Here is a 1,153,433-nt window from a genome sequence, read left to right on the forward strand (position 1 = left end):
TTCTTCAAAATATATGAAACAGGGGCGCCTGGGTGGCACAGCGGTTAAGCATCTGCCTTCGGCTCAGGGCGTGATCCCGGCCTTCTGGGATCGAGCCCCACATCAGGCTCCTCCACTATGAGCCTGCTTCTTCCTCTCCCACTTCCCCTGCTTGTGTTCCCTCTCTCGCTGGCTGTCTCTATCTCTGTCAAATAAACAAATAAAATCTTAAAAAAAAAAAAAAAAAAAAAGATATGACCTCTACTTCCAACTTCTCATGGACTTTCTTTAAAAAAAAAAAAAATATATATATATATATATATATATGAAACAAAAACAGAAAAAACTGTAAGGTGAAATAAATTCATATAGTTGGAGATTTCAATATCCTTCTCCCAAAAATCAGTAAAACATGTACACTGAAAATCAGTAAGGATATAGAAGACTTGACCAGTATTACCAACCAGCTTGACCTGACTGACATTTATAGAACATTCCACGAAGCAACAGAATACAAATTCTTTTCAAGTGCACATGGACCATTTACTAATATACTACATATATGAACCACAAAACAAGCCTCAATAAATTTTAAGAGATCCAAGAAGTCAAGTCATACAACGTATATTCTCTGACCACAGTGGATTGAAAATAGAAATCAATAATAGAAAAGTATGTAGGAAATCCTGAAATATTTGGAAACTAAATAACACACCCCTAAGTAACCTATGGAATGAATAACAGATTTCTATATACTAGCAACAAGTGGAAATTGAAATTTAAAACAATACTATTTACACTATTACAAAAATTATGAAAAATTTAAGGATAAGTGTGAAAAAAAGTGTAAGACCTATACACTAAAAACTACAAAACGTTGAGAGAAATCAGAGAAGACCTAAACAAAAAACAAAAAACAAAAAAAAAAAAAAAAAAAGAGAAGACCTAAACAAATGGTGAGACATGTGTAAATCTTTAGTGTTGCGTCTTTGTACTGCTAGTTTAACTACTCAGCTTTTTCCTTCTAGCTTTCTGGTTGCTGGTTGTGAATTTGTTGAATAAGCAACCTTCAAGTAAGTGAATTGTTACTGTATAAAGAAAGTAGTTAAAAACTTAAAAGTGATTAAAAAGAAAGTTTGGAATAATTCAGTAAAGAGAAACACATCAAAACCTACTTTGGGATCCCCTTTCTCCACATCCTCTCCAACAATTGTTGTTTCTTGCCTTGACTGGATTAAGAAGTTGTGGTCCATATATACCATGGAATATTACTCAGCTATCAGAAAGAACGAGTTCTCAACATTTGCTGCAACATGGACGGCACTGGAGGAGATAATGCTAAGTGAAATAAGTCAAGCAGAGAAAGACAACTATCATATGATTTCTCTCATCTATGGAACATAAGAACTAGAATGATCAGTAGGGGAAGAAAGGGATAAAGAAAGGGGGGGTAATCAGAAGGGGGAATGAAACATGAGAGACTATGGACTATGAGAAACAAACTGAGGGCCTTAGAGGGGAGGGGGGTGGGGGAATGGGATAGGCCGGTGATGGGTAGTAAGGAGGGCATGTATTGAATGGTGCATCGGGTGTTATACGCAACTAATGAATCATCGAACTTTACATCAGAAACCAGGGATGTACTGTATGGTGACTAACATAATATAATAAAAAATCATTAAAAAAATAAAAAATAAGAAATAAACCTACTTTGGGGGCGCCTGGGTAGCACAGTCATTAAGCGTCTGCCTTCGGCTCAGGGCGTGATCCTGGTGTTCAGGGATCGAGTCCCACATCGGGCTCCTCCGCTGGGAGCCTGCTTCTTCCTCTCCCTCTTCCCTGCTGTGTTCCCTCTCTCCTCTGGCTGTCTCTCTGTCACATAAATAAATAAAATCTTAAAAAAAAAAAAACAAAACCCTACTTTCACCGTAACTGTTATCAGTCAAAATAGAGAGGCGGTCGTGCCCTGTGACCTGTGGAAATCATTCGCGGAAAGGGCTGGCGGTGGGATGAGAGGTGGTGGGACGTGCTCTGCATTGATTATAGGACTAGAAGGTTGGCGGAAGTTGTCTCTTTTTTCCCTTTGTGAATTAGTCTAATTTTTCTCTCCTCACCTAAGGAGGAGGCATTTCCCCTTCCCCAAAGCCAGATTTGATTAAAGTATTTTATATTTTCTTAGTCATCAGTTTTAATGTTAAACCTCACAAATTTAACATAAAGAAATTTCGACTTGACACAATGAACATACGGATTCTGACATATTGCATTTTATCGCATTCAAACACATAGAATAAAATAAATGGCGGAACAACAGGGAGCCGATAGGCCATGGTTATTGAAGAATTCTAAAAACTGGTTAACGAGCACAGAAAGAACATTTAGTCCTTGCTCATACACCAAGGTAGCTTTTAACTCCCTCCTTCCAGCAACTTCTGTCTGCAGTACTCCATGTTAGGAGACATTTTTAAAAATTCTATTTCTGCTTTCTGAACCAAGGGCACAGTACAATTGTCCGTTTCTCAGATCCCTCCTCCTCCCAGCATCTAGCATGGTATTTCTTTACGTTCTCTATTAAAACTACTGTTCTAAATTACAATTCTAAGATGTTTCAGTCTGTAATTTATTAAAGTTGCATTAGGAAGCTTGCTGGAGACGTGTTCAGTGCCCACTTCAGGCTCTCCCGTCACCTAGGACAGTTTCCTAAATCGAATTCGTGACGTGCTTGGTAACTGCCTCGGCTCCCCTTTCAACCACCGCCACAGGTTGTGTTGGCGGCCAGGCCTCGGGGAAAGGCTGGAGCCGCGGAAGAGGACAGCTGGGCGCCGGGCCTGCCGCGGACACCTGTTCCGGGCGCGGCCGCGGCCGCGGGAAGAGAGCGCGCGGCGAAGGGCGCGTGTAGGCGAACGCGCACGCACACACGCGCCCGGCCGCCCTGGGACGAGGAGGGAGAGCGTTGGCAGGAGACGCGGCCGTGGGGAGGGGGTCGCCACGTTCTCTCAGGCGGTCTGGGTTACATAAGCGAGCGGGGCGAGGAGGGCGCTTCGCGCGCGCGGGACTCGGGCTGTGCCCGCCGTGTCTACCCCGCCCGCGCCTCTGCCCGGGTGGGGTTGTGGCCCTGCGGGACCAGCCGCCCACGCCGCGCGGGGGACACCGCCCCAGCGTTGCGCCCGCCCCCGCCAAGGGTAGCCACGGCCCGGAGCGGCCGCCCCCAGACGCGCGTGGCTCTCGGCGAAGAAGCTGCCGCGCTTCCGCTGCTGGGCACCAGGCAGCGGAGCATCCTCCCGCCTAGGCTTCTTCTATCCGGGCCTACGGCGCCGCAGCCCCACCGCTATGAGCCCCGAACCGGTCCCGCCGCCCCCGCCCCAGTGCCCCGGCTGCGACTGCGGGGAGCCGTTGGCCAAGCGCTTGGAGAAGGGCGAGGAGGCCTTCCGCGCGGGCGAGTATGAGATGGCAGCAGAGCTCTTCCGCTCGATGCTGGCGGGGCTGGCGCAGCCCGACCGCGGCCTGTGCCTGCGGCTGGGGGACGCGCTGGCCCGAGCGGGCCGGCTCCCCGAGGCCCTGGGCGCGTTCCGCGGCGCCGCGCGGCTCGGGGCGCTGCGGCCCGAGGAGCTGGGGGAGCTAGCGGGCGGCCTCGCGTGCGCCCTGGGCCGGCGCGAGTGGCGGCTGCCGGGTGGGAGGCCGGGCCGCGCCCCCGAGGAGCCGCGTGGGGAGCAGCCGGCCTCGGCGCCCGTCGCGCCCCGTGACCTGCTGGGCTGTCCGCGCTGCCAGCGGCTGCTGCACAAGCCGGTGACCCTGCCGTGCGGGCTGACGGTGTGCAAGCGCTGCGTGGAGTCGGGGCCCGCCCGGCCGCAGGCTCGGCGAGTCAACGTAGTGCTGAGCGGCCTGCTGGAGAAGTGCTACCCGGCCGAGTGCCGCGTGCGCAGGCTGGCGGGCCAGGCGCGGAGTCTGCAGCGCCAGCAACAGCCCGAGGCCGCGCTGCTCAGGTGCGACCAGGCTCTGGATCTGGGTAAGTCGGCCTTGGGAGCTTGCCCGCCAGCCTGGCCCACCTGTCGAGCAGCAGGGGTGGACATGGAGAGCTCTGTTCAGGCTTAGGGGGTCTTAGGGGTTATTTTCTTCCGAAGATGGTAAGGTGAACCAGCAACCGGGGTGGCTGGTGTCAGAGGCCAGCTGCGCCCCACTGGTCCAGTCTTTTGCAGAACCTCCGCATCCTTCCTGCGTAGCTCTGTGAGGCCAAGACTGCCTTTCACTCCCATCTCAGCTGTCTACAAGTGGGAGGATGACCAAGTGTTTTTATTTGTCCTGCAGGAAAATGCCGACAACTAACACCCTAGAGGCGCACAGAGTGCCTTGTGATGTGGCAGGATTTGCTCTGGGGTTTCAGCTAAAGAATCCAGGAAGGATCCCCTTCCGTTCTGCTTTTATTGTACATTTTCTCTCAAAGGGCATTAGATGTTATTATGGTGTGATTAGCTTATTAGTTAACTAGTGTGTCTGCTTAATTTTTAAAAAATAACTAAAATTTGTGGCCAGCACCAGGCTCTCCTTGACCCCTCCCCCCACCTGTTAAGATATGTAATTTAAAAGACCAAACTTCCTTTTGCTACTGGTTCTATATGATTTAAATCACTAGCCAAGAAGATTTGGTTTAATTTTTGTTACTAAAAGAATCTTGTGTGCTGTAGTCATTATGCATTTTATTTTAAATTTAGAGTTGAGGTTTTGCCTTTTAGAGGGCGCACCTATGTTTAAATTGGGGGATTCTTTGTTGGAGTAGAGCAGTGAAATTGCGTTATATAACAAGTATTCTGTACCATTTTTGCAGCCAATATATTCATGTTTTAGCAGGCTATATATTTTTGGATTTTCATCTATCTTGTTTATGTATATGTGGCACGGAGCAGCACTATCCAGTGGAAATATTGTGTGAGCCACATATGTAATTTTAAATTTCTGGTAGCCACATGTAAAAGGTGAAAAGCAGATTAAATTTATCTTAACAGTATTTTTTATTTTAATTTTTAAAAAAATTTTTAAAGATTTTATTTATTTATTTGACAGAGACAGCCAGCGAGAGAGGGAACACAAGCAGGGGGAGTGGGAGAGGAAGAAGCAGGCTCCTAGCAGAGGAGCCTGATGTGGGGCTCGATCCTAAAACGCTGGGATCGCGCCCTGAGCCAAAGGCAGACGCTTAACGACTGCGCCACCCAGGTGCCCCTTAACAGTATTTTTTAAACATATACATCCAAAATATTTCAACATACCTTCGATGTAAAAAAATGGAGATTTTTACTTTAAAAAAAATCTTTCAAATGCATTGTGTATTTTACATGCACTGCCTACCCCAATTTGGATACAAAATTTTCATCAGAAATACTTCCTTCATATTTGCATTTCAATAAATTTAGAGTTGAAAAAGTAGGGGTGCCTGGGTGGCACAGTGGTTAAGCCTCTGCCTTCGGCTCAGGGCGTGATCCCGGCGTTCTGGGATCGAGCCCCACATTAGGCTCCTCTGCTAGGTGCCTGCTTCTTCCTCTCCCACTCCCCCTGCTTGTGTTCCCTCTCTCGCTGGCTGTCTCTGTCAAATAAATAAATAAAATCTTAAAAAAAAAGAAAAATAGTAGAGTGGCATATTGAAGTTGTTCCAAATTAAAAGTTTTCCACTAGTCAATAGAGTATCAGCTTTTAAATTTAAATTTCAGTTAGTTAAAATTTAAAAAGTCAGTATCTCAGATCCTCTGTCGCTCCAGCCCCATAGTTGTCCAGTAGCCACACGCAGGTAGTGGTTACTGTCTTAGACAGTAGAAGTATAGAACTTTTAAAATCAGTTGTTGAGTCACCTAGATGGCCTAGTTAAGCATCTGACTTTTGATTTCGGCTCAGGTCATGATCTTGGGGTCCTGAGATCAAGCCCAGGGTCAGGCTCCCTGTTCAGTGAGGAGTCTGCTTCTCTCTCTCCCCCTCCCTCCTTCCTTGCCCCTCTCCCCTTCTGCCCCTTCCTCTGCTCATGCTCTCTCTAAAATCAATAAATCTTAAAAATAAATAAAAACAGCTGCTGGAAATGTAGACGATCACAATACCAACTGTTGGAGAAGATGCAGAAAATGAGAACTATCATATGCTGCAGATGGGTCTGCAAATTTTACACCTAGAAAATAGTTTGGTGGTATCTGAAATGTTAAATACGACCTTTGGCTGAGCAGTTTCAATAAGGTTCACGTATATGTGCACTGAAAGAATGTACAAGAATGTGCAAGAGGGTATATCCTTATGTAGAGATAGTCCTGAAGTGGAAGCAACCTACATGTCCAATAAGAATGCAATGAGTGACTGTATTACGATGCCTTTTGGAATACTCTACAGAAAGAAAGTAAACCAGCTACAGTTAAACACTACAATGTGGACAAATCAGACATAATTTTGGGTGAAAGGAAGACTCAAAAGCATTTTTACCATGATTCTACTTCTCCGTAAATCCAAACAGGCAAAATTACTCTAGCATGTTGTAAGTAAGGGCAGTGGTTACCTTTGGGAAACAAAATATTAGCAGATTGAATCCAGTGATACACTTAAACACATCACAATCAAGTAAAATGTTCATTTAATCCTTGTATATCAACCAATGTAATTCACTACATCTACAGAATAGAGAAAAATCGTAAGACCTGGTTTAAGATCTTTCAGGAAAGTAGGAATACAAGGGAACTTTCTTTTTTTTTTTTTAAGATTTTATTTATTTATTCGACAGAGATAGAGACAGCCAGCGAGAGAGGGAACACAAGCAGGGGGAGTGGGAGAGGAAGAAGCAGGCTCATAGTGGAGGAGCCTGATGTGGGGCTCGATCCCATAACGCCGGGATCACGCCCTGAGCCGAAGGCAGACGCTTAACCGCTATGCCACCCAGGCGCCCCAAGGGAACTTTCTTAGTATGTTAAAGAGTATCTACAAAAAATATCTGTAGCAGAGAAATACAAACCAAAACCACAATGAGATACCACCTCACACTTGTGAGAATGGCTAAAATTAACAATCAGGAAACAACAGATGTTGGTGAGGATGCAGGGAAAGGAGAACCCTCTTACGCTGTTGGTGGGGATGCAAACTGGTGCAGCCACTCTGGAAAACAGTGTGGAGGTTCCTCAAAAAGTTAAAAATAGACCTACCCTATGACCCAGCAATTGCACTACTAGGTATTTATCCAAAGGATACAAACATAGTAATTTGAAGGGACACATGCACTCTAATATTTATAGCAGCAATGTCTACGATAGCCAAAGTATGGAAAGAGCCCAGATGTCCATTGACTGATGAATGGATAAAGAGACAGTATATATGCACAATGGAATATTACTCAGCCATCAAAAAAGAGTGAAATCTTGCCATTTGTAATGACATGGATGAAAATAGAAGGTATTATGCTAAGCGAAATAAGTCAGAGAAAGATAAATAGTATATGATTTCACTCATATTTGGAATTTAAGAAACAAAACAGATGAATATAGGGGAAGGAAAAGGAAAATAAGATAAAAAAACAGAGAAGAAGGCAAACCATAAGAGACTCTTAACTGTAGGAAACAAACTGAGGGTTACTGGAGGGGAGGTAGGGGGGGAAGGGATAATTGGGTAATAGGCATTAAGGAAGGCACTTGATGTAATGAGCACTGGGTGTTATATGCAACTGAAGAATCACCAAACTCTACCCCTGAAACTAATAATGCACTATATGTTAACTAAATTGAATTTAAATTTTAAAAAAATCTGTGGCAACCATCATAAGGATGAAATATTGAATGTTTTCCCACTGAAGGAAAAGGTGACAAGGGTGTTCATTGTCATCACTGCCATTTTGCATTGTATTAAGATTCTGGCTGGTGCAATGAGGAGAAAAAAGGTATAAAATTGGAAAAATAAAACATTATTTGTAGATGACATGTTGGAGTACATAGGAACTTCAGAGGGATATTTGAACTATTAGAAATTATAAGTGAATTATCAAGATTGTTGACTCTAAGGTTAATATAGAAAGATCAGTGATAATTATATATACTTAGTAAAAAAACAAAATAGAAAACCCATTTATGTAACCCAGAAATTCTTCGGAGTAAATCTTGAAATACCTGAAAGTTGTTCAAGACCTCTACACTGAAAATACAAAACATTTCTGCAAGAACTTAAATAAGTGAAAGATACCTGATTTTCATGGATTGCAAAGCTCAGTATTGATGTCAGTTCTGTGCATACTGAACTACAGATTCAGTGCATTCTCAGTCAAAATCTCAGCTCATGGTTTTGGTGGAAGTTGATAAATGGCCATGGCAATAACGAGGAAAAGTAACAAAGCTGGAGAACTGATACTGCAAGATACCGAGGTTTAGTATACAGCTGCAGTAATTAGCACAGAGTTGTGTTGGCCCAAGTATAGACACATAGAAAGGGACTTTCATGTACAGTCACCTGGTTTCCTTCGAAGATGCCAATAGAGTTAAATGGGGGGGGGGGTCTTTTAAATAGTCTAAGTCTGTTGCTTATCCATTTGGGGAAAAATGAACCTAGATGACCATTGCACATCATACATGGAAATTATAATCAGATATCTAAAATAAATCAGAATATTTTCATGAACTTAGGGTAGGTGATACTTTTTGAGACACAAAAAGCATAACCATAGAGAAAAGATAAATTTGATTTAATTAAAATTAATAACTTCTGTTCCTCAGGGATGCCTCAAAAGAGTGAAAAGGTGATGTGTATTTGTAATATGTATCTAAATGAGAATGCTGGTTCAGAATATTGAAAAAAATGTCTATAGTTCAAGAACAAGAAAGGAAGTCTGTCTAAATAATAGGCAGAGTTGAACAGATGCTTTGTAAAACTAGATATCAAAATGGGCAATAAATATATGAAATACATGTAATTACTGACCAAATGCAAATTTAAACTGAATAAGATGTTGAAACATACCTGGAAATGAAAAAGAGTAACCATGTCTACTGTTGACAAGTATTGGGAGCAATTGGAACTCTTACATTGCTGGTGGAAGTGCAGATTGGTGCAAGTTAAATATGTTTGGGACTACCTACTAAAGTTAAACATAAACACAACTTTTGGCACAGTATTTCCACTTTTGAGTATATGCCAAATAGAAATTAATACTTATGCCCAACAAAAGACATATATAAGAATTTTCATAGCAGTTTTATATATAATATACTTATATATAATATATATTATATATATTAAATATATGCCAAAAACATTGGGCTAACAACCCACCAGTAGAATGAGTATATAAATCAAGTCATACAGTGTATTATGCAGCAAGTTGTTTTTAAAAAAAACAAAAACTTATAGCAACATGGAGGCATCTCACAGAATGATAATGACAGATACAAAAGATTACATTCTATTCATGTAACCCCATGTATAAGTTCAGAAACAGGTGAAAGTAATCCATGGTGATAGAAGTCAGAATGGTGGTTACCTTTAGGAAAGGTGTACTACCTGGGAAAGTGCACAAAGGAGCCTTCTTAGATCCTGATTTGGGTAGTGATCACGCAGGTGTATATGAATGTAAAAGTTCAAGATACACATTTATGACTTGTAGCCTTGACTTTGTAAGTCCTACATCACTTTGAACAAATAACCCATGAGGATTATTGCCATTTATTCTTTCTATTCACCAGGACCACTACTTAGCTGTCATTGCTTTCTGTCAATTCATTCAACTCTTCCTAAATGACACTTGTACAGTTCTCTACTTGTCACCACTGCCCACTCATTTGACAGATCTTATGGTGGTAATTCTAGCTCCCAACGTGATGATGACCTTGGGTTGCAGTTGGAGAGCCGTCTTTGATTAACCCTAAACACAAATGTAGGGAGTAGACTATCTCTTCTTTTCCTCACAGAGACTGGTTCTCAAACTGCACTCTTTTTGACTCATTTCCCCATATAAGGGTTGGTTGATTATGTTTGGATATTTTTGTCAGTTTCTTGGAAGGTGCACACGTGCATTTTTCTTCCATAAGCTGTCTCCACACAAAGAATTTTACGTTGCTTTTTGTCTTCCATTTATTTTTTTGTGATTCCTCCATAAACTCAGTTTTATTAAGCTTAAAGCTTAATGCTCAGGAAATGTGTAGAGATTTATTTGAAATGTTTTAAAAGATTAAATTATGAAGTTCTGACTTCATAAATGGGTTGCCAAATGGTGGAAGTCAACGAAGAAAGCAGTTTGATTCATTTAGTGTCTGGATGGGAAGTGACTGTTTTGGACTTCAGTAAAAGTAGCCTTTAGAATGTAAGGAGTAGAGGCTTAAATGTATTCATTAGAAAAGAATGATTAAAAATAAATGTCAGCTCAAACAATGAATCATGGAACACTACATCAAAAACTAAGGATGTACTGTATGGTGACTAACATAACATAATAAAAAATTAAAAAAAATAAATGTCAACGAAGAGTGTTTTTAACTCCAAAAATTTGGTCAAGATCAATTAAGCTAACACAAGTGTAAGCAAAGAGATAATGAAGAAAACATTATGAAACGAACAAAATAAAAATGAGTTGGTTAAGAAGTCAGAAGCTGGTTCATTACAAAGACCAATAAAAGAGACAAATGTTTGGCAAATGTGATGAAGAAAAAGCAAAACACAAATAGGATCAGGAATGAAGAAAAAGCATAATTGCAGATATAGAAGAACATAACAGATTTTAAAGCCGATATAAAAAGGACAATTTTAAGGAAACCATAGATTATCAAAATTGACCCAAGAAGAGGTAAAAGCCTGACATTGAGCAATAATCATAAACAAAATAGAAATGCTACTCAGGGCTTTTTTTTTTTTTTTTTGAGAAAGACAGGTCAAGCCAGTTTTAACAAACTTGCAAGGAAGATGAACTTTCATCTTATTTCAGATCATGGAGAGATATGGGAAATTTTTCATTTAATTTTATGAGTGTAGTTTTGATACTACAATCAAGTAAAGCTTAGGAAAAAAACGTACAGGCTAGTCTTACATATGTGCATAGTTGCCAGAATCTTAGTTAAATTTCTTAGTATTTGAATCCGGCAATATAGTAAGACTTAAGGTCAAGATGAGCTTATCCCAAGAATACAAGGATATTTCAGTATTAGACAAATTATTCAATGTAATTCACTATAAGGGGAGATTTAAGGAGATACACTCCAAGTAATCTCTCACATACTGAAAGAGCATACTATAAAATTCAGCGCCCACTTGTTCTAATGCCTTCATAGAAAACTAGGAATAGAAAGAAACAACTAATTTGGTAAATATTCTCTGTCAGAAGCTTACAGTAAACATATTTCATGTTAAAACATTCCACACGTCCTTTTTTAAATTCAAGAAGAAAAACGTCTGCTATCACCACTCTTACTGCAATGTGGGAGTAAAAAGAAACACAAGGAATGAAACCTAGCATCCCAGAGTCAAAGCTGATTGTTTGCACATGATATGGTGGTTTAGAAGATTCAAGAGAATCAACTCTGGCAAAGTGGGAACAAGGTGGGAAATCTTCGTTCTCACCCACATCTGCAGCGGGTGTATTTCTCAAACTCAAACTATAGTTCAAGCAGCATGTTTTTTTTGAGATTTCCAAAATCTCTAAAAGTTATTTCTGTATTTGAAAATGCACTTAATTGTGCATTTGAGGAACTTTACCTTCGTCTTCAGTTGGAAATGATTAATCTGTAATTATATTTACTGTATAATGACATACTACAGAGACAAATATGCACAGAATCTAATAGAATTCTATAAAGAACTTCAGTTCTTCTGCTCAATGTAAAATCATATGCTTGTGGATTGACATCCATATTTCAGATTCCAAGACGAAAAACATAAAACCTCATTACAGATCATAACCAACACGTGAACATTTTCTATTTATTTTGATAGGATGGGGGACACTAACTTTGAACTTTAAGGAAAATGTTATCCTTTCCCCCAAAGAATTCCATTCTTCTAATTAGTAGACCTGTGTTACAAAAAATACTAAATTATTGTTATTTTTTAATTTTGTCAATAAAAATTTTGTGAAAATTTGTTTTCTCTCTTGTTATATAAGTGCCTGTACAATACCCTCAAATTTCTTCCTGGCCTGCAAAACCTAAAATACTTACCGTTTGGTTTTTTGCCGAAAAAATTGTTGACCCTTACTCTAACCAGTCCATGTCATTTTAAAAGATTCAACTTTTATTGTTAGATTCTCCATTTCTGCCATTTCTTTCTTCTTTTCCCACCTTTTTGCCTTGTCATACCTTCTCTATATTACACATCTGTAGCAATAATACAGTCGTAGGTAGCCCCACTATGTCTTGATGTAACATCCTTTTGCATGAGTTCTGTTATGCACACTTGCCCACTTACCTACATAAACTAAGAGGAGTTGTGGTGGCATTTGGAAAGTACCAAGTGGCTGGTTTGAGAGAGAGTCAAGGTCTAGGATTTGAAGCAAACTGAAATGGGTATTAGGTAGAGAAATGAGAACACATTGGGTCCTTAGAATATTTATTGTCAATTAAAGTGTATGCTGTAGCTCTATTACAAAGATCCTGCAATGAGTATAGGTAGAGTGAACCAGGTCCAGCAGTATGAAAATGGCGGTGATGGTTCAGCTTTCATGAACTCTGGCTTTGTCGCTTTTCCATGGTACCTTGCCAAGCCAAGGACTTTACATACTACACGTCAGCTCATAGAGTCACTCTTGGCTTCTGCATAGCTAGGCTTATCTCCATAGTCGCATATGAGCGGTTCTTAAGCTCTCTTCTGTTTGAGGAAGGTTTTTTTGTCCCCCCTTCTTTTCGCACTTAAAAGAACATACTATAGGTACAATTATGGTGATAAGTCCACATCCATGCAGTTGTATAAGAAAACAAATTATGCATTCTTTTGTTTCTTGAACACGAATTTCCTCATGTACTTTCAAGAAAGTTATTTTGTTTTATTTATTTTTAAAAGATTTTATTTATTTACTTGACAGAGAGCACAAGCAGGGGGAGTGGCAGGCAGAGGAAGAGGGAGAGGGAGAAGCAGGCTCCCCACTGAGCAGGGAGCCCGATGTGGGGCTCGATTCCAGGACTCTGGGATCATGACCTGAGACAAAGGCAGACGCTTAACCCACTGAGCCACCCAGGCGCCCCTCAAGAAAGTTATTTTAAATCTTCTCATTTTTAATACCTAGTTATGGCATTAAGATGATTCCACGTTTACTCATTCTTGCAGATTAGGTTGTGCCTAGTGTGCGTTCAGCAGTCTGTTTTTCTTGGTGCATTTTGAAGTCTTGTTAATACTCTTTCTGTTTTCCTGAGGGAAGTTATGTAAATATACTTACCAACCTATTAAACCACATACGATTTGTGGGAGGAAGTATTTATTTTGCCTTTGTGCTTATTTTCCAATTTAATATTTTAGTGACTTAAAGATTTATTTTTAAATGTAGTCGCTTTAATTTTTTTTCTATTGCCCATGTCTTTCAGCGCCTAGAGACAATTCGTTGCTGCTGCTGCGAGCAGAGTTATATCTAACCTTGAAGAACTACGAGCAGGCTCTGCAGGATGCCAACGCAGTTTGTCAGAATGAACCTCTCTTGACTAAGGTACTGGCTAAGGTATTGGTTGGCTTTGGAGATAATAAATGTACGTTTATGGGACTTTCTTCAGAATAAACTAAGAGGATGGTGGTTAGGTACTTACGCACAGTGTACGTTTACCTCATGATAGAAGTCTAGATGTAGCAATCCACTTCACAATAAACCAACTCAGTCTAAAAGACCAGAAAGTCTCCCAGCTGGATTTAGTTAAGAAACACTAATTCAGATTACTTTTAGGAGATATTTAGCTGAATAATATGCCTTTTTAATAAATAAATATATAAGCACAATGATAAAATTATATAAAAATGTGAGTAAAGGGGAAATGTTTAAAATTACACTTTAGTAAGATCGTATAATAATCATGATTCACAGTTGGGCCCTAATATGCATGGAACATATAAATGTTGTCAGTGAAAGGATGAGTGTTTTGTAAGGGTTTTGGAATAATTTTCGTCCGTGTTGGAAAGGTCTAATATTTCTTTCTGTGATGACACAAAATAAGCTTTGTTAATATAATAATGATAGCTTAAGTTGTTCCTGAAGATTAAGAAGTCAAACAATAAAAGTTGTAACTTTTTTCACGAATCCCTGGTTTTTAAAACCCAAAAGAGATTTTAAAGTTTTAAGGAATTTGTAATGGAATTAACATGGATCACATGCTCTTAGCCAGTAAGTAAAAATATTTTGTCCCTCTATCTTATTCTTTATCATTTTTGTTTTAGAAACATTGAAGAAGCATTAACCCATGTTATTAGAAAAGATGCCCTTCTTTCCTTCCTTCTATCCAAACTTCCATTCTTTAAAACAAAATGTTTTCAGCTTAGATTGAGTGTTAAATTGGAATTGGGTATGAGCCTAAGGATGAGAGCAAATGTTTGTTGGACCAAGCCCAGAAATCTGGGTTTTTTTTGTTTTTTTTGTTTTTTTTTTTTGCTTGCTTGCTTCACTAAAAACATTTTCTCCTCCTTTTATTGATGACTTTTCTCCCATCCCTTGATCTATTAATCTTCTTAGGGAATTTCTGTCAGTAATGATTAAGACTTCATTACTATGAATTATAAGTTTAGCATTTCTGACTGACAGTGGACCTGTATTGCCCTGTGAAGCTAGTTTCTTCTCCACAGTATTGACTTTTTGAGCTAAAAACTTTGCAATGTGTCTGTGATGAAAGATAGACTTAGTTACCACAAAGTTACATAGATAATTTTAACTGTAAGAGAGCCAGCAAGTGAATTATTAGCTTTTGGAATTTGGGTTATGTCTTTAGGATTTATTGCAAATCTATGGACCTCAGTTCTTGATAAATGCCTAGTGAAGAATAGCTTTAGTGGAAGTATACCCTGATAAATCAATTTAAGATAATGAAGGCTAGAAATTTGTTTCCAGGTTAATGTTGTAACTAAAGGATTAGGCAGAAGCAACATTGGAAAGTAAGCTGAAAGGACTGAGGGAAGGATGAAGTTGTCCAACTGTAGCTGAGATGATATGGAAGCACTTGTAGAACCAACTTTGAGTTTTCAACTGGGGACTTCTATACCAGTGTGTTTTATCCAGGCAAAACTATACTTTCAGGCCATTGATCATGGCTGATAATGATTCACAACTTTTGGTGCAAATGGAGATAAGCCAGTGCTAACAAAACATTTGCCTATATGCAGAAATACAAATAGGCATGTGATAAGCTTGATTTTATCCAAATTGGTAAGCATACCTGTGCTTTTTAATGCTTATAGAATCCTATGCTGTCTCAATAGATTTCAAATTATTGAAATCTTGCAGACTATGCTCTCGACAATAGAATGAAAAGAGTAATTGATGACAATAAAACATCTAGGAAATCCTTAAATACCTGTTATTTAATTAGATTACCTCTAAACAATGCATGCAACAAAGAAGAAATCACAAAGGAAACTAGGAACTATTTTGAAATCATTGATAATAAAAGCACATTACATCTAATTCGTCCTGTGCAGTTAAAGCCATTCTTTGAGGGAAATTTATAACAATAAGTTATTAAAGAAGTAAGGTCTCAAAAGAGTGATCTGTTTCTTTCTTAAAAAACTAAGAAAAGAAGATCAAATTAAAATAAAGGTAAGGAGAAAGAAAGAAAGAAAAAGATAGGAGTCAATAAATAGAAAACAGAAAAACAATAAGGAAAAGTCAATGAAACAAAACCTGCTGTTTTGAAGAGATCAGTGAAATTGACATACCTCACCAGACTAATCAGGAAAAAAGAGAAAAGGTACAGATTACTAATAACAGGAATGAAAGAGGAGATATCACTATAGATCCTACAGACATTAAAAGGTTAAAACAGAACAATTTTATGAACAACTTTATGCCAATACATTCAACAACCTAGAAGTTAACAAACTCCTTGAAAGATATAAACTACTAATGTTCATTCAAGAAGAAACAGAGAACCTCAATAGCCTTATCTCTATTTAGAGAAATTGAAGTTGTAGTTAACCACCCTCCCCCCCAAGAGATCAGGACCAGATGGAATTACTGGTGAATTCTATCACACATTTAAGGAAGAAATAATGCCAATCCTTCAGAGATTCTTCTGAAAAGCAGAAAAGGAGGGAAAAGTTATTTTATGAGAGCAGCATTATTGTGATAACAAAACCAGGAAAAAACATTAAAAAACAAACTTCAAACTGATATCTCTATCTCATTTGAAAATCAATTTTTCTGTATTGACAGACTGAAAAAAATGCAGTAAATGGAGATAAAGCACTTGATAAAATTGAACGCCCTTCATGTTAAAAACTTTGTATGAACTGGGAATAACAGGGGCTTTCCTCAATCTGATAACCCCTATCTATGAAAACCCTTACAGCAAACACCATACTTAATGATAGGAAATGGAATGACTTTCTGCTAAGACCAAGAAAAATAAAAAGTGTTTTTACCACTTACCAATATGGTACTGGAGGTCCTAGCCAGAATGGTAAAAGAAAACAAATAAAAAAAAAGAAAGAAAGAAAGAAAGAAAGAAAGAAAGAAAGAAAGAAAGAAAGAAAGAAAAGAAAAGAAATAAAAGGCATACATAATGGAAAGGAAAATGCAATACTGTCTGTTCACAGTTGACATAATTATGAGGAAAAGTTAAGAAATTTACAAAAAACTTGCAGGCTACAAGATAATATGCAAAAATGAAACCAATCACATTCTACTCACCAACAAGAAACAGTTATACAAATGAAATTTTAAAAATAATAACTGTTACAATAGTTTAAAAAAACATGACTTACTTAGGGATAAAGTTAACAAAGTACTTACAAGATCTGTATACCGAAAACTACAAAACATTGCTGAGAGAAATTAAGTATCATTTAAGTAAGTATAAATACATACCAGGTTCATGGATCAGAAGACTCAATGTTAGTAAGATGACAGATTCCCCAAATAAAAACAACACAGTCCCAATTAAACTTCTGGTATTCTTCTCTGCAGAATTTGGCAAATTGGCTTTAAAATATACATATATGTGTACATGTGTATACACACATTTATGGAAATACAAGGGACAGAAGAAGCCAAAACAATTAAAAAAAATAAGAATGGAGTTGCAGGAAATACACTACCTGGTACCAAGACATACTATAAAGCTACACTAATGAGAACTGTGTAGATTACTAAAACAGAAGATAGTACAGAAATAGACCTACACATAAGTGGTGAATTAGTTTTTTACAATAGTGCAAAGATAACTCCATAGTGAAAGGATAATTTTTTCACAATTTTTAGTAGGAGATGATTAGATATCTATTTGCAAAAGAAAAAAAATGAACCTCAATCCTCTCCTTACATCCTATATTAAAATTAACTCAAAACGGAGGATAGACTGAAACATATAGTCTATAACTATAGCATATCGAAAACAACACATAAAAATCTCTGACACTTTTTGTAAAGCAAAGATTTCTTATCCAGGACACAGGAAAAATTGTAAAAGAAAAAGTAAGTTGGTCTTCATCAAAATTGAAAACTTCCGTTCTTCAAAAGATACTGCAACAAAAACAAAATGGCAAACAGAATGGGAGAAAATATTTGCAAGACATATTTCTGGTAAGCCATATATCTGTATATAGCATATATAAAGAACACTTACCAACTCCTTCATAATGTAAATAACCCAGTTAAGTAATGGGCAAGGACAGATACTTCACTAAAGAAGGCATAGGAATATCAACTGAACACATGAAAAGAGGCTCCACATCATTAGTCATTAGGAAAATGCAAATTAAAATCTCAAAGAGATAACACTAAATACCCACTAAAATGGCTTAAACTTAAAAGACTGACCATACTAAGTGTGGATGAGGATGTCCAACAACTGAAACCCTTATACAATGTGGTGGGAATGCAAAACAGTATAGACACAATGGAAGACAGTTCAGAAGTTTAAAGTTAAGCATACACTTCCTATGTGACCTAACAGTCATGCTTTTAGATATTTCCAAGAGCAAATAACATTCTCCAGGATTGATCATATGTTAGGTCACCAAACAAGTCTTAACAAATTTAAGAAAACTGAAATCTTATCAAGTATCTTTTCCAGACACAATGGTACAAAACTAGAAATAGTAACAGGAAGAAAGCTGGAAAATTCACAAATATGTGGAAATGAAACAACAGACTTCCAAACAACCAACGAGTCAAAGAAGAAATCAAAGAAGAAATTAAAAAAAAAATCTTGAGACAAAGGGAAATGGAAACACAGATAATAAAACTTATGGGGTGCAGCAGAAGCAGTTCTAATAGGGAGGTTTGCACCTACATTAATAAAAGTAAAGACCTCAAACAACTTAATCTTATTCCTCAAGAAACTAGAAAAAAAACTAAGCCCAAATTTAGCAGAAGGAATAAAAATTAGAGCAGAAACAAAATAGAGACTAGAAAGACAACAGAAATGATCAATGAAACTAAGAATTGGTTTCTTGAAAAGATAAAACCGACAAACATTTAGTTAGACTAAGACAAAAAGATGACTCAAAAGAATGAAATTATAAATGCAGGAAGCATTACAAGTGATGCCACAGAAATACAAAGGATTGTAAAGGACTGTGAGTAATTATATGCCAACAAGTTATATGACTTCGAAGAAATGGATAAATTCATGGAAACCTAAAACTTACCAAGACTTATGAAGTAATAAAAAATCTGAACTGATCAGTAATGAGCAAGGAGATTGAATCCGTAATCAAAATCTCCCAAAAAAGGAAAGCCCAGGACAAATGGTTTCACAGGTGAATTCTACCAGACATTTAAAGAACTGATCCCAATCCTTCTCGAGCTCTTCAAAGAACTGAAGAGGAAGGAACACTTCCAGACTTATTTTATGAGGCCAACATTACCTTTATACTGAATCCAGATAAGGACACTACAAGAAAAGAAAATTATAGGGCAATATCCCTGATGAACATAGATGCAAAGTCCTCAAAAAATACTAGCAAACTGAATTCAGAAAGGAAAGAAAGAAAGAAAGAGAGAGAGAGAGAGAGAGGGAGGGAGGGAGGGAGAAAAGGAAGGAAGGAAGGAAGGAAGGAAGGAAGGAAGGAAGGAAGGAAGGAAGGAAGGAAGGAAGGGAGGGAGGGTGACTGAGTTAAGTATGTGAGGTGGTGGACGTGTCAATTACCTTGATTGTGGGAATCATTTCACAATGTGTGTGTATATCAAATCATCATGATAGATGCTGCATTTTATATACAGTTATATTTGTCAGTTGTTCCTCAATAAATCTGGATTAAAAAATGAGGGGCGCCTGGGTGGCACAGCGGTTAAGCGTCTGCCTTCCGCTCAGGGCGTGATCCCAGCGTTATGGGATCGAGCCCCACATCAGGCTCTTCCGCTATGAGCCTGCTTCTTCCTCTCTCACTCCCCCTGCTTGTGTTCCCTCTCTCGCTGGCTGTCTCTATCTCTGTCGAATAAATAAATAAAATCTTTAAAAAAAAATGAATTCAGCTATCATCTGGAGGAGGTTAAATTCTTAGTTTTGGGCTTCATGACAGTTTTTTTTTTTCCTGTTTGCTTTAACTCTCAACACCTGCCATTCCTGGGGCACCTGGGTGGCTCAGCCTTTAAGCATCTGCCTTTGGCTCAGGGCGTGATCCCGGGGTTCTGGGATCCAGCCTGCTTCTTCCCCTCCCTCTCCCCCTGCTTGTGTTCCCTCTCTCGCTGGCTGTCTCTCTCTCTGTCAAATAAATAAATAAATAAATAAATAAATAAATAAAATCTTTAAAACAAACAAAAAACCTGTCATTCCTGAGACATTTCAAGGGGATAAACAAGGTGAGCTGTGCTGTGCACATGACCTATCCTAACTGACAATTCGAGTAAGGTTACTGGTCAGCAAATGTCAGGTAATTTAAAAGTTTCTGGTTCATAGTATGATTCACCTTCCTGAATGAAGTACTATGAAACTAATAAAATTTCTCTTTAAAAATTAAAAAATAGAAATAAATAAACAGATTGTTGTATAACCCAGAGAGCCGAGGGTCCATTTCTGGGTTCTCTATTCTGTTCCATTGGTCTATGTGTCTGTTTTTGTGCCAGTACCATGCTGTCTTTGTGATCACAGCTTTGTAGTACAGCTCGAAATCCAGCATTGTGATGTCCAGCTTTGTTTTTCCTTTTCAACACTTCCTTGGCGATTCTGGGCCTTTAGATTGTTGTATAACCATTCATTGGAACCCTCCTTGGTAATAGGGAATAATGAATTGTTGATCCATTCAACAAGGTGAATGAACCTCAGAAGCATCACATTAAAGTGAAGGAAGGCACACAAATACATGTGTGATTTCATTTATATGAAATTCTCAAAAAGGCAAAACTGTACTGACAGATCAGTGGTTCCTGGACTTGGAGAGAGGGGAGGATTGACTTCGAAGGGCATGAGAGAACATTCTGGGGTGATGGAAATGTGCTACATCACGATTGTGGTTGTACTTAGATATTGTATACATTTGTCAAAAGTCTATATTGTACATTTTATTTTATTTTATTTTATTTTTTTATTAAAGATTTTACTTATTTATTCGACAGAGATAGAGACAGCCAGCGAGAGAGGGAACACAAGCAGGGGGAGTGGGAGAGGAAGAAGCAGGCTCATAGTGGAGGAGCCTGACGTGGGGCTCGATCCCGTAACGCCGGGATCACGCCCTGAGCCGAAGACAGACGCTTAACCGCTGTGCCACCCAGGCGCCCCAAAAGTCTATATTGTACATTTTAAATTGGTGAATTTAATTCTATATAAATTATACCTCCATAAAACTGTGGCAGCAAGAAAGTATAAGCAAGTATAAGTCCATCACTGAAGAGAATGGGGAATATTTATGAGATTAGAAAGCTCAGCAAATGTTTGGAATGCACGTGAACGGATGAAAAAGCAGAGAACATTATAGTTCAAATGGGAGCTAAGCTCATATCCTAATACAAACTCCAGAAAAGATTCAATTTAAACTCTTGGGAAAGGAATAAGAAAGGAGGTTTGCTTGACATGCCAGTTCACTATGCCATGCAGAGCAGTAGTGGGGGAAAAAAAATCATAGTGCCCCATCCCCACCTCCCGCAAAGAATTTGGACAAACCGCCTGGGGAAAAGTGTGGCTGCCAATGCATGCAGAAATTCCCCTCCCCCTACCCCCTGAGTAAGCCCTTCTAAATCCTGGTATGTGGGGCTCCCAGCCTAAGGCCTGGCTTCCCTACCACACACCTGAAAATAAAACCTCTCAAATAGATTTCCCACATGTAGATGAAGGACCCAAAAAGTCTTCCATTCATAATGAAGTCTATGAGGTCAAGGGTCTGACTCAACATGAGAGAAAACCAGTTGGAAACAGTACATCTTTTAAAAATATGAATGAAGAAGCAGGGATTCACAAGAAAAAAGTCAATAAAATAAAGAAGAAAAAGACTAAAATGCATGATCAGGACTGACTCCAATGGAAATATAATACATGAACTGATAAAAACAAATTACAGTGTTTCTGATGATATGAGAAAATACTGCATCCACCCAAAAAAGAAACAAAATGCTGGGGGAAAATACTGATCCGTACTGCACTTTGTTTATTTCTCTTGTAGTATTTTGTATGTTATGCTTTGTGTTACAGATATTTCTGTTCATGTCTGTCTTCTCTCACAAGATTGCGCTCCTTGAAGACAGAAATGTGGTTGTGATCTGTGATGCCTGAATGTATTTAAAGTTGGTAGAGAGCTGCTTCTTTCTTACTTAGCATGGCCCTTGAAACTGCCTTGGGCTCAAATTCCTGGTCTCGAGACTCTTGTGCTCTGACTGTAGAGTGTGTTATGAGATATTTGGGTTTGCTCAGGTGCCAGGGGAGTAGAGCTAGAGCCATCCTTGGTGGGTTTGTGTTTATTCTAGCTAATATGTTTATCCGAATATTCAGTAGTCCTAATGATTTTTTTCGGGGCTTTTTGTATGCAAGTATATAATCACACTCTTTAAAAATGTGTATCTTGTCTTTTGATGAATCCAGGGGCATCATATGAAGGCTCAGGCTCTTTCTGGATTGGGAAGAAGTAAGGAAGTGTTAAAGGAGTTTCTCTACTGCCTTGCTTTAAATCCTGAATGTAACTCAGTGAAGAAAGAAGCGCAGAAGGTGTGATTTTCTTTAAATGACTTTCTTTTTTAAGTCTCATTTGTAGCCTTTATGTCCACGCTGAGTAACTCCTGCATGTCAAATAAAAAAAGGAATATAGTTCTGAATATTCATGACAATGTAATTAAAAACCCACAGGAATAACGATGAGTTTCACACGTTTGATAACTTTCATCCAGGGATAAAGCCCAGTGTTTCATGAGACAGCATTTACATAGCTCCGTTCTGCACGGATAATGATACGGGCTAGGGAGGCAGAGTGAGTTTTCTTAGACTTGTAATTTCAAGCATTATAGTTTGGATAGGAGCCCTATGAGAGACATTGTGATGATAAACAAAATATACCAGTTTAGCTGGATAGGTTGACTTGAAATTTTCATCAAAGCTTCACGAGCATGATGCAGAAATATCTTTTTTCTTATTCAGGTCTTTAACCCATTCTCATTAGAGGTCACCGAGTCACATTTACTGTGGGAATCCACCCTATAAGAGCCTATACAATAGTTAGTCTCAGCACTTGCAGTGACCGGGAGTTCTTATTTTTATGTCAGTGTTTCCCTATTTAAACAATACTCATTGCTGACTTCTCTTGTACATGTACCGTGCAATTTCCACTTTACAGGCTAGTTTTATTTTCTGGAGCAACAGGAAATGAATCCATTTTTCCTCCTCCATTTTAAACCACCTTAGATATTTGACATTGGCTGTTATCTTTGCCTTAAGTCTTTCTTTGGACTGAACATCCTTTTCTCACGGAACAAGGTTGTAAGGGTTCCTCCTCTGGACGCGTTCCAGCGTACCTCAGAGTGCACACCTGACAGCCACAGGTGGGGGATTTTACCTTCCCTTGTGTTTATATCACGAGGCATGTTTGTTTATTTTTAGCCTAATACTACACCGTTGGCTCCTATTAGAACCATAGTTAGCCCAAACACCTAGATCTTTTTTTGTTTTCAGTGAGAGAACCTTCAGTGAGGATATTTTTTATCCTTGTATTGTGCAGTGGTTTGGTCTTCATTAATGCTGTCAAATGATCACTTATGGGTTTTGGCCATTGTTTCAACTTGTCAAAATAATACTGAATCTTAACATCGGCTCTTCTATCCCTGCCTGCTTTGTCCCAACTGCAAACTTCACGAGAACCTTAAAACATATCTCAGCTGCTCTTTACAACAGCATCGTAATGAAATTCAGCCTGAGCTCAAAATTAAGCAGATTTACAGAGGTCCCCTGGGCCAGAATCTAGGTCTGGTGGTGCTTGGGGGTGCTTCTTGTCTATCTCATGCTATTTCAGATATGATGTTTTTCCCTGTAGCATTCTGTGAGTGGTAGATGTCTTCTATCTCAGGGCCCAAACACTGCCAGTCTGTTGATGCCCACGAAACGTGGTGATCCCCCAGGCAGCCTTCTGCTGCTTTACTGGAGCCCCTCAGAGCCAGTGCTGAGGACACTGATGTCCCTGCTGAGTGCTGTTCCTTCTTGATACAGGGGTCATGGGTGCCGGTGCACTGACCTGTCACATGAAGAACAGTGGCTGGTGATTTATTGGGTTTCCGTCACTCCTTTATACCTCTTTTAAGTCTTCGGATTCAGCTGAGTCCATGAGGTTTGGCAGGACCATGGAGTGACTGGCAGTCACTTCCCACCACCACCAAAGGCTAGTCCATGGCTCTTGAACTAGAATTATGGCTCTTCACCTGGTCTTCCCTTAAAGTTCTTTACTAGGCGGCTCTTGTGGTTATCTTGTAAGTCAAGCAGTCTTCTAGAATTATCTCAGTCCTGTGGGTGATCACAGCCTGGATGGACCCCCACAACCTCTACACCCCACTTTTCTCTCCTAATCATGAGACTCTTAGGGGTGATTTTCTGTAGCAGATGTGTAAGGACCAGGTAGAAAGAATGGGTAATGCTCATATTTTATAATTGGTAAGACTAAGCTGGAAAGGGCCTGGTAGCTAAACTGCCTAAAGCATCGATTATGGTTTCAGAAACTTGAGTTTTGAAATAGTAGCACTTGGCAACTGGAATATGGTAATTATTCTTTTCAGTGTGCTAGGCCTATTTGGCCTTATAGTTTCCTTTGGATCTTTAAGACATATTATGTATTTTTCAAAAGTGTTTTAAAATACTTTTTATCTTCTTGGAAATTTTATAGGTCATGTGTGAGGTGTTTTTTCCAGCTTCAGAAAATGTGCATCAGAATTTGACATCTCCCATCCAAAGCAGAATGTTGACCAGCAGGCTAAAGGCTCAGTGTTCCAGCCATGAAAACACCCAGCCTCTGGAGGAAGGCGGCAGTGCCGGGGGTTCTAAGGTATGAGGTGCATGTGTTTGTCGGTATTATCTTGATTAAGCTTTATGTAATCCCTTAATTTTGAACACTTACAAGTTATTCAGAGTGTGGCATTGTGTTAGTTGGAAGTACTTCTCAAGACTGGTTCTAGCTCCTCAACCTGAAAGTTGAACCTTTTAAAGGAAGTTGGTGGAAATAATGAACACAATAGAAAGAAACATGTAGAAGCATTCAGGACACCACACATTGAGAAACCCAGGCATCAGGAGACTCGGATTTATTTTGGCTTGGAGAAAAGAAAGCAGAGGGATGATTTGAATATATGAAGATTGATGTTCAGTTGATCTGTCTCAAGAAGAATCGTTCTGTATTTTACCGTGGAATGTGTAAAGCTCATCTTAGATGTTAATAGATGAAACCAGTCATGAAGGAAGAGCATAAGCCCTCTTCTTTCCAGAGGTTTCTAAGAAAGGCCACTACATGAATATTATTTTCTCTTATGTTATGATTTCTTTAATATTCAGGATTCTTTTTTCCCATTTAACCAGAACCCATCTGAGAAATCTGATGTGTTTAGAAATACCAATTCTTCAGTTTTGTATTTTATACTGGGTCTGCACTTTGAAGAGGATAAAGAAGTGTTAGAGAGTATCCTTCCAGCAGCACCCAGCACCGGTTTAAAGAGACAATTTCCAAATGATTTGGAGGATGTGCAAGACCTGAATGGCCCTGGGAAAATTCCCAAGAAAGGTCAGTAAGCTATTTTGTTATGGAGTTGTAGGACTCCAGAGTGACAGAATGTTAGCTAATATTCAATATATTTTTTTAAAAAGTTTTTACAGAGATAGTTTGAAATTAATAATGAAAGGAATACATCAGCTTTATGATTATAGAACAGTTTAAATGGTTAATCCTACAAAGACTTCATGGTCAGAAATAGGGAAATTTTAGTTATAACTTTAATGTTTATTTATGCTCACAGTCCAGATAAATGATTTGTTATATTGGTGTAACACATTTTAGCCAGAGGAAATGCAGTTGCTGCATGCTCTTGTCCAGATGAGCAATGTTAATTATAGCATTTTAAACTTTTTCAGAGTCAGATTCCTCACCTCAAAGGAACATGACCTCTAACATAGGAGAAAGTCCAGAACTCTCCATAGATGTAACTGACTTTGAGTGTGCCCTTTGCATGAGGTAGGATGACAGAGAACCTGTGCGACTCTTTGAAAAACTCATCCTTTCTGAATTGGATATCCTAAACATAATGGGCTTTTTATTATCAGAGAAATTATGTATACCTTAGTAATAAATGATTTATTTTCTAAAAATTCGATAAGGAAAATCTCAATGGAAATGGATATCAGTAATTTCTACAGCCGTAAAAGAATTGTCTTAAGGAATTATTAGAAAATAAATAGATTATTTGAAAATCTCTTCTGGACATTTTTGGCTAAAAACGCAGATATATTTTCCAGGTTGCTCTTTGAACCTGTCACGACACCATGTGGACATACGTTTTGCCTGAAATGCCTTGAGCGCTGCCTCGACCATGCCCCACATTGTCCACTGTGTAAAGAAAAACTCTCGGAAGTAAGTATTTCTTCTGAAACAACAGGACTATTGAGCCCCTCCTCTCATCCCTCAGTAGATGCTCATTTCTGGGGTTGGCTTTGCTTTTTTACCCATATACTAAGGAAAGTTGGATTTCTCCAGTCAAAGATAGGTCTTTTTCCCATTGATTTCTCAAAAAGTACACAAGGGAAGTTTAGATACAGAAACAATTAAACTTCAGGGAAGTTTTCAGGCATAAATTATAGTTGAGATATACTGAAAACAGGTACCATAATCGGAGCTCTTACGATGTGTTAGTTATAAATAGTTGAGATAACATTACTGAGTCCTCACCATATGTTAATCGTAAAGGGTTGAGATAACATCATGACGCACTTAATATGTGCCAAGGATTCTGTCCTTTATCTCATCTCAAGGTGAAGTCATATTGTGGTACTCAGTTTTGCATAGGATCGAAGACTTGATCAGTTTTGACCACTGGGAAATCCCGTTGGTGTGTTGTCAGTTGTGTCTTTTGTCTATAATCAAAGCCAGTCATACTTAAGATTCTGTGGAGGAAGCTATTTAATTATCTCTAACTCAAAAATAAATTGTCACATAAATACAATAAACAACACTTAAAGGCTTTTAAAGGCTTTCTGATCAACCTTTCAAATTGTGAATATGTATCAACTGTATTGGACTCTGGTGCCACTAACCTTCCACGGAGCAAGTTATTTAACTTCTTGGTGGGGGGAAGGTTTTTTTTAATCCATAAAATGTACTAATAATATTTGCCTTAATTACTTCTATACACTTAATGTATTTTAAGTAGGACAAAGTGGTTTTTTAAAGATTTATTTGTCTATTTTTAGAGAGAGAAAACGAGAGTGTGTGGGTGTGCGGGTGCAAGCTGGGGAAGGAGGGACAGAGGGAGAGAGAGACTCTCAAGCAGACTCCCTGGTGAGCATGGAGTCTGATGTGGGGCTTAAGCTCAAGACCCTGAGAACATGACCTGAGCGGAAGTCAGAGTCAGACACTTAACCGACTGAGCCACCCAGGTGGTCCAGGATAAAGTAGTTTTTTAAAACAAATGTCCAGTAAAAAATTTATTTTTGAATTTGATATGGTAAAGAAGTTATTATACTTATGTGAGTTTTTAAATAACTGTAACTTAGTTTACTGCCAAAATTTGTTAAAATAAGTTATTATAATTGAGACCTTTCTAAATCATTCTATGTACATACTTACTTCTTTAAATCGCATACATCCTGAAACTCTAAGTTATTCAGGGCTCTCACCAGGAATATGATTCATTGTACTAGACACCATGTGTCATGATGGTGGGTGCTTTTTGAGTTTGCGTAGTAGTTTCCTTTGGCGGTTCCTCTGCCGGTCTACAGGGCTGTGTTTGCTCTCTCTTCTTGCTAACGGTGGCATAGCATCTGGCCTGCTGCCTTGCTGTACCCATGCTTGTCTGGGCCGGTGGGCCTGGAGGCGGCTTGTTTATTCCCAGACAGTACAATGCATGTCTTTATGACCATGGTTTGTAACACAGACCCTTCGTTCACGCCCATGTTCAGCGCTGTCTGGTAGGGGCTGTGTGATGAAGCAGTGTGTTGAGGCTGGCACTGTAATACAAGATCCGTAGGGACAGAGAAGACTTCTGCCTTGTTTTCACTCTCTCTCCAGGGGCCAGAGCACATGGTAGAGGCTTATGATTATGAGTAAATGAATGAATGATTAAATGAATGAATGAATGAGCCAATGATTAAGTGCAGGCTCTGCATGGATTGCCAGTGTTGCAGAAATTAGAATCTAACACAGCCAACTAAAATTAAAAATCATAATTTGATCTTTCTTCCATGCAGAAACCCCTTCATGAGCTTAGACTTGCTCACATGCATTATTATAAGCATGAGTCATCAACTATCTATTGTATGCACAGAGGTCTTGGGTAACGTGGTGCCAAGTAAAGCAGATTGTATTGTATTACTCTTCAATAAAATGGTGCCATAAACTAACAGAATAAAACACGGATGTCATTAATAATATTCACTGTGAATTAAGTTAAACTTGTTTTTGCTAGTTGTCCTGTTACTCGAGGCTGGACTCCTAGTTCTTAGTTTCGGCAATACATGTAGCTTGTTTCACACAAGCTAAAGGGAGACATGGCAGTATGTCTAGGACTCGCCCAGATGGAACTGTTAGAAATATGTAGAGCAGCCCAAGCCCAGAGACGCAGCAAGTTAACAAAGCAACAGCAGCACATTGAAACCTACCAGCCCCGAGGTCTTGGTCCCAGTGTGGCTCTACACTAGTCCCTTCACCCCTCTGAGACCCATCTTCTTTATTGTGCATTGTAGACGATACTTTTGGGTAGGGCTATTTTAAGGCCTGAAGCATCTGCAATTGGTACCTGATGTATATTAGGATGTTAGTGGAAAAGGGTAGTTATTTGCAAATTCATAGGCTTAAGATAGAAGAAGTGCACACACACACACACACACACACACACACACAGAATAATAGATCTTCAGCTACATAGGACCCTTCCAGCCACTGATCCTAGCAGTTTTAATTCAATTTCCACCTATTTCCCTTCACATCCAGCTGTAATTCCTTGGTCCCTCAGCCCCTTTCCCAATTCAAATAAAGTCAACTCTGCCTCTCACACATGCCCATATAAGTAACAAAGCAAAGCTAGAGAGAAGGCGCAAAATTGGGAAGAATGGTTTCAGTTTAAATGTACAGTTCTAAATCTCAGACTCAAAACATTAGTAGTCATTCTTACTATGCTTCTCTAGTAGCTTCAGTTTTCCACTTTCTCGGATGATTATTTCCCATTTCTCTTCTTTCACAACATATCCCACTCGCTTCCTCTCCCTTCCCTGCCATTGTGATACTTGATTGAGAATGGAGAAGCCAGCAAGGCTGGGAATCACTCATCCTTCCTCCAGGTGATGAACACCTAATCCTGCCCTTTTCTCAGAGGGGAGGAACTGCCCGGCCCCTGTCCCTACCCCAGGCTGGCTGACCTCCAGGTTCTCCATTCCCATCCCTTTGTCTTCCGGAGACTCCACCCCTCTCCCTCCTTGTTGGCAGTTTCTACTGGGGAGAAAGTGCTTTGTCCTCTAGAATTAATTACCAAATGGTATTACTTAACATTTCCTTTTGTTACAGTTGCTGGCAAGCAGAAATTTTAATATAACTATTCTGGCCGAAGAGTTAATATTTCGATATTTATCTGATGAACTCTCTGATAGGAAGAGAATTTATGATGAAGAAATGACAGAACTGTCAAAGTAAGTCCTCATGTTATATGTACTTGGTCTTGAGTTCAGATTAAAGAAGGAAATCCTTGCATTCATACCTTTATCTCAGCTTTTTTCCCCTCTTGGCAGAGAAATTAGACCTAAAAATAGAAAAAAATATTAATTGCAAAGAGTTTATGGAAATTTAATTGAGAGGGGTCATAAGAAATATTTCAAAAGTGTGTCTTCATGGGGCCCCTAGGTGGGTCAGTTGGTTAAGTGTCTGACTCTTGATCTCAGCTCAGGTCTCGATCTCGGGGTTGAGTTCAAGCCCCATGTTGGACCCCATGCTGGGTATGGAGCCCACTTTTTAAAAAAGTGTGTCTTCACAAAATTACATAGTTGTTTTTTGTATCTAAGTAAGTGGTACTGAGTTTTCCAGAATTGAAAAGGCACAGTAAATAAAAATGGAAGGGAAAATAGGTTTACCCCTCGAAATAGGTTTGACAGTTATTTTTACTTTTTAAAGTGAACAGAGTTGTGTGTTGTGGCAAACTTTAACTATTGAGGTCTTATCATTCTTCCACTCCTTTTTATTTAGAACTCATTATCTTTGACTACTGTGTAGTTTTTGCTTTCATCAGAACTTTTTTCTCTTCTTATTATTTATTTTTATTGAGGTAAAATTGATGCATAACATTATATGAATTTCAGGTATGTAACATAATGCTTTGATATTTATATATATTGCAAAATGACTACCATAGTAAGTCTTACCGTCCATCACTATACATAGTTAGCAAATTTCTTTTTCGTGTGGTGAGAACTTTTAAGATCTATTCTCTTACCAACTTTCAAATACGCAATGCAGTATTATTAACTGTAGTCACCGTGCGGTGTATTACATCCCCAGGACTTATTTATTTCGCAGCTGGAAGCTTGTACCTTCAGCCCCCTTCACCCATTTCACCCATTACCCACCCCACCTCAGCCTCTGGCAACCACCAATCTTTTGTCTGTATCCATGGGCTTGGTTTTCTTCTTTTTTAAGATTCCGCATGTAAGTGAGGCCATACGGAATTCATTTTTCTGACTTATTTCACTTAGCATAGTGCCCTCAAGGTCCTTAGAATTTTTATTTATCATGGTCATAAGCTGTAACTTTTTCTAATTAAATTAATACAATTCAACATGTTCTGTCTCATCAAAGTAAATAAGACAGGCTTGGCAGGAAACCCGGTGAGCTGATAACTTTCTCATGAGGTGGTCCTTGGCTTCCTTTTCCCACTAAAGACAGGCCTGAGGGTTTTACATTGTAAATGAGAGAATTGAGGTTGGCTAGCTTTTGCTGTTTTACAGTGGCTAATATTCCCTTTTGTTTCTAACTGCTCCTACTTCTCAGTTTACATTTTCCCTCACCCAACAGTCTGACCAGAGATGTCCCCATCTTCGTGTGTGCCATGGCCTTCCCCACCGTCCCGTGCCCTCTTCATGTCTTTGAGCCCCGCTATCGGCTTATGATAAGAAGATGCATGGAAACTGGCACCAAACGGTTTGGCATGTGTCTGTCTGCTGAGCACGCAGGGTAAGAATTGTCAGCATTCAGAGGGTCCTAAATAAATACATAACTTGTTCTTTTTCTTGAAGAACAATTTAAGATGATGTTGAAAACTTCTGGTGTCTCCCATTACATAACAAGGTATAAGTCCGAGGCCATCTATGATGTGATCCCAGCCTTCTTTCTAGCCTCATATCCTGCTCCTTTCTTTCAGACATCATACTTGCTAGTCCACTACCATGTTATTTGCCTTTCTCTAAATATAGTTCATATTCATACCTCCATGCTTCCCTCTGCCTATAATTCTCTTTTAGTTCACCATGCAAACAAACTCAGCCTAACTTTTAAGGTCTAAAAAATTTGCTAAAAAATTGAAACCTCCATCTGTACAACCAGACAAATTTCAGTCTTACAAATACCCCAGCTCTTAGTTTTTACCTCTCCTCATTTTACATCAAGCTGGCAGACAGCTTCCCTCCCTGGCTGCTCTGGGGACTCTGGGTCCTTCCCATCTGTTGGCTTCCTTATCCCCCTAGGGCTTTGTCATTACAGCATGGTTACGATGAGGTCACTTCATGTAAGTTCTAGCTGGTAGAAGAGGCACATATTCTCTGAAAGGATTCAGAATAAAAGGGGGTACACATCACTATTGCTCACACCTACTGCAAAGAAGCCTGGGAAATGTAGTCTACCCATGTGCCCAGGAAGAAAGGGAGCATGGATATGTAGGACCATCCACTAGTTTCCACCATATATACCTAGGAACAGATCTTTTTAAAGATATGTGTAGGACCTTTATATATGGAAAGAATTCTACAGCTTTATTGAAAAATATTCAGGAAGATCTAAGTAAATGAAGAGAAATACCATATCCATGGATGGATGCATAGACTTCAATGTCATAGAAATGTCAGTTTTACCCAAATTAGTCTATAAATCTAAAGTAGTTTCGGTCAACATTCCAAGAGGGTTTTTTTCATGGAATTGTTCAAGCTGATTTTAGAATTATTATGGAAAAGCAAAAGACCAAGACCATGATAGTTTTGAAGAAATCAGTTGAGTAAGATGGGAGAACACTCCCGTAACAAACTTAGAAGTCCTCGTAAGCAGACCACTGAAACAGAATATGGAGATAAGAAACAGATCCACTCATATATGAATGCCGTATTTACATACAATTTGTGAGAAAAGGCAAGCTGCTCACTTAAAAGGTGCTAAGAAAATTAGTGTGCAGTCCAAATGGGAAAAAATAATCTTTTCTCTGCCTTGCACCATGTACACAAATTAACACATGTTATTTACATTCTCAGTGTGAAAAACAACATATACAAATTTTAAGAGAAAACATTGGAGACTACAATTAGGAAAAGGAAAAGAATGATTTTTTTTATACAAGATGCTGAGAGTACATAGCATGGAAGAAGAGATTAATAAATTTGAATATATTAAAATTTGATTCATCAAAACCAGCAAAAGCAGAGTGAAAAAACAAGTTCCAGAAGTTCTGCTTCCATGAAGGTTACAGAACACTAAGAAGAGCATTACTCCAGATAAACTATAGGACATAAGTTTCTTGAACCCATTGGTGAGCAGAGGTTGCTCACAGTAAGTGAGGAAAGGCAAGTCCCTCCAGGGAGAACAGTAGACAAAAGTGTGGCTTACCTGTGGCAGAGCCCAAGAGAAGGAGACCTGCAAGTATGTAGGAAGAATTCAGCTGGTTTTTTTGGGCCACGTTCTAATGGCCTCATGTGGACAAGCATGAGAGTCCAGATGCTCTGGGAGTTACAGATGCAAGGGGAATTTGCATTCGCTCACAAGTTCTTGTCCACAGACAGGACAGGATGCTTATTGGAAAGACAGTTCTGCAGATGAGACAGGCTTTGGGAGAGCTGACATTTGAAGGCATTTGTCTGCTGATGGCTGGGGCAGTCAGTCCTCCCTTGAAGGGGATCTTCAGGGCACCTCCGTCCATGCCACGGCTATGGATAAGATAGCCCTGTTAGACAAGCAGGAAGAGAGAGTTTTAGGAGAGATCCAAGTAGGGGTGTCCAGCCTTACAGGCGTGTGACTTGGGAACCGTCACTCATCGTTAGCTTGAAGGTGTGTACTGAAGTTGTTCATTTACTTTAGAATTAGGTGGCCTCGGGTTCAGATCTCAGGTCTAAATCTTACATAAGTTGTTGCTTTTTTTAAACCTTCCTGTTTTTGTGAGGCTTGAATGAGCACATATTCTAAACTGCTCCATGTAGTGCTTGACGTGTAATGGGCTCAATCAGTGTCCTCAGGAAGCAGATGAGAGTTAAAAGAGTGAGAGTGGGTAAGATCACAGGGATGGCTTTGGAGCGAGGATGCCACCCTGGGTGGCCCCTGTGTGAGGGACACGTGGGGGAGGGAGGCACCTATGAAGGGCTGCACTGGTCAGGCCCATCGTGGGTGATGGAAACGTCCCCTGTCCTGTTGAGGATCATGGTCCCACTGGTGTGTAAGGCTGACAACACTCCGAGCCAACCATTAAGACCTATGCATTTTCCATATGTACATTATCCTGCAAGAAAAACATTACATCCTTCTAGAAAGAGGAAATCCTTGGAATTACTGCATCCCTCTTTCGAATTCTTTGGTTCACATTTACAAACGTGTGACAGAGAGCAGCAGAGGGTGTTGGGTCAGTGACAGATCAGCAGGCTCATGCCAGAGTCATGTATGACTTCCTGTGGAGTCATGTATGACTTCCTGTGGGGTCATTTCAGTGGAATGGTGGGGTATGGAGGCCTGATGGGGACAGGAGGTGAAGGCAGTGACTGTAGATGACTTTCTTTTGTTGGGGAGGACAGAGCTGCCCGGCAGCAGTGGAAATGGGGGAGGAGGGAGCAGAATCTGTGAGTGGCGTGAGAGCCCCGGACATACCTTGTGCTCTCTGTACTCCCTGCCAGTGCCCTGACCAAGGGGACGGAGAATTCTCCCTCCACCCCTCAGGTCCTTCCAAATCGCTAGCTTGTTTGAACGACTGAGGCACAAGGTCCCCTTTCCCTCCAGCCCTCCCTCTGCAGCCCTTGCACACCCGTATGTTTCGCATTTAACAGAAGGAATCATCTGCAGGTGTCTCTTAGAGAAAATAAGCTTGCTGGTCCCATGTGGAGACACCATTTGTTTTGTTTCGATCTTTGCATTTTTAAAATCACGGTTGTTTCTCCTGACTGTCCTGTCAGAATTTCGGAGTACGGCTGCATGCTGGAGATTAAGGACGTCAGAACGTTTCCTGATGGGAGTTCGGTTGTGGATGCCATTGGAATCAGTCGGTTCAGAGTTCTAAGCCACCGCCACAGAGATGGCTATAACACAGCCGACATCGAGTATCTCGAAGATGAAAAGGTGAGGTTTATCTTACTGCTGCGTGTTTAGAGGTCAGTCACCTTGTTTCCCTCTGCACTGTGGAAAAACTCGGTCGTATTTTTACTGACAATATTATTTATATCCTCCCTAATTCAGCACTTCAGTTACTTGGTACGTCCGTGGATTTTTCACCTGGGTTGGAGCTGGTGGACCCATCTCCTCCTCAAAAAAATTACCTTACTGCTGCACCTTGCGAATGCCTTTGTGATTTGTTGTCTCGGTGTTTCTGGCCTAGGAGCCGGCAGACTTTTCCTACAGGGGCCATACAGTCAATACTATAGATGTTCCAGGCCATGCAGTGTCTGTTGCGACTCCTCAGCTCAGACAGAAGCAGCCGTACACAGCCCGTAAATGAGTCGGCATCACTGGTTGCCAGTAAAATGCTGTTTACATAAACACAGGCAATGAACAGGATCTGACTTGTGGGTAGTAGTCCATCCCTGTTCCGGGTACTGGTATTAGTTCAGAATGAGATATAATATAAAAAACAGTGCTTAAAAACACCTTCTAAAGCTCGGTGTAAAAGATTTGGCTCTCTTACCCCTTAAGAAATATTGATATGTCTAATAGACATATCAGAACTTATATTTTGACAGGTTAATGAAATGTTTTGAAGGGGTTCTCAAAAAGACGTGTACGGAGATGTCCCTGGCAGTCTTATTCATTAATGGCCCAGACCAAGAAACAGTGCAGATGCCCCTCAGCACAGGAGTGGATAACAAACTGTAGTGTATTTATACGATGGAGTACTACCTGGCAATGAAAATGAAGGGACTGGGGGCGCACAGAGCAGCCTGGAAGAGTCTCCTCGGTCTCTCAACGCACACATCTCTCGACGTGATGCTCAGCCAGGGGCGCCGGCCGCACAACCACGCATGCTGTGTAGCTCCGTTCATACGCCTCCCAGACCAGGTGTCACTTGTCTCTGGGGTTGGAGGGCAGAGACTGGCTGGGTGGAGGCCCATCGTGGGTGATGGAAACGTCCCCTGTCCTGTTGAGGATCATGGTCCCACTGGTGTGTACGGCTGACAACACTCCGAGCCAACCATTAAGACCTATGCATTTTCCGTATGTACATTATCCTGCAAGAAAAACATTACATCCTTCTAGAAAGAGGAAACCCTTGGCATTACTGCATCCCTCTTTCGAATTCTTTGGTTCACATTTACAAACGTGGAAAGTGAGAGTTTTTAGCTGTCTGACATCACACTGGAAGTCACTTTGGGGACAGTCCTGTACGTTCGTGACGCCCATGAGTAGAGCCACACCCACAGGGCCAGCACCGTCCCTTTTCCAGCTGCCGGTTCTGGTCATCCTGAGCACAGGGCCGCCCGGTGCAGGGGAGCCGAGCACAGCGAGTCAACCCTAACGCCTCAGGACCAGGGAGTGGCCTTTAAAGGATGTGACTGAATGTCATTGTTCTCGGGGTCCCTCTGCTGCCCCAGTAACAAATCTGAGGAGAGGGTTTACTGACTGTTGTATGGATGGAGACTTGTAGTGGTATATGTATTTAAAATGAGAGCTTACATAGCTACAACATGAAATAATTTTGGTGGTTTTTTAAAAAAGGAAAATCCTCTACCACATATGAGTGTTTAATTTGTATACGTCACATTGAGAATGGTTGTATGCATTATAATCTAATTTCTCAGTTCACCCTAGTTTTCAGAGATACTGGAATTTTGTAACCAGAAAGGACCTGAATGATTTATTCCCATTTTGTAGATGAAAAAGCTCTAGCCTCAGGAGGCCGTATGACTGGCTCATGAGAATCAGTAATAAAGCCAGAACATACCCGGGTCCTTTGGTTCCCAGCCCAGTGCTTTTCCCACTTAGGTGTTCCTGAGTAGGACTGGGACATACTTAAAATGAGTGACTTGGCAGTGAGATAGGCACCCAGAAACAGCGTGAGGGCCTACCGCTGCGTAAGGCTAAAGCAGGGAGTGTGCGTAGCTGTAACATGTCTTTTGGAGTATAGTTTGGTGATATGGAATACAATATTTTAAATGTCTCACTCTTTGACTTGGCAATTCTACTTCAAGGAAACTATCCTGAGGGAATGACGGTCCCTTCCCTCAACACCAACAACAAAAATAAAACAACCTCCCCACTTTTGCATAAATATTTATATTGCCGTGTTATTTTAAAATATATCTTACCTGAATAATGGAGTACATTCTCAAATATAGGATTGCATGTAGCCATTGAAAATTAGTCATGGTAACATGGGATATGTTTATATTGTTAAGAGAAAAATCAGGATGTTCTAGATAGACAGGGCAGATAGGTCCTCACTGTGTAAGAAAAGTACAGATTTGTATGTTGAGCATATAATAGGTTTATAAAACACTAATCAATTTTCTAAGAAATAAATGCCATGAATCCACTTAGCAAATGCAGCCAATGTTGCTACATTTCATGTGTATTAATGAGTTGTTGAAATGGTGGTCCATTTTTCCTTGATCAGGTGGAAGGTCCAGCATATGAAGAACTTACCAGTCTTCATGATTCAGTTTATCAGCAGTCAGTTTCCTGGTTTACTTCACTTCAGGATCACATGAAGGAACAAATTTTAAGCCATTTTGGGTTAATGCCAGACAGGGAATCTGAGCCTCAGGTATATTCTCCTTATTTCTTTTATAACGCTATTATTTGCTGCTATAATGTGCTAAGATATATTATTCTGAAGGAAAATTAGGCACTATATGCAATATACTCCATCGTGATCACTTACGAACCAATTCATTTATCAGCAACCTAAGGAAGCACCCAATATAGTAGCATGTGCTTTTTGGAGCAAAGCAGGCAGTGCTTTCCGATGAGTACTGCATAAAGGTGATTTCTTTTCTATCAAAAGCAAATTTATTCTGATTGGCTGTCAGCTTTAGTACTTTTACTTCTCTCACCAATTATTTAAATTAACTGTTTAAATCCTACTATTTAGAGAGTAATAATTCTTAAATATTGGCACGAACACTCCACGTTTTACATATCATATTGCCTTGCGCCTAATAAACAGGTGTTGAATAAGTGAAGAGAAAATCTAAGTCTTGTTAAATTAGAAGGCTTCCTGCCTTATCTCTAGCCCGGCTTTCTATGGTGTTCCACAAGCTTTCCACGAAGCTGGCTCTTCAAGCAATGCCTGGCTTCAGGCTGTGAAGCAGTTCTAACCGCAAATGAATCCTCTGCTCTTCCTCTGGGTGACAGAGCCAGGCAGGGATGGTTTAGGCTTGTGGCTGAGAGTATGGAGTTCCTTCGACTGTACGTGCTCACCTATCGTGGAGAAAGCGGAGCTGGAGGACCAGCTTTCTGCAGGGTTGGGGGAAGATGAAATGTCCTTTTTATTTTTCCCATCCATTTTTATGTTATTTTCCTATCTCTTGAGGATTTCTGTCTCCCCCCCCACACACCTATGTCTTTTCTAAAATTCAGAACCATCCTGTAAGCCAAAAATTGTCTCAAATATAATACTCTTGATCTTTCAGTAGAATCTTCCTCATCCTAAACTAAGTTGACACCAGAGTCCACCCTCTCTCATTCCCAGGTGGGATGTTTACCTTTGGGGTGGGATTAGAGGAGAATCCAGGACAGGAAGCTGGGAGGCCTGGTTATCTTGGTTCTTAATGCCAGGAATACTGAGAACAACTGTATGACCAGCTTTGCTTAGAGCTCAGTCCAGAAGTGTGAGTTTGGGTATGTGAAATAAAGACTGTCAGTCAGCATAATAATTCTCATACAGTTAATTCATGGTGATTCCCATATACATATAATTAACAATAATCCATATATAGATGTTTCATTTACGTGTTCACATTCATCACATAACTATTAAAAGCTTTCTTTTATTATAATCAAATGTGTGCACCTACTTTTAGCCTTCCTAATATTGAACTTTCTACGGTGTACTTAAAACTTAAAAAACAATAACACAGAACACTGGAAATAGAAGTAAAAATTATGGTTCCCTTGCCTGACTGCTATATACTCCCAACTAGAGCTTTGAGAGAGCAGAAGCAATTAATTTGTGGAATTTCCCTGTGGAAGATGCTTCCCTTTGCAAGCTCTTTGTTTTGGGAGTTCTCCCACATTTAAATGTGTAACAGGAAAGTAAACTTTGTATGCCAGAGGCTGAATGGGTGGGAAGTAGACCTGAAATAGAAGATGACATTTAATTCTCGCTCCTGCCTTGTCAGGGACACAAAAGGACAGTGTGGGGGGAAGAGGCTTGTATTTTAGGTGATAATTTCATTTCACTTTCGTTTCTTTTGCAGAGTAACCCTAGCGGTCCCGCGTGGTCCTGGTGGATCCTGGCGGTGTTGCCGTTGGAACGCAAGGCTCAGCTGGCTATTCTTGGCATGATCTCCCTTAAAGAGCGCCTGCTTGCCATTCGGCGAATACTAGTCATCATCACGCGTAAGATGAATAGTCGGCAGGAGCTGGTTAATAGCAGGGAGAGAAATAACTGATTTTCTCTTTCTGTCAAGGTTTCTGGAAGCCCTTGTACTTTTGTGAGGAGTGCTAGGCATAGAGAGTAGCATCCCATTCATCATGCTTTGTAAAACGCTCGTTGATAGGGTTACAAAATGAACACTTAGCAAACATTGACTCCTACGCAAATGTTTAAAGTCTGTGCCTCGCGGACTCTGTACAAGGTTAGCCTGAAGTTTGAATGGAGCTTATGGTTGGAAAAGAACCTAGGAGAATCTTTCTGAAGCAGATGCTCCAGGATGTAGTTCGCCGACAGCAGGGAACACCACAGAAGGTGGACGAGTGGGTTAGGGTTTGCAAGAAAGAGGGACCCCCTTCCCAGTACAGTGACTTGCTGCACCAGATGGAAACAGCATGCTTTGGTGGCTAGCCAGGAAAGGGGAAACCACATTTTTATCTGGAAGCAGATTTCTCAGAGCGCAGGCTAACTGAAAACGCGCTTAGGCTTTGTGTGTCACTGTGAAGTTGTCTGTGAAGTGGAGGAACCAAACTGTGGTCCAGTTCAGGAGCCAAAATTAGTCGTCACCCAAGAAGTAGTAGCTGCCGGATAGAACTGTGTTTTGTGTCCCGCGGTAGTTCAGATGTGCATTGCATGTTGTAATCAAATGAACGTCAGAATACACAAAGGTGTACCTTGGATATAGAAAAATCTGAGAACCAGTGTAGGTGACTTGAGGATATATATCCCTACACACTCAAGAAAGAGTGAGCAAAAGTTAGCTAAAACTCTACGTGCATTGGGATGTCAAACTTAGAACCAAACTAGTGCAAAAAACTCCTTGAAAGCATAACCCTGTCTCATTAATTTGGTGGATACTAAGCATTTAAGAAATAGTCCTCTTGCTCCTAGGATTTGCATTGCAAATTAGGCCCATCAGTAATTTGAGTTCACCATCCATCCACTCATAGATGAAGATGTAAAAAAGCTGCTATGGAATGGGCATCTGTCTATTCCAGGAAAACATACCAGGACAATATGCAAGAAGCAGGAGGTGGGGATGGGATGTAAATATTCAGCAAGTTTTTCCTCCATCCTCAACCTAAAATTTGTCTTTGTGTCTTTTGAAAAGAAATTTTAGAAGTGATCAGACCTTGGTGTTACCTATTAAAGGACAGTACATGACAACTGCAGCCACTGATGCATGTTGGTAGTATTAATTGAAATAACCATCTGAACCTGAGATACTGAATTGTTCTCACCGGCCTGACCAGCTGGTGCATTGAGTTGGCTTCTTGGTCTGTGCTGTGGATGTTCTTAACGGAAGGATGATGAGAACCAGACCAGGAAATAAATCACAGCTGTAAGATTTGCTTTATTCATTCAAGGTGTATGATATTTGAGTTTTAACAAATATATTTCATAGTGTCAAAAGTTGGTTGTTTACCAATCCATCAAGCATTTTATTAGAAAGACTTTATAATTGTGTTTCGTTTTAATTACAGGAGTTTTCCATAGCTAAAGCTCAGTTTCATTATGGGAGTGAGAAAATACTGTTCTCGTATAACTTAGCCATAAAGAGAAAATGTGAAAGTATTTCCAATCAGATGTTTCTAGTGCCTCACTTACTGCGAATCTCAAATCTCATCTTGATCATGGTTTAAAGGCAGTTTGTCCAAGTGATTTCTAAAATATTTTATATTGATTCATGTGTCAATGATAGCATCCGAACTTCTTAGACATTGTGTCTTAACCTGATCATCTAAAAGAAAGCAAAACTCTGTCTAGTATACCAGAGGAGCTTTCTCGGGAATGGTTCATGAAAATGGATTTGCACCATTCTCTTTCTTTTTCTTTTGGAGAATCTTTCTTACCTTAAAACCATATCATGGCTGTTTCCATCTGGGAGTTTGTAAAATAACCACAGTGTGATCATAGTTTCCCCAGGGGCCTTTCTGAAGTTAAGTCTCTGTGCTCAGAGGACCAGGGCTTGTCCCATACCAATCGGATGCTGTTGCTTTCTCAACCTTACTCCTGAAATGTCATCACTGGCACAGAATACTGACCAGAACCACTGACTTATCCCTCTGATTCTGTCTGCCTCTTTCTGAGTTGTCAGCTCATTCTGAGTGTTCTTGTGTAAAAGCCTGTTTGGTAGTAATGATGTAGATAGAACAGCAAAAGTTTTTGTTGTCTTTGCCTTTTGACACCCAAGGGAATGGACTGTGATGCTTCATGCAACATGTCACCTAGAGCAGAGCAGGAGCCGATGGACACTTCCTGAGCACTTAGATGATGATGTTCTTTTTTTTTTTTTTGAAGATTTTATTTATTTATTTATTTATTTATTTATTAGAGAGAGTGAGAGCACATGCTCGGGAGAGTACAAATGGGGAGGGGAGAGAGGGAAAGGGAGAGAGAGAAGCAGACTCCCCGCTAAGCAGGGAGCCTGATGTGGGACTCTATCCCAGGACCCCAGGATCATGACCTGATCCGAAGGCAGACGCTTAACTGACTGAGCCACCCTTGTGCCCCTTAGATGACATTCTTTATCAGGAAGTCAGACCAGGGAAATAATATCTCAAGTCGTATTATGAGGGAAGCTTCCTTTTTACAAACTTAAGGAAACCTAAACTCCTGTTTGCTACAAATTTGCTACAAATTTAGCTAAAGCAGTGGAACAGCTCCCCCCACCCCCCATACACACCTCTTTTCTATCATGGAGATGTCATTTTTAATATTTCTCAGAAAATAAGGTCTCATTCAGAGTCAGAACGTTCAAGTTTAATTTTACTGAAAATGTTCCAACACTAATGGTCTAGTTACATCAGAATAAAACAGAATCTACTTAGAGTAATAATAACAGTGTGGGGGAGTGATTTTTCTTCTGTAAGTCTATAGAACTTGAAGTACATTCTGTGCGCTCTGTTAGGTATTTTTCCATTTCACTCTTCTAAGTGGTTTGGCTCATAATTCCATCCCTGCCTACGTCTCTGAAATACAATTGATATCCTGATGGGCAGTATTCTGAAAGCTCATGCGATTTTTAGGGTATCACGTTCCCTGTGTGTCCTCATCTTCAGAATCAAAAGTTAGAATACTTTTTTTAAAGTTTCAAATTGAAAAAAACAATTTTAAAATGTAAAATTTATCCGTGCAACCACAATAAGTGGTTCATAACCAATGCATGTTCCAACTTTTGGAGTGTTATCCCATTTTTACAACTACAAGGGTGTCCTTTCTTTTCTTAAGTATCATCCCCCCCACCTCCCAAACCAAAAAGCAGCAAAACTGCTTAGTAAGTTGTATCTCACTATTAACATACATCAAGTCTTACTACAGGACTTTTGAATCCTCAAGGAACAAAATTATAGATGGTAGAATTACCATGAACTATGATAGTATCATTTCGTCATAAAATTTTTTGAAAATTGGTAGTTGTTATAATCCAAATAGTCCATTGCCTGGACTAGCTGTATTACATAGAAGTCATTATGATATTTAAGTTGCTTTTAAAAAGTACTCATCTCTTTTTTCTTCCTTGCTCCTTTTATGTTAAATTGATTTGGTAGGTACCACTCTTCAAAATTTAGATGCTATCTATCAAATAATGTGGCAGATACAAAGAAAAGAGGGAAAATAAATGTGGGTGAGTTTTGTTTGTTTAAGGCATGAGGTTTTATTTTCCTAAATACCCCTGTGGAATAGGGTAGAGAGGTCCCCATTTCCCGTTCTCAACATGGTTAGCAATGGCAGCTTGCAGGAAGAGGTTCTTTCTCTGTAGCTCTGCCCCTATGAGAAGACCCTGTTCTGATTCTATGGTTCATCAAAACCAAAAACCAGGGAGGCTAGATCTGAATGAGGAGGGTGAGCTGTGCCAGCCACATGGGGAAAAATTGAATCCTGATTGTTGCCCAATGTCACGTTGTCCCTACTGGGGCTGACGCTTCGTTCTGAGCCATTGCATTCTGACTCATAGGAGATATTTCCACCTTTGCAACTCCTTGCCTTAACTTCACCTTAACTTTGGGCTCTCAACTGCTAAAAAAAAATTACCAAGTCTGCTGAATCCTGCCAAGTAGCTTTTAGTAGTGGATCTGCTTTTAGGTGACTGTTAGCATATTGAGTATTAGAATATTACAGCAGCATAAACTATTGAAGAAATTCATGTGCCACCACTGCAGGTGGGCTCGCTAGGGACATTAGCTCTGATCTGTGCCTTCTAAAGGTGACCATGTGACAATGCAGAGAGGTCCCTGCCCTTGAAAGAAAAATTTATTGTTATTCATATTTCCACTAGAAATGGGAGGCATGCCATCAGGGCTGCATGGGGAAGCACCAGAGCCAGAAGGCAGAAGCAGGAGTGAGGGAGAGAGCCTTCATTGTGTTTCTGTGGGAAACACCAGGCAGGGCAGGGGAAACAGGTTGGGATTGTCTAGTTTGGATGGTGGTGGTGGGCTCTGGGCTATGAGGGTGGGATCTACTTGTCTGGTATTGAGCTCTGGGTGATTAAGCCTGAGGACTCTTTTCTCCTGGACTGTAAGAGCCAGACAAAGGAGGTGGCTCACAGTGTGGGCTCTGGATTGGTTGGTTCTCATATGAAAGGTATGCTTCCTTGTGGGCCCTTTGCTGCCTCTCACTGGCCAGCCCAGGAGGGGCAGTCTCCCCAGCCAGTGAGTCCCCCAAGATGTCAAAATATCATAAAGTCTTTTTAAACACATGATTTTTTTTTTAAGATTTTATTTATTTATTTGACAGAGATAGAGACAGCCAGCGAGAGAGGGAACACAAGCAGGGGGAGTGGGAGAGGAAGAAGCAGGCCCATAGCTGAAGAGCCTGATGTGGGGCTCGATCCCATAACGCCGGGATCACGCCCTGAGCCGAAGGCAGGCGCTTAACCGCTGTGCCACCCAGGCGCCCCTAAACACATGATTAATACAATTGTCCTCCGATATTTTGACATCATATTAAGGAAACTTTGGAGTGATGATAGTGGAGACATTAAAGAGTAAGGCATACGTTACCTTGAACAGCACAGAAAGCATTTTACTATGAGAGGACAAAGGAGCAACACAGGCAGAGGTGTGAGGAGTCCTTGAGGCCAGTCCATAACTGAGGTTCCTATTTATATGCATTAGCCACGATCACAGATCTGGAGTCTTCAACACTATCTTGGAGGAGTTGTAAAGTGTATGAAATATATGAGTGTGATAATAATATCTTGATCTCTTTCTTGAGTCAAGTTGGCAGGTCCAGCAGTTATGCTACTGGAGCATATGATAATTTAGTAAATACATTAACGATTAAGTGTGTGTAACCAAGGGAAAGGAGTATTATGATTGGAGACACGGGGTAGGAGGTCCTGGTGGAAAGCTGGAGGGGGTAGTAGGAGAAGGCAATGGAGAGTGAGTGAGTGGTCCTCTCCCAGAGACTTGAGGGGTTGACTGAGAGAAGGCAGGTGCTTCCTGGGGAAAGTAATAATCACCTCCATCTTCAATTTAGCCATGGGAATGTAGGGGTGTGTGTTTTGGCAGAGAGCAAGGAATATAATACCAGGGTAATGCACTAAACAGGTAGCAAGCTCAGAAACATGATAGAATCCCTAATATTGAAGGAAGAAAAGTAAAAACGTCCTGTGTCCAATTTGTGACTTAGCAAAAGCAGTCTGTGGGCATAAATTCTAGTGTCCAGGGTCAAATTTTCTCCAGTGGCAAGCTCGTGGTCTGGGAGATGTCATCTGAGCAGTGAGCTTCTGGGCCAGAGTGATGTTGTCTGGGGTGTGGGACTTGGGGTATCCATTTTAAGTGGGTACGCACGCAGATTGATGTGGGTCTCAACGTTTGGTATGTCTGCTTGAAGCAGTGATTTACTGGAGGTGTTTGTAAACCAATGAAAGCAACCAGACCAGCAGTAAGAAAACCAACAGTCAATAGAATGGTGGGTAGCTACACCTTGCAAAGTTTTTGTTTTTGATTTTTGGTTTATGTTCACTTGGGTCCCTTATCAGTTGAGCAGCTGCCAGACCTGTGAGAATGTCTGTGATTAATGGGTCCCAAGAAAGTATGTGCCCTCAGTCTGGCCTTTAACCCTTGTGGGATGGGGGCAAGATAGAAAAATTTATAGAGGGGGAAACCTTGTTAATGGGCCTAACATATAATGAGTTTTTAATATACATGAAGGCAACACATATCCCCCTTTATTTATTTTTTTATTTAAATTCTAGATAGTTAACATACAGTACAATATTGGTTTCTGGAGTAGAATCCAGTGATTCATCATTTACATACAATACCCAGTGCTCATCACTACAAGTTGCCCTCCTTAATGCCCATCACCTGTCTAGCCCATCCCCCATCCACCTCCCTCCATCAACCCTCAGTTTGTTCTTTGTCATTAAGAGTTTCTTATGGCTTGTTCTCTCTCTCCTTTTTTCTTTTCCCCCTTCCCATATATATTCATCTGTTTTCTTTCTTAAATTCCACATATGAATGAAATCATATGATATTTCTCTTTCTCTGAGTGACTTATTTCACTTAACATAATACACTCTAGCTCGATCCATGTCATTGCAAATGGCAAGATTTCATTCTTTTTGATGGCTGAATAATATTCCGTTGTATATATGTACCACATCTTTTTTATTCATACATCAGTCAGTGGATATTTGGACTCTCTCCATAGTTTAGCTATTGTAGATAATGCTGCTATAAACATTGGGGTGCACATACCCCTTCAAATCTGTATTTTTGTATCCTTTAGGTAAATCTTGGTAGTGCAATTGCTGGATTGTAGGGTAGTTCTATTTTTAACATTTTGAGGAACCTCCATACTGTTCTCCAGAGTGGCTGCACCATTTGCATTCCCACCAACAGTGCCAGAGGGTTCCCTTTCTCTGCATCCTTGCCAACACCTATTGTTTCTTGTGTTGTTAATTTTAGCCATTCTGACAGGTGTGAGGTGGTACCTCATCGTGGTTTTGATTTGATGATTTGATTTGATGATGAGTGATGTTGAGCCTCTTTTCATATGTCTGTTAGCCGTCTGAACACATATCCCCCTTTAATGGAGGAAAGTGCAATTAGAAAATTTTTTCCAGTTCTATTAAAAATGGATAAATATAATTACGTATATTCAAAGTGTACAACATGATGATTTGATATACATGTACATTGAGATAATGAACACATCTGTGACTTCACATAGCGTGTGTGTGTGAAGAGAATGCTTAAGATCGACTCTCAGCAGCTTTCAAGAACACAAAACTATATAATTAACTCTAGTCCCTGTGCTATACCTTAGATCCTCAGAACTTACTCTTCTTATAACTGAAAGTTTGTACCCTTTGACCTACATCCTCCTCCTCCCATTTCCCCCTCTCCCCAGCTCCTAGCAACCATCATTCTATTCCTAATTTCTATCAAATCAGCTTTTTTTTTTAAAGATCCCATATATAGTGATACCATGCAATATTTGTCTTTCTGTGGCTTATTTCACTTAGCATAATTCATCCCTGTTGTCACAAAGGACAAGATTTCCTTTTTTAAAGCAGACTAATACTCTGCTGTGTGTGTGTGTGTGTGTGTGTGTGTGTGTGTGTGTGTGTATAAGATTTTCTTTATCCAGTTACCCATTGAAATACATTTAGGTTGTTTCCATATCTTGGCTATTGTGAATAAGCTGCAGTGAACATGGGAACGCAGATATTTCTTCAAAATACTAATTGCATTCCTTATGGGAGTTCACTTCATTTCCTATATGGTTTACAAATTTTTTTTTCCCATTCTATAGGTTGCCTTTTCCATTTATTAATTATTTTCTTTGCTGTACAGAAACTTTAGTTTGATGTGGTCCTACTTGTTTATTTTAGCTTTCCTTGCCTGTGCTTTGGACATCTTATCCAAAAAGAAATCACTGCTAAAACCAATGTCAAAGAGTTTCTTCTCTTCATTTTCTTCTAGGATTTTTATATTTTCAGGTCTTACATTTAAGTCTTTAATCCATTTTGAGTTAATTTTCATAGGTATAAGATAGCTGTCCAGTTTCATTCTTTTGCATGTGAATATCCAGTTTTCCCAACACCATTTATTGAAGAGGTTGTCTGTTTCCCATTGTGTTTTCTTGGGGCCCTTGTCAGGGTTACTTGACCATATCTACATGGGTTTATTTTGGTGATGTCTGTACTGTTCTACTGGTCTATGTGCCTTTTAATGCCAGTATGACACTATTTTAATTACTGTAACTTTGTAATATAGTTTGAAATCACAAAATATGGTGCTACCAACTTTATTCGTCTTTCTCAAGATTGCTTTGGCTATTGGGGTCTTCTTGCTTCCTTATGAATTTTGGGAATTTTTTTCTATTTCTGTGAAAAATACCATCGGAATTTTGACAGGGACCACACTGAATCTGTAGATCACTTTGGGTAGTATGCATATTGTCACAATATCAATTCTTCCAATCTAAGAACATGAGATACCTTTTCCTTTTATTTGTGTCTTCAATTTCTTTCAGCAGTGTCTCGTAGTTTTCAATGTACAGGTCTTTCATCTCCTGGGATAAACTTATTTCTATGTACTTTATTGTTTTTTAATGCAATTGTAAATGAGATTGTTTTCTTAATTTCTCTTTCTGATCGTTTGTTGTTTGTGTATAAAAATGCAATTGATTTTGTATTCTGGGATTTTACTGAATTCACTGATCAGTTTTAACAGTTTTTTTGGTAAGACCTTTAGGGTTTTCTATTTATAAGAGATAATTTTACTTTTTCCTGTCCCGTTTGAATGTCTTTTATTTCTTTTTCTTGCTCAATAGCTGTGGCTAGGATTTCCAGTGCTGTCTTTAATGAAAGTGGTGAATGTGGGCATCCTTCTCTTACTCATGATCTTTAAAAGAAAGGCTTTTAACTTTTCACTGTTAAGTGTGATGTTAGCTGTGGGCTTGTCATACATAGCCTTTATGACGTTGAGAAACATTCATTCTACACCTAATTTGTTGAGAGTTTTTATCATGAAAAGATGTTAAATTTTGTCATATACTTTTTCTGCATTATTGAAAAGATCATATACATTTTATCCTTCATTCTGTTAATGTGGGTATCACATTGGTTGATTTGCATATGTTGAACCTTCCGTGCATCCCAGGGGTAAATCCCTCTTGATCCTGATGAAAATCATGTAAATCATGGTTAAATCTTTCCTATGTGCCCCTGAATTTGGTTTACTAGTATTTGAGGATTTTGTGAATCTATCTTCATCAGATATATTGGTCTGTAATATTCTTTTCTTATAGTGTCCTTACCTGGTTTTGTATCAGGGTAATAATGGCCTTATAAAGTAAGTTTGGAAATGTTCCATCTTCTTCCATTTTTTGAGATGGTTTGAGAAGGATTGGTATTATTTAAATGATTGATAGAATTTGCAAGTGAAGCCATCTGGTTCTAGTCTTTTCCTTTTAAGAATTTTTGATTACTCCTTCAGTCTCCTTGCTTGTTATTGACATGCTCAGATTTTCTATTACTTCATGATTCAGTGTTGGTAAGTTGTGTATTTCTTTGAATTTACCCATTTCTTCTAAGTCCTCTCATTTGTTGGCATAAATGCTCACAGTATTCTCTTAAGATCCTTTGTATTTCTGTAGTATCGTTTGTGATGTCTCCTCTTTTGTTTATTGTGTGTTTGAATCATCTCACTTGTTCTTAGTCTGGCTAATGGGTTGTTAATATTATCTTTAAAAAAACCAACTCTTCATTGATCTTTTCTGTTGTCTTTCTAGTGATTTGCACACTATCATTACAGTATTAGAGTATTTTGAATTTGACTATATATTTATCTTTACTAGTGAATTTTATATTTTATATGCTTTCAATTACTAATTAGCATCCATTAGTTTTAGTTTGAAGAACTTCTTTTAGCATTTCTTGTAAGGCAGATCTAGTGTGATGAATCCCCTCAGCTTTTGTGTATCTGGGAAAGTCTTTATTTCTCCCTCCTTTCTAAAGGACAGCTTTGCTGGGCAAAGCATTCTTGGTTGGCAGTTTTTTTTCTTAGTGCACTCTGAATATATCGTCCCATTTTATCCTGGTTTGCAAGGTTTCTACAGAGAAATCTGCGGATAACCTTGTGGGGTTTCCCTGCATGTGATGAGTCTTTTTTCTCTTTGGCTGTTTTCAAAATTCTCTTTGTCTTTGATTTGTTTATTGATTTGTTTAGAGAGGTAGAGAGAGCAAGAGGTGTGGGGGAGGGGGAGAGGGATAGAGAATCTTTTTTAAGATTTACTTATTTGAGAGAAAGAGAGAGAATGCTCACACATGAGTCGGGGGAGGGACAGAGGGAGAGAATCTCAAACAGACTCCCCACTGAATATGGAGCCCCACATGGGGCTTGATCTCAGGATCCATGAAATCATGACCTGAGCTGAAATCACAAATTGTATGCTTAACCAACTGAGGCACCCAGGCACCCTGGGAGAGAGAATCTCAAGCAGACTCCCTGCTGAGCATGGAGCCTGATGTGGAGTTCAGTCTCACAACCCTGAGATCATGACCTGAGCTGAAATCAATAGTTGGATGCTAACTGACTGAACCACCCAGGCACCCCATCTTTGTTTTCGAGTTTTGAGAGTTTCCTTATAATGTGTCTCAGTGAAGATCTTTCCAAGTTGAATCTGTTTGAGGACCTTTGAGCTTCATGTGCGTGAATGATCCCTATCTCTGTCCCAGCTTGGGAAGTTTTCTTCCATTATTTCTTTAAATGATTTTCTTTCTCTTTCTCTCTTCTTCTGCGACATTCACAATATGAACATTTTTACGAAAGATTTTATTTATTTGAGAGAGAGTGAGAGAGAGAGAGAGAGAGAGAGAGAGAGAGAGCATGAGCTGGGTGGAGGAGGAGTGGGAGAGGGAGAAGCAGACTCTCTGCTGAGCAGGGAGCCTGATGTGGGGCTCGATCCCAGGATCCCAGGATCATGACCTGAGCTGAAGGCAGATGCTCAACTGACTGAGCCACCCAGGCGCACCAGTATGAACATTTTTTGCTTGCTGTTGTCCCATAAGTCCCATAGGTTTCCTCCACTCTTTTTCCCCCCTCTGTTGGATAATATCAGTGCTCTGTCTTTAAGTTTGGAGATTCTTTCTTCAGCTTGTTGAGCCTTCTATTGAAGCTCTCTGTTGCATTTTTCATTTAATTTATTGTATCCTTCACCTCTAGAATTTTTGTGTGGTTCTTTTTTATGATTTCTAATTTTTTGTTGACACTTTTGTTTTGTTCATGCATTATTTTCCTGAGTTCATTGAGTTGTGTTTTCTTGAATTTCACTGAGCTTCCTTAAAATAATTATTTTGAATTCCTTTTCTGGTAACTCACAGAATTTCAATACTTTGGGGTCAGTTGCCAGGAAGTCATTGTGCTCCTTTTGTCATGTCGCGCATCCTTGCCTTTTGTGTGTGTTTCTAAGGGGTCTATATTGACGTCTGGGCGTTCGAGGGGGATTTACTTCCTCCAGCCTTTTCAGACTGGCTTTGGTGGGGAGAGACTTTTACCTGGAGGTGGGCTGTGAGGGCACCGGCTGAGTAGGGTGCATTTCTTGTTCTGGGGAGAGTACAGCGGCATAGTGTCTACGCGGGTCTGTTAGATGAGGTCGGTGTCAGTAAAGGCTGTGGGGATCTTTGGTGGCCCAGACTGTGGAAGGCTTGCTGGTGGCAGTGGTGGCTAGGGCTACTGCAGTCCTTGGCGGTGAAGCTTGCTGAGGTTCTCCTGTTCTCCTTTGCTACCCATGGAAGGAAGTTCTGGTTGAGGGCGTCCCTCCTGGCACCAAGTCAGTACACGGATCCTCAGTGGCGCTGTGGTCCAGGGCTGGGTTGCATGTGGAACCACCATCATGCCTGGGTCCTGAGGCACAGGTGCACTTGCTGCAGCAGGGACACCCGTGTCTGAGGTACTGGCATTTGCAGATCTCCCATGGAACCAGAGTCTGAGTCTGCGGCTTGTGCATGACTCGAGCCCCAGGAGCACGGTATGCAGTAGTGGCACAGACCCTAGGGTGACAGAGTGCAGCAGTGGTCTGACCCCAGGGGCAGGGGGCAGAGTAACAGCAGCTTGGCCCCAGTTATGCTGGATCGAAGCTCCAGCTCAGGAACCAGAGAGGGAACACAGAACTGTAGTGGTGTGGCCTGGCGATGGCAGGTCAGTGCCTGGACTTGGGGCCTGGGGGCAGAGCACAGAGCAGCAGTAGCAACAGCTCAGCCCCTATGACGGAGAAGCAACACCCTGACTTAGGATGCAGGAGGCGAGTCAGCGGCCAGGGCGGCAGCATTCCCTGGTCACGGCGGGCCGAAGCTGTGACTTGGGACCCAGCAGCAGCAGCTCGGCCTGCGATGGCAGGTCAGACTGTGACCTGGGGACAAGGTATAGAGCAGCAGCAGCTCTGTCCTAGTAACGGCGGGTCAGCGCCCTGACTTAGAACCCTGGGGTGAGACACGGAGCTGCAGCAGCACGAGCCTGGGCCGGTGGGTCACAGCCGTGACATAGGAGCCTAGGGGCAGCTCTCACCACAGGGACGGCTCCAGCCCCGGGAAGGAGACCCTGTGCGACCCGAGCAGCTCCATCAGCGGAGCGCAGCGTCAGTGAAGACTGTCAGGGTCCTCAGTAGCAAAGGCTGTGAAGGTCCACTGCTAGGGGCCCCTGCTCTCCTTTCCTTGTGGGGTACAATCCCTCTGAGGGGATCCCTCTTGGTGTGGAGCGGCTCTGGACTGAGGGTCGGGGTGGTACAGGGAAAAATGTTTCCTACACTTTTCCATGTGGCCATCCTCTGGATTTGAGGGGGTTTTGCTGCATTTTTGTAGTCCAGAGCTTTCCCAGAGCCTTTTCCGTTGACGTGTAGTTATTTCTTTGTTGCTTTTGTTGTTTTGTGGGAGAGATAATCATCGGGACCACCTACCCCATCAACTTGCCAGGTATTTTGGGGGGAAGTTTGTAAAGTTTGTATGAGGGATGAATCAGCCAAGAGGCTCTGAATTAGACATTAAGGCCTAGGGCATGATTGAGGCCATCGCGCCGTCTGTTTGCTAGACTCGAATTTGAACAGGAGTTTTTGAGGAGATCATTATTTTTCCATTGAACTGGTTGTCTGGGACCTAACAGGGGCATGAAAGTTCTATTGAACACCTTTTCCAGAAGCCCAGTGTTGCATATTCTGAGAAGTGACACGTGTGTCTTGGTTACTATTCATAATGCCTGTAACCTCCGGGGGAGTAAGGAGTGTCCTGGCAACGGCTTGTGTTGTGGGCCTAGTACGTGTGTGACTTTGATTGTGTTTTAGCTTTAGCTACAAGATTCCCAGAGATTTTATCCTGAAAAGGACAAACCTTAGGCCGGGGCAACAGTTGTGATGTGTATGCAGATGGGGCTGTTTGCTGAGCACGAAGATGACTGCCTCAGTTTTGGCCAATGGTGCCCACCCTTGGGGTCCCATCCTTTGTTGGAGGGACATCCTGGCTAGAAGATAGAAAGTTGCAGTGTTCCTCTGAGCTCACCATCATTTTTATGATGGTGGGCAATGCCATTCATGTAGTCTATGAACTTTCACTGCTGTTCACTCAGTTAATCCCAACAGCTCCTCAGGTAGCGAAGGGCCTGGGGAAGGTAGCATCGGGCAAGGGACTGAGGACAGGGGAGACCACTCCTTCCTGTAGGTGGACTGTGTCAGAGAGTCCGAGTTTGGCTCCATCCTATATCAGGGAGGCCTCAGGACCCATGTGGACCTTGTGGGGTGACTGTCATGAACCGGGGGCATCTGGATACAGAGATACAGCCCAGTGTCTGGGAGAGCCTCTGTTTATAGGACAGTCGGGTATGAGGTCAGTCATCTGGGGTCCAGAGATGCCAGGTGACCTAAGAAAAGTTGCCCAGATCTCTTGAGTGAAAGAGTCTCTGAGAGCAGTGCCTATGGATCTTAATTTGGTCAGATTTCAGAGGGTTTTTTTGAGGGAGCCCCATTTAAGGGGGACTGATTTGAAGTAGCAACATCAGTGAGATTAAGGATAATTTGTAAACGAGGACTATGTGGTCATCAGAACCCAGAAAGTACTGAAAGATGTTAGGATGTTAGGCTTGTATGTCCTTGGTAAGTGTGTCAGATGAATCTTCTTGGAGCAAGGATGGCATCATTGTGATGTCATGCCTGTGCTCGCGGAGGGGATGGGCGCAGCAAAGATCTTGTCTGCAAAGCTGCCGAGGTACCCCGCAGGGAGCCTGGAGAAGGTAATATGTCCCCTCAAGGTGAAGGAGAAGTGTGCCTGAGAGACTGTTGCTGCAGCAACAGTAGTAGCGAGTAGGAGCAAGTGTCCTAGCCAAACCTCTAAGAGCAACATATTTACCAGCTACTGATTGAATAAAATTAGTAATTTTACAATTTTAAAAATATTGGATATTGGGTATCAGGGCCCTAATGCATGGGACCACGGCAGCAAGACGGCAGTAATCCACCAGGAAGGACCTTTATATTCCCTGGGTTTAAGAACGGGCAAATTTGAGCCATAAAAATGGAGAAGCAACTGGGTTAATCACCCCTTTGTGAATTAGGTTTTATAGAATAAAATTTAACTCTTGAAGGGCCTTATTAACTTACACTGGGCCAGGTAAACTATTTTAATGGTAGGGTGGGGGGGGAATCATGGAGTCCCATTTTTGTCAGTCCAATTTGTAAGTGACAATGACTTACATTAGTTTTAATTTGTTATTCATTATGTTAGTGTGTCTCTACAGGGGGGTATTTTAGGAGAGTTGGTACTGTCGCTACAGGAATTGAGACAAAACTACAGTTACAATGAGGCATACCTATATTTTTTTCCTGTTTTTTATTTGATTACTTTTTTCAGATGGTAAGAGCTACAATGTCTATATTTAGTAGAATCCCCAGGTATAATTATGATCCCCCCGCCATATTGATTACGTCCAAGAAGTTTTGTCATTGGTGCATTTTAGCAAAATGTTCAAGCTAATTTAGAACCTACAGCTAAGGCTGCAGAGGCACAAAAACCAATGAACACTTTTTAATCTTCTGGTTGTAAAAATCTTTTAGTATATCAATCTTATTATACATTTGCTCCACATATAATTATTCTACATAATTCGTTATATAAAATTTGTTACATCATTTGCTGCTGCATCCGGGAGAGTAGAGGTGGCAGCATCCTGAGTTTGTGACCACGTGATTTTAAGGAGGAGGCTCGTATCGTGTTGATAGGCGGTAGCTCTCCTGAGCGCCCAGACATGCCGGCCAAGAGATTTGCCATCTTGGACGAGTTGAGAACCTTCCTTGAGTCTTAGGGGGGAGCAGGAACAATCTACTCCTCTGCTCTTGTCCTTTTTCTTCTCTTTCTATTGAGATGGAATTTGCATTGAACATGGAGCTATCAGTCTCCACGGAAGAGGTTTCTTATCTCACACTGGGCCTGGGGACAAAGTGCAATAGCAGAAAGGCAAGTGACAACAAAGAGGTCTGCCCTTGAAGCAACTTCTTCTCTTTTTTAGAGAGACAGAGAGCATGAGTGGGGGCAGAGGGAGAGGGAGAGAGAGAATCTTAAGCAGGCACCACACCTACTGGCCCAATGTGGGGCTCGATCTCACAACCCTGAGATCATGACCTGAGCCAAAACCAAGAGTCAGCCACTTACCCAACTGAACCACCCAGGTGCCCCTTGAAGCAACTTTTTAAGCCTTTTGGGGGCCGTAGTTTCCACGAGGAGGGCGCTCAGCATCATGTCACCAACAGATCCCTATAGTGTATTAGGGACTAACACTTGGACTTCTGCCAGAGACTCTTTCTTTCTTTCTTTCTTTCTTTCTTTCTTTCTTTCTTTCTTTCTTTCTTTCTTTAAGATTTTATTATTTACTTATTTATTTATTTGACAGAGAGAGACAGCAAGAGAGGGAACACAAGCAAGGGGAGTGTGAGAGGGAAGCAGGCCTCCCACTGAGCAGGGAGTCTGATGCGGGGCTCGATCCCGGGACCCCGGGATCATGACCTGAGCTGAAGGCAGGCGCTTAACGACTGAGCCACCCAGGTGCCCCCAGAGACACTTTCTAAAAGGGAGATAGTCTGGAGGAAGCTGGCATCAATGTGATGGGATCAGTTGCTCACAGAATGAGAAGGGAGGTAACTCAGTCAAGCAGCCCTGATTGACTTTGGCATTGCTGGCTTAGTCAGTCAGACTTACACCCCAACACAGTCTGTTGGAGGAAGTCACTCCTTGCTCCTGGTTGGGAAAAGCCTCTGCCTTGTGTGTTGGCCAGTTTTCCAATCTCTGAGGGGTCATCCGTCCAGAAACTAGGCATATCAGGGTGGGGAGTCACGTGGGAGCCGTGGGTCCGATTATGTACCCCACAAGGTGCCAAGTAGGGAATGTGGGTTACCAGCAGCCTAGGCTACAGCACCTAAGAGTAAGTGAGGCCCGTAGACATGCAAACCGTTGATGTCCTCCTACGAGTTAGGCTGGAACGCCGTGTCAGCATATGGCAGCTGCCAGAGTACAAGTGTGCCAGCAGCTGGCGGGTGGGCTGCTTAGTGAGTCTGTTAGTCGGTCAGGAGCAGTGAAGAGGCATGCCCCTCTGTCAACACCAGTCACCCTTCTTGCTGCACCAGTTGTGATAAAATCTACCCACAAGATTTTAGTTTATGGAGGTGACAGAGTGACAACATGGAAAAGCTAATGCCGTGCCACAAAGGGCCACAGGGAGACACACCAGAGCCCCTCAGAAGGCAGAAGCAGGAGCGCTGGTTTCCCAGGATAGGGGAGAGCTGCTAGTGTTAGGCCAGGCGAGGTAATGTCAGGGGGCTCTCGGCTACAGGGCTGATTGACCTCTGGTTGTGTGGTGCTGACCCTGCGTGATTAGGGCACAGGAATATTGCCTCCTGGAGTGTAAGAACCAGATAGAGGAAGCGGCTGAGAGTTGGGGCTCCGGATTGGCTGGTTTTCATATGAAAAGTATGCTCCGTGGGGGGCCTTTGGTTGTCTCTAAAAACTGGCCAGACCAGAAGGAGCAGTGTCTTCCCAGTCAGCGAGGCCCCCAAGTTGCCAGTCTCTCCACAGCCTGGGCCTTTGTGTGTGCAGAGCTCGGCGCAGAACCACTGTGGCAGTCCTGCCGCAGCAGAACAGCTCTGCAGAGCAGGGAGGCTCCCTGGCCTAAGACAGCCCCCAGGTGGAGAGTGTGAGCCTCGGTAATGACGGAATCCACCGGGGGAGTCTAAGTCATGAGGCTGAGTTGGCAGGTGTGGCCCTTAAGGACAAACATGGCATTTGCAGCATGGATTGTCTCTAACCTTTCACGTTCGGGGATCATTTGAAATATTGCACTGGGGCCTTTGTCTTTTACCATAGTCCTTTAACTTGAACGGTTTTGTCAAGTTTTATATGTTAACGGTTCGATCAGTGACTGGCTCATCTTACCTCTCACACTACTCACACATACACACAAGTTTCCACTGAACTCTGGAAAACAACGTGTTAATAGATAGGTTGGAAAGCTCTCTTTGTACAGTGTTCTTTGCTAGTAGAGGGTGGTGTCGTTAGCATCTTTTATAGCTGTGAAATGATTTTACCAGTAAAAATTTGATGTGTATCTTTTTCTTCTTAATTAGAAGAGCAGGTTTGAGCCAATAAGTCAATGTAGATAAACTTAAAAACTCTGCTTTTATCTGTTTAGAGATAGCCAATGTGTTATCACATTCATGTAATGTAGATTATTCTTCTGGCCTTTTATTTTTTAAGCTCAAGTCAGGATTAAGGTGTAATAGCAGTATTTGGCATTTCCTGTTGCTTAAGTGAGGCCAGTCTTAAATGGTACAGTATTTACTTCATGTATTCTTGACTGTTGATTTTCATTCATTGGAATTCTATATCTAAGATGTGATATTTGGACTAAATAAAACTTACAGTGTTGTAAATGCTCTTTAATAAATAATTACACCCCCGTAATAGGGTACAACGACTGGAAATTAGAATAGTTCCGTGCGTAGAATATTGTATTCATTTCCTATGGCTGCTCCAACCAATTACCACAAACTCGGCGTCTTAAAACCACAGAAATTTATTCTCTCACAGTTCTGGAGAGGAAAAGTCCCAAATCAAGGCATCAGCGCGGCCACACTTCCTCCAGAGGCCCTAGGAAGAATCCTTCCCTGCCTCTTCTACCTCATGGTGGTTGCCAGCTGTCCTTGGCTCGTGGCAACCTGACGGCATGTCTGTCTCTGTCATCACATGGCCTTCTTCCGTGTGTGTGTTCATGTCTCCCTCTTCCTATACAGGGACACCCGTCATTGGATTTAGGGCCCACGCTAATCCAAGAGGATCTTAACTTGATTACCTCTGCAGAGACTGTCCCCGGAGGAGGTCACATTCACAGTTCTAATTGGTTATGAATTCTAGAGGATTGCTACTCAACCCAGTACAAATGTGGAGCTTTCCCAACTTAACTCAGTTCTAGAAAATAAGGCTGTCAGTGGCTTTGCCTTAAAAACAATAATTTCTTTTTAAGAACCGTTCTATCCAAGGCATATAAGATTTTACAGGAACTGAGGCTTATACAGTTTTTTGGGGAGTGGGTGGGGGGTAGGACTTTGTAAGAAAAGGAATATAAAAGTGCAAACACAGAGTTAGGGTAAGAAAATGTATATTTATTTAGAATTCTAAAAGGAGTAAGTTAAAAAATTTTAAAAAGCTGGCATACCACGCTCATTGCAAAATACTGACAGCTATTTTTATTAATGGCCTGGCCCCTTTAAGACACATTTTCTCCTTTTTTTTTTTTTTTTGGTTGTTGCATTTACTTTGATCACCTCTTCCTATGAGAATTTTGTTATTAGTTTCTCAAGAGAATGATATTTAAACTCTTCCTCTCTTGTGGTTGTTGGAAGAACTTTATGATTCAGAAGTTTCTTTTCTTTTCCACAAGTTGTTGGTTATGCCATTTAAATTATTAGGACTGCTGCCAAATGTGGGAAAACTTAAACTGATATTCTTTTATATATGAGCTAGAAGATTCAGGCATTTTCCAAGGTATTTCATGGAGTGCCTAATCTTAAATTCTTTAACACTGTCCCACGGAATTTTCTGGAATGATGGAAACGTTTATTTGTGCAGTCCAGCATAGTCGCCACTAGCCCTAGGTGGATGTTGAACACTTAAGCTGTGGTTAGCTTGGCTGAGAAACTGAATTTTTTATTTGATTCAGCTTTAACATTGGCTTTTTGTCCAGAAATCTGTCCACTCCCAGCCCCGTGGCCCACCTCAGTGCCCTCTTCTGGGCCTCCCTCCAGGCCTGGTGACTGTGTTAGCAAACTGGGGCACGAGCCAGTGCATTTGGCGAAAACAACCAAGGACATGGAGGTATGAAAAAAACTGTCTACCTCATCTACCTATGTGTGCTCAGAATGACTATTTAATGAAAATGTCTAAAAAAGAAAAGACATACCATTCTAGGGAAAAAAACGTTCCTTTTTATGTTCTTGAGACTTGAAAGATCTTTTCCCTTCTTTCGGCATGCAGTCGGATGTATTAGTCAGGATAGACTACGTGACTACAGTAACAAGCATCCCCCCAACCTCATTGTCTTCAAATGGCAAAGATTTATTTATTATTTACATGACCTATCCACAGAAGTAGCTAAGAGATGATACAAAGACTCCTTCCTACTCCTCAGGATCCTCTGATACCCCTTGTACCCCATCTACCCTCCTTGTCACTAAGCCTATAATAGGGTTAAGTCACAGTGAAACTCATCCAGGGATATTCTGAGCCTAATAAAGGGGTTGGGGAGAGTATTAGATCCCAAAGCAATAGAAGGACCTAGCCCATGTGTACCAGCAGAAGGCAGGAGACTTGAAGAGATGGGTTTCTGAGATGCTCTGTCAAAGGGATTGGAATATATCCTGCTTAAAAGAAAGCCGATCAATTTGGGAGCAGTCTCCTAGGATTCAGGATTTATTTAACACACTAACAAGGACCCAAGGAGATGGAAGAGTGCCCCAGTGAAAGGAGTCCCAGGAACCCTAAAATCCAGCCCTGAGCTGATGATAGGGAAGGGCATTAGAGAACCCAGCCCACTGATGGCAGTTGGGATTATGGACTTCCAAAGCAGTAGAGGCCACGTGACAGCATGGAACTGCCAGAAGCCAGGTGAACAGTTACTGTAACGTGTAGCGATGCCCAAGGTGAGGAGGGAGGGATGCTGTTGACCCACAGATATGAGCATGGATATTAAAGTAAGGTATCCCTAGGGCAGAATAGATGGACAGCCAACAGAGGAGCTACTCAGTCTGTACTACCAAAAGAAATCAAGGGGTGAAGGAGAGGTACCCTGACACAAATTCACATTCCTTTGCCCAACTTCCATATCTGAAGCAGTTTCAGGCCTGGAACCTGTTGAATGAAGACAATAACCAGCTCTCCGAGAGGGGAGGGGACTGTAACACCATGGTAAGTTTCCCAGGTCCTTCTCCAAAAACACCTTCAGACATTCAGTCAGCTGACAGTGCACCAGGGGAAGAGGAATACTTCACATTTCAAGGACTCTTGGACACAGGATCCGAGTCCATGTTGTTATCCAGGCACACAAAACACCGATGTGGCACCCCCACCAGAGTGGAGCATATGAGGACCAAGTAGTAATGCAGTCAGGATCCAAGTCACCGTGGGCTACCGGCTTCACAAACCCTCCCAGGGGCCATTTCTCTGGTGGCTGAGTGTATAAACAGAGTAGACCTACTTTAGTGTCCTCAGCCTTGCGAGGTCAGAGCTATCCTAGTGGGGAGGGCCAAGCGGAAGCCTCTGAAACTGTTCCCCCTCTCCCTCAGCCAAGATCATAAATTAAAGCAGTATCTTGTCCTAGGGGGATGACAGAAATTTGTGCCACTGTTAAATATCAAAAGGCTGCAGACTTAGTGGTCCCATCATTTCTCCATTTAACGTACTAGTCTAGCCCTTAAAAAATCCTGGTGGATCCTAGCATATGAGAGCAGACTCCTCTAAACTCACTGAGTAGGAGCCCTGACTGCAGTCTCCCGTGCCAGATGTTCTGTCTTCGCTGGGACATGTTCACGTGTGCTGAGGCCCATGGCATACAGATACTGATTTCGCAAAGCACTTCCTATCAGAAAAGAGGCCCTTCGCACTCACATGAAGCAAAGAATGTATACATTTGCAGTCTGGCCTCGGGACTAATGCGGAGCTTCTGCCCTCTGTCAGAAGGTAGTCTGAAGAGCTCCCGACCATCTAGGAGTTCTGCAGACAGTAATCCACTGCACGACTGATCTGACCTCATCAAACTGGATGAGCAAGAAGTGGCTAGCACGGGGAAGGCCCAGGTAAAACACGCATTCCAGAAGATGGGCGAGAAACCCCACGAAGACTCAGGGCTTGCCACAGCAGTGACGTTTTGAGGGGGTTCAGTAATGAGAGGCATCCAGGACGTCCTGTCCAAAGTAGAGGACGAGTTATTGCACCTCCTATGGCGAAGAAAACAGCACAGCATCTTGAAAACCTCTTGAGATTTTGGAGGCACCATGTTACATATCTAACCCACCTGCAAGGGGAGACATGAGCTGCGGCTTTAGGGCGGGGCCCAGAGAGGACGGGGAAGGCCCCTGCCAGGATCCCTGATGTTGAGACCGTATAACCGGGCAGGTGTATCGTTGGTGGGCAAGGAGCTGGGCAGAATGTATGGCAGACCATGGTAGAAAGTCGCAGCACACACGCCCCATTAGCCTCCGGATAGCAAGCCTGTGCCATTTCCAGCAGCAAACCATACATCTTTAAAAAACACCCCTGGCATGCGAGTGGGCCCTGGCAGAGACAGAACCAGGGGGCATAAAGTGACCACACAGACACAAGTGCCCACAATGAGCTGGGTTCTGACAGACCCAGGTCGTAGCGTTGGGTGGGCTGGCAAGAATCCATTTGAAGATGGAAGTGGACATCTACGGTCACACACAAGCAAGAGCAGAGGGCACAGCAAAGGACACAGCCAGTGGCTGAGATCTCTTCCTCATCCACCAGTCCTGCACCAGTGCAGCTTCGCAGTTCCTACCTGGGTCCGTCTTGGGAATTCTGTATGACCAGAGGAAGGAGGAAGAAAAAGTCCAACCTTAGTTCACGGTCAGGTAGGCCTGAAACGGACAGGTAAGCTGAAAGTAGGTGGCCACTGTCTCCAGCCTCAACCGAGGGTGGTCTTCGAAGAGTAGGGAGGGGAAAACCTCCCAGTGGGCAGAATTTTCGGCAGCGCACCTGGTTGTCCATTTTGGGTGGAAGGAAAAGTAGGCCAAAATTGGAATATACGTGGACCCACGGGCAATGACAAGTGGCTTGTCTGGCTTCAAGACCCTGGAAGGAAGATGACTGGAAGATGAGCGACAGGGTCTGGAAGAGGCGTGTGGATGGGCGTATGGGGACGGTAGGCAGAGTGTGAGGAGACTCGTGTCCCCTGTTGGTGTTAACTGCAGAGCATTCACCCCAGGAGAGGCACTGAGCTTCCAGGGGGACAGAGGACGCAGCCAGGCTCTGACACTGAGCCTCCCAGTGCTGACACCGCGGTGCCAGGGATGAGGCTGTGAACAGCCCAGCAGCGTGGGCTTCCACTTACCAAAGCTGAGGTCACTACTGCTGCCACCAAATGTCCCATCTGCCAATAACAGAGACACAAGCCGAGTCTCTGACAGCGATTCCCTGAGGGAAACGTGGTCGAGTACTGACCACATTGGACCCTCTTTATCCTGAAAGGGCCCGTAATGCATCCTGACAGAAATAGACACTTGGGGGTATCGGTTTACCTTTCCTGACAGCTGAACCACTGTTACATGCTTGGGGAGTGTGTGACGCACAGCGTATCACGTATCGCGTAAGCTCAAGAGCTCCTCTTCACGGCACAGGCAGGAGTGGGCCTGTGGCCATGGATTCCTATCCCACACTGAGCCCCTGATGGCGACTTGTTATGGCCTGTTGCAGGAGTAGTGCCACCATGGAGGCACCGCTAACAAGAATGGGGTGCCACCCCCCAGGATGCAGGATACACGTGGGATCCAGCACCGTAATGTGGTGCTGTATTCCCGGTGGGAAGAACGCACAGGTCTGGGAACCAGGGGCTGGTTCCTGGAACTCCCAGTGACCCACCTGGAGCATCCGTACTTCCCATGGCCTCGTTTCGAGCTCTGTACGTTGAGGCGTCTTGGTTTCTGCCTGGAAACAGCATCAGACTCATTGGATTACAAGCTGCCATTTCATCTAGACACGTCAATGTGGCCAGCAGGCAGGAAGAGAGTCCCCATCCTGCCGGGGGGGGGGGGGGGGGGGGATGGGTAGTTGACTCTGATCAGAAGGAGGAGGCAAGGCTGTGACACACTGGGGAAGAGAAGAACATGTGTGAAACCAGGGGGGATCCATGCGGGCACCCCTTGGAACTCCCTTGCTCAGTTTTGATGGAAAATGAGCGAGTGCGGCAACCCTGGCCTAAGAAGGGTGTGTAGACCAGGGGTGCCCCCTTCTGGGTCAGTGAAGGCAGGAGAGCAGCAGGGGTGCCAGCTGCGGTGAGGGACTGTGGAATGGGTGGTGCCGAAAGGAGATGGTGCCCCTCCGCTGTGGCCTGGGGCCCAGCACCAGACTTTTGACCCCTAAAACAGAAGGATAAAGAATTTGTGATCACATGTGATCACATGATCACCAGGAAACGCATCCACTCCGGAGTGGCTGTCTTTCCAGGACCTGGCCCATCCCCTTTGCCAACCCTCTCAGCAGGAAGGGCGAGACCGCTCTGTCAAAAGAAAAAGAAACTTCTTACTGCTTGGCTCTTCCCCTAAGATGGCTATGAGATGCACAGCCTGGCCCTGTTAGAGCTCCGTATTCCAGATGAAACCTCGGAAGATGACTTGGGAAAAAAACAGAAAGTGACGGGCCATTGTTTCAGAAAGAAGGGGGAAAACAGAAATGGAGAGGCTTGGACAGGAAACAGAAGCAAGCAGCCGACTTCTTCCCCTAGCAGCCACAGTGTTGCAGACTCCCCCCAGACAGAGCCTGAAGCTGTCGGTCAGCTGCCAAGTGCACGAGCTTCCCAGGGACAGACGCCACCACGGGGCAGAAGCATAGGAGAGCAGGTCTCTGCTGTGTTTCCAGGTCCCTCTCCCTTCGCTTCTTTGCCACTTCAAGACTCTTTCAGGAATGCATTTTTGAGAAATTTCCAGTAAGAGCCTGAGGAGCAGAACCTAGCAATTAGCATAAACACAGCTCTGGAAATAAACAGCAGACCCTTAAAAGCTCAGCTCACCAAGGAGGGCCACCAGATTGCGGCTGGGGAAAGTAACTTTTTGGTGTTTTGTTTTCACACAACCCATGTGGCTGGAGCCAGGGCCTTGAAGCTCGAGGCAGGGAGGGGGTACTTAGGTTGGGGGATACCTGGTTTGTACCCAGAGCTGGTTCTATGGTGCTTTCTTCCTGTCACCCGCCTCCAGACAAGGCAAGACCCCTCTCCCCTCCGGAGCTGCTGTTGACAGGAGAACAGGCCCTGAGAGACCCTGAGGCCCTACCTAGGTCCCTGCTGCAATTGAAATCAACACATGAATAAAGCTACATAAAAGCAAAATGTAGCACCCAAGTAAGTTATGACGTTGCCAGACTATTCTTCAGCATGTGGCATTTTGAGCCATTCCTGTGCACGGTAGTGAGGGAAGAGCTGCAGCGCCCCTAGGAGGTGAGCTAGCAAACACGCTTCAGTGCCTCAATCCCAGTCAGGGCAAGGTGCGTCAGCAAAGCCAAGAGGAAAAGGAGCTCAGGGACAAGTCACCTCGGTGTCCACCCCAGCTGAGTGACTAACCCAGGTCCAGCGGTGTCTAGGCCCCGGTTTCCCGCTAGTGGGAGGGGGGTCTTAGGCTGGGCAGAGAGAGAGCCCCCCAGCCCGACGCCCTGCTGAAACCACTTGAGGATCCTGAGTGTTCCACCCTGGAAAGAGCCACACCCAGATCCGTGGGAAGAGGGGGATCCTAAGCCTCCATGTAACCAGAAGTGCCCTCCTTAAGCTCCGCTGGATCTGGGGGCACTTTGGCCGATGGAAACGTGGAGCCATCGTCAGGGATGACAGCTAGTCCGGGGTCATTTGTATGCTGTATTGTCAATTTAGTGGGTTGTGACCATCATTTCCAAGCAATGACATAAAGCGAAGAGAACGGAAACCTGCAGAATGCCCTGCATAGAGTTAAGTCCAGCTACAGTCCCGAGCCACCACGGACGGCATGGGTGGTAATGTGAAATGCATGTTTTTAAAGATTTATTTATTTTAGAGCACGAGTTGGGCGGGGGAGAATCTCAAGCTGACTCCCCACTGAGCGGGGAGCCTGACGTGGGACTCAGCCTCACGACTCATGAGATCAAGGCCTGAGCTGAAACCAAGAGTCAGATGCCCATCCGACTGAGCCACCCAGGCGCCCTGTGAAATGTATTTCTTAATGGCAGGGGAGGGCCACAACACAAAATTTGGGAATCCTTGGTGGAGCCCAACCCCACACATGAACCCACAGTAGTAGAGTGAAATGCTATGGTCCCAGGCTAATTCAGGCCTCCTGGATCCCTGCCTCTGGCCTGACCTCAGTCTGGGCAAGATCACTTCATCTGATTAACCTGACATCAGTCCCCGCCCGTAACAGAGAGCCAGAGAGCGTGGTCACAAAGGGTGGAACACGGCCTATGGCGTGCGGGGCAGCCTCTAGAGACCACGAATAGCGTCTGTGGAATGAGCACCTGGCATACAGTTGGCACTCAATATATGCGGTGGACGGCAGGGGAGGGAGGCTGCTCAAGAGTCTTCACAGAGCCAGGCCTAGAGGGGAAGGAGAGGAGCAGGGGTGTGCATGTGGGGGGCCCACATAATTCTTCACACTCACGACCTGCCCTCCTAGATACTCAGGCCAGATTTCCTTTCCCGGGACCCACTATTCTTCTTCCTCCCAGTCGTGAAGTGGGGGCTCTGACCCCAGCATCACGCACGCCGTGCTCCACTTCTAGAGAATGAGACAGAGGCCCTGCAGCCCTCCTGGCCAGGAAGGAGCTGCATCTCTCACCCCTCCATACACAAGGAGAGTGAGGGCCCCAGTATCCCATAGGCCATTGTGCCCCAACACGGCACTGGGGACACCCGCGGTGGCACAGAAGAGCAGTTAGCACTGAGCCACCAGCCACCAAGCCAGGACTAGAGGCCCCACGGGCCTGCAAAGGGACAGACCCATTTGTTGGCCAAGGTCCCAGAAATGGAGCATCGGGGTACCCTCAAACCCACGTTCAAGACTGCACCAGTGTCGCCTGCCCCAGAGCCCTCTCCACCTGGTGGATTGTCCTCCTATGGTCACTGGGCCTGGAGAGACTCGCTGTAACCTGGGGGATGAGGTGTGCCGGGACTGGCCGGAGGCATCTGCCCCCACCTGTGAGTGAACACAATTGCTATCCTGAACTGTTCCTGCAAGAACTGTGAATCACCCTTTTCAGAGGCACGCCCTGCAGTCTGACAAAATCCTATTTATCACCTGGGAGGACACTCTCAGTAGAGCCATGGGACACTGCTCAGCGAAGAGGAGGGCGGCGGACTCTTGGAAGGAGCGGGCTCCTGCTGCACGGTGTGAGGAGGACCTGGGGAAGTGGATCGGTGGTGTGCTGGCTGCTGCTTCTGCCGTGGGAGGAGGAGATGTGGTTTAGGATTAGCTCAGGGTAGGGTGCCCTCCCAAGCAACAGTGGTTCTGTATTTGGGGTCCCTAGTAAAGGAGAGGAACAAAGTGGGTCTGGGGATGTCAGGGGTTAGAAGGCACTGGTCACTTAAAGAGGTGGTCAGAGTGGCATTTTCCTGCTGCAGCCTGACCTTTGGGAGAAATGTTGTTTCCTGGGAACCCTGCAGCTGGCTCTCTGAGTCTGTCCTCCCAGCCTGGCTGACATCAAGGCTGCTGTCTCTTTATAGTCTAAGCTGGCTTTACAATTTCAGTTTTGACAGGTTCTTACTCTTTCACTGGGGTAGGTATTCAGAAATCTATTGAACAAGTATTCACTCTAAGCACGACTCCCTAGAGCACAGGCAGGCTCCTTATACCTATAATGTACCTCTCAAAACAAGGATGGTCTTTTTAACGTGCTTACATACAACAAATGCCTAGGGAATAAATGCATGCATGAGAGAATGAGTTACGTGTGTTAAATACCATTTTGAGGATTTTTATGTGCTAAGTGCTTCATATATATATATCAGCTCGTTTATTCCAACATTATGAAAACCTCATGGGGTGATCTACATTTCGGATAAGGAAACTGAGGTTTTGAGAGATTAAGGAACTTGCACAAGGTCACAGTAAATGTGCATTTGGGACCTGAAGACAGACAAGACAGGTTTAACTCCAAAACCTATAGGCTGAGATCAAGAATGATACTATTCCCTTAGCAACCTGTCGGCCTCAATTTGTTGAATTTCTCTCCATATGTTCTGGGCTCCTCAAAGGCAAGGACCTTGTTCTAATTCATTTCCCCACTGTCTTGCACAGAGCTCAACTTTAGGCTTTCATATATATTTGATGAATCAATGAATAAAAGAAGAAAGGGAGCGACAGAGAGAAGGGAGGGAGAGAACAGAAAGAAGGGAAGGAGGGAGGGAATGAGGGCGGAAGCATCCATTTGTGAATATCTCTTCCGTCGGACAATCGATGTTCTGCGCCATCTGCTGGATGTGCTGCAGTACTGCAGAGGCTCCAGTGCGCGGTCCGCAGGGGTTCCCACCTGGCCCTCTGCCTACGCCTGATGGTTTTCCGAAGAACTTCACCAAAATAATAAAAGTCTCTAGCGAGATCCCGTGACAAATATCTGTAGGAGAACAAACCACAAACGCCATTGCCCAGGCAATTGATCGTGGAGATCCGACTGTCAACGTTTCTCTTCATTATCAGAAATGCTAGGCAGAGTTGGACTTCCTTTTACAGAAGAGTGGGGAAAATTCTGGTTGTAAACTCAACTCCATTTTCCCACTGATCTATATTGTGCTGTCCCGTGATTTCTGTTTGATCGTCACAGTCTCATTTTAAGTTTCTCTGTCCTTGGGCGATTTTGCCAACTAGCTAATATGTAAAAATATTTTATACTTAAAAATACTGGAGACCTCCAGTTAAAGGAACACTAGAAGGAGTTCTTTTCCGAAGCCAAGAGCCTTTTTTACAAGCAAAGGGATTGGTCTATTTCATACATTTAAAAGATTTCTTACAATTCTGGGCTCAAGTGTCCAAATAGTAAAAGATGATAGCCTGAAGGGATGTCAACCCGACAGAGCCTAGAGTCATGAGAGTCATGTGGAAGATTTCACCCAGATTACAAGGTCATCCGCAGGGCAGGAAGTGGGGGGAAGGGTCTGGGTGAAATGTACCTGGCCGAACTTGTCTATTTAGACCGGACTGTTTGATCTAATGCTCTGCCCTTTAGGACAGGGTGGTAGTGGCAGAAACGCCCTACTCCTCAAAAGGAATGTTTTAGTGCTGTTTCTCCATGCTTTCATTGAAGGATCAATGAGGCCTGCCAAGGATAAATCATGATAAATGCCCAGGAGCAGCTTTGGATTGGGCCCCTTATGGCAAAATACCTATACCTGGTGGAGCCCTGCTGTAGTGTGAGGACTGTTGCGGAAAGCCAAGTTCGGCAGCTCACGGCTAAAAAACCAACACTCGAGAAACAAATGTTGGTTGGGGAGAAAAATTGCTTTATTCAGGAGGCCAGCAACCTGGGGAGATGGTGGACTGATGTCCAAAGATCATCTCCTGGGCTCTGGGTTAAGGAGCGGGTTTTATTTTTTAAAGGGGAAATTCAGGGTAGGAGATGAAATATGCATTAATGAGAAGAGTGGGAAAACTTAGGACTACTCATGGGGAGAGATGGAGCGTGTGCCTCGAGCATCCCATGTTCACTTTGGGGTGGAGACTTCAAATCAGAACGAGGTAGAATCCAGCCCTTGATGTCAAGAGGTTCTCTTAGAGCAAGGATAGGGGCCATGGGCGTGCTCTGAAAACCAGTATAAACTGGATGGGTCCTGGGCTCCTTATCTTGAATAAGGAATAGGGGGCCCTGCCTGTTCCCAGGCTGGAACCCTATCAGCTGACCTTGAGCCAGGCTTCTGCAGAGACAGCTGGTGGATTGGTTAGTGGGGTCTGGAAAGACACAGTAGCTGATTAGGGGGAAACAGTTCTTTGAAAAACACGCTTTAAACTTTCTGCTGGTTTCAACCTCATTAACCCTATGATGCTTGGTTTCAAGCCCATGGAATTTGGAGTAACATCCAGGTTCAGATTTTGTCTCCATCTCTCACTAGCTGTACTGCAGGTGACAACCTCACTAAACTTCATTTTTCTCACCTGTGAAATAGAATATAGACTCCGTCTGGCAGGTTATTCTGAGGATAAATGAGGCAGTGTACGTAAGCACGGTAGGCACTGGAAAAAGTGGGCACCGTAAGCTTTGTAGTTACAGAGGAGGCTTCTAGTTGTCTGTGTCTTCATTTTCTTTCCTTCTTTCTTTCTTTCTTTCTTTCTTTCTTTCTTTCTTTCTTTCTTTCTTTCTTCCTTTTTTCTTTCTTTCTTTCTTTCTTTCTTTCTTTCTTTCTTTCTTTCTTTCTTTCTTCTTTTAAGATTTATTTATTTATTGGGGGGGGTAGGGACAGAGGGAGAGAGAGAATCCTTAAGCGGACTCCCTGCTGAGCATGGAGCCGGACACGGGGCTCGGTCCCAGGACCCGGAGATCATGACCTGTGCCAAAAATCAAGAGTCGGCTGCTTAAGCGACTGAGCCGCCGAGGTGCCTCTCTCCTTTCTTTCTTAGTAATGTGCCCAGCTTACAAAACTACAGTTCCAAGCCTCTTTATGGATAGGGATGACCAATAAGAAATAAGGGAAGTTATTGGAAAATAGGGAAAGCTATTTAAAAGGAAGTTTTCACCTCTGGCAAATGAGGTTTTGCTCTTGTTCTTTCTTTTTTCTGCATGGAACTCAGAATCAACGGGTGAGTCTCTAGCAACCCGGTTGTGACCATGATGTAACCTTGTAGATAGAATTTGTTCTTCGGGGCTGATGAAGCAGAGGGCAGAGGAGCTGAGGTCTCAGATGGCGTTGTGGAGCCACCAGAGCAGTCTGGGCCGCCTAACTCTGAGGGACTTCAGTTAATATTGATTCAGGCAGGCTGGGTCTGAAGACCCAGAGGGGGTCCTAAAGGACCAGCCAAGAGGGTCCTTGGCTTTGCACAGGATAGAAATCAAATATGAATTGGAGAAAGTGAAAACAGTTTCTTGACTAGTGATAGAGTCTATCAGATATAATGTCTGGGAGATTCGGAAAGGAAAGGAGAATGAGTCTCCTGGTCACTTGGGGTTAGGGGTTTATATTGGGAAGGGGGTTGAGGATATGTGTTCCTTCAGGAATCTAGGGTACGGTCCAATCAAAGGCAAGTGACAAGTGAATGATAGGTGTTATTTCATAAGTCATTGAAGGTAGGGGTACAGATGCCAGCATCAGCCGAGTTTTGTTCGAAGCTAATGTCCTGGAACATGTTTGGGATCTGGTTCTTCTTACATGTTATCAGGTGTCTGGGAGCTTAGGATGAAACTCAGAGAATGATGAAATTTCCCCTTGAAGTGGGAACACGGCTTCTTTGGTTTACTCAGATGCAAAATATAGAGCATGAGTAAATAGGGCCTAGCAGAAGAACAGCAGAGACGGAGCCTTTCTAAAATGGAGTCCCTTTCAGTTTCCCTATCTCAATAGGAGAGAAAACAACCCCTACCTTCTTTAAGCCACCATGACTTGACAGCCATATGCAAACCCTTGCTGGGTGGCTCTAAGGGGAGACTTCCTAACACTTCTGGCCCTTACTTTCATTTATAAAATAAAGGGGTGTCTTAGATCACCCCCAAGGACCTTCCAACTCTTGCATGACAGGCCCCCATTTCCACTTCCTGAGTCTGGAGTTTATACCACAGCAGTTTCCTTGGTGGTACCTGCCTGCTTTTATCTTTTCTCTAGGATGCAGTGGTCTGGTCTGGGGCGGGGGAGGGGGGGTGACAGGGGGAGGGGATGTAGGGTGTGGTGTTAGGGGTGGTGGCGTTGTGGAGGAAGGAGCCAGGGGGAGGGGTGCATAGAGGGCAGAAATGGACCTTGAGGTTAGCTGTCCTGGTCATCGTATCGCCGTGTTGCTGGCCCTCAAATGCTGCCTTAAGGGGACGCTCTCAGTCCACTTCCTGAGCTCAAGGGTTCCCGTGGTCAGCAGGCTGGAATGATATTTGTTCCCACAAGTTCAGCCTGTGTCTTCCCTGAGAGCTGCTTGCTTTGCCTGCCTCCTCGGTGGAATGAAAGCAAAACTTCTAGCAAAAGCCATCAGTCAGATGATTTTTTTAAAACGATGAACTATCAGCAAGTGGCTACACTGGGAAATGGCCACGTGGGGTCACTGCACACTCAGGAATGAAGGGACACCAGCCGGGGAGTGGGGGGAGGGGGAGGTGGGCTGTCAGGCAAAGTTGAATTTGAGAAAGGAGCCACCCTTGGAAAGGATGAAGACGTTAAGACATTCCTTTCCTACAAAGCTGAGCTGACCAGGACACAGCTGCCTCCTAAAGTCAGGAGGCAAGTGTCTTAATGTAGAAAACAGGCTTCCGGAATATTACCGTTTTATTATTTTCGTTGTTACTGGATTTTGGAATTCTTTAGTGATCTTTTTTTGGCTCACAGCTGATAAAAGCTATCAGTCTTGTCTCTAAAAAGGTCAAATACCCACTAAAATAAATCAAGGCCAAAGCCTTTGAGTCAAAGGGTCCTGATGCGAGTGAGTGTCTGCTGGTAGTTGGTTTTGGTGTAAAATGATTGCTATGCCAGCCCCAGACATAGGTTTGGATCTCATGTTGGCTGGGTGACCTCGAGTGAGATGCTTCACTTCCTGGGACCTTTATTTTTTTATTTATAAAGTGGGAAATCTATTCTCTACCTTGGTTTGAAGTTAATGTGCGAAGAGCACTTGTCAGTACTAGGTGCGTGGTGAGCAATCACCATGATCTTGTTGCTCCCGAGGGAGGGAGTACAGAAGACAGGCCTGGGGGAGAGGATGATGGGCTCGGACATAAGTTTGGACGTGTTGGCAGTATTCTGGGAGAGGCGATGGAGGTGCAGCAGACAGGGGGCTCAGGACAGCGGGGACTGTTCTCTAGGATGGTGCAGAGGTGGGGCCATCCCCATGTAACTAAAGTCACCACAAGTGGTGTGGACCAGTGCTTCCCACACTTTAACAAGTTCAGAAGCATCTGGAGGGCTGTTAAAACACAGGTTGTGGGGATGGCCAACCCCAAATACCATGCAATTTGTAACCAGTTATTTTCAGGGTCCACAACACGAGGCCTGCACTGGCCGTTCTCCAGTGGCTGGTCTAAAGCCAACAGTGAACTTGAGAATTTCCAGTCGACTTGAATCGTGCCTTAGGTAGTGTCCAGCAGGGCACCCCTGACCCCACACCATCATCTTGTTCCTTTGTTTTTGCCCCCAAAAGATTCCATTTGATCGAAGGATTCCGTGGCTTTAAAACAGTGAAGATCATTGATCTAAAGCAGTGGGTGGTTCTCTATGGACATCCCCTGATCAGCCGCACCAGCGCCATCCGGGAACTGGCCGGACAGGCAGACTCTTGGGCCCCACCCAGACCTACGTCTCAGCAACAGGTGGGAACAGCAAGCCGGGGGTTAACAAGCCCCAGGTGATGTTGAGGTCATTAAAGCCTGAGAAGCATGGATGCAAAGCAAGTGTGGGCCCAAAGCCCGTGCTCCGTGGCAGACGTGCTCTAGGATCATTCTCCGTAGTGGCTCCTCCCTGTTTGGCATCCCAGCCCCCACCCTGCCCCCTGCCCCTCATTAGACTCCAGGTGTTGCTCTTCCGTCTCTCAGCTCCCTGCTCTGGCACCGGGCAGCGGATAGTGAAAGGCTAACCAGGCACACTCATTTCTACCGGATTTCCACCTGCAACAATGCATGCTTCCGTAAGAATCCTGAAAAAGAGGGACACCTGGGTGGCTCAGCCGGTTAAGTGTCTGCCTACGGTTCAGGTCATGATCCTGGGGTCCTGGGATCGAGTCTTGCATTGGGCTCCTTGTTCAGTGGGGAGCCTGCTTCTCCCTCTGCCCCTCCCCCTGCTTGTGCTGCGTGGGCTTGCTTGCTCGTGCTCTCTCTCATAAATAAATAAAATCTTTTTTTTTTTAAAGTAGGATCCACAGGGCGAGAGGCGGGTGCTGGGGTATTTTGTGGCCTTCTGACACCCTTTCAATGGCTAATGGTAATGGTCACTGTCGGTTGCACAATAATAGTAGTAATGACACCAAGACAACAAAAACAGCCACAGCGGCTGACATTTGTGGGCACTTTCTGGGTGCCAGCCACTGTTCTATGCCAACTTACTGGCTCTTCCCCACGAGCCACGAGGTTCTCAGAACTCTTACCCCATTTTACCCAGGAGGGAAGGGAGACTCGGAGGAGTTAAGTGACCTGGACTGTATTCACACATCTGGTAAGCGGGGGAGCAGCCTTTGCAGCCCAGCTAGGGTGACCCCTGCCCCACACTGACCCCCACCCCAGTGCTCTGCCCCCAGGGCTGCATGGAGATCTCTGAGGAGACCGTAATAGTGGGACAACTTATTGGATCTGATCAGGTCTACACCTCTTAAATTATCCAGGTACTCCTGTCAACTGACCATCCTACCCACACTCTCACATTAAGGAAGGAGACTTTGTGGGTTCTGAATTTCCATGTCAGATTGGGAGGCAGTAAATACAGCGAATCGAAGCACGGGCGTGACTGTTAACTTAGGAAGCCTGCTCAGGACAGTTTCTTAACTCCGGGCACTCAGTTTTCCCCTGTAAAATAGGGATGAGAACGGTGCCTGCTTTTCTAGGGTTACTGTGAGGACCTGACAGGGGAACATACGTGAAGCATTCAGCACAGAACCAGGCGTCTAGCTGTTACTACGGACAACCAGCCAACCAGACCGTCAGTCCTTCCTGAGCACCCTAGTGCTGGACAGAAGCTTGGAGTCGCATCAGACACCAGAGGTCCTTGTCTGTGAGCAGAAGCAGAGGCAAGAAAGCCTCCCCCATTCCCGAGCCCGTTGTCCTGTGTCAGTGTTGCCGGCCACCAGCTGTCCCGGGAGCAGAGCCCTTCCAGGAGCCCCTGCTCGTCTGGCGACAGCCATCATTCAGGCTTCACATCTCAGGAGCTCAGGGCAAGGACGCCAGATGAAGGGGGAGGGGAGGGGTGGGCTGGCTCACAGAACCAAGGGTGGGGCTGTCTTGAGCGCACCTGTTCTATGCAGGACAGGCCCTGACGCCCCTGGGTTTACCCCAGGCCTTGGGGAGATACTTTGTGGGCACTTTCCAGGCGCCAGGTGCTTCTCTTTATTCACTCGCTTGCTCTTCCAACCGCACATGTCTTCCGTTTACAGCTTTACTGTATTCACCAAGGAATCCAGGGAGAGAGTTCATGAAAATGAGTGATGTCTGGGAGTCCCCAAAGCACCATGCCCTGAAAGCTGAGTCCCCAAGCTTTGCAGCCTCTGGTGTGGAGCCCCAGCCCCAGCTGCGACCTGGTAACACTGCAGGGGACATCCAACCGCTCTTCAGCACCTTCCCTTGCCCTTTGGCAACATCTGATTCCAAATTCCTCATCTCATCACCTGCTTTTCAGGCTTGGGGGCAGTGCTAGGATTTAGTACCAGTCCCTGACTTAGGTGGTTTATTTCTCAGTTCATCGAGGTAGCTTGCAGAGCAACCCATCCGCCACTCGGAAAGCCAGCCAAGTCCCTGCGTTTTGATCGTGGCTGTCATTACTATGAACACACCTGCTGGGGCGGGGCCCTGTGTGGCCAGGGCCCCCCCCCCCCACTGGCTGGATTGACGGAGTCCAGGCAGACATGCCCATGGGGACGGGTGGGTCTGGCCGGGTGCAGGGGCTGGTGACCATCTCAGGTGTTCTAGATAAATTCTTGTTGAGCACAATCTGATGGGAGTTTACAAGTGGAATGTTCCTCAACATAGTCGAAGTACGTCTCCTCAAGCTAAATGATACAGCAGTTCATGCAAACCATGGCTCTATAAACAAAGTGAAAAATGTGTCCCAGCGCTACCAAGTGCTCTTGTGAGTTTTCTAAAAGCCAGGAGGGTGTTTACTGCAGGATGAATAAATAAGGAAAAATAAATACAATGCGATATGCATGGAAAAGAGAAATAAGAGGGATAAAAAAGAAAAAATATTATAACTAAAATATAAATATGATATAATATAGTTATATATAATTATATGTTATATATAATTATATTAGTTATATATATTTATATATTAATACACACACACTTTTCTTTCTCTGTCTCTCTCTCTTTTTTTTTTTTTTAGAGAGAAAGAAAAAGAGCCTGAGTGGGGAGAGAGGCAGAGGGAGAGGGAGAGAGAATCTAAAGCAAACACCCCACTGAGCACAGAGACTGACGAGGGGCTCCATCCCAGGACCCTGAGATCATGACCTTAGCTGAAATGAAGAGTCAGACACCCAACCGACTGCATCACCCAGGCACCAACCCTCCCCCAACTTTCAAAGGAAAGCTAGCCCTTTATTCTATTTTAGGAAATCTTTACTACTCTTTGGTGTTGAAAATGTCTTTTCTCTCATGAAGTATTGCTGACAGTCGATGGTAGTTTTCTTTTTCAACATCCTTACCTGGTGAAACTAAAAAGTTAGCAATTCTAGTACTACCTCCCCAGGTATTTCTGAAACCTGACTAGTCCATGAAATCTAAATCGGGGCTCCTGCCCCAGTGCCCCCTTCCTCCTTCCACATTTCCTCCCGAAGCCCCCACGCCCACTGCCCAGGGCCTGCACTGCTAGCACTCCAGCTACTTCGAGGGGTCTGCCAGACCCCAGAGGAGTACCTGCCCTGATCTGGGTGCTAAGGAACCTGTGTGGGCCCCCCTGGAGCTCCACAGCCTGTGGGACCACCTGAACATCCTGGCTCTGTCGCTTTCTCCATTCTCCTCCAGAAGGAGCTCAGTGTAGGGAATGGGGAAATGAATTGTTTTCAGTAGCCTCTGCATAAAATTCAGCCCCAAGCACACACTTCACATCTGCCTCATGGCACTTGCCACTTCCTCATTAAAATGAGTGCAAGCTGCTAGGTGAGGGTCCCAAGCCAGGCCCACGCATTGCTGAGAGGGGCTCCTGTCCAGGTCACTCTTTGCTCCCCCTAGGAGTGCTTAGCACAGGGTCTTTGGTTAGAATCAACTGTGCCTGACCTCCAGAGCTCCGACTAGAAGACAAAAATACAAGTCTCAACAGCCACTCTGAAACAAAGCACTGATATTGAGGTAGTCACCCACGCTGGATTGGAGGACACTGGCCTCTCACGTGCCCCTCTGAATCTGTCTTTTTCAGCTCCAAACCCCAGAGTGGCGTTTCACCACAACCGTGGGGGTGGGGGGGTGCCTACAATCAGAAGCACCCCGGTGCCAGAGAAAGGCCATGGCAGGCAGCAAGAAAGAGGGGGTTGGCTCCGCACCTGCACTAAAGCCAACCCATTTGCCCACCCCATTTCTTTGACCACACTGCCACGTGGGTGGAAGGACAGCTGAGAAGCAGGTGCTGGCTTCTCTCCTCTGCAGGGAAAACTGGTCCTGGGCCCCTGAGGGCATACTGAGCATGGAGCCAAGAGTAGGAGTTGGGAAGGGAGCAGGGCGCTCACTGGTGGATGTCAAGTTCTCACCCAGTCACATGAGGGACCCCCTCCCTAGTGCAAGAGAGGATGGGAGATTCCTTCCCCTCTGAGCCATGAGAAAAGAGAGAAGCCCCCACCCCATACCCTGTGTGCAGTGGATGCTCAGTAAATACATCCTGGACCCACAACGGCTCATCTACCCAAGGCCCCTGGGGTCTGCGTCACTCCTTCGGTGTTTCCTGCGGTCCTGGTTACTAAGGACTCTGCTTCCTCCTGCCATGAAAAGGTGCCCGTCTTTAGCTTCAGTTCTCCCCCACGGTAGCACTATCGAATCACTCCAGACACTCAGCTCAGATTGGAGAGCTGGGGGGATGAACCAGGCTCAGCCTCCTGGCCGTAAACGCAGGGTTCAGAAGAATCTGGGACCTGGAAGGTGCGGGAGCACAGGGAACGCCTGGCCCTTGCAGAGGAAGTGGTTCCAGGCCCCCTGGGTATCTGACCCACATGTATGTACTTAATCCAGGAAAAAGCAGGTTTGGGACACATTTTTGCAATCTGATGAAAATTGACCTTCAAAAGGCCCTGGATCCAAAAGTTAAAAGGCAATAAAAGAAGCCGCAAAGCCACAGGAAGTGATGGTGAGTTGAACCCAAATCTCCCCGCAGCCACACTATAAAACTGACAGTGGTGGCACGTAGGGCGCAGGGATGGTCCCGCACACTTCCCATGTGTTGCCTCTGGATGCATATGATCACGGTCCACACTGTCCTGAAGGGGACGTGAGCACAGGGAGGCCAGATGACCTGTTTGGGAATGTGCAGCAGGCAGTGGTGCAGCTAAGATTTCAAGCCCATACGGTAGGCTTGTCCTTTTCTCATCTCTTCCCTGGCACTAGCCTGTGAGGAGCTATGAGGGTTAATTTTATGTGTCAAATTGGCTTGGCCATGGTGCCCTGATATTTGGTCAAACGTTATTTTGGGTGAGTCAGTGTGTGTTTGGGATGAGATTAGCATTTGAATTGGTAGACCTTGAGTCTACCTCCATAATGTGGGTGGGCCTCAACCAGTCAGTTTGCAGGCCTGAATAGAACAAAAGACTGACCCTCCAAGGAAAAGAGAATCCAATCTGCTGGCTTTGAAATGGAACATTGGCTTTTCCTGGTTCTACACAGCTTCTGGTCTTTGGACTTGACCAGGGACATTGGGTCTGCATATTTGGGACCTGCCAGCCTCCATAATCACATGAGCCAATTCCTTATAATAAATCCTTTTCTATTTATACACATCCTATTGATTCTGTTTCTCTGGAGAACCCTGACTAATACAGGAGCCTTTCCTAAATTCTATGCTTTTTGTAGCCCCAAGATACTTAGTGCAGCATCAAGCCCATGGTGGGGGCAACAAAAGCATGGGAGGCGGTGGTCAGTGGGCACCTGGGCTTGGGGGAGGTCAGTGAGAAGCTAAGGTAGGGGAGTCAGTGTTCATCTGAGGGGTGGGAGGCTGTAGGAGCCATTCACTCAGGCAGGAAGGAACTATTCGGCCCTGAAGTTGCTTATAGTAGCAACTGGATGGTGATAATAGAAAGCAGACTGAACTTTGGCTGAGTTTTATTATTGTTTTTAAATTCTCTACAGACATTACATCCCTTATTGCCCGCACCAGGCAGCCAGTCCCACCACCCTTGGTAGGAAACCCTTGGAATATCTGGGTCATGGAAGCCAAGTGTTTGGTTTAGTTATTGGGATTTTTTTTTTTAAAGCCTAGATTCCCTTGGAATATATAGGTAAATACTCACTTAAAACAATTGAAGTATAATCTTAGCCACATATGCAAGTCACATGGACAATCTAGTCGTCCTATTTTCAAAAATGAAAAGAAACAGCTGAGATATAAATGTTAAAAATATATTTTATTTAACCTAGTAAGTTAATTCAATATGTAATCCATATGAAATGATTAATGGGCTATTTTCCTTTTTTTTTTTTTTCCCCTTGGAAATCCAGCGTGGGGTTTAAACTCAGCACCTGTCTCAGTTTGCTCGGCAGCCTTCACGTGCCCAATAGCCACAGGTGTGGAGTGTCTCCCCAAAGGGACGGCACAGTCTGAGAGCCCTGACCCGGTGAGAAAATGAATCTACAGGGAGGTGTCCACTTAGAACATGTTAGTCGCTTGGTGGTGTTTTGTTTGCTTTTTATTTTTTAATAGGACCGGCGGCATGCACGTGTCATTTAGCTCTAAATATTAACTACACACCGCCACCTGTTGGGGGGGGCGCGCAAATTCTGCATATTTCTACAGCACGATTGGAGCGGGCCTTCTGAAGGTGGAGAGGAGATGCTGAGGAAAGAGGTGCTTCCCCCCACTGTCACCTCAGCACCCCTTAACCACAAGGCATGATTCCACTTGCAGGCAAGGGGGTGGAAAAGGAAGTCCGTGTCAAGGGTCAAGGGTCAAGAGTCAAGGGTCAAGGTGGGTCACCCGCTGCTCTTCTCCTCACCACTGCCTCCCCGCCTTCCTGTTTCTTTGGTGGCACGATTCTTTAAAGCCTGCGCTGCTTGAACCGGTCTTGAGGTGGGCCCCAGGATCGCGCTGTAACAGGTCCCGGGATCTGTGGTTCTACAGGGAAGAGCCGCGTGTCCCCAACATGGCCGCGGAGCCGCCGGGCCGCCACACCCCGTGCGTGACCTCAGCCCTGCTTCGGGGCCCGAAGAAGAAGCTAGCTTTGCTCGTGGCCAGAAGAGAGCTGACCCCGTGGGGCGCCCGGTCCGCGGCCCCCAAGCCTCACGTCCTGGGCAGCGAGGGCTCCGCGGAGCGCACTTGCTTAGCCCGCGCCCGCCAGGACCTCTCATCTGACGGCCTGCTGGCTCCCAAGAGACAGTCGAGGGTCGTCCGTGACGCCGGGTCCCTGCAGTCCTCTGCCGTCTCGCCCTGAAGAGCCACGGAAAGGTAGGGCCCGAGAGCTCCCGTGGCCATTTTCCTGGCCGTGGTGGTGGGGGGGCCCGCAAACCCTGACCTGGCCTGGGAGTCTCCTTCCAAAATGTGGGCGGGGGCAGGAGCAGAGCGGGAGCCCGGCGGCCCGCCCGTACATCGCACCTTGAGGGGCCAGGAAGCTTGCCGTCACCACACGGCCACGGCGGGTGGAGCGAAGCCAGAGCTCCCGCTTGGCCCTCCACAGTGGATGCCCCGCCCCTCCTCTCCTCTCCCCTCCCCTCCCTTCCCCTCCTCCCCCCCCCCCCTTACCCTTCCCCTCCCAGCCAGTCATCACATGTGGAGGTGGACCGCGGGGCAGCCCTGGAGGCCGCTGCAGACTGCCACCCTGCCCTTAAGACAAGAGGCAGGTAAGGTTCAAATTATCATATGATCAAATAATCACAGAGAATCCACTATTCTGTGCTTGGGTTCTGTCACTCGCTGGAGTGTCTGTGAGATTCCTCCATGGGGTCCTTGAACCAAGGGTTCATTCCTATTCCTTCACAAAATTCCGGGGTACGAACAGACATCCACATGGAGGAATACACTGAAGATCGGGGAACTTTATGTACCCCACTGCAACTGCGTTTTACCGCGATCTACAAAGTTTGAAAAGGCTCGGGAGGAAGGCGTACCCTATGAACAAAGCCTGACAAGTGCGCACGGCTGAAATGATGTCTCACTCACTGGAATTCTAGCAGCAAACAATCTCTACATGTCTGTGTAACCTATTGGTTTCACCTCGTGTTAGAGTTATTTCCGCGTGTCTTCCATTCTGTACCGTGAGATCCTAAAGGGCAGGAGGCTTAGAGGGTTAGTGTCAGTGGCTTGCTGGTAAAGGATCCATTGCTGACTCTCTAAAATAAATGTACATAAAATTCATATAAGTCGATTATAAAATTTACTGATATAAAGGACATGTAGCACACAACTTACAAATAATTATAAAACATATACTATTCTTTATTGTAAATTCTATATAGCTAATTAACTCACAGATTTTAAAAAATATTTTTTCTTGAACCCTGTGTACTCAGCCATCCTGTGGTTGCATTTCAACCATGAGGTGACAAATGAAGTTGCTTTGGTACCTTCCATGATGTTTGTTTTTATTTTCTGTATCTGTTTTCACCTTACATTTTGAAAATTTAACAGATTACTCCTCATTTTGGTATTTTAGGGGTGAGGCTCTGGAAAAGAATTTTACATTTATAGTGAAATTCATACTCCTTGAGGATTAACATGAAATTTTCTATTGTTATTTAAGTTTAGAAATGACATAAATTTTAAGCTAAATACCTTATTTTCCAGTTTATGTATATAACTTCAGTGTGACTTGCTATTTCTTACAAAATCTACTACCACAATAGTGTAACAAAATCAGGCCACAAATAAATGCTTGACACTATCTGGTTTGGCAAAGTAGTCACTCATGTCATTGTAAATGAGTGTACTTTCACCATAAACGCTGGCTGATATTTTTGTTTATATTAAGACTTTTTTTTTTTTTTTTTTTTTTTTTAAGAGAGCAAGCGTGAGTTGGGGGAGCAGAGTGAGAGAGAGAATCTTGAGCAGACTCCACTCTGAGCACGTAGCCTCACTCAGGGCTTGATCTCACGACCCTGAAATCATGACCTGAATCGAAATCAAGAGTCAGATTCTTCACCTACTGAGCCACCCAGGTGCCCCTATTTTGTTTATATTAATAAGAAGGTGAAACAACAAAGATGTATATTGGAAATTTACTCACTTGTCAATATGAGCAACTTCTTTGCTAAGTTGGATAATAGTTTTCAAATACTAGAGGAATAATTTTGCAGTTGTAATAGCTACAGACACGACATACTTTTAAGTTTAATCTTCATTATTAACTTTTTCTCTGTCACTTTCTCATGTCTAGACAATCATCAGAATAATAAACCAACACTTGGTTCACATTATTTGCCAATTTCCTTGGTGTAAATACTCCTACCATGGTTGATTTCAAGTTACTGACATGTCACAAAGAAGTGACACCTAAGCTCACTTTTGAAGTATAAGCACGGGTTAGCTTGATGGACAAAGGGGGGGTGCATTCCAGGCAGAGAGAAGAGCATGAGAAAATGTATGGGGCACAGACGGAGCCTGAAAGGCTGTGTCCAGCACCTGGAAGGCCTTGTCTAGCCACCAGAATTGATAGTCATTGAGAGCTTATGTTCACTGAAAGAGTACACTGTGCCAGCCATTGTGCTAAGCATGATCTCATTTGATTCTCATTAGAACCCTATGAGATAGACATTTTTGTTACCCCTTTTTGCACACAAGGAAACTGTTGTGATTTAGAGCAGATGAATGACTTACCTAAAGTCACTCAGCTAGTAAATGGCAGAGCTGGGATTTGAACCTAGGTTAGTGTGACTCTAGAACTCTGAATTTTCCTACTACTTCTGAAAGACCTCTCCTTTCTTATAAAAGTCCAGTCAAAAAGTGGTGGGGCCTGAACCAAGGCAGGCTGTGATAAGGGGATAGGGAGGAGGGAAGCAGTAATGAGCAGTAATGCCTCAGAAAAAATCCATAACCAACTGGTTGTGGGAAGTAAGAGAGAGGAGGAGGGAGTATGATAGCAGAATTTTTAGCTTGAACAGCTAAGTGAGCACTGTTGCCATTAACCAAGGTAAGGAATAGGGGAGAGGAAGTAAGTAGAGAAGTGGGGAGGGAGATGATGAAGTGGTTTTGGATATGTTGAGTGAAAGGCATCCAGGTGGGGACTATCTAGAAGGCATCAGAAATATGGCCTGGACATTAGGAGGAACACCTGGCCTGTCGGTCTGAATGTGGGTGGTAGCCTCACCTGTGTGCATTTGCAATCGGGCAGGAGAAGTGACAACATTTACCTTCATAAACCAAACACTAAGAACCAACATGGAAGGCTATTCCCCACATCTTGATATGTTACTACTTGGTTGAGCATTCCTGGAAGGCTGATTTTAATTACTACAGATTCCATTACCCAATAAGGAAGCCATCTTTCTGGGAGGTGCTGCAGTACTTTATTTTCAAAGATAAGCCATCTATTAGCTTCCACTTGCACGTAGAGCTTGCTCTGCAGACCCAGACTGGGGGCTGCCTTGCCCAGGCCAAACTCAGAGGCTGTTTTCCTGAAGGCCATCATTCCACTCTGTCTGGGGAAGAAGAGGGAATGGTGGACTTATGATCCTGCTGGCCAAAAAAGGAAGGTACTACCAATCCATGAAAGCTCTCTGCTGGCCACAAATCTCAGAGAAGAGCAGGTGTTCTCATTCATATGAGAACAAGAGCCTCTCCCCCACCCCCATCCGTGGTGCCCATAAGGTGCAGATTTGTGGGATCCTCCAAAAATTCTGATTAAGTCTGGGACAGGGCTGAAGAGTCCACATTTTACTGACTAGCTGTATTTGTCAGTGTTCTCCAGAGAAACATATATATGTAAAAATATTTGTTGTAAGGAATTGGCTTATGGAGGCAGAGAAGTCCCTTAATCTGCTGTCTGGAAGCTGCAGGCTCCAGATAGCTGGTGTATGATGCAATCCAAGTTCAAAGACCTGAGAACCAAGGGAGTTGACGGTGTAAGTCTGAGTTCAAGAGCAGAAGAAGACTGATGTCTCAGCTCAAGCAGTCACTTAGAGTAGGGACAAATTCTCCCTTCCTCTGCTTTCTGTTTCATACAGGCCTTCAAATGTTTGGATGATCTCCCCCCACACCCCCACACACACTGCGGATGGCCATCTGCTTTACTTGATCTACTAATTCAAATGCTAATCTCATCCAGAAACACCCTCACACCCACACTGAGAATAATGTTTGGCCAAATGTCTAGACACCCTGTGTCCTAGTCAGGTTAACAGACAGAACTACGCCAGGCAAGTCTGAGGCTGGTCTGTCCTGAGAGGACTGCGCTGGGGGAAGAGAAGAGAGAGAGGAACTAGGAGGGATATTCAAGAAGGGCAAGCAGAGAGCCTGAGGAGGACTGCGTCCTCAAAACCTCAGGAGGGTTTCAGGAACAGGGAGGGGTCAACTGTATCAAGAGAACTCAGGTCGGCAGGACTGGACAGGGTCTGTGGACTCTTGCCACAGAACGTCACTGAAGGGCTAGAGTCAGAGCAGTCTTCATGAGGTGGTGGGCAGAGCCTGACTGGGCTGGACTGGAGCCTGACCTGGGGTGAAGAGTTGGCCAGGAGGGACAGAGAGTTTCAGGAGGCTAGCTGGAAAGAAGCAGCAGCACAGGGCCATGGCTTGTTCTGTCACCGGACGATGCAACAACTGCGAAGTTTGCACTGTTTCAGCTCTGGCCTGGCTCCCCGGCTGGGGTGGGTGTAGCGTGGGCATAGGTTTCTCTGTGCCTTTCTCTTTCCTTTCTGGGGGATTCAGTTTCCCTCCCCCACCTCTGGGAGCGGTCTTCTCCAAGCCTGGTTGCAGAGCCACTGTGGGCTCCCTGGCACTCTCTCTCTTCTTCTGACCCCCAAAGCATATAGGCAGGACTCCTCTGTCTCCAAAACTGCTTTGGTAATCCCTGCAATGAGAGACAGGGTTAACTTCTACTTGGGTTGACAAATGGAGATTTGACCAGACCTAAGGACAGATTTTTTAAGTGAAATATTGCATAATACAGAAAAGTTCTGAGTATGTATTCCACACCATTGGCTTCATTATCAACTCAATCAGATTCTAACAGGCTTCCATATTTGATTCATATTTATTTCTAAGAAATGAAAAATGATGATGGGTGTTTAAGTGCTGGTGTGTCTTCCCTCCAAAGCCTTGTGGGGGCATGAAGGTATGCATCTGTGTGGCCCTGTGCGCACGTGAGTGTGCACACACATACACACACACACTCTCTCTCTCTCCTTCTTTCTCTCTCTCTCGGACATCCCCCCCCCCCATAGGCAGTGAGTGCTAGGATCTGACCTTCTCTTTCTCTAGCCTGGTCAATTTTTCCTTCTGTGCAGGGTACTGAGACCACTGAACGTGGGGCTCTTTTGAAGAACTAAATAGATAAAAAGGAATCTCAGCCACTTACTTTGTCCTTAAACTTGGGTATATCCTTATCACTGCTTGTCTGCCTTTCCTCAGTTATATACAAAAGAAAGTAACCTTAACCAAGTATGCGTTTTCAGACCTAGGCCACCTTCCATATTGTCCTATCTGTTTCCCTCTGCCACATGCTGCCATGCTCAGCTTCGTGGGGAATTCGTGTTGTGTGACTGTGCCTCAGTACAGAGATCCCGCTCCTCTGGTGTGTGCTTAGGTTTTTTCCATTTATGTACAACCAACCTGCAGTTGACACTGTTTACCAGCACTGGGCATCGTTTTTAATTTAGGTGATCTGACGTGATTAAGATGGTGCCTCGCTGTGGTTTTAATTTGCATTTCCCCGCTTCTGGTGAGGTTGAGGATCATTTCGTGTGTTATTGATCATATTACTTTCTTCTATGAACTGCCTGTATGCCCTTGGTGTGGAGAGTTTCTTCATGTCAGAGAGTGTCTGTCCATCGTGTTTCTATCCCAGAGGAAGGCACTACAGAGAGGGAGAGATGACAGATACTGGCTAAGGGTGAAACAGAAGTCCTGAGGAGGCAGGAACAGATGGGACCCAGAACCTGGGAGGAAAATTAGGCTTGGATTGGAGAGAGGAACATTCCTCTGCCAGGAAAGGAGGAAGGAATGACTGTTCACCAGGTGGAGGCCCCTGATGGGAAATTGAGGACACTCACCCTGGGCCTCCATTACTCTATTTGTGCGGCTGTGGCTGGATGTGATGCAGGCTGTGGGATTGGAGAAAGACCCTCTGGGGAACACAGTGGGAAAAACTAACCAGACTGTGTAAGAGAAGAATCAGGTAGGCTTTGAAGGGCCTGTTGAGAGTTTGGTTTGGAGCAACGTTAAAGCCAGCGTGTACTCCCGGAGCATATAGCATCTGCCCTGGGGTGAGAGATTGTTGTTATAACAGGGCTGTCAGCTATTCATAGAGCAAATAACCGCGGTTTTGTTTGTTTCAAAAAAAAAAAAAAAGATTTGATTAAGGTCTTTACAGACAGCATCCAGACTCCAGATCCACCTGCCATGGAGACCCCATTATGCTGTGGGTACCAGGTAGGACATGGGATGGGTTGGTTTTAGGCCCCATGGTGCCTATCTGTCCCTGACATGATAAAGAGATGTTCAAGGGGCGCCTGGGTGGCTCAGTCGTTAAGCGTCTGCCTTCGGCTCAGGGCGTGATCCCAGCGTTCCAGGATCGAGCCCCACATCAGGCTCCTCCACTAGGAGCCTGCTTCTTCCTCTCCCACTCCCCCTGCTTGTGTTCCCTCTCTCGCTGCCTGTATCTCTGTGTCTGATAAATAAATAAATAAATAAATAAATAAATAAATCTTTAACATAAAAGAGAGAGATATTCAAGAATCTTCAAATGGAAATGTCTTATCAGCAAAATGGCCCCAGACACATTCAGTAAAGCTATGAGGGGATTTGTCTAGTCAGTTCCCCAGGCACCTCTCCTCTTCACTGGAAATAATTTTCAGGTGTTCTAACAGACTGGAGCCAATCTTGATTTCAGTCACAGTAATTCCACCGAATAGTTCCTTTTAGGAACATTTACAGATGAAGCCAACTGTGTTTTAAAAGTGAGCATGTGTTCCTATAAAACTATTTATATTTGTTTCCTGAATGGCTACCAGAACAAATTACCACAAAATGGGTGGCTTAAAACAACAGGAATTTATTCTCTCACAGTTCTGGATGCCAGGAGTGAAAATTCTAGGGGTTGTGGGACTGGGCTCCTTTTGGAGGCAATAGGAGAGAATCTGTTCTTGGCCTCTTCCAGCTTCTGGATGTTGTTGGCCTTCCTTGACTTGTGGCCATATCTCACTCCGGTCTCTGCCTGTCTTCACATGGGCTTCTCCGTTATGTGTCTGTGTCTCTCCTCTGTTTGTCTCCTAGATTTAGGACCCACTCGGGTAATCCAGAATGATCTCATCTCAGGATCCTTAAATTAATTTCATCTGCAAAGACCTTTTTTTTTTTTTCCTAATAAGTTCACATTCACAGGTTCTCGGGATAAGGATGTGGACCTATCTTTTGGTCGGCCACCATTCAACCCACTATACTACTTGCTCAGGCAAACCTGCTAGAAAGCAGATGTAACCTGAAGCATCTAAGACGTGTGACTCAGAGTCCCCTGCAAAGTAAGAGCTGTTGGGGCCCTAGAGACGACCCCATACAGTCTCATTGTACAGAGGAGAATGTTGAGGCCCCAAGAGGGGAAGTGGCAGAGCCCAGGAGAGGCTGGTGATAGTTCCTTTTCTCAGAAATAAGTCTTATACCTGGAAACAACGTTCACTTGCTCTGTCTGCAAATGGCAAACCTTGTTTGAACATCTTTTCTTCAATCCAGAAGTCAAGGCCATGAGCAGACTCAGTGGCACATATTCAGGACAGAGTTATAGGGAGCAGTAACATATTGATTTTGGCTGAAGCTCTTAATGCTTCTTGGCCTGTGTAAATGACTGTCCTTCTCTTAAATTGATGCCTGGAATCCACTTGATTTTTCTTGAAGAGCACAACTGATTTTAAATGTCATGTGTTGTAAACCTCTGTAGCTAAACTGCAGTGTATGTCAGAACAAAGGCTTATTTGTCATTGTGAGATTTTTGTGAAGGGAGGTAGGGAGGTTGTGTGATAAGCTGGAGGAAGGACCAGTGTTCTAAATCATCTCTGATCTTTTAATTACTAAGCTGTGTGCCCTGGGCTAATTAATTAACCTCTCTGAACCTCTTCTTCTCCACCTATAAAAGGGGGCCAGTGACCCCCAGCTCTCAGAGTTGGCTCCAGGATTGGTGAGACAGTGGTTGTGAAAGCACCTGGCATGTAGCCATGACTCAACAAATCACTTTGAATTTTGCTTTTTAAGGAATGCTTACAATCTAGAAAGGAAGGTACTTAATAGTACCTTTAGTACTATTAATAGTAGTATAATAACTAATACTTAGAGGTGTTAGACTCTGTTCCAAGTGCATTACATGTATTCACTCATTTACTCCTCTCTATAAAGCCGCCTCTGTTACTCTCATTTTGCAGATGGGGAAACTGGGGCTTATGGCAGTGAAGTGACTTGCTCAAGGTCACAGAGCTACTCTGTGTTAGAGCTGGAACTTGAGCTGAGGCCTAACATACTCCTGTGCCGTACTCTATGCTGCCTCTCCAACATTTCAGAAGGAACATGCTAAAGGAGGTAAAAGGATGCTCAGGGTGGATTTGAGGATTCACAGTGAGAGGATAGCTCTGGTCGAAGACATGCAGAAAGGCTTCAGGATGCTGGTGGCATTTAAAGAGCTGGGCTGGATTTTAACAGACATGGGTGTGCAGCACGAGCCTTTTGAGTCTCTGTACGTGGACAGGGCAGCTCTATTTCTCCAGCAGTAAGTCTTTTCACTCTACCTCATCTTACCCTGACTTTTCCAGAGCTTCAGGAAGCAAGCTTTCTCCTCTCCAGCAGGGGTGGAGATGCTTTAGACTGGCCAGATTTCAGAGGCCAAGGAGATGGTGCTGGCCCTCAATTCTTCTTTACCAAGTAGGGTGACCATAGTTATTGTCCAAATTAAGACTGGAGAGTTATTAGGCCATTAGTCTAGGACAAGAGGCGTCATCGGAGACTGTCCCAGAAGACCAGTCCATAGAGTCACACTGTCCCTGAGCAGCCAGGTGCCTTGGCCTATAGGACATATCGAACCACAGCCCAACACAGCCCCTCACAGTGTGCTCAGTTTCAGGGTGGCAGGGCTCACTGGTGAGGGTGTCCAAACCAAACAGGATGTGGCCTGCAAAAGAATCTCACAAAGTCCTTTGCTGGGGGCAGCCAGGGAGGAGTGAAGGTGCCTTGCTGCCCTGGACACACTGTAATAACACCCTGCAGCCCCTCTGTGTTTTGGGAATTGAGAAGAAGCCCCAGGTAAAAGATCTCAAGCCTTAACTTTCCACCGACAAGGGACTTTCTCACTTGTGAAAGGAAGACACTACTGGGGTTGTTATTTGAGTAATAGAAGCAAGAAAACCCAATGTCTGCCTCAGTCAATAGAATAACAGGCAAAAATAGCCTTGTGGGTTGCTTTACTTCTTTTCATCAACGGGCCTTTGAGAGGTTTGTGGTGTGTCCCACGTAATGCTGTGCCCCGAGAACTCTCAGTTCTCTTTCTCAGTGTCTCTGGAGAGGAGAAGTGGCACTGCTCCCGTGCTCCGGGAGCCACAGCTGTGCCTACATCCTCTCTTCTTGTCCCCCCTCAGCAGCTAACACCCCTCCAGGAGGCCTTGCCTGCAGAAGGGCAACAAGCAACCTTGTTAAGTACTTTTGTGTCCCTGAGGGGAGAAGCAGACACAAAGCAGGGCCCTACGGATAGGATGAGGACAAGTTAGTTTTGCTGGAACAAAAAAGGGGTGCACCCACTGGGTGCAGAGTAGCTTGAGGAGGGTGAGATGACAAACGTCCTGCCACACACCAAGGCTGCGGACCAGGATGTGGTGGGCTCAGTCACAACATCAGCGAAGGACAGGAAGAGAGCCGGTTCCCAAATTTTCCAGGGTTTGTGAGGTGGAGTGGGAGCAGGGCCGGTGGACACCAGTGTAAGGACCGAGGCCTTCCTGCGGGTCCTCACCCATGGCCCCGCTCCATGTCACTGAGCCCCTTCCGAGACCACACTGCAGTATGACTAACACACAACAAGTGCTTGAGCTTCTCTCTGGAGCAGAATTTATCCACTTACCCTCGGCATCCCATGAATCTGCTTTGTCTCAGAGGGAATAATTAACTAGTGTTAGTATGATATCAGAAAATTGCTAATTATGGCAATGAGCTAGCAAAGCGATCTGAGAACTTGTGGAGCTATAGTTAGTGATGACAGAAGAGGAAAATATTTGACTGTTTTGTGCTCCACCCAGGTTCTCAGGAGGGGGCGAGAGACGAGGCTTGGCACTGTGCCACACATGGCACCCTGGTCCCCTCCATTTCCTGTGAGTTTGGAGCAGAGATAGTCGGCTGGGAGTTCAAGATGGTGTGGGTAATGAGGATTGCTGGGGGGCTTGCGTCACTGGGACTTGTCCCCACCCCAAATGCTCACAGTGTTTCATGCATATTCACACACATACTCACATTCATTCACACTCACACGCAATCTTGAGTTTATACACCTCATTCACACACACTTGCACACTTACTCTCAACCACACACATTCACCTGGACTTACACACTCACTGTTCACACATACTCATTCATACTTTCACATGCTCACAGGTGCTCATGTATTCTCTTTCTCTCTCTCTCTCTCTCTCTCTCTCTCTCACGTATACTTCAAATCAGATTAGAGTTCTCTTCCTCGTCCTGGAAAGAAAATGGTCACCTCAGTGTCTTGGGCTCACCCATGCCTTGGGGTTAGATCCTGAGCTGACCTGTGCCTTGAGAGTAATTTCTCCATCTTTCATATTCTCTGGGTTTTGAAAGAAGGACTGAGCTCCAGGGCAGGGGGTGGGTGGGAGGGGAGGAGCAGAGAGAATTCTAGCACCAGCACCAGATGTAAATTCTGCTAAGATACTTAAACTCCAGGAAACGTTGGTATAAATAGTACTTACAAATTGCTGCACAAACAACAAAAAACCAAAACCATCGATTGAATGGGTATCTTATGTGGTAAATAATTTGTGATATGTGTAAGTTCTGTATGCTGTGGAGCCTCATGAACCTATGAGGAACCACCTGCCATGCTGTAGTCAACATTCAAGGTGCTTCTTATGTGCAATCGGGGTTGAGAACCACTGTGAGTTTAGCCAGTTGCTCCCCAACTTTATTGCATGTTAGAATGACAAATCCTGATGTCCAACCAAGCATCTGGTTGTTGATTTCTAATATCATTCTCCAATAGAAGGAACCATGGCTTGTTGAAGAAATGATTGATTCTGGGGTTGGGGCAAGAAAGATTCAAGGTGAGCCTGGAGCATCTTGTAGTACCAAGGAATAAGGAAGTGTTCACCACAATGATGGGGGAAATGTAAAAGGGACGGAAGAACCGACTGAAAGAGCTCCCAGTGGCCAGAGCTGGAACAATTTGGGCAATGAGATATTGGACCATAAGCAGTGTATAAAATAAATATCCATGAGTCCATACTGATACAAATGAATAATTGAATAAATCAGTGGGAGAGTAAACATAGCTCTCATACAGAAGAATTCCAAATAATTTATGTAGGTACTCCTCACAAAAGGAGGTGGAACCTAACTCCTACCCCTTAAGTGTGGGCTATGCATGACGACTTCCAAAGAGTATAATATGAAAATAGGGGAAAAGAGTAACTTTACCTTGGAGAAACCTGACAAACTGAACCTCAGCCAGGTGATCAGAGTCAACATCAACAGTGATAAGTCACGGATCTTTGGTTGGTGGGGTTTTCCTCCCCAAAACCCATTACCCCAGTCTAACCATGAGAAAAACATCAAACAAACCCATGTTGAAGGACAGTCTATGAGACACCAGACCAGTACTCCTCTAAAACTGTCAAGTTGAACCAAAACAAGGGAAGTCTGAGACTCTGTCACAGTCTAGAGAAGCCTAAGGAGACATGATGACTAAATGTAATGTGGCATCCTAGGTGGTATCCTGGGACAGCAAAAGGACAGTAGATAAAAACTAAGTGCCTCTGTATGATGAATGAACCTTCATTAGTAATAATGTGTCAATATTGTTTCATCAGTAGCGACAGGGGACCACAGTAATGTGAGATGTCAACAGTAGTTGACAATTCTAAAACAAAAAGTTCAGTTTTTAAAAATCCTGATTCCCAGCATACTCATACCAACGGAACTAGAGTTTCTGATGTGGGAGTGGGCATCAGGACTTTTCAAAGCCCCTGGATGATTTTGATTTGCAGCCAAAGGGAGAACCTTCAGGCCAGTTTGTGCTAGAGCAACAAACAACTATAAAGTCTCAGGTACTTAAAACAACACAGAGTTTTATGCCCCTCCAGCTACACAGGTATTATGGGAGGCAAGGGCGTGCTGTTCGTCATAAGTGACTCAAGAGACCCAGCCTGGTTGGGGCAGCCATCTCCAGGGTTGGTGAAGGAGATCTCCCAGGGTCTTGCACCAATAATTCCAGGCTCTGGCAGAGGGGACGCATGCCACTGGCTCTCACAACTCATTAGCCAGACTAGTCACATGACCCCATCCAACCGCAAGGGGGACAGGAAATACATCCCTACCATGGCCTCAGAAGGTGGAGAACAAAAATATTTGTCAAATACTGCAGTGGCTACCACAAATGTGCAGCCAGAGCTTAGCAGGAGGGATTTAAACAGGGAAGTTGTTCTTCCTGACGTGTGGTATTGACTGAGGGCCTGGATCTGCCTCATGCCCAAGCCCTACCTCATACCGTGTTGGTGGAAAATGGCTGCCTGTCTTGTATCCTGTGCCCTGGTCTCTGTCTCAGTGCCCTATTTAGATTTCCAGTCTCTCTAAGAGTAAGGACTCCCACAACCTGGAGTCCCACAGAGCCACCCCCTGGCCCAGCAACTGGAGGATGAGGCCTCACCATCTGCTGACCCTAAGGCCCCTTGAGATGCAATTTCTGATGAGGGTCTGTTCTGAACTCCCTGTTCTTGGCCTCTGCCCAGCTGTCAGGACACCTGTGACTGCACAGAGCCTGCTGACCTGACAGCTGGGCTGAGTGACTGGCCACCTCTTGTCTGTGTCCACCCAGCAACTGCCACATGCTGCCTGGGAGACCAGATTCCCTCTAGGCATAGATCCACCCCTAGGATCTGCCCCATCCCAAAGTTCTGAGTCCTCCCATATTCCAGGGCTCAAACTACATGACTGGCAGTCTCCTGAAACATGAAGGCCTTTCTTTTAGAGAGCTCAGGGAAGGGCACGATCTGACCGATGACTAGCAAGGCTACACAGAGAGGGCGCTGCATGAAGACACACCTAAATCAGTTTCAACTTTCCTGAAAATCTTTCCGTGTTCCTTCCCGTGATCAACTGAAAACCCAACATCAATTTAGTTCAATTCTGAAGTTGAACGTGATGCCAGACATTGTGTAAGTGCCTGGGACCAGCAGTGAATAAAAGACATGGCCTGTGCCCTTGAGGAATTTAGTCTGTGGGGAAGATGAATATTAAACAAATGGGAAAATATGAAAAGTGTGTGTGAGAGAGAGCGAGAGAGAGAGCACTATAGAAGCATGTACAAAAAATATGATTACCCTGGTCTAGGGGGTGATTACCCTTAGCTCCCTAAGAAAATGGCATTAATATGAAACTGAAAGCATCCGGTAGTGCTTGGCCAGACAAACAGGGTGTGTGCTTTAATGATGGTCACAAATTCTTTGCTCCTCCTCCCACTGAAATACGGAGTCTAATTCTTCTGTCCTTGAATCTGGGCTGGCCTTAGCTTGACCTGTAGAATGTGGCAGAAGTGATGTTCTATATCTTCTGAGGCTAGGTCATAAGAAGCCTTCAGCATCTGCCTAGACCTTTTAGAACACTTGTCCTGGGGAAGGCAGATGCCATGTAAGAAGTACAATTACTCTGAGACCACCCTGCTGTGAGGAAGCCCAGCTAGCCTCATAGAAGAGTAGCATGAAAAGAGATACCCAATCAGCCCCTGGCTTTTCTAGCCATCCCAGCAGCCCTGGACATGTGAGTTAAGAAGCCTTTTGATGATTCTAGCCCCAGCCATCATCTGACTGTAACGGAGTAAGAACTGCCCACATGAGTCCAGTCTGCCTACAGAATTGTGAAAAATAGTAACCAGCTATTGACTTAACCCATTGAGTTTTGGGGTGATTTGTTATGCAGCTATGGATAGCTGGTTACCAAGGGTGGTGGAGAGTTCGGGCAGAGGAATAGCATGTGCAAAGGCCAAGACTCTGTGCCCTTAGACTTTCTGTAGAGAATAGGTATTTAAAGACATCTTAGAACTAGCTCTGCAGGACCAATTGCAGTGTGCAGTATGTCCCCAGACATAGGACAGATGCAGAGGGATTTTTAACCCAACCATGGATGGACTGGAGAGAGGAGTGATTCACACACCCCTTGAGACTAGGGCTAAATTAGCTTGGGTACGGGTGCATTAAATTTCTTCTGGGCAGAGAGCCCACCAGATTTAAAAGGAGTCTGGGAACTCTAAGAACCAGGGGTGGTGTTTTAGATTTTCAAAACAGTGTTTTCTAAGCCAGCCACAATTATGGTGGGAACTAGTAAGATGCCCTCCTAGCTGGATACAAAATAGATTCTTTAAAAGAAGAATTAAGGGAAGCAATAACGTTTGGGCCGGGAAGTATGTGTTTTATACTTATTCTGTGTTGACTTAGTTTCTAAAAATAAACATTCCCTCTTTGAGTTCTAAGAGTCTGTAGGGTTAAAATACATTTGGTAAGACTAAATGTGAGGAAAAGAACAAAAGCCACAAATGCAGAGGAAGCTGATGGAACTCTCGGGTCTGCTGGCCTCTCCCTGTGTCCAGATTGCACTTGGGGCCTTGGGAGTGAGGGGCCCTGGCTGTGCCTGAGCCAGTCCAGGGCTGGGGGCTGGGGGTACGAGGCTGGGACTCCCAGGCCTCACTAAAGCAAACAAATGAAGGTGGGAAAAGTGGACAGGATCTGGCTACGGTGCTTGTTTTGGCTGGAGTCCCTCTGAATATTTAGCCACTTCTGCCTCTAGGTGGCACTCTGTAGCCACATACTGCTTCTACAGGAGCGCCAGCCTGGTGACCCCCGTCAGGCCTCAGACAGTGTCTCCCAGAGAACCTGGGGGCTAAGCCAGTCCTGTGGCAATTAGGAAACTCCATGCAGTGCTTTCCGGAAAGGAGGGGGAGAGAGGGGTAGGAGGGCATCCTGCCTCTTCCAGGCGGGGTCCCCGACTGAAGTTTTGCCTTGGGGTTTTCTCTTTCTGAAGTAAAATAACTCACATCTTAGACTCTTTCTAGCCAACGAAACTAGAACATTTATAAAGGGGCCAAGCCTGTCTGGCATTTGCTTTCCTTTTCCCACCCTGTCACATTTTCTAACACCTGGGCAAAAGACTCTTTCCAGAGCCAGGAGGGATTGCCAGCTTCCTCCCTTTTTTATTCCCTTCTATCAGCACCTCACATCCTTTCCAACAGGTCACATTCACCTGCTTCCCAGAGGTCTGAACACCCAACCACACACAGTCACGATGGCTGCCTCCACCTTCTTGTAGCTCACACTGTTTCAGACAGGGAGTAGTTAGTGAACCCCTTTTCAGCTCAGACCCAGTCAGGAAGCACCTCTTCTCTGCAGAGCCAAAGGGTGGATCCGCACTCTAGTCTCAGCAGCAGATCATCGCACAGAGCAAGGACCAGAGATCCTCAGACCCAGGGCAAGCCTAGAGGTATAAAGGCTGCAGGGGGTGCCACCATGGGCGCTCCAAACAGAGGAAGGCACTTTGCAGAGTGTACTCGAGGGAACGAAGCCTTTTCTGCAGTCCTGCCAATAAAACTGCTGGGGCTCAGCTTTGAACCTGATCCTAGAAATGACATCCTAGCACAAACGTTGTAGGACAAGCAAAATACAGAGAAGAGAAAATGCAGGACTGACCGATGAAAAAAGCCAAGAAATCTGGACCAGCCCAGAGCAGATACAGTATTTTCTACACACGAGGTTCTCATGTGTAAGGAATTGAAAAGTATTATCAGAATCTTTTTACATTATCTAGAGACAATTTATGTAATTATGCATAAGTTAACTGTGTAATAAACGATCTTTTGTCCTCATTCTAGAGCAAAGAGAAGCTGTCCCTTTAGAGTCCTTATGGAGCCCATGTTCATTGAAGCTCTTCTGGGATTTGTCACAAATATATATTTGGTTTAGGTATCCAGAGGAGCAAAATGAGCCCACAGTCATGGATATAGAGTATTGCTCTAAGAAGCCATATTCTTGTTTGGTTCTCCAGGTAATCCACGTGTATAGTAGGGACCAATTAGAAACAGCCTGTCTCTTCCTGTTTTCCCCCAAAGTACATCCTGCAACAAGGGTTGATATGCAGGGATGTGGTCCCAGGGAGCAAGAGTGAAGGACAGGGGAGCAAACAGGGAAGAGGCATGTTATCGAGAGGGGCACTACAATGACCAGATGCTTGCTCTTTGGAACTCTGAAGAGTCTTCTGGAGCAAGACTCAGAGCTGTTCATCTGAGCAATGGAGGAGGAGCACTGCCTCCCCTCCCTTGCCTCACAGGTCAGAGGGCCCCTCACAGGGCATTAACTCTGCACTTCTAGGTGACAAGTGTGTGAGATAGTTCCCGTAGGTGGCCCACAGCTCTGCGGCAAAGCGAGGACCTGAAACAGGTGTGAGGGAAGAAGCTGATAGTTCATACCTGTGGGAAGCTGGTTGCAACCTGCAGGGACCTGGTTTCTGCAGCAGTGATTGCAAGAGTGAGGCTGACAGGAAGGGAGGTGATGGACAAAAGGTGGTCCCCTCACAGGCATGGGCCTGAGCAGCATAGGGTGATCGGTTGGTGTTCAGACCACACTTCTCCATGGACAGCATTACAGATAAGTGGTGGCTAGCTTACCCCGTGGGCCAGCTCACAAACAAGCAGCAATCTGGATGAATTGATTGCACTGGGAAATACAACAAACAGCAAGGCTTTTAGTATGGAAGACAACAGAAAAACAATCAGTGAATAAAATAGTATTTTTAAAGTTCCTCTTGAATGCTAGAGCTTGAGGAGAGCAGGTTTCCTTGGTGAGATAGCATGAGGGAGTTAGAAACTCCTGGAGATGGAAAGGGGCTTCTGGGTACTTTTCAGGGCTTTAGAAATGGCACTAGAGCGTCATCACATTGACCTCCAAGGCAAAGGCAGGCGTATCCCTTTCCTGGAAGAACTTGGATTATCAACACCACTTTTATGTCATTCACCCCTAATTTGGGTTATTATTTGGTTCCCAAATGGAAGGGAGAAAGGATTAGAAAGAGGATAGAGATTTTTCTAATACAGAAACTCCAATGAGTTGCAAGAGAACGAGGAGGAAGAGGTTCGAGAGAATATAGATGGGCATATGAGAGGGAGAATGTCCATGGGGAATTAACTAGTTCTAGATAATTGTTTACTGTATACTTAAAGACCCAAGGACCCCAGTGGGGAGAATGAGGACTGGGGAGAGGTGCGTGGTGTATATGGGCCCTCCCCTTGGAAGGAAGCAGGGAAGCTGTGGGGACCCAGCTGCAGGAGCTGGTACTAGGGGTTGCTGTGGACCCAGGAGAGCTTGGCTGATGCCGGCCAGATGGGGCTAGCAGGACTTGGGATGCAGGGCAACTGCAGTAATTGTTCCTGTGAATGGAAACATGTTTCTTAGGATGATGATGCAGGGAGTGTGAATCCCAAAGGTTAACTTGAATTTTTTAAAATGTTATGCTGATATCTCATTGCAGCGAGGAAAGGCTTTGGGTGTTCTGTGGAGTCTAGATTCTATCTCTGAAATGTTCTCACAGGTAAAGATTTATATAAAATGCCCAGAGGAGGCTGTAATAGATTTTGATGCATATTTCATATTTTCAAGCCTACCACTTGATCTCACAAACAGATTTATGAAAATGCAGTCTTTATTGTACAATATTCATGTTTTATTAAATGTGATTACATAGTAAGAGCCGCTGTAGCAGCCTTGCGGCAGAGCTAGGGCTGCACCAAGCTCCCCAGAGGCCCGGGTGGGACCTCCCTCTTTGGGTTTATAACCTCGGGGTCATCCTGCCCTGGGGAAGTCCCTGTCTCTTCTGACTCTCACTCTGCAGGGAAAGAACAGAACTAGCTCCTTTTGAACCAGAGTATTGATAACACCTTCTGAGACAGAGGCCTCAATCTTATCTGAGGTAGAAAGGAGTCTGGTTCCTTATGCAGTCTGCTGCCCTCTGCTTCTCTAAGGAACCACAGAGCTCGGAATTCCTCCTTCAGTCCACACTCCCAGCTCCCCAGCAAATCTTCCCTCCTTGGAAACCTGAGAGGGTTCGCTTCAAATGGGGCTTTCTGGGCCTGGAATCAAATTGGCCTGGCTCCCCTCTGATCTCCCCAGTCTGTGAGCAGGGGGTCCAGGCAGCTGGAGTAACTCTACCCTACACAGCCAGGCTTCTTTTCTTTTCCTGGACAAGATTTATATGGCGGGTGTAGTCTTACCACAGACATTCCCAAGAGAGGCCCTGAACACCCGTGTCACCCCAGCCCCTCAGCTCCCTGCAAGTTAACTTTAAGATGGGATTTTAGATAAAGTTGGATTGATACTTAAGGAAAATCGAATTTGTGTGTGATTGAGAAACCACTTTATGCAACTTGATGGATTATGCGAACCCTTATGGGGCAAGTGGGGGGAGGAGAGATGAAAGAACCCAACCTACAGCCCACAGTTTAAGTTGCTTTGTCCTCCCCAATGCTGGAGGACTGACAAGCTTGGGCATGGAGTCAGAAACAAGGCAGACTAGAGTCCTGGCTACCTCGGTTACTGGCTGTGTGACCTGGGGTAGGTGACATACCCTCTCTGTGCTCAGTTTCCTTATCTGGAAGATGAGGATAATAATGTCATGGGGTTGTTGTAACATAGTGAATGTTTTTGTTTTTGTTTTTTTTTTTTATTTGATGGAGAGAGAGACAGCCAGCGGGAGAGGGAACACAAGCAGGAGGAGTGGGAGAGGAAGAAGCAGGCTCCCAGCAGAGCAGGGAGCCCGATGCAGGGCTGGGTCTCAGGACCCTGGGATCACACCCTGAGCCAAAGGCAGACGCTTAACGACTGAGCCACCCAGGTGCCCCATAACATAGTGAATGTTAAGCACTGTCCCTGGGACAGAGAAAGATGTCAATAAATGTTGGCTTTTACTATGAAGTCATTAACTCATTTAAGCCACAGAGCTAATGGCTTTACTCCTGTTGTTTGATACAGGTCATTTCTGACAAGTGGACAGTGTCACATACTGGGATATGAGTCGGGGAACCAAGAAAGAAACCCCAGGCTGTTACCAATTCCCATCTAATGCTAGAGTCCAAATGGGCCAGGTATTTGAGTATGGTGTTGGGGGTAGAAGAAGTGCTAAGTGACACAAAATAATCAATTACATTGTGCACAAAAAGTGTACCCGTGCATCTGGGGGGCCAGAGATATTTCCCACAGTATAGTGATGGATGCTGTGGGTGCAGGCATACACTTTTTCCAAGACGGGACCTAAGAACACGCACAGTCTACAGCGAATGCCCTTTTATTTACCTGAAGATGTCAGTTCCAGACAGCCTGGGCCTCGCTGCTGATCTGAATAGTAATCAGATTCTCGTGTTTCCCTGTCTTTACAAGAACCCCAGACACTAATAGCATCCCCGGGGAGGGGCTGCAGTTTTCCAAGTGTCCGCCACGGATGCACAGCTTGCCTTGCTCGTCCTCATAGGCAGCAGCCGGGGATAAAAAGCATTTTTCAAAGTGAAAAACAAAACAGAATAAGCACTTGTTTCTGTTGGACATAGTAGAGAGACGTTTGTATTTTTAAGCAATCACTCAAAATTACTTTCTCTGGAATCTCCATTTTATTTTCTTTGCTTTTAAAGCCACCCCAGAAAATGGCTGACCTCTATTGATTTGTAACTCAGTGCCCAAAGAGACTGTGACAACAGCCCTGTACCGTAGCCTAGGTCTCATAGACAAAGCTCCCCGTACTGGAGTGAATTCCAACGTGTGCAAACACCTGGAACAAGGACCTGAGCTGCAGTAAGAATGGTTTTATTTTAATGTCCATGAAATTAGATCTAGCCGTTCTTTCATTCGGTATATATTTGCTGTGTACACACGTGGATGGATTGAGACCCTGCCCTCAGGGCTTCCATTCAAGGCAAGAGTCTGGAAGCTTCAGCCTGAAGGTTGTTTGGGTACTTCTTGCTGCCCAGGTTCTGGCATTCAGGAGTCCCTGTTAACCTCTCCTCCCCAGCAGGTTGTGCTGGGGGTGTAACATGGGAAGGGAGGTGGAGTGCCCACTGAGGAGTTTGGAGGCCCTCTCCTCAGTGAAGCTGGGGCCTCCCTGTGGATTTCCCGCACCAGGCCTGTCTCCCAGTCTCTGGAAGAAGACAGATAATTACTGCGGGGACCTCAGGAGAGGTTTCCATTCCCATGTCTAAATTTATTCCATCCGAGTTTTTTCTTTGCCTAAGTCTAATTGGTGCAGTCATTATGTCAGAGTGAATGTTATTATTTTAGTCAAAAGCAGTAAACTAGAAAAGACATTCTGTATGACAGTTCTCTCTGTCCTAAGGTCAGGAGCCTGATGAAAGAGCCGACAAGACCTGATTGTGTACCATGACCACCATACCAGATCTTTCAGGGCCCTCAAAGAACAAAAAGAAAACTGGCCTGTGGGGTTTGCCTCGTAAAGCTTAAACGAGATGGTGAATCTACACATATGTAGATGACATCTGCATAGATAGAAAGAATAGCTCTGCATTGCTTTACTCTTTAGATTTGTTTATTCTGTCCTGTAGGATTCTTCACCATACAGACTGCCCAGCACTGTAACAGAGAGCAGTGTGTGTGTGTGTGTGTGAATGAATGAAATATGCGGTGTCCATGTGTGTGGCTCTGTGCCATGCTTGTGCTTCACAAAGCAAATTAAACACTAGCCTCACCTTTTAGTGAGCTCGTGTCCTGACAGCCTGTCAGGTGTTGGATAACATGTACCAGTGATGGAAAAAATACAAAAAGGAATTCATGTTTATCCTTTCAACCAGCAACATGCATATCAGGTTGCAGAAGAATTAAAATGTCTGTGGGTAAAATTACAGCGCAAAGTTTTATGAAATCATCAAGGTAAATCCTATTTTGCAAAATTGCCACAAAATTGTGAATGTTCTCATGGCCCTAATTCAGGATACATTCCTTAAACAAAGAACATCTTGGTTTGATTCCATTTGTTTTGAAGCCCATATTCTACAGAATTACTTTTTCAGTGTGGTATAAAAATGTAAGAATGGTAAGTGGAAAAATTAAATCATTTTGCCAGATGTATAGACTTTCAATCAGCAGTTATATGGAGGACTGAAACATGGCTAAATGTAACCAATATGCATTGAATCTAATTATCATCTAATATTTGGGACTGTATGCTTCAGGTATCAGCTCCTTGTCCTTTTGTTTTTATTTAAAATTTGCCACTTAAGATTCAAATCTCTCCTGTAGGTGACACAATGTTGCCCTCAATGTATAGATGGGTCTTGGAAGCCTTCCTAAGAAGTGAGGGAAATGTAATGGAAGGCCCATGGTCCTATTTTGGGTTGAAAGCATGTAACTCTGCCTTTACTGTATTTTAAAGATTTATTTATTTGAGAGAGAGAGAGAGAGAAAGAAAGAAAGAAAGAAAGAAAGAAAGAAAGAAAGAAAGAAAAAGAAAGAAAGAAAGAAGAAAGAAAGAAAGAGAGAGAGAGAGAAAGCATGAGCAGCAGAAGCGACAGAGGGAGGGGGAGAGAGAGAATATCAAGCATTCCCCACTGAGCATAGAGCCTGATGTGGGGCTTGATTTCACAACCCTGAGATCATGACCTGACCTGAAATCAAGAGTCAAAGACTTAACTGACTGAGCCACCCAGCTGCCCTTGGCTTTGCTGTATTTTAATGTGTAGCATTATACCTGAGAACTGGTTTACTGTTTAGGTTTCTCTTAGCAGAAGTTTGATATTGAGCTGTTGTGTTTTAGTTTGCTAGGGCTGCCATAACAAAGTACCCCAAACTGGGCTGCTCAAATGAGAAACATATTCTCTCACAGTTCTGGAGGTTGGAAATCTGAAATCTAGGTGACTGCAGGGTTGATACTTTCTGAGGCAATGGAGGGAAGGATCTCCTTGGTTTGTAGGTGATTGTCTTCATGTTCACATGACATTCTCCTTGTATCTGTGTCTGTGTCCAAATTATCCTTTTTTTATAGGGACACCAGTCATATTGGATTAAGGCCCATTGTACTCCAGTATGAATTCATCTCAAGTAATTATGTTGCCAAAGACTCTATTTCCAAATTAGGTCACATTCTTAGGTACTGGAGGCTTTACCGTGAATGGGGGAGGCACACTTCAACCTGTAATGGTTATGAAGAGGTCTGCTGATGCTACATGATTTAAGTGACTGAGAAGCCCCCTACAACCACCTGCTCTTTTCCATGTCCCCTCCCTGCTTGTTCCCAAGTCTTTCCCCATAGGTGTCTGAAACACTCTTGGAGGCTTGTCCATTTGCGTCTTGAAGATGACTTCATCTTCAGAGATCTCACCCAGATTGTAGTTATGCCCAGGAGAGGTAGAAGAAGTCGTTTTCATTTAACTCTTTAGCACATTGGCTCTCAAACTGAAGGCCTCAAACCTTCACTGCCAAATTCCGATCAGTGTGTGGATTTTTTTTTAAGATTATATTTATTTATTTGAGGGAGAGAGAGTGGGCAGGAGAGGGAGAGAGCAGAAACAGGGGGGAGAAGAAGAGGGAGAGGGAGAAGCAGACTCCCCACTGAGCAGGGAGCCTGATGCGGGACTCGATCCCAGGACCTGGGATCATGACATGAGTGAAAGCAGATGCTTAACCAACTGAGCCACCCAGGTACCCCCAGTGTGTGGATTTTTATAAAACTGTGCATTCGTTCTATCACCCTGCTGTCTCTCAAAAGGCCTGTTGAGTTGGTGGGACTGTGAGCTGTGCTGAGAGCTGGCATAATCTGCAGTGAATGATTGCTGAGAGGTGGGAGATAGGGTGAGGCATGCTCCACTTTGTCAGTGTAGACAGCGGGATGTAGTGTAGATAGGGTGGATGGTCCCACTCACACAGGGATGCGGGTATGAAGCTGAAATGACCAAAGATGCTCTTTTAGGCTCTGGAAAACAGTGTGACATTGTAGGAGTGATTGCTTTGTAATTACTGCTGAGGTTTCTAATTGATTTTTTGAATATCAATGAAGATTAACCTTCTAATGTGTGCAAAAGGACATCACAAACAGAGATATATGAAGAAAGCCTGCTTTTGGCATATCCAGCTTTACTAGTGGTTGGCTCACAAGCGTAAGAGAATGTTGTGGGGCACAGGAAGGAATGGGAGATATGCCTGGAAAGAACCAAAAAATCAAAGTCAGGCAAATCTGGGTTTGAACCCTGATCCAGTTTTTTTCTGGCTGGATGACTTTGGACATCTGACCTCTCTGACCAGCTGTGACCTCCTCATCTATTCAATGCACATTGTAATGCCTGTGTCGTGGAGTTGTGATGAGGGTCAGACTGGCACAGAATGCCCACAACAACCACTACAATGGCTCTAATGTCATTGACTACATCATTCTCTCTGGGCCCAGCCCTGGCTGGCAGCAAAAGTGTAAGCGCCGCAAGACTGTCACAGGTTCACTCAATGCCTGTGAACTTGTCTTTTCTACAAAAGCTGTTCTTAGAACGAGAATGGGCCTGGAGCCCCCTACTCCCAAGGCTCCTGACCTGCCGTGGAGTTCTGCATGCACGACCAGGACCTCACAGCTTCCTGAGCAACAGGGGGGTTATGGGCAGGAAGGGGAAATGAGAGTGGCCAAGGCTGTGCACACCTGGGCTGCATCAATGGCCACGTTGTGGAGAAGGCCCTCCGGGGTGGCCTGGAACATGGGGCTCTGGAGCTGTGTGTCAGTCATCACCTCGTTGGGCCTTGGTTTGTTTTACAAACTTTTGTTTGTGTGATTTATGCCTCTAGTAACTCATCTTAACTGCCCTGCCTCCTAATGACTCAGTTCCCTTCTCCATTTATATTTTGATTTTCCTAACATTTCTCTCTCTGTCTCTCTGTTTCTGTATGTGTGTGTCTCTATTTCTCTGTCTCTCCAGTTTTCTTTAGTCAGAATAGATGGGGAAGCAGAAGGCCTGGGATGAATGAGAGAGAAAGTACTGGTGTGGGAAAGGCCACCTAGGTTATTCTAGAAATCTCTGTGTTTAGCTAACTCAGAGGAGGTCTGTCAGCTCTCATGGCTCTGGTCCGAGCTGACGTGAGCAGCAGACAGCTGCTAGGAGAAATCATTTGCCCATCCTCCACTTACCTGTCTGCCAAGTGCTTCTCAACTAGACCTTAAAAGTCCATCTGCAAGTTACAGATAAGGAAACTAAGACTTCAAGAGACTTAAAAATTACTTGTTCAAAGACCCACAAGTGCAATTCTTGATGTGGGGATCTAAATAAACCTTGCCACATAGACTTGCTCCTATCTTTCCTTGTTTATTCACACTGGAAATTAGTGTACTAAATAAAGCCTCTATGAAGTATCACTTCATATGCCTGCATGTTTACAAATGTCATGAATAAGTCCTGCAAATATTCATTGAATGGAAATATGTTTCAGAACTACACTAAAATGGGCTTTTCCTCTTTCTTTTCTTTTTTCTTTTTTTCTTTTTTTTTATTTATTTGACAGAGAGAGACAGCCAGTGAGAGAGGGAACACAAGCAGGGGGAGTGGGAGAGGAAGAAGCAGGCTCCCAGTGGAGGAGCCTGATGTGGGGCTCGATCCCAGGACTCTGGGATCACGCCCTGAGCCGAAGGCAGACGCTTAACGACTGCGCTACCCAGGCGCCCCTCCTCTTTCTTTTCTGATTAAATGGTGCAAATTTATGTAAAATTCCAAACTGTACAGGAATGTACATAATCTCACTTCTAGAGACACACTGCCAAAAATTGGTGCAAAATTCTCCATCTTTTTTATACTGATATTAACTCTTGCTGCTGAATACTTTGGATGTGAACTCATACCATTAATGCTGCCCTGGGCTTGCATGTTTCACTTTCCACATCAATACAAAGAAGTCTAATGCATTAAGTCATGTATAGTATTCCACTGTGTGGATGCCCAACATTTATTTAAATCTTCTTCAGAGTTCATTTGGGTTAATTATATGTTTGTAATACTTTTAAGTTTTTAAACAAAGCCACAAGGAAAATACTTGAGTCTTTGAGCACTTATAGGAAGGGCTTTGGAGGCATAAATCTTAAAAGGAGAAAAACTGGTTGAAAAGGTATCAACTTTAAACATTTCAGTAGATACTGCTAAGTTACAAGCCAAAAAGGCATATGGATTTATACTTGTACCACCAAAGTATCCAGAGCACCCATTGATTTCCCACACCCTCACCACTGCTGAACTTCATCAGCCCATATTTAGCTGTGCCAATCTGGTAAATGAAACAGTAGGTCATTGTAGTTTAATTTGCATAACTTGATTATCTCCTCAGGAAAGCGGTGGCTGGGGCTTACCGCGCAAGGGTTGTTTTCTTCCTCCTGGCCAGTACCTGCTTCTAGCTCTTTTCTTGTCCCTTAACATATATGTGAATGTTGGGGACATATATGGGAAGTGCCTGTGAATTTTTAATAGAAGCCTCACCAAAGCCTAATCAGAAAGGCAAATGTGATTCAAATTCATACCCTACCGCCTATGTTCTCCTCTAGGATTTTGATGGATTCCTGTCTCACATTGAGATCTTTCATCCTTTTTGTGTTTATCTTTGTGTATGGTGTAAGAGAATGGTCCAGTTCCATTCTTCTGCATGTGGCTGTCCAGTTTTCCCAGCACCATTTATTGAAGAGACTGTCTTTTTTCCATTGGATATTCTTTCCTGATTTGTTGAAGATTAGTTGACCATAGAGTTGAGGGTCCATTTCTGGGGTCTCTATTCTGTTCCATTGATCTATGTAGCTGTTTTTGTGTCAATACCATGTTGTCTTGGTGATCACAGCTTTGTAATATAGCTTGAAGGCAGGCATCGTGATACCCTCAGCTTTGGTTTTCTTTTTCAACATTGCCCTGGTGATTTGGGGTCTTCTCTGGTTCCACACAGATTTTAGGATTGTTTGCTCCAGCTCTGTGAAAAATGTCAATGGTATCTTGACAGGAATTGCATTGAAAGTGTAGATTGCTCTGGGCAGCATAGACATTTTAACAATGTTTATTCTTCCAATCCATGAGCATGGACTGTTTTTCCATCTCTTCGTGTCTTCTTCCATTTCTTTCATAAATGTTCTGTAGTTTCTAGAGTAGAGATCCTTTACCTTTTTCATTAGGTTTTATTCCTAGGTATTGTATGGTTTTTGGTACTATTGTAAATGGAATCGATTCCTTAATTTCTCTTTCTTCAGTTACGTTGTAAGTATATAGAAATGCAACTGATTTCTGTGCATTGATTTTGTATCCTGCCATGTTGCTGAATTGTTGTATGAGTTCTAGTAATTTGGCGGTGTAGTCTTTTGGGTTTTCCACATAAAGTATCATGTCATCTGTGAAGAGAGTTTGATTACTTCTTTGCCAGTTTGAATGCCTTTTATTTATTTTTGTTGTCTGATTGCTGAGGCTAGGACTTCTAGTACTATGTTTAACAGTAATGGTGAGAATGGGCATTCCCGACCTTAAGGGAAAAGCTCTCAGTTTTTCCCTATTGAGAATGATATTCTCTGTAGGCTTTTCATAAATGTCTTTTGTAATATTGAGGTATGTTTCCTCTATCCCTATACTTTGAAGAGTTTTAATCAGGAAAGGATGCTGTATTTTGTCAAATGCTTTTTCTGCATCAATTGAGAGGATCATATGTTTCTTGTCTTTTCTTTTATTAAATGTGCTCTATCGTGTTGATTGATTTCCAAATGTTGAACCACCCTTGCATCCTAGAAATAATATATACAATGGAATATTACTCAGCCATCAGAAAGGATGAATACCTACCATTTGCACTGACATGGATTGAACTGGAGGAACACAGAGGACCATATGGGAAGGGAGGGAAAACTGAATGGGAAGAAATCAGAGAGGGAGACAAACCATGAGAGACTCTGGACTCCAGGAAACCAACTGAGGGTTACAGAAGGGAGGGGTTGGGGGAATGGGGTAATCTGGTGATGGGCATTAAAGAGGGCATGTGTTGTGATGAGCACAGGGTGTTATACGCAACTAATGATTCATCGAACACTGCATCAAAAGCTAATTATGTACTATTTATTGGCTGAGTATAATAATAATAATAATAAAACCCCACAAATTCAGACCCTACAGTCCAAAGCAGAGATTAAGTGACTCTCAGACTAGAGGTATGACCTCTTGCTTCTGTTAGCCCAGCTAAGAGATAGGAATCCATCTTTATAGCTCATCACTGAGATAGTTTCTGGTGTCTTGACACAAATAGGAATGACAGTAGACGGGATGGGAGCACTAAGGGTGGTTCTGTTTCATACGAAGGTGTCTTTTCTCCAGCCAGTCAGACAGCCATTCCAATAAGCATTCAGAGCATGATGTCCCATATCAGGTCAAACTGGTGGGGGGAGGAGCATGGCCATGGAGACTCAGCCCTGCTATGCTGCTGCCATATGTCCTTTCCAGTCTTTCCCACCTCTGACCTATGGAATGACTTCTCAGCTCAGCACAGGGCATGTGTTGGCTCATTGTTTCCTTTGTCAGCTGTGGGTCTTACCTCCCCGAGAAGACTAAAATTCTTGAGGGCAGAGACCAGGTCTTATCTTCATTCAGCACCTAGCCAACACCAGCAAACCTCACCTATGGTGGGTACCAATGGTGACGAGACATTTTGGGGTGGATGAGTTCTACCGCTACTTTGGATCTGAGGGCTCTGATGTGCATGGGGACCCACTCTGTTCAGATTCCCCAGACAGTGTGACCTGCCTTTCCTCTCACTGGCTTTAATTTAACCTCTTCTAATGAGACCTGGAAATGAGCCACTTCCAGAAATGGCAAGAAACCTGACTGGTCCAGGTGGCCACAAGACCACCCCCAAAGCCAGCTTGGACCTCTGCCCCCAAGTGAAATTTTTATAAAACATGTTCTGTGTTTCTCCTCTCAGACACATATTCCTGAAATTAGCATGTCACCACCCTCATTGGAGTCACTGCCGGATGGAAGACAAAACTGTGTATACTCATGTACCTGCAACTGTATCTGATTTTTTTAAAAAAGAAAGATGTTCACATTTGTATCACATATATTTCTTTAATTTCTGAAGATTAGTTTTTAAGTTCCATGTTTCTTTCATAATACTTGGCCCAAGCATAATTAAACCTACTTTAGCTAAGATTCACACTTGAAAAGTGTGAATAACATAACTCATTCAATCCCACTTATAAAAAGGAAACATATGCAAAGCTCATTAGAGTTTCTCAGGCATTCTTTCAGGAATTAATTGCCAGATTTTATACCCCATTAGAACTGTTCCAGCTCTCTTTAGAAGCCATTCCTAAAACGAGGACTTTATTAACATTTTTGAGCACACTTGCTCTATGACACCTTCTAAGAAAGGAAAAATTCCTTTCCTTAAATTTTCATGCCTACAGAAAAATATTGTGGACTATAATATGAATGAGAACTTGTTGAGGGTTGTGATTGGTGAGGAGAGATTGTGTTGCAAAGGGCCCAAAAGATGATTGAGGGGTAAGAAGATAAAATGATGAGACGCTGAATAATTCAGCCTGAGGAAGAAAAGCTCCAATGAGTGACTTAAACAAATAAAGCTCATTTACGTTCTCTCCATTGTATAATTATTCCTGTTAATTTTAGAGGAGAAAATTTAGAAGGAAGGAAAAAGAAAAGTATCCATGAGCCACCACCTAAAGATGACATTTTAACATTTTTCGTTATTCCATCCAGTCCTTCTGTACACACATACTTTTTACATGGTGTGAACAGATAATATGCAAGTATAACAGAGTCATGTCAGTGTGCTCTGATCTAGATTCCTAAGACAATTTGCTTCATGATTATGGCTGCAGTTGCCGTCCTCAAACCCTGTTCATTTATATGTTCATTCAACAGATATTTATGGAATCCCTTGTTAAGGGCCAGGTCTTGAGAATACTGGAGTGAACAAGACATAAAGATTTTTCTGTCTCATAAAATACATGTTCTATTTGGAGAAGCAGTAGACGGGCAAACGTTAAGGGTGATGGGGAGTTACTAAAAATTGTGAGCAGGGAGTAGCATAATCCGATTTATATTTTAAAAATGATTTCCTTCCACATGGAGAATGGATCATAGCGAGAGAAGACCAGAAACAAGGAGAGCAAGTGGGAAGTAGTTGCAGTCATCCAGATGAGTAAGATGGTGGCAGAGATTGAGAGGAGAGGACTGGGTCTGTGGAGTTTGCTGATGTGTGTCATGGGTGTATTATGGGCGTGAGGCAAAAGGAGGAGCCCAGATTGGCTGCTAGGTTCTGGTTGAATAACTGGGTGAATGAGGGTGCCAATTTTAGGAGAAAACTTGAGGAGAAGCAGATTTGAGGTAAAATCAAATGAGTCCTGTTGGAGATGGGCAAGGTGACAATTAGACATCCAGGTGAACATGGCAGGTTTGCAGTTTGATGAATGAGTCTGGAGTCTAGAGCCAGAGTTGCCTAATTAAGAATTATTGACACAGGGACAATATTTATAGCTGTGGACCTGAATGAGGTCACTTGGGGAGAGAATATGAATGGAGAAGGGAAAGGCCCCGCAAGAAGGTAACTTAACTTTTAGAAACTGAGCAGAAGAGGAGGAGCTTCTTGCTTCTTTCTCCAACCACATGTTCCCTGGCCCCTCCTCACAGGCTGCAGGATATGTGAAATAGGAGATAGGCTCTTTTATCAAACAGTTAGCCTATTTTTTTAAATGAGGGAATATGTTGCAAAACCATCCTAGAACCTCTTAAAAGTGTGGGAGTCAAAGCAGTATTCTACAATTTTGATTTAAAAAGATGATGGGGGATGTATTGACAATCTAGCATTTAAATTACATAATGAAATGTATTGAAATTATTTTATAACTCTACATCATAAAAACATTTTATTTTCAAGAGGTGCTTTTAAAGTTGGTGAGCATATTCATGCAGTTCTATGTATATCTTAAAATTTCCTGTGAAGCTTCCTTCTTGACCAATAAATTGTTTAAAAGTGTGTTGTTTAATTTCCAACTGTTTAGATATTTTTCCTGTTTTCTCTATCTTACTGAGTTCTAATTTGATTCCATTATGGTCAGAAAACATAACTTGTATGATTTTAATGCCTTTAAAATTTTTGAGATTTGTTTTATGGCCCAGGATAAGGTAGGTCTTAGTGAATGTTCCATGAGCACTTGGGGGGTAAAAAAAGGATATTCTGCTGTCATGAAATGGAGTATTCTATATGTGTCAATTAGGTCCCATTGGTTGACTGCATGGTTTAGATCTTCTCTATTCTTGCTGATTTGCATTCTAGAAATTCTATCAGCTGTTAAGAGGAAAGTGTTGAAATCTCCAACAATAGCTGTAGATTTGTCTATTTTTCCTTTCAGCTCTATTAGTTTTGCTTCATGGATTTTTAGTTTCTGTTATTTGGTGTGTGTATACTCTTCAGGATCATTATTTTTTTCTCAGCAGATTGATCCTTTTATTGTAGTGTAATGTCACTCTTTGCTTCTGGTGATTTTCTTTGCTCTGAGATCTTTTTATAAATCAGATATTAATATAGCTACACCTGTCTCCATAATACTGTTAATATGTTGTATATGTTTCCATAGTTTTGCTTTCAACCTACCCATGTCATTGAATTTGAAGTGATTTTGAATTTGTAATTTTGCAGAGAGCACTATATATGCATATGTGACTTATCACAGTGTACTATTATCAACACTTTACCACTTAAAGTGCAGTGTGGAAACCCTACTTCCATTGAGGTCCCCTAACTCCCCCACCATTGACTTATTTTCATTTCCATAACCAAATATGATTTGTGAAACTCGTACGGAGAAGAAAGTCTATTTTATGTACCCTTATACGTTCTCTTTCCATTGCTTTTTCTTCCTTCCTGATATTCCAAGATTCTTTCTTTTATTACCTTTCTGTTTGAAGAAATTGCTTCAGCCATTTTTTAAAAAGATTTATTTATTTTAGAGTGAGAGAGAGAGAACATGTGCAAGCTGGGGGAGGGGGAGAGGGAGAGAAAGAATCCCAAGCAGGTTCCACAGTGAGCCTGCAGCGTGATGCAGGGCTCGATCTCACTACCCTGAGATCATGACCTGAGCCCAAATCAAGAGTTGGACACTTAGCAGACTGAACCACCCAGGTGCCCTGCTTAAACCATTCTTTAAGGGTAGGTATGCTAACTGCAAATACTTTTTGTGTTCTAGTGTCTGACATTATGTTTATTTCCTCTTTATTCCTGAAGGATAGTTTGCCAGATATAGAATTTGTGGTTGGCAGTTCTTTTTTTTTTTTTTTCAGCACTTGAGAAATACGCCATTTCCTTCTTGGCATTAATGGTTTCAGATGAAGACGAATCCACAGTTTGTCATACAAATTGGTGTTCCCCTGTAGGTAATGTGTCATTTCTCTGGCTGCTTTAAAGATTTTTTTTTTTTTGGTCTTTATTTTTCAAAAGTGTAATTATAATATGTCTTAGCATGGACTTTTTTGGATTTGTCCCTGTTTGGAAATTTGTTCAGCTTCTTGAATTTGTAGGTTGATGTCCTTTGCCAAATTTGGAGTGTTTTCATCCATTATTTCTTTGAATTATCTTTCAGCCATGGTCTTTCTCCTCTTCTCTGGGACTCTGATGCTACAAATTTTTGGATCTTTTGTTATTATCATACAGGTCTTTGAAGCTTTGTTTGTTCTTTCTTTCTCAGCTTATTTTCTCTCTGTTGTTTACATTGGGTAAAATCTATTAATATTTCCTCAAGTTTACAGATTATATCCTCTTGCATCTCCACTCTACTATTAAGTCCATCTAATACTTTTTAAAAAAACTTTAGATTTATATTTATTTATATATATTTGGATTAAATATTGGATTTTTCAGTTCTGTAATTTCCCATTGGTTCTTTTTTATAACGTCTATTTCTTTGCTGAGATATTTTTATTTTTTCATTTGTGTCAACAGAATTTGTAATTGATTGTTGAAGCATTTTTATAATGACTCCTTTAAAATCCTTGTTAAATAATCCCAACATCTGATTCATCTTAGTATTGGCACCAGTTGATTGTCTCTTTTCACTCAAGTTGTGATTTTCCTGGCTTGTGGTATGCTTGTTAATTTTTTTATAGTATCCTGGACTTTTTAGGTATTATTAGCAGACTATCATTTTAGGTTTAGCATTCAGGCTACTTTTTGTGGCCTGTGATTACAAAGACAATTTGATTTTTGCAGCCTTCACGGTTTTATTTTGATCTGCTTGGTTTCTCTGGTGCTGCTGAGGCTCACAGTGGTCCCTCTTGGTGCTACCACAGGGAAAAGTTCACTAGGCTGGTGCCTTTAGAAATAAACCCTGGAAATAAAGAGTGCTTCCTGGGCAGGATCCCCCTCACTGATGCCTCTCTGTTCTGAGTGGGAGAAAGGAGTCTCAGACCTTGGAGACAGAGAACCTTCCTGGACTCAGGCTTCCTATAACAAGATCCCCCTTGCCAGTACTGTTAAGCTTCCTGGTGCCTTTCAATAATGGAGGAGGTTCTCAAGCCTGTAGGGGAAAAAAAAAACAAAAAAAAACTTCTTTTGGCCACTCTGTGTCAGCAGGGCTCCTGACCCACCTGTCTTGGCACGGTTGGGTGGGTCTCTTCTTCCATCTAGGGGAAGAATGAGCTACCTGGGCCATTTTCTGTTGTAGAGTTGGGATCTGAAACATGGGACCTGAGTCACTTTCTCCTAGTGGGTGGAAGGTTGTGGAAAGAAACAAAACACATAGCCTGTTGTTCTTTCAGTTCTCAGTCTCTCATCAGTTCAACTTTCTCTTTCTACCTTTCAGTTTACCTTTCTTTTTTCCATGCCATTCTTTGGTTGCCTCTGACATTAAAGAGAAGATATTTGGGACCTAGGCCAAGCAGAGTTCTTAGACTTGACACCAAATGTATAGTCCAATTGATAAGTTGGACTTCATCAAAATTAAAAACTTTTGTTCTATGAAATACCGTGTGAAAAGGATGAAAAAACAAGTTATAGACTGGGAGAAATATTTCCAAACCACATATCCAATGAAGCAGTAGTATTTCAAAATTCAGTAATATCAAGAGAGCGAGAAGACAAGCCACAGAGTGGGAGAAAATATTTGCAAAAGTCACATTTGATACATGACCATTATCCAAAATATACAAAGAATTCTTAAAACCTAACAACAAAAAAACAAGCAACCTGAATTAAAAAAATGGGCAAAGACCCTAGCAGACACCTCACCAGAGAAGATATATAGATGGCAGATATACAGAGAGCAAGATGCTCTACATGATATGTCATCAGGGAATTGCAAATGTAAACAACAATGAGATATTATCACACCTATAGAAGGGCCAAAACCTAAATCACTGACAACACCAAATGCTGGTGAGGAGGTAGAATGACAGAACTATCATTCATTGTTGGTAGGAATGCAAAATGGTATAGCCACCTTGGAAGACAGTTTGGCAACTTCTTAGAAAACGAAACATACTCAACCATATGTTCCAGCGAGCCTACTCCTTGGTATTCCCAAATGAAGTGGAAATTTATGACCATGCAAAAACTTGCACACAGATATTTATAGCAGCTTTATTCATAATTGCCAAAACTTGGAAGCAACCAAATTGTTCCTTAGTAGGTGAATAGATAAATAAACTGTGGCACAACCAGACAATGGAATAGTATTTAGCACTAAAAAGAATGAGCTATCAAATCATGAAAAAACGTGGAGGAACCTCTAGATGCATATTACTAGGTGAAAGAAGCCAATTTGGAAAGGCTACATACTGTATGATTCCAACGATATGACATTCTAAAAAAGTATAATTATGGAGACAGTAGAAAGATCAGTAGTTGACAGAAGTTAAGGGAGATGAGGAATGGATAGGCAGAGCTCAGAAGATTTTTAGGGTAGTGAAACTTCCTGTATGGTGCTACAGTGGTGGACACAGGTCAGTGTACATTTATTCAAACCCACGGAATGTACAACACCAAGAGTGAACCCTAATTTAAGCCACGGACTTTGGATGAAGAGTCAATGTAGGTTCATGGATTGTAACAAATATACCACTCCAGTGGAGGGTGTTGATAATAGGGGATCTCTGTACTTTCTGCTCAAATTTTCTATGAACCTAAAACTGCTCTGAAAAAATAAAGTCTTCTAAAAAACCCCTCAATAGTAACAAATAAATTCAATCAGAAAATGAGTAAAAGACCTGAATAGACATTTCACCAAAAGGTATACAGATAGCAGATAAATACATGAAAAGATGTTCAAAATCATTGACTTTCAGGAAAATGCAAATTAAAACCACTACAAGGAGAAGGAAGGGAAGAATGAAGGGGGTGTAAACAGAAGGGGGAATGAACCGTGAGCGACTATGGACTCTGGGAAACAAACTGAGGGCTTCAGAGGGGAGGGGGGTGGGGGATTGGGATAGGCTGGTGATGGGTATTAAGGAGGGCACATACTGCATGGTGCCCTGCGTGTTATACGCAAATAATGCATCATGGAACATTGCATCAAAAACTGGGGATGTACTGTATGGTGACTAATGTAACAAAATAAAAATTATAAAAAAAAATAATAAAACCACTACAAACCTATCTAAATGGCTAAAATAAAAGATAATGACACTACCAAATGCTGGTAAGGATGTGGAGAAACTGGATCACTCATACATTACTGGTGGGAATATAAAATGGTCCAGCCATTCTAGAAAGTAGTTTGGCAGTTTCTTACAAACCTAAACATGCAGTTATCATATGACCTAGCAATTGCACTCAGACATTTATCCCAGCAAAATGAAAATTTATGCTCATAGATGAATCTTCTCATGGATGTTTGTAGCAGCTTTCTTTATAATAGCCAAGAACTGGAAATAACCCAAAGTTCTTCAGTGGGAGAGCAGTTAAAAAAACTATGGTGCACCCATGTCATAAAATACTACTCAGCAATAAATAGGAACCAAATGTTGATATATGCAGCAACTCAGATGAATCCCTTGGATCTGAGTGAAAAAAAAAAAAATCCCAAAAGGTTACACATTATATAATTCCATTTATATACTTTTGTTGAAGTGAAAAAAAATTAGAACTGGAAAAGAGACTAGTGGTTGCTAGAGGTTAGGGACAGTTGGATCAGGGGAAGGAAGTAGGTGTGTCTATTAAACGTCAATAATGGGATCCTTGTGGTGAGGGAGCTGTTCTGTGTCTTGACTGGTGATGGAAACATGAATTTACACATGCGATAAAATTGTTTACACACACACACACGTAAAACTGGGCAATCCGAATAAGATCGGAGTTTATCAACATCAATATCCTGATTGTGGCATTGTACTTTAGTATTGCAGAATGTTACCACTGGGGGAAACTCAACAAAGGCATCTCTCTGTGTTATTCTAAATGTGAATCTAAAATTATGTCAAGTTTTTGAAATTGTTTTTTAAAAATCAGCGAGCCATTCAGTTTTTTTGGGTGAACTGAAGCTGGGCTCTGTGTACGAGGGCACATGTATGCGACAGAAAACAAACCTTCATGTTTAGTATTTATGATTTTGGGATGCCTTCTGGCTACCTGGCAATTCTGTTGTCCAATTCCTACTGGATTCTAAGTGGTAGGAAAAAAGAACACATGATGAAACATGTCTTTGCCACTTCTCCTCTTCCAGATACCATTGATTCCAGCAATCCATACATACAGCAATCAATTAATCCTAGAAAGAGAGAACCTGTTCTAAGTGAGGCTTTTCCTATAGGTGATACTTTTCTGCTGTTGTTTGCTTTAATGAGAAAAGTGGATGCATTATAAAAAAATCAAAGTTTATATATTTAATATTCATTTATAGATGTGAAATATTATTACTGACTAAAATGCTAATAATTCTTTATAGTTTAAAAACTAAACATAAAACCTCTGACATGATTAACTTAAATAATTATATGTAGTACTAACAGAGAAGGATAGCAGCAGGGAGTGCAGAATGGAATCTTTATCTTTTATTTGTAACTGAAAAGAACTCAGTCAAAACATTATGTGAATATATTCTTAATTAAACTTTTGGAAACAAATAGAAAACATCAAGTCAGTAATTTTGAGCAAAAGTAAAAATTTTCCAGGTTCCTATAGGATCTCTGTGGATGATTTCACTCCTTATCTAGATAACGTAGTGTCTTCTCCTGGGCTGATATTTTAAAATTTAGTATCATACTATGTTGTAAACATTTCTCCAAGTCAATAAAACCCTTAAGAAACATAATTTTAGCAGCTTTATAATGTTCAATAGAGTAGATACATCATCATTTTCTTAACCATGAGATGTGCAGATTATCTGATACATATATATCTGATATATTATCTGACACATATTATCTTATAAATACATACATTTCCATAGTATTTATCATGTTCTTATGTGATACTCCCAGCAGAATTACCAGATGAAAAAGAATGAACATCTTGATGTAATATGCATTTTTTGTACAATTTTTTTTCCAAAGGTGCTCTTTAAATTTATATTCCCTAGAAGAGAACTCAGCACTGGAAAGCCTTTCCAGAATCTGGTGCTGTTCGTTTAAAGAGAAACATGTGTTAATTTAGTAACGGGAAAATGGAATCCTGTAGTTCTTTTAAATTGTTTTTCCTTGCTTGCTAGGTGGGTAATACTTTTCCCTTGTGTGTCTGTTAACAATTTGGAGTCTTTCTGAAAATTGTTCATGTCCTTTGAATAATACCTATAGGTGATTCCATCAATTTTATTGACTATGTAAAATTCCATTGAGAAGTGAAACTGTAATTTACTCAATCATTTTACTGCTGTTGGACACAGTTGTTTATGAATTCTAGTATAGATTAATTATTTAATTCATACAGAAGATGTTAAAAAGGTGGCTTCTATGTGTTAGTCACTGTTTATATAGCAGTACACCAGTCAGATAAAGGGATTACTTTCAAGGAGCTTACATTCCCCTGCAGGTAGGTAAAAGAGACTCTAAACAGATGAACATATGATATGTCAGCAGGACCAAAGTGCTATCAAGAAAAGTAAACAGGGTAAGGGGAATGGAGCGGGGTTAGGTAGATGGACTCTATACTATCTTACAGAGTATTCAGAGAAGGTCTGACTAATGAGACAGAGGGGAGTAGCCAGGCAGATGTCTGGCAGAAAGTATTCCAGGCAAAGGGTATAGCAAAGGCAAAGGCCCTGAGGCAGATATTAGAAAAAGGTCAAGGAGACTACAATCTAGTTACTTTGAAGAGGGAAAAGGACTCAGTTGTGTCTCAACTCTGTGGGGTCTCTGAGGGGTGTCTTGATTTTTTTAAAGAGCTCACCAATTAAGAGAAAAAGAACAGGAAAATCTGAATATTCAGACCTATAACAAGCAGAAGGGTTGAATTAGTAAAGAGAAAGCTACCCACTGAGAATGGCCCATGCCCAAATGGCTTCCCTGGTAAATTCTACCGAACATTTGAAGAAGAATTAATGCCAATTCTAACAAACTCTTCCAAAAAGCAGAAAAGGAAGGAACACTTCCCAGCTTATTCTATGAGGCCTATATAATCCTAACATCAAAACCAGACAGAGATATCACAAGAAAGTTACAGATCAATATGTCTTATGAATACAGATGGATATAAAAATCTTCAACAAAATACTAGCTAATCAAATCAAGCAACATATAAAAAGATTATATACTAGGGCTTATCATAGGAATCCAAGGTTGATTTATCATCCAAAATTTGATCCATGTCATACACTGTATTAATAGAATAAAGGACAAAACCCACATGATTAATTAGTGGAGGTGAAGAATACATTTGACAAAATTCAACACCCTTTTATTGTACAAACATTTGACTAACTAGAATAAGAGGGGAACTTCTTCAACCTGATGAAGGGCATCCATGAGAAACCCCCAAAACATCGTACTTAATGGTAAAAGACTGAATGATCTCTCCCTAAGATCAGGAAGAAAGATAAGCATGCCCACTTATACTACTTCTATCCAACATTGTACTAGAGATTCTAGTCAAGGCAATTGGGCAAGAAAAAGAAATAAAAGGCATCAGATTAGAAAGAAGGAAGTAAAACATGGCTATTTGTAGGTGACATGATCTTGTATATAGAAAACCCTAAGGAGTCCACTAAAAGACCATGAGAGCTAATAAATGAGTTCAGCAAGGTTGCAGGATAAAAGATCAATCTGTAAAAATCAGTTATTTCTATACACTTGCAATAAACAACCTTAAACTAAAATTCTGAAAATAATTCCATTTACAGTAACAAAAAAAAAAACTTCCCACTGTTTTCTCAGAATTTGGATGTTAACATTAGGGTGAGGAGCCTCAGTCAAGACCATAGCTGCAAGCGGTCCCAGTAAGGGTCGCAGTAAGGTGATATATTCTCAGCAGATGTGAGGTGGGACAGGTTCAAAGGGTGGTTAGAGTTACTCTGTGTTCTTGTGAAAAACTCAGATCATACCCTTGTCACCCATAAGGATGTCCTTAAATATCCACAAGCAGGTGGTTACCTGTTGGTAGAATTGGGGGAATCCAGTATGCTTCCCTACCTCCCAGTCTCTCACTCAGAAAATTTTAGCACTATAAAGTCTTGGTTCTTGTGACTAAGAAAAATGTTTGTGCAAGAGACATTTATACCTTAGTATGAATGAATTTATGATCCATTTTATGCTGTATGCAGAGATGAAAATGGGAAGAGATTGGCTATCTCTGAGGACCAAAAGATAAACTGGGAAGCAAAGTATGATTAAAATAAACTTGATTCTCAGTGTTGACTTTGACCTTTCTACTAGTGAATAAAAAGAAAGAAGACCCCTTATCCTCAGATAAAGTTTTATAGTTGATAAAGTATGTGCATGATCTTATTTGGTCTTTATAAATAAGTCAGTGAAGTAAGCATGAATGTGATTCCCATTTTCAGGGAAGGAAAGTAGAACATAAAAGGTAATGGCCACCCAATGCTACCCTGCCATTTAATGGTAGAGTCAGGGCTTAAGACCAGGTCTCTGAACTTGAGATCATGTGCTCTTTCAACTACACTGATGTGAAAAAAATCTACTCTGTCTACTTTTCGCCAAAGATTTTAAATTATAGCTAGTACTCTTTAATACAATTCAATAATTATTTTAAAAAATTTTAATTTATTTATTTACTTTATTTTTTAATAACATATTTTAATAAATAAATAAATATATATATTTTTAATAATAATGTTTTTTAATAATAATTTTTTATTATGTTAGTCACCTACTGTTTTGATTCGTCATTTGCGTATAACACCCAGTGCTCCATGCAACAAGTGCCCTCCCTAATACCCATCACCGGCCTATCCCAATCCCCCACCCCCCTCCCCTCTGAAGCCCTCAGTTTGTTTTTAAAGGAGTTTCTTAGATCAACTGGAAAATGAAGGGAAGAAAAATGACAGCACTCCTTTTATAAATTCGTCACTAGAATGCTTCAGCCATTTTTTGCCCCCAAAGCCCACATCCTATAGAAGAGGTACAAAATTGTTATGCCATGAGCCTGTGTTTGGGAATTTGCTGTTTTAATCCAGGCCCTAGATGCAGCAGCCACGTTCTGACAAGTGAATTAAGGCGTGCTTCAGAACTGGCCCTTGCTGGGAGGGGCTTTGATTGAATTACTATCAGTCCTAGGAGAAATGCTAATAATATTAGCATTTGTGCTGTTCAGAGTCAACAGGAATGTGCCTTACCCAGGAGTACCTGTGTTGCTGGCCTGAAAGTGGGTCAGGGATTTTTTTAAAGATAAACTTTCTTATATTTCCATATTAAACACTATGTAGGTCATTGCCTACCTAAGGGCTTGGTTGATATTGAAGCTGCTGGAATCAGAATTGTGTGTGCTTGTGCTACACAGGGGTTTGGTGGCTGAGCGAGAGGCTGCATTTGTTGTAGGGGGTGGGGTGCAGTGGATTAGGATGGGAGAAGTAAAAGAAGGAAGTGCATCCCTGTCCCAGGTGGTCGTCCTGATAAGCAGCAGCCTTGAGAGAGACAGTCCCCAGCATAGGGCAGTCAGATAAAACAGAACCTCCCAAGCCTTCATGAGCAAGTACAAACCACACCCCCATCTCAGGAGTCCCTGGTCACTTCCATCCTTTTCCTTTGGCTGGCAAGGGGATCTCTTGGGGGGCCTCAATGGGGCCCATTGAACCCAGGGAGGAGTGCATTGAGTTTGGAGGTGTTCTACTAAGGGATGAACTGGGCACTGTGGTCATTTAGCAATGCAATTTGGAATCTGCACCTCTGTACATTGGAGCCCCGAGGTGAAACCTAGGATCCTCCACCCTAGTTAGGACTCTGGGGATGTGGACACCAGATGGAGGGGAAGGATGTCACCTCCATGCCTGTTAATCAGGTTTTCTGTGATCTTGGGGTTTCCTGCCTGCCTTTATTAAAACATTCAAGTTAGAGAAAAGCCATTCTGGAAAACAAAGGGATGTGTGTGGCATTGTGTTTTTATTGAAGCATCTGGGTGTTTTTTTAAAACATAGACCTTAAAAGAGTCAAACTTCCAAGGAGTGGAAAAGAACAAATCATGTAACCTTGGCTATGTGACTTCATTTCCTCAATTTCTCCATCAGTAAAATGAGGAAGATTTAGGCTGGCTGATGTAATATCTGGGGGATTCCCTGAAGATCCTCTTCTGCTTAGGAAAGCCTGGAGTGCAAGGATGTCAAGGGGGGGAGAATGGCCAAGCCGTTACACTGAGGCTGTACGTAAGATTACGGAGAGGACTCTGCGTGTTAGTGGGCTGTCTAACGTCCTGGATGGCTGAGGCAGGGTTCCTCTAATGCCATTTCCAGACAGAGTGCTTGGTTCTCTGCACCTGGTCTCCCTTTCATAGATGGGACCCAAGACCCAGCATTCAAAGTGAATACTTCAAACACTGGTGAGCAGCAGGTCAGATGGGCCCAAGTTTGCATTCATGCTCGACTAGCAGCTGCATGAGGACATGGGGCAACCTACTATATTTCTCTGAGCATCTTTAAATCTCTTTATCTGTAAAATGGGAATAAAGATTTTGTAGATTCTACTTCATGTGCTTGTTGTGAGGGTGAAATACCTGGGAACTTTCTAAGCAGAGGGCCTGGTATATAAAAATTTTTTCAGTGAATGATAGTTATAACAGAGACTGTAGAGAAGCCCACAGGACTACATTTGGCACATTGTAGCTTTGGGCCCATAGGAAGGTCACTGCCTTCAAACATCTGCATGACCATTACATGGGAGAATCTTAACGGTGGCCTTTGTTCTCTTGGCTCCAGCACCAGGTACAGAAAGTTCTGAGTCGTCTGAGGCCAGTGTGGGCTTTAGAGCTTGCTTTGTGAGCATAAAGGAAAATGACCAGCCTGGACATCTGCATGCCTTCAGTGGCAGAATATGACCCTGGGGGAAGGGCTAGAAGTTTCCTCAGCTGAATGGTCCCTTGCAGACGGAAGAGGTTATAGTATTTAGTTGTGAAGAGTTGTGGAAGAGGATGAGAGCTCGGGGTCTTGAGACCTTTGGTGGATCCTGTGAGGGGCCAAGCAGATCCCCTTCAGGAATAAAGCACTTACTTCCCCAAGTGCCAGAGTGCTGCTGGAAGACAGCCTTTGGCTGTCAGCCCTCTTCAGGAATAATAACCAATTAGTGCAGGGCTACAAAGGCCCAGGTCTGTTTACTCACTGTGCCGGGGACACCCTAAAGGGCCATCCCTGCTCCAGGGCTCCCTATGGGGTTGGCCAAGGCCTTCACTGAGACTGCATTGCAGCCCAGCTTCCCACCCTGCCCAGTCGTTTTCCCTTCCCTGCCCTTCCTCAGATGTTGATCCTGGGAGCCCAGAGAAGAGCACAGAAGATCCTTGATAGTGGGGCTGGAATGGGGGTTCAAGACAAAAAGGAGGAGGCTGGACTGAATGACTTTTGAGGCATCCTAAATCTGTGCTAGTTAAGTCTGCATTTCGTAGATCGTGATCACAGCTCTGAGTAGTGTGGGATGCCCACAAATATGGCAGGGTCCTGAACCCAGACCCACCGAACCAGACTCACTGGCCTGCATTTTTAACAAGCTCCAGGATCATCCTTCCAACCCCTGAGGGAGAATAACCGCCTTAGAAGGTGGACCTTGTATTTTTGGCTCTAGCAACCGGTACAAAAAGGCAAAAAGTTCTGAGTCGTCTGAGGGGAGTGTGGGATTTGGGGGTTGCCTTTGTGGGCATAAAGGAAAATGACAGGGACCAGCCTGGACATAAATCTTTCACAAATTCAACCCTCATTTAAAAGAATGTCAGCACCCACTGCTTACCTCTTTTTGGCCCGGCAGGCTGTCCTCACATCATCAGAATGAAATGACCTCCAGGTTTGAATGGATTTGCTGTTCATATTTCCTGCCAGGCTTTTTACTCCAAATAGATTTTTTTTTGAAGAGGTAATTTACACAGGTTATATTGAAAAGCATGAGGGTCAGAGATTATTTGCAACATTCAAATGCAATTATCAGAGGATGTTGATTTCGATCCAAAAAAGGAAAAACCTCTAATCGACTATTAAATATTTATAGGTCACCTTATTATTAATTTATTTCAGCAGGAACTCAGGAAAGCACCCAAATTTTATAGCTGAGCTAGTCATTCAGTTCTAAGCCTGGCCACACAAAATGAGTATGAATCATATCAGGAACTCGAGCAATGAAAAATTCAAATGTCAGTTTTACAGTTCTCTTAGTCACCTCTTGAGCTGGCCTGCAGCCTTGCTCCCAAACATTGTCTCTCTGATCAGTTCTTACTTCAATAAGACCGTAGTCAGGGCAGCGTGCTCAGGGGAAAGCATGTGCTTTGGAGCACACAGACCAGTGTAGGCATCTGGGTCCAGTACTCTGTAGCCCTGTGACCTCGGGCAAGATGCTGCCCCTGTCTGAGTCTCATTCCCCTTGCCTATAAAAATGGGTCTTAAAAACTCTTTCCCTGGCAGATTTCTTATGGGGGTCCTGGCATGGAAGTTGCTAGCACATAAAGGGCTGAACAAGTGGTTACTATTCTCCTGTCTTCCAGTGGGATCAGCTGTACCTGGGTGCGCAGTAGGCAGTTAGCAACCTGCTCCTGCCCACGATTGGCTTAAATGTCCAGAGCCAGAGGAGTGCTGGTTGTGGTAGATAGAGAGAGTGTGAAGGTACTCACCACCTACCCTGGGAAGGAGAAACAAAATGCCAAATGACAGTACAAGAAAGCAAATGCTTAGCATTGAATGAATGGCAAAGCTTAGTATTCCAGGATCAATATTCTAGAAGCACAAGACCTGGGAGGCCCAGAATGGCTTTCTAAGGTGGTGGTTCCCTCAGTACCTTCATCTGAGGAACCTGAAAAGAGTGTCAGTGCCCGAGCCTCACTCCCAGGTGCCCTGATTTAATTGGCTTGGGGGAGAGCCTAGACATTTGTATTTCTCCAGACCTCTCCCTTGATTCTGTTGTGTGCCAGGTAGGGATCTGCTGTGCTAAAGAACAAGGTCTGGAAAAGGCAGGACTTATTTACCTCTGACATTTGAATAGCAGTTTCCCATTCCAAGCACTCTCACCTACATGGTTTCAAGAGACCCGGACAGGTGGACAGAAAGGGAGGAGCTGGAGCAAAGTCCTGAAGGCCAGTATGCCAGTGGTATTTCTATTCCAAAGAAATCTGGGGTTACACCTGGGCTCCCTGCTCTGAGTGCTTTCAATTCCACTATTAGCACTTATTCCTTAGGGAGGAAGGACTGTCCCTTCAAACAGGTAACTAGTCCATAGAAAAGAGCAGAAATGAATCCACACCTTTGGACCTTATGCAATTTAAGGATGCCCTGTCAAATAAATGATGCAAAATTACAACTACAAAAACCTTAAGCTTCACTAATTTAGGATAGACTAGCCCTTGCGAGGGGATAACATACATTTAGTTTCTCATCAGGTCGAATAACTACCTAAGATCATAGGTCTAGTAATGAGTAGAACTGGCATTGGAATCCAGGTCTAACTCCACAACCTCGTAATCACTATTGAAAACATTGGTGTCTGCCCTATTTTGAATCATTGAAATGTTCTATTTGAATGTTGGTCCCACAAGTGGAAATTATTGCTTGTTCGCAGTGTTTCAGATGAACATCCCTGAGTCGAGTCCTGAGTTGTAGTTTCTATTTTCACCTTAAGTACCATCCCAGAGGTGTTTCCCAGGAAAGATGCCAGAAAACATCTGCTACAGCGCAAAGCTCATGTCTACACTCTAAAGCCCTCCCTGAGAAAGCAGCCCCAGGCAAAACGCCAAAGCAAAGCGTGCAGAGGGAAACCTCTGGTGTGGCTGACGATTGCCTCCAGCCAAGTTAGGGACATTTATGAGCTAGCCCTGCCAGAAGATTTTCTGGGATTTAAAAGCTGAGAACTAGAACTAAGTCCTTTTAGGGAGGCAAGAAGCCAGTGAAGATGCCTCCGCTGGCCAGCAGGGAGCCCAGGGCCCTGCCTGAGGAGCCCTCCCAGGGCTGGCTGATGGGAGAGGAGAGAAGCCTGTGAAGGGACAAGGGGGGCAGGGCCAGGAGAATGCTCCTGCCCTGAGAACACAGGCCAACCCCCTTCCCCTCAGCCTTTTGGTCTGTAAATGTCCTTTGCATCCCTGCAGAGGAGAGATTCGTGCTTCGGAGTCTGTGGGTCAGGGTGCAGCTCTCAGCTCTCTCACTTCCACACCCTGAGTGAGATTTTAGGTGAGACTGCTTATCTCTTTTGCCCCATGTTTTTCCACTGAAAAATGGGAGATAATTATAGCTTCTTTGCAGGGTGGTTGTGATGATTATAGAGGAAGTATGCAAGAGATTGGGCACTGAGCAAGGTCTCAGTGACCCCCAGCTACACTTGCAACTAGCTCTTTAGGAAATTGTATTTATTATTTTTTAATGAGCAGGGAGTAAGACTGCTTACCTTATTGTGAAGTAGACATTGAGGACTTCAGGGCAGAGATGGGGACTTTGCCCCTCCCTGAATCACAGCAGCCTCTAGACCCTAATGTCCTGTAGATAGACTTAAGGATCAAGAAACTTCTACAGATTGGCTTAGAGTCTGTAGTGTGCATACTCAGAACTCGCAGAGCCTGCAGCAGGGTATGACTGCTAACCTGGAGCAACCATATGGCAACGTGGAGCTTGTAGTAAAACCTGTGAGCCATGGTACTGGGAAAGCATGCCAGTGTGGGCCTGGGCAGAACGCATGGCTCCCAGGCCAAGCCATGCCAGGGAAGTCATGGGCAAGGCTTTGGAAAACCTCATCTGTTAAAAGGCAAGGATTCTTTTTGGCATCTTATTACAAATGGTCCTGATGAAAAGTATATGATGTGGAGGGCTTCGCGCTGGGAGGGCTGGAGTCCAGGCCTGGCTCTGCTGCTGGCCAAGTGTGTGACCTCAAGATGGCATGCTCCTCACTGAGGTCCAAGAGACCTCATTAACCAAATGGAGGGCTGGCCTGTATGATCTCCAAGCTGCTCATGCGCTTCATTTTACGTATTTGAAAAGCCCATGAAAAAAGTATCTAATAAGCTAACTTTGGCTTTATTATTGAACAGTAAATATGTCAATGAATGAATCAACCAACTAGGTATTTATAGAGGAACTATTAAGGGCCTGGTGTGGTTTTAAACATTTCGGGCATTCAGGAGAAATGCTGCCTTCAGTTGGCCTCTCAGCCTCTAAAGAATCTACAGTAGAGCTGCTATTCATTGTCCCATTCGCGGTAGTGGCCTCTCCATGTTTTGTTGCCTACATCTTTGCTTGAAACCCTCTCATGCACACTGATCTTGGTTTCTAAATGCCATTCTCTGATACAAGGAACCAGGGCTCCTGGGAAAAATGACTGCTTCCAAGGCTAAGGCAGGGAGGTACACAATGGACCTGGATCATCTTGTTATGCCAAAAAGTAAGGGGCCATGTTAAAAGGACTCAGGAGACAGAAGCCACTTTGAAAGTGTTCCTACTGACTTAATGTGGGACAGTTTGAGCATCAGAATAAATAACAACAGTTTAAACCATTAAAATAATTGGAATCCATGAGTCCATACCTGTATACATACCCACATACAAACCTACATACATATCCAATACATACAGGGAAGAGGGAAGGTTCTTTCTTACAGCAGAATAATGCCAACTAAAAGTGGAAAGAATGATGGAATTTACAAAGCCACCATTTTGCAAAATTCATGGTAATTATTGATGCAGGCAAGGAATCATCAATTTTGTTAAAATTATTGGGTGAAAATTTGATGAATAGCAGGCTATGACTTAATAATTACAGAGGGAACATTGGTAAACTTACTACAGATGAGAAATCTAGTAGCTGCTTTCTTTACCAAATGATCAGAATTCATATCACCACTAAGGGGACAAACTGATAGCAGGTGCTGATACACGGAGAAGGACAGTATCATTATTAAATGTCCTGAATTTGGTAATAGGATGTCATGGCAGACAGACTGGTAAGGTGACCCCCATGATCCTTACTTCTTATGTTCTTGCCTTGTATGATCCTCTCCTCTTGAGATCGAGCAGGACCTATGACCTATTTCTAACCACCAGCATATGATAAAAGAGACTGTAGATACATGATTACATGTCCATCATTAGATGGTTGCATTACATAGGACTGTAGCCCCATCTTGCTAGAATCTCTCACTCCCTTGTTGGTTTTGAAGAAGCAAGCTGCCGTGGTTTTGAAAAACATGTCTTTGATTTCATCATTTCCTATCCTTTCCTGCAATTAAGAGGTAAATTAATCTTATCCCAATTTCCTATTTTCTGACATTTTGAACTTGAGTTCGCCTTGACTGTCCATGCTACTATTCATTTGTGTTTAAGGGTCATGGGTTGAAAAGTTCATCTGAGGCATTGTGGTGAAACTGGAACACCCCATTATTTTCAGTGTTTTAAAGAGAAGAGAGCATACATTCATTGTTTTCAAATGCATGATTTTTGTAGAGGCAGGTGGATTTTGCAGAATTGGGCTATTGAATGATGGGAAGGTTCAGGCCACCTACTGGCTCCAGGGAAAGCCATCTTCTGCCAAACTTGCTCTGGATGGTCCTCAAACACCAATCAGGGTATTTTTGATACACTATTTATGCAAATTTTGCTCCTGAAGACTTCTTAGAACCATCCTAATAGGAAAACCTTATTGGCAAGATGATAATGATATCAGCAGAGGTCAGTTGAAACAGCTGAGAAGGAAAAGTGTAAAGAAAAATCCCTTTGGTCAATGGAATTGAGGCGAAGGGAGCTGAGCCAGATGTGGAGTTTCCTGACCAGTAGACAGAATGCCAGAGGCACTTATATGCCTTTCAAAAAGAAGTATAGTCAAATAACTTCAGTGAAGATGGTATCTAGGGAAGGAGGGGCTCCAGAGAGCTAGATAGACCAGGATTTGTGGTAAATGAGCTTCCCCAAGATTACCTGTGCATTTGTTGGGCCATATGTGCGCGATGCCGTTTCCTAGGAAGGCAATGAAAATGAACAGAATCTGTGGTATTCTCAGGTGATGCAGAGCAGAAATAGCCGGTCAGCATTGCCCAGCCTCACCCCTGCTCTTTGATCTGCACCATACTGACTCAGCTGCAGCTGTGGGTCCTGGACACCAGGGCTGGGGAGTCTCTGAGAAAGGGTCATTGGCCTTTTAGGCCATTATGAGCCAATGGCTGACTGTGCTTTTCTCATGGAAATAATTCCTTTATTTCCAGTGCTCCAGTTTTCTGATAACTTTTACACATGGATGGGTATTCCTTTCTTTTCCTGGACAGATGATGGCATCGTAACACTTCTGTAGGAAACAAAGCCCAGCAGCATCTTCCCGTGTTTAATTGAATCCAACATTCTGGAAAAGCCGGAGATTCACTGTTTTGCCTTTCATGTTCTGGGCGAAGCAGATGAATGCCATAATTTGTGTATTTTCTGAAAGGGAGACATGAAAATCTTGCATTTATACTAAAAAGTATTCTCACCTCATTGAAATTCCGGCTTGAACTATCCACCCTGAACACGTCCAGAAGCCCTTTTTTTCTAATATTGGAAGCAGTGATCTCTGGAGAGAAGTTTTCCATCTGTCTCCTTATGATACTAAGCTGTTAGTGCAGTTCATTATTTATTACATCTCCCACTTTATGTTAAACTATGATTTTCTTTTTTGCTGGGCTTTAAGAATTCAGCCCGGTTGGTATAAAAATAGGGTTGGCATCTACTTTGCAGACTGATTTTTTGAACAGCATATTTTGGAGGAGGTTTGTAATTATTCCCAAACTGCTTACTTTCTTAGCCAGTACTTGATATCTACGCTGGCTGTTCACACTCATGCCGCCTCGTATGAGACGCGTCTGTGTGACGTCTGTGCTCAAAGTCAGCAGTAAAGAGATATGTCTTTCAAGGCTCTGTACAGGTGTTGCAGGCTGCTTTGTCTGGCCCCGAAGCAACAAGGTGACATGGGAGCATGTCCCCATAGCAGAGTGCAGGGTCTCACGTTCACAGCAAATTCATAGCTTCTGAGTAGGCAGTTTGTGGCATGTACTTTTGAAAACAAACACATTAACAGGCAAAAACTACTGACATTCAAAATGTCTACTGGCCCTCCTGGGCAGCTAGTGCTGTGGCAAGAATGTGTTTATTAGGACGAAGCTGCCCAGGCCCATGTGCGAAAGGATGCTGGGCTTCTCAGGCCTGGGCCTTCAGCTGGCTTGTCTTCTCCAGGGCATCCGGCCCTTCCAGCCTGGCAGGGAGACAGTTGAGCATACCATGGGATTAGAGTGCAGTCCTGTGCATTCCAGCCACATCAGTGACAGCCCTCTAGGGGTCTGGAGGAAAGAACTAGAGCCACGACGCCAACATTCTTACAGTTAAATCATTATTATTCACTCCTTACGAGCTTGAGAGTTCTCTTCATGGCAAACCCTCGCCACTCATGTCACACTAACAGAAGCTCAGGATTGGAGAAATAGCCGAAAAGGAGGATTATTTCATTGCAACAGAATTGGATCCTTTTTCACCCAGCATCTTGTTGATAGAAATAGCCTATCAGACACAGGAAGGAAAAGACCGGTATTTTGCACCATAATTAACATATCACTTTTCTGAATGAAACATTATCTATAGATTATTCCTAAAAACAAAAAACAAAAAACAAAACCCATAAAAACATGTTTACAACGGTGACTGTAAATGTAACATTGCCAGCTTGAATTGTGTAGAAAATGTGAGCGACTGCAGCGGCTCCCTACAGTTGTTCTTTTGATGTGCTGGTTTAGAATAAACAGACTTCTCTTTCGTGTCATACAACACTGTCTTTAATTTAATGGAGATGTTATTAAGATAAAATCTCTATTCAATTCCATATTGTACCATATTAACACACACAATTAGTAATGCTTTATCAGTTATGAAGAAAGATGATGACTGCTTTTAAGCTAAATTACCTTTATCATGGTAGCACACGAAGGAAACTACAAATATTTACCCGAGTGTATGTTAATTCTTATTTAATTTTAACGCTGCTTTTATCAACCAAATTAACCAATGAATTTTATTAAAGGGAATGTTATTATAGAAGAGAGCTTCCAATACTGCATTCCATCTGCTTTTATTTATATAATTTTGATGGTTTCTTTTTCTCTTTCATTTCATTTTTAATTAAGAGGAACACATGGGAAATTGAACATTTGGGCTTTATTTTAACAGAATTTGTAATAATTAGACCCACGTTCTTATTAAGATAAAGATTGTCGGTGTTGGGACTGCAGGGTCCGTTTCGGTTTATTAGAAACTTTGCAAAGGATGCCCAATAAATAGGATGGGGTGATGGTGGGGGCCACAACCTTTAAACTGCCAAGGACAACATGTGGCAAAAAAAAAAAAAAAAAGAACTCACCTCAGTGATTTTACCCTTAAGGAAGCCAAGCAGTTCCTGAGTATAGTTTAAGAAATGAGAATTGCAGTCTAAAGAAGGAGAATATTATGGCAGAAAGCATCTTAAAACTCAGCTGGAGAGCATTCTTCCCAGCAATATATAAAGACATTTTGCTTCCTTTGGCTCTGGATCTGCCTGGGAATTTAGGATTCTACAATTCTAATTGTAAGGTGTGTATATAGATGGGAGAGACTGTAATAAAAGAAAAACTCTTATATTTTGTTTCTTTTTTTTTTTTTTTTAAGATTTTACTTATTTATTTGACAGAGAGAGAGACAGTGAGAGAGGGAACACAAGCAAGGGGAGTGTGAGAGGGAGAAGCAGGCTTCCGCCAAGCAGGGAGCCTGATGCAGGGCCCTATGCGGGCCCGATGCGGGGCTCGATGCAGGGCTCGATCCCAGGATCCTGGGAACATGACCTGAGCCAAAAGCAGACGCTTAATGGCTGAGCCACCCAGTCCCCCTTATATTTCATTTCTTGAACTGGAACCTTTTAGACCTAAATTTTCTTGACCTTTTCTTCCCCAAATAAAATAGCAAGTGTAGGAGCAGCACGTTGGTAGGAATGAATACGCCCTCGGGGTAGCAGTTTGTAATCAGAATATAGGAGCTCAGATCTTAGTGTACTTTAGATTTTGAATTATTCTAAATTTTTTACTTGCTTTTTGGAAAACTTCTGGGAGACAGAACTTATGTCCACTTTTAATCGCTTTTAGGAAAGAAAACCAGAGTGACTGAACTCCTTGAAAGGTGCCTCGCAGCTCAGACTCAGTGAGTAGATGGCCCTCAAGGCCCTGGGAGGGCGGGGGTACAGCTGGTGTCCCACTCCCCACACATTGGAGATTGCAGTTTGCCTGCCCCAGACATGTCTTCACATTCATCAGATGCTAACTATGCAAAATATAGACACCGTACAATGAGCTAGGCCCTTCGCATCGGCCTAGACCGGCCAGATCTAGCACTAAAAGTTGTGTGCTTATATAAGACTTTGTGATGATATAAGAATTTGTGATGAAAGTGTATATTTTTTTAAAATGTACATAGAGGGGCGCCTGGGTGGCACAGCGGTTAAGCGTCTGCCTTCAGCTCAGGGCGTGATCCCGGCGTTGTGGGATCGAGCCCCACATCAGGCTCCTCTACTATGAGCCTGCTTCTTCTTCTCCCACTCCCCCTGCTTGTGTTCCCTCTCTCGCTGGCTGTCTCTATCTCTGTCGAATAAATAAAATAAAATCTTTTAAAAAAATAAAATAAAAATGTACATAGAATATACATAGAATGAGGTACACTTTCCATCAGAGTCATTTCATGCTGTGGTTGAAAGATTGTTGTTTAGGACACCTGGATCCTTCTAATCTTACTGTAGACACTTGCATGACCTTGAACAAGCCGTGTGGTCGAAGCCTCACTTCCTTAGTAAAATAGGGCAAATGGCTGCCTAATCTACAAAGTGTAACAACACATGGTCTCCTAATCTCCTAAAGAGAGACTAAGAAAATGAACTTGTTTTTAAATAGTTGAAAACACTTTGCAGTGCAAACTATCGTTGCCATTTTTTAAATTGAAATCTGAGTTATTTCTTACTCCAAGCTAAAAAAGCCCCGAACATATTACTGAAAAGTAGGTTAAAAACAATGTCTGTGAAGAAAATCATGTTTAGTTCCAGAAGAACCAAAACGCACAGCTCTGACAATCCCACTCTTGTTCGGATGCTCAGGACATTAATAATGTTATAAACTTGAAAATAACCAAGGAATGCTTTATCAATTGGAAACCAATAATTTAATCTAGTTCATACATGCCAATATTGAAGTAACAATTTGCTAGTAGTTGTAGTAGGAGTAGCAGTAGGAGTAATAGTAGTATCAGTATTTCTATTGAGTTATGACACCCCCCTGAAAGCAAGAGTCATAATGGACAGCCTTACAAAACTTTATAGCAGCCCTAAATAATAACACAATATATCCAAAGCCTCTCTACCCCTTACTTAAACTAGCACTCCACAGCTATGGAAGACTCATAAAATTCAGAGCCTGGCAATTTATACTTAATCTCTATAAAGATTCTGTGTTCCGGGGACATCCCCACTCCACGAGATGGCATTTGAGCATCATCAACATGTTCAACCGTATGAAGTGGTTTATCCACAGTAAACATATTAATTTGACCTCAAGGGAAAGAAGGTGAGAGTAAACTAGAGCGGGCCATTTACATTTTTTATTTCTGAAGAGGAACCCTTCATTTATGTTCATCATATCATCAGGCACTTGCCAAATACACAAAAATCTCATTTTCTATCTCTACAGCCTGTGTCTCCTTACTTTGATATGTCTTGTTTTTAGGAAATAGGGATGTTATAAAATTACATTTTAAACAGGGGGAAAAAAATCGGTCTCCATATAATTAGTGAATGTAACCAGATTACTTGCAATCAACATCTACTTAATGCCTTATTACCCTAATGGAAGTTATTGTAAGTGATGATAAAATTGTCAGAAAGGAGTTATGCTAAGTGATGATAAAATTGGCATTATTAAGTGATGAAAACCTTTTACGTTCTCCTTGGCTTTTTCTTTTTTTTCATCTCTAATCTACCCAAATTCATTTCTAATGAGAGAACCTGGAAGACCCACTTATGTCATTTTGGCCAGTGAAGGTGCTATGGACGAAATGGTCATGTCTTTCCAAAATTCATATGTCAAAGCCCTAATCCCCAGTGTGATGGTATTAGGAGGTCTGACCTTTGGGAGGCGAGTAGGTCACGAGGGTGGAGCCCTTGTGATGGGATTAGTGCTTTATAAGAAGACAAAGGAGAAGGGCGATCTCCCTCTCTGCCCTGTGAGGACACAAGAAGGCAGCCATCTGCAAGCCAGGAAATAGGTTTTCACCAGGAAGCAAACTAGCCGGCAGGCACTTTGATCTTGGACTTGCAGCAGAAATGAATGTCTGTTGTTTAAGCTGCTGTTAGTTATAGCTGCCCAGGCTACTAAGACAGACGGGAATAAAGCAGTTTTTATCCACAGCCAGTAGAAAGAGTCAGAAGGCAGAGGTGAGATGGACAGTTGGAAGAGCTCTCTTGCGGTTGTCAGCCTGCTTGTGTGGTTTTGCCCATTGGTGCATTTCCCTTTGTTCCTAATCTGCGGTCTTGCTGTGGTTGATGTGTGACTACTAGGCTCTGGGTCAGAGAAGGAATCGGAAACAAAATGATTATTCCACAGGCAGAAGGAAAACAAGAGCACCAGTGTGCACCATGGGAATGCTGGAGGTCCTCTGGTCAGGTGAGATGGCCCCAAGCCAGGAAGGGACAACAACCGAGGACTTGCTGTCCCTCTGCCAGGCGACTCCCTCACATGCATCTGGTACCCACGTGATTCCCTCTCTTCTTCTTAACACTTATTTGATTAACCTAAAGGAAAAATAAATAAATATGGATTTCTAAGTTAGTCCTGACTCCGGCTTGTCTGCTAAACGCCCTGATGCCATCTTCATGTCTGCGTGAATGACATGGGTGGGGAAGATGGGCTTGTTTTCAGGGGTGACATGAACAGCAAGTGCCTGGAGGAGGGCTTGTGGGGGAGCCTTTGGCCCACAAGTCCTGAGTTATGATGGTCTTCAAAGAAAAAGCAATGTGATTTGAAACATGTTCCCCACTAGGGTATAAGCTCTATGCCAGTCTTGTTTGTTTGCTCCTCTCTTCTCAGCACTCAGGACAGGCTGTGGGAGGTACTCAGCAAATACATACTTGTTGAGAGGAGGCACCCATGATGATTCCTAGCGCCCTGTTTGAAAATCAGGAACGAAGAAGCCAATTATCTGGGTGCCCTGGGTGGCTCAGTCCGTTAAGCATCTGACTTGACTTGATTCCGGCTCAGGTCATGATCTCAGGGTTTGAGATCAAGGCCTGCCTGGACCCCCGCCTCAAGCTCCATGCCCAGCGTGGAGTCTGCATAAGATTCTTTCCCCCTCTCCACCACCACCCCCACCATCTGCTTCTCCCCCGCTCATGCTCTCTCTTTCTCTGTCTCTCTCTCAAATAAATGAAATCTTTTTTTAAAAAGTCAATTATCTCCTACTTTTAAACTTCACATCTTTTTCTCACTCCTCCTTCTGCTTTTGTTACCTCTCTGTCTTTTGATAGGCCAGCATTTGGAAGCTCTGGGTCATTTATTCTTCTACTCACCGTGTTTCATTAGCTGGCAAATCTTGCCCTTTCTGATATGTGGTATCCTTTCGATTCCCTCCCTAGTGGTCCTGGGCCCGGCCCTCTTGCCTGGGCACTTGCTCCAGCATCCTTATCGGTCTCCCTACCCTCCACAGTTCATCCTACAGTATGAGGCCGGGTTGAGCTCTCTCAGCGATAGCTGTGATCATTTCCCCTCTGCTCGGGAGTTTGCAGAGGTTCCCTGCTGCCATGGAATGATGGAATCATTACTCATGAGGGCATGTGAGGCCCTGAATTATAGAGCTCAAACTCACTTTCTCAGCCTGTGTGACATTTTGTGGGGTTCTTTTGATGCCAGGGATATTTGACAGGACTGTTCTAAAATGTAGATTTTATGATTATTCAGGTATGGTGAGGCCAACATGTTAGGAGACTAATTGAAAAGATAGTTCATTACTTCTGCTGAAAGGAGGGGGCATGCCATGCTATGCAGGGCCACATGGGGAAGCCCGTGTGGGTCGGGAGGAAGAGGGAGTGAGGGGAAAATGTGGGCGAGCAAGAGCCTATATTGTGGTTTCTGTAGGAAGGAATAGGCAATGCTTGGTAAACCTAATAAGCAAGTTTGGAATTGGTTCTTTGAATAATTTCAAGGGGCTCTTGGCCATAGGGGCTGTACCCTAGTTGTCTGGTACTTGGCCCTGGAATTATTCTTACAGTGAGAGGATAGTGGTCCTGAATGTAAGAGCCTATAAGAGGAGGTGGTTGGGGGTGAGGGGTCTGGATAGGTTAGTTTTTATATGAAAGGCTTGCTCACAGGCCAGTGAATTGTCTCTCCCTGAAGGGCATTCTCTCCAGACTCATCCAAGTCCCAAGGTATCAAAGCATCAGGAAATACAGGAAAAAAATATGATTAATAGGAAGGTCTAAAAAACTCCCCTTACATCATCAAAGTATTGAAAAATGCCTAAAATAGTCAGCCTCCTCCTATTATTAGTGGACTTCCTCCTTCCTAAGACCCACTCCAATGCAGACTCCCCTGCCCCCGCATTCACACCCCCCAGTTCCATCCAGACTTATCCGTAATTTGCTAGAAAATGCTCAGCAATTGATGGGAAGTAAGACTTGGCTTTTCCTCTTTGCTGCCTAGGGAATTGCTGATCCACACACTTACATGGACCCCATGCCTCGGTCTCAGCACTGACTGCTACGTCTGTGTCTGAGAGCCTGTTGTGGTCCATTTCCTTTACAACTGACTATTAAGAATCAAAACCAGTCATCTGTTCAGCTAGGTATTTGCCATTTGCCAAATCATAATGCTTAAAATAGTAATCTCAAACTATTTTGTTAATTTTTAATAGGCTCTGTCTGTGCAATTGAACGCTGATGCCTGAGAGCAGCCACTCTGCTCAGCTCCTGATTATTTAAGGACTTGGCCAAGCCCCCAAAGGCTTTTTTTTCCATGCCATAGACTTTTATTCCAGCTTTAGAATAACATAAATTCCACCTGATTACTCACTTCCCTATTTTGCTCACACTTAGTCGTTAATCAGTTTTATTGAAAACGGTGACGGATCTAACTTGCTCTTGCAAGTAAAAGTAGTTTACCTGCAGTGTTTGTTTGAGGAGCACGCACTAATGGATATCTTCTTATTTCAGGGTTGTTGTTGTTGTTGTTGTTGTTGTTTTTCAGAAAACACATATGGATAATAAAATGATGAGAGTGGGAGATTGTCATTCCTTATATATTCTTCAAAATCTTTCTTAAAAGAGATATGTCATTTTACCTTCTTAATTGTTTTCTTATATTTTAGTAGCTTTTATAAAGCTTCCTATACATGTATATGAAAGAGGTCAAGCAAACTTATTAAAAACTATAATTAAAGTCTATTTCCTAATCCGACATTTACGTGAAAGAATAGAGGTTAAAAAAAAAAAAAAAAGAGTCTTGTGATTGAATTTTTCTCACCCAAATTTCTTCTTTGGCTGAGGTTGAGAAACACTCTCAGGGTATAATTTTGCTCTCCGCCATTCATTATGATGGTGTTCTCAGTGCTCCGTAGATTTCTAGTCTATGTGCAGATGCGTACAAAAGAATAAAGGACATCCAGCTCTGGGTAGTGAGTTGCAGTTAATCCTATAGGACACAATCATTGCACAAAACATATAAGATCCCCTAATGTCGAATTTGCCTACTACTGAAGATGGTCAGTGTGGAACAGAGCTTGCTTGAGTGGATGATAATGGTAATTCTGGTCAGTGCGCTAAACATCTTTCATAGATCTTCTCATTTAATTTTCAAAATAACCCCACGAGGTAGGTACTCTGATGATCCCCATTTGACAAATGAGGAAACTGAGCTGAAGCTCCGAGAGGCTGTTCTCCCGACTCTGGCAGGGACCCAGGGTTTTCTCCACTGGGCTCCCTTCCTCATCCCGCTGAGCGTCAGCCATAGCCTTCTTCTCACTACAGACATATGTGTGCTCACCAGAGGGCACAGCTCTGCCTCACAATAGGTCTTGAAGAAAACAAAATGGATTTCAGGAATACATGTTGGTGGCCATTTGGACAGGGAGCTGTAGCACTTTGACGGTCTCCTGTAAACGAAGCTGCCTGGGGCAGGATATGTATGACTCTTCCTTTTCTTATCCCCACCAACCGTCAGCCCAGTGCTGGCCACGCGGCAGTGCTCAGCTGAAGAAGACCTTGGTTTCGTGGACACAGCTCCCACGTGAGAGATCACACAGGAATCAGAGCACCTGCTTTTGAAATTCTTGGCTCTACTCTTTGCTGTGTGACAATAGGCAAGTTCACCTCACCTCTTTGAATCTCAGCTTTCTCATCTCTATAAAGATGGGGATGAAATCTGCTTCCTGTGGTGGTTGTGAGAACAAGTGAGAAAATTATTGTGGAAGTGTTTTGTAAACTGTAATTAATATAAATACAAGCAGGCAGATTCCAGTTCAGTTGCAATACACTTTTGCCTAGGCACAGGGGCCTCAAGCCACCTACTCTCCAGGCATCTCTGCAGTCCCAGGAACCCTGATTTCTGAGCCCACGGTAGGCAGACTTGCTGGGAATGCTAAGAATAAAGGTATACCTGCTTGGAATACTATGGGAACGCCAAGCCAAAACTCCATACAACTAAGTCTGCTGGCCATACTCTGAGGTGGCATAACCTGTAATCTCTAACATTTACTGTCACTGTCACTCATTGCAGGCAGGCCACTTCTCATGACCTAGCACTTCCAATGGCCAGATGAGGCAAATACTGTTATGATCCCCATTTAGAGGTGAGGGGACTAAAGTGGAGACTGAGAGGTCAGTCAAGGCCATGGAGGAAGGAAGAGGCAAAGGCAGTCTACTGATCTGTATAGTCTAGTTCCAGAGTCCTCACCACTGACCACTGAGCTGTGGATGACCTATGTCTACTCTCTGAAAGCTTGAGGAGTGATGTAGGGCCAGGGAGACCTATTCACGGGGGCCCCGTTATGTTGTAGGGGTTGGGATGCCACAGTTGCCACTAGCTCATTAAAATAGAAACCTTCCTATGCACGTCCCCCAATCCTCAGCCCTCCTCACCTGAATCCATGGAACAGAAAGAAATAACACACTTTTCTTCTGACTGACTTTTACAGAAGGTGGGTCAGTTTCTGGCCAGGCCCCATAAAGCTGGAGCCCTGGGGCTTTTGTGCAGGCAAGTGCGGGCACCCCAGACAAAGGGGAGGGTCAGCCTGAGAGAGGGTGGAGGACTGAGGTGAAGGAGTCTGGGCTTTGCTAGAAGGGAGGCCCGGAGGGGAGGTGTTGGGTTTTTGTTTTATAGTGGGGTGAAATTCACAGAACATACCATGAACTGCTTTAAAGTAGCATTCAGTACACAGTGTTGTGCAACTATTGCCTGTATCTGGTTCCAAAACATTTTCATTACCCCCGAAGGACATCTTGTAAGGGGAGGTTTTGAAATTGTGAGCAGTGAAGTGTATGATATAACCCCCCAACTGTGTCCCAACCTCTACCTCCAGTCAGGCCCTTTTGGCAGCTCATGCTGCTTCTGCGTCAATGGATTCCAGTGGGGGACCCACAGGGAGCTCCCATCTGACCCCACATGAAGGCTGAGAACACAAGAGATGAGGCATTTAGGATCCAGACTGAGAGTAAATCTGGGGGTGTTCAGGAGTCAGCAGCAGGCCGCTGAGGATTTGGGAAGCTAAGGTTACCTCAACTCCAAGGTTAGTGAGGCCCCAGCTGACATCTGGGTTATGTAAGCAATTTGTGTGCTTTTCAAACCAGGCACGGAACATCTCTGGTACATAAAATGCCTTCCTCAGAGCTGTACCCATTGTACCTTGCATCACAGAAGCAACTGTGCTTCAGACAGCTGCTGTAAATTGTCCATGAAGCAAAGGCTGCTTTCCTATTGGCTCTAGGATCATCTGCAGGGCGTACTCCCATCTCTCACTGTTTCTGCCTTGGGCTGATAATGGTGCAAAGCAGGCAGAGAGGGAGGAGGGGAAAGGAGCTGAGAGCTCCTGGCCTTGCTGGCAGTGGCCCCCTTGGGCAGGCGTGGTCTCGGGCTTTCCGGGGCCACAGACAGTGCCGGCGACAGAGTAGCAGACTTCCTTCCACAGCCAGGCTGAGGCCAAGCTGTGCCCATCCCCCAGGCTGCTGCTCCTGCCTCCCGCCAGCCCCCGCTCCCTCCTTGTCTGGAGTCTGAGCCACATTTTTTATTTCCCTTCTGGTGCATTTCTGGTATTTCTTAGTTGCTTTACCGAAAAGTCACTTTGAGGAACATCTCTATTCTTTAAAGCAAGGCATACCTATGTCCTCCTGAGCTAAAATTTTGTTTCATTGAGGATTCCCTTATGTTGTGATTATTTAATGGACAGTCTGCCCTGCTGGGAATGGCAGCAAATATAACTATTGACAGGAAAAAAAAAAAAAAAAAAAACAACCCATGCACTTTCTGAGACACATTTGGCAAAGTAAATCCAGCTTCTTACAAGAAAAGAATGTAATGAATTTTTCTCTATTTTTAGTCACGCATAAATCCCTTTAATACATTTGAGCTCAAAACTCCATATTTTTCTTGGTCTGAAGTTAAATCTACAGGATAAGTTTAAAGGACAGCATATTTGTCCAATGCAATGTATCGAGGATCCCCAAGTGGAAAGAGAGGTTTATAGGAGTCTGGGTGTCATGGTAACCCCAGAACTGGGATCCTTGAACACATACGGGATGGGAAGGAAAGGGCTTCCCCTCAGCTTTCCTGGGAGCAGACAGGTTGGGGACAAAGTACCCACCGAGGGCCTGAGAACTCCGATTTCGATATCCAGTCAGCACAGATGGGAGGGGATGATTTTGAACTCCGGCCCTAAAGATTTAAAAGGAAGTCCCAAGTGGCGGGGGAAGGGATGTAACTATATTGAAATGGGAGATGAAGGAGAGCTGTAGCACAAGGTCTCTGTAAAGCTCTAAGTCTTCCTATTAAAGGATTAATTTTTTTTTTTTTAGTTAGTCACAGATGGAGAGTCCTTGCCTTACCCAGTATGGCCAGGATCACGTAGAGTAGAGGAGGTGCACCCAGCATTGGCGATCAGAGGTGTGACTACATGGGCTTCATTAACAAGGGAAGTCAAATCATGGCAAAATCCAAAGTTGAACAAAGGCCACACCATGTCGCTGGCCCCACAGCAGGCAGAGGCTTGGGGCTAGGAAAAGTGACCAGGGAAGTGGGCTGGGAAAACTGACTTCAGAGCTGAAAGTTTCCAAAGGACACACATAGGAGGAACCACAGAACCCAGCCAAGAATCTAGAAAGACTTTGCATGTGTGTTGGGGGAAAGAAGAGGAAATAGCAGGCTAAGGGTGCAGCAGACCCACATCCCCTTGATGATACTGTCAGGTTGCTGTGGTTTGAGAGCTCCACCCATATATTTCTACATCAGGGCACCAAAATTGGAGTGGAAGAAAAGCATTGTGGCTCAGGTTGTCTGTAGCACAGAGGTCTCTTCACATGTGCTGGATTTAGTGGATCAGAAGAGTTCAGAGTGTCTCACTAGCTGAAGAGTAGGCCAGCAGCTCACCTCCCCAATCTAACAGGCTGTGTGGTACATGCAGCAAATGCTCCTTGCAACAGCAGCCCCATCCCACTCCCCTCCTCCCCAGGACCCAAATCATGTTATATCACTGTATGCCTGGCAAACAGGCAGACGAAAGGTACTGTTCCCTTGCCTGATGCTCTGTCCTTCTTTAAGCACCTGAACATGTTCTCATTCTGTCCCCATTGGCTCCAGATGAGACAAGTGAGGCAGAGATGTTCATCTTAGTTTATTTACTGAGCAGTCAAGCCACAAAGAGTCTCAACCATTGGCCCAGGGTCAAAAGCCTTTCGGTGGAGCACAGGTTACTCTCACCCTTTCTGATGGATTTTCCATGGCCCCACTCGGACCACTGGGACATAGGTATCCCATTGGAGTGATTTCAGGAATATCCTTTTGAAATGTACCTAGCAAGAATAAAAAACTAATTTTTTAAAAATCTCCATAAATGTAGAGGTGACAAAATACAGAGAATATCCTCCATGAGACTGCCCGGTATTGACAGCACAACCAACGGAAAATTGGAAATCAATCAATTTGCCAGGTCAGAACACTTTAGCATAAACTCCCCTTAAAGCCTTTTAAAACAGACCTTTGCTGGGGCGCCTGGGTAGCACAGTCCTTAAGCGTCTGCCTTCGGCTCAGGGCGTGATCCCGGCGTTCCGGGATCGAGTCCCACATCGGGCTCCTCCGCTGGGAGCCTGCTTCTTCCTCTCCTACTCCCCGGTTGTGTTCCCTCTCTCGCTGGCTGTCTCTCTGTCACATAAATAAAACAAAATCTTTAAAAAATAATAATAATAATAAAAAATAAAACAGACCTTTGCTACTGCCTTTGAGATCTTTAGATGCCTTTGTCTTCTCACTGCACGTTAAGTGTGAAAAGCAACACCCTGAGCCCTTTTGATGTGGTCACCAGGTGTGTCTGCCGGTCCAGCCATGGCTGGGAACCCGCACATCACCCAACTCCTGGATTTTTACTGGGGAGGCAAAACAGGGCACAACTGTTGTCTGGTCTCATTATCAGCCAGATATTTTGGTCCATGTAGAGTAGACATAGGCTTTGGATTTTTCTAACTGAATCACAGTAAGGAATATGCTCCAAATTGTACATCTAAACTTGCACAGTTTGAATAATAACAAGCACCTGAATCCCTCCCAATCTACCACCATCTTTATTTCCTTAAAGGCATAAATCGACCTTCTGTTGTTCTTACAAGAATGGGAGAACCACATCCTTCACAAATGTTCCTTCTTTTATATGAGCAAATAGATGCACCGAATCCCACTTTTTATGGAATTAAATTTTGAGCTGAGGACATTTAGGCACGTTTTCTGTTAATTCAGAGCTACAGGGAAATCTAGATTGATCACAAAAGTAGTTTCCAACCTTTCCTATCGTGTTAAAAACACATATTACATATGCCATTGCCGATGCCTGCCCTCTAGCTAACGTCCCTGGTACCTGAAGAAACAAAACAAAACTCCAAAATTACTGAGTCCTTTTATTTAGATTTTTATTCCCAGGACCAGTTGTGTAAGTGGGGATCTTCTGCCTTAGTGAATGAATATATAGCTGTGGTCTGCAAAAGGTAGCTGCCTCAGCAAACACGTTTACATGCACTAATAACCGCAAATGAGGCAGAAACAGATATATATAGATATAGATAGATCAATCTATCTATATCTATATATAAAATAACCAACAGTTATCCAAACCAACAACAACAACAACAAACCTAAATTAAGTGAAACAAAAAATCTTGAAAAAACAGTATTTTTCCTCCTGACTTCAGCCTCAGCTCCAGCATGACCTCTTCTTGGAAAGACTCTTGCATTAGCTGTCCTCTGTTTACCTGCCATCCCCCAGATCTCTTCTCTCCCCTCCTCTACCTTGTTCTGTGCCCTAGGAGGCTGACCTCTGTAGAATAAATCACTGACACCCTACCTGGTGGGTTTCTGGTTGGTTTGAGCCAATGGGAGAGACCGGCAGGAAATGAGAAGGCAGAAAGAGAGAGAGAGAGGTTGGGGTAGTTTTTCCTTGTTTACCCTGTACATTGGTGCCAGGTCTCTAATTTTGTCCAGGTCCCCCAGTTCCAGCTCTTACTGGCTCCAACAACACCGTTTCCTCTTTTAGCCTTCTAGTCCCAGGAGAGGGAATGGCTTCCCAGTGTCATGACAATAACCCTTCTTGGTTCCTTAACTTGCCCACAACTCTGTGCCTTTTCCCTTTATCAAACTCTTTGCTTGAGCCATCTGGCATGAATTCTGTTTCCTGCTGAAACCCAGACATAGATTCTCTTTAGCACCCAAGAGAAATCAGTCAACTACCCTCCAGTGCACCTCCATGTTCTTCTCTGATCCCATTTATCACCTCCACTGTAATCACTGTGTTTCTTTTGGTCTCCCCATTAGACTATGGCCTCACTGAGAGCTAAGGCTGACTTATTTGCCTTTTACCCTCAACATCTAACACACTATCAGGCCTATAATGGGCAGTTAATTGATATTGCTTCAATGAACATGTAATTGTAGGTTAAACAAATAGGGCCTAAATGCTCTTCTGAGACAAACAACATATATTTTACTATTCACTTTCATCTGTACATGTACTAAGCACCTGCTACCTGCCAGGCCCTGTGCTAGGTGATAGGGACAGAACCATGAACAAGACAGAAGTACTTATGACCCTCAAGGACTTTATAATCTAAGGGAGTATTGAGGGAGCTGACCAGAAAATGGGTGGTTACAATAATGTGATAAGTGTTTTGACTAGGGGAGGGAAGGGTGCTTTGTAAACAGCCAAGAAAAACTCAATCCAAATTGGAAGCAGGCTGTGAGGGACAGTCTAAAGCAGAGTTGGCAACTTCCAATGCCTACAGGGCCAGGCAGGCTAGAGAGATAAATTAATCCAGCCAGGTGGGAGCTGTGTGAACTGGAGGGAGCATGCCCCGTTTACAGTGCACCACTGCCCTCAGCTCAATTGAATGGAGTTCTGTGGCTATGGGGCGCTAGTGTCTCTTCCCAATTTTTAAGGGAAGTGAAAAAGTTGGATTTTTATTTTTAAATGTCCAGACTGAATCTAAAAATATAAAAATACTAAGAGAAACAAACAAAATATGTCAATAGACCAGGTGCCACCAGGTTTCCACTCCTGGCTTAAATTACTGGTTAACAGAAAGAGCTAGAGTTAGCCAGGTGAAAATCTGTGTGTGTGTGTGTGTGTGTGTGTGTGTGTGTGTGTGTGTGTGTGTTGGGGGACAAGGGCAAATGCTTCAGTAAGAAGAGGGTTCCAGGTAAAAAGAACAGCATGAGTGAATACCCAAAACAGAGTCAGTCTGGTAGGTTGAGAAATTAGGTGTAGCTGAAGAATAGAATGTGAGAGAGAGGTGGCAATAGGAAAGGCCAGATACATAAGCAGGGCCAGGTGATAAAGAGCCTCATGGGCCCGGTGAGTTGCTTCACCACAAGCCATCCTTCTTTGCTATGGGAATCTCTATGTTGTTTAGCTACTAGGCAGCACGTAATTGAGAGGAGTAGAAGCCCCTCCATAGACCAGGGTCTAAGCTAATCATGGTAATCCCCTTAACTTTCCAAGGATTGATATAGCATTGGCAAGACAGCAATTCTTGCAGATGAGAGAGTGGGGAAAGAATGCTCATTCAGTGAGGCAAATAGAGGCAAACATAACTCCCCCTTTCCCCCTGTGGATATATCCTAGTTCAAAAGGAAAACCAACCCCAGAAGACAAATCAATATGCTGGAAAGACAAGAGTTGCCGGATGGAGAGATCCTGCATTCATGATGAGATCATTGGGCTGATGAATTCACCAGGTCTAAAGCTTCTCTGCCTGGGACTTCTGGTTATGTGGGGTAGTACATTTTCTTATTGTTGGCCCCTTCTGAGTCGTATTGTTTAATAATTACCGCAAGAAGCATATGAAGTGAATCAAGTCAGTGAGTTTGAACTTTATTCTGAGGGTAGTAGAAAGCCGCTGCAGGATTTTAAGGAGACAAGTGTTGTATTCAAATCTAAGTTTTAGAAAGATCACCCTCGCTGCAGTGAATATAAATGATTAGAGCCAAGTAATGCTAGAGTCTGGGAGGAACATGTATGTTTCATTTGGCCCAGGAAACTCTAGATTCCTTGAGGGTAGGAATCGGGTTTCATTAGTCTGTCACAGTACTTTTCATATGGTTGGCTCTCAGTGTTTGTTCAGTGAACGAGGTCAGTTACTGAGTGGTGTGGTGTATTCCTTCCTTTACTGTGAGAACAGCTGGAGGCTGACCTCCAGCTGGGTCACATAGAAAATACCTAGAGGTTCCGTGCCAAGAATTGCTAGTTAACTTTTTAAATTTGATTTATTTCTTTTTTCTTTCTTTCTTTCTTTTTCTTCCTTCCTTCCTTCCTTCCTTCCTTCCTTCCTTCCTTCCTTCCTTCCTTCCATTTTTGGTATTTCTTTATTTTTTAATTTAATTTTATTATTTAAATTATTTTTATTTGAGTATAGTTCTCTCTCTCTTTCTCTTTTCCTCTTAAGGTATGCAGTATTCTTATAGTCTAAAGCAGCTACATAATTTATGGAGCCCAATGCAAACTGAATATTATAGGGCCCTTTTGTCAAAAAAGAAGGAGAAAAGTATCGTTAAAAGTACTAAATGTACAGGTTTTTCCTTTCTTACATGTATCTCCTCTGCGCGTGCATATGTGCCATTGGACTCCACTTACAAAACACAAGTTCAAAAAGTTACTAAGAATTTAAAGATGGTGAGAGCAGAGCCTTAGATCATCCCAAGCCTGAGACCCATTTGAATGTGGGGCTCTGTAGATTGCTCAGGTCCTGCACCCACGAAACTGTTGCTACCTCAGCTGCGAGGTACACGGTGAGATACGAGGGGAGGTAATGGGGAAGGGCACACAGGGGTGGGTCTCTAGGGTGCCAGCTACCTTCTTCTTAGTGACTTAGTGGCTTTATAATTACAGGGTACTGCAAATTTATTTTTATGCACTTCTCTTCATCTCTGTGTATTATGTTTTCCAATTATAAAATTTAAGTGAATGACAAAGATAAAAATTTGAGTGAGTCTAATGAATTCTCTGAATTTCCCTCTCCGGGGATCTTTCTCTTTGTTTCCATGATCATTTTGGGTCTTTCTACCTTCTCATTCATTCCCCTCTAACTTCTCAGGAATATTTCAGGCTGATAAGTCCCAGGTTGCACACTTCTTTATGATCCTGCCCTACAATAAGTAAATCCAGAAGGGAGTACAGGGCGGGATTAAGGGGTTAACCTTTTCCAGAAGCATTGCCAGACCAAGGAAGAAACTTACCACACATGAGAGACACAACCACATCTCTTCAGTGCACAAGCAATGTCCATTCTGCCCCCTCATGGCCAAAAGAGACCTTCAGTGTTTCTTCCACATAGGCCTTGTTTTTCAGTGAAGGACTAGAATGACCTCCCTGTCTTACAGTAACAGGATCGACAGTCATCCAACAGAAAGATTGTGCATCCCCACCCCCACCCTGCTAGTGTAAATGGACCTCCGCCATTTGTGGAAAGGACACTATTATTTTTGTCATTATGGGTCCAGGATAAAAAGGACTCTAGTCTTATTTAATGGGGGTGGAGTGGGGGCTGTGTGCCTCTTGCCCTCCTGAGTTATTAAATGATAATTTCAAAATGAGGGGGCTGGACTTAGAACAGAGTTTTCATATCAAGTGATTCATGTACAAACATATTTACCTGTCACAATCAATATTTGTCATCATTTTGACAACACATATTCTTTTTTCTTTTTATTTTAACCTCTCTGAAATTAAGCCTTGCAATCAGTGACATCTTATATTCTTTGGCAATGGTCATGACATAGTTGCCATTGCCTGGACAGGCATTGATTGAAAGCACCAGCATCAGAACTTGCAAAATGGGGATCAGTGGCCTGGAGGAAAATCCCCAGATCACAGGGGAGCCCAGCATTACCCAAATGGCTACCAGGACATGGTAGGGGAAGAGGTAAACCGGGTTATTTAGCAACATTCTCAAAGCAGGAGTCACAAATGGGCTAACTCTATAGGAAAGCAATGTTATCTGGGGAGCCCAGGACCAGTTGTTAAAAAATGCTGCATCACCAGTGAGCTTGATGGTCCTACAGTACAGTGTGTGACATTGCGTGGGAAAACATCCTCTTCTTTGAGTCACAAAGTGACTCAGGAAAGTCAGACAATATGAAAAAGTTTTAAGAATGTCTGCAACTGTTGATTTCGCTTGTATTTTCCTTTTTATGGATGCACAAGAGTGATATAAAAATATCTATGTCTAATTAGGATGGCTATTATAAAAAGAAAAACAAACTGAGAATAACAAGCGTGACAAGGATGTAGAGAAATTGCAGCGCTTGTACATGGCTGGTGGGAATGTAAAATGGTGCAGCTGCTGGGGAAACAGTATAGTGGGTCCTCAAAAAAAATTAAATGCAGAATCACCATACAATCCAACAATTACACTTAAGGGTACATGCCCCAAAGGATTCAAAGCAGAGACTCAAACAGTGTCTCTACCTATGTAGGTAGCAATATTATTCACGACAGCTAAAAGGTGGAAGCAATGAGTAGATAAACAAAATGTGGTCTATGTATATACAATGGGCTGTGATTTATTCCTAAAAAGTAATGAAATTATGACACGTGCTACAGTAAGGATGACCCTTGAAGACATTATGCTCAGTAAATAAGTCAGTCACAAAAGGACAAATGCTGTATGAATGCATACCTGGAGTAGTTAAATTCATAGAGAGGGGAAGTTGAATCATAGTTATCGGGGGGCTTTGTTAAGGTGGGGGAAGGGGGTGACTGCTTAATAGGTGCACAGTTTCAGACTGGGAAGATGAAAAAGTTCTGGTGATGGTTACGCAGCAATGTGAATGTATTTGATGCCATCGAACAGTACACTTAAAAAATGGTTAAAATGGTAACTTTGATGTTATATATATTTACCACAATAAAAAACCTGTCTTAATAAATGTATACACATTCTACTAATAAGTATAAAATAATAATTTTAAGTGATAAGAAAGTGTTTTGCCCATGGTAATTAACAGCATTTTTTTCATTTTTAGTAGTAAACAAAATAATGATACATCTTTCATTGTTGGCATCCTAGATTTGTGAAATATGGCTGCATGCTTCCCTTCACTTCCTCTCTCCATATAAAAAAGGCCCATATGAGAGGGTCAGCTTTGAAGAGGACAAGTTGTGCCCAGGAACTTCCCCTCTGATTGATTGTTAGGCTTTGGTCCGTGTTCAGCTCCATTCTAGGAGTTAGGACTAGACACCTATTCTTGACCCCGATGAGTATGATTTGTCAGGTAAAAATAATGCAAAATACTTAGCCAGAACTGTCAGCTCTGGAGCAGGAATGGGAAGAGCAGAGTTCTAGTCTAAACTCTGCACTGGGCAAGTCACTTTGCTTCTCTGGGCTTCATCTGTAAAAGGCAGTGTTCGCATTGAATGTCTGAGCTTCCTTATTACTTTTCTGCATCTGTGGGGATAATTAGACAAAACATAATCAAAGTGAGGCATCAAAGAACGTAGCAGAGACTATGCTCATGTGCATCCTGAATGGGTCCCTTTTCCTTCTGGGGAAGTAGCACAACGATATCTCCCCATGTCCCAGCAGATAAGTAGAGCCATGTGACTTATTTCTGGCCAAGGGAGCCTGATCAGAAATTACATATGCCCCTCTCCAGCCTGGCCTCTGGAACATCCCAGTGAGACCCTCCACTCTCTATGTCCTACTGTGGTGACCTCAGATACGACAGGTTGAAGATGGCTCTGCTGTGACGGAAGGTGCTTCATTGTGGGTCATCATCTGGAGAGGTGCTACCCAACCCACATGGACTGCACTGTGAGCAAGAATTACATCATCATCGTTTTAAGCAACACAGATTTTGCTTTGTTTATTTGAATAATTAACCTACTTTGAGTAGAACAAAAAGAAAACTATGAGTTCAATAAGAATTCTTGAGATTTAGGAAAGGTCAGAGGAGTGACATTGACACCGGCCCTGAAGGCACAGTCAAAAAGAGAAAGGGAGGCATTCTAGCCCTGGCAGGAAAAGGATTCAGAATTTGGAGATTTGGATGTAGTTTGTTCTGAGAGCTAGAGATGAATGGTTGATGTACCAATCCACTTCCCTCCATGTTCCTTCCCCCACCATACACACACATCCAAAGATCTCTATCACCCAGTAGTATCACCTGAAAATATGCCAGCGACTCTGATGGATCTGGTAATGTGGAGACAAAATGTGAATGACTGTGAAGAAGCCAAGGCAACGTACAGCCTGTGTGTTAACCGTGCAGGTGCTGATAGTGCTCATCTGAGCTCAGTCTTCAGTAGTATAAGCCAGCAATACCACACTGAGAAGATGAAGCCAAACAGGGACTAGATGGAGTAGATGAAATGCCAAAGGTGCATCTTGCTGGAGGTCTTCCCATGAAGGAGGAGAAGGAACTCTGAGACCCCCACTGTGTAATTAACAGGTAAGGTTGCCACTGAAGAAGAGAAGTCGCATCCACTAAGCCTTGCCATGAGGACCCACCACCCCAAAGCTGGGTCACTGGGTTCATCTCAGGGCACCAGGTAGGGAATGGGAGGGGAGTTCAGGGGAGGGAAGGAAGGAGGGAGGAAAAGAGGGAGAGAAAGAGTGGAAGGAAGAAGGGAAGGAAGGAAGGAGGGAGGGAAGTTAGTTAAGAAGAACTAACTTGACTTGGTGGAAGAAAGCTTGTTAAGAATCTTAAATAAAGGGGAAAACCTCCCTAAATGGTTCAAGAGAAAATGTCCAAAATGTTTTTTGGCCCCTTCTCCATGACCAATCGATCTACTTACATTAATAAGAAGAATCAACATCTAGACAGAAAGCAACAAAGCTGGTTTCTCTTAATCTACATACAAACTTCTGAATTCTGGCAGCTTCTAGGAGGGAGTTCAGCCATCTGAACCCTTTATTATAACCTCAGACCCAGAGATGCTGGTGAGAATTAGCAATATTTGCATAGGTGAGCCATGATTGTACAATGATTGGCTTTGGCCAAGAGTGGAAAATGGGACAGGGTAGTAGATGGGGATCAGGCTGGGGTGTGGAGATGGCAAACAGATCCCTAGCAGCCTTCCAGCTCAGTGCCTTTGCACTTGCTATTCCCTTAATCTAGAAGAATCTTCCCATTGGTATTTGCATGGCTGGCTCCCTCATTTCTTTCTGCTCTCTACTCTCTGATCATCATTAGGCCATCTCTTCACTCTGCTTTAATTTTCCTTCATGATATTGTTTCCTCTACCTGACATTAAATCTGTCTTCTATCTTGACATGGGCTTTGTTGTGTTTTCTGCTGTGTCCCCAGGGCTTAGAAGAGGTGGCTGGAACATAACAGTTCAACAAATTCTTACTTGCTGAGCAATCTTGCTCGCTAACGCACATCAGTAATTAGTGACCATTGGAAGGCTGTGTTGAGAAAGATTTGGAGCATCAGAGAATGGTAATCAGCAGTTGATATTTTGCCTGGCCATGGGGAGGCAGAGCCAGAGGGTAGGTTGGCAACACTGCGGTCTGGTATTAGGATTGAAAGTGGTGTTAAGTTTGGACTTTCCTAACATACTAGCTAGTAAGTGAACATTCTGGGTTTTTGAGTGGGAGAAGTGTCAATGAAATATGGCAGGGGAAGAGATTTCAGCCGACAGGGTACACAGAACAGAATGGGGGGAAATAATATGGGCCTGGGAGGCTGCAGTGGGAAGTAAGCCGGGTCTGGGGTGATGAAGCAGAGTGTGCTCGGAGGCTGCACTGGGAGTGAAGCTTATATGAGATTTTGCCCAGGTTTTGGGAGGGCAGATTGAGACAAGGAGGGACCACTCCATCCACTTCCACCCTGGCCTCCACGGCATCCTCACATCAGCCAGAGCTATCCCAGTACCTTGCCATTCATAGCAGAGCCATGAAGAGTTTCCAAAGAGGAGTAAGCAGAGAATTAATAAACCCATAGGCTAATATGTCATTACGTAATATCCTTTAAAGACTTCTTAAATTTGTACTGGTGGCATGATGTCTCTTGGTCCTTTAAGCAAAACTTGACAGAAAGGAAATCTCCCTCTCCATTTTGGATTGGGGAGTCTGCCAAGGCAGGCAATGCCAGGATTCTTTTTCATCATATTTTTAATGATAAATTAATTGTGAGCTCTAAAATTATTGTCCTCAGAGTCATGCCAGGACTCAGCATGGATAGTGCTGGCTTCTCAGGGCTGAGTGGCCTTCTATCTCTGTCTCTGTCTGTCTTTTTCTCTCTAGAGCAAATTAATGAACATCACTGAGCATCTTGGAACTGCATCATCCAATTTCTGGGATAGGACACAGAATCAATGGGCACATCTTCATTTCTCCCTACAATATGCATTCTTGTGTAATAATCTCCTTCCCATTTCCTACAGTCCCTACCAGCCAAATGATGACAAACATAATACAAACACCACTTGCAGAAGAGATGGTCTTTTATTAGTTCTTAGAAAGGCCTTAATTTTCTTCCAGGCTCATCTTTATAACTGGGAACCAGCTGATGGCTGGGAGTGAAGCAAATAGATCAGAACAGTAAACACCGAGTTTGAGAAATACGGTTATGCTTCTAATGGTAAAATAATTATAAGCAGGGACCTTGAAGCAGGCTTTAGTTTACCCCCAGGAAGAATTATACTATTATGGTTTTATGCTAGATTAAGATTGGAGTTTTAAATGATTTGTGTCTCTCTCGAAGTGGTACCACTTTATCTTTAGGAAGAGGGAGAAAATAATACTTAGTTTCATATTTATAACTTTTTTTCCCCCTGAGTTGTTTGGATTTTAGAAGCGATTTCTTGTGCAGAAGAGACATGGAAATGTCAGGAAATGATGCAGAGCTCCATTTTAGTGATCACCACTTGGGATGATTTAGTCAGCTATAATGACCAGAGTTTCTGGTTCTGGTACATAGGTTCTTTTTATGCAAATAGAATTTTATACAAATGATCCCAAATCCCAGGTTATTCATTTCCCAATTGTATATTGTTCCTTTTAAGCAATTGAGTTCAAAAGCATCCTAGTTATAGACTGTACATACAATTTGTGCCACCTGCATACCCTCTTTCTGCCTGAGTGACTTTGTTGATGCCACTTGAAATTAGCAGCCATTAGGGTTTATTTCTGCCAATCTACATGCCTCAGCCCAGATATTGCAGATCATTAGTGGGTGCAAATTGAGGCTTAGGAAATGAGCACCCTCCAGCACTTGTCACTTCACTTTGAGTGTTGCCTGGTCTGATAAAATGGAACAAGCCAGCAAGTGGGGCTTTTCTTCCAGCCGAGACATTGAACATGAGACAGTGCACCGGACTAAGGCAGTAAGATCTCACTAGAAAGACTGGCATAAATGTGCTTCTCCCCAGTCACTCAAGGAAAAGATTCTAGCAGATGGCAGGAGGCCAAGTGACAAAGAAAGCTAAGGGCACAATGGGAAATGCCCTCTGGAGCCACACTGTGAAGAGGTGAGAAAGACATCGACAATGGACCAATTACTAAAAAGAAATCAAAGGTGCTGGCTGTGTATCTGCTACTGAATTTTTGAGTGACTTGCAGAATAGAAAGGCTAGTCCAGTGTGCACTGTCTGACAGATACAGGTGGTGCATGTGGGTACCTTCTGGGCCTTGACTGATCTGTCTTCTGCCAGGCCTGTACCGAGAGAGCCACAAGGGAAGTTCCTGCAAGGTCAGAGAGGTTGGACCTTCTGGACAGTGTCTGCCATTCCTAAAGACCTTTGTCTTCCATGGGAAAACTCTCTATCCACCCGGCTATGCCTGCAGCAGGTTAGAGAGCTTGGGGATCTGCTTGCCTACACTCTCCACTCAACATTAAAACAAAAGCATCCTTGGGGTGTCTGGGTGGCTCAGTCATTAAGTGTCTGCCTTCGACTCAGGGCGTGATCCCAGGGTCCTGGGATCAAGCCCCACATCGGGCTCCATGCTCCGCTGGGAGCCTGCTTCTTCCTCTCCCACTCCCCCTGCTTGTGTTCCCTCTCTCGCTGGCTGTCTCTCTCTTTATCAAATAAATAAATAAAATCTTTAAAAAAAAAAAAAAACCATCCCAGGATGGGAGCCACTGCTTAATGAAAATTAAATGAGGGCCATTTTACTATATGATAGTTATTAATTAATGCCAGAGATGAAATGTAGAAATTATTCTGGTGATGTTTTTGTTGCCAAAACAAACTGGTAGAAGTCCACAGAGGTAAATTTATTCATTTTAAATAGGAATCCTTTTAGGATAACCAGCCATCCTGGTTTTCCTGGGATGTTCCCAGTGTTAACTCCTGGTCAAACCGGGGTGGTTGGTCACCCTACTTTTATTTAATACCAGTGTAGATGGTTTAGGATAGTGTAATAGAAAGAGTTAAGTTTATTCAGACCTGGGTAACAAAAATCTAACAATTCGCTCCTACCCATATTCCTTTAGCTTTATCGACAGAAATAAATGCATTGAGAAAACTCTCGTGAGTCAACTTAGCGCATAAACCCCAGTGACTCTGGAGTCAGGTTACAGGCACTTGAGTTTTGGCTCCAACACTTACTGGCTATGTGAACACTGGCTAGTTACCATTCAATCCCTTTGTGCGTCAGTTTCTTTATCTGCAAAGTGGGGTTGCTAGAGCATATTTCAGAGGGTTGTTATCTGAATTAAATGAGCTAATATATGGAGGAGGCTTAGAACAGCACCTGGTACACAGCCAGTGGTTAGTATATCTTGGTTATGATCATTATTATTATTATTCTTATGTCTCTTTTCATAAGCCCTGAATTACCACCAAGTGTAGCAATCATTAAAATAAACAATTCCTAAGTACTCATTAAGCCTTCATGTCATTACTTAACTGTTGTAGTCCCTATGTCATTCAACATTGCCTTCTTTGAGACTTAAGATGTGATTTTTTTTTTCCTTCTTGACTCTCCGCTGGCCTGGAACCTTTCCATATCCTTTGGCCACATCTGCTTCATCCTGCTCAGAGAAAAGCATCAATTAGCTTCCTAAGAACCCCTCTGCCAAAGCTTACTCCTTAACCTGCAGTTCAGACATCTTTATCCCTTTAGGGCTCTAGCTGGCTCTTTTGCACACACACACACACACACACACACCATACATGCGCACACACATCACATGTACATACACACACCACATGCCCATATACACACATGCATACCAACATATACACACAATATTTTATAATACTTTCCTAGTGAGCTGTGGACTCCAGCTCATTCTCAGAGAACATAACAGAATGTTGTTACCCTTTCCATATGTAATTAAAGGCAGGTCTTTTTCTAATAAATCTTTAGGAAGGAAAAAAAAGACACAAAAGGAAATTATATCTGGTTTTCTTCACTGTCACTTTACAAATATCAATTATGTAAAAGACTATTGCAAATATTAATACTTTTGTGTACATGCTGGTCATTTACTTTAGTCAACAAATAATCACAATTTCATTGTTTGTCTGTAGCACTTTATAGTTTACAAAATGCTTCCTGACATGTCATTTCATTTAATGAGGAACTTCTATATGCAAGGTACTTCATGTAATGCTGTAAAATTATCTGGCCTTGGAGTTAGTGTGTGTGCTCTGGGGCAGCTCAGATGTGAAATATTGTGGCTAGGTAGAGGCCAAGTAATATCGATTGGAAGTAGAAGGGAATGGAGACTGAAGTAGCTCGAAAAGTACAGTTGGCAGTCAGGCATCATGTAGGCCTGGGTACACTGGTTCTGATTTTAGAAATGATCAGCTCTAAGTGACCAATTAGGCAGCTGAGGGAAAGCAGAGGAAGACTGAGTCCTGGCTCCTATTGATCTGCCCATGGTATCTAGAGAAGGAGATTTGAGGACCTTAAGCCACGGAAAGTCTAATAGCCAGGTGGGCTAGATCTCAGAGCAAGACACCAATTATAGAGGGAAATCAAGGAAGGAGGGGATCACAAAAAGAAGTTCTAGGCCAGACGGGAGGTAGGGGATATGCAGGTTGGGTGGATACTTCTGGTTCTCCAAATCCTTATCTGATTGGAAAGAAAGGAGGGGGACAGAAAGGGTTGCAATGGCATTTGTGGCTGAAGCCCTCATCTACTTTATCTCAGGCCCAAGCAACCCCAGATAGGGGCTGGAAACTATTAATCTATATATTAGTCAGGGTATTGGCAGGACACAGATAGCACACGCAAACGTGATAGTAGGCAGTTTAATAAAAACGCTACTTGTAGTGAAAAACTGAGAGCTTTCCCTCTAAGTTCAGGAACAAGGACATCCACGCTTGCCACTTTTGTTCAACATAGTACTGGGAGTCCTAGCCATGGCAATCAGACAAGAAAGAGAAATGAGGCATCCATATAGGTAAAGAAGTTGAACTGTTACTATTTGCAGACAACATGATGTTATACATAGAAAATTCTGAAGATTCTACTGAAAACCACTAGAAGTAATAAGTGAATTCAGTAAAGTGGCAGGATACTAGATTAATATCCAGAAATCAGTAGCATTTCCATACACTAACAACAAAGTTGCAGAGGGAGAAATTTTAAAAAATCACCATTTATAAATACACCAAAAAGAATAAAATAACCTAGGAATAAACTCAACCAAGAAAGTGAAAGACCTGGGGTGCCTGGGTGGCTCAGCCGTTAAGTGTCTGCCTTTGGCTCAGGTCATGATCCCAGGGTCCTGGGATCGAGCCCCACATCGGGCTTCCTGCTTGGCAGGAAGCCTGCTTCTCCCTCTCACACTCCCCTTGCTTGTGTTCCCTCTCTCGCTGTCTCTGTCTCTCAAATAAATAAATAAAATCTTTAAAAAAAATGTGAAAGATCTGTCCTCTGAAAACTATAAAACAGTGATGCAAGAGATTGAAGATGACACAAGCAAATGGAAAGATATTCCATGCTCATTGTCAAAATGTCCATATGTCCATATTACCCAAAACAATCTACAGATCCAATGCAGTCCTTATGAAAATACCAACAACATTTTTCACAAAACTAGAACAACGATACTAAAATTTGTATGGAACCACAGAAGACCCCATATAGCCAAAACAATCCTGAGAAAGAGGAACAGAACTGGAGGCATCACAATTCAAGATTTCAAGATATACTGAAGCTGTAGCAATTAAAGTAGTATGGTACTGGGCACAAAAATAGATGCATAGATCAATGGAACAGAATACAGACTCCAGAAATAAACCCACATTTATATGGTCAATTAATCTATGACAAAGAAGGGAAGAATATCAAGTGGGAAAGACAGTCTTTTCAATAAATGGTGTTGGGAAAACTGGACAGCTACATGTAAAAGAATGAAACTGGACCACTTTCTAACACCATACACAAAAATAAACTCAAAATGGATTAAAGGCCTAAACATGAGACCTGAACCGTAAAAATCTTAGAAAAGAATACAGGCAGTAATTTCGCTGACATCAGCCTTAACAACATTTTTCTAGATACGTCTTTTAAGGCAAAGGAAACAAAAGCAAAAATAAACTATTAGGGATGCATCAAAATAAATAGATTTTGTACAGCACAGTAAAGGAAACCAGCAAGAAAATAAAAAGACAACCTACTGGATAGGAGAAGATATTTACAAATGATATATCTAATAAAGTGTTAATATCCAAATATAGAAAGAACTTCTACAACTCAACACTAAAAAAAACAAAAACAAAAACAAAAAAACAAAACAAAAAAACCCAAACAATCTGATTTAAAAATGTGCAGATGACCTGAATAGACATTTTTCCAGAGAAGACATACATATATGGTCAATAAACACATGAAAAGATGGTTAACATCACTAATCATCAGGGAAATGCAAATCAAAACCACAGCGAGGTATCATCTTACACCTGTTAGGATGGCTAGAATCAAGGGCGCCTGGGTGGTTCAGTTGGTTGAGTGACTTTAGCTCAGATCATGATTTGGGGTCCTGGGATCAAGCCCTGAGTCAGTCTCCATTCTTGGTGGAGAGTCTGCTTGTCCCTCTCCCTTTCCCTCTACCCCTCCCCCTGCTCATGCTCTCTCTCTCTCTCTCTCAAATAAATAAATAAAATCTTTTTAAAAATGGCTAAAGTCAAGAAGAGAAGAAACAAGTGTTGGTGAGGATGTAAAGCAAAAGGAGCCCTTGTGAACTGTTGGTGGGAATGTAAATTTGTACAGGCACTATGGAAAACAGTATGGAGGTTCCTCAAAAAATTAAAAATAGAAATACCGTATGATCCAATAATTCCACTATTGGGTATTTACCCAGGAAAAACAAAAATACTAGCTCAAAAAAATATATGCACTCCTGTGTTTATCGCAGCATCATTTTTTTAAAGATTTTATTTATTTATTTGTGAGAGAGAGAGAGAGAATTGCAGCATTATTTACAATAGCCAAGACATGGAAGCAACCTAAGTGTCCAGCAATAGATGAATGGATAAGAAAAATGTGGTACACACACACACACACACACACACACACACACACACACATACACACACACAGGAATATTAAACAGCCATAAAAAGGAAGAGATCATGCCATCTGGGACAACATGGATGGGCCTAGAGGGTATTATGCTAAGTGAAATAAGTCAGACTGAGGAAAACAAATACTATATGATTTCACTCATAAATGGAATCTGAAAAAATGAATAAACAAAAAGCAGAATCAGAACTATAAATACAGAGAACAAACTGATGGTTGCCAGAGGCATGGAAGGGGGGGGTGTTAGGCGATTGGGCAGGATGGGTGAAGGGGAGTGCAGACCTCCAGTTATAGAATGAGTATGTCATGGGAATGAAGAGCAGAACACGGGGAGTGCAATCAGTGTTATTGTGATAGCAGTGTAATGGGACAGATGGTGGCTACACTTGTGGTGAACATAACATAATGTATGAACTTGCCAAATCACTGAGTTGTGCACCTGAAGCTAATGTAACGTTGTGTGTCAACTATTCTAAAAAAAAAAAAAAAGTTTTAAAAAAGCTACTTATAGGTATGGGCAGAGTTTAGAGAAATCAACAAAGAAGAGAGCAGTCCTCAGCACTAGAAACAGCCATTCCCATCCCTAAGTCTGAGTAGATACCCAGAGAGAGTAGTGGTATATGGAGACAACCGCCTGATAAAAACTGTGGCCTTCCGTGGAAGGATGCAACCAACCCAAGACAATCCAGTATGGCAGAAAATTACCTCCACCTCACTTTCCTCCCATCCTCTGATTGTTTGCTGGTGCCTCCCACTGGCCAAATCAAGCAAAAGGCAGAAGGCAAGTATGTCTGTCTGTATGCTCTGTACAGGAACAGAGTAGAGAGAAGAAGAGTGGAGAGTGGATCTGAAGGGACAATGGGAAATATCCAGAAAACTTCACTTCCTTTGCCTCTTGGTTTCCTCACTGTCTTTTATTTTATGGGAAATAATTGGTATCTGCAACACAGACTAATTTTGATGGGAATTGGGAGACCTGACATAGCTCATAACAGGACCGTGATGTGACTATTCTGTATATGCAAACTGATTCTGATTATCTTGTTGACGTGAATGAGAAAAGGATTTGCTGGGACTATAGCTACATACCAGATACCAGGGACCACGTTGATTTGCTTTAGTAATTATACCACTACCGGAACCACAGCTGTGATCATCTCAGTTATTCTCTAGGAGCTGTCAGGCTGTTTCAACAGGTGATTTAAATAGAGCTATGGCTGGATGTGTTAGATCTTTGATAGCAGCATTAATCTCTGCAGTTCTCAGAGACATGGCATTCCTTTAGTTTATTTTCTTAATGATGGGGTTGGGGGCAGTTTTAGGAACTTGGCTCTTCCTATTGTAATAGTCTTCACTTCACAGGTCAGGGAACCAATGTCAAGATTTGGCTAGTTACTGAGTATATCTAGTCTTGCTCTACTTCTCATGGTGGGGAAATTAACCACAAAATGGGTGGACCAACTGTAAGACAGATTAAAGACTTCGTCTATCACTTACCTCGCAATGTCCCCACTGTGGCTTTTTGGTTCTCCAGGGATTAGCACCACTTCAGAACCAGTATCCGGAAACTCCTAGAAGGTCTGGTTATCTTGGGACATGGTCCTGGAAAATGGCCCCAGGGCTCTCTGGGAAAGGCTTGGAAGAATATTCACAGTATGCTGTACTTCTGTGTACATATCACTAGATCCTTCTTCAAAGGGACACAGTCACCCCACTGAATTGAGAAGTTCTTGAATTATGAACTGACCTATGTCTGAGACCTGTGTAAGCGACCTTGAATTCCCACTATGGCAACTCAGGTTAGGTTTCTTCTCATCAGACCTAGAATTTTTTCACCTATATATTTCAAGCAGCATCCTAGAAAATTGTCCATCTATTTCATCTCCAGGGACCCAAGGGACAACCCCTTGCCTAAGCAGGTGAAAACATTCTGATAACAGTTCTGTCTCTGTTACTTATTGTAATCATTGCACCTGCCTTGCTGTGAAAGTTAAACAACACTACCTGGCCTCTAAATCTTCAAGTTCTCATTGAGATCAGAAAACCCAAAAAATTGCCACATCTTCCAATATCTCCAACCTTTAAAAGTTCCAAGAGGAGTCACCTTTGGTCTGTCCTATTGGTCATCATCTCAAGGTTTCACCAAGCCACCTAAAAGAATGAAATTACTTGGCTCTGTTGAAGCCTGGAAATAAAAATATCCTTGAGAAGCATTAATGAAATCTCTATTGCTGGAATGTGGATTAAAAATGCTTGCGGGGTGAGCTGCTAAATCTTTACACATGTTTAGGATAAAGCACAAATGGGAAAACCATGTTCAACTCGGCCCTTGTATTTTGGCTGTGTTCTTAATTGTCTTCTGCTGAAACATAAGTGTTATGAGAAGGACAAATGACCACAGGCCAGATGGTGAAACCATTGTCCTGCTGTCCTCGGGGTGACTTTTCCTCAAGGTGCTATGCTCTCTGCTTCTCTCTGACTCTTTCTCACTTTCTTTCCCCAGCTCTCTCTCTCTCCCTGTCCTCTCTCTCTTCCCTCTCACTCATGACAAGGAAAATCAATATTTTGAGTATTCTTATTAAATAACTTTACAGTGAGTATAAGTCACAACACAATCTTCTAGGCGTGGGCTAAGGTGTTTTTACTAATTAGGACTACTGAAAAGAAGCTTGTATAAAACAGCAGTGAGAAGAAAATAAATTGTTGGGGGAAGAAACTGGACTTTCAAGATTTTTAAGTAAAATTATTTTTGAAGTGTAATATACAGAAAATTATACAAATCATAAGCATGTAATTCAATGAATTTTCACAGAATGAATCATGTGTAACCACCATCCAGATCAAGAAATAATATCACTGTCTCCTTAGAAACCTTATTTGTGCCCCATTTTATCACTGTCCTTAACCCCCAAAAACCCCACTATCAAGACTTCTTAGTTTTTTAATTTTCCCTAGAACAGCAAGTGTGCACTCTTGTGTGAATGGGTTTCCTCGTGCAAAATTACATTGGTGAAATTCGTTCGTGTTTATTTCATGTGGCCGTAATACACTTGTTTTCTGTCTAGAGCAGGGGTTGGCAGGCTGCAGCCCACTTCAGCTGTTCTGGAACAGCCCATCAGCTACAACTGCATTTTACATTTCTCCAGAGTTGCAAACAAATGACATGAATATGCAACAAAGACAATATGTGACTTGTAAAGCCTAAAATACTGACTCTCCAACCCTTGACAGAAAGTTTGCTGACTCCTGCTATAGAGCGTTCTGTTGTGGGAATATACTACAACTTATTATTGCTTAATTCCACTGCCAAGGGATATTTGCCTTGTTTTCAATTTTTAACTGTCATGAAGCGTGCTGCCATGAATATTCATACACGTGCCTTTTGGTGTACTTGTATACATGTCTGCTGGGGATAAAGCCAGAGGTGAATTTATTGGAGCATAAGGTATGAAGATATTCGGTGTTAGTAAATACTGCCAAACAGTCGTACAAATCAACACACTCAGCAGCCATGATTGAGAATTCCAGTTGCTACACCTCCTTGCCAATACTTGGTATTGCCTGTCTTTTTAATTTTAATCATCTCGGTGTATGTATAGTAGTATCCCCTTGTGGTTTGGTTTTGTATTCACCTGACACTTCATGATGTAAGCACTTTTTCACGTGTTTCCTGAACATTCACTTATTCTTTTGGCGATATAGCTCACATGTTTTGTCCACTGTCTGTCTGTATTTTCCTTATGGACTGGTTGGACTATCAAATTCTTTGTGAATGTTGAGTTGCAAATACCTTGCTCTATTCAGTGATTTGGATTTCAACTCCTAAGGGTATCCCTTGACAAAGTCTTGCTTTGAACATGGTCTAATTTTCCAGTTTTCCATTGTGGTCAGCGCTTTTTGTATCCTATTTAAGAAATCTTTGCCTACCCTTGTGTCACCAAAATATTGTCCAGTGTTCTCGTCTACACATGCTATTGTTACCTGTTACATTTAGATCTAAAGTTCATCTAAGTTTGTTTTCATGATGTGAGGTAGATGTCAAGATTAATTGTTGTCCCTTGTATCCAGTTGGTCTGGCACTGCTTTTGGAAAAAATGATCATTTCTCCTTTCTACTAAAGGGTCACCTTCATCATAAATCAAATAGAGTGTATGTGCAGGTCTGGTTCTGGGCTCACTAATGTGTTCCATATGAATTCATCTATGGATCAGTAAGAACTTAAGCTTTCTTCTTCATGATTGTCTTGACTCTTCTTGGACTTTCCACTCCCATATAAATTCATTGAAGAGAAAAAATGAAATTTTATAGTATAGTATAGTATAGTATAGTATAGTACAGTATAGTATAGTACAGTACAGTACAGTACAGTATAGTATAGTACAGTACAGTATAGTATAGTATAGTATAGTACAGTACAGTATAGTATAGTATAGTATAGTACAGTACAGTATAGTATAGTATAGTACAGTACAGTATAGTATAGTACAGTACAGTACAGTATAGTATAGCATAGTACAGTATAGTATAGTATAGTACAGTATAGTATAGTATAGTACAGTATAGTATAGTATAGTACAGTACAGTACAGTATAGTATAGTATAGTACAGTATAGTATAGTATAGTACAGTACAGTATAGTATAGTATAGTACAGTACAGTACAGTATAGTATAGTATAGTACAGTACAGTACAGTATAGTATAGTACAGTATAGTATAGTATAGTACAGTACAGTACAGTATAGTATAGTATAGTACAGTACAGTATAGTATAGTACAGTACAGTATAGTATAGTATAGTACAGTACAGTATAGTATAGTATAGTACAGTATAGTATAGTACAGTATAGTATAGTATAGTACAGTACAGTATAGTATAGTACAGTATAGTACAGTATAGTATAGTATAGTACAGTATAGTACAGTATAGTATAGTATAGTACAGTATAGTATAGTATAGTACAGTATAGTATAGTATAGTATAGTACAGTATAGTATAGTATAGTATAAAAATGAGGGCTCAGTGCGTTAACCATCTGCCTTCTCCCTCTGTCTGCTCTGCCTTCCGCTCCCCTCTGCTTGTACTTGCATGCTCTCTCTCTCTGACAAATATATAAATGAAAATCTTTAAAATAAAAAAATAAAATAAAAATAAAGATGATATATCTTTCCATTTATTTAGGTCTTCTTTAATTTCTCTATATGCCATTTTGTAATTTTCAATGCAAAAGAATTATATAACTTCCATTAACTTTATTTTTAGTTATATGATGTTTGTTGATGCTATTTTAAATGATATTGTCTTAAAGTTTTATTTTGTGATGTTTCCTGTTGTATAGAAATATAATTGGGGGCGCCTGGGTGGCGCAGTCCTTAAGCGTCTGCCTTCGGCTCAGGGTGTGATCCCGGCGTTCCAGATCGAGTCCCACATCGGGCTCCTCCGCTGGGAGCCTGCTTCTTCCTCTCCCACTCCCCCTGCTGTGTTCCCTCTCTCGCTGGCTGTCTCTCTGTCACATAAATAAATAAAATCTTAAAAAAAAAAAAGGAAATATAATTGATTGTTGTATGTTGATCCTACATTCAGTGATCTCGCTAAATTCTTTATTAATCCTAGAGTTTGTAGAATCTTTTGGCTTTTCTACAAACACAACCATGTTGCTGTTAATAATAACAGTTTTACTACTTACTTTCCAATTCTTAAAACTTTCTTTTCTTACCTTGTTGTACTGGCCATATTATACTGGATGATATTGAATAGAAATAGTGATACTGAGCATCCTTGTTTTATTCCTGATCACAGAGGGAAAGCTTTCCCTATTTCACCATTAAGTTGTTTACTACAGAATTTTTGTAAATTCTCTATTGTATTAAGGAAGTTCTTTTTTATTTCTAGTTTGCTAAGTGTTTGGGGTTTTTCTTTAAAAAATAAATATGTAGATGTTGAGTTAGGTCAAGTACTCTTTATAGATCCATTCAAATAATAATATGATTTTTCACATTTAGTCTGGTAATTGGTAATTTTTCAAAATCATTCCTGGAATAAGCCTAACTTCTTTGTGATATGTTTCATTTTTTATAAATTTCAGGATGCAGTTTGCTAAAATTTTTTATAGTGTTTTGCATTATAAGAAGGATTTGGCTGGCAATTTATTTTTTCCGTATTGCCTCATTTTGCCTGATTTTGGTATTAAGGATATGCTGGCCTCATAGAACAAGTGGGGAAGTATTTCCTTTTTTATCTGCTCTCTAAAAAAGTTTGCGTAAGATTGGTGTTACATCTTCCTTAATGTTTAGAAGCATTCACGAGCGAGTACATCTGGGCCTGAACATTTCTTTGTAGGAAAATTTTAAATTAAATTTTGAAACAGGTGTTTTTTGAGGTATAATTGACAGACAAGAAACTGTATGTACTTAAAGTGAATAATTTGATACATTTGAATATAAGCTCACATACATGACACTGTCATCCAGTCACCACAATCAAGATAATGGAAATATCTATTATTTCCAAAAGATTCCTCAAACTCCTTTTATTGCCTCCTTTTTGCCCCTCCCCATCCCCATCCTCCAGCAACTCCTGATCAGCTTTAAGTCACTTTAGATTATTTGCCTGATCTCAAATTATATAGAAGTAAATCATACGGTTTCTTTTTTCCTTTTTTTTTTTTTTTTTTTTTTGCCTGTCTTCTTATGCTCAGCATAATTTTTTCGAGATTTATCCATGTTGGGCTATGTTTTAACTCATTTTTTTAAAAAAGCTGAGCCATATTCCACTGTGTGTACTTGCCTCAATGCAGTTACCCAACCACCTATTGATGTATATTTAGGTATGTCCAGTTTCGGGCTATGACAAATAAAGCTGTATAAATATTTGTGTACAAGTCTTGGCATGGACATTTGCTTTCTTTTCTACCTAGAAGAAGGATGGCTGGGTCATGGGGTAGGTAGAGGTTTACCTTTTTAAGAGTCTGCCAAACTGTTTAACAAAGTAGTTGTGCCAGCAGGGTACAAGTTGCTCCGCATCTTCTCCAATATTTGCTATGATCAGATGTTTTAAGTTTGGAAATTCTAATCTATAGGTGGTGATATCTCACTGTGATTTTAATTCATTGCCCTGATGATGTAATGGTGCACACCTTTCCTATGCTTATTTGCCATTTGTATATCATCTTTGGTGAAGTGTCTGTTAAAATCGGTTGCCCATTTTATATTGGGTTGTTTGTTGTCTTGTTATTGAGTTTGAAGAGTTCTCTATTCTGGATCCAAGTTCTTAATCAAATATGGGGTATGCAAATATTTTCTCCCATTCTGTGGTTTGCCTTTTCATTCTCTTCAAGTGTATTTTGAAAAGTACAAGTTTTCAATTTTGATAATGTACAGTTGCTCAATATTTTCTTTTAATGCATCTTGCTTTTGATGTTGTATCTAAAAAAAATGACTGCCTAACCTGCAGTCACAAACACCTTCTCTGTGTTTTCCTCTATAAATTTACAGTTTTAGGTTTTACATTTAGGTGTATGATCCATTTTCTGGGTTTTTTGTTTGTTTGTTTGTTTTTGTTTTTGGCAGTTTGGCAGTTTCTTGTAGAAGTAAATGTGCAACTAGCATATGGTCCAGCAATTGCACTGTTAGACCTTTATCCCAGAGAAATGAAAACTTATGTCCGTACAAAAATCTGTACATGAATATTTATAGCAGCTTTATCCACAATAGCCAAAAACTGGTAAGAGCCTAGACAGGTATCCTTCAACAGGTGAGTATTTAACAAACTGCGGTAACACCCATTTCATAGATACTACACAATAATAAATAATGGTGAACCATTAATATGTGCAACACTTGGATAGGTCTCCAGGGAATTGTGCTGAGTGACAAAATTTGAATCTCTGCCTGACTCCCTTTATAAAATTTTTTGAAACAACAAGATTATAGAATACTTGTTGTCAAGGGTTATATGGGAGCAGGGGATAGTAGTAAAAGGAAGGTAGCTATGGTTATATAAGCGTAGCATGAGGGCTTTTTGCAAAGTGAACTGTTCTGTATCTTGACTATGGTGGTAGTCACAGAAATCCACCCATGTAATGAAATTGCACAGAATTAAACACACACACAGACACACACACACACACAAATACAGATGAGTACATGTAAAACCTATGAAATCTGAATAAGGTCTTTGAAGTGTAGCAGTGTCAATTTCTCAGCTATGATTTAAAAAAAACACTAGTTAAGCTGTTTTAATGAAGGAATTCAGAGCTCAGACAAGAATGAGACAGTGGGGTGAGAAAGGAAACTGCATATGTAACACGCATACAATATAGGACAATAACCTGGAAACAATGTTTGGCAAAAATCACGTGAAGTATTTGACTAGAAGTTCATCAGTTTTATTGATCTTCTCAAAGATCTAGTTTTTTGTTTCATAAATATTTCTGTATTGTTTTTGCTGTTTTTTATTTTATTGATTTCTGCTTTGATCTTTATTATTTTCTTTCTTTTGATCATCTTAGGTTTTATTAGCTCCTCTTATTTTGATTCCTTAAGGTTTAGTCTTTGATTTGAAGTATGTTCTTTTCTAGTACAGGTGTTTAGTATTATAAATTTGCTTGTAAATATAGCTTTAGTTGCATTCCACAAATTTTTATAGGTTGTGTTTTCATTCAGTTAAAAATACTTTGTAACCTCCCTCTGTATTTTTTTTTTTTTCTGAGATTCACCAGTTACTTGGAAATTTCTTAGTTTCTAAATATTTGGGGATTTCCTAGGGACTTTTGTTATTTATTTCTAATTTGATGCCATTGTAGAAAACATACTTTGGATGACTTCGTACCTTTAAAAATTAAGAATAGTTTAATGGCCTAGAACATGATGTGGCTTGGTAAATGTAGAAAAAAGTGCATTCTGCTGTTATTGGTGGAGTGTGCTTTAATGTAAATGAGGGTACTTAAATCTTCTGTGTCCATTCTGATGCTCTGTATACTTTTTCTCTCAATTATGGACACATAGGTGGTGAAGTCTTCTAGCATAAATGTGACTTTGTCAATTTCTCCTTGAAGTTTTTTCAATTTTTGCTTCATATATCATAAAGGTCTGTTTTAGAAATGTAAATGTTGAAATTGTATATCCTCTTGATGAATTGGTCTTTTTATCATTATAAATGACCCTCTGTGTCCTTGGTAATTTCTCTGAAATTGACTTCACCTGAAATTAACATAACAATTCAAGCTTTCTTTCAACTAGGGTTAATGTGGTATATCTTTGTCCATTCTTTTATTTTTTTACCTGTTGCCGTTTTTACATTTTAGTTTTTTGTAGGCACATATACTTGGATCTTGAATTTTTTTTAAATCCCATTTATCTGAATCTTTAAATTGAAGTGTTTAGACCATTGAATGTGATCAATTATTGATATGATTGGATTTCACTCTATCTTCTCATTATTTGTTTTCTGTTTGTCCTTCAGTATTTTGTTCCATTGCCTTATTTATCTGCCCTTTTTTTTATTAAATGTGCGTATTTTATGCTCTTTTTCTTTTTCATTGGTTATTAGCTAGAATACTTTATTATGTTTTTTTTTTTTTTTTTTTTTTAAAGATTTTATTTATTTATGTGACAGAGAGACAGCCAGCGAGAGAGGGAACACAGCAAGGGGAGTGGGAGAGGAAGAAGCAGGCTCCCAGCGGAGGAGCCTGATGTGGGACTCGATCCCGGATCGCCAGGATCACGCCCTGAGCCGAAGGCAGACGCTTTAACGACTGCGCTACCCAGGCGCCCCTATTATGTTATTTTAATGGTTGCTTTAGGGTTTATAGTGTACAGCTTTTAATTATCGTAATCTGCCATCATAAGATATTGTATAGCATTTTACATTACTGTTTAAGAGTCTTTCAAGAGATTATTTTCATTCCTCCCCTCCTGGCCTTTGAACTATTGCTGTCATATATTTTTCTTCTACATGTGTTATAAAACCCACAATACATTGTTACTACTTTTCTTTCACAGATATTCCAATAATAAGAAAATGTCTTTATGTTTACCCTTATACTTACTTTTACTGGTGCTCTTTATTCCTTTGTGTAGATCTAGATTTCTAACTCCTATAACTTTCCTTCTGCTTGAATAATTTCCTTTATCATTTATTGTAGTACAGATCTGATTGTGATGAATTCTTTCAGCTTTTGTATGTCTGAGCATGTCTTCATTTTTGCTGAGTAAAGAATTCTACATTGACAGATTTTTTTTTTAATTTCAGCACTTTAAGTTTTTGCTCCACTGTCTTCCAATTTACATTGTTTCTACCAATAAATCTGCAATCAGCTTTATCTCATTTTCTCTGTACATAATTTGTCTTTTTTTTAATCTGGAAGCTTTTAAGATTTTTTTCTTTTTCACGGTTTTAAGCAATTTGATTGTGATATGACTAATTAATAAATAGCCATTTGTTTTTGTTGCTGCTGTTGTCCAGGGGTTGCTAGTATTTTGCCCAGAGTTTATAATTTTTTTCTGTGGGACGGTTAATACAATGCAAGCTTCTCCGCCATTACTGGAAATAGAACTTATTATCTTTCACTTTAAAATAGTTACTAATTTTCATTAGAATTCTTTGACCCATAAGTTATTTAGAAATTTTTAAAATTTCCAAACATTTAAGAATTTTCGAGTTATCTTTTGTTAATGATAAATGGCTTAATTTCACTGACAAATAACATACTTTGAGTGATTTCACTCCTTGTTTTATGGACCAGAATATGTTAAATTTTAGTAAATATTCAATGTGCATTTGAAAAAGAGAGCTATCCCATCATTTTTGGATGCAGTGTTCTATATAGAACAATCAGGTCAAACTTATTAATCATGTTGTTCAAGTGTTTTATGCCCTTACTGAATTTCTTGTTGACCTGTTCTGTCAGTTAATGAGAAATGCATGTTTAAATGTCCCAGTAGGATTGTGGATTTGGTTATTTCCACTTTTAGTTCTGTCAAGCTCTGTTTTATGTATTTGTAACTATATCATTAAGTGCATACAAATTTATAATTTTTGTATACTTCTTGAAGCTTCACCGTCTTGTTATTATGAAAGTGTTGCCTTATTTCTAGTGTTGTTTCTTACCTTAAAGTCCGCCCTGTCTGTTAACTAGTACTTGGTAGATTAGCACAGCTATATCAGCTTTCTTCTGCTTTGTGTTTGCATGGTATGGTTTTCTTTATCTTCTAATTGCCACCCCTTTTGTTTTGTCCTTATACTAAAATGTGTGTGTGGTTGGCCACATATGGTTGGTGCTTGTTTTTTCGAAATCCAGTCCAATGCTAATTTGCTTGGGTAGCTGCCATCCTGCCTGTTTTGTAGACCTTTCATTATCTTTTTTTTTTTTTTTACCTCTTTTAGATAATCAAAAATATTTTATTTTATAATTTTCTTATTGCTTTTAGTTATGTATTCCTCTACAGTTCTTTAAATGACTACCCTAGAGACTACTCTCTGTGCTTTTTACTTCTTAAGATTTAGTATAAATTAGTGTGTTTACCACTTCTCATGCTAGAATTTTTAACTCCATTTACTCATTCTCTGCTTCTTTTGGTGTGATTGTCATGAACTTTAATTGTACAAACATTTTAAATCACATGAATTGTTGTTATTAACATATTATTCATTCGTGTGTATCTCCTTTATTTATTCCTTTCTATATTTCAATCTGGGATCATTTTCCTTCTGCCTGTAAAGCCCAAATTAGTGTTTCTTGTGTGGGAATCCCTGGCAAGAAATATTCTGTGTTTATCCAAAAGTATCTTTATTTTTCCCCAATTTTTAAAGAATATATTTTTTGAGTATAAAATTCTATTTTGGAAATGACTTCCTTTCAGTACCAAAAGATATCTTTCCATTGTTTTCTGGCTTCTGAAATTTCTATTGAGAAGTCAGATTTTAGCCTTATTGTTCATTGACTATTTGAAAGTGCTCATTTTTCTTTGGCTCTTCTTTGAATATTTCCTCTTTGTCTTTAAATTTCTTCATTTTTACTATGATGTAGTGGGTATATGGGTTTCATTTCTTTTAGTTTCTTTATACTGCTTGAGGGTCAGAGTGATTCCTGTATCTGTAGCATGATGTCTTTGTAAGTCTTGGAAAGCTGTCAGGCATTATCTCTTTTATTTATTTTTTATTTTTATTTTTTTAAAGATTTTATTTATTTATTTGACAGAGAGAGACAGTGAGAGAGGGAACACAAGCAAGGGGAGTGTGAGCGGGAGAAGCAGGCTTCCCGCTGAGCAGAGAGCCTGATGTGGGGGCTCAATCCCATCCTGGGATCCTTACCTGAGCGGAAGGCAGACACTTAACGGCTGAGCCACCCAGGCACCCCATATCTCTTCTAAATATTGTTTTTGCCCTAATCTTTCTGTCTTCCTCCTTAATCCCAGGTACACATATTTTGGACCTTTTCATTATAATTCTTATGTTTTCAACATTTTCTTTCTCTCCATTTTTTCTCATTGTGTCAATGTGTATATTTTTCAACAGACCTACCTTTAAATACGCTAATCCTCTCCTCAGTTGTTTTCAATCTACTGCCTTACCTATTTATTGGGCCTTTTCTTAATTTCAGTTATATTTTCAATTTCTAGAATTTCCCTTTGGTATATTACAGTTCTCTGTTGAAATTATTCATCTTAGCATCTAGTTTCATAAACATATTAATCAGATTAATGCATATAACTGTAATATCTTGATCATCTTTTTGTCTATTTTTATTGTCCATTTTTCTCTTGACCCTGTTTCCTATATACTTGATATGTTTAATTGAATGTCAAATATTATGTATAAAAAAACTGAAGAGGCTGAGGGTAATTTTTTCTTCTTCAGGAAGGATTGATACTACCCTGTGCCAGATAGCTCAAACATGGACAGTTCACCTAAATCCTTGGTTCAAAGCCATGTTACAGCCTTTGTAAGATTGAATCTATCTCTGATTCAAACTGACCTTTGATACATACACTCCAGACTCTCACTGAGACCTTGGGTGTTTGCTAGAGCTTAGAGGGTATGGGCTCTAATTTTCATTTCTCCACATATATGTGACCAGTAAAAACTTCTGCTGTTTTCCTGCTGTTTTTTCAGGGGTTTCTAAGCGTTTTGTATTGCACAAATTAAGAATCAGCAAATGCCCTCTAGGGAGAAACTGCTGTGGAGTGTCAGGCTCACTTTTCTGAACTTCTCTTCTCTTTGAGTGCTTGGCCCTTTGTGTCTTGGCTGTCTTGGCAACCCCAAACTCCTATTTTGTGTCTCCATTCCTGTGAGATTATCAGAAGTTCTTCTGGTTTATCTGATTCTTGGTAGTTTTCTTTTGCCCAGTTCAACTTTACTCCCTCCGTGTCAGGAATCAGCAAATGTCCTAAGAAGAATGGAATGAAAATGGTTGAGTTCTCCTCAGTGAGCTTCCCTTTTCTCTAGGACCTTGGCCCTTTAAGAACTGGCACCTCTCCCAACATTTCTCCAATGCCCTCAAACAAATATACTTTGTATTTGCCTTTCCACTTGTTTTCAGCTGAATCATTAGTCCACTATAAGTCATTCTATCATAGCCTGAAGAGACGCAATGTTCTTGTTCAATTTCTTCACTCTTCAAAGTAGAATCATGGAACTTTACATCAAAAACCAGGGATGTACTGTATGGTGACTAACATAATATAATAAAAAAATTAAAAAATATATTTTATAGGATTTTAATAAAAATAAGTTTGAATTGTGAGTATGTAGATGGCAAAAATTATATATTACTTTTAATTTGATTATTTTCACATTTACTAGTACTAATGTTCACGAGTGCTCTCACAATAATATTTTCTGTTGTGGCCACAGTAATAAAATAACTAATGGTGGTGTTGATAACAGCAGTGGTGGATTCTACATAGAAGGATAAAATTTTGAGATAATAACTCCCTCCCCCATATTTCCATCTTTTGCTTTTATACATTTATACAGATAGTTTGCTCTGTGTTCATTGTCCCATATGAAAATATGATAGATAGAAAACCGAGGAGGCCTGTAATTCTCTGGCTTTGGTGATCCAAAAACCTAGGCCTTTAGGACAACTTAGAGAATGTGAGGCCTTGGCAAAATTCTCGAGAGAAACGGGTAGAGAATAGAGGCCTCTCCACTCCAAGACAAGAAAATAAATCCCCTGAGTTGATGACAATAGAGAGAGAGAGAGAGAATGACGAGAGAGAGAGCCTTGGTGTAGCAGATGTTGGTGCCCTGCCCCTATACCCTGGCACTAACTCACTACCTTACAATATGCCAGAGTGACTTCCAACTGCCAATACTTGTGCTTCTTTGCTTGAGGGTCTTCTCTGGCCTTGAAATCCCACTTTGCCTTCATCTTTGGCCAACGTGAAGTGCCAGCAAACTAGTGCCTCCAGCAAGTAGCTTTCAACCAATGACAGAAATTGGCATAAAAATACTCCAGCTCTCAACTCCTGAGTTGTGTGTTCTACACTGGCTCCCAAGTCATTTTTCCAGAAGTTAAGTTCTAGTTGGCTACATTGGTTTGATAATATCTCCTTTCACCTGCTTTCCCTTCCCTGTCTCTCTCCCCAGCTCCCTTCCTGGTGACTTCTTAGCCTCCCTAAAAAATAGTTTACACTAGAATCCATGCCTCAGCATCTACCTACGGGTGAACCCTAACTAAGACTTGGCTTAGTCTGGTGAAGATGCACCCAGAACCTGGCTCCCAGAGGAGATAATAGGACTCCAGAGATGAAAGTCTAGAGATGCATGAAGGTTTGGGGCCATGGGCCATTTCCTCGTTTTCTGGTTGAGTATGTAGTGGTAAGTTACATCTTGAAAATAAGTGAATGACTCACCAGTTAAAAACAAATGCTTTTCTCTGCAACTGCAGCCTGGACTAAGCTTTTTTGTCAGAATGATGTGTTCTGTTCCTTTTGCCCCTATTTGTCCTGTTTTAACCATTAGAATATTCAAAAACAGGAAAATTATCCTGAATGTATAGAAGCAAAGAGATTTTAGTGATTATTCTAGATAGCATTCATTTCAGATCTTCTGAAAGACTTCAGAAAGGAGCCAGAAGTAACTTTGTTTTTTTCTTTTCTTTTCTTGTTTTTTTTTTTAAGATCTGTTTATTTGAGAGAGAGAAAGAAAGAGAGAGCACGCATGCCCATGTGAGCAGAAAGAAGGGCAGAGGGGTGGGAGAGGGACAAGCAGACTCCACCCTAAGCATAGAGACAGATGAGGGACTCAGTCCCATGACCCTGGGATCATGACCTGAGCTGAAATCAAGAGTTGAACACTTAACTGACTGAGCCACCCAGGCGCCCCTGTTTTTGTTTTTGTTTTTTTAATTTTCTTAAGCCATTGCAAATATGATAGAAAATGGAATGATTTTCAACTTAATTTCTTTCTGAAATTTTCATTTTGCTCATTAAACCTTGTAAGTCAGGTGAGATTATGAAACTGGTAGTTAAGTGAAGGCTTGAAAGTTTAAATATAGCCTCTTGGATTGAAAATGCCAGAAAGCATTTTCTAGCTATTGAAATGTCCATTATTGCTAGCTGACTCAATAAATTCACCCATGCTATATAGGGACACTTTTCTGTGTTGTGTGTGTGTGTGTGTGTGTGTGTGTGTATGTGTGTATATATATACAAATCTGTCCCAAAGCACATGTGTTCAATTTACCCCTTGTTCAATTTCTTCACTCTTCAAAGTAGAAAAGGAAACTTTTTCTGCATTCCTTTAGAAAGGAAACTTCAGGAGATCACATTAACCCAGTATTTGTCATGCAGATTGCTCCAGTTATGATGTAATATAGCAAGGACAAGTTATGAAACTAGAGGATCCATAATGAATTGAGCACCCGTAGGATTTGTTCTCATTCTAGTATCACTCTCCACTTAGTATCAGAATCTACTGAGTCAACAAATCAACATGTTTCTGGTCAGTATGATAGATATTTTTATCTGTCCCCGCTAGATCCAGTTTCTCCCTTTCCACCTCCCTTTCTCCAGAGAGGCTGAATTCTACGGATGTATTCAATGCCTTCCTTCCTCTCTGGATTCCATCTGGGTTTAGCCAATGGATGTCACTGGCAGGTGACCAGGAGACAATAGAAGAATGATAATCAGGATTATTACTGATAATTACTCTCCCAGAGCCTTCTCAACTGGATTACTGTGAATGGCCTGTGTCCCTCTACCTAAATCACAATTTCTTTGTTGCGGCCCTCTCCTCTGGCTATAGCTATGTGCTTTGGGTCTCAGGTGGGGGTTTGGGGATTAGGGTTGGCTGGCCATGGCTTCCTGCTATTGCTAACCCATATATCCTTCAGTATCCTTTACTGCCCAACAACATTTTTAAAAGTTTTTTTTTTTTTTTTATTAAACTCTCCTCAATTACACAATCTGATTGAGTATGCCATCTGCTTCCTATAGGGACCGAGACTGGTACAGTTTGCCCCACCCTATTTGTCATATGTAAGCAGGACAATACAATGTAATACAATGGATATATGTTGTAAGTCCTTTGCAGGGTGAAATTATTCATTTTGCAAATTTCATGGAGCAGATGAAAGTGGTGTTGGAGAACTGTTCAAATCACATGTAAAACTATTATCTAATGCAGGTTAACAAAGTTTCTCCAGTGAAAAATTGAAGAGAAAATTAACACAGCCATTTCAAAACAGAGTGATTTTAATGTCAAAGGATTAAAAGAGGCATTAGGCAAATATATGAATTCTTTGCTGCTGCTTCTCCCCCTCCCCTCCCCCTCCTCCACTCCCCCTCCACCTCCTCCTCCCCTTCTCCTCCTCTCCTCCTCCTTCTCCTCCTCCCTTCTTCCTCCTCCTTCTTCTCCTTCTCCTTCTTCTTCTTTTCCTTCTCCTTCTTCTTCTCCTTCAATAAAAGAGTTGTTTTCCTTATGTTTGTGTCATAAAACTATGTGAAGTAAAGGATGTTCTAGGTACTACCCTACTCTTTTGCCAGGAATGTGGCACCCAAATAGAAAAAGCCAGCCAAATAGTACTCAGTCTGTTTCTTCTTCGTCTTAAGAATTAGCACAAAATTACAATTATAACCTATATTTTAATAAATGTAGAATAAACTTACTGTCACTGTTTTTCACTTTATTTTTTAAAGATGAAGTCACAGTGAAATTTCTTCTCTACTGAGTATCAAATTTTGGCCTCCACTTTAAATGAATTCACTCTAAGTGGCTTTTTTCCAGGACCAATTTTCTTTGGCTAAGAAGCCTTCTGAATACCCTTGGAGGAGCTGGATAGCAGGTCACTGTGGGCAAAGAGGACATCTGTTCCTTAAAAGAGTTCTGAGGCACCCTTTTGGAATTGAGGTCGGCCTCTGTAGTCACACAGCCAAGGATTTAGATCCCAGCTTTACCTACTGCTAACCCCTTGGCCTTGTCTAGGCTCTCAGCCCTGGAAACCCCGCCACTGAGTTGCATCTTTGAAAGCCTTAACATAGGTTTCTGGCACATGGTAAGCACTCAGTTAACATCAGTTCCTACCAGAATTACTACAGTTATCGTGCCATTAGTAGTTCTATTTAATATGCTGTTCAATTAAGCATTTTATCCATCTCACTAAAATTGAAACAGTAAATAATGTTTATGTTCTTGCCAGTTTCAAAATGACTAGACTTAAAGAATAAAAGACCAGTGATATTAAAACAGGATTTCCACCTTTCAAAGAGAGTAATACATAATTTATATAGAAAAATCAAAACAAGAAATATAAAAAGGGAGAAACCTAAACAGCAATGGAAGAAAAGATAAATAAATTAATTAAGACAGTAAAAGTAAATAAGGGAAGCCAGGTAAACAAATACCAGGTAAAACATAAACTCTGGGGCACCTGGGTGGTTCAGTTGGTTAAGTGTCCTACTCTTGATTTTGGCTCAGGTCATGATCTCGGGGTCATGAGATCAAGCCCCGAGTTGGGCTCTGTACTGAATGTAGAGCCTGCTTGGGATTCTCCATCTTCCTCTCCCTCTGCCCCTCCCCCCAATCACACACTTGCTCTCTTGCTCCCTCTCTCTCTCAAACAACAACAACAACAACATAAAGTCTAACAAACTACGAGGCTCCTAATATGTAAATCAATATGACAAAGAAATATTAAAATTAGAAGAATAAATAAAGACTCTCAGGAAAATACTAAATATAAGGAGTATAATATTTCTATTCATACAAAGTCAAATTCCATGGGATGTGCACTATAATTATAATGAAAAATAGAACCATCTTATCAATTAGTATAAGGTATAATCAATAACAAAATTAAATATTTTGCAGGGATATCTATGTGCCCCAAAATGCAGCATAAAATATAGAAAGCAAAACCTAAGTGTCCATCAATAGATGAATGGATAAAGAAGATGTGGTATGTGTGAATGCGCGCACACACACACACACACACACACACACACACACACACACTGAATATTATGCAGCAATAAAAAAGAATGAGATCTTGCCATTTGCAACAACATGGATGGATCTAGGGAATCTTATGCTAAGTGAAATAAGTCAGACAGAGAAAGACGAATACCATATGATCTCACTCATATGTGGAATTTAAGGAACAAAACACATGAACAAACAAAGAAAAAGAGACAGAAAAACTGATTCTTAAATACAGAGAACAAACTGGTAGCTAGCTGCCAGAGGGGAGAGTTATCAGGAATGGGCACGATGAGTGAAGGGGAGTGGGAGGTACAGGCTTCCAGTTACGGAGTGAGTAAATTTTGGGGATGAAAGGTGCAGCATAGGGAATACGGTCAATTGTATTATAATATCATTGTATTATGACAGATGGGAGCTACACTTATGGTGATCATAACATAATGTACAGAGTTGTTGAATCACTATGTTGTACACCTGAAATGAACATTGTGTGTCAACTGTATGTCAATAAAAATATATAGAAACAAATATTTTAAGATGATCAAAGAGTAATTAACAAAGTCCAAATTCAAGGATACAGTAACATGTAATGTTATCCTTAAAAATAAAACAGTTATTTAAGCCCCCAAAACTGGAGTTATTTAGGAGTAACAGAGAATTGCAATTAAGGACATGTAAGCTATGGCAAAACCATAGGCAAGTCCAGCAAACAAAGGAGAGGAAAGTAATTTTATGGAGAAGAAGGAGGAAGTTGGAGGGGTTGCTTCGAACAGAATCCATTGGAAAAATCATGAGTTCAGGGTAATGATGATTTCTCATTGGCTGAGTTGAAAGGGTAATCAGTTTCTTGTAGGAGAAGCAGTGTACAACTTTCCCTGGTGGGACCTGTAACTGATGATTCTTTCCTGCTGATTTTTCCATCGGGGTCTGTAATTGACAATTCTTCCTATTATTGATGTTGGCTATTAAGTTTCCCCTAGCCTCCCAACTTTACTTTAGTGAGATGTCCCTTTATTAATTTTCATAGCAGGTATCAGCCAATGGCATATTGAGTGTGAAAGTGATAACCAACTCTTAGCTTCCAAATTTTAGAACAGAGTTTCCCAACCAATAAGCACTCTTGTGCCATAGGACCTCCTGAGCCCTGAAGTCATCTACAGAAATGAAGGAAGCTGAAAACTTCAGGTTAGCCACCTCCAGCCTTGAGCAGCTTTTTCTGGGACTCCGAGGAGAACTGCTGGAGTAGATGGGAGTCTGAAGGCATGCCCCACAGTACCCGAGACCAGAGAGAGAATACAGTGAGTTACATCTGGCTCTGTCATGGAGCAGGGAAGTTCAGGGAGCAAACTGTACAAGGACGTGTCTGGTAATTAGGGAGGATGAACAGGGACACATCCAGGCCCCAATCCTCAATCTCTATCATGGGTTTTGGACACTCCTGCCCCTTTTGATAGATTTGCCTTTCAGTGCTAGCAGCAGACTGATTCCTCCAATGATACGTGCACAAACTGAAAATGAGAGCTTCATAACTATTTTCAAATACTGATATGAAGTTTCATTTGATACAAAATTCCTACTTCACAATGTATTTCAACAAACCAACTTCTAGAAAAGCAAAAGAAGACTGTTGGATTCCTTAAATATCATTTTAACTGTTGTAGAAGTTTGAATGGTTACTTATAAAAGTTTAATTTTTCCTGACCTATTCATGTAAACAAAGTTGGCATCAGTGTAATGATGAAGTATTTTGAAGAAATTAGTCTTTAAATCCTTGTCTAAGAATTGCACACAGAATGTAACAAGAGAATAAAATATAATGTTTGTGAAAGATAAAAAAAAGAATGATTACATTTAATCTATAAGAGAGCTAATAATGTAGTCTTTATTTTAAAATATTAGTTTCTAAAATAATAAAGCCAAGCAAATAACGAGACAGGCACCCACAAAATATCGGCGAACTTTCTGAATTGAAAGCTACATACGTGTGTGAAAGCTGAGAAGGCCATTTGAAATTTATTTTGGTAATGTAATGTAGTTAAACCTACATGGTATCAATTTAATGATTTTTTTTCCCCGCTGACATGCTTTAATAACACGTGTGAGGTCTTATCACTGTCCTGTTCCTGCGCTTTCAGCATCTCATTTGTATGCAAATTCTCTTGCATGCAACTTACTCTCTGGTAAATGCAACCAGCGGATTGAGTGTCTCCGTAATTATGTTCCATCCTTGTCTACCCTATTTGTTTCTTATTATATCACTGCAGCAGTCCCTGCTTCGTGTTCCAGTCATGAATTACAGAGTGGCTCCGGCAGTCATTTCTCTTATGGCTGATGGGCCGCTCTACCTCCTTTGCCTTAAAGCATTACCCACTTACGCGTACTTCCAAGACGGAGTGTGTGAGACTTGTACCATCTTCCCTCTGATTGTTTCCTTGTGTTTCTTACTTATTTCTTAACTAGAAGTCTTTTGGTTCTAACAGAGGTAAGTTGTTCAACTAACTAATTTAGCCCCTTTCCACACTCTTCCTTGGTTTGATTTGTGTGATCCTTACATATTAGGTAAAAGTACTTTATATACATGTGTATGTTTTGGGTTGCTCACTAGGGCTGAGAAATCTAATGAAAATTTCACACAGGATAGCCATGCCAGGAATAAACATCATGCATATAGATTTACAAATAAATATAAACACGATGTGTCCACCTGTCTTTACATATACATATAAGACTATGTGAATAAAGTGTGTGTGTGTGTGTGTGTGTGTGTGTGTGTGTAGGGAGAGAGGAAGAGAGAGACTGTATGTGTTCTGAAACAGAAAGACCTGTGTTTGAACCCTATGTCAGTCGTTAATTATCTGTGTGACTGTGGGCAATTTCTTTTTTTTTTTTTAATTATTTTATTTATTTATTTGAGAGAGACAGATAGTGAGAGAGCATGAGCGGGAAGGAGGGGGAGATCTGGGACTCAATCCCAGGACCCTGGGATTATGACCTGAGCCAAAGGCAGATGCTTAACTGACTGAGCCACCCAGGTGCGCGACCGTGGGCAATTTCTTAAACTTCTGGGCTTCATTCTCCTCATTGGCAAAATAAGGATAGGAATAGTATCTATCTCATAGGGTTTTGTGAGAATTAAATAAATTAATACATACAAAGTGCTTCTTGGTACAGCATAAGCACTCAATAATCACTGTCAGCTATTTCTATTATCACATAGAATAAATAATAGGTACAGACATACTCATAATAGACATTGAGGAGATCGGATCCTCCCCATTCACTCAGCCAAAACTTGCAACACCTACTGAGTGCCCGACACCACACTAGAGTGCTCGGGGATGCAAAGATGGAGAATCTCTGCTCTCCGATGTACATCAATGATCGTGCACAGTACCCCCCGCCCCCCGGTGCGGAACCCAGTGGGCCTCCTCCCTCAGTACTTATCCTCTGTACCTAATCTAGCACCTGGACAGAATAGGCTGTCAGCACCCATTCTAGCTGGGAATTGCAATAGAGGCCCCAGGCAGCGCTAACCAGTCCCTCCTCACCCACTACCACTCTAGCTGTTACATTGGCCCAAAAAGGAATTGTAAGATTCCCAAACACACTTCTTCATCCCAGCTTCACGGAGAGACTCACTCACGAGGCCTCTCAGTGTCCAGTGAGTGGAGCCAGTGTGGGCTTCTTTCCAGGTCCTGGCGGACAGGATAAGCCATGTTCCCTGTGCTCTCGTTCCCTATCACAAGCCATGAGGCACTTTCCTCCAGGGAGGCCTCCAGAATTTTGCATAGTAAACAGAGAGTGGGCTCAGGAGAACAGCAGCCCCACAAACACAGTTCTTCCTGGGGTCAGAGGTGAAACCCTGGCTTTCTTGTGCCAGAGAAACAGGGTGTACTTGGAGTAGGACATTCTGCCACTAACTGGCTTAGGCACATTTGTCCCCATCTTTTCTGCCACCCTCTCTCATCACTTCTCGCGCCCAGCTCCAAATACACCCCGTGCTGTCTGTCTTGTAAAGGGCAGGCTTTGCAGTTTATGATCTGCTTTGGTAACTGCCTTGTTCCTATGGGAGGATGTGTTTGTGCTTCCCATTTTATGAGGGAACTGAGCTCTGAGATATTACAACTTGCTCAAGGCCACAGAGCATGACAAGGTTAATACATGACAGAATTTGAGGTCAATATTGGTTTTACCCAACTGCAGTTTATTTTCATTCATATACTCACTCAAATTTATTGAGGACCTACTATGTGTGACAGAGACAGGCGTGGGCAGGGCCAGTGCCAACTTTACCTGGCAGAGCCCCCGAGCTCCTGGAGAAGATGCACGAATAAGTAATTGATTGTAATTAAGTGTGTTGGGTGTTGTGGCAGAGGAAGTACATTTATTAAACATTGTGCCAGAGATCTTGCCAGAGGCTGGAAAGAAGTTTACATGAATGCATCTGTGACCAGCACTGCCTCCAGGGACCTGTTGCTGCTCACATCCCATGTCTGCCTTCTCATCTGTCCAGCTGTCACCCAGGGTGGGACACATGGGGATGCTCTCTGAGAGGAACATGGCTGGGCTCCCTGATTGCTCCCTGCCAGGGTTGGGGCAGCAAGTTCATGAAGAAGCAAAGTGGCAGGAGCAGCCCAGAGTGTTCAGCAACCTGCATAGTAGTAGGTTCTTGCTGTGTGGGCAGTGAGAGGGTCCGGGAGGGGGAAAGTGGAGGAGGTGTGTCTGGGAAGTCCGCAGAGGTCAGTGCATAAACAGCTGGCAGGAAATGCCTCCTTTGAATTTCTGTTACAAATGCACACTAAAGAATTAATCCTTTTTTTTTTAAATGAATTCATTCTGCCTCATTGGGAGTAGCTCTCCTTGGTATGAAATTTACAAAATTTTCAAGGAGTTTTCGGTATAGTAAGGGAAACAAACAAGATAGTTAAGATAATTCCCCTCTACTTACTGAATACTTCTCCCGTGCATGCATGATGTTGTTTAATTTATGCAATCACTTTGACATGGATATTGTAGAGAAGAGGAGGTTGAACTTAAGTAACGTACCCAGGTTTCCACAGCTAGTAAATGGTAGAGGCAGGATTCAAACCCAAGTCTTTCTGACATCAGAGCTCACCCTCTGAACCACCAAATAGCCCATGGTATCCTCCAACATGGAGACGAATGGCCGCAGGGGTGGCTGGCACGTGTCATGAATTACACCTCAGAGAGGAGTAATGAGGAAGGATTTTTAGTGTCTGTGGGGATTTGCCAGATAGCCAGTGGAAGTAAACGTATCCCCCAAAGAGGAATAGCATGGGAAAAGAGTGGCCTAAAGTAGCCTGGATGTTCAGGAAATCGCCAGTGTTGTGGTCTTCTTGGGTGGTGAGGAGGGAGGGAGGTAGTGAGCATGACAAGAGATGATAATGGAGAGAGGGCAGAGGCTACTGCATCAAACACCTTGTTCCCCCAGTGGCAGAACTTTGGGATTTTCATATAGGTGATGGGGAGCCTTTGGAGAGTTTAAGAACTGGGGTTGGTGTGAGGGGGTTGTAATGTTACCATTTTGCAGTCATTTCTGCAAAGAAAATTTGGAGGCAGTTTGGAAAGCACTCTAGAGCCTGTCACTTGGGAGATGAATTTAGAGACTACGTGTGTCCATGTTTCTGACCATGCATCCTCCTCAGTAAAGAAGTCTTCACAACAGATTCCCAGTGGATGTATGATTATTCACAAATGGTCACAATACAACTGTATTCAAACATTACCTGCATTAAAATGTACACAAAAAGTAGACACTAAAAATATGACATAAAAATAAATGTGAGTCTTGGGACTAGATGGAGCTGATGGTTGCACAATATTGTGAATATATTCAATGTCACTGGATCATGCATTTTAAAATGGTTAATGGTTGGGGAGCCTGGGTGGTGCAGTCGTTAAGCGTCTGCCTTCGGCTCAGGGCGTGATCCCAGCATTCTGGGATCGAGCCCCACATCAGGCTCCTTCTCTGGGAGCCTGCTTCTTCCTCTCCCACTCCCCCTGCCTGTGTTCCCTCTCTCGCTGGCTGTCTCTCTCTGTCAAATAAATAAATAAAATCTTTAAAAATAAATAAAATCTTTAAAAATAAATAAATAAATAAAATGGTTAATGATTACTTTTATGTTATGTGAATCTAACCTCAATACAAATAAAACAAGTAAGCATGAGTAGATATTTAAGACTTTTCTCCCCCAACTCTGAATGTTCTTGCACACCTTGAGTATACGTGCCCCTTTGGGTCCTGGGGCATTGATAATGAAGCCTGGAGTCAGGGCCTGGCTATCAGAAAGGAGAAGAGAGGAAGAATTTGAGGTGTGGTTTAAGATGTAGAATTGACCAGGCTTGGTGATTAAAGGTTGAAGAGTATGTGAGAAAGGAAAGAAGGCAGGAAGACTCCCCATTTCTGGTTTGAATATTTGAATATAAGAGAAAGAAAGGTTTTCTCCTTGCCAGGGACCTGATGTGGTCAATACTTGGATAATTTCCCAGTAGTTGGCATAGGCTTGGGTGGAGCAGTTTCTAGGTATGTTCAGAAGTGAATCCAGCCTGAGGATACAGATGAATGGCTCTGTTTGGACAAGGATAATTGAGAGTCAAACCTGAAGAAGCTGTATTAGCCAAGAACAAAGTAAAGGCCAGAAGTAGGCAAACTCAGGAGTGGAAAACTGGAGCAACTTGAGAACAAGGCAGGAAGGATTTCACAGGTTTCATGGAAAGGCAGGAAAGTTAGAGACCAGGGTTTCATTTTGTCTAGTTGAGCCAGAGTACCCGGGGGACATCCTGGAAGAGCAGCAGAGACTTGTGAATATATGGATGTGGGCTTGGGAAGAGTCCACGGAGAACATGAAGCACTAGCCTAAGCATGGAGCCCTAGGGAGGGACAAAAATTAAGATGTTGGCAGAGGAATGGAAGCCTGACAATGAGAGAGATCGCCTGACTCAAACCAAGAGAATATGAAGTCATGGAAGCCAAGAGGGAAGTTCCAGAAGGAAAGACATGGTCCCTGGTGTCAAACACTGCAGGGGGACAGATAAGACAGGAACTGAGAAGGTGTCCATCAGTAAGCTCCTTGGTGATGGAAAGTATTCCAGAGATGAATGGAATAGACTGGAAGGGTATTGGGTAAGAAGCTCTACTGTTGTGGGTTGACTAGTAGATGGAGATGAGTTGGTAGAAACCCTGCAAATAGAGCATCCTTGGGTCATCTGATTCCTGATCTAGTGCACCTTCTCTCCCCCTGCATCTCTATTCTAGAAAGTTCTAGAAGACTTATTACAGACCACAGGCAGGATAAGGCTTTTGGTTCTGGTCTCCTATGTATGAGCAGTTTGGGAAGCCAGCAGAGTTTCAGACAAGTCAAACAAGCCATTTAAATCAGTGTACTTGATGATAAGAATGTATTTAAGGGATTCCAGAAATGTTCCTGGGATTCTTTTAAGGAGTCTGTACAGAGGTGGGGAGAGGCAGAGCAGTAGAGAACTACACCCTTGGTCTCCATGACCAGCCACATTCTTCTGGTTTATGTCAGGTGGTCCCCCCAGAGTGGAGCCCAGGCTCTTGCTTTCAGCCTTCTGGTAGACCTTGCCCTGCGGTGGGTAACAAGAGGGCAGTTGGGTATCTGGTGGGGAAATGCCATTGGCTGGTTTAGTCACTCGCCTCCACACTTTCACATCCTCTATCAGCACCTGCACACTTTAGTCATGACCACACACACTCTTCCTGTTTATACAGAAAGTGCCATTCAGAAAGCTTGCCAGTGAGATGGGAGCTCCACACACAGCCTCAGAGGAAAGAAGCTGAACGACTTATTTGAGAGGGAAAGAAAAGGAGCCTGTGAATTGAGAGGTAAGATCAAGCTGGAGAGCGTCTGGGTCCTCTGGGCTGCTGTGGGTGGAGAAGAAGTAACCCTTGCTTTGTACCCTTTTTGGGGGGTGCATCAGAGTAGCACCCCTCAGGACTGGGCAGCAGGGAGCATCCCCATTGCATCCCATAGAGATAATTCAGCCTTGGGTGAATGGCTGGATAGACTGAGGAGGCAGACTTGGAACATGATCAGAAAAGGTCACAGAATTCATGTGGGTGCAGCAAGTGAAGGATATACAGCCTTGGTATGGATGTGCTGATACTCTTTGTGATGATAGCTGGGCCTACGGGCCTTACGGACAGTGTGTCTGAACCTGACTTAGGCTGTTAGCTACACCTCCAAAAAAGAGCCTATGACACGGCCAGACTAGACCCCAGTGAATGGTCATAGAGAATGATCTCCCAGAGGCCTAGTCACAGGAAGGAGAGAATATGTGTGTTTTGCCCTAAGGCCACCAATGCTTCTGCATAAATAACTCAGAACAAATGAACTTCTCAACAATAGGGTCTGACAGCCCTATCTCATATTCTTTGGATAGCACATTATGTACTATGCATGCATGTATGCTTGGGTGTGCAGACATCGTGCATCTGTATATGGCACATTCTATGTATATGTACACACATACGTGTGTACACATAGATACACATCTACTGCAAAGTAGCATAGTGACAATATTTTTGAAACCAGAGAACTAATGGTGTGACAAAAGATTTTTTTTCCTAATATGTGAATTGCTTGCTACTCAGACTCTTACAAATGTAAAAGTGAAATCATGTTTAGATAGCAGTGTGTAATCCCTTTTATTCAAAGGGTTGACAATTCTATGAGGTAGAGCCTGTTCAGGCATTCTGCGACCTGATATTACAACTAGAATAGGGTAAACCAACTGCTAACCGATACCCACAACAGCAGAGAAGTGACAGTAAGCTCGTTCCTTGGGTCTTGAGTGTACAACTAAGTATTTTTTTTTAAAACTATGATGTCTGCTTTTCTCAGAAGCATTGCCCCTTAGTGCAAAGTGAGGAAGAGTTCTTTTCTTTACTTAGGTCTGTCAGGGTTTCTCATCTCACTGCTGATGTGAGATTATTACAGTGAAAGTAACAAACACTCCATATGCTAAGGTTTTGGTTTTGTTTCTGCTTACTGTGGTTCTTTTTCTCTGGGCAACACCTGTATTTAGTGTTTAGTTGTGTCATGCATATTTTTTATTTATTTTGCATTTAGAAAGTGGAAAAATATACATTGTTCATTCACTGGATTTCTGGGTTCAAATCTTAACTCTAACACTTGCTGTGACTTTGGGCAAGTCATTCATCATACCTTTCTGCATCAGGGTCCTGGCATCTGTAAAATGGGTACAACAATAATCTCTACGTCTTAAGTAAGGTTTAGCAGAGCTGATACATATAAAGTGCTTAGGAGAGTGCCTGGCACATTGAAAGGGCTCAATAAGTGTTAATGACCATCATTAGTATTCGTATTCATATTCGTATTCGTATTCATATTCGTATTAGCATTAGTATTAGTATCACCGCCTTTTCCACAATTAAAGTTGCCAGACTTGAAGGAAAATCGTGGGAGAGTGGGAAAGATTGAAGGTGGGATGTGGGGTAGGTAAATGAGTGTATAAGGAGATACAGAGGAGGTCAGAGCAAGGATACCCAAGTGCAAGCCCTGCAAAGGTGTATTGGGGGAGGGGTTGGGAAAGGAGCCAGGGCCAGACCTTCCCATGAGTCCCACTGGTGATTGGAGCAAGCTCCGGAGCTCGGCAGATTTGATGATATGAGTTCATACACCTCTTGTGCGTCCATGTGCACAGCAACCTGGGCAGTAGAAACCTGTAACTGGCATCCAAATGACAGTACATGGCATGGGGTCAGTGTCTGTCACGTGTGTGTACACGTTACATGCCTTTTCATGTTGTTGCATCAGATCCCTTGTGATTGTGCCTATTTTAGAAGATAGCCAATAGCTGGCCCAAGGGTGCAGAGCCAGGTGGGAGCGGGCAGAGCAGGGGGTGGTGGGGGTTGACCATCTCCGACTCCGTGCTCCTAGGGTTGCCTCTACAGTACTAAGTGGTATTGAAATGTGACTGATGAGAAAACCAGGTCCCAGAGAAATCAGAAACAAGTTCAAAGTCATGCTGAGGTTTAACAGTCTAGGGAGGAGCTGGATGCTGGTCTCTGATTTCTAGACCCTTTATTCTACACATCAGCTCAGAGGAAGAACTTTCATCCTTGCATCCTGCCTCCTGAGGTTGACAGCTATGGGACTCCTTGTATAAATCAGCCTCTCCCGCGCTTCAGTTTCTTTATCTGTAAAGTGGGTATAATAACATGTCCTACTCAGTGCCCAGGGTTTTAGGAGAGTCCAGGGAGGGTACATTTGCAAAATACGATTCTATTATTTCTTATTCATGTAGGAGAAAAGTGTGGAAACCGACTTTCAGTACAGGCAGTTAAAAGAAAAGGGAAAGGGAAAGTATAAATGATATTGGTTCTTAATGATGCGTCATTAGGTAGGATTTAGCTCATTCTTTCAGATAGCTGTTTTGCTCCCTGGTACTGATGTTCCATAATCTGTTGAATCATTCCCATATATGGAAAATTAATTTATTGCCAATTTTTATAATATTACAAATCAAACTGCAGCGACTGTTTGCCTCCAAATCCTGTAGTACATTCTACTAGTTCTTCTATTTTTTGCAAATCTGATCAGCAAATGGTGTTCTCATTTTTGTTTTCATTGGCTTTTCTTCGATTATCAATGTGTTGTTTCCCAATGTTTTAAAACATAACTGCAAAAAATAAAAACATTATCCCTCATCCAAAAAACAGCCCCAAACCATTCCTTTTAAAGTGAAGTAGCACCATTTTTCTCATGATTAAAATACAAACAGGTGTTTGTGTACAAATATGAACCCATTGAAAAACACCTTGCCAGAGATTCCTCTTTATACCTGTTATTGGTGCTAAAAATGGGGGGGGGGGCTATCATGAATACAAGACAACAAGACTCCTGCAATAACTAATAAACATGACAACTTGATTTATTAATGGTCCTCTGCTGTAGTCTGTTGACAGATTTTTCTTTACAGAAAAATTACCATGGTTTAAATCTCTATCGTATGGCACTTAATTCAATCGACAATATGTTACCAATTAGATCCTGCTTAAACTACCATCAGCCAGCAGACCACGGAACATGTTAAGTAGGATGACAATCAGACAACTAGTAAAATGCTTTGTGGCAGAGTTCTCAGGCCCAAGGAGCAGTGATGAAACAATGGAAAATGAAGAGAGAAAAGGCTAATCCTGCATTTACTTTTACCCATTCTGAACAAAGAAATTGTTTCAGGTTCTCCTGAAAGCGTCCAAAGGGTTTGGGTTTGAGCTGATTGTCGGATGTGCTGATACTCACTGTCTCTCTTCCACCCTTCCATCCTCTTGCCTCCTTTGGTGATAAATTTGCAAACTGAATGGAATTCTACTCCAAAATCCTCTCTAAGGTGATAATGTAGAACTTCAACTCGGTCATGAGGTCCCATTTAGTCACGTGTTTTAAGACTCCACCTTTCCCCCAAGCACCAGCTGTTGCCTGTGGTAAGAGAATTCTCGCTAAGTGGGATGAGCTGCTTTTCATATTTTCGTCTTGGAATCTGGCTGTATCAGTCAGTGCACTGTTGCAAGAGAGAGAAACCAAATTGAGCTGTGCTAAACAAAAAGGCAATTTTTTGGAACATTTGGGGGGGGGGGTTGCTAACCAGGTATAAAAGAGAGCAGCAAGTGAGGGGGTCTGAAGGCCAAGCAGCCAGAACCAGTAAGAACACCATTAAGAACCACAGTAATGGAAATGTGAACCCAGTCTGCACCATGTAATGTGGCCACCACTGTGACAGATAGGACCTCAGTTGTCCCCACTTTGGGGCATTCTTTATGTAAAATACAGAGTCCCAGAAAGAAGGCAGAGTGCATCTAGGTCACGTGTCTGTCCCCAGGGAAAGGTCGAGTCCATCCATTTGACTTCAGGCCCTACTACCCAAAGCTCTGCACATGAAGACATCCTCAAAAGGAAGAGTGGAGTGGTAATAGGAAGGGGTGGATAGTTGGAAGGTGACAGCAAAAAAATGACAAATGTCTGCCCCATGGTTACTACGCGGCGGCCTCTCGGTGGAGGCTGGTTAGTTATAAGTGGGAGACATCAGCCACTGGTGGTTTGTTTCGATAGATAGGCGTACAAAGAGGGAATTAGGAGACTGAGACACCGCTGCTTCCTGCATTCGCATTTTGGTCACTTTGCATAGATAGATTTGCTTCGCTTCTACAGCATGAGACCAAGGAATTTTCTTAAGGACCTGAGCAATAATATGGAACTTCCTTCCAAATCAAAGTACGAGGTACTGTTTCCTCAGCTCTTACCTATGGTGAGCATTTTATAGTGTTTTTCTGAGTCCTTGCAACAGCCCTGCGAAGTAGATACTCATAGAGAGAGAATAGAGGCTCTCTAAGGTTAAGTGACTTGCCCAAGTGCATACAGTTAGAGGTGAGGTTCAAACCGCGGCTTCCCAACTCTGAAACCTTCTACACCAGCCAGCCTTAAGGTGATCCTGCAGGCTGCACAGCAGCAACACACGTGGCATTATTAGAATAAAACCCCTTTTCCTCCAGGACGCCACTGTGTGTGTGTCTGAGTGTGTGCACATGAACACACGTGTGTGCTAGAGGGTACACATAACCAGGAAGAATGCTGAGAGGAAAGTTAGGGGCTCAGAGGAAAAACATCCCATATGTTATAACTTTGCCTAGGCTGTCCCTGTTTCTAAATACCGTGACAATATTTTTTGAAGCAAAGATCAAAGGACATATGGTCTGACTCATGGGTTAACAAAGGGAAAATATTTGAAATTGGAAATATCTGGGACAATTTGAGATGTGTGGCTACAGTCATTCTCAGAGCACCTGGAAATCATGGAGTTCTTTTGAAACACTTTGAAATACTGGCATATTAAATCCCATTCTCCAAACGAGGAATAATTTTATCAGCAGAAATTAGGACAGCCTTATACATTGGCTGTTTGATTCCATAGCTGTGAAATTTCATGCCTATGAAAGTAACAAAGGTGTGAAATCTGTTTGCATCACCTGTAAAATCATTAGAAATAATAAGAGAATTCTTCATACAAAAATAAATAGATTTCTTAGAGCAAAAATAGCCAGTAAGAAAATATAATGAGAAAAAGGGGCTATAATTCACAAAAGCCACTGCAATTTAAATACCTAGAAAAGAACTTAAGAGGAAACACATGAGACTATATGAAAAAAAAATCTACTTAGGTTTGTGAAACATATAAATGAAAGCACATAATGTGTGGAGACTAGATAAGCAGACTCAGTATAACTCTCACCAAACTAATTTGTATGCCAAAAATATGTAAAATAAAATTTCCAGTGCATTTGGGGAACAAAAGGACTTGATAAAATTCCAGTCTAAAATTCTGATGAATTTTAGATTGGAATAACCAGGATATTCTTGGAGGGAAAAAAAAGAAGAAAGGAGGGGCAGGCATGATGCTTGCCTTGTGGAATATGAAAGTTTCAGTGGTCATGTGGTTCCAGAAGGATGCACAGATCAATGGGAGAGAAGAGAAAGTTCGCACACACATACACTCACACATATGCAAATTTGGTATATGATAAATATATTGAATCAGTAATATCAAGAATGAGGACGGTAATATCGAGAATGGTCAGTCCTCATTTGACTGGATTCTGTGGCCGATCTGACACGGTTATTCTCTCCTTCCTTAACAAAGGAACCTCCCCCTCCGCCTCCAGAACATCATTCTCTTACTTCTTTTCCTATCTCACTGGCCAACTTCCTCACTCCTTCGCCGCCTCCTTTTTGGGTTCCTTCTCCAACTCTTCCACATCTCTAGATGGTGGCATGCCCAGGTCTCAGTCCTCCAACTTCTCTGCTCTGTCTGCATTCACTCCCCGGCCATTGGGTCTGACATGACCGTGGAAACACCAACAATGCCCAGACTTCCTTCTCCCAGCCCTGACCTGTCTTCTGACTAGACACCTGACTGCCCAACAACACTCAGCATCTCTACTTGAATGTATATTCAGCCTCATAATCTTAACATGTCCAAAATAGAATTCCTGATTTCCCTGCCTCCAACCCTTCTCCTCCTGCAGTTTCCTTTCATGTCACTAAAAGCCTCCTCTGTTCTTCCTTCTCTCAGGCCAGCACCTCAAAGCCATCCTTCATGCCTTTCTTTCACAACACACATCTAATCCATCAGCAAATCCCGTCCATGTGTCCTTTGAAATATATCCAGAACTGAATCACTTCTCACCTCTTTCGCCTCTACCGCTCTGGTCTCTTACCTGTTCTGCCTACTGGTTTCCTTTCCACACTCTCCCTTCTTCCCTCTGTTCTAAGTACAGATCCAGAGGAATTCTTATAGAACAAGTCAAATCATGTAACGGCTCAAGCCCCTCTAAGAGCCTCCTTCCTCACTGTTCTAGTTCTCTATTGCTGCATGACCAACTATCCCAAAACATGGTAATTTAAGACAGCATTTCAATTTTGCTCAAGATACCATGGATCAGGAATTGGAGCATGTAGGTGTTGGCCAGGCTGGAGAATCCCCTGCCGCTTCTTCACCCACGTGCCCGGTGCCTTGTGGCTCCTTGGCCTCTCTGTCTCTTCATGTGCCATCTCATCTTCCAGGGCTCCCCATGTGGCTTGAGCTTCTCACAGAATGGTGGTTGTGTTTTTTTCCATTGTGATTGTCTTCTAAGAGGCAGGAAGAAGAAGCTACCGCACCAGTTAGAGGTTACTGCCCAAACTGTTACAGCATCTCTTTTGCCATATTTTATCAGCCAAACCAGTTACCAGGCCTGCCCAGAGACAAAGAGGTTGAAGGTACAGCAATGCCATATTGCAGACAAGCCCACAGGATGTGGCTGTGGCCATCTTTGGGAAATGTAATCAGCTATGCTCATTCAGTGCCAAAATCCAAAGTGCTTACCATAACCAATCAGGTCCTACATGATCTGACTCTGGCCACCCCTCTGACTTCTTCTAGTACCATCTCCCCTGATTTGTGGTACTACTGCAGCTAGAGTGGTCTCTTTGTCATTCTTGGAACACACCAAGTATAATCTGACCTCACGGCCCAGGACCTACTGTTCCCTCTGCTTGAAATGCCCTTCCCAGGATACCTAGGTCACCTCTCACTTCCTTCAGGTCTCTACCCTAATATCACCATTTCAGAGAGAACTTCCTTGACCACTCTGTGTAAAATAGCCATTCCAGCCCCCTCCTTGTCCACAGCATTTAGCACCACCTAAAATACTTCATGTTTAGTTGCCCCTTTTGCATCTCCCTGTTATAATACAGTGTATCCCCAGGACCTAGAAAAATGCCTGCTTATCATAGGTTCTGGGTAAGGATTTGTTGACTAAATATATAATTAGAAAAGTAACTTTCCAGTAATCAACACTAGGACACTGTCTAATTGTTGGGGGTGATTGGGAGTAGAGTAAAATTAGATGCATACTAAATTAGAATGAGTTCTAGGAAGATTTTAATGTAGTATAATAAAGCTTGACAATTACTAGAGAAAATTTAGGTAAAGATTTAATAATCTAGGTGTGAGAAAGGTTTTTGTAAGTCTGATACTAAATAAATGAACTGTAAATAAAAATAAGGATAGATTTGACTCTGTCAAAAACACCACACACACAGAAAATGAACAGCAAACTTGGAAAAATACTTCAATATGTAATGTGTGCATGCTATCATTAATAGATACAAAGCTCTGTCAAATAAACTCAGAAAAGAAAAAATATATATAAATGACTAATAAGCATTTGGGAAGAAAAATTCCACCAGCTGTGTGGTGGCGGGCAAGCTACTCAGTTCCATCAAAATGGATGCCATGTGGCTTCAGTGAGCAAATATCTGTACCTTTCTTAGAATAGCACTTGGCGTATAGTAGGTGCTTAATAACCACTGGCTTTCGTATTACTATGATCTCCTAATGCCATGTGTGACGCGGAGATGGAACTTCTAAGTGTTTATTAATTATTTCAGTCCTTCGTTCCCTGGGGTGCACCTGGCAGATCACGTCAGAGGCAGCACCCGGCTTTCTTCCCCCATTGCCTCATAAATATAATGAAGAGAAGGTGAGGTAGAAACCCTGTAATTCTTGAGAAATCTGTTTTAAAAGGCAGCCTCTCCCAAGAAAACTGCATTTATATCATATCAGTAATACTGACCTGAAAACCATACTCATTTGAGTAGTTAACGGCCGAGAAAGCACCGTGTCATGCACTGAACCAACACTTACACTGTTTGGTAAAATAATAATAATAATAATAATAATAATAATAATAATAATTAATAATCAAGTGTGTCTGTGGAGTCTGAGGTTCACAGGAGTAGTGGGCTGTCCTTCTCCTAAAGATATTGGGAATGTTGGGGAACTGGAATGTTGAGTCCATCTTTTTGTTTCTCAAATGGCATATTTACAGTCTGAGGTCAGAGAAGCTCTGGGCAGAAAATGTTGCCATGGAATTTCTGGCTATTAATTTTATGACTCTGTTATTCAATCTTCATTGTTGTCTGGACTGCAATTATATTTTTGTGCTTTAGGAGATGCTCAACAATCTTTGTTTAGAAATAAAGAGTGAGCAGTTAACCTTCCTGACTGGTAAATGCCCTTCTGTTGACTCAACTGAGATCTTTGAGGATTGACAATGCCTCAGCTGGGTTGTCCTGTGAGACAGCCCAGTGATCTTGTCTTCCCAAACTGCATGAAATGATTTTGCTTACAAACCTTCTGAAAGAACCCCCAAAAACTTCGTACTTCAAGACTTCCTGGAAATCAGTATTTGAAACTGTCTCTTAAAAAACAAAAAGCCTTTATTTCAGGACAATGAACATTCTAAGGGCTGTAGTAAGATTGTTGCAGGCAATGACCCACATAGGGGCACACTGCCGAGTGTGTGAATAGGAACTAAGATTCAGCCCACCCTCCATTCGACCAGAGGAAGGAATGTTTTTTCTCTAGTTCTCACAAAGGTAACAGCATCTCACTAAGCCCTGTGCCTACCCCTTGGAGTGGATGTCACTTATGCATGTACACAGGACAGGCCTGGGTGAGAGGAGTGTCCTATGTGGTAGAAATCTGTGGTGCAGGGGAGGCAGGAATGGAGAGATGACATGGAGCCGTGCCCACAGAGCAGTCTTGGGCAAATCAGTTTTAGAAAGGATGACATCCACAAACAAAAGCTAGTCGTAGAGTTCATTAACCCTGACTATCATTCAGTTTCTAGAAACTTCTAGAAAGTTCTTCGCATACCGTACCCAAGTTTGGAGACTTCTGTGTTAATCATTATGTTTTACATGCCGCGTGCCCTTAACTAATAGAGAGCCTACTGAAAGTGTGACATATGCAATATGCCTCCCTTAGAACAAGGATTCCTGCCAGTGACACTTGGCCATGACACACCTCTTTCTCATGGGCAGTGTAACTTGTATGGGGCAGAACCACATAGAGGCCATGTGTTAGAGCTCAGCTCCAATCCCAGCTGTGCCTCCCAGTATAAATGAACATTAACGATCCGTCATCCAACACTTCCTATGCACTGGGCACTAGGAGATCTGTAACTGTGGGCAAATTACTTTCCTCTCTGAGTCTCAGTTTACTCTTCAGTTCAAATAGGGATAATAATACATCTGGGTTGTTGCGAGGATTTAATGAGGTTGTATGCAATGCATTCAGAATAGCCGGAACATATAGAGCACTCAGTAAAAAGCAGCTATTTTTTTTCTTATTTAGACAGTGGACCCGTATCAACTTTAACGTACCTATTGCTTGAAGAACAAGTAAATTAGACATGTTGGGAAGAGGGTTAATTCCTGAGATTGGTGGAACATTTTGTGAATAACAATAGTAATTTTCTAAATGGCTCTGAGCAACTTGGAAAAGAGCATGCATGTAGCACAGGCCCTGGTGGTTTCCTGGAGAGTAAATTGCCCATTGGAATGGCCTGACCATTACTTGCTCATAATGTGGGTTGTTTTATATATATACTTAGTTATAGCACATTTGCCAGGAAAACTACTAGGCTGATGTTTTTGCCTAAGTAGCCAATCTTTTTTTTTGTCTTGAATAAAGTGTCAAATAACTGTATATGATTTAGATTTTATGTTCAGCTGATTATTTACATCAGGAAGCATCAATATAGAGTAATTGGCAAGTGGGTACACATTCAAATGATATGATGATATCTCTGCTGCATTTTCCTATGATTCTGGGGAGAAAATCATTAGGGATTCTTGTTTCAGAATCTCATCAAAATAGATCCTTTGGTTTAGTTAAGTGGTTGCTGCTGTGAAGTTTGTCAATGGTGGGACTGTAGCTGAAATCAGGGACACTCTGACCCATTAGCTATGAGCCTGTCTTCTGCCCAGCTGCTCTCTGGGTGCCACATTCCTCGCTGGACTTCGTAGATGAGCAACTTAGGTTAGCAAAGGCAACAGATGGACTGAAGGTGCCTGACCGTTGACCCTGACCTCTGACCCAATTCCCTCTGTCTGTACTCCAGAAAAGTGTCTATGGGAAGGATAAACAAATTAAGTATCTCAGGGTTGAACCTTAGAGGTCATCTATTCTAACCATACTCTCTTTTCCCAACACATTTTGATAAATGGTCATCAATTCAGTTTAACTACCTCTGGCAACAAAAACCTCATGGCCCCTTGATATGGCCTTTTCTTTTCCAAAGAGTTCCAATAACTTAAAAGTCCTTCATTTCAACACGAAATCAGCCTCTTTGTCATTTTGTCTCTTGTTTCTCATTTTGCTTTCTGGTGTCACAGTGAATAAATACAAGAATATGAGATTGACTTAGGCAAACAGATCGAGCATCCTCTGAGCCAAATAACAATAACCAACATTTATTAATCTCCAGTGGCATGGGTTGGAAGAAGCAGGCTCTGGAAAACTCATTGCTTGAACTCTGAAATTAACCTTCCTTGAGTGGGTCACTTTTGTCATCCTTAACCAACCACAAAAAACATCAGAAGCCCCTTGAGAGTTTTTCCAATGAGAATGGGCAAGGCAGGGAGGGAGAGGTTGGAGAGAGACAGAGAGAAAGAGAGAAAGAGAGAAAGAGAGAGAGAAATTAGGGGTGGTATTATTCATACTAAGGGAACTAGCAAGAGAGGGTCAAAATCTACCTGCTTCACGATTGTTTTCTGACTAATGCCGACTCCTGCGTGAGATGTATGCCTTCCCAAGAGTTCCCTTGCCTCTGGGTAACTCATCCGCATCTAGTTGGGAGCAGGAACTTTCTGGGGCTGGTCTTCCCAGGCCATGTTTATTCAGACATTCAGAGCACTTGTGTGGCAGGGCTGGGGTGCAATGGCGGAAGGTCAGAGGTCAGGCAAAGTAGGGCCTGAGGTCACGTGAGGTCTGGGAGTCAGCAAGAAGTGCCTGCAAGTAATCAGAAGACCTCCAGTCTGGTTCTGGCCCTACTACCCAGCAGCCATGTGACCTTGGGCAAGCATTCTCAACCTTTTTGAGCCTGGTGTTCTTTACCTTTAAAAGGGGAATAACCACCACCACCACCACCTTCCCACCTACATCATAGTAATGATGTGAGAATCAGATGAGACAATAGAAGTAAATGTCAATGAGCTCCCAGCTGAGGTGACAGAGGGATCAGAACTGAACATTCTGATTGAAATGTGAGAGATGCAGGTCAGCCATCCTGGATTTTCTAAATAGCTGGGTCATGGGCACTCAACACCTGGCTGCATCATTCACTCTTTCTCTGGTTAGTTGTGATTGCAAACTTACCTCCTAGAGATGATGGAATAATGCACCACTGTGCCACCGCCCAGGATTGCTGACAGTATTCCTATAACCTCGCAAAGCAGCTGGCAGCTCATTGAGGCAAATTTATATGCATCAGCACTGTTTTCATCTTATACTTTAAACAACTTTAATTAATAATACCCTCCTTTCCCAGTGTGTCAACACAACTCCACCTTTTCATTTTGAAAGAACCTAAATAAATATAGAAATAAAATATTCAATTATTGGAACTAGAAATGAGAAAATATAATTGATTTGAGAGGTTTTTGCTACAAAAATTCCCCAGGGCCACTGACTACATTTTATTAAAAAATATCACACACTTATATTTCTACATTTCTTATGTAATAATTTTGAGTTTCTCAGGGGGAAAATAGTATTATTGAAGGAAAAATAATTATGACAAGTGTTAAAGATTAGTGAGCCAGATTCCCCTGGTGTGCAACCAACATCCTGGGAGTAAGTTAAGTGCCTTAGGAAGCGATATGAACTCTTGTCATTGAGTAAATTACTGCTTCGATGCACTAACAAGGACCCCAGTGGATTGGAAGAGTTCATTCAGCTTCCCAGAGCACCGAGCCTAATCCCCGTGCAGCATTTGTGCTCCGAGAGAATCTGGATCTGTGTTCATCCACATCTATTTCTGTCTTCTAAGAATAGGCACTTCTTCAGGGTAGAGCCCATATCTTAACAATTATCATTGGCATCTGGCCCGGCCCCATGCTCCTGAGAGCCCTGTAAACACTCCTCTGGCTTCTTGAATAGAACGTGCTTTGCCAGTGATCAATGCCTAAATTGCCCTGATAATGTCTCTCTGCCTCCCTGCTAAAACAGTATCACAACTTCCTGACAAGCACCAAAACTTCGATGATAAAATCCAGCTCTTTCCCCCAACATTCTCTGCACATCCCCTTCGACTTACGCAACGAAGACACAGAGTATGTTAAGTGGACCATATTCTACTCAGTTACCTGATATGTAGTATTTTCTTCTTTGGGAGTTCAGAGTTACTAGATACTGAAAATCAAATCCAGAAGCCCCTTCCATTCCCGAAAGGCCAAGAACGGAGTTGTATGCAGGCCGTGGCCCCAAGTGTAAGCACAGAGCCAGGAGAACCCAGAGAACTCATTGGTGACAAGGAAACAAATGAAGTCAGAGGCCTCACGTCATGTTTCTTAAACAATTCATCAGCATCCTTATGCGGCCTGCCAAACCCTGTTAGACTTGCCCCTTGCCTACTTGCACAGGCTTACACAGAGCCTGCCTCCACATCGCACTCTGCTCTGGCCACCTGGATCTTCTGTCCACCCAAAGTCTGCACATGTGTTCCCTCAGTCTGGAACTCTCTTTCCTCACCTGGATGATTCCTCTTCCAGGGCCCACCTTACCTGTCACTTCCTCAAGAAGCATTCCCATTCATGGCATGCTTTATTTTCCTGTGTCCTTTTGATATTATAATTTTTTTTCCATCAAAATAGTACCTTTATCTTGTAACCATTCAAAGTCGGGAAGAGACAGCCTCTGACCCTTCTCCTCTGCACTCATGTATTATTTCCCAGAATCACCTTCTTTTCACTCACCATTGATCAGCAGGTGTCCCCAGTGCCATTCTAGGCACAAGGGATACAATGTTGGACAACTTTGTCCACTTTGCCCAACTTTGTCTTTTTCCCCCCCTATCTTCTAAGAGAGTAGAAAGAGTTTTGGGTTTATTTTTTATGTCTTCTATAATTGAATTTTTTCTCAACTAGTACTATTTTTTTTAATCTGCATTCTCTTTCATTCTCTAATTGTTTCTTTTTCTTAGCATTTTGTCCCAATTTTAAGGATATCATATTTTCTCCAAAATTCTCCTTGCATATTAATTACAGTGTTTTTAGTGTCGTCTTCTATTCCCTAATTGTCTTTTTTTCCCCCTTTCTGGGTTAGTTTTTGTCTTTTTGTTGTTGTTGATGTGTGTGTGTGTGTGTGTGTGTGTGTGTGTGTGTGTGTGTGTGTTGTATGGTCTTAGGTTTTTGTTTTGTTTTGGTTTTTGGTTTTTTCATTTTTTGCCTTTCTTTTTCATGCTGCAGTTCTCCTTGTATGCCTGGTAATCCTTAGTTTTGCATTTCCATTTAAGGGAAAGGGATTAAGTGACTTGTGTATTTCAAGTGTTTATCCTTTCTAGGTCTGTTTTCTGGCTGGATCTCTCTCCTTTAGAACTGCGAGTGGGATGGAGTCGGGTGTGTCTGCTAGGAAACTTTGATTTAGGGTGGTATGACCGTGAGCAACAATCATCCTGAGGACTTCTAAATGCTAAAATGAGGAAGGCTTTATTCTAGTACTCCAAATATTAATGCCATTTTACTAAGAGGAAACTGAAGCTCAGAGAGTTGCCTATACCTAAATAGCTAGAAAGTGATTAAGTCAAAATCTGAACTGCAGTTTGCTTGATGAACACATTTATTCTCATTTGACAAAACCAAATAAATTTCAGTGTAAATTGAAAATTAGTGTTAAATGAATAATTAGTTCTATCTTCTGTGTGAATATACACTTTCATGTGCTATCTACTTCAAGCTTCTGCCTTGATGGTCATATCTACAGTGGCACACCAGGGACTCTGCACCTTTCCACCCATGTAACAAGCCATCTTTTTCTCTTAAACAATTAATCTACTCTCTGCTATTAAAGAAAATGAGATAATTAAATTTCACTCACACTCAGAAGGCATCTAAGCAGAATTAACAGCTTCAGAGGAACTATGTGCTATGGAACTGGAGGGAATAATTTATCCCTGAATTGGGCAGGCCCTGAGATGGTAGAAATTTCTTTAATTATTTTTAGTAGATGTTAAGAAAGCCACATTCTTTCTAATTCTAAGGTTCTGTCCTGATTCTGAAGGTCATGGCTACTTCACTTTTTCTTAATCCATTTTTTGAAAAAACTGTTGACAATAGATAATGATTTTGTTATTTGAAAATTACTTATAAAAATTCAAAAATAAGTTTATCACCTAGTATGTACTAGACACTATGAAATTAAACATCGTTTCCTAATTCAACATTTCCCACACCTTCCTGGGAGGTGGTACTAACTGTTCCATGACAAATACATTCCAAGGCCAAATAAACTTGATCAAATTTGGATTAAATAAAGTTAGTTTTCCTTTGCTGCTGGTCTTTTCAGAGCCTTTCACTGCTAATATTTAGCATCGTGAATCTCCAAGAGAATCTCTCCAAGAGATTTGGGAAATGCTCATTTTGGGAAATGCTTGATTTAGAAAACACGCATTTTGAGAGACATTGACTTAATTTATTAAAGAGCCATTCTGCTTTTCATCTCCTCTCCAGAGACATGTTCTCAATTACACATGCTCGGGCCATGTCTCCCAGACATGTGGCATTTCATTCCAGAGTAATATTCAGTTTTCACTACTTTGGGTTTGGTAACCTCACTACTATATTCGTCTTCATTCTCTGCTTTTGTGCTATGACCATCTCTTAATTTGCAACCAACTTCCCTCCCAACCCCACCCCCCTGCCCACATCCTTGAATGATGCTGTATTTTAATACAGTTTCCTCATCTACAAAATATCAACACACAAACACATTAGGCTTTAGTGAGAAATGAAAAAGAAAAACGACAGCCAACCTATTACATGAAGGTGCCAATAAAATCATTGAAATAAAGTTTCTGCTTTTAGAGAGTTCTCTATGGCCATCTTAGCTTTTAGTACACAGTATCCCATTTTGGTAGACAGCAAAATCATTTGGTAGACTATGAAAGACTCAAACTCCTGGATAGTCACAGAATGACCAATGAAAAAGATTACAAGAGGATTCCAGTTGTGTAAATATGGAGAAGGTAATTTGAGACGGTAACACTTCGCAAGATGCACCAATCTCTTGAACATGAATTTCCCCAATTTGTGACAAAATATCATGTGTTTGTTATTAATTTGACTGGCGCCTCCATCCATCCATCACTTTGTTTAGTTTATGGCATCACTTTGTTTAGTTTATGGCACCACTGCCTATCCATCTGCCTGAGTGGGAACTTCCAAGTCATCTTCGTCCCTTTGCTTTTCTCTCTGATTTGAACAGATCTCTTCCTCACTGGCTAAACTCCTCCTCTAAGATTCTGCTCAAAGCCTTGACCAGCTCACTTTCTAAATACATGCATTCACCCAACAAGCATTCTTTGAGCATTTAGTGTGCCAGGCATTATCCAGGATTGCTGACTGGTAGTATGCCAAACAAATACATGGGAACTTCATTTGTATACCTTCACTGTGGGAAGCCACTGCTATAGGGGATATGATCCCTCCTCCTTCATCACCATCGTCTTTGGAATGGGTATATTACACCACTTTACCTTCACACCTAAACCTTGATATTAGCAGTCCTTGAATCGATTTCTACACAGACTGGTCAGATTAGATTAAAAGGCCAAAGTGAATGAGGGATTGTTTAGTCTCATAATATCTTCCAAAGCAACATTTTAATTGTTTCAAGAAGTTAAAGGGGGAATTTATTTGTTTGTTTGCTTGTTTGTTTATTTATTTCCATCCCTCAGGTAAGTGAGGGTAACCAGAACTATTTGGGTAAATGTGGGCCTAACCCTTCAGACTTTAGGCTTCTACTTGGTTAAGTATTCACAGTGGAAAACCGAAACCAAAACCTTGTCTTAGTAGGCAAAGCAGCAGGACCATTAAGTAACTTAATAAATTTTATTCTTATTATAATTTCATTTCTCTTCCATAAAAGAGCCTGAAGTGTAATGACTTGTGCGGAAAGCCCTGGGTTGGGCCGGTAGAATCCTTAATGAGGGTCAGTTCTTTAACATGGTTACCCACTAAGTGTGTCTAGTCAGAGATTTTGTGGAAACGCATATTCCAGTTGGGCAGAGAAGGTTAACTCTTCGCAGTCTTACAGGAGTGTTATCTTTTATTTTGTCAATTATAAGCTTCCCTAAGAAGCTTCTCAAGACCTACTAATGCCTCCTCTTCTGGATTATTTACTGAACATCGTCACTTACACGACCAGGTGATATCCCTTTGCTGCCAGACGGTTCTGTTCCTGTTCTGATGGGTTGGTTTTGATGCTTGCTAACCTAATTGTTTTCATTAAATCCTCAGTCATTATTCTTACCAGGATAGTCTTTGAAAGCATAATCTACCTCATTTTAACAGAGCAATTCTGTGGACTAAGTTCGGACCTATTAATTTGCTGGATGTTCCCTCAAAGCTTCACGACAGCTTTCTCCATAATAAACTGAGTCTTAAGTTTCCCTACCTAATATTCTACATGGAGAGCACACGGATGCCAGGAATGGCTGACATGAACCCTGTGACTGGTCTGTAGCCTCTGGTTAAATACTTTGGCCCTGTAAACCACAGTTCCTCCCCTTTAAAGCAGGGGTAATGACAGTGCCTACCTCATTTGTTTGTTATGTGAATCAAAGGAGAGCATGTATGCATATTGCCTGCTACATTGTAAAAACTCAACAGTTGTTAGCAAGCAACTATTAAGCCATAATTAACTATTGTTAAACCCTCTCATTGTTGTGCAAAGTCTGCCAAGAATAATATAACATTGTTTGCTACTTTTATTGACTTTTCACAAAGTTTTGACTGTAGGGTCAAGACTAGGTTAGGACTTAAGCAGCATGAGGTCAATGAAGACTCCTAGTTATTGATGTTTAAATGAACCTGCTTTCAAGTGCCCAACAAGCAGAATTGGCAGGAATAGTCTCCTGAAGAGTAGATAATCTCTAGATTTATAAAAACAGGGTCAAGCGGCTTAAAGTAGGGCAATAACAATGGGGGCCCTGAGGGTAATCATAGGGACTTTTTGCTAGTGCACCTTTGGCTTTACCTGTGTGTAAAGAGGGAGCTAGTAAAGGCATTAAAACGATTAGGGCAATTGTAGAAACTCAAACACATGAACTCTTACACATCTATGCATGGGTGCATGCTTTAAGGTTACATGTGGGCAGAGCCAGAATTTTCTTTAATTGGAGTTTTTAATTGACCCCAGAATGCAAAGAAGTATTCCACTGGGTCCCTGACTTCTACAGCATAAACACTGCTAGGATTTGGGTATGGAAAAATTACAAAGCAGGTATTGCCAGGACCCCAAAACCATGACCTAAGAGTTACTTTCTGAAATATAACACCGGGAAAAGACTCTCATAATTATAATTATTTTAGATCTAAAATAGTTGTCTTTGGCAGGTGTTATTAAATATCTAAATAGTTCATATTGAATAACAATAGTTGCCATTTGATGGTGCTTACACTAGATGCCAACTCTGTATCATATTTTTGTAATATTTTTCTATTTATTTGTCAACAAAGAATCTATAATCATCATTTACATTTTACCAGTGAGAGAAGTGGGAATCAGAAAGTTTAGGTAAGCTGCCAAAAATCACACTGCCACTAGAAGCAAAACAAGGATTTGAACCAGATTTCCTGGCTCCAAATCCTGTGCTCTTAACCACTACACAGGATAGCTTACATCCACCCTGTGAAGGTCATTGTCAGAGCAAATTACCCAAATCCAAATAAAACTTTATTTTTCATAGCACATATGCATCTATTCAATTAATCTGAAAAGTTTTTAATAATTAGGATATAAAGGCATTAGAGATCTAAAAATTGAATGAAGCATTGCATGCAGAGTCAAGCTCCAGAAGGAGAAAGAAATTAAAGAAAGTGAGTCTGGTGTTAGGGCTGCATGTCCCTGGAGGCCAAACCCACTTTTGGAGGCAATGGTTGAAAGGCTAACATAAACTGTTGACAGATTTCTGGGGCTCAAGTGATGACAATGAAATCAGAGTCCACAAAGGAAAAACAGCATAGCGAATTCCCATTATTTGGATTGGAATCATGAAAAGTGTACCCTAAAAGAAATGGAGACTTGAAAGTAGACATGCCCCTAAAGGGCCTTTAGTATAAATTCCTCCCAACTTGTGAAACTATATAAAGATAACCCTTAATTGCTAATGCTTCTAAGAACCTGGCAGAAATGGACATACTTCTTTGGAGAAAGATAACATTACTGTAATCCTCGAATTATTTCCAAAAATCATTTTGCAAATGCGGTGTCCACCATGTAATTTAAAAGAATAACTGCATATAAGGAGGTAAGATAATATGAATGACGTTCTCAGCAGAAAAATAGACCATGGAGACATACTCACGGGGGCTCCAGATAAAAGAACCAGGAGACACAAACTTTAAGATAACTATGTTTACAAAGTCTAAATTGAAAAAAGATAAGATAGAGAATTTGGGCGGAAGATGAGAAACTACAAAAAGGAATCAAATGGGAATTCTGTTATAAAAAAACCATGATACTCCAAATTAAGGACTCAGCAAATGGGTTTAACAGCAGATTACATACAACTCAAGAAAGAATTAGTTAACTGGAAAGATACATTAGAAGAAAATATTCAGAAAGAAGCTTTAGAAAGGGAAGAGGATTAAAATTTCAAAAGACAGAGTAAAAAAGAAGACAGAAATTCTAATGTGCATAAAACTGAAGTCTCAGGAGAGGAAAGAGAGAATGAGCCAAACTCAGTAACTAATGAGATAATGACTAAGAACTTACCAAAACTGCTGAAAGATATCAAACTCAGATAAGAAGCCCTATGGACCTCACGTAGGATAAAGAAAAAAGAAACTATATCTACACACATCATAGTAAGACCTCTAAAAGCTGAAAACAAAACAGAAAATTGTTTTTTTTTTTAATGATTTTTTATTATATTATGTTAGTCACCATACGGTACATCCCCGGTTTCCGATATAAAGTTTGATGATTCATTAGTTGCGTATAACACCCAGTGCACCATGCAATACGTGCCCTCCTTACTACCCATCACCGGTCTATCCCATTCCCCCACCCCCCTCCCCTCTGAGGCCCTCAGTTTGTTTCTCATAGTCCATAGTCTCTCAAGTTTCATTCCCCCTTCTGATTACCCCCCCTTTCTTTATCCCTTTCTTCCCCTACCGATCATCCTATTTCTTATGTTCCATAGATGAGAGAAATCATATGATAATTGTCTTTCTCTGCTTGACTTATTTCACTTAGCATTATCTCCTCCAGTGCCTTCCATGTTGCAGCAAATGTTGAGAATTCGTTCTTTCTGATAGCTGAGTAATATTCCATTGTATATATGGACCACAACTTCTTAAACCAGTCATCTGTTGAAGGGCATCTCGGCTCCTTCCACGATTTAGCTATTGTGGACAATGCTGCTATGAACATTGGGGTGCATACGGCCCTTCTCTTCACTACGTCTGTATCTTTGGGGTAAACACCCAGTAGTGCAATGGCTGGGTCATAGGATAGCTCAATTTTTAACTTTTTAAGGGACCTCCACACTGTTTTCCAGAGTGGCTGTACCAACTTGCATTCCCACCAACAATGTAGGAGGAATCCCCTTTCTCCACATCCTCTCCAACAATTGTTGTTTCTTGCCTTGTCTATTTTTGCCATTCTAACTGGCGTAAGGTGGTATCTCAGTGTGGTTTTGATTTGAATTTCCCTGATGGCTAATGATTTTGAACATTTTTTCATGTGTCTGTTAGCCATTTGTATGTCTTCATTGGAAAAGTGTCTGTTCATATCTTCTGCCCATTTTTTGATTTGTTTATTTGTTTCTCGTGTACTGAGTTTGAGAAGTTCTTTGTAGATCTTGGATACCAGTCCTTTATCTGTAGTGTCATTTGCAAATATATTCTCCCATTCTGTGGGCTGCCTCTTAGGTTTTTTTTGACTGTTTCCTTGGCTGTGCAGAAGCTTTTTATCTTGATGAAGTCCCATAAGTTCATTTTATCTTTTGTTTCTCTTGCCTTTAGAGATGTGTCATGAAAAAGGTTGCTTTGGCTGATGTCGTAGAGGTTGCTGCCTATGTTCTCCTCTAGAATTTTGATGGATTCCTGTCTCACATTGAGGTCTTTCATCCATTTGGAGTTTATTTTTGTGTATGGTGTGAGAGATTGGTCAAGTTTCATTCTTTTGCATGTAGCTATCCAATTTTCCCAGCACCATTTATTGAAGAGACGGTCTTTTTTCCACTGTATGTTTTTTCCTGCTTTATCAAAGATTAATTGCCCAAAGAGCTGAGGGTCCATTTCTGGGTTCTCTATTCTGTTCCATTGGTCTGTGTGTCTGTTTTTGTGCCAGTACCATGCTGTCTTTGTGATCACAGCTTTGTAGTACAGCTCGAAATCCGGCATTGTGATGCCCCCAGCTTTGTTTTTCCTTTTCAACAGTTCCTTGGCGATTCGGGGCCTTTTCTGGTTCCATACAAATTAAAGGACTATTTGTTCCAGTTCTTTGAAAAATGTCCTCGGTATTTTGATCGGGATAGCATTGAAAGTGTAAATTGCTCTGGGTAGCATGGACATTTTAACTATGTTAATTCTTCCGATCCATGAGCATGGAATATTTTTCCATCTTTTTATGTCTTCCTCAATGTCTTTCAAAAGTGATTTATAGTTTCTAGAATATAGGTCCTTTACGCCTCTGGTTAATTCCAAGGTAACGTATGGTTTTTGGTGCTATTGTAAATGGGATGGATTCCCTAATTTCTCTTTCTTCAGTCTCATTATTCGTGTATAGAAATGCAACTGATTTCTGAGCATTGATTTTGTATCCCGCCACATTACTGAATTGCTTTATAACTTCTAATAGTTTGGGAGTGGATTCTTTTGGGTTTTCCATATAGAGTATCATGTCATCTGCGAAGAGAGACATTTTGACTTCTTCCTTGCCGATTTGTATACCTTTTATCCCTTTTTGTTGTCTGATTGCTGTTGCAAGGACTTGTAGTACTATCAAAACAGAAAATCTTAAAAGCAGGCAGAGGAAAAAGGAGGCTTTACCTACACAGGAACAACAATATAATTGACAGCTGAACTTTTAATGGATATGATAGAAGCCAGAAGACAATTATATAATATCTCTCAATTGCTGGAGAAAAAACTCTGTCAACCTAGAATTTTAAACCTAGTAAAAATATCCCTCAATAATAAACGTAAAATAGAGACATTGATCATGATGGAGACAGTGAAGGCTGCTTCCCTTCTCCCATGGCAATACCAAATGTATACACAGCAGTTACCTCTGAAAGAAATAGAGAAACTATTTGAGAGACTCCTACACATTGGGCAAATGAGAAAACACTCACATTGGAATGGGTAGGAAATGCTGAGACACACTTGCCATAAACCCCACCCCTGACACAGCACCATACAGTTGGGAGGGAACTACAAACTCCCTATTCCTACCAAGGAGTGAATGGCTTGAACACCACATTTAGCACCCCAAGTTTTAAGACTCGCACCTGAAGGACAGGCCCAAAAAACACCTAGCTCCGAAAACCAGTGGACCTTGTGTTCATGAGACCCACAAGACAATAACAAAAAAGCAATTATTAATGGGCATGCAAGCACTTGCTGTGGCTCTCTCCCCAGGGCTCAGCACAGAGGGAGCAGGGGAAATGACCCATCTCCAGGTCTTCCTGAAGGAGACCATCTGTAAACTTTGAAAGCTGTTGCCTCAGGATCAGACTTCTAATTTAGTATACATCTTGAGGCTGGCTGTGATCTGTTCTTGAAACTAGAGAAACCAGCAAATACCTCCTTTTTCCTCCGTCTAGCATGCTCCGAGTCACCAGTATCTTCCTGGAAGGAGTTTGCACATACATCTGCATCTGGCTTTTGCTCTGCTGCCTGAGGGAAGAGTCCCCAGATCACCCAGCTCTGATAGCCAACTGGGCTTCCATTCATGAGTCCCACAGACACCCCACTACAGCTATACAACCTGGGTCCAGTGCAAAGGGAGTAGGCAAAAACACTATCTCCCAGTTTCTCCCTGGAAGAGGCTTAAATACCTACTTTCTCAATGCTGTTTGAGGGTCTGGCTTCCAGTTATACTGCATCTAGCTGCTGAATACAATTCTTCCTTTAGGGACACTGACAGGTCTTGGTACACCCTCAAATACTGAGAGCCACTTAGAATAAAGAAAGCAGGTTGGACAATCACAAAGCTTTGAGAGGCAACCAGGAGCTCAGACCAGGCTGATTGACAAGTTTCATCTCCTAGCAAGACTTTACTCTGTCAAGACTGGGAGAAGTGGTTGTTTTATCTAATGCACAAAAACCAACATAAAAAGTCAAGAAAAATTAATAGAGGAAAATTCTTCAAACAAAAGATCAAGCTAAATCCCCAGAAACAGATCTTAATGAAGTGGAAATGTGTGATTTACTTGACAGAGAGTTCAAAATAACAGTCAAAGATGTTTCCTGAGGTCAGGAGAACAACATATGAACAAAGTGAGAATTTCAACAAAGGGATAGAAAATATAAAAAAATACCAAACAGAAATCACATTGCTGAATAATAAAATAACTGAACCGAAAAAAAAAAATCAACGGAGGAGTTAAAGAACAAACTAGATCATGTAGAAGAAACGATAAGAGAGCATGAAAACAGACAGTAGAATTCAATTAAAAGACCAAAAAGAAAAAAGAATGAAAAACATTGAAGATGGCTTACAGAATGTATGGGAAACCACTGAAAACCCCCCAATATACACATTATAGGGGGTCCCAGAAGGAGGGCAGATTGTTCAAAGAAATAATGGCTGAAAACTTCCCTAACAAAACAGACAAACCTATAGTTAGACTTACTAAGAAGAAAAAAAGGAAAGTATTCAAATGAACTATACATGAAGGAGGAGATATTACAATGAATACCATATAAATACAAAGGATTATAAGAGACCGCTATGTACAATTATATGCCACAAATTAGATAATGTAGAAGAAATGGACAAATCCTAGAAACATACAATCTAACAAGACTGAATCATGAATAAATAGGAAATCCGAATAGACCAAATACTAATAAGGAGATTAAATCAGTAATCAAAAATCTCCCAACAAAGAAAAGCTCAGTCTTCACTGATGAATTCTACCAAACACTTAAAGATTTAATACCAATCCTTCTCAAATTCTTCCAAAATGCAGAAGAGGAAAGAACACTTTCAAACTCATTTTTTTGAGGCTAGCATTATGCTGATACCAAAGCCAGACAAGGATACTATAAGAAAATTATAGACCAATATCGCTGGTGAGCACAGACTCAAAAATTCTCAACAAAATATTAGCAAACCAAATGCAGGAGTACATTAGACAGACCATACACCATGATCAAGTGAGAATTTATTCCCAGGATGCAAGAATAGTTGAGCATTCGCAAATTAACGTGATAACCACGTTAATGATATGAAGGATAAAAATCATATAATTATCTCAATAGATGTAGAAAAGTCATTTGAGAAAATTCAGCATCTTTTCATGATAAAAACTCTCAACAAACTGGTTATGGTGGGAATGTACCTCAATATAATAAAGGCCATATATGACAAACGCGCAGCTGACATCACACTCAATGGTGAAAAGCTGAAAGTTTTTCCTCTAAGATCAAGAAGACAAGGATGCCCACTCTCACCACTTTTCTTCAACATAGTACTGGAGGTCCTAGCCGGAGCAGTTAGGCAAGAAAAGTAAAGAAAAAGCATACAAATTTAAAAAGATAATGAAAATTCTGTACATCAAAACTTAGAGAATGCAGTTAAAGTTGTGTTTAGACAAAAAAATATATAGCACTAAATGCATATACCAGAAAAGAAAAGGACCAAATATCAAGGAGCCAAGCATCCAACTCAAGAAATTAGAAAAAGAACAGCAAATCACAACCAAATACATTCAAATGAAGTTAACAATAAAGATGAATGAAATAGAAAGCAAACATATGATAGTAGGGATCAAAGACTAAAAGGTAATTCTTTGATAATTAATTAATGTGCTAGAAGGGTTGATTTAGAGACAGAGGGAGAGAAGCCATAAATGTGTGATGAAGGAATGAAAAGAAGTTAACTACAGATCTGACATATATTAAGGAGCTATTCAGTAAATATCATAACTTATGGCAATCAACTTGAAAATTCTCATGATTTAGACACCTTTCTAGAGGAATACAACTTACCAAAATGGACAGAGAATCGACTTAAAATGATTAAAAACTGAATCTGTAATTTAAAAATTTCCTTCAAAGAAAACTCTATAGCCTCAGATGACTTTACTGGTGAATGCCACCAACTTCTTAAAGAAGAAATCAAGCCAATAGTACACAAACTCTCCCAGAGAATACAAAGAAAAAGAGGTAAATCTCCCCAATTCATTTTCAAGGGCTTTCTTGGCAAAAGCTAACAAGGTCACTTCAAAATAGGAAAATTTAACTCACTTATTCATGACCATTGATGCAGAAATTCCCCCACCCTGGCCAAATAGCACATTGATTCCAACAATAAATATATAACAAGTAATGTATCACCACTGAGTTGTATTTACTCCAGAACACGAGGCTGGTTTAATTTTTGAAAATTAATCAATGTAATTAACTGCATTAACCATTAATAGAAAAAAAAAGGAGTCAAACAGTGGAATCATTTCAACAGGCCACAGAAAATATTTTTTAAAATGCAGCATCAATTCATGATTTTTTTTAAAAATAAAGATTTTGTTTGTTTATTTGTCAGAGAGAGAAAGAGCACAAGCAGGGGGAGTGGCAGGCAGAGGGAGAAGCAGGCTCCCCACTGATCAAGGAACATGATATGGGACTTGATCCCAGGATCCTGGGATCATGACCTGAGCCAAAGACAGATGCTTAACCAACTGAGCCACCCAGGCGTCCCCAATTCACGATTTCAATAAACAAATAATAATAGCTATAAAGTTAACAAACTAGGAGCAGAAAGGACATTTCTTAATTTGATAAAAGGTCTATAAAGAATCCTTAGTTTTGAAACCAGGAATAAGACAAGGGTGCCCATCATTACTTCTTCTACTCAATATTGTATTTAAAGTTCCACCTGATAAGGTGTCAAGATTGCAAAGAGGGGAAAAAACAGCCATCATTCACATGATGATATTGTTGAATTATTGTGTACATAGGAAATACTAAAACTACAGAAAAATTACTAGAAAGAATAGTTTAATCAGACCTTTAGAGAAAAAAAATCTTTTTTTTTTTTTTAAGATTTTTTATTTATTCATTTGACAGAGAGAGAGAGACATAGTGAGAGAGGGAACACAAGCAGGGAGAGTGGGAGAGGGAGAAGCAGGCTTCCAGCTGAGCAGGGAACCTGATGTGGGGCTCAATCCCAGAACGCTGGGATCAGGACCTGAACCAAAGGCAGATGCTTAACGACTGAGCCACCCAGGCGCCCCAAGAGAGAAAAAAATTCTAACAAATGATATGCAAGATCTCTATACAGAAGGATGTGAAAAATTAATATAAACAAAGGGAAATCTAAATAAACAGAGGGACATAGCATGTTCAGATATAGGAGACTCGGTATTGTTGAAATATTAGTTCTCCCCAAACTGATCTATATATCCAAAGCTATTTCTGTCAAAGTGCTAACACGTTTTGGTTATTTTTTTCTATGCATCTGTTTGTGTGTAACCTGACAAGCTGATTCCAAAATATTACTGAAAAACAAAGGGCTAGGATCAGAAGATTTCCTTTCTTTTAAGTTTTTATTTCTTTACATCCATCTCTACACCCAACTCACAACCCCGAGATCAAGAGTTGCAACTTCCAGCTCAGCCATCCAGGTGCCCCAAAGATTATGTTAAAGAAGAACAAGGTGGGTGTAACCGGCTCTACCGGCCCGCGGGGTCTTTTCTAAAGCAACAGCAGTTGAAGTGTGGAGCTGACCCAGGGAAGACCAATGGAAATGACAGGGTCACCAAAGAATAAGACTTGGGCTAGGGCCAAAACAGACACCTTATCCTGGCCAGTGCTGTGGTAGCTCCCCTCAGCCAGGGCGTCCCCAAACTACTTCACACCACGCATCCTCACTGTCTTGGGGTGGGGCGGGCCATTGGAATTTTCCCCTCGATAATTCTAATCTGCAGCTATTGGAACACCACCTCCTCTCTCTCTCTCTCTCTCTCTCACACACACACACACACACACACACACACACACACACACCTCTGTCTCCTAAACTTTGATGAGCAATACAGTTTTTTATTTGAGGCTCATTAGGAGGCTGGAGAATGTAATTACATCATATTCCAAAACTTTCTGAAATCCCATTTAGATATTTCTGTCTTTCCCCAAATTTCTACTCCCTTTAGTTGCTGGCCCCTCCTTTCCCTTTCTCCTCTAGCCAAGTTCTTCATTTCTCCCTGTACTCCTGTCATTTTTTGGTTTTATTTTGCAGAACAAGTTCCCCCTTCCCTCAGTTTCCCTCTCCTCCATCTCTATCATCTCTTGCTTAGCAAACACAAGTCTTTTTCAGGACCTACTCTTATAAACGGGGGAAAAAGATTGAAAGTACTTCTCACTTAATGTTTTCCCCTGCCGCATACAGCTGGGCATGGCTTGAATTGTCTTCCTTTGTGCATATTTTCAATACTATCAGGAAAAAAAAGACCTTTCCATTTTGGAATGAACTCAAGTGCGGGGGACTTGAGTGGTGCAGACTGAGTGGGCGCAGTGCTGTGCTCAGCCAGTCCTTGTGACACACATCAAGGAGCCAGCATCCACTCACCCTGTTAGTGAAAAGTTGCCCCAGAGCATAAAAGTACCTCGGCAGACCCAGGTTTGTGAACGTGTGACCCAGGCAGTCACACAGGGCCCCACGCTTAGCAGGGTCCTGTGCTTGTCATTATTTGAAATTCTTACTAATTTATGCACAAGGGGCTCAACATTCTCATTTTGCTCTAGGCTCTGCAAATGATGTGGTCAGCCCTGTGCTGAGGGAAGGGGTTTATAGTCTTGCTTGATTTTACAACAACAAAAAAAGAAAAACCTCTGGGCTGAGTGCTTTGTGAAATACTTTCTCTGGTTTCTCAGAAACCATTTCCTCTTTTCAGCTCTCAGTTGTCCCCCTGGGTTTGGCAGCTGCTGTTCACTTGCTGCTTTACTGAATCTCTGATGTTCGTTTCCTGCTCCCTTAAAATGTTTCCACAACGGCAAAACAGGGTTTTTCACCACCTGGCCCCAATCTCTTGTCCTGTCCTTGGCTCCTTTTCTCTTCTCCCTTCATTCTGTTTCTGCTCCCACCTGAACATGACCCACTGACTTCTACAGCCCCCCAGCCCAAGGCAGGGCTTTGACCACACAGAGCCTTCTCTGTCATTGGAACATGGCATGCTTCTCGCCTCTGCACTCTGTCGTGTGCTTTTCCTTCTGCCTGGAATGCTCTTCCATCACTACCACCTACCCCACTTGGCTCTCACTCTTTTAGACCCAACCTAAATGTTCTTTTCCCTATTAAGCCCTTGAAGAGTGCCTCAGGCAGAAGTTGTCACCCACTCATTCTTGCTCCGATAGTTTTGAAGACACACCTCTGTCATAGCAGGTGACACAGAATGGCATGCAGAGGTTGTTTTTCTTTTTCATCCTCTCCCACCTACCTTATTCTGGAGAAGCCCATTCATGACTTGGAACACAAGCCAGTCATTCTTTCTAGAAAGATCTTCCTGAGTACCTGCACTTCTCTCGTTATAGCACTAATCACATTATAACATAATCGGTACCCCTCCTCAGTGAGACCATGTCTGTGTCACTTAAGGTGGTAACCTGAGTGCCTAGCATAGTTTTGAGCACAAACCTGGCTCAATAAATATTTGTCCAATTCAAGAATGAGTTAGTGAATGAAGATATATGTGCATTATCGTCTAAACTGTGGGTTTTGTAACTTAAAAAAAAATTCTCCCTCTCTCTCCTTATTTTTTAACCCACCGATTGGTATGTATTAACTATTCAATAATGTTTGTTAGGTAAATAAATACCTGAAAAGACTTATGTGATCATGGAACCTGAGCCCAAGACCTAGGCTTGGGTAGGTATCCCCGGTGACCTCATCCTTGACTTGGGGTTGTATTCTTTAGAGGAGGATTACAGGGATGACAGCACAGGGATGTGAGCTGATACTCAGGACCAAGAGGAAGAATCTCCCTTTATGTTGTAATAAACCTCATATTGCTGTCTAGAGAGTGACAGAAAGTAATGCTAAATTCATAAAAATGTAACTGTCTGTGCTAAGTATATAGAATTATAATAAGCATCACAGGAGAGGTGGAGCTTTGGAAAAACACTGGGAACCATCTCTTGAAGGAGCTGCTGTTTTTATTTAAGGGTGGGCCTGACCCTTAGACTCATAGCTTTAATCAGGGCTCCTTCCTGTCCTGTCATCCTTCTCCTATAATCTTGGGCTCCCATTTTCTACCTCCCAATGTGCAGCTTCTTCCTTGAGATCCAGCAGGGAGGTATCATTCTTTTGAGGAATTTCTTGTCCCTTGCCCCCAACTTGCGGCATGCATTTTCCTTCTTGTGGCCAGCTCAGGTTTCTTTTGAAGCTCCCTTCTTCCAAGGAACCAACTATCAGCTGGAAGAAGGTGGGGTTTCTCTCATTCCCCTGTCCACGTACTCCTTTTAAAAGACTGGCTCTCCTTCTCTGTACAGTATTCCCAACTGGGCAGGGAATTCCTTCTTGAAAGGTGTCAATGCAATTACTTGAGCCCACAAGTCTCAATATATGGAGCACCCAGAGAAGGAATTCAGTGAAACTGAGCTCTAATTGAGTACTTACTGCAAGTTAGTAATGTGCTAGACAGTTACAGGGAAATCAATTTGGGATTCATAAATATAAGGAAGAATGTTGTTCTGGAATAGGAAGCCTTTCAACAGAGTGAGCTACCTATCATTAGAAATGCTCATGTGTAGGCTGAACATACCGGGGCTGATCTGGAAGTAATTCCTGCATGGGGTAGAAGGTTAGCTAGAGAGAGCCTCTATGGTTTCTTCCAAATTTCAAGCTTCTGCAATTTTATTATAGGGTTCTAACCCTGTAATAGAGTTTATATTTCAAAATACTATACTTAATTAGTTGTTTTTCTAAACTCCTTCTGAAGTAAATCAGCTTCATACAGTGGTAATTAGTTTACTGGGAGAAACAATGACTGAGTCTGAAACATGCATATTTTTATGTATGTGGCAAGGACACAAGAAAGGCTGACTATTATTATTCCTGCATTGTTTTCCAGAAATGAGATTTTCTAGTATCCCTGTGAAGCTGTAACAGTAACTTAACCAAGTTAATAAATAACATGAAAATAAAGAAAGAATTATTAATATGGAATATTTAAAAATGCTGAAGCCCGATTAATCAGTCTTCAGACAATCAAGCATAGTTTCATATAGCTGCAGTGAACCCAGAAGATTCTGGCAAGATTATGCTTAGGAAAGCAAACGTAGGCTTTTCCAAATCGCAGTTGGACCTCTCGCAGTGCTGCCTCTGGTGGGGCACGTAGGCTGGGATATCTGGAATACCTGACTGAATGTGGCAGTGTGTCAGGCACCCTGGAGGGACCATGACTTCTCTATTCGTTAGCTGTAAGAATCAAAACATGACTACAGTGGGTCAGCCGAATAGAGTTTTGCTTTGTTCCCAAAAGTCCAGAGACAGGTAGGTGGTTCGAAGATGCTATAGTCGTGTGAAAAAAAACATCAAGGATGTAGCCTCCTTTTAACTTCAGTTCTGCAAACTCTAGTTTTCACCCTTAAGGTCCAAGGTGGCTGCTCCACCTCAGGCCTTTAAATACCTTCTGGACAAGAAGAAGGAAGTGACCTAGAGGAAGAGATGGTGCCTATTTCAGGACAGCAAAGCTTCCCAAGAAATTCCAGAGCTTGAACTATGTCTCATTGGCCCAAGCTGTGTTACATGCTCAGTTCTTGCTGTAATAGAGCAAGTGGGCTTATTAGTTCCCCCAAACAAAACTTAGGTTTTGTTAGTAAATAAGAGGAGGATGCATATTGGGTAGGCAACCAGCAGTGACTGCCATAACTTGGCAGTCTCCTGATGAGGTAGGCTCTGCTCTCTATTTCTTTTTTTCTGGATGGAGGACCTTCACTGTTGACTTTGAGCTACAGGAGATACCGCTACCTGAAAGACCTTGTGAGGATCTTACACTGCTGCCCTTTGCCCACGTCAGTATTTAACCCACCAATACATAATTTCGAAATTTCTCCGTCTTCTGGCTGTGAGCCATAGTTGGTCCATTTGCAACTCCAGTGTCCTCCAGGGGCTCCATGGGGGCTGTCAGCTCCAAGCTTGAATGCTTTCTGGTGCTATGGAGAAAAGAGTTTGACACCTTTAGCCATGTTATGACTTCTTTCTCACATTTCCCCCCAGACCTAAGCCATGTCTCTTCCTCTTGGGCATGCTGGTCTTGTTGTCTGTGAACACTTAACAGAACAGCAAGCACTCTTGTTTGGAACAGGCCAACACCTTGATATTTGTTTAAGCCAAGGAGGAGGTTCTACCTTTAAACAAAAAAAGATTTATGTTTCTCCTGACGTACTCCAGGGATTTCTGTCTGGCAGTGCTCAGGAGGAACAACTGAAAACAGAATTATAACATTTTAGAACTGTCAGGGACAAAAACCCGTCAAAGACAAAGAATGGCCAACTCAGCCCTCTCATGTTGCAAAGGAAGACACTGAGACTTGGGAGAGTGCGTGTCTTTCTCCAGCTGCAGCATGGCAGAACTCAGAGGTCAAAAACTAGGGGAAGTAAGATGGCATGGAGAGAGGTAGAGGGCTTTCTGTCACCTTCTGAGTGGGTGTGTGTTTTATTTGCCATTGAAGCCCCTGCAGGCATAGGAACACTCCAGCGCTATAGACAAGGAAGGCAAAAGTGACGGGAGGGGGTGTAGTATCATGGCCGCTAAGTCTAGTCCCCTATCTGCCAGGACGTGTGGTATCGTGGCCGCTAAGTCTAGTCCCCTATCTGCCAGGACGTGTGGTATCGTGGCCGCTAAGTCTAGTCCCCTATCTGCCAGGGCGTGTGGTATCGTGGCCGCTAAGTCTAGTCCCCTATCTGCCAGGGCGTGTGGTATCGTGGCCGCTAAGTCTAGTCCCCTATCTGCCATGCTTTGGTTTGCGATGCTTATCTGTTCCTTAAGTTTACTCACCCACAGAATGAAAGCAGTGGTAACACCCCGTGTGGTTTTAGGAGGAGTAAATGGAGTCGCCACTTAGAACAGTACCCAGGGATAGTATGGAAATATTAAAATACAGAAATGTTTGCTATCATTATGATTAGTTGTCTCCTATTCTCAAAAGATTAATAGTCTTTGAATCTTGCATGGATGGCCAGTGCACATCTTGAAGAAGCACGATAAAGAGCCAGTGGGGATATTAAGTTTTAAGTCAGGACGGTTGGTTCTTGTTACCAGCACCAAGGGATTCTTGAGTCACAAATAATGCGATTATCCCCCAAGTAGGTCAGCATGGCACAAAATACATGATCTGTGATAAGGAATACTTTTCTCATCTACTTTTATGACTAGCCTATGACTTTCTTGCCCATATTTTCATTTTCGGTAGGTATGCCTGCTTTGTTTCTTTTCTTTATTAAAATGTGGCGAGCTTCACACACTAGTCTTTTGTACCAGCTATATAAGGAGCAACTAACACCGAAGACACATGCATGGAATTCTTCTACCGAATCAACCTTTTTTTCTTTAAGAACTCTTTAATTGGACAATACTTTAATTCTCTAAACAATGTTATGGTAGTTGACCACATTTTGAAATTATCTTTGTCTTGTTTGGTACTTGAATGGCATGAAAAATTTCCCTCTGCTTCCTTACTCCTCTCCCAAGGGGTCATTTTCCCCGCTCTTTTCTCTGCCTTGCCTGGCCTCTGACCCTGCCCAACTCTGCTGTTTCCATGGACTTCTGAATCTAATTAATGTCTCAGTGGCTATATAAGTGAATTATGTAGACAGGAGGATGTTGGAAAGTTTGAGGAAGGTACGTACATTCCTTAGGGAAAACCTGGTTTTGTACAAAGAAAAAAAAAGGAATGCACTCGGAGGAGGGAGAATGTCAGTAAAGTGTAAAACACCAGTAACATGCTTACACTCATTAAGTATCTCTTGCCCGATGAGCAAATGAAACCTTAGGAGTATCTCTTTTGACATCTGGGTAATAATCAGCCATGATAGAATCTGGCTGAGGGGACAGATAATCCAAATATGCCACCATTGCAACACAACTGCACAACTAGGCTATCAGCACTCCTTCCCCTCCCCCTCCTTTTTGCAGCCAGTTCACAACCACTTGTGGGGAGCATGTCCTTAGATGATCTCTGAAATGACCCTGGCTACCAGGGCCACAAGTCCTTCTCAAACTCTCCAGGATGTGGGCAGGCAAGGGGGAGGGGGCCAGAGTGCTGAAGTTCTCTGCCAGAGGATACTGTCAGAGAGCCCAAGGCAGAGATGGTCCCTATGCCCCATGTTTCCATGGAAACATAGGAGGAGTGATGACAGCCAGCACAGCCACACCATCTGCTCGGGACCTGGTGAATGATGAAAAAAATAGAAAAAGAGAGGCACCTCAGATCCCAGGCTAGAACCACTCTGAGATACCAGTGCAGAGGGAAAGGCCTGAAGACACTAGAACTCCTAGGTGGATTAAAACCCAAGTTGTCCTGGGGCTCGACATATTAGCATGTAATTTGCAAGCAGAAAGCCTAGAGGGCTTATCCTGCAATCCCTAGATACAGTTACAAACACTCAAGAAGCCTCTGGAAGGAGAAGCAGACTGTGATGTGACTGCAGCCTTGCTGGAACAGGAGAGAAGGTGCAGTGACAAACAATGCTGCAGCACATGGGGTGGGGGCTCCCCTGACCTACCAGCAAGACTGCCTACACAGCTGGCTTTTAGCCAGGCCTATTTTTCTAGGGGAATGGTGGAATTATAATAGGAAAATTCCCATCCGGTCACAATCGTGACCTGAGTTGCAGCCACATCTTCAGAATAAGGCATGAATTAATAAAAGCCGTGCAAGGTTTCTCTTCTCTCAGTTTGTATCGAGAAGGAGATCTTAGCTGGATGCCATAGATTTGCTTCTGGGTCTGTTCTGGAAGCTTTTAATTCCAGGTTGGTGGAATGTGAGTGGGGCCCTTGCTGAGTGCACTTGTAGGCAGACTGAGTAGGATTCATTTCTCAGTCCCTTCCGTTCATAGATTTAACTAAAAAAAAAAAAAAAAAAAATACCCCTGGCCCAGGGAGCCAAGAGCTCCTCCCTTAGCTAACTCCCTGCAGCGGCTCTCCAGACTCCAGAGCTGGGGGGTTTCATTCAGCTCTCAGGAGTGTTATCTGCATCTATCCCAGGAGAAGAGCCCCTCAAGTTGCCAGGTCTTTAGCATGCACAGAAGCTCCGTCCACTTCAGAGGAAACAGCAGTTTTATTTTTAATTTAGGTAGCCCCTTACTCCTTTACAAATAAAACAAAAGAAAACCAAAACCAAAACAAAACAAAACCCAAACCCCCCAAACCTTCCTTTTAGTTCTGGCATTCTAATCCCAGGAAGTCCAAACCTTTTTTTGCTTTTTATTGAGGATTTAAAATTTTGACAAGTGGATTAAGCACTTGTTTTGGTATGTGTATCTAGAAGCTGTAGGATAATGGCAACATTTTAATATACTAGATAAATAAAAATAATAAAAAAATCACCTTATAATGGCTCTCATTAACTGTTGTACATTTTACTTGTAAATACTATTGATTTAGATTTATTTCATGACAACTTAGTAAAAATGATATCTATGAGTATTATTTGGGTTTCTTCAAAAGACCGTATTCTCCAACTGGACACTATCCACGAAAACATACACTGGAAATAAAAGTATTAAAGCAACTTCCCCTACGTTAGGAGGCCCCAAACAGAAAATAAGGGTGATTTCTGGAGAAAAATATTTAAATACCCACACTGAAATTGCTTTAGGCTCAAGTACATTCATGTATTAACACGAGGCACTGTGTTGAAATTCAAATACAAATCTACCCATTACTACGTGCCTTTTGGGGAGAGGCCTTTTATGAGTAAACCACTCCACCCGCTCTATCCCCCCCCCCCCCGCCTCCCTGCCCCCCCCCCCCCCCCCCCGCCGTGCTTCCTTTTCCGGGGCCATCTATTTCATCTATTTATCTTCAGCCTCCGTGGTGAGGGCAACTCTGCATCTTAAGCTTCAAGCTTAGGATGGGACTCCCAGTAAACATGGTTCTGTTTGTTCTCCAGCAGCCCTCCTTTGTATAAACAGATGTGGTGGGAAGGGAAGGAAAGCCAGATCTCTGTGAGGGGTGGGAGGTCTCCTTTCTGGAGAAGCTTCCAGGCTGCAGCCATGAGCACAGGGACAGGATGCATTTCTTGTTCAGGCAGGGGAACTTGCAGTTCTTCCAGAGAGGTGCTGTTCTTCTCACTCTCCTCCACCCTCCACCCCCATCCTTTGTTCCTGGGAATGCTGTCTGGATGTCTCAGGCGTCTCACTTTTGCCAGAGCAAACATTTCCAACAAGGCTTATGCTAAGGAGGTATTAGGAAGACAGATTTTTTTTTTTTCTTCTCTCCAAATGCACTGTAGACTGGGATTTGGGAAGACAGTCCTTCACACCTGTACTTTCTCATCTATTCACGTTCTCTTTGTTCTTTTGTAGTCTTCTTACTACTTTCAACGATGGAGGGAGGTTTTTAGGGGCTGGAAGTTGTCAGCTTGTAAAATAACAAATCCATTTTCTCAAACCATGTTGATACTCGCTCTTAATTTGGTGTTTTACATTTTGTACACTAGTTATGGATGCTAGTAAAGGAAGGACTACTTCAGAGCTGGGGGAAGAAAGGGGGGCTGAGCATTTTGTAATGGGATCCCAAATAGGTAAGAATTCTCTTTGGTCTTTTCTTCTTCCACGTGTTCTCCAGACTTCGTTTGTTAATCCTCATTCAGAGGTCAGGAAGGTGAGGAGGCTTGATGGAGGGATCCTGTGACTCCCACACAAGGGTCTAGATTTCTGGTGGCTCCAGTCAGTAGTCCTTCTTGTTGAGAATGAACAAAGGGGAGAGTATGGGAAAGGCCTCCTGTGCTGCAGGGAATAAAGGGTTTGGTGCAAGTGATGGGATATAACCACATTGTTCTGTACCACTCTCTCCAGGAATTCTCTGGACTCCTGAGTGAGGCTTCCAGAGCTGTGGCCAAGAGGATAGGAGAGTCAGGGACCTGAGGAGGGGTTCTGATTTTGGCCAGCTGTGGAGAAACAGAGCCATGGCCCTGATCTAGGCATGGACTTCTCAGCATGCCTGTAAATGTAAGGAAGGGGGTGGGGATGTTCTTTACAATCAAGGAAGTGATAATAAAAAGGAACTGATTTTTAGGAGCCACAATGATACTCTATCATCCGGCTGACAGTATGCCATTCTCCAGACAAGAGATGGGGCGAGAAGTTAGCACTCTACACCCAGAGGCCTGTCCCCCTTCCCTGTAAGAAATAAAAAGAAAGGAGGTTAGTTTCCAGGGACAGCCAGCTGGAGGATGGTGGGACCCCCACTGTAGGCCAAACTGCAGGTCCTGTCAGAAGAGGTTCCTCCCTTTCACTTAACTTACTGACTCCAGATATTTTAAATGATTTGTTTACAGCGCGGCTGCAGGCAGCTCAGTTAACTCTCCCCGTGCCTGGGGCGGCCAGGGAATTTCCTAGCACCCCCTCCAGGGCTGCAGCCAGCACACCGCCCGCTGGGGCGCCTGGCAGGGTCGGGGGAATTCTGGACCCCAAGAGAAGTGTGTGCTCCCCGGGCAGGGCCGGGTGGGGCCAGGCGAGGGCGAGAGGCAGAAGATGCGGCAGGCCGGGCCCGCCTCAGCATCCCCCGGCGCTGGGAACCGCCGCCTTTCCCTTCGCCCCGGCTCGCGGGACCGCCCCGGGCGGCCCGGGGCGACGGCCGGTCAGGCGGGCGGCGGGGTCGCGGGGCGAGTGGGCGGCGCGGCCTGTGAGCGCCGCGGGACCCCGGGGAGCGGCGCGGGGAGCGCAGGGGCGCGCGGGGCGGGTGCGGCGCGGGGCTCACGGCGCGCGCGCGCCTCGGCCTCGCCCGCGCACACGCGCCTCCCCGAGGAGAAAGAGGCGGGCGGGCGGGCGCAGAGCACCGCGGCGGCGGCGGCGGCTGCAGCGGGCCGGGCCGCCGGGAGGGAGGGGAGGAGGGGCGGGCGCGGGGAGGGAGGGGGGCGAGGCGGTGGCGGCGGCGGCGCGGCGAGCTCGCCGCTCTCTCCTGAGTGTGCCTGTGCGCGAGTCGAAGAGCGGGTGAGTGCGCCGGCCGCTGCCGCCCGCCCGGCGGGCCGGGAGTCGGGGGCGGGGGGCGCGGGGAAGCCCGACCCGGGGGCGGGCAGCGGGCGGGCGGCGGCCGCTCCGGCGCGGCCGGGATGCACCTTGAGCGGCGGCTTTCGTTGCAGCGCGCGGGCGGCCCGAGCCTCGGCGGCAGCGGCGGCAGCGGCGGCGGCGGCGGCGGCGGCGCTGACACCTCCCACCATGGACAGCTTCGACTTAGCCCTGCTCCAGGAATGGGACCTCGAGTCGCTGTGGTGAGTCCCGGTGCCGGCCGCCTCGCCAGGCGGGAGTAGCGAGGGGCGGCCGCGGCGGCCCGCGCGCCCTTACCTGGGCGGGGGGCTCGGAGCGGCCGGCCGCCGTGGGGGTGGGGTGGGTCGGGGGCGCCCGCCCCGCCGGCTCCTTCCTTCCTCCCCCCAGGGGATGCACGGCCGCCTTCTCGTCTTCTTGACCCCCTTTCCTATCCTCTCGCCTGGTGCTGCCCGCCCCAGCCCAGGGGCTGGTGATCTGGGGAGCCGGGGGGCAGAGCGCAGCCATGGAGAGAAAAAGACCCGATTTCTAGAACGTGTCACTAGTGTCTGGGGATCCACCCCTCGGCCCCTAGCCCCTCTCACCTCCCTTCGCTTCATTTGCGCCCTCCCTCTTCTCTAAGAGCCTCTGGTTCACACCAGCGACCCCCTGGAGTTGGTGCTGCTGCGAAGTGCCCTTAGATGATGCTCCAGCCTCCTGCCTGGAGGCGCCGGGTCTGGGCGGCTGCATCTTTTCTGTCTCCTACCCCCTCCCACCCGAGATGGAAAGTGAACACCGGGGGCAAGGGGCGAGTGTTTCTGCGTGCGGGAATTCCAGAGGCCTTGGCCCAGGGAGACTCATTTCCTCGAGGTTCACAATTCCTTTGGGCCCTTTCTTCACACCTCAGTACAGTTGTACTCCTCCTCCTCCTCCCCACCTCGGCGCCCCGCGTGTCCCTTTATTCCACGCTCACAGCTCACAGCCTGGGGAGCGGGCGGCCGGGGGTGCACTCCGGGATCTGTTGCTCCGCGTTCTCACGTTGAGGAGCTGCTGTAGGTAAATCGCCGCTAGAAGCAGTTTAATTCTCGTTGCGGGTTTCTTAAAAATCCCATTGGCTGCTTCGGCATCCCTCTTATTTTCCCCCCACCCCCATCTCCTAAATGTTTCCAACCAGCCCTTTTCAGGTGGTAAAATTACTGCCCGCATATTCCTGGAGGAACTTGTGTTATGTTTAATATTTACGGGAATGAACATCTGCCGGAACAAGCACATTAACTGCACTCTGTTCTGCCTCTGGTAATTTTTTTTTTTTTTTGCTTTAATTCAGCAAAGAGTTCACATGTGTCTAAAACTGCAAGTGGTGTGCACATGAATATGCAATGTACAATTTTAAAGCTAAACTGCTTTAAGATTTATAGATTATATAGATGATATGTGGATTATTTTCAGTGATTTAGGCTTCTAGTGACTTTTATCTTTCTAAAGCCAGGTGTACCAAACTAAACTGGACACAAAGCTAGCGCATTATTGAGCAGTTTCTTATAAAAGATCCGATGATGAGTAACTACAGCTTGCTCTGCATGTTGCTGGTGCTTATAAAATACACAAGGATGGGCCCGAATGTAATAAAACTTTTATATATTGCACTGGAAACTTCAAAGAGCCAGTGTAAAGAATATGAAACATGTTATTACTCTATAAAAGTTGCTAATTACTGTCTTGTTGCTCCTGGGGTTATTTCAGCCTTTCATTTACAGATACCTGTTATTTTACAGGTTTACATTTAGAAATGTTGGTTTCTGGCACAAATTCAATAGTTTTCTAGATAGAAATTGTGCTTTAAAAATGACTTTTGCTTTTAAAAGACAGTATTTCTGTCAAATGGAAGAACTTAGTGCTTTGGCATGTTTTTACGGTGCTTGTCAGTTTGCTGATTCAAGTTGAAGCCCCCTCATGACTTTTACAAGTAATATTTTGAAATTGTCAGCTCTAATCTGTGGGCTTTTCCAGCACAGGGTCTAAGCTTTATTTCTCTTTACATCCTTAGTTGCCAGCTGGGTTACCTGGAGCACAGTTATACAATAAATGTCTGTTGCATTGACTTGAAATTTACACTACCGACAGTACATTTATCCTTTTTTTAAAAAATGAAAAAAAATAAGCATTTTAAAAAAGTTGCTATACATGCACTCTGCGTTTAATCGGTGCATCAGTTTATCTTTGGCTTATGAAAATGTGCAGGCCTTCTTGCTTACAGCATAGTGGGACAGTTTGGCTTGACTGAGAGAGTGTTTCTAGTTTGCAGATGTAAAATTTACATTTTACAAAAGCTTATATATTTCTGATAAGTTAAAGATAAGCCATACTTCTTGAGTATGCATTTCTAACATAGACATTTTCTCAGTTAACGGATGAATTTTTGCATGGTATTTTGCATGGTGTTATGGTTTATTTTTAAGTTTATAAGTGATCCAAAATAACGAACATTTGAGTACTTTCTGTGTGTCAAATGTTTTCTTATCCATTTTTTTTTCTAATTTGAATCTCATAACAATCCTGGAGGTGGTAGGAAGTAGGAGTCCCATTTTATAGATAAGGAACTGGAGGCTTTGAATGGTAAAAGGACCCTACTGAGACCATAAAACAAATGAGACCAGAATTTTTTTTAAAGATTTTATTTATTTATTAGAGAGAGAGCATGTGCGCACATGTGGTAGGGGGAGGTGCAGAGGGAGAGGGAGAAGCTCACTCCCCACTGAGCAGGGAGCCCCATGTGGGGCTCTATCCTGAGATCATGACCTGAGCTGAAGGCAGATGCTTAACCGACTGAGCCACCCAGGCACCCCGAGAGCAAAATTTTTAAACCCAACATTGACTGAACGCTTACCACTTACCAGGCACAGTTCTAAGTGCATTATGTGTTGTAGCTCATTTAGCCCTCATAACTGCCTTAGGAAGCCTTATCGGTTACTATTCCCATTTTACAGATTGGGAAATTGAGGGTGGGCAAGATCAGGTAACCTGCTCAAGGTCACACATCTAGAAATGGAGGAGCCATATTCAAACCAACCATTAACTTTTCAGAACTCCGTTTTCTTACTCTAAGTCCAGTGCAGAACTGGATTTAGTTTCTACAGTACTGCAGATGTCTCCCAGTTTATGAGTTTGGCTCTGAAGTTAATCACAAAACAAAACCTTGATGGACTGGAAGTTAATGTTCTGTTAAAATACCAAAGAAAGAGAAGGTCAGAACCCTAGAAGATGCTGATCTAAAATTAAAAATCTGAAAAAAATACCTTGGTTTAGCAAACCATGCCTGCCCTACATGAGTTAACTTATAAATGTCTATAAATTTAAAATAAACACCACTAAAAACATTGTTTTAATTCATCTTACGAAAAAATGTTTCTTTGTAGAGGGTGAGGGAAAGTACAGGTTAATGGCAAAGGAGAATGGTATTTTAATCCCTAATATTTCTTCCCAATTGGTGGGCTTTGTTTTCTAATAAAGCAAATTGCAGTTTATTAGTTGTGACTGTGGCTTTGAACTAGAGCTAGCTTAGTTTAGTGGTCGCAGAAAGTGTCCCCAACTGACTGTATAGACAGTGTGAAGAGAAAAGCTCAGTATTGTTGAAAAAATCAAGTAATTCAGAACCATCTCCTCCACCTCCTTGCATCACCCCCACTCTGCCCAAACACCCATACTTATTTTTCAAAGGAAGCTTTTTGAGTCTAAATGATCCACTTAGCTATTTCAGCTTTTCTTTTCAGCCTTACTTAAAGTTGAAAAGGGTAGCCCTAATTTCTACTTCTAATTTCACTTCCCATTTCTGGTTTAAAGCAAGAGTAGAACTCTTGGAACAAGGTGAAGGCACTCATCCCGCACCCAGCTCCATAGCTTCATTGGGTAGAGTTGGATCCCCGAAGAGTTGGGGATTCAGTAAGTTTGCAGGGGCAGATATCCTGAGGAAGAGCACCTCTTGTCAACCTCCCACTCTCTTCCCATCTGCTCCTTCCTGTTCTCCACCAGCTTTTGATCAGGTGCTGGACATAGAAGCCATTCCTCAGGGCCTTTAAAATAATGACCATCCCTTTTAACAGGCTAACCGTTACTTTCATTTATTCACTTAAATATTAATCGATTATTTCTTAAGTGTAAGACCTTGTGCTGATTGCTATAAGGAGTACAAAGATGAGTAAACTGCGGGTTGTGCATGTGATTATCTAGGAGGGGAATGAGATGAGTATACAAATAAAAAAGGAAGTTTTCAACACTGGTGATTCAGAAGAGAGAAAGACCATATTAGGGACTGGGGTGGGTGGTAGAGGAGGGAAAGAGGAAAAATTGAGTTAAAAAAAAAAAAAAAACGCTCCCATGGAAAAGGTGGCCTTTGAACTAAGCCTTGGAAGATGAATGGGATTTTTACAGATGGTGGGGGTCGGGGTATTGAGAGGACATAGAGGCATCTTGGGCAAAGAAAGAACTTGAACAAAGGCTTTCATGGTGTCTCTGAAAGATCCTTTTATGAATCATGGTGGAATTACCTATACCAAGCATTTTAAAGATGCAGAACTTTTGTAATCAGTAGGTAGTTTCAGTGAATGGGAAAAGTTTTCCAAATGAACTTAGACAAAATTGTCTTTAATCTCCCTTAAATATAAAACATTTTAGTTATTGGGGAGAAAGTCTATTGAAATACAATAGAAATATTCAGATTTCTCTCACCGCAGCCCCCACCCCCAGTAGGCCAGAATCCACTTACTTTTGTTCAGATAGGCATTATACTTTATATTCTTTCAAACTGGAAGCTTTGAAGTTGTGATAAATGGATTGTTTCATACTTATCAATTTATTCATTCAGCAAGCATTCAGAGAGTATTAAGCATTACTATATGATAGGTGCTATAGAACAGTAGCTTTCAAACGTTTTAGACCATGACTCACAGTAACAAATCATTTAACGTTTTGACCTTTTGTGGGTACACATACACATAACTGAAACAACTGTCACAAAGTGACACTTACCCTTACTATGTGTGATGCACTTTGATATTTTCTGTTCTATTTCCATTCTATTTCTTAAAAATTTTCCGTCTTCCCATGGGTTTACCCTTGCACTCCCATGTTCCTATGGGGGAGGGGGGAGTGAAGCAGAGCTGCTAACAACACAGGGGAGCTTCCCAGTACTACCTACTGGGTCCTCTTCAGATCAACTGCCAGTGGACATGCCCAGGCCATGGCCTCACTCATGCCTCTTTAGTTAGGCTTCCCAGGCCCTGTATAGGGTCAGAAAACTGCTCCAGATTCCTGACCTTGACCCTCAGGTACCTTGACCCTTTTCCTGCAGCCCCGGCAAAGCACACATTTTAAGGCCTCCCACTTGTTGTGGGCTCTTGGGGTCAAAGCAGTTCAGTAGAACACAGAAGGCAGGAGGAGAGGTGCATGCAGGGACCCTCCACATGCTCTCTGCAGGGTGAATGGTAGAGAGCAGACGGGTTGATTGTGCTCATTTTCAACGGCCCAAAGTGGCTGTATGCTTGGCAGCAGCACTTCTCTCTGGTTGAGAGCCCCAGAGCATCCGCAGAGCTCAGGAAAGGCCTTAGCATGTGCGGGGGTGAAAATGTTTCTACAAGTGGCTTTCAGGGCTAGGAGCTTGAAGGGGTCTGTGGGCTGCTGCCTTGAAGGGGGCTGGTTGCCTGGGTGCAGGAGGCAAGGAGGTGTCCATGGGAAGCTGTGGAGCAGCTGGGGGCAGGGAGCTGAGTGCTGCTTCCAGCATCAGCCTGGCTGCCGGTAGGTGTGTTTTGGAGAAAACCAGGTGGGAAGACGGGCTAATGCACGGTATTGAAGTTGAGGACTCAGGCTTGGCTGGGGGCCACACTGTTCCCAGAGAGGATGCACACTGGATGTGCAGATGGATTTTAACCACATGCTTTCTGATGACGATGAAGATGAGTATTGTGTGTGGGGAAGTGATTCCTTCCTGTGTTCCAGATTCTCTTTTGTAAAAATGTAGGAGGGTTATAAAATGCTAGGTATCTATTTTGGGAGAATGTCCCTGTGAACCAGAATGGGTCTAATCAATGACACTTTAGATGTAGCAATTTGTACGAGGCCCTTTGGCATAATATTGGTTAGCATAGCAGTCAAATTAGGGAAAAAACAAATCTCAAAAGGAATGCAGCATTTTTTGTGTATAAATGGAATTTTTTTAACCTGGAAGAAGTTTGCCTGTTTAAATTTTCTTTATTTTGAAAATAAAGCCTTGGTAGCAAAATCAAGGCCATAAAAGACCATTTTAATATCATTTAATGGTAACATAATGTTTCCTTGTTTTATTTCAAAGTGAAATCCATAAAACTTACTTTAAATGTTGCTCGTTTTCTTTTGTCTAGGAATTTAATTGAGGTTTCTGAATTCAGCTGGCTCCAACCTTGCTTTCTGTTTGGCCCTGGGCAGCTCACGATTTTTCTCATTTCCTATTCTCAGTCTTGGTTTAATCACTTATAAAATGACAGCACTTATACTGGCCTACCTCATAAGGTTGTGATGTTAAGTAATAAAAGTGTCAATTGCTTTGTGAATGCCAAATGTAGTTCTTTTAATACCCTTCGCTTCCTCAAAAAGTCTCTTTATCATAAACAAGGAAGGATACAGAAAGGCCACGTTGGGTCAGGTCATCCATCTGGTAGAGTTCTGTCCCTGGCAGTGGGATCCAGGCACATTTTAGAGTGGAGGTTGGTAGCTTTTCTTAGTTGTATATCATAGTCTAGCGGACAAATACACCCTTACTTGCGGTTGTACTGCTAACATATGTAGATATATTAACCATTACATAATCTTTGATGTTTCACTGAGAATGTATTGAATTACCACCCATTACATCAAATGACTTCATTTGGCACTGTGGGTCTCATTAAATTATGTCAGGCTAATCATAATTTAGTTTCAATAGAAACAAAATACATAGTTATTACCAGGGTAAGAAGACACCACACCATCCAAAAAGCAAAATGGGTTTAGGCTATGGAAACTAACCCCTGGGGACAGGATACAGGCCCTGGAGGGATTGAAGGAGTTTTACTGGGAAGGGGGCCTTGAGCTGGTCTGGGTTCTTTCAGGGCACTGGTAAGATCAGGGGGTGTGAGAGTGTCGAAAGGGATGTGACCGGGCTGTCTCTCGGAGGGTAACAATTACCTGTTCTTAGGAGGCTGTAGATGCCCTGCCAGCTACTCTGTAGAAAAAGAGTCCTGGGTAAGTGGACCAGCAGCAGTAAGTTATCTGGGTTCTTCCAACTTCAAAATTGTGATCATTCCCATTGTAGGAGAGCGGGAATCAAAGAGTGCAGAAGTCATTAATTTGCTCTTGTGTATTTTTCCCCTTTGTAATTTCTCCACTCACATGTGGAAGACAGCATAGAGAGTACTTAAACTTCTCCACATAATTTCTTCCCAGGGGGCTCATTGTTAGCTGAGGTAAACAAAAAGAACTGTAATATGAAGACCACTAACATAACAACTCCGCTTAGAGTTATGTGTTACCTTGATGCTGAAAATAATTTTAATTTTCCTTTCTTATGGACAGGAAATTAGTTTTCAGAAATCCTCTGGAGTGCTGTAATATGAGTCTGGTGGTCTTGGTTAAATTTTTGTTGTCATACCTCTACTGTTTACCTGAGTTATGAAGTGACAGAACAAATTTTCTGTCAATGTTCATTGAAATGTTAATTAGTTACCTGGCAGTTTAGATAGAAATAGCCTTTACTCTAGTGGATCATCACCAGCTCTGGGAAATAATCTGTTTTTATTTTCCAATTTCAAGATATATTTGTTTTTTCTATATAACGTATCTTGAGAAAGAAAATACCTAGGGCTTAGACAACTATTTTGAGAACATAGGTCAGTGTACTTAACTGTCACCCAGGCCAGTGCTTCTCAGATGTTAACGTGCCTTCAGATAACTTATGGATCTTGATAAAGTATACATTATGATTTAATAGGTCCAGGGTGAGCCTATGATTCTGCATTTCTAACCAACTCCCTGGTAAACTGCTGGTCCACAGACCAAACTTTGAGTAGTGAGAACTAAAAAGACAAAAATTTCTTTAAAAAGAAGCTCTTTCAAAATAATGCATTTTCCTCTCTTTATTTGGGGGGGGGTTTGAATAATAACATTACAATTCCATAATACCAGGAAGTTACATTTAGATGCAGCATTTATTTTAGTTTTGTGGGTCTTTATAATACAATTTTGATGAGTGAGGGGGTGGTTAATTGTATCCTAGTGGGGATACAGTGGTAAATAAACATAAGAGCCTGAGTAAACAAAGGTTGTAGTAAATAGGCTAATCACTTTTTACAGCCTTAGAGTTCTTGTCAGTCCTTCGAAGGGGGGGTCCTTTTGCTTCAGGAGCAAATGCTCAGAGTAACTGGATACCAGGTCTCACAGGCACTTCTGGATTTGTCAGGGAATCTCACAGTCCTTCCCGTAGGTGCCCAGGACTCAGACCAAATGTCTGCACTCTCTCCCAGCTACTCTCTCTTTGCGGAGGTGGGGTGCCAAGGGGAAGGGAGGTGGCAGTGGTGGGGGAGAGGGGCAGCTATTTGCAGAATGACTGCACTACCCTGTGGCCAGAGCTGCAAATTGCAACCTGTCTCATGTCCTGGGAGAAACTCAAGCTCCAAGCAGAACCAAGGGCAAGTCTCAGGCACCTCAGGTGGGAACCTTCTCTCCCAGCGCTGCCAGCTACCTTCTCCCTCAGCCCTGACCGCAGAGTGCCCTGAGTCCATCAGGTGGTCAGACAGAGCTGCAGTTTCCGGGTTTAATTTCCAGTCCTATTTCATTAGAAAAATAAGCGCAGATAGAAATGATTATGTGAGCAAATATAGCGCAGTTGACTTTGAATGTGCTGTGAGACTGGCAGGAAGTTTATTTACTTTATCCTCTTAATGAGGGTTTGTGCGTGTGTGCGCGTGTACACATGTGCATTTCCATTCTCTGAAATGGCATAGGAGACTGTTGCTGGTAAGAGCAAGCCACACTGGGTTTAAACAATTGACTGTCTCAGATTTGGAAAAGAAAAGCTGGCTTTTCAGGAATAATAGTGACCAGTACAAATCTTGCAGTCTTGGGACGCATGTGAATCCACAGGGGAAGTGCTCCTGATTGCTTTTCGCCCATTGTTTGCAGCAAGACTCCTCATTTATACTTCTAGTGGCGATTGTGCTGCCGTATATATCATAGCCCATTATGTTGTCTAATTGTGTTTAATAATTTCTTGTAATTATTCCACTAATTTAACTTTTCTTTTAGATTGGGAGGAGGGAAGGGAAACTATTTCCCTCAGGCATGAAGATAGGTCAGGCCCGTAATAAGGAAGGCAAGTGTTTGGGTATTGCTTTGGTTTGTACTAGTCTTACCAAATTAATATATTTTATTTTATAAGAGAGAAAACACTTTATTGGCTTTCAATATATGGTACAAATAGCAGAATAGTCAGGTGATTTAGACTATTCTCAGGAAAAAAAAAAAAAGGACTCTCAGAGTCAGGGATTTGTTCTGTTGGGTCCTAAGAAGAAACACCCAAGTATTCCTTAAGAACAAAAAAAGTAACTGATGATGGTCAGCTAAATTCTGAACTTTGGTTACATTATTCAGGCTTTTGGCCTTGACTGAGAAGAGAGGCCATCAGCGTGGCCCTCCTTGCTTGCTCCCTTTTATACTAACCATATTGCATGACAGGGAGCCCACTGGTGTTATTTTGCAGAATTGCTGAGCAGGAGAAAGCTGTTGGAGTTTGAGGACGTTACCTCAGGCTAAGAGGCATGTATCTTCATAGGCCATGGGCTCTGCAGCTCACCGAAATAGAGGCTTGTGATCTGGAGTGTTTTGGTCCTTCCCTTTTCTGAAGTGTCCTGCCAGCTCTTCTCATGGTCTGCAGCAGTGGTAGAAATGAGGATTTACCTAATGGCAGGGTGGGACCCTTTGCGCAAGATATTGTCCGTTGTCTTTTGTCCTGAGGAATTAGGTAGTAGCATCAGCAGTAATGGAAAAACCATACTATTCCAACTGACATCCATACGTAAGAGCCTCCTCTTTTTTATGTAAAATCAAATGGTTTAATATTTTACTGTGGTATACCAGTTGTACCTCTGACTGTGTAACTCTGTAGGATGAAGCCTCTGACCTGGCCTGTATTGTCTGGGCTCAGGTTAGGGTGAAGCAGATAAAGTCCATGCTGTGTCTGAGCACCAGACACATCTGCTGCTGCAGGATATTCAGAGCTCAGGACAGATGTTGCGTGTAGAGCCTGCTGAGTCCTCAGAAGTGTGTCCACGTGTAGGACAGGGCTGCTCAGCTGGTACCACATGGACTCTCCTGTTTCTGTTCCTTTCATCGATGATAGGTTCTTCTCCAGAATATGGCATGGGTTCTCCCGAGAACTAAATCTTTTAGGTGACTTTGCTTTAGAGTGTTCTTTGTTTTGTTTTTAATAAGTAGAGTTTAATCTTTTAGTGTGAGTGGAATACCCGAGAAAGGTCTGTTGTGGGAAAGCTGGTGTATTTTACCTACTACCTATAGCCATCCTCCCCCTCCCTCCCCTCAACTTGAATGAATACTCCAAGGCTGAGTTAACAAGTTCTCAGTATGGAAATTAAATATTTATAGTCTAAAAAGGAAGAATGGTATTTTAGTTTCTAATATTTAGGTAGATAATTAGTTACATAAATTAGTTTCTATTCTTTTCCTTAGTCTTATCGCTCAGCAGGACAAAAGTAGTATTTTAAAGTCCTAAAATATCATATACAATAATGTAACACAGTGGATGCTTTAAGCTGCTCTTTATAACTTTCTTCCTCTAGATTTGTAGGTTTCTGGGTTGAGATGAACAACCATTTATTGAACCAGACATAGAAGTGAATAGCTCACTTTTCCAGCTCTTGATGTGTTTATACTTTAGCCTGGAGCAGATTATTTCAAATAATCTCAGTAGAGTTTTTATATGCTCTAATAGGGAATCCTGTGGAGTACATAAAAGGGTACCCTTCCCAGGGTGGAGTTTTAGGGAAGATTCCTGGAGAAAATGACATCTAATTTGAGTTTTACAGGATGAATAGGAGTTAGGCTGGGAGTAGAGGGAATGTGGGTAGGTACAATAGTGCAAAGGGTAAACAAAGGCAAGAAGGTGAAAAATAGCATGTTGTGAAGGATGATGAATGCAGGTAAGTAAGTTGCAGGTCTGAAGCATTCAAGATAAGGAATAGCAGGAGAGGAATGGATGGAAAGGATCCCCTGGAGCTTTGCCTAGGAGGGCCTTGCCTGGCATTCCAAGGAGCTTGAACATTTTCCAGTAGGGGATAGCCTGCTATTGAGGGCTTTGAGCAGGGGAACAAAAGGGTCACATTTGCATTTTATCATCATTTCTAGAAGGCATTGTCCATGGATTAGTCTGGTGGCTGTAAGGATTAGGAGGTCAGTCAGGGAGTTGATGGCTGCCAAGATGAGGCCAGGAGGATGGAGGCGAGGGGAGGCAGGGAAGAGGTGTTTAGGTGATTACACGGGCAGAACTTGGTGACTGGATAGAGGAATGAGGGAGGATGAAGGACCAAAGATGCTTTTAGAATGTTTAGCTTGTGTGATGAGGTAGGGAGTATAAGAGGAGGAGCAAGCTGAATGGGGAAAGATGAAGTGGTGATGGTGAGGAAGATTAGGACAGAAAAAAAGATTTGGGAGTTATCTGCATACAGGTCTGATGAGAGCTGTGAGATCGGCCAAGATTATCCAGGAAAAGGGAAGAGGATGAGAATTAAGCTAAGGACACAGAGGGGCAGTGGAAGGGAAAGCAGCCCTTGAAGGAAAACAAATGGTTGGAGAGGTAGGAGACCATGAGAAAGTGGGGTCCCCCAGGTCAACTGCTTTAGAGTAGTCATTTAACACGAGAAGGTTGAGGTGGTTGATGGCTGGCAGTAGGGGTGCAAGAATGAATGGGAAATGGGAAGTGGAGATTATGAGGGGAAAGATGGGGCAAATGCATGGAGGCATGTCTCAGAGAAGGAAGTGGGCAGCCTGGGCCAGGCCCGGAATAAGAGGAAGAGCATGTGGGTGGTTATAGATGTAGATATGTTGGGGGTGGTGGAGACATTTTTTTGAGAAATGGAAGTTTTGGGGCATGGAACCATAGAGAAGAGATAGAATCAAATATTAGACTCTAAAATGTAAATAATAAATGTTTCATAGATAGCTTTGAATAAGTGACTAATGAATGAAAAGTCTGCATACACCACTTTAGCATAAATCTATGTCACACCATCTGTAATTTAATTAGAGTGTTTTTAAAAGTAATTTTGATTCGGAAGTAATTGGATGAAGATCTGTAGCCAGGAAAAAATTTGTAGACTTTTCTGATTGAGGACTGTTTAATGTTTTCAAACACATAAGACTGGCAGAGTGAGGCGCCCCAGTGGTGTTCTGTCATTTAATGGCTGTATCTCCTGAGAAGGGCACTTGGCCCATCTGGCCTCAGGGATTCTTAGTTTTTCTTATATGTAAGGAAGTGTCGTGAACCCTTTACATGCATCATATCTCATTTAATCTTCATAACCTGTGAGTAGGTTCTGTTATTCTTTATTTTATATCAAGAGCAGGAAACAAAGGGGCAAAGTAACTTAATCCAAAGTCCCACAACTAGTGTGTACAGAGCTGGGGTTTTAGTCCAGATGGTCTGGCTCCTGTCCTCACATGTAGCCACCATAGAAGAAGTTTCTTTCAGTGACAGAATCATAGGGCATGAGTTCCGAGGTCCCTTCCAACCTTAAAATAGGGGTGACTTCATATGTATATATTGATAGTCTCTAGCAGGTCCAGTGAAGTACATATGGAAAAACATCTTAAGATTTAGTTTGAACTTTTTAACTCAGAAGGAATAATGTATTGGGTCCAAACTGTTGTGTATTTTGGACTAGAATTCCAATTAAACAGGTTTTACTGTGCGAAGATTGTAATTCATTGCCATTTTAGCTACTAGTTTTTTGTCAGTGTTTAAAATGTATAAAAATACATTGTCTATATCTGTTTTCTCTTAATTACTTGTATACTCATAAAACCACTACTTTGACAAGTTTAATGGATAAAGAAAATGATAACAGCTATTCACCACAGCTGGTCAAATCTACCATAACACCTAAATGTAACTTTATTAATAATGATAATGACGGTCCAGCAATAAAATGAATACATCTACGTTATGAAGGTAACCTGAAATTGTGTGTGAGGTGGTTCTTTTTTATGTAGATTATCTTATGGTTTCTTCTTAGTTTCTACAAAAAGATAGACTATGTCTTCTAGCTATAGGATTGATTCTATAAGAAGTGTTGCTTTGATGATGGAAAGAGTAAATGGGTTTAATTTATGTCACAAGCACTTCAGGGGAAGTAAAATTAATAGATTCTTGGCGTAAGGAATTGTGACATATTGAAACAGATGACAGAGATGATTTTAAATGTGTAAAAATCCTTGAGTATAAGACGAATTAGACTTTAAGGTAGGTTAAAAATCCACTTGGTGACAAAATTCCAGAAAGACACCATCTGATAATATGAAGGCCAAGGGGTTTGGAGCCAGCATGCAGTGGATTCAGATTATGACTGTACGATTTTCTAGTGGAGCCAGTAACTTAACCTTCCTGAGCCTATTTCCTCATGTATAAAATGGAGATAATGGGGCGCCTGGGTGGCTCAGTCGTCAAGCGCCTGCCTTCGGCTCAGGGTGTGATCCCAGCGGTCTGGGATTGAGCCCCACATCAGGCTCCTCTGTTGGAAGCCTGCTTCTTCCTCTCCCACTCCCCCTGCTTGTGTTCCCTCCTTACTGGCTGTCTCTCTCTCTGTCAAATAAATACATAAAATCTTTAAAAAAAAATGGAGATAATGCCTGTGCCACTGATGCATCATGAAGATTAAATGAGATAATATACAGATAGCCTGGCACATAGTAGAGCCTCAGAATATGGTAACTTCATTTTTCATTCTTTATTCTTTTCTCATGGCTACTTAATGTTTTTATTAGCAATTTGGATTCAATGGCTGTATCCATTCTGTGATTAAAACATATTTAGAAGCATTTATGTGAGTTACTCTTTCAGTTTGTATCTTTTTTAAAAATTGATATTTTTTTTCAGATCTGGGCTTGTGTTTATTTAATAACTACAGCAGATAAGAATAGAAGATAGTCTAGGGGCGCCTGGGTGGCTCAGTCATTAAGCGTCTGCCTTCGGCTCAGGGCGTGATCCCGGCGTTCTGGGATCGAGCCCCACATCAGGCTCCTCCGCTATGAGCCTGCTTCTTCCTCTCCCACTCCCCCCGCTTGTGTTCCCTCTCTCGCTGGCTGTGTCTCTCTCTGTCAAATAAATAAATAAAATCTAAAAAAAAAAAAAAAAAAAAAAAGAAGATAGTCTAATACTTTCTTCCATTGAGAGCAGAAATATTTTCTTCTGACTTCACAATCCTCTTTAATGTTAGTAGAAAGATCCCTATGTATGTGCTAAGAAGCACCTATTTTTTAAAAAAAAATTACATGCATTTCAATTACAATAAATACCAATTAAGACAGAGAACTTGAAAATTGATGAAGCAGTTATATTATTGAATTGTTTAGGTGGACTTAGGAGCAACAACTTTGGATAGCTCCAGTGACAAAATTTCTAGTAGTTTTTCATCAGTACCAAATGAGTTCTTTCTACAATTTCAGATGGATGACTGTACCTTGACCTTATATCTCTACTTTGATCCATACCCGTATGATTGCTCCCCAGTTTCAGACTTAGAATGACCTCAGATTCTCCAGCTGGATGACAGCCCACTGCCGTCTGTACAGTGAACCTAAGTGATATATTCATTGTTTCTGTAGACTTCAGATTTGGGTGCTTTCTGTTCTCTTGAGTCCCTTCTCTTATCACTGCATTAATTGCTGCTACAGAACGTAGGATAGCTTTACATCAAATTGCTTGATTCTGGCAAGCCAAGATGAATCATTACGTATATCTTTCATACTGAATTGTGAAACCAACATTCCCTAAAGGTTGTTTATGACATTCATCAGGTCTGTCTACTTACAGATAAATTAAAATGACAGAATGGGTTAAATGCTAGGATTGTAGTTCGTATTAGTCAGCTTTTGTCAGGCGATGCTGTGGTAATAACCCCTAGATCTCAGTGGCTTACAATCTCAAAGTGTAATTCTTACACATATTACGTGGCAGTTGAAGGTCAGCTGTGCCCTAGGGTGCCTTTTTCATTCTAGGACTTAGACTGACAGAACCTACCTTTTTTGGAACGTGCCATCCTCTTGGTGGAGGGAATGAAAGAGCTTTTGCTGTCTGTGGCATACGTCATATGGCTCCCATTTCATTGGCCTAATCAGTCATGGGCCCAAGCCTGACATCAGGAGGAAGGGCAAATACCCTCCTTTTATAAAGCAGCAGTGCCACTCACATGGCGACCAGCAGGGATACATAGCCTCTTAAAGGGAGGCAATGAAAAATTGAAAACAATGATATCGTTTACTGTGCAGTTCATCAGTATTTTGTTGTTGTTATCATTAATCAGTATTTTTAAATTAAAGGAAAATAGTAAGATTTGAAAAAGATCTTCCTGAATTGTCTGGTAGCATATTCTGTTATATTATAGAATTTTTCTGTCTTTTGGCCTGTGGTTTTCCTTTTCCTGGAATTTATCACCTTTTTTGAATTTTCATGGCAAAAAGAGGGGCTGATGAAAAAATTTGGTGAAATGCGTTCATCCAAAGAGCCAAAGTTTCCATGTTATCAGCTTTACAGTAATAGGGAAATTATTTTGGAAAGCAGGTGTTTACTTAATATTTCATTTTTAAGCAATTTGCCTTTATCATATATTGTAGAATACTGTTATTCAATTATTATGTCCAGGTTCTTAAATTAATAACTTGACTTTGCTTGCCACTTAATAATTAGAATCAAATTGTGAATGAAGAATAAAATCCGTATATAAATTGGAAGGGAATCAGGCAATAAACTATCTGATTTATAGGAAAAGAAAAGCTGCACGAATGTTTTCTTTAACTGAAGCTTTGCTTATGACTTGAGTCTGGTTTTGATTTTTGTTTAGAACAAATTTAAACAACAAAAGAAGATGTGGTAACCTACAAATATAGAGGGAATGATAATTGACCATTGATGTGAGTGAATGAATGTGTGTTTATTGAGGTCCTGAGGGCAAAGTGTATGAAAGGAATTTCTTGAAACCTAGCAGGACCTCTCAGAGCTTAGGCTTACTCTTGGTTCACTTTACACCTTATAGATTTTTAGAGCAGGCTGCATCTGTATTCAAATCTTCAGAAAAGAAACAAATGTAATGCTTTTCTGAATCAGTGAACAATCTTTCTTTTCATGTATGTTCAGTTTGTGTTACCCAAGAAGCGTGTTCAATATTATTGGAATGAGATACACTTTTATGTTAATTCTAATGAAATTGCAGAAGGAAAACAGTCTACACCAACCCTGTGAAGTGCTTAATGGTATTTAAAATCTCTGGGAGACTGGGCCAAAGTAAGAATATAAACTAAATAACTGAAAATGTAGTCCTTACTTTCTAGTTTGTATGAGCACCAAGATGCAATATTTTGAACTAATTGCAACTGCTGTAAAGTACTTTGAAGAAAACCCATTAGAAGAAAAGTAAAACCTGAACAGATTATTGTTCTTTAGTGAGCCTGGCAGAATTTTTTTGTTGCTTCAAAATCTTTTCTATTTCTCATCACTTAACTTTCTTGGCTCTATAAACAAAAGTATCTTTCCCTCCACATTTTCCAGAACTGTGTGTATACCAGGAAACACTTCTCTTAACCAAATATTATACTTTTGAAAGTCAAAATAAATTCTAAATTTTATGTTCTACATCTCCAGGTTGAGATTAATGAAATTAAAAGAGCAAGCTTTTTAGTTGTTAGTATTTTGTGATGGGATCATGGGTCCCTGATATTTTTACTTTCTTTTTTGTATATTGCTCTTGTATCCTGCAACCTTGCTGAATGTATTCATTAATCCTAATAAGTGTGTGTGTGTGTGAATGTGTATGTGTATGTGTGTGTATTCATTAGGATTTTATATATGGAAGATCATGTTATCTGTTAATAGAGATAGTTTTGCTTCTTCCTTTCCTATTTGGATACCTTTTATTCTTTTTTCTTGCCCAATTGGCATGTTAGAATGTTTAGTACTATGTTGAATAGCAGTGGTGAGAGACCTTCTTTTTTGGCTTATTCCTGTCTTGGGGGAAAGCATCCAGTCATTCACTATTAAGTACGATATTGTTTGTGGGTTTTCGTGGATGTTTTTTTATCAGGTTGAGGAAGTTCCTCTTTCTATTTCTAGTTTGTTAAGTGTTTTTATCATGAAAGATTGTTTGATTTTGTCAAAGGCTTTAGATGTCTATGAAAGCAACCATGTGGGTTTTGTTTTTTATTCTATTTATGTGGTCTGTTATGTTGACTGATTCTCATATATTGTACCAACCTCGCATGCCTGGAATATTTTATTTGGTCATGGTATATAATCCTTTTGTATGTTGCTGGATTAATTTTGCCAGTATTTTGGTGAATAACTTCCTTTTTGGTGAATAACTTCCTTTTTTGGAAAGACTTTCTGTCAATTTATTCTTTTGATATTGGAAACTCAGGAACACTCGAGAGAAAAATAAAGGAACATGACTTTCCCAGGACTTGGCCCCATGGAAATACGGAAACTTCATTTCTGCACATATTCTGAATGACTGTCCTTTAAGAGATAATCAAACTTCAAACTATTCCTACCTGAGTAGTGAAGTTCAGATACTTAGGTAATGGTTATCTAAAGAACTTCACCTTGGCGTATGCTTAAAAATTCCCACATAATGTTATTTCTTATATGACACACTCAGCCTTTAGGTCCCGACCCTGTGGAAGTCACTTATATTTTTTTTTCTTAGCTTAGTTTCCTAATCAGTAAACAGAATTATGAGGAGCAAATAAAATATGGTATGTGAATGTGCTTATATTACATAATATGGTAAGATACAATTATTTTTATTTATATAAGTAGGTAAATATAATTACTTAGCACAGGGGCACAAATTCAAATAACTTTAGGGGCCAAAGAGACCAAGTAAATATCTGAAGCAGTTACATAATTGGATGTGATGGGGCCTGTGGCCAGTTGGAAACTTTGCAACCTTGCTTCAGTACAAATTCAAAGGAAAACAAACAAAATAAAATGAACAAAGCGAACTCAAATTCCCACTGTTTTGGCCAGACATCACACATCTGCCTCCCCTCTGTGACACCCCGATTCAGTGATAGAATGTGAAGACCTGGGGTCTCATTCCAGTTTCACCGTTGAGAAAGTTCTTAACCTCTCCTAGGCTTCTTTTTCTCATTTGTAAAATGCAGATGATGTAAGCCTTGCCTGCCTCCGAGGGCTGTTGTGAGAGGCTTTAAGGAGAATAACATGTGAAGATGACTGGAAAATTATTTAAGCCTATATCAACGTAAGGAATATTGTTGTTCCTTAGTTTCTGTAAATCTTAACTTTCCAATGATGACACTTCCTTGTTAAGAAGGTTTCATAGCCAGACATTGGGAAACTCCAAAAGGCCAGCTAGAAAGGCCTCCTTTCACTAGAGTGAGCTTGGTAACAGATGCAAACCAGCATCTGCATCAAATTTGCCAAATAGCCATTCAGCAGTATCTGTGGCTCAGCTTACCAGTTCTTCTCAGCCAGCAGGACATGGTCATAGAAACTCATGATCCTAAGTTTATTGAGCTCCTACTAAGTGTGAAGCTAGCTTAGAAACACAGAAGAGTAATGTGGCCCCTGCTTTGAAGAAGCATGAAGTCTGGTTGGAGAGCAAGCAGTATCCATGAAATAGCTTTAGAATTTGGACTCATAGACTACTAGCTTGTCTGGAAGGAGCCCTGGAGGTCATCTATCCAGCCATTTCCCTCATTTTACAGCAGAGAAAACTGATACTTATAACTAAATGTTAATATCTATCAGGTAGTCCAGGTGTTCTCAAATCTAGCTGCTTCCCAGAATCACGTGGGGATACAGTACCTAGGGTGGGGAACCAGGAGTTCGTACTGAAGTACAAAAGATCCACAGTCCTGGAGGATTCTGGCAGAATCATTTTGCTTAATAGATTTGGGAATGGTACCAGTCAGGTTGTTAGTGGTTTTGGAATTTAGGGTTTAGGGAGTTCATTGAAAGGCTGAGAAAGGGCCTGATGGGGAGCTTTCATGTTGCAGTGATGGGTGGGTAAGATTGAGGTGACCAAGACCTTGGGTGAGGGCATGGAATTGGGGATTGGCACAGCCAAGATGATAAGCAAGATGTTTTACATCATGAGTCTCTCTTGGAAAGTAAGGTGCTGTAGGAAATTTTATACATTTGCTTTGAAAAAGAGCTATGACATGCTCAGGGCAACACGATAGTCACTTGGACTTTTTTTGGGGGGGGGGTGAAGGTTTTAAGAAAGTATTTGATTGTATTACAGGTAATTCTACAATCCTAAGCATTTTTTTCTAGTTTATTATTAATATCATGCTTAGTATCTTCATTGCCTTCCCCAAATTGTTTTGAGATAGACATTGAAAAATGTGTATGCTCATTTCCTGTATTTCTTGGTAATAAAGTCATTAATATGCAGTATGCTAATAAATATGTCTGGATAAAGAAGTGTACTATAGACAGCCAGTAAAAACATTAACGCTTATAAACTATTCTTTGTTGAAAATAATTTTATTCTCTCAAGAAAGTGAGTTATCCCTATGGTATTTTAAATACTATTAAGATACATGAAACTGTCTATAGTCATCCTGATAAATAAATAAATGTACTCAACCAGAGTGTATAAGACACCACACAATTTCCTTTTTGTAAAATGTCTATTTTATATTTTCATATATAGTAATTTTATAGTTATGCATTCTGTATGCATTTTATAGTTACGTTCATTCCACTGTCATAATGTTAAACTGTTTTTGTACAGGAACAATTCTCCCTAGTCTGTGAGTTGGTTGAAGGCAGTAACGACGTGTACTGATTAAAAGCACGGACTCTGAAGCAGATGATCTGAGTTCTTGTCCCCCTGCTTTGCTGCTTGTTAGCTATGAATAACTCTATTTTGTCAACTGTGAACTCTGGAGAAAAATAATACCTATCACAAAGGATTGGTGTCAGAATTAAATGAGTTAATCTGTGTAAAGTGCTTTAAAGTCATCTAGTTAATGCCCCTCATTTTATACATTGAGGAATTGAGGGCTTTTTCTAAGAACTCACTCAAGATCATTAAGAAATGAGAACGTGGACCAGAACCCAGACCACGTGTGATTCCCAGGCTGGGGGAGAAGGGGAAAAAGTTGCTTCTCTCTGAAGCACTTTCTTCAGGGTGTTGTCACTTGGTCTGGCTCTCTTTCTGAGTCTCTCTGGCCCTCGTCCCCACGCCTGCCCCCTCCTGCAACTCTCATCTCTCTTCTGGATCCCATTCTTCCTTTAGTCTTGGAAAGCCAGATTCTGAACCTGGAGGACAGGGAAACCCCTAACATCAAATGCACATTTTTCTTTCTTTCTTTTTTTTTTCTTTGTCTTTTCTGAGAAAAGAGCCTACAGAGAGCCTTCATTAGACTCCCCAAAGCAACTGTGACCCTACTTCCCTGAGTGTGAAAGCAGCTCCAGCAGCAGCCGGTTTCCGTTATGAGCAGAAGCTGAGGTGGTGCTGAAGAAGTCTAAGAACCGTATTCCTTTGTTAGAGTTTCCAGCTGCAGAGGAAGGAGTGGGCACTAATAGGGCTGCTGGGCAGAGCTGTTCTGCCATGCAGAAGTGATTTTATCGTGAAGACACTGCTGAATCTCTTCTTGACTGCGTGAATAAGTGGGAGGCTTGGAGTCCTACAGCCAGAACATGAAGACAATGTCCTCCATGATTTGGAAAGTAAACCCATAAGGACTCAGAGCCCGCAGGGCACGCACACTCTTCCTCTGTCACTTGGTTATGGCACGGTGGGGGTCCAGTGGCTTAGATTTGCCTTCATTGCACATGAGCTGATTGACCTGGACTTTCTCACAGTGATGCATACCTGCTGAAAGAAAAATTCTGCTGCTCTGTGTTTCAAATAAAATGAAGGGACCAGTGTTGTATATAAGGACTTAGGAATTCAAAGCATTATGATGTTAGAAGAATCATTTTACAAGAATGCGTATCACATTGTATCCCAAGGGCTTTTCAAGTTGATTGTTGCTTGAGTTATCCTGCACGTTAGTACTCCATGACAAAATTGTGACCAAATAGCTTCGCATGTCCCTTTTGTAGCTGTAAGATAGCCCAAGATTTTTTCCTTCATTATGCAATATTCAGATTTATTACACAGTGGCTTTAACATAACGGATGGCAATGCACTTTTTGTTGCAGTGTCAGGATCAAGGACTTTTTAATATAGTCTGGCTAGACACCAAGAGTATAGAAGTGATCCATTTCTTCCCTGGCAGTTAGGTGGAAAACAGGACATGTTGGGGGCATTTAGTTAAGTATGGCCAGACAGGAGGGCTTTATCAGGAGAACATTCTTTTGCCATGAATGTGTGATAAAGCCAGGGTTAGACTTTGGGAATTTGGGCCTGGTCTATATTTAGCATCCAGAAACCACTATGGGGCTATCAATGGTTGGGAGTTTCCAGTCACAGTTCTTGTTGAATTTGGGTAGTCTAGGCATATAGGACAGTGGTGCATGGTGCATTCTGGAGTTTGCTGGTCAGTTTGTCCATCCACTCATTCGCTAGTCCATACTTCAACATGTCTCAGTTTTTCCTGACATTAGGTTTACTTCTAGGACATTTTTACAAGGATCTGAATAATTTTTTAGATCATGAGAGAAATTCATGATGAAAAATTAAAATTAGGAAAACATTAGAGGGCTTACATACTTCCACAAACCCTCTTAAAAAGCTTTCCAAGGAAATAGATGTTAAAAATTATTAAACCAAAGAAAGAAATGTCAATAGGTATTTCTTTCTTTAAATGCATTTTTTAAAAAACCCTCACATACACAGATCTTTCTGTTAGGTTATATCTCGTTTTTTTCCCCAGTAGAGGTATTGTTGTTCTATGTAGGTTGCCTATTGACTGTTATGGGAGAACTTCTGATCAATGAAAGGTCAAATGTAGGCTTAATTTCTGGCCATGCCACTCATCACAATCTGATTTTTTATTTCTGTATCTATAAATTTGGGATGGTGATACTGTCCTGTCTATCTCATGAGGTTGTGTGAGTAAATGAATGAGCAGTGCCTTACTCTCAGCACCTGATAAATTGTAACTGTTTTTTTTTCCTCAAAGATTTTGTGCATCAAAAGGCAAATCACAGTCAACTGTGGAGGTCCTGTTACCCGAATCAAAGTTGTCTCTCCTCTCCTTTTATCCGTGAATTTAAATGTGGGCTAGATATGGGCCAAACTGTTCGTAAGCCATCTGAGAGAGGGACCGTGCAGCCCAGTGGAAATCTGGGAAGGTAGACCAAAGTGTGTATTCAACAGAACCTATCTGTGGGAGGAACTCACTAGGTAAACAGGTGGTCACTGAAATTGTGGGGAATTTCTTGTTCTTCCAGCTCTGTTTGATGTGGCCACCCAGGGACTTTCCTGTCTCTAGATCTGAGTGAAAGGGAGAAAATTGCTTTTAGGCAGAATCCACATGCTGTGATATGGAGATCACTTCATGGCTAGAGAGAAAACGGGCCTGAGTATCAGGATCTTTTCTAATATTGAAACCTAATCACCCCCCTTCCTGAGGCAGTTTACCTGATTGCGCTTGTAGACTGTGGGCTTGACTTACTATGTAGTTGGCTCTGCTCCCTGTAGTAAACTTAGGAGTATAAAGTCTTGTTCTTTCTGTGGCTTTTGGACTGCCGTTCAGGCTGCATTGCTGGTTTCTACAGGTATCTGCTGTTACCTGGCTTTTTAGCTGTCTGCTCAATCCTCATTACTAGCTTCTGGATACCCCTCAATCTGCTCCTCGCCCAGAAAAGGCCTCACCTTCGGTTCTCAGCCTTGTCTTGATCGTCACGCTAGGTTTCTTAAGAGCTATTCCCTTTTGGAGAAGTACAGGCTTCACTATCAAGGTCGCTTGGCAGCACCCTGGGGCGCGGGACAGCAGGTGTGCGTTTTCCTGGAGGCAGAGGTAAGTGACCCAGCTGATAGGATGCAGGTTAACCTGAATGCTCATCATAGACAGCTCTACATGGAGGCACTCTATCCCACTTGACAAATGGGGCCTACAGGACTCTGAGGGATTAAATACATGTTTAAGTGTTGAAGCCAATGGATGGTGGAGTCAGGGTTACATCCTTGTTCTGTCTGATAGGCACAGGGCTTTTCTTCCCTTTGTCCCCAGAAGAGGACAATGCCCTCCTGCTCTGAAGGTGACATTTGCCCAAAAAGCCTCCAAAATGCACTGATTCTTAATCTTTATGTATAAATTGGTTATTTAGCCCAAACAATACAAATTATTTCCTTCAGAGAGAACATCTGAGGCAAACTGGTTAGAGCTTGGTGGGTGCCTATGCTTTTTTTTTTTTTTTTTAATTAGTTTGACTTTTGTTTATTTATTTTTTTGCACTTTCCTTCCTCTCTTTCTTCTCCCCTTCTTTCCTCTCTTCCTTTCTTTCTTTATGTAGCTGAGATGGTAGGCTTTACTTTTGCCTCTAGTCTCCAGGTTTCAGGACAATAATTTATTGAGAAATCTGTATATGGCTTTTTTTTTTTTAAGCTTTGATCAAGGCCTTGAATAAAAATATAAAGGAAAAGAAACATTTCCAGATGAATTCATGTTTTAATTAGAAGTCATTTATTCCTTGACAGAGCTAAGGAAAATTGCAATAAACATCCATGTAATATTAGACAAATAACAATAATGGCTAAGAACTACTAATAATTAATGGCATCCTATCTACGTTCTCCCTGGTCATCAACAATAACCTATCACAGCAGGGAGCACAGGTGAGGAAACAAAGGCACAGTTGGGTTTAAGCCCAATTGTGACACTGGACATAATGTCATTGTGCTCTGCCATGCTGATTTTAAAGCAAAGCAGGTGCTCTGTCTCGTGGTTTTAAAGGATATTGAAGCTCCTGTAACCCTTTTCTGTGTATTGTGGTTCTTAGTTTGCTGTGTCTGAGTGCTAGAGGACTAGCACAGTATAGTGATAATGACAAGAGTAACAGTGAAGTGTGTGGTTAGAGCAGGGGGAACTAAGACCAAGATGTTCTGTCTACATGGCCAGGAGCTCAGGAGTACCAGACTCAGGGGAGGCTGACGTCTTAATCTTACCATGAGTCTGCTAGCACCCCATTCACCCAGTGCTCAGACGCAATAGATGCATCAATCAGAACCTTGGACCCCGATGAGAATAAGCGTCAAATCAAGGAGCAAACGCTGGTACAGGAACGTGGACCCCCACTGCAAGTTTAGATCGCTTGTGCAAGTGTTTATGAAGCTGGGGAATGTCAGTGCCTATTGAAGGGCTGGAAGAAAGTACAGTTCACATTGTGGGGCTTTCTCCCTTTCTGAGAGCAAAGCTGGGACATGTCAGTCCCAGTCAAATTCACCATGTACTGATTGTGTGCCCATGGTAAAGTGAAGTGCCAGGCAAGAAGGAGAAGTGTATCCAGACAGTGGCTGCCCTGAGGAGTTCACAAGTTAGCCGAGAAACTTGAAGTCGGCTAGCTTGCTCATTTCTAGTGGGCTTTTAATTTTTTTTAGGTGAAGTAAACTCTCCTATACACGATACTTAATTCCATTTGACATCATATGATTCTCAATTTAATTTTGTATTCTTTCCTCGGGAGATGTTCAGGTGTCCGTGTGACTCAGTTCAGTGTGTGGCCAAGTGAGCCCATTCTCTGTGTCATCACTTACACCCCCGTTTAAAGCGAGACTCACCGCTGCAGCTGGGAGCAGAGCCCTCTGAGATGTCATTTGAATTGTGCTTCTCGGTCAAGACCGAAGCATGTGCACGTACTCTTGTAAAGAGGCTTGACTAAATGAAAGTTCGAGCTAACGGTCTTAAAGTCTCTTCTACCTCCCAAGATATGATTTCGATTCAAAATAAGCCTTGTAAAAAGCTGCGAGTTTAAATGGTAAAAGCTCTCTTCAGTGTTTCAGATGGCATTTGAAGAACCTACCACTTGACAAACCTGCACATCGCTTCACAATATCTTCTGCATTTCAGCAGAAGCTGAGCTCACCTGGCTTTAAGATGTCAGTCTTTGGCAACCTAGTAGTCCTCCTCCGTGCATGAGCTGATGTTCTTTCTGTCCGTCTGGTTCCTCATGGATTTGCTGGCCAGTCTGCATCGCTTTCTAGCTGGAATATGCAAAATATGTACATTTTACTGATTGAAACATTTATGTCAAAGAAAAATATGCCAAAGGAATCAGAGAGGGAGGGAAGAATGTATTTCTGAGGGGTGGAATTGTTCACAATACAGGCAGGAGACAGGAAATTGAGAGAACTGGATTGGAAAGTCCGCAGAAGTCAGCAGTTGACTGGGTGTCCATGGGAGTTCCTTGAACCTCTTTGAGTTCTTATTTTCCTCTTGGATAAAAACAGGTTTGGCTTATCAAATGGCTTCTCTAGCCTTAGGAATTCTGCAATTCTCTGAATAAAGCAAACTGTACCTTGTTAGTTTCTGTTGACGAAACAGGTAATCGAGAGTTGGAGTAGTAGAGAAAGAGTTTAGGAATTAGCTAGGTGTTTCCCCCACCTGCTTCCCCAAAACTCCCAGCTTGGATTAGTCAGGAGGGAGGAAGTAACATCCTATAGTAGTTTCTATTGCTGCTGGAATAGATTACCACAAATTTACTGGCCTAAAGCAACACACACTTATTATCTTATAGTTCTGAGGGTCAGAAGACTGAAATAGGTTTCACTGGGCTAAAATCAAGGGGTCTTTCTGGAAGATCTAGGGGAGAATCTGTTTCCTTGATTTTTCCAACTTTTGGAGGCTTTCCACATTCCTTGACTTGTGGTCCCTTCCTCGCTTCAAAGCCCGCAGTCACCTCACACTGACCTCTGCTTCTCTGACTCTCCCGCCTCCCTCTTCTAAGCACCTTTGTGATTAGATTGGGCCCTCTGGGATAATCCAGGATAATCTCCTCAGCTCAAGATCCTTAACTTAATCACATCTGTAAAGCCCCTTTTGCCGTGTAAGGGAACATATTCGTGGGTTTTGGGAATTAGGAGGTGGGCATCTTTGGGGTGCCATTTTTCCACCTACCACACATACATAATGTTGATAGCATTGCACTGGCCCAGGAGACCATGCTTCTCTCTCTTGAAAGAAATATTGCTAGCAGATTAAATCATTTTTAGCATTCATGAGGGACCTTCAGCTGCACTGCTCCAGCCTCTTGTGCCTCAGCAGGAAGTTTATTAAAAGGAAAAAGGGGGAGAAAATGGGAAAAGAACTACACAGCTGGGAGGCAGTTTTATCAACTCAAATGGAGTCAACATCAAGGCCTTCAGAAGGAGAGTGTACGATATGCTCTGATTCAGTTGTGCAGAGAAAAAGGCAAATAGGTTCCCGGGGTCAGAACCACAGGTATTTTGCGACTTGTCTCTTAGGAAATGTGGTGAGATATTTGGTTTTAGGTTCTCTGAGAGTGCAGCTGCAGGGACACCTTGCATTCGAGGTTGAGGTAACGTGGATTTACTTTCTGGTGGTAAGGCTTTTTCTGGGAAGGCTTTTTTCCTGGGAAGGTGTCGAATCCTCAGTGGGAAAGAAGCCCCTGCATAGAGTCTGAATGTGACACCAACAGTGTTTATAGTTCTCTAAGCAGAAGCCACAATGAATCTGTGCTCTTAGTATCTCAGGGGTTAGTTTCAAGTATACAATTTTAATTGTCACTGCATGAGATAAGGAGTTACCTCAGTTTGTAGTTACAGACATAATTGACTGAGGACAAGTTAGAGTGTGGAGAGCAGATGAGTGAGACTGACGCCACATCTTCCCCCCATAAACTCCAGCCACTTTGCATCCATACCCCGATTTGACAGAGACATTCATGTCATCAGGAGAAACTCATTTGGTTCCTGAGGAATTTTATGTTTCTCCAGTCCCTTTGGACGTTCTGACTTGCTTCAATAGAAGCACACTAACCTGCCTCCACATACTCCCCGGTAAGCAGTGGTGAAGCACTGCCTGGCATATTAAAGAAGAATCTGGGCTGCGTTCCCGTGTGGGGTGTGGGTGTACCCAGTTAGCCAGCTGGTACGGGCTCTCTCACCTGAGCCCCACGGCGTTCTGACAGCATGATGCCTTCAAGGCATAAAACATCTTACAGAGGAGGGAGCCACAGAGACACAAGCAGCAGGAACAACTGGAATATGATATTCTGTTTTCGCCATCGTTGGGAACATCACCAGATAAATGTACGCTGGGAATTTGGCCAGAACCTCTAGGGAAAAGTGAAAGCTGGAAACATTTATAAAATACCACAGTTCTAAATTTTCCCTAATTATAGTGAAATTTCCTTAGTTATTTCCCTAATTAACAGGTTTTTTTTTTTTTTCATTATAGAAGTAAATGTAATCATTGAAACCGCAAACAGAAAGGTCTTTATTTTGTGGCTTGTTTTTTATTTATTTTCTTTTATTGAAGTGTAATTAACATACGGTATTATATTAGTTTCAGGTGTACAATGTAGTGATTCAACAATTCTGTACTTTTCTCAAGCTCATCAAGTGTCCTGGTAATCCCCTTTATCTATTTCACCCGTTCCCCCACCCACCCTAATTAATAGTTTTTTGCCACTCTTGTTGCTATGTTTAGAAGTAGGATTGTTCTGATCTGACAATTTCTAGGAAACACACACGCTTATTCTTGAAGCTCTTCCTTGTGCTCTGTGGAAGGGTGTTTTCAGTGAAGAATCTTGAATTGGGTATTCTGAGAGAAGCAAACAGCCTTGGCCATCATTCGTTGCTCTGTGTATTGTTTTCCTTCAGTTCTCAGAGCTCTGTTATAAAGAAGGAGAACCGGCCCACTAGACGGGTGTTAACTATTGCCCTAAACTTTGTTATGCTTCTTATGGACTTGTTTACTGAACGAAGGAAGGCATTGATCATGGTGTTTCTTAAAAGGGTTTTAGAAGAGGTTGAATGAGAGGACAGGGATGTTTGCCATATTTTACCTGGGAGCCTTGACATTTAACTTAGTCCATGGCCCGCTTCTGTGCACCTGCTGTTCCCCTAAATGGGTCTGCTCTAAACTTATCTGATCACCCACCAAGAAACATGAGCAGTTAGCTCAGGTAATTCTTTTGAAAGCAAAAGATACTCCCTGGAGCAGAGAACTCTATTCTGTGTTTCCTTTCTAGAGGGGTTATATTTATAGCTCATTGTCATATAATTAAATGCTCTATTTACTGGCAGGAATTAAGATCCAATAATGGTCCTTTTGAACATTTAAATTAGAGTATTTTTTTAAACCTACCCAGGCTTCCTGCTGCCTCTCTTTACCTTCTTCTCTACCAGTGCTTGAAGGTGGGCTTTAATTTGCCTCCAAGTGGCAGGGACTGTCTCCAAAATATTCCTTAATTCTCCAGGGTCCGAGTTTGTGTTCTCAGGATAAATGAGGCTAACAGGCACTCTGTTGGGCCTCTGCCCTTTAGTTCTTCCCAGTTGTTCAGTGTTAGGGAGGACCCGCAGATCCTCATGTCGGATGCTGTTAAACTCATATTGCCTGTGTTGTACCCCTCTGATTCAGAGTTCAGAGGCAAAGTGGGCTTTAACTTTTCACCAGGTAAAGTGAGATAAAGACATCTGCTAAACGAAAGAATACTGTAAACAAGGTGCCAGGATATGTTAACCTTCTTTGAGAGACTAATCTATTCACAGGCCATTTTCCAGGTCACCTTATCACTTTATGTTGTGTTGATCCTGTGGTGGATCAGCTGGAAAACAAAGTGTTTAGCAAAAGTGCCAATCTAAGTATGTGTAGGTAGGTACCAGGTCTCTTGCTAGCATGCCGTGATCATTAGCATTGCCATTCCACAGAGATCGCTGCTTGGGAGCTGTGAGAGGTTGGGACTGGGAATACAGGCGTGGTGATGCCATGGCACACAGGGTACAGGAGGGAGAGTGACAAGAATGAAAGAGAGTGAGAGGTGCCCTTGGCAGGTGGAGGAGGAGACACAGAGGCAGGAGGAGAGCCAGGAGGCAGCAAAGTCCATAAGCCCAGGAAGCAGGGAATTTCAAGGGGGGGGGGAGTCAACAGAATACAACGCAGCTCAGTCAGATCTGGAAAGTTTACATTGGGTTGGGTGGCCATACCCGAGGCATTTGACACATCCACATGAGGAAACCAGTGCTCAGAACGAGTAAGTGTCTGATCCATGGCCAGACGGGGCCTGGTAGGGGTCTTCCTTCCAGAACTTTCTACGCAATCTCCTTCATATTTATGGGACTGGCTCTTCTGTTATGACTCGTTTACAGTGCTCCATTATAGAGGCCACACGTCCTCATTTTTCATCATTTAAGAATTTCTCATTTCATTAGTCTCCTTATTAGATCTATATTGTGGATGGAGTAAAATGCTGCGTTTTGCACAGTAAGCTGCTTATTTACAATTTTAAACATAGATGTAGCACTTTAAATGTAAAATTAAAAAAAAGATCTGATTTCCATAAAGTAGCTATCCGAAAGCCCTGTCAAGCAAACTTTGGATTGTAGCTGGCAATTTTTCTTTTAATTTTTAACTTCTGATCATGATGTATGAACTTGCCTTTATTTGAGAAGGAGGTTGGTGTCTTATTTATGTGGCTCTATGTTGTATTTTATTAGACCAAATAACACATTTTGTTGAGCTGCTTGGGGGAACAGAGAAAATGTGTGATGTGTGTATTAGTTTGCTAGAGCTGTTATAACAAAGCGCCACAGACAGGAAGGCGTTAACAACAGAAATCTATGGTCTCACTGTTCTGGAGGCTAGCACTCTGGATCAGGGTGTTGCCAGAGTCATCCCCTTCTGGAGACTGTGGAGAAGAATCTCTTCCTGCCTCTCTCCTAGCTTCTTGTGGCTTGCTGGCAATAGTTGGTGTTGCTGGGCGTGTGGAAAACATCACACTGATCTCTACTTTCATGCCCACTTGGCAATTTCCCCTTTTTGTAAGGACATCACTCATAGTGGATCAGTAGGGGCCCACCCTACTCTAGGATGACCTCATTTTAACTAATACATCTGCAATGACCCTGTTTCCAAATAAGGACACATTCTGAGGTAGTAGGGTTAGGACTTCAACTTATGAATTTTGGGGGACACAGCTCAACCCACAACAGACTACAGCCAGTTAGATTCTCTGAGACTGAGGTTAGGTTATCTGTCCTCAACATTTGGCCTTCAGGTGTAGGACTTTATCTGACACTTCTTTGAAAAATGACATTTCAGTGAAGTTCAGCAATAATTTCTTCATATTTAAGTCTGTAGATCAGTTAGCCAAATCAGTTAATATGGGAATAGAACTAGGGAACAAAAGGACTCAGTTAGAGTAAGAGGGATGGCAGGAAACAGAAATGAAGATAAAATGGCAAAGATTAAGAAAATACATATACTTGTTTTGATGAGCACTGAGAAATGTATAGAATTGTTGAATCATTATATTGTCCACCTGGAACTAATGTAATACTGTATGTTAATTATACTTCAATAAAAAATAAAGAAAATACAAATAAGAAACAGCAATGGTGGTTATGTTCGGAGCATGTTTCAGATGGAATTTTCTTGGTGCAGATAATCTATGAAGTGTTCTAAACACACTTCATTGTCAATATTTGTGATATGGTGGGTTCTTAGCATTTGTGATGTTAATCCCACACATAATAAACAAGAAAAACAAAAGTGTAGTTATCAGTATTACTTTGGAGATGTTTCAGTTCATGAATATGCCCCTTCCTAGTCTGAGACTAGCACTTTCCTGGAGGTGGTGGGGGGGGTCCAGGCTTTACTAATAGAACAGGTACCATACTGTGGCTCAGCCAGCAAGCCAGCTGCAGCTGGACTCACCTCTCCATGGGTCCTGCTCTTCAAGGTCCGCGCATATTCCCTTAAGGGCTAAGGGGTCGTTTAGAGGACAGCCTGAGCACGTGGACACAGGAAGGCCAAAATATCTCATTTTGTGGTTAAAACAGAGGTGATTTTTCTAGCCACCCTATCTCAGAGATTAGAAATCTCCAGTTGTCAGTGACTCTTCCCTTGTTTATATTTAGTAACAGACGTCAGAGGGCATAAAAATACATGATAAATGCTGTTTAGTTGAGCAAGCTGGATTTACAGACTGCGTTACCTGCAGATAAGCACATCTGCTGTGCGGAGTGTGCCTTGAATATATACTCGCCGAGACTCTGAAATGGAGAGAGTCTTCACGAGAAAAAGGCAGCTGCTTCACAGGCAGAAAAAGGAAAAATAAGACACAACGATGGTTTCTTAAAGAAAGTGCCAGCCATTTACTTCATCATTTGGTATTTATTGACAGTTCTGCTCAAAGCATTTTCAGGGGTGCTCTTTTCAGTTCCTTCTAATACCCATGCCAGCACCAAGCCCTTTAAAGGCAGACCCTAAAATTGAGCCGCCTCATTTGTCCAGCTTTAGGCTGGAGCCAAAGTTGGAGGTGTCTTTCTTCAGATCAGGGCCTCACAGAACCACATTGCCTCCCTCCAGCTGTGTTTCAGGGGTAGATAAAGTGTCCGTGTGCTTTAGTGCACTGTGACTGCTTCTTTACATGGAGTCACCTCAGTCACAGATGGTCTAGGGTATATTTCACGGTTCATATTGTGTATACCGTTCACATAAAAACTTGGAACTTGGAACTTTGAAACCCTCCTATATCTTTTTAAATTTCATTACGGTTGACCCTTGAACTGCACAGGTCCACTTCTACATGGATTTTTTTCTGATAATTACTATATAGTACTATAAAGGTATTTTGTCTTTCTTATGACTTCTGAATAACATTTTCTTTTCTCCAGCTTACTTTTTTGTAAGAATACAGTATGTAGTACATATAGCCTACAAGATACGTGTGTTAATTGACTGTTTATGTTATTGGTGAGGCTTCTGGTCAATAGTAGGCTACTAATTAAGTTTGGGGGGACTCAAACGTATGCGGATTTTCGACTGCAGGGGACTGGCACCCTGAACCCCTGTGTTGTTCAAGGGTCAACTGTAAAATATACCTCAGGTTTTTCTTCTGTCAACTGTTTTTGTTCTTAATAAAATTCTCTATTTTATATGACAGTTCCAGAATTAAAAGTCTTTGCACGCATGCTTTTTTTTTCTTTTAGAAATAGGTCATATACTCTTAAACCATTGTTGATAAGAAGAAATTTATGTTATTAAATTGTAGCATGTTTCAAGTCAGGTGTTTTAATGCTCTAACTTCTTACACGTACAATCCTCTTAAACAAATATTGGAGCACCTATGTTTTGCAGGACAAGAAAACGACTATAATTTTATGAAAAGTATATGAACTTTCATATGTTCATTCTTGCCAGTAATTTAAAACTGAAAACCAGAAACACTATATTCCCTTTTAAGAAAAACCTCATTTATTAAAATCAAAAATGATCAAGCAAGTTCACTAGAGATGGTGATTGACAATAACAAAAAGAGTTTACCAAAAACTGTCTTTAGGGAATAGATCTTTGAGGTGTTATAGATAATTACTTCATTCAACAAATCTTGATCAGTCATCTGTGAGTCAGACACTTGTGATTATGTGGTAGAAGTGGGCATAGAGAAGTGGAAGGGAGCAGAGAACCATGGCTGCTGTGGCCAATTAGGAGAAGTCAGAAATGAAGATAATGCATTTCTCAAATTATCATATATGGAACGATGTGAAAATATAACTGATGATTAAAATTCAGTTTATAACTTTTCAAGAACCCATCTGTAGAATAATGATGAACACTGTATAGTAATTCAGGGGAACCAGAGTAAGAGCATAAATGAAAGGCAGTGATTCCGTCTCTGTCATGAACAGGAAAGTTGACCCAAGGCACAAAACAACTGCTCCAAAAAGTGGTGTATCTTCTAAAAATGCTCAGATTTCTACTTATAACAATTATAGCAACAATGATTTCACATCTGTTAGTCAGAGGGTTTTCATCTGCAAAAGGTGAAGTGTTTGACAGTTCCTTGTTCTCACATACAGATGAGCTGCTTGGAGTTTAACCTTTAGATGTGCTTAAGCAACCACGTTTTACAATTTTTTGTACAAACCACCCAAACAGAAACAGTCTAATAACTCGCAACCAGGCATACAGAAATCTGGGAGACATTTTTTTCATTTGATATAAATTGCTTCAATTTCGTTCTTTCTCCTTCCTTCCTTCCTTCCTTCCTTCCTTCCTTCCTTCCTTCCTTCCTTCTTCCTTCTTCTTTCTTTCTTTCTTTCTTTCTTTCTTTCTTTCTTTCTTTCTTTCTTTCTTTCTTTCTTTCATATTTTTAACACTCACCCTAGTGTCTAGAAGCAACTTTACAATTAAAGAATTGAAGCCATTTGTGCTGATATAAATGTCAGAACAGGATAATTGTTCCATTTCAGTGCTCTGCAGGATTTTAAATGAGTGACTGTGGCTGATACGGGGAAGATGAGAAATGGGGTCTTCTATCTTTACCTGAGGATGCTGGAATAAATATGAGTTTTAAACTCATCTATGGAGAGAATTTATATCTTGAGCTTCTAATTGTTGTAAAAGAGCAAAAATTCTTAGGCTTTATATAGTACTGCATTCGGTTTTTAAATGTAACGTTATGTTAAATTGATTTTAAGGCAATATTCACATGTATAAGACATTTTATTCAGCTAATTCAAATTATGTTGCATCAGGTGTTGTTCATGTTTCCAGAAGAACACAGGATGAGAAAACAAACAAGAAAACAGGAGAAGGCCAAACATTAACTCTACATAACCCACATTGTCCTTATTTCTAATCAGTGAGTGCTCTTAAGCTCGATTACGTACTGTGGAGAATACATTTTTTAAGGGACTCCGAGTGTTTATTAGAGATAGGCACCAAGCTAAGTATTTTACATATATTATCTTACTTAATTATCTCTGTGACTCATTTAGGCAAAAACTATCATTAAGTCTGTTTTACCAATGAAGATGTAGGCTGAGAAAGTTTATCAGTATTCCCCAAATTGGTCTGCTAGCAAGTCCTATGGGAACTTTTTAAAAATGGAGATTCTTGGACCAACTTCTGGTGGGTAGGATTTAGAAGTTCTAGAGTATAGGTCTGAGTGTCTTTATGGATAAGTAGTTTCCCCAGTTGATTCTAATGAGCACCACCCTGGTTTGGAGGCCACACTTGGTTGGAAGAGCCACCTCGTGTCACACAGTTGTGAAACGATAGTGCCGAGAGTGGGACTCAGATCTGTGTGCTTCCAGAGTTCACATAATCTGGAGGTAACTGTCATGGGGGCCTGAGCAGAGACATTTAAAAGCCCCACCATAGAGTCCTAAGCATTTGAAAGAATCCTAACTTTTATTTTGTCTGACATCTTTCCCAATATGGAGTTCCCCTCCCAACATCCTTGATGGTGGGCCTGTGAGCCTCTGCTGCAGACAGTTCAGAGATGAGGCTCTAGTTTTTCCAGGCAGCCCCTGCTGTTACTGAGCAGTTCACATTATTCACAGGTTCCGCTCTGCTCTGGGCACGTATATTCTTGCCTGTCACTTACTGGGTTTGCTCTCTGGAGCCATCCAGAATAAATCTGGTCCTTCTTTTGCATGACAGCCTTTGTGTTATTCAAAGAGACACAGCTTCTTCCTACTGTAGCTTTCCTACTCTAGGCTACTTGTGCCAGGAGCCAAATTCAAGTCCCCTGCAAAAAGGAACCACCGCAGCCCCCACCAACAACCATGATATCAACCATGGAATCTCCCCAGCTCTTCAGAAAGCAGGTGTTATGCTGTTTCCCCTCATATGGTATCATTTCATAGCCTACCCAGTTAATTTTCTTTTTCTTTGGTATCACTTAGCTCTGTCAGAATTAGGAGACTTGGTCATTGTTTATAACACAAATCTAAATTTTGCTTGTCGAAAAAGATCACTCGCATTCCAAATCAAAGATGTGGACGAATTGAAAGCGTGAGACATTAAGAGAGGAGTTAGTCGTGCTGCCGCAGCAGGTGTCTCGGTTCCATGTGGCCCATGAGCTTGTAGCCCACTGCAGCCCAGGCCAGCCTTTGCAGGAAGATGGGCTGTTCCTTAACAGCTCCTCCACTGTAGTAAAAGCAAACATATTTTTCTCCTATACTGAACCCTTCAGCCCTTTGTGTTTAAACTATTTCCCATCTTGTTTGAACTATTTTTTCTGGAACAAATATTTATTGTAGGCAGTGTAAATAACAGCTGACACTGTTTGTGTTGACTTTTCTATGACTCTTCTGGGCCTTTATTTAGTTAGCAGAGAGTTTGGAGACCCGAATTCATGTCTCTACCTTGTTACCAGTTTCTAGCTTAAACGAGTTTTTTAATTTTCTGGGCCAGAGTTCTTTTGTGAAATAGGGCTAGTAAGTACCTTTGCCCTATCTTGTGGAGAGAGGTGTTAAACATATTGGCTACCTAGAGACCTGAGATGTCCAGAGAAATGAGTTTATAGAAAACGATGTGATGCTATTGTGAATATTTATTAGCCCTTACTATAAATGAAAGTATTAGCTTATCAGTGGAATTTAGACTCTTTTTCTAGCATGCTGTTCAGTTTAAAAATTTTGCTGTCGCTATTAGTTTAGACAGGGTGGAGTTATCAAAAATATTTACCAGAAAATTCTGACCTTGCAGGGAACAGACTGATCACTCAGAAACAGCTCCCTTAATTGATCTCAGATGAGCTTGGAGAGGGGTGTGCGTGTGTGCACGGATACACTCTCAGATCTGTGTGCTTGCTCCATTTGTTCTCAGGAAGGAAACAGATAAGAGGCTCTTGCCCCTGCGCATTATCCAGCTCTTTCCTTAGCTGTGGATTAGACTGGAAGAAGTAAACTTTTTACATCTCCCCTGGGGCAGGGGATTTCAGGTTATCTGTCTGGCCTTTTGAGCAACACCTTTTTTTAGCAAATGTAAAAGTATGAACAGATCTTCAAGTTTGCTGGTTAAGAGGGAAATAATTATGAGTAGGATGGTTTGGGTGAGGATACAAGTCAGTGAATCGAGTAGTATTTCCTTCAGGGCAGAACACTGGAGTTGAAGATGTGAATAAAAGCGGTATCTTCTTTTCTAGAAGCCCTCAGACTCTTGTCAGGTTTTCTGGATCTCTGTCCGCAGTTCTCCACTCTGTAAAATGTCAGTTTTGAACAGTGTTTCCTCCAGTAGTCCTTGCAGAGATGCTGTGCAGGTTAATTAAATAGAACACTAGCAAATGCTTTGAGAATCAAAAGGTACTTCAGAAATGATAAACATTGTTTGGTGCTCATTTGGAGTGAGCGGAAAAGATATCTCATTTCTTCAAAGTAATTTAAAGAAGATGGAAGAGAGAACATTCCTCTCCTTGTAGTGATACGAACCACTTTGTTTCGACGCGCTGCTCAGGTTGTGTTATCACGAGCAGGCTCTGTAAGTTCAGAAATAAAGGGGCCCTCCCTGGGTCTGCCAGAACCCATCTACCGCAGGCCCTTACAAACACACTGAAGCAGGATCGACATCTAGTAGCTGTAGGTCTACAGTGTGCCAGTTAGAATATTTAACTATGCAGTAAAAGAGGAGTTAATAAAACACATCTAAGAAATGGGAAATAACATTAGAAGTGGTGTTTTGGCCCTTATTCAAGTGGCACGGAGAAGAAGAGGGTGTGGAAATCATGCCTGGCTCACTTCTTGTGTCTTTATTCACCACTGGCTTATGCGTTACTGTCTGTAGATACAAAGCTATCACCCCCTCGCCCCAAATATTCTGCTTTTGGTTTGATTCCGCAGTATTTTATTGTTTAGCAATATAGGGGAATTTTAGAATTTAAATTCAAAATAAACAATAAAATGAATTAAAATTATAGTCCACTGATTTCTTTGTTGGCTTTTCTGCCTGTAAGACAGATTGACTAGATTTTCTACATTATTCCCCTCAAAAGTCACTGTGGACTCCCCCAAAATACCTGGAGGTGGGATTAAAAAAAAAATTTAACCACAAGTGAACTGCTGTTTAGCAACATTGACTGCAACTGTGCTTCTTGGGAATTTCACCACTATATAATTGCCTTCTTCATTTCTTTTCTGGCTTAACTAGTGTATATAATCACTGATTTATAAGTGTGAGCTGTAATAATGTCAGCTGTCTGCTGGCATGATTGGAGAACGTATTATGAAATGAAGTTAATTTTCTATCTTCTTTTCTTGGAAACTCTTTTACACTTACTTTTGAGCAGATAAGTGACATAAAAGACCAAGCCACTTGAAGATAATGCATTTAGAAATTGCTGATTGATGAGCTTATGCTTATCTAATTTTGTTTTAAAAAGATCCTAATATATCTTTTGAGAATAGATTTTTGAATGGAAGAACAAAAATACTCTAGGATAGGTGGATAAGATACCAGAAAAAGGAACACTGAAGGGCTCTGACTATGTTTTTCTCTGATCGAAAATTATTTTAATATTAATCCTGGAATGCATGTTTTAGTCATGGCTGTCAGTGGTGGAAAATATTATATTTAGCTTAATAGTTTTAATTAAAATAAATGTTTGTGTTTTAAGCAAAACAGTTTATGTTGTAATAGGATAATAGCAACATTTTATGCATCTCTTTCTTTGTTGGATTTTCTTTTGGAGATAATGATCTTTTGGGCTGTTTTCCATAAATATGCATATCATACTCTTTAAACGCATGCATGAGTAGGAAGCACTGAATTTGATTAACTTTATTAACCATAAATAATGAAGTGTACTCTTTTATGTTAACCCTTATTTTATTGTGTATCAGCCTTTAGACATTTGGCTATCTGGACAAGCAATCATTTATAATCTTTTAAAAAATATTTATAGCTTCTTTGACTAATTGCTTCTTATACGACTTAAAGCCTTTTGCAGTGGTACCATTTGTTAAAACACAGCCAGAAGCAGGCAGAGCAGTGTCATTTTTCAAAAATTTAGTGTCATTTTTATAGACAAATAACACTTGTAAATGATGGATAATAGCTAGCAGGATGCCGCATGGTATAAAGTGTGCATGAATTATATTTTCTGGGAGTTAGAAGGTTAACTTGCCTATGAACTAATTGAAGAGCTTTATGGTAAATGCAAAATGCTGTACGCACATTATCGGCAAGACTTAAACCAGCTGAAAAAGGGATTTCCTTCCCTTGGGTATTATTCATTATCTCATCCCCTTTCTGGCTAGCTGGTGTGTAAGGAAAGCATCTACTCACCATGCATCTATGGAATTTATAAAAGAGAGCGTAGATGCTTTTCACAACGATTGGCAGATTAATACTTTGCATATTAGAAATGGGAGTGGAGGTGAGTGCCGGCACTGAAATTATCACTGCATAATGATATAGGTTTGTATTTACACAGACCATGTTTATCAGGCCAACTGTGGTTTCTGGCCCCGGGAAGAACAAACGGTGGGAGATAGTCCTGGTCTCTGGCAGCTTGCAGTATAGAAGTCACAGGAATTTATCACCTCCTTTCTGGTGAGGAGGGCTAACTCACAGTTCTCTTTCTATACTCTGTACACTGGACAGTTGTGTTAAGTTGAAAACCCACTGTCTCACTGTAGTAGCAGTTAGAATGCTCAGTAAACTATGCTATTATGTTAGTGAAAACCTCAGAAACTTCTCTTGTTCAAAGGTAAGACTTTTCCTGCCCAGCTGAGGCCTGATTGCAGGCATCCATCAATCTTGATTATGGGAGAAGAGGTGCATTTGGTGTCTTTTTCATTTTCCCCTGTATTTTAACTGCTCTTTCTCATTGGGTTTGTGGTGGGAAAGAAAAGAAGTTGAGGGAAGGAAGGTAATTATAAGAAATGGATGGGATTTCTTACTTGTCTGGTCATAAGCTGGCTTTGTGTTTTCTGGGCTTGGTTGCTGTTTAACATCCTTTGTCTTTGGGGCTTTTCCGTTTCTCTACACTATATCTAGATTGGATTCCTTTTTCTTTACCCTGATTAGTCTATACATGGATTTATGTCCTACCACCTTTGGGAAGGTCTCAGTTCTTACAGCCCTAAACATTCTCTGTCCTCTATCATTTCTGTTCTTTTCTTCTAGGACTGTGATTAGACTTTTTTTTTTTTTTTTAAGATTTTATTTATTTATTTGCCAGAGAGAGAGAGAGAGTGAGTGTGAGAGTACAAGCAGGGAGAATGGCAGGCAGAGGGAGATGTAGGCTCCCCACTGAGCAAGGAGCCCAATGTGGGACTTGATCCCAGGACCCTGGGATCATGACCTGAGCTGAAGGCAGACGCTTAACCAACTGAGCCACCCAGGCATCCCAATGTGATTAGACTTATTTTAGACCTTCTCATTGTATTCTCCATGTAGGTTAACATCTCTTCTGTATCTTTCATCTCCTTGTCTCCTTGGACGGCCTTTTAGGCAATCTCTTCAGCTCTTCCTTCTAGCTCATTAATTCCCTTTTCAGCTTTGACTAATATGCTGTATAATCTTGTTAGTGCATTTTTTTTCAATAGTTGTAACTTTTTTTTTCAGTAGGCTCCATGCCCAGCATGGGGTCCAACGTGGGGCTTGAACTCACAACCCACAAGACCTGAGCTGAGATTAAGAGTCAGATACTTTACTGACTGTGCCACTCAGGCACCCCCAATAATTATAATTTTTATTTTTAAATGTTTTATTTGGTTCTTCTTAAAGATGTTGGTCATTTAAAAAACTGTGGTCATATGCACACAAGACTTACCATCTTAACCGTTGTTAAGTTGTACAGCTCAGTTAGCATTAAGTACATTCACTTTGTTGTGCGGCCCATCTCCAGCACTTTTTTATTTTTTAAGATTTTATTTACTTATTTGAGAGAGAGAGAGAGTACAAGTTGGGAGGAGCAGAGGGAGGTGAAAGAGCAGGCTCTCCTCTGAGCAGGGAGCTCCAACGTGGGGCTCGATCCCAGGACCCCGGGATCATGACCTGAGCTGAAGGCAGATGCTTAACTGACTGAGCCGCCCAGGCGCCCCTCCGGCACTCTTTTCATCCTGCAAAACTGAAACTGCCTGGTCGTTTTTGATAGTCACTTATTGCATGTTTATTTTTGGGATTCTATCTTTTTGCTTCTTTAATATTTCATATATAATTATTTTATAGGCTCTCTCTGGTAATTGAAACTTCTGAAGTCCATGGCAGTCTAAATCTCTCGTTTGCTATCTCTTCTGACTCTCATGCATGGTGTTTTGTTTCCATGTGTGCTTAGTAAGTCTTGATTGCTAGTTCATATTTGATTTGATTGATCTTAATCTGTAGACAAAGCCTTGGGACCTAAATCAAGGAAGCTTTTCTGGGAGAGTATTTGCATTTGCTTCCACAAGTAGTCATGGGGTGCTGCTGTCCTGCGACCATTTCTCCACATTCCAGGTGTCCCAGAGCTTTAGTTGACTGTTCCTGCCCAACCACACATGTAAGGCCCTCCCAAATGCCACTGTGAAACAGCGCTGTCCCTCATAAGACCCTCTCCTTTCTTGCGTTCATTGCCTAGGGTTTTTGTTTGTTTGCTTTTTCCTTTGTGCCTGTTGATGATTTTTCTTGCTTCCTCTGAACCTAACAAAACAATAATGATTGCATTTTTATTTAGGATCTGATGGTTTTACCGGTAGGCTTGAGTAGTTGGTCTGCCATACTTCTGGAAGCCTTAGCTGATTTTAAAACACCTTTCCCATGGCCACTGTTTTGGTTCTTCTGCTGGGCCCCTCAAACTGTAGCACCCTTCTTAGGGCAGCCTTCTCCTTCAGTTGCATCCAAGCTTCTGATTTTACAGAAGTCTGTTCTACCCAGACCCTGTTGGGATCACCTTATCCTCTGGAAGAAGTCTGTTCTTCTCCCCTGATCGAGTCACCTTTGTTCCATCTTAGGGTGGTAATGGGATGCAGGTACTTCTCTGTGCAATTTTTTGCTAGCCTGGGGCCCTCTTGTGTGTGTCAGCTGCTAGTCCAGTATGCCTCCCAGATTCTAGGGAAACCATATCAAAGGCTCTTCTTTGCTACTTTAGAGCCTCTCTCATGAGACTTGAAGTGAGAGTAGGCACTCAGCCCTGCCATACTACCCCTGACTCCATCGGTAGTGGTGGTCATAATCACAACACAGCTTTTTGTCCTCAAAGAATTATAAAATTCTCTGCTGGCTTCCTTTCTTTCCCCCACTCAGAGTGGGCAAAGGGTGTACGAAATCATGAAATCATTGGCTGCATTAACTTTGCAAAGCTCCTTTATTATTTTTTTTTTTTAAAGATTTTATTTATTTATTTGACAGAGAGAGAGACAGCCAGCGAGAGAGGGAGCACAAGCAGGGGGAGTGGGAGAGGAAGAAGCAGGCTCCCAGCAGAGGAGCCCGATGTGGGGCTCGATCCCAGGAAGCTGGGATCACGCCCTGAGCCGAAGGCAGACGCTTAACGACTGAGCCACCCAGGCGCCCCTGCAAAGCTCCTTTAAAAAGCCTGACACCTCACTTTGGACGTTTATATCTTTAGGGCTTGGCAGGCTCATTTGAAACTTCCAGTTTAATATCTGTCCGTACAAAGACGTACAGCAGGTTTCATCTCCTCTCTCACAGGGTAGTTTTTCCCTTCCCTTGCCCTCCTATCATTTATTAAACATCTTCTAGAATGGAATGTCTTTCTTACTTTCTCTGTAAGTTGGTTGGTTCACTCTTTTCTTACATTGCAGAGAGTGTATTTTACTCCATTTGACTCTGAAACATAAGAAGACAGATGAGCAGTGAGCCCTCAGAACCATGACAGGGTCACTACAAACAGCACAGGGCAGTACACTATCATTTGGCGTGTTTTCTTTTTTTAAAATGTCATGCCAGATTAACTCCCATTAAAAATAAGATTGTGTTTATATAGCCACCTCCCGCCTCGCTAGGAGATGGAGCTTAACTCCCCATCCCTAGAGTGAGGGCTGCATTTTGTGTGGAGTGACAAACGCTTCCTCAGCCAGGTGATCCAGGTTGATATCAACAGGGGTAAGTCACACTAATAGTAAGTACCCTTGATAAGCTGTGATGACAATGACACTTCACCTCTGTGCTCTTCTAAAAACCTACAATCTCAGTCTCATGACGAGAGAAAACACCAGTAAAACCCAAAGCGAGAGACATTCTACACAGTGCCTGACTAGCACTCTTCAAACTGTCAAGATCATCAAAAATAAGGAAAGTCTGAGAAACTCTTGCAGATGAGAGGAGGCAAAGGAGTCATGCCTGCAAACTGTAATGGGATGGGATCTGGGAACAGAAGAAGGACATCAGGAAAAAACGTGGTGAAATCCAGAGAAAGTGTGGCATGTAAAGTTAATAGTGGGGTGCTAATGTTGGTTCCTTAGTTATGAAAGATGTACAGAGTGATGGGAGATAATAACAGTTGGGTAAACTGGGTGATGGAGTATACAGGGATTCTTTGCACTGTCTTGGCAACTTTTCTGCATGCCTAAAACTATTGTAAAGTAAAAAGGTTACTCAAATTGAAATTTTAAATAGATATCATTAAATAAAAATAGGTATTTAAACACTTTTCCTAATAGTGCTGAGAAATATTATATATATATGGTGTTATCTGTACTTCAGCAGGACCTTTGACCATTTTCTAGACGAGATAAGAAATTGTGGTGGAAAGACACATAGCATAGTTGAGCAGACAGCAGTTCACGTGGTGATGAAGGGCATCACTGGAGCCAGACGGACGGGGTTTGAAGCGCTGTTTCATTCCTCCTAGCTGGGTGCTTAGGCGAGTTAGCATTTCCGTGCCTCAGTATTCCCACATGCAATTCATTATCCCATGTTGGGTGGTTGAGGACTAATGAGAGAACACACATCAAGCTCCCTGGCATAATCCACATGCCTGCTGTAGTGCCAGGACTTTTACTCTATTTCTCCAACAACTTCACTGCTTAGACTCCCAGACAAGTAGTGGATAACCTGATGCCAGGCGGGTTAATGTGAAAATGTCTGTTCTCAGAGGCCATTGTTGAGCTGAACAGGGATGGAGGGTGTGTTTCCCACCTCGTTTAGTAATAACATCATCACTTGTGTATCCTGGATCCTTTCGGTACTCTCTATTGTTAACGAATGGATCAGATTAATACATCTAGTCATATGTGTTTTGTGTTTGTGGTTTTGCAGAACTTTATTTATGATTTTGAGGAAACCCATCATATGGCTGGGATCATAAAGCGTGTTCTGTGGACACTGTTCTGTGTTTCATGCCAGATAAGCTTTCATTGTCCTTTTTCAAAGGCACTTGCAAGGCAGCAGTGCCAGATCCTGGGTCATCTTCTAGTCCTGACATCTGGCTTCTTGGCTGACTCTTTAGCCAGATGGGAGCATTGATGTGGCCTCTGGATCAAAATTAGCCCTCTTTTTCTCATTGTCCTTTTGTTAACTTGCGTTGGATTAGAAGAAATGAGGACATACAATTTTCTTTTAAAAAATAGCTTTATCGAGATATAATTCACATACTGTGCAACTCTTCCATATAGAATGTACAATTCAGTGGCTTCAGTGTATTCGCAGAGTTGTGCAACCCTCCCTACACTCAATCTTGGGACACCTTCGTGACCCCCTAAGAAATCCCATATCCTTTAGCTGTCATCCCCCAACTCCCCACCACTCCAGCCCTAGAAAACCATTCATCTGTTTCTATCTCTGTAGATTTTCCTGTCCTGGGCCTTTCATAGAAGTAGAAGTCTATAATATGTGGCCTCTGTATCTGGCTTATTTTGCTTAGCATAACATTTTTAGGTTTTATCCATATTGTAACACATATCAGTACTTCGTTCCTTTTTATTGCTGAATAGTATTTCATTGAACATATAGACCACATTTTATGTATTTGCTCATCAGTTGATAAACATTTGAGTTTTTTAGACTTTTTGGCTACTACAGTAATGCTGCTTTGAACGTTTGCGTACAGATTGTTGTGTGGATGAGTATTTTCAGTTTTCTTGGGCATATACCTAGGAGTAGAATTGCTGGTTCATATGTTGTAACTGTATATTTAATTGGTTGAGGAACCACCAGACTGTTTTCCAAAGTGGCTGCATCATTTTATATTTTCACTAGTAGCTTATTAGTGTTCTAATTTTTTACATCCTGTCAATACTTGTTATCTTTTTGATTATAGACATCCTAATGCTTGTGCAGTGGTATCTCATTGTGGTTTTGATTGGCATTTCCCTAATGACTAAGGATGATGACTGCCTTTTCATGATCTTATTGACCATTTGTGTATCTTCTTTGGAGAAATGTCTATTCATATTCTTTCCTCATTTTTAAATAAGTTATTTTCTTTTTATTATTTAGTTGTAAGAGTTCTTTGTATATCCTAGGTCTAACTCCCTTATCAGAAATGTGATTTGCAAATATTTTCTACCATTTTGTGTGTCTTTTCCTTTTTTGATGATAGTCTTTGAAACACAAAAGGTTTTGATGTTGATGAAATCTACTTTATTTTTTGTTGTTGTTACTTGTACTTTGCTGTCATATCTAAGAAAGGTTTGCTAAACAGGATATGAAGATTTACTCCTGTATTTTTCTAAGAGTTTTATAGTTTTAGATCTTACACTTAGGTCTGTGATCTATTTCATGTTAATTTTTGTGTATGGTATGAGGAAGGGATCTCTTGCTTTTTTTCCCCAGAGGGTCTTCAATTTTGGTGTGGGCTAGGAAGAAGGTGCCTCCGTGACGAGCTTTCAGTAAAAATCTTGGGTGCCTGGTCTCTAATGGGTACAAGCATCATACACATGTTGTTGCATTTTTATTGCTGGGAGAAAATGTGCTCTGTGTGACCCCTCATGGGAGGGAGAGAGCATAGGAAATCTGCACATGGGTTCCTCCAGACTCCCTTGTGTCTTTTCCCCTTATGATCTAGCTTTGTATCTTTACTACATAGCTGTTACAAGTCTTAGTAATGAGTGTAACTATACAGTGAGTCTCTGTCCTTCTACCAAATATCTGAACATGGTGGTGGTCTTAGGGCTCCATAACACAGAGTTCAACTTCATTCTTTTGCATTTGGATATCTAGTTGTCCTAGCATTATTTATTGAAAGAGGACGTATATTTTCAAAGAGAAATTTAAATCCTGAGACCTCAGGAACACCACACATCTTATACAAGGTCAAACATGTAGGAAGTGTATGGACTAGGATAGGAGCCTATCTTAGTTCAGGCTGCTATAACAAAAGTATCCATAGACTGGGTAGCTTAAACAACAGGCATCTGTTCCATACGGTTCTGAGGTCTGGGAAGTCTGAGATAATGTGACAGGCAGCTGATTCCATTTCTGAGGAGGCCTCTCTTTCTGGTTTGTGGACAGATGCCTCTTGCTGTATCCTCACGTGGTGGAGAGAGGGAGGGGCTATGGACTCTTCCACTTCTTATAGGGGCATTAATCTCATTGTGGAGGGGGGCTGCCTACCATATGACCTCATCAAACGTTACTACTTCCCAAAGGTCCTGTCTCCAAATACCATAATATTGGGGATTAGGACTTCCACATTTGAAAATTCAATTCATAACATAACCCCATCTTCTAAATTTAAGACCAACCCTGGGCCATTTCATGATGTTTACCCGCTTTCTCTTTGGTAAGGGATGAATCAAAGTGATACCTTTCTTGAGTCTCCTGCAATTTTACTTCATTGTAGTTACCTGTTTCAAAGTACTGGCTTTGTGTTTATTATGTAAGTCTTATGTAAAAAGCACCCTTGGGATACCTGACTTTCATCATCCAAAATTGTTGATTAAAGGTCAGCTACCCATTTAATCAACACGGTTTATGCATTTCTCTAAAATGTATGTGAATCTTATTAGTTTTGCTTTTTTCATGGAGGCTTTTTATTTTTCAACTGTGTCTAAAAACAAGCTTGAATTATATTCATAAAGAAAGCCTACTATATCTGAAAGACCATAGACTTTGGGTTCAGAGGACCTAAGGTGAATGCTATTCCTTTATTCAATTATGCACCTTGGGTGAGTGAGTCCTCTGAGCCTCATTTTCCTGCATAGTTGCTGAGAGGAATACATACGATAACATTTATAAAACACCTAGGATATCATGTCTTGGCATATAGTAGTCACTCAATAAATGGTTGCTATTTTTGTGGTTGATACTGAAACCCCAAGTATCACTAACTGTTTTCTGTTTGGCCCTTTTTCTAATGCCCTTATTTAAATACGGCTTAGGTCAGTTTTTTCTCAGAAAGCTAATGTAGTCATATTATCTAGCTCGTGTGATTTACTCTAGCTATTTGAAAGTTGGAATCTCCTAAGTTTTCAGGGTGTGTTCCCAAGGGAACCATGAAGGATAGTAGTTTATCTTGTTCCAGGAAATATAGATGCTGAGGGACTCATGGAATACGTGTGTGCATTCCTGCTAGAGCAGCTCTTGAATTATGTAGGTTATAGATGCAGGTTGCTTCTTTGCCGGGAGAGAAACTTCCTTTGCATATTGTAGATTTCTTTGTTTCTGGTGGAGACAAAGATTTCTTCAACAGGATGGGAAAGACTTTACAAGACCGCGGGGAGGTAGAGTTTAAATGAACAGCAAGAGATTAGTGAGAAGAAAGAATGTGACTTATGGAAAAGGAAGGCCACACCACCAATAGAGGGTGACACATACTGTGACCCTGTGGAGGGGGTTGAGGGAATTAATAATATTGGTAAGGAAACCAGTAGTGATAATAGGTAACATTTATCGGGGATCTGTTCTATGATATGTGTACAGTGCTAAGTGTTTTGATCATGTATTTGGTCGTATGGTAGAAACAAAGATTCCATAGAATCCAGCCAGGAGTTAAAGAGAGTAAAGAATTTGCTCTCAGATCACACAGCTAGTAAATGGCAAATCCAGGAAATGAATGCAGTGTGGCTAGAGACAACAGAGATGTTTTTCTCTTTTTCTTGAGTGCGCAAGAGACCTGAGAATTCACCAAGGCCTGTCCTTGAGTCTCTGTCCTTCTACCAAATATCTGAACATGGTGGTGGTCCATTTCCTCAGCTTTGGCTATGGAGCCACCTGTTCATACTGGATACTTTTCAGAGTAAAGAGGGCTCTATTAACGTTTACCTCAGGGCAAAAGCTATATACCAGTCTGTCCCAGGCATATGGTCACCTGTGTGTAGGGGTTTTAAAACAATTATATTTGAAGCCAAAAGAAAAAAAAATCAAGAAGACATAGCCTTCTTTAGAACAGATGATGGTATAATATAAACAGATGACATGGAGAAAGCAGATCTGCTTGACTCCTATTTTGATGTTATCATATTTATCAGGAAAAATGATTTTGAAATTGGTATGGGTAGAATGAAGATGGTTACGAGAAATTAAAGCCAAGATAGAAGAGATAATGAGAGCTGCTAAAAATGCATTTAGGTCTCTTGGGCACTGAAAGAACTTGCAGATGTGATTGTGGAACCACTTTAGAGAATATTTTGTGAATCAAGGCAAATAGGATGCCAGAAGATTGTAAGTGATTTCAGTGAACATGTACCAGTTTTCAAGGGGGGAAAGCATAGTTTAGAAACTACAGATGGGTGAGCTTAAGTCAATGTCTGATGAAATTCTAGAAGCAATATTAAACAGATGTTTGTGAACATATAAAAAGGCAGCAGTGATTACTGGGAGACACAAAGGATTCTCTAAGAACAAGTTTGTTCCTGTTTAGATGGGATCGCTAGTGTGACACAGGAAGAGGATGCCAGATAGTGAATATTGATTTTAACAAGACATTTGAGAGTCTCTTGTGACGTGGCAAGATGGAGAAATGTGAGGTGGTTGATAATACAGTTTGACAAATTTCTTTTTTGCTGCAAGAGAGAGCAATAACCATTTTAAAACTTCTGGTGAATGGATGAATTGACAAATATGGCCCATGGACCAGTATGGCCCGCTGCTTGTTTTTGTAAACAAAGTTTTATTGGAATACCACCAAGCCATTCATTTCTTTGGCTGCTTTTCCGCTAAAGGGAACAATTGAGCAGTTGTGACAGAGACTATATGGCCCGCATAGCCTAAAATATTTGCTGTCTGGCTCTTTATGGAATAAGTTTGCTGACCCCTAGCCTGGACAGAACACTGGTTTTCAGACCTGCTGCATATTAGAATCACCTGGGTTCTTATTAATGCCCTAGCTTGTGCTCCCCACCTTCCCCAGGTCAATAAGAATCTCTGAGGCTGGGACTGTCTTTTTTTTTTTTTTTTTTTTAAGATTCCCAGGTGAGTGTGATGTGTAGTCAGTCAGGGCTGGAGACCTTTGACCCAGAGGTAGGGCACTAATGGGGAGTGCTGCAGGGGGACAAGAGCCATCTCATGTTTTCTATTAGAGCTGATGATCTGTAATTAATCTCTGAATGACACAGAGGGGAGAGGAAGAGATAGTTCTCTAGATGACAGGATAAGAATTACAAACTTTCTGCTCCTAGAGTAAGAAAATGATGTTGGTTATAGTAATAAATGCAAAGTCCTGCATTTATGTACTAAATGTCCCTGTGTAAGTATTGGGTGATGATTTAACCTCATTGTAATTCATGTGAAAATAAGCTAAGGGTTAACTGCCAACATTATGATATAACCAGGAAAACCAAAATGAAATAAAATCAACAATAAAAACCAAGGCAATCTCAGCCTGCATTAACTAATTATAATGAAAAGCAAAGATACTATACCCTGTTCAGGTCAGATCACATCTGTTAGATCTAAGCTCCTTATGGCTGAGAATATGACTGATTAAGCTTTGTGTTATCACCCATGGGTGGGATGAGCTGCCATGGGAGGCAAGGAGGTCTCCTCTTTGGAAGGTGTTCAAGGGAAGATTATATGAACATTTGGCATGGGTTAGTATTGAAAATATTCTTGGTGGTTATATTAGGGTTCTCCAGAGAAAGAGACTCAATAGGGTATATTTTTACATGTCTGTGTATTCATATATTGATAAAGAGATTTATTGCTCATGTGATTATGGAAGCCACCAAGTCCCAAGATCTGTAGGGTCAGTCAGCAAACTGGAGACCCAGAAGAACCAATGATGTAAGTTCTAGTCTGAGTCCTTAAGGCCTGTGAACTAGGAGAGAGTTGATGGTGTCAGGTCCAGTCAGAAGGCCCACAGGCTCAAAATCCAGGAAGAGGTGATGTTTCAGTTCAAATCTGAAGGCAGGAAGAAGCCCTTGTCCCACTTTGAAGGTAGCTGGGCAGAAAGAATTCTCCCTTACTCAGAGGAAATCTGAATTTTTGTTCAATTCAGGTCTTCATTGGATTGGATGAGGCTCACCCACACTGGGGAGAGCAAACTGCTTTTCTCAGACTACTGATTCAAATATTAATCCAATCTAGAAACACCTTCACAGACACACTCAGAATAATGTTTAACCAAATGTCTGGGCACCCACGGCCTCGTCAGATCGACACATCAAAGTAGCTACTATCACAGTGACCATCTAATGCAGTGTCTTCATTTCGTGGAAAAGAAAACAGTCTCAGAGGATGTGACTTGCCCAAGGTACTCCAGAGGCCAAAGCAGCTCTGGGATTTGGGGCTCCTCAATCCACAGTCCTTTGCTCTTCTGGCCAGACCGTTCAGTAGATATAGATGGTGTGCCAGTGACCTCCAGGGTTCTCTCTAATCCTCAGGATTAAACTGATTCTGTTAAAAGAGATGAGGAAGGAATGCCTGGGGGCAAGAAAGTTTAACCAGGACAAAGCACTGTAGCCACTGGACAGTAGTGTGCAATTTTGAGGAGCACACCCATCAACTAGATACGGAGGTGGTCAGTGTCCACCCAGGTGACTGCCATCGGCTTATTTACTTGGATTTTATACATAACCCCCTTCAGGCCTCTCAGGGAGCCCCAAAGGCTAGTTAATGCTCTGAAGAGCAAGAGGAAGAGGAATCTGCAGGTAGGATTTCGTGCTGGCATGCATAATTAGGCGAGTGGTACTCCATCGGCGGAGGCGGGGGCAACATCTGACCTCCTTGTGGAGAATCAGCAGATAATTGGCCAGAAAGATGCAGGACGCTCAAAGGGGAGCCCCACCTCTAGGATACTGCTCCTGACAGCCATCAAAATAGGCTACGCGCCTACCTGGCGTGAAATACTCTTCTAGGTACTTCACATACATTATTTTTCCTAGTTCAAAAACAGTTCTTCGAGTTACACATTTTGGTCCCCACCCCACAGACAAGAAGACTGAGCTCTAGATGCATTTTCTTCATTTTGGAAGAAGATGATTTGAACTGACAGCCTAGATTCAGGCTTCTAATGTAGTGCCCCTGCATGTTTCCACGCTGCTGGCACTGAGCCCATCTGATTTTAGGGAACAATAATAATGCAGTTATTCAGAAGATTGCTCTCCGAGTCAGCTCCCAGTTACCGTCAAACAGCAGAAGTTGAAATTCCGCCGTGGCTAACGTGCTGACACCCAACACAGTTCAGGTGTTGTATAAATAAAGTCAACAGGCTGACTTTTGAGTAAAACATAATTTTGCAACGGCTGCCAAGAGGAAGATAATTGATGATAAAAGGCAAATATAAATGACTTTTTGATTACCTGTTGTTTTAGATTACGTTGGCTTCCCTTCATCATTGCTACAGAGACTTAAAAGCTATGCAAAAAAAGCCTCTTAGTATAAATTTCCCCCCTTCCACTTCCTCTCTTGTCACATTTCCCCACACCTTTTAATAGAAGCCCTACACTTGGGGAAGTCAGGAATTAGTTGCTTAACTTTCTAATTATTACAAGTGTGTTAAACAAATCACTGGCAAGAGGCTTGTGCGTTGCAGGTGCCCATGCCCAAGCAGATACTCACGAGGGCTGCTGGAGAAAATGGTAGCAGGTGGTGCTGCCCCTGTCCTGCCTTCCAGGAAACCTAATTTAGGATGATAGTGGATGGACTTAGAATACTTTGAGGAGTGTTCCGTCTAGATGTACAGATACGTTATCTTTAGACTCTAAACCGTATGAATTGGTAAGTCAACCTACCACGCTGAAGGATAGTCTCTAAACCCAGCTCTTGCACTTGAGTAGGCAGTCAGAAAGTTTAGCATTAACATGGGAGTCTTCTGGATCCGTTCTCAGCAAGAATAGTCCTAGAAGGCAGCTCTAGGTAGTCCCCAAACAGATTGAGCATGGCAGCCACATTGCCCTTCCCCAAATTCATTCCTGGAGGGGAGACGGTGCATGTTTGGGGAAGATAGAAGATCTGGAGTTGCTTCTGCCATTTTACTTTAAAACGTCACAATTTAGGGGTGCCTGGGTGGCTCAGCTGGTTAAGGTTCAGCTCAGGTCATGATCTTGGGGTCCTGGAATTGAGCTCTACATGGGGCTGCCTGCTTAGTGGGGAGTCTGCCACTCCCTCTCCCTCTGCCCCCCCCACCCCCACTCGTGCTCTCTTTCTCTCAAATAAAAAAATCTTCAAAAAAACCCCCTTCACAATTTAAGTTTTGTCAATTTCTTAAACCATAAATAGAAATCTTATTCTTTCCCCTATCAAATTAGATTCAATACTGAAGTTTTAAACAGAAACTGAATGGGATGGCTGCTCATCCCTGCATTAAGGCTTTACAATAAAACAAATTTAAATTATATGAACTACAAGACAAACAAACGTGAACATAGCACACAAAGGAGGGAAGGAAAGGAAGACTCCATATAGCAAGCTTAACACTGGGTTTCCTTCCTTCTCCCCACCCTCTCCAGTCCCCTTCCTCGGTCTGTGATTGAACATCCTAAGGCCCTTTGAAAATCCATTTGTGTTTTTTGCTGAATGCATCTTAGGTCTTGAGGACTCACAGCCTGGAGAAGTATTGATTGCATTTAAGGGTCCATTACTTAGGTAAACCAAATAATGTAACTGATCTTGGCTCTAATTGATCAAATCTCTCCCACAGTGTTGGAAAGATTGTAATCTAATCACTCCAGTTTCCTGGTTTCTAAGGCGAAGGTTACATTTTGCTGAAATTTACCCTGCTTTGGCAACCTCTCCTCACCCAGGTTCCCCTTCTTGAAACACACAGTGTATGTTGTACATCTGTAAACTCAGAGGTGCAGACACACACAGATAATCTATGCCTGTGAAGCTCCCTGGGTTTTATTTTCAACTCTCCCTATAAATGGTAGATTAGAAATGTAAGCCATGTCCGTTCTTTCCTTTTTCCTTTTAACTTTTTACAGCTCGGGAAAGGGGAGTTGGGAGACACTACTGGCTATTCTGGGTCACTACTAGCCTGCCTTGTTTCTCCTAGTGAGCTTTGCCTCATCCCCACACTTTGCTTTTCTGGAGATAGAAGCTGTGTTTTCAGGTGCAGAACCTCTAAGTGCCGTGTGTTTGAAGACTGTTGTTAAGAGCTGCTGAGCTGTTGATTCCTCCATGGATTGGCTCCCCTGCCTTACCTTGTTCTTTACGAGCTGCCCTCTGCACCTTCCTGAGAGGCATTACACTGGCTCAGCTTGGATTTTCCAGGTCTTTTTACTTCCTTAGCTAGGCCTGGTCTTCCCCACGGGTTAAAATCAGGGCTGGGCTGGGAGTAGGCAGACACTTAGCCAAGCAGCTTGTTATCTACCTTACCCAGCAGGAGAACCATATTTAATGAAGACTGCCAGATGACTGAGTTGGAAGAAAAAGGCCCTGCCATGGGGAGAAATCAGAAATTTAATTAAAAGATAAGATCCCTAGCATTCCTAAAAATGCCATTGGTTATTGGAAAGCTTGGTGGCAGGGTCAAGGTGTAGCAGAGAGTGTGTTGTATAGTTCTTCCGTCTGGATAGAGGAGGACTGGCGACAGGGACCCTCCTCCTTCAGTGGCACTGCCCTCCTTCAGTGTGACCGCCCCCTTACTGGCTCTTAATCCACATGAATCAGAGGGCAGCAGGCATGACCCTAGCAGAGATCCTCAGTGTCACCGGCTGTGAGGGAATTCGTGGGTGTGGTCCAGCGCAGGTGCGTTGGTAGGATCCGTGGGAATACTAGCCGGGACTGGTTGGGGATGAGCAGGGAATACTCTGACCTTTACGGTTCTGGGGGATTTCTCTTGACCAGGCACATCCTGCGTATGGTGATGTTTGCTTTCCTTTATTAAGAAAGTGTGTTTCTACAAATGTAGAAACTATGTTAGGGAACTTATAGTAACTGTCTTAAAATTAAAGAAAACGGACACAAGATACCTCTTTTCTAACAAAACTAAGTACTAGACTTCTCACCCGGGCTGGTGGGATGCACGTCTTTAGCAAGAAGTGTCTTGGCTGCTCTGTAGCATGGATACTTTCTGGGGTCTAAAAATGTAAGGTGACTAGAATGTGCTTCACGGGAACGTTTGAGTCAATATATTGAGACACAACTGTGAAGCCATTTCTAAGTGTAACTCTGCCATTGTAATGGGTTTGATATTCATGCAAAAAAGCTTAAATTCAGAGTAGCGCAATACTGTTTCTTGTAAGTGTGTATCTAAGAAGTTGTATAGAAAGTATTCCTAGTTTGGCCTACCATTCTGCCTGTTGGAGTACTCATATTTTCCTGACTTTTGATTTCAAGCCTATAGAAAAGGTGAAACAAGGGTGTAATGAACATGATGAACTCTACCCCCGCCCTGCCCTCAACCCTGTATACCAGCCATCTTGCTGCACTGGCTGCATGGCTCCCACTTTGTTCTCTGAACATTCCCAAGAATGTTGCAGACCATGACAATTCATCCCTGCTGACTTCGGGTGTATCTCCTAAGAATTAGTTTTTCTCTTAAAGAATCAATTACCATTAAAACACCAGGAAAATTTAACTTAGACATAATAATATCATCTAGCGTAAGTTCATATTTAAATTTCCCAGCTGTGTCAGTTATTTTCCTTATAGCTATTTAAAAAAAAAAAATCCAGGATCCAGTCAAGATTCACATATTGTATTTAGTTGTCACATCTCCTTAGTCTCCTTTATTTATTTACTTATTTACTTATTTATTGAGAGACAGCGCGAGTGCACACGCACACATGGGGTGGGGGTGGGGAGGGGCAGAGGGAGATGGAGAGAGAATCTTAAGCAGGCTCCACACCTCCTCAGGGTTCTGTCTCATGACCCTGAGATCATGACCTGAGCGGAAATCAAGAGTTGGCCGCTTAACTGACCAAGCCACCCAGGTGCCCTGCCTTAGTTTCTTTTAAATGGTCCCTCAGTTTTTTCAAAGCTTATTGTGACATTGAAAAGTCCGGGCCAGTTCTTATAGAATGTCCCATGATCTGTATCTGTTCAGTTGTTTCCTTTTATAAGATTCAAGAATGCTACCTCAGGAGGGTTATCTTCCCATGGCTGTGCCTCAGGTAGCACAGAAAGTCAGTCTGTCCTGTTGGTGGTGGTGTTGGCTTTGGTCATGTGGTTAAAGTGATGTCCACCAGATTTCTCCCCTGTTAAGGCACTTTATTTCTCCTGTGATTAAGTAGCTTGTGGGGTGATTTTGAGACCAGGTGAATATCCCATTCTCCAACAATCTTTCCCAGGAGTTTTAACATCTACTGATGGTCTTTGCCTAAATCAGTTATTGAATTGGTGATTACCATACCCCAATTTTGGGAAAGAAAAAGTCAGTTGTACTTTGGGTACCAGAGAAATGACTTTAGGAAGAAAAAAAATGCATGTCCTTTCATTTAAAACAAAAGAATTTGCTTTTTCCATATTTAAAATAAAGTTTTAAATGCAATTTGTGACTAATATCAATAAATAAAAGCCTATGTTAATTTTGAGGGCAGATCATAAAATTGTGAGCTTATAAATTTCTAAATTTTGTACACCGTATCTTAAAATTTGCATCAAAAATTTTAGGGTTGAATTCTTGTTATTGCAGTATTTAAAACAAAAGTGGGAAAGTGTTCTGTGTGCATGAGTAAAAGATCTCCATGTAACTGTGTCACTGTAGAAATGCCATCTAAGGAATTTACGAAACTCTGAATGAATCTGTTGTATTTTTTAAGCAGCACTCATTTGAGAAATTGCTTGTGATAAATGGGTTTCACTAATTAAATCATACACTTCCATAGTACATTACGTATAAAACTAGACTAGGAAATAAATATAATTAAAGTAAACATGCCCTTCTAATTAGTAATTGTTTCTGCCATTTTAAGCAAATTTCAGAGTCACAGAGAGCTGCTCCACTATAAACCTAATAATGAAGCTTGTGATAACAGGTGTAAATTAACACAATGGAAAACATTTACACTGTAACATGCTAAATTAAAAATGACATTAACAAGTCTCATTTTCAAATTCTGTATAATTAACATTTGTTCAACCCGGAGATGAATAAGTACAGTACAACGGTAGATGTCTTTATTTATAGCTTATAATATTTGTCATAGCTTTATCTTTGTTAAATTATAAACAACAGAGATGCATTCCTTCTTAAAATATATCATGTTTATGTAATCTGAGACAGTTCTGACAAAGGGTAAAATGTGATATTTACTGGTGTCATTACCGTGGGTAATATGCAGGTGCGCCACCAGAACAGCTTTGGTCGAGGACTGAGATAGACATGAAATATTGAGAGTGGCTTGAGTATGGAGATATGCAGGTACCACGGTAACCATATACACGACATGATAAAATACTAGGATTCCCTCGAGTGTTTCCCCTCAATGCACATATGTGCTTCTAAGTGCTTTGAATCGATGTTTGTTTCTGCAAATAAATATTATCTTAAAGGCTTTCTTTTATGGCACTCGTTAATATAAGCTAGAAACCAGAGAACAGAGGAAACAGCTTTGTAGCTTAATTTGTCACAAAGGACATGATGTTTTACTCCTTACAGAGAATTTCATCAGTACACTAATGATTGAATGAAGAATTAAGCGTTATTGCATTGCATTGGCTTAGATCTTATAGTTGACTTGTTTTTGTTCTTTATAGTTGACTTTTTAAAAACTCAGGATTTTAATTACCATAACTGGATTAAAAAATTGTCAAAGACATGTACTCTGGATTATTATTGGAGGGTTTTTTTTTTTTTTTTTTAATTTTCAGTTTATTTTATTTCGGTTGCTTTGGGGTTTGTCCTGCAGGTAGAGGATGGAGAGGTTTGTAAGCACAGAGTCCGTGTTGTGTCCTTGTTAAGCCTGGCCCATAGCAGGTACTCAATAATACTTGGAGAATTCTAAGACTCAGTATCTGCAAGTTCTGGAACTTGCTGTCTTGTGGAGGAGACGAAACAGTAAAACAGTGATTGCTTTACACAATCGGCTCTCCTGGTCCTCAGGTCTTCAGAATCAGACTGGAATTACAGCATTGGCTTCTCTGGATCTCCAGCTTGCCAGCTCACCCTGCAGATCTTGAGACTTGTCACCCTCCATAATTACATGAGCCAAGTCCTTATAATAAATCTGTTTACAACACACACACACACATACACACACATACACACCCATTGTTGGTTCTGTTTCTCTGGAGAAACCTGACTGATAACCAACATAACAGGATTGAAAGTAGGTTAGAAATTATATCTATCTATCTATCTAATATATATATATATATATATATATATATATATATATATATATCTCAGAATAATAAATATTTATTGATACCCTTAAAGGGAAGATTTAAGGCAGCTCTTAGCAGAATAGCTGACATACAGTGAACACTCAATAATGGTGGCTCTTCTCATTAAGAAGCAGATTTGTCTGCAGTTGCTTGGCCATTTTCTGTGCTTCCTAGAGGCAGAACAAGAATGCTGGTGAACATATTGCTGCTGCTCATAGTAGCTGCTCATCAATTGTTTGCTCTTCTGAGGTGATTTCACAGTCTTCTCTGGCTACCACTGGCCACCAGATGAAAGAAAAGAACCAATTTCCCACCTCCTCTCATTCTTGCCACCACCCCCCCCCCCCCGCCCCCGTGGCCGTGGTGTGTTCCATCCCTTCCCTTTCCTCTCCTTTCAGACCAATGATTATAGCCCTGAATTTGATGAGAATGGCTGGTTAGGCTGGGGAGGTGCTTATTGGGAGCCCCTGGGCTGAGGGGGCTTTCTCCTAAAGCACATTACCGTCCTGTACTTGTTACCCTCCACGTACCTTGTTCCAGTCCATCTCTTCAGGTCTGCTTCGCTGCTTGATGTGGTCTGACCTGCAGGCCCGTGAGACCGCCATGGGATAGATGGGCCCCTGAATGAACAGTACTGTTTTCTTTTATCCTCTTCGGCATAACCTCTATAGGTTATTTTTGAAGGAATATAAACATATCGGTCTCCCCCAAACTGAATCACAGAGATCAACCAAAACTGAATACCATGTCACACATCTATTAGCCAGTGGACCAGCAAACAGAAGGCCAGCCCACAGAGAAAAAAAATGAAATAGTATGCATTCCTATTTATTGCTTAGGGAATTCTCTTTAGCCGTTGGCTACTCCATTGGGCCAGGAAAGTGAACTTACATTGGGTGTTGAGAAGGAAAAAGATCTTGAAAAAGGACGTTGAGGTTCATTGCACTCTCTAACTCATATAGACAGATTTAAAGGAAGAGAGTGACAGGGGTAATTCTGATTAAATTTAATATTCCCATCTAGAGATTTTCTCTTTGTACCATCCCTAATATTTAGAGGACTGTGGCAAATAAATACAGAAAGAGCTATTTCACTCAAAACATGTAACTGTTTATGAACATACAGATATTATTACTGCTGGGAAGTGAATGTTTTTCAGCTGTCTTCCAAGACAGAGGATTCTGCAAGGTGCCCAGAGAGAGCAGAAGTGGAGGCTGCATCCCTGCCCTCCGGGCACTGACCATGTAATTGAGAACCTGGCCATCTTGAGGCAGAGGAGGTTGGGGAGAAAGGGCAAGACAGCAGTGCTGCCCACAGTCACAGCTCCTAAATATGTCACTCCTGGCCCAGTGGCCGGCCGGGAAGGCAAGTGCCGCCGTGCGATCTAATTACCAGAGACAGAGATGCTCAGGTGCGAGCTGCCTAATTATGAAAGCCCAGGGCACACACGCTCTCATGAGACCGACCAGTGTTCAGGATACTGAAAAAATAATTTTGGCAGCAAATTTAAACTCGGATGAACTCCACTAGGAGCTGCAAATGTAGGAATGGAGTCTAAACTTTCTTAAAAACACAAAAATACCCTCAGCAACAACTGCAAAAACCTTTTGGATGCACTATTTCAAGCCAGATCATCATGGTAGTTTCACAAGTGTGTGTGAAAAACAAACGCACATGAATAGGGCCTTTTAAATGCTCATAATTAAGGCCAAAGATCACACAATTGATAGTTTGGTAGATGGCAATAGTAAAAACAACTGCTGTTTGTGGTATGTATCAGTTAAAAAGAAAAGTTGTATTTTCTAGTATCCTGCATCATGAAACTTTTTTTGAATACGGCTGTTTTTTTTTTTTTCTTCAACTATGTTCAGTCTCTCTGAAAATAAAAATCTCAAGTGTGGTGAAGCTATTTTGCATCTTTTTCAGTATAACATGCTCCCCATGTGATGATGCAGAATTCATTTTGCATGGCCCCAGACCAAATCCCTCCAATTCCTGTCCTCAGATACCGCAGAGCCGTGTGTTTGGCATGTGATGCCAAGCCTGGTAGTAACACTGTGTTGCTGTCAGAAGATGCTTGCTGAGGGTACTGGGATGTGCATTGCACCCCATGTCATCCCACCTGCCCTTCCTGTTTGGGGCGAAGGCCACAGATTCGTTCAAAGCCAAATTGATATTCTTTTGAAAGAAGCATCTGGCTTTTTGGCAGCTCCACAGAAGTTATCTTGGTCATTTGAGAGTTTCTTCTGCATTTATCACATATTTTAGATATTGAAAGGATTCCTGGCATTTTAATGTCCCAATTTCTGGGCATGAGAAATGTGAAAAAGCTGAAGTCTGTTTGCACTTGCAAAGGCTCTTTGAAATTTGTAGGGCTGGGAAAAAAAAAAAAAAAAACTTCCCTACTTAAGAAAAAAAAATCTTCCAAGTTATATCTTACCTACACCCGTGGGTAGTTTTTCTATTGCCTAATTTTAATATCCACAAATCTGGTATTTATGCTGGAGAGGAACATCAGTAGGGATCATAGAGAAGTGGTCTTTAAAAATATTCACTGAGAAAACTAAAATAACATTTTAGGTTTTTCTTAGTTTGAATATTTCAAAATTCAGTGATATTTATTGAACAGCTATGATATTCCAGGCAGTAGGTGCCATATCAGACACTCTGTGTATTAGTCAGCTTGGACTGCTGTAACAAATATATCATAGACTGGGGTATTTCAACAACAGACATTTGTTTCTCACAGTTCTAGAGGCTGAAGTCCAAGATCAAGGTATCAGCAGATTTGATGTCTGGTGAGGTCCCTCTTCTTGGCTTACAGAAAGAAGGCTGCCTTCTGGCTGTCCTTACACGGAGAAGTAGGGAAAGAGGGGAGGTGGAGAGAGAGATGTGTCTGGTCTCTTTCTCTTCTTATAAGGACACTAATCCCATCACAGGGGCTTCACTCCCATGACATCTTCTAAGCCTAATTACTTCCCAAAGGCCCCACCTACAAATGCTGTCACATTGGAAGTTAGGCCTTCAACATATGAATTTGGGGAAGATACAAATATTCAGTCCATAAGATCATGTTAGAAATTTCATCAAGTTCTTCATTATCAAATTTCAGAAAGCCTTCCCAGTCCAGGGCACTCACATTTCCATGTGACTGACTGACTTTCTTTCTTTCTTTCTTTCTTTCTTTCTTTCTTTCTTTCGTTCTTTCGTTCTTTCTTTCTTTCTTTCTTTCTTTCTTTCTTTCTTTCTTTCTTTCAAGATTTTATTTATTTATTTGAGAGAGAGCAAGAGAGAGCATGAGGGGTAGCAGGGCAGAGGGAGAAGCAGACTCCCTGCTGAGCAGGGAGCCCGGCACAGGGCTCTATTCCAGGACCCCAGGATCGTGACTTGAGTGAAAGGCCGACGCTTAACTGACTGAGCCCCATAACCCTTCTTTATTTTATTAAATAATCTATTCATGTTGTTTGTTTTGTTAAATAATTTATTCATGTCGGATACCTTCAGCTAACTTTGACTACCTAAACATAATTTAGTATCCAACTGCTATATATTTTTCTGTTTCCATTTATTTCTTAGTCATTAGATAGTTTCGGGCATGTGGATTGGCACATGTGTAACTTGCTTTATCCGGCTCCTAGACCAGCATTCATTTAGGTAACAGACATGTATTGTGGACCTACTGTGTGCCAGGCACAGGTTCCAGACACTGCACTTAAAAGAAACAGCTTTCCTCCTGGAACTCACATTTCAGTGGGCCAAATGACAGCTTTCAGATTAAAATATATTTACGGTATGGAGAAAATAAAATGGGGGATAAGGGACATGGTAGAGGGTGCTTGCAGGTGAAGGACAGCAGTAATTAGGAGGGCCAGGAAAGCCCCACTGATGAGGTAACATTTGACCTGAGATCTGAGAAGTTTACCACATAGAGGTCTTGGGGAAAAGCTTTTCAAACAAAGGAAACTGCAAGGACAGGTCTTTTCTCCTAGCTCATTCATGGGACAAAGAACAAAGAAAGAAGGCCAGCGTGCCGCGGGTGGGATGAATGATGGTGGGACAGGGCCAGGGGGCTGGCGAGGTTGTGGGCTGGGGTGGGGCTGGCATGAGGTGGGCTCAGAGAGTGGGCCCTGGCTGGAGCTTTGGGGACAATAGTGAGGAGTTGGACGTTTATTCCAAATGCAGACGGAAGCTACGGGCGGGTTGAAAGCAGGAGAAAAATAGGATTTTATTAATGCTGCAGGTTTATTCGGTAAATACCATGATGATAGTAGTATTGATAGTGGGTATATAATTACATGTAATAATAGCACGTGTACTTGCTATGATGTGAACACTCCCTCAGTCTGGTGGTTGAAAACTAAAAGAAACGAGTAAGTGGATCATATCCCTCTGTGTTTCTAACAGTTTAATATTCATCATTTGGAGAAGATACATACATTTTTATCCATGTGTAGGCATAAATTGTTCATTCGAGTAGGGCATGCCAATTTTAGCTAGGGTCTCCTCTTAATTTTGATTGTATATCCCTTGTGGCTACATGTCAAAATATGACATATCAGCATAAGCCAACCTGGATTTAATGAATAGGAAACCATGGAATTTATATGATTTGGGGGCACATGGGTGCTTTTCTAATGCCAATTCCAAGGATAAGTGGCATGGAGGTTATTTGATTAATTGGACAAGCATAAACTCTAGGTTCGGCTGCCTGCCTGTCATCTGAACACAAAACATTGAAGATTAGTTGACTTAGCACTCCAGAATTAAAATCATGATACTTCTTTTATTGTTAACAGAATATTTTGCTTAGCTTTACACCGTTTTTTGGATAAGCACTGACAGTAGCCTGCACATATAATTTTTACTTACAAGCGAGGTATTTTCCAAGCTGTATTTCAAAAATACTCTGCTCCCTGAAGTTCAAGGATAGTCAAAGCCATACCTTTGAGATGAGGTCTGGTTCCTAGTTTCTGGTTGAAATTATGTGCTGCTTTTGTGGAACTGGAGAATACCATATGCTCAGGAGGCACTTCCTGAACTCCTTTGCTGACATCTTCCTGGCAGAACCATCAATGATGCACAGGACTTTTATCTTCATGAAATTGTACATTTGCACATAGTTTTAGCTCTGTGTGGCCTTATTTTGGAAGACCCAGAGATCTGGATTGGCTTAGCTTTCCAGGTGATGAAGAGGGAGGCTGGAACCTTGATGAGAACCAGACTGGGCTGATGCGATCCTGAGGGCTACCCTGACACCCCCTGGGATGATGCAGCCCTTGGCCTGAAGAGCTGGTGTTGAGTCTGGCCATTCCTCCCCTCCAGGGACTAAAAGAAATAAGAACTCTGAGACTTACCCAATTGGTAATCCAGACCGTTTTACCATCATTAGGAAGATCCACCATTAAGACACTCTTAACACATTCAGATTTAATTCATGTATGTTTTTAAATTCTGAAAGTTGGTGACTTTTTCTTAAGTAAACTGTACCCCCAATGCGGGGCTCAAACTCACGACCCCAAGGTCAAGATTTGCATGATCTACCAACTGAGTCAGCTAGGTGCCCCCATGAAAGTTGGTGACTTTTTAAGAAACTAAAATATAAAATTTAGTAATTGTTGAGACAAATACTCATAGCCCTTGACAGAACCTATCCTACAGATTTTAATGGTTTGTTATTAATACCAATTTTACTTTCCTTGCTTAACTATATTCTTCTCTTTTATTTAAATAATGTTTTACAGTACAGGAGCAATTTCTTATTTTGTCTTTTCAAACATATAAAGCGTGTAGAGTATCAGCATTATGGTTCCAACCTTATAGATAAAAGCCACTGCTAGTGTTTCTGAGGGGGCTGTCCATCCAGCAAGTTGTAGAACTGGGTGCCATCCCAAATGTGCGGCCATCGAGCTCTGTGCTTTTACCACCACTCCACGCTGAATTTCAGTTTGCAGGAAGAAATTGCTAAAGGCCAAAGTCAACAGAGTTTACCTTTTTCCAGTTTAGAAGGAGGCATAGGATAGTAAATGTTAATCTATAGTATTTTAAGATTTCTTTTGCACTGCTTTACTAGGAAGTTCAGGGTGGTCAAGAGGATACAGTCCTCCTCAGGATTAGGAACTGTTTGTGTTGAGATTGAAGTTTTTGTTTGTTTGTTTGTTTTTTAGAATTCATAGACTAGAATTTGATGTGATTTGGTTCTTGCTGTATTCTCTTGAATTGAGGACATATAGAAAGATGGTTGGATAGCATGGGATGGTAGTAGAGGGAAAGGGTAAAGAGAGATTGAACGCTTTTTTTCTTACACATCTTTATTTTTTTATTTCTTACTGAAAACTCTCCACTTTTCTGTTTACTTTACAAATGCTAATAAAGTCGGGTGGGGTGGGGTCGGGGTCGGGGAGACACAGTTAAGAAACTGGCCGCAGTATGAGACAGACTACAGTTGGAACACAGGTCTGACTCTGTCACAAAGCACATCCCCCGAGGGAGATTTTCACCTTGTTCTCCTTTGAGGGTTTGTCCAGGTGGGGCTCTCTCCTCTCAGGAGTATTTGTCCTATCATCGCTCAGTCTGACTTCGCAGCTGGCCCCCGAGAAACGACACTTCCCAAGCCCCGAAGCTGTGTTTCCTAACACTGCTTTCGCTTGTGATTGTCCATGAGAAAATCCTTTGAAGGAAAGGCAGGCCTGTAAGTATCAAGGGAATGAAGCAGGTGCTTCTGCAGCCCAGCTCTGCGGTGCTCCGGCCAGGCAAGTGTGTCCGACCTGACAGCACTGACGGCAATTGTAAGCACTGCCTCAACATCCTGCTCTCCTCAGGGCTCGGTGGTGGTCTGTGGCGGAACTGATCAGGATGTAAAACGAGGACATTTTCTCCTACTGCTGGTGACTACAAAAGGGGTCTGTTATATATTCTTTTCCTTTACTGGCGAGAGGAAGGTCTCCAGGAACATTCGGAGCTTCTGCAGCTCCCTGGGTTCCATTGGCCGAAATAGTAAAACGGTTGCATCTCAGCTAGATTGAACTCTTCCTCGGAGCAAAGGAATGCTGTGATCATTGGGGTGGAGCTCTTTGTGTGGAGTCCTGTAGCAGGGACTCAGGGAAAATGCCACTCCAAGTAATTTGTCACATTTTCTTTCCTTCAGGGGATTGTAGTCTGAGGGGGGAGGTTGTAAGCAACAGTTGCCAGAGTGCTTAATAACATGGGCACACGGGGTCCAAATGAGTACAGATTTAGAGAGGTCCGGCAGAGAACGTAAGGACATAGGAATGTGTCCGCAGAGCTCAGGAGAGTGTGGTCAGGGAGGGGAAGCACTCCGTGAAGGAAATGACAAGGGTCATGAGGAAGGGGGAGGGTAATGGGTCCTGCAGGTAGATGGAATCCCACTTAGAAAGCATGGCAGATACGGTTATTGGGTTTGAAATGGGCAGTAGCATTGAAGCAGTTGTTTGCTAGGCTGAAGTATTAGCAATCTCTGTATTTGAGATTTCTGCGAATTAGAACAGTTGAAAGGAAAACTTAATTTAACAAACATTTATTCCGTGCCCCTTTGAGGTAGGTATTGAGCTAGGTTCTGGGGAGAATAGAGATGAGTACGTGCCCCAGAATTCACAGTCTCCTGGGGGAGAGAGAAAATGGAAACTAATCTATGCTGGATGTGAGCCCAAGGCACCTGGAGCAAAGAGGAGGCAGCAGCGGGTTATGTCAGGGACTGCTTCCTAGAGTGGAGGGACCTTCCGGCAGAGCTGACAGTGAATGGGAGGTGGGGAAAGAGACAGAGAGGAATTTCAAGTAAGAAGGTTAGCACAGGTGTGTGTGTGAAAAGGAGCACGATGCACTGGGGAGCAGTCCGTGTGTCCGCTCTATGGAAGCATGCAGGAGGGTAACTGCTGTAGAGCTAAGGACGGAGGCAGGTAGGGCAGCACTGGTGGGGAGAGGCTTTCGCGTCATGCTAAGGCTTCTGCACATGCTCAGGTCTGAAAGAAAGTAATTGAAGGCGTGTGAATTTGATAGGATAGCTACTGGTTACGCGGAAGCCGTTGTAGATTTTTGAGCCGGAAAGTGACATCATGAAGGTGGTATTTCATTTAACTAATTTAAAATGTACACACCGTTACAGTAGTTTTCTCTCATAAAAGAAGATTAATTGCAGAAAAATTCAAAAGTAGAAAAACTATAAAGAAGAAAATAGACATATTGCATAATCCCGTGACCCATTTATAAAAATTCAGCCATTTGAATGCTTTATTACATTGTGGTCTTTTCTATGCATAGATGTGGCACTGGTCAAATCATGGGAAGATTTTGGACTGGTACCCAGTCTCTTTTTTCCCCCAGCCACAAGCCTCGTGATGTCTTTCACTTGCTCTCTCCAATGCTTATAAAATGCATGAGAAATAACATCAAAGCTCTCTTTGTATTATTAATCCACAAAATGGTTGACATTGTTTACTCTTTTCTGTGTCTGTCTGTAAGATACTTTTTGCAGCTCTTCCCTTTTTTATATGTACATACTGGTATATTGTTTTTTGGGGGGGGGTATTGATATCTCCAGATTGTTTTTCAATTTGAGGAAAATTTAAGTCAGTTTGATGGATGCTGGAAGGCTGGGATCCTGGGAGGAATGAAATAAGGGGCCACATGGTCTCTGTGACTGAAATCTTCGGCAGTAAGACACATGACAGCCTTAGTGTGGTGAGAAAGTAGGCAGGGCAGAGGTACACCCACTCAACTGGGGTGTCCGTGGGTGCCTCCACTGTGTCCTGTGTCCCCTGATCCTTCTCTTCTTCTGTCCTGGACTTCGCTGCAGAATTATTCCTGTATTGTATTTGCATTTCTCTCTCCCTCTCTCTCTCTTTCCCTCTCTCTCTTTGTCTTCCCTAAATGACTTTATGAGGATTTTTTTTGGGTGAGAAGAAATATAGCCTAGAGTTTTATAGTTTGAAATACTGACTTTGAAAGTATTTCTTCTCCCCAAGGCATTTCAGAGTCTGCAGAGACCCAGATCAAACAATTACAAAACAAAACAAAAAACCCCAAAACACTCCAAGTTGAAGTTGAGCGTGCTGTTCTTGACTTTTGTATTTATAAAACGTAGTGCATTCATATTTGCACCTTCCCCCCATGTTTGGATCATCGCCGATACAGTTTTGAATCTTCCATTTTCACTAATATTGCGGGTATTTATCATTACATATCATTACCTTTACCTTGAAAGCAGATTCTTAATACTCAATTACATGAGTGTTCATAACTTGTTTAGCCATCCTCCTGTTGGACACTTAGAGTTTTTTCTCTTAATATTTTAGCTGTTACACGAACAGGTGCAATGGTGAACATTCTTGTAAAGAAGTCATTGCACATATTGCCAATAATTCCTGGTTGGAGGATGTGAGCTTTTATATAGTTCTTGATATATTGCCAAAATTCCCTTTGGAAAGATTTGACCTGTTTTGCTACCAGCAGGAGCATATGAGACCTCCTGCTGTCCTGTACAGTTGTCTGTATTGAGGATTATACTTTTTAGTTTTGTGCCTATTTGGTAAGGAAAATGGTATTTATTATTTATTTTTTCTTTTTTTCTTTTTAAAAATTATTGGTGATTTGCCATTTTTTTTACATGTTTGGTAATTTTTGTTTCTCCCTTTCTTTTATTTTTTTAAATTTTTTAAAAAAGATTTTATTTACTTGATAGAGAGAGAGCAAACAAGCAGGCAGAGTGGTAGTCAGAAGGTGAGGGAGAAGCAGGCTTCCTGCTGAGCTGAGAGCCCAACATGGAGCTTGATTCTAGGGTCTTGGGATCATGACCTGAGCCTAAGGCAGATGCTTAACTGTCTAAGCGACCCAGGCACCCCCCTCTTATTTTTATATATTTTTTTACTTAATATTCATTCCCTCCCTCACTTTTATCTGATTTTTTAAAACCATTTCCTATATTTATAAGAAATCTTTGTATGTAGAATAAAACTATTACCCTTTCTCTTATACGTTTTACATCTTTTCTCAGTTTATCTTTAATCTTTGAAGATAAATTTGTGGGAATTTTATGATGTATAGAAGCATATAATTTCTACATGATCAAATCTGTCAATTTTTTTGCATTCTCTTTCATTGCTTTAATGACTAGGAATGTCAGCCTCTTCTTAGATCACATAAATATTTATCTGTATTTTCTTTTTGTTTTATTGTTGCTTCATTTTATTTTTTGAAGATTTTATTTATTTATTTATTTATTTATTTATTTATTTATTTGAGAGAGAGAAAGAGAGAGAGAGAGCTGGGGGAGGAGCAGAAGGAGAGGGACAAGCAGACTCTGTGCTGAGTGTGGAGCCTCACACGGGGCTCAATCTCATGACCCTGAGATCACCAACTGCGCTGAAAGCAAGAGCCAGATGCCTAACCAACTGAGCCACCCAGGTGCCCCTATTGTTGCTTTATTTTAAAACAATGATTCTTCAAACTGTTAGAATTTATTTTTGAATATGTTATGAGTCAGATAAAATATTTTCTTTCCCAAATACTGTACTTACCCTAAAACCCAAAAGTGGATCTGTAATGATATGTTATGTTTTTAAAAAGCTGGTAAGATAATAATGGCTTAGGACACTATGTGGGGCAACCCTAGAATTATTAAATAGGAGGAATTGAATGTAGCAGGTGGATGGCAGGCATTTCAAACCTAAGGCATTGTGAAGATGGGGGCACCATCCATCTTAATGGGGAATTCATGGTGGGGGGGACCATCAGCAGAAAAGACTTTGATAAATTTTCTTCAGCACTTTATTTTTCAGAACACTGGCACACATGTTCAGTTTTGATTAGAACCATATCACTGGTCTCTTTCAGTGGATGGAACATCTTTGCAAGCCAAGATGTAGATTAAGTGGTTCAAGGGACAGAGGAGAAATCTGGACTTTGGAAAGCTGTGTTCCTTGAAGTTTCCACATTGCTACCACCACCCCCATTCCAAGAATGCTTATTGACTTGTAACTTACCTTTGTAACATACTTTATGGGGAACAGATAACTTTCATTACCTGTTCATTCACTTGGGTCTGACAACAACCCAGTGTAGAAGGCATGTGTGCATTATTATTATGTCCTGTTTTTAGAGATTTGGAAACTTATACCAAAAGACAGTAGGTGCCTATGGTCACACAAAGAATATATGTTTTCCTGTTCTTTCATTGAATAAATACTCACCAAGGGCCCATGGTTTGCTGAGGATTGTTAGGTACTGAGGATACATAGAAAGGAAGGTTCTTGTTCTTAATTCAAACAAGGAAGACTCAGACTCTTTTCCTTGGTCAAACTTCACTGTTTAGAGCCAGGACTTGGTGTTTGGCAATACCCAACCATTAAAATGAACGAAGACTCACATGAGGCAACTAATGTGGGTGACATTGAGTACTTCATACATGGTGAACTTGTATGGTCTTGATGGAGTAGGGGAACTTGGGTGGTAATAAGATCAGTGTATTATGTTGCTTTCTACCTTGGTATCCAGTGTATACCTTTTTGAAACTCTTTTTATTGGTACAAGATCAAAAGCTAGATAATTTCTCGGTTCTTTGTTATGTAAAGTGCAATTCAGAGTCACTCGGGCTCTTCATTTAAAGAGAAATGTTTTCTTTGTTGATATTCTGGTATAAATGCGCCAGTACTATCATCCCTCTAGATGGTTTAGTGTTTGCAGATAAAAAAAAAAGAGAGAGAGAAAAGAAAAATTGGATTTCTGTGCACTTTCATTGTAAGAGGAAAAGCTAGTTATCCTAATGATTTTATTTTTTTGAATTCTGAGTTGAAAAGAGATTGGTGTATTTGAAAACTAAAGAGGAGAGTGAGTTTGTACAACTGATTTTTGTCAGTTTAGTTTTAACTTCTGTAATTCTTATTTTTTGCATGTAAGGCTATATATGTATATTAATTCTATTGTTACATATATATATTTTGTATGTAATGCCATTTTATATTTACATTTCATCTTACATTATTATTCATTGTTCTTTTATGTGCTCCAATAAAGCCATTGTTTCTATACACGTTTTCTGATTGACAGGTCGAATAAAGAAATTGATTTTCTTTGGCGTAAAACTAAGTATTGAGTCACGCAGGAAAGCCTTTGGAAAACAAATAGAGCAATCCTTTTGTCAATGCTAATATTTCAGTTTTTCAAGCTACTTGCATGACTAGAGTGATAACCGATTTTAGAACAAGCATTTGATATTGATTTGCCAGTCTAGAGTAACAAGTTACTGCTTCACTTCTTATCAAGAATTAAATCAAAATAATTCTGTGCCCTATATAATATGTATCTTGAGAGTTCTCTTGCATGATTTATGTGTTGCAGTGTAGCAGGGATAAATGTTGAAGAATCATATGACTTTAGATAAAGGTTGTATATTATTGCTACATAATTTTATTATATAATAAATCTTAATTTGATAACAAAAAGCTGTTGCAGAGGTTCTTAAAAAGTTGAGGGGCACATTGTATTATAAGAATTTGCATCTTTTTTTATTAATCCTAATGAATTCTTAGCCCATAAGGCTTTTATTGTCCAATAAAAATCCCAAATGGGAAATACTGATTTGCTTGCAAAACATAGACCTTTTCAAATCAGAATTGATTATCATTCAAAGCTGATGTTAGAAATAAAAATTCTGTATTGTTTCCTCTTCTCAAAATTAAAATATGAGGTTATAATTAGGTACTCTGTGTTTCATATAAAAGTCAGATAGTATTTTTTTGGTATATTTTAAATTTATTTCCAGAATTTACCATCTGGTAAATGGTTTGAGTTAATTTCAGAGAGTTGCAAGTAACTCAGATGTTTCATACAGAAATAACAATTCATGTATCCCATATTTGTGTGTATGAGTCTATATGCAATAAGCTTGTTGGAGCTCAGATATTTAAAATAAATCCAGAGTTAATATTGGATCTTTTTCTTATAACTCCTGTTCTTACCCCAAGGCCATAGAATTTTTAGCATTTTTTTTTTTTTGATAATGTAGGTCTGTTTCTCGCTTATGCTACATGTTTGTAATGTGTCAGTGGGAGTGAGGGCTTTTTGTGACAGTGACCCCACTCAGGCACCCAAGTGAGGGAAAACTACATCTTTATGCTTCCATATTTGGCCAGGGAGGAGATGTGGATATGACATATGTGAGGATATGCATACCTGTTACTAAATGAGCTCCTAGCAATTGTGTGTGGAATTGGCAAGCTGATTTCAAAATATGTATGACAAATACAAAGGGTCAAGAATACCAAGACAATCTTGAAAAAGAATAAGGTCGTAGGACTTACTCTGCTGGATATCAAGACTTTATTACAAAGCTATAGTAATTAAGACATATAGTGTTGGCAAAGGGATAGGCAAATAGACAAATGGAATTGAAAAAGGAGTCAAAGAACAGAACCACACCTATATGAAGACCTGATTTATGGCAAAAGTTGGCACTGCATAGCAATGGGGAAATAATGGTCTTTTCAACTAATAGAACTGAGTCATTTCGCTTGCCATGTGGAAAAAAATGAAACTGATCACTACGTCACATCAAAATCAATTTCAGGAGGTTTTTTTCCCCCCTGAACCGACATTGGTTTCAGGCATAGTATGAGGTAGTGGTCAAGTTTAATTTATTGAGTTGATTAGATTATTAATAGAACATAGATCATTAACAAGTTTAATAGAATATTTCCAGCATCTCAGAAATCTCTCCTGGGCATCTTCCCAATCATTATTCTTTCCCTTTTTTCCCCAGAGATAACCATTATCCTGAATTCCTGAATTCTCATACTAAAGTTTATGGTTACTTGTTTTTGTACATCATACAAATGGAATTATATAGTAGATATTCTTCTCTGTATTGCTTCTTTCACTCACTATTGTGTTTATGAGATTTATTTACGTTGTTGGATGTAGTTGTAGTTCTTAAGAAGTGTGGAATTTCTCCTCCCTAAAGGTATAGTATCCATATAAAATATTTGGATTTATTTATTTATTTATTTAGTATGTACTCATGGGTATTTCTTTTTTACTTTGGGTTATATTCCAATACTATTTTAGTTATTTTCTTGTTCAAATTGCTCCAGCTTTGGCCAATGGAAATTTTTTCAGCTGGCTTCTAGATTTCTTTAACATAAGCCCATCATTGGTGGTGGTGGTCTTGCTTCTTGGTGTTACAAGTTTGTTCAGACCTATCTTGTGTATTTTCTCTGTCAGTCCTAAAGTCAGCCATTTCTTCAAGAAGCCCTGGTTCCTTTTATTGGAGAATGGTTTTGGAAACCAAGATCTGAATGCTAGCCATGCTCATTGCCACTGAGGTGTTGATGTTTCTAGGCCCACTCTGCTGACAGAACAAGGACATATACGTGTATGTCCTAACCTGTGTATGTAAACACATATCAATAAATATTTACATATGTATCCACCTGCATATATATATTAAGCTGAACATAAGTTCAGGCCGATGTCTCCAGCTCTAACCCATTACCACATGGATTGCATAGATCCTTCCATCTTCCTCCCCTTTATTATGTGAAGAAGATTCCAAGTTTTTTTTGGCCAATTGGAAGAATGGAGTTGCTATTTATTGAGATGGAGAAGACTGCATGGGAGCAAAATTGGGGTGAACTTCTAGAATACTGTTATTCTGCTGTTGAGTGATGTGAATTAAATCAGTAGTATTTTGTTTATTGTAAATGTTAAAAAATGTATATTTATAATTGTGAAATCATTTTTTAACTCAGATTGCTACTTTCTTTTGTCTTAACTTATAGTAAAATTCATGCAACATAAAATTTACCATTTTAACCATTTTTTAATTTTAACCATTTTTAAGTGTACAGTTCAGTAGCGTTAAATGTGGCAAATCTCCAGAACTGTTTTCATCTTGCAAAACCGAAACTCTCTGTCCATTAAACAGTTCGTCATTTGTCCCTCCCACAGCCTTTGGGAGCCTCTGCTTTCTGTCTCTGAATTTGACTGCTCTATGTACTTCATATAAGTGGAATCATACAGTATTTGTCTCTTTATGATTGGCTCATTCACTTAGCATAATGTCCTCAAAGTCCATCCATGTTGTGTGTATTAATTTTCTAAGATTATAGAACAAAATACCACAGACCAGGTGGCTTAAACAGAAATTTATTTTCTCACGAGGCTGGAATTCCAGGATCAAAGTGTCAGCAGGTTTGGTTTGTTCTGAAACCTCTCTCCTCAGCTTGCGGATGGCTTCTGTCTTTCCGCCTCTTCACATGGTCTTTTCTTTGTGCGAAGGAATCCCTGGTGTCTCCCTGGTGAGTCCAAATTTCCTTGTCTTGGAAGGACACCAGTCAGATTGAATTCAGACCCACCCTAATGACTCATTGTAACTGAATCACCTCTTTAGAGGCCCTGCCTCCACGTAGACACAGTCTGAGGTAGCAGGGCTTAGGGCTTCAATGTAGGAATTCAGGAGGGACAGGGTTTAGCCAATAAGATTGTAGTATATGTCAAGTGTCAGAAGTTCCTTATAAGGCTGACTACATCCAGTCTTATGTGTAGACCACATTTCATTTATCCATTCGTTGGTCATTTGGGTTGCTTCCCCATCTTGGGTGTTATGAATAACGTTGCTCTGACCGTGGACATACAGATAGCTCTTTGAGACCTTGCTTTTAATTCTTCTGGGCATATGCCAGAAGTAGGATTGTTAAGTCCTATTGTGATTCTATTTTTAGCTTTTTGAGGACCTGCCATACTGTTTTCTAACGCAGCTGCACCATTTTACATTCCCACAGACAGTGTGCACAGGGCTCCAGTGTCTCCACATCCTTGCCAACACTTGTTATTGTCTGTGTCTTAGAGCCTCCATCCTAATGTGTACGAAGTGTGTGAAGAATCAAACATACTAAATAAAAACAAAGGAAAAAGAAAGTTTTATTTCTTCTATTTCTCAGGAGTAGCCAGCATTAACATTTTGGTATTCTTTTACATTTTTTTCTCATGTATATATGCGTGTGTGTGCACACACATGTATACTTTTGTATAATTTTAACAAACTTTGATCGTTTGCTTATGTAATTCTTATCCTTTTTCCCTTTAACATTACGAGTATTTCCTGTGTCATTAGGTATTATTGAAATACATAAGTTTTAATGGCTACAGTAAATAATGATTTAATTATTTTCTGATTATTGCACATCAGGTTGCTCCTACTTTCCCCTCCTGTATACAGTTCTCGGTTGAAATTTCATCTGCATAAATCTCTGCATTTCTTACAATTTCCTTTGAACAGATTTCTAGGAGAATTAGCAAGGTAAAAGATTCTTTTTAAAGAACATGAATTACAAAATGAAGAACTGTTTTCAGGAACTTGGTTCTGATCTAGGCTCCCTCCAGCCACTTGGGAGATACCACTGTCACCAAATACTTACCAGGATTGAATATTAATTTTCCAACTCACTTAAAATAAATTTATTTATTTATTTATTTATTTATTTATTTATTTATTTATTTATTTATTTATGTTAGTCACCATACAGTACATCATTAGTTTTTGATGTAGTTTTCCATGATTCATTATTTATGTAAAAATTTTTTTCTAATTGGGTAGGTAAAAATGGTTTCACTTTGATTTGCTTTGCATTTCTTTAATTATTAGTGAGGATATGCAGTTGTTTCATATTTATTATTCTTTCTCTTGTGAATTTAATGTGCCTGATAAAATAATTGACATGGACAGAAAATGGCACATTGAATTTGCAGAATTACCAATATTTTCCTAGTAGAAGAATAGTATAAGAAGATGCTATTAGTCATAGCCTTTAATGTTTAAGAATGTATAATATGCCTAATATTAAGAGATATATTGCATTTATTAATGGTAATTTTCTTGTTTTATGAGATGTTAATACTGGACAACTTTTTAAAATATAAATATTTGAAACAGAAGGAACGCATATTATAATCTGAAGAACAATTCATTTTTATCTAAAATTCCAACATTATTACTTACTAACTTGAAAAGAAATAATTAATACAGTAAATGCTATTGCTCAAACAGCAAACAAAATTAGACTAGATGAGAGCCAAGGAGACAGTCTGACACAAAAACTCAAGAGAGTACTGATGAAAGTATAAGGGGGGAGAGGTGAGAAGGAGGGTGGTGCTGATGAGGGAGTAGAATGGACAGTTAACCAATTTGTAGCTGGGAGAGCAGAACTCAGAGTTCCTGAAGGGCTTTGGCAATTCAGTAAACCCTTTGTGAGGTAAACTGTTTTCTTCCTATAAATTGAAAGTCTCAGATGCCTCTGTACCCAGGTTTGCCATATTGAGGTTCTGTATATCTCTGGAGAAGTAGGCAAGGTGAGTTCATAAAGAGACGTTTCCAGACCTGGTGTGATACGACCTGGTCTCTTCTAAGTTATCCCTGGGAATTATGCAGATTATTTGTCTGAAACCCAGGTAATATCAGTGTAGATGCAATTAGATGCTGACAGGATGGATGTGGTGATTTTGTTTGTTTGTTTGGCATGCTTAAGTACAGGGGCATTACTGACACACTCAGAAAGGCTTTGAGCAACATGGAGTTTGGTTGGATTAAAGTCTACAGGTTAGGTTTGTGGAGAGATCTGTTCTGTTCATCCTTGGGGAGGAGGAGAGAAGGGGGAGGGGATGGAGACCGGTCTGGTAGGGAAAGCCAGGATCCTGGTAGAGCGTCGCATATAAACCTGTGCTCTATTTACTAATCATTGCCTTGATTTTATGTTTTGCCTTTTTATAGATAGTTCAGAAGGGAGAAACAAATTAAAACTTAACACTGTCAATATTTTAAAAATATGCTTTGTATTAAAAAAGTAATGTGCTTGTAAAGCATCCAAGCTAGACAGAAGAATCTAAATTCCTTTCCACCCCCTGCCACTTCATCGTTCACTTCAGAGATAAGTATTTTAAGATTTTTCAAATGTCTGTAAAAGCACACGTGTTATTTTATGTAAAAGAGATTATATCATTTATGCTCTTCTACAGCTTATTTTTTTCACTTAATATGTATGTCTTGGATATTTTTCCATGTCTGTACTTTAAGATCCCCTCCATCCAATGGCTACATAGTCTTCCATTGTCTGAAAGACCATAATTTTTTAACCAGTCTCCTAAGAATGGTATTTAATTGATTTTAAGGTTGTTTTTGTTTTGCAGTTTAAATAATGCTGTAGTGACATCCTAAATATGAATGGTATGTTACTAAATATGAAGTCCTTGGGTCAAAGTCACTACTTAATGACAGCCTAGGATGGATAGGAAGTGGTATTTCTTTCTGCATGGTGGGTATTTTAATCACCTCTGTCCAGTCATTAATAATATTTTACCTCGGCAGAGCACTTCAACGTTTTCAAAGAATTCTGTGTTCATGACTTCGTTTGCTTCTTACAACCCGTGATCAGTGTATGGATTGGTTTTATTAACTCTGCGAAAGCATGCAGTGGCTCCTGACTTGTCTATGGCTGGACCTTATCTGGATCTCCTCATTCTTGGCCTAATATTAACATCTTTGAAAGTAGTGGAGGGTGCTTGGAAGTTATAGGCCCAGTGGTAGGAAATGTTCTTCTTGTTCAGTGGGAGGCTTTGCTAGGTCTTCCCTTTTATATCATTCCAAGTTGACTCTGGATCATTAGCTTTTTATTCAAGAAAGCTTTAAGTTCAGTGATTTTCAGGTAGGTTTCCCATCGAGAGATTGCAGTATCTTCTATTAATGCATGTAGACTTTTAATTCCAAAGGGACAGTATGACACTTCCATGTCTCTTTATGCCAGTCATTTAAGGAATTATTTGGTAAAACCTAGCATTATCAACTCCTTGAGGCTGCTGCTTTCAGAATGTATCTGAAGGGCCTTTATATTATCAGAGCATATGCTTTACTGTTCTGAGAAGACCAGATAAATCTACTCACAGTATTGTTTATCCTTACTGGTTATTCAGTGGAAGGAGGGGTTGAGTGAAACGAATCTTGGCAATTCAGCCATCCATCCATTCATTCAACAAATGGTAACTGAGTGCCTAATGTAAGCCAGGTATTGTCTTCAGCTAATTCTGAGAGGTGTGGACACTACGATCTAGTGGAGGGAGACCCTTAGGCATTCCGAAAGCTGGGCAATCAAGATGGAAGCCCACAGAATGGAATCATCCTGCTAACTCAGCAGAAGGCTAATTGATTTTGAATTGCCGGAGATCAAAGATGAGGAGAGAAGTCAAATGTTTCTTTTCCTGTCTCTCCCTCTAGAATGTGCCTCTAACTGCCCAACCTTGTTCTGGGCACAGCATTTTGAGAAAGAAGAACCTTCTACCTAGATATTCTTCACAATAAATTTATCTTAATGCCACAGAGCTGCTGCCTGTATTGCCTGTGACATTGGATATACTCTGTTGTGTATGGTTATATATTGGACACATTAAAAAAGACAGAGTAAGGAGTGGGGGAAGAAAGGAAAGGAGAAGGGAAGGAGGGGTGTTTTAAGATAACACGAAGCAAATATGTTCACAGAATATGTATGAGTGTCCTCTTTATGGCATTTCTTAAAGAACTGTGATAATTATCATCGTGTGCAGGCAGCCCCATAATATATAATATTCCTAATGTTCTAGGGATCTAATAAAATATTTTTATGATAGATTACATGTCTAATTAAAATTGGGAACTTGTGAATGATACATCAGCCATAGGAAGACCCCTTGGTTTTCTGACACTGTGTTATACGGATATTTAGAATTAATCATCTTTACTGTCACTAGCACCTAATGAATTATAGAACTATAGAGTTCAAATAATTCACGATTTTTAACATCTTCCTCTAACTCAAGCTTAATCGACTATAGAGCTTTCTAACCATGGTAGGTTAGAGAAATGTCCTCAAGAATGGGCATTTTTTTCACATCTAGCTGGCATTTTGTATATAGTGTCAATTAAATTTTTTTGAATAAAAATACACTTTTAAACACTTGAATTGTTTTTAATATCCAGAACTTCTTTGGAACTTAGAATTTTAATTCTAACAGTTACTGTTTAGGCAACTAATTTAAATTTTCTAAGCCTCATTTCTCCATTGAAGACAGGCATTCATCTATAAAATGAACAGAAGAATGTTTATGGCACACAGATTTTGTTTCATTTTTATATTTGCATGTTCATTTATTAAAATTCTGTGTTTTTCATAAATAAGGGCTACATAACAGTTTGTTGAGAGGGATAGTAAAATAACAAAACTTTCTTTACAAACTTTCCAGCACCCAAACAGTTGCTCCGTGTTACTGTGATTCCCATTGTTATACTCCACAAAGAACATTTTAAGATCCAGGCTTTAAATGGATTTTTATTGTTTGTTCAAATTGTGGTATGTGTATAGGCTAAATCTTGAAAAGGAATGAGAAAAAATTTTAAAAATCATTTACCATGCATTTTTAAAGTACTTGGAGTATTGTTTTCAGTGCTCCCTCTGTGCCAGCCAGTGTTCTAGGTGCTGGGAATACAGTATTATAGAAAGTGGACACAGGTCCTCTTCTGTGGAGCTAACCATTTAATGGAGGATTCAGATAATTCATGTAAGAAATGTGATTGGAGAGAGAGTATAAGGTTCTATGTAGGACATAGGTCAGGACTTGGGTCTGTTGAGGGTGTCAGGGAATGTTTTTGAGAGGAAAGCATCACTAAATTGAGACCTTCAGGATCAGGAGGAGGTAGGCAGGTGGAGAGCGTACCCCTGGGCTCAAAGAGAGGCCATAGTGTAGAGATTGGGGGAGATTTGAGCTGACATTGGAAAGATAAGCAGGGACCAGGCCCTGCAGGGTCATGGGTGCCAATTTGGATTCTGTCCAAGGGAGAGTGGAGCGTTACAGTGACATGATCAAACTGCTATTTTAAGAAACACCACTTCACTGTGGAAAAGCAAATGGCAGGAAGAACAACTGGGAGGCCCTTTGGGGGCCCTCTGAAGGACTCGGAGAGAGTCACTGGTGGGCTGGACTGAAGAGGTAGCAGTGGAGAAGGAGACAGACAAATTTGAGTGATACTAACAGGACTGGGGATGACCGGATGCTCTTGTTTCTGACCCAGGCAACTGTGTGGGTGGTGGTGCCATCCACCGTCATCGGCAACAGAGGGGAGGCAGAAGCTTATGTCAGAGAGTGGTGATAAGCTATGTGTAGACTTGCTGGGCTCTGTGTATTGTGGGAAACACGACTTGAGAAGATCAGGTGGATAGTTTCATAATTGGATCTGGAGCCAAGAAAAGAGATTTGGGTAAATCTTGGAGCCTTGCCTATCACTAATATAAAGATGGCACCCAAGACAAGGAATGAACGACATCACCAGGAAGACTGTCACATGAGAAGAGACCAGGCCTAGACACAAGGTCTTGCCCAGAACCCTGAGTGGCAAAGAATTCTAAAGGAGTGGCGTAGGAGTAGAAACATGCAGAGCACACTCAGGAGTAGCCCAAAAGGCAGGAGGCGAATCACGAGTATAGATTTCTATGGAGCCTAGGGAAGAAAGCTTCTCAAAAGGCAATGGTAGCTGTGTGGGAGGTTGGGGAGTGAAAAATATCCATTGATTGCCTAGTGGGGAAGTTGTGACCTTGCTGTGAAGAGCAGAGCCAGATCACACGGGTTTAGGAAAGAACTGGAGAGAGACAGCAAGTGTGGATGGCTCTGCAGAAAACAGTGGCTGATGGAGAGCAACAGCCAGAAGGGGATAGAGGGTCAGGGGGGACTTGTCGTTTTCTTTTTTAGAAGATAGGAGGGCCTTTATTAGTGGATGAAGAAAAACCCAGTGGAGACCAAGATGGTGACTCCAAGTAGGAGAAAGTGACATCTGTGGGAAGGTGGGGTTGGGGGCAATAGGCTTCAGAGTCCAAGCAGGAGAGTCAGCCTGGAGAGGAGAAAAGAGGAAGTGGGGGGTGGGGGGGGGCGGGGAGGATGTAAGACCTGAGGTGGCAGGTGAGGTGAGAAAGGTTGGAGGATGGGAAGCTGAGGGAACATCTGCCCTTTGGCTTCTGTTTCCCTGTGACCGAGGAACTGAGCCCAGGTCTCACACCCCAGACCTGCATTCCTGGTGACATAGAGGCTCCACCCTCTTAATGGTTCTGTGTTCTCATGCAGACACTGAGGATTTAACATTGCATTTTGCTCTTTCCTCCTTCCTTTGCCCACCAAGACTTCTAGCTAAGCCGATAAATTGCCCTGTACTAAAATAGGTCATTCTCATCTTCAAAACAGGATCTCTTTCCCTCTCAGATAAATTAATAGGTCTATTGTAGTAGTTGCCATTTGTGTTTCTACATGGAAGACCCTAATGGTTGGTCTGTCAGATTACTTCGACAACAGAAGGTATTTGAGGACAAGCGTATTCCTTTAATTCTCTCTTTCCTTAAAGTTAGCTCTATTTGCTTTCATTCTAGCCTGGGGCTAGTTCTGTACCTCACAGGTAAATTAATTCAGTTCAACAGATGGAAGTGGCTCAAGTTAACTCTTAACTCCTTTTCAGAAATCCTATTTCAACCAGATAGTGCATGTCATTAGTGGTTCTGGGGGGAAAAGAAGTTGAACAGTTGGATTCAGGGAGAATAGGAGCCATTCTTTAATGGCTGATGTTCAGGGTCTTAGGCCTTTCTGTGTCCAGAAGCCTGACCCAACTGCTATCGGGGAGTTATATGAGAGGACTCGGCCACCCTTCTGCCCTCTGGTGTAAGGCATCACATCCATGGCCCTGAGTGGCTGCACGGGGAACGTATGGAAGGGCATAGTTAAAACATAAGCATGCTATTAAATACGACTCCTCCTTGTATATGGCTTTCAAATTCCTAGGCGTTGAAGTTTAGAAACTGCTGCCGTAAACTCAGAATGAAATTTAACTGAGCATTTGGTGGAGGAAAAGTACTTTACTGGCTCTAACATGAAAAGTCCTGAGGGTAAGCATCCTTCTAATAATGGATACGGGGATTGGTGCCAGCTCTGTGCTGCTGCTGGCTACAAGTGAGCTCTTTAAAATAGCATAGTAGGGACTTTACAGGTGGGTCTCGTTTGGTTAAGTTACTACTGCTTTTGTGAAGCTCTGTTGCATCTTTATATTCTAACAAGGAGAAGATGGTAAATCAGAGTAATTGCTTCATCCCAAGGCACTTTTATATTGTAAAGGAAAAAGGTCCTGTTAAGAAACTCAAATTAACTTCTCTGTTTATACTATGTGGAAAGCCTCTTTGAAAGCTGCTTGTCATACAGCCTGGTGGTTTATTTATAATGGAACAATTCCATTAGAACCTGACACTTGTTCTCAGGGCACCAAGACGAAAGATCCCTCAGGAAAAGCGTTTAACCCTTGGAAATGCAAAGCTGTCGTTTATCTGTCATCTCTCTAAAAACTCACTGGAGGGTATTTACAAGAGAGAGTTGGAACAGTCATCATTTCCACTGAGTTAGAAATGGAGTTAGGACTCACCAAGTGATCAGTAAAGAACTGATGAATGTCCAGCGCCATGCTGCAGAAGCATCTTGTCTTTGTTAGTGTAATTACGGCATTCCCTAATTTTTAAGGAATTCACTGTACAGAATTCTGGGACTGGAGTATTAGTTAATTGGTAGTGCTGACTCATTTGAACTGCTTATCCCAGTTATATTTTATAAGCTTTAGAGGTATTCTTAGAGTTTACACTTATCACTCAAGGAGACTTAACAGATATTAGAAGAGTGAACTGAAATTGTCATGATCTGAAAATTAACACCCTTCTGCCTGGCATTTACTAGCAAAAGATGGAGATACCATTTGTCAAAGCCTGTCAGGGAGCAGGTTCCCCAGGGAGCCAGTGGAGCAGAGTCTAAGAATTCGGTTCCTGGTGCCAGACTGCCTGGCTTCAGACCCCAGCATTGTCGCTTACCAGCCAAAAGACTTGTACAAGTTAGTTAACCTCAGAGCCTCTTGTTTCTTCACTGGTAGATGGGGATAACATCTCTTGGGATTTTGAAAACTACTCAGTGAAATAATGTATGTAAAGTGTTTCATGCAGTGACTGAATGTAGTAGTAAAGTGTTGTTGTTATTAGCGAAATTTAATATGGACCTGATGGGCTCGGGAAGATGTTATAGATGGTCCCAAAAAGCTATTTTTCTTTGGAAAATTTGCGGACTAAATTTATCTGTGGGTGTTCATTATTTTGTGACTCCCTCTGTTTCCTAGTTTCACCAAAGCTGTGGTACAGGACAAATGATTCTGGCACAAACCACCCCCAATTCTTTTCCCATTCTTGTAGAACAGATCGGCAGCCCTGAGGCAGAGATCTGTGAATGCTCTCAAAGAGAGTTTCAAGATTAAATTAAGATTGACATCACCTTTGTGATCAGAGACGAACAAGTAAGGTTGGACTGACCTTTCCAAGGTACCTATGGTAGAAATAATATTGGGTCGTACTTACAAAGCTGATGGCAAAGCCAGTGGTATAATGCTGTTGGGGAAAATGGAATAAAGAGGTGTGGGAATGGGTTTACTTGACTCTACAAGAAAAGCCTAGTCTAAGTGAGCAGGGCAGAGTGATGTTCTTCAGGATTTAAGGGTTTGTTATATGCACCGTTGACCAGTCCTCACTCCTCAGCAGATCTTTAACTAGCAACCTCACCACTGTTATCACCAACACCACCACCCCACCACCCCACCCCTTCCCACCCCCCCCCACCATCACTCCCATCACTCCCATGACCACCACCCCCATGACCATCATTACCAAGCCCTCAACATCCCACCCCCTCCCACTTACTGCCACCACCCCCATTACCCCCTCATCACCGACCCTACCCCCATTATCACCACCATTACCTCCATCACCCCCACCCCCACCTCCCTCCTCCTCATCAGCCTCCCCACCCCCCCACCCCTCACCCCCAGTACCAGCACCAGCACCATGGCCACAACAGTTCAGGGCCTTGAAGGACTCTGGTTAGAGGATCCTTGCCTCTTTACCAAGCTGTGATTCCAACCCACCTTGTGTCTGTCTGACTTGCTTCTCTGACCTGCTCACTCTCTGACCACCTTCCTGTCTTTCAGTCTCCCAGCTCTGTATGTAGATTAAGAAAGTAATTTGCAAGTATACTTCAGCAGTCTTGCTTTTCTCTGACTGAAGAAGAGATTACTGATCTTTTATCATTTGCTTTATAAATAACAAGAGATGATAATTAGTTTGACTCATTAAGTTTAAAGCAATTGTTATAATTTTGCAGTGTTTGATTAAGTTTCTTTAATTATACACAGTTGTTGACGTTGCTGCTGCAAAGAACAGGAGAGTTTCTGTGAAACATCTCTCTACTAAGTGCCTTTTCTCTTTCCTGGTCTCCCCTGTGGCTGCCAGTGCACACTCCAGCGGCAGGTTAGCACTTTGTCCAAGGACTGTGAGTGTCTGAAAAGATTGTCTTTTCTGTGGTCAAGGTGTTTAAGGCCTGTCCTGATGCAAACTGTAAAGAAAGGGACAGGGTGTCTTTTGCTCTTCCCTGCATCCACCCTTCATTTATTTCCTCCAAACCAAACCTGCTCCAGGAAGGGATCGGATCAACTTATTTAGGGTAAGGAAACAATGACAAGGTAGCAGTGGAGCCAAACAAACAAATGAAACTTTAAATGTGGAATTCCAGCTGGTTGAAGAACTGGGGTGGTGTGGGGAGGGCAAATACTCTCAAAGACCACTTAATAGTAATTTGTGTATCTTGTACTTTTGAGCCCTTCTTCCCTTCACTGTCCTCTACCTGCCCTTTCCTCAAGACCCAGCCCAAAGGCAGTCTTTTTCAGGAAGCGCTCCGGATTCCCTGTGCTCCCTTCTACAGTGCCCCGACCACATGCTCTCAACATGCTCTTTTAGAATGGGCCCCTTCCCTCTTCTCCTCCTGTCTCCTGAACCGTAGCTTCTCAGCAGCAGGAAAGGCCCGTTGCAGCCCTCGTTGTCTCCACTGCATCTAACACCATGGCTTTCAGGAAATGCTTTTGAACTGAAGTGAATTGTATTTCTGCTATATGAAGAGGAGGGTAGTTTTTAACCATGGAGAACGTGGTAACTTTCTTCAAAAGATCAGTGAGAGGTGGTTCTCTCTCTTCTCCTTGAATTTACTTGTTTTCCAGACCTCGACTCTGGACACATGCCACTAGGTAGGATAATATGTGTGTGTGTGTGTGTGTGTATGTGTGTGTGTGTGTGTGTGTTTTAAAGAAGAAAACACTTTGACAATTCTAGTCAAGGGGTGCAATTAGCTATATATACCTTTGGCTGAAAGCCTCCTCCATGGGAAATGCAGTTTGTTTGCAGTGAATGTTCAGATGTAAACAGGCTGCATATGGACGAGCGCCGGAGAATGGAAAGCAGCCCCTCCTGGCCAGCCAGGCCTTCTGGGTCAAACCTGGGCTCCGCTGAGCGGGCGGCTCCACCAGCTCCAGCCCCTGTCCCCCCAGTAGGGCTGCTTGGGCAGAGATGAGAGCAGGCTGAGGGATGGATAGGATTTCATGAAAATGGTGATACTAGCAGCCCTCGCTGGCTTATTACTTCAGAGTCGGTAATTTTTAAATTCACTCATCTGTGCTCTAGTCCACTCTTCTGTATTACAAGGATATCCTTTTATCTTGTGGACTGTGGAAAGAAATTGATTTTTGTCTTTTGTTTTTTGAGGACTGTAAACAATTTTAACAACCCAGCCTTTATTCCAGAATTCTCCTTTTCTCTCTGAATGCAAAGTAGCTTCCCCATGTCTCATTTGTCCTGTTTTGTTTTTGTGAGGTTCACATTCACTGTTTATTGATAGTGTGGGCTTGTAGACATCAGGGTTTAGGAAGTGTGCCCACCTCTCGCTCCTGGGTCACTCCTCTTCCTTGGATTGACATTGCTGTCTGTTGTACATGATGGCTTCTTTATGACGTTGTTTTGATGATCAAACTCTTATCCTAAGTTCCTTGATATTAAAAAAAGTTAGCCCAGCGGTGATATCCACCCTTGTCTTTCTCCAAGGGACATTGTAAGCATAATTAAGGGACAAACATGTGAAATGTTTTGAGCTCAGTAGAAGGGAGAAGCCATCAGGCTCAAAGGTATTACTGTTATTTAGTTTCATACTGTTACCATATGATCAAGAATACATTAATTTTGGAAATGGTGATAATTTCATGTTTGGAAATCTATTCCTACCTAATCAGCGTAATTGGCTTTGGCCTGAACCCTACACTTAGCTCATTTTATAGATTAAAAGAAAATAAAGGGAAATGATCAGAAATGTTTCTACTACATTTTTCATTGGCTGTTTTTTTTTAAATTCTAAAAATAAATAAGTCTTTTAAAGGGAGTTGATTAAAAAGGTTCATTTCCTGGGAATGTTATGCATCTGCAATAAATAATAAATAATATTGTAGCAGTTGGCTGCCTCCACTTTCATACAAAATAAATAAATACATTTGGTGACATACATTTGAGGAGCGTGATTCTTATAATTTTCATGGAAATAAGGAATAACTTTACAGATGATAGAGATTTTACCATCTGCTAGTAACAACAACAAAAATAACACAGCTCATAACACAAGGCTCTTACTGAGTTTAACGTATATATTGGCATGCCAGGAATCAGAATTCTCTACAACTTTAGCCAACCATCCCCAGGGAAGCTGACCTGACTTTCAGCATGTCAGGGGAAAGGTTCCTTTTCTTCTAAAACAAATGGCTTGGTCTTTACATTGCTTGAATGGCATAGGAGGAAAGAGGACTGAGTTTTGATGGTGAGAGATCAAGAGAAAGGCACTCTCCGGAATTGTAAGTACCTACACAGGTTTCACTGGTAATTAGGGGAATGGTAGACTCACTGTCGAGAAGATACTGTCTTTATGAGTTAAAACATTTAGTATTGGTAGGAAAGATAAGAGTTCAGACACTTAGAAAAAGATGGCGGGTGGCAAGTCCAGACTTTCTCTACAATGACATTTGCTTTAGGCAGGTGACACTTTAGTTTCCAAGGCCTGACATGACAGGTGGGGGTCGTGGTTCTAGTGAAGGAGAAGGGTCAGGTGGGTCACGATTAGGAAGAGTTGAATGCTCAGTGAAGGCAGGAACAGGACTGCCTTCCAAGGAAGGAGAAGAGAAGCCAAAGGGAAAGCACTGAAGAAGTATTGGCTCTCTCTTTGGGTTTCCTTTGCTCTCTTCTGGAGAAGGTGGGGATGATTGTCATTTTTGGTCGTTCTTGTTTCATCTGGTGGCATGGAGGGTACTCCATGGCACAAGCATCACGCCAGTCCCGTTAAAGATGGCTAGTGCATTTCTATTAGCAGGCTACATGTGGGTGGTCCTGAGGGTGTTCGATCTCCTTAGATTGAGAAGGCATAGTCTGGGTGTGCAGGCAGAGCCTCATTAGAGAACTTTAGCCAGCAGGGGTGTGCATCTTGGAGTGCTCTTGGTTACTTTAAATGGATTGGGGGCAGGTTTAGTCAAAGAGGAGCAACTTGCCTCTCACCTCCAGCTTCCCCATATTTTGAAGTGATTCTTACTCCCTGACCCTGAAAATGCAGCAAGTCTGATAGCTGCCTAATTGATTATGGCTTTTAGCCTAATGCTCAAAACATCTAAGCCACGGTGCAAAGTAGGTAGAGTTTATCAATTTGTTTTCATTGCTATACTCTAATTGTCCCTCCCTTTTTTGTTACACCTCCTGTTTGGACCCTGTTTGGACCCTGATGTCCTGTGCCCTTTCCCCTGGCCTTCGGCAAAAATGCTGACAAGCTCATGCACGTTCAGAGATACTGAGGGCTGATCAGGTTAAAGTGTTTCCCCTTCTTGTGGTGTCTACATTTCTTACAGGGGTGAAGACATCTTAAACCAGAGGAATGACTCTCTAGTTGTGGAATTTCAGTCGTCAGCCAGCAGATGCAGGAGGTATTATTTTGGGCATGGGGGCCTCTCAGAAGCCCTGAAATCATCCTAAACGACCACCTGCCTGCTCCATGTCACATAAGGCCACTTCATGCATCACACCAGTCTTGTGTGTGTGGTTGGTTTGACCTGCCCGCGGGTGGTGAGCATGTTTGCGGAAGTCTCTGTGCGTGGAGTTGAGCACAGTAGGTGCTTCCTGGGTGTCGGCACGCCCGGAACGGGGAAGAAGGGCAGTGCATGCGATGCAAGCTTCTTTTTCTGGCTGCAGATGCTGGTATTGGTCCCAAAGTGAGCAAGTTCATAGTAAAACTCGAATTCACTTCTTGGTTAAAGCTCACTTCATTCCCATCCACAGCATGAGTTGTGTGTCGTCAGAGCGGTCTCCATTTGAAATCCATGGAATGTTCATGAAAACTGGGGTTTCATATTGCAAATGTCCACAAGCAGGGCAGGACAATCATAGCTTCTTCTTTGAACTGGAAGCCTGGTTCTGTGAGTAAGAGTGTCATTTTCATCTTATGCCTCCTTTATGCCAGTCGCTGTCACTGTAGCCACCCAGAGAACTCTTAGTGATGGCGATGTCGGAGCTGTGGCCTCTCAGTTGGTAATGTTGTGGCTGCAGCCTCCGTTTATGTGAAGGTCACTGGTTGGATTCCCCAGTCTAATAACTTTGGGTAACGTACTAAAGATGAATTAAAATGCTAATAGGTGACATGTTCTGGGTAGTTTAACATTCCCTAATCTTAAATTTAAATGAAATGCCTTAGGTGTTCTCACAGCCTGGCTGGAAGCGTATTTAGCATTGCCCCTTAGCAAATTTAAAGTATGTTCTGTCCACCCGGGCAGAGCTAGGAGGATAAGCGGTATTTATTTTACGATCATTTTATTTGTGTCCTCTACAGCTACATGACACAGTATTCTCTCATATACTCAAGGTAGCAATTTACCTGAAACAAAACAAGATGAAACAGAATCTCACTCTTTTCGTATGTTTCTGTGAACCCACAGCTCCTTTCATTATTAACAACATTTAAAAGCAGTGCATTGGAGTTTGGGCACCTAAAGCCATTCCAAAGCCATTTTGTAGATTACCTTCACGTTTAAACCTTACAACGCCATGAAGCATCCCTGTTTTATAATGAAGACACTGGGGTGCAGAGAGATTGTGTGGCTTTTCCATCATCATGTCGCCGGTTCTGGGAGAACCACAGTCAGTAGGCAGCTGTCCTAGCTCCCAGCTCAGGCGCCTGTGCATTAGACCAAGTGGGAGCTCGAAGCAAAACAAGGTCACTTAAACCAAATGCTTCTGCTAGGAGATGAAGACAATGCTCATTCTGAGGGACATGTCAGTTCTCCACTGAGGCCAGATTTCTTTACCTACTGAGCTGAAAAAACAAGTGTATTTCCTTCCTTCAGTGAATGGGTCACTTCCTTATTACTAGTTGAATTAGCCCCTTTATTTTCTCCTTATTAGGGGGAAGGAACACTATTTCTCCCTTAGTCCTCCCAGTTATCTGGTGTCTGGTCACTTCATAATTGTATTTTGGGAGAATAGATATTAATTTTCTTTAACAAAAAGGCTGAGATCCTTGATGACACACCATAATTCAATTTCCGTTCTCTCCCTGCGTTGCCTGCACCCCTTCCTCCTGGCACATTTTTCATAGTTAGGAGGAGTGATAGTGTCAAATATATCAGAAGGAAGAATTGATTCAGTAGTAGTTTGACGACTTGACTGATTAACAGAGATCAGAAGAAGGCTCATAACTGTGAAAACCACTGCAGCATGGAGTTTTAACAGCTCTTTAGGGAGCTAGTTAATGAAAGAATCACTACAGAAACAGCCATGCAAAAAAAAAAAAAAGAAAGAAAGAAAGACAAGAACAGGAGCATTCCCATATAACACTCAGAGGCTATGTCATAAGGGGAAATATGCTCATAATTTCTATTTACACATCGCTGTAATTACTGTCTGCCTTAAGATTACTTTCAGTCTTCTCCTGTTAAAGTTGCTTAGATATTTCCTGTCTTACATATCAGGCAGAGAGGTCTAGTACTGGTTGGAACTTGCCCTAAGGATTTTTTTTTTTTTGTTCCTGAAGAATGTAATTATCAGATTCCCAAGCTTGATTAGACTGGCTCTAATCTGATCCTTGTTCTCCTTATCACCTCCATTCATCCATGAGCCAGATTTCTGCACTCAGGTGAATGTTCCACTGGGCTTTTGCCTTTAACTTTTTTTCTGTGTGGTTGTTCTTTTTTCTTTCTCCTGATGCAGTGTCTATGAACCAGATAGAAATGTGTTACGGAGGAAAGAACGAGAAAGAAGAAATCAGGAAACTCAGCAGGATGATGGCACATTCAATTCAAGTTACTCCCTCTTCAGCGAACCCTACAAGGTAGATGGTTTTCAGTTGTTCATCTTCTCCGCCACTTGTACCTCTCCCTCTGTGATGGCAGCATCTCCTGGAAAAGTTGACCAACCACACTTCAGCTGCTTTTCTGCCTGCTAGGCCAGGAAGACAGCTCAGCCACTCAGAATGAGGTCTTCTCCCACAAATCTTGGTGTCTAGTTCACACGACTTGACTGCCTGTTCCCTCAGTAAAATGTAACTTTTCCTTAATAATGAGAGCTGCTTGCTGTGATTTTTATCCAGAGTATAGACTTCATTTCTGCATTGATTTTCAAAGTCAATGCCACTTGTAGTATTTTTGTTTTTGTTTTCTGAGTTATTAGGAAATGAAAAAAGGTTGGGTAACATATTTGCCACACGTAGGTCATGCTACGGTCAGGCTACCTGATAGGGTAATGAGAAAAAAACTGCTGGATTGTTTCTCACTTACACCAAAGGCTGGAGATGTAAGCTGTCTTCCAAAATGAAAGACTTTCTGAGATTTCACTAATATCTGAGGTCGGCACGGAACCATGGGTAGTTTAGGCTGGTGGCTTCTTGCACATTGAGACCTGTGTTCATTTTAAGCTGTATGCTGACTTCCTCTGCCTGTCATTCTGGGTTTCTGACAAGAGTAATTATATACTTAGAAATTGGCAGCAGAACAATTTGAGCCAAATTTGAATTTTCAAGAAAAGCTTCCAAAGGGACTATAAAAAAGAAAAGAAACCCCAATCCTGGAAAGCCTCAATCCTGACGGTTTTGTGAAGCTACGGTGGTAGATTTTCTGATTTCCGTAGCTGCATCACACCAGTGAGGATAGATTCCCTTTTGATGTAATCTGAGGCTCTTAATGGCTTCCTGGTCTTCACACGATGCAGTGTGGATGGACTTCAGAGATGATGATTTTGATTTCATCTCCCAGCTCTCATGCTGAATGTGAGCCATCAACGCAACTCTCCGTTGTCTCCTGTGTTTCTCTTATCTCTAATGACAGGATGCTTGTTGTGTTTTTCTTTTTCCAGACGAACAAGGGGGATGAGCTCTCCAACCGGATCCAGAATACTTTAGGCAATTATGATGAAATGAAAGACTTTTTAACTGATAGATCTAATCAGAGTCATCTCGTTGGTGTTCCCAAACCCGGGGTTCCTCAGGCTCCTGTGAACAAGATCGATGAACATTTTGTTGCGGATTCAAGAGCCCAGACTCAGCCGCCATCTGTCTGTAGCACTGCGTCTTCCACACCAGCAGCTGTCCCCGTGCAGCAGAGTAAGCGGGGCAGCATGGGCTGGCCGAAGGCTGGGCACCCGCCATCAGATGGCCAACAGAGAGCAAGTAAGCACGGACACAGGTTGCTTGATTTGAACAGATCTGCTAACCCAAAGAACCATAATAAAAAACCTAACCAGTCTGTGTCGAGCCCCTCATCCTCATCTTCCTCTTCTTCTTCCTCTTCTTCTTCTTCTTCTTCCAACTCAGCACAACAAGGCTCTCTCAGGACCTTGCTTGGAGATGGTGTGGGCAGACAGCAGCCACGAGCCAAACAAGTGTGCAATGTAGAGGTGGGTCTTCAGACCCAGGAAAGGCCCCCTGCTATGGCAGCCAAGCACAGCAGCAGTGGACACTGTGTTCAGAACTTTCCTCCGTCCCTGGCTTCAAAACCCAGCCTGGTCCAGCAGAAACCAACTGCATACGTGCGGCCGATGGACGGCCAAGATCAGGCTCCTGATGAGTCTCCAAAGCTTAAGTCGTCCACAGAAACCAGTGTGCACTGCACGTCCTACAGGGGAGTCCCGGCCACTAAGCCGGAGTCCGCCAGAGCCAAGGCCAAGCTTTCCAAGTTCAGCATCCCCAAACAAGGAGAGGTGAGTCTTTTCTCAATGGCACCTACGTACATCTGAGTAGTTCTCAGTGACGACTTGACAGTTATAAATTCAGTGCCCATGTTTCTTAATTTTCGGTATGTGAATGACTTCGTGTGGTAGGATTTGTAGCAATCGCTAAAGGAGAATGTACACATAACTAATGATTTCTTAAAATCTCAAATTGATTAGCACCATCTTTCTTTAAGTTCCAGCATATGCAGTTATGTGTCTCTGTTCATTCGGGAAGGAATGTTTCCTTCCATGTTTCCTTCAAGGGATTTTTTTTTTTGTGAAAGAGCCAGTGTTAACATGGATATTATATATTAGAAATAAAAGTATTGTTAGGGCCATATATAAAGAGGTCAATTTTTATGTAAGAGAGTTCAGAAGTTCAACATTTTTGTAAGTTTTGAAATGTTCCAGGACATAAAGGAAACCTCATAATGATTTTTAAAGTAATTATTAAATGACTCAGTATTGAATATGGTGAATATTCAAATGTATCAGATGTCCCATCCATATTAGGATACTTAAAATCCAGGTTAATTGATGTTACTCAAGTAAGGACTCTCCTTGTCCTGTGAAAATGATCTTAGGTTATATGATGAGAGTGAAATCTTTTAGTTTAGGCTTGTGTCTTGAATTTAATCGGAAGTACTTATTTATTGCATTACAAACTGTGTAGATGCATGTGTGGAATATGAGAACTCAAAAAAGCAAATCACATAATCACAGAGGTAGGAAAGAGTCTAGTCTACTTGAACAGTAAATCTGGATGGAAAATGAAGTCTTGTTTTAGAGAGGCACATTTCATCCTATATTCCAAATTGATGACACTTGTCAAGAGCACACGAAGAAGTATGCATACACATTTTTTTGTTTGGCTGTGATGTGGTATACTAACATAGAATGTGAATTCTAGAGCATTGGACTTAGGAACTATTCCGTTTCTTTTTTTCTTTTTGTCATATTCGGTTGTAAAGAAGGAATCACTCTGTGGCTAGCATATTCTTTGTATCTTAATCTGATTTAATCACCAAATAAAACACAAATGATTTGATGTTTCTTGTTGGGAGTCTGACAAGGCTGACTTAATCATTTCTGAGCTGAACTCTCACCTCAGAAAGCACTGTGCTCCAATTGGGAGATCAACATATTGCCCTTAGAGAAGATACATTTTTTTAATTCCGAGATATTTACACAGGTTCTAATGAGGAAATTAAGTGATGTGTACACGACTGACTCCTTTTGATTATTCATTTATGATGGATCACATAAAGTATTCTTAGGAATTAATAGTAGCAACATATAACTTCTGCAAGCATTTATGTTTTGAAAAGTTTGTAGGAAACACGTATTAATATCACCTCATAAAACTGAAATTATCAAGTCCTTTGATTTGTGTTATCATCATCAAATGACCTGGCAAATAAAACATGGCTTATCCTTGAACAGAGGTGACTGTAACCGCCAGGAATTCATTATAATTTTAATCCCAACTGATTCCTTGTTAAAATGATTTTTATGTGCCAGAGAAACTTCAAATTCATTAGGTAGTAATTTATTTATTTACTTTGTAACCCAATGAGTTGATAAAGCCCTGGTTAAAAGCCAGTTTGTGATAGCCAGTTCAACCTTATGCAGATAACTGTACAGTCTTCATTAGGCTTTTGGGTATGTCATTAATAACGTGGATACTTTCAGGACGCCCTTCCAAGACCCCAGATTGGGAATGACACATCGTACTACGGTTCGGTAATCACAGAAAGAGGGAAATGCCTGAGATAGAAAGTCATACCAAGAAAAATTAGAGCTTTTCCACAGGAAGTGTTTCGTTTCCCCCATGTAATGACATTGAGCCTGTCCACTTGCTCGCTTCCTAACTTCTGTACTGAATACTTTAAAGAGGCCAATCATGCGTTGATAGAAAAGACGTAAGAAGTGTTGTTTGCAGAACAAAGTTGTAATTGGTGGATCTGCTTTTTTGTTTTTGTTTTTATGTGTGGGTTTTTTTTTCTTTTTTTGTAGGGGAGATAATACAGTCCTTATTTTAGCAAAAAACTGCATATTATGGAAAATATGGTAATGCGAATTCTGCAGCACTCGTGTGTTGCACTCCAGTCTTGTATAAGAAGAAAATGACTCTTTCCCAGTTAGCAGCAGGGTAGTATCTATAAGTTACATTTCCTATCCTTCAGACTCAAAGAGTTTTTGTTTGCTTGTCTATTTTACAGTACTCCAAGAGATTAAAAACACCTTTTGCAGGTATATCACTCAGTGTTTATAGGGCATCCTTATAAAATCCACAATCATAGCATAGAAGCGGAAGAATTTTATCAGCTAATCAGATTTTACTTTTTGAGGGAACATTTGCTTTTATTTTTTGGAGAGAATAAAACAAAGATGGCAAACAATTAAGAAATATTAATGCCTACTTTTTTTTTTTTACACAGGTAGTACCTACATGACAATGTCCTCTTGATAGTACTGACTTTAATTTCCAGTGAGGTAGGGGATGCATTTTTTTAGGGAAGTTTACAGAGGCTGTGACCTAAAGGGAACTTTTGCATGACTTGACTATAGTTTCCCAGGACGTTAGCTATAGAGCAAGACTTATGCCAGTGTGAAGGATTTGGGGGATGAGAGCAAGTGTTAGTTAAAAATGACGTAAAGACAAGGGAGATGCAAATATAGCTGTGTGGCATTGTGTAGGACAGTGCTCATAAGAAGTCAAATCAATGACTAGGTGTGATGTGATAGGAGAAATTTTTTAAAAAATGTAAGATGTGATCTCTGCCTGCAAGAAATTTCCATGAATTGAATAAATTAGACTCCAGCACTTAGCTTTTAATTTGCAATTTCTCTCACGTACAGTACAAACTAAATTTAAAATTGGCCTTCTAGTCCTGGAAAATTTCCTCACCTTCATAATCCTTGTAGTAGAAAAATCTTCTGTGTTATTTAAAAAAATTAAGAATTTGTGAATCTCTTTTGCCTGATTTTATACTTCATAAATTCTTCATTCTTTTTCTTACAACATCTGCACTCTATCTGCTGCCATGGTGAATTATTTGTTATAATTCTTTAGTCTTCAATAATAGGTAATTAGTGTGGAAAAATTCAGTGCAATTTGAAGTGGAAGTTAAAGGCCTCAAGGGAGTTCTTTAACTGATACACCTGTCTCTTGGCTGTTTTTTTCCCAGCTCAGTTTTGTGTTTAATGAAAAGCATATTTTTGTTGTTATAGCTGAGTTTTTTATTCTTGATGCCATCCCTCATTAAGTGAGCCTTCCCTGGAGTGCCACTCGGAAGGGTGACTAGTGTAAGGTGAGAGACAGGGACACAAGAAATAACTGCAGATAGGGGCGCCTGGGTGGCACAGCGGTTAAGCGCCTGCCTTCGGCTCAGGGCATGATCCCGGCGTTCTGGGATCGAGTCCCACATCAGGCTCCTCCGCTATGAGCCTGCTTCTTCCTCTCCCACTCCCCCTGCTTGTGTTCCCTCTCTCACTGGCTGTCTCTATCTCTGTCAAATAAATAAATAAAATCTTTAAAAAAAAAAAAAAAAGAAATAACTGCAGGTACATTCTAGAACATTCTAGGGTAGGGCACACTAAATCTTATTTCCAGTTGAAGCAAATTTTTTTTTGTTTCATAGACACACAAGACACATGTTTTGCCCTCAACATGTAATTCGAGATCTAGACATTGGGGACTATTAACCTAGTGGGGCAGATACAAGTTTTGTGGGACCTAAAATGTATACTGTCTTGGGGGTTTTCTTAGGAAAAAAGGAGTAGAAAATTATCTTATACTCGAAATTTTTACAAAAACAAGTCTTAACTCATTGCTAGAGCCCCTCCTGGGGCCTTGGAGGAATCTTCACCTAAGAGGCCCTGGAACTTATGCGTCATTAGCTTCATGCTGTATCTATCTTTGGCTCAATAATAAGAAATTGTTATTAAAATGATAATTTTAGATTTGAAAAGAGTGCTTTATATTGGCCTCAAACTTGGTAGAATTTAAAAATGCGTATGTATATGCTAGGTGATATAGGAAGGCAGAAATGGGACAATCCTATAAAAGAGGCCTAATATGCAGTGCCGTTGAGACAAAGTATGGGAATATGGGTTCGTGGGCCATGAAGTCAGTTTGTTTGGCAAGTTTCAGCTTCAGTGGTACTCCAGAACATAACATTTTAGTTTCCGTTTGTTATTAATTTAATAAGTAACAGTGATTTAAGACCGCTCTTGCAGAGGGGCTCTGATGACTGACAACAGATCTGAAAAGCCAGGGAAGGAAGGAAGGAAAGCAAGCCTGCTGCTCTTAGCTTAGTCAGTGATAAGGAAAGAGATACCTGAATTTGTATATCAATTAATAGACCATATGTATAGTAGGAGTTTTCATAGTGGTTGATAATTCAGCTATAAGAACAGAGAAACCACTTTTGGTTGATCGGAATTTTATTTGTTTCAATAAGTAATTAAATAGTTTAAGGTGTATTGATTAATCAGCATATTCACAACGGGCATTTTAAAATCACCATTTATACCATGAATAAGAGCAGAAAGATAAAGCACCGTGATTCCACAAAATAGCTTCCTAGAAAAGCAATTAACTGATTTTTTTTCCCTAAGTTCACAGAAGATAAATGATGTAGCCTTCCTATTTCCTGTCACTCTTGGTTACCTTTGTATGAAAATGGATTTCTTCCAAATTAAAGTCGGCACCAGCCTGTCGGACGGGAAAGGCATCTGCAGAGCAATGTGTACATTACATATTCATGCCAGTCTAAATTTCTTAATTACATTTGAGATGTATAATATTTTCAAGTGGGAGTATGCTGTCTGATTGCTCATTGATGAAATGAGGGTGTGTGGCCAGGCCAGAGCCTCGGTTTCCCTGTCTGTTGTGGTTTCGTCCTCCTGACCATCATCACCTCCGTCCTCCTTCACCCACTGCAGACCGAGGCCGAGTCCTGTGGGACAGCGGGGCTTAGTAACAGCACAGATGGTTACGCTCTGTGCTTCCTCCTCTCCCTGTAACGCATGCTGCGCGTTCTCTTAGTGAAGACGCAGGCAGCTTGTACCCCTTAGACTTAGAAGAGTGAAGACCCACAACTTTGATCTCAGATACTGGATGAAAGCACTTGTTTCCCATCTTATAGATGGGTCACTCTGAAGGTCATAATGAAGGCTGGCAAGTGGAAATGTTTCCGTATTTTTTGGTACTTTTATGTTCAGCTAGTGAGGCCCTCAAGGTAAAGCACTTAGCCACTTAAAAATAACTTCCGTTTCTAGAACCCTTTATTGAAAACTTTGAAGAAAGCATATTGAAATGTGTCTTGTGTTAAGGTGCCGGTGTCCTTTTCTGTCTCCTTTCCTCTCTGGGCTCCTTTAGGTTCATATTATAAAACACATTTTCTAGCTATAAGGTAGGAAACTACTCCCAGTGATGGTGGGGTTGAGAGTGAGACCCGGAGGGAGGTCATTAGAAAGCCCCACTTTACGTTGCCTGTATATTTTCTCAGTTCTCGTAAAGTTTCCTCTCCCGGAAAGCATCTGGACAGATTACGGGGCTGTTGGCCTTTAAACTGCAACCTTATGTGTGTTGACTGCAAACCTGGGGCTAATCAAGAGCCGAAGCCCTCTGTGTTTGGAGTCACTTGAAGAGATGGTATGTGATCCAAGAACCTCTCCCACCCTAGAAAAAGCATCACTGCACAGTCCAATGACAAAAGCCTCTTGTTTTGTATTTCATCTGTTCTTGGTTGGAAATCCTGTGCACACTTTCAGATACACAGGGATACACAGTGGAATGTCGATGGCTCTGCCAGGTGTAGGTTCAAATCCTGGCTCTGCCACTCATTAGCCATGTGGCAGGGAGCAAGTAGTTTGACTTCTCTGGGTCTCTTCTATGGGTGGAGAAAATGATAATATCTAGAATTACTTGAAAGAGGAGTTGATCGATGAGTTGAAGAATGTCATGTGCTTAGCACAGTGACAATATAGTAAGCATTCAGTAAATATTGGCTATGTTACTCTTATTAGAAATACCTCTGAAATGACAAAAGCAAACAAGATATAGAAGTGAGGATATTATTGGAAGTGCTTGTGTGCGTGCGTGTGAATTAGAGAGAGAGCAGCAGAGAGAAGAGGTGGAAAGAAAAAGAAAAATGAAATTCTGAAAGTTCTTTTGTGTTTATTTGTTGGAAATAATGGAAATCTTGAAGACTGAGATTATCCTGGATTAATATAGCAAAGCCTGAGTGACATGATTCTCCCTTATTTAATGCTTAGCCCCCTCTGGAGATTTTATTGCCAAGCCTGTGATCGAATTTTCTCTCTCTTTTTGTGTATTTGACTTTCCTGGGCTATTATTACCTATAGTAGAACATATCACACTTGAGCTTTATTTCCAGTTAAATGAAATATAAAGTCAACAAGATATGGGCTGAGGAAAAGTGTTAAAATTTTCAGGTAGTAAGTATTTAGAATGACTCATTGAAATAGATCTCCTTGAAGCCACACACTACTAAATAGCATGTTTAATTGGGCCGAGCAGGAGAATCACGTACCCACATGACTAACCAGCCTTAGCAATGGCTTCATAGTGGAGGAGAGTGCAGTTTCCCTGCTGCTAGTCACACATTCCATTCTGTAGCTGCACGTGTGACAAGCAGCCTGCGGCCACCCCTGGACGGAGCAGTTTTCTATTTTGGCCAAAGGTCAGGCTTTAGGATCAACAGACACTTTCAGAAGTAATACTGACCGGGACCCGTTTCTGCAGTAATTGGCCTGATTTTAGAACAGAATGAGGAGTGTGGTTTCTGGAGCTAGATTGTCTGACTTCGACTCTCAGTCCGTTGGCTAGCCAGATGTCTCAGTGGCTTTATCTGTGACATGGAATCATGATTGTATCTTTATTAGTGTGCCGGGGCTGCTGTGACAAAGTACCACAAATTGGTTGGCTTAGCACAACAAAAACTGTCTCACAGTTCTGGAGCCAGAGCCCTGAAATCAAGGTGTCAGTTGGGTTGGTTTCTTCTGAGCGCTGTGAGGGAGAATCTAGCCTAGCCCTCCTTCCCTGGCTGGAAGTTGGCTGTCTTCTCCCAGCATCTTTACATTGTTTCCCCTCTACGTGTGTGTCTGTCGAAATTTCCCTCCTTTGTAAGGACATCAGTCAGATTAGATTAGGGCCCACCCTAACGACCTCGTTGTTAACTTGATTACCTCCATAAAGACCCTGTCTCTATCTAAAATTTAAAATTGTGAGGGACACAATTCGATATAACAGTACCTGATAGCATTTGATAGAGTTTTTTATGACTACTTAATAAGTTAATAGTGGTACATGCTTGGAATAGTGTGCCTGGCACATAGTAAGCACTTAAAAATCCACAATAATAATAACTTATGATTGTTATTATAATTATTTATAGTAGCTCTGTTTACTTCACATTTACCTTCTAATATGCTCAGCCCTAGATGGTTTGAGAGCTCAGAATCTGGAAATTGAGGTGAGGTGATGAATTTCACTAGACTATGAATGCTGTTAAAACAAGGATTTTGTTTTGTTTTTTACTGCTTTGTTTCCTGAAGCTTCCCTAACTGTGCCTGGCACATAGTTTGCACTCAATAGGTATTTGTTGAATTAGTTAATTAATTTAAGGCTATGGGTGAAGGAAGTCACTCCCCTCCAGCCACCGACCTCCTTTCCTTGGGGCCTCAGTAATTCCTGCCAAACCTTTTATGGGAAGAGAAGAGCCAAACACTTCCAACATATAATTTATAGCTGCTGTTACAAAGAGAAATGGGAACCATATTTACTGATGTATGTAAACACAGCCCATGTAAAATAAACCATAGAGCTATATGCTGGCCTCGGAAACAAAAGCCAAAGCAGGCAGTACTCTGCCAGGGTTGTTATGTGCTCTGCCTCTTTTCCCTTGTTCTCCTTTGTTTGGTTGTTGTGAGCAGAAGCCCTGGCCTGGGGCAGTGTGTACGGGGCTCTGTGTGCGTGCTGCAGGCAGATGCTTCCGTTCTCTGGCCACAGGGTGTGAGCTGTAGCAAAAGGATGTGGGAATGAGAAGGGGGCTGAGGTGCACAGGGGACAGTGGGGGAGAGACCACATTTTCAAACTTTCTGCCATGTGAATTAAGTTCTAATGGATTTAAGATAGCCTGGTGTACATGGAGTTCTTAGAGGCCCTTGAGGACAATGGGTACCCATTCCCAGAATGGCCCTTTTTCTCTATATGTCATTTTGCGCTTCATGCATCTTGTTTCTGTTGTGATTCCTATTCTACTTATTCATGGTAATGCATTATTTTATAACTTATGCAAACATAATCCACATATTTATCCAGAGCTCTGTTTATTTGTTGTCTTGGAGACATATCCTTCAGAAATATTGCTGGTTACATAGCATTTGGGTCCACATAGCCAGTGGCATGCCTTTAATACACAATAAATGTTGACTCCTTATCTATGTGACAGAAGGCTAAATAGTAGAAAATAGAAAAATATGTGCATTCAGTTTTTGATCTACAAAAGCCCTGGAAACAAATATGGATCAGCCGCTCTCCTTCCCCTCCGCCCCAATTCTTGGATGTCTTGAAAATCTCACAGAGAGAGCATGGGTGCTGGAAGGTGTCCTCCAGACCTGTGGGATGTTTGACTCCTCTCTGTGACATCCCTGTTGAGGCTCTTCCTGTCAGTGTGTTCAGCCCCCACCGCTAAAAGGGAACTTTCTACCTCCTAGGGTAAGCCTCCCATCTTTGGGCAGCTCACACTCTTCCTTATGTTGACCTACAAATCAACCTTCTAGTAACTTGCACTTCTTAGCTGTCATCATGCCCCCCTGGGATTTCACATTGCTGGCTGTGTCATTTGTGTTTGTTTTATTATTAATTCCCGTAGGTTTGGCCCCCTGGACAGTCCCTCCCTCAGGCTCACCCCACCCTTTTCCAATGGCATCATAGTCATTTAAGTACAAGTTTTCAGAGGAGCCTTCCTTGCTTCAGCATAGCCTATCTCGATTACTCCTTTATCATTTTGATTTTTACCCTTTTATGATTTGTGATAAATGTTACCGAAAAGAGTAAATGTGGCTGGGTTCACACCTGTAAAGGAGTGCGGACGGGTTTGGAGGGTAGGGAGCAGGTTGCACTATTAAAAAGGGTAGTTAAGGGGCGCCTGGGTAGCTCAGTTGGTTAAGCATCTGCCTTCGGCTCAGTCATGATCCCGGAGTCCTGGGATTGAGCTCCACATCAGGCTCCCTGCTCAGCAGAGAGCCTGCTTCTCCCTCTGCCCCTCACCCTGCTTGTGCTCTCTCTCTCTCTCTCCTTTGCCCTCTCTCAAATAAATAAATAAATAAATAAAGTCTTTTTTTTAAAAAAGGGTAGTTAAAGTAATCCTCATTAAGAAAGTGAGATTTGAGCAAGAAGAGGTGAGGCAAGGTTAGCAGGAAGGTATGTGGAGAAAGGCGGTGGTAGTTGGGGTAGAGTGGAGAGCTAGGGCAAAGGCCCAAGTGGGAGCACACCTCCTCAGCCTGTAACGCCAGCAGGACAGTGTACTGGCACGGAACGCACGAGGAGGAAGGAGGCGGGAGAGGAGCCCCCATCATGTAAGGCCTTTAGGCCACAGCAAGGACTGTGGTGTTACTGTGAGTGAGAAAGGGGAGCTCTTGAGGGGTTCTGAGCACAGAGTGTCACGGTCTGACCTAGGTATTACAAGGATCGGTCTGGCTGTCATGTTGAGAATAAGCTGTAATGGGATAGAGGTGGAAACAGGAGATCACTTGGTAGATTATGTCCCTAATCTGGGGGAGAGATGATAGCAGTTATAGGAGTTTGGTGGTACCAAAGATAATGAGAAGGTTGGATTCTGGATATATTTTGGAGGAGAGTCAGGTAAGAATTGACCAGTTGGGTGATAGATGGAGAGGAATTGAGGACAAATTTTTGACTCAAGTAACTGAAAGGCAGCAGTTGCTTTCAACTGAGATGGGAAAAATGATATACAAAGCAGGTTTTTGAAGAGAAGAGCAGGAATTCATTTGAGCTTATTGCGTTTGGGGTGTCTCTTAGACATCCAAGTGGACATAATAAGCACACACACATTGGAGCCACAAGCGTGGAATTTGGTAGAGAAGGAAATATTTATCTGGGCTGGAAGTTACAGATTTGGAAGTGGTCAGCATACATGTGATAAGGCTTTGAGGCTGGATGCAGTCACTCAGGGAGGGAGTGTGACTGAAGAAGAGGGCTGGGCCCTTACTCATTCCTACATCAAGGGATTAGTGAGAAGGGAAGGTGCCAACAAAGGAGACAGAGAAGAAAGGGTCAGTAGGTAGGAAGAAATCAGTGCAGTATCTAGGAGACATGAGGAGAGACGATATCAAGAAGAGAAGGGAATTAGCGGTTTCAATTCTGTTGCTGATGGATTTAGTAACATGGAAATCACCAGTTACTTCAGAGAGTTTTGGGGGCCAAAGTCTGAGTTTAAGAGAAAATCAAGAGGAGGAATTAAAGATATTACATATAGACAACTCTTTCTAGAAGTTTTGCTGCAAAGGGCAGCAAAGATTTTGAGAGTAATATGTCTTCATTATAAGAATTTGGATAACATTAAGAGCATAAAGGAGAAAAAAATCACATGTAATCCTGCAGTCTGGAAATAGTCACAATTAACATTTTGGTATAGATTCTTCTGGTCTTTTTCTATACTTAGACCTTCTTTACTGAATTGGGATGAAGCTATCATATATGGTTATTTTCCCAATTATTCTCCTTGCATGCCATAACCACTTTGCCATGTCACTGAACAGTCTTTGGCAACATTCAGTGTATGGTCTTTGCATCTCATTTAGTTGAGAGTTTCAATGGTTTTATCCTATGCAGATACCATAATTTATTACATAACCTTTTTGCTGGGCATTTAAGCTGTTTTCAATTTCTTTTCACTATTATAAATTATTCTTCAATGAATAGCCTTATAAGTAAATTTGTGTAGATATCATATTTTCCAAGGAAAAATTCTTAGACATCTAATTTATAATTCCAAAATGAACAAAGGTTATCATGTTTAATCTTTTGAGTTTTTCTTTTCATGTTCTTTACTCATTTTTCTGTTGAAGTATTTGTATTCTTTCTTACTGAGTTATGAGTTTTTAATTAAGAAAATGAACCTTTTCTAAATATATTGTAAGCAGTTCTCCCAGTTTCTTGCTTAACCTTTGTTTATAATGTAGAAATTAAATTTTGTATCTTTCTTCCTTTTGATCTCTTCCTTTGTAATTATGGTTAAAAAGGCTATTTCCATAGATATATTAAAGAGTTAAATCTAGTGTGTAAAACCATAAAGGAACTAGATGAAAAGTTAGCCATCTGGAATTTATTTTAATAGAAGGTAAGCCTTTACTTACTTGTTTATTTTCCCCCACAGTCATATTCCAACATAAATGATGACTCAGTCCGTCTTTTCTTTATAATTTAGTATGAAAAAAGATAAGCTATACTCCATCTTTATGGAATTGTGAGTTAGCTGTGGGTAGGGATCCTACAATGTAATTTCTTGAGAGACTGGAAATCTTAAATCAGAATGTCCAGCCTTTCTTCTAGACCCTGGCATCAGTCATGCCACTTCCACAGCCTGCTCCAACCATCAAAGAGTTTCCTTTCTTCTAAATTCCTATAGGGTCCATGTGTGTTATATTACCATATATTATTATTTGCTGTTTTGTGTGCCTGTCTGGTGTCACAAATATATTGTAAGCACCTTGAGCACAGGCTCTGCTTCTCATCTGTCTTTGTGGTATCACCTAGAATAGGGTTCTCTTAGATCTAGTACCTAATTATCTTGTCCCTGAGGTCTGGATTTCGAGTTTTTGCACCTGAAAAATAGAGACAAATAAATATATTGTAACTGGTTTGATTGATGTTAGGTAGATCAGTGACAGAAATGAAGATTGGAATGAAATTCAAGCATAGCATATAATCTGACCCAGGCTTCATCCCTATCTACTTAGCAGACCTCTTGCTGTTTCCAATGCATGCCATTTTCTTTCATAATTTCCTGGCTTTGCTTATGCCTGGAGTATTATTCTTTCTTAGTTTGCCTGCCAAATTCCTCCTTCAGGTCCAGTTCTTCTTATAAAAAAATGAAAATAATATTTGGAAATTAGAAAGTCACCACCCAGAATTGATTGTTGTTAATGTATTAGCATATTTGCTTTCCATCTTATTCTTGATATTTTTGTGCTTACTTACTCATTGTTTTTGTTAACATGTTACATGCTCATTCAAATTATCTAAATAATGAAGAAAAATGAAATTTAAAAATCAACTCAACTCCCACCAGCCAGAAAAAAATTCCACAAACATAAGATGAATTTCATTCCAGACCACAAAGTCTTTTTTCACCTGTCTTTTTTTATATTTCTTTAGTTTCACCAAATTTGAAGATTCTCTTGAGCTTCGATATATATATATATATATTCTTCAAATATGCCCATCCTGTTACTTCTTGAAAGAGGTTTGCTCTGTCTGCTTGAATACCTAAAGAAGTATTTCTTTAAACTTCTGCAGCCTACTCAAAATATGTCTCAGTATTGACCATTTCCTGAAACATGGATTGCTCTTTCAATCTTTCCAGATTAGTACATTCTTCCAGTTCAGGGAGTTTTTTTGTATTGTTTACACACATTGTTTGCAAGCACTCTTTTTGATTTGCCTCTTAAAGGAATTACTCTTGTGTTGAATCATCTTTGTCTTTCTTATCTATCAGTGCCATTCTAATTGCTTTGATCTGTAATTTTTTCACCTGCGTTCGCTACTATTTTCCTAAGCTTTTCCCACATGTCAGTGATCAGTTTTTGATACCTATTCTGTTTCTTACTGTGTTGATTTTTTTTTATTAGCTCTATCACATGATTATTCAATTTTGTTAAAATTTGTGCCCCCTGCATTACTTAAATCATTCTCTTCTAAGGATTTATACAATTTTACTTCTCACTTGTATTTATTACTGTAAGATTAGTTTATTGTTCTAATTCAGGGTTTTATTTTTCATGAGAAAGTTAGAAATCAAGCTTTCCTTCGCTTTTACTATAAAATTTTGGTTCTTCCTTTTAAGGGACATTTTCTAGTACCAAAATTCTCAGAAAAAGAAGCACATCTATAAGATCTTTTTTTTTTTTTTTTTTAAGATCTTTTTATTGAGCAAGGAGCCTGATGTGGGACTTGATCCCAGGCCCCTGGTATCATGACCTGAGCCGAAGGCAGATGCTTAACTGACTGGGCCACCCAGGTGCCCCTATTAGATCTTAATTAGAACCTGGTGCTGCTTCATGTGATGGATTCCAAAAACAGCAACTTAAAAACAAGACAAAAGCTTGTTTATAAATCTGAGGTGGAATGGTTGTCCTGGTCTGTGACATCCTATCACGAACTCAGGCTCCTTTTATTCTATAGCTCTACTACCTATAAGAGTTCTACACTTGTCCGCCTGATCCAAGATGGCCCAGGTTCCTTTTGAGCCCTCAGGAAGAGGAAAGGGAAGGGGGAGGGCATATCCTGTTCTTTAAAGTTTCAACCTGGAAGGAGCACAGACTACTTTCCCTCACATCCCATTGACCCCAATTAGTCACCTGGCTGTCTTAGCTTCAAAGAAGGCTGAGAAATGCATCCAGACTTTATGCTGGGTCACCATGTGTTCAGATAATTTTTTTTTTATTATTATGGACAAAGGCATGAATAGATATTAGGGGGAAAAAGCAGCCTCTGGCCTGTAGTAGTTATTACTTTATATTAGTGGTTATTTAAGGGTTTGTCTCATGATTTTTATGAGCCTTTCCAAAGAAGGAATCCTTTTCTCCATCCTCATTTCCCCAGTGCCTGAGTCCAACATATAATAGGTTGTTCAATAGTTTTTTGTTAGATAGTTGTTTTTGAATTAAAATGACACAATCCATATAATTTTTTGAATTTCTGAATGAATGGGGTCTATAAACTCCTAAAGTGTTTTTAGAACATTATAGAAATTTTTGACAAAGAGGACAGGGCTCCCTATTATATTATTCTAGTTTGATAATTGTCCCTGAAATCAATGATAGCTAGAACGTATATGAATTTGATTGAAGTAAGTATAAATATAACCAGTAATATAGGCTCTTCTTACTCAATATGAAAATGTCTTTGGATAATAAGTGGATTCCTATCTAAATTCATGAGTTCTCTTATGACATTTGGGTTAAGCCTGAAATGGATTAATCTTTTTCTGATAAAGTTTCATAAGCTGTGATTTCTCTGGTGACCACATTTAATTAGATATTAAATAAACTGCTTATCTTTATACCAACAGGTTTTATGAGAGCATTTTTTCCCTGAGCTGTATTTCACAGATTAAGTAGCTAGCAGTAGAAAAAAAAATAAAATAAAAATTTTTGGTAACCATAATATCCTTAGATTAGAAGTTAAAACATGCCCACTTTTTAAATGAAAAATAAGTATCCAAACTTAGATTTAAAGAACAGAAATAGTAGGATAGTCTAAATATATACATCCCAGTGAAAATAAATTCATTTTGTTTTTCTAAGTACCATTTTACCCCTAGAAATTGGCTATATTTTTTTTTAAGTGGAAAAAATTCCATTTAATCTGCAAAGGCTGAAACATTTTTGTGATAAGGTTCTGAAGGTTTTAAATAAAATTTGAATTTTCTTTCTTTCTTTTTTTTTTTAATGCTATACATTACAGTAAGATTCTCCAAGTCCAGTATACCAGTGGCATTCTGACTCACCTGTTTTTCTCCCAAGTGTTGATGTGGAGAGGAGAGATTTGCAGTTCTTGTGGATGCTAATTTAATCTGCTGTTTTAGCGACTAGAACACCATGGAGATTGATCTGGAAACACCAGATGACCTTTTGTACAGATCAGAGCAGGAGAGTTTCTGAGTTGCCTGCAGTACTGAAATCCAAAAGGAAAGGAAGATCAGCAGTTGTCAGATTGCCTAAAGGCATAAAGTCTATAAAGGGTTTAATTTTTCTCAATTCTATTCTGTTTCCTAGAGCATAGCAAATTTTTAGAAGAGACTTTCACTCTCCTGAAGTTGCTTTAGTCCCATCAAATTGGGAGCGAAATGATTTTTACTTTTCTTTGTTAGTCCCTTCACCTTCCCATGTAAACTTCAAGTGAAGGAGGCACAGGGATGGTGGGTAGTGTAACCTCACTGGGACAAAAGATGGCTGAACTGGTTGGTTGAGCTTCATCTGAATTCCTGGTTCAGATTTACTGTCATGTATCTCAGATTTGATGTCTTTGGACCTTGGTGGTTAAAGGTTAAAGAGCATTCAGGCTGTAGTCTTTTTTACGAAGTGCTTTCTGGGTATTTTCATTTTAATGGTTTAAACTCAGGTTGACAGTAATAACAGGGTCCGTGTTATTACTGGAACTTGATGTCCTGGAATCATCTTGGACTCTCTTTCTTTATCCATACCATTGTAGCTTGTTGATTACTCTTTTCACAGGTCTCTCATACGCTTCCAAATCTTAGTGCTACTTTCCTATTTGTTTCACTTTGTTACTAGCTTCTCCAGCTCTTGAATGTTCATCTTGTCAACATCTCTTTAACAAGCCCTGAGTAGCACTGTCTGGTTAATTAACCTAAAGATCCAGTTCCACCTCTTTCTCACCATCTGGAAATGGTGGCCAGCTCCCTCTTCCTTGTGGGATATAGAACGTTTTATGGACAAAAGTATGTTAAGGTAATTTAACTTCATAATGCCTTTAAAATTTTTTAACTGTGATGAAAAACACATAACATAAAATTTGCCATCTTAACCATTTTTTAAGTATGCAGTTCAGGAGTGTGAAGTATATTCATGTTGTTGTGCAGCAGTATTTTATAATTCTTGAAGGTTTTATTCCCCCCACTCTGAAGAAAAATGCAAATTCTGTTAAATCTAACACAGATTTTAAAGGATTCCATATTTGAGTGTTTAAAAACTTCATGCCAATCAATTGAAATCATCATGTGCAGTTAAATGGCGGACGCTGGAGTCTTCCTTGACTTCAGTTATGATTGAGCCACTCATTCTTCCTTTCTCTGGTGTCTCTCAAATGAGTAAGGATGTGCTTCACTCATGTTAGGCACTTTTGTGTCTTTTATTGATTGGCTATGTGGGATGATAAGACCATTGTTAATGTGGTCTTTTCTTGACCACCCTTCCAAGAATACAGGCTAATTCCATGATGTTCCTTCCAATGAAACACAAGTCAACTACATCAAGAAAAAATAGCTAATATTGTTAAGTGTCTTATATCATAGCAGTTAAAATTAAAAAGAGAACATGTGAAAGTTGCAAAATGCTTTTCTAATATCTGTTAATGATCTTATTCGAGTGAATTATTTGATTTCATTTGCATTCTTACATGCCTTAGAAACAAGTGAAATGAAAGAGAATGTTGGATTTTGAACTAATTTTTTAATAGTGGGCTAGTTGCAAACAGGACCAACTAGCTGCAAGACTTTGGTCAATTCTCTGAATCACTCTGGACTTCAGGTGTATTTAATTAGACTCTCTTCCAGACATATTTTGATTCCTTTACATGATGTACCAGTGACCAAAGTAATAATATAAAACAGTGTCGGGCTCAGCACTATATTCTGTTTCTGGATAATGTAAAACAGAACCTTTTACATTACAATAAAACCTTAAGATTACAATAAATTATAATAAAAAAACCTTAAGATTATAGTATAAAAAAGTCACATAAGATATCAATTAATTTTGTATTTTACACATTGAAATGTTGGTGTTCTGGATTCCTTACTCTTTTTGCCCTATGCATTTGCCCCAGGGTTGGGAGCGGGATGACTTATCCATTCCAGTGACTTCATAGACGATCTGTAGGATTACAATATAAGCTGAAGCCGTATTTCTAACTGCTTGCTTTCTTTTTTCTCTTTAATTTTTTTTTTTTTTAATTTGAGTGTAGTTGACACACAATGTTGCTTTAGTTTCAGGTATACAACATAATAGTGATTCAACTTCTCTATGTGTTATGCTGTGCTTTCTCAATATGCCCCTATAGATGTTTTTGTAGGCATCCCACACTTAAAATGACCAGCACTGTTCATACTGCCTTTCTGCAGAGCAGACTTCTTTGAAATTCTATGTCTTGGCTAAAGGAGCACCTTGCACTTGGTCTCTAGGCTAGAACCTTTGAAGTCATTATCGTTTGCTATGTTTCCATCATTCCACCTTCATTCTATCAGGAAGTACTTTCAATATGAGATAGCCTCTTGTGTGGAGTCCCTCATCTCTGTGTTTCGTCGCCTCTTGGCATTTTGTCATTAACCTCTTTCAAATTTAGTGCAACATCCACATCATTACCAGACACGAACTGCTAAAAAAATATTTTTCTAATGAAGAGGAAATGGAAAGGAACAAATAAATCTGATCATGTTAGATTCTTGCTCCAAGTTTCTTTGTTCCCCTACTTTCCTGGAGTAGCATTTAGTATCCCCCATGTGTATTCTGTAGAACATTAGTTTTGAGGGATGTCAACACTTATGTGAAAATGGTATTCAAGTTAAGGTGGTTTTTACTGCTATATTTCTCAGTCCTGTTATACCAAATGTATATTATGAATCTCTGAAATGACACTAGAGGATGCGGCATTTTCCAAACTTGATCAAAAAGCATTTTGGTTTTTTGGTGGTTTTTTTTTTTTTTTGCAAAGCAACTCAGGGAATTAATATTCCTAGAACCATACACTAGAAAATACTCACCTAGAGATAAAAAATCTAATACTTAGACCTAGCATACAGCCTTCACGGTCTTACATCAACTCACCCCTCTAGCTTTAACCTCATGACACTGAGCCAGGCATACTGTGCTTTAGCTACCCTGAACTTGATGGCTCTGTCCCACCCCCAGCCCCCCAACGCGCCATGCACTTTCCTGCCTTTGTGCTTTTACCCTCAGTTTTTCCATATCAGACATCTTCTGCATTCGCTCACCCCCGTCAAGGCAAATGTCACTGAAGCTCTTTATCGTCTCCTCTGTGAAACCTCTGCTCCTTGTGGAATGACTTGCTTTTTATGTTTCTTCACAGAACTTCTTGTCTCTATCCATCCACCCATCCATCCCATTATGTTTTCATTAGGTTCGTAGGGCTCTTGTTCACTGGTCTGTGAGCTCCTAGTCAGGCTAGTGCCCTGTCTTACTCGTCTTTACACCCTTGGCATCGAATACAGTGTTTAACATGCAGGTGCTTCATTAATTAACGTCCAATTAAATCAAAAAGCTTTAAAAAATCACATAGCCATTCTTTTTAACCAAAGATTCATAATGTTTTATAAGCAAGCATTATCCCAGTCTAGAGATTGAGAAAATAATACACTTTACATCTTCCATCCTGTCAGAATTCTGGCTGAACACTCAATTCTTAAAGAACAGAGAATACATTTTTAAAAGGCCTGGGTAGTGTAGAAGTAAGCTCATGAATAAAAGCTTCATTTGGGGTGGCCAATGATCAGTACAGAACTGTCCACACTCCAAGAGTGAATAGGAATTTGAAATCATAATTTCGTTAAGGATACAGATCTAGTTTCCTTAAATTATAATTACAAAGGAGTTCTTTAAAACGAGTAAATGCGCATAGTTTGGCATAAGCAAAAGTTCAGGTAACATCAAGTACTCCATAAATCAAAATTTAATGAGCCCTGCGTGGTCCTGAGTCGCAAGCTAGATCTCAGGCTGACAGTCTGAGAGGGTGTGTGGCTGAATCTAAAGGAGCACCAGCTGAGAACGCCAGCTCCAAGTCTGCTGTTTGCGGAAGTCTGCTGTTTGTGGAAGCATTGCCCGGGAAAGTGAACCCTGATGTTAGTTCAGCTATTCAGCAGACACCAATTGGTGGAGAGTTCCATTGTGCTACATGCAAGTTCTCTAGGGCTCTCACTTATAAACGAGAGCCCCAAATCGATTAACACAAAGACTATGAATAATGTTTCCCATATCCCTTTCTTTTAGGTATGGTTTAACATTAATTATTGTGTAAGATCAAGTGATCAGGAGAGAATTCAGCCTTTGCAACAGTGTTGAACTAGATGAACAAACATGCAGAAAGAAGTCAGAGAGACCCTCCTCTTAGGCTAGGAAAGTGTCTCTATGCCTTTGACCCCTGGTTCGTGCATTGATGATCAGTGTTTGAGAAGTGCAGCTGTGAAGCCACTTAAAGTAAAGGGCATATGATTATGTTTGTAACTCGGCCGCTGTTGTGTTCAAAGCCCTAGCTGGGATGAAAGTGTAGAAAACACCCTCATCATCAGCCACCACAACTTGTTTAGTAAGTTTACTTCTCTAGATACTCTGATGCCTTAATGCTTGTTTACAGCTTAACTTGCATCTGTAAATTCTGAAATTTGCAATTCTGAATGAAAACACCACCACTATTTAATCTACCAGTTATACATTCCTGAACTATATGCATTAGATATTTTGTGGGGGGTAGTGTTTTAAGTCTAATTTAAAATATGCAGACTCTTAGAAAATACGATGTCAACTTGAGTAGGCGTTATCTTGCATGTTCTACTTTGAATTAGTTTATTTACATCTGTGGATTTCTATAAGGATTAATGTTCCTTGGGTAAAGCAGTGTAATAATGTGTCATTTAAAAGATGCTCTTAGAACCACTTTTTACTGAAAATTACATGTTTAGAACTGCTTCTTTGCTAAAATTATAGTACTGGTAATGAAATACACAAAAAGTTACTTAATATTCATACCTTCTGGGAGGATGATCAGTTTAACATATTAGACAAGAGACTATCCTCAAATATTGTGCTATTAATTTAAGCTTAAACATTTGGCCAATTCAGTCATTCAAAAAGTGCAACGTGCGACTTGATAAATATTGTTAATAAAGACACTACTGTAACAGTGTCAGGAAGCTTGTGTGCACGGTGCTGGGTCATGTGAAGAGGTTGGCACTAACATTGGTGAACAGGTACTTGTTGACATTGAAAATTGTGAAGTTCAGTGCATGCCTCGCCTATCTGTTTTACTTTATTTCATTTCACTTTACTTCATTTTACTTTATTTTATTTTACTTCTTGTGGAAGTACAATTTATATGTAGATAAATGATCCTGAGAGTACAGCTTGAGGAATTTTTACAAATTGAACACATCTGGTGTAACTGGCACCCACAATCCACAATAAGAAATGGTGCATTACTGGACCCCAGAAGACCTCTTGTGCCCCTTCCCAGTTACTATCCTACCTACCCAAGGGGGGCCACTATCCTGACTTCTAACAGCAAAAGTACTTTTGACTATTTTCTTACTTTATATTATTGGCTTCTTTTGTTCAGCTCTTTGTATGTGAGATTCGTCAATGTTGTGTGAATTGTAGACCGCTTTTCTCTTTGCAGTGGAGTGGCATTCCATTAATTTGTCCTTACCTATCTGTTTTTATTATAATTTTATCATTTCATTAATTTTATTTCTCTGATTTAATGGCACACCAATTTACCTTTAAAAAGGTCAAATGCTATTCCTTTTACTGCATGTGCCATGCAATCTTTTAAAACATGGATAAATGAGGCAGCAATAAATTTAGCAAATTTTACGAGTAAAAGAAACTGGTAGCGCATTTTCATTATTTGAGAGAGGTCATGTCCATGGCAGTGCATTGCAATTTTGAATATGTAAAAAGAAAGTGAATCTGGTAGAAGGCCAAAATAAATTTAGTTGCAAGACGATGACAGAAATATAGTTGTACTTAAGGTTTGGACGTTGCCTTATACTTTATTATTGACAAGATGATATTTTTAAGAGAATATCTTAATAAAACAAAAAAGGTAAATTTGGTTTGGTTAGCCAGTACGAAAAATCCAGTATGTAAATGCCTTACATCTGTGTATTTGTTTTGCTGCAGACATAACCAGCAAGAGTTTAGTGATGAAATCTGTTCTTAATTATGAGAGCAGCTGTTGGAGTGGTAGCCATTTTTTTTTTCCTCCTGATGTGAAGTTGCCTGATTTACTCATTTTTGCCTGCATTTTTCAGGGTTGCTAGTGCAGAAAAGGGCCCCTTTGTGAGAGGTTGCAATTTGTTTTCTGTATGAGAGCCAGTGCAAATGGACTAAATCTGCACAGCAGGGTGGTTTTATCTGTCCTCCTCGTGCCCTGCAAGCTGTCCTACCTCTGCTCAGCACCAGAGACCTATAAAACCACCCAACAAATGAGGGGGCTGTTAAGTGTTCTGGCAAGAATCTCAGGCAGCAAGCAGTTCAAGTGAATTAACTAGGTCCTTCTGATGGGGTGGGGGGTGGCAGAGTTGGACGATACAGAACTGGAACAGATGGTATTAACATACTATTTTGTTTTTAGTTCTGTAGATTTATGAACATACCTCTTTCTGTTTCTATTCAGTTACTTTTCCATCCACAGAGCTATAGTGTATTTATGATCATTTAGGTTACGAAAATAAAGCAAAAACACATTTAGATAACCTTTCAGATTATTTCATAAACAATCTTCATGCTAAACCCAGGCCTTCACCGAAGGGGCCTATTTAATTTCTAGATATTCACAACATACTAAAATAAGGACTTTGGATGAAACGGAATATGGAAGCTGAGTGAAGAGGATCTTTCATTATTAAAATTTTCTACTCAGGTCTGAATTTAAAAGCTTCATAGATTCCTTTCATATACAGAAATCAGTGAATTGTTTAGTTGAAGTGATTGATACCCATATATCCATCTTAGTTGCATTGAACATTTGTTCACTCTCCACACTATTCCAACCCTTGTCACAATCACCTTAGCACTTGAAGCCTGACATTTGAAATATTAGAGGCAATTTATGCTACACTGTAAAGTTAAAAAATAAAAGACAAAAACAAAAATGCAAAAACAAAGCTTACTCTTGGCAAACTGGGAGGAAAACACTTTTACATTTTATTTTATATGTAAAAGGGGAACGAACGTTTCTCTCTCATGCTTGAAAACCAGTGTTTTTATAAGCTTTGTGAAGTGGATTTCTTCTGAAATTAGTGAAATTAAAACTAATGTTGTTTAGATGAGTTTTTTTGCTCTGCGGGCACTCTCTGGAGCCATGCAGTCCTATTGCAAAACCTTTGGAGTGCTCAGTACTCGAAACCTTCTGGAAAGGGCTTGCCTGGCAGCGTTTTTTTTCTTTCTTATTCTAATTAAACACAGACCAACACAAAACAATTATCTGAGTAATTCAGTCCATTAATGCTGCTTTTATACAAAGAATTCAGGGAAAAGGTGAGTTTTTCTCACCTGAATTGTCCAGATGATTATGTTTTTGCCTTCTGGCGCTTCTGAAGTCAATGGATAAAAAGACACTGGTTCTATTACTCTTTCAAGTCTCCCCCCCTCAGATGGCAAACAACTCCAGACCTCAAGGTCAAGTCTCTGCCTCATTAGCAGGAATTTTAAGTATTTGATGTTGTTTCAGGATAGTTTAATAACAGGAACAATAATAGTATTAACAAAGACACTTAAAAATAATTCACAAGTGATCCACCAAAAAATGAATTGTATCATCTTGGATTAAGAAAAAAAACAGAAAGATAATCAAGATATATGGAGATCATCCTTTATATGAATTTTGAAAATTTGTAAACCATTTTGGAGAGTGGATGAAATGGGTCAGATGAAGAGTAGGCCCCATTCAGTTCTGCTTTCTCTGCCATTGGGATAGATGGTGACTGTTGGCTTGATGAGATGGTGCTGTTCAAGGAAAACTGGATTAATTTCACACCTATATGAGGCTCTTCTGATTAAGCAGAACTTAGATTTCATCTAATATATTCTAAATCTCTTATGGTTGGGTTCTTTTCAGCCATGGACACATGAGTAATTCTTTTTTTTTTTTTTTTTTAAGATTTTATTTATTTATTTGACAGAGAAACAGCCAGCAAGAGAGGGAACACAGGCGGGGGGGAGTGGGAGAGGAAGAAGGAGGCTCCCAGCGGAGGAGCCTGATGTGGGGCTCGATCCCAGGACTCCGGGATCACGCCCTGAGCCAAAGGCAGACGCTTGACGACTGAGCCACCCAGGCACCCCAACACATGAGTAATTCTTAAAGGGGCTGAGACTCTTGTCTTTATTAATTTGTGGATTATCCTATGTATGCCTGGTTTGTCCTTGCATGAATTATATGTACACATTGTGACAAAGATTATGCCCTGTCCCTCAGGGAGACTACCTGTATGTGGCAATAACCTGAGTAATTGTCAGTGAGTGAACAGAGCTCATAAAGCCCGGAATGTTTTGTTTCTTCCATTGTTAAAGCCTCCCCTTCTCTTTAATTAGGAAATACTTTTTGTGTCCTTTTTGATTTTTCATATTATTTTTGATCTTAGCTCTCTACTTGATTGCTTGGTTTTCAGTTTCGTTTTGAGTTAAATTCTCCATGTTTAATGTTTTCTGCAAATTTCTAGTAAATTTAATATCCTGGGCCTGCAGTGTGAGGGAAGTTGGAACATCAGACCTGGAGAGTCATAAGGAATAGTGCCAGGAGTTAACATGCCAGAATGAGACTCAGAAATTCAAGTAACTTAGTGAGTGCGGTTGCTCAGGCTGGACGGCATTTTTCTGTTATGTTTATGTTCCTCTGATTAGGTCCCCTTAGAACTCCAAACTGAATCCCAAAGGATGGTGGTTTGGTCCTAGACTGCCTTTGCTTGCTTGTGTGCTGTGGCTTGAGCAAGAGCACTGTAGGGCTGCTATCTTTGAGACATTGCTGGGTCCTGACGCTGTGAACAGCAGAAAAGCAATGGAAATTACTGGCAACTTTGTCTTCTGATAGTTGTCAGTCAAAGGCTCTCTTTTTCAAAAAGTTTTAGTGGTTTTATATTTTAGGTGGTTAATAGCCAGTGGACAAGTTCAGAACATTAAACACGTCTGATTATTGTAAATGGTATAATTTTCAAGGACACTTTGAAGTTCAGATGAGAAATGACATAGATATAAGTTCCTATTCATTAGAGTTTTTAAAACATGATCTCAGAATTAAAGGCAAATGACAAACTGAGGAAAATTTATGGTCTGTTAATATCCTGATAACATAAAGGACTCTTAAATATTATTTTAAAAAAAACCCCAAACCTTTTCTCTAAAAGAAAAGTGGACAAAGTTCCTGAGCAGATAGCTCACAAAAAGAAGATATCCAGCTGTCCAAAAAAAAAAAAAAAATCATATGGGAAAATAAACATAAAGACACACAAATGAAAATATCAGCGTCTTAACATGTTGCCCATCTAATTGGCAAAAAATTAAAAGCTATGAAAGATTGGGAGCAGTCATTCTTGTAGTATCCTTATAGAAGTCTACATTGGTAACTTTCTGAAGTTCAGTATGGAGTGTGAGTGAAGAAATTTAAAATATTATCTACAGAAATGTGTATCACAGTTTCATTTAACACATCGAGGAAGTGGAAAAAATCTCCCTGCTCTATGTGATATGAAAATATGATTTTGAAAAGAACTTAATGTCATGAGAAAGTTTTTATGACATGTTAACAGAAAAATAATAAATACATAAAACAGTATATAGAGGATCCCGATTTTATAAATACACGGTCTTTTACCAGAGCTTATTTTGATTGGTGGCATTATAGATTATTAAAATATTTTTACTCTTTTTCAGTTTGTTCTTACAATGAGCATGAATTACTTTTTAATCAGAAGCAACTCATGTAATTAAAAAATAACTCTGTGACTTAAAGTTCCCTTAGGTTGACCATAAAAACGTGTTATGCCAACAAATATTTTGTTTAAGTAAAATACAGTGACCAAAAGACACATTTTTTTTTACAGTATTGATCTGGATAAAAGAAAACTGATACACATAATAGTTGCCCAGGGAGTACTAAATAAGAAGAAAACACCTGGCCCTGCGCTGAAGGTCAGCACACGTGGCCTTAATGGAATCAGGAAAAGAAAGGCAATTGCCATCAATCAAATCCTTTCATAGAGTGTGTCTGTCCACTATTCCTCTGAAATCTGAAAATTGCCATGTATTGGGAAAGAGAAATCAGTGCCTTTCTTTGTGTCCTTCTGGTACAATTGTTCTGCCATCGTGCCCTATCTCTAATTGCCACCCCATACACAGTCGTGCCAGAGCATCCTTATATCTGCCGTTAGAGGAAAGAAAACATTGACATTATGTCTGTGAGGGCTCATCTTGTGTCTTCTGTCCTGGCACAAGGGCCAAGTGTGCTAGACAGCCCTCGAGGCTGAAATGAGACTGTGGAACAGCAGGGAAAGGCAAACAGCACAATATTTATTTCCATAAGTGACATTATAGCAATGAATATGAGACTCGGAATCCTCTATTAACTCCAGTCAAGCAATAGCTGAGAGTGAATAGCGTGCTATAACAGTAATGGGCTATAAACCCAAGGACATTGTCATGAGTTTTTACATTATAAAAAAATTGGCCAGAAACTTATATTTAATTAAGGACACATGATTATGGCAAGAAGTGTACTTGAAAACCAGAGATAGCGAGCAATATAGACAGTAAGGTATTCGGAGCAGTGTTTGCTTATCTACATTGCTTGTACTTTATGGAATTCAAGTTTTTAACTGATACTCAGAGTTCAAATAGTGGATTGGCAGCAGGAAAGAAAATGTTTAACATAGAGATAGTAGAACTAGGGAGAGATTTTTTTAAATGGAAAGAATATAATAAAGGAAAAAAGGACCTTAAAAAAGGGAGGGTTTTTTTTTTTTTCTCTCTGTGGACTCTGACTGGTCCTTTTTCACAGCTTAGGAGACTTTTCCCTGAACCTAAATATTCTCACTGAGCCTTAGATGCATAGCTGTTCTGAGCTTATCAGCCGTCTCACTCTTTTCCTACAAAGACTCTAACTGAATACCTTTTACTAAAACGAGCTAGTTCTCAGGCACTGACTTTTCCCTGGAGGAAATGCAATCGAATTCAGTTTGAATATGTGTTGAACACCTAGTGTGTACAAGGCCCTTCAGGGTCTCTGGGTGATATGGGGACAACTTCAACCCGGTCCTTGTCTTTGAAGAAACTCGTAGGGAAGGCAAATGTATTAATAAAATATTCCCTTTTTATACCCTTCCAGATTTTGAACAGACTTAAAGCATGTTCATTCCCTCCCTACATTCATCTTTTCTGGTTGAAGAGCCGTATTTAGTTAGTCCTCTTACCACCTTGATCAGACTAGCTGTTCTCCTCTTCCTTCCCTACCATCATAAACATGGCACTGCGGCTTCGTCCAGGAGAAGGAGAATGCCCTCATTCTCTGATAAGGTCCAGCATTTCTATTTGTTGTGTGGGCCGCAGGGCCTTGTGCTCTCAGAAAGAAATCAATAATGACTTTCACTTTCATATTATTCTCATTGTGGCTTTGAGGGTTTGTTTTTTTAAATTAACCAATAAGTAATTTTGACGTTGGCAATATTAATAAAGCTACAATGCAAGTGTTTTCTAACTATTTTTCCCTTATTGAACTTATTAGCCTCTTCCGGTTTTTGCTGGGGGTGTAGCTTTCCAGTAGGCACCCCCGCAAATACATATGTTTACCCTATTTAGATTTTCCTGTGGATCAGAGTTCTGTGAACAGTCTTCACTTGTAAAGTATATTCAGGCATACTTTTCAGATTATTATGCCTCCAGGAATTCTGTTCCTGAACCTCTGAAGGAATGTGCACCGTAGCTGTCTTAGAACTTTTACCGCCCAGGTGAACGTCCTGCATTTGGATCTGTGGATGAAGTTTCCCAAACTAGTGTGAAGTGGACATGTACAGACAAGAGGGAAGGCAGATTTCAGCTGAGCCCCTTCTCTCAGAGCAGGACAGTAGGATAGCTTTGGGATGGGCTGATTGCAGATAATGAGCCCCCCCCCCCCCCCCCGCCCCCTGGAGGAGCCCTGGCAGGAACAGGGTGATCAGTTGGGAACTGTGACTGAGGGGCATGCATTGCAGATAAGATCAGATGTTTTCCAGGATTCCTGAGTAACTCAGCATCTCTGAGTCTGTGAGGACAGGACTGGTGGGTGGTGGGAGAAGTTGAACCTTCCAGCTCCTTAAGTGTCCCTGAAGTTCCCTTTTAGGACCCACACAAAGACTTTTGAGGCCAATCTGAAGGTGTAAGGCTATAGACATTTCCTGCACTCTAAGTTGGGGCAGGATTGTCTGCAAAAAGGAAGGCAAAGACCAGCCCAATCTTATAGATGGTTGTTTTGGAAGCAGAGGTGGGCTATTAACCTGTTCATCAAAAGAAGGAAAAAAAGTGCACTGCAAAGCTAATAGGGATTAAAAAACAAATCAAAACATCTGGCATTCATGTAATTTCTGCTAAACAGCATCTACTTTTTTTTTCTTGAAAACTTAGGGCCTGCATGGGATTGGTAGGGTCTGAGGGTAGAATTAGGGAGCAGTGCTCTCCTGTGCTGGAAACCCCTTTCCAGCCTCAGACAGGAGCAGGCCTCCAAGTACACTGTGGCAGTTGTAGCTAGCCGAGAGATGGAGAGATGGTGAGTCTGAGATTTATTAGTTGGCTACTGTTAGAGGGACAACTGTGGACTTCTGGTCTAGTGCAAAGTTCTGATAGGCCAGTGATGCCCTTAGAGTCATAGGCCAGGAAGGGACCACTGGTGGTACATTTCATGTCCCTGACTAGAGGCAGGGCCACATCAAAGCCATCTCAGACATTCAAGAATCTACCTGATTCTTCTTCTTTTTTTTTTTTTTTAAGATTTTATTTATTTATTTGATAGAGAGAGAGAGAGAGAGAGCCGGCAAGAGAGGGAACACAGGCAGGGGGAGTGGGAGAGGAAGAAGCAGGCTCCCAGCGGAGGAGCCCGATGTGGGGCTTGATCCCAGGACTCTGGGATCACGCCCTGAGCCGAAGGCAGACGCTTAACGACTGAGCCACCCAGGCGCCCCAGAATCTACCTGATTCTTAAACTGTCCAAAAACGATCCCTCCTTCTGTCAGTTTAATGTTATCAACTCTTTGTGTTAGGAAATTTAGCTTTAGAGCAAACTCAGATTCTTCATACTTTAGCTCAAAGACCATTTCCTTTGGTTATCATCCTCTCCCTGAGTACCCTTCTTATATTTGAAAACCAATATGAAATTGGCTTTCAGCTTTCTCTTCTCCCCAGGTGGAATAATTTCAGTTCCAGTCACATGAATTCAGAAGAAAAAGCTTGGTAGGCAAATTTAAATCAAGTAAATATAGGTCTTTTTTTAGGGGGGGAAATAGGAGAGAGAGAGAAAAAGGGGGGGGGGAAGAGAAAGAAATGGTTTTTATGCTGATAATGTCCCATCTGAAGTTCAGGCTACCTGAAATGAAGTTTTATATTAAGTTTGCATCACTGCCAAATTAATCAGTTGCTGTCCATTCCCGTTCTAGTGGGAGCTGGAGTTTACTTTTCTTTGTAAGTCTTATGGATTTCCTTTGTGAATTTAAAAGTAATTGTGTGAATTGAAGAGATTTAGGAGCTGTGGAGAGAAACAAGATTGTGGAGTAAGGATTCCTTACTTTTGCCAAAACCTCAACCCTCTTTGGAACAGAAGTTATTAATCTTTGGGGAGAGTCACAGACCCATTTGAAAATCTGATAAAAGCTGAAAATCCTTTCCTAGAAAAAAAAATATGTATATACAGGAACCATGCCATATAATTTCATTGAGTCCCTGGACCTCGGATTCTAATCCCCAAACCTAAAATAGGCTGCATTTTAGTCAAAGGTGAAAATGAATCATTTTGCATAAAACTCTTAATTTATAAAAAGAAAGGAAAAAGTGAATTTTCGTTTTTATAAAAGGGTAAAGTAAAACAGATTCCTATTGAAGTATAGTTCTCTGTGACATAATTGGATATTTAATTTAATTTAAATTGAAAATGCCTTTTCATTTCTGAAGTATTCCCACCAGAAATCCTCAATATCTAGTAGAATTTAATTTTGAATAAGAGTTGATGTTAACCTCCTCCTTACAATGCAGTGAGCTGTGTAAAGAAACCTTGGCCAGGCACCAGAATAATGGATTTTTCTCTTGCTTCTGCCCCAGGCTGGTTGTATGGACCTGGGTTCATCTGTCACCTTCCTGCGCTTTCTTATCAGTAAAATGCTGCTTTCAGAAACTGTTACTTAGCTTTGTTTTCTGTATTTTAGTTTTCCATCTTCATGGCCGTACTTTTCCAGAATTTAGTGAGATGTTCCTTGATGTACCACTTTTATAATTTAATGGGCGGCTTGACAAAAATGAGTGGAGGAAAGGGTGTAAGGAGGTCTTGGCACAAAGGGCTGCCACCGTAATTGTTCATCAAAGCTCCTGTGTCACTCATCCATCTTAGCCAACTGGGTTCCAAACATTGTGACGTAAGATGGAAATTCCAATGTCTCCTCACTCCTAGCCCACATACGTGCTTTAAGGAAACACGATGTATGAGAAATCAGATTTCCTAAACAATTTCTCTCATTTTGACATATGCAGGCTGGGTCCGAGGACCCAGAGCCAGTCCCACAGGACCAGCCAAGAGGATTCTTGGCTTCGCACAGGATGGAAATCCATCTCCAGCCTGGAGGAAGTGAGAGCAGAGTTTATTGAATAGTGTAAGGGTTAGGGTATATCAGACATAATGTCTGGGAGACTCAGAAAGGAAAATGAGTCTCCCGGTCACTTGGGGTTAGAGGTTTATATTGGAAAGCGGGTCAGGACATGTGTTCCTTCAGGAATCCAGGGTAGGGGTCTGATCAGAGGCGAGTGGCAGGTGAATAGGTGTCATTTCCTAAGTCATCGAAGGTAAGGGGGTATTGATACCAGCATCAGCCGAGGTTTTGTTTGAAGCTAATATCCTGGAACATGTTTGGGATCTGGCTCTTCTTAGGTGTTATCAGGTGTTTGGGGGCCTTAGGATGAAACTCAGAGAATGATGAACTTTATTGTTTTCCCCTTGGAGTGAGAACATAGCTTCTTTGTTCTACTCAGATGCAAAATACAGAACATGAGTAAATGGGGCCTAGCAGAAAAACAGCAGAGGTGGAGCCTTTCTAAAAATGCAGTCCCTCATTTTCCCTAATCTCAATTTCAGTCCCACGAGATGAGCAAAATGCCATAGGAAGTGACTTGATTTTTGGAGAACTACTTTATACGTATATTTCCAAGATCAGTATTGGCACCTATAGATTTGAAATTGGAAGATCTGCTGTCGTTGCTAGTATTTCATGAGCAGAGATACCCTGTGCAGGTGTTTAGTCCATGTGGCTGGACAATTTGATAGATTGTTTCATGTTTCCTGCTTTGTGTGATACTTAAGAATATTCAATTGTACGCCAATTCATTGGGGTTGAAATGAGACATCAATGATTCGGTGGGCCTGGTGGATTCCAGCTTCAAGTCAGATGTGTATTGCTCACTAGCCTAACTGACTGTCAAGAGAAAAGACCCAAAGAGCGTGGTGAAACAAACTCAAGTTTACCTGAGAATAAGAGTAGGCCAATGTGATTCCCAGGTTAAGGATGCCTTCTTGGTTGGGCCCACATACTCTTGGAGGAACCAAGTGGAAAATGTTAATATTCCCTTAGCGGTTGAAGCTATATATTTCAGGTGGTACATTATTAATCCTCACCACCTTGAACTGCAATCAGATAATAGGATTCCTTAGTGTCACCACAGTGCGGTAGGGCTGCATCATGATACGCATCATCATTGGCCCTGGTACAGTGTTACGTGTGTTACAACTTGGAAAGGCAACGTGTCTGTAGTCTCCGTTGGTACCAAAGGGTGGATTGGGGAGAAGGTGTTCAAACAGATCTCATTAATCAGTCTTCCATTTCTGCAGTGTGATGACAAATGTCAGCTTTTGCATTTCTTTCATACTCAGTTGCTGAATGAAATCTCCACACTTGGAAGAGATCCTTCACAGTTGCAGGCGCAGCAGTGAAAAATCATTTCCATTTTTCACTGGTCAGAGAGACAAAAGGTGGTCAGGTTGGGCAGAGACAGGTTTGACATGAATGCTGAAGTGCCCCGCTCGTGAAGGAGAGCAGGTGATCTGTGGATCGTGGCAGCGATTACTCATGCTTTTAGCGGCGTGCCTTTCATCCCTGCAATTAGCTTCTTGTCTGTGAGTGTTTGGACACAGAATCTGTGGTTGTCATGCAGTCAGTGTCAAAATCACTCAACGCTGTGCTCACTTTTGTGCTTGAGTACACTTATTGATGAGCACACAGGTGTTAAATTAGATTGGTTTCAATCCATTGTGTGAAGTGGCCAGACACCCACTAATCCTTCTCTTGCTAAGGTTTCTGAAGTCTAGGTTACAGGAAAATGAAGAGTGATCAGATAGTTTTAATCAAATTGGAATTATGAAGATTCACTTAATTTAAAAAATCCCATCACATTTCACCTAAGGGGAAAAAAAATAAAAACAACCTGTGGTAGAAAATAGGCATTTAGATAAAACTTATACATTTTACATTTGTAAATGTATAAGTGCATTTGACTTTCACTTACCTCCATTGTATTAACATAATTTGTACATATTCAACATCTAAACTCCCTCACTCCCCAGCTCAGAAAATCACAGGTGAAATTGTTCTTTAGGAGTTATGTTTAAATGCAAATTAGAAAGGCAGCTTCAGAAATGCAGGAGCATTTCTGCTCCTTGGGGCATCTCGGGTGCTTTGGCTCCTGGCTCAATACGGGCTCTTATTATTGAAATGGCTCATTACTGCTTGCATTCCAGAAGAAGAACCCTCTGCAGGCACCCCTGCCCCAGAGCAGGCCACAACAAAGGGCCGGCATACAAGCAGGCAAACTAATTAAAACAATAGCTGCGGAGGCAGAATAGAAATTGGAGACCTGTACCTGTAGCAATAATTTTCCATTAAAGGTCTCATTTCTTTAAAAAATGAAGATTACCTAGAAAGGGGAAAACATTGAGAATTAGAATTAGGCAATTAGGGCTTATACAGTGCCATTTTGAATACCCAGGTTGAAACAGAATTATTTCAGTGGACCTGAATTTGTGATTACAATTCTGTGCAGCACAGATTTGGGGGTATCAAACCTAGTAGAAATTTGGGTCCATTTTAAATGATTCCCGCCACCCCCCCCACCCCCAACCCCCCACCCCCGCTCTGTGCATAGAGTAGAATAAAATGTAGCCCTCTGTCCAAGGTGTCAGTCTGAACTTATGGGTAAGAAAGAGTCAAGAAGAAGCATTCTGCATTGATGTAGGTGGTGGGAAAATGGAGCCAGGACAACTTGCTTATCTGCTTCCATTGTCTACCCTGTATTGAGCAGAATTTCCACAGACTAGAAGTCCTGAGGATCTATGTTTTCCCTCCTCAAATCTCATCTTCACAAAGAAGTATTTTTCTAGTGAGTGGGTGGACTGCTTTTTAGCTGCATCTGTGCCATGAGAACAAAACACAGGGCCCCAGTTAGTGAGAGGTAAGTGCTACTAGTGAATGCTTAAGAAGAACAACTTTATCAATGTAGAGCTAAAGGTCCTGTGAATTTAAATGTTTAGAAATTATACAAGACATATCAGAAAAAAAATTAAAATTGTCATATGTTGTTTTGGGGTCCATTTCTGATCAGATCAAGTATGTCAAAAAGCATACTATTGCACTAAATAGAATCGCCAAAGGAGAAAAGCTTGTGTGTTTATTTACACCTAACCATTTGTAGTTGTTGAGGCATAGCTTGTTATGATGGTGCCGATCATAGGCAATGCAGTATTTCTGTTGAGCTTAACTGGCTAGAGCTATAGCTAGAAAGAGTAGCTTCCACCTCTAGGAGCTGGCTGAGGAGTGGTGAGAAGGAGTTTGGAACAGATCTTTGCCTCCTTCTGTTTTTTTATTGGCTGGGCTTAAAGTCTACGATCATTCACAATCCTTTTTAACCTGTTATAAAGTCTTTCTATCACTTACCACTGTCTGTTATTATCTTACTCATTTTCTGGTTTATTGCCTGCCTCCTTGATATATTAAGGAGACTGTATCTGTCTTATTTACTGTTGTATCCTGGGTACCTACAGCAGTGCCAGACATCCAGTAAAGGGCCAATAACTATTTGTCAAATGAATGAAAATACCATCCATAATGAAAAGCAGGGTAAAATATTCTATGAAACTCTGCATGGTGTCATTGTTTGTCTTTATCTGACACCTCCTCCCCACTGCCTACCATGATTCCCATAAAATTACAGGAAAGGACATTGCTTGAGGCTTACCTGAATCAAGAGCTAAGCTACTCTTCAGCAGCTCTGGATATAAGTACTTCTTTTGAACTTGCTCCTGTTCAGCTCTTCTTGCTAAGCAAGCAGGGTAGACATGTGGATGACCAAGGAGCCAGCCTGTGTCTTCTGAGCCTGCCACACTCCTTGTAGCCTCTGCACTAGACCCTCTTTGACCCCAGCTCCGGGGCTTGGTGTATATTCTGGGTGACACCAGTGTGGTAGCCTCCCATTCTTAGCGCCCAGTAGATTTATCAGTGCCATTAGCCTCCGGCAAGTGGCCGGCTGGTGTTAAGGTGGGACACTTCTGTGCCACTGGAAAGGACACTAGCTTGATGTGCATCTCTAATTTGAGTTGTTTCACCTGTTCATGGATTTAGTCATCTTCTATCTTTACAATGTACAGGCATGTCGAATTCTTTTGGTTTTCTGCTCATGATTTAGACAGTGGAAATCAATCCAAATCATTTTTTTTCCACCATAAAGTTTTGTTAACAGAGCCTCAAGATATGTTTCCAGATCAATCATACTGAGCCGAAACCTCCGACCAATATATTTTTGTTGTTCATTTTTTGGTTTGGCCCTGGGCCTGACTCCCCAGTATAGGGCTAGATCATGAGTTATTATTTAAACCAAAATGGCCTTCAAATTATATTTTATGATCATATTACCCTGCTTAAAGTTTTCAGTACAAGATGGATCAAACACTACATGTTCAGTCAACAGTGGACTCCACAGTGTGGATTACACAAAATAAATTTAAGTCATGTTTTTTTAATATATATATGTCAAGGAGCTTTCAACCTCAAGAGGAGACATGACATTTGCATTTAGTAGTGGGTTGTGGTTTTGGAGTAGTTGGAGATAATTTTGATTGGAGAGAAAAAGTTAGATTGTGGAGGGATTGAAAGTCAGCCAGAAGTTTGAGTCTGGATATTTTCTTGGGCAGAGTGGGAACCGTAATCAGTTCAGGAAATGGGAAAAGATGTTGTGGAATTTAAATCTTAGGAAGATTATTCTGGGGGTAACATAATGGAGTGAAGAGGGAGAAACAGGAAAATGTCTGAATTAAGGGACTGTTGCAGGAAACAAGTACTGGTGGATGAAGGACTGGGCTGACAGAGTGGAGAAGAATGGACGAGCATAAAATGAAGGAACTGTGAGATGTCTTGAAGGAAGCGATAGGCCGTGGAGATGCTCTGGTTGGCTGAGGGGAAGGGACAACAAATTAGAGAAGATGTTGATCCTGTGACTTAGTAAAGGAAGGGCTGTTCGTACAAATGGGGCTGGTAGAATTGCTATGAGAGCGTGTTAGGTATTTATAGCACTCTGTGGATGTGAAGACCATTTGATTGTTATGACCACCCTGTGGACTAGGCAGGAAAGATCTTTTGACTTTCATATTATAAATGTAGTTGCTCAGAGAGCTCAGAAAATGCAAGGCACATGGCTAATAGAGTGGAGAAGCTGGCATGGAGCCTGGGACCTCTTCAAGAATGTGATAAATTCTCATCTGAATATGTTGAATTTGAGATGATGGTGGAAAATTCAAGTGGAATGCTGAGGAAGCATTTGGAGATACAGTGTAGGTGCTTGAGATGGGAGTCCTCAACATGGTAATTAAACCAATGAAACAATCATTGAATCTCTTTGGGAAAGAGTTAGAAAAAGAAGAGTAGGAGGCCAAGAAATTCTGCATTGAAGACCCTGCATCATCAGGGGACAGCCGAAGAGACCAGTAGGGAGTACCTATAGAAGAAAGAGAAAAAAGGATGTGTAGTATCTTAGAAGTGAAGGAAAGGGAGCATGTCAATAAGGAGAGGGGTGGTGTCAGGATGCCTTGAAGGGTTATGAAGAGGCTTATTTACTTGTTAAAAGAAGGTCATTGTTGACATTTGTGAGAGTAGTAAAAATAGTTGGGTAGGAACCTGAGCCAGGTGGTGAAAGATTTCAAAGTGAATGAGTGGGTGATGATGAAATAGAGATTTTGATTTTAAACCAACATTAATCATGAATAATGACAGAAGGAGGGAGATGGCATCTAGAGAAGCAGTAGGACCAAGCAGTGGGTTTTTCAAGCTATGGAAGATCTTTGGTTGTTTGAAAGGGAAAGGAAAGGAAGTACTGGCAGAAGAGAGAGTCAAAATGATGGGCAAGAAAGAGAAGGGGTAGTCTCTGGGTCACAGGAGCAGGTTACTCTTCAGAAGGTGGGAACACTTCATCCTTCAGGACTGTAAGGAGGTGACTCCAGTTTATTGTCAGCTGTACAGTAAGTGCCCCAAAGGAAATATGTGGAGCACACCTTTTCAAGTCTGTGCCTTTGGCCATTTTCTTCCTTTTCTTCCCTATCAGGAAATTTCTTCACCTCTCACAGAGATGCACCATTCGTACACTATTATACACTGTTATATTTCTTCTCAGTTCAAAGAGAAGTACAAAAACTGAGACTGAGGTAGATAATACCTATAAATGTTTAGTGGTCCTTGAGAGGAAAACATTATATAAATGTATGGTACTGTTGTGATAATTCTGTGTATGATTTCAAGGATCCTAATTATAAAAAATGATAAATAGATATTCAGGCTTAGAAATACTAAAATTATTTGATTTGGTAGGTGTTATTAATTTTTAAATATGGCTCTAGATTTGGTAGAAATGGTATGGATTTTCAGCTTACTAACTTTCTATTAATAAAACATAATCTGTCCTCATAGACAAATTGTTTTTATTAAGATTTTATTTATTTATTTATTTGTCAGAGAGAAAGAGAGAAAGAGGACAAACAGGGGGAGCAGCAGGCAGAGCAGGCAGAGGGAGAAGCAGGCTCCCTTCTGAGCAGGGAGCCTGATGTGGGACTCGATCCCAGGACCCTGGGATCATGACCTGAACCAAAGGCAGGTGCTTAACTGACTGAGCCACCCAGGCATCCCAGACAAGGCAGTTAAAGCTTCCCCCTCCACCCCATATACAGATAGAGTTGTCCAAACATGGGTCTTTCCACCAATTAGTACATTTGTTTCTAGGTAAATTGAGGTCACTGTTCACCAAAAGGGAAACTGCATGTTTGCATTGTCTCTGAAGGTGGTAAAGGGAGTGGAGTTATCCTGTGGCCAGCCATCCATGGGGTCTTGAATAAGAGATGTGGCATGTACACCTGAAGGGTGCCTGGTGGGCATGCCCTCACCTTTGTACCCTCACATAGGGCAGAACATACATCAGAAATCTGCTCCCACTCTATTCTTAATCTGGATCTTAGGAAGACAGCGAGGCTGTAGGGCGGGAAGAAGTTCACTCTAACTCTAGGGCCTGTGTTCTTTCTACTGCCCCTCTCCCTTGCTTCATTTTCTATCCCATCTCACTTATGACCCTGAAGCATCTGAATCTTTTCTTTTGCAATGGAACATTGCTAAATTTTGATACATAGTTAAGAGGGTATTGTTTTAGCTGCCTTAGAAGTGGGGAACAAAGAATAGAGGGAAATAAAGGCTGAAAAAAGGGTAATGGGAAAATTGTACAAACCCATCCCTGGCCAGAGCTCTCAGGGCTTCCCATAGGTATTTTATGACAAGCCTAGCCTCCTCTAGGCCACTTAGCTCCTTGCTGCTCACTTTGTGTTTTACCCGTTACTCATATATGTTGAGGGCATTCCTGCTCCTAGTTTCTTGATGTTACTGCATGCTAAATTATTCCAGGGCAGTCTCAAATCCAAGTTGTACCAAAGCAGAAATGTCAACTGAATTATCTTTAATGAAATCATTTTCTTTTTTAATCATAGAGTCAACCAAAGGGAAAAAAAAGATTTGCTTTAATTGCAGGCACTTGGAATACCCAGCCTGAGGTTAAATATCCTTTCATCTTGCATGATTGTGACAGAGAGAGTAGGCATTCTTAACTCTGTAAATGCTTATGGTTTGGGAATAATTAAATTGGGTTAGGGAAGCAAAATGAAGGAAATGCATGGTTGAAAGGAAAATAGAATCCCCATCAGTTAAAGGCAAAAGGAGGTTTTAAAAACTGATGGAAATGAAGTTGATTGCTTGCCAAGTTGGGTACACACAAGACCCTGAAGCACAGAGCTGGAAGAACGAGTAGTGATGCAAACAAAGGTTGTGTAGCATAAAGGAAGGAAGAGTTCATTCCTACCGGGGGTTGGGGGGTCAGGAACCGGTCTTCTCAGCTGAGTGAGCCTCGAGAGGAGGACGAGTGTAAGAACGTTTAAGGTTAAGGGGATATAAGGGAAAACCACAGATGGGACTGTGTAAGCATATATTGTTGTGTTCAGGGAACACAGAATGATCTACTGTGTTTTGAACTTCATTCCTTAGAAAATGGTGAGATACTGAAGCAGAATTGAATGTACCAGGCTGTATTTTAAAGGATGGAGTCCCGTGGCTTCATGAGATGGGTTGTCTAATCAAAGACAAGTCAAGGAGGCCAGTTAGGAAACTATTGCAGTAGTCTAGTCACACACTGGGTGGTGGCTTGGATAAAGCAGCGTCGCTGAGTGGAATGCTGAAGAATAATACGGAGAAATCCTGTTTCCCACGGTCCCTGATGTAGATGTGCCCACCAAAGCTGATCCCCACTTCTGACTGTGGAGTTGAGAAGAGACGCACACAGTCAGCGCACAATCTGGTTCGAGCTGGCCCCGGCAGCATGGTGTCTTGTAGGCTCTATAGAAAGATACTAGGTCCAGTTTTGAATGGTTCGAATTGAATGTATCCGTGGGACATCCACGTGGCATTGGAAACGTAACTGGCACTCAGGAGAAAGGGCAGGATGAGATACGGAGATTGATTTCATCAGCGTTAAGGTGGGGGTGGGGGAGGACGGAAGCAGAAGAGTGAAAGTGGCTAGAAGAAGAGAGGAAGAGGGAGAGAAAGAATTTATACAAGTGGGCTTAGAATGGAACCTTGGGGAATACTTATGTATAAGGGGTGAAATGTGAGGGAAAAACCACCCGGAAGTGAAGGACTGAGAAAGGGAAAACAGTGGGGGTGAGAATCGGGAGAAGGCAAGATAGCAACATCTAAGATAGCGAAGAGTTCATGCAACAGCATGATGTCATCAGGAAGATGGGAGGTTTAGACTCCCAGTTTATGAACATAATATTTTAATCAGAATTGGCCCAGCATGAATTAATTTTCATGAAGTTCCTGAGGGAGCATCATTAAGCCAATTTAATTCCTTCCCATAATCAATTTTCCATAGAGTGCTGTTAATCTGTTTCCAGTTTTTTCTGTTTTCATATTTATCTTAATAAAATTATTTAAATCAGGATCGGTTATTTTCCTCATAAATATCATGGTAAAGATTTGATTTATCAATAACTTTTTAAAATCTCTATTGAATTTTACTGATTATATCCTTTGGTGTTCATTTTCTTTTGAGGCCATCATTTGTGGATCCAGTTTCCCTGGATCCTTTTTTTTTTTTTTTTTTTTTATCCATTAACAACAAACAGATGATCCTTTAGGCGATATTTCATCTCTATAAATTTTAGTCTGTAGTCATTATAGCCATGTAAGTTTTACTTTGTCTTTAAATATAAACCCAATAAGTTTCAGTTAGTTGCTTTTTTCTGACAGCTCACTTAAGCACAGGGCAATTAAAAGTCTAGGTGGGAACCCTAATAGAGAAAAAGATGTGGCTTGGAAATCTCTTTCTCTAGTCTTCCATATCATAAACTCAACAGACTTAATTAACAAGTCTTGAAGTCTGGTATTGGAAGAAAGTAATTTTAATGCCTCGGTTAGAATAATTTCAAAATCTTGAGTTTTCATAATGCTTTAAAATAAAAACATAAAATTATTTTATTTGGTAGTCAAAATATAATAGAAATCTCATGTATATTTCCACTTATCACATGGCAGTTGTGTTAATACAGTCAAAGAACAAAGCACCGTATCTAATTTGAGACTACTGGCAGAAGAATGACTAGTGGGTTCGGAAAGGTCACACTTGACTCCAAGACATAGAGAGGGAATGATCATCGCCACGAGATTCAGCCCCGTTCCTAAAAGGCCACTTGTGGTTGGCACCATTTCAGTAGTAAATTTGCTGATTTTGCCACCAAACTTTTAAGACTGGACTCACCTATACTCACCTAGCAAGACTGATGTGTGAAACTAGAATATCAGTTTATTTATTCAAGTAGGAAGAGAACTGCAAATCTAGGAAACAATATAGGGTTGAAATGTGGCCAACTTAGAGGGGAAAAAAGGAAAATCTAGATGTATGCAACACAAGCTTTCAGCTATTTGTCATCAGATGCAGGTTTACAATTGATTTCTAAGTATTTTGATTTATTTACCACACACTGCAGGAGGGGGAGCAGGACTGGAATATGTGAAGTCCAGTAAGTATAATTCCATTGCAGTGGTGTGAATGCCTGCCTACTAACATGGGATTAGTAGTAATAGATTTGGTTAAGGCTGTTTTTCCCTGGAAAGGGTTGGGATGGACGCTACACTCTTATTTTCTTTTCTTCTGTGCTTGGCATGGTTGCTTCAATCACCCTTCCGAACCACATGGCCTTATTTTAGATAGGTAGCTTCAGTCAGATCACAGTATAGTCTTATTGGTCTAGCATTCATGGTTATTTTTTGAAAGTTTATTTTTATATTTCATCTTTCATTCATTTTGTGTTATTCACAAAGTTGAAACCTCAGAGAACGATCTCAAATCCTAGTTTTAGGGGAGTCTAACCTCTAGGAACCAACAACTACAACACTCTCAGTTTTCTGTAACATAAAAGCACTTAAAGATTAATGATTGAGTTGAAATTGCATTCAGCACACACACATGTTTTAATTACACTTTTTATTTTGAGATCATTGTAGATTCACATGCAGTTGTAAGAAATAATACAGAAAGATCCCATGTACTCTCTACCCATTCGTCCCCAGTGGTAACATCTTGCAATACTATGGTATAATATCACAATCAGGATATTGACATGGGCACAGTCAAAATACAGAAGAATTCTGTCACCACAGAGATCCTTCATGTTGCCCTTGCAACCCCACAATAAGTTCTACTTGGTCATGGTGCATAATGCTGTTTATACATTGTTAGATTTGGTTTGGTAATTTTTTATTGAGGACTTTTGCATCTAATACTTGAGCTCTTTTCTCTTTTCTAATGTAGGCATTTAGTACTATAAATTTCTCTTTCAGCACTGCTTTAGCTGGGTGCCACATATTTTGATATGTTGTATTTTCATATTCATTCAGTTCTATGGATTTTTTATTTCCTTTGAGATTTTGTTTTTGACCCATGGAGTGTTTACAAGTGTCTTGTATAATTTCCAAGGGCTTGGAGATTGTCTTCTTGTCTTTCTGTTCTTGTTTTCTAGTATGATTCCATTATGGTCTACGTATGACTTTAATTCTTCTACATTTTTGAAGTTTGTTTTATGACACAGGAAATTCCCTATCTCGATGAATGGCCCATGAACACTTGGCAGAAATGTTTATTCTGCTGTCAGAGTGTAGTTTCTATATATGTCAAGTAGATCTTGTTAGTTGAATGAATTATCCTATATCCTTTTTAATTTTCTGTCTAATAGTTCTACCTATTGCTAAAAGTGGGGTGTTTAAGTCCCCAGCTATAACTGTGTGTTTATCTGTTTCACCTTTCAGCTCTCTCAGTTTTTGTTTCATGCATTTTGAGGCATTTTGAGGTGGTTTGGTTCATGCATGTACTTTTAGGATTGTTTTGCCTTCCCAGTGGACTGATTGTTTTATAATCATGTAAAAATCCTCTTCATCTCTGGTATTTTTCCTTTAAGTCTGTTTTATCAGTCTAATGATATTAATACAGCCACTTCTGCCCATTCTTTTGTTGATTGATGTTTGCATGATCTGTCATTTTCCCTCCTTTTATTTTGATCAACCTGTAGTGTTATACATGAAGGAAGTTTCATGTAGACAGTGTATTATTGTTGGTTCATGTTATTCTATACACTCTGACCATCTGTTTTAATTGGTTTATTGGGACTATTTACATTTAAGGTAATTTTTGACATGTTTGGGTTTAAGCCTTCCATTTTATTTATTTTCTGATTTGTTTTCACTTTCTCATTTCTCTGTTTCTTTTACTTTTCTGTAGGTTATGTGAAAAATTTTTTAATGATTCTGTATTGATTTATTTTTAGTTTTTTTTAAGCATATCACTTTGTATAGTTTTCATAGTGGTAGCTGTAGATATTAACAATGTGCCTATGAAAGAAACATCATAGTCTACTGGTATCAAGGTTGTACCATTTTGATTGAAATGTAGAAAACTTACTGTCATTTGGGTATCTTTACACTTCCCTGTCTTTAAATATAATTGTTTTAAGTGTTTCCTCTTTATACATTGTGCACCATGTCAGATGGTGTAATAATTTTTGCTTCAACCGTCAGTTTTACCCATTCTGATATTCTTTTTTTCTGAAGCTCCAGATGTTCTTCTGTTATTTGCTTTTCTAGCCATTCTTTAAGGGTAGGTACAAATCTCGTACAAATTCTCTTAGTTTTTCTTCATCTGAGAATGTTTTTATTTCCCCTTTCATTTCTGAAGGATATTGTTGCCAGATAGAGAATTCAAAGTTGACATTTCTTTTCTTTGAAAAATATTTGAAGACTTGTGCCATTTCCTCTTGACCACCATGGTTTCAGATGAGAAATCTGTTTTCATATAGATTATTATTCCCTTATAAATAATGCAACTTTTCCCTCTGGCCACTTTCAAGATTCTTTCTTTGTCTTTGATTTTCATTTAATCATAATGTGTCTTAGTGCGTATTTCTTTGGTTTTCTCTTATTTAGAATTCCCCCAGTTTTTTGAATCTGTGAGTTACATGTCTTTCACCAAATTTAAGTAGTTTTCAGCCATTATTTGTTAATAGTCTTTCATTAATACTCTCTTCTCCCCTTCTGGTGCTCTGATGATAAAAAATATTAGACCTTTTGTTACAGCCCCACAGGTCTCTAAGGCTCTGTTGTTGTTGTTTTTTCATCCATTTTCTCTCTATTGCCCAGATTGAGTGAATTCTATTGATACATCTTCAGTTTCATTGATTCTGTCCTCTGTCATCACCACTTTACTATTGAACCTATTTAGTGAATTTCTATTCATTGTAGTATTTTTGATTATACAATTTCAATTTTGTTCATTTTTATAACTTCTAATTTTTTTGCCAAGATTTTCTGTTCTTTCATTTTTTTCAAGAGATTTTATTGTTTATTAGATTGTTGAAGCATTTTCATGATATAACTGCTTTTAAGTCCTTGTCAGATAATGTTAACATCTGATCATCTCAGTGCTAGCATTAGTTGATTGTCTTCTCTCATTCAGCTTGTAGTTTTCCTGGCTCTTGGTATAATGGGTGATTTTATAATTTTATCCTGGACATTCGGGCTATTATATTAAATGAGTCTCTCTTTTTAGGTTTAGCACCCAGGCTACATTTGTGGACTGTGGTTATAATGACAGTTAATGTTCAGAGCTTTTGTAGTGCTATTTTGGTCTGTTTGGTTTATCTGGGCCTTGATGTTGCCTGAGGGAAAGGAAGGTGCTTTTGCAGTCTGGGTCTCCTGATACGTTTAGGTCAGGGACGGGAGTATTTGGTTCATGGGGAGGACATGTTGAAGAATGTTTCCCTGGTCAGGTGCTTCTTGTGGTGGGATCCCCCTTGCCTACTGGGTCTGCTGAGGGAGGGCAATCTTGGGCCTGGCAGGGTAGGAGAACACTTCTCCTGGCTGATGTTTTGTCAGGGGGGGGCACCTGATCTATCCCCCTTACTGGTTCTGCCTCACCTGGCATTGTTGGTAGGAGTCTTATTCAATTTGCAGAAGGAATGAGACTGCCTGGGCTGCCTTCTGTTCCTAAAAGTTGTGAATTGGGAAACCCCAAGTCTAAGACTCCTTCTTCTATTGGGTGGGGTGGTCCTGAGGTGCCTTGTTACTCTGTGGACCTCTGGATCTAGAGTCCCTAGCCAATTCACCTTACTCTTTTAGATATTTCCTTTGGCTGCCCTTTGTGTTATTTCCAGGGTTCATTGTTTTGCTTTGCAGGGATAGGAAGAAATAAGTCTATATCATCTTGTCCACACTTGATGCCCACAGGTTAGTCCTCTCATATTTCTGAGACCCAGTCTGTATAGTCTGTGGAAAACGTATAATCTACATAATCTTTGTGCACTGAGTGGACTGGCCAGTTGGGAACAAAGAACTGAAGAAAATGGCAAAAGGGAAACCTCAGGTGTCTCAAAGTGAAATGTGATTGATTGCAAGTGAGTGATATGTGCAAGAAACACTGGGGACTCAGAGGAAGGAGAGATCAATATATCTCCGCCTGACTTGAGCAATTAATAACCACAGTTTTTCAGGGGTCATGACATCCATAGGGTATGAACGTCAGGTTAGTGAGGTTTTGTAGCTGGTACTATAGAACCATCGGCTAGAAAGCAGCATCTTAAAACAAGACACTTCCCCCAAGTCATCTAGTCCCTGCTTTACCAGGTACTGGGGGAGTGGGAAGCAGGATAGTGAGCTATCAATGGGAGACAGGCAGTGGGGAAGACTTTGGGAGAATGGCTTTCAAAATGCCTACACACGGTGACTAAAACCCTGAAGGCAATGACTAAAATGCTAAAAAGGTGTGTGGCAGGCTCCATGTGATTTCCAGTTTTGAGAAAACAGGTAGCGGGCCCGCCATGTGGAAGGGCATGTGACTGTGGGGACGCCAGAAACAGGGGGCCTGTGTGGAAGTAGGTCACAGGTTTGGCAGCTTTATCAAGACAGCTCAGAAGGAAACAGCACTGCGTTCTGGTGCCCGGCAAAAGGTGGAGGCCAGATCCTTACTTAGCCTATCAGAGTGCTCAGAAGGGGGCCTGGAAGGCCCACTTCTTTGATGTGTGCTGCTGTGGATACACACTCCGTTTTGGAACCTGCAGATGCCCCTTGCCCAACCGTTCTAAGCACCCGGTCCTGTTTGGAGGGTCCCTGTACTAGGGAGTAGGCAGGCGCTCGGGAAGGAAGACGGAGAATCAAAAATACAATATGACATAGATGGCAAGCTTGGTTTTTAAATAAGAGGTCTGTGGTATGAAACGCAGCACTTGAGGGAAGGGAAAATGTTTGGGGGTTATTATAAGGATAATAGCATTAAGCGTATTGTTTATAAAATGCAACATCCCAGCAGGATATCTTGGAGTTAGTCCATATGGCGCTAGTGGTTTTTTCAGTAAACATAAAAACTAATTGTAAATAGTGATATTAAATGAAACATCAAAATGACTACTTTCCTTGTAATAGCTAAGAAAGTGTGAAATTATATATGACCAGCAATTTCTAGTTGAGTCTACAAATCACAGTAGAGAAACCTGTAATATTGTCATTATTTACAATACAGTTCAAAATCTAAAGATGAGCGCTGGTGGTGTGATTGCTCAGAAGTTAACAACTCTGGGGCCCATCAAAGAAGGGAGGGTTTACCCTTTTTAAGCATGAACTTCCACATTTCATTTAGTATAAAATGTTGATTGTGCCCCTCCATTAGCATAGTAGATAAGAACCAAGTAAACAAACAAACAAACAACAGAACATATAATTTTATCTTGGCTTATTCTTTGTAAGTTAGACATCTGTTTGCTTTATCCAACAACAACATATTTATTGATCACAGACTATGTTCCACATACTGTGCTAAGCACTGTGAACAAAACACACAAAATCCCTGTCCTCCTTCATTATCAAATATCCATGGTCTCTGCTTGGGCGTGGGTGTGATCGGTGTTGTAGGGAGAAGCCATAAACCATACTGCATGACGAGGGGGAGCTAATCTGGAGTTTAAAATGGGGCTTAAATCATGCATGGGAGTTAAAAGCACACATTTCACGAGAGTGGACTGTGTTTACAAACAGAAAGAAAGGGGAGAAATATATGACGGATGTTAGGAAAATTGCTAATAATCTCACATGTATTTATGATATAAAATTTCTTTAAAAATATAAATTTATTTTTTCATTTGGTTCGGCAGTCCATTATTGAGGGTTTAAAAGGTGCTGGACTCAAAAGGATTACTTAAGAACTGAGGGGTTGTGAGGAAGAATTCTTGTGCTTCATTTCTCGAACTATAAATGGCGTATATGTTAGTACTATAATAAAAAGTTTAAATATAAATATTCCTTGCAAATACATATTTCACATACCAATCTTACACTACTTTCTTTATCATATCGTATTTTCCAGGCAAAACTAGACTTTTCCCTCCAACCTCATACATTTTATTTTCTACTTGTACCTCTTTGTTCATCCTATTCCTGATAATGTGCTTATTCCTTACCTCTCCTCAGAAAATCTCTGGCAATCAAAACTTTATCCATCTCTCCAAAATGTCTTTTAGTGAAAAATGATCTTTTCCTCCCATAGGTCCGCACAGCATTTTGTGCTTCCTTGGGCCTGCCTTGGGTTGGTTGTGTTTATTTACAATTTTTCTCTGTCCAAGTTAGAATGCAAACTCCCTAAGGACAGCAACTGCTTCTTACCAGTCTCTGCACATCCCTCCAGGGATCAGCCACATGGAAGTTACTCAGTAAATATTTATTGAATTGTATTGTATAGCGAGCTTTCATATTTTTTGAGTATAACTATTCTGTTCCACCAATTTTTCCAGGCTATGTGCACCCACAGTTCTTGAAACTCAATATCTCCAAAGGCTTTGTCTTTCCACTTGCTCTTGTGTGGACATCGTCCCCCTAACTGTGTCTAGAACTGAAAATGGTATTCTTATTGGGGCCCAATACAGCACAACCACCAATTTCCTCAGTAGGGGGGTGTGGGGGAAGCTACCCACCACTCTGAGAGTCATTTTTTTTTTTTTTTAATTATCATGGAACAGTCAAATGGACCAAAAATTCTTTGAACATGTAATGAGCATGAGTCATGCTGCCAGGCCTGTGGTCACGCCAGCCCCCAGGCCTGCTTCTAAGGTGCTGCTCCTTTTCTACTGTCAAAACTCACCTGCCTCCCTCACCGTTGACATTGAGAAAACATCACACAGAACAGGTTCAACCCTTTGTTTCCACACACTGAGTGGACTTCCCCCGAAAAAGGTTGAGTGTGCAGACTTTATCTTCCACGGGTCTTGAGAGTTTGCTTTTCTTTGCCCGTTACATATGGTTTCCTCTGAAAGAGCCCTCTCACCTGGATGATCCGGTTGCTCCTGTTAACGCTTCATACTGTCTTTGGCGACAGCGCTGCCTTTTGAACACCCTGTAGAGGCCGACGTTCAGCAAGTGTACTGGTGTTTTGTGACTCTGTGCTGTGTCTTGTTCTCTCTGTAAAGAAATAGACTGGCTCACTTCTGTTTTCTCTTTTCTCCCTCCTTTCCACATCCCACACACATACATAAATGAATTTTTCTTATTTGACAGGCTGTCTATGGAGGTAAATTTTAGTGAGATAGCACAGTGGATTATTATCCTTTGATCTTAATCTATTTCTTCATGCAACCCTAAGGTGTTAAGTGTTGCTGCCTTTCCTGTAAAGGAGTGATAAATTAAAAAAAAAATAACTCTGGAATGCCCTCCAAAATTTCTAGGGGTCAACATTTAATTAAGTAAGGTGTCTAATGGGTCTGTAACTAATGATGCAGGGACACACACACACACACACACACACACACACACACACACGGCTTGTGAGTGAGATGGGGCCTTTGCAGTTCATGCGCAATAGGGCCCTTTTCAGATCTCGTGGGCAGTAGGATGCATATTGTCTCTTTATCCCAAGGCTCTAATGTGGGGTCTGGTGTTTATTGGGCACCACTCTCAGCTGTTTCTGCTGAACCTTCCATAAGTTGTCATTTCTGTGGGTAGGTGCTTATATTATTTTTATACCTGACCTACTTTTACACGGTGGTTCTTATGGCACGGAGCTCGTATTTCATCTTCAGTCAAAGGCAACAGAGTGAATTAGCATATAACATCATTGAGTTCCTTATTTTCGGTCGCTCTCAGAACTCCTTGCCATGCTCTGTGATGCCAAAATGTACTGTCACGAATAAAGACGGGTGATGAACACATGTGCTTCTGGTTTCTTTAGTGGCATAATTTTGGTCAAAATAAGGCATATTGAAGGAATATTGCCAAATCATTCCAATTTCTTTTAATGTTAAATCAAGGCATTGTGGGTGAGGGGTAACTCTCATATTCATTTAAAGTCAGGTCCTCAAACCATAACTTGCTTATAAAAACTAGATGTCGGGTTTTGTGTCAGTCAGCTTAAGCTAACTGATGCTGTGGTAACAAACAACCCCTGATCTAGCGGCTTCCGTTGTAGTGGTTCACATTAAATGTCTGTCACGGTTCCATTTCAGTTCTGCTTCTGGAAGTATTCCTTGGAGACTCAGGCTTTTTCTCATGTCAGTAAGGGAGGACCCCTGTGCTTGCAAGCCGTGTTTTCCTCCTTCCTTTAACCAGAGGTCCCTGTAGTGTTGCTGGATGAAAGCAATATTTTTAAAAATGTATCATTTGTGGACAAACAAAAAAGCATATGACAAGGAAAAATTAAATACAATCCGATTTTTGAAGGCTGTTCTACACACACATACATGTATATATAGAATTCTCAAATTTCCTGCTTCCATTTTGCCTATAGCTATACACACCTATTTTGACTAGAATCACCTTCATTTTTGAGTGGTTACAAACGTTGTCAGTGTTAAAACATGAAATCCTAGCCTCCCCCCACCGACCCTCTGCAACAGTGTAGAGAAGTTTATGTTTTCAGCTGCCTATTTGTAGAGAAATCTCTGGACTCTCTGAATATGCTGTGACAAGGCCAAAAGGAGAGGTTTTTATGCCCTTTTAAAAACCTAATGCTTCCCATAAGGACATCAGAATGGTTTTATGGGATGGTGTCCTAGTTCCTTAAATGATAAACAAACTGGTATAAAAACTTTGGCATGATAATTTTTAATAAAAATATATTCTGCCAGCATTTCTGCAGACTATTATTTTTACATTAAAAGTAACTTAAACTGTACTCTGCCTTGGCTAGCAGAGCACCGGACATTTCTAATGGGAGCAAAAGTCTGTTCTGTGGGCCCAGAAATGTGACAAGTGCAGCAGAGTCCTAACTGCATTAAAATTCATTTCTTTCTTTTTTTTTTTTTAAAGATTTTATTTATTTATTTGACAGAGATAGAGACAGCCAGCGAGAGAGGGAACACAAGTAGGGAGAGTCGGAGGGGAAGAAGCAGGGCTCATAGCGGAGGAGCCTGATGTGGGGCTCGATCCCATAACGCCGGGATCACGCCCTGAGCCGAAGGCAGATGCTTAACCGCTGTGCCACCCAGGCGCCCCCTAAAATTCATTTCTATTTGTTTATAACACACATCTTTGAGTTTATGGCAGTGTTTCCTATTAAGATGTTAAACAATCATGAGGATTTTTTGGAGGCAATTCTCAGTCAAAATGTCTTGAGTTCACAGTAGTAAAGTGTCACAGAAGAAACTTAACAGTTTTCTATAAATTTAATTGCTGCCTTGAAGTAATTATGTCTAGAGAACAGAATACTGTATATATTTCATTATCCATCAGTTTCTTTTTTAATAGGAGTGCTGTGCTTTGTACAAGTCAATTATTTTTGATAGTTTCTGTAATTAATGTTTAATTATATTTTATTATCCTCATTTTATTACATCACCTTGGTGATAATTGAAGCATTTCTAAATACTCTACTTCCTCAGAGTGTTTTGTATGTGTTTATACTATTACCTTGTAACATTTCCTCAAAGTTTCAGGATGTATATATGTGTGTGTGTATATATGTATGTGTGTATATGTATACACACATATATTTATATATATAGACACACACATATATGTCACCATTTACTGAAAACTATATGAAATCCATTTTCTCTATATTTGGAAGTTGGAGTAGCCTTAAAATGTGAATAAGGATATAAAAAATAAAAAAGCCTAAGCATTGCCTTTTATGTATATTTATCAGCATGGCAGATTGTTAATTAAGTGGAGTTTTTTGTACCACAGGATTTTAATATCTCCACATTTATATTATGCTAAGTGTGTATGAAAAGACAGCACTGAGAGAACTGTCTATGGATTCTGTCAGTAGACCTTATTCTTTGCGGATTTTTGTTGGTTCGTGCACAGTAGGGGTATAGAATCTGTATCACTCTATCAGTCCACTCACACGCACACACAAGAATTCCCTGGACTTTGTATGCAAGGCAAGTTTTAAGCCATGACCTTGGCCAAGCAGTCAAACCCACAAGACCCTCGTGTTGTTACTAATCATTCGTTAACATGTCCCAGTGACTCACTCAGGTGTATGGACCAGAGCTGTATCTCTCCCCCTGTGGACCCTTATCAAAGGGAGTGGAGGATCATGGGAGCAGGAGCTGCAGCTGGTGAGGGAAGCCCAGTTCCTCACCTGGGTCCTTCCTGCACCATTATCCCTCTGTCTCTATGTTTGTAGCTGACTGTGTGGGTTCTACAATTGTTGCCATCCATCACTTTGTCTCTCATTTTCACATAATTTTCCTGCCTATTTTTAACAACTGGCATTTTTCCTCCTCTTCTGTGTAAAACAGTCCGAGAAAGGATATTATAAAACAACTTTCTCAGTTCATTGGTTAGCCATTCTGTACAGAATGAAATAATACATTTTGATGAATTTGAGAAGTTACAGCTATTACTGATTCTCCGTCTTCGAAGACTTGTAGTTTGGATGCAGAAGGATTTAAAATTAACCAGAGTGCACTTTTATTTAAATGGCTCCTCTTCTTCTAGGTATTTGCAAATTGAATTTATGGTCATTTTTCTAAAGAAGAGAAGGGAAATACACATTTCTGGAGCATCTCTGTGAGTCTGTTTTAGATGCTTTCTCAAATATGTCTTATATATAATCATTCCAAAACCTGTGTGAGTTAGAGAGCATTGTCTCCATTTTTTAAAGAAGTCTAAAGACATTAGATACTCCATCAAGAGTCATACAGCTGCTAAGGGGCACAGGTGGCCTTGAATGTCTGTCCCTGCTTCCTTATCCCAAATCACACAGCCTGTGAATGTGAGGGTGCCTTTGAAGGTCTTGCAATACAGACTCCTTTTCAGATTTCAGGGCCCAGGGAATGTGTATTATCTCTGTATCCCAAGCCTCTAGTACAGTGCCTGGTGTTCACTGAGCACTGGATGGTGCTTGAAGATCCCAGTAAGGACTCACACTTCGTGCTTACTGAGTACCACACCCTGTTTTAAGCACTTTACATATATTAGCTTACTTAATCCTCTTACTGATTCTATGGAGTACAGCAGTCTTCTACCTCCATTTTACAGGGAAGGAAACTGCAGCACAGAGAGGTTAAACAACTTGTCTGAGGTCACATAGTAAGTTAGAGCTAGGATTTGCACCCAGCTGCCTGCTCTCAACACCCACACTCCTAACCACTGGGGGGGGGGGGGCATCTGCCTTGCATTAGTCAGTCCTCTAAATAAGGAACAGAATGGCCTTGGCAAAGGAAATGTGTAGAATGAGAGGGCATCTGCACATGTGCCCTTTTCAATCATAAATAGTATAGTTCAGGTACATTTTTTATATTAGGTGGCTGTCTTCCTAATAAAGCTTTGAAACAGTAATACACAGAATTGGAAAATCATGGAAGGAGGAAAAGCAAGATGTTGGAGGGCAGGTGACGATGAGTGTTTTCAGGGTGAGAGCAGTGGGACAGAGGGAACCAAGTGAGGGTTTGGGTGTTTGAAAAGCAAAGGACTTTTCTGAAGTGGAGGAGGAGAAACTGAACTCAGCTGGAGCCTCTTGTTCTCTAAGGAAGGCGGTTTAGCACCTCAATTTCCATCCTCCAGGCAATCATTCTCAGAGAATTGAGTCAGTTTCAGGGTTGCAAAGAAAATCAAGTCATTGTGGGGCCTCTGGGTGGCTTAGTAGGTGAACTGTCTGACTCTTGATTTCGGCTCAGGTCATGATCTCGGGGTTGTGAGTTCAAGCCCTGTGTTGAGCTTCGAGCAGAGTCTGCTTAAGATTCTCCCTCTCCTGCGCCTGTCCTTCCGTCTCACTAAAATAAATAAATAATTAAAAAAAAAAAAACAAAGAAAATCAAGTCATTGTAATATGACAGTATTTACAAACGAACTGACCATTTGTAACATGAATTTCTACTCCTCTTTCCTAACCTTGCATCTATTTGTTCCTCCTAAGAAGTTGTTGTAAACATCTGACAATAAATTGCAAATACAATGCCAATTTGGAACTGTGGTGTCCATGTCTTACCAAATATGGGATTTCGATGATGTCAATGAAATTGATGTTAGAGAACTGATCAGATCATAGGCAGAACCATTAGCAAATTAGCATTTGGCAGAGTTAGACAAATTTAGTAATTAAGGAGAAAATCGACCCAGATGATGGCATGGTAGGATTTTTTTTTTTTTTTTCAAAGAGATATCCTGGTAAGAATTACAGACTCAATTATTTTTTGCAAAAAAATCAGGTTCAGAAATCAGATGTTCTCAAGGGCAATCATATAAATTTTTTCAGAAAAATCATTTTAAAGAATAATTACGACTTGACTCATTTTTTGCTTAAGACTGAGTGGGTAGTTACAATTAGAAGCATAAAAATTGTTAAGCTATAAAATAAATAATTTTTCTCCCTTAGTTTTTTTAGGCTAAGTAAAAGCTCATTTTAGTATTTAGTGTAGTATCTTAGCCTCGATTTTTGGTGCATTAATTTTACCTAGCTTCTTTGGCACTAAGTCAGATTATAAGGGACATCTGTGCACACAGGCACATATATTTGGATGTAGGCATATATATTCTCATTATTATCAAATTTCTTGGACAGTAGTTTTCTATCTACAAATGAGATTTTACTTGCTGTTCCAAAAGGAAGTATGTCTCAAAGTTCTCAAAAATTTGTCACAGTACTAGTAGGGCCCAAAGTGCATAAATAATACACAGTTTTAAGTAACAGATTGATGTTCGAGTCTGATTCTCCTGTTGTAATTATGCATGGTCGGTGTTTAAGAAACATTTGCTAAATGGATGGATAAATTCTTCATCTATGAGTTTGAAATAGTTAAACCTCGTTTTTAAATCTTTTTTGTAAAATAAAATGATTTTGTGGATATGGCAGTTCATTGAGTACACATCAAAAAAACTCACCAAATTTTTATTTGGTCATAATATTTTCATTATTAGTAATAATGAATTGCTGTGATCATTCATTCAGAGGACAAACAGTGAATTGTCTCCCATGACCAAGGCACTGGGGTACAGAATGCAGTGACTTTATATCTCTTTTTACCAAACAGAATATTCAGAATTCAGCAAATATTTCCATTCTTTCTCTTCTGGAATCTGTCATATATTCACCCACCACCAACTCTCCTTAACTTGTTTCCCCCCTTATTTTTTTTGACAGGTTAAAAAACAAAACAAAATCTTGAAAGCTAACACAAATGCAGAAATACTTGGCTGAGGAAGGAGTATAGAGATGATCCATTTAATCTTACCGTTATGTTACATTTAATATTACTGCACGATTAATCATGTAATTATTTGTCCAAACTGAATTGACACAGCTGCGCATGTAATTAAGGTTTAGCTATAAAATCACTTTGTTAGTAATGCTTTCTTGTCTGTCTCTTATAAATCAAATTGCTAGTAGGCATTTGATTTTTAAAATTTCTTTGTAATGGCTAAGAAAAGTATAAGAGATAAAGTGTCTTTTTAAGTACTTGGGAAGAGTGAAAAATATCATTTCATGGTTATTGTGTGAAAAGACATTTCATTCCGTTTCATTTTTTGATATTTGCAGCATTATTTCAGTAGTTGTAGAAGATGCATATCTCTGCCTGTGAGTGTTTTAGTACATTCATACACCAAATAGAGTTCACATACTTGACCCGAAGTTCATCTTTTCTCCTGCCTTTAGGGGAACTAAAAGGAAACAAATGTTTCACTTGAGATGGAAACAGTGAAATGAATAAAACAGTTTAAATACATGAATGTTAGCAGCAATAAGATATCCTAAATGGATGGGTTAAGCACTTTTATATGCATTACTTCATTTAATTCTTGACCACCCCTGTAGGTTTGTACTATTATTTTTCCCATTTTCCAGATGAGAACTCTGAAACCTGAATAACTTGCCAAAGTCTCCTTGAAAGTGACCTTCATTTTTTCCAATTAAAATTTTATTCGGAGGAGTTAAATTGAGGATACATCCAGATGTTTTCCACCCATTTCTTTCCCAGGATTCATATCACTCTAGTTGGGAGGATTGGATGTGGTCATGAGCTCGTGGTAGGGAAGACACAGCCTTTTTTTTTTTTTTTAAGTTCACGTGTTCTTTAGTCCATACGATATTGCATTTAACATTTTTTTTAATTAGACAGAAGAGCATATTAAATATTAAATGCTCTGTCATAATGAATTTTTAAATTTTAATTCCAGGTAGTTAACATACAGTGCTATATTAGTTTCAGGTGTACAATATAGTGATCCAACAGTCCCATATATTACTCAGTGCTCAACAAGACAAGTGCACTCCTAATCCCCGTCCCCTATTTCCCCCAACACCCCCACCCCCAACCTCTGGTAACCATCTGTTTGTTCGCTATAGTTAAGAGTCTATTTTTCTGGTTTGTCTCTTTTTTTTTTTTCCCCCTTTGTTCGTTTGTTTTGTTTCTTAAATTCCACATGTGAGTGAAATCATACAGTGTTTGTCTTTCTCTGACTGGCTTATTTCACTTAGCAGTTTTTATTTTCATTATTTACTTATTTTTTTGACACAGTGGTTTGAATTCTCAGATGTTTTCCTACAGGGACCGCAGGCTTAGGATGAGGAGATGCTGTGTGTGCTGCTAGCTCCGCCCTGGACCTTCTGGAGCTGTGTCTTTAGGACTTCATTCTTTCTCAGATAAGGCAGGGAGGTCCATCTGGGGATAGCAGGAGAAGCTAATTCGGGGCAGGGGGGTGAAGGCGTCCTTTCAACAAGGCCCTTGCCATCCACTGTTCTCATTCATCATCCCCCTTCCTTTGAGTTTTTCGATTCCAAATGAAATACAATAGACTACAGCAGCAAAGAAAAATTCCTGCTGTCTGCGCACAAAGCCAAGCAAGACCCTCAGAGTGTGCCGTGGAAGCTGAAAGGGGTCAAGGAGCAGGTGGATGGAATGAGGCGGGTAACATAGGGGGTTGTCTCCGGATTCATTTAGTGTAAGATTCTCCCACACCTGCAGTTCCATGAAGGGGTGAGTTCTATAGGAACTGAGTACTGCAGGCAGAAGACAGCCAGGCCTCCCCCCCACCCCCGAACGAGGTGGCCCCAAGCAGCCATGGAGCTCTGAGTACCCCCAGACTGGTGACCTTGTACAGCGGGGTTTTATTAACGCAGACTAGTGTTGGAGAGAGAAGTCAGCCAATCTGAATGAGAGTCCCCCAAGTTAGAGAAGACTAGAAAAATAATGTGGTTTTATTGCTCTTCCATACAACCATCACGACTTCCGTCACTTAAAAGAGATCTGCCACTCGCTTCTTATGGCCAAACTCTAGATGCCTGATCTTGGCTGCAGGATAATCCATGCTAAGTCCCCATTCTGTCTTCCAAGCTTTATCTCCTACCAGTCCCTTCATTTATTCTCTGCATTGAAAAAACCGAATGTCTTAGTATTGCCTGTGCACTCCCACACCACGCTCTCTACCTCCGCTGAGCTGAGGTCTCCACAGGCCTACTTGCGTATGTCCCCCACTCTGCTCCTAAGTGCCTTCCTCTTGCTCTCATTGGTCAGATGCAACTCCCACCTCCTGTGACAGCTCTGTATGTATGTAGTTTGTCTTCATACATCACCTTTTGACTTCATATCCATGCACGTGCTTAGATGTGTTGTTTATATTTACATCCTGTTACAATACTTTATACAGGGCCTTGCACATAATAGGTATGGAATAAATATGTAATGACTGACTAAAGCAAGTAATACATTCACTTGCACGAGGAGAACAAAACGTTGCTAAATAGAAGCCCCTACGGTGACATATTTTAATTAGGATCATTTTATCTAGGATGTCGTGAGTTCAAGGCTCTGAGTAACACACAAATGAAAAGACATAAGTCACTACCCTAAAGATTTGAGATTAGTTTGTTAGTTACTTGTATGTAATTGGGATTAAAGGTGGCTGAGGTACTATAGTCTCCTAAATAAGTTAGTTACTGATGACCCACCCACGCAGCAGCTCTTGGTATTGTTAGCTCTGTAAACAAACCATTTTACGCGAGTATCAAACAATGTGAACTTTGGCCTAATTCCTACTCATCTATTATTGGTTTCTAATTAGGGTGGCCCAGATGACTTTATTTATTTTTTTTTTTTTAAAGATTTTATTTATTTATGTGACAGAGAGACAGCCAGCGAGAGAGGGAACACAGCAGGGGAGTGGGAGAGGAAGAAGCAGGCTCCCAGCAGAGGAGCCCGATGTGGGACTCGATCCCGTAACGCCGGGATCACGCCCTGAGCCGAAGGCAGACGCTTAACGACTGCGCTACCCAGGCGCCCCCCCAGATGACTTTACTTTCCTTTATTCTTGCTAAGTGTCAGTCTGCAAGCAAAGTTCTGTGTCTGGGCTTGGGGCATGTTACGGAGAAATTCAAAAGACAGCGGTGCACCCTGAAGCCCTGGTAGGATGTCAGTCAGAGCTTTTCTCTGGACCGTTAACCATTTTGTAGGGACCTTTGCTGTATATGGCATCTCCCAGAATGGAAGCACCTCGTGGTGGGGGCTGTGCCTGTTACACAGAGCCTGGAGGAGGGCTGCATGGGGGACCTGGTTCTTGAAGTTAATTTTCTATGAAACATTTAGAAAATCGCTGAAATAGGTAATGGGGGAATTTCTATTTGTCAAAAATTTGGTGAACTGGCTTTGCTCATGCATAGTCACTTATACCAGTTTTTCAACAAGTGTGTTTTAAATGCCATCCAGGCTGTGCTGGGTGTGGCAGACCTCCTGTCACATACCTCACAGTTTTCCTGAGTGGCCAGTAAGATATTTGTTGATAGCCTCTGCTTTCTAACCCCAAAAGCATCTTCCCCAGGTGTGACTTACTCTCAGTGATTATATATCCCAGAGTGCAGAGCTGAGCCATCTCTAAAAATACCCATAGACCAGGTTTTAGAGTCAAGAAGCTTTTTGAAGAAATCGTTGTTGCATAACCTGGACCCCATTTTGTTTCCTCAGGGAGGGTGAGATAGATGGTGAGTTTCTCATTTCTCCTGGCTAGACAGTGGGGGACAGAAATTGGACAAATGGAAAAGCAGAAACTCGCCATTCCCAGTTGCCATCCTGAAGAGGAGAAAGGCCAGAACTGACCGCAGTATGGCGGGGTGCCCAGGGTGCCTGGTGGGCAGTCTGACTTCATAGGTGAGAAGGCTCAGTGCGCTCGTCGACACCAGCTCTTCACCCCATCTGTGGAAATGAAGAGGAGGTCCTCTTTGCCATGAGTCTTCTAAGAAAGGGTTGCCTTTTACTTTAGAGTTCCATTAGGCTAGTGGTTTTACCTCGTCAAACAACTGTTTTCTTGCTGTGTGTTTTGCTAATTAGACAGTGGAGACTTACTCGTTTGTATCTTCTTTGTACATATATATTCAAGTGATCCTGTTAGTGTCTGAACAAAGGGAGAAGGAGCCACTGTTGTTACGGATGAGTAGAAATTACAAAGTAATTTTCAATAAAAGTACACCAGGTCTTAGAAATCACGTTTATTTTTGGAGAACCAGCTAAAGACCATTCTTTGATTGCTAGCTCCTTCATGCTTGGTTCCTGTCTCTGCATCAGCCTGCAGACAAGTCTTGCATTCTGAGCTATCTCTATATATTCACTTATCTCTGAGGCCGAGGTGTCTCATGAGCAGGGATCATGTGTTGCCTCTGTAATGCCAGCCCATACATAGTGGGTGTCCCTCAACTGTGGAGTACTTCAATGGGTGAATCACCTTACTGAGTTTATGTCAGAGAGTCACACAAACTCCTTGTTGACTCTGTTTTCTCTAAGTCTATATAAAAAAACTAAACAGATAACCTCTTATGGTCCATTTCCTTTCTTAATTAAATGTAAGTGTATATTTTAGATTCTGACGATTACATTTTAGAGAAAGCTCTATCTGGACTTGGGTCTTTGTTGGCCACTGTTTGTCACCCTGGCTATAGGGGGGAGCTCTTTGGCAGCTCTGTCACTCACTGCTTTGTCTTTTCCTTCTTTGTACCTCTAGGGTCAAGCATGTTTTGTAGCACGATAAGTGCTGAAAAATTTAAAAAGCAAGAGTTGTAGAGCACGTTGATTCATCCTTCGAGTGTAAACTCCTTGACCACCAGTGAAAAAAGGGCTGGTTCCCTCCATCCTTCCTTCCATGCCTGAACCCCTGGCTGGTGGTGTGATTTGATGAGGATGGGAAACTTTGACCAACCTCTGCACTTTGAAGAAATAGGCGTTTAGGTTCTCCACTACCATCCTTTCAGAGTCTGCTTTGCCTTAAATTGGGTTTTTGTCTAATTAATCCCACTTGACTTATTAGGACATTCCTACATATGGATGTTATTATTGATAGGGGAACAGATAAGACATTTAACAGCTTTAATTTTATAGTGAGAAATATCTACACTGGGATAACATGGAAAGAATATAATCAACTCTCCAACCCAAGATCATCAACTCCAATCTCAATATGGGCCATTAGAACAAAAAGTCAATGTAAGTAGGCTTATTTTAAACACAGAGAACTCATAGAAGACAGCATGGGTTAGGTTGAAAGCCAACATTCAATCTAATCTAGATGATCAGACAAAAATTACAAATAGAGGTATCAGTGGGAAAAATGATCTACTAGTCCCAGTTTTACATAAAGTACTAATCTGAGAGAAACATATAAGAGGGAAGTTACCAGAAAACTGCACAAAACTGTCATCAGCCCCACTTTTAGATGGGAGACTGAACAGTCAGCAGAAGGGTAATAGGAAACCAATGAGAAATTATTCTCCCACGTTCAGCTTCTTTTTTAACCAAGTAGAGTTCATTAGAAATAGATCACCTGGTAATAACTTGACCATTACTGAGTGCAGTAAGTCTATGAAAAGAGAGAAAGGATCTTTATTAAAATGAAGAAAAACCTTTTCACTTGATAAACGCTCATTTTTTTTTTCAGAGGAAAAGAGCTTGTTTTGGTTTGAGAGAGGGCAGTGTCACATTTTCTCTTAATGATCAAAGAATTGTTGTCCATGTGATAACATCATCATTTATTGAAAATTGGATACATCACCTCAAATCTGCTAAAGTCAGTGGACTGGTGTGTTTCTGCACTTCCCACTGTTTAAATAATGCTGACTAAACCAAAAGATTAGGGATGTCCTCATCTGCTGGGTAGTGTCATGAAGCAATGGAAGGGTACTCAGGACACAGGCGCCGTCCGGCAGGCTCAGGCATGCTCCTGGGGCCTCGTATGGAACCAGGTTGGGGTTTTGGAGTAAGGGGCGTGAGTTTGCATCCGTTTCTCTTGTGGCTTAGAGGGCCTGGGCTGCTTCTGTTCCACACTGGCTTGGCATATGGCCAGTGAAGGTACAGTTGACCCTTCTGAACTGAGGGACCTGGCAAACTTTGGACAGGAATGGTCTGTTAGTGAACCTTTACGTGGCCATTGACCTGGGTACAGGCTGGGCCTTCATCATGACAATTGCTTCCGAAGTGGCAGTGCTGTCCAAAATTATTTTCCTCTGATACCGAAGGAGAAGGATCGGTTTCTTGGGTTTGGTTTTTTTCTTCCTCCAAGTCTCATGCGATGATTTCTCAGGGAAGGAAAATATGTTGGGAGTGAGGCACAGACAGTGGTGTCACTGAGTAAGGACTGAGGTAGGGTGGGGAGGGGGGATTCAGTCATTGTGCTCTTTCTCTGCTGGGAATTCTGCTTTAGAGAGGAGAAAAAGACTTCAGCCAAGGCCAACTTGGGAAACTTTCTTAACTCCCTCCCACCCCACCCTACCCTCAGTGTTTCTCTGGGGGGCTAAGTGTTCCTCAGGGCTAGGTGTTTCTCTGTAGGAGTTATTAGCACCATCCTCTAACGTGCTAAGCTTATACCTGCCCAGGACCTTTGCATGAGCTCCTCCCCCAGCTCTCCACAGGACAGTTTTGTTCTTTTTTTCCTCTTTGTTCAGGATCTCAGTTTAAATACTACCATTACAGAGAGGCCTTTGCTGGCTACCAGTAGTCACTCACTATCACAGCACCCCTATTTTCTGACCTTGTCTTGTTCATTAATCTTATTTATTTATTTATTTATTTATTTATTTGTTTCTCCAACTTGCTCTTCTCCATGCCATTTAGAATATAAACTCCTTATCATATCCCTGGAAGAGTGTCTGGAACTTAGTAGGGACTTAATTGACGTCTTTTGAACGGGTTAATAACACACATCTTCCTATCATGCAGCTTGTACTCCGCTACTTACCTGAATGCCCCCCCAGTAGACTGTTAGCGCCTTGAGGGCATGAAGTGTGTCTCACCCTTCTTTGTACCTTCGGCACTTGGCTCACATTAGGACCAAGTAGGTGCTGAATAATTGACTAGAAAAAAGGGTCACTGCAGCTACTTGGGAAATAGACTGTAGGTATCTTGAAATGATTGATTGATTGATCTCAACAGGCTGCTTAACCATAATATTATCAGTGCCTCAGGCGCATTTTTTAAAATTACCATCCTTAGTGTGTAGTTTTATCCTCAGTGCTGCTTCATTGTCACAAGGTAGTTACTGCAGCTCCAGCCATCATCATCCCTATTCCTGATAGGAAGGAGGAAGAAGGGGGATGGGCAGAATGGAGGCTGCTAGCTGAGTAAGTTCCCTCTTAAGGAAGTTTCTCAGAAGCCCCAACAGGTAACTTTTTACATCCCACTCAGTAGGATTTAGTCATATGAGTAGTCACAGCAGAAACTGGGAAATGTGGTTTGTAAAGTGGTACATTGCCTTGTCCAACAAAATTCAGGTACTATTAGTAAAGGAAGAAGGGAAGAATGGACAGTGATAAGCAGTTAGCAGTCTGCTACCATATATAATTGAGATCGTGTAAAACTGTTAGGCTTCCTGGACATGTGTGCTAGGCTGCTCTCACAAGCCTAACACATAACAATAGCATAGTAACTTGTTAGACTGCTTCTCAGACAAAAGTCCCAGAAAATCTTCCAAGCGAAGCCTGTCATAGCAGGAATGGCTGCTGAATCTTCTAAGGAGTTCCTCGTAGTCCCTGTCAATTTAGAGCAGTGCTAGGCCAGTTTCTTTTTCTCTGACTGCCAAAGAAAGTCCCCTTCTGGTCCCTGTCCATACCCTGATGACAGACGCTCAGCAGGACCCTCCTTGGCAGGGCTCGCTCAGTCCTGGTTTGCTCTCAGTAGCCCCGGAAGCTCATTTACCTGTTCACGCCTTCAGAAGCACATCCTGGGAATGCTCATAGTCTTTATTGATTCCCTTTATGATGGATCTAGAAATCTGGAGCTTGATGAAAGGGAACGAGGGGTGGGTGGTCATGAAACAGGTGAGAACATAAGGGAGAGACAGAAAACGTGACAATTTAGAATTGCCTCCTCATTCTACTTCTAGTTGTGGAAGTAAATTATCTGGGAAGATAATTTAGAGAACTGGAAAATTCTATCCACTTCAGGGGATATTTTTCTAATTAATATGTGTAAAATATTTTATAATCACAGAGGAAAACCCATATAGCAGATTGTACCAATGCACACAAACCCCACACACACTCACATGCAAACACAGAAACTCTGGGGCATCAGGGTCTCCTGATTTAAGATTATAGCATGAGTTTGCTGCCACATCAGACATTTAAATTCGGGGGTAAACTTTAGTGAAAAATATAAGATCTCAGTGGTTGTGGAGGGCTTTTTTTAGCCTAAGTTAGCTTTGAGCTCAATACACTATAACACATCTAACTATATCCTCGATGCTGTGGGCCCCATGGAACGATATAGTCATCATTTGGAAGAAGATATAAATAAAATCGCTTATGTACTCTTAATACCTTAGATTTATCCCGATAGAAAACTGACAATAGAGTAATTAGCAAAGCAGTTCTTATTAATGCCATAAACAGATAATGAAAGAAATACAGATTTCACTTTTTATATTTCAAGTGTTTCATTAATGTAGCAGGAGTAGTCAGAATATCAGATGTTTCGGGAAGCTTAGTTTTAACAAATAGCTTTATTTGTCCCTGTCTGGAGTTAGGAGATATTAAAGAAAATTGTTAGTTTCTTAATATATCCTAGCCTTTCTAAAACTGCATGGAGTTGGATTTTTCTTCTTGGGTAATTCATATGCATTTGTTACAAATATTTAAATGTTCCTTAGATAGAGTGTCAGTCTAAACTGATAGGAGCTATTCCATAGGAAAGGGCTTAGGTGTTCTTTAACAAAGTGAAGAGGGGACCTGAGGGAGGCCTTTTTCCCTTCTAAGTCCAAGAACTGAGTCGTCGTGTCTGTGTGATTAAGTGAGTTGAGTGTGAAGAGCTTTGCCCCTGGTGTGATCAGGAAGGTTAAATGTTACTTGTTTATTTTAAGTAAACATTTGTATTTATTTTCTAATAGAAAGGAAACAACTAGGTATGCATTGAGTAAATTGTCCTCTTGACACTCTGCCAGTGTTCTCAGGGAAACAATATCAAACAAGGTGACCCTTACAGAAAAAGTTAATCAAGTTGAAATCTTGTTTGTGATATTGATCCCTGGCATTTCTCTCGTCATTTTTTGCCATAAAATAATAATTAAAAAAATATCATTTGTGTTAGGGCCCTCCAGAGAAATAGAGCCAATAGAGAGGGCCCTCCAGAGAAATAGAGCCAATAGAGAGTGTGTGTGTGTGTACATATACCTACATATGTGTGTGTATATATGTATATACACATACACGTATGGTAAGAGTATAGTATATAGTAAGAATATATACACACCACACAAAAGTATCCACAGTGTGTGTGTGTGTGTATATATATGTAGATATATATATATATATATATATATATATATATATATATATATATGAAGATACATATATGGAGAGAGAAAGATTGAGGTTGAAATTAAGAAATTGGATCCATGATTATGAGGGCTGACAAGTCTAAAATCTGTAGGGCAGGCCAACAGGCTGGAGACCCAGAGTAGACTTAATGTTGCAATCTGCCTGACTTTGAAGGCAGTCAGGAGGCAGAATTACTCTTCCTCAGGGATCTCAGTTTCTCTTAAAGCCTTCAACTGATTAGATGAGGTCCACCCATATTATGGAGGGTAATCTGTTTTACTCGAAATCTCTTGACCTAAGTGTTAATCTCTTCTAAAAAATATCTAAAATACCTAAAAATAGCAACATCTAGAATGGTGTTTCACCAAATATCTGGGTATTGTGACCTAGCCAAGTTGACACATACGATTGACCATTACATAATATAACATAGATCAGCCACACTTCAGTTAAAAAAAGGTAAAAAAAAATTAACTACTACAACAGTAACATCAGCATCAGCATCATCATCATCATCATCATCATCATTATGTACTGTGTGCCAGGTACTATTTTAAGTACTTTACACATATTAATTCACTGGATCCTCATCACAGCCACATCAGATACATACTCTTACTATACCCATTTTACAAATGAGAGAATTGAGTGAGGTCAAGTAACATACCCATAGTTCTATAGCTCATCTAATTTCATTGTATACTTGTCTACTTTGCCTATAAAACTTCCTTGAAAACACGGCTGATACTACTCCTTTTTCTTTTCTCTCCTGGCCTTTCCAACCTGGACATCACTATTCTTATGCCTGTCCATCATGAAATACATGGTACTTTTCTCCTCTTTTCTTCCTGAATATAAATAATCATTCTAGAATGTTACTTTTTGGGCTTAGGAATGCATCAGATAGTCACAGATGTCCTATATTAAACCTGAGTGTCTGAGGACAGCATTGGCATGGGATGATGCCACAGAGAAATCCAGCTTGGACTAGTGGTCAGAAAACATAGGCAATAATTGCTGAGAGAGGAAACTTCTTGACAAAGGTCATTAGTACTTTAAAGAGTGTTCACCTTTCCAACAAGTGTGTTCACACTTCACTAGTCCAGTAATTTCTCACTGGGGCCAGCATCTTTAAACCAAATGAATGCACCCTAATCCTTTCTTCCTTCCTAGGGACTTCTGAGTTGGACTTTGTTGAACAAAGTGAACTTTGTTCCTGAATATTGTGTAACTTCTCCTTAGTGTTCTAAAAAAATTAGAAGATGAAGGTACAGGCTATAAACTGCATAAGCACACAGCCCCAAATGGCATTTCCTCCTGTCTGTAGGAATGTATATGGATTTGACAGATAACAAGAATGCCTTTTTTCTGTAATCCTCCCGTAGCTTTGCGGACATGTCCCCGAAACTCAGCTGGCTTTCTTGTCCCTGTAGTTCCTGGGTGGTCTGATTAGGGTAAAACCCATCATCAAAGCAGGCCAGGTGCTGACACTCAACAGATGAAGCTGTCAGGAAAAGATCCGCTCAATTTCCTGGGAACTCTTGCCCACACAGCACCACCAGGCCATAACGGCCCCTGGTGCCTCAGGTGAGGGATTAGCCGAGCATCGTGTGGCTAGCTCTCACTAATCCTTCTGTACCAGCAAACTTAGATCCTCTAATTAATAGCCAGCTAATACCCAATTCCGTTTCTCTGAGGGCTGTAGTCTCTGAGGGATAGGAGGAAGAAGCAGAAGGGGGGAAAAGAAACAAAAATGAAAAACACAAGACTGTTGGGTTGTATTTACTTCTCCTTTCAAGCATTTTGGAAAATTCTCTCTCTCTCTCTCTGTCAAGTTCTCGCCATGGATATCTACCTACCTACCCACCTACCTATGTACATACCTACTCACCTTCTACCTAGGCTCCAAGATCAACCAGTTAGTATGGGTGTTTTTCGTCTTCTGATTTTGGAGTGTAAATAATGGAGGGGTTTTAGTTTTGGTTTTGTTGGAATTCATGTTCTTCCCACCTCCTTCCATTTCTCCCTTTTGCTTTTGTTGAATGATTCATCATGCAGCTCCCGTGATTGAGGACGCACGCCTGGGTTACTTACCAGGGCACATGTTTCTTTGCAGTTTGTTGCTTCAAGTAGATGTTCTCAATTCCTCCTTGCATGTTGGTCAGTTCTCCCCTAACATTCTTCTTCTTCTTCTTTTTTTTTTAAGATTTTATTTATTTGACAGAGAGAGAGACAGCCAGCGAGAGAGAGAACACAAGCAGGGGGAGTGGGAAAGGAAGAAGCAGGCTCCCAGCGGATCAGGGAGCCCGATGCAGGGCTTGATCCCAGAACCCTGGGATCATGCCCTGAACCGAAGGCAGATGCTTAACGACTGAGCCACCCAGGCGCCCCCCGCCCAACATTCTTAAGTGGAATGGAAAGTACTGAAGTGTATTCAAATTGTGGTGTATTCAGAATAGAGAAGTGGTGTTAGAATTTTAGGACAAACCATAGGCCTTTGGATATGGAACTATTTGTAGAGTCCTAGAAACACTCATGATGGGGCTAAGGTCTCAGGAAGTTCTCTGTTGTTATATGGAACATAAGATCGTCACACTCATCCCTGGGGGATGGCCTGCCATCTCTGGGAATGTTTGAGCTTTTCAGTCTCTCTCTTTCTAAATTGTACCCACTAGCATAATGAGAATATGTCTTCTCAGTAAGGTTCATGATACTTTATTATTTTAAAGAGGTCGCATAAAGACAATAGCTGGTTTTGCTTCCCCATTTGAGTTATAAATTGCTCATTAAATATTTGTACAGTGAGTGAATTAATGATGACTACAGATAACCTGTCTGGCTAAGTATAGTAAGAAGTTCTTCAGAAAGGAATGCAGCCAGCACCCAATATGTAAAAGGTCTGGGATAATAGATAATTTCACGTCGCATTTTATTGGTGGTGACTCTCCATGTGAACAGTGTGTTGAGAGGGGTTCCAAGGTGTCTCCGTGGCTGAGGATAAAAGAAGGCCACACAAGCAGAGGTGACAGTGGACACTGGCCATCCCCTTGCTGATGCTAAACATTAGGTGACCTCTTTTTTTCAAACATAGAGGTGCCAGAGTGTTATGAGGCATGTAAAAACCTCCTTTCATCCTCTCCTGAATCTAGAACTAATTAGGAAATAAGATACAAGCAACAGTCAAATGTGTGTCAAAATCTCAGCTGGTCAAGTGGATTACAGAAGGTGGCCTTTGATCTGTGTTTCTTCTCCCCAGAATTAAACATTCCAGTCCCAGTCGTCTTGGGAAATGCTGGACACCTGCAGCTTCTCCTGAGAGGCAGGTGCTGCCTTGCTAAGCTTTCTGCCTGGCAGGAGAGCAGAAAAAATGTAATGACATTGTACAGTGACAGAATGGTAGCTATGCTTACGGTGGTTAGCACAGCCTAATGTATAGAATTGTCGAATCCATATGGTGTACACCTGAAACTAATATAACATTCCAAGTACTTCAATAAATTGAAAAATGCACCGCTATCATAGAAAGACCCAAAAAACCAGACTGACCAAGGTACATTGATCCTTCTCCCTTAGGCAGTGATAGGAAATGGCCCTCCTGCCTGGGGAGGGAGTCGTGAGAGAGCAGGCTGAGTGAGGTTGGAAGTGCTCCTTCCCAAGTGGTCCCATCTCAGGAATGGAGTGCAAGCTTCTTCCCTTCTGGGGCAGATAAGAACAGGGAATAGTATCACAGTAAACAGTTGTATGTAAACATCTATTCTAATATAAGTTGTCTTGAAAATCTACCTGGATCTGGCTTTTTGTTCTGTCTAGGTTCACTGCAGCCCTGACTATTGGATTAAGCCCATGGTGTCCCTTTGCCCCTGCCCAGGGTGGAAGTCTGTAGGACATTCTTCTCTGTCCTTACACTGCGCCTCTACTCCCTGAGATCTGATTTGCTTTGATTGTCTTTAGCTGTCTGTGAGGCACTTACGGACACATACGCAGCACCTTTGTGGCCCTGTAGGCCCCTGTGTTGTTTTAGGGAACTGCCTTTGTAGTTCTTTATATGCTGGGTCACAGAGGAGTCTTCTCAGAAAGTTTCTGAAGCCTGCTTCCCTCCTGGGACTGCCCTATTCTTAAATACCTCCAGCCCTCTTTACTTATCTGTTCCACCAGCTACCAGGTCTCGTGTTTGAGAGTCTTCCAGATGCTTAACCTAAATACTACCGCCTCTAGTTTAAGCTTGTTACTTTCTTGGTAGGTCCTCAAAGGAACTTTTTCCAAATCATCTCAAGACTTTAATATTCAGAATGTTGCATTTTTCTGAAAAGATCTCAGGCGAAATGCATCACTAGTTGTATAGAGCTCAGAATTTCTGTACCACCTTCTTAATTCCATTATGCTCCTCTTTGGAAAGTTAGATCTTTTTAAATTATGAACATACGTATATTTATTATCTGACAAGCAAATCTAGTTTGCCTTTCTGTGAAATTACTTCATTGCAATGCAACTTCTAGGAGCTTATTTAACATCAATTAAAAAACCCCACATTATTGAAACTGTACATTATGATCAGGAATTGAACAAGAAGATCTATGGAGCACTGTGGAAAAGTTAATTGGAAAATATGATTAACTGAGACATCCACAGAGTCCTCTGGAAAATGATGACCTTGTTGCCTTTCTATGTAGCCTTTTAAACTCTAGGAGATACATTCTCTGATCCTTAAAGCATGGAACTAACATTGAAGAGCATCTTGCACCTGTCAGACACAGATTAATGCAAGATGCAGTCCCTGCCCGCCTAGTTCCTATAGTGTAGCTGGGCAGATAGGCAGTTTGTAAGGTGACACAGGGTTCCAGGTATAGTACTGTCCCCAAACAAGGAAAGTCAGCAGGGTTTGCCAGTGGCGCTGCAGTAGATGTTGTGTGGGAGAGGCCACTGACACAGTGGACAGCTGTGGACTAGAACAGTTCTGGTGGTGGCTGTTACCTACCCCACATAACTGGAGGGTGCTCTATTTCCAAATCTTGTGGTTTTTTTAAATCAGCATAAAATCTGGAATGAAGAGAAATATCTTCTGAAATGCTCTTTCTCCATGAGAAAAATAAGCAGAGTGAGTTGTTTCATCAATACACTGATTGTAGTGCTGAATTAGGGAAGATAAATGAACCTCATCTCTATAGTTACCAAGACTGTGCTATTGAACGTCTTGTTCTTTGGGGTCCCTATGGACTGAAGAGAGCACATGGCAAACCTTACAATGCAAATTATTTATATTATGTTTATGTAAATGAAACAACAACAAAATTATCACAGTGATCTTTAACCAGTACTCCATGACTAACAGTGATTTGAAGTACTCACCGAAATGAAAAAAGAGAACACACCAATGCTCTTCTAACACCTCAACTCATCCTCAAAGCTGGAGTCCTTCCCAGTTTGTACCTAGAAGGGTCCACTCTGTTTCTTGGCCATACAGATCCCTGAAAAAGGAACTATATTCTCTTGGTGGCCAGAGACTGAGAGCTCCGTGAGGCCAGCATGTACCTTGCTATTCTTAACATCTCAGCAAGTGCTGTGAGCTCATGAACTAGTCAATGACTATTACTCTTAGGTCTTGACTCTTCATACCCAGACATAAACCAACCAAAAATAATGAGATAGGGTGTATGCCATTATTTTTATTTTATCATGTTGATTTTGTTATAACGCAAACTGATCCTAGGGTTGGATGATCTATGCGTATTCCGCATCTTAAAACTATGAACCTTCTATGATGTTGTGAAGTTTAAAAAAGCAAAGACTCACTCTGTGACTTTAAACCCTCTTCCATGTGAATTTCAATTCTAAATCTTAAACTTTAGTATTGTAAAAGCTTAGGTAAGTTACTAAATCACACCCAGATGTGCTGTGGGAGCCATTATAAATGGACAGCTCTCAGGTCTCATTAAAGCCGCATAGAAATGGAATATGTCCTTGAGAACCATAGATGGGAAAGTACATATATTTGAGCTTGTGTTTTGGGGCTAACTTCCTGGGTCCCAGTGGTAAACTTAACCTGTCAATGGCTAATGCTTTAAAGAAATATAAAAGCCCTTAGGCTGGTCATCCCTGTCTCATGGATTTGTATAGTGGGTACAAGCATTGATCAACACTTTTGAACCGCAGTCACAGATTGCCTTTGATCAGAAGCCTGGTTCGTCCCAGAGTGCAAAAATGTAGGAGTTAAGTGAAAGAGAAAGAGAGAGGGAGGGAGGGATGGGTGGAGAGGAGAGTAGCCTATCTCACCTGCCAGACAATTTTCTTCTCCCTTCTCAAAGCCAGTTCCTGGCACGTTCAGATGACCACATGGTATCCATGGCTGGGGTCAGGGCTTAGTCTCCACTCTGCGACAGAGGGGACCAGCCTGCAGGGGCCACACCAAAGACCCAGCTAGCAGCACAGGCTCAGGGTCACCTATAACTTTGTACCTACATCCCTGCAACATTGCTAGGCTCTTCTGAGGACGAGCTATTTGCTTAGTTCTGCTTGTCTGTCTTGTTAGATTGCAATCCTCGGAAAAAGAAATAAGAATTTTTATTTCACTTTCCATATATACACCATTCTCTTATCATTTCTTGGTGGGAAGGCATAAGGTCTGGGTAAACCAAGCTTATCCTCTCGACCTCACCTGTGCACTGAACACTCTCTTAGCCTAGAGTCAACGGTTTCTTAAAGTTTAGAGAGATGCTAGTGTGCAGGTCTGTGGCAATCTCCATATAATCCAGAAAATACTTTATTTTAATATCCTGGGATTTTTCTGCTTTCCCAAATTTGAAACGTAAAAAGAAGTCAGATGTTCATTTAAATAAAATAAAAATTCTAAATGCATGATAATGAATTTACCCCTGGTTTTCCTTCACTGAACATGTCAAACTGTATTTTAAAATGATGCTCATTCTCAGATATTTGTTGGCATGCCAGCCTTTTCATTTGTTTGGAAATGCTATTTTCAAGCTAGTTTGGTTATAAAACGTTATACTCAAAACATATTTATTCTAACATTTTTGAATTTCTTTTTACTTTATTATAGTATGAACTTAAATCAAGTAAGGGCAATGCAAAGCGATGTCAGAAAATGCTTTGTTCCAAGAGAACATTTTTCTGCAAAAAGATATGCTTTAAATAAGGTGTTTTTTTTTTTTTTTCAGATGATTAGTATGAGAAGTGCTAGGGAAAAAGAAACCAGATTTATTTTTAAAAAAATAACCAAGGTCAACATAAAATTAACATGAAGTTATACTGCAGGATGTAGGTGGTCAAACTTCATGATGAAACGAAGGAATATATCCTTTTATCTTCTTGAATGGATTTGATCCACAGGCTTAATTAATTTTTATTATGTAACCTAATTGGTTGTGAGTTTTCTCACACTTAGTAAAGTCTTTACTGACATCTACCCATGCCATTTCTTAAATCATAGCCTTAAATGTACTAAACTGGTCTAAAATATTTTTTGTGCTTTTGTAAAAGGTGGCTTTAATATACAGCATCTAATCCAAGTCCCAAAAGTTTGGTTTCTGTGGCGTGTCTATGGTTTGTATGTAGACACTGCTGTGCAAGGTGTTTTGTGACCAGAGTTCTTATAGTTAGAGGCTGTGGCAACTCCAAGAGAGTTGATCTGAATGGACTCCACACTAATTTGACCCGTCCCTTAGAGCTGGGATGATGCAATTCTTTATTCAAATGAATTGAGGTTGGGTCCATCAAAAACCACAGCGGAGGTATCGCCTTACCCAGCGAATCGCCAAGGCTTGCCTGTGGAACTGTGATTCGTTTTCTGGCTTCTGTCTGTGTTTCCCATTGAAGAATGAGTAGGGCTGGCCTTCTTCACCTGAAGCGGTATGGTAAAAAGAGTAACCCAACTTAGTTTATGCGGATACAGTCACTCAGCTTTTGAAGGAAGATTCTTTTATCAGTGAGTGGTAGCTTTCAAGTTCCACCTGACACTGGCAAACAAAGTCCAGCTTCTTCTCGTTATATAAATATAATTAGGTGAGTATGTTCTGTGACCTATGAATATCAGCCTCCACTTGCAAATATTTATAGAACAAAGAGCCTTTGGAAACTTATATTCAAGGAAGGATCCCTGACTTCATGTCGTGCATATTAAGAAGACTTTCATAATGCTATTTAGCTTCCATTCTGAGGTTTTGGTGAAGTTATTTAGCCTTAAACTTTAATTTTCTTTCCCATATTAGTACATCTGTCCCACAATAGCTTTGTGGGCTCCGAAGCATGAAATAGCCTCCCACGTGCTCTGTGGTTTCTCAATATACATTCGGGGTTCTCTGATTAGGACATTTTAGTATTTGTAAGGTTTAGAGCTCAGGAGAGGTGCTGGGGCTGGATTGCTTCTGGCTTATTTGAAGACCTTTGGAAAATTGCTTAATTACTCATCTCCTAGCTTTTGACTTCGAAGCAAGCGTTGCCTTGCGCAAGTAGGGGCATGATGAGAAGCTGAGAGATGAGAGACGCAGCTTTCACTTCTTTCCTTCAAGGAGACAGGGGTCCACTCTCAAGAGAATTCCAGTATCACCTTGCACATCAGCTTATGCCCTGAGCCTGTGTGAGACCATGGGAGCTGCTAGGAGACTTAGCAGAAATTAACCAGGAGTAGCATATGGGCTGTGATGCTTTTGTTTAGATTACTTGGAGATTGACATTTGTGGGCAAAATTCTGATTGGTTTGACTTCAGAAATTTCATTTCTAATTGCTGATTTATTAATATATGCAGAGGAAAGAAATCAGGTTCCCAGAAAGAGATCTATTGGAAGCATTGTTCAGTGTGTATGGTGTTTTGAAGCAAGTTGTTGAATAATAAAAGGATAGATCATTTTTGATTTCTTGCAGCCGTGCAGATGCATCAGACTTGCCCCTTCATCCAGGTCCTGTGTGTTTGAAGCACTTTGCACATCCAGTGGAGCCATTAGATTCAAAGTTGGGGTATGAGATAAAAAACACACTTAATCAAAACTGTCCTTGAGATGCCCTAAATCTCCCACAAAGAACAGTTGATACCTGTTCTAATGTATCCAGTCCTCTATCTGTTTATGTATAAATTAATAATGTGTGAAGTGGGTGGTTTGGCTTTAGGGATTTTGCTGGATGAAAACATACGTATCTTTAAATAATAGAACGAGCTCAGAGTAGGAAAATGAGAAGCATCAAGAACTCGCACCTGAACATGGAGCAGCAGGATTCCGGCTCTGGCTGCAGATGCACTTGGGCTTATGTGCTTCTTGCAGGGAGTGTCAGGTGGACTCAGTAGAGGACTTTCAGTTCCTCTTGTGTTCTTGTACCCATGTGTCTGCACTTTGCTGACTTGCTCTGACTAGCTGTGTTTCTTCTCCAGGCATCCATATTGGGGGTCTGGTCTTGTGCTTGTTGGTTTATGTTATGACCGTCACCCCATGGCAGGTTACTCCATGAGGCCCGAGGACTGCGGATTCTTGATTCTTGTACCCTCAGTGCCTCACACAGTTGAATTGGGGCTCAATAAATGTTTACCGAATGTATGAATGATTACTTCATTTTCTTCTGAGTGGCCTTTGCAAATGTATTTTTTTTCCAGTTGTCTTTATTTTTGTTTTATTTTAGTTGGTTTTAGTTTAGTTTAGTTTAATTCCACTGTAGTTAACATGCAGTGTTATATTAGTTTCGGGTGTACAATATAGTGATTCATTTCCATACATCATCCAGCCTTTACGGATATTAATTAAACGGCTGCATGGTTGCCTATAGCCTAAAAGGGACATTATCATTTCCTGATCCATAGTTGTGAGACCTTGGTTTATGCCCTCATAATAAAGCAGCTCCTGGGGAATGGAATCTCAGCTTACGGGCCTTGGAATGATATATGCCGTTTACTGTGTGTCTTCTGTGTGCTAAGCTGATGTCCTGGTCCGAGGTTTCCACTTTTCTGTGTGTGCCCTCCACCCTGCTTTCCTCCACCTGTGCTTGACCTTTGAACTGCTCAGTCTACCAGGACGGCCTCACACATGGCAGGGACTGGGCCCCTGGAGAAGCGCAAAAAGGAAGGCTGAAGGTAATGGAAGGCTGAGATTTCAGCATGCTGTCTTTCTTCCTTGTTCATTTGTCTTTTCATCTGTCCAAGACTAAATGTAGGGCATCCATTCTGTAAACTCGGATTGAGTACTGACCATGTACCGGTGCTACAGTCTCTGCCGAGAACACAATAAGTTAGTATGTGGTCCTTGACCTCAAGGCGATCAAGACCAGCAGACATAAATTCCTAGATCACGCTCTGGGCTAGTGAGAATCACTCCTTGCAATGACTTGAGTTTACCCATATTAATAAACATATTTTGCAGGAAAATATTACTGAGCTTGAAAAAAATAGAGATTGGTCATCTGTGCCAAGCCTGAAGTGAATCGGTATGAGCACAAAAAGAAAGAAAGTCTGTAATAACAATAATATTTAATAACAAAAAGCTTAGTCATTTGCATTTGATGGTGTAGTTCTGAAATAGAAATTCCCTTTTGGAATGTGTGTACCTGGGAAAATTAAGTTGATGAAGTAGCATTTTGGGTTTTGTTTTATGTGTCAGTTTAATAGTTTCTAAATATGAAACATAGCATGTGATAGAGTGACCTCCTGATGTTGTTATTTTTGCCAGATTAATGTTGAATTTATAGTAATAGGCAAAGGTAAAGTGAAATTTGAGTTTGTTACATAATATGGCAGACCGAGGAATGGTGATAGTAATTAAACAAGGATATTCACTCTTTCACCCTCCTGTTAATGACAGTCTTACATTTCCCAAACTTAAATGAAAAGGTCAGGAACCTAGTGAGCACTAACATGATTAGGCGTAAACTATAGATCATACAGGATCAAATAGGAGCTGTAATAGAGATGCAAGTGGTAATGTGAGTAGGAAGGTTGATTTCTTTGGGAACTCTAGGGAGGCAGCTCAAAGGAAATGATACCCAAGTAGAACCTTGAAGAATCTGTAAGATTTGTGCTAGCTGAAGGGGGGGAGGAATTGCATTGGTGTCTGTGTGTTGTATGTGTGTGTGTGTGTTTTCTTTCCCCAAATCTTAAGTCCTTGAGGCATGTCTTACAGGGAAAAAGAAACTTCCTCAATCCCCCGTCCAATGTAGGGCACAAAAGTTTGTTCAGTGGTACTTGTTAGAGAAAGGACAGCATAGGGAAGCTCAAGGGAAGAACTTTAACAACAAACCTACAGAGGATAGCTTGAATTGGGTAGGTATCTGATCTTCTCCTTATGAGGGTCCTGTTTAGCAAGGTGATTCATAGCTAAGCTCACTCCCTACAGTAAGCTATCTGCTGTAATTCTCTCTTGCCCATTCCGTAGTCCGAAAGCAGAGATGTTTCTTAAAGCAGGATTTGCTTACCCTTTATATGTTGCTGTTAATGATTCTTATTCCTCACTTTGGTTTAATTGTAACTGTAAGAAGTGCAACATTAAAAGTGAGTTCTATGATGTGATTTTATAGAGGCAAAAACCACATTTAATATGCTTAGTACATGCATTCTGAGGTAGATCTGGCATGTTCTCCCCCCCCCCCATACTTTTTTTTTAAGCTACACAGATCTCAGAAATGAAGGGTGCAGAAATTTCCTATTTGGGGAATATTTTTCCCAAAGCAAAATTGAGTTTTTATGGCAAAAGAACTATGGAACAAGTCCTTTAAAATATCTAATTCGATGATTTACACAGTCAGCATTGTAGATATGCTCGTATGCCATAGAACAACTATTGTTACTGTGTGCTTTATCGCTTTTGAATGAATTCATTGGACCTCACTTTCCACCCAACTACAATTCAGAAGATCCTAGTCATCTTTAAATGTTCCTTTTGCAAAAATACAAATTAACTTCTAAGTTTATAGAACTTGTAATTGTAGCTCTTGAGAATACTTGGGTAGAATGTGCAATAAAGTACTTGCTGATTCTTAAGCCCAAAGCATATTTCTTTCCAGATATAACATATGCTTTTTAGCATTGAAAGTTTATATCTAGAAATTGACAATCTGTACTCTGGTAAGCATCAAATGTTCAGACCAAAGTCCTTATCAACATTTTGTGCTCACAATCCCATAACTCCCTAAGGAGCCATTTAACTTTGAGCAACTTGGCGTTTGGTTCGAAGAGATGGCAACTGTGAGAAGATCCTGGGTTAAACAGAGCCCCGGTTTTGTCTTATCTTCAGATTTCCCCTGTATTATCCTATCTAAAATGGAGCTAGGTTACTGTCATGCTTCCTGTGGGGTGAAGAAAATTTGCTTAAAACATACTGTATTTGGCATGGTGGTTTAAAACTCTTCCGAGGAGGGGGTGATGGTGGAACTCTGTTCTTTTTTAACGTTTATAAAATGTGAAACATTTATGCCGTTGATGCTCTGCATGTGTGTGTTGGGAGTGAATAGCACGTGCATGAATATACTATATTACATTTGAGAAGCATTTCAGGGACACCTGGCAGAGTAGCTCGCCCTAGCTGAAGGCTGGGCTAAAAAATATTTACCACCATTCCATGATCAGTGGCCAAAGGACTGGAACTATGAAAAAGGCTTCTTTCACCTCTGGAGGTAGGAAAGACTCTAGGCATAAAGGAAAAAACATGTTAACTCAAGAACTTATAATGGTTCTTTTTTTTTTTTAATATTTTATTTATTTATTCGACAGAGATAGAGACAGCCAGCAAGAGAGGGAACACAAGCAGGGGGAGTGGGAGAGGAAGAAGCAGGCTCCCAGCGGAGGAGCCTGATGTGGGGCTCGATCCCATAACGCAGGGATCACGCCCTGAGCCGAAGGCAGACGCTTAACCGCTATGCTACCCAGGCGCCCCCTGGTTCTTAATTCTTAGGAACTGTGTTACCTTCTTCTTAATTGAGGTATAATTTGCGTGCAGTGGAATCTTCAGTTACTAAATTTACCTTTCAATCAGTTATGATAAATGCAAAGGCTAAAGGCATCATCCCCATGCCCCCTTCCAGTCAGTTTCCCCGGCCCCCAGAAGCAAACCTTGATCTTATTTTACCCACTCTGGAATTTTATAGAAATGGGATCATACAGAATGTAATTTTAATTTCTGGCTTTTTTTCCCCCCTCAACATAATATTTTTGAGATTCATCGCTATTATTGCCTGAATCAGTAGTTCCTTTTTCCCCCAGTTGTTGGGTAGTAATCCACTATATGAATGTATCGCAGTAGGTTGATCCTTTGATGGAAATCTAGGCTATTTGTAGGTCTGGGTTATGAATTAAACAGCTATGAACATTGTAGTGCAGAACTTTTTGTAGACCTATGGTTTGACTTCTTTTGTATAAATATCTAGGAGTGGAATTGGTAGGTTGTAGAGTAGATTGTGTTTAACTTCAAGAACCACAAGAGATTTCCAAAGCGATTGCACCATCTTATACTTGACCAACAATACTGAAGAATTTCGGTATTGCACATCCTCCTCAACATTTGGTGGTGGTAGTCTTTTTCATTTAATCATTTTAGTAGGTGACTCTTGGTATCTCATTGTGGCTTTAATTTGTATTCCCCAGATAGAAATGATGTCGAACACTTTTCCACGTGCTTATAAGGCAATTTGCTTAAACGTCATTTGTGAAGTGGCTCTCTTCAAGTCTTTAGCCTCTTTTATTGTGCTGCTGTTGTTGTTTATTAGGTACCAGAGTGCTTGTTACATACTTGATAGAAGTCACTTCTTAGATTGCATTGCAGATTTTTCCTCCCATTCTGTGGCTTACTTGTTTATCCTCTTGATGGTACTTCTTGATGCACATTTTTAGTTGTGATGAAATCCAAGTTATCATTTATCATTTTTGTTCTTTTACATTTATTCCTTTCTAAGAAAAATTTCTACTCTTGAGAAATCTTTGTCCACTTCACCTTCATGAATATATTATTCTACACTTTGTTCTAATAGCATTTTAAAACCTTTTTATTTTGAAGTAATTTTAGATTTACAGAAAAGTTGCAAAGATGGTGTATCGAGTGCCTCTATACCCTTCACCCAGCTACCCCTGATGTTAACATCTTCCATGATGATTGCACAATTCTCAAAACTAAGAAATTAACATCAGTACAGTATATGAAGTATAGACTCTGTTCAGATTTCACCAGTTTCTCCCTTAAAGTCTTTGTCCAGGAGCTAGTCCAGGATACCACATTGCCCTTAGTTGTCATGACTCCTTAGTGTTCTCTGGTCTCTGATAGCTCCTCAGCTTTTACTTGTCTTTTATGACCTTGACACTTTTGAAGTCTACTCCAGGGGTTTTGTAGAGTATCCCTCAATTTGGTGTGTCTGACCAAATTCATGATTAGACACATTATGGATTACTGGGAAGAATGAATGGTAACCGAGGTGGTATATTCTTTTCATCGTTTCTAGTCACTTGTTTGTTGTAGCTTTTATGTTGGGTCCATGATTGTCTCCCACTTTAATTTTGTGCCTTTTCTTTTAAGAAAAGCCTGCTGGGATTTTGACTGGAATTATATTGAATCTGTTGATCAGTTTGGGGAGAACTGACCTCTTAACAATATTGAGTTTTTCAATGCCTGCATTTGTAATATATCTTTGTACTTATTTAGGTCTTCTTTTGTTTCTCTCAGCCATGTTTTAGAATTTTTAGTATAAAGATCTTATATGACAGGGCATCTGGGTGGCTCAGTTGGTTAAGTGTCTGGCTTTGGCTCAGGTCATGATCCTCGGGTCCTGGGATCAAGCCCTGTGTTGGGCTTCCTGCTCAGTAGGGAGTCTGCTTCTTTCTCTCCCTCTGTCCCTCCCCCCTGCTTGTTCTCTCTTTTTGCCTCACTCACTCCTGCTCTCTCTCTCGAATAAATAAATATAATCTTTAAAATAAAAAACGATCTCACCTGACTTTTGTTAAATTTATTCCCAAGTCCTTGGTATTTTTGTTACTTGTGTAAATAGTATTTTTAGCCTTTTTATTGCTAATACAATGACTTCATATCCTACAACGTTGCTGAATTCATTTATCAGATCTAGTAGTTCTCTTGTAGATTTATTCTGACTTTTTATATGTACATAACATGTCGGCACTGAAAAAGGGGGGTTTTGCTTCTTCTTTGTCAGTCTGTATGCCTTCTATTTCTCTTGCTTGTCTGATTGCTCTGGCTAGGACCTTCAGTAAAATGTTGAATAGAGGTGGTAAGAGTATACATTATACATTTTTCTTTTGTTCCCAACCTTAGGGAGAAACATTTAATATTTCACTATTGTGGTGTGTGTTGTTAGCTATAGACTTTTCTTTTTTTGATTTCCGTTACAGTCTGAGGAAGTTATTTTCATTTATTTATTTATTTATTTATTTTTTAATAATGATTTTTTATTATGTTAGTCACCATACAGTATATTGAGGAAGTTATTTTCTATTCCTAGTTTGCTGAAAGATTTTTACATGAATGGGTATTGGATAAATGGGTTATGTATTTAACATAAATGGATGTGTCAAAAGCTTCCTCTGCATCTGCTGAAATGATCATATAAATTTCCCCCCTTAACGTGTTCATATAATCAACTACATTAATTTATTTCCAACCATTAATTCCTATAATAAGCTCTACTTGATTATGGTATATTATCCTCTTTATACATTTCTAGGTGATTTAATAATATTTTTTTAAAGGTTTTATTTTCCTTTACATTGATGTTCATGAGGGATTTTGGTCTGTAGCTCTCTTTTCTCATAATGTGTTTGGTTTTGATACCAGGATTATAATGACTTCACAGGATGAGTTGGGAGGTATTCTCTCCTTTGTCTTCTAAAAGATTGTATATGATTGATATTATCTCTTTTATTAATTCCTGGAAGAGTTTAACAGTGGATACATTTAGTCCTGGAGCTTTCTTTTAGAAAATTGTTTAGTTACAAATTCAGTTTCTTTAATGGTTATAGAATTCTTTAGATTTTCCATCTCTTCTTGTGTCAGTTTTGGTAAGTTGTGTTTTTAAAGGAATCTATTTCATATACACTGTCAAATTTATTGGCATAAAATTGTTTATGATATCCCTTCATTTTGCTTTTAATTTTTGTACAATCTGTAGTATGTCCACTGTTTTATTCTTAAGATTGATCATTTCTGTTTTTTTTTTTTTTTCCAAAATCCTGATTGGTATTTCTAGGTGGTTATAAATTTTATCAATCTTTTTAAAGAACCAACTTTTGGCTTTGTTGATTTTTTTGTTTGTCAGTTTTCTGTTTCATTAATTTTTATTATTTTCAGTGTTCTACTTACTTTGGGTTTAATTTGAAAGGGAATTCTACTACTTTTAACCTTTGCCTTAAAGGAACTACTATTAATAAGGGGAAAAAAGATTAATTAGTATGAAATCTTTTTTTTTTTAAAGATTTTATTTTTATTTGTTTGACAGAGATAGAGACAGCCAGCGAGAGAGGGAACACAAGCAGGGGGAGTGGGAGAGGAAGAAGCAGGCTCATAGTAGAGGAGCCTGACATGGGGCTTGATCCCGTAACGCCGGGATCACGCCCTGAGCTGAAGGCAGACGCTTAACCGCTATGCCACCCAGGCACCCCATAGTATGAAATCTTTTTAAATAAGAAATAATTGTTTTATAAAATATTATAGGTAAATTGAGCTTGGTACTAGTTTTTAAATATAAGTAAAGTTCACCTATTAGATCTAAAGCGATCTGAATAGGTGTGGCTGCTCTGGTTTTGGTAGCAACTGCCCAGGGGATTGGCTTATTTTATAGAAGGAACCATCCTGTATTCTACAGCCCATTCTAGAATTGGCAAAGAAATGCCTCCTGAAGGGTATATGTAGGAGGGCATACAACAGATCTTCTTCACACAGTCATTCAAAACATGAAAATTACACATCTAGTTTTAATTGATGTGTTCAACTGTGGGCATTGAGGTGATAAATATGGTAATCACACTTAAGAGATAAACATTAATAGTTTTATGCTCTTGGATCTTCCATAAAAGAATTAGGTGCCCCAAATGTTTTTCATCCATGTCCTTAATGGGGGAAAACATTACAGTGCAGGAAAATGGTTCTATACTGCTACTGGGAATTAATGATTGTTGTCTATATTCATAAAAACCAGGCAGTAACCTAATGTATATCATAAAGCAATAACAATGACAATTAGGATTAATAGCACCTCTGGCTTTCCAAACCAGGAGAGCCAGGCATTTTCATGCCCTATATGAAAATCACCTTTTCTGTGGTGCTACTGGGGGATTTAGTCGTTTTGTATAAAAGTGGTTTTAGATGACAAAGTAGGACTTAAGGTATCAAAGTTCAATCTTCATACTAAACTTTTTCTACTGGAAAAATAGTATTTTTATTGCTGCTGGGTTGTTTTTTTTTTTTTATGATAACCTTTGAAAATAAGGCTTAAGTATATGTAAAGTTTGTCATTGGAAGCTGCTTCTATTAGGTTTTGGTTTTAAGTAATACTTGTACTTATCCTCCATACTGCATTTAAATACCACTTTAATGAGGTAGCCTTTAGGTTAGCACTTCCTATGGCAGTCATACAATGCTTATTAGTGTTATGTCTGTCCATGTCACCTCATAAATATTTGTTGTTAGAATGAATGAATGTAACAACCAAAGTTGGAGCGATTAATATTACCAACACTGGTGCCAGAACAGATACTTTTCTGATAGTGGCACCATTTTTGTGGAAGGCAGGAGTGGAACATTGTGTATGTATGATCAGTAATTCTGACCCCCAGAGTGTCTAAAGAATGAGGAATGGGGATCAGGGTGATATTCATTAGTAGATTTTTAAGGACATGAAATATGATGTAGAAGTAGTCTAATTTAAATTATTCCAAATTATTTTAAATGTCCAAGATATTTCCAGGATGTTTCAAGCTTTGGACTGATTGCCTTTTCCTCATTGTCTCCAAAGCAAGATGATGGTGTTTCAAAAAACTTTTCTTTATGACTTCTGAGTTATCATGCTCATAATCAAAAGATATACAGCAGTGTAATGCGCAATAAAAAAAAAGCTGTATATTTTGTTTTGTAACTGCAACCAGAATATATTTTTCAGATAATAGGAGACAATTGCTTGGTTGAAGGAATAGTAAATTATTTATTCCCTTTAGAAAACCACACTGAAAGAGAAAAGCTGGGTTTTTTTCTTTCCCCCTTTTTTTGTATCAGAATTGATTGTGCACTGGCATTATTACTATTCAGTCCTATAAGAATTTGTTAGGATTTTTTCCTTCTCCTAAGGTTTTTATTTCTGTAATATTTTCATATAATGGCCAAGTAATAAATATCCAACAGAATTTTTTTCATGCTTTCTGTGGAGCAGATAATGCAGTTTTCTTGTTAAATAGCGAACTACTTTCATCATTTACTTTTCTTACTAGGTTATGTTGTATCTTGTGCAGAAATGTGTATGGGTTGCTACAGAATTTTGGCTTCTGTTAATGAGCTAGATACTGCTATCACATATAATCAAAGTATCGTAAATTCTGATGCTTTTAGGTCATTTTTAATATCAGAAAATCTGACAGCCTATTTAGTAATCTATCATATGATCACTAAATTATTGTGATTATATGGTATGATAGATGATTATATGATAATCTGTTTAGGGGATGCAGGAAGAATAACATATGATCCCTTCCCCTGAAGAGCTTAGAGTCTAGCCGAAAGAGACAAGGCTAGCACACAGGAAACAAGGATTGAACGCTAACAGGAGAGGATGTAATTGTGCACCCCTTGTGATAAGTGTTTATAACAGAGAGAGATGGTTGTCAGTATTCAGAGTTTCTTCTGTTTTCCTGTCCCAGATCCACTGTCACCTCTTCTCCCAGCTGCTTAGTGCCAGGGAAGTGCCTGGAAGAACTGCATCAGGCTTTTCTGCTCTCTGGCTTCAGATACTATACACATTGCTAACATACACGGTTGTGAAAAACACACCTTCAAGAACTCACTATTTAATATATTTATATAAGGTTCCTATTATATTAGACCCAGTAGTAGGTATAATGAGTAAGACATGGTCCTTACCACTAAACTACTTTACCTCTTCCTCTTTCTTCTCCTCTCTGAATGAAAGGAGTGAGATAGAACTGGTTTTGCCCCAGCGTTTATCAGAACATAGTAAGTGCCGCAGAGTCCAGGCTATGATGGGGCTGGGAGTGCATTTGGAGTGGGAGTGCATATGGAGGTTATCCTTGTTCTTCCCTGTCATGGTACTTTGCAGTATCTTTGTCTACAAAAAGGACATGCCCTCCTATGCATCTTACTGCTGCCCTCATTGAGAGTGTTTGGATTAGCTATTGCTGCACAGCAAACCACCTCAAAACTTAGTGGCTTAAAATAACCATAATAATTTATCTTGCTCATGGATATGCAGTTTTGGCAGAGCCAAGATCAATCCCTAATACAGAAACGGTAAGCTAAGAATTTGTTTCTCTGTATTATCATTTGGGAATGTATGACTCTGTGAGATTTTGTCCCTCATTAAATTTACAATTTTCTGAGTTAATGCGTAGCCTCATGTCTCTTTCATACCCTAGTGATTTCTGATCTTGAGATCATTTGGTGAGAAATACAACTATATTTATTAGGGTTAAAAATATGACCTTTGGAAACCTCTGTATGATTGGAAGGTACCCTAATGGAGAAAAATCCTCATAATCAGTGGTGCAGAGAAGTAATTTATTGGGTCTTAATGAGGATATACAGCATAGTTATAAATATGAGGACATGTTGTAGCAAGTTATGTGGTCTTTGGAAGCATGTGTGCCCCAAGTGTGACTTTTGGCCAATAATTTTTACCAATGCAAATTACCAAATGACATTTATGGACTGTGTTTGTCATCAAGCATAAAACTTTAGGTAAATATAGAACTATTGATCGTTGGTTTCCTAGGAAGATTTTTTCCCATGAGTCATAGTGGATTTTTGCCCTAAGCCTCTAATAATGCTAGGTTCTTACATTAATAAATAGAGCAGTCTTCCTTTTATAGGCTAATCACTTAGAGAAATCGAGACTCACCATTCCTTGGTAACATGAATGTAGACTTGTTCTCCTTTGGGCTAAAAAGCAATATATTACTCCCATTGATCTCTGAATTACTTCCACATGCCAAGGAATACTGTGTCTGAAGCTTGGTATCCTGGCTATAGATGGATTCTGCTTCTCTCTTTCTTTTGGGCACTTTCCCCAGCCAGTTATTATTTAGTGCTTGTAAATTCTGCCACTTTCAACAAGACAGACCTGATGAATCATCAGGGAAGTTAACCTTTACCATCTAGAGCTTTGAAAATGTTAAATTGCTTTCAAATACCCGGTTCTTCTCGGAATTTCACATCCCAGCTGTAAGTAACAACATGAGGTTCTTCACCAGCTAGCACAGGTATTGGCTTTCGTCGCTGTGGTGCATATCTTCCTTTCTAGCCTCTTGGCTGCCGTAACTCAGTTCACCCCATTCAGTTACCACATGGCATCCTTTCAGACAGCTGTTGCTGGATGCAGCAGCTTATTTTTTAAAGGACCGTTTTGCAATAATACATAACACCTGCATTTACAATGTTTTCATATGCAGTTCAGGTGTTGATCAGTAAAATACAGCATGAATCCTGGGACACAGGAAACCTCTAATGACTATTCAGCCCTCGTGCTTGGAATTTTGCTCTATCAGAGGGGTCAGTGCTTGCTGTAATAGCCAGACCCCCATCCTTTGCCCTGCCTGTCTGAGTGAACATAAAAAGTGCAAATCTTTAAATGGGCACAGATGTTTGACAAAGCCAGTGAGATCTACTGGGGCAGCTAGTTTGTAATTTCCAGTTTCTACTGAGCTTTTGAGAGGAATCCTTTTCTTATTAAAAAAAAAATCTTTTTGTACTAAATCTTGGTACACGCTTAGTCTTACAAAAAATAACATAGAAATAAGAGATCAAACAATGATTGAAAGATCTTCGAATGTGATAGTCACACACAAAACCACGTAGACCCTTGATGCCATACCTCCTACAATACAGGCCAATCCACTGTCAAAGACAGAGCATCAGACAGCTGGCAGAATAAATGGACTAATATGCTTCACCCCAGGAAGCCCACACCCCAGCAGCTCTGACTCAGACACCGCGCTGGGTTATTATACTGTACGCACAAATCAAAACGTTTTTTATGCCTTCCTTAACATTTATGTAAAAGTGTTCTTTCAAGATCCTTGAGTAAACTTCACCAATCATCAGAGTAGCCTTGGATAGAGGGTAAGGAATTGTAGAGTCCCTAATTCAGTATTTGGAGTAATACGTGATGTTAGTTCTAATTACATGATTTGGGCAGTCATACAGCAAAGCCAGTGAGAGCGCCTTCAGTGATCATATTTAACTTACTTCATCAAACCACAATATTACTCATATGTCTCTTATTCAGAAAAGGATCTAAGGTAACTTACCAAAATTCATACAATTATTATATAGTAAGTTAAAGTAGCCAGTAAATTGCTCTTGAGTTCCCTAGTGGCTGAAGTGAAAAGGGAAACATGAAGAGCTTCAGGAATCACTTTGTCCTTAAATATAAACGTAGCCACTTAAGACAAACAGACGCTTTGCTCATACTGTGGTCTACAAGACATTTCTCCTTATTTAGTTCAGAGTGATATAGAAGTGATACAGTGTTATAGAAGAAAAGACTTTTTATAACATTCTTTATAACATTCTTGCAGTAACTAGAAACTTTTATCCAGCTGTTTTTGTTGCATTCCTTTGTGCAGATAGTGATCAAAATGCCAAAATACAGTACAGTGGTGATAAAGGATGAATACACTGCTATTTTACCTCTCCCCTATCTAGATCTTTCTTTAATGCTTTAATACAGTATCTAAATGCTACTGCATAATACAGTATTTAAATTATTAATCAAGTCTAGTTTTTAAAAAATATGCTTGGGAATGAAAACAAATGAACAATAAAAATGTTAACCAGTAGTGAATAAATAATGGGAGGATAGTTTTCCGTCACTGCCTAAACAAAAGTATATTTATTCCCAAATCGAGTATTATGAGTGCTTTCCTCCTAAATGGTCATTTTAATGCAATTAATATTTAGCGATTAGTCTCTGTGACAGAGCATAGCATTGGGGTTATGCTTCTTTCAGTCCAAATCAGCACATTTTACAGTTTGGAGTTCATCTCAAATTGAACATACGCTGCTGTACATGAAATGATGACTTTTAAATAGCTTTTGATCGGGGACATGAGGGAAGGGTTGAAAATTATGTTCAGTGGCACACAGATGACCTAATATTGACTTGAGACCAATAAGCAGGAGGTAAAATAGCCAAAAAGATTCAAAATTATTATGAGAAATGGGAGAAAATAGGCAAGTATAAGCCACCTGAATTAGAAACAAGTATCGGGTAGACACTTTTATTAAAGATAAAAGCTAAGCTGTGAGAATCCCATGGTCATAAGGCCAGGACTCATTCATTTCAATGAAGAGGGAGGGTAAAGCATCAAGATGCCTTCTGCTTGGTGGGAAGAGAATGAGGGGATGGACTGCAGTGGTGTGGGGATGGGTATAGTAAACCCAAGACTGAATATGGTTGCTGAATGGAATGTTTGTTTCCTGGTAAAAAGCCACATTCCTCAACAACTCAGACTCTCTTATTAGAAAACTGAATCTAGTGTTAGCTTCTTAGGATGAGAAAAAATAAATAGTAAAAACTCCACAGGCAAGCCAGTGAAGTAATTGCAAGACTGGGTGTGTGATTCACGGTGAAGCAGTAAGGGAGGGTGGGTTATTTAACCTGGAGAGAAGAATAGGCTTTTCTAAACTAGTGTCTGAGGAATAATATTTTAGTAATACTTGAAATATTTCACTTTAATCTTGCACACAAAATGACTGGGTTTTGCATGAACTTGTTAATTATGTAAAGTGGTAAAAATTGTACACAGTGCAACAGAATTGGGCTAGTGTTAGACAGCTTATGCAGATTTTACATAATTTTAACATGCTTTTGATCAATGATATAAGTATATGAGTGACTTCAAATAGATGACAAAGAAAAGTTGTTTTCCACCTCCATTTAGGACAAAAGGAGCCCTGAATTACAAAAGGAGAAATAGCTGTGCATATTATTAGGATTCATTTGCTTACCATTAAGGGATTTGGGGGGTTGATCTTCAAAAATGTGGTGCATCCTTGGGGCGCCTGGGTGGCACAGCGGTTAAGCGTCTGCCTTCGGCTCAGGGCGTGATCCCGGCGTTATGGGATCGAGCCCCACATGAGGCTCTTCTCCTATGAGCCTGCTTCTTCCTCTCCCACTCCCCCTGCTTGTGTTCCCTCTCTCACTGGCTGTCTCTATCTCTGTCGAATAAATAAATAAAATCTTAAAAAAAAAATGTGCATCCAGTATTGGCCTGACCTGTAGTATATGTGTAGACTTGCTGTATAGTAACAGGTGAGAGTGCTTATTACCACAGTATTGGCATATGATATCTCCTTAACCATCAGTACTGTTCTTGGATGGTATATCAGCCATGGTTCCAGGAGAGAATCAGAATCAGTAGGAGATATATGGATATATATAAATAAAAGATAGATAGATAGATAGATAGATAGATAGATAGATAGATAGATAGCAAGGAGTTGGCTTATGGGTTGTGGGGAATGGCTAGGCAAGTACAAAATCCATAGGCAGGACATCAGGAAGAGCAGGTAGGAAACTCTTGGCTAGGAGCTGATGCTGTAATCCACTGGTAGAACTGGTTGGTAGAACTTCTTTGGGAAAACCTCAGTTGGGCTCTTAAGGTCTTTCAACTGATTGGATCAAGCCCAGTGAGGTTATCCATGATAATCTTTTATACATAAAGGCAGCTGATTGTGGATGTTAATCACACCTACAAAATACTTTCCCAGCAACAACTGTTTTAGTGATTGATTGAGTCACTGGGGGCTGTAGCCTTGCCAAGTTGATGCGTAAAACTGACTGTTGCAGATGGATAAGGGTAGGATTGTGTTTTGGGCTGACATGCTGGTGCTAACCCACCCACCTGGTAGTTGGGAAGTCTAGGTCTGAAGCCCAGCTCTTGTCACATCCTGGTTCTGAGCCTGTCAAGCATGTTTCCTGACCTCTCCTTGATTCGGCTCCCTCATATATAAAATGGGGGTAGTAATGCCAACTTGCCGGGGTTCTTAGCACAATCAAGTAAATATTTGATATGATAAAAGTACACAGTTAACAGTAGCTGCTGTGGTTTGTAATGTTTTAAGGTTTAAGATGCAATTTAGAGAGTTTTATTGTCATATTGTTTGGAATGGCGTCCAGAAATGTAAGAATACCTAAAATCATCTGGATGGAGTCACAGGGAAGAAGTTGGAGTATTTTGGCGTTGGGACTTAAAAAAGTTTCTTCTCATGTCTACAGTCACACATTAGTTAGGCCTGTTTTTAATATTCTTTTATTGTGTAAAGCAAAGATTATAAGCTTATTTATCAAACACAAGGAATAAAAAAAAAAACAGTGAATGGGAATGATTCTCTGATGGCAGTAGAGGGCATGATAAATGATAACATCTGTATGAATACCAAATGCAGTCATTAGGATCTGTGCTGCTGGTATGAGTACCAACTGAATTTGTAATGACGGGACTCTTAAAATAATGTATTACTTAGGATGTGAGGAAGTGGAGCGCTTAATTTTTCTGTTGGTTTATTGCAGCCCTTAACAAGCATGGCTGCTAGTAAGTAGACAGTTAAATTAAACTCATGAATATCTGTTATAGTTTTTAAAATATAAAATTGAAACAAAAGCCTCGTATTGCTGTTTGTACCAATGCACTGAACTGCACAAAGCACCTCTCTTTCTCTTTGCGGGTCTGAGGCTAGGAATAAACACAGGAGAGCAAAGGAAACAATTAACTGGAGTGATTTCTCCTTGTCATTTATAATAATCAGTGTCTAAGATGATAAGAGAAGAAACTGTAACTAATGATATGATCTCTGAGAGAAGGGGAAGTAGGGTGGGGAGACAGGCAAGAGGCATTTGGACCAAGAATGTGAGGTAGATGACTGTCCTTGCCTTTATGTGTGGAAAGTCACCGAGACCAAGAGGGCTGTTACGAAGTTTTCATCAGAAGCCTTTCCCCAAACTAGCAGACATAAGCTGGCAGGAACTTAAACAAGCGTCTTCAGGACAACCCCGTGAGGACTCAGGTGCCAGCAGAGAGAGAGCAGCAGAGATTTCTGGATGGCACACCATCACCAGATGTCAAAGTGTAGGCAACAGGGCCATTTCTCAAATACCGGCCTTGGGGTAATGAGGTTTGTGGCCACCCCAGCACAGGGGCCTACGCAGTAGGGAGAGTGGAAGGGGAAGTTCAGAAGGGTGACCGACCACCGAGAGGAGGAAGCCAGGAGATGCAGGGGAAAGAAGAAGCCAGTAGTGGCAGCAGCTGAGGAGGGGGTGGAGGAAAGAGAAGGCAGGATGGTGGGGCACTAGGCATCTGCGCATTACCCTGGAGCAGCTGGCCGCCACGGCCACAAGGAGGGCTGCAGGCACTAGAGGTGTGGGAAGGGCTGTTGCTCTAGACCCTAAAAGGCCCTGGGAAAGAGAACCAAGCAGGTTATGTTAGTGTTCTAGACAGTTTTAAGACAGGCTTACAGAACTGGCCATGCTCATTTGAGACCGTTCCCTCTCCAAAGGGAAAAGAAGGACACCTCGGGAGTCTGGAGAACCAGGCAAAGGCAAAGTCAATTATTGAAAAAACGAAACAGAACAAAACAATGAACAAGATAGGGAAACATTGTTACTGAGATTGCTTGCACCAAACGTATCAATAAAGAGAAAGCCCTCATTTAATTGAAAACTCTACAAGGCAACTCAATCAGAGCACTAAAGTATTTCAGATTTCTGGGCCTGATATTGCTATATCCACTGGTGTTTGCCTCATCAGATACTGAGAGGAAAGGGTGTGAGATAAATTAATTCAAAATCAAATGGAAAGGGCCCCAAGCCAGAGTGTATTTTTGGATAGAGTTTTTCTGCGCTCTAAATTTAACCAAGTGGAATTCGTTTATAAGTACTATCCTCTTCAACCTTTAGAAACGAAGGATTTGCCATTTAATGGGAGATGTGCATTTTATTGTACAGATAGAACACGATGTCCTTGCTTAGTTATTCTCCAGAGGTCCAGGCCCTGTTTTGCATTGTGTATTGAGCACAGAGGAGACACAGATTTATCTCAGACCTGACAGACCCGGCGTTTATACGTGAAGATCAAGGCTTGGGGAGGCTGCAGCTTCCATTCCCAGTGGAGTGTCAGATGGCACAACTCTCAGAAATGACCTAACTAGTTTCTGGTTTCCTACTCATGAGCCCATGAAGGCAGAACAAATGAGGAAGAAAAGGGAAGTTTTCAGGTGAAGGATAAAATTCATAAAGATGTGTAAAGCGATTGACTAAACCCCAGCAAATTTAAGCAATAAAAAGAAGTTGTTGAATTCCTCTTTGTTTACAAAGCTACTCTTTGCTGGGAGTATCTTAAAATGATGTCAGCAGAAGAAGATAAAGATAATATAGGATAGGTATTCATGAAATATATTTGGGAAGAAGGTTTGTAGTGGGCTTGTACACAATTGTAAAACAGGGTATTTCCCATTCATATTGACATGATTGCAGACATAAGCCTAAGGTGTGTTTGTTCAGTCCCAGTAAGACACCCTGGACCTTTGAGATAAGTCTGATATAAGTAATGAGCTTAAAGTAAAACTCAAAGGAAAATCTATTATAAACCATACCAGAAAGGCATAGCAGGGCATTCATTTTAAAATCTAATTAAAAGTAATCTCATCAAATGTATGTATGATTTTGTGTACCTTAAACCTGATAGTTATCTATTTAATGGAAATTTGTAAAGAGGTTATTATTTGTATTCTAATTTCCTGAGCTGCAATTTAAAAGAAGAAACAGTTTGATAGTAAAACAACTGCTACTTTGTAAAACTTTTGATCAGTGCCCACCATTTTTCTCATTTTTCTATATGCAAGGCATTTATTTATTTCACTGTGTTTTAAACACTCACTATTTTTTCAGCCACTCAACAAATATCTATAGAGTGTTTACTGTTGCCAAACACTATTCCAAATACTGAAATTAAGTAGGAAAGAATCTGTTACTTTATATCAATGATTTCAGGATTCACGTTTTCTCATATTTTAACATCTCCAAAGTTGGAATGTGTCTCACATTCTATGAGGGGTCATTGTTTGATTGACAGTTTTTCTTCCCAAACGGCACACAATATCATGGTGCATCTCACAACTGACAGTATCTTATAATTGTTGAAATAGAGTTTAACGATATAATTACAATTATACATATACATATTGGTGAACCTAAATGACGATTTCATATTATTTATTATAAAAATTAAGAGTGTTCTTCCAAGATTATTTCATTGTTGTTCCTCCAGAAAAAAATAGCTCTGTTGTCCTTGGTAGTTGTAAATTGAGAGAAAAAAAAATCACTTATCGATCAAATGGGACTCAGAAGAATAGAAATACTAAATTTTCCTCTATTTCTTCCCTCATTACGTATGAGAGTTCTTTAGAACAGCTTGATCGTCTCGGTGTTTGTATTATATAGGATGCTAGCAATGTGTGTACATATCTTATACGCTGCTTTTTCTTTCTGTTTTATTCTGTGACTGAAATCAATTTAATTACTTTATAATATTGCTGTAAGTAAATCCAATTATGAAAGTCTGGATTATTCAAGAAAGTTAAATTAGGAGGTGATTCTTCCCTTTGAACATGGAATTACTGTAGAATTTGCTCAAATAGGACACTTAAAATCAACTTCGATTCACAGAAATTCAGTTCGCATATAGTTTTCAAAGCCTGCCTGTCAGGTAAAATGAGGTGCAGCTGCACCGAGGCGCTAACACCTGCATTGTTGAGCTGAGTCAACAATCGAATTCAGCAGAAGACACTCAAACACAGAGCACACTAAATATATATTTAAACATTATTCAGAAGGGTCACCCGCTGGGAATTAGAATTTATCACTCATTGATTTTAAACAAATGTTCAATTTCTCTGACCATAAAAGAGAAATATTTCCTCCATTGTACATGTATAACAAGTCAGTACTAATTGTAGCATGTGACTTCCAGATTTTAAGAATTTATAGGGCTATAAATTATTTATACTGTTTATTAAAGTTTATACTTTTTTTTAGTGCAGGAGCTTACAGTTTAAACAGTCATGAGCAAATATACTTACAAATACATCTAAAATCTATATTTCATGAACAGTATTAATGACCACCACACATGGGGTTCTGTAGGAGAGCTGAGGAGGGACCTCTCTTTCAGATTTGAGGAGGAAATTAGATCCAAGCAGAAACTTCTGTGCTGCACAGGGGCAGAGGGAAAAATATTTGCAAAACCAAGCAGTGTAGGTGAGAACAGAAAGTGGGTGAACGGGGGAGTTGTGAAGGATAAGAGGGTAAGCTGAGGCAGATCCGGAAATGCCTTCTTTAGCTGTGACAAGCAGTTGGCCTTTCCTTCTAAGGGCACAGCCACAAAAGTGTCTCAAGCAGGGGAGCCACATGATGAGATGAGTCTTAGAAGAGCCCTATGGCCACAGGGAGAGAACCCACTGGAGCTGGACTGGATGCCAGGGGACTTGTTGGGAGATGACCACAGCAATTGGAGAAGAAAGAATGGAGGATGAGCTAGAGACTGTAGGGATGGAGAGAAGTTATCCAGAGAACAGAGCTCTCCAGAAAGAGGTGGTAATGCGCTGCATGTGGGGTGAAACGTGGGCAGAGCTGTGGCTGACTCCCAGAGCACCAACTTGGGCAGCTGGAAGGATGATGGTGCCACTCTCTGAGAGTGAACATATGAAGAAAAGCAGATGGCGAGCAGGAGGTCAAGAGGATGAGTTCAGTCCAAGTGGAGATGTCCCACTGGCCACGGAGAGAGAGGGGAGAGCAAGGGTTTAGTAGAGCCACCAGGGTCTGGCAGAATCTGTTTGGAGAGCGGGAAAAAGCTCAATGAGAAACACAGATTGCTGCAAAGCCCAAGCATTGGGGTGAGGGCCTCTCTACCAGGTTATGATGAGAGTTTTCTCCAGCTATGCTACATACCCCACACATAGATGGCATCCTGATAGAGGAATAGAAGCCTCAGTCTGACGTAATGCATTGAGAAGACAAGTCCAGGATCCTCAGAATGATTGGCGGGAAGAAAAGAGAGAATAAAAACCCCCGTTAAAGAAGATTTTGCCCTATTTCCTTAGTGCCATAATATCAGGGACATTTTCTGCAATAAATTCAGAGCTGATAGCATGTGCGCACACACATATGCATGCATGCATACACATTGTGTTCCTTCAAGTGACAAGGAGGGATGCCGTCCTTAGAGGGGGCATGCATTTCCTCGGATCTGTGGCTAATCCTGCACTTTCAACTCTTCGGGGGGACCAAAATGAGTAGCACTGCACACTCTGGACTCTTTCCTGTGACCTGCCATTACGGGAATGTGCCAGACCTATTTCATGGAGATTGTCCAAGCCTGCCAGACAGCCTTTCGTCATGGGCATTTTTCCCTTTGACTGTACCCATGGCTACCACTCTGTTCCTGCCAGGGTAGCTTTAGCAGCTGTTAGAACCACACTGCCAACATCCTGTGACCCCCAGAGAATCCCAGGCCTGGTCTGGCCACCCAGACACTTTCAGTCAGTAAATGCCATTGTATCCAGTGCCCACTGTGTCCTGCTGGGCATCGCCCCAGCCCCCAGGAGATACACTCCTTTTAGCTGCCTCACCAAATGCCGAGCAGGCTTTCCTCCAACAGGACCCTGAAAAGCGTCTCTCTGGGCAGGGGTCTTTGAAGGCAGCAGTGGTCTGTGTGAAGGAAAGAAGAAAAATAAGGAACTCCTGAATGGGCTCCTGGTAGTTAATGAAAAGAAAACCAGGGCGGCCTTGGATCTAAGAGCTACATATTTGGATTGGAAATTTTTTTTTTTTTTTAAGTTTGAGAGCCCTTTGAGAAGTTGGCTGAACCAAATGTATAATCTCTAGCAGTCTCTGCATCCTGACAGCCATGTGTCTCCCTGGGGTATGGTCATTTCTGAAGTCATTATTGGGCTGAAATTACAGTATCAACGTGGGAACTTCCATCACCATCAGCTCCATCGCAAGGTGAAAATGATTGTGCTGCCTTCACACAACCGCAGTAAAATCGTCTTGCGGGGGTAGTTTCTCAGGGTAAGTTATCACGTCTTCACGGGGTTCCCACTTCTCCCACACTTCAGTTAAAATTCTTCAGGAGAGTTACTATTCTACCAGAGCCTTGGTGTCGTGGGTTCTCCATGGCCTTGCACTGAAATCTTTATGGGATCGTTGCGGTGCAGGTAAGTGGTTATTGGTGCAACAGGGTTTAACAATAAAGCCCTAAAAAGCCACTTCAGAACATGCCCCATTGTGATGAATTTTCCACAGCTCTGCCATTTCCAAACATACCTTCAAAATATCCAAAGACATTTGTGTACCTTAGGGACTCTCGCAGTTACTTCGTGATAAACAGGAAAAAAAAAATCTTTGTTTTCCTTGCATTTCTGTCTCATGAAGACTTGACTTGTGACCTCGCCTCTGTTTTTCTCGGCCATGTGGCTCAGAATTTTACTCAGGCCCACATGGATTATGTAGAGCGAATAAAAAAGGATGTTTCTTTGTGGGCAGCTATTATTAAGAGTGCTAAAATCTTAAGCCAATCGTGTGTCTTTCAGAGAGCAAAATTGTCTGTTCTTTCTTCCTTCACATCCTTATGTCAGCAATATTTCTTTCATGATAACATTTATTTATCAAAGTTTATGCTACTTTGACTTTTTATAAAATACCAGTGAAGATAAATGGATCGATTGACCCGAGGAGCAGTTTATTTATCCCCTTAGTCACACTTCAGTAGCAAAATCAATACCCTTCTGAAATATCTGATATTACAGCAGTTCCAGTAAATAGTGACATTCCTGAGCTATGTGCAAGGGGAACTAAAATTTATTATCAACTTAGATTTTTTAGTACCTGTATTGATTTTCCTGGAGATGCTTGTGAATTTTTATTTATCTGTAGCTGAGCAAGTGACCTTTGTTTCAGAAAACTGCAGTTTAAACTTGCCAAGATGAGGGGAGTTGGAGGACTTGTGTGTGTTTGTGAATGTGGGGCAAAAGGCGGAAGAGAAACTGCAGAGAGGTTTTTTCCTTCAGCAGTGGGCTCTTTGGTTTTCTTACACAGTCAACATTTTGCACTCCTTTGTGTGTGTGTGTGTGTTGTCAAATCCAGACATCCTTGTGCCCAGCCCTGTGAGAAGGGTTCTGGAGGAAATGGCATTGGTTCTGACGATGAGGTTAGCATAAGCAACGGGTTGCGAGAAGAGAAGGCACTGAGAACAGGAAGCAGGAAGGAGGTTGAGATGCTGGAATAGAAGGAGAACTGAGGGAGGACAAGGGAGAGCTGCACCCTGTTGGAGCAGGGGCAGTAAGGGGAGACGAAGTTGGTCAGCGTGAGGGTGCCTGTCAGTGTGGCCTTGGTTTTTAGGCCTAGAGGCAGTGGGAGCTGTTCCAGAATTTCAAGCTGAGATGAGAATGTATTATTGAAAACCTGGGCTGGTGATCGGAGGTATGAGAATGGACGGTTGCAAGAGGCTCTCTTGAGAGAACAGAGCTACATCAGAAGCCAGGGAGAGCCGCACAGGCTGGAGACAACACGCGGGGGACCAAAGCATTGGCACGATCTAGTGCAGGACTGAGGATCAGACAAGTGAAACAATGCCTGGGGGAGAAAACACAACAGCGCAAGAGAAGACATGCAAGATTTGCTTGCTTATGGAAGTGCTCTTTCTGATCGTGAACTTGTTCTCGGGGTTCAGCACGACAGTTTCTCCTGTGTGCGGGCCTCGCTCGGAGTGCTGCAGTCCGTGTCCGGAGCTAGGGTGTGCGAATCTGAAGATGGTTTGAGCATGCTGGCTGGGAGCTGCCCTCCCTGTGCCTCTGCATCCGCATCTGAGTGCCTGTCCCTTGGGGCTGGAGGGATGAGTCCGTGAGGGAATATGGTAGAAAGCATTGGGCACTGTACTTGGCACGGGGCAGGGGCTCCATACGTGTGAGTTGTTATTACTCTGAAGATTGTGTAGGGGAAATGTTAACTCTCAGGAGAGCCCAAACAAAAGCTAGGGGGATGACGGGATAGGTTTCTCTCACTCTGCAAACATGTTTGCTAATTAATAGGAAGGGAGAAAAGAATCCACTTTTGTCTGCATCCTGCATACCACATTGTAAAGTACTCAGTGGAAATTGCAGAGAGGATACGAAATAGAAAAGTCTTAAGACTTATTGACCTAGCTTATCAGATAAGTTCTCCAGTATTTTTCAGAAGCTAATCACTTTAAGGGCTTTGTTTTTTTCTTACCAATTCACAATTAGTGTGTTTTTATTCAACTGGCAGATCATAATTTTACTTTGTGGCTTATATGTAATATTCCTTTGCTCTGCCTGTATCACATTTTCTTACTAGACATTTCAGTTCAGCATTTCCTATACTGGGCAAATTAAAAGGTGTAAGATTTGTATTTTACTCCTAAAAGGTGTCTCTTCAAAAAGACAGGATTATAAAATGATAAAAAAGAAAGTAAATGAATAAGGACTGAAAGGAATGGTATCGACAGTAAGCACTCCAGAAATGGAGAGGGGTTAGAATTGTGAGCTGACATAATTAGAAAAGGCTTCACAAAGGGAAATGAGCTGAGCAATGAGGAAGCAGTGAAGTGTGACCATGGGACGTAAGCGTGAGGAGAGATGACCGTCCGAAGAGAGCTTGCATGTGGCCTTAGTCTTCACAGAATGATGAGTGACCCACCTGGCTAAAGAGATCCTTTGAATCAACTCAAGGGGGCCTTATTTCCGTGGTCTCCTGGTGCTCTTTCATTCATAAGTTTCTCATGAGAATATGTTGGATTTGGGGGAGTAGTGGAGGGTGCTTTTTAAGACAACATAAATTAGTTGCACTTGACTAAAAATGAAATTAAGTATGTATATTACAGTGCAATTTGTCTTATACCCATTGCAGGATAAAACTTCTGAAATGCAGTTTAAAATGTTACTCTTATTGTCCTAAAATGGAAATCATCTGTATGGTAAATGAGGTGACCTTACTCTTCTATTGATTTTATAATAAATGTCGGTTTCATTCAACTTTGGCAGATAAAGTAACCACCTGTTACTCAGTTTTTGAATAAACCTTCACAATACGATTGAAAAAAAAAAATAAAATTAGAAGAAATAATTAAAAATATTTTAAAGTAAATCCTTCCTTTAAAATTTATAGGGTGTGCTTGCAAAACAGTTTATTTACTCCTGGGGTAGAGGAATATTGAATAAGAATGCATTTTTGACAGGGAAAAAAATGAACAAATGAAACATCTTGACGAGCACTTTTAAGTACTTTGACTTAACTCTGCTTCACTTCAGATAGAAACTTCTGACAGGTTCTTGGGTACAGCTCTGTGAAAAAAGCATCAGGTACTAAGCCAGGAAAACGCTTCTAGCACCTGAGAAGCTTGCAGAGTAGCAGGAGCGGCATTGTGGAAGTAGTCAGGATGGGCTTTTCTGCATTTCTGGAATTTGGGTTGATAGAGCTGTGCATCAGATGGTGTTGATGGGAAGCTCCTTGACATGGAGTGTTTGGTTCATTCCGTTGTACAGTTTCATACCACCTTACAATATCATATATTCTGTGTTTGTCAGACAACCAACTCTCTCCCTACTTGTTTATTCAGAAACTGAAGGTGAACTTTTCTGTGGCCAGGTGATTTCTCGATTGAGATTTACTTTAAAGGGGGGGGATGGGGAGGGAGAACAAAAAGAAGACGGAGAGGTGGAGGGGTTGGTGGGAGAGAAGAAAGAAAAAGAAAGAAGAGACCGCCCTTTTATATGGTAGAAGCAGCTGCTAAGGGTGTACAAATATGGTTTATTACTTTAATCAATTCATCTTAAATCCTTTCATCAGCATATAGAGAGTGCACAACCCAGGCCTTTACTGCAGTTGGCACCACGGCTGTGGTGAGGGGTTCTGCATGCCACTGTCAGAGGTCATGCTTTACGGGGGCAGTGATGCTCTCTGCAGTGAGCATGGTGGCCTCTTTATGAAACCAGCTTCAAAAGGTTATGTGAATAGATGCAATTAAATAATATATAAGTGAAGGCTAGGGTTCTTGTGCTCCGAGAATATCTCTGTGCTCCTAGCATATCTGAATTTCAGCATGTCATCTCTTTAAAATCAAAGGCATGTTTCTATCCCATGTTATTGAGTTGCAGTTCAACTTCAGAAACACGTTTAAATTTCCAAATTGATTTTTATATTAATTTTCTCTGTTGGTGGGATTGTAAACTCGCATTGTCTTTTCAAAGTGCAATTTGGCAGTATCTGCAAGCATTTGAAAATATGAGCCCTTCAGCCTGGCAGTTCCATTTCTAAGAACATTTCCAATAGAAATACCCACAAATGTGCTCAAGGAACTTGTAATAGAAAAGAAATATCAACCACCCAAATGTCCTCCTATAGGGGAGAAGTTTAATTGTGGTGTAAAAATTTTGTGGACTATCATATGTCAGTTACACAAAATGAAAACAAATCTATTTGCGCTGAGCATCAAGAAATGTTAAATGAAAAGAAGGTGTAAAACCAATACATTGTACTTTATTTTTAAATAAAGACACACAAGACTATTAATAAATGATTATTTTTGGAGAGAGATACAGGCTAGTGCAAAAGTAAAGGGGGGGGTTTACATTTTAAAATCTACTCACTTTTGCACCTTGTGAAGTATTATAAAGCACAGGCTTATGTATTATGTAATTAAGCTTTTAAAAAATATTTTCCTGACATTCATCAGAAAAAGTGTCAATCAAAATGCCTACTATGTACCAGACACTGTCCTTCCTTCTTCTTTCCTTCACCATTTATATTCTCAAGTTTCTGGAGGCTGGAAGACTGAGATCAGGGTGCCAGCATGGCTGGGTTTTGGTGAGAGCCCTTTTTCCTGGCTTGCAGACAGATGCCTTCTTGCGGTGTGCTCACATGGTGGAGAGAGGGCAAGCAAGGTCTTCAGTGTCTCTTCTTAGAAGAGCACTAGTCTTATGATGAGGGCCCCATCTGACCTCAGTACCTCCCCCAAACCCCACCTCCAAACACCATCACATTGTAGGTTAGGGCTTCAACTAACCTGGGGGGTTAGTTGAACTAACCTGTGAGCTGGGGGGATGGGGTTTACAATCATTCAGTTCATAACACTGTCTAAAAAGAGACTGTCAAACCTCCAGTCAGTCAGTAACATTTATTAAATATTTGCTTTGTGTAGCCCACTATGAAGTACTTCAGATATAATCATAAGAGAAAATTTCTAGTACGGGAGTTGTGGAGAGCGTATGACCCATAGTCGTCCTGAGCGCAGAGTCCGACCGGTACCAGGGGGCAGGCAGGCCCACCCGTGGGTAACAGAGATGGTCTGTGGGAAGCTCTGGGAAGGGAGAACACGGTGCTGAGTGCTGAGCCCCACAGAGGAGATCTGAGGCAAACCCTCAGTTATCCTCCTTCTTATTGATCTCACAGTATTATCTTTTGTGCTCAAGATGTCGATGTGGATGTAAGAGACAGCCTTTAGGAAGAATCGGGAGGGAAAGGGGTCACAACAAATGCTTGTCGACTGAGTTAGTGAGGGACAGACGTAGCCCCTATGCTCTATCATCTCATTATTAAGATGGCGAGATAACGTTTGATTACCTCCTGTGAGTACAGGGGTCTTTTCAAAGAGACTTACATAGATAATATAAATATAATATATGCAGATAATATAAATATAATATATGCAGAACTTCCTTTTTTTATTCCAAAACAATTTAATTTGAGAATGTGTTTAATATTAGTACCCTAGTTCCTAGTTGTCTTGACTAATGGACTGTGCCCTAAATTGGTATTAAATTGCCCAGATAGCCAAGGAATTGTAGCACTGAAAGAACTCCCAAACTCTGATGCTCTCGACAGACATTCCAGAAACTCCATTGGGAATCCTCCCTGTATTTGACTATTCTTACCTCCTTTGTGATAGTTGGGATCACATCCTACAGAGTTTACAGTATCAAATGCTGCAGCGAGCAGTGGGCAGAGCCCTTGAACCATTCTCTGTAGTGAGCGCATTCCCACAGGGACCTCTGAAGCCACGTTCCAAGTCCCCTGTGGTCAAGGTGGGAACATAAGTGGAAAGAGCCTGGATTTCAGAGGAATGCTGACTCAGACAGGGCCCTTCTAAGACCTCCAAGGCATTAGTCCTTTTAGTGGCCCTACCCCTTTCCTGTTGAACATATTGAAATATACCCACATCCCACATTAAGTACAACATTTTGATGTTTTATTTTAATGATTTAAAAAAGATTAAAACATTTTTTTTTCAGTGTTAGGCATGGAGCCCAATGCAGGGTGTGAATTCACAGCCCTCAGATCAAGACCTGAGCTGATAATCAAGTGGCAGACACCTAACCTACCGAGCAACCCAAACACACCGCTTTAAAATTTTTGAGGGGGGCTTTTACAATTTTGCTTTTGGAATTATTTGACTATAACTAATTCATTTAATTTACAATTGGTTTCCCTGTAATAAACAGGCAAACTCAGGAATTCTTGGAAAATGAAAAAAATCTAAGCTATACATTATTTTCAAGTGTAACAGATTTTTAAGATGAGTACTTAACATAACAACTAAAAAATGACTTAATATGCTTTTGGACATTATTTAAACGTTATTAATTTTGACATTATTGTTTTCTCTTTTTATTTTGGAGCCCCTATATATACTTCTTCAGGTCTCAAATATTTGTGTGGGTTCTTAAAAATCTGGTAGGCTTTAAGCTCAGTGCCTTAAAAGATAGAATGACTCAGGTCCTGGATACAAATCCTGGCTCTACCACCTACTAGCTGTGTGACATTGGGAAAGGTGCTTTCAAACTCTCTGAACCCCAGTGTCTTCATTTGTAAAATGGGGGTGATATTGCCTCCCCCAGTGAAGTCACATCTTCCCTCTTGGTGTTGGGTGAAACGTCTACTAGCAACTGTCATCCATTTGTCGCAGGGACCAGGTGGAAGGCTTGGTAACCCTCCTAGCTTGCACCTGAAGCAGTGTCAAGGGTAGTCTTTCTTCCCTACCCCCCGACTCCTGAAAGCTAAATGGGACTCTGGCTGCCTTTGCTATTGGCTGGGACATTACCTGCCTGCTGTTCTTCCCTCCTGTATCAATCATGTCTTTTTATTCGTATCAATCATGTCTTTTTATTCTGTAATTTTGATGCTTTGACATCTTGGAGCCTGGCTGACCCTGAAGGGACTGCCTTTCCCAGGGGTAGCTGATTCTTAGAGATGTTGGGAGTGTAGCTTTTATATACCAACCAACCAATCCAGAGTCCACACCCCCCAACCACCTCCTTTATCAGGCCACTATCCGTCTGCCCTAATCACCCCAAGTACCAGACAACTAGGGGCAGCCTCTGTACTGTAGAACCCACTGAAAGTATTCAAACTAGCCAATCCTGAACCTGCTTTCCCTGCCTCACCCATTCCTTTCCTTGTAAAGCACTGTAAAGGCTCTTGGCCACGTTTTCCCCTTCCTCCCTCTGCCTCCTTGACCAACCTTTGTGCTTCCCTGTGTGGCCTCCATGGTGTGATGTGCCCCCTCCACTTGGGACGTGTGAGTAACATGTTATCCTTTCAATGGCAATTGTCTTCTGATCACTTGTCTTCTGTCATCATTCCTGAATAATAATAAACCTACATTTAAAAGACACCAGCCCTGAGGAAGGCAAATCCCACAGAGCAAGGAAACTAACTCTCAGTTTGCTTGGGTCCCCATGATGGAGGTGAGGAAGATCCAGCCGACAGGCCTTGATCCTGCATCTGGTAGGCCAGGGGCATGCGAAGGTCACTTCTACCCAGACAGAACTGAGCACCAAAGCCTATCTCTGACACCCCTGCTGTTTGAAGGACAAGAATGGGGGGAGGGGTCAGCTAGGGTACCCTGTGTGAGACAAGGTGATGGTGAGAAAGTGCCAAATTCTTAGAAGTCACACACGTGCTCCTGTTCCAGGTCTTCTCCCTACTCTGACCCAGGAACATTCTGTTTGCCTGGCCAGGCATCATGGCTGCCCTAGACAGGGCTTGCTTTGTTTTTGTCTCAATTAAAAATGAGGTGCCGAAGCATGTCTCTTAATCAAGTGTTAAAAGTCTTGGTATTTCTTCTGGCTTCTGCTTCCTCTCCATTCTTTGTTCTTTCTGATGAATTTTCCACTGAAAGTTAATGCTAGTAATAAATGATCAGAAGCAAAACATGGAAGTATAAAGTCAGTTCTAAAAACTACGCACATACCTAATGATAATCCTGTCGGGTGCCTACATTGTATAAAAATCAGAAAGCACTCCTTTTACCTGCTATGGCATTTCCCTCACCGCTGCCTCATTGGCTGGGAGTGGCCGCCTACAGTTTTCCAGAATGTTCACAGAACCCTGTGGGCTGAGCTGATGTCCCACGCCTTCTCTCCCAAGGCATACTCGGCCACACTAACACAGAATATCTGGGGGAGATCAGGGGAGGCTGCTGTGGAAAAAAGACCAAAAGAAAAACGCAGCTCATTTAGAACTTGCCAGTGTACAAACAAAATGATACTCATGTGTTCAGTGGATGAGGCAGGGATGGATTTACCACTAAATTTACCAAGCTTTAATTTCAGGGCTCCTGGGTTGTGTGGTCCTCTTATAAGGCCCTGTACCTAATTTTAGTATTTATATTTTGCATTCTTTTTTTTGAAGGAGAGCTCAACAGTCTTTAGGGCCCACAAAACTTGCATCTGTCCCAGGGAAGGAGTTATGTGGTTATGTGGGTGTTAGGTGATGCTTTTACTCCTTTTCATATAAATCTGTCATGATGAAAGCACATATTGAGATGACATGTGTCAACATCGTTCAAAAACAGTGGCATTGGTACCACTGATAATAAATGTATTTCAAATATATTGTTCATTACATCTTAACAGACTTGTATTGAAACCTTTTTGCTTTTCTTTATGGCATTCAGATCTGTTAGAAATCCATTTGGACAATGAGAGAAAAAAATGACAAGTCAGTGCTTTTATTTCTCAGCAATATGTCTGTCCTTCTGGGTTTTAAACCTAAAAACGAATTTTTAAAGACTTAAAGTACGCAGTTGCATTGTTATTTTTATGACCATCAAATTAATTCTTTCATCTACCACTTGAAACCAATGGAGATTGACGGCCCCGTTTTCTTCCTTTAATGATGTAAACCTCATTGAAAATGAAGATTCTGGAGGATAAAAAATGGTGCCGTGACTGCTATTGATTAACTGTCTTGTTGGCTTCATTGTTCAGCCCTCATTGGCCTCTTGGGCAGAGGGAGGCCCAAGAATAACATTGCTGACATTTCCTTGAAAAGATGCAATGCTTTGACAAAGACAGCTGCATGCCTTAAAAAGATACAGTTTTGATGTACATGCTTTCGTCTTTTCAGAAGTACGAGTGATTGATTACAATGCATAGAGAGACTTCTAAAAGTTACGTCAGGTTAAATGTTTATCTGCAATACTTAAGAATGAAAGTCATTGTAAGATGGTGATTTGCAAAAACCACACTACTACAATTTTTAGAAAGAAATTGATGAAGTGGGAAGAAATCAAGGAAAAGATAATATACTTATCCACAAGCACTAGAGTAATGATAACATTTAATTTAAATAAACATTTCTAGTCTTGTAGCTATGAAATCCTGACTGTAGTTTTTAATATGGTACAGAAAATGAAATGCTATCTTAAAATGGCAGTGCTCAAATATTATACAACATGCTGCATCTTCTACTTAATTGACAGTTTTTATTCCCTTGAAATTACATATGATGTCCTCAATGTCTATGCTTTATAGGGGAGATCTGTTTAACTTATCCCAATACTTTCATCACCTACTCTCTTCATTTGTTCTCAAATTACCGTGAAGTTTTATTGTATTTTATTTTTAGAGTTACGTCTTCCAATCCCAGTATTTTATTGGGAATATACTTTTTTCATCCCTTGCTTTGGAATTATCCAAAGTATTTATATTAGGTTCATTCATTACTAAAACATTTGGTGGGAAGTTTTGACTGTATAGGACAGTGTTATTAATATAACACTTGCTGAGTTTGGTTACAGAGAATAAGGGCAGAGAGGTGACTCTTAGAATCATGTGTGTTCATGGATGTTTGGTGCAGCCTGGAGTACTGTGCCTGTTTGGAGTTAGACCCAGACTGAAGTGTGTCTCTCCACCCTACGGCAGGGTGATCGGGGACAAGTTATACCTACCTTACTAAGCCGTGTTAACTCATCTGTGAATGAGGGGAAGTAAGATGATCTCCTAGGGATGTGACGCAGGATCAAATCAGATAAAGCATAGAAAGGGTTTAGCACAGGGCCTTTTACAGTAAGTGCTCAGTACTTGTCATTGAGTACAACCATAACAAAGATGTATATTTATTAAATGCTAATCATGTTCCAGGTACTGTATTATGAACTGGGATGTTTTTGAATCAAGAATAACAGAATAACACCTAACATTAAAGAGATTATATTTTCTGGTACAAGTACATCTATTTAAGTGATAATTATAATGTAATGTGATAACCACATTACTGTGAATATACACTACGATATTTTGCAAGCAGGAATGATGTGTCGCTTAGAAAAAATAGTCAACTTCATAAACTAGGCTGATGCTGAGTTAACAAGCACAATGCCAACCCGACCCCGAATAATCAGTTATAAGAAAGGCTGAGAGTCTGGAAGAATTCATTGCCCTTTTTTTTTTTTACCTAATGGTGATTCTAGTAACGATAGTTTGGGGTTTTTTTCCCCTCTGATTTTGTGTTTAAAAAAAAAAAAAAGATTTTTTACCTTTTCTGGACTCAGAGACCGGTTCTCTGGCTTAGGGCTGCATTTGTACTTGCTCTTTGCCTTAGACCACTTCCATTCTAGAGATTGAGGCTAAATTGAACATGACAGGGAGGTTCAGGTGACCGGATTAGCTCAGCTGTCTTCTACCAGCACACCTGCTGCTTTTAGAGTCCCTGCCCCACCCACCAGAACAGGGAAGCAGCTGGGACCTGTGCAGGCCAACCAGGATTTCCACCATTTCTGTTTCAAACACTGACTGGTGATATAGCTTTGGATTCAAGAGTAGTTCAACCATCCCATGAAGGGACGTTGAGAGATGGTAAATGATGAAACTTTAAAAATTAGGTGTCACTGGACATTGAATTAAGGAATTAGTTCAATTAAATTTTGCTGTTCTTTATAGCATCAGGTACAAGCTGAAGTTGATATTTTAGAGATAGTTTTTCTAAATTGAGGTACTAAAAATAAAACTTTCAGGAAAACTCCCAAATTAATATAGTAAAATGCTTTCGTGATTGCTGTTGTTCTTTGCCATTCAAGAAATCTACAAATGTTGATTGGGATAGGCCGGTGACGGGTAGTAAGGAGGGCACGTATTGCATGGTGCGCTGGGTGTTATACGCAAGTAATGAATCGTGGGACATTACATCAAAAACTAGGGATGTACTGTATGGTGACTAACATAACATAATAAAATATTATTATTAAAAAAAAATCTACAAATCAAATGTTAGAATGGAATTTCTTCCACAGCAGTCATTTTTGTATCGGTCTGCCTTCGAGTCATCAATTTTTTTTCACTTTGGGTAACAAAATTTCTTCCTTGGCATGTGGTGTACAGACCTTCTTTTAAAGGACCTTAATCCAATGGACTCAAAGTTAAAATAGTCCAAAAGCAATTAGAGATTTTTCTAATGGCAAACTTGCATCCTTTGCATTTCTCCAGCAGGGAGGGGAGACAGTAAGGGGCTGCAGATGCTTTTAGATCTGCCTCCAGGCCTGACATCGTGGGAATGCATCCATCCTGTGTAAGGAGGCTGTCTGACCTTGCATGTCCCTCCTGTGTTCCTGGAAAAAAAAATTGCTCAGTGACTCCAGTGTATTAGTTTTAATTTAGTGGTGGGCATCTCAGAGTATCCATGTGTTGGAGTAGTAGGCTAAGGCCAGTCTGAAGAAAGAGTTCCCCAGCAAGGGCTGGCCAGGGGTGAGATGAATGTTCTCCCAGTTGTGGAATATGGGTGGAAAGTAGTAAGGCCTAGCTAGTGTGAAGCTGAGCACCTATCTTTAGGGTCACGGAAACCTTTCCAAAGTGGGAGAGAGACAGTAAATCTGAAAGGCACAATATAAGTGAGCAAGATGTGAACAGGTTGGGATAACACACAGAGGGCATAGAAGAGGTATGTTTAAAGGATAGTTTTAGAATGTATTTTAAGGATTTAGGAAAAAACTGTACACATGGTTCAGGTGTTGTTCTCCAGATCAATCACTGAGTAAACTGGATCAGTAAACTTTCATTGTTGACATGTTCCCTGTTCCATCTTTAGACAGTAGGAGATGAAATAAAACTGGTTGACAGCAGGTAAGCCCCCTTTCTGTCATGCAGTCAGAGAGGTAGATGGAGAAGACTTATCAAATAATAGATTCTAAAGCTGGCCCTCTAGGTATGGCCTACCCTCCAAATGAGCTTGTTCAAATGGCCTAAGTGAGTGGTTGAGTTTCTCTCACACGCAGGAGTAAGACATGGTGAATGAGCAGATCCAGTTCAGACAAGTTAGTAGTCATTGAACAGGGAAAGGGCTCTGTATCTTTTACTACCTCCGAAACTTAGAAGGGTTTGCAGTGGACTTTTCAGGACTTAAAAAGCCCCTGTACCTTTATCCCTGGAACCAGCAACCACTGGGAATAAACACAGATTTCAAGGCCTGCATTTTCTCTCTGAGACTCGTATTTCCTCAAGTTCAAGGTGGGAGTAGGAAAATAATCTTAATTTGATTACATTTTTATTTAGTCTTTCTTTGGGTAAGGCACTCGGTTATGTGTAGATTATATGCATGGGAGTCCAGACACAATCCCTGCTATCAGAGACATATTGGTAAGACTAAAGTGGAACATTAAAATAGCTCAGTAAGACAGTGGGGTGCCTGGGTGGCTCAGTCAGTTAAGCGTCCAACTCTTGATTTCAGATCAGGTCATGATCTCAGGGTTGTGAGATCGAGCCCCACATCAGGCTCCACGGTGGGTGGGGAGTCTGCTTAAGATTCTGTCTCTCCCTCCGCTCACCCCCCCCCCCTTAAAAAACATAACAGCTCAATAAGACAGAAGGGAATAAATATCAAGCAAAAGGGTTGTAGACATTGGATTTTAAGCAGGAAGGAGAGGGGCACCCAGCTGGCTCAGTCAGTGGAGGAAGTGACTCTTGATCTCGGGTTGCAAGTTTGAGCCCCATGTTGGGTATAGAGATTATCTAAAAATAAATCTTTTTTAAAAACCAGGAAGATGAGAGAAAGTCTTTATATTGTGAGGTATGGTTTGAGCAGACCTTCAGAGGAAGAATTTGAGGAGGAGGAAAAAGGAGGGGCTCTCAGCAGGAACGCGCAGACTGTTTAGAAGGAAATGCCCAAATGAACCAGACAGGAAGAGGAAGGCTTAGTAAGGGGCTGCGCTTGGCTCTGTGGACTGCAGATTTATCCTCTAGGGATGGGAGCCATTAAAGCTCAGAGCATGGAGCATGGAAAACTGAATGGTGAGAGCTATATTTTAAAATTAACCTAGTAGTAGAGGATAGTGTTGTTTGAAAAGGGTGGGTGGCAGGCAGGCTTTTCGGGAGTTGTTTCTGGCTGAAGAACACCAAAAACGAACATGGATTGTTCCAGTGAATACCCTTTGTAGAAGGGAGGAAAGGTTCCAGGATGGTAGGAGAAACAAATACAGTGAAGCCAGCAATCCCTAAGCAACAGTGTGTCTCCTCTGCTACCTGCCTTGTGTGGTCTTCTCAGTGAAAGTTGGTAGACAGAACAGACTCATCCTGCTTTAACTAAATAACTTTGAACATCTAGATTATCAATAAGCAAATAAAGGAATAATTATTTGCTTTTCAAAATGGTTCTTTGCTGAAGAATGGATTATGGTGGCATTGCTTTATAGACCAAACTCTAAAATATTTAAGCTACGATGTCTGTATCTTTAGTAACACACACATTGGGTGAAATGAGGCAACATTTATCTTTACTGCACACAGACCTCATCTCTTTATTTGGCCTATTAAATAAATCAACATTATTAATGTTTGGTGGTTGCTTTGTGGAATGACTAAGCTGCATTCTGTGTCTCATGATACATAAGGCCTTTTGCAATGAAGAACAAAAGCGCAACCATTTTGAATTTAGCAAAATTTTATTTCCTGCAATGCTTCCTTCTTCCTGAAATTTATAATAATGCTGTCTAGCCTTGTTTTTATTTTCACATATACCTAAAACTAAATTTTTGTCCCTTCCTGATTCTGTAGATGGCTATCTGTTGATTTTAGATTGAGGCTGTTTCAGTTGAGGACAAAGAAGCCATCTTGAGGGCGACACTGGAGAAATGATAAAAGAAAACGTATGTTATCTCTCTTCTCTCCATGAAATCATGATGTGCCAAAAGAAAAAAGACCTTTGTTAAACACAGTGGTTCTCTTCCATATGAAATTGAAGGGTCACTCCAAAGATTAATGATTCTGAGATGTTAATTCAGAAGAGATTTTATTTTTAAAGGCTGAGATTTATTCTGAGCCAGAGGATTCTGAGTTCAGCTGGGGGACTAATGAAGCATGTATTTTATTTTGTGGAGCTCCTAGTGGTACTGTCAGTCATTTAACCTGGGGCCTGTTTGCAGGAATTTCAAATCGGGTTGAAAGTCTAGGCATTCAAATGGTGAGATCCTTCTTCATCGGGAATTTTCTCAGAAAACATTTAGGAGGTAGCTTATTTCTTTTATACTTGAAAGGTTTTATGTGTGAGTTCTGTGTTTCCGTGAAGGTGCCATATTGGTGTGAATTTATATTATTAACATATTGCAAAGGTTAAAAGGCACATTCTTCACAGTAGGGCACCTTCCAGTCCCTGGGTTGTGTGTTGTTTTTCCTGCCTGGGGTCAAAAATAAAACAATTTATTGATATCCTAACCATTTATCTTCCCAGACTCCAGGTGAGGCTTAAATTTCATTTAAAAATATGTCTCTGAATGTACAACGCTTTTTCGGAGTTGAAAATTGCATGGAATAACACCTTGTTTTTCTTTGTCAGAAGTAATCTTTAGTCCACCTCTCAGACTGCACCCCTTCACTGGCTTCTTGTCCCCTTCTCACCAGTACTTCTCATGGCCTCTTCGAAACATGGCATTAGCTTCTCCCTTCCCTGATTAATGTTGTTATTAGATCATAAACCAATCAACGTGCATTGTTAGGAAATTGATAGGCAGAAATAAAGTGGCCATGATTTGGGTTCAAACTATAGAGTTTCTTTATGAGGTCAACTATCATTTTGACAGTCTTGAGCCTTGCATTGAATTCAGCTCAGTCATGTTATAAAGAAAATTCTCCATTAGAAGTAAAGAATCTTGGGGCATCTAGGTGGTTCAGTTGTTAAGCATCTGCCTTCGGCTCAGGGCGTGATCCCAGGGTCCTGGGATCAAGCCCCACATTGGGTTTCCTGCTCCACTGGGAGCCTGCTTCTTTCTCTCGCATTCCCCCTGCTTGTGTTCCCTCTCTCCCTGGCTGTCTCTCTCTCTCTCTGTTAAATAAATAAATAAAATCTTTTAAAAAAATAAAAGAAGAGAAACAGAATCTTATAAATAAATAAACTAAATAAATAAACTAAAACGGGATATTCAGTAGAATATTGCTGGTTTCACTGTGACCTCCCATTTGTCATGATGCGTTCTTTCATTAGCCAAACCTTCAAACAGAGGAAACCACCCATCTGGAGATGGGCCATCATTGGACACTGGCAACAATGCCAATGAACCAGACAGGCCTTGGGGGGGGGGGGTGTACCTCAAGCCAGGCCAGCAGTTGGTGACTAGTCATTGAAAAACCCAGGCTCCTATGTAATGCTGCCCACTAGCTTACTTTTTCCTAGCTGGATGGTTTCAGTCTCTGCTCTGGGATATTTCTCCAGCATTTTGACCTCATAAAATATAATGTCTCTAGAATACCTAGATTGGTTAATTATAGTTTATCCTGCAGAATGGGGCTATAGAAACCCCCTCGTGCAGATTAATGGCTATTCCCTAGACATCAGGTAAACCTCAACAGTGTAATTATTTGTGTCTTCATTTTATATATATTTGCTCACACATACACAGAACTAAGAGCTGGAGAGACACATGGGTCAACTGAGCTCTCACAAAGCAGGGACAGCCAAAGAATGCAAAGAATGATTTATATGTTGCAATAAGAGAGAATGGGTTGGGGAGGGGAGATATATATATAGAGAGAGAGACAGAGAGAGGCAAATGAGGACCAATCATGCTGAAATGAGACATGATTTGCTGCTATTTTCCTTTCTCAGTGTATTTTTCCTGGATGCCTCCCTAGCAGTGCTGTTCAGTCACTTCTGTTGTGTGTGTGCTCGTGCATAAATTCAGGTCAAGTACAAAACCCTGATTTCTCTATTCATCATAGGAACAGGTAATGTTCTTATCAATACATAACAAGAAATTGCAACTAATTTGGCTCATGACCTTATTCTTTTATCATTAATGGTTGAAATGGTGTTTGCCTGGCCATTAACGCATTCGGTTCAGTAAACTAAAGCTGTTTGAAATTTTCACTAATCCTTTCCCATTGAGGGCTTACCTGGACCAAATCACTCCTGAATAAAACAACAAAGCAAATGCATGCACAGGTTTCTAAGATTTTCCGGATCAAACGTGATTTACAGGGCACAGCATTTTAAAATAGGATTTCTTTTTTTTTTTTTTGAAATCACAAAACCCATAGTACTGGAGAATGAATGAGCTGTTTCCTGAAAATATGAATTGCATGAACTTACCCCATAAAGTGTTCAAGTATTGAGGGCTTATTTTTTTTCCCAATGAAAACATGAACCAATATATAGCATAAAAGTAGAAAAATGGTTTAACACCTAGCACAAAGATGCTTTTCGAAGGAATCCGTCTTTGCTATTTAATTTACATTTTGAGGGCTCATTAGGATGATGAATGACACAACTGGAGAATAAAACATACTTCCTGAACAAAAGACGATCTCTGTAGCCTAATAACATTTTATGCCAGCACTTACATTTGTCAGAAGTGGATGCTATTTATCCCTATGATTATTTAAAAATCATTTTTATTGTCCTTTGTGCTGTGTCCTCTTCTGGGAATTTTAATTCAGAGTTTGACACCTACTTATTAACTTCGGTGAAGTATGGAGTACAAAGGCCCATACTCTATAAAGAATTCTAAACAGCCATGTTTATATTGCCTGCAGCTGTACACAGATTAGCTCAGTTTGGATTTGTTTCGATCTGAAGCAGAAAGCCTGTTGGAACAGCACGTCACCTCTGCTTCCTGGGCGAAGCAAGTGCTCTCTCCGTCTGAGCCGAGCGGGGCTGACGGAGGCGACAGAAGGGGCATTTTCCTAATTATGCTGCAACCCTTCTGCATTACTTCCATTCCCCTGGCCTCCTCCAACTGCTCCTCCCAAACAACACGCTGTCATCTGTCGCCACATACTGATGCCCGTTCTCTCCTCTCTGATCTCCTCACCCAGCCTGCACTTCGACTCCCACACCCTCACTATTATTCCAGATTGCTTCTTCCTCAGCCATCTGTTCCCCTGGCGGTGTATTTTCACATCTCCTCAGTGGGCTAGGGCTTGGTTTTGTTTTTTTTTTTTTTCCCCAGGGTGGGTAGCACCCTTTTGAAATTGAGTGGGAGTCCTCGCTGCGTGATGAGATCCACAGCAGGAATCCTGGAGCGAGGGATTCTCCATGTGGCACAGCCATAAAAGCCCAGCCCACGCCGCCTGGGCAGCCGCCGGCAGGATCCTCCGGCTCATCCCCCGGCCCCCTTGCAAACCCCGATCTCCACCCGCCACCTTAGAATGCCAACTCATTTTACCGGTGACTCAGCTTAGAGGGTTTTTTTTTTAATAAAGGGCAAGTGTCTGGTCTTTCCCAAGAGGAAAAACCTGTCCCCGCACTGTGAGTCAGAGCCTCAGGATGGGCTGTGTCCCGGGAGATGCCTCCGTGGGGCTCTCCCAGGGCGCGGGACCGACAGCCAGGCAGCGTGCGGCGGGCTCCTCTCACTTTAATATGATGTACAAATGTTTCATCAGAATTCCGTGCCTCTGACTAGACTCAGGCCTGCTCCCTTCAGGGGACCTTACGTTTCCGAGTGGGCTAGAAATGAAACCACTAGCTTCAAAATTTCAAAGACGAATTCTTGGAAAGTAAAATCCCGGTACTAATTTTACGTGTCTCTTATCAAATGATCTTGGCTGATGATACTTCAAATCCATATTCTGCAGGGAGCCCAGCTTTGAGTTATTGGTCGGGCTTCATTAGCAATTTAATGAACATATAACCATCTTACCACTTTCATTGTTATTTTAAATGATATTAATAAAGGAAACTATTTCTATTTGGTCCTTAACTACCTTAATATTTTAATGAAAGTTACAGTGATAATTGATGATAGCTCATACCTAAAAGACTAGTTACTTTAGCTGTTCCCATGGACATTAGTAATAATTGAAAAGGCCATAAAAACTCAAGAAGAGGTGAAGACACGAAGATCAGGTTTTCCATATTTCCGCAAGAAGACAGATGCGGCCCTTGGGCACATTGGCAAGACCTGGGTGCTTGTGAACCCGACCACATGTGAAATGATGACCAGTTTCTTTTGCCGCCTTTTACAAAACATAAGAGATTATAAAGACCAGTTATTTATGCCCGCCTGACTCTGAGTAAACTATCCAGAAGCTCAGAATTACTGTCACAGGGAACGTCTGACCATTCCCCTACCTCGAATTAGTAGAGGAATTTTACAAAAGTGGCTTATTGCACCTCAAGGAAATGGAAGAAAAATTGTGTAGTTTTTATGTAATGCTTCATTACTCTTATTAATATTGTTGTTCTATAGACATTTATGGAGCTACTAGGAAGCTGATGAGCATGGCTCAGAAGATATAAACATAGCCCCTCTTCACAATCTGAATTTAAATAAGCTTGGAGATGGATAGTATAAACATAAAAATTCAGGTAAAGGAAATGATTTCAAGAAAGGAATCCTATGAATCTGCAAAGCTCATTATGAACTGCACGGGGAAGTTACTGACTTTTTTCAAAAGCATAAATAATAGGTATCTTTGTTAAAGAATACAAATCTGGAAAACAGTTTTAGAACTGCACGCTCTGTGTTTCCATCCCTGTGACCAGCTCTGGGACTTTTTTCAGCCCCTATGAGTTATTACTTCATTGCTTCTATCCAACAGATTCCTGGGCTGCCCTGAGTGTCGACTCATGCGCAAAAAGAAAACCTGACATCTCTGAAAGTAACCTGATTTTCTGGCCTTTGGTTGTCTAGTTTTCTTAGCCTCTGTCCATATTTAATTCAGATATTTGAAAGATATTCCATAGGCTTACAGAATCAAAGAGGGCGGAGAGGATTGCTGCTTAAATCTATATGAAGTGTCCTGACCAGGATGCTGTTGAATGGGCGTGCAAAACAAGGCATGTTGGCAGGCGACAGGAATCACCCATCCACCCCCTCTTCCACTTGCGAGACTTCATGTTGCCAAATCAAGAGTTTAATGACAGCTTTCTTAAGTAATTGATTGAATGCTTTATATGTTCTTAAATTTACTCTGGTCATTGATTATTTTTAGATTGTATCAATTTTCATAGAAGTACAGCCCCAGAGAACATGATGAGAATTGGAAGATATATGTCAGTGTGCACTGACAGAACAGAATTTTATTTCCTTTGTTTTTACTAAGATTTACTTATTATAAAGTAACATACTAAAGGGAGAGATCATGAGACTTTGAATTAATTTGGAAGGCTCTGAGTATTTAAAAATCCACTACGAATGGGTAAAAATACTCTTAATGTGTCCCAATAGATGATTATTGAATGGAATTTTCCCTTCACTCTGAAGTACAAAAAGGTAAATAAATAAAAATTGAGGCTGAGTCTAATCAACAGGTAAGAGCATTCCATGGCAAGAACAATTTCTCCCAAAAGTTGTGTTTTAGCCACTTAAAATTCAACCAGAGTTTTATTCCGAGGTCAAATTGCCCTGCCTTGATTTTTCTTCTCAACTCATGCTAAGCTGTGCTGGCCTGAAGAATATTACCATAGTGGTTACATGAACGTCCTTGTCCTGCTGTTTTCTCCTACATATGACTACAGAGCTACATTTTATTGGATGTCTGTTTCAACGTAGAACTTCAGTGTGAGGTACTTTGCAGTGTTTAATGCTAGCTAATCAAGGAAGGTTCACCTATAGCATCACATCTGTGGCATTGGGAAGAAAAGTGTTGAAGATGAAATATAATAATGGGGAGATTTGATTTGGCACATTCATTAAGCACGCCTTGTATAAATACATATCTTTCTTACCACTTTATCTCCAGCACCTGGATGATGTCTCTCACACAGTGGGACTCAGTGAGTTGTTGAATGAATGAAGAATGCACTCTTTTGTGAATTACATTGTTTTTGAAAGGAAGGAAATGAACACCTAGTATCTAGATGATAGTATCTAGTCTCTGTTTAGCAACATCTATAGCAGTGGCAAACAAAAGTTATAGTTTGCTTCTAAGTTAAACTAGTATATTATGCTTGTAAAATTATTTCATGTTTCACTTAACGTTTTCATTGCATTCCAAAAATAGTCATGCTGGCTTCATGTGTTCTGTGACATGCAATGAATGTATGGCTACAGAATAAGGGTCTTTAATAAAGTGCCAATGACAATTTCCATATAAAGGAGGTTCCCTGTCAGGGGTGCCAACAACTGTAACGGCTCCCAGGGGCTCTCAGTGTCTCCATATATTTCTAGTCCGCTCCCTTGCTCATTTCTCACAGTGGTGGTTCCAGCCTGCTAGGACCCTACAAAGCCCCCAACACAGCAGGTGATGGACATTTCTACCTGACGTCTCATTGACATGCCGAATGCTTGTCCCAAGCGCCCCAGGTAGGCTCGTTAAGGATTTGGTTTCTATCCTGAAGGCCATAAAAAGCCACTGAATGGTTTTAAGCATAGAAGCGGCATGATGTGATTGCTCTTTTACCAAGCCTGCTCTGGCTGCTATGTGAAGCATGGAGGTGGGTGAGGAGGGAAGCTAGGAGACAGGTTAAGAGGGAGGTGAGAGGTGATGAGACCTCAAGCTAAGGCGGTGTCGTTGGAGATGCACCAGAGTAGGCGGGCATAAAATATCTCTTGGAGGTAGACTCGACATGACATTGATGAAGTGGACGTAACAGTAAGACAGTAAGTGGGTTACAAGGTAGACATTCCCTGAGATGACCAGGATGGAGGAAGTTTAATAGAAAAGACCAAGAGTTCAGTTAAGACATTTTGAGATTTCTGTGAGCTATTCAAGTGGCTGCACAAAGTAGGCAGTGGGATAAACGAGCCTGGAATTCAACAGTAGATTTGGGCTGGACATGAATGTTTGGGAGTTAAACATACAAATGGTATTCAGAGCCAGAGGAGGGCATGGCATGGCCTAGGGAATGAGTGTGGTGTGAGAAGTGAAGGAGGCTCAGGACCGATCCTTTGGAACCACCAGGAATAGTAGATGATTGGGGAGGAGCTGGCAAAGGAAAGCGAGAGCCAGGGAGAAGCCAGAAGCCGCCAGTGCTGTGGAATCAGGGAGATGAGGGGCAGTGAAGGAGAGCGTCCTGAGCAACAGGCCTCAGGCAGGACAGTTCTGGGCCAAGGCTACAGTGGTCTGAGCAGGACAGGAGGAGGCCGAAGCGATACACGCGGAGGAAATTGCCTGCCAGCACCATCATTAATAAGCTCTCACAACAAAAGCAAGAAAGGTCTCCTAAAAATTCATGCAAGTTTATATTTTACAGTATACATCTGTGTCGGCTTTCATTTTAAAACACCACATTAGTACCATCAGGAATAAACAAACCCTTATCAGTTTCCTAGGTCGTTGGCTAAAGGGACAGATGTTTTTGTCCTGAGTCTGCTCGTTTTAAAAAAAACCATGCTAAACTGCAGAGAGCTGACATCGCACAGCACGCTCAGGGTCCGGCAATCTCTCATCTCTCTCTGTGTCACAATATTGTGAGGACCCAGACACACATAAAAACAGAAATATAAATAAATGTCAGCTTTTTTCCTCCAGTATTTCCAGTGATTCCCTGGCAACCCCTAAGAAGAGATGCTCAGAAAGCCACATAGAGGTGGGGAAGGTAACGTTCTCAGGCCACATCAGGGGCAGTTACAGTGATGAGAGCTTTTAAAAGAGTGGTGTCGGTTTTGTGGCATTTGAAGGAGTCTCTGACCAGTTCATCTTTTCAACAATCTCTGGGAAATACTCAACAAGAACTTTTTCAGTGGAGATGACTGAGAGATGTTCTTTTTGTTTTAACCACTGAGATGGTTATTTTTATCACACCGGCATGAACAAAGGGTCTCAAGTGATCCCCAGGCCCCCTTTAGCCAATCTTTATATGGCACTTACCATAGGTCAGCTTTGTTCTTTGGTCTGTACCAGCTTTGTTCTGTTTAGTCCTCACAACAACCCTATGGGATATATGCCGTGAATTAATCCATTTTGCAGATATGAAAACTGAGGCATAGAGAGATGAAGGAATCTACCTAAGGCAACAGTTCTCAAATACATAGTCTCTGAAGGCCCAAGACCCTTAGGATGGGTACACAATACCAAAACTATCCTCACATAATACAAAAATGCTGTTTTGTCTATTTTTTTCCCCCTCACTGTGTTGACATTCAGGGTCATTGGAAACAATGGAGGGTAAAAGTCAGGTGCCTGAGTATGAATCAAAGCAGGGCCACCAAACTTTGTTAGTAGCCGTTGTATTCTCCATCGTCATGTACTCACAGTTAAAAGTCAGAACAAAACCCGTCAGTTCCATTTAAGAATGAAATTGATTAAGAAGCATGGAATTATTAATTTGATCTCGGTAGCTGAGTACATGTCTTTCTAATACTCTGTCAAAGTGGGAAATACGTGTAAGATCCCTCTGCTGCCCGCCAACCCGAGTGGAGTGGTTGTCTTGAGAAAAGCCACTTACTGGCACTGAAGTAAAATAGAACACGGTTTTACCTTAAAGAACAGCTGAGAGACTGACTCGGGTTCTCAAACTTGGGTATTTGGCAGACATTTTCCTGAAAGTGAATGAAGTGAAATTGTCACTTCAAGGAAAACTGACAGTGTTTGTTACTAATGATAAAACTTGAGATATCAAGCAAAAATTAAAATTTTAGAAAACTTGTATCTACCACCAGGGGCTTGACAACTACATTAACTTAAACACTGAAGAATTTTTTTTTTTTAAAGATTTTATCTATTTATTTGACAGAGATAGAGACAGCCAGCGAGAGAGGGAACACAAGCAGGGGGAGTGGGAGAGGAAGAAGCAGGCTCCTAGAGGAAGAGCCTGATGTGGGGCTCGATCCCATAACGCCAGGATCACGCCCTGAGCCGAAGGCAGACACTTAACCACTGTGCCACCCAGGCGCCCCTCTGAAGGATTTTTTTTTTTTTTTAAAGATTTTATTTACTTATTTGACAGAGATAGAGACAGCCAGCGAGAGAGGGAACACAGGCAGGGGGAGTGGGAGAGGAAGAAGCAGGCTCCCAGTGGAGGAGCCTGATGTGGGGCTCGATCCCAGAACGCCGGGATCACGACCTGAGCCGAAGGCAGACGCTTAACCGCTGTGCCACCCAGGCGCCCCATGATGAGACTGTTGGTAATATAAACAAACATGACTTTTTGATGTTCTATAATGAAATGTGTTAACATATGGAAGATCTGTATAATTCAGTGAACCAGTATTTTCCAAATGACCGGTGCATACTGTCACATAATTGTGCATGTGCAAAAGATTCATTCAAAGTGCCAGAGAGACCAATGGATTTTAATGTAACGAAGTTTGAAAAGTTCATTGCTGTGAGCAGAGTTCATATTACAAATAACCTTGGTCATTTATTTCTAAAAACATTTTTGTCATGTAAAATCAAAATACAACACTGCTTTCATGTAATTGTTGATTGAGAGTCAGCCTTGAAACATCTGTAAAATAAGACAATTTTATGAGCATTTCATTATCATTAAGGCAATCAAGAATTTTATTCTGTTTATCCAGGTTTTTCATCAGTTTTCCTGATGGATCATAGAGATCCATTGAGGTGAGAAATAGAACAATGCTTGTGTTGTAATGTAAATACATATTTAATAATAACAACAGCTAATAGATCTTGAGAGTGCGTGCCTCCTAATGGGCCTGGTGCTTTGCTAGGCCCCTATTACTTGTAGAATCCCACTGAGGCAGGTAATCTTCTATTCTTCATTTTACAGGTGAAGAAACTGAAATACAGAGAGGTTAGGTAACTACTAAGTGACAGAGCCAGCATTCAGACTCAGCAGTCTACTTCCCGAGTCCAAATTCTTGATACATTTTATGGAATTTAAACCAGTTTGAGGGACAGAGTGGTTTCTTTGTGTAATTGATAATTTTTCAAACATTCCTTCTTATGGTTGCTAATTCAGGTTTTTGTTTGTTTTTTTTTGGCAAAAGCTTTATTGTTTTCCTCATCCCACAGATTGGCTGGAAGGCTCCCCATGGTTAAAAGCTCCCTCAAAGGCCCAGGAGGCCCCTAGTCTTTGAGGGCCAGCCATTTCAGGGTTCCTGGCACAGCCCACATGGGGGCCTGCCAACCTGCAGAAGAGGGTCAAGTGGTCACCCAACTCATCTAGAAAGTCATTTTCTAGGAAGTTGCAGGGATGGGGTCTGTGTGGGCCCATCCAGGAGGGCTGGTGCAGGTTCTTTGCAGGGCCAGAACATCCAGGGAGGGATCCCATTCATCCTAGCCAGCTTCCTGAGGAGAGGGCAGGAATGTCCTCCACCAGCTAGGGTTAAAGGGCCCATGTTCCCCAAGGCCACATCCTTGGGGTAGAAGTCTAGCTCCAAAGGGAAGTAGGGTTTGGAGGCTGATGCTGGTTGACCAAGCAGCTGGCTGTGATCTTACCCCAAAGGAGTAATTCTTTTGAATCTGGGAGCTCATGGCTTGTCAGCTGCAAGATGCGAACCACAGATAACAGTGTTTGCTGTTGCCAGAGGCAGAGGAGAGCTGAGGAGATGGTTCCTAGGATGAGGCTGGGGAGGAGCTTGGAGGGGTTTCAGAGGCTGGTCAGCTGTTCCACTCAAGCACTGGTGTTGAAGCAAGAGATAGACCCACAGGACCACCAAGCTCACATTTCTAAATTCTAAAGTCATTTTCTATAAAACTTACTAATGGGATCCCTGCAGATCAGCTGAGGAATCACGAGTTCACAGCCCTGGCTGATGTCACGTCCTCTAGCCCTTTGTGCCCTGCTCACTTTGGTGTGGTGAACTCCATACTGCAGGTTCTTTGTTATCCAGCCAATCGCTCACTGAACATAAAGATTCCTATTCTTTATGAGCTTTTGGGAAAGGGATGAAATTAGTTCATGAAGAAGAGCAGAATTTTGAGTGTATCTCCTAGTAACAAATTTTGAAGAATATCTCATTCCCCCCTCTTTCCACAAAAGACCCTTGTCGTTATTCTGTGCCTTTGACTGTAATCTGGCACATCACTATGTACACTGGGGTGCTACTTGGGGTAACCCAGGGTGAGCTGTGTTACCCTGATGCTTCTCGAAAGGGCACAGTGGTAGCCCTTCTGGCTAGAGATAAGCACCTTTGAAGATTTCTTGTTCAACATTTCTTATTAGTTAATTAAGTCCTGTGCCCATCCCAACACTTCCTCAGGGCAAATGTCATCATTTTCAAGGTTATATTCCTGGAATTTTATGCAGTAGGAGGTCTATCCTAGTCGTATTTTATTCCCCCCCTCCCATCTCCTGCTTCAGCCCTACACAGGACACGTGAGCATAGTAGGTGCTGGGTAAATGTTTATTGAGGAGTGCCTTCTTTTTATGGAAGGTCTTTCCTGAGATTTAAAAAGTACTATAATTCTATCAACCAAGCCATTACAAATAAATTGGGTATTTTCTGGGAAGATTGCTAATATCATCTGTTCCAAATCCTGGGCTTGTGTTGAATAGACTACAGCCCTCTCGGTATAGGCTTCCAGAGGGCCCACTTTGCTTGGGGTCAGTTCAGTGAGACCCTGCGCTGGCTGGGGCCAGGTGGGTGTGGCAGGGGCTACCTAGAAGTCCAGAACTAGGAACTTCAATTAAAAATGGGACTGTTGGATCTTCACATAGCTCCCTTTCTTCCTTATACAAAGAGACAGCCTCATACAAAGAGAACACAGTGTCCATCCAGAGAATAGTAACTTTATCCTCTTTGCCTCTTTGATTTTGTTCAGGGGATCATGGATGAAACTGATTAAAATGCTCGGGAAGCCACAGGGTCATCCAAGACAGACTCATGGTTCTCAGTACTCTTCCTCCATTCCTCATTATCTTGCTGTTTTCATACAAAAACTCCCAACCCCTTCTCTAGAACTTTCATAACAAGATAAAAGACCCCTCCCCCAAGTCCCTCCTGCTTCAGGACGCATCTCCCCTCAGGGCACCACCTGTCAGACGCCCCTCTTGCTTGCCCTGCTGTCTCCCCTTCTGGCCCGACATTGAATTTCAGTAGGTTGCGGCTAATGTTGAATATATTTCAAATGCTGTGCCCTCTCCGTGAACTATGAAGATAAGATTAGCAGATACAATTAGCTGCTTTAGGATTAAAAAACAAATCAAAAGAACTAGATTTTAATTATTGCCCTATTGGTTATTACTACTTGGAACATTGTCTTCTATGATAGTCTATTTCTGAAGCAGGAAGAGAGTGGGAAATGGGTAGAAATTAGAATACAGGATTTTTTTTCTTAAGGAAAGAAACCCAGCACACTTTCAAAAGCTGTGAAAGCGTTCTCATGATCTGGTAGATCCCATCTGTGCATTTTTCAATGACATACTTCAAGTACACAAGCTACAGTCAAAGGACCTAAAAAAAAAAAAAAGAAAGAAAGAAAGAGAAACGTGGGTGTTAATGAGAGGCCCCAGCTTGACAGCTGTGGGGAAAGCTAATCTCTCTCTCCACGTGCCCACCTGTCCCAGGGGCACGATTAGCATGCTCACACTTCCTGGAGGAAGTCTGGCATCCTGAAGTGTCACCCAGAGTCCAGAATGCCCCAGTGGATGCATCATGGTGGTGTGAGGTTACCCTGGCTCTGACCCCAGCACTGTCCTTTGGAAACCACAATGAAATTGCTGGAAGCTATGGTGAGCCCCTCCTCTCTGTTTTCCTTACTGGGGGTGGGGGGTATGGATGGAAAGAACATTCTCAAAGAACATTCTGACCATGAGATATACGACATCTGCAATTCTCACTTATCTAGGGAGGTTATCAGATGACCTTCTCTAGAGGCTTTTAGAGAGAGGGGGCTGCCAGCCATCTTTTTGGAAATGCAGGCCCTGGGGACACTGTGTGATGGATTTCTTGACTGCCGGAGGTTTCTTCCAGTCCTGTGATACTAGTAAGTTATTCTTGGTCACTGCGGCGGTAATTAGTTTTCCAACAGGCTGACTTAAAAACCCATCTGCCATAATACAACCTGAAACTCCCTAGTTTCTCCTGGGTTTTGCTCCTGTTACCAATTCCATTCAAACCCACTATGACAATTTTTAATCATTGTTAACCATGTTTGTGAGTGACCATGACTATCAGAATTCTTCCTAAAAAGGGATTCGGAGAAGGAAATACTCCCTGTAATATTAGGGAAGTTAATTTGCCAACTTCAATTTTCTCATCTTTTGGCCTTCTGTTTCAGTTTTTGGCTTGGTTGAAGTATCATTGGGAGAAGAATTGCTATAACTTCCTTTGAGTGCTTTTATATCATTATTAGATTTTCAGGACTCTCAGCACCTGAACACCGTCAGAGACTCCCCTGTCTTATGAGGCAGAACCTGCCTGTCAAAGCTGAAAATGCCAGATACTTGATTCCCTAGCTTCCCTTAAAGCTGGGACTTAGACCCGTGATCTAAGCTCTGCCTGTCCAGTGCATCCCCTCCAGACGTTAAATCAGAAGCAGGAGGCATGAGGAGGTTGGGAAAGCATGGAATCTGCTCTAGTTGGGGGGCAGGGAGGGCGGCAATGGTGGCGGTTTGCTGCAGTTTTCTTGTAGCACCATCCTCCCCACTGATAGTGATGTGAGCTCATCATTCACAGCAGAGGTGTGCCCCAGACCAGCTTTGCAGGTCTCCTGGAGAGTCTCTGCGACACCCAACAGCCTCTTTAATAAATGCCCTTTCTGTTTAATTGCAGTGTTGGTTTTTTGTTACTTTCTGCTGAAACCATGTCAAGAGTTAGCCTCTTCCTTACCACGTGGAAGAACTGGAAAAGAGATGTACAGTGTAGCACGTGGATGAGCGTAAGCCACTCTGCGGGAGGGAGCTCAAAATTCGTGTCTTCCGCTTACATCCAGTCGAAGACTGAAGTGTAGCTTCCAACTTGGCCTTAACATCTTCAGCAAATACGGACTCACTGTCTTCAGAAGGCAGCCCAGTTTGTTTCTGGAAAGCTCTGAGTATTGGAGGGTATTTCTCTTACCTTACAATTCTGCCGCCTAGCATAATGTCTGACACATGATAGGAGCTCAACAGGTATTTGTTGAATGAATGATTCAAATATAATGTCCATCACTGGCTCTTAATTTTGCCCATAAAAGCCTCATAGAGTAACTCTAATCTCTTATCTGCATCATAACCCTTCAAAAATGTGAGGGCTTTCTGACATACTTGAGTTCTCATATCCTCTGAGGGAGCATTTTCAGTGATGTCATGTGCTCCTCTTCTTTGGTCACCTTCCTCATGGATGCATCTGGAACCCAACACAGTGCACTACCTTTGGTCCATAAATAGGATTATCCTCCTCTTTTTCTATGTAATTAATCCAATTAATTTGTTGATTAACTTTGCCTAACTCTTGACTCCTGACTGCAACTCTTCCAAGTCCTATCCACACGAGGCTGCTAAGTCGCAACTCATATATTCTTGGAGTTGTGTCTTTGTGTCTAAATATAATTAATTCTCATGTATCTCTATTACATTTCATTTTGTTGGAGTGACCCATCCAACTTAGTGAGATCATTCTGAATTTAATTCTGTCATCAAACACATGAAGTTATGTGTGGCTAAAATAAGCAGTGTGACAGCCAGGACCTTCTATGCTCTTGTAAATAATTCTTTGGTTTACTGTTTAACCACTGTCTGTTTCCAGAGTCTATTGCTTATAGGCCAAAGCTGCCCACATTTTTCCTTGAAGAGTTCCAAAGAGCCTGCTCAAAAAAGCTGTCCCACTTCCACTGCCCAGGATGGTTCCCTGTTGCTGTCTCCCCCAGCCCTTGATGGCGGGGCCACTGCAACTCTACCTATGCCATTGTGCCCTTGGAGCGTTTTCTCTACCCACACAGCTTATGTTCACTTCTATTCATCATCTAACGTAAGTGTTGCTTCACTGTCTGATTTCCCTCCGCCGTGTTCTCAGCAGCATGAGATCAACAGAAATTGTTGTAGTGTTGTCAGATTGACTCTGTTTAAGGATCTCTTTTCTTTCTATTTAATGCTACAGAAAGTTCGTAGGGGATACTAATTAAAATGCCTAAGAAGCAACATGTGGCATCAGTATCACCTCAGTCTCCAGCTGCAAAGAAGGCGTGACTCTTGGCCCTTTTGTTTGGGAGTTTTTGGGGGCCTAGATGTTGCTGAACTCTGTCTATCACACTCCCAAAGAACAAATCGGCCCTTACTTAACATTTCATGTTCAGTGAACACATTGGATTGTGAAGCAGAATGGAAGCAAAGCTTGCAGTTCTTTCCTTGATGAAGTTCTTTGGTCACTTGCAGGACTCCCTGACATCTGCTGATGCGTTAACCTCAGGCTTCTCATTGCTCATTGTAGGTGCATTTGCAATAGAGCGGTCATAGTGTCTGCAAAGTGGGCTTCATTCAGAAGAGCCATGAATAGGCGGCCTTTGAATAACTGGTCAGATGGCTGGTCATAAGGTCTTTTCATGACATTTGTAACCTATTAACTTGAGAGATTCCACCAGAGAACTAGATGCACAGTTTTAACAGTCTACAGATCTGTGTTTATGCTTTTAAATACAACTGTATAGGGGCGCCTGGGTGGCTCAGTCGTTAAGCGTCTGCCTTCGGCTCAGGGCGTGATCCCAGCGTTCTGGGATCGAGCCCCACATCAGGCTCCTCTGCTGGAAGCCTGCTTCTTCCTCTCCCACTCCCCCTGCCTGTGTTCCCTCTCTCACTGGCTGTCTCTCTCTCTCTCTCTCTCTCAAATAAATAAATAAAATCTTTAAAAATAAATAAATACAACTGTATAAAATAGATTGAACAATATGGTTTCACTCATTTATGGAACATAAGAAATAGGAAGATCTGTAGGAGAAGGAAGGGAAGAATGGAGGGGGGGTAAACAGAAGGGGGAATGAACCATGAGAGACTGTGGACTCTCAGAAACAAACTGAGGGCTTCAGGGGGGAGGGCAGTGGGGGATTGGGATAGGCCGGTGATGGGTATTAAGGAGGGCACGTATTGCATGGTGCACTGGGTGTTATATGCAAATAATGAATCATGGAACACTACATCAGAAACTAAGGATATACTGTATGGTGACTAACATAACATAATAAAAAATTATTATAAAAAAAATAGATTGAACAAAATATAAGCCATCACGGAACTCTGCTCTCCTCCAGGCACAATGGGGACAATATGTGTGGACATTTTTGCCACTCCTGGCCTTGCCATCATGGAAACGACTAGATAGACTTTTAAAGACATGTGTAGACTTTTTTCAGTAGACAAACTTACTGAGACCCCAGAATCCAAGTCCAGGAGTGATGTAAGATGCCCTTGATCTTATCCCATTTTCAATCTGTTATGCAGCCATCATTGGGTTCCTTGTATCATAAAGCAAGGAGAGCCATATAAATGAATTCTCCAAGACCACAGTGGGTCCCATTAGGAAATAGCTCATCTAGTCGGATGTTGACAGCAGTAGTGAACTGTCTGTCAGGACCACGGCAACAACTAACTTCCTTGGCTTCCCTTGAGAAGGCAATTCTGTGGAATTGAAATACCAAGTAGATAATTGATGTCTACCTCATTTCCCTGATACTCTGATGGCTTACAAGGTCGTCAAAATAGCTCTCTTTTGTCTCTTTTTTTTGTCATTTCTAACATGGAGTTTGCTCCACCTGTGTGAAAGAAGCAACATCTTTGCGGCAGGTGGGTTTCAAATGGAAATTGATCATGAACCTGTCATAGTCTTTCATTTGATGCTTCCATCCTAATCTGCCTCTGAGCTGCTCAGTTAGGATGCTGTCAGCTGACTCATACGCTCATACCACATTCATCCCAATAACTTCTGGATAACCTTGTTAAAATTAAGTGTCTGCTCTGTGGATAAATGAGTCTCATTAAATAACATTTTTGCATCTTGGTACCAAAGCATAATATATACATTAATAGTTGATTTTTAAAAATGTTCTCTACAACATTGCATGTAAAAAACATAAATCAGTAGAGGAATCCAAATATTTCCCAGTGTCTCTAAGTCATACTTATATTTATCTAAGATACTTTATTTGATGGCTAAAGGATTAGGGTTGGGGTTATGTGAACTCCTTTCTGAAATTTTTCTTAAAAGAGGAGACAAAATAAATAGAGCAGTCTGACTCTGATGTTTGTATGGTTTCAATCAGTCATCATCTGACTTCACAGCCCATGAGAAAGTGGTAGATTTACACTGAAATAGTTATCCTCAGAGCACAGAAGTGTTCTTTTACTCTGAAATAGTTACCCTTTTTGCACAAGATAAATTTTTACTTTTTTGTCTGAAACAGGCAATGCAGAAGCTTCTTTGGGAATGACTAAAACATCCACCTTTAAAAGAGCTTACTTCTTCTCAACCTCTGTTATCACCTACAGAAATCAATGGCCATAGCAAACGAACAGTAGAGTCTTTATTGAGCAAGGTGGATAGATTCGTTTTGAATTTCTGTGGTTCTATTTCCTTTGCAGGAAAAACATCTGTTGAGATTTTTTATTGAGTGTTTCCATTTAAAACTATATTTATTTTAACAAAAAATCCTTGTAATATTAGTTTGCCGAAATATCATCGTTGGATGCTAGGAAGTAGGTGGAATAGAGAATAGCATAAAGGGACCAAGGGGGTCTTTTTAATTGCAGAAGGACAGAGAAAGGAAGCCTTTTGGTGTCTGGCACTAGATTTTAATTTAGAAGAGGAAACTGAGTTAAGTTCAATGACAACCTCATTCAGTTCCTTTTGCGATGCCTTAGCCTTTGGCATACTGACACATCAGATAGGTTTCAAAGATCCCTTTTATGTTTGTAAAATATTAATTGTTTTTTTACTCAGCTTTTACACAGGGTAAAGAGCATAAAGAAAAAGATGAGACTGTGGAAATTTCCTGCCTCAGTCATTCAGGCCAGTGTCAGGACCACTCCATGGAGCATTGGACCAGACAGATGATGCTGGGCATTATCCAAAAACATGGCCATAGACTCTGGATGATTAGGGGAGAGAGTTTTGAGGAGGATGGAGGAAGCCTTCAAAAACTAAGCAGTGGAGAAAAAAATTGACGATCGTGGAGAACAAGACATTTTTCAAAATCTATGATAGTCTCCCAATTGAGGAGAACAGAAGAGCCTTAAAAAGGTGGCAGATGGAGAGTGTTAACAAGAAAATAGATCATAAAAGAATTTATGAACTTGCAAACTTTCTCTAAAAATAGTAAGAAACAAATCGGTAGTAAACGTATAAAGAAAAGCAAGGGAATGACAAACAACATTTGGGAATAATGAAGAGAAGGTGGTAAATAAGGAGCACAATGGTTTGAAAATTTATTTTTACAGTTCTGTATCTTAAGCTGTTTGAGTACACAAATAGGTATTTTACTGTTATTCTTAAAATGTACATATACATTATGGATGTATCATATATACAAAAATATATATTTTGTATATATATATATATATATTTTTTTTTTTTTTTGAGAGAGAGAGAGCGAGCATGTGTGCATGTGAGCTTGGGGAAAGGGGAAGAGGGAGAGGGAGAAAGGGGAAGAGGGAGAGGGAGAAAGAGAATCTTAAGCAGGCTCCATGCCCATCATGGAGCCAACATGAGATCATGACCTGAGCTGAAATTAAGAGTCTGATGCTTAACTGACTGAGCCACCCAGACACCACTATAAGTATGATATATTTTGAAATAAAATCTTTAAGGGGCACCTGACTGGCTCTGTTGGTAGATCATGTGACTCTTGATCTCGGGGTTGTGAGTTTGAGCCCCACACTGGGTGTAGAGATTACTTAAAAATAAAATCTTAAAAAAGAAAACTAAGAAAATGGAAAGAATTGGTTAGCTGCAAAAGAGCTCAACTAAAGATTTATAATGGTGCCCAAAATATACTCAATGATTTCGAAGTAGTAATAATAACGATTTGCCCTCTTGACTTCTGATGAAGCAAGTACTATTCAAGCACTTGTAAATGCAATAATTTATGTAATGGACAGGCTTGTGTAGTATGTCATTGTCATCCCCATTTATATAGTGGGGAAACTAAGACACAGAGTGTGACCAGGATCAAATCCAGGCACTTTGGCTCTGAAGCCCATGCTCTTCGCCACTTTTCTACACACCCATATAGTATTAAAGAGACTAAATAAAATTTTGCATTGGTTCTTTTACAGAAAAGATCAAATTGTCTTTTGAGTCTGAAAGGTTGGAAGCCACAGATGGAATGAAATCAGTGGCAGCACCAATTTTAGAGCTATTGACCAAAACCATCCTGTAACTGGCAAATTGCTGAAAACCTGGTTAGCTACCAATTTGACTTCTTTCCATAGGGAACTCAGTGAATTAAGATCTGTGAGTCACTTCCTTATGAGGCCAGCCGGTGAACTCTATTAAATGCAAAATGCAAGGACTATGCTTCAAGGGGTGGGACGTGTGGTTTCTATGGGGAAAATATCTGACTAACCCAAGTACTACATTTTTGAGAGAAAATATAAGTGTGTTAATAGAAGCCATTGAAATAATGTACTTAAATTATTAGAAGGCCTTTGAAAATATTAGGTACTAAGGTTACTAAAAAAAATTGAGCTTTCATATGATTAAAAGTGAAGGGAAGAAAAAGTAGCATTTTGAAGTAGTTAGAAAATGAATATATAGAAAACAAAGGGTAAAGAGGTACATTTTGGGTAATGATAGATAATCATTTAAATCCTTTAGGACTAGATATTGGCTTGAGATCTGGTTAGTTAATATATTCACAGTATTGAAGTATTTCACAAACTTCATTGTAATATAAGAATTTCCTAGGGAACTTGTTAAAAATGTAAATTCCTGGATTCCACCCCAAAGATTCTGACTCAGTGGGTTTGGAGCTGGCCCAGAAATTGGCAATTTTAACAAGAGTTCTAGGTGATTGTGCTGCAGATGGTTCCTGACCCCTCTCAAAAAAACTAAAATCCTTACCACAAATGATGTGATTCCAGGATGACAAGGTGCAGAGTGACATGTGACATGCAGATGACCCCGAATTTTCTGAAAAATAGTGTGCCGAAGTTATAAGGATAAATCACAAAATGATCTTGAAAGACTGGGCAGAAAAGAAAAACAGCAGCTTTAATGTAAGCAATTCTAAAATAATGCCTTAGTGGAAAGCAATCCAAACTCAATTTAGCACTGTCCTTAGGACATAGGAGAAGCAGAGCTATCTTATTTTGGAGCTCATAGACATATTCATAGAGGATGAAAACCCCACATTAATAAGTGTATCAGTCAGTTATTACTGAAGAACAAACCATCCCAAAACAAGTGGCCTAGAACATTATTCTTGCTCCTATATCCACTCTAGGCTGGAACTGGCTAGAACCAGCTCCATGTTGAAGATTGGGTTCAGATCTGTTCTGTGAGTTAATTTTCTTTCAACCGCATAGTCTCTGGGGCATGTCCTTTTCATGGTGATAGCAGGAGTGCAGAAGGGCAAGCCCTACTGAGCAAGCGCATTTGAAGATTGTGTCATGTCCACTATATCCCACACACCAAAGTCACTCAGCCAACAAAATCAAGGGGTAGGGAAAAATATTCCATCCACAATGGGAAAGAAAGGGGAGTGAGTATCTTCTGGAAAATAGCCTAAAATAGCACAGTAGAGATATTTTTCTTTAGTTGATGTCAGGAAAAAAAGCCATTAATGAGATATCCATAGGTTCAAGGTCAAGGTGTGGAGGAAGACTTACCCAAATTAAAGGTAGGCTTAGGGGAAATGTGACAATGGAGGCCCAGGAAGAGTACTTGGGGAGAATGTAGAAGAGAATCATTAACTATTTTTGGGACCAGCCAGGAAGGTTGAATTGACTGGCATTTGTAGGATGGATAGGATCTTTCACCATCGGAAACAGAAAGTTGATCTGATCCAAGCTGGGATTTGTGTTATGTGTTCTGGTGTTACATTTCTCTATCCTTACTGTTCATTGCACCTGAAAATCACAACATATATTCACTATACCTTATTTTTCTAATGGCTATTTACAGAATGACTTGGAAAAACCTCTAAATTCTTGGATATAAAGCAAATACAATGAAATAAAAAGCCTGTATTTCTTTCTCTTTTTTTTAAGATTTTATTTATTTATTTGACAGAGATAGACAGCCAGCGAGAGAGGGAACATAAGCAGGGGGAGTGAGAGAGGAAGAAGCAGGCTCCCAGCAGAGGAGCCTGATGCGGGGCTTGATCCCAGGACTCTGGGATCACGCCCTGAGCTGAAGGCAGACGCTCAACGACTGAGCCACCCAGGCGCCCCAAAAGCCTGTATTTCAACATCTAAAAATGCAATGATTTTATTAAACATTTTCTAAATGTTAAAAAAAAAAACTAACTCATACAGAACCATTTGATAATCAGCATAATTATTTTAGGATTAAAAATTATTCAGGCTTATAAACAAACTGTGACAATTGATCACAGTTAACGCTAATAAGTAGGGTGCAGTATTATGTTCTGATTCACTCAATCGTGCCTCTAAATGAGTGGCACAGTTATAAGAATGGTTTGTAAATGAGCTCCCAAACATAGATACCAATTATGATTGTTCATTTATTTAGGATGAAAGAATATCAATTTTATGCATTTTTCCTTTTGAGAAAATAAATATTTTTTAGGACAGTCTTCTTGAAACCTGTGTACCCATGCCCCTCACTAAGAGTGTAGTGATAAGTAAAGATAAAAATTAGAGCACTCTTTGTCTCCATGGTTCTTTCTAGGAAAAGACTGAGGGATTTAATGAGAGGTACTCTATAAAAGCAGAACTCACTAATTTCTAGCAGAATTTCAATACCAGAAGAGGGGAAGGATTGTAATCATTCCCTCCTATATGTCCCATATCAGGACAACAATTGAGTCATCATTTGAGAATTTCCTGAAAGACGACCCTTGCTCCAAATGTGCTATCTCCAAAATCCTTTGAGAGATGTTAATAGCATTAAGAAATGCTTATGTATAATTTGATAACCAAGTAATCAAAAGTCTCACATTCCTGGACTGAAGGTGGGATCTGTACCACATTTTCTAAAATGTTTGGTCACCAACCTAAGAAAGGACCAGGTGCCAAAAGATTTTTTGCAATCTGATTATTTGAAACTAGAACATAATTTCTCAAAGAAATAATGTTATGAGTAGTGGGTTAGTTCCAGAATAGTCTATAGGAATCAATAGATCTCACACTGTCACTAAAATAACACTAGGATAAGATTTCAACTGTATCAGTCCTCCTTTTTGTTCATTTTTCAAGGTATAATTTATATATAATACAATCTACCGATTATAAACAATGAGCAACTCAATGAATTTTGATGATTTCAGCATCTATGTCATCTCGCCATTGGCATCTATTACCTTTTCCAACGTGAATTGAGATTTTCTTGGTTCTTCATATGCTCAGTAACTTTGGATTGTATTTTGGACATTTTGAATATGATACAGTTAAGACTGATTCTTGTTTAAATCATATGGAGAAGGTTGATATTTTTGTTTTAGCAGGCAGTCAGTCAGCCTGGTTGGATTCAGGCTTTAGGTTCTGATGTACCTTCTGTGAGTTTTAGTTTCAATGCCAGTTCTGTTTTCAAATCATTGGCGTGCTATTCAGGCCATTCCTGTGCATGTGCCATCCAGTGTCTGCCTGGAAGCAGCCAGTCCAAGAATTCAGACCTCAAAGTCTGTGGTATGCTGTTTAGAGTTAGATCCAAGCATGTTCTGCCGAGAGGTGAACCCAGGAGATCATAAGAAACCTTATGGGGTTAATTTTCCAATCTTTATCCTCTTTGTAATCTCTCCCGAACTTTCTGGTTCACTGGGACTCTCTTCTTAGACATCCCACCAGAAACCTGGGACTTCATAGCACTCTGTCACACACTTCCTGCAACCCTACCCAGGGGTTTGCCCCAACTTCTTAGGAAGATTGATCTGATCCAAGCTGTGATTTGTGTTTGTATGTGCCCCAAGTTACGTTCATGTAGCTCATGCTGACTGGGCATTGTTCTAACTGGAGAAGAAGGTTCTTCTTCATGGCAGGCCTAGGCTCTTGCTGACACCCATTTGCTGCCACTCTAAAAGCCATCACCACCAAGGGATATTTTTGGAGCCTGAATTGTGACAGAGCGGAAGAATGGAGGATTCCCTGCATATTCTCTGAATGTTGGTAGCAACTTCTCCTTCCCTTTGAGCCATATTAGCAGGCTTCTCCTAATACTCTCTCTCTGTCTCCGTCTCTCCACAATAATGCCCACTTGTGGATTTCAAGCTTTGTGGAATGCAGACTGGGAGATACCAGAGAGAAAAGAAAATGGTTCACTGGTACTTCAGATTCTGGTCTTCTTTGCTGGCCAGTCTGCTGCTGTTTAATTTTTATTCCACGCATTTTGTCCAGGTTCTGTAGCTGCATTCAGCGTGTGAGAGAGGATAAAGTAGGCTTACTCTATCTCTAGAAGTGAACATGTCAGTCTAGTTAATTTTAGTCTAGAATTTCTAGTGGATATGCAGTGTTACCTCATTGGGGCTTTCATTGGCGTTCCCTTTTTAGCCAATGATATTGAGCATCTTTTCATGTGCTTATTTTCCACTCCTATATCTTCTTTGGCAAAGTGTTTTTCCAAATATTTGCCCATTTTTTAAAGAAAATTAACTTCTTCTTTCAGTATAGTGTAGTATTTACAAAATGTTGCAGATAGTACTGACAGTTCCCTATACCCTACACCCAGTTTCAACTATTGCTCATATCTTATGTTAGTATAGAATGTTCATCACAACTAATGAGCCAATATTGACACATTATTATTAACTAAATAATACTTTTTTCAGATTTACTTAGTTTTTACCTAATATCCCTTTTCTATTCTAGGATCTCATATAGGAAGCAACACATTTAGTCGTCATATTTTCTTAGTCTTCTCTAAACTGTGAGTTTCTCAGACTTCCCTTATTTTTGATAACCTTGACAGTTCTGAAAAGTACTAGCCCAGTATTTGTAGGAAACCCTCGATTTAGGTTTGTCTGATCTTTTTCTCATGATTAAACTGAGGTTATGGGTTTAGCGGAGGAAGACCCCAGAAGTAAAGTGCCAGTTTCATCACATGATATATAGGGTACATGCTGTCAACATGACTTACCAGTGTTGATGTTGACCTTGATCATTTCACTGGAGTTGTGTTTGCCAGATTTCCCCCATGTAAAGTTGCCTTTCCTCCCCCTCTTCCATGCTATACTTTTGGGAGAGAAGTCCCCATGTGCAGCCCACACTTAAGTATGAGGTTATGCTCCATTTCCTGGAGGGCATATTAGCTACATAACTTATTTTAATTCTTGTACACAGGAGATTTATCTGCTCTTCCCCATGAAGTTACTGTTTTCAGTCATGTTTTTTATAATCAGTATGGAATCATGGATATTTATCTCATACTTTGAGTTATAATCCAACACTATTTTGTTGTTCTAGTTCTGGCCATTAGGAACTCTTCCAGTTGGCTCCTGTATTCCTTTGACATAGCTCCATCATTGTGTTTTTGCCCACGTTTTATTGCGTTGTCTTCTCATTTATTGAATTGTAAGAGTTCTTTATTTTGGTTGTAAGTCTTCTATCTGATATATGTTGTACAAATATTTTCTCCCAGACCATGAATTCTCCCCTTCTTCTTCTTCTTCTTCTCCTTCTCCTTCTCCTTCTCCTCCTCCTCCTCCTCCTGCTCTCCTCCTCCTCCTCCTCCTTCTTCTTTTTCTTCGTAACAGCTTTATTGAGCTATAACTCGTATACCATATAATTCACTCATTAAACGTGTACAATTTTTAATATATTCAGAGTTATGTAACTATCATCACAGTCAATTTTTGAACATTTTCATCACCCCCAAAAGAAACCCGGTACCCTTTTTCTCTTCATTTTTTACAGTGTCTTTTCAAGAAGGAAAGTTTTAATTTTAACAAAGTGAAATTATTTTTTTCTCTTGAAGTTTGTGCTTTTTGTGTCTTAGTTAAGAAATATTTGCCTCATCCAAGGTCATTTAGATTTTCACGTATGTTCTAGACATTTTGTATCATAGCACTTATATTTAGGTCTAAGACCCATTTTGTGACAGTTTATGATGTATGTGGCAAGGCTCGAGGTTCATCTGTTTATATATGGATATGCAATTATTCTAGCACCATTTTTGAAAAGATTCTTTTCCTCACTGAATTACCTTTTAACAAATTACCTTACCTTCTTAAAACATAAATTGACCATTTATTTGCTAGTCTGTTTCTTCACTATTGTTTAAAATTTTTTGTTAATATTGTAAAATGCCTAAAAATGTACAACCTACCAAGACTGAATCATGAGGAAATAAAAAATCTGAACAGAACAATAACAAGTAAGGAGATTGCAATAATAATCAAAAACCCCAATAAACAAAGATGGCATCAGTGGTTAATTTTACCAAACATTTAAATAAGAATTAATACCAATCCTTCTCAAACTCTTCCCAAAGAAATGAAAAGGAGGGTATAGTTCCAAACTCATTTTACAAAGCCAATGTTGCCTTGATACCAAAGCCAAATTACAAGGACACTACAAGAAAAGAAAATTATAGGTAAGTATCTCTGATGAGCATAGGTACAAAAATCCTCAACAAAATATTAACAAGCCTAAATCAACAGTACATTAAGAGGATCCTACACCATGATGAAGTGGGATTTTATCCCTGGGATACAAGTATAGTTCAACATACACACATCAATAAATGTGATATGCCACATTAATGCAATGAAGGGTAAAGATCATACGATAAGCCCAGTAGATGCAGAAAAAGCACATGCCAGAACTCAACATTCTTTCATGATGAAAGGTCTCAACAAGTTAGGTATAGAAGAAATGTATCTCAACATAATGAAGGCCATATATGACAACCCCACAACTGACACTATACTCACTGGTATAAAAAAAAAAAAAGCTGAAAGTTTTTCCTCTAAGATTAAGAATAGGACAAGGATGTCTACCCTTGCCCTTCTATTCAGCATGGTACTGAAAGTGCTAGCCAGAGCAATTAGGCAAGAAAAAGAAGTATATTTCCAATTCTGCACCCCAAACCTTATCATTCTTATTGTACAGACTCCTTGGTTAGTGGAGAAGAAAGGCGCCAATCTCTATCTACAGGCAACTATATTCTGGTTATATATCTTCAACTTCTGCAAAAATAAAATGCCACTCTAGGCCAAAGATTTACCAGGTGTCCTAAATTTCGGGGACAAAAGGGAAAAGTGATAGGTTTTGAGCTGTAACTAATGTTTATGTGTTTATGTGGATTTGGTTGTGTGGATTTCTCTGCAGTAAGTTTGTAACTCCACAGCTATTTATCATGCTGACTTGTCTTGCCTAACTTGTCGTTTTTATATTTATTCTTTTTATTCTGTTTATTACTCTGGCTGCGTGGGACTTAAAGGGTTGCTAAAGACAGTCAAGATTGCTAATCAGTCAAGAGATAAAATCATTCATCGAAGGCAATAGACAGATGAATATGAAAAAGTTTTATAAGACCACATAGCTTTCTCCACTGACACTAATGGCCGTGGCCATGTGCATCAGGAACTCCTTTGCTGGCTGATTTGTAGACACAACTAAAGAGCAGTGTAGACTTGTGGATTATTGGAAATCACTGAATACAGGCAAATCTGTTCCTACTACAGGTTTTGCATTTGTTAGGGTTATATTTTTAATTTATTATCACTACATTTTAGAGAACTTAAGTGTTTGGCAAATGTTCCTACTGCTGACTTCCTTTGGATTCTTCCTCCTCATCAAGTTGTTTAAATATGCTGTTACTTTAAAAAGCCTTCTATGTTTCAGACACAAAAACAACTTTAGCATTTAAAATGTATCCACAGACCCTGACCATTTGAAGTAATACTGATTTTTACATATGAGTTAATACTGCAATCCAATAATCATGTATTAGTCCCACTATATCCATAAGACACTGTATGAAGCTGTTAAGTTGAATGGAGTTAGTTTTTAATTCATTTGAAACCCCAGGGATTTCCATCATAAATTTGTAATTCTCTAAGTCTTTTACATTTTATAAATTTGACCAAACATTGGAATTGGTTTATGAGATGAGTTATGAACTATAATACAACCAAAGGGCTTCAGGTTGCTTTTCCGTCTCACAGATTGAAATATTTATCACAAGCTCTTTACTTGACTTGCCAGACACAGATCTGCAGTGCTGGTCAGCCACTGTATTAGGTGCACTTGGCTTGTCCTTCGACAAATGCTAGAAAGTATGCTCTAACATAAACTCTGCTTCTGTGATTGAATCAACTCATTTCTCCAGTGGTGGGTGCTTTGGGTTATGCAGTAGGGCATGCCATCTGTTGCTGGCAATGGAAACGATATCTTTGTAAATGTCATTTTAAAAGTTAGCCTGAAATTTTAGATCTATTGCGGGGCAGGCTAAGTTTTGTTGATCTTAATATTTTTTTGACTGCTTTCTCAAAAACCATGCTTGCAGTATTAACTCACTCAGTGTCTTCCATTTGTTCACAGTTTTCCCAATTCTGTGACTGTCATTGTGTCTTATGCTTCTGGAAGCGTTTGCCTTTAGACCACTACCTCTGTTCTTTAGCGTTTCAGGTACTTCCCCAAGAATCTCTTCTTGTTGAGACAAGAGAGCTACTTCTACCCTAAACATGTATTGTTTATTTCTTAACCTTGAAAAGTCAACTCCGTTGTTCCCATACAAACATCTGAACAATGAAGTATTGTGCATAATAGCAGTTGAGAGACAGGCTTGGCCCACGAATTGGGGTTTGGACTATGGCCCTTCCACATGCTAGTTGTATGACCTGAAAGAAGTTTCCCTTCTACAAAATGTGGATAATAACAGTATCCACTTTGTAAAATTGTGATAATTGAAAGATATGATGAATGTAAAGCACTTAGCGCCGTGCCCGGAAAACTGCGATACTCAACAAAGTTAGCTTATCAGTACTGAGACTGTGAGATCAGGAGGGGTAAATCAATAAATCTAAAACAGGATATGTTCCACAAGTTATATATAGTCACCTACACGTCCCTTTTCCTGGGAGAGTTGACTCAATCTTCCTCACTACATTATCTCCTGCTTCAGAAAGAGTGAAATGAATATTATGGTTTTAGGTATAATTTAAGAAGCTGTAAACACCAAGGAACTTAACAGGGAAAAAAAATACTCAAATAGGAAAAAGAAACATGTTTTGGAAACCATTGGGTTGAAGTAGAAAATGCAAGCAGGGTGATTTTTTTTTTTTTTTTAACCTGCTGTAGGGCCATATGGTTGCTGAATGTGTTGATGCTGGTTTTAAGATTCTTGAGTATTTTAAACTTGACATGTTATTTTTTTAATGATTTCAAACATCATTTCTTTCAGAGCCTTTCCCCAACGTTGCCGTAATATTGAACAGATGGCTCAGCAGCCTCCACATTTGCATTTCGCTATACTGCCATGTTATTTGCAAAATTTCTTATCAAAAACCTGTGATTCTTTCTCTACCTTTTCAGAATGGCTGCGATGAAACTGTAAATAGGTTCTTCCCAGAGTCTTGGGGATGTAGTAGAAATTGGGATCGCATATTGCTGCTTCTTTGCAATTTTATGTTGTTATATTTTGGGGCTTTATATCTACTGTTATTAGTACACTCTCTCATCTTAAACAGCCCCTTTCTTGAAATGACTACAAGTCCTCATCATACCTTTGTGATATAAGTAAAAATGAGGTGATGCCAGCGCTGAAAGGATTCTTGAAGATTAGACCAGCCCTTTCACGCCACCCTGTTTACCGATCCAGTAATTGCTTGTCACTGTCTGAAGTTGTCCTGTTTATTTCCTTCATCTGTCGTCCACCTCTTCCGTAGTAAGCTCCGTGAGAGCTAGATCCCTGTCGGGTTTGTCCACCTCATCCCCAGTGCTGGCACAGCCTTGGTGCCCAGTAATCACCTGTGAATGAATGAATGAGCTAATGAAGTCATTAATAAGTAATTCTCTAGATGCTGAAATTCTTTCACAAGCAGAATATGAGTTCCAGGAACATAACTGCTTTCTCTAATCTTTTTACTTTTATTTTACCTAGCTATATTTTTAAGAAGGCTTTTCCAGGAGTGTTCTCTTGATAGTCTTTACTTCATTGTTTTTTGTTTTTTTTTTATGGTTGCTTGTTGTTGTTGTTGGTTTTGTTTTGTTTTTTTAATAAAAAATGACTATGTGCATGTAAATATGTAGTCCCATAGGAGGTTTGTGAGGGGTTTTTTATTTTTATTTTTTTTACTTTGGAGGCACAATGGGATTAATGCCAACATAAAGGCATTTTCTTGCTTAACAGATTGAAAAGACACAGGAAGCAGGAGGAGCTGTATTGATCAGAGCTGACTCTAGACCTTTCCTTTAAAGGCATGTGATGATGAAAAATAAGCCCACCGATATCTCTATTAAGATTCTTTGATTTTTCTCTTTTTAAACGAGGACTGCTAGGGTGCCTCTTTAGCTCAGAGGGTGGCTAATGCAGCAGGCCATACTGTGTCTGACTGCTGACTTCCTGGTTCACATTTATCTGCACTTGCCCTTGATTATTGCTGTTGCCAGCCTATGACCTGCATTAAATATCTCTTTGACTTCAAGCTAGGAACTGGTCTAAGATTTGTTCAGTCTTAGCTTTGCACATAGAACAAATAGAGAAAATTTTAATATGGAAGGTTGCACTATGCTATATCTAGAAAAGGATCATTTGCTCTAATTATTGTGAAGTGTTGGCAGGTTATTTGTCAGTAGAGTAACAAATTCTGTCTGTCAGCTCAGAGGTACAGTGGGAGGTGAAGAACCACTTTTATTGGTACGACCATGTGTCTAGAAAGCATATTAGGCTTCATCAAGTAGGTCTTTATAGATATCAGAGTTTCTGTGAAAAGGGACAGGAGCTTCATCTCCGCTGAATGAAAACTTTGATTTTTCTAAAGCCAGAATTACAAAAGGATTTTAAAAGTGAGGGTCTTTGTACTGTGGGTTTATATTTCCCACTTCTGAGCCTAGATTTTGCTACAGGCAAGCCCATGAGAAACCTCCAACAGTGCTCAGAGTAGGAGATAAAGTGTCGTAGAGAACAAACTCCAGCCCAAATACAGGAATGAAAAAAATTTTTAATATTTTTTTCTGGGCTTCACAGTACACCAAATGGTTTTCATAAAACATTTATGCAGGTAAGATTTGAGGAAGCAGGGAGAGAACATGAAAGTTAGCAGCTGCAGGTCAGCCCTTACCAATGTGGTAGGATTAGTTACGTCCCGTGGAGGTGTGGTATTTCGTGGACTCCCTGTACTCACCTCCTCACCTTGGAAAATCTTAACCTGTCTTAACATGAAGCTTTATTGATGATGTATTTCCTAAGACAGGGCTCTGCATTACAGGGTTAAATGTATAATAAATACTGCCTAAGCATAGTATTTTCCTCAACGAGTTTAACCCTTTGTTTGCTGCACCCTGTGGCCACATAACCTTCCCGTCTGTGAAAATGAATACTAATTATCATTATAAACAGTTCTTCTCATTATGTTCCAATGGATGGCATCTTTTATAGCTTGCTAATTAAAGCACACAGAACTGAAGTGCTTGAAGTTAAATAATGTAAACAGGGTTGTAATAGATTTTCATGTTGAATGCTTTTATTGATTAATTGTTAATTAAAATTTCTCAAATCTCTACCCAATTAATCCATTTAATTTATTAGATACTGTAATAATTCTGATTCTGTACTTATAGATTGTACTTATGGAATATTCTTTTTATTCTCTTAAGAGGATTTCTTCATAAATAACTAACTCATACAGACTTAAAGTACTGTGGTAAAGCAGAAGGTATAGAGATTTACCATTCAACATTTTATTAGCCAAAAATTGGTAGAAATGACCATAATTATAGTCTTAAAGTTAGAAAGAATCTCACACTTAGAGGTATGAGGTAACAACTAACTTCCATTCAGAGTCATTAACTTCTGGTTGAATATGTAATCAATTGAGGAATCATACCCACTCTCTTTGGATGGTCCTGATTGTGAAAAAAAAACTTTCAGGAAGCTAGAATGACCCCTGTACTTTACCCCCATTGGTCCATACTCCCATGTCTGGAATGACCCATAATAAGTTTAACCTCTTTTCCATAACAATGCACTTTAGATATGAAAGATGTCTGGTGTGACCCATTTAACTCTTCTCTCTCCATGACAGAATATTTCTACTTTCTTCAACTATTCCTCAAACATTCAGACCCTTCATTAGTCTTGCTGTCCTTTTCTAGACTCATGGAGCTTTCACTCAGCAATGCAGGGAAATATTAAACACACAATACTAAGAGTAATGAGATTCTCATAGTAGAAGGAAAAAGTACTACAGGTTTATAGGTAGGAAAGGAGGTAGGGGAAGGGGCTAACCTAGCCCAGTCTTAAAACCTTTCTAGGTCAACAGAGATAGTGTGCACACCAGATGAACAGATTACAAACATAATGCCCCATCCCATATTCTAAGTCCTTTTACCCTGTTCTGGTTTTCCTGCATAACATTGCATCTTCTGGTATACTATATAATTTATTTATTTATTATTTTACTGTCTCCTTTCAAGAATGAAGGGGGGGTAAACAGAAGGGGGAATGAACCATGAGAGACAATGGACTCTGAGAAACAAACTGAGGGCTTCAGAGGGGAGGGGGGTGGGGGAATGGGATAGACTGGTGATGGGTAGTAAGGAGGGCACGTATTGCATGATGCACTGGGTGTTATACGCAAATAATGAATCATGGAACATTGCATCAAAAACTGGGGATGTACTGTATGGTGACTAATATAACAAAATAAAAATTTTAAAAAAAAGAATGTAAGCTCCATGAGGGCAGGAATTTTTTCTGCTATATTCAGTTATGAATCCTTAGCGTCTAGATCATGCTAGACACATAGCAAGTGCTCAACAAATATTTATTGAACAGTATTTATTGCTTAGGTATGGCTATTCAGTTAGATACCAGTCCATCTAACTAAACTAACAACCAATTCATATGTTTCCATCTTGCCCACTGGGAGCTTTTGCAAGACCTTGACAGATGCCTTGCAGAAATCCAGATACATTATATTTAAGATCAGAGGAAATTGTAGAGATAACATCATCTGGTCTTTGCGAACTCATGTTGGCTCCTGGTAGTCATTGCTTTCTTTTCTAAGTATGAAAATACTCTCTTTGTAATTCTAACATAAAATAATTATTCATATGTAGTGTTCAGCTCTCATGTGGAAGGAACCCTGCTCAGTGACCTGTATAAATGTATTGGCTCCTTTAGTCCTTGTCCTGTTTAGTCCTCATATTTAGGAGGTACTGTTATCATCCCTGTTCATGAATGAGATCAATGTTGTCTAGAGAAGGTAGGTTACTTCTGGGGGGAACAAGTGTAAAGTGGCTAAAAGCCCTCTCTTAGTATCGCCACCTAACCACCACTTAAATTCCCTCTTAGATGGCTCTACTCCTTATCACTCTGAAGATTGTTCTTTTTTAAATTTTTTTTTATATTCAGATCATTCTTGATGTCAAAGCAGAAACAAGACAGAAGTTGAATTATGTTTTTTCTGGCACCTGTTGATGTGCTGTTTCACACAACACCATCTCCCTAAACAGTGACCATCCTTTGGTTTTTTTAAATTATTGAAGTATAACTGACGAACAGTTATATTAGTTTAAGGTGTATAACATATTGATTGAACAGTTCTATACATCACGGAGTGCTCACCACGGTGAGTGTAGTCACCATCTGTCACCACCTGTTCTTACTCTTTACACCACCTTACAGGTTTTTCAAGTCCCTCTCTGGTTGCATGTTATATTAAACAGTCTGTAACTTTTATTCCTTTACAACTGTTAAATTTCTAGGTGTCCTTTTTCTATAGTTTCTAAAGATCATCACTTTCCCAGTGCTAGAGATCAAGTCCATAGTCAAATGTGGCACATTATTCATTGGTATTATATTAAAAAGGAGAACTTAACTGAAGGATTTTTTTCTCTTTGCTTTTTCTGTAGGCCTTTAAGCCATAGTGTTAAATAGAAAGTAACCATGACTAATTTTCATTCATACTTTGACTTAATTTGACTGCTCTTGTTGGTATTTGTGACAAAATGATCATTTTTGGTTAAGTTGTTCCAACATAATCTTGGGTGTGTTTTAATTAGATTTCAAGCCTTTTTTATATACATGCACACACACACACACATATACACACACATATATATACACACATACAGTTAAAATTTTCTCTGTTGAAAAGAGAGACATTGTTGATGCAGAAATTTAACTTACGGATCAATTCCATACTCTAACAGTCTGTTAAGAAAAGCTAAAGTAGCCAAAGGTTGTGAAATGAAAAAGTGACCTAAGCACAGAGTCTTCTTCCCAACGTTTCCCAGTATCCGAAGGATCTCACACATGGTGTTCGCTAACATTGAAGAGGGAACGTCTGCATTCTGTCCAAACAGAATCTTGCCATAATGATCGCAGCATATTTAGAATGTGGTATTTATTTCTTACTGAAATTTCTGTTTTGGAAAACTTTTGTTTTTCTCCCTCTGGAAGACAACTCCAAGGGGTTTTGTGATTCCAGTGAGGGTGTGAAGATACAGAGAAATTGTCCTCTCATTGGGCTTTGCGCAGAAGCTTTGGAATTGGGATAGAAAACAGCTCTGACATCTTTATGGTAGGGTCACGGGAGCTGACACATCTCTGCTCTTCCTGAATTGCCCAGCAAGGACCACCAGAGGATGCTTTATCTAGTGATGTTTTAATATGGAAAGTCAGGTGTCAGCAGGCACTTCTGGGGACCTTCTGAGTCCTGCCTTGACAGCAGAAAGGGCAGAGGTACGGATTAATGTCCCAGGTTCAGCCCGAGGTACACCAAGTTCCACAGGCGAACAAACTCACTCTGTCTTACACTGGGGCATACATACAGGTTTTGAAGGAACTGAGTATTTTCTAGGAGTGGAAGAGGAAAGATAAAATCCATTGCCATTATGACAGGTCTCCTCCCAATAGCCTGTAAATATTTTCCAAGACCAACAGTTAAAGCTACATAAGCAGAGTCCAGAATGAAAATGCTGTAAATGTGCACAAGTAAAAAAAAGAAGAAGAAAATCTTTAAGAATGGCAGTGTAGGTGGATTTTTTCTAAAAAATATAAAACTTCAAGTATTAAAAAAAACCCTCACCAGCCAATAGAAATACGTACCAGTTTCTCACTCATGCTTTTCAGTGCTGCCTGCTCCCACCTCTCAGGTCAGCCTCATTTTCAGCTGGATTTCTTCATTCAGCTTTTATTTATAGCCTATCTCCTCAGCACACATACATAGAAACAGTTGATGTCAGGCACAGACGAGATGAACTGTGTTCTGGGGGTCAGCCAGACCTGAGACCTTTGTGAAAAGGTGAGATGATAATGGAGAAAGATTTATAGAGAAACATGACATATTAAGAGTTACTTGTGAATCTGCCCTTTATTTCTTTTATCCAAGTCCTTAAGTAAAATGAATAGATTGTGCCAAACAGAATATTATTAAATACGTTGTGCCACTTCTGCCATTTACAACAGTCATTTCAATTCATGGCTGAAAGAACATTGATCATCTCTCTTACTGGGGACACAGGGTGGAGCAGCCCTAAGTATCTTTAATTGGCTAATTTCTTCAGCCACATCAGATTACTCGCTCCATCTTGCAAGCTTTTTTGTTCAGAATTTCATGATTGGAAAAGAAAACCATGCTCCCAATTATAAATGGTACTCAAATGTGTTTTTTCCTCTACATTTCCCTCCATCAATTAAGGGGGGAAAAGAGGGATGTGTTATAGGTATGTGCTATCAGCAAGCCTTCTGCTACCTACAAAAAACCACATGATTTGTTATTAGATTATATAGATGGGGTGCAGGACGAGCTTCAGGAAAATGTTAAAAAGGAGGTGGTACATTTCCAGAGTCTCACTGAAGTCTGCCTATCATGTGAGGGTTAATAACGTCATCATTGTCACTTGCCTGAGCCTGTGTGGTCGTCCTCTCGCTCAAAGTAATGACTGCACAGTTTTAGATGAAAGAACACAGAGGTCTTGAAGTGTTCTTGTCAATGTCAGATTACAGGTGGAAAGCATGTGTTCACCATTACTGCTGTGTGGTTTCTTTACCCAGCTTTGACAGGACAGTGGAAGATGGCTCCGATATGCACTACTCAGGCACTTTATTGAGACATGACCCTGTGGAAAAGCACTCAATATCAATCAGTGTTCAGGATGTAAAACCTCAGTCTCTGGTTCTAATCTCTTTATGCCATCAATAGATTTTTGACAAGGTCAGGGCACTGACAGACCACTTAACTTTCTGAAAACCAAATGCACTTTTAACTACAATCTCTGATTGAGGTCACTAATTTTCATTATAAAAATAATAACATAATTGAAAGACCTTGTCCTATGTCTAGGAATCTGATAGAAAATCGATTATTAACTCTTTAATAATATTGCCTGTTGATAGCAGACTAATCCTTGTTCTCTAATTTGCAGATACCAATATGGAGATTCGGGAAGTCACATAACTTGCTAAGGGCTTTTGCAGTAATGTGGATAAGCTTAATATTAATGAAGCAAATGCATGTTGATGTTCTAAGAATTTGTCTTTAAGATAACTCTGGTGATTTATTTGGGAGAAATGGGAGAGATAACGCAAAGACATCCCTTTGTAATGTATATAACCAGCCATATTACTTATAAAGTGCAAGACTTTAATTTTTAAAAGAGTCTCTTTTTAAAAATACATTGGCCTCTTATTTATTTATTCATTCATCAAACATCAACAGGTGCCTGTGACACTGTGCCAAGTACTCTACTAGGAACTGGTCATAAACACATAAATGAGAGATACCATTTCCACTGTAAAATCTACTCATATAAGTAAATGATACTTATCGATGGTTTTCTCATTCTGTTCTTTTCAGTTTAGTAAAATATTAATACAATAAAATCATATTAAAAAGCTAATGTGAAGGGGAGTGGGGAGAAACTGCTTAATAGGTACAGCATTTTACTCTGAACTGATAGAGATGTTTGGGATTAGGCAGAGGTGATTGTGATATACAGCGTTGGGCACCACATGTTTGTACTAAATGCCACTGAATTGTGCACTTATTTAATGTGGTTGATTTTCTGTGATGTGACTTTCATCTCAGTTTTTTTTTTAAGTTAATGCAGTTTGTGGTTTATTTCTCTTGATAAATTTATTTGGCTTTGTAATATATATTCGAGTTGAGAAGCCTAGCTTAGTCCCTTTCAGGTATTTTGTTTGTTGCAGTTTTCAATAGAATGCTGAAGATTTTTCTTGTAGGTCTTAAACATTTCTTGTGAAGGTTCTTACTAATTTTTCTTGATCTCGTGGGTGGGATTTTTTTCATATTTTTAAGTTCTATATTGCTGCTACACAGGATAGCTATGGAGCTTTGAGGCTTTAGTTTACATCCAGCATATTTTAATCTCCCTTTTTAATAAGACTCACAGTAGGGTCTTTTGGACTTTTCTAGGTATATGACCAAACGTCTATAAGCTGAGATGACCCCAGTTTTACATATTTTCCTTAGTGATACAGTACTTTAAAAGCTCCCTAATATTAAATATTAAACCATTTTGCATTCCCCAGGATGAATCCTACTAATTGTTGTGATGTTTTATTGAGTTATATTTACTAATAATCTGTTGAGGATTTTGCATTTATCTTCATAAGGGATATTGATTATTCTCTTATGGTAGGTTTTTATATTAATTTAATAAAATCACTCATATCTTTCCATTACTGTCTACTCTGGAAGAGAAAATATATGGAATTAGGTTCCCTTGAAAGTTTGAAATGCTTCACTCTAAAACCATCTGACTTGAAGCCATACTTGAAGATAATTTTAAATTTAATGTAATCTGTACTCTCAGGGTTATGGGTACAGTCTCTTCTTTATTTCTTAAGTATATTGTTTTGTTTTTCAGAAAGTTGCCAATTTCATCAAAATTTTTCATTTCTTAGTATTCTGTTCTTTTTAAATATTAGTATCAATATCCTCTTATAATTATAATTCCTTACATATATTTTATCCCCTTCTTATATCAAATTATGTTTATTTGGGCTTTCTTTTTACTGAACAGATTTTTAAGTGACTTTCTGTTGTTTGGGTGGTGTGTTTTGTTTTTAAGAAATGGCACTTTGGCTTTGTAAACTCTACTAATTTTTCATGTTATAAATATTTCATTGGTTTTCCCTTTGTGTTATTTCCTCCCTTTCGTATATCTTTTGATTTTAAAATTTTAATTGATTGCCTAGCACCTAAACTTTCTTTTAAAACATACTGAAATTGTTTTGTGTGTGAATTTTTCCTCTAAGAGTGTTCTGGGGTATCCCACAATTTTCTTTTGTGGTATTTTACTTTTACTATTCTGGGACCATAAAGAGTTATTTGTAAGTGTGTGATATTTGTTTTACTCCAAGAATTCTAGGAGATTTTTATGTCTGTACAGTGTTTAATTTATAGCTCCATCATTTTGATAACTTATGGTTAAAGAGTCTGGGCTATAAAACAACTACTATTTTTGGGAATTTTTTAAGCCCTCTTGTAGCTCAGTATATGACTACTGCGGTGACTGCCGTCATGGTAACTGTCTCATGTGTGCTTGAAAAGCTGGGGCTCCTGCCTAAGTTCATAATATCTAACAACTTAGCCTTCTTCATTTTATTTAATTTTTCAAATTTTCTATCTCCTTATACAGAGGAGGGTTCGACATCCTTCCTCTATTAGGAACAATACGGGTAGATTAAACATTTCCAACCATAATAATTCTATGTCTGCCTTTCTCCTAGCATACCTTATTTTGATGCTCTATTAATGCCTGGACTATTTTTTTCCTCATTCTGTATTTTGCTATCCAATTCTTTTTTTTTTTTTTCCCATGAAATGTCCTTTATAGTTGTCCGTATAGCTGATATTAATACTGCCACCACCTGTCGTCATTTTGCTTGCATTTTTATGATATTATCTTTGTACATCTTTCTTTTCTTATTACTCTTTTTGCTTATTTTTCCTCTCAGTGTATAAATGTCTCAATAATACTGTAACAGTAGAATCAAAGAGGAAGGGATGGACGTGAGCTGCGAAGCAAAAGGTACACTGTTTTGCTGAGCAGATTCAGGAGATAGGAGGGGACTGATGAGGGATGAAGCAGGCTTTCAGCTTGAGTGGTTGGGAGCAGAGCATAGCCCTCAAAAGGCGAGATGTTAAGTTGAGTGTAAGACAGGCTGAAATCGAGAGAGAGAACTGGCCAGCCACCTCCCTGTCCGCAGGTGACACTGGCCTTAGGTGAGGCTGGGGATACAGCCAGTGGATGGGCTGCACTTAGAATTACGGTGATCCCTGAATTCAAGCGTACATCCACGCCCACTGGTGTGGTGGCGTTGATGGCACGCCTAATTTCTTCATAATTCAGTTTTTCTGTAAATCAAGAATAGTAAGACTTATTTAAAAATACTTCTGTAGAAGTATTGTAGAGTGTGCATGGGATAAACAATTTCTAAAAGCTTGAGGGCCTTTTGAGTGCTTGCAGACAAACAAAGGCATTGTGACTGTAAAGTAGCATTATTTTAGAACGAAAGTTCCGCCTTAAGTGTGTCTGATGAAGAGTTAAACTACTTTTGAAAATAGGACGCGTTCAGCTTCATCTCTGCAGTGAAATGCCATTTCCCACTGATTTGATCGAGCCTTTTCTCCTTAAGCCTTGCTTGCTTCTTCCAGGGCTCTGTGCTTGGGATGGTAATTAGGGACTTCTGCTCTCAGTGATAGGATGCTCCTGGCTATTTCTCCAGCTCTACTTTCCCACAGCTTAGCTCCTTACATTTCCCTGGCAGAGTGTGTGGCGTGTATTTTTAAGTGGTAGGATTTGGGGAAAGCAGTTCCGTGAAAAAGGAACGTGATAGACAAGGTTGTAGAGCAGGAGAATCAGCTGGGGTTGCTAGCTTTTAATTGAAGTTTAGTTGGAGGTTCAATGAGGTGAGACTGTTATGACAGATTTCAAAATGTAATGATAGGAAATAGGGTGGGTTCATCAAAGTCAGAGTAAATATGGAGCAACTCAGCATGAAACAACAGCTACAAACCCTCAAAAAAATATAGAGTAATTAAAATTTGCATTGTGCAGTCCTCCTTCTCAGTGGGTACCTTTCCAGGGAAAGCAGTGACTTTATTGTGAAAAATATAAACACAAATTTAGAGATGTAAATTACATGCATATTTTAATCTTGTTCATAAACACTGAAAGTTTTAAAAATGTAAATATAATCAAAGCACACAACTGCAGCTAAAAGCAGATTTGAGAAAGACCTCAAGAAGGTGAAAGGCCCTCCGGTCTCCCCCAGCCCTCACCCCCTACCCACCCCAATCCTACATGCCTACCCCCTTTTGTGTATTTGGAAAAGAAGAGGTGGGATTCTGTCTTCTAATTTCAGGGGACACAAATGCTTCTCTCTAATCTGTTAATGTCACAAGGAGAGATGGTGGATTTAACCCTTTCCACTTCCTCTCCTATCTCTTCCCCCTTTGGTGTATGCATGCGATGTTGGAGGTTTACTAAGACACAGGGTGACTAAGTGTTGGATGATTTGCATCGCAGAAATTAACCCAAATACTCCCCAGATTCTTTTATTTCCATACTTCAAGCATGACAGTGACCTTAAGTTGAGCCAGTTCTAAGGGTCGATCTTAGAGAAACAGCATGATATAGCAGAAAATTCACTGAACTGGTGTTGAATAAATGGGTGTGGGCTCTATCTCGACTGCCTCTTGCTGCCAGAATGATTTTAGAAAAGTCTTTTGCTTCTCTGGGCCACAGTTTCTCCATCTGTTAAAGTCACTGATTTGGCCTAAAATGAGCTCCAAGTTTCCTTCCAATTCAAACTTTCTATAATATGTGCCTCATGGACCCACTTCAATCCAAATGGGGCCCTGGAGATTCAGATTCAACATAGTACCCTTCTTAGGTCCCTAGGTGTCCCCAGGAGTAAGAGATGTTCCAGAGAAGGCCCAAAGACTCTCCATAGTGTAATGTAAGGCCAGGGTTTCCTGAGACTGTTATTGGAAGTCCTTTGTCCCAGCTTTACTTCTGACACTTTCTTGGCTTTATAAAGGTCTCTCCCAGTAGGGAATGACCTGATGTCTGTCCAGACCATCAAAACTCATAGTTGGAGCAGTCACTGATATGACCCAATGTAATAATCTTACATACTCCATTTATAGTGATAAGGGAAGTATTTTAATAGGTATCTATACTGTATGTCTCTCTCAATGGATTCCCTTTTCAGAGTAAGGTAGTGGAAATTTATAGGATTATAGGGAAAGATATTCATAAGAGCAACCTGTCATTTATATAAATCCCTTCAAATGAAATTAAAGTGTGGTATTCAGGGGAAATATAGCTTTAAGGAATCAAACCCAAAGTTCAATTTGAAGACTCTTTTTAGTATGTTGTGTACCTGGGTGAATCTACCAGGTGAATATGAACTCAAGTTTTTCTTGATTGACTGTTTTAAGGTGGAAAATAGAAAGTACATGAGACCTTAACATTTGCTCTGCCAGTATGTTGTATAGTAGGAAAGAATTGGAACTTGGAAGTAGGGTAAGAGAAGTGGTTGTGAGTCTGAAGATATGTTTTCCAATTGAGACCACTCCTCCCCACCACTGAAATCCAAAGAAGATGATTCTAAACAACATTGAGCTCTGGCCTGACTGAGACTTTACCATACAGCTTTTATGATGACTGCCTCACGCTGCCCTGGAATGGAAGTAGGTTTGGGGAAAGTTCCAAAAAGAGCTCTCTGATCCATTTTGATTGGAGTGTTAGAATACTGAAGTTTTCAGGGGCACCTGAGTGGCTCAGTTCATTAAGCATCTGACTCTTGATCTCAAGGTTGTGAGATTGAGCTTGTGTCACATGCATGGAGCCTGCTTAGGATTCTCTTTCTCCCTCTCCCTCTGCCCTTCCCCCACCCCTCTTGCTCTCTTTAAAAAAAAAAAAAGAAGAAGAACGGTGCAGTTTCTAGAGCAGTCCTGGGATAAGGCATCGGGAATGGGAAGAGGGGCTTATGAGATGTGTGTCACCAAACTGGAACTTTTGTGGAAACAGGAGGGATGGGTGTAGGAAAGGGTAATGAAATATTAGTAAAAGCATTTGGGTCTCCTAATCCTGTCATACTATTTAGCGCTGTTTTTCTCGATTTATAAGGATAGGCATGTATGTTGTGTTCAGACACCATGAGTAACAGCGGCTGTGCCTTAAACATTTTGTTACTAATCTTTTAGTGATGAGACCAGCATGGAGTAATGTATACAAAGATAACGTTCCATTTTAACTAAAACTTACCAAATAATCAATAAGGAAATATACTTCACCTAAAAATTCTCAAACTAATGGATTAAAGACCTAAATATAAAAACTAAAACTGTAAAACTCTTTAAAGAGAACATGGGCACATCTCTCCGAACCTTGGATTTAGTAGTGGTTTCTTAGATATGACACCAGAAGCCAGGAACAAAGAAAAATAAATAAATAAAGTAGACTTCATCAAAATTAAAAATTTTGTATATCCATGAACTACCAAGAAAGTGAATATACAGCCCACAGAATGCAAGAAACTATGTGCAAATCATTTATCCGATAAGGGTCTAGGACTTGGAATATATAAAGAACTCTTACAACAAACAATAAAAAGACAAAAAACCCAATTAAAAAGTGGACAAAGAACATTTTTCCGAAGAAGATATGCAAATGACCGACATGCACATGTAAAGACGCTCAACATCAATAGTCAATAGGAAAATGCATATCGAAACCATGATGAGATACCATTTTTACACCTAGTAGGATGGCTACTATCAAAAACAAAATAATGCAAAACCAAAAATAACAAGTGTTTGTGAGGATATGGAGAAATTATAATCTTCATACATTGCTGATGGAAATGTGCAATAGGACAACCAGTGTGGAAAACAGTTTGGCAGTTCCTCAAAGCTAAGCATAGAATTGCCATATGACCCAATAATTCAGCTCCCAATTTTATACCTTAAAGAACTGAAAGCAGGCGTTCAAACAAAAACTTGTATGTGGATGTTTATAGAAGTACTATCACAATAGCCAAAGTGGAAATATCAAAATGTCCATCAGCTAATGAATGGATAAACAAAAGCTGGTATATCCATACAGTGGAATATTATTTGGTCGTGAAAAGGAATGAAATAATAATATGTGCTAGGATATGGAGGAACCTTGAAAACATTATCCTAAGTGAAACCAGCCAGCCAGACATAAAAGGCCACATAGTGTATGATTCCATTTCCATGAAATGTCCAGAATAGAAAGATCTATAGAGACAGAAAATGGATTAGTGGTTACTAGGGGCTAGGGAGAGAGAAGAAGGGGAAATTCCTGTCCAAGGGGCATGGGAACTTCATTCAGGGTGATGAAAAACTTCTAGAACTAGATAGTGGCGGCATTGTGACTGTATTTAATGCCAATAAATTATACACTTTAAGGTGGTTAAAATGGCAAATTTCATGTTATGTGCATTTTACCACACACGAGAAATTCCTGAACCATATAAACCTTGTAGAAACCCTGGTAATGAAATACCTTTGACAAATGAGCTCAGGTTTGCTAAGGGGTTAGATCTCTTTCAAACATAGCTTTGGTGTTAGGGGAAGCTTCTGGAAGTGAAACTGTGCAAGACTAAGGGTCAGGAGTCCTGTGTTCTGGTCCAGGCACTGCTGTTATGTGATGTGGGGTGAATCATGTAAAGTTTCTGGGCCTCAGTTAGGGGACTTGGACAAATTTTCTCAATCATGTGCGACCTTTTCAGATTTCACATACCTTTACACACCCTGGCCCCTTAGCCAGTGTGAAGGTAGACTATTTCAAACAGAATGCTCTTCTACCAGGTAAAGGGGGTGGAAGGAGTGCAAAGGTGTGTTCTTTGGTAGAGCCTTTGCAATATTCCAAAGTCCTGAAGCTGATTGTGATACTCCTGACATTCCTGAGACCATAGGAAGGAGGTTCACTCGCTTCTTCCCACAGTGTCCACTGGCAGACATTGACTGCACACACTCAGGACTGTGTGAAGCACAGCCGAAAGACACAGAGCCCCTACATTTGTGGAGTGTGTGTTCTAGAGGGAGGAGATAGCATTAAAGAGTTAAGTACTGAATGTGGTGAGCACTCTGAGGAAGGAGTAAATGCTGCTGCGGATGTGTACTCCAGGATGAGGGGCGGCTGCTCGGAGGGGGTCATGTTGACCTATGATCTGCGGGGTGACTTGGAACTAACCAGGAAACCCAGAAAGGGGAAGAGTTGCTTCTCTGGTGGAGAGAGAACTACGGAGAGGATGGGAGAATGGGCTTGGAGAAGACCGTGAATACAGCCCCGTTCCAGGATGTCATGCTGAGTTGTGGCCAACGTCATTGTATTAAAAGGCCAAGGGAAGTTTCTCCCGAGACCAGCAGACACTGCTTTCATGTCCCCACCATACCACTTCCTGTGCTCCGAGCTATGGAACCAGCAGTAACCACACAGAATCTCTGGAACTGAAAGTGCTCCCCAGTGTCGACTGCGACCTGAAGCCACCATTCCTCAGAGCCCTTAACATCTCCACAGCACAGGGCAGTGTGGGTCACAGAACAAGTGGCTCTGGAGTACGACACCCAGCATGCTGTGCGACTGTTGAGAGGATGTTTCTCCTTTTGGTCTTTCAGTTTTCGGCTCATCAAACCAGTAAATCTGGGCTTTGAGGATGGTGGAACTACCAGACTTTTACTTAAAAAGTGGGGACAGACTTTTACTTAAGCCTTAACAACCATTGTACTCGGCAAAGCCATTGCACGTGTTTGGTGGGTAAACCAGCTCCACTTTTGCAGTGAAGGCCACATTTCCACACATTGATGGAGCCCAGGGGGAACAGAGCTCACACCTGCCAGTTGGCCGCTGTCCTTCTAGGAGCCTGTCCCGCTTAGCATGAACGCAATTTGACGGCCCAGAGCTGAACCGCAGGTGTGTGCGGGGCTCCTGGCTGGTCCGTCTGCTGCGCCATGGCGGGGGCAGTCATAGCCGTGACTCAGGCTACCCCACTGAGGAAAGGAGCTCAGCACTAAGTCCCACTTCAGGCATCCCCAGTCCAAACTCAACTTTAGAAGCTTGTGTGTCCTCTTTTCTTTGTAACCATAAATCTGTGCTATCAGGCTTAATTTTTTTTCCTTTGCTTTCAGGAGAGTAGATCTGGAGACACAAACAGCTGTGTTGAAGAAATAATTCGGGTAAGGACTTTTCTTTTTTTTTTTTTTTTTTTACAAATCTTACCAGCTGGTTGGACATAGATTCCAAATAGAAGGAGGCATGTGGCTACAATTGTCAAAGGAGCCTATTGTCTGTTTCCTATTTGATGCTTACCTTTTCTGAGGGCAATCATGGAAGTTGCCTAAAGGCCACTTTACAAAAATAATGCTTCTTTTCGAAATCCAGGAGCTACACGTCAACCTGAGGCCTTTGTAGAGGCTGAGGTGACACTGTGTTAAAGTGATCAGCTGAGAGAAGAATAGAGTTGAGATGAAAAATACGGTTGCGCAAACATTCGGATGCCCCCATTTATCACCCTCCTATTTAGAAGCATCCTTTAATAGTCTATACTTTACAGTCAGGCAAGGGTTGCCTTGTTATTTTTCTCCTAAACTTAATTAGAATCAGAAGCACTCTGACAAAGAGGTAATGCCCAGTGTCTGAAAATTTATTTCCATATTGTTTTGCATCATAGTGTGTTGCCTGTTCCTCCCTGTAAGACTGTCTTTTTCCTCCTCACCATGTCTAGAAGATACCCTCCGTGAACTAGTTTCACACCCAGATTTACTTAGGTTGAGCTCTTCCGCCATATTAGTGTTTTCCTGAGTATTCAAACTTATAATCAGGATGTCATCTTCAACCCATATTTTTTCTTCACTCATATTTTTTTCAGGGGAGTAACCTAATAATTTACATTCTCAGAGAGCTGATATTATGCTGGGCAAAACACCAAGACAAATTAGACCAGATGGGATGGCAATTCCCTATAAAGAAAAAACCTTTATTTTAATATGTTTCTAACTTTTGGACATCCTACACACTTTTCCTTGAATTGTTAGTGAATGACAGTAATATAATTATTTGGTTTAAAAATTTGCATTAATCATCAAATTGTTTTCAGAAGCAGGGTTTTTTTTTTTTTTTTGCTTCCTGGAAAACATTATTTCATAAATAAATCTTTTAACTCTCAAGTTGACCAAAATAAGGAATTGAAATTTGATCTGTTGAGTTCATAATGATTTTTGTTTTTCTGGCAGAGATTTATATAGAAAATAGTCATCAAAATGGGTAGCTTCATTTCTGGCATTTAATATATGTTAAATAATATACATATTGTATTTTGTATCTGTATTATCTCTAACCTGGAGCTTTGTTTCAGATTAAACAACAAATAGTGTAAAGTGCTAATAATATACTTTCCCTATTTTTCTTTTGACATCCTTTCATGTCTGGACTCCAAATATTCAGTGTTTAAGCCTTGTTCCTTTGATTGGTTATGGTGTTTATGTCAGCAAAATGGTAATACAAGAACATAGCAATCCCTCTTTGGTTTCCCAATTTATAAAATCCTACCTGTTCTTATCCTTTCTTCTCTTTTCTGAGGATATGGTAGAAATCTGTCATTTGACCTTTCTTTTCCATACTCCAAGCAGAGCCTGAAGTTTGAATAAGGGCTTGAGCAATTCACATACCGAAAGGATATAGTTGAGGTAATATAAAATTCACCTAAAATGAAACTGAGTGCTGAAGTCAAGAGTTTAAAGCATTATTTTTTTTCTTAAGAGAGTTGATGAAAACCTTATGCCCCCTGGTCCCACATCTACTTCCCAATACTGACCCTAATATTCGACGGGTGCTGCCGCTGCCACGACCCACTTTGAATCAGGCAAGGAACACAAGCGAAAGCCTGGACCAAGCAGATAATTGGTTTGGAAGCACATGCAAGGTTCAGGGTAACAGAGATGATGATTTCTTCAGAAGGCAGCTGAGTCCTCTCCAAATTCCAGTCTTCCAAGAGCCTGTGAGGAGTGGTCCAGAATGGGAAATGATACAGACTCAGAGGTGATGGTGTCGTCCAGGTGGGCCTTTTCTCTGCCCTCCCCTGGCAGCCTGACCTATTAGTACTAGTAGTTGGTACTGAGGTAGCTTCTGGAGGATCACATCAGTGTTCCCAGTTTTGCCCAGAATGTTTTCCTGGTTGTCCCCTGCCTCGCACACCCCAGTCATTCTCCAGGGTTGTCTTCTTCTCTTGTCCTAAGTATGTCCTCTCCTCCAAACACAAACACAGGGCTCCTTCTCCCTGGTACTTATTGTGTATCTGCCACACGTCGGGCTTCCTCCTACACTGTGACCCTGATGTCTGGAACTGAGAATTCACGATTTTGTAGAATAAATAAATGAGTGAATGAGTGAAGGAATCCTCTAAGGAAGAATGAAGAATATCATTGTGATAGCTCACAAACAGATTCCATTTGTTCTAAATTGTGGACGTGACTTATTGGCCTTTTTAGCATTGGGTTCGCATGGATAGTCTTTGTGGAGCCCAGTCTTCCTTATCCCTTTCTCTCCCCTCGTGAGCAGCTCAGATAAACCTGATGTAGTCAAGGTCACCAAGGTACTCGTTACTTAGAGCCATCACATTCAAGCGATGGCTCTCTCTTACTGTGGAGGATGAACAGGTCATGAAAGTGCCTTAAAATAATGAAAATTGAGATATTCACTTGACGAGTGTTAACATACCCTTTCCACGTGGGAGGTACTGGAAAAATAACAGTGGGCCAAACAGACATGACCCTCTTGAAACCCACCATATGCTGGAAAATACAGATACTAAGTTTTTTATTTTTAATCTTATAAGTAAATGTCAAATGTTAATTGTGATAAATACTCAGGGTTCTGTGAGAGCCCACCATAGGACACATGACCTCATTTTAGGTCAAGAACAGCTTCCCTGAGGAAGCAACATTTGGACTAATAGTTGGAGGATGAATAGGAAACTGGCCTAAGGACAGGGATATTGAGGCTGCACACAGAGAAACAGGAAGTATTTGGCTAGTTAGGGACCCAGGAAGGACAGTGAGGCCAGAGTGGCTAGAGAGTAGGTGGCAAAAGCCAGGAAGGACAAACCAGGTAGGGCTGTGCCTTCTTAGCCACAACCAAGAAATATGAGCCAGAGTGATGTGATCAGATTGGCCATTTAGATACTCTACTCTGACTGCTATGCAGAATGGATTGAGGGGACGAGGGGAAGAAAAGAGGGGTGAGAGGCTGTTGCACCTGCCCAGATGAGAGATGTTCGGTGGGTCACTCACAGGCATGGGAACATCGAGGAAGATGCTAGTTTGTGGGGGGAAGGGATGAAGTCATACATTAATTTTTTGACATGTTGAGGTTGAAGCACCTTTGACACAGTCCAGGAAACATGGAGACTGTCTACTGAGCATACACTGGTCTGGGGCTCAGAACAGAGGTCTAAGCAGCAGACCAGCATTTTGGACTAATTAGCACATTGGTAGTAAAACCATAGAAATGGGTAAATTTGCCTGGAGAGAGACAAGAGACTGAGAAGAAATGAGAGCCAAAATTCCAAAATTTAAGGGCCAGGGAGAGTAGGGTCCACTGGCAAATGAAAGGGAGAGGGCGTGACTCGGGAAGTTGAGGGATAACGGTGGCTATGGAAGGTCCTAGAACCCACGGAAAGAGAGTTTCAAGCTCAACAGTGCACAGGAATTCCGAGAGGACAAGAGAGATGAGGATTGAAAACCACTCCATGGATTGGACAACAAAAAGCTCATCAGTGACTTTATTGAGTGCTGTTTCTGTGCAGTAGAGGGGGCAGCAACCAGGCAAGAGAAGACTGAGAATATGAAGTCAGAGAGTTGAGAGACATTTTGAGGAGAGGCCATAGCCTCCGTCCAGGGCCTCTCCATTTGCAATCAATCCTGTAGATAAGAACAAGTACCAAATGCTGGAGAGCTAACATTTATGGAGTGCTTATTATGGATGAGGGACTGTTCTCAGTTTCTTGCATGTATTAGCTCCTTTAACTATCACAGATGCCCTTATGAGACAGGCGCTGTTAGCATCCCCATTTTACAGACAAAGAAATCTAAACACGGCTTGCCCAAGGTCACACAACTAGAAAGTGGTAGAGCTGGGATTTTAACAAGCACTGTCTGGCAGCAGCACCCTATCTTCTCTCCTAAGCTTTCTTATTAAATGAAGAAATCCCCCTGGCTCAATAATGAAACCACTCAGGCATTTTGCCGTGAAAGGGAGGTTTCCCATTTCCACATGTTTATGATTCGGAAGTGCCAGATCATGCATTTGTGCACTTGAACTCACAGAGGTTTTATGGCCAGTGTTATCAACCTCATCTTTAAACTTCCTTTTCCTCTCCCCTCTCTTATTTTTGCTGAGGTGACTGTTTTCAAGTCATTTGAATATTACATTATATTCTAAAGTGTAATTATTTTTTACTCTTACTCAGAGAATTTTAATCCTGGGACCTAATAAATCTGTGTATTATTGCAAAAATCAGTTAACCGAGGGAGAAATTATAACCGAGTTCTATGAAGATGGGCGATAAGAGCTAGGAGCCCTCATGGCTGACATATGTTTGTAACAGACAGTTTTGTAAGTTGCACCATATTTCATTCTTAAAGGTTCCAGTGCTGTAATACTTAGGTGCTTTTCGTCAACATTATCCATTAACGTAGAATGAAATTAACATTTGTTCAGCAAATAAAATCCGTTTACAACTTAATGGGGTTGTGCACGGCTGGAATCTAGGATGCACAGATTTTAAGCAAGACAGCTTTGGATGGCAGTTCTTGAGGGGCACGACTCTTAGTGTAGTGGGACTTCTTAAGAAGAGACCAGTGTTAAGAGATTCTGGTTTGAACTTAAAGGATGAAGTCAGAGACAATTTCAGGGTAATGTCTGAGCAGATTATCCTCTTGGTTTTCACCTTTAGTCACTAATTTAATTACAGTTTCCTATGAAATGTTTATAGTGAATATTTACATAGAGTTGCATTTCTGTCGCTAGGACGGGGATAACTGGTACTTGTTTAAATTCTGGGGGCCCAAATCAGTTTCCTGACACTACAATTGAACAAACTTCCAGCAAATAAAGGAATTCCTTTCCTAGATGCTAAGGAGCTCACTGGACAAGATTTTCGGTTTTGATTCTGGGAGATCTGTGAGTGAGGAGAGCGTTTAAAGCACCATCATATGAAGTGCGCATTATTACAGCCCCCTCATATGTTCAGACTCTCATGGTGGGCCAAGACAAACCCTGTGCTTAAATGTCTACATGCTCCTTAACCCAAATGAAAATATGTTGGCCAGTCCTTAGAGAACAAAGAGACCACTTGTTTCAAGTGACCTGTTCAGGTCATTTGCAGAGATGGACCTCAGTCAAATCTCCCCGGCTTCAGACCAGACAGGCTTTTTCGAGCCCATGCTCTTTCCTTTATCAATTATTTCATTTGTTTCAAACAGTAAAGATTTTATTAGTGACAAAATGAAGCCCACAAATGGCAAAATCAATCCAGGTAGAGCTGCAGAGGAGCTCCATTAATACTTCCCATTACTTGTTGCAGTGAAATAAAATCAAAGCGAAAGTAACCCTGATGTAGGCCTAGAGAAATTCACCAGACAAAACCTGCGGGTCTTGCCCAAGATGAATTATTGGCTGATAGTGCTTTGTTTTCACTTCTCTTTCTGCATTTGGTCATCTGAATGGATAGAGACAGAAATACCACAAATTTACGTCTTATTTTACCATAGGTGCATTTGTAAGAGATGTTATTATGCTAGTCCTTTTGGCTGAAACCAAAAGCCCTACTTAAATGATTCCCTTTCTGCTTGCCAAGGGCATCCTCATGCCTGTGAGGGGTATCCAGTGCCCTACTCCTATATTCCAGGGCCATTTGGTCACACTTTTTAGACTTTGTGATCACTCCAGAAGTGTTCGGTTTCTAACAGAGGTGGGGCAAGAGACCACTCTAATTCAAAATCTGTTCTGAGCCCAGGGAATTTGGAGGTGATGGCCAAAGGAACCCCAGGGGTCTGGAAGCTCCTGTTGGGCGCACATGGCTTTGTCTTTCTGTGTTTGCCTGTCTCATTCTGATGCATACCATTAGGAACTACAAAGGCGTGTACAGAACCATGGGGATAGAAGACCAAAGGAATGTTAGCAGCCCATGTAGCTAAAGGTCCATGGGAATGTACTTTCTACCCTAAGGGTCAAGAGTGAATTCTGATACCTCAGTTGATATCTTTACATGGGTATTGGTCACTGTTTTACTCTGCCGGTGCCGGCTGAAAGGAAAGAGGAGATACACAAGTGGCATGTTAACAAAACCTAGATGCCACTGGATGTCATGGAAGCTAACGGTGCTGTGTGCCTCCTGCTGTGGCCAGGCTGGTAAAGACTAAGAGACATGCAGAGAAGCATGTCAGCAGCCAGAATGCAGGAAGGGCTGGGCTTCAGGCAAGGTCAAAGACCCAGTTTCACAGTTTCTCAGGATACTTGGAGAAGCTCAGTATTACGTTAGAGGACCGAGGGATTAAAAATACTTGATTTCGTAAGTTTTCTGCTGCTCTTGCCTTACAAGGGGCATCAACAGAACAAAGAAATAAGAGATTGAACGTACCTCAAGAAGTATAGATTTACGCCCTGCCTTAAAACACCTGCCAGACTCGAAAAAGGGACAGATGCTTATAGAATGAGTAAGAGAGAGAATGTGGGGAAGAAAGCAAATAGAGATGCACTCCTTTCCATGCCAGTGCTCCTCTGAAAGGTGCCTTGCAGAGTCCTCCCCTAGCAACACAAGAGTGTAGGAGGGTGGGACAGAAGCAGAGACAGTCGCTGCCTGTCAGAGCATATGTGGTCCATTGGACTGTGCTTGTCACCCATGCGTGCCGCTCAGGTTTTCACAGCACCCTCACGGTATTCTGCTGCTTTGTATTTCGGGGAGTCCTCATTTTCAGAATAATAAGTGCTTAACCTTGGATCACCTAGAACGAAGCGTGCAGATTCTTATCTTTATCTATGAATGAATTTTACGATTGCATTGTGGTTTTTATTTTGCTTCTAGAAAATATCAATAGACATGAGAGTATAATATCTGATAATACTTTCAAATGTATAAATTCCCGAAGAACACACTTATTGTTAATCTTGGGTTCTTTTAAGTGCTGCTCTTCAGCAGTGAAATGCTAATAGTGCTGGCCACTCGACCTGCTTCATGTCCTTTGCTAAATTCACCTAATAGAACGAATGCAATTTTATTTTCTCTTTCCTATTTCTATACTTTAGTATAATATAAGCATAGGTGCTCATTGGACTTTGAAAGTCTTACCAAAGATCAAAACTGGCAATTATTTATGGAATGATTATGTTAAGTCACTTAATAAAGAATACTTTGGAGCGCTAATTAAGAAGCACAGAAGCATTAGACTGTTTGCTGAAGTGATATTAGTACTTAACATGTGCAGACAAATAAGATCCTCCTTGTTTGCCAAAGAATTTTTAGCCTGTGAATGTGTATATGCAAGTGTGTAACCTTTGTGTCAGAAAATTTCTAGCAAAAAGGGCCCTGTGACCTTCTTCAACTCTATCTTACCTTTTTTTGCTTCTCTCTCTAACCTAGAAATTCCCTCTGATGCTGGTCCTTGCAAACAGGTCCTGGAGGACAAGTCACTGAGGACCTTTTACCACTGTTTCTGCCCCATCGCATTCTCTCAAGCATGGCCATCTTTCCCCCAGAAAGCTTGCCAGTTTCAGCCTCTTGCTGGAATGGCCACGTGTGAGGCATTACCTTCCTCTGACGTGGGTCGTCTGTTGATGCCCTCTCCCACCCCATTAGCAAGGCACCATTGTGCTTGGTCTCTTGTCCACCTTCAGAGTCCACTGCTCCCCTCAGTCCTTCCAGGACTTCCAGGATGGAGCAGTGAAACCTTTTCTCTATCAGCCAGCTCTGGGGCCTGGGTCATGGACCCCTGTAGGCATTCAGCCTCTTGTTTATGCTGAATCCCACTTTCCAGGCTGGATCACGGTAGCTGGTCTGTGCTGTTTCCCATTATCCCCTTCTAGGGAATCTTTAGACACTCTTCCTAATTGCTGCCCCCATGAAATTCTAATACCACAAATATGCTGTACATCTGTGTATGGTATATGTATCTGTGATTTATACAGAGAAAGAATTTTTCATCTCCAAGAACCAGGTTGATCCGGCTTAGCTAAGCCATCGCCCTCGCCCCGCACCTCTGACACCTGGACCTCCTTCCTGCCTGAGCAGGAGCTCCACTGTCCCAGACACTGAGGAGACAGATGCTATTAGCACAAGCACCTTGGCCTGCTGGCTTCATTGGCCAGTGTGCCAGGCTCTGTCCTAGGCACTGAGGTACAGCAGTGAAGCAAATAGGCCTAGATTCTGTCTCGCAGGACCTCTTGTGTTCCAACCTGCTGACAGACCAGGAGACTCACCCGGATCTCCTGCACCCCTCTTTCCCTCTTTCCTGACTTCCAGCTAATCCCTCTGCCTGTGTTTGGAGTCCCATGAATGACTGCAGCCAACTCCGAGCTGGCGAGTGCCCTCTGTCTCAGGTCTCCTCCAGCCTGGGTCTTATCCTCAGGGTAAACATGTACACACACCTTCTGTCTTTGGAAGACGCTTCTTCAGTGCTGCACTCCTTGGGGCTCTCTCCCCTTCCTCAGTTGACACCCCCCCCTCCCGCCAGCCGGGTCCCTGTGTGCCTTCACCTCCACTTTCTCATCAACCTACCGCTGTCCAGGTCCTCCTCCCCCACTCCCCTGAAACCACTTTTACCAGCGTCACTGCTTCATGCTGGCTTCTCACTAAGCACAGAGACCGTTCCCAGCGTGATCTCTTGGTAGCATTCGATGTGCTGACCACACTGTCCACCTTAAAGTGCTGGGGCCTTAGCCTCCCTCACCACACCCTCCTGGGCTTATTCCCAGTGGGTGGTCATTTCTTCTTGGTCTCCTTCATGCGCCTCACTTCCTGTAACTACCCCTTATGGTTGGTATTCCTCAGACTTCTGTCCCAGCTCTCTCTTCTTCTCCCAGGCTACATTTCTCCAGCTTCTGGTGGCATTTGTGCCATGGTGGTGGGTGAGTGTGTATCTTGAGCCCAGCTGTTTCCTGAGTTTCATGCTTATCTATCCAGCTGCCCCCGAATTGAATTGCTCCACTTTTTTTTTGGAAGATTTTATTTATTTATTTATTTATTTATTTATTTATTTATTTGAGAGAGAGAGCGCACGCACTAGCAGGGGGAGGGGCAGAGGAAGAGGAACAAGGAGAAGCAGATTCCCTCCTGAGCATGGAGCCCAACATGGGGCTTGATCCCAGGACCCTAAATCATGACCTGAGCCGAAGGCAGACACTTATCCGACTGAGCCACCCAGGCGCCCCCGTTGTTCCACTTATTTGTGTCATAGACGCCCCCACCCTGATCCCAGCTCACACCTCTGATGGCTCTGCCTCCAGCATGGATTATCCTCATTCACCTAGCTGCTCAAACCATTGGACTCTTCCTGCTCACACTTGCCACAGTTGGTTGCACACCAAGCCTGTCAGTCTGTCTCCTGAATCGCCCTCAGATGGATCTGCTTCTTTCCATCTCTGTTGGAAAGAGATGTTCTTCTTGTTCAGTCCACCATCCTTTCCCACCCAGATTATTCCAGAGACCTCCTCCCTGGCCACCTTCATACTGGTGGCCTCTATCCAGCTCCCCCAGTGTAGGCGGTATCAGCTTTCCAAAGCATGTGTGCTTTTAAAAGTTTTCAGTGGCCCCCCTCTGGGTTCAGAACAGAGTCAGATTCCTGGATGTGGTCTGGGAGAGCCACACAAGTCCTAGCCCTGCATTGCGTTCCAGCCTTATCTTTCCCCATGGCCCACCTCACACTCTATCCTCCACTTCTGCCTCTGGGCTTACCTCATGCTCTTCTGTACCCAACAGAACATGCTCTGTCTACCCTTCACCCCCAACTCAGCTGTTTCCAAGCCTCCCTTGAGAGCTCACTCCCTGCCGGAAGCCTTCCTGATTCCCAAGTCCGAGTTAGATGCTCCTATTCTGTATTCCCCAGGAAAGGTACCCTTTATTCTTATCACTTCACTTCTACGTTGAGTCATAATGGTCTTTCGTAGCCCGCATTAGGCTGTTACTGTCTATCCCCAGGGACTATCAAAATGACTGTCCCAGTGAATGTTTAATAAATACTGAATAGATGGATGGAGGATAATGAATGAATGACTTTGACCTTTTGCTCAGTGTCCGTTCTTGTTCTCTACCTTATTGTCCTTCCAATCCTGCAACAAAAAGTGTTGAGGTGCTATCCCCCTAGAACATCAGCTCTCCAAGGACAGCGAAGACTGCTGTGTGACCTGGGAGAATTGGGACACATCCTACAATTAGCACAATGCAAGAGAGAAGAAAATTCACCTCCTAACTCCTGAGGGTCAGAAGTGAAAAGGAGCCTGGCAGCTTTTGCGCGTGTACACATCAGGCGAGCGCAGACTTTCTGTCTGCCGCTTGTGTTCTGATTATCTTTCCGAAGACAGAGTTTTTCATTTTGATAGATAATGAGTGTAATGTACAAGTTGAAGAAATCAAGATAATAAATTTGCAGGGATAATTTGGTTAATTACCATTTTGCTACTCATAGCATCAAGGGCTGGAAGTCAAAGCTCTTTCCACTGCTAATATGCTCTGTGGAAAGCAGTTCTTAGAACAATTAAAACATATCCACCCAAAAGTGATCAGCTGAAGACGTACATTTTAAAATTGTATTTATTATCATGAAAACCACACACAGTGTTTTCTGTTACTTTTTCAAATTGAAGGGTGTGAAATTACAAATTTGCTGCAAATTTGTACCCTCATGGGAAAGTTGAAAATAATTTCTTAAGTAGAGATGATAATTTGCAGATTAAAGACATAAGGGCCTTGAAAAATTAGACCATCTATCCAGATATTAATCTACATTTTCTGTAGTCTTTATATTCATAATTATTTAGATCAGCATAACCTGAAAAAACCTAGAAACCTCATTTTCCCTTTCCATTTCATTTGTATGTTGTCATATAAGTTCTGAGAAATGTGATTAGTAGGTGTACAATTCTTTTGTTTTTATGTTGGTTGGATACAATGCAGTGTAAGTATTTTTTAAATGTAGGGGTTGGAACTCAGACATTTTGCATAACTTTTAGAACATGTTCCCGTACCTACGGGCATCTTATTTTGTTCTGATTTTGAAAACTACCCACACAGCCCATAATTTCAGAATAGGTAACCTAGTGTCGCATTCTTTAGCCCCCCCATTAACTAGGTTTTGCATGTGGGGTGTTGTTCTGTTTGCACATAGCTCCATTCCTGGCCCTACTTGGACCTCAGCAGTTCTAGAGAAGTGCTATGCTCAGTACCACTGCTTACACCTCCACTCTCTGGAGACCAGCCCTGTACCAAATTCTGCTTTCCTAAACAATTTTAGTTTCTGATGATAAATCAGGAAAGGTGCATCTCTTCCTGTCTCTCCAGTTATTAGCTTTGAGAACAATTGTCCTATGCTAACAGTCAGGGCTTAATTTTCTTTAATGTACCTTCCCTCTCTCTCTCCTCTCACTAAAAAGATGTGCCATTTTGCAAATGGGTATCTTTCTCTCTCCCCTGAATTTCCTAGGACATCACAAGAAGTTGTGATCTGTGCACTGTTTATTGTTGCAGATTTTTCAGTATAATGTCTTTATTTTAGTGCCTTATTTTTGCATTGTAATTCTAAATAATTAGACATCTCTGGTTCTGTGGAGTTAAAAATATTAAAGATTTTATGTTATTTTTTTAAACAAAGTATTTATCTCTGAACATTGATTAGGCTTTTGAAATGTGATTAAAAATCTTAAGATCGGTATGCTTATTATTGACGTATTATGCAATAATTTAAAACTCTATCCTCAGCTACTTGTAAATATCTTTTAATAGTCTCAAATATAGATTAATTCTGTATGTAAAGTACATATTTCTTTTTAAATTACCCTGGGATTCTATAGTAATTCATTTAACATTATTGAAATACTTGTATCTGAATATTTCCTTTATGAATCGTTTTAGTCTTCCCTTCCCTGGCAATAACTTGTGACCTAACAGTATTTTGGGCCAATTTTTAAACATCTTTTTGAATTCAGTTTAATGGTGTATATCTGGGGGTGAGGTGGAAAGTGAAGAATAGGCTTTTCAAAATAGAACCTTTAAAGTTAGCTGAAAATGTTAGTAATGGCTTCTAAAAAATGATCAATCCCTGAAAACCTACCCAGGCTGCCGCTCTGTAACCAAATTACAAATTGAGACCCTGGTAAGTCTGAGAGTCAACTTGAACTACAAAAGCCATTCGAAAATTCCACTGCAAATAACTAGAAAGAGGCAGGGTGAGGGGGGGCGGGGAGAAAATCCAGCCACGTGCAATGAGGAAGATGATATCGCATAAACAATGAGGTGCAACAGGTTCTCTCCAGACAGTGAGAGAAAAATGTCTCCTCTATTCTGCAAAATAAGCCTTAATCATTCTGACTTCTTAACTTCCTGTTTCCTTGTTTTTTTTTTTTTTTTTTTCATCAACGTCTCTCACCAACCTCTCCACACACATCCTAATCCCAGACTCTGGAAAAAGATGAGAAATGAACACGGAGTTCTTTTGGAGGTTCAGTAGTTATTGTTGTAGGAAATGTGGAGCCCACTGTGACATGAATAAAGATTCCAAAGCAGATTCCTGACATGTTTAAGATGGTGTGGATGGTGGGGGAGGAGGGGTCATCGCAGCTGGCATCATCTAGAAAGATCATCAGCAACCCCTTGAATAGTTGAAATGATTAATCACTTCAGCACAAAAGAACACAAAAGGAGATTGGGTAAGAATGAGCAGGGGACAGAGTGCTAGCTCCAGGGGTGACGTGCTTGTCTGCTTAATAATGTGTTTCTAAAGCGTGTGCCGCGTCAGGAGCGATGCACATGCAGGCGGAGGAAGGAAAGACAAGGCAGTGGGCAAGTATTTGGCGAATTAGATCAAATGTTTAAGGAAATCGGATGAGCAGTAATTTTGATGTGAACATTTTAAAAATTCATTCCCTCCCCCTTTCCACTCCCTACCCCCAATATCTTAGGAGCGCTGGGAAAGCTTGCAGGATAGTGCTGGACCTTTATCATTGAAAATGAGGAAAAGTCAATCAAATCAATATTGCCACATAGCTTCCCTGCCTTTAAGGCACAGGGATTTGAATTGGCTCCTTGGACTGGAGCAAACTACGTGACTTAAAGCATCGGAAAGTATCATAATGGCATCGCTTAACATGTATTGATGGCTAACTGTGCCCTTCCCATCTCTTAACTTCTTTTAATCTTCCAAGTAACCCTATATGATGTCATCCCCATTTTACAGAAGAGGCAACGGAGATGTAGAGAGTTATTAAGAGACAGGGTTAGGGTTCAAACTCAGGTCTTCAGAGCCCAAGCTCATAAACACATACAGTGCAATTTTTTTTTAAACTCTGAATATTTTCAAAACGTAAGACTGAGCAAATTCGTCTTATGAGGGCACATCGAGACTCTTGCATTGTACCACGTTTCTTATAGCTTGTAGGAAACAGAGGGGTGCATTTAGGCTGCAGTTGTTGCCCCAGTGGTAAGAAGCTGCTAGGCGTCTGGAAAGAGTTAGATTGAGGATCAGTGTGTGCCGAGTGGCATGCGGCATGCACAGTGAGCATAGAAATGCCACCGGTAGTTCCTTACAAAGCGAGCTTGAGTGCGTATTCACGTGTAGGCTAGTTACTGAGTAGAGTGTCTGTTACTGAGAATATGGTTCTTTTGTGTCAGCCTGTGTTATACGCTGCCTTGTACGGAGCTGTATGTTACTGACACCTCCTGCCCATATTAGCCCTAGTAAGAGCAGCAACAGTCAGTGCTGTCCTCCTCCCCAGGAGAGGGGTGGGTAAAGATGGAGAGTGGAGACGCCAAGAGTGCCAGGGGACAGAAGTCCAGGCACCCGATGCATGGGCGTGAGTTGCCCTGGAGCCTGAACTTTTGCGTCCGATACTCATCTGTTCAACAGCTCTGCCCCCAACCAGCTGCGCAACACTGAGCTAATGGAGGTTTCAAGACAGTGTACATTTTGCCCAGAAAAAAAAAGCTATTGTTCTCACTCCCTATTTGATATGGTTGTAACATTTATTGCTGGGTAAATTTGTGAATACACACATCTTAGTGAGTCAGCGTCTAACAAAATATTTTCATTCATCAAATGCAGTTCTGGAGGTAAACCAATTTTGTAAGTCTGTGATTGAAATAAACATTTTATTTTGGAACTGATGACTGTTAGCTGCTGGTTTTCTTGTTGTTAGGATAATCGAGTATTTTCAAATTCATTAGAGACAAGGTTCACTTAGAGAAATTTCAATCTAGAATATGTAGCTGTAGAATATTTGTGAGATTATCTTTATTGCTAAGAAACAATTGCTTTGCTAAAGGATTCCTGGCTATAGGAAAAGATCAACCTAGGATTAACAGCAAACTCCCCTCAAGAACCTAGATGTCTGTTTACAGTTTCTTTAAAACTCAGCGTTAATAGGAAAACAAAAGTGTTGGAAATCACTGAGTTTGACTGACAAACAGTAAGGCTTGGAATGAAATCAAAAGCCAGTGGGACATTATAAATCACTTTACAAAAGTAGAGTTTTTTAAACAACCGTTCAGGTGCGTGTACAAAGTAAAGTGACTGCGAAGGGAATAAATGCAGACTACACCCCCTGGTGGAGCATTTGTTTGATAGGTGGTTGATAGCTTTCTATCTCGTTAAGTACAGTTAAAGTGCTTCTTTAAATTTCTTTGCCTTTTTGGTTGATTATAAAACTATGTCAACTTGTGCCTGTAAGTTGCTTTTACAAGTATATAGTTTTACTAAGTATGCCTAATTATAAATCAGATTACCCAGGCAAAGTAATTTTTATAATGTGTTCTAGTCAACTATGTTCCTACAGATTCCTTTTGAGAGCTCACAAAGGATTAAAAATTATGCATAACTTCTAACTTATAGCAGTATTTTCACATTGAAATACACTTGGTACATTGCTTGGAACAGCTGGCAAATGACATAGAACCCTCCTACTTAAATATAAATCCTTTCCACATATACTTATTCAACCAAGGAGGGCAATGTAAAACTCAGAAATCTACTTAGACTTGACAATGAATTAAAATAGTGGAAGTCTTCAAAGGGGTGGGTTCAGAAAATCCTCAGCTTTTACGTAGACCCTTAAAAGAAGACATGAGAAGGAAAGTGGGTTGGCATTTTTATACTGCGTATGAAGGATTATTTCTTTTCAATATTTTTCAGTGATATACAGACTTAATTTCAATTAGAATGAGATTGCCTACATTTCTGTTTGATTTTGTAGCACCCAACAATCATCTCAATAAGTACTTGAATGGTTTATTGAAAATCTCACTTCATGAAAAAATGGACGTATTCAATATTTAAAGGCATTTATATACTTTCAAGTATGGGACATATTACTTGTTAAATTGTATTCAGTGCCTTGAGTTGTTACTATTAAGAAAGCCAGAGAATTCTAGGGTCCAGAAATGAATAAGAGCTAGAATTTTACATATAAAGAATTCATGGCTTCATGGGAACTCAGAAGCATCTAAAATTATAAACTTAGTGCTACCTCTGATAAGAATCTACTCTTGAGTGAATTAGGGGTTTATAATGATACCTATCAGTACTTGAAGTTGAAGAACTGTCCATCCATATTTGGCATAGTAAATAGTAAGTCTTCTAGCTGATTGTCTTGTCTGCCTGTGGCAGCAATAACATGTGCTCGACCCAGGTTGGTTGTGTAGCTCAAAGAAGATCAAGGATTGCACACAACATGGTAAAGTGTTATTAAAAACAGTAATGCTTCAGCTCAGAGCTACAGAAAAAGATAGAGAGCTGGAGGAGACACTGCTTCACTCAAAACAAGAAAAAGGTAGAGAAACTATTTAACCCATGAAAGAATTGACTTCATAGGGCAAACAATTAACCTGAAATGTGATGAGAGACAAGCACCTTCAGGAAGAAATGGGACCTGAGCATTTGTTCATATGGGACACCACCCAAGGCCATATACACCAGTAAAAAGATTCAGCTGGAAACCTATAATGAATTGCTGAAGGTGAATGTGGGCTCACAGGAGAATGCCACAAACACAGGGAAGGTTGCCGTCTCCTGCAGTCTTTTCGTCCACCAGGCACTCATAGAAAAGACCAGGAAGCATACTGAGAAGCCTCTCTTGTGGTGCTGGCTGGGGGTGGGGGGTGGGGGGGAAGAGCAGTCACTGCTCAGCCTCTCCATCCAGATCCAACTCCTCTATCTCTCCGGCTGCTTGGAAGACTTCGTCTGCGGGAGGAAGGGCACAAAACTGCAGCCCTTTGGGTGGATCTTCCAGTGGGGCAGGGGAATGGTACCTGCCTCTGAAACTGAACTCAGACCCCGCTCCCTCTCATTCCTAAGAAGCAAAAGCCTTAATCTCCAAGAGGAAGGATGACCCAAATGCATCCTGAGGTCCCTAGGGGAGGCCCACTCTACCTGGGAAGGAGAAAACAAACAGCTCTACCTGGGGAGGAGAAAACAAACAGCTCTACCCCTGGGGAAGGTACAGGAGTATGTCCTACCTAACATTACTTCTGGAGGAGGCTACACCACCAAGACTCCTATTCACAGTGCCTACCTGAAACTAAGTCTTAATAAGAACATCAGAGTCTGTCTTTCCTCCCCAATTCTCCAGCCACCACACCAGCAAGGATTGAGTAAAAATAACAGTGGGATACAACTGGAAGAGCCAGGCATAAGGAAGACCCAAACTCATAGCCAAGCAGAGAGCAAACTTCATATCCAGACCCACTCCTGACTAGATGAACACAAACCTTCACACTAAAGACCTAACAGAGGGAAAGGCGTTCTCATCTGCAAACATAGAACATACTTACCTCAGAGTCTGCTGCCCTTTACAACATGTATGGTTTCAACACAAACCTCGGAGACCCATGAAAAGGCTTCATTAAAGCACAGTCTAAAGGGACAAAGCAGTCATCAGACCCGGAATCCAATGTGACACAGACATTAGAACTTAAATGGCTGCAATTAATACATTAGTGGCTCTGAAGGAAAAGGCATTTAAATTATGAAGTTAGTTTTTACTTCTGATAGGAATCCAAAATCATGCCTGCAGAATCATAGGGAATTTCACTGGGAAGACAGGAACTATAAGAGAGGGAGCCACATGAAAAATGTGGGGAAATGGAAAACGCAGAGAGATATAAAATGCCTCTGATGGGTTTGTCAGTAGACTGGACACAGTTGAGGGAAGAATCAAAGAGTATGAAGATAAGTCAAAAGAAATTACTCGAAAACAGAGATGAAAATGTAAGAAAAAAACAGAACAGAGCATCTAAGATCTGTAGGGTAATCTTAAATGGTGAAATGTTCATGTAATTGGGATCCGAGGAGGGGGAAGAAAAGAGAACAAGACAAAAGAAGTAATGGCCAAGAATTTTCAGAATTAGCGACAGACCCCCAACCCATATATCCCAGAAGCTCAGGCTCAAAGCATGCCTAGCCGTATAAATACCAACACATGCACACGCCCCAAGGTATAAACCAAAGACAAAGAGAAAATCCTGAAGTCAGCCAGCCAAAGAAAAAAGACACATTACCAACAGAAGAATTCAGATGAGAATGACAGAAGACTTATCAGTGGCCAGGCGAGCAGTAAGACAATGGAGTGGCCTCTTTGACGTGGTTAAAGAAGAAAAAAGCTGTCAGCCCAGAATTCTCAGCAAAAACATGCTTTAGAAGTTAAAGAGAAATAAAGAGTTATATAGACAAAAAAATGTGGGAAATCATTACCAGCAGACCTACCATATGAGAAATGTTAGAGGAAATTCGTAAGCAGAAGGACTGTGATGTGGTCGGAAACTCAGATCTACACACACAAAAATAAGAGCATCAGAAATGGAATAAGTGAAAGTGAAATAGCAACAAAAGCATGTAGTAAATTCCAAGGCCACGAGCCAGGCCTTATGCTGAGTTCTTTTATTTCCTCTTTAAAATGCAACTATTACATAGTATTTAATGGAAACAGAGCTTCAGTCTGGAAAGATGAAAAGGTTTTGTGGATGGATTGTGGTTACACAGCAATACGAATGTAAATGCCACTGAACAGTATACTTAAAAATGGGTTAAAATGGTGCATTTTATGTTATATACATTTTACCACAGTAAAAGAAAAAAATGCAACGGTTACGTCCAAGGAGTACTCAACAGAATGCAAACATAAAGCCCAGAAGTTTTGATCACAGGGTTTCTTGAAATCCTTTTCATGGGCTACGTCTTCTCCTGCCCTTAAATGAAATCTCACTAGTTTCCCAGATACTATTAGATGATTCAGAAGTCTTCCAGTCACTCTTAGTGATGAAAAAAAAAAATCCATTTCAGTAATTAAAATACCCAGTTATAGGGCATCATCAAAGCTCTGAACTCATTTAAAGTTAAAGATTTCCTTCCCCCAACTTGGGCTTCCTTCAGGCTGGAATCCTACAGGGGGAAAGAGGGACATGATGTTCCTTCCCTATTTCACTGGCTTGCATCGTTCCTTTTTTCAGCTGGGCTTTCTGGCTCCCCCAGGGCTAGAGGTAGGGTGACAAGAAAGTGGTAAGGGCCTACGAAGTCATACTTGACTGTCCCTAGCTGCTGGCCCTGGTGGTCTGTGGAGTTGGCGGGTCTCTCTCTTTGGGAAAGAGCACTGGTTCTTCGTGGGATGCTTTCACGATTCCAAAAAGATTTTTTCCCCACTGTGAACATCCACCTGTAGCTTCTTTGACGAGGGTAGTGCCTCTTTCCATCTTCCATATGACCCCCCCTTCTCTCCATGTTCTCGCCCAACCCAGCTTCTGCGTCCAGTGTGGATCTTGTCTCTCTGTAGGTCAAAGTTCAGTCCACATGTGCCTCCATGCCAGCTGTTCGCTGCTGCCCTGATGATTTTTTCAGGCTTAAGCTAGGTATCCCCAAGTGCCCAGAGCAAATATAAAGTCCTCTGAGGGCTGTTGATATGTGCACAGGTGTGTGTATGAAAGCCCTTCCACTTTCGGCTTGAGGTGAGGAAGAACTAGCTCCCTTCCCCTCCCCCACTTCAGATGGGGGAGAAAAACATCACAGTATTACAGTATCTTTCTCCAAAGAAATTCTCCTTCTGGGCCTCAGAGGAGTAATACTCTCTTTGAGCCCATCTATTGCTTTGTCTTGCCCAGATGCACCTTCCTTTGATTGTATGGCATTTGTTGTTTGTTCTAAATCGAAAAACAAACATGAGCTCCCTTTTCACATCCTGTTCAGTAGTACTCAATTTTAGCGTGATCAGGAAGGTCCATGTTTAGCTAGAAGGTACACTTACTAAGAGGTTTACCATTTTGTTCTATGCTACTGTGTGTAGTGTCTACGATCTAGGCTGCAAACAAAGCACAGTTTTGTTGAGAAAACCTGACATCTCAGACAGAGGCTTGAGTCAGGTAGAGATAAGTATGTTCTCCCCTAATTTTCTCATATCCTCAGCTTTCTTAATCCTTTCATAGTTTCCCCTTGCCTTTTTAAAAATTTCTACAATGAATTTGGTCTCAGGCACGGTACACAGACCTCACTGAAACCAGGAGCCAACATCTGCTTGAAGGCCAGGTGCCCCGGCCTTATTAAATAGTCCCAGTCAGATTCTGGTTTTGTAACTTCAACAGGACCAGCCAGAGGACAAAATTAATTCTTATTAAGAGCTAGTTCTCTTTCAATTTAGTAAATGTTTCTTACCCTGTGCTTCCCAGCGCTACTTAAAGAGCTATTTTTAAAAGATCATTTTAGCTTTGGAATAAAACTAGTACAACAATCCACTTACACAAATAGTATCTTTGTTTAAAATGAGAACATCACAGTGTGATTGAGCTATGGTTGGAACTGGTACGTTCTAATCTTCAGAGACGTCTCCGGTAAGCAACTCCACAGCCTCCCCTCTGCGACGCCCCTCCAACCCAGGCCAACAGTGGCTGTCACAATACACAGATTAGCACTGCTTCCTACGATGTCCTTGAAATACTTGTTGTTTAGAGTGTGTTGTCACATGGCATGAAAATGTCGAAGAAGGGAAACACAGACTTTTAAAAATATGCCAGTATTTCCTGATTTTTTTTTTTTAGGTCAAACCCTTCATTTTGACACTTAATGAATAAAATGCCCACATGGCAAGAAATGAGATAATGAATTGTAAAAAGACATAATCAGCAATGACTAAATAATTAAGGGAATTGAAATGCAGAGTCATTTGGGAATGCATTAATAATAACACGATTTGTTCCATATGCTGAAGAATTCTGTTTTTAGAAAATCAGTCATCACACATGCTCCGTAGCAAAAATAAAAAAAAAAAATTAATGTTGACTAATAGGAACTGTAATTAGATGTTCTGCTTTTAAACAGCTGAATAAAAGATGAAATCATATAGAAAGTATATTTAGATACAAGTCAGAAAGTAAACTGATTATTATTCATAGTGCTGTTAATAGGAACTATAATTTATGCATCTAGTGGGAATTGTGTTAGGCAATTAAGGTAGGGAGTCACACTCGACTTCCCTTTATGCATTTACATCTATGTATTTTCCTGTCTTATACCAGGGACTATCTTTCTTATCTTTCACTAGCTTAACCATTAGAGTCACATCTCGAGGAAGTGCACAGTGAGCTGTTGGGGTTTTGGGGTTCTGGGGTTTGGTACGTCTGCCCTCCAGAGGATCTGCATGAGGATACTGCTCGGCCAGGATGTACCGCGCACCTTTGTCAGGCACTGCCAGCAGGGGATTGTGACTTCTCAGCTTCTGTTAGTGTCTCACCTTCAGAGGTGTCTTCTGAGGTTACTAGGAGGGAAAGAGGAATATCTGACTTGGAGAGTCAGTGGGCAGCCTCTAAATAAAGTGGGAGATAATGACCCCAAGCGGTCTCTGTGGCCGGGCCCTAGCCATGCGCCTAAGTCAGTCATCAGGAGCGGCCACATTTCACTAATCACCCGCATATCCCTTTAGTGGGATACAAGAATCATTCCTTTTCTTTTTTTAAGGTGTGAAACAGAACAAATCTGTGAGATCATGGTTAAAATGAACAAGTTTCTGATTTTGGATTTTCCATTAAAATGTTGTGCCTTGGGGCGCCTGGTTTCTTGGTGGGTTAAGCATCTGCCTTCAGCTCAGGCTGTGATTCTAGGGTTCTGGGATCAAGCCCCACATCCTTGCTTAGTGGGGAGTCTGCTTGTTTCTCTATCTCTCCCCCTGCTCATGCTCTCTCTCTCACTCTCAAATAAATAAATAAAATCTTTTTTAAAAATGAGGTACCTTTTTGGAGAATAAAATAGCAAACAGGTGTGCAAGATTTTAACAAAATCTTGTGCCAGTGTGCACACAGGCTACAGCTGTCCTATGGGTTCATTCTTTTATTCACACAAAAAACAGAACAAAAACCCTGAAACATAAAGTGAGCAATTCCTTTTAACTATGGATATGAGGTATACACACTGCTGTACTGTGCCTCAGCACGACGGTGACTCTGACCGTACAAGCAGTTCCTCCTGTCCTCTCCGTCCATTATTGTGTCACTGCCCCCAGCGTGGATCAGACGTCAGCTCTGAATTGTTGGAGAGGGAGTCTCCTCAGCTCCGTGAGAGGCATGCTTTGCATTCTTCATTAAGTTTCTGAACAACCTCACATCTATTTTTCCTTTCATAGATTGGAAACAAGATCTCTTACTACTTCTTTGGGCAGTATATGTTGATATGACACCTGCCACAAGAGCTTTGCAGTATGGGTAATAGAAAGAACACTGGACTAGAACTCTGCATACCTGGGTTTGAATCTGATTTTGTGGCCTCAAGGAAATCCGTCTGTGCCTCAGTTCACACATCTATAAATCAAAGATAACACTGCTTCCCTTATCTGCCCTGTAAAGTAGTTATGAGGACCTAAAAAAAAAAAAAAAAATATATATATATATATATATATATATACGTGTGTGTGTCAAAGTGCTTTGTAACCCATAAGTCATGTTATAAATGTCAGGGTTGTTCTTGATTGTAGGGTTAATATTTTATGTATATATTACCTTCCTTAGAACATAAAGCTCTGAAGATAATAGTCTTATACAGGTCCCTGGGCTATAACCATAAAATTCATAACCCACCATTGCTCTTGACAAATAAGTAATTACTCACAACCACACACTGTGGTAAGCAGAATAATGAGCCCCCAAATATGTCCATGTCCAAATCCCCAGAACATGTGACTATGTTGGGTTATATGGCAAAGGGGAATTAAGGTTACAAATGGAATTAAGGTTGCTAATCAGCTGACCTTGAGATGCAGAGATTATCCTGTATTATCTGGGTGGGCCCGCTGTAATCACTAAGGTCCTTCACGAGTAGAGGAGAGAAGCAGAAGAGATGGGAGTATGAAAAAGATGCCTGACATGGCTAGCTTGGAAGACAGAAGGGGCCACAAGCCAAGGAACGTGGGCAGTCTTAAAGCCGGAGGGGGCAAGGAACAGATTCTCCACCAGAGCTTCCAGAACACAACACAGCCCCGCTTGATTTCAGCCCATCTGGACTTCTAAGATTCTGAACTGTGAGATCATTAATTTGTGTTGTTTTAAGCTATTGAATTTGAGATGATTTGTTTATAGCAGCAATGGAAAACCAACACACACACGCACACACACATTCTGACTAAAGTCGGTAGACAAGATTATTCAGATACTAATTTTAAAATGCCCAAAGCCTCAACTGCACAGGGCCACAATCACCTGGAGGGTTGCAGAGCCTAATACTTCTACTTGGGCCTCGTTTGCCCAGGTATTTGGGCTAATCCTCTGCTTTGCTTTAGCTTTATTTCCTGGCTTAAATAAGCAGTAAGTTTATTGCTTTGTGCCCTGTGGGTATTCCGTAAGTGCTTGTTGACTGCCTGACAGTGTGTTGTAAGTACTTCCTAGATGAGGACACAGGTGAGGTTAGAGAAGCCAGGTGAGACGAGGGACTTGTCTGGGGTAGCATAGCAACCAGGACGATGCTCGGCCGCCGTCAAGTAGTCTTCACCTATAGCCACCTGCCCTTCCCACTAAACAGTACAGTCCACTGCAGCTTAGCAGCCAGTGATAATGGATTATTTTGCTCATCTCAGGCTGTTTTACAGGTACCAGTATTGATTCAAGCCCCAGAGGAACCTGAGCAAAAATCACTGGTCAATCAGCCTACTAGGGAAACCTTGAAATTCATGAGGGCATAGAGTTGACCTTATACATAGTTATTGAGCACTTACTGTATTCCAACACAGGTGGTGATTATGACGGGTCCATTTCCGCAAAGATTTCATAAAACTGAGTGTCTTTGTCCCACAAGTTGCCCAGCAATACTTACCAAAGGTCTCTTAAATAAGATGCTCTATTTGGCAGAAAATAGGCTTATTTGTTTGTTTTTTTGTTTTTAATCTATTGCATGGCCCCAAAGTAAGGAATTAATGACCCCACATAACAGTGACTGAAAAACTTGCCAAAAATCCCGGGAGCGTGTAAGTTAACAAATGTGCATGTAAATATGGTACAGTGTGATCTGAGGCTTATCAGGAAAGTTTGTGGGGTTTTTTTGTTTGCTTCTTTTGGGAAAATGGGTTTCCTCCTTTCAACCTTGGTACTAAGTAACAGCAATCCCAGAACACCCCCCACAGCAGGAACTCGGTCACAGCCAAATGGGGCAAAGATGAGCCGTGGCTTTGAGGACAGATCTGGTTTTGAATCCCAGCTTTACCACTTACTAGCTGAGTGATTCTGGGTCAATCACTTAATCTCGTCGAGCCTATTTTCTGCTTCTATTAAATGAAATCATAGGAGGATGAAATGAGATAATATATGTAAAGCCCCAGCTCAGGGCAGACCTGCTCCCCTTCCCACCTGCCATTGCAGCAGCTGTGTTAGGAGTGAGGGTCTCCCGCATTGAGGGCTTGCCCATGTGGCTACTAAGAGCTCAACCCCCCAGTAGCTGCCCATTCTTCTCTACCAGCCCCTCCATTAAAGCTCTCTGCTGTCACTTTCCCTTCCCGTCACACCTTCACTCCCATATCCAAGGACTTACCTTGGAACCTCAAAGGCTTTCCGCCTTCCAGAAACTTCTTTCACATTCCAAAGAAAAAATTAAAAAACCACCAAGAATCCTGCACTTTAATTTCATTTGTCTACTTTCCCTTTGAAACACACACAAGACCACTCCATGACCTGTTCTCTCCTATTTTATAGGTGAATTCCAATGTTTGGATTCATTACGTTTGCTATCTGTTGAATTCCCCTGGCCAGGGAACGAACCTGTGAGCTCAAAATGGAAACAGAAAAACTCCTCCCTTTTCTGTAGCTGCTGCTTCACTGAGTAGTCATTAAGTAAATTCAGTGTTTTAATGCACGAAAACACATGATTGTTTAACAGAGTATATTATGGAAAATGGTAGCGTTAATAGTCTCGGCGGAGTTCTAGTTGGGGAAAAGTACATCATAGCATTGCCAAGGCAGGGGGCTGTTTTTGTACGTGAAAATAAGTTACTGACATTGTACATCATTTTTATATCTTGTTGCTAGGCAACATTAAGAATGTGGTTATTGCCAATGTGTCTGCTTTTTTGTTTAAAAAAAAAAAGCCACTTCTTAATTCTGTTAAATTAGCCCTGTTATTGATTCTGTGGTCTTTCCTGAGTGTATTGATTGAGGTTCATCCATTAGCTTGGTGTGGGATGGGGGAGGGGACACAGAGTTGCGTGTGTAACTTGAACAGATACATCAGTACTAATCACTAGTTCTCTTGTTCGTGACGCTTTGTTTTCATACAGAGACAGGTAGAGTTTTGGTGCCCTGAGATGCGATATCCAGTGAACTAGAGTAAGATGTGGATGGAATCCGCTGGTGAATTAAATGCATAATTACACATTTTCTGGAATATACTTCCTGTCACCAATGGTCCTGAGACCCCAGAATATTTTTCTTTTTCCTCAACTGTGACTCTTGTTTTCCACCACTCTTCACTTGTTTTGTTTCCTAACCTGGTGCTACATCAGCAGCCGTACCCACAGTCACTTAAGAAAACTCAGGAGTGGTATTTAGAGAAGATGGAAAGTGTGAGGAAACATGATTTTTAAATTCGCGTGAAATGGAGTTCTTCTGGCCTCTGTCCGCTCACTCTTCCCAGGTACCTGAGTCCTCCTACTCACATACAGCTGCTTTGATTGTCTCAGCTTCACCCCATTGCTGAGGAAGGGATCCCCCTCCCGGAGGAATGGGGACAGCCAAACACATGACACCTGACCCTGGACAGATGAGCTCGACAGCACTTTATTAGTCTCATGCACTCACAACCTGGCAGATGGGGACGCAGGGCTGCCCGGGGCCACACCCTGGAACAGAGGGAACCAGCAGGAGTGGTGAGAAGCAGGCTTCATAGTATCAAGAGGGTGTGGTGTCCCCTGATCCCCACAGGAATGAGATTGGCTTGTTTGAATAATTTTGCAGCCTGGCAGGGAACTAAATCCACTACTCGGGAATGAGTAATAACTGTGCCTGTTCCCCTTGATAAGGAGGGTTGTTTGGCTAGGGGACCTTATCCACAGGGGTAGAGTGTGTGGGGGATTTGTGGTGAGACTGTGTGAGGCCTCCCTGGTTTCACCAGATGTCAAGGCAACACATAATATTGGATCTTCATTTTAGGCCTCACACCACAGCAGCTGATGATTAGGTTGGTGCTTCTGATGTCGGCGTGGAAAAACAGGACCAAGGAGTAGAATTGGTAGTTTGGGGCTTATCAGGAAGGACCTGTCTATCAGCTAAGATATGAGAAAACTAAGGGTCTATTTGGGAGCGTAACAATTTCCCATCCTAGGAAGAACAGAACTTGGGTGTTTGGTAAGAATTCATGAGTTAGGGTCATGGCTGGTCCACAGTCCCGAGACTGGGAATTCTGTGATCTTATAGGATTTCAAAAAACAACCAACTACGTAGCAATCCAAAAACTAAGCCGTTTTCTCTTACCTGTACTGTGCTCTATCCCCTTCCACCCAGAATCCTAACTCCTCATTTCCAAGGTGACACCACCTAATCTGATGAACCAATTTTACATTCATGGGTTATCAGTTTCAGTTCATACACATGACAGTAATGGCCTTCTATCAAAATTCACTGAGAAATGCAAGGAGTAGGCCTAGTGATGCCAGTAATATCACACAAGGCAAGGAACATTTTGGGGGTTAGGCTAAGATATATGTCCCCCTTCTCAAGCCTTCTTCAAACCTTAGTGGAGCTTTGAGGCCTTAAACATGTCTCTCATAAACTCCTGAGGTCATGATCAAGTCCACGATCCATGATAAACCAGAAGATTTCCATGTACTACCCCTTTTCAGTGGTCTGTCCCTTCCTTCAGAGATGATGAAAAATTATTGAAAGAAAAAACCACTCACATGTATTATACCATGGATTATAAGTGCTACCTATGTAACTTATGGATTCAGCATTCAGCATGGAATGCTTACTATTTGCCAGACTCTCTGCCCGACCCCAACCTACCAGTTTATTTCCCAGCAAAGACACATTAAGAATAATGCTTGTGAATTTTTATCTGGAGCAAGGGTGGGGTGGGTGGAGACAGGTATATGTGGGAGGGAATGGGACCCCTCTGAGACTAGCGGATCCACGTCAGGTTCTGGGACATCGGGGTTGTTCTGAATTACTTGCTCTGTCATATGAGTTCAGCTTGGATTACCCCCATTAAAACTGGAGTGGCTATCTAGAAGAAACAAATACGGATCTGGATCCCCAGTGTAGTGCATTGAATCTGTCAAGGAGTGCCCACCCTCCCCCAGACACCTGAGGTCCCCACACTGTCATCACAGGGCTGAGCACACGCCCTGTTAACATTCACTCCTGTGTCTGCCCCATCCCTGGAACGTGAACTCCATGAGGTTATTTCTTGCCCCTCATTGTATCTTCAGTACGCAGCTCACCACTTCACGTACAGTAGACAGAAGCTGCATAAATGTTGGTGGGAGTAATTAATGAATGAATGGAGCGTTAATCTGATACAGATGACTTCACAAGATGATCGGTGACAGAGCAGTCTGTAGAAACTGAGCTCCTCTTGAAACGAGGCTGTGGCTGACTGTAACTATTCTGATTTTTTCCCTGCCATCTCTGTGAGGCATATTCTTGATTCTGTGCACGTGTTTCCTTTTTTGGTCCAAGAATAAGTTATCATTTGACAGTGATCTTTATGACTATTTGCAAGTTAAACTGTTGGGTTTTGAAAGATATGCTGGTTATATGTGTTGTCAAGAGACACATATTCTGCTTCTGTGAAAAGGGCAGGCAAATGTTACTTTGTTGTGTGTAAACACACACACACGTGTGTGTGTGTGTGTGTGTGTGTGTTTGAATGTATGTGTATAGAGGATACCCTTGCAGGCATTAACACATGGGAGAAAATGTTTCTTGCACTGAGCAATTTTTTCCTCCTGGAAAATTGGAAAAGCAGACATATACATAATTATGAGATAATAGGATAAGTGCTTTATTATGAAGTATGTACAGAATGTGATGGGCCCGAAGAGGAGTAGAGATTTATCTGCACAGAAGGTAATCAACTGTTGTGTTGATATGAATCAGAAAAATCAAAAATCAGTTGCTGGTTTAGAGGATGAGGATTGTTTCCTCAGGCACCAAACTATGATTTAGTAGATTTAAAAAAAGTTTTCCAAAAGCTATTACTGTCCGCCTTCTCTGTGTTTTATTTTTTGGCTTGTGTGTCTGTCTGAACAGCATAAGGCCAGAGAACACATCTGATTCCTCTTTCCATCTCTGGCATAGTTGAATTATTATCGTAATACCACTGATGTAATATGCTTCTAACTTTAAAATTTTTTGTTCTTCAAGTGAAAGTCATGTAAATAGAGGTGGATTTCTCTTATTATGAAGCAGCTATATAATCGACATTTATTTTAAAAGTAACGTTACACCTTTGAGACCAAGCATAGATTTTGGGGGCAGGGGCGGGGCAGAGGAGTACATGGTTTCCTAGATTCACTGAAACACCAGCTGGGTAATGACTTTCATGCGAGTCATCACTGCTTATTATTTGCAGTCAATTACATTAAGGAAACTTTTAATATATCTGTGGGAATAGGTCAATAATGCGCTCAGGCCTCAGGTACGCTTAATGAAAGCTGCCTTTTTTGTTTTGTTTTGTCTCTTTATCCTGCACTCAGACACTGAGCTCTTGAAGGTTTTTAATATTTTAACAAAATAAAAATCCATTAAAAACTTTAAAGTATCCAGTACATCAAGTGAAATAATTGGCTACTGGATTTTAAATTGTGTTTTCAGTTAAAATGATTTTTGGGGGGCGCCTGGGTAGCGCAGTCGTTAAAGCGTCTGCCTTCGGCTCAGGGCGTGATCCCGGCGTTCCGGGATCGAGTCCCACATCGGGCTCCTCTGCTGGGAGCCTGCTTCTTCCTCTCTCACTCGCTTGCTGTGTTCCCTCTCTCGCTGGCTGTCTCTCTATCACATAAATAAATAAAATCTTTAAAAAAAAAAAAATGATTTTTGGAAGTCCTAAGTTGTGAACTTCAACAGTTGCCTCCTCGTACATGCATTATTCATTTAAAAAAATAATTTCCATAACTTTTTAAACTTGGTAATTACATGTTTTAATTATGTAATTACATATTCTAATTATGCAGTTAAATCCGATTATAGTAATTATGTAATTATATGATAATTGATACATAATACACATGTAAAAACCTGTATAAGCATGTATTTAACAAAGGAAATAGTTCTGAGGAAAATAGTTATGGGAAGAGTTGCAAAAGGGTTGACTTACAGAATTTGGTTGATTAAGGACTTGAGATAATTTAGAGACCCCTCCTACACTTGTATAAAAGTACTCATGCTATAGCAACTGTGTTCATAGTTTCTACTTTTCTGGTCAAAGGCAAACACATGAACTGAAGAGCTGGGACTCAGGGGGATGAGTGAAAATGAGAGATCCTATAACTAGATGTTAGGATAAGAGCATAGTTGGTGAAAACTTCTTAACAGAGCAGGTTCTGGATGGCTCCTCCATCCAGATTGTCCTGAAGGAAGGAATACAGGCCCTGTGTTTCGGTGACAGGAACTTTCTGCTCCCTGCCCCTGAGTCAGCTGGGTCAATGGCTGTCTTTCTGAGGGATCACTTTCCAATTGGCAGTGCCAGTGGCTTCACTTTCTTGACTATAAGTATCCACAATCCCTAAAAGCCTTGACATTGAAGATCAAGTTCATGAAAACATGAGAAAATACCTTGTAGCATAGTTAGGTGAAGGTTAGAAAAAGAAGGTAATCTATACGGTTATTAGAAGTAATTGATGTTGACATACGTTGGAATTTCTGAAAAGTTTCCCAAAATTATTTAGCTGGTTTTGCTGAAAGAAACCCTGCTAGGAGCTTACAGAAAGGATTACATGTATGAAGCCTAAAATGCATAGAGTTGCGAGGAAATTGCAAATATTAGTTATGCATTTCTTTACTGAAGTAAAATTGACATGCAATGAACTGCACATATTTAGAACGGCAGCTTGAGAAGTTTTCACATACGTGCATGAAGAGAAGCTCAAGATACCTGTGAAAACATCACCACAATCCAGATAATGAACATAGCCCTCACTCCTCACATTTTTCTCAGACTCCTTTGTCATTCATCCCTTACCCTTGAATGTCCCACCTATCCCCAGGCCACCCCTCATCTGCTTTCTGTTATTATAGAGGAGATTGTATTTTTTTACACTTTTATATAAATGGAATCATATAATATGTACTCTTTGTTGCCTTCTTTCAGTCTGCGTAATTATTTTGAGATTCATCCATATTCCATGCTCATTCCTTTTTATGGGTAAGCAGTATTCCACTGTATGGATACACCACAACTTGTTTATCCCTTCACTTGCACAGGACATTTAATTTGTTTCCATTTCTTGTCTCGCACAAATAAGTCTGTTGTAAGTATTTGTGCACATGTTTAGAACGTGCAAAAAGTCTTTGTGTGGAATTATGCTTTCTTTTCTCTAGAGTGAATACCTGCCAGTGAATGTTTGAATCAAACGATAGATGTATTTTAACTTTTTTAAAAAACTTACCAAACTATTCTCCAAAGTGCTTATACTATTTTTCATCTCCACCAGTGGTGTATGAGAATTGTGGTTTCTCTACATCCTTGCAAATACCTGGTGTTTTTAATTCTCAACATTGTGCGCAATGGTGTCTTATCATGGTTTTCATTTGTGGATTAAGGATTCATTAAGGATTCATTCATTCATTAAGGATTTAATGACTAATTATCTTAAGCTTCTCTTCACATACTTATTTTCCACCATACATCTTCTTTGTTGAAGTATCCAAAACTTTTGTTCTTTCTTATTTTTATTATTGAGTCTTGAAATTTCTTTATATATATTTTATATACAAATCCTTTGTATACCTTGCAGATACATCTTTTGCAAATATTTTCTGTTAGTATGGGGCTTGTCTTTACATTCTCTTTAACAGTGTCTTTCGAAGATGACACTGTCAGGTTTTTAAAAAATTAATTTTGGTGAAGTCAAGTTTATTAGTTGTTTTTCTTTATGAATCATGTTTTTAGTGTCATAACTACAAAATCTTTCCCTAATCTAAGATCACAAAGATTTTTTCCTACTTTTTTTTTAACTTTTGCAGTTTGAGGTTTTACATTTGGATTTAAGATCCACTTTAAAGTATGGATGGAAGTTCGGTTTTTGCATATGGACATCCAGTTGTTCCAGCACCAGTGGTTGAAAACGCTATCCTTTCTGCATTGAATTATCTTTGCACTTTTGCTGAGAATCAGTTGTCCATATTTGTGTGATCTATCTCTGGATTCTTTATTTTGTCCCTATATATCAGTCTTTACACCGATATCACACTCTCTTTGTCACTGTGACTATAGAATAAGATTTTCTAGCAGGTAGTGTTAGTTCTCCAATTTCATTCTTATTTTTCTAAGTTGTTTTGGTTATTTTTACACCTTTGCATTTCCATGTGAATTTTAGAATCAGCTCGTCAGTGTCTGCTGGGATTTTTATTGGGACTGTATCGAATCTACAGATCAATCTGGAAAGAACTGACATCTTAACAGTATTGATTCTTCCAAGCCATGAACACAGTATATATCTCCATTCATTTAAATCTCATTTAATTTCTCCCTTCAATGCTTAGAATTTTTAGTGTACAGGGCATGAACATCTTTTACCAGATTTATCCCTAAGTATTTCATATTTTTTATACTACCGTACATAGCATTTATTTTTTAATTACAATTTATATTTATTAGCTGCTAGTACATAGGTATGTAATTGCTTCTATTGATCTTACGTCCTGAAGTATTATGAAACTAACTTAATAATTTTAGTAGCTTTTTTGTAGATTCCATTAGATTTTCTACATAAACCATCATGTCATAGTGTTGCTGTTCAAGACTGCGTTGTGACTGACTTTCTTCCTACTTATTCTGTCAATTACTAAGAGAGGGATATTGAAATCTGAAGATAATTATGGGTTTGTCTATTTCTCCTTACTGTCGTATCGGTTTTACTGCATGGATTTTGAAACTGTGTTATGGGAGGTGTAGGCATTTAGATTGTAATGTCCTATTGATGGATTGATTCCTTGAACATGTTACAATCTCTTTATCCTGGTTACACTGAGATATACTTTGATATTAATGTAGCCATTCTAATCTTTTTTTTTATTCATGTTAGTATGTAATTTCTATTTCTATCATTTTTAAAAAATCGATTTGGTTTTTATATTTAAATGTGGTTTTTATAAGAAGCATATATCTGGGTCTTGATTTCTTTATGTAGTCTCACAATTTTTGTCTTTTAATTGGGATTTGAAGGTGTTTACATTTAATGTGATTATTGATATGGTTGAGATTAAGCCTGTTGCCCTGCTGTTTTCTGTTCATCCTATCTTTTGCCTCTCTTCTCTCCTTTTCTGCCTTCTTTTATATTGAGTTGTTTCATATTCTGCTTTATTTACTTATTGGCTTAGTAACTATAACTCTTTGTTTCATTCTCTCAGTGGTTACTCTAGAGTTTACAGTAGACACCTTTAACTTATTATAGTCGGCTTTCCAGCAACATTATCCCACTTCCCATACAGTCTGAGAACTTTGCAACAGGATGCTTTCATTTTCCCCTCCTAGCCACCTATATGCTATTGTTGGCATATATATTTACTTCTTTATGTTATAAACTCCTCATAAACTAATATTGTTGTTTAAATAGCCAATTATATTTTAATGCATTTAAATAATTAAAATAAATATTTTTCTATGTTTACCTCTGTGGTTACCATTTCCAGTTCTCTTTACTCCTTTGAATATATCTACATTTCCATCTGCTAGCATTTTCCTTCTGCCTGAAGGACTTCATTTAACATTTCTTATAGTGTGGATCTGCTGATTATGAATTTTTCAGCATTTGCATATTTGAAAATATCATTATTTTACCCTAGTTTTTTTTACAGATATTTTTACTGATTATGGGCTGGTATTTATTTCCTTTCCATATTTTAAAGATGTTGCTCTACTGTCTTCTCACTTACATTGTTTCCAATAAGAAATTTGTTGTAATCTTTATCTTCATTTCATTTTACTATGACTGCTTTTAATTTTTTCTTTTTATTGCTGATTTTGAGCAATTTCATTATACTGTGTCTTTACATGGCTTTCTTCATGGTTCCCATGTTTAGAGTTCATTGAGTTTCCTGAATCTACAGGTTTATAATTTTTATCCAGTTTGAATTTTTTTTCTTTTATTATTTCTTCAAACATACTCCCCCTCCTCCTTTTATCCTTTAGGGACTCAGATTTCATGTTCATTAGGACGCACATTAAGTTATGCTATAGTTCAATGATACTCTTTTTTTTTTTAACTATTTTTTGTCTCTGTGTTTTATTTTGTGTGGTTTCTGTTGCTGTGTCTTCAAGTTCATTAGTCTTTCCTTCTATAATCTCTTCTGCCATTAATTGCATTCAGTGTATATTTTCATCTCATACATTGTAGTTTCCATGTCTAGAAGTTTGGTTTGGGTCATCTGTGTATCTTCCATGTCTCTCCTTATCTTTTTGGACATATAAATTACAATTATAATAACTTTAGTTTATCTTTATATACTTATTTTAATATCTGTGTCAGTTCTGAGTTGGTTTTGATTGATTGTTCTCTTCACTATGGTTTGCATTTTCTTGCTGCTTTGTAGGTCCGGTTATATTTGGTAGGTTGTCTGACGGTGAGAATTCTGCCTTTTTGTATTTCTATAAATCTTGAGCCATGTTTTGGGCTGCATTTAAGTTGCTTGGAAACAACTTGATCATTTGGGCTCTTATTTTAACAATCTGTTAGGTAAGAAAGAGCAGCATTTAGTCTATTGCCCACTACTAAGGCAAGGTTCTTTCAAGTGCTCTACCCAATGCCCCATCATTGATGAGGTTTTCTACCCTACCTAGTGAAAACAATTACTATTTCAGGCCTTGGGTGAGCACCTGATGTCTTCTTTCTAATCCTTTCATATAATTCTTTCCCTAACCTCAATTTGTTTCCTCCACACATTTGTGCTACTCAGGACCATGTTGAATACACAAAGGGACCTTCTGCAGATCTCCAGGATTCTCTCTGTGCAGGAATCTCTCTGGCATTTTGTCCTGCAAAGTCTAGTGAGCTTGCTCTTCCAGACTCAGCTCAGAGTGTCCACTGGACTCTACCTGGATTCCCTTTTCTATACCATAGCCTGGCAACTCTTAATGCAGTAAGCTGGGGTGATAGTATAGTTTGCCTCATTGGTTTTCTGTCTCATGAGAATCAGTGTCATTGGTTGCCTAACATGTGTTTTGAAAACCTCTGTTTCAGATATTTATCCCAAATAGGAAACTTCTTGAGTTAAAATATATCTTCTTGGTTTTTGTTCCTTCCTTTTTACAGTGTAGTTGATGCACAGTGTCACATTAGCTTCAGGTGTACAACACAGTGATTTGACGTCCGTAAATTCTACTATGCTCATCACAAGTGTAGCTACCATCTGTCACCATATGATGCTATTACAATACTGTCGACTGTATTTCTTATGCTGTACTTTTATCCCCATAACATTCATTCCATAACTAGAAGCCTACATCTCCCTAAAAAGGAAAAAGACATTATGACACAATATTAAATTTCAGAATTTTGAGTCAAATAATGTGATTGTGAGCACAGTGTGTTCATATAAGTCATATCCATATAATGGATACTGCAGTAGGATATTCAATATAGTTAAGTGGGAAAATTGCAGGTATTTTTCCCAACATTGAAAGTCACCAAATTTTGGCAGGTTTGCTTAGAGCATAAAATACAGAGAACCTCCATACTGAGATTGTCACATTTAAAAAATCTGATTTTCTGAATAGGTTTTGACTCTAGTTGAGAATCTAACAAGAAAAAGTAGGATGCTTTGGTGTTAAGAGGACTTTGGGCTTCGTTAGTGTTGAAGGTCGACATTAAATAAAACAATAGATATTGAAGAATCCTCTAAATTGTCTCTATCATATTTCCTTTATCCATTTTTTAACAAATACTGCTTCTGGATTAATTTTCTAAAACATACTTGTTGATTTTTCACTTTTTCAAAAACCTAGTTTATAAGAAAAGGCAAAATGTAAACAAATTAACAGAATTCCATGCAGCACATGCCAAGTGAGGTACAGCGCTGCATAGACATAGAGGAAGATAATGTTTTAACTGCCTGAAGGGAGAAAGAGGAATTTACTAGATGGACAAGATAGGAGAGCTCCCACGAGTGAAGGAAAGAGAACTGTCAAACTTGTTTAAGGAGTAAAAGTTGGTGGAAAATGGGGGAGGGGGCTATGTAGTGAGACCCTAGAAGCTAAACCTAGATGTATGACAATGACAGAGGTCCCAGGTTTCCTGTGGCCATCCTGCTTTATGTTTATTATCACAGTAAGCCCTTCTAATGAGCATTGTAGCACTTCAAAAAATATACCATTATAGACAGTAAAATATGTAGTCAGCTTTGAAAGATTTTAAGCTAGAGAGTGACATCATCAGGTTTGTATTTTTGAATGAGTAATCTGGTTCCTCTGATATATGAATAAATGGCATAGAATTTGTTTTTCTGCCATAAACAGAAAACTGCACAAAATATGTAAAATAACTATTTTCAGACATTGGGAAATAGTCCTTCAGAATTGTGATTTTATAAGAAGGAAAATAAATTAGGTGACTACTGCATATTCACTTCAGATTTATATGCAGAGGTGCTTTCCAGACTGCAGTGCAGAGAGGTAGCTTCAGGCAGAACCTAGAAGTCTCACTGAGATGAGGGGAAAGAGAAACAGTGTTTGGAGAGGCCTAGGGAGCTCGAATTTGCAAGGCAGAATACAAAAGTGGAGGCATTCAGAGAAAGAGTTCCAGAAATCTGCATAGGGAGCCCCTTGAGTCTTTGGCTGAATACTAATCCTTGCATACATAATGTGAAACTCCACAAGGCCATGCAAATATGGAGCTATAAACTGAACAATTCCCAGAGCTCTCATAGGGCAGAGGTACATTTGAATTCTCACAAGTCATAATGGAGAAATCTCATTAAAAAACCAGAACATTAAGTAGAGTCACCAGAAAAGTCATGCCTTAGTAATAAAGCTAAAATATCCCCAGAGTAAAGGCTACGTTAGACCCACCCTAAGAAACTTTAAAATTGAGCCTCGTAAGGATAAACGTGATCCACAAGTAACAAATTTCATCTTTGAAGAAAGAAAAACATGAAAACAATCACCAATACACACCTGTTAAAATGGTTGTCATCAAAAAGACAAGAAATAACAAGTGTTGAAAGATGTTGGTGGGAATGTAAATTGGTGCGGCCACTGTGAAAAACAGTATGGAGGTTCCTCAAAAAATAAAAATAGAACCACCATATGATCCAGCAATTCCACTTCTGAGTATTTATTCAAAAGAAAACACTAACTCAAAAAGATACATGCACCCCATGTTCATTGCAGTATTATTTATAATAGCCAAGATGGGAAAACAGCCTAAATCTCCTTTGACAGACGAATGGATAAAGAACACACACACATACACACACACACACTGGAATATTACTCACCCATAAATAAAGGATTAAATCTTGCCATTTGCAACAACACAAATGGACCTTGAAGGCATTATGCTAAGTGAAATAAGTCAGACAGAGAAAGACAAATTTGTATGACCTCACATATATGTAGAATTTTAAAAACAAAACAAAAAACAAGCTCATAGATACAGAGAACAGGTTGGTGGTTGCCAGAGTGAGATGGGAGTGAGTGAAATGGGTGAAGGGAGTCCAAGAATACTAACTTCCAGTTATAAAATAAGTAAGTCATGTGGATGTAATGTGCAGCCTGGTGACTATAGTTAATAGTGCTGTATTGCATACTTAAGATTTACTCTCCTCACAACTTTTAAAAGTTCTGATCACAAAAAAATTCTTAATGTATGGTGATGGATGTTGGCTGGACTTGTGATCATTTTGCAATATATACAAATACCAAAGCATTATGTTGTACACCTGAAACTAATATAATATTGTATGTTAATTATACCTCAATAAAAAATTTGAAAAAGTTACCAATGTAACACTCACATAGTTAGGCATCCAATACAAAGAAACATTACACATAAAAAAGAAACAGCAAAATGTGACTTGTCACAAAAGGAAAATAAAAAATTCAATAAAGACGTTCCCAGAAATGAAAGACATTATGGAATTATCAGATAAGAGCTTTATAATAGCTAATCTAAATGGTCTTGAAGATTTAAAGAAATGGTTAATATACTAAAGAAAGAAATTAAAGATATAGAAATGGAACTTCTAGAGCTGTAAATATACTTTTTGAAATTTAAAATTCACTGGACATATTTAACAGTAAATTGACACTTCAAAAAATAAAAATCAATGAAGCTGGAAACATTATAATAGAACTACCCAAAATGAGGTCTAAAGAGAAAAAACAATCTTACTGGCCTGTGTCACAATATCTAGGTATTTATCATATGTGTATTTGCCATTACAAAAGGAGAGGAGAAAGAAAGGGGCAGAAAAAATATTTTGAATAAATGATGGCTCAAAGTCTCATTATTTTTTAAAGATTTATTTATTTGAGAGAGAGCGTGTGAGCGGGGAGAGGGTCAGAGGAAGAAGGAGAGAGAAGCAGACTTCCGGCTGAGTTCAGAGCCCTCAGTCTCATGACCCTGAGATCATAACCTGAGCCAAAATCATGAGTCCGATGCCCAACCAACTGAGCCACCCAGGAGCCACATGAAGGTCTTTCATATTTGATGAAAAATATAAACCTACAGATCCAGGAAGTTCAATAAATTCCAAGTAGGATAAATACAAAGAATATCACATCAAAGCAGATTATACTCAAAATGTTAAAAATGAATAACAAAGAAAATTTTAAGACAACGAGAGGAAAAAAAGGACACTATACGTAGGGGAACAAACATAAAAACATGACTACAACCTTACTGTCAGTAACAATACAAGCAACAACACAATGGAACGGTATTTTTAAAGTATTGAAAGAAAAAACATGTCAACCTAGAAATTAATATCCAATTAACATATCTCAAAAACAAATGCAAGGTAGAGCTTTTCAAATAAACGAAAGGTGAGATAATTCATTTCCAACAAATTGGACAAATATTAAAGAGTTTTTCAGGCTTAAAAAAATAATGCTAGATGGGAACTTGGAGCTACATAAAAGAATGAAAACCTCCAGGAATGGTAGATATACTAGTAAATATAAAATATTTTTCTAATTTAATCTGATTTTAAAGATAACTGGCAATCTAAAGCAAAAAGACAGGGGCACCTGGATGGCTCAGTGGATTAAGTGTCTGCCTTCAGCTCAGGTCATGATCTCAGGGTCCTGGGACCGAGCCCTGCGTTGAGCTCCCTGCTCAGTGGGGATTCTGCTTCTCCCTCTGACCCTCCCCCCCACTCTCTCTCTTTCTCTTTCTCTCTCTCAAATAAATAAAAACTTAAAAAAATAAAATAAATAAAGCAAAAAGACAGCAATTTACTGAAGTGTTCATAACATATGTAAAAGAATAAATGACAATAGTACAACAGACTGAAGGGGGAATAGAGGTTATTGTTGTAACGCTTTTACATCAGAAGTAGAGTGATATATTACTTTATGACAGACCATGATAATAATGTATATTGTAAACTAGAGAGGAGCTACTTAAAAGTTAAATGGAGATATATCAAATAAGCCAATAAAGGAGAAAGAAAATACAAGAAAGATTGAATTAATACAAAGGCAGGAAAAGAGAAAAAAAGGAACAAAGAATGGACAGGGACATAGAAAACAACTATCAAGATGATAGACTTAAACCAAAGCCTAATAAAATGTACACTTAATATTAAATTGATGTAATTTTATAATTACATTAAATGAAATGGTCTAAACACTCCAATTAAAAGGCTGAGGTTGTTAGAGTGGATACAATAAAAGCAGAAAGGAACCATATGCTGTCTACATGCTTTATATTTAGAGAGATAGGCAAATTAAAAGGATGAAAAATATATGCAAATATTAATCTAAAGAAAGATTGGGAGGCTATATTAATATCAGCCAAAGTAGAATTGAGGATGAATAATATTGCCAGGGATGTAGTGGTATGTTTTAAAGTGATAAAAAAATTTTGTTTTTAGCAAATGATCAGAAGTACATAACAATCTTGTATATGTATGCAGTTCACAATAGCATCAAAATCACAAAGTACTTATTGATAAAATGGCAAGAATTATACTCTGAATGCTATAAAAAATTACTAAGGGAAATTAAAGAACACCTAAATAAACGGAGTGCTAAACTGTAGCACTTTGGGAAGCAGACACTAACATAGAGATAGAAATGCAAGTGTAATGGAGTCTAGTGAGAGACCCATGTGTACTGTCAGTTCTCGTTATTCGTGGTAGTTATGTTCTGTAAAGTTGCCATGAATACGGAGTTTGCACATATTGAACCTCGGGGAAATACAGTGGTAAGTTCCTGCAAGCCTCTCCGGTCACAACACTTCCATCAACCCATCAGTACATAACCTTGTTTTATGTGTCTTTTTGTTTAAAGACACCTTATTTAGTGTGTATTGTTGGTTCATTAACGTTGAACTCATGGCCAGCACTAACCCTGGACTGAATGAAGCTTATCTAACACGCATATCTTCTCTGGAAGGCACATCACAGCTTTCTCGCACCTAGGAACATTAGACAGCACTTCAGCTCTACGCTTGTGCAATTTTAAACAGTGAAACCACCAACAAAAAGAAGCACTAAAAAGCAAAAAATATGGTGCTAAATATAGTATAAGAGGTGAAAGAAGGCAAAGCATCGCCTTTATTGGACCTCAGCTGGGAACATGAACATTGAACAGTTCATGGGCAAGTCCTGTGATGTTGTGATTTATAATAAGGAATATACATATTTGGTCTTCATCCCAATTCCTGGCATAAAGCTCCTAAAATCCTTGGAATTTCCTAAGTGATCAGAGAGATAAAGGTTTCTTTTGTTATTCATAATAAATCTCTTTCAGCCACATCTGAGTTTCTAATGAGGTGATTTTTGGAAAGTCCCTAGATTACCTAAGGATGAAGGCTAGTTGCCAGGAGAACCAACCTTGTGATTAGAGGGTTGGAACTTCCAGCCTTACCTCCTGACTACCAGGGAGGGGAGAGGGGTTAAAGATTGAAGTGATCACCAGTGGCCAATGATTTAATCAATCATGCCTGTGTAATGAAGCCTCCATAAAAACCCAAAAGGACGGGTTTCGGAGAGATTGCAGGTTGGTGAGTAAGAACTCATCCATGCGCTGGGAGAGTAGCACACCCCAAACTCCACGGGGGCAGGAGCTCCTATGCTCAGGATCTAATGGACAGGAGATCTAATGCATCTAACGTATCTCTTCATCTGGCTGTTTCCTCATGGACGTATGTTTTCATTTATCTTGGGTAAGTGAGTACCTGGGGGAGAGTTGCTGGATGGTATGTGGGTCACGGTTTCTGACTTGGCACTATTGACAGGTAATCCCTTTTGTGGGGAATTGTCCATTGGAGGCCCCCCTCCCGTCCCCTACCCACTAGGTGCCAGTAACACCCTCTCAACTGTGACAACCAAAAAATGTGTCCAGACATTGCCCCTGGATGAAAACCACTATAGAATTTGGTGGCCACTTAGTGGGGATTGATAGTCAAATTGTAAAACGAGAGAGTGCTCAGTTACGGAAATATTTCATCCCCAGACGCTTGAATATATCTCACGGTTCCTTTACCAGGGAGAGGCAAAGCTTAGATCTCTCATTCATTCACAGAAGATTCTATTTAGTGCATTTCATTCAAAATTCCAAAGCATTAGTCCCATTGTGTTTAGATATTGAAAAGCACATGGTGCTTTTATTGAATTTTCAGTAGTTTTGTTACGCGTGCTCCTGATAGACACTGTAGTTACCGCAGGTACCTGGCTCTTAGTCATGTTTTGTGCACTTCTTGTGGCACATTTACTGTCTCGGCTTTTCAGACAGTTCAAGACTCTGATGTTGCAGTCCCTTTCTTCCCTTATCTGTGCTGCATACACATTTTTGGACAAGAAACATTAGCTTGCAGTATTTCCTAAAGCAGGTTGGTAAATGCTTGAGTAGTCACTTTGCTGGAGGAATTTATCACAGGCAAGAGAATTTCACATAGAAACGTATGTATTTTCTGATGAGCAATCACTTCGCATTTATTTTTGCAGGAGCTGCCACCAAGAATCTAATTTTAGGTGTCATCACCAGCGTCCATGCGTGTGTCATTTTGACTGGATCTACATTCTTTTCATTGTTGAAATTAGTTGAATGATTCTGTAATTTGCTTTAAAATGCAAAGAAGATAATTTTGTAGCTATATTTTAATTTGCAGAGCTTGTGCTTCTGCCACTGATGTTTCTTTTTCCTGACAAGACTTTAAAAAGTGGGGGGAGGACTCAGCACTGTAACTTAGCCATGGGAGCAGCCTGAGTCCGTGGGCTATCCCTCTACCAGCTTCTCCCACGTGGCCCATTCTCAGGACTGTTTGGCAACATTTCCAAAATGAAAGTCTCTCCTGTTGCTTATGTTCCACATATGAGTGAAACCATATGATAATTGTCTTTCTCTGCTTGACTTACTTTACTTAGCATAATCCCCTCCAGTTCCATCCATGTCATTGCAAATGGTGGGTATTCATCCTTTCTGATGGCTGAGTAATATTCCATCGTATATATGGACCACATCTGCTTTATCCATTCAGCTGTTGAACATAAGCAATAGCACAGAGGACTACAGGGGAAGGGAGGGAAATCTGAAGGGGGAGAAATCAGAGAGGTAGATGAACCATGAGAGTCTATAGACCCTGGGAAATGAACTGAGGGTCTCAAAAGGGAGGGGGTGGGGGTAACAGGGTGATGGGTATTAAGGAGGGCACGTGTTGTGATGCGCACTGATGTTATATGTAACTAATGAATCGTTGAACACTACATCAAAAACTAATGATGTACTATCCAGTGGCTAACTGAACATAGTTAAGGGGAAAAAAAAGAAACAAAGAAAGTCTCTCCTAACGTTGGAGGCAAGAAGAGGCATGGCTGCCGTCCATTGCATGTTAATCCCAGTGGTATCCAGAGAGGCCTGATGAAGTTCTAAGAGCCAGATTGTCATTCTGGTCACATATACATGATTACTAGGGTCCCTAGAAAAGAAAGTACTAGTGGCCCGAGTCCTCAGCAATGATGAGAAGTATCATACCAACTCTAGGAGGCATTTTACAGAGAAGAGAAGAGATTCAGAATGGCCAGCTCTAGATCACAGAGCTGCTGCATAACCCAGCAAACTCAAAGCCAAGTCTCTGAGTAAAATGCAGGGTTTTGGTTGGTTTGTTTGCTTGTTTGTTTGTTTTCACTCTGCCAAAACTATCTCCTTGGAAATTTGAAGCCCAGCCTAATGATCTCTAATCAAAAGTGTTTAGCCTTTCAGACCAGCTGCCCCGATCAGAGCTCTCCAGGATATCCATCATAGGGAGCTGACCATTTGTTGGCTAGATGTTGTGTTCCCAAGACAGAAATTTATGACCTGTCTGTGACAAGGGATAAAGAGTGGGCAGGAGATGGTTGGGGGAAGTATATTGTCTTGAAGCCCTATAAACTAAAGAGCCGAACTGTGAAGATTTCTTAGAAAACAAAGTAACACTTTATGGTGCGTGAGTGTGGGTGTGGTACCCGATAATGAGGTGGGGTTGCAGCTATCCAGAGAATGCAGTCTCTGGAGAACACCTAGATCATCATTCTTGTGGGTTTTCTACCCTCTGTGCTTTAGCCTGGCACTCACTGGCCTCTGATTTAAAGAGTTGAGTTTGCAGGCAGTTTGCTAATTATGACCCAACGAGGCACTTCTGGCTTTGGTCAGAGTGAGTGGGTGTGAGCCAGCACGCAGCCATGGCCTCCCATTGCCATCTGTGATTTAGAGCAAAATCTTTGAGAGAAGTATAACTGCCTGAATTACTGCTCTTTTATATGTTTTTAAATGAGAATGTAAAGGCCAAGGGCATTTTTTCCCATTTAATACTATTAAATCCATCATTAAATCTCTCGCTGAACACTGGCTGATTTTAATGATGCCCTCCAGTCCCGATCCTGGTGCTTGACTGTGTTAATATTGTTGTATATATAGATACAATAAATAATGCTTAGCTAAGATGGTATGAGAAGCACTGCTATGTGTATCAATAAAAATAGTCGTGCTAATGAGGCCAAGTGTCAGGAACAGATGGAGTGGTGGGAATCCAGCCATTGGCGCTAAAAGTACGGTAAAGGACAAAGCTCCATGGCACATTGAATCTACCACTAAAACCGGCCCGAATCCTCTCAATATTTTACAGTAACTTGGCATGAAAGGATTAATTTGAAGTTATCGTTTATATTTTTACTATCTTACTTTATAGCTCTATGGCATTAAAACCACAAATGCTTTCCAGGGTCGGTTCTATTTACTGACTCCCGCACCCCGGCCTCCTGGGCAGTCAGAGAAACTCACCTGCCTGATTTCTTTACCACGCTGCTGAGTGACACTCACGTTTTTATCATATAAGATCAGGCAGCGGAAGGTAGGAGATCTTGATTTTGATTTTTAAACATTTGTCATTCTGAAGATGACACATTGGTTTTCTACCTGAATATCCAATAGTACGTCCTTCACTTTATGGCTACTTTGATCTCTGTAGCCCCAACTCGTAGCTAAGGTCACACAAGGACCTCGTGTGCTGGTGGTGGCTTTGGTGCTGACATCTCATTTGAGCCTCCCGTCGACCCCATGAGCCAAGTGCTATTCTCATTCCCCTCTTAGAGATGAGGAAACGGGACCTGGAGTTGAAATACCTTCCAAAGAGCACAGGGCAGAAGTTGGCAGAGCTGGGATTCAAACCCCACCCGTCAGACTGTAGAACCCAGACTCTTGGCCCCCACGCTCTTTCTATGCTTCACACACCAGACATTGTGCTAGCTGAGCATCGAGTTTCAGAGCAGGCTCAGAATAGGCCCTCGACGAACACGTGTGGAGTGGAGCACGGAGGACACGTACACGGGGCGTATTGCACTCGGTGAACTCAAGTTCTTAAATAACTCCTTGAAAGTTTATACTGACTCCAGCTCCCAGAATTTCCGGAGTGTGTGGAAATAGTTAGAAGTTTTCTAAAGACTGGAAGAAGATACAGCAGAGAAACCTTTCATCTATGATATTTTTTAGAACTTTTATTTTAAGTCTCTACCAGAAACCCAAAGTGAAATAAAATGTCCCTCTTTTATTGCTCTTATAGAACTTCTGATAAGATTCTGCTGTAAAGAGAGAAAAGGAATAAGGAGAGAGTAAAGTTTTATTCTTTTTAAGCTAGTCTTCCTATCTTTAGTAGTCGTAACCTTTACAGGTAATTGTTAGAGATTTGGGTATAATTTTTGAGCTAGCGCTGTCCTTTTAAAGGCAGGGAGAATCCACCTCTGCGCTATTATTTTAGATTTAGAAATGGCTGCTTAATGTGAGTGTGGCACTAAGCTAGTGATATATAATTTCATTACTCACAGACTCCATTACTGTAATTCTCTGTTCTTGGTTTTACTCTCTTCCCGTTACACTGGGCCACATCGATTAGAACTTGGAATGACTTAATCGGGGTGTGATCAGGAACAGACAAACCAGTCCGGGCTGACCTGCAGTAACTCTAACTCATTCTGCCTCATCCTACCTCCGTGTCCCCTTGGCGGCCAGGACACGAGCAGGGTGGCAAATGGGGAGAAAGTGAATAAAACCTCAGAGGATTCCAACATCAACACTGCGCATAAACACTAAACAAGATTTGAACAGTTTGAGAAACTACAGTTACAATTCCCTCAGCAGATAATTTCAGACGAGTGAGGAAATGCACAAAAGAGGGTTGAGAACATACTCACAGAGAGGAAAACCAACACAGCCGTCTTATTGGGTCATTATGAATTTTTAAACTCTAATAACTTCAGATGAACTCATGACAGACAGCTTCTGCAGGTAATTGAAAGGGTATGGACTAGATTTTAGGGCAGTACCATTATATTTGGTATAGTCTTCAGATCCGGAGATAAAAAGTGGCTCAGAAAGTCAAAGTCCTCATGTTCACTAAAAGAAAATTGCTCTTGTATTTAGTGCCATGTATGTATAGCGCCTGTTCCCCTTGCGCCGATACCCTAGGATTTTAAAGTGGAGAAGCAGGATATCTTCATATTGCACACAGCACTTTATTTTTCTAGTATGCTAATATACTGTATGTACCAGCACACGCAGTTTTTTTTGCCAGCCCATCTGCCTTCGCTCCTTTGCTCAGAGTCTGTTCCTGGCCCCTGTAGACATGTAAGTCCCAGGCCTTGTGTCTATCATCTCTATTCTGTGGGGCCTTGGTGTGACCCCCTGCGTTCTGTCAGATTTTGAACTTGCAGAGGTTTGACAGAGTATTACCACACACACACACACACACACACACACACACAGAACTCAGACCCTCCAGAGGGTGCTGGAGACCCCAGCTCACGCAAGCCTCACTTCCAGGCAGGGAAGTATCCAAGAGGACAAAGTCCTGGAAAGTCTGGGCTGTGTGGGCCTGGTTGTGATCAACAGGTACTGCCTCCAGATTCTAGGGACTACCTCAGTTTCCCAGGGGGGCCTGGGGCTTAAATAAACCCCTTGCTAATCGTTCAGGCCAGAGCAGCTGGTGAGGTAAATCCATGCTTCTCAGCAAGACATCTGTGGAGGCTACCTTGAGTGTTTTCTTTGAGGGCTGTTGGGAAGTGCCTGGGTATGCCTAAAAAGTAGACTTTTCAAGCCAAGTTAATGCAGCTCGCCAGAGTACTTACGATGAATGGCATGTGATTGATGAAGTACAGTATCGGTGCTTAGCACATTTTAAGTGCTCAAGAGAGTGTTGATTTACTGCTCTGAAGACCCTTGAATAAATTTCCTTCCCACAAGGGCCCTGTCTTTACCTATCAGAGCAAGAATAAGATATCTTAAAAAAGAAGCTGGTTTTATATTTTCAGGGTGGTCTTTTAACCATTCTTTGCTTTTTCAGAAATTTCTGAAAATGGCAGCCTCCGCATCACAAAGCGGGCCTGGATTCTAGAAGGACAGTCAGGCTAACTGATTTATTACAGAGATGTTTGGTGGAGAAAAGGACACATATTTTGTCGGGGACCAAGCTTGACTTAGTCCTTAGGGCAGCGTAAGGCTGCAGTGAACCCTCTTAGGCTGCTCCATCGTTTGCTGTCACCTGGTGTCATTGGCCAGTAACTATCAAGTGCTCTTGAGAGAGAGGCCTGAGTTACACATCCCGAGATGGGGGGAGTTCTGGCACATTGCAGGGCAGCAGCAGAGCTGCTGGCACAAAAACTGCAGAGTTTTTAATCTATACCCTCCCCTTGTGCATCGTCTGCCCATAGTCCCTGGACACTGACAGGACACAAGCCCCCTCGGAGCACTCAGAACCCCTGGGTCTGCCACCGCTTTTCAGAATCTCCACGGTTAGGTCCCAGGGTAGAGGGAAATTCTATCCCTCAAGTTTGGAGGGGGATATTAAAAAATAATCGGGAGGTGAGAGTTGGGAATGCATGGCAGCTATCAAACTCTGAGAGCAAAAGCTTTATTGCCTTTGTGAAGTTGGGTAGTTATTAACATTTTCTCATTTAAATCTCTGCTCATTGTCGGTTTTCCTTCTGAGAGTGATGAATTTTATCTTCCACTGTCTTCTGAAAAAAAGATACCAAGAGAAGAGGTGGCCAACCTGGGCTCAAGGTTCCAAGCAGCCATTCATTGTCCTTGTACTCTATTTAACTCCCTCAAACACCCTAGAAACTTGTCTAAAACAACAAGGCAAAACAGGCTTTTGGATGTTGAAAATGATTCGTCTAGAAAATATTCAAAGTTAAGAAAACAGATCCTCTACATACTCACAGGCCAAAATAAGCATTTATGGGCTCCCTGCCTCCCTCCCTCCCTCCCTCCCTGCCTCCCTCCCTCCACCCTGCTTTCCTGCCTCCCTCCCTGCCTCCCTCCCTCCCTCCCTCCCCCCTGCTTTCCTCCCTCCCTCCCTCCCTCCCTTCCTCCCTCCCTTCCTTCCTCCCTCCCCCTCCCCCTCCCCTCTTCCTTCTTTCTTTCTTTCTTTCTTTCTTTCTTTCTTTCTTTCTTTCTTTCTTTCTTTCTTTCTTTCTTTCTTTCTTTCTTTCTTTCTCTCTCTCTCTCTCTCTCTCTCTCTTCTCTGCTTCTGGATATCCAAATGTCATTAAAGTATTTTGAGTCTTGTTATGGGGCTGTATAGCACTAATTTTATCTCCAGAAATCCTGTCTCTGAATTTGGCATGAGTGGTGTGTGCGTGTGCGTGTGCGTGTGTGTGTGTGTGTGTGTGTGTGTGTGTGTGTGTAGGGGCATGAGTATTGGTCCATAAATCTAACTACCAGTTTAAATGGTCAAATGTTGGTGGAGGCCTGAGCCCTTGATGTTACACAAAAGCAGAACACAGAAGGAAATAAGCAGATGCTTTTCAAGCTGGATCTTTTGAGAACCAGTGTTGCAGGTCAAGGTTTAAAAAGTTTCAGGAGTACTTTCAAATGGATTACCACAGAAAACCTTTGTAGGGTCACTGTAGGTCCCTTGTCCTACAGCGACAACAAAGGTCACAGCTCGGGTAATATGTCCCCTAAATGTTCAGTGGGAACTTCGTACTGCCTTTTAAAATTCTACCACTGACCTTTCCTTTTTGGGTTCTGGTCTTTCCTCTTTCTCATGCTGGCAGAATTAGTGCCTTAAAAAAAATAACATCATAAACCTGGAATCCTGATTCTTTATTTTATAATGTCCGCTAGCATTTAGAGATGTTTGGGCTACAGGGCTTTTGGTAACATCTATGTTAAGCCTTTCAAGTGTACTCTGTTTACAAGTCTTATGATGTGAGGACCCTAAATCCAAAAGAAGACTGTCTTCATGCCCGAAGGGAAATGGAAAATGAAAACACTAGCCAGAATAATTTAAAGAAGAAAAAGAAAAAAGAACCCTTTCCTCCAGGTTTCTGAAACCATAGTTTTTGGTTTCATGTGTGCATGTTTGCTTATTTAGACTGAAGTTACCCAGATAATAAAGCCCTGCATGGCCTTAAATGTCACACAGGCTAGTGGTATTCACTTCACTACTCCTACTATGTCACACCAGAGAAAATACATTGTATTCCTAATGTATAGAAAACAGAATTCTAAAATACCTTTTGTATGTATTTGGATTTTATTAAGTTCATATCACTTTATATTTTACTATACTTGGTTAATCTATTAACAAAATGCAAATGTTTAGTAACAAAATGCAAATGCCCTTTTGCTATGGGACTGCATAACCCCACCTCTTTGCTTCTTTTTCCTTTCATTCATTCATTCATTGAAAAAGTGTGTTCGGTGCCTTCTACCATATTCTAGCATAGACTTCTAGGCCTCAAAACCGGAGTCAGCAAACTTTTTCCATAGAGGGCCAGGTAGTAAATATTCTAGGCTTTGTGCATCCTACAGTCTCCATTGCAGCTGCTCGGTTGTGCCTTTAAAGCACAAAAGCAGCCATGCAGCCATTGTGAATGCATGGGTTTAGCTGTATCTCAGTAAAACTTGATTTACAAAAACAGGTGACAGGTCACTTTCATCCGGAGGTCATTGTTTACTGACACCTGCTCCATGATAGAGCGATGAACTAAGAAGAGAAGATTCTTTGTGCTTATGAAATTTAGATATTACTAAATGGAGGCAAGAAACAAACCAGTAAATATATAAATGTCAGCTAGGTCATAAGTGCTAAGAAGGAGGCAGTATGAGACGACAGGGAGCAGTGGGGCAAGTGTTATTTAAGGTAGGACAGGCAGGGAGCCTTCTCCGTGGAAGTGACAGTGGAGCAGAGACGTATCAAATGAGGGAATGGTGTCACTATCATGGAGTAGACTGGGCAGGCTACAGTTACAGTAAGTGCAAAGGCCCAGAGGCAGGAACTTGTTTGGCTTGTTTGGAGAAACAACAAGAAGGCCATTGTAGCTAGAGTAGAATAAGTAGGGAAATAATAATGGAAATTAACTCATACAGACCAGATCATACAGGACGTTAGAGGTTATTGTAAGGACGTTGGGTTTTATTCTCTATGAGATAGGCGGCCGTTGGAAGTTTTTCATCAGAGGAGTGACAGGATTGGCTTTGTGGTTTTTAAAGATCACTCTGATCGGTTTCCGTAGTGTACATTTACCATGTTCACCTAAAACATCCCTCTGGCTGATGTATGGAGAAGAGACTTGTCAGAGGACAAGGAGGGAAGCTTAAAAAACCTTAGTAGAGGCAAAATAAGAAATGAAAGTGGCATGTACCAGGACAGTAGCAGTGGATGGTACAAGTGATCGGATTCCAGGTACAAGTTGAAGGTTGAGCTGACAGGATGTGCTAATAGACTAAATGTTCGGTGTGAGAGAAGAAGAATCAAAATGACTCCAAGGTTTTGATCTAAGCAGCTGGAGGAATGAAGTTGCCATTAACTCACATTGGGAAGGCTGTGGGAAAAGACCTATAATGGAAATCAAGAGCTCAGTTTTAAATATTTTAAACTGGGGTACTATTCTGATATCCAAGTGGCAGTCAGTGTGAAACAGTTTGATATACGATTTTTGAATTCAGGAGAAAGATAAATGTTAGCAGGATAAATGTGGCAGGATGAGATCATCTAGAACAGAAGTATACTTGGAAAAGAGAAGTGGATGTTGGGCTGAACCCTGGTTCATACAGTTCCTCTTGCAAAGGAATCTGGGAAGGAATGGCTGCTGAGGAAGAAGGAGAACTAAGGGAAGGTGATTCAATGACCAGGTGCAGAGAGATTCATGAATGAGAGAATTCTGCACTGAAACAGAGTGCTGAGAGGTCCAGTGAAGTGGAGACTGAGAACTGGCATCGAGAATGCCAGAGCAGTGCCAGCTCAGTGTGGCTGGAATTGGCAGATTATGGAGAGGGAGTGGAGACAGAGAGTAACGATAGCTCTTCCATGGAGTTTGCTGTAAAAGGGAGCAGAAACATGGAACAGTGGCTAGTGTGCTGAGATCAAGGAAGAGTGTTTGGAGATGGGACATACTTTCTGCTGTTTCTATAGTGATAGGAATGACCCATAGAAAAGGATTCTGAACAGATGACCATTAAATGTTTCAATGGTGCTTCAGATGTTGGGATTCTAGTTTTGAATGAGATGTTCCTTACCTTTTTGTATAATAATGTTGTGACTATCCTTTCAGTATAATTAAAGGAGACTTCCTATGTATGTGTGGCTGAATATACAGACTAGAAATGAAAAGACCTGGAGCCTGGACCTGGCTTCACCATTTGCCAGTGTTATCCTTGGGAAAATTTCTGAGCTTCAATTTCTTCATTTTAAAATGAAGATTAATAATAATAATGACTGTGTGGTCACTTTCCCAGGGTTTTTTGTTTGTGCAAATTCCATGAAAACTGTGAATCACCACACTGGTATGTGATGCTAAATGCATATTGATTATCTTCCTGCTGTTTTAAGAATTATTTTTTAGGGATTTATTCTAAGCAATTCAAAATTGGTTCAACTTATGAAAATCAAATAATATACACTAACTGTAGAATAAATGATTAAAAACCACATGATTATGGCAATAGATACAGAAATCCAGCACCCTTTCATGATAAAAATGCTCAACAAAGTAGGAATAGAGGCAAACTTCTTCAACCTATAAAAAGATATCTATGGAAAACCCACAGCTAACACCACACATAATGGTAAAAAACTGAAAGCTTTCCCCCCAGCCAAGATCAGGAATGAGTCAAGGATGTCTGCTGTCATGGCTTCTGTTCAAAATGTATTGGAAGTACTCTATAAGGCAGTTAGGCAAGGAAAAAAGGCATCCAGATTGGAGGAGAAGAAGAAAAACTATCTCTATTCATTGATAACATCATTTTCAATAGCCCTAAAAAAAAAAACCGTCTCCAACTCATACACAAAACTATTATAACTAACAAACAAGTCAACAAAGTTGCAGAATACAAGACTAATATACTAAAATAAGTATTTCTTTACACTAGCAATGAACAATCTGAAAGTGAATTTAAAAAAAATTAAATGTTGATGCCATTTATGATAGCATCAAAAGAACAAAATACTTAGAAACAAAATTAAAGAAGTGCAATACTTACACTGCAAACTACAAAACAGTGTTGCAAGAAGTTCAAGGCCTAAATAACTCTAAAGACATTTGGTGTTCATGGATTAGAAGAGCTAATATCGTCAAGATGGCAATACTACTCAAATTAATCTACATATTCAGTGCAATCTCTATCGAAATTCCAATCGCTGTTTCTGCAGAAAAGGACAAGCTGATCTTAAAATTCATATGGACATGTAAGAGACCTCCAAAGCTCAAGAAAAATCTTGAAAAGAACAAATTGAAGTACTCATGTCACACTTTCTGATTTCAGAACTTGGTACAAATCAACAAAGTATAGTACTGACCTAAGGTTAGACATATAGATCAATAGAATAGAATTGAGAGTCCAAAATTAAACCCACGATTTTGTGGTCAAGTGATGTTTGACAAGAATATTAAGTCCATTCAAAAGGGAAAGAAGAGTCTTGTCAACAGTTGTTGCTGGGACAACCAAGTATGCACATGCAAAAGAATGAAGTCAGACCCTTACCTCACACCATATACAAAAATTAACTCAAGATGTATTAAAGACCTAAATTTTAGAGTCAAACTATAAGAATATTAGAAGAAATCATAGGTCTAAATGATTTTTGTGGCCTTGGATTAAGCAGTTTTTTTTTCATAAATATGACATGAAGAGCACAAGCAACAAAAGGAAAAATAGCTAAGTTAGATTTCATCAAAATGTAAAACTTTTGTGCTTCAAAGAATATTATCAAGAAAGTAGAAGGATAGGGTACAGGACGGAAGAAAATATTTGCAAATCATGTATCTAGTAAGGGTTTGTTATCCAGAATATATTTTTAAAAACTCTTAAAACTCGACAATAAAAAGAAAACTCAGCCCAAAAAAGGGGCAAAGGATTTAATAGACGTTTCTCTAAAGAGGATATACAAATGGCCAATAAGTACATGGAAAGATGTTTGTCATTAGCCATTAGGAAAATAGATCAAAATTATGAGCTACCAGTTCCTACCACTAGGATGGCTAAAATGAACAAAGTATTGGCAATGATGTGTAGAAATTAGAACCCTCATATGTTGCTGGTATGAATGTAAGATGGTGCAGTAGCTATGGAAAACAGTTGGCAATTCCTCAAAAAGTTAAACAGAGTTACCATATGACCCAGCAGTTCCATTCTGAAATATATATCCAAGATAATTAAAAACATATGTTCACACCAAAACTTGTACATGAATATTATTCTGTAATAGCCAAAAAGTTGAGACAACCCAAATATTTATCAACTGATGAATAGACAAACAAATTGTGCTATAATGAAGTATTATTTGGCTATAAATAGGGATGAAATCCTGACACATGCTCCAAACCGGATGAACCTTGCAAACATTATGCTAAGTGAAAGAAGCCAGACACAAAAGGCCACATATTGTATGATTCCATTTATACGAAATGCCCAGAATAGACAAATCCATCAAGACAGCAAGTAGCTAGATAGTGGTTTCCAGGGGCGGGAGGAGAGTGGAATTGGAAGGTACAAGGTTTCTTTGTGAGATGACAGAAATATTCTAGAATTAGATGTGGATGGTAGTTGCACAAAATTGTGAATAACAAACCCACTGAATCACGCATTTTTAAATGGTTAAAAGAGTGAATTTTTATCTCAGTTTTTAAAAAGTTATTTTGTAATTCCCAGTAAAAGTAACATAATAGGAATTTCAGATGCTGAGGTGATAGAAAAATGCAACTGCAGTATTATCCTTTGTTGGGAAGTGGCCAAGTTCTCCAGGATGCCCCTCTCTTAAACACATGTACACATGCATACACACAAGCCACGCATGTCTTTTCTTTCCTACTATTTTCTTTCTTTTGATCATGAAGGTAGACAGTTGAGACCACAACAAAACAAAACAAAACAAAAAAAGCTTTCATATAAGAAATACAGTTAAGTTCTGTGGTAAGTGCCTGTCGCCCTAACCGTATGTGGTCAGTTATGTCTTAGAGCCTCATTGTCATCTTTTTCTTTCCCCCAAAGCCTATTTAAATTCCAGGTTCTGGGAGTCAGGAATCAACATGTTTTCTGTAGCAATTAGAATTGAAAATGACTTAAGATCCTTAACACCATTGCTGCTGGACATGTGAAGTTAGCCACCAGCAGAGGCCCTAATTCACCCTACCATTTCATCAGTGAGAGTCCAGGGGGAGTTTTTCTCAGTGCCTCTTTTCTCATTGCTAAATTCAGGGTGATCCCTAAGGAGAGGCTATACTGTTTTTGATGTCATTTTTTCCTGATTATTAAATGTGGCGTGTTCATTTAAAGGTGATACTGAGTGTAATAAAAAAAAAATTAAGGGGTCATTTCCTTGTCAAGAAATCCTAACCGGGGATGTACTGTATGGTGACTAACATAATATAATAAAAAATCATTAAAAAAAAAAAAAAAAAGAAATCCTAAAAGCGACACGTTTACAACAGTCCTTGTGCTGAAATGTTTGAGGGGGAACTGCTAAAATGGAGATGGCTTTCTAAGCTCTTTGTGTGTGTGTGTGTGTGATACACACGTACATATATCATACAGAGATGCTCTCACAAAACACTCTTGACAGATACATAGATATGTAGATAGACACACAGATACACAGACAGATGGGCAGCCATATGGCTCGTGCTGATACTCACGTAAAAGAAAAGATGGGGGTGCCAGCCCTGTCCCCTCCAGTTATTGTTGAGAGTTGGGGAGACTCACACTGGGGATATGTACATGAATCCTTCTGTTGCTTTCTACATCTGCTGTTCATCGCCCCCCCCTTCTCCCCGTTTCCCTTCTTCCATCCCAGTCACTGCCTGTCTGGGACACTCACTGCTTCATCCCTCTCTGGTATCATTGGGACATTCCTTCATTCACTAAGCCAGCGTTCGCGGAGCTTCTGCTCCGTGCCAGGTACTGTGTAGGATGCACGAGAGAAGCCAGCAACCTCTAGGAGGTGAGGGCTGAGGAGGAGGAGGAGGGACAGGAGGAGTCTGGATGAAGAAGAAGGAAGGGGAAGTGTGCCCAGGCAGTGAGGACACAGGAAAGCCCAGCAGGGGACAGGAGCCCAGTGATCGCTCTGGCTGTGGTACTTCGGACTCTGCTCTGCGTTTGGCTCTCAGCTCTCCAACAAACCCACTGAAACCTGTCCTTATGACTCAGTCAGACCTGCAGGGGCTGGGCCATACAGACATGCAAGCTGCCCATTTGAACTGGCAGTGCCGGAACTCTTTTTTTTTTTTAATTTTAATTATTTTATTATTATTATGCTATGTTAGTCACCATAGAGTACATCATTAGTTCTTGATGTAATGTTCCATGATTCATTGTTTATGCATAACACCCAGAGCTCCATGAAATACGTGCCCTCCTTAATACCCTTTACCTGGCTAGCCCATACCCCACCCTTCTCCCCTCTGAAACCCTCAGTTTGTTTCCCAGAGTCCATAGTCTCTCGTGGTTCGGAACTCATTTTTCCAGGTTTGGGTTTTCATTTTTGTTTTAAAAGAACCCCCGGGGGCCTGCGTTGTTAATGCTGTGCTGGCTGAGCCTGAGCTCCCGGGGCCACATCGGGCAGGTCTCTCCCTACAGTTGTGACTCCTCTGTGCAGCCACAGGGACCTGTTGAAGGTGGCTGACTTGTCCGTGTGCGTGAAGAAAGGAACAGAGCAGACAGCCTGCCAGATGCTGGAGGTGTCAGGCTAGCAATGCCTATCTGAGGTCATGTAAGAGTTCTGAAGGAGGAGCCTTGTCCTTTAATAGAGAAGCTTACAAGGCCAGGCAGTGGGGCTGCCTAACCCAGCCTGGCAAAGCAGAGGCACAGGTGTCCAGTGCAGTGTCTTCCCTCCGTGAGGAAAAGCTGGCAGACCACTCCCCCGTGACTCAGCACTCCAGCCCAGGACGCAGTGTGGCCAGCCTGCGGCCACCCACAGTCCAGGGGCAGACTGCACCAAACAGCCAGGCCTCGCAGTTGCACCCCGCACTGTCTGTTGTCAGCTCGTTTAAGGCCCACAGAGAAGAGACTCAGGCGTCAGACGTGAAGCCAGGTAGGGCCGAGACAATGTTCTTGGAGGAATGGAAGGCTTTCTCTGTGCAGAAAGAACGGACAGCTCTTGGGGCCCTTTCCTAAGACATTCCTAGGAAGGAAGCAGGTGAATGAGAGGACCCGTGAGCTGTGTAGGAACTTAGCCTGGGGCCTCACATGCATGAGGCTCTCCTCACGCTCGGCTCTCCTCACATAAATGTTAGTGTAAAAACAGAGGCACCAAAGCTGCAACTTACTTGAAAGCCTGATGGTGGCAGAAAATCACAGGCCCCTTCCTCTAGGCCAAAGGTGACTTTATGCCCAGACTCCCCCTTACCATCACACACCCCCTTACCAACAGTCTCTGTCTGAAAGCACCGAGTCCCCTGCAGTTAGCTATGCTTACAAAGTTGTAATGGTGGAAAGCAAATTTCCCCTGAACAGTCGAATGCTCCATGTTTCAGAGAATGAATGGTAAAACGGGGCCTGTGTCCCCTCTGGCAGCATTCACCGTGGAACCCGAATCCCCCCCACCCTTCCGCTCCACAGCTGTGTCCAGGGCTTGGTCAGTCACAGACGACATCTGTTGAGGGCAGTGGGAGCCCCGTCAGCAGCCACAGTCCCACCCCCACCGGCGGGAGGCACAGAGACAGGGTGGCTCAGAGGCGGGTGGAGGCGTTGCTCCTTCTCTTCCTGGCTCCGTGACCCTGGGCAAGTTCTTAACCTCTCAAATTCTCAGTTTCCTCATCTTTCACACAGCGCTTACCTCACGGCTCTGAGGATGACGTGAGATAAATGTAGAGCAAGTGCTTGGTGAGGCACGTGGCGCGCGGTGACCATTCAGTACACGGTGCCTCTGAAAATCTGTGAGTACCAGTGCTCTGCTCAGCGGTGGCCCAGGGAGCCGAGCTTGCTAATCTCACTCTTGAGTTGGGATTTTTAGTTGTGATCACAATTGTAGTTAAAGGTGACTCAGTGATCGCACTAGCCATTCCCCATACCGTGTTCACTCTCCATACGTGAATTCAGACACTTTCTCTCTTCCTCCCAGCCCAGCACTTCCTCTGCTTTAAAGTCTTCTATAAGGTGAGAGCGAGAGTTCTTTTTTTTTACATTGAATTCATATTTTATTTTTTTACTTTCTTTTTTTTTATTTATTATGATATGTTAGTGACCATACAGTATATCATTAGTTTTTGATGTAGTGTTCCATGATTCATTGTTTGCGTATAACACCTAGTGCTCCATGCAATACGTGCCCTCCTTACTACCCATCACCAGGAGAGCAAGAGTTCTTTAAGCAAGGCTGCTCTGCTCCTTTGGGGGCTTCTTATGCTTTTTTAGAATTATTTGGTCATAGATTCTGAATGTCTCTGAAGTCCTATAGCCCCTCTGATCTAAAATACATAAGGTTGCAGTAAATTACATGCCATTTTGTGAATCTCAGTAACTGGTGTGTGTTCACCGGGCCTCCAAATGTTAATGTGAGTCTTCTTAGGGGAAGAACGGCAGTTTACACGCCTTCTGTATGGCCAGAAGCCAGGCAAGGACCATAGTAAGCCTCTAAATGCAGCTGAATCAATCAGGCAGGTTGGGATCATTCTTGTTTGTTGAACTCAAGTACAGACTGACCAGGTCCACTCCTATCTGCAGTAGTAACTGGAGAACTCAGGAGAGCACTGGGAGCTCGCTCTGTCCTGGCGGTGCCCAGGGCAGGGTGGGGCTGGGCGGAGATCTAGGAGCTGGCCAGGGATCTAGTTGCTGGGGCTGGGACACGTCTGAGCCTAGGCACGGAGCGCTCCTAAAACTGCCTTTGAAGAAACCTGCTTTAAGGTCAAAAGTTGGCCCTTCAGACTTTGTACTCTCTCAAAGCAGTTCCTGACTCCGATGCTAAAACATCTGATTTTTCCTGAGCCTGTCACCTCCTCATTCCTAGCCTATTGTAATTCTATTTCTCAACTGTTTTAAAAAGCTTTTTCTTCCTAGAAGGCTTCCTTGTCCTCCACTGTCCCCCATCCAAACTGTCTGGTGCAGGATTGCCAAGTTGCTCTCCCCAAAACAGCACCTGGCAGCTCTGACCCTCCCTGTTCAAACCCTCATAACCTGCCACCACCAACCCACCCTCCATGGCACAATCTGGCATTCAAAGACCAAGGGAGACCGTGCTCATTACTCTCCTCAGCTCTCCACTTGAGCCCCGCCCACTTCCACGCGTCCCTTTATCCCTCCTCAAATACCCCATCAGCCTATTCCAGGTCTCACCTTCTGTTACTGGCTTGCTCACTGCTCACCTCCTTCATGGAGCCCTGAACACGCCAGCTCACCATGAGTGCTGCTCCCTTCCTGGATTCCAAGCAGCACTGCCCATCCTACATTTGGAGCTTGCCACATAAGCCCAGGGACTGTATTGTTTCTGTGTACGTGTGTTTGTAGATGTCAGCCGCAGTGTAAGCTCCCTTAAAGCAGAGCCCATGGTTCCCACTTACCACGCCCCTTGCTACGCTCAGCCCAGTGCCCTGCACCAGCCAGCTCTCCCCTGACTTCTGTAGACAGTGACCATGACACTTCCGGTGCTCTGGTGTCTACCTTAGGTGAGCTGCTTTTAGAGGCCTCAGATCTGAACCCTCTCATTTTGGCTGGAGTCTACCACTGAGCCCCAGACAAAGCTATCTGTTGTGCAGACAGGAGTAATAAAAGATGATTTTAGCAGTTGTACCAACAGCCCTTCATCTGAGAGCCTGCAGCCCACTGCAGGAATGGTGGAAAAAAGGGTGCTTCCTTGTGCCAGTTCCCTCTCCATTGTAATTAGGAAGCTGGCTTGTTAGAAATATAGTTTCACAGGTGCAGGATTCATCCTCGACAGGTGATTATGTTTTGATTTTTATCATCACTTATAAAACAGAATGGGGAAAGAGATTTCAGACCATAAAGCATATTCCACTGCAAATGAGATATTAGTGTTAAAAATTCACCAATGTTGCTAAATATTTACCCAATACAGGATTTCTACCTTCTGCCAACCTGAAGCATTCTCTTGGCAAATGTGCTTCATGGAACTTTGGAAGTCTTTCTGCGTTACTAGTCTAACTACATAAATACAACCATCTGTCTGTACTAGGTAAACAGACTGACCTCTGTTCTTTTTTTTTTTTAACCTTTGTTTTAATTTCTTGAAAGTTGTCCAAAATAATCCTGACTCTGCTGCTGGTTCTTTGTTTGGAGCCAAAAAGATACAATTATAAAGAACTCCAGAAACATCTAGTACATTCCTTTTTTCTCCGTGTAATTTGAAACCCCTCTGAGAATTGTAATTTAAAAGTTCCCCACACTTTCCTTCTTCCCGAGAGGTAGCCATGCCTTTTTGTGTGTTTCCTACTGTTGTGTTTATTGTTCTACTCTAGAAACGTGAAATTTTTAAAGCGTCAAATTTCTTTTAAAGTTCCTATTTGCACAGAACCAACCTACAACCATTAATAAGATTAGGTTAGTGGGTATTGATTTAGTTCCTACTATGTACTTAGTGTCTAGATTCATCTTTAAAAGACATATTCATATGTGGGGTATCTTTAATGCATTCAAAGGCATCAGTCACTGTCCTTCAAAAAGTCATTTTGGGAAGTTAAATACTCCTTCTAATGATGTCATCTCTCAGACATTCTTAGAACTACTTTGTTCTTGAGAGCAAGGAGGATGAACAGGGAGGAACCAACATCCTTGCTTGGGTTTTGATCCAGAACAGCTCTCCTGAGTTAGTTAGTTGTGAACTGATATGGCATGGAAGGGTAGGGATGTGGACAGGGAAGTGAGGGCAGATGGGAGAATACCAGCAAAGGCCTGCAGGTAAGATGTACAGGGCCTCCTTACTGTGAGCGGCCAGGGGAATCCAGCTTGCCTAATTGAACACTCCTAGAAGGAACATGCTGGACATGTCACAGTCAGGCAGGGCCTGAGACAAGACTGAGAAATGGGACCTGTTCTAATGGGCAGTCAGGGACCCTCTCAGTTGAGCAGACTCTTAGGGAAGCAGGTGGCCTGATAGAAAAGGTGTTTAGGGAATATTAATGTGGCGTCAGGATTAATGACCTTTCCCCTAGCTGCAGTTGCCCTAACTTCCTTGTGCTCAACTACATTTCATGATAGATGGTTCTAGAATTACATGTCAGAGACTTGGACATGAAGTTCCCCAGGACAGGGAAGCAATTTGAGAATTAGAGGATGATTAACTCTGAAGTAAAAATGGTGCTTGGCTCACGCACATGCCTTGACGCTGATCAAAATAAATTGTTTTTTAAAAAATTGTCACCACATCTTCCTGAAGAGATACAAAAGAAATAACAAGAAGAAGGAAGAGGCAAATGCCAGAGAACCTGAGAACATTGAGACCTTGGCTGTGTATTGAAAACAGGTCTCCAGAGTAAATACTTTCCATTTCTATCACTCAGAAGAGCTGAATGTAGTCGGGCAATTTCTGTGTAAACTTCCAGCAAGAATCTTGCTCTGTGTGTACACAGTTGCTCTTGAGGTAGAATGGGGTAGGCTCCATCTGACTCCTTCCTTCCGAAAACTCTTTGATTATTGCATTTCTTCTCATAGTATTCACAGATGAAAAACCAAAGGCCCAGCAAAGTCAAGCACACATCCTGGTCAAGGACAGAGCAAGGTGTCCTGATTCCTAGGATACTTGCTTTCACCTGCCCACTTCACCTAGTTCTAGTCTCTGCTTTCTCCTTCCCCTTCCCTTTGTTCTTTCTTGTCCCATTTCTAGTCTATTTTTGGTGGAGCAGAGGTAGGAAAAGAGGGGACCAGGGTGGAGTAAGAAACATTAAGAGAACCAATAATGCTAGAATATTGTATAGATTACATTTACACCTAAGAAATACTGCTAATGATGGGACACCTGTGTGGCTCAGTCAGTTAAGCATCTGCCTTTGGCTCAGGTCATGATCGCGGGGTCCTGGGATCGAGCCCAGCTTTGGGCTCCCCACTAAGCGGGGAGTCTGCTTCTCCCTCTTCCTCCCCCTCCCTGCCCCCACTTGTGCTCTTTCTCTCAAGCTCATTCTCTCTTTTTCACTCTCTCTCCCAAATAAATAAATAAAATCTTGAAAAAAAAAAAAAAGAAATGCTGTGGACGCTACTTGTTCTACCTCAAGAAGCATATTTATGAAATAATATCAATACACTATCTTATTTCTTCTCACCAAACCCCAGTTAAATGATCTTATCATTACTTTACAAACTGAAGGAAAATTGAAGGATGGCGAAGCCCTAGTTTCACATTCTAGGTGACCACAGAATGACTTGGTGGCCTTGAGCAGATAACTTCTCTGGGCCAAGTGCTCTCATCCCCTCCCCCCACCCCGGTTCCATGGTTCCCTATGGCTCTGGGACCAGCCTCACTGTCTCCTCATTCTGAGTCCGGGGCTTTTTCTCTACCTCTTTACGCAGTGTTGTTCTCTTTGGGGGCTCTGAAGCATAAAGTTTTAAAATACAAATATGCTTTAAACAAGGTAACGTTTTAAAAATGTTAGTTGGGATTTTGCATCTCTAGCAATTTCTCCATGCATCCCACTAGTGCCGACCTTCTTTCTTGTCAGAACCACTCCTGTCATGACACCTGGGCTTAGATCTCCTCACTGGCTGAGTTGCTGCATTATAGGCTTCCATGATCTGGGTGCTTGTTTCCTGTTCCAGGTTCATCTCTCTCTGTGCCAGAGCACTCACTACCACCCAGCCCCACCTTCCATGCTGCCCTCGTCAAGCCAGGTTCCTCACTCACAGGACCGTCAGGGCCACATATATGTGGGTTCCAACCCTCCGTCAGAAACTTGCTACTCCTCTGTGGCTCCTTCCCTAAGTCAAAAGGGTCCTTATCTTCTCAGTACTGCTAGTCTACTCTAATATCGAGCACTCTCTAACTCTCCCTTTTATGACTTTATTAAGGCATAGTTTACATATTAAAAAAAAAAACCATTTCCAGTGTGCAATTCGGTGATTCATAGTAAATTTAGAATTGTGCAACTGTCACCATTATATAGTTTTAGATTTCATCACCCTGGTGAGATCCCTCATACCCATCATATAGCCAACAATCACACACAAACTTAGACACACATGCACCCACTGATTCACACACACCTTCACACATACACACTCACTCGAACATCCATTGGTTCTACTGGAATATTACTATTCTGTTCTATTTAGGGTTTTATTACAACAAATATTTTTTGCAATCAGGCTTCAATATTTAGACAAGTTTGCTGCTGTACAATAAAATTGCCACATATTTTGATGATTATATTGAATACTTTCCAAAGAGAAAATTTGTATTGTTCATCTTTTCTTCTCAAGAGGTGATTTTCCTTCCAAGTTTTCTCATGCATTTTTACTTCAGGAATTCTTCCCATAGAGATGTGATTGGAAAATGTATTTTATGTGACAACCTGACAGATGAGACAGAGCTAATTTCCAGAATACCCAAAGGGATTTTTAAACAACAATATGAAAAATATAAACTCCAATGTCAAAATGGGGAAGGATATAAAAAGGTATTTCAGGACTAGGAAAAGAAGCCAACTAATAAGTATGCCACACTAATAATTAGAGATGCAATTAAAGCAACAGTTCAAGCATTTCTTTTTCCTATAAAATTGTCAGTGAGGTAAGAAATGATTGTTTATTGAGGTATAATTGACATAATATATTTAAAGAGTCCAGCATGATGATGAGATATACATATACATTATGAAAAAATTGCCACCATGGAGTTAATTAACACTTCCATCATCTCACATATTTACCTTTTTTTAAGTTCTATTCTCAACAAATTTCAGTTATATGATACAGTATTTATAGCACATTATTTAGCAACTATACATTTGGATCTCAGACTTCATTTATCTTATAAATAGTGAAAGTTGGTACCCTTTTACCAACCTCTCCCTATTTTCCCCATATCCCAGCCCCAGGCTCTCTGTTTCTATGAATTCAACTTTTTTTTTTTTTTTCGTTTCCACCTATAGTAATGCCATATAGTATTTGTCTTTCTCTGTTTGGCATATTTTATTTAGCATAAACTCCTCAAGGTTCATCTATATTGTCATAAAAGGCAAGATTTTTCTCTTTTTTAAGGCTGAATAATATTCCATTGTATATACAAACCACAGTTTCTTTCTCCATTCATCCATCAATGGACACTTAGGTTGTTTCCATTCTTTGGCTATGATGAATAATGCTTCAATGAACATGGGAATACAAATATTTCTTTGAGATAATGATTTTTGTCTCCTTTAGATATATAACCAGATGTGGGATTATTGGATCATGTAGTAGTTATATTTTAATTTCTTGAGGAAGCTCCATACTGTTTTCCTTAGTAACTGTACCAGTTTACATTCCCACCAATGGTGTACAAAAGTTATCTCTTCTCTACATCCTTGCCAGTATTTGTCATCTCTTGTCTTTTTTACAATAGATATCCTCACAGATGTGAGGCGATAGTTCATTGTGTTTTTGACTTTTATTTCTCTGATTAGTAATGTTGCACTGCTTTTCATGTACCTGTTGTCCACCTGTATGTCTTCTTTAGGAAATGTCTATTCAGATATTTGGGTTATTTAGTTTTTTGCTTTTGGGTTGTATGAGTTCCTTGTATATTTTGGATATTGATCAGATATGTGGTTTGCAAGTCTCCTATGCCAGAAGTTGTCTTTTCATTTTGTTGATGTTTCCTTTGCTGTGTAGAAGCTTTAAGTTTGATGGAGTCTCACCTTTTTATTTTTGCTTTTATTGCCTTTGCTTTTTCTGTCAAAACTGAGAGATCACTGCCAAGACCAATGTCAAGGAGCTCACTCACTCCCTGTGTTTTCTTCTAGGAGTTTTATAGTCTTAGGTCTTACATTCTGTTTTAAAGTTTACATCTTTTTATATCGTGCATTATTAACAAGTTGTTGTAGTTATTTTTAATACTTTTCTCTTTTAACCTTTATAGTAGAGTTATAAGTAATTTATATACCACCACTAAAATATTAGAGTTTTCTGAATTTAACTACATATTTACCTTAACCAGTGAGTTTTGTACTTTCATATATTTTTATATTACTAATTAGCATCCCTTCAGCTTGAAGAACTCCCTTTAACATTTCTTGAAAGGCTGGGCTAGTGATGGATGATAGAAGGACCTTGTCAGGTAGAGTATTTTCAGATGGCAGGGTTTTTTTCTCTGTCAGCACTTTGAATATATCATCCCTCTCCCTTCTGACCTGCAAGGTTTCTGCTGAAAAATCTGTTGAAATATTATGGTGTTTCCCTTGTATGTAACAACTTTTCTTGCCGCTTTTAAGATTCTCTCTTTGTCTTTAGCTTTTGACAATTTAATTGTAATGTGTATCAGCATGACTTTCTTTGGATTCATTTTCTTTGGTACTTTCTGGCATTCCTGGATTTGGGTGTCTTGTTTCCTTTTTCAGTTTAGGGAAGTTTATAGTCATTATTTATTTGAATAAGTTTTCTGCCCATTTCTCTCTTTTTCTCTTTCTGGGACCTCCATAATGTTTATTGGTACATGTAACAGTGTCCAAGAAGTCCCTTAAGCTATCTTACTCTTTTTTACCCTTTTTTAAATTTATTTTTGCTCATCTTATTAGATGAATTCCACTGCCCTGTCATCTAGCTCACTGATTTTTTCGTCTTGATTTAGTCTGCTGTTGAATCCCTCTGTTCGATTATCTAATTCAGTTATTACATTCTTCAGCCCTGTGATTTTTTTCATAATTTTTAATATTTTCTGTCTCTTTGTTGAGATTCTCACTTTGTTCATAAATTGATTACCTGACCTCAGTGAGCATTTTTATGAACATTACTCTTCTGTTGGGTAAATCACTTCTCTCTTTCATTAAGATTCATTTCTGGAGATTTATCTTGTTCTTTTGTTTGGAATATATTTCCCTGTTTCTTCATTTCTGAGATGTTCTGTGTTTCTTTCTGCACATTAGTTGAAACAGCCACCTCTCCCTGGCTTGACAGACTGGTCTTGTATACGAGATGAGTCCTGTCAACCAGCCCAGCTCAATCTCCTGGTTACCTCTCAAACATTTGTGATTATCCAAGCTGCCATTTTTGCTCCTAGTGGCTCCTAGTAATTGAGAGTGTGCCAAGACTTCTCAGTGTCCCAAAAGGGAGGATTGTAGTTAGCACTTAGATGCATGTTGATCAGAAGCCAGTCCCTCTGGCAGGGAAATTATATACTCTTACTCCTTCCAGGGAGAAACTGGGAGGTGGGCATTTTTGCCTGCCACCTCTGCACTGTGCCCAGGTGTATAGACACAAATGCTCCTTCATCCTCTAATGACTGCTTCTTTGTTTTCTGTAATCCTGCGGAACTCATCATGCAAGCCCTGTTGGCTGTTGGAGCCAGGTGATTTTGAAGTCCATTCCTCAGGTGGCAGTGTTCAAATTTGGGGTGCTAGATTTGTGATCCAGACTCTCTGCTCCTCAGAGAGAAGCTGGGACTTGGGGGTTCCCTTCAATTGTATGCTGTGATAGGGATGGGATTTATAGCATGACTCTCAGCCTTTTCTACCTGTTTCAGTGTGTATATTTTGTCTGTCACCTGATATGTAGGATTGACTCATCTAGTTCCTGCATTTCTCTCAGAGGAAATTGCTCCATGTGTAGATGTATATTCAGTGTGTTCATGAAAGGAGGGAGATTCAGTAGCCTCCTATGTCACCATCTTTGTCCAGAAGCCATGGCAAATAAGACTTTTAAAAAGAGTATTAATAAAGGTGTTTAGAAACAGGGAGTTTCATACACTGTGATGGGATATGTAAATTAATAGACCATTTTTGGAGAACAATTTGACAATATATTAGCATTTAAAATATTTATGTCATTTGACCTAGAAATTCTATACAAGGAATTTATACTTTGGAAGAAATATATAACCATGAAAAGATTGATGTACAAGGATTTTTGCCAAAGCATTGTTTATAGTCATGAAAAAAAAAAAAGGCAACAAATCAACTCTCCATCACTTGATTAAATAAGCTATGATACTTCCAGGCAGTGGATTGTCTACGTAGCCTTTCACAAGAAGATGTATTTATACGTTGTCTTGGGAAAGAAGAAATGAAAAATGAAAAAGATCAAGTCAGCAAACAGTATGACCTCATTAAAAATATATGTTTAATCCCCATGTTAGTATATGTATATAGAAATTGGATAAGTACCTGGCACTTAAAACTGTTCACTGTGGGCATTATCCATAGGTGTTAGGATCCTGGGTGGCTTTCACTTTCCTGCATTTTGTATTTTTGCAATGTTTAACTTTTTAACAAGAAGCATATATAATTTATGTAAGCAGAAAGATGCAGTGAAGATAATTTTTCAATTAAATTAAAAATTAAAGTGAAGGCATGTGTCCTTAGCCTAACAGAGATTACATGTGCAGTTAAGAACTTCACTGAGTCACAAATAGTAGAGACACAGAGAGGGCAGGGGGTTACCTCAAGTGCCCCCCATGCAGCCCCACCAAAGTCAGAAGGAAGTAGGTACTCCAGACTTGGGATTTCTAGACACCTTTCACTGTTACAGTCTCAAATGTTTCCACAAAAAGCAGCTCACCATCTTAAGAAATGGCCAATTTACCACTGAGTAGTTTTAATGGTTCTTATGGTATATCATATTATATTATGCTAACTTAAACTATGTTGTGGTGTGTTACATAATGCTGTATAAAGTTGTATACACGTTTACCGTCTATCTCACTTTTATCAGAATGTAGCATCCATGAGGACAGGACCATATTTGCAGCTGTGTCTGCAGCACCTAAAACAGTACTTAGCACAAAGCACCTGTGAAATATTGTCGGAAATTGTTAGAAAGTTTATAAAAACCAAACTCTTCCTCATGGCTTTAACCGTGGGACTCTACTTGGGGCTGCTTGTCTCCATATGCCACACGTAATGTTTTTTCCACAAGGTGGTCCCTTGGATATCTGATACAGCAACTAGGCTTCTTTTTTGCCAAACTGCTTGGACACATGAAACCAATGCAGCAACCATGAGAAATATGATTCCTCAACCAGTATCCGTTAAGGCCAGGATGGGCACTGGTGGTTGGGGTGGCTCCATGAGAAATAAAACCAGAAACAAAAACATGGCCACCATGAGGAATATGGATGTTTTGTATTTACACTGTTCACAGTGTATTGCTTGTCTGTCCCATGGGGACTCACAGTTCCACGTCTGTTGTACGCTGTGTTGCATCCCCAGGACATAGTGTTGCATAGTGTTGCACCACATAGCGGATGCTCAAAAATGAGTTCAGTTGGATAGACATCTGGATGCACCAGTAGAAACTGAATTGATTGGTGTAACTAAGTCATAAACTATCCAGCATGATTGCAGAGCCCTTCTCAAGACAGGAAACTATGTCTGGTGTTGTCAGCAAGGATCAAGGAATAGAAACATCTGTCTCAAATTTGTAGATTGTCCATTTGCTTTTGCGTATTCAGAACCTTCCTTCTCACTTTCTCCCCATGGAGATGTCTGCGAGATCATCTTTGCTTCCCCATTTCCTTAAGTTCTTTTCTTTCCCCATTTAAAGACACAGCATCTGAGTTCAGAGTCTTATCTTCCTCAGGCATCATTAATTTGGTGCCTTCCTCTTTTATCTTCATTTCTGTCTTCTCAAGTAATATCTTTTCCCAAGGGGTAAGCTCTTTACCAGGCTCTACTAACCCAGTCTTTTCTATTGCTTTTCTTCTAATAAAAGTAGTTATCCTCCTGTTTTCATTTTGGCCCTAACTTTTCTTTTCTCACAGACCTATGAACTTCTGGGGGGAGACATTTTGATCTTTGGCTTCTCCATTTTAAGGATATTTTAACCTCCTGGTTTAAAAATAAAAAAAAAAAAGATTTCTCGCAGACTCACCAGCTTTCCTTCCTCCTCTGGATTTGGTGTCCGTATCTGGAATACTTCAGTAGACATTTCCTGTCTTCTGTAAAGTCATCCTGCCTTTTACCTTCATCCCTGAGAAGAGGAGACATCCCGGCTAGACTAGGGCAGTGCCACTCAGTGATTTATAAATCACCTCTCAAACTGAGAGGAAATACTTGAGTGAAGTTCACAGAAACCTGTGTGATAGAAGGGAACTTAGCTGGGAAAAGGCTTGAAAAGGAGAAAGACGTGCCCCGTCAGCAAGGTTGCAGTAAGGGCAGCACAGCTGCTGAGACTTGCCTTCCCTCTGGGGAACCAGACATCCTGCTGTACCAGGGACTTTTTATCTCAGCCCCAGTGGCTCTCAGGATCTCTTCTTGGCCAGGCTGCCTGCCTTGCTCTGTGCCCTGCCTCTAGGCCGACTCCCGCCCCCGTGACCCAGTCACTTTCCACCTCTATCTTCACCTTTCCCCATTGGCTCCTTCAGATCATCTTAGAAGAGCTCTCACACCAGAGTACCAGCCTAACTGCCCTAACTGTTGCCCAGGGGTAGTCTGTAGGCATAAAGACAAAGCTTCTAAACTCTTTAGAACCCCAAACCGGCTTTTGGAAAGAGAATGCATTCTGCTTACTAGTAATTGTCCCATTTAAGAAAAATACCAGACGGTGCGACAGCAACCCCCCTCCCCTCTGTGCACATGGTGCCCTAGTGGCAAAGGGAGTGAGGGAAGCAAATTATTGTTTAATAAGCACACTTTCATTATGCCTTCTATTTGACTATGAATAATTAACCAGTTAAATATTAAATAATTAACAGAGAGAAATAGATTAAAAAACAAACTCATAAATGTCTTCTCCTATAGTCATCCCCATCTTCGCAAAGTCCAAGCTAGAAGCTGCCACCACCAGTTATAAAGGTAGCGATGCGGCAGTAATCACCTTCTGTGGAGCACCTCCTTTGTGCCGGACGCTGTGCTCACTACTTTGTCGCTAACCCTTTTAGTAATCCTGCACAATAGGGTGATGGACACCAATTTACAGATGAGGACATCAATAATCAGAAAAGCAAACTTGCCCAGGGGTCATTCTGCCGGTTCACAGCAGGGCCAAGATGACAGGTGGTTTCTCAGATGCTGACTCCAAACCTGTCCTGTTCCACCATTCCGCTTCTCTGTAATTGAGAGGTGGGTTTTGTCAAATGCACATGTCTGATTATCTATCTGTTAGAAAGGGGTTCGGGAACATGGTAAGAGGAAAACATGGCCAAGAATGTAATTATCACCCTCTTCCCCTTCTGGCTTCCAGAGTCTTCCCCTCTGTCCCAAATAATACCTCTCTACCCTTAGATACATAAGAAAGAGCCGTTTGATTGTTGCAAACCACAGCTAGTTCCGGGATTAATTACAATCTATACGTCTATTAGGAGGGCTTATTTCTGGTGTTTGTGCTATCACAAAAAGATGTTATGTAGATCACAAGTAAGGTGAGAGTGGTATCATTAGTAACAGGACCTTTCTCAGGGGCTGGTCAGGGATTTGGCTCACTTCTTATAAACCTAGACTTAATATAACTTATTCTTAGAAACGATACAGGAAAATACCAGCCCTACATTCAGAATTCGGGAAATCCTCTTAGTGCCCCCAAATGCTTTATTTTTTTAAAGCATCTTTTAAAATTAGCCTAATCAGTGCTTCTCAACAGGAGCACAAGGTTCTGAAGAGCGCAGGAAACTGGCAGATGTCTGTGTGTTGCAGCGGGAACTCAGGGGCGAAGTTGTCACCTGGGTTTAACAAGAGTCATTAAGTTCCTGCAGCTGTACACTCAACATCAAAACCCTCTTCTTTAAATTCTGAGAAACCAAAGTAGATTTTACTACTTTTTTAAAAGATTTTTTATTTATCTGAGAGAGAGAAAGCAAGAGAGAGAGAGACAGTGAACGCATGAGGTGGGGGGGGGGGGGAGCAAAGGGAAAGGGAGCATCAGACTGAGCCCAGAGCTGAGCCCAGAGCCCGACACAGGGCTTGATCCCAGGAAGCTGAGATTGTGAACTGAGCCAAAGGCAGATGCTTAACTGACTGAGCCACCCAGGCGCCCCAGATTTTACTACTTTTAGCATTTTAGCACAATGTTTAGTTCTAGAAACAATCCACAATTAAAGAATAGAAATTATGATATTTTTAAGCCCAGGGGGAAAATAATACTGAAAGCCAGGTGAATCTGAAAATGAATTATAGAAAGGTGTGGTTCTTATTGTTCCAGAAGGCCCCAAGTAAATAGGTAAAACAGAACGCACTTAACACTGAGGGACAAGAGAATAAGACAGATCACATCCATCTTCCTGCCCCAAAAGAAAACTGGAAAACAGCAAAGCAACATCTAGAAAAAGAAATCTTCAGGAAAGTCTAAAATGAAGGGATCTAGCGTGAAATAATTTTTTGGACTAGCAGTTGTATCTTGGCTTCAGTCCTAGCCCTTATCCTTTCATTGGAGAGTTCAGACTTTGCAGGGATGCTGAAGTCAGGGGGATGAGATGGGTCTGTAGTGCACAGGATGGATTTCTTTACAAGCAATCACTCTTTACTTGTGAAGGAAATAAGGAAAGGCCAGACACTACGTGGCCTCAGAGAACTAAAAATCTGACAGCCCGAGGACGAACTGATATGCACAGGCTTCAGGTCCCCCTGGAATTTCCAGTTTGAAGGCTTACTTTTGCGCTTTTCCATCTCCAGTGCTTGCCTTCTTCCCACCATAAGCCCACAGGGTCATATGGTTATCTAATACACGTGTTCTCCTTGTCGTTCTCAGTCTGTGAAAGCGGAATTGAAAACTGTTTCTCGAATTGATTCCATTAATCTTTACCTACCTGGTGCACCCTCCGTTTTATCCATTGATGATTAACCTCATTGAGAGTCGAGGGGTAGCCTTAAGTTAGAAAGTGCTCGCTGAGATTAGTGTTGCAATCTGAGATTCTCCCATCTAGGAGACATGTATGAGACCAGAAAATACATACATGACTCCTGGGAATCCCCTTCTCAGGCCAATTTTAGTTCAAATTGGACATATTCCTGGGTTTTCAGTATAAAGAAACAAGTTTTCCCTATGATTTTTGGTAATGCTGCAATTACACCCTTTTATTGGTTATATGCTTACTTGTAATTTCAGCAGCCTAAGCTGTACTATAAAAAAACAGAAGGTACTTTTCTTTTCCAACAGCCACTGTTTTTCTAAAAGCTTTCCACGAGTAGTGTTTCCATCAAAATAATGATTGTTGTTATTCATGAATACACTATATTTACTATTATTTTGCAAACCCTGGGTCCTTCTACTATGGTAACAAAATGAGGATGTTGTTGAATTTTTGTTGATTTAAGGGGCAACTTCCCCTGTTTGGGGCCCAAATCTGCCCAGCCTTCAAGCCTGACCCTGGAGTCTGTTTCAAGTCCAGGGATGTAGGGCACCTGGGTGGCTCAGTAGGTTAAGCGTCTGCCCTCAGCTCAGATCATGATCTTAGGGTCCTAGGATCGAGCCTCACATTAGGCTTCCTGCTTGGTGGGGAGTGTGCTTCTCTCTATCCCTGTACCCCTCCCCATGATCATGCTCTTTCTCTCTCTCTCAAATAAATAAATTAAATTAAATCTTTAAAAAAATAAAAAATAAATAAAGCCCAAGGATGGACTGGCAATTAGAACGCACTCCCTAGCCCCATGAGGAAAAGAATGAGTGTGCTTCTCCTGGTTTTCTTACTCGAGGGCTGGTGCTCTTGACTCCCAGGTATGGGCCTGCAGGAGTGCTTCCCTTCCCCAGACACAGTGCTCTTGTTAGCTACCACATTTAAAGGATATGCAGTGTAATAAAAATTACACTGTTCTGTTGTTGGCAGCACTTATCTGATAAGAGTGTCATAACATGAATAATATGTGTGAAAGAACTGAAAAGCTGAGGGATTATTCTGATATGGAAACTGAAAACAAAATAATGTTCTCATCTGCAGCAGCCACTGCCACATACAAAAATCGACTTTGGCATTTTATATTTTTATTCCCAAGTGACAGAATTAATCCAATGTTTTATTTTGAGAAGAGTGAGTTTCTGAGCACAAAGAATTCTGGAGTTAGCTGTGGTCATTCGCCAGGCCTGTGGGGATAGACACCCCTTTTTAGCAGACCTTGGAGTTGGCAGCAGATGTTGAGACATTGACGAAAGAGAAAGAAGAAATTCAGTCTCTCCTGATTCTGGCAACCATCGTGTGTATTTGGTAGGACAAGTACAGCTTATTGGTGCCATCGTTTTAAAAGGAGAGAAAAGAGAATCCCAGAGAAGTTAAATGAATTCCTAATATTTTATCCAGTGTGCTAGGCCTCCAGAGATTTACAAGAGAGTTTCAAAGGCACAGTCCCTTCCCTCAAAGAGGTTATAATCTAACAGGGGTTAAAAAATGTTTAGTCTGATAGTGGCAACACGTGAAAGCTAGACTCACAGTCCCGGTAACATGGAAATGTAAAATAAGGGACACAGATCATGTGTAATGGAGAGTGGAGGGTGTGGTGCTTGCTAAGGATCACTCTGGTCGGTGACCTTCAGAAGGAGACAAGGGATGAGAAAGAAGGAAGAGGTAAGGGGCGCCTAAGTGGCTCAGTCGTTAAGCATCCAACTCTTGATTTCTGCTCAGGTCCTGATCTCAGGGTCCTGAGATAGAGCCCTGTGTTGGGCTCACTGCTCAGCAGGGAGTCTGCTTGAGATTCTCTCTCTCCCTCTCCCTCTGCCTCTTGCCCCCACTCGCTCTCTCTCAAATAATTATATCTTTTTAAAAAAAAGAAGGAAGAGGTAAGTGAAGTTGGAATAACACAAAAGGAAAAGCAGAAAGTGTCGGGACAGGAAAACATAGGGCAGGACAAGAAGTAAGCCCATCTGGCAGGAGGAGGGGAGGACCGCATAGAAAAGTAACAGGCAGGAACACTGCACTGTGTCTTGATGGCACCATATGACAGAGCATCTTGAACGCTTGGACCAGAGTCCCTGGAAGCTTTTGAGCAAGTGTGGCATAGGAACTATTTTAAATAAAATACTTCGTTGACAGTGATCGAGATAGATTGTAGTGGGGAGACAGCAGACAGGGAGAGAGACCAGGGAAAAAGTATTCCTCTATTTGTTGATTTTATTTTATTTTCTATTTGTTGATTTTAATAGGAAAACTTAAATGTTCAATATTTTTCTAATTTATTCTATTTGCAAACCAAATATACTTTGCAGATCATTATACTACAATATATACATTTGGAACTCTTAAGGTTTCAGGTTAAAATTCAACTTTTTTTTTTCTCACCTTGAATAACAAAGAGGCACACTGCTTCTTGAATGGTACCCTAAGCCTCTGACCATTTGTTCTAGGACAGGCTGACGCAGGTGATGCCAGAGTAAGTGGGTAGTGACATGGAAGGGAGAGGCTTGCACAAAACGAGCACATGAAAGTCTGATCACCTTGAAGCTCTGGATTCCGGGGACTCAGGGTCAGTCTTGCTGGACAATAGGTGTGAAAATGGACACTGGCCCATGTGTCCCATGGCCTTCTGAAAATCAGTATATAAAGGATAGAGAAAAGTTGGACAGTTAATGAAATGCAGTATTCTATACTGTTATCATTTAACCATCTGTTCCTTCATTTAGCAGAAAAGTGAGTGTATTTACTATAAAGAGACTTGGCATTTGAAGCTTATCTAAGAAATAAGAAGACACCCTGAAATATGTCCCTTGGGTAACTAGACATCTGCTTAGAGAGATGGGACTGATAAGGCTGTGTTAAGACAGATACGTCTGATTCTGAATCCTACCAGTTGGCTAAGGAACTCAAGCTCAAAACTGAAGCCTCTTAGTGTTGAGGAATAGGGTGTGACCTCATTCCTAAGAGACAAGAAATCAAAAAGGAACAAAGACAGGCAGATCAAAGAAGTGGCAAGGGACTTTCGAAGATCAGAAGGTAGCTCCGTAAACTCTGGAGTAATTGGCCTTATTTATATTTTCATCCTGTCTTACCTGTGATCCGGGAAGTGACTACCGAACAGCCAAGGAGGACAAGCAGTGAGGAAGGGCTGGTTGAGGCAAGGGAGGTCAGGAGCATGAGTGGGGGTGGGCAACAGTGGACACAGTGGTATGGGATTGATCACCTGCCAATGGACAGGAAGTTTTTCCTGTGAAGAGAATGACGTGAGATAAACTAAGTGAAATTTTAGCAGTTATGAAAAATTATTTACCTTTGTTTACATTTTAAACTACCAGAAATAAGGTACAAATTAAGCACTTTTTTTTTTAAAACCAAATCTTATCTCACTGTTATTATGTCAAGGCTCCGTTCCCATGAGAAAGCTTAGGGACATTTTTCTCCCGTGTAAAGTACAGATGATATTTAGGGATCATAATAATCGCTTTTAAAAACTTTCTGTTTTAATACTATATAGTTGGTATTAATAATTGCTAGCTTAATTACAGGTTATATTTGCATAATGCTTCATTTTTTTATGAAAACACTTTCCCAGGGCACCTGGGTGGCCCAGTCGGTTAAGCGCCTGCCTTCGGCTCAGGTCATGATCCCAGGGTCGTGGAATCAAGTCCCGCATCAGGGTCCTTGCTCAGCAGGGAGTCTGCTTCTCCCTCTGCCCCTCGCCACTGTTTATGTTCTCTCTTAAAAATAAATAAATAAAATCTTTAAAAAAAACACTTTCCTGTATATTCTCTCATCTCAGTTTCCCAATATCTAAAGCTAAGAGAGAAATTCTTTTTCTCATTTTAGAGATAAGAATTCTCAAACTCATTTTTATATTAATCAGTACTGTCTTTTATCGAATGATTAAACATAAGGGAACCACGCTATGCTCTGTATATGTATTATCTCATTTAATCTTCATGATTAAACTTTGAGATTGTTCACATCTCTATTTCCTCTGGTTCTAAAATACCACAAGCTCAGATTTGATTGATTCCTAGGTCTGTGGTTTTAAATCACTACAGTTTACTGAAGATGTGATTTACCTAAGCTCACTGAGCTAGTAAGTGACAGAAGAGAAGTAGAAATAATCTCTTTGCTCATAAGTTTCCCATCTAACCCTAATGAAGAATTATTATATAATGGATAATCAATCTTAAAAAAATCATTGCACATTGATTTTTAAGGTATACATTTAAATAGTTTGTGTAAAGAATTCTTATGTTTTTGGAAATTCTAAAGATTTAAATGTTTTAAGCAACCCTGTTGTCTTTACCATTCCTTCGTATATTTAGCAGAATTCATCAGGTGGAAAAATCATATGGAAATACTTAACTAGAATTAAAATAAAGTTAGTATGGAATTTTGCATTGAAATATGGGCGTTCAGTTTGATTCAGCGTCTTAATTTTTTTTAATGTTTTTTTATTATATTATGTTAGTCACCATACAGTACATCCCTGGTTTCCGATGTAAAGCTTGATGCTTCATTAGTTGCGTTTAACACCCAGTGCACCATGCAATACGTGCCCTCCTCACTACCCATCACCAGTCTATCCCATTCCCCCACCCCCCTCCCCTCTGAAGCCCTCAGTTTGTTTCTCAGAGTCCATAGTCTCTCATGCTTCATTCCCCCTTCTGATTACCCCCCTTTCTTTATCCCTTTCTTCCGCTACCGATCATCCTAGTTCTTATGTTCCATAGATGAGAGAAACCCTATGATAATTGTCTTTCTCTGCTTGACTTATTTCACTTAGCATTATCTCCTCCAGTGCCGTCCATGTTGCAGCAAATGTTGAGAACTCATTCTTTCTGATAACAGCGTCTTAATTATACTATGAGTGCATAGTATATAACATACTTCAGTCTATACAAAGATAAGTAGGCAGTATCCCTCTCTGGAGAAATTTTCAGTCCTACTTGACAGGATTATGTTTAATAGATCTGAATGTTATTGAAAGAGATTATTGAGATTCCTAAGTATGATTTCTATTCTACTTTGGGGGAAGGATATGGTTGAGTGCAGACTGAGGTGTATACTCATAAAATGGTAATGCAAAAAAAATCTAACAGTTACTATGAGAGAGAAAAGTAAAGTAAGTGCATTGGAGGAGCATGAGAAGGAAATTGTCATATCATGTTGGAATAGAAGGGGAATCAGCAAAGGCCTCAAGACATAAAGTTTGAGATGAGCCTTAATGAATGGATAGAACCCCCCCCCCCAAAAAACATAGGAGAATAGGACATTCACACACAAAGTGTGTAGTGTAAGTGAAAACAGAGAGTGTACTTTTCCTTATACGTAGTGTGTGTGTAGACTAACAAAAAAGACACAAGGCTGAAAACCGGGACCTTGTAGACAGTCTTGAATACTAGGGTGAGGTCTTTGAGAGGAAATGCAGTGGAGTGAAAGACAAATACTGGGCTGGAAGTATGAGATATATGTGCAAATTTCAGAGGGGACATTTATGAATTGAGTGAACTTGGGCAAATAGTTAAGCTCTTTGAGCTTTGACTTCCTCAGCTACAGTATGGGTATAGTAGTAATTAAAGGTTGAGTGTAAATTTAAAAACTGGTATGGAAGTACTCTGAAAACTGTAAAGCACAACAGGAGGCATCATGGCCATGGTCATCATCATATTCTTGTGTATATAATGGTATGTGAAGATTTCGAAGCAGTGAAGCTTTTTGTCTACATCTGTAGTCTAGGAAAATTGAGTTGGCTGGAGTGCAGTGGATGGATTAATAATAACAAAAGAAAGAGAACCAATCTGGAAGATATTAAAGTAATTCAGGTTAAAAGTAATAAAGGTGTGATTAGGATGGTAGAGACATTGCAGAGATGCTGTTCAATTGGGCATTCATTCAAAAATATACTGAGCACCCACTCTTCCTGGACACAAACTTGGCAGTCCTGCTTAACAGCCTCCTCAAAAGAGACAACAGGGGTAGATACAGGGTAGAACAGGCAGATACTTGGGGAGCAGAGGTAAGAGGATATAGAAGGTCACTGGATCTTCCTTTGCTTTCCATTGGCGAGACCTCCCTAACAGCAGAATGGAGAAGGGACATCTCAAATGCCTATGAGCTTAACCCACCTACGGCACAGGTGTGATGGGGAGTCAGCGATGATAGTAGGGTCAGTAAATCCTTCCAGGGTGGGGTTGACCTCTCCCTCTGCTCCCTGTCTGTGTGGGTCTGCACTATCTGAGGTGCTAAAGGAGGAGAGTTACCCTCCCAAAAAAGACACAAGACCACCCTCAAGAAGCTCTTTGACTTGAAAAACCTGACAGAATCCCTTTTCCCCAAGGGAGGTGAGAAAATGTCTTCACCTAAAAAGAACTTCTCACTTTTCTTAAAATGGATCAACTTCTGCTTCTATGCTTACTTAGGTTTGAAAGTGGAAGGAAATTTAAAAAAAATATATAGGGTTCAGAACCTATCTGTAAACTCCCAAGTAAGTCTCCTGGTAATTAGAAATCAATTGATTCAATTTAATTTTACAGTCATTTAGTGAATGCAGGTAACTTCCAGGAGATGGAACTGAAGAAGAAAACTGCAAGTGGCTAAACACCGCTCCCTCTCTCTCTCTCACTGTTTAGTGAAAGTGTATGTCAGAAAGCCTATGACAGATGATTGTGTGTTGACCTAAAGTTGTATTCTTGATACTGTGTTATAAAAATGATAAGACACTTATTTCTCTCTCTCTGTCTCTCTCTCTCTCACTCACTCACTATCTCATATGTGTGATATGTTTTTTCACTTCTCCATGACGGAAATTTTATGAAGACCAAAGTGATGTGTGGGGCTTATTGGAAACTCATCCTAATATTAGTTTCTAATAAAATAAAGAAGTCCGCTCATAATGACCCTAAAGTCAAAAGTACTTTGTACATTCCTTCAGAAACACCCTGTGAAATTTTGTGGGATTGAGTCCAAGAGAAGCAGCCGCCTTTGTACAGCAGTTTCCATAGAACGTTTACTACTAGGTTGTCCCTTTACTCAGGAGCTTAAATGAAGTGAAAATAGGACAGCCTTGCAAATCTTTTTAAGATATAAAGGGAGCATGGGGATAGCCATGGAACCAAGAATTGGTAAAATGAGGAAAAGAAATCATGAAAGCGGACCTCACAATCTTTTTTAAAAAATCCTTTTCATTCTTTATTCATCTCTTCATTCCGATCCCTTCCCAGTGTTATTAAGGCAGGTTTAGATAGCTACTGACTTGAAATACTCCCTGTATTACAATGCGGTTTGTTTTTTCCCACCGTGTAGGAGATGACCTGGCTCCCACCACTTTCTGCTGTCCCAGCACCTGGCAAAGTGGAACCAAGCAAATTTCCATTTCCAAATAAGGTGAGCTCTTGCAACACTCAGGAGCAACATGCTTTACTCACACAAAAAGTTTTAGTGCATAGTGGGTTTTGCCGTGATTGTTCTTCCCTCTGTAAATATTTCTACCAGAGGCATATGGCTGGTTTTCAACAATTTGCAAGCATGTATTTATTCATCAAAGGGAGAAAATTAAGCTTCTACTTTACTACTTTCGGCAAAATGTGATGCATATTATAATTGTCGTTTTATCTAAAAACATTTGTGAAGTTGAAATGCATCATACAATCATCTTATACATTCAGTGTGATTGTCTTTTTTTTCCCCCAAAAGCTGTTATTAAATTAATAATGTATCTTAGAATCAATGTCTTAGAATTGAGGACATGTAGTATATAATTCGTCTTTGGTATTTTTATAAACCTTAAAATATTTTGTAGGACTTTAAAAAACAAATTTCCATTTTCTAAGGACAAGCAAACACTCAACAAATCAGCCACAATATATTTAAATTCCACATGAGTCTAATAGGTTTTATTTTATGTTTTTTAACCATACAACTAATATATAACTACATATTCATAAAGATGAAATTATACAGATAGAAGGAGCAAAATATGAAAGTGTCCAGTACTCTCATCTAGATTTTATTTACCTACCCAGAATTTACTCTCAAGAGTTTGGTGAGTACCATTCCACTCATCTTCCCTGCGCATGATATATGTATATGTTCATATGCAGTTTTTAAAAACTCTTAGATGGCATAGTTCTAAAAGCATTTCTTCTAAGAGTTGACTTTTTTTTTCGGATACAGTGAATACATATTATTGCTAAATATTAACATTGAAACCTTTTAAAGTGAATTATTAATATAACAGTTTATTATAATTATCACAGTGGTAAATTTCATTCTAAGCTGATTTTTATTTCCTTTAACAAAGTGTATTTGGAGATCTTTCCAAGTAAATGTATAGAGATGTTCTTCATTCTTAATTGCAGCAAAATATTTTGTGGTATGAATTTATTGTACTTTATTTAGTCAAGCTCCTTTTGATGGACACTGAAGTTGGTTATGGTTTGTTATCACAAACACTGCTATTACAACCAACATTTTTATAAATGCTTCTTTGTATGCCTCTTATTGAATGAAAGTCTCTAGTATAAACACCTAGAAGAAGAATTGGGTACTAGAAGCATGAGAAACCATATTTAGCCTTGACTGTGTTTCAACCGTACTTCTTTATACGTCTTTGCCAAGGTTTAACATTATCTGGTTTTAGATCATTGTGTCTGTAGTGTGGGTGAAAAATTGGTATCTCATTGTTTTAATTTGCATTTCTCCAATTACTTCTTAGTTTGAACATTGAATATTTTTCCTTTACAAATTGCCCATTCATATCCATTAGCACTTTTTAAAAAAATGATTTGTAGGAACTCCTTATATCTTATTCACTTGTCTATTATATATGACGCAACTATTTTCTTGCAACCTTATTTATGTACCTTTTATACTACCAAAGTGTTTAATTTTTATGTCAGAGAAAAATGATTTTTTTCTGCTCCAACATTCTAACAATGTTCTCTATTTTATTATCATTTTTTATAGTTTCATTTTTGGATTTTCAAGCAATTTTTTGTAGATGGTGTAACAAAGGATTCTAGCTTTATTCTTTTCAGTGGTTAGTAAATTACTGTAACATTATCAACTGATTAGCCCATGTTCCCCCCACTGGTTTGAAATAGCACCTAAATCAACAATTGAATTTCTCATAAATACATGGATTTATTTCAGGACTATCCAGCCTCTTTTTTTCGGTATATTTATCTAATTCTTCCTCAATAACTCATTTTTAAATCAGAGGTCAACAAGCTTTTTCTGTAAAGGATCAGATTGTAAATAATTTAGGCTTTGCAGACAATACCTAAGTGAATAAATGTGGCTGTGTTCAGATAAAATTTTATTTACTGAAACAGGTAGTAGCACAATATATAAAGAACTCTTACAACCCAACAATAGAAAGATAACTCATTTTGAGAATGGGCAAAGGATTTAAGTAGACATTTCTCCCAAGAAGGTCTATAAATGCCTGATACATATATGAAAAGACATGATCACCATTGTTAATCATTAGGGTTCCAAATCAGAAGCACAAGGAGATACTTCTTCACACCTACGTAAATAGCTAAAATCAAAGACAAACAATAAGCAGTGTTGACAAGAGTATTGAGAATTTGGAGCCCTGCTCAGTTGTGGTAGGATCCAAAATGGTGTGGCTTCTTTGAAAAACACTTTAACAGTTCCTCCGAAGGTTAAACATCAGGTTATCGTATGAGCCAGCAATTCCACTCCTAGGTATATTCCCACAAGAACCGAAAAGGAATGTACCAGGTGTTATATATTTATTTACTGAACTCCTTTTGGTTCTGGGAGATTTTTTTTGGTGGACTAATATTTTCCAAGTGGGAGAAAACGGAATGCGTAGCAGTAAAATATATAACATGTTAGATTATGAGATGTAGTGAAGAAAGATAAATCAGGAGAGGAAGTTACTGAATGCTGATGGTGAATGGTGATGGATGAATTTTAAATAGCTTTAGAAAGACCATCGTGAGGAGGTGACACTTGAGCTGAAGGAAGAGAAGGAGTAAGTCATGCAGGCAAGTGGAGGAAGAGAGTTGTGGCAGATGGCAGTGAAAGTGCCTGAATGCTGTAGGAACAACATGAACAGTGGGATCAGGGCAAAGCAAACCAGGCAAGGAACAGTAAGTGACACCATGAGATAAATGCAGTCACATTATGCTGGGACAGTAGGACCATTGAAAAGACTTGGGCTTTACTCTAAGTGAATTGAGCTGTTAAAGAGCTTTGCAAATAACAAATATGTTTCATTTTACCTTTCTTATTGTGTTGATGGGAAGCTGTACACGTTTGCCATATTCATGACATTGACGAGGATGATGCTTATCATTGAGTTTACATGTTATCAATAGGTATATGAATTGTGCATTGTATATCCAACTCAGGTTCCTTCCTTCTATTTCTAGCTTTCTGAACACTTTCATAGATTGATTTAGTTTTTCATTTTTAAAACTTAAGGTACAATTTGCAGATAGTTAGTATCCTGCAAGTTTTGAAAAACATATGCTCCCGAGACCACCACACTCCAGATATAGAAGCATTCCATCACCACCCAGAACTCTCCCTTGGTACCTTGTAGTCAATGCCTCCTGCACCCCCAATCCCTGGCAATTACTGATCTGTTTCCCAGAGTATACAGAAATACAAGTTTGAATTCAGTTGAAATTTATTCAGTATTTATTGAAGTATTCATAGTTTTGTTCTTTAATCTTATAATGTAGAAAATTACATTAGTAGATTCTCTTGATTTTTTAATCACCTGTATACTCCTATGATTAGTTTCCTTTGTGTTTTGTTCATTTGATATACTTTCGATTCAATATGCCAATATTTAATTGGGAATTTTACTCCTGTGTTCATAAGTCACCTTGGTCTAGGTATCTTTCTAGATATGCTTGTTCAGTTTTGATACCAGGAATATAATAGCCTCCTATAATGAATTCTTTAGCTTTCTACCTTTTTCTGTATTCTGGAACACTTTGTGTAACATGTCAATTTCCCCCTCCTTAAAGGCATGGAGAACTCAACCATAAAACATACAGTCCATAGTTTTCTTTTAAGAGTAGATCTTTAATTGTATTTTCATTTTCTGCTATTCCTGTTGGCTTTTTCAAATTTTCTACCTCCTCTTGGGTTAATTAATCTTTTTTTGTTCCTTCCTCCCCCCTTTAGGATTTTCAAACGTATACATAATACTCTGTTTTTCTAGTAATTGCCTTTAAAATTTTAATACATTTTTAACCTAAACTTATTTTTATCAATACCTACAATTAATTCATATCTATATTCTACCCCTAACTATAAAACAATTAGTTTTACTTTGATCTCCCTCACCATGATCTCTCAGTTTGAGATTACAATATTTCAAACTGTTATTATTATAACCATTTTTTAGCATTACACCTTAAAATTATTTGTTAGTTTCTTATGGTCATTGTTTCTTGTGTCTCAAGTCTTCCTCTTTTTAAGATGTGCGTATTGTTTTTGCTAGAGTGTATTTTCAAACAGATTTTTAGTCCAGACTTGACCTAAAGTCCCTGATAGTTCTTTTCTGTGCTTACCTTTAATCCTTCCACGTCTCCTCTCTGTTCACTCTAATTATTGTTTCATCTAATTATTTCTTCTGATCATTGCCTTAAATACTCTTTATACCAAGCTTATGACTTCTAAATTTGTGTCTCTAGCCCCTTCTCCATCTCCCAAACTCCATGCTTGTATTTCTCCTTACTTACTCAACATCTCTACTTGGATACCTAACAAACATCTTAAGCTTGATAGATCAAACACTGAGCTTTTAATCCCCCCCACAAGCCTTTTATCCCAGTGTTTCTCAGTAAGTGATTTCTCCATTTTTGCAGCAGGTTCAGGCCAAAACCCTTGGAATCATCTGTATTTGTTTTCTAAGGCACCTGTAATAAAATACACAAAGTGGGCAGCTTAAAATAAAATAAATGTGTTCTCTCATAGTTCTGGAGGCTGGAAGTCTGAAATCAGGGTGTCACCAGGGCCATGCTCCCTCTGACGGCTCTAGGGAAGAGCCCTTCCTTGCCTCTTCCTAGCTTCTGATGACTGTCAACAGTCTGTCACATTCCTTGGCTGGTAGCTGCATCACTTTCATTCACATGGCTATCTTGCCTGCCTGTGTCTCTGTGTCTCTCTCTATAAGGAAAGCAGTCATTAGATTTAGGGCCCACCCTAATCTAGTGTGACCTCATCTTAACTTGATTTTACCTGCAAGAACCCTATATCCACATAAGGTGGCCATTATTTCTTCTAACAAAATTTCTGTCCCATTCTCTTTCTCTTTTCCTCTTGAGAGTCCTATAATGCAAATGTAGTCTCTTGTTCCTTATGGCCCTTAAGGTGTCTTCACTTATTTCATTCTTTTTTTCTTTTTCCTACTCTGATTTGTGAGTTCCACTGCCTTGTCTTTGAGCAGACTGATCCTTTCTTCTGCTTCATTTGTTCTGCTGTTGAACCCCTGTGGAGTAGTTTTCAGCTCAGCCATTGCATTCTTCACCTCTGTGACTTCTGTTTGATACTTTCTTATATTTTACATCTCTTTGTGGGAGGTCTCACTATGTTCCTCTATTCTCATCCATTCAGTAAGCATTTTTATGACCATTATTTTGAACTCTTTATCAGGTAAATTGCTTACCTCTGTTTCATTACGGGTTTTTTTTCTGAAGTTTTGCTTTCATTTGGAACATATTCCTCTGTCTTTTCATTTTACCAGATTCTCTGTGTTGGTTTCTATATAGTAGATATAATAACCACCTCTCTCATTCTTGAAGGAGTGGCCTCGTGTAGGAGGTGAACCTTTTTATTCAGCCCTTCCCCAGCTCTTGGTCATCTCTCAAACCTGTGTGCTTGTCCAGACAACTTACTATATTTTTAGCAGCTCCCAGTAGTTTAGATTGTGCCAAGACATGTCAGTGTCCCAAAAGGAAGGATCTCAGAACCTAGATTCAGGCTGACTGGAAACCAGACCTGCAGGCAACAGCTTTTAAAAGTATGCAAATATATATAGCCCTGAGGGGACACAGGCATAAGCACTGCTGACCGCCAGAGCCAGGCGATCTGGAAGTGTTCCCCAGACAGCAGTTGCAAAAATTTGGGCTCCAGAAGTGTGTATGAGCTCCTTTCTGGGTGATGCCAGCAAGCTAGAGCAAGCCAGAGGGAGAATGCAAAGATGGTGTCCACAGCATATGTTCCTTGAGAGCAGCTCCATAGGCCACTAAAGTATGTGCCAGTCCCGGGAGCCTGGGTGGCTCTGTCAGTTAAGTGTCTGCCTTTGGCTCAGGTCATGATCTCAGGGTCCTGGGATCAAGCCGCACATCGGGCTCCCTGCTCACAGGAAGCCTGCTTCTCCTTCTCCTCCCTGCTCATGCTGTCTCTCGCTATCACTATCTCTCTCTCTCCGTCTCTCAAATAAATAAATAAAAATCTAAAAAAAAAAAAAAAAAAACAGTATGTGCCAGTCCCAAAGCCTGCCTCTCAGTCTAAAGCTCTAAGACAAGGAAAGTGGCCTCCTTCCCAGACTGGGGGAAAGAGGGTGTGCCTCAGTCTACTGTCTGTGCAACGCCCTGGACATGATAGCCTGCCAAGAACCATCCCTCTAATTGCCACAGTCCGGTGGGACCAAGGAATACAAGTTCTTCAGGCCACCAGAACTAGGTGATCAAGGGGCATCCCCAGGCATCTGCCAGAAACACCAGACACCAGATCCACGTAAAGCTCCCTTCCAGGAGACATGATATTCTGGAGTACAGCCGGATTGAGTGCAAAGAGATAGCTGGAAAGGATTCCAGTCAGCTCCAGATGCATGTTTAATTAGTAGCCTACCCCTCAGGCCACAGCCATGATGATCAGCTACTAGGCCTCCTTCCCAGAAAGACTGGGCTCCTGGGCCTATTGCTTCTTGCTATGACCTGAGGATAGTAACAGTTTAAGAACTCTTCTCCATTGTTTACAGTCCTGTGGGACCCACAGGTGAAGCCCCACTGGTCACCTCAGCCAGGTGATATAGAGGTGTCCCCTGATAACAGTCCCCAGAGTCAGGGCATCAGATAGGGGTGTAAGCTCCTTTGCAGGTGACACCTATTATTACAGTCCCCTGTGACCAGGATCACAAGATCTCTGACCTCCAGAGCCAAGAGACAAAGAGGCATAATCTAGGCAGCAGCCACAAAAATCAGGGCATCAGACACATATCGGAGCTCCCTTCTAGGATATACTGGTGCTCTGGAACATGGCAAAGGGAGAGCAAGAAAATGGCACCCACCAGGCTGACCCTTGAAAGTGTTCCAGCAGGCTCCTAGTTGTGTGTGTTAAATTAGGTGCCTGCCCCTCAGGCCAAGATTTTAATAAAGTAGGTGTGCCTCCTGCAGAAGTCTGGGCATAATCTGAGCAGGGCCCTGGTGTGGCCGACTCGGAGCACATGGGCCCTTTAAGAGGCGTTTCTCAGATGACTACTGTGCTGTGGGTCTTGGAGTTCGAGCCCCGTAGGTTTTCAAAATTGGATGTTTTGAGAGCTTATCTCTCAAGTGCAGCCCTAAAAAGTTGGAGTGATCAATATGGAGTTGGAACCCTTTGCTCCTCAAGGAGAAGGTTGGCGTTCCCTCCCAGTTGTGGTTTTATGGGGAGATTGTGTCCCAGTTTCTCCTGCCTGCTTTGATGTAGTTTTCTTCTCATTTGCTCAATGTGTCATCATCAGTCAGCTGGGCTTTAGGTTTCTTTAAGAGGAAATGCGTATCTGTGGACTCAATGTGTCTGTGAGAGGAGGTGAGTTCAAGATCTTCCAATGTCACCGTCTTTAACCAGAACCTGCATGTCACTCTTGTATTAGAACTTCCAGTGGCAATACTGCCACTCAAAATACAATGCAGAATCCTTATAATTTTTGTATATAATCTGGCCAAAATAATGACTTCACCCAAAATACACCCAAATACGTATTTTATTTATATAAAGGTATGGTGTAGGTATAATTTCTGATGTAATTGTCCCAAGGCACACTTGGTTGTGACTTTTCCAAAAGGGTTGTACAAATTTGTTTTCTTGAATGTATATAGTTTAAGTAATAACTTATCTCTATAGTAAAATAGAGACCTTATCTCATTAGTACAAAAAACATATTTTTCAAGGCAGAAATTAAGTTACAAGAATCTTATCTTCCATCCAAAAAGATACAATATCAAATATCAGATAAGGCACAGAGTTTCAAATTTAAATTAAAAACTGTATGTTATTTAGGATTTTTATAGGATTTGTGTAGAGTCAAGTCATCCCTAGATCTTTTGGCCTTGCCCAAAAAAGAAAGAATAAGTCACTTTACAAAGTGTAAGAACATTGCATGATTTTAATAATGCTTTTCTTTCAAAAAGCTTGGAAGTACTATTAATTGATCTTGTACAGAAGAAATAAGACTGGATTAGTCTGCTATTTCTGCTGTAGCAAATTACACAAACTGAGTGACTTAAGACATCACAAATATATTGTCTTACAACTCTGGAAGTCAGAAGTCTGAGCTCAAATCAAGGTGTTGGTGGGCTGAGTTCCTCCTGAAGGCTTTAGGGAAGAATTTGTTTTCTTGTTGCTTTCAGCTTCTACAAGCTGCCCTTGTTACTTCGTTCATGGCTTTCATCATCCTGACCTCGCACTTCCTTGTCACGTCTTCTTCTCTGACTCTCCTTCCTCCCCTTCTCTGTTATAAGGGCCTTTGTGATTATATTGGGCCTACTTGGATAATCCGGGATAATCTCCCATCTCAAAATTACTGACTTAACCACATCTGCAAATCCCTTTTGCCATGAGCAGCAAGATACTCACACGGTCCGGGAATTGGGATACAGACATCTTTGGGGGAGCCCTACTCTGCCCACTGCAAAGACTGTTGCTAATTTTCACACACAGCGCATCTCTTTTAACCTGTATCTCAGCTAATTAGTATTCTGACAATTGAGGGCTTGCAGTTCATTCATTAGATTATGAATGCTTGAGATTATCGCTATTGCTAGTGTACAGGAGTTAGAATTATTTATGGAATTTGAGGGGCAAAATCTTCAAAATGACTAATAAATGACCAAATTAAGTCCTCATTAAGATTGAAGGGGTAATTTGACCTCACAAGGAAAGTCCTTTTAAACTGGGCACTCTGAGTTACCAGTACCACTAAATTAATTAGCTAAATACTTCCGAGAATTTCCCCAATTTGTCTCAGTGTTAAAGGATGTAATATATAGTAAAGTTCATTAATAATGAACTTGGATTTTTTTTCTGTTCTCTGAAATCTTAATTTGGAGCCACAATTCCCTAGACAAAAACTACCAGACATGTCCTCCTCATTCTTTAAATCTCAAAAGTAATTGAATTTGGGTAAGGAAAAAAAAAAAAAGACTGTGTGCCATTATCAAGTATTTCAGCCAAGAAAAAAAAAAGTGAATTTGATTTGCCCTTCTCTCTTCATTTCTGTAGCAGTCTCATAAATTTTGAAATGCAAATAAAGAACTCAAAGTTGTACAACCTTTTGCATCCTTAGAAGGCATATGTGCAAACCTAACAACATTTCACAAACATTTCGTGTGGCAATGGATGCTGGCTCTGGTGGGAACAACCTGGTCTGGAACTATTCTTACTGGTCAGTGTTTAATGCATTATACAGAAGAATTCTAGCATCATTTTAGAAATGATAACCCTATTGCCTTTTCGTACACTAGGAGAAGAAAGGCAGCAAGTGTGAAGGAAAGTGCTTTAAAGTTGGAACGTTCATTTTCAGTCTCCCTCTTGGGCTTCCTAGCATGCTTTAAGTTGCACCACAAAGTGTTTGGACTAATACTCCATGTTTTAGCATTACCTTGAAACAAACATCTAAATTAATTATAAATTACCTTATTTCAACTCTTCTGAGCTTTATAAAAAAGAATGAGGAGAAAGTGATGGATGGGGGTGAAGGGAGACCCCAAATCAGGTGGTTCCTTTTTCTGTAGTAACTCGCTTCATGAGTGGGTCTGAAAATAAGATGTATTTCCATTTCTTTCCTTTTATAATTCTAACAGTGGATTGATATAGACAAGCAAGGGGAGATCTGAGTGGAGCAGACCTCAGATGGTCCCAAAGAGCCATTTTTAAGTAATACCCTCACAGTGTAAGGATTGTCCTTGAGCGACATGGCTTAAGAACTACTGTATCTTACTGATCTGAGGTAGATTTTTTTTTTTACATCTGAAGTTCCCTAAAATCAGGATTTGTTTTATAGTTTATGGCATCTTACAATTAATTGGCAGTAGTTTTCTTTCATCGTAGTACAGGAGGGAAGGTAGCCTCAGACAGTTTTGATGGCAGATCACCCATGACGAAATACAGTCTTTATTATAGTGCTTCATTGAAGGGTTTTCTTGGATACCAGCATGCTTGGTTATTTCTGTCTTTAGCCAAATGTCTTTAGACAAATGAAGCCAAACTTTATTTCCCAGCTACACACCACATTTAAAGAAGGTTTAGGATTCCCATGTACCAAACAATAGGTGTTAGGAATTCAGGACTTAGAGGTGGAGAAGAATGAATTCCCATCTGTAGATATTCTTTTAAGTAACCAGAAATGGCTGTCCCCTTTGTGCACATGTCAGAATGACACACACTTGATGAATGACGCTGGCAAACCGGAAGCAGTCGATTAACCTTAGCAGTGTCCTGTTGAAGCAGGATGACAGGCAACTTTTTTTTAATACTTTACTGCTTTTCTGAATCTTCTTTAATGAATAGATATTACTGTTGTTTGTTTCTTCAAATCGTAAATACTCTGTAACAAGATAGAGCCACCCTTGGGTCAAGACAGTAATAATAGTATCATTCTTTTTATGATATTTATCAAGTTGTATACTTTAAATATGTGCAATTTATATCATGTAATTTGTACCTTAATAAAGCTGGGTTTGTCTTCTTTTTTTTTAAGAGTCAGAGTTGAAAAGGTAATTTCTGTAGTGGCAGTGTGACACAGTGCAGTGAAAACATAAAGCAGATGAGTCCTTCCGAGATTCAGGAAGGTTTCAAAGAGCAGGTAACCCTTGAGCTTTTTTGTTCTGTACCTTGAAAAAAGAATGAAGTTTCTCAAGCAGAAAACAGAAAATGGCAGGACACACATCCCAAGGACAAGGAAAGGATGCAAAGGCTTGAAGTACTCTTGCAGAGTGGCTGTGACATCCCTTTCAGCCCTGCGATGTAATATTTTGTATACACATCATCTCCACTGCTAACTCACCAGACCCCCAGGCCCTGTAGGCAGGGATTTTGTACACTCACTCTGTAACCCTTAAGGTGCCTGACAGAACCTTGCAGCCCTTGTAGAGTGCTCCCAGAGGGGGCTACAATAAGAATGTGCAGATGGGGCTAGCAACTCCCCAAGCATCTACTTACGGAAAGCAAGGGCCTTTGAGAGAAAGTAGAGAAGAGAGAGAGAAGGCCTTTGAGACAGAAGCTATAGGTGTGTGGGCGCCTGAGTGTCTGGGAGGGATGGCAGGAAATACAAAATGGGAAGGACTTAAGTGCCTGGGCCTTGGGGAGGGAGGGGCTTTGTTTCCCTCTGCTCTGAACCCAGCCTGGCCCTGGCTCAGTGAAGGGTAAAGGGTCTGTACACTCTGTGGCAGCCCCAGGGTTTGGCAGCTGCCTGGGCAGAGCAGGACTCCGTCAAGAAGCAGCAGCCACCAGCCCTGTTGTTGGCCAGCAGAGACTTAGAATGAAGACAGTGTCCTGTGGACATAATCTTGGTAGGGGCCTCATAAGGTAACGCACACCTTCTACTAGCCCACTGGCTATGTGCTGGCCCAATGTCAATGAGAATGATAATGGGGTATCATTCATACCCGCAGAGTGGCATGGTCTAGAAACATTGGGGTTAGAGTCAGTATTTTCAAACTAGTATTTGTTGGTTCAGTGCACCACCCAGAAGACATCGGTTACAAACATGGCATTACATATTAAGACAAAGTCTTTATTTTATTTTGCCTCTCCAGAAGTCTCCTTCTCTCTAGAAGGGCAGACTTTTATGGTGATTTTTTTTTTAACCAATTACTTTAACTGTTTTCTCCCTCTCTTCACTGCCCACACAAGATAGAAATAATCATCATCATTAGTTGCGCAAATATTTTAGGTAAAATTCGAAGTCTGTGATCTCTGAAACACATGATCTTGCAGTATGTGATTATAATTCAGGTTATCTGTGAGCTTACTTTTGGTTCTCTGCTCAAGAGTCTATGGTCTGTAGTCATCGTCTGAGCTTTAAGGTGCCTAATGTGCATCAAGAAATAAAATGAGCTCTTTCCCAAGAGTGTGAGCAAACAGTCTCACAAAAATTCCTACTTTTTCCTCTTACGAATGAACTTGATGCAGGTTGCCTACGTGGCTCAGTCGGTTAAGTGTCCGACTCTTGATTCCAGCTCAGGTCTTGATCTCAGGGTCATGAGTTCAAGCCCTGCATTGGTCTCCACGCTGAGCATGGAGCCTACTTAAAAAAAAAAAGAGTGAACTTAGTGCTGAAAACTATCTCAGTTACCATTCTCGTCTATTTGATGGTGACAGAGTGTTTACCTCTCTAACACAAGACACCTGCAAGATGTCAAAATCTACAGACAGCTCAGAGGAGTCAACTACATGGGGCTCAAAGTTCTTTTCATGTATCAAAGCTAACACTAATATATGTTCAAATATAAACTCTAAATTAATTAGAAAAGGTAGAAAACATACCAATCCATTTGGAGGATTTATCCGTGGATGTCTTCTTAATAACAAGTATTCAAAGTAGGCCCAAGTTATTTATTTATGAGGATTATACTTTAGCCCATCATTTCAGGAACAATATTTCATCTTAATACACTGTTTCCAAAACCTGAATCTCAGGTTGAGAGTTGAGCTTGTTTTTTTTCTTCATATGAATAGCTCATCATTACTAGCATTAACATTAAAAACATCTGTGTATGACTCAGTCTGTTTAACAGAACGGGAATCCCTTCCCTTCCCTATTTTCCCACCCAGCCCCTACCCAGCAGTCTGGCTGATTTCATACTGTTCCAGTGGAATTCCTTTTGAAAACATCACATGGATTTGAATATGCAACAAGTCGTAAAGGACATCTCCTGTCCCCTGACAAACATATTCATGGAGCAAAACTCTAGTAAAGTACATTAAACCATATAATAGAAGTTCATTCCATTTCACTGGGCTTTTGTCCCATGCACTAAAATTATAAAGAAGTTTCACTGGATTTTATGTGCTGCCACTTATTCTTTTACATTCCTACCGTCTTGATTAAGTCATTCTTTCCTAATCCTCCCTTATATTTCATGCTAAATGGGAATTTTGCAAGTAAAAAGGATGTGAATTCCCAAAACAAAAGTTAGCATTTCACTTTAGTGCAAATAAACTCAGGTTCAATTGCTTTATGCCGAAACAGTAACTAAACTCAAAATACGATGTAGTACTGACTTTCCACCATTGCAGGTCCCTGGAAATCTGTCATAATCTTTCCATCCACCAATGTGAGACTGACAACAGTTGTTCAGTGGATTGTCCCTGGTGGGATGGTTGCCAGCCTCATCTGTAGAAAGGTGATGAGAGTAAAAGTACATTCAAAGGGAAGTGGGTTAAATTAAAGGTCAGTAATATAATAATTCCTAAATATATGAACTAAAACCATAAACCTCATGGAGAAAACATAGAGAAAGTGTATGACTTTGGATTTGGCAGTAGATTCTCAGATATGACACCAAAAGCATGAGGCATAAAAGAAAAATTAAATAAATTGAACTTCATTAAAATTAAAATTTCAAAGGATATTATCAATAAAGTGAAAAGAAAGCTGACAGAATGGGAGGAAATATTTGCAAATCATTTGTCTGATATCCAGTCTAGGATCCAGAATATGTGAAGAACTCTTTCAACTCAACAACAAAAAGGCCAAGAACCCACTTTAAAATAGGCCAAGTCCTTGTATAGATATTTCTCCAAAGAAGATGTACAAGAGCCCAACAAAAACCTGAAAACATGATCATCATCAGTAGTCATTAGGGAAATAAAAACCAAAACCACAGTGAGAAACCACATGCGCTGAGATGGCTATCATAGAATTTCTCAAAATTAAAAGAAAATAACAAGTGTTAGTGAGGATGTGGAGAAATTGGAACCTTCATACATGGCTGGTAAAAATCCAAAATGATTCAGCCACTGTGAGAAAACGGTTGGCAGTTCCTCAAAAAGTCTCGTATAGAATTACCGTTCCACTCGTTTGTATATACCCAAAAAGATTGAAAACAGGGACTGAAACAAATACATACACATGTGTGTTCATAACAGCCCTATTCACAATAGCCAAAGGGTGGAAACAGCGGAAATACCCATTAATGGGTGAATGGCTAAACAAATTCATGTATATACACACAATGGAATAGTATTTGGCCGTAAAAAGGAATGATACATGCTATATGATATGGATAAACCTCCAAAACATCATGCTAAGTGAAAGTAGCCAGACACAAAAAGTCACATGTTTTATGATTCCACTCCCTGAAATATCCAGAATAGATAAATTCCTAGAGACAGGATGCAGATTGGTGATTGTCAGAGACTGAGGGAAGGGGGGAATCAGGAGACACTGCCTAAAGGGTAAGTTTTATTTTAGAATGATGGAAATATTTGCAACCAAATAGAAATAGTGGTTATACGACATTAGGAGTGTACTAAGTGCCATTGAGTTGTTCACTTTAAACATTTTTTCAAGGTTTATTTATTTTTATTTTAGAGAGAGAGAACACGCACAGGGGTGGTGAAGGGCTGAAGGAGAGGGAGAGAGAATCCCAAGCAGACTCCACGCTGAGCGTGGAGCCTGATGTGAGGCTCGATCTCATAATCCTGAGATCATGACCTGAGCCAAAAACAAGAGTTGGACACTTAACCAATTGAACCACCCAGGTGCCCCAAAATCGCTCACTTTAAAGTGGTCAATTTTATGTTATGTGAATTTCACTTCAATAAACAAAAAGTCTATAATACAAAAGCAAGGTGCTTGTGAACTACATTTCCAGAACTGCTTAGTAAGCACACTGATATAAATGTTTCTCTTTACAGTGGCTGGTAGAGATCATGATTAGTGAATAAGGTCTGAATGACCAATAAGATGTCTCATATTCAACGTAGATTTTGAAAGTCAAAATAAGAAAATTAACTAATATTTCTTGTTCTTTTAGGACTCTCAGCTTGTTTCCTCTGGACACAATAATCCAAGTAAGAAAGACGTCTCTCTACAGCTTCATATGTGGGGGTGGAAGATAGAGGGGTTGAGGAGGGGAAGATGTGTGCAATAGACTTTAGGTTAAGAAGAATTTCACTAAGAAACAAAATCAGGTGGCGAAAAAGAGGGCCATTTGTTCAAGTACTGCCCAAATGGGTAAGATTCTGGAGCGCTTCTCTAGCTTTATTCAAAGGGAAGGAGGACCAAAACATAAAATGGTGAATTTCAAAGCAATCCTGGGAGGAAGGAACATAATGCTTTATTACAGTCAGTCTCTGATATATGTGGAGGGGGAAAAATCTTTAAAGGCAGCTAGTGAGTTATCTAAATTGAAAGAAAATGAGTGGGCCAAAAGAACCAATCAGAAGACCTCAAGATAAATGACCTTAGAATCCATGAAGAAATCATGCTTTCTTCCAGAGACAAGCTGCAGTGTCTAGGAAGCAATTTCCTTACTGAAACCAGTATCTAGTAAAACACGTGGGCTTCATTGTCAAAGAGAGGATGTTATCATTCCATGAAGTAGTGTTTTAATTCTCTTCTTTGTCACTAGTAATTGGTGTTAATATCTTCCTGAGCATTAAAAATGCATATGCTAACCATTCATGTCGTGAAAGCACACTCACCAAGACTGGGCATTGTTCATCTCCTGACCAGCCACTCAGCTAGGAGCACCCCTTGCCAATTACAAAGCTACGTTTGAACATGAAAATCACTCTGAGCTAGTAAATGTGTCTTTGGAACTGAGGCTCACCCACTGAGCATCTGTGAGGCAGAAGGCTAGAGCAGAAAAGACATCCAGACAAATGTGTTAGAAAGCCCCAGACTTTTAATGCACAACTAGAGAAAGTCAGGATAGGGGGATGGTGGCATCATGATGCATAGGCAATATCACTTAATTATCCCACCCTCTTTTGGGATTTGCTGTGAGCACAGGCACTGGTGAAGAGGTGAAAGGCCAAGGGACTGGAAATCTAAAGAAAATGATAAATTCAATGGTAAGAAAAGGACTTAAAAGAAATGCCTGATTAAGTCCATGAGATGTGCAGTATCAGCATCATATGCCTTATGATTGTGCTACAGAACATACTAGAAAACTAGAGCATACCGAAGAGTTGCCATTACTTTCCTCACTATTTCTTTCAATTTGAATTTAAACAGTTCAGGGTAAAGGGAGAATATGAATTGATATACATTCATTGTACTTGCTTGAGCTTAGAGTTTTTGACATATAGAACAAAGGAAATAGCTCTTGAGTCTCTTCTGTGTTCCAGGGCCTTGACATGTAATTTCACTGAATCCTAACCATAGGCATATAAGGTAGGCATTACCATCCCTGTTTTACACATGATGAAAATGAGATTTTGAGCTTAATAAGTAACCCAAGGTCACATGGTAAAACAAAAAATGACTGCCAGGATGTGTATTCCAGAAACTCTACCCCAAAGACAACAAACTGTATCCCATTGCCTTGACCCCTAGAAGGTTGCTTCTGTCATTTCACTGTGAGTTTGAATTCTTGTCCAAGAACTATATACAGTGATTTGGGTATGCATCTAGGGTATTTTTATGGCATGTCGTAAACCCACATGCTTATACTGCAATGTGATGATGTAAAGCAGACCCCGTCTTCTACGGAACGTAAGGTGGCACCTGCCTTGTGTGACCCACTCTGTCATCTCATTGTCTGTGGACATTTGTGATTGGCTTCCTCTTTTCTAGGGATAGGGAGGTTTTTTTCAAATAAATTTCCCCCTCAAAGCCAAGCACATCTATAAAAAGGTAATATTGCTATTTAAAAATCTGAGCTTTTTCTGTAGATTAAAGCACATTTGAAACTTTAGGAGAGCTAATGCCACCAGCATTTCCAGTGCTGTTTCTTGTATTTGGTTTGGAATCTTTCCAGTCTGGAATGTATTTGGAATTCTGACTCCAGCAAATATGTAGAAAATAGAAAAAGCTGAACTTAACAGACACCAAACACAAAATGTATATGTGTGGATTGACAGACTGTCACTTTTGGTCAGTGCTTTTTTTCTTTTTGAAATTAGAAAAAGTATGTTATGTATGTAACTAAGGGAAAAAAGTGTGTGAATTAAACATAAATTCTTTTCAATCTAAATCTTTAAAAGGTAGACGCGTTAGTCAATTTGTTGAATCAATGATTAATATAATATTATAATATAGAAGTTTATTAAGTTTAAGACACTAAATATTAAAATAGATGATGTGTGTCAATGTTTTTCAAAAGTTGTGAGCACGTCCTGTTCAAGAGGAAGAGTAAGCATAAGCAATTCTTCCCCTTTCTTCAGGATCCCCATTTAAATAACCAAAAGCAAAAGTAATAGAAATAAATCCATAATAGCACTGAGAACAAAAAGGGATACCATCAACAAACCAGAAATTCAGTTGAGTTTTTGGAAAACAGAAACAGAAAGGATCATACTATTTGATAATCCTGGCAGAGAAGATCATGACCCAGAAAAAGATAAAAAGCAAAATAGTGAAACAAACAGGAGCAAGTTCTAGTAGTGATGGGAACTATCTTAGGGAGCTCCCAAGAAAGACTCCATATTTCCATTCAACCCCAAGAAACAATAGATAAGCATGGATTGTGGGCAGTGACAGGAACACCTGGACCATTCTTCCCCGATTACCTCCATGCCCATCCTAACTGGTTCTCATAGAGAGCATTCAGTCTGGCTTTTCTTCCCCCCCCCACCCCCCAAAAAAGACCCCCCCCCAAAAAGTAATATTTATTAAGAAAATGAACAGCTGACTGGAAGTCCTAGTTGGGGGCTGATAACTAAGAGAAGCAGAGCAGATTCTGAGATGATGATGATACCAGACCTTAAAAATAGACGTATATGAATGGTAGAAGAAGAGTCCTGTTTTCTCAAGAAGGAAATAAAAACACTACACACTCAGGGTAAAATACTTCCTGCTTTTGTTGGGGTGTAGGAGGGTCAAGGCTCCCAGCTTACCTTGAGGCCTCTCTTCTCCTGAACCCTAAATGAAGCCTTCCAGTCACAGTACCCTGTGCACTTACAGAGAGCTCTAAATCAGCCCTTCCCTACAAGGTAGAAGTATGTTAGGAAAAGAGATAAATATACTAATACAGGAAATTCACGCCAATTACCTTCATTAATCAACCCATTATCATTCAAAAATGTGAATACATAACAGAGCACCAAAGAGAAGGAATGGGCCTGAGGGTATCAATCTATTAATTCAAAGAACAGAAGAGAAAATTTCAAGTGTCATCAAAATCTTCAGAAAATTTTGAAATTATTTGTATTAAATATAAAGAGAACAGATTGGCATGAAAAAGAAGTAGTTGCAGAATAAATGAGCACTTGAGAATTTAAAATATGGTCAATAAAATTTAAAAATTTAGTAGAAGTGATGAGTAATAGCTGAAATCTAGAATCTAGAATATAAGGTTGAAAACATTTTTTTTCTGGGTATAAAGCAAAAGACAGATGGAAAATATGACAGGAAGGTAGAATACTTGGAAAATCAATCAGGATGAAAAGGTCAAAATCCAGCTAATAGGAATACCAGAAAAAGAAAAAAAAATGGAAAATAATAAAGAATAATAAAAACAGAATTCTAAGGGAAATGAGCTATCAAAACCACTCATATACTAAACTTAAAAAATAGGGGTTCCTGGATGTCTCAGTCAGTGGAGCATACAGCTCTTAATCTTAGGGTCATGAGTTAGAGCCCCACATTGGGTATGAGATTGCTTAAGTAAATACACTTAAAGAGAAAACCACTCATCTATAAGAAAACAAGAGACCATAAACAAGAGGAATGAAAAACAGATAGCAGAGACTTAGACCTGCAAGGACTTTTGAGATTGGAATTACCAAGCCCATCACTTCTGGGCCTTTTGGCTAAGATCAAGTGGAATTACCAAGCCCAAAATATATATATAACATGAGTGCTTACTTTAATTTCCAGAAATGAAAGAAAGGGTTGAAAATGTGGTAAAGAACAAGATTTGAAGAAGTACTAATCAGAACCTCTAGAAATGAAAAAATAATTAGAAGAAATAAGATTTCCTTGGTCAGGTTTAACAGCAGATTGGTCATCACTGAAGAAAAAATTTATAAATTGGGAAATTGGACTGAAGCGATTATCTAGAGTACAGTCTAGAGAAATGGCAGATACAAAATGGAAGTTAAGAAACATGGGGGATAAAGTGAGAAGGTCTAACATATGCTTAACTAGAGTTCCAGGAGCTAAAGGAACAGAGGAAATATTAAAGGAGAAAGTGGCTGAGAATTTTCTGGAATTGAAAGACAGTACCCCACAGACTGAAGGAACTCAATGAATACTAAGCAAGATAAATAAAAAAGAGGTCCACACTAGACACATTATAGTTAAACTGCAAATCACAGAGATAAAGAAAAAATTCTTTAAAATAACCTTTAATACCGTCAGAGAAGCAACAATTAGACTTCCAGTTGACTTTCAACAGTGGAAATGGGACAGTGGGATCCAGCAGACAGCGAATTTATAACTTCACTTTTGTATGTGTGGAAATTAACAAGCTGATTCTCAAATTTACTTGATAGAACAAAGGACTAAGGGTAGCTCAGACACTCCCAAAGGAGAACAAGTTTGGAGCCTTGCCTTACCAGTATTAAAAATAAATATATATTTTTAGTTAAGTAATGAAGATAGTAATAGACAAATTGAGCAATGAAATAGTATAGAAGACCCAGGAACAGACCCACAGATGTATGAAAACTAGATTTATTACAGAGCTGATAATGTAGACCAGTGGAGACAGACTGGGCTTTTTAATAAATAGTACCAGAATAATTGGTTATTGATAGGGAGAAAAATGAAATTAACTCCTGCCCTACAGCATATACAAAACCTATTCCTTGTATTTTTATTTTTTAAGATTTATTTATTTTTAGAGAGAGAGAGAGTGGAAGAGGTAGAGGGAGAGAGAGAATCTCAAGCAGACTCCCCACTGAACATGGCGCCTGACATAGGACTCGATCTCACGACCCTGAGATCATGACCTGAGTCAAAATCAAGAGTCAGGGGGCGCCTGGGTGGCACAGCGGTTAAGCATCTGCCTTCGGCTCAGGGCGTGATCCCAGCATTGTGGGATCGAGCCCCACATCAGGCTCTTCTGCTAGGAGCCTGCTTCTTCCTCTCCCACTCCCCCTGCTTGTGTTCCCTCTCTCGCTGGCTGTCTCTATCTCTGTCAAATAAATAAATAAAATCTTTAAAAAAAAAAAAAATCAAGAGTCAGACAGTTAACCGACTGAGCCACCCAGGTGCCCCTATTCCTTGTATTTTTAAAAGACCTGAATGTTAATAGAAAAATTATACACTGTCAAAAGGTAATATAGAACACTTTTCTGATGTATTTCTTAAACAAAATAACAAAGGGAAATGTTGATCAATTCATGTACATTAATATTGAGAACTTATAATCATCCAAAGATTCCAGAAAAAGAGTAAAAAGACTCAAACTGGGAACAGTTATTCCCTGGGGTGTGTGTGCATATATATTTATATATATGCCTAAAGACTTGTATCAAGACGATAAAATGCTTCTGTGAATTAAAAAAAAAGAAATAATACTCCAAAAATGTTTTTTTTAATTAAGAATTAATTAAAATTCTGTGACACAGGGAGTGTCACAAAGAGCAAGCATAAAATCTCTACCTTACTGGCATGCAGAAATGCAAACACCACAAGGAAATTGCATTTTACATTATAAAGCTGGAAAAAACTTCTAAAGTTTAACCATAAGTTAATTGGGAAACCAGTTTAGGATTCCCTAGTAAAGTCGAGACTATGTAAGTCCCATGTCCCAGAACTCCTAACACGTGTACAAGGAAGGAAGCTCACGAATGTTTGTAATACATCATTCATAATGAAAAAATAAATGTCCATCAAGAGTCAAATGAATAAGAAAATCATGGTGGAGTTTTATAAGGAGATACCGCACAACCATGAGAATGAGTGAACCAGTGCTACGAGGCATCGTGGTGGCTGGATGTAAAAACCGTAACATCGAGTGACAAAAGTAGGTCCCAGAAGAATGCATACAATATGCTTCCAATTATATAAAATTTAAAACCAGGAAAAACTAGAGAATATTTTATCTAATAATTATAAAAAATAAATGGGTGGTAAATACCATCAAGAGAAGAAAGGGAATGATTCACACAAAATTCCATTTCGAGGTAGCTGGTAGGGAGGGCAGAAAGAGGATGTAAGCCTGGGAGGTTTCTGGGTTATTTCTTGGCAAAAACCCATTTCCTGGCCTGGAAGGTGTTTTCACAGTTAACTCATTTTAACTTTTTAAAACTGTATATATACACTTTCATAGACATATATATTTTATGTACCCTAAATTCACGCTCTGTTTAACATTTTTTTAAAGACTTTATTTATTTGAGAGAGCTCGAGAGAGCGCACGAGCAGGGAAGAGGGGCAGAGAAAGAGGGAGAAGCATCCTCCCAGCTGAGCAGGGAGCCCGACAGGACCCTGGGATCATGACCGGAGCTAGAGGCAGACATTTAACCAACTGAGCCACCAGGTGCCTCTCTGTTCAGCATTTTTTTAGGAAAAGGATAGCCTTTCATTGGGACAGATTAACATGTGGCATGATGAAGTATAAGAATGGAAATACATTTGACCTAAATGCCAGGAACACTTGCCTTCATTCAAAGTTAGTGACGTTCCCTTCTGTATATGTCCAGTCTTACTCCTTTGTTCTTTAGTGACTAATATCTAATCATTATAATATTGTAAATCTGATTATTGGTTTGTAATTTTTCTAATGGGCCTACAGGCAATTCCAAAAATTAAATTATTAATTAAATTAATATTAATGAGGGTGACTCATTAATAATTACTGAACAGAATATAAATATTTTAGATCTTGGCTATGCAGAAGGAAAGGTATAGCTGTGCAGAGTTGTGTGCAGTGGAGGGAGAGAAGAATAAATGAATGAATTTCCTCATTTCACATAGTATAAAGGAAAAGATTGTGTCAGCAGTTGATTAATCAAGAAATAGGTTAAACTTAAAGTTCTAAAGACCCACTGGAGGCACTAAATAATAATAGAACTAGTGAGAATTGTAAGGAGGGGTGGTAATACTTTAAGTACCTTATCTCTCACCTTTCGTATCAGAAATCAATAACACTGTCTAAAGTTGATGTATCTAGAAACAAGCATATCACTTAGCATAGTGGTTGAAGGGCTAACAGAACTAAAAACAAAAGCAAGCCAAGTCATTACCATGAACATGGGTTACTTTTGTTGTAAAGAAGAGTCATAGTATACAGCAGAACTTTCCCCTGCAGCAGAAGAGATCCTAATACAGGGGTATTTCGATCCCTTTTCAATAGTCTTTAGTCCACCTCGTAGCCCTGTTGATGGAGAGTGCATACTCCAGCAGGGCAGTCACATTACGTGTTTAAAGGGCATGAATTAGGTGTTATTTATCTTTATGCTTACCAGAGTGCCCAGCGTATAAGTCCTCAGTGCATTGATTAGATTAAAAATGTAGCTACTGTAATTTTTTTAAGTGGCCTACTGGGGCCATCAAGCTGTTTCCTACCTCAAATTGTACATTCATCCCAGTGGTGAGTGCCCCTTTCTCCTCTTCTCCCACTGAAGCAGGGGTTCTGTATTCCTGACAGGTCATGAGACAGAAGACATATACTGAGCACGTGGTAGATGTTAGATACTGTGGAAGGCTCAAGGAGACAAATATGGAGCGTCCAACTGAAAGCACGCATGTGGCATACGCATAGACGTACCTAGGCATTTACGTGTGTGTACAGATACATAGATCCTACGGCTCATTTTTGTTGCCCTCTTCCTCTCTGTAACTATATTGCCACATGCAAAATGACCACACTGCTCCTGCCATTCTTCCGTGTCCAGTCTCTTAATGATCAATGCAGGTTTCCTCCGAAGAGACAAGTGTGGTATCTATCATGAAAACAGCTGAAATAACCAGGGTGACCCGACACAGTCTTCTGTGTTGGCTGCAGGGAAACATCTCCTGAGCACCCAACTGAGAATTTTTTTGTTGGGAGTCTTCTAGTATACATTTATTATTTTCCCTCGGGTCCTGGTAGAGAGACTATGATTCTTAATGGCTGATGCGCTTGAACATTTCAAGTGAGCTTCGGAAATTGCATCACCTAAAATTTCAAGATGTTGGGGAGAATTTTGCATTTTATTCCTTATGAACGACAGACACAGCTTTAATCCCTGTCTCCATTCTGAGCTTACTTTTCCCCAGAAAGGTTAATTCATTATCAACACTGAAGCTGCTGAGAACGCTCACTCTCCGGCCATCCGTAAATGCCCCGTTTGGCCCCATCATGTCCTTCCTCTTGTGTTTTCCCCGTTGCCACAACATAAGTGCTGCTAAGAGCAGAGGTGAGCAGAGGCAGCTCTGTCCCTGCGCTGATCCAGCCCACAATGCCTGCAGCCCCAGACCGCATGTGCAGTAAGGCCTGTGCCCTCTCATCCCGCAGGTTACTTGGCAGCATTGTTGGTCAAGGTAAAACATACTTATTCAGACATCCAAGTAATTGTCTCTGCGTATGTTATTGATTTCCTGTGTCTCCGACAGAAGTTGTTTAGAACTGTTTACCATTGCCTGCTGCTACAGAACCGGCTGTTTTACATTCTTGATTATGATTGTATGTGGGGTTATTACTGGCGGCTATAGACTTGGGAAAGTAACCAGTTGTTCCAAAGTCAAGGGAAAAAAAGATATACCAATATGGTTGAGAAATTGAACCTCCACTTAGGTTTGTCTTACATAATGCAGGTGTTACAGCTCTTATTTGGGGATTCTGGCAGGAGTCGTGGTTACTTAGCGGAAAAATGATTCTGGAAAGTACTAAATTAGGTTATTTTCCAGCACTCGAGCCAGCTGATGAGGCCTTACATAGCTCCTACATAAGTGCACCACGGACTGGCCTGGAAGACAAAAATATAGTATAAAAGGATGAGCTTTAAGGCAAGTTTGTTAATTTGCTGCCTCTACTTCTGTTTCAGTATGGTTTCCTCTGTACGGGGCTTCATCTCATCAGTGTTTGTGATCGAGGCACTTAAGTCAGTTTTGTGGCTTTTTAACAAAGTGACTATCCCTCGTGGTTTCTCTGGCACTGTGTAGACATATTGACACCGAGTTATATCTGAGATAGATGTGTGAACTACATATGCAGCCGCGCCTTCTTTTCTTCACAACTGTTTAATTTCCTATACGAAAAGAGGAGACATTGTAAGGTCTACTGTGAAGTTCAGTTTGAATGATATCTTTGGGTCGTGTTCATATGTAATTTAGGGGCTCATTCCTGAGACTAGGCGACCACAAGATAATGTCAGCTGCTGACAGGGGGCTCATACGGGGCTATAGGCCTGAGGTTCTACGAGAGGTTCAGGCCTGACTTAAAAGAACAAAGCAAGGAAGTTGCCACCATCAGGCCCAGTTGCTACAACCCACAACCTTCTCTAGGGTTTACTCAGCTCTTAGCACTACCCAACCATTATAACCATAGCTGACCCCCACTGCAGTCTTGACCCTTCTCCTTCCATCCCTTAGCCTCAAAGAAATAAAAAGAAGCACCATACAAAATGAGGATGCATGGTTCGAACGCTCAATGGTCAAACCCTAAGAATTACCTTATGTGTGTGGTTAGAAGAATTTGCCCTTTAGAAACTATAAAACGGGAACTGTCCCAGGCTCCCTTAATTAAAACCTAGTAAGTCTTCCATGACCACAGACCGCAGAAACATTTCTGTAGCTAGACTTTCAGATGGTCTGGAAGGATTTCTGGTTTACATCCTATTCTGCATTAAAGCAGGGTCCCCAAAAGGTGCTGCCAGGACTCTCAGTAGGTATAAATTTGGGGGATCTTGTAAGCTGTGGTGCAGCCTTAGTGTTCTGTGAAATTGTCTCCTCCAAGTTCTTATGCAGCCTGCCCTGGTTTGGCTTGTGTTAGCAGAAGGATCAAAGTTCAAAATGCCTTGCCCGTGGAATACTAATGCAGTTTATTTCCTTAAATTTTCTGCAAAATGAAGTGGCAGGAAACAGGTTCCATCTGTAAGATATTCATCTTTTGGCAAGGTCTCCACTCTGAACCTCTGGTTGTTTGCAAACAGCTCCTTAGTACCTACTCACAGATCCGTGCCTGGGCAATTGTAATACAGAGAAGAAATTACTTGCAAATCCGGTTCTCAGACAATAAAAAGATGTTTTAAAAGCCTCCTGCTGCACATTTTGAAAGATTTTTAATAGGAGCATGGAAATATATTTAATCTCTCTTAAATCTTAGAGACCGTAACACTCACATGTTGGTATTTTTTTTTTCCTGCTTCCTTTTTAAGAGAAAGGTGATGCTGAGCCAGAGAGTCCAGACAATGGCACATCGAATACATCGTAAGTGTCTTTCCTGTTTCTATCCAGATAATACGCCTGTAATATGAAACAGTGCAAGTATCTTGTAAGAGTAATCATAATAATGGAAGGAAGCCTGTGGTTCTCTTTCTCATGATGATGTCTTTTTAAATGCTTTTGGGTGCAGATGCAATTTGAGGTCTTTCTTATGCTCTATCACAGTAAGAGTAATCTTAAAAATGCAAATACTCCTCCTTATAAAATAGAAATGAAATAAGATTTCAGGGTGTGTATTGTCAGGGAGAAAGGAGGCAAACCCTTTAGAATTTTGTTGGAGCCTTTCAGCACTGTCATAAATAATTACAGGACTTTTCCCACATACTGGGAGATATTCTGTCCTGCATACCTGTGTGGTACCAATGTCATTTTAAAAGCCTGCCATCTACAACCTCACCTCGGAATTATGTGAAAAATACGATTATAATTATCTCTGGAATCCCAATAATTTGTTATTTTTTTTGAATTAACAAATGCAGTTTTTAAAACATAAGAAAAAGCACTTACAAATGTGTTCCTCCCTCCACATTTTGTCTTTTTCCTCTCAGTACTCAAAGAATCCAAATGGGTTTTTAATGATTAATTTGCTACCAAATTTTTCCACCAAAGTTTAAATTAAAGAATTCACAGGTTAACAAATTACTCTAGCTTCACAGGAATCAGTATCAGGTTGGTTCCTTAAGAATCTTTATTTTTATCATTTTGAAGGGTGAGATATGTTTTCTTATTATAAGACAGCTTTGTGAATTTGTCCATGTGTAGGCCAATGCTCATATTACTCAGCATCTAAAATGCTATTCATTAGAAATCACACTTTGTGATATGATATTATTGAATGTGTTTTTTTGTCCAAGATCTGTTTCTCAGTCTAGAAAGATGCTTTGGCTTCCATAGCAGAGCTATGTATTTCATAAAGGATATAATTATATGTTTGTCTTTCTTAAAATATTGCCCTAAAAGTTCTAAATAGTCCTACTGTCATGATTTTTGATGATATAATGAATGTGACTAGTCTTAAGTGGTAAAATAGCACTAATTTTTAAATTTTTGTGCTGCAAAATATAATGGGGAAAGTGTTTTAATGCCATCTGGAGGCATTCTAGAGAACTGAAAAGGGTAGATTCACTTAAAAATTTGGTTCTTTTGAGTAACACTTGAAACTGGATAAGAATCAATGCAACTAGAAAGTAAGCTATTTGGGAATAAATTATATTTTTATAAATAATTTTATAAAAGTGTTAATTATTGTAGAAACAACAATTTTTCAAATTCTCATTAACAAAATCATCTTAAAAACAGAACATATAAAATATGTTGAAAAACTGCTAACATTCCACATTTAATTTTACAAATTTTAAAATCGCATTCAATACACACCCCAATTTTGTTAATGCAGTTTGATGTGTCATTAGTTCTTCTTCTCATAAGCATTTCTAAAAAGCCTATTCTCTAAAAGAATTGGTTTCCATATGTTAGTCTCTTATAAAAATAAATATACTGCTTGAGGAATTACTTTAAAACCCTCTGGAGATGTCAGAATGTTAAAAGCGTGAGACATCACCCCACATTCATCATCTGCTTCACATTCTGCCTCTTGAACTAGAAATAGTGAGATAAAGTCTTAGGTTGAAAGGATTTCTCTTTTAAAAGTGGAGAATTCTGGGGACACTTGGGTGGCACAGTCAATTAATCATCCGACTCCTGGTTTGGGCTCAGGTCCTGATCTTGGGGTCAACACAGAGTCTGCTTGGGACTTTCTCTTTCTCTCCCTCTGCCCCTCTCCCCCTTGCTCTCTCTCTCTCTCTCTCTCTCTCTCAAATAAATAGATAAATCTGTTTTAAAAAGGAGAGAATTCTGAACTTGAGCCCTCTAACAGTAGTTCTCCTGTAATTAGGCAAGAGGAGGATCATATTATGAACAAAGAGCAAGGACTCAGGATGACTGAGATTTGTGTAGCATTTTGCATGCTCTTCACAGTATCTTATTTGAGCTTTATTTAGGTAGACAGGTAGGGCAGGGACAATATCCTTATTTTATATACAAGGAATCTAAGGATCAGAAAAGTCATTCAACTTGAGTGAAAAAATTAGGACACAAATCAGATATTTTGCTTTTCTGCCCATTTACCAAACTGAGGGGCGAGGGGATCTTCGGAGACAAAGCAAAGACTTGAGTCAGAATCAAATAGAAAAACTGATCAGATTATATGTTAAGAGGTAAGTATATTAGTGTGCTAGGGCTTCCATAACAAAGTACCACAGACTGGGTGCCTTAAACAACAGAAATTTATTGTCTCATAGTTCTGCAGGCTAGAAGTCTAAGATCAGTCATTAGGGTTGGTTTCTTCTGTGAAGGAAGGCTCTGTTGTTCCAGGCCTTGTTCTCTGTTTTACGGATGGCCATATTCTCCCTGTGTTTCTTCACATAATCTTCCTTCTGTGCATGTCTGTGTCCAAATTTGCCCTTTTTATAAAAATGCCAGTTATATTGGATTAGGGCCTACCCTAATGGCTTCATTTTTACCTTATTACCCCTATAAAGACCCTGTGTCCATATAAGGTTACATTCTGAGGTCCTGGAGGCCAGAACGTCAAGGTATGAATTTTGAGGGGAAATGATTCAACTCATAATATTAAGGTTCAGAGCAAGCAGAATGATTTGGAAGCCAAGTTGGGAGAACAGAGAGTGTATAGATGCCAGAAGATGAAATAAGGTGAAAGAACCTAAGTGAAACAGACCAAAAATGATGAGCTCCATGGGAACTGAAGGAGTGAAGAAGCAGAGCGAACAAAAGTGTAGATAACATCCACACAAAACATGAGGAAAGATGCCTCTTTTGCATTCATGGCTTAGTGGGACAAACTCAGCCTCAGTAATGCTTATACATCCGTCTGTCTCTATAATTCAGTGACCCTGTAAGTCATTTAAAGCCATTATATGGATTTAAATTATAGTATATAATAGGGAATCTCCAGACAGGGAACTCATTCCCTGAAGAAGCATCTTTCCTCCCTGGCCTCTTCTAAAAGCAAGACATTAACATTATGTAAAATGGCCAAGACATGGAAATGAACTCAGTGATCAGGAATGGATGAATTGACAAAGAAAATGTGATACATGCACACATGAAGACACACACACACAAACACACACACACACACTGGAATATTATTCGACCATAAAAAAGAGGGAAATCCTTCCATTTTCAACAACAGGGATGGACCTCGAGGGCATTATGCTAAATGAAATAAGTCAGAGAAAGACAAATGCCATATGATCTCACATATATGTGAAATCTTAAAAAAACAAAAAGAACAAAGAGAAAAAACAAAAAAAAACAGATCAGTGGTTTCCAGAGGCAGGGGTGTGGGGTGTAGGGTGTGGGTGAGGGATGGGCAAAATGGGGGAAGGTGGTCAAAAGGTACAAACTTCCAGTTGTGAAATAAATAAGTCCTGGGGAAGTAATGAACAGCATGGTGACTATAGTTGATAGTACTCTATTGTATATTTGAGAGGTGCTAAGAGAATAGATCTTAAAAGACCTCAAAACAAGAAAAAAAAATTATGCCGGTTAGAATGTCAAAAATTGACAAGGCAAGAAACAACAATTGCTGGAGAGGATGTGGAGAAAGGGGATCCCTCCTACATTGTTGGTGGGAATGCAAGTTGGTACAGCCGCTCTGGAAAACAGCGTGGAGGTCCCTTAAAAAGTTAAAAATTGAGCCACCCTATGACCCAGCCATTGCACTACTGTGTATTTACCCCAAAGATACAGATGTAGTGAAGAGAAGGGCCATATGCACCCCAATGTTCATAGCAGCATTGTCCACAATAGCTAAATCGTGGAAGGAACCGAGATGCCCTTCAACAGATGACTGGATTAAGAAGTTGTGGTCCACATATACAATGGAATATTACTCAGCTATCAGAAAGAACGAGTTCTCAACATTTGCTGCAACATGGACGGCACTGGAGGAGATAATGCTAAGTGAAATAAGTCAAGCAGAGAAAGACAATTATCATAGGGTTTCTCTCATCTATGGAACATAAGAACTAGGAAGATCGGTAGGGGGAGAAAGGGATAAAGAAAGGGGGGTAATCAGAAGGGGGAATGAAGCATGAGAGAGTATGGACTCTGAGAAACAAACTGAGGGCTTCAGAGGGAGGGGGGTGGGGGAATGGGATAGGCTGGTGATAGGTAGTAAGGAGGGCACGTATTACATGGTGCACTGGGTGTTATACGCAACTAATGAATCATCGAACTTTACATCAAAAACCAGGGATGTACTGTATGGTGACTAACATAATATAATAAAAAAAACATTAAAATAAAAAAAAATTGTAACTATGTGTGGTTGTGAATGTTAACTAGACATGTAGTGATCATTTCTCAATATATACATACAGGTGACCCCTGAACAACACAGATTTATAATGCACGGATCTGCTTATATGCAGGGTTTTTTTTTTTTTTTCATAAAATACAGTACAGTACTATAAATGTACTTTTTCTTCCTTATGATTTTCCTAATCTTTTCTTTTTTCTAGCTTACTTTATTATACAAAACAGTATATAATACATATAACATATAAAATATGTGTTAATTGACTTATTTATGTTATCAGTAAGGCTTCCAGTCATGGTAGACTACTAGTAGTTAAGTTTGGGGGGGAGTCAAAAATTACACATAGATTTTCAACTGTATGGGGGTTGCGGCATTGACTGCATTGTTCAAGGGTCAACTGTATGTCAAATCATTATTGTACACCTGAAACTAATATAATAAATAAAAACAGGAGATTAATCATGACAAATTTCAGGTAGTCATTGCCTAGTAGGACAGAGTCGTCTGGATATTACCTGAGGACCCCCTCAGAATATATTATTTAATGATCCTATGAGTATTCATAAAGATGACAGATATAATTTATTCTTAACATAATTTATGAGAAGAACTCATAAATTAAAATTTCTGTGAGAGAGTTCCAGTTATGTGTATAATAGAAGAGCTTATATTAGATTAACTCTCCTACAATTACTATTATACACTCTGGGTAAAATACTCTTTAAGAAACTATTTGAAGGCATTAGAGGTTGACTAAAGGAAGGCAGATAATGTTGGGAATTTGTTCCTTGAAAGAAGGGAATGGACTGGTTGAGATCTACATTTCTACAGCTTCTCCCCTGAGGGCCCTTTCAATCTGCAAAGAGCAACTAGAATTCAAGGAAAAAGCAACAGTCATATTTGCCTGAAGTGTCAGAAAGTGGAGTTCAGGGCTGCCAGAGTAGATGGGCTTTAAGGGAGGAAATTCCAGAAAGCAAGGAACCATACAGAATAGGGCTCCACTTCTTTATAGAAATTTCTCTCAATCCTTGGATGACCCCTAAACTGCATATGTGTGGGCGAGATGCCAGTGAGCCTAGTGAAAAACAATAGCTAGAAAGCTGGAAAGCTGAGCAGAGATTTCAGCTGCTGCCTACTGCCTACAAGTACTGCCTGTACAGTTTGGAATTTGAATCCCATCCAACTATAACAGCTTGGTAAACACCTTGAGTTTTGTGGGGTTTTTTTTTTTTTGTTTTTTTGGGTTTTTTTGTTTTTGGAAAATTCAGAGAGTCTATGCTTTAAAAATAAAGGAGTCATCCTAAAAACTAAAGACAAAACCAAAATGGATCATGACAAAGTATATCACTAAGTGCCCACAAGTTTCAGGCGATGGGCTAATAATTTGTCTGATAGAACAAAAAAAAGTCAACGTTGTTTAAAGGAAGAAAACAGACTCTAGAGTCTCTATAATGTATCATTGACAATATTCATTATGTAATCAAAAATTAAAGGATACGTGAATAAATAGGAAAATGTGATCCATAAACAAGAGAAAAAGTAGTCACTATAATAGACCTTGATGTGATCTAGATGTTGGAATTTTCAGACAAGAACTTTCAAGCATCCATTATAATATGTTCAAGGATGTAAAGGAAAACAAAAAACATTATCATAATGACTGTGAAAGAAGGGAAATCTTAGCAGGAAAATGGAAACTATAAAGAAGGACCAAATGATAATTCTAGAACTAAGAAGAACAATATTTGAAATGAAAATTTCACTACATAGCCAATAAAAATTATCCAATATGAAGAACAGTGGGAATAAATATTTAAAAAGAATGAATGGAGGGGTGCCTGGGTAGCTCAGTCGTTAAGCATCTGCCTTCGGCCCAGGGCGTGATCCCAGAGTCCTGGGATCGAGCCCCACATCGGGCTCCCTGCTCCACTGGGAGCCTGCTTCTTCCTCTCCCACTCCCCCTGCTTGTGTTCCCTCTCTTGCTAGCTGTCTCTCTCTGTCAAATAAATAAATAAAATCTTAAAAAAAAATAAAAATAAAAAGAATGAATGGAGACTCAGTGCACTGTGGCACAATATCAGATAGTCTAATGTACATGTGATTGGAGTCCCAGAAAGAGAGGGCAGAGAAAAGAGCTCAGAAAAAAAATTTTGAAAAAATAATAGCTGAAAGCTTCCTAAACTGGGTGAAAACATTGACTTATAAATACAAGAAGCTCAGCTAACCCTAAGAAGGATAAATGCACATAAAACCACATCTTGAAACATTATTGTAAAATTGCTGAAAGGTGAAGATAAAGAGAAACTCTTGAGAGTTGTAAAGAAAAAATGACATGTATAGGGGAGCAGTGATATAACTAACTGAAAGATTCCCATCAGAAACTTCAGAGGCTAGAATACAATGCAAAAACTTTTGAAGTGCTGAAAAACAAAAAACAAAACAAAACAAAAAGCTAAAGAAAGAACTGTCAAGCCATAATTGTAACTCTAGCAAAAAAATATCCTTCAAAATAGAAGGTGAAATAAAGACTTTTGGATACAGAAAATCAGAGAGAATTCATTCCAGTAGGCCTGCACTACAACAAATAATAGAGGAAATTTATCAGGCTGAAGGGCAATAATATTGGATGGAAACTCAGCCCTATAAGAAGGAATTATATACAGGAAAAAATATATGTGTAAGCAAAAAAGATTAATGTAAAAAAATGTTGTTTGGTGGGATTTGCAGTGTGCACTTGACCATTAAACAATGCAGGGGTTGGGGCTCTGACTCCCCCCATGCAATGAAAAATCCATATACAACTTAACTTTTGACTCCTCAGAAACTTAAGTACTAATACCTGCAGTTGACTGTAAGCCTTACGGATAACATGGTCAGTTGACACATATTTTGTGTGTTATATGTGTTGTATACTATACTCTTACAATAAAGTAAGCAAGAGAAAAAATATTGTTGGAAAAATCATAAGGAAAATATATTTATAGTACTGTACTGTATTTATTGAAAAAAAAAATCTCATAAGTGGCCCCACACAGTTCAAACCCTTCTTCTTCAAGGGTCAACTATGTATATGACAAAAATAACATGAAGAATAAGAAAGGGCTAATGGAATTGCATGACTACAAGGTTCTTACATTTTATGTGAATTACTATAATATGAAATCTAAGTTTGGTGAAAAGTATACATAGCATAATACCTAGAAAAACCACTAAAAACAACCCCCAAAAAGGCATAGCTGAAATTAAGTTATTGGAGGAATTAAAATACAAAAAAAAAAAAAAAAGGTTAATACAATACATGAGAGAAAAGAAAGAACATAAAAAACAGAAGTTACGGATACCAAAGAAATAGAAAAAATATAAATCTAATCCCAGCCATATCAATATTTGTATTAAATGTAAATGGACTAAAAACTCCAGTTAAAAGGCGAAAATGGTCAGACTGGCATAAATCAAGACTTTTCAAGTCAACAAGAAGAGCAACTTAAATATAAAAACACAAATAGTTTGAAGCCAGATGGTGGAAAAGATAGCCTATAAACAGTAAGCATAAGAAAGCCAGTGTGACACTATTAATATTGTGAAATAGACCTTCAGACAAAGACCTTTAACTGATGCTAAAAAGGTTAGTTAATAAGGAAAACAACAATCATAATTATATATGTATTTACTAACAGATCTTTAATAATAGTCATAGGATTTTAATATCCCTTTCTTCAATAATCAGTAGAAAACTTAAAATATTCACAAGTATATGGACTATTTGGACATTATTAACCACTTTGATCTAATTGACATTTATAGAACACTGCCCCCAACGAGTGCAAATTACAGAATCTTATCATGTACACACGAAGCATTCACCCAAGACAGACCTTATTGAGAGCAATAAAAGAAATATCAATGAATTTCATAGAATTAACATCTTACAGAGTATATTCTATGATCACAGCGTGATTACATTATGTCAATGGCAAAAAAATAATCTTGGTATTTGATAGTTAAATAACATTTCTAGATAGTCTTTGGGTTAAAGAATAAATCACAATGGAAACTAGAAAGTAATTTTAACTGAGTGAAAATGAAAGTACAATTTATGAAAATTACAGGATTCACTAAAACAGTAAACACAGCAAAAAAGAAATTTGCAGCTTCTCATGCTTGTATTAAAAAAAAGAACAATGCTGAACATCAGTAACTTATGTTCCCACTTTAAGAAGCTATAAAAAGACAGTGGTTAAGCGTCTGTCTTCAGCTCAGGGCGTGATCCCAGCATTATTGGATCGAGCCCCACATCAGGTTCCTCCGCTATGAGCCTGCTTCTTCCTCTCCCACTCCCCCTGCTTGTGTTCCCTCTCTCGCTGGCTGTCTCTATCTCTGTTGAATAAATAAATAAAAGCTTTAAAAAAAAAAGAAGCTATAAAAAGAAGAATAAATTAAACCCAAGATAATTACATGTACATAATAAAAAATAGGAATAGAAATGAACAAATAATAGAGAAAATCAATGAAGCCAAAATTTAATTCTTTTAAAAGATTAATAAAATTAACAGACACTGATGATAATAATTAAGAAAAAAAAGAGTGAAAACACAAATTACCAACATCAGCAATGAGAAGAGAGGACATGAACACATATCCTACAGAAATTTTAACAATAATAACTGAATATACTGAACTACTTCTAGCCAGTTGATTTGACAATTTAGATGAAATAGTCACTTTCTTTGAAAATATGCAATTTACCATAACTGCCACAAGAATATTTAGAAAACCTGAATGCCCTTATTACTATTTTAAAAAGTTGAATTTGTAATAGGAACTTTTCCACAAAGAAGATTCCTCCAGGGCTAGATGGTTTTACAGGTAAATTCTGTCAAAACTTTAAATAAAAAATGTTTATGCCAATGAAATACCAACAAATAAACTATCAGTCTTACATGATTTCTTTCAGAAGATAGAGGAAGAAAAACTTCCTAGTTCATAGTAAAAGAACAGTATAACCCTGATACCAAAATCTGACATAAACATAGGAAAAGAAAATAACCCAGTATCCCTCATAAATATTCCAAAATTCCTTAACAAAATATTAGCATGTATAATCCAGTGATATATGAAAAAAAGTATGATTAACTATGACTAAGTGGGGCTTATCACAGGGGTGCATTGTTGGTTTAACAGAAAAATTAATTAATGTAATCCACCATATTAATAGAATAAAGGAGAAAAACTATATGCTCTTCTAAATAAATGAAGATAAAGCATTTGGTATAATTAACACCTATTCATGATTTTTTAAAAATCTCAGCAAACTAGGACAAGAAGGGAACTTAATCAACCTGATAAAGGGCACCTACAATAAAAAACCTACTGCTAACATAATATTTAATGATGAAACATCAAACACTTTCCTCGTAAAATCAGAAACAGAGCAATATCTGCGCTTATCACCGCTATCAACATTGTACTGGAGTTCTAGTCAGTGGAATAAGGCAAGAAAAGGAACTGAAAAACATAAAGATTGAAAAGAATGATTGTTTATAGAGAAAATCCTCAGAGATTTAATAAGCAACTAGTAGAATCAATAAATGAATTAAGCAAGGTCAACATACAAAACTCAGTTGCATTTTCATTTATTAGCAATAAGCAACTGGAAAATGAAATTTTAAATAGAATTTCATTTACAATGACAAAAATACATAATAAATTTAACAAAAGACATAAGACCTGTACACTGAAAACTATAACTAAATGGACAGATGTTCGTGAATTGGAAGATTTAATTATGTTAATATGTCCGTTCTTTTCATATTGTTCTGTAGATTCAACACTATATTGATCAAAAGGCTAGCAGGACACTTTTATAGAAAATAATGAGTTGATTCTAAAATTTTTATAGAAAAGCAAAGGATCTAAGTAGCCAAAACAGTCTTGAAGAACAAGGTTGAAGGCCTTACAGTTCCTGATTTCAAGACTTATAAAACTGAAGTAACATAGTGTAGCACTGACATAAGGACAGACAAATAAATCAATGGAGCAAAATAGAGTCTAGAAATAGACCAATACATATATGGTCAATTGATTTTTCACAGAATCACCAGGCAGGTCAGTGGCAAAAGCCAAATCCTTTCAACAAATAGTGTTGGAGCAACCACTGGGGAAAAAAATAGGAATCTCACACCACATACAATTGAGATGAATCATTGACCCCAATATAAAGGCTAAAATTATAAAGCTTCTAGAGGAAAACATAGGAGAATATCTTCACGACATTAGATAGGCAAAGCTGTCTTGCAGAGGTCACAAAAACATCCAATATAAAAGAAAATCCTGATGAACTAGACTTCCTCAAAATTAAAAATACCTTCTCATCAAAATGACAAGGCAAGACACAAACTGGGAGAATATATTTGCAATACATATATCTGACAAATAATTTATATCCAGAATATATAAGGAACTCTGACAATTCAATAACAAAATGATAAAGAAACGAATGTTTCTGGGGCGCCTGGGTGGCACAGCGGTTAAGCATCTGCCTTCGGCTCAGGGCGTGATCCCGGCGTTATGGGATCAAGCCCCACATCAGGCTCCTCCACTGGGAGCCTGCTTCTTCCTCCCCCACTCTCCCTGCTTGTGTTCCCTCTCTCGCTGGCTGTCTCTATCTCTGTCAAATAAATAAATAAAATCTTTAAAAAAAAAAAAAAGAAACGAATGTTTCAAATGGGCAACCTCCTCAAACAGACAACAGAATATACACAAATGACTAACGAGCTGCTTAAAAGATGCATTTCACTTTGATGACTTAAAAGATGCCATTTCAATAACATTCTAATTCTTTAGGGAAATAAAAATTAAAGCCACAATGAGATACCACTACACCTACCTGCTAAAATTGAAAGGACTGATAACACCAAATAGTGGCAAGGATCTGGAGCAGTTGGAAATTTCATGCATTGCTAGTAGAAAAGTAAAATGGTATAACCATTTTTGAAAACCATTTGACTATTTCTTATACACACATTTATTGCATGACCCAGCAATTAAACACATACTTATTGCATGACCCAGCAATTCCCTTTGTAGCAGTCATGCAGGAAAAATGGAATATGTGTCCTTTAAAAGATTCATAAAAAAGTATGTGTAGTGGCTTTATTCATAATAGTCAAAAACTGGAAGCAATACCAATATCCATCATCTGGTGAGTGGATAAATAACTCTGATATATCCACACAATGGAATACTTCTAATCAAAAGTCAACAAACTTCCCAACTTGATCTGTAGATTCAGTGCAATCACAATCAAAATTCCAGCAAGTTATTTTGTGGGTATCAACAAGCTGATCCTAAAGTTTATATGAAGAGGCAAAAGACCCAGAAGAGCCAACACAGTATTGAAGAAGAAGAGCAAAGTTGGACTGAAACTACCCACTCCAAGACTTAGTGTAAAGCAACAGTTATCAAGACAGTATGGTATTGGCAAAAGAATAAAGAAATAGATCAGTGGAACAAAATAGACCCACATAAATATAGTCAACTGATCTTTGACAAAGGAGCAAAGACAGTACAATGGACCAAAATCTTTTCAACGAATGGTGCTGGAACAGCTGGAGAGCCACATAGAAAAAAGTGAATCTAGACAGACCTTATGCCCCTCACTAAAGTTATCTCAAAATGGGTTACAGACCTAAATATAAAACACAAAACTATAAAACTCCTAGAAGATAATATAGGAGAAAACCTAGATGACCTTGGGTATGGTGATGACCATTTAGATACACCACCAAAGGAATAATCCATGAAAGAAATAACTGATAAACTGGATTTCATTGAAATTAAAAACATCTGCTGCATGAAAACCAATGTGAAAAGAATGAGAAGATGAGACTAAGAAGGCAAGTTAATGTCAAGAGAATAAGACTGGAAGAAAATACTTGTGAAAGACACATCCGATAAAGAACTGGTATCCAAAATATACAAAGAATTCTTAAAACTCAACAATAAGAAAACAACCCAATTTAGAAATGGGCTAAAGACCTTAACATGAATACATGCTCTTACTCCATATGTCATCAGGGAAATGCAAGTTAAAGCAATGAGAAACCAGTATTAGAATGGGCATTAGAATTGTCCAAACCCAGAACACTGACAACACCAAATGCTGGCGAGGGTATGGAGCAACAAGAACTCTCATTCATTGCTGATGGTTGCATGAAGGGTTAGGGATTGACTGGAAGGGGTCATAACGAAATTCTAAAGTGATGGAAGTGTTCTATATCTTAATTTGGGCTGTGTAAGAAGGAAATATATTTATCAAAACCCCACTGAATTTTACACTGAAGTTCTATGCATTTCACTGTCTATAAATTTTACCTCAATTAAATAACAAAATTAATTTACAGAAAGGATAAATTTATGTGGCAGCTTTTCTACCTGGTGATAATAATAATTGACCTGTTTTGAGCTTTTACCTTGACCAAGCACTATGCTCAACACTTTACATGTTTTATCACCTCTAATTTTTAGCAAAAATCCGATAACACCCTATTTTACAGGCAACAAGAGGAGAATTAAGGTCTTTGCTCTATATAGCTTGAAGTGGCAAAGCCAGGATTTAAATCCGAGATTCAGAACCTGCAAGCCAAGCTTTTAACATCTCTGTCCCACTCTACTGCTGTCTTCGAGCTCTTCTGAAGTTTCTCTGGAGACAATAACCAGGCCAGGAAGAGCAAGCAATTAAGGTGGTGCCTGCAGGGGAAGAGTAGATTGAGATCCCGCCAAACTGTCATCTGTGCTAGGAAAGTTCTAGGAATAATGAGCAAGTGGAGATTCCCAAGGTACTGTGAAGGCCACAGTTCAACAGGGTCACTGTGCTTGCTTAATCCAGACTTGCCAACCACTGACAAATCAACTCTCAAATGAGAGGTCAGTAGCTTACGCTTGTAGAAGAATCCCGAGGCAGGACCCTTCTATATTTGTAGATGACCCTTCATTGAACAAAGTACCTATAATGTTAAAAACTTCATAAAGATTTAAAATCACCTTCATAAATTAAAGAAGTGGGATCAAACACAAAGTATTCACCTCCTAGAAGAAAAAAACAAATAAACAAAGGAGGCAGAAAAAGAATGGTTCATCAGGTGTGCACATGGTACAGTAAAAGACTTGGAAATTATTGTACGCTCATACTGAATTAGAATGACTTATGCAGTGTTCTTTCTCCAAAGTTTATACAGTAGTTGAAATTAATGTATAGAAAGTGCCAGTTACCTGGTAGGCACCCAATAAACAGTTATTACTGCAATCCTAACAGGATTCATGACTTATAAAAGAAAACAACCCTGTCTCAGCAGTTGGTAATGATCAGAGCTCAGTTAGAATTTTAATCTTTCCTTTAAAAAAAAGAGTAAACTGAGAAGAGGTGAAGGGTGATAGAAACAAAATTTTCAAAAGGTCTTCTAGTGTTGCTGAGGCAGTGAAGAAGAAAGGGGAGTGCTTAGTCTAGTCCAGAGATGTTAACTGGAATGAGGTCTCCCCCAAGCCTTCAGACAATAGGAGTATAGGCAAGGAGTGCATGGCTTTACATCCCCCTGTGAAGAATGCATGGCCTGGAGGAGGCTAAAGGATTTACCACTGACTTCTGTTTTTAAATGTCTTGGAAGATGTGGCTGTCATTGATTGGTAGAACAGAGTGGGTCTCGATGATGCCCAAAGATCCTTTCCAGGTGTACAATGTCCAACTCTGTGAGTCATTTATAAAGATGAAAAGTTAATGTAGCCATATCAATGAAAAATATCTGTCTTTGTCAGTTCAGGTTCTTAAACTACCATAGACTGGATGGCTTGGAAACACGAGGAATTTACTTCTCAAAGTTCTGGAGGCCGGGAAGTCTAGGGTCAAGGTGCTGGCAGATCCAGCATCTAGTGAGGGCCCACCTCCTGGTTTGCAGATGGCCATCTTCTTACCGTGTCCTCACATGGAGGAGAGCAGAGGAGAGAGAGAGAGAGAGAGAGAGAAAGCAAGCTTTATTATATTCCTTCTTATAAGGGCATTAATTCTAATTACCTCCCAAAGGCCTTCCTGGTACCTTCACTTGGGGTTAGAATTTCAGCATACGAATTTTGGAGGGATATAAACAGTCCATGACCATATTCATTAAAAATTTCTTATGCCCATTGTAGAGCTGCCTTAGAAAATGTTAAATATGGAGAAAAAATACACAGAGAAACAATTGTATGCCAAAATCTGTCATTTATACATGTGCATTTAATAATAAGTTTGTATAAACTGATCATATAATAGGTTCTGGAAGTTGAGAGATCAAAGTTGATTTGAGAATTGTTACCAAAAGATGGTTTTATAGTGTGTGTGTGTGTGTGTGTGTGTGTGTGTGTGTGTGTGTGTGTGTTTTCCGAGAAGTTTGAAACCTTCCTGATATTTATTTTGGCCACAGCAATCCGTATCTAAAATAATGAACTGTGGCTGTTCTTTTAGTCTATGAGGTGTCTGTCCCCAGAGACTTCCTTTCCATATCTGTTTAAGTAATTTGCCAGGATTCTGTCTGCTAAGAAAATGAGAAACCTGGTGTACAGCCTTTGCCTAGAAAAAAATTGGCCAGATTCTGCTTCTTCAACTCTCAGACACCAAGAATAAAAAATATAATGGGAAGGGCCTTTAGGGCTCCTTGGACCCCCTCATTATGTAGATGAACAAACTTAGGCTGAGGGCCTTTGAGAGGTATGGTTTATTCGAATAGGAAGGAAGACCTTGACCCGACACTCAGATACCAATGAGTCCAAGGCTGGACAGCCTTGTTCAAAGAGAAGAGATGTGTATATCAGTTTTACCTGAGGGGGAAACTAGACATTTCTGTCCTATTGGCTGTACTCCCAAATTAAAATATGAAATGAACCCAAGAATGCAGGTTGGAAATTATGCTATCACAGAACAAGATTGCAAACCTTCTCTTTTGTGTTCTTACACCAGACTGGAAGGATCCATGGTCCCAGAGCTCACAAAAGAGAATTCTGCAGAAAAACTAGAGAGTGTATTCCCTGCCCCATTTGGTTCACGCTTTCTCTTTCATGACCAGGCTCCATCCAGACACACTTCTCAGAGTGTTATCTAGGTCAGGGATTCTCAGTCTTTTTGTAATATGATGTCTTTTTAAAATTTTAATTGTGACAAAATACATGTAACATAAAATCACCATCTTAACCATTTCTGAGTGTACAGGTTAGTAGCATTAAGCACAGTCTCGTCGTTGTGCCATCATCACTACCATCCATCCACAGAACTCCTTTGATCTCCCCAAGTGGAAACTCTGCTAATACACTGAATTAATGAATTGCCATTGTCAATAACTCCCATCTCCCCCTCCCTTGGTCCCTGGCAACCACCACTCTTCTTTCTGTCTCTATGAATTTGACTGTGCTAGGGACCTCGTATAGGTGGAATCATATAGTATTTATCCTTTTGTGTCTGGTTTATTTCACTTAGCATACTGTCTTCAGAGGTTCATCCATATTGTAGCATGTGTCAGAAATTCTTTCCTTTTTAAAAAGGAAATTTCCTTCCTTTTTATGACTGAATACTATTCCATGGTGTATATATACATAATGGAATGATATTCCATGGTGTGTGTATATGTTTTGTGTTTCCATTCATCCATCAGTGGACACCTGGGTTCCTTCTACTTTTCAGCTGTTGCCAATAGTGCTGCTTATGAAGACATTCATAATTCGAATTCCTGCCTTGAGTTATTTTGGGAATATACTCATTTCATCCTTTTTGAACATAAACTACACAGTCAGAAGTACATTTTGCATTAGACCCTGTGAAAGTGTATGTACTGAATGGAATCACAAAACATTACCTACAACTACTCTGACATCTTCTACTCTTATTTAAGATTTTAAAACACAGGTCAAACCACACCAGTCTGCCTTTGCCAGCCAGTGTTCCCAACACACTACAGGTTACTGACCAACTAATGATACGTTGTCTGTGCCAAAGGATTGAGGAAGCAGAAGGAGATCACGTGCGCCGGCCCCACCATGTTTCCAGCCCTTAGTCACCTTAGGTCAACGACCTCCTCAGGCCTCCCCGTAGCCTCAAAAGGGAGTTCTTCCTTCCTCATCTTTTACAGATGAGGAAACTGAGACTGAAAGAGTATAAGAAGCTTGTCCAGAGGTTTGTATCCAGTGAGTCTGTTCCCACTCAGCTCTGCCACAGGCCCACACTACCGGAGTGCGGCTGGTTTAAACCCTGCGGTACTCCCCTCAGAGAAGCTATAAGCGTCCTCACAGGGCCAAGGAAAGCTTGAGCCCGAAGGAGGCCTGACAACTCAGAAAATTTTAGGACCCGTTCACAGACTCAAGAAGGTAGATAGTTGGAGTGTACGTTGCACGAGAAGGACGAGCTTTTCAGCGACCCCTAAGTAGATCGCATAAGCAGCCGCTCCCCTCACTTAATGATTAAGGTGGACAGTTTCTAGACGTGAGTTTGGCACCTCTGCAATGAGCAATTCCAGTCCACAGAGACATTAATTAATAAACTTTAGCTACTCTGTATTCGCTGTGGCTTTAGCAGATGGCAACGTTTTTCTGAGGAGTCACTTGGGCCGTGGGAGAGTGTGGTAAATCAATAAATATTACCATATTTATTGATTGCAGTGGGTAATCAATAAATATTGCCTGGCATTAACAGACTGATTATGCTTCCTCCAAATGTTTTCTTTTATAAAGCTTCTTCACGCTCTTGTGCTGGAGCTTTGCCCAGCTATTTAGAACATAATACATACGCAATAAGAAATTGTGGGTATGAATCAACGAATGAATGCGGAATAACACAAAGGATGGTTGGAATACATTTGCTATGCATTTTCTTATCTTCTTTCAGAAATACCACTAGCGATTTGTTCTTTCTCTTCTACAGATTTTGATTAAGATGTAAACCTCCAAAGTGCAGAGCTTATATATTTACAGATTGAACTCTCTCCCTCTCCCCGCCCCCAGATCACACAGATTCTCTTTGCTTCTAGTGCTGATCTCTTCCCAGGCAGCCTGGTACCATTATGATACTTTCCAGGCATTAAACGCCTGTTTTGTGCCGGACGCTGTACTGGACATGTTGTCTTATTTAATTCTTACAATAATCCAATGAGGTGTATTATTGCATTATTACATCCCATATCACAGAACAGAAAATCGAAGTCTCAGAGTTGCAAGTTGGCTCAAGATTTCGCAGTTGGCCGTGGCCTCAATCTCAGCTAGGTCGGCAAGCTCCAGAACCACTTGCAGGAACCACTTTCAGTCTGTGGCCTGGTGCAGGGGGCATATGAAGCAGAAGCTATTTTAAGGGAGAAATCCTGTTTCTGCGCAAAGGGCTGGTATGTCCCTAAAAGCCCTTAATATCTGCCCTCCCTCCATATCATCAAGAAGACTGTGTCCCAAAGAGCTGGGGAGGAGGCAGGAGGTTATAGACAGTAAGGAAGGGTAGCATTACTGCACAGCGATAGAGATCTTGGAAAGAGCAGAGGCTAGAATCTGGAATTCATCTGACAATCCAAGTAGCTGGCAGAAGTAAAAGGACAGCTTCCCAGCCCTTGCCCACCTGCTCACCTCAGAGGGCCTTCTGCTGTTGGCAGAGTATATTTTGCTAAAGCAGAACTCACATGATCCCACCAAAGCATGTAAAATATTTAAGCCTCTGCCCTCAAGATTCTACCACAGAGAATTCCACCCCCACTTTGAGCTTCTTAAAGCTGAAATAGACAAAGGGACAGGGAAGGTAGGGATCGTGGGCAGGCGACCAAACTTTCACACACGTGCACGCACTCATCTCTGTTAAACAGGCCATCCCTGCTTTAAAAATGAGGACTTGGTGGGACTTAAAGCATTTCTTTAGAATACTAAAGGTGTTGGTATATCATGATTAAGAGGTAACAAATCCTGAATAGTAACTAGCCAGTCTGTGTGCTAAATGCCTAATAAAAATCGGATAACTATATACTCTAACAGTGATGCAGGGACGACAGGTGTAAACTGAAACATAGTATCACCCTGTAGATGAATCAACTGTTTAAATCTTCATAGCAACCAGAAAAGTAGACAGTATTAGAATCTCTCCTTTTATAGATACAGAAAGTGAGTCTCGGGGAGCACACAGGTAGTGTGGCCCAGCCAGGATATTACCCTAGCGGTATCTGACTTGAAAGCACTCTTTCTGCAGACACCTGAGCTGCGTTGTAGAGTAGACCCAGCACTGCTGGACTCCATTCCTGGTTCAAAACACAAACAAATGAAGTTCAAAGTGACCAGATGGCAGGAAACCCAGTGACTGGGGACCATTTCATTTGAAAGTCTGTTTAACACTAAAGCTTAGAGGATTGAGTTAGATTAATTAGCTTGTAGGGATGGGGGAAAGAGTGTTATTCATTCGCTTTAGGAGTTGGGGAGAGTAAAGATAATAATAAGCAGGGTGAGAAAGAAAAAACAACCAATAGTTTGGTTGAACTGTTAACCAAATAACTTCACTTCTTGAAACAATCTGATGCTAATTTCACACAACCCGAGAAGTTTTATACTCTGAAAACAAAGAGATGATTTTTTTAATGGATAAATACATAAAATACTCTTATTTATAATTTTGAAAATATAAATATATCATCCATTTGGCCACAGGAAAAAAAAATCATTTTTCTCCTGGGCCAATTGTAAAAATGGAACCAATCTCTGATTTTGTGAGTTTTGTTTTCCTGTTGACAGTTTGGGCTATGATCCTCACCCCCAAAATTTACTGAGCACTTTACTATGTGGTAGGCACTATTCTAAGCATTTTACTCATATTATTCTCACAGCTCTCTGGAATGGTTATCCCCATTTACAGATAAGGGAAATGATGCACAGAGAGGGTAAGTAACTTGCCCAGCGTCACACAGCTAGTGTGTGACAAAGCTGGGATTTGAATTTAGTTTGATTCCTGAACCCATGCTTTTAACCCCACTTTCATACATTCTCCATTCTGACTATCAGACTTCAACATATTTTCAGAATACTGAATATTAATATGTCTTTGAACAAGAGAACACCATTTCTGAATTACATGTCCCCCTTGGGTATACTTAGATGTTGGAAAATACACTTGAATTAATAATTAATGTAATTAAGATCTTCATCTTATCTTTAAATGTCTGGAGCATATCAATATTTTCATCTTCCCTTTCAAAATGTCCAAGAGGTGATCATTTTATTACATTTTGAAGTACAATTGAATTCTATTGCTTTTCCTAATAATTACTGTTACTAACCATGCTAAATTGCCTCAGAGTGGGAACTATAGAGAGAAGACTCTTTCGGGGCCTTTGAAAATATTAAATTGGACGTACAAATTTTGAAGGAGAATGATCGATTAAAACTTGAGTATTTGTTTGGTTTTGTGGCTGGACTACGATCCCGTGCTGTCTGCGGGACCCATTTTGCAAGTTCTGGACTCAGGTGATCCAGAGCTGAAACCCTGTGGACTTCGTCAGACAGTGTCAGGAGGTGGTGTGCTCTGTGGGGCTGTTAGTAAAACTGGGTGGTTCAAAAATAAGCCAATGCCATAGAGTGTTATACCTAGACAAAAAGCATTCAGAAGGATAGGAATGGAAATTTCTCTTTTTCCAGTTGTAAATAGATGTCTTTGTTGTTTTTTTATCCCTTCTGTTTAACCTCCAAACTAGTATTGCCAGATGAAATACAAGGCACACAGTTAAATTTGAATTTCAGAGCAACGAGGAATAATTTTTTAGTATTAGTATATCCCATGCAATATTTGGAAATAGTTTTTTGGTTTTTTGGGTTTTTTTAGTATAAGTATGTCCTGTGCAATATTTGGGACATATTTATATTTTTAAAAAATATTCATTTTTTACCTGAACTTCAAATTTAACTGGGCATCCTGTATTTTTATTTGCTAATTCTAGCAACCCTATCAAATACCGTGTAAGTGTTGGTCCAGCTGGACTTTAATTTAAATCCATACCTTACCAAAGAATAGAAGATAGGCAAGGTGAAGAAGGGAGAGAAAAGAGAAGGGAGAAGAGGTAAAGAGAAAAGAGAGAGATAAACAGAAGAGAGAGAAAAAGTAAGAAGGAGTTCTGGCAATCTGCCAAATAAAATAACTAACATTTTGCAAGAAAGAAATCCTAAAACTGAGGTCATAGGATGGAAAAAGTCTGTTACGCAGACTCTTTAGCCTGAACACTGGCCAAAAAAAAAAAAAAAAAAAGCAGGCATCCTATTAACATCTGAATACCAAAGCTCATCCAGGAATGGAAAGATTTGGAATTTGAAGATCCTTAGCATCCAGCTTTGTTCGAATACCACAATTCTTTATTAATTGCAAGGAGGATTTTGTTTTTTCAGTGAGATGCGTAGGTAATTCGATATCAAAGAAAGCTAACTTCATTTTATGTTACTAAAATGCATTTGAAACTTCGTGGATAACCTTTTGTTTGCTTGCCTCGTGCTAAAATGCAAAAAAAAAAAAAAAAGAAAAAAGAAAGAAAGAAACCTATCAGATACCTGATATGGAGAAGAATTTACCTCTGTTTAAAAATCACACAGTTCTGCTGCGAAGCATGAAGATGGCTTTTTTTTTTAAGCTAAAAAATACTAACTGACAGCTTCAAGACAGATTTTTTTTTCTTTAATCTCTAACCAGACAAATTACTAGACGCAAGAAACCTCTTGCCTTAATCTGGACACGTCACAGATGTGACACTGTTCTGTAGGAGATGGCTTTTTAACTGTGGATAGGGGAAAATAACCTTTGGAATTTTTAGGATGTTATTACAAGCAAGTTTACTAGTTTTTGACTTACTAAGCCACAGCTGGAGCCAGCCTTCATCGGGGTAAGAGTATTTTCATACTACTATTATATCTTTTGTATTTTAAGAGTAGGATTATCGCATTTGGGGGAATATGGCCTTTGAGGCTTGTACTGTCGGTTGAGTATGCAAATGTGAGTGTCCTATAAAAGGGGAGAGGAGCTGCCGGTTTCCTTCTGTGCCGTAAACTTAACGACTTCAACAGATGATATGTTGGGGCTGCTGCAGCAGGAATTGGATCACACCATCATGTGGGATCAAAGAAAATTTTGTGTTTCTTTGAGAGGCATTAAAAGGGCTGGGCTTATGGCCTCCCTCAGAGCCAAGCAGCTATGTGACAAGCTCTCATTTCTGTAATTATTGTATTGTTACTGTTGCTTTAAAAAAAAAATCGACCAAACAGTACAAGGAATTTTCTGGCCGAATTATGAATCTGTCCGACAATATTTTCTTTCAGGTTAGTTTAATAGGAACCATCATTGCTTTTTCTACCCTCTTTCCTCCATTCTGCATCTTTGTTTCTTTTATAAGATACACTGTGTCATTAGTTCAGAGAATGAACAATGTTATTCTGTATGTTTTTCCCTGAAAGAGACCAAAAAATTTCAAAGCCGGGCTCTCTCCAAAGAGCCACAGATGGCATCCCCGCAGGCCTGGCCGCCTGTGGAAATGCACTGAGAAGCCACAGAGAAACACATCAGTCCACCTGTGACAGCCAGGTTAGGAGCAGATGCCGTTTCAATAGGAGAAATGTCCAAAGGAAATTGTCAAGTGACATAAGTAACAGAGAACTAATCGGTACAGTGAATTTCAGTATTCTATCCAACTAGTCGTTTGTTTGTGGGGTTTTTTTCTTGGTTTTGGGGGAAGGGGGGGGTGGGTTGTTTTTTTTTTTTTTACCCAGTCCAGTCTCTTTACTGTGGTTCTTATCCAGGGTGCACATCAGATCATCTGGGGAACTTGTGCTCTGCAGAGCCTCAGTTAATCAATGCCTGCCCCTGTGATTCTGATACACATCCTGGGTTGAAAAACCATGCTCAGGAGGTCCCAAACCCAGCTAACCTTCAGAATCACTGAAAGGACTTTAAAATGCGGCTTCCTGGACCACTCCACCTGAGATTCTGATTGGGTGTGGCTGGGGTTGGGCCTAGAAATATGTATTTTTGAAAAGTTTCACAATTAATTTTGATGATTAGTCAGATCAGGAAAACCAGCTTTGCCCTAACTGAGTCATGTTAATTTCAGCAAAAAAAGAGGTTTTTGATTAAAAAGAAAAAGAATCTGGTCCTGAGTATGGTAGTTTTAGAACAACACCCTATGTTTCCATTGTCATCACCTTAAACTTTTTCCTAGCTTTATCCCCACCTGCTTCTCTCCCATCTCGGTGGAAGAAATGTCTGATCCTTTTCTCCTCTGGTGCCCCTCACCTCATCTGCCTCCTCCTATCTTGTTCTTTTCCTAGGTAGTCTTCCTACCTGGGCCTATAGTCTGTTCATATTTTCCCAAACAAAACAACAACAGTCCCAGCCATCAACCATTGCAGTTGTTCTACTCTCAAGGGTCCTCTTCCTGACCACCTGTCCACGACCTGTCTGCTACTTGTGGGCCACCATGACCTATTTGTCCCTGGGCCAAACCAGTGGCCCTTTCTGAGTCTTTAATTCCTGTGATGTCTTTGCAGCCTGTGACCCTGTTCATTGACCATGCCCTCTTTGAACCATCTGTTCCTTGTCTGCCACCCTACAAGGGTTCAGTCTTTGGTCTGTTTCTTTTTTTCTACATCCTTCTCATGGTGATCTTATCCATTCCCATAGCTTTAACTCTCATCTCTGTTGCCTCTCAAATTGAGATCCCTAACTCTGATGTCTTCCTTGAGCTTCTAGCCAGTCTGTCCTGCCACCTACTGAGACCCCAAATCCTACGTATTCAGAATCTAATACTCCTCTCCATTCTTGCCCCCTGCTCTTTCTTTTATATCACCTATTTTTGATAACAGTGACCTCCATATGCAAAACCATGGTCTCTCTCCCCTTCCTTGGCCCCAAGACTTGGTTACTTACTATATCCTATCAAGTTCTATGCCCACAGCTTCTACATAATTCTTTTTCTGTAAGTCTCTATGGCCACCTGAGTTTAGGCCTTCCCTTCTCCCTTCCCTGTCCTCTATAAAAGCCTGATCTCCCTCCCCCTCCCCCATTTCTTCATACCATCTCTATGAAGCTGCCAGATTAATTTATCAAGCACAGTTCTGGGGCTGCCTGGGTGGTGCAGTCAGTTGAGTGTCTGACTCTTGGTTTCGGCTCAGGTCATGATCTCAGGGTCACTGGATAGAGCCCCATGTCAGGCTCTGAGCTCAGACGGGAGTCTGCTTGAGACTCTCTTTCCCTCTCTCTCTGCCCCTCCCCAACCAGATAAATAAACTTAAAAAGATATAGTTCTGATCATGCCACGTCTCTGCTCTAAAATGTTTGATAACTATGTACTGACAAAAATTAAGTCCAAATTCCAAACCTGGATTTTAGAATCTTTTGCGATCTTCCCCTATTTCTTTTTCTAGCTTCATCTTACACAAACTACCCTCAATCCCCACATACCCAAAGCACGATCCAACCTGGTACTTGCTATTCCTCTGTGGTGCTCTGGGATCTTTCTTCTACCTACCTCTGTTCGTGCCATTCTCTCTGCTGAGAGTGCATTCTTCTAATTCTCCCGAGAGTCTTTCTTGGTTCTCACATGAGAACCTCTCCTACTTCTGTGATAATGCTACACAAGTTTCAAATTATAACTCAGTTCCTCTACCATTACACCAAATATATACCTGATTTTGCCCCTAATATATTTCCTCATAATATAATGGATATTTTAGTAATAAATATATGATAGGCATATAAAATCACTAAAAAAGTAAAAATTCACCTTAGTTATTGCCTAAACATTTTGAAATGTGGGTTAGTCAGGCATTAGCACAGTGACCTAAGAACATAATGCATCTCATGGTCTGGAACTGTATACCTTCATCCACTGACTAGGTGAACCCAGGAGCTAGAAATGCAAAAAAGGGCAACATGATTAGTTGCTTTATTGGTTTTAATTTATAGAATTCAGAGATAAAATAGGAACCAAGTTCTGAAAGTCGAGTGGCTCTCCATAGTGAAATCTGTACCTTCCAATACCCAGTACTTCATTTTACCCACTTACAACCAAAAACGTGACACAATATATTGACGTTGACCTTCTGCCTAGGGCTTTTGTGTTACATCTGAGGTCTAAGCCAGGGTCGGTGGTTATATTCTTATGCTTTCTTAAAGTCCATCTGTGGACATAAAGGAGCGTGTGTTATGTAAGATACCTTTAGGCCTGGTGCCTGTGTCAGATAAGGTATTATTGGATGCAGTAATGGCTCCAAGGCCTCAGAGTCACACTGGAAGTTCAGAGACCACAGGGCTTGAATACTTTAGACTTAAACTTCTAAAACTATTCCAAACCCGGGTGAATAGGTGAAGATAGTTTTCACAGTAGAGAGGATAAAGGAACTTAAATGGTATTACAGTTTCTACATTTCTCTCAAAGTGGGTACCAGTAGGCTGTGGTAAGTGACCTATGTGTGGCAATACAGAGAACAGCCTTAAGAAAACAATACAAGCAATATACTCAAAAATATTATAAACAAATCAAAATGGAACTCTAAAACATTTTCAGGTAGCCCACATGAAGGCAAGAAAAAGAAAGAGGAGTGAGAAACAAAAGATAAAAACAGTAAATAACTGATAATACGGCAGAATTAAGCCCTAACATATCAATAATTACATTCAATGTAAATGGTCTAAATACACCAATTAAAATACAGAGATTGGTAGAGTGGATTTTTAAAAAATGATCCAGCTACTTAGTGTCTACAAAAAACTCATTTCAAACACAATGGCATATGTAGGTTAAAAGCAAAGCTATCAAAAAGAGACATCATGTAAAAATTAATTTAAAAATTAGGAATGACTATATTAATATTTTAAAAGTAGGTTTAAACACTGAGATACCACCTTACGCCAGTTAGAATGGCAAAAATAGAGAAGGCAAGAAACAACAATTGTTGGAGAGGATGTGGAGAAAGGGGATCCCTCCTACATTGTTGATGGGAATGCAAGTTGGTACAGCCACTCTGGAAAACCGTGTGGAGGTCCCTTAAAAAGTTAAAAATTGAGCTACCCTATGATCCAGCCATTGCACTACTGGGTGTTTACCCCAAAGATACAGACGTAGTGAAGAGAAGGGCCATATGCACCCCAATGTTCATAGCAGCAATGTCCACAATAGCTAAATTGTGGAAGGAGCCGAGATGCCCTGCAACAGATGACTGGATTAAGAAGTTGTGGTCCATATATACAATGGAATATTACTCAGCAATCAGAAAGAATGAGTTCTCAACATTTGCTACAACATGGACGGCACTGGAGGAGATAATGCTTAGTGAAATAAGTCAAGCAGAGAAAGACAACTATCATATGATTTCTCTCATCTATGGAACATAAGAACTATAATGATCAGTAGGGGAAGAAAGGGATAAAGAAAGGGGGGGGGTAATCAGAAGGGGGAATGAAACATGAGAGACTATGGACTATGAGAAACAAACTGAGGGCTACAGAGGGGAGGGGGGTGGGGGAATGGGATAGACCGGTGATGGGTAGTAAGGAGGGCACATATTGCATGGTGCACTGGGTGTTATACACAACTAATGAATCATCGAGCCTTGCATCGAAAACCGGGGATGTACTGTATGGTGACTGACATAATATAATAAAAAATCATTATTAATAAAAAATAAATAAATAAAAGTAGGTTTAAGAACAAGGAAAATTACAAGGGACAAAAAGGGAAATTACATAATGATAAAAGGATCAATCCACCAAGAAGATATATCAACCTGAAATGTATATTTAGAATCAAAACCACTTCAAAATACATGAAGCAAAAGCTGGTGGAGCTGAAGAGATAAATAGACAAATCCACAGTTATAGTCAGGGATTACAAAACCCCAGCCTCAGCAATTAATAGACTACTAGACAGGAAATCAACAATGATATAGAGGAATTGACCAATACCATCAAGCAACAGGATCTGTTAGAATTAATTAATAGAACAGTTCACCCCATAACAGTTAGAACATACATTCTTTTCAAGTACCCATGGAACATTCACCAAGAGAAGCCTTATTCTGGGTCATAAAACAAACCTTAACAAATTAAAAAGAATAGAAATCATATACAGTATATCCTCTGACCATAACAGAATCAAACTAAAAATAAACAACAGAAAGACAACAGGAAAATCTCCAAACACTTGGAAATTAGACAGCTTACTTCTAAATAACCCCATAGGTCAAAGAGGAAATTTATAATACACATAAAAATGATTGAAACTGAAAACATGACATATCAAGGTGTTATGGGATACGGCTAAAACAATGTCAAGATGGAAATTTATAGTACTAAATGCTCACATCAGAAATGAGAAAATATCTCAAATCAATTATCAAAGTTCTGCCTTAAGAAACTAGAAAAAGAAGAGCAAAATACACCCAAGGCAAGCAGAAGAGAGGAAATAAGAATAAAGCTAAAATTGATGAAACTGAAAACAGGAAAACAGTAGAAAAAAATAAGCAAAAAGCTGATTCTTTGAAAAAATTAATAAAATTCCAGCAAGATTGAAGATAAAAAGAGAGAAAAATAGAAATAACCAATATCAGGAAGGAAACAAAAGATATTACTGTAAGACCCTGTAGACATCGGAAGGATAAGGTAATCCTATGAACTCTACACACATAAATCTGGCAATTTACATGAAATGGATCAAATCCTTGAAAACCCACAAACTATCAGAACTCAGCCAAGCTAAAATAGTTAACCTGAATAGCTGTATAACTGTGAAAGAAATTTACTTTGACATTTAAAAATCCCCCCCAAAAGAACTCTCTAGGCACAGATGTTTTCACTGGAGAATTTTATCATTTATATAAAGAAATATTAACATTTAATTTTGTACTGTCTTTTCCAGATAAGATTCCCAAATCATATGAGGCCAGTATTACCCTGATGCCAAAGCCAGACAAAAACAAAACAATAATAATATAGATCAATATCTCCTGTAAATTTAGAAATTAAAAAAATTTTTTTCAAGAAGATTTTAGCAGATTGAATCCAACAATGTATACAAAGAATAAGATACCATGCGTCCATCTATACCAGGTAGGCAAGGCTGGCTCAATATGTGAAAATCAGCCCATATAATCTATCGTATCAACAACCTAAAAAGGAAAATGCATATAATCACATGCATTGATGAAAAAAAAGCATTTTACAAAATTGGACACCAGTCTTATTCAATGTAACACGGAAAGTTCTAGCCACTGAAGTAGGGCAAGAAATAGAAATATGTACTGGAAAAGAAGAAACACAGCCGTCTCTATTTGGAGACAACACATGTGTCTGTATGGAAAATCCCGAAGAACCTACCAAATAGAACTAACAAATGAGTTCTGGAAGATTATAGGATATAAGATCAACAAGAATCAATTGCATTTCTGTGTACTGACAACAAGTAGGAACCAAAATAAAATATAATACCATTTACAATTGCTTCAAAGCAAGCAAAATACTTAGGTATAAATCTAACAAGGTCTCTATGATGAAAATTACAGAATACTGATGCCTGAATGCCTAAAATGTTCTCACTTGACGTCCGCAACTGTGTGTCCGCACTGTGGATCAGTCTCTCCTTGCAAAAGAGTGTTAACTCTGATCTGTGGTGATCCTTGGACATTTCTGGGTAAATACATGAAAGATCAAGTGCTTAAGTGGATACAAATTATTGGTAGCATCTACACTGATATAAGTTTTCCACTGTCTCAATATCAAAAGCCCAAGATGCCTAGATTCCCAAAGTGAGTCAGTACTTGGATTGTTTTGCATGAACGTACTTAGCCAGGATCAACAGCATTGGACTTGAGCTTGAGGTGGAATTTCCAAATTTTCAAATGTTTGGTGACAGCCATCCAGCACCCCAACACTGGGCAGGCCAAGGCATGAGTCACAGGCAGACTTTTGAACAGTCAGTGTGCGCTGATGAGATGCCCGGATTGGCTCCAAAACTCCATTGTCAGTGGTGCGGCAAGACACATAGCTGCCCCAGGGGCTGGGAAATAAGCTTTAAAAAAACACAAACAGGCTGCTAAAACAGTGGCCCAAAGGCAAAGGGTAGAGATGGCTGTTAGAGAATTTTCTTTCGTAGAACAGAGTTTTCACACTGGGCAGTTTAAAGATGTTCTGATTCCGGGAACTTTGGGTTAGCTCCAGGATCAAGACAGCACTGGGCTACTGCCCAATCCTACAGACGATACACCCTTGGAATTCTATTTTGAACAGCCTGGGAATATACAGAGAAGTTTTAGAGAAGGAAAAAGCAGACGTAAGCATCATAGAGCATCATAGATGAGACCTCGTGATGCAGGCAGTAGATATATTGGCAGCACGCAAACACACAGTCAGGTATCCGGTTACTGCCTTATGCATGGTCATAAAGCAGTGTTTTTCAAAGCACTTTCAGTTCCATTACATCACCCTGTCTTCAACAACATGTAAAAAAAGGAGACTTGGTTTTATTATGTCTGTTATAAGTACTTAACATCAGAACCAGGAGAAGGACTCAGCCCCTCAGCTCTGAGATACCTAGCAGAGCTGTTAGAGCCTGAAAGGAGTTAACAGAGCCTGGATCCTTAGCACGACCTATTCTTCAGTTTTGATCCCAAGGGCCTTTCTACAGAACAGAATGTCTTGCTTATTTTTTGAAGAAGAATTAGCCTTTACAACAGAAGTATGTACAGAAACCTAACTCATGATCTTAACTGCTCTTCCTTACCACATTTGCTCTATAGACCTGAAACTTGCATTTCTTTTTTTCTGATAAACTCTAGGCTTTTACAGATGGTCCTTGGGTTGGAAAGTCTTTTTCGAGGTAGGATAGCTACAATCTCAAACACACACACACACACACACACACACACACACACACACCACTCCCCATTCCCGGAGCAGGGATGGACACAAGGCCATCTCATTCACCTGCAGTGCTGCCCAGCTAAGTAGGTGGCAGGACCCCACATGGCATCGAGAATTCTCAAATCTGCAGGAACCCGATCCAAAATCTTGTGGAACTCCTCCTCTCCAGCTTTCTCCTGCTTCTATTCTCTGCCTGTGAAGACCCAAGTGACCGTCTTTCCCTTGGGGTGGGAGGCAAAGAGTTAAGAGACCTGAGGCCTTCAGATCTTATAGGCATGGAAAGGGCCTCACCCCCTCAGAAGAAATAGAGGAAGAGAGCAAAGGGAGCAACAGAGCTGGCCAGCTTCTTCTCCATAGCCATCCAGAATTCCACCAGTCCACAGAAATGCCACGCTGCGCTGTAAATGTGCAGAACTTTCATTAGTCCAAATTCTGGGCTCCCAGAGACCACATGTCTAGAGCAGAAGTAGGAAGAAAGAGCAGTAGGACAAGTATAACTTGATTCTCTTTTGTGGCAAACTAAGTGAGTGCAGATGTGCCTGTGTAGACTGGAAACGCATACCCTGGATCGGGCCTTTTACATTAAATGTAACACAGAGTTTAAGTAATAGAAGCATAGGATAACCCGGCTTAAAATTAAATACTGTTCAGCTAAGACGCAGTGATTTTAGCTTCCTGGGCACAAACCACCGAATCTTGCTGCTGTAACAGGCAGCGATGTTGGTGTGAGAAGACGGAGGATGAAACTGTCTTAATGAAACTTTCTACAGTTCTTCCAGACAGCTGAGATTTTATGTGATAATCTGCCAAACTGATTTCTTGGGCAGTTCATTTGTGAATTTTATCTGCACACTCACCAAAAAATAATAATAATAATCAATTTTGTTTGAACGGGTTTGGACAGCTAACTGTTGTGTGAGGCCATCAGGCCGTGAAGAGTGAGTGTGCCCTGTGGGAAGGTGGTGACTGGTGTTCAGTAAGTGCCCCGTTGGAGTGGTTTGGGGTGTCTCCCCACACAGGCAAGCTTTTCACATTTCTCAGGAGTTCTTTGGCTAGGGAGAGGAACTCTGTGATTCATCATCTTTATTTTTACAGACACTTAATTTCAGCTTCTCCTTCAGTTCTCCTATTTTATGGCAGGCAGGTGCTCATAGGTGCTCGTGAATTCTCAGAATTCTATATTACCAATGTAATCCCATCTATAGTGAAGATAGAGTGCTGTTTTGTGAGTTTGAGAAATATTCTGTTTATTAAGGTTGTTGGAACTAACCGTGGTCATTTATAATGAAAAAAGTGGAGGCAGGGATAACCCTACCTCCTGCATCCTGTGTAGCTCTGGGTATGCACGGAAACTCAGAGTTTTTACAGGAAAATACATTTCCCAGATATTTTTTTCTTTGCAATTTAAAGGCATACTTCCAGCCTATCTCAAGAGCTCTCACTGAAAAGAATATATTTATGCTCATAAATGTAGGTACCTGGCATTAATCCCCTGGTCATTGGTAAGCCGGTGCATTAAATGATGTATTCAGGTAGAAGTATGGCGTGTACGAGGGAGGGTTCCACCTGGGAAACTCACCTGAAGGGAAGCCTGAGCCATCTGAGGTATGAGACTGGCCCAGCTGCGGCATCTAGAACTTACCCAGTCCCGGAGCCCCCAGGCACGGGGGGAGTCTGAGCTGAGATAGGTTCTTAGTGTAGAGCACACACCAGGTGTCAAACAATTTGTACAAACAAAAACAAAAACAGACAATCTCCGTAATTTTTATTGATTGCATGTTGAAATGACAATATTTGGGGGTATATTGGGTTAAATATATTATTAAAATTAATTTCACCATTTTACTTTTTTGACATACATACTAGCAATTTTAAATTACATAGGTGGTTCATATCTATTTCTGTTAGCACTGTTCTAGAGAATCCTCTGGCGTGTAGGGTGGGCAAGGCGAGGTCCTATGGAAAGCAACGCGATTTCAAACTGATTACTAGGCATCCCTCGGCAGCCCTACCCAGGGGCTTCTCCTTGGCGGCCCTTGATAGCTTCAACACACACCCAGCACAGCCCGTGGCCAGCTTCCCTCTCCTCACCCGTGGCCAGCCTTCCCCTGAGCCTCTCCCTCCCTCCAGCATGGCCCCACACTCCAGACAGCTCACATTCTGCTGGCCTGAGCATTTCCTCTCTCCAGCAGAAAACGGGAGAGTCTTTGGTTAACCGACCCATCTTCCTTAGAAGGCTTTCCTTTAAAGTATCAACCCACAATCTCTCCCTCAACTCAGATGTTTTAAAAGCTCTGAAGGCCTGCAATTGAAACAACAACAGATTCACTTGGTAGAACTGGCTGCAGGTTATTTAGAGCTTTGATTTCACTTCCTGTGACCGTTCATTCGACCGCCCCACACCCTGCCCAGGTGTTGTAGAGTGTGCGATGGAGGCATCAGTTTGCCTTTCTAAAAAGAAGTTCTGAATCCCCAGACACATCCAGACCTGAGAGTTTCAGAAGGCGTTATGGACCTGAAGCAGTTTTTCCCTCCCTTAAAACCTGGCTTCGCTCACCCATCCAGGCTGCCTTAAAGATCATCTTCCTGCAAGACAGGCTTAACCAGGTCATCGTCCTCCTTTCAGTCCTTTTAAGGACTCCCACGGCCTCCAGGCCAGATCCCAGCTCCTCACAGCTGTGCAGGCTTCTCATCAGCAGGTATTGATCAGCTGCGACAGGTAGGCCCTCAGACAGTGGGGCCTCAAGACACTTGGAATACAGTCTCTGACCTTAAAGAAGGGAGATGAAACACCAGGAACTACAGTGAACAATAAAAGTGTTCAAGGCAAACGTGAAGGAAAGCCGCCGCAAGTGCAGGCCGAGTAAGAGAAGCCAGAGAGCAGAGCAGCAGCCGCCGCAAGTGCAGGCCGAGTAAGAGAAGCCAGAGAGCAGAGCAGCAGGGCTCGCCAGTCCCCCTGCGGCTGGACGGCAGGAAGGGGGGAGGGGCGGCAGACAAGTGAAGGGAAGTGCAGTTTCCTGCTCCCCCACCTGGACGTCTGTCTTCTCCAGATAGTTAATGAGGGTTGGCCTATTGCCTGCCTTTCCAGTGGGCCCAACGGACACCCAAAGGATCCTTCCTTCTAGAATCAAATGTGTTCCTGTGTTTTGTCATTTGAACTGATTCCTTAGAAACACATAACCAGATGTTGAAGTTCATTGTTTTCATCCCTGTGTCATGCTGAGCCCAAATTAATCTGCCAACTCTATTTCCCACTGTCCCTCACCTCTGGACTACACGTCAAGTTGCCAGGGGACTTTGTGGGGGTTGTTGGGGAGCCCTTCCTTTCAGTTCCCTTTGTTGAGTCCTACGCACACAAGGCTCTGAGCCTACACTATTAGAATCCCGCAGCCCTCAGGCCCTTAGGATGCTTATTCTGTCCTTTAACATTCGCAGAGTGGTTTTGTCTATGTGATCTTATTCAGTTCCCCAATAATCCTATAAAGTTGAGGAGATGTGTACTATTCATTCTCAGTTTACAGTCAGAAATGGAGGCTTAAAAAGGCCCAATATCTTACTCAGGGCCATCAAGTTAGTAAGTGACAGAGTTAGAAGTCAAAAATTAACTCCAAATCCAGCACATTTTCCAAGACAGTAGTCGCTCACTTCCTATATCTCACTAACGTGAGGGGCTAAAAGCTTTCTTTTAGGGGCACCTGGGTGGCTCAGTCTGTTAAGCGTCTGCCTTTGGCTCAGGTCATGACCTCAGGGTCCTGGGATTGAGCCCCAAGTTGGGCTCCCCGCCCCGTGGGGAGTCTGCTTCTCCCTCTCCCTCTGTGCACTCTCTCTCTCTCTCAAATAAATAAAATCTTAAAAAAAAAAAAGATTTATTTTAATTGACATATTGCGCATTTGAAGGTCATTGAGTAGGTATGGACGCATGCCCACTCTTGGCCCAGACATGAAACTTTTCTTACCAGTTCCCGAAGCAACGCTGGCAACATTCAGCCACTTTCCAGAATAAATCTTAACAGCTACGCTAAAGAATACCCCAAATTTGTAAAGGAAATGTTGGCCCAGCCGTGTGAAACAGCAGAATGGAGCAGGGGAGACAGCAAACAATTTATGAGTACTGGTAGCGAAAACAACCCAGGGTGCTGGATCGGGTAAAAGAGCTGCAGTCTTGTGGGTAAGTGAAAGGGAGGTGCAAGCCTTTCCTAGATAAATTCCATAGTTATGAGATTACAGTGTATCACATAACCAAATGACAGCTTTTAATGATGTTGTTATTACTGGCAGCGCAAAAGCTTTCGTACAAGTATTGTTTCTCAGATAGAACCACAGTTCTGAGAGAGTATTTTCTTTTCCCCTTTATAGAGAAGGAAACTGACAGTCAGTATTACCGGCAGGTCACCGAGCAAGTAAAGAACGCTGGGAAGCAAAGCCAGGAGCTCGTCCACTCCCGCTCAGAGCACCTGGGCTCCTGTGTGGCTAACTGCTCACGGCTCACACCAGCTAAGCCCCGGCTTTATACTGCCGCCGGATCAGGGGGTCAAGGGTCACCAGATGGGTCTTCCCTCAGTCAGAATTTGGCCTGGGAGTCCATAAAATCCTTCAACAGTCTAAAGCACCCATCTCTACTTTCTGGTCTGAAGAGTTCTGAGAAGCACTGAGAAGTAAGAAATATGTATTTACACAGTGAAAAAGGCTGCTTTCATATGGGATCCCTTGACATTGGAAATAATGACACAGTAGGAAATGAAAGAGGTGTTTGGAGTGCTTTTCTTACTTACCAACTTAAGAGTATAAATAAGGTACCAAAAATCACTGCCTTTCGAGTTCATTCTTTTATAAAAAAAATAGATCAACAACTTTATTTTTTGGTAATAAGGGGAAAAAAGAACGAAGTACGTGGTATCACAGGACAAAGAGTCACTTTTGGGAGCCATTCTCCTGTTATTGAGGAACCAGTGATAGACCTAAGGTCTACGAATTACAGGACCCAGGAGGCAAAGTCACTTCTCTAATGCTCACCAACTCTATAATTTTTCTTTGGTTGAAATCACCTTGACTTCTGTAAAAAGTATGTGTTTTTCTTTCATAGAAAGGATTTACAATTACTGTAAATAATGATACTAGATAAGAAATCCTAGTGGCATATCAACTGTTTCCGTATGAAAATTAGGTTTGGGCATATCCAGTGTTCGCAATATCTGGGGAATAGAAAGAAGGGTTATTTCCAAGAATCCTATGGAAACATACACAGAGAAAAATAACATTTTTCTCGCAGAGTCCTATTTAAAGTTCTCCATCCTGGGTAATAATGTTAACGTTACTATCAGTCAGTACTGACTTGAGTTGTAGTCAATAATGAAATTCCCGTCCATCTGTTTTTCATCCCGCTTCTCCTCTTACTCCATCACCCACTTCTTTTCTCTGTAACCTCAACACAGTCTATTCATTTCCATTTGGTTCAGTTGGGGAATCTGTTAATTTGTTTCCTGCTCTGACCCGGGCCCCGCACTGGAAATAACAAAATGAACATGGGACTGTGGCATGGCCTCTGCTCAAAAGAAGTTCAGCCCGCACAGGGTGAGGCTAAGACATAAGGAAGGCATTTCAGTGGAAGGTGACAGCAGCTCTGGTACAGGTGTGCATCCAAATGGGCTAAACCCCCGCAGCTGGGAGAACGGCTCCGGCTCGGAGAAGCTGAGCCAGCTGTGGGCTTTCACACTGGGTCTCCTCCCACTGCATTTAACCTGGTACCTTATGACCTGACTCTCCAGAAGACACGAGAGTTTCAAGCATCGTCTCAGTCCCAGAAGTCTGGAGGAGGAAAGAGAACTACTGGCACCAGCCAAGACAACGGATCCTTGATGGCGTTTAGAGAAGAGGGGACACCAGGGAAGAAGGATCTTCTGGTGGACTTCCTAGGGGAGCGGTTCTTGGGATGGACCCTTAAAGATGTGTGCGATTCAAATTGCAGAGGAAGGAGGCCCAGCATTGCAGGCGAGAACAGAGCACACAGCACTGTGGGATTTGATCATGCTCCCTCTTCCAGAAAACTCCTCCAAGGCCTTCATCTGCCAGTCTTCCTCCTGCGATTGCATGTCCCAGGCACAGACGCCACCTCCAACCTCCATAGCCTGGTAACCTCTTCCCAACTGTTGCTGCTGTGGATAAGATAGAAGAGTAGGAATAAAGAACAGGCTGTTTCAGAAGGGGCCAGGAGCAAGGGACAAGCAGAATTCTCTGTCCTGTCTCCCTGGCCCCAGGGGCCACCCCACATTTGGAAGATGTCACCAAGGCCAGAACCGGATTTAGCAGCTAGGACTCTTCTCTGCCTTGGGACTCAGTGCTGCAGGGGCCAGAGTTAACAGTCAGATTTGGCAGGAAGAGAGCTCAGCCTGGAGGAGGAGGTGGGGGCCAGGCCAGAAGGCCATACCCTCCCTGGGCTCCAGCAAAGCCCTGACCTTGCCACTCTGGCAGCCTTAGCCGCCAGCCCCCGAGGCTGGTGACCAGTCACTGCTTCCAGAAGCTCCACTCAGAAGGGCAAGAAGGCTATTCAGAAGGGTCCTTGACACTTTCCATATTTGAGATCGTATTAGTTAATTACATGAACATCCTGGGCCCTAATCACTAATTAAATATCCTCCTGAGACAAGACCTCCGTCAGAATGAATTTCCGCCTTCTAGCCAACAGTGCTCCTACTGGGGGAACTTTTCACTTAAGTTCATTTTTCTCCTGATTCAGTCACACACTCATAGGCTCTGCACGGCTCGTCCCACGTCCCATGGCCTCTCACTGATGGCAGGGTGGCCACTTGCTTTGTCACTGCTATTTCCTCACAGGAGGGAAAAGTGGCCAATGACACTTATCTGAGGCCCCTGCTCTCTTGCACAGGTTTTCCTCTGAAGAAAGGGTTGAGGTGCCACCACTGACACCAACAGTTGATAAACCACTGGTCTCGATTGTCACCAAAGCCTCTTTACCTCTAAATCCCTTTTAAGGAGATTTTCCTGGCACACGAGCTCTTTTATGGTCTGAGTCCTCTGACTGTGGTCTTGAGGGAAGGATTCCTTAAGCGAAGGCGGCTCAGAGAGAGCCGGGAAATGCCCCAGCTTGGAGCCCAGCTGGGGACAAGGGCACAGGAGCATCAGCAACACGGGGTGCTCCAAAATGACACTCCCAGACTGCAGGCCACAGAGTTCAGCAGGTACCTGCCTTTGGGGCAGAGCTTTATTGTGGTCTCTGTATTTTTCGTGAAATACTTAGAGCATAAATACATAGAAAGATGCCATACGGAGCTCTTAGTGCACAAGTAAGACCCAATTTCCCCCAGAACATCCGACTCAGCATGGGAGGAATAAGCAGTGACTGGGCACAGCCTGGTATGGAGACCAGCCTTGGCAGTCAGGCAACCCACGAATTTTCTGGAGCAGGGAGTGTGTTGCAGGTGAGAGGTGAGGAAATCCTGGTCAAGATTGGTTTGGTAAAGAAAAAGAAAAGGCAGTGAAGGAGCCTCTGATAGGGCTAAAAACTACCTGCTTGGCCTCAGCTTCCTAAGGGACTGGGCCTCTGGGCCCCAAACAATGTCAAGGCAAAGTTAGGGTGAGTCCCTTTAACACATATTCCTTACCTACTGTTGTCTCTGCCTTTTGTGCCCCACACCGAGACATTCAGACAGAATATGCCCCGTTTGCCTGACACTGTATCCACGCTGGCATCTTCGTCCTTCCCCATATGGCTCCTCCTGGCCTCCCGCAACCTGCCTTCTCCATCAGGGAAACTAAACGAAAGAAATTCCAGGGGCAGCTGGGTGGCTCAGTTGGTTAAGTGTCTGACTTCAGCTCAGGTCAGGATCTCAGTGTCCTGAGATGGAGTCCCACATTAGCTCCTTGCTCAGCAGGGAGTCTGCTTCTTCCTCTCCCTCTGTCCCCTCCCTGCTTGTGCTCGTGCACAGGCTCTCTCTCTTTCTCAAATAAATAGAATCTTAAAAAAAAAAAAAAAAAAAAAAACCACTCCACCATGCCTATATAGATACTCTTCAAAACAGAGATTTAATCTTTTTTAAAAACACTTTATTTATTTACTTATTTATTTGAGAGAGAGAGCACAAGCAGGGGGAAGAGCAGAGGGAGAGGGACAAGCAGACTCCCTGCTGAGCGGGGAGCTCAACAGGGGCTTGATCCCACCACCCTGAGATCACGACCTGAGCCAAAATCAAGAGTCAGATGCTCAACCGACTGAGCACCCAGGAGCCCCTAATCTTTTTTTCATTATTGTTACCTTGTATTAGGATATCTTTAACCAAAATATATTTGTCAAAAGCCAGATCTTTAGTGGGAAAAGATCTGGATAAAAAAATCACATACAATATCCCATCATTTCCTGCAGGAATTCTAGCAGCGGGACAGGGCCATTAGCCTAGCACCTTTTATTTCATAAACAGCTACACAGTCAACTGAGGCCCTGGGAGTCTCCGGGTTCTGTCTGAGCCCTTTCCGTTGTTGCTTTTTCTGGAGTAGACAAATTTGCCCAGCCACTTTTTGTTGTTGAAGTTAATAGGCAATAAGCTTTAAAAAGTGTGATTATTATAAACTCAATTGCTTCTTACAGTAAATTTTTACATAACTTATTTTGAGCTCATTATTTTTCAGCTCTCTAAAGGCATATTTTAAATAAATTCCATTTCATTTGTAGTCATGGATCAAGTTCTTCAGTGCAGTGTTACGGGTCTTGTCTCTTATTAAAGAAGGGCGTGTGCTTAGGACTTTTCATTAAGTAAATACTTGTGTGCTCCTGGTTCTGGGGACACAGAAAGGAGTGAGGCTGGCACTTCCTTCAAGGAGCCCATGAGTTAGGTAGATGGCAGACTCTGAAGACAGATAATTACACTACAGAGCAGCAGATGTGCTAATAGACAAGTATACAGAAGAGGATAATTAAGGTCACTGAGCATCAAGATGATGTGTCCTTTGGGGTGGCATTTGAAGGGTGAGTAATAGATGAAAGCAGGGAACAGAAAGAAGGGCATTTCAGGCAGGAGGGGAGGTCAAGGCTGAAGGTCAGACAAGTGGAACTATACATAGTTTGCACTGTTCCAGTTTTGAATCCAAGGGCTAGGACAGGGTAGCAACTGCAAAGAGCTGAGGCTCTTGAAGAACCTTGTGGGCCTTAACAAGCAGCAGGGACTGTGGATTTCGATTTTAGGTGGACTGCAGCAAGATGGGCAGTAGAGCCTGGAGGAAAAACTGGAGGGAGGGAGTTGCTAAGCTCTTCCAGGGGAACCAGAGGTGTGGATTAAAGCCGTATTGTGAGGGGTGGAGGAAGATGGGTTCAAAAGAAAACCGAAGAAGTTGAACACACACCTCTAGGAGTTTTATTGTCTGTAAAGAGGAAAGGGAAGAAGTCAGCAACCATGTGAAGATTGCCAACCACAGACCTGGGCATGCAATTCAGTAGCTCATGTTGGATTTTAGGTGGGGAGATGAGGGGTCCTGGTTTTGGGCAAATCAAGGTGAAGGGACATCCAAGTGGAGATTCATTTATTTTCTCCGCAAACATTTGTTGTGTGGTTATTCCATGGCAGGCATTATGCTATGCCCAGTAGGATAAATGTGGTCTCTGGCCTCCAGGAGGCCATAGTGCCGAAATGCCAGGGTGCACTTGGGCCTGTAGACCTGGCTCTTGGAGGATGAGGTCATAGATGTCAGCCTCAGGAATAGATGAGAAGGGGGAGAAGAGAACTGAGGACAGGACCCTAGGATAACATCAACTTCTGAAGAGTGGCAAAAGGGTAGATTCATCAAAGGAAACGGGAAGTCCAAGATAAAAAGAACCTTAGGGACCAGAGAAGCTGGGCAAGGAACATTTTAAGGAAGGAGTGTTACATGAATGTCGCATAAATCAGTGACATTTCAAAAACAAGACAAAGAATCAAAGGTGTCCGTTTCATTTGGCAATCGAGTATCTCTGATAGCCTTAGTGTATACATATGAATATGCAGACGTCTGTCGTTTAGAAAAAATTCTGTTCTTGCTGATCAGAATCTGAATGCTTTGTTGGGACTTAAAATGTCTCTTTGGCCAGATTTTAATCACTTTGCACAGGTAATGACGAGCCTTTGATTTATGTCTATAGCTACCATTGGCAACACATTGTGACTCTGCCTCTTGGCTCTATTTATAGAGTGTCAGAAGGACTACTCAGTCTAGTACTTTTTATGTGATTAAGAAATAGTTGAGGGGTGCCTGGGTGATGCAGTCAGTTGAGCACCCGACTCTTGGTTTCGGCTCAGGTTGTGATCCAGGATCACGAGATAGAGACCCACGTTGGGCTCCACGCTCAACGTGGAGTCTGCTTGACATTCTCTCTCCCTCTCCCTCCATGTTCTTCCATGCCTTCCCCCCACATGCTCTCTCTCTCTCTCTCAAATAAGTAAGTAAGTAAATAAATAAATAAAAATAGTTGACCAGTGTTGCATTATAACCCAATACAGAAAGTAAATATGCAAGAGTCCGTATGGATATAAATAAGTGATTGAATAAATAAACAGGGATGGAGAGGCGAATTTCTTGTATAAAATAATACCACATTTTTTCTGTGGATCCTGTCTGTCAAGGAGGTGGAATGTAAATCCCTACCCCTTAAGCATGAGTTTTACTTAGTCACTTCTGTATGCAGTCTAGAAAGGGAGGAAAAAGAGTAACTTTACAGTGGACAAACACAATTTCAGCCAAGTGATTAAGCTTAGCATCGTAAGTGATAAGTCATGCTGATAACCTGCACCCTTGATATGATGGAATAAGAATGGTACTTTACCTCTGGGGTCTTCCTCCCCAGAACCCCAATCTCATCATGAGAAAAACATCAAACAACCCAAACTGTGGGACTTTCTACAAAATACATGGCCATTGCTCCTCAAAATGGTCAAGGTCATCAAAAACAAGGCAAGACTGAGAAATTGTCACAGCTGAGAAGAACCTTACGGAGACATGCCAACTGAATGTCACGTCTGTTTATCGCAGATGGGATCCTGGGACAGAAAAAGAATGTGCTGCATGAGAAAGGAGGTATGAACGTTGGAAGAGAGAGAGCATTTACCTAAAATGGTAGAGGTTTCCAAAGACAAAGTGCACCTTCTTTGCAGTGTCTAGTGTTGGTCCTGAGTTCAGTTGATTTTCTACCATTTTAACAAAAACTATGGACCCCAGGACTCATGACCCATCTAAAATTGGAAACTCAGGAGGTCTGCATTGGACTGAGGGCCTCTCTGTCTTCATCCCTACTCCTGTCTTCTATCAATGAAGAGACCCACTTCGGCAGGATTTACAACATGACCCCTAGGATAGTAACTGCATTTATCACGATTATTACTGGTTCTTTTTTAATTATTATTTATTTGAGTGAGAGAGAGAGAGAAAGCAGAGTGAGCAAGAGAGAACTCGGGTGGTGGGGGAGGGGCTGAGGGAGAGGGAGAAGCAGGCTTCCCAATGAGCAGGGAGACGGATTCAGGGCTTGATCCCAGGGTCCTGGGATCATGACCTGAACCAAAGGCAGATGCTTAACCAACTGAGCCACCCAGGCGCCAACTGGTTATTTTTTTAAGCAGTAAGTAGAACAAACACTACTCTGCAGTCACATTCTGTTTCAAAAATATGCATTACCACTTAAAATTTTTCACATGGATTATTTTCTTTGCACTTGAGATTTCTTTCTGCCACCTGAGAGTCAAAGAGATGAATATGTAAAAAGCTGGATAGGCAACAAACAACTTGATTCTGCAGTTTTACTCATCTTGACTTAACCCCGAAATATACCTGACCTAAAACCATGAGGAAATCCTGAAACTTTTTTGTGGAGTGACCTTGACTGATGCTTGTGACCCTGTTTCCAATCCAGTGAATAGAACCCTCCTCTGCCATGGATGGGGTGGGGTTTAATGTGCATGAGTTGTTTGATCCAACTCCCGAAAGGTTGTAATTGGTAGACAGAGATGCATGTTGAATGGATAATTGTTTCCCATTGCAAAAACCAGTTGTGCATACCTGAAAATGAGTATAGAATATTTAATATATTTGGCCTAATTTTCAACCCTATTCACTTTTTTTAAAAAGTAGTGAATTAATCCTGGTATATACGAGATTTTTTTTTTAAATTGGGGTTATCTGCTTTATATATTCAGACCACCTGGATTAGTTTTATAATGAAAAATTATGGAAGTATCGGAGATAATATGTGAAGTAGTACAAAAGTGGTAGCATTAAGCTGAATTTATGGAAATGCCTTCATTTGAGGATCATATACCAATCTCCCGATTTAATGAATAGCTAATAGGATGCTTCTTCTCTAATATGGGACATGGATGTCCTCTTCTCTTCTTTACATTTAAATAATCAGTCCCTTGTGTTCGTGGTGAAGAGGGTTAGTGGCTTTCGTATAAAAGTCTGCAGCCAGTCACAGGTAGCCAGAAGTCCTGAGGGCGTATATCCCAGGGGACTGGACAGCTTGAGATGGGGGTTTGACTGGATCTCTGCAGTATCCAGTTCTGGCTCGGTCCCCTCCACAATCACAGAAGCCAGAAAGGTCATCTAGGTTCACAGAGCATAGCGCAAGGTTGTTAAAATTTGGTGATGAATCTCAAATGACCTGGGGGTATCCTGAACAAAGAGGCAAGATGGACAGGGAGGGAGCAACGAAATGAGAAAGGTGGAGAACTGTTGGAATTCTTGACTTCCAACATAGGACAGGTGTTTCTCGCACTCACAACTAATCCTGATAAAGCTCATAGTGAACCATATATGACTGTACCTTCAGAAGGACGTCGGAGAACTTATAGTAGACACAGAAGAGAACTACAGAGGTGTTTCAAAGTCTGGAGAATAAAACCCATGAGGAAGAATCAAAGGGGCCAGCGCTGTCTGACAATGAAAGAAGACAGTTCTTTGTGCTCCCACTTTTTGTCACTTTGCTAGGTTTACTTATCTGCCTTTCCCTCCAAAAGACAGTGAGCCACTTGAAGGCAAAGACTTTTTCAACTTTATATCACCAGCAACCTAGAATATCCCTGACTCTTTGGAGATGGTCAATAAGTTAAGAAGTTTATGGTCTCTGTTAGAAGAAGTGAAATAATCTTAAATTATAGCATGCCCATTGTTACAAGATGGAATGGATAATAAAATACCAATAATAATATTGAATATTTATTGAGTGAGTCCTGTGTATATCAGGCACTGTACAACTGTTTCATGCATTTTTTCCATATAATTCCCACAATATATCTGGGAGGTAAACATTCTTATTTTTCTGTTTTAAAGATGAGGAAACCAAGACAGAGCAACGCTGGCTTCTTTGCACAAGGACACACAGCTAGTATGTGGCAGGGCCTGGATGTACATCATTAAATCAGGCTTTCTGACTCCAGAGCCCATGCTCTTAATTACTGTACATGTAAGTCAGAGTTTGATCTGGGAAAGAGAAACCACTCTAGGTATTTGAAGTACAAAGGCATTAACCATAGGGCATAACCCATCAGTAGGGCTAGGGAAGCTATGAGCATGGAGCCACGAGGAAATCAGCAGAGCCAGAATTACAGAAAATGACTAACAAAAATCGCAGAGCTCTGCAGCACCTATGCATGGTCCAGAAGGAGGCCCGGAAGCCACCAGCAGAGAACACATCTGCCATCTGCTAAAGCTTATATAACTGCTTTCACTGCCCCGGGAGCACTAATGGCTTCCATTACTCTTTGAGCTCCCAAACCCTATTCAGTGCCTCTCAGTGGTGACATCTAGCCAAAAACCCTGCAGGCAGAGAGTGAGGTTCCCAGGCCTCTAGCCCCTGTGATACAGGGTAGTGCTTTAAAGGGGAGCCGAGATGTCAGCTGTGCTATTTTGTCTTGAAGAAAGTTTCGGGACTTCCCCAGAGAACGTAAAAGGCAAGATAACCTGTAACCTTCTGTATTTCCTTCCAGGGGCTGAAGAACAGGCCAGAAAACAATCTCAGGTGCCCCAGCACTATTCATGGTTTCTGAAAACCACCACTGAAGAATGCTAAAACACTAACAATACGTCCTTAACTCATAACGATGGGTTTGTGCCTTTTCCTAGGAAACACACCTCTCGCTTAGAAGCGTTCTTACTCAAATGGAAGGTGAGGGAACAGTGGAGCCAGGTGAATTGACAAGCAGTCCCCTATAGTGCTTTAATTCTGTGCAAAATTAGATAGGATGGGAAGAATTCTGTCCTGTGGATTGGAGATGGCTTTAATGAGAAGGCGATCATTCACTTGGAATTGAGGCAGTAAATTCATCTGGGCTGCCTGTCAAAATACTGATGTCCATGCCCAACCCAAGACCAATTAAATCAGATTCTCTGGGGATGAGGCCCATGAGCCAGTATTTTTTTCTTTCCCCGTTATCTATTTCATTCATCTTCCTCACCAACCTACCCCCGGCTACCACCAGTTTATTCTCCGTATATAAGTCTATTTTTTGTTTGTCTCTTTTTTCTTCATTTGTTTGTTTTGTTTCTTAAATTTCACATATGAGTGAAATTGTGTGGTATTTGTCTTTCTCTGTCTGACTTATTTAATTTGCATTATACCCTTTAGATCCATTCATGTTGTCAAAAATGGCAAGATGTTCTTTTTACGGCTGAGTAATATTCCACTATGTATATATGCCCCACATCTTTATCCATCCATCTATTGACGGACACAGGTTGCTTCCATGTCTTGGCTATTATGAATAATGCCACCATAAACAGGGGTGCTGTATCTTTTTGAATTAGTCTTTTCATTTTCTTTGAGTAAATAACCAGTAGTGAAGTTACTAGATCATACACTAATTCTATTTTTAATATTTTGAAGCACCTTTATACTGATTTCCACAGTGGCTGCATCAGTTTGCATTCCCACCAACAGTACATGAGGGTTCCTCTTTCTCTACATCCTTGCCAACACTTGTTATTTCTTGTCTTTTTGATTCTAGCCATTCTGACAAGTGTAAAGTGATATCTCATTTTGGTTTTGATTTGCATTTCCCTGATGATTAGTGATGTTGAGCATGTTTTCACGTGTCTGTTGGCCCTTTGTGCGTCTTCTTTGAAAAAATGTCTATTCAGGTCTTCTGCCCATTTTTTAATTGGAGTATTTGTTTTTTGGTGTTAAGTTGTAGAAGTTCTTTATATATTTTGGATATTAACTCCTTATCAGATATGTCATTTGCAAGTATCTTCTCCCATTGAGTAGGTTGTCTTATCATTTTGTTGATGGTTTCCTTCACTGTGCAAAATGAATCAGTATTTTTTAAAGCACCTAAGATAATGCTAATCCCATTTATGAGAAGCCCCTATACAGCTTTGCAATTTCTAGTGTGCTTTCACCCTTATTGTCTCATTTGAATCAACTGTCATCCCATTTTATTTTTTTAAGACTTTATTTATTTGAGAGACATCGAGTGAGCGTGATTGGGGAGGAGTGGCAGAGGGAGAGGGAGAAGCAGACTCCCCGCTGAGCAGGGAGCCCATTGTGGGGCTGGATCCCAGGACCCTGGGATCATGACCTGAGCCAAAGGCAGACGCTTAACTGACTGAGCCACCCAAGCGCCCCTATCATCCCATTTTATTAATGGGTAAACTGAAACTTGAGAGTTTAGGTCCAGAACTATTGAAGGCATGCAGCTCTTCTGACTCTTTGCCCAGTTGTACGTTATATAGTACTTCCCAAACTTTGCTGTAAATCAGAATCACCTGGGGGGACTTTTAAAAACCTGGATCCCCAGATCACACCCCTATTATGTCAGAATATGGGGGTGGGGTGGAAGCCAGGCATAAGTATTTCCCAAAGATCCCAAGTGATTCCGATGTGCAGTAAAGTTTAGAAACCACTGCATTATGCCGTTCGCAGGCAACCTGTAAGGTTGGTGTAACTTAAAGTGCATGCATTTGCTAATTAGGAGGTTGTACTTGGTTCTTTTTTCTAATTCGAACAGTTTATCAGTTCAAATAAATCTCTCAATTAGGGACTGTCTTGGCAATTAACTTATTAATAACAATAGCCACAAAAATGCAAAAACAGGTATCATGAACCAAAGGACAAATCCTAACCTAGCGGATGCATGACCCTTCTAGGTTCGGTGCATTCTTACTATCAAAAGTTATCAATTAAATAAGGTAACCATTAGTTAGCAAGCAGAATAGGCAGCCAGCTTACTAATTTATTGACAACCAATTAATATCTGCCATCACAAACATGAGCCATATATGTACATATCTCATTTCCCCTCTGGTTAGGTTTAAATTCCCCTTCAAGGAGGAGTAAGTAAAGAAATGCCCATCATCAGATCTGTGTAGCCGAGAATGTTCCCAGTCAGGGTCCTCTGGCCTCTCTTCTGTTGTCTGCTTGGAAAAGGATCTTATTCTTTCACATGCTGTACTTGAATTTACTCAGAAACTGAATCTTCTAATACCGAGAATATCAAGTTCAGAAACTAATTTTCTAGAAGTCCTTGTAACAAAAAAGGATAGGAATTTTTAAACTGTCTTTGAGGAGAAAGCATTCCCTATTAAAGTGCTATTTCTAAAGCCTTGGTTGTTTTTTTGATAGAAATGATAGAGTACCCCCAGCCCTCCTCTCCTGTAATGCTTTCCGGAGGAAGCAATTTTAAAGTCTAATGTGTTCAGGAAATGCTTCTTTATAACCGTGGACTGCATTGCCCTACATGGAAAAGATGGAGCATTTTCGTATTTTCACGGTCACATGAACTGTGTGTGGCACTTACATCCTTCTGGGTGCTTTCCATCCATGGGGTGTTCAAGGAAAACGGGCCCAGCATTCCATTTCTCCTAGACAGAGTTCCCTCTGGGCCACTCAGCATCCCTAGGTAGGACTGCAATTCCAAGTGAAAAAAAATAACCGGCATGCTTTTAAAAATACACAACTTAAAAAAAACAAAGAGTGTTTTAAATAACTTTCGTGAGATATTGTCTTTACTATACACAAGAGAAGTGGGTAAGAAATAAGTCAGAGCAACAAGTGTACAGGGTTTCCCTTGCACAGTCAGCCTTTGACCGGTGTATTTGCAAGGCAGCCCACTGTTCTGCTTTCCTAGGCCGCGGCTCCTAAACATGTTGCCTCTGAGCATACCCCTCTCGTGGGCCACCTGCTGGTCTGTGCAGGTGTCTGCCTTCCAGCTCTTCTGTGAAGCCAGAAGCTTCCATGCACATTGTGGGGTGTCATGCCACATGTAATTAGCGTCATCAGAATTAGAAGCAAAAATAAAACACTTAACTGGCACAAAATGGGACTTTGGGATCCCAGTCTCCATAAAGGATAGTCTGTGGGGGTACAGTGATTCTGACCAAAGCCTTCCCTTTCTCCTTCCTCAGCTCCTGCACTTGCTAAATTACCAGGATCTTTGCTGTCACAGACTTTTTCAGTGTACCCTGTTAGGCAGGAAGTGCTAGAGAAGATTGACATCTAAAAGAGGCAAAGGGGGGCTGAGGGCTGAGTGGAGGATGGGAAAAACACAGAACCTCCTGGAGATTTGAACATCCCTCACCTTCTACAAAAAGTTGGAGCCTGCATTGTCCAGCATAGGCGCCACCAGCCACATGTGGCCAGTGAGCACTTGAAATGTGTACGTTATCATGTTGAAATGATATGTTGGTGTAAATAAAATACACTATTAAAGTAGGTTTTACTTGTTTCTTGTTCCCTTTTTAACATGGATTTTAGAAGTTTTTTTTAAAGATTGTATTTATTTATTTGACACACAGAGAGAGCACAAGCAGGGGGAACGGCAGAAAGAGAGAGAGGAAGAAGCAGGCTCCCTGCTGAGCCAGGAGCTCAATGCGGGGCTCGATCCCAGGACCCTGGGATCATCAGCTGAGCCAAAGGCAGACGTTTAACCGACTGAGCCACGCAGGCAACCCTAGAACTTTTTAGTTACCTTTTAGGCTCACATTATACTTCTGTTGGATGCCTTGAATAATGGCTACTAATGCTTTTAGCTCAAACAGCTGAGAGTGATCTTGAAAAGGGACACACTAAATATTTAATGTCATCCGCCAGCACATGAATTACTTATCGATGCCTAACGAATTATCCCAAAACTTAGTGGATTCAAACAGCATTTATTACTCTACGGTTTCTGTCGGTCAGGAATCTGAGCAGGGCTCACCTGGGTCCTCTGGCTAAGGGTCTCTTACAAGGCGGCAAGGTGTGCGTGTGTTGTAGTCATCTCAAGCCTTACCAGGGGAGAGACCCACTTGCAAGCTCACTCGTGTAGTTGTTGGCAAGATTCAGTTATTCCTGGGTGGCTGGGCTGAGGACCAGCCTCTGGTCCTCTTCGGCTGTTGGTCACGGGAATTTCTCCATATGGCAGCTCACAACATGGCAGCCTTTTTCCATCCAAGCAGGCTGGCCAGAAGAGGAAAAGAGTATGCACGCCAGCAGGCAGAGGTCACCTCAACTCACAAGTAACATCCTATCACTTTTGTCCTCCTCTCTTTACTGGAAGCCAATCACTAGGTGTAGCCACACTCGGGAGAGGAGGGTACACGAGGACATGAATACCAGGAGGTGGGATCTTTGGGAGCATCTTAGAAGCTGCCTGCCACAGACAGATAATTAGGGTCCAGTTAACATTTTATTTGTCCACCACATAGTTGTTCTTTAATATCATGTACTTACCCTGATGGATCTAATGCGCTGCATTCATATTTGCTTGTTAATGCATAAAGAAACTCTGAAATAGTATATAAGAAGCTACAGACAGGGTGACTTTGGGGGATGAGAGTAGGAAGCAAGAGGGTAGGAAGAAGGCCAGGAGGGAGACATTTCATTGTATACCTTATGCTGTTTGGGGAGTTCTGAACTATGTGTATGCATTACTTAAAAAAAAAATACCATGGGAGTAAGAGAAATAAACCACCTCCATTCCCAAGCACTCGGTGCTTGGCTGTCACCCTTCCCCTGTGGGGCAGGATGGAGGTCCCTGACTTCATCTGCCTCCTCTAGGATCTTGAAGCCCTTCAGGTACTCCCTCCTCCTTGCAGCTTTTCCTGAGCACCCTAGTCTCCAGAACTCATCCCACCCCACACCCTAGTACCACTGACTATGTTTTTTTATTAGTGTTGGTTTTCAGTTTCCTTTGATTTCCATTTGTTCTGTATCAATATACTAGATATGGGTCCTATTGGGAAAGGCAGTTGCTCAACTGAGATTTCGAAAGCACACATTCATCTCATACCCCACCAGAGTTTAACAGGTCTTCTAAATGAGGTTGGTTTTTTGTGAGAGTCTTAAATGGTAGGAAATGAGATGCTGCCCCCCAGGGAAGACAGACCTGTGTAGAAGGTAGCAGGTGCACTCAGCTTGTAAGTGGGAGAAAAGGACCATTGGAATTTACTGGCCCTAAGAAAAAACAAGGTCATAAACAGAAGAGCTACAGTGGACCTTCATCCTCCACCACAGGATGAACATGGCAGAATCAGATTACTTGTCGATTTCATCAACAACCAGAACAGTCCCTGGAAGAGGAAGTCTAGGAAGGAGATAAGTGTGAGCAAACACCATCTCCCTATTCACCACCGTTGTTTCAAAAGATGTAGATATGAAACCCTGGATAGGAAAACATCAGAGTTGAAAACTCCTAGGTTATCTAGTTACTTCATTTGTGCCTCGGATACACTAAATTCCCAATGCCCCCCCCCCCCCCCCCCCCCCCCCCCGCTGGCAGTGTGAGCCTATCCTGGGTTTCCTGGCTCCCGGTTTACTCGAATGGCAGGAGCTAAATTCTTCTGAACAAATGCAGAGAGGAGAGTGGTTACTTGTTTGTGAAAATAAGCCCAGGCAGATGGTAGCACTGACCCTGACGGAGCAGTGGACTTCAGACAGAATGAAAGGTGTTTTATAACTTCCTTCCCATGTTCCGAGCAGTAGAGATGATGGCTTGGGGAGTACCTGCAGAGGGGCGCACTTGCATAACCAGTAGGCTAATTGCTAGAATAGATATTTGCATATATGAATATGTTTAATGGGGAGTCATAAACATTTGTCTTAAATCTCAAATAGGTGGAGACAGTAGTAGCACCAGCTATAGAAGCAAATCTGAAAATCAAACAGCCCAATTAAAAGTCAGATTTTTTTAAAGCCATTAAGATCAAGCAAAATGAGATGAACTTTAAAGGGCTAAAGGATTCAGATCTGTTAAGGGCCCCAAATGGCAAGTAATTCCGGGGAAATCCTATTAATTAAAAACCACTGCTCTGTGAAATGACTGCCATTACCTTCGAAGGTAGTTAATGTGCCCGTTCGCGATACCTGTGAAGAAATAGGGGAGCATGAGAAGCCGATGGCCATCTGCTAAGGGTAGGACACTGTTTATGCTCCCTGAGACGTGTTGTACCTCAGAAATGTAAGGACTGGAAACAACAGAGATGTGTCTATTGCCCACCTCTGCTCTCTGGCCTCACTTCATTTTATTGTCTATTTTATTTCAGCGTCCCTGTGCTCATCACTCAGTGGGTCCTGCTAGGGGACTCCTGGCCATCTGGCTGCCCGCTGGCCCTCAGGGAAGATCTCCTTGTGCACTGAGGCTGACGGGCATGTGTTGTGTCCACTGCAGCTATAAAGCCACGTCCGATCAATCAACCATGGCAGCAATTAGAACCTAAAATACATTACCTATCCACAACCCCTAGAAAATCTCATCTTTTCAGAACGTCCAGAAAGTAGAGCAAAGGGCTTAGATTTAAGGCATTATTATAGAAACATCTTTTCTCCCAAATTGTTTACCCATGCAAATTCCTTGAATGCTCTAAGGCATTACCCTCAGAGATTAAAAAAAAAAGGAATATTAATAAAAACGAACATTTATTGAATGCTTGTTCTGCGCCAGGTTCTATGCTAAGCACTTTCCAATGATTATGTGATGATTTCTCTGGAAAACCCGTTGAGGCAGGTATCGGGTCACTCAGCTAGTTGATTGGTAGAGCTAGGACTCATCCTGGGCAGCCCGACTGCAGAGTCCATGCTCTGAGCACCACGGCCTCCTGCCGCCGCAGCGCCCCCCTTGGAGGAGTTGTGTGGGATTGAGCAAGGTAATGTGTAGAAAGTGCTTTTAGCTGGCCTGGCATGAACATCCATTCAACACTGAGCAATGCTTCTAATCAACAGTTCAGGCATGGAGGGGGCGGCTCTGAGGGGCTGAGAAGAGGAAGGGCTAAGGGAATGTGAAAGGGAGCACCTCTGGCTGGGTGGGCATCACTGGCTGGAGGAAGGCCCCATGGTGCTCAGATGTAGGGGTGTAGGGGTGTGGCAGGGTGCCCACACGAGCCAGCACGATGCCAAAGCACAGGCCCTGTGCTCATGTACAGATGACGCATCCCAAACTCTGCCTCCAGCCCTTCGGAGCATACCTGCCTCTGCCCTTTGGCCTCACCAACACTTAATTTGGATTTTCTTTTACTTTTGGTTTAAACCTTTGTTTTTTGTTCTTGTTTAATATACCCATGCCAATCTATTCCTTTCAGAAATAGATGATAAAATGTTCTCAAATGAGTAGTATTGGAGTTGGGGGCACAATTGCCACAGTGCCCTTTGTGTGTTTACATGGAGCTAATCCCAGCCTCCTGTCTACGTGCCACCCTCCACACACTGACGTTTATTAGGATCTTGTGGGATTACAGCATTTTTCTTCTCCAACCATGCTTTGTTGTTTAGCTATAACCTCAGATATCCACTTTGGCTCCTCCTCCTCAAGTCAGTTAGGCCTGGCTTGAAGAATGCAGTGTTGAGTCATGGGGGTTCCGCCATGACCATCAGAATAAAGCACAGGGGCTGGACTGTGTTCCTGGATGGCCTTGAGAGTCCATTCCCTCGGCATGTGACTGCTGGCAGTTGGGCACAGAGTGGTGGTGACTGTCTGCTCCGGGTCTGTGGCTGCAAGTTCTGGTGACAGCAGCGGCCCAGGACTGCTGTGGAATGTGTATGAACTGTTGGACTTAGTGTTTCAATGTCACTTCCTCCCATTTCAAGATTCGGAACTTTAATTGGATTCTAACTTCTCGGGAAGTCTCTCTTGAATATGAGGTATTTTTACATTTGACCCTTTGTTTTCAGATCTCAGCCGGAAACACGATAAATTCATTTTTTTTAAATATAAAAAATTCACAAAGCAAGGTGGATCTCTGACTGCTTCTCTTCTGGAAACAATGGAAAATATAGAAATGACAAAGCTGAGGCCCAGAGGTGTGACTTGCCCGGGATCAGGGGATGTGAGAGACAGTATGAAATTCAAACAAACACCCAGTGATGTGTTTACACACTTAGCCCATGCTTAAAATAAACAAAAATCAGCTGTATTCCCTACCTGAGAACCTCACACACTGTTCTTACTGTTGTGGTTCCTTTCAGCGTTGCCAGAGTCGTGTGGTGACCGAGTCACATGGCTGGTTTGCAGCCAAGCTGAGATCCCTTGCTCTGGTGCATGTTGGGGTTTCTTGCTGGTTGACAGTGGCCTTCAAGTCTGTGCATGCTATCGCCCATATAAAGATGAAACTTCTCGGTCACCCTTGACTTGACCTCTATCCAACAACAAAGGAAGGGGTTGTTAACGATGATTGTGTGTGTCCTTCCCCCTCCTTCTTCCCACCCACTGACAGGACCACCCACACTTGGAACACCCAGTGCTTGCAGGGCAGTCTCGAGATGAAACCAAATCACAGCTGGCAGTTTACCCCTAAAGCGAGAGTGAGGCAAGAAACGGTCCTGCTTCTCTGGGGCTTTTTCATCAGAAAGGCATTTGTGCCTTTTGGTAGGAAAATAGGCTTGGGGAAGGCGTCCCAGACCAGCCAACAAACTGGTGTTGTATTGTGTGCCGTCACTGGGCTAGTCTCCGGGGACTCAAGGACAAAGAAAACACAGTCCCCTTCTTAGAAGGGTCTTCCCAAACAATGCTGTAATAAATCACCACCATGTCTCTTCCCTTTGAAGCTAAGGGTAGGAGTTTGTGAGGTCAAGGGGAATGGATGGCACGCCTGACAGAGACAAAGAGCAGTTGGGGATAGAGCTCTGCAGTCTTTGCTGATGCTTTCTTGGTTTGCCTGTGGTTGAAATACTAAAAGAGTGATACTTCTCCATACTGGTAGAATAGCCATCACCTGTGAGGAAACAGATCTGGCGTCCTAATGGTTATGGCTTAAATGGTGCACCAGAAATTGCTTAGAAATATCTCAGCTGTGCTCTCTACAACAAATACAAGAGTTTTTCTACTTTACGAAAGAGGGGGCGACTTTATTACTTAGTTTTGTGGCATCTAAAGCAGGACTGGACCTTAGAGATTGCCCAGCATAACCTGTCGTTTTACAACTCAGGAAATGGGACCGGAATGAGGGTGTTAAGTGATTTTCTCCAAACAAATAGCCAGTTGGGGCAAAACTGGGTCTATGTGCTGCCCTGGCAAATCTTTACCCCAAGCTCACCCCAAAAGTCACTGAAATTACTTATAAAGATATTCAGAGGAATATACTGATGATGGGCCTATAATTGGCTTTTAAAGAAACGAGGCAGATTTTAGGAGGCAGTCTTTGGAGGGTGACTTAAAGGAGGACAGTGAGGTCTTTCAAGCACGTGGGCTCAGTGGCCTTCAGACTGGTTCCTGGAGTCCCAGGGTCCATCAGAAATGGACTCTTCCCCACTCTTCCTCACCCCCCACCGAGCAGCTCTGCCTGCATTCATTTGCGTTACAGAGTATCCGTCTGAGTGAGATTTCTTTTGAAATGAATTAATCTGAAAACTATTATCCTATAAACAATTCAGCAGTGCTACTAAGAATACAATTTTATCATCGTCCAAAATAAGAGGGTTTGATTTTCTGTTTGTACATTTTTACTTTGGACTCTATGGACCCAAAAGTATCCTTCCCCACTGCCTTCAGCGTGGCAAATCAGACAGAACCAGGGGGCACTTGAGAGTTGCTTTCACGGAGTCTTTTCGGAAAGTTCTCTCCCATTTGGTCTTCCTCCTCCAGCAGAGTCTTCAAGGAGATGACTTCTCCAGGTCTTGGACTGGTGGAGACCTAAGCAGCTACCGCTCACAGCTCCAGTGTTATCGCTGTTGGCAGAGTTCTACCTGCTCTCTTGTTGTTTACCATGAATAGTCATGGAGACACAGCGCAGCACCTGTCGCGTGCCAAACACTGAATAAGTACCTGTGGGATTCAAACTTCGCAAGCAAAAGCACCTATTTGATTCCGTTGGTTTACAACCTCATATTCTTAAGCAATCCATCCGATCCTATGAAGGACTGTTGTGAGAGTTAATTTTCATGATTGGGCAGTTTGTTATTTCCTATGTACAGAAGAAAAGGCTTCAAAGGAAAGGTTTTGTTTTTTTTAATTAGGGAATATACTTATTATTGAAACATAGCTCTAATAAAGATATTTTGGTGCTGAATTATTTTGAATTTGCTAAGTTTCTGTTACCCCTGTGTTCCTTTTTTCAGAATGCTAGAAGATGACCTTAAGCTAAGTAGTGATGAAGAGGAGAATGAGCAGGTAAGATTTAGTTTTATGTTGCTATCCTTTGAATGTGACACAGTGTCACTGACCCAGTGGGCTGTCCTGGGAGTTGACTGAGTTGTACACACTCAAAATTGTAGTGCTGTAGGATGCTGGGTGCCCTCTGCTAATTATGAGCTTACATGCCATGGGGCCAGTCCCCCAAAATATCTTGGGCTGAATTTCGCTTAAAACTGTGATGCTGTGATTTTTGTGTCATTGAAACCAACAATGGGAACTGACAAGGAAGCCAACTAGCATCAGACTTCAATATGAAATAGACCCTTTTTCTGTTTTCTTTTTCTTTTCTCTCTTTTTCTTTTCTTTTTGGCAAAGCTTACTGGTCTTATAGAGATCAAGCGTGTGACCTAACCTCATCAGCATGCAACGGGCAAGCTGTAACATTAAATATTGAGAGGTTTTATACAGATATTATTAACATTGAGCAGAAGCAAACGTAGAGGTGAAACTTAAATGATGAATAAAAAATAATCATGCTCTGAATAGGCTGTTTGTCTTAGATGATAAATGTGCCTAAAGTGTTCTCCCCTGGTGTTGATTTACAAGCTCGAGACATCTGTCAGGGGTTTATAAATACTCTTCTGATCAGTCAGTTAAGGTGGAAAAATATCCACATAACATTAATCACTTTCAACTTCTGCATTGCAGGAAATGTTTGTTTTTTAAAGCAAGTTTGAAAACACAAAAAATAGATTTTTCTTCCACTTCTGTTTCCTTTTTCTTATTATCTGTATGGTATTTTGTCAAGTTTGGACAAATGTGGTAGGTACAAAGACAATCCAGAGAGGTCTTTCCAGAAGTTATTTTTACATGCACTGTGAGACCGTATGCGGTTGATCTTGGAATTGTGAATTTTATAAAAGGTGTCGTGGAGCACTATACAGGCGATTCAGCTGTCTAGCCATGCGAATGCACATAATGTACAAAGTGTGCGGAGGTGAAGTAAAAGTCAAAGGAACATTTCCAGGAAGAGCATCTAAGCAGAATGTGGCTGTGAGGTCACAGAGGAGTTTGTTCACCTTAAAGAGGAAGGTGAGGCACCAATGAAGGGCCTGGGTGTGAAATAGAACTCACATTGAAACTAGAGTAGCAGGCAGGGAAAACCCCAAGTGAAGAAAGGTTAACTGAGCAAGGAAAGCTGCTCAGGCTTCGGGTTTTGTGGAGACTGATGACTTTCTTTCTAGGTGTGCACACCAGGACCGTCAGATACCCGTAACACAGCCATCTTGGCAGAGCTGAGAATGACTTCACTCCTAATTTTGGTTCCTCATCTATGTGACTTTCAGCTATTCATGTCTTCATGTATTTCCCAGTGAGAGGTTCATTAAGGTACATTGTAGATTAAGTCATATCAGATCTGTAGATTTTGTATCCCTTATATTAGAAAAGGGATTCACTGAGTATTGCATTCAGCAAGCTTTCTTAATTTGGAAAGAGTTTTCTAGAGTTATTTCGAGGAAATATTTCCACTGAAAACTCAATTTAAAAAAAAATTAGTTATCAAGGATGTACTAGACACGTTCTCTAAGGCAGTAAGAACTTTAAATTAAATCATTTTTGCTTTATTAGCTGCTGTTTTCTAATCTGTGACCATGCATAATATTGTATTGGGAATATACAGGTTAGATCCTTTATTCTTATATTTAGTCCCTATGAGTGTACACCTTTCCATCATTTGCAATGAGAGCAGCTGACAGAATGAATGATTTCTGTACAGTAGTATAATTAAGACTCCAGACAGTGGTTTGTATGTGGTAGTTTAAGTGATTGCTCTAACACTAATTATATTAAGTTATCCTGCTTTGGCCTATAATTATAGCCTGGCCTAATCACAAAATCATAATTTCCATCCTTTTAAAAAAGACTAATGATATGGTATTTTTTTCCCTGCAAGACCAAAATATGATTGTGCCCCCGAAGAGTAGAGATTTAGCGCGCACACGCACACACACACACACACACACACACACACACACTGCTTTTCTCTGGCATTGGAAGATAATTAAATGTTTCCCATAAATGATTTTACCAGATATCATCAGAGTTTGTCCCTTAACGCAAAATCTTTCAAAAATGTATTGTACATTTCCCTGCCTCAATAAACAGAGCATACCAAACTCCTTAGCCTTCTCCTACATGACATCTGGCTGTCCTTGTGAATATTGGTCACTTGCTGTGACAAAAGATATCCACAAGAGCTTCACGTTGCTGTGCCTGTTTGCCCTTCCTCAGTTCGCCTCAGACTTACATGTATTTGAATACTCTGCCTAATGCTTCCTTTATCCTCATTGTCTTTGCGCTCTCAGGGATGAAGAGACAGGCTAGTTTAGCGAGTAAGCACAGGCTCCGCAGCCCTGCTCCCTGGGTTCAGATCCCTGCTCTGCTGGTGACTCAGTAGTTTGCAGCCCTGGCCCAGTCCCTGAGCTCTTCTCTGCTCCAGGGTCACCATTTGTAAAATGGGAATTAATGTTAGATCCCCAAACCCTGCCACTTCCTTGGAACTTGGGCTCACCTGTTCTCTTCACGTCACCAGATCCAATAGGCTTTTGGTTTTTTGCTTTTTAGTTAACTTAAAACTGAATATACTGTACATAGAGAAAAGTACACATAACCTAAGAATACAATATGATGAATATTCCCAAACACACATACCCATGTAATCAGCCCTCAGATCAAGATACAGACAATGGCCAGCATCTCAGGTCTCCCACATCCTGATCCAGTCACCACCCTCTGGAAGAATAACCACTCTGCTGTTTTTCTAATATCATAGAGTAATTTTGCTTGTTTTTGAACTTTCTGTCAATGAAATCCTACAGTGTGTGCTCGTGCTCCTGGCTTCTTCCACTCAGTGTTATGTTTGCGAGACTCATCCATGTTGCATGTAACTGAAGTGTGTTCATTTTCATTGCTCAGTCATGTTTCATCATGTGCATATACCCTAATTGACTTACCCATTCTACTCCTCATGGGCACAAAGGTATTTGGGGCTATCAGAATAGTACTGTTATTGACATTCTTGTACAAGTCTTCTGGTGAGCACATGGGAACATTTCTATTAGGTCTATGCCCAAGAGTAGAGATCAGGGCCAGGGGGTATATTCATGTTCAAATTGAGTAGATCATCTCAAACCTTTTTCCAAAGCAGTTTCACCAGCTGACACTCCCATCAAGAGTATAAGAGAATTGCAGTTGCTCGCATCCTCACCACGTTTGTCTTTTTATGGTGGTGAACAATATTGTTCTGAAGGTTCCTTTTTTTGTATTGTCTTTGTCTGGTTTTGAAAGAAGGGCATTACTGGCTTATAAAATGAATTGAGAAGTGTTCCCTGCACTTGTTTTTCCTTGAAGAGATTATATAAAGTTAATGTTAACTTTTCTTTAAACACTTGTCAGATATCTCCAGTGAAACCACGTGGGCCTGGAGATTTTTAACACTTAAAATTCTGTTTCTGAATAAAGGGCTGTTCAGATTATTTCATACTGGGTTATGAAATACTGCTTATGGCAGTATGTGCTCTTTAAGTAACTAGTTTATCATGTCATTAAGTTATACATTAGTGTATATTTATGTGTAGAAAGTTCCATTCTTCTATTTTCCTTTAATGTCTGGGTCTATGGTGATAATCCCGTTTCATCTTGAGACTGATCTTATTTTTGTCTTCGTCATCTTGCTAGAGGTTTTTCAATTTCATTGATCTTTTCAAAAAAACAAGTCTTTTGTTTCTTGATATTCTCTATCAATTTTTCTGTTTTTGATTTTATTGATTTCTTAACTTTTTATTTCCCTCTTTCTGTTGCTTTGGGTTCATTTTGCTCTTCTTTTTCTGAATTCTTGAGGGACCTTAGATTACTGATTTGAGACTTGTCCTCTTTTATAATATAAGCATTTAGTGCTACATTTCCCTTTCAGCATACTGTAGCTGCATCCCACAAATTTTGGTGTGTTGTATTTTCACTGTCCTTCAGTTTGGTGAGACTGCCCCTTTGATGCATGAATTATTTAGAAGTGAGTTGTTTCATTTCCAAATGTTTGGATTTGGATCTTACTTGTATTGATTTCTAGTCTGGTTCCATTGTGGCCAAAGAGCACATTCTGTGTGATTTCAATTCTTGGAAATTTACTAAGTATTTTTTATGGCCCAAGATCTGGTCTGTATTGGTATACGTCTTATGGGTAGTTGAAAGAATGTGGATTCTGCTACGGTTGGGCGGGGTGTTCTATAAACGTCAGTCAGATCTTGTTGGTTGATGTTATCGTTGAGTTTTTCTAGATTCTTGCTGACTTTCTCTCTAGTTGTTCTATCAGGTGTTGGAGAGGAATGTTGAAGTCTCCAGCTGTATCTGTGGATTTGTCTGTTACTCCTTTCCATTCTGTCAGTTTTTGCTTCATATATTTTACAGCTCTGTTATTTGGTGCATAACATTTAGGATTGCTGTGTCTTCTTGGTAGATTGACTTTTTATCATTATGTAATGTTCCACTCTATCTCTGGTAATTTTCTTTGCTCTGAGGTCAACTTTATCTGATACTGATATAGCCACTGCTGCATTCTTTTGATTAATGTTTACATAATGTAACTTTTTCCATTCTTTTACTTTCAACCCACCTATACTGTTGTATTTGAAGTGAGTTTCTTACAGATAGTATATTGTTGTCATATTTTTTATCTATTTTGCCAATCTCTGTCTTTAATTGATGTATTTAGAACATTTGCATTGAATGTAATTACTGATATATTAGGGCTTAAATCTGTCAGTTTATTTTTGCTTTTCTGTTACTTTGCTTTTCTTTCTGTTTTCATTTTTCTGTTTTCTTTTCCCTGACTTCCTATAGGTTTCTGGAACATTCTACAGAATTCTGTTTTTATTTATCTATCATATTTTTAGTGTATCTCTTTGTATAGCTTTTTTAATGGCTGCTCTAGGAATTACATTCTATATACATAACTTATTAACAGTTCATTGGTGATAGCATTTTACAGGTTTTCTCCCCGAGTATTCTCCATCACGGAATTGATAATATGTAGGTGATAGAGGATTTTGTTTTCTATTTTCCTGACTTTTTGAGTGAGCAACCTGAATCTTATTCTATCTTATTCATCCTAGTGCATACCCTGGCTAACTGGCGTCCAATAGGAAAGCCTCATCTTCCCATAACCAGATCCACACAAGTACCTTTATCTTCACTCGTCCCCTCCTTTACTCCTGTTACATGAGAGCACTGCTTTCTTTTTATCAAGTCTGTGCCATTTCCTCTCAGTTACTTGGGGCCTTGTTCTTTTGACTCCTTTCTGCCCCACCACCCTATCAGAACTATGCATTGGGTCACAAGTAACCTCCACAGGGCCAAACATGCTGGGCTCTTTTCAGTCTCTTGTCTTACCAGACTTACCACATTAAACCATCAACCACCCCACTTTTCTTGAGCTGTCTAACACTAAACTCCTGGTTTGCTTCCTGCCCTTTTGGACTGTTTCTTCTTAGGCTCCTTTGCTGGCTGCTCCTCCTCTGCCCAGTTTTACATATTGGAGTCTTTCAGCATTTATTCGTCATTTCTGTTCTCCACTTCCTTTCTCTCTCTCCTTCCCTCCCTCTCTCTCTCTCTGGGTGATCTCATCCATTCCCATGACCTTCATTTTTTATATGCTTACAATTTCTAAAGTTACATCCTCAGCTCAGAACTCTCTTCTGAACTGCAGACCTACTTGACTTTTCCACTTGGATGTGTCACAAGCATTTCAAATTCAATTTGTGCCAAACTGGACGTCTGGTCTTTGCCATCCCTTACCCACCCACACACAAATATATTCTTCTTGTGATTGTTTCCATTTCTAAAAGTAGCCCTGCCAGACACCCAGTTGTTCAAGCCTAGAAACACCAGGCTCATCCTTGACAACTCCCCGTTCCTCACTTAAATGTTAATTTTATCTCTAAGGCCTATAAATTCAGCCTCCAAAATTAAATTCTAGCCTTTCCATCTCTTTCCATCCTAGTGAGTCTAAACCAATCTAGTAGACACTAGCATATTTCTATTCTTCCTCTCTATAATGCAACCTCCCCACAGCGATCTTTTTAAAAATGTAATTCATATCAACTCATTCCTTGGTCTGAAATCTTAAATAGGTTTTCCTTTTCACTTGAGATAAAATCCAGAGCCCGTAGCATGACTAACACTACCCTACACTAAGTCCAGCTTCACCCACTTCTTTCCCTTCGCTTCACATTGAGCTCATTCATGGCATGTTAGCCACATGGGCGTTCTTTCAGCTCCTCTGACAAGCCACGCTCAGCTGCCTCAGGGCGTCCAGAGGCCTCTCCTCCCTCTTTTTTTTTTGTTTTTTGGTCTGACCAACACCTACTCATCCTGGAAGTGCAACATAACTTTCACTTTCTCAGGGGGCCTCCCCATTGTCTAAATTGGACCTCCCAGTTAGTCCTTCTCCCAATCATCTTAACCTTTCTTCTTAAGTATCATCATAATCTTAGTTATGTGTATGTTTACTTCTTAAAATATCTGTCTCTACCAGTAAGAACGGAAGTTTTCTGAGGGGAGGGACTGTGTCTGGCATAGAAGTGGTGCTAAGTACTTGCTGAATGGATACATGAATACATGTACAATGTTGAATTGAATTGACTGTATTTCCTGCTTTTTGTTTTCCAGTATCAAAGATAACTTTTGCTCTACCTTTATTCTTTTACTGAACACTGGTTTTTCAAATTAGTCCTGTCCAAAGATCAAAGGTGTTGATAGAAAAGACAAAAAACGTAAGACCCAAAATCTTAAGGTGGCTGTAGATTTATGTACAAATAATCTACCTATTTAGGAGGAAAGTTCTATCCAATCTCCATGGAAATGTCTGTAGCCACTTCTTAAATATATTTACCGCCACGCCATGGTGACGTCACAAATGTTCAGAATTTATCTCAAACAGAAGCCTCCGAAACCAAAAGAATGGGTTTCTCTACAGTCTTCCCTTTCAAAGATAGCAGAGTTTTGACTGTAATGTCTAGAGCTGAGATTGTGACAGAGTTTACCTAGAAAGTTCAGGGATATAGTTAAAATGGAAGCATTTTCCCATGTTCGCTCTTATAATTTTCATACTTGATGAGGTTCGAACTGGGACAGTAGTATGAGAATGCATTTTCTTGTTTGTCTGGGTCCATGAAAGATTCTAATAGTGCAGCGATTTGTTTAGATCCCCTTTTCTCTAACTCTTGGCTTTAACATTCCAAAGGCCACTGCTTTCATGTAAGAACGCAAAGAAATTCGAAGATTTAAGACAAAATTATTCGTGAAGCCACTACGTACTAAAGGAATTTTTTTAATGGACTTGGAGAGATTAATTATATTTCATGTCTTCCAATTTGGTAAAAAGAAGAGCTCTGCCTCTCAAGTCAGGGAAAGCTTGGGAAGTCAGACACAGTGAATATCTAGATGAAATTATTATAACTAAGGCTTAAGGAGAGGAACGAATGATTAAGCCTTTCAGCAAGGAGCAGCCGAGAGAGTGTCAACTGCAGACAGTGTTTCAGAGATGACAAATATATAAGCTCAGGGAGAGTAAAGAAGCAGGGATCCAAATTGAATGGCTACATATGTGCCTGCAGCTTCCAGTAATTACATTATCCACACGTATCAGGCAGTCTTTTCATTTTAATTATATAACTGCATTTTTCTCTTTAAATGAGCATGGTTTATCCACTCAAACTGACAATTTTAATTTTATAGGCACTGATCATTGCATATAATCTGTAGAGGGAAATTTTCCTGCTGGCATAATTTACATCTTACAATGAAGAAAAGTTACCTTTTAATCCCTAATCAATATTTGGAGAGCACACAATTAATTTAATAGATATCTAGGTAGTTAACGTAAATCTTCAAGTTAAAGAGCTAGTTCATTTCTTATTTGTAATGCATGGAGTACTGATCGTGTCTCTCAAAAAGAATTCCAGCCCTCTCGGAATGAATCTAAAGCCTCGCTGCATCGAGATGTCAAGATTATAGGTGCAATTGCTCCGAGCACTGAATTGCAGTTCTCATTGCTTTTAGTTGCCTTTGGTTTCTTATGGGGAGGCACAGAAACATTCCCACTCAGTTCTCTGCTTTTTACCATAGAGGCCACTGGATAACTCACGTCAGTTTGGGGTGTAATATTGAAGCAGATTGCCAATCATAATAGGCGCCATTCATTTTTTCCCTTGTTCCTTTTTAATATGACAATTGCATAACAGAAAGCAGAGCTTTCAAAAAGAACCTCTGAAGCCATTGGCCGTGCATGTCTATCAGTGACCAAATGAATTAGCTAAATGATATACAGGCGAGGAATAAAAACATAGGAGGTTTGTGCAACCCAGCTCCACTTCCCTGGGTGCATTTTTCTTCTCAGGATCAGCTTGGTTGATGCTGGAGTTCTTGGCCTGTGAAAATTTATTACCCACAGAGTCAATCTGCATTCAGGCGGCCAAGTCTGAATAAATAGAGTCATTGTGCTTGTCTGGGATTTGTGGCCAGAGTTCATCCAGTCAGCTTGACATTCACATCCCAGGAGATTCATAAAAGCCAACACCCTGGTATGTGCTCTTGAATCCTGCCAAACTTGTGTAGAATTATATAAACAGGAGTTGAAGCAGTAATCAGGACCAGGTTTGAGGGGCAAGGCTCCAAAATCAAGTTTCTTCTACATTAGAAATGAACCATATTGTAGATGTTATTTGTAGTTAAACAAGAGCTAAAAAAATTTTTACATGCGAATCATTCTGAGAATCTGCTTGAATGCCTACTAAGTGCTGAATATCAAAAAAGACACATTAGTGATATTCGTTCTGATAATTTAACCTCAAGCATTTAAAGTAAATTGTAAATGCTAGGACAAGCTCTGCCCTTAGTGTACAAAAAGAAGCATATATTACATATATTAAACTTACTAGCAAAATTGAAAAAAAGGAAGAGTAGTTTATGTTTGTTTTTATGTTTAGTCTTGCATTAATGTTATCCCTAAGCTAAATATCCAATTTAATCATATTGATGAATTGGTTTCTTTTTAATATAGAAGCAGAGCAATAACTCAAATTGAAAAGGACTGCCTGTCAGGTCTTTGTCATGTGTATGAAGTAAGCATGTATTTCAAACTTATGACGCAGTCAGTGAAAACTAAAATGTTTAGCAGGAGGTTTCTGTTTGTCTAACAGTCCTAAAACTTAGTTAAGTAATCATAATATAGAAATAAAATTTTATTGTCACCAGAAGCAAATATAAAAATCTCTTACTATGGCCATTTTATTAAATCATGCCACTCTTCATACACATTTGTGCAAAGAACAAGCATAGGTAGATGACCAAAAATGTAATGGCCTTTGTTTCACGTTCATGAACAATAATTTCCAAAATTGAAATTATCAGCTGACTTAAATGTCACTGAGCACAGAATTATAAAGGCCCACAACCCTATTTCCTAAAATTTTTTCTCAGACCTCTCCTGAGGGCCCATTTGAGATTTATGTAGGTTTAGTTGTGCCCAACCAGCCTGGACCGTAGGGTGTGACTAGTTTCGGTTGGGAGACCCTGAACAGAAATGAGGAAATGAGAAAATTATATAAAAATTAAACGATGATCCATTACATTTGGGCAAACATACAATTAACACAAAAAACAGAGAATCGTTGCTTTGTTAAGTTCAAGAATTCATAGAGGAGCTATATTTTTTAAACTAAGCCAAGTTTTTGTTAATGGTGGATCTCAGTACCAACAAAATAGACTCTCCATTTGGAGAACAGAAGAAAGGCCATGCATCAAGTGTTGATAGACATGCTCTTCTCTCAAATATAGCTACCAGCAGAGCTCCTGGTTGGCAGAGGAAGTGGAATTCTTCCTCCAGAGGACGTAGCTATTTAACTCAAAGGAATAGTCTTTTGTCCTATGACTTTAATGGTTTTTATCTTCAATAGCTTCTTCCGAAGTGCAACTATTCAAGAGTGGATGCTCCTTGGAGTATATGCTATCACTCGGATCCAGGCTTGAGTGGTTTCATTTAGTGAGGGATTTACCTACAGTCACTCAGGTGTTTGGTCCAGATATCACTTGGAAAGTTTTATTTTTGTTTGTGTTTTTCCAAATCTTCTCCAAGTGGGTCTGGTTATCTCATAGCACAGCTTTTCTCAGGAGACTCTCTTAGCTTGTTGTTTCTACATGGGGTATAATCATTTGTGATAATTCAATGCCCCTTGGCAATTGCCAGTTCCTTCCTAACCAGATTTGCAGCCAATAGGTTGGGCTGAGTGAAAGAAGACCATCTTGAAGAAGCAGACCAGACAGTTCCCTAAACGTCAGGCCACCAGACAGTCTTCACCACGCTAGAAAAGTGCAAATTAGCCAGACTGTCTCTCTGGGGAGGTCGATTCAACAACACGTCTCTGGGTACCACTTCTTTCAACCTGGGATTCATTCTTAAAGTCCAAAGCAGTTCAAGGAAGAGTATGTGATTACAACGTATATGTGAAAACACTTTCACATATAAACCCCGAGGCAGTGGTCTCTTGAGAGGTGAAAATGCTAATACTAATTGGAAAACAATCAGAATCGATTTTTTCTTTTATGTTAAAAAATCAGTTTGCAAAGTATAATTATAAGACTCTTTCTTAACCATTACAAACCTGTTTTTACCTTCAAATATCGCTATTTTGTCTGTGTAAAAAAGGTGTTTAAGTGAAACATAAAGCTAGACTTAAGATGTTTGTTATTCAAATACAGGTTGCATTTACAACAAAACTATCAAAACATTTATGTGACTCTAATCTTTATACAGTAACAAAGTAACATTTATATTCCACACAACTTGGGCCCCAGCTGCAGTCATAATAAACACCTACCAAGGCCAGTTAGAAAATGAATGGGCAGGAGCGCCTGGGTGGCACAGCGGTCAAGCGCCTGCCTTTGGCTCAGGGCGTAATCCCGGCGTTATGGGATCGAGCCCCACATCAGGCTCCTCTGCCAGGAGCCTGCTCTTCCTCTCCCACTCCCCCTGCTTGTGTTCCCTCTCTCGCTGGCTGTCTCTATCTCTGTCAAATAAATAAATAAAATCTTAAAAAAAAAAAAAAAAAACAGAAAGTGAATGGGTTTTCACCAAAGCATTGTGTTGAGGTAGCATAAGGATAAAGGCATTTGGCAAACCCAACAAAGTAGGAAGTGACTGAACCCGGTATCCACCTGCTGTGCCAAAGATGAGAGTTGTTAACAGGCCATCACCATCTTGGCCATGTTCAAGTTCTGGCCTGCACTGAAGTTGCTCTGTGAGATGAGTTCTAGGAGTGTGTGGGTGACCAAAACCCTAACCAGTGGGCCACGAAGCCATGGTAGAACCTGCAGGGTTTAGATTGCATCCCCTCCATACTCCAGATTTAACCTTCCATTCCCGACAACCAGGAATTATTTAAATCCACATACTACCTGTAGAGTATCTCCAAATTACTCAGCCATCCTTAGATATGATGGTCATTCTTGACTGTTTGCTTCCACTTTGAAATTGCAGATGCTAGACAAGTATACTCTCTCTTTCTTTCTCTCTCACATGGAAGGCTATTGCCTTGCCCGTGTTCTGTCCCAGAATCCAAATGTTTCCAACACTATCACCATTGTGAGAATTTACAGCCGAGCTTGGATCTTTCACCATCATCCAGCAATAAATACCAGTGGGTTTGCCCCATTTGCCTCGTGAATCCTCAGTGATCTCTGCACCTACCTAGACCTGCCCCAGGCAGGCACTTCCTTATTATATGCAATTCTGTCATGGTGAGCTCTGGAGGTAAAAAAGACTTCTTCCCCAGGAGTTTCTGGCAAACTCTGAGATAAACAATATTCTTCTACCTGTAAACCTCTTGAGGAAAAGACTTTAGTCCCAGAAACCTAAAACCCTCCCATCTCCTTTGCAAATACCTGTCTAAAAGATGGCTCCTATGCTTCCTCTTCATTAGTGTCCCCACAGGAAGCTTGCCTCTGTGTGTGTTAGCGTCCACTCAGCATCCCACCAGTGCTCTTCGCACTGAGACTGCCATAATTCCAATTCTGCTGGTCCCCTTCCCTTCACCCTCTGCCAGGAAGAGTCCACGGTGAGGCAGAGGCAGGGCTGGGGTGCTCTGTGGTACCTCAGTGGCCTGGTTCCATTACTTACCCGCTCTGTGTCTGTGAGCAAGTCAACCTTACCGAACCCCTGTTTCAATATCTTAAGGTAACTGGACAAAAAATACTAAAGTAGACTAATAGAGAACATTTTATATTAATATAAGTATGTATTACCATAAAGCTGTTAAAGTACACATTTTAACATCCTCCCCTATCCCTTCTTCTTCTTCTCCTTTCCTTTCTCCTCAGGAATGTTCTTTATTTGCTTTGCTGGAACTTTTTTTAATGCCTATTTAGTAATAAAAGGAGAGGAGTACAGGAAGAAGCCAGGAAAATTGATTTATATCAGAAAAGGCAAGAAGCTAATTATAGAAGAATAGATCTGGAAGGTAGGAGGAGGAAGAAGGGAGAAGGTCTGGAGTTTTAGGGGAGAAAGGAGGAGGAAAGGAGGCAGAGGAAGAAGGAGAAGAGAGGGCCACTACCTATACTGTCTGTTAGACCTTGTACCAAGGGTTGGTCAATAAAGTAACTCATGCCCACTTCCTGTCCTCAAGGAGCTGGTATCTAGCCTTCCTAAGTCTGGCCCTTTAGGGGGTAAGTGTCCAGCTGGCCAAGTAGATGCAGCTACTTGTCGTGGGACTGCAATTCCACATTACCGGAAGTACAAATTGTTCCTCTGACCTGGCTTGGGGCTGGATATCGCTCAGCTTACTTCTGCGGCCAGCCCCCAGCATCGTGGTGAATGCTAATAGCCTCATACACGACCATGGCTCTTCCTGCCATTATCCCTGCACTTCACACTGATCTCCTACCACTCCCACACCAGCCTCCCTGCCCCACAGACTTCTCCAGGAGGCCACTGGGACCCTCTGATCCATAATTTTGCCCTTGTAGCAATCAGTATGGCTCACTGTCTTCCAGGCCCTCCGTGGAGCCCCAGCCCCTGTGGGAGGAGTCTGATGTCAGTCACTATGAACAGGGGACAACCCCTATGGCATGTGCTCACGTTGTCCCCCACATATTTCCTTTCTTTCTCCTAACTCCTAGTGGCTGCCCCTAAATTTTCATTTGTGAAGGCAAAAGTCTCCAGGACCTAGAGGCAGGAGTTTGTCATCCTGCATGGCAGATGTCACAAATTGTTCATAGTTTTTCTCCAGTGAGTAAAATGTCCAGGAAACGCTCAGTGAAAACAAGTGTGTCTCTCTTAATCTCTCTCAGAAGATCTGAATGGCCAAATTAGGACTGTCACTGACAGCATGTCTCTCTTAATCTCTCTCAGAACATCTGAGTGGCCAAATTAGGACTGTCACTGACAATCTGACCTCAAACAAGTCCCCCAAATCAGTCACCTGGTTAAAGGAGCCAAATTATGAGATATCATTATACAGGCGGACTTCATCTGGTATTGTCAACCCTAATCAGCATTTTCCATGAGATATAATAGGTGCTCAATAAATACTTGTTATTGTCTTTACTGAATTTCTGGTAGACAAATCTAAGCAATCCAGTGGGGGGTGGGGGGACAAGTCAAACTTTCTCCAAAGAGGAAAGTACACCCTAGTTTTTAAAGAAAGTGAAATAAAGAAAGAATATACAGCTAAGAAAAAAAAATATATTACAACAAATCTCTTAGGTTGGACCTGTGGCAAATAAATAGTGGCGATATATCATCCCCGTTAAGTTACCTACTCACATCCTGCCTGTGAATCCCACTGCAAGTGTTGTCAGTCTCCAGGAAGCCCTTTCTGTGAGGGGGGAGGGGCTCGGGTTTCTACCTTCAGTGATCCTCAAGGAACTGGAGGAGCCAAGATTAGAATTCTCATGAAGCAAATGGCAAACTCCTCAAGAAAGAAAAGAACCCGGTGCTAACACATGTTCTGCGCTAGGAGTTCAGAGAGAGGAAGATCAATAAAAGCCTTGGTCAAGGAGCACTTATAAAAAGGATGAGCTAGACCTCAGATTATAGGCAGAATCTAAATAAAAGCAGCGGCTGGAAAGAGAACGAAAAATGACAGAAACATTGACTTGACTTAAAGAAACAAGAATGCAAGTAATTTGCCTGCTGCTGACCCCATTCCACTGTTCGCTTTCTTTATTGACAAGCTCCTAAGCCCCTGAAATTCTGTCTTCTCATCCTGATCTTATTTATATTTGTGCAGAGTTGTCTTTATTAGAGCAGCCATACAGCCCAGCATGCCCAGAAAAGCAGAGTTTTCTCCTGTTGCCCCTGACTCCCATCTGGGTAGCATTCCCTTTCTTTTTTTTTTTTTTTTAATTTAATTATTTATTTGACAGAGAGAGAGAGACAGCCAGCGAGAGAGGGAACACAAGCAGGGCGAGTGGGAGAGGAAGAAGCAGGCCCCAGTGGAGCAGGGAGCCCGATGCGGGGCTTGATCCTAGGACCCTGGGATCACGCCCTGAGCCGAAGGCAGACGCTTAACGACTGAGCCACCCAGGCGCCCCAGGCACCCCCTGTCATTCTCCAAAATGTTCTTGTTTGGATCATAAATTACATTGTCATCCCTGACTCTGCCTGACCCCTGCAGAGAACAGGATAAAGTCAAAGTCTACTGAACAAAACGCTTCCTAGACAGCATTTCTAGAAATCTGAAAATTCACAGGACTCATTATGAGAGAGGAAAAACCGAAGAGCTTAAGATTCTTTCCTTTGTCTTCCAAATATTACTAAATGAGTTGAAAACAACAAATGGGAAGTTCACAACATAAAAAGTTAAGAGACTGATCAGCTCGGACTAAAATGAAAAGCAACCGCATAAAAGTTAAGTTAATGACACATAAGATGTGTTGAGAGACGTAGAAGGAAATTAAGCAGTGAAATAAATAAATAAATACAAATCTCACCTTGCAGAAAAATGGCAAGAAAAAAGTAAGGCCTTACCAGACAGAATTCCTGTAAAGATACATGAATCCAGTTTAAATTTCATAGTGTGCTTCAGTAACAGCAAAAAACGGAGGAGCTAAGACGAACTGTGACAGTGTTTGTTCAAGTAGTTGAATGGGGAGACAACGTCCTAACACGGGTGAAGCCAATGATAAAATCACGGCTTGCAGAGGTACCTGCTTTACTGTCAGTATAATAAACCTGATACTGTTCATAGAAAAGATAGAGGTTAGTCACGTGTGGAAGGAGAAATAGAGATGTGTTTTAACCACTTGAATCCTGAATCGGTTTCTATGAGAAGGATAGCAAACTGTAGATTCAGAAAATTCAGCCATAGATCTCCTTTTTATAACTGTTATTTGCCCACACTCTACCGGTACTTTGTGCTTTACTGGCATTTAACAGCTTTAGTCTCATGTATGTATCCAACAATCTATTCACCCTCTCCACTTGAACATCCCAGAAGCAACTAGAACTTCACACACCCAAAATTAAAGTCTACCTTTGTCCCTGCTCCTGTACCAGTCCTGTGCGCCCCGATCAGTGACTCTTCATGCTTACCAGGTGCTCAGGCCAGAAACCTGGGACTCATTTCTGACCCCTCCCTCGATCTGCCACAGCCCATCAATCTCCAGTTCCCTCAGTTCTGCCTCCAGAATGTAACAAACTCTCTCCGTCTCCAGTGGTACCATGCACGTCCCTTGCCTACATTGTTGCAACAACCTCAAACATTGTTCCTTTCCTCTCAAATCCATTCACCACATAGAAGCCAGAGTGGTATCTGAAAAATATCAATTATGTTGCCTCGCTCCTTACTCTTTTCTTTTCAATTGTAGATTCACCAGAAGATGCAAAGAACGTACAGGCAGGTCCCGTACAGCCTTCACCCAACTTCCCATAATGTAAATCCTTCAATGACTTCTTATTGCCCTGTGATAATATCCAAAATCCTTATTTTGACCTCCAAAGCCCTTGGGAACTGCCCGTCCCCACTGTTCGCTGCACTCCCCGACAGTGTCCTTCCTATAGTTCTTCAACTGAGCAAGGATCTAGGCCTAACTCAGGCTTTTTGCTCCCAAACTTTCGTGCCTTCCCCACTCACTCCTGTTTCTCTAGGTCAATAAGTTCTTTATCCTGCAGGCGTCAGCTTTTTTGTGCTTTCCTTAGTTAGTGAGCCTTCCCTGACCATTCACTCCAAATGAGATCTCCTTCATACTCTGTTTCATAGCACCCTGTGCTCTTCAGTCATAGCCCTTGTCATCTAGAATGTTTCTGTATGTTTAACTTCTCGTGGCTGACTCACTTTAGACCCGAAGTACAATATGGTGAGGGTTTTGTCCATTTTGCGTGTCACCCAAGCCAAGCCCAGTATCTACATCATAGGTACTTCAGATCAAATTACAGAGTTGTCTGCATGTTAGTCTGTTTCTATCAAGTAAAAAAAGAAATTGGTTCATCCTGAAACCCCTCTGAATTTCAGCATCTTCCTTTCATTCTCCTCCCCACTCCAATATCCATAAACTTGTTCTGTGCATAACCCAATTATAAGAAGGGCACTTAATTTCCTCTTTGAGTTCCCTTCAATAACAGATTGTGACTGGTAATTCATTTAGCATACATTGAAACCTGAATGTCTACTGATTATGTTCCAAAACACCGAGCTTGCTGTAATAAAGACAGAGAAAAGATGTCATCTCCTGGAGAGAACCTGGAAAATGATTATTTCTGGTGGAAAACTGGTTTTGTCTCCATAGACTTATGCTTCAGAGGCGTTCATGAATGAGTAATGAACTCAGGAGAGATCAATGAAGCATTCTCTTAACCTTCTCAACCTATTTTGCTGAAAACTGAATAAGAGGAAAGTTACTAGAGGAGATGATGATTTAGGAAGAGAAAAATATGGTTGCTGTAATGTACAACTCTTGAAAGAAGGAAATTGGGCAATTCATCCAGTTTACTATGAGTAGTTTTTCAGGCTTCAATCATGAGTCACCTAAGTAATTTTTTCTCTGCTCTTTAATTCCAATGTTTATTTATTTTATTATTTTCCAACTGTGAAGTGAAATAGCATGCAAAAGCCAAACTATTTTTAAGAGATGAGGCAGTAAAAAAAAAAAAAATGTAGTCTTTGCCTTGCTATATGATATACAATTTTAATCTAATGCCATAAAGCCTTTATTTTCTCAAGGAATTACTTAAAATGTTTAAAATGCTCTCATCTCTTTTCTTGATGGATGATGAGTCACCCTCTGTAAAGTTTTTAATGATGTAGAATAACTGCAAATTAAATAGCACAATCAAAACCAGGCATTGAAAATAGTGGTGCAGGCAGTCAGTGGAGTGGGTGGTAACACACATCGTGCGGACAGATTGAAGAGTAACTGTCTCCGAAAGACATTGCTTAGTGACTGGTGGGATGACCGATGTCTATACCTTCCTATGCCCATGACATATGTCAAAGCCTTTTGGCCCCAGCATCACACCCATCTGCTAAGGGAAAGCAGCCTCTGCCCCAAGCTTCCCATTCGGCTTATATGAGGAGGGCTCAGCCAACATCAGGCCTACGGAGATGCTCTCAACAGGGGCCACCACCTGGGATGCGTCACTCCAGTGATGGTTGAGTGGCTGAGTTTCTTTTTTTGTTTGTTTTGCTTTCTAAATAATTTTCTTAGAGGCTGCACATCAAAAAGCATGGTGTTTCCTTATCACAAAAGTCATCAGGAAGTATTTGGAGGCAGGAGAGAAAAGAGTCAATAGACTCTTTAAACATTGACACCCATGGCTAGGGGAAACTTCAGAGGCCATGGGAGAGGTTTCTGTTGAACTTTTAGTCACATCCCTTATGATTTTTGTTATTCCAGGAAGAGTCAGTCTCCAGTGCCTCCTGCTGAGATGATGTCAAGAGACTGTACTAATACTGCATGCCATCTTTCCTTTGGGGAGTTCCAGATTCTTTTTGTATATTTAGCCAGAGTCAAGAGTAGAGAGTTCTGTTCTTTCCAAGGATAGCTGCCAAAATTGAAAGCCATCTTGATGAGTGATAAGAGAACCTTTTAGGAGACAAACCTGGGCACAGTGATGGCGGCCCGTCACTTGCTGGGTGCTTTTTGTGAGCATGCTCCTAGGCTGGCCCTCCAGGGAACACAGAGAAAGGAGCACGAGAGAAGGAAGTACCCATCCTCTGAGGTATCAGAGGGGGCTCCTGGGCTCCAAGTCTTCCTCAGGCTTCTCATCACTTCCCCCATGTCTCTTCCTACTCCCTCCGGTGTCCTCATCAAGAGAAGCTCTGTGGATATTCTTCTTTCCTCTCTTGGACTGATTATGTGACACTGGAATGCCAGGACATTTGGGCCTTAATTTGCTGGAAACCAGGGGAAAGAGAGGAGGCAGTAACCCCTTAGATTGTCCACAGTAGTGGGAACATTGACTGACTGGCTCCCTCGTCATTTCCTTCAGGGAAGGAGAGGGCGGTTTGGAAACAGACGTAGGTTGAGGGCCAGACTAAAGTTGCCATATACATAAATGGCAAAACCTCTCCCCGAGTGTAAGAATTTCAATTCCCAGTTCCACAGACTATATGGGTTTTTTTTTCTTAAATCAGTGTGGTTATGTCATTTGTGGGAATTAGCGAAGTTCCTCTTGTTTGTTTATTTTCCAGTTCCTTTTGCCAGCCCCAGAAGCAAATCTGACTTCTTTCAAATCTGACTTTCATTCCTGCTTTACTGTGGTGCTTCTCCATAGAGCTACCCTTGCCATTTTAAGGAGACATGTACTCACTGTACAAGGGACCTCCCTGATCTTTGAAAGGTTTTATCATCCCCAACCCCAGGCACTACAAACCAGTAGTGCTCCCCCTCATGAATGTAAAATGAAGAAACACCCCTACTCAGTTCCAACACCCCTTGTCTTTAAAGTTCTGCTCAAATTTCCCTAATGGATTCATTCATTTAATGTTTACTCAGTGGATATTTACTGAGCACCTGCTAACAGTTCTAGGCATTGTTTGAAGAGCTACTGATCCACCAACTATTAGCTGTCATTCAGACCTGCATCTTCCTAACACTGTCCTACCTTAATCTGTTCATTTACATGTTACTCCATTTACATGTTATTCCTCAAGTCATTGCTGGGCCTCCAGTGTGACTTCCTACCTAGGGATGGAGCTTCTCCAAGACAAGGACTACTTATTCTGCTTTTGTTTCTGTCACTCCTGGAGCCCAGTGCAATCATCTCTACACAGTAGGAATTCAGTACGTATTGGGACTAACTGATCCAAGGACATGCAGCTCCCATCAAGGGTATATTACATTTCCACAATAGGGTTGATAACACTGATGTGTAATTTTCTTTTTCGAATCTGAAGAATCTTTCTGTTTTGTCTGCTGTCTAAATGGAATGAGGAATAGCATGGGAAATATTTTGGTGTCCCTGGTGAGCAGTAAACTTGACATGTGTAGCATACATGGTGAAAATGAACTGTATGCACACTTTATTGCCTGGTGCACCCTGAGTAAGCCTTGGTCTTACAGGCCATGCTTTGATCCCCTCCCAATTATAACTTCTGAGACGGAGAACAGAGTGTGACCTTGGCCTTCTGAAGTTTCAGAGTGCTCAGTGATAGAAAGCCAACATACAAAAATATAGAGAAGGCAGATGACAAGAAAATGATTACAAACCTGAGCGAATCTGGTGGAGAAATGGTGGCCTTTTTCTTTCCTTTTTCTCTGAGTTTTGGTAGTAGGGAAAGTTTCAAAAACATACAAAGATGCCCAGAATAATATAATAATCTCCCAGCGTGCTCATCACCTAGCTTCAACAGTTAGGCTGTTGAACACCTAGCTTCAACCCAAGGCCATCTTGTTTCACTTATAAATGCCCACCCACTCCCCTTTCCCTCCAACTGTATTGTTTTAAAGCAAATCCCAACATCATATAATTGTATCCATAAATATTTCAATATGGATCTCTAAAAGACTCTTTTAAAAATCACCATACTTAGGGGCGCCTGGGTGGCGCAGTCGTTAAAGCGTCTGCCTTCGGCTCAGGGCGTGATCCTGGCGATCCGGGATCGAGTCCCACATCAGGCTCTTCCGCTGTGAGCCTGCTTCTTCCTCTCCCACTCCCCCTGCTGTGTTCCCTCTCTCGCTGGCTGTCTCTCTGTCACATAAATAAATAAAATCTTTAAAAAAAAAAAAAAAAAAAAAAAAAAAAAAAAAAATCACCATACTTAAAACAAATCAATAATCTCATAATATCATCACATTTCCAGTTGGCATTCCAGTTTCCAATTGCGGCGACTTTTTCAATCAATCTGAAAACTGAGTCAAAAATTATGTTTTCATTGAGAAAGAAGCTACAAAGAAGCCAAAACCGAATTTTTTTCTTACAGGAAAGTAGACTAAAACCATGGGGAAAACGATGTGGGAGAGTAAAAATGCAGCAGCTCTGATCCCCTCCCCTGGTCTCCAGAGACTGGTCTAACCTCACCTGCCCTGTACTCCGTGCCTCTCCGACGTCGCCCCCTAGTGGCAGATGTGCGCTGCAGGGGCTTCAGTCAACTCTTCTGGAAACCTTCGTTTCTTAACATGATGGGGCCCTCTACGATGTTGCTAGTAGTTTAATATTTGGCCACATGGCAAAAATGTGTGACACCGGATTTTTAAAAGTGTTGATTGAGTACATAATTTAAAGTCAGAATATTAAATAAACATCTCTGCCCTTCCTTCCAGCAGGCAGCCCAGAGAACTGCTCTCCACGCTCTGTCTGACAGGTACATTTTGTCATTTTTATGAACTATAAATTGCTTTATGAAACATTGAGCCCTATTTATTGTGGCATATAATTCATAATCGGATTTTGTCCCTAAAGTATCTGCGAACTGGGATGTTAAACATTTTGCATGCTTGGATTTGTCATGCATGTGTGGAGTTTATTACTGCAAAAATCGCCTTGTTGTATTTCATAGAAAGTATGAAGAATCCCTTGTTGTGCAATGAAACAGGAGACAAGAAACTTAGAGGAAAAGACCTGAATAGGGCAGTAAATTCTGAACTTTGGAATTGGTGGAGATCTAAGCTCATTTTTCAGCAATAAGTGCTTCATTTATTTTGAGATGTTTTCTTGAGACTTTTTTCATAGCGTTTCACCAGGAGCTGTCTTCTTTGGATGAAATTCTGTCTTGAAATACTTCATGCACATAACCCAGTTCATGGTCCCGGGTGCCTGACTTTTTACTCCTGGCTCTGGCTTGTGTTTTCGGACTTGTGCTGTTGTGCGAGATATATTATAAACCCAATCAATAAACACACTCAAGCTGCATTTCACATCCTGCTCTGCCCAAAGGCTGTGTGTAAAGAGAGCTGAACAGGGACATACAGAGTTACTTTCAGGAACAAACCAGACCCTTTTTGCTTTGGTTGGTTTTTGAGTTTTCGTTGGGGTGTGTGTGTTTCTTAAAGAACTGTCAAGAGGTGAAGAGGAAGCCCCAGTTTCTGTCCACAAAGGAAGTTCTTGTAGTGTTAGAACCAGCTGGAGATGTTCCCCTGGCTGGCTGGTGGGCACCTCAGCATTATCTAGCAAACTGTCACCACCTTCCTTTTCTTCTTCTTTTTTTTTTTTTTTTTTTTGAATGAACAATAATTGACTGTGTCAACTAGCTCAGTTCAGTGGTTCTCCAAGGTAAAACCTGTCACTTAGGCAAATTATCTGTGCACATGGGTGAAAAGCATTTTCGCTATGGTGGCAGGCTGAGCGTATTTTTATTTCAGTTGAAAAGCCTTCCCCATGACAACCACACAAGCTGTGTGCTCTGAGAGGGGCCGCCACGTGATCTTTGGAATTGCTTCTGGGATTTTCACAAAAGCTGATAACTGTACTGTTTCTGAGTCTGTTGGTAGAAGGACACTCTGGATCGAAACGTTGAAAATCTGACACATTAGTTCCTTTCTTCTATGTATTTCTTTTTCCCCTTTGACTGATTAAGAGTTTCCTTCAACAAAATGCATTGAAAAGCAAGCGAAGGCCCTCAGTTTACAATATTATGTTCTTGCCAGTGGTTAGAAGATTTCTTTTGGGGGTATTGAAAATGTTGTAAAATTAGATGGTGGTGGTTTCATAGCCCTCTCCTAAAAACCATCAAATTGAACATTTTAAGTCAGTGAACTTTATGGTATATAAATTATATTTCAATAAAGCTATATATATAGACACAAAATATCATTACAACATTTCATAGAATGAATCAAAACCTATTTCAGGAAAATAGGGAGTTCCTTTGAAGACATGGCTGCAAACACAAAGACACAAAGACAAGTCATCAGAGACTAGAATTGATGCATTCTAAGGCTGCTTCCCAAAAGATACATGACTGTCCTGGGTGGAAAACGTGCATGGATTTTAATGATGAGCAAGACTATTCCCCTTGACTTTTTCTGATATTCTCTCTAAAACCTCTCATCAAAACCAATAGTTAGTCAACTAGTAAGTTAGCATCTTAGCCCCTGTTGATTATATAACTGCTAGTAACAGAATACTGTGAGAAAAGAAACAGAGGTTCCCATTGTAATTTCTCTTCTTATGAATTTCTCTATCTTTAAATGTAATAGAGCATTGCTCCCTTAAGTCTAAAGGTTTTTCTGTTCAAAGTTGGGGGAATTTGGCTCATTTTAAAGTAATGAGTTGGCTTAGCTATTCTAACAATGCAATTGTGTAAAGCTACCGTCTTTCTGCTTGCTCTATTCTATATTTTCCATCAATACAGGGCCACACAAGTGATTACCAGAAGTGAGAAGTATCTATAATCATTTGGAGATACAATTTTAAATCCTTTTTTAAAATGAGGCTTAAAATACCTACTGAGTTCATGGGATGTATATTTTCTATTTTCTTAAATTAGGGAGTGCTAACTTACCAAGTAGTAGATGTCATTTTCTAGCACATTACTTATTCTATTGAATAAACCGGTATTTTCTAGAAAATGATGAATGTAACTCTGGGTCATACTACTGCATGTCTTGCCCAATATTGTCTGTCAGAGGAACCACCCCAGGGTGGGAATGGAATTGAGTAAAGATTTCCCCCAAGTCATGACTCTTCCCATGGGGTAGAGATCTTACCCCAGTATCTCTGGCTGCTTAGAGCAGGGTATGAATCTATTCTACATTCATTTACATAAACTATTCTATTTTCCTGAACTATTGTTTTCAGCCTATTATCACTTCTTGATATAAAATTCCATAATAATGAGGCAGCACTTTCATTTTGTCCTAGAAAATGGCAGCACTTTTCAGACCTTAAAAGGTGCTTTCCTGAGTTCTACCGTTGAACAGAAGAGCCCGAGGTGGCTCAGAATGTGCCACCATGGACTTCTTGTCTCCTGTACTGCTAGTTTGTTCACATGTGGGCCCCTTTCACTGCCAGTTAGTCTTAATAACCACCTTGAGTACCTGGTGGACACAAGGACGTTTGATACAGGAGTAGAGCCATTTTGTTCCAAGATGTGAACCTGAGGATGACCTAGGGGTTCACTTGACTTGGGGTCATTGGTGGGTGTGAGTGTACACTGAAGGACACCAGGGGCTGCTCTCTGCTTCCCCGTGAGAAAACCTGCATCCAAGTCTTAGAGTCCTGACCCAGTGAGGCAAGTTATAAGGAAGAGGGTTGGCCTTTCCCTTTTCTTTCTAATGGCAGGTAGAAATCTTGTCCCTTTGGGGTGTCTGAGATGAGAGAACATCCAGATGTCTTTTGAAGGCCAATCTTGTCTGTCTTCATTTCTCCAGTTTCTTGGTTTAAATAGACATTCTAGCAGAAATCCAGTGTCTGACATTTAAGACTGTACTTTAAAGTTCAGTGAGTCCTAAGCAATCCATGCACACCTTGATGAATTAAAACTATGGTATTTCCATTATCTAAAATGTAAAAATCTTCTGTGGTCACCTCCAGTGAAAACCAGTGGCCTCGTTCATTTTTGCCTGAACAATTGGGCTGAATTTATGGTTCCTCCAAAATAGCCAAAGTGTTGAAGACTGGATCACACCGGCAAGGCAAATTTGGGCTTTGGCCCAGCTAACCTGGGCCACCCTGCAGTTACAGGAAGCCTTGCAGGAGGGCAGAACGGCACTTTTTTTTTGTTCTTCCTACTGCTGACTGTGGGTTTTTTTCATCTGTTTTATGCCTTTGAACGTCAGCTGGCCTACCAGAGGCCCTCTGATTCCCCAAATCGTGAAACAACTAGGAGACCAGGGCAGGAAGAGGTGGCAAAATTCTCAACAAGGTAAAACAAAACAATTAGAAGAAAACCTCCATCTACAAAGGGACATTCTCCTTCTTACTTAGTCACTCCTTAGAATGTGCTTCCCAAGTGGTTTTTTTTTTTCTCCTTATGTATTATTGTACCAGAGGAGAATAAGGATAAATGGGCACGAGCCTCATTTATAAAGGTGTGTCTTTGGTATAGACTCTCTGCACTGTGAAAGCTGCCACATCGCCAGTAATGTGGAAAATATGCAAAGTGCTGTTCAGAGAAGGAAGGGTATGTGTGCAGCATATGAAGTGCCTCTGAATATGATTAACTTTGCCTCATAAGTAGTAAATAGTAGATAACTGTGATCAAAAAAGGGATTCGTGTGATTTATCAAGCTGAGCAACTGTGCATTTGCAGAGAAGCTGGAGGTCAATCTTGAAATCTAGGGCAAGAGGAGCACTAGGAAATTGCCAGGACTAAGAAGTTAATCATACCCTTGGACTGCTTCCATCTGTCTCCGAGCGACAGAGCTGCTGCAGAACGAGCAGGGATGCTTTATAGCAGCAGATCAGGAATTAATATTTTCTGTGAAACCTCAAGCATCATTTGCAGTAACTTGGGTTTTATAAAAATGGAGCATAATTTCATATGAATAAATCACATTCAGCTGGAAATAAGAGGAGCTGGGGAAAAAAAACTGTGCCTGACTTAAAAGAAAAGAAAAGAGAAGAAAGAAGAAAGCCAACATGAAAACAGTTGTTGAAGCGATGGCACTTGGAGGGCACGAGTGGCTGTGTGGTTAAATTGTGCATATAATCATCTTCTGAAATGTCAGCGTGTGACTCCAGAAATGGCTACATTTTTATAGCTTTAGAGATGCATCACCAGACTGTAACCTGTCTGCCCATCTGGCAATATCTCAGGTCCAAGATCCATTTATATTGAAGTCCAAATAACTGCCATTGATTGATTCACTTACGCCATGAGCGTTTATTGAGCACATCCCGCGTCCTCAGCCAGGCGCAGAGCCAGGGCAGGGGTGCAGGGGTGAGCAGAAGCGGCCATGCACCTATGCTCAGGGCTTTACCACGTAGAGGGATGCTGGCTTTGCAAAAAGAAGGCTCTCTTTGGGCTCACTCAAATAAATCTCACCCATCAAATCTCCTCTTCCCATTAGGGAGAATGTAATGGAATTAAGCAAATGAGAAATAGACTAAAAGGAAGGCATTTTCCTTCCACGTGGGGCTGGTGTTCGTCCAAAGGCAGGACTGGAAATGGCCCCCGAGCCAGATGAGGAGGGCCGGGTGGGGCACTGGACTGCAGGGTGGGGTGTTTACATTCAGCTTCATCTGCCTGACGCCTTGCCAAGTGGACCAACTTCACCTGAGCAAAGGGAGCGTGCTGGGGGTGGCCACCAGCACAGAAGTGTAACTTTCTGGGTCACATTTTACACAATGTCCCTGACATCCTGAGAGGAGCGTCACAGTTACCACGCACTACTAACAGTCGGTCTCTTCTCAAAGGGTCCAAAATGTGGGGTGGGGGGAATGCAGAACTTTTTAAGAAAGTTTTGAATTTCTGACTTTGAATATGCTAACGTGGCATGCTAGAGGGTGTCTCTCAACCCTGCCCTTGAGACCCGCAGCAGTGTCTCCAGTGCAAGGGACTCCTTACTTATCCTGAAGTCTTTCTGGTATACTGTGTAAATTAAAAAGAGCCTTAGAGTTCAGAAGCACTATCACGTTGACCATCCCATTTTGTGATCCTCACAACAGCCCCGTGAGCTAGGAAGCCCATTTTACAGAGAAGAAAACTGAGCCTGAGAGAGGTGATGTGACTCATACAAGGTCACAAGATAGCAGGTGGCAGACCTGGGACTAAACTCCACATCCTCTGACTCTCAATAACTATGATTCATCCTCCACCGCACAGCAACAAAGCAGGCGTGGGTGGGTCCAGAGACTGGTGGCTCGTGCCACATTTTACATTCTAACAAATAGTTAACTCAGTATGTACTCATACTTTGTTTCTACCAATAGTTCTAATAATCCTAACATTTCTGGTGTGGTTATCTTTTTATCCCTAGCACCTAGCAGAGTTCCTAGCAATTAGAAGACATAGGAAGTCACTTGATGAATGAAAGAAAACAATGAGCAAATAAATAAATGAACTAGGACTGATGTTTTGTGGTTAAAAGATGACAGCTTTGGGCTGAAAATAGAAAACGCTTTTCTGAAACTGGCTGTGTGCCACTACAGCAGACCACCCAGGAGACCGAGGTTGATGGTCAGGGACTCACCACCAAGGGGTTAAAGCAGGTGTCCATGCCTGTAAGATGCTATAGAATTGAGAAACACTATTAACTGCCACACAGCTAAAGAGTGGGAATAAAATGGAATGATTAAAAAAATCAGTCCAGGGGCGTCTGGGTGGCTCAGTCACTTAAGTGTCTGGCTCTTGCTTTCGGCTCAGGTCGTGAACTCAGGGTTGTGGGATCGAGCCTCACGCCAGTGGGGACGCTGCTTGAGAGTCTGTTCCTCTCCATCTGCCCCTTCCTCACTCGTTCTCATTCTCTCTCTCAAATAAATAAATAAATCTTTTTTAAAAAATCAGTCCAGAAGTAGGCAAGAAATTGATGAATGGATAAAGGAGATGTGAGATAGATAGATAATCACAATGGAACATTATTCCGCCATAAAAAATGAAATCTTGCCATTTGCAACAACATGGATGGAGTTAGAGGGTATAATGCTGAGCGAAATAAAGTCAGTCAGAGAAAGACAAATACCATATGATTTCACTCACATGTGGAAATTAAGAAACAAAACAAACGAGCAAAAAGAAAGAAAGAAAAGGGAGAGAGAGAGTAAGAAACAGACTCTTAACAATAGAGAACTGATGGTTCCCGGAAGGGAGGCGGGTAGGAGCATGGATGAAATAGGCAATGGAGATTAAGGAGTGCAGTCGTCATGATGAACACAGGGTGGTGTATAGAAGTGTTGAATCGCTATATTGTACACCTGAAACTAATATAATGCTAGACGTTAACTAACTGGAATTAAAAACTCGGAAAGAAAAAACTTCAAAGGATTAAAATCATCCAGTACCATTAAATTAGAGTGGAATTAAACTACAAATCAATCAATAGAGTTCTCAGGGAGAACTCTCTGATGCCATGCAGAAGGGGTGGGACCAGGTGCCCTCTGGCCCCTTGCTGTCTCCCTGCCCCACTCCTCGTTTCTGTGATTCATACCACGGCGCTCTCCCATACTCTCTCCACCAGGGATTCATGCTCCTTTACTTCCTTCATTCATTCGAAGCCTGTTTACACTACTGAACCCCTGCCATGGGAAAGGCATTGTGCTGGTCTCTGTGGAAGGCACAGAAATTCATTACCCGTGGATCCAGCCTCCAGGAGCTTACAGGGTGGTGGAAGAAGCTTAGGTATCCGTGTAACTACTGTGCACATTAAACATCGACATGTGCACACCTGGCCGTACATCTTGTCACGTGGCAGTGCTACATTCCGCGCTTCACACACATACTTCATTTACTCCCCACCGCATCCCTCTCAGCTAGGAAGGAGGGATTCAACAGAAGGGCCCTGAGGAGATGATATTTTCAATGAAGTTTTCATTCCCCAGATACTCGCCCTAGAATCCCAGTGAACCCGGTGACCAGAGACGCATAACTTACCCGAAGTCTTAGGGACATAAGGCCTCGGAGCGGTCTGACCCTGGTTGATGATGCTCTTAGGTGCTTCAGTAATCGCCCTTGCCCCCCATCAATTTATGAAGAAATCAAAGACACTGGAGGGGTGCAATGAAGCACTGAAGTACTCTCCGAGCAGAGGAGGAGAGCAGTGGTGGGGGAGGTGTTTGGAGTAGCATATAAAGGATGGGTAGCATCACAGGACCCAGGAGGGGAGAAGGGAAGCACGGCCCTTCTCCACAGAACAAACGGCCTTGGTCTGAGCAAGCAAGGCCAGGAAGGTGAACAGGGAGCCTCAGGCCCTTCATTCTGCTGGGGTGTAGGCGTCTAAAGGGAAAGGGGTCTGAAAGCCAGCTCTAGACAGCCACCAGTGCAAGGGGGGGGGGGGTCACCTTTTACTACACAGTGCCGCCTTCAAACGTGGGATCAATCTTCATCTTCCACGGAAACCTTAAATAACCAACCTACCTGGCTCCCACATACCTATTCCAGCAGCACCTCATATAATTGTGGACAGAGGCCTGCTTCCGTCCTCTGTTCACCTTACGTATTTATGTCTGGTCTCGACAGCTGACGGGAGAACAGGAACCCCATCTTAAATATTAGGTAGTACTTTACACCAAAGGACTGCTCAATAGGACTTTCTCAGTGCCATTCAAACAATAAAGACCAAGAATTCAAATTAGGCCCTCTTATCTCTGCTCTCTGGAAAAAAATACCAAACCTCTGTCCCAGCTCTCCCTAACTTCTCCTCATCATGCAGGAGAAATGGGATTTTTGAATCCTTGAACTTGGGCTAGAATTTACTTTGGGCAAAGTATTTACCCATCTAAGTCTGAACTTCCTCAGTTACGTAAACAGGCTAATAGTAATGCTGTCCACGTTAGGTTTATGTCCAGATTAAATGAGGTGATAAATGGAAAAAGTGCTCTGTTAATCTATCCATATGATGGTAATGACTCTGTTACACCACTAAGAAGAGTCACTCATCAAGATACCATGAGATACTCTCTGATTTAAGTCTACCAAGAGGCTTAAAAACCAGGGAAGGAAAATCTTCCAGTATGGATTTAATATATGAAACCCTGAAGAGCTAATAGTGTGGGTCATGTTCTTACATTGACATTATAAAAAAAATAAACATCAACAAATCCCAAGAACTATGCCTTACTGTTGCTCATACCATCCCTATTTTGTTATGTATTCTAATCCAGCCTATTCTCCCCTAAAAGTCAACTTGTGGGTCTGTGGGTCCTGGATGAGGCTCACATACACCTTACAGGGGGCTCTGGTCTGTCTCTACCACATCATCTTCCTACTTTTCATCACATAGAAAGTCAATCTGGGTCAATTCCTGAGACTTTTTTTGGTGGGTCTCCAAAGAATTGGTCTCATTTATTATTTCAAAGTAAATAATCCTTATTTCAAAAGCAAACAGTGATGCTTAGATACCATGGGATCCCTGGTAGAGGTCTGTTCAGGGGGACCTTGTGGAGGGAGAAAAATTGCTGAGTCTCTGAGCCAGCACTCTCCTCTCTAACAGGGCCCGACAGTACCCATATATATATTCACAAAAGTGGACCCCCTCGGCCTTTCCCGCATCTTCTGGAGAGGCCATGTCAGGGGCCCCCACTGCCCTTTGGTGGCTGTTAGCTCAACTGACTACATTCACAATGTGAGCAAACTCAGGCTGTCAGGTCTAAAATTCAGCTTTTAAAAAGCCCCCCTAGTACTAATTTCCACAATAAAACTGAATGGCTCCAGAGAAGCCCTTGAGTTCTATCAGGTAAATAACACACATTTTAAAAGGTCCCAAACATGTATTTTACACAATAGAACAGAGCAGGCTGGAAGAAACTGTTATAGTCTTTTGTGTAAATAAACAATGAATTGTATGAAGGCACTAATTGCCTTTAAAATCGTCTAGTGGGTCTGGGGACACCCGAGGATTAGTGGGGACCCGCTGCCTGATGTCTGGGCACGGGGATGCCATAGGAGGGGCCTCTGGGTGAAAGTGAGTTTTAACCCTTTCTGTCATTACCCACACTTCCTGTGAACCCGCAGGAACGCATGCGGCTTTCTTAGGAGTGTGTAGCCTCTTTAAAAAAGACCAACAGCGGTGACAGCCACACAATGATGCGAATATACGTAATGAACTGTACACTTGAAAATGGTTAAAATGATAAATTTTATGTTACATATATTTTGCCACAATTTAAACATTTTTTTAAGAAAAGAAAGTACGTACTAATACTCCAAGCTCTTCAGGACGGTGCCCTTTCTCCCGTGTCTCTGGTGGGAAGTAGTGCTCTCTGTCCCGGGTGTGAGGTGCTGGAGTTCTAGTCTGGAGATTCCTTCCTTCCTTGTCTGCTGGTGGAGAAAGCCTCTCGTAGGCGCCCCTGGGCCCCGGTGGGGAGGAGACCCGCCGTCCCACCCCTGCTCCCGCAGCCAGGGGGAGGTCTGTGATTATCCAAGAGCAGAGCTAATCGTCCACACCGCCTGAGTTAATGAGCCTTGGGAAAGGGGATCAGAAGGGCCAGACACCCCATAGAATGCATAACGTAACTATTATTATCGTACTTTAAATTACCAACTTTGACCCATTGCCATCCACACTGTGTTCCCCTCTTCTGGACTCATTCTCTCAGACTAAATTGATAAAATTACTGAAGGCAAGATATTTAAGTAGCAGAACTCTAAGTTATTTTTACTAAAGTCTTTGTCACTATGTCATACTCCTCTGAGCACCATATCGCTTTCACTTCTAGACCAAGGACAATGTTATAGCATATGCTTGTTAATTTAATTTTTAATACATCCAAAAGAGATATCTATATATTCAATACACAAGACAGCTCAAAGTTGGCATTAATTCTTGTGGAATTAGCATAGTTTTCGATATTTGTCACTGCTGTCTACTCTTTCTTTTTAAACTGAAATACAGTTGGCATACACTGTTATATTAGTTTCAGATGTACAACATAAAAGTTCGACAAGCCTGTTCGTTATGCCATACTCACCACAAGGGTAGCTACCATCTGTCGCCATACAACACTATTACAATACCATTGACTGTTCCCTATGCTGTACCTTTCATCCCTGTGACTTCTTCCTTCCATAATTGGAAGCCTGTACTTCCCACTCCCCTTCACCTGTTTTGCCCATCCTCCCACCCCCTTCTATCTGGCAACCATCAGTTTATTCTCTGTATTTATAGGTCTAATTCTGCTTTTTGTTTGTTTATTTGTTTATTCATTTGTTTTATATTTTAGATTCTACATGTAAGTGAAATCATATGGTATGTGTCTTTTCTCTGATTCTTTTCATGTAGCATAATATCCTCTAGGTCCATCCGTGTTGTTGCAAAAGACAAGATCTCATTCTTTTTTATGGCTGAGTAATATTTCATTGTGTATATACACCACATCTTCTTTATCCATCCATCTGTTGATGGACACTTAAACTGCTTCCATACCTTAGCTTTTATAAATAATGCTGCAGTAAACATAGGGTTGCATATGTCTTTTCCTTTGGGGAAGTACCCAGTAATAGAATTATTGGATCATATGTTATTTCTATTTTTATTTTTTTAGGAACTTTCATGCTGTTTTCCACAGTGGCTACACCAATTTACATTTCCACCAATAGTGCACAAGGGTTGCTTTTTCTCAAAAAAAAAAAAAGGTTGCTTTTTCTCCACATCCTTGCCAATGCTTATTATTTTTTGTCTTTTTGATTCTAGCCATTCTGACATATATGAGGCGATATCTCATTGTGGTTTTGACTTGCATTTCCCTGATGATGAGTGATGCTGAACATCTTTTCATTTGTCTACTGACCCTTTGTGTGTCTTCTTTGGAAAATGTCTGTTCAGGTCCTTTGCATGTGTTATTTGGGGTTTTTTGATGTTGAGTTGTAGAAGTTCTTTGTATATGTTGGATATTAATTCATTATCAGATATGTCATTTGCATATATCTTCTCCCATTCACTAGATAGCCTTTTAGTTTTGATGATGGTTTGTGATGCAAAAGCTTTTTATTTTTGTGTAGTCCCATTAGTTTATTTTTGCTTTCTGTCTACTCCTTTTTAAAAATATATATTTCTGGGGGCGCCTGGGTGGCACAGTGGTTAAGCGTCTGCCTTCGGCTCAGGGCGTGATCCCGGCGTTATGGGATCGAGCCCCACATCAGGCTCCTCCGCTGTGAGCTTGCTTCTTCCTCTCCCACTCCCCCTGCTTGTGTTCCCTCTCTCGCTGGCTGTCTCTATCTCTGTTGAATAGATAAATAAAATCTTAAAAAAAAAATAAAATAAAATAAATAAAAAAAATAAAAATATATATTTCTGAAGTAGAATTACACCTGCACCTTCTTGAATAACTACTTAGTTTTAATTAAACACTTGCTGTCCTACACTGAGTATGTTGATGATTAGTTCATTAGTGGTCAGTTCTTTTAAAATGTTTAAACTGATTACACAGGAAGAAACAATCTGTAGTCACCCCCTGACCTTTATACATTTTGCATGTGTTCGCCACTCTCACTGACCCAGATCTGGGAAACTGAACTGAACTTTTCCCAAGAGCAACAAGTAATATATCTTACAGGGGAAAAAAGGAAGATTCAAAAAGATGAAGTACATTAATAGTGCACGTGTATATTTCTTAACACCCTGATGCCACTGTCTTTAGATATTTCACTCATATCTATGCCTTTAATAAGTGGAGGGCCAGCTGGAGAAACATTTGTGGTAGGTGGATAGTTTTAAAGCCAATAGATACATTGGGGATTTTTTTGTTTTGTTTCGTTTTGTTTAAAACCAAACTACTTAGCCGCTTTTAATGGAAGCTTATTTAAATTATGATACCACCATTGTTTTTTGTTTTGTTTTGTTAAATCTCTTTTCAGTGGAGAAAACTAGCCAAAGGCCTGGAGCCTTCCTTCTCTTCTATAAGAGCCTTTTCGTCCAACACCTCCCACCCGTCCAGTCCCCCAGTAAATCCCCTCCCAGACAGTCCCATCCTGGCCATTTCATTCTGGACTCACAGAGCCAGCTGGAATGAGCTACCCCTCCAGCTGCTAACTCTGGGCACAGGGCCTGCCCCTCCTCTCCTCTCCTCTCCTCCACTCCCCAGTCGGCCTCCCGGTGACCCACTCCTCTGACTGCCCTCCCAGAGGAAGCCTTGAGCCAGCATTGGCAGAGCCACCCGGCTGGCCTTTAATGACTATATTTTGGAGCCCGAAGAGCTCCCCTGCTGCTGTTGAAAGGTTAATGTGCTCCCCGTCAACTGGAGCAGCCTGACCTTTCCAGACTTCATCCAATTCCTTTCCCTGTGCTGGCTCCCAGGCAAGTGACTGGCAGGCCAGCTGCCATACCATATCCTCCCAACAGCCTGAAGAGTGCAGCACCCACCTCTGCCCTTGACAGCCAGCATCGGAGCCTGGCCATCTGCACCGTTATTCTGACAGCCATCAGAGCTGCTTAATTCTGAGATTCCCCAGCCTTGCCCTCTCCTTCTGTAATTCTCCAGGGCCTTGGGTTTGAGTTTTCATGCTGCCCTCTACCCATTGCTTCTCTCATCCTGAAAGTCTATAGTCAGTATGTCTGGGCTCATGAATTAATTATAGGTCAGTTAGGTGACAATGTTGAAACCAAACCCTACTAATTATGAAGGGACAGTCCATGGCACCTTTTCCATTTCACCGACCAGTTCTCCCTACTCGCTGGCCCTGATCCAACACATTGGACAGGACCTCATGAAGCTTAGCCCAGCCCAAGAGTCTTTAGGCCCAGCAGTTCCCTAGGGGCTTCCCTATGGCCCCATTTGCCCTGTTCACAGCCAGTGAGTCAGAGGGCCACTTGAGGCCACAGTTCCTCATCTTACAGTGGAGACAGTAACCCCTATTCAGCTAGCCAGTCCTGGCGCTAGGAGGGAAGAAGGAAAAAGATGTGTGTGAAGGCATGAACGCTACCCAAGCACAGAGAATTAAGGTATTTAATAGTTTGCTGAAGGAATATGTGAAGGAGGTCCCTATTTTCTTTGAGTCATTGCCCCAGCCACGAAGCTGTTTAGTGTAATTCTAAAAGGACAGTAGGTGTGGGCCTTTGCTTTTGTTGGAAGGTGAGCACAACGTGGAATGATAACCCACCCCTCCTTGACAAAGGCATATGGTCATCGGGACATCACATTACCCTCTCTCCTCTTGGAGTGGCATGCCTGCTGCTGCGAGCCCTGTGCTCAGGCTTGATGTCATTATCCCATTTCATCCCCCACGACAGCACTCTGGGAGAGGCACCACTGTCCCCATTTTATACATGGGGAAGCTGATGCCTAGAGGGATGAGTCACTTGCCCAAGGTTGAGGAAGGAGTAGAGCTGGCCGGAGCCCAGGATTTCAGGTGGCAGTGTGGTCTTGTGCAGGGACAACGTGGTACACTGAGCTGGTGACGAAGGCACATTGCCCTGGTCGCCCAAGGGCCTCATCCTTGCTCTGCCCCCACTGCAGCCCCTTAAAAAGGACAACATCCCACCTGCCACAAGCTTGCGTTTGCAGCACAGGCTTGAGCACTGCACACCAGACCAAGAGCTGCTCTTGCCCCGTCCATATGTCAGAGCATCAGAACATAGGCCCATTTAAGCAGAGCAAGCAGTGTGTTGGTGCCACATTTGAGCATAGAACAGGAAGGAACATGCATCCCCACAAGTTTCCACTGGGGGCTGACTGGGGGGCACATACCTCATCTGCTTCTGTTCTCTCCAAGAAAGTAGTTCTAGGGATTTTAGCCCTCCTTCTGTGCTCTGCACTTAAAACAGAAGATGACAAAAAACTTGAAAAGTGCTCTGGTTGTGCTTAGATTTATATGATGAGGAAAGGAGAGTCAAGCCAACATTATTTCCTAAGACTTACATTTCTTGAAAATTTTTTTCTTTCCAGCTGGCTGGAGAAATATTAGTTATTCACTAACATTTCAGAATGAAGGCCAAATTTTGCTCACAGCTCTGCAGCAATTCTGTACCCCATGGGTCTTTAAATGTGAACCTGACCCATATATGGTTCCTGTGGGCACTAGTCATCAGTTATCCCAATTTCCTTGCCTCGGTCAGGGAAAGTGAAGCGCTGGGCCATGGATACTACACAGACTCTCTGGACATCGGAAGGTCTGGAACAGTAGGGGTTCAACCAACATGATTCCTCCTTTCCCAGCCAAGCCCTGGCTCTGTCACAGATTCACTGCATGACTCCAAGCACAGATATTGTACTTCTCCCACACCTGCACACACATGGTTTCTTCTACCTGGAACAGTTTTCCTCTCCTCCCCCGCTCCTCTGCTCCAAGTTGCCTGGCCTACTCCTACCCTAATACCAGGTCACAGCTTAAATATCCTGTACCGTGTTAGGCCTTCCCTACCCCCTTTGTTATCTTTTCTCCCATAGCACCCTCCACTTGCCTCTTGGTGAAACTCACCTCTGTTGTAATGAACTTGATTTCCAGCCTTCCTGCAGAAGACAAGCTCTGTCTTATCCCTGTCAAATCTTGGTACCTGGTGTAGTCCTTAATGCATGGCCTTAACACTTGCTCACCAACTTTGTTTCTCTGAGTCCTTTTTCTCATCTGTTAAGTGGATGATAATGCTTGCTCTATCTACCTTGAAGCATTTGTCAGGCATTATGGGTTTGTTTATTTATTTATTTATTTATTTATTTATTTATTTTTGCAGAAGAGCTATATAAAACAAAAAACTTATTACAAATAATATACATTTTTAGTAAAACAGCTGCTGGAAAGAAGGAAGGATAGAAGGAAGAAAGGAAGGAGTAGGGAAGAGAGAGAGGGAGAAACTTGAATAGCTTCTACCACCCTTGACAAGTAATGAAGGGTAAAGTAAAAACACTACATTCCATCCATTACACTTAACCCTTTACCCCCAACCTAAGGACGGCCGGCAAATTCTCTCCAACAGTAATTAATGAAAAAAGTTGTACAATGGCAATGGTAATAAATATTATAAAAGCAATTACTGAAGAGGCAATTTTAATTCAAAATTATTTTATTTACATGAGACTCCAACTTATTTAAAATCCTGGCTCCACAGTGCCTCCTTGAGCTTCCAAAACAATCACCACCTTGGCTACCCAGAGGCAGTCTGCAAAATGTTATCCCACTTTCACATTAGTGAGAAACTTGGGGAATGCAAGCAGACAGATAGGTGGGTAGATTACAGGCAGGAACTGAGCCTCCTGAGAAGACTGTTACGTCACTCTACAACAAAAGCTTGCCTTTTGGGTTTCTGCGCCAGCAGATCTGAGGCCATAGAAGCAACATTCTTCATGTGATTCCCTAGGCTGATTATAGCTGCAGTGAGCTTACATCCCAATGATCACCCAGCCCCGTTATAATTACACATAGTGCCTCCTTCACTCTTAGAAGTGTCCTGGTCTAAACCACAATGAGATATCACCTCACACCCATTAAGATGGCTGCTATCAAGAAAATAAAAAATGAATTAACAGAAAATAAGTGTTGACAAGGATGTGGAGAAATCAGAGCCCTCTTGCACTGTTGGTGGGAATTCTAAAATGGTATAGCCACTACAGAAAAAATATACAGTTCTTCAGTAAATTAAAAAGAGAACTACCATATGATCCAGCAATTCCACTTTGGGTATTACCCAAAGAATTGAAAGCATGGTCTCAAAGAGATATCGGCACACCCATGTTCAGAGCATCATTCTTCACAGTGGCCAAGAGATGGAAGCAGCCATAGATGGATGAATGGATAAACAAAATGCGGTAAATACCTGCACTGGGGTATATTCCGATTTAACAGGAAGGAAATGCTGACATGAGCTGTATAATATATTTTGAGGACACTATGCTAAGTGAAATAAGCCAGCCCCAAAAAGGTAAATACTGTGTAATTCCACTTACATGGGTGATCCAGAGTAGTCAAATTCAGACAGGAAGTAGAGGGTGGTTGCCAGAGGCTGAGGGGAGGGGAGAATGGGAAATCAGTGTTTATAGAGTTTCAGTTTTGTAAAATGAAAAGAGTTTCAGTGATGGATGGTGGTAATGGTATTAAAACAATATGATATAGTTAATGCTACTAAGCTATGCACTTAAAACGGGGCACCTGGGTGGCTCAGTCAGTTAAGCGTCCAGCTCTTGATTTCGGCTTAGATCATGATTTCAGGGTCATGAGATCGAGCCCCACATCAGCTCCACACTCAGCAGGAAGATCTGCTTAAGATTCTCTCCCTCTCCCGCTGTCCCTCCTGCGTACACACACACTCTCTCTCCCTCTCTCTCTCAAAAAAAAAAAAAAGTTATGTGTATTTTAACACAATTTTTTTAAGTCTCCTGGTTTAGACCAAAGTTATATGGCCGCCCTAATTATAACTAATCTTAAATTCACATCAGTCAGCGTTACTCAAGGAAACATTTTCAGTGTAAGCCTGTTATTTCTGACTGTAGAGTAGAGAGCTCTTATGAAGGACTCTAAACTCTCAGCAGGCAGATGGGGAGAAGTTTGAAGGACATTCGTTTGGGTTGGGTGGCATGACACATGGCGCTTCACACAAGCATCAGGCCACCAGTGCAGGGAAGTCCAGCGTATTCCTTTCATTGACACGGAGTTGGGGTTCTTTGCAAAAGAAAGGCTCCTTGCAGTTTCTAGAGTGCTTGTTCCAGGGCTAAGGCGGGCCACTCTCAGGAGCTAGAACTCTCACTGAGCTTTCACTACTAGACTGCGCCCCCTTCCGTGTCCTGCTCAGGCCAGCTTTCCTGCAACAGCCCGCAGCACTTGGGTCGAACAGCCTTAGCTAGTAGCGGCCTCCTTCTGACAAGCCCTCCTTCGCCCTCTGCACTGAGAACCCCATGTCAACTCTTCCATGAGGTGAGCCCAGGACATGCCAGGCCTCTCTCTTTTCTCCAAGGTGTGGCCTCTTAGCTGTATCACAGCTGTGTGAAAATGCCCCTGTCGATTCTCCCCAGGACGGTGATCCTCTCTCCACGGGTCTCATCTCCTTCATCAGCGGATAAACTTCCAGAGGGCAGTGTGAAGATGGGGTCATAAAGTCTTCTCCTCATTTCTATGACACGTGTTCAGGAGCTATTGCAGACTGTTTATTTTCTGTTCTCTAACATGATTGCCATGATTTGAGTTAGTATTTAACATTGCTGGCTTACCCTTCCCCCTTTTCAAGCTTCATACAATGTACCCCATCACTCTGCCAGTGTTATTGTTTTCTCTGAACTTTCTGATGAAGATCATCTGGTGGAAGTCTTTTATTTTTAGAAGTCTTTTTTTTTAAGATTTTATTTATTTATTTATTTGACAAAGAGAGAGAGAGCACAAGCAGGGGGAGGGGAAGGCAGAGAGAGAGGGAGAAGCAGGCTCTCTGCCAAGGAGGGAGCCCAATGTGGGACTCAGTCCCAGGATTCTGGGATCATGACCCAAGCTGAAGGCGGATGCTTAATCGACTGAGCCACCCAGGCACCCCTTTTTTTGGAAGTCTTAATGCTAAAACCCGGTAGAGACAGAGCTCCTAAGACAAGCACAAGTCTTCACAAGCTCTTGCCTCTGTGATGGTTGCATTCCTGAGGGTTTAGGTCACTTGCCCCATGAGCAGCCCCCAGAGGAGTCTAGAGTGAAACCTGGTGCCTGGAGTCAACCTTGTCTCTCTCTCCATCCTACCACCTGTTCTAAACGGGGTAAGCTGCATCTAGTGCAGTAGGAAAGCCTAAACAAGAGGTCTAAAGGAGAAGAATTACTTTCCAGAGGAACTTTCTACCTTTTATGTATTATGAAAATAAAACTGACAACAACAGTAAACATGAGCCTGGGACATGGACTCCAGGTTTGCAGATGCCACTGTCTTTCAGTGAAACACCACAAGGAGGACATGTCTTATTAACTCCTAACATTATGACCAAGCCTGCTCTGTTGAATAAAATATTCTTCCAATATTCTGTTGCCTAAATGCAACAACACACAGCTTAGGATGGGTGGAGTGTGGCTAGTTTGGATGCACTAAAGCTCCTTCACTGTTGACATTCTCTATATCCGCCCTGGAAGGCAATTCAGTATATTTCTTTTTCTAGAAACTCTAATCTCTTCGTATGGCCACTTTAGGATTCTCAACTAGCGGACAGGTGTTGCAGTCATGGAGATATAAACAAGTTTGCTTACACCAAGAAAATGGTTACACACGGCTCACTTTTCATCCTTTCAACACATTCAGAAGCATTAAAGGCAATATTTTAACCCTGAATTTTGTGACTTTGAAATAGACTCATGATATTTTATTACCCCTTTATTTTATCATCTAACAGTTCCTCCATCACAATATCTGTTGTATTCCACCACTCTTAAAATACAGCTTTGGCAACCTGAAATATGAATTCCCAGGTCTCCAAACTTCCAGATCTGTGATTAGTTGCAATTAATCCTCTAACATGTCATTCCATCTAGCATCCTGTCAAGAACCCAGAAGAGACTTTGCAAACTTTCAAGCAGGAAATCCCTGCATACACTATTTAATGGTGGTGCTGTTTGCCAAGTGTCATGCAAATTTCTTAAGTAAGTCATCCACAAACATCCCAGGAGTGTCTCTAGTGCTCGGCACCGGACATTTTCATGTTGGATGAATAAGAAAGATCACAAACCTACGATTGCCAGGTTTAGCAAATAAAAATACAGGAACAATGAATAATTCTTTAATATAAGTACATCCTTCGTATTGCATATTATGCATTGGTTATCTGAAATTCAAATTTTATGGTTACCCTCTATTTGACCTGGCAACCTACCGAAACCATATTTTGGTCAAAAGACCATTATGAAAAAAAAAATGTCCTATAAAAGTATTTGATCTTTGTTGGCAATTACGTAAGAAAATGTCAAGGCCTTGGAAGGCCATTTGTATACAAACTGTGGGTGCAGCTTAAATCACAATTCTCTTGCTCTTCAAGAGAACTTCCTTGAAAATTAATTTTCTCTTTTCGGTAGAATAAGCTGCTCCCTGCCAGAGCAGTACACTGCGGTTCCTCTCGATTTTCCATACGAGTGTGTATCTTTGTGTGTATGTGTGGAGTAAGTGCCGTACTTGCTGAAAGTGTTAGACCTGTTTGGAAATCCAGGTGGGAGTGGAACCATTTGCAGGTCAGGGCATCTGGCTGAACTCCTGCCTCCCACCGCCCACCATATGTGTCCTGATGGAAAACATCAGACTTCCACTTTCTATGAGGCACGGGCAGCGCTGTGTTGACCTTTTGGTGCCGTTCCTAATTTGTATTTTGCTGAGTTATTTTTGCCAAGGACTGTCTGTTTTGATAAAGTGGAGACTTTCCTGCTGCCACTGAGGAGAGTTCCTGACCTGTTTCCACATCTGCAGTGAGGCCAAAGAGAGTTTTCTGTTGACCTCTGAGAACAGCAGGCGATGGGCTGAGAGCATCACCTCCGAGCATGTGGCTGTCAGGCTGTGAAGCTCTCATTAACAGGACTGCGTGTGGGTGACACTTTCTTTCAAGCTCTGTTTCTTAACCACCATGACTCCCTCAGTTATCACATCCTATTAATTATTCATTGCCGAACTTTTTTCCAAATGTAATTAATGAGTTAAGTTACACAATGGCAGTGGTAGTAAATATTATAATATAAAAGCAATTACTGAAGTGGCAGTTTTAATTCATTATTTTAATTACACGGGACTCCAACTTATTTAAAACCCCTTCTCCACGGAAATTCCTTTGAGCTTCCAAAACTGTCACCACCTTGGTTACCAGGAGATAGTCTGCGGAATCTTCTTCCACCTTTACATCAGTGAGCAACTTAGGGAATGCAAGCAGAGAGGCAGCAGGGTGGATTACAGGCAGGAAACAGGCACTCTCAGAAGAAGACCACAGTCCCAGGAATCTGGATGACAGCCTCCTTGTTGGGCATTTTGTTTTAGAGAAGGACGAAAGTAGAAGACCTGGGACCTAAGGCCCCAGGTAGGATCAGCTTCCTGGGCCAGTGAACTGTGAGGTCTCAAAGGGCCCCGTGATCAGATGGTCCGCACTCAGTTTAATGCTCAGGTTGCCCTCCTGAAATCCTTAATAGTTTGATGTTTGAATTTGTGTTTCATAAGCAAAATCCCATGAACCAGTGGAGTGTGCAGCAGCAGTTTGGAGTCTTGGGTCACATGCCTCCCAGGGAGCCGCCTGCTAGTGCCGCTAGTGCCCTGGCCCCACTCTGTGTTCCCTCTCCACCCTGTGCAGCAGCTGCTGCCATCCTGCACCCCAGGGGGAATGTGGGTGGGAGTAGGGCACACATGGCTAGGGCACCGTGGTGGCCCTTTCCGCCCCAAGCTGACAGCTCCAGGCTCATTTAATGGGCAACTCTTCCAGAGCGAGCCTCTCCTCTGCTCTGATGCAGGTGCCTAGTATGTCCCAGTGCAAAGGTCACAATACCCTTGGGCGTCACCCTTTGGCCATCATAGTTGGAGCAGCAGGCTGTAGAAAGGGGAGATTCCTGACTCGACTACCCCCCAGCCAGGGTACCACAAGACAAGTTCCCCAGAAGCCTGTGAGGGTCTATACTCACCCCACAAGTACCCTGGTGCCCAGAAAGCACAACATGAAATACCAAATAAGAAATGCCATGACCCAGGGCACATGTGTGGCTCAGTCGGTTAAGCATCTGCCTTCAGTTCAGGTCATGATCCCAGGGTCCTGGGATCGAGCCCCACATTGGACTCCTTGCTCAGAGGGGAGTTCGCTTCTCCCTCTTCCTCTGCCATTCCCCCTGCTTGTGCACGCTCTCTCTCTCTCAAATAAATAAATAAAATCTTTTTTCAAAAATGTCATGACCAATGAGAGACCCTGGAAGAAAAGAGGGAGCTTTGTCTTTTAGTACTTGTAATGACACCTTAATTTCCTGCTTTTTGAACAAGGAGCTCACATACTTATGCAATGAGCCCTACAAACCATGTGGCAGGACCTGGCTCCAGAGCTTAGGGAAGCTGGGGCACTGCCCATTTTTAGCCTCAGGAAAGGCCTGTCTTTTCAGGTTTTAAGATCCTTATGGAGTGTTTTCTCTCATGTGACACTCTGAGGTCCCGTGTGCATTTTGCTCCTTGGAATTAACTGAGGCACACACTGCCAAGTGTACCCCGGCGGCTGCCGACATACCTCCTTCCTGTCCTCTCTTCCTCCTGTGAACACTCAAACTCAGTTTTCCTTCACTGGAAGAAAGTGAGACTACCTTTGCAGCAGATCCTGATCAAAAAGACAAGCCAGAGCTTCCTGTAGGCAAGGACTGTCTCTAGCACCCATCTCAGTGCTCCTGCCTTTTACCCAGAACCCAGTTGGGGCCTGACTGCATTTCCTGACTCCATGTGTGTGTTCAGTGAAAGAACAGGCTACAGCCCTGTAGGCCGGGCCTGTCCCCAGCCCGATGCCTGGGACCATTCAGACCCTGCTGGGAGAACACCATCAATTCAGGCTGGACCTGGGCTAGGAGTTTTATTGACCTGTTGTACGATGCTTGGTGATGCTTCTCTTTTTAGTGGGAAGCTCATTTCTGGGAGCAGGATGGCTCACATTTTCTGTGATGGTGGAGCTGTGGAGTCACAGAACTCAGGCTTATTGGCACCATCCTCAGGAATAATAAAGCAAATAAAATTATATTGACCACATTTCAGTTTATTTCATTCCCCCTTCTGTTTCTTACCCCCCACCCTTCCCCACTCTTTGCTCAGCCTGCCCGTAAAACAACCCCTCTACTTTCAGCAAACCTTAAAGAAACAAAGGCCTGACTCCAACATTCCTTTCCTTGAATAAAATGTCATCTTTGTAATTTCCCTCTCGGTTCAGCTTATTCTCAGCTTCTGCACGTGGGTTTGCTTACAGTCATGAGTGTCTCCCATGGGCACAGCCTCCACAGAGTATGTTCCGAGGGGGGCACAGTGGTTGGAGGAGATCCCACCTCCCTGACTCATGTGCCCTCCACTCCAGCAGCAGCTGCACCAAAGTAGGGCTGGAGACCCCCCCCATCCAGCATTTCTCCCATGAGCCTCGCACTCAGAATTGTCTTCCTATTTTAAATCATGTGTATTTTCTCATAGAATTTCTGCTTCACACGGTACAGGAAATCGGTCAATCTTGATCTATTTCTTCAGCTCTTTTCATCATCACCTGTGTTCTACATAGAAGGGCTACTTGGTGCCGGACTCTGTAAAATCTAAGGAAAGATAAATAGTTCCACCCCCATCCGAGCCTGTTTTGACTTCACCCTGCACAGCCGCCCTCTGTGAATCTCTGTTTCCTGCTAGATTCTGGATTCCCACCCCTAACCCACCCCTTTGCCTAGAGCTTGGCCCCTTCTCTGTTCCGCTAGCTAGAGCCTACCTCACTCTTAGGGCCCTGCTCAGGCACCACCCCTTCCAGGGAACCCTACCTGCAAACTCCAACCCTCCTGGAGTTTCTCTGGAGTTATTCTCCTGGTCTCTAAACTCTTACGAGTAAGAATTTTATCACAGAATTTAACACGTGAAATATGCTGTCTTCTTTTGAACATTACTCTAGGCCCTCCAACTTTGAGGACTCAGAAAGCATAGTGCTTCTTGCCCCCACCACACTCAGAACAGTGCCAGGTAGGGAGTGTACAAAGCAATGGTGCAGGGCAAGAAGCACTGACAAATTCTTAATGGCAGAAAAGTCCTCATTGACCTAAAACTAAAATGGAAAGTGCTCTGGATATAACAGGCTTCAGGCAGATAATGCCTTTGGCTCATCCTTGAAGTCACTTTACACACAGCAAGATCAGAAATCTCCAGCCCCCAGCACAGCACCTGGCATATCAGTGGCTCCGTGCTAGTTGTCAGGGGAACGTTTGTGATTGCCTAGACTTCCAGCAGCGGCAAAGCCAGGAATGTGGCACACGCTCAGCTGTTACGCAGGAATCCTACATGCACATTCAGGAAGAAAACACAAGACAGCATGTTATAGTCAACTCAGGACTAACTACCACTAGTGAATCATCTCTGACTTCCGGCACTAATGTCCTCTTGGTTGTTTTCTTGGCCTCCCCACTGCTCATCATCCTGAATGGGGCAAAGGAGAAGAATTAACATAGAAATTACCATGGCTTCTAGTTAGAAATTCTGGTAGAAGGCATTTCTAGGGATAAGTAAGGAAAATGAGGGTTGCCGGGGTTTTCTTTGTAATTAACTATGGATTTTCTTTGTAATTAACTATAGATATTGGAGGTCAGAGGAACCTTAGACGTCATCTCATCCATGCCCGTCTCTTAACAGATAAGGAAGCAGAGGCCCACAGGTGTGACTAGAACCCAGGTGTGCAGGTGTCAAGGCTGCACAGCTCTGTGCTTGAATTTTAGCTGGGATGACCTTATAAGCTAACCTTGTATCTGGCTGGTTGGATTTGTTGCCATTTGTTTCATATGCTCCATTAATGGTGCAGGCTTCCTGTATGAGGAAGACACTGTTGATTGCCTATCCAGCAGCCACTCTCCACTTCCTTACAAAAAAACCCCTGTGGGTTCACCCTACACTGAATAGCACATTCTTCAAGGGATGCTGGTCAATCTCCATTCCTAACAGGTGACTATTGATTGGTCTAAGCTGATCGTAATGGTCTTAATGGCCTTATTAGCCTTGCTGTGGCACTGGTGTAGTCCTGGGCATGTGATGCACTTGAAGCCAGTGAGGGGTGGTCTACTTAGCAAGCCAGTCCCGAGCGGAATATCCATTTGTCTGGACATTGTTGGCTACACTTGATGACTGCAGCAGCCGCCTTAGGGCAGTGAAGACAATTAGCCTGCAGACAAGCCAAGGGTGGCAGTGAGAAAAGAGGTGAAGAACCTGGGTCCTTGACCAGACCACTGACCCTCTGAACTAGCCAGTCCTGGAAATGCCCTTCCCCGGGGCTTCTTACTAGGAGACACGCATGTCCTTACTGTATTTTTGTTTACTTTAGTTATGGTCCCTGTTCCCTGCCGCCAGACACAGTCTATCAGCCACGCTCTGTTACATAGCCTTTGAAAAGGCCCTTATGAACAGCACTTCCCACAGAACCACCTGAATAATGTTTTACACATTTGCCCTGAGAGTCCTTATCCAAGGAACAAACCCGGCTCAGTTAACGACAGCTAACAAGATCACAGCTTGAGCTGATACGGCCCCGAGTCTGTGTCTTGGATGCTGTAATTTGGTTTCCATAAAAATCCCTTTTGCTCATCATCCTTAAGTCTTGTATTCCTTGGTGAGATGCAAATTAAACACCACATGCTGCTGACATTCAGAAGCTTGCTTTATTTGCTTTAAACACAGGAGAGAGATGGAATTGGTTTATTCAGACAGAGATTGGGTTCGGAGGATGGTTTTCAGGAGCCAGACATTATCCCACCCTAAGACTGGGGTGCTGCCATCTCTCTGAGCCCCTCCAGCCCCCCGTGGGTGCTTTTTAAGCTTTGACCTTGTTCAAGATCAGAGCTGCCTGGAACTTTGCACTAAACCAGGTTTATGGAAAATTGAAGAAGAGATGTCTGAGAAGTAGTGTTGGAAAGCTCATTTGCCCTGTGATCTTAGACACACTGAGCTATACTCCTTTTCTAGAGAGCCAGACTAGCTGATCTCTCAGGTTCCTTCTTGAGCAAACATTTTAAAATCCCATGAAATGACCAGATGGATAATGCGAGTTAAGAATGCAAGTAAACTAGAGGAATTCCTACTTGTTTAGGCTACATGTTGGAAGAAGTAGTAGTTATCAAAAATTAAAGAATAATGTTATCCTGTATTTATTGAGCACTTGTTCTCTAGGCATTGTGCTAATTGAGAACATTACATGCATTTTCTCATTTAGTCCACCTAGCAGTCCTCTGAGGTTGGCACTGTTATTACCCCCTTAATGCCAGTGAGGCAGCTGAAGCTCAGAGAGGTTAAGCAACCTCCCCAAGGTCACACAGCCAGCAAGCAGAGGAGGTAAAATGTCCACTGGCCTGATTCTAAAGCCTATACACCATTCTGCCTCATGTGGCAAAATTATCTAAATGTGCCTGGCTGAGGCCGAAAAGGCTGATAATTTACCCCCCTTGCTGGGAAAGTTTGGCTCCTCAGAGAGCACAGGTTAGTATTAGGAGCCTAAGACTTCTCAAGCTCAATACCCAAGAAACAAATAATCAATTCAAAAAATGGGCAGAAGATATGAACAGACACTTTTCCGATGAAGACATACAAATGGCTAACAGACACATGAAAAAATGTTCAACATCATTAGCCGTCAGGGAAATTCAAATCAAAACCGCATTGAGATACCACCTTACACCAGTTAGAATGGCAAAAATTGACAAGGCAAGAAACAACAAATGTTGGAGAGGATGTGGAGAAAGGGCAACCCTCTTACACCATTGGTGGGAATGCAAGTTGGTGCAGACACTTGGGAAAGCAATGTGGAGGTCCCTCAAAAAGTTAAAAATAGAGCTACCCTATGACCCAGCAATTGCACTACTGGGTATTTCCCCCAGAGATACAGACGTAGTGAAGAGAAGGACCATATGCACCCCAATTTTCACAGTAGCATTGTCCACAATAGCCAAACTGTGGAGGGAGCCGCGATGCCCTTCAAGAGATGACTGGATAAAGAAGATGTGGTCCATATATACAATGGAATATTACTCAGCCATCAGAAAGAATGATTACCCAACACTTGCATCAACATGGATGTGACTGGAGGAGATTATGCTAAGTGAAATAAATAAAGCAGAGAAAGACAATTATCATATGGTTTCACTCATTTGTGGAACATAAGGAATAGCAGGGAGATCATAGGAAAAGGAAGGGGAAAACGAAGGGGGGGTAAACAGAGGGGGAAAAGAACCACGAGAGACTATGGACTCCAGGAAACACAAACTGAGGGTTTTAGTGAGGAGGGGGGTGGAGGGATGGCTTAGCCCAGTGATGGGTATTAAGGAGGGCATGTATCACATGGAGCATTGGGTGTTATATGCAAACAATGAATCATGGAACACTACATCAAAAACTAATGATGTACTGTATGGTGACTAACATAACATAATAAAAAAAAAAAAAAAAGAAGCCAAAGACCTGGGTCCCAGCCTCTCTTATACTTCTTGAGTAGGCAATTTAGCCTCTTTGTTTTACCTTCTATAAAGTGGACATAATGATTTCTGACTTTCCTACTTTATAGATTTACCGTGAGGCTTACAGGAGGGGCTTGAAAGGAAAGTGCTTTGAAAACTCTTACAGATTCATATAAATTGAAGCACCTATTACGATTAAAAGTAGTCAAGGAAGGAGAAGAGACAAAAGAAAAATAGAATTAATTAATTAATTAAAAATGATTTTGCTGCTTTAGAACAGTGCCTAATGCTTTTGTGTTCATAGATATTTGTCACATGGGTGAATAAATGATAGAATGAAAAAAATTATTTTGCTGCAGCAATACCATCAAGACAGGGAGAAAACATTTGCAAATTGCATATCTGATAAGGGACTTTTATCCAGAATATATAAAGAACTATTACAACTCAGTAATGAAATGTTTTTGAAGGGAAAGGATTGGAGTAGACATTCGCAAAAGAAGATAAGCACGTGGCCAATAAGCACATGAAAAGATGCTCAATATTATTAGTCGTCAGGGAAATGCACCAAAGCCACAGTGAGCGCCCACTTCACACATATTACTATGGCTAGAATCAAAAAGATGAACAATAACAAGTGTTGACAAGCACGTGAAGAAATTGGACCCCTCATACACTCCTGGTGGAAATGCAAAATGGTACCTACCACTGCTTTGGAAAACAGACTGGCAGTTCCTCAAAAGATTAAACATAGAGTTACCATAGGACCTAGCAATTCCACTCCTAGGTGTAAACCCATGAGAAATGAAAACATGTGTCCACACCAAAGTTGCACAGAAATGTTCATAACTTTGTTCATAATAACCGAAAAGTAGAAACAACCCAATGTTCATCAACCAATGAATGGATAAACAAAATGTAGTAATCCATACAATGGAATATTGTTCAACCACCATATTGTACTAATGCATGCTACCACATGGACGATCCTTGAAAATGTTATGCCAAGTGGAAGAAGCTGGTCACCAAGACCACATACTGCATGCCTCCGTTTATATGAAATGTCCTGAATAAGCAAATCTGTAGCAATAGAAAGCAAATCAGTGCTTGCTTAGGGCTGGAACAAGGGGAACTAGGGATGAGGGAAATGACAATTGACGGCTAATGGGTACGGGATTTCTTTAAAGGGGACAAGAATATTCTAAAATGAGATTGTGGTGATGGTTGCACAACCCTGCAAACATACTAAATCACCTTGAATTATACACCTTAAACCAGTGAACTCGTGTGGTATATAAATTATATCTCAGGGAAGCTGTTTTGGGGTGTGTTTTCATAAGTAGTCCGGGAGCTCGGGTAAATTTTTATTGCCACATGGATTATAGAGTTCCCTTGAGGGCAGCAGTCTAGGGCTGCACTGTGTAAAGGCCTCCTTGAACTGAAAATATATATAAGAAAATATAAGAACAACATGAGCAAGTACACAAGTGGCAGGATCTCTCATGTGCTGTATTACTTTAAAATACTCTTAAGTGCTGGGAGGTACAAGAGGTACCCTTCACAGTAGAATTTCTTTCTATCATATTGAAGCATGGGAGTCGGTAGGGTGCATTTGTTCCTGCATGGCCCCACCACATGATTTCATCCCTAGAAGCAGTCCCTGCACAACCTTACCCCTGAGGACAGTATGAGAAAGAAGCTCAGGGTAGCATGAAATGATGATCGCTGTGAATCTCTCAGCATTCCATTGTAGATCCGGTGGCTGAAAAAACAGCCAGCTAGCCCAGCCTCTCAGAGGCCAGTGACCTTCCATTTCCACCCTATCTCCCCATACTCCTGCCCAGATGGCCTTCACCTAGTCCGTTTCAGCTCTTTCTGCCAGGGCAGTCGTTGTGCTAATGGCCTTTGGGGGCAGGCCCTCCAGAGCTGCTGCCACATTGTAGCTCCCATCCCCATTGTCCAGAGAAGGATGTTGAATTCCCTGCTTTGAGGTGTTCTCTGGGCCAAGAAAGGCTTTTCAACCCGGTGCCACTAGTGGTACCACTCACCTGACTATAAAGGAAGCAAGTGTGTATCGCCAGAAGGCAACTTCTTCCTGGCACTGCTCTCAAACAGTGCTAAGGACAGGATGGAGATGCACCTGCAAACTGGTCTTGCTTAGCTGTGCGGTGCAGGGCTAGCCCGGCCAAAGCTGTGTAGGGATTCTGAGAAGCATCCTACATAGGGACGAGGCCAACATCCTCTAGGACGCTCACGTATCAGGACACCCAGCTTAAATGCTTGTCTGTTACCCAAGCAAAATGTGCAGATACTTCTCTGCTTCCCAGTGATATTTACACACACACACACACACACACACACAAACACAAACACAAACACTCCACCTCCACCAAGAACACTTGCATCTGAAGAAGGGCCAGAGGGTGCCACTCTATTCAAAGCCGTCAGTCCAGAGAAGGTGGCTGGCTGGAAGATGTTCTCTGATGGGCCTTTATTTACAAATAAATGAATATTATTTTAGAAACAGACAAAAACTATCAACAAACCCAGAAATATTTAGGAACCAATGTATATTTGTGCTTTATTGTATTTTTTTTCTTTTTTGTGTGTGAAATACGTATTTGCTTGGTTGGGTCACATGTGGGTCTTATTTCAACTGGAAGTAAAACTTTGTTTCAAATATGATCCAGAGTTTGAAGCCATAACTTTTTGTTGTTGTTGTTGTTCTTGGTATATCTAGGACATTCTTCACCCATTCTAAAAAGAAATTATGAAAAATCTAAAAGCAGGGCTAATGTCGGAAGAAAAGAATTTATATTCCTTAGCAAATGTTATTAGTCAGGTAGTGATGATGTAAACTCAAGAATCCTAAACTCAAGAATGTTTTGGTGCTATTCAAGCAGATTCTCCAAGCCGGGGCGGGGCGCCTACCTAAGGGAAGCAGAGAGTCAGACAGCTGGTTAAGAATTAATGGCATATGGGGCGCCTGGGTGGCACAGCGGTTAAGCGGCTGCCTTCGGCTCAGGGCGTGATCCCGGCGTTATGGGATCGAGCCCCACATCAGGCTCCTCCGCTATGAGCCTGCTTCTTCCTCTCCCACTCCTCCTGCTTCTGTTCCTTCTCTCGCTGGCTGTCTCTATCTCTGTCGAATAAATAAAATCTTTTAAAAAAAAAGAATTAATGGCTTATTGTCATCTATGACATTTGATGTCACAAAAGATGGAAATCCAGGAAATGACACAGGCCCCATGAGGTGACATCTGTGCTCTCTGGTGCCTGAAACTGATGATCAAGCCTTTTGTCCCAAAGCTTTTCATAAAATTGAAATTTGAGCATTAGTCCCTCATTCCCTCTAGGACTAGGTAAATGACCCAACTGGCTAATCAGGAGGATCTCTGGATTCTTTGATTTGTAACAGAAGAATTCCATATGCTACAATAGCATCAGCAGTCAAATATGAGGCATAATTTATGTCCAAGGTTACTGACCTTCTATATCACTGAATTTCTCTTTTGCCAAAAGTGGCAGGTTCTGTTGACTTTTATCCTTCCCTCAGGCCAGCAGAAGATTTCAGAGACGTTTGGGAGAGACCTAGTACTGTATAAATTTCCTTTATGGCCTTAATCCCTTCCCCAGGCCATTCCCTTTCACCATCCCCTCCTAGTTTACAGTAAATGAGCTGTGCTGCCTACTGCTCCCTCCTCTCCTTTACCAGATTGTCTTACCTGAACCCTAAAATTCCCCCACCCAGGCTGAAGCCACCATCCCACTCAAAGTTTTGACATATACTAAGCTTCATCCACCATTTTTATTTTGGGGACCCAAATGTAATGTTTATCCTTCTTAAATGTAATTTTGTATAGGATGCCGTCTTCTAAATAAATGCTTGGTCAAAGGAGAACTTAAAACTACTACCAACCATCCATTTAGAAAGTAAATAAAAACACAGCATAATGGAGATTATCACCAGCAACCATAGATATACTCAGAGGCAAAGTGATAACCCCAAATGCTTCCATTATTAGGAAAGAATTAAAATAGCTGAAATAAGCCTTCAACTCGAGAAGTGTGTAAAAGTATTATAAAATAGGGGCGCCTGGGTGGCACAGCGGTTAAGCGTCTGCCTTCGGCTCAGGGCGTGATCCCAGCATTCTGGGATCGAGCCCCACATCAGGCTCCTCCACTATGAGCCTGCTTCTTCCTCTCCCACTCCCCCTGCTTGTGTTCCCTCTCTCACTGGCTGTCTCTATCTCTGTCAAATAAATAAATAAAATCTTTAAAAAAAAGTATTATAAAATAAACCTGAAAAATATAGAAGGAAGAAAAGCCAGAAAATACTAGAATTATTATACAGATTGAGCTGTTCCTTTGAAAAGAAAATAGACAAATTTTGACAAATACAATGAAGAAAAAGGGTTGAGAAAGCAAAATTTAGGGGAAGTGGTATACTAGATACCATGGGTTTTATTTTAAGAGAATATTCTATAAATTTTGTGATATAAGCTTGGAAAATAGAAATTTTTGGAAAAAAATAACAAAATCAACAAAAGAAGAGATAGATAGTAACCAAGAAATAAATTATAAAAAATACCAAATAATCACCATTCTGAAAAAGCTCTGTGACTATATGGTTTATTGCTGGTAAGTACTAAACTTTCAAGGAACAGATAATTCTCATACTATTGAAACTTTTTAAGAACACCATCCAATTTATTTCCAAGCTGAACTCCCCATGATGCAAAACGTGCCAAAAATTGCCCCTAAAATATAAAATAGATGAATATAAATATATGTCCGGTTCACGCATAAATTTAGATCCTCCCAGAATTCTAAATAAAATACTAATAAGCTAATTTTAATAATATATTAAGAGAATCATCAAATAGACTTGAAAAGGTTAGCATATGTTCTGTTGGTTAAAAATTAGAAAATACAGAAAAGTTCAAAAAATATTTAAACCTCATGATTTCGCCATCCAAAAGTATCCACAGTTAACTTTTGGGTATATATCCTTCCAGTGGGTTTTTTTTTCTCCGTATATATATTTTTTCTGCATATATACATACACATATATATTTTATATATTTATTTATTTAATGTAATTATGTAATGTATATATATTTAATGTAATTATGATCCTGCTGCTTTGTAGGCAATAGTCTGTCTGGGAAGGACCACACATGTATACCCTGTGAGGTTAGATTAGGTCCTCATTTTATTTGCCAAAGGATATGGAAACACAGCTGAGGCACAGGAGCCCCACAGAGCTGGAATAGGCGTCCCGTACACTGGCGCACACAAATCCCCAGGTAACACTAGAGCTTCTCACAGGATGCTCACACCTCAGTCCCTTTATGCTTGGACCTCACATAACTAGTCAAGAAGATTTACACAATCCGTATGCTTAATAATCCCATTGAAGAGTCTGTTTATAGACACTGGGACCATCTGATAATCTGAAGTAAAACCCAGAGTCAGCAAAATCCCATCCTCTCCCAGGGGAAAAAAAAAAAACAAAACAGTCAACCTTTAGGTGTTTCTGATCCATTTCTCTGCCCTCAGATGACTGGCATACCAGGAAGCCCATTTCCTCACAGATATACTGTGAGAATTTTTCATGAAGTCAGTTTCTAATATGTTTATAATGACCGCACAATACTAAAGTATCATTATTTATTTAACAATCCCCGATTGTCAGGCATTTGGTTGTTTACAAATCCTTTCCTATTGCTAATAATGTAAGAGCATATATCCTTTAGATAAATGTTTTTAAACACTCCTGATTATCTTCATAGGGCAAATTTCTGGAATAGAATCTCAACCCTGTCTCTTATTAGGGATCTTATTGTCCTCACCTATAAACAGAAAGAATAATACCTGTAAGGAGGCAACAATGGTATCAAGTAACAACAACAACAAAATCTCCGGGGGTCTAGGGTCGTGAGGGAAGTATTGTCCTGTTGTCCTGAGTCACCACTTCGTGTTGTGTATGTAGCGGTTTCCCTCCGCTTGGATACTGGTTAATCATTATGACTTATTTATAGAGCTTTTCTTTGATTTTCTAGATTAATGAAAAATGTGCAGTTTTTGCACTGTCAAAAAGTAGTATTCTAACTTGCTTTACAGTTTTCATAGCTGATTTCATCTACTTTTTATGATTCTGTACTGTTTCTGAGAGTTACAATTTGTCCTTGATGAAGCCAGGAGCAACCGACGCCTCTGTTGCCAGCTCTGTGCGGTACTGAGTGTCTGTCAGCTGCCTCCTCCTCAGACACACACACTCACTCTCACACACACCACAACACACACACACACACACACACACACACACACAGTTACTCTGATGCCCTTGGGACAAAGTGGGTTCCATTTTTTTCTGGTCAAATATAGCTTTATTTTTTTGAGTATAACTGATACACAGTATCCTGTTAGTTTCAGGTTATAGAATAGTAATGTAATAGTTTTATACATTATAAAATGATCTCCATGATAAATCTAGTTACCTTCTGTCCCCATACTAAGTTCTTACAGTATTATTAACTATATTCCCTATGCTATACATTACATCCCTGTGGCCTGTTTATTTTATAACTATACGTTTGTACCTCTTAATCCTCTTCACCTATTTTGCCCACCCCCCAGTCACTGCCCCCATCTTCTGTTAATGAACAATTTGTTTTCCGCATCAGAGTCAGTTCCTGTTTTGTTTTGTTTATTCCTTTTTTTGTCTTTTAGATTCCACATGTAAGTGAAATCATATGATATTTATCTTTCTCTGCCTAACTTGATACCCTTTGGGTCCATCCATCCATGTTGTCACAGATGGCAAGATTTCATTCTTTTTTATGGTTAAGTAGTAGTCCAGTGTGTGTGTGTGTGTGTGTGTGTGTGTGTGTGTGTGTATCTCACATCTTTTTTATCCATTCCTCTATTGATAGACGCAGGCCGTTTCTGTATCTTGGCTGTTGTGAATAATGCTGCAGTGAACATACAGCGTGTATTTCTTCAAATTGGTGTTAGGGGTTTCTTCAAATGAACACCTAGAAGTGGTATTGCTGGATCATATGATAGTTCTATTTTTAATTTTTTGAGGAATTTCCATACTGTTTTCCGTAGTGGCTGCACCAAGTTGCATTCCCACCAACAGTGTATCAGAGTTCTTTTTCCACGTAGCCAATCTGACCAGTGTGAGGTGATATCGTTGTGGTTTTGATTTGCACTTCCCTGATTACTAGTGATGTTGAACATCTTTTCAGGGACCTGTTGCCATCCATATATCTTCCTTGGAAAAGTGCCTATTCAAATCCTCTGTGCATTTTTTAATCTTTGTGGGGGTTTTTTGGTACTAAGTTGTATACATTCTTCATATATTTTGGAAATTAACCACTTATGGAATGTTTGATTTGCAAATATCTTCTCCTATTCAATAGGTTGCCTTTTCATTTTATTGATGATTTCCTTCACTGTGCAAAAGCTTTTTAGTTTGATGTAGTTTCATTTGTTTATCTTAGCTTTTGTTGCCCTTGCCTGAGGATACTGGTCCAAAAAAAATATTGCTAAGACCAGTGTCAAAGAGCTTACTGCCTGTGTTTTCTTCTAGGAGTTTTATGGTTTCGAGTCTTACATTCAAGTCTTTAATCCATTTTGAGTTTATTTTTGTATATGGAGTAAGAAAATGGTCAATTTTCATTCTTTTGCATATAACTGTCCAGTTCTCCCAACACCATTTGAAGAGACTGTCTTTTCACCATTGTATATTCTTGCCTCCTTTGTTGTAGATTAATTAACCATATGTGTACAGGTTTATTTCTGGGCTCTCTATTCTAGTCCATTAATCTATGAGTCTGTTTTCATGAAAATACCATACTGTTTTGATACTATATCTTTGTAGTATAGTTTGAAATCAGAGAGAATAATGCTTCCAGCTTTGTTCTTCTTTCTCAAGATTGCTTTGGCTATTCGGGGTCTTTTCTGGTTCCACACAAATTTTAGGATTCTTTGTTCTTGTTCTGTAAAAAATGCCATTGGTATCTTGGTGGGAATTGCTTTGAATCTGTAGATTGCTTGGGGTGGTATAGCCATTTTAACAGTACTAATTCTTCCATCTGTGAGCACTGTGTATCTTTCCATTTATTTGTCTCATCTTCAGTTTCTTTCATCAATGTCTTATAGTTCTCAGAGTACCAGTCTCCCACCTCCTCGGTTAAATTTATTCCTAGATATTTTATTATTTTTTATGCCATTATAAATAGGATTATTTCCTTAATTTTTCTCTCTAATAGTTTCTTATTTGCATGTAGAAACGCAACCAATTTCTGTATGTTAATTTTGTATTCTGCAACTTCACTGAATTCATTAATTAGTTCTAATAGCTTTTTGGTAGTATCTTTAGGGTTTTCTATAAATGGTATCATATCACCTGCAAATGGTGACAGTTTTATTTCTTTCTGTTGATCTGAATGCCTTTTACTTATTTTTCTTGCCTAATTGTTGTGGCTAGGACTTCCAGTACTACACTGAATAAAGTGGCAAGAGTAGGCATCCTTGTTTTCTTCTGATGTTAGAGGAAAAGATTTCAGCTTTTCACCACTGAGTATGATGTTAGCTGTGGGTCTGTCATATATGGCCTTTATCATGTTGAGATATGTTCCTTCTATGCCCACTTTGTTGAGAATTTTCATGATAAGTGGATGTTGAATTTTGTCAAATGCTTTCTCTGCACTATTGAGGTGACAGAAGGATTTTTAATCCTTCATTTTGTTAATGTAGTGTGTACCATGTTGATTAATTTGCAGATGCCGAGCCACCCTTGCATCCCTAAAATAAATCTCACTTGACTGTCGTATGTGATTCTTTCAATGTACTATTAAATTCTGTTTGCTAATATTTTGTTGAAAATTTTTGTATCTATGTTCATCAGGGATATTGGCTGTAATTTTCTTTTTGTGGTGTCTCTGTCTGGTTTTGGTATCAGGGGTCATAAAATGAATTTGGAAGTGTTTCTTCCTCTATAGTTTTTTTTTCAGTAATTTGAGGAGAGATACTAACTCTTTAAATGTTTCATAGAATTCACGTGTGAAGCCATCTGGTCCTAGACTTTTGGTTTTGGGGAATTTTTTTTAAGATTGTATATATTTATTAGAGAGAGAGAGAGAGAACGAGCATGAGTGGGAGGAGGGGCAAAGGAACAAGCAGATACCCCGCTGAGCGAGGAGCCTGATGCAGGGCTAAGTTCCAGGACCCATGAGATCATGACCTGAGCTTTCAGACACTTAACCAACTGAGCCACTCAGGTGCCCCTGTTTTGGGGGAATTTTTAAATTATTGATTCAATTTCATTACTTGTAATTGGTCTGTTCAGATTTTCAATTCTTTGTGATTCAATCTTGGAAGATTGTGTATTTCCAGAAATTTATCCACTTCTTGTAGGTTTTTCAGTTTGTTGGCTTACACTTTTTCATAGTAGTCTCATGATTTTTTGTATTTCTGTGGTGTCAGTTGTCACTTCCCCTCTTTCATTTCTGATTTTATTTATTTGGGTCCCCTCTCCCTTTTTTTCTGATTAGTCTGGCTAGAGGTTTATTGATTTTGTTTATCTTTTCAAAGAGCCAGCTTCTAGTTTCATTGATTTTTTTCATTTTTTTAAGTCTCTATTTTATTTATTCCCTCCATTCGTTATTATTTTCTTCCTTCTACGAACTTTGGGCTTTGTTTGTTTTCTACTTCCTTTAGGTATAAGGTTGGATTGTTTACTTGAGATTTTTCTTGTTTCTTGAGGTAGGCCTCTGTTGTTCTGAGAACGGCTTTTGCTGTATCCCATAGATTTTGGGAAGTTGTGTTTCCATTTCATTTGTCTCACGGTGTTTCTTTGATTTTCTCTTTGATTTCTTCATTGATTCATTGGTTGTTTAGTAGCATATTTTTTAGTTCCTAAATGTTTGTGTTCTTTCCAGTTTTCTTCTTGTAATTGATTTCTAGTTTCATGCCATTCTGGTCACAAAAGATGCTTAATATGATTTCAGTCTTATAGAATTTATTGAGGCTTGTTTTGTGGCTTAGCATGTGATCTATCCTGGAGAATGTTCCATGTACACTGGAGATCAATGTGTATTCTGCAGTTTGGGGATAAAATAGTCCATATGTGAGTCCATCTGGTCTAATGTGTTGTTTAAGGCCAATGTTTCCTCATTGATTTTCTGCTTGGGTGATCTATGCATTCATGTAACTAGGGTATTAGAGTCGCCTAATATTATTTTATTACTGTGAATTTCTTTATTTCCATTAATACTTCTTTTATATATTTAGATGCTCCTATGTCAGGTGCACCCAAATAAATAAATATTTATGAATAGTATATCCTCTTCTTGTATTGACATGGTTATCATTATGCAATGCCCTTCTTTGTCTTTTGTTACAGTCTTTGTTTTAAAGTCTATTTAGTCTGATATGAGTACTACTGTTTCAGCTTTCTTTTCATTTTTAGTTGCATGGAATATCTTTCTGCATCCCTTCACTTCAGTCTGTGTATGTCTTTGGTTCTGAAGTGAGTCTCTTGTAGGCAGCATATAAATGGGTCTTGTTGGTTTTTTTTTTTTTTACCCATTGAGCCACTCTGTGTCTTTTGATTGAAGCATTTAGTCCATTTACATTTAAAGTAATTAAAGATAAGTGTGTATTTATTGCCATTTTGTTCATTGTTTTCTGGGGTTTTTTGGTAGTTCTCATTCCTTTCTTCTTTTCTTGCTCTCTTCCCTTGTGATTTGACAACTTTCATTAGCTTTATGTTTGGGTTCCTTTCTCTTTATTTTTTATGTATCTATTGTAGGTTTTTGTTTGTGGTTTCCAAGAAGTTCATATATATTGTCCTATATTGTCATATATGAATAGCAGTGTATTTTAAACAGGTAATTGCTTAAGTTTGAATGCATTCTAAAGTCGCTAACGTTTGACTGCCCTCCACCACATTTTATTTTTTGACATCATATTTTACATCTTTTTGTTTTGTGTATCCCTTAACTATTTATTGTAGTTATAGTTGATTTACTATTTTTGTCCTTTTTTTTTAAAGATTTTATTTATTTATTTGAGAGGAGAGAGCATGAGGGGGGAAGGGTCAGAGGGAGAAGCAGACTCCCTGCTGAGCAGGGAGCCCGATGTGGGACTCGATCCTGGGACGCCAGGATCATGACCTGAGCCAAAGGCAGTCACTTAACCAACTGAGCCACCCAGGCGCCCCTTACTATTTTTGTCCTTTAACCTTCATACTAGCTTTCTAAGTGGCTGACCACTGCCTTTACTATACATTTGCATTTATCAATGAGTTTATTTTTTAACCAGTGCGTTTTTTTCTTTCATATATTTTCTTTTCTCCTACTACAGCCTTTTCTATTATACTTAAAGAAGACCCTTTAACATTTCTTGTAAGGTGAGATTAGTGGTGATGAACTCCTTTAGTTTTTGCTTATCTGGGAAACTTTCTGTCTCCTTCAATTCTGAATGATAATTTTGACAGGCTCTGGTTTCAGTTGTCAGTTTTTTCCCTTTTTCAGCACTTTAAATCTATCCTCCCACTTTCTTCTGGCCTGGAAAGTTTCTACTGAAAATCAGTTGATAGACTTAGGGAGTTTCCCTTGTTTGTGACTGTTTTTCTCTTGTTGCCTTTAAGATTCTCTCTTTAACTTTTGCCATGTTAATTATAATATGTCTTGGTGTGGATCCCTTTGGGTTCATCTTGTGTGGGATTCTCTGTTCTTCCTGGACCTGGATGTCGGTTTCGCTTCCAAGGATAGGGAAGTTTTCAGTCATTATTTCTTCAAATAAGTTTTCTGTTCCTTTCTCTCTCTTTTCTCCTTCTGGGATCCCTATAATGTGAAAGTTATTATGCCTGATGTCTTGAAGGTCCCTTAAACGAAGGTCCCTTTTTTTGTTGTTGTTGTTCTGATGGGGTAATTTCCACTCTTCTGTTTTCCAGGTCACTAATTCATTCTTCTGTATCATCTAATCTGCTGTTGTTTCCCTCTAGTGTATTTTTCACTTCAGTTATTACATTCTTTAGTTCTGATTGGTTCTTTCTTACGTTTTCTAACTCTTTGAAGTTCTTACTGTGTTCTTCCACATTCTTCTCCCAAGTTTGATGAATGTCTTTATGACCATTACTTTGAACTCTTCCTCAGGTAAATTACTTATCTCTGTTTCACTAGGGTTTTTCTGTGGTTTTATCTTGTTCTTTCCTTTGGAACATGTTTCTCTGTCTCCTCATTTTGTCTTACGTTCTGTCTATTTCTATCAATTAGGCAGAGTAGCTACTTCTCCCAGTCTTGAAGAAGTGACCTTGTGTAAGAGCATCCCCTGTGTAGGCTGCATGTGCCTGGTGGCTTTGGCAGGCCAGCTGGAGCTGGAGCAGGTGCAGGCCATGGATTCATAGGGCACGCTGCATCAAAACTGTTCTGGTGGATGGCTAGAGTTGGAGCGAGGACAGACCACGGAGTCCCAGGACATGCCATACTGGGAGCCAGTGCAGGCCAGGAGGTCCTGGGGCACACTGCACAAGGGATTCTCTGGCAGGACAGCTGGAGCAGGCATGAACAGGAGTGTTCTGGGTGTGCCATGCCAGGGCTGCCCTGGTGGAATGGCTGGAGCAGAGCAGGTGTGAACCAGGAGGTCCCTGGACATACCATGCCAAGGCTGCCTTGGTGAGATAGCTTAAACTGGAGCAAGCATGAGCTAGTGGGGTCCCAGGGAATACTGTGTGGGGCTGCCCAAGTAGGACGGCTGGAGCTGGAACAGGCATGAACCTGGGGGTCCCAGGGCATGACATGCTGAGGCCTTCTTGGGGGGACCGTAGAGCTATTTTAAGCCAGAGGCCTGGGGCACAATGGGCAGCACTAGCAATTTGGCTAGAGTGCCTCAACCCTACTCCCACCTACACTATCAAGATGGAAGAGGAACATTAAAAATGACACTTGCCATCGCCCCCCAACCCTGGAGAGAGTTCCAACAGTTTCCATCCATTGACAGGTGCTCTACAGTTAGTAAATGGATTTCCTTCACTTTAGTCTAGTTGCCCTTTAAACTACTGCTTTTTTGCTGCCCCAGGTGGATGAATCTGCCCATGGGCCCCTTGGTGATATGGGGTTTCCATCATTACCGTGTCTCTGTCTCTCCTACTCTTCTCTTCGTGGTCCTCCTACTGTTTGCCGTGAGGAAACTCAATCAGCCCTCAGTTCTTCTTCAGGAAGAATTGCTCTATATGTAGGTATAGATAGAGTGTGTCCATGGGAGGAGGTGAGTCAGAATCTTCCTACACTGCCATCTTGGGCCACCCTCTCCACACAGTGGATTCTTAACAAATGTCATACCAATATCATCCCTTATTCCCATGCCATTTACTCTGAACATAACTTTTAAAGTACTCGCCTTTTTATCCCTAACATTTTTACAACCTCATTTTGTGTGAGTCCTTTTTCTCATAAGGATATATGAATTCTTTGTGACATGATCTTTCTAGCTTTGGTACATACACTTTTAAAATCTGAGCTTAATTTCCACAGTAAATGGTTTTTAAATAAATGAATTAATGCCTGATTTGGCTGGGTAATAAAGTGGGCAGGGACTGTAGAGATATCTGCATGGTTGTTTCATTCATCAGCTTTTGATACAATTAACCAGTGCAGAGGTTGGAAGTATTGAGAGAGAGATTTCCTTTCTACTTGATAAATATCAAGCAGGTCATTCCCATTCTGGGACAAAATATGGATGTACTTTTCCCAATCCTTTCTGTTAAATACAGCTAAAATCATTAGCTATTATATATAAAACAAACACAAGATTGTAAGAAAGAGAGAAGGCAGATCAGCTAGGGCATTAAGGCCCGAAAAAGGCATGGAGATTGGTTCACTGGGTTTTCATTTCTCCTCATATAGCTCAGAGTGGATGCTGGAAAAGCCAACAACCTGGAAATGCCAACAGGCACTGATATTTTTAAATAAAAATAAAAGCCCCAAGAAAGCCAGCTCTCTCTAGTGAAAGAACCAGGAAGTATCATAGGAAGAAGAAAACTTTTAGACAATAACTGCTCTGTTGCAGCCAAACACTGGGGTGGGCGGGTGGGATGGCCACGTTTCCACCCTCATCAGGAAAGGCAAAGTTAGAAGACTTGACTTCCTTCTCCCCTTGCCCAACTGTAAAGAAATACCTGTCTGCCCCCTTGCTGGTTTTGTGTTGGTGGATGCCTGTTAAAATAAGTGCTTTTTCTGAAATCCAAAGTCTTATAACACGAAAGATGTTCAGGATACAATAGAACATCGTTCCTCATATCAAGAACCTGGAAAAGTCTCAACTTGAATGAGAAAAGACAATCAAGAGATGCCAAAAGTGGATGACATAAATATTAGAATTATCTGGACAAGAATTTTAAAGGAACCATTATAAAATGCTTCAACAGAGCATTTAAGAACACACTTGAAACAACTGAAAATATAAAGTCTCAGTAAAGAAATAGAAGATATAAAGAGGAACCAAATGTCAATTGTAAAACTGAAAAATACAATAAATGAAATTTGAAAATTCAATGAATGAGCTCAAAAGTAGAATGAAGAGAACAGAAGAAAGAACCTGTGAACCTGAAGATAGAATAATAGACATTACCAAAATGAGTAACAGGGAAGCACAGACTAAAGAAAAAAAAAAGGGACAGAGCCTCAAGAACCTAGGGAACTATAACAAAAGATCTAGCATTTGTATCATTAGAGGCCCAGAAAGAGAGAAGAAAGAGTATGGGGCTGAAAATTCTTTCAAAAAACATTCAATGTAATAATGGTTCTAATTTTCCCAAGTTTTGCAAAAGACCTAAACATACAGATGCAAGAAGCTGGGCAAACTCCAAACAGAATAAACCCAAATAAATTCATGCCAAGACACATCATAGTCAAGCTTCTGAAAACAAAAGTCAAAAAAGAAATCTTGAAAGCAGTGACAAATAAACACCTTACCTATAGAGGTAAAATGATAAACAATTTGAATGACAATGCAGTTAGAAACCCTGGAGGCCAGAAGGAAGTAGCACATCACTTTTTTTTTTTTTTTTTTAAGTGTTGAAAGAAAAAGAAACTGTCAACTTAAAATTCTATACGCATGGAAAATTCCCTTTAGGAACAAAGGACAAAAGCCATTCTAAAATTGACACGCATCGGTGGCCAGCAGACCTACCCAAACAGAATGGCTGAAGGAAGTTCTTGAAATAGAAAGGAAATGATAAAAGAAAGAATCTCAATAAAATAAATGATATCAAGAAAGAAAGAACAGTGGAAACAAAAGTAGGGTCAATACAATAATATTTTCTTCTCCAGATTTCTAAATTGTATTTGGCAATTGAAACAAAACTTGAAACATTGTTTGGTGTGGTTCTCCAATGTGTATAGAAGAAATATTTAAGACAATGAAGGAGGTAAGGTTTCTATACTTCACTCAAACTGGTAAAATGACTATACCAGTAGATTGTGATAAGTTATGTATTAATGTAGCATCTGGGAAAATAATTGAAAATCTGTGCAAACAGATGAATTCAAAAACACTGAAGATAAATCAAAATAGAATTCTATTTTTATTATAATTTTTTTCTGTTCTTGTGGTTGCCAGAGGTGGGGGTGGGAGGGTGGGAGAAATAGGTGAACTGTCTTTGGTTTTTTAGTTTAAATAGAGTGAGTTTAGGGGCACCTGGGTGGCTCAGTCATTAAGCGTCTGCCTTCGGCTCAGGTCATGATCCCAAAGTCCTGGGATCGAGCCCCACATCGGGCTCCCTGCTTAGCGGGGAGCCTGTTTCTCCCTCTGCCTACTGCTCCCCCTACTTGTGCTCTCTCTCTGTCAAATAAATAAATAAAATCTTAAAATAAATAAATAAATTGAGTTTAAATAGATATATATACATACACACATATAATTATATAATTATAGATATATATAATTCTGAAACATTTTAGAGATGGTCGAAATTATGAGAAATTTATTGTGGCTGAGGTTTAGGGATAGACCCACTGAGGTGAAGATGGAGATCTGATTGAGGCCAGACCATGAAGAGCTTCAAAAAGCCGTGTTGAACAGAAGACTCGTTCTTGGTGCTATAGCAGAGCAACAAAACCTTTTATACAGGACCAGTAGTCCTATCAGTTTTGTGTCTTGGAAGATGATTTCAGCAACAGAGAACCTCCTTGTGCCATCTTTTACCATTTTCACTTCGCATAATGTGAAATTCAGATCAATTAATATCAATAAAGATGCTATCAAAAAAGGAATACTGTTGCCAGAGCACTGATCACACTTTGGAAATCGAGCATTTGGAAATCAATACCGAGTTTTGAGTGAGAAGGTGCTTTTGCCCCTTCTAAAATATCATCATCTGGCCAGTGTGAGTGGGGTGGCCACAGGAAGTGAGGCCGCTGCTGGGCATCACAGCTGTCCACACAGTGCCAACCAGGCAGAGAGCCTGCCTCCAAGTTACTTGTGAGCTAAAGCGTGTGGACAGCTTTGGGTATTTATCCAGGCCTCACAATACACTTGGCAGGCATGAGCACCCTTGACTGTGAGATCCAGGATTTGTCATTTGGGTTCCAGATCTTTTCTTTTACTGTCTGTATGCAGACTTTGCCCATGCAGGATTCTGAAAGGAATGTGTCACTGCAGCCAAAGGAGGGGACACAGCAAGCAGATCATTTAGAATAAACCCAAGACTCTCCCAAAGGTATATTTGGTCTTGACCACTCACAAAACTAGCAAAACATTGCATGAAGTCAAAATACAAAAAAGTAAATAAACCATCCAAGAGAGAACTGTGCTTAACTATACAGATGAAATTTAGAGCACATTTAAAGAAATATTCTCTGAAAGGAAGAAGTGTTAAAATTGGAAGATCACAAGAGGTGCTGAAGTCCCCTTAAATTTTTTATGGGAGAAGAGAGATTATACCTCTTCTAAAAGGTTAAATCCTTTGTTTTAAAAAACTCATTAACCCAACGATAAATTTTCTCTATTGATTTTTTCATTCAGCAATCACATGTAAATGTCCATTACGTCCCAAGCACGGTGCTAAGTTTGATGACACAAAGACTTTTATTCCATTATCTCAGTAATGTTGTCACATCTGCAAGCACCGTGCCACCATGTTCCTGAAATGGCATAGGGTCCAAAAACTCTCCTAAAAGTTGTCAGGGACTGTGTCATCATCTCAACTAATCTGTGTTATCATTTTAGGAAAAAGTTAAATTTTTAACTCTGTGAATTTTTTAAAAATATCTTCTGTATGGAAGCATGACAACAAGTTAGTACACTAATGTGCTCAGTCTAGGACTGGAAATATATTGAGTCTAAAGCCCTCTTTCCAGAAGGTCTTTCTGATAACATCTTTTTCTCTCTTCTTGATTTCCATGACTCCCCAGAGCCCTCCGGGTTTAACCGATTTTAATCCTTCTATTAGTTCTACTGTGTAGTGATGACCATCCCCAGTGTCCTCGCCTCTCCTGCCACCCTCCCCTCCCAGCTGCAGAGGCCCACGACAGCAAAGCAGCTGCCCACACTCATGGCAACAACATCTGCTATGCCGAGGCCAGAAGGACTCATCCCCCAAAGACCTGCCTCAAGACCAGTTACCGGGGCAGCCTTTGTGGAGGTTGAGACAGTTATCTTGATCCCACAACTAGAGCCATGACAGTCTTTCCAGGCTCCCATGCTTGACATGGATTGTTTCTGGTGACATATTCTCTACCCAGACCATTAAAACACAAATAGATTCCACCCTGCCCCCAGAAACATGGTAAGCCTCATGGCCCTTACAACCAAAGCACTAAGAAAAAACTAAAATTCGTGGTTCTCTCAACTGTTTTAAAAACAAATAATAGTTATGCCAATACAACTGTCATTTTAAGTGAATTTCCTAATCTAAGGAAGGAAAACATAAAAGTATAAGGCTTTTCTGCCAATCTAATTCAGATCACAGATTCTCTCTCCTTGGGCTAGTATGTCTCATTACTAGAGGACAGCAGTCGTAAAAGGAAGGCAGCATGGTAACTGTTTAATGGACATTTTTTCAGAAATTAAAGTGCCACTTTTCAAAAGACAGTCAATCACTTTGTGGTGCGAGCCCCAGGGAACTGCACACACATTGCTGTTTCTACTGCGCACACAATGCCCAGGTACACACAGCACCAACATCACATGTCCTTTGTTGTTTGAATTAAAGCAAGTAGAATGTACTGCTCAGTGATCAAAGCCTTTGACCATCGTATAAAATCCATCAAAATACTCTATTCATCATCATTTCCCCATCTTCAGCAAATGTTATTCCAGGGTATGGCGGGGAGAAGACACTTTCCTGCACCATGCATTGCTTGCTTTTGGGGGGCTTTGGGGGGAGGGTGTTGTTTGGTTGTTTGGAGTTCCCCCCCCCCCAGTGTTTTGGGGTCTACTGACAAACTCTTATGGATCTCAGATGTTTATGTTTGGTCAGAATCTAATAGTCTTTTTTTTTTTTATGACTCCATTGATAGAAGCCATCTCCACTCAGCCAACAGGAAAAATGGACTTTAGTTCATAAAGGAAGAAAGAAATATTACAGCCCTTTGATGGTTAACTTTCCCTTCCCCACCTCTGTCTAAAGATCCAGGATTCCTCACTCAACACCAGACACAAACGGTAGTCTGGTGAAGAAATCACTATAGCTCAGGCAAGGCATAAAGGTGCTGATGTTGTCTGATGTTGAAGAATTTTGTCAGACAGTAGGTATGGACCATGACATTGTGGGAAGAAATGAGAACCACTAGGGAAGGTTATGTTCCAGCTCCATTTTTCTCTAACCCTGTAGTTCAAAATGATGCTTCCAATTTCAGATATACATCCTGCAAGAGAGTTTCTTGTCTTGTCATTCTTCTAGGAGAAGCAAGGCTCCAGTGAATATTAACCCCCCTCCCTGTCCCCACACTGAGGATTTATGAGAATCTGTCCCCAGGCAAAACACTTGTCAAAGATTTAAGGGGTAGGTGAAAGGGTCGTTCACCTTATCCAGGCTCCTTTGCACTTAAGGCCATAAACCCTGATAGGCTCCCCGCCCCCCGCCACCGCCGCCGCCCTGGCCTTCACTAATGTCCAGTCCTGATGGAGCAGTAGTCACAGCTGGAAGTGGCAAGGAGATATTTGCTGACTCAACATTAAAAAGTGATCACTGCATTTTCTGGGTTCAGAATTTGACCTCAAAAAAACAGATTCAGGGGCGCCTGGGTAGTGCAGTCGTTAAGGCGTCTGCCTTCGGCTCAGGGCGTGATCCCGGCGTGCCGGGATCGAGTCCCACATCGGGCTCCTCCGCTGGGAGCCTGCTTCTTCCTCTCTCACTCGCCTGCTGTGTTCCCTCTCTCGCTGGCTGTCTCTATGTCACATAAATAAATAAAATCTTAAAAAAAAAAAAAAACAGATTCAGGCGTGTTACAATGCAGTTAATAAAGGACTCTGAAGATGTTGAATACTATGTGAGTACCGAAACTTTCTTTTTGGCTCGGACACTCTTTGGGTTGGTGTGTTCCATCTTAATTTTTGTGGTTAATTAATTACAATTAGAAAGTGTCAATTTTTCCTGTTGTCTTTGAGTATATAATGACTTCTGGCAAATTTCAGCATGGATATGAACATCAAGCATTTGAACATGGGAAACATTTGAACATTTGAAATGCTGTTACTATAAACCACTGCACTGGGGTTAAATTTTAAAGTCTGGAATATATAAAAATGTGTAAAGGATGGATCTTCTGTTCTTTAATAAAGAGCTCAAAGAAAGTACTGTTTATACAGCGAGCCAGCTCCTGCAAACACTCCAGCACTCAACTCCTTGGGCAGGAAGAGGTGGGAAGCAGGACTGTAACTTTGATGATCCCACAGACTCCAGAGCCTTTCAGTGGGCCATGAAAGCACAGAGCAGAATGCTGGGCCCTTCCTCACAGCCCACTTCCTAAAATAAAGCAAACAGACATTTTCAGTCTTCACAAAATATTTCAAGCATTTTGGGTTTCCTTGCCTTTTTGTAGCTGATCAAATTAGGGGGTGCCTTTGCAAAGCCGTTCCAAGATACAGTTATTCTGAAATGACACCACACTCCCTTCCAAAATGACCACCAAATAACAAGTGCCCGACTAAAGGGGCACCAACTTTCATTCCCAATTTTATTCACATACATAATTTTTTTTTGAACCATTAGGATGCCTTTGACCTGATGATTGCTCTCCAGGTTCCAGGTGATGGTTGACAGACAGGCAGCCCCCTCTGTGCTCCTTGTCTTCTTGGGTCGAATGACAGCTTGCTCGGTGGTGTTTTGTGTTTGCTCACTTGGCTTTCCTTCCCTCTCCTTCCCGGGGGGCCTCGTGGGCTGGCAGCGCCGTGGTCCAGCAGGCCAACTGCAGAGCCTCCGTGCCTTCCAGCAAGGGCAGCAGCAGCGGCAGCAGCAGCAGCGGCAGCAGCTCGTCCAGTGACTCAGAGAGCAGCTCTGGATCTGACTCGGAGACTGAGAGCAGTTCCAGCGAGAGTGAGGGCAGCAAGCCTCCCCACTACTCCAGCCCCGAGGTAAGAGCCCCTCCCTCCCAGCCCCATTTCTCTCTCAAAGGTGAGCACAGTAAATCCCTGCAATCTGGTTCTCACACCTATCCCCTCCCCCACCCCCTCACCCTGCATGCTGGGACAGCGAGGACTGGCCTGGAGGCCACCACCCCTCGGCAGGCAGCTGGTCATGGTTTGTTTGGGCTCATCATTTTCCCTACTCTGCCCCTTCCTCGCAGTTCTCCTAACAGAGCTCCTAATAGAGCTCCCTTTGAAGTACAGAAACTTCATCTTTCATTGTCCAAAAATCTCTGTGTTAACTTCCAGAAATTTCCAACTATGCTGTACACATCACTGCCCGGAAATAACCTCTAGATCGGGTCTCCCTAAGGGTCAGCAAAGGCAGTAACTAGACAGGGCAGTTCAGTGCCTGGGAAGTGTGGCCACCCATAAATCAGGGGGAAAGGAGTTTTATGGATTAGACATGGTTAGAATCCTACCTTTTTGCCGTTTATCACGGATTAGAAGAACAAGGGCTATAAATATTAATAAAACCTTCTTAACTGTGTTTTCTTTGTGAAAATATAAAAAGAAAAATTAGCATCAACCTACAAATAATAATGAAACCTTTTATAGCTATGATGAGTATCTATGTGGAAGATTTAGGTGTCTCATATAAAAGCATTATAAGGTACCAATAAAAACCATTGCTATTTCTACTTTAAACGGGAAAGGGGGAAATTAAATAGTAATTCAGTGCATGGAGATTCTTGGGAGAGGATTGAAAGCAAACTTCTCAAGTCCCTGGATCTGTATGTAAGGTAGACTTTGATCGCTAAAGAAGGCATAAAATATAGTTTCTCCTTGGGTATATAAACATTTGACATTACCATGGATGACAGGATTTTTTTTGCCTACAACCCTCTGTACCACTTTGGGGCCAAAATTTCTAAATAGTTTCTGAAATACACCCGAAACCAGTTTGGCAAACGGTGGCATTGAGAGGGGACCAGAGCACCATTAGGGCCTGCACAGCCCATGCTCCAGCTTGGTACCCGTGCTCAGAACATCATGACACCCAGAAGCAACTGTGTTTTTATCTGCAGTTCATAGACTGGCTCTTAAATTCCCTCAGGTTTTTCCCCTTCCAGTGCCCTCCCAGGAGGCTGAGGCTTTTTGCCAAAGCACCGAGAATTTCCCCACACTGCTCATTCCTTCTTCAGCACCTTTCTGCTCTGCACGGAGAGCTCTCCATTCATCTCCAAATCAGCCCCTTCTCCATCTCTCCTCCATTTTTCTCTCCTTTCCATGATGCTCACCTCCTCTCCCCATCCCTCTCTCTATTTCTATCTCTATCTATCAATATAAGGGGAAGGCCCTTAGCAACAGTAACCTGTAATGTTGATATAACCCTGACTTCCCCAGAAAATAAATTATTATTCCTTCTTCATAATTTCATTCATTCACTCATTTAGTGTTCATTCAACAAATATTTACCAAGCATCTGCCACAGACATGCTGCTTGGCTTTGGAATACAGCAAGTATCTGAAAGAAAAGGTCCCCGTCTTCAGAGAACTGACATTCTAATTGGAAGAATTTGAAACAAACAAACAAACAAATACAGGCATTAAACAGTCTTCTTCAAAGTCAGCTTTATGCTATAATTTGTTGAGAAGCTCCAGAATATTTAGTTATAAGAAATAACTGGGTACCAGAGACATGGCAAGAGCCAAGGGGGCCATTGAAGGTGCATAAAAAGTATTAGTGTCCATGAATAACCCTTCCCCTCCTCCAGTCTCTTTGTGACTTTGAAGGTTAAATTCATGAATGTTGAGTCTTCTTTTCATGCTGAAATGTAAATCCTGGAGCAACTGGCTAAACCTAGTCCAAGAGAAGTACAGTTAAAAAGTGCTTGAAGCACATTCTTTCTAAATGTCATTGAGATAATTACGAAGACTGAACTCCTTGGTGATGAAAGGAAACCCTTGTCGAGCGAGCTTCTAGCAGCTCTCAGAGGCCCCTCACCAAGGAGAGGGAGTGCAAGTCTAGTAAAGCGGTCCTAAAAGTTTAAGTTGCCTGCAGCCACAGGCTTTCAATTCTTGCTTCTCCGCAGAGGGAGTGCAGAAGTGACAAGCAATGTATTAGCCATGCCGCATGGTATTTCTTTCACTGGAATGGAAAGTATCAGTTGGAGTAAAAGTAAGGTTTCTTTTAACATTTTCCCCAACATTAATACAGACATTCACCCCTGAGAAATAAAATGAGTTTGCAGAATGAAAATCGCAAAGATAGGAAGTAGCATTATGTGGCTGACCCTCTCCAGCGTCTCTGTTTTACTGGGACTGAGTTGGCCCAGGTCACCTTAAGAAGAGCGGTGAGCCTCGTCATCCTGACCCCCAGGAGACAATCGGACTGTGTATATCCACACCCCTGCTGCTTTGCAGCAAAGTGCTCCTGGCACTCACTTCCCACCTGGTACCATCCTTCTGTGGGAGTAGAAGGAGGCGCTCCTGATGTTCCAAGGCACGTGCATGCTCCCCTACAGCGTGCCAGCACTGGAAACCCACTGAGCACACATACACAAGCCCACGGTGCTCCCTCGAGCAGCGTTCCACAAGTAATAGGCCCTATGTGGGACAAAGAGAGCCTGGTCACATGATGTTGAGGAGTGTCAGGATAAAGTCAGTTTAATCCATCTCTCAGGGCAGCACCCAGCCCTTACTATTGCTCATGTAAACTGTTTTTTATTACGGCATTTCCCAAACTTACCTGACCATGGAAACTTTCTTCGTGGAATATATAAGCCAAACACACATTTTGGAAAATGGGGCCCTAGATCGTTCTTGAAAATGAGCAGAAATGTGATGCAAGTCACCCCTTGATTGAACAGGCTTCTCGTTAATTAGGCATCTGTGGGGTACATGGCAGTGGGTGCTATGAAGGATGTGGATGAAGCAGGGACTCAAGTCCACGGTGGAGAGCTTGTACATGAATCAGAGGGAGGGAAGATTAATCAGGGAAAAGAGTCATGGCTGAAAATACAAAGCAGCCAGCAAAGCAAACAGACAACACCAGGCAGAAACCCTGAGGAAGTCGACCACAGCCAGCAGCATGCCAGTGGATACAGTCCCAAGCCCTGAGTTTTCCCTCCTCTGCTGCCACTTAGCTGCTCACCATTTAAGCTTCTGTGGCCACAATTGCCCCAGCCCCAAAATGGCGGATACTACTGTCCTGCCTAATCTGTAAAGCTGTTCTGAGGAATAAATGATATAATTTAAGCAAAAGCCTGTTGTAAGTTCTTACTAGGAGCAAAGTCACAGCAATTGGCCTCCCTACGCTATTACAGACACTGCAAGCCATACAAAGAAACAGAGTCCTGGCCTCTGAAAGAAGTGTTTGGCTTTCTTAAAGACCCAAGACATAGACAGGTGAAAATGACATCATAAGACTATGCAGTTTAAAAAAAAAAAAAAAAGACTATGCAATTGAGGGTAATAGAGGCCAACAGGTATTGTTTGGAGAGTTAGTGGTGTTCTCCAAAATTAGATCTAATTCTGTCATTTTAGATTGAAGACTGACGTTTCTCAAAGGAATGAGGTCCCCCTTTCCACGAGGCTATGCCAGTGAGTAATAGATTAGGCAAAGCAGCAGAGGAGAGAACCTGACCTTTTTTATTTTAATTGTTTTTATTTGAGTGTAGAGGACACACAATGTTACATTAGTTTCAGTGTACAACATAGTGATTCAGCAAGTTTAAGCATTATGCTATGAGAATCTGCTCTTTAAACGTAGACAGATATGGGTTTAACCTTGGTAGTGCCTGGTAGCTCTGCAACTTTAGACATGTCACTTAACCTCTCTGAGCCTCATCTACAAATTGGGAGTGATCATATTTCTTACCTGTATGGATTAAATGAGATGATATCTGTAAAGTGGGGGGCACAGTGTAGGTGTTCAGCCAAGACAGATGACTATAAGATGAAAGATGCCCTTGAAAACCAGCCCGAGGCATTTGGATTTCTTCTGAGAGGCAATAGGAGGTCATTGTAGATCCTTAAGGAAGGGAGTGTGATTTAGTGATGTGTTGAAAATGGTACTTTAGAGTGATTTTTTTTCAGCTGTGAAGTGCAGAAAAAAAATGCCCCTAAAGCATATCAGGCAATGGTCCTATACTAAATGTATTAAATCCTCCCCTTCACTGTCAGTGCTCTCATCAGGGAGTTTTAGTGCGAGTTTCCCTGTGTGCAGCTGCATTTTGGTTACAGGCAGTTGTCTGTGTTCTCTCGCCTAAGATGTGAGCTGTGGAAGGCTTGCGGTGGTGGGGATGAGGGCAAGCTGGTGTTAAACGTGGTGGCCAGGCCAGTGTGAGTGCCTGCTCTGCCATCAATGTTGGCACCCTCTACTCAAATGTGTCCCCTTTCTGCAAGAAGCCCCTTCAACGTCCATTCATATTGACCGTGTCCCACCACACTAGGGCAGCTGTGGCACACAAGTCACTGATGTGCCAGTAGTCACGTAGGGAGGGAAGTGGGGTGGGGAGAAGACACTATCAGAAGCCATAAATTGTTTGCCACCAAATTCAGTTTTGGCCACACTCAGCTAAGCCCAGGGAAGGTGAGAGCTTCCCCTTGGCAACAAACTGTTCTGTGTCCTGCTGTCCTGCTTTCTCTATTGCATGCATCTCCCATTGCAGTATGGACTGGGTGTGCTCTTAGGGTTCCTGTGTTCCCTTTCTCTGGAGAAGCCAAAATAAAGCAAAGTCAGATTTTACATAGAACAACTTAGAAGTGCAAAGTGATAACTTTTTGTTCTTTCGCATCTTGCCCTGGTCCTTGTGGTACATAAAAACAAAGAAAATTAAGTCGAAGGCCAGGCTCCCCATCGGGGGCCATGAGGATTTCCCCTCCCATACCTACATCCCAGGGTGAAGCCTCTCCATCCTCACTGCCCTGGGAGAAGGGCCCCAGGTCCTCATGCTGGCCTCCCCTGAAATGTTGCTTGTCCTTCCCAGTCACTGGACACCTTATGCTGGTGTTCCCTGAAGTGCAGTTGGCCTCATCTCTTTTGGGGGAACCAGCAGGCTGTCCATGGTCCCTGCCATAGCTCTAGGGCCTGGTGCCCACATTCTGTGTCCTCTTCCTCTTGGCCCCAGGCTCCTCTGGCCCATCAGAGGCTCCCCATGTCCGAAGCTATGTCCAGCCCCAGCCGGGGCCAAGACACTGCCTGCTCCACTCCCGTCAGATCCTTGCTGCATGGGCTACCACCCCAAGTTCTGCTCTTAATCTGGACCTCACTGTTGAAAAACAAATTTTGACACCTAAAAGCAAGCTTTGGGAAATTATTATGTTAAAAAAAAAAAAAAGGTTTTCTTCTACAAGGGAACATGCCTTGCTCTGGACTTTAACCAATCCAGTTTAAATGCAAAGGTAAGCAATGTCTTATTTATTCTAAGCTGGAATCTCGTCTCCTGAAACAATGGATGCCAGAAATTCAGAGGGTGGGAGGCCACAGGGAAGGAAAAATACCATCACTTGAAGTAGCCAAAATATTTTCCCCATGTCACGAATGGTCACAAATAGAAAACACTCTGCCTAAAGCTTTACGCTTACCAATTTCTATTAATAATCATAGATGCTGGAGAAATGGACTTGTATTAGAAATCAACAGCATTTACTCTCAGTAAAATCGTCAATTCTTAACCTTTTTATGAGCCATAGATCCCTAGAGTCTTGAATGAAAACTGTGGACCTCTCTTAGAAAAATGCATCTACACAGCACTCCGATTCAGAGCATTCCTTGGCTCCCTGGAACCAGTCCATGGGGCAGAGTGTAAAACCTACAATGTCCATGATTTGCTCTAAGTTAACAAAACTGTGGGCAGGAAAAGTTTCCACCATCATTTCCATTTCTGAAACATTTCCAGCAAAGTGGGATAGAAGCAGGTTGAGGATGGACTAATAACCAGGTCCAGCTACCAAAGCATACGGGGCACAAAGAGCTCCCTTTGAAATAGGAGTTCTCTGCCCCTAAAAAGTCATCGCCCCAAAGTTACTGCTTCTACTGTTAAATTACTATTCCCTACTTGCCTTCACCACATAAATTATATGTTAATTGCTTGGGATTATAGGTTCCACTTAGTCCCCTCTTTTAATTTCCTCTAAATTTTTCAGTCTTACAAAAAATGAGTGCTTTAAGCATTGTCCACAATAGCTAAATCGTGGAAGGAACCAAGATGCCCTTCAACAGATGACTGGATTAAGAAGTTGTGGTCCATACATACAATGGAATATTACTCAGCTATCAGAAAGAACGAGTTCTCAACATTTGCTGCAACATGGACGGCACTGGAGGAGATAATGCTAAGTGAAATAAGTCAAGCAGAGAAAGACAATTATCATAGGGTTTCTCTCATCTATGGAACGTAAGAACTAGGAAGATCAGTAGGGGAAGAAAGGGATAAAGAAAGGGGGGGGTAATCAGAAGGGGGAATGAAGCATGAGAGACTATGGACTCTGAGAAACAAACTGAGGGCTTCAGAGGGGAGGGGGGAGGGGAATGGGATAGACCGGTGATGAGTAGTAAGGAGGGCACGTATTGCATGGTGCACTGGGTGTTATACGCAACTAATGAATCATGGAACTTTACATCAAAAACCAGGGATGTACTGTATGGTGACTAACACAATATAATTAAAAAAATTTTTTTTAAATGAGTGCTTTAACACTCGAGGTCTTCACACTACTCCCCTGTTAACTTTCCTGGAATATCAAGTTTATGTAGGTATGTATAATTATAAAAAATAGACATTGTATAACACTCAAAAGCGCTGGAAACGGGTTCTGATGCAGCACAGGGATATCCCCTTATTTTTAACAAATAGGCTTCATACTACTGCGTTGACATACAAGCGCATTGGAACAGAAGAGGGACACCACCCCTGCATCCCCTGTGTCAGGCCAGCCAGGGCTACACACACCTACTGCTTCCATCTTCCTTTTGCTTGCAGCCCATTGGTTTCTCGTTCGTACACCTAGGGGAGTAAGTGAAGATTAAAAACAGCCAAGCCTTTTTTCAGCGAGTCTAATAAAAGATGTTTTGTTTGTTGCTGGTTTCCTGCTTTTAGGCTGAACCCGCGTCCTCTAACAAGTGGCAGCTGGATAAGTGGCTAAACAAAGTTAATCCCCACAAGCCGCCTCTTCTGATCCAAAATGAAAGCCACGGGCCAGAGAGCAATCAATACTACACTCCAGCGAAAGAGGAAGTGCAGGACTGTGGGAAACTTCCCGACGTTTGCCAAACCAGCCTGAGAGAGAAGGACATCAAGAGCGCCTGCAAGGAGGAGCAGAGGCCAAGGACAGCGAACAAGGCCCCGGGGAGTAAAGGAGTGAAGCAGAAGTCCCCGCCCGCGGCTGTGGCCGTGGCTGTGACCACAGCTGCCCAGCCGCCCGCCGCGCCCACCGCGCCCGCCGATAGCGCGCCGGCGCCCGCCCGGAGGTCAGCAGGAAAGAAGCCCACCAGGCGCACCGAGAGGACCTCCGCCGGCGACAGCGCCAACTGCCACCGGCCTGAGGAGCCCGCGGCTGGAGACGCGCTGGGGGCGAGCGTGGTGATCCCTCCGGAGCCCACCAAAACCAGGCCCTGCGGCAACAGCAGAACGAGCCACCGCAAGGAACTGCGCTCCTCGGTGACCTGCGAGAAGCGCCGCACGCGGGGGCTGAGCAGGATCGTCCCCAAATCCAAGGAGTTCATAGAGACAGAGTCGTCATCTTCTTCCTCCTCCTCGGACTCGGACCTGGAATCAGAGCAAGAGGAGTACCCTCTGTCCAAAGCGCAGGCCGCCGCCGCTGCCACTGCGGTCTCCTCGGGGAGTGACCAGAGGCTGAAGGAGGCGGCCAGCAGCATTAGCAGTGGCGGCGGGCCCCGGGCCCCGGTGGGCTCCATCAACGCCAGGACCACCAGTGACATTGCCAAGGAGCTGGAGGAGCAGTTCTACACGCTGGTCCCTTTCGGCCGCAATGAACTTCTCTCCCCCTTGAAGGACAGTGATGAGGTCAGGTCTCTCTGGGTCAAAATTGACCTGACCCTCCTGTCCAGGATCCCAGAACACCTGCCCCAGGAGCCCGGGGTCTTGAATGCCCCTGCAGCCAAGGACGCTGAGAGCACGCAGCCAAGCCATCCATCTGACACTCCTGCTGAAAAGGCTTTGCCAAAATCCAAGAGGAAACGCAAGGTAGGCCTGGGGCTGAAGGCCTGGCAAGGGGGAAGGGCTTTCCCTTAGGTTGTGGGGAAGTGTTGAAGCCCACGGGGCAGCTGGTCTTCAGTGGACAGGCAGCAAGAGTTTTATGTGTGTCCTTACTCAACAAACATTGCTGGAGTACTTCCTGTATGCCATATATTTAAGTACGTGACTTAGATTAACTCCATTAAATCCTTAGAACTGCTCGATGGGGGAAGCACCATTCATAGTTCCATTTTATCATTATAGATAATTCAGCCCTGTCCCACTGCATGGTGAAGCAGGCATACGGGGAATCCTTATCAAGAATGTGCAGAGGCAAGCTGCATGCTGGGCCAGTAGAAAGCTAAACACATAGTGCCCCTCACTCTTTGCTGGAAGGGACAGGGGGACATTGATCAATCATGGACCTAAGAAGCCAACAGCCTTATAGAGTGTCAGGCCGTGACTAGGGTGAAGCAGGAAACAGAAGAGCCGGCCGCCAGGCCATGGGTGGACGGGCCCAGGGAGGAGAGCACCAGCCTCCCGCAGCCGAACCAGCAGGTGCTGCTCCCAGTAGCCTTGACCAAGGAGAATTCTGAAGTGGAGATGGGCTGGGAACAGGGCTCTGAGGAGGACAAACACAGAGCAATCAGAGAGCCACGGATGATATGGCACCAAAAGAAGGGGAACAGGGTACACAAGGAAGGCATGGAGTAAGAAAGGTGGCTCAAGTGCTGAGGGCGGGGGGCATCTGGAAGCAGCCCCTGTTGTTCAGCCGTGTTTGCAGACTTTTGGGGGCAGGAGTAACTTACTCATGAATTAAAGTCAATTTTGAGGAGTTTGATCCCCTCCCATTACTGTTACCTTCAGAAGTAACTTGGGCCACAGCAAAAAACACCAGGGGCGACAAACCAAAGATCTCACCATCATGGATGGTTCCAAATTGCCGACAAAATCATTCCCAACAGTCAGTGTACCAGTGATGTCCCCATGAGGGACGCTACTCTAGGCACTTTGTACCTATTAAATCATTCAGTCCTTACAACTTTATGAGGCAAATGTTATTGTCATACATGTTTTACAGATGAGGAAACTGAAGCTCAGAGAGCCGAAAGCATCTTGCCCCAGGTTCCCACAGGTGATAAGGGGCAGAGGCAGAAGGAACCCAGGCTATCTGGCTCCCAGCTCTCCCAATAAAACATTAGTCTGAGGGCTGGGTAGTACTTTCCCCACAGGGCCCCTGCCCAGAAGGGCTCTGGAAGTCAATGCTTGTGGTTGCCATCTTGAAGTTCATTTAATCTCTGTGTATTTAAGTGAAGCGTGATGGGACGATAGAGCACGGGGGGCCCTGTGGATCTCTGACTCACAAGTGGTCCCCCCTTCTGCCTGTTTCCACAGCACAGGTTCTGCCAGCCCTTTGGCCCCTGGGCACTCCAAAGTTAGCCAAACGGCTTACAGGGAGAGTTTCCATCATCACTCCCATATTGAAACACTCCTAGTAACACGGTGTAGAAGCAGGCACTGTGCAGCCTCCTGGTCCCTATCTCCTTCCGGGGACCTGTGCTGCTCCCCGAAGCCCCCAGGAGCTAAGGCGCAGCAGGTCAAGATAGGCATCTCACCTGGCCCTCATCCAGGACCTGAGAGGTCTCAGAGTGGGGGCTGCAATCTCCTAGGGGCTGCAGGTTCGCCTTGGGTTTGGGGGTGGGCCGTGGAAAGGAGAAATGCCTGACTGGACTTCCCTACCCCTATACACCTGGCAGGCGGGAGGGAACCACTGTTGGGCCAAGTGTGTGTGTACAGTCACGGGACCGGCTCCGGCACTTCAGTCTGCCGGCGCCCCCCCCCCCCCCCACATATCCCCACGCCTCAAGGAACACAGTATGAAATGGCAACGAAACACCACCATGACAGATCAAGATAAAGACTTTGACAGACAGGAAAATGTTTTCTACTTTAGTACTTTATAACATTACTCTTTTCCTGCTTTTTTTTTCTATTTATTTTTTGAGGTATAATTGACATAACATTGTATTAGTTTCAGGTGTACAATGTAACAATTCGGTTTTTGTATGTATTGCAAAACAATCGCCGCAATAAATCCAGTTAACATCCATCACTATACAGTTACAATTTTTTTTCTCATGAGAATGTTCAAGATCCACTCTCCTTGCTACCTTCAAATGTGCAGTAGGGTACTATTAACTATAGTCACCATGCTGTACATTATATCTCCATGACTTATTCATTTGATAACTGGAAATGTGTGCATTTTGACCCCCTTCACTCCCTTGGCCCACCCCTCATCCTCCACCTCAGGCAACCACCAATCTGTTCTCTATATACCAGCTCGGGCTTTTTTCGTTATTTGGGTTTTGTTTTTAGATTCCACATACAGGTGAGATCATGTGGTATTTATCATTTTCTGTCTGACTTATCTCACTTAATAAAATGCCCTCAAGTTCCATCCATGCTGTTGCAAATGGCAAGGTTTCATTTTTTGTGACTAAATAATATTCCATTACCCACATACCACATCTTCTCTGTCCATTCATCCATTGATAGACATTTAGGTTGTTTCCATGTCTTGGTTATTGTGATTAATGTTGCAATGAACATGGGGTTGCATAATATCTTTTTGAGTTAGTGTTTCCCTTTTCTTTGGATAAATACCCAAAGTGGAATTGCTGGATTATATGATAATTATAGTTTTAATTCTGGGGAGAACCTCCATACTGTTTTCCAGAGCAGCTGCACCAATTTACATTTCCACCATCAGTGCACAAGGTTCCCTTTCTCCACATCCTCGCCAACACTTTCCATTTCTTGCATTTTTTTTTATTTTAGCAGTTCTAACAGGTGTGAGGTGATTTTATTGTGTTTTTAATTTGCATTTGCCCAATGATTAGTGAAGTTGAGCATCTTTTATTTATTTGTTGGCCATCTGTATGGCGTCTAAATGTCTGTTCAGATTCTCTGCCCATTTTTTAATTGGGTTGTATTTCTGCTATTGAGTTGTAGGAGATCTTTACAAATTTTGGATATTAACCCCTTATCAGATATATATTTGCAAATATCGTCTCCCATTCAGTAGGTTGCCTTTTCATTTTGTTGACGGTTTTCTTTGGTGTGCAGAAGTTTTTCAGTTTGATATAGTCCTACTTGTCTAATTTTGCTTTTGTTGTCTTTGATTTTGGTGTCAAATTCAAAAAAAAAGTATCACCAAGACCAATGTCAAGGATCTTTTCCTGCTTTTTGACCAAGGGGCCCAGTGTTTTCACTTTGCCCTGAACCCTGCAAATTATGTATTTGGCCCGGCCTCCTGGGTAACCTTAATCAGGTGACCTTACCTTCTCTGTACTTCATTTTCTTCCTTTGTGAAATGGTGACATCTTTGCAGAGGTGTTGTCAGGTTCAGACCATATAATTCAGTAATGGGCTAGCTCACTACTTCTCTACCCCTCTTCCCTCCTGTTTCCCTCTAGATACCCTGCCCTCCTTATTACTTGTGGGATTGCTGGGTAAATGGATAGACTAATGGAAAGAAAGAGAAAAACATAGTTATATAAGAAATACACATAGCTAGAAATTGATAAACATGGATTGGAAATACATATGGCTATATAAGCATACATAAATAGATGTGCAGAAAGACATAAATTCCATAATATTCTATATTTAAGTAATTTTATTATGGCCTTTTTAAAAATTTTTAACTTATGAAACTTCATTTACACTAAGCCTGACACCTAGCCCTCCTCTAAAATCTAATGAATCATCATTAAATACAGACACAGAGAAGTGAAAGAACATTTTCATAGAAATCTTCACTCAGCGTCTGGGGTGTTAAGACATCATAGACTTGGCTGCCCAAGGTTCAGAGTCTAGCCCTGCTAGAACCCCAGAGCAGAAGACTAGGGATTCAGAGCTTTGGTTTTGGGGTCACTTGGGGTCACTACTCAGTGTGAGCATCTGGGATCCTGTGACAGAGGCTGTGTAACAATCCCAGCTGGAGAGAGAAGGTCAGACTCTATCTTTGAAGCCAGCACTTGTCTCCTGGAAAACACTGCTGAAAGCCCTGAATGTACAGTTATTGTGTTCCTGCTTTCTTACCAACAATGGAACTTTGTTGAGTGTGTTTGCATTGTACCCTAACACACGTATAGAAGTTAAACACAATCATAGAAACAAGAATTCCATTGAAATACTATTTTTTTAATTTAAATTCAATTAGCCAACTTAGAGTACATCATTAGTTTCAGATGTAGGGTTCAATAATTTGTCAGTTACATATAACACCCACTGCTTATTATATCAAGTGCCCTCCTTAATGCCCATCGCCCAATTACCCCATCCCCCCACCCACCTCCCCTCCAACAGCCCTCAGTTTGTTTCCTAGAATTAAGAGTCTCTCATGGTTTTTCCCCTCTCTGATGACTTTCCATTCTATTGTCCCTCCCTTCCTTACAGTCCTCTGCCCTGTTTCTTATATTCCACATATGAGTGAAACCATATGATAATTATCTTTCTCTGATTGACTTATTTCACTCAGCATAATACTATTTTAGAAAAAAAGTACCGTAAGGATTCTAAGATGTCATAGGAGGGAATTGTTAACTAGAATTAAGACACCAAGAGGTAGCAACCTTTGCTTGAAATTCATAAAAGCCATAAATTTCAAAAGAAAGGTCTAGGCTTCTCATTGCCCTTATGGCATTAAGCCCAGGATATGGTAGTTCTACTTTATTCAGATACCAAGAAATGCCAAAATGAGAGACACTGAAGGTACAATGTGAATTCAGAAAAGATTGTCTTTGGAGAGCTAAATCAGATGTGTTGATAGTAGGCCAGTTTTCATCATTCACAATGTTTCCTCTCTAATTTTGATCATGGTGTCATGCTTTTCCTCTCAATGAAGTGTCAATAGTAAAACTGACAGATTCCAGCCTTGTAGGTTGAGGAACTCACTGGGAACCTAGAACAGGGAGAAGAACACGGCAACCACATTCCTGCTTGGGATACTTTCCAGAGAAGCTGAGTGAGCTTGTCTCCTGCGCGGCCTTGCTCTGTGGAAGGTTGTGATGTGAGCTCATTATGATCCCTTGACATCCAAAGCTGATTGGTTTTTGCTTATTTCCATGCAGTGTGACAACGAAGATGACTACAGGGAGGTCAAGAAGGCCCAGGGAGAGAAAGAGAGCTCTTCACGACTGACCGCCTCTGCCAATAATACTTTATCTGCAAACCACTGCAGCATGAACATCAACAGGTACGCATGTTCCATTGAGGGTACAGGTAAGCCTGAAGGATCTCTGGGTCCAAAAGGCACATACCATATTGGAGGAGAGTCAGATCTTTTAATGACTGCTCTGGTCTGGGTCTTTAGACTTGTTTCCCTTGATTTAACCTAAGGCTAGTGATTAGTTAGGCCTGGATGTCTGCTCCTGTCACAACCCCAGGGGCACTGTCAGCACTTCTTTGTAACAAAAGACCGATTACTAGTTACACTCAGTTCTGCGCTCTCAAAGACACGCCTTCCCTCTGAAAACTCAGTAACTGAATTTTCAAACCCTTATTTTAATAGCCACTAAACCTGTAAGAACACTAAGCTTATTACATGGATGAAAAAATATAAACTTTGAGTGGAATCTCTTGGATATAGACTAAAATCGTGACATTAGACAGGATCTGTGTTTCCAAGGTTAAACGGCACCCAGTCACTCCTCCAAAGGGGTTCCGGATGGACCCACATTGCACCAAATCCCCTCTGTGACAAATGGCTTTCTAGCAAGGCAAGGTCCCCAATATTTATTAGAAGTGAGTAGCTTATCATCAGTCATCGAAGCTCTTTCCATTTAGAAATACCATAGCTCAGAAACCACTTTTCCTCTGCTAAGACACTCCTCACTCTCCCTGACTGTGTACGTAGAATTTTTAAGGGGAGATTAATGTTTCAGCACAACACATAAAAATGTAAACTGAAAGGTTAGGAGAAGATGTAGAGCAGTACTAAACCTCCGAGAGGAAATTGGAGAGTGAGGGCACACGAGCACAGGCCCACTGCAGTGTGAGAGTCACCTTGGAAAGGAAGGCAGGGGCTCTTGAAGGTCTGAGCGTGAGGGAGAGTGCGCGTGCAAGCTGGCCTAGTCAGCAGTGCTCTGGGCCTAGTGGGTGTATTCTGGGATACATTCTGGGAAATATGAATAGGAGGAGTATGGCTCCAAAACGTCTTTTAAGTGTGTGATGTAGTTGTAAACGTGCTTCATTGTTAAAGCACTGAAAACCTTTCTAGTAACTGCCATAATTTCTAAGTAGCAACGAATACGAATATAAACAATATTTCAAGATGTCTGCAACCACTGTGACATGACATGAGAATATCTGTGATTTCCTGCTGATGACACAATCACAGGCACTGTTAACACTACTCCTGCTAAACCACTACTCTGGAAATGTTCCCTTTCTGTGAGAAGTCGTAACTTTTTCCCCATCCAAGTTCATGGACCCCAGGATAAAAGCTCTTACTCCAGAGCCTTTGCCTGGCAGAGCCTCTAGCTCCGATAGCTTTATTTATGTTACGTAATGACCCTTGCATATAAAAGTGCTTCGAGTTCTTTCTAGGAAGGGTGGTCTGTGTACTGTGGGAATGTATTTAAGGGGATCACCTATCCCAAAGGTGAGATCCAAAGAAAGTTTTTTGGGTCAACTTGAGTATGTAAACTTATAATGATGAAAAAGAAATAATCCTAGGTCCATGACAATATTTAATGTAACAATTTGGTTTTCTATTGACGTTTCAAACCACATAATGTGTAAAATAATAGAGATTTAGAAATATGACTTTCTTCACTCACATGTCAAGACACAATTATGCACAGACTGTTCACATCTACAACATCGTGTCTTCATCATCCCTGAGCCACTTTTGATTTGCCCGAGGGAGTTTTCCAGAACACATCTTCTCACTTCTAGGTTATTAACTGCACAGTACTTTTTGAACCAGAAATCTATCACCGAAACTCTATCCCTGCACAGATCTATTTGCATAACACTAAGAACCTTGTTACTTTAACATTAAGAACCTTGGCTTTATTATCTGTTGTAGAGGCCTGTGTTTGTAATTTCTACACTGTGACCACCAGCTAAGGAAATTGCTTTTCGAAGTGACTTTAATGGCTTGTTGGCAGTGATAGCCAACACATGCAATTAAGAAGTAATAATTGCAGGAATGTGACTAAGTCTTTGTTAAATGGATTTACCCTTTTTTAACTAACTCTGTCAAGTGACTTCTATGGGCTTCCCAAATTAGCAATGTTTGAGTTTATTTCAGGTTGATGTGTCTTCTCTCAATTTTTTTTTCAGGGTAAAGTAATGGAGAGAGGCCTGTCAACATAACATACATTGCAAAGATATGAGTGACTCCCTTCTCTGGTGGTTAATTGTGGGGGAGAGTTATATTCAGGAATAGACAATAGTTTTATTCAGTGGTTTGTGGGGTTTTTTTGTTTTAATTGAAGTATAGTTGACATACAATATTTTATTAGTTTCAGGTATACAGCATAGTGATTCAACATTTGTATAAATTGTGAAATGCTCATCACGATAAGTGTGGTCACCATCTGTCACCATACAGAATTATTATTGTATTATTGACTTTTTATCCCCATAACTTATTTATTTTATAACTGGAAGTTTGTACGCCTTAATCCCCTTGCCCCCACCCCCCTCCTGTCCAGCAACCACCAGTTTGTTTTCTGTATTTATGAGTCTGTTTCAATTTTTGTTGTTTGTTCATTTGTTTTTTAGACTGTACATATAAGTGAAATTATACAGCATTTGTCCTCCTCTGGCATAAACAATTAATTTTGGAGGTGAAGTAAGGAACTAGAAATCAGAAAATGAAACTTTTTTTAGAAGGGTTGAGGGGCAGAGGGAGAAGGAGAGAGAGAATCTTAAGCAGACTCCATACCGAGTGTGGAGCCCAGTGCAGGGCTCAATCCCACAACCCTGACGTCATGACCTGAGCTGAAATCAAGAGTTGGATGCTTAACCAACTGAGCCACCGAGGCACCCCCAGAGACTATAATGCTTAATGACAGTTTTCTATTCTGTGTTTATTCTGATCAATGTCTGGTTAGCCCAGAAACCTAAAAACTGAAATTTGGCCTCACACTTTGCAGATTATTCTGTGATTCTGTTATTCTCCATATAACAATTAGTACAAGCTCAGATGTTATCAAAAGTCCTTTTAGAGGTGGAGAACTTATATATCATGTGATTGACTTTCCCATTACTTGCTGCTTAGGCTTGTTAGGAAAATAGTAAGTTGTTATGTATTTTGAGATCCTTGGATGAAAAACTGAGGAAAATGAAAGTCTTAGTCTTAGGCATTTAACACCAGAATTATTATTCATTCCGATAAAATGAGTAAGGAAACAATGAGTAAAATTTACTTATTGTTTGTTATGGTCCTAAGGCCATAAAATTGTTTCCTGGTATAATAATTTCCAATAAACGCCTTTCTACCAGCAGGTTTTTAATGGGAGGTTTGGGTCATATATAAAACATTTACTTTTCCCTGTGCTGACTGTGTGACATTCCATTACTGTGATTTCCTTTTTCAGCTTGGCAATACCAATAAATAAAAATGAAAAAATGCTCCGGTCACCCATCTCACCCCTCTCGGATGCATCTAAACACAAATACTCCAGCGAGGACTTAACTTCTTCCAGCAGATCAAATGGCAGTGGCTTGTTCACTTCTGCCTCCTCCAACAAAAAGCATAAGACTGAGAACCAGCTACAGTCTCATGCCGGAGACCTCACGGTATGTTGATTCTCTTCCTTTCCCTATAAAGATAAAAGTAAAAGCGAGCACACCCCTACACTCCTCTGTCCAGCACAGCCTAAACACGTGCTTGAGGTCCCGCAAGAATCCCTAAAAGCTGCTCTGGGAAGACGCAGTGAACCAGCACGCCCCATGACCTCTTCCCACAGAGAGCAGCAGAAGAAGAAACCAGAAGAGGCATCGTAAGCCTCTTCTGCTTAGGACTTCTCTTTGTAGGGTTGCATTGCCCCCTCTGAAGAGAAATGGCCCCAAAGGAATACTATCCAGAGACATTGTAAATTGGGAGTTTGGGATCAACCAGCCTTTTCATTTGGAAAGATTCCTTGCCCCAGGGCAGAGTTAAATCTGGGACTGAAACCCTAGCCAAAGCTATGGGATTCCCACTCCATTTTTGGTGACCAGCGTAGTGGCTGCAGTGTGGGACCTGGCCACCATCCCTTTTCCAGCAACCTTCCCAGGGGTGATTCCAGCTGCCTGTATTGCCCTGGGGAAGGGCTGGGGCCTGGGGTCCACAGTCTGTCTAACCTCATATCTTAGTCAAAATGTAACTTTGGCCAGTTGCTTCATCTCTTTGAGCTGGTTTCATTTGCAAAATGGTGGTGAGAAGATTTAAATGAGCCAGTATTATCTGAAGAACCTGTACCTACGGATACCTATGCAACTAACACTACATGTTAGTTCCTCTTAATTGCCACTCCTAACAGCTGGTGGCCTTGGAACATACATCCTCTGGGGCACGTTATTTAATTGCAAACCCTCCTCCCGAGTTTTCTCAGGTTACCACCATGCTATCAATACCAGTGGGGCTTTGTGAGACAGGCAGAGAGATGAGACATGAGAATAGGGTTTTGCAAAGAGGGGGAGGCAATATTTAATGTTCCATCTCATGAATTGAAGAGGTAAAATAGCTGGTAGAAGGTCTGGCAAGAGCCTAAATCTTGTAACATCAGGAAATTAATAACCCGCTGATGCACCCTAATTTGGGACCAATTCTCTTTAATTCTAGGCTCAAAGAATCTGCGAAGACCCTACTAGAAAAACCTGGAATAAAAAACTACCAATTCAAATTAAAACAAACAAAACATTTCTTCACCTCTAGATCCTAATATAAAAACAACTATGATGTCCAGAGAATTGTAAAATAATTACAGACTTTAGTCAGTCATTCTTTCTTTCACCAAACAGCTGTCTGTTGAGCAAGGACTTACTGTGTGCCAGGCACTGTGCCAAGCAATGGAGATCCAATGATGATCTAGCAGGTTCAGTCTGGGCTTGTGTGAAGCTCACAGTCTTTCTGGGGAGAACAATGTAGATGGGAGATCACACACATCGGTAATAACCACCATGAGTGCCAAAAAGGAAACACAGAGGCCCAGGCGCTCTTACAACCAAGACGCTTGACCTACACATAAAATCAGTCCATATTTAAAGAAGCACTTGTATACACTCAACACATTTTAATTATTTCGGAAGAATCCACTTGAATTTCATAACCAAAGACAGTCGCTTTATCATTCATGGGTCTAGCACACAATAGGTGTGCTATAAATATTTGAATCCCCAGGGAATATGATCTTTTAATGTTTTTAATTTTTACAGATCAATAGTGTTTCTTTTAAAAACACATTTTAAATAATTTCTAGTTATTCTCTTTGGCTTTTCCTATTCTTCAGACAGCTAATGAGAATCAGTACTGAACAACTTCTCTTTTGCAAGGGATGGTTAAGTCAGCAGTCCTGAAAGTTTGGTTCCTGGATTGGCATCACCTGGAACTTGCTAGAAATGCAATGTTCTCAGGCCCCACTCCATACCTACAAAATTCAATTCTGGAGGGTGGGGTTCCAGCTGTCTGTGTGTTGATAGGACCCCCCAGATGATTCTGATGCAGAGTTCACTTTGGAGAACCACTCGTCTAGCCAACTGGGAAAAGTAGAAGCTTGAGTCGTAAGCCCTGGCCGTCACCCACAGTAGCTATTTGAACTCGGGCAAGTTTCTTAACTTCAGCCAGCCTCAGTTTCTGGATCTGTGAGAATGGACCACTAAGAACTTCCCTTTTGATACTGTTATAAGAATGACATTTGACAACATGTGTAAAAGCCCTCAGCACGAGAACTGGAATGCATGTATTTCTTTTTCTTTATAAATTTAAACACAAGGGATCATCAGTTCTAACCTAGAACACAGAACAGTGGGTTGCTCTTTCAGCAGGGTTTCTGAAAGACTGGTGTGTTGTTTTTTTGTTTAGAAAGCCACTCACAACAATTCCGAAAACGTTCTCCACAAGTCACGGCCACAGACAGAGCCATGGTCTCCAGGTGCCAACGGCCACAGGGACTGCAAGAGGCAGAAACTTGTCTTCGATGATATGTGAGTGTGGACTCTTTGTTGATGTGGTGAGGGGCAAGGTAAAACAAGACTCCGCGAGTAGGAGGGTTACATGCATGACTTGGTCAGGTATGTGTTGCCTTCTCAAAGAGAACTGGAGCTTGACTTTGAGCGCACCCCTGAGTCCTTGTGGGCTTTCTGAACAGCTACAACAGCCAGAGCTGCTGGGGTTGCATCCAAGATGCCAAGAAGCTAAGGCAGATGGCACTCATGAGCTTTACATTTCTGAGCACCTGCATTTTTTGGCTGTTGGCAGTTGCATGCTACAAGAAAGAGAAGCATTTTTGTTTTTGTAAATTATAACAGGCAAAGAATAATAGCAGTTCACTCCTGGCTTGTTTCCTTCTTTTTTTTATTTTATTTTAATGTTTTTTTATTATGTTAGTCACCATACAGTACATCCCTGGTTTCTGATGTAAAGTTCGATGATTCATTAGTTGCGTATCACACCCAGTGCACCATGCAATATGTGCCCTCCTTACTACCCGTCACCAGCCTATCCCATTCCCCCACCCCCCTCCCCTCTGAAGCCCTCAGTTTGTTTCTCAGAGTCCATAGTCTCTCATGCTTCATTCCCCCTTCTGGTTACCCCCCTTTCTTTATCCCTTTCTTCCCCTACTGATCTTCCTAGTTCTTATGTTCCATAGATGAGAGAAATCATATGATAATTGTCTTTCTATGCTTGACTTATTTCACTTAGCATTATCTCCTCCAGTGCCGTCCATGTTGCAGCAAATGTTGAGAACTTGTTCTTTCTGATAGCTGAGTAATATTCCATTGTATGTATGGACCACAACTTCTTAATCTAGTCATCTGTTGAAGGGCATCTCGGTTCCTTCCACGATTTAGCTATTGTGGACAATGCTGCTATGAACATTGGGGTACATATGGCCCTTCTCTTCACTACGTCTGTATCTTTGGGGTAAATACCCAGTACTGCAATGGCTGGGTCATAGGGTAGCTCAATTTTTAACTTTTTAAAGGACCTCCATGCTGTTTTCCGGAGTGGCTGTACCAACTTGCATTCCCACCACCAATGTAGGAGGGATCCCCTTTCTCCACATCCTCTCCAGCAATTGTTGTTTCTTGCCTTGTCAATTTTTACCATTCTAACTGGCGTAAGGTGGTATCTTAGTGTGGTTTTGATTTGAATTTCCCTGATGGCTAATGATTTTGAACATTTTTTCATGTGTCTGTTACTGGCTTGTTTCCTTCTAAAATGCTATATTCTTTATAATAGCATAAACAGTTCTTATACGGGAAAAAAATATCCTGTCATCCTTGCCCTAGCCCAAGCGCCTGAAACCCAAGTATTGCTTCCACTCCCAGCATCAATTTAAAAGGAGAAGAAACAGGAGAAGAAGATAAATAAAAGTAACATCCTGGAATGCTCTTGAGATGCGGAAAATGACAAAGGAGAAGTGATAAAATGATCCTGGAAATTATTTAGGCTCTTAGGAAAAAAAAAAAATATGTGTCAAGGACAAGCCTGGAAGACAGAAGATACGGTTTCAAGAGTTTGGCTTGAATCCTGTTTTCAGCGTTAACTGTTTAACACACATCCAGTGCATGTCTGTGTGAGGCGCCCCATTAAATCCTGGGGCGGAACAGAGCGCAGCACTAAGACATCCTGTCCTCTTATTGCTTACAGTCTGGCTGAGGGGACAGACTATAAACCACTACCCCACCCAAAATTGGAAAAGTGAAGGGTGCCAAATGTCTTCGAGGCGCAGCTTCCTTATCAGGAAAAATGATAGTCATGACACCTCTCTCCCGGAGGTTCTCCTAAGACCCAGTTAGATGAGATCTCCTGAGGATGACCGTCTGTGCAGAAGTGATGACTCTTCCAGCCTCATCTTCCACCCAACCTCTTCTCCGGCCCTGACGTCACCCAGAGTGTAGACACGCTCTATTTACTCATCCCATAGACTTCTTGAGAAATGAGAAAACGAAGTTGTAGTCCTCAGTTTATACTTGGACTTCAGTGAGCTAATTAAGGGCACAGAATTGGGGAATTGAAAGCCAAATCCACATTTTTGGTTTGTTCCACTTTCTGAACACATTCCAAGATAATTGGATTTATGAAAGTTTAAGGGTGGCCCAGGAGCACATGTGTTTTTCTCTTCTTCCCATGGTGGCTGCAGCTGCACTCAGCCCCAGCACTCTCTCCTCCTGGCCCTCACCACCTCCCCTTCCCTCGGCTTTTCCACTGACCTAAGCATCGAGCGAGGGAGATGGTAATTAATCCCCGGGGTGGATGCATGTAATGGGAGGACAGTCCCTCAGTCAACTACATATATAATTAGGGTTTGATGGTATAACTGTTCACGTGAGCTCAAACCATTTGTAGAAACGGGAGATCAGTATTGTGTCTAATGACAACATCACGGTTTGCATTCAGAAGTCATAATCTAATACCGTGATCAAACACAACGTGCATTAGACCCTAAGGTGCTTAAAACATCCAAAATTTCCAGCAGGTGATGTTAAGGGCATGATATTTAAACACACACACAAGGGTATCACATGTATGAATACAATGATATTAAACATACATATGAAAAATTTACATATAAGGAGTTTTCCAGTATATGGACCAAAAAGCTAAGTCAGAAATAGCAACAACTAAATGGCCGTGCTTCAATCTGCAGTTTCTTGGACTACTTACAAGAGGAAATGTTTCTCAATCTGCCAGGGTTATTGCTAATATAATTTTTTCACTATCTGTGTCAACGAAGAAGCTGTTATCATTCGCTCTTCCCATTAGCAATATGTATAATTTTTCTGGCTGACAGCTACAATAAAACTGTTTCTCTTTTTATGGATATGGATATAACAGAATAAAAAAGCACTCTTACATATCCATCATATGGAGAGATAGATGTCATGTTCCAGTTGATTTGAAATCCACAGCAGTAAAATAAACATGCAACTCCAACAGCCACTCAACCACTGAACTAAGAAAGTCTTGGGAAGATCCTTGAAGCTTGAAAAGCAAAACTAGGCATCGTCTCTTCCTTAAAACAATAAAAATCCGTGTCCCTAAAGAGATGGCTGGGCTAGGAAGTCACCTAAACTTGTACAGAATGTCTCCCAAGTCCAGTTGGTTTGTGCTGAGTGCTTCCTAAGGACCAGATACATTGGGTGGAGTTAAGATACGCAATTAATTAATCTTCAGTCATTAATTCAGGAGGTAGGGAGGCACATGGGTGGTTTCCCCCGGAAGGTGCCTTGGGACCACAAAACTTCCGCCTCTTCCTGCTTTGCTCTGTTCTGCGCCAGTTTCCCCACCAGCAGCCTCCTTGACAGATGAAGACCTGGCTCCTGTCACTTTTCTTGTCTTCTCCTCACTGAAGGTGTCAGCAAGCAGTGAAACAACCAGAGAGGCCACCAATAGAAAGGAAAGAGCTAGAGAAATCGCCCAGGAGTAATTTAGAGTTGATGGAAATCCAGTTACAGTGATCCAAGAAGGAACAGATGCCACACTGTCATTTAATTTTTAAAGCCACATCATGTAGCTTCTAGAAAAAAAGTAAACTCATCCTTTTGTATTATAAATACTGGTTAATGGTTGAATAAACATGCGATTCAGACAACAGCTGAATTCAGTGGGCACTTAATAACAAGTGCTGAATGAACACAGCTGAATTAGAATAACATTCCCAGGAGAGTAATGCCTGCAATTTTTTTCCACCGTGAATATAAAGAATCTACATGCAGGTGAATTTAAATTCACGGGCTTCTAAGCCCCTTTTCCTATGTTACTTACCAATTAAACAGGCACCTAGTTTGCGTCTTCGGGATGCAGATGGAACTGAAGGAAATAACACTTGTTTTTAAAAATGTGATCCAGGTCAGCTTGTTCTGCGTAATTTGCAGGCTCAGATTGGTGGCAGCGTGTCCGCACCTCCTCCCCGACATTTAGCCATGCTCGACATTCACTACTTGACAGCCACGGTTTTAAGGTGACACTGGTGTGATTGCCAAACTTTTGTTTAAAAAAAAAATCTGTAAGAATTTATGTCAATGAGTGACAGCACTTGATTCAACTCAAAGCCTAGAAACTGATCTTATTAGTGCGAAGCCATGAGCTGCAAATTACTTTGTGTCATAATTAGTGACAGGGGAGTTCTTGGCCCAGGAACATCGAGAGAGAACAACTGTGTCGTGAAGGCCTCAGTACAGAAGTCCTGAGCAGAGCTGAGTGGTGAAATGCTTGGCTGGGAAATCAAGTCTCCTTTCCCAGCAGCCATATTGCTGTGTTGGGAAGCCAGCGAATCCCGAGTGCCAGAACTGCCTGCTGCTCCCAGAAGGATGTACTGTCTCCTGCCTATATTTCACAAGGAAGAGTCAGTCACGATCATCACATTCAGCACAACCACCAAACATTCCATCTGTCCCTGTGGCACCAGTAAAAGGAGCCCAGCTACTTAAACCTCCCGACATTGGGAAAAGACTCCCTCAACCACGAGGCACTGAAGGCCATGGCGTGTGAAATGTGGCTGGCAGAGAAGGAAGGAGGTTTGGCATTTGTGATGTAATTACGCTCAGCAATCTATAGCTGAAAGGATTTAATTTTATAGAGGATGGGAAGACTCTGGTACGTAAAAGGTCAGATCTCCTGTGGCATGATATAGTCAAAGGACACCAGTTGAAACCCTTGAGGAGGTGATAGTACATTGAGGCAAGGTGCTCCCACGTTGCGCTTGCTATGGCCATTGTTCTTCTCCTGAGGGTCCCCCTTTCCCACCTTTCCTGGTAGACCATTAGTACACCTTTTTTTTTTTTTAAGATTTTATTTATTCATTTGAGAGACACAGCACAGAACAGAGGGAGAAGCAGACTCCCCTCTGAGCAGAGAGCCTGATGCAGGGCTGGATCCCAGGACCCTGAGAACATGACCTGAGCTGAACACAGATACTTCACGGACTGAGCACCCAGGCACCCCACATTAGTACACCTTTATGCTCTTCATATGGAATTTTCTCCTTTATGAGATCCCGGTCTCTCAGCCAAGTTATTTTGTTCTAACTGAAACAGAGAGAAAAAGAGAAAGGAAAAGACTGGGCTTGGGGTGGTGGGGAGTAGTGAAGGACAATGCCTTCAGACCTCCCTGATTGAAATCTTAGTTCTCTGATCATTTTAAGGGTTTTGTAAAATTATTTTATGTTAAATGTCACACCCAGAGAAGAACAACAATCAAAGTGATGAGTTTCCATTTCAATAGAAAATTGCTTTGGACTGAATGATAAAAACCTGCTCCACTTAGCCTGTGCATCCTGGAAAACATGCTGTTTTCTGTGCATGACCAGGAGAGAAGCAGTCACGGGCAAGAGCCCATGACCTGCACGAGACACGAGTGATCACTTGTGCTTCTGAGAAGCCAGGCTCTGGAGACCCGGGGGCCCCAGCCAGCATCAGGCTAATGGAAACAAAACCTGCATTTGAATCCTTGCTGCTTAAATGCAGTCTGCCTGCTTCCTTCAAGAAACACTCATAAAGCCAACCCCAGCCTGCCAGAGACCCTGACTCTGAAGTGCCCTCCTCAGGCGTGTTCACTTTAGTGGATTAAAAAGAATTACAGGTTCCTCCGCTATCTGAAGGTAGAGCATCCCTATGAAACCATTTGCAAGCCAAGATTGTGTAAAGCTCTTTCCAAGAGCTCGCCTTGCACTACACTTCACTTTGAAGAAAGACCTACATTAGTACAGTAAGGCCTTTTTTTGGAAGCATGAAAATCCTCTCCAGATTAGCAAAAACCATTCTAGGTCTTCCGTAAAAGTGAAGTGGCATACCACAAACTTTCAGAAAGCAGGGGGGTGTCTGTACCTAACTTCTTACATGTCCTTCTTTGTGAAGAAAGTACTTAAAAGCTGAGGGACACAGTAACACCCATGGGGCTTATCAGATGACAAGCTGACAGGATATCAGATGATGATTCATTTGGTATGCAGTTGCCTATCTGTCTGATTTGGACTTCAACTTCCCTAAGAAAATTATCCAGATTTCTGCTGTGCCAAGGAACCTGTTTGTTCAAACACATTGAGCTCCCATCCCTGCCAGTTTTCACAAAACAGGCGGCTCTGCTTGTGGGGGGAGGGTGGGGGGTGCATTTCACAGAGGTAGGAATTACAGAAAGAAGGCTGCCAGCCTCTCCGTGGGAGACCATTCAACTCGGTATCTGCCACAGAGCAGAACAAAAAGCAAGGTTGCTTTACTACTACTCCTGTGCCAGAAGAAATATCGGGGTAGCTCAAACCCTGTTGCTGCTCAGAACTAAGGCTGTGTGTTTATAGGTGGGGTAGTGGGAGGGTGAGGAGAAGAAAGAAAACATTCTATTTGGATCAAGTGTTCAGTTTTTTTGTTGCAGAGAGCTCTTACAACAAAGATATACATGGCTAAGCCTTGCCTTTTAAAAAGATCACTCGCAAGCCCCATTTCTGAAGAGCCCAAGATACACAGTTAGTTACATGTATGATGTTTAATTGAACTTCTATTAGGTTTACTGCTGTATCATCATAAAATACCATCACTGTGAAAAAAACTATATGAGGAATGTTATTATCTAAATGAAAAACGAAAACTCTAGGCTTTTCATGTTAAAAAAAAGCCTAGAAGAATAAATCACAAATCTGTCTGAACACTGAAATAATTAGATTTTATTGGAGTACCTTGGCCAAATGATAGTCTGTAACTGCCACAGCGGTGATGACAGTTCTCCTTTCCTCCTGGCTTGTACATTGCCGTCAGAGTGATGCCTTCACGATAGCACGCATCCCCTGCATTGCTGGACAGTCCTCGGTGGCGTCCCATTGGCCCCACTGCGTCGATAATGTTCTGCTCTAGGAGCGTGGTGCTGGAAATCACCTGAAAGGAGAAAATGAGCCAACCATCAGGCAATCTTCAGTGACTCAGTGTAGGGAGCCTTCCATTACATGCGAAGATGAGCATTCACACTAATGTGTTTGTAAGTGGCCTCCGGACGGTACATTTTTTCCAGCATCTCGGGTTAGCGTCAGCTGCTATGATACAGTCAGAAAATTAGATGCGCTACTTATCCACGTACACTATTGTGAGAGCTTGTGACTCAGCCTCCATCTCAGGTTTAAAAAATACATCCATAGACTGCAGATGAAAACAGTGTTGATTAGGGAACATATATGAAGAATTAGGAGACACCACCATCCCTAAGGCTAACTTAGAAGGCTAGTTAAAACTAAGATGCCATAGCTTATTGCCAGGAGAATCCTTTCATGAAAACGAAATGCATTTGAAATCATGACCTATTAGTGACAAGGTCTACAAAACCGGGCAAGAAAAAAATTGACCAAACTCACATACTAGAGTGTGGAGCAGATAATGATGTGGAGAATTTCAAGTTGCCATGGAGACGTTCTCTGGCTTATTGGCTGTGATGCTGCACCCCATCAGAAGCCACCACTCTCTTCTAAGATCAAAATGAATTCAGTGCTATTCAGGGGGGATTCATGGACCTTCTACCATGTGCCCAAAACTCTAGGGTGGGGAAGATCAAAGATGTCCACAGCATATTCCCTGCTGAAAATGTACCAGCTACAGAGCTGCCCATGTGCAAGGACTGTAGCCATACAGCTCAGAAGGTAATTAAATGCCTAAAAGTGTAGTGGAAACAAGAAGGGACAGCCAGGAAGGACAGAGATGAGCATGGATCAAATTACCAAGAAAACCTCACAGCCTAAGAATTTGAGGGAGAGGTAACTCCTAGAAGGCACTCAGCGAATATGCACGCAGTGAGCAGTGTTCCAGGTGAGAGGGAAAGGAGGAGCAGAGAGGTTCTGAGACAGAGATGGCATGTGAACAGCACAGCAAGGAAGCCACCTGTAGCTTTGGTTGAGGGCCGTGGTGAGTAACTGGTACAGTTAAGGTTAGGCAAGATCACTGGGGGCCCGAACTGAGATTTGATCCCGCGGGATCTGGAGATTGATCTTAGGTCTGTGAGTAGGATGGTGATGTAACGAAAGCCCTGTTTTACAAACACTGGTCAAGGGTTAAAGCCCAGGATAGGTTGGAAGGGAGTGAAACTAGAGGCCAAGAGAGGTGATGAAAGCCTAGGCCTGGGTAGTGGATGTGGTCACTAAGGAAGGGAAGGATGTTTACAAGGAGGATGCACTCACAGCATCTGATAAGAGGGAAGAGGAATGGATGAAGATACTGGAACTCCTCTCCTGAGCAGATAGGCTCTGGGAACTCATCTGAAGCTCAGGAGTCAGGTTTGGGTCCGGGCTAGAGGTAGGGTCTGGTCTTCTATGCTGGGGCATTTAGCAAAAAGGCAACAAAAAATAATGGACAGGATTGTTAGGACAGTGCAGCTATTCTCTATGATACTATAAGTAGATAAATGTCGTTATACATTTGTTAAACCCCACAGAAAGTACACCATCAAGAGTGAACCCTAAGGTAACTATGGACTTTGGGTGATAATGACGTGCCAGTGTAGGTCATCAGTTGTAACAAATGTGCCTCTCTGGTGAGGGATGTTAAGGTAGGTAAGGGAGGCTGGTGGGAGAGGGGCAGGAGGTATATGACAACTCTCTATACTTTCCATTTAATTTTGCTGTAAACCTAAAACTGCTCTGAAACATAAGATCCATTAAAAAACAAAGACAGTAACAACAAAAATGGAAACTGGCAGAATTGGAATCCAAGACCAGTATTCAGTATGTATTCAAAGGTCAATGTGTGGACCGGAAGGGAAAAACCACAGTAAGGCAACTAAAATGCATTCGAATGGAAGAAGTGTGAACATCTAGGAAATGAACGAGAGAAAGCAGAGCCAGTAGGAGCAGGGCCTTCCTATAAAGGACCCCGCAGGCCCCACCTCCACAGAGACCCACTGAGATGAAGGAAAGGTTTCAGGCCTGAGTGGCAAGAAGAATGATAGAGGGATGAGCCAAGGACAGGGAGTTTCATTTTATACATTAAGGAAATTCTGCAACTATGTTCCTTATTTCTTTGTTGGAAAAGTTAAATATTCTCAGCACATTACCACGGTAATACAGTATTTTACGGGGACGTAAAAGACAGAAAACCAAGGTCCTTTTCTTGCCTCTGTGATTTGTACTCGAAACTAATTATTTATTATGATTGTGGTTTGTTTATTTGTTTGATTGATTAAAACCATTAAGATGAGGATAAACGTTTGAGATTGCGATGTCATTGTCATGGTATACATGGTATTTCAAACACTTTGACCTCTTTGGATACAAGGATGCTCTGACCACCTAATATTGCAGTAAGGGAAAAGACCCATTAGAATCTGAAGGAAGAGAGTTCAGAATAAGCATATAACAATAGGTAAGTCAGTCCATAATTAATATCACTATTTATATCTTACCTCTCATTTGGGAAGTCCTGGCTTATATTGGATATTCATGAATAGGTCAAGTTTATTGATTATATAAAGACCCATAATATAAAAAAGTTTATGCTGATGGTACCCAGAGTATGCAGATTTTTAAAAATCTATCAGACTAAGCATTTAAAGGTACTGTCTGATGAGTAGTTTAGCATAACTTGGGATCATTACACACACTCGGATCAGTCTCTGTATAAATTACCTTCATCTCCCAGCAGAGTTAGTGCTGGCCAGGGTTATTGCTTTAATAATGCACATGTCTGCTCTTAATGTTTACCAGCTAGCTAATCAGAACTCTGGAGAATACATGCCACGTTTGCATTGTTACAAGGTAGACATCACTTTACAATTAACTTCATTACAACTGGAATATAATGATACAGTTTTACCTCTTTTCATGTTTCACTGTGAAGCCCTAAAATAATTATATATAGATACAAACAACTGTAGGTACCATTTATGCATATAAGTGACATGTACTTTCATAAGAATACATAAACATGCTCACCCATACATATCCATACAGTTATTATAGGTGTGTCTATAATCTTTACATAAAAAGAGATTGTTGTATACAAATACTGTGTAACATAAGATTTTTTACTTATTTTCTTAACCATGCAATAAGAAATCTGATTCACAAATTAGACACTGGGGAACCATGTTAAAATCACTATAAATGTAGACTATCTGCATATATTGAGTGTGTTTTGAATAGCTAATTTAAGAGAAAAAGAATTGTGATATTTCACATATACACAGTAATTTGGGAATGCAAAAATGCTTGATTCCATATTAAGCAGACTTTGAAAATTGTGATTCAAGCTTGAGTAAAAGGGAAGAATATTTTCAAAAGATCTTGTGCTTACACAATAATGACATTTAGTATTCTCTCCTGTAGGCCACGCAGTGCAGATTATTTTATGCAAGAAGCTAAACGGATGAAGCATAAAGCAGATGCAATGGTAAGACCCTTTTCTTTCCAGATACGTTCTTCCAAATTATGTTTGTGCTGCAGCTTCATCACTGGGGCAATATAGCTGGGGTAATTATAAAATCTATTACAAGGATGGCTGGGTCTGTTAAATGGAGAAATGTTTATATAATCAAGTGCTCATAGCCCAATAAATTATGACTTCAACCAATAATGTCTGACTGGGAGAAAGTCCTGGATAAATGAATATTTCAATTTAGTTCTAAGGTTTGAATAGTAACTAGAGGCAATGGAGTCAGTGGGTGGTAATATTTTGTTCCTTAAAAAAAAAAAAATCTAGGTTTGCATTTTTCTTTCTTGTTAGCCTGGCCAACCCTTGGCTTGGTCCCAGGATCAAATCCCTTTTCAAAAAGACTCCTGTTCTGCCTATGTATCTGCTAAAATTAGTACTTCCTCTGAAACTGTACAACACAGAAACTGTTATGCTGCACATAAGACCCCAAAGTCACCATGATTTGATGTTTTCAAAAAAAGATAACTTTTCTTTCTTGGATAATCTCCTGTTTTGGAAAGCTTGACTCTTCCAGGCAAGAAATAGAAAACTTCTGGTTTTTTCTGAGAGATCACATGGTTATTCCATCTTAAGGTCTCATCCGAAGAGACTCCTTCCTACCTTCCAGTTCTGTTCCCCTCCAGCATTCCTAACTGGCATAAGGGTGCCAGAGAGGAATAAGGCATCTCCATTGCCCTTCGGGGTGTTATTCCAGGGCTGAAGATGCTGAAACCCGAAGCATGCTCCTCTCCCAGTGCTAGTGATGTTGCCCATCAAACATTTATTTGTATGGAGCTCTCCGCCTAGGTACACGGGCGTGCAGGGGAAATAAGCAGAGTTATCAGAAAAGAGACAAGGGAAATGGAAGGTCCAGTTCTTATCCTCACAACCCCACAGTCTGATGGAGTGTTCTGGTCACCTGAAGAAGCTGATGCGTGGTCACTATTGGAGAAGAGCACTGAAGTTTAAAGCAGAATGAAATTTTCTGCCTGAATCATCCAAGGTTTACCGAGATTGTCCCTTCGGTGTCATGTTACCGAACCTGACCTTTCCTATCAACACGCTGCTCCAGCCAGGCTGGTGCCCTCCCAGCCCCTCACTCATGCCAGCCAGTGGGCCCCTGCAGCCGCAGAGCCTTACACACACTCACAGCTACTCACACCATCGGCTTCCTCCCCAAACCCAGCCAAATCATACCATTCCTTCCTACTCTCATTTTCAAGTCTCCCCCCTGAGGCCTCCCCAGCCTCTCTGAACCCCCTGACTTGCTCCCTTCCTACCATCTCTTTGGTTTTTTTTTTTAATTTTTTATTATGTTATGTTAGTCACCATACAGTACATCATTAGTTTTTGATATAGTGTTCCATGCCTACCATCTCTTTGCATTGGACTCTTGCCTTTGCATTTTGTCAGTTAATCACAGACTGCCTTGCACTTTGAACTATATTGTGAGGGCACGTTTTCTCTCTTCAGATATATTCTAGGTTCCTGGAAGGAGCTGTTGTGTATCAAGTGCGTGCTGCACAGAACTGGGTGCTGTAGAAAATACTTGTTGAAAGAAATTACCTCCTTAGTCGGAAAAGCGCTGCCAAGAAATATTTCTCTATGGCCTTTTAGGGTTATAAGCTGTTTAAAAACTTGATTTGGCAAGGAGGGAGAGTTTTACTCTATATTGGTGTTTTCTGCAGTATCCATTATGAATGAGAATTGTTTTTAGAGGCAAGACCTAGATTAGTAGAGTATTTGCATAATTCTGTTTTGGTTGATGAATGAATATGTGACAACTGGGAAGATTATACAATCCGAATTTAGAATATGTAATTACCGCAGAGAGTAACAATACATGGAAACAGGAACCTGATGTGTAAATTCAGATTTATGAGAATCAAAGAATATGACACTGATTCTCGGATATCCTCACTGACGTGGGGGGAAATTAACATAAATTTAAACAACTTGAGATAATCCCTCCAAAATCATTTTTTATTTAGCATAGCATGGAGGGATGAGGAGAGAAGTTGCCCAGCAATTAGGGGTTAGAAAGAGAGAAAGAGAAATTAGAGCAACCGTGTAGTTCTGACCAATTCTGGTTGACATCTGTTGTATGGATTTGGGATTTTTCTGTCCGTAACCATTCACTCAGTTACCCTAAACCAGTAGCAATTTGTGAAAATAACTAGAGAAGGAAGCATCCTATTGCTTTGTTCTCTCAGCTCCATTCACAGGACTTTGAAACTCAAAGTTGGGTTTCTCAAATAAAGCGTATAGACTATGTGACAATGCCATTTAAAAAAACTATACTCAAGGAAGACACTGTATTAACTCTGTTGATCAGGTGGAAAAGTTTGGAAAGGCTTTGAACTACGCTGAAGCAGCTTTGTCATTTATTGAGTGTGGAAACGCAATGGAACAAGGCCCAATGGAGTCTAAATCTCCTTATACAATGTATTCGGAAACAGTAGAGCTCATCAGGTAAGCACCACATCTTGCTGGGGAAGTGGAGAGGGTGAGGAATGTGTGTCAGTACTCTGAATACAGAGAAAAGAATGCCAGCCTGCACTATCAGCTACCAAGAACTGGTGTTCATCCTCACGAAGAGGAACGCAAGGCGCTTTCACACACCCTGCCTCCTTTGCTGTCTTTGTGAGCGAGCAGGAGAGCTCCTCTAACCCCTGATTGCTGCAGGAAGGAGGCTGAGTCCCAGTGAGATGTGACATGCCTCCCTCACCCAGCTGGCACGTGGCAGATTTTGAACTAATTTCACCTTTATGCTGCTTTCTTAAAAATCTGATTTAGGTTAGTATGATAAAAATCCTAACTCCATCAGTAAATGATTCAGGAGTATTTGATGAGAGGAAAGAAGATTCAGGGGGGATTCTAGGAAAGGAAATCCCTCCTATGATATGCTGTCTCAGCTGGTGCTGATGTTGTTTTGGTCTTAGACCTGATGGAAACACTATCCCCCACCTGGGTTGGGACATGTAATGTGAACAGAAGCAGGGTTTCTAACAGAGGCACGTCAAGGGATTGGAAGGGAGACTCTTGTCCTCCATCATGGAGACCCAGAAAGACACATCCTTAATGTCTTTTTAATGAACCCTGAAGGGAATCTCATCCATGAACCCTACTGAGAACCTTGTCATATAGTTTATGTCTCAACTGCTTGGGATAATATTTAATACTCATATGTGAAATTATTCTTCCCCAAAACTAACTTTAAGAGACATTTCTAATTCTGGAATTCTTTGCAACCTAATATTAGATATTTTTTAGTACCCCCATCATTCCAGATGAAAGATTTCTATTCATCTTAGGTTATAACCTTTTTGATCCGCATTGGCCCCAAAATACGACTTGATATTTTATACCACCCCTCCTTCAGTAAGTAGTTTCTAGCCTTTGAAATGGTCATCCCAGCATCAGAGAATACATCATCTTCAAAAAGCACCTCTTAAGAATGTTTTGAGAGTCAACACTGTTCAGTCATTTTTCTTATTAATATATTTCTACTACATCAATGTATTGGTAATTTCCTCATTCTATTTTCTTACATGGTATGCTATTTTTGTCAGTGAAGAAAATAAATCACCATAGTAAAATACTTAAAATGACTCTAAGAGATCCTAGATTCTCCCATTCCTTCCTCAGAGCAAAGTACAGACTCAGATACCCACAGGCAGGTAAGAAAATGGTGACACTGGATGGACACAAAGAAGTAAGGTGTCCTAGAATGCAAGTGCCTCCAACACAGGGAATTTGGTGGGGAGGGGTTCTGATTTGTTTATTGATGTATCCCTAATCCCTAGAACAGTTCCTAGAACATAGTATGTGCTCAATAAATAGTTGAATGAACAAATAAGCAAGTCGGAGGGCCTGTGGTGAACTGGAGTGTGCATGGCCCCTTTTAAGGCCTTCAAATTTTTAAAAAACAAATAAACAAATCCAAACAGCAATAAAATCCTGATGCCAGTCAAATACACTGGAGGTGCTGATGTGCTGCACTTGTTCACTGATGCAAGTATCGTTGCATGATGGAGAACACAATCTATTTTCTAGATAATTCAGACTGAACAGAACCCTTAAACTACTCAGAAAACTAAGACAGGGGTGCCTGGGTGGCTCAGCCATTAAGCGTCTGCCTTCGGCTCAGGTCATGATCTCAGGGTCCTGGGATCGAGCCCCACATTGGGCTCCCTGCTCAGTGGGAAGCCTGCTTCTCCCTCTCACACTCCCCTTGCTTGTGTTCCCTCTCTTGCTGTCTCTCTGTCAAATAAATGAATAAAATCTTAAGAAAGAAAGAAAGAAAGAAAGAAAGAAAGAAAGAAAGAAAGAAAGAAAGAAAGAAAAGAAAAGAAAACTAAGGCAAAAGAAATTTTTCTTATCTGAGTCAGAAAATAGCATTAATTCACCACTTAAATCTGCATGTTGCCTCCCAGGCTTAAGACTCTCCTTCCCCACTGAAAGACACTGGGGCTGGGAGCGCTGGCAAGGGGGATCTCACCACAGTTGTCCAGCTCAGGATGCCCTCTTTATCACCATAGGCAGGAGAATTCCTTTCTCCCCAAGGGATACCAAGCACCACAAATCAAAATGGCACCACAAAGGCTCTGAAAATTATTTTTTTTTCAACCTGAAGCAACTTTATTTTTTTTTAATAATATTTATTTTGTAGGCTCTGAAAATTAAATTGTAATTGGAACTGCAGCCTAGAAGTAGGCCAGGACCTGCCTGCTAAACTTAATAGGGTGAATTCCTTTTAAAAGAAAAGATTTAGGTAGGATCCAGGGTCTCCTAACATAATAGCCAAATGTCCAATAGAAACTCACTCATCATACCAAGAAACAAGAAATCACAACTGGAATGAGAAAAGACAACCATTTGACACCAGTCACCAAGATGAATCAGATGTGGAATTATCTGACAGGGATTTTAAAGCAGCCATCATAAAAATGCTTCAACAAACAATGATAAATTCTCTTGAAAGAAACCAAAAATTTTTTTTTAAAAATCTCAGCAAAGAAATATGTTATTTTTTGAAAAGAACCAAATGTAAATTATAGAAATGAAAAATATAACAGAAACAATAATCTCCCTGGATGGGCTCAGTAGTAGAGTAGAGATGTGTTGGAGCATAACCCTGTCAGGAGCTTCCCAGGTATAATCTGAAACCACCCCCTGTACATGGGGGGCAGGGAGACATGGTGGGGGGCAGGGGAGAGGCAGACCACTCCATGTTGGTAGGTGGCAGGTTTAATAAGCAAAGAGAAAAAGTTTACTTGGGTGGCCACAAGATGAATGGATCCCTGCATCTGCCCACCAAATCTTAAAGTTTAATAGAGGGCTTAACTGGGATCAGCCAAGTATGCTGTGCAGATGTTCTCAACACCATATCACTATCTCAAAGTTGTGTGCTTGCAGCAGCCTCTGGGAGCAGAAAAGGCAAGTGGAACCCACTTTTCAAGGACAGGGGAGGAGGTGAGGAGCCTCTGATCACGGGTGCAGCTCACAGGGTCCAGGTCAACTGGCAGTCACAGCTTTTTGAAGACCTTTCCCAATAAAACAACACAGACAGAACTGATGAACTTGAGAATAGAAAATAGAATTTATCCAATCTGCACAACAAAAAGAAAATAGACTGAAAAAAAAAGGATAGAGTCTCAAGCACAGTGACAAAAGATCCAACATGTGTATCATTGGAGTCTCAGGAGAGGAAGTGAGTGGGACTCAAAGAGTATTTGAAGAAATAATGGCTGAAACTTGCCACATTTGGCAAAAAACATAAACCTATGGGTATAAGAAGCTGAGAAAAACCCAAGTAGGATAAACCCAAAGAAATGCATGCCAAGGCACATCATAACTATGTTTTGGAAAGCTAAAAACAACCACCAAAAAATCCTGAAGAGAGTGGGAGAGAAATGACGCATTACCTGTAGGGGTCAGAAGGGAGTGAAACCATGGAGGACAGAAGGGAGTGGCATGACATTTTTCAAGTGCTGAAAGAAGAAAACCCATCAAACTGTGAAGGTTAGGTTCAGTGAAACTTCATTATGCAGGAATGAAGAGAAAATAAAAATATTCTCCGACTAAGAAAAACAGAGTATTTGTTTTTAACCTCTAAAGATTGACTAAAGGAAGTTCCTCAGTGTGAAAGGAGATGACAAATGAAGGAATCTTGGAGCATCAGAAAGGAAGGAAGGACAACACAAGAACAGAGATACGGATTCATGTGATAACCTGTCCTCCTCATAAGTTTTACAAATCCTATTCAGTGATTAAAACAAAAATTAGACCAAATTAGACCACCAGCTGATACTCAAGGTAACATTATTTAGAAGTAAGTAAAGTAAAGGGACCTAAATGGAAATAAAGTTTCCATGCTTCACTCCAGGTGGATCATGTTAACACCAATGAACAGTGGTAAGGCACATACGCATTTGTAAATACCCAGAGCAACCACTAGGAAAACTACGCACGGAGGTATATTCAAAGACCCTACAAATCTGCATGGTGTGGAGGCTAGTATAATAACAGTATCATTTCTTGAGCATTTACAATGACCGTTACCGATACTATCCTTACAACAATGCTATGTGATCAGCAGTATTAGTCTTATTTTATCGGTAAGGAAATTGAAGCTGAATCACATTTGAACCCAGGACTTTCTGACCATTCACCTACTGTCTGAGCTCTCTCAAAAAGTCTGCAAGTAACTTGGTATATTATTGGAAGAATGGAATGGCCATAGTCTCCTTGGAGAAATAAGAGGGATTAAGTAAAGTTCATAAAAGCCACTAGTTATGCACCTAGGACACTTAGGCAGCCATCAAAGTAAGAGTTCCTGAACAATGAAAAAGGGGTAAATCCAAGCATTCATCTGAGTACAGGGAGTGAACATTTTTCTGGAGACTGGTTTAGAAGGATTAAACTTTACTCCATCTTGTCGGCCACTCAGCCATAAATCCAAATTAGTAAAAGTGGATGTGTCACCTGGGTAATGCTTGAACTGGTATCACTCTCAACCATCTGTAGCATTTGAACTTGTACTGTTAAGGAGCAGAAAGTAGCTTGACGGTCATGAAAGTCATTTTGTTCGAGTTGTCATAGTAGTGTAATGCTTAGGGGAAATGGGGCGGCATCAGCTAACTTTTAAGAAAGAATTAACAGATGAGGCACCTGGATGGCTCAGTTTGGGCGTCCGAGTCTTGATTTCGGTTCAGGTCATGATCTCAGGGTCATGAGATCGAGCCTCATGTCAGGCTCCATGCTCAGGAGGGAGTCTGCCTGAGATTCTCTCCCTCCTTCTTTCCCACCCCCCTCCCTCTCTAAATAAGAAAGAGGAGAAAGAAAGAAAGAAAGAAAGAAAGAAAGAAAGAAAGAAAGAAAGAAAAGAAAGGAAAGAAAGAAAGAAAGAAAGAAAGAAAGAAAGAAAGAAAGAAAGAGAGAAAGAGAGAAAGAAAGAAAGATTCATGTGGGGGGAAAGAAAGAAAAAGGAGGAAAGAAGGAAGGAGGGAGGGAGGGAAGGAAGGAGGGAAGGAAGGAAGAAAAAAGAAAGAGAAGGAAGAAAGAATTAACAGCAAGTGCTATGAAAAACTAAGTATTGGGCAAAGAGAACTTCGATCATAAAAGATGTTCTATTAATAAGAAAGCTTTTTTTTTTTTTTTAATTTCTTTGGTTTTTCTTTTTCTCCCCCTAGGTATGCTATGAGACTAAAAACACATTCAGGCCCCAATGCCACCCCAGAGGACAAACAACTGGCTGCATTATGGTGAGTGCATGATATCAGCTTAAAATAGCTTCCTCAGCCTTGTGTATGTTCATTGGCAAACTAGTGCCTTCTGACATGCAAAACCAAATGCAGTTCTAATGGTGACCAGGGAGAGCCCACACCATTTCTTGCTGCTATACCACTCACGATGTGAATTCACAGTGATTGAGAATCAACAGGTCCATTACACAAGCATAATTGTTTGTGTGTGTGTGTGTGTGTGTGTGTGTGTGTGTGTGTGTACGCACACATGAATGCATGCCGAACTTTAAAATCAGGTAGGTCTGTGTTTTAATAATTTGAATGTGAATTGGGCCAAATGTCATTTCTCTTCTGTTTAACACTTTAGACACAATCAAAATAATCCATTTGTCTATTTACATGTGGGATTAGTATGACTGAATCAAGATGATGGGCTGAAGTTCCCAACACATCAATCTAAGGAGCAGTTCACTACACAGTGATAATAGAAGCATTTCTTTTAAACTGTTCACCAACATGTAATAGATCTTTTCTGTATCTGTAATGATTACAACGGTACTGATTATGTGAGTATAATAATTTTCCCCATTACATCTCCTTGAGACACCTCATCCCGTTCTCCCAAATCACAGGACATCTAGCTATAGAAATCCAGCATTTTCTGCTCTCTACTGGTTCATACTCTACTCTAGAACCTGATATGCGAGGCGGAGAATCAAGTCTCAAAAAAAGTAACAGCAACATATACAAAAGAGAGGGTCCTCAGGTAGTTTTACATCATCTGCAGGTTGATGTGCTCAGAAGAGACTAGTAAGTTGTAAGTGGTACGTTGGCATTTCAGCATGTCAGCACCAGATCTGAGTTAGCAAATAATTATTGAAAAGCACCAAGGAAAAGAGGGTGTCTGAGGAAAGGCTTTCTGTGCTCTTTTCAAACTCAAAGTTCCATGTAAGGATTAACAAATTAATGATGATTAATACTTCATATTATATGATAGAATACTAATATGTAAATAATAAATATAAAACAATGAAATAATGATAACTACTCTCAGCATTGAGTTTTTATTGTTTATAAGGCATTCATACCTGTTACTTTATTTGAACTACTTCCAGTCCAATAAAGTAGTTTAAAAGTGAAGGGAATACAAACAAGCAAAGAGCTATTCTTTCAGCAAAGCCCACACTGCCAAGGGCCGGGGGCGCCAGGGGGAGTCAGGAAGGAAGGTGGCTCTGGCCAGAGACTCTCCCAGTCACTGTGAAAGCTGTGCGCAAGCTCTCCCTCACTCCTCCCATGGAGAGAGACTGCCCTCTAGTGGCAGAAGAAGAAAATGGCCTGTCCCTTGGCCCCAAGAAAGAAGCTATAAAGCTAAGAGACCTAGTAGTAAATACAGTTATGGAATAACACCTTGAAATTTTGAATTAGATCTTTTGAACACAAGGAAGGTCAGATACTTAACAGACATAAACGTAAGTATAACAATATCCCATTTATGTAATCGTGATATGAATATGGTGTGCCTTAGAACAAGTTTTGTCTAAGTCGTGTTGGCGGAGGACACAGTCATGCTCCCAGGGCCCATTTCTCTCTTTCCGCCGCAGTTACCGCTGCCTGGCTCTCCTGTACTGGCGGATGTTTCGACTCAAAAGGGACCACGCTGTGAAGTATTCAAAAGCACTTATCGACTATTTCAAGGTATTGTCTGGCTAATGAGCAACATTGTTGCTTGTATCCGGTGGTCTCTCGGTCAAGGACATTTTCTGCAGCCTGGTAGAATCTGTGGCTTTGGAGGGAATACAGGAACCCTCTGATATCAACAGTAACCCCCTTCATGACATACTCATGGTGTTCAGGGCTCAGAGAATGGCGTGACAGCCCGTCTAATTCATCCCCCTGCCTCATGTCCAAGTACTTTCATGGCCTCAGGAGAAAGAAGATCCTATTACCCACTCCAGTGTCCTAGGAAATTCCCCTTTGTAGCTAACCAATTCCTCATGTTCGCTTACAGCTTCTTCCTCTCAGAAGTAACTACTTAGAACTTCCTGCGTAGCTCCCTCCAGTAACTCATTTAATTTTTAATAAGGGTGCTGTTTTAAATGATAAGAAATGGCTTGTTGGAACTCAAAGGCACTAGGATAATGACAGTGGGTAAATACAAGGGTGAAATTGGAAACCAGGCTAACTTCTACCTATCTCAGGAAATGAAATCATTTTCACTGGGGGAATGAAAAAAAAAGAAAGCCTTCTCTGCTGTACTTGTGAAATGGACATGAAGTTATAATGCATTTGAGATTTCTAGACCTCTTTGCTGTTCATTTGTCTATAGAAACAAGAAAGTATACCATTTCCACCTCCACCAACCCTTTGTCAGATACACTCCATCATTTAGATCCTTTAATTTAATCCCCAGCCTCCACTTCTTAGAGATCATCTCTGCTGACCAGGCTATGTTGGAGGTTCCGTGGGCTGTGTCCAGCATGCCACCTGCTTCCTGGTCACGCATGTAGAGTAGCCAGGTGCTAAGGCAAGGAGAGAACTGTTTTGACACATCGACCATTCTGTGTCATAATGGGCAAGAACAGACACTAAGCATATTCTGTTACTTTGGGGGCCTAAGGTCAAGAGAGGTCGTTTCCAAAAAGTCAGAATCTAAGAGCTAATACTGAAGAGCATTATTAGAGTTTAAAAAAAAAAAGCATGAATAAAAAAGGAATCTGAACTCTGTAAGCCACAGAGGTTACAACAGAACTTTTAAGGGATACAAAAAGTTTTAGCGAGTATGTATGCCATCCATGAATATGTACAGAATGAACAAAGAACACAACTTAAACATCAGAGTTTCCCCTCCAGGGTTTATTGGTAATTACCCTTAATTCAAAGCCATTTAAATGCTACTTAAAGTTCAGAGATTGTGGGGGCGCCTGGGAGGTTCCATCACTTGAGCCTCTGACTCTTGATTTCGGCTCAGGTCGTTATCTCAGGGTCCTGCGATCAGGACCCACCTCAGGCTCTGTGCTGGGCGTGGAGCGTGCTTAGGATTCTCCCTCTCCCTCTCCCTCTGCCCTCGCTCTGAAAAAGAAAGAAGAAAGAAAGAAAGAAAGAAAGAGAGAGAGAGAAAGAAAGAAAGAGAGAAAAGAAAAGAAAGAGAGAAAGAAAGGGAGAGAGAGAGAGAAAGAAAGAAGAAAGAAAGAAAGAAAGAAAGAGAAAAAAGGAAAAGAAAAGAAAGAAAAAGAAAGAAAAGAAAAAAAGAAAAAAGGAAAAGAAAAGAAAGAAAAAGAAAGAAAGAAAGAAAGAAAGAAAGAAAGAAAGAAAGAAAGAAAGAAAAGAAAAAAAGAAAGAAAAAGAAAAAAGGAAAAGAAAAGAAATCTTAAAAAAAAAGTTCAGGGATCATGAAACCTTCACGTGGTGGTGATAATTTGTCCATAAAGAATGTGTTTTATCAATACAAAGCTGCCTCTGAAAAAAAAGGCTTGGTCATCACATATGTTTTTACAGTCACAGGGCTTCCTGGTAGTAGAAGAGGCCAGAAGGCAATTGTAGAATTGCCACCTGTTAGGCCATTTCTTACCATGTTGGTAACACCTCCACTAAAAACTAAAAATCACTCACCACTTGATAAAGTCCTTTTTAACCAAAAGAAACACCTTGTCTCGGGGCAAGCTCAGGCTGTGTTCTTGTTTCTGGATGGGAAAATTCAAATCAGTATCATAAAGACCATTCTTCTCTTTACTAGTCCCCAGACTTATGTGCAAGAACACATTATCAGGCTTTCAGAGAGGAAATCTGTCTGTACATTTAGCAACTTTCCTTGCCACAGGCAAAACTTCTTTTCAATGCCTGATGCAAACAGCTGGCTCATGTAACATAACATCCTAAATCAAAATACTCAGATAAATCAGTTTGAATACTCTGTTAAGGACATATATTTTAATCTGTTCTTTTAGAAAAATTCAACAGCAATTTCCTTTAAGAGAAATACTTTTAAGCTTCTAAGTCAAAACAATACAATTTGGTGTCTCATATATTTTCAGGCATTAAATGTATGTCAGTGGTTCCTGCACATTTGCCCTATATTTAAATATAAGGTGTTCTCAGTGGGTGTGGCAGGCGGGCAGTGACTCCTGCTGTTTTTTCCTTTTCAGGAAAATTAAGCTAGTTGAAAAAAAAATTAGGCTGGTTTAGGATTCAACAGACCATCAGGATTACGATTTAATTTGGTACATAGAATTTGGTGCATGAAAACCCAGGCTGTGGTGAGTTCTCCATTTTAGCCCACCGTGAAATCCAGCAGGCCATGCAACTGCCCCCCACTAGCTTCCAGAAAAGAAACCAGTATCCTAGTAATTTTAACTTCCCAGATCCAGTTTCTGTGAGTCTTCACTTTTTCTGCAGTCTCTACCATTACTTCTCTCAACGGTCACCTGAGAACATGTTACTGTCAGCTATTTAAACTTAAACAGATGGTACTCACTGTCAACGTTTTTATTTTCCTGCAGAATTCATCTAAAGCTGCCCAAGCCCCATCTCCATGGGGAGCCAGTGGAAAGTAAGTTCATTTCTCCAAAGTAAAGGTGATAAATGAGACACTGCATGATGCCGGGCCATGTGCTACTTTGCTCACAGTACCCTGGGGGGCTGTTCTACCCCACCTGGTACCAACCTCCCCACTCTTGTGTTTATCTACGCTCTCCCCTTCCAGGAGCACTGGAACTCCATCCCCTATGTCTCCCAACCCCTCCCCGACCAGCTCCGTGGGATCTCAGGGGAGCCTCTCCAATGCCAGCGCCCTGTCCCCTTCAACCATCGTCAGCATCCCACAGCGCATCCACCAGATGGCAGCCAATCACGTCAGCATCACCAACAGCATTCTCCATAGCTATGACTACTGGGAGATGGCGGACAACCTGGCCAAGGAAAACAGAGGTGTGTGTGCCTCTGGGGAGTGCATGCGTGCTTCCACCACAGCTCAGGGAGCCAGCCTTACCCTGGACATCATCGAGCAAGTTTTCATCATGTACCAGAGAAGACATAATAGAAGTTGTCACCTACTGTGCGAAACTTCCTGTCCTCCCCCCCTCACTCACGGCCTCCTGTGCCTTGACCGACCTTAATCTTGACTGTGGGAGATTAGAGATGGAGGTGAAGGTGGAGACAGATAGGATACAGATACATAGAAATGATGTAGATACCTATATGAATACATGCACATATGGTTTCCCTTGAGACGGTGAGCTCCTTGAAGGTAGGGAGTAACGTTCTATTCAGCTTAGTGTTCCCAACACCCACACAGTGCCTAGAACACAGCTGGGAGCTGAAACATTGAATGAATGAATGGATTGGTTGATTAACGAGGATGAATGTTCCTAGCTGTTTAGGTAATAGGTACTTACCACTGAAAAAAGAGTGTTTTCTAGGTAACAGTAAGCTCTATTTCTCTTTAAATAAGATTTGTTTTTACAGATTATAAGACAAACACATGTCTACTGTGGCTAAATTTGTAAAATGTGGAAAACTACAGAGAAAAACATTTTTTAATTATCAGTAATCTTATCACCAAGAAATAATTCTGTTAACATTCTACTGAAGTTTCTTCTAGTCTTCTCCAAATACACACGATTCTTACCAAAATAAGATTGCAGTCCATATCCAGTCTTATATCCTGTTTCCATTTTAACATTGTATCAGGCATTTTCCCATGTCACTGACTTGTTCAAAAACATCTTTTATGATGTTCTAGAAGACTGTCATAATAGTGCTTATGTAGTCATAAAGTATCATGATTTCTCAAAATCATTCCCTTCTTGGGGCGCCTGGGTGGCACAGCGGTTAAGCGTCTGCCTTCGGCTCAGGGCGTGATCCCGGCGTTATGGGATCGAGCCCCACATCAGGCTCCTCCGCTATGAGCCTGCTTCTTCCTCTCCCACTCCCCTGCTTGTGTTCCCTCTCTTGCTGGCTGTCTCTGTCTCCGTCGAATAAATAAAATCTTTAAAAAAAAAAAAACAAAAAACAAAAAACCATTCCCTTCTTGTTGGACATTTATGTCACTTCCAATTTTTTCTACTATTACGAATAATGTTATGATAAATATCTTCATATAAATCATTCTCCATATTCTAATTATTTTCATCAGAGGGAGAATTTGGGAGTCAACAGGTATAGATTCCTTTAAGATATATATTGTTATGTATCTTGACATATATTGTTAACTTTCTCCCAAAAGATTATACCAATTTATTACTCTCCCTCCAGCAGCAGGTAAGAGTGCAAATCTGACCTCACTTGCAAGCCGTGAAATGCGAATTTTGTTCTCATGATAGCATAAGCTTCTGAGGACAAGACCAGAATGTCCACAATGAGATGAGGAATTAATGGCACAGAGAAGCAGATGGGTCCTGAGTACATGAAATTGATAATAAAACCAGATAGTACATAACATGCATCCCAGAGGTCGCACACCCTGAAAAATCTAATGGGAATGCCAAGGGAGGTCAATGCCAGGGGACGGAGGCCACCAGGAGAGGCTTCCTGGAGGAACTGGCATGGGACAGGGTTTTGAAAAACAAACAGTAGTTGTGTGGCTGAGACGCAGTGGGGTGGGCATCACAGGTCGACAAAACAGAAGGGACAGGACATATAAAAATTGACGTGGCCAGTTTGGGAGACCCTGAGCAGGCCACGCTCCAGATGGCACTGCCAGCTGCCTGCTGGATGTGTCCTACCAGAGGGCTCAATGCTACATGTCCAGTGCAAAGTCGGCATTGCTTCCCAGACCCGCTCCCCCTCCCCTCTTCTGCTCCTGGATGCCTGCCTTGGCTATCCTCCCAGCCACCTGGGAGTCTTCTCTAGCTTCTCCCTTGCCTTCTCCGGCAGGACTTCTTTCAGCATATACATGAGCACCTCTGCAAAACTTCTCCCAGATTATATTTTCAAGGAGTGTTGTTCAGTGATCCAGTTATGACAGCGTAACAGCCGGATGAATGTGTCTCTATTGGCCACTACACTGTGATCTCTGAGCAAGCAGAGCCTACACATTGTTCACCTTGGTATACTCCCCTACTTCCACCATCCTGCACCTAGCACAGTGCCTTGGCACCTAATAAATAATGAAAGGACAAACCTAGAGTATGTCCCAGGACTAGAAGGTGACCTCAGGAGGACTGTTCAGAACCCATCTCGATTTGCCCCAAGGGGCCTGGCGCCTCCTCCTTGGACTCACTCCAGGGGTTCAGCACATGCTACAGTTGAGTACAGTATAAGGAGCAACAGAGCCACAACCCCCATGCAGGGTAGGAAGCTTTCATGCACAAGGACAATGCAGTCTGAGGAAGTAAATTTTCCTTGCTCTTTAGCTCAGTAAATGTTATTCATTTAAATGAGAAATGGCCAATAGAATCATTTGGATACAGGATGAGTTCTCCACCTATGGGTTCTGTTCAATTAAATGCTAAAGTTGCATAATGGAATAGAAAATGCTTGATTTATATAAAGATGAGGAATGGAATTCTTTTCTTAAGTCACTTGGGCCTCCCAGCGTAGCACACTTAGCATGTGTGTCACTCAAACCACTCTCTCTGTCCCCTAGAATTCTTCAACGACTTGGATTTGCTCATGGGGCCTGTCACCCTGCACAGCAGCATGGAACATCTGGTCCAGTACTCCCAGCAGGGCCTGCACTGGCTGCGGAACAGCACCCACCTGTCATAGGGACCTTGCCCTTGAGCTGAATTGCGCTCTCGTCTCCGTGGACGGCTCAATGTTTCTGGACACTGTGCTACTGAAGTCCCCAGCCACAGCATTTCTCAAACTGCGGTGAATATTTCTTCAGCATCGAACAATGGTCTTTTCCCAGGGCATGTGTGTTTGTATGTGTGGGTGTGAAAGAAGCTGCCTGTATGTGTGTAAGATATACAGCTCTTTAGAACACATTTTCTTTGTCTAGTTTCCATAATCCCAAGCTAGACAAAGTAATCAGAGGTTTCTGATTAGAGAATATACGCTTACACACACACATGCACACAAAATCACACACACACACTTTCTATTTCAAAGCTAAACCATGACTTCTTAGAACATTCAACCAAAATCTCATGGGTTAGTTAACCAGGTGCAATACAGCACACCAAAAGCTTGACTGCCAGTTAAGATGAACCTAGTTCTTATATTGTTGATTACTTTCAGTATTAATATACTATTCCCCAATTAATTTTTGATTGTGTGTATTAATGGGTAATTGAATAATGAAAAGAAGTCAGTTATTTTTGTGCTGGACGTTTACTAGATTGCATGTGACCAAATACCTTGCCTTTTGTCTAATCCCCACCCCTTCCATCTAACTTTATTATCAACGAAAGGCGTTATGAGCAAATGGATCAAATCCCACAGGCCTTCCCTGCCCTGCCCCCAAAAGAATATGAACATGGCACTGGGATTTGGTAAAAAGTCAGTGTCTTTGAAAGCTAACCGACACTAAAAGACAACTGTGCTCGGAGCTCAGTCAAGAATTGGAAGGTTCTGCACGTGCCACAACAAGCCTACCCAGCACATGTGTTGTTTCTTCCTGCCACTGTGACACGGTGGCCACAGAGCCACATGGCATTTGTCAGCCAATATTTTTCAAGTCTTTTCTCTCTGCAGTAGCTCTCTTACAAATGTTCTTGGCCAAATTAGGACATTCCCTAGAATGTCTCTTCACTAGGAGTCTGTAATCTGCTGCTTCTCAGGCTGAGAACCATTCGCTGTCATGAGACTGTCTGATCCTCTCACTTTTCGTGCAGAACGCAGGCCTTTAATGCATTTCGATCTGGGGGCTGTGTTTCAGGCTTTGATTAGCGAGCTGTTTACTGCGCAGGGTAAGTTATTTTTGCAAGGACTGCCGATCTGTGTGGGGTAGCAACGACCAGAACATCATGCTTCCATCCCGAGTGTCTGGTGTGTTTACGTCTTGCCCTTGATTCTTTTCTTGTCTTTTTTTTTTTTTTTATGAAGTTTACATTTTAATTTTTTGATGCCTTGTTTACAGTTTTTGTCTGAAACTTACTTGTTTTATAGTCTCTTATAGTGCCCTAGATTTAGTCTTCTTGTTAAATATACTTGGATATAAAAAATACTGGTAAAAAGAAAAATTAGTACAGAAGAGGATAGACCTTGCCATATCCTTAAAAACAAAAATAATGTCCTTGAAGCCTCTCACCTGACAGAATTGCTCCAGGATGGTCTGAGAAAGACAGGTGAATGTCATATGTGGAATGCTCCATTTTCCAAGTTGATGGTGGCACAAAACATTTATAATAGATAGTGATATATGCTTTCCCTGACGCGCTTAATTGTTTGGTTGTAATGTTCATATTTTTGTCACCTGACCTGTAGGTGGGAAATAAGACTGCTGTAATTCTAAGCACTGATTCGAAATGAATGAGCAACTTCGGTGATTTGAAATGAATTGAAAGTGAAGGGTTTGAAGGGAAATGAAGCCAGTGAAGCGTGTGCGAAATCTGCATTTGACTTCAGCCCTGAAGCAGCTGGTAATATTACCAGTATTTCTATTTTACATTTATCCAACTGAGGTCCTCCTCACATCCCTTTCACTAGTTGTTGGCAGAGTTCATGATCCCATCCTCTGTTGGAAATTTGAGTCTAATTTAGGAAATTCTGGATTTTGGGGCCTTTTGGGGGGGGAGGACCAAGACTTAGTTCTACTTTCTCTTGCTGAATTCTGATGAAATGTTGAAACTCTTGAGTAAAGGGATGATGAACCTCAGGGTCCCCATCATGTATCCCTGGGGTGATTGCTTGGCCCTGCCCTTAAAGTCACAGGTCTTGTGGGAGCCCCATGATGTGCTTACCCACAAAATCCCATGTAAACACACAGGTGGCCCCTGGCTGATTGTGCCCACAGCATTTTATCAGCACTTAGGTGGCCTGTGTTTCCCAACAAAACTTGGAACTGGTCATTTTGGGGATGGTCAGAGCGTGCAGGGTCCTCTCCCTGTCTTCGATCTCATCAATAGGCCATGTGAGGGCAGCAGTTTTTGTTTGCTTTGGTATAGGTGATTTTAGTAAGGAACCATCTTCTGATTGTTGTTTGTGAAAGTCATTCATAACTTGTTCCTTTTATTTAGCTTTGTTCAAAGTAGAAATACCTTTCTTGTGTTTTGGGATTATAAAAGTAATACATGCTCATTGTAAAGATTCCAACAAGACAGCAATGTATAAAGTAGAAAGTAGTAAGTCCCATCCCCCGAAGACAACCACTGCTCACAGTTTCATGTAGATTCTTCTAGAGATTCTCCCGTCTAAACATACAATGTCTATTACCATTTTTTTCCATTTGAAGACATATTATTTCCTCAGAAGTTCAACACAAGTTCAACTGACCTTATCCTTCCATGACCTGAGTGGATGCCTTCCTTTATCACAATGTTAGAGTTACCTTTGAGAGAAAATGACCCAAATATATTCCTGATCAAAATTTGGGATTTGTTACTACTCTCTACACAGACCAGCCTTATATGCAGGATTGTGCCTGGAAAGAGAGGTTTGGTTAAAACAGATATTTCTGGAAACATTCAGATTACAAATGGAAACTCGGACCCACTATCTAAAGGAGAATGTACTGGAAAAATAATCTGAAGAGTTGACAAATTGTGTACTAGATTGAACACATGGAATGCAATGCAATGAGATTTTCTGCACTAAAACTTATCCTAGTATGTAAAACAATGATGTGTGTATCATATAACAGTGATGTGTACATTTCCAACATCCCATACATAATATACACAGTTTGTATAAATGCATACATTTAAAAATATATATGTACAATACAGCTAACATAAAACTGTAGTATGCCTGAAGGATATTACTAGTGCCTAACACTGAGTATAAGTCACTGCGTGTTCCCATCACCTTGGAAGTGCAGTAATTGTTACAAAATTAATCAGTGCAGCCAACATTATTTATGAATCACATCTTTGAAACTGTGCAGTAGTATATACATATATATTTTTAAATAACATTTTTCACAGTTTTCCAGAGTTACTGTTAAAATCTGTATCACCAAAAAAAAAAGCAAGATTTTTTTAATGATGTAGACACTCTTCAGACCCAGTAATCTGTGTGTGATTTCCTGTTTGTAGATACCCAAGAGACTTTAGCAGTCACCAGCCTTAATGCATGTACAGGATATTATTGTGACTTAATTTATCTGCAGTTTTTAATCCATGTGAAATTGGAATTTATAAACTGACTTGGATTAAATATGTCTGCCTTTCTAAGGTTGCAAATGTTACATTAAATGATTTATGTTGTAAATGAGAGAAACCGAGTTGTATGTAAAAAAAAAAAATGGCCATCAATTTCTGTGAATATTTTCACAAGGAAACTTCGGAATCAAAATACATTCAAATAAGTATTCAGGTCCCCGGTTCGTACTGTCTTCAGAAACAACCTGTGGTTTCATGAATTTTTTAAATGTAGCTCCCATGGATTATCATTACTAGGTCTGATATTTTCCACGAGCAAGACAGAAGCATGTTTTTCTTCATTATAACTACAGTTTACTATTTGTCTTTCCTGTCTTTTCCTGTCTTTCCTGTGCACATATATGCACGCACACAACGTGCAGAAGCACACAGCCCAGTGTCCCAGAAAACGTTGAATAGGAAGCTTGAGGAGTTCATTGATGCCTATCCCACCAGTAGTCCTGGGACACTGGGACACTGTTTTACTCAACATTCCTTAATGACACAAGTTAATTCCCTAAGTTATATGTGCCAGGTTTTTTCAACTCAAGCCAACATGGTGGAATAATGCTCGCAAATATTTGGTTGAATCAAATAAGAGAATTTTGAACTAACCAAGATGGAAATACTAGAACAGCGGCTTGCCAGTATCTGTCCCCTTGTGTGGGAGGGTTTTTTGTTAACCTTATTTTTACTCATCTCTCACAATTTTTGCAGTCCATTCCTTCCCAAAGAAGCAGAAACAGCAACAAAAACAGAACGATGATGCCATCTTACCCAGCCCATACCCTTAGATTCAAATTGCCTTGTCATGCAGCAGGACCCTAGCTCGGGGCCACCATGGAGACCACCTCATCCCAGAGAAGGCCAGGACAGGGCACTGGCCTTGCTTGCTTCAGGGACCTTGATGCTCTTTTCAGAAGTGGTTTGGGCTAAGAAACACTCAACAGTCTTCTAAGAACTGTCTTTCTCTTATACAGTTTGCGTGCTATTGAAGTCTGTTGTAATCAGAATCATATTTTTAAGAAGTAACACATTTTCAATGAAACATGGATCAACTGGAGTCTTGAAAGACACTTTTTTAATGGAAGAAAGAAAACTTAACAACATAAACTGCATTTCCAACTATTTTCCAAGCACAGTTTTCGATATCACAGCTTCCTAGCAAACAGCACAAGAAATGTTCAGACTTGAGATTTGTGCCCTCTTTGTCCAAACTGAATTGTTCTGTATATGTCATCAGAGGGGTCAGTTTGTTTGTGTGGCATGAGGAAAATTACAAAACTCTGTTCTCAAACTAATTACATCTGACCACAGTTTTGGTTTTTATGATTTAATTGGCATTCTGAGGCACCAGGGGGTAATTTTGGGCCGGCTCCAAGGGCACTTAGAGTCACAGCTCTTACTCACAGTAATGAGAATCAGGGGATTAAATCCCTACGTGTTACTTTGAAAATCCACCTCTTAGAGCCAGTTTTAAACACACTGATCTGAGGGATGAATTCAAAGTACTAATTGCAAGTCGACACGAGGATCAGCATTTGTCTTTAAGCAACAGGAAGTGACAATGGGGCCTGAAGAGCTAAATCAAGGACTTGTTTTCTACTCATTTCTGACATAGAAAAAGGTCATCAGAGAATATTTATATCCAAAGATGGTGTAAAATAGTACCAGTGTTTAGGATTTTCAAACAGTGCTGTTTGGTGATAAAAATAATCACGATATTCTGCTTTCTGTATTGTTCTTCAGCCCTTCTTCAGTTTTCCGTAAGACAAAACTGACTTTCTCCCCAGTGTTCATCATCTCTTGATTTCTAGATGTCCACATGAGCGAAGAGAACATACTTAACTCTGGGAAATATGCACTACTTGACTGAATAGCATTCTACCCACAGTAGCCAGAGGTATATGACTTCTTACAGAGCGTTCTTTGAGTCTTCTCTGTTACCTTCATCCTACAAAATGAGAGCTCACAAGGCCTCAAGTATGGCCACGTAATTGAGATGTCAAAAATTCTAAGCATATAACATACTAATCTTTAGTGATAGATGCTTCCATAGCATCGCCGGCTGTCTTGGGGCCTACCCGTGTGGTGAAATAACGATATCGATTCTTTCCTTTGAGTAATCTGCAATCTGATTATTAATCCCCTGCAGTTCCCAGGGCTGCCAGCTCACCCCGAAATGTCCTTCTCTGTGAACTGGGTTGATTTTGTTGTTCCTCTGGGGGTTTTGCCCTTCTATGTTCTATTAGTCAGATTTAGTATCTTGACTTTTTAGAAGAACAGTTATTAGAGACAGTGAGAGCTTTAAGGAAACAAGGATTCCAATACGAGAACTCATGGGTGTTGGGGGGAGAAGTCAGGAAAACAACTGGGGTACCCAAACATTGCCCTCCGCTGCCTGCTGCACCTGATGCTTGAATAAAGCTCCCCTGCATACTTCAGTATCCTCTATGTGACATGTAACTCAGAGTACCCATGACCTCAGCCGGGGTGTGAGGATCAACAGATTTGGGCAAGCGTTTTGAGATCCCCAGTTGTCACTCAGCAGGAGTAATGCATGGTTGTCAGAACAAAGGCAATGGAAATATATTTACAGGCACCAAGATACAAAGGTGTGTGATGTGTGGCATGGTACTCTGTCCCCCACAGCGAGGTTCTACAGGACCAAGAGGATGACAGTGGGGTAACCACAGCCCCCTTTGTAAGATTCTTCAGCCTTTATTGTTACCACTTTGAGTCCTCCTGCCTGTCAGCAGAGCTCTAAGACCAATGAGGTGGTGGGGGGGGGGGAGTGGGATTGGTTCTGTCCTTGCCAAGAACAGCAAGGCTGCCAAGTATCTCAGTTGGTGGTACAGTCCCACCACCCTCTTTCTCATCCAGTCCTGACCTTAAGACATCAGATGGAAAGGGGAAGAAGGAGCGTTGGGTCCAAGCTTCCAGTGTGTGCCATCTTCCATGAGAAAATAACTTGCCTATTGAACACCGTGTTTCAGAATTCGTCATAGAGCCAGAGAACACAGCGCAGTCTCATTTCCCATGCTCTCGTGGTTTTTCTTTGAGAGCTAGGGGGCTGAGTTCCAAGATGGGGATCTTGTGCTTTGGTGGTATGTTGGTTGGTTTGTTGGTTGGTTGGTTGGTTGGTTGGTTGGTTTGGGGCCAGGCGGTGGAAGACAGCTCCTCTGGGAAGTGTGTCCCTGATAGAGGAGATCTGTCATAAGGGACTTGGGTATGTCATGAGCTTCAGGAAAGATGAGACCTCTCTTGAGAGAACAGATAGATGTTTTCTCTAGTGGGTTAGGTTGCCTCAACATGACCACTTAATTGCAGGCTACACCTTAGTCAGTGTACCAGGAGAGAGAAAAATCAACATAGGAACTTAGTGATTTTTGTGATGCCCACCTAGACATTTGTACATTCTAGCCCCAAACATTGAAACAAAAACTGGAAATCTGACTGATAATCTGACTGTTTCATACCACTGAGGTCAAGGCCCTAAATGTTGATTGAAGTTTTGAGCTTTTATCTAAAATTTATATTATTTAGACACAGTGCTTCCTTGTGTCCCTAAATCAGTGTTTTGATGTCATCAAAATAATCATGAAATACTCATTCTAAGGGGCCCTTACTTTTCATACTCACTGGAAAATCCCTCGCCTTCCTCCAGTACTAAAGTGCAGTGGCTGAAGGCTTGCAAGACCCATCCTCATTTAGGCCCGAATTGATACTAACACCCTTTCCACAAGAGCATAACACCTAATCCAGTGTGAATTCTGAGTTTTTAGGTAAAAAAAAAAAAAATTACAGAGTGGCAACATGGGGTTTATTAGCACGAGGAGGCGTCGATACACTCGCTAGACCTTGGATGGGACGTTTTCTCGGGCAGGATGTTATGGAACAGGTGCTCCTGCTACAGCGTATAAATAGTTGCTTACTCTGCGGTTCTGTGGGATCAAGTTGAAAGTCACTCCCATGTAAATTGGCCTCAACTGGAGCAGGAATTTAAAATTCCACCATTTCATACTGTATCATCTTGGATGTTTATGTATGGAGCTGGCAACTCTAATTCAATATTCCTGCGTAACGTGTCACATCAAACACCATTTCAAATTCTGCATCTCGGTCTCAGGAAAGCTGTCAGCAACTTGGGAACCTGCTTACCTCCTGCGAGACTTTCCCACCGATCCAGTTTAGCAGCCACAAAACCAGATTTCAGGGCCTTCATCTCCTCTTCCAGGAATTGATCTTACAATTGTTTCCAGGATTGAAGAGGATTTTAAGTAGGACAATTATGTACAGTAATTTATGCTGTAAAAATGTACCCATTGTAGCATTGATTAAAGGGCTGTATTTATAAGGTCGGATACTATTTTCATTTGTGTCTAGTCATTCAATATTAAAATAGCTTAAGTTCGTTTTTGTTATGTGACATTTACTTAGGACTTCTTGTTAGGGCATTTGGATATGGTTATGGAGAAAGTTCAGAGTCTGTGTTGATAGCCACTATTTTAACCCAAGTAGTTGTAATGGTCTATTAAGCATCAACATTAAGAACACTATTTCTGATGAAACCATGTGCTCTTGTCTGTGTCTTTAAGTGTGTGGTGAAAATCTTAACCCAAGCAATGAATAAAGACCAGTGGCTTTAGTAAGGTTCACTTCCTCCAGCTTTTCTTCTCAAAATTCATTAACACTTTTTCCAAGGAAATTCCAATGCATCCTCACAAGTCCCCCCAGATCTCTTACTCTTACAGAGGGGTCTCACCTCCCAGGCTGCTTCTGAGATGTCTGCATGCATGATGCCTGAAGTCCTTCACTTTGATGGTTGCTTGTGTCTGCATAAGAAAGAGCAAACACAAAATCCCCTTTCTATGTCTCTCTCTCTCTCTCTCTCTCTCATATAAGGAAAAAGTTTCTCCCACCTAGCAGTATTTATCATACTGCAAATAAACAAAACTCCACATTCAAATCATGAACAATTCAAGAGTGAATTATTTTGGCAAAGTGTTAGGAAGGAGTAGAGTGTGTATCTAATATTAAGGAGTTGTCTGGGGAGATCTTATATTTTGTCTGAGTTTGAATTTACATGTACAAAGATGATGGAATCATTGACCATTATTTTACTGTTAGAAGATTTTGCTGTGTCTAACTAGAAGTCACATAAAACTCAGGCAGAACGGTTTCTGGAATGGAGAAGCATCTTACTATACTGTAACAGAATGAGCCTTAAGGATTGGTAAGAATAAGCACTTATATATTTGAAGGTAAATATTAAGGCATCAGCAAAGTTACTTTTTTAATGTCTTACTAAACCTTGAAATCAACATCAGTCTCTCAACAACATCCTCTTGTCTCTTCCTAGAACTTTCAAGTAAAATGTCCTTTCCCGTTCCCATCTGTTATAGTATTTTGTTTGAAATGCAATCAGCTAGTCACAATCTTATCTTTTCCTCTACAAAAGTATGACCCTACCTGAACTAGTAAACCAGGTGAGCGCATTTTCCAGAAAGGAACACCAATCTGAGAATGCTCTTGGCAGGAAATGTTAAGTGTCACCTTAGAGTGAAAAACTAAACAACATATAAGAGAGCCTGGAATACTCTTGCTAAGAGAGGTTTTGATTTTTGTTTCTTTGGTTTTTTACATGCCAGGCTTTGTTTACTATAAAGCAATGCCTGAGTGGAGGCGGGTTACCTTGTGACACAGTTCGAACACAGCAGACAACAAAAATGTTCCATGCTGAGACTGACTCCTGCCATTTGTAGTTCACTACATTTCTTTTTCTGTTTTCTTTTTTAAAATGTATCTTCAGTCAAACAAGTAATATGAGAATACAGGCTTGTTTAAAAAAAAAAAAAAAGTATATAAGGGCGCCTGGGTGGCTTGGTTGGTTAAGCGTCTGCCTTCGGCTCAGGTCATGATCTTGGGGTCCTGGGATTGAGACCCACATTGCTCAATTGGGAGTCTGCTTGTCCTTCTCCCTCTGCCACTCCCCTCCCCCTGTCGTGTACATGTGTGCACTCTCTTTCTCTCTAATAAATAAAATCTTTAAAAAATGAATTAAAAATAAATTTAAAAGCATGTGATAAAAATAGACAAGCATTGCTCAACAGCAATTCATCCTTTTAAAATGTCAAGTTTGTTGGTGTTTAGTATGTTCATAAGGCTCTGCAAACATTATCATTATCTAATCACAGAACATTTCCACTACCCCAAAAAGAAGCCCCATTTTGCAGTTACTCCCCATACCCGCTTCCCCTGACCCCTTAGCCATCTATGGATTTGCTTATTCTGGACATTTCATATAAATGAAATCATACAGCAAGTGGCCTTTTTTGTTGGGTTTCTTTCACTTAGCATAATGTTTTCAGGGTTCGTCCCTCCATCCTTTTTTATGGCTGAACAAGATTCGATTGTATGGACATACCACATTCTATGTATTCTTCAGTCAGTAGATATTGGGTTGTTCTCACTTTTTAGTTATTATGAATAATGATGCTATGAATATTCACAACACAAGTTTTATGTGAGTATATATTTCCAGTTCTCTTGGGTATATACCTTATTGAGGAATTGCTGGGTCATAGGGTAATCTCCATGTTTCATTATTTTGGGGGGAGACTGGGGAGTGACTGCTGATGGGTGCAGGATTTCTTTTTTGGGTAATGAAAATTTCTGGAATTAGCTAGTGGTTATGGTTGCACAACATTGTGAATATACTGAAATCCATTTAATTACACACTTTAAAAGGATGAATTTTATGGTATGTGAATTACAGCTCAATTTCAAAAGTAGTCGGTGTTTATTTAGACTTAAGATGAAGGCTTCCCAGGTGTTTTGTTGCTTCTTGTATCCTGCCTCTTGAGTTCATTCTTCTTTCAGATCAGATCTGAGTTGTAAAATGTTTGAACCTTTGCACATCTGAAAGTATCTGCCTTTGTGCCCTCACACTTGTGTCCTAGTTCCACCTATTAGGGGATGCTAATTCAAAAGGATTTTCCTTGGAAGTTTGAAGATATTGTTCTAGTTCCTTCTAATGAATCTCATGTTATCTTTGTAGCAACAAAGTCCCTCCTCTCCCCATCCTGCTACTCCCAGAAAGCATTTCGGGTTTTCCCTTTACCCTCGACGTCTGAAATGTCACCGTGACATTGCTGGGTAAGAGTCTTTCATTTTGTTTGTCTTTGATTTCTTTCATCCAACCATGGGTCTGACACCTGTCCTCACTCTGGGGCAGTGTCTTCCATTACTGCTGAGTATACTCTGTCCTCCACGCCCTCTGTCCTTATCTTCTGAAGATCTGTTCAATGCATGTTGGGAACTTCTGGGTTCATCTTCTGATTCTCTTGACCGTTTTTTTTTTTTTTCTGTCCTCCTTGTCCATTTCTGCTATTCTGAGAGAATTCCTTGGCTCAGCCTGCCAACTTATTCTCTTGTCAGCTTCAGTGCTTCTGCCCACTTACTGAGAATTTTACTTCAATCGTCAAATTTTTCATTTCCAACGTCTCTAAAGCATTCCTTTTTATGGGTGCAATATCATTTTATTTTCCTCTGAGGATCCTAATTATATATGTGCCATTTTCTTGTTCTGCTTGCTCTACTAACTCTGCTTCTTGGATGTAAACTTTTCCATTTGGTGGGGTTGGTACCTCTCTTGTATGGCTTTTTCCCAATGTTTAGGGGTTATTAGCTGTGTGCTACACTTCACATTGGAGCTCTCAGCCCTTCTGCCAGTGTTCTTTCTATTTGCTGCATCTAGTCTCCTGGATGTAGAGGGCACCCTCTCCATCCTGGGGGTTGCCAGGGCCCCATCTGGCCTCTCCATCACAATCACCTGAACCCACTGGTCCATACTGGGGGGCTAACACCCCTGGGGCCTACTTCTTGGCCTGAAGGTGGAGAGGTGGCTGCTCCTATATGATATCCCAAGTGATTAACCACCCCCTCCCAATATTCTTGTCCTCCAAGCTTGTCAAATCCCAGATCAGCCCTCTATATTTTTAGTTCTGCACAACCTCAAGACTGTAATTTTCTTCTTTATGATGATCCTAGGCTTTTTCCATCTTTCAGAGATGCCTCAACGTTCCTGGACCTTTTAAGACACCGCTTCCTGTTTTTTAGTGCCCTGTGGATTTGTTGTTGCTGTTGTTATATCAAAGAGATGTAAATTTAACAAAGTCAAGTCCTAATGTTTGCCACGGGTGGGAGAATTGCTGTGTAGCAATCGGGCTTGATGCAACTCAGGCTTCCTTCTGGGATGTTCTGCATGTTGCTGGTCCTTCTTATTCCATCTAACTTGCTTCCCGAGATGGCCCTGGCCTTCTGGACTCCACATTGCTGGGAGCCTCACCCCTGGTTATCCTGGCCTTTCTGGTGCAGTCACTGCTCAGCCCTTCGAAAACCATTTGGCTGCTATTCCTGCTGCTGCACCAGGCCTCCAGTCAGTCTATCCAGTGGCACCCCTGAGAGGTCGCTCCCTGCGGGCTGTTGTTGGCCTTTGTTGCCTCTGCCACACCTGTGAGTCCGATGTGAAGTGGATTTTTGGCATCCACCCGTGACGTAACCTTAAAAATGCCCCCTGGAGGCAGAAATTTCTTCTTCATCACAGACCGTGTTGAGACCATTTCTACCGTGGCCTTGAAAGTGCTCCCTGCAGAAGCCAGGTCAAATGGTGCCAACCCCACTGCTGGTCAACACAGCACATCCTACCCTGGTTGTAGACCAGGGGCTGGTCCCAAGAACAGTGACCGAAATCACTTATTAGAAGAGCTGGACCAACAACAAGGGGACTTGACTATGAATTGCCTGAACACTGAGATGTGACTCCTGACTCGGGATAGCTCAAAGTCCTGAGCCTGGGGTGGGTGGCCGGCAGGTGGAAGTTCTGTGGCTTCAGTCACGGAGAGGGGAAGGCTGAGGGGTAGAGAGAAAATAAAGGGGTTCAGTCCTTTTCACCAGACCAATTCTAACTGAGCTTGCTGACCCAGAGAACAGTTCTACATTCAGCCAGTTAGCCGAGGACATTTCTAATGTGGGACTTGGCGACATCTCGGTTGGTGGTTGATGTCATCTCAAAGCAAGTTAGTAAGCAAGGTAAGTAAGGCATGATCCATGAAAGTGTCCAGGTGCTGAGTGTATAGATGGACACATGAGCCTTGCCACAGGACCACAGGACAGCCCACTGGGAAGGTGGAGGCAAGTGAGAGCCAGGTAGTGGGATTCATGGAGCACTGGGAAGAATGTTCTACCTCCCTCAGTGACTGAAAACTCCAGGAAGACCATCTCCCAGCTCCTCTTTGTAAAAAGCCCGTATTCCCCTATGGTGTCACACAGGAAGTCCCTCACACATCCCTGACATCGTCACACTGTTTCCACTGATTAGCAGGAGGAGACTGTTGGGAGGCAGAGGTGCCAGGCAGGGGTTGGCCAGGAAGGCTGAAGCAGAGAGGGAGACAGGCTGAGCAGGGGAAGACCGCCCAGGGTCACATCCAGCAACTGCCACAGCACTGCTCCCAATAGGTCGTTTACCTGAGGTCGTCTGCCTTTGAAATGGGCCCTTGATCCCAGAGACGGATGACTACATGAACATTCCTGACCCGTCCTCCCCACGCACTAGATTCTGGTCCTGATCTAAGTGGAAACTCCCCAGTGGGTGAGCGTCGCTGCCTTCTTGGGAGAGCTCAACATGTTTATCTTGAGCTTGAGGTTGTAATTATGATTTAGTGGCATGCCACTTCGGAATGTCTTTTTCTCCATTCCATGTAAATTAAGTTGCCGGCGCATGTGGGAATGCATGTGTCTCTATTCCTAAGGGGAGTTGGAGAATCCATTAGTTACTGTCTAGGAAGTGCTCTGCAGATAAAAAGCTCTCCAGAAATGTGAGGTATTATTATTAGGTGCCTTCAATTTGTAAATCATCTTGAATGGGTTGTTTTGTTTTATTCTGTTTTGTTTGGGTATGAAAATGAGAGCTTCAAACCCTGAGTTCAGCAATGGCCAATAAACACGCCAAAGAACATGGATGGGCAAGATATGAATACAGGGTTTTCAGTGGTTTTGATTTATTCACTCGAAGGGTTTGCGAGGCACTAGGAATTCCAGCAAAGACACAAAGAATTCCCGGACTTTGAGAAGTCCCATGAACTGTCCTGACCTCCAAAACCGATGTGCAGGGCTGTGGGGAGCTATGTGGGTGGTCTGCAAAGGGTGCAGAGAGTCTGACTTCCATTGTTGCATGAACAAGTGAATAAATTTGTTGATAATTCCTACCCCCCAGATTCTCAATATCTAGAAAAATGGTGCATGTTTGTTACCATGATGAACTGTTCTAGGTTTCTTGATTCACGGACCCAGCACCAAGAAACAAGACTTTCGAACAGGCTGTATTTGCTCCAAACATTGGAAGGGGGAAATTAACATAAAGCAAACAAAGACACAGATAATTGGGCCTTTGTATATTCCTAGCCAAAGGAAACCCTGATTCGCGTATGTTAGGTCAAAAGCCATCTTCTCACCTGGACCTTGCAAATTAAGTGGCCAGCCCTAGGGAGCTGTCCTGTGCACTGTAGGATGTTTAATGGTATCCTTGACCTCTACCCACTAGATGTCAGTAGAGCTCCTCTCCGGGTTGTGACAATGAAAATTGTCTCCAGACACTACCAAGTGTGTCCTGAGGGACAAAATCTCCCCATGCTGAAAGCCACTGCATTTGAAGAAACTCCAACCACTTTGATACATGAGACCCTCAGTGATCTGGCCTTTGCCTCTCTCAGGTGAGCCCACTCACTTCTCCTCAGACAGGGCTCCAGCATGCCGAGCCTACTGGAGGTTCTTGAACTAAGCCACACTCACGCCTCCATGCCTCTTGTACACCTTCTTCCCACTTCCTAGACCCTCTTTCTCCAGCTTCGCTCACACAGGCATCATCCAGCCCACTCCTCCCCAAATCCAACCTTCCTTTACTTCTCTCCCTTTCACCTTATGGGTGAGGAGCCCACCTTTGGACCTCAAAGGCTCAGAGCCTCACCTGCCCTTTCTGCACTGCCTGGTAATCACCTGTGTGCAGACATTGATGGCCCCAGCTTGTGAGCTAGGCTGTGAGGCCAGGGTGGGACTCTATCTTTTATCTCTGCACCTGCAGTACCTAGCACGTGTCTAGCACATAGTAGATGCTGAGTAAATGGGTGTGGGAGGAAGGAGGAGGGAAGGGAGGGGAAGGCAAGCAGGGAAGGGGAGAAAGGAGGAGAAAGGCTGTTAGAGATTTTCCTAATGTTACATGAGTAGTAAATGTTATCTATATTTGGTTTCTACTTCTAGAAGTCCATTAACTCAGCCATAAAAATAAACGCTGGTCCCTCATAAAAACGATATATGTCAACAAACTGAGACCTTTAGGATCAGTTGCTGGGCTTTTTTTCTTTTTTTTAATCCCAGGCAAAGTACTTTATCCTTTCTCTGATTATTACTGCTTATTCCAGATGGTCCTTGTTCAAACACCGGCCTTTCTCGGGTGTCCCTCCTTGCCTGCTGCGCTCAGAGGCAGTGGCCGCCTCTGAATGAGGGAGCCAGGACCCACTAGTGCCCAGCCACTCCCACCAAGGCCCTTCAGACCTGCTTCCCAAGGTGAGCATGCCCCACCTGCAGATTTGCCCTTTGTTTGTGGACTGCTCTGTTTATTCAGTCATTTCTGAGCTGCACTGGCCATCTGCTGGCTCCATCAATTAAGTGACCGCATTCCCTTTAAATGCTGTAAAGGAGTACCTCCTCCTCTCTCCTGCTCTCACCAGATCCTGCAGTAGAAACTCCTAGAGGTGGCTGAACGGATACATTTCTGAGCAGAAAATAAGCACTTAATCCCCTGGCTCCCCCGAAGCTGGGGTCATCTTCCTCTTGGAAGCAAAGTAGCACAAACAATATGAAAATAAATTCAGGCCCTGTACCCAGGGATGGGAAAGTCATCATGAATAAGCCAAAGAAAGAGAGAAAGAATCGGGCGAAGAACCTAGGGAAGATCAGCAGAGGACCTCAAATGAATGAAACCTTTCCTTTTCTGTAGGGATAATACTTTTCAAGGTAGTTGCCAGTTGTTTCCACTTTGTTTTCAACCTATCACCTGTCGTGCCCCCAGCATTCAAGCGCTCCAGACTACTCTGCTCACCGTCTCCAGGGGAGGAGGTGTCAGGCCACAACGGGAGCTGGGCACCGAGCACCTGAGCTGGGGCTAGCATGGGTTGAAATGCGCTGGGTAAAACACCCCTGCAGACTCTGAAGACTTAGTATAAAAAAAAAAGTTAATTATGCCATTAACAATTTTGTATTGACTGTGTGTTGAAGTGATAATATTTGTGATATATTGGGTTAAAATACTATTTAAAATAATTTCACCCTCTCCTTTTGCTTTTTTAATGTGGCCCCTAGAAAAATTTAAATGATATATGTGGCTTGCATTATATTCTGCTGGGCGGTGCTATCGGAGAGAAAAGGATAAAGGTGAGGCCTCCTAGCCCTGGAGCAAACAGCAGTGTCCGCCATCCGCACATCTCCAGGATTCTCCTTGCAAGCTCAGAACCAGCATTCTTGACATAAGAATGATCACACAAAGTCTTTTACTACTTCTTTATTATTTATATGATCCATTTAAGGTTTTATTTCATGCATTCGGGAGCAGCATAAATGGATAAAATGTTAGATGATGGGAGTCTGAACATATCTAGCTATTTTACATTAATTCTTAATGGAAATATTAATTCCCTTTTTCCAGTCTTCTTACTGAGAGTTGCATTCTCTTCTAATATAATATGTATATTGTGGATCCTCTATTTTAACTTTCTAATTCTCTTAAGATGAAGTTAGAATAAAGTTTTCCAGGATGGACCAGAGGCACCAGACTCATCTCTCCTCACTCCTCCAGCCAAGTGCAACTATAGACCCTGGAAATAATGCAAGAGGCAAACAAAGGAGAGGTCGCAGAGGTGGAAAGAGGAAGGAGAACTCGTTGGGGACCCAGGACTGGGGAACCAATATAGCAGCAGGGTGTCTGCCAACTGACCACCCAACAGAAGAAGGCAACCCACACCTGCCCTCTCCTGACCCCCAGTCTAGCAACAGAAGGTGACAGATATTTCACTGAAGTGAAATGCATAGCAAATAAGAAAACAAGTTCAACATCATTAGCCATCAAGGAGTTGGAAATTAAAAATCATGATGATAACACTGCTACACACCCATCAGAATGGGTAAAACAGCACCAAACACAAAAGCACCTAAATAATGACAAATGTGGGCAAGAACGTGGAGAAACGGGATCACTCATGCATTGTTGGCGGGAATGTCAAACAGAATGGTCACTCTGGAAAACAGTTTGGCAATTCTTACAAAACTGAACATGCAATTACCATAGGACCCAACGCAACAATTGTACTCTTGAGCATTTATTCCCGATAAATGAAAACATGTTTACACAAAAGCTTGTACATAAATGCTCGTATCAGCTTTATTCATAATAGCCAAAACCTGGAAACAGCCTAGATGTCTTCCAATAGGTAAGTGGGTGAAAATAGAATACTATTCAGCTATAAAAATGAATGAACTAGTGATAGACACTACAATTGAATGAATCTCCAGAGACTCATACTGAGAGAAAGAAATCTCAAAAAGTTGTATGATTATATTTACATGACATTTACATAACATTTTGAAATGACACAATTTTAGAAATGGATAATACATTACTGACTGCTGGGGGTTAAGAGCTCCGGGGAAAGGGATGGGAAGGAGGTGGATGCGGTTATCAAGGAGCGACAGGAGGGGTCATTGCAACAATGGAACTGTTCTATATCTTGACTATGGTGGCAAAGGCATGAACCTACACATAGTATAGAATTGTACAGAACTTTATCTATACCCACACAAATCAGTACAAGTTAAGCTAATGATGTCTGAACAAGGTTGGTGGATTGTAGCCCATGTCAAATCCTTGTGAAACTGAACTACAGTTTGCAAGACGTTAACATGGGGAGAAACTGGGTGAAGGATACACAGGAGCTCTCTGAATTATTTCTTACAAGTGCACGTGAAGGTACACTTTTCTCAGGAAAAAGTTAATACAAAAGAACGGGATGAACTTTACTCAATCAGGACACCTTAAAGTACAGGAAATGGGTGAGAACTTTGGGAAACTGTAACACAAGACTTTCATACAAAAAAACAAACAAAAACTAAAACCCGAACCTTGATTCAATCTTGCCAAAAGCAAAGGAATGAGTCTAAAGAGGCTTCCTCAACAGACTAACGACATTTAGACAATATTCTGGTTTAGCTCCTGGTGCTCTGATTTCTAATGCCTTTTCCACCTTTCTTTCTTCCTGATTCAAAGGCAGCAATTGCAGATCTGATACATAAAAAGTTGGTTTGCATATACCCCATTCCATGAACTTCAACATTTGATGGAACATTCTGAAGAGGATGTAGATAGCCAAAAGGAAAACAAAGCACATCGTGTTACAATTAAAGCAATTAAATCTATCCTCCTCTCCCTCAAGAGACAATAAAAACTTTCCCTTTGACAGAGACACTTGCCAATACAGTAAAAAAAAAGGGGGGGGGATAGGCAGTTAGAATAACTGTCCCCATCTTAACTAAAATGAAACAGAATTGTGCGGCCTCCTTGTTATTCCAAACAGGAATAATGAAGGGACTCTGAGGGATAGTGTCATGCCCAATTCCCAATGATTCTTTTAATTCAATACGGAGGATTATAATAATAGAAAGACAAAGGCAAAGCTTTCTGCTAGATAGGAGTGCTACTCTGCCAGTTAATAGTTCTACCACCATCTCTACCCGTCTTCTTCAGAATGATTAACTATTCAAGAATTCCAAACAGTGCTCAAACTCTTCCCATGACCCAACCTGTGACGGTAACCCTTGGTTGTCTCAGTAATCAACATGCATTTCCTCTCTGTAGCACCATACTGGGAAATTTTATTGGGAGACATCTTTTATGTAAATTGAACTGCCAACTCAAATGTTCCTCAGACAGACTTTTTCTAGGAACACCTGAAGACTCTTTCATGCATAATCCCTAAATAGTGTAATTTAGATGGCATTTTGCCTGTCCCTGAAAACTTAACCCAATCTCAGTTTTAGCAGTTACTTGAAGTCTCTGATTCGCTCTGAGACAACAGTTGTCCCGAAGAATTCTGGAAACCAAACCTATCAAAACAGAAATGGACTTTTCTCAACCCTCAGCCATCCTTGTTTAAGACCCTTTAAAGCCCGAAGTAAGGAAGGATTGAAGCCCACTGTGGAAGATTTTATGGAGCAGGGACTCATTATTCCTTGCACCAGCCCTCGTAATACTCCAGGTTTGCCTGAGAAAAGGCCTCATGGGCATAGATATTGATTTATGCAAGACTGCAGGACTATAACGAAGATCGTGATTCCTCTTTTTTCACTGCGCCTTCACGCAAGTTCTGTTGGGTCCTCAATACTACCTGAGGCCACCCACCTCACTGTGACGGACTTAGGTTCTTTCGCATCCCATTAGGTCCAGGCCGTCCATAGTCATTTCCCTTCTCATGGGAGAATCACCCATACATCTGGACTGTTTTGTCTTGGGGATTTACTGATGCTCCCCTTATTTCTCTCAGATTCTTAATTGGGACCTTGAAGATTTGAGATTTCCTGGTGATTCTGCTCTAATATAATATGTAGAAGATCTTTCACTGTGTTCAAAAAAGGAGCAAAACTTTAAGATTGATTCTGTGTATATAATAAAGGCCTTAGCTCACAAGAGACATAAGGCCTGCAAAGAGAAATCACAGTCCTGTGACAACAACAACAAAAAGTTCGTTATTTAGGGAGTACAATATCACCAGGAGGCCAATCTCTCACTTTGTAATAATTACAAAGGATTCCAAATTTTCCAAGACCAAGTACTGGGGATTCCTAAGATGACCATATATTGTAGGCAGGAGGTGCCAAACTTGTCCAACACTGAAGCCCCTTCCATGAGCTATGCCCTCAGGCCCTGAACCTCTTGCCCTAGGAAGATAAATTAGCCTTCTGAAACCTACAGAAAGCTCTGCAAACACCCTCTCCCTTGGGGTTGCCTAGTTAGCGTAAACCCATTTCCCTTTTTGTTCAAGAGAGTCTTCTCAGATGGCCCCTGCTGCGGTGAGGAAGGGCCATAGTGGTGACCATGCGGACATGCAAGAAGACAGGAAACAGAAAACAGAGATGGGGTGGTGATGGAAAGCAAACCAAAAAGGCAGTGGTGGCAACTGTCCACGGGCTGTTCGAGGAAGGTCCCTCTGCAGTGTTGAGAGGTGAACTAAGATGAGATTGAGCAGCAGGAGCTGGCCAAACAGAGAGCATTGTGGGAAGAGGGAGGCATGAGGACCCAGAGGAAAAGGCAACGAAAAACACTAAGTTTGGTTGCAGAGTGGTGGGTGCGCGGGGGAGGGGGGGGTTGCAATGGAGGGACACCAGCGAAGAAGCAGGACCCGATACCACAGGGTCTTAGATGCCAAGCTAAGAATTTCGCTAAGGATGGGGAGCCAAATTGCACAGATGCTGTTCACCTCAAAAGCCCCTTTCCTCACCCCTTTCTCCTTTCTGGAAGTTATTCGTGTGGGAAGGTGGCCTATCCGTGGTCCTGGGACTAGGACACCACTGCTCAGAAAGCCCAGATATCAAGAGGGAACTTGGGAAGGGCAGGAATAATAATTGCACTACTGAACAGGAAGGGTGCAGCAGGGGTGAGAACTGAGTGCACGTATGGGCTTCAATCCTTCCTACCTTTTCCTGGTTCTTAAGTGGGGCAACTTCCTAGCTTCTGCCTCAGCATTTGAAATTAATTTCCCATTGCAGGAATTTACGAATAATCCTTACTAAAAATTAATGTGTGATGAACAGCCTGGACATAGGCTTTCCTTCATAATTACACCAGTAACTTCCAGAAATACCCAACATTTGTTTCAGTGTGACTAGCTTGTGTCTAAAAACAAGGCCAATTTGTGCTTTTAAAAATCCCAGTTAGTTTCCCACAGCTTTCTTGTTGGCCATTTTCCCACAATAGATTTTTCATTTGCTTGAGCTGTTGTATATTCTGATTTGGTCTTTCAGTTTTTGTTTGTTATTTACTTCCTTCAAGATACTGTGCTTCTTCCTACTTTGGAATTATTTTATTTTATTTTATTTTATTTTATTTTATTTTATTTTATTTTATTTTATTTTATTTTAAGAGAGAGAAAGCACGCATGGTGGGGAGGGGCAGAGGGAGAAGGAGGATATCAAGCAGACTCCCCACTGAGCACCCAGCTGGGAGGAGGGGGGGCTCAATCTCACAACCCCAAGATCAGGACCTGACAAAACCAAGAGTAGGATGCCTAACCAACTGAGCCACCCAAGTACCCCGTGTCTTTTTTCTTTTTTTCTTTTTTTTTTTGAGTAGAATCCACACCGAACATGGGGTTTGAACTCATGACCCTGAAATCAAGAGTCACGTGCTCTACCGACTGAGCCAGCCAGGTGCCCCTGGGATCTTTCTTTACATTGGTTATTGGGGTGGGGGTTCTGTATTTTTGTTCAAGTTTCATTCTGTATCTCTGCCTATTTGCCGAACACCTTCGAGACAATCATATCTGAGCTTGGTGCTTTGCTTAGCTGAAACGCATTCTGCCTGCTAATAACCATTTCTACCATCACCACCCTTTCTCTCAGTGTCCTGAATATCAGCCGTGGTTCCTAGATATAAGGCTCTTTATTTTGGCAATTCGCCACTCGCTCCCTCTGTCAGTAATGAAATGGTCTGTTCAAAACCTAGTCTTCCTTTATGCCTTTTGTTCTCTGAACCCCTTTCCCCCCATGTGAAAATATTTGAGTCTTGTGCATGTGGTTTAAAAGCCTGGGATCATGAATGCTGCTTGCAATATTGAGCCTCTCGGTTGTTTGAATCTCTCCCTGATTAAACCCATATCATGATTAATTCTGCTTGTCTTTTATAATTCCCTTATTTTTATTCTGGCTTCCTCATATCGAAAAAAGAAAAGAAAAAAAAAAACAGACCAGAAGCAAAAGGCCTCTCCATTGTTCTATCTTTAATTGAATATATTTCTGTGACCATTTCAGCTTTTTAGAATTGTATCAAACACACTGTATTATTTTGAATTTGTCAGTACCACATGAGACAAGCAGCATTCCAATTTATTTTATTCGGTTTGTAAACCTTTACAATTAGGGTTTTTTAGAATTTTAGAACTAGAGAAAACATTGTTTATTGCAACCCTTTCATTTTACAGACCAGGACTTTGAGGTCCAGAGGAGTTAAATTACTAGCCCCACATGCAGCAGCTCATTAATGGCAGAATCAGAACCAGAAACCAATGCTGTTTCTGTGTGTGTGTGTGTGTGTGTGTGTGTGTGTGTGTGTGTGTGTGTGTGTTAGCTTTTTATTGGCCATCATACAGCTAGATTTTCCTCTAACAAATGTACAGGTCCATATAGGACTCCTGATTTCCTCTTTTCTACTCCTTTCAATTTCATCTACTGATTTTTACCTTTTATAGTTTTTTTTTTTAACTTTTTCTACCAATGCTGTTTCTACAACAGAACTGCGTCTCCACTGAAAGTGCTGTTAATGTCTGAATACCATCAGTATGTCATCATTCTCAGAACGTGCGTATTCATCTTTTTTTCCCTTCAGTATTTGTATTTGGAACACCCACAAAAGGGAAGCCTTCCAATAAAATCTGGGAACAGACTCCATCCTTGAAGGTCCCTGCAGGTCCCCGGAGTCGTTAATGATAGAGGGAGTAGTAAAAGTCCCTGGGTTTATTTTCAGTTCTCCCGCTGATTTGGTGTATAACTTTGGGAGTATTTTTCCCTTGGGCTTTCCTAATGGGTTGGATTCTAGTTATAGACAGATCCCGTGAAAGACCTTGTCTAAGACAGTCACAAAACAAGACATACAACATCATTTAGGGTACTAAATTTGGGGGAGTGCACTTACTTTTAGTCCAGAAATGTGATCCTCATGTCTCTTATCTAGTTCAAAGTACATTTCTAATCCTCTCCCATTAAGCCCAAGATTCAGGGTAATTTAGAGTGCTCCTTGGGTTTGCTTACTGTTCCAGTGAAAGGGAGAGGGAAGTGCTGATAAGTTAGGCCTATGTCCTCATGCAGCTTTCTCCATTTGGTGGGATCAGCCGCTGAGATCAAGTTCTGCTAAAGGCCCACAAATGGCCCCAGGTCACGGGAATTTGCTAGCCCATACGGAAGTTGAGTTGAGAGCTGTGTTGTCCTAAGCGCTGGCCTTGTTCTTTGTGATGTCAGTAGAGAGAGATGGACTGGTCTACTTCTCCGTGGAAAGTTTGAACAACCTTCCAGATTGGTGAAACACAGTTCTTTAATCTTAGTAGGTGCCCTTGGCTGCAAGTTACTGATACCAACTTGAGTCAGCTCAAGCTGGAAAGAGAAATCCATTCCAAGGACACAAGCCTATGTAGTTCTCTCCACCTGAGGCTGCTTTGCTCTAGGAATTTGCTGCAAGAATCTGGAAGAATAAGCTTCCTGAGCCCAACCTATAAATTCACTTGGAGCTCTTGAGTTTGCCTGCCATTTGAAGATTCCCTCTCTCTGCTCAAATTCCAAATTCTCTGGGAATTTCTTCCCAGCTGAGACCTAAGATAAACGGAGGTGGAATTATGTGTTAAATTATGTGTTAACACAGTTAAATATGTGTGGTTCTTTGTGACTCTCTAACCTAAGAATAAATGTTCATAAGGGTGTAGCCTCCAATTCAAAGATACACACACCCATGCACACTCACACATGCTCACATTGTCAACGCAAACGTTCAGATCTTTAAATGGTTGTGGCATACTTTTTTCCAGGCTGGTGCCCAGTGGCAGTGCTCCCAGGCAACTCGTGAATAAAATGCATTGCTTCATGCAAGAGAAGAAGAATTAGAGAAAGAGAAAGGGGAAGGAGGAAGAAAAATCTATCACTCAGATTGTTGACCTACCTCAGTCAGAAAACACAGGCTCTGAAACATCTAATATAAGCATTATGAAGGACCAACTGACCTGACCAAACTAGAGAAATATCCATCTGTTAATTTAAAAATAAACAAACGGGGCTCCTGGGTGGCTCCGTTGGTTAAGAGTCTGCCTTTGACTCAGGTCATGATCCCAGGGTCCTGGGATTGAGCCCTGAGTTGGGCTCCCTGCTCAGTGGGGAGTCTGCTTCTCTCTCTCCCTCTGCCCCTAGGCTCATGCTCTTTCTCTTTCACTATCTCAAATAGATAGATAAAATATTTTTTAAAAAATAAAAATAAACAAACAGACTTTCTGGTCAACTTTGGGTAGAAGATACATTTTCTCTGTCCCTTTCTAAATCTCACAAAAATGACTATAAAAGGTTTTGTTTTGTTTTCTTTTCTTTTTTGTTTTGTTTTATAAAGGAACTCAAACACACAAGGAAGAGGAGAATGGGAAAGGAGAGACAGCAACAAAAGTTTGGAAGCTGGAAATCAGAAGCATGCATAGCAATTCATCTGGCTGGCCAGGGCCCAGGAGAAGCTGAATGCAAAGAGCTGCTGGTGGGGCAGCAGGAGGAGCAATCTAGAAATCTCAGGTGTTGGGAGTACCAAGTGCCTCCAAAGGTAGATGTGAAGGTGAGAGACTGGAAACAGGAAGATTGGTTGAAAGTCTGATCCTTTCCTTCCTTCCCATTTTTTTGGTTGTTCAGGCTGAAAACCTACATCATCTTTCACACCCTGTACCCCACAAGCAACCCATCAGCAAACACTACTGGCTCGATCTTGAAACCATCTTTGGCTTCTGGACCTTTCTCACCACTTGACCACAACAGACCTAGGTCAGGCCACCATTGCCTCTCGCCTAAATCCATCCTCTTCCTCTCCTCTCGTTTTCCATTGTGTCAATTAAGACTTTGTCCCCACCAAGTCACTAGTTACCTCCACATTGCCAAGTCCAATGTTCATTTTTGGTCTTGTCCTACTTGAATTATCAGCAGTGTGTGACTCAGTCGATCTTTATTTCATCCTTGAAATACTCCCCCATTCCTTTTTTTTTTTTTTTTTTTGTCTTGCAGAACCCTACTCTCTTTTTCTTCTCCTTCTACCTCACTGGCAGCTCATCGTTTTCAGTTTCCTTTAATGGGTCCCTATCCCCTTGACAATACCCTCCTACTAGTGCTCCAAATCTCAGTCCTCAAACATCTCTCTGTATACTCATTCCCTAACTGATTGTATCCAGCTGCATGGATTTAAACATCACCATAAACTAACAACTTCAAAATGTAGATCCCTCAATCCGGACATCTTCCCAAACTCTGCAGTTGAATCTAACTGCCTATTCAACATCCCCATTTGTGTATCTGATGGACATCTTGACCCTTAACACGACTAAAACAGAATTCCTGATCTCCACCCCCAAAACCTGCTCTGCTTTTCCTCTAATCTTCCTCACATGGCAGCCACAGGAATTCCTCTAAACAGTATGTCACTCTTCAGGTCAAAACCTTTCAGGGGCTCCATCACACCCAGCATGCAGGGCTAGTGCTCAACATAATTGGCTTTCTGCCACCCCCTGACTTCATCTTCAGCCATTCCCCCCTTTGTCACTCCGATCCAGCTTCACCGTCCTTAAATACTGAAGCATATTCCCCACTCAGGGCCTTTGACCTCGTTGTCCTTTGAACCTGGAATTCCCTTCTCCAAGATACCTGCAGGGCTTCTTTCCTTACTTCCTTCTGTGTTCTGCTGAAAAGGCTCCTTACCAGGGCTTTCCTTACCACACCTCTAATACACCCACCCTCCCCCAGTCTGCCCTTCTTCCCTCTTTTCCTTTCCTCCATAGCACTCCACTCTGGTGTTTTACTGACATCGCTTTTTATTCATTTATTGATTACTCTTACCCACCATAGGAAGTAAGCACCACAAGCACAGGAAATTCGCTCAGGTCGTTGGCTGCCACACGCACCCAGCACCCAGAACAGACTTGGAATGAATCTATAAAAAAGCAGTTAAGCCCTTTAGTTGGCCTCAGAGCCTGTGTACCCAGATGACACCTGTTCCCTGACCCAGCATAAGAGAAAAAGTTTGCTCCTGGAAATGCTGATCTGAGAAGCTCTGGATTCAAGGATGCAAAGCAAGTGGAAGGAGGGATATCTTGATGAAAGCAGGGGATTAAATGAAAGTGTGCATTAGAGGTTGAGACTCCCGGGTTCCTGCCCACCCCACTTCCGTCCTACCTTCTCTTGTAGTACAGAGATCTTCAGCCAGGCCTAATCTCCCATAGCAGGACTGAGGATCTTCCTATAGACAAAATAAACCGTCCTTCCTAAAAGACCAATAGTTACTGGTATTTTGGGGTCCCTAGTCAATCAGGTAGCTGACCCTCTGATTATCTGGTAAGGGAACCCAACATTCAACAGGCCTTTCTATGCCACACAGTTCTTTTAAGGCCTCATGCTTAAATATGAGCAGATAGTCATAATTATAAAATTTGAGGAAGGTGTCTGTAATGGACTAAATTGTGTCTGCCCCCAAATTCATATGCTGAAGCCAACCCCCAGTGTGACTGTATTTGGAGGTAGGGGCTTCAGGGAGGTAAATAAGATCAAATGAAGCCAGAGAGGTGGGGCCCTGAACCAAGAGGGTTGGCATCCTTATAGAAAGAGGAAGAGACTCCAGGAATGCATGTACACAGGGAAAAGGCTGTGTGAGGACACAGCAAGAAGGTGGCTGTCTGCCTGCCAAGGAGAGAGACCTTATCAGAAACCAACTCTTTTGGCACCTGAATCTTGGACTTCCAGCCTCCAGAACTGTGAGAAAATTAATTTCTGTTGAAAGCCACCTGGTCTGTGTTATCTGTTACGGCAGCCTGAGCAAACTAATACTGTGTCTAATGTGAAAGATAAGAACCAAACCAAAAGGTGAAGAGAAGATATAAAGGGACAAAGGAGGTACAAAGGAAAGAAGAAAAATTTTGAAGTGGTTACTATCAGTAATATCCATAGAGAGATAGGAGAAGATCTCTGCAATAAGAATAAAGATGGTATTGTTAAGCAAACAAGGAAACTTGGTGGTACAAAAAGGAGCTCTTAGAAATGTAAAATGTGTTAATTTGAAGTTTTGATGTTAGTTAAGATTTAGCAGATGAAGTTGAGGAACCTCCCACAGAAAATAGAACAAATGGACAGAAAACAGAAGAGACAATTTTTCCCCCTTTATTGAGGTTAATCAACAAGTAAAATTGTATATATTTAAAGTATATAATGTGATAATTTGATAGATGTATACTTTGAAAATCATTATCAAAATCAACTTAATTAACACATCCATCACCTCATAGTTTCCGGTGTGTGTGTGTGTGTGTGTGTGTGTGTGTGTGTGTAGTGGAACAATTAAGATCTGCTCTCTTAGATCTATGTTGATCAGGGATATTGGCCTGTAGTTTTCTCTTCTTATAATGTCCTTGTCTGACTTTGGTATCAGGTAATGCTAGCTTCATAAAATAAATTTGGAAATGTTCTCTTCTCTTTAATTCCTTGGAAGAGTTTGAGTTTGAGGACGATTGGTATTAATTATTTAATTGTTTCATAGAATTCATCAGTAAAGCTGGCAGGTTCTGTTTTTTTTTTTTTTTTCTTGGAAAGTTTTTGGTTATTGACTCCAAGAAAAAAATAAAAACTGATAGATTATCTGATTATTAAAAAAAATTATGGTCACATAAATACATGAGTCACCTCTGAATGCTAAGTTAAATTGTCATGATAGGGGTGCCTGGATGGCTCAGTCGGTTGAGCATCTGCCTTCAGTTTGGGTCATGATCCCGGAGTTCCAGGATCGAGACTGAGTCAGGCTTCCTGCTCAGGAGCAAGCCTGCTTCTCTCTCTGCCCTTCACCCCACTCATGCTCTCTCTCTCAATCTCTCAAATAAATAAATAAAATCTTGAAAAAAAATAGTCATGATAATATAAACAATAAGCACTGACATAACCAACTTTTGTGACATATCTAAAATGAGAATATATAGGGTGGAAAGTGTGTGTGTGTGTGTTTTGCACATAAATTCTCATTTAAGACAGCCAAATACACATGTTTCATGGTAAAAAAATCAGTAGACAATATCCAAAATTGAAAGAGCAAGTATTAGCAACATAAACATGGAAACATGGAGGTAAATGCCAGCATGAATTGCTACAAAATTGACAATGTTAGCTTGGAAATCAGAAATTAAAGGGCAGGGAGAAGTTACAAGCTTTGATAAAAGGCAATATTAAGTTTTATAAAATAAAGAAGTTAGGAAACTGCATTTTTAAGCCACTAAAAATTGAAGAATATAAGAATATGAGAGAATAAAAATGTAAAATGTGAGTTATAAATGTATAACTCATTTGTTTGACAAGGAAATTCCTGTTTTCTTCTGTTGTTAAATTAAAAACAGCATGAATTAAAGTGTCCATTTGAATTGAGACAGGGTGATGTCAACATACATGCTACATTAATAATAATTAGCTATTATCTTTCCTTTTAAAATGCCATTGATGACTATTCTTTTAAGTAATCTCTATGTCCAAAATGAGGCTTGAACTCACAACTCCAAGATCAAGAACTGCACACGCCACTGACTGAGCCAGCCAGGTGCCCCCATTGATGACTATTGATTTCTTCTTATTTTCATTTCAAATTCAAATGATTTTTTGCTGGTATATATAAAAGCAAATGACTTATGTATATTGACCACATATTCTGTGACCTTGCTATGCTCACTTATTAGTCCCAGGAGACTTTTTTGTAGATTCTCTTTTTGGTTTTTTTACATAGACATTTATGTCATCTGCAAGTAAAGACAGTTTCATTTCCTTCTTTCCAATCTGCATAACTGTATTTCTTTTTCTTGTCATATTGCATTGGCTAGGACTTCCAGTATGATGTTGAGTAGCAGCAATGAAAAAGAATATACTTGCTTTGTTCTTATTCTTAGGGGAAAGCATTCAGTCTCTCACAATTAAGTATAATATAAGCTATAGGTTTTTAATGTATGCCCTTAATTAGCTAAAACACTTTTCTATTTCCAGTTTAATTTTTTTTAATGTTTTCAACAACTATTGATATACTTATCCGGGTTTTCATAGTTCTTTAATATGATTAATTACATTGAGTGATTTATAAGTATTGAACCAGTTTTGCATTCTTAGGGTAAACTCCATTTGGTTGTAATGTATTACCTGTTTTATATATTGCTGAATTCAACTTGCTATTATTTTGTTAAGGATTTCTGTGTCTGAATTAATGAGAAACTGTAGTTTTCCTTAGCTGTCCCATCTTTAACTGGTTTTGATAATAGAACAAGTTAGGAAGTGTTTCTTTTTTCATTTTCTGAAAGATACTGGGTAGAATTGACTTTTGTTCTTTTAATATTTGGTAGAATTCACCAATGAAACCATGTTGGCCTGGCATTTTCTTTGTTGGGAAGACTTAATTCAATTTCTTTAGTAGATATAAAATTAGATCTTGAAAAGACTATATCCTTGAGTGAGTTTTGGTACTTTGTATCTTTCAAAGAACTGGTCCATTTCATCTAAGCTATCAAAATTGTTCGTAGTATTACCTTATTCTATTTTTTTTTTTTTTAAAGATTTTATTTATTTATGTGCCAGAGAGACAGCCAGCGAGAGAGGGAACACAGCAGGGGGAGTGGGAGAGGAAGAAGCAGGCTCATAGCGGAAGAGCCTGATGTGGGACTCAATCCCAGATCGCCAGGATCACGCCCTGAGTGGAAGGCAGACGCTTTAACGACTGCGCTACCCAGGTGCCCCTACCTTATTCTATTTTTAATGCCCATGGGGAATGAAATCATTTCTGATATTGGTCATTTATGTTTTCTTTCTTTTTTCTTGGTTAGTCTGGCTAGAGGCTTATTAATTTTATTGATCTTTTCAAAAGAACCAAATTTTGTTTTTATTGATTTTCTGGTTTCCCTGTTTTCAATTTCACTGATATCTGCTCCAATTTTATTATATCCTTTCTTCTGCTGATTTAATTTATTCTTATTTCTCAAGTTTCCTAAGGTAGAAAATTATTGATTATTTATTTTATATCTTTCTTCTTTCCTGATATATATTTGATACTAAAAGTTTCCCTCTAAGCACTACTTTCACTACATCCCACACATTTTGATAAGTTGTATTTTCACTTTCATTTAGTTCAAAATATTTTTAAGTGTTTCCTTGAGACTTCTTTGATCCTTGTGTTATTAGAAATGTGTTGTTTAATCTCCAAACATTTGGAGATTTTCCCAGCTATCTTTCTGTTATTCATATCCAGTTTAATTTCATGGTCTGAGAACATAGTTTGTATGATTTCTATTCTTTTACATTTGTTAAGGTATATTTCATGGCCCAGAATGCAATCTATCTTGGTGAATGCTTCATGTGCAATTGAGAAAAATGTATATTCTGCTCTTGTTGGATGGAGTATCCTATAAATGTCAATTAGATCAAGTTGATTGATAGTTTTGTTCAGGTCATTTATATCCTTACCGACTTTTTCTGCCTGCCTGATTTATGAATTACTGACCGAAGGGTGTAGAAGTCCTCGACTATAATAGTGGATTTGTCTATTTCTCTTTTCGGTCCCATCAGCTTTTGTTTCATGTATTTTGACATTCTGTCATTAGGTACGTTTAAAATACAGATTGTTATATCTTCTTGGAAAATTAACCCTTTTATTATTATGTAATTGCCCTTCTTTATCCCTGATAATATTCCTTGTTTGGAAGTCTTTTGGGTTGAAATTAATATAGCTATTCCAAATTTCATTTGGTTAGTGCTAGCAAGGTATACCTTTCTCTATCCCATTACTTTTAACCAATCTGAGTCTTTATATTTGAAGTGTATTTTCTTGTACACAGTATCTAGTCTTGTTTTGTTTTAAATCCAACTTAAAAACTTCTGTTTTTTAACTGGTGTGTTTAAACCATTCACATTTAAAGTGATTCTTAATATAGTTGAATTAAAATCTATGACTGCTGCTCCCAGGTTTCTCATTCTTACACTAGTCCAAACAGGATCTAGCAATTCATCAAAATTCCCATGTAAGTGTTCCTACTATCTTATGGCATCCAATAGTTTCTGCTCCGGGTAAGCAGATCTTATGCTATATACTCTGGATACGCTTGTCTTTAGATTTTGAGGTGGTGGTTTGTCATGTGATCTCAGTTCTCTGATACATCTAAAAAAGACGAATGATCATAAGGATGGGAGTGATGACTTCCAAGATCTCTACAGGTCAAAAGTGAAACTGGAAGTACAGATTCCTTTTAATATTCAGGATCATACTTAATATATATCTTAGCCACAAAGTTACTATCTTACTTAATGTGAAACGTTGGACCCATTCCCATTAAAATTAAGAACAAAGCAGTTTTCCACTATTTCAGTTATGATATATTGGAGGTACTAACCAAAGCAATCAAATAAGAGAAAAATGATTAAAGAAATAAAAATTACAAATGAAGAACTAAAATGATATCTGTATGGAAATGATACGATAAACTACTTGAAAAACACAAGAAAATCAGTGAAAAATACCAACACAAACAATAGGCATTTTAATACAGAAGAATATAAAATTAACCTATAAAAAAACCAATAGATTTCATATAAATGATAGGCAGTATAAAAAGATAAGAAATAAGACTATTTACTATTGCAACAAAAACACATAAATAAAATATATAAAAATAGAAATGTGCATAAACTTACATAATCAAATTTTGGGAAACTTCTGAAAGACTCCAATGTAACAACGAATAAATGGAAAGATGTCCCATGTCCTTGGATAAGATGACTCACCATAAAAAATTATCCCCAAGTTTACATATAAGTTTAATGAGATCCCAATAAAGATATCAAGTTCCCCCTCCCCAGAGAACTATAGAAGTTGATCCTAAAATGAAAAAATTAGTAAGCAAGAATAGCTAAGAAAACCCCAAAGAGAAGAGTAATAGTGGTAGCCTTATTAGATTAAAAAACAAAACAAAACAAAACTTTAAACAACTGCTGGGGTGGGGTCACCTGGGTAGGTCACCTGGTCAGTCGGTTAAGCGTCTGACTCTTGATTTCAGCTCAGGTCATGATCTTGGGGTCTTGGGACTGACCCCCATGTCGGGGCTCTGTACTAGCAGGGAGTCTGCTGGAGACTCTTTCCTTCCATCTGCCTCTCCCCCAACCCCCCACTCATGCCCTAAATAAATAAATAAATAAATAAATAAATAAATAAAAATTAAATCTTAAAATACAAAAATAACTACTGAGGTGTGTTACGGGACATAGGCACCAACTTGAAGGGGCTATAACTGGCCAAATCTGGAACAATTTACACATCAAAAAGAATAAGTATAATCAATTGCTAGATTACAATAAATAAATAAATAAATATTTATGAGTCTATTTGAATTTTGAAGAAAAGAGGAAAAACAAAGAGAGGAAGAAGCAGCTCATTTACCACCAGTGGAGGTAACTATTAGATAATACTTTTCTGCAAATAGTAGTAGTGAAAGGGAAGGGATTAAGCATTTACCCCCCTTTTCAAGGAGAAATGATAGTTTATCCCCAGTTGATAGGGACAGTTCTTTTTCCAGAAAAATGCCAACTAAGCAATGTGGGAGAAATTATGGAATTAGAAAATCCCTTCTTTGCAACCCAATAAAACAACTGATTCAGTCCAAGATCATCCATGAATACTGGACCCATTAGGTTAAAAAATTGTTGAAGAGACTATTCACTTGATCAAAAGTATTGCTCCACAGTATGCACAGGGGAAAATATGCTTTTACAATGGAGAGATCTACCTGTCGCCACCTAGCTAAGTATTTAATTTAGTATTGGTAGTAATGGGACAAATTGTTCCTCCTATACTATTTTTTTTTTTAAGTAGGCTCCATGCCCAATGTGGGGCTTGAACTCATGACCCTGAGATCAAGAGTTGCATGCTCTACCAACTAAGCCAACCATACACCCTATACCTCCTGTTATAATATACGAAGCAATATGTATGAATGGTTTTTGCCAATGTGGAATGGGAAATGAGGGTGGCAATATCCAATCTGATCTCATAGTTTGTAGAGTTTTACATTGCCCAGTGGGCACATAGGTCCTATTGAGAAGTAATGGTTATTTAAAAATGAAATTCGAATATTATTTTTGTTTTCACTTTACATGTATTATTTTTTTCAAATGGCTACAAAGTTGTTATGTTACAAATGCTTATTCAGTTGTTTGGCCTTACCTCCTTTCTATTTTATTTTTTATTTTAATCACCCGGTTATCCCAATTCCCCCACCCCCTCCCTTCAGTAACCCTCAGTTTGGTTACCTGAGTCCAGAGTCTCTCATGGTTTTTCTCCAACTCTCTGATTTCTTCCCACTCAGTTTCCCTTACCTCCTTTGTAAATGAAACTGTTAGGTATTTCTTTTGGCCTAAGAATGCTATGAAAAAAAATTACTGAGACTCAGTTCCATGATCTGATCCATGATCAATATAATCCCTCCCTTGAATACATCCTCAATTTCTTTGCCCTTTTCTCTATGCATTATGCTTGCTTTGACCCTTGTCAAATTCAACCCACTGCTCCCTCTGTGCCTGCACCCGGGCAGCTGGGCTAATACAAGACTTCCTGACTGCCCTCAACCCTACTCTCCACTCAGCAGCTGGAGTGATTTTCCGAAGCCACTTACCCCATAAAACCCCTCAATGATTTGGGGTGCCTGGCTGTTCTCAGTTCAAAGAGCAAGGGACTCTTGATCTTGGAGGTCATGAGTTTGAGCCCAATGTTGGGTATAGAGATTACTTAAGTAAACTGAAAAAGAACCCAAAACTTAAACACTTCAATGATTCATTGCCCTTAGGATACAGTCAAAATATACTCGTATACTCTAAGGGACCCCTTATGTTCTGACCCCGACTTGCTTCTCCAACCTCCCTTTTTCAGCATACTCCCCACCCATGTCCCTCTGTACCCCGCACTTTCCAGTTTCTGAAATATTCCCTGTTCTCCCTCCCTTCTCTGCTTTGCACATGGGGCTCCCTCTGGGGGGAGTGGCATTCTCCTAGCCAACTCAACTAGTATCTCTATCTTTACTGACATATCACTCTCTCTAGGAAGCCTCCCTGACATGCTGTCTATATTCCCATAGAACACTTCTGAGTAGCAGCCCTTAACCTGTACTGCAGGTGCCTCCCTTCCTACACTGGAAACTTTTAGGGAGCAGGAAATGCATTTTGTTCCCCATTGACCAAAGAGTAACTGGCATTCAGAATGCTCATCATAACTTAATTGTTGAAGCATCCTGAATTTTGTGAGTTATGTTGTTTAAATGTGTGTGTGTGTGTATATATATATATATATACACACATATATATATACATATATATATACCATATATATATATCACTTAATTGTTATGTTGTTTAAATGTGTGTATATATATGCATATATATATACACATATATATACCATATATATATATATATAACTTAATTGTTGAAGCATCCTGAATTTTGTGAGTTATGTTGTTTAAATGTGTGTGTGTGTGTGTGTGTGTATATATATATATATATATATATATATATATATATATATATATATACCTGTCCATGGTCTTTTTTTACTCAGAAGAAACAGATAATGTGTTTAGAAGAATTAAGGCTTGGTAAACCAATTCTGGTTCCTAAATTCCTGGTTTCTGTGGGCTTGTGCTCATTCCTCCTTGTTATTATTTCATCTTTCAGCATAATGTGCTGAATGCCTTACAACGATCAGCACGATCGTTTGTTCCCATGAGTAAATCACAGGAGTTACTGTGTCTATATCACCCAAGGGACTTAAGTACAAATCTCTGTTTTTTAATGGTTTCATGTTCTTATTTTCTGTTTTTGGTATTTGAGACTGGATGTGGATGTTTTCAAGGAAAGTTTCCACCAGATACAGAGGTTAAAGGATAGCAGAGCCATGTCCTTTCCCAGGGCTGTCCCTGCAAGTGTCTGCACGTTCGTAGGCCCCTTGAGATGTAATGATAGAAATCTCAAAAATAAATTTTAATGAAGCTCAGAAAAGAAATATAAGGTAGAGTACCCCAAAGCATCTCCCAAGTGTGGGAGTCCAGAGTGGCTCTCTAAGTTGTACTACACAAAGGTCAGGCCAGCTCCCCTTAGACAGGAAAGATAGTCCTCAGGAGACTAAATGGAAGCAAATGAAGGAATGAATGTAGGTGACTGGACAAAATTGAAATAAAGGGCTCTTCAGGTATCATGTAATCTATTGTGGGATAACATAACACAGAATATTCTAGAATGGGCAAGAATAAAAGAAAACTGACAAAATTGTATAGAGAATTCTAGAGTTTGTATACATTTTATTTATGTACTCTTTATCTCTCTTTTTGTTCTGTTTTATCTAAAGAGCAGTGTGATTTTTTTTTCTTCCTTATCAGAGGCTTTTCTACTACTTAGCACTACTTAGTCATACCATTTTACTATATTCTATAAAGATGTTGCCAAGGCCAGTTAGCTCAATGTTTGTGTTTCTTTCTTGAGAAAGCAAAACAAAACAAAACACTTTGACTCTAAAAGGAGAGAGTGAGAAAGAAAATTGCAATTGAAATATAATGGTTGGTACGTTTCCTGTAGAGGTCCCACGCTTTCCCCTTTTTTTTGAAAATCGAGTTTTGCCATTTCTTGTTAACAGAATGCTGCCATTTAGAGAAATACATTTAAAAAAATTAATAAGGGTTGCTATTGTTTTTCTGCAAGATCTAGGCAGGTGAGAATAACCTTAGTTGCAGTGGGCGATTGTGAGCCTGCTGAAATTACGCCATTTGTGTTAAATTATTACGTCTCAGAAAAACACGCCACCTGATTCTGCCAGGTTAAAGACAAGAATACCGAAGTTGAAGTGCATCTATAAGTCTATAAAATGGCAAAACCAGAAAAGGCTAGAATAAATGAAACAAGTCAACCGAATAGCCTCTGAATTAGCAGTAAACAAGTCTCAGCTTACTGTTTCCTAAGTACGTGCAAACTCTTCAAGTATCTTAGGTAAGGGAATAAGGAAAAAAAAGTGTTGAGCCTTTGCACGGAGGTTCACTTCATGTTTGTTCATTGCAACAATAAAGACTATTATAATAGCATTGTGGGATCTCTTGGCAAATTGACACTGCCAAAAGGGGGGAAATGGTCCTTGTGGAGCAATTGTCTTTTGCCGGAAGGTTTTCAAATTGTGTTTAAGTACACACAATATACGATTTTTTTTTTTACGTTAGTAGAAAATTGCTTTCACGTGTAACCCCAGTGCTGCACGTGGGATGGGATACCCGCCGTAGGTTTACAAATATCCAGGTGTCATCCCGGGCGGAAACTCATAGGACAAGAAATGGTGTTTGTGACCCTACGGGAGCTGGCGATGAATCGCTTACACCCCCGTGGCGCAGTGTTCATTCTCGCTAACCTGCGTGGACCATGATTCTCGGTTTTTCCGAGACATAGGAAAGTGTCAGTTCATGTGTGTCCCTTTTGCCGCTAGATGTCACTGTAAATCAATCGCTTGTGGAGAGGGGACCCGTGTGTTTCTCGTTATCTTCAGACAGTACCAGGGTTTAAAACATGGTCGGTCCCCGCACTCGTCTCCTCCCAGAGTGGGGAGTCCATCGCGGGACGGGGGCAGTGCGGACTCTCTGAAGCGGGGGCAGCGCCCCCTCGGAAGAGGCAACCAACGCGCCGCGACCCAAGCGGGAGGCGCACAGGTCGCGAGGTTGTGGGGTTGCAGGGCAGGCTGCGCGATGCGCAAGGCGGGCCCGCGCCGCACTCGTCTCCGCCCCCGCTAGCGAGACGGTCACGTGCTGCGGAGGCGCTGCCCCCAGCGGGCGGTGGCGGGCAGGAAGGGCGGGGCGGGGCCAGGCCAGCCGCCGCGGAGCTCCGAGGCGCCGCGCCGGCGGTGCGGGGGTCGCCCGGAGCAGGGTGCGGACCGGGCGCGTGCACCACGCGGGGGTGAGTGCGAGCCGGGGCGGGGACGGCGGCTCGCCAGCCGCGCGCGCCGGGCCGGCCAGTGCAGCGGGGAGGGAAGGGGGAGGAGCCAGAGAGCGCGCGGGCGGTGGAGGGGGAGGGGCGGGGCGGAGCTGCGGCGCGCGAGCCCGCCAGAATAGGGGAGGGGCGGGAGCAGCCGCTGAGCGCGCGCAGGGCCGGCCGCCGTGAGCGTGGGGCGAGCGTGGGCCGCGGCGCGGCAGTGTGACTCCTTCCCGCGACCCTCCTCCCGGCCCCCGGCGGGGGCACTGTGCGGCGGCCGTAGCGGCGCCGGAGCCCGCAAGGCCGAGCAGGCGGCCGTGCCGGGGCATGGTGGTCCGGGGCAACGCGGAAGGTGAGCGACCCCCGGGCCGGCGGCGGGCGTGGGGGAGGGGTGGGACCGGACACGCGTCGCCCGGAGGCGCCGCAGACCCGCCCGGCGGCGGCCGGAGCGCGGACGGCCTGAGGCGGGGCTGGGGAGGGAGCGCCGGTCCGGACACGGCAGGCCGTCCTCTCGCGGCCTGGGCGGCCCGCGGCGTCCCCGAGCGCGCCAGCTGCCGGGTTATGTAACGCGTGACCTCCCCTTCCCCCTCCGCCATGGCGCGGCCGGCCGGGCGCCGCCGACCCCGCCGCCCGTCCACGGCAGCCCGGCGCGATAGACTCGCACGGCGGCCCTTCCCTCGGTGCTCCACGGGTCCCGCCGGCGGACGCCACCCCCGGCCCCGCTTACACCGCGCCGCAAACTCCTTCCTCCTGCGTCGGCGCCCGGGCCGGCCATTCAGCCCCGCGCCATTCATTCATGCGCGCGTTCGGTCGTAGGTTCATCAAGCAGCGCAGGATGTCGGCGGGGGCCGGGCGCTGGTGGTCTCCGCCCGGCCTCCCGCCACGCCATCCCTCCCCCCACACCGTGACCCCTGCCTCCGACGCCCCTCCCCCGCGCTGGTTCCCGAAATCCGTGTCCGACTAGCTGAAGGCAATTTTTAGTCACTTAGTTTTCCTTGTTACCTGTTTCCTTAATATGCAGGGCACCTTTCCCCAACTGTCCTTACAAGTGCCCTTTTCACACTTCCACTCCCTATTAAAATGACTGAGCCCCTGTGTAGACCGAAAGGGGCTTTTCCTTGTGTATTTCACTGCTCTTACTACCTAAACCCAGTCTGTGAGGAAATAACGTACCTTAATATATCACTCTTAATTGAGTCCCCCTTGTTTAAAACAAAATAATTGCAGATGGTGTAAGTTTACTATTTCTGTCTTCACGCCTTTGCAGATCATGTATAAAGCGGAAATGGTATCATTTAGGTGAACATAATGTTAGAATAGTACATCTCATAAAAGTACCTGTAACTAACTTTTAAGGACTTTAATGTACCGGTTCTTCATTCTATGTGTCTGTCTGGGCTGTCTGGCCTCTCCGCGTTAATCTTCAAGAGTTAGCTGTTTGTTCGTTAGGATTTGTTGCACCATTACGTCGGTTCTTGCTGTGGAGTACACAGTAATCCAGCCTTTGGGGGAACGGTCGACCTGCTTCCCAAACTTCCCATCTCTGCTTTCCCGCATAGCTTTGTCTTAGCCAGTGCAAGTGCTGCTAGCAAGTGGTTGCCTCCCAGTGTTTCCTATGCTGGATTCTTGGAGGTTCCCCTAAAGTCCCTCTTCAATGAATTTTACTCAGGTTTAGAAGGATCTCCATTCAGTTCTTAAGGCTGTTTATTTGCCACTTAGATTCTACGTGTGTCGTGATGATTATCTTTTTGTCCATATCCTCTTTTTCTCCATCAGTCCGTACCAAACTCATCTTTTGTCATAGAACATTACTCCTATTTTATGGTAAACAGTACATAGTTAAGGTTTTTTTTCCCTTAAAAAGGTAGGAATCACTCTGGTAGGATTAATGTTTCTGATATTTGAAGTGGAAAATAATTTTTCAAAATAATGTGTTTGAATAGTTAGGATCACTCCCTTTTCCCCACTCCAACTGCAAAACTCAGCTCCACATAAAAGAAAGAAACCCTGTCCTCACCAGCAACAAGCTAGTCATGAATAATGTTGGGAAGACTACATATATTTGATAGTTCTTTCTTTGACAGTTGCTGTAGTGGAAAGATAAGAACTTTAGAGTTAGATGTAAATCTAAATTCTGTCTTATTAGCTGTGTGACCTTGGACGATTTAAGTTACTAAATCTGATTTTTTCCTCAGGTGTAGAATGAAGACATTATTTCCTGCCTTGGATAGTTAAGGATTAAATGAGTCTTTAAATGTAAGGCATCTAGTGAGTATCTGGTACACAGTGATGCTCAATTAATACATACATATTCCCTCTGGTATACTTTTTATGCAATTCACAATCTAGAATGAACCAGGATATGCTGGAAACAAAGCATGAGAAGAGAGCTGATCAGAAGAGGTGCTAGGTACTCCTTATCTCCAGGTTAATGAACAAGCTCTAAGCTAAACAGCGGTGAAGCTCTTTCTTTGTTTCTCAAGAATGTACACGTGTATGTGGCATATTATACATTATAGAATATAGAACAGAACACTTATAAATGAAGGAAGTATGTTTTTGGTTTTTTTTTTTTTAGAGAGAGAGTGTGCGCCCAGGGCTAGGGTAGGGGAGCAGAGGGAGAGAGAATCTTAAGCAGGCTCCACTCTGGGTTTGATCTCACAACCCTGAGATCATGACCTGAGCTGAAATCGAGAGTTGGACACTTAACTGACTGAGCCACCCAAATGCCCCTGAAGGAAATATGTTTTCATCTTTTTTTCTGCTATATATAGCACCAACTGAAGCGTTAACTTGGATATTAAAAAAGAATCTTATTTTTTTTAAAGTCAAGTCAGGAAGGGGGGATGAAAATGAAGGGAGGAAGCATATTTTAAAAAGTCTTTTTTAGAGACAGTTGGGTTGCATGCTCTTTTCGTGTCTCATCTACTTATAAACAGTACATGAATCTTAGTCTGAGTTCCAGTATTTCTTCCTTAGACTGTTGGAACAGTGCCCTCCCTGGTATGCCTGTTTCTCTTGCTTTTCTTCCTGACTGATCCCCACATAAGAATCAGAGCGATCTTTTTATTTTTTAATTTTATTTATTTGAGAGAGAGAGACAACAGGCATGGGTGGGGGCAGGAGCAGAGAGAAGGAGAGGGACAAGCAGACTCTCTGCTGAGCCTGACACTGTGCTCCGTCCCAGGATCCTGAGATCATGACCTGAGCCGAAGTCAGATGCTTAACTGACTGAGCCACCCAGGCGCGCCCAGAACAAGCTTTTTAAAGACATTAATCATACTGTCGTTCTTGTGCTCAAAACCCTTTGAAAGCCTCCTGTTACCCTTAGTATTGAGTCTGAACTCCTAACCACAGCCCCCTGGGGTATTATATGATTTGGCAGCTGCCAATCCTAATTGGACCTCTTACCATGTGACTCTTCATCACCCTGCCCCCGTCCCCTGGTACTTTCGCCATTTCTTGAACTAACCAAACTGTTCCTACCTTAGGGGTGTAAAACTTGCTGTTCTCTTAGTTGGGCCACCCCTTCCTCCTGGTGGTTATCTTGCCTTTACATCTTCTGTTTGCTGGTCAGATGTCATCACCTCAGAGAGGCCTTCCTCGATCCCTAAAATAGAAACCACCCCTCTGCCACTTTTGATGCTGTCATTTTAATTCTCGTTCATAACACTTAGTACTATGCCAGGTGAAGATACACTGTTCACTTATCAGTTTTCCCCATATGCTTGTTTGCTCCAAGGCCTCTCTCCCACTAGAGGGCAGGGGCCTTGTCTGACTTGTTCTCAAAGCTCTATCCGCCGTGCTCAGAACTCTTACCTGGTAGGTGGTCAACAAAACTTGTAAATGAGTGAATGGTATACTTAATTTAAACATTGTTCTGTAATCAGAGCCTGGGTTAGAATCCTGTCTCCTACTATTTACTGATTCTGTAGTCTTGGGCAAGTTAATATCTTTTTATGCCTCAGTTTGCTCATCTGTGAGATGGGGGACCATATGTACCTTGTAGGATTGTGGCGAGTAATAATTGAGTTAGTATATGTAAAGTGCTTAGAACAGAGTTATTTTATAGTTTCTAGAAATAGTATTTGAAATTAACTTGGAATTTTGTGTTTTTGCATGAGACAAGGGTATAATCATTGAATTTTGTGTTTATTTTGGTATTATTTTTGGCTACCAAAGTCATATTTATGGAACTCTTATTTAAAATAAATATATTTTGTGGATGTCTAGAATGGACTAAAAATACATTGTTGAGAGTGGCGACTAGTATTGGTCTTAATGTGGAAGTCATCTTTTTCATTCTCAGATCTGTGGAAGATGCTGGAGAGATTCTCTCTCCTAGCAGCTGCCCGCCAGAGTAGCTTTTACATATTTCCCTTTGAAGTTCTGCTGGAAATAGGACCTTGCTGGAGGCTGAAGATAGAAAATCCTTGAAGATCCAGTTGAAGGATGAGTCCCATAGTATTTGGGAAAAGGACAGGTGTTCTATCATCTTTTGTGTTCAGTTTCTGCTATTTTTTGTTATGGATTTTCCCCCCAAAATTGTGTTTGGTTCTTAATGAGAACATGTAGTGACCCAACTATATATCTTTTTTTTTTTTTTTTTTTTTTTAAGATTTGTTCGTTTGAGAGAGGGAGAGAGCATGCACTTAGGGCAGAGGGGTAGGGCAGAGGGAGGGGGGAGAGAGAATCCAAAGCAGACTCTGCACCAAGTGTGGATACCGACAGGGGGCTCAATCTCATGACCCTGAGATCACCATCCTGAGATCATGAACTGAGCTGAAACCAAGAGTCAGATACCCAACTAACTGCACTACCCAGGCCCCCCTACATCATATCTTTTTTTCCCCTTTCTGCTCATCTTTCCATAATGTGATTATGTTATTTCTTTAGTATTTTACAGAAACAGAGAAGAAAGAATGAATGGGGACAAACAGTAACGTTGTAATAATAGAACTCTGAGCTAATGCAACTTGAATTGTTAGAAACTAAGATTCTCCCTGTAGTAACCGCACTTGCTTGGTACCACTTATTTTTACTTAGTCCACATATCTTTAGTAAAATGCCTCTTTGTAGGGACATGTTTTATTTCTGAGTCTCAACTGTAACTAGTAGTATCCTCTGTGGGCCTTAAACTTAAGGAAAAAATCAAAATATTGCTTCTCTGTGTAACATTTGTTCCAAAATTTAATAATAATTGTTATTAAACATTTACTGCGTGTCAGGCTCTGCTAAGCACAGTGTCTCATTTAAGATGCATAACCGCTCTCAGGCAGGCATGGTTTTAGAGAAACAGATTCAGATAATGTTGCTTGGGGCCAGTCACATAGGTAAGAAAGGAGCCAGGATTTCAGTCTACTCCTACCTTATTCCATAACCTGGGGCATAACCACTTTTCTCTGAGACACATTAAAACAAGTTTGGAAACTTGCTGTTATGTTTTATCGTGTTATATGTGTGTGGTGTTCCTCAAACTACAAGTCATTTCATTGTTTGTGGGTAAGTTTTCTTTGATTTAACTATTATACTTAAATGCCCATGTGTTCTATAAGTGAAAAATGTTTTGATAGGTTGATGATAGGCAAAATCTTTTTTCCTCATCTTATTACAGAGTGAAATAAGTCAAAGAATGCGTGTCGTGGAAGGTCAGCTTGTAAATAGTTTGAAAAAGTTTTGCATGTAATAAATAATGCATCAGATTTAAGAAAACATGGGTATCTTTCAATTTGCTTAAGGCTAAAGATTTCAGGTAGCAAGTAAATAATAAAAATTAAGGATGTGTTTCTGCTGATTATGGAGCAAAACTTTACCATCTTTGTGTTTAGTAGGTGAGGAAGGTATTATCCAGTCATATTAAAATATGCCTTCTCATGTAGGCAGGTAGCTGCCTATACACACAGGTTAGTTTGAGTAATTTTTTAAAAGATTTATTTTTTTTAGAGAGCCAGCATGCAAGCAGGGGGAGGGGCAGAGAAAGAGGAACTTAAGCAGACTCCCCGCTGAGTGTGGAGCCCAAGCAGGACTTGATCTCAAGGACCCTGAGATGATGATCAGGCTGAAACCGAGAGTCAGACGCTTAACTGACTAAGCCACCCAGCCACCCCTAGTTTGAGTAATTTTTTAAAGACCATTCTGGTCTTGTGGCTTTATGCTTGAATTAAAGATTAGTTAAGGATGGGCAAAAAAGTTCGTTGTGATGTGAATGATACTTACTTGAATCCAGTGTCTGAGTAAACAAAATGGTGCTTAGTGGCTTCAGTCATTCCTGATGTAACCAAGGCTAAAATGAGCTTTTTGGACATTTAGTTAGAAAATAAGAGCTGAAGTCCATCATTTCTACTCTTGAGATTACTAAGAATGAACTTAATATATTTTTATCACTTAGGCATTAGTCTTAATTGTGATTTAGATTCCTTTGTCTTTTAAATGTTTTCATCAAAGTTCTGAATTTTAAAGTAAGTTCTATTCTTAAAGCATTTTTTCAGAAAATTAAATTGGACAATCCCGAATTTAAAAAAATATTTTAGGGGCGCCTGGGTGGCACAGTGGTTGGGCGTCTGCCTTCGGCTCAGGGCGTGATCCCGGCGTTATGGGATAGAGCCCCGCATCAGGCTCCTCCGCTAGGAGCCTGCTTCTTCCTCTCCCACTCCCCCTGCTTGTGTTCCCTCTCTCGCTGGCTGTCTCTATCTCTTCAAATAAATAAAAAATTTAAAAAAAAATATTTTAAGTTTCTTCTTTTATATTTTTGAGAGCATAACCAAAAATGTCCTTTACTTTTTGTAATGGTTTATGCCTTAAAAGTGTTTTTACTTGGCTTTTTCTCATGCAGTTCCTATAAGAGAGAGGTCAGACAGTATATCCTGTTGTATAGCTGCAGTGTGATTCTGGCACCAACTACCCAAAGTTAGGGGCGCTTGGGTGGCTCAGACGGTTAAGCATCTGCCTTCGGCTCAGGTCATGATCTCCAGGTCCTGGGATCAAACCCCGTGTCCGGCTCCCAGCTCAGCAGGGAATCTGCTTCTCCCTCTGCCTGCCTCTGCCCCTGCTTGTGCTCTCTTTTTCTCTCTCTGTCTTTCTCTGGTGAATAAATAAAATCTTAAAAAAAAAAAAAAAAAGGCAGAAAAACAAACTACCCAAAGTTAGGGCAGACATCACAGGTTAAGGGCACAGTCCACAAGATTCTCTTCACTTAAGATACCCACTGCAGTCTCCAGGGTTTCCAGGCCACCTGTACTTCTCCCAAATTTGGGAGTTCCCACTACTCCCTCCGATTTGATAATTTGCTAGAGTGACTCAGAACTCAGGAAAAGTACTTGCACGCACTGTTCTTGGAATTATAGTTTTATTATAAAGGATACAAATCAGGGCAAGCCAAATGAAGAGATACCTAGAGAGAGGTCTGGAAGGATCCCAAATATGAAGCTTCCATGTTGTCAGGATGTGTTATCCTTCTGCTGCATTGATACGTGATTAACAAACAGGGAGACTCACTTAAGCCTTGGTGTCCAGAGTTTTTTGTTTGTTTGTTTTTTTGTTTTTTGTTTTTTTTTAAAGATTTTATTTATTTATTCAACAGAGAGACAGCCAGCGAGAGAGGGAACACAAGCAGGGGGAGTGGGAGAGGAAGAAGCAGGCTCATTGCGGAGGAGCCTGATGTGGGGCTCGATCCCATAACGCCGGGATCACGCCCTGAGCTGAAGGCAGATGCTTAACCGCTGTGCCACCCAGGCACCCCTGGTGTCCAGAGTTTTTATTGGAGTTTTATTACATAGGCATGATTAATTGAATTATTGTCCACATGGTGAATCAGTCTCCAACTCCCCCCTCTTCCAGGAGGTCAGGCTGATATCATGTGGCTCAAAGCCCTAACCATCTAATCACTTTACTGGCCTTTCTTTTTTCTATGTTTTAAAATATTATTTATTTATTTGAGAGAGAGGGAAAGAGTCTGAAGCAGACTCAGTATTGAGCACAAAGCCGGATTCGAGCCTGGATACCACAACTGCAATATCATGACCTAAGCCAAAGCCAAGAGTTAGACGCTTCACCGACTGAACCACCCAGGCACCTCTCACTTTCCCGGCCTTTCAAGTATGGCTAGCCCCATCTTAAAACTAGGGGTCCACTGAAAGTTCTATGTTAATATAAAAAGATGTCCTAGGAGCCCACCAAGGATAACAAAGATTCTCACATCAGTTGTAAAATTCCAAGGACTTAGAATCTCCATCCCAGGAATCAGGGACAAAAGCCAGCCAAATTTTGTACAACAATAGCTGAAGAAACCGGGGATGTACTGTATGGTGACTAACATAATATAATAAAAAATCATTAAAAAAAAAATAGCTGAAGAAGTGTGAACAGACATTTGCCTAATTTGTGACAGTTGAAACTAGAAGATATCTCTGAAGTAGTAGCCCAGTGATCTCCATTACTGAAAATCGTAACAGGTTGGATTAGAATATATGTATGTAGAAAGATTGCTTTCTGTTGAAAATTGTAACAATTTCTTTTATCAATACAATTGTGTTTAAAATCTGGGTGGATATTCATTTGAGTCATATACTTACATAAATTGTGTTGTACGTAAGTTTATAAGCTACATACTTTTTAGTATTTTAAAAGCTCAATAATTTTGGCTGTCAAAGTTTTGTTTTTGGTGTATTTGAATTTGTAGTTTTAGACTAGGGTTGTTGTTAGTGTTAAGTGAGAGGAAATTTAAATCTGAGGTGAGATTTTTGTTAGTGAGGTGGAGGTGTTGATAATGTATCCATTGGTTGGTAGCGTTGTAAAGTGTTTCTAGTAACTTAATTGCCATTTTGAATTTCAGCTCTTGAGTTACTAGCTGTTGAGGTTTACAGTGTTGAAGGTTGATAATGTTCTTCTCATGTCGTTTATGCCCAGTAGAAAATCTTATTTCTGATTGTTTCATCTGAAGGTTATATTACATTCTCTTGGAACTCACTGAATGTTTCTCAGAAATAGAGTCTATTACCTAAGTAAACTTTCATTGAGTAAGATTCCTAGTGTTTTTTGAGGAATGCAGCATCTTCTATTTGGAATGTCATATCATTTTCAGGATTGGTGGGTTTTGTTGGTGGAATTTTTTTTTTTTTTTTTTTTTTTTTTGAGATTTTGTTTATTTGAGAGAGAAAGCATGAGAAGGGTGAGAGTCGAAGAAGCAGACTCCTTGCTGAGCAGGGAGCCTGATAGCGGGACTCAATCCTGGGACTCTGGGATCATGACCTGAGCCAAAGGCAGACGCCTAACTGACGTTAGGCGCCCTTTTGGTGTTTTTAATATATGATAAGGAGTTCTAGGTGTGAAGCAAAGGGAAAAGAGGCCAGAAAGTTAAAGCAAGGGTGATCTCTTAAACATTCTACTCCCTTTATTTCCACTTGCAGCTACATTTAATATAAGGATTCGTGAGAAAAGAGATTTTTAACAGATGGAACTGATAGCAGATCTAGAAAAGAGTGAGGTTGACCGTATTTTTGAATTGCAGTTATTCAGAGGAATTAGTTTTTAGTTGTAAGTCATTACGTATGCCAGCTTATTTTCTGGGTTTGGAGGTCTAATGCATTTACAGGTAGAAGACACGGGACGAGGATCTGCTGAGAACGGGTTTACGGACGGGTTTGTAGGTGAGGCGCAGGACGTGGAACCTCTCCCTGGCTGTGTGCAGCCGTCCCCATCCTCCGGCATTCACACGTGCAAATTGACTCTCCCTTTCCCAACTTTTACAAGGTACGGTTCAAACTCCTTAGTGTGATATTCAGAACCTTCTGTTATATTTCCTCAACCACCTTACAGGTTATCACTACCCCTTTCCATGTGTCAGCCCAGCATGTTGCCTTAATTATCTTTTTTCTTTTGTGTTTTTGCTCAGGAATTTTCTTCTTCCTGAAATCCCCCCCCCCTTCTGCCCATTAAAATCCTACTCATTGTTCTCAGTGCATATCTACCTCTTCAGTGAAGCCTTCTTGAATCTCTTCCCCAACTTGAGATTCGTTGCTGCCTTCTGTGCATTGATTCCTTGTCGTCAGTGCCGCTGGTGTAGATTCCTGTCTTGTAGTTTCACACAGATCTTTGTTCTCTAGTAGATGGCGTTGGATTGTGGTTTATACTTACTTTACTCACCTTGAAAACTGTAAGTTACAGTAAATCTGTGAATAAGGAGTAAGCTGTTAGATCAGACCTGGAATTTTGGGAGAGGGAGTGCAAGGCACAGGATGAGAGAGAGCTTGTTACCTAATGTAATCAAAACCTTGATCTGGTGAGTTGCATTTACTCCTGTTGTTCTGTTTACTGTACATTATAGCAGCTTTCTTTCTCCTTGGTATATTCGGTCTCGTCTGAACTTCTCCTGTACTTGTCTCTGTTTGCAATTACCACTCTAGATACACTGCAGGCAAAAATCAGTGGCTCTCCCACGTGAGCATTACCTGGGAACTTCTTAGAAATGGAGATTCCCGGCCCCACTCCAGACCCGCTAAATGAGAAACTTTGGAGTTGGGACTCAGCAGTCTTTGTTAACTGGGCCTCCAGAATACTCTGGTGCCTGCTCAAGTATGAGGACTACTGAAGATATAATCCCCTCTTCTTTTATATTACCTCCTTTATTCTCCAGGTATATTCTGTCCTTGTTACTAAACTTCTACTGTGGCCTTTGAAATCCTTGATTTACTGCAACCTTGAACTTTCCTATGGATAATTATTTGGCTTCCCTGTGAGAATATACCACTTTTTCTTAGCGAAGATCTCTGGCTTTTTATGCCTTCTTCTAGACTCAGTTTTTTAACCACGTCATCTGCAGAAGAACATTCTTTTGTTTTACTTTGTACCTTGAGCCCTGCTTTTGGACATGCTGACTTTGAGATGCATGTGGGACATCCTAGTGGAGATGTTTAATAAGCAATTGGGCCACATGGTTTGGAGTTTTCATAAAGTCAGGAAAATTGAGGGAAGGTGTTTAGAAACCATTTAATTTCGTTACACCCTGGAGAGTCAGAGAAGGCGGTTCTTCGTACTTTATTAAAATCGCAGTCTTCATTTCTTTCCTTTCCCTTCTATGGAAATCTGTAATTACAGGGAAGAAAATTATTAGTAATTCTTTTAGAACGCCTCCTTCAGCTTGTACTCAAATGACTGATTTTGCGAAATCAATCATCTTTTTGTATTTTTGTTGTTATAACAAAGAGGATAAGAGAGAAAGTTCTTTGTTATGTTGAATTGTTTGGGATAGATACTTTCCTTTTAATAAGATCAGTCTCAAACTGGGATATTACAAATATTTGTTGTGCATTTTCAGTTTTAATATATCCAAATATTTTTCTTCTACATCTTGTTTTTCTCTTTATCTGTATGTAGTTTATGTAAATACTGACTCTAAATCATCATATTAAAATGCTGAAATGTACTTGTATTCATTAGGATACAGGCTAAGCTGCTGTAACAGAAACTTAGGAACACAGCGATGCAAACAATATTGAAGTTTTTCTCTCTCCTGTAATAGTAGATGGGCAGTCCACAGTGGGTGAGGAACTGCAGGGGTTGTGTTGTTTTGTTTAAGTTATTCATGGTCTCAGGTTCCTTCTGTTTGCTTAGCCATCCCCTGTGGTATTGTTCTCTTTTTCAGGTTGAAGCCAAGTTACCTCATAGCTGCATACCAGAAAAGGAAATAAATACTTTCCTTTAAGAAGATGGCACAGATTATTTTTTTATACGTATTATTCTGCTCATATCTCATTGGCCAGAACTTAGTCACATGGCCATGCCTGATTTTAAAGGAGCCTAGGAAATGTAGTCTCTAGTTGGTAACTCTGCTTCCCATTTGGGGGTGGGAGAAGTGTTCTATTACTAAAAAAAAGAAAGGAAGAATGAATAGTGGAGGACAGTTGTCATTCTGTCACTCCAGAGTTCGGGAGTTCAAGACCACTCTCATTTATGATACCAAGTGCAAGTTTGGGGATTCCCCAGACTATCCTTAGGTTCAGCAATTCATGAGAAGGACTCAGAACTCTTGCAAACTGTTGTACTCATGGTTATGATTTATTCAGTGAAAGGTATAGATTAAAACCAGCCAAGGAGAAAGGCACATGGGGCACACAGGTGGAACTTGGAGTTGTCCTCTCTCACTGGAGTCTAGGACAGCACTAATTTCTGGCAACGAGTGACAATACACACAAAGTATTGCCAACCAGGGAGGCTTACCCAAGCCTTAATGTCCAGAGTTTTTATTGGAGTTTGGTCATACAGATATGCTTGGCTGCACACATGGCTGACCTTCAGTCTCTAGTCTCTCAGGAGGTCAATGATGCATGACCCGGAGCTTCTACCATAAATCACATTGTTAGACTATTTGGAGTGGCTCATAGTCCCTGGGTAAACAAAGACATTTATCAAGCAGGACATTCCAGGGGCTTAGAGGTTACCTCCCAGGAACCAAGGGCAAAGGTTAGACCTTTTTGAGTAAGGTTAATTCTTCACCAGATAGCCACTTCTGTGGATAGGCACATCTCGTTTTCTGGAAGTATAGACAGAGTTGCATAATATATATGCTTTCATTCTAAAAGCTTTTTTTTTTTTTCCCCTTAAGTGAATAGATGCGTAGAGTCATGCACATTTTAAAAACTGCAAGAGACTAGACTTCTGTCAGGTTCAACTCTATCCACAAACGAAGAACTGGAATCTGCTTGTGACTTGCTTAAGGTCAGAGAACCAGTTAACAAAGTTGATACTGTTTCTGAATCTCTACTTCTTATGAGTATGGACTACTTACAGTTAGAGTCGGGATAGAACTTTATTTGTAGGACCTATTTTCTTCCTTCGTCCATGCATATATACCATACATATCTGGGAGCTACTGTATCTGACCCAGACAGGGGCTGGATTCGAAGCATCTCTTTTGTTGAATTGCATTAGGCTGGTTCAATTCAAAATAAATATTCTTGCTTTTCAGATGTTTATTATATTGATAGCATTGTTAGTTTTCCCACTGAAGATTGTAAATATTTTTATACAAGTTAAGTATGATTTTGTACCACCAACCAGCAATGCAGCCTTATCGAAAGCCTTTAGTCTTTCTACCCTAGGAGGAAACTGTGCAAAATAACTGTAGGTAGGTATTTGGACTACCTACTCCACAGATTGTTGTGAACATAAATAGTAAATGTAAAGATCTCTTTGAAAAAATCTAAGTACTGGAAATGTAAAATATTACTAGTGGTGTGTTTAAATTTAAGGAATTTAAATTTAAATGTTAAAAATTTAATGCTGAAAGGAAGGAAATACAAAGTAACAGTCAAGAGGTGAAATTTTTTTTAAGATTTTATTTATTCGAAGAGAACAAGTGAGCACAAGTGGGGGAGGAGACAGAAGGAGAAGCAAGACTCCCTGCCGTTTCGGGACCCTGAGATCATGACCTGAGCTGAAGGCAGATACTTAACCAACTAAGGCACTCAGGCGCCCCAAGAGGTGAAATTTTTAAAAGATGGTGAGAATATGGTAATTTTCTCCCATTTTCTGTTTCCTCTATTTCTCTTTTCTTCAGTAAACGTGTAGTTTTTTTATAAATAGAGCAAGGAAAACTTTTTTAAAAAGGGATGCCTAGCAAGACCAAATACCAGCAACATGACAAAGCAGTGTATATACGCAAGTCACGAATAGGGTGGATAATAGGAAATTTCTCAAGAAAAGATGGAAAGATCAGACTCACTTCTAGAAAAGGTTTATGTACCCAAGTCTATCATCTGTTATTTAGACGGTGCTGTGTGTGTTGTAGCCACTTTTTTTTTTGGGTGGTTTAAAGTTCTTTGATTTCTGTGTTTATCTGGTGTCGGTCAAGAAGGTTATCTCCTATAGTTGGGGAATTATTTCATTGCAGCCAAAAACAGTTGGTCGTAGGAAAATGTCTCAGTATACTGAAGGTGAAGGAGCCAGGTTAAAAAGTTTTTTGAAAGGGTCCTATTAGGTTAGGAATAATACCTGTTGAAATATCTTGACATTTTATTTTTATACATTTTTCAAAGGTGTTTTAAATACACACAGTATTATCCTTAGGATGTAAACTGTCAGTTTGATTTTGAATCCCTAAAAGCGAGTATATGGTAAAGTCTAGAGTCACTGGTTGTGCTTCTTGGAAATAGTTACAAGGGCCTAATGTCCATCACCTAGGTGTCTGACTTTTGTTTTTAATAGATTGAGGAGAGTCTTTTCGAAATCAAAACCTGACTAGTGTGTGGGATACGTCTAGAAGAAAATTCTGCTTCCCTGGATTATGAAATTCAAGAATCTGTGCCCTTACAATTTCAGCAGTCTGAGAACTGTAGACAACGATGGTCTCTGTGGTTGAATCAAACCAAAACCTCAAAACAGCTGTATCTTTCTATTTAAATATTACATAAAAAGCTGTTTATCTGGTAATACAGGCTTTACCATTTAAGGACACATAAGAGCATGTGGGAGCAGGCGTTGCAAGTCGTATTAGTAACTGTGCTAGCACTTCATTTACGTAGTCACTTGTAAGGGCAGTACTTGGTTCTTCAGATGGCTTCCCACTGCTTTCTCCTCCAAGAAAAAATCCTAGATACTGCTACATAGATTTCTTGGAGAAGTAGCCTCTTGCCCAGTGTTGTACTCCAGATGAACACCACAGTTACCCTCTTCCCTGTGGCTTGCCTCTGTGAGCCCAGCTGCCTATGGAGTGTTTCCAGTGTCAGAAGTCCTTTTTTTTTTCCTTTGCTTATTTTAAAAAATTTCATTTAAAAATTTTGAATTGTGGGGCAAATCACATGTAAACGTTACCGTTTTGACTATAAAATTTGTTTTTTTGAAGATTTTATTTATTTGAGATTGAGAGAGCACAAGTGAAGGGGGAGAGGCAAAGGGAGAGGGAGAAGCAGCTGCTGCCCCGAGATCAATCCCAGGACCCTGAGATCCAGACCTGAGCCGAAGGCAGATGCTTAACTGACCAAGCCATCTAGGTGCCGCTAGCCAATATATTATAGAGTTACAGACCTGTAACTAACAGATTAACACTAATGAATACGTATTTGGGCAATTTCTGGATATGTAGTGGGACTTTTCTGGTGTGTGAACTCTATGTTAATAATTCTTCAGGAAATAGATGGAATACCACTTTTGCATGAAAGTGATTGCTCTTGGGTAGATACTAAAATCCACCAGTAATCATAGTAAAGAAGACAGAACGAAGTTTTGTGGGTTTGGTTTGGTTTGGTTTTTTAGTGGGATTTGAATAGCTTCTTTAAATGCACATTGGAAGTCCAGAGGAAACTGATAACTCTGCTCCAGCAAAAGATGAAATAAAGTTAGGAGAAAAGTATGAATAAGTAATTTTGATGTATTTTTTCTTTCTTTTTTTTTTTTTTTTAAGATTTTATTTATTTATTTGATAGAGACAGCCAGCAAGACAGAGAACACAAGCAGGGGGAGTGGGAGAGGAAGAAGCAGGCTCCCAGCCGAGAAGCCCGATGTGGGGCTCGATCCCAGACCGCCGGGATCACGCCCTGAGCTGAAGGCAGACGCTTAACGACTGCGCCACGCAGGCGCCCCTTGATGTATTTTTTCTAATAAGCAGATCCTTCATAAGACTCTTCATAGGGTTTTGAATATCCCTGTTAAGAGAATGGAAGAGTCAGGAGATCTTTAGCATTGCAAGGCATTGGGGGGCCCTGGGCTCATTATAAATACAGCTGCTGTCCCATTTGCGCCTCACCTGGCTAGCTGTTACTCTGTGTTGACACTGGGGGCTGGGCATGACTGCACTGACAGCCTCTCATTTTGTTGGTCTTTTATAATTTCATTGCTTGAGGGCTGTTAGGTGAGTTTTAGCTTATGACTCTTTCAAGAGGTGGAACGTTTTCAGCTCCTTTTGTCGTCACGTACAGGAACACAGAACACAGCCAGAAGTCTTTAGACTTCGTTTTTAGTTCATTCATTTTGGGTTTCCGTCTTTTTCAGTTTGAGCTTTTTCTTTTTTTTTTTTTTTTAAGATTTTATTTATTTATTTGACAGAGATAGAGACAGCCAGCGAGAGAGGGAACACAAGCAGGGGGAGTGGGAGAGGAAGAAGCAGGCTCATAGCGGAAGAGACTGATGTGGGGCTCGATCCCATAACGCCAGGATCACGCCCTGAGCCGAAGGCAGACGCTCAACCGCTGTGCCACCCAGGCGCCCCAGTTTGAGCTTTTTCTTATTCAGACCTTAGATAATTTAAAACTTAACAAAGCAGAGCGGTTAAAATTGAAGTGGGTTTAGAGAGCGGAATCTTACCTGCTTGCTGTTTTACCCCAAATTCTGTTTCCTCCTTGCCACATTCATCCCATATAACCAGTTCATGGTTCCATGGGGATTTTACTCAGCACTAGTCAGTCAAACTTTGTTTTATAGGTGAAGAGATGTGAGGCTCAGTGCTCTTGGACTCCTCCCAAGTCATATAGCTAGGCAGTGGTAGAACTGGGATTAAAGCCCAGATCTTGTGTCAGTAAATCTATTGCTCTTTCCATTATGTTGTACACCATGGATAGTGCATTTAAAATAATGATGTTGTGTACTTTATAATCTTCAAAGGGTTTCCACACACGTCTCATTTGATTTTCACTCTGTGACTTGGCAGGGTAGATTAGTATAATAGCAGCTAATGTTTATTGAAGGCATAACCTAAATGCTAGGGATAAGGGTACTTTTGCATACATGAATCATTCTTCATCCATTTTTTAACTAGTTTTTAAAAACCTTAGCAGTTGACTTCTATGTTGATGCTGGATAAGAAGTCCATAGGTTATTTTAGTTTTGTATTATAGTTTCAGAAACATTTATCACTTTCCTAAAGGTCATTGAGGACTGTGGGGCTAGATAGGGAACCCAGTCTGCAAGAGTTTCATCTAGAAGACAATTTTTATTTAAATATTTGATAATTGAATGGCTCATTGGTAAAGAGCATTCTCTTTTAGTCAAGAGGACATGTTGTAATTCAGAAGGTTGCTTGGAACAGAGAAGATGAGTGTGTGTGTGTTATTTTTGAGTGTTATTTGTGTCAAGTTGTGGTATCCCGACATACTGCTCTCCTCCATTCTAGGATAAGTCCTATTTGAAGAAGCAAATCAGTCATCTAGAATGGAGAACTCTTGGCCCGAATATGGCTTGAGAGTCGTAGGTGCCTGTTTTTTGAAGCTCCTTACTGGTTAGCAGCAACATAAGCCCTGGCTTCATGGCATACTGCTTTACAAGAATAGCTTTTTACATAGTGGTTTCCTGATTTCACACTGCAAAGGAAGCACTGTAGGCTTTAGAACCCCCTAAATGACTTACGCTTAATCCTACCTGTTGTGTGGTTCTGGTTAGCATCAAAAGTGTGTATCATTGACTAATCTTGTCTGTGTGCCATTTTGGGGAGAGAGTGTATCATTTCTATTAAACAGCACAGAACTTGTGAATCTTTGGAAAGATGTTTTAAAATAAGAGGAATAGGGGCACCTGCTGGCTCAGTCAGTAGAGCATGCAGCTCTTGATCTTGGGGTTCTGCGTTTGAGCCCCACATTGGATATAGAGATTGCTTAAAAATAGAATCTTAAAAAATAATAAAATAAGAGAAATAAAGTAGGTAAGATTAAATATACAAGGTACAGTTTCAAATATAGATATACTGGGGTACACTGTACTGAGACATTCCTATTGCTTTATGTCTTCTGTATAAGTACATTTTCTTTATTTAACAAGAATTTATTGACTCTATCATATGTAAGATTAATGTTTATATATATATATGTATAGTATGTTCATATTTTCATTCTGTAATGTTTTGAGTATGAGAAAGAGGAGTGTGTGTCTAACTGAACTCAGTGAAGTATGAATAATCTTTGATGCTGTGTGCATATGAACAGAAGTCTGATAAGCCTACTTATTACTTGCTTCCTGTCACCTGGGTCTCTCTTTTATTGACCTTACAGTTTAGGTTGTCAGGTAGCTTTGCTGCATGCCAGCTTGGTCTGTTACTGCTCTTTGCCAGCATCATAGATGTGGGTCACGTAGTTTTCTTTGTGTCCAGAGTTTTTTTTCTCCCTACTCTTCCTTCCTAAAATCTTTCCTTTAAGTTCGTTTGTAGAGCTAGTTAGTATTTCCTTAATTGGTACTTATTTCTTTTTAGATTGTAAAATTTTAGAACTCATGCAAAAATGTCTATGATTTCATTTATCTCAGTATTGCCCAGTAAAATATGGTGCTTTAGACACAGTAATATTCAATTAGCTTTGATCTATAGGTAGTTTAGTGTGGTGTCCCCTATACATGTCTGAATTATTTCTTAGGTGCCATAATTACCTATGCTGTGAGAAGTAATCTACAGCTGTCTACTTACCTATAGCATCTATTGTTTGACAAAAGAGAGTTATACAACTGATGTCATGTAACAGTGATAGGGCTGATAAATTGCCACTCCCAGCATTCAGCGAACACTAGATTTGCAGTTCAGTTTTTACCTCAATCCACTGTCATAGGCCATCATAGATTATTTAAATGAATTTGATAGTACAAGTTGCCTTAAGTCTTTTCTGGAATAAGTAAAGGAGGTTTGCATAAATAAGTATAGAGCATCAAAACCGTTACATAATTAAATCTCTAAAATTTGTTGCTAAAGTGTATGGATATAGTGTTAATTTTTATATTTGATTTCTGAAAATAGTTCTGTGTGTCTTATATAGAATACAAAAGGAAACTATGAAAGAATTTTAATCTAAAACGGAATAAGAGGATATGAAATGGAGAATCTCAGGCATATGCCCTCAGAGGAGCGTACTTAAAAATTGAGGGGCTGATTTCCTATAAATGTCTGATGTACAGAAGATGGAGACCTCTCTCCTGACCAGTGAATATCTGCCAAGAATCTCTCCCCATCCTCAAGCCGATGAACTGACCGCTTGGACTTGAGCTGGGCTTCCCCCCTTTGCAGTCCTTCCCCATAAGCATAGCCCACCCCAAACCCTCAACAGGCTTGGCTATTGCTTGGTACAGCGTGCATTTCCCAAATTGGAATTGCTCTATTGTTCTCAAATAAATTCAGTTTCTGGTAATACGAGCTTTCCTCAGTTTTTCTCTTTATTTAGGTTGACAGAAATCTAGTAGTCAACTACCCAAACCTCTTACAGCAAAAGACCCAGAAAATGTAATAATTGAGACCTAGAGAGATGGCGATGTACTGGAGATCAGTGAAACCAGTTAGTGGCAGAGTCTGGACTAGAAACAATTCCTCTTACCCTTATTCTTTTATTCATAATCTTTTGGTAAAATCTCTATGGTAAAAACAATAACAGATTGACTGTCATTACTGTACTTTTATTCAGTCAGTATTTAACATTGATTAATCCAGATATTTATTGTTTTCCTTGCTGCTTTTTTTCCTGTATTTTTGACCTTTCAAGATAATTTTTCTTCTACCTGAGGGATATATTTTAGGATTTCTTTAGTGCAAGTTTGCTGGTGGCATTAGCTTCTGTTTTTATTTGACCAAAATACCTTTATTTCATCTTTCTTGACTGAATTTTTCTCTGAGTATAGAATTCTAAGTAAGTTAATTATTTTCTTTCGGCACTGTTGTCTTCTGGCACTATTGTTTCTGTTGAAAAGACAGCTGTTGTTTAATTGGTGCTCCTTTGAATATTTTGAATGGATTCTCTGTTTTCCCCACCCATGGCAGCTGCTTATTTCCTTGAACATAGTAAGCACAATTCAATTTTTAAGTGGGTTAAAATCAGTATCTGGGGCACCTGGGTGGCTCAGTGGGTTAAGCGTCTGTCTTCAGCGCAGGTCATGATCTCAGGTCCTGGGATTGAGCCCCACGTCAGGGCTCCCTGCTCAGCGGGGAGCCTGCTTCTCCCTCTCCGTCTGCCTGCTGCTCCCCCTGCTTGTGCTTTCTCTCTCTCTCTGTCAAATAAATAAATGAATAAATAAAATCTTTTAAAAAAAAAACAAGATCAGTATCTGGAGTCTGTAGGTCTGTTAATTTGTTTCTGTTGGTTCTCACTCATGTGATCTTACTACTTTGTGTGCCTGGTTATTTTTATTTGTGTGCCAGACTTTGTATTTTCAAAATGGTTTGCAGAAACATGGGAAGGTTAGGATGTTGTTGCCCTCCATAGAGGATTTACATTGCTTCTGCCCAATGCTTTGGAGTGCTGAGCAGTCCGGGATCGTTTTTTTTTGTTTTGTTTTGTTTTTTAAAATTATAATTCCAGTATAGTTTACATACAATGTTATATTAGTTTCAGGTGTATAATACAGTGATTCAACAATTCAGTACATCACTCAGTGCTGATCATAATAAGTGTACTCTTTAATCCCCTTAACCTATTTCACCCATCCCCCCCACCCACCTCCCCTCCAGTAACCATCAGTTTGTTCTCAGAGTCTGTTTTTTGGCTTGTCTCTTTCTCTTTGTTTTGTTTCTTAAATTCCACATGTGAATGAAATCATGGTATTTGTCTTTCTCTGACCAACTTATTTCACTTAGCATTATACTCTTTAGATCATCCATGTTGTTGCGAATGGCCAAATTTTATTATTTTTTATGGCTGAATAATATTCCATTGTACATATGTATACACACAGACACACACCACCTCTTCTTTATCCATTCATTTATTGATGGACACTTGGGCTGCTTCCACAATTTGGCTGTTGTAAGTGCTGCAATAAATATAGGGGTACATATATCTTTCAAATTAGTGTTCTCATATTCTGTGGGTAAATAGTGGAATTACTGGATCATATAATTTATTAAGATAGTAATATTTATTTATTTAATAATCATTTAAGTTTTTGAGGAACCTGCATACTGTTTTCCCCAGTGGCTGTACCACTTTGCATTCTACAACAGTGCAAGAGGATTCCTTTTTCTCTATATCCTCACCAACACTTGTTGTTTCTTGTGTTTTTGATTTTAGCCATTCTGGCAGGTGTGAGGTGATACCTCATTGTGGTTTTGATTTGCATTTCCCTGATGATGAGTGATGTTATGCATCTTTTCATGTGTCTGTTGGCCGTCTGTATGTCTTAGGAGAATATTTGTTCATGTCTTTTGCCCTTTTTTAATTGGGTTATTTGGTCTTTAGGTATTGAGTTTTATAAGTTCTTTATATATTTTGAATACTTGCCCTTTATGGGATATGTCATTTGCAGATATTTTCTCCCATTGAGTGGGTTGTCTTTTAGTTCTGTTGATTGTTTCCTTTGGAGTGCAGAAGCTTTTTATTTTGATGTAGTCTCAGTAGTTTATTTTGCTTTTCTTTCCCTTGCCTCAGGAGACCTATCTAGAAAAATGTTGCTATGGCTGATGTCAGAGAAATTACTGCCTGTGCTCTCTTCTAGGATTTTTATGGTTTCAGGTCTCACATTTAGGTCCTTAATCCATTCTGAGTTTATTTTTGTAGATGGTGTAAGAAACTGGTCCAGTTTCATTCTTTTGCATGTAGCTATTTTTCCCAACACCGTTTGTTGAAGAGATTGTCTTTTTCCCAGTGCACATTCCTGCTTTCTCTGTCAAGGATTAATTGACCATATAATCATAGGCTTATTTCTGGGCTCTATCTTCTGTTCCATTGATGTTCGTGTCTGTTTTTGTGCCAGTACCATACTGTTTTGATTACTACAGCTTTGTCGTGTGTCTTGACATCTGGAATTGTTTGTGATACCTTCAGTTTTGTTTTTCTTTTTCAAGATTACTTTGGCTATTTGGGGTCTTTTGTGGTTCTATCCAGATTTTTAAGGTTATTTGTTCTAGTTCCATGAAATAAGCTGTTGGTATTTTAATAGGGATTATATTAAATCTGTAGATTGCTATAGGTAATATGGACACTCTAATAATATTGGTTCTCCTGTCCATGAGCAAGTTATATTCTTCCATTTGTTTTCATCTTCAGTTTCTTTCATCCATGTTTTATAGTTTTCAGAGTACAGGTTTTTCCCCTCCTTGGTTAAGCTTATTCCTAGGTACTTTGTTTTTTGGTGCATTTTGTAAATGGGATTGTTTTATTAATATCTCTTTCTGCTCCTTCATTATTTGTGTATAGAAATGCAACAGATTCCTGTGTATTGATTTTGTATCCTGCAACCTTAACAAATTCATTTATCAGTTCCATTTATCAGTGGAGTCTTTAGGGTTTCCTACATATGGTATCATGTCATCTGTAAATGATGAAAGTTTGCTTCTTTACCAGTTTGGATGTCTTTTATTTCTTTCTATTATCTAATTGTTGTGGCTAGGACTTCCAGTACTATATTGAATAAAAGTCCTGAGAATCTCTTGTTCCTGATCTTAGGGAAAAAGCACTCAGTTTTTCACAATCGAGTACAATACTAGCTGTGTGTTTTCTTATATGAACTTTATTGTGTTATGTTCTCTCTAAACCTACTTTGTTGAGGTTTTTTTGTCATGAGTGGGTGTTGTACTTTGTCAAATGCATTTTCTGCATCTATTGAAATGATCATATGATTGTTTTCCTTTTGTTTTGTTGGTGTGAATATTGAACCACCTTTTCATAGCTAGGTAAATCCCACTTGATCATAATGCATGATTTTTTTTTGATGTATTATCAGATTCATCTTGCTAATATTTTGTTGAGGATTTTTGCATATATGTTCATCAGAGATAATAGCCTGTATGTATTTCCCTTTTTTTGTAGTGTCTTTATCTGGTTTTGATATCTGGGTAATACTGGCCTCATAGAATGAAACCTTCCTCTTCAGGTTTTTGGGATAGTTTGAGAAGAATCGGTATCAGTTCTTCTTTAAATGTTTTCTAAAATTTCACCTGTGAAGCCATCTGGGCCTGGACTTTCATTTATTGGGAGATTTTTTGATTACTGATTCAATTTCATTGTTATTAATTGCTCTGTTCAAATTTTTATTTCTTTCTGATTGAGTTTTGGAAAGTTATTGTTTCTAGGAATTTACTTCTAGATTGTCCAATTTGTTGGTATATAATTTTTCATAATATTCTCCTATAATCTGGGGCTCCTGGGTGGTTCAGTGGGTTAAGCTGCTGCCTTCAGCTCAGGTCATGATCCCAGGGTCCAGGGATGGAGCCCCGCCACGGGCTCCCTGCTAGTGGGGAGTCTGCTTCTCCCCGCCCCTCCCCCATGCTCTCTTGCATGTGCGTGCACTCTCTCCCAAATAACATCTAAAATACATACATACATACATATATATATATATATATATATATATATTCTCTTATAATCCTGTGATTTTCTGTGGTGTTATTTATTGTTTCTCCTCTTTTATTTCTGATTTTGTTGATTTGAATCCTCTCTCTTTTTTTTTAAATGCTTCTGGCTAAAGGTTTATCAGTTTTGTTGAGTTTTTTCAAAGAACCAGCTCCCGGTTTCATTGATCTGTTCTATTGTTTATTTCTGCTCTAGTCGTTATGATTTCCTTCTTTCTACTGGTTTTAGGTTTTTTTTTTTCTTCTTCTTTTTCTACATCCTTTAGGTGTAAGGTTAGTTTCTTGATTTAAGATTCTTCTTGCTTCTTGACGTAGGCCTGTATTGCTATGAACTTCCCTCTTAGAACAGCTTTGGTGCATTCCAAAGATTTTGGACCATTGTGTTTTCATTTTCATTTGTCTTTTTGTATTTTTTGATTTCCTCCTTGGTTTCTTGGTTGACTCATTCATTGTTTAATATAAGCATGTTATGTTACTTCCATATATTTGTGTTAGTCTAGGATCATCTTAATTTACTTTCAGAGATTGAAATAATCTAAGGCAGGATATATTTTTGACAAAATTTGGTCTGTCTACTTCCAGTTTACTTACTCCTAGGATCCTAGTCCCAAGTATAGAGATTTATGTGCTTGGAGGACCCTTAAATGCCAACTTTTGTTCCCTTACTGTGTTGTTCAAAAACATTGCCCAGCCTCTCAGCCACTCTTTTATAATTTCCACATGTTCTTAGGGGAAAAAGCTGTCCCAATCTGGGAAGGAGAGGTGAAGTGGCAGGTTTTCTTTTTCATCTTCTAAATCTTGGCGCAGTAATTTTTCATTATTTTCTGGGCCTTCTATGCCTTTTTTTTTTTTTTTAAATGTTTTATCTAGCTTTCCTCTTCCTCAGAAAATGAAATAAGTTTCTTGTTTCTTTTCCCCTTTTTTTGGTCTTATTATTTGAATCCTCAGTCAGTATGAGTTTGTTATACTTGGTCAAATTAGTGGAAATGAAGAAATTACTAATTTCAGTCTCATTCCTTTTTCTTTTCAAAGCTTAAAAGTTTGTCTGGAATAGCTTTATTACTTTGGAATAGAGAAGAACCTTTAAAATTTATTTTTTTTTAATTATTGTAACTTTGTTTCATAGTTTTCTACCCTCAGTAGACCACTGTTAATATTTCATATTGGCCTTTTGCAGTAGTTACCCAGTAGATCTTAAATGAGTAAGACTCTTAAATAATTGATTAGCCAACTGAATTAAACTGTGATGGCATATTTTATTCTTTAACTTACCTTCGTTTAGCTGATTAATCGTTGCCTTTAATTTTTGTGAGTATGCATCCTTAACATATAATGGCCAGAACCCCCAAACTATTTACTTGTAAGAGCAGATGTATAGATTCAGAGTTTATATAAAAATTGTGTATTAACACATTTCCCAGACTCCTTTAAGGTAAGGGTCGAAGTCTTGAGAGACTAGACAAAGTGAGCCTTTGAAAACAGAACTGTTAAGTAAAGCAAATATGGCAGTTCTGGGACTCATAATGAACACATTGGGTAGCCATGTCCCTACCTTTGTCAGACTGAAAACAATGCCAGCATCCACATCCCCTAATCTGGGTTAATCCCTTGCCTCCTGTTTGCAGAGCTCTTTGCTAATGCCCCTTGTCTCTCTGTTGGACTTACATTTTTAAGAGAATGTCTCTACATATCTTTAGGCCCCTTTTAAGAGTAGACAGTAAAAATTCATAATTAATGTCAGCAAGAAAAACTATAAATCACATAATATGTCAAATATAGAAATATTTGAAAGAAAATATCTACTGATGTGGGTGGCTAAAGTGTCATGTTTTAAGGTGTCAGTCACTAACAAATTCTTATAAACCGTATCAAAGCTGATTTGTATAATGTACAGAGCTTCTCGAGTAGCATATGCATTGATAATAACTTTTACATAGTTAGTAGAAGAAAAATAACCTAAACAGAGGACATGTTAATTTTGTGAAGGATAATGCAGTCCTGTCTCAAGATGTAGCCATATGGCTAGAAGGATTTTATAAGGAGTTTCATTTAGTGCCTGCTTTGACTTCTGAACCATTTTATATCTTGCTAGCCACTAAGCCAGCTGACACTTGAGATAAGCCATTATTTGGTCATTTTGGTGGTTTAATGGGATAGTGGGTCAAGTGTAGCCTTAAGGAGAATGCCAGATTTGATAGTTTGTTATAAGTGATAATCCTTCTACATTATCTCCCCTAGACGTGTTGTTTTAATTGACTTCATTTAGGGGTTTTTGCATAATAGGTGAATTACACGGTGACCGCACTCTTAAGTGTCTAGTATGTAATAGCAAAGATAGAGTGTAAGAGCCATATCAGAGGGCAATTCATGAAGGAAAATGTTTTCTTGGGTTCTGTTAATACTAATTAATGTTAACGAGTAAGCGTGGCCATGTTAGTCTAATTTGGTGATTCTTTATGCAAGTGTGTATCAGGTTTGGTGCTCAGGAATGCATAAAAGTTTTTGCTATGAAATTAAATTTATAGTAGTTATAATCTAAGCCTGACACTTATCTACAGGAGGGTGTTTAAGGAACAAATTTCACTTAAGAAGCAGGAGAATGTATGCTTTGGAAAAAATTTTAACTTTCACAAATTGAATATTTGAGTTTAATTTCTCATTTTTCTTGATTTGAAATAAAATGTCAGTTAGTAGTACATTATGTTATAAAATTCACAGTTTCGTTTTTTTGTTTTTCCCTTAATACAGAAGCTCCGCCATGAGACGAGGTGGATGGAGGAGGCGAGCTGAAAGTGACGGCTGGGAAAAATGGGTGTGTTTTAAAAGAGTAAAAATACTTACATTTAATTGTCTAGGTATTTTTTGTTCTTCTTGTAGGTTATGGTGTGGTTTAAGGCATTTTTTAAAAGTGTAAATCACTTTAGATACCAACGCTTCTGAGTTTTCACAACATATTGAAAGCTTGTTTAAACTTTTTAACACCTGAACTTTATTTTATCCTGAGGAAATAAATGTTCTGGTACACAGATATTTATTTATGATAATTTTATTGCAGCATTGCTAAAAATACTGAAAAACAGGAAAACATGATATACCATAGTAGGGAATTGGTAAAATAAATTACCTTTATGTAGTGGAACACTGTCCAGCCATCACTTAGCTTTACATTTCTTTCTTTCCTTCCTTTCCTTTCTTTGCCTTCCTTTCCTTTCCTTCCTCTTTCTTTCTTTCTTTCTTTCTTTCTTTCTTTCTTTCTTTCTTTCTTTCTTTTTCTCTTTCGAGAGAGGTAGGGGAGAGGGGCGGGGGGGGGGCAGAGAATATTAAGCAGGCTCCATGCCTAGCATGGAGCCTGATATGGGGCTCGATCTCACAACTCTGGGATCATGACCTGAGCCAAAATCAAGAGTTGGATGCTTAACCAACTGAGCCACCCAGGTGCCTCTTACCTTTATATTTAACTTGGCAAGATGGCCTTGACTAAAACGGTATGTTGTAAAGGACTATTATATATGATCCTATATTTCTAAAACCTCTATATTCTGAGACATAGTAATAAACTTTGAAAATAAGATCCCAAAATGTTGACAGTGGATAGGATCATACCTCATTTAAGTTTTCTTCTTCATATTTTCTGGAAAAAAATTTTTTTTCCACAATGAGCACGTAATATTTGAATACAGTGAAGTAATTAACATTTTGGAAGAAGTATATGTACTACTTCTAGATATCTATGGCTGTATTTTAAAGATCTAATGGATAGTTCTTTTTAGTAAAGTAAAATCAATAAAGATTTAACTGGTAATTCAAATACTTAAAAGCTTAATTTTGTCAGTGTTTAGGAAAAGTGTAGCTGAATTCATATATTTGTGTAGATCTTTAGCAAAAATAATGTTTTTATATTCTTTCTGAAATTGATGTTCTCTAAGGAAAATTATTACAGTTATCAAGTAGATTGATTAGATCCAGAATTTGGCCACTGAATCATCTATTGTAGTAGCTCCATGTATGGATTACTGTACTGGTTTGTTGAACTGTTTAATTTCACTTTAAGTTGCTAATTTTAAGCTTCCTGTATTCAGAAGATAGTGGAAGCCAGTCAAAAATATACTCTTACTGACCACTTGTCAAATTTTTAATTGATTTAAACTTCACTGTAACTTCTGCTTGATTTTGTAGGTAAGAACAATGTTTTATGGGATTAAACATTATTCTTGACCTACCTTTCTCTTTTAAAGTAACTGTTATAAGAATGTGATAAAAGAATTTAAAATTGAGTTGACAGAGGGAAAAGTCTTCCTTGACCTGCCTGTTTATTGCCTTGCATTATGGTTAATGTTTATAATTACACCTTGTCATCATTATACCTTGGTCACTAGCATAGAATAAGGTCTGTTTGTTTGTTTTAATGTAAATTTCTTGAAGAAAGGGGGTGAAAAAATATAACTTTTATGATTGGTTTACCTTTTTTTAAATTCTAGGGTGGGTATATGGCTGCCAAGGTCCAGAAATTGGAGGAACAATTTCGATCAGATGCTACCATACAGAAGGATGGAACTTCATCTACGATTTTTAGTGGAGTTGCCATTTACGTTAATGGATATACAGGTTGAGTCCTTTTTACTTTTTAGGTACCCTATTTTGGCATGTACTTTTATTAGGGTTGAGGGTGATTTGTTTTAAATTGTTTTTTTAAATTTTCTGTATAAAAATGATAAAATCCTCTGTTTAGTGTCTTTTACTTTTCCTTTTTGTCCCACCTGTACTTGCCATTGTGTTTTTCATTTTGATTTTTATCAAAGTACACAGTTTTAAAAAGCAAAATGAGGTTTAAAATGGAAAACAGTAGTCGTCTTTTGTAACCACTTGACAGGAAGTTCATCACACACGTGTGGGGCATGTACGCCATGAGCTTCAGTATAGTGGGATCTGGTAGGGCCATTTCATTGGTGAATTTCCAACTATAATTATCCATAGGTCCTTTCGAGCTGATGGGGGAGGAGGGTAGTGTGTCTGTTTGATTCCCAGAATCTTACTTAGAGAAGGTGTAACCCTAGCTGCTGGCATTTTGGTTGCCATGGGGGAAGGATGAGGCCACAATTCTCGCAGTTTAGAAAACAGAATTTCATTTTATCTTCCTCTTCTTTTTTTTCATCCCTTGCATCCACTTCTCCCCTCCTGTGTGCCTGTTGACACTGAGTCCACTCTCTGGAAGGGACAGAATAATCTTTCTTCTTTGTGAGTGGAAGTGGAGATCTGGACTTCTAATTTGTCTCTTAGAATTTCAACCATAAAATTCTTGTTTTATGACCTGTTCACATGGCCACTTTTGAAGTTGCCCAGTGCGTCTTTTTCTGGGCACTGAGTTTCTCTTGCTTTCATTGGCACCAAGCAGACTCTTCTCTGCTTCCACATAGCCAGCTTAGATTTTATCTTTCTCTGATTTGTAAAGTCAGTTATCACTTGTCTGTTGGCTATCAGCTTTTATTACTAAAGTTTTCAATCTCTTGAGAATTCCTCTCCTCTTAAGATCATTTTAATGTGTGTGTTTTTTAAGTGAATGGCTGTAAATATTTGTGTTAGTCTGTGATATTTATCCCTCTCTGCTTCTCAGCTGGCTGTTAGTTGTCTATCTTTGAGGTCTCTTTATGCATCACTTCCCCTAACTTGTCTGATTGTCTTCCTACTGTGTCAGTGACTTCTCAGGCTCTTTTGGGACTATGACTCCTTAGTATCTTACCATTTACTGGATCTTACCGTAGTTGCCTGTTTCCCAGGCAAGAGCAAGAGCTACATTTTCACATTTTCATTACTGTTGTACTGTGTCTCTACAGTGACTGGGTATTAGCCACTCAGGAAAAATTTATTGAATTAAAATTAAGTTTTAACTAACTGATACATTTTCCTGGTTGAGTTTTACCGGGCATCGTTGACATTAAATTTAGTCCAAGAATGTTATCTCAAAATGAATGCTTTGGGTGCCCCTTTGGGGAAGTTCATAACATGCAATTTTTCTATGTAGGTATCCTGGAACATTCAAGCTTCACAGACTTTTCTGAGATGCATTATAAAAATTAAAAGTGTTAGAAAGAAAGAAAGAAACATTGCTTGTTACATTAGCCAGGAGTGGAAGTCCCCAGTTCATGAGGGCACCCTTATTCATATAAAAAGAAAGAGATTCTTTGTATGAGGGAGAAAAAAAAAACACTATAGTGATCACTACCATGGTTGAGAATAGAATTCTAATTCTACTTTTCTCACCAATTTTTGTGTGACCATAAGACATTTTCTCTGCAGACCCGTTTTATTTGGACCCAGTTTTATCCTTTTCTTTTTCATTATTATCCCTGTCCTTTTCATTTTGTTGCCTATCCTTTTCTTTTGGATAGGGATGAAAATATTAATTTTTACTATTACTAGGATTACATTATAATTCTACAAGTAAAGTTCCATTTTGTTGAATTTTCTAGGGACATGCAAATTGTGATGATATAATTTTTTTAGAAAAGTTTTCAGTTTTAGTGAATATTGTCAGTTTGTAGGTAGAAGAATCAACAATCTCTGTGTGATAAATTATCAGTAGTCAGTTAGTGCTTTAGATGCAGTAAGACTAGTAAGAAATGGTCTATTATTATTATTAATTCTTAATCGTGCTCCCCATAGACCTTAACATTCCAAGTTTTCTTGATTCTTATAAAGTTCCCAGTTCTGCCAACTGAACTTCTCTTTGGTGACTCCCATCCTTTGCAACCCAGTTAGCGTTGAGTTTGAGATTAAGGGAAGATTCTACATCTTTTGGGTGTTGTGCATCTATCAACCCGTTCTTTTTTTTCCCCCCCACAAGAAAATCTTTTCCCTGCTAAGGTTAACTTCTTCGCCTTCCATCCTTTTTTTTTTTTTTTTAAAGATTGATTTACTTGAGAGAGAGTGTGCATGCTCATGCAGGTGTGCGCACATACCTGGGGGAGGGGAGGAGACAGAGAATCTCAAGCTGACTCCCTGCTGAGTGCGGAGCCCGACTCAGGGCTCAATCATGGATCATGACCTGAGCTGAAATCAAGAGTCAGTTGCTTAACCAACTCAGCCCCCCAGGCGCCCCATCCTTTTTTTTTCTTTTTTTAATGATTTTATTTATTCGAGAGCAGAGTGAGAGAGAGAGCACACATGAGCAGGGGAATAGGAAGGGGCAGAGGGAGAGGGAAAAGCAAACTCCCCACTGAGCAGGGAAACCGACTCCCAAGACCCTGGGATCATGACCTGAGCTGAAGGCAAATGCTTGACTGACTGAGCCACCCAGGCGACCCCCATCCTGTTTTTTTAAATTAAACTTCTTTTTTTGAGATAATTGTAAATTCAAATGCCATTGTAAGAAATAATACAGAGAGATACCATGAATCATTTGCCCAGTTCGTCTCCTTGGTAACATCTTATAAACTACCGTACAGTATCAGCCAGGCAATTGACATTGATACAGTCAAGATAGAGAATGTTTCCACACCACAAAAATTCTTCATGCTGCTATTTTATAGCCACACCTGCTTCCCTTTTGCTCTCTGCCCCTTTTCAATCCCTTTAACTAGTAACCGTGTCTCCATTTCTATGCTTTTTTTATTTCAAGGATGTTACATAAATAGAACATACTGTATATAACATTTTAGGATCGGCTTTTTAAATTCAGCATAATATTCTGGAAAGTCATCCAAGTTGTATATATCAGTAGTTTTTTCCTTTTTCTTGGTGAGTTGTATTCCAGTACGGGTGTTCCACAGTTTGTTAGCCATTTACCTGTTTAAGAACATCTGGATGATTTTCTGGTTTTGGCTTTGAATGTTTATATACAGGTTTTGTGTGACCATAAGAGTGCTATTGCTGGGTCATGCATATGGTAGTTCCTGTTTCGTTTTTTTTTAAGAAACTGCCAAACTGTTTTCCGTGGCTGTGCTATTTTATATTCTCACCAGCAGTTTATGAGTGACCCAGTTTCTCTTCATTCTTGTTAGCATTTAGCGTTTTTTAAACATTTTAATAGGTGTGTGCTGATATCTCCTTGTGGTTTTTATTTGTGTTGTCATTGCTCAATGTCATTTGTATGTCATTGCATAGCATTTGATAAAGACAAATTGGTTTTTTGTTCTTGTTTTTTAAATTAATTTACATATTCTAATAGATACGTAGTGGTGTCTCATTGTGGTTTGAATTTGTATTTGCCCAATGGCTAATGATACCGAACAGCCTTTGATGTGTTTATTTGCCATCTGTATGTCCTCTTCAGTGAAATGTCTGTACGTGTCTTCTGCCCATTTTCTAATTGGATTCGTTTATATTCCTTTGAGTTTTGAGAGTTCTTTATATATTCCAGATACTACTCGTTTGTCAGATATGTGGTTTGTAGGTACTTTCTCTCAGTCTGTAGCTTGTCTTTCATCCTTTTCACATGGTCTGTTGCAGAACAAAGTTTCTAATTTTCACGAGGTCCAGTTTATCTGCCTTATTTACCTTTATGGATTGTGCTTTCAATTCAGAAGTCTTCGCTTTACTAGATCTCAAAGATTTTCACTGATTTTTTTTTTCTAAAAATTTTCATAATTTTATGTTTTACATTTAATTTCATGATCCATTTTCAGTTAATTTTATTTAATTTATTTTTTTGGTGGTGTATGGATATCCAGTTGCTCTAGCTCTGTTGAAAAACTTTTCCGGGGCACCTGGGTGGCTCAGTCTAAGCGTCTGCCTTCGGCTCAGGGCGTGATCCTGGCGTTCTGGGATCGAGCCCCACATCAGGCTCCTCTGCTGGGAGCCTGCTTCTTCCTCTCCCACTCCCCCTGCTTGTGTTCCCTCTTTCACTGGCTGTCTCTCTCTCTCTCTCTCAAATAAATAAATAAAATCTTTAAAAAAAAAAAAACTATTTTCCTCCATTGGGTTACTTTTGCACTTTTGTCAAAAATCAGTTGGACAATATTTGGGTCTGTGTCTGAGTTTTCTGTTTTATTATATTAATGCATGTGTCTCTTCACTGATATCACATGATTTTGATTACTGTACCTATATAGTAAGCCTTAATATCCCGCAGAATGATTATTTCCATTTTCTTCTTTGCCGAGATTGTTTTAGCTGTTCTAGGGCCTGTGCCTTTCCATATAAATTTTAGAATAAAATTGTCTGTGTTTATAAAATAAATACCTTGCTGGGTTGTTTTAGGAATTACATTAAGCCTGTAGATCAATTTAAGGGGAATTGACATCTTGACTATGTTGAGTTTTCCAGTCTGTGGACTGTCCATCCCACTTTACTCTGCTTTAGTTGATTGAACAAATGTATTTTCTATGCTGCTTGTGTGTTAGGAACTATGTTTGAACAGAGATGGTAGCTGATGGAGAATGTGGGTTTTGTGATGAGTAAGTAATCTCTGAGAGTTAGATACAGAGGAAGGTAGGTGGCAACAAAGAAGAGAAGTTATTGCCTTTGAGAGTTAGTGAGCCGTCATAAAGGGGTTGACACTTCAAGCTGGGTCTCGGATAAATAGGCATTTTCCAAGCACAAAAGGGTAAAGTCATTCTTGTCCTAATCCTGACCTACATTTTCCCCTTTATATTCTTCAGTTTTGGTCATTGGGCTTATTCTAATATTTTAGGTTTTTTCTTTGTACTTTGTCGTTTCTGAGCTTCTGTTTGTGCTTTTGCTTCTTGTGAAAGCTTCTTTCCTCACTTCTGTGAACTGGAATTATATTCATCCTTTAACACTCAGATTAAATTAGATTTTGTCTCCTTCCCTAAGCCAGTCCACAGTGTTTAAATTGCATAGCATCATTGCTAGAAACATTTACTTTGACCCCTAACGTCTTATAGTGGTAGGTCTTATTCATGTATTGAGTTTTTGGAGTTAGCCCATTTTATGTTGTAGCACCAGTCAGACGTGGATCAGAGGTAGCACTGTAGGGCCTAAAATTTGCTATTCCGTCTGAGGTCCCTGGGTCTTCATCATTCACATCTCTGATCAAATGTCACCTCCTCTGAGACTCCCTGACCACCTAAGATAGATGTACCTTGCCCTCCAATTTCTTTCCTGACCCCTTGTCCAGCTTTAGTTCTTTCCATAGAATTTATTTGTACCTAAACTGGTATCATTTGTCTGACTTATTTTCTGTCTGCCCAGTGAAATAGAAGTACCGTGGAGAACAGACATGGGTCTTGATCATGCTATATCCCAGGGGCTAGAACCTTGCCTGGCACATTGTAAGATGCTTAATAAATATTAGTTGAGTAAATGAGTGAATAACAGGGTTTTGTGTTTGTATATCAGAATGTTAAAAAATTTTCAGTCATATGCTAATTCAACTCAGTCTTCTTAAATCGTTAGTTTTTTTTTTTTTTTAAGATTTTATTTATTTATTCGACAGAGGTAGAGACAGCCAGCGAGACAGGGAACACAAGCAGGGGGAGTGGGAGAGGAAGAAGCAGGCTCATAGCGGAGGAGCCTGATGTGGGGCTCGATCCATAACGCCGGGATCACGCCCTGAGCCGAAGGCAGACGCTTAACGACTGTGCTACCCAGGTGCCCCAAATCGTTAGTTTTTAATTAAGAAATGGGCCACTTTCTAGGCTTTTACTGAATTATAATCTCTGGGAGATAGGCCCTGAGCATGTTCATTTTGGTGAAAGCTCCCCAGGTGAGTTAGTGCTTCCAATCTAGTGAACTGTAATTGCTGTCTTCTCTGGAGTGGGATCAGCAAGAGGTGTTCTGGTTATTTTGTACTTTTTTCAACATGTGGATAGAAGACCAGGTCCAATGGCTTTGGTACTGCTTAGGTTTGTGAAAAAACAGGCAGGCAAAAACTTGGGCATGGATTGCTGAATGAACAAGGGAGTATGCAAATATGACAGACTTACATTTCAAGTGGTAAGGATTGGTTTGAAAACTTTAACAACCTTACTTTGTTGTTTTCTGAACATGCGAATGTGATGGTTTAGGAAAAGAGTCCATTTAATGGTGACAAATCTACTTTTTCAGAAATGTATGCTTTCCAGAAATTAGTTTCTTTCTATATATACGTATCTTCTTTCATTTTTCTGTGAGACTCTGATCTTGTAAATCAGAGATGTAGGAATTTTGCCTCTAACAGGGGAGAGACTTCCTGTATTAATTTATGCCACCCACTGTATTTTTACCAGTGTCCAGTAGGTGTTTGCACCTGATAGTTACTCAGAACTGTGTTCTGTAGTCTTTAGAAACTTCTTCAGTTTCTGTTTGGTTAAGCGTATGTGGCTTTTAGTTGAATGTGGTAAGTCTAAGGTCGTTAGGAAAGGAGTCAAGAGTAAGCGTGGCTACTGGAGAAGGAGTAATGGGTGGGGGTCAGAAGACAAAAGGGTCTGCACAATGGCTGTGTGATTATGGACAAATCACCTAATTTCTTTCTATTTCCTCATCAGTAACTATGCTAAATTATCTTTTCTAATTTGTAGGATTGTGAGACTCAAATGAAATAATGAAATAATGAAGGATATTACTACTGTAGAACCAAAGGAGGTGTAAGCAGCCATTTGGTTTACTTCTTTCTACCATGTATGTAGCACAACCAACATTTAATCAAGTTCTTTGGATATACAGAATGAAATGGTGCGCATAATGAATATTTTCTCATTAGAGATTTATCGAGGAAAACTTCTGTACAAGATTTTAAAATTTTGTTAATAGAATTTGTTTTAACCAGATGACCTTATAAATTGTGCCTAGAAACATGAAAGTGGTCTTCATGTGGCTCTTTTTGTGTTCTGTAATGGCATTTGCTGTGATGGGATTTCATTTGCAGAGGTTTAGGCCTAAATTGGGGTCCTGTGATACATGCCTTTGCTTTTACTGTGTGTAATTGTCCCTTAGTAGGGTTGGTTTTAGTTCTGAACTCTGGTTGCATTCAGAACATTCTTACAGAATGTTCTTGAAAATTAATAGTAGGAGGATTGTGGAATATAATTTTAAACTTTGAGAAGATACTTTAGGATCCTAGAGTGCCTTCATTGTTATCAAGAATGCCCATTATTATTTTACATAAGAAGTTTGCTTGCTAAATAGTTTGAATTTTTAGAATGCCAGAAATCCTTTTATTGCAGTAGCAATGCTTCTTCAAACCCAATGCTTTTATTCTTGTTAATACCATTAACTATTAGCCACCCTGCTACAGTATATTATCTGACTTGCATTTTATTTCCCCTGCAATAGTCTACCTTAAGACAATGATGAAAAAGAACAATGAGGAGAGAAGTGGCTCTGACATCTCAAAACCTATTATAGAAGGCTGTAAGCATTTAAAACTTTGTGTAACTGGTTGAAGATTAGGCAGATAAGTCGTTTAGAGTTACTCAGAAATAAATTCTGTGGGGGCACCTGGGTGGCTCAGTCAGTTAAGTATCTGACTCTTGATTTCAGCTCAGGTCATAATCTCAGGGTCATGAGTTCAGGCCCTGCATTGGGCTCCACACTGGGTGTGGAGCCTAGTTAAAAAAAAAAAAGAAAAGAGAGAAGAAATTATATGTTATGTAAATTAGATATCGTCTGTGTACATAAATATGTATTTATTATAAGTAACATGCATTATATTTATAAAACAGAACAGCCTAGCCCTTCAGCATTATTTTAAATATTCTGGGTTATGAAGATCCACAGATCAGTGGGGGAGAGGGTAGGATTATTCAGTATAATTTGTTGCAACAAATTGGATGACTGGAAAAAAGCTTATACATCAAAATGATAGGAAATAAAACACTAACATCCCAGTAGATTAAAGGCAGATATCAGAAACAGTTTATTTCAGTAAGTAGACCTGGGTCACAAGTATGGAAATATGTTCAACTTCACTGTTAGATAAATGTATAATGAAACAATATATTTTTGCAAAGTTTATTTAATTTTAAAAAATTATTACATGAATAAACCCAATATAGGTAAAGATGGGTGAAAATAACCGCTCCGTTCATTGCCGGAGTAAGAGTGAATTGGTAGACTTGCTTTGGAGAATGGTGTTATGAAACATGCAAGTGGCCTTTAATATGCTTATAACCTTTGGCTTAGTAATTCTTCTAAGAGTCTACTCTAAGCTGGGGCGCCTGGGTGGCACAGCGGTTAAGCGTCTACCTTCGGCTCAGGGCGTGATCCCGGCGTTCTGGGATCGAGCCCCACATCAGGCTCCTCAGCTATGAGCCTGCTTCTTCCTCTCCCACTCCCCCTGCTTGTGTTCCCTCTCTTGCTGGCTGTCTCTGTCTCTTCAAAAAAATAAATAAAATCTTAAAAAAAAAGAGTCTACTCTAAGCTGATAAGTCTGATTGGCCTCCTAGTATAGCTTTATAGAAAAGATCATCTTAATCACGTTATTTTATATGAAAGCAAAGCACTGTCTGAGAATAGAAATTCTGTTATAAATTATACCATCTATAAAGTGACTTAAAACAATTAAAAAGCTAACTATGGATAATTTATAATAATATAGAAGAATTTTTGGTAAAAAAGGGTGGGATATAAAATGATAAGTAGGGGATGATCGAGCTGTTAAGAAAAGCACAGGAAAAAAATGCTAGAAGCAAATATATCACAGCAGTAACATTTTTTGGGCTTAGAACTGTGAGTGGTATATTTTCTAGATTTTTTTTTTAAAGATTTTTATTTATTTATTTGACAGACAGCCAGCGAGAGAGGGAACACAAGCAGGGGGAGTGGGAGAGGAAGAAGCAGCCTCCCAGCGGAGGAGCCTGATGCGGGGCTCGATCCCAGGACGCCGGGATCACGCCCTGAGCTGAAGGCAGATGCTTAGCGACTGAGCCACCCAGGCGCCCCATATTTTCTAGATTTTTTTATCCTAGGCATGTTTTTGGTAGAATAGAGAATAATTTTAAAATAATTCTGAGCTTTAATATTGTTTATCTTGGGAAACATGAAATTACTATAGTGGCTTTGCTTTTTTTGCTTTTAGACTGAATATTGTTATAGAAATATGCTACTGATAAGATAGTTTGTAGAAATAAGGAAAGCAAATTACTTATGTAAATATTTCCAAATATACTACATGGTGGATTGTATTTTTGTTCACTGAAATCTGCTTCCCCTCCCCCTGGAGGAGGATTTTACTTCCCTACTTGTTGAAGTTCACGGAATGTGAGTAGAAGTGGTATCTGTCAGGTTGGGGATAAAGCTTTAAAAATCAGTTTGTGCTTCATTATATACCCTTTTTCTTTTGCCACAATGACTGACAGTATTCTAGGTAGAGGTTGTTCCATCAGTCCGGATCTCAGAGTAAAGGTGACATGGAGCACAGGATGGACGTGTTTCATGAGTGAAAAATAAACCTTTGTTGTAAGTCACTGATTTTGAGGTCATATGTTACTGCAGAATCGTCCCTCTCCTCTCTGAGCAGCATCTGAAATAGTGGATAGGAGAAATATTTAGAACAAATACTATATTTTGTTTTACGTTTCCAAAAGTAGTAGTCTTTGGCTGTATTTTATTTTATTTTATTTTATTTTAATTTTTTAAAAGATTTATTTATTAAATTTGAGAGACAGAGTGAGCGTGCCCACACAAGCAGGGGGAGGGGAAGAGGAGGGGGAGGGAATCTCAAGCAGACTCCCTGCTGAACACAGAGCCCAATGCAGGGCTTGATCTCACCACCCTGAGATCGTGACCTGAGCTGAAATCAAGAGTTGGCTGTTTAACCAGCTGAGCCCCCCAGGGACCCCGCTTTGGCTATATTTTAGATCAGGGGTTGGCAAACTTTTTCTGTAACGGGCCAGAGCTTTGTGGGCCATGTACTCTCTTTTGGGACTCCTCACCTCTGCTCTTGTAGCCCCAGAGCAGCCCTAGACAATACATAAGTGAATGAGAACGGCTATGTTCCAGTAAAACCTTATTTAAAAAATAGGTGGGCCAGATTTGGCCCAGGGGCCTTAGTTTGCTAACCTCGTTTTAGATCACAGACTCAGAATCTTGGGGTTAGAAGGAAATTTAAATCTTCGTATTAATCCTTGTCTGTGTGAGAATTCCTTCTTCAGTGTTGCTGAGTTACTGACAGGCTGCCACTCAAGTCTCTTGCAGTGACTCTGGTGTGATGGTATACTGTCCTAGGAGGCAAGCGAGTTCATTTTCAAGTAGGTCTGATGGTTTTAGTGAGCCAAAATGTGCGTCCCTGTAGCTTCCATCCAGTGGTCCTAGTTCTTTCTCTCCAGAGCATGAATTCAAGCCCTGTCACGTCCTCTCAGTGTGATTGATCTTCATGTTAACTCACTCCACAGCTCTCAGACTAGATTCTTCCTAGTTCTTTGAAGTGTGCTTTCAACCCTGTGGCCACACCCTTCTCCATTTCCTTAATTAAAGCTTTTCTCATCATCTTTCCTCAGCTTCTTGGAATGTCAGAATCCTACTTAGTTTCTGGGTTCAGCTCAATCAAATGTTGGTCGGCTCTCTGTTCCCACAGAGATAGAATATCTTTTGTTTAAAAAGCATTTGTGGAGGGGCGCCTGGGTGGCTCAGTCGTTAAGCGTCTGCCTCCGGCTCAGGGCGTGATCCCTGCGTTATGGGATCGAGCCCCACGTCAGGCTCCTCCGCTGGGAGCCTGCTTCTTCCTCTCCCACTCCCCCTGCTTGTGCTCCCTCTCTCGCTGGCTATCTCTCTCTCTCTGTCGAATGAATAAATAAAATCTTTAAAAAAAAAAAAAAAAGCATTTGTGGAATCCTTACTAAATTCTAAGTGAGATGCTTGAAAACATGGGTACTGAGGATACACTCATGATTAAACAAGGTTTCTGGCTCCATAAGTTACAGGTAACACCATAAGTGATGTTGGATGCCAGATAAAAGCTGCTGGTATTTTTTTGTTTGCTTGTTTTTTTGTTTTTGTTTTTTAAAGATTTTATTTATTTATTTATTTGACACAGAGACAGCCAGTGAGAGAGACAGCCAGTGAGAGAGAGACAAGCAGGGGGAGTGGGAGAGGAAGAAGCAGGCTCCCAGCAGAGGAGCCCCTGAGCCGAAGGCAGACGCTTAACTAAGACTGAGCCACCCAGGCACCCCTTGCTGGTTGTTTTTGAATTGGTTATTAACTTAAGTTCCAAAATACCCGAAAGATTTTATAGTCTCAAAATTAAATGTATTTTTAAGTACACTAAAAACAGAAGATGCAAATACTCAAATACGTTATTTAGTAGAAATGTCTTTTACCTTTTGTTGTTAGGTTAAGTAGTTTCTACGTAGACCTTGGAATATAACTTCTTTTAAATAGTTGAAAATGTTAATAGTTCTAATGTGTGTGAATGAGGATTTTCTCACTACTATGCCGAAAGGCAAAATGGTAATAAGTACATGTTACAAATTGAACTTTCAGAATAAAGTCTTATATATATTACTTTTATTTTTTGGTATTTGGGGGATTTTTTGGTAAGGGTTCATTTGAAATAGGGTTCTGCTATTTAAAAAATTGAGAATCACTAGTTTAAATGTCTCCATCTTTCTTCTTCATTAAAGCAAAGCAGGTTCTTAATTTGTTTCCTTTGGTGTTTTATGCATGACTGAAACATCACTTAATGCTTATTAGCCAGTCTGACTTGATTTTGGTCTTTAGAGGATTCCTCCTGGTTGATTTTTACTGTACTTCTCTAATGAAGTTGGTCAGGGTCTAGCATATATTGAGTCATAAAGAGAATCAAGTATTCTAGGCATGTAGTGTGACCTCAGTGACGTGGAGCAGAACCATCCCCACTCGTGGTCTGCCCTCTGTATGTCTGCATTGTTTGAGTTCGTTATTTTGAGGGAAAGGAGGTAGAGCTAATTAAAAAAAGGCAAAGAGCTTTATTTAGCTTAAACATTTGAGACGTCTTTGTCCTGTGTCGCCTTTGTACCAGTTCTCCTACATACTAAATGGTGCAGTTGTTTTAAAATCAAATGTGGAGCTTCAGTTTTCACTGTCTCCATTGTTCTCATTAAGGTATTTTTTGGCCCAGATTACTTTGTCTCTTGTTTAAGTTAACCGTCTACTTTCTGCCACCCAGAAGCGTAACCCCCTGTTTTCTTAATCAAGTCCTGAATTGAAATACAGTGCAGTCCAGGGCTGAGAACAAGTCCCGTAGTGCACGCTGACCTCCCTGTAGGTAGACACTGTCTCTACAGTCACTAGGCTTTTGGTGCTGTTTGCTGAGTTACCACCATTGTCCTTAGGAGATACATTGTTATACGTTTGCAAAGCTTTCTTTCCAAGATATTTGTAAAATTCTTAACTTGTACAATCCTATTCCTGAGAAGCACAGTTTAGGTGAAGAATTTTCTCGTTGATCAGTTGCTCTTTGGTGGAACTTGTGTTTTGTCAAGAAAGGATACGTAAATGCACATAGAAAAAGAAAGGAGTATATGTTTAAGCTGTAAGTTTTAGAACCTGATTTTAGATTTATTAAAACTTGAAAATGTTACTATTTTACAGGCCTTTTATTTGAAATTGGTCTTCTTTATAAAAGACCCTTGTTCAGGATGTTGAAGGAGCTAATAATTTTGGCTTAAAAGGTTGTTAATAGGAAACCTTCATAGTTTTACTTTGGTTGAAATATTTCTAGTAAGTTTTCATGTAGCAAATACCACTTCTCCAGTTAGAATGGCAAAGCTTTAAAAAGTTTGGAAAAGTTGGAGGTGCCTTATGGCTCAGTCATTTGAGTGTCTGACTCTTGGTTTCAGCTCAAGGTCATGACCTCAGGGTCTTGGGTTCAAGCCCCACATCAGGCTCTGCATTCAGCCTGGAGTCTGCTTGCGGATTCTCTCTCTTCCTCTGCCCTCCCCCGCCCCCTGGCATATAAATAAATAAATCTTAAAAAAAAAAAAAGTTTGGGAAAGTTGATTGAGTGTATGCTGACTTTTGTATTAATATAGAAATTTTTATTTTGCAAATGGCTCCCTTTATCTTCATTGATCTTTTTCTGAAACTTTTTTCTGAAGTGTAGAATGTAGATATTCTTATTGAGAGACAGTAAGTTGGAGAAGGAGCATGGGAGCAGAAATCAAGGCTTGGATTTTAATTTAATTCTAGGTCTTTGTCACTTATTAGCTAATCCCATCTCTTAAAACTGTAAGATTTTCATATATTTAATTTTCACAAGCATCTCTAAAGTGGTAGTAGTAATAATAATGTTGCAGAACTGAAAATTAAATGCAAATAAAATTACAGAGATAATAAAATTCAAGTTAGTATTAGTATGTGAATGATATTGTTTTGCTAAAACTAAATTCCTGTTTACGATAGATGTGGTACTAATTGGTACATTGCATATTTTTTTGTGTTTAGCATCGCTGTCAAATGTGATCTGCTTTTTTTAAAAAATTTTTGATTATGGCATATTACACATAACATAAAGTTTACCACTTTAACTATTTTTGAATTGTATAGTTTAGTAGTGTGACATACAGCCACCTTGTTGTACGACCAATCCCCAGAGCTGCTTTATCTTGTAAACTCTGTACCCATTAAATAACTCCATTTCCTCTCCCCCATCCCACCTTCCCTGGCAGCCATGATTCTACTTTCTGTTGCTGTGAATTTGACTATTTGAGATACCTCAAAGAAGTAGAATCATACAATATTTGGGGGTTTTTTGGTCACTAGTTTATTTTATTTAGCGTAATAAATGGTTCAAGGTTCAGGTTGTAGCATGTATTAGAACTTGCTTTTTTAAGGCTGAATATATCATTGAATGTATATACCACATTAGTCTATGACATTTAAAGCAGTCCGTGACAACAGCACCAGCCCCTTTGTAACAAAACCTGGGCACTAAAATCACGTGGCAGTGCTTTCATTAGGAAATGGTTATGCAAATAATCCCCCCAAAAAATGCATGTTTTCCAGTAAGAATAGTATTGAAATGAAGTTAATAATGTCACACAGGACTTGTGATGCCAAGACTATACTGTTTAATTCCAGTGTTGGAGTCACAGGTGGTGAGGAGTGAGATAATGTATGTCAAGGACCTGACTTTAATAGGCCCTAAATTCGTGTTGATTTTCTTTCCTCAGTTTTTTACCTGCTATGGTTATAAAACAGCTAATGACAGTTTTAGTTTGCTCTGCAAAGAGGTAGATGTTTTTGTTTTGGTTTGGTTTTTTAAAGATTTATTTATTTGACAGAGCAAGCAAGCACAAGCAGGGGGAGCTGCAAGCAGAGAGGGAGGGAGAAATAGGCTCCGAGCTGAGCAGGGAGCCTGATGCGGGGTTCGATCCCAGGACCCTGAGATCATGACCTGAGCCGAAAGCAGACGTTTAACTGACTGAGCCACCCAGGCGCTCCGAGGTGGATGTTTTTAAATAAAATTGACATATATATATTGGTGCTACTAGAATGGGCACGTGTCTAGTGACCATGGGAAAGGAGAAAAAATGATATTTTCAAGGTTTATTATCATGTATAAAAACTTATCCTTGTTATTTTGTTCAGTAAACATGTGTTGAGAGCACTTACTTTTTAACAGGATATGCCAAGTATTATGTATCTCTTAAAAAGTATATTTTGTTAAATATGATGGCTTAGGGAAACTGGCATCTAATCTTAAATTTCTGTGTCAGATATTTAGGATTATTGCTAGTAAAAGTGACTGTCAGATTGTTTTATCATAGAGGACATTTTCTGAGCACATTGCTCCTGTGTCATATTTCAAACCACCATGTTGCCTCAGTACGGAAGCCGCAAATGAAAAGAATAGACTAGTTACACTTTTTTTCAAATGTCTTGGATCTTCTGTGCCTGTATTTTAATGGACAGTTTGGGAGTTGATGTAGGCGTTTTGGGATGTATGATTCTACACACATGGATACACATATAATAACCGACATATATGTCAATGAAGACGGACAATATTGCTTGTTGAGAGATTAATAGAAGTGAAGACCCCTTTAGTCTTTGCCTTCTACTCATAAATATTGTTAGCATATGATAGGATCAGGTATAGAACTTTGGTTACAGAGGGAGGATAAACTCAGTTGAGCAGGGAATCTGGTCAAATACACATAAAAGATGGTTTATTTTAACCAGGTCATCAAAGCACTATTACTGACTTTTTGATGGGTTGTAGAGTTGGTTTTAAAATACTTTTTTTTTCTTTCTTTCTGTGATGGTATTTAATGTGATGGAAGCTACTGGTAATTGAATATGAGGCTGTGATAGGAAATTTATCTGGAAGCCAAATAGATTTTCATAATAGTTTAGGTCTGAAAGGAACCTTAGGAGTCATTCGCTCCAGGCATCCCATTTGACCTGTGTCACAGTAAATGATGAAGATAGTAGAAACTTGTGAATTTTGGCAGAGCCAGATTGAACTCAGGACTTTTGATCTCCAGTTCACTGTGTTTCCCTTATACCATATATTTTATGTTGGCCACAGTAGAGACAATATTTGCTTTTAAGTACTGTTACTTGACCTTAGCCTTACTGAATTTTATACCTGTTAATATGTACAAGACATTGTGGTTTCTTTCGGTAATCAAGATATGTGAGTTAGTGACCTACCTTTTCCAATGTCTTGCTAACATATATATGTATCTTTTTAACTCGTTTACATTTTTCTGCTTTAGTTGCTTTATCCGTAAAATTGAGTGACCTGCTTTGCTTTCTCTCACGAACTTGTGAAATAGTCTTCAAGTTTTGTTTGCTGGAGATAATGGTTTTAGTACATAGAATTATACAATAGCTTTGTAAGGAATCTTAAGTGTCATCTAGTTTAGCTTCTCATTTTGTAAAGAGGAAGCTGAGGCGAAGTGGGATGCGTCAGTTGCCTGAGATGTTACAACTTTTCAGTGTCACACTGCAGCTGGAAACCAGGCCTTTCTATCCAGGGTAGCAGCGTGTTAAGGTTGATCAAGTATGAGTGTTGGGAGACGGAAACCTGGACCGTGGTGGCTGTCCCACCAGCTGTGTGTGACTTCAGAAAGTTACCTTAGTCTCTCTGATTGATGTTTTGTTTTTCTACAAATTAATCTGCCTAAAGTTGATGCTATTTATAAGAAACCTTAAGTGCATTGTTGAATAATAATTTGCTTGTTGAAAAATTTAGTCTGTCTTCAGGGGAAATCATTCAGTTGGCACAATGTGCCTTTAAAAAAATCTTTTGTTAGAACTGATTTTTTTTTTTTTTCCTTTTGGTAAAGTCATTTTTGGGAGCTGCTAAACCTCAGAGACACTCTTCTTTAAAGGATCTTTACCAAGATGTCATTGGTAATCTATGGTGATGATTTTTGTTGGTGATTAAGTTAACTTTTTTATATTCTAATGTATTTTAAAAATAATATGTTCAGTGAGGATATATAATGAGGATTGAGGGATAATTTTATCTACTATTTGAATTGGTCTAGTTGGTTTAACTTAATTAAGCTTGTTTATACCAATATGGAAAATGAAATGGTTATTAGATCTCTAAAAGCTTTTTTAGTTCTGACATTCTCTAGAGGGTAACATCAGTTATAAAGATTTGGGGGATAAAATTTCTCTGAATATTTTTTGTTTTGTTTGATTTTTCATTTTGTTTTCTTATCCTTGCTAGTATATCAAGGACTTTTCTTGAAGGAAAATGTACTGGAGGGTGCGCAACAAGAGAAAGATTTATAGATGGGATAATAAATTGGAAAAATTTAATGATTTATAGATAGAGAACAGCCTCAGCCATGAAGTTTTTTCCTTTCTGCTTTTTTGGGATAAGAGATGGTAATAATAATGCTGGCAATAGCTGACACATACTTCTTACTATGTGCATGGCACTTTTCTTAGCAATTTATAATTTTTAGCTCTTAATCCCACCGCAGACCTCTGAGGCACTATTATTCCCGGTTTACACGTGAGAGAAGTGAGGCCCTGCGAAGTTAAGTAACTTGCTTGAGGTCCACACAACTTAGCAAGGGGTTGAGCTAGGATTTGTACCCACTAGATCTCGCTCTGGACCCTGTGTTGTATGGCCTAATTTGTTGAGTTACTGAATAAATATTTTGAGAATTGAAGTGGTAATACTACTTACAGTTCATTTTTGCTAGAGGGGTGAAAACTCCAGGCAGGAAACATTGATGCATGGGAGATGCCAGTTAATTCAGTAAATGTGTACTGAACACCTGCTTTGTACCAAACATATGGAAGTGAATAAGACAGGGTTCCTGCCCTCAAGGTGCACGTGCTCAAGGGGGAAATGTGACAGCAAACAAGTAAACAAATAGGGTAATTTCAAATTATTATCAGTAGTATGAAGAAAATTCCCTGGTGTAGTAGACTGTGGGGTTGGAGTTACACAAAGCTTAGTGTCCTAGAGATTTCATGGGGTTGGATACTGTCCCCCAAACATTTTTCCCTAATTAGCCCACATCTGCTGAATTTAAGGAGGAGAGTGTTAACAACAACAACAAAAAATGAACTTTTTGTGCAAATCTTCAGAGCTGTTGTTTATATTCTTTTGAACTTGTAATGTGGGAGTATGTCTATTGCTGACGGAACAGAGCCAGAGAGAAATCCTATTTTAAAAATAACAAAAAGCTAGGAAAATGAGGGCAGCCCCCAGCCACCGTGCATGCCAGGCTGTTCGGGCTGGTGGGGTGGGTCCTGGCTGCTGTCCTTAGTACATTATTGGCAGTTCTGTGTTTGAAAAGTTAGGGCTTCCGCGTGTCAGCGGATGTGTTGTATTCTACCATTTTTTGTAGATCTAGGGCCGGAGCCTCAGGTCTTACATTACTTGAAAGGAGTTCTGTCATTATAGTTTAGAGTAATAATGGTTTTTAATTGAGTACCTTCTATGTGCCAGACTTACTTGTAATGAGGAGAAAGCTTAAAGGAGTCAAAGTTAGGCGGCCAAAGGATGTTAAACCCTGGCTTTAAACCCAGGTTGGTCTGACACCAGAGTTCATGTGATATTACTCTTTAACTAGATTGGCTTTCCTGGTTCACTTCACACTCAAGAATATGCAAGAGTTTGCAAGATTGAACTTCAGGGGAGTCTCCCTGATTTCCTCCTGTAGGACAGTAAACTGTCCAGCTTTTCCAGTTCCAGATTTCTGCAGTAATTCGATTTCAGGGAGCAAGTAGTAGAGGGGACAGTGTTTTTACAAGTATGTGTAGACAAAGGTAATACGTTCTGTCGGCCTGTTTTCTATTTAAATCATTGAAAACAATTAGAATTGGTTTAGGAAAGTTGTAGATTAACTTGTAAATACTTTTTTGCATTTCCTTGCTTTTTGTTGGATTTAGCATCTGTCCGTATTATTATGTTGTATTTAGCCCTTAATTTGGTACTTTATACTATTATGTCAGCCACATTTTGTAATCTTTAGTAAAAGAAAATAAGTAAACTAGAGATTTCTGACTGGCTAGCTGTTTAATTTCCACCGTTTTCTATTAAGTCATTGTGATGCTCTAGTTTTTGTGATCCCTAACCTCTGAAACTCTTCCATTATGAATTTCGAATTAATTTTATTTAGAAGTTGTTTTCATTTCTCTTTTTCGTACACTGTCCAATTTGGTAAACCCTGGCCACATTTGTTAGGTGCTTGAAATGTGCTAGTCTAAATTGACAAATGTAAATGCAGGAGACTTAGTATAAAAAAATCATGTGAAATATCCAGTTTTTTAATGTTGATTATATGTTGAAGATGTTGAAGTGATAATGTTTTGGATCTGTGAGGTTAAAAACACTATTAAAATTAATTTTACGTTTTACCATGTTTAGTGAGCTTCCTAGAAAATTCTTAATTATATATGTGACTTGCGTTTGTGGCTCACATTATATTTCTATTAAGCAGTGCCAGTATGTGCAATCAGTAACATCAAATGAATTCTACACCATAAGAACTTACCAAGAATTGACCAAACCTGTTATATCTAAATGTGCTTTGTTAGTGTTTTTTCTCTTCTGAAGACTAAACTGTCCTAATTATATGGTTATTATAATGAAAGTGTTTATTTAAATTCTTGGACCTGTATTGCTTGGGCTTAAGAAAAATCTGTTGCTTGGATAACAAAGTAGATATATAAGCCTCCTGTGATGTACCCCCCACCCTGGGGTACAGCTGTTTTGAGGAAGGTGTAATTTAGAGCTTTCATTAGGATAATAGGTAGAAGAAACAAGCTATTGAAAATAATTATTTTAATGTGATGCCAGTAATACTGGTCATAATTTCAGTGAGTCAGACTTTTTATGGGAAAGCATAAACCACACTGATTCTTTTTAAAGATATTTTCCTGTACTTTTATTAAGAAAAAATAATTTGAGGGTTGGGTGGGCAGCAGGGAAAAAATAATTTGAAACACAGTTGAAAAATGTTTCCTTTTTTTTGCGATTTTTTTTTTTTTATATTGGTGAACTTTATTTTTTGTCTTTGGTGCAAGTTCATATTAAGAAACTGAGTAATTTTATTTTAACTTTTCTTATATTTTCTTAATTAAAAATAAAAATATTAAGCTTCACAGGAGTAAAGTCTGCTCATAGTAAGTATGAGCAGTTTACCTATCTACTATTGTATTTTTCTGAAGGATGTGTAGGATTAATTGGAGTCTGTAAATTGATCTGTAAATGATTTTGTGATTGTCAGTTTTTTAAAACATAAGATACCAGTATCAAGGTCACGTAGCTAAATGTGGTCAGAAGTTTTAAAACATCTGCTCTGTTAGTAGTATTTGATTCATTACGTGAGGTCCCTGTCTGCTCTGGGCATCTCTTAGCAGTAGGTGCTGCTTTGTTGGTGGACTGTCTCCAGCAGGAAATAGGATATGCTAAAGCAAAATAGCCTTATCACTTTGTAACTTACCTCCCGATTTTGTTTATTGGCAACACAGCCCAGGAGGAAGTGGATCAGTGATACGTTCTTTAAGTTGGGCTTTTTAAGGGGTTATTCAGGTAGGGCTTTACTTATATATAAAAGTCTTAACATATTTTAATATTAATTTTACAGATCCTTCCGCTGAGGAATTGAGAAAGCTAATGATGTTGCATGGAGGGCAATACCATGTGTATTATTCCAGATCTAAAACAACACACATTATTGCCACAAATCTTCCAAATGCCAAAATTAAAGAATTAAAGGGGGAAAAAGTAATTCGGCCAGAATGGATTGTGGAAAGGTAAGTTTAATTTTTAATTAATAAGTTTTAAAAATTGGAATACTTTTATTTATATTATAAACACTTAATCTCACTTACGTTGCCTCTTAAGGGTGAAAAATAACGTCCTAAACAACACTGTTGTACTGTTTAACCTCACATTGATAATTTAGGTAACCTGGTATGTTAGTGTTCTTGCAGCCTCAGTTACCAGGAGTTGGGATGACTCAGGTAAGCAGCCGGAAGCAGTGATGGGAAGGGGTTGCCTAAGCATGGTGTTCATTCAGCAAATGTTTGTACATCTCTGATGGGCTACATCCTTGGGAAATATCAATGAAGCAAACAAAGATCGTTCCCTACCTCTTGGAGCTTATGTTCTATTGAAGAAAACATAATAAAACAATATTCTTAGTATATGAGTAAATTATATCATATGTTAAAACTTAATGCATGCTAAGGGGAGAAAGATCAGGGTATTGTGGACCTGGTGTACTGGGAGAGGGGACAGAGAGGAAGAGCAGTTTGCAGTATTATTAATATCTGTTTTTTGGTTGTTACATTATGGTTCTTCTGTTGTTGGTTTGGAATTGACGTTGTAAATCAGCGGCCATTCATACTAACTCCCTAAATTTAAATATGTCATCTGAACCTTGGTGATGAGCCATAACTTAAGTGATTTGTTTTGAAATGATATATAATATATATGAGTAATTGATAGATTTTTTTAAAAGTGAAAATATTAAAATCTCATTTGTAAAAGAAGGCTTAATATTGATATGCTCTGATTAGGTGAGAACTAGGAATAATTTGTGCAAACTATCTAGCACAGTGCCTGACACATTGTTAGAAGCATAGTATATAAGAAGTTCCTTTGTTATTTTTATTCTATAAATGTTATCAAGTATTAGAAAGTTAATTCCAAAATGTCAAAAGTGCATTTTTAAAAAGTGCATTTGGCTTCTAGAAAACCAAATGTATCTTATAGATTAAGGGTTTTTTAAACCTTGGGGGATTAAGTTGACAGCCCATCTGTGGAACATATTATTGATTCCTTTAGCTGTTCTCTCATGACCTGTCCCTTCTTTACATAGGATCGTTGAACATGGCGTTTAGCTGTGTCTCCCCTTAAAAAAGGAGCTGTGCGGTTTTCAGTGTAAGAAGTTAGCATCATTCCAGAGTTGGGCTATGTGGTGTCATGTACAGACAATTCTGTCATCATGCTAGGGCTAGAATTTGGATCTGAGGATATTAGTCTGACTTTGGAGGGGGTGGGAGAGATCCATAGATAGTAGGAAAGTGCACTGAAAAGGGTACTTGCTAGGTAGAACTTGATTTGCTTAGAAAATAGTAGTTTTCATTATAGCTTTTTTTTAATACCTGCTCTTCCTTCTTGCCCTGAATACAGCTAGAGAGAGAATACAATCGAAAAAGCAATTTATGGCAGTTATAAGTTTTAAAGTTCACTTGAACAGATTTTATTTCAGTTTGAAGTCAGGCTTAATCATCTGTTTTTAAATAACTGATTATATGGCCAGTTTGCTTCATTTTATATATGAAAAGGCAGAGCTAAGAAGGCTAACTCACCCAAGAATGGCAGGATGCAGAGTCCAGATTTTTCTGGCTCCTAGTTGGGTCTGCTCTTTGCCATTTAATTAAGCTTACTATAGATGAATTGGCCCATGTGGAAATGGGTCAACCTGGGCATCTGTGTTAATATATAAAATAAATGCCCAATGTCTGCATGTCCTAGCATGGAATCCTTTTGGGCAGTCACAATACTGTTTTCTTTCATACTCTAATCCCAGTCTTGTTCATCTCTTCTTGGTAGTGTTTTTATGAGATTTTATTATACTTAAAATTTTAAACATTATTTTAGTTATTTAATGGATGGCACATGACATCTTTTCTTTAATTGTTTTCCTGTTTTTAGTTTGAGCAGTTTAAAAAGCAGCTACCACTTCTAAGTGTGGGGGCATAACGTTGCTTTGATTAGAGTTCCCTAATGTCTGTGTTTGTGCCATTAAACCTGAATTAATGTGGGCGTGGTTATAGGACCACCACTTCTAAGACGCAGGGGAGTCCTTTAATGGAGAATCCTGTGTGTATTAGTTTTAGGTAGGAGATTATTTTACTGAAACCTTTGCCTGGCAGATCTTACACTTTTATATAGTGTATTGTAAATTAGGGATTTTCAAATTTTTGTCATCATCCTTTTCTTCAGACAATTTAATGTTGACATTTGAAGGATAGAATAGTTAATGAGAGGTGCTGTGATTCACCCCACTGCCTCATCAAGCATGACAGTGCCATGCAGCACAGTTTAAAAACACTGTCCTAAAATAAATAAATAAAAAATAAAAATAAAAACACTGTCCTAGTTATTAAAGGCTGATTTTGTTGTTGTTATTCTTCATTTTGTGTTGAGTCTTTTGTAGCAGGGGACCCCCCCCCCTATGATTAGGTTCCCACGTGGGTCTCCTGGTAGCAAGAGATGGTGATTGTTGTAGTTCGTGCCAGCTCATGGGGTTCTCCTGGTGGGGGTGACTGCTTCCCAGCCAGATCTGCCCTTTTTAAGCTCCCAAACTATAATGTGTTAGCACATTTGTTAGGTATTTATGATACTCTGGAGAGCTGATACTTCATATGGGCTAAAATGTTTCTAATTAATTTACTATTAATATTAGAGTGCCTTCATCTCACGATTTTTTTCATTTCTCTTGTGTTTTTTATCTTGCCTCAATTTATTCTTCATAGAAAATGTGTATGACGCTAGTTTCTGGTATAGATTTGGCTTTTTTTTTTTTTAATTGGCGTCATTTACATTTTTCTCTCACAGTACTACGGAGTTCTTCTAAAATTATTTTTACTTGGCTAACTAGCCAAGAGACACATTTCAGACTACCCCCAATGACTTCTGGTAATATTGTATCAGAAAGTACACTCTTGGTTTTCAGGTGCTTAAGAATGAATAGTTTACTCTCCGTGTCTGTAAACATTCTGTCTGCTGTAGGAGAAAGGGCAAGAAGTTGTATACATGTTTTCATACCTGTTTTTTTCCTCTCCTGAGATCATAGTGTAGAAACTGGAAATCCTCATCCATTTTAGTTATTCTGGAAATACTTCATATGCGAAATGAGATTTGAGAAAGTCTTAATGCTTCTGTATGAATTGTTTGAGGGTGAATTGTGGTAAATATTAAAGTCATGATGATTAAAATATTTAAACTGTGCATGCAGTTTCGTCGTCCTGCTTTCCAGTTATTTTTTCCCCCTCATGTAAGGTTGTTGGCCGTTACCTTTTCAGAGCTCAGATGGTGTGTCTTTTCATGGGTAGAATGTCTTATTCTTAAGTGTTTAAGAAAGATTTTATATTGCATTAGAGCCACTAAAACAGAGGGAGAGGAAATAAACTAGGAAAACAGGTGGCTCACTGATGAAAAACTCCATCATTCAGACATTGATTTTTCATGAGGCTTATTTTCCCCAAGTATTAGACTCTTAAATTAGTGTTACTTTTTTGTTTCAGCATCAAAGCTGGACGACTGCTGTCCTGCATTCCCTATCAGCTGTACAGCAAGCAGTCCAACATGCAGAAAGGTCTCAACTTTAATCCTGCGTGCAAAGCTGAGGAACCTGTGCCAGGTCCAAGCAGTGTAGCCAAGCAGCTCAACAACAGGGTGTAAGTTTGTCTCCATTGAGGAAACCATTGCTAAAGCAGTAGTTACAGGCCCTGCTTTGCTGAAGATAGAAACAGACACAAAACCTGGCCCTTCATCTATATTAAATATGTTAAAATTCGTGTGTGCGTGTCTTACCTAAAAATTATTTTTATTGTGAAAGTTTCATAAAATGTAAATTAGAAAGCTTTTCTAGTCATTTTAGATTCCCATGTTAAACTAATGGATCTTAAATTATTAGAAGTAAAATTTCCCATGGATTTTCCTGAAAGTAATTATTTCCATATAAATAATTTGCTGTAGAATGTTGCTTTCTCAAAAACGGAACGAACTGTGCCAGGTATACTTTTGTTGTATGCTATATACGTAATGAAAATGTTTACGTTTCTAGGTAGTTTTTGAAAAATTCCAAATTCCTAGCAGGTTTACATATATAAATATTTTTATATCAGTAAAAATTTAGTTGGTGACTCTCGATGTTACAGTTAGAGGTAACTCTAGACTTGAGTCCATGTGGCAGGTTTTAAAAAATATACTGATTAAGCTTTAATTGCAATGATCTTGGGTAAAGTGGTTTCATGATTAATTGGTGTGTTGCCTGCCTTCTCCTTATTTACTAAATTGCTTGCTTTGGGAGTTAGATGTATTTTTTTTAAAGGCCGGGAGTCTAATTAACCTGGGGGGGATCCGATGTCACTACCTTCCATAGTTTTTGTTGTTGTCATTTGTTTTTTAGCTTGAGTTCAATTCTAAGCATATTCACGTGGTTTTCACATTACCTGACACTTTTGATTTTTTTAGTACCATCAATGTGCATAACAAATAATATCAGAAAATCTTTCTGAATGCACAACTTTAGCTCTTTTTCTTACCCAAATTCATAAAAATAGAAAATATGTGGTTTTTTTGAAATTCTTTGTGCCAATTTAGCAAGAATTTACCCTATTAGATTGTACTTTTTAATACATGTACACTTTTGCCTAATTAATGTATATTACCAGTGATATATTTCCACTACAGCTACTTCATGAATATCCATTGTCTAGGCTGAAAAACTACAGTACATAAAGCATGTATATTAGCTTTGTGTTTATTGCCAATATATACATTTCTGTTGCATATGTTGCTAGTATATGTGGAAAGAATCTCAACTGTTTGTGACACAGAAAACTAGATGTCAGGCTTTTCTGATTTACTTCACTTTTGTTGCTGTCTGTGATCTTTATTTTTTGGTATATTCAATACATTTTTTAAATTCCTTTGAAATTCTTTTATGTGACTTCTTGTTCCCTTGCTTTCTCTTTATCTCAAGGGCCAGACATGTAACAAATTAGGTTTTCTTTCCTTCCTCTTTTAATCATTTCCTGTTGGTCGTCTTTTTCTCTTTCACTGGCGTGATCATCCGTGAGGATTGGACCTAAATCAGAGTTGGCTATCATATTCCATGAGATGGTTCAGCCAGACAGAGCCAACCCAGAAATGGGTGGTAGTGTTTTGCATCTGACTCATGTGTGACTTCTCTGTGTATTCAGACTGTTATTACTAATATATCATGTTGGTATTAGGATGAAGGACTTTAGATTAAACCTGGTAATACTGTGGTAACCTCACCTGTGCCTGGGTACCATGTATCAGGCAATCTCTGGAGCCTGAACTATAATTGGATTAATGGTGTGGGTGTTTCTAAATGGAATGAATTACTGTTCTGTAATTCAGGTTTTTGTATTTGTTACTTAGATAATTTTTATGAATGCAAATAAATTTTGTCTTTATTATAGAGCATTACCAGGCAAACATCTAGAGGAGTCACAGTGTGCATTTAGCGGAACATTTGTCATGGGTCCTACCTTTATAATCTTGTCATCAAGAAACTTGGTTCAGATTGCCTGGGACCACCCTGGCATCTGAATATGCTTTTCTTTTTTTTTTAAGATTTTATTTATTTATTTGGCAGAGAGGGAGCACAAGTAGGCAGAGTGGTAGACAGAGGGAGAGGGAGAAGCAGGCTCCCCGATGAACAGAGTCCAACATGGGGCTCCATCCCAGGGCGCTGGGATCCTGACCTAAGCCGAAGGCAGGTGCTCAACCGACTGAGCCACTCAGGTGCCCCATGAATATGCTTTTCTTAGAAATGAAATGCCATTTCCTCTGTTAATAAGTGAGTGTCCTCATTTTCTAGGTATATTTTTTCCTGAATTACCCATATACATTAACCTGGTTCTTTTTATCTACTCATGTAACAGGTGGCCCCATTAATGGATTAGTACGTATAGTCTGTCAGTCTTCCTGAGTGAAACTAACTGGCCCTAGGATTGTAGCAGTATTGGGTTTAACGTGTTGAACATTACATAAAACTTAAACTAGGAATAATCATTCAAATAAATTTTCTTACCCATTTTTGTGGGAGCTTTTTATATTGAGTCCCATGATTTATTGACTTCCTGGTAAATGGCAGACACTATGCTTCAAACTGGATATTTAGAGATTACAGGTTCCATTTAATTTTTAGTGGGACAAATAATTGAAAATAGTTTTTATTTCTCTTCAATCTGAGATTCCATTGTATTTCTTCTTTGGGAGTGCTTCAAGTTTGAAAAAAAAAAAAACCCTACAAGACTGTTTATGTTCTAGAATTTTCCTAGTTACCTTGCTACTTTGATTTAGCTAAGAATTATCTTTTGTTGGGAGAGAAAGAATATAAAATGTATGGCTTACTTTTTCAGAGAAATACTGACGTATATCTCTCTAAGACCATGTTTACATTAAAAATTGTTTTAGCCTGAAAGTCACACATTAATTGAAATTAAATCTTCTTTCCTGCTATAGAAATCACATAATTAAGAAGGTTGAGACAGAAAATGAAGTCAAAGTCAATGGAGTGAATAGTTGGAATGAAGAAGATGCAAATAATTTTAGTTTTACCGAGCTGGAGCAGATCTTTCCAGGAAGGAAACAAAACGGAATTCCGCATCACAGAGACAGCGCTGCCATTTTTAACGGACACACTCCTAGCTCTAATGGTGCCTTAAAGACGCAGGATTGCTTGGTGCCCTTGGGCCACAGTGTTGCCAGCAGGCTTTCTCCAGACTTTGCCCAGGAGGAGGAGCAGGCTGAGAAGAGCAGCACTGACTTCAGAGACTGCGTTGTGCAGCAGTCGCCACAAAGCACTAGAAACACAGATGCCATGCGGAATCCACACAGAACTAACTCCTTCTCCTTGTCACCTTTGCACAGTAACACTAAAATAAACGGTGCTCACCACTCCGCTGTTCAGGGGCCTTCAAGCACAAAAAGCACTTCTTCAGTACCTACTCTTAGCAAGGCAGCACCTTCAGTGCCATCCAAACCCTCAGATTGCAATTTTATTTCAGACTTCTATTCCCGCTCAAGACTGCATCACATATCAATGTGGAAGTGTGAATTGACTGAATTTGTCAATACCCTACAGAGACAAAGTAGTGGTATCTTTCCAGGAAGGGAAAAGTTAAAAAAAATGAAAACAGGCAGGTCTGCACTTGTTGTAACTGACACAGGTAGATACTTACTAAAATTGTTTTCTTAAGAAACAATCATGCTTGACCATTTTGTTCTTCAGCTGTCATTGGTATTCTGATCAATACTAAGCTCTCATAATAGAAGAGTACAGAGAAAAAACAAGCGTGGTAAAAATGTTCAGATTTGGGGAACCTGGGGAGCATGTACAGGGATTCTTTATTTCAAAATAAAACTTAGTTAAAACCTGAAAAAAAAAATGCTATGCTTGTTACAGCAAGCATAGCAGATTATAGAAAGCTTTCTTATTTATTAAAGTATTTTTTTATAAATTTAGATTTAAATGCGGCTAACAATATTTTTAGATAATCTAAACAGTAACAAAGTTGAGATTCTGAGCATTCTTTCCTCATGTAGACCTTGTCAGTTGTTGGAAGTTTTGAACTGTGTAAAATATTATGTGTGTTATATTCAGTGCATAAACTCCTGTAAGAATAAATTGGCTTGGCAAGAGTAACTGTTAATTCCAGAAGCTGACATCTTAATGATTTTTAAATTATTAAATAACTGACATAATAGCTATTGTAATTATAGTGGTAAACTTGTAGTGAGAGTAAGTATTTTCACATAAAAGTAGATGGGTTAATTGTATTTTGTTTTTTAATACTTTTCTTGTCTTCAAAAGCAAACAAAACCAACAATTACCCGCTATATTTCTGTGCAGTCATTATCGATTAGTATCTGCTTTGAGGTTTGTGATGCTTTTTACGGAATGTATGGTTTTGTTTCGTTTTTTGGAGAGAGATCTCAAATTATCTAATACTACCCTTCAACTTAATAGCTGTGGAAACTGAGGTACAGAGGGAAGCTCATGGTTCTGTCCTAGAAAGTGCTAGATCTTCTCCATGTGGGTTTTTTTCTGTTATGTTTTGTTGTGTTTGATGTATTCCTAAATGCTTTCTGTTACTTAGGAAACATTTCAGAATAATGTAATAGCTATTAGATTATCCATACATCATCCTTGGCCTTAAATGGTAAAGGTCGTTTAATTTTGAAAGCTTCAAAGAACTATTACAAATTAGTTTCATGAATGGGAATAAAATGCTGAATTTCTATATTGTATGAAAGCATTCAGTAGGTATATGGTATATGCATTCTGTACTACTTGAATGTTTAAAGCAGTTATTTTGGGTTGTTTGCATTATGTTTCTATAATACTTCTATACAGCAGAATTATGATTGTTAAGATTTATAAATCATTTCTTGAGATAATATAGAGGGTAGCAAGGAAGTGCATGGCTTTGAAGTTCAATAATTTACCCTGAATCCGAATCCTGGCTCTGCTACTCTGACCCTGCAGGACCATGGGCCAGTTAGTTCACCTCTCTGGGTCTCAGTTTCCTCTTCAGGGTGGAGCGGTAGGCAGTCCATGATGCTCACCTCATGGGCTTCTGAGCTTAGGGAAGATAACATGAACAAAGGCTCGGTGCCTGGCATGTAGTGAGAACTTGGTAAATGCTTTCACAGTCACAATTTGGTAAATGGAGTAGTCTGAACCTTTGGGGAGTAAAAATGTAGGTTTTGGGAAACCTGTCATGAAGACCTACCTTCAGTACTGGTATTCTTTATCAGCAGAAAACTCCTTTATGAGATTAGTAGAACTTTTTATAAGCTCAGGGTTCTTATTTCCAAGACTTGTGTAACTTGGACAAGGACCAGGGAAAAGGGCTAAGGATGAAACTGATAAAGAGGAAAGCTCTTGTTGTGGCTGGATTGGTTAAAATAGCCCTGATAAATCAAAATATGTAGCTTAGGGTAATTAGAAGGCAGAGTCCTTAGGAGAGGATACTCAGCTTTGTCTTCTTGAAAGTGGCATATATGCTTCAGAGCTGATTTTTGATAGTGTTTAATGGTCTAAGGAGGAAAGTTCATATACATTTATATATATACAGATTTATATGTAGATTTTTGTTTTATAGACTTTTCTAAATATATCTAGGGCAATAGTACAATGGCTTGAGGGCTCAAGTCACACTGCCTGCGGTTGATTACCAGCTCAGCCTCTTCTTACTGGCTGCATAACATAATTATTAACATAATATTAATCTGTAAAATGGGCATAAGATTACTTACATTGTTGTGAGAATTTAAATACACATTAACCTCTTACAGCAGTGCTTGACACCTACCCAACAATAACAGTAGCAATTTTTACTGGTTTTTTTTTTTTTTTTCAGGGAATGTTTGTAGACTGCATGGAATCCTGATCATTTAAAGTTACTTAGCTCCATGTAACTAAATATATGAAAACATCTTTATACATTTTAATAAAATCTTTGGCACACAGAAATAACCTTAAGATAAGCATTTAGATATAAAGACTTAATTAGGATATAGATTAGGAAAACATGGTATCTTCATAATTGATTTCAAATTCTGCTTGGAAACTAAATGTGTGTCTTTGGATTACTTTTAGAGCCAAAGAAATTGAAATTGGACGTGTCTTGAGGTGGTTAGAAATGGTCTGTAATAGATTCTGTATTTTTTTTTTTGAGACTTCGTTCTACTTATAGGCACTTAAAAATACAGTTTCTAAAATTAAATAGACCTGATTTTTTTAAATATTAAAAAGTAGTTTGGGGTTTGAATGTTCTCTTTTTCCTTCTAGGAAATATGTCAGTATTGAGTTCACCCAGGCATCAGAGCTGTATAATGCATGTTGATATGGACTGCTTCTTTGTATCAGTGGGTATACGAAATAGACCAGATCTCAAAGGTCTGTATTTTTGTTTATATTTTAAGAAAATTGATAATATTGTTATATGTTCTAAAGGATCTAAAAATCTTCTTTGAGAAATATTTATTCTAATTTTCCTTGGCAAAATAAATTCCTGCTTCCATGTTTTCTGGACTCCATTATCAAGAAAGATAAAGGGAAGTTAGAAATGCTTTTTTCTCCCTAAAGAGGTCAGGTCTTTAGGGAAGAATACTCCTCTTCACCTGAAGGATCTGTCATCTAAGACTAATAGAGACTGGTATTGGGCATTTTCTATATTTTTATATATTTACTCTTACTTTGTTGTTAAATGGAAATTTTGTGGTAGCGTATGTCTGCAACTTGGGTCACTGTGCTTTCTCTCTCTTGAATAAATAACTCGATTAACTGTCCTGATGCTACTGCACATTCCAGCCTTTTGGTTAGAGAATAATTTTGCGTTATTGAATATTGCTAAGATACGCTGTCATCTTTGTTTTAATGGACTTTCAGGTATTTGTGAGCTAGCAGTACTTTTAAAAAGTTATTCTGGGTTTTTCAGTAGTTCTCTCTGTGCTTGAGAGACGTTAACTATTAGCATTTTCTTCTGAGAGTCTGTTTTTCCTTTAAGGAGAGCACAGGAGCTGCTGGGTTAGTACTGGGGCTTTGTTTCTGTCACCAGTAGCTACTGCTTCAGCTTTGAAAGGAGTTTGGAATGTTAAAGCATTGGGTTTAGCCTGACGAGTCACTCTGATACATAATTTTTTTTTAAAAGATTTTATTTATTTATGTGACAGACAGCCAGCGAGAGAGGGAACACAAGCAGGGGGAGTGGGAGAGGAAGAAGCAGGCTCATAGCGGAGGAGCCTGATGTGGGGCTCGATCCCAGAACGCCGGGATCACGCCCTGAGCCAAAGGCAGCCGCCTAATGACTGAGCTACCCAGGCGCCCCCATAATTTTTTTTTTTAATTCTCACAACGAGTGCATTCAGTAACATATACGTGAATTATCCCTGCTATTACTTCAAAAGTTAACAGTTCTCTTGTAATTTAATGCACACACAAAGAAATGGTACATGAGAGATTTTATAACTGAACCCAAAACCGAGAAACTATATTTCACATTTGATTATGTAGTAGGTCAGATTGTGGTTCCTCTGCATATACATTTGTTTCTCTTGCTGAAAAATTGGAAGATTAGTTTGGATGTTGCCTTACTTTTCTGATACGAGAAATATAAAACAGCTAGATACAGTTGGTTTTTCTTTCCTCTCCGACCCCTCTAATTCGAATCTAGGATCAGACTTGACTTGCAAGAAACCAAACAAAAACAATGGGAAGCAAAGTGATAGCATTGCTTTTAAGTTGAATAAATGTATCAAAGTTGTCATAAGTAGTTTTCTTTTAGGGGGGTGTTGGGAAACTTAGATGATCTTTGCATGGCAATTGATAGTTTTCAAAGATGTGAGCTCCTTTATGGACTAATGCCTCAAGAAAGCTAAAGAAAAAAATGTCGTGTTTTTTAAATCTTGTGGAGAATTTTCCTTTACATGTTGTCAGTGTCATTAACATTCCTGTACCTAGATTTAAAAATAATTTTTTTCTTTTCCTCACAGGAAAGCCAGTGGCTGTTACAAGTAACAGAGGCACAGGAAGGGCACCTTTACGTCCTGGTGCTAACCCCCAGCTGGAGTGGCAGTATTACCAGAATAAAGTCCTGAAAGGCAGAGCAGGTACAAACGAGCTCTCTTTGAAGTCCCAGTGCTCCTGTTGAAGACGTCTGGATTTTGCTGCTGGTATTCTTGTTACAGAAATGAAAGAGTTGAAATAATTAGCTTTTTCATTCAGGGTTTTAAAGGTGTCAGTGACATCTTAAAGCAAAATCTGTATGCAGTACAAATGACTGATTCATAGTCCTGCTTTGTTGAGTGGATGATATTTTCCTGGGACAGAGAGTGAAGAATGTTTTTTAAGGTGTGATTAGTTCGCTTTGCATACATTTAGATGGAGGATGAAAATAAAATCCTGGATATAACTTCGTGGGAGCCTCTAGACCAGAGAGTTAATTAGTCGTTGTTTGGTCACTGATGACAGTAAAGATACTAAAGTTCATGTTGCTAAAGATTTGTATGAGGCAGTGGAGTAAGAAACAGTAGGACTTTATTTATTGGAATAAGAAGATGAATACCAGAACTCATTTCCCATGTCTTTGCTAAACCTGCTTCAACATTTTCTTGCCTCGCTGGCCTTTGAATTTTTGTTATTAATAAATAAAAATCATAGCTTAGACTATTCACAATATTAAGATTTTTATATCTCTTTTTCCCCCTGAGTAAATTCCCTGAGAAATAGTTTCTTAGAAATTAAATTCTTTGTCATTGATCAGTTTCCTCATGGATGTCTGCAAAGCCAAAATTTTTTTTAAATTAGTTTTCTGGAGAAATACCAATCAGAAAGTAGTCAGAAATTAGGTACGCAATGGAATGGAAGGCAAGCAGTTAAATTTCATCCTGATTTTTCTGGTTCCTAGTTTTTATTATGAAAAGTTGGGATTATTTTTAAAACGATCTCATTGAAGTTAAGGCAAAAGGAAAGCCACTGGACATTTCTGAGGACCTTTTTTGGGATTACAGTCTTTTTGTTGGCTGTGATTATCTGTTTCCATGGTATGAGTACAAAACAGTGATGATAGATACGTCTTGGTGCTTCATGTGTATCTGTATTTTCCAGATTTCCTAAAGCTTTTTTTGGTTTTTAAATCTTTTAAGAGATTTTTGAGAGTCTAGCATTTTGTGTGTCATGAGTAGGTCTTGGGTAGCCAGTATTGAGCTCGTTAACATTTAGTTGTGTTATGGTATGTGACAATATGGGTAGTTTCTGAAGTATTGGTTGTATGGTTTTGTGGTAGGTTGGTTTTTCTTTCTGTATTTTCTATGTGGCATTAAAAGATGAAATCTTAGGTTCTAGAAAACAAATAAGTAGCTTAAGGAAATGCATAATACTTGTTACCTATTGGGCACTCAGTAAAAACCTCACTGAAAGAACATTGAAAGAAGGAAAAATACCTTGGACATACAGCATTCGGTAATGTCGGTCAGTTACCCAGCGCTCAGTTCCTCCAGGTGCGTGGAACCTTGCGTTTGTCTCGCACGTCTGTAGTTCAGCAGTCTCCGTCCAGAAGTTGGGCCTTGGCAAGCACACATTCCTTAGGAGTAGCAGAGAACGAGTTCTCTTTCGTCTTTCCTTCCTTCACAAGTGATCTGACCATACGCAGTTTATTAACAGAATACAGGCATTGGTGACTTTTAATTATCTTCATCTAGCCACTGGATTTTCATAACATTGTAATGACCTTTTATAATTCACATCCCCTCCACCTCTAAATGTGGGTGGTGAGTTAGAAGGTAAATATTAGGAGAAATATTGAAAATTCACTTGCCATTGAAAACTGTCAAAAATAGATGTTTCTGTCACTGGAAAAGGTGAATATGATACTTTGCATTTTATATTCTTTCTTTTAACTTAATATCATTCACTTTTATTTCCTAAGCCTTTGACCCATTAGGAGCTTACCAAAAATATTTATAACATAAAATGGACAGATTGTCCTTTATTATAAAGTTTGGTTGCTGCTAGCCTTGTACTTAGAACTTGTTTTTTCAATGCCTTTGTTCTTCTTTCCTTGTTATTCCCTGCTCTTTCTTTCTCTGGGTCCTTATCAGTCATGACACCAAATTTTAAAATATCGAGGATCAATTTAGGAACTAGAACTTTTGGCTTCTGCACACTAGCTTTAAAAAAAATTTCAGTTCTGATGTTTTGGCTTGTATGTCTAAGCAAAGTATTAGAACAGATAGCATCTTCAGGCCTTTATAGGTAGAAACTCTAGTTTCTTATTCGTCATATTCAAAAACTCTTTGTCTAAACGGACCAGTGTAAGCAGGGGCTCTCCATCCATGACTTCCTTTGGAAGCTGCTTCCTGAGCCATACTCAGCAGTGACGCTTCTCATTGATGGCCTCATTATTTGGAATCCATTTATACTCAAGATTTTGTGGTTGGGGCCTTTACCTCTTCCTGGATTCCAGGATGCAGATGTTTTCTTATCCCTTCGACAACTTCAGTGTTCGCTCTAAAGAACAACAGTTTTTAAAATCGTGTTAGTTATAGATTTATTCTCAGCGATTTCTTTTTCACAGACTTGGGTCCTGGCTTCTGATTTCTCCAACCGTTCCTCCACATTCTCCATGTGCCCGTCTAGTTTGTCAAGTTTTGATGAGCAGTTCTCTACTTTGCCCTCCAGTGAGGACAGTGTGTCCCTGAATTTCCCTGAGTCTCCCTTGAAGCAACTCACTGCGCTCGTGGAGGGATCCACGCACTCTGCTGCACTGTGGAAAAGGTCAGCCAGCCCAGTGAAGAGAAACACGAGGTGGTGCCTCTCAGGCAGGGCATTGGGAGCCCAGGGACCGCAGACACTGATCTCACCTCAAGCATGGTTTTTCTGTAATTTTCAAGACAAGTATCATAGATTATTTGACTAGACCTTCACATGTTAAGTCCCCTAGCTCCCGAGCTTTGAAGGCATAAGGTCATGGTTATACCTGTGAAAGGCAGCTGGTTTGTGGCTCTTCAAGCTTCAACTCTCTTTGGTGTTGTTTGGTTTAGTAGCAACCTCTCTTGAACTGTGATACTGACAATCCTGAAATTCTTGCAGATTTTCAGCTTAGAATAATGGACTATGAAAGCGGATATTTAGCCTTCTAAGATGCTTCAGAAAAATGGGGAAGTCTGCATTCTGTTTTTAATTTTTCATGGTATAGCATATGTTTATCATAATATATCAGGAATCATGGCTCAAATTATATACTCTGCTGTTTTAATTTTTGGGATTTGAGCCCATTAAGATACCCGTCCTTTACAGGTTGATTTGCATTTATGCTTGGCTGTGTGGGTGCCGGAATCCAAAAATGCATATATGGGTTGCATAGCTGGGTAAAAGGTGTTGACAATTTCTGGAGTCAAACCAGGAAGAGTTGTTTCAGCCCATAAAGCTAGACACTTTGCCATGTGTTTCTGGCGGTGCTCTAACTTGGCTGATGTCTCATGCAACGTTATGTCTCTGAAATAAGCAGAAAAGAAATACTGGGTTTGCTAGTTACATATTGTTAGAATGTACTCAAAATAGGTTTGTCTAGAATTAATTGAAATGGTATATCTTGGCCTCTTTTACTAACTAATGGCATTTTTGTTCATAGTATTAGAACGATGGCTGAGATTGTGTTTTAAGATGTTTTTAAAGCATATTCTTGGAACGTAGTAATATCCCAAGAGACCACGAACTGAAGTTGTGTTTTAATCTTTCTCAATTGCTAGTGAAGCTAAAGGTGGTAAAGGAAGTAAAGTGGCATGCAGTCAGTGCTCTCTAGATATGTGCTTTTATAATCTTGAGTGAAGCTGTGAATTTGGCTTGGATTTTAAATTCTAGCGAGCGGTACTATTTAGGCTAGAGTTGTTTTCTGTAAAGCAGTTAGTATTCTGATCACACTTGAATGTTTTTTATTCACCGTGCGTTGTTAAACCATTAAGTAGAATTTACTGGAAGGGGGGCAGTGTTGTGAAGCTTTTTTACCTGATGTGTGTTCAAAAGAAAAATCTTAAATTTAGGATGAAACCTCTTTCTGGTATGTGACCTACTGAATTGTTTGATCGAATGACTTGTAGGAAATTGGTGTTTGTTGAGCGTGGTATTAAGTAGATTACAGTTTTGCAGGTAGTTTATTTAGGAAACAGCAGAGAACATTCAGAGAAATGTATATTTTCCATTAACTGTTTCCCATTACAGGGAGCTGTATAATCCTTTCAAGAATATAGGAGGGGATTCATCTTCCTGATAACCTTTCATCCTTTTTCATCTCAAGAGACTGTTAAAGGGATAGTTTATATTTACCTTTTGATATATTTTGTAAAAAAAAAAAAGAGAGAGAGAAAGAAAGAAAAAGAAAAGAAAAAAACCCCAAACCTTTACCAAAACAGAACACTTTGCATTTATTATATGTTTTTGTCTGGCCGCTGGTGAAGTATATAATGAAAGCAAACCATTTTAGAGCTGTAGGTTTTCTTTTATTAAGAAGACCAGTACCAATGGATATAACTGTATTTGGAATTTATTAAACATTTGTATATGAAAGGAATGGAAAATATATTTCTTGAATGAAAGTTAAGGAGAGTGAGTTTTTGATGTATAATCATTAAATTTTATTATTTTTAAAGCAGAGATACCAGATGCATCACTGTGGGAGAACCAGGACTCTGCACAAGCAAACGGGATTGACTCTGTTTTGTCAAAGGCTGAAATTGCCTCTTGTAGTTATGAAGCCAGGTATGTGGAAATTAAGTGTGTTGTAATCCTTAAAAATAATTTGCTTAATCATTTTTACAGACTCTTGAAGCGGATTCAGATGTGCCAGTCAGACCTGTGTTACACACATGTTATGGGAAGAAATATTTCAGGGCTTAATCCCTTCAATTCTTTTTTCCTTTCACAAATGCTAGATAACTTTAAATAAATACTTTAGTTTCCTGATGAATCAGTAGGTCCGGTCTGACAGTAGCAACCAGAAGAAGTTGGACTTTGTCTTTTATTTTTTTTTTTAAGATTTTATTTTTTTATCTGAGAGAGAGAACACAAGCAAGGGGAAGGGCAAAGGGGAGGGAGAAGCAGACTCCCTACTGAGCAAGGGAGCCTGGTGTGGGGCTTGATCACAGAACTTCAGGATCATGACCTGAGCTGAAGGCAGGCACTTAACCGATTGAGCCACACATGCGCCCCATGGACATTGTCATTTTTTTAAAACCATTGTCTTTTGAAGCATAGAATTAAAGAGTTAGATATATTTTTAAATTTTTTGAAGATTTTGTTTATTCATTTGAGAGAGAGTTTGAGGAGAGGGGCAGAGCGGGAAGGAGAGAAAGGGAAAGGATCCCAAGCAGATTGCACACTGAGCATGGAGCCCAACGTGGGGCTTGATCCCACGACATGAACCGAAACCAAGAGTTGGACGCTCAACTGAGGGAGCCACCCAGGCTCCCCGAAGAATTAGATATTTTTTAATGGGAGAGGGCCTTAATGTTCTTCTGATATAATCATTCTTTTTTGTAGCTAAGAAAAATGCCTTGTAATTTAAAACTAACACTTAGTATTTTCTTCAAAATAATGTTAAAACTTGATCACCTGTTAAATTACAAGTAAATAATTCCATATTGGCATACCCAGTTATCTCCTCACTTAAAATTGTAGAGTGTTGTCAACTCACTAGTAGCAACTTTGTAGATCTTTATCTTACTCTAAGCTTAACTCTCATTACAATGGGCTGTTTCAGTACAAGAAACAGACGTATGTATGTGTTCCTCATACTTAAAAAAATCAATCATTTAAAAATAATTGTAATAGTTGTAAAACTAGAGGGAGTAGTAATGAACTGATTAATTCAAAAGAACAATCTTTATTTTTCTTTCTTGAAAACTGAACAGATGTTTTTACCTTTATAACACAGCGCAAGCATTTACACATTGTTAACAAGTATAAAAGTAATAATAAACAGTCCTCTACCAGTTATATTTTTCAGTCTTTTTTATTTATGGCTTTGTCATTCATAACTTGTTATTGAGATATAACTGACAATACAACATTACATTAGTTTCAGGTGTACATCATAATGATTTGATATCTGATTAAAAGTTGGGATTGTTCAAGTGAGTCTAATAAGAACAAAAAATATTTCAACATCATCTAACTGAAATAGTTTAAAATCTTGCCGATTATTTTATTTAAAAGATATTTAAGAAAATTTTATAAACGTGCATAATTATAAAATATTTACTTTCCTTTTATGACATGTGAAACTCTTACTCCTAGACTAATTTTTGCCTTTCTTATTGACAATTTTATGTTTTAACCTTTCTCATTGTTAGTTGATAATGTAGCCCAAGAGTTGAAAACTTCAATAAAAATGATAAGTCAAATACTGATACATTCTGGATTATTGTATTTTTATTAGCCCAGGCAGTTTAGAGCTGATTTTGTGTTGTGCTCAGTAAGGCTAGTCTTTTTCCCCATGGAGTTATTGTGTGACATGTGTGTCTGGTGGCTGGACAGTTGTGGTCATATCTGGAGGGCGTGGTGAAGCTCAGGAATGCTCTGTCAGTGTTTGAGTTTTGCTCAACTGGTGGTGAAGTGAACCCCCCCCCCCCCCACTGGGTACGGCCCGAAGGGTGTCCCTTCTCATTCGGCACCCCCAAGCTGAGTGCTGGCCGGCGGGTTGGGGGAGGGGCGCAGGGATAGCACGTCTGCCTCAAGGGTAAAAGTACTTTCTGTTACTGAAGGCTTTGGACTCAAGTAGCCACAGCTGTTTCGGGGCTCTAGGCTTCTTTTGGTGTTTGGATGTTGCATTCGTACTGCGTCAGAGATAGTGATTGTTGAGGCGAATGTATTGCAGAATAATGGGGTGACAATATGTAGGCCAGATACTGTGCAGCAAGCCACTTAGGTGGTGATTGTTTTAAGGAGATACATAAAGGGATGAAAATGAATTTGAGTGAAAGTTGGAAAAAAAGCCCATACAACCCACAGCAATGGCGTTTTGTTTCTTAATTGTGATTTTCATTTTGTAGAAACCTGTTGATAATGAAAGTCTCTAGAAAATAATTCTCAGATACCCCGTTCTTGTGGCTGTCCCATAATTATATTTTCTTTAGGTGAGAAGATTTTTAAAAATATGTATATTCACAATTGCATCAGAGAAATGTTTCTGGGGTTGGAGTGGGGAATAGATTGTGGGGACGGTCATCCCAGTTTTATGCATTGATGAGTTTCCAATACACAGACTAATAATGGGTCCGCAAAGGGTGGCGGGTGCACATGAGATGGTAGAAATCATGGAAAGATAGGATGTATATACAAAGGCTAGAATATGCATTACTGTTAGCTCTATTCATCAGAAAGAGCAAGCTTTATACATAATAAGTGAGAAGGTAGATACGCGGATGAATATGTAATGATATACAGATACCCTCGAAACATTTATTTTTTAAGATCAAATCATATTTAAATGATTTCGTAAGGACGCTTTACTGTTTTTAGTGATACGGATACCTATTAACATATCGAATGGGCAGTGACCTGCATGTGCAGTGTAAGCCCGCGGGTAATCGCTTTCTGCAGCTCGCACTGACGAAGTGTTGGTAGTTTGTCCTGCATGGGACCTAGTTGACAGGAACAGATAAGTCACTGTAGCAAAATCACTTCTGACTTTTCTCGTTTATTTTCTATGAAACAAATCCAGTTTCCCGACTACCAACTCGGAGTGTTTTGCTTCCCTTAGTTATGGGAAATCTCTTCATTTTCCTTTTTTGTTTGTAGTTTCCTTATGGTGTCTGGTGGCTTCTAAACATCTCTACCCAAGCTGTATACGTGCACAAGTACATAAGTAGATGTATTATGTTTTGCTAAGAAATGTGTCCCTGAAAATTTCTGAATAAGTGAAAAATATGAAAATGAAATTATTGTAAATATAAGAATATGGTATTTATAGAATTATGTAACACATTTTTCAAAAGATGAATACCTTTAATTTGTAAGCTTAGCTTTTGCATGCTGAACCTATATATCGAGCATTATTGAAAATGTCTTAAATTGTATATAATTCTATATAGACTTAAACTATTCCATATGTACTTCTCTGCCTTACAAAATAAGGCCCATTGACTATAATCTGTCCTTTGCTGAATGAGTGCAGGGTTGTCCTTGTGAATATCATGGATTCTGTTTTGTTCACATCTTTTACCTACCACCTTGCAGAATGCCCGAGACATAAATTTTTCTTGAATGAGTGAAAAAATTTTCTTCACTGTGCTGTTTGTCGGTTGTCACTTTCTTTCCTGTCGCTTTTCCTTCCTATTAGATATTTCTCATCTACTGGGAGCTTTGCAATCGGATAATTTATTACTGTTTCCGTGTCCATAAGAAATGCATATGATTTTGCCTTTACCTCTGAGTAACTTGGAGGATTCTTTTCCTTCTTGGCTCTCAGTGGTGGTCTGAGATGGGGAAGATGCCAGAGACCTCTGAGTAGTTGGAGCTTAGTATTTGTGTATTGTTTCTCCAAACAGGGTATACACCGCCATACTAAGTAAGCACTTCGTAAATATTTATTGAATGAATGTATAGAATAGCTATTTGGTGTATTTACATAGGAGTATGTAATCTGGTGAAACAGTGCTTATTATTTCGCTTGTGTTTTTACTTTAAAGTATTTTTTTTCTTGATTGCAGAGTAGTCAAATGGAATTTTACTAATTATGTATAATTCCATGATTTTAGTTTTGTGAATGCTCCAAATATCAAAGGTAATGTGGGGCATTGAGACACGCAAAAGATTTAAAATTTACCATTTTCAATTAGGTCCCTCAAAGTTCTGGAACCCTGGCTCCTGCCCAGAGTGATGTCCTACCATATACAATGCTGTTGGCATCTCAACCACTGTGGAGCCACTTCAGGAGCATGGAATTGGTCAATTGGGAATTGGGTGGTAATAGGATGAGTACATTTTGTCTGTTTGTCACATAGCACTGTTTTGTGTAGTTCTTTCGTTTATATTCTTTGTCTTTGGGGGATGAACCCTGGCCAAACCGTGCCATGTGTTAGGGGAAGAAAACCTCTTTTTGACAGCACATTCCTGCTCTGTGGTGGTTGTGGTATCACCAGCATATGGCATGCTGGCATCTCTGCAAAGGGGCCAGAGGTCTGAGTCTTAGGAGAAATCTTCAGATACAGACAAGAGCCAAACCTGGTCTTTTAATAACATTTTGGCACATCTACACATGTCATTTACATTAATCAGACCATTGTGCAATTTTGCTTTGGGGGAAATCGAACTTGTCAGTTTTCTTAATGCTTGTTGTTTATCCCTAATGAGAATTAAGTGAAAATTATGTATTAGTGGCATGGGGAGATACTGTCAACACTTGATATTTGATTAAGCATTTGAAAGCTATTCCTAGTATAACCTCTGTTGTGTTTTATTCTTTCTCTAGACAAGTTGGCATCAGGAATGGAATGTTTTTTGGGCAAGCTAAACAACTTTGTCCCAGTCTTCAAGCTGTTCCGTATGATTTTCATGCATATAAGGAAGTTGCACGAACAATGTATGAAACACTGGCAAGGTACAGTGAACGCTGCGGCCACTTCCACGGCTCCTCTTTTACTTCTTTTATCTAATAGTGAAGAGGGTCTGGTGTTCTTTAGGGTGTCAGAGCCACTTTTGCTGGACACTTCTCTCTTTCAGGAGCCCTTTCCTCGGCCAATCCAGTAATCAGTAGCTCAGTCTTAAGGGACATGTTGGCACTGCTCAGACTGTTCCGATGCTCCCTGATGTGTGGAAATGGGTTCTCTTCTTGTACAGCTTCCACTCCGCGGCTCTCGTTTTCTTCCTCTGGAACTGGCCAGACGAAGGATTGGCATTTTTTAATCTGGTTATTTTCTTTTATTACATTTGAATTATAGTTTTGTTTATAGTTAGAATTGATGAGTTAACGAGTAGAGACTCTAAAACCATTTCTCTTCTAAAATGATGAGGTATGCCAAAAGTTAGTTTTTATAAAAGTTAGTTTTTAGTAATAGTTTCAGTGTGGTTGATTAGTTGGCTTGAGAAAAGGAGATTATATTTACAGTATGGGTATATTTAATATTAATTCAAAGCTCAAAATTTAAAATAAGTCTATGACAGGCCATGTATGCTCTAAAGCAGGGGTCGGCATATTTTTTTCTCTAAAGGGCTAGATAAGGTCTGTGTTCCAAATTCAACTCTGTTGTATGAAGTGAAAGCCACAGACAGATATATTAGTGAAATTAGTGAATGGGTGTGTGGTTGTGTTCCATGAAATACTTACTTCAAAACAGGCATCTGGACAGTAGGTCAAGGTTTGTCGGCCTTTGGAGCGCATTAATGTTCTAAGAGATACGTCTTGCACTTCTGTCTTCACCTCTTCCTCTCCCTTCTTATGCGTTATTTTGAATATTTATTGAGTATCAATATATTAAGTACAAATAGCTGTTGATGCAGCTGGTCCTAAAGAGAGAAACAAGATCTGATCTCTACTTGAGCAGGAGAGAGAAAATAAAAGGAACAGATGAAGTTATCTGGCGTTAGTATGTAGGTCTGAGTGCTGAATGATAAGCCATTTATAATCATAGCTGTCCTGAAGATATCACCTGTGGGAATGTTGGTGTTACCAAGTGGAAAGTGTGGTTTTTAAATCCTGTTCCAGAGCTGAGGTCAATAGAAGCATTCGAATGAGGGCTGGGAGTGGATGACGGAGCTGGGTAGTGTACTACCGTGTTCTGCGGCCCGAGCATCAAGGTACTCAGGCAAGCTGCCAGCCTGAATCTCACATCGGGACGATTTGAAAGAGAGCCATGACACATGCTAGTCCTGAGATCCTTTAGTCTGTGGAGACACTGTCAGTGGCATGTGGCTGTGCTTGGGGAAAAAGTGCACAGTGTTGCTCTCCTACCACCCTTTGGAAATCCTGCCTCGACTTCATATTCTCCACGCCTCGGGGCAGCTTGCAGTGGGAAGCAGAATTCCTTCTGTCAGGGATACCCCTCTGCTCTTACAGATTTCATCCTTCATTTAGGCATAAACAAAACACTCATTTCTTAAATGAATACAGCTATTTATTCTTGAACGACTATAGCCAATTATTCCTGTCTGAAATCTGCAGTAAGACGTAGGTGAGCTAAGGCGTAGTATACATTACCATGCAGATTATTGAAGGTACGTTTTTGACCTTGAGGCCTTGCTGGTTGCCTTCCGTTTGTGGTCTGCATATTGAATTAGCTTTGGAGCGACAGGACAACTCTGCTCTTCCTTTTCCTCTTCTCTAGCTCGTTAAAACAAGCCCTTTGTGTCGGTAGATCATGACCAAAACCCACAGTATTTCCAAATTTGGGGAATGTAGTTGGTGTCCTTTCAGACAGGTATTTGGGGGTGACTGGCCTTTATATCCCATATCTAGGCCTGCTATAGTGAACGGTATTTAATTGTGGTATTTTTGTTTAGGAGATAATCAGTTACTTATTGGACTGGCGTATGTGATTTTTTTGTTTAGGATTCTGGTAAACCATGTTTGAATAGTTTTTAGATTAAATATTATGACAGTTCTAATTCACCCACTACTTTTCAACTATTCAGAGCTTTATAAAGGTATCCTCAGTATAGAGAACTGGAATGATAATTTCTGCTGTATTTTTGGTAGTTAGTATGGAGAATGAGAAAATACTAATTAATTAGTTCTGCAGTTAAAAGGTGACCAAACAATGGCACTTGGGCCACTTCAATTAAAATGCTAATACTTTTTAGCATTTTAAGTCTTACAAGGAAATGTGAAGAAAGATGCCGGAGGAAGACTGGACTTTGCCACATTTGTGTCTCCTTGAGGGCAAGCTGCCGGGTGATTCATTGCCTTTACTGTGTGTCGACAGCTACACCCATAACATCGAAGCCGTCAGTTGTGATGAAGCGCTGGTAGACATCACTGAGATCCTTGCAGAGACCAGACTGACTCCTGATGAATTTGCAAATGCTGTCCGCATGGAAATCAAAGACCAGACGAAATGCGCAGCCTCTGTTGGAATTGGTTGGTGTCCAGCTTACCTTGTACTCTTTGTTTTACTCAAAGCATTGCTTTGTGATCACTGAATATCATTTAATCTTTAGGAGTGACTTTTCTAGATTTTGTTTTTCACCGCTCTGCGTAGGCCTCTGACTTCTAAGGCCCTCCTTAGCATCGCTCACACCTGTGCAGCACGTGAGCTAGAAGTGTTAGGAAGGCAAGTAGATGGTTCAGGAGAATACCGTCTTCGGGGTGAACGAGTTGGAATAGTTCTAGTCTTTCAAAAATGGGGAGAAGTGAATTCAGTATTTGTTGTAAACATACTCTTTCTAAGTGAGCCAAAGCCTCCTTTAAAGCAGGGTGGTTGGGGGGGTGTGGAGTTAAGTGTTATTGTGAGCCTTGTTGCAGTTCGGTTACTGGGAACTTCAGCTTCCTGGAGTGCTCGACCAGTCCTTCCTTCACTCTCAATTCCAGAAGTCACCCTTATCAACGAGTGGCCCTCAGTGATGGTCCTGTCTCTCCCCAGCCCTTGGCTGTTTTATCTTTAATCCTTGTACTTAGTTTCCTCAGCCGCTCCCATCACTTGTCCTTGCTTTGTTGGCTCGTGCAGCTGTGCCCTCTGGAGCCTCTGTCTGATACGTCAGCTTCCCTGAGTCACCTTCTTTCTGAACATGCTGTACTCAGGAGCTCTTGCCAGGATATCTCTTTACTTGTGTTCTCTCCAGTACTCTGTACGTCCCAGGCGTGGGAGGTAGATGTAACTTCCTCTTAGCTTGTCATTGTCATTTCCAACCACTCCTCCATTCTCATTCAGAAATCCTCCTTCCTCTGAAATTCCCTGTTCAATTTTGTACCCTTGGGATTTTAATTTATGGAGAGAACTGAGTGACGAGACAGAGCAGCCAATGCTGTGGAAAGGGTTTTATTCTTTACACTTGCTAAGAAGAGGAGAGGGCATGCCGTACCACGTAGGGCCACATGGGGAAGCCTCCAGTTTGGGTCAGGAGGCAGAAGCAGGAGTAAGGGGAAATCCTAGGCCAGAGCCTTTACTGGGGTTTCTGTGGGGAAAGCTGGGCAGAGTGGAGTAAACAGCTTTGGATTCACTATTTTGGGTATTCCTGTGGTCTTAGGGCTATAAGCGGGGATCTCTAGTTGCCTGCTACCCAGCCTGAATCATGTAGGGCAGGAAAATACTGTCTTTGTGTGTGAGCTCGATAAGGAGATGGTTGGGGGTGGCTGGCTTGCATGCGAGAGGTGCACTCCTAAGGGAGTTAGTTGTTTGCTGTCCTTAGAAGCTGGCTGGCCCTGGGAGGGCCATCTCCCCCCAGCCAGCAAGAATTTTAAGATACTAAAACATCGTAAGATACAGAAAATAAAAAACTCGATTCATACATTCACAGTATTCCTCCAGTTCTACTCCCTGTCTTTGTCCTGCAGATGCTTCTCAGAGTTCATTTAGGCTTATTTTCTGTATTCCAGTATCTAGCATGGGTTTAGTTGTTTAAATTGTACTTTTTAATTTACAGGTGTGACAATATGAGTACATTCTTTTAAGTTCAATCACGCAGTCACAACAAAAATCCCATGTGACATTTCCACTCCTCAGCCCCTTTTGCCTCTCCACAACTCACCACTTATATCGTTTTGGTGTGACTTTGCAGAACTTTTTCTCTTCATGAATATCTACATATTTATTCTAGGGAAACACATAGTTTTTACATAAGTCTTCGTAAAACTGAGGCGTGTTCTTTTTATAAGTCTTCCATAAATTGTGATGTCCTCCTCTCACAGAGCCCTGACACCGTCTCTGACCCCTGTAGCTTTTCCTCTGCTCTGCTTTACTTCTGCATGTCCACACCACCTGGGACCTCGCTGACACTGTCTGCTTGTAAGACTCTCCTACCCTCAGTTTCCACTGCACATGTCCTGATTGTATAGTGAGACTTTGGGTTCTTCATGCTCCTTTCCCGCCGTCCAGTAGCCTGCCTTTGGCTTTATTTCCCTGCTCAGCCTGGACGCACCGGCAGGATGCTGGAATTTCTGATCGTTGCCCCCGATGCCTGCAAATCCTGTCACAAGGACAGGGACTGCTTTCTCCCTTCCTTTACCAGAGTAGGAAACGTCGAAATGACATTCGGTTTGGGAACAGAAGAAAACCCCTCTCCAGTATCCGTTGCAGGTTATAATCTGTCCTATTTAACAAAATTCTGCCAGTTTTGTACTGTATTTGAAATGATCAGAATTGCAGATTATTTATTTTCATTGTTTTTGAAAGAAATTTTGATAGGTAACCTGTCTGTAGATAGATGTCTTTGTTAAGAAATTTAAAAATAATTGTGGTGAATATTTCTTGAAGACTGTTTTTGTTTTTAACTTTGTAGGTTCTAATATTCTCCTTGCTAGAATGGCAACTAGAAAAGCAAAACCAGATGGCCAGTACCACTTAAAACCAGAAGAAGTAGATGATTTTATCAGAGGCCAGCTGGTTAGTAATCTACCAGGTAAATACAGAGCTTTGCTTTTTAACTTTGGTTTATTGTAAAAATCTATTAATGCTTTTCATAGTTTTACAACGTTACTCTCTTTTCCAAAACAGGAGTTAGATTTTTTTATCCATGATTGAGTGCCATGAGAAATAGAATTTGGAATTCCTCAATGAATAATCCCTTCAGTTGACTAATCAGGACCTGAATGTTACCTTTTACTTCTGTTTCTCACATATTTTACTTTAAATGTTTCTCAAGTGGCAAGATCAGGGAATTCCTAGAAATCATTTTAAAGAGAATATGATGAAATTGACTTTTGGTCCTTTAAATCATAATTGAAATTGTGTACTTCTAGGCCAACTATAAAGTTCTGAGAATCACTTCCCCTATTTATAAAATTATACTGATGGACTCATGACAGGTTTCTGAGTTTAGTAAGCAAATAGCTTTAAAAGTAGAAAATGTATGGATCCTATTAGGAAGAATAAAACCTAAAGACTAAGTATTATGTTTTGCTAACTCAGAGGTAGAAGTAAAATGTCCATCTCCACCTTTCTTCTCTAAGGGCCAGGATGTTTGGTTATTTTATATTGTTGTGTAGTTACTGTGTGACTAACTTAGCTTGTGAAAATCTTTCCATAAAGAAACTATCAAATGTAATTAATTATAACTGAAAAACATTTGCCCTTTTGGGACCTTGAGGTGGTGTAATTTTTTGTGTAGAACGATTCATTTCACAATAATTACAGGACAGGTCCTTTCACAGTTACTAGATACTGAGATTTGCTTGCTATGGTGGATTCCTCTTTCTAAGAAATTTCCCTAAACCATGCTGTAATCCTTGATACTGTTTCAGACAATCCTCCTATTTGTTAAAAAACACACTGTTTCACAAAGCTCCTGTGTGTTTGTGGTGGGGAAAATTCAAGCCCATACATTTTCAATGAAAGTTATTTTTAATTCATTTGCTTGTGAAGAGCGGATTTAGTGATATTTTTAGATGCATAGTCTTAAACCTAATAGAAGTATGTCTGAAGCAACTTAGAAATTTCTGTTACAGGCTATCAAATATTAAATGACCAAAATGCCATTTTATGGTAGGTTAGTTTTAAACCTTCCTGACCCCCTAGTAAATAACTTAAAACAATGTATTAGTGTTCGTAATGTGAAATAGGACATTTTGTTGGTCAGTTTGAGATTAAACTGGAAGAATAATTAACCTTATAAAAATCAAGCTAGAAAATTACTTTATTAGACAGTAGAATTTAAAGTTTTAATAGCACATCTTATTGCAGGCTTCTCGAAGAAGGAGCTGGCGTAGTGTATGTAAAGCTGCGTGTGAAATAGCATTCAGACTTCCATAGCAGCGATCTCTGTGAGCTTGCTCAGGCTGCCATAACAGCATGCCACCAACTGGGTGGCTTAAGTAACACAGATTTATTTTCTCAGGATTCTGGGGGCTTGAAGTCCAAGACTGAGTTGTCAGAGTTGTTTTCTGAGGCCTCTCTCCTTGGCTTGTAGATTGACCGTCTTCTCCCTGGGTTGTCACATGGTCTTTTTTTATTTATACGTCTGTTTCCTAATCTCTTCTAACAGGGACACCAGTCATACTGGATTAGGACCCACCTGTATACAACCTCATTACCTTAATTACCTCTTTCAAGGCCCATCTCTAATTACAGTCGCATTCTGAGGTATTGGGTATTAGGATTTCAACAAAAGAATTTATGTTATAATAATGTTAGAGACATTCAGTCTCTAACACCATCTTTACATTGAATCATTTTTGTTTGGTGGTTTGTTTTTTTATACACAGTGTGTGTTTCCCGAACCTAGTAATCTTACCTTTCACTTGATTTATTTATTTTTTTTAAGATTTTTATTTATTTATTTATTTGACAGAGAGCCAGCGAGAGAGGGAACACAGGCAGGGGAAGTGGGAGAGGAAGAAGCAGGCTCATAGCGGAGGAGCCTGATGTGGGGCTCGATCCCAGAACACCGGGATCACGCCCTGAGCCAAAGGCAGATGCTTAACCGCTGTGCCACCCAGGCGCCCCTTAACCTTTCACTTTAGTTTGCTTGCTGACTAGGGGGACTTTATTTCTTGAAGGGCGAGTGTGAAGTTCCATGTTCTGGTCAAATTCTTTTTTAAAGATTTTTTTATTTATTTATTCGACAGAGATAGAGACAGCCAGCGAGAGAGGGAACACAAGCAGGGGGAGTGGGAGAGGAAGAAGCAGGCTCATAGCGGAGGAGCCTGATGTGGGGCTCGATCCCAGTACGCTGGGATCACGCCCTGAGCCGAAGGCAGACGCTTAACCGCTGTGCCACCCAGGCGCCCCTCTGGTCAAATTCTTAAGCACAGCCTTGAATTTCCTAAGGGATGTCCAAAATATAGTGGGAGGGCAGCCAGATTGGCTCCCTCTGGCAAGCCACCTTCCCATGAGGCCTCCTCTCTTCTTCAAAACCAGGTTGTATCCACCCAGAATTCTTCATGTGATTTCCTTATGTCTGTTGCCTTTTATCAGATTCCCACGTTCTTAATCAGATAGATTGAGGACCTTTTGTGAAGGCACCCGAAATGTCACCTTGTTAGAGCTGTATGAAGATGGCATTGTTATCATCTTTTCCCAAAGCGTGCTGTATAGAATGCAGGTTATGTCCCTTTAAAAAAAGATTTCGAGGGGCGCCTGGGTGGCACAGCAGTTAAGCGTCTGCCTTCGGCTCAGGGCGTGATCCCGGCGTTCTGGGATCGAGCCCCACATCAGGCTCCTCCACTATGAGCCTGCTTCTTCCTCTCCCACTCCCCCTGCTTGTGTTCCCTCTCTCTCTGGCTGTCTCTATCTCTGTGGAATAAATAAATAAAATCTTTAAAAAAAAAATTAAAAAATTAAAAAAATTAAAAAAGATTTCGCATGCATGGGGGAACCATCCCTGGTAGAGAGCCTGCTTAGTAAAAGTTGAGAATTGTTACAATAAAGAGATCTATTTATCTTTGTTAAAAAAGCAGTGATTTCCCGCAGGTATTTGACGACGACTGTGTAGTGCCTGTTGACATCTTGGGGAACGTGCTTTGGGGCAATTTCGCTCTCTAACCAATAGCCAGAAACTGGATGGCTACAGCTCACCTGTCGTCCTGTACAGGCTCTCTTTGGCCCACTGTGCCCATACATGTTTACCTGGCACACAGTGTATCCAGCACAGTATACACGGTTACCGTAGCTACATGAGAAGGAGAAAACACATTACTATGTTTACGTTTTAGGGAACTCTACAGAATAATGAGTGTATGTTATACTAATAAATAAATTACCTAATGAAATCTGTTAATTTAATGAAAGAAAGGATCATCCCCTCCGACTATTTAAATACAGTAACCTGTTTCTATGAGTTCTTTTGGGTCTTTGCCAGGCCTTTCACCTCATGCATGTGCCCTGACCCTGAGGACCTCTGCACCTGGTTCAGCTCGTGCTGGGTTTGGGCCGCTGGCCATTCTCAGAGAGACACCACGGCCGTGTAGGCGGACAGAAAGATCTGCCCTGTTCTCATATGGGAACCAGTAGCTAAGTGAAGCTAGTAAAATTTCAAGTTAAATTAATTACAGTCAAATAAAATTAAAATTCAGTTCCTCGTGTGCGCTAGCCACGTTACGGTGCTCGGCAGCCTCGTGTGGCGGGGCCTACTGGCCCGGACAGCACAGGTGGAGAACATTTCCATCATCACTTCTGGACGGCGCTCATTCAGACAGATGGCGAACACTGTATTCTTGAAGACTTCTTCCTTGTCTCTGTTGTACTGTCAAGTCTGGATGCCAGGGGAGGAGACATTACTGGCTGTTTTTAATTTAGAGTAATAGTTCCCCTTCAGGGACAGAAAGCCAGGCTTTGTCCCCGTGGCTTTACCAGGAGCTTCCACATCCTTTTTTTTTTTTCCTTCTCTCCTTGGAGATTTGGTTCTAAGCTAGCTTGTTTTCCTTCACTTTTTCCCTTTCAAGTGGCTGCACTCAATTTGAGTGTCCTTAGAGGTGCCTCCTCTCCTTATAAACGCTTACGTGATGCAGGCAGTTAAACTAACAACCCTGTCAGGGTTTTGGTGCTTATTAATTTTTCCTCCCCACTCAGTATAGTCGGTGGGCTCCCACCCCACGTGCCTCCCTCTCCCACTCGACGTCAGGTCCTTTCCAGTTCATTACATGAGCTTGCAGCGGACAGGGTCTTTCCTTCCTCCCTACAGGGACACTTTACTTAGATTAGGTTGATTGTGGTTAATTTGGTGGTATTTAATATGCTAGCCTTTCTTTTGTACCAACTAGTGAATAATAATTCTGTTCCACTGTATTGAAGATATTCTCAAAAACGATAGGTTTTCCCCCTGCCCCACGCCAGCACACATAAAATTAATCCAGGATTATTGCGTCTTGCTGGTTTTGCAAGTCAGTGAGAACGTATCAGCTTTCCAGATCTCTAAGGGAAATATCATGATCACAGTTTGAGAGTGTGGAATGGCACAAAAGAGACAAAAAAAACCTTTCCTGAACGATGAATACTGTATAGAGTGTCTGACTTCGGCCAGCCTCGTGTATGATTTTCTTCTTACCTTGGGTTTCTCCTCTCCATCTTAAAAAACACTCAGATGGGTTTCACTTAGAATTTTACCTTCCTGTAAGTGGTATTCCTCTGGCAGATTTTGGTGATGTTAAAGCAGACTCTTGTTCTCCCTTCGTACTTGAACTTTAAAGTGGCACAGACGGGAGGCAGTGCCCTTAACACCTTTCATCTCATCCACGAGGGAATAGCTTTTCTTTTTAAACTTGTCTTACCCACCTCTGTGGCCATAGATCTTTTGTAAGGTTGACAACCTCCTAACCCTGTGTCCTACATAACTGCTTCAAGAGCTGCTTCTGGCAGAACCTGGACTAGACCTTCTACTGAAGACCACTCAGAGAATAGCCGCTAGGAGAATGACGATTGATCGGACACCTGGGTGGCTCAGTCAGTTGGGCATCTGCCTTTGGCTCAGGTCATGATCCCAGGGTCCTGGGATTGAGTCCTTGAGTCCCGTGTCTGGCTCCTTGCTCAGCGGGGAGCCTGCTTCTCACTCTGCCTGTTGCTCCCTCTGCGTGTGTGCGTGCTCTCCCTCCCTCTCTCTCAACTAAAATCTTTAAAAAAGAAAAATGATCGAGTGATGAGCACATGGCCGACATCGCTCTGAGCTCTCCCGCCAGATCCTGCAGAAGACCAGAAACAGTCTTTTCCTTATTGGTGGAAATTACTGATTTGAGAGTGTGCAGACCATTCTGGTCAGAATTTTAGTTTCCTTAGTTTACTCTTAAGTCTCTCTCCTAGATATGTGTACCTTTGTTAAGATTTTGGGCAAAGTGAGAGCAAGAGAACTCATTAGCATCCTCCAGGTGAGGCTCAAACCTGGCATCTGGAAGAGAAGGACGCAGGGACTGGGCTGCATGCTGGCCCGGCTATAGGAGGGTTGAGACCTTCTCAGGGAGATAATCTTTGTTGGTAAAAGAAATCTGTCCTGCCCCCACTGCCCCTTTGCTTAGGAACCTCCATCCAGTATGACAGCAATAACGTTTTTGGGTTTGGACCTGTGTCGTAAGTTCTTGTTCCAGTTCCCATTCATAGAGAGTGAGGCTGAAGCCCTGTGAAGTGTGGCCCTTACCCTAACCCTCGTGAGTCTCCTCACACGTAGGTCCTACTGTAGGCCCGCGTAAAAACGTCTGTAACTTCATTTGTTTATTTTGCGAATAGGATAGAAATCTTGATATTACTCAGTAATGAATAAAGATGGCGTTCTGCTGAGAACTTACGTAGTTACACATATTTGCGAAGGTTCCCCGATATCGGGAGTCAGATCGAGGAGTAGGTTCTGGAAATAACTACTGACACTTGCACCAAACAGTTCTTTAGTCTATGAGGTGCTTCAGCTGTGTCACTTAAGAATTGTAAGGGAGGTTATTTGAAACTAGTTGTTTTGTGGGTGAATGATAGTTCCTTCACATTGCTAAATTGTTTTCAATGGTTTATGTGCAGAATTGAAGAACTATACGTATCCCCTTTTCTAGGAGTTGGACGTTCAATGGAATCCAAGTTGACCTCATTGGGAATTAAAACTTGTGGAGACTTGCAATATATGACAATGGCAAAACTCCAAAAAGAATTTGGTCCCAAAACAGGTCAGATGCTTTATAGATTCTGCCGTGGTTTGGATGATAGACCAGTTCGAACTGAAAAGGAAAGAAAATCTATTTCAGCTGAGATCAACTATGGAATAAGATTTACGCAGGTACCAGTCTCTTAACGAGCTCTATCCTTTTTTTTTTTTTTTAACTGTTGTTTATCTTTTTGCCTAGTCCCATCTCTCCAGCTAGCTCATAGACTCTTGTTGCTTGAAGTGAAGACTTGACACTCTTGTTGTTCCTACAGCTTGCAGGCTATAAAGAGTATCCGTGTTTGATTTTGAATGTGAAAATACTTGAGAATTGTTCGGTGTATAGGAAAATAATGTGGGAGTTTTTCTGTTTCTCTTTCCATAGCCAAAAGAAGCAGAAGCTTTTCTTCTGAATCTTTCAGAAGAAATTCAGCGACGACTTGAGGCTGCTGGTGTGAAGGGTAAACGCCTGACGCTCAAAGTCATGGTGCGAAAGCCTGGGGCCCCAATCGAAACTGCGAAATTTGGAGGCCATGGCATTTGTGATAACGTTGCCAGGTAAGCTTATGTGTAAAAGGAGTTTGGCTAATTGATATTTCGGTGCAGGTTATTACAATTAATAGGAAAAAGAAGAAAACCAAGGAAGAGTCTGAATAAAGATCTTACGCTTTGATGTAATCGGATGCTCAGCCCAAGGCCGTTGCCCTTGAGTCACTGCCCTCAGGATCGGCTGGTCACGGGACCCTGTGTGCTTGACCTTCGGAGGGAGTCTTCAGACTGTGGGCTTCTGTGCATGGACAGAAGGAATGGGGTGACGGTTGTGGGTGGCAACAGGGTCCTAGAAGGAAAGGTCAGCACCGTGATTCAGAAGGTGATTTTAATGAGACATTCGCTTTATTTAGGGAGATATGGCTTCTGTTTCTGAAATGATTAGTTACTGTAGTCTCTGCAAACTGATAGAAAGCATTTAAAACGCCCCCCCCCTTTTTTTTAATGTGAGGGCTGCTAATACGAAACTTCATGTAAAGTTCGTGACCAAAAGAAAATACTTATTTTTGTGTACCATTTTGTATACCAACAGCACACTGTGTTTTATGTCAAATTAATGGAAGCGTGGAGACTTCTGACCCTGAAAGCCACACATAATTGTGTGTTTAAAAAAAAAAAAAAGGTTTTATAAGGGTTAGCTTATGCCAACCACACCAGTTAGTTTGTGTGTATGGTGATGTTGCCAGAAGTCCTGAGAGGGCTGCTCTTGGTCACAGGCAGCTGCCAGCTTTGTCACACATCTGTTCACCATGAAAACAAGGATTATAAATTACATGTGAAACATATTTATAAAATATATTTTTATGCAGTTGGTAATCTTTAACTGTTATATTTACCTATTTTAATAAACATTATGATATACCCGTCTTTCAAATGATAGTTAAATACAATGTTAGTGATCATTTCTATAGTAAGTTGGTTGTTAGGCCTTAACTCTGGAATAGAATGATCTTTTTACACATGGTTTCTATGGGAAAATCAGATCTAGTTTATTAGTACCTTTTCTGGGAACGTAATTTGAAGCTTGATTTAAGATACATGGGAAGGATCATCCAAAAATGAAGTAATTTTTCTTTGGAAAGAGAACTGGCAGTAGAGTTTCCTCTTTTCATGTATGCGTTTTTAAATAGCTTATAGTTACTTAGCACTGTATATTTGGGGGTTCACTCCCTCTAATCTTAATAAGAAAATCGGCCTTCATTCAGTCCTTGTTGGAGAATCACGTACTCCAAAAATGTAATTTTAACATTAAAACGAGGATTGATTATACTTTATTCCCCCGGCCCCCAGTTGAAGGATAATAGCCTTTTTGTAAACACAGTATCTGCTTGCTGTTGTTGGTGTTTGTTCCATTTTTGTCCTGAACTTAAGACAATTTTATTAGGAAAATTTAGAACATTTAAAAGTCGGAAAAACAGTAGCATGAACCCCTGTGAACCCGTTACCTGATTCCAGTGGTTGCTGTCAACTCCTCCAATAGCACCCTTCCTCCCCTTCTTCCCAGTGATTTTGAAGCAAATCTCCGATACCATGTCATTTCTTCCGCAAATATTTCAATGTTCATCTCTAACGAAGTGAGGACTCGGTTGAGTAACCACGGGGCTGTTCACAGTCTGCTGTGTGGCTGGTGGTCAAGTGTACCTTTTACTGTGCCCTTAACATACTTACTTTGGAGAAGATGATAATGTTAAAGAGCACACGATTAATCAAAACAAGTGTAATTTTATAAATGTTCCCAACATGCAGACGAGTTGTAAACCATTAACTTACACCTAACATTTCGGTGGTGCTCTAACTGCGTGAGGAACGCTGTACGTGAGGGGTTAGGGAATATCCTACCAGTGACCGAGTATCTCCTCTACTTCCCGGGTTGCACACTGTTTCCTGTGGGCCATACCCAGCCTGGGGCCTGTGTTTATGTGGTTGGTTTGAGCCAGGAATGATACTTACGTAAAAGCTGGTGAAGAGCAGAGCCTGTGAGGGGGACCGTGAAGCACAGCGGTTTGCTCTCTGGCCCTTTACAGAAACCATCCGTGGGCCCTGCTGGAGGCCCAGCTGCCGTGCTGTCGGGCGGGGTCCAGAAGTGGTACTCCACTTTCCAGGATTCTGTTACCTCTTGTCGTTGGCCTTGATCAAAAGCTGCGTCGCAATCCTGTGCCTCCCAGACTCTGACAGGTTACAGTACCGTAAGGGAAAGGACGCATTTTAAACTGCGTATCAAAGAGCCGTATGTAAGTCAAGACCTGTGGCTTGATTATGACATAGGAAAAGTTTTCTTTTAACAGTTCTCCTTTGGGGAAAGAATTTTCCCACCTTGGCGTTCTTTTGTATATATGTGTTTTCAATTTGAATGTTGTACTCCTGCACACACAGTCCCTTGCACGACTTCTTTCCACTGCCGATTCCTGTTGCCCCCGTGTGTGCATTTCCTTTGCCCGGCGCTGTTCCGGGAGGGCGGCCGTGGGCGCGCGGCACGTGGTCAGTAGAGTCCGCCACGACCACATTCCCTTTTGTGTGGAATTTGTCCTGGAGTTCCTGAGCATCTTGTTTTGTTTGTTGGCTTTTTTGTGAATTCGCCACTGAGTTTTATCCCCAAATTCCCTCCGAGTGTGTTTCAGTACACCAGTTAGTCACCTGTTTGATCTTTTTTCTCGGAGCGCGGTCTCGGGGCCCTCCAGCGTGCCACTGCAATCCGGATTAGTTGGCAGCGCACTGCAGAGTGGGAGTCAAGGGGTGTCCCTTCTCTGTGATCTGTGTAGGATCCTTGTTTTCCTGGATCCCTTGTCTCCTTCTAGTATCTAGTGAGAAAGAATGCATGGGTGTAAATTGTTTTGAACCTGTCTGTCCTCGTGCTCAGTAGTTTTGCTGACTTAAAAGTCATAGTTAGAAATCATTTTTCCTCATTTAAAGACTCCATTGTCATCTTTTTTTCAGGATTACTCTTGAGAAGCTCAGTGCTCTTTTGATTGCCTATTCTTTTTTTTTAAAAGATTTTATTTATTTACTTGACAGAGCAAGCCAGAGAGCACAAGCTGGGGGAGGGGCAGAGGGAAAGGGACAAGAAACCCCCCGCTGAGCAGGGAGTCCAACCTGGGACCCGATCCCAGGCCCTAGGATCATGACCTGAGCCGAAGGCAGACGCTTCACCGACTGAGCCACCCAGGTGTCCCAGCGGTTCCAGAATTTTATTTGGTCTTTGTTTTTGTGCCAGATACTTCATCAATATTAATTTTTTACTTCTACCAACATTCTAAACTTCTGAGTATTTTTATTTTGGGGACATTTAAAAATAAATATGTTATTTCACAGATGCCATATTCTCTCTTATCTCTTAAATATTCTTCCGTTCCCTTTGTCACTTGTTTCTCCCCATTCCTTCTTTCTTTTGATTGCTTTTATAGTAGAGGTTTTCTTCAGCCATCTGTCTGATAGGTCGTGGCTTTCTGTTCATATATGAACTTCTGAAATTTTATTTGGAACCTCTGGATTCGTAGTAGGACATGTGGACCAGTGGGCTTCACCACAGACGAGCGGTTGAGGGGCTTGGTCTTTGGTTACCACACCTGTATGTATCTGTGGTCTTTGCTGTTATGCTTGTCAGTTGGCCCCACGAGAGATCTTCCCGTCTCCTGCCTGCAGTGAGCAGATGTGAAGGTGGCAGCTAGCTTTGTGGTTACTCAATAGGAAGACCAGTCTGGGTGGGAAGAGTGTAGGTCCTTTCGAGGGGGGTACCTCCCTCCCCTTGGCCATGTATGATTCCCCTAGCTCTCAGCATTGACGTGCCGGGTATAGTACATCTCACAGAGGAGGGGCTGTCCCTCTATTGGCCACACATGCATGTTCTCCGCCCCTTCTCACCCCCTTCGTTGGCACCTGACACCTCTAACCATGGAGCATTTCTGAGGTTCTGTAGCATAAATTGACTTATCTCAAGCTGGTGCCTTTAGGCATAGCAGGCATAGTTGGTAACTTACCATTGTCTGATTTGCTCTCAGTCTTGTAAATTACGGTTGCCATTTTTCCTCTACTCTTATCGCCTCGTTTCTATTTTTTAAGAGTCTATGCTACTTGAAATCATTTCAAGACAGTTTAGTGGTATTCTGGAAAGATAAGAAGGTAAACACATTTAAACTACCACGGTCCACTAAAAGTCTTGCTTTTAAGTTCTTCTGTATTTATTTGTGTGAAATAAACTTAATTAAGGCAACAAATCAATGGAAATATTTTGAAAATGGTTTCCTTAAAAATACTGGTACCTTTCATGGATGTACATAATGTCCTCACGTATTGAGAAAGTAAATACAATAAAAATAGTTTTTAGCACCTAATAGTGCTGGCAGTCTCCCGTCCTCCTTCAAGAATTCTTAAAGATCTAAGAATTGTGTACTTTAGTCCCGCTGGGTTTTAGACAGGGTGCCACCATATTTCTTTTCTCACTGCTGCCACATGTTTGTTGATTTCTGGAGCCTCCGAGAATTGTCATGCACATAGTCACGTGTTGAAATTATTCAGTGGCTTTACTTCAAACATAATAACAGTCAAGAACTAAAACACAGGGGGATTCATCTTTCTTTCATACCTCAACATGGATAATCTTGGAATCTAGTATTTCTCTTGGAATCTCAAACATTGTATTTACATTCACGCTTTAGTTGCAACATAATATGCGTGTTATTTGTATATATACACATTCACTAAAATACATCTTTCTAAATAATTTTTTCCAACTTATTTTCAGTTGGCCAGGTCTTCATTAGTTTGTATCTCAAAGTCCCGGTGTTCTGTATGGTTTTTCTATTACTCCTTGCTGTCAGTGTAAATAATTTGTTATTCCTGGCTTCCTTGAAGGAAGCCTTGAAGGAAACCTTTACAACTTTCCTATACCTCTTTAAACTGCTCAGTACTTGTGAGGTACTAGTGAATGTATATGGGATGTAGCTTTTGTTCCTTTAAAAAAGTTAATTCTATCACTTTACAGGACTGTAACTCTCGACCAGGCAACAGACAGTGCAAAGATAATTGGAAAAGCTACACTAAACATGTTTCATACAATGAAACTAAATATATCGGATATGAGAGGGGTAAGTATGCAACATTTTAAAATTCTGACTTTCTGCAGTGTTCTCATTTAAGCCTTGCTCCAAGAATGGTCATGGGGTGGGTAGTGGGTTTATGTGTACATTTTCAGCTGCTTTGAGATAATACCAGGAGAATAGAAACTGAAAAATTCTTGACTTTCTCATCTGACCTCATCTTATTTTTCAGCAGAGAGTCAGTTTGTTCTGAAAGCTCTTTTTCTGCCTAGAATAATTTTGTTATCTTAAATTTTTATATTATGTTTTAATTAACCAAGGGCTTATTTTACCTACATTATCTTGCTTCCTGTTCTACTCCCATAGAAGTAGATGGGACTGTGAGGAGTATAAAACTGCAAATAATTCTTGTACCTTTAAGGTCCTTTTTAGCCGAATTCATTCTGATGCCTGTGGACGCTCTAGAAGAGAGCCTTTACCACAAGCATAGAACGTGCCTTTGGGACATGTAGGTGCGAGGCCGTCAAAACTGTAAAAACCTCAATTTTCTCAAGGATGAACCTTTGTAGCTGCGTTGTGCGTCTCTCCCCTTGTGAGTGGAAGGCATTTGTTGGCTTGGTGTGGCATTTTCGGATGGATTAAGGAATTACTAAGCCGACACGATTAAAACTCCTCCTTGCAGTAGTGTTACAGTAAGGCTGAAGTTATGGTGGTGCGGGCTGTGGTTATCTAGACACCTGGGGAGTGGTGTACCCAGGGTACTGCCCATCCCACCTCGCCCACACCATTTATTTGAGAAGTACTTCATTTTAAACAAAAATGATAAATGAAGTAAGGCTGCAAGTAGACTGCCCCCTATGGATGGAGGTTTGTTTTTTTTTTTTTTATGTTAAAAACTTGGTTGATTAGAACTTTGGTGGGGATATAAAAGTAGTACACTTTTTTGGATTTTTACGATTTTGAAGAGATTGCAGTATATTTGGATAGAATTGGATACCCCAAGATTGAGGTGAATAACTGCTTGCTGCTAGTTAGTAGTTTTTGTAATCAGATAGAAGACTGTTTGAATACTTTCATTTAATCTTTTATTTTAGAAATAGGTTCTAGAAGATCTTTTTTTTTTTATTTTTATTTTTTTAAAGATTTTTTAAATTTATTTATTCGACACAGAGAGAGAGGAAACACAAGCAGGGGGAGTGGGAGAGGAAGAAGCAGGCTCATAGCAGAAGAGCCTGATGTGGGGCTTGATCCCAGAACGCCGGGATCACGCCCTGAGCCGAAGGCAGATGCTTAACCGCTGTGCCACCCAGGTGCCCCTAGAAGATCTTTTTAAAAAGGAATAGTTGAGAAGTTTGTATAGTTGAATTCATACTCTTGCTTCAGTTTTCCTGGAGACACATTTTCACTTCTGGTTCTAGGTTGGGATTCAAGTCAATCAGTTGGTTCCGACCAATCCAAACCCCTCCGCATGCCCCAGTCGCCCGTCAGTTCCATCAGGCCACTTTCCTGGAGGGTCACACTCAGTCCTCGATCTCTTGCAAGTTCAGAAAGCCAAGAAATCCACAGAAGAGGAGCACAAGGAAGGTCAGTGGTCATCAGTGTGGTTCTTGTGTTGGTGCTGCCTGTATCCTTAGGAAGGCTAATACGTTTAATAGAACATTTTAAGTTAATATAACAAGTGTCTGGCATGGCTCTACTTTTTAGGGAACACATTGACATTCTGGATTATGATGAATCAATAGTATATAAGTTTGTTTTACTTACAGTGGATTAAAGTAATCCATATTATCCCATCCCTAAGGATATGAAGAAGCTATTTTATGTATTTTCTATACTTTCAGTATTTCTGGCTGCTATGGATCTGGAAATATCCCCTGCCTCTAGAAATTGCACTTTCTTGCCATCTTTTTCTACACATCTGACATCAAGTGTCAATCCTGTTACTAGCAAAGCTGAGTCTTCAGGGAAATGGAATGGTCTACATTCTCCCATCAGCTTAAAATCAAGACTTAACCTGAGTATAGAGGTTCCATCACCTTCCCAGGTATATTTTTATAGTTCTAAGTATGATGTGAGTTCAAAAGCAGTTTCAAAGTAGGAATGATGTTTTTAGTTGTCCACATAGCCAAGAAGGGGCGAGGAGAGGGCTGCTTGTCAGGGTAGATCAAGGGCGGATCACAGTGTTAACTGGATTCCCAATGAGAAAGATCACGTTAGGAGAAAGGTGGTACTTTTGCAAAGATGTGCGACTCCTGCAAGTTGTAGAACGTGGATGAAAGCCCGTTCTGCAGACTGCCACCAGTAGCTAGCTCACCTCTTTGTAGCAGCGGTAATCATACGGATTTAACTCTATTCAGCAGTACAGCTTTGGTGATCATCAGTAGGGGCCTACATTCAAGGTTTTTCTTGCAGCATTTGCAAACAGTGCTCTCTGTAGAGTGAACGATTTTCCTAACATGAGCTAGTAATTCCGTTGGTGTGTGCGGTAAATGTGGAGTACCGTTGGAATTTTTGCTCCTTGTAAGGTTAAGATAGCACTTTAAGCTATATTGGGAAAGTCCATTTCTCTGCTCCACCAAGTAGTAAGGCTGAAGGAAACATACATGTTGACTTTAAGGCTGGGAAAGGGACAGTGTGATACGCTTGCATGGGTCCCAGATGCTCGTGAGTTATCCAGAAATAATCGCTGGCAAAGTAGAACATCAGCCTGCCCAGCTTACGGGATTCCGTGTTTCTAAATGGAAGTGCACAGATGCGCAGAGGAATCGGGCTTGTAGGCTACACAAAAGTTAGTTTCTAGAATCCCTTTTTTCTAACTTGGTGTTGTCAGCCAGAATTATTTGTATTTGGGGGCAGATGGTCTGTCGTGTGAAAGGTGAACAGGACCCCGTTATCCCGTTCCTGAAACTTGACCTGTCCCGTGGGCATTGGCCCCTGCGCCTGGGTGGGGTCTGAGATCCCTCTCTGCCTCAGCTGCGGGAGATGCAGGGAGTCTGGACTCGCCTGATCCGCCGGTGCTGCCAGTGTGGTGTGTAGTGTGTAGCGTGCACTTGTCTCTCCAGACTCCACGTCTTACTACTCGGCCTTCGATGGCGGAAGGCCAAAAACCTTCCAAAAATGTGCTGCTTTGGAGGGTTAGCGATCCTCGCCTGCTTCTCTGCACCTTTTATTGTCCAGGATGTTCAAACTGAAGTGAAAGTGGTCACATGAACTCTCCTGTCCCCTCTCTGAGCGCGCTTTAACTCTAGACTCCTGTGGTATTTTACAGCTGGATCAGTCTGTTTTAGAAGCACTTCCACCTGATCTCCGGGAACAAGTAGAGCAGGTCTGTGCTGTTCAGCAGGGAGAGCTGCATGGTGACAAAAAGAAAGAGCCAGTAAATGGCTGTAATACAGGAATTTTGCCACAACCAGTTGGGACAGTTTTGTTACAAATACCAGAACCTCAAGAATCTAACAGTGACACAGGAATTAATGTCATAGCCCTTCCAGCATTTTCACAGGTAAGTTAAATCAGAGACCTTCTTCCCTAAATATGCTTACCCTTCCTACTCCAGCTCAGGGCTTCTCTCATTTCCTCTTTTCCTTTGGACCCTAAACTCGCAGTAGCTTAGACAGTATCCACTGGGGGCGGAGGGATTGGCTCATTTCTACATCATCTGAAGGACCCAGACTGGCAGAAGAGAGGGAGGATGTGGTATGTGGGTGCTTGAAATCTCCACCCAGGAGTAAAACAGAAACACATTCTGGCTTCTGTTTTCTTGGCCAGGGATGACCATTGGGCCACACTTCAAATAACTGGGTGAAGATGTGGAATCCTAGATGAGAGACAATAACAGAGTCTAAGCTTAGTGTTTAAAAAAAAAAAAAAAAAAGCATTGCAAATGAGCCTGATTTCTAGTGCTGCTTGCCCTGATGGTTCTACAGTGGTTTTAAGTCAGTTCTTAACCCCAAATTTTCTGATTCTTACCCAAAAACTTTGTGAGGATACAATGAGCTTTAATATTGAGGACCTATTAAGAATTCATACAGATCAGAAAAGCATGATTTGAAAACAAATCTGTTTTGTAAAAAACAGAGCATCAACTCAGGTTTGACTTTGAACCTTCTCATTTCCACTAGGTGGACCCCGAGGTGTTTGCTGCCCTTCCTGCCGAGCTTCAGAAGGAGCTGAAGGCCGCATTCGATCAAAGACAAAGGCAGGGAGAGAACGCCGCTCACCAGCAGCCGGCCGCCGCGGCAGGTAAGCCGGGAGGGGGCTGGTGCCACAACTGAAGATGAGAAAGGAGCCCGTTGTAGGCCGTGATCACTGTAGCACGTTCGGCCATCGCCGAGCTGCCGGTCATGCCGAGAGCTCTTCTTACTGGAGCGGAACGAGCATACGACGCGGGTAAATGTTGCACGGTGCTAGCTGCCTTTGTGCCTGCAGCTTCTTGACTTAAAAACACCTTCACTTCAGCAAAATTTTTGTCTGAATTATTACCAGAAGTTTTTTGAGTACTTGTTAGGATGGATACATCAGAGTGTGGGTTTAAAACAAAATCAAGATCCGAAGGTTCTACCTGAACCCTTGTACTTCAGCTGTTGAATTTCCAGTTAATCCCTACGCGGTCCCCCCACCGCCCTCTCGGAGCGCCTTGTAGTAAGCGCGCACCGGCAGGGGGCGTCCTGGAGCCCGCGCCTGCGGCCGAGTACTGCCTCCCCCACGCGCAGTCTGGCTCGGGGGCCTGCGTCGGGATGCGCGTGCGCACGCGTGGGGGTTGTACTTGAGGAGGAAAGAGAACTCGTGGTACTGTCCAGACATGTTCTGTTCAAGATCGCATGTTCATATTCTTCTAGTGCCAAAGAATCTGTTCCGTCAGCTAAAACCAGCAGCAGTGAAAGAAAGGAAACGAAACAAGAAAAGAAGTCCCATCAGTCCCCCCAAAAAGATTCAGAGTCCTTTGAAAAACAAGTTGCTGAACAGTCCTGTGAAAACTCTGCCCGGGGCGTGCGGGAGTCCGCAGAAGCTGATAGATGGGTTTCTAAAACATGAAGGTCCTGCTCCTGAGAAACCTCTGGTAATATTTTTCAAAGTTCGACCTTTTCTTTGATCAGATCTTAACATACTTGCTGTTATGTAAATATAGCACTTTTTATCGTTTGTTTTCTTTAACAGGGAGAACTCTCTGCTTCCACTTCAGGTGTGCCAGGCCTTTCTGGTTCGCAGCCGGAGCCGGCTGGCTGCGGGAGACCCCCGGCACCCAACCTAGCAGGAGCTGTCGAATTCAGTGATGTGAAGACCTTGCTCAAGGAATGGATAACTACCATTTCAGGTTGGCTTGGCCAGCGGCACAGCCGCAGACTGAGACGCGGTGGTTCTAGGGTTTTAGAACAGGAACAGACTCATCGTAGAAATGGAACTCATTTTTCTAACTCTGGTAGGCTGAACCCAGCCACCCTCTAACCTTTGAGAACTGTGGGGCTGTGAAAGGCTCCAGACCATACACCCTGTGTTGGACGGCTGTGAGTCAGTGGATCGTTAGAGAAACGGGGTCTCCTTTATGCCTGCAGCTAGCGGCCTGCCTTCTTCAGGAGGCTGGTCCTTATGTGAGGTTTTCCCCCTTCTCTAGATCCAATGGAAGAAGACATTCTGCAAGTTGTGAAATACTGTACTGATCTGATAGAGGAAAAAGATTTGGAAAAACTGGACCTAGTTATAAAGTACATGAAAAGGTAATTATTCGATACTTTTATCAAAAGGATAAGATGGGGCATCTCACACAGCTGCTCGCGGGGAGGCTCAGAGCAGCTTTTACGAGGCGGCACAAGCTGTTAACATGGAGTCAGTGAAAAGGGGGGTACCCTTCATTTTGAATATCACACTACGATCAAAAGATCGTTGTTCCCCTCGAGATTTATATAGTTTAAAACCCTAACGATACATGTTCAGCTGATCCTTGTGGGAGGAGTCAGTCTTACCTGATGTTTTTTTCTTAACCCACCTTTTAGGTTGATGCAGCAGTCGGTGGAATCGGTTTGGAACATGGCATTTGACTTTATTCTTGACAATGTTCAGGTGGTTTTACAACAAACTTACGGAAGCACATTAAAAGTTACATGAATCTCACCAGGGAGCCTGGTGCTCTCCGCTCGCTGTGCCATAAGTGCTTGTGAGGTATTTGCAAAGTGCATGGTAGTAATGCTTGGAGTTTTTATAATTTTACATTTCTTTTTAAGCAAGTGTTTTGTACATTTCTTTTCAATAAGTGCCAAATTTGTCAGTATTGCATGTAAATAATTGTGTTCTTTTACTGTAGTATAGATTCTATTTACAAAATGTTTGTTTATAAAGTTTTATGGATTTTTACAGTGAAGTGTTTACAGTTGTTTAATAAAGAACTGTATGTATATTTTGTACAGGCTCCTTTTTGTGAATCCTTTAGGAAGCAAATCCTGCACTGTTTATTATATTTAAAGGCTGAGGAGACCTACAAGCCGGACTGTTAACAGGCTCCATGCTAAGCTTTGAAATTCCTGAGAGGTCCCAGACTGGGATTCTGCTTGTTCCGGGTAAAGCTTCTAATCACTCACTCTTGTCCCCAAGCATGAACACAGGAGCATGTTAAGAAAATCTTCTTTACTTATTTTAAATTAGAACACACACATCATTGAATATTAAAAGTTTTTCCCTGGGAAAATTATGTCCCACAGATGGCTTAGCGGTATTGTCTCTGCCTCTACCGTCCCTTGAGAAACTTCAGTAGTAGTGAAGAATGGTACGGATGTTCAAATGTACATAAAGTGGTTTTTTTTCTAGGCTAGGTTATACCATAATAAATACTTCAAAACACAATTTATAATCCTATGCCAGTGAATACTTGGGGACATCTTCAAACACACACCTCACTGCCTTCAGCACTGTGCTATAAACAAACAGGTAGTCAGTCTGACACTACCAGTATTCATCTCACACTAACAACAGATTTCTTATAGTGGGGAAAAGATATTTTCACGTGGACGTTCCATGTTCTTCAGGAAAACTAGCTAAAATCCAATTACTGCTATCAGCGAGTCATGGTGTCTCTGCAACAACTCAGAGGAGTACCAAGCCAAGCCCAAACAAACAGTCGGCCCTGACTGCCCCATCAGGAAACGTATGCATCATACGATTTTTCTAGGACAAACTAGCCCAAGACTGATTGATGTACAAAAATGCTAACGCTAACTTGTGCTGGCACACGAGGTATGACACCGAAGCTGAGGACTTACGGACAGCAGCTACGCTAGCATGGACGCCTAACAGAGCTCGCTGGTGGATGTCTGTTTTCTTTATTGGTAGTTCAGAATTGTGCTGATTACAGTGGACTCCCAGGACTATACAAGCAGTAAATAGCAGCCGGCTATGCTTTACACCATGGTTTCACACAAAGCAGAGATCAGAGTGCCTAATTTTCTATTTTAAAAAATTCCTAAGGGCATACGGCAGAATGCTGGGGGAAAAAAAAATCACTGTGGGAAGGGATATGCATAAATAAGTATTTCTTACATCAAAAAAGTCCCAAGAATCACAAAATCTGCAGAAGCTTGGTTAATCAAATACTGCAGTACTGATTTAATCAGTATAAAATTGAAAGAGCTTTAGATCTGTCATAAAAATCCAAATTTGGGTTAGGGCAAACTTTAAAACAGCAGCCAGTAGAGAAGGGTTGGGAAAGGAGGGGGCAGGTGAACAGGCACGTTGGAACTGTGGGGACATGTAATCGACCACTGTCAAACCAGTGTAAGTTTCTTGGTTTCTCATGGAAAACATTTTATACACCTATTTTTTTCCTTCCATACTTAAGTTCATCAGTGTCCAGATATATCCGTTCCATTTTTGTCTGGTTTTTCTTGGTGATTTTACAACATAATATTGCATTTATTCCAATTCCTGCCCCATGTGGAAAAATTAGATGATTTCAAATACTTTCTTCAGCTCCACAATAAGCTGCCAATCGCTCTTCTGCATCTCATCTCTGAACCAGTCTTTGAGGGCATCGATGGACTGCCGGCTGATCTGCAAGCCCGAGGCACAAACAGGGTCAACAACAGTGTAACAACCACATGCCCCCCCCCCCCCAAAGCACATGGGCCATGCCTGTCATCGGCTACTGCTCATTAAAGAGAAACCTTAGCCAAAATACAAGTGCAGTGCTTGTCCGCCTTTTAAGAGTAGCAGAATCTCTGCAGGTCCCGGCGGGCACCCTCTGTGAGGAGGCCCCTTCCTCAACAAAGACAAGGCCGTATCACAGATGTGTCTTAAGGAAGAATCCAGTCCTCTCAGACTGTGAAAGTTCAAACTTCCAGCCCTCAGAGCTACCGCGTAAAGGTAACCAGACCCCCCCCCCCTTTCTTAAAATGGGCCACTTCTAGGAGACACTTACCTTACTGACAAGAATGTCTGTAGCTTCAAAATGTCTTCCATACATTTTGGGAGATTCACCAGGGATAGGTTCTATTTTGACACAGACTTCTTGTCCTTTTTTTGCAACATCCACTTGTTTATGGTTTATTTCAATACTTGTTACTATTCCAATGTCAACAAACTGTGAAATAGGAAGTACAGCGTAAGCAGAGGAACCCTGCCAGTCACACGCACCGCAAATGCACAGCGGCAATAAAAGCTGGAGCCAAAGAGCCAGCTGAAAAGCCTTGGCTTGGTGACCCTTCTTCACTCGTCACAGTGTCATTTTCTCATTGGGAAGCTAGGGAATGACATCACCACATCCCCTCTGCCCTTCACGAGATGGCCTGTGAAGGAGGTCACTCGTCGGCTTTAGACAACTTGGAAAGGGCCCTGTCAATCCAGTTGGCTTACTATTTCTGCTCTGCTCTTGCACACGACATAGTAAGAGGGAGTGGCAGGCACAAACCTTCTCAATCAGAAATGAGCTTCGAGTGGTCAGAATGGTGAGCGAGGGGATTAAGTCAGGATGGCACCCAGGGACGCATGATGTGGGGCCCTGGAGGCCGAGGTTAGAGGATGAGAACGGTGGGCAACCTGAGCTCAGTTACAGTGCAGGAGAAAACCACCCCGCGGCCTGCCCTGTCAAGAGCTACGGGAGAGTAAGAGTGAAAACGAGGAGTGCTTGGTGTGGCCAAAGCCACACCGGATAACTGCGGCAAGCAAAAGTCCTATCTCAGTCCAATGAAATGGTACAAAAGCAACAACTCCTAGAAGCACCAAGTCCTAGTGCTCAGATGACTTCTAAGTGCCATTTCCCACTAAAGGAACCAAGTCTGGGGCAGGGAAAGTCCTACATGAGCCTGGAGCATCTTCCTGCACCAGAAAGGAAGAAAATGCTCCAGGTGCTGAAGTAACCAGCTCAAATGGGCTCCCACTGATCAGAATGGATGCTGGTAATGGAATATAACATCAAATTTTTTTAAAAGGGAGTGTGTATAAGTTAATGAAAAGTTCACGGGGGAGGAAGGTTCTTTACCAAAGTATGGGGGGCGGATCACAATGTTACCAACATTGTGAAACAACCTTAGGCAAGGACTACCAATTATAAATCTATTGGGATAAAGGCTGTTGAAACAATATTTACAGGTACTCAAAAGTGCCCCAGAGATTACATAGTAATTATAAAGGGAGAAAGATGTGTTTCTAACAGCACTGCTGAGCCAACAGCACCTTCCCCAGGACACGAACATGGCATCCCCACAGTAAGAAAGCCTGTGCGATGGGGCAGGAGGCAGCTGGGAGCACCTGTGCATACAGTATCCGTTTCAATAACTATAACTTCCATCTAGTGAGGAGGAAACAATCAGACAAATCCAAGTTGAGAAATAATCTGCAAAACAACTGGACTCTCCAGAAAGGATGGGGGCTGGTCCTATTTGGACTAAAACCCATAATAACCAAATGCAATGCACCGTGAAGGAATCCTGGACCAGGGCAGCAGATGGCACTATGAAGGACACGTGGGAAGTTGGGGAAATGTGAATGAGAACCATAAATCAGAGAACATTAACTGTTAATTTTTCTTAGGTAGATGCTAATCTCGAGGAAAGGAATATGGGTGGTCTTTATTTTATTCTTTAAACTTCTCCCCAGGCTTGAAACTTCAAAAAAAATTTTTAAAAGGGTAATATTTCCAAGTACCTTGCCCCTTTCATTTGCTGAAGCACCGATCCACCCCTGGTACTAAGAATCCACACTAGCGCTCCTTACTGCGGTATAAATCACAGAAGGTGACAAGCTCTGCTTGTCGTCACCACTCCTGGACTCCCCATTTTATTCCTTTAAGAGACCACACTTGTTTTGAAAGTACAACCCAAACTTACATTTTTGCTAGGGACGCACATGGGTGTCCCCTGTTTCACCTGACCTGCTTCCACAGTCACTCCCATCACTATTGGGTCTCGAGAATTAAAAATATACTGGGGGAGGATTTTCATCTTGCAGGGAAATACTGCTATGTGCCTAAAAGGAAAAAAGAAAACCCAAAAATTTTGAAGCTGACAAAACCACTTAAACATTAAAGAAACAAATACAAGTGAGTAAGGCTTCTCCTGTTGGATAAAAGCAGCACTCCCCAGGCGGGGCCGGAAGAGCAGGACGGACGCCGTGGACAGCCCTCCGTGGTGTCTGCTCCGGGCCAGGCCACCTGCCTGAAGTGCTTCATCCGCTCACCCTCCTCTTCCCCTCCCTCCATCCATGCTGTTATTCCCAAGTCTTAAAGAAGCCACATCACAGGAGCACTGAGCCCTGCCCCTAAATTTAGATGGAGCTTGGAACCTTGATGGGACCCAGAGTCAGGCACACGGGCAGTCTACTCTAGGGACCACACAGGCATCGAACCACAGCCACCTTCTCCGTACCACGTTCCCAAATCAGGTGATCCAAAAGGCTACTACTCTGCTTATCGAGCATGTGCTTCAAGTGTTTTCACAGTGTCTACCAGTCTTCTGTAACTACGTCTTTTCACTTCGGGTTTCATGAATTTAAGCGAGCATATCCCAATCTAAATTCTAATACTCACCTGGCAATTCTACTTTAAATACGTACCCCAATTTGAGCCATCACTCCCTACAGTCTGAGCCATCCTCATGTCTTGCCTGGAACACTGGGAGCCTGAGAAGACTCCTCGCTGCCTCCCTAAGATCCTCCCCAGGGCCTACAGAGTGCCACCAACTTTTCTGACCCCATCTCCTCCTGCTCTCTGTCAGATCCAACGTGGCTGCCTCCCAGTGCTGCCCTTCTGCCCGGACAACTCCCCGTGTGTCCGGCCGGCTCACCTCGTTCCCTCTAGATCTCTGCTTGAACGGGAGCCCTGCAGAGCTGAGCTGCGGCCCCGGACCATACTGCTTGTCACGGCTCTCCTCCTGATTTAGGCCTTCCCTGCTCTGCCCTGCTTTGAAGCCCTTACCCTACTTCTCCTGTGTTCACTGCTTGTCTGGCCTGAGCTTCAAGAGGAGGGGGAACCTGGTCAGGGTCACTGCTGACTCGTCTAGGCCCTGCAGTGATGCCACCTACACAGGGCAAGCTGTGAGGTCAGCGGGAGGAGCAAGCTCCCCACGGAACACCTCGCCTCATTTCAGTTCCGCACCGTGCCCATTCTCACTTTGGTCCCTCCCTCCCATGTAATCCCAGATAAGAAACTCCAGCAAGAGGATGTTAGCAACTCCTCGCCAATTAATGAGACCCAGCAATTTTAAAATTAAAAACCGAAAGGCTACAGAGGATTTGTTAACACACTGCTGGAATGCCCCAGATGGACAGAATTTATGGTTTTTAATACATTACTTCAGGATGCAGCCTCTCCTGGATGAGCAAATGCCATGCTTCTACTGTCCACACACCTTTCTGGTACAGGTATCCCCCACATGTCTAAAGTTCGCCTGACGCCACCTTCCTTTTTAAAAAAGACCTACGTTAGTACCTGCTTTCCCTAACCAAAAGAGGAGGATTTTGCTCTTATGAAAAGAAGCGAAAAGCAAAAATGTTTAGCATTTGTTTTGCAGTGAGCCATTAAGAGGCAGCAGGCACCCCAAGCAGAGTGGCCCCGCCAAGCTTCTCCCCAGGGACCACACTCAGCATGTCGGTGTCACGCCGCCAGAGCTGTGAGCTGTGTCTGTGAGCATCTGGGCTTCGCCCTGATTTATCGTGTTTATTGTTTGGGCCTGGGAGTGCTCCAAAACTTTCTCATATAAATTAATGGTAATTGCTGCTTCACGTTATGACATTTCGGCTAACAGAAGGTTTCCCAGGAGCGCTTCACTTTCAGGACAGCGGGAGAAAGCTGTATTTGGTAATTCTCAATGAACTTCATTACCAAACACCCAAAGTAAGTAAAATCACCAACTTACTTAAATTCTTCTTGTTTCTGTTTCTTGTAGTCTTGTCTATATTTCGTAAAGGCATCAAATAAATGATAAATAATTTCTGCACTAAAAATTCGAACTCCTAAACTATCAGCCATTTCTTGTGCATCCCGTTCAATTCTCACGTCAAAGGCCAAAATTACTGCATACCTGAAAGGTTCAAACACAATAAAGATCATTCGGTGAAACGTCATGAAGGACAGGCATTAGGAAAGCCTGCACAGCAGAAGAAAAACTACTTACTGGGGATCATGTTCCAGCATCACTGAAGCCTTCATAACATCTTTTTTATGGACCGGACCAATGTTAATTCCTGCATACTGTAGAAAAGGAGTTTCTGAGCTTAACTGCCTGTGCTTCAGGTAAAAGAAACAGCACCACAAACCATGACTATCTGTACTCTTGTGGAGTCGGACAGGATTACTTACGGGCACTTCTGAGGTTTTTAGAAATTCAAGTAGAGCTTCCAAAGATCCCAGTGTAGATGCCTGGACATAGACTCCTTTTTCTTCCAACTTGATAGCATTTAGCGTCTGCTTTAACTCATGGATCAACTCGTCCTTGAAAAGAAATTACATTTGACCAGGTTGTAAATACATCTCTATCAGCAATGGCCTAGACTTAAACTGTGTTTCTCTTTTTAATTAAGTATTCATATGAAAATATGAAGCCAAGGCAGAGAAAGCCTAAGGCGCAGCAGAACTTGTGCAGGAAAGGAGGAGGAGATTTGGGGGCCGAATTCGAGCTGTGTCCCACACTTCACCTTTGTCTTATATTTACTAATGCTGAAACCTGTTTAACCTCTGCTGTACTTGGCAAATGGCTGCTCAGATGGCTGAGCAGAATGAAACGAGAAGAATCTTTTCAAAATTAAAAGGATTACATCACTGTAACGTATGACGGTAGCCCACAGGGTCTGCTTGACTGCCTTCACTGAAAGGCCCTAACCTCGGCGTCCTTTTCCTCTGCCACTGCTGCTTTAGAGATGAAGAGATTTCCCCCAGGAATAAGCAGGACAGCCATGTCCAAGCCGTGAAGGATGCAGTTGGGACTGGCCAAAGAGGGATGCCTGCCTTCTTCTCACTGGCCCTCAGGTGGCCAATTCCCTGATGGCGGTGACCTGGTACCGTCTGAGGAGTAACAGTAGACCCAGGATACAAGATGAGCCAATGTGCTCGGAAGAGTGCCCTCCTCTCTTTGGCAAGTGAGTATGCAAACTCAGAGTTTGCTTTTGGGAAACTATGCTGGACTCCAGTGGGCATCTGCTCCTAAGACAGGCACACAAGCTTTAAAAAGGACTCCTACTTCTTGTAAGATTTTCTTGAGTTCTGTCTGCATATTCAGTTATCTAAAAACATGAACAAAAACTTCTGGGCTTTTGATTCATTTTTTACTTAAATAAAATGTGTATTTTAGAATTCTAGTGTATATAAATATTACTTACGCTAATTCAGAGGACTGTGCAAACTGAAGTAATGTAAAAGCATGATCTGTTTGCTATGAGCCACCAGGTAAGGCTTCACAAAGACAGAGGGGCCCACTTCATTCATCACTACAGCTCGGGAGGAAACAAAAATTTTAAGTAACTTACTTTAAGAACTGGGATTTCATCTTCTTTATAAGCTACCAGGAGAGGCAGACCAGCCAATGTCTTCTCTAGGTCTTTTCCAAGAATCTTGACCCCCTGAGCTGCTTCTACTTCTTTATGCTTTTCATACTGGTTCTGCAGAGATCAGAGGATTTGTTCCACATTTACTTGAAAAGTGGTTAGGAGTAGGAGATGATGTGAGACACAGTATTTTCATGACCGTGGGGTAGGAAGAGTTTTCTTAAAGTAGACACAAAAATCAATAAACACAAAAGACTGATAATTTCAACATTAAAATTAAACACTTGTTTCTTAAGATACCAAAGAAAAAGTAAACAGGCAAGTCACAGAGTAGAAGATGCTGCGATGGGTATGAGCCACTAACAGACCCATCTCCTGACTGGACAGACCACTCCCATGACTAATCCAGACAGAGTGCTGGACACAGGGACAGTTCACAAAGGAGTGAACTTCAGTGGCTAATCAACATACAAAAGAATGGCCAACCATATTTCTATCAGGCAAGTACCAAATGAAACAACAATGAGCTACCACATGGGAAAATTTAAAAATCTGACAGCATCAAAGAGCTAAAAGACGTGAAATAATGAAAATACTTCATTATTTCATAAATATTTCATAAATAAAATATTTCTAAATATACTGCAGGTGCAAGTGTAACTTGTTGGACTCACTGTGAACAACAGTGTGGCCTTATTCAGTAAAACTGGAGCTGAGCATAAGTGAGGACTCGGCAAGTCACTCCTAGGCACATACCTGCAGAAACTTGCACAACTGCACCAAGAGATAATACAAAATTGTTCAAAGCAACAGCACTGTTGCTAATACCAAAAATTTAAAAGCTGGAGATACCCTATGCTTGCCATCAACAAGAGAACAGATAAATAAACCATGATATATTCCTGCCATAGAATATCACACAAGAAAAATGCACTACAGGTATATGCAACAGCATGGGTAAATCTCGAGCTTTTTCTTTTTTTCTTTTTAATTTAAAAGAAGCCAGATACAATCAATGGAAATGAGAATGACTCCATTTATATGAAGTCCATATATATTTTTTAGGGGCATACACTCAGGTATTATAACTATTTTTTTAAAAAGGATATTAGTTACTATCATAAAAATGGAAGCACGGTTAACTTTTAGGAAGGTGTGGGGGTGGCTAACATCCATGAGAGACATACAGGCTTCTGGGGTTTCAACAGTTTGCTTCCTAAAAATTTGTTGAACTTTTCCTCCATGTTTTGTGTAGTTTTCTGTATTTGTTTTATTTCATAATCAAAAATGTTAATAAAAAACTAGTTAGCAGTGTAGAACCAAAACAATATACTTCAGTTCTCATGGACACCCTCGATGATAAATAAGAATCCGCACGCATCTCCATTCTGACAGATGATCCCTTCTGCATGAAGACATCTAACAGGGGATGAGGAGCGAACGCATATTAAGCCAAGCAGCTCTCGGAGTGAAGAAGTGACCTCAACAGAACTCATACACACTGTACATACGTGTCCCATGTGTCAACACTTACCACCTAGGCTTACCTTCACCCGTAATTCCTTCATTGGAGGAGGTAATAGGAGGCCTCGAATCTGAGTTACAATGGGCCCTTCTACTCCAGGAACAATAATTGTATCTCCTTCCTTCAAACGCCCATTGATCAGTATCACATCTATAGTGGTGCCCATTCCTGGGAGAGCCTTAACCTGAGAGACATTAGTATATAAAGGGAGTCAGAGAGACGCTACACTATGTTGACTGAATCTAACAGCAGAAGACATCCACACCCAAGAACTCAACTGTTAAAGGCAAAAAGGAAAATCAACTTAATTACCTCCATAACCTGTGCTCTTAGCTCCTCACAGTGTGCAAGTCTCTTGCTCAACATCGTTTGAGTTAACTCGACAAGAAGGTAGATCAGGCTTCCCATGCCATCACCAGTATGCGCAGAGGTAGGTACCAAGGACACAAAAGTACGGGGATCCTTATTCTCATAAAACAAAGCTGCATTTAAACCCTAGAGACATAAAAAGCAAAATCATTCCATGGGGCGCCTGGGTGGCACAGCAGTTAAGCGTCTGCCTTCGGCTCAGGGCGTGATCCCGGCGTTATGGGATCGAGCCCCACATCAGGCTCCTCCGCTATGAGCCTGCTTCTTCCTCTCCCACTCCCCTGCTTCTGTTCCCTCTCTCGCTGGCTGTCTCTATCTCTGTTGAATAAATAAATAAAATCTGTTAAAAAAAAAAAAAATCATTCCAAAAGGCCAAGCTGTGGAAGGAAGTATGCATGACAGCATGACTGATTACATGACAGATAAGCAAATGGCTTATCCTCAAAACTCCTCAAAAACACTCAAGAGATCATACATATTCTGTAGGTATTAGCTGTATCACAGAAAAGTGGTTTCTTTCCAACTTTTTTTTTTTTAGATTCGTTTATTTTAGGGGTGGGGGGGCAGAGGGAGAGAGAACCCCAAGCAGACTCCCCACTGAGCACAGAGCCTGACACAAGGCTCCATCTCACGACCCTGAGATCATAACCTGAGCCGAAATCAAGAGTTAGACACTAACCGACTGAGCCACCCAGGTGCGCCTCCAAGTCAACTTTATTTTTTAAATTTAAACATTCAGACTACAAAGACAGATCTTTGAAATATTAGCTAATTTAAAAAGAAAAAAGGGATAAGGGGAAAGAATGGAGCACACTACTTGCCATCAATAAGGGAACAGAACCAGCATTAGTGAAACTGCTGGCTTCATTATAAGGACAACAGAACAAAAGGAAGAAATATTCTATGACAGAGACTCGTCATTGAGAAGGGAAAGCTTTCTTACCTGCTGTGCAAATTCCACAATGATAGCCTTTGCGCGCTCCTCAAATTCATCTTTCGTGTTCTTTTTCTGCTTCTTTAAAGTGGCAGCTACGTCGGAGTCAGGGCTCTTTTTCCAATCATACAACCTATCGATCTGGACAAAACTTTCATAAGAAACATCCTTATAACATTCACAACACTCAGGAATTTAATTTAGGTTAAAGCTCCTAAAAGTTCCTAATGCATATGATATACATTTAGGAGAGTGTGAATTACTCAAATATTTTATTATACCAAAAAGCCTGTATAACCCGCTTAACTGCGCCCCCTCTTAAATCAGAAACTTCTGAAGTAACACGCAGCCCATCAGCCTCCAAACCGGTTCAGGAAAGGCTGGCATTTGTTTGCAAAAGATGGTATCTTAGAATTATCTTAGGACTATTAGTGTATTTTGTTGGAACTCCAAAATGGTTTTGTTTAGTCATCAGAAATAAGAATTACAGCAAGTCTCATCACCAGGAAAATTGTACACCAAAAAAATAGAAAATAAAAAAAATTACATCGTGTCTCAGAGAACAGCCCATTTTAATTTATTGCTCAAATTAGATTTACTCTGTTGAGTAAATCATGTATTTTCCTTCTCTTTTCAAAAGTGGGATAAATGGGTATAGAGAGGAAAAACTATTTAGTAGTAAAAACAAACAAGCAAAATCTGTTTCCTTAGTCTAGGGCTACAATATAAAGAGGTTGCCCGAATCTGAATGCTACAAAGGAGAAAAATTAGTAGAAACAGACCCAGACATGACAAAGATGTTATAATTAGTATATGAGGTCCTTAAAATAGTTATTATGAATATATGTGACTTCCAAGGAAAAACATGAAACTTGTAGAACTAAAAAAACAAAGACTATGAAATAAAAATTCACTAGATAAGCTTAACAGTAAATTATATATTACAAAAGAAAAGACTGGAAGCCTTGAAGATGTTGCAATAAAAACTATCCCAATGGAAGCATATAAAAAAAGCATGAAAGAAAACCTTAGTCACTTATGAAAAGTATCTTAATAACCAAAAATTTTTTTTAATTGATGAATATATGAATTCAAAGATCGAAGAAAATCAAGCCAAAGTAGGATAAACATCAACTATTACATAATCTCAATGATGAACCCTTAAAAGTTCTTTATTAAAAGCAATCAAAGAAAAAGGAAGACACATTACAACAGGGAAACCAAGGACAACTAGAGAAAAAAGCCATAAAGCAATGACAATAAAGGAAAAAAATATTTTTTAAACCTAGAATTTTATATCAAGTAAAAATATTCAGAAAATAATTTGATCTAAATGATAATAAAAAAAAGCACAACGTACCTAAGCAGTGTTGTTTTTTAAGATTTTATTTATTCTAGAGAGAGCGATCGAGCACAAGTGGGGGGAGGAGCAGAGGGAAAGGGACAAGCAGACTCTGCGCTGAGCACACAGCCAGACTTGGGCCTCAATCCAACAACCCTGAGAGCACAGCATGAGCCAAAATCAAGTCAGACACTCAACCAGCTGAACCACCTAGGTGCCCCAAGCAGGGCTTTTAACAGTGTGCTAAACATACCCTTAAATACTTCTATGAGACAAGAAAAAATATCTGAAATCAACAATCTAAAATTCCATCTTAAGTTAGAAAAAGTAGACATGAAAACCAAAGCAGAAAGAAGGAAATGAAATTAACACTGGAAATCAATGAGCTATAAAACAAACAGTAGAGAATATCAATAAAAAAGCCAGTTCTCTGAAACACAAATTTCTATAGTAATTAAAGAAAAATAAAAAACTGAAATAACGTGTACCTGTTTAAAAGAAGAGATTCTAAGCAGATGTGGCTTCCTGGTGAATTCTACCAAACACATAAAGAAATATCATTTCTATACAAACTCTTTCAGAAAATAAAGGAGGATATACTTATTAATTAATCTTACAAGGCAACATTACTCTGATACCAAAACTAGACAAAAGATGTTATAGGAAAGGAAAACTATATAGCAAAATCGCTCATGAACACAGACACAAAAATCATCGACAAAAACTTACCAAATCGAATCTGGCAATATATGAAAGAGATAAAATACATCATGACCAAGTAGGGTTTATTCTTGTAATGCAAGGTTGGTTAACATTTAAAAATTCAACAGTAATCAACAAATAGTGCTGAAACAACTGAACATCCACATGCAAAAAAGCTGAATCCAGACACAATACAGGCCCACCATGTTGCAAAAATTAACTCGGAATAATCACAGACCTAAATGTAACATACTAAACTCTAAAACTCCTAGAAGAAAACAGGAGAAAATGTGATGACCTTGGCTGTGGTGAGGACTGTTCAGATACCACATCAAGGCAAGATCTATGAAAGAAAGAATCTAATAAGCTGAACTTCATTAAAATTAAAAACTTCTATGAAATACAGAGTGAGTCTAGAGAGTGAAATAAGAAGCCAGACTGGGAGAAAACTTGTGCAAAAGACATCTGATGATGAACTTGTATCCAAAACATATTAAGAACTCCTAAAATTCAAAAATTGGCCGAATTAAAAATGGCCCAATGAATTTGACACCTCAGAAACGGCAAATAATTTGCACGTGAAAAGATGTTCCATATCTTAGAGAACATCTTAAGAATACACACATTAAAACAACGAAATACTACCTCATACCTATTAGAATGGCCAAAATCCAGAACACAATACCAAATGCTGGTCAAGATGCAGAGCAACAAGAATTCTCATTCACTGCTGGTGCAAACTTACAACCACTTGAGAAGAGTTTGGCCGTTTCTTCCAAAACTAAACACTGTTACCATACAATCCACCATCACACTCCTTGGTATTCACCCAGAGGAGAAAAAGACATATCTCCACACACAAACCTGCACGTGGAGGTTGAAAGAAGCTTCACTCGTAACTGCCAAACTTGCAAGCAACCAAGATGCCTTCCAATGGATGAATGAATAAACCGTAGTGCATCCAGACAATGGAGTTATTAAACAAAATGAATACTGAGCTACGAGTAAAAAATGAGCCATGAAGCCATGAAAACAGATGGAGGAAACTTTAATTCCTATTTTTAAGTGAAAGAAGGTGATCTGATAAAGCTTACTATAGAATACTGTATAATTCCAACTATATGACACTCTGGAAAAGCCAAACTATGTAGACAGTAAAAAGATCAGGGACTTTTTTGCTAGGAATTGAGAGGTGGGGGAACAAACGAGCACAGCAAAAATATTTTCAAGGCAGTGAAAATACTCTACGGTACCAAAATGATGGATACACGTCCAAATGTTTGTCCAAATCCACAGAATGTACAACACCAAGAAGTAAGCCATGGACTTTGGGTGACGGTAAGTCAACGTAAGTTCATCAGTTATAACAAATACACCACTCTGGTGTGAGAGGGAAGGTGCTGATAATGGCGGAGACTGCATGGGGGAGACAGGGGTATGTGGGAAATCTCTGTACCTTCCCTTCAGTATTGCTGTAAATCTTAAATGGCTCTAAAAAAGAAAAAAAATAAAGTCTTAATGAAAAGTAAAGTCCCCTCAAAATATCAACATTAGTTCATCTTACAGAATAAAGAGGAAAAGCCACATAAGTATTTCAAGAGATGTGGAACAGCCGTCTGATAGAAATCAACAACTCCTGACTTAAAAAACAAACAACCACAAATAATGCTTTAAGCAACCTATGACCGCCATCATATGTGACGGTGAAAGACCAACTACTTCCCCTAAGATGGGGCAGAAAGCAAGGCGTCTGTCCTTACTTTTATTCAACATTGTTCTAGAACATCTAGTCAGTATAGCAAGGAAGAAGAAAATTTACAGAGCACACTCGTGAAAGTAAAACAGCTGTGTGAAGACAGTATAATCATGTAGATGGAAAATCCCACATGATCTACAACATAAGCTACTAGGCCTACTAAGTTAATTTAATGAGATCACAAGATTAAAAATGAATACATAAAAATCAACTATATGTCTTTATGAAATTAAAATTAGAAATCTGAATTTTTAAAATGTTTACAATAGCACCCAAACCATGAAGTACTATGGATAAATTTAGAAAAATATGTCTAACACATGGACAGTGAAACTACAAAATATCACTAAGAGAAAATAAAGAACTAAGTAAACGTAGAGATATCATGTTCACTTATCAGAAGACTCAATTTTGGTAAAATGTCAACTCTTACAGAATTTATCTACAGATTAAATACAATTACAATAAAAATTCCAGAAGGCTTTTTGTAAAAACTAAAGAGGCAGATTCTAAACTTTATATGAAAATTCAAGGACCCTAAAATAACCAAAACAGTTTTGAGAAACAAAAAGTTAAAGAAATGACCACCACCTGCTTTCAAGACATTACTATAAAACTATAATAATCAAGAAAGGGTAGTAGAGGCCTAAGGATAGATATACAGGTCAATGGAAGAAAAGATAGACACCAAAAAGGGACATACATATATATATGGCTTAATTAATTTTCAACAAAGACTCAAAAGTAATTCAACGGAGAACTCCTGGTTCAAGATGGCAAGATACAGGAAGACACTGAGCTAACTCACCCCCTCCGCGGACACACCGGCTCTACAGCTGTTCAGAGCACTGGTCTGGAAGAGGAACTAAGAGCTGACTAAACAGCTCTGCACAACAAAGACCGCACAGAGAATGGCAAGAGAGGAAGACACAAACAAAGAGAAACCCCTTTCCCAGCACGGCAAACTGCTGTCCACACGGACAGTGCTGACGGACTGCGAGCAGATTAGTCCGCCCTGGGGCACAGAAAAAAAGCTGCGGTTTGAAAGGACAACTAGAACGTAAAGAAACCAGTTCTAGAACCCTGCCTAACAGCAGATGAACTGCTGAAACTCTCTCCAGGTACTGTCAAGAGGAGCTTGTACCTCAGTTCACATTCCCCTCCTCTCTGAGCACAAACAGGGGCAAGGTCCAGGCACTCTGGCTGGCCTACCACCTCAGTGAGCCCTGAGTCCCTAGCCCACACCAGCCCAAGCCATCCCATCAGGGTGGCTCCAGTGTGATGCCTAACAGGACGTGCCTGCCAGCCCTCACTACAGGTCCAGCTGTCTCGTCAAGGTGACACAAACACAAAGCACCCTAGAACATTCCAGGCCCACCCCACTACGGCTCCAGACAACTTGCTGCACAGTGCCCCAGGCACCCCCAGCCTGCACCCACCTTGGTTCCAGCTGCCTTGCCAGGATACCCCTGCCCACACCCACGTTGGCTTCACCCCCACCAGGGCGCCCCCACATGGAGAGCCTCAGGACCCCTAGCTTGCATCTACTTCAGGTTCAGCTGTACTCCCAGCGTGCCTTCAGTATAGGACCGCCCCAGCCTGTGCCCATTCAGTTTCAGCTGTCCCATCGGAGTGCTCCCTGCAAGGAGACCCCTTAAGTCCCCTGGCTTACCCCCACTTCAGCTCTGTGATGCTAGGGTGCCCTCTGCAAAGACAGCCCCCAGAAACACCCAGCTTGAACCTATTTCAGTTCTGATTATCATACGAGGGTGGCCCCAGCATGGAGTGTGCCAAGACCCACACCCACAAACAGCACAGCTCCAGCCAGCCACCCAAACTCACCAAGCACATTCTACACAGGAACCCATAAACAACATCACTCCCTCTCGTTAAGGAGAAACAGCTGTTCCACCTAATTCATATAAATAGAGGAAGAAATCAAAATGAAATGACAGAAGAATATACTCCAAACAAAAGACCAAGACAAAACCTCACATAAAGAATTAAATGCAATGGAGGCAAGCAATATGCCTGATAAAAAGTTCAAAGTAACAGTAAGGAAGATGCTCACTGCACTGGAGAGAACCACAAATGAACTCAGGGAGAACTTCAAGAAACACATAGAAAACATAAGAAAGAACCAACCAGAGCTGAAGAATACAATAACTGAAAGGAAAAATATATGAGAGGTACTCAACAGATTTAAGGGTGCATAAGAAGGGATCAGTGATCTAGAAAACAGGGAAATGGAAAGCACCAAAGCTGAACAGAAAAAAAAAAGAATTAAAAAATGAGGATAGATTAAGGGAACTCTTAGATAACATCAAGCAAAGAAACATTCTCTTTATAAAGGTCCCATAAGGAGAAAACAGAGAGAAAGGGGCAGAAAACTTATTTCAGGAAGTAATAGCTGAAAACTTCCTTAGCTTGGGAAGGAAACAGATGTCCAGGTTCGGAAAGCCCAGAAAGCTCCAAACAAGATGAACCCAAGGAGGTCCGTATCATGAGACATAGTTAAAATACCAAAGATGAAAGATAAAGACGGAATTTTAAAAGCAGCAAAAGCAGCAACTAGTTATATGCAAAGGAAACCTTATAAGGCTACTATCAGCTGATTTTTCAGCAGAAACGTGCAAGCCACAAAGGAGTGGAAAAATACTACAACCATATACACTATACCCAGCAAGATTTTTCAGAATTGAAGGACAGAGCAAGAGTTTCCCAAACAAAAGTTAAAAGAGTTCTTCACCACTTACACCGGCCTTACAAGAAATATCAGAGACTGCTGTAAGTGAAAAAGGCCATAAAAGAACAAAATTATGAAAGGAAAAGGACTCACAAAATAAAAAGATGCAAAACATAATAACATATATTTAAAGCGTGGAGGAGGTAAATAAAAATGACGTTTTTTTAGACTATGTTCAAAGGTGAGTGACCACCAAATTAATATACACTGCTATATACTCTGGATGTTACAAATGAACCTCGTGGTAAGAGACACACAAAAGAAATCCAATGATGACACTAAAGAAAACCGTTAATCACAAAAAAGAGAGCAAGAGAAGAAAGGAAAAGAGAACTACAAAAACAACCAGAAGGGAATTGACAAAATGGAAATAAGTACATACCTATTAATAATTACTTTAAATTTTAATGGTCTGAGTGCACCATTCAAAAAACAAAGGGTGACAGAATGGTTAAGAAAATAGAACCCATTTATATGCTGCCTACAAGAAACTCACTTCAGCCCTAAACACACACACAATGAAACAGAAGGGACAGAAAAAGCTATTCGATGGGAACAAAAGTGGAAAGAAAAAAGCCACGCAGCAATGCTTGTATCAGACAAAAGAGATTTTAAAACAAAGACGATTACAAGAGACAAAGAAAGGCACTACATAATAATAAAGAAATCAATCCGACAAGAAGATCCACAACTGTATTTAGTACCTAAAGCTGGAGCACCTAAAGACATAAGCAATTATTAACAAACATAAAGGGAGAAACTGCAAGTAATACAAGAACAATAGGTGGCTTTAATACCCCCTTTACCTCTCTGGATAGATTGTCCAGGTACGAAATAAAGGAAGAGTGTAATCAAATGACACATCCAACCAAACGGACTTAACGGACACGTCAAGTATATCCTGTGCAGCAACAAAGGAATACATGCTTTTCAAGTGCACATGAACACTTTTCAGGGAAGATCACGTCAGGCCATGAAACAAGTTGCAATAAACTTAAGATTGAAATCATATCAATCCTTCCCAACCAAAACAGTAATAAAAATATAAATCAATTACAAGAGAAAAACTGGAAAAAAAAAACGTGTGAAGGCTGAACAACATGGTAGTGAAAAACCATGAGGTCAATGAAGAACTCAAATGAAAATGAAAACACAACAGTCCAAAATCTTTGTGATACAGCGAAAGCAGTAATAAGAGGAAAATTCACAGCAACACAGGCCTATCTCAAGAAAGAACAATCTCAAACAATCTAACCTTACACGTAAAGGAACTGGGGAAAAACAACAACAACAAAACCCCAAAGTTAGTAGAAAGAAAGAAATGACAAACATTAGAGCAGAAATAAATGAGACTATAAAAACAATAAAGAAGATCAATGAAACCAAGAGCTCATTCTTTGCAAAGAAACAAAATTAATAAACCTTTAGCCAGACTCATTGAGAAAAAAAGGAGGACAAAATCAGAAACAGAAGTAACTGAAACCACAGAAGTAACCAACACCACAGAAATAACAAAGGACTAGGAGTCTGTTACAAAAAAATTGTATTGCAGGGGCATGGCTCAGTCAGTTAAGCATCTCAGGTCACGATCCCACCTCAGGCTCCCTGCTCAGTCCCTCCCCATTTGTACGCTCTGTCTTTTGCTCGCTCTCACTCTCTCAAATAAATGAAATTTAAAATACATATATGCCAACAACTTTGACAACTTAAAAGAAATGAATAAATAAATCATTAGAAACATACAACCTTCCAAAACAAAATCAGGAGGAAACAGAAAAGCCAAACAGACCAATTAATTACCAGTAACACAATTGAACCAATAATCAAAACAGTCCCAACAAACAAAAGTCTAGGACTTTTGAAGCCAAATGGCTTCACAGGTGAATTCTACCCAACACTTAAAGAAAAGTTCATATCTATTCCTCTCCAACTATTGCAAAAAACAGAAGAGGAAGGAAAATTTCCAAATACATTCGACAATGCAAGTTATTAGCCCAATTCCAAAACAAGACAAAGACACTATAAAAAAAGCTGCAGGCCACTGTCTCTGATGAACACAGATGCAAAAATCCTCAACAAAACATTAGCAAACCAAATTCACCAATACACTGAAAACTATCAGTCCCCACAACCAAGTGGGATTTATTCCAGGGATGCAAAGTTGGTTCAATACTCACAATCAATCAAGGAGATACACCACATTAACAAAATGAAGGACGAAGTCCTAAGATCATCTCAATAGATTCAGAACATGCATCTGACAAAAACCAATATCCGTTCATGGATACAAACTCAACAAAGTGGGTTTAGAGGGAACGTACCTCACATAATAAAGGCCATGTATGACAAACCCACAGCTAACACCATACTCAATGGTGAAAAACTGAGAGCTTTTCCTCTAAGACTGAACAGGGCAAGAATGTCAAATCTTGTCACTTTTATTCAATATAACATAGGAAGTCCCAACAGTAGTAATCAGACAAGAAATAAAAGGCATCCAAAATGGTAAGAGAGAGGTAAAACCATCACTGTCAGTGCATGACAGAATAATGTATATAGAAACTCCTAAAAGACTACCAAAAAATTATTAGAATGCATGCATTCAGTGAAGTTGGAGGATACAAAACTAACATACAAAAATCTCTTACATTTCTATACACTAATAATGAAGTAGGAGAAAGGCAAGTTAAGAAAACCATCCCGTTTTACAGTTGTACCAGAAAGAATAAAATCCCTAGGAACAAATTTAATCCAAATGGTAAAAAAAACCTGTACTCTGAAAACTCTAAAACACTGATAAATGGCAGATGACACAAACAAATGGAAAGATATACTGTTAAGATGTCCATTCTACCCAAAGCAATTTACAGATTCAATGCAATCCCTACCAAAATACCAATAGCAATTTTCACAAAACTACAGCAAATAATCCTAAAATTTGTATAGAATCAGAAAAGACCCCAAATAGCTAAAGAATTCTTGAGAAAAAGAACGAAGCTGGAGTTATCACAATCCCAGATTTCAAGCTATAGTACAAAACTATAGTAATAAAAACAGAGTGGTACTGGCACAAAAATAGACACAGTTCAATGGAACAGAACAGAGAGCCCAGAAATAAACCAATGCTTAAAGGGTCAATCTATTACAAAGGTGAAAGGAATATACAATGGGGAAAAGACAATCTCTTCAATAAATGGTGCTGGGAAACATGGACAGCTACACGTAAAAGAATAAAACCAGGGGCGCCTGGGTGGCGCAGTCGTTAAGCGTCTGCCTTCAGCTCAGGGCGTGATCCCAGCATTCTGGGATCGAGCCCCACATCAGGCTCCTCCGCTGGAAGCCTGCTTCTTCCTCTCCCACTCCCCCTGCTTGTGTTCCCTCTCTCGCTGGCTGTTTCTCTCTGTCAAATTAATAAATAAAATCTTTAAAAAAATAAAAAAGAATAAAACCAAACCACTTTCTAACACCATACACAAAATAAACTCAAAATGCATTAAAGACATAAATGTAAGACCTGAAACCATAAAACTAGAAGAGAACATAGGCAGTAATTTCTCTGACATTGGCTATAGCAATATCAATCATTCTATAGATGTCTCCTAAGGCAAGCTGAACAAAAATAAAAATAAATTATTAGGACTACACCAAAATAAAAACCTTTTGTAAAGTGAGGGAAACCATCAACAAAACAAAAACGCAACCTACTGAATGAGAGAAGATATTTGCAAGGACACATCCAATAAAGAGTTAATATCAAACATATATAAAGAACATACACAATGCAACATGCCAAAACACAAATAACCCAAATAAAACAACGGGCAGAGAACCTAAATAGACATTTTTCCAAAGACATACAGATGGCCAACAAACACACGAAAAGATGCTCAACATCACTAATCATCAGGGAAACAAAACCACAATGAAACATCACCACCTTATGACAGGGTCAGAGTGGCTAGTATCAAAAAGACAATAAATAACAAATGTTGCTGAGGAGATGTAGCAAAGGGAATCCTCACGTAAACGTAAATTGGTGCAACCAATCAATGTGGAAAACAGTATGGTGATTCCTCAAAAAACCACAAATAGAAATACCATTATGATCCAGTAATCCCACTACTGGGTAATTACCTAAAAAAAGCAAAAACACTAATTCAAAGAGACAGACGCACACCTATGTTTATTGCATCATTTATTTACAATAGCCAAGCTATGAAAGCAACGTAAGTGATCACTGATAGTTAAATGGATAAAGACGTGGAGTTTACACATACATACATATACACATACACATACATCCCGGAGTATTACTCGGTCATAAAAATGAATGAGATCCTGTTATTTACAACATGGACAGACCCAGAGGATATTACACTGAGTGAAATAAGCATGATAGAGAAAGACAAATACCATATGATTTCACTAATATGTGGAATCTAAAAAGAAAAAAACAAAATAAAGCAAAAACAAGCAAACAAGTAGAAACAGACCCATAAACAGAACAAAGTGGTGGTTACCAGAGGCAGGGAAGTGGGTGGGGGGTCATGGATGAAATGGGTGAAGGGAAGGAGGACATGTAGGATTCCAGTTATAGAATGTATAAATCACAAGAATAAAAGGTACAGCATACTGTAATAGCACTGTATAGCGACAGATGATAGCTACATCCGTGAGCACAGCATAATGTATACAGTTCAATCACTATGTGGTACACCTGAAACTAATGTAACATTGTGTCAACTGTATAGCATTATAAAAAAGAAATCAATAAATTAAGTACAATCTTTTCAACAAAAAGGTTTTGAACCGGATTTTCATGTGGAAAAAAGTGAACTTTTTTTTTTTATATATATAAAGATTTTTTATTTTTATTTATTTGACAGAGAGCGAGCCAGTGAGAGAGGGAACACAAGCAGGGGGAGTGGGAGAGGAAGAAGCAGGCTCTCAGTGGAGCAGGGAGCCCAATACGGGGCTCGATCCCAGGACTCTGGGATCACACCCTGAGCCTAAGGCAGACGCTTAATGACTGAGCCACCCAGGCGCCCCAAAAGTGAACCTTGATCCTTAACTTATACTATGCATAAAAATTAACTAAAAATACCACCTATCTAAATGTTAAATATCTAGAAACACTGAAAAAAATTTTCAGAACCTTGGGGTGGTTAAAAATTACTTACAGAGAACATAAGAAACACAAGTTATAAAAAAAAATTTCTCATACATTGGACTTCACCAAAATTAGAAATTTCTGCTCTTCAAAATACATCAAGAAAATGAACAATCAAGTCCTTGACTACAAGAACATACAAGCAATAAACATAACTGATAAAAGACTTCAATCAACAATAAAGAACTCTTAAAATTCAACAGTAAGACAATAGTCCGATAAAAGATGAGCAAAAATTTAAAAATAGTTACTTAAAGAGATACATGGCAAGTAAATATATGAAAAGATTTTTGATGCCACTAGTCATCATAGAAATGCAAATTAAACAATAATCTAGTACTGCACACTTACTTGCAACATTTGTTTAGTAAGTAGAACAAATGTCGGCAAGAATGTGCAGAAGTGAAATCTTAGGGGTGCCTGGGTGGCGCAGTCGTTAAGCGTTTGCCTTCAGCTCAGGGCGTGATCCCGGCGTTATGGGATCGAGCCCCACATTAGGCTCCTCCGCTATGAGCCTGCTTCTTCCTCTCCCACTCCCCCTGCTTGTGTTCCCTCTCTCGCTGGCTGTCTCTATCTCTGTCGAATAAATAAATAAAATCTTTAAAAAAAAAAAAAAAAAAGAAAGAAAAAAAGAACTGAAATCTTAAAATATAAAACGGTACAAACTCTTTGGGAAAATGTCATTTTCTCATTAAGTGGAACACATACATACAACTTGACCCAGCAGTTTTCTTCTTAAATATTTATTCAAAGTAAATCAAAAGAAATTTCAACCCAAAGATGTGTGAGATGTTGACAGCTGCTTTGTTAATAACTTCAAGTGGAATTAATCCAAATATTCCTCAGTGTGTAAATGGACGAAGTGTGGTATTAATCAGATAATGAAATACCACTCATCAATGAAAAGGAATAACCAACGGTATATGCAAAACATGGATAAACGTAAAATAACAAGAGTAGTGGAAAATGCCAGACTCAAAAGATTAAACACTGTATAATTCCATTAATATGAAATTATAAAACACACAAAACTATAGTGACAGATCAGTGTTTGGGTTGAAAAAGGGAGTAGGCTTACTTTAAAAGAACTTGAGTGAGCATTCGGGAATATGGAGATGGTCTATATTCTGACGGTGATGGTTACATGTGTGTATATATTTATCAAAATACATTTAGCATAAGTACATACTGTTATATGAAAGTTATACTAGGACACATTTGTTTAATCACAAAAATTTAAGAAACATGTATTCACATTAATTCTTCAGAGGAGCTTACCTTATTGAGTGCAACAATGAAGGGACATTTTTTAGATTTCAGAAGGTTAATAGACTCAATTGTCTGGGGCTCCAACCCATGCATAATATCAACAACTAAAATGGCAATATCACAAAGAGAGCTTCCTCTGTTTCTCAGATTACTGTTGAAAAGAGGAAAAAGATGCATAAATAGAAATCTTGAAATTACTCTTTTACTTAAACAAATGTTTCTTCGTAAAACCTAAATGAAAAAAACAAAATGAAGCACATGCCTTAGAATTTTAAGTGCCATTAGCCCTTAACTTGCCAAATGCTTATCTGACAAAGTGAACTAACATCAGCTGGAGTAAGTTAGTTCCAGAAATTACTCCAGCATTTCTGCGAACTGTATTGGCCAAGTTTTTGCACTAAGGAATACAGCCAACAGGCAACAGGATAAATTCCACCTATCGTGCGTTTGAGAGGAAAAAGACCAAGTACGTATTAGGACTTGGTCTTTCAAAGTAGAAAAGATCTCTATAAAAAACAAGTATCCAAATAAATTACTACTTACTTATTCAGTAAGGCACAGATGATGACTGGTAGTTACAGGGACTATAGATCTTAAAATACTACCCCAATGTTGACTAATCAGACTTTCTCACTCAATGCACTTTTAGATTTAATGTTTTCTAGCAGTTTGTTTGATGCCAAATAACGCAAGTTGCTCTTACCTGAAAGACTCATGCCCCGGAGTATCAATAATGAGCATTCCTGGAATTCTTACGTTCTCTCTATCGAACTAGAAAAGGTGGGGAAAAGTAGAGAGCTTAAGGAAGCCAACACAATGAAAGTTTCTTTATAAAAACAAGTATTGGGCCATGAAAACTACAGAATATCACCACTTCCTTTTCACCACTGGTTTTACAACAGTCAGGGGATCAACCAGCAAAGCACATAAGCCAATATTTTCATTAATCAAAAGGAGTTTGCAGGGGAAAAAATGAAATGAGAAAACATCCTCTTTGTTAAAGTCATAAAACCACGGTGTACTCTAATTTTGAGCAGATTACCAGTAAGTAACAAATGACAGCAGTCGTCTGAGAGTGATTATCTATAAAAAGGTAACTTGCAAGAAGAGGCTCTGACTACTTGAAAAATGTATCTGGTCCAACTGTAAAGCAATTCTATTCTAAACCTTGAAAAATATCCCAAAGTATGTTTTAAAGCAAATTTACTACACCAACCTAAAATATTAAAGAAAGACTGCTTTATTTAAATAACATCATAAACACTTGACTTTCTGGACAAAAGTTCTTCAATGAATGGGAAAAAATTACAACATGCCTGATATGGACATTCTCTTCTACCCTAAATAGTGGCACTGGCCAACAAATCTCTCTCTCTCACACACACACGATTTTTTTTTACTTGTTTATACTTTTTGTCAATCTTCAAGTGATTTTTCAAAATCTTATCTCCTGATCTAGGTCAAAATGATTCAAAGGTAAAACATATTTGCATTCTGGTGATCTTAAATCAACATCCACTGAGCACCAAAATTATTTCCACTTCAGTGTCTGGAATACAAACAATTATAATTGTCATATAAAAGTTTCAAGTTCTGGCAACTGGTGAAATGAGCTATTATAAAATCCCCAATGACTAACACACAGAAATACCAGATAAATTACAACTTCAAGATAAATTTTAAATTATGAATTTGAAAAACTGTAATTCAAGAAAACTGTCCTAAAATAAAGATTTTAAATTACATACTGAAATGGAACTGGAAAATTTCCACATAACTGGAAAACTGACCCAGAAAAATCAACCCCAAGATGCAGAAGGGCCACATTACTTATGAAAGGATGAAAACCAGCTTATGATCAAACTTGAAAGGCAATATTTTATGTGGGAAGAAAGGAGAGTAACTTTTAAGATATTTAAGGAAAGAAAATGTGAATCAAGGATTTTATATGTAGCCAACTAACTTTCTAGGGTGAAGGCCACAAAGTAGGTAGGCAATATTCAAAAACTCAAAGATTATTATTCCTCTTATTCCTTCCTTAGAAACCAGAAAACAAGCTTCATAAAACACAATCTCAACCCAAAAAACCCCCCCCCACAAACTGGAGACAAACTCACAGACCCTTTCTATATACAGAACTAAGACCAAATAAAGAATAAAGGGAGATACTAGCATATAATAATTTATGCTCTGTGTGTCACGTATCAGTTTTGTTACTTCTTAGTTCCAAATTTACCTTTTTTACCTGCTCTGTGTTAACAGAACTAGGGAATTTTTACAAGGCTCAGTTCCAAGACTGGAGCAGAGTATGTATAAGATGAGCCTAAAACATCCTGCTACATCAGACCACAAAGACGCAACCAAAGACTACTAAACCTGAATTAAAAAGACTCAGGAGTCAATTACTGGGCGAAAATGAGACTATCTTACCACCAGAATAAATGAACTAAAACACAGTAAATATGTTTAAATCCGTGCATTTAAGGTAAAACAAAACCAAAGCACTCTTTATAAACATGGACAATGGGCTTGGAATAACAACATTTTGCAACCTCTAACACGTTAAAAGGTAAAGATTATTTTAAAAGTTCCTCCTGAGTAGAAGAGTGTCTCGATTGCAAAGGGACCTAATACAGGTCTCCTGAGGTAAGGGCCAAGGTTCTATCTCCTAATATAGGTGACACAAAAGTGTTTGCTTTATAATGATTCATTAAACTTTACCTTAATCTTATGTGATTTTCTTTATTTATTTTGAATAAACTGAATATCTCCAAAGTAGAAAATATTAGGGTGATAAAGAAAACACCATCAACATGATAGAAGAAAAAGAGGCTGGAGGAGGAAACAGTTTTTCAACATGGAATTCTACAGTAAAAGTGTTAAAACACGCAGGGGAACGATATACTCTAACTTCAAAATAGTAATTGCCTTCAGGAGCAAGAGGAAAGGAAATGAAAAATGAGGGATCCTATAACATCTAATATTTTCTTTAAAAAAAAAAAATCTGAAGTAAAATAGAACTAAGTGGCACAAGTGTTGATTACGAATAGTGAGCATGTTGATCTTTATACTACTCTTTTCTGTATCTGAAATAATTTATACCTTAATTTTTGTCAGAGATTAAAACACACCAACTACAGTGTACTTACATTTTTAATCATCTTAGTCTGTTCGTTAATAGCTTCCAAGGGAACATTGGTGGCCCCAATCTGTTGCGTAATGCCACCTGCTTCACCATCTTGTACATGTGTGTGACGAAGCTAGGATGAGACAGCAGATTCAGATTTGTATTTCAAAATATAAAAAGAAGCAAAAGCAATAAGAAAGTAGCAACCTATTTAATGTAACAGAACTGATTATCTGTGCTATGGTTTCTATTAGCTTTTTATAAGGTATCATTCACTTACTTAAAAAGTTTAATCAATGCTAACAATATTTTCTTACTTTATCTAGAATTTTTGTCTTCCCTGTGTCCACATGTCCAAGTACACAAATAACAGGAGCTCTTAGCTTTTCTGTATTTACATTTTTACTATGTTCGAGTCGCCGTTTCTAGGAATAAAAAAAAAAAAATCACAAAATTATTATTTCAAACCCTATCACTATTGTTCTTCAAATTACGTTGCCTTAGCAAGAGAATGCCACAATCTTCATCCAAGTTCTTTGTTAACTACATGGAAGTGCATTTTACAACAAACCTTTACGTAACGGTACCCTCGGACAAAGAGAAACCTGTTAAAATAAATTTCAGGACAACCCTGTTAAATATCAGTAAAAAGTGTGTGAAGTTTTGGCTTCAACTTTCTGAACACTTTTGTACATTGCTTATTTAATAGAATACAAGTGATCTTGTATTCCATCCAGTACACATACAGTACATCCTCTAGCTTATGTGGGGTTTATATAAAAGGAGATATACTCCTGCATTCAAACAATCTCATTAGAACTTCAAAACTATAGCATATTTTAAAGCAATTTATTTTTAAACTTTATCCAGTGTACAAACACTATAAAACCTTTCAGTTGAGAGACGGTTTATTTAATCTCCAGCCTAAGACGTCCAATGACATTTCCTACCTTAATACCACTCATTAGGCATGAGAACCACGTCCTTGCATCAAAATGCATTTCTCTTGTAGCATTTACCTAGACACTTCAGCTTTCTAAGAACCAAACAAAAACACACATGCCAGCAGCTCTTTGAAATGCCAACTTTTCAAGTACAGTAAAGCTGGCATTCAAATGAGAGAAGACTTTCATCAAAATTCTGAAGTAATTTACAAAACCATTTTTGTAAAAATTCCATCTAAAAACCATTTTTGTAAAAATTCTTTACTTTCATTTCTACCACTAGACACTGGATCTTTCTATAGAAAATGGAATGAAAAAACATTTTGGAATGTCAAGTCAGATGTGAGTATTTACTAACAAGGAGTAGTACACAAGAGCTTTATACCCAAACGCAAACATCACGACCTTAGTTAGGATTTGATATGGTTGAAAATTGCCTTTTTCTCCCACACTTGCTGTAGCATTAAAATTTTATGAAGGGCAATGCAGTACAGACTTTAACTCAAATTCTATCTGTAAGTATTTGTCCTGAAGCAGTGACATAAGCATAGAGAAATGCATGTGTACAACAGTGTTTGCTCATTGCCGTATTGTCTGTAACACCAAAAATTAGTAACGACTTAATCATCTGTAGCTGGAGATTTCTTAATATTTCCTCAATCCCAGGGCTGAAATCTATCTGGTTGCATAGAATCACTTAGACCCCTATCCACAATGGAGACTCTTACTCAGGACGTCTGGTACGGATTTTAGAAAATTATAAGTGGCAAGGTTTTGGAACCATGAAATGTGTTATGGACTTAACTGAATCTCTCCCAAATTCATACACTGAATCTCTAACTCCCAATGTGATTGTATTTGGAGATAGGGCCTTTAAGGAGGTAATTAAAGTTAAATGGGTAGGGCCCTACTTCAATCAGACAGATGACCTTACAAGAGGAGAAATAAGAAAAATCTTTCTCTGGGCATGCACAGAGTAAAGGCCATACGAAGACTCAGTGAGAAGGCAGCCATCTGCAAACCACGAAGAGAGCTCTCCCCAGGAAACAACCCCGCTGACCCTTTCATCTTGAACTTTTAGCCTCAAGAACTATCAGAAAATAAATCTCTATTGTTTAAGGCACCCAGTGTGAGGAGATCAAATAGAAAACCTTTCACTAGTTTGACCAAGGGAAAAAAAAAAAAAAGACACAGATCACCAAAATCAGAATCAAAAGAAGAGATGCCACTACTAACCTTACAGAAACTTAAAGGACTCTAAAAGGATACCATAAGCAACTTCATGCTCACAACTTAGATGAAACACAACAGTTAGACAAAAATTACTGAGAATGACTCAAGATGAAAAGAAAATTGGACAGAAATAACAATATAACGAGTAAAGAAACTGAATTAGAAATTGGTACACCTTTGAAAGACAAAACCTTGGTTAGTAAATTTTGCGAAACACTTAAGACAGGAAAAACAATCTTTCACAAACTCTTGCAGAAAAAAGAGGGGGAAGGAACACTTCGTGACTAATCCTAGGAAGCTAATTTTAAAATGGCACCAAAACGAGACAAACAAATCGTAAGGAAGTTACTGATCAATATCCCTCATGGGTATAGATCACAAAAACCTCAACAAAATATTACAAACCAAATCTAGTAACATATAAAGAGGATTATACCAGGATCAAGTGGGATTTATTCCAGGAATGCAAGGTTGAGCTTAACATCTGAATACCAATATAATACATCATATATTAATACAAAAAAAGAAAAAAGAATCTCAATACACATAGAAAAGGCACCCATCTCTATTCATGATATGAACTTTCAACAAATTAGGAAAAGAAGGGAAGTTCCTCAAACTGATAAAGGGCATTACCATTAACATCATAGTTAACGCTGAAAATCTGAATGTTTTTCCCACAACGACTGATAACAAGGCAAGTATGTCTGCTCTTACCACTTCTATCCACTAATGTACTGTTCTAGCCAGAGACATCAGGCAAAAAAAAAGAAATAAGCAGCAGGGAGATTGGAAAGCAAGAATTAAAACTGTCTTTGATAGAGAACATGACACAGATTACAGGAAACTCTAAGGAATCCATAAAAAATTAGAATAAAAAATATTTCGATATCATTACAGGATATGAGAGCTATAAAACTCAACTGTATTTCGTTATAGTAGAAATGAAAAAAATTTTAAAAACCCATTTTCAATAGCATCAAAAACAATAAAACACCTAGTAATAAATTTAACAAAAGAATTACAAATCTTAAACTGTGAAAACTACGACACTCCACTGGAAGAAACTGTAAAAGATCCAAATGAATGGAGAACCAGCCTATTTCCATAGATTGGAAGATTCAATATTATTAAAATAGATGATAATTCTCCCTAAAATTGATCTATAGATTCAAAACAACCTCTATCTAAATCTGAGCAAGTTTTTTCCAAAAACTGACAAAGTGACCATAAAATTTATATGGAAAAGCAAGTGACCTAGAATAGCCAAAGCAAACTTGAAAAGGAATTACAACACTGTAAGACTCATATTTCCCTACCTCAAAGCCTAGTATTAAAGCTATAGGAATCAAGACAGTGTGATACTGGCATAAGAACAGATAATACAGATAATGAAATTGAGCTGAAAGTCCAAAAATAAATCCTCATATTTCTGACCTATTGATTTGTCAAAGAGGCCAAAGCAATTCAATGAGAAAAGGATAGCTTTTTCAACCAATGATGCTAGTTAAATTAATAAAAAATGAGTTTAGTCTCTGACCCATCATACACAAAAATTACCTTAAAACAGATCAGAGATAGAGCTAAAGATACAAGAAACTAAATGCAGAAATTAAAAAAAGAAAGGACAAAATATTCATGACCTTGGGTCAATGATTTAATACAACTCTAGAAGTGTGCTCTACAAAAGCAAGTTCCGATAAAATGGATGTTAACAAACTTAGAAAGTCATTCACTTCAAAAGAAACCTAAAAAGGTGAAAAGAACTCTTAAAACTCAATAAAAAGACAAGTTACAGGGGCGTCTGAGTGGCACAGCGGTTAAGCATCTGCCTTCGGCCCAGGGTGTGATCCCGGCATTCTGGGATCGAGTCCCACATCGGGCTCCTCCACTAGGAGCCTGCTTCTTCCTCTCCCACTCCCCTGCTGTGTTCCCTCTCTCACTGGCTGTCTCTATCTCTGTCAAATAAGTAAATAAAAAATCTTAAAAAAAAAAAAAAAAAGACAAGTTACAAAATTTAAAAATGGACAAAAATTTGAATAGATGATGTTTCACCAATGAAGATACAGAATGGCCAGAAAGCACACTGAGAAATGCTCAACATTACAGAAATGCAAATTAAAATCACAATAAGATATGCTATTTCATATCCACTAGAATGACTATAATTGAAAAGACAGATGTTAAGTATTAGTAAGGATGCAGAGAAACTACTAGAACCCTCAAATGGTAGGAATCTATAATTGTGCAGCCACTCTAGAAAATAGTTTAGGAGTTTCTGAAAAAGTTAAACACAAATTTACCACATAATCCAGCAATCTCACTCTTAGGAATATATCCAAAAAAAATGAAAACACATTTCCATACAAAGGCTTATATGCAAATATATGTAGTAGTACCATTTATAGTAGCCAAAAACTAGAAACAACTCGAATGTCTCTAACTACTGAAGACATAATAAAATATGGTATACTTACACAACACTATCTGGAAATAAAAATGAACAAAATTCTGATACAGCTACCACACAGAGTTAAGTGAAATAAGCTAGACATAAAAGACCACATATTAGATGATTAAATTACAGCAGTCCCCTCCTTATCCAGGGGGTAATACATTCCAAGACCCTCAGTGGATGCCTTAAACTGCAGATAGTACCAAATACTATATATACCACGCTTTCTCCTATATGTATCTAAGATAAAGTTAAATTTAGGGGTGCCTGGGTGGCTTAGTCAGTTAAGCGTCCGACTCTTGATTTCGGCTCGGGTTCTGATCTCAGGGTTATGAGATCAAGCCGTACATTGGGCTCCATACTGGGCATGGAACCTGCTTAAGATTCTCTCTCCCACTCTCCCTCTGCCCACATCCCTAAAAAAAAAAAAAAAAAAAGTTAAATTGATAATCTAACAATAACTAGTAATAGAACAATGATAAGAATATACTGCAAAAAAGTTAAGTGAATGTGATCTCAAAGTACCCTCTTGTACTATACTCACGACCCTCTTCTTGGGATGATGTGAGATTATAAAATGCCTATGTAAAGAGATAAAGTGAGGTGAATAACACAGTGTTGGGCTACTATTGACCTTGTGACAATACAAGAGAAGAAGGATCATCACCTTCTAGACTGCAGTTGACCATAGGTAACTGAAACCATGGAAAGCAAAACTGTGGATGGGGGGACTGGGAACTGCTGTATATGTGGGGCTAGGAATAGGGAATGACTATAACTGGTACAAGAAACCTTTGTAGGGTGATGAAAATATTTTAAAGTTGACTTGTGATAACGGATGCACAACTCTACAAAAATTTACAAAATGTCACTCAATTGTATACTTAGATCGGATCAATTCTTTAGTATGTAAATCACATCTCAACAAAGCTGCTTAACAATTTGCTGGATGAAGAAGTCCACAGCATATTGTTCTGTGAAAAAAAAAGAATAAAGAGGGAAAAATGGGTGGCTCAGTTGGTTAAACGTCTGCCTTCAGCTCAGGTCATGATCCCAGGGTCCTGGGACTGAGTCCCATATTGAGCTCTTTGCTCAATGGGGAGCCTGCTTCTCCCTCTGCTTGTTGCTCTCTCTCTCTCTGACAAATAAATAAATAAAATCCTTAAAAAAAAATGTTTATCTACAAAATTTATTATCTTAGTTTTAATTAAACATTTTTAAAAACTTGAAGCTCATGTACAGAACTATGCACAAGTCTGGGAAGTAAGATAATGGGGAAACTTCTCTCTGCTTTATACCCATTATTTTTAAATCATCAAATACATTACAAACTGTCTCTCACATGTGCGTATAGAGCAAGGGAATTGGCTTGAGTAGGTGCTGTGGGAAGCAGGGAGGGGAATGCCACTGGTATCTAGTGGGTGGAGGTCAGGGATGCTGCTTAACATCCTAAATGAAAAGGACTGTCCCCCCACAACAGAATTATACGGCCTAAAGATGTTAATACTGGCAGAGGTTAGAAATCCCAACTTACAACAACAGACTTTCTCAGCCCTTTAGAAATTCAGAAAGCGTATCTCTTAATAGACTTTACAGAAGGATAAGATAAACATTGATACACAGGTTATTTAAAAAAAATGAATAAAAAAACTGAAAAATTAGAATTAGAAAATATTTTTTAAAAAAGGAAAGCTAAAATCATTTTTAGCTTTAAAATACTTTAACATCCTAAGCAACTAGTTTTTAGTATATTATTTATGCTAAGCTGACATAATTAAAGAAAACTCAAGTCTACTGCATTAAGGAGGAAAAATATAGTAAGCCTGCTAGGTATGTACACTTTGCTAAACAGAATGATGCCTCATTAACCCACCGGATTTCAATAACTAAAGTCATCAGACGCCTCACGGTGACTAACCTAAAATACACAAGGCAAACACTAGTTTAACTAGTGTTTATGACTACAGGGTATATGCTCAGAGTATCTCTGCATACCCTTAAACCATCACTTAAAGAGCACATCAAAATTTGGGGAAAAAAAAAAAACAAAAACAATGAAACAGTATACCATTCTGACTTAGGTGAGGGAGTAAGGTCCTTAGGTTAGATCAAGGTCAAAGACCCAAAGTCCAACCCAAGGTCATGAATTATTTTGTGCTGGTTTTTTTTCCCCCTAAATTTATACCTTTAGCTTCCTCTATCTTTACCTCTATTTCTGATCTAAGACAACTTTTATATATGAATTGGGGTCAGAAACTAAACTCATTTTTTATTTAATTAGCACCACTGGTTGAAAAAGCTATCCTTTTCCCACTGAATTGCTTTGGGATATCTGACAAAACAATAGTCAGAAATATAAGGATTTTTGGGCTTTCAGTTCTGTTTCATCATCTGTATTATCTGTTCTTAAACCAGTACCACACTGTCTTTAGTTCAGAGTACAGTTCTAATGATCCCAGATGAGAAGTGGGGGGGGAGGAGTAAAGAGAAAGGGGAAAATAAATACCTCAATCCTCCGTTTGGCTTTGTCATAAGCCCTTTCTTCTTTAGTTCGATCATCATCAGAGTCGTATTCAGATTCTGAACTCATCTCTTTACTTGGTTTTTTATCTAACATTTTCCCCGCATCCTTCTCATCTGACACTTTTTCATCTTCTTCATCACCTTCACTGCCTTCACTTTCTCCTTCCTCTTCCTCTTCCTCTTCACTCTCATCTTCTTCACTCTCTTCCTCCTCCTCCTCCTCCTCCTCCTCAGGGTTTTCTTTTACTTCTATATGCACCGTGTTTTCTTCTTTCAGGAAAAAGATTTGAAAGTTAAAAATGGAGATTTCCATCAACATTATGGAGACCTTAAAGGGAAAATACTACCAGGGGTGCACTCAGTATGGTAGTAACATTATAAAACATCGTGAATGCTAAATTGTTTTCATGCATCCTAAATGCAAAGCGTTGGTCACATATTTGCTACAATGAAGATTGCCATTTAACCGTAAAAACTTAATATGTTACTGAACCAGACTACAAGACAGAACAAGAACCCAGGGAGGGGAATACAACATTTAGAATTTCTTTCCTTTGGGATTATTTGCCAATTCTGCACTTGATCTTAGCCAAAAGACCAAGAAGCAGTGGTCCTTTGCTGATTCTGGAGAAGGCAGCTTAAAGGCTAAGCAATGCTTAGGGGTCCAGGCACTGGGTCTATTAAGGATTCAAGGGGGCAAGGTGGGCAGACATTGGGTATTACTCTTATTATGGAATGAAATCCCAAAGAACACCAGCAGTTAGAATGAATAGGAAATAAACAGGACTTCCCCATTACTGGCCAATCACCTCCAGACTCTATCAATTCTAAATCTAGAATAAGATGATTCCATATTGCTAGTTCATTCAGACTCCTGGTGGGTGTACACATAAGTTCTCTCCGGAGAAAGAAACACACCAACCTGATGTCAAATTATTCCTAAGTTTTACAAGTATAATATCTAGCACAATATATGAAAATAACAAGCCATGTGAAAAAACAATGCACAAGATGGAAGACAGAAAGCCCCCAAATTGAGGGGTGCCTGGCTGGCTCAGTTGGTTGATCATTCAACAGTTGGTTTTGGCTCAGGTCATGATCTTAGGGTCATGAGATTGAGCCCCAAATCGGACTCTGAGCTTAGGGGCAGTGTGCTTGAGATTCTCTCTCTGCCCCTCCCCCGTCCCTTATACTCTCTAAAATAAATAAATCCAATAAAAATTTGAAAAATGACTGTTTCTAACATCTAGGGAGCAAAAGATTAAAAAGTTTAGAAAGTAAAAACCTATAAAAATAGTTAAATGGAGTATCTAAAATTAGAACATACCAGAGACAAAACTAAGAACCCAAAAGATGGGTTTAACAGGCAAGTAGCAGCAGCTGAAGAGAAAATTAGTGAACCGGAAGACAGATCAGAAGAAACACTCTAGAATGAACCATGTAGACTCAATTAGGTAGAAAGCATAAAAAGAAATGATACACTGATATAATAAGAAGGCATATCATAGGCATAACTAGAATCCCCGAAGAGAAATAACGGCTCATAACACTGCAAAATCAATAAAAACATAAAACCATATATTGATAAAGCTCTATAGGCAGAATTAATAAAAGAAAATTGACCCTGGTCACATCTTACTAAAACTGCTGAAAACCAAAGGCACATGAAAACTTTAGGTTGATATCTGACTTCTCAACAGAAACAATGAAAGCTAACACAAGGGAATAATATCTTCAAAATGTTAACAGAATTTCAACAAAGAATTCTTCACTCAGTAAATATAGCCTTCAAGAATAAAGAGATAAAGGGATTTTTAGAAGAGCAAAAATGGAATGCCTCACTAACAGATTCATACTAAAGGAAATTCTAAAAGGTATTCTTCAGGCAAGAAGAAATGATCTCAAATGGAATATCAGAGATGCAAAAAGAAATGAAATATAACAAAGAGCTGACAATATGAGTAAACTTGAGCTATGATGGGATTTAAAAAAGAGAATTAAACGGGAATAATGAACTGAGGACTGGATAAATTTGCTCATGTATTCTATGGTCTTTGCGTTGTCTGAAACAAGGATAACATTATACAGTGATAGTTCAAAGATCCATGTTAAAGTCTCTGGAGTAATGACTAAAAATAAGTGTAAAAGTATACAACTTCCAAGCTCATGGAAGGAGGAAAATATGGGGGGAAAAAAAGGGGGGTGCCTGGGTGGCTCAGTCAGTTCTGGCTCAGGTCATGGTCCCAGGGTCCTGAGATCGAGCCACAAATTGGGCTCCCTGCTCAGTGGGAAGCCCGCTTCTCCCTCTCCCTCTACTGCTCCTTCTGCTTGTGCTTTCTCTCGCTCTCGTTCCTGCTCTCTGCCGAATAAATAAATAAAATTTTAAACAAAACAAGGCAACAACCCCAAACATGATTAGAAAGGACAAAAGAGAGGCGCCTGGGTGGCACAGCGGTTAAGCATCTGCCTTCGGCTCAGGGCGTGATCCCGGAGTTATGGTGATCGAGCCCCACATCAGGCTCCTCCGCTATGAGCCTGCTTCTTCCTCTCCCACTTCCCCTGCTTGTGTTCCCTCTCTTGCTGGCTGTCTCTATCTCTGTCGAATAAATAAATTAAAAAAAAAAAATCTTAAAAAAAAAAAAAAAAAGGACAAAAGAAGAAACAGAACCAGTAAGGACTAAATAAGATAACAAATACTCTTCATTAATTAAAGGGTTAAACGTAATGGGCTAAGTGGTCTAGGTAAAATATAAATATTGACAAACTGGATTTAAAAATCTCAACTATGGGGGCACTTGGGTGGCTCAGTCGTTAAGCGTCTGCCTTCAACTCAGGGCGTGATCCCAGGGACTGGGGACCGAGCCCTGCATCAGGCTTCGAGCCCCGCATCAGGCTCCCTGCTCCACTGGGAGCCTGCTTCTTCCTCCCCCACTCCCCCTGCTTGTGTTCCCTCTCTCGCTGGCTGTTTCTCTGTCAAATAAATAAATAAAATCTTTAAAAAATAAAATAAAATAAAAAACTATGTACTAATTAAGGAGATAAAGTTAAAAATAGAAAAAGATCATGTAAATCAAAGGTATGTCACTATATTAATACCAGATAAAGAATACTTTAAGGCAAAAAGCATTGTTAAAAATAAATAAAACAAAATATAAAGAAAACACAATAAGTCAATGAGTCAATTCATCAAAAAATATGAGAGTGTATTCACCTAATAATATAGCACTAAAATATATCAAACAAAATTAACAGAACACAGGGAGAAATAGATAATCTACAATCAAGGAAGATTTTAACCCACCACTCTCAGTAACAGAGAGAAAAGGCAGTCCAGAAAAAAATCTCAGAATAAAGAAGACCTGAACAAAATCTGACCAAATACAGTTTACCCTTGAACAACATGGGGATGCAGTTGGAAATCCATGCAGAACTTTTGACTCCTAGAAAACTTAACTACTAATAGCCTACTACTGACCATAAAGCCTTGGTAATAACATAAACAGTTGACTGACACATATTTTGTGTGTATTACATACTGTATTCTTACAATAAACTAAACCAGATAAATAAAAAATGTTATGAAGAAAATCTTAAGGAAAATACATTTACAAAACCGTACTGAAAAAAATCTGCCTGTAAGTAGACTCCTGCAGTTTAAACCCATGTTGTTCAAGGGTTAACTCTACAGAGAACAAGGCACACGACTACTGCAGAATATAAATTCCTTCCAATCACATATTAAACCCAATAATCAACCATGTGCTGGGTTGTAAATTAAGTCTCAGTGTATTTCAAAAGATAGAACCATGTATGTTCTCTGATCTCAATGAAGTAACAAGAAAATAATTAGAAAATCCGAATTTTGTAAATTACGAACTACACTTCTATCTATCAATTAGTTAAAATATATTAAAATGGGAAGTAAAAAATAACATCAGAACTTGTGAAATTTGGCTAAAGCAATGCTTAACAAAAAATTTAGTTTTAAAAACATGTTACACGTCGGTGAGGATGTAGAGAAAAAGGAATCCTCTTGTGTTGCTGCTGGGAATGCAAACTGGTGCAGCCACTGTGGAAAACAGTGTGGAGGATCCTCAAAAAATTAAAAATAGAACTACCTTATCATCCAATAATCACACTACCAGGTATTTACCCAAAAAATACAAAAACACTAATTCAAAGGATTGCATGCACACCTATGTCTACAGCACCATTACTTATAATAACCAAGATACAGAAGCAGCTCGAGTGCCCACTGACAGATGAACGGACAGGGAAGATGTGGTGTATATATATATATAACGGAATATTATTCAGCCATGAGAAAGAATGAAATCTTGTCACTTGCAATGACATGGATGGAGCTAGAGTATAATGCTAAGTGAAACAAATCAGTCAGAGAAAGACAAATACATGATTTCACTCATATGGAATTTAAGAAACAAAACAAATGAGCAAAGGGCAAAAAAAAGAGAAAGAAACAAATTAAGAAAAAGACTCTTAACTACAGAGAACAAACTGATGGTTACCAGGAGAGGAGAGGTTTGCGGTAGGGCAGGGCCTGGGGAGGCAGGGGAGCATGGGTTAATGAGGTCTTGACAATTATACTTGTCCTGATGAGCACCAGGTAATATACGGAATTGTTGAATCACTCTATCATACACCTGAAAATAATATTAACACTGCATGTTAACTAACTAGAATTAAAATTAAAAAAAAAAAAAAAAAATGCACGTATTAGGAAAAAACCCTGAAAAACCAAAAAACCAAATATCCATCTCAAGAAGTTAGGGAAAAAAACCCAGCAAATTAAAACCGAAGAAAGTAGATTTTAGTAACACAGAACAGAAAGTAATGAAAAGAGAAAAATTACTCATTTTGATTAGGTACTATTTACTTGTATTACCTCTGTATTATATTTCAAGTTAAAGTGCTTTTTTTGTAGGCTAGCTTTAATAACCTAACCCATTTACAACATCATTCTGAAAAAATTTTAAAACCTAGAAGCCCCTGAAAAACCACTTATTCATAAAGTGAGGATCCACATGAGGATTTAGGAACCATGGCAATGGAGAGATCCAAGACTGCTTTTTATTCCCAGAAATGTTCGTATGGCTTTCATAATCAGAAGACTGACTATCCCTTTAAATATACACACCTCTAATAACCATTAGATTTATCAACATGTACTTATGAGCTATTCACCTTTTTCTCTCTCTTCATCACTGGCCATAGCTTCCCAATCATCCAATCCAGCATCTTCAGTTTCTTCTTCCTCTTCTGTAAGTAAAAGTTTTTGTTAAAGACATAGAAATCATCTAGAAATAGGGGTTTGCTTTTAGAAAAAGTGGAAAATCATGCTGACATTAAAAATATTTTAATTATGCAAAAACATACAATTTTGTCATCTTTGGAACTATTTTCTCAATATAGCTACATGTTATAATTTAGTATTACCAACTGCTGCACAATTTCCTAGAATTTTTAATACACCAAATTAACCTTAAACCAGATTTCATATTTGACATACTTAAAATATTAGAAACTCAGACACTGAAATGTTCTGTTAGATTTTAAAAAGGGTAGATGACTACACTCAGTTCTTGAGGAAAAATGAAATTTCACAATAGTCCCCCCAACCTTATCTATGGTCTTGCTTTCTGCATTTTGTCACCCACAGTGAACTGCGGTCTTGAAAGCAAATGATCCTCCTTTCCTCCTCCTAACGTATGGTCAGGTCAGTGGAAATCTAACATTACATCACAGTGCCTACATCATTCATCTCACTTCATCTAGTCACATGGGTATTTATCATCTCACGTCGTCACAAGAACAATGAGTATAGTACAGTAAAATATTTTAAAAGAGAGAGACTACACTTAATAACATATTATAGTATATTGTTCTAACTGTTCATATTATTAGTTATTGCTGTTCATCTCTTTCTGTGCCTAATTTATAAGTTAAACTCTATCACAGTTATGTATGTATAGAAGAAAACAGAGTTCAGTACCATCTGCAGTTTTGGGCATCCACGGGGGGTCTCAAAACATATCCCCCACAAAATAAGACAGGATTACTTACTGTGTATCTTCATTTTGATCTTCCAAACTTTTATGTCATACCTAAGAATTTACTACTTATTTTATTGCTTTAACTACATACAAATACCACTTAAACCATAGTTGTAGGTATAAAGCTACACCTCTACACTCCAGTTGAAAATAAGGAAAGAATATCTGCTGACAATCCAAAAACATCCAGAAAGGTGTAATTTTGATTATTAAAGACTTAATATTCTCAACATTAATGACCCTTTTTACTGAAATCCAGTAAAGCAAAACTATTTCTCAAATCCAAGAGGGACAAGTGGTATTTGCTTCCCTGTAATAATTATTATTTGCCAACTAGTTTGGATCATCTTGACGAAGAGGAAATGAGTCAGGTACATGTACCCAAAACATCCTTCTAAATTAGCAATTCTTTCTACTACTACAAATGTCACCTAAAATAATGGACTGCCATTAAGCATATCAACCTGATTTTCCCAATGTCATCATGCTAAGCTGAGTTGTACCAGGTAAAAGATCCTTTTTATACTAAGAATAGGAGGGGAGAAAAAATTCTCCCCTATTTATTCCAACTTCAAACTTTAAACAGTGGAGATTCTCCTGATTTTGTTAACCATACATGTAGCTAGCCTCTGGCTCGCCTATCAGTATCTAGTGTAAGAATTAAAACAATGTTTATCTTAAAAAAATAAGCCAAAGACTTTCTCCAACCTCAAAACACGTACACACACACACAGAATGAATAAACTGAATCCTCTGTTTAGTAAATAGAAGCTGACCTCCAAGGAGGTTTTAAAATGCCAATTTTTACAGTACTCTTAAAAAGTTGTTGTTAAAATGCTTCCAAAGGATTAAATAAAGAACTTCAGGTCTTCCTGGCACCACCTAAGATTTCTGACCCATAAATGAAAACATCAGAAAAAAATCCAAAAAACTTCTGTTCTCTCTACATTTCACTGACACTACTAAAAACTGATTCAAGTCTCACTCCCACTTTTTTTTTTTTTTTAAGTGGAGCCCAGCTTGGATTTCAAACTCACTGGGGCTCGAACTCACAACTATGACATCAAGACCTGAGCCACGATTAAGAATCAGATACTCAACTGAATGAGCCTCCCGAGAGCCCTAAACTTTTTCAAAATGGAAATGGAAAGAAATGGTTTATTGAGAAAAGTATGAAGAATACCATCCTGCCAGATATTTGCTTGCCCCACATTAATGATGACTAAGACAAATTCTGACACATCAGTGCTATTTAACAGAAGCAATTTAGTCAGTGCTACTGGCCTGGTTCAACAGGAGGTGGTGTCTCTTCCTTTTCTGGAACTCCTTGTTCTACAGCTTCTACAGCAGCACTTAATTCTATTGGTTCAGATACTGAAAAAAGGGAAGAAACTAAGTTAACAATACTTTTTCAGTGCATAATTTCTGTTGGGACGCTCTGTTAAGTACTGAATAAAAACCAGTAGTACAAATCTAAATTCTTTAGCAAGTTTAGAAAATGTTTAAATACCATATATTTTACAGGAAACAGTCTGCTCAAGGAGCAATGTGAAATTACAAAAGGTTGAGAAGAAACAAAGAAAAATAAGAATGACAGTTAAGAACAGCTGTTTTTGGGAAGATCTAGGTTTTTCAAACAAAAGCACTTTTCCATTAGCCTGTCATTTAAATTAGTTGAGAATGATTAACAATAATAAGAAACAAGGTATAGGAAATAAGTTTCAGTATGTAATCCTGATTTGTGGTTTCTTTTTAAAAGACACTGCTTTGAAGTTTGTAAGAAAAAAGCAAACAAAATTGTTTCTAAATCACAGGTCACTTTGTATACAAACCTTCTTTGTTTTCTAGCTGCTGTAATGTTTTCTTCTTCTTTTTATCTTCATAAATTGGCCTTTTCTTTGGCAAAGAGTCTTTTGATGGCACTTCAACACCTTAAGGGACAAAAATTAAAAACTTTAGATTTATGTTATTTGTGTATCATCTACGAAATGCTACTTAACACGATAACATTTTAGGGAAGTCTGGGTGGCTCAGTTGGTTAAGCGTCTGCCTTCAGCTCAGGTCATGATCCCAGGGTCCTGGAACTGAATCCCACATCAGGCTCCTTGCTCAGCAGAGAGCCTGCTTCTCCCTCAGCCTGCTGCTCCCCCTGCTTGTGCTCTTGCTCTGACAAGCAAACAAATCAATCAATCAATCTTAAAAGAAAAAAAAAAAAGATAACATTTTGTTCACCTCAGAGATATATACATTCATGGAAAAACCTCTTTTCTATATAAGGCGTTTTAAAATTTACATAAACTAAAATACTACTTTCTTGGTGCCCAGTTCTGGGACTTTTGAGAAATATGTAGTTAGTAAACACAACGAAGATGCAGAACAATTCCATCACCCTGTGCTATTCTATGTAATCAAACCCTACTTATACCCTTAGCCCCTGGCAACCACTGATCTGTTCTCTGTCCCAAAAGATTTGTTTTTTTCCCCAAAATCTCACAGGAATGAAACCTCATAGTCTGGGCTGCTGTCATCATAACGGATTTTAGGGTCTTCCTCATTGTTATATGTACTAACCGTTGTGTGTACTAAAGCTTCATGTCTTTCTATTGCATTCCATTATTCTGTAGAGAACTAAAGGACATTTGAGTTTTTTCCAGTTTTTGACAATTATGAATAAAGCTGCTATGAACATATGTATACAGGTTTCTGTGTGAACATTTCTCTGGGGTAAATATTTTGGACTAGGAATGATGGGACATTAGATAAATATGTATTTAATTTTGTAAGAAGCTGCCAACTGTTTCCAAATTGACTGTATAGTTTTGCATTTCAACCAGTTAAGGTAGGTGAGTTCCAACTGTTCTGCATACTGCCAGAAAAAGGCAAGTTTTAAAAATTTATGTATTTCAAATAAGTATGTAGTGATATCTCACTGTGGTCTTAATTTGGATTTCCCTAATGACTAATGTTAAACATTTTTTTTCATTGTTTATAGTTCTGTTCAAATCTTTGGCCCATTTTTAAATAGGACTGTTGCTCTTCTTATTGTTGAATACGGAGTTAGCTTCACATATTGTGCATATTAATCCTTGTCAGATATGTGATCTTCAGCTATTGTCTTTGAATTCTCTCAGTGGTGTCTGCTGCAGCGCAAGTTTTTAACTGGACCGCCCCAAATACATTCCTTTTATGAATTACACTTTTTAAGTTAAACTAAGCACTAACACAAAGTCACAAAGATTTTCTACTATTCTTCCCCTAAAGTTTGGTAGTTGTACATTTTAGATCTGGATTTATGATCTTTTTGTTTTTACACAATGCATGAGATTTAGGACTGGGCTTTTGGTTTGTTTTTGCATCTAGACACCCAACTGTTTCAACATTAGTTGTTGCCAACACTGTATTTTACTTAAAAACTATCTTTTCCCCAAAACTGACCATATACAGACGATTCTACTGATCTGTCTTTATTGCTGCTTTTGCGATTATCACACTGTACTGATTACCACGGCTTTATAGGAAGTCTTGAAATCAGGTATTTTGAGTCCTCTAAGTATATTATTTCCAAAAATATTTTGGCCATTCTAACTCCTTTACCTTTTCATACATATTTTAGAAATAGCTTATAGATACTCACAAAATATCCTGCTGCAAGTTTGACTGAGACTGCACTGAATTTAGAGGTCATTTTGGAGAACTGATAATCAACAGTATCAAGTTTTCCAATTGTGAATGCAACATTTCTCCATTTACAAAAGTCTTTGATTATTTTCATGTTTTTATAGTTTTCAGCATATAGACCCCACAAATATTAGAATTATAATGAAGAATTTTTAATTTATTTGGGGGGTACTACTACAAATAATACTGTTTTGATTTTCAGCTGTTAATTACTAGCATATAGAAACACAATTGATATTTGCGTACTGGCCCTATCTATAACCTTGTTAATCTCACTTATTAGTTGTAGGATTTTGTGGGGGGTTTTTCAGTTTTAGATTCCATGGTATTTTCTATGTAGGCAGCTATCATCTGTGAATAGAGTTTTACTTTTTCAAATCTGTATGCCTTTTACTTTTTTTTTCCCCCAATTGCCCACACTAGGATGTTCCAGTACAACATGGAATGATTGTGGTTAAGAGTGGAAATCTTTGTCTTAATTACAATATTAAGATTTAGCATCTATAATTCACCATTAAGTGCAATGGTTGAATTTTTTTTTTGTAGATCTCTTTTAGTAAAGTAAGGAACTTTTCTATTTCGAGTTTGTGAAATTTTATCATACATGGATGCTGAATTCTGTCAGATGATTTTTCTGCATCCATGAGATGATCAAAGCACTCATGAAGAAATTGGGATGGGAGTAATTTGCCAATCTTCATAATGTTTTATGGAGTAGTTTGACTTGTACTTATGAGATTAGATGAAAATTATTATTATTTTTAAAGATTTTGAGAGAGAGAGCAAGCATGAGCAGGGGGAGGGGCAGAGGGAGAAGCAGACACCCCACTGAATTTTATACTGCATTGTTTTCTGCATTTTTTTCTTTCTGCTTACTTTGCTCTTCTATTCTAAGATGGGAAGCTTAGACTATTGATTTGACCTTTTTTTCCTGAAGCATTTATCACTACAAATTTCCCTCTAAGCATTGCTTTAGCTGCATCCCACAAACTTTGATATGTTGTGTGTTCCCTTTTTTCCCCCCCAAATTCAAGATACTTTTTTCAGTAAGACTTCCTTTTGGACCTGTGGGTTAGTAAGAAGTGTGTTTTGGGGCACCTGAGTGGCTCAGACGGTTAAGCGTCTGCCTCCGGCTCAGGATCAAGCCCCGCATCAGGCTCCCTCCTCAGTGGGTATCTGCTTCTCCCTCTGTCCCTCCCCCGCTCATGCTTGCGTTCGCCCTCTAATAAAATCTTTAAAAAAAATAATTTTCATCTAATCTCATAAGTACAAGTCAAACTACTCCATAAAACATTACTAAGATTGGCAAATTACTCCCATCCCAATTTCTTCATGACTGCTTTTAGCGTTCCAGATAGTCACCTGCCAAATCTGATATCTGGGTGCTAATTGTACTCATATTTGTTCTCTAATTTCATCTTCAAAAAACTATATCCCCAATTAAGAACAAAACTTTCTGAAATCTAAGTACTGTGTTTCTCTACATTTATTGCTCCTAGCTGAACACATAATGCATAATTAAGAGGTGGTCATACAGATCAGTTTAAATCTCAGCTCCATGACCTTGGGGGCAAGCTGCTAAAACTCAGAGTCTCTATTTCTTCACCTAAATGATGCGAATGAAAATACCTGTAAGATTTTTATGAGAAAATAGACAATGTCAAAGGTTTATGACAGCATCAGTTACATAATACACAATAAATGATACATATTACTGTAGTTATAGCATAAGCACCAAAATTACTGTCATATAAAAATCTGTGAAATACAAGAACAGGAAATTGAGAGGTCCTAATATATTCTTCTCAATGGAGCAGAAACACTATTTTAAATCATCTTATCTGTCAAAAACACAATCAATTGTATGTCCAGATTGTGGTCTCTAAACTAAAAGGAACCAAGGTTCCTTGGATAAACAGGTGATTCCAGATCTAGGACAGAAAATGTGCAAAATAAACCTTAGATAACTTGTGTTAGAAAGCAAGGAAGAGGTCTAAGAACACTGTAGTCATGTAGAAAAACTCACAGGGACCAACCTGAATGAGCTCCTACTGGCCAAAGATGGGACAATTTGAATATAAAAAAACATGAATGACTTCATGAGATAAAACCACATCAATTACATAAAACCCCATTAAAAGAAAATGATATACAACCAAAAAACAAAATTACACTCACTGATCACCTCTGGAAGTCATTAAGACACTATTATTCTGAAAATTAATAAAGGATAAGAATTAAGCATTTATCCTGGCTTTCTTGCATGAACTACATTTCAGGGAAAGCTCTTCTTTAAAGGAAGATTGTAGCTAATTATCACAACTCTGCAATGATCATCAGCGGATATTAAATTATTAGGCTGAATATTAAATTATTATTAGGAAAAGTCAGTGGAGTACTTGTATAATGGACAAAGCTGCCAATACCTAAACCCAATGATCAATACTGACATCACAGAAGTGAGACAACCAGATCACATGCCTTCTGACATGAGGCAATAAGAAGTACACAGTACCACTTGGAAGAAGCCAAACTGCTACATCTAAGAAAGTATAAGGGACAGAGAAGTATATTAGCCAACACCCAGGAAAATGCCATTAGGTAAATTGAGAATATGAGAAATTCTAAAGAATAATCCAGTATCTGCAAATGACAAAGAGCATGCCAAAAACAAGAATGGGTAGTGGTATCAGTGAGAGACAGACATAACCAAGTGCAATGTGTGGATCTGATCTGGATCCTGATTTGAACAAATCAACTATTAAAAACATTTTGGAGATAAGGGGAAAAATTAAACATGGAAAACCAGATGCTGTCAAGGAATTAATTTTGCTTTATGTAATAATACAAACTCTACTTAACATTAAAAAAAAAAATCCTTACTTGTTAAGAGAAACATGCTAAAGCAAAATACAAGTAAAATAATATGGTGTTTAGAATTCACTTTACAGAAGTCATCTCCCAGAATAACAGAATAATCTAATTACCTTACCTATTCTTTACTTTCTTTCTTTTTTTTTTTTTTTAAAGTAAGCCCTATACCAAGTATGGGACTTGTAACTCATGATCCTGTGACCAAGCTGCATGTTCTACCAACTGAGCAAGCCAGGTATCCCTATTCTTTACATTATTATTTCACTTTTTCCACAGCATTGTCATAGGAATTTTCTGACTTAATTCAATTCTGCTTTTGACCATTATAGACCTGTAACTGTATGACAGAAGCTTCTAGATTGTTCAGTTAATTAAAAATACTACTTACCCTGAGCTTGTAGGAGTTTAAGGGTAGCTTCAGCTCTGGCTCTGGCTTCTCTCTGGGATTTAGTTAAAAGTTTCCCTTCTTTTTTTAGGCGTTCTTTTCTTTCTTTCTCTTTTTGCTTCTTCCTTTCTCTCTTTTCTTGTTCTAGTCTTTCCTGCATAAGAGTACATAAATAGGACAAAAATTGTACTGGCCTAATTATAAAATTTAAATGTAAAGAACCCAAACTCAAATATAAAGCTCTTGAGATAACAGGCAAAGTATTATACTAGGAATACCCAAATGAAAATATTTTAACGGTTAAACATAGTAAGTATTAATTAATATTACATGAAAGTAGACTGAGTATTGGCAAGGATACATAACCAATTTCTGCAACTGAGGAAATAAAGGTAGGATTTTCGGTATTGCTTCATCTTTTTTATATCAGAAAATAACATAACTAAATTACCATACAACTATGACATTTTTAGAATTAGAAGGTTAAAGATATCTTACAGAGCAGAGACTTTTAAGTTCAACTTCATGAAAACATACCTCTTCTTTACGCTTAGCTTCTAACTCTTCAAGCCGCTTTATGCGTTCCTCCTCTTCTCTCTTCTGTCGTTCCTCTTCTTCTTTAAGCTTAGCCAGAGCTTCTTGCATGGCTTTTACTGTGGCTTTGCTAGGTCCTTTTTTCTTCTCTTTCTCTTTTTCTTCCTTTTCTCCTTTCTTTTTCTTTTTATCTTTTTTCTTTTTGTCTCCTTCATTGTCATCTACCAAAAAAGAATAGAGGCAGTGTTTTTCAAAAAGTTGTTTCCTTAAGCAGTGATAAACAAACCCCAGAATTCAAGGACCATATTGGGCCAAGACTGATGCCAGCAGCAGGGTAAGGTATCTAGCCCTATCAAGGGGGTACCCAGAATAGCTCAAAACCACCCAGCTTCCTCCTTAGAAGCCTACAATACTGGTGCTGCTCTAAATTTCCTGGGCGATCCAAGAAGACAGGGGGATCCTAACAGCAGGAAGCAGATAATACTGTACCTAATGTATCTCTTAATCCATGGTATCTGAATTCCTGCCTCCATTCTGTAGCTAGTTTCACCTCTATAAGATGGGGATGATAGGAATGACGCCTACCTTAAGGGGATATTAGGAGGACAAAACAAAAAACATAATCACATTTCAAGAGGTCTACAGCATTAAAGTTTATGAAGCTACTTTTGTGGTGTTACTCCTCAAAGATGTCCAGATAATAAAAATTTGGTTAAAAAAGATAGGTCAGTTTTTCCATTAAAAGCTTTCTAGTCTTAAAAAAAAAAAAAAAAAAAGCTACATGAATCATTTGATCTTTATTCTTCTTCTGAAGGAGAATTTTAGCTAGAAAATTTATTTTTTGTTAATTGGTTCTGGCACAAAAACTTGGCTCACTGCTGCTTAAAAGATGTTAATTTTAGCATGTTTTTACTTTTCTATTTCATAAATTGAATTGGGTTTTTAAAAAAAGGAAAGTATTTACAAAAATAAAGTTTTTTTAAATAGGAAAGAACTGTTATTATCTGACACAGATATCAAAAGGAATAAATTTATCATTAGACAACTTCCAGTCTTTATCAGCAGCAAAACTGTTTTCACAGTGAAATTCTTTAAAAATTCTAGTCTCTACACAAACCATTTTAAAGATATTTTATACTTTATATTTAACAATGAAAGTCAAAAGTACTTAGATATAATTTTTACAAGTCCTCTTCTTACAACTTAAGTTCCTGTATAACCAGGAGCAAAAACCAATATGATTTTGGGGCAAAACTTAGACTTATCAATCTAAGCCTTCAGCCCGTTCCTTGATAATATTACCAACCTTCGGCAGCTGTGGGAGTCTCTCCTTTCTCTTCAGAGATAGGGACTGCTCCAATATCAAGGGTCACTTTGGATTTTACGGCTTCTTCTTCAGATTTCTTTTGAGATTGTTTACTCTGATCCCTTTTCCCAGTCTCTAGCTCTTCTTTTTCTTTCAGCTTCCGCAGTTTTGCTTTTTCTTCATCTCGCTTTTTTCTTTCGCGTTCTTTCTTTTCTGCCTTCTTTTGGGCCACTGTCTTAATTTTGAAGGAGGAGTCGTCATCTTCATTCCCACTCTCCACATTAGGACCTGGCTTATTTTTTTGATTTTTTTTCTGTCCTTTTCTAGACTGCAAAAATTCATCTGATTCATCACCACTTTCACCTGAAGAATTTACTCTGGAACGCTCTTTAACTCTTTTACTGTTATCCTCATCTTCTTCTGACCCATCCGCCTTTTTATTTGATTTCTGAGCTTTCCCTTTAGCTTTTTTAGAAAGTTTATTAAAGTCATCAGCATCATCATCACTCCCAGAGTCCATTTCCACTTTTGGCTTTGCAGTCTTTTTTGATTTTGAATCTTTATCTTCCCATTCTTCACTATCATTATCATCAAAACTTTGTTTTTTGCCTTTCTGTCCTTTCTTTTTTTTATCTTGTTTTGTGGTGGATTCTTCTTCATTATTTTCTGTTGGCTAAAAAATTTTCATTGTTAAAAATTTTAACAGTTACTTTTTTAAAAAACAGATTCCTCAATCATGTATTTTACTAAGTACACACAGAAAAAGTTCTCAAAATAACTTCAAAATAAGGTCCTTTTTATAAGATTATAAAACTAAGTACTAGGAGCTAGCCTAGGCCTCAAGCACATTTCACATTCACTGTAAATTTCAGAATCCAGGTGCTCTGAAGCAAGTACCAATCATCAGTTCACATTCACTACCTTCTCAAATGGCATACAGAGCCCATGGGGAAATTGAAAGAAAAAATATGCCTATCACTTTCCCATTACTCTGAGGCTATCCAAATTCAAAGAATGAAAAAGAAAGAACACAGAAACTGGAGATGGGAAATGTTCTATCTCCAAATATACCAATTTTATGAATAGGCAACATACCACAAAATACCTTTAAATTCCCAAATAAAATGTTTTTATATCTGTGAAACGTTTTAAAACACATTATTTCTTTCCTAAAAATTGTTTTCCCTCTTTGGCATCTGAATTTATAGAAATGTTTAACTAACATATTCACACTGTTCAAAAGCCTCCAAAAGCAGCTCCCCGAAACTGGCACTAGGACACAGAACAGGTAACAATGGTCTGTTTTTCACCTTTACTGCAGCACTTTCTCTGTCAGCTTTGATGCCTTGAGCTTCCCAAGACAATTCTTCCAGTTCTTTCAGGATATCGTCTTCACTAGAAAAGGATTAAAATATATTCTGAGGCACTGAATTAGCTTAATAAGTCAATCTAGTACCAAAGTTAATAAAAATCAAATGTATTTGAAATATACTTACTCAAAGTCTGGCTTTCTTTTATCCTTTTTCTTTTTCCCCTTTGACTTTTGAGGTTCCTGTTCTTTGGCAGCACCAGCTCCTTCTATTTCTGCAGCCAAGGCATCGAGATCAATGTCATCCTTGGCACTTAAGTAAAAACAGAGAAGATCTAAATGTTACTCGAGAGCAAAATAATCTACCATATTAACAGACTTTTTTTTAATATTTTGACTTTTCTCATGTATTAGCAGCCCGTTGAGAAAAATCATTTGGCAAGCTCTTTCATGACAACACTTGAGTTATATCTACTGATCAGCCTCCCTGCATCTGTTTCAATAAAGTTACACTCAAATCAGACAAAACTATAATGAACAGCTCCAGGAAAATCTAGGTAACAAGAGAAGGAAATTAACTTTTGTTGATACCAAAGTTTTTTGATGTGTGCCTGAAACAAATTATTTATAAAATGGAGAAAGCTTAAAAGATAAAACAAGCCTTATTACTTTATTATTAATAGCTACGCCTAAATATTTGAACAGCTATTCATTTTTCTTGGAATAGAAATCTTAGAGCTGGAAGGAACTTTAGAAACCATCTCATCTATTACCTCATTTTGCCAACAGGAAAAGTAAGATGCACAAAGTCTGAATGCCTTGGGCAAAACATGACCACACAACCAAATCTAAATGAATTAGGAATGATTTACTAAATAAAACACATAAAACATCCAAAACCCAGAACCAAATCTGCTCGTAATCTTTTACATTCTTGGTTTCATTTCTGGCTCTTCCCTACAATGTCCTCACTTACAAATATTGGAAGAAATCAAAGTAAGTTCCAGTTAAAAACTACAGAAAACCAAGGAGGTCAGTCAGTCTTAGAGGTACAAATACGAAAGGCAGATGAATCCAAATAAATGATACAATAAGAAAACAAAGACTTCGAGACACCTGGGTGGCTCAGTCAATTAAGCATCTGCCTTTGGCTCAGGTCATGATCCCAGAGTCCTGGGATCAAGTCTTGTATTGGGCTCCTTACTTAGCAGGAAGCCTGCTTCTCCTCTGTGTGCTGCTCCCCCTGCTTGTGTGCTCTCCCTGACAAATAAATAAATAAAATCTTTAAAAAAAGAAAAAAGAAAAAAAAAAGATTTGGTGCAACATGACCCCCCACTTTGCACACCTTGTTATAAACATGCTTCATTTCAGTAAAGAAAATTTCTTGAGAATAACTTTTAGCTCTATGATAAATAAAATTTTAAGATTAATAAGACACTGAGGATATAAAATTTATTCTCAAGGATCTTAGAAGAAACAGACAGCAAATCAATAAGCCAGGAATTACAAAATGCCAAATGCCAAGAAGTGAAGGAATTTATGCTTTTATAATAGTTGTACAGAACTGAAACAATTCCTTTTGTCCTATATTTTAGACAGTGTATTTAAGGAAGATTATAGAACACTGAACTGCTGCAATGGAGAGGACTTCCTGAAGCATGAAATCCACAATCAGAAAGTCAGACACTTCTTGGCAGAGGCACAAACCTGGAACCAAGTACTGAAGGGGCTGGACTAGCAGGTATGCATATCGTATCAGACCCAAGTACAAAAACCTAAAGACGAAGTAGATGATGTCTTAAGAAGACTCATAAAAGGGTATCTGAACAAACTGAGATGTTTTTCATAAGTTATGGATTTCTTGACCCAACCCAAGATTAAGGGACCCAGTAACAGGGTGGGAGCTAGACAGGGTATTTTTAGCAATCTTTCCAAGTGACTGTGGGCCCAATTTCAGTAGTCATCCTTCTTTCTAATACAGAAACCAAGGCATGGAGAATTCACCCAGGATGACACAAGGCAGAGATGAGATTTGAACCCAGAAGTTCTGATTCCACAGTAACAAACTCTTAACTCTGCTTACAAAACCGAATTTGCATTTTAGAAAGCTACCTCTGGTATGAGTGGCAGACTAGAACCCCAATTAGGTAGGAAGTAGGAAGACCAGTTAGGGAGCTTTTATAGTTATTTACAACGAGAAAAAATGAACACCTGACTTGCAGCAGTGGCAGGCAAGATGATGTAAGATACATAGTGAGGGGATCAATCAGCAGCACTTAAGTGACCAATTGGATGTGTTGTAAATAGACGGGAAAGAATCAAGAACCATCCTTAAGTCTCATTGAGTAACAGAAACCTAAGCCTGGCCAAGCATCAACCAGCAGTATCTCCAAAGGCACCTCTGCCAATATTTCACACCACAGAAGCTTCTAAAAACAGGGTGAGATGGTAAGATGGTTAATGATTGAAGCTTGGCACCTCACCTACAAAAATCTGCCAGCCCTCACCTGAACTATATTCATCTCATCAGAATTGTGACTAGCTATATTTCCAGAGCCGTCATTTGGTTTCATTTAGCTCTACGATAAATACTACTGAAACAAGCATCTCCAGGATAATGGTATATAGGACTACCTTTGTATGCTGTTGAGTCTGAAAGGCTTCTCCTGGCTAGTAATAAAAGACTGACGGTTTTTGAGTGCTTATCATATGTCAAAGCATTGTGCTGATCAACCGCCAGACGTACTATATATCATTTACTCCTCATAACAACTCTATAAAATTAAGCTTAAAGATGATAAAACAGGTTACAAAAGGCTAGAAAATAACATTCCAGGAACTCATGCCCAAATCTGACACCAGAATTGGGCTGCCTTCCTTAAAAATGGGAAATCATCAAGTTTCTGAAATTGTCTGAAAAATTCAAACATACCTACAAAATATATCACTGATACACAACAGAACTTAAGTCTTAACCACAATGGTTTCTAAAGTGTTCCTTTAATATGTACTGAAGTTCGTGCCCCAGACTCAGGAAGAGGTCCTAAAAAGTCAACCATATTACAATGACAGGACATAAAAGTGACACACATACAGTATCAGCTGAACCTTTATAGCTACATTTTCAGTGCTACTCCTCTACCTACCCATTACAAACTACAGCTTTAAGATTTCAATAAACCAAAGTATAAAATCTAAAATCCAGTCATGCCGATAAGAAAAGTTTTAAAACCTTTAAGGATGCTATAAAAGTATTTTTCTGTAAGTATGTATTTTGGCAAACCACTTACTTTTCCCCTTAACTAAGCTGTAACATTCCTATTACTATTTCCTGTGACAGCCCCCAATCCTTTACTCTAAACTTACCACCGACTTACAGAAATAAAAAGCAATTTTCTATTGTACTCATGTTTTCACAGGCCACACTCCTCCATCAAAACAATAAAAATGTTATAATTTAATGGCCTTAAAAAATAAAGCTATTAAAAAGTTATGTGTAGATTTTTGAGAAACAGCCAAACTAATTTCTAAAGTGAGTTTACCATTTAATTTTCACACCAACAATGTATGGAAATGTCCATTTTTCCCCCACATCCCAGTCAATATTTGATTATGGCTACTGTTCCTTTAAGATACTCTAATAGATATGTGGTGATATCTCATCATAGTTTTCATTTGCATTTCCTTAAAGGCTAGGGTAATTAAACATTTTTTCCTGCGTTTATTTGCCATTCATATGTACTATTCAGTGAAATGTCCGTTCGTATCTTTTGCCCATTTTATAACTGGACTTATTGAATGTTGAGTTCTCAGAACTCTTTTTATGTTCTGAGTCACTGGTTGAAGACGGTTTATATGTATTTTCTTCTAGTCTGCAGCTCATCTTTTAACAGGATTTTTATCAAAGCAAAAATTTTAATTTTCATGAGATACTCTTGATTAAAATTTTACAAATCATGCTTTTGGTGTCATAACTAAGAACATTTCACCATGCCCTAGGTCTTGAAAATAAAACCTGTTATGACAGTTGTGTGCTTTAATGTTTTATGTTTAAATCTATGATCCATTTTAATTTTTTTTTAACCTATAGGTACTCAGCTGCTCCGGCAACATTTTAAAGTATCAGTCCTACACTGAACTGCTTCTGCACTTTTGTCAAGAATCACTTAGCTGTACTTGTGTAGGGCTATTCCTGAGTCCTTTATTCTGCTCTGATTTATGTATCTCTCCCTCTGACATTAACAATCATGATTAATGGAGCTATATAGTAAGTTCTGAAATCAAGTGGAATTATTCCCTCCCTTTACTATTCATTATGAGAACTGTTTTATCTATTCTTAACTTTGACTTTTCAAGTATATTTTAATCTTGTATATATCTATGAAAAAGTCTTGCTAGAATTTTAATAGAAATTGTGTTATTTATATACAAAGACTTGAAAAGAACATCTTCATTATGTTATATTCATAGACTGGAAGAAAATATGTTTCTCCATTTATTTAGATCATTGATTTCTTCCAACAGTGTTTTGAAATTTTCACAAAACTAGTGTTTTTTAAATAACTGGAGATTTTAAAATTCAGTTTCTACATACTCATTACTAAAGTACAAAAATATGATTAGATCTTTATGTTGATCTGGTATACTACAACCTTCTTGAACTCATTTATTCGTTCTAAGAGTTTTAAAATGGACTGAGACTTTTCAGAAACATCATGCCAGGGGCGCTTGGGTGGCACAGCGGTTAAGCGTCTGCCTTCGGCTCAGGGCGTGATCCCGGCGTTATGGGATCGAGCCCCACATCAGGCTCCTCTGCTGGGAGCCTGCTTCTTCCTCTCCCACTCCCCCTGCTTGTGTTCCCTCTCTCGCTGGCGGTCTCTATCTCTGTCAAATAAGTAAATAAAATCTTAAAAAAAAAAAAAAAAGAAACATCATGCCATTTGCATATAAGAACAGTTTTATTCCTTTCTGATCTGTATTTCTTTATTTCTTTACTTTCTTTATTGCACTGGCTACAATTAGTGCTATGTTAACAGCAGTGGTGAAAGCGAACATCCTTGCCTTTTTCCCAATCTCAGAGGAAACTTAAAGAGTTTTTCACCTTCAAATATGTTACCTGCAGGTATTTTGTAGATATCCTTTTCAAAATGAAGAAGTTTCCCTCTATTTCTAGTTTTCTGAGTTTTATTATGAATGGGTGACATATTTTTGTCAAAAGCTTTCTGTATCAAATAAAAACAATTTTTTTTTACGTTTTCTGCATCAATTGGTGTAATCATAAACAATTTTCCTTCTTTAACCTGTTAACGGGGTGTATTACAATGACTGGTTTCTGAGTAATGAACCAATCTGACATTACCTGAATTCACTCCATTTGGTCATGGTGTATATTTCTTTTCATATAATGCCAAGATGTAGTTGTACTCAATTCTATTTGTTAATATTTCATTAGCAACTTCTGCAATCTAGATTTATGAGGATATCAACTTGTACTTTTCTGTGCACACCAGGTTTGACTGGCTTTGAAATCAGGGTAATACTAGTTTTCATAAAAACATCTGGAAGGGTCTCCTCTCCCGTTTTCCAAAAATGATTATATAGACTTGGTGTTAATTCTTCTTTAAATATATGGTAGAAATCTCCAGTAAAACTGCCAGACTCTGGAGATTTATTTTTCAGGACATTTTAAATTACAAATTCAATTTCCTTAACAGGCATCAATCTCTTCAAACTGGCTATTTCACCTTGGTGAGTTTCAATAGTTTGAGAAGTTAATCTATTTCATCAAAGTTATCAAATTCATGTGTATAGAGTTGTTCAGAGTATTTCTTTTTATGCTTTTGATGTACAGCTATAATACTATCCCCTATTTCATCCTTAAAGGCCTGTATCTAGTAAACGCACTGAATCACTAATTTGCAACCTTCCAAAAGAAAGCATTAGGCCCAAGTAATTTTACTGAATTATAGCATTTAAGGAAAAAATTATACCATTTCTCCACAATCTCTAGAAAATAAAAGCAGAGTCTTCCTAACTCGTTCTGCGAAGCCAGAATTACCCCAATACCAAAACCAAAAACAGTATAAGGAAAAACTACAGTATCACTCTTAAACAAAGATGTAAAAATCCTCAAAAAAAGTATTAGCAAGTTGAATCCAACGATGTATAAAATAAATTATACACTATGACCAACTGGAATTTATTTCGGATATGCAAGATTTGAATACAAGAAATACTGTGAACAACTATATACCAACAGAGTCAATGACTTAGGTGAAACGGACAAATTCCTAGACAAACTACTACAACTGATTCAAAAAGTAGAAAATCTGAATACATCTTTAACAAACAACTGTCATTAATCTAAAAGTTTCCCACTAAGAAAAAGCCCAGACCCAGGTGGCTTCACTGATGCATTCTATGATACATTTAAAGAATTAACTTCAGGGGCAATAAGCATCTGCCTTCGGCTCAGGTCATGGTCCCAGGTCCTGGGATCGAGTCCCACATCAGGCTCCTTGATGGGGGGGGAACCTATTTCTCCCTCTGCCTGCCACTCCCCCTGCTTGTGCGTGCTCTCTATCAAATAAACAAACAGAATTTTAAAAAAAAGAATTCAATCCTTCACAAACTCTTTCGAGAGAGAAAGAAGAGGGGGAAGGAGGGAGGGAGAAAGAAAAGAACAGTGAGACTAATATTATCCAGATAACAAAACTAGACAGACATAAGAAAGGTACAGACGATTATTTGTATATACAAATAGGTGCATATACAAATATTCTCAAAAAAATACTATCAAACCAAATCCAGCCACATATAAAAAAGATTACATATCACAACCAAAGGAATTTACTTCAGGAATGCAAGGCTGGGTTTAATATACATAAAAGCAATGTTATCAACCACATCAACAGGCTATGGGAAAAAAATCAAACAAACCTATGATAATATTAACTGCCACACCAAATAAGTTTTATGAAACCTAAAAATACTCAGCAAACAGAAATAGAGATCAAGACCTGAACAACAGAAAAATGTTCCATGATCATGAACTGGAAGATAATATAGTTGTCAATTCTTCCCACACAATCTACAGATTCAACCACTTTGCAAATATCAACAAACTGATTTGACACATTAAATGGAAAAGTAAAAGACTGAATAATCAACACAATACTGAAGAACAAAGCTGGAGGACTTTACCCTATTTCAAGACTTACTATAAAGCTTACTATCAAGACAGCGCAGCAAAAAAAGATGGAAAATCTGTTGACTTTGGGTGTGGCAATGAGGTTTAAGATAAAACAAAAATGAAAAGCAGAACTCCTAAGAGAAAAAATAAATTTACACTTTACTAAAATTTAAAACTTCTGCTTAAACAGATACCGATAAAAAAATGAAAACACAAACCACAAAGTAAGAGAAAGAGAAAATACAAGCCCATGGATACTCTACAAACTGAAGGATTATGGCAAGCCTGCCTGGAGTATTTTTCCAATAGCACTTGCTCATACTGTGCCTGTGTGTCACATTTTGGTAAATATCACAATATTTCAAACCTTTAAATTATTATTGTATTTGTTATAGTGATCTGTGATCAGTGATCTTTGATGTCACTATTGTAATTGTTTTGAGACACCACAAATCACACCCACATAAGACAGCAAACTTAATAAATGTTGTGTGTGTTCAGACGGTTCCTATATATATCTATCTCCCTCTCCTTGGGACTCCCTATTCTGAGACAACCAATATTGAAATTAAGCCCACTGATAATCCTATATTGGCCTCTTAAGTGTGCAAGGAAGAGTTACACCGCTCTCACTTTAAATCAAAAGCTAGAAATGGGGGTGCCTGGGTGGCTCAGTCGTTAAGCGTCTGCCTTTGGCTCACGGCGTGATCCCAGCGTTCTGGGATTGAGTCCTGCATCAGGCTCCTCCGCTGGGAGCCTGCTTCTTCCCCTCCCACTCCCCCTGCTTGTGTTCCCTCTCTCACTGGCTGTCTCTCTGTGTCAAATAAATAAAACCTTAAAAAAAAAAAAAAAAAAAGGCCAGAAATGATTAAGTTCAGTGAAAACGGTATGTTGAAAGCTGAGACAGGCTGAAAATTAGGCCCCCTGTACCAAACGGTAAGCCAAGTGGTGAATGCAAAGGATAAGTTCTTAAACAAAAGGGCTTCTCCAGTGAACACACAAATGATTTAAAAAAAAAAAAAAGTGAAACCATCATATCACTAATACAGAGAAAAGTTTTAGTGGCCTGGAAAGAAGATCAAACCAGCCACAATATTCCCTTAAGCCAAAGACTAATCAAGGGCCCTAACTCTCTTCCATCCTACAAAGGCTGAGAGAGGTGAGATGAACCAGCAGCGGCTGGCTCTTGAGGTTTAAGGAAAGAAGCCATCTCCATAACATCAAAGTACAGGGTGAAGCAGCAAGTGCTGATGTAAAAACTGTGGAAAGTCATCCAGAAGATCTAGCTCAGATCATTACTGAAGGTGGCTATACTAAACAACAGCTTTTCAGTGTAGACAAATCAGCTTTACAACACAAATTTCACAGCAGCTCATGGATCAGAGTAATTCTGGCTTACCAAGTCTCATTATGTAAGAAAAACATTTTGTTAGGCTATAGCTGCCATAGATAGTGACTCCTCTGATGGATCAAAGCAAGAAAACTGAAAACCTGGAAAGTATTCACTATTCTAGGTGACAAAAAAAAGTTTACCATTCACGTGGAGGGATCAAATATATCAATATTAACAGGAATTTGGAAGAAGTTGATTCCAGTCCTCATGGATTACTTTGAGGGGTTCAAGACCTCAGTAGAGAAAATAACTGCAGATGTGGTATTAAAAGAGAACTGGAATTAGAAGTGGAACCTGAAGATAAAACTGAAATGCTGCAATCTCATGATAAAACCTTTAACAGGTGGAGTTGCTTCTTACAGATGAGCAAAGAAATGATTTCTTGAGGAGCGCCTGGGTGGCTCAGTTGTTAAGCATCTGCCTTCAGCTCAGGGCATGATCCCAGGGTCCTAGGATCAGGGCATGATCCCAGGGTCCTAGGATCAAGCCCCGCATCGGGCTCCCTGCTCCGCTGGGAAGCCTGCTTCTTCCTCTCCCACTCCCCGCTTGTGTTCCCTCTCTCACTGGCTGTCTGTCAAATAAATAAATAAAACCTAAAAAAAAAATAAAAAATGATTTCTTGAGGTGGAATTTACTCCTGAAGCAGCTGTGAAGACTGTTGAAATGACAATGAAGGATTCGAGTATTACATAAACTCAACTGATAAAACAGCAACAGGGTTTGTAACAATTTTGAAAGTTCTACCGTTGAGTAAAAATATGCTATCGAACAGCACTGCAGCAGCCACAGAAAACTCATTCATGAAAGAATCAATTGACAAACTTTTATAGTTGTCTTCTTCTAAGAAACTGCCACAGTTACCCCAAACTTCAAAAATTACCAACCAATGTGATGAATCAGCAGCCACTGACATCAAGGCAAGACTACTACAAAAACAAAATTATGAATTGTTGCAAGTTCAGATGATGGTAAGCATTTTCTAGCAATAAAGTATGTTTAACATATTACATCCTTTTAGACATGATGCTATTTTTTGTACACAAGAAACTGTAATATACTATAAACATAATTTTCATATGCACTAGGAAACCAGAAAACTGATTTGGTGTGCTTTATTGCAGTGGTCTAGAACCAAATGCGCAGCATCTCTGAAGTAGGCTTGTATTTGCAAGACACTATTGGCTGAAGTACTTGTATCCAAAATATGGGAAAAAACTTTTAAAACTCAATAAAAAAAAGAACTCAATTAAAATATGAATAAAGACTCACTTGACAGATAAAGGGCAAAAAAAAAAGATAAAATGCTCATCATTTGTCATTATGGAAATGCAAATTAAAACAAGGAGATAGGAATTGAATAGTAATAAAATGTCTATGGTATCTAGAGCAATCTAACAATATTTGTTCTTCAAATCCATGAGCATGGAATGTTTTTACATTTCTTTGTGTCTTCATCAATTTCTTTCAGGACTGTTCCATAGTCTTCTGAGTACAGATCCTTTGCCTCTTTGGTTAGGTTTATTCCTAGGTGCCTTAAGGTTTGGGTGCAATTGTAAATGGGATCGACTCCTTATTTTCTCTTTCTTCTGTCTCACTGTTAGTAGTTCATAGAAATACAACGGATTTGTGTGTGTTGATTTTATATCCTGCCACATTGCTGAACTCCTGCTTTAGTTCTAGCAATTGGGGGGGGGGAGTGTCTTTTGGGTTTTCCATATAGAATACCATGTCAGCTGTGAAGAGTAAGAGTTTTGACTTCTTCACCAATTCAGATGCTTTGTTGTTGTTGTTGTTGTCTGATTGCTGAGCCTAGGACTTCTAGTACTACATTGAACAACAGTGGTCAGAGTGGACATCCCTACCACGTTCCTGACGTTAGGGGAAAAGCTGTTTTTCCCCACTGAGAATGATATTCGCTGTGGGCTTTTCATAGATGGTTTTTAAGATATTGAGGTATGTTCCCTCTATCCCTACACTGTGAAGAGTTTTAATCAAGACACTGTACTTTGTCAAATGCTTTTTCTCCATCTGTTGAGAGGATCATATGGTTCTTGTCCTTTCTTTTATTTGAGATTTGCAGATACTGAACCATTCTTGCAGCCCAGGAATAAATCCCACTTGATCGAGGTGAATAATCTTTTTAATGTACTGTTGGATCCTATTGGCTAGTATCTTGGTGACAATTTTTCCATCCATGTTTATCAGGAATACTGGACTATAATTCTCCTTTTCGGTGGGGTCTTTGTCTGGTTTTGGGATCGAGGTAATACAGGCCTTATAGAAGGAGTTTGGAAGTTTTCTTTCCATTTCTATTTCTTGAAACAGCTTCAGAATAGGCATTATTCTTTAAATGTTTGGTAGAATTCCCCTGGGAAGCCATCGGCCCTGGACTATTGTATGTTGGGAGATTTTTGATTACTGCTTCTATATCCTTTTGCTGGTTACGGGTCTGTTCAGGTTTTCTATTTTTTGTTTCAATTTTGGTAGTTTATATGTCTCTAGAAATGCATCCATTTCTTTCAGATTGCCTAATTTGTCGGCACTTAGTTGCTCATAATATGTTCTTATGATTGTATTTCTTCGGTGTTAGTTGTGATCTCTCTTTCATTCATGATTTTATTTATTTGGTTCCTTTCTCTTTTCTTTTTGATACGTCTGGCCAGGGGATTATCAATCTTATTAATTCTTTCAAAGTACCAGCTCCTAGTTTTGTTGATCTGTTCTGTTCTTTTGGTTTTTTTTTATTTCTGCTCTCATCTTTATTCTCTTCTGCTGTGTTTAGGCTTTATTTGCTGTTCCTTCATCAGCTCCGTCAGGTGTAAGGTTAGGTTGTGTAGTTAAGACCTTTCTTGTTTCTTGAGGAAAGCTTGTACTGCTGCTATGTACTTTCCTTTTAGGACCACCTTTGCTGCATCCCAAAGGTTTTGAACAGTTGTGTTTTTATTTTCATTTGTTTCCATTAATTTTTAAATTTTTTTAATTTCCAGGTTGACCCATTCATTCTTTAGGAGGATACTCTTTAGCCTCCATGTATTTGAGTTCTTGCCAAATTTCCTCTTGTGACTGAGTTCCAGTTTCAAAGCATTGTAGTCAGAAAATATGCAGGGAATGATCCCGGTCTTTTGGTAGTGGTTGAGACCTGATTTATGACCAGTATGTGATCTATTCTGGAGAATGTTCCATGCGCACTCAAAAAGAATGTGTATTCTGTTGCTTTAGGATGTAATGTTCTGAATATACACGTGAAGTCCATTCGGTCCGGCGTGTCATTCAAAGCCCTTGTTTCCTTGCTGATCTTCTGCTTAGAAGATCTGTCTGCTGCAGTGAATGGGGTGTTAAAGTCCCCTTATTATTTTATTATCAGTGTGTTTAATTTTGTTATTAATTGGTTTATCTAATTGGCTGCTCCCACATAAGGGGTGTAAATATTTACAAATGTTAGATCTTCTTGTTGGATACACGTCTAATTATTATATAGGTCTTTCCTCATCTCTTATTTGAGTCTTTGGCTTAAAATCTAATTTGTCTGATATAAGGATTGCCACCACAGCTTTCTTTTGATGTCCATTAGCATGATAAATGGCTTTCCACTCCCTCACTTTCAATCTGGAGGTGTTTTTGGGGTCTAAAATGAGTCTCTTGCAGACAGCATATCAATGGGTCTTGCTCTTTAACCCAATCTGATACCCTGTGTCTTATGATTGGGACATTTAGCCCATTTACATTCAGAGTAACTACTGAAAGACATGAATTTAATGCCATTGTATTACCTGTAAGTCACTGCTTCTGTATATTGTCTCTGTTACTTTTGGGCTCTCTCTTTGCTTATAGGATCCCTTTTAATATTTCTTGCAGGGCTGGTTTAGTGATCACAAATTCTTTTAGGTTATTTGTCCTGGAAGCTTTTTCTCTCTCCTATTCTGAATGACATTCTAGATGGATAAAGTATTCTTGGATGCATATTTTTCTCATTCAGCACCCTGAATATATCATGGCCGTCCCTTCTGGCCTGCCAGGTATCTGTGGACAGGTCTGCTGCCGGTCTAATGTTTCTACCCTTGTAAGTTACGGACCTCTTTGTCCCAAGCTGCTTTCAGGATTCTCTGTCTCTGAGATTTGCAAGCTTCGCTATTTTATGTTGAGGTGTTGACCTACTTTTATTGATTTTGAGGGGGGTTCTCTGTGCCTGCTGGACTTGAATGTCTGTTTTCTTCCACAGATTACGTAAATTGCCCACTATAATTTGCTCCAATGTACCTTCTGCCCCCTTCTTCTGGGATCCCGATTATTCTAATATTGTTTCACTTTATGATATCACTTATCTCTCAAATTCTCCCCCTGTGATCACACTCCCCCTGTAGTTGTTTACGTCTTTTTCTCAGCTTCTTTATTCTCCATCATTTTGTCCTCCAGATCACTAATTCTCTCTTCTGCCTCATTTATTCTAGCAGTTAGAGCCTCCATTTTTAATTGCATCTCATTAATAGCCTTTTTTATTTTAACTTGATTAGATTTTAGTTTTTTTATTTCTCCAGAAAGGGATGTGTCCTCTATGCTTTTTTCAAGCCCACCTACTATCTATATAATTTTATTCTCAACTCTAGTTCAGACATCTTACTTCTATCCATACTAATTAAGTCCCTGGCAATCGGTACTGCCTCTTATTCTTTTTATTTATTTTTTAAGATTTTATTTATTTGAGAGGGAGAAAGAGAGAGCACAGAGGGAGTTGCAGGTAGAGGGAGAAGCAGGCTCCCCACTGAGCAAGGAGCCTGATGTGTGACTCAATCCCAGGACCCTGGGACCATGACCTGAGCCGAAGGCAGACGCCTAAATGAGCTACCTAGGCTCTATCTTCTTTGAGGTGAGTTTTTCTGTCTTGTCATTCTGTCCAGAGAGAATAGATGAACGAGAGAACAAAATACTAAAATGGCAAAAACGACCCCAGATATACACTAATCAAAATAGAAAACCAAAACAAAAAAATATTTTTAAAGAAAAAAAGAAAAAGAATATAATCAGACCAGTGAACTGAACAGAGCAGTACACTTGACCCTGTGTGTACTTTGGTCTGTTTGTTAAAAAACTAGATCCCAAAATTGTAAAGAAAGAAAAACTCATACATGTACAAAAATAAAGTTAAATACTATGAAAAGACAGAATGTAACTATAAAACTGAAAATTATAAGAAAAAAAAAAAGACTATAAGCAAGTGAACAGAACAGAGCAATACACTATATCCTGAGTGTATTTTGGTAGGTTTGTTAGAAGAAACTACATCTCAAAATTGTAAACAATACACAAAAATAAAATTAAATACATTGAAAGGATAGAATGTAACTGTAAAGATGAAAGTTAAGCAAGACAGGGGCGCCTGGGTGGCTCAGTCATTAAGCGTCTGCTTGGCTCAGGGCGTGATCCTGTTGTTCCAGGATCGAGTCCCGCATCAGTCTTCTCTGCTGGGAGCCTGCCTCTTCCTCTCCCACTCCCCCTGCTCCCCCTGCTTGTGTTCCCTCTCTCGCTGGCTGCCTCTCTTTCTGTCAAATAAATAAAATCTTAAAAAAAAAAAAAAAAAAGAAAAGAAAGTTAAACAAGACAAACAAAAGATGAAAAAGAAAAAAAGAGAATATGACCAGACAGGTGAAGAGAACCAAGCCATACACCAGATTCTGGGTGTATTTTGGTCTGTTTGTTAGAAGAAACTGCATTCCAAAATTGTAAAGAAAGAAAAACTTATATACATACAAAAATAAAATTAAATACAATGAAAGGATAGAATGTAATTGTAAAAATGAAAATTAAGAAAGATTTTTAAAAAAGAGTTGATAAAATAAGAAACTGGTTGAAAAGGAAAGAGGAAAAAGTTAAACTTGAAAGACTAAAGAATCATGGGGGGGAAAACCATGAATTCTATATACTAATTTCCCCTAGTGCTGGAGTTTTGCAGTTCTCTGTGATCCGTAAACTTCCTCTTAGCTGGACGTTCTTGCTGATCTTCTGGAGGGAGGGACCGTTGCAGTCCCTGATTCTCAGGTGGCTTTGCCCAGGGCAGAATTGCACCACCCTTGCCAGGAGGCCAGGCAAAGCAAGCAGCTCCAGAGTGTTCCATGGGGCTTTTGTTCCCTGAAGGCTTTCTGTGCCACTTTTTGAGAATGAAAATGACAGCCTCCTTATCTCCAGCCCCACAGCCGAGAGCTCTGGGCCCCATTCCTCAGTGTGCCCTCAGGGAAAAACAGTCAATCACTCCTGTCTCCCTGGACTCTGTCCGCACTCTGTGCTCACCCAGCCTAAGACCGAGCATTTCTATATTAGGCACCTGACCCTGTTTCAAGTCTCCAAACTCTGCAGACTCCTGCGGTGCACACCTGTGGCACTCCTGGGTGGGTGGGTGGTGTCTCGCTGCGGTTCTGCCTCTCCCTGGGACCTTGGTCATGGGTGGTTGGCCAATGGGGCCACATTTCGTGGTATATGGCAACCTGGAGCTGAGAAGCCACTCCTGGGCTTGCTGATTGCAGCCAGCTTCCCTACTCCGATGCCTGGGAACTTTGCCACACTCATGCACCCTGGTCTTCCTGTGCCCCCAGGGATGCTGAGACCACACTGTCCCACCTAGGATTCCTCCCCGTATCGCCACCTGAGCTCCTTTCAGGCAGGGACATCCCTCACCAGAGCACACTTTTAAAAGTTCTGATTTTGTGCTCCACTGCTATATCACTTTCCAGTAAAGGGTAACTTAACAATGTAAAAGCCTGACAAATACAGCCAAATGATCAAGGTCAGTATCAGTGACATGCTGAAATCTTCTCAAAGAGGAGTCCAAGGAAAAATGACAATCATTTACAATCACTTCAAAGAAAATACTTTGCTATAAATCTAACATGTATAGAATTTGTATGCTGAAAATTACAAAATGTGGATGAAAGAAATTCAATACAACCTTACTATAACGGAGAGATATACCACGTTCATGAACTAGGAGATTCAACACAGTAAGATATCAATTCTCCCCCAAAATGACATTCAAGTTTATGCAATTCCAATAAAAATTCCAGCAAGATTTTTGGGACATAGCCAATATACACAAGACTACTCTAAAATTCATATGGAAAACAAAACAAAATGCAAAAAACCCAACATTAGAAGAGCTAAAACATTTTAGAAAATGACTAAAATATAAAATAACTTCAGCTGATTTTGAAACTAAATATATCACTAGAATAACCAAGACTGTGGTTCTGGCAGACATACAGACACAAATGTCAACAGAACAGAAGAAGGAATCTCAAATTAGCCCCCACAGAAGTATGGCCAACTGATTTCTGAAAAAGTTGGAAAAAGCAATTGAAGAAGGAACAATACCCTTTCCAACAAATGATGCTGGAGCAAATGAACACCTACTCAAAAAAAAATTGAACTCCAATCTCATTACTTATACAAAAATGAATTCAAGATATATGACAGACCTAAATGTAAAATACAAAAGTGTAACTTTTAGGGGGAAACAAAACAAAACAAAATCTTTGGAATCTAGCACTAAGCAGTTTTTAAGACTGCCAAAATAAACTGGACTTCATCAAAATCAAAAACTTTGGTTATGCAAAAGACCATCTGAAGAGAATGAGAAAACAAGCCACAGAGAGGGAGAAAATATTTGCGAGCCACATTCTAGAAAAGGACTAGTATCTAAAATATATAGATAACTCTAAAAACTCAACAGTAAAAATTCCAATAATGTAAATTAGAAAATGGACAAATTCATGAAAAGACACTTCACTGCAGAGCATTTACATATAGCAAATAAAGGATGTTCCACATCATTAGGCATTTAGGAAATGAAGTCACAACAGAATATCACTACACACCAATCAGAATGCCCTCCTGACAAAAAGTAGTGATACTAACCAATCTTGGTGAGGATGTACGGGATCTGAATCATGCACACATTGCTGGTAGAAATGTAAACTGGTATATAGCTACTCTGAAAAATTGTCATGTTCTTGTAAAACTAAAAATGTACTTACCATATGACCCAGCAACTGCACTCTTGCACATTTATCCCTGAGCAATGAAAATTTATCTCATGCAGAAACTTGTACATAAGTGTTTGTAGCGGCTTCATTTGCAATAGCAAAAAACCAAAAACAACCCACATGTCCTTTAATGGGTGAATGATTAAATAAACTGCGATTCATCCCCATTCCATGAAATACTATTAAGTAATAAAATGTAAAGTACTATCAATACGTGCAACAACTTGGATTAATTACAAGAGAATTAGGCTGACTGGAGAGAAGCCATTCCCCAAAGGTTACATACATACATACACGATTCCATTTATACAACATTTTGAGAAGAAAAAATTTTACAAACGTGGAACAGATTCAAGGTTACCAGCAGTTAGGGATAGGCAAGGAAGGGGAGGTGCACAAGAAGGAGATGAATACGGTTACACATGAACAACATGAGGGATCCAGTGATGTTTGGTACTTTGACTATGGTAGTGAATACACAAATCTACACAGGTAATAATACTATATAGCACTAAACATAAACACAAATGAAACTGAGCAATCTGAATACGGTCAATGAATTGTATCATTGTCAATATCCAAGTTGTGGTACTGTATAGTTTTGGAAGATGTTACCATAGTGGGGAAACTGGTAAAAGGTATAAAGACCTCTCTGTGTTATTTTTTTACAACTGCATGTGAATCTACAATTATCTTAAAAGTTTCATTTGAACAGCCAGTGTCAAAGAAAAAGGCAAGCCAGATTAAGAAAAAAAATTTTTTGCAAAGCATATACCTGATGAAGGATTTGTCTGTAGTATATTAAAAAAACTCCTACAATCCAACATTAAACAATGTAATTTTTTAAATGAGTGAATGATTTGAATAAACACTTAACCAAATGAGATTCAAGAATGGCAAATGAACACATAACAAGATGGTCAACATCACTAACATAAGAAAATGTAAATTAAAGCCACAATGAGATGCCACTACACAGCCACTAACACGACTAAAAAAAGACTGAAAATACCTAGTGTTGAGAGAAGATGTGGAGCAACTGGAACACATCCCTAGAGGGAATGTAAAAATGGCACAGCCACTTTGGAAGAGACAGTTTGGCAGTGTCTTAAAGTTGAATATACACACTTACCATATGACCCAGCAATCCCACTCCTAGGTATTTACCTAAGAGAAATGAAAACATATGTCCACACAAAGACTTGTACTCAAATATTTATAGCAGCTTTATTCACAATCATAAGAAGCTGGAAATAATCCAAATATCCATCTACCAGATAATTTATAAACAAATTGTCATCTATCCACATACTGCACTACTACTCAATGACAAAAGAATTAATGTGACATATACCAACATGGATAATCTCAGAAGTATTATGTTAAGTGAAACTCAGCCAGCCAATAAAAGCTATACACTCGGATTCTACTTTTATGAATTTCTGGAAAAGGGAAAACTATGGCAAGAAAGAAAAGAAAGGAAAAAAGAAAGAAAGAAAAAATAAATAAAACAAAACCAAAAAACTACAGTGATTTCTGGCCAAAAGCCAGTTCTAGGGAAAAAATAATGCCTACAAGGGTCATAAAGGAACTTTCTGGGCTAATGGAAATATTCTACATCATGACTGTGGCAAAGAATGCACAACTGTATACATTTATCAAAACTTATCAACTGCACCCTTGAAATTTGTGAATCTTATGCCAACTACACCTCAAAAGAAGTGTTAATTTTAATTTCTAGTAATGCTATAAAAACAGTTGAGAAGTTACAGAGTGCGGGGGCGCCTGGATGGCACAGCGGTTAAGCGTCTGCCTTCGGCTCAGGGCGTGATCCCGGCGTTATGGGATCGAGCCCCACATCAGGCTCCTCCGCTATGAGCCTGCTTCTTCCTCTCCCACTCCCCCTGCTTGTGTTCCCTCCCTCGCTGACTGTCTCTATCTCTGCCGAATAAATAAATAAAATCTTTAAAAAAAAAAAAAAAAAGAAGAAGGTACAGAGTGCGTTTATCAGTTTAAACAGTTATGGTTAAAAGCACATGAACCTAATATAAATATATATCATTTACCAATTTTTATAAGTTATGAAAAGTAAGAACAAATCTATAATATTTTCTAATACCTTAATTTCCATTAATGTGATTAATGTGTAAATAAAATGATATTACTATAAAGGAATCTTTTAAAATCATGGTATTTCTTGGGGAGCCTGGGTGTCTCAGGCAGTTAAACTAGCTCAGGTCATGATCTTAGGATCATGATCTCAGGGTTCTGAGATGGATCCTGGCACTGGGCTCTGCGCTCAGCACAGAATCTGCTTGAGATTCTATCTCCTTCTCCCTCTGCCCCTCTTGCTGGTGCTCACTCACTCTCTTTCTCCCTTTCTCTAAAATAAATAAATATTTTAAAACATGCTATTTCTTTATTATCTGTGTATGCAGGCATATACTCAACTTTGGTATTTAACTTTTTGGAATAAAAATCAAATATAAAAGTAAAACATACTACATTTTGAGATCAATATAATAAAGCCTCTTAAAGACACAAAACACTACCCAAAAGAAGTTCACTGAAAAAAAGTAAAAGGAAAATTAATCGTATGTGCAAATCTCAAGTCCAAATTTGGCAAATTTAATAATGACAGGCATTTTCCACTGAAAAGCCTAATGTAAAGTTAGACAAGAATATAGAAAATGCAACTCTTACCAAACTATTCCACAATTCATAATCTTCAAGCTTCCTAAGACTTTCTCCTACCGACCCCTCTTCTCCAGTGCCTCTCTACCCACTATGGATGTTTTACAATCTGGTTCAAAATTTCTTGGACAGAGAGATGGAGGTCTGTCACCTTCACTTTAACATGGGGCTGTGTGAATGATCAATAGACTATGGCAGAAATGATGCTATAGTTCCTGGGCCCATGCCTTTTCCTGGCAGTATCTACTTCCTGACTTTTGAGATATTCACTGCCAAGCTAATGAGGATGTCCAGACTACACAGAGATCAAAAATAGATGTTCCAGCTGAAGTCCCAACCAAGAGCTACTATCATCATCCACCAGAAATGAGTGAAGTGCCAAGTGAGGAAGGTTTTAAGAGGACTCCCTCACAGCTACCATTTATCTGCAACCACCCGAGAGAGCCCAAGTGAGACCCACCTAACAGAGTCTGGTCAATCCTCAGAACGAGGAGATAATGATTTTTATTATTTTAAGCCACTAAATTTGGAATGACTTGTTACAATGCAAAAATAATTGGAGCACCTATATATTCTTTCTCTTTCTAATCAATACCAAGGCCTATAGAAATGGAAAGCACATCAATAGAAAGAGATAAAATCCCAAACACAACACTCCTTCCTCTCTACTCGCCCCCAAGTTGAAAACTGTAAATTAACCATAATCTCAAAGCACTGAGGGAAATGCTGAGAGAAGGAACAGTCACACATAACCCTGTTGCTACCCCTTTTCACTTTACTTCAGTTTCTGATCATCTCCCCAACGCATTTAAGATTTTATTTATTTATTTGAGAGAGAGAGAGGGCATGAGCGGGGACTGGGGGGGAGAGGCTGGGAGGAGGGAGAATTTGAAGCAAACTATGCAATGAGCATGGAACCCAACTCAGGGCTTGATCCCAGGGCCCTGAGGCCAAAATCAAGAGCATTTAAGATTTTATTTATCTATTTGAGAGAGAGAGAGGGCATGAGCGGGGGCTGGGGTGGAGAGGCTGGGAGGAGGGAGAATTTGAAGCAAACTATGCAATGAGCATGGAACCCAACTCAGGGCTTGATCCCAGGGCCCTGAGGCCAAAATCAAGAGCATTTAAGATTTTATTTATCTATTTGAGAGAGAGAGAGAGGGCATGAGCGGGGGCTGGGGTGGAGAGGCTGGGAGCAGGGAGAATTTGAAGCAAACTATGCAATGAGCATGGAACCCAACTCAGGGCTTGATCCCAGGGCCCTGGGCCAAAATCAAGAGCCCGACGCTTAACCGACTAAACCATCCAGGTGCCCCTCATCTCCCCAACTCTTAACAATAACAAGAGTAAAAGCAGAAGGAGGAATCCCATTCTTTACTCCTAACTCTATCCTACCAGTGCTAGTAGCAGTAAGGGAAGCAGAGAAACCCAGTTCTGACCTATCCATGGGATGCCTTTTAGAATTTCTCCAGTCTCCATCTCTTCTTACCCAGCACTCCTTGATCATCAACAGTTACATATGCAGAGGAAAAACAAAACAAAAGAAGGAAAAGCCCAATAATCATTGCTCCTCACTAGCTTCCATCATTGGCACAACCAGCAACTCCCGAAAGCACTCACTCTCTACTCCCTCAATGGAGTTCTATCCTATATACTACAACCCATTAATTCAGAGCTACCTATTCATACCTTGGGGAAGAAAAAAAATAAAGCCCTGCCAGCTGATAATTTCCTTCTGAACTAAGTTTTGACACCTTTAAAAGGTATATGAAACCATACTGCTGCCTTCATTGTACAATGCAATGCAAACAGAAGGTATCTTACTAGCTTCCACAAAATTCAGCCTAATTCATCACTATCTAAACACCTGATGTGTTAAAGTGACAGCACAAGAACAAGCACAAACATCATCTTGCAGACCCCCAAATACACATAATCTAAGTTCATACATATTATCGATTCCAATGTGTCTAACTATAAAATCAGTCCAAGGCATTTTTTTCAAACTGGAGTGAATACCCTCAATAGGGGTGAGGGGGGTGCAGATGAGGATTGGGATCCATGGTTGTGGGTGATTTCAGAAGTCGAAATTTTCTCTCCAGTAACTTGTTTGATCTGTCTTTAATTTCTATTTGATAATAAAGATTTAAGATAAACATGCCACGAACCATAGGGATGGCCAACTTATCATTCTGTACTCTCACAGAATATCAATCCAAGCTTTTGTTTACAAACCTCCACTTGATAAACTTTGATGAAAAAGATCAGGAGCAGACTTAATATGTAAACATTTTGCCAACAGAAAGTGCTATAATACAAAGCTTAAAATCATCAGTTCAAACTGAAAAACTCATTAGAAAAATTGAGCCCTTGCTAAACTCAAAAAAGGCCATTATAGGAGGCAATATATTCACAATAGAATGGTCAACTTAGATCTACTACTCAAAGAAATACTCCGGGATAAACAGCATCAATATACCCTTCTTAGAAATGCAAAATTTCAGGTCTCACCCCGGACTTAATGGATCAAAATCTCCTTTTTAACAAGATCCACAAGTGAAATCACACGCACATTAAAGTTTGAGAAGCACTGCTTTAGAATAAACAACACAACGGTATCATCTTTCATGTCAAAGCAGCAAATCTGAACTTTAAAAATATTATAGCTCTTACTATTTGATATGAATATTTTGGGTCTCATACTTGCATAAGAAATACAAGTTTATCCCTACTATTATGCCTGTAGATATATATAGATATCATTGATAATTTAGGCCAATATTCTGAATCAGTATCTTAAGAAAGGAGACAATTTATGATCTAAAATAATTGCTCAAATTGAGCACATTCGGCACACTGAAAGTGAACTTGCAGGCGCCTGGGTGGCGCAGTCGGTTGAGCATCTGCGTTCAGCTCAGGTCACGATCCGGGGTCCTGGGATCGAGCGCCCATATCGGGCTCCCTGCTCAGCAGGGAGCCCGCTTTCTCCCTCTGCCACTCCCCCTGCTTGTGCGCGTGCTCTCTCACTCTCTCTCTCAAATAAATAAAGTGAACTTGTAGTCTTTGTGTTCTGTACAAGTAAGTCTGTCCCTTTAAACACTGTTACAAGTATTATTTCCACCTAATATACTCTAGTTAGTACCCAGCATAACCAAATAGATATTAACAAAATTTTTACGCAGGGAAATACTACTAGGAGAGGGTACTTCTCAATAACCAACTTGCCGAACAACACCATCAGTAAAATGGTCTGGCTGCACCTGTCTACAGAATTATTAGGCAACTGAGAAGCAAATGAAGATCTTGGATGTTCTTTGTCATTGACCCTGGTACTCAAGACAAAATATACAGCACGCTCCTGTTCCCTCCAATCTGGCCTGCTCTGAGGGCAGTTTTAATTAGAAAGGAATTTGAAAATCATATACATAATAATTTGGGGAGGCAAATTTGCAATCTGAAGGGTGGCACTCCCCTAGTTTAACTAAACTTCACATTCTCTCTGTATCTCCTCACGGTATTATCTGTACATAAGCCTATTTGCTGTATTAAAATGTAAGATTCTTTGAGAAAACTCCTTCTTTTTTTCCCAATTCACCTCCCTACCTTCTACAACTAACAATGACCAGGAAATGTAACACATTCTTAATAGTATTAAATAAAGAAAAACTGTATTCTGGAATGGCAACTACAACTTTCATACAATCGGGAAGGCAGGTTCATCACAGCAGCTTAATAAAAACCGTGCTACCACTGCAACAACTACTGAATTTTGATGACAGAACCTCCAAGTTGAATTTTCTGAAACAAATTCAGTTAAAAACTCCCACTGAGAGAAAAGTGCAATGACATTTCATTTACCTGAACAAAGACTCTATGAGAATTTTCCAAATGAATGGAAATGCACCACTATTTAAAATTTAAGATGTAAAATCTTTCTTATAACTGATTAGGTAATCTCCTGAAATATATGCAAATGTCTGAGGTTGTTTCAAAATGATGCGGAAAGGGGTGAAGGTGGCTCAGTTGGTTAAGCATCGACTCTTGATTTCAACTCAGGTTATGAGCTCAGGATTGTGGGATGGAGACCAACGCTCAGCACAGAGTTTGGTTGTCCCTCTCCCTCTGCCTCTCCCCCTACTCAGGTGCATGCACACGCGCACTCTCTAAAATAATAAAATCTTTTTTAAAAAATGAGGAAAGAAAAGAGTAGGTAGAATATAGATGAAACAAAATCATCCATCAATCTGTAATATTTGAAGCTGAGTGATGGACACATGTGGGTTCCTTAAACTATTCTACTTTTCTATGTGTTTGAATTTTTTCCTTTAAGAAAATTTACACTACTGTAATCAAAACAAGTTGGTACTGGCATAAGGCTCAACAAGACCAAAGGAATAAAAATTCCAGAAATAAATCCATTCATCCATGGTCAATGGACTTGACAGCAGTGCCAACACCAATTAATAGTGAAAGCAACAGTCTCTTCAACAAATGGTACTGGAACTAGATATTCACATATAAAAGAAATTAAACCCCTAACTCGCCTCATATACAAAAATGGACTCAAAATGGGTTAAAGGCCTAAATGTCAGAGCTAAAACAATAGAATTCTTAACAAGAAAACATACAGGTGAATCATCATGACCTTGGACTTGGCAATAGACTCTTAGGTACCATAGCAAAAGTACAAGCAACATGACTAAAAAAAAAAAAAAAAAAGGAAAGTTAGACTTCACCAAATTAATTTTTTGGTAAAAAGGACACTATCAACACAATGAATAACAATCCATATAATGGAGGAAAATATGTACAAATCATGTATCTGAGAAAAGTAACCAGAAGAGACAAAGAATTCTTAAAACTCAACCTTAAAAATACAACTTAAAAATGAGTAAAGGACTGACATAGAATTTGTCCAAACAAGACATACAAATCGCTAGTGAACACATAAAAAAAAAAAAAAAAAAGATGTTCATCAATAGTAACCAGGGAAATGCAAATCAAAACTACAATGGGGGGCACCTGGGTGGCTCAGTCATTAAGCGTCTGCCTTCAGCTCAGGGCCCAATCCCAGGTCCTGGGATCGAGCCCCACATCGGGCTCCCTGCTCCACTGGGAGCCTGCTTCTTCCTCTCCCACTCCCCCTGCTTGTGTTCCCTCTCTTGCTGGCTGTCTCTCTGTCAAATAAATAAATAAAATCTTGAAAAAAAAAAAAAAAAAGCACCAGCAAAGACATAAAGAAATTACAACCCTTTACACTGCTGGTAGAAATGTAAAATGTTGCAACCACTGTAAAATGTTTGTTGATTCTTCCAACAACATTTTTCACAAAACTAGAATAATACTAAAATTTATATGGAACCACAAAAGACTCCAAATAGCCAAAGCAAGCTTGGGGGATGGGGGGAAGCTGTAGGTATCACAACCCCTGATTTCATGATATGCTACAAAGATATAGTAATCAAAACAGTATTATACTGGCACAGAAACAGACATAGATCAACGGAATGGAACAGAGAGCCCAGAAATAAACCAACACTTATATGGTCAATTAATCTATGACAAAGGAGGCAAGAATATACAATGTGGAAAAGACAGTCTATTCATTAAATCGTCCTGGGAAACCTGGCCAGCTACTTGTAAAAGAAATTGGACTTTTTTTTTTAATTATTATTTACTTATTTGACAGAGACAGAGAGCACAAGCAGGGGGAGTGGGAGAGGGAGAAGCAGTCTCCCTGCTCAGCAAGGCCTTGATCCCAAGACCCTAGGACCACGACCTAAGCCAAAGGCAGATTATTTATTTATTTATTTATTTATTTGACAGAGATAGAGACAGCCAGTGAGAGAGGGAACACAAGCAGGAGGAATGGGAGAGGAAGAAGCAGGCTCCCAGCGGAAGAGCCTGACGTGGGGCTCGATCCCAGAACTTCGGGATCACGCCCTGAGCCGAAGGCAGACGCTTAACAACTGACCCACCCAGGCGCCCCCAAAGGCAGATGTTTAACTGACTGAACCACCCAGGCGCCCAGGAAAAGTAAAATGGTACAATTTACGGAGGGTCCTCAAAAAATCAAAAATAGAAATACAATATGATCCAGTAATTTCACTACTGGCTATTTATTCAAAGAAAATTAAAACACTAATTCAAAAAGATATATGCACCCCAATATTTACTGCAACATTATCACAGCCAACATATGGAAGTAATCCAAGTGTTCACTGACAGGCAAATGGAAAAGGAAGATGTGGTGTGTATATATATATATATACAATAAAACATTATGCAGTCATAAAAAAGGACGAGATCTTGCTATTTATGACAACATGGATGGACCTAGAGGGTATGACAGTAAGAGAAAAAAATCAGATTTAGGAAGACAAATACATGATCATATTCATGTGGAATCTAAAAATAAAACAAAAAAAAAAACATGAATAAAAAAATAAAAAAGCAAAATTAGACCTGTAAATACGAAGACCAAACTGATGGCTGCCAAGAGCGGAGGGGATGGAGGGATGGGAAAAACAGGTGAAGGGGAGTGGGAGATACAGGCTTCCAGTTATGGAATGAGTAAATCAAAGGAATAAAAAACAGCATAAGGAATACAGTCAATGATATTGTAATAGCAATGTATGGTGACAGATGCTAGCTATGCTTATGGTGAGTGTAGCATTACGTATAAACTTCTCCAATCACTATGCTGTATATCTGAAACTAACATAATAATGTGAGTCAACTACACTCAAAAAAAAGTCTGGTGGTTCCTGAGAAAGTTAAACATAGAATTGCCATATGACCCACCAACCAATTCCATGCCTAGATATATACTCAAGAAAACTGAAAACAGGGATTCCAATACCTGTACACAAATATTCATAGCAGTACTTTTCACAGTAGCCAAAAGGTGGAAAAAATCGAAATGTCCATCACTGGATAAATGGATGAACATTATGTGGCATACATACACACTATGGAATATTATTCAGCTATAAAAACAAAATGAAGTACTGATACATTTAACAACATGGAAGAACCTCCAAAACATTATGCTAAGTCAAAGAATCCAGACATAAAAGGGTCATACATGGGGGTGCTCGGGTGGTTTAGTCAGTTAAGCATCTGACTCTTGGTTTTGGCTCAGGTCATGATCTCGGGGTCATGAGATCAGACCCCATGTGGAGCTCTGGGGTTATCAGGGAGTCTGCTTAGGATTCTCTCTCTCCCTCTGCCCTTCCCCCTTTTTTCAAATGCTCTCCCTTTCTCTCAAATACATCTTTTTTTAAAAAAGGGTCATACATGGTGTGATTCCATTATATGAAATAACTAGAAAAGGTCAATCAAAAGACATAAAATGGATTAGTGGTTGCCAGGGACTCAGAGAATGGGGAAATGGGGAGTGACTGCTTAATGGGTACAGGATCTCCTTTGAAGGAGATAAAATGTTTTGGAACTAGGGAAGAGACTGCACAACATTGTGAATGTATTAAATGCCACAAAATTACATATTTAAAATAGTTAATTTTATGTTATGTAAACTTCACCTCAAAAAAAAATTTCACAAGATTACATATTTCATATCAATAAGAGCAAGTTAATACAACTTAACACTTTATTCATCATTCAGTAGTAGTAAGTTTGTAGGCTTGCAAAACAATTTTGTTCTTAAACCAAACAGCAAAGAATGCAGTTACAACTTATAAGTCTAATAATTCTCCCCTCATATTACCAAGAGGCTGAGAACCAAATTTTGATCACTCTAAATTCAGAGTGAGAGCAGGGAGGAAAAATTTACATAGAAAAAAATAATTTTAGCCAGATACCTATAATGAAAGTGTGAATTTTAAAAACTATAAGCTACACCACAATGAAATGTAGTGTGAACCTTGTCTGCAACCTGATTTGAACACACTGAAAAGCCACTGTGACATATGGACTGAATATTAAATATTAGAGAATTTGTGTTAATTGCACTAGGTGGGATAAGAGCACTGTCGTTGTATAAAAACACGTTTAGGGAGAAAATGTCAAGGTATTTATAAAATAAGTACATATAACAAAAATGGGGACAAAATACTCATAATGATTAAATCTAGGTGATGAGTATTTGGGGGTTCATTATACTATTCCTTCAACTTTTCTGTGTGCTTGAAATTTTTATATTAAAAAGTTCAATTTCTATATTTAAAAATATTACAAGTTTGCATGAACAGAAAGTAAACTTTGGAATGAATCAGGAACCTACTACTTTGTCTCATAATTTCTGGAGTCTGGGAAGGTAATGCCTTCCCAACATTTCATTCTTTAAGACTTTTTTAGCTATTAATATGCCTAAAAGAAGAAATCACTTTTCATTATTTTGACTTTAGAGCAAATTAAATTCTTGAAAACCGAAAATACACGTGCCTGTTTTTTTCTAGGTTCAGTCTGGCATTTAAGTAGAATCTAACTTTAAGTAAAAGGTCACTGACCTGGAGTGAAGGATTATGAAATAAAATGAAAATACTGGACAGTTGTATGACTGTCCTTGTACTATTTTATGGAGCATTAAATACTGACTTTTTACATGCAAGGTAAAATTTCAAATCTAACCACATAAAAAAATAAGAATAGCATGTATAAATTCTAACCCCGGATAAAAGGAAGAAAATAGAAATAAAGCATGGCAGAATTGGTACAAATGAAAACAAAACAGATGGCCGAGGTAAGGTCAAATATAAAATTAATACAAGCAATATAAGTGACTTTAAACCCTTAAACACAGGGTATCAAGTCCTATTATAAAAATTCAATGTTACACTGTTTACCAAAAGTCAAACCAAAACAGCTACATAGGAAGTTTAAAAGGGAAAAAATGGAATGCTCAACAAATCACTAGGGAACCAAATCCAAAAACATAAAAAGAATTACACACCATGACTAACTGGAATCTATCCCAGGATAGCAAGGTTGATTCAACATACAACATATGTAAACAGAAAAAAAGACAAAACCAAATGATCTCAGAAGATGAAGAAATGGCATTTAACAAAATCTAACACTTCTTCATGGTAAAAACACTCTACCTAGGAATAGAATGGAAATTCCTCAACCTGGTAAAAGGGCATCTGGGCGAAACATAGTTAACATCATACCTAATGGGTAAATACTGAAAGCTTTTTCCCCTTAAGAAACAAGACAAGAATGTCTACTCTCCCCCACTTCTAGTCAACATTGTACTGCACAATCTAACCAGAGCTTTTAAAAAGACAAAGAAGCAAAAGACATTTAGACTGGAAAAGGCAGAAACTATCTGAACTTGCAGATGACATGATCATTTCCATAGAATACACACACACACACACACACACACACACACGACCATTAGAGCTAATAAATGAGTTCACTACGATTGCAGGATAGAAGATCAATATACAAAAATCAATCGTATTTAAACTATGCACTAGTAATGAACAATCTGAAAATGAACTTAAACTAATTCCACTTGCAATAGCGTAAAAAAGAATTAAAAGCTTAGGAATAATCTTTTAAAAGAATGCAAACATTGTACTCTAAACCGTTAAAAAATATATATATATCACTGAAACAGAAGACCTAATAAGTGGAAAGACATCCCGCATTCATGGATCAGAAGGCATAATATTGGCAATACTCCCAAAATTGACCTACAGTGAAATGCAATCCCAATCAAAATCCCAACTTGCCTTCTTTTTTGTTGCAGAAATTGAAAGTGATTCCTAACATCTGTATGGAAATATAAGGGACACAGAATAGCCAAAACCATCTGAAAAACAAGTTAGAAAAATCATACTTTCAAATTTGTAAACTTACTACAAAAATACAGCAATCACGACAGTGTGGTACTGCCATAAACACACAAAGATCTATGGAACAATATTGAGAGTCCAGAAATAAACCCTTACACATATGGCCAATTGATTTTGACAAGGAATTAGAAAGAAAAGCCTTTTTAACAAGCAGTGCTGGGACGACTGGATATCCACATGCAAAAAATAAAGTTGGATCCCTATCTCACATTACAAACAAAAAGTAACTCAAAATAGCTCAATCATCTAACTGTAAGAACTAAAACTACAAAGCTACTAGAAAGAAAAATACCTGCACACAAACATTAATATTTAACATTAAGTCATCTTCATGACTTTGAATTTGTTGACAGTTTCTTAGACCTGACACCAAAAGCACTGCAACCAAAGAAAAAACAGATAAATCATAATTAGAAACTTTTGTGCTACAAAGGACACCATCAAAAAAGTGGAAAGACAGGGGCACCTGGCTGGCTCAGTCAGTAGAGCATGCAAACTCCTGATCTCAGGGTTTTGAGTTTGAGCCCCACATTGGGTGTAGAGATTACTTAAAATCTTAAAAAAAAAAAAAAAAAAAAAAAATGAACGAACCACCACCTCCTAAGGGAGAAAATAACCCACAGAATGGCACAAAATATTTGCAAATAATATCCGATAAAGGATTTGTATCTAAAATATAGAAAGAACTCATATTCCTCAAGAATAAAGAAGTCAATTTAAAAATAAGCAAAGGATATGAATAGCCAGTTCTCCAAACAAGATATACAAGCATCCAATAAGCACACGAGAACATACTCAACATCTTATGCCACCTTGGAATGCAAACTAAAATCCCAGGAAGACACCACTTCACACCCACTAGAATGGCTATAAATCAAAAAGTCAGATGATAAGGGTTGATGAAGATGTGGAAAAATTGGAATTCTAATACATTGTTGATTGGAATGTAAAACGGAGCAGCAGTTTTGGCAGTTCCTGAAAAAAGTTAAACTGCCTGACAGTTTCTGAAGAAGTTAAACACAGAGTTACCTATGACCCACCAATTTCACTCCTAGGTATAAACCCCAGAACTGAAAACATATGTCCACACAAAAACTTGTACAGGTATTTTTATAGCAGTATGATTCATAACAGTATGTATATTCATAACAGCAGTATGATTCAAAAAGAACAACCCCAACATCCATCAACTGATGAATGGGTAAATAAAATGTAGTATATTCATATAATTAAATCTTAGAACATGATTCTAGACTTAGAAGAAATGCCAACTACAGTATCATCAGTCATACTTCACCAAAACTCCAGTACCTGAAACCTAATGACATAAATTTGAGTTAAAACAGTACTCAATTGTATTTTTACAGACTGTTATCCAAGCTTTATGGTTTGAATAAAGTTTCAGAAACAGAAAAGCCAAATAAATATTTTATATTTCAGTGGAAAGTATACTTCTATCACCAAAAGGAGGACTGAAAACCAATTATTCTAAAAAATAACTACTTCCTGGTGGAAAACAGAGATTCCTCTGAAAGAACATATCTGAAATGTTATATACTGTGTCTGATGGGAAGGACTGAAACATTAAATTGTCATTGCTTTCACTTTAAACATACAGACAAGATAAGCAGTTACATAATTAAATTGGTTAAGGGGGCAAATTCTTTAAAGAAATTTTGGCACTGGGGCGCCTGCGTGGCGCAGTCGTTAAGCATCTGCGTTCGGCTCAGGGCGTGATCCCGGCGTTCTGGGATTGAGCCCCACATCAGGCTCCTCCGCTATGAGCCTGCTTCTTCCTCTCCCACTCCCCCTGCTTGTGTTCCCTCTCTCGCTGGCTGTCTCTCTCTCTGTCAAATAAATAAATAAAATCTTAAAAAAAAAAAAAAAAAATTTTGGCACTGATTGACCTACAGACAATGGCTGTCATTTTTCTATTCTCCCTCTTTTTTTGAGCTTTTAATCTTTAATAGTTCTTTCATCAATAAAGATTCTATGCAGATATTAATCTTTTCCAAAATCTATATTTTGGAATATCAACATTTCTTAAATCAACTAGTATACCAGAGTGAAAAGCCACAGGGTTCTAGAGTTGGATCTGGCTTAAGAGCTGAGAGGTTCTAAACCTCAACCACTTTATTGTGTTAAATCCCACTTCCCTCTTCTATATATTATATAATAATTCTTAAGTCTCTCTACTTTCCCCTTCCTTCCAGATTCTCAAACTAATTATAACATGGTTATTGGTTCTATATCAAGTACTTTCATTAAAATTACATAAATACGGTGGTTACTGCTAGGACTAGCTGTGCTACTGTGATTACTTCAATACTATTTAATAAGGGTTCAAAATACATGTATATTTTGGACAATTTCTCAACAGTTCATATCTGTCACAGGGCATAAATTAGAAAGGGTGACAAAAAGGAGTCATTTGGGTGTCACTAACTAAAACATCTGAATGCTGCCGTAATGTCTTTAATTTTCTCCCTATTCTCCCCCTTTACTATTTACCTATTATCACAAACTAATAACCCAATCACATCCTCACCCTTTACACACCTATTCTAATAAGAGTTCACTAAGTTGGTCAGACACAGATAACCACCTTAAAAGTTTTCTTATTAAGCAAAAAAGAAAAACTACTATATTTTAATAGCAACCAAAGTATACGATACCTAGGAATAAGCCAAACAAGAAATATTCTAAAGACTCAAAAGAAAAAAAATTTTACTGATATACAATTAACCAAATAGAGAAGCATGTCCTATTAGTGATTTGTTTACCACTTATTTTGAGCACCTAGAACACTTAGCACTTAAGTGATTAAGCAATTTCTTGAATGAGATGATTCAATATCACAAAGATGACAAGTATACTTGTCATCTAAATATTCTAAAAACTTAATGGGACTCCCAATTAAAACCAATCCCAAAAGATTTTTAATAGAACTTGACAAATTCACCTATTACATTAAAAAAGAAAATCTTAAGTGGGTAAAATATCAAGAGCATGAACAGGACCACAGATGTCTTAAGCTGTCCTTGAGGCCTTCTTACACATTTCTATTATCTGTTAGACAAACATTAATGATGGTCAAAGAGCTTTGGAAAATATCTCACAAAGGCCCAAATCTAGTTTAGGAATCCCTAAATCAGCTGTTCTTAAAGTAGTCCCCAAGACCTGTTCAGGAGGTCTAAACTAATTCAAGAGATCAAAAGTATTTCCAAAATAACACTAAAAGGCTATTTTCATTCTCATTTTCTCACAACTGTACAGTGGAGTTTTCCAGAGGTCATATGATGTGTGATATTGCTACAACACTGAATGCACAAACAGATGAGAATCAAGTTCTCTTCTACTAAGCCAGACAGTTTGCAAAACTGTTTAATATCAGTCTTCTCATTATTTTTTGTAAACGATTACTTAACAATGCTACTTATGTTAATATGTAATGTGTCTATTAGTTTTTTTAAATTTTAAGTAACCTTTTGCCCAAGGTGGGGCTTGAACTTACAACCCCAAGATCAAGAGCTGGATGCTCTACCAACTGAACCAGCCAGGAGCCCCCCGTTTTATTTTTAAATTAATAACTATTTTAAGAACTTTTAATTTGTAATACAGTTAAGTATCCATATAACCCACAAAAATAAAAACCTTTTTAGTTCCTTGGTAAGTTTAGAGCGTAAAGGGGTGGTAGGACCAAAGTTTGAGAACCACTGTTCTAACCTAACCACTGACACTCGGTTCTTCTGTTATTAAACAATGCTTTGTTCACCTTATGGATCAAATTCAAGAATGGAAGAAACTTAGATAAATAAAGTGCACTTAGTGGGCAAACAACATCAAAAAGAGCTACATCAGCTCCCCAGAGATCACCACTACAGAAGGCTAAAGTTACTATAAGCTAACAACAAAAGTTTATCACCTGCTTTCTTATTCATTTATGGCAAACTAGGACTTCTCTTCCTTCCACATATTAATTTTCTAAAGTATCAGTTCAGGAACAAGCTAAACCAAGAGACCTCTTGGACTATACATCTTTTTTCTTTTTTGATCTAATATATGCAGATAGAGGGTTTTTTATTAATTCAAGTATATACAAATGAGAAATAAATTCCTTTGTTGAGCTAGACTATTTGCCACTTGGCCGACTCCCTCTCTTGAAAGCTCTGGACTACCTGCTATAGTCAGAGCTCCTTTTGGGCAGATTCCTTAAGTAGATCACCATGTTTTCTATCACAGGGAAAGGACCTTGGTACCCTAATCATACCTTACTGACTAGGATGAATGTCTGACATTAGAGCAACCATCTAAAGGTTAGGCAACTGTCTGAGAGATAGCCAGAACTCTCAAGAAACCAGGGAATTTTTTTTTTTTTTTTTATTTGACAGAGAGATAGCCAGCGAGAGAGGGAACACAGCAGGGGAGTGGGAGAGGAAGAAGCAGACTCCCAGCGGAGGAGCCCGATGTGGGACTTGATCCCACAACGCCGGGATCACGCCCTGAGCCGAAGGCAGACACTTAACGACTGCGCTACCCAGGCGCCCCAAGAAACCAGGGAATTTGCCAGTAATGACAGGAATAATATCTGAGTCAAAACAAAGAGGTAGTGCAGTCATTAAGTGGCTGTCTCTCTGTCAAATAAATAAAAAATATCTTTAAAAAAAAACAAAAACAAAGAACAGTGGAGTCACAATCCCGGTTCATTGCTGGTATACAGAAACACAGCAAAAAATAACCTGATGCTGAACATACCCTAGAACTCTACGGAATCCTCAAAGACCTTCTAGTTCCTGAATGACATCCCCACCTCCATGACAGCTGATGGTGAGATAGATGAAATAATTATCTTCCTTCCCTCTGTATTCTATTAATCCTATTACGGTGACACTTCCTTATAAACTGAAAAACAGAAATACCACATTTAAGGGATCAAACAAAAAAGGGACCAGAATAAAGAACTGGAGGCTGTGAAAAACTAAATAACCTAGATCCTCTCTTTCTCTACACTCATCAGTAAGAGAACATCAATCATATTGTGTAAATGGAAACAGTAGGACATCACTAGAACACACAAGATCCCATAAGGTCCCATTATGTAAACTGATGACTGTGAGAATTATGAAAATACTGGCCTTATATTTTGTATGATCTACAGATATTGAATCCTAGCCCTTATCTCATCAAGAGTTTCTCCAGACAACTGAAAAAAGGCAGGAAAACTTGCTGAATATAAGATATTCAAAATCTCATTCTCAGAATTACACAAGATGGAACAAAATTTGAGAACTCAGTTTTTAAACAAAGTCAGTCACTGATATAACAAAGCATATGCTACCCAAATAAAATTAGATACTCAGATGAAATAAAACCTAATTTTAAATGAACACTGAGTGAGAAGTTAAAATAAGGATTAAACATACGTAAGGATTAAAACCATCAAGGATTTTTTGTTCTTTCCAACCTGAAAAGTGACTCAATTCCCTGTATCTATTGATAACTAATAAGCAGCTGCTCATTTCTCACCCAGTTCTACCTGGCCTCATACCTTGAAAGGGAAGGGGTGGTGGGATGAATGTATAATCTTTAAAAGTGCGGATCTTTATACAAGAGAATAAAACCAGATAATTATCTCATTTTACACAAACAAGAATATTAATCCTAAAATAGGGCTCTCTCTTTCTAGACTTTCTTCCCAGTGTATATTTTTGTTTCTTTTACAAACGTGCAAAATATCCTTGAAGAAATCTGTATTTAAATATAGAGAAGATCAAAGCAAACTAATGCACCAGTAGTGTAACTTCTTGCTACCCTCCTCACTCCCCACCCCCAAAATATCTCCTGTCCTCCATCCCTCCAAAATATCTTATGAGGAATGCCAAAGTAAAAAGGCCAAAGGCGGACCTATGCAAAACCCAAGGATTTTTAAGACACTTTTTTGAAAGGCATTCAAGCAAATGAGTCCATGAAGCATTTGAAAAAACAAACTTGATACTGGCATATGAAAAAATAAATTTTTCAATTACACTGCTACCACTTACCCTTCAAAATGAGCCAAAATATAAGATTAGTCTTATATCAGACAGATTAGTCTGAAGGGGTAGAAAACCAGTAGTAGCATTCTTTCTACACTACCAGACCAATAATTTAACAGGCTCCAGTGTTTGCTTTATATCACTCACAAAAATCTTTATGAATCAGTAAGAAACACTCTCTTTTTTCTAAAAGTAAACAAGAAGTATCTCCCCTCTGAACAGCTTTATTCCATTATAAAAAGCTCAGAAAGCAAAAGATGTAAGCAAAAGAATAACATATACATGTATTTTTTTAATCTAAAACGGACTTCTGCAATCCTGAACCAAACAAATCAAAGGCAAAAAAAAAAAGAGAAATTTTTTTAAATAAGAAAATGAAATTAGAAAACTGAGTGGATACTCAATAATATTTAAGAAATCCTTCTTAATATTTCTTAGGCTTGATAACTGCAGTTGCTTTTTCCCTCAAGTATTTCTCTTTCAGATACACCTGAAGGATGAACACATGAAGACTGAGATGGCTTTAAAGTATCTTAGCAGGTGGATAGAACAGGAATGGTTGTGTGACAACCATGGTTGAAACCGGCTAATTAGTATACAAAGCTTTATTATACTATATTTTTTGTACACGGGTGACATAAGAATGTATCCTATGCGTCAAAACATCCTGTCAAAAGCAGAGAAATTTTTGTCCCACTAAATATCCCAGAAGTCTGCTTATTTTCTCTCATTTACCCGGTCTGATTAACAAGTTCTAGTCTGCAAGCCAATTAACTTCCTCCAATAGATCTGTAGCTGAAATACAAGACTCACCTTGGTGTCTTTTAATTCCACTCATCAGTGCTGTCAGGTGAGCAAACAATCCAGGAATTTATAATTAGTAATCTTATTTTAACTTCAAAACCTGATACCCATTTTGAGAAAAAATTATCAGAGATGGTTGTTCCTGGTTTTTGTTTTTAATTTACCTTACTCTCTCCCTAGTATTTGAACTAAGTTTGGTGAGGGGTATACAAAGGTGAAATATAACAAACGTTCACTCCCAGAGAGTAAATTTTGAATGAAAAGAGTAAAAAGGATTCAATCGAATGTGACACACGGAAATGTTGCAAAAATCTCGGGGTACGTAACTTTACATACACCCTTACACTGCCTCCCCCCAAAGTCTTTTAAGTGGTTAGAAAGGAGAGGCCCTGGTTGGTTGGTTTTGTCTCCTCCTCCTCCTTTCTTAAGGGGAGGTGCTAAACAGCAAAGAAATCACCAAAAGACAGGCCGGAAGAAGGAAAGCGAAAAGCATGGAGTCTGGACAACCAGACCTTAAATAATTGGGAACTGTAACCAAATTAAATGAAATTGAGAGGGAGTTGCCTGTTAAACACCTCCCTGTAACTCCAACTCATCTAAGCGGCTCAGAGTTAAAAAAAACCTAGTTGTAGGTACACTCACATTCGAACTCCCCTCTCTCTTCAAATATTCACAGGTACAAAGGCACAGAAAGAACTCTTCCCTGACCCTCGCCAATAGCGCCGCAAAACAACTCTCACACTGGCCGGAGCCACGCTGGCCAGGCCATCCCCAGCCCAGCGAAGCCACCCGAGTCCCTCTCCGTGGGGCAGAGAACGCCAAAGCCACTGCCCGCTCCTCACTCAGGAAGCCCCTCTTTCCAGGCCGGGTGAGAGGTAGCGGCGGGACCGAGCCTCGACTGTAAGAACCCTCCTGCCGCCGAGGCCCACGGCGCCCGCCCGGAACTGGGGTCTTGGCCCCGTGCCGCCCATTCTGGACCCAGGCCCGGTGCCCCGTGGTGCCGGGCGCGAGCCTCGTCCCCGGTCCACCCCACGCCGGCGGAACCCACGCGAACCACTGAGCTGCGCCGGACGCCGCCGTGCGGACCCAGTCACTGGCTACCTGTCTTCGCTCTTGTTTTTCTGCTTCTTCCCCATCGTGTGTCAGCGGCGCTCGTAGCCCCAGCCCCTCTATTCGGTCTCACACAGACCCACTGTCCCCCAGCCGACTTTCGTCTCTTTTCGGCTCGGTTCCCCTCGCACTGCCGCCTCTCGCACCCGGCTCTCCACAGACCCGCGCACTGGGACAGGGCACATATGGTGTGAGCTCTCAGTGCGCAAGCGCATCGCCCCGCCGCCTCGGCGTGGGGACGCAGGGCGCGGCTCATCGAGAGCTGCGCTTCGGGTAGAGCGTCTCCAGTTGACCCGCCGGCTAGGCGGGAGCCCGAGCGCCCCCTTTCCTCAAGCGTCCGCCGCGCGCTGGTAACAGCCGGGTCTCCTGGTTCTAGAACCCTGAGACAGACAATGATGCTGAAAATTCCCCTTGTCAGCTCCATCTCTGTGGGGAACGCAAACTTGGAGTTTTGGAGCCCGGTTGAAGTAAGTCTTGGGCTTTCCTTCCACCTCTGTATCTTTGTATTCTCAGCCGCACGCAGTTCAGTAAAGAAACACAATGAACCAGTGATAGGCACCTTAGGTAATAAATCTGGGACAAATAGGGACTCTCAGTAACGTCCATGAATTAAGAAGTCTGTTCAGTCCCTAAAAAATAATTACCATGAACAAAACAAGGACACACCCCTTAATTCCCCGAAATAGAAATTAATCTTAACATTCAAGTGAGAGCAAGATCTAAGAATTTGTGTTAGGGAAGTCCAAAGAGAACCAACCTACTGGAGTGGCAAACATGTTTAATATCTGAATCTGGACGGTGATATTACGGGTGCTAGTATGTAAAAACTAACCATGCTGTGTAAGTTATACCTCAACTTAAAAAAAAACAGTGTTCATTAAACACGATGGAAGCGAAGTTGGAGTGTCACTCCGGATCAAGACCATAGCTATCAAGTGTCTGATGTAACATTGTGTGTACTTAGGCTCAGAGCCTAAGGAAGTCCAACACGGCCAGGCCGAGCACTGATAAACTACAACCTCCAGCATACTTTGCTCCCTCCCCCGTGAGCCGTTTACCCAGAGCGAGGCTAAGAAAGCGGAAATCTCCGGGTGGAGGATGGGAGCTGCGCACGCGCAGAAGCGCTCACGGTCCCCACGCCCTCCTCCCCCGCCCCACTTCCTCGGGCGTCGCAGGTTGTATCGCGTGAGGGCCGCAGCCAAAGGGGAGGCGGAAGTGACGGCCGGTTCGCAGCCCCTGGCAGCTGCTGCGAGGGTGAAGCCAGAGTGGACTGCCTTTCTGGAGCAGTTAGTTCTTCACTTCTCAAGTGTCACCGAGAGCTCAGGTGAGGTAGAGGATGGTGTGAAAAAAACCGACCACCACCTCCCGGTGCTGATGGACACTTCACCACTCAACATCCGGCCAGGGCGGGGGAGGGGCGCGGCCCAGACGTCGGAGTCAGAGAGGCGGAGGCGGCTTTCGCGCATGCGCCCCGGGAGGGGTTGAAGACGGGGCCACCTAAACTCTGCCTTGGTCTGTCCCTGTGGGGGTCAGGGAATGGCGAGGATGCTCGGAAGATGCCTCGGGTGCAGTTAAGGTTGTTTTGGCGGGTGCATGTAGGGGAGTCAAGGAAACGGTTAGCTAATTTGAGGACAAGCCCCGTCCCACTGTCCCCGGTGAACTGTGAAAAGGAAGAATCAGGTTTGTGATTTGAATGAAAAGTTATCGGGATCGCTACGCCATCTCCTTTCCCCTTTGTGAATGCGGTGACTACCATCACCTGTCCCCAGAACGGCTCTTGTTATTCGCTTCTGTTCCCAATTATCCCAGAATTAAATTGAGTTCATCTCATAAAACTCCAGGGGTCAGCATCCACTATACCTCTAGTAAGAACAGGTTCTGACATGTAAGTCAGTGTCTCAGTAACCAATTTTCTGCCTCATCCGGCTCCAGCCCTAAGGGAAACAGTCTAACTGACATTTTTCTTTGGAGATAGGAAGTGTGGAATTATTTTATAATATTTGAAATACAATTCTTTGAAAATGTATAGCATTTATAAGGAGCTTACAGTTTGGTTTTTTAAACTCAAATACTTTTGAAGCTTAAGGAAATTTGAACAGAAAGTAGGCACATGTTCATTCAAAATTAAATATTTTTTTGAGCACCTGCTGTGTTCCAAGCACTGCTAGCTCTGGGGATACAAAGATGAAATCAGGTGTGCTTTTCAACTGCTTTTCCTGTGAAGCAAAAAGAATCGAAAGTGAAGTTTGCAAGATGACTACTTTTCAGTTCAGCAGTTGTAGAGGGTTTGTGTGGGCCAGGCTATATGTCAAGCCCTCAACTGGGTCAGTGAGTCCACAGTTTATTTTTTTTTTAAGGTTCTTCAGTAGTATTTGCAACTGTGCCGTAGTTAATTGAAATGCAACAGCTTCCTGCTTTCATAAGCAAATTTTAAATTATATTTCTGTAGTAATAACCCAGGGGTACACATAAAATTTCCATCTGATTGTTGCTGACAGAAAATACTACATCTTATAAAATGTGTAATTGAGATAGAGCTTCCTTTCCTATCTGAATTAGGTTCTGTTTTTAAACTATGTTACATAAAGGACTGATGAGAAAATCAGTATTTTTAACATTTAGAGGGTTACTGTTTTACATCAAAGTTAAGAACACTGTCCATAGATCCATACCAGTATGAGTCTTTGTAACATCAGAGATTTTGTTAGTCATAGAGAACAGCAGTGAAAACTAAAGTTTAGGGAACACCAGGCACTGTTCTTTACAATTGTAATGCACTTTCTCAGGAGTTAAATGAAAATCATTTAGGTAGAGACCTTGAAAAATACATTTTTGGCTCAACGCTCTTCTGTATTGAAGCAAAGTTTGTTTTGTAGATGTATGTGTAAAACCTCACTACAGCTAAACTTCAGTATTATTCAGTCATTTCTGCTTTATTTCTCTTCTGGTTTAAAAAAATACTGTTAATATATGTCATTAGATAGAACTCCAACTACCCATTTCTCTCTTGGTCTTAAAGACTTGTCTTTGCTTTATTGTAATGAAACACAAACTAAATCAGAAGCACCTAAACTTTGCTCTAAGTAATCTTTGAGTGGTATGACTTTAACCTATTGAAAATTCAGTTTTAAAACATTTCGGTAAGGGACGTCTGGGTGGCTCAGTTGGATTCTTGATTTCAGCTCAGGTCATGATATCAGGGTGGTGAGATTTAGCCCCGCATCGGGCTCCTCACTGAGTGTGGAGCCTGCTTAAGATTCTCCCTCTCCCCCACTCTCTCTGCCTCCTTAAAAAAAAATAAAACATTTAATTAAAAATTCCTAAGTGTAATATGAAATGCTTACTTGTCAGCAGAACACTTTGTGGAGTACAAATTATATACTTGCTAGAATTTTTGTAAACGAGAGAGGAAACTTTACTTTTTTTCTTTTTCCCCAACTTTGCAAACTTTCTCCCTAGCACCAAGGCTGAACTGTACCATTTAGAAGAATGGAAGCTAATGCATCTGTTGACATGTTTTCAAAAGTCCTGGAAAATCAGTTGCTTCAAACTACCAAATTAGTAGAAGAACATTTGGATTCTGAAATTCAGAAACTGGATCAGATGGATGAGGATGAATTGGAACGCCTCAAAGAAAAGAGACTTGAGGCACTAAGGAAAGCTCAACAGCAGAAACAAGTAACCTCTCTGCCCTGCTTTCTGAAATTACTTTAACAGTATGCTCCTAACAACTTATATATACGTGTGCTGAAGTAGTTACATTTCAGTCCTTATTTTTAGGGTTGTTTTTGTTTTTTACTGCAGAGTACTCTCCCTGTTAAAAATTTGCTGGGAAAAAAAAATTAGTTTTAAAGACATATTAAAAATTAGCCTGCTCAGTATGTTAATCTACAGTCAAGTAAAAGAAATGTGCCCTAGATCATTTTTGAGCTCATATTTGTTGGTTGAGAAGGGAGGGGACTAGGAAGAGCACTGGGAGTCAGTGGTTTCTCTTTTAGGTAAATGTAAAGCCGGTTATAATTTAGCTGTGATCAGTGTAAGTGAGATGAGAGCTGTAAGGCAATTTACATTGAAGAAATTATTTCAGGCATTTCCAATGTAACAATTACATGGCTTATTTATTCAAAAGAATGTATGCTGGGTCACAGAGAAGGGTGGCCACAGCTCTGTCCTTGTTGGTCTCTTAGAGTGTGAAGTGTGGAACAGACTTGTAGACTCTGATCAAAACCAGTTGGGTTAAATTCTGTAAATATAATTTTGTTTAAAAATGTTTTCATTGCTTTTTGTCACATTGGAATAGGTTATTACCAATCTGGTTCCTCTTCATTTGGCTGTGAACAAAACGTGAGCTTTAACTTTTCTAAAGAAACAGGGAGTTTTGTCTGTGCTGCTGTAGCATCTCTTTGATAATGTTTTTACTCCCAGTGTTTATAAGAATTGCTACAAAAAAGAAAGAATCTTTGATAATGTGACTCTTTATTTTTATAGGTTGAGTTTTCTAAAATAGGGTGTGTGTGTGTGTGTGTGTGTATACACACACACACACACACATACGTATCTGGTTTTGAAGCCAGGAGACTTTATTATATTGCTAATAATTATCTAAGGTATGTATGATGAGATTCTGCTATGAACTCCTATTTCACAATCACAGTTAAGTAACATTACTAATTGCTAATAGTTCAACTAAAAAAAGTTGTCATAACTGGGGTGTTTTCGTAGAAAGACTGAATCTAACTGATTTTCAGTAAGGAACATACATAATGGCTTAAGTGAAACTGTCAGCAGTTAAAAAACAATAGTCTGAATATTTATCATTAAAAACCTGAGTCCTGCAGCCTTTAAGGATTTTTTTAAATTAATTTTTTAGTTAATTTAAATTAATTTAAATGAATTTGTCATAGAATAACTGAGAGCGTGTTATTTTAGAGTTTTCACTGCATTTTAATAGATCTTTTTTATTAAAATGTTTTTTAAAGAAGTAGACAAGACGCTTTAATGGTTTTATATATAGTCTTTTTGAAAGATTGGTATAGATTGCATAGTAATTTTGATTTGCTGATCTATGGGGGTATCAGGAAATCAGTATATGCAGTGACATAAGCACTTAATAGGCCCACGCGAATCACCATTCCTCAGTCAACTGAGGTACCATCTTCCTGTTATGGCAGCTAGTGACAGGACTTGGTAGTAAGCAGAAGGACAGGTGAGAAATAGGAAGAGCGCATCCAGAGGCTTGGGTGAGAGCCACTAAGTGAGAGCTAGATGCTGCCCAGCTGCCAGGCCTTGGGTAGACTCAGCCTGCAGTGTGATCTTTGCCCATCCTGCTTGATTCCATTCAGCAGATGCCCGGTGGAGCACGTACTCTGCAAGAAACTGTACTAAGAGCAACGGGGTGTGCTGAGTGTCTTGGGAGAGGCTCCAAGTGTTAGTGGAGGTTCAGAGTAGGCTTGCCTCCCTCTTAGGAACTTGGAAAGGTTCAAGTCTTCCACCTGTTGTTTAAACATATGAGAATTAATAAGAGCTTTTTAAAAAACAAATATTCTTTTTTAAGGGCAGTGTTATTGGTAAGTCAAGAAAAGTGGTGAAATGTTCCATGCCAGTAAGAAATTGTATTTGAGAGTTTAAATTGTGTATAGAAGCTTGACCAAAAAAATGTCGCATAAAGAGAAAACACCAGGGCCTCCTGCTGAGTGTCAGCTCAGCATAAGCCAATGTGAAATGGATACCAAAACTATTAATACAGTCTGTGTTAGCTTAAGTCCAGAGGAAGAAAGGAGATGGCACTCCTGCCCCTTTCTCAGTGGACCGCTTCTGGGGGGCTGCATTCAGACATCTGCCACTTTTTAAAAGGACGAGGAGGAATTAGTCTCTGTTCAGAGGAGGATAATCAGAAAGTAAGAAATGTAGAGATCATTTCATTTGAGAAACAGCCAAAAGAAAATGAAGGAAGAGGTAGAGAAGAAAGGACATAAGTGAGATAGGCTATCTGAAGGGCTGACATGTGAAAGACATTAGAACTTTTCTCTCTAATCTTAGGTCCAAGCTGAGATCCACAGACCAAAGTTATGGATATATTGCAGTTCAGTGTAAGAAGACCTTTCAGAAAATTAGTATACATTCAACTGCTTTGTAAGCACCTGTGCTAGACACTATTGTAGATATTTTCTTATTGATAGTCTTACTTTCACAACTTGGTGAGATAGTTGCTTTGTGATCTCCACTTTACAAATGAGGAAATGGAGACTCAGAAAGGTTATTAGAATTCTTAGCCTAATAACTGGTAGAATGATTATTCAAGCCCATGCCTTCTGCCTGTAAGCCCAGTGTTCCTTTTTATTTAAACGAGCTGCCTGATAAAGGAAGCAAGCTTCCAGTTGAGATGATGAGTCTTTCCTGTAGCAGGAAGCTTGAGAAACTGAAAGGTCTGTCAGACACGGTTGATAAGGGTTGATACATTGGGTTGAGTAGTGGGATTAGATGACCTGTGGGATCGGTATTGTTTCTGGACATATGTGAATTTTTTCTTCCTAGGATACCTCCCATTGGTGGCCAGTATAGAAGCGGTTTCTGCCTCTCTAAGCAAACAGGGCTCTTGAGCTGCAAAGCTGCAGTCACCACCCCTACAAAGACTGAGTAACTTTATCTCAGGAGCATAATTTTTCAAGGTTTTGTGTTAACTTGGACCTAATGCTTCTGATTTTAGTAGTTTGAGTACAGAGAAATTAAATGGATATTTACATTTTAAGTCTCTTGAAGTCTAAATTTTTGTTTTTGAAGTTCTAAGAAAACATATGTGTGAAGTTACCAAGACAGATGATTCTCTTCAACACAGTTTGCACTGACACTAGAGACCTAGGAAAGTAAATCACTAAGAGGAATTGATGTCTCTACAAGATAAAATCAACTTCATTACAGAATATTATAGCGATTTAGACCCAAAATGTAAAGTGGTACTGAAAGATATTTCAAGTGTGTAATATTTCCCTTTTCTCCAAATTAGGAATGGCTTTCAAAAGGACATGGGGAATACAGAGAAATCCCTAGTGAGAGAGACTTTTTTCAAGAAGTCAAGGAGAGTAAAAAAGTGGTTTGCCATTTCTACAGAGACTCCACATTCAGGTAACTTTGTTTCCCTCAGTAACTTGTTTAAAATGATGAGATCTTTGAGTAGAGATACAATAACATAATAGGAAAATTAAAAATTAGAGGAACTACTTGTAAGTTTCTTTGTACTTCTGTAAAAGTCACCATTAAAGTTAAATAATTGTTATTTTGAAGATAACTAAAAAACCTGTTGCATAAAAAAGTATAAATGAACGTTATTGAAAATTACTGTTATTTCCATAGAACTCGCTATTTTCTGAATTATATTTTCACTAGGTAACTTTAAAAATATCTAAGAGACGTACACGTAAATTTTTTTTTGTCAACACAACAAGAATTATTTCTTTTTTTGGTACTATTATGATATAGGCACAATGTTGGGTGTGGGGGGCCAACACCTTGAATACCAGCTTTGAATTCACTCACTCCTTCCCAGCCAGCAACTCATGAGGAGACAAGGGTTGACCAAGCCTTTCACTAGAAGCATCGTTGGGAGTGCCAGCCTTGGCTGGAAGGAGAGGAAAGTGATTTCTTTTGAACAGCCCAGATCTGCAAGCCTCTCTACAGAGGCAGGGTCCTTGTAAAATAAAAATACTCCTAGAAAAGGTTACATCTTAACTTAAGCCTTTCTTTTAACCCGCAAATTTGATTGGTTGCCAACTTTTAAAAATTGAGAGATACAATTTTTTTTTAAATCCAGATTTTAGATGTTTTAAAAAATCAAATAACTTAATAGCAGATCTAGAAGTCAGTAGGAAGGCAGTTTGCTAATACTGAATAGCAGCCGCCTCCCTCAGACAGACACACACTCCAGTGTGGAGTCTCCATCATTCACTGCTGTCTCAGCCCTGCCCTCTTCTCCCATTTCCATAGCCTGCTCGGCCCTTGTCTTAAACGCACCACCCAGTAACTTGGTTATTAATTAACATCTGAACCTGGGACTTACTGATTAAGGTAATAAAAATGAAAGAAAATGTTGAAATGGTGAAATCTCCTGTAAGGGAAAATGTGGGAAGGGAGTAGAAAAGAAAGGGTATCAGAGAAACCGTCTGTCACCATGGTACTCAGCCCTTTACCATGGGCACACATTTCTCAAGTTGCCAGACTCTGACATACATGATGGGGTGATATATTAATATCATATAAGACTCTACGGTTGATCTCATTTGATGTTTATTAGATGTTTTTGCCCACTAGATTGTTTTGTGAAAGCAGAGAGTTTGCCTGTACCGTGGTTCACCATGCTCCCAGCTTCCTACCCCTAGAGCAGCAATGGCTGATACATAGGTACTCAGTAAATATATTTGATGGTTGTATAAACAGTGCAACACCAGGAATACTTACCTTCAAGCAAAAATGAAAAATCAAGAGGCGCCTGGCTGGCTCAGCCAGTAAAAACATCTGACTCTTGATCTCGAGGTCTTGAGTTCAGCCCCATGTTGGGTATAGAGATTGCTTAAAAAATAGAAAAAAAGAAAAAAACAAATCATTAGAAAATTTTATGGGTAGATCTAGTAGATATCAGAGTTCTTGGTCATAGTAGACTGGATACTTCATGTATAAAATCCTGGAACATTCACAGTGACCCTTTGAGGTAAGTAGGTAGGTATAATTCCCATGCTTCATGCTTGGAGACCAAGACTTGGAGAGATTAAATGACTCACTTAATGTCACTCATCTACTAAATGACAGAAGAGGATTCAAACTCAGGATTTAAGCCTAAGCTGTTCTAACTACATCGTGACTGCTGCTTCTGGGCTTTTAAAAAAATGAATTAATAAATGGTACAATCATAGATTTACTTAAAATAGGTTCCATATAACTGCAGTAAAACGATGGAGTTGACTTACCTACAAGTTTTCAAGAACATATTTCTCACATAATGGTTCATTTATTATTTGTTTTGAGCTTCATTCAGGAACCATTTATCTACTTGTTCTCTCCTTCCATTTTTCACTACAATCTCATTGCTATACTACATGGGTGATACGTGAAAAGATACCTTCAGCAGTAGAGTGATGAGGCATCAAGATTACCAGGAACTTGCTGGACCCAGTCCTAATTCAGGAATAACTACACCAAGAAGTGTGCAGAAAGCCTACAAGTAACAACTGTGAAACATTTGGTATCTTCATCATCTAAAGCAGTAGTTATCAAACTTTATGGGGCATGAGAATCACCTGCATGTTTCCCAGCTCCACTCCCAGAGAATTTTGGTTCATCCTTGTATTTTAAAAGCTGACTTTAATGACCACCTGTGATTAAGAACTGCTGCTCAAAAAGATGATAACAGTAGTCTGTTTCAGGAATGCTGGAGGACTGACCAGTTTAAAATACATTTTAACTTTCAGAAAATGTCATTTCCATCTTTCTTTTCGATAGAAAGTGGCTTAATAAAAGTTACTACTGGTATTTTTCATTTCTTTGGAACCATATGACCATATTTGTAGCTCTTACCCTATACTTCTTAATGGTAGTTGCACAGAAGAGTTCCTTCTTGGTGACACCATTCAGTCTTAATGACTTCCAAATATGGCACTGTGTGTACATTTCTAATTCTGAAAAGTCTCTTCTGAGTTCTATCAAGTCAGATTTGTCACCCTTCAAGCACCGTATGAGACACCAGGAAACATGCATAAGAGAAATGACAGTTTTTTGTTCTTACCATGAACATGACAACTTTGTGAACCACTTGTGACTGAAAGCGTATATTTAGTATTTTGTTTTTTATAAGTATCATTAGGACACATCTGACTTTCTAGGATACTGGATTATTTTTCTGCCTCTCATAATCCATTAACTAACCTATGAAATGAAATGAAGTCATCCAACACAAGCATGGGCTGGCTGCCAAATTACGAGACTCAAGCAGAAGAACTATAAAATTAGATACACCTTTATGATACTTATTTTTTAAATGAAAAATCTGTTCTAGTTTTTTATTTTCTATGTGCTGTTATTTACAGGTGTAAAATATTAGACCGACATTTGGTGCTATTGTCTAAGAAACATCTTGAGACCAAATTTCTGAAGCTGAATGTGGAAAAAGCACCTTTCCTTTGTGAGAGACTGCGTATCAAAGTCATTCCCACACTAGCACTGGTCAAAGATGGAAAAACACAAGATTACATTGTTGGATTTACTGACCTAGGAAATACAGATGACTTCACCACAGAAACTTTAGAATGGAGGCTGGGTTGTTCCGATATTCTCAATTACAGGTAATTTTTAGCAAAACAATTGATTTTAATTCCAAATCCAGTTGATATTTTTAGAGAAGTTTTTTTATGTTAGCATTCATTTTATGGAGCTAAGTAAGATCTGGCTGTGATGTAGAAAATATTTCACAAATGAAAAACATATTTCCTAAAGCGTACATTATTAGCATGATCTTAGAACAAAATCAGAGTTACAGATAAAATTGAGTCTTGTTGGAGTACACCTAACTATAGAAGTTTTCATCCTAACAGATCCTGTTGAATCTAATTTTCTGTTAGTCTGGAAACTCAAAATGACACTTCAGAATCGACTCTTCCCTGATTTAAACCAGATTACTCAAGTTGATAATGACTTATTTGTGAACATCAGATTTTTAATGTAGCTATTCCTGTCTTGTAGAATCTGATGAAAGGTATAATCTCATTTCTGTGATCAGCTTAGATTACTTATTGTGGAGACAGTCTCAATTTGAAAACAATCAAAAATCCAACTTCCATTTTTCATTCATCTCCTTGTCTACTTCGCCAATAGTTTATCTGGTTCCACAAATCAGAACCTATCATCTTGCCTTCTTTGCCTGTTTTTGATTTGCAAAATTAACAGATAAAATTATGTGATCATTCTATAGTCATAGTGCTTTTCAATAAGTAGAAAGTTCTCTTTTCCCTGTCCCTTTTCCTCTGAATCTCCCCTATATATGCCTAAATTATCCCTACATTGTAGAAATTGACTTTGGAGTTTTAGGTTTTTACTTTCTTAATAATAAATGAAATACTAATATTTATTAAATGTATTTTGAAATGATTTCAAACTTTAAACAAGTTGGAAGCTAATACAAAGAATTCTCTTATGTGTTTCACCCATATCTCTCAATTCTAAACATTTTACATTTGCTTTATCATTCTTTTTCTGAATACATACTTTTTTTTTCAAAACCATTTGAGTGGAAGTTGGAGATGTGTTGTCCCTTTACTCCTAAATATTTCCTTGGGTATTTTCCAACAATGAGGACTTTTCTTATGTAACCAGAGTACAATTATTAAGACAGGAAATGTTATATAATTTACAGACCTTATTCAAATTCTACCACTGTCCAAATAATGTTCTGCATACTAAAATGTTGCATGTAGTTACTGTGTATTTTTAGTTTCCATTCATCTGTGACAGCTTGTCTTATTTTTCAATACGTGGACATTTTTGAAGAGTGCAGGCTAGTTATTTTGTAGAGCATTCCTCAGTTTGGGTTTGTCTAATGTTTCAGGATTAAGTTTGGACTGTGCATTTTCTCACAGATACATGATGGAAGTGATGTCATATTCTTCCTTCTCAGAGTAGCACAATGGGGTATAGGGTGTTCTGTCTCATTTCTGGTGGTGATAACTGAGCACTGGTTAACAAGTTGTCTACCAAGCCAAATAGTGATTTAAGAAGAACTTTTCCATATCACACATTAATTAACTTTTTCATTTATTTATATTAGAATGGGCAATGGCTTATCTTATCCAGTGGGTTATAGTTGGTTACTAATATTATTTATTTTGAAGCCCAAATTGCCCCAGATTTGGCCAGTGAGAGCCCCTCTCAAGCAGGCTTGTATGTCCTTTTCACGTGTCCCCATAGTTCTTTAAGCACTTTCTTTCTGGTGCAGATGAGAGGTCTTAGAGGGACTCTCCCTAGAATTGACTATTTCTCCAAGGCACTGTGGTTCCTCTCAATGGCAAATGATATTTCAAAACCAGAATCTAGGTGCCAGGAATCTGCCTAGATATTTTTGAAAGAAGAAAATGTCTCAGTTATTTCTCAGGCATCACTGAAAAATTTCATACCAATTCCAGGTTAATGCTAATGAATTCCATGAGTTTTTTTGATGTTTGTCTAAACATTGAAAGATGTGAAACAAGGGGCGCCTGGGTGGCACAGCGGTTAAGCGTCTGCCTTCGGCTCAGGGCGTGATCCTGGCGTTATGGCATCGAGCCCCACATCGGGCTCTTCCGCTATGAGCCTGCTTCTTCCTCTCCCACTCCCCCTGCTTGTGTTCCCTCTCTCGCTGGCTGTCTCTATCTCTGTTGAATAAATAAATAAAATCTTTAAAAAAAAAAAAAAGTGTGAAACAGGATCATACCAGCCATAACAGGCTGTAAAAAAATAGATCATTTTCCTGTGTCATTCTTAGAATGAATAGGATCTAATCCAAGTTCAGCATATCAGGAGAGGTAGAAAAACTTTCATTTCCTTCTATGCTTTCAGTCAGAAATTCTGTTAGTATATCTTGTGAAATGTCAGTAATTAATGATAAAATAAAACCTTGATCAAAAACATTTAGTAATACAAATTAGGGCTTAAAACTCTTAACCATCAGTATGAATAATACACGTCTTCCTTGACACCAGCATTTTAAAGAAAACTTTATTCCATAGGTTAGGAAGAAAAGAGATTTTTTTTTTGCAGGTTAGCATACCAGCTGTACTAAATCATAAAGAATAAATGCTTTTCAAATTTGCTTTATTTTTAGTGGAAATTTAATGGAGCCACCATTTCAGAGCCAAAAGAAATTTGGAACAAACTTCACAAAGCTGGAAAAGAAAACTATCCGAGGGAAGAAATATGATTCAGACTCTGATGATGATTAGAAATTAGTTATAATTCTTTGTAAATTGTCTTTTTATTTCTGCTTACTTCGGAATTAGATGTGTTTTCTAAATCCCGTTGGTTTTGATACATTGGTCACCTAATGGTCACGTTCTAGAGTTTTGTAGTTTCATCACATTGAAAGACATCTTCAGTATTTTCTGTGTGGCACTCGTGTTTAAGTTGAGGAAAACTTCTGAGGTCTTAAATTATCCAGCAAGGGCCTGGATTCTCTATTTTTGAGATTGATTTTATCACAATATAATTCTTATGTCTTTATACCATTCACAGTTGTGCTTTTAATCTACTGGATTGGAAATAGGAATTCAGCAAACTGTTCCAGGACTAATTCTTACACAGCATTATTTACTTTATACAACAGGTCAAACAACATTTACTGGTGTAATGGACTCACTTGTAAATGAATTATAAACAGTCTTTACTTCTGGAATATATTTAACTATTAAAGAACTGCCTATTTATTCTGTAGGCTGTGTGTTGATGATGAATCAACTGTTGGCAGCAGAAAGCTTTTTCAGGTTTTGAGCATACTGCCTTATTTAAAGGGTTCTGATCGCTTGTATTTTAAGACATGCATTAAAAAAATAATCAGGAAGGGACACCTGGGTGGCTCAGTCCGTTAAGTGTCTGACTTTTGATTTCGGCTCAGGTCATGATCTCAGGGTCCTGGGATCAAGCCCTGCATCGGGCTCTGCACTCAGTGGGGAATCTGTTTAAGATCGTTTCCCTCTGTGCCTCCTCCCCTCCCTCATGCTCTCTTTCAAAAGTAAATAATCAGGAAGCACAATTGGAATGGCAACGTGATCTGTAGACTCCTCAATGAAAACAACCGTAACTAGTAAATATATATGTATACTTTTTACTTAAAGTCTTGGGAACTGTCATAAAAGCATATGGCAAATAAAAACATTTATTACAGAAACATTATTCAAGAAAATACTAAAGCTTGGTAAGAATAGCAAGTCTCTTTGGTATTTGAGCCATGACTCCACGCACTTTTTCCCCCTGGCTCCCAATTTCAGCCCACAATTTCTCCCTAGGATGAGCAGACTGCTAGCATTTCTCATTCTACCTGCCCTCTCCCCTCAAGCTGTATGTCACAGAAGCTCTATTTCAGGTAACAGTAGTAAAGAGGTCTGGACCTTCCTTCCTCTACCCAGTCCCCACTTAGAGCACTGAAGATCTACCCCAGGAATGGCAGACATGAGAGACTATGGACTCTGAGAAACAAACTGAGGGCCTCAGAGGGGAGGGGGGTGGGGGAATGGGATAGACTGGTGATGGGTAGTAAGGAGGGCACGTATTGCATGGTGCACTGGGTGTTATACGCAACTAATGAATCATCGAGCCTTACGTCGGAAACCGGGGATGTACTGTATGGTGACTAACATAATATAATAAAAAATCATTTAAAAAAATAATAAAATAAAATAAATAAATTCTAGTTAGTTAGAATGAAAAAAAAAAAAAAGAATACTGTTGCCTAATCACTATTGCCCCAACTTATGAGTGGAGGTGCCATGCAAGGAAAGGCAAACAAGACCAGGAGCTGTCACCCACTGCTCTATTTATAAACCAGAGGTATCACTCCTAGAAAAGCAGGCTACTCTCCCCATCCCCAACTCTGAAGCAGTAGCAAGCTGGAAAAACAGCTTCCATAGCATCCTCTAAGTTCAAGCTTAAGGGTGCCGCCATAAACGAAGTTTGGAGTGGGAGTAGAGACAGACGAGGAGACTGGTAACTCCATGAGAGCAGTAAGCAAAAGGGGAAACTAGTGATAAGTCTAACAGAATGAAAGGCAGATAAGAGTAGTCCTAGTTCTAGAACAAGCCTCAAAGAGACTACAAGGGCCTGAATTTAATTGGATCGAACGGTGTAGTCATTTATGCCCCAGCACATCATCCAGAATAATAGGTCCACCAATAGTTAGTGGATGTTAATTACAGTGTGATAACAATAGAGGCAGACAAACGAACCTTTACAAGGAGACTGGGGAAAGAAACCGTAAAAACCCTACTAAAAGTGTCCTTGGGGTTGGAGGGAGGAGTCAGGTGACTGCCACATTCTCAGGCTGTACCCTCTGCAGAGGAGCATCAGAGGCTGTACCGGGCAGGGTAAATGGATTTAAATAGTCCAGCTGAGTCACTAACAAGCCCTGGGAGGAGGGGAGGATGAGTCTCCAGAGCTGCTATATTATCTAAACTGTCCAGTTTTCAACAAAAAGTTGCAAGATCTATGGAGAAACTAAAGTGTATCCCAAAAACAAGGGGATTTCAAAACAGTAAAAAGAAACTGCCTCTGAGTGGACCCAGATGTTGGAAGCAGAAAAAACTGTCCAAGCAGCTATCATACTACACTTTTTAAAAAACTAAAAGAGACCATGCTGGAGGTAAAGGTATAATAATATTTCATCAAATAGAGAACAAAGGAAGTATTTTAAAAGAACCAAATAATGCAGATGATGATAATCTGAAGAACAGGAGAAAAAAGGATGAAAAATAGCTTCAGAGAAATATGAATCACCAACATATATGTAATGGGAATGCCCAAACGAGTGGAGAAAGAAAACAAGCAGAAAAATTGAAGATTTCTTAATGCTTAATATCCCCAAATCTGGTGAAAAACAATCTGAGAAAATCAGTAAATTCTTACATAAAGTAGAATGGTCTACACCCACATACATGTCTGACTGAAAATACTGAAAGACAAAGATCTTGAAAACAAAAATCACTTACCATGTACAAGAAAACCCCATTAACAACTTATCAGAAACAGAGGAGACCTGAAGGCAGTGGCATGATAACATGCAGAGTGCTTTACAGGAAAAAAGAACCGTCAACCAAGAATCTTCTAACAAAACTATCCAGAAATGAAGGGAAAATGAGGACATTCTCACATTTTAAGAATTAATTCCTAGGAAACCAATCTTACAAGAAATACTGAAGTTTTTTCACACTGAAAGGAAGTGAGACCACACGGTAATTCAAATCCTCATGAAAAAAAAATGTTGATAAAGGTAATTATGTAGGAAATTATAAAGGACATTGTAATAACCTATTCCCTCAGCTGATTTAAAAACGATTCTATAAAACTATGTATATAATTGTGGTGTTATCTATAACATAGAAATATGTGTTTGTGATACCATAAAGCAGGTGGTGTGGAAGCAAAGCTATATTTCAATAATGAATTCACAAGAAATGAGGACGTGAAATGGTAAATTAAAAGGTTAATACAAAAAAAACATAAATAAGGAGGTGTTGGGAGGACACAGCTCCAGATCCAGTCTGGAGGTGTCCGAACCTCTGCCATGTGAGAGGAGTGGCCAGATCTGCTTGAATATCCACGTTTCATTTTGTTTTTTTTTTTTTTAAGATTTTATTTATTTATTTATTTGACAGAGAGAGAGACAGCCAGTGAGAGAGGGAACACAAGCAGGGGGAGTGGGAGAGGAAGAAGCAGGCTCCCAGTGGAGCAGGGAGCCCGATGCAGGGCTCCATCCCAGGACCCTGGGATCGTGACCTGAGCCGAAGGCAGACGCTTAATGACTGAGCCACCCAGGTGCCCACGTTTCATTTTCTGTGCTTATCAGAAGTCTTAATCCATCATGGATAATCAGTCATCAGAAGAAATTCAGCTGAGAGCCCACCAGGTTACTGATGAGTCTCTGGGAAGTACAAGGAGAATCCTGGTTTAGCCCTCGAGTCTCAGGATGCAGGAATCAAGACTATCCCTATGCTGGGTAAACAAGAGGAACAACTAAACTGCATAGAAGAAGGGCTGGACCAAATAAAGACACGAGAGAGGCAGAGAAGACTTTCATGGAACTCAACAGGTGCTGTGGCCTTTGCGTCTGCCTGTATAATAGGACAAAGAACTTTGAGTCTGGTAAGGCCTACAAGGCAACATGGGGAGATGGTGGAGACAACTCTTCTAGCAATGTAGTATCTAAGCAGCCAGGCCGAGTGACAGTCAGCCTCAACAACCAGTCACTGGAGCAGCTAGTAGTGGATACATTAAACATGTAACTAACGACGCCAGAGAAGATGAGATGGAAGAGAACCTGTCTCCAGTGGGCAGTATCCTAGGAAACCTAAAAAACATGGCCCTGGACATGGGCAATGAGATCAAAGGTCAAAACTGACAAATAGACCGGATCACAGAAAAAGCTGACCCCAGCGAAGATCATACTGATGTTGCCAATGCCAGAGCAAAGAAACTCACAGACAGCTAGAGCTGCTGCTGTACTTCTCCATCATGTATTCACTTCTCTAGCTCGTCCTTCAAAGTCATTACCCTTTCAGAGTTTGATGTTTTGGTTCCATGCTCTTCTAAATCAGGAGATAATGTGCAAGAAGGGCCAGGAGAACAGACACCCTATTTTTTTATGTTCTCTTTCCTTTGAGGGCACATTACTGCTCAGCCTTCCTTCTAGTATTTATTTTTTTCTCGGTTCATAGTCTCAGGTTGGTTTTTGTACATCATATATTGTGTTATTTTTCATCCTCCTCATTTGCTTTAGCAGGTTCTTTTGCTTTCAAGATTTGGAAGCATTGCCAAAGACAGCCATGAAGAAGGAAGCTGGAGGCAGGGGTAGCACAAGGAGGAGAGGCAAGAGACAAGAGGTTGTTACCTCAGTAAAACCTGCAGGCTGCAAAGCAAAAGTTGCATAGCCACAGTAAAGATCTAGTTGGGTTTAATTTAAGTTGAAGTTATTGCCAATTTAGACTAATACTTGGTTTCGGAGCTTTTATACACTATTTTTGTTATACATCACAACTTGGCAACCTGTGCTCCAAAAAAAAATAGAATGACTTTCTCAGAGTGGGCTTAGTTTCTGAATGTTTGGTGACTTGTGTATGTACACAGAGATCCCATTTCATGTTGTGCCCTACAGGAACACTTTGTATAAATGAATTACTTTTTATTTTCACATTATTAGTAGCATCATGGTCCCATTACATGCCTATTAACCACGTACATTTGTCATTAGTCTTAGAAGGAGAACATATGTAAATATGTATGTGTAACATGAGAATTTCTCTCTAAAGCAGGGCTTAAAATTCTTTGGGAAAGTCTGACAAAGTGTATTACGTGAATTCAGATTTACCTCAATGTCAAGAATCATGTTTAGATAAGATATAAGAAACTTGTTTTCATCTCAGGTAGAAAAATAAGAAACTTGTTTTGATCTCAGGTAGAAAAATAGTTAGATTGATTTGAGTTTTTTGTAGCTTTAGACTTTAAAAAAGCTAGAATTCTGTTTAACAAAGTGATTTGGAAAATTATGCCTTTGGTTTAATTATTGATGATTGTATTATCATTCAATTAGCCTTGTGGATTAAATTATGTCAAGAATCACGTTTATTTAGATCCTGAACAATGTTATAAAAATTTGATTGGTATTTGTCACCATTATTTCAGAACTAGTGTCTGCACAGTTCAAAGCTATTAATGTGGCTTGGTTTAACCAATAACCACTGTTTGATCTTTACAATTAAATTTTATAACTAAAAAAAAAACTATAAATATATACTTGTTCTTTCAACTATTTTAAAACACAAAATTATGAAAATTATTTATTACAACAATGTATTAAACATTTTTAACATATAGATATGTAACACGTATAACAAAAAAAAAGCTTTATAGGAGTTACATTTCTATATTTCACTGGAATTAAGTTACTGTAAAGCTAAAGTAGATTCTGACAAGATATATACTTGTAAAAGCCTAGAGTAACCCCTGAGAAAAAAACAAAAAATGATTAATAAAAGGAATCAAAATATTACACTAGAAAATATTCAGTTGGGGGGCACCCGGGTGACTCAGTCAGTTAAGCATCCGACTCTTGATCTCAGCTCAGGTCTTGATTTCAGGGTCATGAATTCAAGCCCTGTGTTGGGCTCCACGCTGGGTGTGGGGCCTACATAAAAAATTAAAAAAAAAAAAACTCAATTGAAAAAGAAATCAGAAAAAGAACAAAGGAAAAAAGGGTATGACACATATAGAAAACAAAAAGCAAAATACATAAATCCAACCATATAAACGTGAGTGGATTAAATATTGTCAGACTGGATTACAAAACAAGATCCAACTATATGCTGTCCACAGGAAACATACTTTGGATTCAAAATACAATGAAAATATCATTGCAAACAACAACCATCAGAGAGCTGAAGTGGCTAAACAAAGATTTGAAAATAAAAACTTCCTACAGAAAGAGGCTCATTTTGTAGTGATAAAAGAGAATCCATCAAGAATCTATTAACAATTGTAAACATCTCTGCACCCCACAACACAGCCCATAAATTCTTGACAATTCTGTATTTCGCTGTCAGAATTGTGAAGCAAAAGTTGACAGAATTGACAGGAAAATAGACAATTCAGCAATAATAAAGACAAGACCCAACTTTCAACAATGAATAGAAAAAGTAGGCAGAGAATCAACAAGGAAACAGAAGACGTGAACACGATAAACCAACTACACCTAACATATCTATGGAGCATTCACACACCAACAGCACAATTCTGAAGCTCACATGGAATATTCTCCACGACAGATCATATGCCAGAACACAAAACAAGCCTCCATAAATGCAAAAGTGTTGAAATAAAAGGTCTGTTGTTTGGTCACAATGGAATGAAATTACAAATAAGTAACAAAAATCTGGAAAATTAAAAAATGTGTAGAAATGAATGCACTCCATAAATTTGACCAATGGGTCAAAGAGAAAATCACGAGATAAATTAGGAAATCCATTGAGATATATGAAAATAAAAATGCAACATACCAAAGCTTATGGAATGCCACTAAAGCAGTACTTACAGGGAAATTATAGCAGTGAACACCCATTTTAAAGGATACAAAGAACGCAAACTCCACTTTAAAACATTGAGAAAAGAACAAACTAAACCTGAAACAAGCAGGGGAGATAAAACCTTGAAGCTACAATAATCTAGACTGTGGTGCAAGCAGGCATAAAGAGAAACACATAAATCAATGGAATTGAATTGAGTACAGAAATAACAATTTGTGGTCAATTGATGTTTGGCAGAGGTGCCAAGACAATTCAAGTGGGAAAGAATAATCTCTTCAACGAGTGGCGTTAGGACAACTAAATATCTATAGGTTAAAAGATGAAGTTGAACTTCTACCTCACACAATATACAAAATTTAAAATGGATCAGAGGGGGCGCCTGGGTGGCACAGCGGATAAGCTTCTGCCTTCGACTCAGGGCGTGATCCCAGTGTTATGGGATCGAGCCCCACATCAGGCTCCTCCACTAGGAGCCTGCTTCTTCCTCTTCTTCCTCTCCCACTCCCCCTGCTTGTGTTCCCTCTCTCGCTGCCTGTCTCTATCTCTGTCGAATAAATAAATAAAAAATCTTTAAAAAATAAAATAAAATGGATCAGAGACCTATATGGTACTGAATAAGGTAACCGATGTGTGTTATATATGGATGACCCTTAAAAACATGCTAAGTTAAAGAAGCCAGTCACAAAAGACTATGATTATGATCCTGTTTATACATGAAATGTCTAGAAAACTCAGATCTATAGGAAGAGAAAGTAAATTAGTGGTTGCATAAGATGGGAGGGTTGCCAAGGGACAGGGAGTGACTGATGTTTGTACGGGGTTTCTTTTGGGATGGTGAAAAGGTCCTAAACTTGATTTGGATACAATTCATCCTTTTAAAGTATACATCTCAATAAAGCACTTAAAGGTGATAGAAACTATAAAGGAGCAACAAATAGAAAAGTAAATAAGACAACAGGAGAATATGAAAAAGCTCATAGAGCTCAGGAAAGAAAGAAAAATGAAAACATTTCACAAATGAAGCTTAAAGGAGAAAAAGTAACAGGAGGAAATAGACAACACAAAGGGTTAAAAGGAAACTTTAGAAAAAATGTTAAATATGGGAAGCCAGGCAAAGAAGATCCACCATAATTATAATAAGAAGCTGTGAAGAAGAAAACCAAAGGAATTGAATAGGAGGACATTCCCAAAATGATAATTCAATAAAACTCTACTGAAATAGTAAGATTCGAACTTACATATTGGAAAGGCATCCCAAATACTTGTAAACGTGACCCATAATAGCCACTACTGAGAAATACTCTCATAAAACTACTGACGTTTAAAGGAGAAGAAGGAAGGAAGGTTTTGGTCACTCAGGCAAAAAGTCCAGGTCACTTACATGGGAAAGAAAATTGAGTTAGCATTGGAATTTTATCCACCGCACTTTATACGAAAAGAAATAGAGTGGCATATTTCATATGTTTAGAAGAGGGAAATGTGAACCAAGAATTTTATATTCAGCCAACTAAACTTGAAGAAATAAGACCATACATAAAATTATGATTATGCAAGAAATTAGAGAACACTGTAATGAGTAATCTACTGAACGACAAGCTTCAGACACTAGGAGATGATTGGAGAATTTCCAGTATAAGGCTTTTGGGAGTATGTAATATATTTACCCTTAAAACTAAATCCAATGCTAGTCAGCAAAAATTGTAGAGTAGGCAGTTCCAAGGGCACATTCTCCACCACACCCCCAACACACAACCCAATTGGGGAAAAAAAATCAAGCCATAAACTGTCAACTTTTTCATAATTATGGAAAACAGTCAAAAGTTAACAATCAAAGAAATGCTGAATCAAAAAAAATTTTTTTTAACAACAGTAGGAAATCCTTCTGCCGTTTTTATTTGCCTTTGTCCCCCCTACTCCCTGAACGTGTGGTGGTACCGAAGACGGTAGCCTGCATTCCCCATGGGGGATCCTACTCCCTGATGCTGGAGAGAGCAGAATGGACCTTATTTGCAATTAACTGTTTGTTCTTACCTGTATGGGCACTACTTGAAGCACTGACAGAAGGAATTCATTTCTGTTTTGCCTAACTCAGAACTCCAGGAAGAATAGCAGCAGGCATTCCTCAAAAACTTTTTAAGGTAAATGAGCAACGTGTAGCCACTTGGGGCAAAAGGTTATAGTCAAAGCATACAATAGAGCACCAAAGCCTGTGAAGAAATCCCAGGGAGAGAGTTTCTTCGGGAATATTAGGACACTCGAAGCTGCACGTTTACACTGAGGAATTTCAAAAGTCCTATGACTATCCAAGGTAGGATGCAAGGTCTGAGAAGACCAGAGAAGACTCAGAGCTTTCACTTTCGGCTGATGTCTATGCTCAGTGAAAGCAAGAAATGAAGGCAAAGGCAGAGGTGTAGATATCCTGACCAGGTACCCCAGTACAGTGACCGGGGCTTTTACTCTGCCTTTTTCCCTCCTCCCTCTCTCACTGTTGGTATTCAGGAAAATTTCTATAAAAAGCTGAACACAAGCTAAAGGTACAGAAGCTTCAAAGCACAAATGACAAGAAAATATAGACTTTACAAAAATTGTTCAGAAAAGTCACTGAACAGCTATACCAACAGAAAAAAAAAATAAGCTGTGGGGAGGCTGAAGAACCTAGTTTCCCAAGTTAACCCATTATATAATTAAAAATGTCTGGTTTTCAACAAATTATTCAAAAAATTATGAAGCATTTATACAAAGTATGACAGACCCATTCACAGGAGAAATTAACAGAAACTCTCCATGAGGAAGCACACACATTGGACTTGCTAAACAAACTTTAAATCAACTGTTCTAAACATATTAAAACACTTTTAAGGAAAACATGGACAAAAAGCTCTAGGAAGAACAATGTATAAACAATATCAATAAATAGATAAAAATTGTAAAAAGGAACTAGGAAGAAATTCTGGAGCTGAAAAGTACAATAACTAAAATGAAAAACTCACCAGAGTGTTTCCATTGCAGATGCTAGGAAGCAGAAGATAGAACTGGTGGATGTAAAGATGAATCAGTTTCTATAATCAAGTCTGAGTAACAGAAAAAAAAATGAACAGAGCCTAAGAGCCCTGTGGCACCTAGTTCAATCCTACTGAGATATGCATAATGAGAATCCCAAAGAAGGACAGAAAGGACATTTAAAGAAACTGGGTGAAAATGTCCCAAATTTGATAAAACACACAAATCTATACATTTAAGAAGCTTAACACCTTCAAGAAAGATAAACACAAAGAGATCTACACTAAGCCACATTATAATCAAATTGTTGAAAACCAAGGACAAAGAGCAAACCTTGAAAACAGGGAACCAAGTCATGTACAAGGAATCCTCAATAATGTTAACAACAAATTTCTCATTAAAAATCATGGAGGGGCACCTGGGTGGCACAGCGGTTAAGTGCCTGCCTTCGGCTCAGGGCGTGATCCCGGCGTTATGGGATCGAGCCCCACATCAGGCTCCTCCGCTATGAGCCTGCTTCTTCCTCTCCCACTCCCCCTGCTTGTGTTCCCTCTCTCGTTGGCTGTCTCTATCTCTGTCTAATAAATAAATAAAATCTTTTAAAAAAAATCATGGAGACAAGGAAAGAGTGGAGTGACATTTTTAATGTACTGACAGAGAAAAGGAGTTTATATTTGGCATAACTTAAAAAGTAAAGGAGAAATTGAGACATTAGCAGATAAAAGCTGGGAGGATTCATTACAAGCAGACCTATCCTACAGTAAATGCTAAAGGGAGTATTCAGATTGAAATGAAAGGATACTAGCTAACAACTCAAAGCCATACCAAAACAAACAAACAAAACAAAAACCCTCCATTAAAGGTAACTATATAGGTAAATATAAAAGCCATTGTTATTGTATTTTTATAACTCTTTTTAAATACTCTACATTAAAGACAAATGCATAAAACAATAATTATAAAACTATGTTAGTGAGAATGTAATGTATAATGTAATGTATAAAGATATAATTTATGGTAACATAAAAGGGGTAGGAGACAGCTGTACCAAGGTTGAATTTTGTATATTTAAGCTAAGTTGTTACCAATTCCAACTAGATTGTTATATATTTAGAGCTTTTTTATAATCCCCATGATAACTATTAAGAAAAAATTTTTTAAATACATGAAAGGAAATAAGGAAATCAAAATGTACACTACCAAAAAAAAAAATCAAGTAAACACAAAAAAGGGCAGTAATGGAGGAAATGAGGAACAAAAAATATATAAGGCTTCCAAAAAAAAAATAGCAAAATGATGAAGTAAATTCTTCCTTTTCAGTAATGAATTTAATGTAAATGGATTAAACTCTCCAAACAAAAGCAGAGGTTGGGAGTATGGATAAAATCAAACCAAATGAACAAAAACCCATGATCAAACTATATGCTGTGTATGAGAGATTTACTTTTGATTCAAAGACAAAAATGGGTTGAAAGTGAAAGCATGAAAAAAGATATTCCATGAAAATAGTAACCAAAAGAGAACTGAGGTGCTTATACTAAAAGCAGACAAGATAGACATGAGTCGAAAACTGTTACAAGAGAGAAAAAACTACATATAATCTTTAATAATTAGTTCATCAAGAACAATTAATTATAAATATATGTCCCCAACAATAGAACCCCAAAATAATGAAGCAAACTTTGACAGAAATAGAGAAATGGACATTTCTATTACATTTGGAGACTTCAATAATGGATAAAACAGTTGGAAAAGAAATAGAGGATTTTAACAACACTATAAAGCAACTAGCCCTAACAAACACCTATGGGACACACCACACAAGAGCAGAATACATTCTTCTCAAGTGCACATGAAACATTCTCCAAGATAGTCCATATTTTAGGCCACAAAACAATTTTCAATACATTTAAAAAGACTCCAATTATACAAATTATCTTCTGCACCCAAATGAGGCTAGAAATCAATAACAAAAGAGAAATTGGAAAATTTACAAATAGGAAGAAATTAACACACTCAACCAGAGGGCAAAGAGGAAATCACAAGGGAGATCTGAAAATATTTGGAGATGAATGGAAGCAAAAACAACATACCAAACCATGTGAGAGGCAATGAAAGCAGAGGTCAATGGGAAATGTATAGCAGTAAGCACATTTTAAAAAGGGGAGACTTCCAGATTCCAGTCCAGCATGTAAGAGGCTTGGAAGTCACCACTCCATTCTAACAAGTCGAAAGCTGAACAGACGGAACAAAATTAACAACACTCTATCTATGAGAGAAGTTAGGTCAAACCACTGACCCCCCTCCCAAATTAGAACGATCAACAGGCAATATAGAGAATCACAACTTACAGAGCAGCAATTTCCTTGGGAACCAGTGCCAGGGTAGAGAAAACTGAACTGTAACTGGTCAATTTCTGGAGGCATGTGGACAACTCTGAGAGTTAAAAACTCCAAGGGGACCCCTTCATGGAGGTGGAGAGAACCCAAATATTTTTAAGCTTTCCCTGGGTCTCTATCAGATTCTCAAAATGAATATCAGAAAATAATCCCCTCATGGTTCTGACAAGGGGCGGAAAAAAGGAACCATTCTGAAGTATGCCAGAGCATTCTGTTCTTAACAAGGTTTGCCCTCAGGAAAAACTATCACCAAAGCCTAACCTTCTGGGCTTTTATCAGAGCATGATGGCCCTGGGGAAAGGATATCCCCAACTCCATCCCCCTCTTGCCATCTTGTCCTACCTCAGAGAGGGGGGAAGCATGTGTGAAGTTCGAAGTTCGCAGTTCAGAAGTTTAGGCTCAATAGAAGGTAGGGAAATAACCACAGGAATGAAACACTTTCCCTCCTCCAATACCCTACCACATTATTAAAGGTCTAAAGTTGTTCTTTATTAAGTTGGAAGAGATGCTATCCAACTTCAAGAACCATGATAGAGCTGCAGTAATCAAGATAGTGTAGTGTCGGTTAAAGAATGAACAATAGATCAATGGAACAGAATGAAGAGTCCAGAAAGAGACTCACATAAATATAGTCCATTGATCTCAACAAAGGAGCAAAGGCAATACAATGGAGCAAAGATAGGGTTCTTCAACAAATGGTGCTGGAGAAACTGGACATCCACATGCAAAAAAAAAAAAAATCTAGACCAGACTTAACAAAAAATTAACTTCAAAATGGATCTTCACAAAAATTAACTCAAAATGGATCACAGAACTAAATGCAGAACACAGAACTATAAAACTCCTAGAAGATAACATAAGGGAAAATCAGATGACCTTGGGTATGATGATGACTTTTTAGATACACCACCAAAGTCACAACCCATGAATGAAAGAATTGATAAGCTGGACTTCATTACAATTAAAGGTTTCTGCTCTGTGAAAACAAATGTCAAGAGAATGAGGAGACAAATCAGAAACTGGGAGAAAATATTTTCAAAAAGCCACATCTGATAAAGGACCATTATTCAAAATACACAAAAACTCTTAAAATTTTTTTTAAGCTGAACGGACATCTCACCAAAAAATGATAAATAAGCACATGAACAGGTGTTCCTCATCAGATGTCATCAGGGAAATGTGAATTAAAACAGTGACATATCACTGCATACTTATTAGAATGGCCAAAATCCCAAACACAACACCAAATGCTGCTGAGGATGTGGAGCAAGAGGAACGCACATTCACTGCTGGCAAGAATGCAAAATGGTACAGCCAGCTTGGGAGACCGTTTGGCAATTTTTTACAATACTAAACATGGTCAATACAATCCAGAAATTACACTCCTTGGTATTTACCAAAAGGAGTTGAACACTTATTTCCATACAAAAACTTACACATGAATATTTATAGCAGCTTTATTCATAATTGCTAAAACTTAGGAGCAGCCATGGATGTCTTCAGTAACAGAAAGAATAAAAACTGTGGTACATCCAGACAATGAGTAGTATTCAGTGCCAGGAAGAAATGAGCTATTAAGCAATGAAAAAACGTGAAGGAAATTTAAATGCACATTACAAAGTGAAAGAAACTAATCTGAAAAAGCTATATACTGTATGGTTTCCACTACATGACATTCTGGATAAGACAATATGATGGAGACAATAAGAAGAGTGGTTGCCAAAAATTGACAAGGCAGGAAACAACAAATGTTGGAGAGGATGTGGAGAAAGGGGATCCCTCTTACACTGTTGGTGGGAATGCAAGTTGGTACAGCCACTTTGGAAAACAGTGTGGAGTTCCCTTAAAAAGTTAGAAATTGAGCTACCCTATGATCCAGCAATTGCATTACTGGTTATTTACCCCAAAGATACAGACGTAGTGAAGAGAAGGGCCATATGCACCCCAATGTTCATAGCAGTATTGTCCACAAAAGCTAAATTGTGGAAGAAGCTGAGATGCCCTTCGACAGATGACTGGATAAAGAAGATGTTGTCCATATATACAATGGAATATTACTCAGCCATCAGAAACAACGATTACACAACATTTGCAGTAACATGGAGGGGACTGGAGGAGATTATGCTAAGTGAAATAAGTCAAGCGGAGAAAGACAATTATCATATGGTTTCACTCATTTATGGAACATAAGAACTAGGAAGATCAGTAGGAGAAGGAAGGAAAAAATGAAGCGGGGGTAAGCAGAAGGGGGAATGAACCATGAGAGACTGTGGACTCTGGGAAGCAAACTGAGGGCTTCAGAGGGGAGAAGGGTGGGGGATTGGGATAGGTCAGTGATGGGTTTTAAGGAGGGCACATATTGCATGGTGCACTGGGTGTTATATGCAAATAATGAATCATGGAACATTGCATCAAAAACTGGGGATGTACTGTATGGTGACTAATATAACAAAATAAAAATTATTAAAAAAATAAATTGAAAAAAAAAAAGAGTGGTTGCCAGGAGTTAAAGGGGAGGGAAGCATGAAAAGGTACCGTGCAAAGGATTTTTAGGGCACTGAAACTACTCTGTATGATAATATAATAATGAATACATGTCATTGTACATTTGTCCAAACCCATAGAAAAGTCAACACCAAGAATGAATCCTAATATAAATTATAGACTTTGGGTGATAGTGATGTGTCAATGTAGGTCATCAGTTGTAACAAATGCACTGCTCTCGTAGGGAATGCTGATAATGGGGGAGGTTGTGCATAGGTGGAAACATGGAATATGTGGGAAATCTCTGTACCTTCCATTCAACTTTCCTAAATACTTAAAACTGCTCTAAAAAATAATGTCTGGGGGGGGGCGCCTGGGTGGCACAGCGGTTAAGCGTCTGCCTTCGGCTCAGGGCATGATCCCGGTGTTATGGGATCGAGCCCCACATCAGGCTCCTCCACTATGAGCCTGCTTCTTCTCCCACTCCCCCTGCTTGTGTTCCCTCTCTCGCTGGCTGTCTCTATCTCTGTCAAATAAATAAATAAAATCTTTAAAAAAAAAAATGTCTGGGGTGCCTGGGTGGCTCAGTCACATGAGCATCCAACTTGGGCTCAGATCACGATCTCGGGGTCCTGGGATCAAGCCCCAAATAGGGCTCTGTACTCAGCGGGGAGTCTGTTTATATGTCTCCCTCTCCCTCTGCCCCCCTGCCTGCTCCTGCATGCACTCTTTCTCTCTCTCTCAAATAAATAAAATCTTAAAAAATAATTTCTATTTTGGGGGTGACTGGGTGGTACAGTTGGTTAAGCATCTGACTCTTGGTTTTGGCTCAGGTTGTGGTCTCAGGGTCATAAGATCAAGCCCCACATCAGGCTCCATGCTCAGCACGAAGTCTGCTTAAGAATCTCTCTCCTGGGGTGCCTGGGTGACTCAGTTGGTGAAGCGTCTGCCTTCAGCTCAGGTCATGATCCCAGAGTCCTGGGATAGAGTCCACTGTTGGGTTCCCTGCTCAGCAGGGAGTCTGCTTCCCCCTCCCTCTGCCTCTTCCCTGGCTTGTAAGTATGTGCTCTTTCTCTCTCTCCCTCTCTCTCTCTCTCTCTCTCAAATAAATAAATAAAATCTTAAAAAAAGAAAGACCCTCTCTCCCTCTCCATTTGCCCCCCCAAATAAGCCCTTAAAACATCATAATTTCTGTTTTTATTTTTTTTTAATTTTATTTTTTAAAAGATTTTATTTATTTATTTGACAGAGATAGGGACAGCCAGTGAGAGAGGGAACACAAGCAGCAGGAGTGGGAGAGGAAGAAGCAGGCTCATAGCAGAGGAGCCTGATGTGGGGCTTGATCCCATAACACCGGGATCACGCCCTGAGCTGAAGGCAGACGCTTAACGACTGCGCCACCCAGGCACCCCCAATAATTTCTGTTTTTAAAAAAGAGGGAATATCTCAAATTAATAAGCAAACATTACATCTTAATGAAGTCATAAAAGATGAGCAAATGAAACTCAAATCTAGCAGAAGGAGATACTAAAAATTAAAGCAGAGATAAATGAAATGGAAATTGATAAAGAGAATTGATGAAACCAAAAGTATTCTTCGAGGAGATCAACAAAATTGGAAAATTGATAGCTAGACCAATAAAGAGAGAAAAGATGTAAATAAATAATATCAGAAATGAACATGAGGACTTTACTACTGAAATTAAAAAGAATTATAACAGAAATTATGAACAATTATACACGAGCAAACTAGATAACCCAGATGAATGAATTCCTAGAAAAATACACAACCTACCAAAACTGACTCAAGGTCTAGAAAATATAAACAGACCTATATTGAGTAAAGAGATTGAATTCATCCATTTTAAAAAAGAGACAGATTGAATCAGCAAATAAACAAACAAACAAACAAAAACCCCACCAAAACAAAACAAAACTCTCTCAACAACAACAAAAAAATCCAAGACCATATGGCTTCACCAGTGAATTCTACCAAAATTTAAGAATAATTAACAGTAATCCTTCAAAAATCCTCCCAAAAAATAGAAAAGGAGGAAACAACTTCTAATGTATTCTATGAGGCCATATTACCGTGATACAAAGTCAGACAGTCACTAAAGAATGAGAAACCAATGTCACTTACAAGTACAGATGCACAAATCCTCCACAAAACCCTAGCACAGGAATCTAATAGCATATTAAAAGGATTTTGCATCACGACCAAATAGGATTTATTCCAGGATGCAAGGATGGTTCAACATTAAAAAAAAAAAAAAAAAAATCAGGGGCGCCTGGGTGGCACAGCAGTTAAGCGTCTGCCTTCGGCTCAGGGCGTGATCCCAGCGTTATGGGATCGAGCCCCACATCAGGCTCCTCCGCTGGGAGCCTGCTTCTTCCTCTCCCACTCCCCCTGCTTGTGTTCCCTCTCTCGCTGGCTGTCTCTCTCTCTGTCAAATAAATAAATTTTTTAAAAAATCTTAAAAAAAATCAGTATAATAGAAAAAAAGTACCCAACACGGTCATCTCAATTGGTGCAGAAAAAGCTTTTGAAAGTATCTAATGCCCTTGCACGATAACAACACTCAGAACACTGGGGATAGGAAAGAACTTCCTCATGATGATTTATGTAAAACATCAAAGATAACTTCATACTCAAATGGTCAAAAACTGACAATTTTTCCCCTAAGATTAGGAACAAGACAAGGAGGCACGCTTTCCCCACTGCTGTTCAACATCGTGCTGGTAGTTCTTGCCCAGAACAGTCAGGCAAGAAAAGAGCAGAAAAGCATCCAGACTGGGAAGGAAGAATCAATGTATCTCTATTTGCAGATGACATGATCCTGTAAATGGAAAATGCCAAAGAATACACAAAATACTATTACAACTAATAAATAAATTTAGCAAAGTTGCAGTTTATAAAATAAACACACAAAAATCAGCCATCTGCTGACATAGACTAGCAAAGAACAATCAGAAAAGGAAGTTAAGAAAACAGTTCAATTTAGAATAGTACCAAAAGAATAAAATACCTAGGAATACACTTAATCAAGGAAATGAAATACTTGTACACTGAAAACTATACAACATCACTGAAATAAATCAAAGATGACCAAAAAAATTGAAATATATCTTGTATTCATGAATTGGGAGATACAGTATTTTAAGATGGCAATACTATCAAAAACCATCAACAGACTCAATACAATCCCTATCAAAATTCCAATGACTTTTTTTTTTTTTTGCAAAAATAGAAAAACCAATCCTCAATGTAATCCATATGAATTACAACTCAACAAAAATGAGCAAAGGACTTGAGTATCTATTTTTTTTTATTTATTTGAGAGAGAGTGAGCAAGAGAGAGGCAGCGGGGCAGGGGCAGAGGCAGAGGGACAAGCAGACTCCCCGCTGAGCAGGGAGCCCGATGTGGGGCTCGATTACAGGACCCTGGGATCATGACCTGAGCCGAAGGCAGACGCTTAACCAACGGAACCACTCAGGCACCCTGAATAGCTGTTTTTTTCAAAGAAGTTCTGCAATAGCCAACAAGCACATGAAAGATGCTTAACAGCATTAGTCACTCGGTAAATGCAAATCAAAATCAGTGAGATAACACTTCATTCCCACTAGAATGACTACAAGTTAAAAAAAAAAAAGAAAGAAAGGAAAAAGTGATGGTATGAATGTGAACTGGAATACCTGTACATCATCGGTGAATGTGTAAAATGGCGCAGCTGCAATGGAAAACAGTTGGATGGCTAAGAATTACCATATGACCCAGCAATTGAATTCCTAGGTATATCCCCCAAATAAATGAAAACGGCTATTCAGACAAGTGTGTATATAGGCATGTTCATAGCAGCATTATTCATAATAGCCAAAACATGGAAACAACCCAAAAATCCATCAATGGATGAATGGATAAACATTGTGATATATGGATACAGTATAATATTACTCAGCCACAGAAAAGAATAAAGTACTAATACAAATTAAAGCATGGATGAAGCTCAAAAGCATTATTCCACATAAAAGCAGACACAAAGGTCATATACTGTAGGAGTCCTTTTACAGGAAGTAGCCAGAATAGGTAAATCCATAGAGCAGACTGGTGGTTGCAGGGGGCTGGGGGAAGAGGGCATGTGTAGTGGGTATGGGGTTTCCTTTAGGATGATGAAAACATTATGGAACTAGATAGAGGGGTCAGTTGTACAACATTTTGAATGTACTCAGTGTCACTAACTTGTACGCTTTAAACCCATTTTTATGTTATGTGAATTTCACCTCAATTTAAAAAAAAAAACCTAAATTCAAGTTGTGGAAATATGGGTTACGGAATAGTATGTAATCGTTATGTGCTCTGACAATGTAGATACAACACACTTTTTAAAATAAGGAGAGGATAGAGACTATTTAGAATAAACTTACTAATTGCCTTATAGGTGAGGGTTAGTTCAAATTAGAAGCTCAGGGAAGGAAAGAAAAAAGATTATTACTTCCTAATTTCAATGTTGTTCAAATTAGGGAAACAACAATCACTAAAAGAGAGGAATAAAGGGTTTTTGAAAAAAGGTTTTGTATAAGGATAGCCATGAGAACAAAAATACAAACATTTCTTTTAAAATGTTATGTTTTGTTAGTTATTTTAATAATTGAAATGTAGGGATGCCTGGGTGGCTCAGTAGGTTAAGTGTCTGCCTCCGGTTCAGGTCATGATCCCAGGGTCATGGGATCAAGTTCCACGTTGGGCTCTTTCCTCGGCGGGGAGCATATTTCTCCCTCTGCCTGCCACTCCCCCTGCTTGTGCCCTCTCTCTGACAAATAAATAAATAAAATAATTTTTAAAAATAATTGAAATGTATTCAGGATTTCTCTTTAGGAATATTGCCAGATACGAAAATCCCTTTGAATAATATTGTAAGATTTTTCCTTCTCTTTAGAGTCACTAACTATACCTATATTTACACTCCATATCTATAATTTTCTCTCTAATCCTTATTAACTGTTTACTTTTGTTTAATACACTCCTCTTTCTCAATTTTGCCCTCCACGGTCTTTCCTAACTTTACAGAATCTCTTTTTCTCTGATTCCAATATGCCATTGGTGGCAGATTAAAGATGGCCACAATGTCTTTGACATCCCTCCTGCTAAGAGGTAGAGGTCTCGTTCTCCTAATCTTGAGTCTGGGTGAGCTCTGTAACTACAGCTGACCTTTGAATAACATGGGAGTTAGAGGCGCCAACCTCCCATGCAACAGAAGATTCACATATAACTATTGACCCCCAGAACTTAACTACTAACAGCCTACTGTTGACCAGAGTCCTCCCAATAACATAAACAGTCAATTAACACATATTTTGTATGTTATATGTACTATACCCTGTATTCTTATGATAAAGTAAGCTAAAGGAAAGAAAATACTTAAAAATCATAAGAGAAAATACATTTACAATACTACACTGTATTTATAAAAAAAAAAATCCACATGTCAGTGGACCCATGTAGTTCAAACCCCTGTTGTTCAAGGGTCAGCTGTGTTTTGACCAATAGAAGATGAAGAAGTAACACTGCAAGTGTCAGGTCCCAGCCTTAAGAGACCAACAGCTTCCACTTTCTGACTCTCAACTGCTTGCTTTTAGAACATGGCTACCATGTTGTGGACACCTGCAGCCCATAGGTCAGAGCAACCCTGTGGAGAGACCCACGTAGCCAAAAACCCTGGCTTAGTTTTCAGCCACCAGCTAGTACCAACTTGCCAGCCATGTGAGTGAGCGAGCCACTTGGAAGTGGATTCTCCAGTCCAGTTGGAGTGCCTGAGCTGATGCCTCATAGAGAAGAGATAAGCCATTTTTGTTGAACCCAGCCCAAACCGCAGATTCACGAAAGCATTATTTTGTTGTGGTTTTAAGCCTCAGAGATTTGGGGTGCTTTGTTATACAGTAACAGACAGCCAAAACACCCTCCTTTTAGTTTGCTCTTCAATGTGTTATCTCATTTTTGACAGAGATCTCATTTTTTTAAGCCAAATTTTATTTTCCTGAGCCTTTCTCTGTTTTGGCCACTTGTTTTAACAAAAAAAAATTTTAAGATTTTATTTATTTGTCAGAGAGAGCACAAGAAAGGGGAGCAGCAGGCAGAGGGAGAAGTAGACTCCCCACTGAGCAGGGAGCCCAGTGCAGGACTCCATCCCAGGACCCTGGGATCATGACCTGAGCCGAAGGCAGACACTTAACCAGCTGAGCCCCCCAGGCGTCCCTTGGCCACTTGTTTTATAAGTGGTAACTTGCAACCAAGTTCCAGTAACTCATTGAAAGATTTAGAGTATGTGAGGATAGGATGGTTCTAAATTTTTACGGTTTGGGTGACTTTTTCTGATGAGGGAGCTTTATCTGCCATTTGTTTTTCCTGCTTTTTTCCTTTTATTATCTTTTTTTGAAACTGTGTTGATTCCTTTCAGACTAACAATTACCTTTAAATGAGAAGAGTTCTTGAAACTGTCCTTTGCTGGCGTTTTGGAAGAGGCCAGTATTGGGTTCCAGGCTAGCACGAGGTCCCTTACGACACAGGATGGTACGTGTGGAGGACATATTTTCGCCTTCCATTCTCCCAACCACAAGAGCTTAGTGTCTCTCATGCTGCTTTCAATAAAGAATCTCTGTTCCGGGTTGCTGTGCCTCTTGCACACAGAGCCTTCCTATATCTCTTATCCTTGCCTCTTCCTCAGCTTTTTGGTAATAGACGAGGTCAGGGAATGCACAGGACCCAAGGGTGGTTGGGTTTTGCCACGGGGGGTTTTGGCATCCATGCTGGGCATTTTCCTGTCTGACCTACCGAGGCCCTGTGTGCAGCTCGCTCCCAGAAGATGCGGCTGCACCATCTTCGTTTCTTGGACATTTCTGCTACATTTTTTTAAAATGCATCTTAAATTCTTTCTTTTTTTTAAAAAGATTTTATTTATTTGATAGAGAGTGCACGCACGAGAACGAGAGCACAAGCAGGGGGAGTGGCAGGCAGAGGGAGAGGGAGAAGCAGGCTCCCTGCGGAGCAGGCCTGATGAGGAGCTGGATCCCGGGATCCTGAGATCATGACTGATGGCAAACGCTTAACCAACTGAGCCACCCAGGTGCCCCATATGCATCTTAAATTCTTAAAATTTTTTTAGTAGGTTCCATGCCCCGTGTGGAGCCAACACAGGGCTTGAACTCACGACCCTGAGATCAAGACGTGAGCGGAGATCAAGAGTCAGATGCTTAACGGACGGAGCCACCCAGGCGTCCCAATTCTTTAAAATCTTGACTCATGTGTTTTATCAATACCCATATTTATAACATTCTATTTGTGCTGTAAATGAAGGAAGCCAAAACTGTGTTTGTGCTTAGTTCAGACTTTAAAAAAATAAAAATGAAAAAGTCATGAGACTGGGTGGATTAACTGGCACACTCAGCTGAGGAAGAGTGAGTCGGCTTGACTTAAGTAGATACCCTCACAAGAGCTGAAGTCCCCTCTTCACCCTTTCCTATCGCACTGCCTAACTGGCGACCAGGCTGAACCCCAACATCAAGAGTACCAGGCCGTTCACGGCCCTGAAGTGCTTAGTGAGGAATGCAGCCAGGAGCGGGCCCAACTATTCAGCACAGACTAGTGTTCCAGACTCTACTTGAGCTCAGTTGAAAAAACATGAATGTTAACATTAAGCTCTTTCTTATTTTTAAGTTCTGTTTTCCCTTAACAGCTATAGTTCTCAACTCCCACACATCTGAGGAATGCGCCCCATCTGTCGACGCATTTGCTAACTGTTATGGGGATTCTTGATCCCAAGCACACAGTTTCTCAGCGTGTGTTCCACTGATGCACGCGTGCAATAGAATCTTCGACAAGCCTAGGGACCGCATTGTAGTCAAGCGTTCAATGACGTAAGGCCTCACCTCAAACGTACTGGATCAGTCTGTAGGGTTGAGACCAGGAACTCGCTCCCTTTAACAAAAGCCCTTGGTCTTCAAGCTCAAGTTTGAGAACCATTGCCTAGGAGTGGTATCAGACTTTGAGTTTTTCAATCTCAATTTCTCACAGTAGGGCAATTCTTCATGTCTTTTTTTTTTTTGAAAGAGAGAGAGGGAGAAAGAAAGCACCAGCCAAGGGAGGGGCAGAGGGAGAAGCAGGCTCCCCGCTGAGCAGGGACCGCCCCCCCCACAGGGGACTCGATCCTAGGACTCTAGGATCATGACCTGAGCCAAAGGCAGATGCTTAACCAACTGAGCCACCCAGGCACCACCACAGTAGGTCGATTCTTATCTTCACCCCCATCTCCACCTGTCTCTGCTGAGAATCATTGCTCAGAGCAAGAGCTTGCTTCTCTTTGGGTAGCTCTTCCTCACCTCAGGAAATCTCCATCCACGTTCCATTTCCCCAGCTCGTTAGCACTCAGCAGCGAGTTCCCTTGTCATTTTGTGTGTAAGTTGAATATGAAGCCAAAACATGATTTTCTGAACTAAGCAGTGTCTGATTCCAAATGAACAAACTTGAGATTCTAATTTATCTCTATGAACAGAAGTTCTTCGCTTCCCCGAAAGTTGTATTCCTGTTATTTCATCATGTAGCTAACCAGTTCCTCCTTAATAAAAAAGTAAGTTAAACTTTAAAAAGACCCATTGCTTAAGTACTGGCATTTTAATTTATTTTTGCTAAAGGGCCTACAGGGACTTTTTCAGAGAAACTTAATCATCAAAAGGGAGACACAACTCAAAGAAAAAAAAAAAGCTATGCAGAAACTATCTAAAAATTCAGAAATCTAACAGGTAACAAAAATTATATTACATCTTCTGTCTCATCGTAGCATTTAAAAGCCAGGCTCCAGGTTTGCCACAGCTCAGTTCTATATTAAACTTCCTCCTTCTATTTTTCTTTCTTAGAGAGGGACTCATTTGCTTTTGTGACAGGCTTTTGCCCTTGGTGGATAAATATTTCCATTCTGCTCCTCGGTAACTGCACTCTAAGAACATGATGTCATTGCATGCTATTTTGGGTGTGGAGCTATTTTTACACAATATTAGCCTTTGTCCTGGCTCTCTGGTTTTGTCACGTGATTCAAGCCAATGCCGCTACCCAGTGTGGGTCAAGCAAGAGCGGCAGCATCAGCGTCGCTCGGGAGCTTGTTAGAAATGCGAATTCTCAAGCCCCACCATAGACATATTGAATCTGAATTTTGGGGAAGTGGCATCCTGTGTTTCAACAAAGCTTCCAAGAGATTCTACCACAGGCCACGAGTGTGGTGGAAGCAGCTATGAAAGGATTTAGCCTTGTGCTAAGAAAAACAATATCTACCCTTTCGAGGTGATAGATCATCTATTTTTTAAAAAATCTCATGCTTGGACAAACCAATAGATTCTCACTGGAGTGCCAACTCCCTTCTCTAACATTTTTTTTGGTGTGTGCATGGTGGGGGGATGCGCAGAGAAGAGCTGTTTAAGACACTTTATTTTTTCCCCAGTGACCAGAAATTGACAGCTTTGAGATATAATTCACATATCCTACAATTCACTTATTTCAAGTACACAATTCAATTGTTTTTAGCATATTCACAGATATGCACACATGTGGATATGCAACCATCTCCAGGGTCCACTCCTTTTCATTGGTAGGTAGTAGCTGGCTAGAGGATGGTAATAAAGATTCAGAGGTCCTATCCAGTCTTGGCCAGAAAGAGTGCCACGATCGATTCGCCATGTCTGCTATGGTTATGGGGTTGAAGAATCGTGGCATTTGAGACATTCATTTGCCCCAACTACCTACACCCCCATTTCAAATGCTTTTAGGAAGGCAGCAGAATTTGGTTTGGGTGAAGAAAAAACAAAACAAACCCTAAAACAATACGACTAACGACAACTAACACCTGTGCCTTCAAGCCTCAGAAAGAGGCCAGCCCTAATGTTGAAGATTCTAGAGGAAATCATAAATGAGACTGAGTGGACCCAGAACATGTGGTCAATGCTTATGCTAACTAAAGCTTATGCTCTGATCTGCTGTGTTTATTTATGCTCAATATCATCTGGCTTGACGAAAACAGAGGCTCAACACAGAAAGACACTGAATCAAGTTTAAGATCCCAGTTGTTCTTGAAGTCTGTGTAAGCTCCTCCAAAGGCCTCTAGATTTATTGGAACAAGTATCCTACTCCAGAAGCTATTTGTAGAGCACATAGAAAATACCCCTGCAGGGTAATTCTTTTCTCCTGACACACATTGCTCTAAGAATCAGGGGAAAAATGTTTCAGTCAAATAGTGACTTGGTACTACTTTCACATACGCCATCACTGCAAGGGGAAATTGCCTGGTGAAATACTCTGTTAAACTGCACAAAACAAGAAATATTAATACAGAAGAATCTATTCTGAAAATGACCCATTTAATTCTTGGATTCCCATTTCAACTATTTCAGGAGTCAATGAATAGACTTTATACCAAAATTATAAATGTAAATGCTAGATGGTGCTCAGTATAATTCCAAGAGTTCTGGATCTTTGCTCCTTCGGTCATTATTATGAACATTAATTATCTCTGCATATTATTAAAGATGATTTTGCTAATTGCTCATTTTGGATTGTACAGATATAAGCTATCCTCATTTAAGATCATTATGATAAAATGACCTTCTATATGGCTGTAGAACATTGTTTTTTACTTCGGTATATATTTTTAATAGAATGAGTTAATTACTCTATATTGTATCAATTTGACTGTGAACACCTTGAGGGTGGGGACTAAGTTTCCTTCATGTTTTCAATTTCCTCCTTACTGTGTAGACTGATGTTTAGATTAAAAAAGAGCTTAAAAAAATGTATCGAGGGGTGCCTGGATGGCTCAGTTGTTAAGCATCTGCCTTCAGCTCAGGGCATGATCCCAGCATTCTGGGATCGAGCCCCGCATCAGGCTCCTCCGCTGGGAGCCTGCTTCTTCCTCTCCCACTCCCCTGCTGTGTTCCCTCTCTCGCTGGCTGTCTGTCAAATAAATAAATAAAATCTTTAAAAAAAATAAAAAATAAATTTAAAATGTATTGAATTAGAGTAAACAACAACAACAACAGAAAACCTATTCTAATAATAAATTTAATCTTGGCCTGATATATGGCTATGCGGTCATAGTAATAAGCCTTATTATACATATATAGATATCCTTGTATTTTACAAGTGCTTTCTCCTAAGTTTTTTTTTTTTTTAAGATTTTATTTATTTATGTGACAGAGAGACAGCCAGCGAGAGAGGGAACACAGCAGGGGAGTGGGAGAGGAAGAAGCAGGCTCCCAGCGGAGGAGCCTGATGTGGGACTCGATCCCGGAATGCCGGAATCACGCCCTGAGCTGAAGGCAGACCCTAACGACTGCACTACCTAGGCGCCCCTCTCCTAAGTTTTCTTATTCAGGCCTCAAAAAGTGTTAGGTAATTAGGGCAAAAGTTATCACCCCCATTTTGCAAATGAGAAAACTGAAATGCCCAGAAATTAAATCTTTTACCTTGTAAGGTATCTATTTCTGGCCCCCAGTTTGCTCATCTGTAAGCAGGTTGGTGTTGGGGTGGAAGTTACATGGTCTGTAAGCTTCTTTCCTTTAAATATGTTATGGTTTAAAAAAAATAAATATGTCAGGATTTTCTTAAAAAGTAAATATGTTAGGGTTTAGTTATTATATTCCAATATTCAAAGTAACCATGCAGGGGCACCTGGGTGGCTCAGTCGGTTAAGCTTCTGCCTTCGGCTCAGGTCATGATCTCAGGTTCCTGGGATGAGCCCCACATTGGGCTGCCTGCTCAGTGGGGAGTCTGCTTCTCCCTCTCCCTGCAGCTCCCTCTGCTTGTGCTCTGTCAAATAAATAAGATCTTTTAAAAAACCCAAAACCACAAAGTAGCCATGCAGATCAAATTTTACTTGATGCCAGAGCAACCTTAGCCAAAGTCTTCATACACAATTTTAGGTAAAGGATTACTAATTACGCTAAGTAAAGGAAAGTCGGTTTGAGCCAGGGTTTTCAACCTCAGCACTATTCACATGTTGGATTGGATAATCCTTTGTTGTACAGGAGGTGTCTGTCCTGTGTATTGTAGGATGTAGGTGCACTGTAGGGTATAGACGTTATTCCCTATCCCCCGCAAGACCAACTGATTAATAGTGTGGCTAAATAAGAGAGTAGCATGTTGAGAATGCAGACAACTGACCAGTGAGCTTTCACAGATCAGATGAGGAAATGTTCCCCCGCACCTGAGCCCTTACCCCAATTATTTCATAGTAAATGTCCTGTCTGGATGACACTGACAGTTTGACAATGTTTGCCACAATTGTGGGGGCAATACGTATTGCCATCTAAGATATTACTTTCTAAATACGTTTCTTAAGAGTATTACCCAATTCTTAGGAAACAAGAGTTTCTTCCCAGCCCAAACAAAGGCCACAGGACAGTTCTAATAAGGGCTTATTCCTAACTTGTTCAGTCATATCCATTGAAACAAAAGAATACCCCATGGGTCAGTCCAGTTAACACACTGCAAAGGCCGGCTGCTGTGGGGTTCTGGAACCTGCTCCTGGGAAAATTGTCTTATATTCCTTACTGCTCAAACCAGTTCTGCCCATTGACCCAAGTCTTCAGTCCTTATATGATTGTTGAGATTGGATAATTCACCTGTCTGCTTGACTGTCATTTCACTTACTCTGTTCAGTTCTAGAAGAGAGGTACCTCTTTTTCAGTGTGGTTACATAGTTATCTCTGCCTTATTGGATGAAAACTCTATATAGTGAGTTTTATTATTTTATAGTTTATTATTATTTAGTTTTAGGAGTGATCAAAGAGACTGGAGGCACAGTGGCAAGGGATATGCGTCTGAGCAAGGGCAGTACCAGAGAAGACGGAAGAAGGCAAAGAAAGTTGCTAGAGATGTTTGGGAAAAGGGTAGGGTTTGGAGATTGATAGGATGTGGGGCTCAGGGGCTGGAAGTGGGTAGAAGGGGTAGTTGAAATTAACTCACCTGAGTACCTCTCCTTAACCAGTCTAGGAGAGCCAAGGAAAGAAATGGTAGTGGGCTGGGGAGAGAGGAGAATACAAGTGGAATTAAGGGGAAAAAATTAGCAGTCATAAATGTTGCAACAGAGTTAAGGTGGATGAAGTTAAGGAGAGACAATACGAAGGTCATCAGGAATTATCAAGGGAACCAATTCCACGGTGCCCTCAGTACAAAAACTCTATTTTCATTACCTGTAATTGAAAAACATGGTTACATGATGGATTTTGATTGAGTTATGAACTTATTTATATGAAGTCTTTCAATGGTCAAAAGTAAATCACCTTTGATGAATCACCATTATTGAATAAAGATATATAATAAAATGGAACTGCTCTGGAAAACCCATAAGGTACTGTCGTGATTGTGATTGGGAGAGGAACCAAATATGGGGGGATTCTAGGAATGAACGGAGGTACAAGAAGGGAATAGGTAAGGGATACGAATAATTTTAGAGAAATTTAGAAGGGACAGGAGAAGCCATTGCTCAGATGGTCAGAGAAAGGCTGGAACTGCTCTTCCTGAGAAGGATCCGAGGTACCTGCAGAGGTCAGGGCAGCCTCTGGACTTTTTTTTTTTTTTAAACAGAACATGCTATGCTAGTTAGTTAGTAAGTGACCTGCATACTTTTCATCAGACTAACGATTTTGATGGCTGATTTGCTGAGAGAAGATGGTTTTGAAAATAGACATTTGAGGGCAACATTGTAATGACTGAATTTACATTACTATATTTACATTGAATTTACATTACTATATCCTCAACAGCTAGGGGAAAGTGGACGGTGGGAGGAAGACTTGACCGGCTATTTTTATTGTTATTTTTCTAGTGTTAAGAATAATAAGGTAAACAACAGTCAATTATAGAAATATGAAACATGACAAGTAGGAAGGTCCGGTAGTCTCATCTTTCAGTGCTTACCTCTTTCAAGATTTGGTGCATTTCCCCCCAAATTTTCATTTTCTAAATATATACTAACTTTTTTATAAAAATGAGGTAATTCGGTACATTCTATTCTGCAGCTTGCTTTTCACCCCATTTAGCTATCTATGGCTTGCACATTTTCCCCACAACAGTATATGCAGAGCTACTCTCTAATGAATGCAAATTATTTTATTGTACAGTAACTCTGTATGAAAATATTTCCTGGAACACCTGGGTGTCTCAGTTGGTTAAGAGTCTGCCTATGTTTCAGGTCATGATCCCAGGTTCCTGGGATCGAGTTCCACATCGAGTTCCACATCCCTCTCTCTCTGCCTCTCCTCTAGGTTGTCCTCTCTCTCTCTCTCAAATAAATTTAAAAAGAAAAAAAAAAAAAGAAAATATTTCCTAATCAGGCAAGTATGAAGGAGAAAAGCCTCTCCTCTGGACTTTTCTTTTTGGCATACCTCAAAATCCTTATTTTGTGAAGAATTTGTCTTGTGTCTTCGGCTCCACAGAACTAACATGTGGACTGCTCTAAGCTGGCAAGCTTGGCAATGCCTTTCTTCCTTCTCCTTCACAAAAGAAGAGGTAGCCAAGTCTCTAAATAAGATCTCTGGGTGTAAAAAAATAAAAATCTTGACCAAGTACCAGATTCTGTGTAATCATAAAATGTAAAGTATATATTACACATTCGGAAATAGCCTGAAGAGCTATCTTAATTTGTATGATTTAAAAAAAAAATCACTGAATATATCACTCCCACTGAAATGTCTGAGGGTGGGCATAAAAATTCTTCAGCACTTCCAGTTTTAAAGTATATTCCAAGTAAAAGGATTAACTGGGAAGCCATCCCACGGAATAAAGGATGTGGATTTGCTTGGTGGGAAGGAGATGGCTAGGTGAGAGAGGACATGTGGCTCCCTTTGCTATTTCCTTGATGGTACAGATCTTTTAGGTGGCTTCCCTGCCCTCAGAGGTGACTGACAGGGTTTTTCTTCTCTGCTTCCCACTCCTACTGAGTGGCCTCACACCCCTTAACCTCCTCCTCCCAGGTCCATCCAAGCAATGGTGTTAAGACACCCCTTTCATGAAACTAGTCTTTCTTCCATTAAATGTATGAAGGGTGGGTTCTTTTGCCCTTTTTCTTATACAGGATATAAATTCTTATTTCATGTATTTTTAAATTCGACTTAAATTTGTGCTAGTCCTTAGCTTCCTTGTGAAGAAACTCCTTTTATTTAAAACTGTGTTTTCTATGTTTTAAATTACACAAAAGAAATAAAAATTCAATCTTTTATAAAACCAAAAATAAAGCAGACTGAATCTCATATGGGGAAATTCTGATCAAGAACACTGGAAACAGGGAGTGACATCAGCCATGTAGTGGTATAAGATGTCCCTCACTTTTGTCCTTTTTAAAACAACTCATTAGGCATCCATCCATGAACAGAAGTGCCTCCTGCCAGCTGTGAGATCCAGCACCAAATGCCGAAGGACTGGGAGAAGTCTCACTGCATCTGGTAATAGGCAAACAGACTATTTTTGTACAGGCTGTGAAACCACAGGCTCAGTATAGGCTGTGGAGCCAGGAGGAGCTGGAGAAACTGCCCCAACTCCTCTCAGGTAAAATCTGGAGAGTGCTGACAGGCCAGACACCCTCAGGCAAGAGACTTTGTAGAAGTCCACCCTTCCTGAGGGGAAAATTCTAACATACTATTGGATTTTTAAAAATTATAAATTTGAACACACTTAAGAAGGTAAGAAGAATTTTGTCACTGCTGGCCTCCCAAGGTAACACAGCATGGGACTGAACTAGCTGGTGGTGACTTCTCCATTGACAGTCTAGGGGAGCCGTGAGTGTCCAGGTTCCCCAGCTGTGCTGCACCCTGCCGGAAAAACCCATTTCTCTCCAGCAGCACCAAGAGGACTGAGGTGCAACCTCCGTAACGGAGGGAAAGCAAGAGATCAAGAAGGAGGCTCTTTGTATCAAGATGTTCTTTGATAAAGAACATCAAAGGGGGTTAAAAAAAAAAAGGAATGAGCCTCTCGAAGAATCTCACTTGAGGATTTCCAACTCAGCCCACAGGCAAACCCCATCACCCAGAGCGCTAAACTTCACTCTGTGGCCAGCTCTCTGAGTGCAGCATCCAGAGTGAGCTCCGGTAATGGAGTACTCTCAGGGGGGGAAAAGAAAAATCAGACCAGTCTGTGGACAAAGGAGAAACCACAAATTTGAGTGGTAGTGCCACCTTCTGGCAAACACAAGAGAGGTTTCCAACAGCCAAGCTGGTGACTTGTTAAGAACCAGAGAAGACCAAAAAACTTCAGAATTCTGCCATAAGTGGGACTAAGAAGCATAGAGCAGGTGTATCCATACAAGGTCAGAGAAAATCCCAGATATAACAGGGCCGAGAGACAGTATATTCCTTCTGAACCTTACCGGTAAAGATTTGAGGAGTTCTGCTACTTGAAATGCAAAAGCAGCAATGCAAAACTCCAAAGAGCGTGATGAATGAGGGAAACAAGTCATCATCTCAAGGTAACAGTAATCCTCTAATAACTGAACTCAATGACATGGAATTTCACAATCTAGCTCATAAAGAATTCAAAATGGCTGTTTTGAGATACTCCATGAGCTACGAGAAAACATAGAAAAAAATAACTCAATGAAATCAGGAATACATAAACAGAATGAGAATTTTAACAAAGAGGAATCATTAAAAAAAAAAAAAAAGGACCAGACAGAAAATCTAGAGTTGAAGAATTCAATGAATAAAAAATTTTTAAAAAGGGGCGCCTAGGTGGCTCAGTCGTTAAGCATCTGCCTTCGGCTCAGGGCGTGATCCCGGTGTTCTGGGATCAAGCCCCACATCGGGCTCCTCCTCTGGGAGCCTGCTTCTTCCTCTCCCACTCCCCCTGCTTGTGTTCCCTCTCTCACTGGCTGTCTCTCTGTCAAATAAATGAATAAAAAATCTTAAAAAAAAAAGAAATAAAAAAATGCAAAGTAAACCAAAGGGATGGTAGAATAAATGAGCAAGAGAATAGGAACTTCCAAATAACCCAATCAGAGGAGAACAAAGAGAAGAATGAAAAAGAGCAAAAAAAGCCCATGTGATCTATGGGAATCCATCAAACATACAAATATTAGAGTAATTAGTATTCCAGAAGGAGAAGAGAGGGATAAAAAGCACAGAAGTTTATTTAAATAGCTAAAAGATCCCCAAACCTGGGAAAGACTTGGACATCCAAGGTTACTAAGCTAATAGATCACCGTACCATCTCAGTGAAAAAGAGACCGACTCCACAACTAGATGGCCAACTAACCACTGATGAAGCAGGAAGGAACATCCAATGGAAAAAAGACCATTTCTTCAACAAATGGTGTTGAGAAAACTGGACAACAGGTAAAAGAATGAAACTGGACTTCTTACAACATAGACAAAAATAAATTCAAAACGGATGAAAGACCTAAATGTGAGACAGGAAACCATCAGAATCCTAGAGGAGAACACAGGCGGTAACTTCTTTGACATTGGCTGTGGCAACTTCTTACTAGATGGATCTCCTGAGGCAAGGGAAACAAAAGCAAAAACAAAAACAAAAACAAAACTATTGGAACTTAGTCACAATAAAAGGCTTCTGTACTGTGAAGCAAACAGTCAACAAAACTAAGGGGTAACCTATAGAATGGGAGGAGATATTTGCAAATGCCATATCTGATAAAGGATTAGTATCCAAAAATTTCTAAAGAACTTATCAAACTCAACACCACCACCCCCAAAAAATAATCCAGTTAAAAAATGGGCAGAAGACATTTTTCCAAAGAAGACATCCAGATGGCTAATAGACACAGGAAAAGATGCTCAACATCACTCACCATCAGGGAAATATAAATCAAAACTAAAATGAGAGGTCATCTCACACCAGTCAGAATGGCTAATCTTAACAACACAGGAAAAAACAGGTGTTGGTGAGGATTTGGAGAAAGGGAAACCCTCATGCACTGTTGGTAGGAATGTAAACTGGTTCAGCCACTCTGGAAAACAGTGTGGAGGTTCCTCAAAAAGTTAAAAATAGAAATACCCTACAACCCAGCAATCACACTACTAGGTATTTACCCAAAGGATACAAAAACACTGATTCAAAGGGATATATGCACCTCAGTGTTTATAAAAACATTATCAACAAATAACCAAATTATAGGATGAGCCAAATGTCTATGGACTCATGAATGGATAAACAAGATGTGGCAATATATGTACACAATGGAATATTACTCAGCCATAAAAAACTGAAATCTAGCCATTTGCAATGATGTGAATGGTGCTAGAGAGTATTATGCTAAGAGAAATAATCAGAGAAAGACAAATACCATATGATTTCACTCATATGTGGAATTTAAGAAACAAAACTTATGAATATGGGGTGGGAGGAAGAAGAGGCAAACCACAGAACAGACTCAACTACAGAGAACAGACAGAGTTGTTGGAGGGGAGGTGGGCAATGGGATGGGTTAAAGGGTGATTGGTAATAAGGAAGGCACTTGTGATAAGCACTGGGTGTTTTATGTAAGTGATGAATAGTTAAATTCTATATCTGAGACTAATACACTGTATGTTAACTGGAATTTAAATAAAAACTTGAAAAAAAGAAAAAACCCAACTTCTAGGGAAGCATATCAAAGTTCAGAATGTTGAAGGCATACCATGCTATTTCTTTCTCCTTGTAGAAAAAAAAAAAATCACAGACGAGTGTAATCTTGTCACTGAGCCGTGCTAGCTGGGGTGAGAGGCAGAGAAGGGTAAAGTTTACCTGATCTTCTTACCCAATTCAATGTAGCTCTTCTCAGCTTTGTGCTCCTTGGAATACGGAAACGTCTGACAGCGATCTTGACCCCTAATAAAGGCATTGTGAAGTTAAACTGATGGTTACCAGAGGAGAGGTGGGGTGGGGGCTGGGTTAAGTAGGTGATGGAGATTAGAGTGCTTGTTGGGAGGAGCACTGCACGTTCTATGGAAGTATTGAACCACTATGTTGTACAGCTGAAACAAATATTACACTGTATATTAACTACTGAATTTAAATAAAAACTTGAGAGACCTACTCTAATACACATTATAATGAACATGTTAAAAATAAAAAATAAACAGAAAATGCTAAATGCAGCCAGAGCTGGGGTACAGGGGAGGGAGAGAAGATTCTAACCTATAAAGGAACCCCCAATTAAGCCTAATTCAACTGACTTCTCAACAGAAACTCTACAGACCATGAGAGAGTAAAATAACATATTCCAAATGTTGAAAGAAAACTGCCAGCCAAGAATAATGTATCCAGTAAAGTTATCCTTCAAATATGGAGAAATAAAGGCTTTTCTTCAAGCATACTAACGTTTGCATTATACCGGGTCGCAGAGGAGAAGAGAGGGGCAGTAAACTTATTTGAAGAAACAATAACTGAAAACTCCCCTAACCTGGGAAGGAAACATATTCAGGTGAAGAAAACAAAGAGGGCCCCAAACAAGATAAACTCAAGGAGGCCTGCACCAGGATATGTAATAATTAAGATATCTAAGATAATCTTAAAAGAAGCTAGAGAAAAGCAATCAGTTACATACAAGGGAAACCCATAGGCTATAGCTCATTTTTCAGCAGATGCTTTGCAGGTCAGAAAAGAGGGCCAGGATATATTCAAAAGGAAAACTATGAAAGGGGAAAAAACAAACAAACCTGTAAACAAGAACCTCTACCTGGCAAGATCATCATTCAGAACTGAAGGGGAGATAAAGAGTTTGCCAGACAAACAAAAGGTTACGAGTTCATCACCATTAAACCGACCTTACAAGAACATCGAGGGGACTTCTTAAAGCAGAAAAGGCCATTATTAGAAGAAAATCATTAGAGAAAAAGGTTCATGGGTAAAAGTAAAATACAGTAAAGGTAGTAGATCAATCACTTATAAAGCTAGTATGAAGATTAAAAGGCAAAAGTAGTAAAAATCAGTTACATCTAAAAAATTAGTTAAGGGTGATGGGCATTAAGGAAGGCATGTGATGTAATGAGCACTGGGTGTTATATAAGACTGACGAATCACAGACCTGTACCTCTGAAACTGATAATATATGTTAATTTAAAAAATTGATTAGTTAAGAGATTCACAAAATAAATAATACAAAATATGACATATTAGTTAAGAGAGTCACAAAATAAATACAAAATATGACATATTCATAAAATGTGGAGGGGGAGTAAAAATGTAATACTTTTAGAATGTATTTATTTATTTTTATTTATTTTTTAAGTTTTTATTTATTTATTTGACAGAGAGAGACAGCCAGAGAGAGAGGGAACACAAGCAGGGGCGGGGGGGGGGGGGGAGAATGGGAGAGGAAGAAGCAGGCTCCCAGTGGAGAAGCCTGATGCGGGGCTCGATCCCAGAACGCCAGGATCACACCCTGAGCCGAAGGCAGCCGCTTAACGACTGAGCCACCCAGGCGCCCCTAGAATGTATTTAAACTTAAGTGCCCATCCACTTAATATAGACTGCTATATACTTAGGATGTTATATATGAGCTGCATGGTAACTAGAAACCAAAAACCTGTAACAGATGCACGAAAAAAATAGAGAAAGGAATCCAAGCATAAACACCAAAGGAAGTCATCAATTTCAAGGGAAAAGAACAAAATAAGGAGAGCTGCAAAAAACTAGAAAACAATGAACAAAATGGCAATAAGCACATACCTATCAGTAATTATTTTAAATGTAAATAGATTAAATTCTCCAATCAAGAGACAAAGGCTAACTAAATGGATTAAAACAAAAACAAAAAACCCAAGACCCATATACATGCTGACTACAAAAGACTCACTCCACACCTAAGAACACATAACAGACTACAAGCGAAGGGACGGAGAAAGATATTCCATGCAAATGAAAGTGGAAAAAAAAAAAAAGCCAGGATATCTGATACTTCTATCAGATAAAATAGACCTTAACACAAAGGCAGCAACAAGAGACAAAAGAGCATTACTTAATTATAAAGGGATTAATCCAACGAGAGGGTATAATAATTGTAAATAACTATGCACTCAGCTTAGAATTACCTAAATATACAAAACAAATATTAACAGACATAAAAGGAGGAACTGACAGTAACAGTAGGAGACTTTTACACCCCACTTACATCAGTGGATAAATCATCCAGACAGAAAAATCAGTAAAGAAACAGTGCCTTTGAATAACACATTAGAGTAGATGGACTTCACAAATATGGAATATTTTACCCAAATACAGAAAACACATTCTTTTCAAAAACGCATGGAACATTTTCCAAGACAGATCACATGGCAGACCACAAAACCAATCTCACTAAATATAAGACTGAAGTCATATCCAGGGCTTTTCTGCCTACAGTGGTATGAAACTAGAAATCAATTACAGGAAAAAGAAACAACTGGAAAAAACACAAAGCTGTGAAGCCTAAATAACAGTCTACTAAAAACAAACAAAAAAAATCCAGGCTACTGAACAACCAGTAAGTCAAAGAAGTCAAAGAGGAAATTAAAAAAATACCTGGAGATTAATGAAAATGGAAATCTTTGGGACACAGCAAAAGCAGTACTAAGAGGGAAGTTTATAATGATGTAGGCTTACCTAAAGAAACAAGAAAAACCTCAATCTAACTTTCCACCTAAAGAAACCAGGAAAAGAACAAAGCCCGAAGTTAGTAGAAGGTGGAAAAATAGAGACCAAAGTAGAAATAAATGAAATGAAGACTAAAAACGATAGAAAAGATCAATGAAACCAAGAGCTGGTTTCAAAAGATAAAAGATAAATGAAAATGATAAATCTTTTGGAACACCCACAGAGAGGATTCAAACAAAGTCAGAAATGAAAGAGAATAACCAATACCACAGAAATACAAAAGATTATAAAAGACTACTACAAAAAATTGTATGCTAACAAATTGTACAACCTAGAAGAAATAGATAAATTTATTAGAAACATACAATCTTCCAAGACAGAATCAGGAATAAATAGAAAATCTGATTCTGATTTGCTGGTAACAAAACTGAATTGGTACTAAGCTTCCAATAAACAAAAGTTCAGAACCAGAAGTTTTCACAGGTGAATTCTACCAAGCATTAAAGAAGAATTAATACCTCTCCTTCTCAAACTATCCCCTTTCCCCCTAAATAGAAAAAAACCCTTCTGAATTCATTCTCTACAGGAAAAAAGCATTTGACAAAATTAAATATCCATTCATGATTAAAAAAAAAAAAACTCTCTTGGGGTGCCTGGGTGGCTCGTTAAGCGTCTGATTCTTGATTTTGGCTCAGGTCATGATCTCGTGAGATTGAACCCTGCGACAGGCTCTGCACTGGGCAGGGAGTTAAGATTCTCCCTCCCTCTGCTCTCCCCACACCTTCCTCCCCAGCTCTTTCTTTCTCTCTCAAAACAACAACAACAACAAAAACCAACCAACCAAAAAACCTCAAGGGGTAGGTGTAGACAGAACATACCTTAAGACAGTAAAACCATATATGACAAACCCACAGTTAATATCATACTCATTAGTCAAACACTGTGAGCTTTTCTCTAATATCAAGAACTAGAATGTATAACCTTCCTACTTTATTCAACATAGCACAGGAAGTTCTGGCCACAGCAATCAGACAAGAAATAAAAAGCATCCAAGTTGGTAAGGAAGAGGTAAAACTGTCACTATTCATGCATGACAGGATACTATATATATAAAAACCCTCAATACACCACCAAAAAATTAGACTAAATGAATTCAGGAAAGTTGGAGGACACAAAATTCATATACAGGAATCCTTGCACTTCTCTATACTAACAAAATAACAGAAAAGAAATTAAGAAAACTATCCCATTTACAGCTGTACCAGAAAGAATAAAATACCTAGGAATAAATTTAACCCAGAAGGTGAAAAAACTGTACTCTGAAAACCCGTAAGACATTGATGAAAGAAATGGAAGATGACAAAAACAAATGGAAAGATATACACACTGATGGACTGGAAGAATATTGTTAAACCGGATATACTACCCAAAACAATCTACCGAGTCAATGCAATCCCTATCATGATATCAGTAACACTGGTTTGAAACATGTAGTTTCACAGAACTACAGCATATAATCCTAAAATTCATATGGAACTACGAAAGACCCTGAATAGCCAAAGCAATCTTGAGAAAGAACAAAGCTCCAGCTTTGTATTTGAAGCTATAATACAAAGCTATAGTAATCAAAATATGGTGCTAGCACAAAAACAGATACACAAATCAACGGAACAACATATAGAGAACCCAGAAATGAACCCACACTTATATGGTCAGTTAATCTATGACAAAGGAGGAAAGAATATACAATGGGGGAAAAGACAGTCTCTTTAATAAATGGTGCTAGGAAAATTGGACAGTTACATGCAGAAGAACAAACTGGACCACTTTCTTATACCATACACAAAAATAAACTCAAAATGGGTTAAAGATCTTAATGTGAAATCTGACACCATAAAACTTCTAGAAGAAAATGGACCGTAATCCCTTGAACATGGGCCAACATTTCTGACAACCTGGATGGACTAGAAGGTATTATGCTAAGTGAAATAACTCAGAGAGGAACAAATACCATATAATTTCTTTTTTTTTTTTTGAAGATTTCATTTATTTATTTGACAGAGATAGAGACAGCCAGTGAGAGAGGGAACACAAGCAGGGGGAGTGGGAGAGGAAGAAGCAGGCTCCCAGCGGAGGAGCCTGATGTGGGGCTCGATCCCAGAACGCCAGGATAACGCCCTGAGCCGAAGGCAGACGCTTAACGACTGAGCCACCCAGGCGCCCCAAATACCATATAATTTCATTTATACATGGAACCTAAACAAAACAAAACAAATGAGCAAACAAACAACAAAAACAGCCTCCTAGATACAGAGAACAAACTGATGGTTGCCAGAGCGGGGGATGGGGAAATGGGCAAAGTAGGTGAAAGTAAGAGATACAAACTTCCAGTTATAAAATAAGTTACAGGGATGAAAAGCGCAACACCAGGAATATAGTCGATAATATTGTAATGACTTTATATGGTGACAGATGGTGGTGACTACACTTATCACAGTGAGCATTGAGTAATATATAGAATTGTTTAATCACTATGTCGTAAACCTAAAATTAATATAATATCGTGGGTCAGCCACTTCCATAAGAAAAAGTAATAGTCTTTCCCAAACAAAAACTGAGGTAGTCCATCACTATTACATCTACTTTACAAGGGATGTTGAAAGTTCAAGCTGAAATTAAAAGATGCTGGTGACATGAAAACATATGAGTGTACACAACACACTGGTAAAGGTAAATATACAGTCAGACTTAGAAAACTCTAATTTTGTAATAGGATCGTGTGACAACAAGTTACCAACAATATAGAGGTTAAAGGAAAAGGGTATTAAATAACTATAGTTGGGCACCTGGGTGGTGCAGTCGGTTCCAGCTTTGACTCTTGGTTTCCTCTCACATTGTGATTTCGGGGTTGGGAGATCCAGCCCAGGGTCAGGATCTATGTTCAGTGAGGAGTCTGCTTAAGACTTTCTCCACCAGCTCCCCCACTCCGCACTCCCCCTCTGCCCTGCCCCGGCCCGTGTTCTCCTGCTCTCTCTCAAATAAATAAATCTTAAAAAAAAAAAAAAAAAAGCCATAGCTACTATTACTAGTTAACAAATACACAATACCAAAAGAGGTAAATTGTGACATAAAAATGTAAATGTGGGGATAAAAGAGTAGACCTTTTATATGTGATCAAAGTTAAGTTGCTATCAGCTTAAAATGAACGGTTACTTGTAAGATGTTTTCTGTAAGCTTCATGGTGTGAAAATAAAGATGCCTCATTTAAAATGTAGTAGGGAGGAGTGCCTGGGTGGCTCAGATAAGCATCTGCCTTCGGCTCAGGACGTGATTCCAGGGTCCTGGGATCAAGCCCTGCATCGGGCTCTCTGCTCTGCCGGGAGCCTGCTTCTTCCTCTCCCGCTTCCCCTGGTTGTGTTCCTTCTCTCTGGTTGTCTCCCTCTCTCTCTCTCTCTGTGTCAAATAAATAAATAAATAAATAAATAAATAAATAAATAAATAAATCTTAAAAAAAAAAAAAAAAGGCAGTAGGGAAGCCAGCAGGGGGAGCTCTCACAAACTACCACTCACCATTGATTGCACACCCCATAGGAGGAGACTAAACAGTTGGTTTCAGCTACTCCTTTATTTCAGCTGGAGGAAGAAAGGTTCTCCTCCCCCAGCAATACCCCAGCCAATCGCAACTCAGACCATGAAAAACCACTACACTTCAAGCTCCCAGTTTACTCCAATGGACTTTTCATTACAGCACACCCAGCTTCTCCCTTATGTCTATAAAAGGACATTTTCTTTACTTTGTTATGTGGGCTTGCCTATGGGTTACCATAGTTTGCTTGTCTTAGATTGCAATTTTCTGCTACTCCCCAATAAACCCCTTTTTGCTAGTAAAATAACTGGCAGTTTTATTTTTAAGATTAACAATGGTAACCACAAAACAAAAACCTAGAGTAGATTCATAAAAGTTAAAGAAAGGGGAAACAGAGTATACCACCATGGAATCGCCAGTTTACAAAGGTAGGCAGAAACAAGGGGGAAAAAAGATACAATGGAACTACAAAACAGCCATAGATCAATTTAATAAAATGGTAGTCAAAGGTCCTTCCTTACATATCGGTAATTACTGCAGATGTAAACAGATTGAATTCACCAATCAAAAATCTGGATTAAAAAAAAAGGCAAAGACAAAAACTAGACCCAACTACATCCTGTCTACAGGAGACTCACTTTAGATTTAAGGACATGCATAGGTTTGAAATGAAGAGATGGAAAGAGATATTCCACGAAAGTGGAAACCAAAAGAAAACAAGGGTAGCTATATCTGTATTACACAAAATAGACTTTAAGCCAAAAAAGGTAACATGAGATAAAGAATATTATATAATAAAGGGGTCAATTTATCAAGATCATGAGTGTATATGAACACAACATTGGGGCACCTAAATATATTATGCAAACATTAACAAATCTTCAGGGAGAAATAGACAACAATATAATAGAGAACTTCGATACCCCACTTTCAGCAGTGGATAGATCATCCAGACAGAAAAAAAAAAAAAAATCAACAAGGAAACACTGGACTATAGCCATAGCCATATATTAAACCAAATGGACTCATAAGACATTTATGGACCATCCCATCCAACAGTAAAAGAATATATATTCTTCTCAAGGGCACAAAGAATATTCTCCAGGATAGGTTATATGTTAGGCCACAAAACAAGTCTTAGAGAATTTAAGATTAAAATCATACCAATTATTTTTTTCCAACCACAATGGTATGAAACTAGAAATCAAAAATGAGAGGAAAGTATCAAAAACTAACACTTAAGGAATAAATTTAACCAGGGAAGTGAAAAATCTGTACAATGAAAACCATAAAACTTTGATGAGAAAAACTGAAGACACAAACAGATGGAAAGATATTCCCATGGTCATGCATTAAAAGAACTGTTAAAATGGTCATACTACCCAGGGCGCCTGGCTGGCTCAGTTGGTAGAGCATGTGACTCTTGATCTTGAGGTTATGAGTTTGAGCCTCACAATGGGTGTGGAGATTACTTTTTTTGTTAATGTTTTTTATTATATTATGTTAGTCACCATACAGTACATCCCTGGTTTCTGTTGTAAAGTTCGATGATTCATTAGTTGTGTGTAACACCCAGTGCACCATGCAATACGTGCCCTCCTTACTACCCATCACCAGCCTATCCCATTCCCCCACGCCCCTCCCCTCTGAAGCCCTCAGTTTGTTTCTCAGAGTCCATAGTCTCTCATGCTTCATTCCCCCTTCTGATTACCCCCCCTTTCTTTATCCCTTTCTTCCCCTACTGATCTTCCTAGTTCTTATGTTCCATAGATGAGAGAAATCATATGATAATTGTCTTTCTCTGCTTGACTGATTACTTTTAAAAAAATGTCCATACCATCCATTTACAATTAATTAATTGCAATTAATGCAATTCCTATCAAAATACCAATGGCATATTTCACAGAAACAGAAAAAAAAAAATCTTAAAATTTGTATGGAGCCACAGAAGACCCCGAATAGCCAAAGCAGTCTTGAGAAAGAACAAAGCTAGAGGCATCACATTTCCTTATTTCAAACTATGCTACAAAGCTTTAGTAATTACAGCAGTATGGTATTGGCATAAAAATAAGCAACTAGACCAATAGAATTGAATAGAGAGCTAAGAAATAAAACCCTGCATATGCGATCAGCTAGTATTTGACATAAGAGCCAAGAATGGGGAAAGAATAGTCTCTTCAACAAATGGTGTTGGGAAAACTGGACAACCACACGCAGAAAAAGGAAATTGGACCCTTATCTTACACCGCACACCAAAATAAACCCCAAAGAGATGAAAGTCTTAAATGTAAGACCTGGTACTATAAAACTCCAAGAAAACAGGAAAAATTTTTCTTGACATTGGTCTTGACAATGATTTATTTGACTAAGACACCAAAAACATAAGCAACAAAAGCAAAAATCAATGTGGGACTACATCAAATTCAAAGGCTTCTGCACAGCAAAATAAATCATTAATAAAATGAAAAGGCAACTTATGGAATGGGACAAAATATTTGCAAACATATTGGATAAGGGGTTAATATCAAAATATGAAAAAAACTCATACAACTCAGTAACAAACAACCCCCCCAAGCAATCCAATTTAAAAATAGAGTGATTAAACAGTAGAAACACATTCAGAGTGGCAAACAAGTACATGAAAAGATACCCAACATTACTAATCATAAGGGAAATGCAAATCAAAACCACAGTGAGATGGAATGAATAAGTCATGGGGATAAAAGGTAGAGCATGGGAAATAGAGTCAATGGTATTGTAACAGTGTTGTATGGGGACAGATGGTAGCTATGCATGTGGCGAGTGTAGGTATAGACTTGTTCAGTCAATATGTTGTACACCTGAATTTAATGTAACATTGTGTGTCAACTGTACTTCAGTGAAAAATAAAGATGAACTGAAAACAAAATAAACCACAAGGAGGCATCACGTCGCAGCTGCTAGAATGACTATCATCAAGAAGACAAGTGATAACAAGTGCTGGCAAGGATGTGGAGATAAGGGAACCCTTGTGCAGTGTTGATGTAAATTGGAGTAGCCACTATGGACAACAGTATTCAGTTTCCTCAAAAAAAAAGTTTTATTTAAAAATAGAACTATCGGGGCACCTGGTGGCTCAGTTGGTTCAGTGTCCAGCTCTTGACCTTGGCTCGGGTCTTGATCTCAGGGTCATGAGTTCGAGCCCTGCATTGGGCTCCACACTGGGTGTGGAGCCTACTTTAAAAAATAAAGAAAAATATGGGCACCTGTGCAGCTCAGTCAGTTGGGTGTCTGTCTTGGGCTTGGGTCATGATCCCAGGGTCCTGGGATGGAGCCCCATTTTGGGCTCCCTGCTCCATGGGGAGCCTGCTTCTCCCTCTGCCTCTCTCTCAATCTGTGTCTCTCATGAATAAATAAAATCTTTAAAAAAAAAAAAAGAAAAATAGAAGTGCCACATGACCTACAAATCCTGCTTCTAGGTATATATCCAAAGGAATTAAAGCAGGATGTCAAAAAGATATCTGCACTCCCATGCTTATTGCAGCATTATTCACAATAGCCAAGTTATGGAAATGACCTAAGTTCTGTCAATAGATACGTGGATAAATTAGATCTCCCTCTCTCTCTCTCTCTCTCTCTCTCTCTCTCTCTCTCACACACACACACACACACACACACATTCCTTAGCCATTAGAAAGAAGGAAATTCTGCCATTTGGACAACACGGATGATCTTGAGAGCTTTATGCTTCCTGAGGTAAGTCAGACAAAGACAAATATTGTACGATATCTTTTATATGTGGAATCCAAAACAAAAACTCCTAGAAACAGAATAGAATGGTGGTTACCAGGGGCTGGGGGAATTGGGGAGATGTTGTTCAAGGGCACAAAGGGCACAACCCCAAGATGAATAAGTTCTGAAGATCTAACACACAGCATAGCAATTATAGTCACCAAGACCGTACTATATACTTGAACATCGCTGAGAGACTAGATCTTAATTGTTCTCACCATAAAAAACAAATGTGACATCACAGAGGTTTTAGGTAAAACTATGGTAGTAATCATATTGCAATCTATAAACCTATCAAATCAACACCTACGCCCTACGCTTGCGCAATACTATATGTAAATTAAATATCAATTTAAAAAATTTAGGAAAAAAAAATAGAAAAGGAGAACTGGAGACAGTTGAGACAAATCCCTTCCTCTCAGGCAAAGCCACATCTAGAAAGATCAGAGAAAAGATTTTGGCAAATGATGGCCGAGGGCCAATGGAAACTGCAGCTCTGGCTCTTTAACCTTGGCTGCACGAATCCGCTTCTGTTGTTGCTGTAAGTTACCGCAGGCGCAGTGACCGAAAACAACAACTCTATTACCTTACCGTTCTGGGCGGTCAGAAGTTAGAAATGGGACTCACTGAGCTAAAATCCACGTGTCAACAAGGCCAATGTCCTTCCAGAGGCCCTATAAAGAATCCATTTTCTTGCTTTTTCCAGCTTCTCAAGGCTGACTCATTCCCCGGCTCGTGGCCCCGTCCCCCATCTTCTAAAGCATCCGTGGCTGGCGAAGCCTCACATCATGTTGCTCCGACATCTTTCTTCCGCCTCCCTCTTCCACCTTTAAAGGGCTTTGTGATGACATTGGGCCCACCTGGATAATCCAGGCTAGTCTACCTATTTAAGGTCAGTTGATCAGCAACTATAATTCCATCTGCTACCTTGATTCCCTTCTGCTGGGTAGCATACAAGCAGAACACAGGTCACAGGTTCCAGGGATTAGGATGTGGACTTCTTTGGGAGGCGTCCTTGGAGCCTACCCACAGCTGGGGAACTTCAAAAGGTACTGATGCCTGGGCCCACCCCCAGAGATTCTGATGTCATTGACCTAGAATGTGACACGGGCATCAGATGTTTTTAAAGCTCCCCAGGCAATTTTCTTTTTTTTTTTAATAATGATTTTTTATTATATTATGTTAGTCACCATACAGCCACTGAAAACCACTGCTCCAAAGAAATAGAATATATATATATACACACACACACACATATATGCATATATGTATAAATAAATATTATGCACTGCTCTGCTCTTATTATTTACATACCATTTAGCCTTTCCAACAATGTACTTAGACATAACAACAGTTAAAGTAACTAGATTAGGTCCAAGATGGAATTGCTGGTGCTAAGCCCAATGTCAGCAGGCCACAACTTAACTAAGTTTCTATGCCTAGTTCACCCAGGAAAGGAAGGCATTGGAAAACCAAACAGTGCTCGCCTGCTCGGCACAAGTTACCTGACCTGGCTTGGATTCTTCCCTTTGTTCCATATAAGGGATAACCCTGCTTTAACCAGCCAGCAAATGCCCGGTATAACTTCCTTGTTGCTGCTCACTTTGGTCCATAAAAATCTCTCACCTGGTACAGCTCTCTGAACTCTTTCCTATCTGTTAGATTGGATGCTGCCTGATCCACGAATTGTTGAATAAAGCCAATTAGATCTTTGCAAAACTTAACGATTGTTAGATTCTTTTTAAAAATACAACAAATATTTATATGCCGGGCATTGTGATGTTAACTGTGCTAACATTGGGCTGACATCTTACAAATATTTTCTCTCAAAGAATTCCCACAACAACCCTATGAAATAGGTACTGTTTTTATTCCCATTTCACAGATCAAGGAAGAGACTCAGAAATTTGCCCCAGATCACGTGGTGGGAAGCTGTTGAGCAAAGATCCTGGTTCTTTGCTTCTTGATAGTAGAGCTACAAGAGTATTTCGAGTTTAGACTTGGAAACAAAAAGGTGTTAATTAGATAATTTAATGTCTAAATTCCAGGAGGAATATAAACTATGGTGAGTGCTAGAAGCTGTAGATTCGGCCTGAGGGGTTCTGATCCAGGGAGTCAGCGGTTAGAGCGGTAGTAATAAGCTCATAACCAGTAACTTTAAAACGGCCTTTAGTATGTACGGGACAGGATACATTTCACGATTTATAAGCCAATAGGGGGGTTAACGAATTTTTTTGTGTGCACTTTAAATAAAACTATATATACATAGTTTTTAAACAGAACATCCCTGATTTTTGCTAGGGATCCATATCATAAAGTCGGCCAAATTTGGCATAATTTCCCCGTTAAGCACCACCACTCATCAGCTTTTGGCAGGTTTCTTGTAAGTGATTGGGAAGATTCTCTAGGCCTTGCTGGGAAGCCCCAACTTCTTCTAAGTGATTTCTAAATACCTCCATGACCACATTTGTGGCTTAATACAATCTTTATTTAATACTTTGGTACCTAAGCTTCCCTGGACCTCCATCTTTGAGAGTAGAAGGGGAATGAGTGACCACACAAATACCACCAATGGGAATTGTGCTGTGTGGTCATGGATCGTCTCTAGAGGGCACATGGATACGAGGACGAGGGCTGAGCAAGGTGGCTGATTAGCCTTACCTGACAGCCTTACACCGACAGTGGGGGACCTGGGCTTCCATCCCCACCTAGTGGTAATAAAATGGCACCTCCCCCCTTTGCCTTTTGTAGCAATGTCAGAGGAAGCCAGTTAAAACAGGTTTAAATAAGAACCAGAGTTTCATACGCAGTACCTCAAATGTCCAGGTTTCTACTGAAAATCACTCATGATTCCAAGAACCAGTAATATCTCCAGCTGAACGCAAAAAGACAATCAATAGATGCCAATATACAGGGGACAGAGATTGTTAGACTTATCTGACAAAGATTTCTAAATGCTTCACCAATTACAAACACATCTAAAACAAATGGAAAGAGTCTGGGAGGCCTGGGTGGCTCAGTCAGTTAAGCATCTGACTCCTGATCTCAGCTCAGGTCATGATCTCAGCGTTGTGAATTCAAGTCCCACATTGGGCTCCATGCTGGGCATGGAACCTCCTTGAAAAAAAGTGAAAAAAGAGTCTCAGCAAAAGAAAAAAGAAAAAAGAAAAGGTATAAAGAAGAACCAAATAGAATTAAACAATATAATTACACTCATTTCCACAAGTCTAGGGGATCCATAATAAATTATTAATTTGGGGTTCATAAGACATAACAGCCAATTGACATGTCTCATCCTGAATTAAGGTTAATTCAGAGCCAGTGAGATAGGAAGCCCTAGCCAATCTTGAACAGGCTCTTTCTGACATAGATATCGGACCGTTATATCTCAAAGGACTATCTATGAATTATAGGATTTCCTTATTCCTTATGATAAGTCAAGTGGCCATTATTAAAGAGACCCAAGATGGCTTTGAATTATTGGCAGCTAATGAGCTTCTGTGACTCAGGCCTCTGCTTCCCAAGGCACCAAATCCTGCTACTGAGATAAGCCTCCATTTCAGAATTTCCAGAGTCATCCTTGACCTGGTATTAATGACTCCATGATCTGGGCTTCCCCCATCATCTGATTTCAGGTATTAACCACAGGAGCTCCATGCTCTCCTACAGAAGCTACACAGAGCATCCAATCTCCTCCATTCCTGAATGCAAATCCCCAAGGTATGGGCCACACAGCTCCATTTCCTGACCTGAGGCAATGGCAATCTCTCCAGCCTTATTGGGGGTACATCCTATCCCTGGGACCCCAGGCACCATCTGAAGACAATCACCTCTATATCATGGTGGGCCTTTTTGCCCACATAAAAAGCAACCTTTTGTGGCCTTAACTGATGCTGGTTCCCAAACCACGGTACTCCCCAGAGATCCCACTAAATTTAAGAGAGGAGCCCTATGTTCTCTGCGGAGTTACAAGACAAAAAAAAAAAAAAAATTGAAGGAAAACAAGTCTACCTTAATCGACCATTGACCCCTTGCTAATTTGGTAACCCGGATAGGTCATTCAATTACTGAGTTTCACGGTTTGCTCATCTGTAAAATATGGGTAATGGTTATGCCCTTACATGTGAAAGTACCTTATACCCTGGGAAGTAATCTACAACTGTGAGGTATGACTGAGTGATCCCTTGGGCATTTTCCCATATTTGGGATATTTTAAACAAATTGCATGAGTTACAGCATCTAAGAGCTTTATTGGTTCCTGGATAAGACAGTTTTATTTGTCTCACTCTTCCATGCCTGTGGACAATAAAACATTTACTTAGCATTACCTCATCATTTTGTTGCTGGCTTGCTGATGGATTCTATGGAGTTTTATGATCAGCATATGAAAGGTTTAATGTGGCTTCAGGAGGAGCCATCAATTTAGCTCCTTTGCACAACAGAAATTAGAAAAATGCATGTAAACTATCTGGAGGTGATCTTCTTGAGGGCGGTGATCTTATTTTTATTCCTGGCATGTAGCCCAGTGGCTGGCCCATTGTGGGCACTAAGTAGACATTTGTATAATCGGTGGACAGCAATAGTTTGGAAGGAATAAGGTTGTTACTTGCTTCCTGGAATTGCCTATCTCCAAAGCTAGCCCAGGCATTGACTTTTTGCCTTGATTTTGTGTTGTATTTTGTTGTCATTGTTACACGGGGTCAATGTTTTATTTCACACTCATTAGAGAAAAGGCATCGTATGAATATAAACTGAAAATACACAAAAAAACTTGTACCAGGTTCATCATTCAAATGTCCATTCTTTTTCTTCATAAACCAGAAGAAACTAAAAACATATTAAAGAGCCTGCCTTCATTCATAGATGATCTCCCCAGTGCTTTCAGGCAAAAGTAGTTTCAGGCTCATGTGACAATCGAAAAGGATTTCTCTTGGAGATGTTATTAGTTGTAAGGGGAAGGCCAATATAAGATGTGTGTGTTTACATGTCTAAATTTATATAATTACCCACACATTTATAAACTGGTATTAAATCATTGTTCTCAACACACAAGGGAATTTCACAATTCAGGGATGTGTCAAGCCAAAGATACAAAATAGGAATACACAACAGAGGATTTTTTCCCCCAGAAAAAGACAAACAGATAAAATCTCTCAATGAACTGGGATTTGATTATTAAGAATAAGACAACTCTCTCTGAACCCCGGATCTGGCAGGAAGTTTCTCATGAGCAAGAGGTAATCAATCTACTTCTTCTCCAACAATCCCACAAAAAAATAGCAGCAAGATTTTGAATGGTCTTTGCAGCAACCAGCAGTGTATTTAGACACGGCACCTTTTTCCGTCTGATGGTTTTACGTAGTTAAACTCCTTTTACACTGAAATTTCAATCATTGCTTTCCCTCATTGACTTCATTTATTTATTTATTTTTAAGATTTTTTTTAAAAAACATTTTATTTATTTATTTGAGACAAAAAGCAAGAGCATAAGCAGGGGGCAGGGGCAGAGAGAGAGAGAGAAGCAGACTCCCCGCTCATCAGGGAGCTCCACACAAGGCTCGATCCTAAGACCCCGATATCATGACCTGAGCCAAAGGCAGATGTTTGACTGAGACACCCAGGTGCCCCCCTTCATTGACTTTAATGAAAACTAGGAGATGTGGTCTTATGCAATGATAATGCTTGGCATGACACAGAATTTTGTTTCTAAGAATGGCATCATACAGTGTGAAAAGAAATAGAAAAAGAAATCCATAAATTCTGTGTTCAGTGTATGAAAAGAAATTGCATAGATTTTATTGTTCCTGATGTTTCAGCTAATGTATGGTGAAGAGCAATGATAAGGTTTCTATGGATTCTAGGGTCTCTTCAAATGAATATAAAGGTTCTATAGGTGACATCAGATCAGATCAGTTTTGTGCTTTGGTCTCATTAAAATACTACAAAGGTTTCCAGGATATGGAAACAGAAAAACCCTCTTGGGCCTGCTTACCAAGTGAGTGTATGCCATATTCTGTGTACTGGGTACATGCTGTGAGACTGTACCCCAAACCTGTGTCTAGGACCAGCCTCGGGGGAGGACAAGAAAAGCTGCCAATTTTCCCCTAGAAAACATTAGCAGAACACACTGCAGCATCTGTCCCATCCAGCTACGTCTTATAAGAGGCCACCAGGAGCATTTCAGGACTTGAACAGGGACAATAGCAGGAAACTGAAAGGACCGGCACAGTTGAAGTCCCTGCTGAATGAAGTCAACAGCATTTCTCAGAGGGGCACCGGATGCCAGTAGCAACACCCTACGACTGAGATAACTCAAAAAATTACACCCCATATTTCTGTGCACACCTAAAACAATTGAACTCATTCTAGTGAGCTAAGTAGGAGGAAGGCTTTGTTCAACTGTTTTGTTTTGTAGGCCTTTTTTCTTGCTTCATCAAAAGAAACCTAAGTAGGCAAGAAGTTCTGTGATTTCCACAATAAAGTATAGCAAGTCAGTGGTGTCCAAAGCCAGCATTGAAGGCCCTTTCTCAGGTCCTTCTGCCTGGCATCTTCCTTTTCTGGCATCTGTGGCCAGAACTGCCCATGGCCTAGTAAAGCTGTCAAAAATGGTTAAGGCATAAAGACATCTTGGCCCCTCCTCTATCTGGGAAGAGGACGCTGCTGACAGCATTGCTGGCAGCCAATCTCCTTGTGAGCAGGACTTGCTTAATTGCCACCTCGAAAAGTTCCACAGGACTTAGTCAAAGATTCCTTGGTAAGTAATTTGGAAGTTCTTAGATGAAAAAGGCCTTACAAATATAAATTAATATCAGTCGTTCTCCCTTTTCCCTCCTCCTTTTCTTTAGGAGGTTGCTATGTCCAGATGTTTGTCCCTAGCTTAAAATGAATTGGTGGTGTTGATTGGAGCTGCAAAGGAGAAGGTCTAAAGAATGCTAAAAATACCATTGTCATTTACAAGCGTTATCTCATTTAATGCTTAAAAGCTCCCTATGAGGTTACCACCATTTTAACAGCCAAGGAAACAGGCTCAAAGAGATCAACTTGCCAAAGTTCACCCAGAGCCCTGGGATCTCAAAGTCCTTCCTCTCAGTCATGCTGCTTTCCTTTCCCAGCAAAAACCAACCAAACCCTGGCATGAAGTCAGGATGCTACTCTCACTCATCTTCAAGACAACTGCTCCATTTCTTACTCCCTTACTCCCATTGATGCATTTTCAAGTTCTTCCTCCGCTGGGTCCCTCCTCTTAGTGTTCAGAGATGTCTTCATAGTCCCTGTTGTCCAAGTAAATAATAAATACTCCACCTTTTCCTCTACACCTCAGTCCAGTTACCACCTCATCTCACTTTTCAGAGAAAGTTGCTAAGTGATTCTCTCTCTCCTCTAGATTTGAATGAGAAAGTATGAACCCTGGGAATTGTTGGAAGCCATCTTGGGTGGTGAGTAGGGGGAGGGAAAGCATTAGGACGAATTTGACACTGAAGAAAGCAAAGTGGAGTACTGGATATTTGCCCAAAGAGAATGAAACCTCTATTTCGTAAAGATATAAAGCACCCCTATGTTTATTGCAGCATTATTTTAGACAACCAAGACATGAAAGCAACCTAAGTGTTCATTGATAAATGAATGGATAAAGAAGATGTGATGTGTGTATTTGTGTGTGTACGTGTGTATGTATACACACACGATGGAATATTAGTCAACCACAAAAAAGAATGAGATCTTGCCATTTGTGACAACACGGGTGGAGCTAGGGATATTATGCTAAGTGAAATATGCCAGACAAAGACAAATACCATATGATTTCACTTATATGTGGAATCTAAAACACAAAGCAAAAGAACAAACAAAAAAGCAGAAACAGACCCATAAATACAGAGAACAAACTGATGGTTGTCAGAGGGTTGGGGTGTGGAAGCATGGGCAAAATGGGTGAAGCAGAGTGTGGGAGGTACAGGCTTGCAGTTATGAAGTGAGTGAGTCACAGGGATGAAAGCGTAGCCTAGGGAATATAGTCAATGGTATTGTAATAGTGTTGTGTGGTGACAGGTGTAGCTACGCTTGTGAGCATAGCCTAATGCGTAGAGAATCACTACGTTGTACACTTGAAACAACTGTAACATTGTATGTCAACTCTATTCCAATTTAAAAAAAGAAGAAGGAAGAAAGAAAGCAGAATGAAGGGAAAAAAGAATTCCAGGTACACAATGACATTGTTGAACTGTTCAATCAAACCATCTCTGAAACTTAGCCTACCTCTGAGCGTCCTGTTATGTAAGTTAATAAATATTTATTGAGTCAAATTTTCAGTTACTTACAACAGAATAAATCCTGGTACACCTGTATCAAGATCACTCTTGCCTGGTATTGAGTGACTTCCATGTGGCTAAATGCAATAATCTCTTTTCAGCCTCGTCTTCTCAACAGCATTTGACAAAGATACCACCAACTCCTGGGCTTCTGTGATATCATACTGTTGAAGAACAAAAATTCAACTGAGTAAATGTAAAGATCTAATTACCTTTATTCAACAATTCATGAATCCGACAGCATTCTCTCTGACAAATAGAAGTGTGCTCTGAGGAGTTGCATAAAATGGAAAGCAGATAAAAAGCAGATAGGCAGAAAGAGGTGGGACAAGGAAATAATTAGCAAAAGAAAAAAACAAAAAGGCCAGGTCACCTTCCCTAAGTGAAAAGAGCAGGGGGTCTTATCATGCAGATGACCCACTAGTGTTGATCAGGGAAATTCCAGAATGGTTGGTTTAAAATTCCACTCCTGGGAGAGGCTGAAACTGCAGTCAGGTTAGGTATTAAGTTTTGGTGGGGCTTAACATAAGTCACTCCATTTTGGACCTGTTGTTTCTTTTTAACAATAATCTACTGGTTTTCTCCTCCTCTATGGTCTCTCCTATTTGGGCTCCTTTTCTAGCTGTTTTTCCTCTACTCAATCCCTGAATATTGGGGTTCCTCAGGGACTGTTAAGGGCATACTGCAATTCTCACTTGACACTTTCTTCCTAGGCATTGCCTTCTATTTCCCTGACTTTACTTCCCTCTGTATGGCAATGACTCCCAAATTTATAGTTGTCAATCCAGGCCTCACTTCTGAGGTCCAAATGCCACTGTGACATCTTTACTTGGATGTCACACAGGCACCAGCAACCTAGCTCATTATATTAGAATAGAGGCTTTATGAGGGCAGGGGCCATAGCTGTGCTGTTCACCACTGTGTGGCCCATTCCCAGCATTGTGCCTGACACAGAATAAGTTCTTTATAAAAATTTTGAATGAATAAATGAGAGATGAATAAGTGGGTAAATTAAATAATAGTACCGTTTAGTTGCAGATACCATTATCCTAACTCAATCTCCTTTAAATAATAAGAGGTAGTTCACATAATTCAATTAAGGTGTCTCGACCGAACTTGAGGACAGGACTGTGGTTGGACCTCAAGGTCATTAGGCACGTTGTCAGGACTCTCTTCAGTTATTCCTTCATTCCTCCTGTGCAGCTACTTCATTTTTCTCTCTAGCTGCTTTTTTTGTTTTAGTTCCTCAGACCAAATGGATATTCTAGACCAAGGGTTGGTAAGCTTTTTCTTAAAGGCTCAGGTAGACTTGTGGGCCATGTGGTCTCTGTCGCAAATACTCACCTCTACCATTGTAGCATAAAAACAGTAATAGACAGTATGTAAATGAATGTCCATGGCGTATTCCAATAAAATTTAATTTATAAAACAAGCGGTGGCCCCTGGGCTGCAGTATGCCCACCCCTGTTCTAAACTACTAACAGATGTCAAATCTACATGTCCTTGGTTTCAGCAATTTGGAGAGAAATTACCACATCTCTCTCTTGGTTCCATGTTGCCTTCTGGTCCAGCTCAGGTTATTTTCCCATCCCTGGTCCAAGGGACTATGGCTAAGAGGCAGGGTCAAGTTACAAATGGCTACTCTCATGATCCTCACCTGTGTTGTAAGAGAACCGAAGATGGAGGCAGTTCTTGGGAAAAATCATGCTGCAAAATTCCAATGTCCAAAACCCAGTTCTTAGTCTTTCACAAAGCTGCTCCATTTCTAACATTCCAGACCTAGCACCATCTGCTAGTTGCTTATGCCTTCTCTCTTTAGCCTTATCTTCTGTGTGTAGTTCTCCCTCTTAATGCACATCCTAGGGCAACCACCATCTCTCATGTGGTCCTCTGCAATATCTCTCAACTCTTGTTCACCTCCAATCTAATTGGCAGCCAGAGCATACTTTTAAAACATAAATCTGTCATTTTTCTGCAGTGTCCAGGAGGGTTTATGGACAATGCTCCCTTAGACCACTAGGATTCTTAGGGTTGGAGGACCCAGGTACAGCAGAGAGGAGTTGGAAGTCATCACAGAATTGGCAAGGTCCATGAGAAGCCATTTCTCAGAGACATGAATAACAACCAAAGACAATAGCTCTACTCAGGACTGAAGGTGGTTGAAAGGTTAAACACTGAGCAGGGCAGGAGGCCGAAGAAACAGGAGTCTGGGAAACACCTGCCTAAAAGAGATGGCCCAGAATTTATGAAGAGAATGCTACCTTAGGCAGCGTCCAGGGGAAAAGAGAAGCTAGGCTCTTAACTCAGTCCATCCATTCCCAAGCAAGGTACTTTTCTCATCTGTCAACTCAGATGTTTAAGTAAGGAGTAAAAGAGATGACATTTGTAACTGATTCTGAGATGTGCAGAGGCCACTTTTAGGCAGACTCTAGCGATGGAAACCTGATCAAGGCAAAAGGGCCCACAGTGACGGAACTGATGCAAACAGACTCATTGAGCAACCTACCTTGAAATCGCCAGAGGCCCTAACTGGCCAATTACAACCAGGAACAGTTCCTAAGATTACCCAAAAAGGGAAAATTCCATATGCCTCCAAACCCCCTCACCCCATCCTATAACTGGGGCCCCTCACCACCTCCTCCTGGCAGACAGTCTCTCCTTTCCTGTCCTGCCCATGGCTCCCTTGCAGTGTATTCAATAAACTTCTATCTCCTGTGTTCTGCGTTGGGTGAATTCTTTCACCACCAGTGTTGCCCAGCCCTCATCCAATCAGAACACTCCACAATATGCTCAATAAATGCTTTCAACCTACATGCAGCAGAATCTTATAATATTTATTATTTTACTGGGCTATTAGAAAACGCCAAGAGGTACCAGGAGGAGAGAAGGATGGGGAAAAGGATATTGTTTAGGAGACATTCTGAGAAGGAAGAATATGGCTGGGAGCAGACACTTTCTGGAACTTTGGAGAGATAGATAGGCAAAGAGGATTTTTAGGAAGTTTGGTGATGTGCAGAATGATTCTTGTTTTGCTACCTCTCAGTGTAATTTCCTGTAAAGCTATCTATTTGTTTTCGGAGCTTTTATCAATTGATTTGTGTTCCTTTGGAGGGATACTCTGCAGAACTCAGCCTTAAGGTAAGAGTAAGAAAGCCAAAATCATTTAAGGCACACACTCAAACTGAGAAGATCCTGTGTCTGTGAAATAAGGCTGGGGTGGGAGTGAGGTGAGGGAGTATGCTATTGTGATTTGCAATAAGAAATATACATTTAGGTTCCAACAACATACATTTATTTTGTCACATTTTGGAGGGTCTAAGATCGAGGTGTTGGACCTCTTGAGCCCTCACTTCCTGGCTTGCAGATGGCTACCCTCTTGCTGTGTCCTCAAATGGCCTTTTCTCTGTGTGCATGCATCTTGGTATCTCCTCCAGTTCTTATAAAGACATCACTGAATTATTAAAACAACAACAACAACAGCCAACAACAACAACAACAACAAATATGTATTTGGTCTTCATCCCTATTCCTGGTACAGAGCTCCTAAAATTCTTGGAATTTCCTAAGGCATAAGAACAATAAAGGCACCTTTTATTATGTTAACGAGGTGGATTTTGGAAAGCTCTGGAGGGTGGGGCCTGCGTTGGGGGGCAGGAGACACTAATTTGTGATTAAAGGGTTGGAATTTTCAGTCCCCACCCACGCACCCCAACCTCTGGGTAGGGGAGAGGGGCTGGAGATTGAATTCAAGCTCCATGGCCAGTGATTTAATCAGTCATGGCTAAGTAAGGCCTCCATAAGAACCCAAGAGGAGGGGGTTGGTGAACAGGGAGATTCAGGGACAGTACTGTGTCTGGAGAGAGCACAGAAGGTCCATATCCTGTCCCCATACCTCGCCCTACGAATCTTTTCCATCTGACTATTCCTGAGTTATACCCTTTTACAACAAACCAGAAACCTAGTCACTATAAAAAGTTTCTCTGAGTTCTATGAGCCATTAGCAAATTAATTGACCCCAAGGAGAGGTCTTCAGAACCTCTGGTTTATAACCTGTCAGTCAGAAGCACAGGTGACAACCTGGTCTTGTGATTGGTGTCCGACATGGAGTGGAGGCAGTCTCATAGGACTGAGACGTTAATCTGAGATCTGATGTTGTCTCCAGGTAGACAGTGTCAGAATTGAGTTGAATTGTAGGACACCCAGCTGGTGTTCCAGAATTGCTTAGTATGGGAAAGAAAAAAAACAAAACAAAACAGGTCAGAATTGTAAGGGCACTCACTGCTCCCCTGGCTCTTGAGGCAGGACAGGGAATACCTTGAGCTGTTTCTGTTTAGTCTCACTTAAGTCTAAGTGCAGCAAGCTTTTTTGATACTCCCACCACCATCCCTACTGATGTACACCAGGTTTTTGGAAGGAAGTGTCCATATGGAGACTGGCCCAAGACTGAATAAGCCTGAGGCTTAGGCAGGCATCATTCTGTGGAGCTGTTGCTTGGCAACATGCTGACCACCCAGCAGGGAGAACCTGCTAGGACATGAACATGGGCACTTGGTTAGATCAGCCCCGGTGATATGTGCTTTTGCAGATGGGGTCAGGGCATTCCGACATTTCCTCACGCTGTAATACATTTTAGTTGTTGGTGTGTGCTAGACAAAAGAAAGAGAGAGGGCTCCAGTTTGGGGTATGGATGTGGTTTTTAATGGGGCACATTATTGCTCTGCTTTTTATTCCAACTCTGCCAACAACAGAGAGGAGGCCCGCATTCTCCTACCCTCCTCCCCAAATTTGAAGTTCAGGAACTCCCTGTGTGTCCAGGTCTGGATCCTTGCTCATAGGGCGCTGCATTCTTCCCTCATCATCTCAGCCATTGATAGAGAGCAACAAAATCCTAATCCCCAAAATCTGAGCTGCAAATGCCCAGTCAGTGATTTCTCATGTCATAAGTATCCTTTAATTCAGTTGTTTATTCCTCCCATAAACATTTATTGAATATCTCCTATGTGTCATTTAAGGGATACAGGAAAAAAGACCTAGTCTTTGCTCTGAAGTTGTTTGCACGCTGACCAGACAAAAAAAAAAATAAATAAAATAAAATAAAATAAAATAAAATAAAATAAAATAAAATAAAATAAAAGTGTCACAGGTACAGTGATAGAAATATTCACAGGGCTGCATGGGACATGAGCAATGCAAGCATACCCCGGGACCTGGTGCTGGGGACCCAATCTGAATCTTGTTGGGTGAGGTTGTAAGAATTCTGCATGCCCTGACTGATTCAACAGACATTTACCGAACACCCATAATGTGCCAGGCTCTGATCTGGGCTCTGAGGACTCAGTCATAATGAAGCAGCCAAGGTCCCTGCTCAGGGCTTACATTCTAGTTGTGGCAGGGTGGCGGCAGGGGGAGAAGGCAGGGGATGCAAAGGAGACAGATTATAAACAAATCAGCAATGAGCAAGCCATTTATTCGACCGGTTTTATTGAGTATCTCCTATGTGTCAGGCAGGGTGTTAGGTGGTGGGGTTATAAAGACAAATGAGACAAAGTCCCTGTCCTTAAGGGCATTTCAAATGGGGGAAGAGCCTGTAGGAAGAAGGCATAGAGCAAACGTTGGGGCTGTGTTGTGGGAAAATCAAGTCATTCAGTAGAGATGGGGCAAAGGGTGTGGTTGGTGGTAGAAAGGGTTGCCTCTTTTAGTTATGAAACTCATCCCTTGGGCAATCTAAGGGCAAAGAGTCCTTCCTGGAAACTTCGTATAAAACCTCTCAAAGTATTTATTGAGGTAGACATTTAGGAACAAACTGTATGTACTAGACGTATATAAAAGAGCATCATTCAGCCTGTCTAAGGTGTGGTTCTGCTTGCCTGAAATACAGATCAAGACTATGTTTTTGACATTCCGAATTCATTCCTTCCTTCCTTCCTTCCTTCCTTCCTTCCTTCCTTCCTTCCTTCCTTCCTTCCTTCCTTCCTTTTCTTACCTGCCTTTATTCCTAGAAACTGGTGCAAATAAAAGCAAATGTTGGATTGAAATCATCAGCATGAATCTACAAACTATGATTTGCCTTCCAAGGTCTGGAAGGGAACTGTTTCGTTAATGTTTGCAAAATGCCAACATTCTTGAGTAAAAAGCCCTATATAAGTTCAAAGTATTTGTAATTATTGTGATTATTGCTATAATTTGTAAGACTTAGCCATAAATCTTTTCATAAGAGGATGAAGTCAACACTTTTAAAAAGAGGAAGCAGGACAGGGACTCTATATAAAGCATTGCAGACTGACTGCCTCTAGGAACAAGAGGTAACAGAAGACAGGTGAGTGTAAGACGACGGACTGGTGGAACTCACGTTCAGGCTTATTGAGAATGAAAGATCCAGTCTACAGAGATTAATTGGTAATGATTGTGTCTTTGCTGCTAAGTAAACAAGACAATTTGGGGTAGTATAAGAGTTAAGCCCATGTTATAAAAGATTATGTAGATGATGGGATGCTTTTTGTTCCTGTTCATTATAATACTTATAAAAACCTAGATTTCTGTTAATGCAGCTATACAGTTACTTCTGGATTTGTGAGCATGTGCAAAAGAATAGAAATATATGTGCCTTTAACAGAAGCTGTAATAGGCTGAATGGGATATCTCTGCGGTGAATTCAAAGCCAAGGATTGAGGTGTTTGCGTTTTGCGGGAGAGCAATCTCTTCCCCACCCACACTCTCCTGCCAACGGTACATTAACCCCATATACCTTGCGTGATGGCTCGACAACAGAACCCTATTTTCTCTGGAAGCTCTGAAAGGACAAAGGCCAACATGCCTAACAGCTGAGGCCTGGCCAAGTAAAAGGATAGACAAGCTGCAAGGGTAGTGGATGGAACAGAGAGGCCATGGTCTTTTGAGTTGATCTTTGCTCAGAAAGGGATATTCCTGGGACAGGTCCCAGCACTAGGAAAGGAGACCTCCTGGAGTTCTCAACACTGGGAATCCCAGATGGGCAAAGTGAGGAAAACAGGCACAGAGGCCTTATGCAGAAAAGGAAAGGATTTGCTCGCAGAGAGTGAAGAGAAGCCATCACACCTCCAAGCTCTTTGGGGCTGGTAATCTGCTCCCAATCCAAATTCAGGAAATGTATATTTTCTCAGACTGTGTAACTCTGACAAAGAGTGAGTTCAGAAGGAGCCTTACACTTTACTCTAAAAAGTTAGTTTTTTTTTCAAGAAAACATGATTGTAGTGGCAGAAACATTTGATATTTGTGACTGTCACTGCTACCATTTTAATTTAGGACCTGCTGGTGCATAGCCATCTGCAGGGCAACGCGCTGGGGTGTTGCTGTGTGTGAGAAGGGAGGGTAAGGATGGGGCAGTGAGAGGGTGATGACTAAGACGAGATGCTGCTGGAAAGGTCTGTCAGCCCACAAGGAGCAAGCAGAGGGAGAGACCAGTCAGCAGTAAAAGCAGGGTGAGCAGACAGAGTGGAGCCCCGGACTTGTCTACGCGCATATGTAGCGCAGTCCTCAATTCTTCCAGGATCAAATGGGGGACCACGATGGGACAGGGCCACCTCCCTGCCCAGCACCTGGGGGCGCTAATGTGCTAATACGGCACCTTCTCCAGGCTGGTTGGAGGGCCCTAAGGATGTGGAAAGGCTATAGTGTAAGGGTTCTGGTGAAGACCTGGGAGAGCATTCCTGGGAAAGGAACAGGAGTTCTGTGGTGAGATAACTACAAAGACCAAAGACCTTTAGTTCTATGTTTTCCAGGAAAATAGTTTAAGGGAGGGGTAAATGGTCTATCACGCCTTACAAATCTAAAAGATGCTTTGGGAATGCCAAAGCCCTCGGTGGAGGGAAGGTGGGTAGAGGCCACCAGGAACTTGAACTGGTCCCAAGGGATGCTCGGGTTGTCTGTTTCCCCCGTGCCCAGCAGGCTACTGGTCCAGCTTATTGCTACCCTTGTGCTGCTTGTCACTGTTTCGTTCTCCAGGAAGAGAGAAGGGGGATGCCACCAGAGACACTGTGCGTGGCATTAGGAGTATCGTACTGTCTTGGCCTGACATTCTAATAATGGTTTCAAGTGCACGGAGCCACAGGGGCATTAAAAGTTTAGTCACAGGTAACCAATGGACACTCCCTGAGCTCCCCTGCCATGCCTCAACAGTGCCTTCAAAACACAGAGTTTTGTGGCGTCTATAAAGCTGGGCCACAGAGTTTGAGTTGCTTCAGTATGCTGTGTTTATTTCCATGGTCACTTCTTGCCTTTTCCTGATGTAATTAAAGCGTGACAAACGGGAACTCTATGTTTCTAAGTAATTGACACGTGGAATTACATAGGCCCTTTTCAACAGAGCTTATAGTCCCATGCTTGGAACGTGAGGTAGCTTTAATGTCGCAATGAAAGCAAAGTCCTTTTCCACTTGGGTTTCCAAGAGGAAGTGTTTTTGCTCCCCGGGAAGGCAGCAACAGCGTAAAGGACTCTGGGTTTATCATCTGGACGCCAGCTATGCCCTCTTCTGCAGGGTTCTTTCCATAAAGCCAGGAAGAAGCCTCTGTAAAGATCAACTTTCCTAAGACTATCTGAGCTTTTCCTGTATCTAAGTGGCTCCTTCTCCATTCTCTTTCCTGGGACTGAGTGTCCTCTTTCTCCATCAGTGCGGCAGGACGGGTGGGGTGGGGGGCGGCTCAGTGGGTGCTAAATAAGTGATTCTTGTCCAGTGATTGAACCTGAGAATTTCTGCAGACCCAGCTAAAATTCCATGTTCCTGTATCTTTCTGGTGTTGGGACTGAGCATGGCGTTTCCTGCTCAACTAAAGGAAACCAGGTAGACCATCTCAATGTTATAGGGAAGAAAAACAAGATACATGGCCATGTCTGAGGAGCACACAACTGCCTGGTATAAGACGTAATTTAAATGACTTCCTTAATACTTCTCCTTTATCTTTTGACAAAATCTCTTCCTGGGTGTTTGGAAGGAAACATTCATAAGAATAACCTTGAAGCAAAAGAGATGAGAAAGTGCCAAGTGTCACGTTTATATGCATACTCCCACTTATAATGACAGTAATAATTCAAAATGATAGGTAGCCAGACTCATCTGACGCAGGGAGAGGGTGAGGACACCCTGCAGTGGGAGGGGTTGGTGGGAAGTGGAGGCTTTTGGGGGCAGGAGGCCAGATCCTCCAGCATTGCCTGGGGTCAACTGCAACCTATTCTGGCTGACATTTGTGTATTCATTTGGTAGCTACTGGGACAACCAAGGCTCTTTGTACCGGTGGAAGGTGGTTAGAGAAACGGTTGGATAAGAAAGTAAGTGAGTACAAGTGCAAGTGCATGCCAATGACCAGTTAGTTACCACTTCTCCCATCTAGTGAGCACAATATGAGTTTAATCCTGCCCATGACCTGACTTTTGGGGATTTTTTTTTAATTTTTATTTTATTTTATTTATTTATTTGACAGAGAGAGAGACAGCTAGCGAGAGAGGGAACACAGTCAGGGGGAGTGGGAGAGGAAAAAGCAGGCTTCCAGCAGAGGAGCCTGATGTGGGGCTCGATCCCAGGACTCTGCCAAAGGCAGATGCTTAACAACTGAACCACCCAGGCTCCCCTGACTTTTGGGGATTTGACTAGGTTTTCTCCTGCACAGGAGTTTTGCAGAAGGAATGGGGAGCATGGCTTAAGGTGGCCAAAGGGGTCTGAGATTCCCAGGCTGGGGTATTAGAGCAGTGGGAAAGGTCTACAAATCCCTCCTCCAACCAAAACAGAGTATATTCCAAGACACAGGAACGTGTAACCTTTCCTCTACACTGAAGGAAAAAGAACCCAAATGAAAAAAAACACTAATATAAAATTCTCCTTTTCATGTTATCTTTTGATAGTAAGAAGACTACTACTGAGATAAGGCACAGGCATCAAAAATTTGCTTTTTGGAATCTGGACTCAGATAACTATGTTTCTCAGTGTTGAGAATCAAAGTATCTTGGCTTCCTGAAATAATTACTCTCTAGTAGTTCAATGGTCTGGTGAGTTCCCGTGAGCCAAGCAGGAGTCTCGTCATATTTCAGTTAATTGAAAGGGTGGATGGAGCACAAGTCTTATTTTTGTATTTTTCATTATGATTCAGATGATTAATTTTCTTAGTTCAGACATGGGGAAACTTATTTCTTTCTTCTTCGTCGTTGTCTTCTTTTTTTACCTTTTCCCATAGAAACATTACATATTGTTATGATGATAATGGATGTTTTCACATCTTTGACTTAATTTCTATTCTAAAATCATTTTAGGACGTGAAGAGCCCCTCATCAATATGTCTGTGCTGTGGCTGCTTCTGGGTCTTCTTGCCCTTACTGGTGAGTAACAGAATGGCAGGAACAGAATGGTATTTCTGATACTTGAAACTGTGGTAGAAAATGTTTTTCTTCTAAGTTGTCCAATAAATACTGGACTTAGTGGCAGCCACTAATGAATGGCCTCTTTCCAGATGCCCCACAAAAGGAGGGAGCACTCTGGAATGTGGAGTGGGCTTAAACCAGCATTGCTGGAGACTGGACTTTAAATATACATCATTGATAAGTACTCATTGTTCCTCTATAAAAACCATCTCACCAAGAGTAGTTATTGAAGTTATTAATAGCTCATGTATTTCCGTAGAAGGATTGAGATGGTTTACCATAATAAGACTAATGTAATTTCAAATAGAAAACTAGCATGGAGGGGATCAAGGACATGTGACGAAGCTAACCACTGAGGCTGACATAGTTGCTGTGCTTGAATTTCAGATTTGGTCTTAAGGTTCCTTGCAGACCAAAAGGGAAAAGTACATGTTTTTTGAAAGTAAAAGGAGGAAGCATAGTTCCTCAGGAGAAGCAAACTTTTTCCTGGCTCTAAATTCTGATGATTTCTCAGATGGGGTCTTACATTCATTCATTTATTGATTGGTCCATTTATTTAACAAGTATTTTTAAATTTCTAAAAGATATTTTGGGACTATAAGGAACTTTAGGGAATAGCTAATGTGACTAGGGAGTGGCTACAGGGCGGGGAGCAATGAATGACACAACCCATTACAATATTAAGGATATTTGTCACCAATTATAAAGATAAACGTGTACTGCTTAAAAAATAAAAAAGGACATGTTGGTTCATTTAATTTTTGGTACACTCATAAAAGACCAGGTCTTTTTGTCTCCACATTTCTTTCAGATTTGTAAAGTAGAAGCATTTACTCCAAAATATTAATATTTTCAGCTCCAAGAAGCTCTTAGTAAGAAAATAAACCTTAACAGGCATCTATATAAACATATAATACACATACGATGACGCGCAATGGATTTGTTTCCAAGGATTTGCAAACCATTAAGATTTGATGATATGAGCAAAGAATAAAGCAAATAAAAAAGAGTAATCTAATGTGAAGTCCTTACAAGCTTATCATAGTGAGATGATTTTCTCAATGGGCAACTTCCTGCCCCCTATATGTATCTTGTTACTGCTCATGTGTCCTTCTGGTATGAATTATTAATACTAGGGAAGCCCTCCTCTTCAGTGACCTTTGTGAAAAACCTCTCTTCCCTGGAAGGGTACCAGTAGGTAGAGAGAGAGATATGGAAAGGCAAAGACCGAAAAAGAAGAAGTGGATAGAGGCAGCCCCCCTGTGGAAACTTGGTTCTGTGCCCCATTACATGTCCTCCCCTCTTTGCTGTCTTTGGCACCCCCGTCTAGAAAAGTACACCATCCAGAAGACCAGGGAAAGCTAGCTCCAAGTCCCGATGCCTTTACTTTGGGTCTGGGTTGAGACCCCACGGAAGCCCAGGCTTTATACATGTTTCTCCAGAGCAACCATAAATATCTCAGCAGACCAGCCAGGCAGGAATATTTGAGGGAGAAGTATTGAGAGTTCACCTAAGATACAGCATGAAGACTAGTTACAGGGAACAGATCCTCTGGTTTGATTCCAAGACACCAACTCAACAGCACTGGACAGCCCAGGGCTTTGCGAGGAGTATAGCTGCTCCAACAGTTGCTCATGCCTGCAGGATAGGAGGTGACAATTTAGTATCGAGGAGGTTTCTATGATAATTTCCTAGGCACTATATCGTAAATTTCAAAAGTGTACTTCAGTTCAGAGTGAAGTTGTTGTTACTGATGTTGGTAAAGTTCTTTTTATTAATGGCGCTTCATTCATGGACAGAAGATGATCAAAACTAGTCTAGTTCAATGCCTTAGCCTGAAAATTTCTCAATTTGTAGATTCATCTGAAAGCAGCAATTGGGGATGCTATGGAAACATCCGAAACTTTGAGACCCCTGGGGCGTCTTGTGGGATTGGAAAGCGTCATGGCCTGAACTACTGTGGTAGGTTACAATCTCATTGTCCGCCTCCCCCCTCCTCTTTCTCTCAGAAGGTGCCTCCTTTTGGCAAGGGTGGCTTTAACAGGATTTTGTCCTTCCCATAATACCCCGCACCCATGTCTCCCTGTCCTTCCCCACAAATTTTGATCCTTTCAATGTATCCTTTTGGTTCCCACTATTTCCCACAGCCCAGTGGCAGGAAGAGCACTAGACATGGAGTCCAAAGACCTTGTCTGAGTGTGGGCTATGGTTCTTCAACAAGTCATTTAGTTCTCCTCTGCCTCCACTGAAAGGGGTTAAAAGTACTCACTTTACAATTTTGTTGTAAACTCTGGTTGATAGAATGTAGATGAGAGTGCTTTGAAACCACAAAAAATGCTTACAAGGTAAGTGGGCTAGCCAGGTAAATTAGTATTGGTTTTCATTTTGCCCAGCATCCTTGTTATTTTACAAAAGTTTAAGCTCATGTAATTTCTGGGTGTCACTTTAGGGTGGAAAGGTGGGCAAGCGTGAGCAAATCTGTCAGGGAAACTCTCCAAGGACTTCTTGAAGGGGTTGGGAGAGTCTCTCTTTATATATATGGTGCTCGTTGTAGCTGATGGACAGGTACATTTTATTGGGTAACCCTGTTTGGGGTGCTTAGGATAGGGCCAGGGTGTTGTGTCCAGGGAATTGTCCTGCGTGGGCCAGAGCAGCCCCTGAGAGCCCAGCGAGGGGCACTGGCAGCCACAAAGGACATAAAGGACATGACCTCAGTGGATACCAATACAAGCTTAGGTCTAGGAATGGCCACTAGGGATTTCAGATTAGACATGGGCTTCTTGGTCCTAGACCACTGCCCAGATTGTTGGAGGGTGATTTCTCTCCTCTTGAGCTCCCACATCCGCGTAAGTCACACCCGCCACATCCTTCCTTCTATGTTTGCATTAGGAGTTCGTGCTTCTGAAAGGCTGGCTGAAATAGACATGCCGTACCTCCTGAGATATCAGCCCGTGATTCGTACTGTCGGCCAAAAGTACTGTGTGGATCCTGCAGTGATTGCTGGTGTCTTGTCCAGGGAGTCTCATGGTGGCAACGTTATGGCCAATGTGGGCAACATGGGCGATGGCATCGGGGTTGTGCAGGTAACCCTCCATCAGTTATGGCATATGGCACAACACTAAGGGGACACCTTTACATTTGTTGTTGTTGACACCCTGGAGCACAGCTCCATGGGACACAGAACGAAAGGTGCTCCCTGGATCTGAGAGAGTCACAGCTCTGCCTGATACCAGTAGCAGCATCACTGCTTTATTGCGAACCATGGTTTCTTTTCAAAATCAACTGTGCTGTCTTTCCAGGATATCATCCGTGGTACCCTACTCTCGATCCTTGCTCTGTTATTTGGTAACCACGTGACCTCATTTAATCTCCCTAGGACTCAGTTTCCTCACCTATAAAACACCAGCCTCCTAGAATTGTTATAATTGCATATGTGAACGATGTGAATGCAACATTGTGAAAACGTGCTTAGTAGATAGCAGATTCTTAGCAAACACTGAATTCCTTCTCCTTTGTTTTCTTTCTACACAATCCTTAGTTCTGAAGATCCAGTTTTATTTTTGCACAAATTCTGCCTGGTTTCACTTCTCATAGAGTCTTCCGGGGAACGGGCATTAATCCCACAGTTGAATTAATTGGGTACTGGGGGAATCGGTGATGGCAAGGAGACAATGGAGCTGTGGTTTTTTCGATTGCATTTCACATTGTTGCTGTAGTTGCCGAGAAGCCTTTATGTGGAACAGTCATTTCTTAAGCTTTTAGGAAAACGTATTCCTCAGTGATCTTTAAACTGGCTTCCCATTAGTACTTGGAATAACACTTTGCAATTTAAAAGTACTTTCAAATACCTTATTTTGATTTGGAGACCCATCCAATAATCTGATGAGGATGGGGTTGGGGGAAGACATGTAACCCATCCTTTTCAAGTGAGGAAGTGGTTTTACGAGAAGAGAGTCATTGCTGCAGAGTCACATGGCAGCTAGAAAATGCAGAACCGGGACCAAGAGAAACATGGGCGATGTTAGGGTCAGCATCATTTCCGAGGCCCTGCTCTGCCTCCTTCATAAAATCTTGTTCTTGGGAAAAGGATGCGTCCATCTACTTTGAAGATGAAAGAATTCTCCAGAGTCAGACATTTCTCCTAAATATGTTGAAACTCATGTGGAACAGTAACCAAAGATGTATAAGAAAAATTAGAAGTACTTTTAGACATTCAGATTATCTGGAAGGAGAATTCCAAGTACAGATATAAAAACCCCTTTCTGACCTGTTTGGAAGGCTTGTGTTTGCAGCATTGAAGGAGGGCATCGGACTGGTAGGTCCACTACCTCTCTCGCCTCTGGCTTCCAACTCTGCCTCTCCCCAGTACAAGGAAGCAGCTGCGAAATGTCTGCTCATCCTTCCTTTGCCCAAACCTTGTAGCTTTACTCTTTATCTGCAGGGAGATTAGAAGTGGCATTAGTTCGGCCAAAGAAGGAAGAGAGAAAAAGGAGGGAAATGAGAAAGCAGCACTGGTCCCATGAAGTCCTATCACCTTCGCACATGGCTTACCTAGCTTTTCCTCTGCCTCCCTCTCTCTAGGACCCTGGTCTTTATGCTCCCACATCCTGGATCAGCGAGTCCCAGGTTTCTCAAATAACCGAGGTCCTGACTGTTAGGATCAAAGAAATCCAGAGGAGGTTTCCAACCTGGACCTCTGACCAGTACCTGAGAGGTAAGTGTAACCCATGGGTTGGTGGTTTCGCAGCATGGAACTAATAAGAACAACTACAAGACCTTGTACGAGATTCCCCAAGAGAATCTAAGTTAACTGCTGAGACCCAGAAGCAATGAGGGGCTATAAGGTCAGCATTAACCCGTCTCACATATTCCAGGCGGACTGTGTGCCTATGCTGGAGCTCCCGGCTACATCCGAAGCAGCCAGGACCTGAGCTGTGACTTCTGCAATGATGTCCTTGCACGAGCCAAATACTTCAGGAGACATGGCTTCTAACACTTCAGAGCAAACCCGAGCTCATTATCACATAGAAGACCTCAACAGTTACACAGATAAAACTAGCCAATGGGGCTTGTAACCGTGAGTCTGAATTTGACCTGAAGGTCATCAAAATCCCATGAAGCACATTAAAGGAGGATTTGTCTGCATTTTGTGGTGTGGTGAGTGTGTAAATGAAGGGCTGTGTCTCCTTCAAGGTACTTCCATGGAAGTTAGCCTTAATGTGGATTTCCACGAAATGAATCCTAGACCTCAGTGACTGGCACTGCCATTTAGCAAATAAAAATACAGGAAGCCTAGTTAAATTTAAATTTCAGGTAAATGGTGAAAGATTTTTTCGTGTTAAGTCCCATGCAATCTTTAGAACACATTTATCCTAAAAAATTATTCAATTTATCTGAAATACAAGTTTATCTGGGTACCTGATATTTTATGCAAATTCTACCACTGATATCTTTGATAAAAATCATAGTTTCTAATTTTAATTGAAAACATTTTTTTAAGATTTTATTTATTTATTTGAGACAGTGAGCTGAGAGAGAAAGAGAGAGCACGAGTGAGGGGAGGGGTAGAGGGAGAGGAAGAAGCAGATTCCCAGCTGAGCAGGGATTCCCTATGCTGGGGGGGGGTGCCCCATCCCAGAACCCCGGGACCATGACCTGAGCTGAAGACAGACACTTAACCAACTGAGCCACCCAGGTGCCCCTCAAAGAAAACTTCTGATGAGAAAAAGGGTGAGATGGTGGCCTGCCCCATCTGCTGGGTGGAAAAGTTTCGGGAGAGTCACTTGTTTATTTTTTTTTTTTAAGATTTTATTTATTTGAGATAGAGAAAAAACACAAGCAGTGGGAGCAGCAGAGGGGGAGGGAGAAGCAGGCTCCCCACTGAGCAGGGAGCCTGACACAGGGCTCAATCTTGGTACCCCAGGATCATGACCTGAGCTGAAGGCTGATGCTTAGCCTACTGGGCCATCTGGGTGCCCTGGAGAGTCACTTGTTAACTCTGCAGCATTAGCTTAGCCCAGGGACAGCCTCTCTATCATCTAATTTTACCTCCTCCTTTCTTGGACCCTGGGCAACAGAACCTTCTCCTGCACCCATGCTTCCCCCCCACTCCCTCCAACTCAGCTAAACTATTCCCTGGTTTGGGGCACTTAAGACTAAACAGAGCCACGGAGGATAGTGATTCATCAATCAGAATCACCCTCAAGGACGTTGACCAGCACTATACTGGTAAATTATTTGCCTTAGTCCCAGAACCAGAATTCAAGCCCAGGTTTCTTTCATTTAAACCTTTTTATTTTTCTCTAAGTGACACATGCACATAATTAGATGATTGCAGTTTTTAAAGATTATTTATTTACTAGAGAGAGAACAAGTGGGGGAGTAGGAGCAGAGGGAGAAGGAGTGAGAGAATCTCAAGCAGACTCCGCACTCAGCACGGAGCCTGACATGGGGCTGGATCCCATGACCCTGAGATCATGACCTGAGCTGAAATCAAGCGTCAGACGCTTGACTGACTCAGCCCCTCAGGCCCCCCTGTAATTAGAGGATTATTAATATGTATGGTGTGCATGTGTCTGTCTGTGTGGTGGGCTGTTAGGGTGTCAACCATCAGGGCTAAAAACGAGAAAGTTAAAGGGGAAAGGTCCCAGGCAAATCCAGATGAGTTGGTCACCTCAGCCGGCATTAGCCCTCGTGGAAGGTATTTGAAAATGTGTGAGGGTAGTTTTCCTCTTTCCCTCTCTCCTCCTCACACCCTTTGTTTTGTTATCCACACAAGCCTTGGGGTGGAGAGAGGGAGGGGGGATTGGAAATTACTGGTGTTTTGTGGTGAGGAAAAGGATGCTAAACATTTTGCAGTTAACACTGGGTAGGATGGCCCCATCCTGTGAAGAACATATGTAAATGAGGGTGTGTGTGTGTGTCTGTACATCTTTTTTAAACCTCTTCCTGAGCTAGCCTTTTATCAACTTTATAACTCAGAAAAAAATTTTTAAGAGGTCTTGGAGCCATGTCTTTGAAATGTAAACATCCAAGAAGATAGCTTACCTATGCACCTGTCGCTGTGATAGTTCAGCCTCTAGGCATCTGCTTGTCATAGAAATAAGAAGATTTTTATCACTTCTTCTGATAAAGGTGGATTTAGGGTAAACTACTAAAGAATATGCAGCAAATGGTGCTGTTTTCTTGTATGTAGTAATGGCTAAAAATAGAGCAGCAAAAAAGGATTATAACATTTTGGCTGCTTAAATAGGATAGAATTTCTTTCTATCTTTACAATCTCTTTGCAGATGATCAACCGTGTCCATGCTCCCATTTATGCTCATTCAATAATGAAACTGCTTCCTTTCTTTTTGATGTTTTGTGTAGATTTTTAATTCCCTGACAACACAAAAAGAAAAGACTGTTTGGTTAAAGATCACTCGGTCCGGGGCTGACAGTCAGCTAGCTGTGTGAGGCACTGGTGTTCCGGAAGGTCTTAATCACGTCCCAGGTCTTTGGTTTTCCTCTTTGTCAAGTACAAGATTTTCATCAAGATGCCGGAGACTTCTTCCTAGAGATTGTGAATCCCGTCACAGAAAATGGTTTTGTCCCAGAGCAGATGCTATGCCATCACAGTTTGCAGCCGAGCTGCGTAGTAACCTGAGATTACTTTACTTTCTTGAACAATTTTTGTTTTCCATGGACTTAATAATCCCCCTTTATTTGCTTACTGCCTTAGTTTTCTCTGTATCTATCTCGAACTGAATTCTAAATATCCTCTCAGGAAGTCTTTCCTGAAGCCTTCTGACCTGCTCCTATCTGAGGTAAATCAGGAGGCTCTGAGAGCATCCTGGGAGTCTCTCCACCACTAGCCCTTTGCAGCTGTCCTCTGTTGCTCCTTCCATTTTTTGCATCCTTCTTTGCTCGCTCCTTTGTTTTGATGGAGCACATTCTCCAGCCGCTTCCTGAGAAAAGTGGATGGAAGGTAAATCTTTTTTAAGACCTCTCATGTTCAAAATATCATTTTTTCTACTGTCATGTGAATTGGTGATTTGGCCTAGTACAAAATTGTAGTTTGGAAATAATTTTCCTTTAAAATTATGAAAGCATTGCCCCGTTGGCCTTCTGGCTTCCAGGGTTACTCTTGAGAAGCCTGAAGTCATTTCAATTTTAATCCTTTGTATATAATACATCCCCTTCTTCCTTCTAGAAGACTGTAGAATCTTTTCTTGTCACATGTTTGATATTTCACAATGATGTGCTTTAGTAACATTCTGGTTTTATCCATTATGCTAGGCATTCGGTCAGTCCCTTCAAATTTAATTTCAAAATTCAAAAAATTTGCTGATAATTCCCTTCCCTCCATCTTTCTCTGTCCTCTTTTCTGTAATAAAGCATGGACTTCCTGGACTGGTCCTCTAAATTTCTTGATTTTTTTTCTCTCTCCTAATTTTCATTTCTGTCCTTTTGCTTTCTAGAAAACTTCTTTATCTCTTAAAGTTTCCAGTAAGTTTTTCATTTCTGCTATCATGTTTTTATTTTCCAGGAGGTGTTTTGTTTTGTTTTTTGTTTTTGTTTTGTTTTGGTTTGGTTTGGTTTCTGCTGTTCTCTGAGTGTTTCTCTTTATAGCATCTTGCTTTGGTTTTATCAATGCAATATTTTCTCTTATTTCTCTATTATTGAGAGTCCTTCCCACTCCCCCAAGTCTTCCTCTTGCAAATCTCTTTTTCTTCCTGATTTTTTCTGTTTGTTCTGACATTTCTATTTCCTGTTGGAAGCTTTCCTCAAATGTCAGGAATTATTTGTTATCTGGACATATTTAAAAGTGTGGGAACTAGAAAGTTTATCAGAAACTCTGAGCACATGGGTGAAGCTTATGTGAGCAACCCCACAAAGTGACCCTACTGGGATATTTGTTGGGAAATCCTCTATGTCTATCTATCTTTACATATTTATTTTGACTGTTCATATGCCTGGGAGAAAAAGCCACATAGTTTTTAGACTTCTCTAGAGAGTAAAGACTTGGCTGCCAGGGTTCTGGAATCCAAGTGGAGGTAGCAGACTGAGGAACTCAGCATTCAACATGCATTTCACTTGGTCTTCCTCTTTTCTGTATCAACCCCTCCCAAATCTGTGCCTGGCATTATCCTGCCCAGAGACCCCCTATATTATGATCCTTTCCAGAGACAAAATCTCTTCTGGGATCAGGGAAGAGGTCCAGGGTTTCAGCGGCTTCTTTGTCATCTTTCAAATGTAAACATCTTTTCTTACCTGGAGTTTCCCTCACTTCCAGAGGTGGCTGATGCCATCAATTTCTGAATCTTGTGAGGATTTTACAATATGAATCCAATTGGTTCTTTGCTTTGCCACTGCCAAGTTCGGATTTCATTCCTACACGTGTTTTATCAGTGTCCGCTTGTCCAAGTGTTTTCCAGCTTTCACAATTCTGCTGCGTTTATCTATCAGAGTCTAGGAATGTTTCCAAGGACTAGGAGTTGTCAACCAGAATTTCTGTGCTTTCTGTATACACACTTCGAGCAAAGTTTGTAGATTTCTCATGCTGTGGATTTATGCCTTTGGTAGATCCTAGTAGATCACGGTGGCAGACAGACTCTAAGATGCATTCTATGGTCCCTTCCTCCTAGTGTTCATGCTCTTGTGGAATTCCCTTCCCTTCACTCTGGGTGGTAACTGGGTCTTGCTTCTAACAAAGAGGATATGGCAAAGATGATGGGATGTTACTTCTGTGGTTACATTACAGAAGATTGTAACTTCCATCTTGTTAGTCAAGTCTCTCTTTAGCTGGCTTTGATGAAGCAAGTTGCCATGCTAGGGAAGCCTATGTGGCAAAGAACGGAGGGTGACCTCTGGCTAACGTCAGCAAGGTACTGAGGGCATTGTCTCAACAACCCAAAGGAACTGAAGCTTACCAACAACCATATGAGTGAGCTTTGCAGCAGGTCCTTCCATAATTTACCTTTCAGATGAGACTCTAGCTCTGGTTGATTGCAGCTTTGTGAAAGACGCAGAAGCAGAGGTCTAGCTGAGCTGTGCCTGGATTCCACAGAAACTGATATTTTGGAAGGGTAATCAGTGCAGAATCAAGAAGATTACCTAATTAGATAAATATTAGGGAAATATAATTGCTTCCCAAACAAAAAATCAATTATCTTTCATTTTGAAAATTTTCTGTATTGCTCCCTTTTTATTTTTATCAGTGTAATATAAACACATAGAAAAAAATAGAATTGTGCAAATAATAAAAAGCAGAAGTAACCCCACCCCATCCCTCCTCAGACAGCCTTAAGGCAACAAAATTCTTTTAATTAATATTAAATTGATTAGGGGCACCTGGGTGGCTCAGTCGTTAAGCGTCTGCCTTCGGCTCAGGGCGTGATCCCAGGGTTCTGGGGTCAAGCCCCCAGTAGGGCCCCCTGCTCCGCTGGAGCCTGCTTCTTCCTCTCCCACTCCCCCTGCTTGTGTTCCCTCTCTTGCTGGTTGTCTCTCTCTGTCAAATAAATCAATAAAATATTTTTTAAAAATTAAATTGATTAAATTTCTTTTAATAAATGATATTTATATCATTCCATTATGTGGATGTACTATTATTTAATAAATTTCCTAATGGAAGTTTGGATCATTGACATCCTTCTCCATGCCTGAATTTTATTGTGGAAATTTTCAAACCAATAGGAAGGCTGAAAACTTAAACATGGGCACCCATATTCCCACTACCTAGATTCTACCCCTTAACGTATAACTATACTTGCTTTATTACATATCTAGTCAACTATCCATCTTCTACCCACCCATCAATCCATCTATTTTTTTTTTTGGATGCATTTCAGACTAATTTAGAGACATTATTTATACTTCCTCCCAGATGCATTAGTCAGTATAAGATTAACAGGAGTTCAACATTTGTCCATGATTCTTTTTTTGCTGTGATTCTTCTGAGGTAAGATTTACACACACAGATCTTAAGTGCACCATTGAATGACTTACAGCAAACACATACTCCTATACGACCTAACTCCTGATCCAGGTACAGAACACTGCCATCACTCCAAAAAATCCTCTCATGATCTTTCCCAATTTCCTCCTGTGAAGGCAGCTACTGCTGTCTGCATACCGTCATTTTCCTGCTCTAGAACTTCGCCCAAGAGGAATCGGTAGCATGCATTCCTTTGTATAAAGCTGCTGTCACTCAGCACAAGGTTTTCGAAGTTCATCTACACTGTTGCATTTGCTAGTAATTCTTACCTTTTCCTTGTTGACTAGTATTCTGTTGTGTAACTATCACACTCTGTTTACGCATGCTCCTGTTGATGGTCACCTGGGTTGTTTCTAGTTTGGGCTATTATGGACTAAAGCTGCCATGAAGATTTTTGTATATCACTTTTTGTGGACATATCTTTTTCACATCTCTTGAGTAAATACCTCGGAGTGGACTTTTTTTTTTTTTTTTTTTTTTTTTTTTTTTTGAGAAGGGAGAGAGAGAAGGGGAGAGCGAGAGAATTGTAAGCAGGCTCCAAGCCCAACAAGGAGCCTGATGCGGGGCTTGATCTCACAACCTTGAGATCATGACCTGAGCTGAAATCAAGAATTGGATGCTTAACTGAGTTACCCAGCCACCCCCAGGAGTGGAATTTTTGAGTCAAAGTAACCACTTTAATTCTTTCCTTTATAGTCCTTATGGTAAACTCCTTAATGCTAAGTAATATGCTTTTTCCATTATCTATCACTTTAATATTATGATTTTCCCCAGACCTCAGGAATCAGAATTATGTTAATTCATAAATACTGGTTAATGGCACTCTTATCAAATAGTCCAAATACAGCCTTATTTTATTGTTATAGTTAGATACAGTTAGTTATACAGTTAGGTGTTTTTAGCAATTTAATAATCACACAGGCTAACCCTGACTCCCAAATGAAACCTAGGATTCCAACAACAGATAAAATACATTTAAATATATTGGTCCTTTTCCTCTCCCATTGTATCCCCTTGCAGCTCTCCACACAGGGTAACTATCAACATGAATCCTGTGTTCATCATTCCCTTGCTTTCCTTTACATATAGATTTTCATTCTTATTTTAGTTTTTAGCATTATAAAAAGATATATGATGGGGGGGAAAAGCCACATGATCTTCTTAATTGATACAGAAAAACAGTTTGACAAAATTCAACACCCTTTTATGATAAAAACACTCAACAAACTAGGAACAAAAGAAAATTAGCTCAACATAATTAAGGTCATCTATGACAAACCCACAGCTATCAATAAGACAAGGGTGCCTGTTTTTGCCATATGTTCAACATAGTGCTGGAAGTCCTACTTGCAGCAATCAGACAAGAAAAAGAAAGGAAAGACATTCAAATTGTAAAGGAAGAAGTAAAATTATCTCTCTTTGCTGATGATAAGATCTTATACGTGGAAAACCCTGAAGATTACACACACACACACACACACACACACACGCACACATATGCACAAAACCTGTTGAGACTAATAAATGAATTCAGTAAAGTTGCAGGGTACAAAATCATTACCTAAAGATCAGTTTTATCTCTATGCACCAACAATGAACAATCCAAAAAGGAAATCAAGAAAACAATTCCAGGGGCGCCTGGGTGGCACAGCGGTTAAGCGTCTGCCTTCAGCTCAGGGCGTGATCCCGGCGTTCTGGGATCGAGCCCCACATCAGGCTCCTCTGCTGGGAGCCTGCTTCTTCCTTTCCCACTCCCCCTGCTTGTGTTCCCTCTCTCGCTGGCTGTCTCTCTCTCTGTCAAATAAATAAATAAAATCTTTAAAAAAAAAAGAAAACAATTCCATTTATAATAGCATCAAAAAGAATAAAACACTAAAGAACTTAACCAAGTAGGAAAAAGAGCTATCCACTGAAAACTACAAAATGTTGTTGAAATGAAAGAAAGCACAAATAAATGAAGTGACAACCCGTGTTCAGAGATTAGCAAACTTAATACTGTTAGAATACCAATACTGCCCAAAATGACCTACAGATTCAATGCAAACCTTATCAAAATACCAAGACTGTTTGTTTTGTTTTGTTTTTATTTTTGCTTTTTCAAAAATGAAAACACATTTTACAGTCAAATGGAATCTCAAGGGACCCTGGATAGTCAAAATAATATTGAAAAAGAACAGAGCTGAAGGTCTCCCACATCCGGATTTCAAAACTTACTACAAAGCTACAGTAATTAAATCGGTGTGCTACTGGCACATATATAGACTTATACACCAATGGAATAGAATAAAAAGCTTAAAAATAATCTCTTGCATATATGGTCAAATGATTTTTGACAAGGGTGCCAAGACCATTCAATGGGAGTAAGGATAGTCTTTTCAACAAATATTGCTGGGAAAACTGACCATATGCATTTAAAAAAAAAAAAAGTAAAGAAGCTGAACCCTTACCTTACAGCATATACAAAAATTAACTAAAAATGGATCCCAAACCTAAACATTAGAGATAAAACTATAAATTTCTCAGAAGATAGGGAGAAATCTTTATGATAATTGGATTTGGCCATGATTTCTTGCCAAAAGCCAGCCAACAAAAAGCACAGGCAACAACAACAACAAAAAATAGATAAATTGGACTTCATCAAAACTTTAAAAATTGTGCATCAAAAGACACTGTCCCAGAGTAGAAAGGCCATCCGTGGCATGGAAAAAAATATTTGCAAATCACATATGTGATAAGGAATTTATATCCAGAGTATTTAGAGAACTCCCAAAAAGCAACAACAAAGAAGCAAACAACCCCACTAAGCATATGAGAAGACGTTCCTCTTCACTAATCATCAGGAAAATGAAAAGCAAAATCAAGGTGAGTCACCACCTCATACCCATTACGATGACTCCTAAAATCAACAAGGATAAAAAACAAACAACCCAATTACAAAATGGGCGAAGGGGGGCCGTGGGTGGCTCAGTCAATTAAACGTTTGCCTTTGGCTCAGGTCATGATCCCGGAGTCCCTCGATGGAGCCCCACATCAGACTCCCTGCTCGGCAGGGAGCCTGCTTCTCCCTCTGCCTCTCACTCTGCTTGTGCTCTAGCGCGCTCTCTCTCTCCTAAAATAAAAAATCTTTTAAAAAAATGGAGCCTAATTTAAAATTATTTGTTGATCTCTGCTAATACTTTTTGCTTTTGATGGAATCTATATATTCTTTTCCTTTTGAAATGCTTCCTCAAAAGTCTAGTAATCCTAGCTTGTGACTCCATTTGACCTGGAGTATTCTCTGCAGGCAGCTTCAGAAGCACAGACCTAGCAGAGTTGGCCCCAGTGGGTGCTGAGGCTGGGGAAGGGGTGGGGCGGGAACAGTCCCCAGGGAGAGAGTTCTGGGTACCAGCCAATCATTTGTTCTTGGAGGAAGAGGGTAGGGGAAGATTAGTTGGTCCCCACCTGCTTCTCTTCCTCCAAAGCTCAGGGATTCTGTGCTGGCTTAATTTGACACCTGGGGACACCTGAACCAGTCTGCATGTGTTAGCAGGCCCTGTTTTTTCCAAGGTAATGCAGAATGGTCTGGAAGCAAGATAAAAACTCCAATAGTTCCCGCCTATTTTACTCTCCAATCAGCCTGGCTGCCTCCAGTATAGGCCTCATCTGAACACGTTAACAGTTAAAAACAGTCCCACCCCACCTGGGGGATTTGAACTTGACTCTGGAGGGGGAGCCATTGACTCTGGAGGGAGATGCACCAGCGTCTCTGTCATATTTTTTTGTAGCCCCCACTCTTTCTTAAAAAATCAAATATATGTGGTTTTAAAAAAGAGAGAGAAAGTTTATAATAAAAAGCAGGGCCCTTCCGCTCTGCCCCACCTCTTTCCCAGTCACACCTCCTGGAAGCAAACACTTACATCCTCTCTTTTTTATAGCTTTCCTGATGGACACCTGTAAGGGAAGAACTCTTTCTTTTCCCCTCCTACTAGGGAAGACCCGAGCTCTTCCCTACTGTGTTTCCCCTCTGGGAGTCACTTTGACTACTCACACATAACACGTTGCTTCCGGTGTGCAGTTGCTCCCCAGCAGACTGGAAGCTAGGGAGATGCTTGGGGCTGTCCACCCCAGAGCCCCTGACCTTGAACACTAAGCAACACATTCTGCTGCCTATTCTGTTTGATGGGACTATACAGGGAGGACAGGATCTCTACATTTTCAAGATCGAGATTAACAAGGGCATACGGGGTATGCTTGCACAAACAAGCTATCCAGATGTGCCATACTACCGGTCACCAAATGTCTGGTGGTTTTCCCCACACCAAGCAATTCTCTCTGATACCAGCTGAGTGTCCTACAATTCAACTCAATTCTGGCACTCTTTGCCCGTCAGATCCCGCAGGTCAGTCCCACAGACTGCCCCACTACCCCTGACAGCAGACATCAGATACCAATCAAAAGCCCATGTTGTGCTTCTGACCAACCAGCTGTAGATCAGAGATTCCAACAACCCTTTCCTTGGGTTCCATTAATTTGCTAAAGCAGTTCACAGAACTCAGGGAAATGTGAAGAGGAATGGCCAGATGAACAGCTACCTAAGTAGGGCGAGGCCTGGCGGGGGGAGGGGGTTGGTCCCAAGCACGGGAGTTTCTGTCCCTGTGGAAGTGGTGTGCCTCACCCTACGGTGTGGAAGTGTTCACACATCTGGAAGCTCTCTGCTCCCTGTTCTATCGGGATTTTATGGCAGCTTCCTCATGCAGGCATGATCAATCATTTTTTTTCTTTTAAAAAATTTTTATTTTAATTCAATTAACATATAATGTTATTGGTTTCACAGGTACAGGTCTGTGATTCATCAGTCTTATATAATACCTAGTGCTCATTACATCACATGCCTTCCTTAATGCCCATCACCCAGTTACCCCACCCCTCTACCCACCTCCCCTCCAGCAACCCTCAGTTTATTTCCTATGATTAAGAGTCTCTTATAGTTTGTCTTCCTCTCTGGTTTTCATCTTGTTTTTTCGTTTTTTGTTTTATTCCTCCCTTCCCCTCTGTTTTGTTTCTTAAGTTCCACATATCAGTGAGATCATATATTTGTCTTTCTCTGATTGACTTATTTCACTTAGCATAATACCCTCTAGTTCCATCCACATCATTGCAAATGGCAAGATTTCATCTTTTGATGGCTGCATAATATTCCATTGTATATATACACCACATCTTTTTTTTTTTTTTTTTTTTTTTACACACCACATCTTCTTTATCCATTCATCTGTTGATGGATGTCTGGGCTCTTTCCATAGTTTGGCTATTGTGGAGATTGCTGTTATAAACATTAGGGTACAGGGGCCCCTTCAGGTCCCTACATATGTATCTTTGGGGTAAATATCCAGTAGTGCAATTGCTGGGTCAAAGGGTAGCTCTATTTTCAACTTTTTGAAGAACCTCCATACTGTTTTCCAGAATGGCTGCACCAGCTTGCATTCCCACCAGCAGCGTGAGAGGGTTCCCCTTTCTCCACATCCTCGCCAGCATTTGCTTTTCCCTGTCTTCATTCTGACTGGTGTGAGGTTTCAGTGTGGTTTCTGATTTGTGTTTTCCTGATGCGGAGTGATGTTAAGCATGTTTCCTGTGTCTATTGGCCATTTGTATGTCTTCTTTGGAGAAATGTCTATCTTTCCATTTCTTGATTGGATTATTTGTTCTTTGGGTGTTGAGTTTGATAAGTTCTTTGTAGATTTTGGATACTAGCCCTTTATCTGATATGTCATTTGCAAGTATCTTCTCTCATTCTGTCGGTTGTCTTTTGGTTTTGTTGACTGTTTCCTTTGTTGTACAAAAGCTTTTTATTTTGGTGAAGTCCCAATAGTTCATTTTTGCCTTTGTCTCCCTTGCCTTTGGAGATGTGTCTAGCAAGAAGTTGCTGTGGCTGGGATCGAAGAGGTTGCAGGCACGATCAACCATTAACTGCATTTCTAGGGCCCCTCCCCTCCCAGGAGGGTGTGGAGGAGGTGGAGCTGAAAATTCCAAGCTCTTTCCGGTGACCAGCCCCCCATCCAAAGGCCATCCTGCTCACCCAGAGTCACCTCATTAGAACAAAAGATGCTCCTAATGTTCTTATCACCTAGGAAATTACAAGGGTTTTAGGAGTCTGGCAGGACCTGGGGGCAGAGACCAATATATGTATTTTCTATTAGCCCACAATACCTCTTTAGCTTTAAAAGTATGTTAATCTTGTTATTTCTCCTTTCCTCATTATTATGAGAAGAGTTAATTGTGAAAATAAAAGAAGCCTCATTTAAAGTGGAGCCAGAAAGTCCTGAAGGGGGAGCTCTTGCGTGTACGGCTCCTTGCAGCCTGAGGAGCCAACAGAAAGAAGGGATCCCTTGACAAGGGAAAACATTTTTCACATAGGAATTTCATCTCCTGATTTTAAGAAGGAAGATCCCCCCTGCCCCAGGGAAGGCAACAACACACAGACCTCCACTTGTGGCCAATGAGAAACCATCACAATCTCAACCTCTGTTCTCCAATGAACTTTTGTCTAAAACAACCTTCCCCATTTTCCTCCTAAAACCTATTACAAGTTGACCTTGTCTTTGTCTCTTCGGACTTGCGTATGGTTCACCGTAGTGCGCTTGCCCCAAATCCCAATTTTCCTGCTACTCCCAAATAAATTCATTTTGTTGGTAGAATAACTGGCTATTTTATGATTTGTTCATTTATATATTTAAACCAATGTAAAACCTCGGACACAAATGTTGGGTTGTCAACATCACAGCTGCAATCAGGCATTGGAACTGAATTTTTTGTTTTTTGGGTTTTTTTAATGTGTAATTGAGGACAGTGTTGTCATTTTGCTAGCTTTCACTTTTCCCCCCCTCGCACTACTCTTTTAGGTAAAAAACATTTGGCAGCTAGATTTTAAAGGGTTTTTCCTTATATATTTAAATATATTTTTAAACGATATTAGGTTAGAATTTTTTTGTGAACAAAAGGAAAAACATCTTTAGGGTCAGAAATTTCTACTTACACATAAAAGACCTGTTTTTGGATTAGTGAATACCACAATTTCTAAAATTATGTGTGCATTAGAGCTCTCTAATATCCAAAGAAACAACTTCCTTTCAAAAATCATCATATGATGTTCTAAGTATTTTGAGTTTGGCTAACAAAAATCACCCTCTTTAATAAAGCAAGTGTAATCTAAACATTATTGTTATGGACAAAGAACTCCCTGGAAATTCTTCTTTACAGAAGTCACTTTCATTTTAAAAATTATTTATTATTGTTTAATATACCATGCTATATTAGTTTCAGGTGCATACTGTAATGATTCAACAATTCTATACATTACTCGGTGCTCATCAAGATAAGTGTACTCTTTTTTTTTTTTTTAAAGATTTATTTATTTATTTATTTGACAGAGATAGAGACAGCCAGCGAGAGAGGGAACACAAGCAGGGGGAGTGGGAGAGGAAGAAGCAGGCTCATAGCGGAGGAGCCTGATGTGGGGCTCGATCCCATAACGCCGGGATCACGCCCTGAGCCGAAGGCAGACGCTTAACCGCTGTGCTACCCAGGCACCCCAAGATAAGTGTACTCTTAATCACTTTTATCTCTTTCACCCATCCCCTCTCCCATCTCTCCTCTGTCAACCACCAGTTTGTTTTCTGTATTTAAGATGTTTGCTTGTTTCTCTCTCCTCCCCTTTGTTTGTTTTGTTTCTTAAATTCCATGAGTGAAATTGTATGGTATTTGTCTGTCTCTGTCTGACTTGTTTCACTTAGCATAATACTCTCTAGGTCCATCCGTGTTGTAGATGGCAAGATCCCATTCTTTTTTCTGGCTGGGTAGTATTCCATGGTGTATATATACCACATCTTTATCCATTCATCTGTGGATGGGCACTTGGATTGCTTCTATATCTTGCGTATTGTAAATAATGCTGCAATAAACAGAGGGATGCATGTATCTTTTTTAATTCATGTTTTTGTTTTCTTTGGGTAAATACCTCGAAGTGGAATTACTGGATCATATGGTATTTCTATTTTTAATTTTTTGAGGGAACTCCATGCTGTTTTTCACAGTGATAGTATCAGTTTGCATTCCCACCGGCAGTGCAGGAAGGTTTTTTTTTTTTCTTTCTCTACATCCCTGCCAACACTTGTTATTTCTTGTGTTTTTGATTGTAGCCATTCTGACAGGTGTGAGGTGATATCTCGTTGTGGTTTTGATTTATATTTCCCTGATGATGAGTGATGCTGGGCATCTTTTCTTGTGTCCAGTGGCCCTTTGCATATCTTTAGAAAAAATGTCTATTCAGGTAACTGCATATTTTTTAATTGGATTTTTTTTTTTTTTTGGTGTTGAGTTGTAGAAGTTCTTTATATATTTTGGATATTAACGCCTTATTGGTTATATCATTTGCAAATATTTTCTTTCATTCAGTAGGTTGCCTTGTCATTTTGCGGGTGATCTCCTTCATTGTGCAAAAACTTTTTATTTTGGTGTAGTCCCAATAGTTTAATTTTTCTTCCCCTGCCTGAGGCGACATAGCTAGAAAAAAATGTTCCTGTAGCTGAGTCAAAGGAATTCCTGCCCATATTTTCTTCTAGGAGTTTTATGGTTTTACCTCTCAGATTTAGGTCTTTAATCCATTTTGAGTTTATTTTTGTGTATACTGTAAGAAAATGGTCCAGTTTCATTCTTTTGCATGTAGCTGTCCAGTTTTCCCAACACCATTTGTTGAAGAGAGTGTCTTTTCCTCATAGTATATTCTTACATCCTTTGTTGTAGATTAATTGACTGTATCTGTGTGGGTTTATTTCTGGGCTCTCTATTCTGTTCTATTGATCTATGTATTTATTTTTGTGCCAATACCATATTGTTTTGAATATTGGCTATTTTATTTTTAAGGTTAGCATACATAGTCACATAGATCAAAACTGAAATAAGAAGTTAAAAACATATGGAAAGTCTTCTCCGTACTTCATTTTACACTCACACACACATACACACACACACTCACCCCTCACTGTATATTATATAAGATTGTCATTGTTTGTCCTCTTCTGCTATTGCAAATGATGCTTCCATGAATAACCACTACATGTCATTTTGCATGTGTGCAAATAGGATACATTTTCAGAATGGAATTTTTCAATCAAAAAGCTTATTTTTTAACAGCTTTATGGGGATAGAACTCAAATACTATGGAATTCATCCATTTATAGTGTATAACCCAATCATTTTTAGTGTGGAAAGACCAACCAAATGAGAATAAGCAAAGGCTTATTCAGAACTTTCTATAGCAAAGGAATCAGCCACCATCATTTGCATTTTGGCAGACTCAAAGGCAGGCAGAGGAGTGGGAAAGATTTATTGTGTAAAAAAGGGAAGGCTCCAAATGTGTCCTGATTGGAGGCTGTTGGTATGGGGGATCTGGAGGCAGGCTAAGTAGAAGTGAGGCATCCAATGTGATTGGTTAGGAATACACATTTGCCTTTTCTTGTTGGTCCTCAGCTGGAAACAGGGACAAAAATTAGAGAAGGTGACAGTTATTAATCAAATCCTGGCTCCTTGGGGCCAGTTGTTACAGGTATTCTTTCCTGGCTTACTGAACCAGTTGTTAGAGAGATATAATGGTCTGACTTCTTGCAAGACTGACTTAGAGATAGCAGGCTGGCTTTCTGGGTTGGTTACTACAGATAATGGGTTGGTTTCCTGGGCTGATTGCTGCAAATGGCAGGTCAGAATTCTATTTTTATATACAGTCAGGCCATTGTCCATTTTTACATTCATTCTCTCACTATGTTCCCAAAGTTGTGCAACCATCACCATTGTTTAAATCCATTTACATCACCCCAAAAGAAACCCTGTACCTATTAGCAGTGCCTCATTTTCTTCCTATCCCCCAACCATAGCCAACCAGTAATCTACCTTCTGTCTCTACAGGTTTGCCTGTTGTGAACGTTTCACATAATTGGAATCATACAATGTGGTCTTTAAGACTTAGCATAATTTCATTTAGCATAATGTCTTCAAGTTTCATCCATATTATAGCATGCATCAGTACTTCATTACCTTTTATTGCTGGATACTCTTCATTGTACAGCTCATGATTTTATAATTTTGAAAAATATTAATACATTTTCTCTATAATGATTGTACTAATTTCATTCTTACCAGCAATATATGAGAATATTTATTTTCCCACAGACAATTTTCTAATTTTTTCCACCAATTCGATATTAGTGGAAAGTAGTATTCCAATTTACTTTTAATTTTTTTTATTGTAAATGAGGCTGAACATATTTTCATATCTAAAATCCATTTCCATTTATTTTCTGGAAACTGTTTATACTTTTTGTCCATTTTTCTTATCTATGTAATTTGTAGAAGCTTTTTATACATTCTGTAGGTTAGCCCTCCGTAATACGAAATTTGACTATTTTATCTTGATTTTTATTTGTCTCTTATGTTAAAAAAATTTTTTTCACTGTGTAGAAAATTATTTTTTTGGTTCATTTCTTATATTTAAAATTTTGATTTACTTAGAGTTTATCCCAGTTACAGTGTAAAATATTCATCTAACTTAATTTTTCTTAGATTGCTACCTGGTTGTCCCAACACCACTTATAAAATAGTCTGTAGTTTTTCCATTCATTTGAAATTTCACATTATCACAATCCAAATTCCCATATTTTTGGTCTGTTTTTGGACTATCATTTCCCATTAGTTGTCTATCTACACATAGGGCTGTACTAACTTATTTTAACTATTGAGTCTTTTTTTTTTTTTAAGATTTTATTTATTTATTTGTCAGAGAGAGAGAGCACAAGGAGGGGGGAGGAGCAGAGGAAGAAGCAGAAGGGGACTGGGCTGAAGGAGCCCTTGAGACTCCAACCATCATTGTTCCTTCTTCACATTAAGATTGTCTCCCCTTACACCAGAGTTCTCCACTCTGGTTGTGCAACGGACCACCTAGACAGATTTCAAACTGCTGGCATCCCACCCTGAGATTCTGATGTAATTGGTTTGCGGAGTGCCCTGAGTATGGGTGTTTTTAAAATCCCAGGTCCCACTTCCAGGTGATTCTGATGTGCAGCCAAAATTGAGAATTACTGCCTTTCAAATTCTACAGATCACCTGGAATAAACAGAATGTTGATGAGCAGTTTTGTATGGCTATCTGGAGCACCCTAAAGCCTTTTCTTGTTTTTCAGGACTATTCAAAATCCAGATTCCTCAGTGACGTGTGCAACGCTTCTGGCTTAGCTGGCAGATGGGGCCAAGGCACTTTTTGACTTGCTGAGTCAGCCTATCCAGCCGTTGCCAGTCCACCCCACCTCCTGTTCTGTCAGTGTCTCCTGCAACCTTCTCCAATCTCTTTCCCATGCTGTCTCAGCTGAAACAGGACCCAGTTGTTGCCTTAATTGCCTCCATTTGACCTCAGTCTGCACTTTCTGATTAAGTTTTTCTTTCCAGCTTCTCTCTTAACTCAGGCAAAAGACCCGGTGGGCAAAGCATCCTGTGATTGGAACCAAAATTACCCCCTCAAGCAATTACGACTGTGCTAATGTCAGCAAGACCCTGAGTGACTGACTGCAAGAGAATGATGGACCTGGCCTTTATTGCCTACCTGAACATACCCACTGACCTTTGTCCCACATTTTTCCATATATAAACCTGGAAGTATTTTCAGTACTTTGGAGACAGGCTTCGGGACACTAGTCTGCTGTGTTCCCAGTATAGGCCTCACTGGAATAAATTCCACTCTTGTTTTACCACCACAAGTCTCTCTGCCTTTGGACTTTGTCAGTGGTGAGTGGCCAAACCTAGTCTGTTTGGGACCCCTGGAGCCACGTGCTCTTGTACTGTTGGTCTTCTGGTAACATGGACTCATGGGTTTCTTTATCAAATAGATATGGAGGTAACGCCAGATCAAGACGACTCAATTTCTCTTATGTTCAACTTCCCTATGTGACCTGAATCTATTTTTCTAGAACAGGTATAATAGACATTTTATACTTCCAGTAATATATTTCTCGTGGGGAATTAAAAAGGAGAATTCTTAAGATCAAGTAAAAGCTCTTTGGGAAGGCAGTAAGAACCAGGCCCTATAAATATTTTGCTCCAGTGTGTGAGATTGTAAACAAGCAAAACTTCAAGTATCACCACATCTTCAGGTCGTGTGGAGGAGAACGAGTCCTGGTCTGAACACCCTGGGCACCAATGAACCAGCCCATCATGTGGGCACTGTGAAAAAACACGCTTGCCCTTCCTTTAATCTCCATTCTCCCTGAAAACAGCGGAGACATTTGAAGTCTTGTCCATTCGAGAGTCTGGTGGTTGATGCTGGCTGTTGGCTCTAGGCTGAGGGTCTAGCTGGGGCTGCCACTGAAATAGCCACATGTAGTCTCTCTGTGTGGCCTGAACTTCCTCACAACATGGTGGCTGGGTTCCAAGGTCAAGCCAAGAGATGAGCTGAGAGGAAGCTATATTGCCATTCATGCACTAGCCTTGGAAGCCACATGGCGTCCCTTCTGCTACATTCTATTGGTTGAGAAAGTTACAGGTTTTCCATTCACCTTTGAAGGGAGAAAGCATAGACCTGACCTCTCAGTGCAGGAGTGTCAATGTCACAAAATAAGAAAAGCCCTTGAGATGGGATATACAATCGTATGTCCGTCTTTGGAAAACAGGCTGTTACAGGGGGTGAACGTGAAAAATAATTACTACACAACATGATAATATTGATATCTTAGAGATCCCACAGCTGCTACTGACAAAAATAATAACAGTGGGTATTAGGTTCCAACTTGTACTGGGAATTTTATGTTCTTTCTTTCAAAACAGCTTTATTGAGATATATTTCCAATACCATAAAAATCATCCAGTTAAAGTGTACAATTTAGGGGTTTTCTAATATACACAACAGAGTTGTGTAACCACTACCACCTAATTCCAGAATGTTTCCAACTACCCAAAAGAAACTCAGTAAACATTGGCAGTGACTCCCCATTACCTCACTACTCTCAGCCCCTGGCAACCATTGATCTACTTTCTATCTCTATATGCTTATTCTAAACATTCCATATAAATGGGATGGTACGCTATGTGGTCTTTTGTGACTGTCTTCTTTCACTTACCAATAGTGTTTTCAGGGTTCATCCATGTTATATGTTATTTCTCAGTCCTCAAAACAGTCTGAGTTGATGACTCCTTCTCATTTCTGTGAGAAAATAGAAGCAATCAGAAGAGAATTTCCAAAAGTTCTTATCGGCTACTGTGCCCATGTTAATTTTACCTTTTATGGTGGGTGAACAATGACCAACATATAATAAACATGAGAATTTGTGAATAAATAAGCCTACAGTGGTTGTTCATAAAGTGTAGTCCTTTGACCTACAGTATCACAATGTCTGACTCCTGCAGTTCCTAGGCCTTCAACCCTGACCTATTAAATCAGAATTTCCAGAGATGGGGTCCAAGCGATTGAATTACAGAGACTGATTAATTGATTAGGTAATATATTCATGAGGTTCACAATTCGAAAGATACAAAAGGGTATGCCATGAAATTTTCCTTCCCATTTCTGTCCTCTATCCAGTCAGCTCCTCTCTCTAGGGGCAACTAATTTCACCAATCTTTTGAATTTTTTCAGAGATATGTTCTACAAATGAATAAATATGCATGTAATATTCTTGTGCTTTACTACTTCCCCCACAATCAGAGGCTTACTATATATACTTTTATGCCCATTGTTCATATTTAAATATAACTTATATATAAAATGTTTATGTACAGTTTAAAGAACACTACCACGAACACCCATATGTCCATCTCTCAGATTAAGAACTAGAACGTCACTGCTACCCTGAGATATCCCCAAGGTGCTTTTCCTCCATCACCACCAGGGGGAACCTGGCTGAATTTTCATCTTAACCACAATTTTGCTTAACTTTTCACATTTACCAGCTATGCATGTATTCTTAGATGATATTGCATTTAGTTGAGCCTGCTTATGAACTTTATGTCAATGAAGTCGTTTTGTATATGTTAATTAGTAAATTGTTCCTTTTACTCAAGGTTTTTTTTTTTTTAAGATTTCATTTAGATTCATTTCATTAAGATCGAGAGAGGGAGAGAGCACAAGCACAGGGAGCAGCAGAGGGAGAGGGAGAAGCAGGCTCCCCACTGAGTAGGGATCCCAATGCGGGGTTTGATCCCAGGAACCCAAGATCATGACCTGAGCTGAAGGCAGATGCTCAACCGACTGAGCCACCCAGGCACCCCTCAATATTGTTTTTGAGGAACAAACAGGTTGATGCCTAAGCTGTCATGTATTTATTTTCACTGGTGTCTGATATTCCATTTTGTATTTATGTGACACATAAACATTTATTTATCAGTTCCACTATTGATGGACATTTGGGTTGTCACAGATTTTGCTACATTGAACAATGCTGTTATAGAGTTGGTTGTGCAAGCCTCCTGTTGCACATGTCAAGTTTCTGGAACTATGCTATCCAGTACGGTAGCCATTAGCCCTATGTGGCTATCGAGAGCCTAAGATATGGCCAATCCAAATGCAGCAAGTCTAGAATACTGACTGAATTTTGAAGACTTAGTATGAAAAAGAAACCTAAAATATGTCATTGTCAATGTTTTTATATTTATTAAATACTGAAACAATAAAATTTTAGACACATTGGCTTAAGTTAAAATATTAAAATTAATTTCAAGTAATTCTTACTTTTTTAAATGAGCTATTAGGAAACTTAAAATTACATATATGGCTTGCATTCTATTTCCATAGGACATGCTGTTCAATAAGGTATCTATCTTATTGTGGAACTACTTGGTCTAATATTTGGTGATACCCAAGTGCTTTGCAAAATGGTTATAACATTTACACTTTTACCAGCAATGCATGAATGCTCCTCTTGCCACCTCCCCCAGCATTGTCCAGGTTTTAAATTTTTGCCAATCTGGTGGATATGAAATGTTATTGCATTGTAGTTTAAATGTGCATTTCCCTGATTACTAAAGATGTTGAGAATTCTTTTTTTTCAGGCACTAGGCTAAGTTCTATACATGCACTTTAAAAAGTATTTTTGGGGTGCCTGGGTGGTTCAGTCGGTTAAGCATCTGCCTTCAGCTCAGGTCATGATCCCAGAGTCCTGGGATCCAGCCCTGTGTCTGGCTCCTGGCTCAGTGGGGAGTCTGCTTCTCCCTCTCTCTCTGTCCCTCCCCACCCTGCTTGGGTGCTCTCTCTCTTGCTCTGTTCTCTCTCTCAAATAAATAAGTAAAATCTTCAAAAAACTGCTTTTTTTGAGTATAGTTGACACACAATGTTATGTTAGTTTCAGGTGTACAACATAGTGATTCAACATCTCTATATGTGATGCTATGCTTACTACAAATGTAGCTCCCATCTGTTACCATACATCACTATTACAATATCACTGACTGTATTCCCTATGCTGTGCTTTTCATCCCTGTGACTTACTCATTCCATAACTGGAAGCCTGTATCTCCCACTCCCCCTCACCCATTTTTCCCATCCGCCTACCCACCTTCCTTCTGGCCACCACCAGTTTGTTCTCTGTATTTATAGGTCTGATTCTGCTTTTTGTTGTCTATGCATTTGTTTTTGTTTTAGATTCCACAGATGGGTGAAATCATATGGTATTTGTCTTTCTTGGTCTGACTTATTTTGCTTAGCATAAAACCCTCTAGGTCCATCCATGTTGTTGCAAATGGCAAGATCTCATCCTTTTTTATTGCTGTGTAATATTCCCGTGTGTGTGTGTGTGTGTGTGTGTGTGTGTGTGTGTGTGTGTGTGTACCACATCTTTATCCATTCTAAGAATGGTGAGCATTTTGTCTTATGTTCATTTATATTTTTTCTTCTGTTTTTTCTTTATGGCTCTTTCATTTTCTATTTCAGTGTATCTCTTTTTTATTGATTGATAGGAATTATTTATCTATTCTGAGTACTAACCCTCTATTATTTCTGTGTCATGCAAATATGTTTGTTTGGCTTAAAACTTACTTTTTCACTCTTTTTGATGAAAACCTTTGGCTTTGAAGCAAACTCAAAGTTACAGAAAAGTTATAAGAGTACTACAAATAACTTACTTGTATAATACAAATAAAGTTTTCCCAAACCATTTGAGAGTAAGTTGTCAATATGATGTCCCATTATCTATGAATACTTTAGTGTATGGTTTTTATGAACAGGGACATTCTCCTACATCACTACAGTACAACAAGATGGTTATTAGGGAAATGCTATCTGGCAGCATTTTGTTCAGAGTTTTTCATTGTAACCTGGGGATGGGATAGGCTGTAGTGGGTTCATGCCATCTGAGTAAGGAGCAAAGCCCAAATAGGATTTTAAAATTACATTTTGTTGTTGCTGCAGTTTGTAAATGTAATTAATATGTATTTTTTTCCATTGACATCAGATGCATAAAAATCAGATGAATTATAATTCTTGGTCTCTGACACATTATTGTTAGTCCTTTCACAACCTTCTTTTATTTGTTTATTTAAAAAATATAATGAAGACTTGTGAACCCACATCAACCCAAAAACTTGAGTAGAGCCAATAATTGACAGCAACATATGTGTTCTTCTCCTATTCTATCCTCGGATTTTCCCGCGACCATTTTCCTGTATTTTAGATTTATCTTTCCTTTCTTATTAATATAGTGTATATGCTTAGTCTTACACAGAACATGTGTAATACGTGTATTGCTCAGTCTTACCTTAATAGCAACTGTACTGAGATACAATTCACATATCATACAATTTACTCTTTTAAAGTATAGAATTAGTGATTTTTACACATTCATGCTGTTGTGTGACCATCACCACTCATTTCAGAACATTTTCACCATGCTCAAAATAAACCCTATATTTATTAAGCAGTCACTCCCCAGTCCCCCCCCCCAAATGCCCCCCCACCCCCACCCCCAGCTGTCACTAATCTACTCTTTTCCTATGGATTTCTCTAATGGACATTTCACATAAATGAAATTAAATAATACGTGTTTTTTGTGGGGTGCCTGGTGGTTCAGTTGGTTGGCTGTCTGACTCTTGGATTTTGTCTTGGGTCATTGTCTCAGGGTCATGGGACTGAACCCTGCGTTGGGCTCCCTGCTCAGCCTGGAGTCTGCTGAAGATTCTCTCTCCCTCCCCCTGCTCTGCATTCCCCCCTTCCTTGGCTTGTGCATATATTCTCTCTCTCTGTCTCTTTCTAAAATAAATGAATAAAAATAAAAATAAAAGCTTAAAAAGTAATATGTGGTTTTTTTGTGTCTAGGTTTTTTCACTCTGCATCATGTTTTCAGGTACATTCCTGCTGTAGCATGTGTCAGCACTTAATTTCTTGTTATAGATGGATAATAGTCCATTGTATGGATATATGCATTTTATCTATTCATCGGTTGATGGACATTTTGATTGTTCCCTACTTTTGGCTACTGTGAATAATAGTGTTATGAAAATTTGTGTACAGGCTTTCTGTGTGGACATACATGTTTTCCGTTCTCCTGGATATATGCTCAGGAGTGGAGGTTCTGGGACATGTGGCTACTTTATGGATAACTTTTGGAGGCGATGCCAAACTGTTTTCTAAAAGGGCTGCACCATTTTACATTCCTATCAGCAATGAATGAGGGTTCTTATCTCCACATCCCTGTCAGTCATGATTGTCCGTCTTGTGGTTTTTAGCCATCTAATGAGGGTGAAGCGGGAGCTCATTGTGGTTTTGATTTGCCTTTCCTGATGACTAATATTGTTGAGCATCCTTTTATTGGCCTTTTGCATATCCTCTTTGGATATGAAATGTCTGTTCAAATACCTTGCTTATTTTTAATTGAGTTTCTTGTCTCATTTTTGGGCTGTACGTATTCTTTATATATTCTAGATATAAGCCCCTGATCAGGTTTATGATTTGTAAGTATGTCCTCCCATTCTGTCAGTTGTCTTTTCATTTTTTTGATATAATGGAGATGACCCAGCTTGGACCATGAGGAAAAGGAAAACGCTTAGGGATGGTGGAGCAGTAACACAGAAGAAGGATCCGATTCATGAGAGAGAAATAAACTTCTGCTTTGTCGAATCACTGATAATAATTGTATCATACATCCAATAGCACATTTTCCCTTTTCAAATGCCTTCATATCCATTACTGGACTATGTTTCCATAGACGCTCTGTGAGGTAAGTAGCACCATGTTATTCCCATCTCACAAAAGAGAAACCTGAGACTCAGAAAGCTCAGTGACTGACATGGTGTCACACAGCTTGTGGGTGCAAAGTGGCAACGAATTCTTAGCACCAAGCCTCCCCACCTCCTACGAGCCCTTATCTCCTAGCTGGGGAGAAGAGGGAGTTATATTCTGTCTTAGGGGAAGAAGGTGGATAATCACAATACACCTTTGGCCAGAATTCTAGGCTCTGCTTCTATTTATTGTGTACACTTTTATAGTAACTTAAACTTTCTGAGCCTCAGTTCCTTATTTATAAATTAAAGAGTTGGACAGGTTGATGCTCTGAATTTACTACCAGGTGTAAATTTCCTTTAATATAATTATACTGCTTCCAGGTAATTGTTTCAAAGACCTGTTGTGCTAAATATTTGCTCAGATGGCATAACCATCTCAGCTAAACTTGAAATATATTGGGAAATTCTTTTGGATGCCAGTTTAACAAAGGCAGCTGCCCTTAAGCAGTAACAGAGACATAGGGTGCCTAGGTGGCTCAGTCAGTTAAGCGTCTGACTCTTGATTTCAGCTCAGGTCATGATCTCAGGGTCGTGAGATTGAGCCCCGTGTTGGGCTCTGTGCTCAGTGAGGAGTCTACTTGAGGTTCTCTCTCTCCCTGTGCCCCTCCCCTCCCAACTTTCTCTGTCTTTTTAAAATAAATAAGTACATCTTTAAAAAAGAGAGAGAGATGTGGCTTCACCTAAGACATTTTGGAAGTCACTCCATGTCTCTGCTTGAATTTCCCCATCTGTGGAATGAGAATGAAAGGAAATAATGTGTGTAAAATGTTGATTACAGCCCCTGACACAGGTAGGGATTCAATCAATGACAAAAATAGCTATTCTTATACAAGATAGACGTGCAATCCATTAACCTCCTTGTAACAAGAGTTACAAGATGGAGTCACATGTACTCACAGAAAAGGCTGTCTAAGGAGGCCAGAGCAGGGTTCTTGGGAGAAACAGGATATTCTTAGGCTCCATTTTAATGAAATTTTCATGAATGCCAAAGGCTGCACTGATCAACTGTGACACTGGGACCCCAGACAGGCTCTCTCCTTGGGTTGAACACTGTCACCCAAACATCAGTACCTGGAAGAAAATGGAAGAGGGGCTTGGGATGGCATTGTTTATTGAGTAGGAGTTTAGGGAGGGGAAATCAATTTAGAAAAATAAAGACAATTGTTCTTCTAGCATTGGTATGATTTCATTTCCGTGTTCTGAGAGAAGATAAAAACCCTAAAGTTGTATATAGAAAGAGCACAATGCCTGCCCTGCCCTTGGGAAGCCTGTTTTTCAGGGAGATTTCTCAGCTCCCAGTCCAACATCAGAGCTCAGAGCTGCAGCTGTGGCTTCAATTTCCTGGGGAACAGGGTGCGTAATGTGTCAGTCCTGAAGGGAAGCCCTTTCTTTGCTCCTCAGATGAAAGATTGCCTCTACCATCCCCCGTATGACTTCATCTCTTGTTCTTTCATCTGCCTGAGGCCACAGATGTCCAGGACTCTGGAGTTATGCAATCTAATCTTCCAAAAAACAGTATTTATATGGTCTCAGAGTCTGCTGCTGCCTTATTTGATGAAGCTGCACTGGGACATCTTATTTGAAACATCCCGGGAGAGAAAACTGGTTATAACTCTCCTTCAGGTTAAGGTAGCAACACTGATTACAGCATGGAGGGTAAACAGGACTCTGCGCAGAGTCGCTTCTATAACATGACCTTCAAAGCTCAGCGGGGTGAAAATACAATGATGAAACATTTAAAAATTTAAATTAAAACTATTTTTAAATACTTTTAAAAAAATTAAAATTTTTTAATAATTTTATTAAATCATTAATTTATTAATTAATTTATTATATATAATAAATAATAATTTTATTGAATTATTTATTTATTAAATCATTAAATTTTATTATTTATTATTAATATCTAAAATTATTAAAGTATTTATTATTAATAACTATTAATAATATATTAATAATTTATATATTTATATATTATAATTAACACATAATAATAAATTAAAACTATTAAATTATTTATTAATAATAAATAAAATATAATAATTTAATTAATTAAATTATTTTTTAAAAGGCTTTTGTTACTCTGATGTTCTCCTTGATTTCTGTGGGAAATAGTTTACAGTCTGTGAGTTTTAAATTGCTTATTCCTAAGCAAATCTGGAAAGTTATCCTCAAGCATGTCTTCCCTGTGGGTGACCTGCTGCCCTGCTGCCTCCACCCAAGGACCAATTAGCCCCCCAATGATTTCTCACAGGAACACCTACCTTGTTCCATCAAAATGTACCTCTCCTATTGCTTATCTTCTCTATATCTTGCTCTCTGCTTTCTAACTAACTTAAAGAGAGTAGGAAAGATAGCAAGAGAGAGGGAGAGAAGCGGAGAGAGAGAAAGAGGAAGATTTAAACTCACCGACGTGCTAATGTAAGTTGCAATTTTCTCATCTATAAAGTAAAAATAACACCAAAAACAGTCAAAGTGAATTAAAATATATTTAGGCCAGAGGCACCTGGGTGGCTCAGTGGGTTAAGCATCTGACCCTTAATTTTGGCTCAGGTGATGATGTCAGGGTCATGGGATTGAGCCCTGTGTTGGGCTCTGTGCTCAGCACGGAGTCTGCTGGAGATTTTCTCCCTCTCCCTCTACTCCTTCCCGTGCTCATGCTCTCAGTTTCTCTCTCAAATATATATATATGTCTGCAGTTGAGGAAAGTGCTCAGTTTACTTCAGATGATGGTGCTCTATTGTAGAGATTCATAGGGAAGTAAGTGAGAAAGCAGAGGAAGCTGGTTCAGCAGAAAATGAGTAGATGGCATGGGGAACTAGAATGTTCTCCAGAACAGACCCCTAGTGGCCCAATAGCAGCTCTTGGTGGTCTGTTCTTGGGATTCAGGAACCCTCCGTCTCTGTATCAACAGCTACTATTTCTGAAAGCCAAATGATTTTTCTGACTAATCTCTGGTCTCCTGTCTGCTCACTCGAGGCTTCTCCTATCTCATGGCTTCTGCTTCCTGCCTTCTTTCTGTGGATTTTTCTGCTTCTTGCTACTCTACTCTCTGCACCTTACAACCAAACTCTCCAATCAGGAAAACCAAAACCAAAACCACAAACCTCTCCAGTCAGAGCTTCACTGATTGCTCTCCAGTACAATTACCCATAAATTATTCCAAACTTCCCTTTTCTCATGGCTCATGTTAATAGTTCTTACAGATTTATCAGTTGTAGGATGACAGCGTTACCTGTTTATCAGACTTGGTTTCCCCATGTGCTTTCTTGCTTCACTCCTAGTCCACAAACACATATAGAGTGCCTGTGATATGCCAAATACTATGCCAAGTACTGGGGATAGCAAGATTGACAGAACATGAATCAACAGACTATGAGAGAGACAACCCAGAAAAGAGACAATTGAAATTCAGTGATGTATTTGTTTTCTAGGATTGCTATGACAAATTGCCACAAAACGGGTGGCTTAAAACAGCAGAAGTTAATATCTCACAGTTCTGGAGGCTAACGCCTAAAATCAAGGTGTCAGCAGGGCCATCCTCCCTCTAGCTTTTGGTGGTTGCCTGCAATCCTTGGCATTCTGTGGCTTGTAGACACATCACTCCAATCTCTGCCTCAGATTTCACCTGGTGCACTCCCTGTGCCTTCACATGGCCTTCTTTAGGGACACCAATCACTGGATTTAGGACCCACCCTAATCCACTATGATCACATCTGCAAAGATCCTATTTCTTTTTTTAAGTATTTATTTATAGTCAGTGAGTGAGAGAGAGTGCACAAGAGAGCGGGCAGGGTCAGAGGGAGAAGCAGACTCCCTGCTAAACAGGGAGCCTGATGTGGGGCTCAATCCTGGGACTCCAGATTCATGACTTGAGCTGAAGGCAGGTGCTTAACTGACTGAGCCACGCAGGTGCTGTGTAAAGATCCCTATTTAATCCAGGATGGGTGGTAAAGCATATACTGGTGGGGGGAATACAGGGTGCTCTACGGAGGACATTTTCTCCCTTCCTCCCTGAATAATGGCTGCCTACTGGCCTGATCTAGTCATAGAACATCCAGCACAACTGAGCAGCACAGGAAAAGCAATAATCATACTACTGGTAAAGAGTTACCATTTGTTGAATGATTGCTATGTATGACGGGCATCATAATAGGTGCTTTATATAGAATTAAATGTAATTCTCACAACACCATAAATAAATACTAGTATTCTGGTTAAGTTAGTTAATCAGGGAGGTTAAGTTAGTTTCTCAAAGTCAAATGGCCAATTAAGGGCAGATCAGGGTTTGATCTAAGGTGTAAGACTTTAGCACTACAAATACTTCAAGGGAGTCTGGGGCTGACATGACCTGGTATAGTGCAACTTGAAATACTTAAAAATATCTCCTTTATAGATATAAAAAATTTGGTGTTAGGTGACTCATTTGTCTTAGGGCATCAAAAGTTCATGTAAACAGTCATCATTTATAACTGTGTCATCCAATATGGTAGCCATTAGCCATATGTGACTACTGAGTACTTGAAATGCGGTCAAGTTGAACAGAGCTGTGCTGTGATTCTAAAATACACAGACTTAGTATGAAAAAGAAGATTGTAAAATATCTCAATCTTTAAAATGAAATCATATTTTAGATGTATTGGGTTAAATAAAATATACTATTAAAATTTTATCATTTTTTTTCCTTCTCTTTTCAATGTGGCTAATAGAAAATTTAAAATCAAATTCATGGCTCACATTACATTCCTGTTGGACAGTGCTGGTCTGGAAAATCTCTGAACATAGAACTCCAAAAGGCATATTTTCCAATGGGAGTGAATCAGAGAAGGTAAACAGGTGCTGAGCAGTGTTGAAATTAAAGTGGACCTAGGAGGCTCTGAAGAGAGGTCTTTGTATGGCCAGGTGGTAATTGAGGCCATTAATGCCTGGTTTTTGGAAATGACAAAACAAATCACTGAATCTTAGAATTTCATGATTTAAGAAATAAATGCCTTTAATAATAAATGTTCAGTAAGCGATGGGAAGGAAATGCCTTGGATTCAGTGTCTGAATATTTGGGTTCTAGTCTCAGCTTCACCTTTTATTAGCTGGGAGATCTTGGGAAAATAATTTAATCTCTTTTCTTGTATATATAATGAGGGTGATAAATCTTGACCTTTCTCAGAGGGTTATTTCAGGTATTTTAACTTATTCAAAAGCCCATTTAAATTTCTGAAGCACTGTGCAAATATAAGATATTCAAAAGACATTGCCTATGTTATAATCCTGGCTCAGTCTGGCTGTACAGAGAATTGTTGATAAATTTCAAAGTGGATAATTACTTTAAAGACAATTTGGCATTGAACATATTGGCGTGTTCATGCTTATGTCTATGCAGGGGAGCAAAAGGAAGCAAAGATGAAAAAACCAGTAGCTCCCTTTTTCTTCTTTTTTCTATCGTAGTTACAACTCCCTAAGGAATTTTGGATGAAAATTCTGGAACCTGGCAAAATCAAATAAATCAGGCTGAGGTAATAAAGAGAACAAAAGTTGCTGTAGGATGATGTTTTGGGCTGAGCTATTCATTCTGCCCAAGCTGGCACCTTCCTGAGTTGGCTCTTTTTAGAGGCAAAGGCAGCACAATGCTGCTCTCTGTTGTTAACAGTGTGGCATGACCAGCCAGGGCCATTTCCCCATTTTTCTTAAACAGTCAGTTCCCCAGCCCCAGGCTGGTGAGAAGTTCCTACAAAGGAGCCAGGAGAAGCCAGGGGTGCCCAAGGCATTCTCATCCCTGTGCCAGCCTCAGGAATACTGGCTGAGGTTGGGCCAACCTGAAGGGTGATTGCTAACAGCCATAACTCCTCAGACATCTCTCCATTACTTGTTGCTGGACTGGACCCTCAGGGAGGCCAATGTCCTCCTGGGCCTCTCTGTTGCTGTACACATCTGGAACTAAGACTCAGACTCCATTCCCTCAGCCCTCGATTTGACACAAAGAAGGGTGGACAAATGTAAATGATCTCTGAAGATCCCACCTTCCCAGTCACCTTCTGTGGCAAGGCTCCAGGGGCTGGGACTCGGGAAGGTGCCCTTGCAGTTTTCACAAAACTCCAGGGGCCCAGGGCCATCTAAAGGAAATCCCTACACAGTATTCACCTGTGGGATCAGACTTAGCTACACTCTAGAGAACACATAGGGTTCTTTGAAATTCTAAAGAATTTTAAAATAGTGCTTCTTTCTGATAACTAAATTAATACATATTCTTTGTAGAATACTTGAAAGTTACTGAAAGGTACTGTGATTACACCCACATAAATTATTCATTATTTTGTTTTATGTTCTGTAATTCCTTTTTTAAAAATATTTCATATAACTAATAAAAGGCAAAAAAACTCTACCCTAAAACAAAAACAAAAGGCTAGGACCCAGACTACCATGTACTAAGGATTCCTACTTTTAAAAATGAGAAAAAAGCAAATGATCCAGTAAAAGGTTATCAAAAGATACAAGCAGGTAGTTTAGAGAAGCTGTAAGTGGAATGGTGAATATGCATAGCGGAAAAGACACCCACCCTCAATCAGGGAAATGAGACTTTCCCCACCCAGTTTAAAAGTCTGATGATAATAAAGTTTGGTGGAGATGTGGGGGATTGGGAACATTCATACCCTACTTTACAGGGTAAGTGTGGAGCAGCCTCTTTGAAGAAAATTTTATAACATCTGGTACAGGCAAAGATGCAATTCAGCTTATTTTCCATGACTGCATATGCATACACTTAAAATAAAATTGGAACCATTCATTAATACTATTTAATAACCTGCGTAAGTAAAGAGCTTAAAGATATATCACGAACATTTTTCTGTTGTTAAACAAGAAAACTTATTATTAAAAAGCCTCCAGCAGAGGCTCCTAACCCATGCCTCCTTCCTCTGCGCTTTGGGGGGCCTAGCATTTTGGTGCTTCTAAAACATTTATGGACTCTGACCTCAACCAGTCCATAGCTGGACCCTACTAATCTTTTGGGCTCTATTGTCAGGTCTTTTAATTCTCCACTGCAGCTTTTCCACATTTTCTCCATTTCCTCAAGCCTCTAATTCTACATAATTTTTACTCTCAGCACATGATCTGACCTTCTATTTCACAGGGGAATTAGGAATCATTAGGTTACTCTCTGTTTTCTCCAATCGATTCTATAAATTGAACTGCATTACCATCTGATTTTGTCCTCTTTTCTTTCTGTTACAGTGGAAGAAGTCATGCCTCAGGCCAATCTCTATTCCTAGGCTTTTGAACTCATGCCTTTAACCTTACTGGATCACATAATGCTTCCATTTCCATATCCTCAGTATCTTCTACAGCTCTTAAATATTTCAAGTCATTCCCAGGATAAACTATAACAAAGTGGCCTTGATCCAAGCCTTCCTCCAGATACTGCCCTAGCTCTTCTCTCTGACACAGGTATAGTGAACAACTCTGGCACATTAAAAAAAAAAATCAGACTTCTCCTTTCTCCGTTTCAAACAAATCTATTCCTAGACACAGTTGAATAGTCCAGAGGTGGGCACTTGACCCAATCCAGGTTATTTGGAGTTTTCCCCAAATTTGTTTGTTTATTAATCTGGATATTATTCTATTCTATGGCTATACCATGATTGTTAATCCATTTCCCTGTTGGTGAATTTTTGGAATGTTTCCAGTATTTGGGCTACTGTAAATAAATTTACTGTGAACATTCTTGTGCAAGTCTTTTGGGAGGCATTTGTTTCTATTTCTCTTAGATAAATACCCAGGAATGGAATTGCTGGGTAATATGTTAGATGTGTGTGTAGGAGCCTAGAGCAGACCACCCCAAAATGTGCCACTTTGGCGTATTAATTATTTAAAATTAAAGTTAGTTAAAAGGAGCCGGTGCAAGAAGAACATTCTAGCCCCTCTTTTGTCTCCAAAAAGCAGGAGAGAAATCTCCCATGTGAAAGGTACCTTCCCTGTACCAAGAGGTAAAGAGACAGCCTTATCAACAGAGATAGGGAATTTGGGCCAAGACGGCTGTATCTACAAACCCTTGTACTTTTTAGTAATTTACTACTCCAGCCCAAATTCTGTTCAGAATTCCTTACTAACTGAAGCTCCCAAACATAAATTATCTTTGTCCTGTCAATTCCTCACAGAGTTATTGTCTCTTTGTCTAAAAAATATAAAAACTGTCTGCTTTGGTCATTCTTTAGGTCTCAATTTCATCATTGAGCCTTCTTGTGCACATAATTAAACTTTATTTTTTTCTTCTGTTAATCTGTCTCCTGTCAATTTAATTCTTAGACTAGCTAGAACTCTGAAGGATGGGAAAAAAATTTTCTTCCCCAACATATGTTTAACTTTATGCAAAACTGCCTTTATATGCCTATGCCATTGAGAGAGCTTCGGTGGAAAAGTTTAAGAAGTACTGTCCCAATTAATAGAAGGAGAGGAATGATGATGGAATCTAAGGCACTGTGCATGCCCAAGGAAGTATTTTGGTGGGAGTTCCTTGAAGGACTCCTCAGGACACATCACAGAGAGAGCCGCACTTGCGCCCTTAGCTAGCCTAGGTCAGCACCCTTGGGAGTTAAAAGAGCCCAGTATCTCAAGCTTGCTTGGTCCTCTTTCCTTCCTCATCCCCATCTACCCCTCTCCCAGCACTGGTCTGTGGTTTTAGAGACTGGGTTGCCTCCACCATGTTGTCATTTGGGAATCCCAGTCGCCGCTCTCCTTTCTCAAGAACAACCAAGGATGATTACCATGGGCAACTCATTTAACCTCTCTGAGCCTTAGTTTGCCTCATCTGTAAAATGGAGATGATAATGATGCCCCATGACTGTTCTGAAGATAAAAATAAATTATATGTGTGAAAACATGTTATAAACTGCATGCTTCATACACATGCCAGCTATTACTATGATGGTGTTGCACACAAATCCTGATGGTTTAGCTTCTTGTTGATTTATTCATTTGTTTGTTTATTTGTCCACAGGACACCAGGAAACATAGGACAGGAAGTAACAAGTGAAGCTTCACTTCAGCCAGGAAGGACATATGGCAAGACAAGCAAAGGCTATCGCTGGGATTCTGCAGCCTGCCTGGTGGGACCGGAGGAAGGACAATCTCAGAAACAGTCACACATAGCCTAAACCCCCACTGCACAGCTTAGAAACTGCAGAATGAAGGAGCTGCCCAAGAATACATGGCAAAGGTACTTTGGAAACAATGGCTGGTGGGAAGGCAGAAGGGGAGGGAGCCCTTTACAAAATTTCACTAAAAAGCTCAATTTAACCTCAAGATATTTCAATGCCTGGCTTGAGCTGCTGAATGCTTTTCTTTTCTTGTCTTGAGTTTAATCTACTCTATGGTAAATAAAATACCATACCCTGCTGAAGGTACAAGATCTTCCAGTGTCAAATATTTGACCAAGAGTTCAGAAAAGAAGATAAGCAAGTGGTCAAAAAGCTCATGAAAAAGTGCTCAACATCATTAGGCATCAGGAAAATACAAATTAAAAACCACAATGAAATAACATTTCACACTCTTTTAAAAGGCTAACATCAAATAGTGGTTATATCAAATATTGGTGGAAATATGAGGCAAATGGAACTCTTGTATTTTATTGTAAAAATAATGATCCTTTTGCAAAGAGGTGTGTGTGTGTGTGTGTGTGTGTGTGTGTGTGTGTGTGATGGTTGTTCTCTGGTTTCTGCATCCCCTTGGTAGACTGACTCATTTCTCACTTTGAAAAAACAAGACTTCAGGTATTAAAAACCCTGGTTAAAATTTAAAATTAAATTGTACCTGAAAATGATATTACTTTAAGTTTCTGTCATTAATTAATAAAACTCTGTTATCAGATTAAGCTCTGGGGGAGCAGGACATTGGGTTAGGAAATAGAGAGGCAGCAGAAAGGAAAGTTAAAAATTCTGTGGAATTGCCAGAGGATTCGAGTTTTGTCTTGGGCTTCAACATCACAGTGATAGGCATTGTGACAGGAGGGATGGTTCCCCAGAATGTGATCCCCACCTAGCCCCAAACTATGAGCAACAGCAATCAGAACCTCAGCAGACGGAGCCACCCAGGTGCCCTGAGAAAGGATGTTTTTTGCATATAGATCATATTGTTACTTTGGGAAACAGGGGGGCTGATGGAGATGATAGCAGATGACTGGTCCCTTCAAGCTCCTCCTGGCGCCATCAGTACAACTCACATGCATAGTCACTGTTAGCACCCTTGGAAAGAGATGGGGAATCATTCATTCAGTAAATTACTTTTCAGTCAAAAATTTTCTCAGACCTTATATGAGAGCATCCACACTTAACCATCCATTGGGTTTTGGACTACTAATTAAAAGGTAGGCTTTAGAGTGCAACAAACCTGGGAGCAGACCTAGGCCATGCCCCTTACTGCTGTTCTGCCAGGCCTACTATAGAAACTCAATGCACGTCACTGGTGAAGATATAAAGTGACAAAAAGCAACTGAGGAATTGACTCTTATCTGTATTTAAAATTTACAACAGCATTGGAGCGCCCGTGTGGCTCAGCTGGTGAAGCATCCGACTCTTGATTTCAGCTCAGGTCATAATCTCGGGGTTGTGAGATCGAGCTCCTCGTCAGGACTCTGTGCTGAGCATGGAACCTACTTAAGATTCTCTCTCTCTCTGGAAAGCAGTGTGGAGGTCCCTTAAAAAGTTAGAAATTGAGCTACCTATGATCCAGCCATTGCACTACTGGGTATTTACCCCACAGATACAGACGTAGTGAAGAGAAGGGCCATATGCACCCCAATGTTCATAGCAGCATTGTCCACAATAGCTAAATTGTGGAAGGAGCTGAGATGCCCTTCAACAGATGACTGGATTAGGAAGTTGTGATCCATATATACAATGGAATATTACTCAGCTATCAAAAAGAACGATTTCTCAATATTTGCTGCAACATGGATGGCACTGGAGGAGATAATGCTAAGTGAAATAAGTCAAGCAGAGAAAGACAATTATCATATGATTTCTCTCATCTGTGGAACATAAGAACTAGGAAGATCGGTAGGAGAAGAAAGGGATAAAGAAAGGGGGGGTAATCAGAAAGGGGAATGAAGCATAAGCATGAGAGACTATGGACTCTGAAAAACAAACTAAGGGCTTCAGAGGGGAGGGGGTGGGGGAATGGGATAGGCTGGTGATGGGTAGTAAGGAGGGCATGTATTGCATGGTGCACTGGATATTATATGCAACTAATGAATCATCGAACTTTACATTAAAACCAGGGATGTACTGTATGGTGAATAACATAATATAATAAAAATATTACTATGAAAAAAAAAAAGATTCTCTCCCTCTCTCTCCCTCTGCCTTCCTCAGTGTTCTCTCTTCTCTCTCTCCCTCTCTCTCTCTCTCTCTCAAAAAAAAAAAAAAATCACAACAGCATCTACAAACCAATGACTGCTAACTATCAGCAACTGGAATGATTTATTCAGACCACAGACAACGCTTTGTGTGCAAATTGATTGATTTGAACCTGTTGTAAGAATTACTCTGCAGGGTCATTGGTCCATAGCACTACCACCTTGGACATAGTGGAAGAGCATGGATTTTGGAATCTTATAGACCTGGCTCAAATCCCAGCTTTGCCATGTCCTGACAGTGCCATCTTCGACAAATTGCTTAACTTCTCTGAGTTTCAGTTTCCTCATTTCTAAAATGGGGATAATAGCTACCTTACAGAGCTGTTGGAGGAGTGGATGATACAATGTACACAGGAACCTGATGTATGATGGGTGTCAAATAAATGTTTATTTGTATTCCCACAATTTGGACAAAGCGTAATAATCCACATCAGTTTGAAAGCATTTACTTAAATTGCAGAGGGCCTGGACATTAAGAGCTTCATACCTAGAAAGGCTTGTAGCCCCACTATATGGGAACAGGGAGAGGAATAAAATAGGCTTCACGTTTAACAGTACTTTCAATGTTTTGTTTTTACTTTTGTTCTCTAGGAGCACCTAGAGACAGCTTCAGCTTCTATCTAGAATCTTTTTTTTTTTTTTAAGATTTTATTTATTTATTTGACAGAGATAGAGACAGCCAGCAAGAGAGGGAACACAAGCAGGGGGAGTGGGAGAGGAAGAAGCAGGCTCATAGGGGAAGAGCCTGATGTGGGGCTCGATCCCATAACGCGGGGATCACGCCCTGAGCTGAAGACAGACGCTTAACCGCTGTGCCACCCAGGCGCCCCCTATCTAGAATCTTTTACATAACTTTTCATTCTTCCTCTATTCCCTCTTCCTTTCCTCTTTCTCCCACCTTGTCCTGCACTGGGAGGGGGTGTGTCATGAGCACGTCAGTGCAATGTTGCCATTGTCACTGGGGATGACCCATCTGTTCCTAAGGGCCATGTTGGAGGAGCTGGACCCATGCAAAACCCCTTATTACAGAGTGGCCTTGACTGGAAGCATTGATGGTGGTGGTAGAGCCGGCCCCTGCCATGAATCATTTTCATGATAGTCAAGGCAGGAATCATCATTGGTTCAGAATATCCCTGCCCTTCTTCCCTGGAATGGAAGGCTGGAGGCCACTTAAAGGGAAGTCTATTCTACAAACAGGAAGTCAGGCAGGGAAGTGAATGCAATGAGGTGCTGCAGAGATCAGCTTCGTGAGGGCATGATCTCCTAGAAGTTGTGGTTTATTCATTGCCAGGGAGCCTGGCAAGTTATTTGACTCAGGGCCTTCGTCTTCACTATCTCTTGCTCAGTCTCTCTCACACCTGTGTTCACCTGGTGGATTTATGGAAGGATTGTGTACAGTCTTAGACACTTCTCATACTTGTGGAAGGACCTGTGTCAGACTTCCTCCCCTTTGGAAAATGTGCTTTGCCTGTTTCAAGAACGTCCCTTCCATTTCCTATTCCCAGGGCTGCACAATGTGCTTTATCTCTTCCTTTGGACATAAGTGTGAAGAAAGATACTACATCCTTGAAAAAATTTTCATCCCTGGCCAAGTCTTTTTTTCCCCATTTCCTCAGATATTTTGGGAAACTAGCACTCATGTTGCTACTCTCTGGCTTTGTACTGATCTCCCAGAGCAGGCAGCCACTCTTGGCTCTGTTTGTCAGAGTAGAATTGGAGCAAGGAGCCATGTGACATATTGGTATGTGGACCATGTGACAATGGAATGAGGAACAAAGAGCAGGAGGCTCGGCCTTCAGGCAAACAACCAATCCAGGAATGAGAGCTGCTAGTATTTCCTGTTTATTTATCTTTTTTAATGCTAATTATCTGTTTCTTGTTCTCAAATTTAGAAGCTGTTGACCTAGCTCAATTTTAGATACCCAGAAACTATCCACCAAATATATGCCTCCAATATAACTTGGGGGTTCATTAGATCAATTAATTAATAGTGGTTAATAAATGCTTTGATATCTCTTTATTAAAAGGGCCACCTAAGTACAAAGTGTTATTATAATCAGGTCTAATGAGGTCAGTGATTTAAAGAGAGGGTTTTAAACCATATATAAAGCTCCTCCAACAATCAGTGGCACAGGATGAAGGTACGAAGAGGCAGGTGAGTCTACATGCTGGTGTTTAGAACCACCTCCACATTGGCAGAGCCACACTGAAGTTTGCTTGGATTGAAGCCAGGTAATCCTAGATCTACCAACTAATGGGTTCTCAAATTGTTTAACTTGTCTTTTAGGACAAAGGCCACTGCTTTGTTTAAAGCCTGGCGTGCAGGGTAGTGCTGAAGACGGGGGACTTTCCTAAACCGAGAGGAGAGACTTTCTCTGCAAGGTCAGAAACCAGGTTAGTGCTCACCTTCTTGTATCTTGTAGAACACTAAAGCTGTCCTTTGAATGAAACCAGAAACAGAGTTGATGGAGGAAGGTAGGGAGCACAGCAAACCTCTTCTGAGTCATGAGCTCTGATGTTCCTCTCAGTGGCTTCATTTGGTTTTCCAAGGACACTATAGTAGAAGAATGGGAACAAAATTATGATGCGAGCAAGCCTGGAGACAGGATGGGAGTGTGTGTGTGGGCCTAACATATTTCAGATTATTTGTAGGCTCATGTCAATATGAAATTGGATTAAAATGAGTTGGGAGATTATACTTAGGAAAAAGAGTGATCCAATGAACCATCATACTGAGCCTATGAGAATAATATCTTGGAACTGGCAAAAAGGTATTACACTGGAAATGATTCTAAATTTTCTTTTAATTAAAACAAATTTCCTTCAGGAAACTTTCAAGTTTTAAAATTAACCAGTATTTCTTTCAACTCATACTAGGTGCTGTAGGATAAGGTTCACAACCATGCAATCCTCTATCCTGTTTTGGGGACTTATTGCCCTCATTGGTAAGTCATTGATTGACATTTACTGTCTTTTGCAGGGTGTCCACAAAAACATGTAGCATAGTAATGAATCAGAAAAAGCAATGATTACATGTAATGGAGGGGTGGGCTCTCCTTCTAATCAGCCTGGCCATTAAGCAACTCCTTACATCTATAATTAACAGTGTATTCTGCTTGCCAAGCAGGTAAAGGCACTGTCAGTGGGATTTATGGAACAGTGCCTTGGGAGGCAAGACATATGAAGATAAAATTATTAATACCAGGCAGCAAATAAGAATTAAATGAATATAGACAGAAAAAGACACTAGTCTGGGAGGAGTTTAGGATAAAGATTTCATATCTAGTCAGGATGTTGAGACCAGAAAGGCTTTCTTGGAGGATGTGATACTTGAAGAATGTCTGGTGTTATCTGATAAGAGAAGAAAAGAGCCTGCTGAACGGGAAGAATGCCTTTAATATAGGGAGGCAGAAATGCACGAAAAGTATTGGGAGTACCGTAAAGAGACCAGAAGTGAGGATTTCTGGGGGGAAGGCTAGAAAGGTAGGCTGGTGAGGTGGTGAGGGACTTTGAATAAGAAAAGATGGAAAATTTGGCTTAGGAAAAATAAAAAGCCATTGTAAACAATGTTCAAGCTGTCTTTATGAATAGAGTGAAGATTGAGAAGAAAGTGTTTCTAAAATGTTTAATTCTAAATTTGAAAAAGTGAGGCTACAGAAAAGTAATAATTTCCAGTTATTTATTTGGTCAAAACAGGGGAACATAGTTTAAATTTTTATTCCTTCTTTAATTTCCAGGTGGGAGCAGCGTTATATAGCCAGTAGACTAATTATGAGCTACTCTACTAGCTATGTTTAACTGAAAGGTGACTATAATTAAGAAGGGCCTGATGTTTATGATGTCAACACAAGTAGTGTAAAGTCCATGGTCATATTCTAACCCCCTTAAATCAAACTTAGGTATGCATGAGTCTGCTGGGAATCCTGGTTAACTTATACCTTATATCTAAAGACTCTGGTTCAATAGACCTAGTATGAAGAGCTCAGAATACGCATTTTTAATAGGCATCCAGATCACTTTGACACCTGTGGTTTGTGGGCCACACATTGAGCATAGCAAAGGCCAGCTCTCCAGTAGAAAGAACTTGAAACTTTCTTTTTTAAAGATTTTGTTGATTTATTTGTGTGTGAGAGAGAGCACAAGGAGGGGGAGCAGGCAACAGAAGAAGGAGGTTCCTTGCCAAGCAAGAAACCTAATTCGGGACTCAATCCCAGGACCCTGGGATTATGACCTGAGCCAAAGGCAGATGCTTAACTGACTGAGCCACCCAGGTGTCCCAAATTGAAACTTTTGACATATGGACACTTGATCCAGATAATCTAGATAATTTCTTTACTTCTCATCCATCCATCCATCCATCCATCCATCCATCCATTCATTATCCATTCACAAATATTTATCTAATGTCCACTTTGTGCCAGGCACTGTTCTAGGTGCTGAGGAGGAAACAGCAAAGGGAAAAAATGTTCTAGTGAGAGGAATAGACAGAAAAAAAAGAGAGGAAGAAATAAAAGAAGGAAGGAAGGAAGACATGTCAGGTGGTACTAGGTGATTTAAATAAAATAATGTAAGGTAATGAATGATAAGAAATGAGGCATGAGTGTGTTGCCTTTTTAATAAAAGTAGAAAAAAAGGCTCTTTAATAAGGTAATTTAAAAAATTTGTTGTAGAATGTTTCAAACACATAAAATGGGGGTGGGAATAGTATAATTAACTCCCATGTACCATCATCAAGCATCTATGGTTTTCAACGCTTTGCTATTCTTATTTTATCTATCCCTCAACTCTGCATTTTTTTGGGGGGGGGGAGGTTAGAATATTGTAAAGCAACCCAAAACATCAAAACATTTTACCTGTAAATGTTTTAGTATGTGTCTAAAATATATAAGGACCAGCTCTGGCACAAGAAGATGTTCCTGGCTCACCTTAAACATTTCCCACCCCAGACCAGGAATGAGACTTTTTTCTGAGGAGCACTGGTTCCTCCGAGTGGGAAATAATATTTAGAGACCACAATATGAGTACCAGGGGTGCTCCATTGCTAGGAGGTGTTATTCCTTCCCGGTCTTTTCAGTGGAAAGAACTTAGAAAGTATATATATATATTTTAAAGAAAAATAATTATGCATTCATACTGATATTTCATATTAATATTTATGAATACGAAGGATTTACTAAAAATCCTGGCTCCTAATAACATTAACATGATTACTTATTTATATATAATAGTTTCAAAATAACTATGGCAGTATTACCAACCAACAATGATCCTGTGCATATAGTTTAAGATTTTCTTATGATTCTTTACATTCACAGGGTGTATTTCATTAGTGGTATATACTTACATTGACTTGTTTTTAAGGAACTAGAAATAATCCTCCTCTATGTGTTAATTAAATTTTCAATTTGATGTGAATTTAGATTTGTCTTTCACTTTTTAGGAATTTTTTTCTATTTGATTTAATTTTTTTAAATTATAGAAACATTTACATGGCTTGAAAATAAAAACTATAAAAAGGTACATTTAGAGAAGTCTAGCCTCTATTCCTGTCTCTTTTATTTCTTCTTACTTTGCCCCATAACTAGCAATTTTTATTAGTTTTTGGTTCATCCTTGCATTGTCTCTTTTGAATATATAAGGAAATCACACACACACACACACACACACACACACACACTCACACTCATATTTTCTCCCTTTTTCAAACAAAGAATACAATTCTTTTTTTTTTTTAAGATTTTATTTATTTAAAATGGAGAGATGGAGAGAGACAGCCAGTGAGAGAGGGAACACAGGCAGGGGGAGTGGGAGAGGAAGAAGCAGGCTCCCAGCAGAGGAGCCCGATGCGGGGCTCCATCCCAGGACTCTGGGATCACACCCTGAGCCGAAGGCAGATGCTTAATGACTGAGTCACCCAGGTGCCCCAAAGAATACAATTCTATAAATATTAATCTATACCTGGAGATAATGTTATAGAATCATATAGAGTTCTTCCTCTTTCCTTTTTACAGCTGCATAGTAATCTGTTGTGTGGAAGTGGCTTAGCTTACTCAGTCCCTATATGAATGACACTTGCATTGTTCCAAGACCTTTGCTGTTATAAACAGTGCTGAAACAATGACCTATTGCAAAATCTCCTTCCACAGGAATGTGTAAGACTGCCTATTCCCCCCCAGCCTTCTTGTCAGAATACATTGTCAAACTTCTGGTTTCTTGCCAATTAAATAGGTAAAAAATAGTGTTTCAGTGATGTTTTAATATGGCATTCTTTTTTGAGTGTGGTTGAGGACCTTTTTATACATTAAAGGATTCTTTCCTTTTTTTGTTTATGAACTGTTTATTCATATCTTTTGATGATAGCGTGGTATTTGAACAGAGTCCTGAAGGCAGTGAGGCAGCAAATCATGTAGCTACCTGGAGAAATAGCATTCTATGCAAAAGGATCTGTAAATATAAAGGCCTGAGGCAGGAACCTGCCCTTGATGTTGAAGGATAAGCAAGGAGAAGAATGTGACTAGAGAAGAGTGAGGCAAGGGAGAAGTCAGAAAGTGAGCAGAGGCCAGATCAGGTAGGGCTTGAAGGCCACAAATGAATGATTGGAAAGCCGCTGGAAGGTTAAGAGAGAAGACTGATATGATCCCATGCATGTTTCCACGAACCAGTCTGGCTTCTGGGGAATAGATTGCAAGGGAGGAGGGTGTTACAATAATCAGATGAGCAATGGTGGTAGTTCGGACCCTGATAGTTGCTGAAAAGTGGTCAGATTCTGGGTATATGTTGTCAGTCTGCATCCTCACTCACAGCTTCTACACCTCTATCTTACATATGATCTGTGTCATGGAAATCCATCCATTCATTTACTCGTGCGTATTTCCTACACATATTGTAGGCACAAGGTTCTATTGAGGGCCATGGAGACTGCCAATGCCATGCTCTTTGCATCACATGGAAGTCCACGCTGCTTAGAGAAGCTTAATGGTTTTGCTGGTTTCTATTGGTTTTATCATCTAAATAGGCTTTCTAAGAATTCTGAGTTTACTTGATAGTTTCACTGTCTGACTTTCTGATGCATTTACAATATCTTTTTTTTTTCTTGTTCGTAGTTGGGAGTAGATTGTGCCTGTATTTTTATTTGTTTTGATGAGTTTTGCTTTTTAAAGAAGTTACTCTTTAGAGTTGCTTTATTTTCCTTTTAAAATATGTATTTATAAGGAATAGTTCCACTGGTTGTGTGCCTAATTCTAAGAGAGTCTCTTTATACTGTCAAGTTAATCAGAACTAGACCTATAGTGAATGGGTAAAATCCATCTCTTTATTGCAAAACACCATTTACAACATTAAGTGAAACAACATAGTTTTTTATATCAAATGTTTTAACAAATATAATTTCTTATAACAAGTATTTGTAGTCTTAAGATATAAGTCAACAGTCCTAGGAACTATGAGAATGAACTTTTCAACTTACAGAAAAGTTCTTTATCTCCTTTAGTTAATAGACTTGGACAGTAAGTCATTTCATAATGACAATAATGACAAAATAAAAAAAAAAAGAACAGGATTTAACTTAAGTTTTTATGGTAATTGAATCTTATTTCCAATTTTACTAATTATACTTAGATAGAAACTAACTTCACAGAAACATGATATAAAATGGATATTTTAAGTTAATGGTACCCTTCTTTTTTTATCTTAAGTAGTATTGGTACTGTTCTTTCTTATTTTCTTAAATGAAGGCAATTGTTAATCCAGATGTTTACATCCCCAGAAGTATTTGTGTAAGAAGTATCAAAATTTCTCTCAAAGTTCCTGCTTAAAAATCTAGAGTCAATTTTAATTTTGATCAAGATTGCAGCAAATGGGGGCGCCTGGGTGGCTCAGTTGTTAAGCATCTGCCTTCGGCTCAGGGTGTGATCCCGGTGTTCTGGGATCGAGCCCCACATCAGGCTCCTTCACTGGGAGCCTGCTTCTCCCTCTCCCACTCCCTCTGCCTGTGTTCTCTCTCTCGCTGGCTGTCTCTCTCTCAAATAAATAAATAAAATTAAAAAAAAGAGATTGCAGCAAATGTTTTTGAGACCTATAAAAATTGATTTTCATAATACTTTGTACAATGTTTAGAATTAAGTACTTCATTGAAAATTTTTGGGGGGCACCTGGCTGGCTCAGCCAGTAGAGCATGTTACTCTTGATCTCCAGGTCATGAGTTTAAGCCCCACGTTGGGTGTGGAGACTACTTAAAAAAAATTTTTTTTTAAGGTTGGAGTAAAGTGGGACGGGAGAATCTTCTGTTCTATTTTGTCTGATGAGCTATCATAGGGGGCTTGGGGAGGGAATTGGAAAACAGTAAGTCTATGGCTTCATCTTGTGAGCATTCACCTTGGTTTAGTAATGCTCATTATAGCAACTCGAGCAATATTTCTCACAGGTTTCATGAGAATTACCATTCTCTCCCCCAGGCACTTCTAGGGGCTCGTACCCTTTCACTCACTCAATGAACCCTCACCTGCATCCCCGCCTGTACCATGGCTGCTATGGTGACATCATGACCATGGAGACCTCTGGTGCCGCCTGTGATATAACCAGGTTGATGAACTGTGGTAAGTGAAAAGCAAAGCGAACATTTGGCTTTCCCCCTTTCATCATTTTCATATTCTTTTTTAGGAAGTAGCTTAATTTTGAAAAGGTATAAATGCTGTTATAGCAATAAGATCAAAATTAAAAATTAGAAGAAAACAGAATCCTGACCAACCTAACAAATTTCTTCTTTTCATTTTCCCCCTATTCTTTCCAAACCTTATCCAAATGTGTTTATTTCTACATAATTAAATGATTGCTTACATAAAATATTAAATTCTGCCTTTGTTTTTTTGTTTGTTGTTGTGTTTACTTCATGTTACAGCATGAGCATTTTAAGCAAGCCTCTTGCTCTTTGTACATCCTCTCTTTTGTAATCCTGTTCCCAAGTCTTCTTCATGTTATCCCAATATTAGAAGGTCAGCGCTGGAAACAACTACAAGGTCAATCTAATCCTACCTCCCCAATTTATAGATCTGAAAACTGAGGCTCAGCAAGAAGAGACTTCTCATGGGCCTGGAGCTAGGTAGTAGCAGAACAAGCCTCAAATTTAGGTTGGCTGACTTCTAGTCCAAGAGTCTTCCCAAGGCACCAATGTGGCAGGTAAAAGAAGAACAAGAAAGAGAGCAGAAGTGGTACTGCCTGGGGTTGTGGACCTTTCTGGGTTTATGCAATTAGAGATAAAAAAAAAAAAAAGATGTCCTAGAATAGTTGTCCCAAGCTGTGGGCTCTGGTTGGGGGCTGTGACTGAGTTATTAAACTTTGAAAAAGGGTTCTCTTCTGGAGTAAACAGTTTATTTTCTATTGACTTAGGGATCCGTGGTTCTGAAATGTTTGCTGAGATGGATTTGAGGGCCTTAAAAACTTACCAGATTCTGATCAAAGAAGTTGGGCTGAGATATTGTGTGGACCCTGCTCTCATCGCAGCCATCATCTCCAGAGAAAGCCACGGTGGAACTGTCCTGCAAGATGGCTGGGACCACAGGGGACTTAAATTTGGCTTGATGCAGGTACTTGGCAGGAAACTTTCAGTTGGCCCCACTTTGCCCTTCCTTATGGAAGCTCAACCCAAACTGGATGTCCATTTGTAGTACTTCCAGGCTTCAAGAAACCCTGGTATTTCAGCATAATTTGTACTTCTGTATTTCTATAACACGTCTTTGGTATTTCATTCCAGATTTATCAGTTTTTGGGTATCTTTGGAAAAAACATTTTATGAGTTTTGTAACTACAATTTGCAATTAATAATATGCAATGCACTTAAATTGAGAAAATTTTATAAAGGGCACTATTAGAGGTGTCCATTTGGGCTTCATAAAGTAGTGAATTTTATCCATGGAGATGAAACACTATAATTAGACTCTACTTGAATCAAATGGTTCTTTAGGCAAATTGGAGGAAGGGGATCCAAATTATCTGGATGTTTGCAACCAGTCTTTATTTTAAACTGTCTGTAGAGACCCAAGCTTCAAACTGTCCCAATTAGAAACACATTTTTATTTTTGACTGCAAATGTCTAGTCATTGAGTGCTAATTATTTGTTTTGAAACAACTTTTTCACATATTTATTTATATTTGAGAGTTTAACAAAAACTATGCCACATCCACATCTCCCAAACCATACTTTGTTTCTCTGACTCTCTTTTCTGTGAGAGAAGGTAGAATTGATTCTATGGAGATAAATGAAGGGGGCCGAAGCCAGTGGCTGTGCACTTGAACACAAGGAAGAGAAATTGGGAATAGTAGAAAAATGTGTTGCTTTATCCAGATGCTGACATTATTATCTGATTTTTCCTAGCTGGATAAAAAAATTCATCACCCTATTGGTACGTGGGACAGCAAAGAACACCTTTTGCAGGCTGTTGGGATTCTAGCAGACAAAATTAAGGCAATCCAGAAAAAATTCCCCACGTGGAGTGTGGCTCAACACCTCAAAGGTAGGCCATGTTTGTGGTGCTTTGTTGAAAACAGCAGTGAGCGAGACCCCTGCAGGCCAGATGTGCCCTGGGCCTCCCTGGGAGTGTTCCCATGGGGTCAGCAGTGGGCCTGGGAGGAGCTGCCAAAAGGCTGCACTAGTGCTCTCCGAACCACTGAGTTACTTTGAGTGGTCTTCCTTCCCAGCTTCCATTTCCCTTTCTGCCAGATGTTGGTGTTTCTACTGCATCTCTCATCGGTTACTGAGCCACTGAGTGATGCCTTGAGAGTTAATGCAAAAACTACTGCAAAAAAAGAATGTTTGCCTTCCTCTGATAGATTTTTTTTCCTGATGCAACAAACTTAACCACTTTCTTTGTTTGAACAAATGTTTACTCTGAGCATTCTCAGTGACATCAGGGCTTAGGTACCATATCTAAGTGGAGATCTCTGCTTGGCTGATCACAGACCTCCTCAAACTCAGCGTTATCCAGATTGAATTAAGTTACTAGCCTCCCACCATAAACTTGCTCTTTCTTCTGTTTTTCTGTCTCCGTGAAAGGCATAATATATCAAGTCATTCCAGCTAGAAAACCAGATTGTGTTCTCAGGTTCTCTGGTTCCTTCTGTTTTCACATTCAATCGCATCAAGTCCCATTAAGGCTACTTCTTATAGACCCATGGTGTGCATATACCTTTCTCCTCCCACACTTTAATGTCCTTAATTTAGAATAAACAATTTCTATGTTCTATTTCAAGGTCCTTGAAGTCAGGGATCAGGACCAGGGGTCTGCACAGTTACGTTAAACACATAAATAACTATTGAAGATTAACGTTTTTGGGTAAAATACACATACACACACGCATACCCACACATATCCCTAAAAGAAATTATGTCTTGGGTACCATTGTGCACTCTGCACTCTGTGTGGCACCCATCCTGGCACATAGTAGGTACATAAAAACATTTATTGAATGACTGAATGAGGGAGTGAATAAATGAGTATTTTTTTTTTTAATGTGTAAGTTTTTAATGACTGGGAGAATGCTATAAACATTCTCAGACTGAAGATTTGCTGGGGACCAAGTTTTGCCAGGCCTGGACTACATAAGAAGCAAATATGGCTTTTGCAGCAAGAAAAACAAAAGTCTCTTAAAAGGAGAGAGAGGGAAAACAATCTGGAATTTTCCCAGAGATTCTTGGGGTAGTTGACCCTTTCAGGAGGGGAGGAAGGGGGAAGGAGAACCTGGGACTGTCTGCCTTGGAAAATTTGCCTAGGGGGCTTACATCCTGGGAATGCTCATATCTTATTTCTGCTGAAATTAATATTTTAATCTGAACCTCTGTTTCATTTCAGGTGGTCTCTCGGCATTTAAGTCAGGAACCGATGCCATTGTCACCCCAACGGACATAGACAATGACATGGTCAATGATCTTCTTGCCCGAGCTAAATTCTATAAAAGACATGGCTTCTAGGCAAAGCTCTATGGGTGGGCCAGATTGGCAGGTGTTCAGATGGCCCTTCTTTGAGAGTTTGATATGGATGTGTTTTACCCAACACAAAGAAATGGTTGCAATTATGACAGAAAACTCATTTCTCAGTTTTCTTTCAAAAAAAGAAAAAGAAAAGGAAACCCACCCAGTTCATAATATGATTCCCATAAAATGTTCAGACATATATGCATAATTATTTTGTAGTAAATGTGAATATCATGGTAAGTGACATCTACATATTTCAGTAAGGCCCTATTTTATTCCATGATTTCAATGCCTGCTGACCCCGTTTTACCAGAATTGTTAACAAGAGAGCCTGACCTGAGCCTTTGTCCTTTTCCAAGTATTTGTCCAAGCCACTAGGGCTTAGATTCTGAGATACGCTTAATTCATGAGTCAGTCAACCTGTGGGATAATGGAGAAACTAGGGATGGAATTCTAGCTTCACAAGTAACTGAGAGCTGACTGTGGTGAAGCTGGTCTTCTGAAAGTGATATATGCCATGTCCCTGGGTCACACCAACCTTCTGTGTCTTCTTCCTCTTGTTTGCTGGAGATCCAGGGACTGGCCTCTTCTATTTTCAGTAATTTCTGCCACACACTTGTTCAAGGAGTCCACTCCCCACAAAACATGGCTGAAGATAAGCATATAGGACCTGAATGAGTTATGGTTCTTTAGTTGCAAGCAAAAGTAACCAATTCTGGAAAATTTAAGGAATAAAAGGCAATTATGAGAAGGCTATCAAAAGACTCATAGAAACAACATCAAGGACATGAAGAGAAACCAGGCAACTCTGTGCAGCAGGAACCAGTGGACCATGCTTGATAGCATCCCCACTGCATGAATGAATTAGCTCTCTCTTTGCATAAATGTTACTCCAGAGACTTTTTCTTCCATCCTTTCATCATTCTGCCTCACTTTTATAATTCCAGGAGAGGGACTCTGATGGGCTTATCTTGGTCACATACAAACCTACGCCCTGGATACTCTGCTTTTTGGTCTTGCCCAGACCACCACAATGGAAAAGAGACCGTTCCCCAGAATAAAAAACCTGGTGCAGTTTGTGGCTTTACTACCATGCTCAGAAGAGGACAATTAATAATGTTGGAGTATAAAACCCTTAGAGTCCCTGCTGACATGGCTCCTGGTTGGCCTATAGCTTTTGGGGGGAATATTTGATAAAAGTTTCTATCCATTAATTTTCTTTCTGAGAAGGAATCAAAATTAAACCCACCTACCTCTGAGTGCCCCCGGAGAAAGCCGGGTAAACCTTCTCTGCCCAACAACCTCTTAACCTAGCCTTAAGATTTGACCCAGGCAGAATAGGGACCCTGCGTTTTACTGGGCTGAGTCAATGGTCAGCTAGTATGGCAGCCCTGCAGAATACAGTCCAGCATCACTTATAATTGGTTGAGGACCGTACTGTACCAGTTGTTAAATATTTTGATTATCATCCTTGCGTGCAATCCAGAATGTTCTTTAGATGTTCACTTTACTTAAGAATGATTTCTTCTAGGCTTTCCCCCACAAGCATGCACTCCACCTAATGGCCAGCCCCTTCAATGTCACTACTAAAGCAATAAAGTACATTGACGTGAGATAATTTCCAAGTAATTTGAAAAACAAGAAATAGCATGCTGACTTAGACTCTGAATTGATTCCCCCAGTATTCTCTTTATGACTAGGATACCAAGAGATGTTCTAATGGAGAGTCCACATTTAAGGTATCTTAGTTTGGTTCCCACAGAAACAGACCCTGAGACAAGGAGTCAGGTCCAGGTAGCTTATTTGAGAGGTGCAGGGAACACTGGTATGAGGTGGCTTGGGGATACAGGCAAGGGAAGAAGGCCAGTAAAATGTGTGTTATCAAACCAGCTACTGTGGTGGGAACTGGAGCTCAATCGTCCAAGCAAACATCAAGAAATGGCACAAAACACACAGTTCAGAATTATTCTACCCAGGAGATAAGGGGTGGGGTATTGATACATCTACTTTTAAGAGCCATTGATTGAGGGATCTTCCTGTTGGGGGCCGGGGGAGGGTGTGTCACTTCTGTGCTTCTCTGCTCTACCAAGCAAATAGGCAGCACACTTTAATGCAGTTCCAAGGAAAAGAGATTGTAGGCACAGAGATGCAGATACTGGCAGTTGGAAATCACCTGAGAATCCTGGAATGTCTAGGGATATGGGAAGGGCACTGAGAGCATCTGCTTCACAAAGGTTAGATACAGCTGGAGGCTGGGGATACCCCCCAACACTGCTTGCTTACCTCCATGACCTAACAACATAGTAAGAACAATATGGAAATAAATACATGCCTCATTATGCCTCATGACTTCCATGCCAAGCTTTCCCATAATCTATTAGAATTACTAATTAGATATGATAGAACTGTCCCAGTCTACTTATCCAGTTTATACTGAGAACAATATTAAAGATGTTAAACTCAAATGTGGCTCCATGAAATATTCTTTCAGTCATCCTCAATTTTCTTTCTTTCTTCATATATATATATATATACATATATATAAAATAAAAATATATAATATAGATTAATATGTATTATATAGAATTATATATATATTTAGATAGATAGATAGATAGATAGATAATAGATATATTTTGTCTGTGTCCTCTTCAGGGATAATGAATGGCTCTGTTTACATCTGAGTGTGTACAATGTCACTTCTTTTTATTGTCCAAAAACTAAGCTGTCTTTGGAAAATGAAGAAAGATTGTTTTATAAATAGTTCTGAAAGCAACAACACCAAAAAATTCTCATCCTTTCCTTTCTTGGCAATCAATACGTCACAGGACTTTAAGCATCAGTTCTGAGAACATTATTAGAGGTCACAGATATGGAAGCACTTCCTTCCCTTACTTCTTCTGCATTATGCTAAAGGAACATACATGACTAATGGCCCTAATAAGACCAACCTCTGGTATTACGGAGACTGAAGGAAAACGTATTTGAGAAATAATTAAGCAATCATTGGTGGTGTTGTGGTGGCAGCATCCCCAGAATGAGAGGCTTTGCAAGCTGGGGGGTCACAAGGACACAGGATTCCTGGGAGAGAGGGAGCTCTGAAAGTTAAAAGACTAAAGGTAAATGACTGACTGCAATCCTCTTCTTTGCCAGCCCCATTGGGTGTAGCCTGTGAGGCAGCCCTTAGTTTGTCCACCTGGTGAGTACAAAAGGGAGTGGAGTTATCTCTCAGTTCCTTCCTTCCTCCTCCTCCTCCTCCTCCTCCTCCTCCTCCTCCTCCTCCTCCTCCTCCTTCTCCCCCTCTTCTTTCTTTCTTTCTTTCTTTCTTTCTTTCTTTCTTTCTTCCTTCCTTCCTTCCTTCCTTCCTTCCTTCCTTCCTTCCTTCCTTCCTTCCTTTCTTCTTCTTCTTCTTCTTCTTCTTCTTCTTCTTCTTCTTCTTCTTCTTTCTTCTTCTTCAAAAGATTTTATTTACTTATTTGACAGAGAGAGAGACAGCCAGCGAGAGAGGGAACACAAGCAGGGGGAGTGGGAGAGGAAGAAGCAGGCTGCTAGTGCAGCAGGGAGCCCAATGCAGGGCTCGATCCCAGAACGCTGGGATCACGCCCTGAGCTGAAGGCAGATGCTTAACGACTGAGCCACACAGGCGCCCCATCTCAGTTACTTCTTTTTAGTTGCCATTTTGATGTTTATTTGTATTGAATTTAAAATCCACTCTTTAAGATTTATTTATTTTAGAGAGAGAGAGAGCGTGCGCAAGAGAGCATGCACACACACAAGTGGGAGGGGGCAGAGGGAGAGGGAGAGAAAATTTCAAGCCCAACCTGAGCCAAAACTGAGACACTTAACCAATTGCACCACCCAGGTGCTCCTAAAATCCCCTCTTTAAAAAAACTTGTTTAAATTGTGAAATAATACACATACAGAAGAGTATGTGTAATGACAAAACTGTTTAGCAAAATAAACTATTAACAGTGTCAAAAAAGACTAGCCACAGAACAGGAGAAGACATTTCAACAAATAAGTAAATATTTTATTGTGGTCTAATGCATCAATCTATTCTCTTTGGGGGGACCCAAAGTGATATTTTAATTGGCTTTTATAAAGTTTTTTTTTTTTTTAATTTTATTTGACAGAGATAGAGACAGCCAGCGAGAGAGGGAACACAAGCAGGGGGAGTGGGAGAGGAAGAAGCAGGCTCATAGCAGAGGAGCCTGATGTGGGGCTCGATCCCACAACGCCGGGACCACGCCCTGAGCCGAAGGCAGACGCTTAACCGCTGTGCCACCCAGGCGCCCCGGCTTTTATAAAGTTTTTTAAATGAAGTTTCATTAATATTTTATTCCAAGTTTCATGAAGAAAAAAAAAAAAACCCACCGGATATTCAAACCCTACAATTCATATTGTTAAATTTTGCATTTATTGTGCTGCTTAATTTTTTTCTTTGATTTTTTCAATTCTTAAATTTTGGTAAAATACATAACACAAAATTTACCATTGTAACCATTTTTAAGTGGTTCAGTATAAATACATTTATAATGTTGTGCAATCGTTACCACCACCCATTTCTGTAACTCACTTCATCTTATAAAATCTATACTCATTAAACAATAACCCCATTCCTCCCCCCGACCTGCCTACCATTTGCAATTACCATTCTGCTTTCTGTCTCCATGATTTTGACTATTTAAGTACCTTATATAAATATTACCTTATTCTTAATGTTTCTCATGCTCCATTTAAGGAATATTTTCCATCATCAGATTATGAAGATATTCTCCTGCATTACTTCTAAATGCCTTACTATTTTGTATTTCACATGTGGGTTTATAAAGCACTGGATTTTTGGCGTGGTGTGATTTAGAGATCCAACTTAAATGTTTTTCTGTGTGGATACCTAAAATTGTCTCAAAAACACTTATTGAAAAGATCATCTTTCTCTCACTGCCCTGCACTACCATCTCTATTTCTGATGTCTCTCTTCTGCTTGTTTACTTATTTCTACCAAGAACAAACTACCTGAGTTTAGTATAGTTTTATTGTGAGTCTTGATTCCTGGTAAAGCAAGTCCTCCAACCTTGTTTTTCTCCTTGCATTTTTATATAAATTTTACAATTAGCTTGTCAAGTTCCACAAAAATAACTGTTAGGATTTTTTTAATTAAAAAATTTTAGTTTTTAAGTTTTAGATTCACAAAAAAACTGAGCAGAAAAAGTACCAGAGTTTCCATATACTCCCTGTCCCCACACATGCACAGCCTCCCTTAGTATCGATATCCAACAGCACAGTGGTATATTTGTTATAATCGATGAACCTACATTGACACATCATTATCATCCGAAGTCCATAGTTTATATTGGGGTTCATTCTTGGTGTTATACGTTTTATGGGTTTTGACAAATGTATAAGGACATGTGTCCATCATTAGAGTATCATACAAAATAGTTTCAAACAAAATGAAGAGTATCATACAAAAGTATCATACAAAATAGTTTCACTGCCCCTAATAATCCTGTTCATCCTTCCCCCTATCTTCCCCCAGCCACTGATCATTTTACTGTCTCAATAGTTCTGCCTTTTCCAGAATGTCTTAGAATCATACAGTGTGTATGATGAATAAGTGTGACTAATATTGCATTATCTAAATGTACCACAATTTTTCAATCACCTGCTGAAGACGTCTTGGTGGCTCCCAATTTTTGGCCATTATGATGGATTTGAGCCATTCTAATAGGTATGTAGCAATCTTGTCTTGACAGTGCACCTGTTTCCAAAACAGTTTACTGAATATTTTAAGCCCATGATTGAGACCTACTGCTCAGGAGAAAAAAAAATTAAAAATAAAACTACCATAAATCCCACTTCTGGGTATATATCCAAAGGAACTGAAAGCAGAATATCAAAGACATATGCACTCCTGTGTTCACTGCAACATTAGTCACAATAGTCAAGATATAGAAACAACCTAAATATTTATCAACAGATGAATAGATAAAGAAGTTGTGGTGTGTATATATAATGGAATATTATTCAGCCATGAGGGGGAAAAAAGGAAATCCTGCCATTTGCAACAATAAGGATGGACCCTGACGGTGTCATGCTAAGTGAGATAAGCCAGCCAGAGAAAGACAAATACTATCTTTTATATGTGAAATCTAAAAAAGACAAACTCATAAAAACAGAGTGTAGCATGATGGTTACCAGAGACTGAGGGGTGGAGGAATTGATGATACATTGTTTAAAGGTACAAACTAGGAACCAGTAGAAAAGTAAATTCTGAAGAACAAATGTGCAGCATAAGGATTAGAATCAACAATATTGTATTATAAACTTCAAAGTTGCTTAGAGTTCTAGATCTTTATTGTTCCCACCACACACACACACACACACACACACACACTGATACTTATGTGACATGACATAGGTGTTAGCTAATGCTACAGAGGTAATCATATGACAATATACAACAGGTAATCATATGACAATATATAAATGCATCAAATCAACACATGGTACACCTTAAAGTTACACAATGTTATATGTCAACTATACTTCAATTTAAAAATTAAAAAAACATTTAAAAACCTCAAGACAATCCACAAAAATTTTATCCCTTACTTTACCTAATCCAAATATCCTTTCATCACTTCTGCCTTAAGCCACTTGCTTTACTGTATTGGATCTTGCTCTGCCTTTTTCAGTGTGCCTCTAGATCAGAAAAGTCAATACATTCTTCCCTTGACCTGCAGAGATCAACAATATACCTGGACAGTCATGTCCCAGGGGTCCACTGAAGCCTCCTTCATTTTTTTCAGAGAACAAGGAAGACTGCAAAAAAGACTCCATTTACTTCCTCTCAGAATTAACAGGAAAGAGACATAAACTTTCAAAAAATAACTTAACAATTTTGTGAAACCACAGTATGTGTGGGGCATGGCCTATTCAGGGGATAAAAACATTCTCTCCTGACTCACTAAAGACTATCTAAATGTACCTAGACCACTCACAAAATGAGAGTTGAGAGGATTTCTAGTTTTAACTAGGTATAGCAGACCATGGATGCCAAATTTCTCTGATATTGTGACACCCAAATATGAACCTAAATATGAACAAGTCTTCTGCAATCTGAGGAGGACTCTTCACTAACTTCCTTCCCTAACTATCCCTACTACAAAAAGCTCTTTTAGTTATATGTGTATGAGTTATCTGAACAAGCCCATGAGTTTTTTTTTTTTTTAAGATTTTATTTATTTATTTGACAGAGAGAGACAGCCAGCAAGAGAGGGAACACAAGCAGGGGGAGTAGGAGAGGAAGAAGCAGGCTCCCAGCAGAGGAGCCTGATGTGGGGCTCAATCCCAGAATGCCAGGATCACGCCCTGAGCTGAAGGCAGACGCTTAACGACTGCACCACCCAGGCACCGCAGCCCGTGAGGTTTTAACTCAATTTCATGGGAATTGTCAAATCATCTCTTACTAAAGTCTCACCTCACCCTTAGTTTCAAAGGCTTGTTTTCTTTATCTGAGAGGAATAGCTGTCTTTGAAAAACGTGATGCGTGCTGAACTAATTCTAAACTTCTTGCTTAAGCTCAGGGCTCTGTTTGCAATATAGACATTACATCTAGCTAAGAAAACACAACACATTCCAGCCAGCAGATCAATCTCTATTGAGATTCTGTTAATCTCCCTCTTGCATTACTATTTACCATTGCAACCCCCTGAATCCTGCCACTCTTTTGCCCCATCACAAAAAGAGGAATCATGTGATAGTTCTACCCCAGTTAGGAAACTTTCTGTACCTCACTCCCATCGAGAACATTGACCTATTATGATTTGTTGATTTATCATACCTCAACCCAAACTGGAAGTTATTAAGCAAGATGTTATAACTAATGTAAGCTCTCCTTCAGAAAATAATCCCCCACCAGGTAAAACCAGCCTAGGTAGCAAAACTTATTGCACCAATGAGAGCATATCAACTATCCAAAGACTAGAGAGTAAACATATATACAGATAGCAAGGACGTTTTTAGAGTAGTACATGGTTTTGGAATGCTGTGGAGATAAAGGTGTTTCTTACTTCTGCTGGAATTCCCATCTAAATGGACAACAAGTTATAGAACTTCAAGGAACTCCTATCTCCTAGAGAGGTGGCTATTATAAAGATTGAGACCCATCCAAAAAGAGGTAATACTAAAGGAAGAAGAGGTAGAGGAAGAAAAAAAAATAAGACTAAAGGAAATGCTCTAGCAGATTATTTTGCTAAACAAGCAACCCTAAGTTGGGGGGAGTGGATCAGAAGGAAAAGAAACAAGGAAAGGAAGAAAAGAAAGATGAAACAGAGGATGAAGTAGAAGAAATGCTCTTTTTTTCCCTCTCTTTACTCATACTCAGGTTAAGAGCTCTTTAAAACCTTCACAGATCTCTCAAGCAAAATTAGTCATTTTTAATGCTGGACTTCACTAGCACCAAACAATGCCTCTGAATTTGGAGTCAGACTGATATAGGTTAAAATCTTACTCCATCACTTAACAGATCTTTGGTCTTGGGCAAGTTTCTTCTCCACTCTGAGCTCAGTTTGCTCTTCTATAAAAAAATGGAGAAAATAGTTTATATCACATTTGATGTCATGAGAATTAAGTGAGATTTTGAATGTTATATAAGTAGCACAATGAGACGATGGATGTAATATACCCAGCAAAGTTAGTGAAAGACATTGACTTACAGACTGTAGAAAGTCAATGTATCCCAAATAGCATAAATATAAAGAAAACCAAAATAGGCATAAAATAATCTGCTGAAATCCAGAGATAAAGCAGATATTGAAGAAACCAGAGAAAAATGACACATCAGATACAGGAGAACTACTTAAAGGTTGTGGACTTTACACCAGAAACACTGGAGGCCAGAAGACAATTGAATGACACCTTTAAAGAGCTGAAGTATAAAAAAAAAAAAACAAACAAAAAACAGTGCAAGATGCTATGTGCAGGAAAACTAACTTCCAAAAAATAAGATAAAATACTAAATAAAAAACATTTTAAGATAAACAAAACCTGAGAAAATTGACTTGTACTCAATAAATCCTAAAGGAACTTCTTCAGGCTGAAGGGAAATGACACCAGGGAAATGACACTCAAATTTATAGGAATAAAAATATTGCCAGAAATGGTGAATATATAAGGCAATATTTTTTTTCTTTTAGTTCTTTGAAAGATATATGAATGGTCAAAGCAAAATTTACAACACTGTATTGCAGAGTTTACCATGTATGTTACTATACATGGCATAACACCAGTATGAATGCGGGTGTGAATGGAATTATACTATTGCAATGTTTCTATATTTATTATGATGAAGTATTAACTCTGAGTAGTGTGGAATAAGTTAAAGTGCATTGTAATCCATTTAAAAATAATGTAAGAAATAAAATCAATAGGAAAATTTAAAAAATGCTAGAAAGATTAACCAAAAAGAAGGAGAGAAAAAACCCCATGGGGCGCCTGGGTAGTGCAGTCGTTAGGCGTCTGCCTTCGGCTCAGGGCATGATCCCGGCATTCTGGAATCGAGTCCCACATCGGGCTCCTCCGCTGGGAGCCTGCTTCTTCCTCTCCCATCCCCCTTGCTGTGTTCCCTGTCTCACTGGCTGTCTATCTCTGTCAAATAAATAAATAAAAAATCTAAAAAAAGAAAAAAACCCAGAGTTTAAAAAAATTAAATACAAACAAAAACCCAAATAAAACAAATATGTAAAATGGCAGATCTAAATCCAACCACATTAGCAATTACATTAAATGTAACTGGACAAAACACTATAATTAGAAGACAGAATTATTAGATTGGATTTTTAAAAGCAGGACTCAAATACATGCCATCTACAAAATATTTACTTGAAATAGAAAGACATGTAGGGGTGCCTGGGTGGGTCAGTTGGTTAAGCGTCTGCCTTCAGCTCAGGTCATGATCCCAGGATCCTGTGATGGAGCCCCCTGTCAGGCTCCCTGCTCAACAAGGGAGTCTGCTTCTCCCTCTTCCCCTGCTCATGCTCTCTCTCTCTCTCTCTCTCACTCAGTCTCTCTCTTTCAAATAAGTAGATAAAATCTTAAAAAAGAAAAGAAAAGAAAAGAAAAATGCATATAAGTTGAAACTCAAATGGGGGGAAAGATATACTATGCAAATAGTCCTATCATAAAGAAGCTGGAGTGATTATATCTATATCAGTCATAATAGACATCAAGACATCTCTCTTTATCAGAGATAAAAAGTAACATTTCATAGTGAAAAGGGAGCCAATCATCAGGAAAATATAAAAATTGTAAATGTGGATGTACCTAATAACAAAGCTTCAAAATAAGTGGGGCAAAACTGACAAAACTAAAGGGAGAAGTAGACAGATCTGTAATCATAGTATCCTTTTTTCAACAATTGATAAAATAATTAGAAGAAACAATCAGTGAGAATCTAGAACTCTGCTGTTAACACAACAGCTATTCACATGTAGCTATTGAATTCTTGAAATGTGGTTAGTCTAAATTGAGATGTACTGGGTGGTGTAAAATCCTCACTGAATTACAAAGACTTAGTATGAAACAAGAGTGTAAAATATCTTTTTAATAATTTTATACTGATAACAAGCTAAAATGATATTTAGATATTTGGGATTAGATGAAATATATTTTAAAAATTAATTCCATCTGTTTTTTTTTTCTTGATTTAATGTGGCCGCAGAAAATTTAAAATTACATATGTGGCTCAGATTACATTTTTTAAAAAATATTTTATTTATTTATTTGACACAGAGAGAGAGAGATCACAAGTAGGCAGAGTGGCAGGCACAGGGAGAGGGAGAAGCAGGCCCCCCGCTGAGCAGAGACCCTGGGATCATGACCTGAGCTGAAGGCAGACACAACTGACTGAGCCATCCAGGTGCCCCTCAGATTACATTTATTTTTTGGACAGTATTGATCTAGCAGTTGTATAGGACACTATCAAACACCTTGACCTAAATGACATAGATACTCCAGCAAACAACAGAATAGACATTCTTTGCAAGTGCACATGAAAATTTCCTCAAGACAGGCCAAATTCTGGGCCATAAAGCAAACCTTGATATATATTAAAGATTGAAATCTTACAGAGGATGTTCTCTAACTACAATGAAATTCAATTAAAAAACAAAAACAGTAGTATCTAGAAAATCCCCAAATATTTGGAAATTAAACAATGCTCTTCTAAACAACCCATGGTCAAAGAAAGAATCATAAAGCAAAGTAGAAAATATTTCAAATTATGTAATAATAAAAACATAACATATCCAAATTAGTGGTATGCAGCTAAAGCAGTGCTTAAAGGGAAGTTTATGGTTTTTAATGCTTATGTTGGAAAAAAAGAAAAGCTTAGAATCAATGATATAAATTTATGCCTTAAGAGACTGGAAACAACATAAGCAAATTAAGCCAAAATTAAGCAGAAGAAAGGAAATGATGATTATAGTGAAAATTATAGAGCAGGCAAAAAAATAGAAAAAATTAACAAACCAAAAAATTTGTTCTTTCAAAATATTAATAAAATTGATTAAATTGATTGCAAGCTGATCAAGAAAGAAAACACAAATAGCCAATATTAGAATGAAGGAGTGAAGGGTTATTGCTAGATTTTCTAAAGACAATAAAAGGTAATAGAATATTATGAGCAACTTTTGACAAATATATTTATCAGCTCAGATGAAATAGACAAGTTCTTGAAAAATTGGAATGAAATAAAAAACCCTCAATCATTATATCTATTTGTATCTATGTATCTCTGTATCTATCTATCTACCTTAAACTCCCAATACAAGATTTCAGGCATGAATTATTTGACTGAGAACTTTTTATCAAACACTTACAAAAGAATTAACACCAATCTTACACAAACGCTTTTAGAAAATAGTAAGAACACTTTCCAACTTCTTTTAAGAGTACACATTAACCCTAATACTAAAATCTGACAAAGAGATTGCAAGAAAAGAAAATTAAATACCATAGTCCTTAACAAAATATTAGCAAACCCAAACTAGCAATACATAAGAAAGTTAACTAACCATGACTAAGTGGAGTTTATTCCAATACTGTATGGGTGATTTAAAATTTTTAAATAATCTATGTAACCTACTGTATTAACAGAATGAGAGAAATATATAAATTTAAGTAGATGGCAGAATCCAACATGCATCCATGATAAAAATTTTCAGCAATCCAGAAATAGAAGTACTTCCTCTAAGAAGATCAACGAAAAAAAAATCTACACTTAACATCATACTTAATGGTGAAACTAAACATTTTCCCCTAAAACCAGAAACAAGGCTAGTGTGTTTTGTGTAAATTGGCACTTGTAAAATATATTTCATCTTATATTTTAACGTAGGTTATAAAGTCTTTGCTGTGTTTGAAATTGGCTTTCCCACCTGGAATTCTCCCTTGCTAGTGAAGATAAAGTTTCACGTCAAAGTTGTAGATAAGTTGTAATGAACACGTTTTAGAAAGTACAGCCATGTTCTAAAACATACTGATAAGGAATTGTAAAATTTGTAAGCAAAATACACAAACAGTTATGAAATTAGTTAGGTAATCTGGGGTGAAACCAATTGGAATATGGATGATACAGCTGCAGACCATACACTGGAAGGTGCACTCAAAGGGCTCAGGACCATTTCAGTTTGCATATAAGCCCAGCTCACAAAACAGACGCCCCAGCATTTACTCTGAAATGCACTGAGTTGGCTATAAACTGCCACACACCATAAAATGGCCCCAATCTCTTGTGAAGACATCCACAAGTAAAGGTCACTAGATGTAACAGCTGGGAGTGAGCAGCAGGTGAGGCAGACAGAAGAATGACCCATCTTTGGACCAAGCAGCCATCCGTCCCATTCCCCTGACCTGCTAGCAGGTACTGTCTGGTCTGATGGAAGGAACCAATAAATGAAAGTTACGGCAGCTTAGTGGTGTTTGTGTGCAATGTTCCTGGTGCTCCCTACTTACCTATCCCAAGCCCAAGTCTGTGTTGAGCTTGATGTATTGTTTCTCAGAAAAATACACCAATGGTATGTGATCTTATCATTTCTATTCAGTAATTACTGGTGGTCTTAGCCAAAAGAAAAGAAAAAGAAAAGGCCTCTCTAGAACAAACAGCTCAGCTGCCTTAGGGTCCAGATAGCACACAGGATTCTCTGTAAAAGTCTGATGTAGAACTTCATTTCTCTTAACAATCCGAATTACGTCTCTCCCCTCCCTTTAGTATAACTTCATGCTTTCAAAAACAGATGCCTGCAATAGAGGCTGACCTCAATCAAAGGAACATCAAGTCCTGGCCAATGAGGGAACAAAACAGATTAAAGTTTTAAATAAATTATCATGCCACACAACATCCATGCTGTTTGGGTTCATTTAATATGTTCCTCCAAAAAGCTGTGTGGTTTACTTTTTAGAAGATAAAAGGCTAAAACATGACTGAAGCTTTGAAAATGCAAAATGCAGAAAGGGATGAGAGAGGACATGGTTACTACTTGTGCCTTTGATGATGGGGAGCTTGAAGGCTTTATTAAGGACCCGCAAGCTGCGGCATCCTGAGAAGAGCTGCACACACAGAGAGTGATTGAAATCTGGGGATGGATGCATTTACTCCTCATTTCTGTTTCACTTGCTTTTCTTTCTTTGTTCATTGTCTGGGGGTGAATTCCTCATTAACTGACAAAGTCTAATTTAATAGCAGTGAAGAATAACCACCCCAAGGAGGGCTTAGCTTTGCCAAATCCACTCCGAATGTTAAAATAGCTTTTCTAATTTTTAAAGAATGAACTAAGTCACTGTTGGCTGTTTGCTGTAATTTGAAACTTGCAAAAACGTGTGGAATGTTCTAGGAGTCATGACTGTGAGCATCACATCTTAGCTGTTTGATCTTCCCAAGTCAACGCCATGGAAAGCTGTGTGATTGGCTTCCCCACTTCTCTACATGGCTCCATTCCTAAACACATCCTCTCCTCTTCTGCAGAATTCTCTTTCCCACCGTTTCCTTCACTCCATATCTCACATATATGGCCTCGCCTCTCCAGGATCGATGCTCCTCCACCTGTTCCCCAGATCATCTGCCCTCCTGAATCCTTGGGTCTGCACCACCTCCTCCCTTTCCTAAGGATCTGCCATGGGTTTGGCATCCCCTTTCCTCTGTTTCCCAGCTCTTCTGTCACTACTTCTTGCCTCTTTCCTGCACTGGATTCTAAAATTAAAACAAAAGATGCTTTACAAAGTGAACTCAGTGGAGGTATTTTTATTACATATTATTTCAAACTTAAGGAATTGGAGCCAGAGATTCTGGATTAGCATTTTTAGAATTAAGGAACAAGTTAATTCTATATCACTTATATCTCTGAGGATTCTTTGGACTTTTCTTTAAAGAAAAAGAGTTCTCTGCTCAGCTGTACTTTGAGCTTTGTGCCCATGCTTAAAACAATCAGTTAAGAAATTTGTTCCAATATGTGACCTTATACTTTATTAAAAGTCCTAAAAACATAAAAATTAAAGCTATATTTTACGTACATACATTTTTACTTTGATTTTTTGGTAAGAGTATAATTAACTGAACTTGAGATTGTCGTGCATTCTAGATGTGGGTCAGAGTACCTTAAGGGAAAACACAACTTAAACTCAATACAGTTTCGAATGTATTGTGTGTTCATAAGGTGAAGAAACACTGCTTTCCTCATAGCTATTCAACACCATGCTTGCAAAGATTTGCTCTATCTGCAGTGCATGAGTTGTTTTATATATATATATATATATATATATATATATATATATATATATATACATAAAACATGTATGTGTTTTTATATATAAATATATGTAACATATATGTGTTTTTATATATAAATGTATATGTTTATATTTAATATATAAAAATATTTTTACTTATATATATTATCTATATTTTTATTTATATATATATTTATAGAGTGATACTAAGAGGTTCTATTCTCATTTTGTCTCATATTCTCAGCATCCTGAGGCTGCGGATTCTACTGATGTTTCTGGGCCTTGGTGCTTCTCAGGTGAGTCTCGGGGAGGGTGTCCGTGTTGTGGAGAAGATTTCAGGAGGTCTTCATTGTCCTTACCAGTGAAACCCTCTGGAAGGCCCCAAGGCCAGGTACCATACCCACAGTGACAATGGAGTCAGAGGGGGAGGTTGTGAGAGCCACAGATATTATCTTCAGAGTGTGGTGGATGGGGTCTGAGAGGGGAGAAGCCTTCTGGTCAAAGAAGACCAAAAAAGATGAAGATATACCTAAGAATGAGCTCTCTATGGGAGGTGGCACAGCATCAGGGGGAGGGTGGTCCGAAGGACATGGATTAAATCAGAGTATGGAGTACACTAATTAGAGAATAAGATTAATTTGCCAACATTGATCAATATTCAATGAGTAGATCTGTCCGAATACCTTTGTTAATAAGATCCTTTTGTATACAAAGCTGTTTATTGAAGGGAGAATGATGGAAGATTTCCATAATATCAAAGAATATTCAATTATTAAAACTCATGATAATGAGGAAAACTGATCCATAGTCACTGTAGGCATAATATAGACCATTTTCCTTAGAAGCTCTTTGCTCTGTATGTTGCTTTTTCCCTTTTCCAGGTTAGGCCTTAACATCAGATTTAGCCTGTTCCCTTCTGGTGCAATGTGGAGACAAGAAGCTGGGTACAGAATTGTCCACATGAACAGTTCATCAGAATTTCCAAAAGGCAAGTTCAGCCCTTGAGAATAGCAACTCTCCCCTGGCCAACATTCTCATTTCTCTGCCCTCATCCAACCCTCATTTTCAGATGGTGTTTTGAGAAAGAAGAAACTGCATGGGTGTTTTGTTTATCTACCTAAGTTCAAGACTAAGCTTCAGGGGCGCCTGGGTGGCACAGCGGTTAAGCGCCTGCCTTCGGCTCAGGGCGTGATCCCGGCGTTATGGGATCGAGCCCCACACGAGGCTCTTCAGCTATGAGCCTGCTTCTTCCTCTCCCACTCCCCCTGCTTGTGTTCCCTCTCTCGCTGGCTGTCTCTATCTCTGTCAAATAAATAAATAAAATCTTAAAAAAAAAAAAAAAAAAGACTAAGCTTCAGTGATAACCTCCCAGAGGGACTGATGATCTCAGGTAAGCATAGTAACTACCATGTCTGAACAGGAGCATAACATTTTAGGCACTGGACACCCCAAATCAGCATATAAATATGAGTCCACTTTTCAAAAATTTCAAACCAATTCTGTCCCATGAGTTCAAATTCTCATGGACACAGCAGGGTTATCGATAGAATTCAACTGCATAAACACTTAGGAAGTGACCCCTACTCTGGGGACAAGTGCAGTGCTAGCAGGTTCTAATTATCTGGAGAATGAAGAGTCCTACTTCCCAAGCTAGAACTTCAAGGAACCTTAAAATTCACTTCCTTCTTTCAAAACTTTGGCCAAAGTAAGGGCCTAAAGTTCTCTCTGGCAGGCTGGTGTCGTTGATAGCCTAAGCCTTAGAATGTTAGAGGGCAGAGGCGAAATGATATAAAAAGGATAAGTGACCATGTTCTTTTCTGAAGGAAACATACTGTACTACTAATAAAAGCAATGATAGCTACTGTGTTCTAGGCACTAGAGCAGTTGCTTTATATTTATTTCTACATTCAATTCCTATGATAAAGGTGCTACTTATCATCTTCATTGTATGGATGAGAAAACTGAAACCCAGAGAGGTTAAATTACTTGCCAAGGTCCGATAGCCAGTAACAGGGCTAGGGTTTAGAGCATGTGCCCTTAATCTCTATGATGCCCTATGTGTGCAGTAGTAATGTTCTATCTGCTCTTGGATCTGCCACTTTCTAACTTCCCCCTCTAAATTTCCAGTTGACTTCATAAGGTATATCGTTGATTAAAATGTCTGCAATAAGGCAAGGTATCAATCAAATGTTGATTGGAAATTACTTCTTTCTCTGAAGCTTTCTCTCCCTCATATGCCTCCCATACTTTGTATGTTAAAACAAACAAACAAACAAACAAACACCCTACTCAGTTTCACATATGTACAATGTTGTGGCTAATTTTGAAATGTAAAATACAACAGCTTAACCAAGTGATGTATGGAATAATTGAATCACTATATGATACACCTGAAACAAATATAACACTGTATGTTAACTGGAATAAAAATTAAAACTTAAAAAAATAACTTATATTTTTGATAGCCAAAAACCTTGTCCCCCCACTTCATTCTGTTATCTTGGAAATTCTCAGCATAATTTAAAACATTCTTCTTTTGGAATTGTCTGGGAGGAAACTTTTAAATATTACCCATGAAGGCAGGTCCCCTGTGAAGGTAGATGTGATATTTGGAAACCTCCAAAAGTTGTTTGGAGTCAGGGGTTGCAAAAAGCAAACACACAAACTAAGAACCATGTGATTAACCTGGTCAAAGTTGTTTTCATTCAAATGTAGAGGTTTAATGAGCCAGGTTTAACTCATTTGGACACAAGACTGGCCCAAGGGAAGAGTTTCCAACCTGGCAGACCAAGAGGAGCCCTTTCCAGGGTGATGCCTTTGAAGAACACCTTTGAAGAAAGGTGGTCTCTTTAAAGCAGCTTACATCAAGACATCTATCAACACTTTCTTGATTGTGCATCACTATTAGTGAAGAATTTTCAGAGGATACCACAATATATTTGCTCATTTTTCACATGCACTTTATTCTATCTATGACATTATGAAATACATACAAAAACATAAATTTGAAGGATGAGATGAAAAAACAAATAGAATTTCCGGTACTTACTTTCCTCACGCCAGTGGACCATACTCTCTCCCTTGGGAAGTGTGCTCCATTTTAGAGACAGCACCCTCTCCTCCCGTCCTCAGGGGTTATTGCCTCCAACATGATTGCAGCAATGGATCTTCAAAGGATGTTAGCCTACAAAGCCAACATCCAAGAGGCTGGGAAATGGTTTTCCGTGGACCCTTCACACATTGCGACCATCATTTCACGGAGAGTCAAGCTGGAAGAGTTCTCAGGAATAGCTGGGGAGATACGGGAAATAGATTTGGGCTGATGCAGGTATGACAGCAAAGCAGTGAAGGCTGGTTCAGCTGGCTGTTGGGATTTTGGTTGTAAAACATTAGAGGAGATTATGGGACTGTTTTTATTTTATAGCATGAAAATTATCCCAACTCAAACTTTGCTATGAGATTTAAGTAACCAAAATGTGCTTTTCTGGGTCCCCTCTCTTTCAGGGCCTATTCTACCCAATTCTGGCTTTCTCCCTTGAGCACCACCTCCATCTGTTCTCCATCTAGCCTGCTGCTCCCTGAGGATCCCACTTTCCCACTTCCTTCCCCCATCAGACTGAAACGATGACTTGAGGAGATCAGATAGCAGCCAGAGGTAACTTTTCTGAATAGTCGCCACTTCACTGGTATTCAGTGAATTCATGAAGACTCAAGGAAAATAAATGACTACATTTCTTTTTTTTTTTCCGTGAATTTATTTTAGTTGTTTTCCCCCCAGTCTTATTGAGATATAACTGATATACAGCACTATGTAAGTGCAAGTTGTGATAATTTAACTTATACATACTGTGAAGTGATGACCACAGTAAGTTCAGTTTACATCCAAAATGTCGTATAGATACAGAAAAAGGGGGGAAAAGTTTTTTCTTAAATTTTTGATGAGAACTCTTAGGATCTACTTTCTTACTGACTTTCAAATATATCTTACAGTAGTGTTACCTATAGCTATCATATTGTACATTCCATTACATTCCTAGTACTTATAACTGGAGGTTTGTACCTGGGCAGCCTTCATCCAATTCCCCACCTTCCTACCCTTAACCCTTGGTAACCACAAATCTGATGTGTTCTTCTGTTTTTGTTTGTTTGTTTGTTTGTTTGTTTAAGATGAAGCAATTCCACATGTAAATAAGATCATACAATATTTGTTTTTCTCTGACTTCTTTCACTTAGCATAATGCCGTCAAGGTCCATTCATATTGTTGCAAATGGCAGGATTTCCTTCTTTTTTATGGCTGAATAATATTCATTATATTCGTTTTTGGTTTTTTTTTAAGATTTTATTTATTTGAAAGAGAGAGAGAGAACACAAGCAGGGGGTAGGGGCAGAGGAAGGAGAAGCAGACTCCCCTCTGAGCAGGGAGCCTGACACAGAGCTTGATCCCAGGACCCTGGAATTATGACCTGAGCCGAAGGCAGATGCTTAACCAACTAAACCACCCAGGTGCCCCTGTATGGACATTTTAACATTAATTCTTCCAGTCCATGAACATGGAATATCTTTCCATTTGTGTCTTCTTTCATCAATATCTTGTGGTTTTTCAGTGTAGAGCTCTCTTACCTCTTTGGTTATCGTATTCATTTGACACTATGTTAAATGGGATTGTTTCATTTCTTTTTCAGATAATTTCTTAATAGAAATGCTACTGACTTTTTTATATGTTAACTTTGTGTCCTGTAACTTTACTAAATTTGTTAATTAGAACTAACAGTATTTTGGTGGAGTCTTCAGGATTTTCTATGTATAAAATTATGCCATCTGAAACAATTTTGCTTCTTCCTCAAACGACTGAATTTCTAATAGAAGAATGTCAGACCCCCCTACAGAATGATTGGAGGGAGTGTTTGGTTGAGGGGTCTTTCCAAGTTTTATTCCATAGTCCATCCTATGAGAAGACATTTTCTTTTTTTTTAATAATAATATAGTTTTATTATGTTAGTCACCATACAGTACATCCCTGGTTGAGAAGACATTTTCTTGCAATTGTACTAAGTTGAAGCCCTGCACTCAGATTTTACCAAATTAGTATTACCAAATACAGAAAATGGCTTAATAAAAGTACTGCTCCCTGACAGTGGCGCCTAGACCCTCTCTAAGAACTCAGTTTCTCTGATCCAGAGGACAAGAAAGCAATAAATGAGATGCATGTCTGAGTGACAGAGTCATGGGGGAGAAGTTTGATCAAAAGTAATTAACATAGGATCTAAAGATGAGTGAGACAAACACAGGATCTATTTAACCCCAGGGAAATGAGTGGAATGAGCCTGGCTATAAATAGACTAAACGAGGAGAATTTAATAAAGACAATGAAAAATACTTAATTTAACATCCCAACACGAATGTATTTAGGGTCTATTCTGTCAGAAGGGTTGAATTGTCCTTGGCAAATCATTGATCATTTTGTCTGAATTTCTTAGATTGATGCATGACACCACAGCCCCATGGAGAGAGGTAATAGGGTTTAGGGGGTTGTAATATTGAACAATGATGTATAAAGAAACAGCAACAACACTTCATATGTTAGATGACTTGCTAAAAAATGCTGAGAGTTTGCTGTCAATGGAAAAGTCTACACAGCACAGTGTGGGAAACCATTAAGTTTAGTAGAGACCCTAGAACTAAATCAACTAGTTTTTGCATTTTTGTTACTGCTATAGTTCTTAACAAGGTGGATATATATGTTTTGGCTACTGACTCTAATTAAGATTAAATATAGCAATGGGCCTCTGATAGTTTCCATTTAATTGAATCAGTTCCCTAGTGCCTTTTCAGATTTATAATAAAAAGAAAGGGGGTGGAGTGAGGGGAGGATTTGTGAATCTAGATAAATGGAAACAATCTTCTGGAAGATATATAAATATCTTATATATATATAATTGATATATATATGAATTTCTATAAATAAATTAAAATGAACTATAGTCTTTCTGTCTAATCATAGCTATATTTCTTTTAACTTAAAATGTACATTCATTAAAAGATATTTAATAGACTTTACTTACATATAATTAACCTAGGCAGATCAACTCTCTTTTTAATTTGTCAGGTTTCTATTAATATTAAGTTTGGTGGCATCTGGGTGGCTCAGTCGGTTAAGCATCTGACTTTTGATCTCAGCTCAGGTCTTGATCTCAGGGTCATGAGTTCAAATCCTGCATTGGGCTCCACGCTGGGTGTGGTTCCTACTTAAAAAAAAAAGTAAGTTTGGTAGACAAAAATGCTCATAATTATTTTGAATTAACGTTTGGAGAAGTTTTAGACAATCATTCCTATTGCTTTTATTTTTATGTGGTGAACAGCAAATCTTTGTTATCTGATGGTCACTTTAGAAAACCCATAGATAGTTTAAGAATAAAATACATCTTAATAACTTTACTCTTTCAAATTTGGGTATGATTTTGAGAAAGGCAAAATCAAGAATAGCTTTTAGAGAGGACAAGATATGTGATAAGTATCTAAAATAGGAAATAATGAGTCTAGGCAAAAATACGTTATTCTAGTCAAATTCTATTTTTACCTTTATTTTACATTATTCATGCACAGATTGCAGTAATTTATTAATATACCTTTATATGTATTTAGGCATGGCATCTATATTTAATAAGCTTAAAGCTTATATTTATAGAGTTAAAATAGAATTTATCATATATTAAATAGAAAATGTATACATTGTACTAAATTTACCATCTTAATAAGCAGAAAATCATATCCATTATGCTGTACACATATTTGTGTTTCTCTGTAATTATTATATCTGATTGAAATTGTTTATAATATAAAAACAGTGTTAACAGTTACTATTAACATTACATAACATTGTGGGGTTTTTGGTTTTTGTTTTAGTTTCAAGTTTTTATTTAAATTCTAGTTAACATACAGTGTAATATTAGTTACAGGTGTAGAATTTAGTGATTTACACTTACACACCACACCCAGTGCTCATCACAAGTGCCCTCCTTAATACCCATCACCCATTTAACACGTTCCCCTGCTCACCTCTCCTCCGGCAACCCACAGTTCTCTGTAGTTAAGAATGTTTTCTGGTTTGCCTCTCTCTTTTTCCCCCTCCTATGTTCATCTGTTTTGTTTCTTAAATTCCAAATATGAGTGAAATCATATGTGGTATTTGTCTTTCCTTGATTGACTTATTTTGCTTAGATAATACTCTCTAGCTCCATCCACATCATTACATCAATGGGACGATTTCATTATTTTTTTATGGCTGAGTAATATTCCATTTTATATATATATCTCTCTCCTCTTCTTTTCCATTTATCAGTGGATGGGCATTTGGGCTCTTCCCATACTTTGGCTATTTGTTGATAATGCTGCTATAAACATTGGGGTGCATGTATCTCTTTGAATCAGTATTTTTGTATCCTCTGGGTAAATATCTAGTAGTGCAATTGCTGGGTTGTAGGGTAGTTCTACTTTTAACTTTTTGAGGAAACTTAACACTGTTTCCCAGAGTGGCTGCACCAGTTTGCATTCCCACCAACAGTGCACAAGGTTTCCCCTTTCTCTGCATCTTTGCCAATATCTGTTGTTTCCTGTGTTGGTAATTTTATCCCATTCTGACCGGTGTGAGGTGATATCTCATCGTAGTTTTGATCTGTATATCCCTGATGATGAGTGATGTTGAGCATCTCTTTATGTGTCTATTAGCCATCTGGATATTTTCTTTGCAAAAGTGTCTATTCATGTCATCTGCTCATTTTTAAACTGGATTATTTGTTTTTCAGGTGTTGAGTTTAGAAGTTCTTTATATGTTTTGGATACTAACCCTTTATCAGATATGTCATTTGCAAATATCTTCTCACATTCTGAGTTACCTTTTAGTTTTGTTGATTGTTTCCTTCACTGTGCAGAAGTTTTTATCTTGATAAAATCTCTTCATTTTTGCTTTTGTTTCCCTTGCCTCTGGTGATCTATCTAATAAGAAGTTGCTATGGCTGATGTCAAAGAGGTTACTGCCTGTGTTCTCCTCTAGGATTTTGATGGTTTCCTATCTCACATTGAGGTCTTTCATCCATTTTGAATTTATTTTTGTAGATGGTGTAAAAAAAATGGTCCACTTTCATTCTTCAGCATGTTGTTGCCCAGTTTTCCCAACACCATTTGTTGAAGAAACAGTCTTTTTGCCATTGGATATTCCTTCCTGGTTTGTCAAAGAGTAGTTGACCATATCGTTGTGTTCATTTCTGGGTTTTCCATTCTGTTCCATTGATCTATGTATCTGTTTTTGTGCCAATATCATACTGTCTTTATAACTATAGCTTTGTAATATAACTTGAAGTCTGGAATTGTGATGCCTAAAGCTCTGCTTTTCCCTTCTTCTGCTGGCTTTAGGTTTCATTTGTTGTTCTTTTTCCAGCTTCTAGGTGTAAGGTTAGATTATGTATTTGAGATTTTTCTTGCTTTTTGAGGTAGGCCTGTATTGCTATACACTTCTCTCTTATGACCACTTCTGCTGAATCCAAAAGGTTTTGGACTATTGTGTTTTCATTTGTTTCCATGTATTTTTTTAAATTTCTTCTTTAATTTCCTGGTTGAATCATTCATTCTTTAGCAGGATGTTCTTTAGCCTCCATGTATTTGTGGTCTTCCAAATTTTTTCTTGTGGTTGACTTCAAGTTTCATAGCATTGTGGTTGGAAAATATGCGTGGTGTGATCTTAATCTTTCTGTACTTGTTGAGGCCTGATCTTTGACCTAATATGTGATCTATTCTGGAGAAGATCCTACATGCGCAGAAAAGAATGTGCATCCTGCTGCTTTAGGATGAAATGTTCCGAATAAATCTGTTAAGTCCATCTGGTCCTGTGTGTCATTCAAAACCACTGTTTCCTTGATGATGTAAGTGGGATGTTAAAGTCCCCTACTATTATTGTATTATTATCAATGAATTCCTTTATGTTTATTATTATTTTATATACTTGGGTGCTCCCAAGTTCGGGGCATAAATATTCACAATTTTTAGATCTTGTTGGAATGACCCCTTTATTATGATATAGCGTCCTTCTTCATCTCCTGTTAGTCTTTGGTTTAGAATCTAGGTTGTCTGATATAAGTATTGCTACTCTGGCTTTCTTTTGACATCTATTGCCGTGAAAAATATTTTTCCCTCCCCCCACTTTCAATCTGCAGGTGCCTTTAGATCTAAAATGAGTCTCTTATAGGCAGCGTATAGATGGCTCTTGTTTTTTAATCCATTCTGACACTTCGATTTTTGATTGGAGCATTTAGTCCATTTACATTCAGGGTAATTATTGATAGATAGAACTTAGTGCCATTTTATTGCTCGTTTTGTCATTTTTCTCTGTGGATTTTCTCTTTTCTTTCTAGTGTTTTTCCCACTCAAAGAGTCCCCTTTAATATTTCCTGCAGGGCTGGTTTAGTGGACATAAACTCCTTTAGTTTTAGTTTGGGAAACTTTTTTAAAAAAAATTTTATTTATTTGAGAGAGAGAGAGAGGAGAAGCAGGGGGGAGGGGCAGAGGGAGAAGGACAAGCAGACTCCTTACTGAGCAGGGAGCCTGACATGGGGCTCCATCCCAGGACTCTGGGATCATGACCTGAGCCGAAGGCAGACGCTTAACTGACTAAGCCACCCAGGGACCCCTAGCTTGGGAAACTCTTGATCTCTCCCTCAATTCTGAATGACAGCTCTGCTGGATAGAGTATTCTTGGCTGTAGATTTTTCCCATTCAGCACATTGAATAAATCATGCCACTCTCTGCCCTGCCAAGTTTCTGGTGCAGAGACCTGCTGTACCCTCATTTGTCTTCCCTTCTAAGTTAGGGACTTCTTTTGCCTTTCAGCTTTTAGAATTTTTATCTCTATATTTTGCAAATTTAACTATAATATGTCTTGGCATTGGCCTACTTTTGTTGATTTTGATGGGAGGTCTCTGTGCACCCTGGATTTGGAAGTCTGTTTTCTCCCCCAGACTGGGGAGGTTTTCAGGTGTAATTTCCTCAATAAATATTCTGCCCCCTTTTCTCTATTTTCTTCTTCTGGGACTCCTATGATAGGAATGTTACTGTTTCATGGAATCACTGAGTTCCCTAAGTCTACTTTCTGATCCAAGATTTTTCTCTCTTTTGATCAGCTTCATTATTTTCCATAATTCTATCTTCTGTATCACTTATTAGTTCCTCTGCTTCTTCCATCCTTGTGGTCATTGCATCCAGTCGGTTTTGAATCTCAGTTACTGCATTTTTCATTTTGGCCCGATTGGTTTTAAGCTCTTTTATCTCTGTGGTAAGGGACTCCCTCATGTCTTCTATGCTTTTTTCAAGTCCGACTAGTATCCATATGATTGTTGTTTTAAATTCCAGATCAGGTGTATTACTTGTATCTTTTCCCATTAGATCCCTGGCTGTGACCTTTTCTTGTTCTTTCTTTTGGGATAAATTCCTCCATCTTGGCATTTTGTCTAGGTCTCTGTCTTCTTCTGCGTGTTAGGGAGCCTGTTATGTTTCCTGCTGCTGAGAGTAATGGCTTTACAGAGGTTATATAATGCCCAGGACCTGGTGCTTCAGGAACTGTCTCTGGTGTATGCTGTGTACACTGCTGCTATGTTATGGATCCTCTATCCCTCAGGTCAGTCCTCTGCAGGATTTCTCCTTTCCTGCAGTGGGGAGTGTTTGGACCTTGGCCAGAGTGTGGCAAATTTTAACTAGGTGTGCTCTGGTCTGCTTGTTATGAGACCTGAAGCTATTTCCACTAGAGCTGAAGCTTTGCAACACTTTATGGTCAGTAGACTTGGTGTATGTGGGGGTTTGTGCTGGTCTTCAGGGGGAGGGACCAATGTGCTGGTTCTCAGACACCCTTGCCTGAGAAAAGCAGTATCGGCAAAGTGCAGGGCAGCTGGTTTTGGCGTAAGCAATTTAAGCAGCCAGTGCTGGTGTTGTGCTGTTTACTGAAGATGGTTTATGATTGGGGTGGGAGAAGGAAACGGCACCAGCCAGAATCTTTGTTCCTGGAGAGGGGAGTTCATGCTCACTGCTGTCAAGGAAGCCCTCCCCAAGCAAATAACTTATCCTAGTGTGTTGTGGGTGTTTTTCAGATCACTGTTTTCATGCTGTGTCAGCGCTGCTTGCCAGCCTAGAGCAGCATAGTGCACTTTGGGCTCTCTCCCAGCCAGGCTAAGTTTTAAAATTCCAAACTTCAGGGACCTGGCATGGTGGGGACCTACGCTGATCCTCTGGGGAAGGGTCTTGCTGCACTAGGAACGGATGCAGGTTTGACCCTGAAGGGCAGTTGCACCAGAGTACAGAAGCATGGGATTGGAGCAAAATGCACTAAAGAGCCAGTGGCCAGGTGAGCCGCCCTCACCAGGTGTTTCTGTGCCTATACTGAGGGGTGGGGGAGGATAATGACACCCACCAGCTCCTTTGTCCCCAGAGAGGCAATGCCACTGGTCTCAGAACCATCTCTCCCAGTGTGTCCCAGGGGATCCTCAGATTGTGCCATCTGCCCCTAGTCCTCTGCCCTCCACCACAGGAACACTGCAGCACCCTCCGTCTCCACAGCTGCCAAGCTGCAGACCTCTAAAATTCGTTTTTGAGTTCTGCTGCCTGCCTGTCTTGTTTTCTCAGTCAGTGGTTTTGGAGAAGTGTTTTCCTTATGTGATCCCCTCTACAAGTTCTCTCTCTCTCTCACCTTTCTCCATGATCAGGGCTCCCATCCCTCTGCAGCCCTTGCAATCCTTTTCACCCCCAAACTATGTCTCTGCACCTCCTACCTTCCATGATGTGGCCTCCTCTCATCCTCTAGTTGTGCAGTTTGTTCTGTCCGTCCTCAGGTTGATTTCTTGGGTATTTAAAATGATTTGGTATTTATCTAGCTTTGTTCAAGGGATGAGGCAAGCCTAAGGTCCTCCTACTACTCTGCCATCTTATCTCCTTCATTATATAATGTTGTTAACACTGTTTCTATTATCTTTAACTTAAGTGATCAACAAATCTTTTCTCCATGCAACAAAGAAAATTTAGAGAACAGAAAATGAGGAACTGTTTAGCTATTTTTTTTCTCCATGAGCACTTACTTCATATCATTTCAGTAATTTTGAGGCAAAAATAGACATAGATATTATCCAAAGGTATGTTCATTGTTTGATTGACATTCCAAGAAATAAAGGTAAAATTTTTGTTTAGTGACTAACGTTTTGTATCTGTTTCTTATTTAGAAACTGTCCAGACTTCCAAAGATTCTTTACTAACTTAATTTACTTAAGGTCTTCAAGTTAATTAAGAGCGAAAAGTTTAGATACAGGAAACAAATTTTGACATGTCTCCACATATAAAGACAGGGACAAATGGTTTAGACAATAACTTGGACCCTTAAAAATTTTAACAAACTGGGTAATCAAAAAGCCAGTACTTGTTACTTGTTGAAGTAGTATGGGAAAGAAGGACAGGATACCACCTATATTAAGCAAGATATCTCTTTTTTAGAAAAACAAGACAAAGAATCTCCTCATGGGATTTCTTCATTCCTTGTTGTAAGTTATCTCCCAAATACACAATCTTGTTCATGTCAAAAGCCCCCTGCTCCCCAAAGGGCAGTGCAATTCCAAATTGTTCCTGGTGAAACTGTGCCAGTTAGAAAGGTATTAGTATTGTAAGGAGAAAAGACGTCCTGGAGGAGGCACAATTTTAGATTGAGAAGACCTTGAGAGAACTGGTATGGTCCTAAAGGTACTGCAAAGGGTGCCTGGGTGACTCAGTCGGTTGAGCATCTGGCTCTTGGTTTCAGCTTAGGTCATGATCTCAGGGTCTTGGGATCAAGCCCCACATTGGGTTCTGCGCTCAGTAAGAAGCTAGCTTAAAGATTTTCTCCCCCTCTGGCTCTCTCCTGGCTCATGTTCTCTCAAAAAAAATAAACCTTAAAAAAAAAAAAGAAAAAAGGTAGTGCTAATGCTTGGGTAACTTTATTTTCCTGAGCTTGACCAAATGCCAATGGTCACCAATGAGAGGTCAGACAAAATCTGAAACAAAGCAGATGAAATTAAAGAGCAATTCCCAGAGACCCAAAGACAAGAGTAAGCAAGAAGTCCTTAAAAGGTTTTGAAATGATACGAGGCAAAGGAAGGCCAAATGGGGAATTACCTGGGTCCAGCTTGGGGATGGAATTATCATGCTTGGCAGGTGAACTTTAAGGAGGCCCCCAGATCCTTGCCTCCTGCCCCAAGATACATTTGCAAAACTCTCCTCTTTCTTGAGTCTGGCCAGACTTATGACTTGCTTCTAACCAATGGAATGCAAAAAAGTGATGGAATGTACATGACTGCATTTGCATGATTACCCAAGAGTGTAGCACTCATCTTGCTCGAGTTTCTCTCAATACTGGGTTTGAAGAAGCAACTTGCCATGAAACCTACAACTACAAGGAAATGAACTCTGCCAACAATCTGAGAGCTTGGAAGCAGATCCTTTCCCAGTCAATGCTCTGACAAGAAGTCAGCCTTGTGAGACCCTAGGCAGACTAAGCCCTGCTAAGCCCAAATGACTTCGACTTCTTCTTCTCCTTCTTCTTTCTCCTTTTTCTCCTTCTTCCTTCTTCTTCTTCTTCTTTTTGTAATTTATTTTATTTTATTTAGTTTTTAGTTAACATACAGTGCAATATTAGTTTCTGGAGTAGAATTCAGTGATTCATTCCTTACATAGCACACCCAGTGCTCATCACATGTGCCCTCTTTAATAACCATCACCCATCTAGTCCATCCCCAGCCTCCCTCCCTCCATCAACCCTCACTTTGTTCTTTGTCGTTAAGAGTCTCTTATGGTTTATTTCCCTCTATCCTTTTTCCCTTTTCTTCCTTCCCATATGTTCACGTGTTTTTTTCTTAAATTCCACATATGAATGAAATATATAGTATTTGTCTTTCTTTTTTCACTTAGCATAATACACTTAACTCCATCCATGTCACTGCAAATATAAGCCCAAACTTCTGAGCCACAGAAACAGTGAGATAAGTGTGTGTTACTTTAAGCAACTGAGTTTGTTGTAATCTGTTACACAGCAATAAAAAACTAATGCATTAGCCTACACCCACGTTCTCCCTATAGACTTCTTTTTCTAGATAATTTGACTTCTAAAAATTCAACTTAACATTTAGGTCCTTTTTTCTAGTCATGGGCTGTTAAGGTTAAAATTACTTACCCAAAGTTTATTAGATTCTTTGAGTAAAAATTAACTAATATCCTTTTCCCCATTTTAAACATCATTAATATTAGTACAGTGAAAGAGATGGTAATAAATTAGCAGTGACCAGCTTTTATTTACACAGCTATCCTCAACCTGCCTGCAGCAAGGACACATTTTGTTGTAGCACAGAGGTCTCTTCAATTAGAATGAGCTCTCTGAAGTTAGTGTCCTTTGGCTTTAACATACCCTCCAGGACTTACACATATTGGATATTCAGTAATTGTTGAATTAAAACTGTTTAAGCTTAATAATTAATAACATCTGGGGTACCTGGGTGGTGCAGTTGGTTGAGCATCTGATTCTTGGTTTTGGCTCAGGCTGTGATCTCAGGGTCATAGGACTGAGTCCCATATTGGGCTCCACGCTTAGTGGGGAATCTGCTTAAGATTCTCTTTCTCCTTCTGACCTTCCTCCCTGTTCTAATAAATAAATAAATCTTTTTTTTAATTTAAATTCAATTAGCCAACATATAGTACATCATTACTTTCAGATGTAGAGTTGTTATTCATCAGCTGTATATAACACCCAGTGCTTATCACATCACATGCCCTCCTTAATGCCCATCACCTAGTTACCCCATCCCCCACCCACCTCCCCTCCAGCAACCCTGTTTGTTTCCTAGAGTTAAGAGTCTCTCATGGTTTGCCCCCCCCCCCCGATTTCTTCCCATTTAGTTTTCCCTTGCTTCCTCTATGATCCTCCACACTGATTCTCATATTCCACGAGTGAAATCATATAATTGTCTTTCTCTGATTGAGTTATTTCACTCAGCATAATACCCTCCAGTTCCATCCACATTGATGTAAATGTTAAGATTTCATCCTTTTTGATGGAGAAGTAATATTCCATCGTGCATATATACCACTTGTTCTTTATCCATTCATCTGTTGATGGACATCCGGGCTCTTTCCATAGTTTGACTATTATGGACATTGTTGCTATAAACACTGGGGTGCAAGTGCCCCTTCAGATCACTACATTTTATCTTTGGGGTAAATACCTAGTAGTGCAATTGCTGGGTCATAGGGTAGCTCTATTTTTAACTTCTTGAGGAACCTCCATACTATTTTCTACAATGGTTGTACCAGCTTGCATTCCCACCAGTAGTGTAAGAGGGTTCCCCTTTCTCCACATCCTCACTAACATTTGTTGTTTCCTGTGTTAATTTTATCCATTCTGACTGGTGTGAGGTGGTATCTCATCGTGGTTAAAATAAATAAATAAATCTTAAAAAAATAATTAATGATATCTGGCTTCGTATCAGGTAGCACTTCTGCTTGATGCCCCAAAACATCAAGACCTACGACAGGATGGATACTGGGACCACAAATTATTAGTATGCCAATGTTACTGTCGCCCAAACTAAATCTCACAAGAGACAAAGGAAATAACAGGTAATTAGAATCCAGAGATTCTTTACCATCATCTTCAATTAGCTGCCACAGAATTTCCCAGTACTGAATCTCTCCTAAAATTCTTACTTCTCCCAATCCCTTCAGGTATCTGAAACAGAAAAAAAGGAAAAAAAATTTTTTCCCTAAAAGATTTCTCCCTTCTTTCTCGTCTTTTAAATAGCAATCTCAACTGTTGGCAGTTTCTGAGGAATTTAAAGAACATCAATAAAATTTAGGCCAAATTAGATTTATAATTAGAAAACAGATATTATTTTTGTTATTAAGCTTAAGAATAAAATGCAGCAGTGTCTACAAAAATATTTATAGACACTAAAGCACAAAGCAGCCAATCGAGCTACACCTAATGTTTAATGACTGTGGCTGAGTCTCTGTTCTCTAGCAAAACAGACTAAGCTCCTGATGGGCAGGGACCATGTTCTGGTCAGCTGTGCCTTTCTCCACATATAACAACACACTGCTCACTCAAAGGGACACTCACAGAATTTGTTGAATTCTATTAAAAGAGAAAACAGTATTTTTAAAAAGTCAATGGTGATTGCTAAGGTGACATCTGAACTCAGACGTTCAAATAACACCATTCTTGCCCATTCTGAAATGAAACTATCAGAAGGAAAAGAGAGAGAGTTAAACCAAATAACAGCACTGAAATCTCCATGCCTATATAAGGGAGAATCACACCACGTTCAGCCAGTGAAAAGGACTAGCATTTAAAATATATTTTAATGGGAATACTTTCTCACTACCTTTAAGTAAAAACGATTTACATTTTTTAATATGAAACTGCTCTGGCCTTAGGACTTAACTGCTTCCTGATCTATGGGGTTTAGACGCCACCGCACCACTAATTCCCCAGTGCTCTTGAGACACGTGTTAGACATGTCCTCCTCTGATGGAAGTCCTTGGGGCAACTTCAGGGGCTTGATCCTGTGACATAAGAAAATGCTTTTAGAATTATATTAGGTAACACATTTTTAAAAATCGCTGAAGTAACAAACAACAAACCTTATCAAATGTTTAACCACTTTCAGTTTTGCATTCACTGAAGGGATATTCTTGTGAACTTGAGGAGTATGTGCCTATAAAGAAAGGAAGCCATGTAATGGATCAGTTTCAGAGCAGATGGTCCCATATTTCAGCAAAATGAAAAATGAAGGCTTATTCTGTCTAAACCAAAGTTTCAAATAAATTACACTAAATAATACATTTAAACAAAAGAAATAGTAAAAATACACCTCAAATTTAGAAACTATAAAATTTAAAGCAAATTTAAACATCACATAAGATGACTTAAATCATTGCATACTTTTTCTAATCCAAGCATCTTTATTGTATCTTTTTCCCAATATGGACGTCTTTTTATACTTTTTATTCTGGTAACAATATGCAGTTTATGAGGGTGCTGTGGATCCCCACCATATTTTTCATGATCTGCAGGTGAAGGCTGAAATACCTATGAAAGAAGAATTATAAATGGTAAATTTTCAACTTCTATGTATGTATGTATTTCAACTTCTATGTATTTATGCTTCTATGTATCTTCTTTTTTCCTTAAAAAAAAAAAACAAAAACCAAATGACTACGTAATGATCTCATCCCAAATCTTTCTGTAATCCTATCCTCAAATTGAACATTTATACCCGTCTGATTACTTAGATAGACAAAGTCTAATAATTTCATACTCTGAAAAAAGTATCCCACAGGCAAAGATTGTTTTAAGGGTGAAGCGGGAGCAACCAGAGGACACTAAAGAATTCAAATGTCAGGAGACGGTATTGCCCTATAGAAGCTGGGCACAGCTGCATCCCTCCACCCCATTCAAGCAGGGGAACAAAGATAAGCTTCCAAGGACAATAACACATGAGAATCATAAAAAAGTATGAACAAAGTACTAGAGGACTACAGACAAATGACTGCCTATGAAGGATTAGAAACAGCTCCAGAGAGCTGCCGTGTGAACTGATTCTCTATGAATCAAAAAGTTCCAATAAGCTATCCCACGAAAAACTTCCCTAAGTACATAAAATGTACTGAATAAGGATGTACATGGTAATACTATTTGTAATACTGAAAATTTTAAAGGCCACATCCATGCTCCTCATAGAATAACTAAATGAATTACAACGCATACGTTCTAAATAAAACTAACAATAACAAAATCAAACAAAATATGATATAACTAAATAAATTATGTATCCCATGGGATACAATGCTGCCATTAAAACGAATACAGTTTACTGCCTTTGCAGCTACTAACATTGAAGAATGGCCACAATACATTCTTGAGCAAAAAAACAAAAAAACAAACAAAAAAATCCCCAAAACCACACAACCATGTGTAATAAGATCTTTTTTTTTTCTTCAAGATTTTATTTATTTATTTGAGAGAGAAAGGAGAAATAGAGAGAAAGCATGAGCAGGAGGAAGGGGCAGAGGGAGAGGGAGATGCAAACTCTCTATCTGACCAGGGCTCAATCTCAGGACCCTGGGATCATGACCTGAGCTGAAGGCAGATGCTTAACTGACTGAGTCCCCCAGGTGCCCCTGTAGTAAGATCTTGTACTTGTTTCATCTGTACCAATATACACAGGTTTGTATATAGGATACCTTACATAAATATTGATTCTAAGAAATCATGTTATACACACACACACACACACACACACACACAGACACTTATGTATGTATAAAGGTTTCAAAAACATTGGATCAAGAGTCATACCTCTGGGGAATCACACACACAAAAGACGACACTTTAATCAAAAAGCGTATCATTCAATCATGAAAATAATATTGCAGAAACTTATCCACTGAGAGGCTCCCATTATACTGCTAAATGAAGAACGCAACTAGAGAAGCTTCATACATGAGATGATTCACATCTTTAAAAATATACAACAGAAAAGGATGTGGAAGGTGTTGACAGCTGTCTCCAGGCAGGTGGGATAAAGGGTGTTTTTCAGTTGTTTTTGCTTGTTTGTATTTTCTAGGGGTTTTGAAGAGATGTAAGGTGAGAAGAATGGTGGAAGGCAGAGGATGGGGCAGGCACACCAAAGAAAAGGAAAGAAGATATAAAGAAACAGTGTAAAGAGCATGAAATATTTGGGGAAAACCAACTAATTATATGTGACTAACATAGGAAAAACCACAAAAAGCACTGTAGCTACTGTTTTCCGAAAGAATGATATGTACACATGAATTTAGCAGAGAAAACTCAAAGATCCCAAGTTGCAATAGTCAATATAGAAAGTGAACACAGAGCCAGGTAGACAGTGTCTGAGCAGGAAGAGGACTCATTGTTTTCTGAGGACAATGGTGAGATGAAAACACAAAATACTAAGGCAAAAAACCATAAGCAGGAATAAAAAGATTCTAAGATGATAAAAACCTACTACTACAAAGGCCAGTGGTACTTTTTTTTTTTTTAAAAAAAGAATCATTATTTAGATAAACTCTACTATGCTTTACTTAAACTTCGCCCTATCACCAACATCCACAAATAATTTAACATAAAAGTTTTCAATATTACAAAAGTAGGTAGCTTTTAAAACATCACATGCTTAAAGAAAATAACAACTCTAAAAAAACCCCCAAAAACCCAAATCCTTGTTCTTACTTTATCTGGAATTCTTGACTTGGTAAATTTGTGACGAATCCAATCCGTGCAAATAAGAGACTCCATACCTTTTGTCACAGTCTAAAACATGATATAAAACATTTTTTAAGAACTCTGTCTAGTGCAGAAATCCATAACCACCAATTTTTAGGTGACAAAAGTCTGTTTATATCTAATCTATACTTACCAAACATTTATTTCGGCCTCTTAGCTGAATGAATATATCTCATCTTACCACTAACATTAGAAAGCAAAAAGCACATAAATATAGACTTTTGTTTTTTCCAAATTTTTATTTAAATTCCAGTTTGTTAACATATGGTATAATATTAGTTTCAGGTGTAAAATTTAGTGATTCCTCACTTACATAGCTGGTGCCCATTACAAGTGCCTCCTTATTCCCATCACCCATTCAGCCCATCCCCCACCCACCTCCCTTCTGACAACCCTCAGTTTGTTCTCTAGGGTTAAGAGTCTGTTTTCTGGTTTGCCCCTCTTTTTTCTTTTTTCCACTATGTTCATCTGTTTTGTTTCTTAAATTCCACATATGAGTGGAATAGAGACTTTTTGGCCAGGGGTTGCCAATATTTTTCTGTAAAGGACCAAACAGGAAGTTATTTCCAGCTTTGGGGCTGTATGGTTTCCATTGCCAAGTCTCAACTATGCCACCTTAGGGCAAAAGCAGCCCTGAACAATATGTAAACAAGTGGGCGTGGCTACATTCCAATAAAGCCTGGTTTACGGAAAAAGATTAAGGTAGGGGATGAACTGACCTGCAGACTAGTTTCCCAACCCCTGCTCTACACAATGTGCAATAATAACCTTCAACAATAAACTGTAAAAATAAATGAGTTTATGATTTTCTTTCTAGTCCGTACAACGCCATCACTCCTAGTTTCTATCTCTTGTTCCCCTTTGGCAATCTTCCAGTCCTGTTGCTCTCAGTCTGCTAAAGAGAAAGGATTCGCTGCCAATCCTTCCTATCTGGAAACTCCTCTCTGAATGGGCAATACTCATTCCCTTCATGCCCTCTCTGTCCTGCAAAGATCCACACATAATTAGAGAGTAAGCAGGAGCGAATGAGGGAGGGAAAGGGAAAATATGGACTTCTAATCCTGGTTCTGTGCTTATCATCTGCGAGAAATGAGACATTTGTCCTCTCAGAGAGTCCATTTCCTCAGCTACTTTAAAAGGAAATAATACTGACCACATAGGATTAATCTAAGGTTAAGGTGATGTATGTAAAGCACCTAACATCATTATCTATAGCCGGCAGCACATCTGTATCTAGACTCTGGCCCTCAGGAATAGATTGGGCTGCACTGCTGCAATTTTTATAAGAAAGACTAGAGAGGAAATACATGAAAATACAAGCATGAATGTTCCTGGGAGAGTGCTTTTCTTCTTTCTGCTCTTCCATAGTTTTCTATTTTTCTATGATTGAAAATATACTCTTCATAACTGAAGAGAATAAAGGCTTAAACTTTAAAGATTAAGGGGAAATCAACACTGGCCATTGTTTACCAGCATGTTCTCCAGGAAAAGATCTTTTGTGATTTCAAATCTTTAGTGATAAAACAGCAGATAAATCATAAATAAAATTGACCCTCAACATTAAAAAGAACTTAATATGTAAGAAAAGGAACTTGTGCAGTTTAACCTGCCTGTTTGTTTTGTTATTTACAAAAGAGAAAGAAACAGTTCTTAAGGAATAAAAAAGAGAGAGAGAGAGAGAGAGAGAGAGAGAATGCTTGAAAAGAAACACTTACACGGAGTCTTCCTGGGGGCCTCTGAACTATTGAGCACAAAATCCCTGCCATGACTGTGGTGACTGTTCTCTTCCGAGGCTATGACAAGCAGAAAATACATCCACGGGTCAAATGTGTCTCGGAAATGCATAGGTGCCCACTTTTGTAACATTAAAAAACTAAACAACAAGTTAATTATAAACTACTAAAGTTTAACGGTGAAATCTTATTATTTTAATACAATAAAGGTAAGAATTAAGTTATAATAAATGTGTTATTTGGAGTTCAGCAAAACCGTAGGTAGTATTTATACATTAACCACATCTCATTTTTGCCAAATGAGTTAGAACCTAGGTTGACTCAACAAGGATGGGCAAAGGAGGTTATTATTAAGAATGTTTTGTTATAGAATCACAGCAAATGGAAGGACTAGAAGGGACTGAGGAAATCCTGACTAGCAGAACTAGAATTAACAACCTTATCTTATATATGTGGAAAATGAAAAATCAATCATTTACCCCAGGGCATCCAGCTATCCAAGGAGTATACTAGTTCCAGTCCAATTCTAGTTCCTAGTCCAGCGCATGTTCACTAAATCATAACACCATAATAACTTTATTTTCTGCATATTTGTATTTTTAAACTAGTAACGAATATACATTGCTTCTATGATGTAAAAAAAGTCATGTTTATTTAGACACAAATTATTACAACCTACTATACTGATGTATACTGGAAACAGAAAGATTATATATGTATATTTTGGATCGGTTACTTAATTTGTGTGCTTCAATTTTTCCCAAAAGAAAGAATATAATACCTATCTTGCAAATGAGTTATTCTAAAAACACCTAAAACAGTATTTAGCACATAGGAAGCCCTCAATAAATGGTAGCTTTTACTGATAAAATTATTAAATTATTACAAAGCTGTAATAAGAACACTCTAACACACCAAAACAAGATACAATGGTGTATTTCAGTGAATCACCAGATTCTGGCTCACTCAAGTTCTGCAAGTCTTTTCCATGATGTGAAATTGTGGGAATCAATGCAAGATGTCCCATTAAAAGAGCCAGACTGCAGAAAAATTTTCAGCAACTGAACCAGTCTCTCAAAATTAATTATATATCAGTTTTAGAAAAGTTAACTACTAAATCCTTAGTGTCATGAAATCCAGAATTTTGTCTTGTTAATTTTCTACTCTCAGCATCTAGTACAGTATCTGATGAACAGTAGGCACCCAGTGTTTATTTCTGAATGTCTGAATCAATTAATGGGTTAGATCTATGGTCCGCTCAGCTCAGAATTCAGAAGTACATCAAAATACCGTAACTCCCATTCAGACTTCACACTTCAAACATTACCACACAGCATAACAATGTCTAGTTCAAATCATCCACCACTGCTTGATACATATTTTGTATCAAGGTTTCCTTAGAAGAAACACCTAATTTCCTTAGAAGAGATGTTTATTTAATTCTCAGGCCCTTCAATCAAATAGGTAATGATAAAGTATTTTGTTTACCATACTTCTTTCTCCCAAGTTAAACATAATATACTAACCCAACTCATTTGGCTTCGCACTATGTTACTCTTTTTCTTATCGCTTAAATTTCAACAAAAGCCTCCTCACTGACCTTCTGGCTTCCATTCCAACTTCCCTAAGATCTCTTCTCCATGGCAGCAATCAAGTAATTAAAATCCTAAATCAGATCATGTCAACTTCTCTTCTCAAAACCTTCCAGTAAGCCAGGTTTCTCACTGTTGGAGTGAGAAGTAACATACAAGCAAGAGGAGAAAGCCAAAATAATCCATGTGATCCAACAGCACAGCTCCCGTTTAGCTAAATATTGATAGTGATGGGTATAGAAATAATCACAGGCATGCATTTATATGTGGGTTAGCTCTGTTAGCTAAGAAGACCAAAAAGCAATGGCATCCCAGTAGCAATGAGCACACCCAGCACCCTGATCTTAGCATTCTCTAATAAAAGAAACCAGGGCTCCATGGAGAAATGGCTGATTGGAGGGCTACAGCAGGGAATATACAAAGATGAGCCTGGAGCATCTTGTAGTACTAGAAAGGACTACTCAAAAAATCAAAATGATGGGAGTACGTCAAAAGGACATAGGAACCAAGTGAAAGAGCTCCTGATGGCTAAAGCTAAACCAAAATGAGCAACAAAGTAACAAAGTATTGGCTTATAATCTAAACCATAAAATAACCACGATTCCATACTCATATAAATAAATGAAGAAGTAAATTAATGGCAGAGAAGAAACAAATCTCCCTTACAGAAGAATTCCAAACAACTTATGCAGATACTTCCCTCTCAAAGAGGTGGAACAAAAACACTCATCTCTTAAGTATGGGCTATGCTTAATAACTTGCTCCCAGAGTACAGTATCGAAAGAGGGAAAACTAACATTGTACTAGAGAATCCTCACAAACACTATGTGAGCCAGGTGATCATGGTTAGTATCAACTGTGATAAAAGTCAAGTTGATAGCATGCACCCTTGATATGATGGAATGAGAACGGCACTTCATCTTCCTCCCAAAAAGCCCTAACACCAGGCTGAGAGAAAAACATCAAACTCCATTTGAAGGACATTGTGGAAAATACCTGACCAGTACCTCTTCAAATACCTGAGTGCCTTAAAACTGTCAAGGTCACCAAAAACAAGGAAAGTGAGATACTGCCACAGTCGAGAGGAGCCTAAGGAGCCATGATGACTAAATGGCATTCTGGAACAGTAAAAGACATCTAGTAAACACTAAGAAAGCTGAATGAAGTATGAACTTTAGTTAATGATGTAGCAGTATTGATTCATCAATTATAACATACGTACATTACTAACGTAAGATTGTTAATAAAAGGGGAAATCAGGTGTGGGGTAATTAGGAACTCTGTACTATCTTCACAACTTTTCTATAAACCTAAAATTATTCTAAGATAAAAAGTTTATTTATTAAAAACCCAAAAAGCTTTAATGCATTGGAACGACAGCCAAACCTTAACCCCACCTCTAAGACTTCATCTCCAATCACTCTCAATCAATACACACACTGGCCCTCTTACAGGTCCAAGTTGCCAGGCAGCCATGCTTCTTTGGATGGGCTGTTCTTTCTCCTTGAATGCTCCTGATATTCACATAGTTAATTCCCTTACTTCCTTCAATTCCTGGCTCAAATCTTTTCTCAATGGGGTCTGGCCTGATTCCATTATTTAACATTTTGACCCACCCCCAAACTCTCAGACTTCTTACTTCACTTGGTTTTCTTTCCATCGCACTTATCTTCTAACAGTTTGTTAGGTTTGTTGTTTGCTGTCTGTCTCCACCCAGTAACATGTTAATTCCGCGAGGACAATTATTTTTAAATTTTGTTTTGTTTTTGGTCTGCCCAGTCTCTTCACAGAGTATGCCAAGCTTAAACCTAAAGCAGCACCTGTCATGTGCTAGGCACACAATCAAATTGTAAAGTTTAATTTACAGACTTCAGAAGGTGTGATAATTCAAAGTTATAAGTTTTAATAAAAAGTAAAGATTATTGTTAATAATAAGGCACACAACTCTTGGACCTTGAAGTAACCATATCGTCTTCTACTGTACAATAACTTCTCTTACACAGGTGCAAAAAAAGGAGAATACATGCATCATGAGAAGTATGGTCCCTTTTCCATAAAAAAAAGTCTGTGAATGTGTGTGTATACACAGAAAAACTGGAAGGCTATCAGTAAAATGTTAACATACCCCTGGGGAGAAGGCTATCGAGGCGATTTTCCAATCCCAGTTAATGTCTGAATAGTTTCAGGCATCTATTAAACGACAAAAGTAAGGGAAACGCTACTGAAAATGCACAACACAGAATTTCCCTTTGAATAAACCGAGATCTCTGAAGGCAATAAATGTCTCTACTTTTAATTCCTAATGCTTATCAAGTATAGGCAGTCCTCATCCTCATCCGCGCCTCTTGGCAAAAAGACACAGAACAGGCAGCTTCGGATAGGTGGCGATCAAAAACATGGTTGTAAAATCACAGTTTTGGTAAAATGATAAATACTTTAAATGCCAACCCTGGAAGGTTTTGCCTTCTAAAATGCAATTAGGTAAGCTTTTATCTTCATTAACAAAAATTCAAGTTACGCTGATCCCCAGTGGGAAACCGAAATTAATAAAACAGAAGCACAGAAACTGCTAAAACAAACGTGAATTCCCTTCCCCACTGAGCTATCCTCCCCAGGCGTCTGGGCCCTTGGGCTCCAACAGTCGGGCTCAACAAGCCGCGTGGCTCGGGAACTAGGGAACAGAATCTGGTCGACCACTGGCTTTTCGCGAGCCCATGAGACAGTAGACGGGCGCAGGCCCATTTAGGTTACTGCGACCCGCCAACTCAGAATCCAATAGGAGAACCAACTGGCATCTCCATAGCGTCCCCAGGTACGTACTCCTGACAAAAATGCAATACATTCCACCATTCATTCCCCCCTCAACATCTGGTAAATGTTGTTCAGCCTGAACTTACTCACCGAGTGAAAGAAGAACAAACGAAAAACCAAGAAGCGCTACACTCAAACCCGGCCGTCGCAGTGCGCACGGACTGCGACACCGCGCACTTTAGTTCCGGCCGTGCCCCGCCTACTCAAGGGCCCAAAAAAAAAAAAAAAAAAAAAAAAAAAAAAAAAAAAAAACGGAGCGCAGGCGCACTGGTGTCACGTGATGGCTCCCGGAAGTGCCGCTGGCCAGCTCGGGTCTGGTTGTGTTTGGGGCGGAGGCGGGTTTCGGAACTATGGCCAAGTCCGGGAAGGAACTGGATACCCAGAGCGTGGTTGCATTCACGGTGTTAAAGCGGGCGGTGGAACTAGACTCGGAGTCCCGGTACCAGCAGGCTTTTGTGTGTTACCAGGAGGGGATAGACCTGCTCATGCAGGTTCTGAGAGGTGAGCAGGGAGCCGTGGAGAGAGGACTAGAGGAAAGGAACTGGATCCCGCTGTGTCTGGGATGGAGTGAAAGTTAAAAATCCTTCTTGTGCACTACCAGGAAGCAAATACAGAAGGTGGATATTCTACAGGACAAGTGGACTGGTTTCTTTTATATCTTTAATAGATTGATGTCATCAAAAAAGTGGGACCGTACTCTAGATTTTTAAGAGACACAATCAAATATAATGTATAAACCTTGATAGGACTAGTTTTGAACGAAATATAAAAGACATTTTTGTATCAGTTTGGAAAGTTTGAATATGGATTGGGTAACAAATTACTGACTTAAGTAGTATGGTTTTTTCGAAAACTGTCTTTGATTTTTAGAAATGTAGACTGAAGTGTCTTGGAAAGAATTTGTCATGATGTCTGAATTTAATTTTCAGAAAAAAAACAGTTGGAGCAAATGTGGCAAAATGCTAACCATTTTTAAATCTATGTGATGGGTAATAAGAGTGTTCATTACACTATTATTACTTTTCTGTTTAGGCATTTTCGTTAGAAGTAAACAAAAAATCACGTAGCGGTAAAAGAAAAAAAATTCGTAAGAAACGTGTGTACTGCAACTCAGTCTGAGAAATGCATAGGATTGTGGGTGGGGCAGCGAGACTGTCATTCAGTGTTGAAAAGTACCAAGTAACCAAATTAACAACTAGTACAATCCCTGGCCCGTAGTAGACACCCAGTTATTAGGTACTAAACTCATTTAAGACTAGCTTCTGCTCCCCACCCCCTGGAGCTCCCAGTCTGGCTTAAGATCTCCCCTGTGCATTTTAGCCTAAGTGTTACAGAAGCTTTGAAAAGACAGCAGAGGGCGCTCTTCAAGGTTGGGTGCTTTTGTCAGAACTATACAACTATAGGGGCGCCAGGGTGACTCAGTCGTTAAGTGTCTGACTTTGACTCAGGTCATGATCTTGGGGTTCTGGGATAGAGCCACTCATTGGGTTTCACGCTCAGAGGGAAGTCTGCTTCTCCCTCTCCCTCTGCTCCTACCCAACCCGTGCAGGCGCGCAGGCACCCTCTCTCTCTCTCAAATAAAATAAAATCTTAAAAAAGAACTATAAAACTACCTTGGGAAAGCCCGTTTGATGATGATAATGATGATGATGATAAGAGCAATTATAATTTATGAGTGCTGAGTGCTGGCACTGTGCAGAGTACATCAAAATCATAATCTTGTTTTATTGCCCTATGAAGTAGGAGTTGATGTTATCCTCATTTGCAGCATACCATTAAGCTTTTCAGTTCCACCACAATTAGTAGAGTCACAATTGGAACCCAAGGCTTTAAAGACTCTGGTATACTGACTGCCAAAAAGAGACATGTACAGTCCCTGGGTGGCTCAGTCAGTTAAGTGTTTGCCTTCAGCTCAGGTCATGGTCTCAGGGTCCTGGGATGGAGCCCCACATCAAGCTCCCTGCTCAGTGGGAAGCCTGCTTCTCCCTGTCCCTCTGCAGCTCCACCTGCTTGTGCTCTCTCTCTTTCTCTGTCAATTAAAGGAATAACATCTTTAAAACAAACAAAACCCCCATCCCCCAAAACAAATATTACCTTCTCTGTGAGGCCGCCTCTGACCTCCTGTGTAAAACTACAACCCCATCCTAGGACTCCTTTATCCTTCTTTTTTGTTTTATTTTATTTAATAGCACTTATCACAATCTAACATACATATTTTACCAATTTACTTTTATTGTTGTCTTTCCTCTCACTTGAATGACAGAGAATAATTGTGTCTATACTAGGCTTGAACAAGCCAGTATATATATTGTGGTTAATAAAAAGTTACACATAAGGAGAGGAAGAGGGCTAGAATGAACCCTGTGGGATCAAAGTTAGCATCATGAACTTGTGGTTTTTAATATATATACAGATAGATAGACACAGAAATAAATGCAGATGTACTTGTGTGTTATTAACCCTACATATACTTTCTAGCCACGTTGACCGAAAGGGTCTAGAAGTAGTGACAGGACTTCCTTAGTGGCAACAAGTACAGTCAGCACCCGGAATTGGATGTCTTCATACCATTCTCCAACAAAGGAACCAGGGCTTCTTGGAAAAATGGTTGATTCCAGGGCTGGAGCAGGGAAAACACAAGATGAGCTTAAAACGTTTTGCACCAGAAAGCAAGGAAGTGCTCAAAATATGGGTGATGTCGAAAGGACAGGGGCCAACATGAAGAAGCTCTCAAAGCCAAAGCTGATAAAATTAGAACAAGAAAATAATAGTGTTGCCATTTGCAATGACATGGATGGAGCTAGAGAGTATTAATGCTAAGTGAAGTCAGTCAGTCAGAGGAAGACAAATACCATACGATTTCACTCATATGTGGAATTTACAATAAAAACCAGCAAAGAGAAAAAAAAAAGAGGGAGGCAAACCAGAACAGACTCATAACGATAGAGAACAACTGATCAGAGTTAACACTGCCAATAATAACACATATTTACATCATGTATCCACAAAATCATAAAAGGTGGAGAGAGGCTAAGGACACCTATTACAGATTAGAGGAGAACAAGAAGACATGACAATTAAATGCTGTATAGGACCCTGAACCAGAAAACAAACTTTAGTGGGAAAATTGGTGGAATACAAATAAGGTTTGTGGATGAATTAATAGTGTATCAGTGTTAATTTTCTAACTGATAATTGTACTATACCTACATGATATGCTAATATTAGGGGAGTCTGGGTGAAAAGATACTGTACCATTGTATTGCAATTTTTATATAAATACAAAATTAAAATTTTAAAACTGGTAGTTTAAAAATGAAATTATTATAGAAAATATAAGCAATATCAAAAGGAAGGAATGAAGAAACCAGAAATAATTTGGTGACTGGGTTTTGGGGGGTGGGGCTTGAGGTAAGATTTTATTGATAATGTATATTAAAAAAATACCTTACATTTTTGGGGTGGCTGGGAAAATTATCGAACATGAACTATAATCGGGAAGTCTGGAAGAGAACCTGGTTTTGTGGAAGAAAGATAGGTATTGTTTGCTACGTTTTGAATACGCTAAGATTTCAGACTTGTGGTTGATTGGGACAAAATAGTTCTCAGACTCAGGTTTGACATATAATAACCCATCCTATCATCTCACCAAATTTGGTGTCCCTGCCAGTGAGATAGTGTCAGAATCTCCACTCCTAAATAAAGCTGTTTCAGATGCTTAGTGTAAAAATGAAGGTCTTGCGTGATCAAGGCAAATCTGAGCCCATTCGTGCATTCTAGGACTGAGGCAAACCATGCTTAAGGTTAGGAAATTTGTGGTAGACTTGAGAAACTGGAAATAATGCCTGTGCTAACTAGAAAAACTATTTGGAAATTTGAGAATATATTTTTTAATTTGTAGGTACCAAAGATGATACAAAGAAATGTAATCTCAGAAAACAAATAACTGGCTACATGGATAGAGCAGAAATACTGAAGAAATACTTGGATCAAGAAAAAGAAGGTAAAGAGGCTAATTTACAGAATATGTCCATAAGCTATTGTGGCAAAGCCCATCTAATGCAATGTTTCTGGTTCTACCTTTTGGAACTCTTTGTGGCCTGGACCGTTTATCCCTGGGAGCCTACAGGTTTACTCTGCATTCCCACTTCCCTATATGTAAGCTATTCTTAACCTTTTGTGGGGGATCCCAGGGGGAGGTGGTTTTCACATACCCTGTTGGGAATCTGATGAGAGCTATACATACTGCAGAACTCTGCATGCTGTTTTAAGAAATTCACAGATCCCCATGAAGCTTATGTGTGGACTGCAGTTGACACAATACTACACAGAAATAGGGAATGTAAATCCTTTATTTTATTTGTATCTTCCCTTTATAAAATGACCAAAATGTTGAAATAGCTAGAGAAACTGCTGGGACTTCTTAAGGATTTTGCTGTGAATCAAAACATTTCAGGAGTTAAGTATTCCTGATGACTGGAGATGCCATAGGTGTCCTTCCCTACTTATTATTAGTTCTCTGCTCATGAGCATGCAGTTTACAAACGTTATGTCTATAAATGGTCATCACCACCTTTGCCTGGCACACTCCTGCTTTTTTTTTTTTTAGCCAAAGTTACTACTGCCCTCAAAAAACCAGTGCCTGCAGGGGTACCTGGGTGGTACAGTTGATTAAGTGTCTTACTCTTGGTTTCAGCTCAGGTCTTGATCTCAGGGTTGTGAGATTGAGCCCTCTGTTGGGCTCTGTGTACGGGCAGCACAGAGTCTGCTTAAGATTCTCCCTCTCCCTCGGCCCTTCCCAGCCCCCTGCTCTCTCTCTCTCTCTCTTTCTAAATAAATAAATAAATAAATAAATAAATAAATAAATAAAATCTTTAAAAAATCTATTAAAAAAAAAACCCCACACACCAGTGCCTCCAGCCCTTAGCTGCACTTCCTCACTGTCCTTATACAGCCCTCCCCCATCTCTTTCTAGTAGTTTGTATGAGCCCATCCATACCCTGGGTACCCCGCTCCCTGAGCTCCTCTGTTGGGTGGGAATAAAATAGTGTTTCCTTCACCCTAAATTGAAATGTACAATGAAATTTCCTTTTAAAACATGGGTGAAATGTAGTACCACCAGCATTGTGGTTTGAATACATTGGGTTAAATTAACCTATGTGGCCAGCTTGACTTGAAAACTGATGCATAGTTGCCAACATTATATATGTGGGAACAGTAGGAACAGAATCCAAACTACTGGTTTTTAAGCAACCTTTAAATATGCAACCATCATATAAATTAGGAACTACCATTAGGGGTCATGTTTTTTTAAAAAAATCTTACAGGTCTTTGATAAGTAATTCAATACTTATTCATTTGGAATCAACAAAAACAATGGAACTATTTCACTGATCCCGTGGCATCCTAGTCTTTGGCTTGGGTTGTTAAGAAGTGCTGTACATTTCTGCTTAAAATACTCTCTTCAAGGTCTAAGAAAGACTTCTGAATTCCACATAATATTGCATTTATATGTTTAATACTTTAGCTATTAAATTGAGGACATAAAATGACATAAATCTGAAGGGAAGGACAAGGTAGCCCCTGAGTTCTAGCTTATGGTTCTACTCATGGTGACAGAATGTCAGCTGTCATTATACATAAAGCTGCTCTTGAATAAACTGCCTGGTCTGTAGGATTCAACTCAAGAACCTGTTGCAAGAAATCTCTGGACTTTCCTACTTGGCCTCCATGAAGGTAGAAATCACTTAAGGAATTGTTTGCCTTTATCTCTGTGTAGCATCTTCCTTTGTGCCTTGTATATATGTAGTAGGTATTCAGAAATGTTTGCTGAGTGGAGGAGTCAAAAAAATTAACTCGTATCTATTCCTGATTAATCACTGTATGTAAATATGTGTAAAAAGAAAATAAATGGTCACTGGTTTTATTATTGAAATTTGTGTTTTTAGATGGAAAATATCATGAGCAGATTAAAATAGAAGAGAATGCAACAGGTTTCAGTTATGAGTCACTTTTTCAAAAATACCTTAATGAAACAGTTACAGAAGTTTGGATACAAGATCCTTATATTAGACAGATCCATCAGGTAGGTGAAATGTACAAAAATATGAAATGTTATTTAAAATGTATAAGTTAGTAATAACCTATTCTGATGTCTTTCAGCTATATAACTTTCTTCGATTTTGTGAGATGCTTATTAAGAAACCATGTAAAGTAAAAACTATCCATCTTCTCACCTCTCTGGATGAAGTAGGTATCTGGAAGCATTTACTCTTTCTTCATTAACTTTATTCAGTTACGAGATGTAGTTTGAGCAAGGAAAACGTGGACACCACTTCAGCTAGAACTATTTCTTTGGGAATTATCTAACGATAGGCCTAAAATACTTCCAAAAAATGCTGTTGATTTTTTTTCTGATTTTGTTGAACCTTGCATTTGGCCACTTTGCTAAACTCTCTGATTCAAATAGTTTGGATATTCCAGGAGATGATCACATGTCTGCACTATTGACAGTTTTGTCTCTTCTTTACCAATGATTGGGTTTCTTCTTCTTGAGTTATTGCCTTGGCCTTCTGGAGCGCAGCGTGATCGTCGGCATCTACGTCTTGATTCTGACTCAAGGAGGAATGCTGCTAAATAAACCAGATTTCTAGGATTAACTTGGAAAGAAAGCAGCCCCATCTGAATAACTAAACAGCATTACTAAAATACATTTTAGGAGATGGGACACGATTGGGTTATGTACACATTAGAAAAAAAAACTATTTTGATAAAAACCAGTGCTGTTAAACTGCTTCATATTCTGGTTGCTTCTTTGAGATAATAGACTTTGAAACTATTATGGAATCTTTCCCATTTTAATTCATCCATCATACACATTGCACAGCTTAATGATAATTTAAAATACTAATAACTGAACAGAAAATTGTATTTTTCCTATTAACAGGGTAGTGGGAAACAGCAGCAAAGTAGTGGCCTGCAAGAAATAAAAGAGTCACTCCAGAATCATGGGGTGCTGTTGGAATTAGAATATTCTTCTTCAATACATGACCGAGAAATTAGGTTGGTGTATAGCAATATTTTAATTTTTATGCAGTTGAAAATACTTGTTTTTATTGCTTTTGATAAGTTTCATATAATTGCATATAAGTATTCAACTTATTAACATTGTAAGTAAAGCTCAATTTTAGTATCTTTTCACTATTGAGAAAAGAAATCTGGCTTATTATGTCTGAGTTTCATATTTCCTAATGGAGTAAAGTTTACTTGTTCTATTTCATGTGAGAAGAGGAAGTATTCAAGTATACATATAGTGTTATGGTATTGGGATAATTTTCTTTCCTGGTGATAATATTTAATATTCTGATGATCTTAGGATTTACTTCTTATAGTTTATTAAGTAATCTCATAGGTGTGACAGTATGCTACAGTGTCTACAAGGAAACACACAGAGGCGTGTTCCTCTGTTTAGCACAGTGGCTTTCATATGTTTAGAGTGACTGCACCCTTAGTTTTAATGAATACTTAAACACAACCTAAATGCAGGACAGATGAAAATGCAGTGCTGTGGTTGAAGCAGAGGTTGGGATCCAGAGCTCTTCTTGCGTATGTCCTCTATCTCTAGATGGGGGAACCCCTGCAACACACCATAATCTGCCTGAATACACTTAGCAGAACAGGAAAATTTTGTCAGAAGTCTGAAATTCGAGAGTAAGATTTAATTGGATCGTCTAACTTGTTACCAGCTAATCAAATCAACTAACGGTTTCTTTGGATGTTTTTATTTCATCGTAGACGTAGCTCTTGAGTAACCCCTGGTTTGAGTCAACTCATGCCACTGCAGAAAGTGATTTTCTTTGTTAGGGGGAAATGTTGCTGATGCTTGCTATCGTACACCTTTGATAACTGTCTGACTTAAATGTCTGGAATATAATGCTGTATACTATTTCAATAGGTTTAACAATGGATGGATGATTAAGATTGGAAGAGGACTTGATTATTTTAAGAAACCACAGGTAGGGTATAGTCTTAGGAGTGAGTATCTTACATTCTTTTTTGTATCATTTTAACAACATGGCTTTGGGGTTTTTTTTAATTAAAAAAACTCTTTTCTTCTCTTCTTAGAGTCGTTTTTCCCTTGGATATTGTGATTTTGATTTAAGACCATGTCATGAAACAACAGTGGACATTTTTCATAATAAGCACACAAAAAAATATGATGGGTAGTAGCTTAATTTGCATTATATATTTCTATTTTAAGTGAATATTGATTTTGTTGTTACTTTGGAGAGATCATTCCTATAATTATGAATCTAACAATAAATTTTTATATTTCTACTAATTTATGGATCCATTTTTCAGTTATGTAACCAATCCTAAATATTTTTATATATACATTATTCAGGAGATTTACAGTGTTTCCAGTAACAAGGTTAATTTAAACATTTTACCAACTTTTTTCTTATTTGGCTGTTGGAGAATGAATCAATAAATAACGAGCACCTATTATGAAGATGAATTGGATGTTAATCTTGCCCCTGGGAATTTAGCATCCAGGAGGAAAAATCATGGATTAGAGTACTCTTTGAAGAGACAGATGGGCTTGTGGGTCTAATAACCAGGAGAAATTCACCAACATTCATTTATCCAATATTACCTAACTCTATAAAGGCAAATCAACGTGCTTAGTTATGCAGATGCAGTTTGCAGCTAATTCAACCTTGGTTGGCACGTTTGTAAAGCTTTGCAGCTTAGAATCAACTGTTCTGGGTAAGCTCATCCATCTAGATGCCAGCTGACTGCTTGGAGATAGGTTGGGTTTGGGGATAAAGGCAGAAGTAACGGGCAGTCCAGAAGCTTTAAGAATAAGCTAAGCCAGTCTATGGAGGGAAACAGAAGTACTCGTGTTGGGGAATACACATATAAACATCACATCTGGAGAAGACTGAAGATTACATTCAAGATTAAGTAGTATTGAGGACCAAAGCTGGGTAGAAGCCACGGGAATAAGGTCAGGCAGAGTGGTCCTGGGTGACTTGACTTGGACTTGATTTATGTTTTACCTCTGGGAGCCAGCAGTCACCTGAGTTGGCATAAAAGACCAAGAAGGGATTCCAGAAAAGTTCCTAATGTTTTTCTTTAATGTTTTCAGGTTCAGGTGCTGATAATGCTGAACCTGAAAAGACTCAAGCCAGTTTGCCAAGTTTTATTATATGGAAATTCAGGGTCTCAGGAGAGCAAGTGTTGGACCTAATCAGAAGTTACTTTCTGCAAAGTATCGTAGCTATTTTGCCAGGTACCTATCAGCATGTGGAAGTAGAGTGGCTTTTCATTCAGGTGAGAACATGTATTAGACCTCCTCCTTTTCATGTTAAAATAACCACTCTGATTTCTTCTAGAGCATGTGAATCTATCACTGTAGAGATTCAGCAGTTCACAACCCTGTGAAATTAACTTTTATCCAACCCACATAGGAATCCTGCCTAAGACATATTGATATTTAAGGAAGAGCACCTATTCATTATTTATAATAATGGATAAAGCAGTAATGCTATCCATTATTCTAGATACTTGAAATCTATCCCCAGAACCAATTAGAACATCAGAAGACTACCATATCCAAGTTACTTATTAAATACATTAAGAAACTTGCAAGAACTGTATGAGAAAACTATAAACTTTACGGAAGAATGTAAAAGAAAACTAGGGCAAGACAAATTATATTCTTGAATGGGAAGACTTAATAAGATGTCATTTCTCCCTAAGTTAATTTATAAATTAAATGACAAAGAGACTAACACTAGGAGACTTGCTTGACCAGCTATAAAGATGTGAAGTTACAATATATATATTTTTTTAATGTATGGGCATAAGAACGGACAAATCAATTGGGTAGAATGAGTCTGAAAACACCTGAGAGAAAGTAAATGTGTGTATGGGTCCTTAATGCACAACAAAGGTGTGGTTCATATTAGTGAGGAAAGAGTAGACTATTCAATAAATCTTTGGAAAAAACATTAGATCTCTACCCCCACATAGAGGTTATTCTGTTAAAGAGCTAATTAATTAAATTTTTTTTCTAAGATTTTATCCATTTGAGAGAGAGAGAACATGAGAGACAGATCACAAGCAGGCTGAAGGGGTAGAGGGAAACGCAGATTCCCTGCTTAGCAGGGAGCCCAATGTGGGACTCGATCCCAGGACTCTGGGATCATGACCCGAGCCGAAGGCAGACGCTTAACCCACTGAGTCACCCAGGTGCCCCCCAAAAAATTTTTTTAAAGCTCCACTAAATATACTAAGTATAACACAAAACCCAGGAATTATCAAGAAAAGGAAAAGGCAAAAGATTTGATCACGTAAATATTGAAAACTTGAGTAGAGAGAACCATAAAAAGTTAACATGACCTCAGATTTATAGCATATAGAGAAAGGGTTAATAGTAGTAATATATAAGGAAGATAGCCAAATTTTCAGGAAGTGAACTCAATCTTGCCTCTGTTAGCCTCAGCAAGGACTTTGTCCTTTGAGTGATCTCTCCCTCTGCAGCATTGTTTCTGCTAGACAGACATTCCCAGCCAGATACCACCCATCCTATTTCTTTGTTCTTTATGAACAAACTTCTTAAAGTTCTCTATACAATTTTTTCCCATTTTGTCACCACGTATTAATACTTCAGCTCACTTCAGCCAGGCTATCCTATCACTCCACTGAAATTGCTCTTGTCAAGGTCAACAATGACTTCCATTATTACCATATCCAGCGGGCACTTCTTAACCTTCATATTACTTGACCTTTCAGGAGTATTTGACCTAGTTGGCCTCTCCCTTCTTAAAGCTCTCAAATTCCATGAAACATTCTTTCTTTCTCTTCCACCCTTTTAAGTATCAGTGTTCTCCTATATTAGATACTAAGTAGTAACCTCTTTTTTTTTTTTTAATCTACGCTCTCCCCCAAGTGATTATACCAGTAATTCCTTAGTGAAAAGCAATAGAAACTGCTCTTACCTGATGTAAGCAAAAATAGTGGGTAGTTCAAGCCATCACCACAAGAGGTACAGACTTGGCCTTGGAATTCTGCAGTGAAAAAAAACCCACATCTAGAATCACAACACAGAACTAATCAGCTGATACCACTGTTGACCCCAAGGCAAGGCCTGAACTCAGTAGCCTTATTACCACTTCTATCACTTAAATTATTGGACACTACACTGCCATCTTAGCACCTTGCTACCCCAGAAATTCAGGCCCTGGTACTACTGCCAGAGAAGGGTTTTCACCATCCCAGGTTCACTTCATCATGATCCATTCAGAGTCTGAAACAAGTACATCTGATTGGCAGAGCCTCCGTCATGTGCCCTCACCCTGGATTCAAGAGAGGTGAGAAAGAGAAGATAGTGAAAATTCCAGTTTCCAGAGGGGAGTGTTGTTGGTGTGCAACCTCTGGAGTTCCCCAGGTGAAATTCAAAACTGGCCTCCGTACACTCAGGGCGAGGAGAGACTGAAGACAGAGGCAGACCACTCCAGATTGGTAGGTGGGGTTTAATAAGCAAGGGAACTTACCTATGAGACTTGTCTTGGGTGGCTATGAGACAAGTAATCTCCACACATGCCTGCAGAATCTCGAGAGTTCATGGAGGCCTTGATGGGATTCAAGTCACATCTACAATCCAGATAGTCTCAGTAACATATGAGTCTCTCAAGGCTGAGTCCTTGAAGTGGCTCCTAGTATGGGAGCAGTGGACAGAACACACATCCCAAGGACAGGGGAGGGTGTAAAGAGCCTCCGATTGCCCATCTCCAGTTCGAGGGTCAACTGCAGTCACATCTTCTTGATGACCTCTCCAACAGGAGGTTCTGCTTCGCAGCAAGGTTTTTAAGTTGGAGAATTCCCCAAACAGTGAGGGGACTCAGGTGCTAAACACTTTATGCTTTAAGATGAATTATGAAAGTTCACAATTATCCCTTTTCATGACTTCAAATACTATATATATGCTGTCAACTCCTGAATATATAAATTAAGCCAAAATTTTTCCTTGGCGCTGTGATCTTACATGTTCAGCTGCCTATTTGGCATTTCTCCTGGCATTTCAGAAGCACAGTCATTTCAAATATAGGAGGCTGCAGCTGAGCTCTGGAAACAACACTCCCCCACTCCCTGTGTTTACTCCCATCCATCCAGTTGCTCAAATAAGAAATCTAGGAGTCATTCTTGATTCTTCATCTCCTTTATCCTCATATGGAAACAATCAGAAAAGTCTGTGGACTCTAGCTGCAAAACATACCTTTTCTATTCTGGGTAATGCTAAGTTTCTCTTTTGGAACTTGAAGCTAACCTTTCACCTGATGATATCCTCGCTCTTGAGAAACATGGTATCAGAAAATCACGAGTGCTTTATTGCCCCAAAACACATCATATCAGGATTTTTATCTTTCTTGGAAAGTAACTTTAACATGTTGCAGCAAATGTAATGAGTAAAAAATACACCCATGAGAAATCTCTTCAGAATTGTTTATTTGCTGTTTAATATTGCTGGAAAAGAACAGAAGGACCTGCCTATGAAACCCGACTCAAATGATTAGACTCAACTCAAATGGTTAGACTGCCAGTTGTGTTTGTCCCAGGAGCCACTTGAAAAGTAAAATCCCCTTCACTTACTCCACTCCCACACTGAGAGAACCAGTTGCAAACAAAACCTTGTGTGTCCCCTCCTGCCCCTTCCCTTCGTCAAAAAAAAAGGGGGGGGGGAGATGAGATCTGGATCCACTCAGTTACATGAAAAGAACTCATAAGAGCTAAATTCACATGTTAAAATCCTAACCCCCAGTACCTCAGTATGTAACTATTTGGAGATAAGGTCTTCAAAGAGCTATAAAGTTAAAAATGATGTCTTTAGAGTGGATCCTAAGACTGGTATCCTTATGAGAAGTGGAAATTTTGACACAGATATGCACACTCAGAGGAAATGTAACAGCACCCCAATTGGTCTTAAGGGTTAACGTGCTTCAAGCTTATGCACGCCTTGCTTGCTGACCTGAATCCCAATTTGTAGCAGTACTAACCTACTTCCCTTGAGATCCTGCAGACTGCTAGAAGCAGACTTCCCGGAAGATAAGGCTTGACCACACTCAAAAACAGCCACCACTGACCATGGCATCTTCAATAAGAGACATCTGGCTGGGATCCTTGATTCCTGGCACAGGGGGAGGAGTCTGGACTGCTTTGCCAGGACGTGGCTTATTGGGCTGCAGGGGCATCCTTTACTGAGATACACCTAGGAGCCTTGATTATTGGTAGAGCAGAGGATTCTGGAAGATTTTTCAAGGACAAATGATCAACTGCTGAGCACCAATTTCTCCTGTACATAGCCCCCTCACCATTCCCTGTGCCTTCCCTTTTAATAATCTGCTGCCCCTGGACAGGGAAGATGGTCTTTGAGACGTTAATCTGCCATTTTTCCAGGTTGCCAACTTCCTCAATAAAGCAACCCTTCTTTTCCCACCAACACTTTTCTCTTGAAGTGGTGACTTTGGAACTGGTCCTCTGTCCAATAACAGAAAGACCATGTGAGGATACAGCAAGAAGGCAACTACCTGCAGGCCAAGGAGAGAGGCCCCAGGAGACACCAAACCCACCAACTCTTCTTGGACTTCCTGGCCTCCGGAACTGTGAGAAAAAATATTTTTATTGTTTAAGCCACCTACTCTGTGGTATTTTGTTATGGCGGCCTTAGCAAACTAATATATACTGCTTTATTGTTTCCCTTTAAATGGAATCAGAATTAAACCTTGTCCTGAAAATGGAAGTCATCCTTAATTTTTGACAAGGGCTTAACACAATGTCAGCATCTTTCCATGGCCACTGCCAGCATTACTTCTGCTAGGATTCCTGCTGTAGTCTCCCAAATGGCTTTCTGCTTCCTGTGTTCTGTCCCTCCAATCCATTCTCCACAGAGCAGACAGAATAGTCTTTGTAACAACTGCAGTATCATTGCACTTAAAATATGATCTGTGTCTACCTTGGGCTATCTGTCCCTACATGATCCGGTCTCTTTTTTCTCCATCTTCATCTTGCTCCATTCTCCCCTTGTTCCCACACTTCAGTTTGCCTGTACTTCCTTTGACACCATCAGTAACCTAGCTTTTACCTGCTTTAGGGCTTCCTGTATGCTGTTGTGTGGTAGATTATACTTTGCAGAAATGGTTGCAATAGGATCTCCTAGACCCAGTAGTAATTTTTATAATGACTTTGACATTCCTCCCATGGAGTGGTGGCTATCCATGTTCTCTCCTTTTGGATTTGGATGCACGTGTGGCTATACAAATTGCTTCCAAGATAAGGTATAAAAGGAAATATTTTCTGTTGGGCTTTCTTGAGTCACTTCTGGGAATTCAGCTACCATGCTGTGAGGAAGTTCAGGCAGCCTTGATTAGGCGCATGGGAAGGAATTGAAGGCCTCAACCCATTGCTCCAGATGCGCTCCCAGCCAACTGCCAGCACCAACTTGCCAGCCACGTGAGCCATCTTGAAGCAGGTATTTCCAGCTCTTTAAGCTGTCCTAGCCGATGACACTGGATCATATGCTCTATCCCCATCAAAGCTCAAATTATAGATTTGTGAATAAAATAAATGTTGTTTCAAGCCACTAAGTTTTGGAGTGGTTTGTTAAGAGGCAATAGATAACTGGTAAAACCGGAAATACTCTACACCCCACTCCACTCTGCTTGGCTGCTTCTCATTCTTCAGTTCTCCATTTCAATGTCCTCTCCCTGATAGCTCTAGCTATGTAGCCCCTATTATTGTCTGTTATAACTACCCAGGCTTATCTTGCTTTATAATTATATACTGATTTGTTTGTCTACATTTCCTATTAGGCTCATGTTTTTTAAACTCCAGTCTTGACCTATTAATGTGTGATAAAATCATTTTAAAAGATGAAATCAAATATAAAATCAAATATAAAATGTTAAATAAGTAAATAGTATAGGATAAACATTGTATTGTAAAACTTGCTGGGTTTAATGTCTGTGCTAGTATATAATATAAAATATATATATATAAATATTTTTTTAAAAGATTTTATTTTTTTATTTATTCGACAGAGATAGAGACAGCCAGCGAGAGAGGGAACACAAGCAGGGGGAGTGGGAGAGGAAGAAGCAGGCTCATAGTGGAGGAGCCTGATGCGAGGCTCGATCCCATAACGCTGGGATCACGCCCTGAGCTGAAGGCAGACACTTAACCGCTGTGCCACCCAGGCGCCCCAAAATATATTTCTTTACTCTAGTTTTTAAGGAGTTTGAAAGCCAGTACACTAAACTGTCAATTCCTGAGGCTAGTAATCATGTCTCTTTCACTCACCATGAACCAACAACTACAAAGTACCTGGGACATAGTAGGCATTCAGAAAACACACAGTAAATACTGTAGAAATCAGAGGAGTATGTGAATGAACTGCAGAGACACAAAGTGGTTGGCAGTGATGTTACTCCTTGAAGAAATTTGACAATGAAGAGATGTAGAGACACAAAACCTTAAGCAGGGGTTTTGGGGAAAGAAGAGACATAAGCGTGTTCATTCACTATGTGTAAGGATCCAGTAAGTGGAGAGAGAAAATTTAAGATAAAAAAGATAAATATTTAATAGAAGGCCCAAACAGGTTGGAAAGGACAAAGATCCAGGTACAACTAGCCTTAAGGAAAAGGTGTTATTTGAGAGTGAATGAGAAATGGTAAGAGGAAATGGGGTGCTGAAGGAGCTCATTTATGAAGGCCTCCACTGTCAAATTATGAGTCAAGATTTGTGACAAGAGAAGTCGAGTTCTGAGTTTAAGAAAAGTGGAAACATTTATGAATAAGGCCTCTGAAGAATGAGGGAGTCAATGGAGAGGAGTTGACTCTGACACCAATAGAGGATAAATAGAAATATGAAATTGGGTTAGTCTGCATGATTATGTGAATTTTCTTCCAGCATTGCCTGCCATCTGGGTATGATAGTGAAAAATCAGTTGATGGAATGATAATAAAACAATGGTCATTGTAGGTCAAGAGAGAAAAGCAAATGAGAATGCTGGTAAGACAAGACCATATACTTGAAAGAACTCAGGGTTGGATAGGAAGGGAGATGAAGCAAGAGATTGGGAGGGTTAAGGGCTTAGAAAAGTGCAGTGGGCTTAATTTAACGGGAGAGGATGGAGGATAAGAAAGTACAGCTGACACTTGAATAACGTGGGGGTTAGAGGTGCTGACCACGGCACAGTTGAAAATCCACATGTAACTTTTGACTCCCCAAAAACTTAACTAGTAGCCTATCGACCAGAAGCCTTACTAGTAATCATCAAGACTCATTTTGTATGTACTATGTTCTTAAAATAAAGCTAGAAAAAAATGTTACTTAAAAATCCTAAGAGAAAATACATTTATAGCACTGTAAAAAATCTACATATAATTTAAACCATGCAGCTCAAACCCACTATCAACTTTGTAATTAAAAGGAAGAATTTTAGAGTTTAAGGTATCAGAGGTGACAAGAAGCCTGAGTTATATTCCTTAGAGTTAAGAAAAAGAACTAAATCAGAGCTCACGGTGTCAAATACCGTATACACACCCATGATGGTAACAGAGAAAGGAGCAGATACATGTGTGCTAGATTAAAAAAAAAAAATTGATGAAGAAAGAGAATATCCTACAGACCATAAGAAAATATGGACTAGGTGACAATTTCTAATGGGGAATAGTTACTGAGAAACTAGGTCTTTTTTTAAGGTATATATATGATGAGGGTGCCTGGCTGGCTCAGTTGGTAGAACATATGACTCTTAATCTCAGGGTTGTGAGTTCAAGCCCCATGTTGGGTGTAGAGATTACTAAAAAAAAAAAAAAACAAACAAACAAACAAACAAAAAAAAACATACAATGTACCTTAAACATTTTATTATCTCATAAAAACTGTTAATATTAAGAAGTTTATTTGGAATCACATTATTCCCTTAATTTTTTCACAGAGAATATTCCATTTACTGTGTAGTTCATCATCTTCTGGACATGTCCTGCATAAAATATTTGTCAGCATAGAAATTTCATTTGGGCAAAACTTACTGCCAATGAAACTTGAATTTAATTTGTCACATATTTCCAGTGGCAACCAATGATCAGGTGCTTCAATTTTACAGATTTGAATCCTTCCATCCTTTATGTCTATGAATATTTTAATTTCCAAATGCGACTGTTCATACAATACATTAAAGGAAGTGTTTATACTAAACTTTGGAGTTTTGCCATATATCCACTCCCAGGTCTGTAGTTCTTTGGCTTTGTTATTTATTCCAGGAAACAGTGTCTCATCTGTTGGGTTAATTAGGTTAATATGATTGTCAATTTGATGATAAGCAGCATACTCTGCAGCAATAGCATTCATGAGTACTTCACAGGTCAGAGTGGGATCTTTTTCCAAAAGATTTTTTACTATGGAAGGTGTGCTAGCAGTGGCATTGCTCCTGATCCCTTGGTAAGGGCTCTTCAGCAAGGACGACAAGAAGGTCCTATCGGTACTACATAATAAAGTGCAGTGGTGATAAGCAGTAGTCCGGCCGATCTTAGAAGCTGTTCCTGAGATTTTAAACTGTCCATCAAGTAAAAGGTCACATCTTTTGGTGGCCTGTACATCCAGCTGGGGTTGGACAGCATTCAGAGCCCTCACAACTAATTTTAGATTCTGCATTCTATCATACTTTTTTTTGGTTGTAAAAAAAGTCAAATTGATATTACCCATATCATGGTAGACTGTTCCTCCTCCACTTCTTCTCCGAGCCAGTTTTATACCTTCTTCTCTCATCAGATTCAGGTTGCATTCCTGCCAAGGATTCTGATGCCTACCTATTACAATACAGGGAGAATTTCTCCACAAGAAAAGAACCGGCTTGCCTTCTAGATTCATATGGTCATGGATCCAGTCTTCTACAGCCAGATTTTGATAAACATCACTGGAAATTGACTGTAAAATGAGCCCACTTTTTACTTTGTTTTTAAAGCCAGCTGCTGGGACTTTGAGGTTACAAAGTAACTGGAAGCAATTCTTCATTGAAAATGGGATCAGCATGCTTTTAAAAATGGAAGACTGGGGCGCCTGGGTGGCTCAGTTGGTTAAGCGTCTGCCTTTGGCTGAGGTCATGATCCCAGGGTCCTGGGATAAAGTCCCGCATGAGGCTCCCTGCTCGGTGGGGAGCCTGCTTCTCCCTCTCCTTCTGCCACTCCCCCTGCTTGTTCTGTCAAATAAATAAATAAAATCTTTAAAAATAAATAAAAATGGAAGACAAGTTAATTGGGAAAAAGAAAATTAAATTGTATTTTCTGGCTATTGATTCTTGGTTATTTTAGGTAAACTTTCCCAAGTATCCAGCTGCTTTTGTCTTTTAGCTTTATCCTTAGTCTTTAGCAACCCTGTAACAGAGTACTCAATGGAAATAAAGACAAACCTCAAATAATTTCAGTTGAACTGGAGTACGGGTGCAGATTTTTCAAACAATAAATCTGCAAATTCATTATTTAATATATTTCAAAGCCAAACAAATTATCTTGAATTCATAGGTAATACATGTTCATTGAGAAAAATGAGAAAATACATATAAAGAGCAAAATAAAAGAATCCATAATACCACCACTGCAGATAACTACAATTAACACTTTGGTGTATACCCGTTTTTTTCTGTGCACGAGTAAACACTACCCCCCTGTCCAAATTGGAACCATACTGTTATTTCATTCAATGTTAAATCTATTTTTACATCAGCTTTAATGTGTAATATTCCATTATCAGATATACCACAGTTTACTACAAAATCAGTCTTAGTTCGTAATTTTAGATTGTTTTAGTTTTTCAGTGTTATCAATGACGTATTCATGAATATCTCTGTGGAAAGCTTTATGTCCTTAAAATACTTAAAAAAAATAATTCCTATTTACTTTGAGACTTGATTTACTAGCAGTATAATTCTTTTATTTAGATCAATATTTATTTAGGATAGACCCCCTGAGGTTAGGGGCAGAGGCAATTAGAGTAGCGGGGCTATATGGAAAGGCTATGAACAATTTCATTATGTTTGGACACTTTACATGTTATTTTTGCTAGCACTGCTGATGGCAACAGGCTGAAAATACTAGCTATAGTAATCAAGTATTCTGAGTAGTTATGTTTGTAAAGAAACCATTCTATTCCAATTCTATTTCTTAGGATGCTCATAATTTTTCTCCAGGTTAAAGAACTAGGATAAAATGGGTTATTAAAGTCCAAAGCCAGGCCAAAATCTTTTGTAGTTACTAATGTCCTACAAGCACAAATAAGAGTCTTCATATTTTCATCACTCTTGATACATTCTGATAAACTACATACACTACAAAAAAGTTAAGCCAATTTATATTTTCTCTGTCTACAAATGTCAGGAGAGGTTTAATAGAGGGATACATAAATTGAGTCTCAAAATATGATGGTGTTTACCAAATTGATGGAAGTAAAGCATATGCCAGGCATACACAAAGACAGGGTCATCTAATAGTAAGGCGCGTTTTGGATACTCCCTCCTCAGGGATGGAGTTACACTATTGGTCTTCTAGCTCCACTGAAACCTATGGCTACGCCGTCCTAGGAAGCCTCTGCAGCCCGACTGAATTTCTTTGTTTAAACTCTATTCTTGGGGTGCCTGGGTGGTGCAGCGGTTAAGCGTCTGCCTTCGGCTCAGGGCATGATCCCAGCGTTGTGGCATCGAGCCCCACATCAGGCTCTTCCACTATGAGCCTGCTTCTTCCTCTCCCACTCCCCCTGCTTGTGTTCCCTCTCTCGCTGGCTGTCTCTATCTCTGTTAAATAAATAAAATCTTAAAAAAAAAAATAAACTCTATTCTTGGTTCTGACTGACTGATTGACTTTGATATAGTCCTTCCTTCCCTGGACAAATATTTATGGAGTGCTGACTATGCACGAGATAGGAAGGGAATAGAGAAGGGGAGGAGACAAATTCATTGTAATTCTAAAACATTTGGACTTTCTCTAAAAGCAGCTGGGATCTATTTAAGTGTTTTAAGCAGACAAGCGTAAGTCAGCCATTATACAGAACTGCCTCTGCGGACAGTGTTCAGCATGGATTTAAGAAGAGACAGACCAGGAGCAGGGAGACTGGTTGATAGACTCATGCAATCGTCTAAGCTAGACACAATGAGCACCTGGACTAGGGCAGCAGACATCAATGCAAGAGAACTGAGCACATTCAGATTCTGCTGGGAGTTGGGAAGGGAGGCAGGGCAACACCAGTGAAGGGAGGTCTCTGACAAAGTGGTAGTGCTGGGATCCAATGCAGGTAGGGAGGGAGGCAGCCTTGAGAACAAACAGGAAACTCTTCCATTGTGATCCAAGAGAGAAACAGTAAGGAACAGGGGTGGTGGACCATGATATGCTGAACGATGTCTATGGATTTGCAGATTTTCAAAGACCTTGTGGTACATCCCTCCCTAAGTTTAGGGCTCTGACTCTTGTCTGCATATGCAGAATGTGGCAGGATGCAAAGTGATTAAGATCTTACGATTTTTTCCCCCTCATTTTACTGAGACATAACTGATATAACATTGTATTAAAGTATAAAACATAATGATTTGATATCTGAATATACCGAAAAATGATTATCACAGTAAGTTTAATTAACATCCATCACCTCACAGTTACAATTTTCTTCCATGTGATGAGAATTTTTAAGATCTACTTTCTTAGCAACTTTCAAATATGCAATACAGTATTTTTAACTATAGTCACTTACAGAGCTTAACTATTAATCCTGGCTCTGCCACTTGCTAACTGAATAACCTAAGGCAAGTAGTTTAACCTCTGGCTGCTTCAACTGTCCCATTTATAAAATGTTCCTACCTCACAAAATGGTGGAGAGAATTAAATGAGTTAACATGCATAAAGCACTCATGCCTGGCAAACTGAAATGCTCGATAATGTTAACTGCTATACAGAGTTCCTACCTTCCCATCTCTATTCCTCTCATACCATTCCTGTCAGATGACAGGTATTCCCAACAGGAGCTTAAATAGGAAAGTGTGCAAAGATCCCCAACCAAGACACATTAAAGTGCCATTTATTTTGATAAATTAACAATAGTGAAAGATATTGACTTTGGTAAAAAATGTAACTTGTTAGGGTTCCCAAATTGTTCCAATTTATGTATTATTAGTGCACAAAATATAAATATCTCTATTCATCCAGGCATTGTGTATGCAGTGTGAGTGAAATATAGCAAAGGTATTAATTCAACAAATCTTGCATCTACCACATGACAGGCATTATTCTAGGCACTTAGGATTGTGCCTATATTGTGAACCAAATAAGTAAAGATGATAATAAGGACTATATGAAAAAGCAGAGCTGGGAAAGAGGGAATTGGAAATTAACCGTGAGAGGAACTACTCTGTGATACTAAATAGGGTTGTCAGGCTAGGCTTCATTAAAAGGTGACATTTGAGCAAAGACTGAGAGAACTCAGTGAGTTAGGCTGAGAACCTACTATGTGCTAGAAACTGTTCTAGACATCTGAACACATAAACAAAAAGGCCCCGTGAGGATGTAACATTTCAACTAAGCCCCGAAGGAGAGAAAGAATCACACAAAGAATGAGGAAACAGAAGGATGTTGGAAAAAGACCCAAGTGCCAATTTATTAATTTACAAAGAGAACTGAAGGCTATCAACTGGATGTTCAGATCAGCCTGTCCAAAAACTCTGTGTAGGACTACTGGTAAGCCAACTTATCTTAAGTTTGCTCAGTGAAGACAGAACCTGAACAAAAGGACAGAGTTATAGGACTTGAGAGTCTGATGGGATGAGCCACGAAGAAATCACGTTCTCTACTTCTGGGCTCTGGAAAGATCCTGGTAAAGCCAGGATACCTCTCTCTCCTAGAGGAGGCTTGGATTCATCTGAACAGAGGCATTTCTCTTTTATTCAGTCCTTTAGTAACAGATCAGACGTCCGGCTGAATGACAGTCTTTCTTTAATGGTCAGGATATGTCCAGGCTTGAAGGCCTGGTGAAATACTGCTTCTTTAAATCAACTCTGCATGTGACTACTCTCACCTTGTAATGACTGATTTTATAGTTTTTCCCCAAAGAACAATCCATGTTCTAGGGGGACGCTTTGCTACCACCACTTTGCAATGCCAAACATGCTTCTTCAACACTGAAAAGAAAGCAAAAAATAACAATCCTCTCTATCGTCCTAGGTAGGCCCAGCTCCTTCAAAACACTTTATTAAGTTATTCTGCCACATCTATGACAGTATGTAACTTACCCAGAGTCTCACGACGGTCATGCGCTTGTTTTATGTCGCCTTCTTGGCTCCCTGTGGGAATGCACAGAGCTGGCACCCAACACGTTTTAGCTTTTTACCCTCCTATGTTGGGGATGGGCCGTACCTAACCGAGGAGTTAGGTCCTCCCAAGTGCTGAGCGAAAACCCCGGCGCGTACAGCACCAGCAGCGGCGGCCCGGGGCGGTGCGCGCGCGGGGCCCGGCTTCAGGGTCCCAGGTCCCTGCCTGCCACCTGCCGCCCGCCCCAGCGCCCCACTTCCAGCGTCGCCCACCTGCTGCTTCCGGTCGCGCCTAGGGCCGCTTGCTGGCTCGTTCAGGAGAAGGACGCGTGTGACCCGACGCCCCGCAGGCTGCGAGCGCTGCCAGCCGGAAACGCCGAGAGGAGGCGGGGCCGCGCCCGGGCCGGGGAGGTGGGCGGTGCCCCTCCGGCCTCGCTCTTCGCGGCGGGCGGGCGCGCGCTCGGAGTGTTTCTGCCCGCGGGGTTCCCGAGGAGGCGGCCTGCGGAGAGGCCCAGCCGGCGCCAAGCCAGAGCATATAGAAGCGGGGACGCAGGGCACGTTCCAATGGTCGTATGAAAAGTCATAGCGCCCCCCGTTCACATGGAGGTCCTCGCATGACAGCGCAGAGCTAACGGTCGCCCGGGGCGAATGTAGGAGAGGCGGCTGTGGCACGCTGGTGGGGGGGGAGGGCCCTCGCGGAGCGAGGCTAGCGGGAGGGCCCCGGGAAGCCGGGGCGGCCCGAGCACCAGCAAACACCTACTGAACTTGACGGGTTCCGCCAGGTCTTCACGCATCTGCTCATAGTCCAAAGGGCACAAAACTCCACTTGGAAGCTGAGGAAGCTAAAATCAGTTTTGACAAATTGCATTTAAAGGAATAAACGCTGCTCTGCCCAGTAGAGATGGGAACTGGTAGGAAGGACTGGGTCAGAAAACACACACCCTTAGGCTAAAGAATGTTACCCATCTGTGGTTGGCAAGAAAATACTTTCTCAGCCAGATGGGGGCAATTCCTCCAGCAAGCCAAAGTTTTAGTTAACTATTGCCGCATAACAAACGGCCTCAAATATCAGCGGCTTAAGACGATTTATTTCTAGCATTTATATGGTTTCACCTGGGCTTTATTCAACCAGGGTTGGCTGAGCTGGAAGGTCCAGGCTGGTCCTGTTCACACCCTTGTTGGTTCCTGCTTAGTGGCTGCTGGGGCACCTCAGTTCAGGTCTAGCCTTGGAAGAGGCCCTGCAGCCACATTCTATTGGCCAAAGCAACAAGCAAAGTCAGGCCAGAGAGAAAGGGTGGAGCGGTGGACTCCACCTCCTGATGAGAGGAGCCCAAATAATTTGTAGCCATCTTTTTCAGTCTTGCTCAGAAATGAAATCTTTCTCTGCGAATAGAAACTAACCAAGACTTGCATCTTGGAATAAGAAGCATCCAGTGTTCACAATTTGGTGACACTGAGCAGGCCTCCATAAAAAGCAACAATAAAGACACAGTGGCTCATTTACCAATACCCTTTTGATTGAAGTCACTCTGAGTTCCTTTCTTGTATTATGCATATGGAACGAACTGTGTACAGAGTTAGCCCCAGTAGGAATTTTCCTGGTTATTAAAAATAGCCACACAAAACTGTCCCTTTGCTTATATTCTATCTTCCTAAATTTCATTTTTCTGAAATTTGAGATGGTAGTTTTTCCCCCCTATTTTCTACTGAGGTGGTTTTCAAGAATCCCACTCCCTCCTTCCTACTCTGAGACATTTGTCTTTTGGTTATTTTTAATCCCTTTCTTACTTCATCTTCTCCCCTGGTACCTTCTTCCATTGACACTCAGACGTGAACATCATAACCCTCCAGTGACCTCACTACTTTTTTCCACCTTTCATCCTGCCCACTTCCCTTTAGAGCAGAGCTTCAAGGACTTGCTACACATCTAGTATCTGCTTCTTTACTTCCCATTCGTAATCAGCCTACTCCAACATTTCTTCTGTCCCTATACCATCAAGTGTGCTTCTTCAAGGGGTGGGGGTGAAATGGGTCAAGGTGGTCAAAGGTATAAACTTCCAGTTATAAGATAAATAAGTCCTGGGGATCTAATGTGCAGCACGGTGTCTATACTTAACAATATTGTCTTATATTTAAAAGGTGCTGAGAGATCTTAAAAGTTCTCATCACAGAAAAAAAAATTGTAACTGTGTGGTGATGGATGTTAACTTATTGTGTTGTTTTGCATTGTATACATATATAAAATCATTATGTTGTACACCTAAAACTAATACAATGTCATATGTCAATTATATTTCCATTAAAAATAGAAATAAAGAATAAATGAAATTCTTTAAATCATTAAAGAAAGTATTCAGGGCTGATGAAGAATGAAGTCAGTTATGTATTCTCAAACGGTTGTGGGGAGAGGGAAAGGCCTTGTACTAGCAACTTTTCTGTAAATTTGACATTGTTTAAAAGTAAAAGGAAAATAATATATGTTAGGTGTCTGACACTGTAATAAAGACTGTTATCCCCCCCCCCCCCAATGTCCCTTTACCCTTAATCCATGCATCTATTCTTCAGCTGCTGTGGGTGTAGGAGCTGTTGTGGCCAGAGACACCTGAGTGATTCATGCTACTTCCCTGCTCCTCCAGCCTCCCTCTTTGGCTTTGCGGTGGCAACCAAGGCCAGACTGGCAGGCGGTACAATAATCTTACCCTTTGCCTCAAAGTGAGTAATGGGACAAACTGTGCTGTCTGGTCCTTCTAGAGCACCCTGTGGATCAGGCCAAGAATTTATCTGAGCTCTCATCCTTAGCTGACTCCTGTTTCCCTATCTTGCTTCCTTCACTTCGTTACATGCTTTTCCTCAAGAGCACACTCTCAAATATCATGTCCACCTGAATCCCTGTCTCAGGCAGCTTCTAGGGAGTCCTAATTAAGACAGTCACACACTAACTCAATCAATGAAAGCTTTTATTGTTAGCATCCATGACAACACCAATAGATGCAATACCAATGCATGTATAATAGGTATAATGCATGTATAATCCTTATTTTATGGATATGTTGTATTTAAAGTCTCCTAAAATCCTTATTTTTGCTGAACTACACTTTTTTATATGGGGCATTTACTATCTTATTAGAAACAACAGAATTCTGAAAAGTAGTCTCTTTAAGATACCGCTTGTAGGATTCTCCCAAAACACCTAAGTGAAGTTGTTGTGCTTATTAAACTTGTTCCATCCCACCTCTTTCAGGAAGTCTTTGTGGATTTCCCTTCTTGAGTATGCTGCTAAAACTATGGCTTAGATTGGATTTGGGTATTCCAATTTTCTGTTGTCTTAGCAGCAATGGTTCTCAGTGAGGGTAATTAATGTTTGCATTTTTTATAGTCTCAATGACTGGTGTGTGCTACTGTATTTCACATCCTGCAATGCAGGAGGCATCAAGCACAATGAAAGGTCATCCCAAATTCAGCATCCAACATGACTATCAAATGTTGTGTTTGACACTCATGGAGATGAAAAACAAAGCTGTAACTAAGCCAAGCCCCTGTTAAAAAAAAAAAAAAGAGAGAGTGGTTTTTGCTAAGGTTACTGTAACATTTCATATTGCTAGATTCAATGGACCTTTCTACCCTTGTCTGGCCTTTCAGTTGACTACCTCCACTGTAACAACTACTGTGGGCAATCTTGACATTATCTTGTCTTAGTTTTCTACCATCTCACTGCCAACTCCTCAGTTCCCTTTGCTAGCTCCCCCATGCTGACTAGCTTCTAAATGTTTGAGTTCCTCAGGACTTTAGCTCACACTATACATTTATCTTAAGCAATCTCATTCATTCCCAAGGCTTTCAATACCATTTCTGTATACAACTTCAAAATTCGTATTTTCAGTTCCATACATATAGCTGTCTACTTGCCTTGGAAACTGGGTTATGTCCCAAAACCATGCTCCTAAGTTCAGTCTTTTCCCCAGAGAACCTCCATGCATAGTCTTTTTAGCTAGAATTCCTTTCTTTTTCCTCACTTCTCACTTTCAAACCATCATTCTGTCCTGCTAACCTTCACCAGGACTCTATCCCTTTCTCAAGACCTTGACCATTAACCATCATCTTACTTGGACAACTGTGTCACTACAAAAGCTATAAATAACATGACCTTAGAGAAAACTTCCGAGTTCCCACAATTAAAAATCAAGTTTATGTGTTATGTGTCCTGTCCCTCTGAACATTTTACTTTTTCTTCATGGCACATCATAATTTGTATCTTATATAATTACTGTCTGATGTTCTATCTTCCCTGGAAGACAGACAGTAAACACTATGATGGCAGTGGCTATTTTATTCACTACTATATCCCCAGCAACAACCACAGTGCCAGGTTAGGTGAACAAATGAAAGACTTGAGTTTTTTCCTTTCCCAAAGAATTATGTTCTATAAATGATAAAAAGCATCATCCTATTGGCTGATGTCCCATTCAACAATTTTATTTAGCTCTAAGCTCAATATTCCCTACAAACATATTACACTTGTATTTTTCTGATTTCTAAAATATTGCTTCCCCTAAAAGAAGATGCCTTTTCATCTTTGTTTTTATGAATATTATGGAGATTACTCACAATTGGGCATTAGAAATAGCCAATAAATCTTAAAGTACAGGAAAATGTTCTAAACCTAAATAATATAGTTACAGGTCACTATATGTCCACACACAAAATGGTTTTAATTTCATCTCACAATACTTGGGACAATACTGCTGTCTCGAACTACTAGACATTTCAGTAAGAATGGCAAACTGATATATATAAAACAAGAATTTTTTTAACACTAGGTATTTTCTTATATTAAATATTGGTAGTATAAAATGGTAGTATCTATAAGATAAACTATTACACTTGGAAATAACTAGTTTGTAATTTTGAAATGAATTCAATGTGGGGGAAAACAGTTTTAAAAGGATGATTTAAAATGTGAAATGCTTCTCAAGGTATGTAATTTACTGGTCTTATGCAGAGTTTACCTGAAGTGATGTTTTATAGAACAGAAATGCAAAAATGCAGCAAGATAAAGTACCCTAAAGCAAAATCCCTAACTAGAAATCTTACAAAATCAGTACACCACAAGTAGTGTGAAATACAGATGTCAAATTGTTTGGGCACTGTTTTTTGATCACTTGTTAAAGAAATACATTATAATTAAAATATTTTGGTACCATTTAAATACTGTTATTCAAAAATTCTGATTTTTGACAAGGATAGAATGTAATACCAAAGAATTTTGCTTTGAATTTTGGAAAAAAATTTTTTCCCTACAACATTAACTTTTTTGAATATGTATCAAAAAAGTGCAGTCTAACGTGATTCATAAATAGTGAAAAATAAGCAATTGTCTTCCTTCATTTTGTTAGGTTTTCCTAATAAGGTTAAGTTCTCATTCAACATGCTCACTTAGTCAAAAGCAAATTCCGGTTTCTTTGGCAGTATGTACAAATAACTTCATTCCACATCTGTCATTTCTATTCCATCACTTTCTTTAACATATACCACAGAACCCAAGGTTTTCTCTGAAAGAGTTCCCGAGCCAATCTCTTTACTTCTTGTAAAGTGTTCTTGGTTTGTGTCTTCTAATCTTATTTTCTTGGTGTTTTGAAATAATTGAGTCACTGGTTCCAACTTGGTTTTCTCAGTCCCTTGCATCAAATGATCATCCACTTTTGAATCCATATGCAGAGCAGATACCTGAGTAGCAGATTTACTAAGGGAAAACCCCATTGGGATGGTCGAGTAAATATAGTTCGCAGGTACCTCTTTAAGTAGTGGAAACGTTTCTTCAACTTGATTGCTTGGAAAAGAAATAATAACAAGTGAATACAGTGGGAATTTCAACTAATCTCATGGCAATGCTTCTTTTCATGAAACATCATGATGGTGATGCTAAAAATATAAAAAAAAATTGCCTTCCATCTCTGTGTTCACATTTTCTTTGTGGGAGAATTTGCAGGTTCTACAGATTCTCTGAAAGTCTTTTTAAAAAGGAATTTACCAGATTTTATGCTTTATCACATTTCAGAAAATAATAGAACTTCTCTACTTAGTCCTTTATATCATTTTTGCTATCAAAAACTTTTCATAAATTATTAATGGCTTAAAGAAATAATTACCAAAGGCCATTCTACTAGATGTTCTGCCAAAAATAAAGATGCCCAAACAACTGTAAACATTTACCCACCTACTAACACACCATCAAAATATACAAAGCAAATAGAGAATTGAAGGGAGAAATAGACACTTCTATAATAATAGTTGGAGACTTCAATACTCCACTCTCAATAATGCATAGAACAACTAGACAGAGGTTAGGTGAGGAAAGAGAAGACTTAATAAATTAAACCAACTAGATTTAACAAACATTTACAGAACACTCTACTCAACAACAGCATACACATCCTCCAGTGCACATGGGACATTTTCCAGGATAGACTATAAGTTAGGCCACAAATTAAGTCTCAATTTATTTTATTTTACTTATTTATTTTAAAAATTTGGTTTTTGAGAGAGAGAGAAAGAGCAAATGTGCTTCGGAAAAGGGAGTGAGAGAATCCTCAAGCAGATTTCCCACTGAGTGTGGGAGCCTGATGCGGGGCTTGATCCCAGGACCTTGAGACCATGACCTGCGCCGAAATCAAGAGCTTGCTGCTTAACCAACTGAGCTACCCAGGCAACCCCAGTCTCAACTGATTTTAAAAGATAGATATCATATAAGGTATCTTCTCTGACCACAACATAATGAAGGTAGAAATCAATAACAGAAGTAAAACAGGAAAATTCACAAATCTATGCAAATTAACACACTCTTTAACAACCAATGGGCCAAAGAAATCACAAGGGAAATTAGAAAATACTTATAGAGATGAATTTGAACAAAGTTAGAGCATTCAAAACTTATGGGATGCAGCTAAATCAATGCTAAGGGTGAAATTTATAGCTATAAACACATTAACAAAACAAGACAGATCTCAAATCATCAATATAACTTTGTAACTTAAGGAACTAGAAAAAGAAGAACAAATTGTACTCATAGTTAGCAGAAGGAAGGAAATAATAAAGATTAGAGCAGAGATGAATAAAATAGAAAATAGAAAAATAACAGAAAAAACAATGAAACCAAAAGTGGTTCTTAAAAAGATCAACAAAATTGATCAAACTTTAGCTAGATGGACTAAGAAAAAAAGAGAAGAATCAAATTATTAAAATCAGAAATGAAAGTGGGGCATTACTACTGATTCTACAGAAATAAAAAAGGATTTATAAGAGAGTGCTCTCAAAAGTTGTATGCCAACAAATTGGTATCCTAGCAGAAATGGACTAATTCCAGAAATACAAAACCTACCAAGACTGTCATGGAGAAACAGAAAATCTGAATAGACCAATGACTAGTAAGGAGATTGAATCAGTAATCAAAAAACTCCTAACAAAGAAAAGCCCAGGACCAGATGGCATCACTGGTGAATTCTACCGATATTTAAAGAGTTAATAGCAATATTTTTCAAACTTTTCCAAAAATTGAAGAGGAAGGAATACTTCTTAACTCATTCTGTGAGGCCAGCATTACCTTGATACAAAAGCCAGGCCAAGACACTACAAGAAAACAAACAAACCTGTAGACTAATATTCCTAATGCACATCAATATAAAAATCCTCGACAAAATACTAACAAACTGAATTCAGCGAAGTATTAAAAGGATTATACACTCAGACCAAATGGGTTTATACCTAGAATGCAAGAAAGGTTCAATATATGAAAATTGATCAATATATCACATTACAGAATGAAGGAAAAGAATCACAATCATTTCAATTGAGGCAGAAAAACATCTGATAAAAATTCAACAAACTTTCATGATAAAACCAACAAAGGAGAAAAGGAAGGAAAATACCTTAACATAATAAATGCCATATATGAAAAACCCACAGCAAATATCATACTCAGTGGAGAAAGCTTTTCCTTTAAGATCAGGAATAAGGCAAGAATGCCCATTTTCACCACTTCTATTCAACATAGTACTGGAAGTTCTAGCCAGAGCAAAAAGAAATAAAAGGCATACAAATTGGAAAGGAAGAAGTGAAATTACTTTTGTTGACAGATGATATGATCTTATATGCAGAAAACTCTAAAGATTCCACACACACAAAAAAATGACTGGAACTAATAAATGAATTCGGCAAAATTGCAGGATGCAGTCAGCACACAAAAGTCAGTTGCATTTCCAGCTAAGAATACTTTATCCAGCAAGGCTGTCATTCAGAGTAGAAGATAAGACGAAGTTACCAAGACAAAAAACAAAAAACAAAAACAAAAACAAAACAAAACAAAACAAAACAACAACAACAAAAAACCCTACAGGAATTTGTGAACACTAAACCAGCTCTACAAGAAATATTAAAGAGGACCTTTTGAGCAGAGAGAGCGCCCAAAAGTAACAAAGACCAACAAGGAAAAGAGACAATCTACAGGAACAGCGACTTCACACGTAATACAATGGCACTAAATTCATACCTTTCAGTAATTACTCTGAATATAAATGAACTAAATGCTCCTATCAAAAGACATAAGGTCTCAGGATGGGTAAAAAAACAAGATGCATCATGTGCTGTTTACAGGAGACTCATTTTAGTTCCAAAGACACCTCCAGATGGAAAGTGAGGGGGTGGAGAACCATTTATCATGTTAATGGACATCAAAAGAAAGCTAGAGTAGCCATCCTTATTTCAGACAAACTAGATTTTAAACCAAAGACTGTAATAAGAGATGAAGAGGGACACTATATCATAATAAAAGGGTCCAACCAACAAGAAGATGTAACAGTTGTAAATATTTAGGCCTCTAACTAGGGAGCAGCCAAATGTGTAAATCAATTAATGACAAAATTAAAGAAACTCATTGGTAATAATACAATAATAGTGGGGACTTTAACACCCTACTGAATACAATGGACAGATAATCTAAGCAGATAATCAACAAGGAAACTAGGGCTTTGAATGACACACTGGACCAGATGGACTTCACAGATATATCCAGAGCATTTCATCCTAAAGCAGCAGAATACACATTCTTCTCAAGTGCACATGGAACATTCTCCAGAGCAGATCACATACTGGGTCACAAATCAGGTCTCAACTAGTACCAAAAGAGTGAGATCATACCATGCATATTTTCAGACCACAAAGCTATGAAACTTGAAGTCAACCACAAGAAGAAATTTGGAAGGACCACAAATCCATGGAGGTTAAAGAACATCCTGCTAAACAGTGAATGGGTCAACCAGGAAATTAAAGAAGAATTTTTAAAAATACATGGAAGCAAATGAAAATGAAGACACGACAGTTCAAAACCTTTGAGATGCAGCAAAGGTGGTCCTACGAGGGAACTATATAGCAATACAGGACTTCCTCAAGAAGCAGAAAAGACTCAAATACACAAACTAACCTTACACCTAAAGGAGCTGGGAAAAAAATCAGCAAATAAACCCTACATCCAGCAGGAGAAGGGAGAGCAGAAATCAAAGATATAGAAATCAAAGAACTAGAACAGATTAACAAAACCAGGAGCTGATTCTTTGAAAGAATTAACAAGATTGATAAATCCCTACCCAGACTTATCAAAAAGAAAAGAGAAAGGACTCAAATAAATAAAATCATGAATGAAAGAGGAGAAATCACAACCAACACTGAAGAAATATAAACAATTATAAGAGAATAGTAGGAACAATTATATACCAATAAATTAGGCAATCTGGAAGAAATGGATAAATTCCTAGAAACATATAAACTACCAAAACTAAAACAGGAAGAAATAGAAAACCTGAACAGACCCATAATCAGCAAAGAAGTTGAGTCAGTAATCAAAAATCTCCCAACAAACAAGAGTCCTGAGCTGGATGGCTTCCCAGGGTAATTCTACCAAACATTTAAGGAAGAATTAACACCTATTCTTCTGAAGCGGTTTCAAAAAATAGAAATGGAAGGAAAGCTTCCAAACTCTATGAGGCTAGCATTACCTTGATCCCAAAACCAGACAAAGACCGCACTAAAAAGGAGAATTACAGGCCAAAGTCCCTGATGAACATGGATGCAAAAATTTTTACCAGGATACCAGCTAATAGGATCCAACAGTACATTAAAAGGATTATTCACCATGACCAAGTGGGATTTATTCCTGAGCTGCAGGGGTGGTTCAACATCTGCAAATCAATCAATGTGATTAAAGAACACATTAATAAAAGAAAGGATAAGAACTGTATGGTCCTCTCTATAGATGCAGAAAAAGCATTTGACAAAATATAACATGCTTCCTCGATAAAAACTCTCCACTGTGTAGGGATAGAGGGAACATACCTCAGTATCATAAAAGCCATCTATGAAAAACCCACAGCAAAATCATCCTCAACGGGGAAAAACAGAGCTTTTCCCCTAAGGTTAGGAACATGACAGGGATAGCCACTCTCACCACTGTTGTTCAACATAGTACTGGAAGTCCTAGCCTCAGCAAACAGACAACAAAAAGAAATAAAATGCACCTAAATTGGCAAAGAAGTCAAACAGTCACTCTTCACAAATGTCATGATACTTTATGTGGAAAACCCAAAAGATTCCACCAAAAAATTGCTAGAACTGATACAGGAATTCAGCAAAGTTGTAGGATATAAAATCAACGCACAGAAATCTGTTGCATTTCTATACACTAAGAATAAAGTAGCAGAAAGAGAAACCAGAGAATTGATCCTGTTCACAACTGCACCAAAAATCACAAGATACCTCGAAATAAACTTAACCAAAGAGTTAAAAGATCTATACTTTGAAAACTATAGAATACTCATGAAAGATAGTGAGGAAGATACAAAGAAATGGAAAAACATTTCATGCTCATGGACTGGAAGAACAAATATTGTTAAAAATGTCTATGCTACCCAAAGCAATCTACATATTCAATGCAATTACTATCAAAATACCACCAGCATTTTTCACAGAGCTGGAACAAACAATTCTAAAATTTGTATGGAACCAAAAAAGACCCCAAATAGCCAAAGTAATGTTGAAAAAGAACACTGGGGTGCCTGGGTGGCTCAGCTAAGCATCTGACTCTTGATTTCGGCTCAGGTCATGATCTCAGGGTCCTAGGATCACACCCTGCATTGGGCTCCACACTCGTGGCGAGTCCGCTTAAGGATTCTTTCTCTCCCCTTCCCTTTGTGCACTCTCTCGCTCTCAAGTAAATAAATAAATCTGAAAGAAAGAAAGAAAGAAAGAAAGAAAAAGAAAAGGAAGAAAAGAAAGACAAGAAAGAGAAAACCAAAGCTGGAGGCATCACAGTTCTGGACTTTAACCTGTATTACAAAGCTGTAATCATCAAGACAGTTGATACTGGCACAAAAACAGACACATAGGTGAATGGAACAGAATAAAGAACCCAGAAATGGACCCTCAACTCTACAGTCAAGTAATTTTCGACAAAGTAGGAAAGAATATCTAATGGAAAAATGACAGACTTTTCAACAGATGGTGTTGGAAAAATTGGACGGCCACATGCAGAATGAAATTGGACTACTTTCTTACACCATACACAAAAATAAATTCAAAAGGGATGAAAGACCTAAATGTGAGAAAGGAATCCATCAAAATTCTAGAGGAGAACACAGGCAACTACCTCTTTGACCTCGGCCACAGCAACTTCTTGCTAGACAGGTCTCTAGAGGCAAGGGAAACAAAAGCAAAAATGAATTACTGGGACTTCATCAGGATAAAAAGCTTTTGCACAACAAAGGAAGCAGTCAACAAAACTAAAAGGCAACCTATAGAATGGGAGAAGATATTTCCAAATGACATATGAGATAAAGGGCTAGTACCAAAAATCTATAGCAATTTTATCAAACTCAACACGCAAAACCCAAAAAATACAGTCAAGAAATGGGCAGAAGACATGAACAGACATTTCTCCAAAGAAGACATACAAATGGCTAACAGACACGTGAAAAAATGCACAATATCACTCAGCATCAGGGAAATACAAATCAAAACCACAATGAGATACCACCTCACACCTGTCAGAATGGCTAAAATGAACAACTCAGGAAACAACAGATGTTGGGAAGGATGTGAAGAAAGGGAACCCTCTTACACTGTTGGTGGAAATGCATGCTGGTGCTGCCACTCTGGAAAACAGTATAGAGGTTCCTCAAAAAGTTAAAAATAGAGCTACCCTATGACCTAGAACTGCACTACTACATATTTATCCAAAGGATACAAACATGGTGATTTGAAAGGGCACCTGCACTCCAGTGTTTGTAGCAGCAATGTCTACAATAGCCAAAATATGGAAAAAGCCCAGATGTCCATCAACAGATGAATGGATAAAGAAAATGTGGTGTGTGTGTATAGGTGTGTATGTGTGTGTGTATATATATATATATAGAGAGAGAGAGAGAGAGAGAGAGATACAGATATAGATAGATATATATCTCTATATATTACTCAGCCATCAAAAAATGAAATCTTGCCATTTGCAACAATGTGGACGGAACTAGAGGGTATTATGCTAAGTGAAATAAGTCAGCCAGAGAAAGACAAATACCATATGATTTCACACATATGTGGAATTTAAGAAACAAAACAGATGAACATAGGGGAAGGGAAGGAAAAATAATATAATATAAAAATAGGGAGGCAAACCAAACAAGACTCTTATCTATAGGAAAGAAACTGAGGTTTGCTGGAGGGGAGGTGGTTGGGGGGATGGGGTAATTAGGTGATAGACATTAAGGAGGGCATTTGATATAATAAGCACTGGGTGTTATATGCAACTGATGAATCACTAAATTCTACCACTGAAACTAATAATATACTATATGTTAATTAAATTGAATTTAAATAAAAACATTTTTTAAGTTGCATTTCTGTTCCCCAACAATGCATAATCTGCAAAGGAAATTAAGAAAACAAATCCATCTACAGTAGCATAAATAAAACAATAAAATACTTAGGAATTAACCAAGGTGAAATACTTGTATGATGAAAACTACAAAACACCACTGAAAGAAATTAAGCAAGACATAAATAAAACATATCCCATGTTCATGGATTAGAAGACCTAATATTTTAAGATGTCCATATTACTCAAAATGATCTACACATTCAGTGCAATCCCTATGAACATCCCAGTGACACTTTTTGCAGAAATAGAAAAATCCATCCAAAAATTCATATGGAATCACAAATAATCAAAATAATCTTGAAAAAGAATTAACAAAGCTGGAGTGCTCACACTTCCTGATTTCAAAGCTCAATAGAAGGCTACAGTAATCGAAAGAGTGTGGTACTGGCCTAAAAAGCAAATGTACAGACCAATGTAACAGAATAGAGAGCCCAGAAATAAACCCTCAGATATATGATCAAATGATTTTTGACAAAGATGCTTAGATCATTTGATGGAGAAAAGGACAGTTTTTTCAACAAAAGGTGCTGGGGAAACTGGATACCCACCTGAAAAAGAATGAAGTTGACCTTTACCCAACACCATATGCAAAAATTAACTCAAAATGTATCAAAGACCTAAATGCAAGATTTAAAACTATAAAACTGGACACCCAGACAGCCAGCACCCATCTATTAATGTGGAATCCAGAGTCTCTCAAGGCTGAGTCCTTGAAGTGGTTCCTAGTATGGGAGCAGTGGACAGAACACACATTACTGAATGTCCTTGTTCTTAGGAGATATGTGTTGAAATAGGGGTAAAGGATCATATCTACAACTTGCTTTCAAATTATCTAGCAATAGATAGATATAAAGAGAAAGTAAAATGTGCAAAATGTTAAAAATTGTTGAATCTAGGTAGGAAAGGATAAAACATTGTTCAGTGTATTATTCTTAAGTTTCTGTATGTTTAAAACTTTTTCAAACGATAATATTGAAAAAGCTAAAAGTAATATACAGTTGACCCTTGATCAACACAGGTTTGAACCACATGCATCCACTTACAACCAATTTTTTTCAATAAATATGCATAATAATGTAAATGTATTTCCTCTTATGATTTTTTTTTCTTTTTTTTTTTAAGATTTTATTTATTTATTTGACAGAGATAGAGACAGCCAGCGAGAGAGGGAACACAAGCAGGGGGAGTGGGAGAGGAAGAAGCAGGCTCATAGCAGAGGAGCCTGATGTGGGGCTCGATCCCATAACGCTGGGATCACACTCTGAGCCGAAGGCAGACGCTTTAACCGCTGTGCCACCCAGGCGCCCCTCCTCTTATGATTTTCTTAATAACCTTTTCTTCTCTCTAGCTTACTTATCGTAAGAATACAGTATATAATACACATGACATACAAAATAAGTTAATTTTTTATATTATTGGTAAGGCTTCCAGTCAGCAGCGGGCTATTAGTAGTTCAGTTTTTGGGGAGTTGATAGATATATGTAGATTTTTGACTGCATGGGCAGGGGTTTGGTGCCCCCAACCCCTGCATCGTTGAAGGGTCAATAATAGTAACAAAACTCTGTAAAACAACATACCGCATTTGACATCAACAATGGTAAAACAATGGTAACATACAGAATTCTCAACTAGCACATTAAATTTCAGTTTAATAGAGGGATTGAGGAGGAACCAAATACAATAGGGTAGATTTAGCCCTTTGAGTCTCACCTTAACTTGTCTGGAATCTTGAGGACATGAAGGGAGAACAAGTGTATTTGGGGCCTCTTTGGGCTGGCATTCAGATTGCCATTCAAGAAGAAATCCTGAATGCATAAGGAAGAAAAAGTTCCATTAGAAACCAAATAAATTTGGACATACACAACAGGAAACTTGCCTTATCATTAAGATATGCTACAAAATCAAAGTAAAAAAAGAAGTGTACAGTTTAGTACAGGTGCAGGAACAAATAAAGGACCAATAGAACATGACAGAGTTCCAAGTTGCACCTAGTTATGTGCCGGAACTTCACATATGGTAAGAGTGGCACCTTACAACAAAGGGGATAGAACAGACTAAGTTTAGTAGGATAGTACTGTGAATACCGGCTCATGATGGGGATGACAATAAAGCAGGATCCCTATTTTATATACAAACAAAAGTGGACTCCAAATGCAGTAAAGACATAAATGTGAATCACAGAACTATAAATGCAATTAAAAAATGTAGGACAATATATTTGTCACCTTGGGTGGAGAAAGATTTCTTGAACAAAAACTAAAAGGCTTAAGGGCGCCTGGGTGGCGCAGTTGTTAAGCATCTGCCTCCGGCTCAGGGAGTGATCCCAGCGTTCTGGGATTGAGCCCCACATCAGGCTTCTTCCTGGGAGCCTGCTTCTTCCTCTCCCCCTCACCCTGCTTGTGTTCCCTCTCTCGCTGGCTGTCTCTCTCTGTTAAATAAATACATAAAATCTTAAAAAAAAAAAAAAAAAACTAAAAGGCTTAAACAGTAAGAAAACAGATGGACCTGACTACTCACAATTAAGAACTTCTATTCAATAAAGAAACTATAAACAAAGTTAAAATGATGGAGAGTGGAAGATGTGCTATATAAAGCAGACACGGGATTTACAGCTAGAATATAAGAAGAGTAACTACAAATCAACAAGAAAATAGGAACTCCAAGAGAATAATGGGCAAAGGATAGAAAGACATAATTCACAGATTGGAGAATCCCTAATATATAATGAGTACATAAAGAGATGTTCAAACTTACTGGAGTCAGAGAAATGCAAGTTTACTACCATTAGAATGGCACACTAGAAAGGTGGATAATAACATGGAGAATTAAGGAGAATACAGGATGATGGGAAACCTTGTGCATTGCTGGTAGAGTAATTTTTAGCTCCTATTTCATATTCCACATCCAGTCCTTCAATGAATCCTGTTTCTGTTTCTATTCTTGCCCAACCCTTCCCATTGTTATGTTCTTCAAACTGTATCTGGAATGAGCCTTTTAAAACATAAGCCAGATCTCATCGATCTTCTGCTCACCACTCTGCTCTAGGTACTTTCCATGTCAGAGTGAAAGCCAAATTGTCTATATATTCAGTCTCCAGCTGTGGTAGGCAGAATAATGGTTCTCAAAGATGTCCACATCCTAATTCCCAGAACATGTGAATATGTCACATGGCAAGGGGAAATTAAGGTTGCCGATGGAATTAAGGTTGCCAGTCAACTGACCTTGAGGTGGAGAGATTATCCTGGACTCATCACTGGTTATCAATGAAATCACAGGGGTCTTCATAAGTGAAAGAGAGGTGGGACTGTCACTGATAGAACGATGTAATATGGGAAGGACCTAACTGGCCATTGATGGCTTTGAAGATAAAAGGATACCATGAGCCGAACAAAGCAGAAGCTGGAAGGTAAGAAAATGGATTCTTCCTGAGTCCCCAGAAGGACTACAGCCCAGCTGACGTCTTAATTTTACTCTAGTGAGACCCATTTTGGACTCCTAACCTCCAGAACTGTAAGATAATATATTCGTGTTGCTTAAAGCCACCAAGTTTGTCGTAAATTGTTACAGCAGCAATAGGAGACTAATACACCAGCTAACATTCTGTTCTCTCCAGCTTCTATCTCTCACTCATTCTGCCCCATTACCTCATTGCTGTTCCTAAGTATATGCTATGCCAATCCCTCTTCTGCTTTAGGGCTCAGGCACTTACAGTTCCCTCAGTCTGAAGTAATTTTTAAATTGCAAACCACTGTTATAAAACAGGCAAAACACGTGGTTTTTAGATAGTGCACAAAAGGCAGTGCTAAAGAGTAATCCCTGAGACAAAGGAAATAAACGAGGTGAACCCTATGAGTGCTCACTGCCTGGAAATTTCAGGCTTCTGCACAACGAGGGGGAACCCAAAGTATGTCTAGTTATTTCAATGAGTTGGGAAGACAGGAGTTCAGAGTTTGTAGAAGCCAAGGTCACTAGAACTTGTGGAGAGAGGTGCAATGAAAGGAAGAGCTCCAGAGATCGGCAGAGGATTCCCCACAATCCTTTGGCTGGGTACTAATCAGGAAACATATGTGTAAGGAAACTACTGGGGCCTGAGAAAAAACCATCAAAAAGGAGAAGGCCGAATAGTTCGCAGAGCTTCCACAGGGCCAAGAATGGAGTTCCCACCAGCCTGCGTGTAGAGAACTCCTAACACATGGGGCATTGAACAGAGTCCTCAAAAAGGTACTGGCCTCAGAAAGGGGCCAGATTGGCCCTAAAGAGTCTTTTGGACCCAACAAATCTTAAAAGCAAGCTTCTAAAGCATCGCTGTCCAACAGAACTTTCCTCAGTGATTTA

General features: G+C 40.3%; 11 protein-coding genes, 1 long non-coding RNA gene and 1 pseudogene across 36 annotated transcripts in view; 8 read left to right on the forward strand and 5 right to left on the reverse strand.

Moving 5' to 3' along the window:
• Positions 1–2,909: 2,909 nt before the first annotated feature.
• On the forward strand, positions 2,910–56,672 carry LONRF2 (LON peptidase N-terminal domain and ring finger 2). The gene is made up of 12 exons (XM_044378709.3): positions 2,910–3,985; positions 13,479–13,597; positions 22,101–22,223; positions 24,379–24,537; positions 25,065–25,266; positions 25,614–25,713; positions 25,995–26,109; positions 29,254–29,375; positions 30,751–30,909; positions 34,092–34,254; positions 36,743–36,892; positions 38,547–56,672. Exons 1-12 carry the CDS (start codon positions 3,310–3,312, stop codon positions 38,739–38,741), a joined length of 2,283 nt encoding a protein of 760 aa, XP_044234644.2. The 5' UTR covers positions 2,910–3,309; the 3' UTR covers positions 38,742–56,672.
• A 162,103-nt stretch (positions 56,673–218,775) lies between these two features.
• AFF3 (ALF transcription elongation factor 3) lies at positions 218,776–733,104 on the forward strand. The gene is made up of 22 exons (XM_044378704.3): positions 218,776–218,885; positions 306,606–306,726; positions 307,746–308,058; positions 308,203–308,588; positions 460,176–460,223; positions 537,307–537,387; positions 552,237–552,273; positions 562,678–562,729; positions 616,502–616,553; positions 637,329–637,369; positions 684,055–684,241; positions 691,339–692,445; positions 697,575–697,699; positions 701,055–701,256; positions 703,523–703,644; positions 713,958–714,021; positions 716,378–716,514; positions 721,737–721,808; positions 723,392–723,485; positions 726,287–726,336; positions 726,490–726,713; positions 729,373–733,104. The coding sequence occupies exons 1-22, from the start codon at positions 218,833–218,835 to the stop codon at positions 729,492–729,494; spliced, it is 3,690 nt and encodes a 1,229-aa protein (XP_044234639.1). The 5' UTR covers positions 218,776–218,832; the 3' UTR covers positions 729,495–733,104.
• Positions 733,105–766,016: 32,912 nt separating this feature from the next.
• REV1 (REV1 DNA directed polymerase) lies at positions 766,017–858,641 on the forward strand. 12 transcript variants are annotated; one of them, XM_048222738.2, is made up of 24 exons: positions 766,283–766,472; positions 778,719–778,831; positions 792,105–792,168; positions 793,835–793,961; positions 814,280–814,448; positions 817,953–818,105; positions 820,930–821,636; positions 824,264–824,371; positions 825,967–826,083; positions 830,620–830,728; positions 835,440–835,568; positions 837,889–838,043; positions 840,401–840,520; positions 846,585–846,805; positions 847,056–847,228; positions 852,198–852,300; positions 853,671–853,836; positions 854,094–854,296; positions 855,521–855,754; positions 856,374–856,494; positions 857,091–857,311; positions 857,410–857,566; positions 857,864–857,966; positions 858,243–858,641. In XM_048222738.2, the coding sequence occupies exons 3-24, from the start codon at positions 792,115–792,117 to the stop codon at positions 858,352–858,354; spliced, it is 3,762 nt and encodes a 1,253-aa protein (XP_048078695.1). In that variant the 5' UTR covers positions 766,283–766,472; positions 778,719–778,831; positions 792,105–792,114; the 3' UTR covers positions 858,355–858,641. The 12 variants fall into 12 exon arrangements, with proteins under 12 accessions (XP_026343557.1, XP_048078696.1, XP_048078695.1 ...); XM_026487772.4 differs by lacking the exons at positions 766,283–766,472; positions 778,719–778,831 and adding an exon at positions 766,017–766,105; XM_048222739.2 differs by lacking the exons at positions 766,283–766,472; positions 778,719–778,831 and adding an exon at positions 766,017–766,105 and having other exon boundaries at positions 830,623–830,728.
• On the reverse strand, positions 858,269–945,785 carry EIF5B (eukaryotic translation initiation factor 5B). Of its 2 annotated transcripts, none has more exons than XM_026487839.4 (24): positions 945,543–945,785; positions 908,654–908,779; positions 908,468–908,552; positions 907,158–907,830; positions 905,855–906,072; positions 905,321–905,471; positions 900,213–900,311; positions 899,665–899,754; positions 897,512–897,586; positions 892,290–892,576; positions 885,469–885,576; positions 885,174–885,284; positions 882,728–882,795; positions 882,034–882,175; positions 869,049–869,180; positions 868,049–868,231; positions 867,759–867,920; positions 866,194–866,325; positions 865,031–865,162; positions 864,846–864,922; positions 864,588–864,752; positions 862,563–862,701; positions 860,657–860,818; positions 858,269–860,289 (listed from the first exon to the last, which is right to left on the reverse strand). In XM_026487839.4, the coding sequence occupies exons 1-24, from the start codon at positions 945,575–945,577 to the stop codon at positions 860,182–860,184; spliced, it is 3,660 nt and encodes a 1,219-aa protein (XP_026343624.1). In that variant the 5' UTR covers positions 945,578–945,785; the 3' UTR covers positions 858,269–860,181. The 2 variants fall into 2 exon arrangements, with proteins under 2 accessions (XP_026343624.1, XP_044234634.1); XM_044378699.3 differs by having other exon boundaries at positions 892,290–892,573; positions 945,543–945,754.
• An 895-nt stretch (positions 945,786–946,680) lies between these two features.
• Positions 946,681–959,448, forward strand: TXNDC9 (thioredoxin domain containing 9). Of its 2 annotated transcripts, none has more exons than XM_026487741.4 (5): positions 946,681–946,875; positions 949,011–949,229; positions 952,555–952,673; positions 955,625–955,879; positions 958,390–959,448. In XM_026487741.4, the coding sequence occupies exons 2-5, from the start codon at positions 949,041–949,043 to the stop codon at positions 958,505–958,507; spliced, it is 681 nt and encodes a 226-aa protein (XP_026343526.1). In that variant the 5' UTR covers positions 946,681–946,875; positions 949,011–949,040; the 3' UTR covers positions 958,508–959,448. The 2 variants fall into 2 exon arrangements, with proteins under 2 accessions (XP_026343526.1, XP_057165235.1); XM_057309252.1 differs by lacking the exon at positions 946,681–946,875 and adding an exon at positions 947,010–947,231.
• A 2,508-nt stretch (positions 959,449–961,956) lies between these two features.
• On the forward strand, positions 961,957–964,532 carry LOC113246960 (synaptosomal-associated protein 23-like; annotated as a pseudogene).
• A 55,202-nt stretch (positions 964,533–1,019,734) lies between these two features.
• LYG1 (lysozyme g1) lies at positions 1,019,735–1,026,005 on the forward strand. The gene is made up of 6 exons (XM_026517627.2): positions 1,019,735–1,019,794; positions 1,020,770–1,020,835; positions 1,022,735–1,022,839; positions 1,023,767–1,023,960; positions 1,025,459–1,025,591; positions 1,025,752–1,026,005. The coding sequence occupies exons 2-6, from the start codon at positions 1,020,793–1,020,795 to the stop codon at positions 1,025,868–1,025,870; spliced, it is 594 nt and encodes a 197-aa protein (XP_026373412.1). The 5' UTR covers positions 1,019,735–1,019,794; positions 1,020,770–1,020,792; the 3' UTR covers positions 1,025,871–1,026,005.
• An 18,979-nt stretch (positions 1,026,006–1,044,984) lies between these two features.
• Positions 1,044,985–1,091,577, reverse strand: LOC113246955 (uncharacterized). The gene is made up of 5 exons (XR_003313110.3): positions 1,091,336–1,091,577; positions 1,074,038–1,074,148; positions 1,063,941–1,064,088; positions 1,051,031–1,051,204; positions 1,044,985–1,045,067 (listed from the first exon to the last, which is right to left on the reverse strand). It is a non-coding gene; the product is annotated as an uncharacterized LOC113246955 (long non-coding RNA).
• LYG2 (lysozyme g2) lies at positions 1,063,304–1,075,964 on the forward strand. The gene is made up of 7 exons (XM_044378657.3): positions 1,063,304–1,063,689; positions 1,063,822–1,063,928; positions 1,064,412–1,064,479; positions 1,069,988–1,070,128; positions 1,070,919–1,071,115; positions 1,071,904–1,072,042; positions 1,073,378–1,075,964. The coding sequence occupies exons 3-7, from the start codon at positions 1,064,437–1,064,439 to the stop codon at positions 1,073,494–1,073,496; spliced, it is 639 nt and encodes a 212-aa protein (XP_044234592.1). The 5' UTR covers positions 1,063,304–1,063,689; positions 1,063,822–1,063,928; positions 1,064,412–1,064,436; the 3' UTR covers positions 1,073,497–1,075,964.
• Positions 1,091,578–1,104,675: 13,098 nt separating the features above from the next.
• On the reverse strand, positions 1,104,676–1,113,969 carry MRPL30 (mitochondrial ribosomal protein L30). Of its 4 annotated transcripts, none has more exons than XM_026487675.4 (7): positions 1,113,868–1,113,969; positions 1,113,092–1,113,156; positions 1,109,357–1,109,434; positions 1,107,588–1,107,668; positions 1,105,278–1,105,424; positions 1,104,977–1,105,050; positions 1,104,676–1,104,898 (listed from the first exon to the last, which is right to left on the reverse strand). In XM_026487675.4, exons 3-7 carry the CDS (start codon positions 1,109,405–1,109,407, stop codon positions 1,104,766–1,104,768), a joined length of 486 nt encoding a protein of 161 aa, XP_026343460.1. In that variant the 5' UTR covers positions 1,109,408–1,109,434; positions 1,113,092–1,113,156; positions 1,113,868–1,113,969; the 3' UTR covers positions 1,104,676–1,104,765. The 4 variants fall into 4 exon arrangements, with proteins under 4 accessions (XP_026343460.1, XP_048078700.1, XP_026343469.1 ...); XM_048222743.2 differs by lacking the exon at positions 1,113,868–1,113,969 and adding an exon at positions 1,113,787–1,113,805; XM_026487684.4 differs by lacking the exon at positions 1,113,092–1,113,156.
• A 101-nt stretch (positions 1,113,970–1,114,070) lies between these two features.
• MITD1 (microtubule interacting and trafficking domain containing 1) lies at positions 1,114,071–1,128,425 on the forward strand. Of its 6 annotated transcripts, none has more exons than XR_008958277.1 (9): positions 1,114,071–1,114,278; positions 1,117,679–1,117,780; positions 1,119,726–1,119,862; positions 1,119,940–1,120,026; positions 1,120,724–1,120,839; positions 1,121,732–1,121,792; positions 1,121,902–1,123,113; positions 1,125,118–1,125,306; positions 1,127,239–1,128,425. XR_008958277.1 is itself a non-coding variant. In XM_026487663.4 (7 exons), exons 1-7 carry the CDS (start codon positions 1,114,128–1,114,130, stop codon positions 1,123,028–1,123,030), a joined length of 756 nt encoding a protein of 251 aa, XP_026343448.3. In that variant the 5' UTR covers positions 1,114,071–1,114,127; the 3' UTR covers positions 1,123,031–1,128,425. The 6 variants fall into 6 exon arrangements, 1 of the variants encoding a protein (XP_026343448.3); XR_006408179.3 differs by having other exon boundaries at positions 1,122,929–1,123,113; positions 1,127,298–1,128,425; XR_008958279.1 differs by having other exon boundaries at positions 1,122,929–1,123,113; positions 1,127,334–1,128,425.
• Positions 1,128,426–1,130,693: 2,268 nt separating this feature from the next.
• LIPT1 (lipoyltransferase 1) lies at positions 1,130,694–1,136,628 on the reverse strand. 3 transcript variants are annotated; one of them, XM_044378629.3, is made up of 3 exons: positions 1,136,399–1,136,628; positions 1,136,108–1,136,158; positions 1,130,694–1,132,039 (listed from the first exon to the last, which is right to left on the reverse strand). In XM_044378629.3, the coding sequence occupies exon 3, from the start codon at positions 1,131,871–1,131,873 to the stop codon at positions 1,130,752–1,130,754; it is 1,122 nt and encodes a 373-aa protein (XP_044234564.1). In that variant the 5' UTR covers positions 1,131,874–1,132,039; positions 1,136,108–1,136,158; positions 1,136,399–1,136,628; the 3' UTR covers positions 1,130,694–1,130,751. The 3 variants fall into 3 exon arrangements, with proteins under 3 accessions (XP_044234564.1, XP_048078745.1, XP_048078744.1); XM_048222788.2 differs by lacking the exon at positions 1,136,108–1,136,158; XM_048222787.2 differs by having other exon boundaries at positions 1,136,108–1,136,409.
• Positions 1,136,629–1,139,067: 2,439 nt separating this feature from the next.
• CUNH2orf15 (chromosome unknown C2orf15 homolog) overlaps positions 1,139,068–1,153,433 on the reverse strand; it is a 17,879-nt gene continuing 3,513 nt past the window's right edge. Inside the window, exons 3-5 of one of the 2 annotated variants that reach the window (XM_057309253.1) lie at positions 1,150,809–1,150,903; positions 1,147,815–1,147,856; positions 1,141,453–1,141,952 (exon numbers count right to left, since the gene is read on the reverse strand). In XM_057309253.1, coding sequence (XP_057165236.1) covers positions 1,141,607–1,141,952; positions 1,147,815–1,147,856; positions 1,150,809–1,150,903 — 483 coding nt within the window. In that variant the 3' untranslated portion in view covers positions 1,141,453–1,141,606. Of the gene's footprint in view, positions 1,141,953–1,147,814; positions 1,147,857–1,150,808; positions 1,150,904–1,153,433 lie in introns of both variants that reach the window. The other variant, XM_026487594.4, reaches the window with a different exon arrangement.

The sequence above is a fragment of the Ursus arctos genome, unplaced genomic scaffold (assembly GCF_023065955.2).
Source record: "Ursus arctos isolate Adak ecotype North America unplaced genomic scaffold, UrsArc2.0 scaffold_8, whole genome shotgun sequence".
Taxonomy (NCBI): Eukaryota; Metazoa; Chordata; class Mammalia; order Carnivora; family Ursidae; genus Ursus; species Ursus arctos.

What these genes read in the sequence shown, in the direction of transcription:
- LONRF2 (XM_044378709.3), top strand. Translation starts at nt 3,310, where the DNA reads ATGAGCCCCGAACCGGTCCCGCCGCCCCCGCCCCAGTGCCCCGGCTGC. An exon ending in TGGGAAAATTCCCAAGAAAG is followed by an intron (nt 25,267 to 25,613) that starts GTCAGTAAGCTA and finishes AAACTTTTTCAG; the next exon opens with AGTCAGATTCCTCACCTCAA. An exon ending in AGTATCTCGAAGATGAAAAG is followed by an intron (nt 34,255 to 36,742) that starts GTGAGGTTTATC and finishes TTCCTTGATCAG; the next exon opens with GTGGAAGGTCCAGCATATGA.
- AFF3 (XM_044378704.3), top strand. Translation starts at nt 218,833, where the DNA reads ATGGACAGCTTCGACTTAGCCCTGCTCCAGGAATGGGACCTCGAGTCG. An exon ending in CCCACTACTCCAGCCCCGAG is followed by an intron (nt 684,242 to 691,338) that starts GTAAGAGCCCCT and finishes TCCTGCTTTTAG; the next exon opens with GCTGAACCCGCGTCCTCTAA. An exon ending in AATCCAAGAGGAAACGCAAG is followed by an intron (nt 692,446 to 697,574) that starts GTAGGCCTGGGG and finishes ATTTCCATGCAG; the next exon opens with TGTGACAACGAAGATGACTA.
- REV1 (XM_026487772.4), top strand. Translation starts at nt 792,115, where the DNA reads ATGAGACGAGGTGGATGGAGGAGGCGAGCTGAAAGTGACGGCTGGGAA. An exon ending in TTACGTTAATGGATATACAG is followed by an intron (nt 793,962 to 814,279) that starts GTTGAGTCCTTT and finishes TTAATTTTACAG; the next exon opens with ATCCTTCCGCTGAGGAATTG. An exon ending in CGCAGCCTCTGTTGGAATTG is followed by an intron (nt 838,044 to 840,400) that starts GTTGGTGTCCAG and finishes TTAACTTTGTAG; the next exon opens with GTTCTAATATTCTCCTTGCT.
- EIF5B (XM_026487839.4), bottom strand. Translation starts at nt 945,577, where the DNA reads ATGGGGAAGAAGCAGAAAAACAAGAGCGAAGACAG. An exon ending in CCGGGGCATGAGTCTTTCAG is followed by an intron (nt 882,176 to 882,727) that starts GTAAGAGCAACT and finishes TCTTTTCAACAG; the next exon opens with TAATCTGAGAAACAGAGGAA. An exon ending in TAAGAGCACAGGTTATGGAG is followed by an intron (nt 867,921 to 868,048) that starts GTAATTAAGTTG and finishes AATGTCTCTCAG; the next exon opens with GTTAAGGCTCTCCCAGGAAT.
- TXNDC9 (XM_026487741.4), top strand. Translation starts at nt 949,041, where the DNA reads ATGGAAGCTAATGCATCTGTTGACATGTTTTCAAAAGTCCTGGAAAAT. An exon ending in AAGCTCAACAGCAGAAACAA is followed by an intron (nt 949,230 to 952,554) that starts GTAACCTCTCTG and finishes TCTCCAAATTAG; the next exon opens with GAATGGCTTTCAAAAGGACA. An exon ending in TACAGAGACTCCACATTCAG is followed by an intron (nt 952,674 to 955,624) that starts GTAACTTTGTTT and finishes TGTTATTTACAG; the next exon opens with GTGTAAAATATTAGACCGAC.
- LYG1 (XM_026517627.2), top strand. Translation starts at nt 1,020,793, where the DNA reads ATGTCTGTGCTGTGGCTGCTTCTGGGTCTTCTTGCCCTTACTG. An exon ending in ATGGCATCGGGGTTGTGCAG is followed by an intron (nt 1,023,961 to 1,025,458) that starts GTAACCCTCCAT and finishes CCCTCTCTCTAG; the next exon opens with GACCCTGGTCTTTATGCTCC. An exon ending in CTCTGACCAGTACCTGAGAG is followed by an intron (nt 1,025,592 to 1,025,751) that starts GTAAGTGTAACC and finishes CACATATTCCAG; the next exon opens with GCGGACTGTGTGCCTATGCT.
- LYG2 (XM_044378657.3), top strand. Translation starts at nt 1,064,437, where the DNA reads ATGCAATCCTCTATCCTGTTTTGGGGACTTATTGCCCTCATTG. An exon ending in AACCAGGTTGATGAACTGTG is followed by an intron (nt 1,070,129 to 1,070,918) that starts GTAAGTGAAAAG and finishes CTATTGACTTAG; the next exon opens with GGATCCGTGGTTCTGAAATG. An exon ending in TGTGGCTCAACACCTCAAAG is followed by an intron (nt 1,072,043 to 1,073,377) that starts GTAGGCCATGTT and finishes GTTTCATTTCAG; the next exon opens with GTGGTCTCTCGGCATTTAAG.
- MRPL30 (XM_026487684.4), bottom strand. Translation starts at nt 1,109,407, where the DNA reads ATGGCAGGGATTTTGTGCTCAATAGTTCAGAGGCCCCCAGGAAGACTC. An exon ending in AGTCAAGAATTCCAGATAAA is followed by an intron (nt 1,105,425 to 1,107,587) that starts GTAAGAACAAGG and finishes CTTCTTTCATAG; the next exon opens with GTATTTCAGCCTTCACCTGC. An exon ending in GTGGTTAAACATTTGATAAG is followed by an intron (nt 1,104,899 to 1,104,976) that starts GTTTGTTGTTTG and finishes CTTATGTCACAG; the next exon opens with GATCAAGCCCCTGAAGTTGC.
- MITD1 (XM_026487663.4), top strand. Translation starts at nt 1,114,128, where the DNA reads ATGGCCAAGTCCGGGAAGGAACTGGATACCCAGAGCGTGGTTGCATTC. An exon ending in ATATTAGACAGATCCATCAG is followed by an intron (nt 1,119,863 to 1,119,939) that starts GTAGGTGAAATG and finishes GATGTCTTTCAG; the next exon opens with CTATATAACTTTCTTCGATT. An exon ending in TTCTCACCTCTCTGGATGAA is followed by an intron (nt 1,120,027 to 1,120,723) that starts GTAGGTATCTGG and finishes TCCTATTAACAG; the next exon opens with GGTAGTGGGAAACAGCAGCA.
- LIPT1 (XM_048222788.2), bottom strand. Translation starts at nt 1,131,873, where the DNA reads ATGCTGATCCCATTTTCAATGAAGAATTGCTTCCAGTTACTTTGTAAC.